At 36.6% G+C, this 1,153,433-nt stretch overlaps 4 long non-coding RNA genes, 1 other non-coding gene and 1 pseudogene across 15 annotated transcripts; 1 reads left to right on the forward strand and 5 right to left on the reverse strand.

The window, feature by feature from the left end:
- Positions 1-55,150: 55,150 nt before the first annotated feature.
- On the reverse strand, positions 55,151-101,548 carry LOC105471470 (uncharacterized). 3 transcript variants are annotated; one of them, XR_011610737.1, is made up of 11 exons: positions 101,451-101,548; positions 91,998-92,139; positions 90,201-90,246; positions 88,873-89,060; positions 87,716-87,816; positions 83,431-83,615; positions 76,356-76,478; positions 75,942-76,089; positions 66,445-66,697; positions 59,969-60,138; positions 55,151-55,445 (listed from the first exon to the last, which is right to left on the reverse strand). It is a non-coding gene; the product is annotated as an uncharacterized lncRNA (long non-coding RNA). The 3 variants fall into 3 exon arrangements; XR_011610735.1 differs by lacking the exon at positions 91,998-92,139; XR_011610736.1 differs by lacking the exons at positions 87,716-87,816; positions 91,998-92,139.
- On the forward strand, positions 87,468-574,819 carry LOC105471471 (uncharacterized). 7 transcript variants are annotated; one of them, XR_011610730.1, is made up of 8 exons: positions 87,468-87,664; positions 183,162-183,244; positions 247,263-247,337; positions 311,885-312,007; positions 378,197-378,263; positions 383,035-383,202; positions 529,291-529,327; positions 574,693-574,819. It is a non-coding gene; the product is annotated as an uncharacterized lncRNA (long non-coding RNA). The 7 variants fall into 7 exon arrangements; XR_011610729.1 differs by lacking the exons at positions 529,291-529,327; positions 574,693-574,819 and adding an exon at positions 457,362-459,810; XR_011610728.1 differs by lacking the exons at positions 529,291-529,327; positions 574,693-574,819 and adding an exon at positions 397,350-398,701.
- Positions 166,165-166,271, reverse strand: LOC112424922 (U6 spliceosomal RNA). Its single transcript, XR_003015887.2, has one exon. It is a non-coding gene; the product is annotated as a U6 spliceosomal RNA (small nuclear RNA).
- Positions 424,978-425,460, reverse strand: LOC105471473 (ATP synthase subunit g, mitochondrial pseudogene; annotated as a pseudogene). The gene has a single exon (XR_981149.3). The product of XR_981149.3 is annotated as an ATP synthase subunit g, mitochondrial pseudogene (transcript).
- Positions 574,820-586,360: 11,541 nt separating the features above from the next.
- Positions 586,361-751,164, reverse strand: LOC105471469 (uncharacterized). Of its 2 annotated transcripts, XR_011610297.1 has the most exons (5): positions 750,914-751,164; positions 733,537-733,602; positions 654,725-654,799; positions 588,217-588,340; positions 586,361-586,464 (listed from the first exon to the last, which is right to left on the reverse strand). It is a non-coding gene; the product is annotated as an uncharacterized lncRNA (long non-coding RNA). The 2 variants fall into 2 exon arrangements; XR_981141.2 differs by lacking the exons at positions 586,361-586,464; positions 588,217-588,340; positions 654,725-654,799 and adding an exon at positions 732,257-732,467.
- Positions 751,165-815,152: 63,988 nt separating this feature from the next.
- LOC112424894 (uncharacterized) lies at positions 815,153-824,536 on the reverse strand. Its single transcript, XR_003015824.2, has 3 exons — positions 824,445-824,536; positions 820,058-820,142; positions 815,153-815,167 (listed from the first exon to the last, which is right to left on the reverse strand). It is a non-coding gene; the product is annotated as an uncharacterized lncRNA (long non-coding RNA).
- Positions 824,537-1,153,433: the final 328,897 nt, after the last annotated feature.

Here is a 1,153,433-nt window from a genome sequence, read left to right on the forward strand (position 1 = left end):
GGAGGTAATTGAATCATGGAGGCAGGTCTTTCCCATGCTGTTCTTGTGATGGTAATAAGTCTCATGAGATCTGATGGTTTTTCAAAAGGGGAGTTTCTCTGTGCAAGCTCTCTTCTATTTTTGGCTGCCATGTGACATGTGCCTTTCACCTTCTGCCATGATTGTGAGGCCTCCCCTGTCACATGGAACTATAAGTCAATTAAACCTGTTTCTTTTGTAAATTTCCCAGTCTTAGGTATGTCTTTATCAGCAGCTTGAAAATGGACTAATATAGTAAATTGATACCAGTAGAGTAGGGCGCTGCTGAAAACATACCCAAAAATGTGGAAGTGACTTTGGAACTGAGTAACAGGCAGAGGTTGGAACAGGTTGGAAGGCTGAGAAGAAGATAGAAAAATGTGAGAAAGTTTGGAACTCCCTGGAAACTTGTTAAACAGCTTTGACCAAAATGCTGATAATGATATGGACAATGAAATCCAGGCTGAGGTGGTCTCACATGTGGATGATGAACTTGTTGGGAACTGGAGCAAAGGTGACTCTTGTTATGTTTTAGCAAAGAGACTTGTGGCATTTTGTCCTGAATCTGTTCAGGAACTTTGAACTTGAGAGACGTGATTTAGGGTATCTGATGGAAGAAATTTTTAAGCAGAAAGCATTCAAGAGGTGATTTGGGTGCTGTTAAAGGCATTCAGTTTTTATAAGTGAAGCAGAGCATAAAAGTTCAGAAAATTTGCAGCCTGACAATGTGATGGAAACGAAAATCCCATTTTCTTAGGTGACATTCAAGCCAGCTGCAGAAATTTGCATAAGTAATGAGCTGAATGGTAATCTCTAAGACAATGGGGAAAATGTCTCCAGGGTTTGTCAGAGGTCTTCACAGCAGTCCCTCCCATCACAGGCCCAAAGGCCTGGGATGAAGAAGTTTCCTGGACTGGGCCCACAGTCCTTGTACTGTGTGCAACCTAGGGACTTGGTGCCCTGCATCCGAGGCGCTCCAGCCATGGCTGAAAGGGGCCAACATAGAGCTCAGGTTATGGCTTCAGAGGGTGCAAGACACAAGCCTTGGTAGCTTCCACATGGTGTTGAGCTTGCAGTTGCACAGATGTCAAGAATTGGGGTTTGGGAACCTCTGCCTAGATTTCAAAGGATGTATGGAAACGCCTGGATGTCCAGGAAGAAGTTTGCTACAGGGGCAGGACTCTTGTAAAGAACCTCTGCTAGGGCAGTGTGGAAGGGAAATGTGGGGTTGGAGCCCCCACACCAAGTCCTTACTGAGGCACTGCCTAGTGGAGCTGTGAGCATTGCCTAGAGAAAAATCTTTACCAAGGCTTTTGTAGGTCAAAAAGTAATTGTACATAAATTTATTTGTGTATTTGTTTATTATTTTTTCACAATAAAGTAAGCACATGTATTGGAAACTACTTTGTTACAGAGTAGGGTTTCTTTAGAAGCAGGAGGAGGAAATGGCTGTACCTAAATTTAATAGTAAAAATAATGAGCTCGACCTTTATGGTTAATTTGAATAACACTGTCAGAAAAGAAGAAAACCAGTGGGCAAAATGGTTTCTCATATATACTGCAGACTTTACCTGTAATGAAGAAGCTGGTTTCTTTGGTAATGGGATATTAGGAACCTCCACAATTGCCTAAATATTCTGCTTCAGTGAAGTTCTCACATCAGTGATTTCCCAAAGGATTACATCAGGATATTCTACACATTTGTATATTTTATTGTAAATCTGTAATTTTTAAGACACTCACATTATATACTATACGCACAGAGTGGCATAGGTTAAGTTTGAGCACAAAGCAGACATTCAACAAATTGCAGGTGAATTAAACCAACCTATATATCACATATTACATTTGGATGTCTATCTTTGCCTGGTGGTATTATCCTGTATCATTTTTATTTCCATCAAGTTAAAAATAGCATACTAAACCATATACAAGTAATTGAGGGAATGTGAGTAGTAGGAAAAAATAAGTGAATAGTTGAAAAACATGAGCAGACAATTTTAAGCCAACTGTGAGTTAATTCCTTACAAACTCTTGCATTCCAGTTTCAAACAATCAAGTGAAAGACAGAAATATTATTAACTATACGAATTATAGAGAAACCACCAGTTCAGGAGGAGCACAGGTAGATCTGATTTTATGGTTTCAGGAATGGGTTCTCACTGAGTAGACACTACATTAGAGCAAACAATAGCTTCAGAGTAAATAAGACAATGCATTTCCAAAGGATTTTTTTAAATAACATCCTTCACCATTGGCCAAAATCACTGTTACCCATACAAAACAGTAAAAGAACCACCATGAGAATAGATTGAATGAATATGGAAGATGCAATGTCCATAAAATACATACATTATCACTAATAGTGTACATTTATTTCTCTAAGGTATTTCACTCAAAAATTTAGTTACTTGACATTGTGAACAATGGCATGCTTGTTTTTAATTGGCAGAAGACTCAGGGAATGTAATCATGCTAGACATTAAATGAACTGCAAACAAAAGGATTAGAGGAAAGCATTTAAATAAATCCCTTTAAAGAGCCTCTGTAGCATTTCTTCTTATATTGTTTATTTCAGACAACAAGCAGAACTTGGAGCCTTCAGGTAGTTTGCCTTATTTTATACGGTATTGTGATTGTAAAAAGGAGACAGAGTCTGTTCTGTGTACTTTAATGTTGTTTCCACTATTTAAGAAATCCTCTTGAAAGAAAGCAACAGATGCATCACCAGCTATGAAAAGGATGCTCTCTGTTAAACTGCCCTCATCAAGAAGCATGCTGCATGTTATGGTGGAAAGAGCTTGACTTTTGGGATCAGATACATTTATAGTAGCTATGTTGATTTGGACATGTATTGTTGAAAGAAAAACTTCAGCCAAGTTAAATTTAAAGGAGTTGAATTGAACAATGAACAATTCACAAATCAAGCAGTCCCCAGAATCACAGCAGATTCAGAGGGACTTCAGTACAGCCACGTGGTGAAAGAAGATTTATAGTCAAAAAAAAAAAAAAAAAAAAAAGGGAAATATACAGAAATCAGACGTGAGGTACGTGAGGTACAGGAACAACTGGATTGGTTACAGCTTAGTGTTTGCCTTTTTTGAACACAGTTCAAACAGTTGGCTACATTTGATTGGCCAAAACTGGTGATTGACACAGGTGTGAGCTATGGTTGGTTCACACCGCCACTTGTTATAGTTTACAATGTACACAAAAACCTTTAGGCCAAACTTAAATATGTAAGGAGGCAGCTTTAGGCTAAGCTTGATTAACAGTTTTTAATCTCTGTGTTCTTTAGATTCCTCATGGTACAACATTATGATGATGATAACTATTTTAATAATTAGGGTTCATTTGTTGCCAGTGATGGATACTTGTTGGCAAATTTAACAGAAAGGAAATTTATTGGAAGACTATTGGGGAAATTCACAGAATACATGGGAAGGCAGTAAAACTTGGATTACAAATAAGCAGGATTCACGGCTGTCATGGGGAATCAAGAGGCAGAAATACTTCGTATCTCCTTTGGCAACATTGCTATAATAAATGCTTCCCACTGCTTTTCCCTCTACCCTTAAAATTCTCAGATTAAGTTTCAAGGTTCTTGAAAAAAAATCCAATTGCTGTAACATGACAGCTTGGCTAGGAGATCATAGAATCCTTTTTTTTTTTTTTTTTTTTTTTTTTTGAGACGGAGTCTCGCTCTGTTACCAGGCTGGAGTGCAGTGGTGCGATCTCCGCTCACCGCAGCCTCCGCCTCGTGGTTTCAAGCAATTCTCCTGCCTCAGCCTCCCAAGTAGCTGGGACTACAGGCAAGCGCCACCAAGCTCAGCTAATTTTTGTACTTTTAGTAGAGACGGGTTTCACCATTTTGGACAGAATGGTCTGAATCTCTTGACCTCGTGATCCGCCCACCTCGGCCTCCCAAAGTGCTGGGATTATAGGCGTGGGCCACCATGCCCGGCCAGAATACTTTTATTTACAGACATATGAAGATTACATATATGGATGAGAGGTAATTTCCCAAAAAGGATGTATGCCACAAGAAGGAGAAATAAATGTCAAGCAGTCAAAAAACAAAAGCAAAAACCATCTGCTCTCTACCTACGATGATAGAGTTAATGAAGATTAAATGATATAACATTCATAAAACCCTCTGCACATAGTAGACACTACCCTGGGATAAAAGGTCTGCAAGGGCAAGAACTTGGCTCTATTCCATGCTGCATCTGAAGAGCTTAGAATAATAACTTGCAAAAGTAGATGCTCAGCTAATGCCTGTTGTGGACTCACGGCATGTGTTCCTCTCCTTCTTTGTTTCTGCCATCCTGACTCCCTTTACTGGTAAAGTTTGATGGGAAATGACATTATCTGGTAAAATATGTTTCCGATAAATAGCATTTAAGAGCACATGCTACTTGCACTACATGGTTATCACATTGTCACAGGATCTTTGTAATTTCAGTTGTTTATTGAAGCCAAAAGGAAACCATCATCAGGACATTAGAGTGTGGTGACATTTCCGTTAGCACTTTCAGGAGTGAACTCATATCTATTTTTTAATCTGAATGTCTGGCTCTGTGAGTCAGAGCTCTTTTGTTCTGTATTCTCTTTCTTGCACACCAGTTTCACTGATTTTAAATCCCACTTTACTCTGGATACTTTACATGACTCTGTGATCATACCTTTTTTGTTTTCCTGAGCAAAGCTGCTGAGTGGAACTGTGTGTCACCCAAAGATTCAGAGCTTAGAGATCGCAGCTGCTAGTGAACCATTTGGAAGTTGTCCCTTAAAGAAGACAGCACCATTTATGTTAGTGTCATTTTGTGCTGCTAAATGTTGTGATAAGTAGTCTCCCTTTTAATGACACTAGGCAGGCAAGGAGTGGGTCTTTAAAAAGAATTAAAAATTACCTTGATATATGCAAATAAGTATTGGAAGAACTTGGAATTGTGTTGTCCAAAGTGCACATGATAAATGATACTTATGCGCAGCCAACAGCATAAAAACAATCTTAGTTGATTTTTTTGTGCGTGTATGAGGACAGTGGGAGGAAATGAAGTGTACACTGGTTAGAAATGTAAGAAATCTAGACTGGAATCTTGTTTCTGCCATTACAAGTTGTATGACTTTGAGTAGATAACTCCTCTCTCCGAACTTTGGTTTCCTTTCCTGAGAAATGGGCATATAGTTGCCTGGGTGATTGTTACAGGAACCCATAAATTAATAATTATAATTCACTTAGAAGAGTAATAAATATAGAAGATATTCATAAATATAGACCCTCAATGCTGGAGGATAAAAAGACTCATGTTACTCTGAGAGATATTTTTCTATATGTAAAGAAGTATCCAATTACATTCAAAATACTTAAGATTGAACCCCGTCTCCATCAGGAAGTGACTGTGCGAACCTGGAAATGTTGTGTCAGTATATTTTGGTTTCAGATACCTCATATGTAAAACAGATGTAAGAATTTCCATTCTGTCTGATTTACAGAGTTGTTTACAGGTTGAGACCCCCCAAAACATGTGAAGTTGCAAGGAGTGAGTTTTTAAAATTAACAACATTGAGTTAAACAATTTCCGTTTATTATGTGTCTATTTTGTACTAGACCCAATCTTAAACTCTTAATGTATATTAACTCAGTGATCTAATGAAGTTGGTAATAATATTCTCCTGTTTTGTATTTGAGGAAACTGGAGCTTCAACAATTTAGGAATATTCCCAGTTTCCAAGGGCTGCTATAACAATACCACAAACTGAGTGGCTTGAAATAACAGAAACTTATTCTTACAGTTCTTGAAGCTAGGGGTCTGAAGTCAAGGTGTTGGCAGCACCATGCCCCCTCTAGAACTTGTAGGGGAGAATCCTTCCTTACGTTTTCTAATAGCTTCTGGTGGTGGTAGTCAATCTCTGGCATTCCTTGACTCCTATATGCATACCTCCAACCTTTTTTTTTTTTTTTTTTTTTTGTTGTTGTTGTTGAGATGGAGCCTCTCTCTGTCCCCCAGGCTGGAGTGCAGTGGCCGGATCTCAGCTCACTGCAAGCTCCGACTCCCGGGTTTACGCCATTCTCCTGCCTCAGCCTCCTGAGTAGCTGGGACTACAGGCGCCCGCCACCTCGCCCAGCTAGTTTTTTGTATTTTTTTTAGTAGAGATGGGGTTTCACCGTGTTAGCCAGAATGGTCTCGATCTCCTGACCTCGTGATCCGCCCGTCTTGGCTTCCCGAAGTGCTGGGATTACAGGCTCGAGCCACCGCGACCGGCCTCCAATCTTTATTTTTGGTCATCACATGGCATTCTCCTTGTGTCTGTGTCTCTGTTGTCACTTCTAAGGACATCAGTGATCTTAGCTTGGCCCACCGTAATGACCTAATATTAACTTGATTATGTCTGCAATGACTATATTTCCACATAAAGTCACATTTATAGATGCTAATAATTAGGACTTCAACGTATCTTTTTTTGGGGGCATAATTCAATTCATAACATCACCCAATGTAAACTACCAAAAAAGTGTTATAGCTGAGATTTGGTCTCCAGTGTGTTATTTCTAGAACTTGAGGTAGGGCTTACAGAAATTCATGTATTTAGATGTCAGCTGAGCCAGCACTAGTACCTGACATTCATGATTTCCAGGTCATGGGCTTTCACATTGTGCTTGGCTGCCTCTCAGGGAAAAAAAAAAAAAAAAAAAAAAAATTACAAACTAAAATCAGCAGCATTTTCTATTTTTGTAGATAGTGCTTTTCTGTTGTGTTTGAGAGCCTGTTTCCTGAAGGAGGTAGAGTGAAGAGTGGACTGTTTTAGTAAAAAGTGAGAAATACACCCATCCTTATCTCTCAGCTTATGTTTCTGGATGGAGCTGGGCTATCCCCAATCCTATACTGAGAATGGTCATATTGTGTAGGCTTGGCCAGTAAGAATATCTTATTACCCTGGCTTCAGTGATAGGTTGAGGGATGGGGATGCAAAACTAGCCAGTTCAATGGGATTCAAAAATATAGAGGTCAAATCGAAAAGTTTTCAGAATAAAATACTGAAACATTTTTGCTTCCCATCCCAAATAAAGTTACTATACATGGAGACAGTGGTGGCCAATGTCCCATTAAAGAGTAAGAGATCTGACTTCAGTGTGAGAAACCAACAGAAATTGAAATTGTTCTGCCTAAACCAGTGTAAGCTTTTATTATTGGTAATCAAAATGTCTTTTTGTAATCTTTATTGATTAAATAATAGTTGTACGTGTTTTTGGTATATGTGTGATATTTTGATATATGTATAGAATATTTAATGATTAAATCAGAGTAATGGGGATATCCATCCACTCAAACATTTATCTTTTCTTTGTGTTGGGAACATTACAATTCTTCTATTTTGAAATATACCTTAATTATTTTAACTACAATTTTCCTACTGTACTATCGAATGCTGGAACTTATGCCTTTTACCTAACTGTATGTTTAGACATGGTATATATTCTATTGGTTTTATGTATGTAAATTGGTATATATTCTATTTTCGTGGTACATATTCTACTTGTTTTATGTATATAATTGGTTTTATATACTACTGGGTATAATTGGATATAAAATTTATTATACATATGTGTGTATACACTATATATGTTGATATTACATACATATATATGTATAGAGATATATTTTAAGAAGTTGACCAACATGATTGTCAGAATTGGAAAGTTTAAAATACGTAGGATAGGCCAGCAGGCCAGAAACTCAAGCAGAGCTATGTTAGAGTCCTGAGGTAGAACTCCTTCTTCTCCAGAAAATGTCAGTTTCTGCTCTTAAGGCCTCAATTGATTGGATGTGTTCCACTCATATTATCAAAGGTAATCTCCTTTACTTAAAGTCAACTGATTACAAATGTCAATCACTTCTACAAAATGCCTTCACAGCAACATCTAGGCTAGTGTTTTACCACACTGCTGAACACCATAGCCCAGACAATTTGACACATAAAATAGTCATCACAGCTATCAGATCTTACATGGGTAAGACTTATTAAGAAAGTGACACTGAACTAAGATTTTAAAAATATGAACAAGTAACTCATGTGAACATCTAGAGTAAGAACTTTCAAGCACAGGAAATATCTAGTGCAAAGTCCCTACTATTGGAGCATGCCTGACATGTCTGAGGCACAGCACTAGAAGATAAGTGTGGTTAAAAGAATAACTAGGGAGGTGATGAGTATTTATAGAAATATTTGAAGTCAAGATATTTCTGTAAATGTTCTTGGATACTACAGCTCTGAAGAAGGTCAATGAAAGCACAAATGCTGCAATAGAAATAGAAAATAAACATGCTTCCCTAAGAGGCAAGATGACAAAGAAGTCATCCCTCTCACTTTTAGAGTGTGGGTGCCTGGAAAGCAGGCAGTAAGACTATACACTGCTCACTGTTGTGTCTCCAGCACCCAGCACAGTACATGACATATTGTAGGTTGTTGCTACATATTTGAAGAATGAAGGAACCTCATACTTATAGCCAATTACTTATGGATGCACCTCTATTTGGAAAAACGTTAATTCTAATCTACCGATACTGGAATGTTTTCTTGATCATTTCCCAGTACTCTTATTATTTTCCCTTTTCATTCCTACTGTGTTCTTATATGTGCTTGGACCTTGATCATTTATTCATCTGCCATTAGCAGTCTGTGGTGCAGGATTGAGAGTAAAACTTTCCATTTATTGATTCCTTTGAAATTGGCATAAGTTTCTTGTGGCTTTATAGATTCTAGATCTTAAAAGTATCAGTGGATAATCTGGGAAAACCCTTTAATTAAGTAGATGTGTATCATGGTCTTTGATTTATGAGGTACTTATAAATAACAGACACAAGACAGAGATTTATTCAGCTGAGTGAAGAATCTTCATTTTGTAATAATGGAAGCAGAAAAGGGATGTGACTGAGATGAACAGAGCCATGAGTGGACAAAAGATGAGTAGGATGAAGTAAATTCATCATGTTTAAAAATACTATGCTAATTTATACAGTAATAGCTGATCTCACTAAGTGCAAGAGGAAATGTAGGTTAAAAATATAGATTCACAAATAAATTGGCTAAATTCTTGGAGTACCAAGCCATACTGAGTTATTGGGGTAGGATATTTTAAAAGAAATGATCTATAACTTGATTATTGACAGTGGTGTACTGGAGATGTCTAACAATGGTAAATGTGGTAAAATAAACATATATGTATACTCAAGTTTATAATATACTTTAATGATATCAAGGCTGTATAGCATGAAATTTACAAATAATAAAATATAGAATATTTCCTATTGTACATTATATATAATCAATTGATTCTGAAATAATGGTTTTGTTGGTTTTGTTAAACTTTTTTACCTGCAGCCGAACTATGGTTGCAATTAAACAATGAACTGACAAAATCAGACTACAAATAAACACTTGTTTACTATGAGATTTGACAAAAGGAATCACTCATGACATAGATAAATGAATGTAGCCTCAACATGGATGTTGATGTTTTCATTGACTTAAATGAGTAAGGTAAAAGTGAAAGAAGGAAGACATTTTTTTATGACCGTATTCTTCAATCATACAAATTATTTCTTGAAACAAATATTAAATAATCATTTTTGAACACAGGAGTAATATTTTATTTTTTGTGCAATTTATAATGTAGCAGCTAGAGACATAACCCACTTTTATATTTAATCTTCATATTAACATTTTCTACCACTTTAAATACAGACAACACAGTAAATCAAGCTTTGATTCATAGCATTTGCTGATTTTCATAATGTAGATACTCACAGCATGGCCAGTTTCAAGCTATGAATTTACCATCACTGAACATGGAATTAGGAAGAAATGCACAGAATTTACTATTATATAGTATTTATCATACAGATAATACAGATGTAAATAACTTCAACAGCATGGTTGGTATTTGGTAGTAAAATACATTTAGGAGGTGATAAATTTTGGCTATTTATTACCTTTGGTTTTTAAATTTTTTAACTGTAATTTTATATGATTAAAAAAAGTAGCTGTGTTTAAAAATTAGTTGGACAAATTTGTAAAAATTTAACACTTGTCTGGTGCTACTCAGCACTGGCAGCTCCAGTACACTACTGGATATGAACACAGGCAAGAGAACTCATCTTTCATACTTGCCAATTTTTTATAGATATCTAAAACATAGAACCTATACTCAGTAGAAGGATGATTTGATCTTGTGATCCATTGCTTATATTCTTTCATAAAAAGTCAACTGACTCTTTTCTCATAGGTCCCATGATGATATTAGATTACTTTCTTAAAATGGGAAAAAAAAAACCAGGCAATTTCGTTTTGAAAAAATCTTTTCAGCCAAAATAGAAATAACCATGTCCACTAAAGTATGTTTTTAAAAATATTTTTCTAATTTACAGAATTAGGTACTTAATGCAAAGTACATAAAAACATAGCAGAAAACATCATAAAAGCTTGTTTTATCAATCCTCTTTTCTGCCCTTTATGTGTACATTAGTTTATTCTCAGTGACCGACTCAGGAGTTCAAGTACTGAGTTGAGAATGGTTTGCTTTGCCTTCCTTTATCTTTTCTAAACTTGCCTTACAAAAATATTCATAGTCCATTTTCCTCCTTGATTCTATTTATTATTCTTATCTTCCCCCCAATTTTTAAAGAATGTGTCCATAAACTCTAACATATTTATAGAGGTTATTTAAACATCAGCAACCCTCATTGTAGTTAGTTTTCTGATAACATAACTAATCTTTGGATCATAGGCTTATAAAAAGTCTATTTTTTGATACTTCTGGTCATTCTAAACATGAACCCCAATTCTTGCCTAAGTGACTTTGTGTTGCAAAGTCATTTCATTCCCAGAGCAAGAAGTAGCAAAGGTAACCATGTAATTTTTAGAGCATCTTTATTCTCAACTGGAACAAGTGCTTCAATTACTGAAGATATTATTGATTAAATTTCAAGTGATTTTGCTGCTTTGAGACCTCAACTTTTTCAACAATTCATTTCAGGCAAGTTTTTAATCTAAATGTGTGATTCCTATGACTGACTATATGCATCAGTGATGTTGAAGTAATGATACATTAATCACATCCCAAATAACAAGTTTATGGGGCAGAAAACCAAATTTGAAGCATGGACTTTTGTGTTTATTCAGAAAGAATGTTACCACATTTGCAGGCTAATCATTCATAAGCATGACTATTTTCTTTTGGTTATTTGTCATACCCAAACCAGGATATTGTACTTTAAATTTATGAATAAATACTTTGTATGGAAATTGGATAAACTGGATATCAAATACATATACCTTTTTCCAAATGACTATTTTCTTATTTTTTCAAAGCAATGGTTACAGTGGATCCTTTTGAGGCAAAATCTGTTTTTAGGTTGATATTAATACTGAAAAGTATTAGGATCTGCATAATGAAAATGAGATAGGTATTCATTGGATCCAGAGCATGGATTTATGATTTTAATTATCCCAATGACCTATGTTAAGTTTAGCCTAAAGCTGTCTCCTTATATATTTTAAGTATGGCCAAAAGGTTGCTCTGTACATAGTGACCTATAACCTAACTGGATATGTAAACTGACTGTGGCCTACTTTGGTTTCAGTCATCGAGTTTTGGACAACCAAAAGTGGCCAACTAGTCAAACTGCATTCAAATAAGGCAAATGCTGAGCTGTAACCAATCCAACTATTTCTGCATTGAACTTCCATTTTCTGTCTGTCACCTCCCTTTTTCTGTCCATAAATTTTCTTTGGTCTCATGGCAGCACTGGAGTCTGTCTGAACCTATTCTGGTTTGGGAGCAGTATGATTCATGGATCATTCTTTGCTCAATTAAAATTTAAGTTCAATTTGTCTAAGGTATTTCTTCTGACACCTATTAAATATTTATTTGATTCTCATGTGACTATTTGGAACTCTTTGTACAGTTTGTGTGTGATTTATAATGTAACAATGAGGTTGTCGAAAAAAATTGATTGAAGGATTTTTGAAAAAAATAAATTAACCAAAGAAAAATCTTTTATGAACTGCCCTGTGGTCAGAGTCACCCTAGTGTATGCTTTCAAAGTATTTTCACACATACAGGAGAGACACAATAGAGATTACTGATCAGAATAAAGACCTTATCACTGTATGGATTTAATATCAAAGATGGAATTATTTTAACTATATTATTTTTAAGGTAGTAAAATGGTCTTAACCATTGTTTTAAGAACTGAGATGTGAAAATACAATAAAAGTGAAAGGGTTATGTTTTAGTTACCCCTGTTAAAAGACAAACTTAGGCTCATTATAATTTTAAAGAATATATTTGAGCAGACAGCAATTCATGAATTGGGCAGCACCAAACCACAGCAGTTTAGGCTTCATTGAGAAAAGGGGAGGGGAAAACTTTTATAAGGTGCTGTGAAAGCAAGACAAATGAAATATTTGGGAAGGAAGTGGATTGCTCCTGCAGGCCCTGGTAAATAGTTAAAAAACTCCAAAGACAAAAGGACATAATCTCCTGGGAGCTCTAGGGCCTCAACCACAGCCTGATTCCCCCTATGCTACCACAGCTGATGCTCTCTTGAAAGCACCACCTCCTGGCAGGAGACCAACCAACAGAAAACTAATGCAATAAATAAAACTACAACTAAGGACCCTCACAGAGTTTATAACACTCCCCTGTCACCTCCACTGGAGCAGGTGCTGCTATCCACAGCTGAGAGATCTGAAAATGGTTCATATCACAGGACTCTGTGCAAACACCTGCAAAGTCAAGCTCAGAACCTGATAGCTCCACTGAGTGGCTAGATTCAGAAGAGAAATAACAGTCACTACAGTTCAGCTCCCAGGAAACCATTTCCCTAGGGGAACGGGGGAGCACTGCATCAAGGGAGCACCCCATGGAACAAAATAATCTGAACAGCAGCCCTTGAGCCCCAGATATTACCTCTGACATATTCTACGCAAATGAGCAAATGAGAAAAAAAAAAACCAAAAAAATAATTCTGATAATATGACAAAACAAGGTTCTTTAGTACCCCCGAAAGATCACACTAGCTCACCAGCAATGGATCCAAACCAAGAAGAAATTCCTGAGTTGCCAGAAAAAAGAATTCAGATCAATTATTAGGCTAGTCAAGGAGGCACCAGAAAAAAAGTGAAGTCCAACTTAGAGAAATGTAAAAAAGATACAAGCTATGAAGGTAAAAATCTTCAGTGAAATAGATAACATAGATTAAAAAAAATCACAATTTCTGGAAATGAAGGGCACACTTAGAGAAATGCAAAATATGCTGGAAAGTGTCAGCAATAGAAGAGCAGAAGAAAGAAATTCAGAGCTTGAAGATTTTGAAGAGAATGAAGTTTTTGAATTGACCCAATACAACAACAAAGACAAAGAATAAAGAATTTTAAAAATGAACAAAGCCTCTAAGAAATTTGGGAATATGTTAAATGACCAAGTTTAAGAATAATTGGTGTTCCTAATGAATAAGATAAATCTAATAGTTTGGGAACCATATTTAAGGGAATAACCAAGGAAAACTTCACCAGTCTTGCTAGAAATCTATTAGGTTGGTGCAAATGTAATTTAGATTTTTGCCATTATTTTGAATAACAGAAAATGCAATAACTTTTGCATTACCTAATAGACATACAAATAGAAGAAGTTCAAAGAACACCTGGGAAATTTACCACAAAAGGATCATCACCTAAGCACATAGTCCTCAGGTTATCTAAAGTCAAGATGAAGGAAAAAATCTTAAAGAGTTGTGAGGCAAAAGCACCAGGTAGCCTGCAAAGGAGCATCTATCAGATTAACAGTAGATTTCTCGCAGAAACTCTATAAGCTAGAAGATATTGGGGCCCTATCTCCAGCTTCCTTAAACAAAATAATTGTCAGCCAAGAATGTTGTATCCATTGAAACTAAGCTTCATAAATGAAGGAAAGATACAGTCTTTTTCAGACAAAAAAAAAAAATGTTGAGAGAATTTGCCACTACCAAGCCAGCACTACAAGAAATGTTGAAAGGGGCTCTAAATCTTGAAATAAATCTTCAAAATATACAAAAATAGAACCTCCTTTAGGCATAAATCTTACAGGACCAATATAACAACACAATGAAAAAATAAAAACCAAGGTATTCAGGCAACCAAACAGCATGATGAATAGTACCTCACATGTCAATACTAACCTTGAATGTAAATTGCCTAAATGCTCTCTTAAAAGTAACAGAATGGAAGAATAGATAAGAATTTACCAACCAAATACCTACTGTCTTCAAGAGACTCACCTAACATGTAAGGACTCACATAGACTTAACGTAAAGGGATGGAAAAAGATAGTCCATGCAAATGGACACCAAAAGCAAGCAGAAGTAGCTATTCTTACATCAGACAAAACAAACTTTAAAGCAACAGCCATTGAAAAAGATAAAGGTGGGAATTATATAATGATGAAAGAGCTTATCCAACAGGAAAATATCACAATCGTAAATATATATGCACCTAAGATTGAAGCTCCTAAATTTATAAAACAATTACTACTAGACCTAAGATATGAGATAGAGAGCAACACAACAATTGATGGGGGGACTTCAATATTCCACTGACAGCACGAGACAGGTCATCAAGACAAAGTCAACAAAGAAACAATAGAATTAAACTATACTCTGTAACAAGTAGACCTAAAGTGTATTTACATGACATTCTACCCAACAACTGGAGAATATACATTCTATTCATAAACACAGGAAACACTCTCCAAGATACACCATATGAGAGGCCACAAAACAAGTCTCAATAAATTTAAGAAAATTGAAATTATATCAAGTACTCTCTCTAACTACAGTGGAATAAAATTGGAAATCAACTCCAAAAGGAACCCTCAAAACCATGCAAACACATGGAAATTAACCTGCTCCGGAATGATCATTGGGTCAACAATGAAATCAATATGGAAATTTAAAAATTATTTGAATGATAATAGTAACATAATCTATCAAAAACTCTGGAATATGGCAAAGGTTGTGCTAAGAGGGAAATTTATAGGCTTAAATGCCTATATCAGAAAGTCTGAAAGAGTACAAATAGACAATCTAAGGTCATACCTCAAGGAACTATACAAACAAGAACAAACAAAGCCCAAACCCAGCAGAAGAAAAGAAATACCAAAGATTACAGCAGAACTAAATGAAATAAAAACAAAAAAATGCAAAAGATAAATGAAACAAAAAGCAAGTTATTTGAAAAGATAAATAAAATTGATAGACTATTAGCAAGATCAACCAAGAAAACAAGACAGAAGATCCAAATAAGCTCAATTAGAAACAAAATGGGAGATGTTACAACTGGTGCTACAGAAATACAAAAGATCATCAAGGCTAATATGAACAATACCTTTATGCACATAAAATAGAAAACTTAGAGGAGATGGATAAATTCCTGGAAATATACAACCCTCCTAGATAAAATCAGACAGAAACAGAAACTCTGAATAGACCAATAACAAGCAGTAAGATTGAAATGGTAATAAAAAAGTTGCCAACAAAAAAAGTCCAAGAACAGACATACAGCTGAATTCTATCTGATATTCAAAGGAGTATTGGTACTAATCCTATTGACACTATTCTACAAGAGAGAGAAAGTGGGAATCCTCCCTAAATCATTCTGTGAAGCCAGATCATCCTAATACCCAAACTAGGAAAGAATATAACACAAAAAGAGAAAACTACAGACAAATATTGCACATACGCAAAAATCCTTAACAAAATACTAGATAAATGAATCCAACAACGTATCAAAAAGATAATCCACCGTGATTAAGTGGCTTTCCTAACAGGGATGCAGGGATGATTTAATATATGCAAATCGATACTGGTGATACATAAACAGAATTTAAAACAAAAATCAGATGATCATCTAGTAGAAGAAGAAAAAGCATTTGACAAAATCTAGCATCACTTTATGATTAAAACCCTCAGCAAAATCAGCACAGAAGGGACATACCTTAAGGTAATAAAGCCATCAATGACAAACCCACACCCTACATAATACTGGACAGGGCAAAGTTGAAAGTATTCTCTCTGAGAACTGGAACAAGACAGGGATGTTCACTATCACCATTTCATTTCAACATAGTGCTGGAATTCCTAGCCAGAGCTATCAGATAAGAGAAAGGGCACCCAAATCAGTAATGAGAAAGTCACACTGTCATTGTTTGCTGATGATATGATTGTATACCTAGAAAATTCTAAAGAATCCTCCCAAGAGCTCCTGGAACTGATAAATGAAATCAGCAATGTTTCAGAATACAAAATTAATGTGCACAAATCAGTAGCTCTGCTATACACTAACAGCGACCAAGCTGAGAATCAAATCAAGAACTCAACCCATCAGTCAACGAGTGGATAAAGAAATTGTGACACACACACACACACACACACACACACACACCATGAAATGCTAGTCAGTCATGAAAAGGAACGGTATAATGGCATTTACAGCAACCTGGATGGAATCGGAGACCATTATTCTAAGTGAAATAACTCAGGAATGGAAAACCAAACATTGCATGTTCTCACTCATAAGTGGGAGCTAACTTATGAGGATACAAAAGCATAAGAATGACACAACGGACTGTGGGGACTTGGGGGAAAGGGTGGGAGGGGCTCGAGGGATAAAAGCCTACACATTGGGTACAGTGTACACTGCTTGTGTGATGGGTGCACCAAAATTTCAGAAATCACTGCTAAAGAACTCACACATGTAACCAAATACCACCCGTTTCCCCAAAAACCTATTGAAATAATAAGAAAATAAAATAATTGATTGGTTAAAATGGAAAGTCTCTAGTTAGAGTTAATTGGTGGTTTATGATTGGCAAGGTCTCTAGGTACATGTTAGCTGGTAGTTTTTGATTTGTTAAGCTTCAGTTTTGTTTTGTTGTTTACACTGAGTTGGGTCTTGGTTTGCTTATGTACGAACCCAGGGCACTGGAGCCATCACATTCTAATGATCTCTCAGTTAAATTTTTTTTAACACCTCCTAGTTAAACAAAAAATCAATGTATGCATAAACCTATTGTATAAGAATTATGTTCAAATTATGGAGACTAAATTATAATTTGACAAAATTATACAGGTTCTAGAAGAGAATTAGCAATGGAGAAAAAAAAAGAAAAACATTGTATTGGTTTTACTAAAATAAGATCTAGGATGAGCATGGTGGCTCATGCCTGCAATTTTCGCACTTTGGGAAGCCGAGGTGGGGGGATTGATTGAGCCCAGGGATTTGAGACCAGTCAGCACAACACAGTGGAACTCTGTCTCTACAAAAAGTACAAAAATTAGCCGGGTGTGGTGGCATGCATCTGTAGTCACAGCTACTCCAGAGGCTGAGGTGATAGAATCACTTGAGCCAGGGAGGTCAAGGCTTCAGTTAGCTGTGATCGTGCCACTACACTCCACCCTGGGTGACAGAGCCAGACCCTGTCTTAAAAAATAAAGAAACAAAAATCTAGAGTTATAGAGAAAATTAAAGAGATTATCTGTAGCTTAATAAACAAGTGAATTTTGGACCTAGAACCTAGAATTTGTATTAATTATGTTAAGCAATGAGAAAACAATGTATCTTAATAATTGAGATTATTAAAAATACAGTATCTTGAGTTTATTGAGCACTGCCTATATTCTACAAAGTATATTGAATGTTCGCATACTATAGGACAGACTGCTACTTGTTTTCCCTTTTTCTTTAGTAAAATCAATCTGATTTTTATAAAAATCTAGTCATACTACCATTTAGCTAAAAAATTATAATGACTTCTACCTCTCCTCCCCTAATTTCTTTCATAGGTAGATCATGTGATAAGTTTTGCTTGGTGAGAGGATAGTAAGGGTCTTGTGTAGGGTGTCCAAGAAGTGTAATTTGCAGATAACTAATACTCTTTATTTTGTCCCTTCCTCTTACTGTCTGAAATGCAAAGGTGATGCCTCCAGTTTCAACAGCTCCTTAGGATAATGAAATAATGGTGAAAATAGAATCTAAGTACTGTAGAGCAGTGGTCCCCAAACTTTTTGGCACCAGGGACTGGTTTTGTGGAAGACAATTTTTGCAGAAATTGAGAGGTGTTAGGAGAAGGTTTCAGTATGAAACTTGTTCCATGTCAGATCATCAGGCATTAGTTACATTCTCATAAGAGGAACACAACCTAGATCCCTTGTATGCGCATCTCCCGATAGGGTTCACACTCCTATGGGAATCTAATACCACCGCTGACCTGACAGGAGGTGGAGCTCAGCCAGTAATTCTTGCTCAGCTGCAGCTCACCTCCTGTTGTGAGGCCCAAGTCCTGATAGGCATGGACCAGACCGGTAACGGTCCATGGCCTGGGGGTTGGGGGTTCCCTGTTGTAAATCAACAAGAGAAACAGCCTAGTTTCTTCATACCATGGAGCCACCATACCAGCTTGCTGACCTGTGGACTTGTTTTTCTGAACCTTTCTTTCTCAGAGCTGAACCAAACGGTCATCAGTACACATACAGTAGGATTAGCTCATTTAATTCTTACAAACAAGATAGGTACTATTATTAGCATCCTAATATTACAGATGAGGAACGAGTTCCAGAGAAAACTGAAATAATTTGCATAAGGTCACATATCTCAGTAGAAATTGAACATGGATATGAGTCCGGCCAATCATTTTCTTGGGTCTCTGAACTATTGTCTTATATGAGAAACAAACAAGAAGGTTCAGCTCAGCCTATCTGAAAAAATCAGTGAGCATCCACGGTACTAATGAAGTGACAGGTATATATTCTATGACATGTCCTCATAATTGTAATGGAACTTTATAAAACATGATCTAGTTACCTCATCTTCCAAGCACCAATATGAGAAATTGAGCCTTGGTGACATTGAGGACTTACAAAGATTTTAATGTTGTGTAAAGCACTATGGTCAGTTTGTGAAATATAAGAGAAAGAATTGTTCTCTCTTCAAAGTGAGTCAAATACCGTGGCTAATAAAAGTTCATACGGAAAATTTGAAGTTACTAGTATTAGATGCTCAGGGTACTCTTATTCCTAAAAGTTCTTAGTAGGATGGCTTGTTTTTTAGAGCATAAAAATTGGTAATGAGATGACTGATAGCTGAATTAAAGCATTTGGTCAGAATGCTAAGCTATTTGATACCAGTTAAAAGAGGTGAGATGCTACAAGGATGTTATTTGTCTCATATACACTCTCTATTTGATCTATTGTTTTTGACCTATTTTTTTAACTGTTGCTTCTGCACTTGTGCTTATTCCTTTTCTAAAGTTTGTCCATTAACTCATGTCTTCGGATAATTCAGAGCCTAGTTTCGATTTTGCTTTTACCATACATGGTTTTTCCTGATTAACATGGTCCAGCATTAGCTCTGTATCATTTGAAACCTGATGGTGTTGTAGGAATTTCACTTTTTGCAAGAATTATATTTTTAAATTTGAAACCTTTATCAATGTATATCTGCTATGTCTTTTTAAATGCATGGAGTTATAATACTGCATTGCACCTTTTCTTTTTCTCTGTTGTGGTTCCAAATGTTAATCAAGGTTTCTCTGCTTCTCAGATCTAGAGGTGACTGGTTTCAATGCCAGTTCATTCCATGCCTAAGAAATCCAAATTTCTGAGGATTGCTACACATCTCAGTGGACTTTGACTCTCATGCTCCTCCCTACTTCTCATTCTTATGTACACATAAGCTTATTTTTTAATCTTTTTCTTCAGTTTCCACCAGAAATATACTCATGCCACAAATTTTATGAATTAATAATCTTAAAATGACAGGGCTAAGGGATGGGTGACGGGAGGCACTTTCTCATGTAATTGCCAATTTGCCGGTTTGCTTATGTCTCTCATTCCTTCTCCTCCTCTGCTCCTTCTTCACAAATTGTCTTCTCCAGCTCTAACTTTTTCCCTCAGTTTTGCATAGAAATTTAGTTCTTGGCTCCTGAGGACAACTTGCAATCCCAAAGTCATCAAAGTGCAGCAGAACAAAGAAACTTTGAATTGTCAGAATTCGTGTTCCTTAGAAAATACTTGCTGTTGATAAAACCACAAAGATGGGGAAAAAGCAGGGCAGAAAAGCTGGAAATTCAAAAAATAAGAGCGCATCTCCCCCAGCAAAGGAGCGCAGCTCATCGCCAGCAACGGATCAAAGCTGGACGGAGAATGACTTTAACGAGATGAGAGAAGAAGGCTTCAGTCCATCAAATTTCTCAGAGCTAAAGGAGGAATTACGTACCCAGCGCAAAGAAACTAAAAATCTTGAAAAAAAAGTGGAAGAATTGATGGCTAGAGTAATTAATGCAGAGAAGATCATAAACGAAATGAAAGAGATGAAAACCATGACATGAGAAATACGTGACAAATGCACGAGCTTCAGTAACCGACTCGATCAACTGGAAGAAAGAGTATCAGCGATTGAGGATCAAATGAATGAAATGAAGCGAGAAGAGAAACCAAAAGAAAAAAGAAGAAAAAGAAATGAACAAAGCCTGCAAGAAGTATGGGATTATGTAAAAAGACCAAATCTACGTCTGATTGGGGTGCCTGAAAGTGAGGGGGAAAATGGAACCAAGTTGGAAAACACTCTTCAGGATATCATCCAGGAGAACTTCCCCAACCTAGTAGGGCAGGCCAACATTTAAATCCAGGAAATACAGAGAACGCCACAAAGATACTCCTCGAGAAGAGCAACTCCAAGACACATAATTGCCAGATTCACCAAAGTTGAAATGAAGGAAAAAATCTTAAGGGCAGCCAGAGAGAAAGGTCGGGTTACCCACAAAGGGAAGCCCATCAGACTAACAGCAGATCTCTCGGCAGAAACTCTCCAAGCCAGAAGAGAGTGGGGGCCAATATTCAACATTCTTAAAGAAAAGAATTTTAAACCCAGAATTTCATATCCAGCCAAACTAAGTTTCATAAGTGAAGGAGAAATAAAATCCTTTACAGATAAGCAAATGCTTAGAGATTTTGTCACCACTAGGCCTGCCTTACAAGAGACCCTGAAGGAAGCACTAAACATGGAAAGGAACAACCGGTACCAGCCATTGCAAAAACATGCCAAAATGTAAAGACCATTGAGGCTAGGAAGAAACTGCATCAACTAACGAGCAAAATAACCAGTTAATATCATAATGGCAGGATCAAGTTCACACATAACAATCTTAACCTTAAATGTAAATGGACTAAATGCTCCAATGAAAAGACACAGACTGGCAAACTGGATCAAGAGTCAAGACCCATCAGTCTGCTGTATTCAGGAGACCCATCTCACACGCAGAGACATACATAGGCTCAAAATAAAGGGATGGAGGCAGATTTACCAAGCAAATGGAGAACAAAAAAAGCGGGGGTTGCAATACTAGTCTCTGATAAAACAGACTTTAAACCATCAAAGATCAAAAGAGACAAAGAAGGCCATTACATAATGGTAAAGGGATCAATTCAACAGGAAGAGCTAACTATCCTAAATATATATGCACCCAATACAGGAGCACGCAGATTCATAAAGCAAGTCCTTAGAGACTTACAAAGAGACTTAGACTCCCATACAATAATAATGGGAGACTTCAACACTCCACTGTCAACATTAGACAGATCAACGAGACAGAAAGTTAACAAGGATATCCAGGAATTGAACTCATCTCTGCAGCAAGCAGACCTAATAGACATCTATAGAACTCTCCACCCCAAATCAACAGAATATACATTCTTCTCAGCACCACATCGTACTTACTCCAAAATTTACCACATAATTGGAAGTAAAGCACTCCTCAGCAAATGTACAAGAACAGAAATTATAACAAACTGTCTCTCAGACCACAGTGCAATCAAACTACAACTCAGGACTAAGAAACTCAATCAAAACCGCTCAACTACATGGAAACTGAACAACCTGCTCCTGAATGACTACTGGGTACATAACGAAATGAAGGCAGAAATAAAGATGTTCTTTGAAACCAATGAGAACAAAGATACCACATACCAGAATCTCTGGGACACATTTAAAGCAGTGTGTAGAGGGAAATTTATAGCACTAAATGCCCACAAGAGAAAGCAGGAAAGATCTAAAATTGACACTCTAACATCGCAATTAAAAGAACTAGAGAAGCAAGAGCAAACACATTCGAAAGCTAGCAGAAGGCAAGAAATAACTAAGATCAGAGCAGAACTGAAGGAGATAGAGACACAAAAAACCCTCCAAAAAATCAATGAATCCAGGAGTTGGTTTTTTGAAAAGATCAACAAAATTGATAGACCACTAGCAAGACTAATAAAGAAGAAAAGAGAGAAGAATCAAATGGACGCAATTAAAAATGATAAAGGGGATATCACCACCGACCCCACAGAAATACAAACTACCATCAGAGAATACTATAAACACCTCTACGCAAATAAACTGGAAAATCTAGAAGAAATGGATAATTTCCTGGACACTTACACTCTTCCAAGACTAAACCAGGAAGAAGTTGAATCCCTGAATAGACCAATAGCAGGCTCTGAAATTGAGGCAATAATTAATAGCCTACCAACCAAAAAAAGTCCAGGACCAGATGGATTCACAGCTGAATTCTACCAGAGGTACAAGGAGGAGTTGGTACCATTCCTTCTGAAACTATTCCAATCAATAGAAAAAGAGGGAATCCTCCCTAACTCATTTTATGAGGCCAACATCATCCTGATACCAAAGCCTGGCAGAGACACAACAAAAAAAGAGAATTTTAGACCAATATCCCTGATGAACATTGATGCAAAAATCCTCAATAAAATACTGGAAAACCGGATTCAGCAGCACATCAAAAAGGTTATCCACCATAATCAAGTGGGCTTCATCCCTGGGATGCAAGGCTGGTTCAACATTCGCAAATCAATAAACATAATCCAGCATATAAACAGAACCAAAGACAAGAACCACATGATTATCTCAATAGATGCAGAAAAGGCTTTTGACAAAATTCAACAGCCCTTCATGCTAAAAATGCTCAATAAATTTGGTATTGATGGAACGTACCTCAAAATAATAAGAGCTATTTATGACAAACCCACAGTCAGTATCATACTGAATGGGCAAAAACTGGAAAAATTCCCTTTGAAAACTGGCACAAGACAGGGATGCCCTCTCTCACCACTCCTATTCAACATAGTGCTGGAAGTTCTGGCTAGGGCAATTAGGCAAGAGAAAGAAATCAAGGATATTCAGTTAGGAAAAGAAGAAGTCAAATTGTCCCTGTTTGCAGATGACATGATTGTATATTTAGAAAACCCCATTGTCTCAGCCCAAAATCTCCTTAAGCTGATAAGCAACTTCAGCAAAGTCTCAGGATACAAAATTAATGTGCAAAAATCACAAGCATTCTTATACACCAGTAACAGACAAACAGAGAGCCAAATCAGGAATGAACTTCCATTCACAATTGCTTCAAAGAGAATAAAATACCTAGGAATCCAACTTACGAGGGATGTAAAGGACCTCTTCAAGGAGAACTACAAACCACTGCTCAGTGAAATCAAAGAGGACACAAACAAATGGAAGAACATACCATGCTCATGGATAGGAAGAATCAATATCGTGAAAATGGCCATACTGCCCAAGGTAATTTATAGATTCAATGCCATCCCCATCAAGCTACCAATGAGTTTCTTCACAGAATTGGAAAAAACTGCTTTAAAGTTCATATGGAACCAAAAAAGAGCCCGCATCTCCAAGACAATCCTAAGTCAAAAGAACAAAGCTGGAGGCATCACGCTACCTGACTTCAAACTATACTACAAGGCTACAGTAACCAAAACAGCATGGTACTGGTACCAAAACAGAGATATAGACCAATGGAACAGAACAGAGTCCTCAGAAATAATACCACACATCTACAGCCATCTGATCTTTGACAAACCTGAAGAAACAAGAAATGGGGAAAGGATTCCCTATTTAATAAATGGTGCTGGGAAAATTGGCTAGCCATAAGTAGAAAGCTGAAACTGGATCCTTTCCTTACTCCTTATACGAAAATTAATTCAAGATGGATTAGAGACTTAAATGTTAGACCTAATACCATAAAAATCCTAGAGGAAAACCTAGGTAGTACCATTCAGGACATAGGCATGGGCAAAGACTTCATGTCTAAAACACCAAAAGCAACGGCAGCAAAAGCCAAAATTGACAAATGGGATCTCATTAAACTAAAGAGCTTCTGCACAGCAAAAGAAACTACCATCAGAGTGAACAGGCAAACTAGAGAATGGGAGAAAATTTTTGCAATCTACTCATCTGACAAAGGGCTAATATCCAGAACCTACAAAGAACTCAAACAAATTTACAAGAAAAAAACAAACAACCCCATCAAAAAGTGGGCAAAGGATATGAACAGACATTTCTCAAAAGAAGACATTCATACAGCCAACAGACACATGAAAAAATGCTCATCATCACTGGCCATCAGAGAAATGCAGAGAAAACCACAATGAGATACCATCTCACACCAGTTAGAATGGCGATCATTAAAAAGTCAGGAAACAACAGGTGCTGGAGAGGATGTGGAGAAATAGGAACACTTTTACACTGTTGGTGGGATTGTAAACTAGTTCAACCATTATGGAAAACAGTATGGCGATTCCTCAAGGATCTAGAACTAGATGTACCATATGACCCAGCCATCCCATTACTGGGTATATACCCAAAGCATTATAAACTATGCTGCTATAAAGACACATGCACACATATGTTTATTGCAGCAGTATTCACAATAGCAAAGACTTGGAATCAACCGAAATGTCCATCAGTGACAGATTGGATTAAGAAAATGTGGCACATATATACCATGGAATACTATACAGCCATAAAAAAGGATGAGTTTGTGTCCTTTGTAGGGACATGGATGCAGCTGGAAACCATCATTCTTAGCAAACTATCACAAGAACAGAAAACCAAACACCGCATGTTCTCACTCATAGGTGGGAACTGAACAATGAGATCACTTGGACTCAGGAAGGGGAACATCATACACCGGGGCCTCTCATGGGGAGGGGGGAGGGGGGAGGGATTGCATTGGGAGTTATACCTGATGTAAATGACGAGTTGATGGGTGCAGCACACCAACATGGCACAAGTATACATATGTAACAAACCTGCACGTTATGCACATGTACCCTACAATTTAAAGTATAATAAAAAAAAAAAAGAAAATACTTGCTGTTATACAGAGCTTTTTCTTCAATGAAAGGATAATTTTCTCTGCTATTTTATTTCCATTTTGTGAGTGGTAAGCTCTGAACTAGCTAAATACTAAGATATGTGCTGTCTGAGAATAAGGTTAAGGCTACCCTAGGTAAACACCTGAATACCCTATTGCATATGACATTCTGAAGAAATAAAAATACACATTCAGTTTAGTTTAGTAAATATTTTTATGCTCACATTATGTGTTAGGTACTGGGAATGCAAAAATTCTAAGTTACTTAACACCAAAAAACTTCCAATCCAGGGAAGAGACTGACAAAGAAACTGATGATGTAGATACTTTATGTGAGAATAAATCTATTAAGTGAAGTGAGAGTAGTCTGATGAACTGAGGCTAGTGTGAAGGTTAAGGTAAAGTCTCCTATGAGAACCAAGCTGAGTCTTCACAAAAGAACAGGAGTTACCTAGGCAAATAAATGTTCGGGTTGGGGAATGAAGGGCATCCTAGACAATTGAAAGTTAGTGCACAATACATAAAGACCCAAGAAACACAATGGTGTGTGGGACACTACAGCAAATTCAGTATTTTAAGGGTATAATTACATCGGGAATGATGGGAGATGAACCCAGATTCAAGTGGCAGAATATACAGGCTATCTGCAAAGCAGCTCAAACTTTATCTTTAAGGCCACGATAAGCCATAGGAACATTTTAGAAATGTGGCTCTGGGTCATGATCAAACATTGCCTTTTAGATATATACTTCTAGGAAAGATGAATTAGAAGGCAATAAAAGGCAAGGACAACTACAATTGTTGAGGTAAGAAGTGACAAGTACTCAAAGTTAAAAAAAGTGAGAAGTGCTCAAATTAGAGAAGTAACAGATGCAGTCACTGAATACAAACGTCAAGACCATGTAATGTGCAATTCCAGGGAACACACCACTCACAAGAGCCACAGTGTGCATGTGCATTGTGGCAAAGCTGCAGAGCAAATGGAGTGAAGGGACAGCAGGCAGTATTTGTGCAAAACTCAGCAGGCCTTGGTGAGCAGTTAGTATTTGGATGGTGACAGAGAGGGAGGATTCTAAGGAGACTGAGATTTCTGGTTTAGAGGAATGTAAAAATCTGAGGATTATGCTTCAATGTTTGGCGAGTGTTTTTATGGACAGAAATGCCAACCACCCTTTTACCCTTGTAATCTGAATTATATATAAAAGAAAAAAAAATGGTTTTGGCTCTGGGTTCATGAAGTGAGGGAAATGGTTCAACAAAAGGGAATAACTGGAATGTTATTGTACCTCTAGGCATCTTTCTGTTCTTTGGATAATGTATTAATCCAGTAGTTTCCAAACAATGCAAGTAAAACATTTCTGAGCCTCCACTAATACTTGTAGATGGATTTATTTATAAATTATACACATTTACCATTTTATCAATGTTCTATGCATATACAAACAATACATGTGAAAAATAAAATTTTGAAATGAGACAAATATTTCTAATATTCCATATCTGATGGATTATTTTGCCTTCACTTTAAATGGTACTAAATCAATTTAAAAGATATGTTCTATTCTATGTGTCACCCTCAACAGTCATTCCAGAATTTCTCTGCTATCTAAAATCTAGCCAAAAGCTAGCTTTACATCATATTCTCTCTCTCATTGTCTCCCTCTCTCTCACCCTGTCTCTCTCTCCCTCGCTCTGTCTCTCTCTCCCTTCCCCTTTCTCTTTCCCTCTCTATCTCTCTGAAGAGTAATTATATGATTCGTCAAAAAGAACAATCAGTAGCAGCCAGAGTTTATTTTAAACAGTATTCTTCCTGTACTAGGAGAACAATAAAACTGACTCAAATAATAAAAGTTGTTTTTGACATGAACAATGAAACTCTGTGACATGGTGCTATCAGAACTCTAGTTCTGAGTTCCTTTTCTCAGCTATGCTTGAGAGACCAGAAATGTGCTGGTCAAAGATAAAGGTTTAGCAATCTTTAAAGAGGGAGTGCTACTGAGGTCTGATAGTTTGCTAAGCCCTTCACAAGCTGAGGTATTGCCACTGATTAATATGATGTTCCCATGCAACATGTTCCTTTTTAGTTTAAGGATAGGTCCCTTCCAGTTTGCATGATACAGTGATTGGGATTGTTGGTAGAAAGGGAAGTGGTAGAACAAATAGCATGGAAAAGACCTAATTCCTTAGCATCTGGGAAGGTATTAGGAGAGGTACCAGCAGAGTTGAATAGAGACTTTTTAGGGACCAGGAAGGGACACAGTGACTAATAGATCACGGTCATATTAACAGAGGTAAGAGATACTGAAAGAGAATTATATTAGGAAAGGTTAGAGGAGAGGGGAGTGGGACTAAGATGGGGAGAGTAGACAGCTGTTGAGTTCAAATAAAGGGTAATTTATCATCTGTTTAGAGTCACAATTAAAGTCAGAGATCAAATGTAATATAAACCCCTTGGGTCATTGCTTCCAGCTTGAGCCACTCTCATCCTTGTTCCTGCAATGGATCTCTTATTTACTTTGAAGGCAGTCTGCATGTTTGGGGATTGAACTTGAAGAAAGTTGGCAGAGGGAAGGCTACTAACAATTAACTTCTTATTACAGTTAAGATAATTGGAATTGTCTCTAGAGAAAGGCATGCCTGTTACAGAAAGCTGTTAAATTTAATTTTTCCCTTTCTGTCCGTATAGTCTATGCAACATTTTTTATACTTCAGAAAGGGTGATAGATCATAAATAGGAAATGACTTAGCACTATGTATCTTTTGAAGTTGGAATACCAGCATTTGCTATTAGACTGGCTTCATCTGCCCAGCCAGAATGAATCAGAGTTGTTATCTGTAAGCATTTTAAAATCTGCCATGAAATGACAAAAGCAAGGGAGTTCAGAACAAAGGTTGGTTATTTTTCCTATGCTTGTGATTCTGAGGTAGAAAATGCTATTTAAAAATTGAAGTTGCATAACATCTTGAATTTTCTGGTGCTAGTTAAGCACATAAATCGTCTTCAATTTTTTTTCATCACAACTTCTGTTTTAGATAAATGAATAAAGATGATCATAGAAATTGAGTTTCTGAATGCTACCAAATATGTCACAGACCAGTAGTGAATGGATTTCATTTCTGTTTTCTGTTAAAGAAGCAGGTATGATTCTTGAGATTAGGTTGTAGCTGTGGGCTGTGTTGGTCCGAGCACCAGCCTGGAAATGAAAAGCCACTGATTTTAGTTCTGGCTTTGAAAATAATCTTCACCATATCATTCAGCCGGTTGAATGAAGACTTGGTGTTCTCTGTTGTGCATTGGGAATCTACATATTTCTTTCTAATTCACTGTGGTACTGAGAGCAATAATAATAGCAAAAAGAAAACCATAACTATTACTAACAGTTATTAAATGTAGCTACTAGGTTACATACTTCAGTAAAAACTTTTCCAAAAAACTAAATTCATAGCTGATAATAACACTAAAATCAACAAAATATGTTTTCAGTAGAAAGGGCTATTGTATTTTGTTTCATTTTGTCTCAAATGCTGTTACACCTAGTAATGTCTAAAGATAATTTATTAACTCATTTTTTCACTCGCATCTTCACTGAGCACTGATTAGACCCGCAACAAGACTGTCAACATTATGTAGGCTACAAAGTTGTACCATACTTAGAACTGTTCTTAGTGATCTTAGTCTATTACAGTAGGGAGAATAGTGGAACAGGGGTGAGAATGAGTTCTAGAGTCAGACTACTCAGGTTTGAAGGCTAGTACTTTCATATTCTAGAAATGTAACCTTTGTGAGACACAGCTTAATTATTATTATTTTAGTTTCTTCATGTGCAAAATGGTACAATAATAGTTTTTAACTCACACGGTTGCTGTGAGAAGTAAGTTATCCAATAGAAATGTTTAGAAGTGTTCAGCATAAGATAAATGTTCAATTGCCGTTGCTACCACTATTAATATTGTGGGAGAAAGGTATTAAATAATATAACTAGATAAAATAAGTTAAATGGCCAATGGGAGGAATAGCTGAATTATCAATAAAGGTCAGAAAATATATTTCATTTCTACTGGGAAGAATTGAGAATTAGGACTGGACGAAGATGGTTGCATTTGGATGGGACCTTCACAAATAAATATGATTTAGACATGTGAAAATTAAAGGGGTTGCAGGGTGTAGTTTAAATAGAAACATAGCGGGATGAAAATACAGGGTCACAAACAGGAAATAGTAATTGATCAATTTGGACTATAATATAGGTTAATGGAAATGGAGAAATTGAGAGACTATGTTAAAAAGGCAAGGTGGGTCTATTGCATGAAAATCCTTGAATCCATTTAAGGAGGCTGAATTTTGCTTTATAGAAAATGGGGAGTCATGGAAACCTTTTGAGAAGCAAAGCAATTTGACATAAACATGCTCATTGTTTAGGAATGACTTAATCTGAATGTGTAGCCTAATGACATACAGAATACACTTGGAAGGAGAGAAAAAGTTCAAGGATAATCACTTAGAAGAATTTTAAATGGAGCCTGAGGAGAGATAGTAAGGCAATGAAAGTGACTAAATAGTACTAGTTTACTTTTGTTTATGAAAGCATTTATTTATTATATCTTTAGATCCAAATAAGATTTTGTAATTGCTTATAATAAAACAGGCAACATGGTAAGACAGGAAAATGTTCATAATGTTCATAGATTAAAACACAAAAGATGAAGGGATGAAAAAGATGAAAGCTTGGAGGAAGTAGAAAAGAGGTAAAATGAAACCAAAGGGCAAATTAATACAAGTCTCTGGAATACTTCTCATATGATTCCAAAAAGTGAGTCAAAAACGTGGCTCAAAAATTTTTAGTGGCTAAAGCCAAAGAGAATATGATCAGTTTCAACAGTCACATATTCCCTAGATAGACACATATCAATTGCCAAGGAAAATCCTACTTTGAGTGACTCAGCAGTATCAAGAGATTTTTATCCTGTCAATTCTTGCACATGAAATAATGGGACCACTGAAACGTGGCTATTAAAAATAATTTAAAAAGAAATTAAAAATGAAACAAGTTTCAAAAGTGCACCACTTCAGAAATATACGAAATTTCTAATTTGTAGTCTATATTTCCCAGGTTCATCTGCTCCAGAAAACCCTGCCTTATTACCTTCTCTTTCCCTGGTGTCTCCAAGGTGGGTTAAGTAACTATTGTCTGTGTTTCTATTACCTGCTGTGGATATGTTTATCAGAGCCTTTATTATGTATACATGATCATTGTGTTTGATGTTGTTAAGGACAAAGATGGTATATTACTTCTCTGTTCTGAGATTTTAGTATCATTTTTGGCATAGAATAGATTTCAATAAATGTTTGAAAATAAAGGAATGAATGACACTCTCATTCAGTCTGATCTGCTTCTTGACAAAAATAGTCTCAAGTCATCTGGGCCTTTCTTTACATGTCTTTACAATGAAAGGCAAACATGTACATACCATTGAAAATACAGATTATTACTAGGGGCTTATTTAGGTGCCAGTAACAGAAATCCAGCCTGAACCATCTTGGGCAAAGGACTGGATGTATTAAGTACATATGGGAGTACCTCAGTTGAAGGCTTAGGAACTGAACTGTAGGAAAGGTAGGAATTCTGTCAGCCTTCTTGTCTAACTAAAGCCAGGCTGAAATACTCCTGGGTCTCTTGGTCCATGAATCTTCTCTTTTTTTGGTTAACTTTGTTTTCCATGTACACATACATGCGTGCGCGCGCGCACACACACACACACACACACACACACACACACAGGCTCTCTTGACCACAGTGGGGAAAACCCAGTCACCGAAGATTGAGAGAATAACATCATCAATTATGTCCCCAAAGAAAAGCTGAGTAAATCCCCAAATCTAGTTTTAAAAATTTTATTAAGAAAGACTAATGGGCTCAGCTTGTGTCAAGTAATGCTCCTTGTTCAATAGACTCTATGAATAGTTTTGAATGTCCTATAATAGCGTTTGGATTATATTCTATAATCCAAAATTGTCTTCCACAGAACTAGTCCCTGGTGCCAAAAACGTTGGGGACCACTGTCCTATGGAACAGAATTTCTTCAGTTTTGTATATGCTGTGCACCTTTTTGGTAATCTAGTAAAGCCTATGTACCCCCTTTCAGAATATTTTTGAGTAATGTAAAACAAGACTATTATGATTTCAAAGGCATTTGGATTGAACCAAAATATATTTAAAAGTAGTGATATTGTAGTATATGTGCTTCTTTATTAGCGCAATAAATAAGATTTAGTGGGCCGGGCACAGTGGCTCAAGCCTGGAATCCCAGCACTTTGGGAGGCCGAGACGGGCGGATCACGAGGTCAGGAGATCGAGACCATCCTAGCTAACCTGGTGAAACCCTGTCTCTACTAAAAAAATCCAAAAAAAAAAAAAAAAACCCACAAAAAACTAGCCGGGCGAGGTGGCGGGCGCCTGTAGTCCCAGCTACTCGGGAGGCTGAGGCAGGAGAATGGCGTAAACCCGGGAGGCGGAGCTTGCAGTGAGCTGAGATCCGGCTACTGCACTCCAGCCTGGGCGACGGAGCAAGACTCCGTCTCAAAAAAAAAAAAAAAAAAAAAAAAAAAAAGATTTAGTGGCAGGTCCTAACAACCTAATTACATAATTGCAATAAATAGTGATGACAAACTTATTTTGAGATATTTGCAATGTAAAGTGATATGAAAATATCTGTGGTTTCTACTAGTGACAAAGAGGTACTGGTGATGTTACTACAGTGTTTTGCCTAAATTTATAATGTGAGGATATGCTAACGTGCCTTAGAGGTTGGTGAAAATACAAAGATACATATTTTTTTTTCTCATCCACATTCATAGACAACCAAAATTCTATCCATAACTAGCCTATAGAAGAATGAGGAGCCTTGCTACACGTGAGAGAGACTGTAAAAAAATGGTAATCAAGTACCTGATGTGATTATAGAGACACCATATCAGAATAGTTAAGAGCATAAAATTTGGCATTAGAAAAATATGGAATTGAATCTCATTTCTATAACTTTGCAATTGTTGTGGATGGAACCAGTACCTTAACTTCCGCAAGGATTATTTTTTCACCTACTTAATGATTATACCTTTAACTAAATTCCTAGAGTCATTGTAAGGCTTAAATAAAACAATGCATTTGGAGTGATTAGTGAAGGTTTGGCAGGGAAATTTTAGGTTAAAAATAATCATCATGGGTATTGAGACTCTTCTCTACCACTTATCCTCTTTGGATATTGACATACTTTGATATATATTGGTAGAAAAAAATCTTTGGTTATCTTCTTGGAAAGAGTGCTAGACTTTTGCACATTAAACCTTTCTTGGAAGGAGATGGAGGAGAATGATATTTCCTTTTCCTGTTAGTTTAGGGTTATAGGCATAAATTCAGTGACATCTTGGAAAGAGTGACTTCTCATATGGATGGCAGATGGGGCTGTCATGTTTCTTAAAATACCAACAGCATAACCAGGAAAGGCTCTATTCTAAGTTTGGGATGTAAGCTCAATCTCTTGGATATGGCAAGCTGTGCCTTCCAGCCTCCTGAAATGATTTCTGCTAGCTAAAATACCACCAAAGTCGCTAAAATTTTAGTTGATTTTGCATCCAACACCTGGCTCTTGGTTGAATTGTTTATACTCGTGGGTTTAATTTTAGATTTAAGCTTCATGTTTTTCTTACTACTCCAGATATTCTTGATTTTCTTACTGAATTTAAAATGTTTATGATTTACCGGCAGAGTATGTAGTTTTAGACCTTATTGTAAATATACAAAATGCTATAGCAGCCCATTAGCATGAACATACTGATTTGCTCTCTGCCTCTTTACCCAAGACATACATTTTTAGATGCCTTACCAGTTCCTCTTATATTCAACCACTTATTCACTGACAAAGCCAGTAAAGACATAGGTAATTAAATGAAGTGAGTGTTGTTTTGCTTGGTTAGCTGGCTTTTTGCCAGTTTTTGTTTTTATTTCTTTATTTGGAAGAGGCTTAAATATACTCCAATAAGTCTGGTGAGTCAGATTACCAGGTCTCCTTCTATTCTGTAAAGTCTAAGTTTTAGTGCCATTCATTCTGAGGAATCTCACCTCTTTTTGGCTCTTTGGGGTCTCTGTGAATAATGAAAAATATCAAAAGCAGCATTTTCTGCAACATATCTGGGGTCTTTTTACATTTTACTATTCGTCTCTTCACTTGTTCTGTCAGATTGAGATGCGATGTAACTTTCTTCTTCACTGTTTCATTGTAAGAGAGTTTCTTACTCAAGCTGGCCAAAAAGGCTCCAAGTTACTTTCCATAGTAGAATTCTTGAACTAAGCATATCAGTTAGACTTTTCCTCATCTCAGCCCCAGCAAGCAGGCATTTATATCACTATTATCACACTTAATACAAACAATATAATTCATTCCACCAGACTGTGAACACTTTGCAATGAATTTTTATTTATTCATTCAATTAATAAAAATCATTTATTTGTTGAGTACTTATTCTGTATCAGGTCAGTGCTAGGCACAGAGTATATTACTGGTGAATAAGAAGGACAAGCTCCCTGCTCTCACAAAATTTAGAATGGAATGGACATTCATTCCATATCCCAACACTTTCCGTCAAGTATGGCATAAAGGAGGTAGTAAATGTTATCAGAATAGTGCAAAATTAAATTTGTAGTTAATAACCACTGTTAAAATAAATTATAAAATGTACCATTATTTAGTTATAATAAATAGAAACTATCCTAAGAATGACACTTCTTAATAAGAAAAAGTGAAAGACAGGCGAAGTGTTCTGAGAAAACCTTTCTCAGGCAAAGCAAGATTTAACTTTGGTGAAGGCTGTGGTATTACCAATGAGTTTTGAGAGAGCAATGCATCATTTCTAAAACTTTCCAATGCTGACCTAAGAAAACCCTGCCTGCAGGGATTTCAGGCACTGGAAACTTTCATTGCTAACAATTATATTCAGATGGTTGCTCATCAGCAGACACTGGCATCTTGTTATAATGGAGTATATTTCCTCTGCTTGAATAGATTTCCATGCTCCATTCATTTGTTAGTTTTATTCATAAAACTCCAGTCTGCAATGACTTGCTTCTATTTCATTATCTTTGAAATAACAACCTGTAAGCAAAGATACCACAGGGTGGATATTCCTAATACGGCACATTATAAGAAATGCACTGAACGTACGATATGACTAGGAATTTGTTTATTTTGCATTTAAGTCCAAAATGAGGAGAGAAGAAATCTTAGTATTTATTTAGGTATGTCAAGGGAAAAAAAAGCAATTCATATTGCAGGGCATAGAAGCTGGTAGCTTGGGAGACAAAGAGAAAGGGGAGTGAAGATTAAGGAATGGGATCATGTACGGGAAAAGGAGGCTATTTAAAACAGACAACCATTCTGAATTAAGTGGACTAACTGAGTAAGATGGTTTGCATTATTTTATGGTCAGTTAAAGGAACAGTTTAGGAGGTCTTTTAACAGTACTGCAAGTCATTGACTCTGAGGGACTTCATGCAAATCACTTGACACCTCTGGACATTAGTTTTCTCATCTACCTGCTATGGGAATAGGGGGTAGTTTCTAAGGTCTTTTGTTACTCAGAAGTCTTCAAGTTTTTCACAGGACCCAAGGGAATTAAATACTTACTTTGGCTACTACATGTTTTAAATAATAAAACCCATATGTTAGATTAAAACATGACATATCCCTGTTGGTTTTAAATGAATGACACTGCATTTCTTAATGCTTTTGTTCTACATTTTTAGCTTTGGATAGTAAACAACTCTGTCCAGAGCTTTGCAGCAGGCATAAGCATTATGAAATCTTTGCATCAGTCAGAAATCAGAACCACTGTAAGTTTTATGGAAATCAGGGGTTTCTATTAGAAATAAAAATTTTATTAGAAATTAGATTTACACAAATGTAGGAGAAAATGAGGAAGTGAAAGTCTGAAAAGTGAAAGTTAGCGGGTTACAGTAAGAGTGGCTAATCAGTCTCATACACTAGGGTGAGTGGACAGGACAGAGCCAATGTGGACAGCAAAGGGGGAACTTCTGAAGGATCTGTGGAGATTGCTGCCTTGGAAGAAGCTGTTGCCTCTACAGAGGTAAAGCTACCCTTTTGTGGATCTACAGCCAAGTCTCTGGTTTAGGGCTGGGGATTGCTGTTGGCCATCAGAGCCTATAGTCAGGCACTAGCTGAATTTGGAGCAGAGGGGAACCTAGATAAGCTTGGATTTGCTGGGTACCTCTTCATCTGTCCTTATGGTGTTCACCTTTACCATGTCTGACTGCAACGACTTTCAGTCAAGTAATGTCTCAGCGTCACTTCTGCTTTCCAAACCACAGGCAGGTTTCGCTTTCGGCCAACTCTGACCTGGAACCATATGGTTGACATAGTACATAGGGACAGAAAGAAAGTGACTTGATACCAAATATATTTCATTTAAGTCTCCCTGATACCAAATTTAAAGTACATATGATATTGGATACTGCCTTTTAGCCTTTTCAAGTAGAGAGCTCTAAGCTAAGATAGATTTCTGAAAGCACTGTCAAACCTATAAGAAGACAGATAAATAAAGACACAATCTGTAATTTGCACATCATATTACAATGTACAAAATGTTTTAGTTTTTCTTAGGGTTGTATATGGTTTATCGTATATGGTTTTACAATTACCCTGAGAAATGATTAAACCAGGAGTTATTAATCCTGATGATTTAAAAAAAATGGCTAAAGTCTAAATAAGTGGCACATGGTAGGAGCCAAGGATGAAGTTGGTTGATCTTAGAATATGCTGAGTAGGGAATCATTTACGTGATTCAAAGGATTCCAAAAGTATGTCTCACTTCAAGCATCTTCCCGTTATTTTGTTTTGATCATAACAATTTGATTAATGATGTGCTTCTTTGGATTGTGTATAATAGTATTATTATTAGTATTTCATTCCATTCCATGTATAGCCATTTTGGAGTTTACAATGGACTTTCAAATCTTTTATCTCATTTTGTCTTCAGAAAATATTCCTCTGGTAGATTTCTACCACCTCCATTTTGCAAATAAAAAAGTCTCAGGAAGACCAAGTAACTGCTTCATTCTCATGACAGTTTGACTAGTTGAAGCAGAACTCAACCCACCAGATAATTTCACTTCAAGTTTGTAGCTCTTTCTATTCTCTTCACTGTTATTGTTAGTCAGGAGACACTAAAGCTGATTTGCATGCATGGATTTATGAATGAGAAAATACTTTAATGTGGAGGTGTTAAATAAATATTTTACTAAGTCATGCTCAGAACAGAGAAATATATACTTAATACATCAGCACCAGAGGAGACCCTCAGAAACAGGTATGACTCCAGCGCCTAAGGAGAGAGTTGGCATTTGTGGGAGGAAAAGGGTACAGATGCCTTGGGAATGGCAATACTTCACCAACCTCCAAGCAGAAGATGCTGAGCAGTAAACTGGGAAAATGCCATATTTTCTCTGGGAAAATGAGAATGTGGGTAGACAGACAGTAAAATAACAAATACCATATCTTGTTTCCATTAGTATCATCCTTTCGGAACATTGATGGTGGAGAGATGGCCATGAGTGTTCCTGGAAGCCCTTGAGAATAGATGCTTTGAAAAATATCTCATACTGTTTATTTCATAGTATGTATTTGAAATGGTCTGAGAAAATAAGACTACCTGATGATGTTTATTTGACAACTTATTGTTTTAACTTATAAAATTACTGTTTCAGGTATACCTCAGAGCTCTCTATGGTACAGTAGAAATAGACTTGCACAAGAAAGGATTGTGATCTGGTAAAATGTCAGTGGTTTCATGTATTCTTAGATCTCTGTTCCATTTTTTACATTTTTGTCATTACATTCTTGATCCACCAGGAGAGTTTATACTTCTCATCTCTGAAAATCTGGGATATGGAGGTTCAGAGATCTTGGTTCCACTAAAGGAACACTCTTGCCAGGGGACAGGGGAGATTTCATTGAACTGTAAGTTATGGATGCTGCCTGAGAACTTTGGACTCTTTGTGAGTAGGGACCACCCGCAGGTGAGAAGAGTTACCATCTTGACCAAGACAGTTGATCTTGATCAACACCAGAGATATTCTTTGTTTTATACCTTGAGGCAGAGAAGAATATGTATGAAACACATGATCTACTTGGTATTCCTTTGTACACTTATGACTGTAAATTACGTGAAATTCTAGCCTGAGATGTGTATGATTACTAGCCCTATTAGACCCCTTAAAATGAGGGATTAGGTGACAGCTAGTAAACTACTAAGACCTACAGGGGTAAAGGAATTTAGAATGGATAACAAAGGACAAAGAAGGAAATTTAGAATGGTTAGGAGAAGGGAGAGATGGTTACCAGTTGCAGCCCCAGAGCAAAGTGTAGTAATGGAGGATGTTGTTCATCCGACTAACTTCTCTTTAAAGTTTCCTTTTATGAAGAGAGGGTTAAGGGGAAAATGGAGGAGCTACTTTAAAACTGTATGGAGAAGGCCGGGCACGGTGGCTCAAGCCTGTAATCCCAGCACTTTGGGAGGCCGAGACGGGCGGATCACGAGTTCAGGAGATCGAGACCATCCTGGCTAACACGGTGAAACCCCGTCTCTACTAAAATACAAAAAAAATTAGCCGGGCGAGGTGGCGGGCGCCTGTACTCCCAGCTACTCGGGAGGCTGAGGCAGGAGAATGGCGTGAACCCGGGAGGCGGGGCTTGCAGTGAGCTGAGATCCGGCCACTGCACTCCAGCCTGGGCAACAGAGCTAGACTCCGTCTCAAAAAAAAACAAAACAACAACAACAAAAAAAAAAAAACTGTATGGAGAAGTAGATCTGTGCAGAGCAAGGGATGCACTATGGCAGCAACAGAGTTTTGCTGCTCAATTATCACTTTAGGATAGAAGATCCTATGAGGAGTATAGCAGCCTCCAGCTGCATTGTTATTGGAATCCACTGCATTGTTCACACCACAGCCCTGATCCCCCATGCAGTGTCTAGCACAGCAGGAGTACTAGACTTTGGCCATTTTTGCTAAATGCAGGACTCCTTTAACATGCAATTTCTTCTCTGGGTTCGTCATTGAGCTAATAGAGACTTTCTCAGAACTACAATGCAGTGTGAGACTTTCCACAGCATTTTCCTTCTTTTCCCCGTCCCTTTACAGGTATCAGAACTGCATCTATCTGAAGGCAATCCCTGTCTACTCTCGTTCCCTCTCTCCTTTATTTTTCACTGGCTTTTCCCTACTAAATCTCTTTCGTGTATAATTCCATCTTGGCATTTTCTTTCTGAAGGAACTTAATTGACCCAAGGATGAAGCTTCATTTTATTTCCATTCTTATAGGCCGCCTTATTGAGATGGCATCCATTTACGTCAGAAGCTGTAGTAGAAAAAAAAAAAAAAAAAAAAAAAAAAAAAAAAGAGGCAATGTGGTTGAAAGGTGACCATGATACAGTGCTATTGATAGATCTGGCCTCTAACTATTTTGCTCCACTGGCTGCTCAAAAGTGTTTCTGGTTCCTAGTACATTAAAACCAGAGGAATGTCCAGACAGAATTTGCTCCTCCTCCAACTGCTGGCAACATATGCACTTGACTCAGTACCAATCTGTTTTGGTTCATCTGTTTATCCTCACTTTTGAATTTGAGTCACTCCTCCAAATGATATGGCACATTTCTGAAATTCCAGGGTTTTTTTTCCCACTTTCCTTTAATAACCATAGTCTCTCTTTCAACTGACCCATTTTCATACACAGGCCTTTACAAAACTTTAATATCCATCTCTTTCTTTTAGGCAAGTTTTGGCCACCAGAAATCACCCAAAGACTCCTTTGACACTGTCCCAAACCATTCCTTTAGTTAGTCTTGTTTTAGCTAAGTTACAGTATTTATCTATAACATGCATAGTTACAACTACAGATAGCATATAATATTTGGTGCTTGTAGTTCCTTTGCATTTTGAGATGAATTATGAATTATCTCTACAAAAGTCATTCTTGGTCTCATAAACAGAATATAGCTATGTGATAATTTAAATCTTCATTTCATATTAATGAAGAAAACCCACCGAGTCTGAACAATGGTTTTAAAAGACCCAGGGAACCCTATTAAAAAAAAAAAACAACTTATTTTATTCCATGCATTGTTCTGATGTAACAATCCAGTATTATAATAATTGTTAAGTAGACATTTGACAAACTCACTTATTTGAAATACTAGTTCTTATTACTCTGATAGGCTTAATGATCTTAGAAAATAAAATGTACATTGCTGCCCCTAGTTTTCCTACCAAAAACACTTCAAATGTGGTTTTGTCCATAAGCATAGTGCTGATAGGAAGTATAAGAAGTATAAGTACCTTCTTTTCATTTGCTGGGAAAGCCCAGCTTCCAACATGACAGTAACTATAAGATTGGGAGAGATCAACACTGATTTTATTAAAATACTGCCTGTCACTGTGTCCAGGCTCCACTATTTTCTCCACATCTGAAATTGTCTGGATGACCATAAAACCTAATACAATTTTGGTGATAGTAACGAATAAAGATGGTGAATAAATAATTTATGTAATTGTGAATTCAACTCCTAACTTTCTGCTGGTGCTTATAATGAGTAGGGGCAGACAATTCAGTACCCTGTTTTTCTGATATTGATTGAAAAGTTAGATTCTCCTGGCTGTCTTGTTTAGACTGTTCATGTCAAAAAACTAATTCACTGCTAGTTTTCCTCCTGTTTTAACCTCTTCCCCACTTAATTGAATCTCATTTTCATGTATACATGGTGACACCCAGGTGCTCCTTCTGATTAAATTTGCCCATGAAATCCTATCTAGTATCTACTATACAAACTTCTATTTATGAAACACACCAGTGTGTTCAATATTAAATACTTAGTAGATAAATTTTTTCAATAGAACCAGTATTTTTATTTCAGTAAAAAACTTCAAACTGATTGTCAGCATTGGCATCTCCAGTAGTGTAGATTAGAAGCCTTGACCATACTGAGGCATAACCTAACTCACAGTGCTTGGAATATTTTTAAAAATATCTCATGTTTAATAAATGGGTTTGATATTTTGAGTCTGGCTGTGATCGATATTAAAGTGGACACAGCTAGGAGATATGGTTCAGTCACTGAAATATTTTTTATTTATTTGAGGTAAAGGAATAAATTATGTTGGACTTTAAGCCCCTTGAGAATGGGAAATTTTTTCTTGTCGTTTTAGCACAATAACATGCTCAATAAATGTTTACTAAATGAATACATGATAGACTAATAAAGAGAACAATTTGGGGCTAACTGACATAGAATAGATGATTTCTTACCATAAAGTCCTGATAAGAAGGAATAAGAAATTGCTAGAAAGCATGGGAATGTATGCCATATATTGAAAAGTGACTTTTAAAATGACTTTGATTAAGTCATGACTTATATCGTGATATTGTGGTGTCCAAGATACAGCCTTGGCATAAAAAGGTTACCTTTTGCCTTTGACTAAAACCAGGTTTCTGTTTCCTAATTTCTGAGACTAGTCCTTAGGCATCGTTCTCTGACTTCTTCCAGAAAACAATATATTTTTGTTTTTTGGTAAATTCTAAGCATCATTTTAGGTCCCCTTAGAATCAATCTTCTCTAAGATATGCCTTTGACGTGACAGATTTTGCTGATCAACAGCTTGGACATATCCAGAATCGACCTTGAACGCATATACATTTTATCTTTATTTAATTCCTATGTGACTCTGGACACTCCCCCATCAGGAGATGTTATCTGAGCATGCAAAGGCTCCTGATGTAAGGAGCAGAAATCATGCGGGTGTTTGCACTCTTATTACTTCCTTGTATTTCCAGCCTTTTCTAAATGCAGGCCCTGATGTCTTCAAATGGCAGCTACCAATTCCAGTTGCTCAGTCAAAGTGGAGAGTATATTATTAACTTATAATACTAAGTGGACCCTAAATTAGCCTTGCTATATAAACTTTATATAAAGTTCAATAAGCTGAATTGTTCAGGTCAGCTTTAGAGTGATTCTGTAGTTACTGAGATGCAACCTTCCCTGTTTTCATAGTCTGAATGAAATGTGTCTTTCTTGTTTTTCTGATTTTGCTCCAGTTCATCAAGTCTTGAATTTTTCCCTGAAGAATACATTTGACTGGGACTTTGACAATCTCTCCAGCCATAATCAGCTTCTCTTCTTAGGGATGGTTGCTAGGTAGACTAGTGATTTCTATTAATTTTTTAAGTATGGGTCGTGAGACACCTATGGAATCAACTAGATTGATTAATAAAAGTACATGTTTCAGAATCCAATTTTAGACTTCTGAAATTATAATACCCATATAGAGTACCCTAGATTTTGGAAATTAAGAAACTTTCATAATTTGAAAAAGTCTGAGAAAACACTACACTGAATTGTGAGAAATATTACTATAGCTTGTACATCTGCCATTGAAGGTTGTACACAAATTGAGATGTAATTATGTTAATAATAGCTTTATTGAAATATGATTTACTTAACATAAAGTTCCCTCTTTTAAACATATAATTCAGTGATCTAATTATACTCAAGTTGTGATCATGAGGTTTTTTGTTTTTGTTTTCCTTTTTATCTTTTTATTTTTAGTTGACACGTAGTAATTGTACATATTGTTGAGATGCATAGTGATTTCTGTCTCTGTGTGTGTGTGTGTGTGTATGTGTGTGTCACTCTGTCACCAAGGGTGGAGTGCAGTGGTGCAATTATAGCTCACTGCAGTCTAGAACTCAGGGGCTCAAATGAATCTCCTGCCTCAGACTCTCAAGTAGCTGGGACTACTTGTGTGTGTATGTCATCATGGCTACTAATTAAAATAATTTTTTTTTTCGTAGAGATGGAGTCTCACTATGTTGCCCAGGCTAGTCTCGAACTCCTGAGCTCAAGTTATCTTCCCACTCTGGCCTCCCAAACACTAAGATCACAAGCAAGAGCCACTGCAGCTGGCTCAGAGTGATGTTTTAATACATATATACAAAGCATAACAATCAAATCAAGGTAATTAGTACATATATCATCTTGAAAATTTATCATTTTTTTTTGTGCTATAAGCATTCAAAATTATTTTTCAATAATTCACTATCCTGGAGACTCCTATAGTACCTAGTCTGTAATATTAGACTTCTTTAAATTTGGTGAATGAATTTACCATATCTCTGAACATTCTTAATTAGACTGTTAATTACCTACCTTGGAATCTAAGTCTACTGCTTGGAGTATTTCTTGGAGACAGGATAACAGACTTGTTTCTTCTCAACCAGGTTTCTTCTATAGAACTAGTAGGCCTCGCAGGCAAACCCACTTAGAATACAAATCCTCCTTGACTTACGATGAGGTTATGTCCCAATAAACCCATCATAAATTGAAAATATTATTAACTTGAAAATGGATTTAATACACCTAACTTTGGAACATTGTAGCTTAGCCTAGTCTACCTTAAATGTGCTCAGGACACCTACATTAGCCTACAGATGGGCAAAGTCATCTAACACAAAGTCTATTTTATAATGAAGTGTTAGATATCTCCTGTAATTTATCAAATCCTGTACTAATAGTGAAAAGCAGAATGATTGTATGGGTACTCAAAGTACAGTTTCTACTGAATGTATGTAGCTTACCCACCATTGTAATATCAGTAAATTGTAAGTCAAACAGTCAGAAGTTGGGAGCCATCTGTATTCCACACAAGATTGTTTGGAGACAGCCTTGTCTATAGTGACAGATAAATGTTGGAGAGAGTGCATCCTTAGTTTGGGTAGAAATGATGGGACCATATTAATAAAATGAGGAACTGACGTTTACATTGGGTTTGGTAGAAAATAGAGATCCACTATGAAATCAGCTAAATAATATGAAGAAATATATTGTGGGTATTTGTGTAAAATTGGTCTGGTAAGGGTATATAGATAGATCAGACAGAAGTGAACCTAATATCAAAAGAACCCAAATGAAGGATATGGAACTGAACCAGGAGTTAGGTGATGAAGGCTGAGTTAGAGTATTATCAGTCAGAATGAGAGAAAATATTGCTAATATCTATTGCTTAAATGGAGCTAAAATAGTTAAACTGCATAATAGCATGGCCTGGTGGTGGAGAAGCTGGTGATGCTGCTGAATGGCAGCAAAGTTGAAAGTGGAGCTGATAAAGATGAATGAAAGCCCTAAGTCTTGTACCTCACAGCTGAGCCCAAGCTGCCATTGTCATTTCTCAACTACAAAATATGATTGATGCTATGATGGAGAAATAGAAGAGGGTGGTTATCAGATGTTGTTGGGAGGTGATATATTGAGGTGCAAGGACATACTGCTTATATGTTTGAGCAAATAATATCATTTCTGGAAAGCAACAAGATAGATAGTGCTAGCATGCATCCACATGATGAGTCATATTAGGTACTTGTTTATACAATATTTCTTTCAGGGCACATTCTCTCCAAAACATTTAGTTTCACCTTCCTCATCACATTTCATCCTCATTCCTTTCTTTGTCAACTTTTTTTCCAGCAGAGAATTATGGGAAAAAATTATAATTTATTTTTAAAAATATGTCTGTATTAATCAGGATGTTTTTGGTGAAAGATAACCCCCAAAATTTTTTGGTCAAAACTAATACTGCTCAGTATTTGATTCTGCATTTCTTGAACATGAAAACCACACGACAAGTTTTAGACAACAGAGCCCAAACAGAAGCGATCTGTGTAACATATAGCCGAAAGCCTTTAAGAACAAGGTGTTACCTCAAGGTGTTTCCCTTTAGAGGTAACCTTGCAGGCCACATGTTGAATCAGCCTGGATCCTTGAATCACTGCATGGAGGAGAGCTTTCCTAGAGAGTTGTCTAATCCAAATCAGATTTTATGTGATCCAGAAATAAATCTTTGTTCTGTTAAGCCACTAAGTTTGTACTGTTTACTTGTTAACATAATCTTGCTTGTGCTTCTTGCTTGGTATTGTAAGTTGGCATGGCTTTTGCACAAAAGCACATAGCCTAAAACTACAGGGGTAACTGACTTCAGAAATAGCTAGACTTAAGTGATTACTTACTTTTGGTTTGAATTCCTCTGTGTTGTCTTCATTCCTAAACAGTCCCTCTCTCTCTCTCTCTCTGAAGTATCTCAGGCTCCTTACTCAGCAGTCTGGTTAAAAAATGTGGGGGAGGGTACTTTTTAAATTCCGGTAGTTTTCTCACTCTGAGCAAATCAAGTAAACAAACAAATCTGAAATTGAATATCATTTTATTGGCCTGGATCATTTATTTACCTCTCTATCCATGAATATAAATTGTGACTATGCATTTAATGTGTTAGGATTGGCCTGACCATGGGTCAAGAGGTATGGTGAGTTCCACCCAAATAATACAAACTAACAAGAAGTGAGGAGCAGTTCTCCAAAATGAAATAGAGTCATGGGATATTAATGCGAGGGGGGGCAAAAATGTTCATATTAATTTATATATTAGTATAGAGACTAACTCCTTATAATTCTAGGCAATATTGTAGAAGAATGCCATACAGAAGGTTTCCTGAGTGAATATTTCCCGATGGAATGATATCTTTTACTTTTTAATATCCAAAACTCGTGGATCCTACAAAAATCTCAATGCAACATTTTTTTCAGCCTATGTTTACATCAAAAACTGCATATTTTTGTCCCCAGACACAATATAACATTTCAAACAAAATGATGTTTAGGAAAATTCTTGAGTTGTATTCCAAAACACAATTAGTAGAATGTCAAAATCATGATAGATGTTCGAAAACTATAAAGTATGATGTCAACAAACAAGGTATGTAACTTGGATATGTCTGATGCTAAGAAGACATCACAGTGTCACACTCAAGGTGAGCCACTCTCTGCCACTGGGCACTTGTTCTGAGTAACTTTCATATTGTTGCAAGGTTTTTTGCCAAGAATAGTACAACATGAGTCCCGAAACACAAGAAATTATTCATGAAAATTGTGGGGAAGTAAGCAAAGCAAATGAGGAAGTAATTGCAATGGAAATAAAAATGTTACTGCATAAAATGTTGTTGTTTCTTTTTTAACAACTATATTGTTTTGATAATCATGAGGTTATAGGCTAAGTATTTTTTCTGTATTTCAATTATATTTTAGAAATAAGTTGAGAGTTTTTCCTATATAAAATATAGGAAAAATAATGGGAAATGGGCTTCATGACATTGCTTTGTTTTATTTGGCTTTCTTTTTATACAACATCTGATTTCAAGGGCATATTACCATCCACAAGCAGGACACCCCTGCATTTCTAAGCTACTGTCCTGGTACTCTACTTGGATCTGTGTTAACCTGTCTCCTCAAGGGTCACCTCTTCTGCTGTTATTTATTTTCTAGGGCAGTGGAGTGTCTAGACCTCTTACACAGTGAGAATTACCATATAATAGTGAAAGCCAAAGTTTGAAATGACATGAAATAATGATATCTTCTAGGCCTGCTTTTAGGCTATACAACAATGCCATTAAATGACTCAGAGGCTCTCATGGATTCTGAGAATATATATGTCTTAGACAATAGGCTTGATGTATTTAAACTTCTTTATTTTGAATTTTTTGGCATTTTTCATTTTTTTATTTTTAAGTTCTTTTTTGTTGTTGACAATTCCTTAATATCATCAATTATTCAGTCAGTGTACACATTTCTCCATTTGTCTCATATGTTTTGTTTGCGCCTTGCTTGAATCAGGATTCAGATAAGATCCAGTCATTGCATTTGATGGATAGCCTCTAAAATCTCTTTCAATCTAAACATTCTTCATCTCTTTAATTTTTCTTGTAATTTGTTCCAAATTACCAAATCATTTGTCCTTCAGAGTTTCCTGCATTTTGGATTTTGCTGGTTGTTTCCTCATGGTGTGTTTAACATGTTCCTATGTGCCTTGGATTTCCCGTAGACTAGTACAACTAAATCAAGAAGCATGGTCTGATTCAGGCTTGACATTTTTTTTTTTTGGCAAAAATACTTGATGGGAGCAGAGGAGGGTGGCATTCTCACCATCTAATTGTTTTAAAAGTGCCAAGGATCAGTTATCAGTGGCCAGTGTGTCCTCTCCTGCTTTGCCCTGCATAATAAAAGGGCAATCAGGTCAATGGCAATAGGAATCAGTTAAAAAGAAAATATGAATCGATGTGTCCCATGTCTCTCACACAGGATACCATCAGACTGATGGAGGCAGGTCTTCCTCGGAAACAGGCAGAAAGGGCTGATGAGCTATTTCAGAGAGGCTTGGTAATTTACATCAACCTTGATGAACGAGTACTTAATGCTCTCAGATAGCTCTGTGGGGCTTCAATAGTTCAAAGAAAGTGATTTGTCACACCTTAGGCTCTTAGAGATTTCTTTTCACTGATTATTTGTCTGTTCTAGAACAAAATACATTTCTGTGTCAAGTTATGAAGATAAGCAAACAAAGGAAGAAAGGTGAGCAAGTTACGAGAATCCACAAAGAGATCTGATGAAGACTTTGGTTGAGTGGATCAGCTGTGTGTTGGATGCAACCACAGGTCAGAGGAGACAGGGCAATCTTCAATCAGATGGCGTGTACTCTGGTGTGCTGCCTGGAACTGGAACCATTACTTTTGTTGATAGGACACCAACAGATTTAACTGAGGATGAGTTTGTGCTGCTTTTGAGGATGGACTCGCTTGAGATCTATGTCCTATGACTAGTCAGAACAGAAAGTATGCATTTAGGATCTCCTGTGAAAGGACACTGCACTGTGTGATAGACATGGAGTCTGCCCTGGAGTCTGCTTTTTTGTGGCAAGCAACAGGCTGGAGTGATTCCACAATGTAAGACAAAAAGATTCCAAAAGATATCTGTGATGTTACACAGTTTGGTCAGTGTTATTCCCTTTCAGTTATTTTATATCATCAAATTATTTTTTTCTTTTCTTTTTTTTTAAATTATACTTTAAGTTCTAGGGTACATGTGCACAACGTGCAGGTTTGATACATATGTATACTCGTGCCATGTTGGTTTGCTGCACCCTTTAAGTCGTCATTTACGTTAGATATTTCTCCTAATGCTATCCTTCCCTTATCCCCCCACACCAGGACAGGCCCCAGTGTGTGATGTTCCCCGCCCCATGTCCAGATATTCTCATTGTTCTGTTCTCACCTATGAGTGAGAACATGCGGTGATTGGTTTACTGTCCTTGTGATAGTTTGCTCAGAATGATGGTTTCCAGCTTCATCCATGTCCCTGCAAATGACATGAACTGATCCTTTTTTATGGCTGCATAGTATTCCATGATGTGTATGTGCCACATTTTCTTAACTCAGTCTATCATTGATGGATATTTGGGTGGGTTCCAAGTCTTTGCTATTGTGAATAGTGCTGCAAGAAACATACGTGTGCATGTGTCTTTATAGCAGTATGATTTATAATCCTTTGGGTATATACCCAGTAATGGAATTGCTGGGTCAAAGGGTAATTCTAGTTCTAGATCCTTGAGGAATTGCCACACTGTCTTCCACAATGGTTGAACTAGTTTACAGTCCCACCAACAGTGTAAAAGCTTTCCTATTTCTCCACATCCTCTCCAGCACCTGTTGTTTCCTGACTTTTTAATGATCACCATTCTAACTGGTGTGAGATGATATCTCACTGTGGTTTTGATTTGCATTTCTCTGATGACCAGTGATGATTAACATTTTTTCATATGTCTGTTGGCTGCATAAATATCTTCTTTTGAAAAGTGTCTGTTCATATCCTTTGTCCACTTTTTGATGGGGTTGTTTGTTTCTTGTAAATTTGTTTCAGTTCTTTGTAGATTCTGGATATTAGCCCTGTGTCAGATGGATAGATTGCAAAAATTTTCTCCCATTCTGTAGGTTGCCTATTCACTCTGATGATAGTTTATTTTGCTTTGCAGAAGCTCTTTAGCTTAATTAGATCCCACTTGTCAATTTTGGCTTTTGTTGCCATTGCTTTTGGTGTTTTAGACATGAAATCCTTGCCCATGCCTATATCCTGAATAATATTGCCTAGGTTTTCTTCTAGGGTTTTTTATGGTTTTAGGTCTCACATTTAAGTCTCTAATCCATCTTAAATGAATTTTTGTATAAGGGGTAAGGAAGGGATCCAGTTTTAGGTTTTTACATACGGATAGCCAGTTTTCCCAGCACCATTTATTAAATAGGGAATCCTTTCCCCATTTCTTGTTTTTGTCAGGCTTGTCGAAGATCAGATGATTGTAGATGTGTGGCATTATTTCTGAGGGCTCTGTTCTGTTCCATTGGTCTATATCTTTGTTTTGGTACCAGTACCATGCTGTTTGGGTTACTATAGCCTTGTAGTATAGTTTGAAGTCAGGTAGTGTGATGCCTCCAACTTTGTTCTTTTTGCTTGGGATTGTCTTGGCAATGTGGGCTCTTTTTTGGTTCCATATGAACTTTAAAGTAGTTTTTTCCAATTCTGTGAAGAAAGCCATTGGTAGCTTGATGGCGATGGCATTGAATCTATAAATTACTTTGGGCAGTATGGCCATTTTCACGATATTGATTCTTCCCATCCATGAGCATGGAATATTCTTCCATTTGTTTGTGTCCTCTTTTATTTCATTGAGCAGTGGTTGTAGTTCTCCTTGAAGAAATCCTTCACATCCCTTGTAAGTTGGATTCCTAAGTATTTTACTCTCTTTGTAGCAATTGTGAATGGAAGTTCATTAATGATTTGACTGTATGTCTGTTACTGGTGTATAAGAATGCTTGTGATTTTTGCACATTGATTTTGTATCTTGAGACTTTGCTGAAGTTCGTTATCAGCTTAAGGAGATTTTGGGCTGAGATGATGGGGTTTTCTAAATATATAATCATGTCATCTGCAAACAGGGACAATTTGACTTCCTCTTTTCCTATTTGAATATCCTTTATTTCTTTCTCTTGCCTGATTGCCCTAGCCAGAACTTCCAACATTATGTTGAATAGGAGTGGTGAGAGAGGGCATCCCTGTCTTGTGCCAGTTTTCAAAGGGAATGCTTCCAATTTTTGCCCATTCAGTATGATACTGACTGTGGGTTTGTCATAAATAGCTCTTATTATTTTGAGATGCATCCCATCAACACCTAGTTTATTGATAGTTTTTAGCATGAAGGGATATTGAATTTTGTCAAAGGTCTTTTCTGCATCCCTATTGAGATAATCATGTGGTTTTTGTCATTGGTTATGTTTTTGTCATGGATTATGTTTTTTGATTTGCATATTTCGAACCAGTCTTGCATTCCAGGGACGAAGCCCACTTGATCATGGTGGATAAGCTTTTTGATGTGCTGCTGGATTCGGTTTGCCAGTATTTCCTTGAGGATTTTCACATCGATGTTCATCAGGGATATTGGTCTAAAATTCTCTTTCTTGTGTGTGTCTCTGCCAGGCTTTGGTATCAGGATGATGCTGGCCTCATAAAATGAGTTAGGGAGGATTCCCTCTTTTTCTATTGGTTGGAATAGTTTCAGAAGGAATGGTACCAGTATCTCTTTGTTCCTTTGGTAGAATTCGGCTGTGAATCCATCTGGTCCTGGACTTTTTTTGGTTGGCCTGTTATTGGTCTATTCAGCGATTCAGCTTCTTCCTGGTTTAGTGTTGGGAGGGTATATGTGTCCAAGAATTTATCCATTTCTTCTAGATTTTCTAGTTTATTTGCATAGAGGTGTTTATAGTATTCTCTGATGGTAGTTTGTATTTCTGTGGGATCGGTGGTGATATCCCCTTTACCATTTTTTATTGCATCTATTTGATTCTTATCTCTTTTCTTTTTAGTCTTGCTAGTGGTCTATTTTTTTTTTTTTGATCTTTTCAAAAGACCAACTCTTGGATTCATTGCTTTTTTGAAGGGTTTTTAATGTCTCTATCTCCTTCAGTTCTGCTCTGATCTTAGTTATTTCTTGCCTTCTGCTAGCTTTCAAATTTGTTTGCTGTTGCTTCTCTAGTTCTTTTAATTGTGATGTTAGGGTGTCAATTTTAGATCTTTCCTGCTTTCTCTTGTGGGCATTTAGTGCTATAAATTTCCCTCTACACACTGCTTTAAATGTGTCCCAGAGATTGTGGTATGTTGTGTCTTTGTCCTCATTGGTTTCAAAGGACATCTTTATTTCTGCCTTCATTTCATTATGTACCCAGTAGTCATTCAGGAGAAGGTCGTTCAGTTTCCATGTAGTTGTGGTGTTTTGAGTGAGTTTCTTAATCCTGAGTTCTAATTCAATTGCACTGTGGTCTGAGAGACAGTTTGTTGTGATTTTTGTTCTTTCACATTTGCTGAGGAGAGCTTTACTTCCAACTATGTGGTCAATTTTGTAATAAGTGTGATGTGGCACTGAGAAGAATGTATATTCTGTTGATTTGTGGTGGAGAGTTCTGTAGATGTCTATTAGGTCTGCTTGCTGCAGAGCTGAGTTCAACTCCTGGATATCCTTGTTTACCTTCTGTCTCATTGATCTGTCTAATATTGATGGTGGGGTGTTAAAGTCTCCCATTATTATTGCATGGAAGTCTAAGTCTCTTTGTAGGTCTCTGAGGACTTGCTTTATGAATCTGGGTGCTCTTGTATTGGGTGCATATATAATTAGGATAGTTAGCTCTTCTTGTTGAATTGATCGCTTTACCATTATGTAATGGCCTTCTTTGTCTCTTTTGATCTTTGTTGGCTTAAAGTCTGTTTTATCAGAGACTAGGATTGCAACCCCTGCTTTTTTTTGCTTTCCATTTGCTTGGTAGATCTTCCTCCATCCCTTTATTTTGAGCCTATGTGTGTCTCTGCACATGAGATGGGTCTCCTGAAAACAGCACACTGATTGGTCTTGACTTTATCCAGTTTGCCAGTCTGTGTCTTTTAATTGGGGCATTTAGCCTGGTTACATTTAAGGTTAATATTGAGTGAATATGATCATTCAATATTAAATTGAGTTAATATGAGTGAATTTGATCCTGTCATTATGATGTTAGCTGGTTATTTTGCCTGTTATTTGATGCAGTTTCTTCCTAGCTTCGATGATCTTTACAATTTGGCATGTTTATACAAGTTCTAGGGAACATGTGCACAACGTGCAGGTTTGTTACATAGGTGCATGTGTGCCGTGTTGGTTTGATGCACCCATCAACTCATCATTTACATTAGGTATTTCTCCTAATGCTGTCCCTCCCCTATCCCCCTACCCCCCAGCAGGTCCTGGTGTGTGATGTTCTCCTCTCTCTGTCCATGTGTTCTCATTGTTCAACTCCCACTTATGAGAACATGCAGCATTTGGTTTTCTGTCTTTGTGATATTTTGCTGAGAATGATGGTTGCTAGTTTCATTCATGTCCCTGCAAATGACATGAATTCATCCTTTTTTATGGCTGCATAGTATTTCATGGTGTATATGTGCCACATTTTCTTTATCCAGTCTATCGATGATGGACATTTGGGTTGGTTCCAAGTCTTTGCCATTGTGAATAGTGCTGCAGTAAACATACGTGTACATGGGTCTTTATAATAGCATGATTTATAATCCTTTGGGTATATACTCAGTAATGGGAATGCTGGGTCAAATGGTATTTCTTGTTCTAGATCCTTGAGGAATTGCCACACTGTCTTCCACAATGGTTGAACTAATTTACACTCCCATCAACAGTGTAAAAGCCTTCCTATTTCTCCACATCCTCTCCAGCACCTGTTGTTTCCTGGCTTTTTAATGATCGCCATTCTAGCTGGCTTGAGTTGGTATCTCATTGTGGTTTTGATTTGCATTTCTCTGATGACCAGTGATAATGAGCATTTTTTCATATGTCTGTTGGCTGCATAAATATCTTCTTTTGGGAAGTATCTGTTCATATCCTTTGCCCACTTTTTGATGGAGTTGTTTGTTTTTTTCTTGTAAATTTAAGTTCTTGGTGGATTCTGGATAGTAGCCCTTTGTCAGATGAGTAGATTGCAAAAATTTTCTCCCATTCTGTAGGTTACCTATTCACTCTGATGATAGTTTCTTTTGCTCTGCAGAAGCTCTTTAGTTTAATTAGATCCCATTTGTCTATTTTGGCTTTTGTTGCCATTGCTTTTGGTGTTTTAGTCATGAAGTCTTTGCCCATGCCTGTGTCCTGAATGGTATTGCTTAGGTTTTCTTCTAGGGTTTTTTATGGTTTTAGGTCTTACATTGAAGCCTTTAATCCATCTTGAGTTAATTTTCATATATGGTGTAAGGAAGTAATCCAGTTTCAGCTTTCTGCATATGGCTAGCCAGTTTTCCCAGCATCATTTATTACATAGGTAATTCTCTCCCCATTTCTTTTTTTTTTTTTTTGTCACGTTTGTCAAAGATCAGATGATTGCAGATGTCTGGTGTCATTTCTGAGTCCTCTGTTCTGTTCCATTGGTCTATATGTCTTTTTTTATACCAGTACCATGCTGTTTGGGTTACTGTAGCCTTGTAGTATAGTTTGAAGTCAGGTAGCATGATGCCTCCAACTTTATTTTGATTTGTACATATTTATAGATTATGTTTTATAAGATGATATAACATGAATTATATCCCAAATAACTACTTTTTTATGATCATATAATTTTTGAATAAAATATAAGGTGTCACTAACACTTTGTAAAACATAGGGTATCTGAAGTAATTTTTCCCCATTTTTGGGTGAGTACAGCTGTTCCATCTGGTTTGCTCATTTATTCACTAATTCAACAAATATGCCTTGACTTTCTGTTACTTACTGGGCTTATTCTGACCAAAATATTTCCCTTTGGAGGAAGGGCTTTGGCTGTTTGATAGAAACTCTCTTCATTGATCTATTTAGAACCAAGGTTCCAAGGGGTAGAAAGGAATGTACTAACATCTTTGAGAACAGATTTCTGGACATGGATAATCACTCAACTAAAGAATACTAGGTTGAGTAAAGATAAAGGCTATTTAAATACTTGAAGTGAGTTTCAATAGTAGATTATCTTCCTGTCTGTGGGCCAGACACTCTGTGATTCCCTACATAGACAAAATATCTTTCAGTCTTCCTTGTAATTCCAAGTTAGTGGCTATTACCATTCACATACATGATTACTTAATTAGGACACAGGAACTGGAATGTGTAACCACCTCTGCGTGGAAAGAGGGTTAGAATTTATATAGGTGCATAAAACCTTTTAAAAACTGTTAAAAGCAAAGATATGGAGAATACAAATGTAAAGTCAGATGAGAAACCCAATTCTAGTCAAACCCAACTAGATTAAAGGTCTGTATAGGGAAGATATTCCAATCCATGTGCCATTTCAAGATAATAGATGTTTTGGTTCTCTATTGCCATGTGAGAAACCACCCCACAACTTGTTGGCTTAGAACAATCATAGCCATTTATTCTCGCTCAAAATTCTCTACATGAGCTGGGCTCAGCAGGTGGATCCTTTGCTCCCATGTGTTGTCAACCACTTCAGTAATAATCAAGATGCTTGAATCGCTTGGAATGTCTAAGATTACTTACTCAAATACTTTGTGAATGGTAATGGCTATCAGCTAGGAGCTCAGCTGGGGTATTAATTGTAGTGCATCAGTTATCCTCCACATAGCCTCTCCATATGGCCTAGACTTCCTACAGAGTGGCATCTGGAATTCAATGGGAAATGTGTGAAAATAGAAGTTGCATATATCATATGTTTATACAGCATTATTTCCCACTGCATGGTATTGGTCAGAGCAAATCACAGGGCTAACTCAGATTCAAAGGGAGAAGCAATAAACTTTACCTCTGGCTTGAAAGAGTGTCAAATAATTTGTGGTTATTTTAAATCTGCCACAATGTAAATGAGTGAAGTTGGACAGGCATGAGATAATAAAGAGTGGTAGGGATTATGCAAATGATAGAACTTTTACCTCCTGTAGAGTTTAGAATTCAGATAGTTAAGAAACAGTGTTTAGTCCATACATAATATGTTTATTGTTTTAATTTTACCATTATCAGCTTGTTTGTAAGCCTTGATCTAGGAGGTTTTGTGAGGTATTATCTATACAGATAACCTAAGAAATGTCAAGAGCTAGGATAGTAGAAAAAGTGGTTTGAATGCATCCTGATAGAATTATGAATACAAAGAAAATGAAATGGAATTTTGTTTTGATTAAATATAGAGGGTATTTATTTCTTCATTCACAGAATAGACCAGTGGTCTAAAAAGTGGGATGTTCAAAATGATCCATGAGGGAGAAAACAAAATATTAGAGATTTCATTAATATTTATTTCATCCTTCCTCGAAATCCATTTTTCTTTATGTATTGTAATATTCACAATATGTTCAATTAGTATACTACTTGTGTATACCTTATAAATCACTATTTCTTGGGAAATGCATGCTCAAAAATTTTACTGATAGCTCTTGTGATATGCTCATTAGGGTTTGTAGATCATTGGTTTAAGAAATGAAAATAACCAATGTAACATCAAGAAATTAATCAAATTTTCCCCTCATGGAAGAAAATTTTCTTGTCCTAATGTATGGTTAATGTTGAAGTACAGAGCTGTGCATAACAAAGACAAAAAGGTAACTCTTCCTCTAGGAGAAAAAAGATATTTATTATGTTTATAGAAAAAGATAACAATTTCACAGGTAAATTATCCAATTTTATTGTTAGGAAAACAACAATGTCCTTTCATATGAGTTACATTCTCCTTACCTGGAAGGCCTACATGGCTATATTTGCATGTGGTGATTATCGGAACACTCATTGTTATATTTGAGCCTGTAGTCAAATATTCAAGCAAGAACCCTTAATGTCTAAAATCGATTTATTAAGCACTTGATTGTCCAGATACTATTCTTACTCATAATTTTATTAGCAGTTGTTTTTTTTTTTTAAATACCAAACTCCTTAAAAGCATCCAGCCTTTTCTTTTTTGGAACCCTTGTCCCCACGTGACATTTTGAAATTCCTGTTTATTGTCTTCAGTTGTGGGTGCTGGAGCTCTTCAGAAAGTTGCTAAAAAGCATCTGCTATTTAGGTTTTTTGTTTCTTTGGGAGCACAGCACTTTTTCTTTTTTTTGTTGTTGGTCTCATTTCCATTCTGTGCTTGACCTCAACAAAGTCTCTTAGTATTTTTGTCCTTGGACTCCTTATCTGTGAAAAGTCATGATTGGAAAAGTTAATGTCTAAGTTCCTTCTTAAATCCACTAATAAAGGATTTGTCTCTATAGGTCTCACATTTAATAAGCACCTGAAGAAATCAGATATCTCCTGACAATTACATGATTTGTACAGACCATTTTGAAAGGTGCCATGAGGCCCAGAAAAACTTCATTAGCAAGCTGGGGCAGCCAATGTGAAGTTACAAAAGAAGGACCAGAGTTCACAGTACACTGTGTTGTGTGTGGGTGAGGGGAAATTATGGTATTGCTGATCAAAGCAGTAAAAACACTGACTTCTGGCAGAATTGACTAGTTGGACATGAGAATCTAACTTGGAATTAGAGCAGAAGTCATAGTCTTGAAAACTCTATATAAAGTGCTCTATATAGAGTAGGTTTGTAATGAATAATTAATAGAACAAAGTTGGAAAAAGTAAAGCCAGGAATAAGGGTAAGGCAGTTAAACCCTGTTAGGTCAGGATGTATATAAATAAATTCTGAGTGTCTGTATCATTTTGGATCCTACAAAAAGTAGGTGATACAGTGAAATTCAGCTGCATTTTTTGGGGGAAATGTCTGTGAAGGATCAGGTGGGGAGCCAGAGGAGGAAGAGGAGACTTCACCCCACCTTGCAGGTTTGACACTTGTGCAAGAGAGAGTGAGGAAGGAGCACAATGCAGGGAGAGTCTCAGTCTAGAGACTTTATAATAGCTCAAAGAAAGTGTTGACTATGCTGATGAGACATCCTCAAGTAAGAGGCACTTTGGTTGAAAGAATCCGGTGTCTCACAGAATGGGCCTGCATTAGTATTTTCATCTTGCTCAGCCGTTGACTGGGAGTGGCCCATAGAAGGTGGAGCCTTGGCATGAATGTGGGGAATAAATTCAAATGAGAAAGCAAGAGCTCTGTGCAGAATGTTTTCAAGGCTGCCACAGTATCCAGTGGATCTCAATATGCCCCCTTTAGGAGCTAAAGAGGCTTGAATAATATAGGACATACTCCATTGTGATAAAGACTCTAGACAGTAGACATTTCTGAGCTCGGTGGGGAAAGATTTTTAAAAGTTCATTCTAGGCTGGGTGCGATGGCTCATGTCTGTAATCTTAGCACTTTGGGAGGCTGAGGTGGGTGGATCACCTGAGGCCAGAAGTTTGAGACCAGCCTGGACAACATGGCAAAACCTGTCTCTATTAAAAATACAAAAAAAATAGCTGGGGCCTGGTGGCTTGTGCCTGCAGTCCTAGCTATTTGAGAGGCTGAAACAAAAGAATCACTTGAACCCAGGAGGCGGAGTTTGCAGTGAGCCGAGATCACTGTACTCCACTGTACTCTAGCCTGGGTGACAGAGTGAGACTCTGTCTCAAAAATAAAAATAAAAATAAAATAAGTTTATTCTGTAACTGGCTCCATACTAGGTAGTTCACATGTGCTACATTTACATTGCATAATAATGTAATGAGACAGCCATTATTATTTGAATACTTATTTTACAAATGAGAATATCAATTTACAGATTATGATCCTTACTCAAGATTACACGTATTGTAAATAGCGTAATTCTTATCCACTGTTACACAAAAAATCTTTAGATACTACTAGATTCCACTTCTGCCTAGGGATAAAAATCAGTTATAACTTATCATAAAGGAATTTAATCCATTGAAGAGTATGAGGCTACCACAGTTTCATGACCTTAACTGCAATCTAAGTAAGTGATTATTATGAATTGCAGTTCCTCGGTGTTTTCTCTGATAGTTTTGATTTTATATTTCACTTCAGAATCACATTCTAGTTCTTTCTCTACCTGAGATATACCATCTTGTGTTTTCCTCTCTATATTCCAGAAATGCACACATGAGACTTTTGATAGATGCTGCTGATATGCACCAAGGAACTTAAAGTAAATTAAGGCAATTATATTTACAGTGTTTTAATGCAACTGGCACATCATTTTTCCAAAATTACCCTGACATAGCTCAAAGTTATAATGGCTACTGGAGTTTAAGCTCCTTAAGGGCCGGGGCTGTGTCTTATTCAGAAGAACCATTGTTGAGAGTATAAGCTCAATCAATATTTCCTTACTAATAAAATGGCAAAATTAAGATTTCTTTTCCCCATGTTCTTTAATAAAAATAGCTAGTCTTTATCATATGTTTGCCTGCATCAGGCACTTTTCCAAACACTTACTATGCATCTATCAATTCATTTAATTCTTACCAAACACTATGAATTTAGTAATCACCATCCTTTTACAGATATGTAGTGGAGACACAGAAAAATGAGTTAATTTTTCCAAGGTCATATAGTGATCAAATGTCAGAGCCAGGATTTGAACCCAGGAGGTCTGGCTTCAGAGTCCATTCACTGCATGACACAGCCTCTCTACTTAGTAATGACTGATTACTTCATCAGGAAGCAGGACACTGTAATACATAGTGATCAATTAATTACTCAATAGTTCTGGTGCAGTGTCTGACAGCGAGGTGAAAGAGTTTGTCAGAATTGCCACTCTCCTATTGGGGTGTCCATACAAGAATTTTAGTTTGAAAAAACTGTATTTATTTATTTTCCCTTCTTTTGTTGCTAGGAAATGTAAAAGAGTTAACCTGAAGGTGGAAGGTGATGAACAAATACATTCACTCTGACCCAGCTTTGTCCAGGCTAAAAGGCTGCTAGTCAAGGGCCAAGTTTCCATTGGCTTCATTTGCAGCAAGAGTAAACATTATAGCTTCTTTTAAGGCTCATCCCACTGCCTGGGGCCAAAGGAGAAGGTTGATAAGGTGATGGGGAGGCAGAATCTTCATTTAAAGCCCATCTAGTTTCAAATTTGTAAGAGAGTGCTGGCTACTTTCATAAAGCTCAGTGCACTCATTGTGTTGAGCAGGAGTATGCTACACACCTGTTTCTTTGAAGTTTTATTAGAATACAGCCACCCTCATTCATTTACATATTGTCTGGCTGTTTTTGCATTATCTGAGTAGAATTAGTGGTTGTGACAAATACGGCCCACAAAGACTAAAATATCTACTATGTGGCCTTTTATAGAAAACATTTGCTGGTCTTGAGCCCATGCCTGGCTCTGGAGCCACATAATCAGTGCTAGGATCCTGGCTCTACCTTCCATTCACTGGGGGCATTAGACATAACGCCCAACCTATCAGAATTAGTTTCCCTCTTCTGTATAGTGGAATACAGATATTTACTTCTTAACTTTTCTACACATTAAGTGACTAGTATACCTTATTCCCTTAATATAATGGATGACATATAGTGAATACTCAGCAAATGCACAACTGTAGTTATTTTATAATCATTATTTTTACCTCACCATTGTTAAGCTTTACATTATTTTTTTTTCACTTAGTCAAATCCATAATTCCTAAAGTTAGAGGAAAAAAAATGGAAGCAGCTCCCTTTTGAATTAGACTTTGTATCAGGCCCAAATACTAATATTTATTCAACTGTCCACAAACTAGTAGCCCATAGCTGTCCTAAACTGTCATCTGTCTCTCTTTTCACAGGGAGAAACCAGAATGCAAATTTCCTAACCAGCATACATTGTTTTTCTGTATGTTTGTAAGCTTCTTGTAATTAGTCACTTCCTTGAAATGAATGAATGGATTGATCAGTTATCATAAGCATGACCTTGGTGGTTTCTAGGATTTCCTCCTATCTAGCAAGAAAAGATACACATATTAATAAGGTATGAGCTGTAAGTGACAAGGAGAGCTGTGAGGGATGTGTGGCCTGATGTACCAGAGAGTGGAATGAAATTCAGTCCCTGTGGTCCTTTAGGGGGTCAAAGAGCAAGCTGCAGACACAGTGGTTCTGCAGAGCTCTCGGTGGCTTTCAGCAAAGCTGCTAATGGAATAATGATAGTTCCTGACACAAAGCAGAAGGTGTTCTATTTTTAGGCAAGAGGAGTTATGCGCTAGGGATGATACAGATGCATTCTTATCTTAGAAGAAACTGAAAAATGCCTGCACTGTTTCCTAACACTTTATTGCCATATGTTAGATGATGGACTCCTGGAGAGGATCCACATAAAGTCCTAACAATAGTACCTGATATAGTTTGAATCTGTGTCCCCAACCAAATCTCACGTTGAATTGTAATCCTCAGTATTGGAGGTGGGGCCAGGTGGGAGGTGACTGCATCATGGGGGTTTGTTTTCCCTCAGTGGTTTAGCAGCAACCCCTTGGTGCTGTCCTTGCAATAGAGAATGACTTTTGTGAGATCTGGCTGTTTAAAACTGTGTGGCACCTCACTGTCTCTCTTGCTCCTGTTCTGCCATTGTGACATGCCTGTTCCCCCTTCACCTTCCACCATGGCTGTAAGTTTCCTGAGGTCTCTCCAGAACCTGAGAAGATGCCACCATCATGCTTCCTGTACATCCTGTGGAACCACGAGCCAATTAAACCTTTTTTCTTTATGAATTACCCAGTCTCAGGTATGTCTTCATAGCAATGCTAGAACAGTCTAATACGCTACCACTTATAAAAAATTTACTATGTACCTGGCAGTGTGCAAAGCACACTCTCTGGCACCAATCTAATGAAGAAATACTAATGTTGTTCCCATTTTGCAGATGAAAGTGGTATTTAGAGGAGTTAGGTAATTTTTATGTGTTAATGGTACAGTCTGGTCTCAAGTTCATTTCTGGCTGACTCCAGATTCCAAGCACAACTGGAAAAGAAGAATGGGATATAATTAGTTTAAACTCTCAGCTTCCAAATCCAGTTAGAGAAATGATTTCCTACCATTTCATTATTTGCAAGGCACATTGTACTCTGGTCCACAAACGAAATGAATAAAGCGGTCAAATATGATGATATTCCACTTCAGTGGAAAGATTCAGGTAACAGAATCTGGACTCTGAAGGTGAGCTACAAATGAAAGGCAGAGGGAGTTAGGGAATGATATTATGAAGAAATAGGAGTAGACAATGGTTTCAGGACAGTAGTTACTTTCAGGAAGGGCTGAGGAATATATCACAGAAATAGGATGTGCAAGAGTAGGTGCCACTTGGGTCTGGGAAGGCAGCTGCAAGGGAGTCAGGCAGCAGTTCAAAGAAACTCAACCACTGGGCTAGGTACTCTTGGGGCCAGGTGACAATTTTGGAAAGAGATTGACAAATCCCTCCTATACAGAAGGACTAGAGTCATCAACAGTTTGTCAAACCTAAGGATTAACTAAAATCTCAGTTATCAGAACAGAAATCCAATTACTCTGAGTATATTGTAACAAATAATGGAAAATAGACTAGCAAAAGTTTCAGAACAAAATATTTCAACAACTGTATGTTAACCACTTACCCTGTGGTAGGAATTAGGACTTTGGCATTAGGTCATATCTCTAAAATTTAACCTGCCTACAGTCATGTATGTGGTTTGGCTCCATTTAAAATGCATATCTAAACTGAAACAGAGACTGGTGAGACATGTCAGTATTCAAATCTGAGAGCCATACAAGGCATTCATTCATCATTTACTCTTCCATTCACTCCTCTTTGAGAAAAGTGGTTGAATTCTCATATATACCAGGGAGTATGCCAACGGCTGGAACTACAAGGACAAATAGGATGTTGTTTCTATCCTTGAGGAACTCAGAGCATAAGGCAGAGGTTCTCAGGCCTCTGTGCACATAAGAATGACCTAGCACACAACTGAAAAATTCTGGGATCCAGATTGAGCATGTCACGGTAAATGAACTTGGAATATACATGTTTACAAGTACTATAGGAAGGTCTGATCAATCTTATTTGAGGCTAACATCTGGGGAAATCTGATTTAGATAAATGAAAGTCTTTAGTGAGTTTTTTTCTTTGTAAACTGTCAGATTTCAGTGCAAAAGAGGGACAATCTAACATTTTTAGCTGCATTGAAATAAACTATATTACTTAGTGAGAAAGCAAATTATTTATTGCTAAATGTGTGCAACCAAGCCTAGATATTCACTGGCCTGAATTCTGTATAAGCGGTTGAATCCCATGTCTTGTGAAATGTTTCCAACACTGATATCTGTGCTTCTGTAACATCAAGGTTTAACTTACCTTAAGCTTTATACTTAAGTACAAAATAATATTTATGTTTATTTTAGTCAATTTATTTGTTTTGGTTGATAGTTCAGAGTTAATTCTTTCTCCTTCCTTCCTTTCTTCTGTGCTGTCCCAGCTATTGAGTCACTTGCCACTTTCTTACTACTATTGATACAGATGTTTCTTCTGAGAAATTTGTAGCCAAGATTTATATTGAATAATATTACTTGAATGTAATATTATTTTGGAAAATATTGGAGGCAGTATAAATTAAAGCATTATTATTCAGCTTTACTCAAATGCTCAGGATCTCCTTTAATTATGTTAATATCTGTGTAAAGAAGGGAAAACTGGTATTATCATATCTCTGTTGCAGATGTTAGAGATAGGTCATAGCTACATAATTTCACGTGTGTCACAGTGTTTTCATTATCTATGGGTGAATAACAAAGCTGAATCTAAGCCGTAAAAGGGTGGCTTTAAAAAAAGATTTATTTTTTCTCATGATTCTGTAGATTGATGGAGTGGTTTTTCTTCAGATTTCACCTGGGCTTCCTCAGGCAGCCACAGTTACCTGATGGATGACAAGGGTTGGGTGAAGCAGCTTAGATGATCAGCTTCTCCCTTCGTCTATGGGTTTTTAATCCTGGCCTTTTTCACAGCAAGGTGGTCTCAGCTTTTGAAAAATGGAAGAAGCTGCAATGGCTCTAGAGGCCTTGACTTGGAAGTCATACAATGTTACTTCCTCCACATACTATTTGTTAAAGCTAATTACAGTTCATCTCAAGTGCAAGAAGTGAAAAAGTAGGTTGCACATACTGATGAGACAAATGCCAAAGTCATAGTTCAAAGTGGCTTGTATGATAGAAATGGAAGAATATGGCTGTGTTTTGCAATTTACCGCAATTGACTAGTAACCTTTGTAAATTTCTAGCTCTTTGGCCACAAATTATTCACATTTCTCTTATGTGCAAAATATACTCAACTCCATCACAGGACCCACAAATGTCTCATCCTAATTGCAGCATCAAGCTTGAAGGGCCCATATTGTCAGGTTCTTCAACTCTAGAAAAACATGTTCTTATATTAGGACCAACTTCTGCTTCCTGAAAGTAATTCTTTTATCCTGTTTTCTTCTGCTCTTGGCTCTGAGCTGTGGGCTTATGTCTGTGCCCACTAAGATATAATTAGTTTTCCATGTGTGTAGCTAGGTAGCTTTATCATCATGCTTTTTTCTTGTTGAAATCTGGAGAACTAGTGGCCTCTTCATTTTGAGTTCTATTTTTTTAGTCCAAGCTGGTACATCTCCCATAAAAATTTTATGGGCTTTTTATGAATCTGATTGAGGTTAACTCTGCCCAAAAGCCATATCCATAATTCTTTGCATAATACACACAAAGTAAAAATTGCTACCTTGAATTTTTCATGTGAAGATTAATGAAGAATATATACATGAAGAATATAATAAATGTCTGGCACAAAAATATTACCACTCTCATCATCATCATCACAACAGCAACAATAATAAGAGAGACCTCAGGCTTAAGAAGAAAGATGGGGAAATAAATTCTCAGAAAGTTGTCTAAGATGGAAACTTGAGTTAAAAATGGGAAACAAGTTTGTTTCCTAGGGCAGGGGATACTGGGTCACAATGAAAGGAAACTAAAAATGACTACTCATAGGTCACCCAGGTTACTGAATTGGGCTCCATGCATTCCCTTGGCTAAGGACATAATGCACATGATAACTGGCTTCTAAGGGAGCTTGTGGAGGGTGAGGGATAGAAGGGAAAAATCAAGAGGGAGAAGTCAAGTATGGAAGATTAGGTGGGGGAGGGCATTAGGGAGTCAGTAAAAATATCAACACTAAAGAGAGCTTTTTCTTGGTCCATCTTGTTTCCATGTTAGGACCCTTTCCACAGGCATGCTGTTAAATTTTTATAGCTACCTCAATTATCAAGTGTAATAGCAGATCCTTCTAATTTCCTTCTTCACTTCCATTTATTAAATGGTAGGAAACAAGTATCCTGGTTAGGGAATATCAACAAGAATCTTTCCTCTACCTAAACAACCCACCAACCTCTCTTTTATTGTTCTTAATTTCCACCTGAGGGCACAGATTTCATTCCAAAAGCACACATGGGTCCAGAGAACGAGTCTGTTAATCCCCTCTAGATGTACAAATTCTATAGCAAATGTAAATGGACCAGAAGAAGATTTCTTCTATGAAGAAACAGGGGTTGTTGTTGTTGTTGTTGTCTGTTGAGCTAGAATGACTATGCCTTTCTTTGGAGTTATCGTTTGGCAGATTTCCATTTGGGGATCACCATCATGTCAGTTTCTAGCTGCCTGGGTTGCAAGATTGAGATTCCATGGCAGCTTTCTCACCTTTAATTTGGTTTATTGCTCAGAGCCTGTAAATTTATACTCATCATCATAATTATACCTTTTTAGCATGAATTCTGTTTTTTCATAGAAAGCCCAAAAGAAATTATTCCAAAAGAAAAAAACGCAAGGATTAATTCTTCCTATAAATACATTTTGATATAACTCTATGAAGTGTGAAAGATTGTTCCTATGGGCATTCTTTCCTGTTGATTTTTACATCTGTCCTATGCACTATGAAGTAGGTTGTGGGCATGTCTTCAATGATTCAATGTACAATTTGTTCTCCCGTAGCTATCCTACTCCCTACCAACTTTTCCATGCTTTGTTTTCTTAGCACTTTGATACTCTATCATAATATTTTTTTGGTTATTTATTGTCTGTCTCCTAGTTGCTACTATTCTTGCCTTCACTGGTAGAAGGTAAGGGATATTTTTGCTCTGGTATTGTCCAGAGGAAGCCTAAGCTTCCTTTTAATATTATTTTTCATCTTGGTGGGGATGGTATTATTACTAGTGGTGTGTAAGGTGCTTTATTATGTGCTTTCTGCACAAGTCTCATTTAATTCTTCTAACAAGAATTCAAGGCAGCTATTTCTATCCCCACTCCTTTACAAATGAAAAAACAAAACAAAAAAAAAACAAAACAAAAAACCAAAACAAAACAAAAAAAGTAAGAGTAGGCAATTTGCTTTGTTCTTAGAGTATTGCCAATGTTGAGAAACGCACCTGGCACACAGTTGGTTCTCAATAAATATTTGTTAGAAGAATGCACACATAAGGTAGGAAAAAAAGTCATCTTTAGTGCCCCCACCCTCGGATTATTAAAAAAGAGGTGACTAGAAAGGGAAAAGTGCTAATTATAAACACAGCCACATTTTGAGGGGAGTAAGCTATAATATCGTAAATTTCCCTTTGTTCGACTGAGTGCCTTGATGGCTGGCTGAGTTACCTGCTGCTATGTGAGCCCTTCACCAGGATCCCCAAATCTTCTTGGAAAAGAAAGGAAGTACAGAGCAGCTAAGTGATTGCCAAAGTAAGACCCAGACCAGTGAGTCAACTTAATGGCCAACTTAAGAAATCAGTTCCAAAATGGAATTTTGGAATGTAAGCACCCTGGAAATTTTAATTCCCTTTGAGGAATACTACAAGCAAGCCAGTCTAATTTCAACCTTAACGAAGTGGAAGACATGAGCTAAAATAAATGTTACACATACCTGGCACAGAAAAACATCCTCTTCTTTCAAAAACAAAAGATTACATATGAATTATGTGTTTGCCATGATTTAAAGGGGAAATAGTTTTAATTAAAAATTAAAAACTGCTAAAATTTAGAATAAGAAATTAAAACGACACACATGCAAATATTAAAGACAGCTGTAATTTGAGAAGCTGTATGTCTTCGGCTGTTCAGGTTGCTATAACAAAATATTATAACTGGGTGCCTTACAAAGGATAGAAACTTATTTCTCACAATTCCGGAACCTAGGAAATCTAAGGTCAGAGCACCAGCAGATTTGGTGTCTAGTAAGGGCCTGCTTTCTGACTTATAAGATTGTGCCTTCTTGCTGTGTTTTCATACAGTGAAAAGGGCAGCGTTCTCTGGATCCTTTTTTGTAAGGATACTGATCCCATTCAAAAGAGTTCCATCATCATGACCCAATTACTTCCCAAAAGTCCCACATCCTTTATCACTTTGGGGGTTAGGAGTTTAACATATGAATTCTGGGGAAACACAAACATTCAGACCACAGCAGTGTGTTAATGAAGACACAACATTAGGAAATGGAGAAGTAAGAAGTTATCCTTTTTTTCATTGATGATTATTTTCTTTCTCAGATGCCACATAATTTCTTTTTAACATTTAATCAAAATGTAAATTGGGAAAGAATTAAGATAAAAGTAACAAGAATAATTTATAGAGCCCAATCACACTGTGATGTCAATCCTCTGAGGGGGGACATTTAGGGATGAGGCAGCCAGTCATCTCTCAGAATATATTTACCAAGATGGTTAACATGGGGACATCATTATCAGTCCTGATTGCCGCTAACGTGGATTTACAACTTTCCACATTCTTGGCATATTTTAAAGACTAATAAATGGTAGCAATGTTTAGTGATACAACTTCTTGCCTTATGAACACCTCTTCAAACTCTAAGGTCTATTTCAAAGATTATTTTTTCTGGGAAACATTCCCAATGTCCCTTTGTCTCTTTCTGGAAGGAGTAATTTTCCCATTCTGCTGGGTTCTCATACTACCTCTTAAACATCTCTCTTTTGGCCCTAAACAATGTCTATCTGAAGTAGCATTTGTTATCTTCATTGAATTGTGTACTCTTTGAATGCCAGGAGTATACCATTTTCATCTATGCCGTGTGCTTCTTCCAATGTATACAGTTCGTTATCAACTGCTTAACACATAAAAGGAAAAAAGAATTAATAAATGAATCAATGAACGAAAAAATGGGTCTGGGGGCAGCAATACTGAGTGATGGGCAGGTATTGAATCAACTCTAGTTTACTGAAAAAGAAAAGTACAGACGAGAAGTGTTAAAGTGGTCATACTTACAGCTAAAAATGTTTGGATGTCTACCATGCTTCATCTCTGATGGGTATTTTGCATACATAATCCTCATCCTTACAATCTCAAGTAGGTGATATCAGCCCCATTTTACAGTCAACTTGGTAGCAACCGTGAGAGGTATTTATTACTATCCTTACTTTACACATGAGTAAGTGGAGGCTTGTAGACTTCGTAGACTTGCCCAAAGTCACATGGCTGTTAAATGGCAGAGGCAGGATTTTAATGCAAGACAATCCATCTGTAAAGATACAGTTAGTTATAAAATTAGGACAATAACCTACATTTTTTGACCTTAGTCCGGTATTTCCTGTTAACTATCATTCTCATTTTTGTGTTTCAAAAGTTATAGCAAGGTATTTAATAATCTCAAATATAATCATGTACATCAGGTATCCATATACATTGTGGAATTTGAAAGGAAAGTAAAACTCTATCTTGTTCTTCATTGTCTCTCCCAACAATTTGCCAATATATCTGTAATTCCCAGCATCATGGAAGGTGGTATTTCCCAAAATGGGTTCTGTGGGCTCCTAAGAGGTCTTCTGTGTTCAAATACTTCAGGAAATCTGGAGCCAAATAGAGTTAGATTCCTTTTTTTAAGTATCCTGTGTGGGACTCCTTTGATATACTAATATACATGCAAATCTAAATCAGGTGATTAAGATATAGAGCACTTCTCAAATTGAGACATAGACACCATCCTCTTCCATTTTTTTTTTCTAAGTATCACAAGAGTTTTGTTTCAAAAGATGCACTTATGAAACATGCTTGTTTAAGGCATTGCGACTCTGCAAACCAACAAATATTAACCTATTAGCCTCTGGAAGCCAACAAAAATATTAATCTATTAACCTATTGTACATAGACCCATAAGCTTTCACTAACAAGCCATGGCAGGAAATAACTATTTTCTGCAAAGAAATTTGGCCTAAGTGGATACTGGGTTGCTTAAGAATCAGTAGATCTATGGGCCTGGCGTGGTGGCTCACTTCTGTAATCTCAGCACTTTGGGAGGCCAAGGCGGGCAGATCACGAGGTCAGGAGATCGAGGCCATCCTGGCTAACATGGTGAAGCGCCGTCTCTATTAAAAATACAAAAAAATTAGCTGGGCACGGTGGCGGACGCCTGTAGTCCCAGCTACTCGGGAAGCTGAGACAGGAGAATGGCATGAACCCGGGAGGCAGAGCTTGCAGTGAGTGGAGATCACGCCACTGCACTCCAGCCTGGGCGACACAGCGAGACTCCATCTTCAAAATAAAAAAAGAAAGAGTCAGTAAATCTAGTTTATCATCTGAGTTCTGCCCCCCTTAGAGGTTAGGTGAACATGTTCAAGTTATTTTTCCCTCTACAAACTTCAGTTTCCTCTTCAATAAAATGAATATAGCAGAAACCCTCATGTGAATATTGTGACTAAACAACAATAACAATAATAAAATTATTGAAAGAGCAACATTTGTTTTGTCCCTGCTATTATGAGGCCCTATTACCGTTAGTTTTTTCAGACAGCATCTTTTTAAATTTTCGCAGCAATCATGAGAAGGGTATTGTCCTCATTTTCCAGGTGAGCAGACTACAACTCAGAATTGTTACATAAGTTTCTCCAGATTACACACACCTAGTAGAAGGAGAAACCTAACTCAAATCCAATTCACTTGATGCCTTTACCTATGATTCACTAACTTCAAATTCCAAATCCAACTATTGCTATGATCAATAATAATAATGAGGAAAGCAAATTTTTGTTGATAGGCTCTGTGTGCCAGGCATTATTCTAAGTAGAGTATTTGTATTATTTAGTCATCACAATAATTGTATTTATGGAAATTTTTTGTAAACTTTGTATGCTGTTTAATTCCAACTTTTATTATGTATTATTTAAATAACATTTAAATTAATTAATTATCATTGTTTCTAATTTAAATAATTAAATAATAACATTCAATTAAAATTTCTTTTTTTTTTTGGAGACAGGACCTCATTGTGTCACCCAGGCTGGAGCGCAGTGGTGTGATCTCAGCTCACTACAACCTCCGCCTCCTGAGCTCAACCAATCCTCCTACCTCAGCCTTCTTAGTAGCTGAGGCTACAGGTACCTGCCACCATCCCTAGCTAGTTTTTTTTTTTTTTTTTTTTTTTTTTTTTTTTTAAATAAAGATGGGGTTTTGCCATGTTGCCTAGGCTGATCTAAAACTCATGAACTAAAGTGAGCCATCTGCCTTGGCCTCTCAAAAATGCTGGGATTATGAGCATGAGCCACCATACCCAGTCATTTCCCAAAATTTTAATTTAAACAGTTCTGTAGAATATTAAAGCTAAATGGGATGTCAGAGGTTATTTAATCTTCTTCTTATTCTTTAGACTATCGTTTAATTTTTTAAACCACTATGGGCATGCTGCTTGGACTGGATTGTTTATAATTCTAGACTTTACCTTGATCAAACTGTTTAGAAAGCATATCTCCTAATGACATTTATTTTATTTGTTTATTTTTTAAGTTTGAAGTTGTTTAATTAGAAGAGCACAAGGCTTAATGAACTTATAGCCCCAAATTACTTTTAAATAATCTTGTGGTCAAATAGCAAGCCCTCTGATGGTGTATGTGGAAAAATAGTATTTCTAATTTTCACTGATTTTTTTTTTAGGTTTATTTCAATAGGTTTTGGGGGTACAAGTGGTTTTTTGTTACATGGATGAATTATATAGTGGTGAATTCTGAGATTTTAGTGCACCTGTCTCCTGACTAGTGTACATTGTGCTTAATGTGTAGTTTTTTATCTCCAGCCCCACTTCCACTGTCATCTTTCTGAATCTCTAAAGTCCGTTATATTACTCTGCATACCTTTGCATAACTCATAGCTTAACCTCCACTCATAATTGAAAACATACAGTTTTTGGTTTTCCACTCTTGTTTACTTCACTTACAATAATGACCTCCAGCTCTATGCAAGTGGCTAAAAAATACATATTTTGTTCCTTTTTATAGCTGAGTAGTATTCCACGGTGTATATATACCATACTTTCTCTTTTTTTTTAAATTTATTTATTATTATAATACTTTAAGTTGTAGGGTACATGTGCATAACGTGCAGGTTTGTTACATATGTATACTTGTGCCATGTTGGTGTGCTGCACCCATCAACTCGTCATTTACATCAGGTATAACTCCCAATGCAATCCCTCCCCCTCCCCCCTCCCCGTGATAGGCCCCGGTGTGTGATGTTCCCCTTCCTGAGTCCAAGTGATCTCATTGTTCAGTTCCCACCTATGAGTGAGAACATGCGGTGTTTGGTTTTCTGTTCTTGTGATAGTTTGCTAAGAATGATGGTTTCCAGCTGCATCCATGTCCCTACAAAGGACACAAACTCATCCTTTTTGATGGCTGCATAGTATTCCATGGTGTATATGTGCCACATTTTCTTAATCCAATCTGTCACTGATGGACATTTGGGTTGATTCCAAGTCTTTGCTATTGTGAATAGTGCCGCAATAAACATACGTGTGCATGTGTCTTTATAGCAGCATAATTTATAATCCTTTGGGTATATACCCAGTAATGGGATGGCTGGGTCATATGGTACATCTAGTTCTAGATCCTTGAGGAATCGCCATACTGTTTTCCATAATGGTTGAACTAGTTTACAATCCCACCAACAGTGTAAAAGTGTTCCTATTTCTCCACATCCTCTCCAGCACCCGTTGTTTCCTGACTTTTTAATGATCGCCATTCTAACTGGTGTGAGATGGTATCTCATTGTGGTTTTGATTTGCATTTCTCTGATGGCCAGTGATGATGAGCATTTTTTCATGTGTCTGTTGGCTGTATGAATGTCTTCTTTTGAGAAATGTCTGTTCATATCCTTTGCCCACTTTTTGATGGGGTTGTTTGTTTTTTTCTTGTAAATTTGTTTGAGTTCTTTGTAGGTTCTGGATATTAGCCCTTTGTCAGATGAGTAGATTGCAAAAATTGTCTCCCATTCTGTAGGTTGCCTGTTCACTCTGATGGTAGTTTCTTTTGCTGTGCAGAAGCTCTTTAGTTTAATGAGATCCCACTTGTCAATTTTGGCTTTTGCTGCCGTTGCTTTTGGTGTTTTAGACATGAAGTCTTTGCCCATGCCTATGTCCTGAATGGTACTACCTAGGTTTTCCTCTAGGATTTTTATGGTATTAGGTCTAACATTTAAGTCTCTAATCCATCTTGAATTAATTTTCGTATAAGGAGTAAGGAAAGGATCCAGTTTCAGCTTTCTACTTATGGCTAGCCAATTTTCCCAGCACCATTTATTAAATAGGGAATCCTTTCCCCATTTCTTGTTTCTCTCAGGTTTGTCAAAGATCACATGGCTGTAGATGTGTGGTATTATTTCTGAGGACTCTGTTCTGTTCCATTGGTCTATATCTCTGTTTTGGTACCAGTACCATGCTGTTTTGGTTACTGTAGCCTTGTAGCATAGTTTGAAGTCAAGTAGCGTGATGCCTCCAGTTTTGTTCTTTTGTTAGGATTATCTTGGAGATGCGGGCTCTTTTTTGGTTCCATATGAACTTTAAAGCAGTTTTTTCCAATTCTGTGAAGAAACTCATTGGTAGCTTGATGGGGATGGCATTGAATCTATAAATAACCTTGGGCAGTATGGCCATTTTCACAATATTGATTCTTCCTATCCATGAGCATGGTATGTTCTTCCATTTGTTTGTGTCCTCTTTTATTTCACTGAGCAGTGGTTTGTAGTTCTCCTTGAAGAGGTCCTTTACATCCCTTGTAAGTTGGATTCCTAGATATTTTATTCTCTTTGAAGCAATTGTGAATGGAAGTTCATTCCTGATTTGGCTGTTTGTCTGTTATGGTGTATAAGAATGCTTGTGATTTTTGCACATTAATTTTGTATCCTGAGACTTTGCTGAAGTTGCTTATCAGCTTAAGGAGATTTTGGGCTGAGACAATGGGGTTTTCTAAATATACAATCATGTCATCTGCAAACAGGGACAATTTGAGTTCTTCTTTTCCTAACTGAATACCCTTGATTTCTTTCTCTTGCCTAATTGCCCTAGCCAGAACTTCCAGCACTATGTTGAGTAGGAGTGGTGAGAGAGGGCATCCCTGTCTTGTGCCAGTTTTCAAAGGGAATTTTTCCAGTTTTTGCCCATTCAGTATGATATTGGCTGTGGGTTTGTCATAAATAGCTCTTATTATTTTGAGGTACGTTCCATCAATACCGAATTTATTGAGCGTTTTTAGCATGAAGGGCTGTTGAATTTTGTCAAAAGCCTTTTCTGCATCTATTGAGATAATCATGTGGTTCTTGTCTTTGGTTCTGTTTATATGCTGGATTATGTTTATTGATTTGCGAATGTTGAACCAGCCTTGCATCCCAGGGATGAAGCCCACTTGATCATGGTGGATAAGCTTTTTGATGTGTTGCTGAATCCGGTTTGCCAGTATTTTATTGAGGATTTTTGCATCGATGTTCATCAGGGATATTGGTCTAAAATTCTCTTTTTTTGTTGTGTCTCTGCCAGGCTTTGGTATCAGGATGATGTTGGCCTCATAAAATGAGTTAGGGAGGATTCCCTCTTTTTCTATTGATTGGAATAGTTTCAGAAGGAATGGTACCAACTCCTCCTTGTACCTCTGGTAGAATTCAGCTGTGAATCCATCTGGACTTTTTTTGGTTGGTAGGCTATTAATTATTGCCTCAATTTCAGAGCCTGCTATTGGTCTATTCAGGGATTCAACTTCTTCCTGGTTTAGTCTTAGAAGTGTGTAAGTGTCCAGGAAATTATCCATTTCTTCTAGATTTTCCAGTTTATTTGCATAGAGGTGTTTATAGTATTCTCTGATGGTAGTTTGTATTTCTGTGGGGTCGGTGGTGATATCCCCTTTATCATTTTTAATTGCGTCGATTTGATTCTTCTCTCTTTTCTTCTTTATTAGTCTTGCTAGTGGTCTGTCAATTTTGTTGATCTTTTCAAAAAACCAACTCCTGGATTCATTGATTTTTTGGAGGGTTTTTTGTGTCTCTATCTCCTTCAGTTCTGCTCTGATCTTAGTTATTTCTTGCCTTCTGCTAGCTTTCGAATGTGTTTGCTCTTGCTTCTCTAGTTCTTTTAATTGCGATGTTAGAGTGTCAAATTTAGATCTTTCCTGCTTTCTCTTGTGGGCATTTAGTGCTATAAATTTCCCTCTACACACTGCTTTAAATGTGTCCCAGAGATTCTGGTATGTTGTATCTTTGTTCTCATTGGTTTCAAAGAACATCTTTATTTCTGCCTTCATTTCGTTATGTACCCAGTAGTCATTCAGGAGCAGGTTGTTCAGTTTCCATGTAGTTGAGCAGTTTTGATTGAGTTTCTTAGTCCTGAGTTCTAGTTTGATTGCACTGTGGTCTGAGAGACAGTTTGTTATAATTTCTGTTCTTGTACATTTGCTGAGGAGTGCTTTACTTCCAATTATGTGGTCAATTTTGGAGTAAGTACGATGTGGTGCTGAGAAGAATGTATATTCTGTTGATTTGGGGTGGAGAGTTCTATAGATGTCTATTAGGTCTGCTTGCTGCAGAGATGAGTTCAATTCCTGGATATCCTTGTTAACTTTCTGTCTCGTTGATCTGTCTAATGTTGACAGTGGAGTGTTGAAGTCTCCCATTATTATTGTATGGGAGTCTAAGTCTCTTTGTAAGTCTCTAAGGACTTGCTTTATGAATCTGCGTGCTCCTGTATTGGGTGCATATATATTTAGGATAGTTAGCTCTTCCTGTTGAATTGATCCCTTTACCATTATGTAATGGCCTTCTTTGTCTCTTTTGATCTTTGATGGTTTAAAGTCTGTTTTATCAGAGACTAGTATTGCAACCCCTGCTTTTTTTTGTTCTCCATTTGCTTGGTAAATCTGCCTCCATCCCTTTATTTTGAGCCTATGTATGTCTCTGCGTGTGAGATGGGTCTCCTGAATACAGCAGACTGATGGGTCTTGACTCTTGATCCAGTTTGCCAGTCTGTGTCTTTTCATTGGAGCATTTAGTCCATTTACATTTAAGGTTAAGATTGTTATGTGTGAACTTGATCCTGCCATTATGATATTAACTGGTTATTTTGCTCGTTAGTTGATGCAGTTTCTTCCTAGCCTCAATGGTCTTTACATTTTGGCATGTTTTTGCAATGGCTGGTACCGGTTGTTCCTTTCCATGTTTAGTGCTTCCTTCAGGGTCTCTTGTAAGGCAGGCCTAGTGGTGACAAAATCTCTAAGCATTTGCTTATCTGTAAAGGATTTTATTTCTCCTTCACTTATGAAACTTAGTTTGGCTGGATATGAAATTCTGGGTTTAAAATTCTTTTCTTTAAGAATGTTGAATATTGGCCCCCACTCTCTTCTGGCTTGGAGAGTTTCTGCCGAGAGATCTGCTGTTAGTCTGATGGGCTTCCCTTTGTGGGTAACCCGACCTTTCTCTCTGGCTGCCCTTAAGATTTTTTCCTTCATTTCAACTTTGGTGAATCTGGCAATTATGTGTCTTGGAGTTGCTCTTCTCGAGGAGTATCTTTGTGGCGTTCTCTGTATTTCCTGGATTTAAATGTTGGCCTGCCCTACTAGGTTGGGGAAGTTCTCCTGGATGATATCCTGAAGAGTGTTTTCCAACTTGGTTCCATTTTCCCCCTCACTTTCAGGCACCCCAATCAGACGTAGATTTGGTCTTTTTACATAATCCCATACTTCTTGCAGGCTTTGTTCATTTCTTTTTCTTCTTTTTTCTTTTGGTTTCTCTTCTCGCTTCATTTCATTCATTTGATCCTCAATCGCTGATACTCTTTCTTCCAGTTGATCGAGTCGGTTACTGAAGCTCGTGCATTTGTCACGTATTTCTCGTGTCATGGTTTTCATCTCTTTCATTTCGTTTATGACCTTCTCTGCATTAATTACTCTAGCCATCAATTCTTCCACTTTTTTTTCAAGATTTTTAGTTTCTTTGCGCTGGGCACGTAATTCCTCCTTTAGCTCTGAGAAATTTGATGGACTGAAGCCTTCTTCTCTCATCTCGTCAAAGTCATTCTCCGTCCAGCTTTGATCCGTTGCTGGCGATGAGCTGCGCTCCTTTGCCGGGGGAGATGCGCTCTTATTTTTTGAATTTCCAGCTTTTCTGCCCTGCTTTTTCCCCATCTTTGTGGTTTTATCTGCCTCTGGTCTTTGATGATGGTGATGTACTGATGGGGTTTTGGTGTAGGTGTCCTTCCTGTTTGATAGTTTTCCTTCTAACAGTCAGGACCCTCAGCTGTAGGTCTGTTGGAGATTGCTTGAGGTCCACTCCAGACCCTGTTTGCCTGGGTATCAGCAGCAGAGGCTCAGTTGAAAATGCAGAAATCACCGGTCTTCTGTGTCGCTCGCGCTGGGAGTTGGAGACTGGAGCTGTTCCTATTCGGCCATCTTGCTCCGCCCCCCCTTATACCATACTTTCTTTATCCACCCATTAGTCAATGGTGCTTAGTTTGGTTTCACGTCTCTCTCTCTTTTTTTTTTTTTTTTTTTGAAATGAAGCTTTGCTCTTGCTGCCCAGGTTGGAGTGCAATGGTGCGATCTCAGCTCACCGCAACCTCTGCCTCCTGGATTCAAGTCATTCTTCTGCCTCAGCCTCCTGAGTAGCTGGGATTACAGGCATGCACCACCACGCCCGGATAATTTTTATATTTTTAGTAGAGATGGGGTTTCTCCATGTTGGTCAGGCTGGTCTCGAACTCCTGACCTCAGGTGATCCACCCGCCTTGGCCTCCCAAGTGCTGGGATTACAGGCATGAGCTACCACGCCCAGCCTGGTTTCACACCTTTGCAATTGTGAATTGTGCTGTTATAAATAAATACATGCAAGTGTCTTTTTAATATAATGTCTTCTTTTCCTTTGAGAAGATGCCCAGTAGTGGAATTGCTGGATAGGATGGTGGATCTAATTTAGCTCTTTAAGGAATCTCCATACTGTTTTCCATAGAGGTTGTACTAATTCACGTTTCCATCAGCAGTGTATAAGCATTCTCTTTCCCCCACATCCACACCAACATCTATTGTTTTTTGACATTTTAATAATGGCTATTAATGAAATTTATTTTAAAAGACACATAGAGCAGCAAACAATTACCAGATATTACCCAAAATGCTGGAAAATAAGTTTTAACTTGAAATAAGACAGGCACCTTTTTTTGTGTGTATTTGCCCAGGAGTAGACATAACAGGGACTCGTTGCTCTCAAAGACTAGTCTTTGGTAGCATGTACTCAGTTAGAAAACTTGTGGATGAGTTTGTGACACAATAAAAAGGACAGGGCTTTAGGTGTCAGGAAAATTGAATCTTAAGTCATATTCTGCCACTGGCTTATTCTGTGTCTTTGTCTTTAATAAAACAGTTATTAATTCATGCCATACATATTTATTGAGCAACTGCTAAGTGTAAGGCCCTATGCTACAAAATGATGTAAAAGATGAGCAAAAATTGAAATAGACACTTGACCTTGGGGAACTGGCCTTATGAGGTTAATCTGTGACACACAGCACCCATAGATAATGTGTCTGGCACATGGCAGAAGCTCAATACACTGTATTTTCTTTTCCATTTCTTAGGACAGAAACTTCACTTTTCTTATTGTCAATGTCTTCATCTAAAAAATAAAAATGACAAGGTATCAGGACTGGCATCATGGAGAGGATGATTTTCAAGATTTCTTCTGGTTCCAAACTTCACATATTCATTAATTCCAGGATAATAATTGGGCACAGATGCAATATTTAAGGTGCTTGTGGTGGGTGTAGCTCTGCAATAAGAAAATAAGAAGTTGCTTTTTCTGTTTAATTTTTACTTCACTGTTCTATTTTAATACCATGAATTATAAATCCATGCAATATGCAATCCAGTTTACTAGCTTACCTTGTGAAGAATCCAGTTTGAGACTTGCATACAAAGTGAACTATTGCTGAAAACATTCCATGAACCAAATCCACCTCCCGCTGTTGTCTCTTGCAGGTGTCCCAGACTCAAGCTGTGCTCAGCCTTCATCAGAGGTAAGATATGAATTTCATTTTCTGTCCAGAAGCAAACTTACTTAAAAAGCATTTCATTTCTTCGTGATGAGCTTTTGTATATAAACCCTAACAATTTTTCCACGTCAGGCCACAGTAGGAATGCAATTCAAGGTTGGTATGAAAAATACATCTCTTTGCCTTGAATATAATCAGAATTCAAGTGTTGTCATCTGAGTCAAGGCAAAAAGGAGCTACTGCTTACTGCAGTATTATATACCATTTTAAATAATTTGGTTTTAAGTGATTGAATTTTTTAATTTCTTATGTGGCCTGACATATTTAAAGGGACTGGTTATCTGTCATTTCTTAGAGAAAATTGTCTGCCTGAAAAGTTTTGGGGTAAAAAAATTGTCTGCCTGAAAAGTTCTGCCTAAAAGTCTGAATTCTGGTGACAGAATTTTCTCCTTAGCTAGTCATTCAAACTCTATAATTAGAGAGAACTTTTTGAGATTTTGGTCAATGGATGCTGCTTTCATCAGTTTCTAGATCTGAAAAACTTTGCTACTAGCTTATTTGAAATGTTGAGGCAATAATGCCATATCTAAGTAATTGTAATAGCGTCTCACATTAAGGTGTGTAAAGTTTTTAACTCAGAAAATCCCTTACAATAACCCTGTGAAATAGTCAAAGATTATCATTGCCATTCCTCTGGTTTTTAAAAAGTTAGAAATTAAAGAATGAGCAAAATAGAATTCAATTTTTATACTTTACAGAGCTCATGTTGCAAACTTTAAAAAGTCTGCTTTAACTCCTGTCGCAGTTTATAATTATTATTTAATAACGTTTCTTTCCAGATTGTAAGCTTATTGAGGTCAAGATCCCTCTGTATGTCTTTGTATCCATAGAGCCTGGTACACTGGCTGGTTTATTGCTGTTGTTCAAATGTACGTTAAATCTCATCATAACACATGGATAGTTTTGACTTGGTTGAATAAAGTTTGACTCAACTTGAACAGGTTGAAGATTGTTATGCATATAAAATTGCTGAAAAATAGGAACATAAAAGATTGAGGGAACCTTGCTGTCACATCTAGAACTTGTTTCAATAACTTGTCAAATGATTCAAGGATTCATGGCCGCCTTTGATTTATTTATTCTGATTAATTCAGTCACTAATTTATAATATATTTATTGGGTGCCTATTATTTATCATATACATTATTAGAACTTGAGTAAGCTGCTTTCTCTCTTCTGCTTAGACCTGTTTTTCTTCATTGACATCCTGGGTTATTATCTTAACCCCTACCTGAACTTTGAATGATAAGTGAATTTCAGAACTTCTCATGCCTCCTTATTTCTTGCTGTAAAATAGAAATTATGATTCATGCACTTGTTCTTTAGGGAGAGAGATGACTAAGGAGCAATTACTTTGAGATAAATGTTTTGATGACAGGCAAGTGGAAAGCAGAATGAGTTCATGATGGATCACCTCATTTCTAAGAGAAAGAAATGATTTTTGGAACTGAGTGATATAGATTGGCCCTCTGCTTTTGTCAAGGTCCCAAGACTGTTCCTCTTTCTTCCTCTGTCTTTTCCTTAGGAGATACCATTTAGGTTTCTTCTCCTCAGTAGGCCACAACTCTTTTTTCATTTCTTTTTTCTCTTGTTCCTAACACTTATTTACTGGTCTCTGCTACTCCAGCCTGTTCCTGTTCTACCTAATACAAGAACACTCCAAACATAGCCATGACCTTGTCCAGTACCTGTTCACAATCATTCAATGTCTCCCGTTGTCCAAACCTATTAGACTTTCAATGCCTTCTACTTTCAGGCCACTCTACCTTTATAAAAATTATTTCCCATAACTTCCTTTGCATCTATCTCAAATAGATCACTTATTATTCTATGTTCTATATTCGCTTAGGAGAGGCTCCTATGTCTTTGTTCATTTTAAGCCTGTGATGACCTTTCTCTCTACCTTCTCTGAATCCAAATTCTACCCAAGCTCAAAGACTCAATAACTATTTCAACTCTTTTCTTGAATCATTCTTGATCTCCCAAACTAAAATAATTTTTCTCCTCTCTTTGAACACTAAACTCCAAAGTGCTTTACCTGTAACTGTCTTATAACACTTACGAATTTTGATAAAACACAATGATTCATGTAGAGTATGATAAAATTCTAATCAGTTGTACAAGTTTATTTGTATTTTTAGACTTTTTCTTTATGAGGAGGTAAATGTTTTATTCCTTATTGTATTTATTATATTTACAGTTTACATTGGGGGTGGGCATTATTTTTTGAAAGAATAAATGAATGAATGAAATATTGAATGAATGAATGAATGAATAAGGTACCTCTAGAGGACTGTCTAAGCACTCCCTTTCTGCCCCATCTTCCCTAATGCCACAGTCAGTGAATAGTAGAACACTACTTTTCATAAAACAATCAGATTGTTGACAATCTCAATTATTTAAATACAGCAAAAAATCTGAAATTAAGTGAAAAATTTCTCTGAGCAGCAAGAAAAATAGCAGTCACAAGCTTATTTAAGTTGGTGCACATTCTCAAGCTAGCTGGCGCTTATTTGGTTAGTATTAGGTGTTAACTTGGGTTACTATTTTAATGAGCTTAGTTATTTAGTTGCCATAGAAACTAATGGCAATAAGAAGGGGCCATAAGGGAAAAGAAAGAATAAAAGCAAATAGTGTGACATATCACATTAGCCTGGAGAGCATTGCTGTTGCAGTGTTACAGCTCTGAGAAATAATTCAATAATATTTATCAAATACAGTTTATCAGATATTTGTGTTTTTATCATGATAGAAATATTTCCATCAAAAAATGGCCCACAAAAGTTGTTAGTTTTTTAAAGGGGTCAGCCTCAGTCATCTAGACCTGACAATTGTAAGAATTCCTTACTGTAAAGCATTTTGATATGTTCAAATGACTTTAATATAAAAACCATGAATGGTAAATATTATTTCCAATTTAATAAAGTAAGAAGAGAGGCTCAAATAGATTGTATAATTTGGTGAAAAAGTGATAAATTAGGCTGGGCACGATGGCTCATGCCTGTAATCCCAGCACTTTGGGAGACTGAGGCAGGTGGGTCACCTGAGGTCAGGAATTCAAGACCAGCCTGACCAACATGGTGAAACCCCATCTCTACTAAAAAAAAGAAAAAAAAAAAAGCCATGTGTAGTGGAAGACACCTGTAATCTCAGCTACTCGGGAGTCTGAGGCAGGAGAATCCCTTGTACCCAGAAGATGCAGGTTACAGTGAGCCAAGACTGTGCCATTGAACTCCAGTCCAGCCTGAGCAACAACAGCGGAACTCTGTCTTAAAAAAAAAAAATCATAAATTAGTTATGTGACTATCAAGATTTAAATACATAAATTCTGTACCCCCCATTTTTAATTCATTCTGTATTATTATGACACTTATATTCCATATTGCTTCTCTTAATGCTTTTGAAAAAATTGATATAATTCTCTTTTGGGTCAAATCTGCAAAATGACAGCTTGGCTGGAAACCACCTGGTGGTGTGATCATTTCCAAGACCACTTAAATTTTAAGGTTACTTAAGAAAGTCACCTGCCTTAGTCCAGAGCTGTATCCTGAAAGCTGCTGTATCTGATGCCATGAGTTATTAATTTCAGATGTCTGTTTTGTGCTTTGGGCATTATCCAACTTCTAGTACATGTATCTCTTTGCCTAAGGGCTTTTTCCAGAAAATGACTCTGCCATGGACAGTAGGCTAGAAATGCTGGGTAATTAGTGCCCTCAACCAATTACTGAAGCCAGTGAGCATATAAATATGTTAACTCCCTTCATCTTTAAGTGATATATCATCATTTCCTAGAAATTCCCTACAGAATAGCTTTAGCCACCCAGCATGGTTGCTGATTTAACTCAGCTTGTATTTACTGCCTTCCCTCCTCATATCACTTTCTGGTGTCCTTGAAGGTTATCTCTGCACTTCCCACACAAATTTCTTGCACTCAAATCCTTGTTTAGGTCTACTTTTGAAGGAACCCACAAGAAGACATACATATCTGGAAGAATTATTATGCTTAAAGTACATCACTTCATCTATAACTCATAATAAGGAGTAATACTATAACAATAACTGATACTTTTGAGGTTTATCATGTGACAGTCACAATTTGAAGTGTTTTAAAGTTTTACCTTATTTAATTATCATAACAGCCTTATGAGATAGAAACTAGTACTGTCCCCATTTTAAAGGAAAAAAAGCTGAGGTTTGGAGAGAGTAAGTAGCTTAACTAAGGTCATTCAGCTTGGCAGTGATACAGTCAGGAGTTGAAACTAAACCTTCTCTTGCTAAAGCCTAGTTCTTAATCCTACAGAAATTAGTTGATTTATGCTCCTATGGACTTAATGAAAGAACAAATAAATATAAAATAATTTTTTCTTTATCCTTCTCATTTTATTACAGGATGGTGTACTAATTAAGAATTTTAGAAAAGAAGTAAAGTAAAATTTCAATACAATTCAAAGATAAACTGATCAGGGGGTCCTGAGAGCAGGTTTGATTGGACTCTGGACTTGGTGATGGGTAAAACAGGTTTGAGGAGAAGGACCCAGCTCTTTGCCATCAGGCAACGCACAGAGAGATGGCTTTCTTCTCTGAGACACCCACCTGCAGGTACCTAAACTCTCTGTTACCCTAAGCCCATATCTTTCAGAGGCCCAAGAAGCAGCGACTACTTTTAGTGTCAGTGGGAATGTGTAAATATTTAACTAAAATGATGAAGCCTGAAAAAGCCTGGCTTCTCTGCTGTTCCTTTTACTGTAAGGGAATTGGTGATTAGAATAAATAATCGTTCTGAAAATAGCTCCATCTCATTTGTTCAAACAATTAAGCCCATCAAGGAAGTTAATTTATGAGAGAAATGACATACATGTTGGCAAATTGTTCTGTTCATCTTGAGAGCCTTCATATTTTCTCATTCCCTATTTTACGTCTTCCTTTCTGTCTCTATTGTTATTTATGCTATCACTTCTCAGTGTCTTTTGGGAGCTGTTGTTTCCTATAGCTAGTTTGTTTTTTTCCATTCCCAAATTCATGCACAGATCTATTTTATCTACTTGTTTCTAAGGACGTATTTGCTCTCTCCTCTCTCCTAATTTGGTAATGACCATTTAATTTCTTTATTTCTGGCTTTGGTTTGCCACAGTCATTTTTTATAAAACATCCCTCATACATCTTGCATTCTGGTGTTGATAGGGCATAATTGGATAGATTCAGGTAAGTAAAACAGAAGCAAAGGACTCTGACACATGTAAAGAAAAGAAAATAATTGCTACTTCAAAAGCCAACTGTACTTTAAACTGCTGGGCTATGTGGAAAAAGAATTCTTTTTTAGAAAGATATTTTCTCCTTTGCTTATGACAAACCCTTCGCTGGGCTTGTTTGATATGAAAGACAAAGTCTTCTGTGTCTTGTGCTGTTCTCCACTGCCTTGATATATACAGCAGAGACTTAGATAGAAGCAGCAACTTTGAGCCTGGTAAGAGGTGGACAGGGATCTGGGGGATCCTGAGATTTGGAGAAGATGGAGGAAGAAGCTTATAGTAGGAAAAAGGTATAACAAGATGGCAGTAAGTTGGAGTTGAAGGCAAAAGAAATTCGGTTAGATAATCCTGGAAGAAATTATGCAGAGAGCTTATAGAGAGTAAAATCCAAGGTTCATTATATATATATATATTTTACCCCTTCTGCACTCTGCTGAAACTCTTTTCTGTAATCACTAAGCATCAATAGAAAACATGCTCCATGCTGCCTTACACTGACAGTGTTCAGAGGACTAAAGAAAATGGGGCAATGTCCAGTGTGGGGACCAAGAGATGAAAAAAAATTGTAGCCACAGGATGCATGCAAGTAGACGGAGTGACCACAGGATGCATGCAGGTAGACGGGGTGACCACAGGATGCATGCAGGTAGATGGGATGATCACGTGATGCATGCAGGTAGATGAGGTGATGGAAATGTAGTGAGAACAAAACTTCAAGGTGGGCTGGTGAACTTATTTGCGTCCCCTACCAAACACATGCCCTGCATAATCAATTCTTCACATTTAGGCAATAATGAAGGTTTAAAAACACAAACCTGATCAAGTCATCTCTTATTTAAAACCCTTGTGAGGATTTCATAAAAAACTCCTTAAAATGATATACATGTCCCTTTATGCTCTTACTCATCTCTGCAACCTCATCTTGCAACAGACTTACCCTCAGCATTTGTCCTTCATCTACACTGGCATCTGTGCATTCCTTCCGGTATGCCACATTCCCCTTGCCACAGGACCATTGTACATGCTGCCCCATCTGCCTGAACGTTGTTCCCTATCCTTTGTGAAAAGTTGGCTTTTTATCTTAAATCAAGCATCCCTTCTTCAAGGAAGCTCTCCTTGCCCTCCCTGACCAGCCAGTCTCTCAAAGAGCCCTGTGCACCTCTTCTTTAGTACATCTGCAGGAATTGCCATTGCACAATGGTTTGTGTGGTCACTTGATTAATTTCTATCTCCTCCACTACTCACACAGCTCCATTCAATGGTTACATTAGGCCTGCATGAGAGTTTTATCCCTGGGGCTTTGTTCAGTGCTAATCATATCATAGGCACTCAGTAAACATTTGCTGGAGAAAGGAGGAAGGGAAAGAAGCAAGGAAGGAGGAAAGGAATGGAGAAAGAAGGAAGGGAGAAAAGAATAGAGGAGGATAATAAATAAATACATTTATTAAAGGCCTCAACAGTCTTCTCTAAAAATATGCATTAGTGAACTTACAGTTTGCTGTCTGGTTCTACTTGAAAGACAAGCATTTGGAAGAGTGGATTTTTTTTTCTGGTTTTCAGAATGGACTAAGAGTTCTGTTTCAAATACTATAAAACCACTGAGTGTGGTTGACAAGGAAGAGCTTGTTAAAATTGGTAGTTAAGGAAAGTCCTTACCTGTTTAGTTAAGCTTTATTCTGTGATGATAATGAAGATGATGGTGATGAAGATGAGTATATAAAATTTCTTTTGATTATCCTTCCTAAATTCTTTGTATGTATATATCTTCTGTGTGTATCTGTGTATATGAAGAAAGGATAACTTTTCCACCAGCCATAATCATTTAGCACCAACCTAAAAACCTTGTGAAGAAGAAGAAATTCTTGGTCAATCTGACAGTTGCTTCTGTTTAGTAAAGAGAATGATTTGTCAAGAACAAGGATCATATGTGAATAATGATCTAATAATTTTACCTTCTTTTCCAAGTTGCATTTTGGCAAAACAAGCTCTTCCTCTAGGGTGTTAGTTGGCTATTAAGTATTTTATCCCCAGGTACTACCTATGGCATTGGAGTTTGAATTAGGACTGTTTGCCAGGTCAGAATTCCTAACCTGACTTTACCACTTAGCAGCTATGTGACCTTGGCCAAGCTATTTAACCTATTTGAAACTCAGTTCTCCCATCTTTAAAATGAATATAATAATTTCAAGTCAGGGGGCTGTGATGAGTGCTATGTGAAATGATATGTAGAAAACCAGGTGCAGAGTGGATGCTTAAAAGTTGCCCCCCTTTTCCTGTCTGAATTCTGTTTTCTGAACGTATTTTCTTCCTTCATAGCTTCTGCAAGAAGTGATGTGGTTCTTTAATTTTTACTCCATGGTGCCAGATGAGTTACCTTTTGCACCATGAAAGGGAAAAAATAACATTAGTAGTCTTTCTTTAATTGACCCTCCTGAGAGAGATCAAATGCCAGAGCTGAGTTTTAGGAGCAGCTTCAAATACAAGGGGCTGAAGTTAGATATTAAATTCTTATGAATACAGAGAAAGGAGAATTCTCCATGACGCAAGGCAACTTTTGATGAGTGGTCTAATGCAACATCTCTGAGAATAACTGCATCATTTTGGTTCCTGTCTAGCTAAGGAAAAGGGGACACAGAGCTTCTCTGACTTCTCCCTCCCTTCAGTCATACCTTCTTCTTCTCCTTTCTGGAAGCTGCCAGAGAGGGTTCCCTAGTACCAGTCAGAATATGTAGAGAAACAATGCCTTTCTTCTTTTACCATTTTGACTCTTCCTCCAGGATTATTCCTGCAGAGACCTCTCAGAGAGACTCTTCTCTTATTTGTCAAGCTGTGTGTCTAACCCTTATGAAATAGATTAATGCCACTTTGTGACCCATTTCATTTATGTTTCTCCTCTCAATCAGAAGCACCATAATTCTCCAAATTGAATTTTAAATGAGATCCTGTTCATTGACCACAGGGACAGTGAATATATGCATAAATTGAATCAAACCTCTTTTCTCAAGTAATTTGTCTTCACTCTAGCCTGAAATTGTCCTTTAAATCTGGGTAACAGTCTTAATTCAGACTTCAACTTGATAGTGCCTGGGGATTAAATTACTTAATGGTCAGAGAGAGAAGTTTATTTTGTAAAAGTAAAATGAGGGGAAGGGAGATGAAGTCATTATATTATTGTCTACTAGTGGTCAGGAGAGGAGTTTACTTGGGTCAGGTCTGGATTGTATGGACAATTTCTTGAAGGTTAGACATGAGATCTCTGCAGAATACTTGCATATTTCATTCTCTGCTCTAAGAACCTGTTAAGTTAGTGAACATTATTACCCCCATCTATTTTATAGATGAGCTCTGAACAGAGGTCAGAGAGATTAAATACTTTGATATTACTTATAGTTATTAAGTGATGGAGACACAATTTTAATAAGAGCTGTTTTTCCCTAGAGCCCAAGATTCTATCTGACCATTATATTATACTGTGAGGTAGCATTTCTTAAAAGTATTCATTTGTGGAGACATAAATAAAATGATAGCTAACAGTACCAGATGATTTGGGACAAATATAAAACAAGCAGAGCAATTCATAAACCCTGAGGGCATCTCTGATGAGGCTCTGTTCAGATGGCAACCTATGGCACCAGACTCTGGGGCCTTGTCTAAAGGTCACTAGGATAATTAAAGTCTGTCTCCCATTTCGATTTGCCATACCAGTGAAGGTCGATGAAACTGCAAATCAAATAAAAATCTTGGAGCCCACTCATACTTTTGTCCCAACATCAAAAGTGTTCTTTTCAGTTTATTTACCAAAAGAGTTCCTTAACATGAAAGCTTTCAGAACTTGTCTTATGGAATTCTCTTGTCATCAAGGAAGACTTTAAGATGGCATATTTGGAACATCATAAAAAGTCTTCAGTTGTTTCTCCTTCTACTTTTAAAGCTTCAGTCATTCGTGTATTTAACATCTCTTTATTGATTGATTACTGTATCCAGCCACCATAAATGCAGCCCTCCTCACTTGACCTGATCATTATTCTGATCACCATCTATTCTGTGGCAGACTCTAGTACCTCTGTAAAATTGGCCAGTACATCTGCCACTAACTCCTTCCACACTTTACAGAAAAGTAGATACTATAATTCAAAGATAAACCAGTTACTGGAGTTTCTTAGTGCATCTTTAAAATAGAGGCAGATACAAACAAATAGCTTAGACTTGATGAAATATCGGATGTCTTCTAAGGTTCTTTAATTCAACAGCTCTGGTTTCAGCTACACTCAGCAAAGTTATGAATTCTTTCAGGTTTGAGGTCCTTAGGGTTTTCATTTTGGAAATAAACAGCTTGGATACATTTTTTTCCAGTACTATGATTTATCCAAGCACCTGCTCTACTTTGCTGCAAAGTATCTCCATGAGGGAGCTGCATCTTCCAAATCCCCAATGATTTTGAGAAAGTCATACTTTTTCTCATTGGAGGATGTAGTAGCTTAGGAGAATTAGGAGTCTGGGATAAGCATTTGACCTGCCTCTCTTTTCCTTCATGGGAGGCAGTGTTGGGTGGATGGGGAAGCAGGGGACAGGGTGGTGAGGAGCATGAGTCCTGCTGCAGACCATTCTGGACTGAATCATGACATCTTTCTTGATGTATGACCTGAGGCAAGTTATTTAACCTCAGTTTCTTCATCAGAAAATGAAGCTAAGAGTAAGATTTACATGAGATGAGGAAAGCTAGAGGCAAGAACACTTGGGGCTCACTTGGAATAAAGCCCAGATCATAGGGAGCAGACAATAGCTAATAGCTCTTTCTTTCTTTTTCTTTTTCTTTTTTTTTTTTTTTAGACGGAGTCTCACTTTGTCACCAGGCTGGAGTGGTGCAGTGGCGTGATCTTGGCTCACTGCAGCCTCTACCTCCTGGGTTCAAGTGATTCTTCTGCCTCAGCCTCCTGAGTAGCTGGTACTACAGGCATGTGCCACCACGCCCAGCTATTTTTTGTATTTTCAGTAGAGACGGGATTTCACCATGCTGGCCAGGATGGTCTCGATCTCTTGACCTCGTGATCTGCCCGCCTTGGCCTCCCAAAGTGCTGGGATTACAGGTGTGAGCCACCATGCCCAGCCAGCTCTTTCTTTGTCAGTCAAGCAAGCAGTGAGTCAACTATTGTCTCCATGTTTGGGAACCTGTGAATGTAAGGCTAAACCTACAACTGGGGCTTCACTGGGCATGCTGGATCCAAGCAGAGGGAGCTGGAGGGCTTGTGGAGGGGAATAGGAAAGGGCTTAGGCTGTGGCTTCTGCTTCAAGCCAGTGGGAATAATAAGAGTATATGACCCTATTTCCAGAATAGAAAGATAATTCTTTTCTCTTCCTTTCTGTATTTATTCAAGCAATTCAACATATTGCTTCCCTCTTTGCTCCCATTCTCTTCCTCCTCTCTCATCGTTCTGTCTTTTCATTCCTCCTTCCCATCCTTTCCTCTTTTTTCTCTCCTCTAGTCTTTCCTCCCTTTGATGTGAATTCTAGCCTTGGAGTAGGAAAACACCTTGGCATGGTAGAGGAGGTGAAGGACAAATGGGAGATAAATACTTGGCAGAGGAAGAGTCTAGTTTGGCTTTCTTTCCTTTTGACCTCAAGCCATGCATCTCTCATTGCTGGGAAAAGGCCAGATAGGCTTGTGACTTGTTGATAAAGAATGGAAGAAAAATCATGTTGGCAGGAGGTAGGCTGCACTGCATCCAAATGAGCAGGGCCTCACCATGGAAGGCCTGAAGGGGAAACATAAACTATTCCAATGGAAGCTGCAGAGCAGGCTTGAGCTTTAGAACTGAGAAGAGGAAGAACCACTCTGTGGTCAGCCCCAGCCTGAAGGGAAGTTATAACATCCAGCTTCCTTCTGTTCCAGGTTGGTAGTGGATGGGACACCTGGCTGGGGTGGGGAAGGGAATCGTGTTACCTCAAGAGCTGAAGTGGAGAAGGCTTCAGAGAGAGCTTAGAGGCTTGCCTGTCAAGAGAAGCACTGGAATTCACAAACTTTGTCTCTGCCTGTAGCGGTTTCTAGTGGAAAAAATAAAAACCCACAAAATGTAGCTTCATCAACTAATCTCCAACCTTGCTCCCAATCAATATCCAGGTTCAGACAGATATTAAAATAAGCACTTCCATTGTGTATTGAGAGCAGCTATTTAATAGAATAGCTGTGCCTGATGACAGGGACAGAAATAGGGAGAAAGCAATGATTACTAGGCAGTATGAGCATCTTGTGCTAATCTGTTCCCATTTCATCTTCCTGCATGTTATCTCTTTGATTCTCAAAACAACCATGGGTTGACAGAACACTGTGTAAATAGGAAGACAAATATACATACACAATACATACACAAATACATAGTCACAATCTGACAAAACTAGACCCCTTGGGAAACAGACTTTACAATTCCATAGATGTCAGAAGTGACGTTAGGCATTCTCCACAATTTCTCAGTCTAAGCAGGATGTTTTCTGCAATAACCTGGGTGAGTGAGCATCCCACCCTTTCCTAAATATCCCCATTAACAAGAATCTCATTTTGTGTGTGTGTGTGTGTGTGTGTGTGTTGTTGCAGCCCATTTTATTGTTAGTAGCTCTAGAGCATTTAACCATACCATTGGGTTCCTGCTTTTCTATATTTCCAGGCAAAGTGGTGATGGCCGAAATCAACCCTTTATCCTTTTATCATTACTAATCCCATTTAGTTTAGATCTTGGGTGTCTAATTCCAACAGCAATGTTTCTCCTGAATCCCTCCCTCAACTTTCTTACTTTTCAGCAATGTCACCACCGTCACCACCATTGACTCCAGCTTCATATTTGTGGGACTCGTTCCAGAAGAATGGCTGTACCTTGAGTATTACTGCTGCCTTCCTTAGAGCTACTGTTCCACTGAATGACACAATTGTTTCTGTGACAATTAATTTGGTGTTTTTCCTCCATAATCATTCTTTACTCCACAAAAGATACCTTGTTTTTCTGCTTTATAACTTTCTATAGGAGTTTATACTGTGTTTACAGAGAAAGGGTTGGAGGTATTCTGGTGAGGGGTACCATATTAGGTTGGATACTCAGTTTTTGTTACCTATACCACAACTGTGTATCAAGACAAGGCACAGTGTTCTTAATCTTCCCACCCTCCTGGGCTGGCTTTGCCTTCTTAATTCACTTGTAGGAGTTGAATGAGTCTTCATCTCTTCGTTAGCCAAAGATCTTTTAGTCCATAGTGCCCAGTATGTTCATCCGTTTTTGGTCCCTTTAAATGATCTTACTCTATACAAACAGAAGAAAAGGAAAAAAGCTGGAAAAGTTAGCCCACCAGAGCAATTTGTTCAGATTCCCCCATTGTAACCTTGAGCTCCTCCTAACTCCTCAACTCTCTCCTGGTTCTCTTGCCTAGAAGATACTTTGGGTGTGTTTCTCTAATACTGTATTTCAGATAAAATTCTGAGAATGACCTACCTAACTTTATACCAGAGAAGACTGAAAGACAAACTCTTTTCCTTTAGTCCTGTCTGAGGATTCTGGTGATCCAGTCAGGCCCTCCTGCCTTTTCCCTAGGAAAAACAAAAACAACCCCCCTCTCCTACCAAAAAAAAAAAAAAAAAAAAAAAAAAAAAAAAAAAAACCAAAAACAAACAAACAAAAAAAGGGCTCAGAACCTAAGCTTTAACTCCAGAGTTCCCTTTGCTATTTCTCCACTGGTCAGTGGAAACATGAATTAGGCTCAAAGTAGACTTTCTTCATGGATATAAAGGCAAAACCTGGTAATACCATTGGTCTTGCTTCTGCCTCATGGAACAACACAAACATGCCACTTCTCAGGTATTAAGGTATTGGGCAAAAAACAAGAGTTAGGGCAAATTCAACCATGCCTAAGGCGATTCATGTTTGCCATAATGAGTTACTCAATAGCATTTCGTCATACACTGTAGTCCCCTATTGGAATTTAAAGACAATGTGAAGAACACTGAATGGTTTTGTATTCAGAAAAAGGTTTGCTTCCATTGCACTGATAGTTAGAAGGCTCACCTCTGGCAGAGACATTTATGGCTGACTGAATTTCCACAGGTTTGTCTCAGCTCCCTTACCCGCATTGTTTTTTGACTTTCTTTGCAATGAGGAGAGGTCAAGTGACTCTGGACAAGGGCTGTAAATCTGAATAATGCATATCACCTCTGGACCAAAGCATCCAAGAGTCTGTATGGAAATTGCCTGGATCCTGAGTCACTGCCACGGCCAGCTTCCCCAGAGTCACTCAACTTGCTGGAAGCAGACTTTACAAGCACAAGAAGCAAATCTTTGTTTTACTATATCACTGAGATTTCAGGCCTACTTTGCTGGCACAACAAAGCCTAGTCACCATGACTGGTATGGCATCTTTGTAATAGTCCTTAAAAAATGTTCACTTGCCTTGTGTAATTGTAGTTATGTTCTCTGGAGCCCCACAGCATGCTTCCTAAGAAGGAACGTCAAACCCATCAAAAATATTTTCTTTAAAAGCAAAGAACAAGGGGATAACATACATACGGGCAGCCAGGTTATTCAGGGTTAAGTAGAACCACTGAGTACTTAGAGGCCTGAATCTAGAAACCTCTTTTTCTCCCACTGCCCTTGCCATATACTCTGGTTCATCTGAGCTGCTGCAGCAAAAGGCAAGCTTAGGAGAGAAAGAACATATCCTTAATTCCTGGACATGCTGAACCAAGGCCGCTGAAAGTAATGAGAATGCTACATGCTTGATATGGGATCTGGGTTTTAAAATCTAACAGACACATATTCTCTGTGGAGACTTTGTGGCTGCAGCCAGGCTTCAGGTCTCAAGCCCTATTTTGCTTCCCATCAGAAACTACTCTTGAGCGAGAGCTAGACAACTACTGAATTTTCTACTCTTTCTAATCTTCCCTCTTCTCTCCTCTCCTCAGGAAGATTTATCAGGCTGTGTTTCTAGTGCTCCCATTAACAAATTTTGATAGCTTCTCTAGGGAGGGAAAGAAAACCAATGTTTATTTAGCATCTAACACAGGCCACAAAATGTGCTAGTCACTTTTTTTTTTTTTTTTTTAATATGCCCTCTCATTCTTAATAGGTAGTACAGTGAGAGCCAGGTAATACAGATTAGAAGGAACAAGGACTTTGGAGTCTCAGAAATGTTGGTTCAGAACCACAGCTCTGTACTAGTGCCGTGACCCAGAGCTAATCTCCCTGAACCTATTGCCATAACTCTCAAAGGAGCTAATCCTACCTCATATGCCACTATTGTGAGGATGAGGTACTTGGTGAAATTGTGTGCTGCTGTCCCTCGCACATACTAGGGACTCAATAGCAAGCTCCTTAACATGCTAATGAGAAAGATCTTGCTTCCATTTTGCAGATGAATTATGGCTCACAGACAGTAAATAACTTAGCCTAAGTCATGTCATGGGAGAACTGGATGCCAAATTCAGGTCTATCTGATTCTGATTTCAGTGCTATGATGGCAGAGTTAAATAGTTATGACAGAGATGGTATAGCTACATATTCAAAATATTTACTGTCTAGCCCTTTAAAGAACTAGTTTGCCATATTCAGAATTGAAAGAAAGAGTATATGATCTTTGCATATTAAAGAATTCTCATGCATAGAAAACATTCATCAAGGACTCCACACTAGTAAAATTATGTTTGTGGCAGAGAAAAAAAAATTTCATATTCTAACATGCTTTATATATAAATAAGGTAAAACATAAGAATATTCAACACATGTTGAAATTAATAAACATACAATTCAACTCCCTAGCACATCTGGTTAAGCTACAGAAAGCAAGAGGAAACTTTATTTTATGGATTGATTGTTTTTCCTGTGGGAAAATAACAGGAATGTTAGCAGACAGCTTCATGAGCTGTGATCCAGAGTAGTTCCCCATCAACCCCAGGAGGCCTGACTGTGTTTGCTTGGTCATCAAAGACTGGAACATTCTGAGAGGACACAATGTGCTTTAATACAGTGTTGAAGGAGGTAGTAAATTCTAGGACTCTCTGAATTATTTCTATGTAACCACAAACAATTTGATGTTTTACTACAAAAAAAGGAGGGCATTCTATTTTGATTAAATCAGAATGGTTCTTCATTCCAGGGAGTATTTTACTTCCTGTGTCTTTAATGTCTGCTTAATAAAATCACACATTCAATTATTTAAAACAGCCAAGAACCAATAAGGGATTTGCTGACCTGGCGCTTAAAACTTAAAAATCTAATTTGCCTTTCCTTCACTGCTAGCAGATCAGACCCAGGTTGAGGGGGATGGAAACTATTGGACATTGTAGAATCATTTTGAAGAGCTGAGACTTGGTTCACTGAATCTCATCTATACCTGAAAAGAATGAATTTCATTATTGATGTTATCACAATTGACATTTCCCCAGGTTTTCATCTATTCTATCCCCAGATTCATTACCTTTTTCAAATTGTTAATGTACTAATCTACTGAGTTCTGGTGATTTCCACTGTGATTTTTATCTATACAAGAATTTTCACAAATAGTGAAAGTTAACCCATCACCAGCTGTTAGACTAGCCTGGAAGGACAAGCTGGGAGATTTGCTGGAGTATTTGTACCTTCTTTAAAGATGCTATGCTTTCCTAAAACAATAACATGCATTTTACTTAAAGAAAATAGTTTTATAATTACTGAAGACACTTAGACTTTTCCAAGCAAAGATGGAAGAATAGGACATTGACCATTTTTCCCACAATCAAATTTGTATTCAGTGTTTAAGACATAACCTTTTAATTGTACAGAGAAGTATGCTGATTATTCATTTTTCCTTTATTGTTAATTTTAACACCAAAACAATATTTTATTTTCATTTTCTGTAAACATATAAGTCATTTGCTATTTCTACATATAACTTGATGTTTCTGAAGTTGACTTTAAATATAAGTACTTTGTTATATCTAAGTACAATTTGATTTTTCTGAAATATTAAAGGAAGTTTGTTTCACCTAGATTCATTATATCAGAAGGGATAGTTCAACTAAACTCTGTCCCAGTGATGTGGATAGTCACAGTCACATGGTGTATAATTAAAGCAAAAATGCTGTATAGCAATTCTGTTCCTCATAATTATTAATATGTTCAATTACCATGGAGTGCTACTAACAGCTCTTAAAATAATCAGCCTGGATTTCAGGAGAAATATTGGATAGGGAAACTGCACTATTTACAAAGTGATCAAGATAACAAGATGCTGGCTCAGGAAATATGATTTATAAAGTAATTATTATTCTTACTAGTTGCACGACCATCACATTTCTTAGCAAATTACATTTTTTTTTTCTTTTTTCTCATCACATATTACTTATGATCCTACATGCAGAACTCTATTCCCGTGCCCTGTGTTTCTGCCAAATTAAGCACATTATAAATTATTTGAAGCAAGTACTTTTTAAAAAATTCATTTTTGCCTTTCTGTCAGCTATTATTTACACCTTCTTTTACTATTCTTTTAGTAGTCATTCTATCTATACTTGTGATTCTCAAAATGTGGCTCTCAGACCAGCAGCATCAGCTGCATCAGTGCATCAACATACCTAGAAACTTGTTGGGAATGCAAATTATCTGGCCCTGGTCCAGACCTATTGCATCAGAAACTCTGGAGATGGAGCCCAGAAGTCTTTAAGCCCTGCATGTGAGTATAACTCATGCTGAAGTTTGAGAATCACTCAAACACTATACCACACTTTCTGTTCCCTCTCCTCATTTTATCCTATATGCTGTATGTTCCTTCCTTGTTGCCTGGTAAAAACAGCATTTTTTTCTTGTCCCATCTAAAATGCCGTCCTTGGTTTCTCCCTTATCAGAATTCCCTTAGAATAAAAAGTATATATTAAAAATTATAAGGCATATATCTATGAAGCCTTGCTTTGTAGTTGTTTGGTAACATCTATTATCTCCTCTCCAATGATACAAGTCCCAGAAACAAGGCACTATGTCCTTATATTCTATTGGCATGCAGCCCAGTAGCTGGTGTTCAATCAATAACTGACTGCCTGCCAAATCTTGTCTCTAACACATACCCTCTACCACTACAGACTTAGTTTTGCCTCTGAAACTTTTTCAATACTGATTCACCTCTTTGCAATATTTTTCACTATCTCTGTGCTACATAATTCTTATTAAGCTCCAATTCGCTCTCTCTTCTCTCAAGAACTTCCCAAAGTTTGTCTGAATTTCTGCTTCTAGCTAGGAGATGAATCCACCCATCAAAAACAACAGAAAAAGATGGATAAAGTAATTAAAATAAATTGTTTTAAGGCATCAGAGAAATATTAAGGTATCTGAATAGAGGGGTTACATCTCAGAGAAAGGAAAAACGTTGTGCTAAGTGAATGGAACATACTACCCTGTCTTTTTCTGAGAGATTCACTGATGCCTAAGAGTCATGACTCAAAAGGTTGAGATGCTGTGTAGTAAGTTGCTACTACGAAGCTAAGAAGTTCAAAACAGCTTTTTGACAGTCTCGTGCATTTGTGCAGATTTTTTTTTAAATGAAGCTCAGGGCTGCCTAAGCAGTTCACACTTGATGAGTCAAGATACAGGACAAGAAGCATGCATAGAAAAGTGATGTCGACATCCCAGACTTCTCTCATCCTCATCACATTTGCCAACCATCAGCAACATGGACTTATATATGAAGAAGTCAAGTTAAAGGGGGGTAATTAAGTAGTTAAGGAGATAATTGGAATTTCTGGTAGTCTTATAGGCTATAAACCTAAATGCTGGAGTTTTATTGACTAAGAAGAGGCACCCTGATAACCCAAGTTTTCATTTGGGGTCCCTGAAAGATTACATCATAGGAGTAAAAGTAAACCAGAGATAGATTAGAACTTACAAAAAAAAATTAAATTCAACTTTGAAATATTTTATATTCTATTTGATTAAGGTGACTTGTTCTCTGACTTTTAGACATGAAGACTCATCTAGAACTCCTAGAACTACTTTATTTAAAATAAGTGCATTAAAAATTACAAAACTAAAGACACAAAAAGATAACACTAATAGAAAAAAATAAGTAAAAGAAATAGTGTCCTTAAAAAGTAGTTATGATTAATATGTCTAAGAAAGCAGATGGCAAGATGGAGGATGTCACAGGTGAATAGAAATCTTTTTTTATTTTCCGTTTGAGACAGGGTCTCACTCTGTCACGCAGGCTGGAGTGCAGTGGCATGATCTTAGGTCACTGCAGCTTCCACCTCCAGGGTTCCAGGGATTCTCCCACCTCAGCCTCCTGAGTAGCTGGGATTACAGGCATGCAGCACCACACCTGGCTAATTTTTATATATTTTATAGAAATGAGGTTTCACCATGTTGCACAGGCTGGTGTTGAACTCCTGGGCTCAGGTGATCTGCCTGCCTTGACCTCCCAAAGTGTGATTACAGGAGTGAGCCACTGTGCCTGATGAATAAATATTTTAAATAACAAATAAAAATTTGAGGCCAAAATATGCCATTAAAATTAAGAAAGTAAAGATTCTTGTAATACCAGATTTGACAAACCAAAGAGAAGATTCGTGACCTGTAATACAGAGAAATAGAACAGAGGAAAAAAAATGATCGGAAACACAGAGAAAAAATAAAATACACAAAAGAGCATTAGTGACATTTAGCATACAGTGAAGAGGCCTAATCTACATGACATTAAAGTACCAGAGGAAAGGAGAGAATGAAGTGAAAATAATTTTTGAAAAATGAAGAAAGAATTTTCCAAAAATAATAATAAACCCTTTAACTCAAAAACTAAAGAAGCTCTATAAACCTCAGTCAGGGGTAAAGCTATGGAAAACAAAGACGATGTTAAAATCTTAAAGCAGCCAGAGGAAAAGTTATCTTGCTACCAAAGGAGTAACCATAGGAATTATAGATTATTAGTCAACAGAAATGATGAATGCTGGAAGAAAATAAAAAGGCATTTCTAAAATCCTAAAACAAAGTAACTATAAGAGCAGAATTTGATGCCCTGCAGGATAATATTTTGAAAATTAAGAATAAATAAAGCTGTTTTCAGATAAAAATAAATAAATCTTATAGAAGTAATTGGAAACAGATCTACACTTAAATACTAACATATGGTCTTCCAGGAGGAGGAGATAATTCCAAAGGGAAGAACAGAAATGCAGAAAGGAATCAGCAGTAGCACAGTGGGAGGCTGAATCCCCCACTCCTGAATTGGATTTCAGTTTGGTTCCTCTCAGTGCACCACAATCCTCAAATTCTTCCAGGCATCCTCTCTGTAGGGGATGGGTTGGTAAAAGGTTATTCTCAAAGTTTCTGTTACACTGCGATTGGCCAAGACTTAGCTATCATTACAGGCACATATTCCTAAGTTTTTTTTTTTTTTTTTTTTTTTTTTGAGATGGAGCCTCACTCTGTCGCCCAGGCTGGAGTGCAGTAGCACAATCTCGGCTCACTGCAAACTCCGCCTCCCGGGTTCACGCCATTCTCTTGCCTCAGCCTCCCCAGCAGCTGGCACTACAGGCACACGCCGCCACGCCCGGCTAATTCTTTGTATTTTTAGTAGAGATGGGGTTTCACCATGTTAGCCAGGATGGTCTCGATCTCCTGACCTTGTGACCCGCCTGCCTTGGCCTCCCAAAGTGCTGGGATTACAGGCATGAGACTGTAATTGAAAATTGGGTTTTCAATCTTGTTTACTTGTTAAACTAGGTTGCAGTTAGTCTACAAAGACTCAAATATAGAAGTACCGAGTCCTCCTTCCATATTTAGTTTGCTTTAACAGTGGGAAAATCCTGTCCTTACAGCTCAGCCTCAGTCTTAGTGCCCCTGAGTTTGTGTGGTGAAGCTTTTTCAGCAATCTTGTTCCTGTCCCAGGGTTAGAGTTTTATTCTTCATTTCTCCAACCACAACTGATCTTCACTAGTGTTCACACTTGGCCTTCAGTAATTTGATAAATGTCTTAGCTGAATTCTTTTCATCCACTTTCAAGGCGATTATATCTTGCTCTGTGCTATGTATGCCGTAGGTAATCAAGTGCTCATGTTTGTTTCTTCTTGGAGGCACCTATCTTTTCTCAGGTGTTAAGCTTGTTGGTTGCCCTGTTGTATGTTGTTATATATTATTATTATGACAATAATATCGCTGCAAAAGGGAAAATACCATTAAGGAAACTGAGGTATTTTAAGATCCTTATAATGTCCAGAAATCAGTGTACCCATGCTTCTGCTATCTATAAGTCTAGATGAAATAAGCAGTAAAATACGTTGATCAACATTCTGTCCAAAGGAAAAATATCCTTTCACTACTGTATTTTAGAGACACTCATGTTTGGGTTGTAGAACTCTACTAGACTAACTGAATTTCAGTTGGCACTGGCATATAATGCAAAATTATCCGTAGCGTATACCTGAGGATTTTCTCTTTAATGATGATAAGCAACTCTTCATAATACTGTGAGAATAAATTAATGGAGCTAAGACAGTGCAACAGGGATAAATGTCTAGTAGCACGAGTCCCTTAATCATTAACATTACTTGCGTTTTCTGTGTCTACCTGAGCTCCATCTTTTACATACAATTCTTATGTGATGATTTCTAATGCTGTGCATGCCCAGCCTTAGAGGTTTGGCAGGTGAGAAAACACTCAGGTAATTGTGGGTATGGAGGGTGATAGAGTTTGGATGTGTGCCCCCAGTCAAATCTCATATTGAAATGTAATTCCAATGTTGAAGGTGGGGCCTGGTGGGAAGTGATTGGATTATAGTGGCAGATTTCTCATGAATGGTTTAGTACCATCCCCCTTGGTACTATTTTCACAATACTTAATGAAGTTGTTCTCTCTCTCTCTCTCTCTCTCTCTCTCTCTCTCTCTCTCTCTCTCTCTCTCTCTGTGTGTGTGTGTGTGTGTGTGTGTGAGAGAGAGAGAGAGAGAGAGAGAGAGAGAGAGAGAGAGAGAGAGAGAGAGATCGATAGATAGATATCTGGTCATTTAAAAGTCCATAGTACCTCCTCTCTTGCTTAGTCCTGCTCTGGCCATGTGACATACCTGCTCTCCCTTTGCCTTCCACCATGACAGTGAGTTTCCTGAGGCCTCCCTAGAAACTGAGCAGGTGTTAGCATCATGCTTCCTGTATAGCCTGCAGAACCATGAGCCATTTAAATTTCTTCTTTTAATATAAGTTACACAGTCTCAGGTATTTTTTATAGCAATGTGGGAATAGACTAATACAGAGAGAAAAAACAAAGTAATGTGTACATCACTCCAAATGACTGCTCTGTTTAAAATGTTTGTGTAGTTAAAATATATGACAATAATACACAAGAGGATAGAGAAGGGATAAATAGAACTTAAGTTGTTTAACGTCCATAGGTATTATATTAAACTCTAATAAGTCAAAGATACATATTTAATCTGTAGGGCAGTGATTTTCAAATTTTAGAGTTGTTTAGAATTACATGAAGGGCTTCTTCAAACAAAGAGTGCTATACACCACCCTCAAAGTTTCTCATTTAACTTTTTGAGTGGTGGGGTGCGGTCAAAAGTTTATATACCTGCTAAAAATTGCAGATGCCACTTTTTTGAGGAAGACACTTTGAACACTACCTCTGTAAGGTAAACTATTGAAGTAGTGGTAAAATAATATGTAGTGTATAGCTAGTAGAACAGAAAATACACACACACACAAATAATAATAATAATAATAATAATAATAATAATAATAATAATAGGCCTGACTACGCCAAAGTGAGCAGGAAAGGAGAGATAAAAAGAATGTAATATGAGTGAGTCAAGGACAGATCAAATTGTGACAAGGTAAATTTAAATCCCTAGGAACTACATTTTATTTAGAAAGATTATTCTAATTAAAATGCAAAAATTATAATATTGAATAAATTATAAAATGAAATTTACAGAGATAAGGTACAAAAATGTTGAAAATAGATATAAAAAAGTTTTACCACACAAACATTAACCAAAGAAAACTGTGTGAATATGTTTATATCAGATGCCATAGTCATTAAGGCGTGATGCATTTATTGAAGATAAAAAGAGTGTTTTCATATTGATAAAAGGTCAGTATGTCCGGAGAACATAACAACTATAAATTTGTGTGCACATTATAAAGCCTACAAATACACAAATGATACATTGTCAGAACTAACTGGAAAATAGAAAAATCTAAAATCAGATTTGGAGGTGGGGCATGGTAGTTCACACCTATAATCCCAGGACTTTGGGAAGCCAAGGTGGGCAGATCACTTGAGTTCAGGAGTTCAAGACTAGCCTGGGCAGCATGAGGAAACGCGGTCTCTACCAAAAAAAAAAAAAAAAAAAAAAAACAAAATTAGCCAGGCATGATGGTGCATGGCATTGGTCCCAGCTAATTGGGAGGCAGAGGTGGGAGGAGGTTTCAGCCCAGGAAGCAGAGGTTGCAGTGAGCTGAGATTGCACCACTGCACACCAGCCTGGGTGAAAGAATGAGACCCCATCTCTAATAGAAAAATAAAAATAAAATAAATAAAATCAGAGTTGGAGAGCTTAACAAGTAGTGTTTGACAGTACAAATAATCCAAAATATCAACAATGATTTAGAAGATCTGAAAAGCATGATTAGCAAACTTTACCATATATGAATAGAAACAATAAAACCTGTAACTACAGAATGCAGTATACATTGTTTTTAATTGAATACTTATCAAAACTAATTATGTGCTGGCCATTAATGAAGTTTCAACAGATTTTAGTGGATTGAAATGATATAAAAGTGTTATTATCTGGCTGTTGTGAAACTGATCTAGAAATGGCTTTAAAAACCTAACTAGAGCATTGCAGTTTTTTCCTGGCTTATGGCTGCATAAGTTCAATCTGCTTCCTTCTTCACATGGTCTTCTCTCTGTCTTTTCTTCTGTCACATAAGGATACTTGTCATTGGATTTAGGAGCTCACCTGGATAACCTAAGATGACATCATTCTGAGATCCTTAATTACCTCTGTCCAAACAAAGTAACTTTTAAAGAGTTTATATATTAAGATATGAATGTATTTTGGGGAGTCATCCTTCAGCCACTGCAAAGATTATATAAAATTCTAGCAAGGCTGATGAAAAACAACCAAAAATAATAAGGCACATATTACCGACATCAGAAATGTTAAAGAAGATATCATTGCAGATCCATAAAATATTACAAAAATAAGAAGAGGATATTATTAACTACTATATGCTGATATTTGAAAAGTTTAATGAAGTGGAAAAAATTCTTTGGAAAACATTACTTACCCAAACTGGTACAACTTACACAAAAAGAAATTGAAATCTGTTTAGTCCTATATCTTTGGGGACATTTAATTTTGTGACTAAAATCTCTAACAAAAAGAAATCTCCAAGTGCTTGTGGCTTCAGGGACCATTTTCCCCCCAAATATTTAATGAAAGAAATAGTTCTAACCTTACTCAAATACACATAGATATTAGAAAAAGTAGGAAACAGCTCTTGTTTTGTGAGGCCAGCATATTCTTTTTTTTTTTTTTTTTTTTTTTTTTTTTTTTTTTTCTGAGATGGAGCCTGGCTCTGTCGTCCAGGCTGGAGTGCAGTGGCGCGATCTCGGCTCACTGAAAGCTCTGCTTCCCGGGTTCACGCCATCCTCTTGCCTCAGTCTCCTGAGTACCTGGGACTACAGGCGCCCGCCGCCACCCCTAGCTAATTTTTGTATTTTTAGTAGAGACGGGGTTTCACCGTGTTAGCCAGGATGGTCTTGATCGCCTGACTTCGTGATCCGCCCGCCTCAGCCTCCCAAAATGCTGGGATTACAGGCGTGAGCCACTGCGCCCGGCCAACGTACTCTTTTTTTTTTTTTTTTTTTTGAGACGGAGTCTCCTTCTGTCACCCAGGCTGGAGTGCAGTGGCGCGATCTCGGCTCACTGCAAGCTCCGCCTCCCGAGTTCACGCCGTTCTCCTGCCTCAGCCTCCTGAGTAGCCTGGGCTACAGGCACCCGCCACCATGCCCGGCTAATTTTCTGTAGTTTTAGTAGAGGCGGGGTTGCACCGTGTTTGCCAGGATGGTCCTGATCTCCTGACCTCGTGATCCACCTGCCTTGGCCTCCCAAAGTGCTGGGATTACAGGTGTGAGCCACCGCGCCCGGCCAAGCATACTCCTACTGATAGTATTATTGCAAAAAGATACTTACTTGACAGTTTTTTTCCATGATAAAAGATGTAAAAAACCGCAACAGAATATTAAGAAATTGAATCTGTGTATGTATTAAAAGGATAATGAATAATGTCTGACTTCACTATATTCCAAACTATATTACAGAATGCAATTACTTAACATTCAAACAACAATCAATAACATTCATAGCTTTTAGAAATAAAGTAGAAAATTCCTATGGTCATCTCACCAGGTATAGAAAGTGATAATATTCAATACTCATTAGTGTTGAACAAATTGGATATAAAAGCAAACTTTCTGATAAAGAGTATCTACAAAATATCTATAGCAAACATCTTTTGAATGGAAATATTAAAAGATTTACCACAGAGACTAGGTAGGTAGCAAAAATATTTGTTCTCATTGTTCTTGTTATCCTGGAGGCCCTAGCCAATACAATAAGATAAAAAAGTAAACTAAGGCATAAAGATTGAAAAGAGCAAAAATTGTCATTATTTACCAATGAAAGTTTTGTACACATGTGTCATGAACTTATGTTCTCCCCAAATTCATGTGTTGAAGCTCTGATCCCCGACGTAACTATATTTGGTGATAGGATCTTTGAGAAGGTAATTAAGATTCAATAATGAGGTCATAATGGTAGGGCCCTGAGGAAGAGACACCAGAGTCATGTGTTCTCTCTCTCTCTCTCTCTCTCTCTCTCTCTCTCTCTCTCTCTCTCATATTGTCCCTTTATTGAACCTTCCTCAAATTATTCTAAACTGTATGAGCCATATGTTTCCCAATAGGATACTAGCTAATACATTATTAAGCACTTATTCCTTGCCAGGCACTTTGTTAAGAGCTTAATTTCATTATGTAATTTAAACCTGTTAAAATAACTCTTGTGAGGTAGAATTATTATCACTCCTTTTTTACAAAACAGGCAGCCAGTATTGAAGTTTGGAGACTTTACAAAGTTCACACAGCTAATGAGAAGCAGACAGCCCTAGGACTTGAATTCAGTGCTATTGGTGAGAGCCTCTAGAACTGAGTATCGTAACCATTCTCAATAATCTTTGTTTTATACAAAAATATTAATAATCCCTTATTATCTTGGTGCTTAGATTAAAAAACAATTCTTAACAATGACTTCATTTAATTATTACCCTAACAGTAGATCTGAAAGTATTGTCCTATTATTACAGATAAATAAATAGAGGCCAATGCAATTTAAATGACTTTCTCAAAAATACTAGAGGATACAATTTAATCCAGCCAAGTATCATGCCTCTGGATTCCATATTACATATAACTGTATAATCATCCTTTATCAAATACATATACTCATCTATTTTAAATGATACTTGGAATGGTACTTATCATACTTATACCACTGTGTTATCATCTGGGTATAGTAGTGTGAAGAAAATGTGGTTGATATTATGTGTTCAGGCTAGAGAAGTGGAGGGTTAGGAGAAAAAGCTGTGGCTGAAAAAAACAAACTTTTAAGCCTCCTTTCCTGGTCCTAGAGTATTACAAATTAATTGATTCAAATCAAATATGAGAAGTAGAAATGAAATATCCTTCCACGCTGCTGGGAGTTGATTGATGAGGAGCAATGTCTCAGCCAAGTTACCAACTGATTTCTGTCTAACCTTTGGCTTCCTATAGTTCACTAAGTCCTAAGCCAAGAGTCATCCAAGAGAGTGGCTGGAGACCACAGATACTCTGAATTCCAACTTTAATTGGCCTTCTGAGAAGACAGAGAGCCACAGGTCCCCAACAGATACTAACTACTTCCTTCAGCCCCAAGGCAGGGCACTCTATGGATTCCAATGAAAGCTCCTCCTGTTTGTCCATGAACACACTTTATGTTACCAGGTTCATGTTGTGGGCACAGATGCTCCTAGTTGCCTCTTCCACATTTAGAGAATGTATATTTTAGGAAGATCTGTTAAAAACAAATATACAAATCCCTAATCTTACTTGTTTTGTTCAGGCTAAAGATGGTACTTTTTAAAAAAAGCTGACTTAAGACAAAACCTCAGGTTATATGTGAGTGTGGTGTGTGAATATGTGTGTATGTGCATGTACCTATGTGTATTTAAATTCTTTATCTTTGATCATATCCTCCCTACCAGACCCATTTTTCCTGGGATTTGGGTGGAGTGGAAGGAGTGAGGAGAGCATCTGGTTTGAGCAGCCATTTGCAAAGATGACATTCTACCCAACCACATGACAAGCAGCCCTTTGTCATGTGTCCATACCAATAACTAATGAGGAAAACACGTTTGTGTGTTAGTTTAAATCCTGGAATGGATCAGTTCAATCACAGTAGATAGCTGTAACATCAACATTGTATCTCCCACCATGTGTGAGAAGTAAATGAATGTCAATTTTGGATTCCAAAAAAAAAAAAAAAAAAAAAAAAAAAAGCTAGAAACATTGTACTCTTGTCTCTAGAGAGGTCTTCTTTCCAGGACTTACTAAAATGCTATATTTATACCTATTTCTATTGAGTTTATATATTTTCCGTGGAACTTGCCAGTTGGCCCATCAAAAAGTCCAACAGCTTGTCGGCTTGCCAGCTGATTAGCCAGGCAAAAATTCAGGTAGTTCAGGCACAGGAGGCTCAGTCTGTATCTAGGTGAAGCATAACAAATATGACTGGACAGATCTGGACACAGGCTTAAGGAATCTGGGTCACTGGGTCCCAATATGTTAAGAGCAAACGCTGGTATTCTATAGGATATACTGAGATATCTCGTATTTAAGATATCACAAAGTCGGCATTTCTCCAATTCCCAGAAAAGACTAAAAGTGACAATGATTTATTTATTAACTTAAGCTTTTGTTCCACACATTTTTAAACCAAACCATTAATACCTATACCTCTTATGTGCTAATAAAAGGGCTCATTGAAGACATAACAAATTAAACAGTAACTGTATATTTAATGGAAAAAGCTAGGAAATTGCTAATTTTGTTTGACAGCTTATTTTGTGAATACACATTTATAGTTGCTCTTTTATATGTATTAACTACATCATCGTAGGTATGGTTGAGGTTTTCTTCTAGAAACTACATGATGAGGGAGTTCTGAGGAAGGCAATTGTCCTACTCTAGGATGGGGAAATTGAGGCCTTTTTCCATAGAGGAGATAGCTCTGGAGCCAGATCTAAAAGGATTGTCAGGATTTTGAGAACTAGAGAGGAGGGTTGACCAGCAGGAATCCAGGTAGGAGAATAAAACTGTGCCTGTCATATATGGAAGTCTACTCACGCTAAAATGTCTGGAGTGGAAGGCTCGTTGCAGGTGGTAAGCAATAAGAATAAACTGTTTGCTGAATTCTTGTGTAAGACATCTCTACATGATTTTGAATCTTGTTACTACGGGGACCTCAGCTATTTGCCTCCTGACATCAGGACATATTTAAACTGTTTGATATCTTCAGTGAGTGTCTTTGGCTAAGAGGCCAAAACCCAAATGTACTTCATTAATGCAAAAGCCAGACGTCATCCAGTATGATGACCTTGCCAGTCCTCTGGACCTTGGGACCATACTAGCTGGCATCTGAGCCTGAGATCAACTTTCTAGCTAAACTGCCAACATACTTGACCAAACTACACTTTCAAAATCACAAGATATAAGAAGTCTGAAGATGGCACTTTCCGAGCTTCAGAATTTCAGGAATATTCATAAAATCTCTGCCTACTACAAACCATTCTCTCCATCAATTGAAATAAGTAACGAATTCAAATTTCTCCTTTGAGGGTATTGTGAAAATGTACATCTGCTTGCCTGCTACTTTGCCCAGCTGACCATTAATAGACGAGTTTCCTTCCAATCTATCATGATATGAAAGGTCTTCAACCCTGAAACTTTCAAAAGCAGGGGCTTCCTGGCAAGAGATTTATTGGTGGAAAAATTGGAGAAACCAACATGTACACTGACATTATACAGTGGCATGGACATAATACAAATTTACCCTTGTTTTTAATAATTTTATTCCATAATATTACCGTTGTTTTGTAATAGTGACCCAGATGGTAAGCATTTTGCATAGAAAGAGGATGGAAACATCTTCTGATAAGACTTGAATCAAGTCAAGGCCTCATTTTCTTTCCTTTTATGAAATTGTAGCTATATATATGTTTCCCCTCTCTCTTTTAAGGTGTGGAAGGCTCCTTGAAGGCTGAGTGAAGTTTCCATTCTCTTTGCACTAAAACTCCTGTTTTAATTTTTAGCACAGCTATCATAGTGCACTGAAATATCCACTTATTTGCCTACCTGCCCCTTGGGGGAAGGAACCTAGTTTATTGATGATTATGCTGCCCTTGGAATAAAACTGAATTTTTCATTAGAATGGCAAGGCATGCCTGATTAGACTCCTGCTACTTCTACCACCTCATTGGCACTTTCTCATTTGCTTGGTACTTTAATTTACACTGGCCTTATTCAAGATCCTTGAACTTTTCAAAGACTTTATTGTTGTTGTTTGAAATTCTGTTCAATTTACCAAAAATTCTGTTTTCTGAAGGAGTATCTTAATAACTGCAGAATGCAAGTATGTAACAATGAAAGTGTTGATAGTAATCATAACAATGATGATGATATTTCTAGGTTATGATTTTATGCAAGTCAGTGTGCTAGGTTTTCCACTGGATTTCCTCATTTATTCCTTATATCAACCTTATGATGTAGATATTGATATTATTATCTTAATTTATAGATGAGAGAACTGAAGTATAAAGAGAATAAGGCAGGTTCTGAAGGACATACAGTTAGTGCTGAAACTGTGTGTCAAACTTAAGAAGTCTACCTCTGGAAAGTTGTTCTCAAACCATTCTCCTATAGTGCCTCTTACAGTATAGGCCTATCTGGGCTTTAGAAAATACCTTGGTCTACTCAAGGCTCTAATCTATATGAAGTGTCTTTCCTGAAGTGGAGGTGAATGATAAATCTTTCTATCAATCTATCATGGGTAAAACTCCTGCATATGATGGGAGGCTGAGTCCAAACCAGCTTACTGTTTTCTACACAGGGCATATGGGTCTGTGTGTTAAGAACTGCCTGCAGAATCTCTTTGTCTGCCTCTCATTACTTTCTCAACCATAAGAACTTGCTCAGTCTTGCTGACACGAAGTGTTTCATCTTTAATTTTGACTAAAATTTTGTCTAGTCTCTCTTTTGGTTAAGTGCTTTTTCTGACTATTTTTTCTATATTTTCTAACCTCTTGTTCTGAAGTTTGGGGCTAACTTCCCATACATATAGTCACTTAATTCTAAATCCTAAAATCCCTGTCTAAGTCTGATTTTCCAGATCCTTGCTTATGCAGGATGAAAATAAAGGTATTATAAACAATTACATATGTTTGTCATTTTCAACAGGGTTGTTCTACCAAGTTGTAGAGTGCATTCACATTTGAGCTCCAACATAATTAGCGTTAAAATAGACAGTTTTCTTTAATGGTTTTCTTCATTACCAGATAGGATAGTTTGCACTGTGACATTTCTCACATCACTCTATGAAAAAGAAGCAGAATTGGATCATGGTTAAAAGCATGTGTTTTGCAATAGGAAAGACATGGATTTGAAGGCAAGCTTTGCAGTTGGTAACTACATCTGTCAGCAAGCTACTGAAACCTCTCTAAGCCTCAGTGTTCTTATCTGAGAGGTAAGGATAATGTCAGTGTTAACCTCAGAGAAGTATAAAGTTAAGTAAGATAATGCATATAAAGTCTTTACAATATTTGCTGAAACCTATTCAATGAGCAGTTGGCATTATTATGTGAAGTTCTATTTTAAAAAGTTAAGGCCACCAAAAAATTTGGTCCAAAAAGGTTAATGTCCATTATCTTTGTTGTTTTGAACCATCGTTTTTGTCTATGAACAACAGTTATGCAAGCTAGTGATCAATTTGCAATCAGAATTAACTAAATGGAGTGGATGTGGATTTTTTAATGGCGCACTTGAGACTCCTAAGTCACTGTCACTGTATATTATATTTCGGTAATAAAAGAGAAACTATATAGTTGCTTCTATCTGTGGTGTCACCTTCAGGGGATTGTTTCAGCTTTATAGGTTGAGAAAGTGAATTTCATTAGCTCATTCTGGGATGACCGAAGATATTTATCAGTTGTTTACAGGGAAATAACACATGCCATTCAAACTAACATAGCCTGGAGCTAAACCAAAACACTTTTCCTAAAATGTAAATATGATCATTTCATTTTCTTCCTTGGCACTTATCAATGGCACCCATCAGTGTCTTCCCATTTGTCTCAGGAAAGGTACTAATATCTTAACCTACAAAGTTCTCCTGTTCTATCTCCTGTGAACCTGGCCACCCTCATGTCTTTCCACTTTCTGTTTGCAAATGACACTCTGAGCATAGTAAATGTTTGACACTTGGTAAAATTGATTATACTTCCAGTAGACTATGGTTCTTTCAAGATGCTACTGGTTGATTTTAGAATACCCTGCCGCCTGCCTCTTTTTTTCCAGAATCACTCCTACTAATCCCTTAGTCCAAAATTAAGTATAATTTCTTCTGGAAAGTCATTGTTGTCCCCATATCTCTGGTTAGGTTCCCTTGCACCCTGCATTATCCCACGCTGCTGTTATTGACTGTTGACTTACTTTTTCTAATTGAATGTAAGTTCAGTGAGGGCAGGGATCTTGTCTATTATGCCCACCACTCTATGTCTAGAACTCAAAATGTACATGAAAAGTATTTTCTACTGAATAAATATGAATAAATAAAATAAATACAATTTTTGCAATGGGGGAAATCTTTGTCAATCAGTACTCGGTGTCTGCAAGTAAGACTCTCTTCACCCTTTCAACAGGTTTACTCAACCTGCTTTTTGGTGAGTGAGCTTACCCAGCAGGGTTTAATTATGAAGCAATTGCATACTGAGTGCAATTTAAATATATCTATAAAGTTTTATAAGCCCGATGATTTACCCTTCCCTATTGCAGGTATTTGTTTCAAAATCTGGGCTCATCTAATTTAGAATCAGTCTTTTATTTTTTTTCTCTGTCTCTGTGTTGCACCAATCTTTTAAATGCTCTTTCATTGGACTGTGAAGTCTAGTCATTTCTTCCATACTAGCTTCGTTTAAGCTCATCAGTTCAGGTACAGAATTATATCTTAATGACTAGGCATGACTCAACCTCTTCGAAGTAAGATTATCTTCTGATATCTTCAGTAGGACCACTGAAATTCCTCTACTTTTACTACCCAATTTTTAATCTCTTCATTTTTGTTCATTTTAACTTTTATTTTAGGTCTGGGGTTACATGTGCAGGTTTGTTATATAGTTATATTCATGTCACAGGGACTTGTTGCACAAATTATTTCATCACCTAAGTACTAAGCCTAGTATCCAATAGCTATCTTTTCTGCTTCTCTCCCTCCTCCCAACTTCCACCCTCAAGTAGACCCCAGTGTCTGTTGTTTCCTTCTTTGTGTTCGTGAATTCTCATTTAGCTCCCACTTATAAGTGAGAACATAGGGTATTTGGTTTTCTGTTCCTGCATTAGTTTGCTAAATAAATGGCCTCTAGTTCCATCCATGTTCCCAAAAAAGACACAGTCTAATTCTTTTTTATGAATGCATAGTATTCCATGGTGTATATGTACCACATTTTCTTTATCCAATCTGTCACCGATGAGCATTTAGGTTGATTCTATGTCTGTGCTATTGTGAATAGTGCTGCAATGAAGATTTGCATGCATCTGTCTTTATGGTAGAATGATTTATATTCATCTGGGTATATACCCAGTAATGGGATTGCTGGGTCAAATGGTAGTTCTGCTTTTAACTCTTTGAGGAATTGCCACACAGCTTTCCACGATGGTTGGATTAATTTACACTCCCACCAACAGTGCCTAAGTGTTCCCTTTTCTCTGCAACCTTGCCAGCATAAATTACTATTTTTCATTTTTTTAATGATAGCCATTCTGACTGGTTACTACCTAGCTTTTTAAAAGGACCAATTTCTAGCTACTTTGTGTTTTGTCATTGCTAACTGATAGTTTCATGATTTCTTCCTTCACTTGGCATGCTCCATTCGCATACCTAGTAAGTGACCGTGGCTTTGGTCCTCGATTCAGTCTTTGCCTCTGGGACTTGACCTGAAGTTAAATCACTGCTTTTGTCCCCATGTGCTCTTTGGTCATGCCTCATTGACACTAGCCAGCCAATTTTGGTATACCCCTATGTGTCTCTCCTTCCTGAAACTCAGTCTAAATGAATGGCTTTCTCAGATTGAAAAGAACCTTTCTTCAGTAATGAAAGAGGATGAGCTCTGCTACACTGTTTGAATTTCTAAATAAGATTCTATTTCATGTATATTTTAGGCAGGCTGATTCTCAATGGGAGTCATTATCTCAATAATGAAGGGGTTAAGGGAATAAGGTCTGAAGTCACATAGGCCTTCAACACTAGCTACGTGACTTTGGGGAAATCATTTCTTCTCTCTAAGCCTAAGTTTCTCTCTAATATAAATTAAAGATAAAAATAATAGTACTTAACATATAAGGTTGCCATAACATTAGATGATGCTTATAAAACTCTTATCCCAAATGCCTGCACAGACTAAATAGTATAGGTGTTACTATTTTTATTAATAGTCGACTACATTAAAATACTGCAGTGGAATGCACAGTCTCTAACCCAGTATTTCCAGTCTGGCAGTACATCTTGAAAACTAATTTGGGTGATGAAAATATCAATAATATTAGAGCCGATATACCAGTCATAATGACAAAAAGAACTGGTGTATGGGTATCGATTGGTTGCTTAAGGCCGAAGACAACATGGCTGCTTTAGTGACACCTACATTTCCGGGGAGAATCCTAAAATTCAGCCATAATGACCCTGTTCATACTCGAGTCCAAAGCCTGCCTCATGAAATACGTTGCCTTTATGAGATGACATTGGAAAAAAGAAAAAATAACCCTTTGGCATTTGCATTATCAAATCAAAGGACCAGATGTCATTGTGATTTGTGTTTATTTGTGTGTATATGTCCCTGAATACAGGACATGTACCATTGATTTTCAACCAACAGTTACACAACGGCTTCTACAGCCTGACCTTGGATTATCTGGGTTGCACATAAAAAAGTTCCTTAGAGTTTTTATCAGATCATGATTCTACCCAGGCACAAGGAGGAGGGAGATGGGAATGTAAGGACAAGTTCAAAGTTCTATGGAGAATTAATAGCTTTTGTATTTCTTCTTGTTAACAAGGTGGATACGAGGAGAGACATCTAATTAGAGTCTGGAACTGTGGAATGGCAGAGTTGTAGAGGATTTTGACTCAGTTGATGCAATCCTTCATTTTACAGAAGAGAAATCTCAGGCCCAGGAAAGTGGGTCACTGGCTGAGATTCATGTACTACCCAAGAGCCAAATCTGTAACTGAGCTCTTCAGACTTTAAGTTTAGTTGTTATTAGTTAAAATCTTTATATTACTTCTCTTAAGTCTTTAAAGTACAGTATCGCTGGAATATATTAGTGCAGAACTATCAATCAATAACTTTTATAAGACAGTGGTTAAGAGCGTAGGAACTGACATCAAGTAAACCTGGATTCCAGTCTTGGTTCTACTGTATTTGCTACTTGTATGACTTGAGACAAGTTGCTTAACTCCATTTGTTGTAATTTTCTTCATTTGTAAAGAGTAAAATCATAATTTACATCTCCTTTTATTTTTGTGACAGTTAAATGGGATAATAAAGATAAATGATTAAATATACATAACATAAAATTTACCATTTTGAACCATTCTTAGTTAGATGGTCCTGTGGCATTAAATATATTCACATTGTTGTCTAACACTAGCTTTTTGATTTAAAATAATTTAATATAGATGTATTACCATGGTTTGAATATTTCTTTTCCACCCCAAAATTCATATGTTGAAATAGTAAACCCAACATGAGAAAGGGCCTTTTCCGGTGATTAGGTAAAAGGGAGAGTTCTCATGAATGTGATTCATGCTTTTCTGAAAGAGATTCCAGAAAACTTTTTTGCTCTTCCAACATGTGAGGAAAAGCTAGAAGGGATGGACCATTTATGGACAAGAATGTGGGCTCTTGCCAGTCACCAAATCTGTTGGCACCTTGATCTTGGACCTCCCAGCCTCCAGAACTGTGTGAAATAAATATGTGTTGTTGATAAGCCTCCCAGTTTATGATATTTTTTGAAGCAGCTCAATCTGACCACAAAAAGTATTTTTTTTTTTTGTAAAAGCTTCTACATGTGGCTTCTATAAAGGGATTAGTGATCTCATAAGGTACTGAATTCCATAAGTGTAAAAAGAGTTTTCAAAGACTTCATATGCCCTCCCCCCCACACACAAAAAAAGCTTTACTCCAATTCACCCCCTTGTGCAATATCAGATTACACAGACGATGTTTAAATTTCAAACTACAACAGTACCAGATGTTTCTGCCTAACATAGTGCAATTATTTTGTACACAAAATAAAATGTGCTTTCCTTTACCCTAAAAAGCAGGGAGGGTCATGTTTATAGCAGGTATCTTATTAGTGGGTATTTCAGTCCATGTCATAGCTGATCCAGTCCATAGTGCAAGCACCTCTCTTATATGGCCCCTGTGACTTGTTGTATCCAGTGGTATGTGAGATATCTTTGGAAAATCAAGTTGCCTTATGGAATCCAACCCAATATTTGTTTAGAGTCCTTATAGCACTGTGCTTAAGATTGCAGACTTTGAAACCCAAACTGCTTGAGAACAGCTCGAGCTCCATCATATTCTTGCTTTCTGACCTCAGACAACTTACCGCTTTTTGCCTCCCCAATTTTTCTTTTTGTAAGCATCTATGTGCTACACTTCTTAGAAATACTAAATGGGCTAATAGATGTAAAGTGCCTGGAAAAAGGCATGGGATAAAATAAGCTCTAATATATAAGTATTTGATAATCTGTTACTATGTCGAGTCTGATATTCTCTAACTTCTGGAGTAAATTGTAATGATAACCATCGATAACACATCTGACATAAAATAGTAGAATAAAGGAAGAAGAAAACATGAAATTTATTTAAGGTAAATAAACAGTAAGAAATAAACTGTGGGCAGGCATAGTGGTCCTTATTTCCCCTTTAGTCACAGGGCAGAGTCATGGCTGGTATTTATACTTCCTGCCTCTACTACCAAGCCCATATTTCCTTTAAACCAGCTGCTTCAGTGTCAGGGTCACCTGGTATCCCAAGACCTGGAATTCATTCTCTACCAATGCATAGTAGGAAATTAAAAGTGATTTTTAATAAAAGGAGATCATGCCTTTGCTTTAAAATTCAAGATGTCTCCACCAGGATCTCTGTAGATTCCTTCTAAAGAGAATATCTTCATTTATCATTTGCCTTGCTGAACTTGTTTCTGTGTCCACAACATAAATTGACTCACATGAAACTCCCAATAATATTTCTTGAAGAGAAATCCACAACAATTAAAATGTAAGCCATGTGAGGGTAGGCTTTCCTTGGTTTTATTTACTACTATATCCTCAATACCAAAATCAATACCTGGCACAAAATAGACTGTCATAAAATGTTCTTCAAAAGATTAAACAAACATACAAAATAAATGAAACTTAAAAAAAAATAAAAGAATTACTCGATAGCATGCAAGTTCAGGAGAGGTGATATGGAGAGTAAATATAGGTAGTTGGGCATTTGTCCTTCCAAATCTTGAATACTGAGTATCTCAAGGAAATGCGATTTGCTTAGGTTGATTCAAGGCCTTTGTGCTACAGTTAAAATTTTACCATAAATTCTAGTTCTAAATATTGAGTAATATTTTCAGAAGGTGATGCATGTCTAGAAAGATAGATATGGGGTAGAATTCTGTAGGTGACCTGATAGCCTTCTTTGACAGTGAGTACTCAAATTATATTTCATTATTTAATATTGTGTGCAAATTGGGAGAAAGGAAGCTTTCTTAGTCTTTTAAACTGCTATAACAAACTACCATAAACTAGGTAGCTGATAAACAACAAATATTTATTTCTTACCGTTCTGGAGGGTAGGCAGTGTAAGATCAGGGCACCTGCAGACTCAGTGTCAAGTAAGGGCCTGCTTTCTGTCTCAGACACTGCCTTCTCCCTGTGTCCTCACATGGTGGAAGGGGCAAGGAGTCTCCCTCAGGCCTTTTTTTTTTTTTTTTTAAATAAGGGCACTAATTGCATTCATGAGGGCTTTGCTTCCATGACCTAATCACCTCCCAAAAGCCTCACTTCCTAATGCTGTCATTTTGGAGGTTAGGATTTGAATACATAAACTTTGGCAGTCACAAACTTCAGACCATAGCAGGTGTCCTGATATGATTTATGGTCCCTCTCTAAGGGGAGTTAATGCAAGGCTCTGTTGTTTTGTTAATGACTCTTGTTGGCTTCATCAGTGCTTTCATTTTTTTTTTCATATTTTGGATATTCCCATTTATATATGAGTGAGAAAAAGGTATCATTTATAATCTAATAGAAGATAAATCCTTTCTGTTATTTTTGAAGACAATTTCAGCTTACAATTTTATAGAGATGATGAGAAATAAGTTTGGAAGTACTCTTTAGGAGAAGCAAAAGTCAGTTTTGAGTTACCCAGAATTTCTGGATATATACAAGAATTTATGAAATTTTCAAAAGAGGCCATCTGGATTAAGGGGGTGTAACAGAGGAAACATTTAAATTTTAGAAGGATGTGTTATTCTTTTTAACATATTGTGTCTACTTGCCAAAATGTTGGAGGTAACTTAGAATCGTAGAATATAAATCTTGCATTTTTTTCAGACCAACCAAGCCCAATCTCAGGTTAAAAAGTGGAATCATATTAACACTAATTACTCAAGGTTATTTGGCTTTTGTTATTACTCCTGCCATGTGACCAAGCTCTGTAACATCCTCAGTTAGAGATCCCAGGCTGTTTGTCACATAACTTCACAAATAAGAAATTCCTTAAAACATGGACCCCCCAGTTGTCCCATAGGAAATGAGACACAGTCTCTGCAAAGACTATCTGATTTGCTGAGCCACTGCTTCTTGTGGATTCACTGTGTGCCTGTACACATATCCTAAAACCATGTTTACTTCAGCTGTTGTATGTGTGAGCCTGATGGCTTATCTGCGCTCAAGTAAAACACACATATATATATAATATATGCTTTGTTCTCTCCCATCATTATGGTAGATGGAATACGTTTGTTTTTGTGCTATACTCTGGGTCTTAAAATGTATGAAATAGTAAAAAAGCAGTTGTGCTACTTCCCTAAACTAAAAACACTAAAAAGATATCAAAATAAAGACAAATGGAGGGGGTTGTAACTTGAATTTAACTATTACTGGGTATGTAAGAAGAGATCTAAGCATGCTGTAATCCTCAGAGTCTCATTGAGCAAGGAAGTTTAGATGATAGAAATCCAAAATGGGTTTAAGAAGAATCTTGTGCTTTTCCAGTGAGAAGATCTCATCTTCAGAGATAGCACCCACATGTTGCCATTTTTCTACCCTGTTTTCTCTTCTTGTCTTTTGAGGAGGTACTTAATTTCTTTTAATAATCTATATAAGCCACAAAGCTCTTTGAAAGTGTATTTGTAGGAATTATATCATTCCAATTATACCAGTGAATAACCAAGAATAATTAAAAGTTCAATTCAGATATTGGACTCTCACAAAATACAGGAAATGGCATATTAATTCATGTTTAAGCAAAACTTTTAATGTCATCTCTCCCAATTCTGTTTTGGTCTCTTGTACACATACTGCTGTGGTTCTCAAGTTTTCTGCACCTTTTTCTGGTGAAGGCAACCTCCACACTCCAGCCTTTGTCTCCAGTTAGGTGTTAATTGTGGGGTCTGGTGCTCTGGTTTCTCTCCTTGCTCTTCTGTACAGCTCACTGTCATTCCTCTGCCATTCTGTATCTATGTCAATTAGTGGAACAGAGGAAATAAGCAGCATTTATTTGTTTCCCTATAATCTTCTTCCTCTCTTCTCTAGTTGATAAGACACATCTATACAATTTAGGTATTTCTCTGATGTATTAATGTGGACTTGGGGTATCAATTCAGGTAAAGTTTTTAGTGCTAAATGCTCACTAAGGTTGAGATGCTTAAGTGTTTATGGGCAGCTTCCGTAGGTCACATAGTTCTAACAGAGAATAAATAGAAGAGGAAAGTCCACTGTTAAGGTGCTAAAGGTCCTGTGACAGGCTGACAACACTTATACCCCTTGATAATGTGTTTCCTCCACTCCTGTCATGTTCTACCACGTGTGATGGCTTTTGGAGAGGACTAAAAATTGGGAGAAGATGAGAAATGTCACAATGAGAGTTGTATAAATTTTAAAATCAATTTTATTGAAATAGAGTTTACGTATAGCAAAATGCATGTATTGTAGTTTTATATTGCTGTGAGTGTTGACAAATTTATATTGACATGTAACCTCTACCACAATCAAAATATAAAACATTGCCCCCCAAATTTAACCTGTGCCTGAGATAACCATTGACCTGCTTTCTACCATTACATATGAGATTTGCCTTTTTTAGTTTTATATTATCAGTGAAAACGTATATTATATACTCATTTGTATCTGGCTTATTTTGCTTAGCTTATTTTTTAGATTTATCCACATTATATTGTGTACTAGTAGTTCATTTTTCTGTATTACTAAATAATATTCCATTGTATGGATATACTACATTTGTTTATATATTCACCAATTGAGCATTTGGATCATTTCCAGTTTTTGACTATTATGAATTAAACTTCTGTAAATATTCATATACAAGTCTTTGTATGAATGTATGTTTTAATGTCTCTGTCATAAATTCCTGAGAGAGAAATTTCTGGGGTGTATAGTAATTGTAACTTTAACTTTATAAGCAATTGCAAACTGTTTACAAAAGTGATTGCAATATTTTTCATTTTTACTAGCAGAATTATGAGAATTCCAATTTCTTCACGCTCTTGGTAACACTTGGCATTGTCAATTCTTTCGATATTATTCATTCTAACGTGTGCATAGTAGTATCTCATTATGGTTTTAATTTACATTTCTCTAATAAAGATCTTAAATGTCTTTTAAGAGCTTATTAGACAACTGTGTATTATGTTTGCTCTTTTTTTTTCTTTTTCTTTTTTTTTTTTTTTGTTTTTTTTGAGATGGAGTCTTGCTCTGTCACCCAGATTGGAGTGCAGTGGTGCCATCTTGGCTCACAGCAATGCCTGCCTCCTGAGTTCAAGTGATACTCCTGCCTCAGCCTCCTGAGTAGCTGGGACTACAGGCATACACCACCACACTGGCTAATTTTTGTATTTTTTGTAGAGATGAGGTTTCACCATGTTAGCCAGGCTGGTCTTGAACTTCTGACCTCAAGTAATCTGCTTGCCTCGGCCTCCCAAAATGCTGGGATTACAGGCATGAGCCACCAGGCCCAGCTGTTTGCCCATTTTTTATTGATTTATTTTGTCATCTGATTAAGTTGGAAGAGTTCTTTTTGTACTTTGGATATAAGTGCTTGTCAGATACACATATAGTGAGTATTTTCATTCAGTTGGCAGCTTCCTGTTAATAACCTCAACAATGTTTCTCAGTGAGAAGACTTTGAATATTGATGAAACCCAATTTTAAAGGTTTTTTTCTTTGTATGATTTCTGCTTTATATATCCTAAGAAATCTTTTTTGACAGTAAGGTCATGAAGATTTTCTCCTCTATTTTACCTTAAAAATTTTATAATTTTATGTTTAGGTTAATGGTCCTTTTAAGTTAATTATTTTTTGTGTAAGGTCAAGTTTGAGATTTACTTTTTCTCCACATGAATATCTTCTTGTTCCAGCACAATTTGTTGAAATGATCTTCTTTTATTTTATTTTATTTTTGTTTTTTTGTTTTGAGATTGAGTCTCGGTCTGTCATCCAGGCTGGAGTGCAATGGCGCAATCTCGGCTCATTGCAACCGCTGCCCCCTGGGTTCAAGCAATTCTCCCGCCTCAGCCTCCCAAGTAGCTTGGATTACAGGCATGCACCACCACGCTTGGCTAATTTTTTTTTTTTCTTTTTTTCTTTTTTTTTTTTTTTTTGTAGAGATGGGGTTTCTCCATATTGGCCAGGCTGGTCTCGAACTGCCGACCTTGTGATCTGCCTGCCTCGGTCTCCCAAAGTGCTGGGATTACAGGCGTGAGTCACTGTGCCTGGCCAATCTTCCTTTTTCATTCAATTATTTTGGCACCTTTGTAGTAATTAATTGGCCAAAAGTGTGAAATTTATATTATATATCATTTATCTATATGACCCTTCTTTTGTTTTGTCAATGCCACACTTTCTTTTCTTTTCTTTTTCTTTTCTTTTTTTTTTTTTTTTTTTTTTTTTGAGATGGAGTTTCACTCTTTGCCCAGACTGGAGTGCAATGACACAATCTCGGCTCACTGCAACCTCCACCTCCTGGGTTCAAGCGATTCTCTTGCCTCAACCTCCCTAGTAGCTAGATTACAGGCTTGCACCACCATGACCAGCTAATTTTTGTATTTTAGTAGACACAGAGTTTCACCATGTTGGTCAAGCTAGTCTCAAACTCCTGACCTCAGGTGATCCATCCCCCTTGGCCTCCTAAAGTGCTGGGATTACAGGCATGAGCCATTACGCCTGGCCAATACTACACTTTCTTAGTTACTGTAAGTTTACAGTAAATTCTGAGATTAAGTAGTGTAAATCCTACAACTTAGTTCTTTTTCAAAGTTGTTTTGGTTCATTAATATCCTTTACATTTCCATATACAATTTAGAATCAGTTTTAAATTTATACAGATTCCTGCTAGAATTTTGAATGGTAGTATACTGACTGTACAGATTGTTTTGTGGGAATATTTATCTTTGTATCTATAAGGATGGCCTTCATTTATTTTTTATTCTTTAATTCTTCTCAGTGATGTTTTCTAGTTTTCATTGTGCTAGTTACATTAAATTTATTTCTATTTCAAGGTTTTATGCCGGTGTAGTTTATGTTGTTTTTAAATTGCAATTGTTCATTGTAGTATACAAAATACTACTCATTTTTGCATATTGACCTTGCACCCTGCAACATTGGTAAAAGGTTGTTACCACTTATTATTTTTACTTCTTTTTTTTTTTTTTTTTTTTTTTTTTTTTTTTTTGTAGACTCTTAGGATTTTTATATATAGTCCTGAGTGTATATCACAGATGACTGGTGTGGAGTCCTAATTTTGGGGGTGGGGTGGAATCAGGCTGGGAGGACCAGGGAAAAGCACAAAGAGAAAACAGATAAGCTATAGGTTTGCCTTTCTTCATGGTCTACAACACATAGTCCTCCTGTGCAAATAACACACAATCTTCCTGCACCCAGCTGTCACCAGACCCTTGGCTGATATAAACATTACAAGTTAGCTCACTGCAACCTTTGCATTATCAGTAGTACACAAAGCCTTTTTTTTTTTTTTTTTAGTACACAGCTCAAGCACCATTCTGTAAAATCTCCAACAAGCCTTTGTCTCTTTTCAGTCAGTTCCTCTCTTGCTGACCTACCCCTTGCTTCCTTGTAATGTATTTTCATACTTTCTCTAATAAATCTGCCTTTCTTTACCTACAGCTATCTTGGTGGATTCTTCTTAACCCTGTGCCACCAGCCCCAGATAGTCACCACTCACCTGCAACAGTTGTTATCCATAGGGGATTGGTTTGAAAATCCACAACCCAGAAACCAAAATCCATGAGTGTTTAAATTTCTTATATAAAAATGGCATAATATTTGCATGTAACCTATGCATATTGCATATCCTCCCATATACTTTAAATCATCTTGATTACTTATAATATGTAATATAATATAAATATCATGTATTTTTTTGAGGGGGGTCTCGCTCTTTTGTCCAGGCTGAAGTATAGTGGCACAATCTAGGCTCACTGCGAACTTCACCTCCTGGGTTCAAGCGATTCTCTTGCCTCAACTTCCTGAGTAACTCAGATTACAGGAGTGCACCACCATGCCTGGCTAATTTTTGTATTTTTAGTAGAAACAGGGGTTTTACCATGTTGGTCAGACTAGTCTCAAACTCCTGACCTCAGGTATTGTTTGGGGAATAATAACAAGAACAAAAAGTCTGTACACGTTCTCTGCAGATGCAACTATCTTTTTAAAAAAAATATTTTTGATCTGCAATTGGTTGAATCCATGGATGTGGAATCCATGAATGAACATTTCATTAATATAGAACCCATAGGAGATAGAGAGCTGACCATACATGAATGATCAAATCATCTGCAAAAGCAATTTTACTGCTTCCTTCCTATCTCTATACCTTTTATTTCAACTTCTAGCCTAATTATATTGTAATTTCAGTTCAATGTTGAAAAAGAACATTAACAATTAATTATAAAATAATTCCAGTTCAGTGTAAGAGTGAGCATCCATGACTAATTTTCAGGGTTAAATTGATAAACTTTTAGTTACAGTGATTAAGACCAAAGGAGACATACATTACCAATAGGAACTGGGACAGCACTACAGATCCTCAGACATTAAAAAGATATTAGGGTATAATATAAACACCTAAGTGCTAATGGTAACAACTTAGATTAAAAGAACATATTCTTTGAAAGACACAAGTTATTAAAGACACTAGATTAAGAATAAATAGAAACCCATAATCAAAACTTTATTACAAAGGAAACTCTGGGCCAGATAGCTTCCCTAGTTAATTCTATCAAACATTTAAGGGATCAATAATACCAATCCTTCAGTCTTTCAGAAAATAGAGAAAGAAGGAGCACTTCCTATTTTATTTTATGAGACCAGAGTTATACTGATTCTAAACCTAAAGGCATTATAAAAAAATTACAAATGAATGGTCCCCTTGAACATAAACACCAAAATCATTAATAAACCAAATTTAGTAGTATATAAAAAACATTCACAAATAAAATTTAGTAATATATAAAAGGGCTAATATATCTGACCTTGTGGGGTTTATCTCAAATCTTTAGCTTTAAATCTTAATCAAAAATATATTCCTTGGTTTATATATATTAGTTCATTCTCATGCTGCTAATAAAGACATACCCAGGCTGGGTAATTTATAAAGGTGAGAGGTTTAATTGACTCACAGTTCTGCAGGGCTGGGGAGGCCTCAGGAAACTTACACTGAAGGTGGAAGGGGAAGCAAACACATTCATCTTCATGTGGTGGAAGCAAGGAGAAGTGCCAAGCAAAAGCGGGGAAAGCCCCTTATACAACCATCAGATCTCATCAGAATTCACTCACCATCATGAGAACAGCAGCATGGGGGTAACTGCCCCTATTAATTACCTTCCACTGGGTCCCTCTCACAACACGTGGGGATTATGGGAACTACAATTCAAGATGATATTTGGGTGGGGACACAGCCAAACCATATCACTTGGGAATGGGCATATGGTAACCTGTAGTTTGCTCCTGTGGTACCTGTTAGCTTCAGCAAGTTAATAAAATTTTTCAAAATTCTACATATTCTTTATAAAGTTACTTTTGTGACTTCAAGGATCAAAATCACAGAAGAGAAATCTATTGTACCTACCTCTGTGCTATGAGCTGATTAATGTCTTCAGTGCATTTCTTATCCAGCTGGTAAGAAAATACATGAAATAATTAGAAAACTGTGAAATGGGGCATATTCTGAATAAATGCTGTGTGTTATGTGATTCAGAATGGAATAGGTCTTACAATAAAAAAGTAGATCACAATAGTCAGAAATAATACATGAGTAGGTGAATTGGGATCTGGACTCTAAAGCAGTAATTCATTTTCTCAATAATCTTATCAAAATGTACTTTGTATCATGATCAGTTATGAGTGTTTCATATTAAAGTTGAAAAATGAGATTGCTTAAATTTTACATATATTAGAGTCACTTCCAAGTTCTCCTCATTTCAACATCACTCTCATTATCACTGGTATTCTTGAGTGGGAGGAAAAGTCGTAAAGTTACAGACAATGCTTGGAATAGTTCAAAACTGACATTGTGTCTTACTTATTATGCTTCTCTATAGGGTATTTCACCAACTATCATGTCTGCCATTATTCTAGATTTTGTTAATTTACTTGCTTTTGCTGTAGTAAATTGGGAAAAATATTAATTTGCACACATTTTGATGTCTAAAAGCCGAGTAGTTTTAAAAATATCTCATCCCCCACGACAATATGTAAACAGTGTCTTCAGCTGCTATCCTTGATTTTGGCCATCTTGACGGTAATTAGCAGAATTCAAGTGGTATCTTGAATTTTTCCTCTAAGTTTGATTTCCTTGTGGTTTTACTAAGTATGTAATGCAACTACTATCTTCTAAGGCTGATTTTGTTACAGCTTTAACAGACTTTGTGCAAAGTACATCCATATTTAGAGGTGAAAGGTGTTTTAATTAGACATGCCAATGACATCATAATTTATTCAAAAACTAGCCCGTAATATCTTTAAGATCCCATGTTTTAATTGTATTAATGACATACAAATTGGGAAAATGTGATATAATGGAAAAGTCGTAAGTTTTATAAACTGAAAGTCATGAGTTCTCATCCAAGCTTCTTAAGTTAATGACTTTGTGATCTTAAAGAAGTCATGAAAGCTTTCTGGATCTTAATTTCTTCATCTATAAAATGGAGAAAATAATATATATCTTATAGTTAAAATGTCACCTGAAATTTCACTTTCTGATCCTAACACCTTAGTGAAATTCTTGGATATTTTTGTCCATAGAACATAGCTGCTTTGTTTCCACCCCATACTCTGTTTGGTAACAGCTCTGTGCACCTTGACCACAGTTGGGCACAAGTTCAAAAATAAACAATCAGATTGGTTGGAGCAAAGTGATTGGGGCACAGTCATTTGATGGTAGGATCCCAAATAGATCCACAATATCTTGTTTGTGAGAGTCTGAGATTATACTCTGTGTACCCTGTTATGTAAGCGACTTAAACTTTTAACATTACCAAAGTCCGTTAATAAACCAGTTTAACTTAAGTTTAATCAGAAATGATTTCTGTGTTTTACACTCAGAAACTGTCATTTGCCATATGTCTCCATAGGGGAACAAATCTCTTTTTATTTGTATAAACTTAAGGGGTACAAGTGCAGTTTCATTCCATGGCTATATTGCATAGTGATGACATCTGGGCTTTTACTGTTAACTATCACCGGAATAACGTTCATTGTATCCATTAAGTAACTTCTCACCTCTCACCCTCCTCCCACTCTCCCATCTTTCCAAATCTTTAGTGTTCATTTTTTTCCACTCTCTATGTCTATGTGTACACATGTTTTAGCTTCCACTTATAAATGAGAACATGCTGTGTTTGACTTTCTGTCTCTGTGTTGTTTCACTTAAGACAGTGGCCTCCAGTTCCATCCAAGTAGATGCAAAAGACATTTTATTTTATTTTTTGACTGAACAGTATTCCATTATATAAATATACCTTGTGAAAATACAAATACTTTAATACCCCTGTGCCCTTGCACTTCAAATTATACACACATATCCTTCCCCCATCCACCACCCCAATCATTGATTCCAGAGAGCACTTCCACTAAAGTTTCTCTTGGAGTGAAGACAGATTCAGAATACACTTTGAGTCAAAGCAGGGTTGGTGTCTGTCTTGAAAGAGTGTGACAGAATGGCCACCCCAGTTACTGTGCAGATATTTTTAAAGAACAGAGGTGGTTTCTGCTGAAGCCTTGCCCTCTACTGCATCTTTCCTGTGGCCATTGCTATGCCAGCATGAGAAGACTGGCCAAAATTATACTGCCAGGGAGGTCTTGTAAGAAAGTGAATATAATGGTCCCACACAGGGGTTGAACCTGTGACCCAGTTCTTATTAGCACGCTCTACCCAGCAGAACTAACTCTAAAGTGCTTGCTGAATTTTTCTGAGATAACTCTTGATGTTTTATTTTCAAAGTCATGTGGCTGACCCAATAAAGAAGCTGGCTAGTTAACTTAAAAATGTCTTTATGCCATTTTTAGAACATATGGGGCAGAAAGACCTTTGCATTGGTCAGTATTTGTAAAGAGCATTTGGTTTGTAAGAAAATGAATGCATTACTATTCCAAGGGACATACAAGACAATCCCATGTTTCTCCATTTTTGATCCTGGAAGGTGGCTTTACAGGATAGTTATTGGACTGTAGAATCCACCTTGTAGTTAAGCATGTAATCAAAATAAAAAAGACAGCTATACAAATAACACAGATTTTAAGGCTATCCACACAGGAGAAGCTAGCTGTTTTAAGAAAAAGATATTTTTAATTATGTGTCTATTATATGCCAGGCACTTGGATACGCATATTTACTTACAGTATTTTTGTGGTTCCATTATACCTATTATTTTCCTCATTTTATAACATGAGTAAACTGAGGCTTAGAGAGGTTTAAATAATGTATTCAAGATCACCCTCAGAGTCTGAAAATTGGTTACCTACTCCTACCTTGTGAATTTTTACCATCCATTCAACAGTACTGACCTTTCTCTCTATTAACCTTTTAACCTTTGTATTTATGAGTAATCGTGGCATTTGAAGTCATTGAGCTTCTCCTTTGAAATTAATCTTATGAGTTATGAATACACAATATACTTGCCTTTCACATTAGCCAGTTCTGAAAATATTGGTAATATTTATTACTATTTAATCAAAATGTCATTTAATTTATTTTAGCTTCCTTCCAGTGTGACAGGTGATGATGATGATGATCATGATGATGATAATGATGATTCCAGGGCTCCACCTTTCTTCAGTAGGTCTGGATATTTTGCTTCAGTAGGTCTGGGTGATGGAGATGAATTTGCATTTTTAACAAGACTTCTGCTCAACCCCTGTCCTAGCCCTGAAGATTATGAAGCAGGAAATACCAGAATACAGAGAAACACTATGCTGAAGGAAGAGGGGCTAGACTGTTTCTCTCAGTGCATTTAATTGTAAAGTTGGAGTTAAGGAGAGTTGATGTTTTGGAAACACAAGGAGTTTGTTTAAATTCTAATTCTCTCTCGTTTTAGCTGCATGAACTTGGGCAACTTCATTTCTCACAGTGTCAATTTCCTCATCTATAAAATGGGCATACTAATGGCACCTTCTTCATAAGGTTGTTGTGAGGTTAAAACTAAGATACTATGCCTGGCACATGGCAAATATTCAATAAAATATTTTAAAAATTTATTACAAATACTGTACTTCATACATGAGACAGCATAATTTCATAGTAGATTCAGACAGAAAACAAAATGAAATTTAGAACATTTTTGAGAAAATGCATGAATATATTGTTCTTGGAAGTAAGAATTTTAATTCATTCTAACAAATATTTTTTAAGTGTTTGTTTTTCTGTTTTGTTCTAACCACTGTGCTAGGCACACAGATATTTTGTGAACATACTTACACCTTGAGGCTGATGTGCAGGTGGGCAAAATGCTCCACTTGTTCCTTTTACTGGAGACACAATATTGGGCTGAGAAAATCATGACTCTGATCTAATATAGACAAATTTAGGATGTTCTAAGTTTCCAAGACTTTAAAATATGAGTAGATTATTAAATGAGAAGATCTCTTACTTTCTCCAGGCAGAAAAATAAGATAGCCCATGTCGGTTTGCCCAAATTTGAAATTTTAGGAAAGTACAGAACTTTACCCTAAACATTTTTTCTCTTCATTGCCCTTGCATGACTTCAACTCTTTGATTTAAATCAAGTCAATTTATTTTGTGAGGATTTTAATAACATATTAATTATGATCAGATTGGCACCTAATGACTAGCTCCCCGAGACTGACAGACATTGGACTATTTATATATAATCTCTGCCCTTTCAGTTTGACCTACTTTGACAGTTCAATTAAACCAATTGACTTTTAAAGTTTGTTTATGAAATGGCTAGGGAACACTGAGTATGTGGGGTACTTAGCATTTGTATAACACACCATTTAATATGTTCCCTTAGTGTTATTTCTGCAGTCTAGGAAAATACTACTCTCTGACAGGAAAATCACAGTCGAGTCACAAGTGGAGAAACTAAGTGTGTCAGTATATGTGTGCATGTTTGTTGGAATATGTGTTTGTAATGCACACACATCATTTATTCGTAAAATATGAAAGGGCCCTTTCTGTATGTAAACTGATTGTCTGTAGTTCTCAGTTTCATCTGACTTGAATTGGTTTATGTACTTGTTTAAGTATGTTTTAATCTAGTGTTCATTCATTTGTTCAACAATCATTAATTGAGCACTTACTGTGCATCAGCTGCTATAATAGACTTTGTAACTCTCTATGTACATGTCCCAGGCCTTGTAATGATAGTGAAGTAGGCTGGAGAAGTACAATTTCTGTGTCCCCCGCTTACTTATAAGCCCCTAGTGAGATGCAGTATATGACACAGAATAAGAGCTGTCTCTTGCTAAAGCCAAATTTTCTAGGTTTGTATCCTAGCTTTGCTACTTATCAGTTGACACTAGGCAAAGTGGTTAACTTCTGCTTCAGAACTTAATTCTCTTCATTGTTCTGTGGATCATGTGCACTAGCAAATACACAAAATTTAGAATGGCTCGTGAAGAGCTCAGTGCATGTCATCCACTACTGTTATTAGTATTGCTGTCACTGTGAACTAGATATTCAAGAGATGGGATTTTGATATTATTACTTCCAAGACCAAAATACAGCCAGATCCTGCCTTCCATTTACCTTGTCTCCCTGTGGAATTCTGGGTTGAGAGAAGTATACACACAGAACAAAAGAAGAGTGAATAATATTGAGTCAGTGCCCAGTAATGTCCAAAGTAGGGCACCATGGTGAAAGTTGGGTTGTTAAATGAAGTATAGGTATTTACTCACTTACTCATCTCTGAGAATAGGAAAAAGAAAGGAAGGTAAAGATTGTAGGGGGACATATTCTTAAGTCTGTGGTGAGAAAGACTAAAAGAGAGAGATGCTGGTTGCCCTAGGTGTCGTTACTAAAATAATGGTAATCAGAGTGGCAGATTTAATAAAAAATGCTGCCTAGTTAAAAAAAAATGGTTCAATACCAGATTTCAACCAATAATTTAGCAACTTATTTCTATCTGTATAATTGTTACAAAAAGACAGGCAGAAGTATAAATGTAGGGGAAAGATACAGAAATATTCCTTACCTGGGCTATGTTCAGGACTTCATGTCAAATCGCATCCAGCTGTTATAGTCTAAGAATCTGCATTCTAGCCTGGACAATAAAACAAACCGTATAGTTCACTATGAAAACATGAGTAAGACATTTTTTCATAAGAAAAAAATCAAACAAAATCATGTAGGTGTTCTGAGCAGAGTTTCAGCATAGGCAATCTAGACTTCACGGAAGTGGAGACACTTAGTGAAAGTGAAGGTTTACTATGCACTTACTTTGTATAAGCATTGTGCTGCATGTTACATATACATGATCCCATTTTATTCTCAAAACCACCCTATGAGGAAAAACTATTTTCTCCATTTTACAAGTGACAAAAGAAGGCTTACAGAAAATAAATAATTTCTGAGGTCTGTATGTAGTAACTGCCTGAATCTGTTTCAAATCCAGGTGGTCTGGCCACCATGTATGAGTGCCTAACCTCTGTTCTACCGCCTTTTCCCACTTTTCCCTGCTGCTTCCTACCAGAATGTAGGAAAGTTCCAGTCAAAGGAATAAGTGAATGTGTTAATAGACAGTGGATATTAAAATTTGTTTTATAGACTTCCATTAACGAACACTTTGAACAAGGCCTGGGGCTGCTGATGGAGACTTTAAGAGTTACTTACAAGGCATGATCACTTCCACTAAATGCTTAATCTTCATGGGAGGACAAGACAATGAATAAATAATGCTACATGAATAGTGCAAAGGGTAAGTGGTGAACATTTAATCAATGATTTTTTATTAAGCACCTACCAGGTGCTAAGTTAATGACATTGTAAAGCCTGCCTCTAAAGTATTTTTACAATTCATTAAGCAAGATAATAAATGTATATAAACAACTATAACAGACAGCAGGATGTGGAAAGTCCTAGCAAAGAGAATTAGAAAAAATGGGGCTAGGGATGATATAAGAATTAAAAAAGTAGGAATATCATCCACTATGCCTGGAGCACCTAGTATATGCTAGCACTCTACTTGAGAGTTCACTTTTTTTTTTTTTTTTTTTACCCTACTCAATTGTATCACAATGTAATTAGAGCATAGATATTTACTCAAATTGTATGCATCAGGAAACTAGAGTACATACAGGTTAAGTGTTTTAGGTAAAAGTTAAAAAACAAAGAAAGTAAGCAGCACAACTCTCCAACTGGCAAGCCTCTTATTTTTAAAGCATTTTTTAACATTCGATGAGATGATGAAGAGACACAAATATAGAGCAGTTTGGTAGCAAACTCCGAGATAGTCCCCAGATATTTTCATCTCCCAGTGTTCACACTTTGTGTAGGTTTCTCTCTCAGAGGTTGTGGTTAGTTTTGTGTGACCCATAGCATATGGCAGAAGTGACATTGTGTGACTTCTGGGACTCATAAGAGATTATAAGAAGCTTTGTAGTTTTTGCTGTGATTTCTTACAAGGCTTTCTCTGGGTACCCTTGGGTCCCAAATTAAGAATGTGATTACTTTGAGGCCACTACTCTGGAGACACCAGATGGAGAGGCCACATGAAGAGATCACACTACATAAAGAGAGATGCTTAGCAAGTGGCCAGCTTTTCCCACCGTCAGCAAACCTAATCGTTACAGTTGATGCCCCAGACATTGTGGAGCAGACACAAGACTGCCTCCATGAGATCAACCCACATTGAAAATTCTGTAGCAAAATAAGTGATTGTTGTTTATCAGCCACTAAGATTTTGGAGTAATTTGATATACAACTGTAGATAATTAGAACAGAGACTGAGTGCATATTAGTTGTCTATTGCTATGTAACAAATGACCCCAAAATCAGTAGCTTAAAACTACATCGTTTTGTTACCTCAGTTTCTGTTGTGTTTAGAATCTGGTCATGACTTATCTGGGTTTTCCACTTCAAGGTCTCTCATTAGGCTGCATCAGGGTGTTGGCTAGGATAATAGTCGTCTCAAGGGTCAGCTGGGAAGAATCTGCTTTTTAGCTTACTTACATGATTGTTGGCAAAATTCATCTTCTTAAAGAGTGTTCGATTAAGCAGTTAACTTCTCACTTGTTGGCTAGTGGACTCCTTCCATTCCTTGCCCCACCTGCCTTTCCATATAATATCTCAAGTCAGAACAAGCAAGAAAGCAAGCAAGTGAGAGTGACAACAAGAGAGAAAAATTACCAGTAATACAGAAGTCACAATCTTTTGGAACCTAATCATGGAAATGACATCCCATTGCATTTTCTGTATTTTATTCATAAGAAGAATGCCAAAAATGTAGTTTTCACTCAAGAGGAGGGGATTACACAAAGACTGGAATATCAAGAGGCAAGGGTCATTGAAGACTGTCTTCAGGCTGCTGTAACATAATATCATAGACTGGGTGGATGGCTTACAAAGAAACAGATACTTACTTCTCACTGTTCTGGAGGCTGGAAGTCAGACATCATGGTGCCAGCATGATCATGTCTTGTTGAGGGCCTTCTTTCAGGTTGCAGACAGCTGTTTTCTCATCGTATCCTCACGTGGTAGAAAGCTGAGAGAGAAAGCAGGCTTTCTGATGTCTTCTTATAGGGTCATTAGTTCCATTAATAAGGGTTCAGTTCTTATGACTTAATTACTTCCTAATTGTCTTACTTTTAATACCATCACATTAGAGGTTAAAATTTCAATATATAAATTGGAGAGAGCATGGATATTCAGTGTATAGCAAGGACCATTTTAGAAACATGCCTACCACAATGGTAAGTCCAAATACTTGTTGGAAACAATTCATCCTTTCATTTTATAGAAAATAATGAATAAAAGTATTTTTTTGAGAAAGAGAATTAACTCTAGGTTTCACTCAGGATTCTAAAATGTAGGGATGTATAAGATAGGAAGGATAATTATTTTAGTCACTGACTCTCTGCTTGTCCATCTTTAAGTGTTGGTAATAGTTCTTAATTAACAAAATTATATATTATGAATATTAAATGACAAAATGTAATTGCAAATATCTATAAGCACATCTGGTATATATGGGGATCTGATTTTGAGACTATGTTAAAAAATTTAGTCAAAGAGAAAATTATAATTCTAGTAGAAAATTTAAAAGTATAAAGAAGACATTAAAATCCATGCATTTCTCATGTATCTGTGAGTGTGGAAAATATTATCTGTAAATTCAGAGACAAGAAAGAAGTAAGTTTTAGTTTTTCAGTTTTCAAAAGTCTTCCCCTTCCATTTTCTCCATTTGTGTCTTGTCGAAAGTAACTTATTTAAAGGATGCTGTCTTTATTTCTCTGAATGTAACATTTGGCAAGGTGGTAATCATGCCTTAGAGGAATACTGAGCCAATACAGAAAAGAATGAAGCAAAATCAAATATTGGTTTTTGTAATATTTGAACAACCAGTGGTTGGACATTCAGGATACAAAAGTGTTGAATGAGAAAGTAAAACAGTAAATCATCAACAACAATATAAACTGTAATAGAAAGTGGACGGCTTATAGTAGAGAAAGAGTCTGAATGAAGTGATGTGAACACGTACGTGGAAAAGAGTTCATTCTACTTGAGAAAATGAAGAAAACTACCAGAAGATCCAAAATACAAACAAAAAGAAATACTGTATTCATGGAAGATCTCATATTAATAATGCTAACAATTCATATTCACTTATTGATTCTATAAATTGAATATGGTATCGATACAAATTTCATCCATTGTTTTCTTACTAGATAAATTTTATATGAAAAAATAAATAATATACAAGAGATTATTCGATTCATGGGGAAGTTTATTACTACTAGATATTAAAATGTTATCAAGCTAAAAAAATTAAAACAATGTAATGTTTTCAGGTGTATAGACCAATGAAATATCATATACATTTAAGAAACATAATCAAATATATATGAGATTTTAAGTATATGGTAAATATGACATTTCATATTGGTGAGGAACTGATAAGATTATTCAATAAATGTTGTTGGAATATATGGGCACCTGGAAAAAAAAATGAAATTGAATCCATAGTTCACACCTAAATGAACTCCAGACTTAAACATGAAATATTTAAAAAGATGGTGAACTTTTAAAATATTTTTCTTAGTATAACACAGTGTCCAGAGGTGAAGAAAAGTAAGAAAAAACATGGATAAATTCCACTAAAAAATTTTCTGAAATTTATATTGGAAAAACACAGTAAATCCATAAGACAGTCTTGGAACTCTGGGAAGCATTTGCTAATCATATCGCAGACGAATGGTTCTAAACCCTGTAAGATATAGGCCAAGAGTTCAGGAAGCAAATAAGCAAAAGATGTGAACCAACAGTTCACAGTAGAGGAAATAGGACTCATGCTTAAACACAAAATCTGTTCCACCTCACACATCATAAAAGGAATGTAAACTAAAATGACACAGAGTTTTCATAGTTACCTCTCGGATTGGCAGAAGTCAAAAAGACTGATTGTATACTGTGGTTTGCCACAATGTAGGGAAACAGGCCTTCTCATAATTCACTAGGGGGAGTGTAATTTGGTACAAGCTGCATACAGAAAAGTAATGGCAATCTTTATACAAGCCCAAATACTAAAGGGAAAGCCTTGAAAAAATTCAGTAGAATCTGTGGAGATTCTGGTTGCACTTCATTCATCCCTTCAAATTACTTTTGTTGGAATTTTAAATAGTTTCGGTCAAATAGTTTCAGAAATGGTACGGATGGCACTGGTTCTTTCACGCATGAATTCACTTTGTAATAAACTCATCCTCTCCCAAAGCACCTTGTTCTGTGCATTTTAACTATTAAAATGCTCTTCCTCAAATTGAGGCCAACACTCCCAAGCCTTCATTTCACACTCTGAAATTGCTGTAGATTTCAAATTCTACCAATTCACAGTAATAATATAGTGCTAGAAAAGAGATTATCAGTTATCCATAATTTAATAAACAGCTTTTTTTTCAGTCTTCACTTCAGACAAACATATCTTAACGTGGCTTTTTCTTGTTGGAAAGTGGATCTAATCAAAGTTCCCATCAGTCTTGATTAAGGAGAGATCATTATTCCATCTCCCCTGTGTTGCTAATGAGGGCACAGAGCTTATTGCCATTTCAAGGCTTCTTCATACAAAGCACATGAAGAAACCTCTAAGAAATAGGAGGCTCAGTTTCACCTGAGGTTGGATAAGGGATTTGCCAAGGGCAATGCTTTAAATCAGAGTTTTTCCAATTTAGCAAGATGTAGCTATGATGCTACCCTGGGAAGAAGCACATAATGAGCACGTAGAAGTACCTCCTTTATGGCTAGAGTTATCCTGGTGTCTTTGATGATGAGAACAAAGAGATGCAAATGTTAACTAGGGACAACCATCTGTCTATAAATATTTCTGGCATCTGGGATCTTTTTCCTCAGTGTTAGTATCAAAGGGATAGGTTGAGCAAGAGCCGCACAACCCGTTGTCCCTCAGGTGTGCCTGTTCATCTGCTGAAGCAACCAGCCAGACATGGTTCAGAGAAAAATGGAAATCACGGAAAGTTGATTTTACTGGACTCCCATGGAGGTGGGGCATGAGGGTATATGTTCATATGCAGAAGACTGGCAGTTTATTTTCCCCACATGACACAGTTGAAAAACTGAAAATGCTGACTGATAAAATCATAGATAAGGAAGATCTATTAGCAAGCCATGCTGTCTTCCTAAACACATTTCTCTTCCTAAGGTCAATTGTTGAAGTAGGTCCTCATCATTAAATAACTGCCCAGTCTGGCTATAAGAATGTCACAGGTAGGGTTGAAATAAGACAGTGAGCTCTTAATTTTTCCTTCTTGGAGCCTTGGATTTTAAGTCCCAATCATGAATGACCTGCTCTTAGCAGATTTATTTATTGTCAAAGTATTTATTGTCAAAGAAAAATTGCATAGGACAGGATTAAACAGGAAAGGAAAACTTTATTCACGGCTATTGCAATATGGATATGCAATTCAACTACCCTCAAACAAAAAGTAGCAGAAGTTTGAGCACTAAGTGAGCTAGTGAAAAGTGCTGGAGGATGTTAGGGGGAGGTTGGTCAATGTGATGAGGCCATCTGTTTTTTTTTTCAAACTTTTATTTTAGATATAAGGAATACATGTGCAGGTTGGTTATATGAGTATATTGTGTGATGCTGAAGTTTGGCATATGAATAATCTTGAAAACTAGAGAGTGAGCATACTACCCAATAGGTAGGTTTTCATCTCCCATCTTTCCCTTCTCCCTTCTAGTAGTCTGCAGTGTCTTTTCTTTCCATGTTTGTATCCATGGGTGCTCAATGTTTAGCTCCCACTTACAAACGAGAGCATGAAGTAATTGGTTTTTGGTTCTTATATCCACAACTGTGTCCATATTGTGATAAAGGATAGAATTTTGTCCTTTATATGGCTGCATTATATTCTATGATGAATACATACCACATCTTCTTTAGCCAATCTACCAGTAATGGGCACCTAGGTTGATTCCATGTCTTTGTTATTATGAATAGCATGGTGAAGAATGTACAAGTACATGTTTCTTTTTGGTAGAATGATTATTCTCATTTGGGTATATATACAAAGTAATAGGATTGCTGGGTCAAATGGTAGCTTTGTTTTAAGTTCTTTGTGAAATCTCCAAACTGCTTTCCACAATGGTTGAACTAATTCACATTCCCACCAACAGTGTAAAAAAATTCCCTTTTCTCCTCAGCCTCACCAACATCTTTTATTTTTATTTTTTGTTTTTACTTTTTGATAATTGCTGTTACTTTTGGTGGGAGGTGGCATCTCGTGATTTTGATGTCCATTTCTCTGATGATTAGTAATGATGAGCATTTTTTCATATGTTTGTTGGCAACTTGTATGACTTTATTTTGAGAAATGTCTATTCATGTCCTTTGCCTATTTTTTTTTTAAACTTTTAATTTCAGGGGTACGTGTGCAGGTTTGTTACATAGGTAAACCTGTGTCATGGGGGTTTGTTGTACAGATTATTTCATCACCCAGGTGTTAAGCCTAGTACCCATTTTTTATTTTATCTGAGACTCTGCCTCTTCCCACCCTCTACCCTCCAAGAGGCCCCAGTGTGTGTTGTTTCCCTCTATATGTCCATGTGTTCTCATCATTTAGCTCCCACTTATAAGTGAGAACATGTGGTATTTGGTTTTCTGTTCCTGGATTAGTTTGCTAAGCATAATGGCCTTCAGCTCCACCCAGGTCCCTGCAAAGGACATAATCTTGTTCTTTATTATGGCTGCATACTATTCCATGGTGTATGTGTACCAAATTTTCTTTATCCAGTCTACCATTGATGGGCATTTAGGTTGATTCCATGTCTTGGCTATGGTGAATAGTGCAGCAATGAACATATGCATGCATTTGTCTTTATAATAGAATGATTTATATTCCTTTAAGTGTATACCCAGCAATGGTGTTGCTGGGTTGAATGGTATTTCTGCTTCTAGATCTTTAAGAAATTGCCACACTGTCTTCCACAATGGTTGAACTAATTTATACTACCACCAACAGTGGTATTTCTCTACAATCTCACCAGCAGCTGCTATTTTTTGACCTTTTAGTAATAGCCATTTTGACTGGTATGAGATATCTGATTGTAGTTTTGATTTGCATTTCTCTAGTGATCAGTTATGTTAAGCTTTTTATTCATATGATTGTTGGCCACATGTGTGACTTCTTTTGAAATGTGTCTGTTCATGTCCTTTGCCCACTTTTTAATAAGGTTATCTTTTTCTTGTAAATGTGTTTAAGTTCCTAATAGCTGCTGAAGTGTAGACTTTTGTCAGACGCATGGTTTGCAAAAATTTTCTCCCATCCTGTAGACTGCTTGCTCTGTTGATAGTTTCTTGTGCTATGCAGAAGCTGTTTAGTTTAATTAGATCTCATTTGTCATTTTTTGCTTTCATTGCAATTGCTTTTGGCGTTTTCATCATTAAATCTTTGCCTGTGCGTATATCCTGAATGATATTACCTGGGTTGTCTTTCAAGATTTTTACAGTTTTAAGTTTACCAAGAAAAGTTAAAAAATAGATCGTATAATATATTCATCTTATAATTACTTCTAGATCAAATTTAGGTTTCATCACTTCAATATTGTAAAAATAATACACTGATTTTTTTCACTTTTTGTATGATTTTATTTTTACATTTAGATTTCTGATCAATTTGCATTTACCCAGTATATGGTACAATATGTGTGGTGTAAATCCAAATTTATCTTTTTTCTCAAATGACTATCTCTTTATTCCAATACAATTCCTTAAAATGTTCTCTTCCCCCACACTTGGTTTGAGATTATATTCTTTGTAATATTACATTACCATACTTACTTTGGTCTGTTTCCAGATTTTCTATTATATTTTCTTGGTCTGTGTTTCTGATAAAGTGACTGATGCACATTCAAGGTATTTGACTGTGTCTGTTGAATAGCTACTTTGCATATAAAATCACAGCAAGGGCAAAAACAGAATCAGTGATAGGAAGCCATATCCTTATAAGAGGATGTAAAAACCCCGTGCTTCAACAGTTCAATAGCACTTACTTCTATTGCAGAGTGCAAAAGATCCCTCCACTCTTCTTAAGTTTGAAGTTTCTGGCCGAAGGCTCTAGATGCTGCCCTAGCAAGAGGCTTAATACTGGAATTGCTTTGCCATGGAAGTCTAGTCACTTGAAAAATAGAAGTATCATCCTTCATACACAATGCTTAATGGACCAACTAAAGGACATACCTAGAAGTCAAGGTTCTGTGGCTTTTCCCCATACCCTGAAAGAATATTTATAAATTATGTATTTATTAAAATGGAAAAGGTTAATTTACATAAATAATTGTTATTTATTTATGTTTATTTTTAGAAATGAGACCTCTGTCTGCCACGCAGGCTGGAGTACAGTGGCACAGTCATAGTTTACTGCAGCCTCGAACCCCTAGGCTCAAGTAAACATCTCACCTCAGCCTTCTTAGTAGCTAGGACTGCAGGCACATGTAGGCATGCTGAGATAATTTTTTAAGATTTCTGTAGAGATGAGGTCTCACTGTCTTGCCCTGGCTGTTTCTGAATGCCTGGCCTCAAGCAATCCCCTTGCCTCAGCTTCCCAAAGTTCTGGCATTACAGGTGTGAGCCACTATGCCTGCCCTATATTCAATTTTTTGATGCTGATTAATTCTATAATAAATATAAGCAATTCCATATGTTGTTGTGCTCTGGTCATACAGAAACCAGTGGAATAATTGGAAAGCAAAGAGGGCTGCATATTTTCCAAGAGTCATAGAAATTGTATAAAATCATAGAGAAAATTTGGATCTCTGTTCTCAAAACCCAGGGGCAATGATTTATGTGGGAGAAACTATATCAATTACCAAAGTTGAAGAAGTTGGTAAAATAGAGACAAAATAAAAAGATCAGAAGCCATGTGAATGAGAAGCTCAAGAAAATTGACAAGGAATAAGGCAGAAGGCAGGTGAGAGAGCAGGGGCAAAACTTGGTCAAGTGGAATTTCTTTAGTTATCGGGTCAGTTGGAGGGGAAGATGTAGAATTGGAACAGAGACATTCAGCCTTGGGTCTTATACTATTCTCAAGTATTCCTAGCATTCTACAGACCTTCATCATCTATATCCCCCAAAGAATAAGAAATATAAGACCATGATAAACTTTCAACAGCTTCAGTCTAGAACTGATTCATACCATTGACTATGATCCATCCTGCATTATCTCATTCTGGAAGATATTTTATAATAGCAGAGTCACCAGATATCATTTTTTTTAATCTCTCTGCTGTCCCATTGAAAAAGTATCCAGCACTTCTTAAGTGTTACCATGCCAGGCAGGATGCCTGGTGTGGCACTGAGATAAGACCTCTTATCAACCCAGTCTTCTTTGTAGAAGTGGGTCTGGTAATGCTTACAGTGGGCTGCAGTCAGAGCAGTCAGACGCAGAGGAAGCCTAGAAAACTTCGAAGGGCAGGCCAATGTCATGGCACTAAAGTAGGATAATGGTCTAACGTCTCTCCTGTATGAGGAGAGGAGGGTCCGGAGTGACTCAGAAGAGATAAGCTTAGGCCTGAAAAGAGGGGATTACCTTTGGGTTCTATCAGAAGCATGATTGTCAAGGGTCAGTGGAATGAGAGAGGAAGTGGAGCCAGCAGAAATCAAGGCAGTTGTGGAAATAAGCTGGTGGATTTTTTCTGTACTGTATTGGAGTATCTTTCTATGCTGTGCTGGGGAGCAAGAAGGACAAAGATGTTGGCACAGATGAATGAAAAATGCAATTTAATTGTAGGTACGACACACCCTGATCGAGAAAAACAGACCCCAGAACTAGCACCAGAGTAGAACTTGGAAGCTCAAATGTGTTTGGTTGATGGATTATGGGGACATGCAGGGGGTCTTAGGGGAGGAGTAGTGGGAATAGGAGGACCCTTGAAGTGCTCGGGGTAGTAAGTAGCTCTTTACCAATTGTGTAGCAGTATTTCAGTATTTATTTGGTTACTGGTACAGCTCTACTAATACATAAGGAAGAATATTTATATACATGCTATGTTGTGCTGACATGCTGTATTTATGAGTAAAAAGTACTGCAAAGAGGCTTGAGTATTATATCCTTTTGTGTCAAAAGATGTTGGCTCTAGGCAAAATAGGTAAGCCATTTGATTAAAAATATTCCAGATCAAAATTGGATTTTATTTTACAACAGCAAGAGCTTACAGTACCAAAATGTATAAGGTACTAGATATATGAATTGACAGAAAAGTTCTAGAAAAAAACTAGATTCATAGGTCGAGTTTGTGCAACTCTCATTTCTCAATGGTACTTGGAAACTCAAATCAACCACCATGGTGTCTTAGAGTTAGCAATCACAAAAAGCATATGAGTATTCATATTCCACCCTTTACTATATTACAATAGCAAATATTTATGTTAAACTGCTTATGTGTCCACATTTTATCTGCTTTGATCCTCTTGAAACTATTGTGAGATATTATTAAAATAAGAAAATAAGGGAGGTAACATTTATTTAAAACATTATTACTATGGTGGGCAGTGTTGTAGGTGTGTTATATTGTCTGATTTTTATCATTGGAAGAACACACTAAGGTAGACATTTTACAGATGAGGATATCCAAGGAGTTGAGGCTTCTCTGTAAATAAGTGGCAAAACCAGGTTTTGTAATTTGCTTGTCTGAGTCTCTTTCTTTTACATTCCACCAAAACCTAGAATATTTAAGCCTTTTAGTGGCCCATGACACCTAGCTAATTAAAGTGAATTCGACCTAGAATGTCTCAACTTCTTCACGATGTGCAGTAGTCACTGAAAAGTGGAAACTTTTAGAAATGTCTCTGTCTTTGGGGAAACTTGTTGGTATTTGGGGTTTATTTATTGTGAATTGTGAATATTCATTCTATCATTCCCAAGAACAACCCTTAATAGATCATCTCTTGGCCTATAAACTGAGAAGGAGCACGCTTATAGTCATAAAGAATGCACTTGCACAGGCTGCCTATAAATCCTTGACTGATATGAGTCCTTATGACTTGAATGGACATGAGGAACCACACAGAAAAATACTTCCACTGAAAGAGACACTGAGAACCTAACCAAAGTAACAATATTGGTGAATGTACTACTGAGCATTTATTGTTGTCTTAGCATATAATATTCCTGCAGAAAGTGGAGAAAACGATGAATCCCCATGTAACATTCAATTGAAAAGAACACATGATATGGTATAGATTTATTTGAATTAATGTAAAACAGGCTTGGCCCTATACCTAACTGATTATATTATCTCTAATTCTAAGGTTGTACATTTTGTGCTATTTAATCCAATCACTACAAGTTGCATTCCAGAGAATTATGCAAAAATGTTGAGTAGTTACCTCTGCGTAAGAGCTGACAATGATTTTCTTTGGGGTAGAGGAGATGCAATCTATTCAAGAAAATACATCCTCCCCATCAAGCTTTTAATTTATGTCTGGGGCCTTCTCTCTCTCTCTCTCTTGTCTCTCAATTCTTGTACCCTCCATTCTTTCACTTCGTTTTCTGAAGTGAAATTGACAGTTGCACAAAGTGGGAGCCTCCATTATCCTCAACCAAAGCCTCGTGAATCACTTTGCATTTCCTTACTGCTGGCTCATTTCACAAAAAGTTTACAGGATGTTCTAGGAAGCATCATTCCTGCCACATTATGTTGCCCTGCTTAAGCTTTGTGACCACACTTAAAAAACATCATTACCTCTCATGGAAGCAAATTCATAATAAGCCTCTTGCAATATACCTCAAGTCCATGACACATTGGGACTGACATCTATTCATAGATCGAATATAAATAGGCAGCAATTTACACCCAATTAGATGTGAAGGTAAATCTTGGGTTGCAGGAAAATTTCCACTTGTTCAGTATGCAGAGTCTATGTAGTGACTGAGTAACTAATGTAGCTGCCATTTGTTAAGATTTTACCTTATTTAATTTCCACTCAGACACTCTTTAATTTGTGCAGAGCCTAGGGAATGACTTAAGACAGGGTAATTAATTGGAGCCTAGCATCTTTGAAAGGAAAAAAATCAGGACAAAACTGTTTATTTCTTTTCCCTTTTTTCAAAAATGTCTGGATAATGAGACTAGATCTTGCTACTTTACCTCTCCTCAAGTTGCAGTATTCTGATTACATTAAAATAACCAAGGATGTGTCTTTTGTAACTAAGAAAATGTGATCCAAATAATAAGTTGCATCCATTGACCACTGCTAAGAATAATATGTCTTTTCAACCTGGGCTGAGTAAAATGAAGAATGGGGGAAAAAAAAGTAATGTTATAGGCAATTGGGGAACTTTCATCATATACAATCTAATCACTCCTGTTAGAAAAAAAAATCTCATTGAAAATGAGAATGTTAAATTGACAAGCTTCCACAGGACCTAATAGTGATTAGTTCAAATGAATCAAAATTGCTGTGAATAATTGATTATTATGAGGAGAAATCTAAAGAGAGTTTGAGAAAATTAATGCAATGAAAGCTGTTATTCAGCCTAAACAGAGTAAGGGAACATTTATCTAATCTGATAGATTTAGATAGAATCCCACTCTGTACATAGCTATTTAGTCATATGAATTTCTAGATTTTGAAAAGTTAAAATGGAAAAAGAACTCAAATGGCACGGGACCTAATTCCATCATGCCAAAGACATTTTGGAATCTCACAGAACAGTACTTTTCAAACTTTAAAGTGTATCCGAATTGCTTGGGGATCTTGCTGAACTGAAGATTCAGATTCAGTGGATCTGAAGTGAGGCATGAGATTTGCATTTCTAGTAACCTGTCTGGTGGTGCCAATGCTGCTCATTCTTGGACCAAGCATACTTTGAATATCAAAGTTGTAGAGCACTTGGGTCATGGGTATGTAAATTAATTGCTACTGTAGGAGAATAAGCTAGTTAATACTGTGTGCTAGTTTATACAATGCCTGATAACTGGTTGTGTAATAATATAGTCTCAGTGAAATAGAGAATGATTTTAACAGTAGTGAAGTAGGGGATAGATGAGACTTCTCTTCTACCCCAAAGAAAACCATTGACTGTCAGCTATTACGCATAGGTAACTATTCAACATTTTGCATAATTCTCTGGAGTGCAACTTGCAGTGATTGGATTAAATAGCACAAAATGTATTGTAGTAAAGTATTTGCCTTTACTACAAATAACAACAAAAACAACTCCTAACATGTATATAGTATTTTGCATTTTACAAAGTAATTTTACATAGTTGATGTCACTTGATTCTCTCAACAACCCTGTGAATTAAGTCAATTAGGTATTATGTTTTCATGTTCCGAATAAATTTCCAGAGAATGACAGTTAAGTAATTTGCACAATTTTATACAATTACTCAATAAGAGAGCCACAACTCAGACCTATATCTTCTGGTTACAAATCCCATACTGTTTCTACAGACTAGCAGGGTGATTTTGTATAGATCCCATAACATCTCTTACCCTTTTCTCACCAATAAAATAAGTGATTCAGGTTCAATCAGACCAGCAGTTATCAGCTCTCATTGTGTAACCAAAATACCTGGGGAAAAAATAATACCAGTGACCAGCCACATCCTAGAGCAGTTGAACCAGAATATCCAGGATTGGGGTCAGGATATATTTTTAAAAATATGTTAAGCTGATCCTGATGTACAGTGGAGACTGGGAATCATCAAATTAGATATCCACTAAGGTGTCTTTATGCACAGGAATTATACATAGCTCTGGAAATAGGTTATGTCTCTATCGTCTCCAGGAAAATCTTAGGCTCAATTAAATCTATTAAGTATGGATTAGTCTACAACTGACTTTGTTAAAAATGTTAAATTATGGTTTAGCAACCTTTTACTATTTCCTGTCTTGTTGCATAGGCTTTAACAATTTCACTCAAAAAAGTAAAGACTTTAGTTTGCTTTGAATATCATGCTCTATGAAATATCAGTATTTCTGAATGTCCTTTTTGATTTCTGCATTTGGTACTGAATATTTAGAGTTCTATTTGGGCTTTCCTTGGGATTGTCTTCCAGACTGTCTCTCCTGTTCTGTACTGTGGCTACTGTCACTTCAATCAGGATTTGGAAACAAAGTATGCTTACATATATAATTTTTTGCCTAAGATTTCTATATTAGAAACTGATTATGTAAACAGCTTGAAAATATTTTCTGCTAAGACTTAAAATTATAGTACTAAGTCCCCCACAATGTAAGTTTTTAGAAAGTTCAGGTTGTTGGAAGCAGACAGTTTTGTCTTATACAGTCTATTTTACTTTACTATAGTTGGCATGAGCTCAAGAGGACAGGATTAGTCAAGGGCTTACCCTAATAAATTCCATCCTGTTGACCTTCTTTCAAAATTAAATAAGACAGAAAGAAAATGAAGGCTTTGAACACTTGGGAGGACCCAAGGGGGATTTTTGCCTTCTAGAGTTATACTAAAATATTTGACTACTTGCTGTTGAAGTGGACTTTCAATGAAACCATCCCTTCTGGTAGCATTTTAATTCTGAGTAATATCACTGGGTCAGAAACGAGTCTCTGAGATTCTATAAGAAGAGGTCAGTGTTCATGACAGATAGTGCAGCTTGTTTAATTTTGGTAGTGAAAATTCAATCACATATGTAATATCCTGAAATGGAACTTTCAATAGTATCTTGATTCTCAAACATTCTGACTTGGATTCTCTATAAATAGGCAGTTTATTCCGTAAGGAAGTAAAAGTATCACTGCTCCAAAAAAGCCTACAATATGGAATTATTGGGGAAGTAAGTGTTAAACAATCTTTTGACGATGTGTCATAAATACTGGTTCCTTGATGTTTAGCCTGACTATCTAGCCTTTCTTATATCATTCATGAGGTCTAGAGACACATCTCTCATTTGATTTTACTGTGAGATTTCCAGACCCTAAGGAGACTTATCTGATTATCATTACAAACACACTTTATTTATTTTTGAGACAGAGTTTCATTCTGTCACCCAGGCTGGAGTGCAATGGTGTGATTTTGGCTCACTGCAGCCTCTGCCTCCTGAGCTCAAGCAATCCTCCTGCCTCAGCCTCCTAAGTAGCTGGGACTACAAGCATGCACCAACACACCCAGCTAATTTTTGTATGTTTTGTAGAGACTGGGTTTCACCATGTTGTCCATGCTGGTCTCAAACTTCTGGACTCAAGCAATCTACCTGCCTCAGCCTCCCAAAGTGCTGGGATTACAGGCATGAGCTGCCATGCATGGCAAAACACACTCTTACTAATCACAAGTAGAAAGGTCCTGTGGCACCCCACTACCTTTGCTAATTTCTGAATTTTCTTATTCATCGGACAGTGTCTTTAATAAAATTGCTCCTGTACCCCATGGACCTCACAGAAGAAATATATTATATATTTTTTCGTTCTAGAGATTCCAGGTGTATTTCATTTGTCTCCCTCTCAGACAAACAGCTCTGCCCAAGACCAATTACACCTAGATTCCACAATATTTGGCTATCACTGTTCTGGGGAGATGGTTACTGTGTTCAGTACATATTAGAAATTTATCCTGCTACATTAACTCCTTTATTTGGATCTTGGAACTTTATTTCCTAGTAGGCTATTTCTTCAATATGTAGCTATTTCTATAGAGGGGACAGTATAGAGTTAACTGCTGACATTAAATAATAAACCTTAGCAAATTGGTTGCTCTCATTTAGAATTGATGATATCTTATAAAATTTCTAAGAGGACTTGGTCATTAGCGTCAGAGCCAATTATTCACATGTGAGCATTGTGTGTGACTTCCCAATTCAATGTGTGCAGTAACTTTCTTTTTGATTTAAGAAAAACACTTTTTTTTTTGTAGTAAGCTTGAGGATCCAAGTTTTAACTCTTCCTGTGTCACTCTGAAGAATGTATATACAATGTTTCAGTATTAAAAACAGTAGCAATTTAACTTTTCCTAAGGGAAAAATTCAGATAATGGAGTCTGATAATAGATGGTATAACATATTTGTTCAAATCTCAAAATATTTGCCTTTTTGTAAGGGTTTAAATCAGAATACAGCGTAGGTCAAAACCATCTTTTGATTTCTGTGGTATCTGATATTCCCACCCAAATATCATGTTTAATTGTGTGTTCCCACCCAAATATCTGTGTTCCCACCCAAATATCATGTTTAATTGTAATCCCCAGTGTCAGAGGTTAGGCCTGGTGGGAGGTGATTGGATCATTGCAAGTGCATCCTATATGAATGGTTTAATACCATCCCTTTGCTGCAGTTCTCATGAAAGAGTTCTTATGAGACCTGATTGTTCAAAAGTGTGTAGCACTACCTGCTTCTTCCCTCTGCTCCAGCCATGTGAAGTTCTGGCTCCCTCTTTGCCTTTTGCTGATTGTAAGTTCACTGAGGGCTCCTCAGAAGCCAAGCAGATGCCAGCATCATACTTCCTGTACAGCCTAAGGAACAGGGAGCCAATTAAATCTCTTTTCTTTCTAAATTACCCAGTCTCTGATATTTCTTTATACCAATGTGAGAACAGACTAATACAGAAAATTGGTCCTGAAGAGTGGGGCATTGCTATAAAGATACCTGGCAGTGTGGAAGCAGCTTTGGAACTAGGTAATTGGTAGAGGTTGGAAGAGTGAATGGCTCAGAAGAAGACAGGAAGATACGGAAAAATATGGAACTTCCCGATACTGTTGAATGGTTGTGACCCAAATGGTTATAGTGATATGGATAAAGATGATCATGCTGATGAGGTCTCAGATGGAGATGAGGATCTTACTGGGAACTGGAGCAAAGGTCACTTTTGTTATACTTTAGCAAAGAACCTGGGCACATTGTGCCCCTGCCTTAGGGATCTGTGAAACTTTGAACTTGAGAGTCATAATTTAGGGTATCTTGCAGAAGAAATTTCTAAGCAACAAGGTGTTCAAGATGTGCCTGGCTGCTTCTAAAAATCCATGCTCATATATGTGAACGAAGAAGTGACATAAAACTAGAACTAAGCAGAGTGCAAATGTTTGGAAAATTTGCAGCCTGGCCATGTGGTATAAAAGAAAATTCTATTTTCAGGGGAGGAACTCAAACAGGGTGCAGAGTAAACAGGAGCCAAGTACTAATAGCCAAGAAAATGGGACAAAGGCCTGGAAGGCATTTCAGAGACCTTTAAGGCAGCCCCTCTCATCACAGGCACAGAGGCCTAGGACAGAAGAATGGTTTCATGGGCCAGGCCCTGGGCCCCACTATCCTGCATAGCCTCAGGACACCAGGGCACCACTCTCTGCATCCTGGCCACTCCAGCTCCTGCTATGGTTCAAAGGTGCCCAGGTACAGTTTGGGCCGCTGCTTCAGAGGGTGCAAGTTGTAAGCCTTGGTGGCTTCCAAGTAGTGTTAAGTCTGGAAGATAAACAGAGTGCAAGAGTTGAGGCTTGGGAGCCTCTGCCTAGATTTCAGAGGATGTATGAAAAAGCTTGTACGTCCAGGCAGAAACTGCTGTAGGAGCAGAGCCCTCATGAAGAACCTCAACTACAGCAGTGCAGAGAGGAAATGTGGGGTCCTCTGGACCCTGGAATGGTAGATTCGCTGGCAGCTCTCACCCTGTGCCTAGAAAAGCCACAAACACTCAATACCAGCCCTTGAGAGCAGCTGTGGGGACTGAACTCTGCAAAGTCACAGGCGCAAATTTGCCCAAAGCCTTGGGAGTCCACCCATTGCATCAGTATGCCCTGGATATGGGACATTGAATCAAAGGAGATTATTTGGAGCTTTGAGATTTAATGATTTCCCTGCTGGGTTTCAGACTTGCATGAGGCCTGCAGACCCTTTGTTTTGGCTAATTTCTCCCTTTTGGAATGATAATATTTACTCAATGCCTATACCTCCATTGTATTTTTGGCATATCCAACTTGTCTTTGATTTTACAAGTTTCTAGGTGGAATGGACTAGCCTTGTCTCAGATGAGACTTTGAACTTTGGGCATTTGAGTTAATGCTAGAATAAGTGAGATAAGACTTTGGCGGACTGTTGGTAAACCATGATTATATTTTGCACTGTGAGAAGGGCATGAGATTTGGGAGGGGCCAGGGGTGGAATTACATGGTTTGGATTTGTGTTTCTATCCAAATCTCATGTTCAGTTGAAATCACCAATGTTGGAGGTGGAACCTTGTTGGGAAGTGATTGGATCATGGGGGTGCATTTTTCATGAATGGTTTAGCAACATCCTTTTGATGCTGTTCTCTTGACAGAGTTGTCATAAGAGGCATGGTTTTTAAAAGTTTGTAGCACCCGCCCCACGCCCCCCCGCTTCCTCCTGCTCTAGCCATGTGAAATGCTGGCCCAGGTTTGCCTTGGTTCTAGTAAACAACTGGAGAGCTGCCTGTCCAGAACTGGGGACGTCCCACAGGGAGAATCTTGTCAGTGTGGGATTGGGTGGGGGTTCAAGCCCAGGGGACTTGTGGAATGTTCCCCTTTGCCTTTCACCATGATTGTAATTTTCCTGAGGCCTCCTCAAAAGCCAAGAAAATGCCAACATCATGCTTTCTGTACAGCCTGTGGAACCATAAGCCAATGAAACAGATTTTCTTTATATATTACTCAATCTCAGGTATTTGTTTACAGCAATGTGAAAACAGACTAATACAGTATCAGAGTTAAATATATGATAGGAGAATGAGGTAAAAAGATATGGGCTAGTTGTGCCAGTGTATACTTTCTGCCCTTCCAGTTTCATTCTCCAGCCATCTCCCTTTTGTATTTTGCTTCAGAGGTCTGAGCTTTATGGACTACATAGAGGGATGTCCCCTTACTTTCTGGCTTCTGACAGAGTTTGGCTAATAAGAAGCCCTGGCAAGCCATCAGAGGGAGAGAAGCAGAAGGTAGGGTATGTCCCTGGGCTTTCTACCTGGAAGTTTGCATGCATCAGGCTAGCTGAGTTTTTCCAGGAAATGTCACTGCTTCTACCAGGATAATCTTCTCTACAGGACTCTCTCCAACCTGATGCTAGGTACCTCCTGTCCCTTGTTTCTTTAGGCCTTGGGGAGTTAGCAGCTTTGCAGTTAATAGCCTCATGGCTCTCATTCCTTGTAATTTTCTTGCAAATGTGACTGTGCTACCTCTTGCAGAAACCCAGCATGATTCACTTCTGTTAACGTACTATTCGCTTGAATAAATGGGATATCTTAACTTTATGTTCAAGGTAAAGGAGACTATTAACTACACATGACTTCCAACATTTAAGAAACCTGGACATAAAAGCAATGAGTAATATAAGTGGTCAGTAATAATGAGAGGTGAGAAATTATATACTTGTAACATTAAAAGCTGATATTCAGTTGATATGCATTCATACATCCATATGGTTGATCATAACTGCCTTCCATTCTGATTGGCATGAAATCTATTGAGAAATATTTTGAATATAACCATGGTTAAATTGATATATATTACTCATGTGCCTTAAGCCCAGGTTTGCCTCAGTTCTAGCACACAATTGTGACTCTACTACTTCCTGCAGGAACCCAGCATAATTCACTTGAGCTACCTGTCCAGAATGGGGGAGGTCCTACAGGGAATATCCTGACAGTGTGGGCAGGCTGGCTGGGGGTTCATGCCCAGGGCACTTGTGAAATGTACCTCCTACAGCATAGTGCTGCTGAACAGCTACTCTGATTTGACATCTCTTTTGGCCAGGTTGAGAGTGGAGTTTCCAGGGCTGGGGATGCTAGTCTTATCTTTCCCTTTTGTGTCTGGCTGTCCTCAGGGATATTTTTCCCTTTGGTTGCTTGTGATACTTCCTGTTGGTTGAGGCAGAGACAAGTCTCCTTCCAGGAAACCTAAGATGTTGGAGAAGCTGGTTGTCTACCTTCAGATCACGTTTTCCAGTGTAGAAACTATGAGTCAGGAAGACATTTTCAGAGTGCTTAACCCCCAGAATATCAGAAGGTTGTGGGGAGGTGCATCATGGATGTGGAAATTCAATTCTTTTATTATCTGCTCAGAATTTTTTCACTTCCATGTGGCTGTGGGAGCTGTCTCCTTCTCATATTCAAGTTCTAGGCTATTGCTTGTGATGATCTTGGTGCTGTATATTTGCTTTTTGTTTTCTGTGGAGCAAGAGTGAAGTTAGCACTGCCATTTTGAAACCAGAAACTCCTTAAAATCCATATTATTGAAATTTTAATGTAATGATTTTCTTTTAATTCATAGCATTCGTGGAGTGTATTTCAAATTAATTTTGAAGATTTATCATATTCAAATCAACCAGACTCAACTTGTTCAACACACCCCTGCAATAAACAGTCCATTTACAAATACAGTTGACCCTTGAACAGCAGTGGTTTTAACTGAAGGATCCACTTACATGTAGATTTTCTCTTGCCTCTGCCACCCCTGAGATAGAAAGACCAACCCTTCCTCCACCTCCTCCTCTGCCTATTCAAGGTGAAGCTAATGAAAATGAAGATCTTAATGTCGATCCACTTCCACTTAATGAATAGTGAATATATTTTCCTTTCCCTACATTTTTCTCAACAACATTTTTTACCTCATTTTATTGGAAGAATATAGTATATAATACAGATAATATACAAAATATGTGTGAATTGACTATGTTATGAGTAAGGCATCTGGTCACCGGTAGGCTATTAGTAATTAACATTTTGCAGAGTCAAAAGTTACACATAAACTTTGGTGCCACTAATCCCAGGTAAGGACCCAGTTTTTCAAGGGTCAACTTCATTCTATATGTGAAAATGTGGCACATACACACCATGGAATATTATGGAGCCATAAAAAAGGATGAGTTCCTGTCCTTTGCAGGGACATGGATGATGCTGGAAACCATCATTCTCAGCAAACTAATACAAGAACAGAAAACTAAACACCGCATATTCTTACTTATAAGTGGGAGTTGAACAATGAGAACATGTGGACACAGGGAGGGGAACATTACTTACCTGGGCCTGTCGGGGAGTGAGGGAATAGGGAAGGGAGAGCATTAGGAGAAATACCTAATGTAGATGACGGGTTGATGAGTGCAGCAAACCACCATGGCACGTTTATATACTTATGTAACAAACCTGCACATTTTGCACATGCATCCCAGAACTTAATGTGTAATAAAAAAAAAAAAAGAAAAGAAAATTACAAGAAAAAAAAAGAACCCATAGTCATGGCTTTGGCATGAAGCCTACTAGTTATGGAACAATTTCTATGCAGTAGGCAGTTATCATGTTTCTTATTTAATTATTCACTCAGCATATTTTTGGTGTGTTGTTATATCCTAGGTTTTCAGATAAGGAAAATAGAACTTGTTTTTCCATCTATTTAGATTTAGTAACTTGTTTTATTTTAGTAACCAAAACAAAACCACTTAATTAGCATCAAAATGGGCTTTAGGGTTTTTCTAACTCCAACGCCCATGCTTTCAACTATTAGAATAAACTGCTTCCCAGAACCTTTCTGTAGCTTAAAGAAAATCTTATGGTTCTGTACAATGGTGTTCAAAATCTTTTTGATGATTAATAATTAAACTAGGAGGGATTACTTGTAATTGTATTAGTTTATGCCTGTTTCTCTGCAGTGTTTGCATATTGGCTCAAAATATTTTCCAAATGCAAATTAAATATGAGATATGGAGCAGAGTAGTCTAAGCATGACTGAAGGGGTGGTTGTAGGCAGGTACAGAAAAATTTTAGGTGAGGGGAAACATAATGAAATAATTGACAGGATTATATAATTAAATATCTAGATTTAAAAGAGCAATTAGATATTATTTGGGCGAATCGCTTAGTTTATGTAATAATCCATATAATAATAAAATAGAAACCTGGATAAATTGAGTGGCTTCCCAGTGGGCATTGTGGAAAATCCTGGAAATCCTCAATATCTGAGGGCAGTTAATAAGAAAAATCTTCCTACCAGGATTCTATTACAACAAAACTGAATATATTTTAGATTTGACAAAAAATTATTGAGCTTTTATCTTTAACATGTGAGAATAAATATCACAAAATTAAGTTGAAATTTGGATTCTAAATGAGGCTATGAGATAATGTTTAAAATGAAAAAATGAAGTGCTCTTATTTTTAACTTTTATAGTTTTATTACAAAGTCATTAATTTTGTTAAAGTATTTAAGAGTCTTAACAAAAATTTATTTGATATTAGTGATTTCTCTTTTGAAGTACCTACTATGTCCTCATTCATATCAATTTTTTTTCTTCGATTGTTAAGTGATAGAGTTCTACCAGGTTTGAATATTTTGTAAAATTTGTGATTAAACACACTCAACAATCATATACAACATTCTACTCAGAGATTTTATAAAATTCCACACCTTTGTAAGATTTAACATTTCACTGTGAAATTCATTTGACTCATATTTGCATTATATAGCTAAATATAGGAGAGACTGACCTGCAGAAATGAGGCCATGTATGTAAGATAGTATCTATTGTTCCCTGTGGAGCAACATGTAAAGGGAGACTAGTTTTAAAACTGATCAGTCGTTACTCATTGTTTTTATGTATAACATTTGTTTCCATGCACAATTTTTTCACTGTAAGAACTTGAAAACATTTTCTTGGATAATAAGAATTCCTTTACATATGTATATGTTATCAATCGAATAATTTTACAAATACTTATTGAACACTTACTATTTGGCATATAAAGATCAAGTTGTGTGTGTGTATGTATGTATATATACATGTTTGACATGAAGGTCTTTGTATATCAAAGTATCTATTAAAATGGAAACTTCAGATAATGTTAAATCTTTGAAAACCAAACATAAATTTTCAAAATTGTTGTCAGTGTGTAGCAATATCTCTGAATTTTATCTCTGTATTTCTATTCCTCAGTTTAGTTAATGAGCAAGCACTTCCTATTTTTATAGCTATTGCTATTGATTTTGTAAATATACTAGTTGTAATATTAAAATAAGATTATTAATGTTGGCAGTGCATAATACTTAGCCTTTTGTTTTGCTTAATTTTATAATAGACATATAAGGACATTTAAATATCTCTGATGCTACTAGCAGAAGTAGCTCTATTATATAGTACTTTCCTTCTCTTGTCCTCCACCTAAGTTCAGTGAAAAAGAAAAATAAAATCTTTCAAAATAACATGAGCACTTCCTCATGATCTATAGAATGACACTCACTAAACGAAAAGTAGATGTCATCTTTCATTTCCTTTAAAGATAACAAAGTAAATACAAAAAACTAGCTGGGCGAGGTGGCGGGCGCCTGTAGTCCCAGCGACACGGGACTGAGGCAGAAGAATGGCGTAAACCTGGGAGGTGGAGCTTGCAGTGAGCTGAGATCCGGCCACTGCACTCCAGCCGGGGGGAAAGAGCAAGACTCCATCTCAAAAAAAAAAAAAAAAAAAAAAAAAAAAAAAGAAAGTAGAAGAGTGCAATGGGGAATACTATGGACCTAAAAACAAGAGAACCCCTAAAATAGCCAAGCGGAATTTACTAGAATAGTTGGTGTGCTAACTTGCAAATGGCCACCGAAATTGAAGGGGTTTTATTTAGTCCCACAGTCAGTAAGTACATAGGGCCTTCAGCAAGTACTGGCAGGGCTCAGTCGATCTAAGGTTTGGGAACTTGACCACATGGGGATACCTGCTAAGACATGGTACTCAGATAAGCTGCTGGATGTAGAATAAATACTGAGCAGGAGGGACAACAGAGATACAGAAAAGAGAAGGTACAGATGGAGAGAGAACAGAGGCAAGAAGCTTAGAAAACAAGCTGCTATATTTTTAACTACATGAAAACAAAAGAAGATTAATCATTATGAACATAGAAAAGCTACCTTAAATTTGCTTTTGAAAAGTTCAGGAAAACTAATTTCACATAAAAATGTCTATCAGATAAATAGTAAGTTTAACATAAAAAGACAGACAGAATAAGGAACCAAATACCTTTACAGGAAGCATGAGGAAAGTCATGACTACAAAACAGATAACAACTGTAACCTTCTCTAAAATGATGAAAATACATTAAGGAAATTATATAAAACATAAGAGTACAATATAAATCATAATTGTAAAAACTTGGATATGAGTTGGTCAGACACGTGGAAAGAACTAGAAATTTAAAAAACATTTCGGAAATTAATACTAAATGTATAAGAAACCTAAGATTAAATAAACACAGAAATAATGCGCATTGTCTTTTGATGCCTACAACAGATCACCCCAAAATGTCTTAGAATGAAACAAAAAACATTTATCTAGCATGCTTGCAAGTCAAAAACTGTGCATAGTTTAAATGGTGCACAGGGTGTCTCACAAGACTTAAATCAAGATGATGATAATCCAGCTGAAGTCATCTCAAGGCTCATTATGGGGATAGTAAGTGTCTAAGTTTATTCAGTGAATCCAATGTATATGCATTAATTCAGTAATTCACTCTAAGCTTATTTATCAGATGCCTCAGATTCCTTTTGGCTATTGGCCAGATACATGGATTCCTTGGTAGATGGGCCTCTCCTTGTGAATAAATGAGAGAGCCAGAGAGGGCAAAGAAAGTGTAAAGTAGTCTTTTTGTTACTTAATCTCAGGAGTAGCATCCATTATTTTTGGTGCATTCTGTTTACTGGAAATGAGTCAGTAGGCCCAGCCTATACTCCAGGCAAGGGGATTACAGAGGCATTTGAATACCCAAAGGGGAGGATCACTGAGGATCGTCTTAGAGACTGCCCATCATAATGCCTTACAAAAATCAGGAGAAAAAAAAGGAAAAAAAAGACAAAAAGAAAAAATGACAACTATTGAAGATAGATGATGAATCTTCAAAGAAGAAAACTAAAGCAAAGGATCAGAATAAACACCAAAGCCTATATATTAACAAAGCTATCCTGAATTAATGGATCTGGTTGTTAAGGATTCACAGCTTTAACATCACTAAAAGAGAGGGTATTCATTTTATTCTTCTTGATGTTAAGAGAACAATACCACAACGATTGTCAAATACATATCGTTTATATTGTCTTTTCATTTCACTTATGTTCTAAAATTTCTATTTATCATAGAATTAAGTTCTGAATTGATAATGCCAGTATATTTTCTAATATACTTTAAATAATTCATTTTTTTAGGTTTGTTAATGTGCTACCTAAAACCAAATAGCATACTACTTAAGATAAAAGTGCTACACTTTGGAAAATACTTGTACAGCACATAGCAAGGGTTCCATAAATGTTGGGTTATTGTGACAGAGACTGGGAAGTGGTTATAAATGAGTAAGTTCAAAACTAACCCTAATAATAGAAAATCCATATCAGAGTTAATGTCATAGATAGTGAGTCAGAAAATACATCCTGAAATGCAAAAGTTAGCCTAAAAATGCTGACAGTGTAGGGGGATTACTCTATTCATGTAAATGTGAACTAATCAATCACATCTCTTTGACCTTTGACAATATGTAGTAGAGGTGAATGGTTTATGCTGAAGTCTGGTAGTATTAGCTCTCTCTAGTTTTGTGTCAATTTCCAATGTGCCAGATGGATACGTTACATGCAGTATTCACTCACAAATTATTTCAGAGAACTTGTTTTTCTATTCCAGAATAAGTGCTTAACATTGTAGTGGTAGGAATGTAGATGTTGCTGTTAATAGATACTAGCATATGCCACTTTCTTATCCAATTAATAGGTGAATAAGTAATCATTTGTCAAGTAGTAGCCTTTGCCAAGCTAACACTTTCATCAGCAATAACTTTACATAATTAGGCTATAAATAGTTCTTTTGTGGAATTATGACAATGACTACAGTGTAGAGGTATATGAATATATACATACAATTCTTTCACTGAAATTAGTCCTAAACAAGAAGGAAAAAAAAACAACTGGTTAGAGAAGTGTGATTCTTGGAAGAAAATTGTCATGTCTTTCTAGAATTCCTAATAATGAAGAGAATAAATGCTAAATATAGAAAATCACAGACTTTAGACTTCAGAGAATAGACAATGTCAATAAAAAGTAACTTAAATAATGTCAAAGTCTTCTGGCCCCCAAATATGGTGGAAACTAACAGAGAACTATGCATAACAGCTAAGACCCAAGGTTTTACTATAAGAGAAAACAGGACAAAAAGTACTTTTTTTCCCTCTCAGCAGCTGGCACCTTTGCAAGTCCCTGATCATTGGAATTACTGGGACGTTAGCACTTGGCTAGGTTATAAAGTGAATTGTTTAAAGACATTCTAATTTAAAACATGTGTATCTTTTTTTTAACTTCTTTTTCACAGTAACTACATTTTTCTTCCATTTTTGAACCTTCTCGCTATGGAAATCTAGAAGAAATTAAGTCTTCACGCAGTACTCCCAAGTTCTACAGTTAGCTTGCTTATCTGTTCCCATTTCTCTATCTCTGGGCACCACAATAGGCATCTATACAGCAATTTGCAATGCCAAGATGTGAATTACATATGAATTTTTCTTTTTCTTTCTTTTTTTTTTTTTTGAGACGGAGTTTCGCTCTTATTGCTCAGGCTGGAGTGCAATGGTGCGATCTCAGCTCACTGCAACCCTTGCCTCCTGGGTTCAAGCGATTCTTCTGTGTCAGCCTCCCAAGTAGCTGGGATTACAGGTACCCATCACCATGCCCAGCTACTTTTTTTTCTTTTTTTGTTTTTTTTGGTATTTTTAGTAGAGATGGTGTTTCATCATGTTGGCCAGGCTGGTCTGAAACTCCTGACCTCGTGATCCTCCAGCCTCGGCCTCCCAAAGTGCTGAGATTACAGACATGAGCCACCACGCCCGGCCTACATATGAAAATTAAATTGCCTCTCAACACTGAGGGGAAATAACTGCTCCAGGTAATCACTGCTCCTGCGTACCAGGAAGCAAGTCTACATCATTGGAGGTAAGAGTGGCTTTTTGGAAGTTCAAAGTGGAGCTGAGTTTTTCTTCATCTACAAGCATGACTTTGCCCTTCTTTCATTATGGTCTAGCAGTATTTCACTTCATTTTCTTCTTAATGTACTTCCCCTCTAGTGTCTAGGGCTCTTGTGTAAAGCTCTTCTTTCTTCCTGAGAAGATTATCTCTTTCCATCACCACTTCTTGGAAAGTACCTACTTGTCATTAAGGTCTTAAACGTTCCTTGAGTAATCTTATTATCCTAAACTAAATTAACTTCCTTTTTTCATATGCTGCTGAATTCAACATTTCTGGTTTTGAACAATTTATTCAAATTATAGTTAACTAATTCTTGATATAACTTTTTAATTTCATGTATTTTGCCTCTGTCAGAGAGTAAATGTCATGCAGGCACCACATTGGTCCATTTGACATCTAAACTACAACAGGGGCTCAATAAATATTTTTTAGTGAATAAGTAAATAAATTAATTAAGTGATATTCACCAGCTCAGTGGTAGACAGGAACTTTCTTCATTGGCAGAGGTATTGCTGCAAGAAATGAAAGCAGAGTATAGCAGAAAGAGCATTTGATTTGGAGTCAGAACATTTTGGTTCAAGTGCTGGTTCTGTCAATTTTTAGCTGCGTTGGAAATAAAATACCCTAAAGGTTAGATCCTTCAACCCTAATGTGAAGACACTTTTCTCAAAGGGCTGCTTTTAATAACTATTTAGGTATTCAAAAATGTAGACAAGAGCTCTTTAGAATTTAAAAACATGGCATATAGTACAATATTTTCCATATAGGCAGTAGCCTACATTGGATTGGCAAATATTTCTTGACATCCCAAATTTAATTGATGAAAATATAGAAGAAAATAATACATTTTTGCTGATCTAAAAACTTTGATTCAAATGCTAAACAAAGTGATAATAATAGTTACAAAACCTTCAACTTTGACAATAATTTGGCACTGTACTTAACAGGAGTCCAGAAAGAATGCTGCTAATATTCAGGAGGTTTCTGAGCTTCTTTGTCTTCTCTGCTTGCTATGCACAATGTCAGTGTTGAAGGCCAAAAGTTAAAATTTGGTCTTATCTGACATAAAATGGCAAATTCAGTCCATTTCAAGAAACAGTTCCTCAGTATTGTCTTATGCATAATCGTGTGTGAGATGCTTAAGATGACAGTAAAAAGGGCAACACCTACTACTTTTAAAAGAATCTGTGAAAGAGATACAGAGATGGCTATGGGACAGGCTTATACTCCTTTCCATGCAAGGTAATGAACTCAGTCCTGCCCATCAGAGAAGCCTCAGAGGACTCATGCTGCCTCTGGAAGCAAAGCACTTACATGGCATTGGTGGAAACCAAGGAATATTGGGCTCCTTGCTCTAGAGAGTAATTCTATTTTTCTTTCCAGTCTGTTCTTCATCAGAGTTTACTTTTCCTATCTCACTTTATCACAAGGTGCCATTTAAAGATGGTTTATTGGTTCAATTAAAACAAGATTCCAAAATGGCAACTCATGGGCCAAACATTGGAAGTTCTGTCTGGCTTGACTCTGGCGTGTTAAAAACAAATAAATTTGATAGGCAGAGAACACACTGTCAAGTTCACTACATTTCCCACTATCCTGTAATACTTCTGCCCACAGGTTCACACATGTTTCATGTCTTGCCCCAACACAAGTATTGCTTTTCCTAAGAAATATCCTCAGTTTTAGCAGTGACTATTAAGCATGGGGAACCATAATCAAAGAGGGGGTGGGTGAATGAAAGGTAGAACTAAAATTTCAGCGGATAGTGAATTTTTGATTGGAAGTATTTTTCACTTGAAATGTATGTTTATACTTAAACATTACATCAAAATAGGTAACCACCTATTACCACAACTAGCCAGATCTGTAGAAATATATGAAAATTGGAATGAACAGGCTGTAGATAACTAGTCAATGCTAGCAGCTTAGACTCATTGGTGTCTGGAAGATGTATGCATGGTAATATACACTTTACATTTATAAACCACTTTATAGCTCATAAAGTATATGCATGTATATTTTCTCATTTATTCTTGATATTTTGATAAAGATTTATATAAAAACTTTTAAAAAAGTTAAAAAATATATATCATCAACCTAAAATTGATAATATTTTATTTTTAACAAATTTGTTATTTTGGCATATTTATATTTATTTTACTAAATTTAATATTTTTAATTTTAACAACCATTTAAAAATAAATGAATATTTCAGATAATTAGTGTTAAGCAGGAGTCACAAATATGGCTGTACAATCAAAGGGTAGGATTACTATTGTTAGATGAAGGCCCTGAGAAGAGAGCCCAGGTCAGAATCTAGCTACTATTCCCTGGTAATTTGTAAAATCTCCTAGAAGAGGTAAGGTCTGAGAGAGGCCTGTAAACATGGGGCTTACTGTCGTCAGGTCAAGGGTGCAACCCAGGTAATAGACCCTAAGAAGAAAATTGAGAAGAGGTTGCTGCTTGGTATTTTCAAGTTCTAATGTTTCTATGGCCTATCTTCAAAAATTGATAGGGAAAATAAAAATGAAATCATTATATTAGGTGGAAGGAGTCTTCACAATTGGTCCAAGCAGAAAAGCCTAGAGTAGAGAGCAGGAACTCCATGCACACATGGTGAGGACAAGCTGAGTATAGGTAAGGTATCTGGGCGAGGATCACCTTGATATTTTATCATCAGGTTTACAAAACATTATGAGTGATGACAGCCCTCAGTATGCGTTGGTGTTTCTCAAGTTGTTCTGCCCTGATGTGCACCATTGTCATTCTAAGATGTCTCATTAAGCGCTCCTGTATTGAATATCCAGTTATATTTATCACCTAACATCCTTTTTATAGGTTTCTTTTATCATTTGCAGAGATGGCACTTTATTGCAGTGTAGGGAGGTCGGATTCCTGCAAATGTCTTTATTCTATTCTTTATTGCTTTCTCTGCCTGGATATAGAATTGGAAATATTTTTACTTCAGAATTTTGATGTCTTTCTCTTTCTGCCTCTGAAAGTTTATAACATTTCCTTTGATCCTAGTGTGTAGAAATTTCACAATGATAGGCCTTGGTATGCACCTGTTTTCATCCATTGAGATTGGTATGTCCTTAGTGTGTCTTTTAAGTCACTCAGTTCTGGGAAATATTCTTGAATTATTTTATTCTTTATTCTGTATCCTCTTGTTCTTTCTGTCCCCTCTTTCCGGAATTCCTATTGTATAGATCTTGGACCACCTGTATTGATACACTGATTTCGTTACCTTGTTCACTCCCATTTCCCATTTCTCTTTTGATTCTGGGATATTTTCTCAAATTTATTTTCTAATACTTCTATTTTTACTAACCGTTTTCACCTATTATGTTTATAAATTATGAGTTATTATTTATTGTTTGTTCTCTGAATATTTATTTTCTCTAGCATCATATTCTTTTTTACATGAATACACTACCTTATTTCTGTGAGAATATTAACGACTTATGTTTTTTAATTTTCATCTGCCTACATTGATTGCTGTTCTCTCAAGTCACTTTAACATTTATATGTTTTGGTCCCTGTCTTTCATATTAGAAGCTTTCATCTGCTCTTTGGTAAACATTTTCAAGAAAAATTTTTTAAGAACCACAACAGTAAGAAAATATAACATATAATATATGGAAACATTATATTTTATATATATGGAGAAGATGCTCAACCCCTTAGTCATTGAAACCAAAATTAGGTACCACTGCGCACTCAATGTAATGACTATATAAAAATAGATTGGCATGGCCAACCTATTTCAAGAGGGTGTGGAGATAATTCACTCTAACTTATCCTAATAATACATGTAGTTTGGAAAATGATTTGGCAGTTTCTTAAAATGTTAAACATGCATCTACCATATATTCCAGACGCTCTACTCCTAAGTTTGTACCCAACAGAAATGAATGTAAATATTCTACCAAGACATTTATAAAATTCTTCAAGAAACTTTTATTATAATAGCCAAAAACTGGAAAGAATCCAAATGTCCATCAGTGTGTAAGCAGATAAATTATGATGCGTCTATACAATGGAATACTACTCAGCAATGAAAATAATTAACTATTGATACAAGACTGTTGGCAACAGGTTTGAGGCATCTCTTATGCTGAGTGAAATAAGCCAGACAAAATAAGAGTGTGTATTGCATTACTCCATTCATATAAAATGCTTGAAAATGCAAACTAGTCTCTAATGATAGAAAAACAATCATTGGCTTCCTAGAATGGGAAGGGCTCTGAGGAAGAGAATACAAAGTGGAGGAAGTTTTTGTGAGTGAATTTTTTAACATGCATATATACATATCTCAAAACATCGTTATGTCTTTAAATGTGAAATTTTTGCATGCAAAACTTATCTCCATAGAATTGTTTAACAATAAGAAATTATTTATAAACTTCAGAGTCTACCTCAGATCCTAATTCCTTCATACCTATTTCTGTACCAATATAATGCTGCTTTAATTATTATTACTTATGTTTTAATAGTTGCGAAGGCAGACCCCCTACTAGATAGTTTGGTTATTTCTAGATGTTATATATTCACATCAAATTTCAAATTAAATTGTTATTAGGTTGTTGCAAAAGTCACAGAAGTTTTTGCTATTAAAGTAATGGCAAAAACTGCAATGACTTTTGCACCAACTTAATATGTACATTAAAAATCCTAGAAGGAGGTTGCCCTTTAATTTTGAAAAGATTGACAGCTTTATGGTCATGAATTTTCTTATCCATAACAAGATTTTTACCACCTGTTTTGGTATTCATACATGTCTTTCACAAACATTTTAAAAATTATTATTCTATAATAGTTTTACTTGAGTTAGATCCTTTGATATCATAAAGGTTTTTCTGATATTTTAGATATATTTTCTCTCTACCCTTTTGTCTCTTATTGTTGCTATTTCTTCCATTGGCCTTTGCATATCGATCTAATTTTTGGCAATAATAACAAACTGTAATAACGGTTCCAATAATTAGCCGATAAACAGTCATAACATGAAAAACTAAAGACAGTAATAAACTTTCTTGACAGGTCGTCCTCTTTTTATGGTGTCTGGAATGGTAATATATAAGGATTATTTGTGCCTTGGAGGTTTGGCCACAGTTATAATTAGTACTATAAGGTGAATTTTGAGACATTGGGAATTTATTATTTTTAGCTATAGACTCTTTACAGTATTTAATTGATCTTTGTCATTTTTGATACTTATATTTTCTCTAGAAAAAAAGGCTAATTTTACCTGTGCTTTTAAGCTTTCTTCTGATAAAAATTTTTCTACTATCATTTTCTTAAAAACATAAAAGATATAATTTTTTAGCATTAACCTCAGTAGAAAGAGATATTTAAAATATTGTCTTAATTCTAGTAATGTTTTAAACAAAATAGCTTTTTTGTTAAGTAATTTTAATATTTGTTTAATGTATTGCTTATTTTATAGTTGTTTTCATATTCTTGAATTAAATACTTAGCTTTTTTTTTTTACCATCTTTTCAAATAACTGCAATTCATTTTACTATGCAAAATGAATGCAAAATTTTACTAGGTAAATGTGCAAGGGATAATCTCAAAACAGATTTATAGCATCATTTGGCGGTGTTTTGTTTGTTCTTCATAACCATACCAAAGTAATGGCAGGAATTAATATTTCCATTTTACAATTAGGAGACATATTGTGAAAAGTTTAGTGGCTTTCCTGCCAACATTCACACATTTATGAATGTTCAAGCAGAAAATAGGACTATAATCGTTCACTCGCTGACTGGTCTACCAGTGCTCTATATGTGAGAGTGCACTGTGAATACAATTAGGCCCAACAGCATGTTTTCAAGACAAGTCCATGCCTGAAAACATCCTTTAATTATAATTCAATCACAGTTCTTGAGGTTTTGTTCTGTTATTTGTTTCCTTTTTTTTTTTTTTTTTCTGAGCAAGGGCTTCACTATAAAAAACATTTTTCAGGGCTTATTTGTCCTTGCATCTTAGGTGACGTATGTTGAGGAACTTAATTAAACTTAATTTTCTTTCTGGGATAAGTTGGGCTATGATTAACATGGAGTGTCCACTTGTCTATTTGGGCCTTCAAGTCTACAAATATCCAAATTCACCCTGAAAACTAGATAATCAGATATCAACGCTTCGGGACCAAGGGTCAGGATGACATTATGAGTTTAGACTTGAATTTCTCCATCAACTCCAAACATAGCAGTCAAATAATATTTTTAAAGAATGGCAAAATGACTCAGATATGGTAAACTCAAAAGAAGAGAAGTATCTCTAAAGACGAGAAAGGGAAAAAAAATGTCAGAGTGATAAGTTAGTGATTAGAGACTGGAGCTAGGCCTGCTGGTTCTCAGTCTAGAGGAAGCTGGAATTTGTCTCCCACAGAGTAATGAGAGCTAAAGCTCAGTGTGCATGGCAGGAGACCACAGTCAAGTTAATTGCATGAAACTTGGGGCAGGTGCAGGACTCACCAGCCTATAAAATATGGTTGAAAGAAAATTATGGCTGACCTTGGGATATGGCTTATGTAAAATATATACCTGCAATTTTAAAGGATTCAGACCAAGTCCTTATACACAAGATCCAAAATTAATCCACCCTACATTTAGTGACTGATTTTGAGACTGGTCTGTTATCAAGAGAGAGCTGGAATTATGAGCCTTTATAAAACTGGTCTTGGGGTAGAGTTCCCTTTGTGTCTCTGAAAGAAGGTTAGATTTCTGTGGCAGACAGAAAACAGGTTGAGAAAGAAGGATGGAAGGAAGCTTGATCAAGGTAGTGAGGATCTGTGCCTTTACTTCAGGCAGAGTCCCAGGAAGGTGATATGCCGCCACACAAGAAATTGTTGTGAAGTTCATTTGGCAGATGAGGTTTTAGATAGGTTGCAGTTATTTCTAAGCCCCTATCTGAATAATGGACATACCAGAGATTTTTCAGAGCCATAGAGACCAGAAGACAAAAGTGACCTTAAGACCAATGATGGATGATCATTTGGAATGATGGGCATCTTGGGGAATAATGATGAATAGTGTCCTCTCCATTTTCTCCCCTCCTCACCACACACCCAGTCTTGGAATTAAGTAAGCTCCTTAGGCACAATCCCATAAGAAAAGGAGGCTTCAATTATATTGACATTATTTTCCACTGCTCTAATAAATTGTGAATTTAAAATAGAAATTATGTTGAACTACAGAAATATGTTATCCATGTTGCCTACAAGGTTAATACCTGATTCTAACCCAAACAATTCAAACAAGTGAAATATGTTGCCGTACTGCTATGAGGTTAATAAAATGAACAAGTAAGACTGATCTAACCACTCAGGAGTACCAGCGGTCAGCTATGCCATTCAAACCCACTCCAGTTCTGGCAGGGATTTGCCATCATTTGGTGGTGGTGGTTGCTCTGGCTTTAACCTTGATGAGAATGTCTCTGGTCCTCAACTGGCTGAGATTTTCAAAGTGGTAACAATGACAGTAATTCCAGTTACGTCCTCCTTGGGGGATCCATCTTTGTTGTAGCAGGGAACCTTACTTTTTGCATCTCGTATCCAAAGAAGGCAAAAGTTTCTTTCAGGCTAGCCCTTCTTTCATCATCTTTCCTGAGATGGTATAAGAAGAAGAATCAGTTTATATCAAGATTTGTGTTGTTGTAGCATTTTTACTGGGTACAAAACAGCACTTTAAAAGTTATAAATGGGGTATAACTGAGACCTCCCTCTTCCAAATCCTTTATAACCCAAGATTTAAGAAGAGATACCCAGTGTGAAACCCCCAAAGGGTTGATGATTTCCCGAAGTGTCTTTACCAAGTAGTTTTAGTAAAAAGGCGGCACTGATAGCCATTAGACTTGACACAGATTTTCACTCTCCCCCTCTCAGCCTAAATTCAGAATACCTTCTGCCTATGTTTAAATGTTCCTAGAGAGATTGGACTCCTAAGCACACTTAGAGTTCTTTTGATATTACCTTGCCAATTGTAATTTAACAAACCAAGAAACAAAATGGGGAACAAAGGAGCTCTGTAAGATTTTTTAAATCATGTATCATTTTATATTTCAATTTTCCATTTCATAGTATTATGCTCAAATCATTAATTGAAAACATATTGTTGAAATGTTAGAAGCTGAAATATTAAAATAAAAATTACCTTGGGTTCTTCCTTTTTCTTGTGATATTAAGTTATCATTGGAAAAGTAAGTTTTCAACCCAGGAGGCGGAGCTTGCAGTGAGCCGAGATCGCGCCACTGCACTCCAGGCTGGGCGACAGAGCGAGACTCCGTCTCAAAAAAAAAAAAAAAAAAAAAAGGAAAAGTAAGTTTTCTTTTTTGTTTTTTTTAACTCCATATTCTGGGGAAAAGAAGATGGTAGTTTATTTCTAAGACCTGAGCACATGTGTTATGTATGGCAGAGAGGAGCATAAATATTTTGTGTTTCATGCTGACAGAAAAAAAATTAAGTTCAATTGGTCAGAAACATAGGGAATGAAAGCTGATGCTTGGAGTTGGGGGCTATTTTCAAAGCTCTCGCTTCCCAAGACTGTCAGGTAGAGAGCTAGGTACAATGCATTTGAATGGTCTGGGTGAGCCTGGGCATGTCAGCAGTGAGAATGAGTGCCTGAAGACCAGAAGTTCATCTTCAAATGTCCTGGTTAATATAAACTCCAAGGCGCTTAGACAATCCTGGAAAAGGAGAGGTGTTGGCTAACAGTGACTAGTATGGATATATTGTCAACTTTGGCAAGGAACAGCACAGAGCTAGATATAGAAAAATTGATTTCAATTTAGACTTAGAAAAATAAAGCAACATAAGCATTTGTGTACATTCATACCTAAGGTAAACAAAGTATCAAGCATATAACTGAATATCTACTGACAAATTATATTTTTCAGAAAACCCCCAGGTTTTATAGCTATATATTTCATTTGTATAAAGTATACATTTCTCAGCTCTCAGTTCCCTTGAAAAATTGGGACTTTTCTTTGAGCTTAACATTTTATCTCTAAACCTCTGTTGGTCAAATTTACTTTTATTTCTGAAATAATATTTCTGCAGGCTCTTTGAGATCCTCATCTTTCTTAAAAATCTCTGAGTTCTTAAAATTGAGTTACAAACCATGGAGGCTGGTGGTTTTTTCACAGTGCCTTCTCTGCTAAAATTTTTGAATACTGTTATTTGGAAATGATTACTGCTATGTCTGAATGAGACCCCCCTGCAAATTCATAGTTGAAACTTAATTAGTAATATGATAGTATTAAGAGGTGAAGTCATTTGGAGGTGATTTAATTATGAGGGCAGAATCCTCATGAATGGGATTAATGACCTTAGGAAAGAAGATCCTTGGAAGTGTTAGCTCCTTCTGCCATGTGAAGATGCAGCAAGAGACGCCATCTATGAAGCAGAGAATGAGGTTTCACCAGACACTGAATCTGCTGGTGTTTTAATCTTGAAATTCACAGCCTACAGAACTGTATAAGCAATAAATTTCTGTTGTTTATAAATTACCCAGTCTAAGATTTTTTTTAATATAGTGGCAGGAAGGAACTAAGATAGAATTCATTGCTGGGCGCGGTGGCTAAAGCCTGTAATCCCAGCACTTTGGGAGGCCGAGACGGGCGGATCACGAGGTCAGGAGATCGAGACCATCCTGGCTAACACAATGAAACCCCGTCTCCACTAAAAATACAAAAAAATTAGCCGGGCGTGGTGGCGGCGCCTGTAGTCCCAGCTACTCGGGAGGCTGAGGCAGGAGAATGGCGGGAACCCGGGAGGCGGAGCTTGCAGTGAGCCGAGATCGTGCCACTGCACTCCAGCCTGGGCGACAGAGCGAGACTCCGCCTCAAAAAAAAAAAAAAAAAGCTAGAATTCATGACCTGAAACTGTGAAACTCCTAGAGGAAAACACAGGGGGAAAGCTTCATGTTATTAGGCTTGGCAATGGTTCCTTGGATATGACACCAAAAACACGAGCAACAAAAGTAAAAATAGACATGTGTCACTATATCAAACTAAAAGACTTCTGTACAGCAAAGGAAGTAATTAACAGAGTGAAAAAGCAACTTATGAAATGGGAGAAAATATTTGGAAACCATCTATCTGATAAGGGGTTAATATCCAAAGTATATAAGAAACTTCAATGATTTAATAGCAAAATAATTCTCCAATTAAAAATGGGCAAAGGATTTGAATAGAAATGTCTTTAAGGAGGACATTTAAATGGCCAACAGGTATATGAAAATATGCTCATTTCACAAATCCTCAGGGAAATGCAAATCAAAACCCAAATGAGATATCAGTGCAAACCTGTTAGGATGGCTATTATTAACAAAAACAAAAGATAACAAGTATTGGCGAGGATGTGGAGAAATTGGAACCTTTATACACCGATGATGGGAATTTAAAATGGTGCAACAGCTATTTTTGGACTGTATTTTCAACAGTATGGAACTTTTAAAAAATTAAAAATAGAACTACATATGATCCAGCAATCCCACTTCTGGGTATTTATAAAAAAGAATTGGCCAGGCGTTGTGGCTCATGCCTATAATCCCAGCACTTTGGGAGGCTGAGGTGGGCAGATCATGAGGTCAGGAGATGAGACCATCCTGGCTAACACGGTGAAGCCATGTCTCTATTAAAAATGCAAAAAATTACAACCATGAACCACCATACCTGCCCAGAGTGACTAGAATTTTGTGTAGAAGTAATTTGCTTATTATGAAGACTTAGTTAACATATAATATTTGACTAATCAAATCAATTGTGCCCTTAGAATCCTTTCTGTGATATGATATAAAAGAAAATAACTTTAATTATCTATAAAATATACCCCCAAACAGGAATCTATATCAGTCTTCTTGGGTTGCCATAACAAAATGCCATAGATAGAGTGTCTTAAATGGAAGCCCAAAGCAGAATGACACTTTAAGCACAGGAGTTCAAGGTTAAAGTGAGCTCTGATCACATCACTACACTCCAGCCAGGGTGACAGAGCAAGACCTAATTTCTGTAAAAATATAAAATAACTATATGCAGATGATTTAATATTTTGGTGAAAATGAGAGACAGAGGGAGAAAGATAGTAACAGCACTATGTATCAAGCTGTCACATAGCTTTATAGACATATGCAAACATGTGAATGTTAAATATCAAAGTATTAATGATCCACTGTATCTGATGTACTGATGTATATTTAGCAATTAAGTTAATTTCTGTTTCTTTGTTTTTACATAATTAGAAGTGATTTAATGTCAGAATTTCCTGAGGATTTTTCCTAATCTACATGGTTTAAATTTATCTCAGTATCTCAATATTTACATGAGAAGATGTTCATTGAGAAACTGATTAAAATTGATGCTCTATCCGACTGTATATTCTAACTGCCAGATGTTTACACTGCTGAAATTTCCCAGTAGTGTAATATACCCTAAAATGCTTGAAGAATTTTTAAAAGGGGTTTAAATTCCATTGTAAAGCTATTATGAATAAAACTGAAAAGTAACCAATAAAAAAATGCAAAAAATTAGTCAGGCGTGGTGGCACATGCCTATAGTCACAGCCACTCTGGAGGCTGAGGCAGGAGAATCGCTTGAACCTGAGAGGCAGAGTGAGCTGAGATCACACCACTGCACTCTAGCCTGGGTAACAAAGTGAGGCTCCACCTCAGGAAAAAAAAAAAAAAAAAAAAAAAAATTGAATTCAGTATATTGAAGAGATACGTGCACCTCTATGTTCATTCCAGCATTATTTACAATAGCCAAGATGTGAAAGCAACCTAAATGTTCATAGATGGATGAATAAAGAAAATGTGGTATATACATATGATGAATGCTACTCAGCCTTAAAAAATAGAAGGAAATCCTGACACATGACACAACTTGGATGGATCTCCAGGACATTAGGTTAAATGAAATAAACCTGTCACAGAAAGACAACTACTATATAATTCCACTTATACGGGGTATTTAAAAGAGTCAAACTCATAGAAGCAGAGAGTAGAATGATGATTTCCAGAGGCTGGGGGCAATGGGGAAATGAGGAGTTGCTATTCAATGGGTGAGTATATTTCAGCTACGCAAAATGAATGAGTTCTAAACATTGTGCTGTCCTGCATCGTGCCTATGTTTAACAACACCATATTTTACACTTAAATTTTTTTAAGAGAGTAGATCTCTCTTAAAATTAAAAGTCCATACCATAAATCTGAAAAAATAGGATACCGTGAATACCAAGTAAGCTTCAGTAACTAGGTTGTCATTTCAATTCCGTGTCCACATTAGTAATGTGGACTTTGCTTACCTACCAATGCCTCACGTCTTCTTTGAAGACTAAATGGTCCCAGCCAGCCCACAGGAATTTTTCATCCCTGTGAAATTTCCCTGACTCTCATTATCTGCATTATTCATTATGTGGTATTATTTGCTACATTTTCAGTAGTTTCTTTCTATATATAACTTTAAATTTTTTTTTTTTTTTTTTTTGAGATGGAGTCTCACTGTGTCACCCAGGCTGGAGTGCAGTGGTGCAATCTTGACTCACTGCAAAATCCACCTCCCAGGTTCATGCCATTCTCCTGCCTCAGCCTCCAGAGTAGCTGGGACTACAGCCGCCTGCCACTACGCCCGGCTAATTTTTTTTTTTTTTTTTTTTTTTTTAAATATGGAACGCTTCACGAATTTGCGTGTCATCCTTGCGCAGGGGCCATGCTAATCTTCTCTGTATCGTTCCAATTTTAGTATATGTGTTGCCGAAGCGAGCACCCGGCTAATTTTTTGAATTTTTAGTAGAGATGGGGTTTTACCGTGTTAGCCAGAATAGTCTCGATCTCCTGACCTCATGATCCACCCGCCTCGGCCTCCCAAAGTGCTGGGATTACAGGTGAGAGTCACCACAGCTGGCCAATTTTAAAATTTTTGAGGGACAAACAACCAAGAATCTTACTTTTTTCCATCTCCCTTCTTTAACTTTGCCTGTGTAGAGTTTCCGCATTTTGATTGATTTATTGCATACACAATATCTATTCAATTTCTGTTAACTTCCAAGCTCATTGACTTGATAAATCTCAACTAGATAGTAGAGGCATTTCTTGCAAAAATTGATGACAGATTTTCAAATATCTTTAAGTTAATTTTCTTTTATTTATAATACATTTTAACTCTTCTGGAGAAGGAAGTATATGATGTGGTTCGTTGCATTAATACTTAATGTTAAAATTTGGAAAGTAATATGACTTCTCTGATATTCAGATTCCTAAATGATCTCTAAATGACATATTTTGCTTTATAAAGTTGGGATCTGTTATATGAATATTCATAAAGTGAGTAGGTGAATGTTTCCTATTTTATAAAGTATTCATTAGAAGTATTTTTTAGAAGTACTTGTTCCTTCACTATTTAGGGAACTAAATCATCTAATTGTGTTGTTTACTTATGAAAAGTTTTTTCACTACTAATACATTTTTTTCAGTGATTCAGATTTTCTATTTTTCTTTATTTCAGTTTTGGTGACTATAATGTAGTCACTAAAACATTAAACTGGGAATTTATCTGTCACCCTTAAGTTTTTAATATTATTTGTATAAAGTTCTTCATAGCTCAGATTTTGTTGATACTCAGTAACTTTTTGATGAATGAATGAATCAATAAATCAATGTTAGGATCAAGCACCTAGAATGAAGTCTGTATTCACGCACCTATACTTTAGACATAACTGAAACAGCATAATATTAAATCATAACATTGAATGGAAAGTAATACACAAGTAAATGCATAAAGAATGAGCCCATTTATAAAATTTTGAAAAATTAGCAAAAGTAGACAATATAGTCTAAAAATCTTAAGACAAGAAAATTATTATTACAAGATTAAGGCTATGGTTTCTTTTGTCCATGACAATCAAGATGCTTTAATGAGAAGGAAATGATGCATTTTAAAGATGACGGACTTTTTGTCATGATTGTAATATCATTTACTTAAATAGAAGGTAGATTAACCAGTGTTAGAAGTGTGGCAATATTTCAAATGTCAATGTTACATAATATTTTCTTATGTGAATGTAGCACAAAATATGTTGCATTGTACTGTAGATAAATAATGTAAGTAATATTTATTGGTAATTATGACTAAAGAATACATTTCAATTTTTACTTTTTTTCTTGAAAGTTAATGTAAAATACGGGGGGAAATGAGCTCATTTTTGAAACAATTAGAAAAGGCAGTTATTCTAAAGTAATTAAAATACTAATTATTTCAGGACATGTATTTAGTTCTTTTTATATATAAAAGACTGAGTTAGGCACTGGAGATTTAAGGAAAATGTAGACACACAATTTTTACCCTTTAATCCAGCAGTCCCCAACCTTTTGGGCACCACGGACCGGTTTTGTAGAAGACAATTCTTCCCAATGGGGGCAAAGTGGGGATGGTGGGCAGGTGGTATAGTTTTGGGATGAAACTGTTCCACTTCAGATCATCAGGTATTATTAGACATTAGATTCTCATAAGTAGTGTGAAACCTAGATCCTTCATATGTGCAGTTCACAATAGGGTTTGCACTCTTATAAGAATCTAATGGCTCATCTGACACAAGGCAGAGCTCAGGCAAAAATGCTAGCTGGCTCACTGTTCTCCTGCATGTGACCTGGTTCCTAACAGGCCATGGACTGGTACCGGTCCACAGCCCCAGGGTTGGCGAACCCTGCTCTAAGCATATAGTCTAGCTAAATTTCAGATACATTCTAGACAGTACTATATAATTTGGGCCAAATTATATGAAATGAGTGATATTTAACCATATTTGACCGATAAAAATATCAGTCATCCCACACAGAATTACTGAAGTTAAAAGTAATTCACTATGGTTAGAACATGGAATTTTTTACTGAAAGTGAGGAACCTGGAGTGAAAAACTGGGGTAGATAATTTAAATTTTTTGTGGTATATTCATAAAATTGAATGTCACACAACAGCAAAAATGAGGGAATTTTTGCTACACGCATCAGCACTGATAAATCTCAAAAGCATAATAATCTTTAAAAAGGTAAAACACAGGAGAAAACATACCACACCATTAAATTTTTACAAAATTTAAAAACAGAAAACATGAAACAAAATATTGCTTTGTAATAGCATAGTTTATTATTCTGTATTACAATTTTCATAATAAAAGTAACACATTTTTATTTCATTTAATTTTTAAAATAAACATGTTTAATTGAAAAATATTCTAAAGAAGGGAAGAGTAAAAAAATAATATACCCTCACTTTCTTCCCACTGTCTCGACTCCAGTGATGTAATGAACTATTCAGACCAGATGAATATCTTTCTGCTCTTCCTCTAAACATATGCACACATATATAGTGCTTGCACTTTCTTTTTCTGTATTTTATTTTGTTGTTTTAAAATACATATGACATACTAAAGAGTGCATATCTAATTTGGTACACTCTTTAAGGAATATGTGCAAAAGGAATAAGCATGTACCTCCGCATAGTTTAAGAATGCCTCTTCCCTTATACAGCCCCTTCTCCTCAAACCAAGGAAGCTATAATTCTAAAATTTATGTTAATGATACTTTTACTTTTCTTTAACCACATATGTAGGTAACTGAAGTATTATATTTCCTATTTTCTTGTGATTCATTTTCTTTGGAATGTGCTATTTCATCTAAATTTCAAATCTGTTGTCATGAACCTTTTCATATTATTCTCTATTATCTTATTATCAAGATATAAATGCCTGCTTCATATATGCCTATATCTTGACTCTATTTGTATTATTGTTTATGTCTACCTTCTGTTTTCTTGATTAATTTTGCCAATTTTTAAAACTTTCTTAGGTTTTTCAATTCTTGGCTTTTTTTTTTTTCTCTAAAATGTACCATTGTTTCTATCTGTTTTTATCTTTTTTTTTTTTTCTGACATTTATTTTATTTGTGGTCATTCTCTACTTTTTTTCCAACTGATTTTTTAAGCTAGACACTCAGATCAATTTTTTAACCTTTCTCTTTTCTTCCTAATTTAATCATTAAAGGTAATCATACATGTTTAACTACATCATACATGTTTGATATATATAATTGCCGTTATCCCCAAAATGTTCTAATTTTTATTAATTTCCTTGTCCCCTGTATTATTCAGAAGGTTTTTTGTTGGATTTTCTGAATGTATGTACAATTTAAAGTTCTTTTCATTATTGACTTCTAATTTATCTGTGAGGTGGTTAAAGGATGTGATGAATATGACATCAACCCTTTAAAATCAGTAGAGATTTACTTTATAGCCTAGAACATGATCAGTTTTTTAAATTGTTTCATTTATGCCTGCACTGAAGGGGTACTTTCCAGTTGGAGGCAGTGTTTTGCATATAATTATTAGATATTTTTGCTAGTTTGTTATCTAAGTTATTTAAATCCTTTAAATACTACTGTTCACTTTTATCTCTCAACCACACTAAAATAAATGTTTGAAATATTTGTCCCAATTATGAGTAATTTGCAAATTTGTGTTTTTAATACAATCATGTCTTTGTATGTTTTGAAATTGTTATTATAATTTATATTTAAAATGTATATATTTCCTCCTGAATAAAAGCTATTATTTTGTGACCCTCTTTATCTCTGGTGGTGGTTTTTGCCTTCAGTCTTTTTATCTGTGTTAATAGAGCTATTCTAATTTTTCAGTATTTATTAATTTTATTTAAAAACATTCTCTTACTATCTCAGGTAGTAATTATCGAAAATTTTTTTAGTCTTTTATGTTCAGCCTTTATTTTAGGTGTGACTTTTAAAATAGCATGTACTTGGATAATTTTTCTAATCCAGTCTGTCTACTTTTGTCCCTGAACTGTAAAAACTAGTTGATTTTACATTGTTCTGATGATAAACATTTTTTGATTTATTTCTCTAGCAAATTAGTTTATTTGTATTTGTCCTGCTTCTCTCTCATATTTATTTGTGATGATTAGTGTGATTTGTTTTCCTTGTATTCTCCTCTATTTCTCCACTCATTTAGAAGTTATACACATTTTCCCATCTGTAAAGCAGTAACACTGGCAGTGTTATATATAAATTACATATATATAATTTAATGAAATTTAAATAAATATTATTACCTATCCCCTTTACAATAAATGAATCTCAAAAGGCTTTAAATCTGATTCCTTTGCCCCACACTTAGAGAAAGTTGATTTTTTAAAAAAGAAACTAAATTCTAAACCCATAAATTAAAAATTGTTATTATAGTATGCAGCCAATATTTACTTAGATTTACTTAGAAGTTTATAGTTGTTATTGTTCAAGCTTATTTTTTTCATCTCGTGTTCCTTCTGGTATTCTTTCTTCAAGAACATTTTATAAATTTTTGTAATATAATATCACCTATTGTTTATGTAAGCTCTCAGGTACTTACTTTTAGTATTAAAATGTCATTATTCTCAATCTAGAAAATAATTTTACTGAACATAACAAATCTAGATTAATATTTATTTTCACAAAAACAAGATGTCACCACTCTATTTAATGTTTCCACTCTCACTGACTGAATCAGCTATGAGTTTTCTCTGTTGGCATCTTTTTCACTTGTGCTACTTTTAAGATAGTTTAATTCCTTTTAGCATTCTGAAGTTTCACTAGAATGTATCACGGTGTGAAAATATTATTATTTAAAAACTTGTGTTGGCCTCTGTTGAGATACCTGGATTTTAGAAGGTTTGTATTCAGTCAATTACAGAAAACTTTTAACTACTAAGTACTCACATTTTATCTCTGATTCATTGTCTCTCTTTGTTCAATAGCTCTTCTCAGACGTATGTTTCCTCTTCTCACTATATTTTATATGTCCCATAATATCCCTTTTATCATTTTGTCTTTCTGAACTGTATTCAGAATACTTTCTTCAATTCTACCTTCTAAATAAATATATTCTTTTCTTTTAATCTGACTCTAATCAGCTGTTTGGTTTATTCTTCACATTAAAAAAAAACCAAAAAACAAAACAAAAAAAAAAGACTTTTTTTTTTTGAGTCAGAAATTTCTTAAATCCCATTTCTCCCCAAACTACTCCCATCCACACACATATTTTCCCCAAGATAAGTCATTTATTTTTATGTACACTCTGATCTGATTATTTATTAGATATAAGACATATGTGACATTCTAAAATTTTACCAAATTACTTTGTAGTTTGAAACTACTGATATTTGAATACCACGCCTTCTTCATTGAATTGCTGTTTCATTTTGCAGAAGCACATCCCTTTCTTCTGAAAAAAAGAAAAAGATATTTTGACTTAGTTTTCAATTATTTGTATTTCCAAACTTGATCTCGTGGAACTCCTCATATTTTGATATTTGACCTTCAAGTTGATCCTCTCTCTTGTGTCTTTCCTCTCAAATATACTTTTTTTTTCTTTTTGTCTTAATTTTTAAGTGATTTACAGGCTTTTATCTCATAAATCATGTTTTTTTTAATTAAAAATATTTATTTCAAATTTCTTATAGCTGTTTCATGCTTCTGGATACTTATTTGTTCATAGTGACTTTTCTTGTTCTATAGATTTCTTATCTAAATATTGTTAAGGATAAGTTAAGTAAATGTTTTAAAGCTTTTTCTTGTTCTTGAACTAATCTTTCCCAAGGCTTTTTTTTTTTTCTTCATAAAGAATTTTCTTTTATATTACAGAATTTATCAATGTTTGGACAGTCTCACTTTTTCATTCAATATTTCATAATAAAAAATGAAAACGTTATGGGAAAAACTGACTAACCAGCAATCCAAGCATGAGAGTAATAAGGTAGGGAAACATCCTTTATTCTGAGGGACTCTGAGATGCTAAACTGCCTTTACTCACAGGTACCTAAGTCTACTAAGTCTACCCAGCCTTTCTTCATCATCTCAAGACTCTTGATTCAATTGTCTTATCAAAAATATCCTTTCCCTCACAATTGTTTTTCTCTCTCGTGGCTTCAATATAATATTTCATCTGATACTGTGCATACTAAATACTGGTTGCGTACTATATGTATTCTTCCTTCAAGGACAAGATGGTATCCATTCTGTACATAGCTTTCATATAACCTACCTGCTGCTAGCATCAGTCACACCAACCCTGTACCTGTAAGTCTTACATTCTGGATTTCTCTAGCATTCTGAAAGGATATTCATCCTTCTCTCACCTTTAAAGTCCCCTTTATCTCTATTCTTTGCTGTAGCTTTCTCTGATCTCTTTTATAACATTTGTATTTCATCTTCTTGGTGTCTTGAGGAAATTTGTTGAAACATTTTGCCTTTATCAGCTTTCTTTTGTCTTTATTTTGGTTTGTAACTACTTATTCCTTTATTATTACTTAGTTGAATTTTTACTAGAGGAGGGGAAAGCATGTACAGTAAATTATTCTTCTCATCCAAAAAGCTTAGTTTATTCTTTTTAATGCTTGTATCATATTCCATAAAATGAGTATTTTTAAATTTTATCTAAAACATTTCTTACGTATATATTTCTCATTCTCCATATTTTTCAACTTCAATCATGTGTGTGTGCATATGTGTGTGTGTGTGTAATTTTACATTATTTCTGTGATATACTATAGGAGAACATACCATAAATGAGATTGTTTTGTTACTTGCTATCTTCTGTAATGTTCATTTGACAAGCCACCAAAAGAGTACTTTAGCAAAATATTTTATCAATTCACATTTCCAACATTAATGTATTGGAGATACATTTACCCACGCTGTTGCCAACAATGAGTAGTACTGCCCTATATAATTATTACCAACTTGATATAAATGTATTTAATTATTGCTTAAATTGTTAAAATCATTAGACGATTAAAAACTGTTATTTAGAATTTTCTTTACCACAAGTGAGATTAAACATCTTTGCACATATTTTGTGGACATGACTTCCTCTTCAGTTAGTTGCCCGTTTGTATCCAATGACAATTTTATTATAAAAATATTTGTCTTCTTCCAAATAATTGGAGAGATTTTCAAATAGTTAATATAATAAATTTTATTTGCCATATATTTTATTGTAAATATTTTCCATTGCTATTATTTTTCTTATAACTTTTATAAGGTGACTTTTGTACACTAAAGATATATTCTTAAAATGTATACATATGTCTGGATTCTGGGTACACTGTTAAAGACAAAAAGGTCTCCCATTCATAAGTTTTACAAAAAGTCTGTTTTCTATAGACTACAATGTTATATTTTGGCTTAAAATGTCTTAATTATTTATTTTCACATTTAATAGTTAATGTATATAGTCTTACATTTCCTATATTATGTGAACAACAAAATCAATTTTTTTTTCTAGTGAGAAGTCATTTATTCTAACAAAACTTATTAATTTTCCTTGCTTCCTGTGACTTAAACTGCCCTCCTTGTTACATATTAAGTTTTCATATTTACTTTATTGTCTTTGCTGCTTCTGAATTCTGTTAAAACAACTTATTAATTGATTTCTGAGCCATTTATTATATGGTTTTGAATTTAAGGTAATCATTAGTATCAAAAAGCACATCCTTTTTAGTATTTTTTAATTTTTAGAAATGTTCATGAATATCTGAAGATGTTTACCTTTCCATGATAACTACATTAATTTTACCCAGTGCTTTTTAAATTGAATTCTGTGAAGAATTGCATTCATTTATATTTAGAAACAATACATTCAGAAAGAAAACAACCAGCTCTTAAAGGTCCTCATAAGCATCTCAAGGAGTTTGCATCTTTTCTTGAGGTCAGTGTGTTTCAATGCATTTCTTGAGGTTGAAAATGAAAAGCCTTTGAAAAACAAGAAAAGTAGTCATATTTGAAATTACATTACTTTGTTTACAAAGTGAGGGGTGATTGAAACAAAGGAAGGCAAGCTCTGAAACAGGAAGTTCAGTAATGCAGCTGTTACTATCTTCAAGTTAAATATAAAGGGGGTGAATATGGCCTAAATGAGGAACACAGCAGTAAAGATAGATAAATGGACAGATTTTAAAACTAGTAGGATCTAGTGTTGAGTGAGGAATGAGTGAAGCACTGGGATTTCCAACTTTCATAATTTGTTCATCACATCCAGGGACCAAAAGGTAATACACTATCTGTACTGAGTGGAACACAATGTAAATACACAGCACATAATACTACGTAAATGTACTTATGACACAATTATGCTAAATTTAAAAGGCAGTATGCAAATGTCATAAAATAAGTATGATTTGTAAACAGAAACAATAAACACAAAAAATATATCTAAAGCTATCATAACAAAGGAAAAACATTTATATATCTAATTTATTTTACAAAAAATAATAAAATGAAACATAACTAAAAGTTGCTCCTTTTTTACTATTGTACATAATAATTATTTTTTTAAAATACCATTGCTTGAGCATTTGCTATGTGCCTTGCACTGTGTTGACTCCCACTAATATTATTTACTTGCCACAAACTTCCTTTTAAGTAGGACTGTTTCTAGTATCTTTTCTATTTATTTTCTTACCAGTTGAGGAAGTTGCTGCTTACAGAGATAAATCACTTGCTGAAAGTCATTTGTTTCCTAAGAAGTGACAGAGCCAGAAATGATTTGGAAGCTAACTTTCTTTTTCTTGTATCCTTCACTGTATTGTGCTTATATTCAGTACTAACTACTGTCAATTAATAAATGACATCTTTTGGTGCCTCAGAGGAGAGACAGTAATTACAGAAGAACAGAAAATATATCCACACAACACACAAAACAACCCACAAAAGCACAATACATTATTTACAAGACCATTACTTTAAAGAACTCTTAACTACTATCATCAACAAAAACAACTGATAGTTGTTGAAGATTCAAGAAAAACTTCTTGGTTATATATTAAAATCTATGGATCTATGCTGATATTCATGTTCTGACTACATCTATCAGTAGCAATAACGCTTGTTTTGGTTATAAAAATTGTAATTAGGAATGTGAATGTCTTCATTTTCAGCCAAGAATACCATTCTTCTTGTGTTTGGGGTCATTTGGGTCACTTGGAGAGCTCCAAATATGAGAAATCACTTTCTTTCTTTCATGATTCTTTTGTACAAAGTACCACATTCTGAACCAAGTACCACAGGATATGTCTCAGTATAACTGAGCCTCCAAAGTCCATTCTAATGTTGTACTTGATGACCTCTTTCTCTCTTTTCAATAAATATGGATGAAATCAGTTTTCAGGCTACTGTGTTATTCAGGGAATCAAACATGCTAAATATAGCAGAGTATGATGGTAAGGCTGAGAATTTAAGAAAATCATCTAGTTCATGCACATTTACATGAAACAAAGCCTAAGCCTTTCAATTAGAATGAGCTGAAAGCCAAACTTGTGCTGAGTGCTGTCAGCACAATTAGCATTTGTATTTTTAGTAGTAGTCCAGGGCCCATGAATAGTGCCAGCATCACTTAAGATAAACCTGCTAGTCAGATAATCTGTGCTAAAAATAGTTAACCAAAGAAGAGCAATTTCTCTTTTTGACACATAGTCAAGAACCTTCTAATACAGGGTGATGGGTTTTTGGCAGTGAGAGCAATCAGAAAAAAGTGTTCCACAGTGAGAATTCATTCAACTGGGTTCAGCAAGTAGAAGAAAACAAAATGGGTTATTATATTGGAGAGTCAGGCATTGTGGCCAAAGGACTTTGAACTCCATAGAACAGCCCTGTATTTCAATTCCAGCTCTAATTCTTGTTAACCGGATGAGCAAGTTTTAAAACCAATTTTAGGCCCAGTTTCCCCAGAAAGTGGGTTAAAAACAGCTGCCTCACAGAATTATTGTGAAGAAAATGCTGGCACAGGACCTGCACATAGTACTAATAAGCAATGGCTTCCAACTTCTCTTCATCCTTCTTGCCCTTCCATCATTTCTGTTCATTCCCAATTAATATTATGCCTAAGGTAGGAGAAACCACATTCAAATTATATCAAGGCACCATGTACATTGTCACTTTCTTTTGCTCCAGAGGCTGCCTTCTACTTCTTTCTTCTTCAGTGAACTCTGCTACACCCTCCCCAACCCCAACACCCCTGTCATTTGCTACCTATGCCACTCATCTGATGGTAATCTACTTGCCCTGTCCCATTCACCATCAGTACTTTTGTTAGATAAGACATTTTGTGATCGGGGGTGCATAGGAAGAAGAGATTCATTTGATGCCTCAGTGCAGTAAACAATTAGGTCAGGGCCTGTAGAAATATTTCCTTAACTCAAAAGCTCTGAAGAATATTGTTCTCCTTGTTCTTAGCCTCTGAAGCAGGGGTGTCTAATCTTTTGACTTCCCTGGGCTACACTGGAAGAAGAAGAATTGTCTTGGGCCACACATAAAATTCACTAACATAAATGATACCTGAAGAGCTAAAAAAATTGCAAAAAATTCTCATAATGTTTTTTAAAATTTATGAATTTATGTTGGGCCACATTCAGAGCCGTGCATACAGCCCAGGGGCCATGGGTTGGACAAGCTTGCTCTAGAGCTAGAAAGGGTTTGAAGGTCAAGAAATTTACTAGTACAGTCTCTAGTCAAGTTAGGAGACTGAGAATCTCTCAGTCTGACAGGAAAAAGAGTAGTGCTAATGGCATACTTTTGTGGCTAACAAATGTTGAGCATGAAACATGACTTGGGAAAAGATCTGGAATAGCCATGAAGAGTCAGAAGTTCTAGCCCTCACTCCGCCTATGTTTTATCTGTGTGACCTTGAGCAAAATAGCTGTCTCCAAAGGAAAAATAAAATGTACATTTGGATTCAAATATTCCCAAGAAAATGATTTTTTATGATAAATAATTTTATTGGGAATTCATTTTATATAAAACACAAACATAGCACTTATGATCACTATTGTAAGAACTTTATACATATGAACTTCTTTACCATAATAGCTCTATAAAGTAGGTACTATAATTATCCTCATAGTAGGAATGAAGAAACTGAAGCCCATAGAAGTTTGGTAATTTGACCTAGGTCATACAGCTTTTAAGAAGTAGAGACAGAGTTAGAAAATATCAGATTAGCTGCAGCATCTCTCTTTTTAACCACTATACTTGGTCATACTTAAAAGTAAAATGTTTATATATTCCTTTATATATGTTTGATATGCATCCTAATCACTGTACTGAAAAGGAATGTATTTTAATGAATTCTTTCACCTACTACTATGCTGATGTCTGGGGCTGCCACTGACCCTAAGTCATCAGCAACTCTGATGAGGAACATCCACGATTCTTCTACTGTTCTAGTCATTCATTCATTCTTCTTTTTGGAAATGTGAGAGAAAATCTAACATTCAGAAATAATTAGCCTGTCTTTTCCAAGATCACAAAGGTCAATTTGCAGGTTAATAGTTAAATGCTTTTTTTTAATCACAATCCTCAAGAATAAAACCAATTATTTAAAATGTCTTTGAAGTGACTTCAACAGCAGATGCTTTTCCTTCAAAGAAGGTTTTTTTTCTTTTTTTCTAATGCTTTCCATGAATCAGATGTACTATATGGAACTCATCCTTTGAAGTGATATGTTTCATGTCACCAAGAACCAGGCATAGACATATGGTGGTTTGCATGTCCATTTTTATTTATTTATTTTTAATGTCTATATCTTTTTTGTAGAGATGAGGTCTTTCTATATTTCCAAGCTGGTTTTGAACTCCAGACCTCAAGCAGTCCTCCTTCCTCAGCCTTTAAAAGTGCTTGGGTTACAGGTGTGAGCCACCATGCTGGTTGATCCCTATGTAGGACACAAAGGTGTTCTTGTTCTGCTCCTTAAAATGTCTTAAGATATAATGATGAAAGAGAAGACAGGGCATAGTGTTATGCAAGGGCCTTTTGCTTAATCTTGTTTCTTCATGAAGCTCTCTGATTCTCAATTTTCTAATTGTAAAATTGGAAATAATGACCCTGAACTCAATGAGTTACTCTGAGGATTAAGAGAGATTGTCTGTGTAAATTTCTTAGCACAGTATCTGAAACATAATTCAATAAATAGTAATTCCTCTTTACTCTTCTCTGTCACCTAAGACTGACCAAGATTTACATATATTCGTTGAAATAATGGAATTCCATGATTTGCGCAGATTCTGCATCCACAACTTAGTTGCTTTAAAAAAAATTACAATAGCACTAGACTTCTGTGTCATAAAGTCAAGTTAAAATTGTATTGATCAACTAGTAAACACTTCACTGTGGTATGTACTGAAGAGAATAATAAAATTATGAAAACTAGGTAATGTATAACTTGAAGGAGCTAAAAAATCCTGTTGAAAGACAAGGCTACCACTTTCTATCCACTCCCCACAATCCCCTCTCTCTCTCTCTCCCTCTCTCTCTCTCTCTCTCCCTCTCTCTCTCCCCCTCTGTCCCCCCCCACCCTCTCTCTCCCCCCCTCTCTCTCTCTCTCACACACACACTCCACCAACACAATAGTACCAGAAAGGAATATAAGGTAGTGGAATGGTTGGTCTTGATTACAGTCACTGGCAGGGTGTTTGCAGTAGAAGTGGATTATAAGTTAAGACTTGAAAGGTTGAATTTTGATGGGCAAATAGGAGCAGGGAGATTTTTATATTGCAGAAACATCATCAGCTGTACATAGGAAGATAAAAATAGACATACTATTGGGATCAAGAGACTAGTCAGAATAAAAGTGGCCAAGACTCATGTCTGAGGCATGGGGTCCAAGGTTTTAGAGACATTAAGTCCTAGAAGTTAAGCTGAGAGATTAGGAGTATATGTACTGGAAGACACTGTAGATCCAGTAGCTATTAAATCCACATGGTTTTTCAAGCATTGGAGCTTCAGATCTGGGAATTAATTTGGTAAATCACAAAAACACAACTACTTCATACTAAAAAAAAAAATGAACTTAATTTTTAGGATTACTTTTGAGTCTCTCCAGCATTTGGGAGTCAGCACATATATACTCTACTGAGTCATCCACTTGCCCATCCATGACTCTTCCATTTGCGGAGCTTCTGGGCAAAACACTGCTTTGCCAACATTGGTTTGGGAACTACTATTTACAGTCCTGGGCTCAACAGCATCTGAAGAAGAAGGGCCAACTGGGACATAGTCTTTCCAATGTTCTCTGAGGTCAAGGAGTACTGGTCTTTTCAGTGGAGCAGTAAAAATGATACCCAGGTTTTTCTGCCACTAGGTGTGGGCACTGTATTAATTTCCTAGGGCCTCCATAACAAAGTACCCCAAACTGGATGGTTTCAAGCAACAGTAATTTATTGACTTGAATTTCTGGAGGCTAGAAGTCTGAAGTCAAGGCATTGGCAGGGCCATGCTGCCTCTGAGAACTGTAGGAAAGAATCTTCCCTTGCCTGTTTTAACTTCTGGTGTTTACCATCAATCCTTGTTGTTCCTTAATTTCTAGATGCATCTCTCCGCTAACTGCTTCTACGTACATCACAGGGCCTTCTCACTTCTGTGTGACTGTATGCATTTTATCTCTCACAAGGGCACCATTCATATTGTGTTAAGGGCCCCCCCATACTCCAATAGGACTTCATCTTAATTTGACTACATCTATAAAGACTCTATTTTCAGAAAATACATATTGACAGGCACCAGGCATTAGGACTCCAACACAGTTTTTTTTTGAGTGACACAATCCAACTCAAAACAGAGACAATTATCTGAGAGATGAAAATAAGCCTCATGTGGATCAATAGAAACAGCTTTGCCTGAAGCTCAGGAATTTTAGGAATACGCTAATAGTGCTGGAAAATTCCTGAGCCTTGATTCTGTCCTTCCACACTTACTTCTACTTTTTGAGAGCTGAGTTTTAGTTATAAGGTATATTGCTTGAATGAAAAAAAATGCACAAGATTATGTAGAGATTTGAATTTATACATCCATTTCAAATTCATCACTATGTTTGATTTTCACAACAGAATGTGTAAGTCACAAATTATTATTGCTGACGGTTTAAATAAAACTTGTTTTCCACATGAGTGTCTGAACTAATTGAAAAATGAAACAAAATTCTAAGCAGATCAGCATGTTATTGCCTTATCGCCTGATTATAGTCATCTAAGAATATCATCCAGCTTCTTAACACTGACAGACTTGCCCGCCCCTGGCAATCAGCTCTTCAGTGGGGCCTCTAAGGGAAGACCTGGCCCTTTTACAGCTTCTTCCTAAAAAGAAAAGAGAGGTGCTGAACAGAGCGCATTCATGTTATTCTCCATAAATTTACCATTCAAATCACACTATTCCAATTTTTCTGGAGCAGAACAAGTAAAAGGGTAGAAAGAAGCTAGGAATGTTACCCTAATTGTGTTCTCATCACCTGCAAGGAAACATCAAAATTAGCAAAGAAACATTTGTTCCCAACATTAATTACCAACTTTTTTTTTCAGATGAGAAAAATGAGACTCAATGAAATACGATGATTTACTTAAGCTTTTTAGGCTATCTGCTAATTCTTTAAATTGTTTGATGCACCATCATTGCCTTCTGTTTGTATTATACACATGTTAAGCATAATATGGTATCTTTATGTTATGCTTGTCATATGGATTCTTTTAAGATATGATTTTTGTACCAGCAAACCCTGCTATCATGTATTTTGGATGATATAATTAATTCTTAGAAATCATGCTTTGCCATATTTTCCCAGTCAAAATGTATCATGTTGGCATCTTAAACTACAGTTGAACTCTGTAGTGCTCAGAATAACTGACTCCAGGGAAAATAAACCCTTTTATTATTTTAAGAACAAAAGTTGAACCTTGTCAAAAGAAGTTAAGGATGTTAAGTTGCCCTTTTGTAGCAGGAGTCTAATTATAGCCAATAATTGGCAATGATTCTATGATTATTATTGCCATCAGGTCTTATGTCTACAAAATCAACTTGTAAACATATTAAGGTACCAATCATGCTTAGATCTGTCTCTTTGGTGTTTCATAGCACTTAGCACAATCATAAATTATAAATATGGTATTTATTTTCTTGTCTATATCTTGCATGAAAATGTAAACTCAATTAGGAAAAGAATCACATTTGTTTTTTTCATTCTTGTTTCCAAGCACACTTTAGGCAAATTAACACAAATAAAGTGATTGAAGAAATATATGAATAAAACATTGTTATTTTTTATACATGTCGAACAATATAATACTTCTTTCATTCATATTTTACTTAGGTGATTTACATCTTTTTTAAGGTCTTAAGGCACTAAAATTTTTCTGACGGTTTTGATTTCCTTCCTCTTAGACAAGAATTTAGTATTGAGAGTAACAACATTTTATGGGGGTATGCATCCCTTGTCTTCACTACTACCCCAACTCTATTTATCTTCTAATATACCATGTCCTGTTTGTTTTGTTTCTTCCTAATTCTTAGCATAGTCCTTGTCCTGTTTGGGATTAATCCATTCATGCCTCAAAACAAGCATTTGCAGATACTTGAGTCAAGTTGGTAAAATTTATTGAATGTCGACATTTCAGATACTATAAATAAAGTATTATCTGTTAATATTTGTATAATGCTAGAACAAAAGTGGGAAAAGTATTTTTCCTGTCATTATTGAGTGTTATGGCCTTGGGTATTAATATTAATTTCTTTCAAAAAATAAAGACACTAAGCTCAAGAAAATTTGGGTAACTTCCCCGGTTCCACAACCTTCTGTTCCCACTTGTTTCACACTTCATTATTAATAGGAACTCGTATACTATAGTAAGCTGATTAAGAGAATTGACTTTGGAGCACAAGTGGCTTGGATCTGCACTCTTGCTAGCATCTACACCTGTTTGCTCTAAGACTTCTCTGAACTTTGTTTCTTCACCTGTACATTGGGAAAGTTTCTTTAATTGTGGCCCTTTACAGATACATCATGCATTTATAAGAGATGATCAATTACCTTGGGGTTATTCTGCTAATAAGTCAGTGGTAATCTGAGAATTATTGAAGCTATATGGCAATTGAATGAAAATGTCACTGCTTAGGGCTCCCATAGCAATTTCTAAGAATTCACTTTCTGCGTGGCTAGCTTCTTGTGAAAGTAGCCTTTCATCTTCTGTGGATATTTCCCATGACAACATCTGTAATCTTTTACCTTTCCAGAAGCCCCTGTACTTGGCTATTCTTATTCCCATTTCAACTCAACATCCACAAGCATTTTGTGCATGAACTACTTTATGCAGACACTACTTTCTTTAGAATGGCCTTTTATGCTTCTGACCTTGGTAATACATAAAAATTCACTGCCAGCCAAGGTTTAATCTTCGTGTTATACAGACAGCCATGCCCACCAGACAAAATATCATTATAAAATACTGTTCTGTCAAGGGGTAATATTTTATAGTTTCTTGAGTCTTTCCAAAATTTCTAGTGTATTTGTTTGCCCTTGAAACTTTCAGTGAATAATAAATATCATCCTAGAATATAACCAATAAACATGTAAATTTTCCACTGGGCAAAAAGAATATAATTTCCCTCACTATGAGAGACATGTTTTTGATTAAATGATCATTGGTTCCTAGGATCTAAAATATAACAATGGATAAGGTCAGGGTGGACCTCTTATGCTGGGACCTTGTAGCGCTAAGCACTATGCAGAACTCAGTTCCCCATTTCTCTTTCCTTTCTTCTTCTGTCTCATTTTCACTATTAATTGCTTTTCTCCCAGACAGGTACAGATGGAGGCAGTAGCATAGTAAAACATCAAAATCAAGCATCCAGCATCTGAATCCAAACAACACAAAGAACAAGGTAAGATGCCAACAGATAAGTACCCAAAACAGAGTTTATGTTTTCCAAAGGTTTTCAATTATATCCTTATCACTCTCTGCAACTTCATTTGCTGTCCCCATTAGTTAGTTCCCTATTGGCTATGTTTGCAAGGTCATCATTTCTTAACATTATTTAAAAGCCTTTAACTATGTAATCTCTTTGCCTCTGGAGATAACAATCCTAGTTTGTGTTATAAAGAGTATTGTGTGTTGTTTTCCATACAGCATTTTTAGATCCCTTATCCCATTAGGCCTTCATGACCCTTTGCACCATGTAGGACACGAAATTTTGTTTTAGGTGTCCAAATGAGACTTGGAGAAGCTGAGTGGCTTACATGAGGCCACAGAAATGATAAGGGCCTCAGCTCCTCTTTGCATCTGTAAACACACCTTATATCCTAAGAACACTCAAGGGGGTTCTCAGAAAGCTCCTTAAAGTGATAAGTTCAGAAGAGCATCCATGTAATTATGGTTCCATAGATTGCTCTGGGTTTCTGTATTTGGTACTGGAAAGATCTGAGAAGCTCTGACTAAAATATGGTCACATTACATTTGCTCTGCATTTTCCTCACTGTGCAACATGTAGATAATAACTGCATCTGGAAGTATCCCCCAAATGAAATTGCAGCAGCTTGGGGGATGATTTATTGTCATTGTCACAGTCCTGTCTGATGGTCTCAGAACCCCAGGAAGGGGTGTTTAGGCCACTATAGAAGAAAACACTGGAGCCCAGGAAGAGTCAGAAATTTCCCTTACTGTTTTAGATTTTCTCACTGCTTAATGTACTATGGAATTATTTTAGCATTCAATATCTATCTTAAAGTGATGTTACTCCAGAGTTGCTCTGAATGTTATAGAGGGAGCTATGATAATTGGGCACATACAGGTATCAAGTATTCAGCTTGATGCTTTAAATACATAATTTATTTAAGATTAGTAAAATTATAAGGAAGTTTTATTTGCCTACAATTTATGATATTAAAATTGAACCAAGGAGGTGACTATTTAGTATAAGTCAATCAAGTTTAAGATTAACAAGGACAAAATTCTATTATAAAATGTTGCCTAAAATACAAGTGCTTCTCTCATATTAACCAATAATGGTTTATTAATCAAATGGCTCTTAAATCTATCTATCTATATATTGAATTTCTTGCCATTTTTTCTATGAAGCATCCTTTATTTTCCTACTTCAACTTCATAGCCAGCATTTTCAAGGCTCCAAATTTTATTGCGACCAATCATGTCACCAACCTTTCTCTACATTAGCATTTTTTAATGTTTGAGCTTTAAGCCTATGAGTCAATACAAGAATCCATAATTAGACATGTGTTTTCTCCATCAGTGGACTCTATTGGTGGAATAGTTTCATATTGGATTCTGCAAAAATATAACATTTCAATATCTACTTTTGAGGTTATAATATTGTAAGCCACATCCTTAGATACTTGTTATAATTAAAACTTTAGTTTATTGGACTCCTATGTGTTTTCTAACATTAGGTGATGTAATATTTGCAACAAGCCTACATGTTAAGCATTGTTCACAATTTACAGGGGGTAACCTCAAATTCAGAAGAGTTAAATAATCAGTCAAAGTTGCATAGATAATAAATGATGAGGCTTCCATCTGAACACAATTCTGGCCAACTTTGACATCTATTGTTGTTCAGTGCTAACTTCAGGTCTTAGAAGCAAGCAATGTTTTCATGCAAGGGTGTGTCAGGATCTTCTTTGTTTTATACATATTAAGTTCTGTTATAGACCCAAGCTACAGACAGAACTTTAGCTCAGAGGTTTTGAAATCCCAGAAAATATGTCATGAAACTCAACATTTTAATAATACTAAACTATTTTTAGTTAATTCTATTTTTCATCAGAAGCAAGAGATAGTACAAGAGTAGCTGATGCAAAATCAAATTGCCAGCCAAAACAATTCTAACTTTTCCTAGATAAGCCTCTGCAATCAATATATTATTGAGCCGAGAAAAAATATCTAGCAATGCAGGGAATGTAAGTTTACATTAATGACCAGGGTCTTGGTCCAGCCTGCTTACACTCAAAATTTATCTTAGATACATTGAATGAATGCTTACTATGAGAAAATTGGCTGTTGAGAACAGGAATCTGCCTCAAAATGTTAAGATCTATTTGTAAGCTTAGCTAACCTTCATGTATTTCAAGACAAGCATAAACTATAAATCCTGGATTAATATACATGTGGTAGAGACAAGAAAAAGTATGAAAGACAAAGCAAGCTTTTGATTATATAGGGACACAAATTACTCCATCCTAGAGTTGGAAAGGACATTAGAGATAAGTGGGTCTGACCTTTTATCATATTTTATACATTATAATGGTAATATATTCCTAGGAAAGAAAACACAAAAACTCTGAAAAGAAAACCAGGAAAAATAACTCACACCTAGTCCTAACACTCAAACACAAACACAATATACTGTGCAGAATTTTTGTTTTTTCTTTCTATGAAAAAATTATTTTAACACAGTTTAAACCACATTGTATATAGTTTTATATATATATATATAAATTGTATAACTATATATAATTTGTATAGTTTGTTTTATTCAATAGTATATCATAAACATTATTCTATGGGATTATATAGTATTTCAAATAATAAGCCAAGAGAGATGTCTCATGCTTGTAATCCTAGCACTTCAGGAGGCTGAGACAGGAGGATTGCTTGAATCCAGCTGTTCAAGCCAGACTGGGCAACATAGCAAGACTTTGTCTCTACAAAAAAATAAAAATAAAGTTAGCCAGGCTTCATGGTACATGCCTGTAGTCCCAGCTACAAGGAAGGATGAGGTGGGAAGATTGCTTGAGCCCAGGAGTCCAAGATTTCAGTGAGCCATGATTGTACCACTGTACTCCAGCCTGAGTAACAGAGCAAGAATCTCTCTAAAAATAATAGTTATAATAATTTTAATGTCTAAGTAATATTCTACTTGGTGAAAAGATCATAGTTTGCTTAGCTAATCTCTTAGAATTGGATGTTTTTACTATTTCCCATTTGGGACCATCATATAAAATTCTACAACAATCATTTCCAAAATCAAGTTTTTAGTTTCTTCATATTAATTTTTAAACTAGGTTCCCAAATGTGTAATTACTAAGTAAATATATATGTATGTTCAAATTGCTTTTCAAATGGTTCTGTTACTCGTAATGAAAAGAAAATCTCATTGTCCACACTTTCACTAGTATTACAGAACACAAACACACATACACCTACACATGCTGTTGCAGGAATCAGAGGACTGGAGAGACCAAATGGGTGAAATAGAAGGATTTATTGAGTGCACTTCAGGTCCAGCAGATTCACATCCAAAAAGTTGAGCCCTGAACAAACACAGGGTTTCACTTTTATACATGCAACCAAGGGGGTTGGCCATCTAGTGGCATGAAACTTACAGGGCAGGCAAGCAGGCTTACAGAAACAGAACAAAGGCAGTGAATCATACAGTGACAGCTTTTGCAACTTGAGGAAAAACAGGAACTTATCAAGCTAAGGCAGGGTTTACAGCTGGTACCTGTCTTACTCAAGTATGTCTTGTGACCTTGTTATTTTACACGGAAGAGAAACAGGAATCTGTAAAACTTTGTGAGGTAACCTTGAGTTTCACTAAGGAAGGATTTACAAAAATGGAGGGGGAAGCTGGGAGAGGAGAACAACCTGTTTTCTCGTCCTTGCCTATAACTGGGAGGAGAGGGGGCTCTGAAGCACATTCCTTGAGGGCTCTGGTTTTGCAGATAATGTTATGTTATCAAATCCTTTTCAGAGCTCTGCTGCCTATCGCTAGGTTTTGGAGCTAGTCATCCTAGCAAGAGAAGACTTGTTCTTTTCTTTTACTTGTTCTTTCTTTTTACATTTTCTGCTTCATTCCCCCAATTTGATGCTTCTTATAAATGAAGTTTTATAGAAATCATCATCATCAGAATTTATCCCTTCATGAGGCCCTAGTTTCCTATTCAGCAGGGGTTGATATTAGTAGTTTGCCTGGTTACGGGAGCCTCAATAGCTGACTGCACGTTCTTAACAAGGAGGGGCAAAAGACAAGGAAGTATGAGGGAGCCCCCTAGTATGGCCAGAACTATTCCTACTAAGGTTTTAAATCCTCCAAGAGATGGAAACCAGCCCCCAAAGAGTGAATCTGGAGACCAAGTCTACCCTGGGACATGGGCTAATTTCTGGATTCTGGCAGCTGTTTGTTTGATGACTTTTCTATTGTCATCAATCTCTAGACAGCAATTAGTTAGGTTGAACTTTCTGCATACTTCTCCTTCTTGAGCTAGGAGGTAGTCTAAGGCCAGTCTATTTTGGTAGATGGCATTTCTCATTTGTGTAGCTTGCCAGGCTAACAGATTTAAGACTGTTACAGTATCATTAGTAATTAGCTCAAGTACTGCCTGTAATTTTATGATGCGGTTCAGCATGTATATAGGGGTGCAGTATCATCCCCACTTTCCATCTTCTGTCCAGGTGGCTGGGCCATAGTATTAGATTATTCTTTCAGGAGACCATTTATTGTCTTTCCAATTCCCTATGGTTATACCATCTCCTATGGTTATGCCCCTCTTATTTTTCCTTTTAGTTACATCATAGATGGGGTACCCTAAGACTTCCCCTTGCCTTAGCGGGATTAGAAAGAAAGAGGGCTTAATTGTTCTGAGTACACAGGCCCTTGACCATTTAGCTGGCAGTTGTTGATATGCCTGTGGCCCACAGATCCAGTAGAGGCCAGAGGGCACCTGCCAGGTATTTGGAACTTCAAGCTGGTACCAAGAGTGGTTTAAAGGAGGGAAATGGGAGAATGGACCTGGGTGCAGTGATTCAGAGTCATTCTTTATGCCTCTTCATAAAGTTTTTCCTAGTGTCTCATTGTAATATTGCTGTCCTAGGCAAGTTAATTCTCCTACTGGGTCTGTACAGGCTTTTCCCCAGCGAGCAATGCACAATCTCCCGATAATACAGGTTTTTAAGTGTCAGACACTCAAGCTTGTGAGTGTTAGTTTGGGGGAGGGGATGGTCACAGTAAAGTTATATTGAGGCATTATTTCCTTTGCCTCCCATGGCCACTGGTCCCCATGTTTGTTCCCCTACAGATGTAACATGAAGAGACAGGTAAGCTGCTGGCTATGCTTTCTGTCAGCTGGGCGAATAGATTTTTGGCTATGGGAGGGGATTCAGGCAATTTCTGTTTAATCTGCTCATAGAATGACTTGAATTGTTGGGCTGAACGACCCGGATTTTCTTTATAATACACAGAAAATTATTTTTTAAGATAGTTTTCCCCCTTGGATTCTTGGTTAAATAGGAATGTCCTATTAGTGCTCGTGTTCTTCTAGTCCATATTGGTGAATTTGGCTCCAGGATTGTGAAATTTACAAGATTGCAAGCATTGTTTTACAATTTAGGTCTGCTTGGATTTGGGTAAACATGACCTGCTTTTGTTTAGTAGTCAATGTCACACAGTCCCAAGTGGAGCAAGCAGGGGGGTTCTTACATTTATACGACAAGTTGTTACAGGGGCGATGAAGTCTTTAAACATTGCCTGGCAGACATTGAAGTACAAAGATATAGTAACATACATAAGGCTAGTTATTCCCTGGGTCACAGATTGAGTAGGTGGTCTGATTGTGAGTACAGGTTCCTAGGTGGGTTCTGGTACACTCATAATGAGTATGGTACAATAGAGTTCTGGTTATAGTGCTCCCTGACCATGTAGTCTGAGAACATTGGGGGCATCCTTCCAATCCTTCCAAGAGTTCTTTTAACATAGATAAGGGGATTAGTAAGAACAAGGTAAAGAGTGACATACTTACACCCAGCATGAACAGAAAAGGCTTTCTTCTGGTGAAGGAGGCTGACTAAAGCAGCAGAACAAAAGAAAAACAACTAGTATTACAAGGAAAACTATTAGACCCAATATTTCTAACTATATTACTTTACTCCAGCTTTGGCTGTGCATAGGCTTGTCAGCTCCTGGGGTGACTAGAGCAGAGCGGTTGTCTCCTCAAGCTTCAGCTGTCCATAGACTGGTCAGCTTCCAGAATGACCAGTGTAGGGCAGTTGCTAGCTCCATTGGCAACCTCTTCTCACCGTAGGATCAGGCGAATGGGATAATCTGGTTCCTGTTGGCTGGTCCACTTGTCCTGGGCTGCTGGTTTCAGCCAACTGTGGTGGACCCAAGGTAAAATTCCTGCAACTTTAACAGCTGTGGAAATGGACAAGACTACAGTATGGGGCCTATCCCATATGGGTCCCAAAGTGGTTGGATTCCATTTTTTAACCCAAACAGAGTCCCTGGGTTTAAAGGAGTGTGTTGGGTCTTTCAGTCTTATGGGCATTCTTTCCCATACCCAACCATGAATTTCTTGCATGACTATTCCTAAAGCCTGTGTTTGCCTTCTCAAAGATAATTTCCCTAGTTCACAGAGATCACCCTTAATTTGATCTATGATTGGAGGTGGCCGGCCAAACGAGATCTCATAGGGCACCTGACTCGGAGGTGCACCTGACTCAGAGGAGAACCATGGGCAGGACCTGATCCCATCTCAGATGGGTTTCTTGGCAATATTTTTTCAGTAGCTGTTTGAGTTTCTGGTTAATGCGTTCTACTTTTCCTGAGCTTTGTGGCCGGTAGGCTGTGTGTAATTTCCATTTTATTTTTAACAGTCGTGTTAGTCCTTGAACTATTTTAGCTACAAATGCTAGCCCATTGTCTGACCCTAGAGTCAGGGGCAGTCTGAATCTAGGGATAATGTCCTTTATTAGCACAGTAGTTACTTCTCATGCTTTCTCTGTTCTGGTGGGGAAAGCCTCCATCCATCTTGAAAAGGTGCAGATGAGTACTAACATGTACCAATAGCCCCCTGCTTGGGGCAGCTCAGTAAAGTCCATGACTAGGTTTTCACAGGGTATGGCTCCCATTTCTTGAATTCCTGGGGGCCGAATGGGCCCCACAGGACACATAGAAATGATGTCCCAGTAGTGTTTCTAGTGCCACTTTTCCTATATGAGTTCCTTGATGGAATTGCTTCACAAATCTAGGGGCTACTATTTCAGGGATGGCTAGCCTCCTGTTGGAGAATCTCCACCATTCTCCTTTAATGTAACTTCCAGTTTCTTTGGCAAAGCAGGCGCTTTCATTTGGAGAATAATTTGGAACCTCTAGAAGGGGAGGTTCTGGGAGGAGAGGTAAAGCTATGGCTTCCTCTTTACAATGAGGGGTAGCCGTTGCTGCCTGTTTTGCCTCTCTGTCCACTTTTCTGTTTCCTTTGACCTCTAGTGTTCCTGCTTTTTGGTGTCCCTTGCAATGTATAGCTGCCACTTTCTTTGGGGCCCATACAGCATTTAAAAGCTGTAGAATTTTTTCTTTATATTTTATTTCTTTACCCCAGCAATTATGAGTCCTCTTTATTTATATATAGCCCCATGAAAATGCAACATGGTGAAGGCGTATTTGGAATCTCTGTAGACATTGACCTTTTTGTCTTTTGACACCAGAGAGCTCTTGTCAGGGCTATTAGCTCTGCTTTCTGTGCTGATGTTCCAGTAGGCAGAGACTGTGAGCCTCTATCACTGAGTCTACTGTTACTACTGCATACCTGGCCCACCAGACCCCTTCTAGTACAAAACGGCTTCCACCTGTAAAGTATTTTACGTCTGGATCCCTGAAGGATTGGTTGTGAGATCCCTCTGGCTTGAGAACACCTCGTCTACTGCATCTACACAACAATGAAGGGGGGCTCCTGGTCCCGGTTCAGTTGGGAGTGAGGTAGCTGGGTTTAGGATATTTATTGTCTGTAGAATTATGCAATAATTCTCGCATAGGGGCCCTTGATATCGAACCATTCTCGGATTTGATAACCACTGGTGTCCTCTCTGATCCATTAAAGTTACAACCAAGTGTGGTACCCGGATGCTCAGTTGCTGTCCCATGGTCAGTTTATCAGCTTTTTGTGCTGGTAGGGCTGTGGCAGCTGGTGCTTTAAGGCACAGAGGCCATCCTAGTGCCACAAGATCCAATTCCTTGGATAAGTATGCCACTAGATGATGCCATGAGCCTATGACTCGAGTTAGGACCCCTATTACCATTTGTTTTCATTCATGGACATGCAGAAAGAAAGGTTTAGTTAGATCAGGCAGTCCTAAGACTGGGGCCTGGGTTAAGCCTTCTTTGATTTGTTTAAATGCCCTATCTTGGTCAGCCTCCTAAAGGAGGGGTTCCCTTCCGCCGCTTTTGTGGCTTCATATAAAGGCCTGGCCATCAGTGATAAATTTGGGATCCAAATGTGGCAGAACCCTGCTGCCCCCCAAAATTATCTTATTTGGTGCTGGGTGGTTGGAGCTGGAAGTGCACAAACAGCCCACTTTCGCTCACTGCCTAGCCATCATTCCCCTTGATTCATTTCAAAACCTAAATACTAGACTGTTTTGGAACAGATTTGAGCCTTCTTTCTGAACACCTTATATCTGGTTTTCCACAGGAGGTAAAGGAGGTGTTGGGTTCCCTGGAGGCAGTCCTCTTGCATTGGATCTACTGGAAGCAGGTCATCTATATATTCCAGCAAGGCACAGTTGTCATTTGGCTAGGTGTAGGCCTTGAGATCTGAAGTCAGTGCTGCTTCAAAGATTGTGGAAGAGTTTTTGAACGCCTGTGGGAGTCTTGTCTGGGTGAATTGCCATTCACTCCATTGAAATGCAAAGATGAGCTGACTAATTGGTACCAGGCAAAGACAGAAGAATGCATCTTTCAGGTCTAGGCAAGTAAACCAGACAGCACTTGCTGGAATAAGTCCCGTTAAAGAATATGGGTTAGGTACCACTGGGTGGATGGTCACTGTAGCCTCGTTCACAGCACATAAGTCCTGCACTAGCCTATATTCACCAGACAGTTTCTGTGCCGGCAGGAGAGGAGTGTTCAAGGGTGACTGGCATTTGACTATGATTCCATGTTTGAAGAGTTGCTCTAAGTGTTTGTGAATGCCCCATATGGCTTGTTGGAAAAGTGGGTACTGGTGGAACTGAACTGGGGTTGCCCCTGGTTTCAACTCTACTACTACTGGTGCCTGACTTTTAGCCAGCCCAGGTGGGTTGTCTTCAGCCCATACTCCAGGCATTTTATTAAGTAGCCCATACAGTTCATTTATTCCCAGTTCTGGTGACCCTTTTGTGTATAGTCTCCATTTGTCAGTCTGTGGGATGGTAAGGGTTATCACCATGGCCTTTGGGAGAGTCAGGTTTAAAGTCATACCTCCTTGTGGCCCAAAAGCAATCTGTGCTTACAGTTTTTGGAGTAGGTCTCTTCCCAGCAGGGAAACTGGGCAATTTGGGAGGTATAGGAATTCATGTTGAACTTCTTGTCCTCCTATGACACACCTCCTTTGCTGACAAAATGGCCTTTTCTCTGGGACCCCTGTAGTCCCAACAACAGCTGTATGGTGTTTGCATAGTGGCCTTATGTCCTGGGTCACCACTGAATGTTCAGCCCGGGTGTCTACCATAAAGTCCACCCCACTTCCACTGTGACCAGGGGCTCCTGGGGGCCTACGGTGATGGAGCCTGGTCTAGCCTCGTCTTCATATCCTCCAGTCCCTGTCAGCCTGGTCAGGTTGGTATTCAGTTCCCTCAGGGTGCAGCAGCCCTTGGCTGGTGGCCTGTTTGTCTCACAGCCTTGGTTATCTTCTTCATTGTCCTATCTTCACTCATTTTTCCAGTGTCCTCTCATTTTGCATTGTGCACATTGATTCCTGTCTAGCCTTGGCGGGCTTCCGGGCCTCTGCCCAGCCTGGCCCTTCCCGTGCCTGCGTCTGCATCCCTTGGCGATGCCAGTTTCCCTTTCTGTGAGGGTTGCTGCAAGCAGATCAGTCTTTTTCCTAAGTGTCCAATCAGCTTCCTTTTTTGCCTCCTGGTCTTGGTTGACGTACACCTTGGTGGCTACTTTTATAAGCTGAGTAGCATTCATGCCTGCGAAACCCTCTGGCTTTTGCAGCTTCTGCCTGATGTCCCCCTGGGCTTGTCCTACAAACACTGTATTTACCATGCACTGATTTTCAGTAGCCTCAGGGTCAAACAGAGTGTAAAGCCTGAATGCCTCATAGAGTCTCAGTTCCTTGAAGCACTTCTGAGATCTTTCCTAAATTGATTGCCTTATTTTTGCCTTCCCTTAGCCCTCGCAAAGTGCTGCTTGGTACTTCTGCAGGTGCTGAAACTGGGTTGCATCATTTGGGTCCCAGTGAGGGTCTGCTTCCCAGTAAGCGTATGCCTGGACATTAAGTGTGCCTTCTGGGACATTGGCTTCTAGCCAGTGGAGGGCTGCCTGGGTCACCCTTCGGCACTCTTCAGTATTAAACAGCATTAGAAGGAGTTGCTTGCAATCTGGCCAGGTTGGATTGTGTGTCAGGAAGATGGACTGAATTAGACCTATGAGGGCCTGTGGCTTCTCTGTATAAGAGAGGCTATGGTGTTTCCAGTTTAGAACAGTGGTTGAGAAAGCTGATAAATGAAGGTTTGTTGCCCCTCTTGAATCTGGTCATGTTCATCATAATAGAGGGGTCCCTGCATTTCCCAGAGGGGCATCGGCAAAGCCCAAGTACGGCCAGACTGGAGACAGCTTGCCTGATCATCCTGACTTTCCTCCTTGAACCCCTGGGGTGGGGGCTCTGGTTCCTCCCTCTGGGGTGAAGCTTGGAGTATGTCATCATCTGACTCTGACTCCATGTGGGTCATTGGCCCTCGCAAATGGGGCATCATGAAGTACAAGGAGGAGGGATTTCTGTTTCCTCTGGTGGCTCCTGTAATAGTGGTTTTTCCTGTCCTTTATATGATTCCTCCTTTATTTCCAAGCTGCCAGTGAAACTGGCTTGACTTTCACTTTAGGCTCAGCTCCAGCTTGGAGCATCTTGCAGTAAGCCACCAGGCAGGGCTGTAACCATGTAGGTCAATTTTGGACCACACTTAGCCACGAGTCAATGTAAGGAAACTTGTTTGGGTGCCCTGGCTGTCCTCCAGCACTGGTTATCACCCGATGTACATGGCCAATTGTTTTTTTTATACTGTCCCTTCAACCGGCCACCTGACATCAAAAGAAGGCCATTCTATTTCACACAGAGTTCTTAACCTCTAGGGGGGTCAACTGGGTTCCATAATCCCCCTTGTAACCTTTTTTAAAGTTCTTTAACATGTATTCTAATGGAGTGGGTTTTGACAATTTCCCTCCCATTTTCTTCCAGTTATGGTACAACACACTCTCTCTCTCTTTTGCTTCAGACCAATGAGACCACCCCCCTCACAGGAGTTTTCAGACACTGCTTAGCTTTGGAGTGTTTGTTAATCTCCCACAATTACTAAATTGTGGGGTACCTCCCTGAGCCATATGCAGATCACCACTAGTCTTTGTTGGTCCCACAATTCCCACATATCATACGGTCTATCTAAGAGACTGCAGCCCTCACACATCACTGCCCGCATTGGATCCTCCTGGAACTGCCTCTTTTACAAGCACTCACACACTTTCCCACTCCTAGTTCCTTTCTCAACCAACTTAGAGAGTCACTTTCTCATCCTGGGTTGGATGGGGTGTAAGTTTCCCCAACTTTGCGAGCCACTCTCACGTCCTGTACCGGGCTACTAGTTACACCCTGGGAGGTGATCAAGCTCCCCTTCCATCCTTATGGGATGGGTCCTGCCTTGGGTCCCAAACCTTACCATGGTCCTGAAGCACACTGTCCCAAGAATTGTCCTGTAGCCCCTTAGGTTCCGTTGTGCTGTCAGGAAAGGGCACCAGGTTGTGGGAGAACTGATCTCCTTTCTGTGTTGAAGTTCTCCCAATGGCACCTGGGGTCATGGGTCTCCCCTTGCCTGGGGTTCAAGTCCCACAGGCAAAGGAGACAGTAAACCTGTTGTCTCCAATCCCAGAAGAGCCCCCAGAAAAATACTGCAGGAATCAGAGAACCAGAGAGACCAAATGGGTGAAACAGGAGGATTTACTGAGTGCACTCAGGCCCAGCAGATTCACATCGGTAAAGCTGAGCCCTGAACAAAGACAGGGCTTGACTCATACATGCAACTGAGGGGGTTGGCTATGTAGCAGCGCAAAACTTACAGGGCAGGCAAACAGGCTTACAGAAGCAGAACAAAGGCAGTTAATCATACAGTGACAGCCTTTGCAACTTGAGGAAAAACAGGAACTTATCAAGCTAAGGCAGGGTTTATAGCTGGTACCTGTCTTACTCAAGCATGTCTTGTGACCTTGTTATTTTACACAGAAGAGAAACAGGAATCTGTAAAACTTTGTGAAGTAACCTTGAGATTAACTAAGGAAGGATTTACAAAAATAGAGAGGGGAGCTAGGAGAGGAGAAACACTTGTTTTCTCATATTTGCTTGTAACTGGGAGGAGAGGGGGCTCTGGAGCACATTCCTTGAGGGCTCTGGTTTTGCAGATAATGTCATGAAATCCTTTTCAGAGCTCTGCTGCCTATCACTAGGTCTTGGAGCGAGTCAGCCTAGCAAGAGAAGACTTGTTCCTTTCTTTTACTTGTTCTTTCTTTTTACATTTTCTGCTCCAATGCAAAACACACAAATTTGACAGGCAAAACCATTTTGCTTTACTCTTTAATACTACTCCCTTTGGACTCAGGCAACCTTGTATAGGTTGTATGAGGGCATGGTTATACTTATGGGACCACTCTGACATTCTTCAAGACTTACCTGTCTCCAAGAGACAAGTATTTCACAGGGCAAAGTGGAATTTCCACACCAAATCCATGTTACCCCTTCTTGACCAGGCTCTGAGTACATTACACTCTGAAATATAATGCTCAAATAAACTTAAATGCATTTCCAGAGACTGTAGGGGCCCCCATCCCAGGCTAGTACTCCTAAGTACAAACTGCCCATGGGGTGGACAACAGGCAGCTCTTTGTGGAGACAGTGACATGAGAAGACAATGGTCATGTGGTCTCAGATGTACACACACATCTACTGTGGCTACCCACAGGAAGAAGAAAACAAATGAGTTGGTTGTTATTGCCATTCTACATGCCATTATGATCCAGAACAAAACAGTGAGGAATATGAGAATTCTAAACTCAAACTTGGCCTTACAGAGCCATAGGAAGGTGTATTTATCAAAGTAGGAAGACAAAACATATTATTCACACTTTATTGCTTAGTTTATAACTCTGAAATATTTAGAAACATTATGTAGATCTCCATTTGTGTTCTTGCCCTGGGCCCTACCAATCACAGAGGCCTGACTGTTTTTATAGATTAAATAGATGATATATTAGGGCTGCCTATTTTCCCAAACTTACTAACTTCTATGAAATAAATAGAGAAAGCCTAGATGAACACCCAAATAAATTCTAGCAAATCTTTTAACGATTTGATAAAGGCAGTACAAAAGAAAAATTACAGAAAAACATCACTTATAACATGATTAATCTTCATAGATGCATGAGAAAAACAAAATAAAACAAAAAACTTTGACATATTCTACACTGCTTGCTGATTTCAAAACAAGAAAACTACAAGAATGAATTGATGGATACTTCCTTAGCCTGATAAAAATGCATTAACCTCATTCATAAAGCCAGCATCTTAAGATACTAAGACATGGGGAAACCCTAGCAACATTTTCACTAAGATCAGGACAAAAACGCACCACTATATCCGCTACAATTTAGCACTGAATTAATAGCCAAAGCAGCTATATAAAAGAAATCAATAACCATTTTCAGATGACATGGAAGTGTTCTTAGGAAACCTTAGGGAATCAATAATAAAACTAACATACTCAAACAGTAAGAGTTTAATAAGGTAGCTGACATAACATACATAAATCTATAATCTTAATAAAATGATAACCAGTTGGGGGATTTAATGGTAAAGAAAATCTTACATACAATAGAAATAAAAAAGAAAAATATTTACAAATAAACTTAACAAGGAATATACAAAACCCATATGAAAAATATTTCTGCTTTCCTTAAATTATAAATTCACTAAATACCAGTAACTATATCAGAGTCTTTCTAGTTACTAGAGTTTATATGGCAAAATAGCAACAACAAATAATTAGGAAAAAATTGGAAAAGAAGGCAGTTACGGACACTAGACTTAATAGATGTTACAATCTAGTAAACCAGTGTGATATTAGCACAAGAAACGTCAGACACACCAGTGGAATAGAATAAAAGTCCAGAAATAGTCCTGGGTACACAGGACTATAGTGGCATCTTAAATAACTAGGGAAATGTAAACATTTTATAAACAGTTCTGAAGAAATGGGATTACTATGTGAACAGAATAAAATTTGGTTTACACTTCACATTAAACATAAAAATAAACTCCAAATATATCAGGGAGCTAAATGTAAAAATGAAACCGTGAAAGTAATAGCAGAAACCTGAGTTAGTTTCTTTATAACCTTGGTGTAGAAAAGGATATTGATTTTGAGTCAAAATGGAGATGAACTAAATGCAACTTCATAAGATTAAAACAACAAAAACCTTTGCATAGCAAAAACCATATAAGCAAAGTCAAAAGAGAAATGACAAACCAGGAGAAAATATTTATAATATATATCACAGATAAAGGGATATTTCATATGTATTAGTCCATCATAAATCAATATATTAGTCCTATTAATCCAAAATTAATATGCAAATGGAATACTCTTTATCCATAATATGTACTGCACATATTATATATGATGTATAACATATTATTTCTAATATTATATACTTGAAAAATGTATACTTGCAAATATATACATATGTGTAATATGCATAAATGTCTATTATACATATATGTCTATCTGTATATGCATTTATATACATATAGGTGTAGATGTAGATATATTTATATACATATGTTATTAATACAAATATTAATATTAATACAAATATTAATATATAAGAAATGTATATAGAGACAAATTCTTTAACATTTGGGGAAATTTTTTATTATTTTTCATATAGTTATTCAGTTTCTTCAGGATTATTTATAAATGAATTCTTTTAGATTTAAGGGAAAAAACCCAAATATTAAATAATAATGGGCCAAAGAAATGAACAATTTACATAAAAAGTATTAAATATGTCAAAAACATATTCAACTTTATTTACAATCAGAGAAATGTGGTTTTAAATTACACTGAAATATCATCTTGAAATTCTCAAACTGGAAATATTAAAGCTTGACAACCTCTTCTGTTGGCAAAGCTGTAGGGAAACAGACATTCCCACATGTGGGAATACAAATTGGTACACCACTTATGGAGGAAAATTTGGCAAATCTGTCAAAACTACTTACACGTTCAACCCAGTATTCCATTTCTTGTCATTTACCCTACAGTATACATTCAACAATATGAAATAGGTCTATTCCAGGTTATTGAGTCATCGTTTGGAATTACAAAATATCAGAAGTAACCAAATGCTCATGTACCAGAGTTTGGTTGTGGCCTGCCCACAATAGATTATCATGTAGCTGCAACAAATAATGAGAAATGACACTATGTGATTCCAGGATATATTGTTCAGTGAAAAAAAAAGTGCAAAATCATATAAGCGTGTATTTAATATTACCTATTGTGCAAGAAAGGGAAAATAAAAAAATATATGTATTGCTTATATTTTTAAAAACAGGAAAACATCACCATGGACACTCACATGAAGGATAAACCAGAAACAAATGTTTGTGATTGTCTCTTGGGAGTGTTTGAAAGTGAAGCAGAGGGATTTTGGTGGGGGCCTGATACTTTTCTGTTATCTTTTTGTATAATTCTTACTTTGGACACGTGTTAATACTTTGCATAGTTAAACATAAATAATGGATCCACAAAGTTGTTGGGGGAGTACTTGAAATAGAAGCAGAAACTCATAAGCCTAATTGTGTTTCAAATAAATAAGTCATAACACTTGAGGGTTGATAGCTAATTAAAAAAAAAAACTGAACATTTTTACTATATATTCTTAGACTAAAGCTTTAAAAAACTGTAAACAAATATTGAACTCTTGTTGCTAGATTCGTTTGTAGCTGTGGTATGAGTTGATATTTCTGAAACGAATTTTGTGTATTCTAGGAATGAACAAGTAAGTGATTTTAAAAAGTTAAGCACAAGGAGAGAAGACTCAAATTAAGCCTGTGATTCTGGATTCATACTAAAAGTATCAGTACAGATTCATGGTTTTTCAGATAGATTAGACAGATATGTATGTTTTTTCATGTGTGTGTGTCTCTGTATTACTTATCTTTTCCAGTCTGCCCAAACAGGTCTTAGAAACTGTCACCTAAGTAGCAATAACTACACCTAGCATCCAGGTCAAGGTTTCTTAATTATAAGCATATGAATGGCAAACAAACAAACAAGAATCACCTCTCTTTTTTATGGTAAAATGCTATTCTTATAGAAGAAACAGTCAAGTTAGAAAATTAAAATTTAGCAACCATCATACTAATAATTGATTTAAGCAAAATCATCAAACTGATGGGTAAAATTTCATGAGAAACAAGATATTTACATAGTCTCAAAGTATCTTCTCAAAAGTTAATTATCAATAACAAGAGAAAAATCTAGTAACTGTAGTGGAGATATTGTAGACATCACTTTAGCCAACAGATCAAATTTAACATCATTATTAATGGAACAAAATAATACTGTGGACCTTCATATATGATATGCTAAGAAAGTCACTTCATTGCCACTGGAATATTCCTTCTGAAAATGAGTCACCTAAATCTTCTTACAGGAAAACATCAGTCAAGCCCAAACCAAAAAACTCTTAAAAAAAAAAAAAAAAAAGTTCTTTACTTTTCAAAAATTGAATTTCATGGAAGACAAAGATCTGACAAAAATAAATAAATAAATAAATAAATAAATAAATAAATAAATAAATAAAATCTCTTCTGTTCTGGATTGGATCCTGAAATACAATGAAGGACACGGATTCTGAGGATTAGATAAATTGGAAAAAGATCTGTAGATTAGATAATACATTGTGCTACTCTTGGCTACAATTATTTTGATAACTATACTGTGCTTATATATGACAATATCCTTCTTCTTAGGAAAATTAATCTGAAGTATTTAGCAGTGAAGTGGCATTCTGACTGTCACATTTTGTGAATTTATTCAGAAAAAATTACATATAAACACACACAAAATGAGGGCAAATGTGACAAAATGTTAATACCTGCAGAATCTGGATGAGAGTATTATACAGTAGTTCTTTATGTTATTCTTACAGCTTCTCTGTAATATTGAAATCATTTCAAAGTAAAAATTATAACAAAAGAACAAATTACAAGGATATTGATATTCCAGAAAATAACATTCTTCTTTTATTTTGGATTCTCGAAAGTTGCAGTTTGCCTCACTGAGCATCTTGTGAATACTGAAATATGGTACCCAGAAGTGAAAGGGGAAAAAATACCAATGTCTGGTGTGACAAAAAGGGTGAGATTGTTTCTCAGCCCCCTTAATGACTGCCTTTCTTCAGATACTATTTATATGGGACGGCAAGAGCAAGAATGTACTCTCAGCTAAGGGCCTATTAAAAGTGGGCTAAATCTAAGAATTGATATCTCATCACTCTACCACATCATGGTGGCCCACAGGTAATGACAGAGTTGCAAGGTATGTCACCTGAGGTAGAATACAGTGTTATTCAATCATCTCAAATGACCTTTTATTGTATACTTCATTTGTATGCTGTCTTTTGGGAAGCACTTATTTATAATTATAAAGTTCAAACTGGGAAAGGTTGAGTCATGACTTTCTCTTTGAAATCTCAGTACACCAACTTATTCAGAGGAATAAGTGTCTGGGGCCTGTCTGTTCTTGGGGAAGCACCAGAATTGTCACAGTTCTAATTACAAAGAAATCATCCGAATAGAATCTATCCAGGGGCTCTGGACTGAGCCTCTGACTCTAAAGAAGGACAAAATTGATAACTTTACCACTTCAAAAATAAAAACCATAAAAATACAAAAAAATTTAGCCGGGTGTGGTGGTGGGCGCCTGTAGTCCCAGCTGCTTGGGAGGCTAAGGAGGGAGAACGGTGTGAACCTGGGAGGCGGAGTTTGCAGTGAGTCAAGGGTGCGCCACTGCAGTCCAGCCTGGGCGACAGAGTGAGACCCCATCTCAAAAAAATAAATAAATAAAAATAAAATAAATAAAAAAATAAAAATAAATAAATAAAAACCATAAAGGTGTTCCCATCACTCTGGCCACATGCAGTGTATTTCAAAATGAGGACAAAGCTATACCATAAAATAAGTGTAAAGAATTTAGATCTATGATTCTTAATAATTATTATGTTAAAGCTTTAAAAATATCAAATATTAAATTTCTTTATATTTTGCCTATGCTTGCATTGGCGTAAACTTATGATTAGTCTGCATGTTCATAAGACAGCCACATACCAGCCTGGGAAAAATGGAGCTTCCAGGCAAAAGATCCTCACCATAGCGTCTGAGGAAGGAAACAATGATTGTCATTTTTCTAAGATGTATTAGAATCATCTGCAGTGCTGTTCCAATTTATTCATTCTCTCTGAGATCTTTATTCACACACATCAAAATTGAGTACACCTGATTTAAGAAGGACTACCACTTTTGAGGTGCCATTACCAATGGATTTGTGTGTGATTTCTCAGCTGTGTAAATAGTGAGAGGTGAGATGGAAAGAGGTTAAGGTTTATTGCTCTAAAAATGCCTTTTAATGCCAAGGAGAGGGTAGATGTGTATTCATGTTTGGTAGATTTTCTTATAGATCTCATGATATTTCTTGTAAGATTCCCTCATGAGATGTCCAGTCAAGCCAGAAAATACAGTGAAATAAAGGGTCATAACTGAGTACCTAGAATAAAAGAGGATAATGCTGGAGACACCTTTGCAAAAATTATAACTGAGAAAATTGTAAGAGTGAAACAGTTCTGACCGTACCGACTCCATCTTGCTTCTTACCTCTGAGCTGTCCTTGTTCATTCCTGGATGTAGGACTTTGGCAAGAACTTAATTTATAGTTTAATTTTTGAAACAAAGATGACACCAGCCATTTCCTGAAACAAACCCTGCTTCTTGCCTGAGGACCAGACTGCCTTTGTAGGATTAACAAATTAGCCACAATGGTTTAGGAGTCCTACAGCTAGAGGCCACCAGATTCTAAACTTCCCCAACTGCTCCTAGGGATAATATCACTATTGTAAAATCTAAGATTGTTGTTCCAGATATTTGTCAAATCCTGCACTTGATGGAGCAGCTGGTGCCAACCAGGTCAATAAACTGGCTCATCTTGTCTTGTGACCTCTACTTAGAAACTGACTCAGCACAAGACAGCTTCCACTCCCTGATTTCATCTATGACCCAACCAATCAACACTACACTCCCCACTTCCTGGACCCTTTCCCACCAAATTATCCTTTAAAAACTCTAGTCTCTGAATTTTCAGGGAGATTGATTTGATTAATAACTCTGTCTCCTGCGTAGTGCAGCTGGCCTCACATCAATTAAACTCTTTCTTTATGGCAATGCTATGGTCTCTGTGCAGTGGGCAGGAAGAGCCCATCAGTTGGTTGCAAGGTTTCTTTAAGATTTAATATATTTGGAAACAACAACAACAAAAAGCATACTTAGGCTTTAATAAAACTCCCTCTGATTTAAATTCTTGCTGACCCATTGAGAGCCTTCTCCTGTAATGTTGCTTTACCAGGTTTGCACTTGACCTTTGATCTCCAGTAACACTGAGGCTAACTCCCTGTTCCCTCCATGCCTATCTTGATTTTTAAACTTGCATGGAAATCTGACTTTTGAGAACTGGAAAGAAAATGACTGTACACTTACCATACTATAGTTCATTATTTGTGTTTCTCAGTAAGTATAATCTAATATGAAGTAAAAATAATAAATGATGATTTTCTCTAAACTTCCATGCTTCTTCCTGTCAATGTTAAATAAAAAATTCCATGGATTTCCTCTTTAAGGAAATAAATTTTTAATGATTACTCCAGTTGTGTGACCATAGTCAACAAGTAAAATAGTTTCATTGACTATGATTACAGGCACCGAGTTTCTTTCTTAAATACTTTAAGTTATTCACTAACTTGCACTCTCTTGTGAGTTAAATCCAGTTTCAGCCAGTTTGTTTTTAAAAAGTGAGAAAGAGACTGTGGATCTTAGTGCCTGTTCTAGTGTCAGTTTACAGATATGAGTCTGTGTATTGGACAATCTTCTAAGAAAAAAAAAGTAAAATGTTTCAATATAAAACATCAGAAAATCAGTGTTTCACACTGTGTTTCGTCTTTCATGTTGTGAAACTGTCTTCACCTCTAAATCCTTTAGCAGAAAATTACCTTTTCCAAAACAAAGGAAATGTAGTCTCACCTATAACCACAGTCATTTTCATTGGGCTAGTAATCAACAACTTCTAGATTACTAGAAACAGAGTCTGCTATTGTTTAAATAGGTAAAGTGAGTACTAAAAATTCTTAATAGTATGTAACAAAGCTTGATTTAGACATGAAAACAAAAAAGAGTTTTTCTGCAATTTAACTTGTAGAATGTAAGGTAAGTGCAAAGACCCAAAGATCCCCTAGAACTAGTGCCGTGACATCACTCTCATTCCTGGGTCCCTTTGACCATTAACAAGCAACACTGGTAGCAATTTTGAATCAGGAGCATTGAGATTATGATACACTGAACTCTTACAGCTGTGACCTTACTTTGCTTACAGCAGCTCTATACATGTTGCTGAGTGATTATTAAAGTTGTTATTTTTGGTTCTCTTTTTCCATCATGAATTTCACCCCACAGTGGAACTACTGTCAAAATATCATAAAGGTCCCCTCCCCTCCCCTCCCCTCTCCTTTCCTTTCTTTCTTTCTTTTTTCTTTTTTTTTTTTTTTTTTTTTTTTTTTGACTGAGTTTCACTCTTGTTGTCCAGGCTGGAACACAATGGTGTGATCTCTGCTCACTGTTATCTCCTACTCCTGGGTTCAAACCACTCTCCTGCCTCAGTCTCCCGAGTTACTGGGATTACAGGCATCCGCCACCATGCCCAGCTAATTTTTGTATTTTTAGTAGAGATGGGGTTTCACCATGTTTGTCAAGCTGGTCTCAAATTTCTGACTTCAAGTGATCTGCCTGCCTCCACCTCCCAAAGTGCTGGGATTATAGGTGTGGGGATCTTCCTTTCTTTAAAGCAAAGTTTTATGTTTCTCTGCTTCCCCTGGCATAGATAAAGATTTTCTGGTGAAGACAGACATGAACTAAAAAGAAAAGAAAAAAGAAGAGTGAGAGACAGAGAAAGGAAGGAAAGGGAAATGGAGAGGAGGGGAGAAGAGGAGAGGAGCAGGGAAGGGGAAGGAAGGAAAAATTGAGTTAACACAAAAGTTGAATAGAATTTGTTTCTAAGTCCATTCTGAATTTTGTCATTCCAAAATAGCCTTGTAAATATTTGCAAATGAAAACTTAGTCCTATTCTGGAGAAGTTGTAGGACTTCATTTATTTAAAAAATAATCCTAAAAATAATAGTAGTAATAAAACTTTACATTTACTTCATTTTACATTTACATTTATTAGTTCATTGACACAACAAGGATTCCCAGTTAGAAATTTGTAATAAATTGTCAAATGGATTTTCATCTTTTATATATTTTCAACCTAATAGATTCCAGGAGATGGCCTTTTATAACAAATATCTACAAATTCAGATAGCATACCAATGAAATGTTGCAATAGCATGGTTTAATGGATAAATTGCATCTATACATAATGTTATTTATCCAAAAATGTTTTGAGAAAATCCAGGCCAGTGATTCACTGATCCCATATTCCTCCTTCATTTGCCTGTATAACCGTATTCATGCAATTCATTCTCATAGGACACCCTGTCTCCCTACTACCATCTCACATATCTTTATTTGAAGATTATGTGAGATGATGTATGTAAAGAATTTAGCACAATACCATAGAAAATATAGAAATAATAGAACATAGAGAAATAACAATGTAACCTTCCCAATGAGGACCACCATTTCCCACCACATGATGTTTAAAATTTCTTTTACAATAAAAGCCCACTTTGTAACATTATTAGCAAGTGGTGTTAATTAAATAATTTTAATTCGTTGCTTTCTTTCAAGCCAGTCTGTAATAAATCTGGTATCCCTACAAATCTTCCATTGCCTTGGCTCGCCCTTCAAGGCTTAGTTCAAATTCTATCTTTTCAGATTCCGTAAAAGTTAATCTTACTGTCTAAATTCACAATGGTACAATGGCTCTATTGTCTGAGCCATCCTCTTTCTCTTCAGTATTAAAATCACAAGCTCTGGAATCAAAGTTTGAGAATAAGATTCTCTAAGGTTTGAGTTGAAGGTTTGAGTCTAAGATTTTCCACACACTGCTATGTGATGTCAGGCTTTTAAATCCTTTGAACTTCCATTTCCTCTTCTGTAAATGGTAGTAGTAATATTTATTTGAAGATATGTGAGATGATATATGTAAAGAATTTAGCACAATACCATAGAAAATAAAGATAGAAATAATAGAACATAGAGAAATAAACAATGTTACCTTTATCATCACCATGACTAATAGTCTGGTTTTACTAAGCTGGAATGCCATATATGGGCACATATTATAATATTTAAAGAAAGACTACAAGCTGTCCATCTTGTTTGCATGAGACTGTCTTTGTTTCCCAGCACATATCCACCCTCAGCTACACAGTTTTCACAGAATACACATAGCTACTTTAACCAAGACTTTCCAATATCACCACAATATCTGCCCGGAAAGCACCCTTTCTTGGTATTAGAGAGTAGCTTCAGTTCCTCCCTGATTTCCTAATGAGGACCACCATTTCCCACCACATGATGTTTAAAATTTCTTTTACAATAAAAGCCCACTTTGTAACATTAGCAAGTGGTGTTAAATAACTTTAATTTGTTGCTTTCTTTCAAGCCAGTCTGTAGTAAACCTGGTATCCCTACAAATCTTCCATTGCCTTGCTCATAATGGTTAGTATAATAAATGTTTTGCTTTCATGACCATTGGCCCAACTAACAAGTCTTCAGTTTTACTTTGTCTCTTCCAGTACCTTCTCTTGGATGAAATTATTAACAAGCAGTGAAATGACCAAAGGTGCGATTCAGAAATGTGAGGCCTGTGGCTTGGATAAGCCATATTACAGGGGAGAAATTCCTGAGTAATTCACAACTGGGCTTGTTTCCAAAAAAAATTCAGCCTCTATTTTATTTCTTGACTCTCCATTAGGATGAATTTCTACTTCAGGAGAAATAATTCAAATTTTAAAAATAAAGTTATAGCTCCTTTTTTTCTTCAGTCCCAATATTAGACCTAAGGGGCACATTCTTTGTTCCACTGTGAACAGAACACAACACCATCCACACTCACATATCATTGATTTTGGACTGAGCACTTTGCTAGTCTGATGTCAGCAGTCAGACATGGAGGCCTAATTGGAAAACAAACACACAAAAAATAAGAAGCATCTGAGAATTTTTATGGGATTAAATTGTCATGCAGTTGCTCCCAAAATAAATACAAATAATATTTTTAAAAAACTACCTGCTGAGATTTTAGTTAAAAAGACAGACAGAGAAAGAGTTAAAATGGCAGCCTGCTATTTTTTCCTATAAAGTTATAAAGCTTAATTCAAAAATTTTCTGAAATTTATAGTGCCAGAGGCTAAGCTAAAAATAATTTCCCCTCATTAGATCTTGCAGTTTAACCTCTGAAGTGGAAGGTCTGTGACAGATACATCAAGACTCCAACTCACAAAAGCACCATTCAAAAAGGAAAAGAATAAAGAGGAGCCGTTGCTATTAAATGACCCATAGAGAATCAAAGAGACAAAGAAGACTATTTCTGTAGCTTTCTGGGACTAAGCATAGTGTTGCTAGGCCGTTCCAGGTGGATCACTCCTGTCAGCTTCAAATGTATCATGTGCTAAATGAGCATGAAATTTTATATGGAAGCAAAGCTTTGAAAGCTAAACCTTACTAGATGACAGAAATCTTGGGGGAAAAAAGAAACATAGGGTTTGCTCAATAACCCTAGTGAAAATTAATAATCACTAATTGTCTCCTTTCCCTGTCACTGAACAAAACTTTTGTATCATTTCTGTAGAATAGAGACAAACAGTGCCACAAATACTTTACTCCAAGCTACTCCTGAAAATCTGGAACTAAGGAGGAGGGGTGGGCTTTAAAGACTTCTAAATTTTAATATTGTTTTTCTTTATCTTTTTTTTTTTTTTTTTTTTTTTTTTTTACTTTCATGATCCCAGAAGGTAAAATGCTTGTTACATTATTCTGGATTCTCCATTCATACTGAAGAACAGATCCTAATATTCTGTTTTACATTCTTAGTCATATTTATGATCATATCATTAATAGGAGAAGAAGAGAAGAGAACCCATGTATTAGTTAGCATTCAGTTAGGTAAGCAGAGCTACTATGAGTGCTATGGAATAAGGGAATATAACAGGAATTAGACCATCCACAACTGTGGAAGCCAATGAAAAGGTCTATGGGAATTGCCTCTCTGTCTGGTAGGAGCTTGAAATGCCATAAATCTGTAGAGCCAGTAGTTTGCTAGAAAACCTGGACATAAAGTTGAAAAGAGTGAAGACAAACTGTAATCCATAAGGAGAAATTGCAAACAGCACTGTCTTTTAATGCCTACAACCTTGTTGATCTGAGCAATCTGCAAAAGAAGGTGGCACCCTTACGCCTGGCTTAGGACTCAAAAAAATGGAAAGACAGACTTGGTGGAAGCTGAAGGAGCTATGGATTCAAATGCTTCCCAACACCAGTGAAATGAGCCAGTAGATTAATAAAGTTATGTGTACTCTACAACAGCCCCTAGCCCTATATCTGTGTTCCGAGTTGAATAGCTGTTGCTTCACTTTTACCTCCTAAATCTCATGCACACTTCTTTTGGAGCCAACCCTAAGAGAACCATCCAGGGAAGAAATTATTGATATTGACATAGTTCAAAAACCACCACAACACATATTTTTTCAACATCACATTTTCCAGGCTCTGCACCAATTTCTATTCCATTTATCCAAACAATTATCTGAAAAATTATTTTACCTTTGAGAAAACTAAGGTTCAGAGAGTCCTACTAATTTTCAGAAAGCTTCCTGAAACTGGAAGAAATCAAATTCAATTTAAGACTAAGTATTTTGGCTTTAGATTGTAATTAACATTTAAATTATCCCTTATTAACATTAGACTATCTGCAAGTGAATACTTTTACACAGTGAATCAGTAGCACGTGACATATCCATTCTGGGTTAAGAGAGTGCACTAAATGAACTATTTAGTGGGTAGGGATTAGAGAAACCAGCAAAGAACAGTAAGTCTCCCATATTGGCAATAGTAAGACATCATTACAAACCCTAAATCTGAAGATAGAAGGAAAGGAAGCAGTTACTGTTACCCAAAAGGGATAGCTATATGAAAAGGACTACTGTATAGGAACTGAAGCTTTTGGTAAAAGGAACAGCCTATATTGCTAAGAAAGAAGGGAACAGAGGTAATAATAACCCCAACCTTACTCTCCTTCAGCCTCCTAGTACTTTTGCTGTCTGCTCGTGTCTTCTCTTCACACAAACTAACCAGAAACCAATGAGCTAAGGAGTCTTTACGTGCAATCTATAGAAGTCAGTATCCTGGGGACAGAGCAGAATGAAGAGTGGGGATTGACCCAGAGTGGCCAATAAAAAATAGCTAGCATGGATAAATTATTCCAAGAGTAAAGCATTAATAAAGATTTTAGAGAAACATTTTGTTTTACACAGATATAAATCAATAGCACATTTTCCTAGGTTATGCCTAAACTTTCTTAATTACTATCTAACAAATCATCTCTATACTTTTCCTTATGGACCATTTTTCAAATTCTGGTTTTATGATGACCTGGTAAAGAGAGCCAAGTTAAGACCAAACTTTTGCTAGAGTTTCAGCTTCTAGTGGTAATGTTTTGGCAAAATTGGTGGGATGTTGGCTGGCAGGGGAACAATCCTTGGCCCATGAGTAGATCATCAAAGCATTTGCTTCTTCAATAAAATATCAAAGGCTACTGCATGCTGTAAGGTATTTGTGAGACTGAAATTAAGGTGAACTTCAAGTGCTTCACAGAAGAAAACAAGAGAGGAGTTATTTTGTGAATCTTCTGAATTCTTTCTAGTAAGAATTTTCTCCTTATTTTCTAAATATTCATTTATGGGTTTTCTACAATGCAGAAAGATATATTTTAAGGTCTGGAAGTTGAGATTTTCTTTTCTGTTGCTTGGAAAAGATTTGCTGGATGTTGAATCAGAATCTCAGCAGTACCTGCCCAATGTCTGTGGTAAGTCAGCCTTACAGGTAGTAAGAGGAAGATGCAGCATCTTTCTACTTCCTGTTAAAATTGGGGCCTAGGCTCTCAGACATCATGGAGTTGATTGAAAGGAAGAGAACAGTTTAACAAGGATGGTAACTGTTGCTAAGTTAACAGCTTCCTTAGGCTCCAGTTGCAGCTTAAGACAGTGTCTATGCCAAGTATTAACACAACTATACAACCCAAATTCATGATATATAATGGAAGGAGAATGAAGAAACTGAACCTTCTAGGTTTTGGTCCAGAATGTATTATTTATGCAACTCTGAGAAAATTGTTGAATCTCTTCAAACTTTTGTTTCATCACCTATACAGTGAGAACCTATTGTTGCTTAATTTGCTTTCTGTAAATAATTATTGAAAAAATATATATGAAACACATCAGAGGGTAGACAGTTCAAATGAATGCAACTTGGGAATCTTGGGAAGATGGTGGCTTGAATGTTTTTAGGATGCCCTCTCCTGCTTATCCCAACCTAATCAACAATAGTCTTTTCTGAGCTGAGCGTCTGTTAGGGCCAGTAGTAAAGCCAGGCATGAATGTATGTGGGTGTCTTCAGGTTCAAAAGAAGAGAAGAGAAGAAAAAAGAAGAGAAGGCCAGGTGCAGTGGCTCACACCTGTGATCTCTGCACTTTGGGAGGCTGAGGCGGGTGGATCATGAGGTCAGGAGTTCAAGATCAGCCTGGCCAACATGGTGAAACCCCATCTCTACTAAAATTACAAAAATTAACCAGGCATGGTGGCGGGTGCCTGTAATCTCAGCTACTCGAGAGGCTGAGGCAGGAGAATCACCTGAACCTGGGAGGCGAAGGTTGCAGTGAACCGAGATTTCGCCATTGTACTCCAGTCTGGGCAACAAGAGTAAAACAAAACAAGAAAAGAAAAAAAGAAAAGAGAAAAACTGTAATAAGCAGGTTATTGTAGGTGGAAATTTAACAATTGTCTCTACTTACAGAGAACATACTAGAAAAAGTTACAGAATTAGGACCCTAAGGAAAGACAGCAAATACAAAAATTATCAATGAGGAGCCAATCAGGCCAGTACTAAAGTTGATGTGGGAACCTTCCAGACTAGGGTTATCTAAATCAGAGATGAATGCAAACATTATTTTTTGAACAGAATTCACTGCTTTTATGTATCAACTACATATTTGATACATAAATATGGGCAACTACATATTTCAAAATCTAGAGGAGTATATATGAAGAACAAATATATGCTCCAGAAAACCAAGGGAAATGAAAAAGGACAAAGGCATTGAATTCCAGCAAACAAATGTGACTTCTAGATGTTTGAGGAGGAATGGATCTAACTAAACAAGCAGATTAAACTGTGAAAACTTAAGTCAGACCTCTCTGAAAGGAACAGGAAAATAGATGACTGTTGCCAAAAGAAGTGCAGCAGAAACTAAGGCTGCTCAAGGCACATCGCAATAGCTGAGGTAAGCAACTGAAGTGTCTTTAGGGGTTCACGCCAGATGTAGTATTCCTCAGTAGGTGCCTAAAATACAGATTTTAGGAGCAACTGTAGCTTCAGTTCAAGGATCTGTGACGGGTGATTTTCCAGCTGAAACAAATGAAAGATGATTGTAAGGTTCCCTGAAGAGCTGGTTTCACAGGTCTAAAAATTTCAAATTAAATAGCAGTGTCAGTAGGAACTTTAGCAACCAAGTGGAAATCTTTGCTCACAGGGGAAGGAAGAAGCTCTGTGTACTAGTCAAGATGGGCTAGATTGTGCTATGCCAACATTTGGTGCCTAAACAAAAAGGTTATTTTGTACTAATATGTAACAGAAGAGGGCAATTGTTCTACATTGACTTTTATGGATCCTGGTTGATATTGCACACTGAAACAAGAGGACAAAGTTGTTAGTTTCTCTCCTTCTTTCTCTCTCCCTTTCTCTCTCCTTTCCTCTCTCTTCCTCTTTTTCTCTCCCTTCCTCTCTCCTTTCCTCTCTCTTCCTCTTTTTCTCTCCCTTCCTCTCTCTTCCTCTTTCTCTCTCCCTTCCTCTCTCTCTTCTTCTTTCTTCCTCTCTCTCTTCTTCTCTCTTCCTCTCTTTCTCTCTTTTCTCTTTCTCTCGCTCTGTCACCCAAACTGGAGTGATGTGGTATGATCTGAGACCACAGAAATGCAGCATCATGTCCAACTAATTTTTCTTTTTTAAAAAAAATGTTTGAGGCAACCCGTTCGGATCCCCTTCCATGCTATGCTTTGTTCTTTTTTTTTTTTTTTTTTTTTTTTTTTTTTTTTTTTTTTTTTTTTTTTTTTTTTTGGAAGCTTTGTTCTTTCGCTCTTCACAATAAACCTTGCTACCACTCAAAAAAAAAAAAAAAAAAGTTTGGTACAGACAAGGTCTCACTATGTTGCCCAGGCTGGTCTTGAATTCCTGGGCTCAAGCAGTCCTCCTGCCTCAGCCTCCCAAAGCACTGGGATTACAGACGTGAGCCACTGAACCCGGCCCTAGTTTCTCTTAGTGAGTTTTCATTGCTTCAGGCTGGGAATGATTTACATCATTTTATATTGCCCACTGGCCAAATCTAGTCACATGATTCTCCTTAACTGGAAAGCAACTAGAAAACGTTATTATGTATGTGCCCAGGAAGGAGAGGAAAGTCCAGTCTGGGTGAATACTAACTAGTAATGTTTGGCATACCGTATGCTAGGGTCATCCCACACTCAAAGTAGCACTGGTAAGCCAGGATCATAGAACCCAAAATGAAATAAAAATGAAGAAGGTGTGAATTTTATGGATAAAAATTTAGGAAAAAACACACATCAGTAATAAACCATGGTGATGAAGGCTAGTACTATCTTGCAAATCATCAAATGCCACCCTCTGAGAAAAGAAAAATTATGAATAGGTGGATTCCCTACTCCCAACAACCACATGGTGTATACATTCTACCAAACTAATTTCTTGACCAATTTAAATTTAAAGGTCATGAACTTCACACAATTATCATAGAGGACAAGTGTTATGGAGAGGAGGAAATCAAGAATAATCCGTCTTTCCCCCTTCCTCACTCAATAACGAATCACTCTTATAGCCTTTGTCAACATAAAGTACAGGGCTCCAAAAATGTAACTGTCTAGACTGAAGACTGGTTTATTTAAAAACGTTTATTGCTGTGGAATTACTGGCATGATTATTCAATAAACTCTGGATTCTTTAACAAATAAGACTATTAAAGATTTTAAATTATACTAACTCAGTTTGCAGTTGCTAAAATAGTCATAAAAATTTTAGTAGTACTCATTTCATATTGCAGCTTTTGAAAAAATGAAGTCTACCAAGTTATGAGGAACATTTTTGGCCATGATTGAGGAGAATAAGGAATTAGGTATATATATAATTTTTAGACTTTCTTTTTTTTCAAAAAATTACAGCAGGTTATTTTTCATCTATCAATTACTAACATTTCTAAACTGTAAGAGATTTCTAAACTATAATGAACAGCATACACCCACTCTTACATTCATTCATACACCCATTCAACACTCATTCATACCCACTCAACATACCCATTCAACACTTGTTAATACTTGGTGCTCTTGCTCTCCTCTTGCTCATTTGCTCTCTGTCTTCTATCTCCACCTTTCAAACTCCTTGCTGACCATTGCAATAAATGTTGCAGAAATCATGATAATTAATACAAATTTTTCATGAATGAAGACATATTCCTGAAAATCAAATAAAATTATTATACCTGGAGAAATTGGAAACAATCTATTATCAGGTCCTTCAAGCTAGTATCCAGTCAAGTTTCCACTTTGCATTTGATTGAAATCTCTTTTAATGTAAGACAATTGTCTGTCTTCTTTCCCTTATTTTTTCTTTCCTTTTTTTCTTTTTCCTTTTTTTTTTTTTTTTTTTTTTTTTTTTTTTTTTTTTTTTGAGACAGGGTCTCACTTTGTCACCTAAGCTGGACCTCTTGAGTTCAAATGATGCTCCTGCCTCGGCCTCCGAGGTGCCTGGTGCTCCTGCCTCGGCCTCCGAGGTGCTCCTCCTGCCTGGTCCCAATAGCTGGGACCATAGACACATACCATGCCCAGATAATTTGTTTTACTTTTTTGTAGAGACAGAATTTTGCTTTGTTTCCTAGGCTGGCCCGAACTCCTGGACTACAGTGATCCTCCCACCTCAGCTTCCCAAAGTTCTGGGATTATAGGCATGAGCCACTCTGCCAGGCTTGACAATTTTTTTTTTTTTTAAATAGCACTCACTTTTAAAGAAATAAGACCAATTTTGTTTTATTTTAATAGATATTTCATTGTTTCCTTAAGGGTCATTACATCTCCTTATATATTTCTTTTAAAATGCAGGTTGGATATAATAGCTTGATTATACTCAGGTTCACTATTTCTTTTGCCAGGAATAGTTTTAAGAGGTGTTTTTTTATGATACATTACATCAAGCAGGACATACAAATAATTTTACAATTAGTGATGGTAAATTGGGTCATTTGTTTAAGGTGTTTTCTGCCAAACGTCTCTATTGTAAAAATAAAAGTTTCACTTTGCAATTGTCAAGTAATTTGTGTGGTGATATTTTGGCAGTGTACAAATATTTTATCCACATAATTTTACATCCTTTTTATCATCAAGTGATCTTTGCCCCACAAAATTATTTTACTTGATGTCAAAAATGGTGATTTTAAAAATCTGTTATACATTATTTATTAGCTGTCATACTTTTCTTTAACAAAAATTTCCTTTTCAACTGTTAATGAGCTTCATTTTCTCATGAAAAAGCAGGGTAAATAATTAATACTTTATCTTCTTTAATTTATTTAGGGAAAGAAATTCATGTGACAGTCACCTTTGAGGATAGAATATATATATATCTTTGCTCTTCCTTTATCTTGATATTTCCCCAAGAACTTTTTATTTACTTATTTATTTCCTTGTCTGTTATCTAAACTGTTTATTTCTATTTTGTTACTAATATGTTTTTATAATGCTTAATTTATCTTCTTGTTTTTACTGATACAATTTTTTAAGGTCCATTTCTTTTGCTAAATCATGTTTATTCCAGAATATACTATTTTTATTAACATTACTTTATACAATGTCTTAAATCTTCCCTTGCGTTATATGTTAATTTCCAAAGGGAAGAGACTTCTGTTTAATTTTCCTATTAATTTTTGTTTTATTGTATTGTAATCAGATAATTTTGTTTATATCATTTTTTCTTTATACAATGTATTGATATTTTGTTTGTGATATAAAATGGTAAATTTTTATGACTGTTATCACTATACTTTGAAAGCAAATATGTTTTCTATTTATTGGAGGTATACCTTTAAATATTCTACCTTACATTTACATTATTATGTTGTTTAGATCCTCTATATCCTTATGTAATTTTGCTCCTTTGACTGAGTCGAATGAATACAATTCTGTTAAAATCCCCTTACATTAAGGTATTTTTATTTTTTCTTTCACATTCTATAATTTATTCTATATGAAGGTTGTTGCAGTGTTATTTGGTGCATGAATATTCATAGCCATTTTATACCTTCATTGAGAATTGTGGTCTTGAACATTACAACATGTATATTTGATATTATTTAGTGCTTTTTGGTTTGTAATCTGCCCTGTTAAATATCAAGGTAGATTTTAACGCTTCTATTTAAATGGCATACATTTCCACATCTTTTTTATCTTCTTTTTAAAATCACTTTACCTATTGTACATAACTAGGCTTGTACTTTTGTTTTATAAGCCAATCAGAGTGTGTGTGTGTTTGTGTATATATATATGTATATACGTGTGTGTGTGTATATATATATATATATAAAAGTCATTTTGGGAATCTCAATTTAGTCAGATAACTTTATGACATACTTACTGTTTATTGGGTTATAATTACTCTGTATCTTTGTAAATATACTCTGTTTAATACTGTCCATTGGCTCATTTCTTTCTCTCACTCTTTCACTATTTTTGAATTTGCCTTTAGCTTATTTCAGTTTCTATTATTTGATTTGTCTTTTATAAATTATATCATTAGACTCTCACCTTTCCCTATGAAAACTTCCAGACTCTTATTATACTTTCTTGTTTTCATCTCCAGTCTCTACCCAGTGTCATTTCTAATTTGTCAGAGCATTAAGTTTTATGTATTATTGTCCCACTGTTATCCTCACTTTTTTGACAAATAGATTCAATTCTTTAGATACATTTGAATATATTAATCTATAAATAATTTGCATACAAATACAGTCAATTGTTAAAATAATTTTATTAATTTTTCTTAAAAAACTCTTGATCGAATGAAGCTTATTTTTAGTAGGTTCCAAGAAAGGCTTGTTGGAATATTTTTTTCATAAATTTTCTGCATTAGTACATATTTAAATCTGGTTGATTGTAGCATTAATACTTTATGGATACTTGGCTGAATATAAAGCAATTGTCTTACATTGTTTATCCTTGGCATTCTTAAATATGTTCCTTTGATGTTCTCTTGTTCTGTGTGTTGACATTAAAATGTCTGAGGCCAAATCAAATTTCTGTTTATTTTGTTTTCTCATTTTTTAATGTCTTTTTTTTTTTTACTAGATACACACATGAGGGTTATTTTTATTTTCATTTTTCATTGAATTGAAGCTTTCCTGACGTATGTCATAGTTAAATGTCCTGAGAAATTTTTCCTGCTACACGACTGGATTAACTTTGTAGATAAGAGAATTCTTTTATTTCAAGAATGTTTTCTCAAATTAAAGTTTCAAATACCAGTTCAATTTATTGTTTTGTGTTTCCACTTCAGAAGTTTCAATTATACACGTGTTGCTTTTCCATTGCCTCTTTTTTATGTGTGATCCTTTTTCATCAGCACTTTCTACCTTGATCTTTGTTTTATTAGAACCATCCCATTCCCAAACCATATGCCCTTCTTGGTACACTTGGTCATGGGTTTTCTTTCATTTGGTGTCATATAATATAATCTGCATTTTTTAGAAGATTCTGGAACATTCTTCAAGGTCTTTTTTGAGTAATATGAGCTTCCATTTCAGGTTTCTGTTGTCAATTTTTATTCTAATTTTTTAATCTGTGATTTAAATTTTTCTTCAGAATTTCTTAAATCTAAAATTGTTTGATTATATTTATATCAGAGTGCTGTGTAACATCGCCTTCTACTCTGTAGTTGGGTGGTGTATGTTTTCGTGTGTGAGCTTTTACAAGCTGAAGCATTTTACCCTCTCTCTTTTTTTTCTTGTGATCTAGTAATGTTGCAGAGATTCAGGGAACTTTTTACTTTTCATTTGTTTTAGATTTTTTTCCGAACGAATGATGTTAGACAAGTAACATTTGTAGTTTTTTCTCTGTACTTTTTAGACTGTTTGCATGGGAGATAAAAATTCTATTTTATTATATTATCTGTACAGTTCTGAGGAAGAGGTTTACATAAATTAGCATTTAAACGTGGTCCTAGAGAGTATTTTCATGTATTCAATATAGTGATTTTACTTTGAATAGAGTGGATAGAAAAGAACTGTCTGCTAAGGTGTCTACAGGAAAAAGAAACTAAATAAAATAAAACTGTAAGTCCTTTGCTATCTGGGAGAACATTTTAGACAGAAGAAACCACAACTCCAAAAACTCTGAAGTGTAATCATGCTTGATATATCAGTGTGAGAAATGTAATCATCTAGTGTAGCTATAGCAGAGAGAACAAAAAGTTAAAGCAAGATCATTTAAGGCCTTAATGAAGATTAAAAAATAAAATGTATTCTGAACTCAATGGAGTGTATGATCAAAATTAAATTATAAAATATTCACTCTAGATTATTTTTGGAGAATGCATTTAGTGAGATAAGACTGGACATTAGAACATCAGTTACAATGGACGTTTCAATAGTCCTAACCAGATGATGCAAAGTGGTCTAAGGAAGTAGAAGAGGAAGTGATGGCAAAGTAGAGCAGAGCAGGTTTAAGTGCAGTAACTATTAGTTTGGTTTTATTGTTTTCCATCTAAACATTCAAATGGAGATGTTAGGAGGTTGAATTCTGAGGTTCAGGAGAAAGATCAATAATAGAGAGAAAAATCTGATAGTTTTCCTGGGTAGACACTGGAGGCAAAATGACTGACTTAATACTTATCCTAAATAGAGTAACATTATTTCTACTTTTTAAATATTTGGACCCCAAATTCCTTTTGGAGAATACTCTTTCAGGGAAAGGATTGTTTCATTTGGTTTTATGTTTCTACATTCTAAATATTGCCAATTTCTATTGAATATATATAGAAACTATAAATGCATATAAGTATTTTGCATCTATAAAGCCAGAGATGAAACCTGAATAAGCCCTTTAATATTCAGATGTCATGAGGGGTACAAAAATGAATCAAAATCAGATCCTGATTTTAAGATGTTTACATAATTCCACCATTTATCAGGGGTGGAATACCATTTCATGGTTACATAATGAGATGATTAATGTATTAAGCAGAAACAGTAGTATTCCTTTACCACACATAGGTTTATGTGTCTTTTAACTTTTTGGTCATGAAAAATTCAACTTTAAAATTTAAAATTCAACTTTTGGTCATTAAAAATTCAATCTTAGAGTGTTTATTAACACAATTGAAGTAAGTAAAGTAATATGCCAACATCATGTCATAGGACTATGCATTTATGAAAGCTTATGTATTTCAAGACTCTCCTGGCTTTGTAGTTATTTTCTGGTCACCTCTATCTTACCTCAATATTCTTTCCACCGTCATGACAACTCCTATCCATTGATAAGCAGTATAGCATTATGGTTAAAAGAATAAGCTTTGAATAACTACTTAGTTTCACACCTTTGGACTCATTAAATATGGCTTGTTCATTTATAACATGAGTATAATTATAGTAATTACCTTATAATGTTGGTGAGAACATAAAGGAGAAAATACATGTAAAACATAATGTCATGTACTTGATATCCAGTATACATGTAATTATTTTCAACAGTATTGATCTACCTTTTTCTTTATAAATATTTCATTTTACCAATATAGCTCCTTATTTTCTCTTTTACATAGTTCAAATTACTCTTTCCCTTAATAATTCATTAAAAATATAGCAGTTTTTGGTTTGGGTTGCAAACAGCTGAGTAGCTTCCATTAATAAGGAATTTATTGGAAGAATATCAAGTAGTTCACAAGATTTACATAAATGTTTCTAAACCAGGTTTAAAAACAGACATGAATCAAGAAAGGATAGGCTATTGAAAAGACAGCCAAAAGGAGGTCACAAAAAGTTTAGTTAAGCATGCCATCGCCGAACACGTATTACTGTGAATTTGCATCATTTTACTATTTTTCCGTAAGTTAGAGTCCTTGAGGGAAAGTCTAAGTGACCAGGACATCTATCTGTGTTCTACATCACTGGGTCTCAAATTTGGTTGAATATTGGAAACACTTGGGTAGGGGGTTGTGTTAAAATACTGATGTCTAGGTCTCATTTGCAGTTTCTAATTTAATTGGTGTGAAGTGCAACCTAGGCAATAGAAATTTTTTGAAGCTCTTGAGATAATTCTGATGTGCAGCAAAATTTGTATTTACTCTTCCAGATGGTTAGAGTCCACTTGCTGAAGAAACAGAGGAAATATTCAAATAACTCCTACTTATATATTAGTTAATTGATTAATAAATTATCATTTTTCAAATATAATTCACACTCCTTTTAGAAAGTTAAAAAAACAAAAATAAGCATCTTATGAAAGTTACCCATAATCTCCTATCCAAGGTTAATGTCTATAAATGTTTTCATTTATCTCCCCTGATATTTTGTGTGTATACACACATCTCACACACACAGACACACACACACATACATGATTGGTTTCATATTTTTATACATACTTTGGTCCATAATAGTTGAAGTTTCATGGCTGCTGTGTCTCTAGAAGAGATTTTTTTTTTTTTCTTTGTTGAGTTGAGCCTTTTAAAGGCCTCCAAAAGTTAAGGATTAAATCAGTTGATGAACTGTGGATATTGGTAAATTGACATTTCAAAGGGCAATGACATTCAGCTATGCTTTAAAACTCACTATCTCAGTGAATTAATATTTAGGTGTGTGACAAATCAGTTTCCCTTATGATCAGCCACATCACACTTTATGGATTTTTCTCATTTGCCTCTTTCGGGATCTTTTTCCTTTCATTCTAGAGTTTGTTGCTTAAGTGTATTTTTTTTTTCTTTGTTTAACTCTTTAAAATGAGAAATGAAAGAGATTTAAAAACTGGTGCTTTATTAAATTTGTAATTGACTCTATAAATAAAACAAGTAGGTACTTTATAATTAAATTGTTTTATTATTTATAAAAAAATTACTTTTTTTTTTTTTTTTTTTTGAGACGGAGTCTCGCTCTGTCGCCCAAGCTGGAGTGCAGTGGCGCGATCCTGGCTCACTGCAAGCTCCGCCTCCTGGGTTCACGCCATTCTCCTGCCTCAGCCTCCCGAGTAGCTGGGACTACAGGCGCCCGCCACCACACCCGGCTAATATTTTGTATTTTTAGTAGAGACGGGGTTTCACCGTGGCCTCGATCTCCTGACCTTGTGATCCGCCCGCCTCGGCCTCCCAAAGTGCTGGGATTACAGGCGTAAAAATTACATATTTTAAAAAATTATTTGTGTATAAGCAGCCCTAGATAGAATATTTCTCACCCATCTTCAGTGCATAGCCCAGATGCTAAACTCACAATCAGTATTCAACTAATTTAGGTTTTCCACATTTGGATAGCTTAAATATGTAAATATATTTAATGCCCTCACTATATTCTCACTCCTCAGCCCTTATTCTTAAGATGTTTGTCATAAGACTCTAGAGACATTTTGAATCGTTTATGCAGTAACTCTGTATTTTATGAAGAAAAAAATATATAAATGGTGAGAGTGAGGAAGGAAAATATGTATTCAAAATCGAAGTTAATGCAAGTACAGGCTATTCCTATTTATGCCGGGGCAGACATATAATATACAACAGGAAGCTAAGGCACATTTTGGACTACCTCTCTCAACTCCTCACTTGATAGATAAGGAAATGAAAACTCAACAGGATATATTGCTAATGATAAAACAGAACTACAATCTCAGTTTCCTAATTTCTAATTGAATAACAATTCCACTATACTACAGTGGCAACTCTAATTAAATTATCACAGATCTGTATTCTATTTGCACCACTGGAAGATTTGGGCTGTCAAACCAGTTGTACTCATTAATTGAACACTGAACTATTGCCTGATTGATTTGAAATTCTAGCAAAGAAGGCAGAAGAAGGAGGGGGAAGGAAGCATGTTACAGTAATTTAGTATGTTGGTGAATAAGCAGTTACCTATACATAGTCTATGCATCTTTCCTGAGATACCTTAGTAGCTGAATATTTGATGACCAAAAAATTGCAATGTTCTCAGTACAGATGAAAATCACCAGTATGAATAATGAAATGGCAACAGAGCAGCATTCTTAGGGAACCTATTAACTAGGGAGAGATTTGGTGGTTTGTTACCTAGTGGCTACTACCCTAAGACAACTCTTAGCATAGAGTGCAGCAGATTCTGCGTTAACCCATAGAACCAGTTTAAACTGACTTATCAATTCAGAGACATCAAAACTGAGCCTACATGGATAACCTCTGTTCCAAAAACGTAAATGCTATCTGCCTCAAATTTTGTTCAAATTTTATTTTCTCCAAAGTGTTAGAATAAAAATTTTATCATTGAAATTAATTTTTCAAAGCTCCAAAATGCAAACTTTATTACACCATAACTTTTTTTTGAAACAAATGCTATGATTACAAAACTACACTGTAATATTCATTATGGTTGGACAGAAAATATAAACTAGGCAATGATTCATTGCAGATTGAATAAATTAAAACATTCAGTTGCCAAAGTAATAAAAGACAAAGAAAAATTAAGTTGTCTCTAAGAGAGAACAGAAATGTGTTAACACCAGTTCTATATAGTACTGAAATATATGAATACAAAGTATTAACTCTGGTTGAATATTTGGATCCTGGACCAGTTCTATGACAAACCTTTGTATGACTGAGAGAACTGAACACCTTTCATGCAGCTATTTTAGCATATTTTGTTGTGTCTTTTATAAGAACTGCATTACAGCTTCCTTTTTTCTCTAAATTTTATCATAGACCAAAAAATAATTTATGTTAATCAAAAGCGTTCTCTTTGGGGGGTCACAGCCATTTTTTAAACTGTGACATAAACGTTCTCAAGAATTGATCAACACTTGCTGCAAATCTATAGTCTGTACTCGTGGGCATTAGTTGGTGGGGGAAGTCTCAATGGAGATCCTGGGCTATGTGTCTTGATTCAAGAGAACCAAGGAGACAAAATCCAGTTTTCACATTTGACAGGTGACTAAAATGAGTCTCTGTCATAGTAAGTAACCTGCCCAAAGTCACATTGTTAAATGTTGCACCAAGGCTTGGCTTGATTTGAGGCCTATGGCTTCCTTGCTAGAAACAGTATCTTCATTTAAAATACAGTATCAGTATTTATATGGTGATTTTTAGTTCACAAATATTTTCTAATTCATTTCTCTTTCTTTGCATAATTCACTGTCTCTATAGCCATCTATGTTCATATTGAATATTTTGTTTCATTTTTATGGCGTGCTTTAGAAAAGCCCAAAACTTTTCAGGCTTAAATATATAAAGTAATCTTATAAACAAACCATTCCTTAGAATTGCTTGAAGAACTCTCCACTCATATCACTAATTAGAGTTTCTAAGAAATGAACAGCATTTCCTTACCTAAAATATCGTTATGAAGTGTTACTTGCCTGCCTGTTTCATGGCATTTATTAGTCTGGTTTTCTCTAAGATCTTTGTTAACTGTGGCTAACAGTAAGTTAGACATCATAGTCACTGACAAAAAACTGTCAGCTCTCAAGGCTCATAAACCTATTTGTCAGCACAAATAAGTTTATGAGCATTTATGAGCATTTCAGCAATTCACTTTTTAAAGAATAAAGTTGGAGGACATAGGAAACAGACCTTTAGCGCTTCGGAATTCCAGAATCATGTTCTTTTGCCCCATTTTGCAGTAAAAATACTCTTTCCCTATTGCATCCAAATATTTCTTGGTGGATTTGCCAATCACCACATGTATCATCCCTTCTCACCATTGTGATTTGCTTACTATGGGCACATGACCAAAGTCAAGCTAATAGAGTCCTCCCTTGGAATTTTTTTCCAAGTTCCTTTTCTTCATTGGAAATGAAGTTGTAAAGATATGGCCTCTGAGTAAATAAAACCACTATACAGGGAGTAACCAAGAGGGTGTGAAAGACAGGCATGCTGAATCCAGTTTTAATTAACAGTAGTCCCTAAAGCTGCATTGGCTCTTCCTATGATGTTACTAAACCACATCTGGTTTTCAAAAAACTAACTTGTATATATTAAAGTATTAGTTTGTTCATTTATTCATTGATGAAGTGCTGTTCTGTGTGTAACAGGTTTATTGAATAAGGTGCACTTGATAAGATAAATTTGCATTAAAGTTCATATTTTTTCTTCTTTCTCACCATTAAACTTACTCTGTGGACTCACTCTTCTCTACATCTAAATAAAAATGTGAGTAGATCCAAAAGCCTTTTCAGTGACTCTTAGACAATAAAGTGTCCAATCTAATCTCACTTAATTTAAAATGTGGAGTTTCCTTTTCCGCTCTATGGTTTAGCCTGATTCAGGTTTGGAAGCCTGAAATACTGTGGAGAGTAATCAGTTTTTTTCTATTTCTCATTTCTTACTGCGCACCTTTCTCACAGGCATTTCTGACACCTTCCCTGTTGGGATAGGAAAAAAAAAATAATAATTAGCGGGAAAAAACATGGTTTTACCTGGCTGTGAGGTTGAAATCTGATATTGGTATCTTTTAAATGTGAAAACAATACTGTCAATACTTTTTTTTCTTGAACTGCTTACATGGATTTTTTTCTAAAATTCTCCTTAGAAATTAGGAAACTCCAAGTGCTTACCTCATCACAGATTATGCCTCTCAGGCACTTGATTTTGACTCTGTCATCAGCCTGTGGGCTTCTCATAGCATGATAGCCACCGTGATTGCACATAAGCACAAGGTCTTACCCCTTCCATAGTTAACCCCTCCCGTGAGTGGCCTACTAGAATATTAAGTCACGTTAAAGGCAAATGAGGTAAGAAAGCAAAGAGTCACTAAACTTGTCATTTAAAGTAAGTGCACACATACGGTGAGGTCCTTTTGCCTCTCTAGGACATTGTCTTGAGAGAGGTTCCTTTTAAGACAATTAAGTGATTCACTTCCACAAAGATCTCATTTGTGTATTCCTCTGAATACACAAACATAGACACACACACAGCTTTTTGTACACAGAGATGTGCAGTTCCCTTGTAATGCGCTTACCTCTCTTTGCCATACTTGCCAACAGAGATGGCCCTAGTTGCAACCTCTGTATTAGGGTTCTCTAGAGGGACAGAACTAACAGGATAGATGTATATATAAAGGTGAGTATATTAAGGACTATTGACAATCACAAGGTGCGGTCCCACAATAGGCTGCCTGAAAGCTGAAGAGCAAGGAAGCCAGTCCGAGTACCAAAGCTGAAGAACTTGGAGTTTGGTGTTCGAGGGCAGGAGGCATCCAGCATGAGAGAAAGATGTAGGCTGGGAGGCTAAGCCGGTGTAGTCTTTTCATGTTCTTCTGCCTGCTTTTACTCTGGCTGCATTGACAGCTGATTAGATATTGTGCCCACCCAGATTGAAGGTGGGTCTGCCTTTCCCAGTCCACCAACTCAAGTGTTAATCTCCTTTGGTAACACCCTCACAGACACACCCAGGAACAATACTTTGCATCCATCAACCCGATGAAGTTGACACTCAGTATTAACCATCAACCTCTTATTTTTAGATAATTTCAAGCAATTTTAGGTGACAGCACTACGTTCCCTAAATTCCAGGGAGCTGATTTGCCAGTGGTCCTCTTGGAATCTTTTGAGCCACATTGATAAAGGAGGAGAGAAATGTCAGAGCATTCCAACAACTCCCTAAAATATTTCTCTTGACTCTTCATCTATTTTATACCTATGATATGATTACTGGCCTATGGCTTACATGGGTGATCTCCATCTTGGCTTTAGAAGACAGACTGCTTAACATATTTTATATTGTTTTCCACCTTCAGACACTCTGCCCAAACTCTGACACCACACAAAGTATTGCATTTAACCTTTGTTTTACTAGCAAGAAAATAATTTGAATATCATTTGTTCAGGTATGCATTTATTTATTGATCATCTATGTGACAGACACATACTAGGACCTTAAACAGTTTTAGACAGTGTGGTCCTGTTTTAATCCCCAGGATGATAGAGGGCTTTGCCACTTCAAAGAGAATAAGGGATTTAAGAGTACTGTTATTTTACATGTTATTCAAATTGTGTTTCTTTGTTCACTCTTAAATAATGTATGGCTGAAACAGGTAGAAAACCTGGAAGTATGATTCGAAAGACAAAGTCATGCAGAAATGGGTAGGTAGAAGCCCCTGAGATCAAATTTGGCTATAGTCTGGTGTTCTTCACCATGCAAACTGCTTAATTTTTGTTTTACTGTCTTTAGATGGAATACATAATCCCCAATTGCATAGTTTCCAAAAATAGTATTCACAAATTTCGTTTCCTTCCTGGCCAAATAAGCCTTGGATTTTTTTTTTTTAATATTTGAGCAAACCCTTTACATAAAAAAAAGAAAACTCACACCATCACATCATCATTTCCTGAAGACCCTGCCACTAACTTGAAGATATTTCTCAATATTGTAGCTATACAACCATTTGTTTAGACATAATTTATTTCATATTTTTCATCACCCCTCTAAAATGACATACAGACAGTCAGACCTGAAAATTCCTGGGGAATTACCATATTAAATAAACTCTTCTGAAAAGAGCTGAAATGGCATCAATGTCGGAATGATGTACAACTCACTTTAAAAATGCAAGACCCAAAGGTCATTGTTTTCCTAGTTTTCTCCAAATAAATCTGAGCTCTAGAAGATAAATATGTGCCATTTGAAAACGAAAGTAAAGACTATTGGTTATTCTGTGTGTTTTGAGCAGGGTTGACATTCTTCCTTTTCTATCATGGACTTTATACTTCTGTTCAAGCGCCAGTCGCCAGCTAGAGTAGAAGAGAATTATGAAGGCACTTTAATGGAACTACCTGCAAAGCATACCATGTGAGGGTACACAGAACGTAACCTGATGGAACCAGTCATATTATGTCACCTTGGTGGGTATGAGCACAAGGTCTTTGTAAGGTTAACCCTTCCCATGAGTGACCAACTAGAATATTAAGTAACTGTATTAGTCTGTTCTCATGCTGCTAATACAAACATAGCTGAAACTGGGTAATTTATAAAGAAAAGAGACTTAATTGACTCACAGTTCAACATGGGTGGGGAGGCCTCACAATCATGGCTAAAGGTGAAGTGAATGAGGAGCAAAGTCACATCTTACATGCTGGCAGGCAAGAGAGCATGTGCCGTGGAACTTGCTTTTTTTTTTTTTTTTTTTTTCTGAGAATCTGGCTCTGTCACCCAGGCTGGAGTGCAGTCGTGTGATCTTAGCTCACTGCAATCTCTGTCTCAGGGTTCAAGCGATTCTCATGCCTCAACCTCCCAAGTAGCTGGGACTACAGGCACACGGCACCACACCTGGCCAATTTTCATATTTTTAGTAGAGACAAGGTTTCACCATGTTGGCCAGGCTTGTCTCAAACTCCTGACCTCAGGTGATCTGATCGCCTCAGCTTCCCACTGTGCTGGGTTTACAGGTGTGAGCCGCTCTGCCCAGCCAGTAACTCCCCTGTATAAAATTACCAGATCTTGTGAGATTTATCCACTATCATGAGGACAGTACTGAAAAACCCACCCCCATGATTCAATTACCTCCCACCAGGTCCCTCCCATGACACATGGGGATTATTACAATTCAAGGTGAGACTTGAGTGGGGACCCAGAGCCAAACCATATCAATCACGTTAAAGACAAATGAGGTGAGAAAACAAAGAGTCACTAAATTTGTCATTTAAAAATACCAAGTTATGTTTGTAAATTTTTGCTTCATTTATAAAAAGACAGGAACATTTAGTAAACATTTTAAATAACAGGAAGGGGATTAAAATGAAAGTGAAAATATCCCTGTCCTGCATTAGACCTCCCCTACCATTTCTCAGAGGTAACTGCCACTAATGATTGCTTATCCATTTCTGCTATATTATTCCAACAATCTTTAGTATTTATCAGAATGTTATAATTTTTATAACAATTTATAAGTTTTAATTAAATGATATAAAAATGTACATGATATAATTTTTTAGTTTTTGTTTTCTTTTTGCTTAATAATCTTAGCAATCTTTTCAAATCAGCCTAAGCAATTTGAATTCATTATTTTAATGGACCATATAAAATAATAGCTAACCTAGGAAATCATTTCTACATATCAGGCTCTTTGTAAAATGCTTTACATATATTAATTTAATCCTCAAAGCAGCCATATGATGTACGAACAATTATATTCCAATTCAAATAAATGAAAGAAAAGTAGCAAGCGGAAGTAAAGTAACACGTTTAAGGTTATATCACACAGGTAGTTGACGTTCAAAGCCAGGGAGCCTGGCTCTTACACTGTCTTTAGTAATAGTCTTTTATTGATCCCATTAATAGACCACCAGTTTTGGGGATGTGTGCCTGTGTGTGTGAGAAAGAGACAGAGAGAGAGTACAAACTTGTATTTTTGCTATTACAAACAATGTAGCCATGAGCCCTATGGTATATCTACTGGATTAAATTTATTTTTTTCTTTTTCTGAGACGGAGTCTCGCTCTGTCACCCAGGCTGGAGTGCAGTGGCGTGATCTCGGCTCACTGCAAGCTCCGCCTCCTGGGTTCACGCCATTCTCCTGCCTCAGCCTCCCGAGTAGCTGGGACCACAGGCGCCCGCCACCACGCCCGGCTAATTTTTTTGTATTTTTAGTAGAGACGGGGTTTCACCGTGTTAGCCAGGATGGTCTCGATCTCCTGACCACGTGATCCGCCCGCCTCGGCCTCCCAAAGTGCTGGGATTACAGGCGTGAGCCACTGTGCCCTGCTAAATTTCAACCATTGGACTTGCTGGATCAAATTTGTATGCATTATATATATAGCATATGTGTGTGTGTCTATATACGTACATATATACACACACACATTTGCTATGTGTATATATGTATATACATATATATGTACGTATATACATACACATATGCTATGCGTATATATATACACACATATGCTATATAGAAATTATATATGTAACTTGATTACATATGTATAACTTACTAAATATATCGCAATTCCTATGTGCGCACACACATATATATGTACACAAAAAAAGTGTATCCCAAATATCGTACCATTGTACTAATTAACACTCCTGCTGGGAACTTTTGCCATTATCAACGGCTTTTAAACACAATTTTGAAATGTTTCCAATCTGACAAATAACAAATAATATATATTTTCTATTTATTTCTATTTAATTTTGAGCAAGGTTGTGCATCCATAGAGTATATGTGATATGATGAGAGGAGCCAAGTGATATCCAACTATATTACAGAACATAACCACACTTAGCAAAGCTAACTGAGCTCCTGAAATCAATGGATGATGCTTAAATAGCCTGGTTATTTCATAGATGTCTAGTGCTGTTTCTCTTTGTTTGCTAAGTAAAGATTTTCTTAGAAAAACTACCTACAAGAAAATATATTCATTTACTTAAAAGTAAGATTTTCAGTTAAATTTCTAGCCTACTAATGACTGCTCACGTTCTGTCTGCTTCTCTCTCCTGCTCTGATTCCAGAGCACATGCAGGTTGTGTCTGCTCCCCTGCAATGTAACGCCATGACATATTGCACCTAAAAGGATTTAACAAATGTAATTTCATTAGAACAAAGACCACTTCTCCGGATGGTTCAAATCAACCAGGGGCACTTGGAAAGCAGATAGGAATAAAGACCTGAACTTCTGAAGAAGTAAACTGCTAATACTTTCTTGGGTCCAATCTGATGTTGTGAGCAACAGAAGCAGTTGGCAATCAGAGTGAGATAGGACAAAAGTCTAGACCAAACTGATTCTTCCCAAGACGCCCAAGGAATATCTGACCTAGGACAACTGTTATACACTGGAAGTTTGAAATATGAATTACTGGATCAAAGGCATATGCATTGTGTGCACGTGCTACATATACAAAAATTATATATGTAACCTAATTACATATGTATAACTTAATTACGTATATGTATAACTATATATACACACATATGAAATTTATATACACATATATATACACACACACCATGTTTCCAATTGGAAAAGTAGATCTTAAACAACTTTCTAATTGGTTGCATTTAACAGAGAGATGGTCACATTTGGGTAGAAGTAGCCTGCATTGAGATCCATTTTTTTCTAAGAATTCTAATGTTTGTATATTCTAATACATATGCCTCTGGCTAATGGCCGTGTGGTTGCTATCTGCTTAATAAATCCATGGCTGCTTTCTTCTTATAGTAATTGGCTTCTTGTTTTAAACTTCAAGTTTTATTTCAGCCTCTCACCATTTCATAAACAAGTAATAGATGACAAACATTTACATAACTAAGAAATCATTCTGAGTTTCAAACTATTAAGCCTTCCAACCATGCCTAGTGTAGGAAAGATTGACTAATAATCCCTGCTGTGCTGCTGGTGGAATTACTGAATAATTCAAATAAGAGATTATTTGAAGTAATGTTGCTGAAAAGAGAAGGCTGGGTAAGTGACTTGTTGATTCATTAGTCTGTAGTTTCTTATTGCTGCATATGAAAATAGTGAAGCAATAAAAATGCCATTTTCTAATCTCTATAGGGAATTTTCCTTTTTAGGAGATGTCACCTGAAGGCGTTAACAGCCAGAACATTTTATCTTGTTATGTTCTTAGATTATGTCAATACTTTTTCATTGCTAAAGATAGTTTCATTGTTAAAGGAGCAAATAATCACTAAATAGTTTTTTTTAATGTGCTTTTCAGTTCCTTTATTTAAAAGCTCTACAGTTTTATGGCTCTGATTAACTCTTGTGTGCTTTTACTTTTTTTTTTTTTTTTGCATACCTTTTTTTTTTTTTAATTATACTTTAAGTTCTAGGGTACATGTGCACAACATGCAGGTCTGTTACATATGTATACGTGTGCCATGTTGGTGTACTGCACCCATTAACTCATCATTTACATTAGGTATATCTCCTAATGCTATCCCTCCCCAATCCCCCCTCCCCACAATAGGACCTGGTATGTAATGTTCCCCTTCCTGTGTCCAAGTGATCTCATTGTTCAGTTCCCACCTATGAGTGAGAACATGTGGTATTTGGTTTTCTGTTCTTGTGATAGTTTGCTCAGAATGATGGTTTCCAGCTGCATCCATGTCCCTACACAGGACATGAACTCATCCTTTTTTATGGCTGCATAGTATTTCACCATGTATATGTGCCACATTTCCTTAATCCAGTCTGTCACTGATGGACATTTGAGTTGATTCCAAGTCTTTGCTATTGTGAATAGTGCCGCAATGAACATATGTGTGCATGTGTCTTTATAGCAGCATGACTTATAATCCTTTTGGTTATATCCCCAGTAATGGGATGGTTGGGTCAAATGGTATTTCTGGTTCTAGATCCTTGAGGAATCGCCACACTGTTTTCCACAATGGCTGAACTAGTTTACAGTCCCACCAACAGTGTAAAAGTGTTCCTATTTCTCCATATCCTCTCCAGCACCTGTTGTTTCCTGACTTTTTGATGATTGCCATTCTAACTGGTGTGAGATGGTATCTCATTGTGGTTTTGATTTGCATTTCTCTGATGGCGAGTGATGATGAGCATTTTTTCATGTGTCTGTTGGCTGTATGCATATCTTCTTTTGAGAAGTGTCTGTTCATATCCTTTGCCCACTTTTTGATGGGGTTGTTTTTTTCTTGTAAATTTGTTTGAGTTCTTTGTAGGTTCTGGATATTAGCCCTTTGTCAGATGAGTAGATTTCAAAAATTTTCTCCCATTCTGTAGGTTGCCTGTTCACTCTGATGGTAGTTTCCTTTGCTGTGCAGAAGCTCTTTAGTTTAATTAGATCCCATTTGTCAATTTTGGCTTTTGTTGCTATTGCTTTTGGTGTTTTAGACATGAAGTCCTTGCCCATGCCTATGTCCTGAATGGTATTCCCTAGGTTTTCTTATAGGGTTTTTATGGTTTTAGGTCTAACATTTAAGTCTCTAATCCATCTTGAATTAATTTTCATATAAGGAGTAAGGATAGGATGAAGTTTCAGCTTTCTACTTATGGCTAGCCAATTTTCCCAGCACCATTTATTAAATAGGGAATCCTTTCCCCATTTCTTGTTTTTCTAAGATTTGTTAAAGATCAGATGGCTGTAGATGTGTGGTATTATTTCTGAGGGCTCTTTTCTGTTCCATTGGTCTATATTTCTGTTTTGGTACCAGTACCATGCTGTTTTTGTTACTGTAGCCTTGTAGTATAGTTTGAAGTCAGGTAGCATGATGCCTCCAGCTTTATTCTTTTGGTTTAGGATTGTCTTGGCAATGTGGGATCCTTTTTGGTCCCATATGAACCTTAAAGCAGTTTTTTTTCCAATTCTGTGAAGAAACTCATTGGTAGCTTAATGGGGATGGTGTTGAATCTATAAATTACCTTGGGTAGTATGGCCATTTTCACAATATTGATTCTTCCTATCCATGAGCATGGTATGTTCTTCCATTTGTTTGTGTCCTCTTTTATTTCACTGAGCAGTGGTTTGTAGTTCTCCTTGAAGAGGTCCTTTACATCCCTTGTAAGTTGGATTCCTAGATATTTTATTCTCTTTGAAGCTATTGTGAATGGGAGTTCATCCATGATTTGGCTCTGTGTTTGTCTGTTACTGGTGTATAAGAATGCTTGTGATTTTTGCACATTGATTTTGTATCCTGAGACTTTGCTGAAGTTGCTTATCAGCTTAAGGAGATTTTGGGCTGAGACAATGGGGTTTTCTAAATATACAATGATGTCATCTGCAAACAGGGACAATTTGACTTCTTCTTTTCCTAACTGAATACACTTTATTTCTTTCTCTTGCCTGATTGCCCTAGCCAGAACTTCCAACACTATGTTGAATAGGAGTGGTGAGAGAGGGCATCCCTGTCTTGTGCCTCTCTCAGCAGAAACTCTCTAAGCCAGAAGAGAGTGGGGGCCAATATTCAACATTCTTAAAGAAAAGAATTTTCAACCCAGAATTTCACTAAAGATTTTTTAAACAGAGGAACTGCATAAAAGTTTGTGGAATTTGTTCCTTCACAAACTCCAATAAGCCTCATTGTCCCATTTGCTGCTCCCATGTTCTCTGCAAAGCTACCATCCTTTCTCTAATAATAATTATTATCCTCTTTACATACAATGTGTTTTTGCCATTTTTAAAGAACATTCATGTGCATTATCCTAATTGCTGTGCCTAACTCTTCAAAACAGGGATCTAAGGCTCTATGTTCCACATATTTTTACAAAGCAAAGTTCTAGGATATTCATCACTTCTCTCAGTCAGTCAAAATAAAATCTTTACTCTTCACATGATAGTGAGTAAAACTGTTATGCGACATGCAGAGTGGGCTGTATTTATTATGAAAGGTCCTACTATGACAGGGCTCCCTTTATATGACAAGTCAGGTCATAGTAAAACACTATTAAATGTCAGGGGAATGACAGATTTTAAAAATATTTATTGAGTCAATTCCTTGTACCAGGTAGTGTACTGAGACCTTTGAAAGCATTGTTTTATTAACACTCTCAAAAACCAAATGAGGAAGATGCTATTATCATCTTTGATTTTTAGTGAGAAAAGTGAGAGTCAAAAAATTAAATATCATCTTCAGTTAGAGGTGACTGAAGAATTCTGGAAATTAAAAAAGTGAGATTTTCTTCTGCTGTTTATACTGTAATATCAACTCACAATGAATGACAACTGAGAGATGAGAATATTTTGTAAAGGGAGAGTTGTTCCTGGCAAGCAAGAATTGACTACTTTGATGGAAAACATCAATATTTCTGAAGGAAAAAGAGGTCAATCTGCCAGGAGGTTGATAATAAAAGTTTAGACATAGAAGCAAACAAATGGAATGTCCATTCAACGAACATTCTAAGGAAAGAGAAAATTAAACGATGAAATTTAAATGCACCAATCTTGTTAATGAGGCCACCCATGTTGCAGAGGTGGAATTATTAAACTTCATAAACCTGATGGTAATTAAAATTCTACTCGTCTAGTGTTCCTTGTTCAGATTCCACACAGAATCCTAATTATGGTTTGGTTTCCCATGACGTCTGCCAACAGAGATAAAATAATAATGACTCCTATTTTAAACGGATGACAATTATGTTTAAAATAGAAAATTAATAAATCAGCACTCTGATTTTATATTCAGTGTCATAAGTTTGCTAATGCCAATGTTTTCCTGAAAATTTTATTTTCTCACTCAAGTTAGTTTATTGATCTTGTATACTTGAGGGGTAAGCATTGAGCACTGAAGAGTTCACCAAGGTATTAAATTAATTACCACACAATAAAATTTCCACAATAAGGAGAAAACTTCCTAAAATCATGTGCCCTTTCTTAGTCTCTTGTAAATAATGATATTTGAGCAACTAATATGTTTCTGGAATTGTGCCAGATTCATCTAAGATTCATATGAATGCTAGTTGAAATATGTTATAATGTGCATTTTAGAAATAAGGAAATTGAACATCAAATATACAGAGAAGGTTTAATTTCTTGTGGTTGAATGTATGTCGGACTGGGTGCCTCAGTGGCATACCTCAAATCAATTATATTTCAATCATAGCACTTTAGTGTCCTTGGATTCTGCTCTTTCAAACCACTGCATTCATCCTCACATCCACAAGTCTGGCATCAACTTTTATTAGTTACCTACAACAGAAATTTGTTTGTCATTCATCCTTACCATGCCTGAAGCTTCCTTGCCAGACTCAGGAATGTTTAGAGAGTAGATAAGAAATCCTAATCTTGGGGCACTTGGAGAGGAAAGGACAACTAAATCAAATAAGAGGTCTATCCTAAGATTCATCTGGAAGGTAGATACTTCTGGCATAAGAATGGTTAATGAATGAGTGACAAAAAAGAGGAAATAGCTCAGAAAATATAAGAGAGTGTGTGTGTGCGCACGCGTGCGCATGCAGAGAGAAAGTAACTTTAAAAACATTGTTTTTCATATAGATCCTGTTTTACAATTCTCAATCCTGGGCCTGTATATTACCAAAATTTTAGTTGCTTGTTTAAATTAGCAACTAAAATTTCCTTAAGGAGAGAAAGAGAGGTTGATTGATTCACTCACAAAACAATTGCCACAGTTACTGAGTCGTTCTGATGCAGTGTTTTGTCACCCTCAGTTATCACTCAATTTGTCTAGAAAAAAAAAAAAAGACCTGTATTCAGTCACCAGCAATAACTAGGCAACAAATTGGATCTCATTGCTCAATAAAATTCATACACTAGCCAATATGTGGTAGTGGTTGTGCTTAAAAACCAAATAAACTGGGGTGATTTGTTTAGATATTTTTCCTCTTTTAGTTACTCCTTTATATTTCTTGTGTATATATATACACACACATACACACACACACATATACATACACAGACATATGTGTATATATACATATGTATGTGTATATACATATATATTTCTTTTTTATGTAAATATACATAATAAGAAAAGAGAAGAAAGAGATAGTATGTGGCCAATTGCTACTTCTATATTTATATCATAGAGCTTAGTTTTGGGTAAATAAGCCTAAATAATTAAATTTTCACGCTAAACTCTAGAAAGAGATAAACATTTGCTACTGAATTTTGATAACCTTTAGATAAAACTCCTGCAAAATAGCAGATACATTTTCATTTGCAATGGATATTGGCCTTGGCTGTTTATCAGTAAAGGAATTGCTGGTGAGAATTCATGTATTCAGTTTATTCAACAATTGGTTATTTAGTGCCTAGCCTGTATCAAAGGTCAAAGCATGGCATTAGGGATATGTCATAAGTCTCAACCACCAAGATACCTGGACCTAGGCAGGGATACAAATGGGAGAATGAACAATTAAAATTCAATGGGATGAGTTCTGCTTCCATTTAAGATCCTAGTCCTACCACTCCTCATCTGTACAACTGTAGGAAAATTGCTAACCTCTCTCACTCTCAATTTATCTCTGTGTTTATGACAATTAGAGACAGTGTTAACAGGAGCAAGTTGCATAGTGACTCCCAAAAAGATATGTCTACGTTCTAATATCCATTACCTGTGAATGTTACCTTACTTAGAAAAAGGATCTTTACAGATTTAATTAAGTAAGGAAATTGAGATCATCTGGATTATTGGAGTGGGTTCTAAATCTGGTGACAATTGCTCTTACAAGAAACATGACAAAGTGGCAGACGAGGATAAATAGGCCAGGTGCAGTGGCTCACACCTGTAATCCCAGCACTTTGGGAGGCTGAGACGGGCGGATCACTTGAGGTCAGGAGTTTGAGACCAGCCTGGCCAACATAAGGAAACCTCATCTGTGCTAAAAATACGAAAAAAATTACCTGGGCGTGGTGGTGTGCACCTGTGATCCTAGCTACTCAGGAGGCTGAGCAGAATTGCTTGAACCCAGGAGGTGGAGATTATAGTAAGCTGAGATCATGCCACTGTACTCAAGCCCTGGGTGATAGAGCGAGACTCTGTCCAAACAAACAAACGGGATAAGTGACCATGGAAGCAGAGACTGAAAACATGTGGCCACAATCCTAAAGAAATTTGCAACCACCAGAAGCTAGGCAAGGAAAGGAACAGAATCTTCCCTATATCCTCAGCAGGAAGTGTAACCCTGCTGATACCTTGATTTTGAACTTTTGGCCACCAGAACTGTGAGTGAATACATTTCTGTTGTTTTATGCAACCAAGTTTTTTGGTAATTTGTTACAGCAGCTCTAGGAAATTAATAATGTTAGAAAAGTCCCCCCCACATTATCCGATGCTTGGTAAGCGTCTAACAAATCATAGATAGGGTGATTAGGATGATGATTAAGTTGATCATGGTACTTTTAAAAATCTACAAATACAAAGTATTTATTCAACATGTACAGTCCTATAGAAGACCTGTTTTTAGATTTTTGACAGGCTTATAGATACATTTTCAAAATATTTACATTAATATGCCTTCCAAATCTGTTGGCAGTTTTCATCTAGGACATTTTTTATCTATATATGCACACACAGATTTACCTACTAAATAGGTTTTATTTTGCTTTTAGAGTAAAAAGTGGGAGAGAGAGAGAAGATAGATGAGAGAATTAAATAATTATTTAGCAATTATACATACATTAGAAAAACTCACTTTGAATGTCAATACCTGGCACACTGATGTAGGCAAGGACAAGAATAGCATTGGCAAGTGCAATTTGCTGACTCAGAGAGTAAGAACTAGTTAGTTATGGAGTCAAGAAGAGACAGTTATAAATATAATTAACATTGTTTTCCATGGCCTCATGGAAATTCTTCAAAGTTGCAACTCATTCAACTTCCAGTTGCTGATAAGACCAGGGCATGACATGCTATCAAGGCCACTGATATCTCATGTTACACTAGAGGAACTTTTTTGTATATATCTCAAAATTTATGGGTATGAGATTTCAAAGATTGGCCTTAAACCTTGACATTCAAACCTGAAAGCTTACACGATTACAAAATTTTGTGAAAATAATTCTTGCCAGAAAGGAGATTGAAGTGAACTTTTTGACTATTTTTTAAATTAAAATGTTTTGGTGTTTTTGTGTGACACATTATGAGTATGCTAGTTACATTTACAACAAGTGATGAAGGTGCTTTTGAAGAACAATTGTTATTTTGCCATGGAAATTCCTTAATGAAGAAGTTGGTTTCTTGAGATTAGAAACAGGATTATCTATAAGCAAATATCAGATAGGAATATCTACCTTAAATACATGTTAGGAATCCTATAACTTTTCAGAACCTTTGCCCAAATAATAACACCTTCACGGAATTCATTTCAAGGACACAAAATCTAACACTGAAACAGCTTTAGACCCCAAGATTTCCATTACAATATGGGGAAAGCTTTGTCCCACTCACTGTTTAACAGTAGGGTAATGGTTATACAGTGACACTCAAGTTTGTGATTACATTTGAGAAACCGGTGGGAAAAAAAGAATTTTGAAAGGGAAGTGTATTCAGAAATCAATTTGAATGAGTCGCTGAGGATGGAGCTGGAAAATAACATTCTATGGGGGAAAACAAAGCAAATATCTCAAGTTTCATCATGTAATAAAGTCTTAGAACCAAAGAGAAGGTTAATTCTAAATCTGTCATTAGAGAATACGCTTAAGTCTATTCACATAGGCTGTGTGTATTTCCAGGATGAAGATCATTAGTTAAATTAAAGCTGATACACCTCTCTGTTATCAGAGCATAACCAACAGTACTTCAGTGTATCACAAGAAAGGTATTCCTTTCCACTGTACTGTAGATTGCTGTACTAGTCTAGTACCCATGGATACTTTTGGGAATTTATGATGGATTTTAGTAGGCTACTGTGCACCTAGAACGTACTCCTAAAAAGTTACATACTTTTGCAATAAAATACGTAACCATTTAAAATGTCAGAAGAACTTTTAATATAAATGAAAAAGCTTTTGGCAGTCATATATTTAAATCGTATCCCTAGGTATATCTTTCTGTTTATTATTGATGCAGTCTAAAACACTAAATAGATTTTAAGCAAATCTAGAGATAAAAGATGAACTATATGGAACACATAAAATTAATTTCAAATTTCTATATTTAGCTCCTCAATTACTTTCTTATTTTGTATGGTTTTATCACACCAATATTTTAAATATCTCAATGAATAAAGTTAAGGAATTTACTTAATTATTTTAATTAACTTATTTGAGAAAGTATCTCACTATGTTGCCTAGACTGGTCTCAAACTGCTGGGCTTAAGCAATCTTCCTGCCTCAGCCTCTTGAATAGCAGGGATTACAGTTACATAACACTATGTCAGCTTATTTTATTTTGATGGAAATTTTTGGTAGGAGCTGAAAATTCTAAGTGTTAATTTTTTTAAGATTTTAATTCATTTATTCAAAAATTTATTTTGTGACTATGTATTATTCTAGGTGCTATGAATACAACAATAAATAATATAATATTAGGTATTAATAAATATTTTGATTAAAAAATAAACGTGATAGGGAATGATAGGTGTGGTCAGAAAAATCATGTCTAAAAATAACAAAATGATTATTAATTTTATTTTCCTCTGTAGTTCAGTATGTTTAAATACATTATGCCAAATAGCCATCCTGACAGTAGACAAATGTGGTTTTATAGCATCTCTTAGTTCTTAGTTCTATCAGCTGAAGAAATAAAAAGTTTGAGAAAATTTGAACTGAAGAAATACTGCACGTATGTGTGTCTGTTTTAATATGTATTTGAGTATATATGTAACAAATGAAACCAGCCAGCCAGCCATTCTAAAGCGACAAACATCTACACTACAGCTTATATTCAAAAGCTAAAAAAGTCTTAAATTTCCTGAATTTAATGCAAAAAGAGATGGCTGCTTAAATATTCATTAGGAAAAAAAGACTTTAGGACACATGCAAGTGATTTACAATAAAATCAATATTTGGCAACCATTCTGAAAAACTTCACTCATTAAGCATTTGTTTATGTCCAACAGGAAAAATGTTTGCACACCCAAAGAGGTGTCAGTCATCTTCCAGGATGTAATAAAAGGTCCCTACAGTGAGCGGTGTGAGGAAACCAATCATGCACACCTTTTCCCAACAGCCAATTTTTCCAATCAGGTTTTTTGTTTTGTTTTTGGAGAGCCGGTTTTTGAACACTTACTAGTATACTATTGCCTACTGTTGCAAATTGAGAGTGGCAGAAGCTTTTTCTGGAATTGAATGCAAACTCTAGAATGAGGTACATGTGACTTCAGATCTGAGAAAACATTACATATATATTGAAATGTCATAGATAGAGAAGGCAAATAGTGGTTTCAAAAAAACCTCAATTCAGATGTGCTAAGGAATCAATCAACTTTGAATCAGTATCTGAATTCTTCTACTATTATCAATACATGAAAAGATGAGCCTAAAAGCATAAGTTATATCAATGGAAAGGTTGTCTGATAATCTGTTACTAATTCACCAAAGCCACAAAAATTCTTAATGAGGATAGTACATTAAAAAGATGGTAGGCTACAAATGCACTAAAATGAGGGACAATAGTAGGCAGGAATAAGCATTCATCATTTACATTCCTCTTCACTTTCAATTACCTACTGTTACTTATGAGTGTCATATTTGCCATTACTAGTGATAAGTCACATTTTCCATTTCAGATTGCAAGCATTGATTTGTAATTGAGCTGCTTTTCATGAGAGAACTGTACGTATTGTGCTCCAGGGCGACTAACAGCAAGGATTAAATCACAAGACTATGAAAGAATAGTAATTATGGTATAAAACAGGATTAGTTACAAAGCAGAAAAATTGTACAGTTCTGAATTGGCTATTAAACATAAAAAAATTATTACTAATCCAACTGTTTGTATTTATTAAGTGTTTCAGATGGCTAATGATTTTCATAAGAAATATTGGGTGATACATCTAGTTTTAGGTGAAAATAAAAATATTAAAAATTTTATATACATGATAATCACATCTTAAATAAAATTATATTTAAAAAGTGCCAAAACATTAAAATTTGTTACGTACAAGAACTTCTGCTCCTAGCTATGATGCAGTCAATGGTACTAGATTAGTCTTCCTGCCATAATCAACTATAAATTTGGACAGACTGTGTATGGTGCCTGTTGTCAGGCAGTGGAAAACTGGCAGCATAAGGCTGTAATTTCTAAAAAAAAAAAAAAAAAGTGAAATCCTCAAGGTAAACCCTACGTTTGTCTTGACCTGAGGAAAATTTCATAATCCCAGTGCAGCAAATTTAGCAACACTGAAATTCAGAGCTCCAGAAGGCAGAGATTAGAGTTCAGAGAAGAGCTAAAACAACCGGATTTAGGTAAATAAAGCACAAGAGAGGAAAGATATGTGGAGGCAACTCCAGAATTCAGTGTGGGGATTCTCTACAAGTCCTTGGTTGACGACTGGACTTCTCATACCTAGGAGACTACCAGAGACTTATCAGAAAACAACTACTATATGATTGTGATTGGAATAAAAATAATAAATGCTGAGTAGCCTTTATACCCATGAGGACTGGGGTCCAGCCAGAGGAAAGAAACCTTAAGTCCGTATTAATATATTTAGCATCCCATTCCAGTTGATACATAAAAACAGTAAGCTTTATGAATAAGGATTATGCCCTAGAGTGACATAAATTCTTTTACTGCCCCATGACTAAGACTTAAACTATTCTCTGAGAAGACACACATGGGAACACAGAGTTTGAAGGGTAAATCTTAAATAAATTAAAGAAGCATGGTAAGCATCTTGGGTTTTACCAAGATTATGCAAGTTCAAGGTAAATGTTTAGTAATTGAGCTGCTTACTAGAACAAAAGCCAATACTCTTCAGAGAAAGACAACAGAATTTCTGGTCTCTGCAGTAATTCATGATGTTCAATATATAATGAATCATAATAACATAATGAAACAGAAAAATCAATAGTTTTTAAAAATGACAATTGGTAGAAACATAAACTAACCCCATAATGGCATGAAATTGGTTTCACTAGACAAAGACTTCTGAAAGAGCGATGATTAAGTATGTTAAAAGAATGAAAATATGCTTAAAGAATTGAAAACATGATCTTAATAAGTAACCAGATAGGAATACCAACACAAAATGAATACAATGAAAAATAATTATATGAAAATTCTAGAATGTAAAAATACTGTAAGTGAAACTAAAAAAAAAAAAATTAGTGGATGTGCTTAACTGCACATGGCACATGGCAGAAGAAAGAGAAAGTTAATGTGAAGCTATATAAAGAAAAAATAGCCCTCTAAAGACAAAGGAGTACCAACAATCTCTGAAGTAATATCAAATGGTCCAACATAAATTCAATTTGAGTCTTGAAAGACAAGAAAGTGACAATTGGGCAGAAAAAATTTAGAAAAAAAAAATGAGGTCAAATATTTCCCAAATGTGACAAAAAAATTGATTTAGAGATTCAAGAAATTAACTCCAAACAAAATAAGGACAAAGATAACCACACTAAAGCAAATTATAGCCTAATTTCTGTAATCTAAGGTAAAGCTTAAATATTGAAATCAATCAGAAGAGGAAAAAACACATTGCATGAGGAAAATAACAATATGAATGACATCTAACATCTTATTGGGGGACAACATAGATGGAATGTCAGGAGCAATAAAGTAATATTTTTAAAGTGCTGAAAGAAAAAAGTCCATCAACCCAGGATTTATTATTCAACAATTAAAAAAAAAAGATAAAAAAGAGATAAAAGAAAGAATTTCAACAGACAACCAAAAGAAGCAATACATATGAATAATGAACACACGAATATCTGTGGTCAAAGTCATTAACTTTCAAAGAAAACAATTGGAATTGGTTTATGTTGTTGCTATTTTTTTAGGCTATCAGACAAAATATGCAATATGAAAAGATCCTTAATATTGGCGAGAATTTAGGAAAATGAACACTTTCTTATAGGGATAGTATTATCTAACATTAATGTTCATGTAATTTCCAGAGGACTACATGAGCAACATTTTAAAAGTCTTAAAATATTTTAGAAATTTTGGTTAACATTCTCCAATTTAGTTAGATTTTTGCTAAATAAATTGTACATATGAGTAAACAGATTCATAGTGGTAATGTTTAGAACAAAAGAAAATACTGAAAAAAATTTAAACGTCTCTGAGAAGCAGATCTAACATACTATACACTAAAATACAATCTAGTAAAATGTTAGAAATGTATCTATGTTTAATCAAATCCAAAAGCAAATCAAGCCTGGGCGTGGTGGCTCACACCTGTAATTCCAACGCTTTGGAACAAGTAGGCAGGAGGTTGGCTTAAGCCTAGGGAAAGTGATAACTCATCTTACAAAAAATCGAAAAATTATCCTGGCATGGTAGCACATGCCTGTAAGTCTCAGTTACCTGGGAGGGGAGGCTGAGATGGGAGGATCATTTGAGGCCAGGAGGCTAAAGCTGCAGTGAGCCAGATTTTGCTACTGCGCTCTAGCCTGGACAACAAAGTAAGACCCTGTCTCAAAAAACAAAACCAAAAAAATCAGCAATATATACAATATTGTCCCATTTTGCTTGTTAATGTTTCTATATAAATTCAGCAAATATAACTAAATATAAATAGGAATGTTTGTTTTTAGTGGGAAAAAAATCAGTTAATATCTTTCCACTTCACAAAAATTTATAAACAAAGTTTAGTGTTGCCTTTTTGTTATATAATTTTTTGTTCTATTTTCAACATTCAATTTTGTTCTGTTTTGTTCTATTTTTTTGTTCAAGATTATATAATTTCTTGTTCTATTTCCTTAGTTTTCTGTGTCTTCTAAATTCACCACAATGCATATGTACATTTTTTTTTTTTTTTAACTAGAAAGTATAGGCTGGGTGCAGTAGCTGACACCTGCGATCTCCGTAGTTTGGGAGGCCAAGGCAGGAGGATCACTTGAGGCCAGGAGTTCTATGGCAGACTGGGCAACATAGGGAGACTCCATCTCTAAAATTTAAAATTAACCAGATGGCCAGATGTGGTGGCCCATGCCTGTAGTCTTAACTCTTCAGAAGGCTGAGGCAGGAGGATACATTGAGCTCAGGAGTTCAAAGCTGCAGTAAGCTATAATCATACCACTTCCTATCCACTGTGGGCAACAGTGTGAGACCCTATCTGTGAAAAAATATATATATATAAATAAAGTTTATTAAAAAGTAAAGCCAGTTCATATCTTTCCTCTTATTTTCATCAAAATGAGTAAACAATTTACGACTATCTGTAGATATATTGACTTTGGGATTGGAAGCTTCTGTGAGGTTTCAACTGTGTGTCTAGGATCATTGTGTCGATGTGTCTATGATCATTGCCCAGAACACTAGCAAATGGAGGTAAAGATAACTTAAACATAACTTACATTCCTTCAGCTAAGGCTTTCTCTAGATTTATGAAATAAAAGGAGCATAAAGTATCCAGTCTGGCTGTTTTGCCTACTTTGAAAGTAGATGATGCTCCTCGTGGCCAAGTTAATACAGAATCTTCCACTGTGATATATTCGATGGGTAAAATGGATGAAGCAACTTTCAAATGTCTGTTCAATCCAAATGAAACAGGGTATATATTTTAAGACCTTTATGTTAAGGTTTGTCTAATTGGAGCTTCAAGGAACAGATACTGTAGTTCCTGTAATTTGTAAATCTGAAGGAAAATATTTGAATATTGTGGTTCCTTTTATTTGAGAATCTGAAGGAAAGAAAATGTAATCACAATTATGGTAAATACTGTTCTGGTTACTCTATGCAGTTTTTAAAAATGTTTGCTATAACCTTGTTAGAGAGGTATCATTTTTTATTTTAAAAATAGGATAATATAATAATAGATTATTTGAATAAGTCAAGTCATACTTCCAAGAACTGAAAAAAAATGAAATTGACCATTTAAACATCATGGATTTTTTCTTTTTTTCCTGAGGGAAAGACTAGGAAAATGATTGGTCTGATTATAATTGTCTATCTTTTTTGAAATGGGTAAACAGTCTACCTGATTGAGGGACATAAAAATAGCTCTTCATCTGTTTTCTTTTTCTTTTTTTTTTTTTTTGAAATTTCCTTCATTATTCCATAAAGCAAGAGGATCAAGTTCTCTTAGAACTTATCTGAAACTCCTTCTGTTTTGGCAGAACTCAGTCACCTAGGGCATAAGAATCTAAAGAGGAAATTGTTTTCAAAATGTAGAAAAAAATGTCACTTTTCTTTTAAAACTATTTCTAGAAGATCTAGAAAATTGAATGAGTTTCTAAATATTTTTAAGAGAATAGGGAGAATAAGAAACTTCCCTTAGGCAGCAGTAGTCAATGTTCTGTCTTTAGGTTAACCAAAGGCATTGTAGTATATGGAAAGAGCAACTATATCAAAGTTAGAAGCTGGCTCAAAGTGAGTCTATTACTTTCCTAGTTTTACAATCTGTACATTTTATTATACTTTTAATTTTCAGTTCCAATATATGTAAGATAGAAACAATAATATATACTTAAAAGATGTATAACAAGATGCATGTGAAAACATCTTCATTCTGTATTAGATGCTCTATAAATGTTTTCCATAATAGAGAGGATAAACCCTTCTGTTCTATAAGATTGTGATTGAAAAGACTGTTGTCAGAGACTAAATTTAGTTTTAAACAGAGAGAGAGAAGTTGTTTTATGTCCAACGGACAGATACCTCATTTATATGTTGAACAAGCTGGCTCCACCAATCAGAATAACTGTATTATGCCACGGTAGCAATCCCCTCCACCAAATTTCAATGGCTTTTTCCAGCAAAGGTTTATTTATTGCACATGTTTTATGTATGTCATGACTCTGCTGGAGCATCTGCTCTATATCTCCTTGTGGGCTACTGGAGCAACCACTATTTTCAGTGTTGCTGGTGACCATGGCAATAGAAAAGACACAGTATAAAAAACTGGATGTTAAAATATGAAGCTGGAAATAATAGACACTGGGGACTCCAAAAGAGGGGAGGTTGAAAAGGGAATGAGGGTTAAAAAATTTCCTATTGTATGCAATGTGTTCCCTACTTGGATGATGACTGCATTGGATACCCAAACTTCACCATTATGCAATGTGTATCCATGTAACAAACAACAATCATGGACTCCCTGAATCTAAAATTTTTTAACAAGTTAAATATTTTGATTCTAAAGACACAAATCACTTTTGCTTACATTTCTTCAGCTAAAACATATTATGTAACCACATACAGCCTTTATGGGGTATAGAAATTCAATTCTACATTCAGAAAGCAGGAAGCCAAGGAATATAATTAATGACTGGCTTTCTTTTTTATTTTTTATAGTAAATAGTACATGTCTGACCTTTTTCCTGAAATTCATACCACCCATAAATGATCATTTGTTGGGTGTCTATCACTAAAGTTTAGTTTCATAAGCCACTTTACTGAGGTAAGATTGACATTTAAAAATTATGTGTATTTAATGTACACAACATGATGAGTTTGGAGATACATATAAACCTGTGAAACCATTTCCACTATTAAATCTATAAACATACCTGTCATCTCTCAAAATTTCCTCCTGCCCCCTTTATTATTTATTTATTTTTATTTAGTTTTTGTGGTAAGAAAACTTTACAATCTATCTTCTTAGCAAATATTAAAATACAGTATTGTTAGCTACAGGCACGATGTTGTATAGTGAGACTCTAAGACTTACTTATCTCGCATAGCTGACATTTTGTACACTTTGAGCATCACCTCCCCATTTCTTCTACCCCAGCTACTGGTAATTCTACTCTCTGCTTCTATAAGTTTGACTATTTTAATTTCTACACATAAGTGAGATCATACAGTATTTGTCTTTTAATGTCTTCGTATATGGAGTCTGGCAGGATTGGGTTCCAACTCTATAGGCCTCATTTAACTTCGTCACCCTGTGAGGGTCTTATCTCCAAATACAATCACAGGGATTTGGGCACGCTCATATGACTTCATTTAACCTTAGTTACCTCTTTAAAGGCCCCATCCCCACATACAGTTATATTCTGAAGTATTCATTTATGGGGTTTCAACTATAATTTGGGATGGGCCCACAAGTCATAAACACCATCTTTTAAAGCCCATAAACACCATCTTTTTAATACTTTCTATGTTAATAAATTCAGCTTTGTATTTCTGTCTTTAAACCCCACTCAGCAAAACATAAACCTCTGCAGTTAACCAAATGTACCATCTTAATTAAGTTATAAGAATCTATACATAGTTACTCCAAGGCAAAGTTAAACATACAAAAAACCTGGTGTAGAGTCCACACATAGTTTTCTTTTTCTTTTTCTTTTTCTTTTTTTTTTTTTTTTTTTTGAGATAATCTTGCTGTGTCGCCCGTGCTGGAGTGCAATGGTGTGATCTCGGTTTACTGCAAACTCCAACTCCTGGGATCAAATGATTCCCCTGCCTCAGCCTCCCAAGTAGCTGGGATTACAGGCACATGACAGACACCACGCCCAGCTAATTTTTGTATGTTTAGTAGAGACAGGGTTTCACCGTGTTGGCCAGGTTAGTCTTGAATGCCTAAATTCATGATCCACCTGCCTCGGCTTCCCAAAGTGCTGGGATTACAGGCATGAGCAGCCACATAGCTTTCTAAGCATGCCCTTTGTATGATCCCAGCCCTAACTCCAAAGGATTTATCAATGATACGCATCCATCTTCCTAAGGGGAATACTACTGCCAAGATTTCTGCTTATTGTTTTAAACGTCTCTGGAAAAAAATATCCACTGTAATTGTGAAGTCTAATACAAGTTTTCCCTGTAAGGTATACATACAGAATATATATAGTGTTATATGGGCCCCTTCAAATAAATGCTTCAAGTTCCCCTGTCCCCAATATCTTTCTCCTTTTCTTTCTACCCGATATTGATTAACTGCTAAGTGCTTTTCATTCTATATTTATATTGTCTATAAAATTCAGCACCCTTTTAAAATCACTACTGGTTCGCCTTATGATTCACCTGGACTACTAAAATCACATCCTCTGATTTTTGATGTCTGCCTTCCAATGTTTTAACCAGACAAATTATGGTCTATATTGTTATTAAAATGTATTTCCTTTAGAAACTAAATATTGTCACTTTTCTGCACAAAGCCTGTTCTTTATGATAGTTTTTTTAAAAAAGCAATCACACTTTCCGTGACATTCAAACTCTTCCAATTTATCTCAATTTATTTTTTAGCTAATTCTTAATTTAGCCATGATGTTGCACCATTGAAACTTTAAAAGAAAAAATTTCCCAGCCTTATTAAGGCATAACTGACAAAACCTATATATATTTACTGATTGCAACATATTTTGATATATGTATACATTATTAAATAATTAAGCCAAAAGAATTAACATATCCACCACTTCATATATAATTACATTTTTTAAATTTAAATTTTATTTTTAATTGACAAATAATTTTATTTTGGGGTACAATGTGATATTTCAATACACACATGCATCATGGAATGATCAAATCAAGGTAATTAGTATATCTATCACCTCAAATATTTATTAATTTGTGGTTAGAACATTTTAAATGTTCTCATTTAGCTATGTTGACATATACCATAATTATTAACTATAATCACCAAGCTGTGCGGCATCTCACCAGATTTATTTATTTTTTCTATCTAACAGAAACTTTGTGTCCTTTGACCAACATCTTTTTTTTTCCCCTGTCTACCCTCTTTCCTGCCACCACTCCAGCTCTTGGTAAGTACCATTCTACTCTTTACTTCCCTGAGTTTGACTTTGTAAATATCGCATGTAAGTGACATCATATTCCATTTGTCTCCTTGTGACTGACTTACTTCACTTAGCATAATGTCTTCTAGATGCCTCTATATTGTTGCATATGACAGCACTTCCTGCATTTTTGAAGGCTGAAAAGTATTCCATTATGTATACATACCACATTTTTTCTATCCATTCAGCCCCTGATGTGCACTTGGGTTGTCTCTATATATTGGCTCTTGTGAATAATGCAGAAACATTCATATAATGGGAATGGAGACACTGCTTTGTCATACTTGTTTCAGTTTCTTAAGATACAGACCCAGAAGTGGGATTGCTGGATCATGTGTTAATTCTACTTTTAGTTTTTGTGAGGAATCTCCGTAGTGTTTCCAAAATGACTGTACTAATTTACAGTGCCGCCAACAATGTACAAAGGCTACGTTTCCTCCACATTCTTGCCAACATATGTTATCTTTTTGATAATAGCCATTCTAACAAGTGTGAAGTGACATCTCATTATGGCTTTTATTTGCATTTTTCTGATAATTAGAGATGTCCAACATTTCTTCATGTGTCAGTTGGCCATTTGTATGTCTTTTTTAAAGAAAAGTCTATTCAGTTCCTTTGCCAATTTTTAATACATTTATTTTCATATTATTGAAAATAAATGTTTGAGTTCCTTGTATATTTTTTATGTTAGACCCTTGTCAAACATGATTTGCAAATGTTTTCTCCAATTCTGTGGGTTTTTTAATTCTGTGAATTGTTTCCTTTGCTACTTTTAGTTTGATGTAATCTCATTTGTCTATTTTTGCTTTTGTTATCTGTGTTTTGGGGATCATATCCAAGAAATCACTGCTAAGACTAATGTCATGGAGCATGCTTCCTGTGTTTTCTTCTAGTAGTTTTACAGTTTCAGGTCTTATGTTTAAATCTTTGATACATTTTGAGTTAATTCGTGTATAATGGGTGAAATAAGGGTCCATTTTTATTCTTCTGCATATGAATATCTAGTTTTCCCTCCCTGATTGTTGAAGAGACTGTCCTTTCCCCATTGTATATCTTGGCACCTTTCTGTCAAAAAATCAGTTGTCTGTAAATGTTTGAATTTCTGGACTCTCTATTGTGTTCCACCAGTCTGTATGTCTGTGTTTATGCCAGTACCATACTGTTTTGATTACTATAGCTTTGTAGTATATTTTGAAGTCATGTAATGTGATGCCTCCAGCGTTGCTCTTTTTGCTTAAGATGATTTTGGCTATTTGGGGTCTTTTGTGGTTCTCATCATTTGAATTTGACTCTATTTTTAATAACATGCCTTCTTTCCCTTATTTCCTACACATTCTGTGTTTCCTCTCTTCTGTGCCTTTGCTTAAGCCAGTTGTTCTCAAAGTATGGTATAGAGACCATTTAAGTTCCTGAGATACTCTGCAAGGTTTTCAAGACTAAAACTATGTACACAGTAACATTTAGATGCTACTTACCTTCTAAAGTCTTATTCTCATATCACTTTATAAAGTGGAGTTTTCCAGAGACTGTAAGATGTGTAATATTGCAACACATTGAATGCATAAGATACAAAAACCCAGCCACCTTATTAAGATAGACATAAAAGAGATTTGCAAAAAAAAAAAAAAAAAAAAAAAAAAAAAAAAGTAAACGAGGACACTTTTTTCACTAAATGCTTTTGTTTTGTAAACTAATTTTTTTTAATAAAAATATGTTGTCTATGTTGACATGCATGGGCTTATTATTTTATTTTAAATTAAATTAGTAAATAAGTATTTTTTAAATGTCAGTTTTAATTCATAATATGGAAACATCAATGGGTATAGTGCACATTTTAACAAATCCTTTCTGATGTTAGGTAATTTTCTGAGTCTCAAGGGATCTAAGACCTAAAAGTGTTAGTACTACTGACTTAATTTGTTCCTTTTCATTAAAATATATTTTCTTATGTGATACATTTACGCAATGGAATACTATGCAGTGATAAAAAGGAATCAGGTCATGTCTTTGCAGGGACAGGGATGGAGCTGGAAGCCATTATTCTCAGCAAACTAACATGGGAACAGAAAACCAAACACTGCATGTTCTCATGTAAGTGGGAGCCGAACAAAGAGAACACATGAACACAAGGAGAGGAACAACACACACTGAGGCCCATTGTGGAGGGCAGGGAGAGGGACAGCATCAGGATAAACAGCTAATGCATTTGGAGCTTAATGCCCAGGTGATGGGTTGATAGGCGCAGCAAACCACCATGACACATGTTTACTTATGTAACAAACCTGCACATCCTACATATGTATCCCAGAACTTAAAATAAAATTGAAAAAAAAAAACCCACATTAATTTATTGACGTTGCATTATTATATATCAAATATATAAATTTTAAATATGAAAAATATATATTTTCTATTTTCTCCTTGATGCTAGAATTCTATATGTCCTTTAAGAATCAAGTTGTGTATTACTCCTATAAAAATCTTAGATCCTACTTCAGCACTGTGAAATCATGCTCTCACAGTCTGCCATGCATTTACATTGTTATTCAATTTTACTTTGCATATAGAGTAATTTCAAAATTGTTAACCCACATCCCCATGGGAAATGATTTTATGAATTAGAATACAGAGTGTATGTACAGTTCCTTTTGCCTTTAGTATTTCAGATTTCACTCATTTTCAAACCTACTCAGGTCAGCACCTTTAATCCCTACTCCTATCCTTGAGTTTGCTTTATATAGTTGTAACAGTTAGATGCTTTTTTCACAGTCTGCATTTCAATCCTTTTAAATAATTTATTAAGTCATATACATCTAAATTTAATTTTTGTTCTGTAAAGTTTTATGGGTTTTGAAATATGCATAGTGTCATGTATTTACTATTAAAAGTACCATGCAGAATAGTTTCACTTACACTAAAATCCTTGTGCTTCTACTATTCAACACCCCACACATACTTTAAACTCTTGGCAAGCTCTGATCTATCATCACTGCAATCTTGCCTTTTTCAGAATGTCTTATAAATGGATCAGTAGGTAGATTTTCAGACCAGCCTTTTTTCAATTAACAATATACATTTAAGATTCTTACATGTGCTTGCATGGCTTGATAGCTCATTCCTTTTTATTGATGAGTAGTATTTCACTGTGTGGCACAGTTTTTTTATTCATTCACATATCAAAGGACATCTTAGTTGCTTCCTATTTTTGGTGATTATAAATAAAGTTACTCTAAATATTTCTATGTAGGCTTTTGTGTAGACACAAATTTTAAAATTAGTTGGGCGCATACCTAGGAACAGGATTGCTGGGTGGTGGTAAGACTATGTTTAGTTTTGTAAGAAACAGCCAAACTCTTCCAGTGTCTTCACCAGTTGCATTCCTACCAGCAATGAATGAGAGTTCCTGTTGCTCCATATCCTTACCAGCATTTACTTCAGTTATTTTAAAAATATTTTGTCCATTCTAGTTGGTGTGTAGTAGTATCTCCATACATTTAAAAATAGGCTTATTTTATATTTATAGAAGAGTCATGGTGCTAATGCTTTAAAAATTGTTTGACAATTTTACTTCTAGTATCTCTTTTGTCTAAAACCCCAATTTTAATTAGCAATACGGGATTTAGTCACAATATGCAATTATATGAAATTCTGTAATGAATATTACTTTATTTCTGCATATGTATATTGATATGAAGCTGCTATTAATCATATTCAGTTAATTCAAGCTAGTAGGCATATGGATTTAATATGAACAAGGTAAGTTGATTTTGTTTTATTTTTCTCTGATATTCATCAGTTGGAATGGAAGCACCGAATATGAACTCACTAACTTATAAATATTGGTTTATTTTCCTCCAAGTGCATGTTCTATAAAATTATTGATGTTAATGTGCAAAGTTGCTACTGAATCTGAGACAACTAGCAGCTATAGAATAAGTAGAAAACAGTGATATGTGATTTGTGCTGCAATAAGGTCACTTATTTTGACATTCACTTCATTCAGTTATTTCATATTTATATAACTTGATAACATACTGTTAGGGGCTTACGGGTTATTGAAGTTCGTATAATTTAATTTATGGTGAGAAACATCAAAAATATTTTAAGTTCTAAAGGAAAACACTTTAGGCTGATTGTGAAATTAGAATTAGTAAGGTTTTAAATAAAGAGTGATTGTAGTTCAAATTTTTTTTTTGAGGGTGGGGGAGGTAAAAGGATAAACCCATATGAGATTTGGGGGAAGCTTTTTTTTTTAATTAATATTTCACTATTGTCATGTGAATTTCAGTACTAAGATATCAATAAAGTATTTCTACAATTCTGCTCACCAGAAGAATCTGAGATTTAAGAATATATGCACAAACACAGATTGCATTTCTTATAAAAATATTTCTAAAAATGTTATCAATTCTTTAGAAATTTGTCCAATCTAATGGTGTGAAAGAGATGATAGGATGATTATATGAGAGAATCACTCAGTATGGGGGCAAAAAGGCCAACATATCCCAGGACTACCAGCAAAGGCTAGCTCTATTTTTCTTGCCTCCAAGTTGCAGCAAGAAAAGTCTCTTTAAAATTGCTATGAAAATGTGACAAACAATGCACATAAAAATAAAATTAAGAATTTATCTGATAAATGTCGATTAAAAAGACAAAACTAAAATATTAGCAAGTAGAATTTAGTAACTCATTAAAAAACGAATATATCCTGGCTAAATGGATGTAATGCCTTGAAGTTCTAAGCACCCCCTTCTTGTTTGGTGAGTTGATCCCATGCACATAGACTACAACCTTTGTTGCTGTAAAGCTGTTGAGCATTATATTTTATACACCTTAATAACTAAGTGATAGTTATACCTCCTGATTTATACATTCTACATCACATATCTGGCTAGAAAGCAAATAGGAGAAAGAATAGTGCGATGTACAAAATTTGGGCTTCGTTGTCATAGAGATAAGCATTTGAATCATGCAGTGCTGCTTATGTTCTTGAAAAAGTTATATAACATCTTGGAGCTTCATTTTGTCTACCTGTAAAACATATATTCCGATATTTATCAAACTGATTTTTACTTAAATAAATGGAAGGACTAGCACTTTATAGTCACCTAATAAATAGTCTCCCCATTCCCCAGTTTGGTAATCAATAATCAAATCTCAGGAACTTTACTGTTAGTCCCCTAATGACTCTTCTGTCTTCCCAAAATTATTTAGGATGGGAAAAATATAAAAAGGAGTATATGAAATAATCACCACCACCGCCCCCCCCAAAAGAAAAAGGCCAAGAAGGCTTTATAGAGGAATTCTATCACATCTTTCAAGTTCAGACAATATTATCTCTTCAATGATAGCCAGATTGGAGCACGCTCTTAAACATTTTTAAAAAGGGTTATTTTGAAAGTCTCTCTAAAATTGTTATGAAAATGTGACAAAGACTCAACATAAAAAGAGAATTATGGATTTACTTAAAACTACTGATTTAAAAATCACAAAATATTAGCAAACAGAATTTAGTTACCCATTAAAAATTTATATATCCTGGCTAAATGTATTTAATAACAGGAATGCAATATTGGGTCAATATTAGGATATGTATTGATATAATATAGTACATGAATCAATGTATTAAAACATTATCACATGCTTACATGCTGAAAATACATTTTCAAAAATTTCACACACATTCTTGATTTTAAAAGTCTCAGAACTATAAGGATTGACTGATATTCCCTCAGTATTATAAACTATGTTTATCTCAAAAGAAGCACCAGTTTTGGCTGGGTGCTGTGGCTCATGCCTGTAATCCCTGCACTTTGGGAGGCCGATGTGGGTGGATCACAAGGTCAGGAGATCAAGACCAGCCTGGCCAAGATGGTGAAACCCCATCTCTACTAAAAATACAAAAAAAAAAAAAAAAAGCCAGATGTGGTGGTGAGTGCCTGTAATCCCAGCTACTCAGGAGTCTGAGGCAGAGAATTGCTTGAAGCCAGGAGGCGGAGGTTGCAGTGAGCCGAGATTGCACCACTGCACTCCAGCCTGGGCAACAGAGCTAGACTCTGTTTCAAAAAACAAACAAACAACAACAACAACAAAAAAAAAACACAAAACACCAGTTTCATGCTCAATAGGGAAATACTAAAGTCAGGAATAAGATAAAAATTCCAGCCATCATCCATACTAGGTAACATTTTATTATGGTATTAGTCATTAAAAGTAGATAAATGTTACAGGTATAAGAATTGAAAGAAGGCAAAATGATCACTATTTTCAGATGAGACTATTGTATACCTGGAAAATCGAAGAGATTCCACTGAAAAAAATGCTATAAATGATAGGAATTCAATAAGGTTGTGAGCATGCACTTTCTAAAATATTTCAGCCTCTCCTGAATTTTGAAAAGGTTTTTTATTAGATTTCCTTTGGTGCTTTCCAGAGATGTCAAATGCAAGCTACAGCTATAAAGATATATGTAAAAACAGATTGAGGTACAGCACTGAGCTCCCACCTCTTTTCTATGATCATCATCTCCATTCTAAGAGTGTGAATATTTAAACACTAAGAGAGAATGAACATGTCGCCATTATTAACAGTCAGGTACTTTGTATGGCTTTACCACACTTGGTTTCAAATGGGAAGTGGACTAATCTGAGTACCATCAAAGGGAAATAAGCACCTAGCTATGAAGGATGCAGGAACCACTAGCTGAAGAAAATCAATCTACTCAATTTGATTTCTTAGTTTCATCTCAAATTCCCTCATATTCTACATGAGATAAGAGTAGAGAAATTAAATAAAATGGTTGTGACAGTTCCTTCAAAAGAGTTCCCTTAAAAAGACTTCTAAAACAAAATCATTTTTTCTGTTATTTGCAGAATGCTTCATAGATTCCATAATTCTTGCTGAATTTGCAAAAGCATACACCAAGATATATAGGCAAATATGTGGAGTAAAATTATATAAGTATTATCATAGATGTATGTATCACTGCTAATACAGGAAAATGCAATGTTGGTTGTGATAAAATTAGGTACCATGAACAAGAGGTTCCTTATTTTCTCTGTATCAGTCCAAGGTAAATCAGAAAAGCAGACTGGAATAAAAGAGCTCTTGCAGAAATTAAAATTAAGGAATTTTGTTAAATTATTAGGTTGTTTCTCATTCAGAAAGGCATTTAAGAATATATATTAAAGTTACTCAAAAGAACTTAGAGAAGCAATTGAAATAACACATTCTTTAAGTTAAATATTTTTTGAAGTCTGTTTCAAAAGTAGAGTCAGCATCTACTTGAAATATATTATCATTATGCAGGCAAGAATCAATGTGCCTTTCTTCACTCTGAATTTTTAACATTTAAATTTCTAGTTATGAATATGACCTCTTCTACTTTTTTAAAACATGTCACATTCAGAGACAAATCCAGGTTCTGGGAGGCCTCAAGCATATACAATTTTGAGTTCGTCTTTGAGAAAAAGAGTGCAAAATTACAAACATACAAATGGGTTTGAAATTGAATATTAATGTAAAATAATAAAAGACATTACAATGAATTTCTGTGGACTAACTCAAGTTCCTTTTTTCTCAGACCTCTTTAAGTAATTTACAAGTACTCCTTAGACAGAAATGCTTTCTGGTTGCTGCCTGATTTATCCTACCTGAACACTATATAAATCTTAGCAAATCCCAGCACTCACAGAGGCAGAAGCAATTAAGGATACTGAAGCTTAAACTTCATTAGGCTCATGGTAAATTTACCTCTGGTTCCATTCTAAGCCACTCCAGGTCATATCAAACTAACAAAGCAATAGCAAATTCAGTCCTTATTGCATTTCCATGTGTTCCAAGTATTATGCATTGAAACCAAGTTTAAAATAAATTGATAGCTCCCCTTTTAGTTACATAGTCCTCTTAGAAAAGTGGTTTTCCACATTACACATCAGAATGATCCCGGGCACTGTTTAAAATACCAGTGCCTACATCTCACTCTAAGAGATCCTGATTTAATTTGTCCTTACTAAGCATCCATGGTCTTTTAAAAGCTCTTAATTCTAATGTGTAGCAAGTCAAGAATCATTGGCTTAAAGAGTTATAAGATTATAAAATATTTATCATACTTGGCCAATAAAATCTGCATTCTGGCTGGTAGTTAAAAATGTACAATACATTTATCTCTTTATTTCAGATTCCTGAAAGTATGAAACCATATACAGATACTAAATGTCCACTTAACAATGCCTCAAAGAGAGGATAGAGGAGAATCACAAAAATAATTTAGAAAATGCTAACTTTTCTTTTTCCTAGAAAAAGAGGGATTGGACAAATTAGAAAGGATGTGATACGTATTGATACATTTTTTGTAGACTATAATAATAAACCAAAGAAGAAAATATTAAAAATAAATGAAAAAGAAAATCATCAAGCACAAGGTAATGGAATATTAGATGTTAAATATTCCTGGATGACTAAAAATTGCTAGCTGTAGCACATCTGTAGGTGGGGAATTTTTTTTAAGACATCAAATTAAAGATTCTGACAGTGTGATTTGTTATGACATGATAAGTTCTGTCATTTTGATTTTCCTATCTTCCTTCCCTCTCTGTTTTATTTAATAGAAAACATGAATTTTCCTGGACACTATTGTAACAATTATCATTCAGTCATTCAGTCTTCCAAGGGGAAGAAAGAATGGCAAAATAAATAAATAAACTGCTGATATTTTAGAAAAATAAATATTTTTCTTAAGAAAAATTCATCTGCTCTACTTTAAATAAAAATAGAAAGTGTCAGTTTGAAATTTAAAAAAAATATTATATTTTGATATTCAATGTGAGCTAAATTCCCTTTAGCTCCAGAGTTGGCAATGGTTGAAAGCAAAAATTGTGTCTGTACAGATGAAAATAAGTTGAGAGTTGGAAAAAATGACCTAATTTAGTTGTCTTCAAAATTTCTTTTTGCTCTGGAATTTTTTCTTTCAACAAAATCTTACTCAATATCTGAATATGGAAACAGGAATAGCAGAGCTGGCCTGGGAGAGCAGGAACTTGGGAAAGTTCATATACAACTCTTGATGGGTTGGGATGAAAGTGCCTCATGACTTTTACCTTTTCAGTAACATTTGTAGCACATTTTCAGAGGAATGTGTGTAGCACACGAGAAGAATGTGAAAAATAGTTTAGAACCACTAATCCAGGGAATTCAGATTTCAGATTCTGCTGCTAACAATATAGATTTCTTTGTTTTTAAAGAGATGATCGTTTCCACTAGTATCAATAGATATAAGCAAATAATGATTTGTTTTCCATCTTGCTAATGTGCAGACTCTATGGCTCTAAAGCCATTGAAATGTAGAATATAATTGAATTCATGCTACATTTACTGAAAAGAATTCTACTAGAAGCTGCTGCTTTCCAGAACTAAGTAAAATGAGAGAGCAGGTTAAAAAAGGGGAAGTATCTGTTATCCCAGCACTTTGGGAGGCCGAGGTGGGCGGATCACAGAGTCAGGAGATGGAGACCATCCTGGCTAACATGGTGAAACCCCACCTCTAATAAAAAATACACACACACACACACACAAATTAGCTGGGCCTGGTGGCGGGCGCCTGTAGTCCCAGCTACTTGGGAGGCTGAGGCAAGAGAATGGCGTCAACTAGGGAGGCGGAGCTTGCAGTTGAGCTGAGATCTCGCCACTGCACTCTAGACTGGGAAAGAGAGCGAGACTCCGTCTCAAAAAAAAAAAAAAAAAAAAAAGGGAAATATCTTGTCATCAATGTTATTTATTATTGTTTGGGCATCTATGGTGTGCCAACATGATTCCAGGCACTTAGGAAACATAGATGACCTCAACAGTCAAATTTGCAAGCCTTCTAGGGATCTTACATTGTAAAGTCATTGGCTCTTACTCTGAGTGAAATAATGATCTAAATGAAATGTTTGAGTAGAGGAGTGATATGCTTTGACTTCTGTATTACAAGGATTATTCTTGCTGCTGTCCTGAAATTAAACTGGTTATTAGAAAGAAGGTTAAGCATCGAAGCAAGAGGACCACATTTAGAAGGCTATTTGTAATAATATGTGAGAAAATGACAATGATTTGAACTAGAGAGGTGATGATACTTGGAAGTATTTTGGATTTTGAAGGTACAAATAACAGAATTTGCTGGTCAACTGGATGTTTGGATGGTATAAAAGAAAGGAGATTTCTTAGAGATTTTGGATCAGAGAAAATGGAATAATGGACTTGGCATTAACTAAGATCAATTGAGCATCTTCGGGAAGGGATATCAGAAATTCAGTTTCAGATATGATAGGTTGTGATCCCAACTAATCATTCAAGTAGAAATGCTGAGTTGGAGTAATACATCAGCAGTTTAAGACATAGGTCTGGAATGGAGATAAATATTTAGGAGTCAACTGGACAATATTTAAAGCCCTGAATTTCATAAGATCACAAAAACAGTAAATATAAATAAAGAGAAGAGGATAAAAGAGAAAAACCTGGAGTCAATATTAAGAATTTTTAAAAGTTTAATGGAAGAATTGGCATTTTAGATGGGTCTTGAATGTTGGTTAAAGTTTTTACAGGCAGGCACATCAAGACAAAAGCCTGTTTTTGATGGTTTGCTTTCAAATAACTAATTATATAACTGATTGGGTGAGAGACTGCCTTTCTCATGTTTTCACTGTTTAAGCATCGGCTTTAGAAATTGTCAAAAGATGGCACTGACCCAGATCGTGGTATTTTCAGTCAAGTAGTATAGGTCATCTATAGATTTAGCACTCTCTCTCTCTCTGTCTCTCCCTCTGCCTCTCTGTCTGTGTGTGTGTGTGTGTGTGTGTGTGTGTATGTGTGTATATATATGTGTGTGTGTGTGTGTATGCACACTCAATTCAGGTTTTAATTAATTTTAGTCAAGAAGGAGTAATCTCTAAGTCAAAATTAATTGTTTTACAATATACGAAGACACATTTCCAACTCCAAATTATTTAAGGCCAATTCAGATGCCTACTAGGATTTTAAGTTGCATTATCATAGTGCTCTAAAGTTGCAATACATATATAATTCTCTTTTTGTGAACTACTTGTTCCAACAAAACTGAATTCTTACTTCTCCAAATGCACCCATTGCTGGCCCCTGAATGTTTCTGTTCATGTTACTATTATCATGGATGATGCTTTCATTTCTAGTTTCTCCATTTCCAAATTCTATTAACTTTTTACGCCATTGCTAATATTCTACTTACTTCCAGAATACTTCACTGGTCTCTCACAAAGAAAATAAATCTCTCTCTTTCTCTCTCTCTCTTTTCTTTTGAATGGCTAGTCTTTATCTATACTTCCTTCATGGTATACATGAATGTCAATTTCATACAGGAACTTTTTATGATGATGTCTAACCTACCAGAATTCCAGTATCTTGAGGAGAGGATATAAGAGTTAAGAGACATAGCATAAACTCAGGCATATAGGAGATACATCAAAAATATATTAAAGTAAAAATGACATTTTTCAGAATGTATTTGTGAATTAATATTTGGCCTTTCCTCATTAGCTGGGTCTTTGTGTCATTTACATTTACTTATGTAAATGTGTAAAACTGTTTTTCACAGCAATTACAACCAGAATATAGATGCAATGGAGGATGAGGATTAGTTCATCAGGCTAATGATTTGACAGAGGAAAGATTGTTACAGTGGTTATTTTAATTGAAATGTGAAGTAAAGGACAATCATGGGCAGTGGAGTGAATCCTGTTTCACTGAAAACTTACTGCAACGTGTCAAGTACTTTATAGCTGGTCCTCTTTAACCCTCAAACATATGTATAAGCTATGTGCTCAGTGCTTTCATTTTCCAGATGAAAGAGATGAAATTCAAAGAGGTAAAATGACCTTCCGAAAGTCATACAATTAATATCGTGCAGGGACTTACGTCCTTTGATGCTCAAATCTATGCCTTTTCCTTTTGTATCACAATGCCTCCCTTCATCTTTGGGCTTTTATTTCCAAATTATAAATTCAATAAAAGTATTTTGAAGGTTTCTTATATTTAAATGCAATTTTATGGAAAATTCAAAGTTAAGTAAGCACCTCTGCAGTACAAGATCTAGAGCAACTGAAAGTGAGCTGAGAGCCTATTGAGAAGGACACTGAAGGCATCAGGTCAGAAAGCAAAAGAGCAAGATGCCATGGTACCTGGAAAGCATGAGGAATTCTTTAAGCCCTGCTTCTCTGCTCAAAAAAGTCACTATAGCATGAAAAAAAACTACTTGTAGTTAGAAGTAATAAAATGGTCCTTAAGCAGTTGACTTGTTTTTCACACTCCTTTCTAGGAAATATCTCTAGAGGTACCAAAGTTGTTTTGATTTTAAATGTGTTTATTTTAATAAAGCTACTTTTAAAATAATCTTGCAGAACAGTCAGCTCTGAAAGACAGAGCCTGCTCTGTCAGAGCCCTGAGATTCAAAACAAAGCCTAGCAGTAAATTGATAATTCAGAGAAGGGATAAAAATAGAACCTTAGATCCCTCCTGGGCATTAGTACCACATTTTTTCCCCTAAAGAAGAAAGAAACTTCTGTTACCTCATAGTCTCTCCATCAGCAGCTGAGATCAAAGGAAAAAAAAAAAATTTAAGTTAGCATGGGAGATGTAGTGAGAAATTTAGCTGTTGTTTGCTTTCAATTGGTTGAGGGCTCAGGCAAATATGAGATATTGAGAGTAGGAGAAATTTCCTTTTTCTGAAAACTCAAACTAGAGAAGTCAGTCATTATTTTACTAAATGCATTAAAGGCATACTGTGTGCTGAGCCCTGTAGTAGATAACTGGGACACAGAGATAAAAGCAACAGCCCCCATCCTCAACGGGGTCAGTCTGTTTTAAGTGAGAGGTAAAAGTAGAGGTGGGGGTAGGGAGAAAGTCAACTAGAGTTGAAATAAACTGTCCAGGTTATATAATACAAGGCTAACACATTGTATGAAAAGAAACACTTAACACAATCTTGAAGGACAAGGAGGCCACTAAATGCTTAAGATATGTTTATGAAAGAAACTATTTAGCTGTCAGGATTTCACACTTGAAGGAATTGATGCTGGATCTGCCATCTTGAAGCATCTTAGAACATCTTAGAGACCAGGAGATCTCATCCTAAATTGGAATAGAATCACAGATGCTATATTAGTCCATTCTTATGCTGCTAATAAAGACATACCCTGGACTGAGTAATTTATAAAGGAAAGAGGTTTAACTGACTCACAGTTCAGCATGGCTGGGGAAGCCTCAGGAAACTTACAGTCATGGTGGAAGGAGAAGCTAAGATATCTTTCTTCATGTGGCAGCAGGAAGAAGTGCAGAGCAAAGAGGGAAAACCAAGGTCAAGTAAAGTCTTCTGTGAGGAGGATCTATTTAAGATGAAAGATGAAAAGATATCAGCTGGAGCAAGCAGAAGAGGGAATGTTTCAAAGAAAATAGAAATGTGTGCATGTGTTTAGACTAGAGATATCGACGTATGATTGAGGAGGACACAAATGTGGTTGTAGGCTTAAGTCTCTTCACAAGGGTAAAGGATATAATTTACTCACCATGATTTTGGTCATTGTTTTTTGTTCCTTGACTTCTCCTCGAAATTTTTTTTGCATCTCAACTAAGACCAGAAGTTGCTTGTGTTTCATTAGCTTCTTTTCTTTTGCAAACTCAGATCCAGGATTCAAGTCCTGTGAATAGATTCTAAAAGACTCTGATATTAAATATAACCATAGTTTGAAAGGGGAACATGAGACTTTTTAGCTTCTGCATTTAGTTTGCCATCTCAGGGTATGTTTATAAAAGGCTTGGGGAGGACATAGATAAGAAGTCTGGAGAAGGCTCAAGACAACATTTCTCAAATTACAACTTGAGGAAAAATACAAGAGATATTCAAATATTCTATAATCTAAGGTATCATGTTCAAATAAGTTTGTTGAATGACAAATTGTAAAAATAACAAGGTTTTTTTGTGTGTTGTGCAGTAAGAATTCTCAGAGACTTTGACCACTTAAATGAATTGTGAATCTCCAAGATAAAATTATAGTAAACAATATTTCTCATTTTTTGTGCCTTTTGTTTGTTTTCTAAAGAACATTTTTCTGGGTGGAGCAGATATTTGTTGCTTACTCACTTGCTCATTTTTATGTTTAAAGATGATAATTTGGGCTAAAGATGTGGATTAAAGATCTTCCTCACATCATAAAAGCCAAAAATACCTGACATTATTTTTCCTCGAATAAAAAGCAGTTGGATTTTGAAGTGACCTAAGCTTGGCCAATATGATTCTCCTACAAAAAACTCTGAATCTGGAACCAATGATAAAAGCAAGCAAGCAGGACAATATAGAATTTTCCCCTGTAGTGCTGACAACATCTGGTGACCACTGAGTGGTAGTAGTGGTAGTTAGCATCCAGTGGCAGGCAGCAGCTTCCCACTCACAAGGCTATTAATAGATAGTGACCTTACAGTGCTTCTAGCCACTATTGGATCCTGCCATGAGCCAAGGCAGACCCTCAGCCTACTGTCAACTTAGGTGCTAATGACTGTCCCTCAATACCTTCCTCTTTTCCTTTATAGAGTCAATTTCTGTTGATTACAATCAAAAATATGTTCAGAGAGCATGTCAAACAGCAGTACTGCAAGGAACATATTTGGGGAGAAAATAGTTTAGGAATACATGTATATATTTCAAATAATACCAATGGCCAGGTCCTTTCTGCTGTCTCCCACAAAGGCCCAGATTCTTTCCATAACCAGTTTCTTTATCTGTTTCCTAGTGTTTTAAGGAAGGAGGATCTACATCACACATTCCTGAAGGAAACTCTGACAACTTTCTATAGCATGTCTGTTTCAGGCCAACAAACTTCAATCATAGAGCAATTCTAACCTTCCCCCTATGCTTCACCTGTTCTTATATTGACTTTATTGAGAAATAATCAATTTCTCTGTGACATAGAATGTTATTATTACTTCTGCTACATAAAAAATACAGTAGGGTATTGGCTATAGAGTTGGTGAGACTCAGGATGGAATCCTACTTTGACATGTACTCATTGTGGGAAAAACAAGAGTAAATGTCAGACCAGTGTTCTTCAAAATATGTTTCTTTTCATTGCTTCCATGAGTCAGTTCATGGTAAATTATCTTCAGCTCCATTATGGGGAATATTGCATCTAAGTTCTCCAAGTGTTTGGGTATGGGGTGTAGCATTTCTGTTACTTAATATAAATATTGCTTTAGGTTAAATTATTTAACTTCCATAAGATTCAGGGACTCGTGTGTAACATGAAATGCTGCAGTGAGGATTCTGTTGCAAATGGCCAAAGACCTGGCCTGTACTGGCTTAAGCGAACTTTCTAAAAAATGTTACATAACTGAACAGATCAAAGATAGACATTGAATTCAGATGAGGCTTGATCCAGGATTCAAACAACATTGCCTGGATCCAATTTCTTTCTTTACTTTGTAGCTTCACTTTACCCTTTTGTCACTCATTTTAAGCAGTTTATTATCTTAGTTAATACAACTCAAACCAGAAATTCTTAAGTGTATATCTCAGTTCAGGCACTGCGGAAAATAAGAGTGCTTCCTCCTGAGAAGTTTCAGGGAAAATACTTTCATCATCCATATTGTTTATGATCTGCTGATTGACTGGCTCGACTTGTTGACAACACTTCTACCATCCACCCACAGAAAGTTAAAGAACAAAGTGGAAAAGAGATAGCTTTCCAGAAGGAAACTGAGGTTTTTAAAACAGGGTCAGAATGAATGAATGTTAGCATGTAAAAATAGCAGAGAGCCACAATATCCTGGAATTCTCTATGACTTATGTAAGACACTATGTCAAAATGATCAGCACATGGGGAAGCTGAACCACCTCAATACAATATTTGATATGGTTTGGATTCATGCCGCTGCCCAAGTCTAATGTCCAATTGTAATCCGTAATAGTGGAGGAGGGGCCTCTTGTAAGGTGATTGGATCATGGGGGCGGACTTCCCCCTTGCTGTTCTCATGATAGTGAGTGAGTTCTCATGAGATCTGGTTGTTTAAAAGTGTGTAGCACTTTCTCCTCTTCTCTATTCCTTCTTCTCTGGCCATGTAAGACATGCCTACTTCCGCTTTGTGTTCTGCCATGATTGTAAATTTCTTTAGGCCTCCCCAGCCATGTTTCCTGTACAGTCTGTGGAATTCCAAGTCAATTAAACCGCTTTTCTTTATAAATTGTGCAGTCTCAGGTAGTTCTTTATAACAACGTGAGAATAGACTAATACAATATTATTACTCTTTGAGTGCATAATGTTATCATGTATTCTATATTACAATACTAACCACTTATACCAAAGACAAGCTGTGCTAAAATTATGCCATAAAGCTAAAAGACTAAGCTTTTCATATACCATGTCGTCTGTGAAAAGGTAAAAAGTCTTCTGTGGCCATGAAAAGTAATCCATCTGATTCTTCTTTTTTAATGTTTAGTTTTGTAGAATCATACTGTTTGTCTTCTGTCATGTGGCTAGCATAGTAAGAAGGGTCTGGGGTCTCCTACTTGGAGGTATCCGTCATCCCATCCACCTTAGAATTCTATCTTGGAAACTAGAGAGGGACCCAGAGGAAAGAGGTCTGAGTCAGTCTGCTTGACTTTCTATTTTATAGTTCCTGTGGGTTCCATATTGTCTCTTCCAGTTGACTAGGAAACTATGCTAGGGTAGGTTGTCTAACATCAGTGACAAATATAGGGTGTTCATAGACCTGAAATATCTTCTGGGTCTTTGAGGTTTTCAACATTCAAGGATATGGCCATTTTTAAGAAATTTCAGATTCTAGTTATGTCCTTCCTGGGCATCTTCTCAACCACCTGAAAGGTTGGCCCCTCCTCCTTCATGAGCAGAGACACAGGGGCAGAAAGTGACTCTTTCTTTACATCCCCCAGGCTTTCCTCTTAACTCCCCTAGATCCTCTGTGTTTCAGTTCTGAGCCAATCAAGTAAAGAGATCTTGGCAGTGTCTGTGTGATTCCAGCCTAGGAAATGAGGCAGGAAGAGGAGACAAGTCACAATGAATCATTTTGCCTGAGAAAATATAGCTGATCACACAGTCTGCTCACTGAACTGAGATTTTGCTACCACAAAGATCTTTGTAAGTCTGTTAGTCAGCTTAAACTGCTACAACAGAACACCACAGACTAGGTGACTTTAACAACATAAATTAATTTTCTCTCAGGTCTGAAGGTTTCTGGGTCTTCATACAGCCTCTTTTTCTGCACACAAAAAGAGGAGGAAGAGAGAGAGAGAGAGAGAAAGAAAGAGTGAGAAAGAAGGAGTGAGTGAGCACTGTTATCTCTTCTGCTTATAAGGACATTAGTCCTATTGGAATAGAGCCCCATGCTTACGACCTCATTTAACTGTAGTTACCTCCTTAGGGATTTAACATATGAATTTTGGAAGGACACAGTTCAGTTCATGACAGTAATTAACAAGCAAAGCCTTGAGGCCACTCCAAATCTGTTCTGGTTACATATCATTCTTCTGCTTATCTTTGTGGGATGAAATGTAACCACTGATCAAAATGTTATGGAATCAGAAAACTATGACCTGAAGAAAATTTTGATACTTCTTCAAAAATTTATGGCAATTTATGACATTTCCCAGGAAAGGAGTCTTATAAAATACCTATTGATATATTCTTTATGGAATAATTTTTCATCAGCTGATCTTACAGTCTTTCTTCACCAAGAGCCAAAAACTAGGAGCAATGCCACCATAGCTATAAGATGCTTTCAACTCTTCTGTGTGGGGTCAATGCCAATATGGCTATAAGATGCTTTAAACTCTGATTTCTGACTGGTACTTTTTAATACTGAGGTCTTTATTAAATCAGTGCCATCTTTCTCTCTTTTCCCTTCACTTCCCTTTCACCTTCCCGCCCTCCCTCTTTCTCTCTCAACACCTTCTCTATACTGCCATCGTATTTTTCTTTTACTTGATTAAAATGAATGCATTCCAAATTAATTATTATCTTTTTCATTTTAATTACTTTTACTTTTAGATTAACTACTTTGTTTACAGACCTAATCTGCATGCTTGTGGTTAATTTAGGAATGAGTATTCAATAGGAAGCTAGCAGGGGCTCCTATGGAAGACCAGCCAGCCTTTTCACTGTGATAATAGGCTCCAGAAAACAGCAAACAACTCTACCATTGGAAAGATCTTTATTCTTAAAACATAACTGAAAATTCAACAAGTCCCAAGAACTATCTGACTTTATTTCTCAAGATTTTTATTATTATTCAAATAACAAAGAAAATTAACTTAGACTTTTTGAGATCCTACTATGTGCCAGGTGCTAAAAATACAATAGGACAACATATAGTCCCTCGCAAAAAAGAATATCACAATCTACTGGGGGAGATGAGTATAAAGGTATTAGCTGTCAGGTATTAGATGGGGTAAAAACATGGTACGAGTACCAGAGATCTGAGTATAGATATTGAAGGGATAGAAGGAAACTTTCAGAAAGATACAATACCTTTTTCTAAAAATACTCATGTAAGCAAAGAATAGAGCATACATTCAATAAATATTTGTTGAATTAATTAATTATAGTAGGTTCAGATATTTCAGTAGAATATAACAAAGATTTAAAAAATCATATGTAGTCCTAAAACACTAAGAGGTTAATGTTTTAGTGTATCTCCTTAATTTTTTCCCAAACACCTCTGTGGGTATGTTTATATACTTTTAAAAATTATTTAAGTGAGCCTATTGCATATTTATATGTAATATATTTGTAAATACTGATTTTATTGAACATTTTATCAGAGCTTTTTACTGTTTCATTAAGTAATCTTCAAAAACATTCTTTATATTTGTTAAATGTACCATTATATCCAATACTTTCTTACACAACAGTGATTTCATAGTATTATTTATGGGTGGTGTACTAGCCTATTCTCACACTATTATAAAGACATACCTGAGACTAGGTAATTTATAAAGAAAAGAGGTTTACTTGGTTCATGGTTCTGCTGGCTGTACAGGCTTCTGTTTCTAGGGAGATCTCAGGAAACTTACAATCATGGCGGAAGGCAAAGGGGAAGTAGGCATGGTTTTCACATAGCCAGCAAGAGGAAGAGAGAGTGAAGGAGAAAGTGCTACACACTTTCAATCAGCCAAATTTCATGAGAACTCACTCGCTATCACGAGAACAGCAAGGGGGAAATCTGCTCCCATGATCAAATCACCTCCCACCAGGTCCCTCCCGCACCTTTGGGTATTATAATTGAACATAAAATTTGGGTGGGGACACAGAGAAAACTGTATCAGCTACCATATGCCCATCTAGAGAGGTGAAGTGACTTCCCCAAGCTGATGCAGCAAGTGATGAAGGCAGGATTGCCTGATGCCTTTGTCCTTAAGGACATATGTGTCTATGTGTCCCTAAGGACATGCCAGTTACTTTCCACTATATCTTTTAAGTCTTTATTTTGAAAATAAGTTTCAAAAGTGTGCTGCAAGGCTTTCTGTCAACTTATGATGAATTTTGCCCTGCTTCCTGACTTTCAAAATTTTGAAATATTTAAATATTTCAAGTATTTTGCTTGGAATTTGCTGGCATTTCCCTTTGAAAGAAAGCAAGCTTGGTGTATAAGAATACAGGATTCATTTGCCTTATTTTGAATCTTGGCTTTTCCACTTACTACTTGTGCCATCTTGGACAAGTTATTATACTTTGCTATGTCTCCAATTCCTCAGATTTAAAATAAGAACAATAGTTCCTAATTCCTATGGCTGTTACGAGAATCAAATGAATTTATGTTTTTTTTTATTGCTGTGTAACAAATTACCAAAAATTTTTAAAAACTTAGAATTTTCAAACCACACCTAGTTATTTTCTCAACATTTCTGTGGGTCAGAGGCATAGCACAATTCATTTCTATGATTTGGGTATTATCCCGAGGCTGAGATCAAACCATAGTCCAGGCTGAGCACTTTGCTAGAGGCTCTGGGGAAAAGTCTGCTTCTGAGTTCATTCTTCCTGGCAGAATTTAGCTTCTTGTGGTTATAATACTGAGATTCCTGTTTCCTTTTTGGCTTTCTGCTGGGGGTCACTCTCAGCTCCTAGACGCCACCTGTATTCCTTGATGCACTGCCTGCTCCATCTTTAAACCAATGATTATATGTCAAATAATTTGTATGCCTCAAATCTTTGACTTCCTTCAGTTACTGGCCAGATAAAAGATTCCTCTTTTAGAGGGTTCAGGTGATTTGGTCAGGTCCACCCAGAAAATCTCCTTACCTTACACTCAGTGCTATGCTGTAAAATATAACCTACTCACAAGTATAAAATCCATCAAATTCATTTCACAATTCATGCCCTTATGCAGGATATGTATGATAGCAGGTGCAAAATCTTGGAGAATATATGAGAATTCTGCCTACTATATTGTGTTTGTGAAGCACTTAGAAAATTTGCCACTCACCTAAGTACTTAATAACTGTTGGATATTGCTATTTTATACCTTAAGAGCTAATATATGACATTCTTCAATATATAGAATCATTAATATTTAGAATCAACAATATATGGTAAAATTAAAACCTGCACACACATTTTAATTTTCTTAGGAAAAAGTTTGAATGATGACTAAAACAATCAAGCTTCAGCAAAGCATAAGTAAGATATTGTCTGAAAAGCTACTTTATATAATAGAATCCAGAGCTATTTGGGTTCTCTCAACCATGTGCATCTTCTGCCTTCTTCTGGTCCTTTGGAGCATGGCAGGGGAATTATTTTCTTTAATAAGGGAGAAAACTAAAAACAGGCCATTTTTTCCTGTGTGAATATCACAGTATCTTTGTTGATCTTAATTTTTGAGTATTCAGTTCAAAATTTTCAGCATTAATTGCCACATGCATTTTAGTTAATGTTTTCAAGTAAGTAGCAAGAAGATATTCATTATGCACATGTTATTGTCTTGAATGTCCTTTAGCCGCTGGCCCCCCTAATTACAGGACTGATTTGCAGCTGTTGCCATGGGGCCTGTTTTAAGGCACATGGGTTGTTTAAGCAAACCAGACTAAAATGAGTCCATCAAAATAGTGGGACCATCAGTCTACCAGAGTGTCATGAGTCTCCAGAAAAGTTACAGAAAGTTAAATACTTTTTTGAGACTTTCAGAAACTTCCTGTGATGAGTAAGTTCTCACTTTCTATTTACAACTGTTCATGAAGTGATGTTTTCTCAATGATTTTGTTGGAATTAGGTAGATTTGGACAGCTGTTTTCATAACGGTTTCAGTGTCATGAATTGAGTAGAATTCATGACAATTCTACTCAATATATTTATCTGTATTGTGGTCATTTGCATATGTTTCATTGCCCATTTTCTCATTTTCAAATTGAAATTCCTTAGGCCTGGCTCAACAACTACATTTCCCTCATAGCTCCAGGATAATCACTCTACGAGGAAGTAACTGGTTAATATTTCTTAAAACTGTTAATGTGATGCTTTAAAAGGGGGAAAAAAAATAATAAAAGTGTTTGTTGTGGATTCTGCTGTAATTACAGAATGATAAAGTAAGGAGAGAAACTTAGAATCTCAACTTCTTATCACAAATAAGAAAACCAAGTATCAAAAATTAGAATGCTATGCCTCAGATCACATAGCAAATCATCCAGGATATTTCTCCTTCTTAACTATTTAATTTCTCTGGATTATAGTGAATAGTTTTTTATTGTTGTTGTTGTTGTTTTCATTTGTTTTGTTTGTGAGTACTTCACAAACAAAGTTTATACTCTGGGGCTGTAGCTTTACGGGTTCCCATTCATTGTATGGTCCTGCTTATATACTGGAGCATTTGCTCCAGATAATTAAAACAAAACAAAAAAAAATTGAAGGCAGATAACGCCTGCTTGCTTATGAACTAGTTTGATAACTAGTGTATTAGTCCATTTTCATGCTGCTAATAAAGACATTCCCAAGACTGGGCAATTTATAAAAGAAAGAGGTTGAATTGGACTTATAGTTCCACTTGACTGGGGAAGCCTCACAATCATGGTGGAGAGCAAGCCCCATCTTACATGGATGGCAGCAGGCAAAGAGAAAATGAGGAAGACACAAAAGTAGAAATGCCTGATAAAACCATCAGATCACGTTATTCACTACCATGAGAACAATATGGTGGAAACCACCCCCATGATTCAATTATGTCCCACCGGGTCCCTCCCACAACACGTGGGAATTATGGGAGTACAATTCAAGATGAGAATTGGGTGGTGACACATAGCCGAACCATATCATTCCACCCCGGCCCCTGCCAAATCTCATGTCCTCACATTTCAAAACCAATTATGTCTTCCCAACAGTCCCCCAGAGTCTAAGCTCATTTCAGCATTAACTCAAAATCCACAGTCCAAAGTCTCATCTGAGACAAGGCAAGTTCCTTCTGCTTATAGGCCTGTAAAATCAAAAGCAAAGTAGGTATTTCCTAGATACAATGGGGGAACAGACATTGGGTAAATACAATCATTCCAAATTGGAGAAATTGGCCAAAACAAAGGGGCTACAGGGCCCGTGCAAGTCTGAAATCCAGCAGGGATGTCAAATCTTAAAGTTCTAAAATAATCTCCTTTATGTCTCACATTCAGGTCACGCTGATGCAAGTTCCCATGGTCTTGGGCAGCTCCACCTTTGTGGTTTTGCAGGGTAAGCCTCCCTCCTGGCTGCTTTCATGGGCTGGCATTGAGTGTCTGCAGCTTTTCCAGGCACATAGTGCAGGCTGTCGGTAGATCTACCATTCTGGGGTCTGGAGGACAGCAGCCCTCTTCTCACAGCTCCACTGGTCAGTGCCTCAGTAGGGCTCCAACTCCACATTTCCCTTCTGCTCTGCCCTAGCAGAGGTTCTGCATGAGAGCCCCACCCCTGCAGCAAACTTCTGAAATCTAGGTGGAGGTTACCAAATCTCAATTCTTGACTATGGGTCTGTGCACCCACAGGCTCAATACCACGTGGAGCTGCCAAGGCTTGGGGCTTGCACCACCTGAAGCCCTGGCCCGAGCTCTACATTGGTCCCTTTCAGCCATGACTGAAGTGACTGGGACGCAGGGCACCAAGTCCCTATGCTGCACACAGCTCAGCGAACCTGGGCCTCGCCCTGCAAAACCACTTTTTCCTCCTAGGCCTGTGATGGGAGGGGCTGCTGTGAAGACCTATGACATGCCCTGGAGAAGTCTTCTCCATTGTCTTGGGGATTAACATTTGTCTCCTCCTTACCTGTGCAAATTTCTGCAGCCCATTTGAATTTCTCCTCAGAAAATGGGATTTTCTTTTTTATCACATTGTCAGGATGCAAATTTTTCAAACTTTTATGCTCTGTTTCCTCTTTTAAACTGAATGCTTTTAACCACACCCAAGTCACCCCTGGAATGCTTTGCTGCTGAGAAATTTCTTCTATCAGATACCCTAAATCATTCCTCTCAAGTTCAAAGTTCCACAAGTCTTGAGCAAAATGCTGCCAGTCTCTTTGCTAAAATGTAACAGGAGTCACCTTTGCTCCAGTTCCCAACAAGTTCCTCTTCTCCACCCGAGACCACCTCAGACTGGACCTTATTGTCCATGTCACTATCAGCATTTTGGGCAAAGCCATTCAACAAGTCTCTAGGAAGTTCCAAACTTTCCCACATCTTCCTGTCTTCTTCTGAGCCCTCCAAACTGCTCCAGCCTCTGACTATTACTCAGTTCCAAAGTCACCTCCACATTTTCAGGTATCTTTTCACCAATGCCCCACTCTACTGGTACCAATTTGCTGTATTAGTCCATTTTCACACTGCTGATAAAGACATACCCAAGACTGAACAATTTACAAAAGAAAGAGGTTTAATTGGACTCACAGTTTCAGTTGGCTGGGGAAGCCTCACAATCATGGTGGAGAGCAAGCCCCATCTTACATGGATGGTAGCAGGCAAAGAGAATAAAGAAGACACAAAAGTGGAAACCCCTGATAAAACTATCAGATCTCATGAGAATTATTCACTACCACGGGAACACTTTGTTAGAAACCGCCCCCAGGATTCAATTATCTCCCACCAGCTTCCTCCCACAACACGTGGGAATTATGGTAGTACAATTCAAGATGAGATTTGGGTGGTGACACATAGCCAAACCATATTAACTAGTATCACAACTGAAAAATTAACTTCCTATAGCAGGAACCTGGTAGATTTTAAAACTCAAAGAAAATAGGTGTGTGTTGGGGGAGGAGGATCCACTTGAGCAGAAATACCCAACACAATCCCTTTCATGGGACCTGAGTCTCCCCTAAGCAACTGCTATTTTGTAATGAGAATATTTTGATTTATTTTGTGCAACAGGAAACCCCTTAAGCAAATACCACATTGTAACAAATCTTCCTTTCTTAAATTCACAGATTGTCTCCAACAGTGATATGCGTAAGATTGTCTCCAACAGTGATATGCGTATTAAGTGAAAAGGCCAGTGTAAATTCCTTAAAGTATAAGCAGGTTGTAGTTAAATTCCAATTGTTTTAAATACAAAACCACTTACATTTTCCAATGTACCAGAACAGAGAACCCAGAAATAAACCTGCACACCTACAACCATCAGATCTTTGACAAAATCAACAAAAATAAGCAATGGGAAAGAACTCCCTATTCAATAAATGGTGCTAGGATAACTGGCTAGTCATATGCAGAAGAATGAACCTGAACGCCTACCTCTCACCATATACAAACATTATCTTAAGATGGCTTAAGGATTTAAATGCAGGACATCAAACTATAAAAAAGTCCTAGAATAAAATCAAGGAAATACCCTTCTTGACATTGGCTCTGGCAAATAATTTACAGCTTAAGTCCACTAAAACAAATTGCAACAAAAGCAAAAACTGACAAGTGGGACTAAAATTAAAGAGCTTCTACATGGCAAAAGAAATTACCAACAGAGGAAACTGGTAGTCTACTGAATGGGAGAAAAGAAAGATTCACAAACAATGACCCTGGCAAAGGTCTAATACCCAGAATCTTAAAGAAACAAGCAAAAGACAAATAATCCAATTTAAAAATAGGCAAGGGACATGAGCAGACATTTCTCAAAGAAAGACATGCAAGAAGTGAATAAGCATATGAAAAAATGCTCAACACCAATATTAATCAAGAAAGTAAAATCAAAACCACAATGAGATACTAGCTTATACCTATCAGAATTGTTATTATCAAAATGTCAAAAAATAACAGGTGCTGGCAAGGCTGAAAAGAAAGCTGATTTAGTCTGAATATTTGTCCCTGCCCAAATCTCATGTTGAATTGTAATCCCCAGTGCTGGAGGTGGGGCCTTGTGTGAGGTGTTTGAGTTGTGGGGGCAGATCCCTCATGGCTTGGTGCTATCTTCATGATAGTGAGTTCTCAGGAGATCTGGTTATTTAAAAGTATGTGGCATCTCCTCCCCGCACGCTCATTTGCTCTTGCTTTTGCCATGTGACCTGCCTGTTCCCCCTATGCCTTCTACCATGATTGAAAGTTGGCTGAGGCTTCACCAGAAGCATGGCAGATGCCAGCACCATGCTTCCTATAAAGCCTGCAGAACCATGAGCTAATTTAAACCCCTTTTCTTTGTATTTACCCAGTCTCTAGTATATCTTCATAGCAATGCAAGAACAATATGATATAGAAAATTGGTACTGAGGAGTGGGGCATTGTTGTAAAGATACCTGAAAATGTGGAAGCGGCTTTGGAACTGAGTACCAGGTAGAGGTTGTGAGAGTATGGAGGGCTCAGAAAACAGGAAAATAGAAGAAAGTTTGGAATTTCTTAAAAACTGGTTAATTGGTTGTGACCAAAATGCTCATAGTGATATGGACAGCAAAGTCCAGACTGCCAAGGTCTCAGATGCAAATGAAGAACCTACTGGGAACTGGAGCAAAAGTCATGAGTGTTAAGCCTTAGTAAACAGCTTGGCTGCATTCTGTCCATACCCTGTGGATGTGTGTGGATGTTTGAACTTCAAAGTGATGGATTAGACTATCTGGCAGATTAAATTTCTAATCAGCAATGCATTGAAGATGTGAATTGGCTGCTTCTAACAACCTAAGCTCAGATATGGGAGCAAAGAAATGATTTAAAGTTTGAATTTATATTTATACAGCATGTGCAGCATAATAGTTCAGAAAATTTGCAGACTGGCTCTGTGGTAGAGAAAGTAAAAGCTTTTTAAGAACAAGAAATTAGCAGGTTGTGAAGCATCGAGGCCTTGAAGGCATTTCAGAGACATTCATGGTAGCCCTTCCCATCATGGGCCTGGAGGCCTAGGAGGGAATAATGGTTTCACAGGCCTGGCCCAGGTCCCCACTGCCCTGTACAGCCTTGAGAAACTGCTTCCTGAATCCAGACCACTACACCTTCAACTGGGGTTCAAAAGGGCCCAGATACAACTTGAGCTGCCACTTTGGATGATGCAAACCATAAACCTTGGTGGTTTCTACATGGTGTGAGGCCTGCAGGCACACAAAATGCAAGAGTGAATGAAGCTTGGCAGCATCTACCTAGATTTCAGAGGATGTATGAGAAAGCCTGGGTTTCCAGGCAAAAACCTGCTGCAGGAATGAGCCCTCACAGAAAACCTGTACTAGGGCAGTGCAGAGAGGAATGTGGGGTTGGAGGCCCCATACAGAGTCCCCATTGGAGAACTGCCTAATGGAGCTATGAGAAGGGGACCACGGTCCTTCAGAAGGAAGAATGGTAGATTCACTGGCAGCTTGCAGCTTGTGCCTGGAAAAGCCACAGACACTCAACAACCTGTGAGAGCAGCCATTGGGACTGAAACCTATAAAGCCACAAGAGTAGAGCTGCCCAAGGCCTTGGGAGGCCACCTCTTGCACCAGTGTGCCCTGGATATGGAACATAGAGTCAAAGTAGATGTGCCCTGGATATGGAACATAGAGTCAAAGGAGATTATTTTGGAGTTTTAAGATTTAAGGACTACTCTGCTGGGTTTTGAAATTGCATGGGACCTATAGCCCCTTTCTTTTGACCATTTTTTTTTTGTGGGGGGGAATGGGAATGTTTGCACAAAGCCGATACCACCATTGTGTTTCAGAGGTAAATAACTTGATTTTAATTTCATAGGCTTGTAGGTGGAAGAGACTTGCCTTGCCTCAGATGTGACTTTGGACTTTTAATGCTGGAACGAGTTAAGACTTTGGGAGACTGTTGGGAAGGCATGATTGTATTTTGCAATGTGAGAAGAACATGATATTTGGGAGGGGCTAGGGGCAGAATGATATAGTTTGGATATTTGTTCTTCAAATCTCATGTTTAATTGTAATCCCCAATGCTGGAGGTGAGGCCTTGTGGGAGATGTTTCTGTCATGGGGGCAGATCTCTCATGGTGGATTAGTCTGTTCTCATACTGCTAATGAAGACATACCCAAGATTGGGTAATTTGTAAAGAAAAGAGGTTTAATTGACTCACAGTTCCAAATGGCTAGGGAGGCCTCACAATCATGGCAGAAGGCAAAGGAGGAGCAAAGTCATGTCTTGCCTGGTGACAGGCAAGAGAGAGCATGTGCAGGGAAACTCCCCTTTATAAAACCATCAGATCTCATGAGACTTATTCACTATCACGAGAACAACACGGGAAAGACCTGCTCCCATGATTCAGTTACCTCCCACCAGATCCCTCCCATGACATGTGGGAATTATGGGAACTACAATTCAAGATGAGATTTGGGTGGGGAGACAGCCAAACTCTATCACATAGTGTGGAGCTATCTTCATGATAGTGAGTTCTTGCAAGATCTGATTGTTTAAAGGTGTTAGCAGCAGCCCTGACACCACCCACTCTTCTGTTTGCTCCTGCTTTCACCATGGGATGTGCCTCTTATCCCTTTGCCTTCTGCCATAATTGAAAGCTGCCTGAGACTTTACCAGTAGCCAAGCCAAAACCATACATTTTGTAAATCCTGCAGAATCATGAGCCAATTAAACATTTTTTCTTTATAAATTACCCAGCCTCAGGTATTTATTTATAGCAATGCTAGAAGGAAATAATTAGGAATGTTTATACACCGTTGCTGGGAATATAAACTAGTTAAGCCATTATAGAAAGCAGTTTTGAGATTTTTCAAAGAACTCAGAACTACCATTCAACCTAGCAGTTCCACTACTAGGTATATACGCAGAGGAAAAGAATTCATTCTATCAAAAAGACATATGTACTTGTATGTTCACTGCAGTACTATTCACAATAGCAAAGACATGGAATCAATTTAGGTGCCCCTCAACAGTGGACTGGATAAAGGAAATATGGTACATATACCATGGAATACTATGCAACCATAAAAACAAATGAAGTGCTTTTCAGCAACATGGATGGAGCTGGAGACCATTATCCTAAGTAAACTAATGCAAGAACAGAAAATCAAACACCACATGTACTCACTTTGAGAGTTAAATATTGAATACACATAGACATAAACATGGGAACAATAGACATTGGAGACTACTAGACAGGGCAGAGATGGTGCAGGGCAATGGTTGAAAAGCCACCTGTTGGGTACTATGCTCATTACCTCCATGACAGGATCATTTGTACCCCAAACCTTAGCATTACACAATATACCTATGTAACAAATCTGTATATGTACCCTTTAATTTATAATAAAATATGAAATTATTAAAAAATATATACATACATATGTAATAAAATTTGTGTGGCAGGTGGCATTTTCATTCTTCATAATATTTTATCCCCTGATGTTACATCTGTGAATATATTCTGTTGCATGTCAGCAGGAACTTTAAGGTTGCTAATTGGCTGGTCTTAAAATACAGAGGTTATTCACCATTATCTGGTTGGACCTGATGCAATCAAATAGACCCTTAAAAGTAGAAGAGGGAGGCAGAAGAGAAATAGTGATGAAATGGAGAAAAGGCAAGAGTCAAAGTATGAGAGGGACTCGCCCCACCATTGCTGGCTTTGAAGTAAAAGAAGGCAAAAATCAAGGAAAGCTGGCAGCTTCTAGAAGCCATCAATGATCCTTAGATGACAGCTAGCATGGAAACAGATATCCTGTTTCTACAACTACATAGAACTGAATTATGCCATATATATGTGTGTGTGTGTGTGTGTGTGTGTGTGTGTGTGTGTGTGTGTGTGTATGGAGAAAGAGCAAGAGAGATTGATTGAGAGTCTGTCTCTGTTGCCCTGATTGGAGTATAGTGGCATGATCATGACTCATTGTAACCTCTGCCTTCTGAGCTCAAGCAATCCTCCTGGCTCAGCCTCCCAAGTAAAGTAGCTAGGACAACAGGCATGTGGCACCACACCCAGCGAATTTTTAAATTTTTTGTAGAGATGAGGTCTCACTATATGCTCAGGCTGGTCTCAAACTCCTAGACTCAAACAACAGTCCTCTTGCCTTGGCCTATCAAAATGCTGAGATTACAGGCATGAGCCACTGTGCCCAGTCCAAATGATATAAATTATCCTGGAAATAGATTGTTCTCCAGAGCCTCCAAAAAGGAACACACCCCTGTAGACATTTTTATTTTGGTCCTTTGAAACTTAAACAAACTGAGCCTTCCAGACTCTGACCTAGAAAACTGCGGTGTTGATAAATGGCTGTTGCTTTAAGCTGTTAAATTTGTGGTAAATTGTTACACAACAATATTAAGCTAATACAAATAGCTCTTAATGGTTTTTTAAGAGGATTGGTGGATTACTTTTGTCTAGCCACCCCAGTCCCTAAATGCTTTGTCTTTCTTGACAAGAATCCGTACTACACATAGCTGGTCATAATAAAGAAAGCATGGTGATTTAATCTCTCGCAGGTAGATTGAAACAACAGAAGACAAACTGGGGCCCTGACAGTTTTTTTCCACCTCTAAGAACTGCTAGTCAAAGTATAATTTCTCAAGCAAATGAGGATGAGCCCAGTTTCTTAGGTAAAGAACAGATTGTCCATTTCATTTCCTCACACCCCTTCTTTGTTATCAATCAGCTATTTCCTCACACCCCCCTCGTTTGTTATCAGCATATGCCAACCACTTTGTATATTCATTCTAACACCTCATTCTCAATCTTGGCTGGGAATCTCTCTTTCTTCTCCCAGCGGGTCTAAAGAAGATAAGAGGAAGCATTTTGGTTTGCTTCTATTACACTCCATCTTGTGAGAGTGTGTCACTGGGAAATAGCCCACTTAGGCAGAGATTGATTATAATCTGAATCCAGAAAATAGAAAGTAAGTCTTAGATGGATAGAATCAATAGGATGTCTATGGATATTAATTAGGATTAAATAGAGGATATACATGGTACACATATTTGTTCCATCATTTGAGCAGCTATATGAAATACATATTAATATTTTTTGTTTTTAATATATTTAATTTTTATAACTAATATACTTAATTTTATTTTAGTTTTAAATTTACAAAAAATTGGGCAGTGGTACAGAGTTCTATATATATCATGCCTCCCTCCCCACCAACACAGTTTCCCCTATTATTACATTCCCCTATTATTGCTTACATTAGTGTGGAGTATTTGTTACAAATAATAAATCAATATTGATACATTATCAACTAAAGCCCATAATTTAAGGTCTATTATTGTGTTCTACAGTTCTATATATTTTGACAAATGCATAATATTATCTATCCACCACTATAGTATCATATAGAACTATAATATTTTATAAAATACAGTATCATATAAAATCATATCATATAGGATCACACCCTTTCGATCCCCTATGCTTCACTTATTCATCCCTCCTCTTCCTCTCACTGAAACCTGTAGAATCACCAATCTTTTAACTTTCTTTATAATTTTGCCTTTCCCAAAATGCCATGTAGCCTTTTCAGGTTGGCTTCTTAAATGGCAATATGCATTTAAGGGTTCTTCCTGTCTTTTCATGGCTTAGTATTTTGTTTCTTTTTATCACTGGGTAATATTCCATTGTATGGCCATATCACAGTTTGTTTATCCATTTACCTATTGAAAGACATCTTGGTTCCTTCCAGTTTGGGGTTACTATGAATAAAGCTGGTATAAATATTCATGTGAAGACTTGTGTGTGGATGATATCTCCACTTTTCAAAGATGGGGTTATATTGTCTAGAGGAGATGTTTCTTTTTTGTCGAAGGGAATTTGGAATTTTAGAGGTGTGGTACTACTGACTTCTTTTCACTCATTCCATCCCTCAGCCCCCCTAGAAATAGAGGAGCTTATCTGACCTGTCCATATATGGATATGATTGACATATCTTCCCTCTTCTTCCTCTTTAGCAAGGCTATTCTTTCTGTATGAGCAAGTCCACCAGCATTAGCAGATTTTTGGCCATGTCCTAAAACCTGACCTCTGTTAGCGATAAAGGTCATCTTATGCTATCAACATTTAAATTTAATTATTTCTTCAACTTCTTCAAAACCTGAGCAGGGAAAAGGAATGCTATTTACCATGGGAGTCTTCAGAGACTCCCACATAAATAAATCTCAGTTAAGTAATTTATACAAAGTCAAGCAGTTGGCAAGTAGCAGAGCCAAAAATTAAATCTGAATTGATTGGAATCTTAAATCTCTTCTTGCTACCACATCATATTTTTCCAAAGCACTTTTCACACTAGTTCCCCTGGGTATTTATCATTACTCCTGGGGGAAATGAATTTTGATGTTCAAATAAACCTTGTAACATTTAATTAAAGCTATTTTTTTTCCAGCATGTTAACTCTCTAAGAAAATGGATATAGTGTGCAGTGTTGCCTAAATTTACATGGACATGGAACCCCTTTCGAGAGTATTTCATGGGACAAATATTTTAGTTTCTGAATTTTTAGATCATTATTTCTTAGCCCCATCCATTTTAGAATGGTTGTTCACATTACCATTTCAGTGATACTTTAACCACCTCATCTACAAAAACTCCTTAGAGCAGTATTTCTTATAGCATATGCCACAAAACATCCTTCTATAAAATGGTGATAGGCCATATGCAGATAAGGCAGTGTATTAGGCTGTTCTTGCATTACCACAGGGAAATAGCAGAGACTGGGTAATTTAAAAAGAAAAGAAGTTTAATTGGCTCACAGTTTTGTGGGCTGTACTAGCATAACACTGGCATCTGCTCATTTTCTGTGGAGGCCTGGGGGAGCTTTTACTCAGGCAGAAGGCGAAGTAGGAGCTTGCACATCACATGGCACTCCTACACATCTCTTGTAGGAGTGAGGGGGGAGGGAGTGCCAAGCAGTTAACTAGATCTCATGACAACTCACTCACTGTTGCGAGTACAGCACCAAGCCATGAGGTGTCCGCCCCCATGACCCAAACACCTCCCACCAGGCCCCACCCCCAACATGGGGGATTACAATACTACATGGGATTTGAGTGGGGACAAATATTCAAACTACATCATGGAGTCAATGGTAAAAAATGTTCAACAAAGTTAAAAATACTTCCTTATTGCAGGACTTCTCAGAGCCTTTATTATGCTACTCTGGTATTTCAAATTCCTATGAGAGAACCATAGAATAAACATTTGTCGACAATATTTCAAACAGGACTCTTTTTTCCTTACAAAATGATCTTACATTTTATCACAAACAATTTGAAAAATGCTTCTTTATAGCCAAATTACAATTTCTCCTAGTAGTATCATATATTCTCATCTTGTTGCAAAAGAGAAATAAATCGAAACTCTCAGTTATAGTGGCTTTTAAAAAAAATGTACCATGGAGACAATTTGACCTTGATTGCAGATGATCCTGTGCTTAAACTATTCCTCTTAAAGAACCACTCTGGACTTGGAAAGTTATTCTGCCTCCAGGGACGTAATGAAATGAAAGTTGCAAGGGAAAGTCTGTGTTGCCAGATATGCTGAGAGCAGCAATGTGGGGGTGACGCTCTACCCTCTTTTGAGGAGCCTTTGTAATTGAGAGGTTAGGAGTAAAGGGAAGCAAAAACAGCCCTATTGATATATTCTAGTCTTCGCCTTTACTGTTTCCATTCTAAGTGAATTGTAAATTTATTTATAGACACTACTGGGCACTTTACAAAGTATTTCACTGCTTGCCAATATCATTTTTTAATAACTGGCATTGAGAAGCTGCTTTAATAAAGCCCAGCATTAATTTTCTTTTAAGTTAATTCATTTAGGTCATATCTGTAATAAGCAAAGGTTTTTGAACCTTGTAAAACGTATTCTCCCTTTGCAAATAAAAAATTATCCGTAGCATGTCAGAGTGGTTCTTAAATAAGAAGCCCAAACTGAAGCAGGTAAGAGGTAGAAAGGGAATGCATTAGAACTTAGTTTTCAACATTTGTGTTTAACACTTTGCAGCCATGTTTATTATCAATATGTAGTACACTACAAGCATTTTCAGCATCAATTATTTGTGAGTGAAGTCAAAGGTCCATGATGTTCTGCATTCTGTAATTTTGCTGAAGCAGTAGGTTAAATTACTTACAGAGAGACTGGTGTGTGGAGGCAAGTCACTTAGGTAGTGCATGCGACACTCCAGTATCTCCTCCCTATCACTGTCTAGCAAGGGGTGTGTGTGGTGAGGCTTAATAAATGGTCCCCCAAATATATCTGCAACCCAATTCCTGGAACTTGTGAAGGTTACTTTATATAGCAAAGAGGACTTTGCATGTGTGATTAAGAATCTTGAGATGTGGGAAAATACTCCAGATTATCTGGTTTAGCTCAGTGTAATCACAAGGATCCTTATAAAAAGGAGGCAGGAGGAGTCGGGGCAGACAAGAAGGTGATATGATTACTGAAGCAGAGACTGGACTGATGCACTTTGGAGTCACTGCCAAGAAATACAGGCAGCCACTAGAAGTTGAAAAGGCAAAACAAATTCTTCCTGCCTAGAATCCAGAATAAATTAGCTCTAACTACACCTTAACTTTAACCTTCTAAAAATGACTTCAGACTTCTGACTTCTGCAACTGTAAGAGAATAAATGAGCATTGTTTTAAGCCACTACATTTGTGGTAATTTGTTTAGCAGCCACAACAAACCAAGGCAAAAAGACAGTTGAATGGATAGTCTCTGGACCAGTATTGCTAGAGACGAGGTCCTGGCTCCAGTATAAACTAGCTGTCAGACCTGGGAGACTTTGGCACTAGCCCTTACTCTCATTTGCTATATTGACTATAATATTTTAGAAAACGTCAGTATGAACTCCAATCACAGGGGAGTTTTAATAATTAGTATACTGGAAATATAAAGCATTTAGCCCTGGGCTTAACACAGAATAAGGACTCAAATATTACTTGTTGTTATTATTGCTAAGAGGCTATAAATAACATTATTTTGTTGTTAAATGGTTACTGAGAGAGAAAAAAATATTAAAGACTAAAAATGCTTGTAATAGGATTTTCACAGGAAAAATAAGTGCTTTTAAATTACTGGATTCAATGAAGACCAAAGATCAATAGGGAAATCCTGTTTCTCCCTGTGATGTTGGTGTATCTTTTTAACTTTTCATGAAAAATCCAATTCTATGCATACTTCATTTGAAATATACACACTGTGGTGAATACATGATATATTTCTGGCCTATGTAACACATTTTAGTGACAAAAGATAATAAACAAGTAAACAAATGAACAGACAAGATAATTCAAAGAGTGGTAATTGCTGAAATGGAAACAAATTAGGCTAATGTAAATAAAGTGTCCATTGGTACCACAGATGGTCTAGGCAGGTAGGACTTCTATAAGCTGAGACTTGAAGGATGAAAAGAGGCCAGGTATTGGTAGTATTGGAGCCTTCCAGACAGAGGGAAGAACCAACTTAAAGCAGGAGGGATTGGTGTGTGTGTGTGTGTGTGTGTGTGTGCGCGCGGGCGTGTGTAGGTTGGGAGAAGCTCAGTGTTGCTGGAGCACAGTGAGTAAATGTGTAAATTGTAAGGGTCGGAAGCCACAGGATTATGAAAACATGCATAGATCATGTCATAGAGTTGGAATATTTTTTAAGAGCAATGAGAATATTTTGGAGGGTGACTTAGTCCATTTAGTGTTGTTATAAAGGAATAACTGAGACTAGGTAATGTATTAGGTTGGTGCAAAAGTAATTGCTGTTTTTATCATTGAAAGTAATGGCAAAAACTGCGATTAATTTTGCACCAACCTGAAATAAAGAGGCCTATTGGCCCATGATTCTTCTGGCTGGAGGACTGAAGATCTGGTGAGGGCATCAGGCTGCTTTTATTCATGCAGAAGGTGAACGAGAGTCAGTTCAGAGAGACCACACGACAAGAGAGGAAATAAGACAGAGAAGTGGGAGGTGCCAGGCTCTTTTTAACAAGCTCTCACTGGAACTAATAGAGCTAGAACTCACTCCTTCCAACCCCAGGGAGGACATTAATCTATTCACGAGGGAGGATCCACTCCCATGTCCCAAAAGCCTCTGAGTAGGCCCCACATCCAACACCAGTGTCAGATTGCAGCAAGAGGTTTTGAGGGAACAAATATGCACACTATAGCGGAGAGTTTTAAACCATAGAATAGTATTTGGTATTATTTATATTATATTCGAAACACCCTAGTTAAAATATAGAACATAGATTGTAGAGGGGCAAAAAGAGAACTAGGAAGCCCAAATAGTGAGTTTTGAGTTCATTCCAGCAAGAGAAAGCAATGGTAGCAGTGGAGACGGACATAAATGGAAACTTTAGCAGTGGGTTTGGAAGGTAAAGCCAAAGCATTTCTGACGGGTGGGATGTAGAATAGGAGGGAAAGAAACAAATAATTTATGGCTCCTAGATATTTGGATTAAGAAATGTGGGAAATAATATTTTCATTTCCTGAGAAGGCAAAAGCTTTGAAAGTATAAAGGTTGCAAGAGAGAAACTAAGTTTTGTTTGACTGTGTTTAGGTGTTAGGTACTTATTAAACATCTAAGTTGAAATATTGAGCTGGTAGTTGTATATACATGTTTAGAATTCATAGAATTAAGACATGTAATTAATAAATAATAAAAATTTAGACCTTGCGATAATGCATTTCATAAGAGAGTGATATGTTGAGGTGAGTATGAAGTGGTTTGTTTTCATTATTGTGTGCTTTAGATATTGTTTTTTAGTTTTGTTTAATGTGGTGGTGGTATGGTAGTAGTATTCTCCAAAATGATTCTTATTCAAGCAAAACATCTTTTTGGAAACCAGATTAACTAAGGAAAAGATAAGTATTATTAAATTCCTGCTGCCACCTAGTGGCACCATCCAAAATTAAAAAGAGAAAAACTGGTAAACAATCTGTACTGTGTCAGTAGGACTCCATGGCATGAACAGTTACTTTATCCAACCCTCGCTCATTTTACAGATGAGAAAAGAAATACCCAGAGAAAGAGAGTGAATAGTCTCAGATCTCATAGCTACTCAGGAGTCTGGGCTCCGTTGCTGAAATCTATTTTAATAATTTATACTCTGATCTAAAACTAGCTTTATCCAAATGAATTAATATTTGTTTCAAACTTTATTTCACAATTTTCTTATTTTTAGCAGCCATTTAGAAATATCTTTTAAATCATTTTGTAATGGGTCCTTAAAAAATTCAATAACTAAAAGAAAGTGGATTTTGTTATTATTAGAGGATGTATTGAGAAAATAGAAGTATGAAATTAAGACATATTAATAGACACCTTGAATCAATGTTTAGCACTCAGGCAACATACTTTGCTAAATATGTCTTAGTCCAGCAATCCCCAACCTTTTTTGGCACCAGAGACAGGTTTTGTGGAAGACAATTTTTCTATGGACCAGGGGCGGGTAGGTGGAGGGATGGTTTAGGGATGATTCAAGTGTGTTACATTTATTATGCACTTTATTTCTATTATTATTGCATTGTAATATATAATGGAATAATGAAACAATTCACCATAGTGTTGAATCAGTGGGAACCCTGAGCTTGTTTTCCTGCAACTAGAAGATTCCATTTGGGGATGATGGGAGACTGATGGATCATCAGGCATTAGATTTTCATAAGGATTGGGCAACTTCGTATGCACAGTACACAATAGGGATTGTGCTCCTATGAGAATCTAACGCCACCGTTTATTTGACAGGAGGCGGAGCTCAGGTGATAATGCAGCCATGGGGAGTAGCGGTAAGCTTCTCTCACTCTCACCTCTTGCTGTGCCACCGGGTTCCTCAAAAGCTAGGACCAGTGCTAGTTCATTGCCCAGGGGTTGGGGTCCCCTGTCATAGTCAACCCTGTGGAAGGGGACAGCTGTGACTGAGGAAGTCTTACAGGCTGTACCAAATAGCAGCAAAGAACTCAGGATCTGGAGGCAATAATATCTGGGATTTGAATTATAGACATTGCCTAATAGTCTTGTGACCTTGAACAAGTTACTTAACCTCCCTATGTAGTTTTCTTATCTCTCTAAAAAGTCAACCATATATGCTTACAGTAAGAAAATTTAAGTGATTTTAAAAATGAATTAAAGAGTCTCTTTTAAAATATAGGTGTTATTAGCTGGGTGTAGTGGCTCACACCTGTAATCCCAGCACTTTGAGAGGCCAAGGCTGGCGGATCACCTGAGGTCAGGAGTTCGAGACTGGCCTTACCAACATGGAGAAACCCTGCCTCTACTAAAAAATACAATATTAGCCAGGCGTGGTGGCACATGCCTGTAATCTCAGCTACTCAGGAGGCTGAGGCAGGAGAATCGCTTGAACCTGGGAGGCGGAGGTTGCAGTGAGCTGAGATCGCGCCATTGCACTCCAGCCTGGGCAACAAGAATGAAAACTCCATCTCAAAATCATAAGAATAATAATAATACAGGTATTATTGTTATTTGGGCATGGCAAGGACAACAGTTTAGGAGATGATTACCTTTAAAAAGCTAGCTTGTTATAGTAAGAGATCCCAAGAGGAAGGGCATGCCACATGAGGAAGCACCAGGGTCATTTGGGAGGCAGAGGGAGCAAGGAGAAAATGTGGGCAAGAGTCTTTATTCTGGTTTCCCCAGGAAGAAACAGGCAAGGCAGGGTGATCAGGCTTAGGATTGTCCATTTTAAATAATTGTGGGGCACTCCAGAGAATAGCGCCTGACCCTAGTTTTCTGGTATCTGATCCTGATCTGATTAGGACGGGAGAAGAGTGGCCTAGTGTATAAGAGCAAAATAAAGAGGTGATTGTGGTTTGGGTTCTGGATTGGTTGGTTTGTGTATGAAAGGCATGCTCCCAGGTGAGTTGTTCACTATTTCTAGAAATCGTCTAGCCTTGTGAGAGGCAGTAGCTTAGGGGCCAGTATGGCATCAGATGTCAAAGCATCAGAAACACATGACTAATGTAAGGTCTGTCTCATGGAAACCCAGAATAAATTGTGGCCACAGTCATAACAATAATGATAATAAAAAGAAACATTTGCATGATGCCTGCTCCCTAAAATATCAGTCTTTTCTGGACACGCAAATATGAACACGAATTTAATCTGATGTAGTAAATACTAGAGTGGAAAGTCATACAAGGTGTTGTGGATGTGCAGCTGGGAAAAAGGGAGAGATGGATTTAGTTTAGGGGAAGGAAGGCTAAAAGAATAATGCATGAAGATAATTTATAAATTGGTCCTTAGAGAATGAGTAGGAATGAACACAATGAATAAAAGAAAGACATTATAGAAGGAGGTAATAATGCACAATGGCAAGGAGGCAAGAGTATATACAATATGAAGAGTGACCTGGAATTCACTATGGCTTAGAGAGAGTTTTACAATTAAAATAATGTTGTTTTTGATAATGAAGAAACTATAGATGAAAATAGATTACGTTTACCAAATACTTACTCTGCTGAACCTTTGACCTGTACCATCTCATGTCCTTAAAAAAGTTTTATTGAGGAAAGCAGGTTTGGTATCTCTCTTCACAGAAAAGAAAATTGTCCTTTAGTGAGTTTTCAGTGTTCTGAGACAGCAGTGGTGGAAGCTGCAAGACCTCTTGAGCTTTAGGCTCGGAAATCGCACAGTATCACTGTGTCATATTCTATTGGTCAAAGTAGAGTCACAGAGCCGCCCCAAATTCAAAGGATAAGGAAATAAAGCCCATCTCTTAATGAAAATGACTGCCAAAAAATTGTGGCCATATTTCTTACTTACTACCAAAATAAGTCTATTATTCGCTCTCATTCATTGAAAGTAGGATCTCAAAACCAAACATAATAGGAAAATCAGATACCAAATTCCCCTAGAATCCCTAAAGAGATCAAGGAGCATCCAAAGGAACCCACCACATATGGGATTATGTTTAATCCATTTTAATGAATCCCTAAGGATAGAATAACTCAGCTTTTATGTGAGTGTCATCAGATTTAATCATCATGACAAAATTATGAGGTAAGTATTATTCAGTTATTTTGCGTAAGGTAAAAAACTCAAATAGGTTTGAAATTATTCTTGAAGTTGCACAGCAATCAAGTGGTTGAGCCGGGATTGGAAGCTCAACGTATATGAATCCATTGTGTCTACTTTTACCACTGCTCATAGGACAGCGTGGTGCAATAAGTAGTGAGGTTACAGGGAAGGTATTTGGGAAAGTGAATTCCAGCCTGGAGCACAGAGGAGCTATATCTTTGACAGTAGGGAATGTGGGCCTGCAGCCAGGAGAGAGTTTTGTGATAGATATGTCTATTTTATCACTATCAACATAAGAGCAATACTCAAATTGCAGGAGTATATAAGCTTCCCAGAAATAAGTGTGGAGAGGAAGTGTAGGACAAAGATAAGAAAGTTAAAGAGGATAAAAGGAGGCTAGTTTTAAAAGGAGGACAAGAGATAACAGAGGAAATTCAGGAATGGAAGACAGAAGAAAATAGAAAAAGATAACAGCTGAATGAGGGGAAAACAATGCCCTCATCAATTAATGCAGGGAGGTATAGCAGAATGAGGAAGGCGATGATGGTAGTTCATTTTAGGAGTTTCATGGAAGAGTGTTTATAGATCTCTTTATAGCATTTAAACTCTTGAGTCTCTGAGTTTTAGGATATAATGTGAAGTTGAGCCCTATATTGTCACGAAAGCTTATACTTAAAGACTCAAGGATGTGCATTAACCATTCCAGGACTTAAGTTGAGAAGAACCAAAAAAGAAAGAAAAAATGTTTGCCATTAGCTGTAGACAAAAGAGTTTTTAAGGCTGTGTCTCCACTGGAACCATGAAGAAGATAAGATAATACTTACTTTTTTCCTCTTTAAAGAATAATTTTCTACAACTGCATTTGGGATTAAGTTAAAACATAAAAAATAAAGAACAATTTCCACCTTAACTCTCAAATTTTGATTTGTATGGGATAGGAACTGTTTGTAATTAGACAGTAATATTAGAAATTATCTCATGAGAAAATAATAGTTCATAGCATTTATAGTTTACACCATGCTTTATCATATTACACTTTCCATCTCTTTTTTTTTCTGTCCTATATACCTTAACGTGCATTACTTTTGAAGGCAAGAATTGTATCCGTGTTGCTGTATCTCTAGCTTTGTAAATACATGTTAAATAAATTAATAGGAACAAATAAGATTCATACACATTTCTTATTGGTTAACATATGGTTTATCTAGGAAGATCTAATTTTCTAAACTAGGCATTAGTGTCATCCAGCTACTAAGATAAGCTATGTTTATCTTGTGGGCAAGACTGGCACACATTTAGGTAAGCTGTAACCCCTATAAATCCAAGGGATACTAATAACACAGACTTGGTACTATCAAATTCAAAGAAGCAGTTCTGAGGAAACAGGTAGTTAAGGGTTCTTCTATCATTATAGTCATCACTGACAAACTGTTAAAGGGCATCCAATTCCTAGTCCAAGGTAATGGCCTAAAATTTCCCTGTCCCTTATACATCATCCTAATCCTTAATGCACAGCTGCTTGAAATCATCTTTCTCTATCTTCACTCCATCCCTCCTTCAAACTCTCTTTAGCACTTGAACAAGTAATCCTCTTGTATACTTTCTTCAAGTCATGAAATGCCACTTTTTTTAAATTTATTTTTATTTTTTAAAATTAATTTATTTTTTAAATTTATTTATTATTATTATACTTTAAGTTCTAGGGTACATGTGCATAACGTGCAGGTTTGTTACATATGTATACTTGTGCCATGTTGCTGTGCTGCACCCATCAACTCGTCAGCACCCATCGACTCGTCATTTACATCAGGTATAACTCCCAATGCAATCCCTCCCCCCTCCCCCCTCCCCATGATAGGCCCCGGTGTGTGATGTTCCCCTTCCCGAGTCCAAGTGATCTCATTGTTCAGTTCCCACCTATGAGTGAGAACATGCGGTGTTTGGTTTTCTGTTCTTGTGATAGTTTGCTAAGAATGATGGTTTCCAGCTGCATCCATGTCCCTACAAAGGACACAAACTCATCCTTTTTTATGGCTGCATAGTATTCCATGGTGTATATGTGCCACATTTTCTTCATCCAATCTGTCACTGATGGACATTTGGGTTGATTCCAAGTCTTTGCTATTGTGAATAGTGCCGCAATGAACATACGTGTGCATGTGTCTTTATAGCAGCATGATTTATAATCCTTTGGGTATATACCCAGTAATGGGATGGCTGGGTCATATGGTACTTCTAGTTCTAGATCCTTGAGGAATCGCCATACTGTTTTCCATAATGGTTGAACTAGTTTACAATCCCACCAACAGTGTAAAAGTGTTCCTATTTCTCCACATCCTCTCCAGCACCTGTTGTTTCCTGACTTTTTAATGATCGCCATTCTAACTGGTGTGAGAATGGTATCTCATTGTGGTTTTGATTTGCATTTCTCTGATGGCCAGTGATGATGAGCATTTTTTCATGTGTCTGTTGGCTGTATGAATGTCTTCTTTTGAGAAATGTCTGTTCATATCCTTTGCCCACTTTTTGATGGGGTTGTTTGTTTTTTTCTTGTAAATTTGTTTGTGTTCTTTGTAGGTTCTGGATATTAGCCCTTTGTCAGATGAGTAGATTGCAAAACTTTTCTCCCATTCTGTAGGTTGCCTGTTCACTCTGATGGTAGTTTCTTTTGCTGTGCAGAAGCTCTTTAGTTTAATGAGATCCCATTTGTCAATTTTGGCTTTTGCTGCCGTTGCTTTTGGTGTTTTAGACATGAAGTCTTTGCCCATGCCTATGTCCTGAATGGTACTACCTAGGTTTTCCTCTAGGGTTTTTATGGTATCAGGTCTAACATTTAAGTCCTGATACCAAAGCCTGGCGGAGACACAACAAAAAAAGAGAATTTTAGACCAATATCCCTGATGAACATCGATGCAAAAATCCTCAATAAAATACTGGCAAACCGGATTCAGTAGCACATCAAAAAGCTTATCCACAATGATCAAGTGGGCTTCATCCCTGGGATGCAAGGCTGGTTCAACATTCACAAATCAATAAACATAATCCAGCATATAAACAGAACCAAAGTCAAGAACCACATGATTATCTCAATAGATGCAGAAAAGGCTTTTGACAAAATTCAACAGCCCTTCATGCTAAAAACGCTCAATAAATTCGGTATTGATGGAACATATCTCAAAATAATAAGAGCTACTTATGACAAACCCACAGCCAATATCATACTGAATGGGCAAAAACTGGAAGCATTCCCTTTGAAAACTGGCACAAGACAGGGATGCCCTCTCTCGCCACTCCTATTCAACATAGTGTTGGAAGTTCTGGCTAGGGCAATCAGGCAAGAGAAAGAAATAAAGGGTATTCAGTTAGGAAAAGAAGAAGTCAAATTGTCCCTGTTTGCAGATGACATGATTGTATATTTAGAAAATCCCATTGTCTGAGCCCAAAATCTCCTTAAGCTGATAAGCAACTTCAGCAAAGTCTCAGGATACAAAATTAATGTGCAAAAATCACAAGCATTCTTATACACCAGTAACAGACAGAGAGCCAAATCATGAATGAACTTCCATTCACAATTGCTTCAAAGAGAATCAAATACCTAGGAATCCAACTTACAAGGGATGTAAAGGACCTCTTCAAGGAGAACTACAAACCACTGCTCAGTGAAATAAAAGAGGACACAAACAAATGGAAGAACATACCATGCTCATGGATAGGAAGAATCAATATCGTGAAAATGGCCATACTGCCCAAGGTTATTTATAGATTCAATGCCATCCCCATCAAGCTACCAACGAGTTTCTTCACAGAATTGGAAAAAACTGCTTTAAAGTTCATATGGAACCAAAAAAGAGCCTGCATTGCCAAGACAATCCTAAGTCAAAAGAACAAAGCTGGAGGCATCACGCTACCTGACTTCAAACTATACTACAAGGCTACAGTAACCAAAACAGCATGGTACTGGTACCAAAACAGAGATATAGACCAATGGAACAGAACAGAGTCCTCAGAAATAATACCACACATCTACAGCCATCTGATTTTTGACAAACCTGAGAGAAACAAGAAATGGGGAAAGGATTCCCTATTTAATAAATGGTGCTGGGAAAATTGGCTAGCCATAAGTAGAAAGCTGAAACTGGATCCTTTCCTTACTCCTTATACGAAAATTAATTCAAGATGGATTAGAGAAATGCCACTTTCTTACAAGTGACCTGTGGGAGGCAGTCATGCTATGCTTCTGTCCTCTGTGTGCCACCTGTTTTGAACTTTTTTTCTTTCACTCTGATAATTTCTAATAAATACAAATGATCACATAGGTAGATTATTTTAATTCATAAAAATAAAAGTTTTGTGATGGGTGTGAGAAGCAAATCCATTTCTGAACCCTCATTCTACCATATTCACTCATTCTACAAACACATTTGACATCTGCTATGTGGCAGACATATTTCTAAATGCTAGGGATATCCTAGTAAATAAAATAAACAGATATCCATTCCCTTATTCACCTTTGATCTTGTTAAGGCAAAGAGATAATAAACCAATCATGTTGTTTGGTACACAAAGGAGATGGTAAGTGCACCAACCTGCTACCATCTGCCTATCTTGGTTTTACCATGCATTACAGAGAACTACATTACTCAAATTCCCTGGCCTTCTGGACTTTAGGTGGGTTTACCCAATGTGAAACAAAGGAGCTCAAGAGAACAGAAACCAGAGTATTTCTCTTTCTACTTCTCTGTGATTCCTGGGACATCCAACCAAACAATCCCTCTTCTATGGTTCCAGTAGAGGTTTAGCTGGACAACCTCCACTATAGTTTTAGCTCCCAGAAGAAGCCCTGGATTCAGGGTTCTGGTAACATCATTACCTTTTCCAGGCCTTCTGGTCCTATGAGATTGTTGTAGAAGTGTCTTGCTGTTGCTGATGCCCAGGCTGCTTCCCCATCCTCTTTCTGGCTTCTCAGCTCTTCTACAGCTTTGTCATCAATTCCTAATATTAAGTGTTCTCTGTTTTGAAAATCTCTGTATGATTTATTTTCTTATCTGAATCATACAAAGACATTGGTTTTGGGAAGGCTGGATAGTGACATGCAGTTTTAAACAGGTTTGGTCAGAGTAGGCTTCACTGGGAAATTAATAGTATAACAGAGGCTTGGAGAATGTGTGGTAGTGAGGCATGTGGCTATTTCAGAGAGAAATTCCTGGAAGACGGAAAAGGCTTACAAAGTTTTTAAGGAGTTTAATCTTTGGTATATACTTGTGCAGTGAAGAGGCCAGGGTGGCCATGCAGTGCTGAGTTAGAATGGTAGATGAGATCTGAGAGATAATAGGAAGTCAGGTCTAATAGGGTCTCACAGGCTATTTTAAGAACTTCGGCTTTTATTCTCAGTGCCATGGAGGAAGACTGCATTGTTCTGAACAGAAAAATGACATGACCCTGTTACTCTTTATATAATTATCTTGGCCATTGTGCTGAGAATAGACTATAGATGAGCAAAGGTGAAGGTAGGTAAACCAGTTAGAAATAAATTTCAGTAATCCATGAAAGCAGTGACTTAGGCTGGAAGAGTGTGAAGTCATGTGATTCTGGATATAAAATTTAAGTGGAGGACTATCTATTGAACCAAATGTGTAGTGTGAGAAAAATTAAGAAGGCAATGATTAAGCAAATAAAGAAATAGAATTGTATACCATTAAGTGACATGAGGAAAATGTATGTGGAGTAAATTTGAACGTGGGGTATAAAGTTAAGAGTTTTGTTTTGGACATGACAGTTAATACAGCAGTTTAGATTTCAGGGGCGACCACCTGACTCTATATATTATAATTTCAGAGAATACAACCTGGCTGGGAGCTATTAGCATATAAATAGTATTTAAAGCCATGACACTGGGATTATTTCATCCTAGTTGTGAGTGTACAGAGAGGAGATAAGGCCTAAGAATTGAGCCTTGGGTTACACCAAAGCTAAAACATCAGAAAAAAGAAAAACCTGCAAAATTAGATTGAAAAGAAACAAATGAGTAGGAAGGAGTGGGATATCCTAGGAGCTAAACAGATAAATAGTTTTTAGAAGAAGGGAGTAATAAACTCTGTGAAATGCTGATAATAGTTCAAGAAAAATAAGAATGTATGATCAGACTTAGTATATGGAGACTATTGGTGACGTCAGTAAGAGCAGTTTCAGTGGGGCAGTGGAGAGAGTTTAAATGAAGTGGATTGAAATAAATGGAAGGAAAAAACATGATAGAAAATATTTTAAAGAGAAGTTTGATAGATGGAAATAGAAAAATGAAATGGTAGTTGGAGGCCAAGTGAGGTCAGTGGACTTTATTTTTAAAATAGAAGAAGTAGCAGTATGTTTAAATGCTGATGTAATCATTCAATAAAGAAAGAAATGATGATATGGAAGAGACAGGGGAACATCTTTAAACTTTTTATAGATTTAGGGGTACAAATTTGATATGGTTTGGAGGTTCCCCTTCCAAATCTCATGTTGAGATGTGATTCTCAGTGTTGGAGGAGGGACTTGGTAGGAGGTGTTTGAGTCATGGGGGTTGACTCTTCATGAATAGCTTGGTGCTGTAGTTATGATAATGAGTGAGTCCTCACTCTTAAAAGTGTGTGGCACCTCCACACTTTCTCTCTTGCTCCTGCTCTCGCCATGTGACAGGCTGGTTTCTCATTGCCTTCTGCCATGACTGTAAGCTCCCTAAGGCCTCAACATAAGCAGAGGCCAGCACCCGGCTTCCTGGGCAGCCGGCAAAACCATGAGCAAATTAAACCTATTTTATTTATAAATTACCCAGCATGAGATATTTCTTTATAGCAATGCAAGAATGACCTAAAACAAAGTACAATTTCGTTACATGGGTATTTTGCATACTGCTGAAGTCTGGGCTGTTAGTGTACCTATCACCCAAATAGTGTGCATTGTACCTAATAGGGAGTATTTCAGCCCTCACTCCCTCCTGTCTTTATGTCCATGTGTACCCATTATTTCGCTCCTTTTTATAGTGAAAACATGCAGGTTTTGACTTTCTGTATATGAGTAATTCATTTAGAATAACAGCCTCTAGTTCCATCCATCTGGAGAGAGGGGAACTTTTTTTTAATGAATTACAGTTATGCATCACTTATGAATGGGGATATATTCTGAGAGATGCATTATTAGGTGACTTATACAAATAAGAGTGTACTTATACAAATCCAGATGGCATAGGCTACTACACACTTAGGCTATATAGTATAGCCTATTGCTTCTGGGCTACAAACCTGTACAGCAGGTTACTGTACTGAATGTTGCAGGCAATTGCAACACAATGGTGAGTATTTGCGTATCTAAACAAATCTAAAATGTGGAAAAAGTACGGTAAACATTAGGTAGTAGGATCTTATGAGACCACTGGTATATATGGCCTGTCATTGATCTAAATGTCATAATGCAGTACATGAATGTACTTAAATAGATGAAAGGGTGTTATATGGTGGAAATTTGGAGAATTGGCTTTAAATAGAAGCATGAATAATCTCTATGTATAAATAGGAAAGAAGGGCAAGTGTATAAACACAAATGCTAGTATGTCAGTAGTTTCAGTAGTGGAAGTTTGTACAAATTCTTCTCATGTACTTTGATTTCCTTAATGAAGTAGAAACTCAAATGAGAATGGGGTTTGAATGGAAAAAGGAATGCATAAATAATCTTCTTACAAGTAAGTAAATGAATGGACTGAAGAAATGTAGTTTCATTGCCAAGCAATAAAGGTTGTGCTTGAGGTTTGTAGTAATGATTTTAACCTGAGTGGTCATACATATTTATCCAGCCACATCTAGCTATACTGATGCATTTCTGAGTAGGTAAGGAATTACATTTAACAAGGACTGTGATTGTAACAACAGAATAGAATGAATCTAGAGATAGAATCAAGGAGGTTGAAACACATGCAAAGCAGTGTTTAAATTGACTGACTATGAAATTCAATCTGTGGTAAAGATAAAATGAAGACACTAGGAGAGTGAGAAAAAGATGGGAGCATCAATGGAACTTACAAAGGAGGTTTTGTGAGTATTTTGCCTCCCTTGAGTTAACTGAAAACAAGGGAACTTTTAACTAATAGGAGGGTCTGATTTAATAGCTCTAAACTGGCACAGTATCTTGACATTAAAGATATTTTTAATCTATTAGAAACTAAGAGATTTTATTGTTTATATAGGCAGACAAAAATAAGTAAATATAATGACATTTTATATCATGTTTAGCTATTTAGAGTACTGGTCTCTGTAATCCTATTTTATTCTCCCAATGTCTTATCTGTATTGTAAAACTAAAGCTCAGAAGACTGGTGTCATTTAGGTTCCAGTAAGTTCTAGACATTCTCTAATCCGAATGCTAAAATGGTGTGTACAGAGGGAACATGGCAAGTCTTAACCTTGATTTCTTGTTTCTGAATTGATCTTTGGAAACAAAATGCCCTTTGTGTGACTTTGAAAATTATCTTCATTCTTTCTCTGCCCTATTGTCAAAAGACATTTGAAAAACGTTTTTAATGCCCATATTATGGAGGTCGTATTGGTTCATCAGAAACCAACTTTTCTACCTACCTGTTTAATTCATTATATATGGTATTTATCCTGCTTTTCATGGGAATTCTCAGACAAAAGTGGTTTAAAATAATTTTAAGTTGCTTTGAACTGTCAATCTAACTCTATTACTAATAGAAATGAAGAAAAGCCTCAAAAGTAAGTATTTTAGAACATTTTTTCAGCCAAAGCTGGTTAACATGGAGAAACAATAATTAAAAAAATAATAATTAAATAGAATAAGAAAATGACTCGAGTAGAAAACAAACTACTCGAATAGAAGCTTTAAAAACCAATCTTATTAGGACTTGTGTTTAGCTTTGTGATTAAAAATGTGCTTAAGGCAAAAAAAAAATTGAAACAATGTATATGTATCTTTAGAATTTTACTTAAATATAAAGCATACAAACATGCATTTATTTGCCAGTCTTTTGCTGTAAAGCTAAAGTCTTTTGAGTATGAGTCCACTGATTGCAGTGTCAATCATATTTCTAATTTCATTTTTTTGTGAGTGATGTGAGAATATTTTTAAATTCTGTGAAAAAAAAATCTCTGAAGAATAGTCTAGATTTTTACTATTATCTTTACTCTGCATTTTAGATTTCTTCCTTATGACTAAATCAGTATCAACTTTTATTTTTTGCCAATAACTTTTATCAAGACATTCTACTTAGTGTAAAATAATGTCCCTCGAAGATTTTCATGTATTTCATGGTGTTTAAAAAGTAATATTTAATTAATTTAATTACATAATTATAAGAGCACTTACTATTGACTTAAAGAGATAAAAAATTTGAATTTTGATAAATACACAGCTGGAGGTAGTTGAAGCAAGTAGCTTAAAAGAAGTCATTTGTCACATATTTTACAGCAAACTGAGGGCATTGTTCGCAATGTTTTCCAGAAGGAATTAAGCATATTGGTTAATCCCCAAGGCCGGTGAAGTGCTTATAGTTTAAAATAGCTTCTACTATTTGTGTACCCTTTAATATTTGTAAGGAAATTAAATCAGAAAATTCAAGTTTCTGAAAATACTTACAGCAAAGACACCTGCTTGATAAATTTTAATACTTCCTAAGCTTATGTAACTCTGGCATTTTTTTTTTTATTTTAAGAAGGATAATGTATGTTATTTTTGTAGGAAAAATAATTTAGGGGACTTTTACTATGATGGAGTAAAAGGGAAAAGATTACCCTTCAGATGAATTAAATTTATTTTAAAATTAATATTACTTTAATTCCATAATTATAAGAGCACTTACTATTGGCCTCCATTGTGGAAGACAGTGTGGCGATTCCTCAAGGATCTAGAACCAGGAACACCATTTGGCCCAGCAATCCCATTACTGGGTATATACCCAAAGGATTCTAAATCGTTCTACGGTAAAGACACATGCACACATGTTTATTGCAGCACTGTTCACAATAGCAAAGACTTGGAACCAACCCAAATACCCATCAGTGATAGAATGGATAAAGAAAATGTGGCACATATACACCACAGAATACTATGCAGCCATAAAAAAGGATGAGTTCATGTCCTTTGCAGGGACATGGATAAAGCTGGAAATCATCATTCTCAGCAAACTAACACAGGAACAGAAAACCAATTGCTCCATGTTTTCACTCATAAGTGGGAGTCGAACAATGAGAACACATGGAAACAGGGAGGGGAACATCACACACCAGGGCCTGTTGGGAAGGTGGGGGACTAGGGGAGGGATAGCATTAGGAGAAATACCTAACGTAGATGACAGTTTGATGGGTGTGACAAACGACCATGGCACGTGTATACCTATGTAACGTAACAAACCTGCACATTCTGCACATGTATCCCAGAACTTAAAGTGCATGTGTGTGTATGTGTGTATATATATATATGTGTGTGTGTGTATGTATATAAGATTACCCTTGCACCTGAAACACTGAAAAATCAGAAAAACACATGAAACAATGATTTTCAAGACACTCTATACTGGGAATGGAAGGATAGAGATTTCTGAGAAATGAGAAATTAAGAAAGTGAAACCTAAGGTTGCCACAGTTTTCTGCCTGGAGAGAATATTCAGTAATGGTATATGAATGATGAAACCAAGTGGAGTCTGGCAGATTTTCTCAACTGAGAAGACAAAGATAACTCCAGGCAAGAATTTGCAGAGAAGACTGCTAGAGAGAATGGTACTAGGTGTACAGCAATGTTTTTCCAGAGAATTCTAGAGATCTTTCTCAGCTATTTGGTATGGTTCAATTTATGTATGTGAGAAGACTGAGTCTGAGAAAAAAAAAACACATTTTAAAGGATTGGAGTACAGCATGCATCACTTAATGATGAGGATACGTTCTGAAAAATGCATTGTTGGGAGCTTTCGTCATTGTGCAAACATAACAGAGTATACCTACACAAACCTATATTGTATATGTACTTTTATTCCTGAATTTTTTCATATGCAAAGCCAAATGTCTCAGAACCATTCCAGAATATCAATCATTATCCCTTGTTGTCCTGCAATGCCGCTATCAAGTGCCATATATAATCAAGGAAAACAATTAAATAATCAACCAAAATAAACCAGAATGAACACAGATGTTAAAAAGAGTAGATAAGGACATGAAAATCATTTTTATAACAATATTAAACATATTAAAAGCTAATGTAGGAACATGAGAGTTATTACAAAGAACTAAATTGAACTTTAAAAGATACATCTACAGTATCTGAGGTGAATAATATGCTGATTAAGAATTATACCCATTAAACATTGTGCAATAAAAAGATTAGTGAACTGAAGGCACAACAATAGGAACCATTTCAAATGCAACACCTAGAGAAAAAGAAGAAAAAAATAAAGAGATCACCAGTGAGCTTTAGGACAATTTTAAGTGGTGTAGTATGAGTACAATTGGAGTTCCAGAAGTGAGGGGGCCAGGACTGCAAAACTATTTGATAAAATAATGTCTGAAAATTTTCCAGATTAAATATAAAGTAAAACTCCACAGATCCATGAAGTTCAATGTACCCCAAGCATGCAAAATATGAAGCTACATAAATGCACACCAGTCAAACTGCTCCAAAAAATAAGAAAATATATTTAAAAGCATCCAGAATAAAAATAGGCCTCTATACAGAGATTTTTTAAAAAATAAAGAAGGCAAGCAATTTTTTACTGGAATCAATGTAAGATAAAACAACACTTAGAAGTATTGAAAGAATAAAATTATCCTAAAATTAGTATTAAAATTCCATACCAAGGCTGGGCATGGTGGCTCACACATGTAATCTCAGCACTATGGGAGGCTGAGGTAGGTGGATCAAAAGGTCAGGAGTTCAAGATCAGCCTGGCCAAAATGGTGAAACCCCATCTCTACTAAAAATACAAAAATTAGCTGGGCGTGGAAGCAGGCACCTGTAATCGCAGCTACTCGTGAGGCTAAGGCAGGAGAATCGCGTGAATCCAGGGGGCAGAGGTTGCAGTGAGTCGAGATGGCGCCTCTCCACTCCAGTCTGTGTGACAGAGTGAGACTCTGTCTCAATAATTAAAAAAAATACCAAACCCAATGAAAATGAAAGTACCTTTTAATAACCATGAAAAAGTAAAGGCTTCACATAAATAAAACCTGAAAGATTTTATCACTAGCAGACCTGTACTACAATAACTCCTTTAAGCACAGAACTAAAATTGTAGGAGATGGAAACATGGATATATATAAAAGAAGAGCTCCAAAAATGGTAACAGCATGGATAAATATATAACTGTTTCTATTTAAATATCTTCCAAAATAATTTTCCATTTACATAAAAATAATAGCCTACTGTGTACTTTATGACATATATAAAAGTAAAGTGTATGGCAGCAAGATTACAAAAGCTGAGAGAAGATACTGCAAGGTTCTTATACTATATATGACATAGTACAAAGTTACTTGAAGGCATATAATTATAAGTCAAACATGTGTTCCATAAACCCTACTTCAGTTACTAAATTAACACAACAAAAATTATAAATAATAAGTAAAATTCTTAAAATAGAATCATAAATAAACTGATTTTATCAACACAAGGCAAAGGGGAGGGGTAGAAAGAGCAATAGACAAATCACACAAATAGAAAACTAATAACAAGATGATAGATGGAAATCTTAAAATTACATTAAATGTAAATGAAATGTAAAACAATCTAACAAAAAGTTAGAAGTAAAAAACAATGCCAGCAACTTTACTCATAATTTAACACTTGGAAACAACCGAGATGTCTTTCAGTAGGTGAATAGATAAAGCAGGCAGTAGTAAATCCACAATGAAATATTACTCTGTGAATAATTCAATAAGCTATCCATCCATGAAAAGACATGAAGGAATCTTGAATCATACTGCTAAATGAAAGGAACCAAACTGAAATGACTGCACACTGAATGATTCTAAGCATATGACACTCTGGAAAAGACAAACTATCTAAAAAGTGAAAATATCAGTGGTGACCAGAAGTTGGGGAGAACAAAAGTGGGATGAATAGGTAGAGCACAGAGGACTGGTAGGGTAGTGAAACTATTGCTCTGTATGGTTGTGAAAGGGAAATAAACCTTGGGACCCCAAACTCATTGAGCCAAAGGAAAAAGTTAAGCTGGAAACTGGGTCTTGCAAACCTTCTTCCCCTTTTGGCTCCTAAATAAGATGGCCAAAATATGAAAAGCTACATGCTTCCCCATATTTTGCCCACAAGGAAATTCCTAGTGAGCTCTAAGATCTTTAACCTAAGGTGTATCCGTTAAATTTCACCATGGTGATATAAATTCATAGCTTATCTTTACAGGTGCAGTCACCTCCCTTGCCCACCAGACATAAATAATATCTAATTGTTCCCCTGCCCCATTTTTCTATGTTATCTTATGTAAAAATGAACATTACATACATTTTTTTCTCTGCCCCATTTGTCTATGTCATCTTATGTAACAAATGCAGATACACTGAGCCAGACGAAAGCATGAATGACTTTTTTTTCCGTACCCTCCCTTACATGAAAATTGTGTACTTCTCAATTTCTCACCTTTTCCTCTTTAAATTTGGAGCCCTCAAAATCATCTTCAGAGAAGGGCATAGACCTGTCTCCCCGGTGTGCATCCTTAACTTGGCAAATAAATCTCTTAAAATGATTGAGACTTGTCTTGCCATTTTTCTCAATTGACATGGTAGATACATATCATTATGCATTTGTCAAAACCTATAGAATATACAACACCAAGAGTGAATCCTATTGTAAACTATGAACTTCAGTCAACAATAATGTATATAGTTTCATCATCGATTGGAACTAAGGTACCACACTAGTATAAGATATTAAAAATAGAGGAAATTGTGGGCGGTGAGGGCATATATGAAAACTCTGTGCTTTTCACTCATTTTTTTCTGTAAACCTAAAACTATTCAAAACAATAAAGTTTATTAATTTTTTAGACATTCCAAACTATAGGGTACTTATAAGAATTATACATCTTTGGGAGCTGAGGCGGGTGGATCACGAGTTCAGTAGATCGAGACCATCCTGGCCAACATGGTGAAACGCCATCTCTACTAAAATACAAAAAATTAGCCAGGCATGGTGGCATGCGCCTGTAATCCCAGCTACTTGGAAGGCTGAGGCAGGGGAATTGCATGAACATGGGAGGAGGAGGTTGCAGTGAGATAAGATTGCACCACCTGCACTCCAGCCTGGCAAACAGAGCAAGACTCTACATGTCTCAAAAAAAAAAAAAAAACAAAAAACAAACAAACAAAAAAACAACAAAAAAAAGAGTTTTACTTTTAACTTATATATAGCGTTAGATTTAAAGTATAAATATGAAAAACAATATGCTGTGCTCACACACACACACACACACACGCAAACTAGGACGGCTATAGGAACAACAGACTTAGTGGATTTCAGAGCCAAGAATATTACCGGGGATGAGGAGGTAGGTGTATTTCATTAAGATAAAGAGTTCTATTTATCAAGAAGAGACATCTCTTATCCTCCAAGGTGACCTGTAAAGTACTACCATAGAACACATTCTGAAAACTTAGGGCAACCACTTAAGTCCACTAACAGCAAGGTTAGAAGATATAGTTGCACATACTACTGAATGGTCAAGTAATTACTAGAATTTAGGTCTCTAGCTTCCTACTCCAGTGTTCTTTTCTTTTGACTGTCCTTCAGGGCCTTTTTTTTCTGGGTCCACCTCTTCTTTCTTTCCTTCATTTCTTATGTTTTTTCTTTCTTTATGTATAACTGAGAGTGCCAAGTAGCAAAAGAATTGGCCCATAAAAGTCATATTCAACAGTATTCACCAGTGAGAAATAATAGAGAATGGGAGTTTATGAGATGTGCAATGGCTCAGAATGAAAACCAACCTACCAACCAACCAACAACCTTTTGACATTTGAAGCCCATAAGATGAGACATAGAAAAATAGGAGTCATAATCGTTTCTGCAAAGGCACTGTTCTATATCATCTTTTTATTCTTGAGTGCTCTTAAAAAGAACTGCTGTCATCTGTTTATTCAAGAGACTAGACTATATTTAGCAATTTAATTCCTGCTATTTCTCTTTGTTTCTGAGTTCTCTAAAGCTACTATCTCTATAGTTAGCACCTCTTTCTGCTCAGCATGTTAAAATCAATAAATGTTGTTAATTGACTAACAGGTTGACCAGTAACAATAAAAAAAGAAAGGAAATAAGTAGCTGTAGGCAGGCACTTCAAAGACAAGTAATTTAGTCTTCATTTCACAAGCTGCTCACAGGAAGACATCCAAAGAAAAAATGACTTAGAATATATAGACCAGAAAAGTCTCAGTTTACTAGTTTTATGAACAAGTTTATATACACATCACATACATTCACATCTCTCACAATGACTCAAATGTAAAATCACAAAAAACAAAAATAACTCAAATTCAACAGCCTTATATCCACGAACCTTATGTATCCGTGCCTCCCCCATAAACAATCACATACATTTTACCATTTGGTTGGGGAGCAGGTATGAGAAACCAGCACATTTTTTGGTTTTGGTTTCATATTTTTGTTTGCAACTCTCCCTCCCATTCCCCTTTCCTGGCCCCATTGTGTAGCACTAAATATAATTAGGGTACTGAGAGCATAAAGAAATTTCGAACATGGAGAAAATACCAATTTTGGGATCAGGGCAGAAATACAAAGACCTCTCTAAATTAAGTGAAGAAAAATATATATATTTAATTATATAAAAATATATAATTACATTAGAAAATATATACTTACATATAATTTTATATAATTTTAAAATATTCATATATAATTTTATAACATAAATTATATGTTTTTATGTATGTATATAAGTAAATTACTTGTCTTTGAAAGGTCTGCCTACAGCTACTTATTTCCTGTTTTTTCTATTTATTTTCAATATAAAATATATTCCTTTAATTTAAATATATGTGTGTGTGTGTGTATATATACATATACACTTGATTTCCTTCACTTGATTTAAAGAGGTCATTGTGTTTCTTCCCTGATTGTCCCAATCTCAACATTTGTATTTTTGCCATGTTGAAAATCTCTTCGTGCTGTGTGTGTGTGTGTCTAAAACCTCAGGGAGGCTTCTCAGTGACTGATTTCTGATCAAAACAGATTCTCTTCCAGAAGATCTTGCATATGCATTTAAAATCTCCCAAAGGAGCAAAATGATGCTGGTAAAATCCTTTCAACTCACTCCTTTTTTGAAATATCCTTTTTTTTTTTCGGAAAAAAAATTGAAAATGTAAACATAACTCTGAAGTTTACTTAAGAGACAAACTGGTTTATAAGGCATCAAAGGACTAATTATATGCAAATGTTGCTGCTAATTACTGATGAGCCTCATCCACTCCATTAAACATCCCTCTAGGAGTATAAGAAGCACTATGTGAGCATTTCTAAGTTTAAAAATAATAAAATTACAATCCTTTGAAACCCTCTGAGTTAAAATGTTGCACTTCAAATGCATCCTCTCCAGGTAGGTCAATGAGAATAGGTTAATCAATCATGGTTGATGGAGTTAGAGAAGTATTGCATATCAGTATGGAAAGTAAAACAGATTTAAAAGCACTATTTAATATAAAGCACCAATTTTTACACAATCTGCTCCCTGTCTATACTACAAGCCTTACATCAGCCATTTGTAAATTTACTTATTGCTTTTCAACCAAGCAGGCTCCCTCTTCTGCCTGTGCAATGCATCATTTTCATTTTATGATCAAGGTATTTATGCAAATAATACCCTTTGCTTGAAATGGTCTTCCTATCTTTACCAAGTTAATGGTAATCATCCTTCAGATGTCAATTCAAACATCTCTTTCAAACAGAAGACACACGTTATCCCAGAGTAGTCAAGTCCTGCAGATTAACTTGCACTGCGTCTGGATGGTCCTTAGTACTCCCATACTTTAACTATTCTTAATAAATTACATTACTATATTTTACCTTCTTATCAGAAATGCATGAGTTCTATTTTCTCCACATCCTCACTATACTTCTTGTTCTCTGACTTTCTGATTCTAGCCGCCCTGGTAGTTGTGAGGTGATATGGTGATATTTCATTGTGGCTTTGATCATTGTCCTCATGACTAATGACATAGAGTACCTCTTCATGTGTTTATTAGTCATTTGTATATCTTCTTTGGAAAAAATATCCTTTCAGATCCTTTGCCCTTTAAAAAATTTAAAAAATTGAGTCATCTTTTTATTATTGAGTTAGAAGAGGTCCTTATCTGTTCTAGATACATGTTACTTTGATATAGGATTTGCAAATATTTTCTCCGAATTTTCACTTTCTTGATGGTGTCCTTTTAAACACAAGTGTTTTAATTTTGTTGAAGTAAAAATTATCTATTTTCCTTTTGTTGTTCATGTTTTTGGTCCAAACACACTTGTCAAAAATCAGTTGTTCATAAATATATATGAGCTTATTTCTGCACTCTCAATTCTGTTGTATTCATCTATCCTTGTACTATATACCTTGTTTTGATTGTTGATACTTCGCAGCAAGTTTTGAAATTGAGAAGTGTAGCTTCTCCAACTTTGTTATTCTCTTTCAAGATTGTTTAAGCTATTCTGAATCCCTTAAAATTTCATATAAATTTTCTAGTCAATGTGACAAGTTCTGCAAAGAAGTCAACTAGTCAACATCATTTTTCTGATGAAGATTGTATTAAATCTATAGGTTAGTTGGGCAATGTTGGTATTTTAACATTTTCAATTCTTCCAGTCCATGAATGGGGATTGTTTTCCCATTTATTTAGATTTTCCTCAATATCTTTCTACACAATTTTGTAGTTTTCAGAATATAAAGTTTGTTCTTCTTTTGTTAAATTTATTCCTATGAATTTTATTCTTTTGGATGCTATTGTAAACAGAATTGTTTTCTTAATTTTATTTTAAATCGTTTATTTAATGTGTATATAAATACAATTCAAAAACTTTCCCATGCTTTATTTTTTCTTTTACTTATTTATTTGTGTTTCTGAAACATAGGAGAGTATTTCCTGCAGACAACATATAGTTGGGTCATATTTGTTTAATTCAGTCTTACAATCTCTACCTTATGATGGGATTATTTAATTCATTCACATTTAATATTATTGATATATTTTGATATATATCTATCATTTTTCTTTTGTTTTCTCTCTCTTTTTTTTTTTTGAGACAGAGTCTGGCTTTGTCGCCCAGGCTGGAGTGCAGTGGCGCAATCTCGGCTCACTGCAAGCTCTGCCTCCCAGGTTCACGCCATTCTCCTGCCTCAGCCTCCTGAGTAGCTGGGACTACAGGCGCCTGCCACCACGCCCTGCTAATTTTTTGTGTTTTTAGTAGAGATGGGGTTTACTTTTGTTTTCTATAGGTCTTATGTCTTTCTTCTTGTTCCATTTCTCCTTTACTACTTCACTTTTACTTGAGCGAATGTTTTACAATATAGCATTTTTAGTTTTATGCTATATAATTTTATATATATATATATATATATATATATATATATATATATATATTTTTTTTTTTTTTTTTTTTTGAGATGGAGTCTCGCTCTGTAGCCCAGGCTGGAATGCAGTGGCACAATCTGGGCTCACTGCAAGCTCCGCCTCCTGGGTTCATTCCATTCTCCTGCCTCAGCCTCAAGAGTAGCTGGGACTACAGGAGCCCACCAACACACCTGGCTAATTTTTTGTATTTTTAGGAGAGACGGGTTTAGTAGAGACCGTGTTAGCCAGGAGGTCTCCAACTCCTGACCTCGTGATCCGCCCCCCTTGGCCTCCCAAAGTGCTGGGATTACAGGCGTGAGCCACTGCACCCGACCAATATATATTTCTTAATTTGTGAGAATGAGATTCATATTTATAATAGCTCAATGAAAACAAGATATATTATTCCTTACATTGATCTACTTCCTTTCCCACTTTTTTGTTATTATTGCTATATATATCTAATCAATGTTACAACTTAATAATAGATTTTTATAATGATTACTTTGCCATATCCTACATTTTCTTAGTCCATTACACTTTTTCTCCAACTCACCTCTGTTGGCAAATGTGGTACATATCTATAAGTTACAAACCCTATATGATATACATATTTTAAACCATTGCCTTTAAGTATACTAAGAGAAGAAAAGAAAAATATGCCTTTAAAACATCTTTTATAATTTAATTGTTACCTTTACAGGTGCTCTTGTTTCTAAGGATTCAAATTACTGTGTGGGGTCACTTGCTTTCACCCTGAAAATCTTCTTTTAGTCTTTCTTTTAAAGCATGTCTGCTAACAATACATTCACTCAGCTTCTGTTCATCTGGGAAAGTATTTTGCCTTCATCTCTGAATGATAGCTTTGCTGGATATAATATTCTTAACTGACATTTTTCTCTAATACTTCAAATATGTTACTCTACTGCCTTCTGATATCCATTGTTTCTTTTGAGAAGTCAGCTGTTAATCTTTTTGGGACACTTACAAATGACACATTATTTTCCTCACCAGCTGTAAGATTTTTCTTGGCTTTGACTTTTATTAATTTTTCTATGATGTTTCTGGTTATAAGTCTTTTTTTTTTCATCCTACATAGAGTTCACTGAGTTTCCAGGATGTATAGGTTATTGACTTTTTAAAATTTAGGGAACTTTCATTCATATTTCTTGGAAAAATTTTCTTTTTCTTTTTCTCTCCCTTCTTCTGATAATTACATTACTTGTATGTAACTTTTGTTTAAAATTGTTGTCTTTCTCTTCTAAAAACCTCTATTTTATTAGCTAATTCTTTTAACTTCTCTCATCTTCTTTTTTTTTCTGTTTGTCCACTTTAGGAATTATGAAATTAGTCTTTGTTCATTTGCTATAGTAAGAGGAGATAGTTCTGTAAGTGGTTAAAGATTGGGTGGTCTGCCATTTGTACAGGCTGATAAGTCACCAGCCTTCTGTTTACTCTGTTTATAATCTATGCATGTCAAAAGTGGGGATAACTCCTGGCCACCTGCAAAGCTCTCTCTAAACTCTTTGAAGGCCAAGAAAATGGGGAATACTAATACTAGGTGTTGCTAATTTCTTTCTTCTCTCCCTCCCCTATCTGGAACCTAAGCAACTTCTGCGATTTTCCCTTCCCAGGACTCTGCTATACTGATTTGCAGGCTTGCATAAAGGCTGGAGAGAAAAAAGTTTTCATCTCTGCATCACAACTTCCAGGCTTTTGCTTCCTGTTAGCATCAGCTGCTATTTAGGATGTAGAGCAAGTAAAATGGCTGCTTAGGAACTCATTGGCACTGAAAGGCAAGCTGGAGACATTGTTTTGGCATGTTTCTAGATTTCCCTTTATACCTTTTAAATGAAGTTTTACTTCTAGAAGTTTATAAACTTATCTTTGGTTTGCAAGAGAAATAAGATGATTCAGTAAGTACAGGAGAATGGAAAATCTGAATTCCGGGCCTTCTGCAGTTTCAGCTTTATCCTTGATTGGCACTTATCCTTAAATCTAAATTTTCTGAAATCCTAGCTTCCACAGCTTGTCTTCTTTGTTGCAACTGCAAAGTCAAACAAGCAAGCTCAGATAGGAAACTTTAGTGCAACCACATTACAGATATTCCGTTGTAAAGTACCAACACTACTTCTTGCATGGCAATATTGATAACCTCATTTCCTATCTGGTGTTTGAATATGAGTCATTGATGATTTAGAACCAGTAAGTAAAATAATGAGGATTGTAGTGGCATTACTATTGACTTATTCCAGCCTTGCCCCTTCCCTTAAAAATCCTTCCTTCATGTTGTTTTCAGCATGATTTTCCTGAATTGCAAACCTACTCATGGCACTCTCAGGTGTAAAACACTAAAATGCTTCCTCATAGCTTTTAGAGTTTTTTGTTGTCACAAAAAGCAGCTATCTGATTTTTACTTAACACTGTAGTGCTGCCTTTGACTGCCAGAATATAATTTTCAATTTATATTTATTTATTGAATAAGTAGTTCACCCAAAGCAGTGGGAGCAGTTTTGTTCACCTTGAGGACAGGAATTATGCCTAGTTTTACGTGTCCTCACTAAATTTGACTCCTGCTATGTGTTCCATAAATAGATATTGAAGAAAGTAATAGACAAAGGAATAGATACAGATATGTGTTTTTCTGAGATTTTGAGGAGAATTACCTTTATTGTGGTACAACATTTAGATATGCTCATCTGAATAAATTTTTTTTTTTTTTTTTTTTTTTTGAGATGGAGTCTCACTCTGTCGCCCAGGCTGGACTGCAGTGGCACGGTCTCGGCTCACTGCAAGCTCCACCTCCTGGATTCACACCATTCTCCTGCCTCAGCCTCCCCAGTAGCTGGGACTACAGGCGCCTGCCACCACAGTGGCTAATTTTTTGTATTTTTAGTCGACACAATATTTCACCATGTTAGCCAGCTGATCTCGATCTCCTGACCTCATGATCCACCTGCCTCAGCCTCACGAAGTGCCGGGATTACAGGCGTGAGCCACCATGCCTGTCCAAAACTTAATTTTAAAGAAATTTTTTTTCATAAACATATTTCTTCTGAAATGTCCAGAGTACAAAATATTGTGTTCAACACAATGCGAGAACATATAGTCTGTACAAAATTGCATTTTCCTCACCACTTCCCTCAGGAGTCATGTTTCTTTTTATCTGAATCCACTTGTCCCTGAGGTGCAACTAATCACTATTCTTTATACAGATCTGAGTACAAAGCATTGCAAATACTGATACTCAATTAATTCTTGGGAAGTGCCTCGGTGAACCCTTTCATGATAAAAAAGAATAAAATGTAGTTAGAAAAGGCCTTGAGTTACTTAATTTTGTATTATCCTAGCTTCCTGAAGAACACAAAATTTAATTTACCCCTGTAGTCTAATATGAATCTTATTTTTTAAAATATTGTTTTGGTGCTTTCCTTAGTAATCCATTCTACTGTTAGTCAGATTATCCTAGAATCTAGTATCTTTAATCTAGGTGGCCTTAGGTATGTTCCATAAAAACTATAACATCAAATTTCTTCATCAGTAATATGGAAAAAATAGCTTTATCCTAATAGGCTTGTTGTGAGGATTAGAAATAAAATTCATGCTAAGTACGTAGAACATTGTCTGGCACTGATTAAGGGCTCAGTATATTTTAGTTATGTTTTTGTTGTTATTGCACGTAACATCATATTTTAATTAGTTGCAAGTTCACAGGAGAATGAATATGGCACACAGCAGCCAGGGTCAGTGTAAAGAGAAACCCCCAAGTGAGAAATGATTAAGATTGTACATTATACTTCCTTCCCCCTTAAAAGTGCCTTTTCTGATGCATATGTTGATCAAATGAGCAGCCCAGGACCCAAATTCAAATTATGTGTACCTGAATTTTTGAAAATGCATACATTTAAAGATTCCTAGAACTTCCTAGCTAGAGGAAATGATGTCTGTAATGTCTCCCCTAATTTTACCAATGAGAAAACTGAGAACCAAAGAGGATGATTATCTTGATTGAGGTCATGAATAAGCATTCTGACTCCTCACCTGATTCTCTTTCTCTGTCTCTTTCATATATTTAAAGAATATTATTTTAGAATAGTTTTAGATTTACAGAGAACTTATAAGAACAACACAGAGTATGCTGCACGCCCAGTATCCTTGTTATTATAATCTTGCATTACTATGGTATGTTTGTCATAACTAATGAACTAACATTAATGCTTTATTAACTATAATGCATATGTTTTCAGGTATCATGTTTCCTCCATGATATCTTTTTTTTTAGTTGTGCCTCAACATTGTCCATCTATCCAAACAAGAATTGGTTTGGCCTGTGGAGGGCCTCCCCTTAAAATGTCAAATAACTGCCGGGCGCGGTGGCTCAAGCCTGTAATCCCAGCACTTTGGGAGGCCGAGGCGGGCGGATCACAAGGTCAGGAGATCGAGACCACAGTGAAACCCCGTCTCTACTAAAAATACAAAAAATTAGCCGGGCGCGGTGGCGGGCGCCTGTAGTCCTAGCTACTCAGGAGGCTGAGGCAGGAGAATGGCGTGAACCCAGGAGGCGGAGCTTGCAGTGAGCCGAGATCGCGCCACTGCACTCCAGCCTGGGCAACAGCGTGAGACTCCGTCTCAAAAAAAAAAAAAAAAAAAAAAAAAAAAAAAGTCAAATAACTAAAAAAAAGCATGAGAACAATGTTTCACCAAATAGAAAATAACACCAAAAAGTTAGAAATTATTTCAGCAAATAAAATGGAAAGTTTGAAGTTGAAAAATACAATTTCAGTGCTAGAGGGTCTCAACAGTAGATGTGAAGAGACAGAAGAAAGTATAAGCAAACCTGAATATAGGCAAATTAAGAAGATCTAATATGGAACAAAAATGAAAACGAATGTAGAGACGTGAACAGAGCTTCAGATTCCTGTGCAGCATGATTATCATTCTGGCATACACATGATGGAAGTCCCTGAAAAAAAGAAGGGGGAAACAGAATAATACTGCAGGAATAATGGTCAAAAGCTTCCTACATTTTATGAAATACATTTATGTAAACACCTAAGAAGCTCAATGAATTTCAAACAAGATAAACTCAAAAATACCTATACCTAGACATGTATAATTAATTTATCAGAAACCAAAGACAGAAAATTGAAAGCAACAAGAAAAAAGTGTCTCATGATATACAACGGATCCTTGATAATATTAACAGCAAATTCCTCATCTGGGACCATAGGTTCCAGAAGGCAGTGGGATGACTGAAAAGAAAAAGAAGAAGAAATTAAGACTTTACCTGATAAACACCAGTTGAGAGAATTTGTCACTAACAGACATGCCCTACAAAAATTACTAAAGAAGAGTAATTCAGTCTTGAATGAAAGGTCAAATTTAAATCCATATGAAGAAATCCTGTAATCCAAACCATAAACTGTAATCCAAATCCATATGAAGAAATAGAGTACCCTACAACTACTTATGTAAGTATACATATATATACATACACAAGATAGTTAAAACCATTTCATGTAAAACCTTGTACATAAATATTTGTAGCAGCTTATTCACAATAGCCAAATAGTGGAAATAACCCAATTATCCATCAGCTGATGAACAGATAAACTATCATATAACTGCCTTCGATGAAATATTTATCTATAAAAAGGAATAACACATTGGCACATGTTATGACATAAATGGACTTTGAAATTGCTATGCTAAGTGAAGGAAGCCAGGCACAAAAGATCACACATTGTATAATCCCAGTTATATGAAATAACACGAATAGACAAATACATAGGAACAGAAAATAACTTAGTGCTTTTAGGGGCTGAGGGAAAAGAGGAATGGGGAATGATTGCTAAGAGCCACAGGGTTTCTTTTAAGTAAAATAAAAAATATTCTGGAATTAAACAGTGGTGATGGTTGCCACAACCTGTGGACATACTAAAATCCATCAGCTTGTAAACTTCAGAATAGTTAATTATGTTGTCTTAAGTATATCTCAATTTAAGATGCACATGCACACAAAACAAACAGTCAGTAAATTATAGAAAAAGCTAAAGAAATAGTGGTATATTCATGCAATTGTTTGCTATTTGGAATTATAAAGGAATGAACTAAAGATTCTGACAAGATGAATTTCAAAAAGATTTTGAGGAAAAGAAGTCAAAACAGAGTGCATTCTGTGTTATTCCATTCAATTGAAGTTTCAGTTTAAGCAAACAAAACTATAGAAACATATTAGACACTGGTTGCTTGAAGCAGTGGTGGGAGAATGGACTGAGAAAAGGTATTAGGCAACTTCAGTGACAGTGATATTCTTTATCTGGATTTGTGTGGTGTTTATATAGATGTATACATTAGTCAAAACCGATTAAGGTGTGCACTTAATATCTGTGTATTTTATATAAATTATAAGTCATTACAGTTGATGTATAAAAAAAAGAAAGAACGAGGTAAGAAGTAGTAAGGCCACCTCTGCTGGATTTTGGAAAGCTGGAAAATCTGATGTTGGCAATTAAGCCAAATTTACTCCTTTACTTCACAGGTTTGGGAGAAGAGAAAGTTGTCATTAAATTGACATCACACAACCACAAGACAACTGGGAAAAGGCAGCAATCTATGTCCTTCAGCTTTTGCTAAGATATTCATGCCATGATATTTGGCCTATGTGAGTAAAGTCTGTCTCTTTGGTTATCTGTAAAATTTAAATAAAATATCAATCTATAAAGATTAAGTCATCAGAAATGTACAGCTGTGAAGCTGCAAGTCCTTTTTTGTCAGTATGATGTCCTTTGGGGAGATCTTTTCTCTTGAGATCTAGGAAGTACGTTCATGTATTCTGATACTATATGCTACCAGGATATACATATTCTAGCAGGGATGATCCTCAGTTTGCCCTTGGAATAGAAGTGAAAGAAGAATTGAATGTTTATGCCAGAGAGGATGTCAGATACATTTATTGGGTATCTACCATATGTTTAGCATTTTTGCTGTGTTCTAATTTATTCCTCAAAACTAACCAAAAAAGTGAGTATTCTATTTAACTTTATATAAATTACACAAAATATAATATCTATTTTTAAATATTCCATTTCTATAACTCCCCATGGCATAGGCTGAGGTTTAAAGGGATTATATAACTTATCAAAAAAACACACTTGTAAGTAGCAGAGTTTATATTCAATACTAGTTTTGTTTGACTCCAAAATTTGTCCCCTTACCGCTATATAAGATTCCCTTCCAACTGAGGACCTCTTCTCATGGAGAAAAAAGTTAAGAACAAGAGAAGAAAAGTGCCTTGCTCAAGTACACGTAGCATAAAACTGAGTAAGCTGGAATACCAACAGCAGCCTAATAACTTTAGTTCAGTGATTTTTCTACCAAAGACTCATCAGCAACTGGTAAGTGAGATATACCCACCACACGTAGGACTTCTTAACTCTGGTATGGTTTTTCTGGTGTTTATTCCATGCCTAGATGTTTGCTGATTCTGCAGCCACATCTCTATGGCACCATGTCAATGCCGCCTCTCAGGGATTACAGATCTTCCTTTGTGTATCAATTGACCTTAGGAGCTTTTCCCAAACCAAAAGAAATAATAGAAGAAAGGCTAAATATTCTATTTTCAACTTATTTCTCTTGAAAATGAAACAAAGAGATTTCTGTGGTGAGAATACATATTCAAAAATATAAATCTTGCCAGGGAGTTAGATGTTTTCTTAAGAATGATTTGTAAACATGGATCTCTAATTACACTGACATAGAAGCTATAGTTTCTAAAATAATTGGAAATTAAGTAATCCATTCAGTATAAAATCACGAAATTTGATCCTCTTCAGAAAACTGAGTCAAATTTCAGTGTTCTCTGTCACTTGCGAATTTTTTGTGAGGATTAAATTAGACAGTGCAGGTCAAGCATTAGAACATTGCATGGTACTTAATAAACCCTCAAGAAGGATTAGAAATAATGGCGATAATAATGAGGATGATGATGGTATCGGTAAGGTTCTTCTCAAAGAAATTGTGGAAGAGTAATGACAAATCAATTCAAAGAAAAGCCAAAATTGACAAATGGGATCTAATTAAACTAAAGAGCTTCTGCACAGCAAAAGAAACTACCATCAGAGTGGACAGGCAACCTACAGAATGGGAGAAAATTTTTATAATCTACCCATCTGACATAGGGCTAATATCCAGAATCTACAAACAACTCAAACAAATTTACAAGAAAAAAACAAACAACCCCAACAAAAAGTGGGAGAAGGATATGAACAGACAGTTTTCAAAAGAAGACATTTATGCAACCAACACATGAAAAAATACTCATCATCACTGGCCATTAGAGTAATGCAAATCAAAACCACAGTGAGATACCATCTCACACCAGTTAGAATGGCAATCATTAAAAAGTCAGGAAACAACAGGTGCTGGAGAGGATGTGGAGAAATAGGAACACTTTTACACTGTTGGTGGGACTGTAAACTGGTTCAACCATTGTGGAAGACAGTGTGACAATTCCAAAAGGATCTAGAACTAGAAATACCATTTGACCTAGTCATGCTATTGCTGGGTATATACCCAAAGGATTATAAATCATGCTGCTATAAAGACACGTGCACACATATGTTTCTTGTGGCACTATTCACAATAGCAAAGACTTGGAATCAACCCAAATGTCCATCAGTGACAGACTGGATTAAGAAAATGTGGAACATATACCCCATGGAATACTATGCAGCCATAAAAAGGATGAGTTCATGTCTTTTGTAGGGACATGGATGAAGCTGGAAACCATCATTCCCAGGAAACTATCACAGGGACAAAAAACCAAACACCACATGTTCTCAATCATAGGTGGGAATTGAACAATGAGAACACTTGGACACAGGAAGAGGAACGTCACACACTACTGGGGCCTGTCGTGGGGTAGGGGGGAGGGATTGCATTAGGAGATATACCTAATGTAAATGACGAGTTAATAGGTGCAGCACACCAACATGGCACATGTATACATATGTAACAAAGCTGCACGTTGTGCACATGTACCCTAGAATTTAAAGTATTTAAAAAAAATCAAGGATGCAGAGGTTTCAATATTAAATATGTACATTGCTTTAGAGCTATTTTCTGTGTGTTATTTTTAATCCGCTGTTACTCTCAGAGTCTAACTTCACATAGAAAGAACAGTGAGTTAGGAGAAACAGGAATGTAAAAGGGAGTAGAAGGAGCACAGTTATTGCAAAGAGTTACCAATTGTCCACTGTACTTGATACATAAATAAGAAACAACTTTAGTTGATATTTTGATCCCGGTGAAATTATGTTTGGTTATGGGGAAATAAAATAGTTGAAAGAGAAATATAGAAGATTTGAACAATTTGCTTTCTCTAATCTTTTGTATATATATACACACACACCAATATTAGATAGATTTAGATATATTTCATGTGGTTACACACTGGAAGAGACCCAGGACTCACTCACAGGCCAGGAGTACAATGAAGTGACGGCCACCTATCTGTTCCTTGGCTACAAGAGATCTGAGTTGGAGGACTGCACCATCATTCTGAAGCCCCAGTCTTCAGTTGATTTGAGCAATAGCAGTGTATCTTTCCATCCATAGAGTATGGGACAGCAACTCTGCCAACCCTATACAGCTGAGTTCCAGAAAGGCTTCCAGTTCTCACCTTTAATTCCCACTCTCAGAATACCCAAAGTAGCAACGCAGAAAATCAGTGGCCTGGGGAGGACCAGGAGTCAGAGACCAGCAGAATAGCCAATGTGTCTGTCAGGCCCCTCCATGGTCTGGAGAAGAAGAAAAAAACACCCCTCCAAAGCAACGTCTCCACAAGCACAAATCAAAGCAGAAATTTACCACTTTTGGAGAGGGCCAGCCTTGGTGAATTATCCATCCAGAATGGCAAAAACTGCCTAACTATGCTGGCGTTCGGGTCTCTATGGCTTCTGCTTCCACCACAGTGTCCCCAGTTCCTCCCAGCCTGCACCAGTGCTTTAGTGCATTATGGCCACTATAACCCAATACCTTAGACTTGGTAATTTATAAACAACAGAAATGTATTGTTCACAGTTCTAGACACTGTGAAGAACAAGATCTATGGCTGTAGCAAATCCAGTGTCTGGTGAGGACTCATTCTCTGCTTCATAGATGGCTCTTTCTCACTGTGTCCTCAAATGGCAAAGGGACAAACAAGCTCCCTCAGGCCTCTTTTGTAAGGGCATGAGTCCCATTCATGAAGGCAGAGCTCTCGTGATCTAATCACTTTCCAAAGGCCTTATCTCTTAATACTATTGCATTGCTTGTATCATATAAATATAAGTTTTAACATATAAATTTTGGGAGGACACAAACACTCATACCATAGCAACCAAGAATCTAAGATGGCCTTGGTTCAGCATAATCCTGCCTCAGACCTGACCCCAGGAGAATACTTGTCTATTCCAATGCCAGGCCCCAGGATGTTCCTGGGTTTGGGCTTATGCTTCACAAACAGCCTTTGCAGTAGTGGTGGTTTCTGACAGAACCAACCTTCTCAGAATGTGTTCAAAGGAAACTTCATTCTCACTGGGATACTCCAATAGAATAGATGCATGACCTGCAGAATTGGCCATATGTTGTGACCCCAGTCTAGGGCCAACTATTGAGAACTTTTTCAGCAAGTTCTCCTTCAAATGCATACACAGAAATCTCGGTTTGACAATGAGAACACATGGACACAGGGAGGGGAAACAACACACATCGGGGCCTGTTAGGGGATGCAAGGGGAGGGAGAGCATCAGGACAAATAGCTAATGCATGCATGCAGGGCTTAATAACTAGGTGACAGGTTGATAAGTGCAGCAAACCACCATGGCACACATTTACCTATGTAACAAACCTGCACATTCTGCACATGCATCCCAGAACTTAAAGTAAAATAAAAAAAAGAGGAATCTCAGTTTCAGGTCTGCTTGAAATTACCTGAAATAACCAGAAAGCAAAGACCAAGTGAAGATATAGTTTTATGTGGTAGGCAGCGAAGGAAATGATAAAGAAAAATAATTTCTTGAGGCCAAAATGTGTCCACCACACTTTCCATGGAGAATGAAGATCATGAGCACCATGGAACATAAGGAGATGATGTGTAAGGTGGAGAAGGTGCAGGAGGTAAACAGCAGTGTGTGAACCGTACAAGGAGTATATGCCATTTTGCATGCAGGGCTTGCTGGGCCAAAGGCACTTCATGCAGTGGAAGGTGGAGGTGTGTAAACTGCCGTGATGATCTGTCGGCAGAGTTCAGTTAAAGCAGGTGTCCCAGCACTTTCATGAGAAAAAAGGAGTGGAATCTTTAAAAGCCTTCCAGGATCCTCCTGGGAGACAAGAGGAGGGGGCAGCTGGTGTAGCTGCCAAGTCTGCCACTCAGTCCCTACTTGGGAGAAACTGTATGGATTGAATTGATGGGCTTCCTCAGGGGGCACTTCTCTGCCCTCTGCCCTCCTCTTTCATCTTTGGGAGGGAGAGAAAATGGTTTTGTAGAAATAAACATAGTGCAAATGAAAACAGCCTACCTAGTCAAAGTTGCTACAGCAAAGGAATCAGACGCCATTATTTGCCTTTGGCAGAGATTCCAATGTAGGCAGGGCAGTAGGAAAGCTTTATATTAAAAGAGGAAGGCTTCGGAACTCATTGGAAGCTGTTGGCATGAGGAACCTGGGGATTTCTTATATGATTGGTATGTGGAGCATATTTGACCTTTTCTGGTTGCCTCAAGTTGGGAAAGCTTTGAGAAGACAAGAGCAAAAAATTAGATAACTGGCAGTTATTGACCAAGTTCTGACTTTTCTAGGCCAGTTACTTGCAGAGATAGATTGTAGTTTAGCTGCCTAGACTTATTGCTGCGGGCATGGTGAATTAGAGTATGGTGAGTCCCTCAATTCTTTACCTGTACAGAAATCTACTTTTCTTTCCTCTCAAAGGAGGCAAAAGAAAGGAAGGTAGAGTGCGTAAAGACAGAACACTCCTTGAATACTGCAGGTGCACAGAGTTTTCCACCTACAGTAGATTTTTGTTTAATTATCAAAGTAAAAGAAAAAAAAATTATATGGCCACCTTTCCTCCCTGACCGATTGAAACAGTAGAGATGGCTTATAAGATTTCCCAGGAAGGTAGCTCATGGCTTGGAATACTCGCAGGCTGAAGTGATGGAGCTCCCTTTTAGGCCTTCCCCAGGTGCACTTTGGCTTTACCCTCTTCTCTCCTTTCTCCTTTCCAAAGGAACCCAGAGGTGGCCTGCTCCTGGGCTCAGGTTCCTGGACTTAAAGCTGGTTGACTGTGGCTGGGTATAGGGTAGCCCAGGGCAGGTGGGACTATTGGGACTCACTCTTGGGCTGCAGAGATGGGAGTGAGGGGCCTTGGCCTCCCTCTATGCTGAACCCACTCTTTTCCTCACTCCTTCCACAGAGCTGGACGTTTCTTTCTGCAAGCTGCTGTGCGGGAGGTATTTGCTCCCCTCAAGAATGCATGCCATGCTTCCTCTGTCAACCTCATGCAAAGAAGGAGAGAGGGGAGGCATTCAGCTTTACATGTCATAGTAATCCCATGTCATCATGCATTTGATAATTTTTAAAGTTTATTGTGGTCATTTTATATTAAAAAACAATAAAAGTTAAGCAGTAGATTTTGAGATTATTAGGGACATAGTATCTTTAATCACACTTTTAGGACCTTGGTATTTAATCATCAGTAAGTAATAGCTGCAAAATTTTGAGATCACCAAGGAACAGATATCTTTGTTCTTGGCAGAAATTGCATTAAGTAGAAGTATTGTTGCAGCTTCAGGAAGTCTCACTTCACCTCTGGCTTCACTCCAAATTTTTGAGACCACCGAAGGACAGATATATTTGTTCTTAGCAGAAATTGCATTAACTAGGGGTATTGTTGAAGTTTCAGGTAGTCTTGCTTCACCTGTGGCTTCGGATGTTTGAAGGTGACTTAAAGCCTCTTTTTGTGTGTGTGTGGAGTGCAAGTTTCCTAGATCTTGAGCTTGCTAGACTGAGACTAAGAGATATCAGGTCTACAAGTCCATAAAATTTTAAGAGCACAAAATCATAAGATTCAGAGAAAATGAGAACTCAAGCCTGTGAAACTTACTGGCTGCAAAAAAGCAGTCAGTAAGATTGCAGGAGTATGGTATCACAATGAAACTGGGAGACCACAAGACTGCAAGGCCGTTGGACTGGCATTATCAGATATTGAAACTGGGAGACCGAGACTGCAGATCTCTTTCTGCTTTCCAGCCATGCTCTCAGTCTCTGCTTACTCAGCAAAATTTCACTGTAAAGGAATTCCTCGTTATGGAGCATTGCCTTTGCATATGAATCTTCTTTAGATTCAAATTTGAAACACCAGCTTGCAGGCTTGTCAACATTTTGGGAAATTTACTTCTGAACAAAGAATTCCCTGACAAGCTCAATCCACCTGATCTGTTCCCAGCCTCAGCAATTGGCCCTATTTGTGAATGCATCTTCTGTTATCACCTAGAGAGCACTTACCCCTCAAGAGTTAAGATTTCTTAGACACCTTCATGTCCACAATTATCAAGTATCTTTGAGGAAAAGTGTGTGTTTATGCTTTAGTAAGAAATTCTAGTTGTTTGGAAGGGAATGAAATCCTTATATTCTCCATCTTAACTGAAAGTAAAAATTCCAAATTGATTTCTGGTAGATTTAGAAAAATTCTGTCACATCTATGGCTTTAGCAGTGAGTAAGTGGTCAGGGATATACTTGGGTAACAATCTCTTAGTTTTGGAGAAATTACAACCCTTACCCAAAACAGAAAGAGGGAAGGGGTTGGCAGTGTGGGTCATGGATTAGAGTTTTTGGGCAATCTCGTTTTTGCAGAAGCTCTCTCTTAAATTGCTGTCTTGACTCCAGCTGCATCCATTTCTCCACATCCTCTCCAGCACCTGTTGCATACATATATAACAAACCTGCACATTATGCACATGTACCCTAGAACTTAAAGTATAATAATAATAAAAAATAAATTAAAAAAAATTGCTGTCTTGACTCAACACATGGGAAAAGAAACTGAATCAATGTACAACAGTGGGGAGAGGTGGTGGGTTTAGGATAGACCCTGGCTGTCTTCCAGAGATAAAAAAAATGAGACCACTTTTATGATAAATGCCATGGTGCTTTTGAAGAAAAAAAAAAAAGGATCTCTGTTATTAAAAGTTATACATCGGTATTGATTGGAACGTATCTCAAAATAGTAAGAGCTACTGATGACAAACCCACAGCCAATATCACACTGAATGGGCAAAAACTGGAAGCATTCCCTTTGAAAACTGGCACAAGACAGGGATGCCCTCTCTCACCACCCCTATTCAACATAGTGTTGGAAGTTCTGGCTAGGGCAATCAGGCAAGAGAAAGTAATCAAGGGTATTCAGTTAGGAAAAGAAGAAGTCAAATTGTCCCTGTTTGCAGATGACATGATTGTATATTTAGAAAACCCCATCATCTCAGCCCAAAATCCCCTTAAGCTGATAAGCAACTTCAGCAAAGTCTCAGGATATAAAATTAATGCGCAAAAATCACAAGCATTTGTATACACCAGTAACAGACAAACAGAGAGCCAAATCATGAATGAACTTCCATTCACAATTGCTTCAAAGAGAATAAAATATCTAGGAATTCAACTTACAAGGGATGTAAAGGACCTCTTCAAAGAGAACTACAAATGACTGCTCAGTGAAATAAAAGAAGACACAAACAAATGGAAGAACATTCCATGCTCATGGATAGGAAGAATCAATATTGTGAAAATGGCCATACTGCCCAAGGTAATTTATAGATTCAGTGCCATCCCCATCAAGCTACCAATGACTTTCTTCACGGAATTTAAAAAAACTGCTTTAAAGTTCATATGGAACCAAAAAAGAGCCTGCATTGCCAAGACAATCCTAAGTCAAAAGAACAAAGCTGGAGGCATCATGCTACCTGACTTCAAACTATGCTACAAGGCTACAGTAACCAAAACAGCATGGTACTGGTACCAAAACAGAGATATAGACCAATGGAACAGAACAGAGCCCTCAGAAATAATACCACACATCGACAACCATCTGATCTTTGACAAACCTAACAAAAACAAGAAATGGGGGAAAGGATTCCCTATTTAATAAATGGTGCTGGAAAAATTGGCTAGCCATAAGTAGAAAGCTGAAACTGGATCCTTTCCTTACTCCTTATATGAAAATTAATTCAAGATGGATTAGAGACTTTAATGTTTGACCCAATACCATAAAAACCCTAGAAGAAAACCTAGGTAATACCATTCAGGACATAGGCATGGGCAAGGACTTCATGTCTAAAACACCAAAAGCAACGGGAACAAAAGCCAAAATTGACAAATGGGATCTAATTAAACTAAAGAGCTTCTGCACAGCAAAGGAAACTACCATCAGAGTGAACAGGCAACCTACAGAATGGGAGAAACTTTTTGAAATCTACTCATCTGACAAAGGGCCAATACCCAGAACCTACAAAGAACTCAAACAAATTTACAAGAAGAAAACAAACAACCCCATCAAAAAGTGAGCAAAGGATATGAACAGACATTTCTCAAAAGAAGACATGCCTACAGCCAACAGATGCATGAAAAAATGCTCATCATCACTGGCCATCAGAGAAATGCAAATCAAAACCACAATGAGATACCATCTCACACCAGTTAGAATGGCAATCATTAAAAAGTCAGGAAACAACAGGTGCTGGAGAGGATGTGGAGAAATAGGAACACTTTTACACTGTTGGTGGGACTGTAAACTAGTTCAACCATTATGGAAAACAGTATGGCGATTCCTCAAGGATCTAGAATTAGAAGTACCATATGACCCAGCCATCCCATTACTGGGTATATACCCAAAGGATTATAAATCATGCTGCTATAAAGACACATGCACACGTATGTTCATTGCGGCACTATTCACAATAGCAAAGACTTGGAATCAACCCAAATGTCCATCAGTGATGGACTGAATTAAGAAAATGTGGCACATATACACCATGGAATACTATGCAGCCATAAAAAAGGATGAGTTTGTTTCCTTTGTAGGGACATGGATGCAGCTGGAAACCATCATTCTCAGCAAACTATCACAAGAACAGAAAACGAAACACCGCATGTTCTCACTCATAGGTGAGAATTGAACACTGAGATCACTTGGACACAGGAAGGGGAACATCGCACACCGGGGCCTATTATGGAGAGTGGGGAGAGGGGAGGGATGGCATTGGGAGTTATACCTGATGTAAATGACGAGTTAATGGGTGCAGCACACCAACATGGCACAAGTATTCATATGTAACAAACCTGCATGTTGTGCACATGTACCCTAGAACTTAAAGTATAATAATAATAATAATAATAATAATAATAATAAACTTTTTAAATAGGTAAAATTAATTTAATAATATTTACTTAACCCAATTTACTAAAAATATTAGTATTTCTTTTTTTTTTTTTTTTTTTTTTTTTTTTTTTTTTTTTTTTTTTTTTTTTTTTTTTTTTTTTGAGACGGAGTCTCGCTCTGTCGCCCAGGCTGGAGTGCAGTGGCGCGATCTCGGCTCACTGCAAGCTCCGCCTCCCGGGTTCACGCCATTCTCCTGCCTCAGCCTCCCGAGTAGCTGGGACTACAGGCGCCCACAACCGCGCCCGGCTAATTTTTTGTATTTTTAGTAGAGACGGGGTTTCACCGTGGTCTCGATCTCCTGACCTTGTGATCCGCCCGCCTCGGCCTCCCAAAGTGCTGGGATTACAGGCGTGAGCCACCGCGCCCGGCCTAAATATTAGTATTTCAAAACAAAAATTACTAATAAAATATTTTACATTAAAAAAAGTTATACATCTCCTTTTGTTTCAGAGTGAGTTGGTTGGGATTGATTTTTTTCTATTACTATAAACATAAAATAAAATAAAATATGAACCCATGTAATCTGAAGACTTTCTAAAGAAATCCTTTAGTAATCAGTGCCAACATTAAATAAATCAACTTATTTCACTCTACTGCACTTCAGAAACAAATTTTAATTTCTCTCACATTACAAGTCAAGAACTTTATGATGACAAACATGGTTTGGGGTAGGATCTCCCTGAGCCTCTTCTCCAAGCTCACATCTTACAGTTCTGCCATTCTAGCCTACCTCCTACTATTACTTAACAGGCCAGACTTTCACAAGGAGCGTTCCCTCTCCCCTTGTCACAGATTTCCACATTGCCAATTTTTTTTTTTTTTCTTTTTGAGACGGAGTCTCGCTCTGTTGCCCAGGCTGGAGTGCAGTGGCCGGATCTCAGCTCACTGCAAGCTCCGCCTCCCAGGTTTACGCCATTCTCCTGCCTCAGCCTCCCAAGTAGCTGCTACTACAGGCGCCCGCCACCTCACCCGGCTAGTTTTTTTTTTTTTTTTTTTGTATTTTTTAGTAGAGACGGGGTTTCACTGTATTAGCCAGGATGGTCTCGATCTCCTGACCTCGTGATCCGCCCGTCTCGGCCTCGCAAAGTGCTGGGATTACAGGCTTGAGCCACTGCACCCGGCCTACACGGCCAATTTCTTAGTCTTTGCCCACATGTCATGCTCTCCATAAACATTCCTATTTATAACCCCATTGACCTGGTACCATCTCCTTTAAGAGCATTTATTGCCACTGAATATCCTATATATGTTACTTGTTTTGTTTATTATCTATATCCTATCTCCCCAACACCCCCTAAAATGAGAGTCCAATAATAAAAAAAATCTTAGTCTTTTTGATTCACTAGTGTATCCTAAGGGTTCAGAAGAATGCCTAGCCAGTAGTGATAACTCAGTACAATCATGCATCACTTAACATTGAAGATAGATTCGGAGAAATGTGTCATTAGGTGATTTTGTCATTGTGCAAATATAGAGTGTACTTACACAATCCTATATGGTATAGCCTACTACACAGTTAGGTTATATGGTATAAACAACTACAGATGTAGGCTATATGCTTTAGCCTACTACACACCTAGACTATATGGTTTAGCTTAACTGTATACCTAAATTATGTGGTGTAGACTACTACACACCTAGGCTACATAGTTTAACCTACTCCTCACATAGGCTGCATGGGATAATCTATTATATACCTAGATTATATGGTTTAGCTTACCACACACCTAGGCTATATGGTTTAGACTACTAAACACCAAGACTATATGGTTTAGCTTATTATATACCTAGATCATATGGTATAACCTATTACACACCTAGGCTATATGGCTTATCCTACTACATACATAAGCTATATGGTTTAGCTTATTACATACCTAGATTATATGATGTAGCCTACTATACACCTAGGCTATATGGTTTATCCTACTACACACATAGGCTATATGGTTTAGCTTATTACACATCTAGATTGTATGGTGTAGCCTACTATACACCTAGGTTACACGGTTTATCCTAAAACACACATAGGCTAAATGGTTTAGCTTATTACACACCTAGGTTATATGGTGTAGCCTACAATACACTTAGGCTACATGGTTTAGCCTACTACATACCTAGGCTATATGGGTAAGCTTATTACACACCTAGGCTATATGGCATAGCCTACGACACACCTAGGCTATACAGTTTATTTTACTACACACCTAGGCTACATGGTATAGCTTAATACACACCTAGGTTATATGGTGTAGCCTACTAAGCTAAATAGCTTAGCTTACTATATATCTACATTATATGGCATAGACTACTATACACCTAGGCTATATGGTATAGCCTTCTACACATCTATGTTATAGTAGCCTACCACACACCTAGGCTATACGGTTTATCCTATTACACACCTAAGCTATATGGTTAAGCCTACTATATGCCTAGATTATATAGTAAAATATATTACTATACACCTAGGTTTAGCTTACTACATAGCTAGGCTATTTGATATAGCCTACTACACACTTAGTTGATATGGTATAAATGATGGCACAATGAGGCTATATGGTTTAGCTTAATACATACCTAGATTATATGGTATAGCCCACCACACAGCTAGATCATACGGTATAGCCCACCACACAGCTAGATCATACGGTATAGTCCACCACACAGCTAGATCATACGGTATAGTCCACCACACAGCTAGATCATACGGTATAGCCCACCACACAGCTAGATCATACGGTATAGTCCACCACACAGCTAGATCATACGGTATAGTCCACCACACAACTAGATTTTGTGGTATAGCCTATTGCTCCTAGGCTACAAACCTGTACAGTACTGAATATTGTAGGTAATTTTAATGTAGTGGTATTTATCAAAACAAATCTAAACATAGAAAAGGTACAGTACATTTTGAGTATAATAATCATATGAGACCACAGTCGTATATGTCATCTGTCATTGGCCAAAGTGTCATGAGGTGGTGCATGACTATATTTGTAGAAGTGAAATGAGTCCCATATCCAGAGTCTTTTCTATGACACTAGAAATGCCTGTAATGGTAATGAGGATGATGGTAATGCTAATAATTGCAAGACAAGCATAATAACCTTACTTTACATGGCATTTTCACATAAATAGTCTAAGTAGGTCAGAAATTGTGTGGGTTTGCTCTGCTAGCTTTATTTTTAAATGCAAACTATCTTAACTGGAATGTCAAGTGTTAATGGAGCAGTGCCTGTTATAAACAGCAACAAGCTATAAACTGTGAAACTACAAAATTAGTAGCAACTCTCTCATTCTCTGGGAATTTTGGATACATTAGGAACCTGTAATTACTGACTCCCATCTGCCTACTCTGTCTTGAGCTTAATTATGTATTTCAGAAGGAACGCTTTTCATGTTTTCATTTTTTGTATATATAAATATTTAGCTACATCTCTTATCATTTACTGCCTCCCTTTCCCTCTGCCTTTGCTATTTACAATCTCTCAAGCTATTTTTACTTCCAAATTTCAATCTCTTTCCTCAGAGTCAACACGACAGAGATTAGAGCCAAGGAATTTGGTTATGCTGGTAGCTCCTTGGCATCTTTGAACAGAGGTTATCAAGCCCCAAACAAGTATTTAAAAATGGTAGGGAGGGGGCAAAGGAAGTTATAGTATCTTTTTCAACTTGAATGTTCAAAATGCTAACACAATCTCTAAGATCAATAATGCACCGGCTTTTCCTAAGGGTGTAGGGTCATAAATAAAATGGGAAAACAATGGGCAAAAACAAGGTTCAATAAAGTTCTTTACATCAGGATTTAGAACAGTCTTTTAAAACATTTCCCTAAGAGGAAACTACATCAGACACTGCCTCCTAGAATTAAGTTAACGGTAAAAACAAGCCCTTTCTTGGGATAAAACATACTTATTATGAATAGTATTTATGCCAGTGATGTTTTGAAAACTGATGATCCAATGAAAATAATTTTAATGATATATTTATATTGGATATATTGATATAATTTTGGTTAGTGTTAGCTGCATCCTTAGTGACTTCAATATTCCTTCTATTTCCATGACACACTGGAGAGAACTACAAATATATGTTTGATTTAAATTTTGCAAGGAAATATACAGTGAAATTAACTTCTATTTCATTCCTCTTTCTGGAAGAGAGAGACAAAAAATTAAAAGACATTTTGTTTTTCATTCCCTTTCACTGTTACCCTCTGGGTCTACTGAACCTTTATGCCAGATCACATTAAATTCTTCTTTACACCCCCCTCATCAGGCCCTAAGGATATCCTGAAGAAAATTCCACCCATGTCTACGTTCAGAAATTTAGCACTAAAAAACAGGGTTGTCCTGGAAGGCAGGATCGAGTATCTTATGCTTGAACATAGAAAAGAGTAGTCTAACTCAGGGGAAGTGAGTGGCTCCCAGAGATCTGAGGAGACTTGTTTAGTTTTGTGTTGTAAGGGACGTGTATTTAATAGGAGAGAGAGATGTGTACTTGCTCACAGTCCTTGTCCCCAGGTGAAGACACACCTATGTCATGTTCAGTTAAGGGGGGAGAGGTATATCTTACCCTATATAGCAATGAAAATGATAGACCTTACCCTGACCCCTGAGTGAAGGTTAGCAGGAAGTAGCACTAAACATGACCTATGCAAAGAAATAGTGCTAATCCTATCACCAGGACTAGAAAGTATACATTCGATGGGATTAAAATGACGCTAATTTTGCTTCAACTTTTAACAGAAATAAATTATGATACTACTGACAGTGATCTTTAAAATATTATACATCATTTGTAATATCACTGCAAAGAAGAGATTAATTGGGGACTCCAGGACAGAGTGATAAGATTACATCTGCAGCAGGAGTGGAGTTTCCTTTGGCTCTGTAGTGGGGATATTAGCTACTGGCCTTGGGATCCCTGTGCGGTTAGGTCAGCATGACCACAGGTCTAAAAGCAGTAGATATATACCCTGTACTGCTTTTAGAGGATTTTATACCCTCTACTGCTTTTAGAGGTATATCCTCTACTGTTTTTAGAAGATTGTAGGCAACTGGTTATGAAACCTGCAGCAAGGAGGTAGAACCAGTGATGGGGTCCTGATGGCAACAACATAAGGGGCTTTTGGAAGGAGTAGCAATAGTACATCAATAATATCCTTTCAGCTATTGATTATAAATGACAGAGATATCATATATTATGAGGCATTTTTATGTCTAAGTATAATTATTTGGTTTATTCATATTAGAATACTTTTTTTCTAGAAAATGAATTCATCTTATGATTTGGATATAGAAAAGCTATTTGCTTAAGTGAAAACTATTCAGTCTGGGCTTGTATGGAAAATTAGTCAGTATAAAAAACTGGTCTGCTTCTGAACAGACTGAAGGTGGAGGTGGGGTAAAAACCACCTCTCTGCCATTGGCCTCTTTACCACTGTACAGATTGGGAAACATGGCTGGATTAATTAAGTCGTAGAGTTAATCCATCTGTGAGCAAAGAGTCAAATCCACATATGATTCCAAAGCCAGTGACCTCTTCTCTACCTTAGTAGCTCCTAGCCCTGAATCATAACAATCACTCCAGGAGCTTGTTACAAAATACCACTTCCTTACAGATATTTAATCCTAGAGACTATCCTTCTATAGGATTTGGTCCTGAAAAGCTATTATATGCAAAAACTCAGGTATTTGTGCTGATTAGGTTTGAGAATAACTGCCTTAGTTTCACTGTCTTTGCAAAAAATGGGAAAGCTTTATTTTAGGCAGAGCACAGTAGGATTAGGTAAACGAATGACAGCGAGAAAATCCCAAGCAGTGTGGCACACTTGGGGACATAAAATCAGTTTCTATGAGGACTAGAAAATGCAGAGTGGAAGAAGTCAGTCCCAGGTAGCAGTCCAAGGTAAAAACTCAGGGAGAGAGGAACATTGTTGCTACAATTGGTGAATAATGGTAGGAATGAGGAACATTTCAGAAGATTGTGTATACAGATGTAAGAGAAGTATATAGTTAATTGGACTTAGTCTTCAGCAGACATGGCACTGCTATTCATTTATTCATGAGCACATTTTATAGACTTTCTTTTATTTCACAAACATTACTGAAGCACCTAGTATGTGTTATTCCTTCTGCCAGGAGATACTGTAGTACCCAAAACAGATGTGATACCTGTCTTTTGGAGGACCTAGTAAAGCAGAAGTGATTTTCACTAAACAGTAATTAATTAATTACCACTCATGATAACTGTGAAAGAGGGAAAAGAACTAGGAGTTGTGATGGAGGATAATGGGCTGGGGACAGCGCTAATGAGCTTTAGAAAGGGGAAGTAGGGGAGGCTTCTCTGATAAGGACCTTCCTTTCCTTCTTTTTTGTTGTTGAGAGGGAGTCTCAGTCAGCTCTGTTGCCCAGGCTGGAGTGCAGTGGCGCGTTCTCAGCTTCCTGTAACCTCCGCCTCCTGGGTTGAAGCAATTCTCCTGCCTCAGCCTCCCAGGTAGCTGGGATTACAGCTGCCCGCCACCATACCCAACTAATACTTTTGTATTTTAGTAGAGATGGGTTGCATCATGTTGACCAGGCTGGTTTTGAAATCCTGACCTCAAGTGATCTGCCCTCTGCCCCTGGACTCCCAAAGTGCTAGAATTACAGGCAAGAGTCACCGAGCCTGGCCGATAAGGACTTTCTTTAGCTGCGATGTTGAAAGGAAGCAGGCTACTCACTCAAACGTGCAGGAGCCTGGTACTAACCCACAACAAACATTCTCCTAATCAACATGAAAATCAGAAAATGCAACTCTTGCAAGGAAAAATTTTTGGAACTTTATATGAACACTCAAAACTGTTTTGTAATGTGAAATATAAGACAAATAACAACAGTGAGTGATCAGTATAACTTGGACTTCTGCAAATATGCTTCTCTGTCTTACCTGGGGACTATTCAGGCCACAAGGGTATTTACATGGGAATGTCTTGTGGGAAATTTGAAACTGGGACACAGGTGTGACAGGCAAAACTGGAACTGAAAAACACTGACAGCCAAATTTTTTATTTAAAGTCTTCTTACTTCTGATTTATTCACCCAACCTCAATGGACTTCTGGGAGAAGTCTGACCAAAGTCATTTCAGACATTGATGCTAAATAGGTTTCACCTCGACTGCCAATTCTTAACTGATGATAGTGACCATCTAGAGTAGTGTGTTTAGTAGCCCACTGAGGCTCTAACTGGTCTCAGCAGGAAAGAGTATACACAGGCACAACAGGGAAGAAGTGGCAACAAAGACCAAGCACTAGCACGCCATCATTTAGCATTTGCTTTCAAATAGGCAGGGCATCCCAGAGGAAAGGGCACAAGGTTAGTTAGGGGGAGAGGTTAGAGCTCCTGACAGCTCTCTGAGCCAAGTCTGTGATCTTGATTATTTTATACTATGAGCCTCAGTTTCCTCATTTGTAAAGGTGATGGGGGAAAGCCCACCTTGTAGGCTCTCCAAGTAGATAAAATAAAATAATTATCGTGCTTATCTTTTGCAAATTCTTGAGAATTAGTCATAAGTCAGAGTAAATAAGATAAGAATTGAAGTTACTTACCCACTTAAGAATAAAATTGGCTCTAAAGTCAGTTCTACATCCTAGGGGAAATCTAGTATGCCAGGATGTCTTTAGTTTCTGAAAAACTATTTTTCTTATCTGTCTGGCTGTGATTTCTGGCTTCTGCATCTTGCATCTATTTCTCTGTAGCTGCCCTGTCATTGACTTAAATGTTGAAGATGGCATGTACTACTTGAGCTCTTCACCCACAAATTCATCTCCTATGAGGCAGTCATACACAGGAGGCTTTTACTGGAGATATAAGGGTTAGTGTTAGAAGAAGCTTACATGACTAAGAGACACAGATGATGATTTGAATATCAAATTTAAGACATCTTTAAAATTACTTGGTTAATTTCTGCCAATTTCATCTCTAAATTCTCACCTATCCATGCCTCTACTCCCTCTTCTCTCTCCTATTATTTTCCCTAGATCTAAATAATTGCTCTTTGGGACATCAACTTTTCTTTTCCACCATCTCCTTCCTTGTAATCTTATCAAAATATTGAAGAGAGGTTGGCAGGCACATGAGAAGGCAAAGTTCTTAATCAGGGGTCCTGGACACCAACAGAGTTCTCTTACAGCTTCTTTGGTTACACTGACCCTAGAAAATCATATGCAAAATGTTGCAGGTATATGTATCTGTTTATTCCAGAGAGGAGAATGTGTAGCTTTTACAAGAATTTAAAAGGCCTCTCTGGTTCAAAGAATTAAAGTGCTGTGGTTGTACAGCCATTTTTTGACTATGTTTTTTAAACTGTGGTAAAACACTGCAAAGCCCTATTCAAGATAAATAAATTGAAACACACAAATCTATATTATATATGACAGGTAAGCCTTATTAAATAAATGTAATATTGATGTAAAATTGTTCATGTTCACGATGAAGATAAAATGAAATATGAATTTGACAGACTACAAACAAATCTTGCTTCACTAAATAATCCACTTTAGAATTTATTTGAATAATGATTTTCTTTGTGCAAGCAAACAATTTTTTTGTGCATTAGTAAGTAACTGAATAGCTTGAAAAGAAGGTGGAGTGGTAGATCAGAACATACATTTAAGGTAATATACAGACGTAATATAATTTAAATTCTACCACAAAGCAGTGTGGTATATAGTACAGGACCGAGCATTTGAAGACATGAGTTATGGTAACCTTGGGCAAGTTGCTTGAACTTTCTGAATGAGAGACCTCCCACTGCATATTAAAAACATGCAAGAAAAATAATGATGATGATGATGATGATGAAGCATCTCTAAAGAGAATGAAAGTTAACAGAAACATAGTTTTTAAGTTACAAGACACTTTTAAGCAATGTCTGGAGAAGGTGCTAGTCTATCAAAGAGAGTGGGCTATGCAGCATAAAGCTGGGCACATGGGGGCTCTTCATGAACACCTATGCTGGCTGGTCAATGAAGTGTGGGTTGGCGCATTTATTTTAGGCAGCTCTTTCCCTACAATGATCATGAACCACTCCTGAGCTTGACTGCAACCTCTGGCAACTTCTTAGCCAGCATATTAAAAACATGCAGTAGCAGTTAAGAACAATGAATGACTTCTGGTATTTTTGGAGAGCATAACATACTACTTCAAGAAGATACAATAATTGGTTGTCATTTCATCAGCTGAGAAAATAATTCTTTGTTCCCTGCTTTCAACAATGCCCACTGGTAATATTATGATACATAATACAAACAACAATTTCTACTTTCTCTCGTGGAACTGTTTTAGAAAATTATTGTTAACTATGTCCTAAATTAAACAGGAAAAATATAACTTGTCTCTTTGTGGCTTATGTATGCTAGTTATTTGGGAGATTGCTTTCCTTGAATTGCATCATGGTTGTGCTGTTCCTGAAGGCCAACAGGAGTTACACCCAAAACAATGACTATGTGAAGGGTAAACATTTTCTCAGACTTAAGCAATGAGGCTCAATGTGATTTAGGAATCTAATATGGACACTGAATGTGACAGAGGCATGGAACCCCATCAAGTTGATTTCTTCACTAAGTACACCTAGTGAGATATCTGTAGGATCATGGTGTACAGATTGGCATTGCATATGGTAGACACAAATAAGATTCCAAAGAAGATGAAAGACTAACCTCTCAGTTTCAAAAACCTGTGACATTGAGAGAAAACTGTAAAATTGCTATTATGAATGATGTGATGTGAAATTATTCCTTGATCTATTAATGTGTGCTTTAAAAAGGCCCACTCCTAAAATTTTGCAAGGTCAGTTATACAAGTACAAAAACAGGTCAACATAACATATGTCTAAATATTATAAGTTAGTTATAAACTAGAAACTGTTAAATACTTTCTTTTTTCTCCTATTTTGACAAATATAGCTTTGTTTAGCAAGTTTAGTATTAAGCTAGGCATTCTCAAATTTCTCTGTGTTATTCAACTGCAATTCACCTTTTCTTCCCACCCCCAGCTCCACTGGACTGTGTGAAGGACCCTGTCTGCATATATATGGACACCCCAGCCCTCATGTCAAAGTCCCATTCATACTTCACAACAAATGGTGGCCTCACCAATGGCGGGTGGGGTTCACTTTGAGAATTGTCTCTGAGAAGATGCACAGGCCCTGGGCTACTTGATCAGGATATTCTTGGGCCCCAGGTACCTGGACCTGAGGACTTACCCCACAGGAAAGGGCACTGGGCACTGGTGGAGAAGGGACAGAGAAGTGCCTTTCAAGGACAAAGTCCAGGAAAGAAGCCCTTCTTGCCCTGGTATAAGGAAGTTACTGTTCTCAGATAAGAACAGACTAGAAAACCAGCCAAAAGAAGCAAAGCAACCACCAAGGAATGAAGTACTTATACATGCTAATAGGGAATGAATCTTGAAACATTATTCTACTTGAAAGTAACTGGACACAGAAGGACACATATTATATGATTGTATTCATTCAAAACATCAATAATGTGAAAATCTCTAGTGAGACAGGGTAAGCTGTGGTTGCTTAGGGCTGAGAGTGTTGGGTAGAGGGATGGGAAGTGATGGCTAAAAGGTACAGGATTTCTATCGGGGGAACTGACCCCCGATAATTCAACAAGTGTTCTTTTCTATTTCCCTAAGTGTCAGCCGGTCTGAGAAATAAAGGGAAAGAGTACAAAAGAGAGAAATTTCAAAGCTGGGTGTCTGGTGGACACATCACATGTCAGCAGGTTCCATGATGTCCCCTGAGCCGTAAAACCAGCAAGTTTTTATTAGCGATTTTAAAAAGGGGAAGGAGTGTACGAATAGGGTGTGGGTCACAGAGATCACATGCTTTAAGGGCAACAAAAGATCACAAGGCAGAAGGTCAGGGCAAAACTAGAATCACTAATGAACTTCCATGTCCTGCTGTGCACACATTGTCAGGGTTCAAGAGCAGAGAATCAGTCTGACTAGAATTTGCCAGGCTGGAATTTCCTAATCCTAGCAAGCCTGGGGGCACTGCAGGAGACTAGGGCATGTTTCATCCCTATCTACATCTGCATAAGACAGACACTCCTAGGGTGGCCATTTTAGAGGCTCCGCCCTAGGAATGCATTCTTTTCCCAGGGCTGTTAATTATTAAATATTCCTTACTGGGGAAAGAATTCAGCAATATTTCTCTTACCCGTTTTTGGTAATAAGAGAAATATGGCTCGTCCTGCCCAGCCCACAGGCAGCCAGATGCCCTTGTTATCTCCCTTGTTCCCTGAAAATCACTGTTATCCTGTTCTTAAGGTGCCCAGATTTGATAGTGTTCAAACACACATGCTCTACAAACAGTTTGTGATTTGTGCAGTTAATGCAATCATCACAAGGTCCAGAGGCGACATACATCCTCAGTTTACGAAGATGATGGGATTAAGAGATTAAAGACAGGTATAGGAAACCACAAGAGTATTGATTGGGGAAGTGATCAATGTCTATGAAATCTTCACAATTTATGTTCAGAGATTGCAGTAAAGACAGGTGTAAGAAAGTATAAAAGTATTAATTTGGGGAACTAATAAATGTCTGTGAAATCTTCACAATTTATGTTCTTCTGCCATGGCTTCAGCTGGTCGGGGTCCCTGACTTCCCACAACAGATTTCTTTATGAGATAATGAAAATTTCTAAAATGGGCTGTGGAGATGATTGCATATATCTGAAAATATTACTGAGTTGTATACTTTAAATGAGTAAATTGTACTACACGTGAATTATGTGAATAAAGCTGTTAAAGAAGCAAAGCAAATGCAGTTCAGTCCAATTAAATAAGTGAGCCACTTCTGCTCCACAAAGTTAAATGATTACACACATAAAACTTAGAATCAGACAGAGTGTAGTTCATTTGCAGGCTTTGCCTTCTCTAGGTTTCATGACACTTGGCAATGTTTTAAATTATTCTCTACTTCGTTTTCCTCATCTACAGGGTGACAATGATATTACTTCTGGCATAGTGTTGTGATGGGATTAAATGACTTGGTGCCATATACTAACATTCTGCAAATAGTAGCTAATAATAATCATTATTATTAATTATCATCATTAAAATAATTATGTGTCTCATCCACTACTAGACACAGGTGTATTCATTGAAGAGTAACATGAGGTTCTCTGAGGAATTCAAGAGCCCTAAGAATGTCTATGCTAACGGCAACAATAATTCATGGAAATTAGCTGAGAGAATCCAATTTACACAAGCTGTTAAGCATCAGTCACTGACCAACAAGACAGGCATCAAATCTGACCCCTTTTGTAGGCAGTGATAAGAGGAAGTAGAGACTAGGTGAAGAGACAGAACCCCAAACAGATAATCATGACCACATAATGGAGGGTGGAACGAATGAAGAAGACATTTTGGGAGTATGGGAGCACAGAGGAAAAACTCAAATTGGTCCACAGACATTGAAGGGTCCTTAGAGCTGAGGTTTTTGAGCCACTCTATACAGGATGTGTTGCTAAGAGGGAAAACTGGATAACTGTGTGTGTTTCTGCAGTTTATCAAGGGTTGATTTTTATATTGTGGGTGGGAGAACGCTGCAAATGAGGATGGAGGGGCAGGTTTTGCCACATCATGTATGTCCTATATGCTGGCAAGTTGGGATTTTATTCTGTAGGTGATTAAAAAAGTTTAAGCCATGGGCAGGCATGATCATATTTGTGCTCTGGAAAAATCTCCCTCCTAATACTTATGGAGAACAAAAAACAGCAAGGAAACTGGAAGCAAGGAAAGCCAGTAGGGGACTGTTGATATAAGTAATGAGTAGATGGACATAGGAAGAATTTGAAAAAATATGAAGTAGATACAATTAACTGAATTGAATTCAGAACTAATGGTATAGATATAATAAAAAAATAACAGGTTTTTAACTTAAGTGATGGGAGTGGGTCATAGAATTCTGTAATAAAAATGTGAAAATCAGAGGTATGAAGGTAGTAAGATAAACGTGAACCTTAGGTTTCCTAGCACTTAGCCATTTCCAGTGTTCAAATGTAGGAAACAAGCAGGAATGCAGAAGAGATTTGTTTGGGAATTGACTGATTTTGATGTGAGCTTGCCCTGTGCTTCCTTTTTGTGCAAACTTTATTGGTGGCTGGATGATGAGCAGATCCTTATATTTACTCATAGGTAAGGGCTTAGTCTAGGTACTAATATATAAAATAAATGATCCTTGAAACCAGTCGCTCTATGATTTCCAGCATAGTAAGCCTAGTGAGGTGTCTAATTGAATAGGATTGCTTTCTGAGTACAGGAAAGGCCTGGTATGAGTCACACTGATTAGAATACTGCTATGGACAAGTATTAGGTGATGTTACCAAAGTCCCCCCCCCCCCCACCCACCTGCCGAGGGAAGTTGATGGATGCCAGGGAAGAGTTCATATTTAAGATAGTGTCAAAATTACAATGTTTAGTTGCAAACAATAGCATCCCCTCTGGCCAGCAAAAGTAGAAAAAAGATTTATTAAAGAGTATTAGGTAGTTTATAAAATTTCCGGAAGCCAAGAGGTAGGTTCTGAGGCCTAAAGACAAAATCAATGCACAACCCCACTTTGGGTACCATGGCATACCACCTGGGATGTTGAAGATAAGACACCATAAGGACTGACACTGTCATCCGTTAAGAACTGATCTCATTGGGATATCACCACTGATCCCACAGAAATACAAACTACCATCAGAGAATATTATAAACACTTCTATGCAAATAAACTCGAAAATCTAGAAGAAATGGATATATTCCTGGACATAAACACCCTCCCAAGACTAAACCAGGAAGAAGTTGAATCCCTGACTAGACCAATAACAGGCTTTGAAATTGAAATTAAGGCAATAATAGTCTACCAACCAAAAAGGTCCAGGACCAGACGGTTTCACAGCTGAATTCTACCAGAGGTACAAAGAGGAGTTCGTACCATTCCTTCTGAAACTATTCCAATCAACAGAAAAAAAAGGGAATCCTCTCTAACTCATTTTATGAGGCCAGCATCATCCTGATACAACAACAACAAAAGAATTTTAGACCTATATCCCTGATGAACATCAGTGCAAAGATCCTCAGTAAAATACTGGCAAACTGAATCCAGCAGCACATCAAAAAGCTTATCCACCATGGTCATGTGGGCTTCATCCCTGGGATGCAAGGCTGGTTCAACATATGCAAATCAATAAATGTAATCCAGCATATAAACAGAACCAAAGACAAAAACCACATGATTATCTCAATAGATGCAAGAAAGGCCTTTGACAAAATTCAACAGCCCTTCATGCTAAAAACTCTCAATAAACTAGGTATTGATGAGACATATCTCAAAATAATGAGAGCTATGTATGACAAACCCACAGCCAGTATCATACTGAATGGGCAAAAACTGGAAGCATTCCCACTGAAAACTGGCACAAGACAGGGATGCCCTCTCTCACTACTATTCAACATAGTGTTGGAAGTTCTGGCCAGGGTGATCAGGCAGGAGAAAGAAATAAAGCGTATTTAATTAGGAAAAGGGGAAGTCAAATTGTCCCTGTTTGCAGACGACATGATTGTATATTTAGAAAACCCCATCATCTCAGCCCAAAATCTCCTTAAGCTGATAAGCAACTTTAGCAAAATCTCAGGATACAAAATCAATGTGCAAAAATCACAAGCATTCCTATACACCAATAACAGACAAACAGAGAGCCAAATCCTGAGTGAACTCCCATTCACAATTGCTTCAAAGAGAATAAAATACCTAGGAATCTAACTTACAAGGGATGTGAAGGACGTCTTCAAGGAGAACTACAAACCACTGCTCAACAAAATAAAAGAGGACACAAACAAATGGAAGAACATTCCATGCTCATGGATAGGAAGAATCAATATCGTGAAAATGGCCATACTGCCCAAGGTAATTTATAGATTCAGTGCCATCCCCATCAAGCTACCAATGACATTCTTCACAGAATTGGAAAAAACTGCTTTAAAGTTTATGTGGAACCAAAAGAGAGCCCACATTGCCAAGACAATTCTAAGCCAAAAGAATAAAGCTGGAGGCATCACACTACCTGACTTCAAAGTATACCTCAAGGCTACAGTTATCGAAACAGCATGGTACTGGTACCAAAACAGAGATGCAAACCAAGGGAACAGAACAGAGTCCTCAGAAATAATACCACACATCGACAACCATCTGATCTTTGACAAACCTGACAAAAACAAGAAATGGGGAAAGGATTCCCTATGTAATAAATGGTGCTGGGAAAACTCGCTAGTCACATGTAGAAAGCTGAAACTGAATCTCTTCTTTACACCTTATAAAAAATTTAATTCAAGATGGCTTAGAGACTTAAACATAAGACCTGAAACCATAAAAATCCTAGAAGAAAACCTAGGCACTACCATTCAGGACATAGGCATGGGCAAGGACTTCATGACTAAAACACCAAAAGCAATGGCAACAAAAGATAAAATAGACAAATGGGATCTAATTAAACTAAAGAGCTTCTGCACAGCAAAAGAAACTACCATCAGCACGAACAGGCAATCTACAGAATGGGAGAGAATTTTTACAATCTACCCATCTGACAAAGGGCTAATATCCAGAACCTACAAAGAACTCGAATTTACAAGAAAAAAATAAAACAACCTCATCAAAAAGTGGGCAAAGGATATGAACAGACACTTCTGAAGGAAGACATTTATGCAGCCAACAGACACATGAAAAAATAACATCATCACTGGCTATCAGAGAAATGCAAATCAAAACCACAATGAGATACCATCTCACACCAGTTAGAATGGCGATCATTAAAAAGTCAGGAAACAACAGGTGCTGGAGAGGATGTGGAGAAATAGGAACACTTTTACACTATTGGTGGGACTGTAAACTAGTTCAACCATTGTGGAAGACAGTGTGGCAATTCCTGAAGGATCCAGAACTAGAAATGCTATTTGAGCCAGCAATCCCATTACTGGGTTTATAACCAAAGGATAAATCATGCTGCTGTAAAGTCACATGTACATATATGTTTATTGTGGCAGTATTCACAATAGCAAAGACTTGGAACCAATCCAAATATCCATCAATGATAGACTGGATTAAGAAAATGTGGCCCTTACACACCATGGAATACTATGCAGCCACAAAAAAGGATGAGTTCATGTCCTGTGTAGGGACATGGATGAAGCTGGAAACCATCATTCTGAGCAAACTGTCACAAGGACAGCAAATCAAACACCACATGTTCTCACTCATAGGTGGGAATTGAACAATGAGAACACTTGGACACAGGGTGGGGAACATCACACACTGGGGCCTGTCATGGGGTTGGGGGAGCAGGGAGGGATAGCATTAGGAGATATACCTAATGTAAATGACGAGTTAATGGGTGCAGCACACCAACATGGCACATGTATACATATGTAACAAAGCTGCATGTTGTGCACATGTACCCTAGAACTTAAAGTATAATAATTTAAAAAAAGAAGAATTGGTCTCATTCACCATTCTGCTTTCCTGAAGTTTAACATCCAAACACATGACTTCCTTGAGTTATTTAGTTCTCATCAAAATATTGCAAAAGTGAGTGTTATTTTTAGAGGCTAGATGAAAATTTTCTATCCTTTTCCTTTGGGAAAGCTAAAATTATTATTTGGGAAAACTAAAATTGAGGACTTTCAAAGATAGTAGGTAGGCTCAAATAAAAACATTGTCCTAGCATAGGTCAACAGAAGCCAGTAAAGTCATATGATACACATTTTAAAGCCAATAATTCATTTGTTCTATATTTTAAAATTGTTAGTGTAGTAAAAAGAAAATAAAAGTCCATCTGCATCTTTGCCAAAATGCAAATGATCTAGTGTGGGAATTTGGGTTCTCTTGAATTGCATGGCAGTGTAGCCTAAAAGAAGGGCTTAGGGGTAAGAAATAACCTGAGGTTTGAAACTTCACTCCATCAACTTACTATTGGGTCATCTTATTTGATTTCTTTATCCTCATTTTCATCTGCACAGTGAATGAGGACAACAGCGGTGCTGATATGAGGACTAAATGACACAACGGATGCAAAGCACCCAGTGAGAGTGATCAGAAGGCAGATACTCAGACTTCTTATTCAGGACTCTGCACTTCGGAGTTAGCAGCAGAATGATTTCTCTTTTTGTGAACATCAAAAGCCCTGTTTTTTATCCTCTCCTTCCACACCTTTTCTTTCTGGTTCCTGTCCCTAAGGATAGCAATAAACCATATCTGGAAGCCCAATTAGGCATGCACAACTCCTGCCTGTCTTATCTTAATCCTGCCAGTAATAGAACAGTAATTGTTCAGAGAAACTACAAGGGAAATGGTGGGTAAGGAGAACAGACGGTGCCCCAATTGATCTCAATTACTGTCATGAAATTGAATCTTCTGTCCGACATCTAAATTTAATGCTTCTTTTCCCTGAGGATCTGTCCCTGGTTGTTGCCTCCTATTGTATCTGCGGTTGGCCTGTCACCATCTGCATTGCCCTCTTCATCAGAATGAAGGAATTGTTTTCATTTACCTAGAATTTCCTCTGCATGCTTTTTTTTGCTGCCTAGATCCCTGCTCTAGTCCTCTGACATTCATATTTGAATCTTTTCATTTTCTCTGGCTCAACACCCAGGGAAGAACTATGTTGTGGTTTGGCATACAAAGAATTAATTTCCATTTACGAACAAGAAGACGATTTTTCAAAACCTAAACAAGATGAGTGTAGGCTTTGCCCAAAGGATGAAAACATACTCTGAAGTGAATTATTTCCCTCTTTATTTGGGTGCAATTAGGAAAGTTAATTATGGGTAATTTTCAGCATGCATATGCTTTCACTTTGCTGATTTATAAGGAGGCATAAACATAATTAGGTGTGCATATGCATCCTCACAGTTTAATAGGCCCTGCATTCCCGGTAATGGGAAGGCTCAGCATGCTGTTGATGTGTCATTTTTCAGGCTAAGGTATAGGAAGCTTTCTTGGATTGACTATCCCCAGGAAATTACATGGAAATGCAAGGTATATAGTTATATGAATTCAGAAGTAATGGTATCTTATGATACATTCACCATCTGCTTTTCATCTTAAAAGACATTGAATGGATTTAGATGGATTTAGCAAATGTTTGTCCTTAAAGTAGCAGTTCCTTTTTTAAGTTGTAAAGTACTCTGTATTTAGAAATTAACAAATTGATGGTGTTTTAGAACTAGAAGTACATAAAAAAGCATCCAATTAAGATGAGGTTGTTCAGACTCATTGAATTGAAGTGATCTTCCCAAGGTTATGTAGTTTTTGAGAAACCTACAAATGAGTTGGCAAAAGATGAAATAAACGCCTCCCGGGTTTATGCCATTCTCCCGCCTCAGCCTCCCGAGTAGCTGGGACTACAGGCACCCGCCACCTCGCCCGGCTAGTTTTTTTGTATTTTTTAGTAGAGATGGGGTTTCACCGTGTTAGCCAGGATGGTCTTGATCTCCTGATCTCGTGATCCGCCCGTCTCGGCCTCCCAAAGTGCTGGGATTACAGGCTTGAGCCACCGCGCCCGGCCGTGGAGGGTTTTTTAAAAATCTTTTTAGTTTTTTTTTAATTTTAATTTTTGTAGATACAGGGTCTCACTATGTTGACCAGGCTGGTCTCAAACTCCTGGGCTCATGTGATCCTCTGGTCTCAGCCTCTCAAAGTGCTGGGATTCCAGGCATGAACCACTATGCCTGGCCTATGGAAGGTTTAATTAATACTTACAGTTACCAGCATTGCAGATATTTGCTGTCTGGATAAATAAATTAATTAATAAACATGAGCATCATTTGATTCCTTTCTCTACTTCACCTCCTCTGTTAATCAACTACAGAATTTTGGTCTTTCCTTCTCCTTTTTGAATTGTTTTCTCTCTGCTCACAAGACCATTATGAGAATTAGGCACCACACCTGTCCTAGGGGAGAAGTCCTATCAACTCCAAAGTCCTCTCAATCCATCACCTGGCTTCAGACCCTTGCTCATATCACACTAAATATTATCTATTTACAAAAGAAAATGCTAGTTTTCTCCCTTGTAAAATATCTTTTAATTAAGTAATTCATAGACAAATAATAATTGTGCATACTTATTATGTTAAACATATTTGAAATATGTATAAATTGTGGAATGGCTAAATTGAGCTAATTAGCATATGCATTACCTCACATACTTTTTTTTGGCGAGAACAATCAAAATCTACTCTTTGAGCAATTTTCGGGAATACAGTATATTGTTGTTAACTATGGTCACTATGTTGTACAATAAATCTCTTCAACTTATTTCTCTTATCTAACTGAAACTTTGTGTAATTTGAGCTACACCTCCCTGCCCCCTCCAATTGTTTTTAAGTTTAAAGAAATGTTACTTTATTTTATGTACAAAGCATGGTTTCTTCCATTGGGTAAATGCATTAAATAATCTATTCAAGAAAAATCACTTAGTCCCACTTGATGAACTGATCAAACACTGTTTTTCAGTCCCCAAAGCTGAACAAGACACCTACAATGCCCCTCCAGCAACTCCAGGCAGCTAAGTACAGCTAAGATCTGCCATGACCCATTTTTCTCTAACTTACTAGTGTCACTACTGGGAACCCCATTTTCCTAGCTCATAATTTCCCACACTTACATTTCACTAGACCTTCTGCCACTAAACGTCCAATAGTTAAATAAATATGAGAAAGACTGGATTAAATAGGTCTTCATATTGTAGGACTTTTCCAAGCTTTTTACTCTGTAAATTTATACAGTAAATTGGGGGCAGAGAGTACTCTCTCTGTGTTTCTTCTTTCATTTTGAGCAACACCTGTCAAACACCCTGGAATTCTGGGAGAAACACTACTTTAGTCATTCTTGGGAGTGGTATTCACATATCTATCTCATTCTTTGCTCTATTACTTCGCCTTGAATAATGTCTCTCTATCCTGCCTTTTCTGTCTACTTGGATGAACTGTATGTTTGTTTGAGAAATTTTAAAAGTTTAAGTTTGTGTTTATATTAAGACAGCCAAGCTACATAGTCAGCTAGGACTAGGAAAAGTGGACTCTGGTAAAAATGTGAAGATTTTCATGGAGCAATATGTTCTAGTGACAGAGGAAAATTCTAGTCAGAAACAGGACACAAACAGGGAAGTACAATGTCATAGACTAAAGAATGAAAATGATTTCACTCTTACCGAGTAAAATCCTGTGAGAAAGTTTTGTGGTGCTAAATTATACACACAAGCTGATAATTATGAGGATTACCTCATTAGAGTGTAGAAGTTTCAACTCTAATTACAGGTGTCTTATTCCTTCAGGCTGCTAAAACAAAATACCCTAAATTGAATGGCATATAAGCAAGATTAATTAATTTCGTACATTTCTGGAGGCTAGGAAGTCCAAGATCAAGGCACCAGCAGGAGCAATTGAAACTGAGAATCTTATACAGGGCTTGTGTAAATTTAAAAAACCTGATAAAATCTTTATAAAAAATAATTTGGAAGTAGGTATTAACTTAAATGTGCCCAGATTCTTGGATCCAGCAATTCCATTTATAGAAAACTTGTCTACAGAAAGAAGTAGAGATGTGTGCTCAGATTCATAGCCAAGGCTGTGTATTACAACAAAAGTTAGAGTAGTAAAAATTGGACAATCCAAATTCCCAAGTATATATATAATTATCAAAAGCTTTATATTCAATACGATTGGAACTGTATTAGTCTGTTTTCACACTGCTATAACAAACTACCTGAGACTAAATAATTTCTGAAGAAAAGAGGTTTAATCAACTCACAGTTCCACAGGCTTAACAGGAAGCATGACTGGGAGCCTCAGGAAACTTAACAATCATGGCAGAAGGTGAAGGGGAAGCAAGCACCTTCCTCTCATGGTGGCAGAAGAGAGAGAGAGAGTGAAGGGGGAAGAGATACACTTTTTTTTTTTATTGGTAATATTAATTTTTATATGTTAAAACATTTTGCCATTTTATCACTACAGGAACTTTTTCATCCTTAATCATCAATTATTGTTAGTTGTGTTTTATTTTATTTATTTATTTTTTTAATTTATTTATTATTATTATACTTTAAGTTGTAGGGTACATGTGCATAACGTGCAGGTTTGTTACATATGTATACTTGTGCCATGTTGGTGTGCTGCACCCATCAACTCGTCATTTACATCAGGTATAACTCCCAATGCAATCCCTCCCCCCTCCCCATGATAGGCCCCGGTGTGTGATGTTCCCCTTCCTGAGTCCAAGTGATCTCATTGTTCAGTTCCCACCTATGAGTGAGAACATGCTTTTAAACCATCAGCTCCCATGAGAACTCACTACCATGAGAACAGCCAGGGGAAAATCCACCCCCACAATCCAATCACCTCCCACCAGCCCCACCTTCAACATGTGGGGATTACAATTCCACATGAAATTTGGGTGGGGACACAGAGCCAAACCATATCAGGAACAATTATAAACACATGCACATGCACACAGGCAAAAGTAGAATGGGAAAAAATAATAGTAGTTATCTCTGGATTGTGTCAGTATAGATGATAATTATAATCTTTTGCTCAGTATCTTATATGTAAAATTTCTCCATATATATTCATTTTATACTAAGAAAAATTATTATTAGGAACATTGGCATTAGTTACTAGTCTCACTTTTTATATTTGAAGATACTTAATCTTTCATATACTCAGGGAATGTCATTCCCAGTTGTTTACAGATGCTGATGTCATACTTCCAGAATTCAGATTTCAGTGTCCTGGCTTAATATTTGTATGGTTTTGAAGCCACTTACCCTCTCTAAACCTCAGTTTCCTTATCTGTAAGAGAGGGATAAAATAATAATCACTTTTAGGGGTATTAAGGGAGTCAGAGGAAGTAATGAGTACCTAGTACAACGGTTGGCATAGAGTAAATCCTCAAAATTCAATGTTATTGTGAATAACTTTAAAACAGAGACATCTACCCCAATATGTTGTTGTGGAAATTAAATCAACTGATATATTTCAAAATGTCTATATTAGGACCTGGCATAGAGGAGACCTTCAATAAATATTAGCTCCACTCTGCTTTCTGTCCTGCCCTTTTCCCCTCCCTATGGAGTGTGCATGCTCCACTCTCCAACGGAGCAGGCAGGAAGCCAGGTGCTGAGTGTGCTGCCACCTAGCGGAGCATTGCGTATGCACGGAGGCAGCCTGGTGTTATTTGTTTGTTTGCTTATTTATGAATGTATTTATTTTGCAGGAAATCATATAAACCCATTTGTCACACACCTACACAGGATTTCTGCTACCCTTGCCCTCTGCCGGATTGGCTTGCTTTTTCTTCTTAATGAAATTCTGTAGAAGATTTTCACTTGTCAGGTAGCTGAACTAGAACCAATTACATTGCATTATAAAGGGCAAGGAATGGAAAGCCACACCAGCATTCCTTCAGCTCAATCTTTATAGAGATGCCTGGGTAAGAAATAAGTGGGACTCAGACTGTGAAGGGGGAGCCCAGGGGTCTCCTCCCGCCGTGTGGGGCATGTGATTCCAGGGTAGCAGAGATGCTGGTCTTGTGGTTGTGCCTCTTGTATTGGATCTCCCAAGTGAAAGAGAAGGAAGCTGCTTGACCCCCCCCATCATGGTAGAGGACAGAGAGAAATATGAGAACAGTGTAGACCACTCTGAAAATGACCTTCTCCCTTCATCCTTTTTCTGAGAGCTAAGGACTTGCTCAGAGTGGCTACATATCGTGTAGGTCCATAAACACCTCTCTCATCAAATGAACCCATTTCTCAATATTTCATGGAGGGAAGCTTGGGACAGAGAAAAGGCGTGGACCTTAAGCCCTGTTTTAGCCACTCTTTAGCAGTGCAATATTGGAAAAGTCATTTCACCTCTCTATGCCTCCGTTTCCCAAATTTTAAATTGAGAATAATAATGATCACGACAAATTTGTAAGATGACATAAAACAATGGGCATGAAGATATGAGATAACTTCCAAACACCATAAAGTTTGACACCTGGGGGACTAATTTTTAAAAAGCTCTCCTTTTCCTTTTAGGTTGCATTCATTTTCTATCTAGGCTGCAGCCTGGTGAGGGAATGGTGGTGGGGCCTAGGAACTGCAAGGAGTTGTTTCAGGGCCCTTGGGGTTTACCGTTTGACAAATAATAGTTCTGTGATTATCCAGCCTGGCAAAGGGTCCAGGGTCCAGGCTGCAGGTAGGCAAATTAGAAAGCAACAATCAATTACTTGGGGTCTACTGTGGGTTATTTCATAGTTAACATGATTGGCTAGGTATCAGTGGATCTGGGCTCCAAGCCCAGTTCTTTCATGATCTTACAGTGTGCCTTTGGGTAAGCATCTATCTTAGACATTTATTTCTATGTCCAAAGAGGTAAAGTGAATTGTTCAGTTTTACTCATCTAGTCATGTCAAGGTTTCAAACCTTGTCTTTCTGATTGTAAATCCTGGTACACTCCAGTCACAAACATTTTGAAGCCGTGTATCCCTTTAAATCATTTTGAAGTTGAGTGCCTGCCTATTCAGTTTACCATCAAACTAACCCTGCCAACACTAATATCCTCCTCATATTGCTCAAAAAATGGAGACAGTTTCTAGAGAATGTGTCTGATTTAAATAAGGAAATTCTTATTTAAATTTAAAAGTTCAGAAATCACCCAGAATATCTGTGATTTAGTTACTCTCTTAAGACTTTTTTTTTTTTTTTTTTAAGCCTACAACATGTTTTACAGCCAAATCTGGAAGGAAGATTGGGTTCAAGCAAACAATGTGGACAATACAAGGAGGAGAAAGAGGCTCTTTGGGGTTTATATGGTTTGGAGATGGACAGAAATTTGAATTCATTTTCTCTGTTTTCTTGCATCTTATTTCTTCTCCCTGCCCCTCACTGCAGCCTGTTAATCTAGAACTGCTTATACCTCTGTATACTCTATCTTTTTTCTGTAGTCTGGAGTCATAGGACCAGATTTTAAACCTCAAATCTACCACTTACTAAATATGTAATTTAAGGAAAGCCACTTTACTTTTTGATCTTCAGTATTTTCATCTACAAAATGAGAATAATGCTAACTACTTCTGAATGCCTCTGTATTAATTAAGTCAAACATGGAGTTTACATTCCAGTTCCAGAAAAGTCATTTAATTTTCAATTTTTTGGTCACTTCCTAGTTTGTAGTGATTCTAAGCAATATCTAGACATCATTCTCAGTCCTCATGCTTCTGACCTCTTGGGGAATTGCGAACAATCTTGAATTCAGAGATAATCCATTGTATGTGTTTGATAGTTAGTAAAACTGAATCTACTGAATTTGCTTGCCTTTTGTGGCTCACTTGAGATGTAGTATACTATGTAATATTTTACTCAGGAAGTATATTGTCTCTTGAATGCTGTGATGTGTAACAACACATCATGGTTGATCTACTGAGTTCATTTAGGCAGAATAAATTAAAGTGAGTTTGGGGTATAAGAACAGCAAATCCACAGTGAATTGAGACTTTTCTCTTTTAATTCATTGTTGCATCATAGGTCATGAGGATAGAGCCCTCATGGATGGGATTAGTGCTCTAAAAAGACCTCAGAACGTTCCTTTTCTCCTTCTGCCACGTGAGCTGATAGCAAGAAGACAGCTGTCTATAAGCCAGGAAATGAATCCTCACCAGACACCAAATCTGCCAGCCTCTTGGTCTTGGACCTCCCAGCCTTCAGAACTTTAAAAAATAAATTTCTCTTATTTTTAAGCCACCTAGCCTATGGTGTTCATTTATAGCAGCTCAAACTCATTAAAACCTTCATTTTAGATGTTTTGCTTTCAGCATTTGTATAAATTCGCATAGAGCTCAGTTGGTCTCAGAACAAGGTGAGTATATCAGAGAAAATGGGTATTCAATAGGCTTTATGGTACCTGGGTTGGAGGGGAGGAAAGGATGCTTGATACTATATGGCACAGTGAAGTCAGACCATACTTCCATGTTCATGATGCCCTTATCTTTTGAAGTAGCAGCTCAAAGACGACTCTAGGAAAGGCCTGAGAAATCAAGCCTGACCAGTCCTGCCACGTTCAAGTAGGCTGCCTAGCTATTGCCAGATTGTTATTGGGTGAGGGGAGAGGGGAGGGATAGCATTAGGAGATATACCTAATGTAAATGACGAGTTTATGGGTGCAGCACACCAACACGGCACATGTATACATATGTAACAAAGCTGCACATTGTGTACATGTACCCTAGAATTTAAAGTATAATAAAATAAAATAAAAAGACAGCTTGGGAAACAGGCTGTCTTGCATCAAGTCATAGAATTCATTCACAATCTGTTTGTTTCCTTTATTTGTTTTATCTTAACTGGCTGAACAATGAGGGTGAGAGTTGGATGAAGGGAAAAAAACAGAAAGAGCATACAAATTGCTTTGGTAACTTCCAACCTCCTGAAGTTCAGTAATGGTAAAGAATTGATGTCTTGTTTTCTAATGAACCATCAGAACAAATTCAGTCAGAGAGGGACAAATAGTAGAGGGGTAGAGCAGAGACTGCTTCAATTCAGGACCACTTGGGCACTAGTGTTACTTTGAAAAGTGTGTACCAGGCGCAGCCTGAGAGATCCTTAGGACACATCTCTACATTAAATAATAAGTCTCATGAGATCTGATGCTTTTATAAAAGGCAGCTCCTCTGCACATGCCCTCTTTTCCACCACCAGGTAAGATGTGCCTTTGCCCCTCCTTCACCTTCTGACATGATTGTGAGACCTCCCCAGCCATGTGTAGTTATGAGTCCATTAAACCTCTTTCCTTTGCAAATTATCCGGTCTCAGATACATCTTTATTAGCAGCATGAAAAAAGACTAACACATACATTATGGCTAGAAAGAGTTGAGCCAATCCTAGGATTCAGTCTGAAATGTTGAAGGAATGTTGGAGTCCTGTCTTATGGGATTTCACCAAGGGAGGCTTCATGACTATGAAGACCTGGACAAGGATGGAGACAGACAGGGACCTCCTCCTTTCCACAAATGTGGAAGAAAGAGTTTTGGAAAGAGTCGTTTTTCCAAAGCCCAGTTACCAATAGTCTGATCATTACAAAAGTCTCATCAAGGTCCCTTGTCTTAAAGGCAGCACAGAAACCTGAATCAGAGCTATCCTTCATCTAGCTAAAACAGCTTTGGTAGAACGCCTATTAGCAGTTCAGGTGCATCTCATCAGGACAAACTGGCTTCTAGTAATCCCGTGCCTTGTGTTCTAGCCCTAGTGACCAGGCTTCTCCCTGGTTTCAGGGAACAACATGCCATTTTGTACCTCATGTATGAATTGAGGCCTAATTTTATTTCTTAGTTCCAAATATGTTCTGACAAGGCTGGAGCCTGGTGTTGCCAGTTCCATTCCTTTCCAAGGTGAAGATTCTTTGCCTCACTATCTAATATGTTTTGGATCTGTGTCCTTGCCCAAATCTCATGTTAACTTGTAATCTCTAATGTTGGAGGAGGGGCCTGGTGAGAGGTGATTGGATCATGGAGGTGGATTTCTCAGGAATGGTTTAGTACCATTCTCTTGTTGCTGTTGTCTTGATAGTGAGTGAGTTCTTGTGAGATCAGATTGTTTAAAAGTGTGTGGCTCCTCTCCTCCCTCTGTCTTGCTCCTGCTTTGCACCTCTTTTCATTATATGACAAGTCTCAGGTATTTCTTTATAGCAATGCGAGAATGGACTAATACACTACCACTTCTAACTCAGTTTGGACTCATGATTTGTTCTCAGAAGTCTCTCTGTTGCTTTATAGAATCTTTACCATGCTGCCTCTGTGATTCCCCACTGCCATGCTCAATCCGCTTGTAGAGAAAGTGTCTTATTTTTCCAATTCCCAGCACAATGCCATCCAAAGGTTTTCCTAGGTGGAATTCCTGACATATAGCTGCCTCTTCCTTTCTCCTTTAGCGCTACCTGGGAGGGTGATCATTATTTGCTTTCCTTGGAACACAGAAGTTGGAGGAGAATTCCTAGTATAATTTGCCTCACACCTTAAGCCCAAATGGCTTCCAGCACTGTTTCAGAAGTACTCTCTAGAAGGAAAAGTCAAGAAGTACAACATCCTCTGTATTAGCCTGGTTTCTCCGGAGAAATAGAAACAATAGAATATATATGTATATTTATTCTCTCTCTCTATCTATATATATATATATATATTCTATTGTATACATACTTCACACACATAATATATATGTACATATATAAACACATCTGAATCTCATTCAAAACACTTCCACAGAAACACCTAGAATAATGCTTAACCAAATATCTGGGTTTTCTGTGGCTCAGTCAAGTTGACACATAAAATTAATTATCACATCCTTCCCTCTATTATTCCAGAGGCTGAAAAATACACGGTGCACTGCTGCAGTCACTAAATTCAAGGTCATTGACATGAATATGATTTTTCAGGAAGGAGCTTTAAATGCTTAGCCTTGAAGAAGAGGTTTAAAGAGAAGAGGTCATTTTGTTGCCCTTTCATTGCTTTTGGTCCACATTTCCTTTAGGTATATTCCCTGAGCACCCAACTACCTGACTTATCAGACCCTTTATTTACCCACCCCAGAGCCTCCACCCTTGCCCTGTCTATGCCTCAGGTTTGTCACAGAGCTGGGTTCCTTCATACTCTTTGCTGAAAACAAATGTGTAATACATTATAATAGCTACAGCAACAGCTGTTTTCTCTTGCATGCTTATTGTATGCAATATTTTACATATATTAGCATGTTAAATCCTCATAACAACCCATGAGGTATGATGATGCCTATTTTGCAGATACTGTGAGAGAAAAACAAAAGGATTAATGAACTTGCTTAAGGCCACGCAACCATGAAATGGTAAAACCACAATTCAAACCCACATATGTCTGATGCCAGAGTCTGTGCACAACATAGTTACCCACTGTGCTCCCTGCCCCCCACGTCTCCAAATTATTTCACCAAAGCCTGAGTAGCTGGCTCAAATGGAAAATTTTATCTCTGATTCAGCCTGGTAGCTCAACACAGATCCGAACTCAGTGATCTTTTCCAAGCACTGGCATAAACAGAAAGATTGAAAAATCCTATGTGACTTCTCTGTGAGCAATTAAGGGACTGCATTCTGTAGCATGCCATTCAGCATTCACTATTCATCATCACAAACTTTCAGACACACTGAAGGTCACGATTGAAAACAGTTATTTTAAGAGATGGCATTGTTCTCAAAAACCACAGTAGGACCATTGCAAAATGATTTTAACTCAGATCTATATTCAGAGATGAATTCTTCTTTCAGCTCAAATGACGCAGGTTTGTTAGTTGGGGTGTGAGTAGGAGGTGGGGAGATAAAAAGCGGGGGACAACTATTCATTCCTATCCATCTCTTGCTCACATTCTGATAGTTATTTATTTCCCCTGTACTTTTCAAACTCTTTCAAATTCTTTGCCTCAACCTAGCATCTCCATTTCATTTAACTTGTCATAGGAATATTTTTCAATAAGGGGAAATCTTTAAAGAAAATTGAAAAATATAAGACATCTGCATAATAAAATCTTTTTACAAAAGATGAAAGATTTTCTTTAGGTCACGCTTTCCTCTACTTTTTTTCCTCCAAAATTATTGTAGGGAATATGCTAAAAACCTGCCCACCTTTCTCCGAGGATTTTGCTTTACTTTCAAACACTTTTTCTATTGTCACAATGAATTGCCATTGAAGATTTCAAGATTTGAGAAAACAAGGTATGAGAGGGAGAAGCTACAATATATGCAGATAATAGATGAGGTAGGGTTGTAGATTGAATGATTGGTCTGAATCCTTTGCTCCTCTGAGGTAATATTATATATTTTCACCCTCTTGCTCTTTCTATGCAGTGCATTTTCCACCTCTTGCCTTTGGGCTTGCCCATGTGACTTGTTTAGCCAGTTGAATTTTAGCAAATATGTCATGAGCATTGTCTTTCTGCACGTGTCATCACCATGAGAAGGACATACCACCCCAGAATAAGGAGAGACAAATGGATTAGACCTGAAGTGAACCCAGAGCCTGGATTCAAGCACAGCCAAACCCAGCTTGGATCACTTAATTCCCAGTCCTGTGCGGAAGCGTGAGACCTACAATATATTTCGATACCTTCTTTCAAGAAATAAATGCTCAATTTTGTAAGACACTGAGGTTGAAGGCTATTTGCTACACCACATTTTGGTGAAAATCGTTGGCAGTGACACCAATCAAATCAAGAATAATCCCACAACACAGAGCTAGAGTTCATGCAACTTCAGCATCTACTAGTATTCACTAAGTGCCAACATTGTGCTGGCAGCTTTACATGTTCTCTCATTTTAATTTTACAACAACAATGAGAGGTAGGCATTATGCAATCAATTCAAGTCTCAAAAAGATTAAATGACTTTATTGAGGCTCCATGGTTAGTAAGTTATAGAGCAAAACCCGAATCTGAGATTTTTCTATTAAACTTGCTCTGCTTTGGAAAAACATTTTTTTTTTCTTTTTCAATTTAGTCCTTTGAAATTGAATTTGTGCATATTTTAAAAATAGGATAGACAAAAGTAGTAGCCATACTTTACCATCTACTGCATTTTGGGTTTATATCATATTCACATGTTTCTCTATTTTTTTTTTTCAGTGCTCATATTCACTCTTGTAGATAAGGATAGCTGGGATTACTCTGGCCATTTTACAGATTAGGAGACTGGGACTCACCAATATGGTCTTGATATTCCCCCAAACTTTGTCAAACTTTAGACAGGTTTTTTCCTGACTTTAGGCCCCTGACCACCTATTCTTAGATCATTTGCTTTAAAGAACTTGTGATTGTGAATAATTTATCTCTCCCTTTTACGTGGAAATCTTCTTGGACTCTTTTGCCAGTTTTACATACAACACAGTGATCTCTTTCTTAAGGATCTGGGAGCCATTCTTTTCAAATATTATAATCAAAAAAGACAGTGCCTATATCTGCCAGTCTCTGTGGGAGAGTAGGAACCTAACTTCCATAAGCAGCAATGAGCAAACCTAGATGATCACGTCACATTGACCAACATTCCCCTAAAATCCATGGTGCTTTTCCTTGAGCTCTTGACCTCTAATACAATAGTCTTAAATAATGTCTTCCTTGCATGTTTAGCTATCCAGGGCATTTTCTCTTTGGTATGAATGAAAGAATTATTCATTTAAGAAGACTCAGTAAATGATTATCAGGGTGTAGACACCAGTTTAGTAACTGGCTTCAAATCTATCTTCTATTGCTTCTTTCGGTTATTCTCATTTGTTATTGATATTTATTACTCTTGTTGTTGTGGGTTTTTTTTTTTTACTTTTTCTCTAGTCTAACCTTTAGAAGGTTTTGTTTTGTTTACTTGGCTGATGAGACTGTACCAAGGAGCCTCAGACTTTCCATTGTATAACGGAGGCTTGGCCTCAGGCCCTTACTCTTGGAAGTCTCAGAGCATTGCTTTCTTGACACTATAGAAAATGCCCAAAAATGTTTTATTTGAAACAGTTGCATGGGGTTCAAGATATTTTTAATTAAACATGCACTGTCTGAACCCTCAGCCTTTGGCCACCCATTTATCATTAAGTTATCTGCAGCTCTTGCAGCTGCCACTAGAATAAAACTTTCTCCTTTTATCCACATGATGGCAGTATAAGTTAATGTTAAACCTCAGCACACACAGCCTTCAGAATGAGTGGGGTTTTGTTCAGAACTGGCCACTCAATTCTCTCCCCATGTACCCACAGCCTCCTGTAACCCAACTCTAAATATTTCTCACTTCCCCCTTTTTCATCTTAAACAAAACCAGCCTCTTCAGTTCAAAAAGGAGGTCTATGAATGAAAAATCCATACAACAGTTTCATTATAAAAGACCCCCAGACAGAGGAGGCCAGAGTCCAGCTGCCTACAAAACCACATGCGACTAACTCTTAGTTCAGGGCTGCTGAGTAGTTGTCTATAAATAGCAGTGGTCAGTTACCCATTGTCAGCAACCTTGACCTAATCACTGTTAATCAATAAAGTCATTGAAGTATAATAGCCTCATTGGTAGTGAATTGGCTCAGGTTCAATCTACAAGAAAATAGTTTTCATGAGTATTGGGATGGTAATTATTTAATCACAGCATGGAGCCTTAAACAGATCCAGTAAGAAGAAATAAGCACAAAATCATGCTTGATACATCTTTTCTATACTTCCAGAAAAATAAAGGAGACAAAATCTTTCTGAAATTTACAAACTTGGGTATTGCTTACAGACTTTAATTAGGAAGCAAAAAGCAAGGATACGTCTTTAACAAATAATTAGAATAGCATTCCTACTTTATAAAGGGAGGGCAGATTTTCAAAAAGTGACTTTTATTTCTCATATCTTTAAATATTAGATTATCTAAAGTACACATAAGTTGGCCAGGCACAGTGGCTCATGCCTGTAATCTCAGCATTTTGGGAGGCCAAGGTGGGAGGATCACTTGAGGTGAGGAGTTCGAGACCAGCCTGACCAACATGGTGAAACCTCATGTCTACTAAAAATACAAAAATTAGCCGGGTGTGGTTGTGTGCGTCTGTAGTCCCAGTTACTCAGGAGGCTGAGGCCAGAGGATCGTTCGAATCAGGGAGGCGGAGGTTGCAGTGAGCCAGGATCTCGCCACTGCACTCCAGGCTGGGCGATAGAATGAGACTCCATCGTAATTAAATAATAATAAAGTACACATAAGTCAAGTATTACATCCTTCTGGGGAAAACATTTACTCTGTACTTAAGCTTTTTAAATTCTCATAGTAATATGACTTCCAAAATTGGTAACTAAGCAAGGCAAAGGTGTAACTACAAACTTGTCCTTTTTAGTCTTTTTTTCTACAATTCCCAACAGTAGAGACATCTTCTTCACTAATATTCCTCATCCTTTAGTTCCTTTTTTGAAATCATATTATAAATAATTTAAAAGCCAATCCTATCTCTTGTTCCTCTTCATCTCCCACAGTGCTGAGCACAGGTTTTGACACTGCTTCCTCTCTAAATGAACATTAGTTAAATCTTTGCTTAACCAACATAGCATGAAAGCAAGCTACTTGAGATCTTCGCCTAAGTGGAGACCTAACATTTCCGTGTCTAAAATTTTAACGAGGCCATGCTAAATATCAACACTCTGCAAAATCACTACCCGGATGTCCTCAACAAAATCTTCAAACAAAAAAATTTATTGGAAAGAATTTCCCTAAGATAACTATGGAAAGACCTAGAAATGGATAGAAAATATGATATTGTAAACCTTTAGCTTTCCTTTCAGAAAACAGAGGAAAAACCATTATGATATTACATGATAGAAACAATTTTCCTAATATTATTTTCCAAATTTCAAATGTGTGTGTTTGTAGGCTTGAGAAAAATGATATATTTTTCAATGCAACTGGAGAGGTTTAACAAAGAAAGCCTTTTCTGGTCCCCATGGGGGGAAATCAGCTTTAGATTGTTAGCACACACATCTGAAAGTTCAATGAACTTCAGTTAGTTGCTATGCCAACCAGCAGAAGACCTGTCCAGATATGAATTGATAACACAAATAAAATCTCCCCAAAGATGATGCTTGTTTGGCTTAAGGGCATAGCCTTTGTAACAAACCTTGACAAATCACAAGTCTGTCGGTTTGGAGGATTTATTTGGACCACTACCCAAATGTCCTTAGTGCACTATTAAAGTACCTAATTTTTTTTTTTTTCCATAGGAAATTGAGCAGGTGTTTCCAGGGGGATGGATATTTTCTTTACTCTTTTTATTTGTATTTTTATCTTTTCCTTTCCTAAGTATAAAAGTAGCAGATACAGAGAGAATTACTCATTGTTTCTGATTTTAAGAAAGAAAGGGTGACTAGACTAGAACAGTAAACCTACGGAGATGTTTTAGATTCCACTCTCACCTTGTGATTTGAAGTTGGGCAATTAATCTTTGTTTCTTAATGTCACATCCCTCACTGCCTGCCATAGGCAGAGTCCCTAAGCTGTCTGTATAAAAAGCCCTTGATGAATGTATTTGGAAGAATTTCTTTGTAGGTTTGCTTTGAGCTTCTGTTTGCTCTGTATCCTCAGAGCAAACTAATTTGGGTAATATAATAGTTTACACCAACGTCTAAGGGATTGGAGAAGATAAAAAATGCTACCATACTTTTTCCATGTATCATTCCATTATTGCCACCTTGAAAGAAATATTTGGTTGTCACACCCCTCTTCAGCAATCTGGAGTGTGTCTATTCTAAGAAATAGAAAAGAGTGTACAAAAACATGTTGGGAATTTTAATGATATTGTTTTTGTGTTCTGAATATGCACTATAATACATATGCCAAACAACACCAACCTATGAAATAGAGTCACCATAATTATATTGTTTGTTTTGTATACTATGACCTAGACTCACTTTTATAATTTTTCCTTTAACTTCTGGATCTCCACTTTATATTAGCTAATTTTTCCTTTCACCTCCTTGAGACAGTCTCCTCTTTGTTGAAGCCAAAAAGGATATCCAACAAGGTGTGGAATAGATATAAATAGTAGTGTTTATAAATTAGATTCCTTTTTTTTTCAGTTCAGATTAGGGAACAGTTTCTTGCCAATGGGCATAAGGACTTTAATTGTAAATTCCTGGAGAAAGAAAATTGACTATCTAAAATATTCTTAATGAAATTCACCTTCAGTCAGTGAACATTAAAAAATGACAAGGTAAAAGTGGACATACAGTTCCCAATGGTTTTATTTTATTCTGAAATTTTCCTATATGTTGTTGGTAGATCAGTAGCAAAGGTGTACCTATCCTTAATCAAATTAGTCTGTTTGTTCTGATTGTCAAAGTGGGTCTTATCTCCAGTGGGAAAACCATAGGACTATTTATCTTTGATTCTTATCTCCCAGAAAGTAAAGCAAATCTCTTCAGCCTGAAGCGGATTGAATTCAGAATATTACAAGGAAAGCCCAGTACTAAGAGATATAGAACTTTCCACTTTTCTGTTTTTGAGTAGTAGTTTAGATTCAAGAACTCATTTGGAGATGAAACACAGAAATATCTAAATTAGGATAATATTCATAGGGTCACATATTACCATAGGTAAATTGATAAAAGCCATGACTTAGAACAACTGCAAGTTGGTGAAAATTCATAACCTGCCTTCTCTTTGCTATATAATAAACCATCTTAGAGCTATTGAAGGAGAGAATTCTGAATTAAAGGATATAGTTCAAAAATGTTACTCAATAAATATTTGTAATTGTTTGTGATAAGTGATACATTAAGTATCAATACAATTATCTGTTTTGTAATTGTGGAAGGGGTTGGTGGAAAGCATGACGGTGATCCTGGGGACAGTGGCAACAGCCAGAGCAACGGGGACCTGAATGTCAAGCTGTTAGAAGTGCTGAAAAATTTAGCTCTGCACAGATGCTCCTCATGATGTATGGGTATTTTACACCATTCCCAATATCTCATGGACTAGTATTACAAAACAAATTTTGTAATCAAATGTTATTCTGAAAAGAACAATGCACACTCTCTTATTTATATTATAACTACACTGCTTTGGACACAGTAGAATATATTAGTGAGGGACAAACCAAGAATTTTGTAGAAAATAGTATTTGAGGCTGGAATGGAACAATCTGGATGATGAACAGAAACTTCTGAGCATCTAGTGACCATATAAGGGGGAGCTAAAGAGACAGCAATGATAGTAATACCTGCTTTGGTTTTCTGCCTGATGTATGCTGGCTCCCAGTTTCTGCTGAGGCAGTGCCAGTATCTGCTATGGAAATTCATGAGGAAGGACAGAAGAGGTGCTGTTCTCTCACCTTCACTTTAATCAAAGTAGCTCTATTTTTACCTGTCTTTTACACTGAGTTTCTGTGAAGGATCTCATTTGAAGAACCAGATCTATTCTAAAAAATAAAACATTACCTGCCATAAAATCCTATTGCTCATTGAGAAGCCCAGAAAGAATGGTTAGGCTTTGTCTTTGAGTAAGTAAAACAATAAAAGATGAACATCCATGCCTTAATTTTCCACAACAATAGTTTACAAAATGCAGTCCCTCAGCCAACAGTATCAGTATCTCTTTGGAAGTTTTTATAAATGCAAATTCTTGAACATTACCCTAGACGTATCTAAAGTAGAAACTCCAATAAAGCTGAGCAATCTGCATTTTAACAGGTGTTTTAGTTGATTCTAATGCATGTTCAAGTTTGAGAACAGTGGCCTAGAGCTTAATTTAGTTTAGTAAGTAAAACAAATGAGGTAGTATGAATAGAAAGTCACTGTCAGTGCAGTAGTGCACTTTCTAAGGAAAACCTCTTCCAAGTATATATCTTAGTCAGTTCCAGTCTAAATCATCATAGAGAGAACCGGTTTTCAGTTTTAGAGAAAGGAAAAAATGCTTCCAGTCCTTCTATTCCTCCAGCCCCATAAATATCAGTCAAAATAAAGCACTACTGTAACAACTTAAAACCATTGAAAAACGCTTTGAAACTCTATCTCGGCCCCAAGCCTCTTATTTGAAAATAGTTGGAGCTAATTAAGAGACAATGGTAAAGTCACTGACATGTTATAATTTGCACTGGTTAAATGCAGTCTTATATTTTGTTTCTCATGGATTAAAATAACTGTTGCTCATAAATTCCACTCCATCCAGGTCGCCAGGTGATACACCCATAGGAACAGTGCTAGAAGAAACTGTAGTCACAGGGAATGAGGCAGGATCATAGGTTGTCAGTTTCCTTCCCAGAACCAGGGCATTTGCCATATCAGTTACCTTCCTGAAATCATGACCCATCTGGGTGAGACAATGCTAGATTGTGCTGGAGTTACATTTGGACTTTTCCTCAATTCTCAACCCTGGCTCTTCTTGTTTTATTTCAATGATGTTATGCCACTAGATGGCTCCAGAGTGTCTACCTGCACATGAAAGGCCAGAGATTTGAAAATTGGAGTGCGCTTTGTAAGCTATCCCTAGCCATGGTCCTCTGCAATTGAATTCCACTCGACCAAAGGTGATGTCTCATTTTCTCTCCTCCATCTTTCAAGAGTGATGGTGTCTCCAACAGAAACCATGAATGCCTCAGACCAATAAAGCACGTGTCTTTTCCACAGTCCAAACTTTAAAGTCTAGCTTTGAGCAGATGATATGTGAATGCTGAAAGTGGGAATAAACATTCTGTCCTTAAATTTTACAGCATTTCATAACTTAGGTGGTTGTGGGTGATTAGAAACTGTAACAGCACAAAATAGACCAAAGATTTCCCATGCTCAAGCCTTGCTTAATCAGAGAATCTAAGAGATGAGTTATTAAAAGCCTGACCTGCCTTTTTATATTTTGTTCTAGTGGTGTTGGTTAGTGTGGAAACTCAATTTTTGTTTGTTTTAGTTTTTCTAAGTGTAAAAGTATTGTTTTCTTTTAAGTTTGTGATATGAACTCAGTTTCTTCTAGGCTTAGCTTTCTTTTCTAAATTAATCCAATTTGACAACAGCCTCTAAAATGAGCAATCATGCTTACCAAACTCTCCCAGTGTGATAAGAATTTGTTTCTGGGATGGATACTTGAAGCAAGTAGAAAGCAACCACAAACTGAAATTACCCATCCAGAGGCATGAGAGAACATGGACCAGGAGACAAAAAGCCTGAATCCAGAAGGAAGAGGGCTCTAGGGTTGAAAAGGCACCCCATGTCAAAGTAGGAGCTTCACTTTGGCAAACCAAAGCCATAAAGAATTTCAAGTTTGGGGATACTAATTTTATGAATATGCAGAGGAATTCAGTCTGCAGAAAGAATGGAATGTATACAAGGAAAATATCATATGCGAGAAAAAATTTAGACTCAGAAAGATATACAGTATAGGTATCTGAAACGCTTCCAGTTCCTACGTGCACTGTTTATACTTCCTTCAACCAAATTCCACATGTGGTTTCCTGAGTCTTTACAACCACTCTTTCCCCATCTTTTCACATTTTCCTTGAGCTGACTGTCAAAGGTTCCCGAACAGTCCTTTTTTCCCAATGAACTAAAATTTAGAAGGCATCTTTTATTGTGAGTCAACTCAAAATACTAAATTCCTTATAGTTGAGTTTATGAAGTAGGGGAAACTGTCTCTGTGTCTTTGGTCCTGATAGTTTTTTGGTTCTTTGTCACCACTGTCTCCTGACAGAATGATGGTATTGGCCTCTGACCTGGTTCTTTGCTACTCTCCACTCTCCCATAAAAGTACAATTTTTAAAACAGAAATCTATTTTTTTTTCCACTCCTTGATTTAAACCGTCTTTCCTATTAGAAAAAATAAAGTAAAAGCCTTACAACAGCTTTCAGGTTTTTGGTCTGAGTCCTGTCCACTTCTCCAGTCTCATCTTAGAGTCCTATTTCTTCTCTTCATTCTCTGTGCTCTACCACCCTGGCCTTTCAAGTTCTAGGACAGACCATTTTCTTTCCAATTTCAGAATCTTTTAACACACCCTCCCTTCCTGTTAACCCCTTCACCCTTCATCTTTTACTTCAAATGCTACTTCCTTAGGGAAGAAATTCATAACCCCCTACAATAAAAAGACTTCATTTTAGCACATTGTTTCCTGCATAACACTTATCTCATTTTGAAGCATTTATTCACATTCGCTTGTGTCTTGTCACCTATTCTCCCACCAGACTGCAAAATCTTTGAAAACCGCTACTTTTTACTGTTTTTGCTCACAGTTGCGTGCCCAGTTTCAGGAAGCTCACTATATCTTAGTTGAATGAATGAATGAATGATTCTATGAGTACTTGAAGAGAAGTTCTGAGCCCTGTAGCCTATTCTGTGGGGATTTTTTGTGTGTGTGGTTGTTTTGCTTGATATTTTAATTTCCTTTCATTATGATGCATACTTATTCTTTTTTGTGAATGTATGGCTGGTACAATGTGTCTAGTTTGCATTGTACAGTTTTTGGAAAGCCTTACATTTTGGAAGTAAATATATTTAAGAAACACATTCAATTTGAATAATGCTTCATTATAATCAAGAATCTCAGAGATGTATTCATTTTTGTGAATTGAATAACATTTTTACCTGAAGATTGGCATGAGGATGAATACATGACAAGATTAGAATTGGAGGGTGTAGGCAGAGACAATGGGAATTTTAGGCTATTCCAAAGTTTTGAAGATACTCGGTCCTTATTAAGTGAAAATTTGCTTGATATTTTTTCAGTAACTGCTACAAAAAAAAAAATCTGACCACTTGAATGACTTCAAAGCACATGAAAGTAAAATAGTCATTGCTGGCAATTTTAAATAATTTAAAAAGTATTTTCACAACTTTTCTGTGAGGGTGTGAAAAACCTCAAAACGTTCAATCGTAGCTTTAAAAAATAGAAAAATAATATAGACAGGTAGAAAGAATCCTCTTTGCTGTTATTGAACTATCTTTGCCGAGTTGAACTTATACTTCACCAAGAAAGTATTCTGAATTTATTATTTTTCATATTGTTTTCCTTTGATTCCAGTTTGATCTGTTAATACTTTTTTAAAAACATCAGCAAAAATAATAGGCATCTGGATACCTATTTCCCCATCATCTTCAATTTCCACATTTCGTCAAAGAATTTTCCCTCTATTACATCCTTTAATGTGCTTTTTGACATTCTAAAATCCCAATGCAATTTCTGAGCTTATAGTATTGCTGTGTGTCTGTAAGTACTGCTGGATGTTTTCTCATATTTTAGGAATTTTTTTCTACTTTGATTCAGTTGGGCAAGTTACATGTTCACTTTCTACTTTCCCTTTCAGGGTATTTGGCATTTATAATGCAGAGTTGAACCTTATGATATCATATCTAGCTGTCAATATTTAACCATTTGCCCTACAGAGATGGCAATTTCATGTGGAACATCCACATATAAAAATAGCTAACATTTATTAGTTGTTAGATTTCAAATACTTATAACTTACTTTTCACACATTATTTTATTTAAACTTCTCATTTTATAATCTAAAATATTCAGTATACGAGAAATTAAAATAAATTATCGACTGGGCGTGGTGACTTACGCCTGTAATCCCAGCGCTTTGGGAGGCTGAGGAGGGCAGATCACGAGGTCAGCAGTTTGAGACCAGCGTGACTAACATGGTGAAACCCCGTCTCAACTAAAAATACAAAAATTAGTCGGGGGTGGTGGAGTGCACCTGTAATCCCAGCTACTCAGGAGGCTGAAGCAGAATTGCTTGAACCCAGAAGGCGGAGGTTGCAGTGAGTTGAGATCGCACCACTGCACTCCAGACTGGGCAACAGAGCAAGACTCCATCTCAAAAAAAAAAAAAATTACCCTAATAAAATCACTATTAGGTAGGGAAGCTGGGTTGTAAACCTAGGTCTGCCTCACTCCAAAATCTAAGGTGTTCAGAACTACAGTGTCTCTTAAGGGTGATATCTTATTTACTTTTTGCTTATCATTTTTTGAATATCATTACTGAATATTCCTTTTCAGAGAAAGCTGTTATTAATTCAAATAAAAGTGTTTATTTCTCCATGGTTCACATACAAAATCCCAAATGTATTTTCCAGAAGCTATACTTTGACAAATATCAAGGTGTTTTCAAACATTTAATTTTTTTTTTTTTGCTTTTTATTGGAATAGTTTGTCATTTTGTAGATAAAAATTTTCATGTGTTCCTAAAGCAATATTTTTTTCTTAGAAACAGTGACCTGAAGCCTCTAGAAATAGGGCTTAATACCTAATAACTAAAAACATTGACTCTTCTTAGTTTGCAGTAAAGGAAAATATAAATGTGTAGGGAAAATAACCATTCATGCCAGATCACTTGCCTTCACAAATCATCCTAGAAATAAATCTGCATTCTCTGTGTGCTAGAAGTTTTTTAGAAGTGTATAAAAGTCATTTTTAATTACTGAGAATGGGATCTATGTGCAGCTTTAATAAAATTCCTTTCTAAAATGTGGAAACTGTAAGTTCAAAACCCAAATCAAATGTATTTTGTGAGCTTTGTAATATGAGATTGTATAGCCATCTGGCCTCCAGGCCATCTCTGCATATAAAACATTAATAACATTTTTAATTTAAGTAATAGATAAATCTGTTTCAAGTGCCTCAGCGTCCATGCCCAACATTGTCTGCCGATCTGTTGATCCTAAATAATATTTTCAAGCTGTGGTAAGATTATTGGTGTTCTGAAGCAATCTGGAAAATACCAAGTTCTTATGCCAGGAAATGGGTCAAAATGTAATCTCTTCATGTTACTGTTTTGATTTCAGAAATAGCTCTGTCCTTCACAACACTGGGAGCCTGTATATTTTATTCTTCTCCTGGATTTGATTACAGTTGCCATTCTGGTGTTGCAATGTAAACTTTATTAAATATCTACTTTTAATTAACCTCCTTGGCACTGGAACCTCTTGCCAACATCAGTCCCTTTTTGGTTTCTCACAACATTGCACTTTTCTCCTTAAATAGTCATCTGTAATATGCTGTCCTCACATAATTATCACAAAATAGTCCTGTACTTGTTCAGCCAAGAGAGACTAGACAGCATGAACTTTAGAGACAGAGATGTCTGTGCTTGGGTCTTAGCTCTGACGCATGGACCTATGTGACTCTGGGCAAGTTTCTTTCTGTTTTCTGACGCCCTCATTGGTGGAATGGAGACTTCACGGGTTGTCAGGGCCCCTCACTGGATAAGCAACATCAAGTGCCTTCGGTACCCAGAACACAGTTACATGCTCTGAAGGCTAATTCATTCCCTTTCTGTTCAGGGGATACATATATCACATAAAGAAATGGAAGGGAAAATGCTTTTCTTTTGTTCTCTTATTCTCTCAGTTTTAGCTTTCATTTTGGAAGAAGCTGATATTTTTTCCTTTCCTTTTTTTTTTTTTTTTTTGCTTCAGTCTCCCAAGTAGCTGGAATTACAAGTGCGCACCACCATGTCTAGCTAATTTTTGTATTTTTAGTAGAGATGAGGATTTGCTACATTGGCCAGGCTGGTCTTGAACTCCTGGCCTCAAGTGATCCACCTGTCTCGGCCTCCCAAAATGCTAGCCTAAAATGTTTAATTGAAAAAAATAATTGTATCTATTTATGGAGTTCAATGTGACATTTTAAACATTTTAATATATGCACATACTATAGAAAGATTAAATAAAGCTAACATATTCATCATCTCATCTACTTTGTGAAATTTAAATGCATGCTTTTCACATTTTGAAATATATATTAACTATGATCATGTTGTATGATAGATCACTAAAACTTATTTATTCTAAATGATATTTGTACCCATTCACCATTATCTCCCCTTTCCCCATCACCTCTCATCCCAACCTCTTTTAACCACTATTTTACTCTCTGCTTGTATGAGTTCAAATTTTTAGATTCCACAAAAGAGTGAGATCATGCAGTGTTTTGTCTCTCTGTGCCTGGCTTATGTTACTTAGCATAGTGCCCTCCAGGTTCATCTATGTTATTGCAAATAATAGACTTTCCTTCTTTATAAAAGCTGTATAGTATTCCATTGCATATGGAATGTGTGATGGATATACTGCATATATTCCAGATGCAATGGAAGACTACACAACCTGTATAAAGAAGGAATATCTATTACTATAATATAGACTTTATTATAACATAGACTAAATTAATATATAATAATACACACACACACACACACACACACACACACACCACATTTTCTTTATCCATTCATTTCTTGATGTACACTTAGGGTGTTTCCATATCTTGGCTATTGTGAAGAATGCTGAAATTAACTTGGAAGTGTAGACAGCTCTTCAACATATTGATTTTAATTTTTTTGAATATATACCCAGGCACGGGATTGCTGGATTATATGGTGATTCTATTTCTAGTGTTTTGAGGAAATTTCATTTTTTTTTTTTTACAAAATGGCTGTACTAATTTATATTCCTACCAACAATGGACCAGAGTTCCCTTTTCTCCACATTCTTGCCAACACTTGTTAACTTCCATCTTTTAAATTCTAGCCATTTTATATCACTGATTGTTTGAGAATCGTACAAAATCAAGTTTGTCTTATTCTACTTTTTAAAGATGCAGAAATGCATTTTTCTCAGACCGTTCTCATAACAGTGGGCTAAGCATGTGTATTTGCTCTGTAAGTAGCTCTTTCATTTGACATCTGAAAGCATTTGTGGTTTTCTTTTTGGCTTCTCTCTTCATGATGCTGGTAGGGTGAAAAGTCAGGATCCAGAGTTGAGCAAGGACCACAGGCATATGGATAAATAGAATTAACTATCTTGTTCAAGCAGCAAAATAAATCAATATTCTTTTACCCACGTATTTTTTCCCTTTTAATAAGTGGCACAATAAAATCTCTGGCTAATACCATGCTTGTGTGATATATTTATGTCCATGATACCAGATGTGACTGATTTTTTTTTTCATCCATTCATGAATTCAAAGAATATTATTGGCCAGGTCTTGTGCTAAGCAAATGGGAAACAATAAAAAGTTAATCCAATTTGAATCCTTGTTTCCAAGGAGCTTTCAGTCTGGTAAAGGAAATGAGATATAAACTCCAATGGTTTTCATGGAAAATAGAATGTGGGAACCCCAAGAGCAGTCCAAGGCACTTTTGATGTTTTGAAGGGAAAAGTTACTCTCGGCCAGGCGCGGTGGTGGTTCAAGCCTGTAATCCCAGCACTTTGGGAGGCCGAGACGGGCGGATCACGAGGTCAGCAGATCGAGACCATCCTGGCTAACACGGTGAAACCCCGTCTCTACTAAAAAATACAAAAAAAAACTAGCCGGGCGAGGTGGCGGGCGCCTGTAGTCCCGGCTACTGGGGGGGCTGAGGCAGGAGAATGGCGGGAACCCGGGAGGTGGAGCTTGCAGTGAGCTGAGATCCGGCCACTGCACTCCAGCCTGGGCGACAGAGCGAGACTCCGTCTCAAAAAAAAAAAAAAAAAAAGAAAAAAAAAGTTACTCTCAGTGGCAGAAAGAAAATGGATATATCTAGAAAATATTCCATATTGTTTGTATTTCAGCTTGGCCTTGAAACATTATCTCAAAACAGCTTAGAAATGGTTTATGAGTAGTGACGAGGTTGGAAGGATAGCTGAGAGGATGTCCCCACCTATGTGAGTCATCTTCAGGTTATGTTTGCAGAACCAGCCCTGGCCACTGCCCAGCCAGCTACAAACACAATAGTGCAGGAAGAAGTTGAATGAAATAGTATATAACTATGGCATAGTAATAAACTCAGATATGCCAATGATTACACCCTTGGCTCCTGACATGGTCTGACCCCCAGCCACAAATACCAAATGTTATGAGTCTGTGGCTCTGATTTACTCTATCAGGCATATCTGTCATTCTAATGGGCTAACTAATGGCCTAAATTTCAGTGTACATCTCTACAAAACAAAAAAGGCATTACAGGGCCTTGTCCTCTATGTCCTCTAACTGGTACCCTTGATCGTGTGTTTCTATTGAACTGTTTATTTGCAGGTTGAATAGTAACCTCAAGCAAATAACCTCACATTGAAGCTGAGTGTCTACCATCAGTCTCCTAACCTTCACCAGTCTTTGAGGCTTATCCCAATTTAGAAGGTGTATTTATTTAGACTCATTTATGGGGACAAATGGATATTATGGGGGATTGTATTTGGCTCATGGGAGCCCTACTTGGTTTGTCACTGCATTTCAGGATGGGTATGTTTTGAAGAAAATCATATGTGGAATGAGCAATATAAGCAAATAATATTATATCAAAACAGAGGCCACATTTGAAAAGGGAGAGTGGACGATAATGTTGGAAAGGAAGCTTAATGCTAGAAGACTTTGAATGTCAACTCTTCAAGGGAAGATTTGATGACCTTGCCAATAAGAAGACCTTGAAGAATTAGTAAATGTATATAAGTAATAAGACCTGAGAGAAAGATCAAAACCGTGTTACAGAAAAACAAACCTAGAACTAAGACATACAGTACTTGGGGAGAAAACCAACAACGAAAAACAGCTCATATTTACTTGGTAGGAGTATAAACAATTTCCTAATCAAATGAGAAGTTCTCGTGCTGTTCCCCTTCCACTTTTGTATTTATAACACATAATGAATAAAATTTAAGAGTTTGTAACAAATTTTTATTTTACTAAGTAGCTGTCAGATATCAGCATTTATTTACAAAATCAAACTATTTATATACATACTTTACAAAAATCAGTAATTAAGTCTACATGCTCAGGTCTATTTTGATAGTTGTTTCCATGGTGTAGTGATTTATTTCATCTTTAGAGCTTCAGTTTTGTTAGAGGGACTTAATGTTTTTGTAAAGTTTTTTTTTCCAAAATGGATAACTTGTAGGTTATCATATAAATGATTTAATCAGTAAAGTAAATTGGCAGTTTTAAATGATTTAATTTCTGGGTCGCAAACAACCAAGTCTTTCATTCAGGAACAAGATTACAAAAAGATATTAATGTTATTCCTGTTCTGTAAACCCATGGTACAAAGTTTGTAACACAACAAAATTCAGTTATGTTTTTGGGAGCATTGGTCCAGTTGTATGGCCATCACTTCATGTTGTGGGTCACGGACCTGCTTCTAAAATGAGCACAAAGCAGAAAATTTTGGATTAACCACTGCTTTGCAATAACTGAGTCATGAAGCTGCTCTTTAGATGGATTTGTTGGTGATAAGCTTATTTTTAAAAGATTTTTTATTTCTCCTTCTTTTTTTCTCTTGCTTTATTTATTAGGGTCTAAAACATGCTGGACAAATCATAGGTGCTCATTAAGTAGAGATACGTTTGAGAAAGGGAAACTCGTGTTTGTTACTACGTTGGAAGAGGTGTCCCAACTCTGGTATTCTAGCTATGAGAGCATGAGCAAGTTGGTTACCATCTCTGTGCATGGCTTTCTTTCATCCTTAAAATGGGGATAATAATATTGTTAGAACTGAAATAAATATCAAATGGAATGAACATATATGAAGTGTCTAGTGTGTTGAATATAGAAGTACCAAATAATTCTGTGTCCTCTGAAATATTTAAGAATGAATATTAAGAATATTTCATCTGTCAAGATGAAAAATTCACACTTGGGGAGTGAAATCCACTATCCTTCTTCAGCCAATGCATGCTAGAGATGTGCCCCAAAAGGTTCTGTATTTTCATAGATGTTCAAGTTTATCACCCCTTTAAAAATCATAAAAAAGCACAATGAACTAGATCTCCTCACATACACCGTATGCTATTTTGTTATGCCTAAAACTATGTAAATACACCGATATCTCTAATAGCTTAACAAATATTCACTGTTTCTCTCTATGACTGTTTAAAAACTTGCCTTGAGTCTCCCAGGTAGCTCTGGATAAGAAGCATCTATAGCAGTACATTTGGAAGGGAATAATTCCCAACAGATTACACTGCCATTTGAAGAATGTTGCCTGACTAATTATGCTTGGGTTGAAATGGTACTGTTGCCATATGTATATTAAAATATTAATAGAACCTCAGAATGCATCCTTTCTGGCTAGCTTTAGGGTGTGGTTTATCATAAATTGGAGGAGCCTGGTAATGGCCAAAGCCCCATATGATAACAATGCCCTGTTGTAGACTCTAAAACCATTTGATGATTACGAGCTATCCCAGCAGAGGAATTTCTTGATCTCCTCACATTTCCTGTTTACATTAGTCTTTCTGGAGTTTAAGGATCATCTTCAAACTCATTTGTGCATCAACAAAACGCCATGTATTGTCCTTCACATGGGTATAAAATCTATTAAAATGATGCCATATATAATTCTCTGAAATACTCAGTCTCAGTTGTCTCTATAGAAATAGGGGTGCACATGCTCTTATTTTGGACCTGGTGCAGACTTTTACTATACTTAAAAGCATGTGTTTGGAAAATTAGCCTAGAACTCTGGGGTGGATATTTTACCACATGAAATTTAGTGAGTCAAAGGGAGTCATATCCATCGCTTGGGCCTAAGAATAATACTAAGAAGTATCCATTGAGCACAGTATTAAACACCTTACACAAAATATCTTGGTTAATTTTGATAACAACCCTATAAAGTCGATATTTTTCCCCCTATTTTTCAGATGTGAAGCCTAAGTCTCAAGGACATTGAATACGTCATTTGTAAAGGGCATGCCTCATTTGAATTCCAAAGCTCATACTCCTCTCTGTGGCGTTATAGTTTCTGATTTCCATGAAGGCTGGGCACAGCATACCTAGACATCGCGTTAACTTCCAACTCTGATTCTATCCTCAACAAATAGAGGGAGGTAATGAAAATCAATTGTTGTACTGAGGCCTGTTATGCATGAGACTTCCCAGCCTATGGTTTGAATTGTCTATAGGCTCTGTCACTAGAATGTTGGCTAAGAACATTGCCATAGTGTCCTCTAGCCCCAGATAGCTGTATCTGAGGGGCTACCCCCCAGCTCACAGAAGCAATTAATTATTTCCAAACCAGCCCCCTCACATTAAATTCTTGTATGAACATAATGAATGACAAAGGAGTTTGAATCATCCACAGTGTATCTGTGGAACTTGAGAAAACTTTACCACAAGACAGCACGAAGCCAACCAGGGTCCCTGATTAAAAGTGATTTCTTCTTTAATTGAAATGATCTCTATGAACAGCTGCCAGATGAGTTAGGTGAGTTGGGTGAGTGTGGGTGAGGCAAGTAGGAAAGTCTTCACAGCTGAGACAAGGTTCATTTGTATGTATGTATGTATGTATGTATGTATGTATGTATGTATGTATGTATTTATTTATGCTTGATGGGGGAAAAGGAAAGGCAAGTATATATTGCAGAGTAATTTATTGAACCAATGAAAATGTCACGAAAGCATTTCAGAATTGGACTGTGTGGGAGACAAACATGACTTTAGATTCTGGGAGAGGCTCAATATTCAGTTTCTACACAGGCAAATGGAAATTCTTCACAAAACTTAAAATAAACAGATGAAGAATTTAAGTTACACGAATCTTAAAATAAAAATCTCTGGTATGATTAATTGAAAAGGAAGTTCAGTTACACACTATTTTTGGCTAAGAAAAAGATATAGAGTCATTGGCCACATAATGACGTTTCTGTCAAGGAGGGATTGACTATATGACGGTGATCCCATAAGATTATGATATATTTTTACTGCACCTTTTCTATGTTTAGAAACACAAATAACTAGCATTGTGTTACAATTGCCTATAGCATTCAGTACAGTAACATGCCATTATAGGTTGCAATCTGGGAGAACTAAGCTATACCCTATAGCCTAGATGTGTAGTAGGCCATCTATGTGAGTGTGAGTACACTCTAATGTTCACCAAATTGAATGGCCTGATGATACTTGACTGTAAATATATTGTTGTTCAGTAGTATCAGAGACTTGGCAGTTCTTAACTTGATTTGCCTTAACTTGAATGGGTAGTGGAAACTTAGAACTAAAAATGGCTGTAGAAGTTATTTCATTTGAGTCTTTCATTTTATAGAAGAGAAAACGAGGCCTCCAGAGAAAAGACAAGACATATCCACTTCTATAAAATCTTTTGTAAAGTAATGAGGAAAAATATTAAATAGAGCCAATCCAAATGCTTTTTTTCTGGGTCACCATGGCGACTTCATATGTGTCCTGGTTTTCTTGCTCTTTTTCAATTAATTTGCTGCTTGTGAATTATATTATCTCATTTTGTCGTAATTCCATTGTTTCTCCAGTCTCGGAAAGTAAAAGTAGCCATTCTGGAGTAGTTGTGTTCAGTTTTGTTTTCTCTCATGAATATTTGGAATTTGTAGCCCTTTGTTGACCAGTTCATCTTCCCAGGCTAACGACCTATTTCATTATTTTGAAGTAAAAACAGTGGAAGAAGTGGAATTATATTGAAATTTGAATGTAACCATAATTATAGTTGATAGCTGGCATTTGTTGATGATTTACTATATTCTGCACATTGTACCAACTATGTGAGATATGTGTGTGTGTATTCGCATAGTAACTCTCTATATAGAGTATAGTTTTATATATATATATACACACACACATATATACACATACACACTATGAGAATACACACATATATACATATATATCTGTATCTCTATATATCTAAATACTATGACAATATACACAAACACATACACTTTTTATATTCTCATAGTATCTCTATAATGTAGGTTTAATTGTTCTATTTTGAAGATAAGGAAGCAGAGGCCAGAGAGGTTTGGTACCTTGGCCATGGACACACAACTATTTATTAATGGCAGTTCATCTTATGAAGCCTGGCTGCAGAGAGTGCGTTTTTAACGAGTTTGGTCTACTACTTCTCCAGTATGAGCTCATTTTGCAGAAGAAAAAAACTGATGTACAAAATTAAATCCTTTGCCAACACCATGGAGCCAGGAAGTGACTGGTCTGGGAGATGACCCTTGGTCATTCTTCTATTGCGATGCTGATCATCATGACATCCTAAGCATATCAGAGGCTGCAACAGAGTAAACAGACCAAAAGAGAAAGGCTGGAAAGACATGGACTGGGACCTCAGAAGGAGCATGTGCTATGAAAGTAGTTTCTTCAGGTTTACACATAGCTTTGGAGGATCCGGTCCTAGATTTTGTCAGTGTATCCACCGCAGGTGTTGTTACAAGCTTGAGAAGGCAATCAGTCCCATAAGGCACAAAAAGACTTCAATCTAAGTTTATGTAGTTATATAGGTCAAGAGATTCAGCATTTATTTTATCTTCATTGAAGGGAAGGCGTCAGCTACCTGAGTTCACAGATTCTTTAGTCCCTGTGTCCATATAAGACACATATGGTTGCTTCTGTTCAAACCCAAGACATGTCTGGGTCATTTAGACCCAGATAAACTGCTCTGTTATTTCCCAGCCATCTTTTATAACTCTATTTACATAGGCCTAAGGTCTTCATGCCAAATCCCAGCTGCCCCAATCCAGGTGTAGTCCCAAACGGCGGATAAGGCAGACACAACATTCTACATTTATCTTAACTCTGTAGTTTCCAAGGAAACAGGGCTGTGAGAAGACAGACATTGAGTTTTCAGTTCTTTATTAGCCCAGGCCTGATATTAACCCTTTACACACAGCTAGGTACACCAGAGTAATACTTAGCACCATGCTGGCACTGAGTAGGCATTCTAGAAATAATAAAAACTGAATGCGTGTCTGAATGAACGGACATTCCAATGGATATTGCTTATTTCTGGATTATCATCTCACAGTAGCTAAACTCAAAGAACTGATCTATAAATCAGATAAAAAATAGTAGAGGAGATACAGTAATTAGCAAAATCATTCAGGGCCCCTGACATCATGAGGCTTACTGTCTAGACAGAGAAGCATAAACAAATATTTATACAATGACATATAAAATTAGGAAGGTTAAAGTGCTGTGAGAGAGGGTAGTGAACATATGAGAGCATGCAATAAGAGAAGATGAATTTGTCAGAGGGGTCAGAGAAGTGCACTTGAAGAAATGCTACATTACCAGATGTTGGAATGGGGAATAGCAACTACTAGAAAAGACACCAGAGCAAGACTTCTCCAGGCTTAGAGATAGAATATATAAAAGTCTTGTTGCAGGAAAAAAAATATAGTGCACTCACTAAATGTCTGTCATTAGAATGTGACATCATAATTTACTTGCAGTGCTCCTGATATTATAATGCATTTTACATGTAACATTTTAATCATTCATTCAACTGTTTATTTTTTAAATTGAGAACATACTGTATCAAGCACTGTGCTGACTGCTGAGGATACAATGATCAAGGCAGGTATGGTTCATTTCTTGAAAGTACAATTTAATGGAAAATCAAACATGATGATGGCAAGTATTGGGCACCACAGAAGCATAATAAAAGGCAAATGATCCACATTTAGAAAAATTAAGTAAGTCTTGGAGGAAGTAATTTCTCACTTGAGATGTGAAGATAGATTAAACATTGGACATCAAGAAGCCCCTCAAACCTCTTGCACAGACTGAGGCAGACTCCTACTCTTGTGGTCAACAGTCCTGCAAATTACATTTTAGGTATACTCTTGGTTTGATTTTCCCAGTGAATGGTTTTACAGATGGTTAGTTTTATGCATTTAATGTTCATATGATAGTCTTAGGCTTAGCAAAACATATTTCCCAACTTTGTTCCTAAATATGCCATAATTATTTCACTTATTGATATATATGTGTGTATGTGTGTGTGTGTATATATATATATAGAGAGAGAGACAGAGACATATAGATATATGGATATTATATAAAAAGATACATATATAAAGAGATAAGCATATTGTCAAAAACACATTTCAATCCACATAACATGTCTTAGAAATAGTCATATATAGATACTTCATTTTGGAAATGTTGAGTGACTGCCTGTCTGAGCCAAGACTAGAATATGTGGTCTGATGTTATAAATGCCTCACTTGCAAAGGAGAAAGACCAGGCCCTTTGAAAAAAATTGCCATTGATTGGGTCTTGTCTTTGAATTGCTTAGAAAATGAAGTTGCTAGCAGGGATGTTATGAAGGATTTGCTGGAATCAACTTTAATGAGATTTTCTTGGGAGAAATTTTGCAGCATATTTAATCAGGCGACCAAGAAACAACAGCTGCTTGTGTATGAAGCATCAGTAAAGCTGCTAAGATTTATATAATCTTTAGTGTTCAACAGATTGCTAGCATTTATAGGACAGTCAATGTATGCCTATGCTCATATGCAGTCATTTATGCTACCTTTCCCACTATCATTGAACAGAGGAGCTTCTGAAAAGGGAAATGCTATGAAGAGAGTTGGGATAAGAACTAGAGGACAGAAGACTTGGCAATGGGGTTCCTGGAAATTGGAGATAATAAACTTTTCCCAAAAGAAGGAGATGATGGCAATGTCCCCTTGCAATGTAGAAAAAAATTAGCTATTCAATTTTGCCTATAGGAAGGTTGACATCTATCACTACAGCAGTAGAGTCATTCCTCTGATACTACTTCTGTGGCAAAATCAGCATAAAAATCTTTATAAGTTCTGGCCTAAGTATAGGAACATTGCTAAATCTAGATGATTAGTAGCCACTTCATTAAAAAGTTCATGATTATCCAATGTCATTAGTTCTGATATTCCCTAAATAGAAAAAACTAATGAATCCATAATAAAAAATCTTTAAGAGGCAGACTTAAAAATATCTAGAACTCAGATCTTAGAAATTGTCCAGGACACACCTTGCATTTTTAAAAGGAGGACCTTGTGGTCAGCAGAGATGTAGCTACAGCAGATATTTTTATTTTGGAAATTTCTTGATTTTCGGTTTAGTGCTTTTTCCACCATGTTGCCCTATCTAAGTTCCTCGGTTTGGCATTGAGAATCTCAAAAAATGCTCCTTTCTACTCTAATCTTATATCCTATGGTTTCCCATTGTATGCATCTTCTCCTCAAATATGCCATTCTCATGCTCACCTCTAAGATCTGGTTTTATACAGCTTCCTTTTCTTTTTATTGATAATTCCCTTCCTTCTCCAACATTCATTTCAAGATCCAAGTCAAAGCCCAGTAACCTGCAATCATGTTCCATGACCTTGCATTAAAGATGATATGAACTTCATTCTGAGTGTACAGAACTTGTAGGCTCTGAATCACCACATATTAGCAGTGAATTTGCAATGCTTATTAGAGGCAGTATGATAGAATGGAAAGGCCTTGGGTTTGGAGTTAGGCAAACATAGATTTCAATACATATGTAGATGTCTACCCTTTAATCCCTGTGGAACTCGATAAGTGTATCAATCTGGACAAGTTCAATTTGTTATAATAGTAAATAAACTCTGAAATATCAGTGACTCAATGCAGGAAATATGTGCTTCTTACTCATACTGAGTCCAGTGTGGATTGGGTAATTTTTTGACACTCTGAAAACCCCTCCAAGCAATGACTCAATGAGGCAGATGGTTTCCATTTTATTGGTTCTGCCATCTCCATAGGTTATCTACAAGTCATAAAGAAAAAATTTAAATAGATATTATACAAATTCACAAATATCTTGTCCAGAAAAATAACCCTTTTTTCATTTGCATTTCATTGGCTAGACTTGGTCAAATGACCCTGTCTGATGTTGAGGGAGCTGGGAACAGCAGCCTTCCTGTGCACCAGGAAGAAGAGAACTGGATATGGTTGAGCACTAATGATCTCTGTTACAAAAGTCATTTAAATTTTCTAAGATGCCCCTAGTTGTTTCTGTGAGTATAAAATGAGTTAATACATTGGCAGTGTCCAGAATCTGGAACATAAAAGTTGCTAGATAAATGATAATTTATTTTCATTTCCTCTAACAGATCCAGTACTTCTTCCCTGTTTCTTTTGGTGCTGAGCACATGCCTGGGTGAATATTACTAAGTCTGTGCAATAAAACAGCATAGACCTCTAGTAATGTCCCTGTCATACCAAACCTTAAATTGGTCTCATCTTCTCTTCACATTTCTCTTGCTTCTTTCCAAAACACTGGATATCTGATTTTGAGATGCTTTAATGACTGTCTTAAAACCTTTCTTCCAGTGTAAAGACTCTTCTTAAGATTGTATACATAATTACATATTTTAGTTTGACTGTCTTTATTCTTATCTGCCTTACTTGGAAAACATAGTCATAAAGGAGTTATTCTTTGTGTAAATTTTGTATAATATAAGCCCTACACTTGTAATCCCTTGTCTTGCCTTCACTTCATCTTTCTTTGCTCTTGTTCTCTTTACTTTTTTGACTTGTAATCTCCCACCTGTTTTTTTTTTTTCAATTATTTTTTCATTTTCTCTCTGCATCTATACTTCAGACAAAATAAAGCCGGGTGGACCTAAACATCATATAGAATCACAACATCACAGAGAGGTGGGTCTTTGGTATTTTGCAGTTACAGTTTGGGCTGAACACAGTAAGCCATTCCTAACAATGAAGGGGTATATAGTCTCCTTTTGAGCCAAAAGATAAGGATATTTTCCTAGCTTAGGGAAATTGCTTTGAGACTTTCCAGGAAGGACATTTTTTAAAGGCATCAATGCAGAAAGTATAGTGAGAGAAGCCTTCAGTATTTCTGTTCAATAAAGAGCTCCTGAGCTCGAATCACATCAGTGATCATATTGGCACCTTGAGTTCAGAATGGCTGAGAAGTGATGAATGGCTCATGAGCAGTCTGCGATCTGTTACCTATATCCACAAAGACACAGATTATTTCAACATTTTCTTCTATGAGAAGGCTATTTTCTTTATATTCTCAACAAACAGAGTAGCCCTAAGGCACTTAAAAATTTATTTCTGAATGTATCATTAGAAAGGATGCTGAGGGCAGGTGAATTTTCTGACTCAAGTTTTCTGACACTGACTTTCATAATTGGTTTGCCTCATAGGTAGCTGTTCAAACTTCTCTATTGTCCTGACTTGTAAAGAAACAGTAAGTCTTCTCAATAAAGAGGATGCCTACTTATTTCAACGCAGCAAATAATAAGTAGGGCTTTATATAACTCTGATCACAGGGCTCTTCTAATAATCTCTCACCAAAGGTTTCTGCCGCACTGTAAAGTGCAGTTCTCCTAACCAGATTCTCAAGGTCACTCGTTGTCTGGTTCCTGCCTACCTCTCTGAACCCATCTCCCACTACATTACCCAACTTCTCATCCCCTCTGGTCAGAGTGGCCTTCCTAGTAGGATGACCAAATTGTTCCTCTTTTCCTAGGATTTTTCCAATTTCAGCATCGAAAGCTCAGTATCCTGAGACACACCCAAGTGAGAATGCTGCTCACTACACTTTCAAGATGTGTTGGAACATCCACAGTCCTTTCTCTGGGTCTTTGCACTTGTTAGTCATTCTATGTAAATTGCTGTTTTCCCATACCTCTGTGTGATATGTGTTTTCACCTTTTCTTTAACTCTGCTCAAATGTCTTTCTTTACCAGTCCACCTTAGAATAGCCTTGATGCCTAGCATTTGTATCTTCAAAATCTATCCTTGTACTTTTTTAACACCTATTATTATCTTCAATCATGCTCTGTTTTAATGTTTACTTGCTGGTTTCCTCTGTGACAAAAGAAGTCCCTTGAGGTCAAATACTTACTCTATTTGGCTTACCTCTGTATTCTCAGCACCTAGAAGAGTGCTTTGAACTTACTACGTGCTCCACAAATATTTGAAAGAATTAATGAAAAAAAAGAAGAAATGTTATTTGTTATTTGATAATGAAAATAGTTACTTTATTGTCTTTAATTTACTAATGCTTTGTGGTAAATTTGGATAAATGACATAATTTGCACCAAATAGGAAAATTGAAATAATTAAGAAAACACTATACTTCATAGATGTGACTAGAAGTCATTTCAAATTTTAGATAATAAAGAATTCATAAATTTCATATGGGCATTATTTTTCTCAAAACAATTTTGTCATGCTGGTAAAATGAATGACCCTTATTGTACGGTATTTCTGGGACTACAAATGGTAAGAGTGAAGCCATATAAGGAATTGATATTGTATCCAGAATTAGTCTCCCATTCTGAGTCATATTTTAACCAGTAAGTAGCAAGAGGAAAATCCTGATTGTATGTAATCCACTGAGTGGAATGGCCTAGAGTAGAGAGGTAAAAGGGGGAAAGAAAGTTGTATAGGGATACTTTTGTTCTACGTGCCTTGGAAAGTTTCCTTTAATTGCAAAGCTGAGAATCTGATAAAATGATTTTAAAATGTGGTAATGGTAGTGATTAATCTCTTCCTCTCCATGGTTTCATAGCACCTGGTAGGTGCCTTTATCAGAGCACTTAAAAATCTTATGAGATACTTTTGAAAGAGTCTTTCTCATCTAACAGATTTTACATCTCAGAAAACAAACAGGGTTGATTCTGACACAGTTTTGTTTTTTCTATAGTGTGTATAATTTGGAGATATATTCAATAAATGTAGGTTGAATTGACATGAGAAAGTGATATCAAATGAATAGAATGATAAAGATGAGAGTGCCTTTTATATGCCATTTTCATTTCCTTCCTTCTCTCACTTTAGACAGAATTCTGAAGTGAGTGGCAGGGGAGTCATTACATAAATGGCTTCAAAAAGTCTTCACCCTTTAAATCGGAGTGTATGACATATTTCTATTTCCTCAAATTTTGGTAATGCTCAATCTTTGCAATCTTTTAAACTTTTTTGTTGTTAGATGTGTAAAAAATTGCTGCATTGTATTTCCCGCATTATCAATGAGATTGTCTTTTCATATTTGTCTTTTCTTCTCTTATAAACTATATTTTCATATATTTCACCCTTGGCAACTTGTATGTTTTTCCACTGGCTTGAAGTTCTTTATGTATCCTGAAAATTAATCCAGAATTTTGATGATGCCTATGCTAACCTATTTTGTTTTGTGTTCATTTTTATAAGGGCAAAGCTGGTAGTTAATTTCTGAGACTTTCTATGCTTTGTGCTTTCTTAGGAAACCCTTCCCTACAATAAAATTATAAGGTATTCTTCTACATTTTCCACAATATATCTCTAGTTTAGTTTTAGCTCTTTGAGCCATGGGAAATTAAACTTGGTATATGCCTGAATTATAGAATCTTGCTTTATTATTTGCTTAATAGTCAATTATCTGAACATGATTTATTTAACCATACTTCTTTTTCTAAGAGATTGAAAGGCTATGCACCTGGTCTACTCCTGTACTAATAATGCTATATTTTTCTTTTTACCTTTGGTAGAAGTGTATTGGATGTACTTAATATCTGGTATTGGATATACTTAATAATTAAGTGTATTGGATATAAATATTTTTCTTCCATCTGAATTTAAAATTGTCAAATTCTATAAAATTACTTTTTATATTTTGGTTAAAATGCATTAAATAATCAATTACTTTGGGAAAAATATATGTCTATAAGAATGCATCTTCCTGTTCATCAAGTTGACATGCTACTCAATTTATTCATAATATTTAATTTGACACTTTACTTAATGTAAGTCTTGAATCTTTTATGTTAGGTGTATTTCTAGGCATTCTTTTTTCTTTTCTTTCTTTTCTTTTCTTTTTTTTTTTAAGAGACAAGGTTTCCTTCTGTCACTCAGGCTGGATTACAGTGGCACCATCATAGCTGACTGCAGCTGGGAATTTCTGGGCTAAAGCAATCCTCTCACCTCAGTCTCCCAAGTAGCTAGGACTACAAGTATGTGACACCACACTCAATTAAAATATATATATATTTTTAATATAAATATATATATATTATATATAAATATATATTTGGTAAATAAAAGGTCTCCTTATTTTCCAGGCTTGTCTCAAACTGCTGGCCTCAAGCAGTCCTCCCATCTTGGCCTCCCAAAGCTTTGGGATTACAGGTATGAGCCACTGTACACAGCCTCTATTTTTGATGTTGCAGATAGGATCCCTTTCTGTCCATGAATTTATTTTTTAAAATATGGTTACTGTTGAAACATAGAAAAATTGTTAAATTTTTAAAAATTCATATTAAGTGTGAATTTGGCCTCTTTACAGAATTCTGTCATTAGTTCTCACAAATCTCTTTAGGTGACTGTAATATGACTTATAATTAAAAACTATAGATTTGATCTTCCTCTCCTTTTCCTGGCATACAAGCTCCAAAAACCCTTGGAATTTCTGAAGTGAAAAAGAGTCTTTTCCTAAGAGAATGAGATGACTGGTGGCTGGGGGCTCTTGGCTAGCCTCTGGATGGGGTCTGGTTGCCAGGGTAACCAACCAGGTGATTAGAGAGTTGAAATTTTCCTCACCTGCACCAATCCCAGGGAGAGAAGGAGGCTGAAAAGTGAGTTGATCACCAATGCTAATGATTTAATCAATCAGGTCTATGTATTGAAGACTCCACACAAAAAACCAAAAGGACAGGGTTCAGAGAACTGTGTTGCTGAACACATGGAGGAGATAGGAGTGGGGTGCCCCCCTACAAGAGGGCATGGAAGCTCTGTGCCCTCCTCCATACCTTGCCTAAGCATCTCTTCCATCTGGCTGTTCATTCTTATCTTTTTATAATAAATGAAAAAATAAGTACATTGTCTCTCTGAGTTCTGTGAGCAACTCTATAATAATTGAACCTGAGGAGGGGGTTATGGGAACCACCCTTTTATAGATGGTTGGTCAGAATCACAGGTGAAACAACCTGGGACTTTCCCTTGGCATCTGAAGTGCAGAGGGGCAGTTTTGTAATACTGAGCTCTTAACATGTGGAGTCTATACTCACTCGAGTTAACGTCAAAATTAAATTGAATTATAGGACATCCAGATGGTGTTGAGAATTGGTCAATGTGCAGGGAAAAGAGAACACACATCTGGTCATAAAAGTGTTCTGTGTCGAGCATGAGAGTAGAAAAAGCAGTTTGGTTTTTCCCATCTTTTAGAGTAACGTCCTTGGTTTTATAGGTAGATAATCACACTGTATGCACATGGTCACAATTTTGACTCTTCCTATTATTTATAACTTTTCTCTTTGTCCCTTTGCATTGATTTGGACATATCAATTGTAATGCTGAGAAGTAGTGGTAGTAGCAGGAAAATTTGCCCTGTTCCTATTTTAGTAAGAAAGTGTCATTTATTCCATTAATATTTATTAATCTCCTACTATGTAGAAACTATCCTACATATCATTAAATAAGACAATATGTAACTTATATTCTAGTGGGGGAGACATATATAATACACATAATAAATACATAAGTTATATAAAATGTTCAAATGTGAAATATTCTAATTCTAATATACATTCTAACATTTTATGTAATGAAAGTACAGCATGGAATAAGTAAAATCAGAAAGATTGGGAGTGCCAAGTGCTAGTGGGGTGGTGCAGGATAGACCTCATTGAGGAAGTGATCTTTGAGCAGAGTCCAGAGGCAGTCAGAGAGTTAGTCTTGTGGATACCTGGGAAGAATGCATTCCAGGCAGAGGAAATACAATTGTTATGGCCCAAGTACAAGAGTGTGACTGATGTAGCCAGGCCAGTGTGTCTAAAGCAGAGCAAGCAACAAGAAAAAGAAGAGATGAGGTTAGGGAGGTCATGAGGGCAGGTCACATAAATCCATGGAGGAAAGCCTTCGGCTATAAGTTGTTGAGGAATGGAGAACCATTACAGTGCTTTGAAAGAAAGATGACAGGATCTGACATTTTAAAGGATCACTCTAGCCAGGGGCAGTGATACACCCCTGAAGTCTCAGCTGCTGGGGAGGTTGAGGTAGAAATATTGCTTGAGGCCAGGAGTTTGAGGTTTCGGTGAACTATGATCTGACCTATAAATAGCCAATGCACTCCAGCCCAGGAAACATAGTGAGACCTCATCTCTAACAAATAAAAATGAAAAAATAAAATGAATCACTCTGGTTGCTATTTGAAATTTAGGTGTGAAGGAGTGAAACATTTGTAAAAGCAGGGAGACCATAGAGGAGATTATTTCAATGATGTATGATTAAGATGAAGCTGGTTCCAAGCCCAGGCAACATAGCAAGACTTAACCTCTAACAAATAAAAACAAAAACAAAAACAAAATAAAGTGGAGCACTCTGGTTGCTACTTGAAACTTGGGTGATAGTGACTGAAGAGTTTGTAAAAGCAAGGAGACCATATAAGAGATTATTTCAATGATGTATGATTAAGACGAAGCTGGTTCCAGCCAGGGTGGTGGCAGGGAAAGTATTGAGAAATGGTCACAGTATGTACATACAGACGTACCTTGAAGATATTGCAGGCTCAGTGATATCAGTGAGCTGAATATTGCAATAAAGGCACAAGAAGTTTTTTAATTTTCCAGTCCATATAAAAGTTATGTTAATACCATAATCTATTGTGTGCAACAGCATTATGTCTTTAAAATATTGTACATGCCTTAATTAAAAATACTGTGTTGCTGAAAATGCTAATGAACATCTGGACCCTCAATGAGTTATAATCTTTTTGCTGAAGGATGGTCTTGCCTTGGTGTTGTTGGTTGCTCAGTTGTGGTTGCTGAAAGTGGAAGTGGCTGTAGCACTTTCTAAAAATAAGACAAAATGAAAGTTTGTGATGCTGTTTGATAGCAGACCCATCAGAGGAATCACTATCTATTGTGGCTATAGCTTAATGAAATGTATTTTGTAAATAGTAAGACTTGGAAGTCAAAATTACTCTTTGATATATGGGCTGAAGAATAAGTGTTATCTTAGCTGGCATGCAAACAACATTCATCTGCTTGTACATTTCCATCAGAGCTCTTGGGTGATCAGATGCATTGCTAATAAGGAGTAATAGTTTAAAGGAATCTTTTTTCTTTCTTTCTGAGCAGGTCTCTACAGTGACAGTAAACCTTGCGGGAAATAGGCTTGCTGTCATCAGGCTTTGTTGTTCCATTTGTAGAACAGAGGCAGAGTAGATTTTGCATAATTCTTAAGGCACTAAGGATTGTCAGAATGGTAAATGGCCATTGTCTTCAATTTCAAGTAACCAGCTGCATTAGTCTCTAACAAGAGATTCAGGCTGTCCTTTGAAACTTTGAAGCCAAGCATTGACTTTCCCTCTCTACCTATTACAGTCCTAAATGGCATCTTATTCCAATATAAGGCTGTTTTGTCCGCATTGAGAAAGCTGCTTAGTGTAGCCACCCTCATCAATGATCTTAGCTAGATCATCTGCATTGCTTGCTGCAGGTTCTACATCAGCACTTGTGGCTTCACCTTGCACTTTTATGTTATGGAGATGACTTCCTTCCTTAAACCTCATGAATCAACCTCTACTAGGTTTTAATTCTGCACCTTCCTCACCTCTCTTAGTCTTCATAGAATTAAAGAGATTTAGGGTCTTGCTCTAGATTACTCTTTGGCTTATGGGAATGTTGTGGCTGGTTTGATCTCTCCAGAGCACTAAACTTTCTCCATATCACAAATAAGTCTTTCTTTTTTTTTTTTTTTTTTGCTTTCTTAAACATTCATGTATTCACTGGAGTAGCACTTTTAATTTCCTTCAAGAACTCTTACTTTGCATTCACAGCTTGGATAACTGGGACAAGAGGTCTAGATTTTGGCCCATCTCAGCTTTCGACATGTATTTCTCACTAAGCTTAATACTTTTCAGTTTTTCATCTAAGGCGAGACATCAAACTTTTCCTTTCAGTTAAACACTTATAGGTCATTGTAGAGTATTAAAGGGCATAATTTCAATATTATTGTGTCTCTGGGAATAGGAAGGACTAAGGAAAGGGAAAACAAACAAACAAACAGAGGAATAGCCAGTCAGTGAAGCAGTAAGAATACATACAAAATATACTGACCTCTCATATGCACATAGTTTGTGGCACTCCAAAATAATTATATCAGTAACATCAAAGATCCCTGATGACAGATTACTATAAATGATATAATAAAAAGTTTGAAATATTGTGAAAATTACCAAAATGTGACAAAGAGACATGGTGAACACATGCTCTTGGAAAAAATGGCACTGATAAACATGCTCAGCTTAGGATTGCTACAAACCTTCAATTTGTGAAGAAAAAATGCAATATCTGTGAATCCAAATAAAGCAAAGTGCAATAAACGAAGTGTGCCTGTATTTCGATGAAGAGTAGGCAGGAAGGTCTGATGGATTAGCAGTGAAAGAGGGCTATCAAAGCTGACACTCGTAAATGCCACTTTTTGTTCTCCCAACTAGGATCCTGAATTTGAATCAACTGAGATGATGCATATCTGGAAGTGTGATAGAAGGTCATTTTTGATAGGGTGGATTTGTGGTAATTATGGATAGTCAAATAAAATTGTCATGTATACAAGTTGGCTACATGGGTATGGAGTATAGTTGAAGGCACAAAAGTGAGAGAGTCATTAGCATAGCTGGTAATCAGAACTGTGAATATAGATGAAATCTTCATGAAAATGCAGTAGGAAAAAGAAGAGGCCCTAGGAATGAGTCATGGGGCATTCTAATGAATAAAAGAAACTAAGAGGAAGTGACCAGTGAGGTAGGAAGAAAACAGAGTATGGTGTCTTGGGAGCCAAGTGAAAAAAACTGTATCAATGAGCAGGAGTATCAAGTATGTCAAATAACTTTCATTTGAAATGTATTGGAAATTAAATCCGTATTTCAAAAGAAACTTTATTTTTTTTTTTATTACAGAAACTTCTCATGGCACAGAACCTGCCAGCAGAAAGATGAAGACAGCTGTCCTTATCTGCATGTAGAGTCATAAGCAGTGATTTTCTAACTTGGCAGTGCTCCTTCGAGTTGACATTTCCAAAACCACCTAGAGGACCAGGAACTTCAGTCAGGCTGGCAGCACCAGAGGTGGGCCTGATCAAATCCCTCCTGGCAAATTATTATTCAAGAAATAAGAGAAAATGGAAGACCCTGGGCACATGTCCCAAAATACTATAGAGAAGTTTTTGGAAATACTGATTTCCAAATATAGAAAGTTTTTGAGCTTTAATTTATTTGGACCTAGAAGAAAATTTAAAAAATGAAAAATAAGGGAAACCTATTTTCCTACTGTAACTCCTCATCCAGAATGAAGAGATTTGAAAAAATTAGTCTCAATGATTCAAATGCCTCTCCTAAAGAACATATTTTCCTCCATTATATGAGTATTTCAAGTGGAGATTTTTAAATCTAAACAATCAGACTTCAGAATGACTGCTTGTTTTCTTCCTCTTCATGGCTAGGGAGATTTTCTGTCTCTCTCTTTCTCTCCTTCCTTTCCTCCCTTCTCCCTTCTTTCTTTCCTTTCTTCATTCTTCTTTTCAATAATTATTGAATAACATAGAATATTCCTTATTCCAGGCCCTTAGGCTACATCAGTAAATTTTGCAGACATGGTTTCTGCCTTCATGGAACTTATTGCCTCGTAAAAGATCAATAATTAAATTAAAAGTTACACAAAGAATGATATAATTGTAGTGCTAATAATATATGCTATAAAATATGAGACCATATTATATTAACTTTTAATAAGTCTGTAAGGTCAGGGAAAACTTTTCCAAAGTCAAAATATTTAAGTTGAGATCAAAATATGAATAGGATATAAAGTAATTCCAAATATAGAAGTTTCCCAGACAATGGGAACAGCCTATGTGAACATTAGAAAATGAAGAAAACGAGGTCTAATATGTCCTAGATTTATATTGATAGCCAAAACTGTATCAAAGTGTGAATTACATTCTTTCCACAATCTTCTTTTGGAATCCTATACCATAAGAAAGAGACCCTTTTAAACTCAACCAAATATGTTAATAACACAGGTAACCCAAATTATCTTTACCCAAAAACCTAGATGACCTATAAGCTAACAGAGCAAATTACAATGAATAATGCCCAGAGGGCATAACAGTCTAAAGCAATGAGTTATGAAACTCAAAAGCAATACAAGCTTAAACATGGTAGAAGTTGGATTTTTCTCTCATGTAACAGTCAAAGTGTAGGCATCCCAGGTTGAGATGGTATTTCTATGGTGTTGAGGGCTCAAGTCTCCTTAAATGATATTGCTCAATGATTCCTAGAATGTTTACTTGTTCTGGGTGTTTCAAAATAACTCATAAGGAACAGAAAATAAGTTAGGGAAGTGAACAATATTTTTCTTTAAGGTGTACTATCTAGAATTTTCCTGTATCATTTCTGCTCCTCTTAAGTTAGTACCCAGATAGACTTTGTTATGTGACCACATTTAGATTTGGAAATATGGTTGTTATTCCAGGCAGCCACATATCCAAGTGGAAAATATGAGAAAATAGGTGATATCAGATGATTGGGGAGAACTAGCATTCACATCACAGTGAGAAAGAATGAAAGACATTATGATAACTCGAAGGACAGAAGAACGGGCGAGACTAGATTCCTGATTTTTGAGATGTCAGAATCAAGCAGTATAAATGATATAAAAGAGAGACAGTGTTTGGGGAATGAGGCGAGGCATTAAATTGATTCCAATTGGGGAATTGTCATTATTGAAAAAAGAATAACTGAACTGGACTCCAAAGGGTGTGTCAGGATTTGATCGGAAGAAGAGCTTGAGCATTCCAGGGAGAGGAAACAGCATGTTACAGAGTCTGTCTTGAGAGACCTATATGTGCTTCATGTGCCTAGTGCTGTAACCACACTTACTCTGTTTTCAGATGATTTAATGGATAATCTTAGCTGCAAATCTTGGTCAAAGCAATCCGTATTACCCATTTTAATTTAGAAGCGAATCTTTGAATCGCAATGAATGCATTCCTGAGTGGTTAGGTCTTATTTGATTGACCTAACCAAAAGATAAAGCCAAGATTCTTCTTAGAACCATTAATCCACAAAGTATGTATCCATAAACATAACTTTTCCTTTTATATTCTAAAGACATTCCCGAAGTAAGGTAAACAGTGAAGTAGGATTTGTAAAATAATCCAACTCAAGAATATCACATCTTATAAAATTGGGATTAACTAAACTCTGGCTTGATGAGAAAATGGTAATTTTCATTAGTATAGTAACTATAGTTTTTTAAAAAGTAGTTTTACATATATTATCAGTTTATTATTAATATAAATATATTACATAGGTATGGATGAAATTGTTGTTTCAATCTAAAGGTGAGGAAAACAAAGCTAAAAGACATTAAGAAATTACTCAATATCAGATAGAAAGAGTTTCAGAGATGAGAATCAAACCCAACACATAACACAAGTACACATGCATTCACTGCTGTGGGGAAATAAAATTTCCCTGTATCTATTTTCAGGTGAAACTCAAAACTAAACAAAGGATTGGCCGGGTATGGTGGCTCACGCCTATAATCCCAGCACTTTGGGGAGGCTGAGATGGGTGGATCACCTGAGGTCAGGAGTTTCAGACCAGCCTGGCCAACATGGTGAAACTCCATCTCTACTAAAAATACAAAAATCAGCCGTGTATGGTGGTGACAGGTGCCTGTAATCCCAGCTAGTTGGGAGACTGAGGCAAGAGAATTGCTTGAACCAGGGAGGCAAAGATTGCAGTGAGCTGAGATCGCTCCATTGCACTCCAGCCTGGGCAACAAAAGTGAGTCTCTGTCTCAAAAAACAAAACAAACAAAAAAACCAAAAAAACATAAAGGACTAAATGCTAATTAACTAAGTACAATTCCCATTCACTCTTTTCTAATCTTGCTGTCATAAAAGGAACGTAAATTTCCTTTTATTCTTATTGGCACAGAAGCTAGGGTCAATTAAGCAAAGATGATGTCATTCCTGAGAATTCTAGGAAAGTTGGACTACATTTCTCATTGTATTAATTTATGTATAAGTTTTCCCAAGAATAGAGTGCTAGAATATTCTGATATGAGATATAATCTATAAAGAGACAGTCTAATAATCGCTGATTTAGTCATGATATTTTAAAAATTGTGTTGTTACAAAAGACTGACAGAAATGTTATAATAATTTACTGAATTACTTTTAAATCAGATTATTGGAGATTATTATTTTGGTTAATTAATTTAAAATCTGAATTTTAAACATTTTAATTAAAATCATTTAAATATTTTAGTAAATAATGTACAATGCAATTGGAAACTCTGCTGGGTATATCTTAATGAATATTTTCAATTTGCAGTGCATACATGCAATATCTAAAGGGTTGTTAAATAAGTCTTCTATATTCTGATTTTAAATATCCATTTGCTTAAGAAATCAGCACTCTTCCAACTTGGAATCACTGTAAAGACAAATGTTTACCAATGCAAATGTTTATTATTTAAATTACTAGAGTTAGTAAACTTGTCATGTATTGAAGCCACAATGTCTTTGAAGTATGCATGATTACGAATGGTAATAGTTACTATTCATTGAGCAAGTATATGTCCCTCCCCCACATACCTATACACACGTGTGTGTATATGTGTATACATGTGTCAACCTCACAGCTATACTGAAAAGTTTTATCACTCTCATTTATCAGATGTGGATGCTAATGATAAAAGTGACTTGACCAAAGTCACACCGTTTATAAGTGAAAGAAACAAGACTAATCCCAGGCCTGTGTAATTTTACAACCTAAGTCTTTCCCACCATATAAGAATTCATCTCCATATATGTGCATAACTGTCTCTAAAAGAGTTGTACCTTCAAAAGAACATCTGTGTTGACAGCAATGTTCTATATGTTAACAAAGGGATTAATTACACAACTGTGTGCATTATACCTATTATTTGGTACGTTTTTCTTTTGCATTTTTGAGACATAATTTTACAGTAAAATAATAAAACACTGTGTCTTCTAGAGCAATGTCTTCGTGACAAAGGGTTTGGGCAATAAACCTTAGGCTGTGGACACTAATCTAAGTTAATAGGGATGGACCCTCAACATACAGTCAGTCATTGGCGATTGGAGGAAAGCAGTATATTTTGGGAAGATCTCATTACTGTTTATTTGAAAGATGTGCATCTGGGTTAGATAAAATAGGGAATGAGTGGAACAAGAAAACTTTTTTTTTTTTTTTTAGATGGAGTCTTGCTGTGTTGCCCAGGCTGGAGTGCAGTGGCACGATATCGGCTCACTGCAAGCTCCGCCTTCCAGGTTCACGCCATTCTTCTGCCTCAGCCTCCCGAGTAGCTGGGACTACAGGCATTCGCCACCACACCCGGCTAATTTTTTTTGTATTTTTAGTAGAGACGGGGTTTCACCATGTTAGCCAGGAATAGGAAGGCTTTTACTGTGGGATGTGTCTAAATGCATTATCCCTCGTTTAATTCTCAAAACAACAATGAACATTATTTATTATGATACCCGTTTTAAAGACACAGAGGAGTTAACTCCTCTTACGTGGCTAAGTTCTGATTTACACATAGATCTGTTTACACAAAGTTATTGAGGGAAGCAAGGATTCAGGAGTTAAGAGCAGTCAAATAAATGGACAGATAAATAGTGGTGTGCACTAAGAATTGACCCCAAGGCAACCATACTGCATTACTTTCTGAGATTTTACTTACTCAGGGTCTGAAACCTCTATTATCTGGGGTGGTAATGTGGTGTTAAAACAAAACAAATGACAGAAAGGTTGGCTGCAAAATGATGTTAAAATAAAAACAGTCATGTCTATGTGGGCTGACACTACCACACGTTGGAGTGTACTGGTCATTTGGGTAAGTGTCTCCTTGGCCATTTCAATGAACTTCCCTGGCAGTTCATTTCCTCTGTATTTAAAAATGGGAGAGGACTGCATGTTAACACATTTTGAAAATAAAAAGGCATTTACAGACACTAGATGTTCTTATTTTAGGATTATAGTCCCAAACTTGCAACAGGGCCAGCCATTTCAACTACACTACTGCTAATTGTTTGGTTGAGAGATTCGTTATAGTTGTGACTGCTGTTCCATTCATTATATAGATAATATAGGCTAAATGGGGTTTGATATATCCAAATTACCTTTGGAGCAATCTTGCTGAAATGTACACACTGGCAAAAATGATTAGTGAAAACATAAAATGTGAAAGATAAATTTCAGATTGGGAGTCCAGTCTTCCATTTACCCTTGGCAGTAGGCCAATCTCATTTAGTTTGGGTTTATTTAATCTTAATTTTAGGAAAAGTTTTCTGGTTAAGAATCCAATATAATTGATACTAAGATCTCTATTTCTCTGACCTATTCTTGCTTGTAGTTTGTAGAAGTAGTTTTCCTTACTAGAATAACATCATTTTTCTTTATTCTGTTACATGCCAGCTTGTTTCAGACAGGGTGTAAATAGAGTTCCTAGAATATCAATTGATGGAGAAAGAAATATGAGTGACTATCTTAAATATTTTTCCTGTCATTCAGAAGCTGTAGCCAAAGGAAAGTGGCTGTAAAAATGGTAAGGTTGTTTGCTACCTATCTTTGACTCCCTGCCTAATGAGAATAACCTTGCAGTGTGACTTAGATGTCAGCAAATAAAGTTTAGAAAGTTATTTGTTTACAACACTGACAACTGGACAGTAGGCCAAAGCCACAGACACAGATACCTGCCAAGCAAATTTGCTTTTTGAATCAGAAGCCAGCATCCAAATACACTGGGCCCTCTGAAGCATCTCTAATATTTACACAGTAATCTGATTTGGGAGCCTCCTCACTTTTCTCTTTTCCACTAATTTAGCCACCCACTGGCAACTTTGCAAATTCCAGCAGGGGTCAGGAACCCCAAAAGCAATTTGTCCTAAAATCACAGAGAATCAAGATGGAAAGCCTTCACTGGTGCAGCCAGGGCACACCTAGCAACTTAGAGGAACAGACTGTTCACCATGGTGTACTTTCTATTCCTCTGTGCAAACCTGGGTTCATTTGCCTCTGGGGAGGCTGGCTGAATCACCTTCTTGGAAAGAGTCATGGTTTGGATAGACTGTCCTGCTAGGAAGTTTTCTTTTCAACCAACCTTTTGTTTTCTTCAGTTTCTGGTTAAGTCTTCTTGGATTTTTTGTTTTGTTTGACCTGAGGAAAGAAGCTGGTATTCTTAATGGTTATGCCTTCTTGATAAACCTGAATTCATAGTGCGCATGATGTTGGCTCTTCCTGTGCTACAAAGTCCTTGCACACACATTTTGTATCTAGAAAGTTTTCTCCTTAGATTGAGTCTTGAGAGTTGTTCTTTGATTAGCATGTTTCATTAATCTTTTAAATAAAATTCAGGTTTTCTTGAACTTATTATTGACCAAGCTATATAGGTATATATTATTGCTCTTTCCCTAATAAGATCGAATTACAACAACAGACCCTGTGACTAGTTGCCTTGTCACATGTTAAATGTCTCCTCTGATGTCCTGAACATCTCCATTATTTTGTGCTCCTATTTATGATTTCCTATTTATTAGGGATACCCTAATAATAAGTTATCTTTTCCATTTCTACACATTCCCAAGAGGATGCATTGATAAAACTGGAAGAAGAAGAAGACACATTAGTTTTAAACAAAAGGAAGTTTAGAGAGAGTAAAAATGAACAACTTGTAGAATTCTGGCTCCCACTATGTGCCAAACTCAGGGAATTGGGGGGAGTTTCTTGGCAGCACCAAGAAATTGGGAATATAATGGTGACTAAGACAGACAGTGTTCCATATCATTTAATCCTCATAATTCAAGATATTTATTACTACCACTTCTCCTCCATTCATCCCATTTATAGTTGAGCCATTTGTGCAAGATCATTTTGCTGCAGTGGTTAAATTAAATCTCAGATCTGCCTTATTTCAAAGAGTTCTATTAAACTGCATGGAGCTCTGTCTCCTTTCACTTCCAGGCAAACAAAACTGGAATGAATTGTGCCTTCACTTTTCCATGCCTGTTATGTATTGGTCCATAATAAAATTTCCTTCAGCTCTCATCTAGTCCTATATGTTTAGAGGAACCTTTAGGCAATTGTTGCACCCAGTTGCCATAAGCTACTCCTAGGTTCCTGGCCTTTTTCTCCTTCTTGCTACATTTCAGACTTAATCACAAAAATAACTGTGGCAAAACCTAATGAGCACTGGTCAGTGAATCAGGATCTCTGGGGTTCTGCACTTGAATGTGTGAAGGGGAAAATATCATAATCTCAGTTGGTCTCAGATGAAGCGGTTCAATTATACTACCAGTAATCATGGATCTGCCCCTGAGTAACTCTGTCTCTATAGTCCTAGATCTGTATCCATAAAATAGGAAGTACACTTAGAAAAATTGACTGAAGACAATAGATTTGCCAAGTAACAAAAAAAGGAGAGACAAAAAGTAAAACAGAAATAGGCCTGGAGGAGTAGTCCTTAACATTTTGGCAGAAAGCTAGAATACCTCCTTTCCATTTTCCTGGAGCTTTGCAGGTATGGTTCCCTTCCACAGTGCTGAAAGAAACATCCCCCATTATCACTTTAGGTGCTCTGAGGTTGGTAGCCAAGAAGGAAATGGAAGAAAAAGGTTTTATTATTCCTCTTTTATCTTGGGTAAGAATAGCTTTTGAGATAAGAGTACATTTATTTTTATTACCTTTGTTGATTCTATCATTTTGTTATTCAGTTATTGTGTACTTTCTATCATAAAAGACTTTGGGGAGAGCTTTGCAGCTTCTGTTAAATCATGAAACTAGTTTTAATTTAAGCTCAGTCAAAATACGATTTCTCAAAATAGAGATGTGTTTCTACCAACATATCTTTTTTATTTCTTGCGTGTAGTCAAAATCAAAAGATTAGATAAATTTGATATAACAGCCATGATCACAGGTAAATATTAGAAAGGAATAAACTTTGCTTTTTCGCTTGAAAATCCAAGAGTTTTCTTCACATAAATTGTAAGATAAAACTATACTGACTTAAGGAGGGAGGCTTAATGGGAAATTTTTAGCCCATGCATGGGCCTCCTTTAAACTGTTTTACTTATAGTGATCCTACATCATAGAAAGCTACCAGAAGATTTAGTTCATGCATATACAAGTAAAATACAAAAACAAATATATGTATGTCTGTGTCTCTACATAGACCTACATTTATTAGTCAAACAATAAAAGAAAATTTGTTCCAGTTATAAAATGCTCAAGCCAAATTTGTCACACAGTCAAGGGCTTACTTTGTTCTTTGAATCATCCCTGAATGACCTGTGTACAAATTACAAAACCCTAAAGAGTTAAAAGTGTTTGTTTCACAGGAAATTGGAAGAAATTTATGTGCGCAAGTGAAGCTGAAAGGTCGAATGTGTGACTCACATCTATTGACAGATGGAATGAGCATAACGTAAGCAGACAGTGACTAGAAAACAAGCCGGTTGTGTGAAAGTATTTTTAGAGACTAATTTCTACCCAGCTGTGTCATCTATGAATGGGAGAAGTTTGAGAAAGTTACCTAGGGATGTCTGAGCTTAATCAAGTGAAAGTTAATGATACTGGTTTGGCTTAAATATCCATTTCAAACTTTGATGTGCAAACATCAAATATACTAGTATTTGAACTAATTATCAGGGAAGCTGGATTGTTCCTTTATCAAAATGACATAATTCTCTTTATTAAGACCTCTCATGATACCTGAATTTTTAGCAACATAAACAATAATGGCTCATATTTATAAACTCATTTACAATTTGAATAGCATTTTCATATTCCTGTGAAGTTAGCAGAGCTAATATTACCTCATTTTAGAGTAGAAACATTAAGTCTAGAATCCCTTAGTCACTAATAAAATTCAGAATGCTATCAAATGGTAGACATAGTATAAAAACCAACATCTACTGGCAACTAGTATAAAGGCTAATGGTGAAGTCTCTGATCTCCTTAGTCAGACTTCCTGGTTACTAAATAAATATATAATTTTGGACACTTCAACATTTGTATGCCTCAGCTTTCTGTCCTTTCCATAAATTGTGAATAATATATGTTTCTTCCCAGGGTTATTCATTAATGAGCCCCTCTTAAGTGTCATACATTTTTCTAGGTCAGGGATAAAATTCCCTGCTCTCATGCAGTTTATGGTCTAGTTGAAAAAGAATAGACAATCAATCAGCCAATCAAAATATGTATATTAGGTAATGATAGATGCTACGGTGACAAATAAAGCAGGAAATGCTTTATTTATGAAAAGTTCTACCCAAGGATCTGTTGCAATTTTAAATCAATTTAAGAAATTGACACCTGCTTGATTAGTAACAGTATAGTCCATGAAAATTAATATTGACCTCTGTAGTAGGCCTGCCTCGTTAGGGTAATTCATTCCCTAGGCAATATTGATTGACTAATGGATGAGAGCATAAAGCCAAAACGTTCCAATTTCTGTGAATTCGGGGAGTTGTACTGGAGCTACTTGGAAGATTCTGGGAAATCTGAATCTGGAATAACTCATGAGTTAAGACTTTGGCTGTCATGTTAAGACTTTGTATAACCTGAAAATAAATGCCACAGAGACACAAGCAGAATCAAGAATAGAGACTGTGTTCTTATGACACTATTGGAGTTCCCTCTTTAAATCTTAACATATTTACATTAGACATTTTTTGTTATGTAAGACAATGGGTTCCCGTTATTGATTACTTTGTTTTGAGCTATGTTTATTGTCATTTGCCACCAAAAGAGCTTGACCAGCATAAGCATAATGAAGGGTGGGCAAGATTTCCTGACAGAAGATACATCTCAATCTCACCAAGTAGATCACTGATATTACTTGCAAGGAAGTGAATGCATTTTTCCAAATATGTGTCACTACAGCATGGTTAAAACTTCTTGGCATTTTCTCTTGGATCTCCCAAGTTATGTCAGTAGACATTTCAAGTTATTTAAGGAGGACTCAAAACTGAGAAAGTATTTGCGCTAAAATGGAAGTAAAAATTATTAAGTCCAACACCTTCATGTTTTAGATTAGGAAACTGAGATTTATAAAAATTTAGAGACATTGTCCTCAAATTACTGAGTTATTTTGTAGCAAAACATATCTAAGCTTTCTGTCCTCTGATACATTGTTGTTTCCACTTCAATATTAATTCTCTCTCCATTTTCTCCCATATTCACTTCCCTATCACAGCAATGTATGGCTATATTTCTCTTGCTAAATTATATTTCCATAGAAGCAGGAACTTTGAAAAGAAAACACAATGAGTAACCACTGATACCACTTATAGTATCTTTTGTAATATAGTACTAAAACTGACTTCCTGATAATGTATGTCTTCATATGACTTCCTTATCTACTTGATTAGCAATCAACTGTACCTTCTCTGTTATGTTACTTTTTCAGCAAGAGGAAATTTTAAAAGTCCCATGACTTTCCTTCTTTGCCACTGATTTTGTGGTTTTGGAAACTTATCCTCTTCCTAAACAATAAGATATTTAACTCCATCTTTTTTAGGTCCTTCAATCAAATAATTGCATTTATTCTTTTATTCTTTTGATTATGAAATAAGATATTTTTTTATAGAGAAACAATAGGAATTACATTCTTCACCCAATGGTTGGTTGTCAGGGCACATACTTCTTTGCACTTTTGAGATTCAGTTTCCTCATCTGTAAAGCAGAAATAATAATGCTTTCTTTTTTCCCTTTCAACCATCTATATTTGCTGTTGAGGTACAAAAAAAGATACACTATAGTGTAGAGTGAGTTTATAAGTTCTATATAAACTCAATGCCTCATTATGATTAATCACTGAAAAACTGTTCATTTCTTACCATTGTTTTAAAGTTATGAATGGTGGTTGAGGTCCTGCTGAACCATTGAATAATATAGTGGAACACTAGTGTTTGCACAGAGTAAAATCTCCGTGCCTAGGAAATTTTGATAAAGAAAGCACTTTAGCTATTATTTTTTTCTAGCATTTAAAAAATCTGTGCTCCTTAGAGCTCTCACAACACACCAGAGGAGGTAAGGAGAAGTCCAATAGGACAGAGTTCCAGGTACCCCTGTTTCCCTTTCAATCAATGTAGCTCACTTTAATCAACTTCCCCTGCTTTAGGAATTCTCCTGAGATATAGTTGTAAGAAAGAGATTCTAGATATTCTACAGCCTCCCTACACACACACACACACAGATTGAAAACTCTGGATGGAGTCTTTTTCATTTAAAAGATGTAAAAACTGAGGCCCAAAAGAGATGAGTAATTTTCCAAAGTTATCCAACTCCACTTCCATTGGCAAAGTGAGGATTGAAATCTAGGTTCTGATTCCCCTACCCTCACCATCTCATCATGCAGCATATCTTCTTGTGACTAGGAAGTTTTAAGATTCACCAGTGCCACTTCTGTTTTTGTAATATTTTGTTTAGGAAGACATGGTATTATATATGAACTTAATTACAGGATTGAACTTTTGGGACCAGCAATCCCAAAATTTTGGCCTCAAATGATTCTCCTCTCACTGTTACTTGCTTTCACCAAAATGAATGTTGGTAATTATGCAGATCAGAGCATCAATCTAGAAGTCTCTATGTAGAAAACATTCCTCACAATTAAAACTCAGATAATTTATTATTTTGTGGAACATCAGCAATTTCTATCTTCTCTTATGCACAAAAGATAAAATTATATAGAATTTAATTTTTCACATTAAATTTTTAACTTCCCCAGTCTCTCACTAGTAAGATGACCGTAAGATTCATTGCCCAAATCAGGATGGTTTTAAGAATTAAAAAAGACACATTTCATAATTACTCTGAAAATACTGATATAAGTTGGAGCTTTTCTAGGAAAACTGGTATGATCACCTTGTTCATTAACTATCCTATAGCTATATTTGAAATCAGTTAGGGTAAAAATATCTATTTATTGAATGTGACTTTCAGTCACACGTATTTAACAATTGGTACTAAGTAATTTTTCCCCAGAGGAAAAAAACAGCAATAATACCAATTTCAGAACTAAAACACAAGAATAATAAGTTGATTAATCTCTCTCTGTCTACACACAAACACACACACACACACACACACTCATTTTATTTCAAAAACTATTCCTCCCCATTTTGTATATAAACTCTAAAAGCAATTGATTCATTCTGAGAAGCAGGACTACTTTCTCTTTTAACAAAATTCTATTAAAGAGTGCCCTTGATACAAATTATATAAGTTTAAACAACCACTAAGATACACCTGAGAATGTCCCCATAATTCCTCTTCAAAAGAACAATGAAACAAATCCAAAAACTTTAGGTGCCAACAATAAATGATGTTAGTGACAGAAAATCAAAATGTATGATTTAATGCTTTGGCTAAAAAGTTCTCCATAGAATTATCAACTATCTTGCTGATACTCATTTCACTTAAAGTACTTCATAAGTTTTATAAACAAACAAAAATATATTCTTATAACTTAATCTATCAGAATACATATGCAGTGTCACTCTTGGTGACTTGATGACTGTTTTGATACAAAACATATGAGACAGTAACATTTATGTGCACAAAGAGATAAGAAAAAACACTTGAAATATTACAGAAAGATTGCTTCTCATAGTTATTATCTACAATTAAACTTTTCAATGCAAACTGCATGAGAGTAAGAAAATTACTCGTTTTGTTTACTATTACATTACCTAGTATGGTATGACACCTATCACACAGTAGGCACTTAGTAAGCATTTGATGAACTGTTGAACACATGAAAATATGAATGAATGATCATAATTAACTAATTCATATTTACTGTGTCTGAGGGTGCCAGAATTGCAATCAGCTTTAGAGTAGAGTTGATTTCATCTAAGGAAAGACCAGGTCTTGAGTCTTTCCAAGTCATGGCCTTGCAGTTTATTGGACCTATTTCCAAATGTAGACAGCTACTTAATATGAAGTTTTAATCTAGGGAACTCAGGCAAATGTATGCATGAAGGGTAGATTAGACCTGGATGTTGTTTATCACAGATTACTTTAAAAAATGTTTTCTCATGTGGAAAAGCCTACTAGGAACACTATCAACTATATGTATCATTCATTTATGCCCCTTTCCCTTTAACTCTGGATAGGATTCATTTATGGGCCAAAGTGACAAAACACATCATCAGATCCCCATTTATGAATGATCATAAAGAGTATGTCCTATGATATCCCAGAAAATGATAGATCCAGTAGGAATGGGCTTTCAGAAATAATAAAACAGGGGCTATATTCTCTATCCTTTTAACCTTGTTCTTTAGTGCTCTTTAGACACTTTAAGTTGCTTTTATCTTTTTTCCATCACTCTCTTCCCTTATGCAGAAGTGAAGAAGAGAAAAATGGATATATCTGTAAATAATTTTTTTTTATCACTAAACTTAAGACACCCTGAGGAGACAGTAGACCCTTTTTTTGATCTCTGTAGGAGAAAGGGTCTGATTTTAAAAGTAAAATAATTTTTACTAACAAATAGTAGCCAAATTTTATCCAGTTTACATGCAACAATCTTGGTTGGTTAATAATATTACTTCATTTCCTAATTCACAATTTATAGTATTTTTTCTAGAAGCCCCTTCCTATAGTTTAGAGAAGTGGCGTTCAGACATCTTTGACTGAAAACTAGAAAGACACATTGAACTCACATCCAAATACACAAACACACACATATACACACAAATTTGAAACAAAGGTTTCCTGAAGTGATACTTAAATCTTATTATGTACAAAGTATTCCAATATTTCAGATTTTATTCTAACATATAAATTTCAATTATTTAAAAACACTATTCTTTAAGATTTTAGCTACTAAATTTGTTTACGATCCACTGAGTCATAAAAATCACATCTCTGGAGCAATTCTCCCACCTATAATCTAAAATAAGAGTAAAATAACAATACAATTATTTATTATATGCACGTAATATTATACTATAGTACTTGTTAAGTACTTTAGTCTTTCAAAAAAATCAAGCACAACCATAAACAAAACCTGAGGAGAATACAAGACTTTAATTTTCAGGTGTTTCTGTGGGAGATTGGATTTCCCAATGTGGCTACAACGAAATATCTTATTCTCCATGTTATGCTGACATTGTGCCATTCACATCCTTTTATTAAAATATGGGGTCCCTGGTCTCTTTGTATTTGTATAGGTCTGTGTCTGTGGCAAAATAGAAACCACATGACTAGGTCATAAGAGGAGATACAACTTTTGACCAGACGCTCACTCGCGAAATTCGGTCACCAGGCTGTGAAGAAGACAATGTGGAAAGACCTCGTGTTCCTTTTTTGTCTGACAGCCCCAGTGAATTCCTGCCAAGAGTCAACATCAACATCTAGACCTATGAGAGGGCAAGTCCTCAGATGTTTACAGTCCCAGACTTCATGCCGCCTTCTGTCTTTTAGTCTTCCCTGCTGAAAACTCACACATTGTGGAACAGAGAAGTGACATCTGCACTGTGCCTTTTCTCAAGTCATAAATCACAGAACATATGGGCATAATAAAATGATTTTTGTCTTATACAGTTAAGTTTGGCTTTGTTATACAGTGATAGCTTACTTTAACAACCTCTAATTCTGTTCTATTCTATTCTCAAAATATTATAAACTGTATAAGAAAAAAAATTACCTTTTAAAATTGAACTTTAGGAGTAGACAATAAACTATGACCCATTTTTAAATGTAAAATATCCCTTTTCAACTTTTGTTGAATTTTCTTATTTGAATTATCCAGTTACCTTTAGAAGAATCGTCTAGGTTTCCTTAAATAATAGAACCATGGAGACAATAAGATATGCATAATATGTAGTGAAAGAGTTAATGTATAGCCAAGATCACCGCTAGAAATAAAATGTCTGTGTACTGATGTGTTCCTAGTATGCAGATCCAGGAAAAGCAATTGGTTAATTCAATATCAAGAAATTGTGTCTACATATGCTTTGAAGCATAATCATTGTTAATTTAATAGTGACCTGGTTTTGATTGTGTGAGGGATTAAACTGTGTCTTATTCACAACTGTATGCTCGGTAATTAACACAATAAATATTTATCAAATAAATGAGGAAAATGCTGCCTGAAGCAACTCCAAACCACTTATCCCTCTCCCCAAGACTGTTGCTTCTTCAGGGAAGTGTAACATGGATAAAATTCAAGTATAACTATAAAAATTAAAATGCTTAATCATTTTGAGTATAAGTGATTCTAAAGAAAGCAAGATATCATTTTAAAAAGCGAAGTTTGCTTATCTATAGATGTATAAACAAGGCCTTAATTGTTTAGCTATTACTAGATTCATTATACTTTTATACTATTTTGCCTAGTCTTTTTTCCTGTCTATATATAATTGTATATAGGCATATGTATCACTTCAAAACCCACAGGTCCTCAAGAAAATAATTACAGCTTAATCCTTATAATGCCAGCATTTAAACAGAGTATTGGTATTTTTTATTTTTTAAAATATGAATTTGATAGTAACTCTTTATACATCAATTTATAAGTATAAACACCCACTTTTAGAATATATTGAAATTAAAACATTGTATATTGTTATTTCAGTTTCTTATTATCTGATGTTTTCAACTCTTAATTCTTAGTATGCAAATATATTGGACTTTTTCTTTATGTTGAAGAATATTTTTGAATATGATGGGAAATATGAAAACACAAGATGTTACATTACAGAAATACTCTATTTAAAGCATCTTTGTGGATTGTAAACATCATACTCCTTGTATGTTTTTGTGTTAAAAATTCTGTTCATAGTGACTGTACAAGGCTATTTTAATAACCACTTTTTCTTTTCTCTACTGTAAGTCTTTGAGATGCCTAGTATCTACTATCAAATGATTTTTGAAAAGGGATATGTCTATCTGACACCAAAAAGTTTGATCATTTTAATTATCTGGACTATTCAATTGCAAAGCATTCATTTAAGAAAAAGAAATACATAACACATGAGTTTGTCCAGTGCCTGATCTCTTTGATCAGGAAGCAGAAGGGAAGGAAATGATAGGAAAGTTTACAAGGAACTCAAGTCAACAAAACTGATTGTTGGAATAAATACTTGTTTTAAATGACTGGAATATAATTGATTTGCCTTGTTAAACATATTTAAAAATAAATTCTAAGTATTGCATACTCAGATGCACACTGATCTAATGTACATTCATAGCTTGCGTGGCATTGTTCAATAGAGAAAACTTCCTCAAATATTTTTCACAATAGGGTTAGTGATAAACTTCCAAATTATATAGCATGTAAGTTCTTTATATGACAGAGGAAATTAAGAATGTTTCTGTATTTCTAAAGGCCCAGAAAGGAGAAGATGAGGGGGATGGATGGAAAGAAGTGTTTTGAATAGTGAAAGTAAGGGAGGTAGAAGCTTCCATCCAAGAAAGGAAGTTTTAACCACTCCTTAGATTAAGGAGAGGACAGAGACAGGGTGGCAGAGACTAGTGGTACATCCCTGCACCCCAGATAAAGGAACAGCTATGAACTCTCAGGCCAATAGGAAAGATTATTTAAGGGTCATCTCAGAACCAGCTTAGATCAGAAGTTTTGTTCTTTTTTTTTTCCAGCTTAATTGAAGTATAATTGACAAATAAAAATTATATACTCCATGTACTGCATAAAGACGTTTTGGCCAATGATAGACTACACATACAATGGTGGTCTCATAAGATTTTCATATCATACTTTTATCATACCCTTTCTGTTAGATATGCTTAGATGCACGAATACTTACCATTGTGTTACAATTGCCTATAACCTTCAGTAAAGTGATATGTTGTACAGGTTTATAGCCTAGGAACAATAGGTTATACCATATAGTATAGGTGTGTAGTAGACTATACCATCTGGGTTTGCGAAAGTACACATGATGATGTTCACGCAAAGACAAAATCAAAGACATGTTTCAGAAGGCATGTCTGTAGCTAAGTAATGCATGACTGTATATTTAAAGTATACAAAGTGATGTTTTGATATATGTATATACTGTAAAAGGATTACCACAATCAAGCTAATTAACATACCCATCACCTCATATAGTTACCTTTTATGTATGTGTGGTGAGAATACTTAAGATCTATTATCTTAGCAAATTTCAAGTATATAATACATTGTTGTATACATGATGACTGTATTCACTATGCTGCATATTAGGTCTCAAAAATTATCACATATCTAGAAGTTTGTATCCTTTGACCAATCTCTTTTCATTTTTCCCACTTCCCCAACTCCTTGTAACCACCCTTCTACCCCATTTCTATGAGTTGGACTTTAATTTCACATATAAGTGAGTTCATACAGTATTTGTCTTTCTCTGCCTGTTTTATTTCATGTAGCATCACGTCCACCAGGTTCATCTATGTTGTTGCAAAGCTGGAAGAATAGCAGTTTTCAAGAGCCAGAGGGCAGGGACTGCCAATTGACCACAGCTTTATAGAGTAACAGGAGCGATTTTTTAAATGAAAGCCTCCATCAATTAAGATTTCAGTCACCTCCATATTTAAATCCTGGTTAAGAAAATAACCCAAAATTACTCAAAGTGAAATTCCTATATTTCACTGGTGAGAATTCTGAGGTATTAAATCCTCTTTAAAGAGGGAAAAAAAAAAAAAAAACTATGATGTCTCCTGCTTCTGATTGTGGACTGAAATTCATACCTCCTACATATATTTACATATATATCTACATATGAACTTTTCTGGAAATATGGTTAAAAGGTAGATACATAGATAGAGATCTTTAGCCTTGGGTAATAAAAATGTAGGTCACTATTAATAGTAAAGATTCTTCAGAATATAAACGTAAAAAATACTTCTGTTCCCGAAGTATATTTTTTGTCCTACTGTGAGTGCTGGTCATAGCTATTTCACTTTAGACAGAACAGAACTATTTATACTATTTCTTTAGAATTTTTTTTCATACAGTTTATTATTTATCTCCAACTCAACTATCCCAAGGCAATTTTATTGCTCCAGGGGAGCCATTAGTCTACCAAGGCTATTAAAAAATTAGAATTCAAATATCATACAAAATCTGTAAAAATATGATAATTCTGTTAATTGATATATGCAACATATATCATATGACAAACATAATATAGACATATTTTTAAATTCTAATTTGGAGAAACACTTAAAGGCAGGAAGCCTGTTTTGTTTAGGATTACATGCTCAACAGAGTATCTTTCATGAGTGAATTAATTCAAAATTATTCTATGTTGAAAAAGAATAAATTACTTTCTACATTTCCAGAATGTTAAAAATGCAAGGACTCATTTTATAAAAACATTAACATTACTAGATATTTGCAACCCTTACTTTTTCACATGTGCATTGTTTGACAACCTGAGGCTTCTTTACACACCAAACATTGGGACTTCCACAGGGCAACTCAGAAAGGAACATTTAACTGTCCCATGCAGGTATTGTTTTTTCTGACCAACAAAACAGTTTGATCCATGTCACCAGCTATGGAAATGGTGTCTTTGTAATTATTTAAGTGTTTATGTTTTACCCTTAAATTAAAAAAAAAAAAAAAAGAAAAAAAAAAAGGAAAAACAAAGGTAGAGGCTAGAAATAAAATAGTGGGTTCCCTTATCTTAATACAGTAGAGACTAAGGTGAAAGTCATTAGGCTTGCTGAAAGAGGCGATTCTTTAGCCTTGATTGAATTCTAATTGAAGTTATGCTGGTTGACAGTATTTGATTTTGGAATTAAAAGAACAAATGAAAGCACATGTATTAAAAATTGTTTCTAAATTTAAGTAAAAATTCTATGTTTTAATTCTGAGCATGTAAAAATTCTCTAATAATGTGCATGTCCGTTGCCTACTTGACTTTACTACTTGCTTTTTAGTCATTGAGAAAGTCGAAGCTGCCAGTTTCTCAAATTATCTGCCTTAATCTAGTACATGTAGTGTCAACACTGTGGGCTTTGAAGTCAGGAAACACTTGGTTGCAAATTCTGATTCTTCTACTAATGTGTTATATGTTGACCATACTCAAGAGTGTCTATGTATAAAGTTTGCAAGGAGTTGTGGGGATTCAAGGAATGTTTTTAACTGCCTTGCATCCTACTTAAATGTGGGTTAAGACAGGTATTGTCTTTGCACTGAAGGCTTACCTGTGTTTCAATGTGAATAGAATCTCTTCCTTCTTTCTTTCTACCTATCTAAATGCGACCCATTTTGAAGAGATTCAGGATCATCCATCTTCCTTTTGAAATACATCTCGGACTAAACATACACAGACACATAAATCTTCTGTATTTGTGTGTGTGTGTGTGTGTGTATATGTGTTTATATATTGTATCTATTTTAAATGTTCTCCTTGCCACTTCTACAACAATGTCTATACATTCATTCACAGAATCAAAATAAAATCTTTTACTTAACTGTTATCTTTGAAGATTATATGTTTCTATAACTTATCTTACCAAAAAAACTATTAGTTCTTTGAAGGTCATGTGTGTCTTAGCCAATGACTTGTCTTAGGCACATTGGATGACAAAGCCTAGCATTAAACTTAGAAGTCAGAGACCAAAGTCAGCTCTTCAAGATGCAAGGACTTCCTGAGGGAGGCAGAGGAAAGGTGTTCTCTGTAGACATTTTTATTCACCTAATCATGGTGATTTGGCCAGACGTGCATGTGGATAATTCCTTGAGTTTATTATTGAGGAGTCCTTGGAGTATGCTTTCATTTTGAGTACAGTTTCTCCCCAAATATAGATACCAACCTGGAAAGAAGGGTTGACTAATTCATTGAGAAAAGTTACAGTTAAAGTAATTTTCAAAACTCCTGAATGTTTTGGCTTATTTATCCACCAGTCCATGTTGAGAGGAGACACAGCTAGGATTCCATTCTACCTGCCCAAAGCAGGGGACCTGGACAAGGAGGCAGGGACACGAGTTTAGATCTGATTCTGAGATGACTCAGCCCCAACCTCAGCCTTGGCTTTTGTGGCAGTGCTTGAGTGACTCATTTTTCTGGCACTGTCTTTGTTAACTCCTGGGATCAAAAGTGTCCTGTTTACATAGCCTCACATATGGCTACTCACTCTGCTTTTTGTTTTAAAAACACTGTCGGCTTCCATCCTGCAACTGTTTGGTGCTGTTCACTGATGAGGAAAATGACTTGGTTATGCTCCCCCTCCCACTCAATTACTTATTCCTCTTCTTGCCAAACAGCTGACCTTTCTGCTCACCATTTCCCCTATTTGGTCAAGGTAAAAGTATATGTATATTTTCTTTTCAAAGAATGTGTTAGAGACTTGATTGTTTACATTGGTCCCTGTAGCATGTTCTTTTTTTTTTTTTTTTTTTGAGACGGAGTCTCGTTCTGTCGCCCAGCCCAGGCTGGAGTGCAGTGGCGCGATCTCGGCTCACTGCAAGCTCCGCCTCCCGGGTTCACGCCATTCTCCTGCCTCAGCCTCCCAAGTAGCTGGGACTATAGGCGCCCACAACCGCGCCCGGCTAATTTTTTGTATTTTTAGTAGAGACGGGGTTTCACCGTGGTCTCGATCTCCTGACCTTGTGATCTGCCCGCCTCGGCCTCCCAAAGTGCTGGGATTACAGGCGTGAGCCACCGCGCCTGGCCCCCTGTAGCATGTTCTTAATATGTATTTATTTCCTAAGATATAGGAGTGGATATTAACAGAATTCCCAATTCTTGCAGTCTGAAGAGTGGCATTATTTTTTAAAGAAATGTTTCCTATTTTTCAATTCAGATGCCATACAAACTTCAGAACTCTATCTACTAAAGTAATATTCACTCTGGGAACGAGCTGGCAGCATGGGGGGGTCTCTAAGGACGGCACCATTAAACAATCTAGTCAAGGAAATAATTAAGATCCCTCCCCCAGCCCTCTCCTCACACTGCTCTCCCCAAAGCATTCTGAATTTGCAGTTCCTTGCCCCCACACACACCCTAACAGAATAAAAATGACAATCAGGAAAGTGCTCCAAGGCCCACCCACCTAGAGCAAACTACCTCTGATCATTGTAACTCACTCTCATCCAACATTGGTCTTTGGGGACTCTCTCCCTATTGCAAAGTCATTATTCAGGCCCCCTGTTGCAGTGTTTCCAAGGTAAAGAATAGCTTTCTCCCTGATGCTTTGGACAAGCTGTCCTGATTCAGCAGGAGAAATCTGAAAATCGTGATGTTTTTGCACTTCCTAATCCATTATTCAAATCCATAGACACTCCTAGCATTTAGAGAGGAGCCTCCTCCCTGCACCCTCTGGAGAGAATCACTCATTCAAGTGACTGATGTAAAAAATCAATCCCTTCACTCTTTTTAAAAGATGTCATTTATTTCCCCTTTCTGGCTTCTTTTGTATTCTGATGATTGCCAACTGCAATTGGTTAAAGATACAACTTAAATAGCACCATATGTTTGTGGCTATTGGATACCCTGATGTTCTAGAATCCACGCCATCACCCCGCTCACTGTTACCACCCCCAATAGCCCTTTAATTAAACTGCAAACTGTTACACTCTCTCAGAATAAGAGAATGCAAGTGTTAATGACAGCCTGGTTTCAGCATTAAAATCTGAGGAATAAAGCTGCAAATGTGTGATCACACAGCAACTCTAAACAACCCGTGTTGTAAAAGGAACATAGATTATTTATAAAAGTTAGGCTTCTGCTTAATTAATCTTCCCTATAAATATGGCTCATGGACGATAGTAATCGTCAAGTACCATGTCATTGTAAGAATATTTACACACAGGTAGCATCACACTCACACACACAAGCAGGCAGATGCATGCACATGCACACACACATACACACACACACACAAACACATACATATACCACACATACAGAGCTTTGACAATTGCTAGGATGATGTTTAGCATACTTTCAAAGAGTTAATAAATAAATAGAATAGAGTGGAGAAAATACAGTTACACTCTTATCTAACCATGGAAAATACCACCTGCTAATTAATGTGAAACCACGGTGGGTTTCTTCAGTGTGAATCTAGAGTGAATCATTTCTTTCTCTCTCCAGTCCAGTTCCAACAATGGAGAAAGCTGTGAGAAGTTGCCTTAGAGCACACGTAGAAAATATCTCCCTGTTTAAGAACCTCAGGTTTTGTCTTCATACCAGCCTCAGTCATACCAGCCTCAGTCCCTTTTCCCTGATCACTCTTTAACTGGAAAAGATTATGCATTTCTAAAGAAATGATGGAGGACCACATGATACCACCTTTTCAGTTCTCTCATACTTTTTACCTGATTAATATATTTATATTTTTATGAGAGTGATCAGTTCTTGCTGGAGGAAGAGTGCTACCTTCTCAGCTAATGATGGTATTTTCTTCTTATCCTTTACTGTTACCATCTTGTGTTAAAATAATTAAATGTCTTGCTTTTGCTTCACTGACAAGCATTTCTCCTAGCTGACTGGGCAGAGTAGAAGCCCTCCTTAATTCTGGGAAATTCCCGAAGGGAAAGAAAAGTTTATATGTAATATTTGTTTCCTGAGTACAAAGAATTCATTGGGTTGTTCTTCATTTCACACGCAGGCTTTACTGAAATGAAACAATTGTATTTTCTAGAAAGGAAAATGTAGATGATAAGAATTGAATGCTATAATTACACTCATTCCATAAAGTAGTGCCCTTTGTGGTGATCTAGAAACTCCTGAAACGTGAATGTACAGGTTTCCTGGTTAAATTAAGATGGATATTGTGAGAATGTGTGAAGTGAGGCTGCATAGGTGTAAAAACGGACACAAGGACAGTCTTGTGTTTTCTAACCCACTATGCACCATAGTCAGGTTTCTGTTGTGTTTGCCAATATCAGCTGAATGTCAATGTCAGCTTGCCTAAATAGTTCTTGCTAATAAGGGTTTGTGAATGTATCATTATTTTTGTGACCAATTTTTAAAAATCAGACAATTGAATTTATTATTTTTCCTTTACTTTTTAAAGTGTTCTATCCACTTGACTATCATAAGGTCCAACCTCAACACCCTGCAGAATTTTATCATTTTCTATTTTAATATCTTACCACACATATTCCTTATATGATTGTAAACCTAATTCTTCTTTAATAAAGGCAATTTATGTTGACTGACATAATGAAAAAACACAATCATACACTCTTCTCTGATTTTGTTATACTACCTTACTGGCTAAGAAAATAATAGATATGGGCACTCTAAAATTACATAGCTAAGTTCTTGTATCTTTTTGTTATTTCCTTCCTAGAAATTTTGCAGAAGCTGCCTCCCTTTCATTGCTCCTGCATTCTAGGCTTATTTGGTTGCTTCTGGACTTATTTCTTACAAGTCATATTTTCCATGTGGAAGTTTCTTTTATTTAAATAAAAGAACACCAGAATAGAAAAGACAAGGGCTTGGGAATTTGGTTGCAAATAGAAGTTGAAAAAAATCTAAAGAATCATTTTAGAAATGGTTAGGTAGCTAAGTTTGGCAATAGTGCAGAAACAGGGATTCTCATTTCTTGTTAATGAAAATAAATCTGTTATAATGTTTCTGAAGACAAATGTGACAACCCACTATTAGTATATTGAACTTGCATACTTCTTATTTAGCAATTTATCCTGTACAAATCAATCCCAAAGGGGGAAGGAAGGTTTTTTACAATTATGTGGCTATAAGGATCTTACTGTAGTTTGCTTCTTATAATAATACAACAATGAAAGTAAATTTAATGCCCAGTCATATAAAATTTATTATTTAAATTACAGCAGTCTCATATTATGCAATATTATGCAGCCTTGAATAATTATTTCATGAAAAATATGTGATGTCATGGAAAGATAAACATAGCATATCTTATTAGAGAATATAACAGTTTACAATGTAATATTATTGTTGAATCCAGTTTTGTAAATAAAAAAGATTACATTTGCATAAGTGAAAGCATAGATATAAGCAAAAATAAAATGTTAGTAACAAGTATTTTTCAATACACATATGAACACAGATTTATTTTTATTTATATATTTTAAATTTTTAAATAAAAGTCATAATAAGAAAATTAAATTTTTAAGTGAGAAAAAAGAACTGATTCAGTAGCAGAAAGATTATAAGTTTAGGTTTTTAAGATACAAATTGTTAGTATGACATATTTGTCCCTTTTTATCATAAGTATACATGAACTATTTCAATTGCAGTAATTATACACTATGCCGTCTTGCTTCAGAGTATACTTACATTTAAAATTGTAATGTTAAAAAATAAAGGAGAAAATAGTGATACAGCATCACTTATTAGCATTTGACCCTAATTAAGTAAAACTTCCAGGTATGCCACAAATATCCCATATACTTATATATGTATAATTTTTAATTGAAATATATTTCTTAATGCCCCATCTTCTGTTTGAAGCAATTGTCCAGGTTTCTAATTGCCTAGATCTATTTTCTTTGTTTTTACTCATCTAAGTCTAGGTACAATTTTTAGACATGGCTCCTGCTTTGCATCTCAGTGGCTTATCGGTTGGCATCCTAAGCAATGAGATAAGCATATGCAAGGCATCTAGTATTGGAGAAAATAGAGTGAGGAAACAGAATCATATTTGGTTGTTTGGATTAAGGGTTGATGTGGGGATAGGGTAAAGGATAAATTTGAAGGAAGATCCTAACTCAATTTGTTCCATTACTTTCATGATAAGATCCAAAGTGAGAAGAACTATGGCTTATTAATAGCTGCATCATGGACCATCTGAGTTTGGATCATATCATTAAAGTAACAGGTTTAATCCTCACAGTAATTAAATCCTATTCATTTTCTAAGAATATCATGTTGCCTATAGCAAGGAGAATCCTTTGATGATTGAACTGAGGAGAACCTGTAAGGCTATTGTCTTAGTTCATTAGGGCTTTTATAGCAAGAATACATAAACTGAGTGGTTTATAAACAACAGATATTTATTCCTCCCACTGTGGAGGCAGAGAAGTCTATGATCAAGGCACTGGCAGGTGCAATCAATGTCTGATGAGGACCCTGTTTCTGGTTCATTGATGGTGCCTTCCAGCTGTGTATTCACATGATGGAAAGGATGGGCCAGTTCCCAAGGGATGCTTTTATAAAGGCAATAATCTCAATCATGAATGTTCCACCCTCATGACCTAATCATCTCCCAAAGTCCACACTTCCTAATGTCAGTGTGAAAGTTAGAATTTCAACATATGAATTACAGGGACAAGGTGGGGCATGGGCACAAACATTAAAACATAGAAGCTATTATTTAAATGTAACTTGGAAATAATTGGACCCTTTTAAAGCAATAAAGATTGAGGCAAGGATATAGATATCAGTGAAATTAAGAAGTGTAATGATATGCTTTTGCCACCCACCTGATATGAGATCACCAGGGAGAAATTTAGATAAAATTGCCAGTTTTCTGGCCTAGGTAAATAGTATGGATAAATGGAAGAAAATCTTTCTGTGGTCTGACCATTTATACACATAATTTTAAAATGATTTAGTATTCCATACCCTCTTGATTTTCACCTCTAACTTTTGCTAACACCAAAAACTTTGTATATTTCAATATCTACTTTATCTATAAAGAAAGCAAATAAAATAGACTAACCAATTTACAATATTTGTGATACATAAAATATCTAAGTTATGCGTGCTTCGTAAAAAACACTTGACTTACCCCTCTTTGACTCTTCATTCACCTCCCTGTGGTAGCCACTCCAAGTTTTCTCTGTTTCTCTCAAATGTTAACCGAGAATTTCCCAAATGTTTTTATTTTATTTTATTTTTTTCTCATTAAATTTTGTTTTAATGGTTCTTAAAACCCTACGACACATTTTTGGTCAAGTTGTTTCCATTAAAAAGTACTGATTTTTAAAATGAATTACTTAAAATGACCACATACCCGAAAAAATCAAAATGGTACAAAACATTCTTTCCTTCTGAAGGTTTAACAATGCATTGTTATAATTAACCAGTCTGTTACTATTAAATTTAAATGACGAATTGAAACAAACAGTTCTGAGAATGTTTTCTACCAATGACTAAGACTGGGGTGGTAGGTATTAGGTATAATATTCATTTAGCTTTCTGAGCCTTCTGAACAGACCTGCAAGACATTGCCAGCTCCTTGGCAATACCTTGCCTTCTTGTCCACTGCTTTGATGACACCCGTAGCAACTGTCTGTCTCATATCACAAACAGCAAAACAACCCAGAGGAGGCCAGTCAGAGAAGCTCTCAACACACATGGACTTGCCAGGAACCATATCAAGGATGGCAGCATCATCAGCATTTAATAATTTAGGATCATATTCCAGATTCTTACCAGAATTGCAATCAATCTTTTCCTTCAGCTCAGCAACCTTGCAAGCAATGTGAGTTGTGTGACAATCCAGTACAGATTCACAGTCAGCACTGATTTGGCCTGGTTGGTTCAGGATAATCACCTGAGCAGTGAGGCCAGCTGTTTACACTGATGGGTCATTTTTGCTATCACCAGCAACCTTGCCACAATGACCATCTTTGACAGGCATATTTTTGACATTGAAGCCCACATTATCCCCAGGAAAAGCTTCACTCAGAGCTTCATGGTGCATTTCAACAGATTTTACTTCAATTTTAACATTGGCTGAAGCAAAGGTGATCATTGTGCTGGGCTTGAGAACTCCAGTCTCCATTGAGCCCACAGGGACAGTACCAATATCGCCAATTTTAGAAACATCTTGGAGAGGCAGCAAAGGGGCTTGTCAGTTGGATGAGGTGGGATGATGCAGTATGTTCACACTCTGTTTTCAATTTATCCAATGCCTAGGCATACTTGAAGGAGCCTTTTCCATCTCAGCAGTCTCTTTTTCAACTTTTTCAATGGTTCTTTTGTCAGTGCCACCACATGTGTATATCAGATGGCCAGCAGTGGTGGACTGGCCCAAATCTGTGTGTCCAGTGATGATGACACTGATATGACTCTATTCTTTTCCAATTTGGCTTTTAGGGGTCATCTTCAGGACACCTGTGTTCTGGTGGCAAATCCATTGCAGGAAGTCCAAAATGTTTCTATGTAACACAAGTTTTAGAGGATGCTTTGCAACGAGAGTTCCAACAAGAGTTCTCAAAAACAAGTTTGAGAAACACTGTATACATGATGAAATATGGTGACATGAATGGCAACTTTTAGAGAAATTCTTCTGTTACAGATACTGACTTAGCTCAGTGTTTTCCAAACTTATTTAATTTCAGTTTTTGTATATGTATGTACATGTGTATATATGCATATGTGTATAAATACGCACATGTATATTTTAAGTGTGTCTGTTGGTTAGGGTTCTCCAGAGATACAGAATCCATAGTACACACATACATATATATACACACATACACTCACACACATATATCCTACTGATAATGATAGGTAGATAAATGGACTGATACATAGGTAAAGAGAGATGGAGATAGAGACAGAGACAGAGGTAATGATTTTAAGAAATCAGCTCACTCGAGTAGGGGGCTGGCAATTCTGAAATCTGAAGACAGGCTAGCAGACAGGAAAATTAAGCAGGGATTTCAGTCACATTTTTGAGGCAGAATTCCTTCTCTGGAAAGCTTTATTTTTTTTTTTTTTCTCTTTAGGTCTTCAATTCATTAAATGAGGCCTACCCAAGTTATTGAAGGTAATCTTGAAAGTCAACTGATTGTAGATGTTACATCAAAAAACACCTTCATAGTGACATGTAGACAAATATTTAACCATCACTGTGTATGTGAATGTAAATAAAATTTACATCTACCTTGTGGGAACCATTACTTTGAAAAGCGTAGTTTGTAAAATATAACTCAAATCCAACTGCCCCTTGATGGTGAAAGTAAGTTTCACCTGTTCAGATCAAAAACTTGCAATAGAAAGTTTTTATTTTTAATACTGTCAATCTCAAAACATTTCTCTATCTTCATATTCTCATTTTTGTTTTCTTCATATCTCTTAGGACTTACTTTTGTATTCTTTTCTATATCCTTAGAAATTTCTAAAGGGAGTGACTAGTCCTACTTATTAAAATGCTCTGCAGTAAAATTTTATAAATGTTCGGCCTGAAATCTTTAACAAGTAGGTTACTTTGTAGAAAAAGTTTCTTATTTTTTAACTAGGTTAAAATGCATGAGACATACCTGATGGTCATAGGTATTTTCTATCATATTCTATCAGAGAGCAGGATCTAGAGAGAATGGGCCAGACTATATGCAATGGTCCAGTTATTCATTTCTAATAACAAACCACTCAAAAACTTAGCAGCATAAAATGACACCATTTTATTATACTCTGTAGTCCAGGATTCAGATTAAGCACACTAGGGATATTTTGACTTTGCTCCACAACATCTGGGACATGAATTGCAAAGTTTAAGAGATAAGGTGACTGACATGCTATGAGTTCAAATATCTGAAGTGGGAGGATCCATACCTAAGTCGGCTTCTTCACTCACATGTATACCCCCTGTCATTGGGTTACTCAAAGCTTTCCTCAGCTAAATAATCTATTGACCAGATTCACTACTCCTGAACTCTTTATGTGGCTTAGGTTTCTTACATAATGGGGCCTGACTTCTTAGATGGAACATCTCCGGAGGGAATGTCTAGAAATGAGCTTTCCGAGAGACCAAGGCAGGAACTACATGGCCTATGATTTAGTCTCAGAAGTCATATGACATCACTTCTGACAAATCAGTCAAAATAGCCCCAAGCCCTCCTGGATTCCCAGGGAGGGAACACAAACCTTGATCTTGAAGACAAGGCAGTCAAAGAATTGAAATCTATGACTTAAAGCTTCCACATATACTCTTCATTGGCATTAAGTTTGAGGTAAGAGTAAAGGTTAACCAAGGTGGAAATTTCAGGAAAAAAAGAGGTTATTGTGAGATCATGAAAAGTGTAAGAATCCCACACACTTTTAGAAGAAGGACTAGAGAGATCTCTCAAAATATCTAATCTGTTCTTGTAAAATGTCTTGGCTATTGACTTTTCATATGTTATAAATGGTAAAATACAGTATTTCCAGCCCATCCAAAAGCCCTGAACAAGTTCACCAAAGAGTACTAAAACATGCTTTAACACTAGGAGTTCAGCATCAAATACTGCATTTAAAATGCCAATTATCAAATTATTTAACACTTAATGAACTCAGATATCTGTACAGTGGGTTTCAGTGTTGTAGAGTACCAGATCTGAATTAGGCTTTCTGTCTTCCCTAATTGCAAGGATATCTAAGAAATGTTTATATAAACAAGCAATAAGATAATATTAAAGATGCTAAAATTAAATAAATTGAAACGTCCCCAGACCTGGCAGAAGAAATACCTGAGACCCATGAAAAATAGTATCTTGGAGGAAAAGATAAGGATAACAATGATATAAACATGCTAAACAACAAAGAAAGAAATGGTATCTACTGGAAAAGCACAACTAAGTTATGACTGCAGACAACCCAATATCCTTTTGCCTGAACTTGAGGGCAACTGAAATATTTTTCTACTGTGACCGTGTGAATCCATCAAAGCCGACTTTCATTTTAGATAGTAAATATTCAATAAAAACATCTGCAAATCTTTAGAGTTATTTTAAAACATACATATCGAGGTATGTCTATATTAAAACCAGGTTTCCCACACCTGGGTCTTAGTAAGGCAACTTAGCATATATGAGTTTTGGGGCAAGATCGTCTCCTACATTTTTCATTTTAAAAATAAGAGAAGGAAGAATTTTCTTATGAGGATCCTCTTAGTGTTTCTACAGTATCTTGGCACATAGCATATACTCATCAAATATTCCCCACTTAAGCTACTCTCTCTTCTCAGGTTTTAGTTTCCCTATTAACAAAAAGAAAGGGCCCAGCGCAGTGGCTCACACCTGTAATCCCAGCACTTTGGGAGGCCGAGCCAGGCGGATCACGTCAGGAGATTAAGACCATCCTAGCCAACATGGTGAAACCCGTCTCTACTAAAAATACAAAAATTAGGTGGGTGTGGTTGTGCACGCCTGTAATCCCAGCTACTCGGGAGGCTGAGGCAGGAGAATTGCTTAAACCCAGGAGGTGGAGGTTGCAGTGAGCCGAGGTTGCACCACTGCACTCCAACCGGGCGAGAGAGTGAGACTCTGTCTCTAAATAAATATAAATAAATAAATAAAAAGAAAGAACATGATGTCTAACACTTGTTCTTCCAGAGTCCAGGGGAATAAAACAAAGAGGTAATTCTTGATGAAGACAGATGAGTGGTGCTCAGCAGGGTGATTTTGCTGCCCTAGGAGACATTAGGTAATGTCTGGAGGCATTATTATTATTATTAGTTTAATTTTCAAGGGAGAGGATGGTGGTGCTACTGACATCTAGTGGGTAGAGGATGGGATGTAGCTAAACAGCCTGCAAAGCACAGAGCAGCCCTCACAACAAAGAATTATCCAGCTCCAAATGTCAATAGTGCCGAGGTTGAAAAACCCTTGATTAGAAAGTTCTTGATAGGGAATCTTGATAACATCAAAAGCAAATTTGATTTTACGAATCTGCGATTCATTTCTATTGGCATAGTTATCTGGTCCAAAAAAGATAAATCAGTCTTGATTTGAGTCTTAGTTCTGCTTGTTTTCAGTCTCTTTCAACATCACAGCTTCAATACCTGCTACCCACCAAGAAGGCTGGTGGTGGTATGCAAAGAGGCATTAACTGAGTTCTCCTTATGTACCTATTAATTTGTGAGTGAAATATATGGAAACCAACAAGGCAGAAAATGGTTGTTAATGTACATGCCAATGTGCTTAATGATCCAGGAAACAAGTTCAACTGGGGCTTGTCAAGTGAAAATTATTCCACTGGTTGACCTGTCCATAAACACAAAGAGGCTGAGAGACTGCAGAAGCCTGGCCAAATACTACTGCTAGCTGAGGAATGACTTTATTAAATAAATGAATGGAAATCTCAAGTAATGAATCTTTGATAAAAATTATCTGCTCATGTGCTGGTGTAAGAAGCAACTATGCAGTTACTCTAAGCAGCACTTATTTGGAAGTACTACTGGCTCTGTGTGTGTCTTACAGCACTTATTTGAGAAAGTACATAGGTTCAAAAAACAGGATCTGAGTTCAAATTTCACCTTTACTACTAACCAACTTCAATTTGTTACTCGGTAAAATGAGGTTAATATTAATGTGTCATGCCACACAGGGTTATTATCAATATTAAATGATGTATTAAATATAGAATGCTTAGCATTTCTCATGGTTCTGGACTATAAAAAAGAGTTAAATAAATGATACCACCTCACATATATCAGGTGCTTGATGAAAGTTAATTCTACCTTGCTCTCTCAGAAACTCTCAACCCTCAGGACCCAAATAATTAATTTAAGATCTTTAGATGTGGTTGGAGTATTTTAAATTATGCTGAAATAAGCGATGCATTAAAATACTGCTATTCAATAGTTTTTTTTTCTTATTTCATCTGTTGAGAAGTAGGTGCTTTTTGTTCACCCACTATGTATTGGAAAGATCCTTATTAAATAACTAAAAGATAAATGTTTTGTAAATTCAGTTTTGTGTAGACTCAGAGACATGATTTTATAGCACTGTACTGGCCTAGTGCAAAAAAGCATAGGTTTTTAAATTCCAGAGATGAAATTTCAACTTTAGCTTCACATTTTAATTAAATCTGCAGCTGAAATTCCATAAATTCTCTGAACATTTCACTCATAAATTGTGGATAACATTTACTTCATAGCATAATTGTAAATATTACAATAGATTAGGTAATTAGAGTATTTTGTATAGTGGCAAGCATAAAATATTACATGCTTTTTCTCATTGATTGCTTTGGAAAATGAAATAAGGTTATTAAGTGTAAAACTTCTAAAATAACAAATGATCAAGTAATCAACTGATCAATTCTCCCTTCTTCTTTAGAGGTATTTAAAGCATGCTGTTGGCCAAGCACAGTGGCTCATGTCTGTAATCTCAAGTTTGTGTGACAAACCCAAGAGGATCACTTGAGGTCAGGAGTTCCAGACCTGTCTATGCCACATAGCTAGACTTCATCTCTAAGAAGAAAAAAAAATGATAAAAGAAAATTAGTCAGGTGTAGTAGTATGTACCTGTAGTCCTAGCTACTTGGGAGGCTGAGGCAGGAGGAACACTTGAGCCCAGGAGTTCAAAACTGCAGTGAGCTATGACTGCGTGGCCGCACTGTAGCCTGGGTGACAGAGAAAGACCCTGTCTCTATAAAAAAATAAATAAATAAATAAAGGTAAAATAAAATGAAGCATGCTCTAGTTACCTCATATTTTGCAAGTTATCTACAAGATCAAAATCAATCATTGGGTAAGTTTATACAATGCCAATGTGGACAACCCATAGATTTGATGAATCCAGAAACAGGCCCCCAAAATTCAAAAGCAAAAACACAATATCTTTTAAAAAGAGCCCATCAATTGACTAAACTTTTCACATTGCAGCCAGATGTTTTCACATCCTATTGACCCTGTTCAGTCTTGTTTACAATTATTTTTTTCCTAGTCTTTCATTCAATTAATACTCTGGGATGGTTTGTTTTTTTGTTTTTGTTTTTGTTTTCCTTTTTGAGGACTTCAAAAACAAACATGTTGGTAAGCATAGCAAGAAGGAAGCGATAAAAAGTAAGAGAACCCACATATAAACTACGGGGTATCCCGCATGAAGAATGGCAGAAAAATTCAAAATACCTCACAAATGTGGAAGTGATAATATGGGGGAAGGCTTTTAAGTGTTTACATTGTATTTCCTGCGCATCTTAAGCCCATTTTATGCAGACACAAAGGAAAACATGGAATTTGTTTTAGATAATTGTAACAGCACATTGGCCGGGCACTGTGGCTCACACTTGTAATCCCAGCACTTTGGGAGGCTGAGGTGGGCAGATCACGAGGTCAGTAGATCGAGACCATCCTTTCTAACACGGTGAAACCCTATCTCTACTAAAAATACCAAAAATATTAGCCCGGCGCGGTGGCGGGCGCCTATAGTCCCAGCTACTGGGGAGGCTGAGGCAGGAGAATGGCGTGAACCCGGGAGGCGGAGCTTGCAGTGAGCCGAGATCGCGCCACTGCACTCCAGCCTGGGCGACAGAGCGAGACTCTGTCTCAAAAAAAAAAAAAAAAAAAAAGTTGAGAGAGCCAGCGAGGAGCCAGTTGTTATATTCTGTTGTACAACAGATAATGGAACATTTGCCATGTACTTTTAGGAGAGGTGCACATCAACTATGCCAGAAGAGACCTCAAATACCCATGTATAACTGGATCCGAGTTGATTTTTCTCATTCCCCTTTTCATTTTCTCCCTCCCCCACTTCTTTGCTAGATTGAGGCTGAGGAGAAGATACACAATCTGTCCCAGCATCTGTCACTCTGCCTACCCTTTGTTCATTGTTTTCCTGTTCTCCTTTAATCTTGTGACGTGTAAAGCAGTTTTTACAATTTTTTTCTGTCCTAAAAATAACTTAGTTTATTAACCCAACACATTTATGTTAAAGAACAGGGCCTCAGCAAAATCTCATTTTCCACCTCTGCCCTCTTATTAAAATACAATGGAAATGAGATGGAGTAAGGATGACTGTGCTCAGAATCACCAAATGGAATTACGTGAGCTTAAAGTCCAACAGAGCTGGTTTGAAATCCTGGATTTAATACTTAATTGCTGTGATATTTAAGCAATTTTATTAGCCCACCTAAGAGTTGGTCATCTTGTAGCAATACTTCCTTTCTCCAAATTTCATTATAATGAATTAAAAGAATGAATGTAAGTAGAGTTGTCTTACACTTATGGAAGATCAGATGCTAAATTAAAAAAAAAAAAAAAACCAAAAACTGTATTTGCTTTGTCCAATAATAAATGATCAACTTATTTTGTGAATCCAAAAATATTTATATCTCAATGGTAGTGGAGCTGGTCCCTGAGGAATTGAGAAAGAGAATGGTAAGTCACCTAAGTGTGTAAGAGTTAAGGAATTAGCAACTCAGGTTATTTATTTTCAGGTTATATATCTTAACATTTTATTATCTATCTACATTGGTGTAGTTGCTTGCCCTAAGTGAAGATGTAAATACTATATTTTTCAATTCCCATATCACAACTCACAAAAACAGTAGAGAAATTTCCAGACATGAATAGCAGATTAAACATATCAACTGGCACTATATATGTATACACACACACACACACACACACACACACATATACATATACACATCGACTGGCACAATGCTGCATTTGTGGAGGGAAATGTCTTTAGTAAAAGGATTGCCTGGCTAGGTGAGTTTAAGTTTAAATAATATATTTAAAGTACTACATATAAAAAGTATACATAAAATTTAGATAGAAGTTGTTAAAAGAGGAGCAAGGATAGGAGAGGGTACAGTATAAATCCAACAGGTAAATTTTCTACAAAGCAATTTCTTTCTTGTGGTAGATTAATTTCTTGTGGTAGAATGATGGAAGTCATTATATGAAAAATAAACATTTAATTTTACGTTCTCTTTACTGCTCAAGGAAAACACTCTGTATCTCAGAGCCCCAGCAGAATCTTCTACGCATCCTGTACCTTTTTTCTATGATTTACACAAATGTCAAAAAGAGGCCAATATTCACATGTGAGCTGGCACTAACCAGAAAGAAGAAAGAACTGTCTCATGCAAGTGACAGAATCCAGCAGGGTTAGTATCTCAAAACAAGAAAATATTCTGAGAAATATTGAAGATATTAGACTTCTCAGATAAAGTGAAATGGGGTCTCCAAGCCATTTTAATTAAATACTGAAAAGTCAGAAAGACCGTACCTGGCATCTAGAATACAGATACCATTCTTTGGGATGGGGTGTGTGTGTGTGTGTGTTTTAGACATGCAGTCTTACTTGGTTGCCCAGGTTGGTGTGCAGTGGCATTATCATAGCTCACTGCTGCCTCAAATTCCTGGGCTCAAACGATCCTCCCGCATCAGCCTCCCCAGTATCTGGGACTACAGGTGCACCATCATGCCCAGGTGATTTGTAAAGTTTTTGTAGAGATGGGATCTCTCTATGTTGCCCAAGCTGGTCTCAAAGTCTTGGGCTCAAGCTATCCTCCTGCCTTGGCCTCCCAAAGTGCTGGGATTACAGCCATGAGCCACAATGTCTGGTCTCTTGATAAGTTTTTAAAATAGAAAATTTGTTCTTTAAAGCAAAATAATCTCATAACAAATATGATTAGAGTCTGTAGTGACAGAGTTTTAATTCAGGAGTTCCATTAGGTCATTGGAGAGGTAGATTCTTTCAATTTTTTCTGGATGGCAACCTCAGGATGTTGGCCATTTCCTTAAAGTTTTATAATGGCTGTTCATATTTATCAAGCATTAAAATGGCCTTTAACTTCTCTAAACTGTGAAAGAAAGATGTGAATCACTTTTGCTTTCTTTCAAGCAATATTTCATTTAAATAGAAACAGTCTAATGATTAATGTGTAATGATTGAGAAGTTCATTTTGCTTGTCCAAAGGACTGCTTTGGTACCATTTATCCAAACTTGAACACACAATGCTAAAAAAGTTTTCTGTATCTATGAAACATCTAAAATGTGACATTTGGTTCTCCAAAGGTAAAGATCAAAATCAAGGGAAAATATGTACTTAATACTTAGGAAATTACTAAGTTTACTTGTAACTAACTTCAGGAATATTTTAATTCAGAGTCTTCTGGAGAAGGAAAATAACAAAACAAAAACAAAACAAAAAGCAACCTGACAACGCATTGCTAGTCACAGTAATAAGGCAAAGGAACACCGTAGGAAACACCCCTGCAGCTTAATCAATGATCAGCCCCGGCACATAAGTCAAAGATGCACTCAATTGCTCCAAATTAGAAATAACTGACGTCAAGAACGGGCTTGATTTCTTGCTGGTTTCACACCCTGTTGCCTGCAGTGACAAAGTAATAAACAAATTCTGTTCCTCCCAAGGCACAAAATTTATTTTGTGTGTTTTTTTTTCTACTTGCATGCCTCCCTAATTATGCCACAGCCAAACAAATACATCCAGAGAGACTTTAACAGCAAGGTTAATCTCTATGTTATTAGCTAGAGATGACAATAGTGTAGTAATTAATCTTGTATCATTCAGTTCCTATTCTCTGTGCTACTCAAAGTACATGATGTTATGTATACTACTGCACCTAAAGAAAAAGATAGTTATTTGATATACAGTGGAACTAAGTATTTTACACTTTTAAGTCTTTTTTTTTTTTAACTTATAAATCCCTTTGTAATAGTTCTGCCCATATCTTTGGATATATCAGTTATAAAAACAAAGTAATGATTTCTTTTTGAAATGTGACCTTTCGGAACAGTGTTTTAGTGACACCAAATGATGGTAGTTGAGAGGAAAGGGTTGAGAGTCTCTGAGTTTGCAGTAAGAGGGAAACAATTACAGCTTTTCCCCAAATATTTGCCTAAAATTTAATATTTAAATGTATGTCTTCCCTTCTAGTACCTAAGAAGAAATGCATTTAAGCCACTAATTTGATATTTTTTAAAAAATCATCATGTAGCCACAGAAATTGTATGCTAGAGGAGACAGAATAATACCGTACTTATTTTAATAGTTACTTCTTTAATCGTTTCTCTCAAGTTGCTGAACAATATTAACCTCAGCAGGGTAATATTCTGTGTTCCTTGTTCTTCAGGGTAGCAAGGCAGGGTTGCTTTAGGAGGGAAATTGTTGACATGAATTAAATGGAAATAGAGTGTTCCCCATAAACCATCCAGAGTGATTCCTCTTCCTACTTTTGACCTATGGAATTTAAATCACGAGGCCAGAAATCTTAGAATGGGATTATTTATCTTTGGAATACTGATCCCATTCCCAAATTTTTGAAAGAGGTATCTTAAGAAAAAGCATTTTGAGAAATGACAGGAGCTAGTACAGAAGCTTGAGTCTGACATGGTCTTTCTGAGAAAATGTCAAGTATTGAAAGTTAGAGTTCTAGAACAGAACTTCTAGAATATCTATCAGTTGATAAACACTATGACATTCTCCATATTTTTACATGACTACTGATGATATTGAGATACTATATGATTCCGAGTTGTCAAACTGATTGTACTCTCACTATCTGTGACCTATGTTTATACCCTCATCAAACTGAGCTACTTAAGGTCAAGGTTATCTCATTCATATTTATATATTCCTAAATTATTATCATTGCATATGAAACATAGCTAAATAATAATTACTTGTTGAGTGAATAAGTGTTTGAATCAACAGGGGAAAGTTTGGTAAATGTTAAGTAGAACTTTCATGTTCAGCATAGCTGATGTATTCCTATTCTTGGAAGGCTCAAAAGCCTTATATAACGTATGTGGAAACTCAGTCAGAATGTTGACTAACCAGAATGCTTCATTACCTTGCCAGATAACAAGAGTTAGATTTTACAAACTGGTGACCCACATGCTACATTTGGCCACAGGCATGTTTTGTTTGGCCTAGAGAGGCTTTTTTAAAATTTTCAAAGTAGTTGCCAACATGTAAAAATTGGTAGTTTTCACATTTTGAAGATCCAGATTTCCCAGTTCTCTTGGAAAACTCAGAATAACTGGCAGTGCTGGGCAATGTTTCTCCATAGCAATAGTTGCCTGGAGCCCCAAGACTACCACCTCACAGTTGAGATGGATCATGAGACCCCAGGTTCTCCATAGTCTCATTCTGGCTGGCACTCCTTATTTATCCAGGTTACCTGCCTGTTTTGTGTAAACATCTAAGTTTTCAAATGCCTCAGATAGAAGCTGTATCTTTTTCTCAAAAACGGAAAGTGGTAGTGGAGAAGGGAAGACATGAGAGAAGTCCAATTTTGATTTCTGCTTTATTTTTAAAGAATCCAATCTAACCCTTACTCAAACTCTTTTGTTTAGGAATTCACTTCAACACATACATTCTTTCCATCTCCCTTTGATTCTAACCTAGTGAAGTTCTCCTGTACATTTAGCTTGAGATATGCAGAAATCTCCTATCTGGCATTTCTATTTCTTGTTTCTTTGCTCTACAAATTATTCTACAAGATAGGTCTTGCCACAGGCCCTCAGAGATTTCCCATTGCTGACCAAATTAATTGATAGCCTATGGCTTGCATTCAAGTTCTTTCATGATCTGCTTTAACCTATGTTTGTAACCACATCACTCATAATGTCTTCCCATGTACAGTAAAGGAACTATCCACAGTTTACACATCATTTTGTTTACATGCTTTTATTTATCTACAGGTTTTTCTCTTGACCTCTCAACTTAGCATGCCTAATACTATCATAGTTCCTGGAAATTTTTTACCACTTCTCAGCCTAAAATATTACTTTTAAAAATCCTATAGTTATTTAGAGATCTCTAATGGAATCACTATTTTCTGTTTTGTATTATAGTCATTTGTATAGAGATCTTATGTAATAACAATAATGAGAATGACTATTCTTATTTTTAACAGAGATAGAAAACACTCAACCAGCATTAATTACAAGTCAAGCACTATTTTAAGTCCTTTGCATATATTAACTCATTCAGTAATCATAACTTTCCTATGGGATTGATATTACTATCATCTTCATTTTATACAGAAAAAAACTGAAGACACAAAGCAGAAAACTGTCTTGTTAAAGAACAAGGGGTAGAGATGACCTCATTTCAGATTTTATACTCTTTACCACAAAATCATAATTCTCATAAACAAACCTCAAAATGTGCCAGATACCACTGCTAGGAACTTTATTAAGATGATCTAATGTGATCTTCCGTATATGGGAACCATCCAGAGAGGCCAGTGTTTGCCCAAATGCTCATACATTTTGATGACAGAGTTTGGATTTGAACTTAAGTCTGGAATCACGAGTCTAAATTACTACAGGTTTCTTGAGAGAAGTTTATTGTGTCTGTGTATCCAAATATCTAGCATATTTTAAAGTGAACAAACAAGCAAATGAGCAAACAAATGTATAAACATCTAAAAGTACCCTCACTCTTGGCTGGCTGAGTGGGCTAAAATGGCAAATTCATCTAAGTATTTTCACTTTAAAAACCTTGCACCTCACATCTCACTTTTTCATTTCTAATTTTTAGCAATATGTGAAGATTACAATGGGGAACCTTTATGTACATTGGCTTTCAATCTGTGGCTTGGATTTAATGCTTTTTTTCACCCAAATGCTGGGAGAATATTGAGAGGGTATGCTGGCTCTATAGTGTCAGCTTAACCCCTTCACATCTACTAAGGGAACCAAACCATTTCACATAATTTTTGAGAAGACATTACAGTTAACGGGTAAAGATGGGTAAGTATATGACACGTCAAATTTTGCTGGCAAGAATTCAGCATAAAAAAATCAAGACAGGACCAATAAAAGAAGTATCAAAATTAGTATCATCAAGAAGCACAGTTGTCTAAGATGTACAAAATATAAGTCCTTCTAACAGTCAGTTATTCCCTGGCTGCCAAGAATGATAAAAGTAGATATGTATTTCTTATGATTTTAGACTTTGGAATAATATAATATATTCAATATATTATATTCAATATAAATATTCAATATAAATATTATAAGAGATATTTGAGCCATTCTTAACAATTAGCATAGTATAAGTTAACAAATTATGATGGAGAGGCTTAGAGCAGTACTTAGGCATGCAGGTATTAGAGATGTAACACTGAAATAAGGAGAGCAGACATGGTGAAAATGATGCATAGTTTAGTAAGCATTGCCATAAAGTTGACAAAATGCATGAAAATCATCAGAAAGAAAGTCAAGGAATGTCCTGCCCCTGTCTGAAAGTTTCACCTGCAGTCCAGAGCGCTTCTGAAAACTCAATCCCCACCTGCCTGTGACATTCTCTCAGGCTCTCACCACCTATGCATTCCACCTGACCTCAGCCTAAAAGTTCATCTGGTGACCCAGAGATCAGTCCACCCTTCCAATCAGAGCCAGCATCCAAACTCTGGGGTAGCCTGACTCCAGCCCAGCCCTTCAGGACTTATACACACTGTCCAGTAGGCCAACTAGGGGCCTGAAAACTGGGAAACCACTTACCCCATTGCAACTCTACTGGCACCTGACCGCTTTCTCCAGTGCCTGAAGTCAGACTGACCCAACCAGCTAATACCACCACAACTAACACCCACTCAATGTGCCCAAAGATAGAGCCTGCTCCTTTTCAAGAGTGCTATCGCACTGGAGAAGAGGTGGACCATAAAGCAATCTGTATCATGTTGCGTGATGAAGTTATGCCCTGAATCTACTCCCACAGAATCACCAAACCAGTGTTTCCTGTGGTTCTCAGCCACACTGTGGTTTGGAGATAGACTACAGTGTGTGTCTGAACTGGGAGTCACAAGCCCTGGAACAGGGGTGTGATAGAGAAACAGATCAAGCTCCTGCCTATCTAGGACAGGGAGCTATTGCAGCCCCCTGACCTTCCTGCAAAGACCTTAGCACATTTCCACAGAAGCTTCTCCTAGCCATCCTCATCAGGACTGGTTCCTGCACTTGACATTAGGGCATTCATGGGCAAGACAGGAGCTTCAGATTTGCCCAGTGGTGTCTTCCCAACCCCACAGAACAGGAAGCTCAGGGCACTAGGCACTCCACTGTCCAGCCCTTGACCTGAAGCAACAGAAAATGACTCACAGTGAACAAAGCTGAGGTACATACCTATCTGCTAGTGTCACAGCTACCTCTTACTCACAAGATTCATCTACTGGCCTGTGGGTTGAAGCACACAGCCCAATATAAAACCTGCCAACAGAAAGTACATAGGGCTATAGAAGTAAAACCAAAAGACTCTATCCAATACACTCCTCTTCACGTGATAAGGAACCAGCATAAGAATTCTGGCACCATTAAAAAATCTGATCATTATGACACCACCAAAGGACCATTCTAGATCTCCAGCAGTGGTCCCTAACAAAAAATGGAAACTCAGAAATGACAGATCAAGAGTTCAAAGCACAGATTGCAAAGAAGCTCAGTGAGATTCAAGACAAGGTTGAAAATCAACACAAAGATATTTCTAAAGCAATTCAGAAAATGAAGGAAGAGATAAACATCTTAAAAAGAAATGAATTAGAGCTACTGGATATAGACAACTCACTTAAGGAATTTCAAAATACATTGAAATTTTTATCAATAGGCTGGACTGAGGAGAAGAAAGAATTTCAGATATTTAAGACTGGTCTTTTAAATTGACCCAGTCAGACTAAATTCAGGAAAAATAACTTAACAAATGAACTAAATCACCAAGAAATATGGGATTATGCAAAGCCAGCAAACCTACAAATTATTGGCATTCCTGAGAGAGAAGGATAAATTATACAAAACAATAGTTCAGGAAAATGTTTCTAATCTTGATAGAGAGGTAGAAAAAGGAAACCTCGTCAGACTAATGATTGCCTCCTCAGCAGAGACCTTATAAGCCAGAAGAGATTGAGGATTTGAATTCCAGCCAATAATTTCATATCCCGCCAAACTAACTTTCTTAAGTAAAAAAGAAATAAAATCCTTTTGAGACAAGCAATTGCTAAAAGACTTTACTATCACTAGACCAGCCCTACAAGAGATCTTTAAGAGATCTCTTAAAACATGGAAATGAAAGAACAGTATGTGCCACCACAAAATGACACTTAAGTACATAGCCCTCAGATCCTGTAAAGCAACTATACAACAGAGACTGCAGAATGACTAGCTAACAACATCATAGGACCAAAATTTCACATATCAATATTAACTTGGAATGTGAACAGTTTTTGTTTTTGTTTTTTTTTTTTTGACAAATCTTATTTTATTCAGATAGCAGTCTGATCACACATGGTCCAACAACACTCAAATAATAAATCAAATATGACCAGATGTTAAAGATTGGTCTTCAAACATCATAGCCAATGATGCTGTGCTTGCCTATGATCTCTCCAACATAAAACCACATCAACACCTCAGTGGCCACCAAACCATTCAGCACAGCTTCCTTAACTGTGAGCTGTTTGAAGCTACCAGTCTGAGCACTATTGACTATTTTTTTCAGGCTCTGAATAGCTCTAGGGATCTCAGCAGGGGTGGGAGGAACCAGCTCAACCTTGGCGTAGTACCAAAATGTGGCCAATCGAGGCTTCGAGTAAGTCACAGCAGCGTTCACCAGAGCCAGGGTCTTCTCCACAAGGTTACGGACAAATTGGGCCATGGTTCTGGGATGCAAAGTCCATCGCCCAGAACATAGAATGTGAACAGTTTTAATGACCCACTTAACAGGCAAAGATGGTCAAGCCCAGATTAAAAAAAAAAAAAATCCATCCATCTGCTGTCTTTAAGAGAACTATCTCACAAATAACACTGCCCATAGCTCAAAGTAAAGAGTTGGAGAAAGATCTATCACACAAACAGAAAAATAAAAAGGACAGGGCTTGCTACTAGATAAAACAGACTTTAAACCAACAGTGGTAAAAAAGGACAAAGAAAGGCACTACCCAATGATAAACAATTCAATACTACAAGAAGCCTTAATTATCCTAAATATATACACACCCAATATTGGAGCACTGTTATTTATAAAAGTAGTACTTCTAGACCCACAAAAAGGCTTAGACAGTCACACAGTAATAGCGGGAAACTTCAACACCTTACGACAGAATTAGATCATTGAAACAGACAACAAAGCAATTCTGGACTTAAACTTGACACTTGACCAATTGGACCTAATAGACATTTACAGAATGCCCCATTCATCAACCACAGAATATGCATTATTCTCATCTGTACACAGGACATACTATATGATGGATCATATGCTCTAATCATAAAGGCAAGTATCTATAAAATGCAAAAAAATCAAAATCATATCAACCATACTTTTGGATCACAGTAGAATAAAAATAAAAATCAGCACTAAGATCTCTCAAAACATATAAATACATAGAAATTAGACAACTTCCTCCTGAAAGACTTTGGAGTGAAGAACAAAATTAAGGCAGAAATAATTTTTTTTTTTTTGAAATAAAGGAAAACAGAAACACAACGTATCAAAATCTCTGGGATGCACCAAAAGCTGTGTTAAGAGGAACATTCATAGTACTAAACATCTACCTCAAGAAGTTAGAAAGATCTCAAATTAATCTAACATCACCCCATCATCCTTAGAGGAACTAGAAAAAATGAGAACCCCAAAGCTAATAGAAGAAATATCTAAATTAAAATCAGAACTGAATAAAGCTGAGACCCATAACTCCATTCAAAGGATCAATGAACCAAAAGCTGGTTCTTTGAAATGACAAACAACATCTATAGATTGCCAGGTAGATTAACAACAAAAAAGGGAAGAGTCATATAAATGCAATCAAAAATGATAAATGAGACATTACACCTTATCACATAGAAATACAAAAGATCCTCAGAGATTATTATGAATAACTTTATGCACACAAACTAAAAGACATAGAAGAAATGGATAAATGCTTAGAAACACACAGCTTCCTACGACTGAATCAGGAAGAAATTGAAACCCTGAACAGACTAATATTGAGTTTGATAAAAACCAAAAACAAACAAACAAAAACACTACCAACCAAAAAGAGCCCTAGAACAGATGGACTCACAACCGAATTCTACCAGACATACAAAGAAGAGTGGGCACCAATCCACTGAAAATATTTCAAAAACTTGATGAGGAGATACTACTCTTTAACTCATTATATAAAGTCAGCATCAATGTGATACCAAAATCTGACAAAGACATAACAAGAAAAGAACACTACAGACCAATGTGCCTGATAACATAAACACAAAAATCCTCAACAAAATACTTGCAAACTGAATGCAGCAGCACATAAAAAATTAATTCACCATGATCAAGCAGGCTTTATTCCTGAGATGCAAAGTTGGTTCAACATATGGAAATCAATATATGTGATTCACCACATAAACAATTAAAAAAAACCATATGATAATTTCAACAGACACAGAAAAAGCATTCAATAAAATTCAACATCCTTCATGATAAAAAAGTCAACAAACTAGGCATTGAGGAAACACCTAAAAACAATAAATGCCATCTACGACAAACTCACAGCCAACATCATACTGAATAGGCAAAAGCTGGAAACATTCCCCTTGAGAATTGGAACAAGCAAAGTGTGCCACCCTCATTTATCCTGTTCAACATAGTACTGGAAGTCTTAGAGCAAACAATCAGGCAAAAGAAGGAGACAAAAGGTATCCAAAAAGGAAAATAAGTCAAATTATCTCTTCTTACTGATGATATAATTTTATACCTAAAAGAACCAAAGGCTCCTGGAACTGATAAACAATGTCAGTAAAGTTTCAGGATACAAAATCAATATGCAAATATCAGTAGCATTTCTATTCACCAACAATGTTTAAGCTGAGAGCCAAATCAAGAACACCATCTCATTTTCAATAGCCCCCATGAAAGAAAACACCTAGGAACACGTCTAACCAATGAGGAGAAAGATATCTGCAATGACAATTACAAAACACTGCTAAGAAAGCATAGATGACACAAACAAATGGAACAATATTTTATGTTCATGAATTGGAAGAATCAATATTGTTTAAATGGCCATACTGCCCAAAGCAATCTATAGATTCAATGCTATTTCTATCAAATCCCCAATGCCATTTTTCACAGAATTAGAAACAACTATTTTAAAATTCATATGGAACCAAAAAAGAGCCTGAATAACCAAAGCAATCCTATGCAAAAAGAACAAAGCTGGAAGTATCACACTACCCAACTTCAAACTATACCACAAGGCTACAGTAACTAGAACAGCATGTTATTAGTACAAAAACAGACCCATAGACCAATAGAATAGGATAGAGACCCAGAAATAAAGCCACACACCTACAACCATCTGATCTTTGGCAAATTCAACAAAAAATTAATTCAAGGTGGATTAAAAATTTAAATGCAACAGCTAAAACTATAAAAGTACTAGGAGAAAATGTAGAAAATACCCTTCTGGACATCAGCCTTGACAAGAATTTATGACTAAGTCCTCAAAAGCAATCAAAACAAGTACCTGAAATAAAAGTGAAACCTAATTAAACTTAAGAGTTCCTTTCTGCACAACTAAACAATCAACAGTGTAATAAGACAACCTAAATAATGGGGGAAAATATTCACAAACTATGCATTCAACAAAAATCTAATATCCAGAATCAATTTAATATAATGAACTTAATTCAAGAAGCAAAAAACAAACAAACATAACAAAAAAGCTGACCTCATTTAAAAGGGGGCAAAAGACATAAACAGACATTTCTGAAAAGAAGACATAGATATGGCCAGCAGACATTTGAAAACGTGTTCAAAATAATTAATCATTAGAAAAATGCAAATCAAAACCACAATGAGACACCACCTCCCACTAAAAAAATTACAGATGTTGAGGTTGGGGAGAAAAGGAAACACTTATATATTGCTGATGGAATGTAAATTAGTTTAGCCACTGTGGAAAGCATTTTGGAGATTTCTCAAAAGAACTGAAAACAGAACTACCATTCAACCTAGCAGTGCCATTACTGGGCATATACCTAAAGAAAAATAAATTGTTCTACCATAAAGACACCTGTACTCAATCACAGTATTATTCCCAATAGTAAAGAAATGGAATCAACCTAGATGCATATTAATGGTGGACTGGATAAAGAAAATGTGGTACATATAAACCATGGAATACTACACAGCCATAAAAAATAATGAAATAATGTCCTTTGTAGCAACAGGGATGTATCTGGAGGCCATAATCCTAAGCAAATTAATGCATGAATAGAAAACCAAATACCACATATTCTCATTTGTAAGTTAGAGCTAAACATTTAGTACACATGGACATAAAGATGGGAATTACAGACACTGCAGACCGTTAGAGTGGAGAGGGAGAGAGAGTGCAAGGGTTGAAAAACTACCTATTGGGTACTATCCTCACTAACTGGATAATGAGATCATCCATACCCCAAACTTCAGCATCATGCAAGGTACCCATGCAACAAACTTGCATGTGTACCCCTTGAACCTAAAATAAAAGCTGAAATAAACAAAGAAAAATGCCAAGGCAATGGTGGTGTGTTTTCCAGTTCTGCGTAAGATTATACAGGAAAGAGTGCACTACTGCTAAGTCTGTGTTGATTTTCATGTGAGCAAATTCACTTCTCTTTTTCCTACCATCTTGACTTTTCACAGTCTTTAGTCCCACATGGGAATATATTTTATTTTAGTGCTTTGCAACTTAAGCTCAGAACTAAAACATACTGTCCTTCCTGACTTTAAACCCATTCTTAATTATCTAGGTGGTAGCCCATTGCTAAGCGAGTGAATATCTTTTTTATTTGTTTGTTTTTACAATATATGCCTATAGTTCATACATGGTTCTCTATTATTTTTGCTGGTAGTTTTCCTAAAGGCTAACAGAGAGCTTGGGGGATTTATTCTGTGTGACACACCTGTTGTCTTTTCATCACAGGTTCAAATGTTGCCCAGTCTCTGGGGAAAAGCAAATCAGCAGCAGCAGATGCTGTTTTCATTCTACTCATTCCAGTTTTGACACAATTGTTCAGAATATGTGCCAAATGTTAACCGCTAGCTCATTCTCTTTCCAAATCCATGGTAAGGTTTTCAAAACTGTACTCTTCATTTAGCAATCTTTTGTTAAAACTATGTTCCCACCATCTTATTGGCAGAAAAGGGAAAGAGAGCTAGTAAGCATTCCTTTTTCTAACGGCAATGGTCTTCCCCTGGAATTCTATCAGGATCTGTTTTATGCAAAATTTTATATTCATTTTTTTAAGAGGAGACAAACTGGCTTGTGGAAAAGTAGTACTACCACCTTAGGCATGAAATTCAAGGATAAATTGAAGAATATAAATACATTTGTGTAAGAAATAAGATATCATAACCTCATCAGTTCTAGTATGATCTTTTGTTGGATATGCCTAGTTTTGATCTTTGCCTTCCATATTCCATGCTTCCTCTCCATGCTGCATACCTCAGGAGGGGTTATTCCAGAGGAATAATTCTCAGGGACTGCTTCAGTTAACTTATTTGTCACCTAGCTTCTGGTTAAGTGCAGCCAATAGAAAGCATAGGTATGGGATTAGCGGGTTGGAGAACATTTGGTTGGGGTATTTATTTCTATTGAAATTTTATCTTCATTTATCATGGGAAGATAGTTGCATCCCTCTTCTGAAATAGTATTTGTAATATAATGGCTAGATTTACATTATAAAAAAATTTACCTCCCCTATTAAAACATATGCATAATTTTCTCAAAACCTTGCTTTCACCTGTTTCATTGAAAATTATTTAATAAACCAATAAATTAATGACCTATAATGTCACAGCCCTTTCTCTGTTATTCATTAGTTTGGTGGCAAAAGAATGGAGAATGATCAGTTAACTTTTGTGAGAGGGGAGGTGGTCTCATTTTCTCAATGTAAAATGTAACAGTGGGATGGAAGTTAACTTTTTGGAGATGTCTCATTTTTTTGCGAATGTGAAATTTAATTATAAGAGTGAGGTTTTCTGGGTCTTGACCAGTCCCTATGCATTTATCTAATATAAATCCATGTGCCATGCTAAAGCTATCAGTAAAGACGAGCCCAAAGCTGAGAATATTTGCCTTGTATTATTCATGGGAAAATCATTGGTTGAGGATATTTCTTGGTTAGAGTTATATCTTGGCTTTACTTCACAGATATGCTTTATACATATCAGACAACATCTGATTGACTCTATTATGATATTATTTGATTATTACATTATGGATTCAATAGAAAAGCATTAATACCAGAAAAAGAGTGCAAAAGATAGTCTAGGTTTTTTGGGATCTCATAGTAATTCTTATAATAACATTGATTAGTAAAGGTCAATTTTGCATAGGTTACAAAAATATAGTTCTATAATCAAGACTGACAATAATCCTCTGCCTAAAATAGATACACTACTAGATAGGTTTCAAATTGATTTTACTGGATTAGTGGTTTTATATACATATGTATTTATATATAAGTAAATATATATATTTAAACATAAATCTGTTTTTGTTATATAAAAATATATATAGAAACAATATATATTACCAATTCATGCATTCATATATACATAAATATGTAGAGATAAATATTATAAATATTGCTATATAATTTATATATTTATAAGTATATATAAATATTGCTATATATATTTATAAATATATATACATAAATGTATATTTATGTGTATATATGAACACATAAATGAATTGGTGATAACAAAGCAGAATATAAGTCTTTCCCTTTTACCTGAAAAGTAGTACTATCTCTTTCAAATTATTGACTAATAGTTTATAGAGCTAAATATGTTTCTCTGTGACAATTTATTTAAGATTTACAGCTTTTATGATAATCTAAGCCAATAATCATTCTAATACTTGAGCCTCTTTTCCCCAGAAAACTTACAATCATGGCAGAAGGCAAAGGGGAAACGAGCACATCATCACATGGCAATAGGGGAGAGAGAGCGCGAGCGTGAGTGCGCCAACGGGGAAGTGAAACACACTTTTAAACAACCAGATCTTTTTTTTTTTTTTTTTTTTTTTTTGAGACGGAGTCTCGCTCTGTCGCCCAGCCCAGGCTGGAGTGCAGTGGCGCGATCTCGGCTCACTGCAAGCTCCGCCTCCCGGGTTCACGCCATTCTCCTGCCTCAGCCTCCCGAGTAGCTGGGACTACAGGCGCCCACAACCGCGCCCGGCTAATTTTTTTTTTGTATTTTTTTTTTTTTTTGTATTTTCAGTAGAGACGGGGTTTCACCGTGGTCTCGATCTCCTGACCTTGTGATCCGCCCGCCTCGGCCTCCCAAAGTGCTGGGATTACAGGCGTGAGCCACCGCGCCCGGCCAACAACCAGATCTTGAAAGAACTCACTCACTATAATGAGAACAGCAAGGGGGTATCCGACACCATGATACAGTCATCTCTCACTAGGTCCCTCGCCTAACTGGGGATTACAATTCAACATGGGGTTTGGGTGGGGACACGGAGCCAAACCAAAACACCATCCATTTCTTTTGTGCATCTCGAAATCGACTAATTATTTGATCATGTTTTAAAACCGAAGTATAAACCCAACCCATCTTTTGGAATGGTAGATCATATCCAAATCAGCAATATTAGTTCTAGATTAGATATAATTTTAGTCATAGTACGTTAAATTCCTTTCTCCATGTTCTAACCCAGTCATCTTGGTTCAATTTCTTAATCTCATTAAGCTTCAGTTTTGTCTTCTATGATTGGCACAACATATAGTGCATACTTAACAGAATATTTTAAAGATTAATTGAAAAATGTACACAAAGCTCAGAGTACAACACCTGGCACATAACAGATATTCAAATATTGGTTTTGTTGCTGTTTTTGTTTTTCACTAATCTGGCCCTAGTAACAGAATAAGATTTGTTTTTAAACAGTTTATTTTTTAGAGCAGTTTTAGGTTCACAGCAAACTTTAGCAGAATGTACAGAGAATTTCCATATTTCCCCTGTCCCTACACATGAGCAGCCTCCCCATTATCAAATTTCCTAACAGTGTACTACAATCTTTACAAACAATGAACCTATATTGACACATCTTTATCACCCAAAGTCCAAACCTTACATTAATGTTTACCCATGGTGTTGTACATTCTATGGGTTTAGACAAACGCATAAGGACATGTATCCCCCATTATAGTATCATACAGAGTAGTTTCATTGCCCTAAAAATTTTTTATGTGCTCTGCCTATTCATCCTTCTCTCCTCCCTAATCCTGGTAATCATTGTTCTTTTTACCATCTCCATAGTTTCACCTATTGCAGAAGGTCATACAGTTGAAATCATATAGTATGTGGTCTTCCCATTTTGTCTTATTTGACTTAGTAATATGCATTTAAATGTATTCCACATCTTTTTAAGGTTTGATAGCTCACTTTCTTTAAGCACTGAATAATTGTTTGGGTATATCACAGTTTGTTTATACATTCATCAACTTAAGGACATCTTGGTTGCTTCCAGGATTTGACAATTATGAATAAAGGGTCTATAAACATTCATGTGCAAGTTTTTATGTGGATACAAGTTTTTGCCGCCTTTGGGTAAATATCGAGGAGCACAATTGCTGTATTTTATGGTAAGAGCATGCTTAGTTTTGTAAGATACTGCAATACTGTCTTCCAAAGTCATTGCACCATCTTGTATTCCTTCCAGCAATGAAAGAGACTTCTATTGTTCCACATCCTTGCCGTATTTGTTGTCCATGTTCTGGATATTGGCCATTGTAATAGGTATGCAGTGATACACAATGTTGCTTTAATTTACATTTCTCTGATGGCATATGATGTACAGGCTCTTTTCATATGCTTATTTGCCATTGTATGTCTTATTGGATAAGGTGCCTATTTAGACTTTTGGCCCATTTAAAAAATCTGATTTTCTTATTGTTGAGTTTTAAGAGTTTCTATATTTTGTATAACAGGACTTTATTATATATATATGCTTTGGAAATATTTTCTCCTAGCCTGTGTCTCCTCTTTTTAGTATCTTGACAGTGTCTTTTATGGAGCATATTTTTAAAAGATAAAATACAGCTTATCATTTTTTCATGGATTGCTTCTTTGGTGCTGTACCTAAAAATTTGTAATCTAGATTTTCTCCCATGTTATCTTCTAGGAGTTTCATAGTTTTTTCATAGTTTTAGATTTTATGTTTAGGTCTATGATCTACCTTGAGTTAATTTTTGTGAAGGGATTAAGGTCTTTGTCTAGATTCACTCTTATCTTTCTTTTTATGCATATGGAAATCCAGTTGTCAAATCGTCATTTGTCAAAAAGACTTTCTTTTCAACACTGTATTGCTCTTATTCATTTGTCAAGGATCAGTTGACTATACAAATATGGATCTATTTCTGGGCAGTTTATTCTATTCCATTATTCTATTTGTCTGTTCTTCTAACATACATACTCTCTTGATTACTATAGATTTATAGTAAATCTTGAAGTGAGGTAATGTCAGTCCTTCAACTTTGTTCTTCTTTTTCAATATTGTGTTGGTTACTCTGGGTCTTTTTCTTCATATATAAACTTTAGACTTGGTTTATCAATATCCACTAGATATTTTGCTGAAATACTGATTGGAATTGCAATGACTCTCTAGATAAAGTTGGGCAGGATTGACCTCTTGACACTACTATCTTCCCATCCACAAACATGGGATATCTTCATTTTATTTCATTAGCACTTGATTCATCTCAGAGTTTTGCAGTTTTCCTCATATAGAACTGGTCCATATTTCGTTATACTTAAGTGCTTCAGGGTTTTTTTATGATAATATAAATGGTATGGCATTTTAATTTCAACTTCCACTTGTGCATTTTTAGTATATAAGAAAGACCTTCACTTTTATTTATAATGTTGTCTCCTGCAACCTTGCTATAATAATTCATTAATTCCAGGAGATTTTTGTGAATTTATTCTGGTATTCTAAATAGCCAATCATGTCATTTGTGAACAAAGACTATTTTCTGTCTTTCTTCCCAATCTGTATACCATTTTTCTCCTTTTCTTGTCCTATTGCATCAGCTAGAATTTCCATTATGATGCTGAAAAGTGCTGAGTGTTCCCAATTTTAATAAGAAAGCTTTGTGTTTTTTACCTTTAAGCACAGTGTTAACTGTAGGATTTGATATTTGGTATTCTCTATCAAATTCAGTTTGTTTCTCTCTAGTCTTAGTTTACTGACAGTTTTTTATTTAATTATGAATGTGTGTTGGATTTGTGAAATACTTTTCTAGCATTTATTGATAGGAACATGTGAGCTTTCTTCTTTATCCTGTCAATGTGATGAATTACAAATTGATTTTTAAATTTTGACTCAGCTTTGCATACCTGAGATAAATAGTATATATGATGTGTAATTCTTATTATACATTGTTGGATCTAATATGCTAATATTTTGTTGAGAATTTTTGCATGTATGTTTATCACAGATATTAGCTTGTAGTTTTCTTATAATTTTTTGTCTGGTTTTGCTGTTAGGATTATATTAACGCCATAGAATGAGTTAGGAAGTATTCCCTTTGATTCTGTCTTCTGAAGGATATAAAGAATTGGCATAATTTTTCCTTAAATATTTGGTAGAATTCACCATTGGACCCATCTGGGTCTGACACTTTTGTTTTGGGAGGTGATTAATTATTGATAAAATTTATTTAATAGATATAACTGATTCAGATTGTCTGTTTCTTTTTTGTGAGTTGTAACAGATTGTACCTTTCAAGGAACTAGTCCATTACATCTAAGCTACCAAATTTGTGGACACAGAGTTGTCCATAAAAGACTTTTATCCTTTTAATATCCATGAGATATGTAGTACTGTCCCTTCTTTCATTTCTGATACTAGTAATTTTTGTCCTCTCTTTTTTTCATTTAGCCTGGCCAGATGCTTTTTGATGTTATTGATCTTTCCAAATAACCAGATTTAGATTTTATGGATTTTCTGTTTTCATACTGGAATTATGGATTCCTTCTTGCAGTCCTATCTGTTTTTGCCTTGCATTATTTTGATGCTCTGTTAGAAGGGACATGCATGTTAAAGATTGTTATGTCTTTTTAGAGAATAGACGTTATCACTATTCAGTGCCCTTATTCATCTGCTCTGAAGTCTTATCTGTCTGAAATTAATAAACTTGCTCATGCTTTTATTTGATTAGTGTTTACATGGTATATCTTCCTTCATCCATTATCTTTTCACCTATTTGTGATTTCATATTTAAAGTTGGCTTCTTGTAGATAACGTATGGTTGGGTTTTATTTTTTGATTCACTCTGACAACCTCTTTTAATTAGTTCAGTTAGACTATTAACATTCATTGGTTAGTGATATAGCTGGATTATTTGTTGATGTTTTCTATTAGTTTCCCTTAGTCTTTGTGCCCATTTTTATCTTTCATTCTTTTTCAAGTCTTTCATTTTGAGCGTTTTATATGTGCTCATTTTTTCTTTCTTAGTGTATCAATTACAGCTTTCAAAAACTTTTTCTAGTGATTTCCCCAGTTTGCAATAGAAATATACAGCTAATACAACTAATCCAAGTCCATTTTCAAGTAACACAATACTACTTTAATGGCATTGTGGGTATCTTATGGAAACAAAATAATTCTTCTTTCCTCCCATCCCTTGTATCACTGCTGTCATTTATATTACTTATACATAAGCAAATGCACAAATACATAGATAATTACATTATTTTGAAAAAAAATGTCATATGTTAGGTAATTGTAGAACAGAAAATTTAAAAGTTTTTATTCTACATTAACTTATTTCTTCTGATTATTTGTCTTTGTTTATACAGCTCCATGTTTCTGACCTGTGTATTTTTCCTTCTCCCTAAAGAACTTCTTTTAACATTTCTTACAAGGCAGGTCTACTGACAACACATTTCCTCAGTGTTTATTTTTCTGAGAAGCTTTTATTTCTTCTTCACTTTTGAAGAATATTTTTTCAGGCTACAGAATCCTAGGTTGGTGGTGCTTTTTTTTTTTTTTTTTTTTTTTTAATTGTTACTGTTTTTCTCTCCCAACTCTTCAAATATTTTACCCCACTCTCTTCTTGCTTGCATGGCTTCTGAGAAGTCAGATCCAGTTCTTATCTCTGTGCCCCATAAGTAAGGTGTTTTTCCCCTCTGGCTCCTTTCACAATTTTTTTTCTTCATCTCTGATTTTCTATAGCTTGAAAATAATTATGCCTAGATGAAGTTTTCTGGCATTTATCTGGCTTGGTGTTCTCTGAGCTTCCTGGATTTGCAGGTTGGGGTCTTATTTCGAGAAAAAAAAAAGTAGTAATCATTGTTTCAAATATGTCTTGCATTTTTTTCTTCTTTCTTCTCTTTTTAGGCTTTCCATTATGTGTGTGTTACACCATTTCTAGTTGACCCTCAGTTCTTGGATATTCTGCTCTTTATCTCAGGTTTTCTCTTTCTTTTTGATTTTTCAGCGGTTTCTATTTTCAGAGATATCCTCAAGCTCAGAGATTTTTTTTTTCCCTCAGCTCTGTCCAGTCTACTAATAAGCCCATCAAAAAATTCTCCATTTCTGTTACAGTGATTCTGATCTTTAGCATTTCTTTTTGTTTCCCTCTGAGAATTTCCATCTTTTTGCTTACATTGCCCATCTGTTCTTACATGCTATCTACTTTAACCATTGGAATCCTTAGCATATTAATCATAAGTTTTTCTTTAATTCCCAGTCAGATAATATCAATATATCTCTCCTATCCGAGTTTAATTTAGATGCTTATTTTATTTTTTTTTTTTTACAAACTAAGCTTTTTGCCTTTTAATGTCATTTAACATTTATAGCTGGACATGATAAATATACTAGGTAAAAGGAACTGCAGTAAATAGGCCTTTAGTCATGCGGTGTTAAGGAATGGGGGAAAGGAAACATTCTATAGTACTGTCATTAGGACTTAATGTATTAGTCAGCCTGTGCCTCTAGATTGTGAACTTTAGTATGCTTCTCATTCCTGCTTCAGATGGAACATGTTGGCTGGAGCGAGTTACAGTTGAGTTTTCCTCCAGGTTAGTTAGGCTCCGATAAAACTCCAACAGTTTAGATTCTGGTTAAATGGTATCGTCCCAGGGCAACCCTTGTGAGGAAGGAAAAAATGCTGTGGTGTATTTTAAAATGATCCTTTGTTCCTTCCCTCTGCTGGAAGCATGAAGGGATTTTTCTCTGACATTTACAGTGAGAATCTGGTCAAGTTCCTGGAGGTAAAACTCAAAAAAATGTGTCCCTCCATTACTGGATCCCCTGGAGTTTTTAACTCTCAAACTTGTCCATGCTGAACTTCTAGCAATTCATCAATTACATTTTAGGTTTTCTTATTTGGGCACTGGTTCACACAGAAATCATTGCTTGTGGGTTTTGCTCAGGTAAGTTGAGATTCTCTGTATTTGCTTCTCTGTCCCTCCAATTTTGAGGGCAGTGGTTGGCACTATGACCTTACTTCTCTGTCAAATCTGAAATGAGTTGCTTATTTTTCAGCCTGTTTTTCTTTGTACTGGTTGTTAGGATGGAGTAGAACTTTCAAGCTTCTCACATATCAGACGGAAAACCTAAGTAGATTTTTAGAAATTGAAAATGCTTCTATTTTTTTACTGGTCTGGAAACCCAAGATTATTGAAAATTCTTAGTGTATCAATTTACTCATTTGATATTGAATAGAATGTGGTTTTCTTCTTGGCCAGGAAAAATGTAGCACATTCTGCAATATATCTTAGGGGAAAATTAGTTCCAAGGGAAAGATCTGTCTTTTATGCATACGGAAGGTCTGGCTAGCATTTGGGCTCTATGGAAAATGTGTTCATATATCTTTAGCTAGGACAAAGTCTACACAAAATGTTAATAGCAAACTGCAAAGTCATGGAAACTGTAGGACTTGCACATAAATATGCAAAATGTTCTTGAAAGGCAGAGTATTTGGGTGGGTTTAGATTCTTGAAAACAAGACCAAAAAAATGTAATATCTTTATACCTTGCAGATGCAGATGAGCCATGGGAATTTGATTTATATTGCTAGAGAAAAGGGCAGTGATAGGATTAGGTTTTTCTCTATTGATTACCTCTGTTTAATTAGACTGCTTGAAAAACTCCTTTGGAGTTGCTTAATTTCCTCAAGAAAAAAATAAACTTCATAGATGGTGCCAAGGAATTTGCCTTAAGTTCAGAAAAATTTTAAGAGCTCCAATGTGTAAAAATAAAAAATACATTATAGAAATAAAGTGTTGGAACTTCTAATTTTGAAAGGATTGTAGGAATTGTGGATTTTACACTTCTGAAGTAGAGGAATAATCAGATGATGAGTTACTCACGGGTTTTTTTCTCATAAGCAAATAAGAAAAGGAAGCAAACACTTAGTTCATTGCCTGTGCTGGAATCTGAGAAGCTAAATTTAATGTTACTCATTTAAACTTGTAAACAACTATGTGAGATAGGTAATATTATCACTACAAGAATATTACTAAACATAGAAAGATAAAATAATTTGCTCAGGGCACATAGCTAGCAGCTGACTGAGCTGGTATTCACTTGAGTTTACTTTATAAACTCTTTCCATTGATAAACACCACAGTATAGTCAGAGACAGTACAGTTCAATCTCCCTGAGGAAAACACTGGTAAATGCCAATTTGGTCTTCTAAAGCTTCTTTGGGAAACATGGTGTCTTCGTTTGTTTTGTGCTATGACAAAATACCAAAGACTAGGTAACCTATACTTAACAGAAATTTATTGACTCCCAGTTTTGGAGGCTGAAAAGTTTAATATCCAGCTGCTGGAATCTGGTGAGGGACTTCTTGATGCGCCTTCCCATGACATAAGGCAGAAGAGCCAGGAGAAGGCAAGAGGGGGCCAAAACCCGACATTTTATAATGGCATCAGTCCCACCCATGAAGGGACCCCTCCTGGTCTAATCACCTCTTTAAACTGTCACCTGTTAATAACATTATTATGGCAATCAAAGTTCAATATGAGTTTTAAAGAGGATAAATATTCAAACTGTAGCTTTCCAATCCTGGTCTCTCAAAACTCATATCTTTCGGACATACAAAATGTGTTCTTTCCATCCCAACAGTCCCAGAAGTCTCAACTCATCCCAGCATTAACTCAAAAGCTAAGTCCAGAGTCTCATCCAAATCAGATATATGTGAGAGTCAAGGCACAATTCATCCTGAGGCATATTTCCCTCCAGTTGTGAGCCTATAAAATTAAACAAGTTATGAGCTTCCAAAACGCAATGCCGTTAACAGACATGGAATAAACTTTCCCATTTCCCAGGGAAAAATTGGAAAGAAAAATGAAATAGGTCACAGGATGTACAAAACCCAACAGGGTGAACAATCTAAATCCTAAAGCCTGAAAATAATCTTTGACACTATGTCCAGCTTTCCACACTCACTGGGGTAGGGATTGGGTCCCCAAGGGCTTGGAAAGCCCTGTCTCCATGGCTTTGCTTGGCTCAGCAAAATGAGTAGTTCTCACAAGTTTTCTTGTGCCTGCAGCTCTTCCTGGCTAGTGTTGCACACTGGTAGCTTTACTATTCTAGGGTCTCAGGAGCAGCTTCACCCACATGGCTCCAGTGAGCACTGTCCTATTGGAGGTTGTCTGTAGTGCCCTCCTACCACAAATCTCTCTCCCAATCTCCAGGCTATCCATGACATCCATTGAAATCTAGGTAGAGGAAGCCATGTCCCCACAGGTCTTGGATTCTGTGAACCCCACAAAATTAGTACCACATGGACATTGCCAAGGTTTACAGTTTGTAACTTCGAGAAGGGCTGCTCAAGCCACACCTGAGCCTGCTTGAGCCATAGCTGGGGTAGATGAAGACTACCAGAATGCAGGGAGTGGAGATTTGAGGTACCCCTGAGCAATGTACCCCAAGGTCCTTAGTGTACTTTTGACATCTCTTTTGGCATAGTTTATTTCCTCAGGCCTTGTCATTCTGGGCCTATGATGGAAGGGGCCACACTGGAAATCTCAGAAGCATCTTTGGGGTCATTCTCCCATTATCCTGATGAATAGTCTCTGGCTTTGTTCTTCTATCTGTACTAATCTTATCAAATGGTCACTGAGAGTCTCCTAAATCTTCATGCTGTGTGGTATAGCTTGGATCTATGTCCCTGCCCAAATCTCATACAGAAATGTAATCCCAATGTTAGAAGCAGGGCCTGGTGGGAGGTGATTGGATCATGGGGATGGATTCATATGAATGGTTGAGCACCATCTCTCTTGGTACTGTCCTCAAAATAGTGAGTGAGTTCTCATGAGATGTGGTCATTTAAAAGTGTGTAACACCTCTTCCATCACTCTTGCTTCTGCTCTAACCATGTAAAAGTCCTGCTTCCCATTGACCTTCCACCATGATTGTAAGTTTCTTGAGGCCTCCCCAGAAGCTGAGCAGATGCCAGCATCAGGATTCCTGTACAGCCTGTGGAACTGTCAGCCAGTTACAACTTTTTACTTTACAAATTACCTAGTCTCAGGTATTTCTTTATTCCACTGTGATTCCCTTTTAATTATAAATTCACTCTTTAATTTTTCTCTTCCTATATTTTACTCTATGTGGTTAAAGAAGCCAAGAAGCACCCTGAACGTTTTGCTGCTCAGATATTTCTTTCACCAGAAATCCTACTTTGTCAGTTTTAAATTCTGCCTTCTATAAAACCACCAAATCAATGGACACAATTCAGCCAAGTTCTTTGCCACTTTATAAGAAGAATGGACTTTGGTTCAGTTCCCAATACCTTGCTCTTCCTTTCCATCTGATACCTCATCAGAAATGCCTTTGCCATCCACATTTCTACCAACATTCTGATCATGACCATTTATGTAATATCTAAGAGGTTTCAGGCTTTCCCTACAACTATTTTCTCCTTCTGAGCCCTCACCAGAATCACCCTTAATTATCTGTTCATGGCAATCTAGGTCTTTTCCAGCATTCACTTTAAAACTCTTTCAGTCACTACTCATTACCAGATTCCAAAGCTGCTTCTACAGGTTTATATATCTGTCACAGCAACACCCAACTTTTCTGGTACCAATATTTTGTCTTAGTCCATTTGTGCAGCTATAACAGCATGATATAGACTGGGTAATTTATGATGGATAGAAATTTATTGGTTTACAATCCTAAAGGCTGGGAAGTTCAGTATCATGCTGCCAGCATTTGGCATGGGCCTCCTTGCTCCCATGGTAGAAGGCAGAAAGGCCAAGAGAGGGCAAGAGAAGGTCATCCTTCTTTATAATGGCAGCAATACCACCTATGAGGATACAGCCCTCATGGCCTCTTAAATCACCTCTTAAAGGCTCCAACTCTTAATACTGTTAAAATAGCCATTACATTTTACAGCGCTTTGGAGGAGACAAACATTTAAACCATTGCCCATGGCTAATAAAATAGATGTGTAACACATATATTATCACCAAAAGTTGTTCAGACTGGCAATTTGTATGACTAGGAGAAAAGTGTATTTTCAATAACACCCATAGAGCATCCTTTTTCATCATTCTGGTAAAGAAACCTGGGAACCGGAAAAGGAGACCAGCTTTAGAGAGCAATGACTGAGGAAGAAAGTCAGTAGCATGGCTGGCTCTGAGGCAATCCAACTACCTGCTTCATAAAGCAAGGGCCCCACTAAGCATGGCTCTACCTGTTTGCTCAAGAGGCTTTTGGCTGTAAGTGACAGGAAATTCAAATAATACTAGTTTAAAAATTTAGGAATGTTTTCACCAGTTTAACAGAAAGTTGAGAAGTGATCTGATGTTAAAACGGACTTAATCAAGTGGCTCTGGTTCAATGTCCTGCGAGTTGCTTGGTTCTACCCTCCTCAGTGTGCTGACTTCATTCTTAAGTGGGTGAGAAGATGATGCCTTTGCAATCCATATCCACTCCTCACAAAAAACAAAATAATAAAGGTTCTCTATTCCTGCATCTTTCTTGAGAGTGCTTGCCTGAAAGCTCCCAACGAACTCTCATTCTGGTTGATTCCAGCTGGGCCAAGTCATTTTCTCAATCTACGGCTATTGCCAGCAAAAGGAAATGTTAGGTGCACATGTCAAATGGAAACACCACTGGACAAAATCAGGATTCTTTTGGGAAAGAGGAAAGGATTAGATGATCAACATTTTTTCATTGCTGACCACATAGAACACTGCATATGTCCCAGAATGGTTTGAAGAGAGCTTAAATTCAGTAAATTTAGATGGAACTTATGATCAAGGTGAAGACGTGAAATTAGCACTAGAATTTGAAGCTGAACAAAATACATGAAGGCAGAATTTATAAATTCAGAAGTGAGATCTTTGCTGCAGAATTATCACCTGGTAAATAAAATTTATGATACTGAAATCCTCTCAAAATTGAGAAGACAAATTTATCATAATTTTTTCTAAAACATAATCTACTATACTAATTTGCTGATTATTTAATGTTCAATTTTAAAAATTCTATCTTTATACTTTCAATTTTAGAAAAATTCTAAATATCTAGAAAGTTTATCTATAGAGAGAAGCTGAATATATATAATTCAACTTCTTATATATATTTATATATAATTATATATATAAACATATAACTTCAACTAAGTAATGAAATCATTACTTATCTTACCATCCCTGAGATAAGCATTGATAATATTTTAAGTATACTTTTAATCTATTTTTAAATATATTTTTCTTTTGAGACAGAATCTCACTCTGTCTCACAAGCTGGAGTGCAGTGATGTGATCTCTGCTCACTGCAACCTCCGCCTCCCAGGTTCAAGTGATTCTTCTGCCTCAGTCTCCCGAGTAGCTGGGATTACAGACGTGCACCACCATGCCTGGCTAATCTTTGTATTTTTAGTAGAGATGGGGTTTCACCATGTTGGTCAGGCTGGTCTCAAACTCCGACCTCAAGCAATCCACTCACCTCGGCCTCCCAAAGCGCTGCGATTACAGGCGTGAGCCACCACGCCCAGCCGTTAACTATATATATATATATCTTTTAACAGAGAAATTTCAATCACACTTTCTATTTATTTTGTTTTGTAAACTTATTATACTCCGTTTTTATACAATAATTAAATATATATTTAAATATATTTTTTAATTTCTCTAATTTTCTAATTTGTCTCTTTTATAGAGCTATGGTTAGTTTCAACACAACAGAAATTGCTTTGAAGTGGCAAACCTATTTCCAAACAATTTCTTATAGCAGTAAGATATTGCCACTTACAATATCATATGATAACAATATGATACCACAGGGTAGGTCACATATTCTAGATAAACTTTTCTAAAATTCTAATTGTTAGATTTTTTTTTTCTCTTAAGAGTGGAATATTAGCACTTTCATCTCATAAAGACTGATTCTCATTCTCACCTTCCCTGAAGTTTGGAAACAATGAAATGATAGGCAATAAATTCCATATGCATCATGTCTGAAATATCTTATAATTAACTAACCAGAAAACAGTTTCTGAACCAAACTGGTTACTATAAACTCATTTTCAATTCAGGACCCACCTATATTTTCATAAGTATATTCTGTCTAAAAGAGTTTTTTGCAAGGCAATTATTTGATACGTCACTGATCTGAGATACATCATCCAAAGTGGAGTAACCATTATCAAGACAATGCATTGAACTCACTGCTTCTCCCTATCACACTCTAGTTCTTTACTTAATTCTGCACCCAGTCTCTGTTCTTTACATGTAAGTAGTAAGACATATCTCTGGAATCCTAGTATCTTTTAACCTATTGTAGAAAAAACAGGTTAGAGTTTCTAATGAAAATATTTAAATCCTCTTTGATTCGCATGTGAATTATAGCCATGGGAAAACTGTTTTCAAAAATAATAAAATTAAATTCTATTAATATGGTTATCCATATATTGTCACCGGAGTTACCTCATTCTACCTTGCATTGTAGATATTTTCTTAAATTTCATTTTCCCTGCTTGATTATAAACACCTCTAAAGCAGTGGTCAGGTATTAGTTATTATGCCTACTCTCCTATTTCTAATAGTGTTCTACAGTCAAAATAGCATTTGTTAAATTATACAGATAAAGGACAGAGGAGAAAAATTCATAGCTACACAAGTTTATCTCAAAATTATTTATGATTCTCTATGTCTTACTTTAAGACTCAGTAGATCTACTCAAATTCCACATTTAGTTTTCCTGATTTACTTTTAGCATCTCTTCTATATCATTTTAATTGGAAACAAAAAGTCCACCAACTTTTGAAAAACAATTTGAAAGCACTTAGAATAAGACTGCTAAAAATAGAATTATCACACTATAATGTATGAGACTTCAACATCCAGCTCTAATGGAGTAATGGAGAATGGATTTATTTTTGAAAACAGAGACACAATAGAGAAAATCAATAAAAACAAGACTTGATTCTTCGAAGAGATCAATAAAATGGATAAATCTTTAGTCCGATTAAAAAAAAAAAAAAAAAAAAGACCAGGCACAGTGGCTCACGCCTGTAATCCCCGCACTTTGGAACACTGAGGCGGGCGAAGTGCAAGGTCAGGAGACCAAAACCATCCCGGCTAACATGGTGAAACCCTGTTTCTACTAAAAATACAAAAAATTAGCTGGGCTTGATGGTGGGCACCTGTAGGCGGAGCTTGCAGTGAGCCGAGATGGCGCCACTGCACTCCAGCCTGGGTAACAGGGCAAGACTCTGTCTCAGGAAACAAAAAAACAAAAAAAAACAAAAACAAACAAACAAACAAAAACAACCATTAACAAAACGGAAGAAACATATTACTAACACCAGAAACAAAATAGAGAACTTAACTATAGGTCCTACAGTTAACAGTATAAGGTACCATAATGAACAAATTTCACAAGTTTCTTGATAGATACAAACTATCAAATCTTCTTAAAGAAGAAAGAGATAATCAGAGTAAAGCTAGACATATTAAAAATGAATTTGCAGTTGAAAAGCTTTATGCCAAGAGAACTCCAGGTGCATATGGTTTCATTAATGACTCCTCCCAAAACTTTAAGAAAGTAGTAATTCCAATTCTAAACAAAATCCTCAAGGAAATTTAAGACTTTCCCACTTAACTCATGAGATCAGGGTTCCCCTCGTAAAAAAAATTCAACAAAAATACTCCAAGAAAGTAAATGTAAAGAGCAGCATCACTCATGAACATGGACACAATACCTAACATATTGAAAACAGGAATATATTACTATAGTAACACAATATAGAAAAAAATCTATATGATCATTTCAATAAATATGAAAAATTATTTAACAAAATTCACCACCCAGTGAATTTTTTTTACACACACACACACACACACACACACACACACACACACACACACACACAAATCCTCAAACTAGGATTAGTAGGAAATGTCCTTAAATTGGTAAAGCTCATCTAGGAAAAACTTATAGCTAATATTAAACATAATGGGAATAAATGGGATCATTCCCTTTGTAAGATCAGATCCATGGTAAAATTAAAACAGCAGCAGCAGTAATAACAAAAGATCATTTTGGAGGTCATAGCCAATGTAGATGAAAAAATAGAAACACATAATTAAAAAACAAAACTATATTTGCAGAGTGAGGGTCACTTTCATAGAATAAATTAAGAAATCTACAAAAATGCTTCTAGAACTAATACATAAATTTGACAAGGTTACAGTATAAAAAGTCAAAATGGGAATAGTATTTCCTAGAGGTACTATATCCAAAATATATAAAGAATTTTCAAAATTCAATACTAAGAAAACAAACTCTTAGTTTTTAAAAATAGGCAAAAGAGTCTAGCAGAAACTTTACCAAGGAAGACATACAAAGAGTAGATAAAGTTTATGAAAAAATCTTTAATATTGTTAATAACAAAAATGCACATGAAAACACAATGAGATAGGACTGCACACTCACAAGAATGACTAAAATTGTAACAAACAACTGACAAAACCAAGTACTGACAAAGATTTTACTTAGATCTAGTTCTAAGAATTAGAAGAGCTTCGAATTACACAAATGAATGCAATTTTCATAAGTGTGGTCTCAGAATATGTAGAGGGGTCAACAGGAAATGGTTCTTCAGAGTCTGTCTCCAGTGGGTATATAATATGGGTATAATATGGGTATTTGTAGCTTTCTTAGTTTATTCTATGAAAGTGACCATCACTCTTCAAATAAAGATAGTTTTATTTTTTAATTGTGTGTTTCTATTTCTTCATCTACATTGGCTATGACCTCCAATATCTTTTGTTATTGCTGCTGCTGTTGTTTTAATTTTACCATGCATCTGATCTTACAAAGGGAATGATTCCATTTATTCCCATTAAGTTTAATATTAGCATGGGTGGAGCAAGATGGCCAAATAGGAACAGCTCCAGCCTCCAGCTCCCAGTGCCAGCGACACAGAAGATGGGTGATTTTTGCATTTTCAACTGAGGTACCGGGTTCATCTCACTAAGGAGTGCCGGACAATCAGTGCTGGTCAGCTGCTGCAGCCCAACCAGCAAAAGCTGAAGCAGGGCAAGGCATCTCCTCACCTGGGAAGTTCAAGGGGGAAGGGAATCCCTTTTCCTAGCCAGGGGAACTGAGACACACAACACCTGGAAAATTGGGTAACTCCCACCCCAATACTGCGCTTTACCAAAGATCTTAGCAAACGGCACACCAGGAGATTATATCCCACACCCGGCCGGGAGGGTCCCATGCCCACAGAGCCTCTCTCATTGCTAGCACAGCAGTCTGAGATCCAACTGCAAGGCAGCAGCCAGGCTAGGGGAGGGGCGCCCGCCATCACTGAGGCTTAAGTAGGTAAACAAAGCCGCTGGGAAGCTCGAACTGGGTGGAACCCACAGCAGCTCAAAGAGGCCGGCCTGTCTCTGTGGACTCCACCTCTGGGGAGAGGGCATAGCTAAACAAATAAACAAACAAAAAGCAGCAGAAACCTCTGCAGACGCAAACGACCCTGTCTGACAGCTTTGAAGAGAGCAGTAGATTTTCCCAGCACGGAGGTTGAGATCTGAGAATGGACAGACTGCCTGCTCAAGTGGGTCCCTGACCCCTGAGTAGCCTAACTGGGAGACATCCCCCACTAGGGGCAGACCAACACCCCACACCTCACACGGCAGGGTACACCCCTGAGACGAAGCTTCCAAAGCAAGAATTAGACAGGCACACTAGCTGTTCAGCAATATTCTATCTTCTGCAGCCTCTGCTGCTGATATCCAGGCAAACAGGGTCTAGAATGGACCTCAAGCAATCTCCAACAGACCTGCAGCTGAGGGTCCCGACTGTTAGAAGGAAAACTAACAAACAGGAAGGACACCCACACCAAAACCCCGTCAGTTCGTCGTCATCATCATCAAAGACCAAAGGCAGATAAAACCACAAAGATGGGGGAAAAGCAGGGCAGAAAAGCTGGAAATTCAAAAAATATGAGTGCATCTCCCCCTCCAAAGGAACGCAGCTCATTGCCAGCAATGGATCAAAGCCGGATGGATAATGACTTTGACGAGTTGAGAGAAGGCTTCAGTCCATCAAACTTCTCAGAGCTAAAGGAGGAATTACATACCCAGTGCAAAGAAACTAAAAATCTTGAAAAAAGAATGGAAGAATAGATAACAAGAATAATCAATGCAGAGAAGGCCATAAACGAACAGACAGAGATAAAAACCATGACACGAGAAATATGTGACAAATGCACAAGCTTCAGTAACCGATTTGATCAACTGGAAGAAAGAGTATCAGCGATTGGGGATCAAATGAATGAAATGAAGCAAGAAGAGAAGTCTAAAGAAAAAGGAGGAAAAAGAAATGAACAAAGCCTTCAAGAAGTATGGTATTATGTAAAAAGACCAAATCTACGTATGATTGGGGTGCCTGAAAGTGAGGGGGAAAATGGAGCCAAGTTGGAAAACACTCTTCAGGATAGCATCCAGGAGAACTTCCCCAACCCAGTAGGGCAGGCCAACATTCAAATCCAGGAAATACAGAGAATGCCACAAAGATACTCCTTGAGAAGAGCAACTCCAAGACACATAATTGTCAGATACACCAAAGTTGAAATGAAGGAAAAACTGTTAAGGGCAGCCAGAGAGAAAGGTTGGGTTACCCACAAAGGGAAGCCCATCAGACTAACAGCAGATCTCTCGGCAGAACCTCTACAAGCCAGAAGAGAGTGGGGGCCAATATTCAACATTCTTAAAGAAAAGAATTTTAAACCCAGAATTTCATATCCAGCCAAACTAAGTTTCATAAGTGAAGAAGAAATAAAATCCTTTACAGATAAGAAAATGCTTAGGGATTTTGTCACCATCAGGCCTGCCTTACAAGAGACCCTGAAGGAAGCACTAAACATGGAAAGGAACAACTGGTACCAGTCATTGCAAAAACATGCCAAAATGTAAAGGAAGAAACTGCATCAACTAATGAGCAAAATAACCAGTTAATTTCATAATGACAGGATCAAGTTCACACATAACAATATTAACCTTAAATGTAAATAGACTAAACGGTCCAATTAAAAGACACAGACTGGCAAACTGGATAAAGAGCCAAGACCCATCAGTCTGCTGTATTCAGGAGACCCATCTCACATGCAGAAACACACATAGGCTCAAAATAAAGGGATGGAGGAAGATCTGCTAAGCAAATGGAAAACAGAAAAAAAGCAGGGGTTGCAATCCTAGTCTCTGATGAAACAGACTTTAAACCACCAAAGATCAAAAGAGACAAAGCCATTACATAATGCTAAAGGGATCAATTCAACAGGAATGGCTAACTATCCTAACTACATATGCACCCAATACAGGAGTACCCAGATTCATAAAGCAAGTCCTTAGAGACTTACAAAGAGACGTAGACTCCCATACAATAATAATGGGAGACTTCAACACCCCACTGTCAACATTAGACAGATCAACGAGACAGAAAGTTAACAAGGATCTCCAGGAATTGAACTCAACTCTGCACCAAGAGGAACTAATAGACATCTACAGAACTCTCCACCCCAAATCAACAGAATATACATTATTCTCAGCACCACATTGCACTTATTCCAAAATTGACCACATAATTGGAAATAAAGCACTCCTCAGCAAATGTACAAGAACAGAAATTATAACAAACTCTCTCTCAGACCACAGTGCAATCAAACTAGAACTCAGGACTAAGAAACTCAATCAAAACCGCTCAACTACATGGAAACTGAACAAACTGCTCCTGAATGACTACTGGGTACATAACGAAATGAAGGCAGAAATAAAGATGTTCTTTGAAACCAATGAGAACAAAGATACAATATACCAGAATCTCTGGGACACATTTAAAGCAGTGTGTAGAGGGAAATTTATAGCACTAAATGCCCACAAGAAAAGCAGGAAAGATCTAAAATTGACACTCTAACATCACAGTTAAAAGAACTAGAGAAGCAAGAGCAAAGACATTCAAAAGCTAGCAGAAGGCAAGAAATAACTAAGATCAGAGCAGAACTGAAGGAGATAGAGACACAAAAAACCCTCCAAAAAATCAATGAATCCAGGAGTTGGTTTTTTGAAAAGATCAACAAAATTGATAGACCGTGGGCAAGACTAATAAAGAAGAAAAGAGAGAAGAATCAAATAGACGCAATAAAAAATGATAAAGGGGATATCACCACAGATCCCACAAAAATACAATCTACCATCAGAGAATACTATAAACACCTCTACACATATAAACTAGAAAATCTAGAAGAAATGGATAATTTCCTGGACACTTACACTCTTCCAAGACTAAACCAGGAAGAAGTTGAATCCCTGAATAGACCAATAGTAGGCTCTGAAATTAAGGCAATAATTAATAGCCTACCAATGAAAAAAAGTCCAGGACCAGATGGATTCACAGCTGAATTCTACCAGAGGTACAAGGAGGAGCTGGTACCATTCCTTCTGAAACTATTCCAATCAATAGAAAAAGAGGGAATCCTCCCTAACTCATTTTATGAGGCCAACATCATCCTGATACCAAAGCCTGGCAGACACACCACAAAAAAAGAGAATTTTAGACCAATATCCCTGATGAACATCGATGCAAAAATCCTCAATAAAATACTGGCAAATCGAATCCAGCAGCACATCAAAAAGGTTATCCACCATGATCAAGTGGGCTTCATCCCTGGGATGCAAGGCTGGTTCAACATATGCAAATCAATAAACATAATCCAGCACATAAACAGAACCAAAGACAAAAACCACATGATTATCTCATAGATGCAGAAAAGGCCTTTGACAAAAATTCAACAGCCCTTCATGCTAAAGTCTCAATAAATTTGGTATTGATGGAACGTACCTCAAAATAATAAGAGCTATTTATGACAAACCCACAGCCAATATCATACTGAATGGGCAAAAACTGGCAGCATTCCCTTTGAAAACTGGCACAAGACAGGGATGCCCTCTCTCACCACTCCTATTCAACATACTGTTGGAAGTTCTGGCCAGGGCAATCAGGCAAGAGAAAGAAATAAATGGTATTCAGTTAGGAAAAGAAGACGTCAAATTGTCCCTGTTTGCAGATGACATGATTGTATATTTAGAAAACCCCATCATCTCAGCCCAAAATCTCCTTAAGCTGATAGGCAACTTCAGCAAATTCTCAGGATATAAAATTAATCTGCAAAAATCACAAGCATTCTTATACACCAGTAACAGACAAAGAGAGACCCAAATCATGAATGAACTTCCATTCACAATTGCTTCAAAGAGAATCAAATACCTAGGAATCCAACTTACAAGGGATGTAAAGGACCTCTTCAAGGAGAACTACAAACCACTGCTCAGTGAAATTAAAGAGGACACAAACAAATGGAAGAACATACCATGCTTATGGATAGGAAGAATCAATATCATGAAAATGGCCTTACTGCCCAAGGTAATTTATAGATTCAATGCCATCCCCATCAAGCTACCAATGACTTTCTTCACAGAATTGGAAAAAACTGCTTTAAAGTTCATATGGAACCAAAAAAGAGTCCACATTGCAAGAGAATCCTAAGTCAAAAGAACAAAGCTGGAGGCATCACGCTACCTGACTTCAAACTATACTACAAGGCTACAGTAACCAAAACAGCATGGTACTGGTACCAAAACAGAGATATAGACCAATGGAACAGAACAGAGTCCTCAGAAATAATACCACACATCTACAGCCATCTGATCTTTGACAAACCTGACAAAACAAGAAATGGGGAAAGGTTTCCCTATTTAATAAATGGTGCTGGGAAAATTGGCTAGCCATAAGTAGAAAGCTGAAACTGGATTCTTTCCTTACTCCTTATATGAAAATTAATTCAGGATGGATTAGAGACTTAAATGTTAGACCTAATACCATAAAATCCCTAGAAGAAAACCTAGGTAATACCATTGAAGACATAGGCATGGGCAAGGACTTCACGTCTAAAACACCAAAAGCAATGGCAACAAAAGCCAAAATTGACAAATGGGATCTAATTAAACTAAAGAGCTTCTGCACACAAAGGAAACTACCATCAGAGTGAACAGGCAACCTACAGAATGGGAGAAAATTTTTGCAATCTACTCATCTGACAAAGGGCTAATATCCAGAACCTACAAAGAACTCAAACAAATTTACAAGAAAAAAACAAATAACCCCATCAAAAAGTGGGCAAGAGGTATGAACAGACACTTCTCAAAAGAAGACATGCATATAGCCAACAGACACATGAAAAAATGCTCGTCATCACTAGCCATCAGAGAAATGCAAATCAAAACAACAATGAGATACCATCTCACACCAGTTAGAATGGCAATCATTAAAAAGTCAGGAAACAACAAGTGCTGGAGAGGATGTGGAGAAATAGGAACACTTTTACACTGTTGGTGGGATTGTAAACTAGTTCAACCCCTATGGAAAACAGTATGGCGATTCCTTAAGGATCTAGAACTTGAAATACCATATGACCTGGCTATCTCATTACTGGGGATATAACCAAAGGATTATAAATCATGCTGCTATAAAGACACATGCACACGTATGTTTATTGCGGAACTATTCACAATAGCAAAGACTTGGAATCAACCCAAATGTCCATCAGCGACAGACTGGATTAAGAAAATGTGGCGCATATACACCATGGAATACTATGCAGCCATCAAAAAGGATGAGTTTGTGTCCTTTGTAGGGACATGGATGCAGCTGGAAACCATCATTCTCAGCAAACTATTGCAAGAACAGAAAACCAAACACCGCATGTTCTCACTCATAGGTGGGAACTGAACAATGAGATCACTTGGACTTGGGAAGGGGAACATCACACACCGGGGCCTATTATGGGGAGGGGGCGGGGGGAGGGATTGCATTGAGAGTTATACTTGATGTAAATGACGAGTTGATGGGTGCTGACGAGTTGATGGGTGCAGCACAGCAACATGGCACAAGTATACATATGCAACAAACCTGCACATTATGCACATGTACCCTAGAACTTAAAGTATAATAATAAAAAAAAAGTTTAATATTAGCGATAAATGGGTGTGATGGGTATGATGTCATCTCCAATGTAGTGGCTTTGGTGTTTGCTACTATCAGAGATAGTGCTGGCATTTTCAGCCCCATCTGATTTCCCTCACTCATCATGGCAGGGACTTAGAAAGTAACCCCTCAGTACACATTCATACTCACACCTATAGTTCACTAAAGGGGCTATTTGCAAGAGCAATCACATCTGAGTTTTTGTCTGCTCAGGCAAAGTTTTGAGCTTGGTTAGAGTCACTGAATTAGAATCATAAAAACTACTATCACAATTTCGAAGACAAAAGAGATAGCCTGTGCTACTCTTGGAAAATTGCTTTCACCTATGACCCAGATCTCATTAGTAGCACTATATAGACGTCTTCTAATAGTCATTTCCTCTGCCTTGTTCCAACCAGACAGCATCTTTGTTGGCAAGTAAAAAGAAGACCAGATTCTGACCCCGACTTGTTTTTACAAAATCCACTAGCTGGTTTTCATTTTAATATCTATTTCCTATCACTTCATATAAATGAAACGCACAGAACAAACACTCTCCACTCTTCGGATGCAATTTTATCTGTATTCTTTAACTTCTTGCTGCTCTTTCCTTTTGTTTCCAGTTAACATTCCTGGAAAGTGACAGATTGATATACAGATCTGGACTGTTGAATAATTGATACTTGCATTTGGAAAATATATATTAACATTCTAAGTTTTATGCTGCCTATTCAAAGACAAATAATATCGTTACTATTCCTAAGAATCCTCAACTGTGTTAAGGGAGATAGATGTAGAAACAAAAACTATAAGACCATGCTGCAAAGTTCTAATAGATACTTCTAATAATTATGCTAATAGACAAACAGCTATTGGACCACAACAGCTAATCCAATGCACATAGACTGAGAGAATTGGAGGTTTCATAGTGTAGGTAGCAGCAGAGGTCTTGAAGCATAAAGTAGTGGGAATTGCTCTCCAAGTAGAAGAAACAACCTGTATGCAAATAACAAATTAGAGAAACACCTCTAGTATGTTCAGAAAATAGTGAACGATTATGTGGCTGGAGCTCAGGGTACATTTATTCACTCATTTATCCTACAGTATTTATTGAGCAACTTCTGTGTAAAAGGCATTATTCTATATTTTCATCACAATAGTGACTGAACATAAAAATCCCTGCTCTTCCTGCTCTTGTGGAGCTTTATTCTACTTGTAAGTGAAAAACAACAACAACAAAATTAGAGTATATCAGATGGTAAAAAGCTTTATGGAAAAAATTAAAAGAGAGAAAGTATATAGCTAGGAGTGTTGGGTATAGTGAGCAGGATGGTCAATGAAGGCACTATTGATGAAGTGACATTATCAGAGGCCTGTAGAAAATGAGGGAGAGAGTCAGGTGGATATTTCGAAAAACATGCCAGGCAGAGGAAACAGTCCAAAAATTCTGCGGCTGAAATATACTTATTGCATTGGGAAAATAGCATGGGGACCAGTATGGCAGGAGCAGAGTGAGAAAGGGGGAGTAAGAATAGAGTGAGACCAGATAATGCCAGATAATGAAGGCCTTGGATGCAGTCAGAAGGAATACCCCTTTTATTGTGAAAGAAAGAGGAATTTACTGGAGAGTTTTAGGCAGAGGTATTTACTGATCAGACTAAATGACATGGCTGTCCTATGGAAAACAGAATATAGACACAAGAAGCTCTTGCTAGGCAAAAAGCAATGGTAGCAGCAGTGGAGGTGGCAAAAAATCTTTGGTCTCAGATAGTGTGCTGGTCTCAAGATACAAATTTGGGGATTTTTAACATTTTAACGGCATTCTAAGTAACAAGGGTTGATGAGAGCATTATGCAATTTGAGAGAACGGCAGTCAGTTAGTAGAGAATACAGTCGAAAATAGAGATGAAGTGTAGTTTGGCTCTAACCTTAGTCTTTGGCCAGCATCGCACCAAGAGTGTGAAATCAACTAGTGGTTTAAAGGCAGAGTGACAAGACCTGATATACTTTATTTTAAAGAGAAAATCATTGGCAATGGGATTCAGAGGAGAGGAACCTGGAGACAGGAGATAAATATATTGCAGTGGTCCAGATGAGAGATGGGCAGGGTTAGTAGTGATGAGGAAGAACTGCTGCATCCAGGCATTCATTCTGAGGTAAGATTACAGGCTTTGCTAACTGACCGCATATGGAGAAGCTACTGTAGAGAAGTAGTTTACAAATCACTTAGTGTTCCATGGACATATCTTAAAGACAGTAATCAGGATGAAAGTGGGAGGGAAAAAATGATGAGGCTTTTAGTCTCTAAAGCCATAAAGAAAAACTTTTTTATTTTTATCTATTTACTATGATGATAAACATTTTTTGAGAAAAGACTTCTTTAGAAAATGTTTGAAACTCACTTGAGTAGATAACTCCAGTTAATTCTAGTTTAGAAACTGTGCTTAAGGTGACATCCCTGACTAACATCATATCTGGGGTAGATGACAGGAAGTTGACTGGTTTTGCATAGTGTTAGATCCAGTAGGTCATCATGCTAGAGCATTCCTCGGCAGTGAGGAAGACTATCAACTGTATTCCTAATATGATATTTTACAGGTAGTTTCTCAAGAAGTGTCCCTGCCTTATTGTTGGGGAAAATAAAAATGACAAGAGGTAATCAAAGATGATTATATGAAATCCTGTGGAGGAAATGCTTTCACTGTGGATCTCCTTTTCAAATCACTGATACCTGTCCTCATAACCTATAAAGTTGTTTAAGAACATGATTATCCATTTAATCAATGTTTTCATCTCATTTGATAGAATAAACAAGTTAACTACCATGCTGTGTTAGGCTATAATGAAATACCTGAGACTGGATAATATAAAAAGAAAAGAGGTTTAATTGGCTTATGATACTATAGGCTGTGCAAGAATGACACTGAGAGCTGCACTATTCTGGGGAGGTCTCAGGGAGCTCTTATTCGTGGTGGAAGGTGAAGCAGGGGCAGGCACATCACATGGTGAGAGAAAGAGAAAGATAGAGTGAGGGGAGGTGCCACACACTTTTAAACAATCAAATCTCACAAGAACTCACTATCTCAAAGACAGTACCAAGCCATGAGGGATCCGTTCCCATGACCAAACACCTCCCACCAAACCCCACCTGTAACATTGGGGATTACATTTCAACAGGAGATTTGGTGGGACAAATATCCAAATTGTATCACATGCCAATAGAAAAGTTGGGACAGAAAAAGTAAAAAGCAAAGTGACACAGAAGACACATTTAAAAACTTATCAATATGTGTGTATCATTATTCCAACATATGAAAACATAGCCTTAGAGACTTGCAAAGGACAAGCCTTATTCGTAAGGAATTATTAAAATAAAGAAGTGGTATCGCTTGCTCTCTTGAATAATATGAGGAATGGAATTGGGAAGGAAAGAGTAGGGTGATGGATAGGACAAGAACTGCTGTAAACATTTCCAGTGATATTTATAAATGTAGCACATACCTAGAATGGTCCTTCAGATAAACCATTTGGAAAGTAGAACTTTAATAGTTTCCAATCTTCAGGTATGTTAATTTCTGTTGGATGATGCTGTGTAAGGCGTAATAAAATCCAAGTTATCCTGTGCCATCTAGTAAGGCAAAGCTTTACAGTAATAGTGGTTTGCAACTATGGTTGCGTGTTAGAATCACCCAGGGAAGAAAAAAAAAAAAAAAAAACCTTATGGAGTCGGGCCCAACTCCAGAGCTTTGAGGTGGGCAAAGATCCCCAGATGCTGCTAATCTTCAGTCAGGTTTGAAAACACTGCCCACTGAAGCAACTTCTTAAGTAACTTAAATTGTGCCAAGTATTTGGCCGATTTGGTTGCAGCTGTTCTACATTTATTACTTCTGATGTTAATGCTGTCAAGGTGAAGGATTTTCCCAGTTTTATCAGGGAGTTGTAGAATAGGGAAATGCACAGAAGGGCAATCAAACCAACCTTCAACATTTTCAGTGAGTTCCCTTCCTGATTACAAACCTGAACATCTAAATGCCAACACCATTATTACCTTTGCCTTCCAGGTCAGTGAATATGTTGGTGTTTTATGTGCACAGATGTGGCATGAAGCAGGCAGAGAGAACAGATTCAGACAGAAGGGATGTCTCGTGGCCTTCTGAGACCTGAATTTTCATCTCCAAGGTTAGAAGCAATTTCAATAAGTTGGCCAACTTCCTACTGATTCAGACAACAGCTGATGCCCCTAACTGATCACATGAAGGCTTATTCTTTGGTATTCAGTATTTGTGGAAGGAGTATGATCGAAACAAAGACAATGCAGCTAAAAGAATTATTATTGGTATGTTTTCTTTGGGAATTTTTTGTTGCAACAGAAAGAAATATATCACTTTATTACTTTAACATGATCTGGCACCCATATCCACTCTGATTTCACTTCCTACAACTCTCCCCTTCATACTTTAGGCATACTGGCCTCCTTGCTGTTTCTCACACATAGCAAACATCCTTATATTTTAAAGCCTTTAGCCATGTCTCTGTTTAGAACTACCACCTCCCTGATGCCTTTTCCTTCAAGGCTCATTCCATCACTCTCCTTCAGGTGTGTCTGCTCAAAAGTCACCTTACTGGAGATTATTTCCCAGGCCATGCTATACAAAATAGCACTTCTCTAATTCCCAACATTTCCTTTCCCCATTACATTGGTTTTCTTTTTTCCCTAACACAATAATATGTATCATCTGACATGGCAGATACTATTTTCCCCTTATTTCATTCAATGGAATATCAGCCCCACAAGGGCAACAATGACTGTGTGTGTGTTTACTGTTGAACTCCAAGTAGTAGCACATAGTAGGCATTCAATAAATATTTGTTGCATGAACAAAATAAATGTTCAAACTGTCTGTTTAGAAATAATAACCTGTGACTGTGGCAGATTGTCCTTTTTAAAAAGTGGCCATAACATAATCTCCCATCCAACATATTCTCTTTACAGTGTGGCTCAGACACTTCTCCTATCCAGAGGCAGGGTCAACATTCCATCCTGTTGAATCTGAGGGAGAGAAGTGACACCATGTGCTTTCAGAGTTAGGTCATAGAAATCAATACATTCTCCACTAGGTTGTCTTGAGATACTTGTACTTAGAACACAGACACCACGTGGTAAGAGAGTCCAACCCACCCAGAAGGAGGCACACAGCCATGGCGGAGTCCTCAAGTAACAGTATTAGTTGACCAGACTTGTGAGTGGCCCTCCTAAAACCCAATTGTTTAGCTCCAATCAAGCCACCACAGGTTCTGCTGGTTGAGCTGTCCTTGCCAATGGAAGAGCTGTCCTTGCCAAGCACTGGCAACATTTCAGGTTTATGAATAAAATAATTTATTGTTATTATTTTAAGGTGCTACATTTGGAGTGTTTTTTTAATACAGGTCATTAAGACACAATTTGATTGCTAGTGAGGGAAGTCGTTGAATGCAAATCATCAGTATTACACACACACAACTCAAAATGAGCACTGATATGACACCACAAATGGAAAATTTTACATTAACCTCATGCAATGGGTTGTAGTTAAAACTTTGTTTCATGCACAAAATGATTATACGTGTTATACAAAATTACCTTCAGGACATGTGTATAAAGTATATCTAAAACACAAATGATTTTTATATTTAGATTTGGGTCTTGTCCCCAAGATGTTTCATTATACATATGCAAATATTCCAAAATCTGAAAAACTTTGAAATCTGTAATACTTTTTGTTGCAAACATTTTGGATTAGGAAATACTCAACTGTATTCAGAAAATCTAGCTTCAGTGTTATATATGGGCTTACACAGTGCTTTTTATTCACATTTATATCTACATTTCTATAAATGAAAACATAAATGCCTAGTTGTAGATGTGTCTTATATAGTGAACACACACATACATAAAAATATTACTTACAAAATGGTGCAGCTTCTATGAAAAACAATATGACAGTGCCTCAAAAATTTAAAAGTGGAATTACCATATGGTCCACCAATTCAATTTGTGGATATATACTCAAAAAATTGAAAGCATGGAGATGAACAGATATATCTACAACCATGTTCACAGCAATATTATTCACAATAACTAAAAGATAATAGCCAAAAGGCACTAGCAACCCAAGTATACATGTACAGATATGTGGATAAACAAAGTGTGGTATACACATAGTGGAATATTATTCAGCCTTAAAAAGGAAGGAAATTCTGACACATGGCCCAACATACATGAACCTCAAAGACATTTTACTAAGTGAAATATGCCAGCCACAGAAGGACAAATACTGCAAGAAAGCACTCATATGAAGTACTTTGAGTAGTCAAAATCATACAAACATAAAGTAGAATTGTGAATTCCATGGGCTGAGGGTAAGGAGGAATGAGGAGTTGTTGTTTAATTGATAGAGTGTTTCAGTTTTGCAAGATGAAAATTTCTGGAGATTGATAATAGGGATAGTTGCACAACAATGTGAATGTACTTAATGCCACTGAACTGTACACTTAAAATGATAAACTTCGTTATGTATGTTTCATGCAATTAAAAAATATTGAATGCAAACACAAAGTATCTGTAGTGTTGTGCACACTTCCTGTATGGTAAATATTTATACACATCTCTCTAATATGATAAACATAGTCACACCTATCTTTAGTATTTTATATACCACATACTTTCAACATTAAATATAAATTCATATGGATAATCTTTTCAGTGTTAACAAGTAGGACTCACAACTATTTTTCAAATGTTTTATGCATATATCTGTATATAGTGGGATATATTCACACCTGTGTTTTAATGTATTATATATAATGTATTTTCATTGTATACATAAAACATTTTGTATCATTGTATATTGAATATTTACATAATATATATACATACAACACACATTACATATAAAATATTCATATGCCATTTTCATACATCCACATAGAATGTTTTAATGTTGTAAAAATGTCCATACAAATTAGTAGAATGGCAATGTAATATATATATTGACAATTCTCTTAAGTTTGAATACATACTGTATCTGAAATATTTGATAAATGCATGAAACTTCATAGTGTATATATATGTGTGCATATATATGTATATATGTGTGTATGTATATATGTGTCTGTGTGTGTGTGTGTATAAAACATACAACTTTGTCTACATTTGCAGTTCTGTAACACCTTTTTGGCAATCACACATTGCCAGACTATGCTAAGTTCATTCTCCAAAAGTGGACACACACACACACACACACACACCACATACACACATATCACCTATGGAATACACAAAATAGAGTACTGTACACAAACAGCCACATTTCTAGTGTTGTATATACACATGCAACTCCAGTGTTGTTCACACATACATGGGTATTTCTTTAGTGTTGGATATACACATATGAATCCTCAGTTTTTCCTACATATAACATATACATGCATACATACCCAGTAATGTATACCCATTCCCTATATATCCATACATTTTTAGAAATGCATATGCATATACATCTCTCATGTTATACACAAATTCAAACTAATATCCTCTATGACATATATACACAGTCATGCCCAGTATACACAGTCATCTCCAGGGTTTTATATACAAATACACAGGTAACTAATATCATATACACACAGATGGGCTGCATCATGAAACCCTTTTCCTCCTGTGATTTGTGGTATCAGCCTCATTACTTTATAATCTTAACTTGTGCACATATAAATTTTTTTGCCCTGCAGCAAAAGGTTTTAATTTAATCAAAACCTTGGAGATTAAATAATTAAACCTGTCACCATCCACAGTTTTCATTGCTAATTAGTCATGGTGAGGTGCCATTTTCATAGGATGCAGGGTTCCTAAATTTAGCAGTGGAATATTACATTGATCACACACAAAAACAGCCTCGAGTCTCTAGGGATCAACTGCACGTCAGCGAGTGCGTTGTGGTTGAGTCCACCTTTCACCTATTAAGGGGGTGCTCCTGGAATTGTCGGGAACAATCTGCTTGTTTTCTGGCTGCACATAGCAACCAAAAAAAAAAAAAACAAAAAAAAAAACCAAAAAAAAAAACAAAAAAAACTGCCATCCTTAACCCTTTGAGGGTCTCAACACTAGCAACTTGGAGAAAGATGATTCTCTTGATTAGCTCTGGGTTGCTTGCCTGCCTCCTTTGCTAAACTAAAGAGCCAGTGTCCTTCTGAAAGACAGCTGTTTCTCTGTCCACAAGCACAGGCTTCTTGCCTCGCTTTCTTATATGATGGAGAACGGGAAATAATTAAGCATGTTTCCTTCTCAGTGGACCAGGTTAGGTGATTCTTTGCTCTTCTTCGAGGAAAGAATAAGTAAAATGAGTAACGTGAGGCTTTCAAACATCCTAACTGCTGTATTACTGTGTATGCATATTCTGAGTCTGAAAACAGGTCTTCTAAACATCAATATTAATTAACACAGTCTCAAAATTCCTCTGAATTCTCTTTCTTTCATTGTGGTTCACCCTAGGTGTACATCCTCCTGATCTTCCTGTACCTGAACAAGGAACGGCTTTGGGGACAAGCAGACACAGATTTAAAACCAGTTTTGTTACTTAACTAGAACTAGGATCTCTTAATTTTTATTCTAGCTAAAACCTGGTTTCTCGTTTGTAAAACAGGATGTTATCAGCATAAAGTAGGTTTCCACTGATAGTTTATTCTGTTCCCCTTACAACAATGGTGTGGTGGAGAAATGCCCTTCTTTGATATTTTCTCAAGTGTTTCTACCTCCCTGAGATGGAGAAATTTAATGCTATTCCCTGACTGCCATCAACACATATAGTAATAGAAAGGACTCTTCAGTGCACGGGGTAATTGGGAATAGCGACAACAGTTGAGTCACCAATCACAGCTTAGGTTCATAAATTAAAGGTTGTAGGTGTCTTGATTTATCTTGTAGGTAATAGCTACTGAAGATATTTTAAAAACTAGATATTTCTGGGTGTCAATGAGGTATTAATACATAAGAGAGAAGACATTTTTAATGTTATTTTCTTCTGTTCCTATATACCAGAAGCATCATGGGACTGGTGGAGTAAGGATATTGAGAGTAGATAGAGAAGGCACTAAACTCAGAGAGAGGCTAGAAAGGTCAAAGTAGTATTAGTTATTCCCCGTGTTTTCTCCTCTCACATTCTTTTGCAACATACCAGCTTTTAGGAGTGTGATGGTGTTGCACACTTCCTGGGTACTCAAACTTCCATCATGCTTAGCATTCCCATAGCATTGATCAGTTGTATATATTTTCCCCACTTTTCCTACAGTAGAAACCATTCGGTGAGCTGCTCTCTCACCTTCTGGTAAAACCCATTAATGCTTCCATAGGAATGATTACAGTCGACCACGTGCCAGGTAGTATTCTAAGCCCTGGGTCTAAAACAGTGAGCAAGATATTTAAGGGTCTTGGCCTCATGCAGCTTTCATTCAAGTCAGAGGGAAGTAGAATATAGACATTAATAAGATAATGCTAGAGAGTCGTAAGTTGCTGCAAACAAACAAAATAGGCCGGGTGTAGTAGCTCATACCTGTAATTCCAGCACTTTGGGAGGCCCAGGCAGGTGGATCATAAAGTGAAGCATTCGAGACCAGCCTGACCAACATGGTGAAACCGCCTCCCCACCCCCCACCCCAGTCTCTACCAAAAATGCAAAAAAATTAACCAGGCATGGTGGCGCACACCTGTAATTCCAGCTTCTCAGGAGACTGAGGCGGGAGAATCGCCGTGAGCCAAGATTTTGCCACTGCAATCCAGTTTAGGAGACAGAGCAAGACTGTCAAAAAAAAAAAAAAAAAAAAAAAAAGACCATGAAACACTAAAATAGTAGGTGAGATTGGGAGGCAGTCAGAGGCTGGATTGTGTGGGATTTTGGGATTTATGGTCTTGCAGGCCACAGCAAGAACACTTTTTTGTTTGTTTGTTTGTTTTTTGAGATGGAGTCTTGCTCTGTCACCCAGGCTGGAGCGCAGTGACACGATCTCAGCTCACTGCAAGCTCTGCCTCCCGGGTTGAAACGATTCTTCTGCCTCAGCCTCTTGAATAACTGGGACTACAGGTGCGTGCCACCACGACTGGCTAATTTTTTGTATTTTGAGTAGAGACAGGGTTTCACCATGTTAGCCAGGGTGGTCTTGATCTCCTGGCATCATGATCAGTCCACCTCGGCCTCCCAAAATACTGGGATTATGGGAGTGAGCCACTGCGCCTGGCCAAACACACATTTTATTCTAAATGGCATAGGGTCCTCACTGTAGGCTATAAACAGAGTAGTAATGTTATGAACCAATTTGCATTCTTAAAAGATCAAACAGAGACTACATGGAACACTGAGACTAAAGGGATAACATTGTGTCTAACAACAAAAAGGGCAATTAATAAAGCATATTGGAAAGGAATATGGAATGACATTGGACACTGAGGTATCATTGAAAATGGAAATTTGGAACCAGAGTGTTATCTAAGTAAACTATTAAGGAATAAATGGATAACCCATTTCTAAGAGCTAGAAGTTGATTCTGATAACACAGATAATTCTTACGTTTATATAGAAGAAGAGACAGAAAGAGGCAGGGCCAAGATAGCCAAATAAAAGCAGTAGCCTTCGGAGGCTCCCATTGAAAAAGATCCTAATAAGCATGTGAATCCTTCACTGGCAACAAGGTATCCAGGTTCTGTCTTCAAAATTGACTAGAAGGCTGGTGTGACCCACGGAGAGAAGGAAGAACAGTGTGTTGCGGTGACCCACCGGAGAGTCGCTCAGGGCAGGGGAGTCCCCTCCTCCCAACCAAAGGAGGCAGTGACTGAGCATGCTAACCATCCAGTGAAACTGCTTTTTCCACAGAACTCCACAACCCAAGGATCAGAAGATCCCACTTGCAAACCCACACCACCGGGACCTAGTGTCCCAACCCCAGAACCTGCAGATTCTTACAGCCTCTCCGCTGGAATCAGCTTAAGCCTACAGAACTCCCAGAAGCAGGGCCATCCAGTATTGGCCTGCAGCTGCCTGCTCTCTAAGCCATTTGAGCCCCTTGGAGGAGGGGCAGCAGCCAGCACTAGGACTAGCAACTGCCTAACACACTAAGCTCCCTGGGCCAGGGAAGGGTAGCACACATCTCTACAGCTCCAGGCTTCGCTTTACCCCAGCTGGAGCCAAAAAGGCTGGATGACTTGGTCCCAAGACTTGTTTCCCACAGCCCAACACACCAGCTGTGGCAGTCTGTGGACAGAGTGCCACAGGCCTGACCCTGACCCATCCTTCCTCACTGGGTGGGGCTTTCCCTGTGGGAACTCCAATAACTCCAGCCAGAAGCTCAGGGACAGTACCTGGATCTTCCTGGGCCTGAGCCTCTGGTGAGAGGGGAGGCCACAGTCTCTGCGGGCCAGCAGATTTAGCCTTTCCTCCTGGTAGTTCTGACGAATCTGGGCAGCCCAAATGATTGGGTTTCCCCCCAGCAAAGCACACCCCCTCCACCAAGAGACAGAGTGCTTCATTAAATTGGTCCTGTTCCCTGTGCCACCCAACTGGGCGAGACCCTCCAACAGAGGTTGTCAGATACCCTATACAGCAGTGATCCTACTGGCATCAGTTTGGTTCCCCTTGAGGTCAGAGGTCCCAGAAGGAGGAGCAGGCACCCGTGTTTGCTGTTCTCCAGCCTTTTTGAGTGATATATCCACGCACAGGAATGAATCAGATGAATACAGCCTCAAATGAACACCCAGAAAACTGCAGCAGCGCTACATAAGAGGGACCTGACCATTGGAAGACAAACAAGCAGAAAGCAACAACAACAGCATCAACAACAACACAAAAGCCCCCATAGAAACCCCATCTGAGGGTAAGCAGCCTCAAAGACTGAAACTAGACAAATTCACAAATATGAGAAAGAATCAATGAAAAAATGCAGAAAACCCAAAAGGCCAGAGTGCCTCTTCTCCTCCACATGATTGCAGTGTCTCTCCATCAAGGGAGCAGAACTGGGCGGAGGATCAGATGGATGGATTGACAGAAGTAGGCTTCAGAAGATGGGTAATAGAAAACTACACTGAGCTAAAAAAGCATGTTATAACTCAATGCAAACAAACTAATAGCCTTGATAAATGGTTAGAAGAATTGCTAACTAGAATAACCACTTTAGGGAGGAACATAAATGACCTAATGGAGCTGAAAAACACAGCACAAGAACTTCATGAATCATATCCAAGTATCAATAGCTGAATCAACCAAGCGGAAGAACGGGTGTCAGAGTTTGAAGATCACCTTGCTGAAATAAGGCATGCAAACAAGAATAGAGAAAACAAGAATAAAAAGGAATGAACAAAGTCTCCAAGAAATACGTGACTTCATATAAAGACCTCATCTACAATTAACTGGAGTACCAGAAGGAGACAGGGAGAATGGAAACAAGCTGGAAAACACACTTCAGGATATTATCCAGGAGAACTTCCCCAACCTAGAAAGACAGGCCAACGTGCAAATTAAGGAAATCCAGGGAACACCAATAAGATACTCCATGAGAAGATCAACCCCAAGACACATAGTCATCAGATTCTCCAAGGTCGAAATGAAGAAAAAACTGTTAAGGGAAGCCAGAGAGAAAGGTCTGGTCACTTACACAGGTAAGCCCATCAGACTAACAGCAGACCTCTCAGAAGGAACTCTACAAGCCAGAAGAGATTGGGGACCAATATTCAACATTCTTAAATAAAAGAATTTTCAACCTAGAATTTCACATCCAGCCAAACTAAGCTTCATAAGTGAAGGAGAAATAAAATCCTTTCCAGACAAACAAATGCTGAGGAATTTCATTACCACCAGGCCTGCCCTGCAACAGCTTTTGAAAGAAGCACTAAATATTGAAAGGAAAAACCAGTACCAGCCACTGCAAAAACACATCAAAAATATAAAGACCAATGACACTGCGAAGAAATCGCATCAACTAGTGTGCAAAATAAGCAAATAACATCATAATGACAGGAGGAAATTAACACATAACAATACTAACTTTAAATGTAAATGGGCTAAATGCCCCAAATAGAAGACAGACTGGCAAATTGGATAAAGAGTCAAGACCTATCAGTGTACTATATTGAGGAGATCCTTCTTACATGCAAAGACACACATAGGCTCAAATTAAAGGGATGGAGGAAAATTTACCAAGCAAATGGAAAGAAAAAAAAAATGTAGGGGTTGCAATCCTCATGTCTGACGAAACAGACTATAAACCAACAAAGATCAAAAAAGACAAAGAAGGGCATTGCATAATGCTAAAGGGAACAATTCTACAAGAAGAGCTAACTATTTTAAATATATATGCACCCAGTACAGGAGCACCCAGATTTATAAAACAAGTTCTTAGAGACCTATAAAGAGACTTAGAGACTTAGACTCCCACACAATAATAGTGGGAGACTTTAATACCCCACTGTCAGTATTAGACAGATCAACAAGACAGAAGATTAACAAGGATATTCAGGACTTGAACTCAGCTCTGGATCAAATGGACCTGGTAGACATCTACAGAAGTCTCTACCCCGAATCAACAGAATATACATTCTTCTCAGTGGCACATGACACTCATTCAAAAATTGACCACATAATTGGAAGCAAAACACTCCTTAGCATATGCAAAAGAACTGAAATTATAACAAATCTCAGACCACAGTGCAATCAAATTAGAACTCATGATTAAGAAACTCACTCAAAACCACACAATTACATGGAAATTGAACAACCTGCTCCTGAATGACTCCCGGGTAAATAATGAAATTAAGGCAGAAATAAAAAAATGTTCTTTGAAACCAGTGAGAACAAAAAGACAATGTACCAGAATCTCTGGGACACAGCTAAAACAGTGTTAAGAGGGAAATTTATAGCACTAAATGCCCACATCAGAAAGCAGGAAAAATCTCAAATTGACACCCTAACATCACAATTAAAAGAGCTAGAGAGGCATAAGCAAACTAATCCAAAAATTAGCAGAAGACAAGAAATAACTAAGATCAGAAAAGAAGTGAGGGACATAGAGACATGAAAAACCCTCCAAAAAAAATCAATGATTCCAGGAGCGTTGTTTTTTTTAAACATTAACAAAATATACTACAGCTAGAGGACAATATACTACTAATAGAGAAGAGAGAAGAATCAAATAGACAAAATAAAAAATGATAAAGGGGATATCACCAATGGCCCCACAGAAATATAAACTACCATCAGAGAATACTATAAACAACCTCTACAGAAATAAACTAGAAAATCTAGAAGAAATTGATAAATTTCTGGACACATACATCCTCTCAAGACTAAACTGGGAAGAAGTCAAATCCCTGAATAGACCAATACAAGTTCTGAAATTGAAGCAGTAATTTATAGCCTACCAACCAATAAAAGCCCAGGACCAGATGGATTCATAACTGAATTCTATCAGAAATTCAAAGAGGAGCTGGTACCATTTCTTGTGAAACTATTCCAAAGAATTGAAAAGGAGGGATTCCTCCATAACTCATTTTACAAAGACGCGATCATCCTGATACCAAAACCAGACAAAGACACAACAAAAAAAGAAAACTTCAGGCCAGTATCTGTGATGAACATTGATGAGAAAATCCTCAACAAAATACTGCCAAACCAAATCCAGCAGCATATCAAAAAACGTATCTACCATGATCAAGCCAACTTTATCCCTGGGATGTAAGGCTGGCCCAACACAGGCAAATCAATAAACACAGTCCATCACATAAACAGAACCAAAGACAAAAACCACATGATTATCTCAATTGATGAGGAAAAGGTCTTTAATAGAACTCAGCATCCCCTCATGTTAAAAACTCTCAATAAACTAGGTATTGATGGAACATATCTCAAAATAATAAGAGCTATTTATGACAAACTCACAGCCAATATCATATTGAATGGCAAAAGCTGGAAGCGTTCCCTTTGAAAACTGTTACAAGACAAAGATGCCCTCTCTCACCACTCCTATTCAACACAGTATTGGAAGTTCTGGCTAGGGCAATCAGGAGAGAGAAAGAAATAAAATTAGCCAACATGATTTTATATTTAGAAAACCCCATCATCTCAGCCCCAAAACTCCTTGAACTGATAAGCAACCTCAGCAAAGTCTCAGGATACAATATCAATGTGCAAAAATCACAAGCATTCCTTTACACCAACAGTAGGCAACCAGAGAGCCAAATCTTGAATGGACTCCCATTCGTCATCACTACAAAGAGAATAAAATAACTAGGAATACAGTTAACAAGGGATGTGAAGGACTTCTTTAAGAAAAACTACTAACCACTGCTCAAGGAAATAAGAGAGGACACAAATAAATGGAAAAGCACTCTATCCTCATGGATAGGAAGAATCAATATTGTGAAAATGGCAATACTGCCCAGGGTAATTTATAGATTCAATTCCATTCCCATCAAACTACCATTGACATTCTTCACAGAATTAGGAAAAAAAAAAAAAAAACTATTTTAAATTTCACGTGGAATCAAAGATGACCCCATATAGCCTAAACTATCCTAAGCAAAAAGAATAAAGCTGGAGGCATCTTGCTACTTAACTTCAAACTATACTACAAGGCTACAGTAACCAAAACAGCATGGTATTAGTACCAAAACCAACACATAGACCCATGGAGCAGAACAGAGACCTCAGAAGTAACACTACACATCTACAACCATCTGATCTTCAACAAACCTGACAAAAACAAGCAATGGGAAAAGGATCTCCTATTCAGTAAATAGTGCTGGGATAACTGGCTAGCCATATGCAGAAAACTGAAACTGGATCCCTTCCTTACACTTTATATAAAAATTAACTCAAGATGGATCAAAGACTTAGGTGTAAAACCCAAACCAATAACAACCCTAGAAGATAACCTAGGCAATACCATTCAGGACATAGGCAGGGGCAAAGACTTCATGACTAAAACACCAAAAGCAGTTGCAACAAAAGCCAAAATTGACAAATGGTATCTAATTGATCTAAAGAGCTTCTGCACAGCAAAAGAAACTATCATCAGAGTAACACAACCCACAGAATGGGAGAACATTTTTGCAATCTATCCATCTGACAAAGCTCTAATATCCAGAATTCGTGAGGAATTTAAACATATTTACAAGAAAAAAAACATCAAAAAGTGGGCAAAGGTTATGAACAGACATTTCTCACAAGATGACATTTTTGTGGCCAAAAAACATGAAGAAAAACCTCAACATCACTGATCATCAGAGAAATGCAAATCAAAACCACAATGAGATGCCATCTCATGCTAGTCAGAACGGTGATTATTACAAAATTAAGAAGCAAGAGATGCTGATGAGGCTGTGGAGAAATAGGAATGCTTTTACACTGTTGATGAAAATGTAAATTAGTTCAACCATTGGGGAAGATAGTATGGAAGATAGTATGGAAGATAGTATGGCGATTCCTCAAGGATCTAGAAGCAGAAATACCATTTGACCCAGCAATCCCATTACTGTGTATATGCCCAAAGGACTATACAATATTCTACTATAAAGACACATACACACATATGTTGATTGCAGTACTATTTATGATAGCAAAGACTTGGAATCAACCCAAATGCCCATCAACGATAGACTGGATAAAGAAAATGTGGTGCAAGTACCACCATGGAATACTATGCAGCCATAAAAAGGAACAAGATCACGTCCTTTCCAGGGACATGGATGAATCTGGAAGCCATCATCCTCAGCAAACTAACACAGGGACATAAAAACAAACAACACATGTTCTCGCTCATAAGTGGGAGTCAAACAATGAAAACACATGGACACAGAGAGGGGAACAACACACACCAGGGCCTGTTGGGGGCTTGGGGGCAAGGGGAGGGAACTTAGAGGATGGGTCAATAGGTTCAGCAGACCATCATGGCACATGTATACTTATGTAACAACCCTGCAACCCTGCCCGTTCTGCACATGTATCCTGCTTTTTTTTTTTTTTTTTTTTTTTTTTTTTAGAAGAAATGAAATAAAGAAAAAGCATATTCAGAGAAATAGATTCCTAATGGTGAGATATTTGACAAAGTGAGATGTCTGTGGAGTAGATATCTGGAAACAAAGAGACCCTCTTACAGTCACAGAAATAATATGTGATAGTCAACTTTCTCTTGACTGTACTCATTGGAGAGGCCATACGCAAGGAAGAGGCAGACATGTTTTCTCTTTTGAAACCTGTCTGCCTATCCCTGGTGAAGGAACAGTACTCTCCCCACCTTCCATTTTAGGGCTGGTCTATAGAATTTGGTCTGTCTATGATGTATGGGAGAAGGTAGCAGACTGGGTCTATTCTTTTGACTGTTAGTTTTCCCTTTTTAACAGATTACACTGTATTGAGAGATAAAACAGACACAAATCAGTTGTCTGTTGATATATAAGTAAAGGTATCTGTTAATAATAGTTAAAGTCTCAGAAGGTGGTAGTAATTTTGGGGTGTTTTTGAAGAGTTGTTAAACACTTTAATTCTTCATATTCATCAACTTGTTTATTCATTCTGAAGTCATGCATTGTGCTCCTACTCTAGGTTGAACATGTGTAGAAAATGAGAATTCAGAAATGAACATGGCACAGTCCTTACTTTTATGGGGATCAAACTTTGGTAGGAAGATGTAAAGTAGAGATTAACATTGCCAGAGAATGGTATGGGACTTTGTCCCTGGCTCACAAGAGTAAACCTAAAATAGTCTTCATAATAAGCATATCTTTGTTTAACTGGAGGCCTTGGGCCATGCCATATAGCCTATGCTAACAATGTGATTTATGACAATGGGCCTTGGGCCACATTGTATCAGCTCCATCTCTGAATGGCCTGGAGACTAAGATCAGTCATGAGGGTGGTCATCTGTGTCTACATGGCTGATTCACAGTAAAAACTCTGGACTAAAGGCTCAGTTGAGCTTCCTGTCTGGCAATACTCTGTGCAGGGAGAAGTAAGTGCTCTTTGCACAACCCCAGTAGAGAACAACTGGAAGCTTGTGACTGGAATTCTCCTGTACACTGCCCCATGTGACGTTTCTTGCTGCTAATTTTAATCTGTATTATTTTATTGTAATAAATCCTAATATTATGATGACTTTTCAGAGTTCTGTGAGTCTTTCTAGCAGATCATGGAACCTGAGAGTGATCTTGGGGACCTGCAGAACCCTCAAAAGAACAGACATATAAATGGCTGATTATAGGGCAGTTATTAACACAGCAAAAAGTACATTCCCAGGTGCTACAGGGTACAAAGCAGGGGCACAAACCTAATCTTAATGGTCTGAGGGAAATTTACTAGAACAAGGAAAATACAAAATGAACCTTTAATATGAGTAAGGAAGAGGAAACATTCTAGGCAGAAGGAAAAACAAAAGCAATGTTGGGGAGGAAAGATGGAAACCTGGGAAATTGCAAATAGTTTTAGATAATTGAATAAACTGATATGAGATATACTGAGAGATGAGTAAAGAATGAGAGAAGGCAACAGTAGACATCTTTGACATCTGTTGTCCCACATGTGATAGGAAGGTATTTATTATAGGATGTGAAGAATGGAAGTAGGACATTCTGGTACCATTTCAGATGGATCACTCCTAGTAATGGTGGAAAATAAAGATGTGACACAAAGAGATCACCAAAAAGGATAATATAATACTTTAAGTTAGAATGATGAGGGCTTTGATAAAGAGCATGGTCCTGGGGTAGAAAAGAGGCAATGGATTCAGGAAACATTGAAGATAAGAAAGCAACACATCTTAAGATCTAAGTAGATATGGAGATAAAAAGGAAGGCTAATCTATGATAAAATCTCATTATGGAAAACAGTACGGCGATTCCTCAAGGATCTAGAACTAGATGTACCATATGACCCAGCCATCCCATTACTGGGTATATACCCAAAGGATTATAAATTATGCTGCTATAAAGACACATGCACACGTATGTTTATTGCAGCACTATTCACAATAGCAAAGACTTGGAATCAACCCAAATGTCCATCAGTGACAGATTGGATTAAGAAAATGTGGCACATATACACCATGGAATACTATGCAGCCATCAAAAAGGATGAGTTTGTGTCCTTTATAGGGACATGGATGCAGCTGGAAACCATCATTCTTAGCAAACTATCACAATAACAGAAAACCAAACACCGCATGTTCTCACTCATAGGTGGGAACTGAACAATGAGATCACTTGGACTCAGGAAGGGGAACATCACACACCGGGGCCTATCATGGGGAGGGGGGAGGGGGGAGGGATTGCATTGGGAGTTATACCTGATGTAAATGACGAGTTGATGGGTGCAGCACACCAACATGGCACAAGTATACATATGTAACAAACCTGCACGTTATGCACATGTACCCTACAACTTAAAGTATAATAATAATAAATAAATTAAAAAAAATCTACATGTTGGGCTTGGGCTATTGGGTAGAGGATGCAGATACTATTTTCTGAGATAGAAAATGCAGTAGTAAAAGCATGTTTCAGAGGAAAGAGATGTTCTACTTTGGAAGCATTAAAAGTTAAGCACCAACGGTCTGTCAAGTAGAAATATTTAGTGACACTTACATGTACGGATAAGGAATTTAGACAAATGGTCTAACCTGCAGAGCACATCAAAGCAGTGTTGACCTCAAAAACCATTTTCAAAGAACCATTTCAAAGAATAATTAAATAATAGGTCTTCAGCATTAGAAATCAAACATCTGTGTTAAAAATGACTGGAGTGTGTAGAAAGCAGTTATTTGAAATGTGCAATATATTGTAACCATTGTAATCATTGTATATAGTATATCTCAACTCTATATTAAAAAAGAAGTTAGCAGATTTTTAAAAAACTATGTTCATAAGTGAAACACGTGAGAGAACAAGGATGACTTGGGGAAGATCATTCCCCATACCTAGCAAAGCAAAATTCACACTGTAGTTTCTGCTGGAGTAAAAGTTATCTCACTGTCCTGCCCTATCTCTTCCAAAGCCAATGAATTTCTTTCCTGAAATTCTAGCAAATTCCCATTTAGAGAACAAGTATGGTATAGTGAAAAGGAGCAGTTCTTGAGTGAGGAGGCCTAGGTATTAGCATTAGCTGTCAGATGTGAAGTTGGAAGAAGTGCAAGGCCTTTCTCTGTAAGTACCAGAGATTTATATCATAGCAATTGAAATGTGGATCTTCAAGGAATAATTCTTACTGATTAATTCAAATAACCCAGAACTTCTGGTCTTCCCATGCTATGCATTATAATTATATAATATGTAATTATATAATTATAATGCTGCTTTTCCTTATCCTATCACATTTTATATATTTGGTCATCTGAACTTAATATGTGATTTCATTTGGTTCTTGGGGACAATGCCCAAACTCTGCCTCTTCTTCCCCTGCTTTAGGATTTCTCAATCAACTATAGTACTCATGGAAACCTTATCCCTGATGAGGTCTGGTCACTATGCCAGTTGAAGCACTCTCTTCCTATGTGACCTGGGGTAAATTACATTGCTTTCCTTAAATGTTTCTCATCTGAAAGAGATTTGGACCAAAATTATTGAGATCTCTTCCAGTTCTATCATTTTATGAGTCCATGACAGGGACAATAACATTTGAATTGACACTTAAAAGATAAATTTGAGTTTTGCCAGAGAGAAAAGGAATACAATAATTTTGGATAGATATGTATTAGGCTGATATGATGTAAATAATATATACATGATGGTGTAAATAAGAGTTAATGGTACTGAATGACAGAACCTAAATGAAGGATGAGTATGAGATGAATGGAGACATGAGGGACTTGGGGACAGTAGAATATGAAACCCTCTAATCATCAAAGATCCAGATAGGAACCTGATTTCCCATACCAATCCATAGTCAGAAGTCCAAGGGATCAAGGTCAAGAATTGCACTAAAGATAGACACCCTAATATATTTCACACCACTTAGAGTTCAGTGGTCAATTAAACCTGGGAAACAGGCATTTAATGTCTTCCACCTGAAAATGCAGAATGTACTTTACCATTTTAAAATAACAGAATTTCTGCAGTAAAAAAGCCCATAGCTTTGTTTAGCTCAGCATTTCCCAAATTATTTAGCCTTATAATACCCCTTCTCTATTTATTTGCATTCCATCAATTAATACGCTAGGGCGTGTCCTCTTTTAGTGTGGTAGAAATCTGAAGTTTAGGATCTAGGGCATTTGAAATGTCAGGAAACGGAAACAGGTATCAGGTGCTAAGGCAGAGAAGGGTCATTGCCTACTTGTTCAGGGCTCTCTCTCTCTCAAAGGAAAACTCGTAAAGATGGGAACCCACCCAGGTGAGTTCTCCCCAAAAGAGCCTCTGATTCTGTATTCTCTTTCCTTATATCTTCCAGGTTAGGGATGTAGTGACAGTTCAGTGTCCTAGAATAGGAAGTGGCATCAGCTGTTTAAAGAAAGGGCTTATTGAGTATAAAGTGGCAGGTGGAGTCCTAGTAAACACATCTCAAGCTACGTTAGGCAAACCACAAAAAAAGCTGCTTTTTCAAAGTTTTAAAGTTTGCTGGCCTTTCTCTGTGCGATGCACTAACATAACAGGTTTGACTCACCAGGAGATGACGCAAACAGCACTGGGGGTTTAAAAAGGCACTGCTTAACCTTGCTAAGAAATGCTGGTTTTAAGAACAGCTGGAATATTGCTTTCTGATCCTCAACCATCAGGCCAGCAAGGACGAGAGATGTTTTGATGAAGAACAACAACAACAAAAATACTTCATTGGGCAAATAAATCTGGTGAATATTGACAGCACTGAGGAAAACAACTTGACTTAAAATAATCCTTTTGTATGTAAGTAAAGGTGGCACCATAACTGCAGGAATCTGGAGATGCATATTGTATGAAGAGACCATTTCAAAGCATCTTTTCCCATTGACATTTTAAAGAAATATTTTTAATCTGCTCTTGTAAAATCTAGTACTCATCCTTTATCACCAACAACTGAAACAACAGGTTGAAGTTGCACATTATCAATCTGGTGACTCAAACATGAATAGGACCTACTTCTATTTGTTGAATGAAGGGCTTGAGGTAAGAAACAAAGATAATAATGACTTTTGTGGGCAAATACTGAACTAATTATTGAAAAGGAGGAAGTGTAGGTTGTAAAAAGATAAACACAGTGCCGTAGATTTATTGAAAAATAATAATTTCACAATTCCCTACTATGTGCAGAGTACCTGGGCAGATTTAAAGAAAATGAAGTAGTAGAGAATTTAGTTTCTATGGTTTCAGTCAAAGCTGATTTCCTCAAGAAGAAATACACTTGAGCTGGGTCAAATAAGGGGGTTCCATTGCCTGGAACACAGAAGAATGACGTATAATCCCAAGGACAGAAAACAAAGTACAAATCAGCCTTCTGGAAACTGGAAACTGTTAGGAACAAAAGAAACACCTCCCTGTATGGCTAAAATTTCTCCTTATGCACTTATGTCACAGTCTTTGTTCTCCTATAAAAATGGGTAGCATGTGACTTTACCTTATAATGGTGCTGGTTCCACAGCTTTGGCTTCATACAAGCATTAGGTCAGAGGAAAATGCGTCACAGTCTTTCATTTGAAATTCTCTCTTCAGAGAAAATATGACGGCTTCCGAACAGAAAATAGACTGAAGGACTTTGGGCAAGGTGCCTATCTCTTTCCAGACAGCAGGGGCTGATTTGCAAATGTGCCTGGTTTGGTCTCTAATATGTACCCCTGGTCTGTCTTTGGACTATGAAAGGACTAGGTCTTTAGAAAGAGATGTGGTTGGGGCCACTGAATATGACCATTAAATGTGTCTATTATACTGATCCTTAGACAGCTTATATTCACATCAGAAAAGGAGACAAAAATAGCAGGGAAATAGATGTTAACTACTAGGTAACAGATAATAACACCATATGGGATATGGATATGGAGCTATACTTCAAGAAGGATCTGACTTTGGATCTGGAGGAGAGGGGGCGTTAAACAGATATACAAAAATGAAAGGGAGAGTGTTTTGCAGAGAGGAAATATGAGACTAGTCATATATAGATACTTATGGGCAAAGAGTCTTAAGAGAAGGTATTGTTTCATTTAGGTAAAGCAAAATATTTTTAGAACTTTGTCTTTTTTGGATAATGCAATATACGTTATAAATTACATCAATTCAAAAGTATTTCTTGAGCACCTGCTTTGTGCCAGTAGGGACTACAAACACACGAACAAAACAAAGTATTTTCCCCCAGGGACCTTTTATTTTAGCAGAGGGGGATAGAAAATAAAATTATAATTTTCTGGTGTTGTTAAATGGTATATAATATGATTGGGTTTTGTGTCCCCACCCAAATCCTTTCTTGAATTCAAATCCCCAGGTGTTGAGGGAGAGACCTGGTGGGAGGTGACTGGATCACAGGGGCAGTTCCTCTCGTGCTGGTTTTGTGATAGTAAGTGAGTTCTCATGAGATCTGATGGTTTTATAAGTGTTTGGTATTTCTCTCTTGCTCACTTTCCTCTCTCTCCTGCTGCCATGTGAGAAGGTCCAGGCTTTCTTCCCATTCACCTTCTGCCATGATTGTATGTTTCCTTAGGCCTCCCCAGCCATGTAGAACTGTGAGCCTATTAAACCTCTTTCCTTTATAAATTACCCAGTTTCAGGTATTTCTTACAGCAGCATGAAAATGGGCTAATACAGTATATAATTGTTAGTTAAAGGAATAATATAAGCATAAGTTTTATCCTGCAAACCATTTTCTTCCAAGATGTAGGAAATCTGATTATATTGGTAATTATTGGTTCACATCCTCACATTTTCACAAACTAGAGAGTATAATCTTTTCTGAAAATTCCAGTTCTAAATAGGTAAAACTCTTAATGACCTTACTAGAGTCATATCTATTCCTCTCTTCTCTTTTGAACCAAGCACTGTAGTCAGGAGAATAAGGTGTTACGATTTGTGTGTTTATCTCTCTATGGTAGCTATAGTCATGGGGGTGTCTTTCATCCATTTGCTGTGGCTGGGGAGCTTCTGGCTCCTATTTTAGTAGATTCTCTAAATATGAGAATACTTTCTGGCTCAGCCTTGAGAATAGATCCCATCTCATCTCTATCTATGCTTGCTTCATATGCAATTTCATTGAATTTGAAGGTTTTAAATAATGTCTTAATACTGCTGACTCCAAACCTCATCCTTTCATGCCAGGCTTGCATTTTCTTTAACTTTTCTGGCTATTTTATGGACATCTTAAATGAGTTCAAAACTGTATTCTTGACACACCTCTGTCTCTTCATATAAATAAGTGGTCACGCTTTTTACTCAAATAACCAGGCAAAATGAAGGCTATTCCTTTGATTTGTACTTCACTGAATCTTCTCTTCTCATACCAATTCATTAGCAAATCTGTTAACTGTAACTTCAAAATGTATCTTAAATCTATTCATTTCTATCTATCTGTAATGCCCCATCTTATCGAAAGCCACAGTCACCTTTTACTTAGAATATTATTACAATCCTGTAATCGCTCCCTCTGTTTCTACTCTTACTTTCCTCTAATTTATTTCCCCCACAACTATAGTCGTATCAACCATCAAGTCATATCATTTTTCTGCTTTTAACATGCCGTGCTTTTCCTATGACATTCAGAATGAAATTCAAATCCTTTTTTCCTGGTTTTCAAAGCCCCTACAGCATTTTATTCGGGTACTGTGTTCACCCAACTGAACACTGATCAGAAGGGGACATTATTAGAGAAGGAAAGCACAACACCATAAGTTAATAGAAATAAAATAAATAAGTAGACTCATGGTGAAATGTACTCACCTGCAAGTCATTCTTAAAAAAAAAAAAAGAATTACAGAATGTTTACCTTCTTATGATCTCAGACTCTCAGACGGAGAGGCTGGCCACATTAATCTGAATTATCTTCAAAGGTTGAACTGCTCATGCTCCACATCTTGTTGCTTTGGTGATGAAGTGCCTGTATAATGATATTTATTCAATAAGTAGAAAAGCCACATGTAAATTCAAGGCAGATCAAAGCATGGTCTATGTAGCTACTTTTTGGGGGAAGGCATATGGAAGGGTTTATAGAAGTACTGCATCAAACACACACACACACACACACACACACACACGGGACAATAATGTAGAGAAGACCTAACGCTTTAACAGCACTCACCCTGACCTTAGCCAGATATTGTAAATAAACTTTTTAAGCATCTATGTTGCCATTCTACTCTTATCTGATCTATTGCTGAATGAAACTAAACCTTGGAAGGAGTAGAGTAGGGAGTGAATAATTTTCTCTGAGTTTGAATAACATTCAGATTTTACTTCATACCCTTTTGTAGGTGTCCATATAATTTATTGTCCAAATTAGGCCACAACTGAAAGTGAAAAGGGATACTAAATACATTGCAACAAGTATAAACTGGGTGTACTCAAGGGAAACAGATATATGTATGGTTCCATAATGACTCTCCTCTTTGTTTAATATGTTTAGATGCACTCGTTTTCTTCTGACTCTTCAAAACATCACATTCTGTCTTGTCTTAGGCTATTGTAGTAACTGTTCTTTTACTTTGAATACTTTTCCTCTAGATTGCTACATAAAAAGCATCTTCTGGACATTTATACCCTAAATCACCCTAATATCACCTTTTAAAATGGTCTTCACTGGCACCCCAACCTAAAGTTTCCTTACGTCATTTATCATATATCATATGATGAATTTTTTCATCATATGCATATTATAACTTTATTTTTCATATGTCCTTTTTGGTTGCATCATCCAAAATTTAAATTCTAAGCCTCCCAACCAGCGAATGGACCCCTCATCTCAGCCAATGGAATTTCCAAGAATCCTAAAAACAACTAGTTCAGGCCATGAGGGGAAGGAAAGCTTGGACATGGCTCATTACACTTTCCTCCCTTTGGAATTCAGCCACAGCTAACCAGTGTTACTACTAAAACAGATATCTTAAGACAAAACAGATTCTTCGTAGCAATAAGACACAAAATTCCAACCTAACTCTAGTATAGCGTCATATGGCAGATAGCAAGCCCTGATGAAAATTGAAGTATTTTACACCTAAATATATTTCTTTGGCATGTTTTAAAGTGATGCTGAGAAACTGTCTCTTGCAGGGAAAATCCACATTCTGTAGAGAATTTCCATCCCTTTCCAGGTCTGTTTCTGATCCTGAAGGGGTTAGCTAAGAATGTAGCACCTTTTAAAGGTCTGAGTAGAAAAAAACTTGCCATATATTGCCTCTGGGGGGTGGTCACCTATGATACTTCATATACATATAATAAGAACCTTGGTCTCTACAACCCCTTATCTTAAAGCAGACGCTCCTTTCTATTAATTCCAGGTCTGTAGATAATAGCTTTCAGGTGTTTCAACCAATTGCCAATCAGAAAATCTTTTAATCTACCTATGACCTATAAGGCTCTTCCCACCCTTTCGAGTTATCTCACCTTTCTGGACTGAACCAATGCATACCTTACATGTATTAATTCAATTGATTGCTATCGTGTTGCTAATTGAATTGATTGTTGCTAGTTGAATTGATTGCTATCATGTTGTTTTGTATGTTTTCAAGATAAAACCAATCTATAACACAACCACTTTGAGCACATGTCTTAGATTCTCCTGGGTCTGTTCATACTGGTCATGGTCCTCACATTTGGCTCAGAATAAATCTCTTCAAATATTTTTCAGAGTGTGGCTGTTCTCATCAACAGTTTGTTGAACAGATCTCCAAACTACAAAATAAATTCCTAAGGGCAGTACCCCAACTATCAGAAGACTAAGTATTTAATGTTTGGAAATACACGAGTGAATAATTGAAATTAAGTAGTTACTATTGTGTTGGGGTCATATTTAAAACAATAATTTATACTTAGTTCTATAATTTTTAGATTTAGTATCCACATTTGTGTTTTTATACTACAAATTCCCATGATTTTTATTTTTTTAATTATCTCTTCTTTGGCTGAAATTTATCTTGAGTACTTTTTTAAGGAAGAACATGTTTGTCCTCATATTTAGGCCTTGAATGACTTTTTTGCTTTTATTTCCTTCCTCCATGAAATAAAGTTGAATGGAGTATGAAAACTCTCTCGGGGTTAATCCATTGTCTTCTGGAGTTTAAATTTAGGGATACAAAGACTTTATTTTTTGACTCTTCCAATTTTTCTTTCATTGTAAGTAATATGTCCCATTCTCATTTTCATTTTCTAGCCTAAGTGGTTGCAGGTGAATTTCTTTATTCTCGATTTTCAAAATTTTTCATTGGGCCATGTGTAAGCATTGCTTACCTTATATAACCTTTTCAAACGGGTATCTGTGATTTAGAAAGGGTCTTTTTTGCTCAGAAAATCTTGACTTTATTATACTTTAATTACCATTTATAAAATTTCTGTGAATACCTTTTTTCCTTTAGAAACACACATTTTGTCAATTCAATTTCTTCACTCTGTTATCCCATTGCCAACTCTCTGTTACATCAGTATTACTTTTCTTACTATTCTTACTCTATTTAGTATTTTACCTCTTTATTTTATAGGAACTTCGCTGACTTATTCTTCACATTGTGTTTTTGTTGTTGTTGTTTCCCAGAGTAGATTCTGGGCCTTCTATTTTCTAATGCTCATTAAAATCCTGATTTTTAAGCTCCTTTATATTTTCTCTATATAAGTCTTTTTAAATGTTATTACCTCCCATATCTAAACTGGCTTTTATTTCATATTAGCCAATTCTTCAACCTTTATTCAAATACTATATTTTATTCATAACACACAGTGGAAACATTCTAAAAGGTGTGCGTTTTTACAGTAGATATTTCTCAAAACTCATGTCCTTCCCTTGCCTCTTAAGTGCCACCATCATTTCTCCAGTACAATATATTTAAACCTGGGATATTAACCTAGTGGTCTGAAAAAAGAGGGTGACAGAAACTGAAGTAAAAGTGGAAAGAAAAGACCAGTGACCTGGAAATCTCTGATTAGACAGATTAACTTTGAAGAATTTTGAGGCAACGTGGAGATTTCAAAAACCTTTTTAAAATGAAGTTTCTCTATTTATTTGTGAGTGAAAATGGTGAAGTTGAAGTAAAAATGGAACAGAAACCTCAGAGTTTCTAGAACACTGAAGAATCATGAGGAATAAACTAAGTCGTGGATTCTTTCAAGATTTCTCCAAATTCAAGTTTCCAGAGTCAGGGCAGAGATCTTTGTTTCTGGTGGCCTTAACTTACAAAATAAAAATTAAAAAAAAAAAAAAGTAGACAATGAGGTCATATTCAACAGAGGATAGTGGTAGGATTGCTATCTGGAGATCTCAAGAATCTCCTGTGGGCTGCTAGTTCCAAGAAGTTCAAATAAGGCGCTGCTTCAATTTTCATTTCAAGGAAACATTCATTAATTGATAATAGATGCACTTTGCCCTGAATTATTTTCCTCTGCATCTTAAAGTGCTTCACAACACACATCATACCTTACAATTTATGGATGGAGATTTAAAATTATTTTATATAGCTTCCCAATAGCTGTAGGTAAGTTAAACAACTACTACTTAAGTTTGTTATAACCTTTAGTGGTCACAATTTAGATTGTACAAACCCTTTTGTTGGTTGTGTTAAATAATTCATCCAAACAGCATTCCTTCAATAAAATAATAATAATAAGTGGTTACCATGAGAGAACTGCTATGCTGGGTGCTTTTGAAATGTAAATAGAGATTTCTGCCCATTAGGTGATCACAGCCTATTATTGAAGGTAGGAAAAGCAGGACAGTGTGCAGACTTTTAAACTGCAAGCAATAAATTCCACAGAAACAATGATGTTCATCTTCATATTCTTTATAATAATTTGTGCAGTACCTGGAACATAACTAGTACGCTATAAATGGCAGAATTATATCAATTCCTTTTGTCTAAGCTTGATCTCTAAGGAACTAATGTCCGCTTTTTGAGGCTATAGGACTGATTTTATATTGATATATTTAGTATTTTCCAACTAGCAAATGACTGGGCACACTGGAATTGTTTGTTAGGTATCCATTTATGGATTTAATGATATTCCAGGAAATTACTTTCTTTAGGAGATATTCACATAGCATTCAAAGTAATCTGAGACACTATGTCCGAAGAGCACACCTACTAACATGAGCTAAAAATCTTGAAAGAAATGATTTGATAGCTTGCCTTTGTTATTTTCAAATATTCAGCTTAAAGTGAAGGTTTTGTGAGTGTGTGTGTGTGAGTGTCTGTGTGTTGAGAACAAAAAATCGATTTATCAATGTTCAAGTCAATAACAATACTATATGTTGTTATTAAACATTGATATTAAATATAGTTACCAACATGTAAGTTAAATATAATCAACAATATATTGTTTTTAAATATAGTCACCCTGATGTACGATAGATACCTTGAACTTATTTCTCATGTCTAACTGAAATTTTGTGTCCTTTGACCAACATCTTCCCCATCCGTACACCCTCTAGGTTCTGGTGAATGCCATTCTACTCCCGGTTGCTGGGTTTAACTTTTTTAGATTTCACATATATATGAGATCATGACCACATTTGTCTTTCTGTGCCAAGCTTATTTTGCTTAACATAAAACCCTCCAGTTTTATCTATGTTGTTGCAAATGACTGGATTTCCTTCTTTCCTAAGTCTGAGTCCTGTTCTGTTGTGTATCTGTACCACATTTTATGTATCCATTTATCCACTGATGGACACTTAGGTTGGTTTCATATCTTGACCATTATGAACAATGCTGTAATAAATATGGATGTAGATATCTCTTCTACATATTGATTTTGTATCTTTTGAATATATACCTGCTAGTGGGATTGCTGGATCATATGGGAGTATTTTTTAATTTTTTGAGGAACCTCCATACTGTTTTCCATAATGTCTGTCCTAATTAATGTGAAGGTTTTAATTATTAGAAAGCTATTATGAGAAAAGTAGAAAATAAGTGAAACCATTATATTTGGAATGTGAAATCAAAACACCACATTTGGATAAAAGTGTTAGTGCTTTTGCCATTGTTGATTATTGAGATGGTGTTAATGGTGGTGGTGATGAAGTATGTGATGGCAATGGTGATTGTGATGTTAATTTAGTGCTAGTGCCAAAATTAACAATAAAAATGGCGTGGCAATGTGGACGATGGCGAGGTGCTGCTGATGGATATTGTTGGCAATATGGCAAAGATATCTGTGATAATAACAGTACTGGGGAGGTGATTAAATGATGACAGATTATGTAAAGGTGGTGGCAATGGGTGATTGCAATGAGAATAAGGAAGGTGATTAATAGAGTAACTATAACACTATAGGAGTTGGAAGGGCAAAGTGAACTGGACAATGTTGGTCTTGGTTGTAGCCAGTAGACACTAACAAGTAATAGATGGAGGAATACCATCAATGCCTCGAGGTTAAATAAATCATTGAGAAGTTTGCATAGTCCTAGAATCCAAAAATAACTAAGTTTGAATTACTTGCTAAATAAACAGTTTGTGCACTGAGACTTGAAAATAAAGTGAAAATAAAAATATGCCATTTCTTGCACATTTGCAATTTTGAAAAATCCTCTGTAAAAAGAATTTCAAAAATTGACAGAACCCTAGAATTCAATTAAGCTTAATTTTTAGCTGAATTAATAGAGAAACAAAGGAGGAAGTGACATACCATTATATCTATGTTTAAAATTTAAACATTACAACAGATATTCATAACTTTAAATCATTATTTGTCTTAGGCAGGTACAAAATGTTCAAATATCTACCTTAAAATTCAATTTAATGAATAATAATACTAAGGACAATAAAACTTCTTGAGCACAAAACTACTGTCTGGAGATGTTCAAGTGCTATGGGAAGACAGAAAATACATAGCTAAGAAAGACCAAAGATGTTAAAATAAACCCTGTGCACTAAAATTGCTTTTATAAGAAACTACTGGCACCACTGAATGAATTTTGATAGGGTGCCTACTATGTTCCTAGCGCTGCCCTAGACACATAAAAAATACAGACATTAGTAAAAATAAATTTCCTCTAAAGGGAATGAGATTAATTTAGAAATAAAACCAAGACAGATAATGTATATTATAATGGAAGTTCTTTGGATTAGGATTAAGATTAAAATATCTGTTTTGGCCATAATCCACCTGTATATAAAAAGTTCTGTTTTCTTATTTAGACAGTGTATATAAAAGAACCTGACCTGCCAAACTCAAAGAGGTGTGTCAGTTTTAAGGAAGATTACACATGGACAAATTCTTAGACATTTTAAATCATAGTACAGTTTTTAGGAACTAAGTGATAGAAGCTAATTTCTGTTCCCCAAAGTTTGACTCTCTGAATCAGTCCAGGTTCTCCAGACCAATAGGATAGATTATAGACAGATAGATAGATTAGACAGATATATATATATATATATATATATATATATATAGAGAGAGAGAGAGAGAGAGAGAGAGAGAGAGAGAGAGAGAGAGAGAATAAATAGGTAGGTAGGTAGGTAGGTATATGATGAAAGTTTATTATTATAGAAATTGGTTTGTGCAATTAGGGAGGCTGGGAAATCCCATGCTATGCCATCTGCAAGCTAGAGAACCAGAAAAGCTGATGACCTAGCTCAGTGCAAACCTGACAACCAAAAGAGCCAATGGTGTAATTCTCAGTCCAAGGCTGAAAGCCTAAAAACGTAGGAAGCTACAAGACCTGAAGTCCAAAGCCTTGAAACACCTGAAATCTGATGTCCAAAGGCAGGAGAAGATGGGTGTCCCAGCTCCAGAAGGGCAAAAACTAATTTTATCTTTTCTCTATCGTTTGCTGTATATGGGTTCTCAACTGATTGGACTGTGCCCACCATCATCAGGTGAGAGTAGATCTTCCTTGCTCAATCCATTGATTCAAATGCCAATCTATTCCAAAAACACCCTTACAGACATCCCCAGAAATAGTGTATTACCTAATATCTGAATATTCCTTAACTCCAAAAAAGGTGATATTTAAAATTAATCATATCATATGAGGAGAAATTTTTCTTAAGTCTATGCTTTGACTCTGTTTCCTGCTTCAGTCTTACCTCCACTCAGAGGTTGGAGTGACTTATCCAACTGGTAAAGTCTGCAGAGATACATTTGTCTTGTCTGATTAGTTTTGCCCTTCTTGGGGGCAAATGTTCACAAGGAACATATGTTCTTCACTCCTTCATGCTGTGAATCATGCCTGGGCAGACTGAGCATGCCTACTCCAGTACAGTAGTAACTGATACTGGGTATAGAAGTGCCTGATTCTTGGGTTTAGTATTACCAAGCCCAATTGCCATCAGATTAAATCCATATGCTCATATTCAGCCTCTATCAATTATAAAGGTGACATATTGTCATTCATGTTTAATTTTTGATGTTATTTTCATTTTTTTTTTCAGATGCAGGTAGGTAGAAGGAGAAAGCGATTTTTTATGAAGGCCCTTTTGGAAATCCCTAAATTAACCAGGAATTGCACCATAATTAATATCATAATTATTAAATTAAGCCAGAAAATTCTGCTATCTCAAATATATTACATAAGCGAACAGTGTAGGTATGTATTATGGTGTAAAATATTCCACTCAGCTAAAACCAGATGTCCAATGAATAAATCAAGCTTCCGCTTCCAAAGAAGGAACTATCCAATAGATTCAGATGGCAATCAGTTTTGCAGGAGATGAGAGTGGTGACATTTGTGTCACACATTTGCCATCATTGACATAGACAGTAGGCACACTAAATTAGAGTACTAAAAAAGGAAAAGGGAGCATTTGCTCTGAAATATACTTCCATGACTCTGTCAATGCAAATCAACACCTCATGCAAGACCTCATATGGTCCAAGTTACAAATGGGCTCTATTTGGAGATTTTTGAGCTTAACGGGAAAGTCAGGTGGTAGCTATCTGAAAGCAACCTACCACTCTACAAGTGAATACAAAGATTCAGTAACCCAGAGCAGTTTCTTGACCTCCATATGTATTTTCCAATGACTCTAATGATCTGGAGACACAGTTAAATCCAATGCAACAGAACTAAAATAATTGTGTTTTCCATGCTTTAAGAATAGCTGTGGAGAAACATGTAAGACATGGACTTGACTCCAAAGATCCCACCAGTCTAGCAAATAATTCCAAAAGGTCACCAAATGATTATATAAATAATTATTGCAGATATCATATCATGGGATTTCTCAGCTTCCCTAATTGCATTAGCCAATTCCTATAATAAACCCTCTTCTCATCCATCAGTCTATCTATATATTATCTATCTATAGTGTAATAAATGCAACAATAACTTTGCAGAAGCTACAGAAAGAGCACAGAAAAAAATGATTTAGTCTAAAAAGGTTCGTAAGTTGGACAAGAGAGATGAAAGGCATTAGAAACCAAAGAAGTAGCAAATGCAAATGCTTGCAGTGAATAAAACGGAATGGCTGGCATCTTCGGGGAGCTACATATATTCTAGCATTGCTAAAATGTGAAAAAAAAAAAAGGCAATGAATTTGGAGAGGAAAACAGGGTCCAAGTTATAAAAGGCTTTGCCTGCAATCTTAAAAGATTCACAATTTATTCTGATATGAGGCAGAGTCATTTGATGGATTCTAAGCATAGAGTTAATATAATATTTTCATTTTATAAGGATCATAGTTAAGGCAGCATAGAGAACGGCTTGAATGGGGTAGAGACTATAAGTCAGAATATGATTGAAAAGGTTATAAATTATAAGTATGAATCTCTCCCCAAATGGCATCACCATCTCTTCTTGTTTTAACTTAGTTTTAAATACATACTAATCCTTTTTGTTTACTTATTTGTGTTTTTAAAATGTGGACGAGAAGAAAGAAGGAAAAATTATCTTGTCATGTTTGTTTATTTATTTATTTATCGTAAAAGGGCTAAGGCTGGGCTTGGAATCCAAATCAAACTAGAAGAAAAAGTAGCCAATGGGGTATCAAGTTCCCTTCAGGGACTCCAGCAATGGAGTATCCAAACTATTGTAGTTCAAAAGTCGATCTGTGATCATCTGATCAGTCAGTGACTTGTGATAATTCGACCTATGAAGTATTCATCCTGATGTTTAAACAAAGAGCTCACCATATCATCAGGTTCCAAAAAGTAATTAAAATGACATTCTTATGCAGAAATGGATTTCTGAAAGACCCCCACCTCATGCTACTTTCTGTCCCAAATGAGTTCTCCAGGTAGGCAAGTCTACTCCATTGCTTGCCTTACCCTTGAAATTTGCTGCTATCTATTGAAGCATTTGTTTTCCTATGTTATTTGTAAAGTCATCCCCAGGGTGCCCTGATTTGGCTTCTTATCAGTTAGGCTTCATTTCTAAATGTTTCTCCTGGCTAGTCATGGCCTTCTTTCGAGTCATTATATTGCTATTGTGATTATCATATCAAATTAGTATAATGTTCAATAATATATATAATAATATAGTGATGCTATATAATATTTTAATGATACAATGTTTTGTGTTAGGTATCTCTGGCATAAAGAAAAGAGCACAAGGTTTAAAATCAGACTTATCTGAGGTTTAGTATATACTGATTTCTTTTTAGTTGTATCATTTATGCAGAAAATACCGATAACTGTATTTTTCACATATAGATTGAGAATAGGAATACCTATCTCAGGGGAATTACACCAGGGGAGCTGAGGAGCTTAGCATAGTACCTAGCACTCTTTAATCATTCATAGGGTCATTTTACCTGAAACTTTCCCCCAGTGGGATTTTAAAAAAAACAAAACTGGAAGCACTATGTTGAATGCTATGAGAAGAAAGCATCTGAATTATTACAGCAGTTAATACTCTACTGAATATTACTCTGTATTTAAATAATCTACCCTCAGTTCCAAGATTTAAACAAAAAAGAAACTCTATTTCACAAGTAATATCTTATTTATGTTCATGTTTTCAAGGCTTTACAAATACCTCATATTTTTAAAAACATAATTGTTGACTGCAAACAGGTGGTATTGTTGGCTATAGAATTATACCTTTTACATCATTATTTTTAGGACACTTGTTAGGAGGTTATATCACTAAATCATAGTGCAATGATAGGATAGGATTTTGAAAACATTCACTTATTTCCCGAATTGCAATGATAAATGGGAGAATACTAAGCACATCTATTTGTTCACAGAGCAATACTTGACTTTGCTATGAGATTTGCAACTAGCAGTGAGGAAATGATGTGAATTTCAACTGAAAGAGGCCCTGGGAGATTACAAGAGAGGTAAACATGACAGAGAAACGCGAGCAAAAGATTTGCCAGTCAGCTGCATGCCTTTTTAAACCATTTCAGGAACATGACATATTTCCCTCTTCAAATTGGATTGTTTTGAAAACGTTAGGGGTCTCTCTCACTCTTTTTCTACCCTTTGTTTGAGCTCATCTTAAACTCTCCTCTTTGATATAAAATCTGTTTCGACTTCCTGTTAAGGGAGATTGGGAATTGAGAGCCAATGTATGGAAAATTCTGGCTATCAAAAAGAGAAGCTACAAATGGCCCCAGAGCCTTCCCAGCCCATAATGCTCAGGATGAGCATAAACAGGAAAGCAGCTTGGATGACAGAGACTGACTCACCGTGTGCGCCTGGGACTTGTTTTGCAGTTCACCTGGCAGGTGCAATTATGTCGGCAAAGAACGGGATAGAAAAATGACCTTTGAAGGTAGCTCTGGGGTGTGGGAGTTATATGTGGAAACCTTATTAGACATCGGAAGCAGAGCTTCTGAAATAATAATCCAAGTGTAAAATAGCACCTCTGCATAATTGTAGCATAATACAATAGTTTTGGCAGGAAAATTTGAAAGAGATACCAAATAAAATGTGAATTGAAACTTTACATTTCTACAGGAAGTTCATTTAACTCCCTGAGATTTTTTTCATTTAAAAATCCAAGAAGTTTGGTTTAATTTTAATTAGCTGCATTTGATGCTAAGTTTTTTTGGTGCATTGTATTAGTAAAGCCAAATATTTGGTTGACCTAATCAAACAATGTATGTTGTATGTCTACTACACAAAATACACTGGATTAGGCAATATGATATTATAGAGGTAAAATACTTACTTATAAATTACTTATTTGTAAATTTTATTCATCTAGTTCCAAAATTTATTTTGCAGTAATACACATTTCCTATTTCCTTAATAAAATAGAAATTATCCAAATTATATTGAAAGAAGAGGAATAATTTGTACCAATATCCTAGCAAATGTTAACTATTGTTTTTGAACATTACATTTTATTCTGATCTTTCTGACACATCTAAGGTAAAGACTGTAACAAATGATAATGTCACTTCCATGACTCGACTAAAGAAAACATACAAATTTTTCCATAGAGGTCAGATTTTCTATGATAATTAGTTCTTAAAAGATTTTACTCTGTGTTGCCCTCTGGATAAGAACAAGAAGATGACAAATTCTCAAACCACGTATAATCCAGTGGCTGAATTGAGTAGTTAAGAGTGCAGAATCTACTCTAACTGCTCTACCAGTCCCATATTTCTGCTCTACAGCTTATAATTAATGTCTTTATGCTTTAGTTTTCTCCTCTGTAAAACAGAATACAATAATAATAATTTAATAATTACTGGTATTTGTAGAGTGCTCGCAATGTATTAGCTTTGCTTCTAAGTATTTTTATATATTAACTCATTTAATTCTCACAACAGTCTGTCGTGGTTAGAATGACCATTAATGCTCATTTTACAGTAAGAAAACTGAAGTGAAATTTGATTAATTAACACATATCACAGCTAGCAAGAGCTAGCAAAAGAGATTTTGGTAACTACTTCATGGCGTTATTGCAACGTTTATATGTCATGTGTTTAGGACAACGTTCAATATGTGGTAAACATTCAATAAATGTTAACTATTACTTTCATCATTATAAAGAGACGAAAGAAAAATCAACTTAGAGTACAATTCAATAATACAAAATACATCATACATTCTCATTTCCAACATACGGATACTAGTTGAGAAAGAAATTACACTGCTCACGATAGTAAACAAGAAGGTGACAGGACTTCGGCTAACCCTTGGTAACTGAATTGAATTTTGAAAGGCAGGACAAGGTGGTCATTGTAGAGAAGGAAAACAGAATGATCAAGGCTCAGGGGCAGAAAATCACAGAAGGTTCTTCAATGATAGAATGGCATAAAACATAAAGATGAGAATGTATTCCAGAGAAGCACAGATAACTTGAAATACCAAGTTAAAAGGTTTATATGATTCTGAGGCAATAAGGAGCTCCTGAAGTTTGAACTAAAGTTGACAGTACACAAAAATAATCTAAGAAGATTAATTCAGTAAAGCATAGAATGACTATGGGTAGGGATTTGATAGCTGGGTGTGTGGGTAAAATGAGGAAAATACAGCCAGATTGTATTATGATATAAGTACATGATATTCCCAAGGTTTAATGTGGTACCCTATGTCAGAGTTTTGTGGGAAGCTTATTTTTTGTTTTGATTTTACTTTTACATGTACAGTATTCATTTACTTTCTCATTTGTATTAGTAAAAGTCCCATAGGACATAGATGGCGTACTAATATTGGGGATAGTTTAATAAAAGGACTATTTAAAAAGGTGTGGGCAGGGTTAAGAAAAATTAGCAAGGAATTGTGTAGTATTCCAAGCTTAAACGCAACAAAGAACGTATATTTAGGCCTAAATTATGAAGGGAAATAATTACTAGAACCTGGTTCAAATGGTTGTAGTTGAGAAGTCGACTGCCTGCAGAAACAATGGTTCTCACTTGAGGGACACTGTCAACCCAAGGCCACTTGGAAGAGAGGAAGCTGGAAAAACAAGAATTCCAACCTCACTCCCTTCCCCTCACTATTATCTTGCAAGTGCCTTGCGTTGGCTAAGCCCAACCAGTAGCCAGACAATGTGGAGTCGGTGGATGTAGTTCATAAAGATAGAAAGTTGAGCCTCTTGTGACACAGAGTAGGATAATAAAAGGTGAGGAGTGGATATGGAGGGGAAAGCAGAAAATATATAGCACAAATAAACCTCAAATTGAAATGGATATCCATCTTCTAGAATGGCAAAGATCACTGAAGTAGTAGCAATTTTAAAGCTCTACTAGACCCTAAAAATTATCTAGTTTTCCTTTTCCTGCTCTTACTCCCATCTAGGAAATCAAGAAATCAAAACAAAGTCCTTCTGAAGGTTATAGCTTATCAGTCAGAGTGAAATGCAGGAAACAGAAAGAAGTCTAGTTAGTTCCCACAGAAAGGGATTTTGTAAAGAGAATTGGGTGTTTACAAAATTATTGGAAATGCTGGAGGACAGGGAGTTCAGGAATAGCTACAGGACTATTGAATTCAAGTATATGTGAATGATCATGTATCCAGAGCCACCACTACCATCAGCACTCAACACCTGTGAAGCAAACTTCAATCCTAGGTGCTAAAACTGACTCTCAAGTCTCACTGCTTTTGCTTTTAGAATTATAAGTGAAGAAAAACGGGCTTCATTTCATTAACAACCTTCCAAATTTCAGGCAAACATATCGAGTTGGTAGAATGCAATCTCTATCCAGAATCATAACTACAAGAGAAACTTAGAAAGGTAGCGTTTACATTTCCAGACTTAGAAATAAAGAGGCACCTAGATGGAGATGGATACTGTGAGCCATGCTACCACACCCAAAAATCACAGTTTGTACTAGGTGAGCTGAACCACCTATTACATTCCCACAAATGGAATTCCCAGAAACCACAGAAAACTACATTAACAAAATCAATATTAAATGATATTTCAAAGGGTTTCTTCTCAGGAGTATTTTAATTTACTAACAAAACATTGACTTTTATAAAGATCCTGGGATATAAGTGTTGCAGAGAATGCTATCAGGAGATATTATATCACAACAAAGAACCCCAGTTTTTGTGCCAGGAAACTCAATACAAAGACCAATGAATCTCAAAGTGCTTGCACATTGATGTGTGGACCACATCTCTGGTTAGGCAACTCAAGCTGAAATTTTAACATAATACTAAGCATTTAACTTATAATATCTAATTTATTCTTATAAAATTTCAATGTGGTTTGTATTATTATTCCCATTTTACCTATTAGGAATGTAAAGCTCAGAAAAATGAAGTAATTTACTCAAATGTACACAGCTGGTAAGAGACAGGGTTAGAAATTAAGCCTAGTTTTTCTCTGGTGCCATACATAGCACTGTCTTTTTTTTTCTTTTTTTTTTTTTTTTTTTTTTTTTTTTTGAGGCGGAGTTTCGCTCTGTCTCCCAGGCTGGAGTGCAGTGGCCGGATCTCAGCTCACTGCAAGCTCCGCCTCCCGGGTTTACGCCATTCTCCTGCCTCAGCCTCCCGAGTAGCTGGGACTACAGGCGCCCGCCACCTCGCCCGGCTAGTTTTTTTTGTATTTTTTTTAGTAGAGACGGGGTTTCACCATGTTAGCCAGGATGGTCTCGATCTCCTGACCTCGTGATCCGCCCGTCTCGGCCTCCCAAAGTGCTGGGATTACAGGCTTGAGCCACCGCGCCCGGCCTTCTTTTTTTTTCTTGTTCTCAAAATTCTGTTTTTCTGTCAGGATACTGCTGGCCCAAAGGCACTGAGAAATCAGGATACCTGTAATAAATGTTACATTAAAGATGGTCTGCGAATTGAACAATGGTCACACCAAGAATCACTTCTCTCTTCAAACTGATTTCATATGTAGACTCTCTCCTAGTCTTCCCCACACAAGGCTCTTTCATTTTTAATGAGATGGGATTCCCTTCTTTTATTTGTTCTTTTCCATAAGTTAATAAGTTGATATTGGTTTCAATGTTTGGATGAGAAGATTGTGAAACCACCCACGTGCTTCATTTTTAATTTTATTTTGAGGGACCGTGGAATTGCAAAGTGAAAGAAATGATGTTGACAAATGTATGTATAAGAACCCTGAGCTGTCAGGCTATCCCCTTCTGGGCAGAGTAGTAGGTTGTTGGGGGTGTTGGTAGAATAGGTACAATTAAATTCAACAGAAATTTTTTTCACATTATAGAATTCAATTTCCAATGCCAAGCCGAATAAGCCACCCACAGTATTTAATATTTTCCATCTGTTCAACTCTAGAACTTTGACAACAGTGACAACTGATATATTAAAAAGGTGTTTAATATATTAATATGAATTACAAGCAATCTAGCGGTCAAGGGAAATTTTAAGGTAATATTAGCGATACTCCTAAGTGCATAATTTCATTACTGTTAGTACTAAGGACATTGCTTTTTCCTGCCCTTTAAACACTATATTTCTCTTTCATATCCTTTTTGTACAGTCTTGATGTTTTGCTTTCATTTTAATGGTTGTATTATTTATGTATATTTTATTGTATATCCTTTCAACTCATCTTGATAGAATGTTCGATATTATAAGTGATTTATAATTTATTTAAATGAAGATGATTTGTAAACAAAATTTGGTATAACAAATGCAGAGCTGTGCCCAGAGAAATATTAACTCCATAAATTGTAGATAAAAGTGCTAATTGTATACTGTCTTTAAACTGAGAAAGAACGTTGATAGAATATTTTGTACTTGTAGCAGCTTTTGTATATTTACTTTTGGTATATTTACTTTTTAAAATAAACTTTCCATTTTAGAACAGTGTTATATTTACCGAGAAATTGCAAAGATAGTACAAAGACTTTCCATGTATCAGCTTGGACTGTGTGCTCCATAACCTCTCATGGTTCTAGCTAGTCATTGCAGTATTAGGCTAGATGATGTCTAAGAATATTACATGTTCATAAGTATGACTATTTCAGCTTCATCATATTAATTCTATCAGTATTCCTAAAGCTAACAATACCGGGGGCTTCTTTCAAAATAAATATATAAAAAATGAAGAAAAATATAAGTATTCCTAATTTATTGTTTCTCTTAAGTTCAAGAAAGGTTCCATTTATGCCAAGCCACAGTGACAATTATAAGATCTGTCTGCTTTGATACTTGAATTTCTAGAAATGAAAATCTCCATGTAAGTTAATGCCAAAGATTTAGTTTATAATCATTTCTTGTTAGTCCACTCTCTTCATTTATGCAACCTTTAAGTTAGTTATACACACTTCAGTTTCTGGTAGTTGCTATTTGATATGTGTGTGTGTGAAATACAAATGTGGTAGGATTTTTTAGGTTCTCAATAGTTCATTGTGGGAAAAGTTTTCGAACATTATGTTACATATTCCAGCTTTTAAAAAATTAGATAAACCTCTCTGAAATTCAGTACAACATGAATTTATTGAGCACCAGCTATATATTACCCAAGAATAAAATAAAATGGTGAAACTAGGGAAAATCTAGATCTCCATGGTGTCATCATAAATAAGCCAGAGAAAATCAGAACATTGTCTAGAATCTGGGTATGTATTTCTAAACATTGTAAGATCACACCATCCACCCAGTTGAATTTCTTCCTTGTTGGGCTATGCATCAAGGAAAATACAAACAGGACATCACAGACTCTGTGTGTGTGTGTGTGTGTGTGTACTAATGCACACTCAAGCACATTTATTTAGCCATTGGTATAAGCACATTTTCCAATTTATTTTAAAAATAATTTTATGAAATAATATGGTTATTATGAAGTTCTCACAGATAAGGAAACTAAGCCAAGAGCAGTAAGATGAATTTATCTGAGTTGCCAGAAGTAGTTTGTAATGGAGTCAGGCATTGTATCAATAAACATTTGACTCTAAAGCCAAAACAATTATTGCATATACTATAATAGTAATTTTTGAGAGAAAGGGAAAACAAGACTAATATTTTTGCTTTTCATTTGCGAACACAGTAAAGATACTCTTGACTTAGGAATGGAGGATAGCTAAAGCTCACGAAATAGAGCTCTATTTCCCTTTAAAGAGAGGAAATGTGTATATTACTAGGAAAATATGGGTAACGAAGTCTTGATTTATACTTACATTTCAAAATTATTTACATAAAAAGAAACAGATTAACATTACTAATTTAAATTCTAAGTGGTGAGAATGAATATTTCCTATATTTTCTTTTTTTCATTAAAAGCATAAGAAAGTCATTCTAAAATTGACAATATGCAAAAATGGGTCATTAATAAAAGATATATTCAAATTATGATTGTCAGTAATCGGCCCTGTTTCCAGTCTCACATTTCCAATGAAGGAAACCAAGGAAGGTCCAGAGAGCCCACCTGACGTGTGGAAAGATTATTCAGTGCCTTAGCTCAGGAATAAAATTGAATCAGATATCTACAGATAGAAGATGTCAATAACTGTGACCTTGCTCATGGTTGCTAATTACTTCAATTTGAAAATTCAAAATATTTGTTTTGTCATTTGTTTTGACTTTTCCTTAAATGCAATAAAAGGAGCCTGTAGATCTTTTCATGGACTAGGGAAATCTAACTCAATTTTGAAACAAGCTAATCCCTCTAGAAATCGAATGTAATTACCTTGAGGGTTGACCAGTTTATTTGTTGCTAATGGTTTTGGCCAAAGTTTCAAAGACATTTCCTAATATACAACTGTGAGTCAATGGGACTTTTGGTGTGGAGGAATAGATTTGATATGGTAGAGATGTTGATAAAGAAGTTAGATGGAAACTGGAGATTGACTGGCAGGGAAAAGGGACTTCAGTGAGAGAGCCCTATTGAGATTAAAACTGTTGACTAGATGATATTCGGTGAGTGGGACAAAAATGTAACTGTTCAAATTCCAGAGACATGTTGGATCAGAACCTTCAGCAGCAACATACTTTTATGAGTTGAAGGTTTATGCCTTTGCCCTCAGGACATGTCCCAGTTTTGTCTTTATGTGAATAACAACTTCATACTTTCTATGCTGAGTTCCCACTTTAGTTGACCATTTGTAAGTGAAACACAATCATGTCATGAGTATTTTGCCACTCTATTGTCACTACTGACAGTGTGTTTACTATAACAGTGTAATGAGAGGGAACTCCAGGACACCTCTTAAGGTTGTGATGACCAGTTTCAGCTTTTCTAGTTTGTATTTAGGGTTTACATTGAGGAAACTGCAGAAGTCCATGCAGAAATGAGAAATGAGTCTTTCTATGACATATAGAAGGGAAAACCATTGCTTTCTTTTTACAATGTGAATTTAAGCCATCATTAAGTTATCTTTTTGGTAGTCTCTGTTGAAAACAAGGTCTTTGATAGTACTAAAGGGGTATAACTAACAACTAAGTTTTTTCAAAAATCTAAAAAGTAGAAGCTTCGGACTTTTAGTTCCTTGAAGGAAAGCTTCTAAGTTAAATATAATTTAAAATAATGATACAGACAAATAAATTCAGGAGTAATTACATGTGCATGTATGTGGACCCTGCATTACCACTATCAAAGTTAAAACATGGGAAGGCTTTAAATTCTGGGATGAGCTGCTTGTGCTCCACTTTTTACTCATCTAACTGCTTTCTGGCTCACTACTACAACTCGACTTTTTCTCTATGAACCTCTCCTTCCTCCAAACCAGTGAATCAATTCCCAGCTTCTCTCTCAACTAGACATAAACATGATTATATTTTATAGCATTTCATTTTGTTTTAACTGCTTATAATCTAAGAAACAGTCAGTAGTTGTATTAGACTCATAAGCTGGTGCACCAAATACTAATTTGTTACCACCTTCTCCTTTGCTTTTCTGTACTCAGAGGCTGGAAAGTCGAATAGTCAATTTTACAGTATCCCTTTATGCTGAGGTAATGCTGAAGTAAATATGATGAAACGGCTTCCAGGCAAGCTATCACTTTTCTGATAAAAGGGACAGAGATATAGCTGTGTGTCCTTTATTCTGTTTTTCTTTCCCTTCCAGTCCAGAATATGGATGTGACTCTTGAAGGGTAAATGCATCTTATAAAATTAGATAATGTCTTGAGGGTAGGCCTTTTATGACACAAGGGGAAATGTGTGACATCTAGGATTGCTTACTTTCAAATTTCCTATATGCAAAATTATACCTTTATTTCACCCATCAATTAATACTTTTTATTACTTGAAGCTTAACACATGCCTAACTGATATAATGACTAACTCTAGTACTACAAAATGTTAAAATAGTAAGGTACCTAAAGTGGCCATTGAAGACAAAATGACAGCCTCTGTAAATATGCTTCCTTCCTTCCCTCCCACATCCCATTGGAACCACAGTTAAAATACTCAGAAGAGAAGAAATACATAGAAGCTCTAACAATAAGAGGAAGGGATAAGCTAACATAAAGCAGAATTTGAGAATTTGAATAATTTCTGTGAGACTAAAAACAATTTGTATTTCATTGAAAAACAAACCAGCATGGAGGAAGTTGCAGCTCAACACCACAAAAGCATTATAGAGGTGGAAGTTATTTATTTATTTATTTATTTATTTATTATTTTTTTTAGATGGATTTTTACTCTTGTTGCCCAGGCTTGAGTGCAGTGGCACAATCTCAACTCACTACAACCTCTGCCTCCTGGGTTCAAGCGATTCTCATGTGTCAGCCCTCCGAGTAGCTGTGACTACCGGCACGTGCCACCACACCCAGCTAATTTTTGTATGTTTAGTAGAAACAGGGTTTCACCATGTTGGCCAACTTCTTGATCTCCTGACCTTGTGATCCACCTGCCTTGGCCTCCCAAAGTGCTGGGATTACAGGCGTGAGCCACCGTGCCCAGCCAGTTATTCTTTTTCCCAGAACTGCATAGAGTTTCCAAGCTTGGAGAAGGTAGCTACAGATATTAAATGTTGACTCTGAATTCATAGTTGGCAAAATGAATTAAGAACTGTGCATAGACTAGTTGAGTCAGATTGCCAACTAGCAGCAATCTATGTATGTCGAAAAAACAGGAAGTAAAAAATTGGCTCTCCAAATATCTGACGTTTGTTCTATAACAAGACATAGCCATAGCAAGTGGTCCAAAATAGAGAGCAAGGATCAGCATTTTCTTTTTTTTTTTTTTTTTTTTTTTTTTTTTTTGAGACGGAGTCTCGCTCTGCCGCCCAGGCTGGAGTGCAGTGGCCGGATCTCAGCTCACTGCAAGCTCCGCCTCCCGGGTTCACGCCATTCTCCTGCCTCAGCCTCCCGAGTAGTTGGGACTACAGGCGCCCGCCACCGCGCCCGGCTAGTTTTTTTTTTTTTGTATTTTTTAGTAGAGACGGGGTTTCACCGTGTTAGCCAGGATGGTCTCGATCTCCTGACCTCGTGATCCGCCCGTCTCGGCCTCCCAAAGTGCTGGGATTACAGGCTTGAGCCACCGCGCCCGGCCAGGATCAGCATTTTCTAAGAACTCCCTAGATTGTAAAGCTAGGCTTGAGAACTACTTGTCTACTAGGAAAGTGATACATAATTATATCATTTTATACTACAGTAGGCTATTGATGACAACAAATATCGGGTAGTATAAGACCCTCTTAAACTGTGAGCAAAAGGAAGACTTCTCTAAAAAAATAACATCTGGGCCGGGCGCGGTGGTTCACACCTGTAATCCCAGCATTTTGGGAGGCCAAGGTGGGTGGATCACAAGGTCGGGAGATTGAGACCAGCCTGGCCAACATGGAGAAACCCCATCTCTACTGAAATACAAAATAGTTAGCTGGGCATGGTGGTGCATGCCTGTAGTCCCAGCTATTCGGGAGACTGAGGCAGGGGAATCACTTGACCCGAAAGGCAGAGATTGCAGTGAGCCGAGATCATGCCATTGCACTCCAATGGCACTCCAGCCTCGCGACAGAGCAAGACTCTTGTCTCAAAAAAAAAAAAAAAAAAGAAAAGAAAAACGAAAAAAAGGAACATCTGAGCAGTCTCCAATTATGCCACTCTCCCATTCTTCCATGACTTCATGTCATCCTCTTGTAAACTGAAAGGGAATTAGGAGTGAAAGAAAGAGGTTCTCGGCAAAACAATATATTTTAAGTGATACAAAGCTTAAAACAGTGTGGCATGGATGAATAACCACCAGGATTTGGGTATGGCTGGGGCATGTGGTATGTAAATGAAATGATAGGAAACATTATCAGAGAAGCAAATGAAGTCTAGATTGTAAGGGACATTTGGGGGACTATAGAAGATTTTTTTTCATGGGAGTGACATAACTGGGTTTGAATTTTAGAGATAACACCATAAATACAGCATGAAAGACAGTGAGCTCTAAGGCAACGAAAGATGGGGGCTTTTGCAAATGATCACACAAGAAATAAAACGCCCTTAAGTAGAACAATTAGAGTTGTTCTACTTAACTCTAAGTAGAATTTATCCAAGCAATTAATTTAAGAGGACAAATTCATTAGATTTGATAACATAATTAAATGTGAATGGGTGAAATTATCAAAAGCAGCAGGGAGCCTATCAGAGAAGATGAGGATAAAACTATTTCAGTAAAATAATTTTAAATTATGTTTTGAAAACAATGAGTTTGAGATGCCCATGGAAAATTCTTAGACACTGATTATCTGAATTTTCCTCTTCTCTTGAAAGAATAAAGCGTTGCCTTCTTCAATCTCTACTGGTTGTTCAGCATGGAGACTGTCTTTTGTTTATAATTCAGAGAAGTTTACCAACAGCTGAGGAAATTTCACAAACACTTTTCCTTTAGTCTTTGGTCATTTTTGACACATGACTCCACCTGTTGACCATATTGTAGTGAGGTTCAATTTCATAAATCCCACAGTCAACTTCCTCTTATCTAAGCTGACTTCAAACAGATCAGATCAGCAAAGGCGTGTTTTGAGAGGTAAAGGAGTTTACTCTTTGGTCCAAAAACATCAACTGTTCCCTTATTATCATACTTTTTTATTTAAGCATCTGAAGCCAACTTTTAAAACATAAATGCCTCCTGGTATAATGTAGCTCATTAAATCACCATTAACCACGAATGCTTTGTGTATAAAATAGTTTGCCAGTTTAACCAGAGGGTAGGTTCCAAGGCTCTGGGACTCAGGAAAATAAAGTTCTACTTAGTGTGGATGGTGGTAAAGTTGTTTATCTGTTAGAAATCCATTTTAGCCAAAGGTAATGGAATATCCTACTTAAACAACTGGGGGTTTATTGATTTCACATAATAAGAAAACTGGAGGTAGGTGGCTGCTGGCATTGACTCAGCTGTTCAACAGTTTCATCAAGGCTCACTGTCATCCTATGTGGGTTGACTTTTCACTCTTAACTTATTGTACAACACTCAGAAGATGGCTGCCCCAGCTCCAGGACAAAGGCAGAAATTGAGGAAAAAGGAGGAACCTGGGCTAGAAAGTTAGAAAAAGTTGCTGTTTTTTTTTTTTTTTTTTTTTTTTTTTTTTTTTTTTTTTTTTACTTTTCACTTAAAACTGTATTTATTGTATTTTTCATGTATTTACCATTCTCTTTTTTCAAATATTTAGGTTGTTTCCAGTTTTTCCCTATTGTAAATCCAAATGTCAGGAGCATCTGTGTATACAATCTTTTACTGCATTGCTGATTATGTTTCTTAGGCTAGATATATTTAATGGAATATCTATATTTTCACATGGTCAAATCATTTTTTTTTTATTGCCTCTAACTCTCTTGGCCTGTTTTTTTCTTTTTCTTTTTAAAATTTATTTGTTATTATTATACTTTAAGTTGTAGGGTACATGTGCATAACGTGCAGGTTTGTTACATATGTATACTTGTGCCATGTTGGTGTGCTGCACCCATCAACTCGTCATTTACATCAGGTATAACTCCCAATGCAATCCCTCCCCCCTCCCCCCTCCCCATGATAGGCCCCGGTGTGTGATGTTCCCCTTCCTGAGTCCAAGTGATCTCATTGTTCAGTTCCCACCTATGAGTGAGAACATGCGGTGTTTGGTTTTCTGTTCTTGTGATAGTTTGCTAAGAATGATGGTTTCCAGCTGCATCCATGTCCCTACAAAGGACACAAACTCATCCTTTTTGATGGCTGCATAGTATTCCATGGTGTATATGTGCCACATTTTCTTAATCCAGTCTGTCACTGATGGACATTTGGGTTGATTCCAAGTCTTTGCTATTGTGAATAGTGCCGCAATAAACATACGTGTGCATGTGTCTTTATAGCAGCATAATTTATAATCCTTTGGGTATATACCCAGTAATGGGATGGCTGGGTCATATGGTACTTCTAGTTCTAGATCCTTGAGGAATCGCCATACTGTTTTCCATAATGGTTGAACTAGTTTACAATCCCACCAACAGTGTAAAAGTGTTCCTATTTCTCCACATCCTCTCCAGCACCTGTTGTTTCCTGACTTTTTAATGATTGCCATTCTAACTGGTGTGAGATGGTATCTCATTGTGGTTTTGATTTGCATTTCTCTGATGGCCAGTGATGATGAGCATTTTTTCATGTGTCTGTTGGCTGTATGAATGTCTTCTTTTGAGAAATGTGTGTTCATATCCTTTGTCCACTTTTTGATGGGGTTGTTTGTTTTTTTCTTGTAAATTTGTTTGAGTTCTTTGTAGGTTCTGGATATTAGCCCTTTGTCAGAGGAGTAGATTGCAAAAATTTTCTCCCATTCTGTAGGTTGCCTGTTCACTCTGATGGTAGTTTCTTTTGCTGTGCAGAAGCTCTTTAGTTTAATTAGATCCCATTTGTCAATTTTGGCTTTAGCTGCCGTTGCTTTTGGTGTTTTAGACATGAAGTCTTTGCCCATGCCTATGTCCTGAATGGTACTACCTTGGTTTTCCTCTAGGATTTTTATGGTATTAGGTCTAACATTTAAGTCTCTAATCCATCTTGAATTAATTTTCGTATAAGGAGTAAGGAAAGGATCCAGTTTCAGCTTTCTACTTATGGCTAGCCAATTTTCCCAGCACCATTTATTAAATAGGGAATCCTTTCCCCATTTCTTGTTTCTCTCAGGTTTGTCAAAGATCAGATGGTGGTAGATGTGTGGTATTATTTCTGAGGACTCTGTTCTGTTCCATTGGTCTATATCTCTGTTTTGGTACCAGTACCATGCTGTTTTGGTTACTGTAGCCTTGTAGTATAGTTTGAAGTCAGGTAGCGTGATGCCTCCAGCTTTGTTCTTTTGACTTAGGATTGTCTTGGAGATGCGGGCTCTTTTTTGGTTCCATATGAACTTTAAAGCAGTTTTTTCCAATTCTGTGAAGAAACTCATTGGTAGCTTGATGGGGATGACATTGAATCTATAAATTACCTTGGGCAGTATGGCCATTTTCACGATATTGATTCTTCCTATCCATGAGCATGGTATGTTCTTCCATTTGTTTGTGTCCTCTTTTATTTCACTGAGCAGTGGTTTGTAGTTCTCCTTGAAGAGGTCCTTTACATCCCTTGTAAGTTGGATTCCTAGGTATTTGATTCTCTTTGAAGCAATTGTGAATGGAAGTTCATTCCTGATTTGGCTCTCTGTCTCTTACTGGTGTATAAGAATGCTTGTGATTTTTGCACATTAATTTTGTATCCTGAGACTTTGTTGAAGTTGCTTATCAGCTTAAGGAGATTTTGGGCTGAGACAATGGGGTTTTCTAAATATACAATCATGTCATCTGCAAACAGGGACAGTTTGACTTCTTCTTTTCCTAACTGAATACCCTTGATTTCTTTCTCTTGCCTAATTGCCCTAGCCAGAACTTCCAGCACTGTGTTGAATAGGAGTGGTGAGAGAGGGCATCCCTGTCTTGTGCCAGTTTTCAAAGGGAATTTTTCCAGTTTTTGCCCATTCAGTATGATATTGGCTGTGGGTTTGTCATAAATAGCTCTTATTATTTTGAGGTACGTTCCATCAATACCGAATTTATTGAGTGTTTTTAGCATGAAGGGCTGTTGAATTTTGTCAAAAGCCTTTTCTGCATCTATTGAGATAATCATGTGGTTCTTGTCTTTGGTTCTGTTTATATGTTGGATTATGTTTATTGATTTGCGAATGTTGAACCAGCCTTGCATCCCAGGGATGAAGCCCACTTGATCATGGTGGATAAGCTTTTTGATGTGTTGCTGAATCCGGTTTGCCAGTATTTTATTGAGGATTTTTGCATCGATGTTCATCAGGGATATTGGTCTAAAATTCTCTTTTTTTGTTGTGTCTCTGCCAGGCTTTGGTATCAGGATGATGTTGGCCTCATAAAATGAGTTAGGGAGGATTCCCTCTTTTTCTATTGATTGGAATAGTTTCAGAAGGAATGGTACCAACTCCTCCTTGTACCTCTGGTAGAATTCAGCTGTGAATCCATCTGGTCCTGGACTTTTTTTGGTTGGTAGGCTATTAATTATTGCCTCAATTTCAGAGCCTACTATTGGTCTATTCAGGGATTCAACTTCTTCCTGGTTTAGTCTTGGAAGAGTGTAAGTGTCCAGGAAATTATCCATTTCTTCTAGATTTTCCAGTTTATTTGCGTAGAGGTGTTTATAGTATTCTCTGATGGTAGTTTGTATTTCTGAGGGGTCGATGGTGATATCCCCTTTATCATTTTTAATTGCGTCGATTTGATTCTTCTCTCTTTTCTTCTTTATTAGTCTTGCTAGTGGTCTGTCAATTTTGTTGATCTTTTCAAAAAAACAACTCATGGATTCATTGATTTTTTGGAGAGTTTTTTGTGTCTCTATCTCCTTCAGTTCTGCTTTTAGTTATTTCTTGCCTTCTGCTAGCTTTCGAATGTGTTTGCTCTTGCTTCTCTAGTTCTTTTAATTGCGATGTTAGAGTGTCAATTTTAGATCTTTCCTGCTTTCTCTTGTGGGCATTTAGTGCTATAAATTTCCCTCTACACACTGCTTTAAATGTGTCCCAGAGATTCTGGTATGTGGTATCTTTGTTCTCATTGGTTTCAAAGAACTTCTTTATTTCTGCCTTCATTTTGTTATGTACCCAGTAGTCATTCAGGAGCAGGTTGTTCAGTTTCCATGTAGTTGAGCGGTTTTGATTGAGTTCCTTAGTCCTGAGTTCTAGTTTGATTGCACTGTGGTCTGAGAGACAGTTTGTTATAATTTCTGTTCTTGTACATTTGCTGAGGAGTGCTTTACTTCCAATTATGTGGTCGATTTTGAAGTAAGTACAATGTGGTGCTGAGAAGAATGTATATTCTGTTGATTTGGGGTGGAGAGTTCTATAGATGTCTATTAGGTCTGCTTGCTGCAGAGATGAGTTCAATTCCTGGATATCCTTCTTAACTTTGTCTCGTTGATCTGTCTAATGTTGACAGTGGAGTGTTGAAGTCTCCCATTATTATTGTATGGGAGTCTAAGTCTCTTTGTAAGTCTCTAAGGACTTGCTTGATGAATCTGGGTGCTCCTGTATTGGGTGCATATATATTTAGGATAGTTAGCTCTTCCTGTTGAATTGATCCCTTTACCATTATGTAATGGCCTTCTTTGTCTCTTTTGATCTTTGATGGTTTAAAGTCTGTTTTATCAGAGACTAGTATTGCAACCCCCGCTTTTTTTTGTTCTCCATTTGCTTGGTAAATCTGCCTCCATCCCTTTATTTTGAGCCTATGTATGTCTCTGCGTGTGAGATGGGTCTCCTGAATACAGCAGACTGATGGGTCTTGACTCTTGATCCAGTTTGCCAGTCTGTGTCTTTTAATTGGAGCATTTAGTCCATTTACATTTAAGGTTAAGATTGTTCTGTGTGAACTTCATCCTGCCATTATGATATTAACTGGTTATTTTGCTCGTTAGTTGATGCAGTTTCTTCCTAGCCTCGATGGTCTTTACATTTTGGCATGTTTTTGCAATGGCTGGTACCGGTTGTTCCTTTCCATGTTTAGTGCTTCCTTCAGGGTCTCTTGTAAGGCAGGCCTAGTGGTGACAAAATCTCTAAGCATTTGCTTATCTGTAAAGGATTTTATTTCTCCTTCACTTATGAAACTGAGTTTGGCTGGATATGAAATTCTGGGTTTAAAATTCTTTTCTTTAAGAATGTTGAATATTGGCCCCCACTCTCTTCTGGCTTGGAGTGTTTCTGCCGAGAGATCTGCTGTTAGTCTGATGGGCTTCCCTTTGTGGGTAACCCGACCTTTCTCTCTGGCTGCCCTTAAGATTTTTTCCTTCATTTCAACTTTGGTGAATCTGGCAATTATGTGTCTTGGAGTTGCTCTTCTCGAGGAGTATCTTTGTGGCGTTCTCTGTATTTCCTGGATTTGAATGTTGGCCTGCCCTACTAGGTTGGGGAAGTTCTCCTGGATGATATCCTGAAGAGTGTTTTCCAACTTGGCTCCATTTTCCCCCTCACTTTCAGGCACCCCAATCAGACGTAGATTTGGTCTTTTTACATAATCCCATACTTCTTGCAGGCTTTGTTCATTTCTTTTTCTTCTTTTTTCTTTTGGTTTCTCTTCTCGCTTCATTTCATTCATTTGATCCTCAATCGCAGATACTCTTTCTTCCAGTTGATCGAGTCGGTTACTGAAGCTTGTGCATTTGTCATGTATTTCTCGTGTCATGGTTTTCATCTCTTTCATTTCGTTTAGGACCTTCTCTGCATTAATTACTCTAGCCATCAATTCTTCCACTTTTTTTTCAAGATTTTTAGTTTCTTTGCGCTGGGTACGTAATTCCTCCTTTAGCTCTGAGAAATTTGATGGACTGAAGCCTTCTTCTCTCATCTCGTCAAAGTCATTGTCTGTCCAGCTTTGATCCGTTGCTGGCGATGAGCTGTGCTCCTTTGCCGGGGGAGATGCGCTCTTATTTTTTGAATTTCCAGCTTTTCTGCCCCGCTTTTTCCCCATCTTTGTGGTTTTATCTGCCTCTGGTCTTGATGATGGTGATGTACTGTTGGGGTTTTGGTGTAGGTGTCCTTCCTGTTTGATAGTTTTCCTTCTAACAGTCAGGACCCTCAGCTGTAGGTCTGTTGGAGATTGCTTGAGGTCCACTCCAGACCCTGTTTGCCTGGGTATCAGCAGCAGAGGCTGCAGAAGATAGAATATTTCTGAACAGCGAGTGTACCTGTCTGATTCTTGCTTTGGAAGCTTCCTCTCAGGGGTGTACTCCACCCTGTGAGGTGTGGGGTGTCAGACTGCCCCTAGTGGGGGATGTCTCCCAGTTAGGCTACTCAGGGGTCAGGGACCCACTTGAGCAGGGAGTCTGTCCCTTCTGAGATCTCAACCTCCCTGTTGGGAGATCCACTGCTCTCTTCAAAGCTGTCAGACAGAGTCGTTTGAGTCTGCAGAGGTTTCGGCTGTGTTTGTTATTGCCCTGTCCCCAGAGGTGGAGTCTACACAGACAGGCAGGTTTCCTTGAGCTGCTGTGAGCTCCACCCAGTTGGAGCTTCCCAGCAGCTTTGTTTACCTACTTAAGCCTCAGCAATGGCGGGCGCCCCTCCCCCAGCCTCGCTGCTGCCTTGCTGGTAGATCACAGACTGCTGTGCTAGCAATGAGGGAGGCTCCGTGGGTGTGGGACCCTCCCGGCCAGGTGTGGGATATGATCTCCTGGTGTGCCTGTTTGCTTAAAGCGCAGTATTGGGGTGGGAGTTACCCGATTTTTCAGGTGTTGTATGTCTCAGTTCCCCTGGCTAGGAAAAGGGATTCCCTTCCCCCTTGCGCTTCCCAGGTGAGGCAATGCCTCACCCTGCTTCAGCTCTTGCTGGTCGGGCTGCAGCAGCTGACCAGCACCGATCGTCGGGCACTCCCCAGTGAGATGAACCCAGTACCTCAGTTGAAAATGCAGAAATCACCGGTCTTCTGTGTCGCTCGCGCTGGGAGTTGGAGACTGGAGCTGTTCCTTTTCGGCCATCTTGCTCCGCCCCCTAGAAAAAGTTTTAAAAGATTTTTGTTTTCCCAAAAAAACTATGTTGGAAAATAAAATATTTCCCAGATAACTTCTAAAAATGTCCTCCTACATTTTCATTGCCCAGAAGTTGCAGTTGCCCCTAACTTTGCAAATATCAGTAATTTCAGCTTATTACTTGAATAATTTCTGGATCTGTTGATAGGTAAATGGGGTACATGGAATTCCTGTTGGCTAAAAATATTTGAGTAGCTGGGTCTTCTGGAGACATTGTAAGAAAAACTATTTTCCTCTTCATAGGTTTTCATTTCATTTTGTTTTAGTCAAGGAAAAGAATTTAAGTATTGGGGCCAGGAAATGTAGTAATTGCTTTCCATGGGGGTACAGTTTGAAGGTGTAGGAGGACAGATTTTGTGTTTTCTTATTGGTATTGGTTTCTAAAATGTATATCCTACTCTAACTTGTGTATTCTAGATGCATACTATAGCCATGTATACATTTCTGCACTCTTTGAAGCAATGGAAGATTAATTCATGATCAAAATATGATGCTTAAGGGTTAAATGGGCAGGGCTACAATTTGGAAAATTAAGAGACTTTGCATAAAAATGGGTGGGAGCTAATAGTGGCTGAAGAATCCAAATGGAAAATACACCTAGGACCTTACATAGTTCAGCTCTTACTGAGGGGAACAAAGTCCTCCTTATACCTAATCCTAGGAACAAGAGGTGGTAAAGGACAGAAAGTATGAGTATTGCTTAAACAGTGGCCTTTTCCCTATAATCAGGGTAAGAAGTCAAAAATGTCAGTACAGACTAGAATGCACTAATCAGCACCCCCCATCCCCATTCAACACTGAAAGAATGATGACAGTTGGCTGCTTTCTAAACCATAAAGCTTAGGTCAAGGTATCTTGTATCAGACATTGCTGCTCTGGCAGCATTATTTCCATTTATTACTATGATTTTGCATTATTTATTTCCATTATTATTTCCACTATTACTGTCTTTTTGAGTCACCAGTCAGCTATAGCTAGGCTTAGAAGAAACTATGTACTATTAATTTAAAAAGCTGAAAATCAATGATCTAGGCAAATAGCTTGATAACTTAGAAAAACTGCAAATTAAACCCCCAAAAATTAAGGAAACAGCATAAATTAATAAAATAGAAAATAAATGCACAATAAAGAAGACACAGAAAGTCCATAGTTGGTTTTTTGAAAATATATTACAATTGACAAATCACTTTATATGGACAAAGAAGCTATTTCTGTATTGGAGGCAGCACTTGAAGGATTCACGAGATTTAAAATGTTTTTTTTTAACATCAGGGTCATGGGAAGCTTAGTAATTTTCCATAATGTCTTATTACAGCACAAGAAACAAAATATGGCCCTACTACCAAAGAGTTGAGTTTCATTTCTGGCATCTCAGTTTCCCTTCTTTCTGATCTGTCTGTTGTTTTCATTGTCAAATCAGTTCTGGACATAATTGAGTCTTAGCCTAATGGGCTTTTTTGAAGTCTGCACTTTACCTTGCATGGTCAGGGTATTACGTCAGACTCAAATAAACATGCTACTCAATGGAAAACAATGGCAACTGGGCAGAATGTATACCTACCTGCTTTATTAGACTCAATTATCTTATGGCTGTGGTATCTAGGTTGATTTAACCTAATTCAAACAAAGGAAGTGTTTATGCTCCTAAATGAAGTTGGAGTAATGATGTTGTTAACTAAAGGGTGGAAATTTAGAAGATAAAAGGATACATTGGTCATGATGGAGGTTTCTGAGTTAGCTTCATGTAGACAGACACTAGAAAAAGGAAACTAAAATGTACTCTGCTCTTAAGAAGCAAGGCCAGTGAATGTTATATTCATTATTACCTTGAAAAATACCCAACTCACAGAGTTTTATTAAATTCTTGATGCAGTGGAAGATTAACCATTCTTTTGAAAAAGTGCTTGTGCAGTTTGCACATAATGAATGATGCCTCAGAGACAGCCATTCTTCCACCTTTAGGGTCAGCTAACTGTCTTCAGATTTCTGACTTGCTTAGGCATGTGAAAAGAAAGAAGGTGTCATGATAAAGACAGCTAAAATTCCAATTATAAAGGGAGATTATCAACTGCATGACCTGAGATAGAACAAGGAAAGGTTGTAAAAAAGTTGAGCCAGGATTTTTGCCTTAATCATCTCTGTATCATGTTGTAGAAAACACATGATTTGTTTTTCTTTTAACCAAACTGAACTGAATTAAATTGGATTGAACTGAATGAGGCTCTGGATCATGAGAGACAGTCTAAAAGAAAAGTCAGACCTTTGAAAATACACCAAGTGTGAAATGAGTCAGGGGAGAAAGTGATATATAGGAAAATAGTGACACAAACTGGCCCATGACCAAACTGCCCTACTGCAAAAGGCATAAAAATCAATGGAGGAGAATGGATAGGATGAAAGAGGAAGACAGTATGCAGCGATCGTGTAAGCATAAATAGATAGCATGCCTGTTTATTTCTGCTTATGTGATCTCTCCATACTGCAACTATCCTGTTTTCTAGCTGCAGTGGGCGTGTACATGGTTAGGGCTCAACTAATATTAGCTGCTTTCTTTTCCTGTTCTTTTTCCAATCAGTAGTAAAATCATGGTTTTAAGTAAGTAGTAATTGAATACTATGGGTCGGGCGAGGTTAAGTTCCCCCCATCTGAGGGACAGACTTAACATCTGACCCATCTTTCAGCTGAGAAAGCCTTGACACTGGAATTAGATTTCCCAGGGAAGTAAATGTCCAATTCTGTCTCTGAAAGTAGAGTCCCAACTGCAATAGGGAAGCTTTAAGAAACAAGTGCCATTGCCTCATTCCCCTTGGTAGTAAGGCAAGACAACAGCAATCTGTGGGGAGAATAGAAATTCATTCGGACTCATGACTTTACATTACATTGTGTTTTCCCTCTTGGGGAGGAAGTTCGGAATGCATAGCAAGTCTGAGGCAAAGCAGCTTGCTTGCCTCATAATGTGATACAAAGTGGGTAAGAGTAAGGAGTCTTGAGAAATGAGTCAGAAGAAGATATTACTCTTTTGGTTTTGAGTTGCGGAAGCTCTGCTGGCATCCACTGCCTGCAAAGCTGTTTCCGTCCCAGACAGAGGTGAGATACATGAATGTGGAGGAGGATACAAAACACAGCATGGCATTGGTACTAATCTGATCAATTAATTTGGTAAAGGGTGCCATCTGACTCTAGAGCTGTCCGGCAGGAAATGTGTAAAAGCCCCACAGTGAAAACATGATTTCTGTTAATCGCCTGCTTTCATCATGCTGATCCCTTGAGGCAGCCATGCTGGCTTATGAAAGGCTTGTCACTGGCTCAACTGCTGCCTAATGTTCTTCCTGGGAGGAATCTGGGCCTCAGATTTACCTAAAGTATGAAACACCATTAACTGCTCTCTTCTCTTATTAATCCAGTGTGTGACTGGGAGTCAGGGTTTTCTGATATTTCCCCTTATGTTGTCAGTTAGTCCTTGGCTACTCAACATATGTGTCTGTCAGTCTCCTACTCTAATAATAATCATGCTTGAAAATCAGAAAAAGAATGTGTAACCTTGGGAATGGGCCACATTGCTATTCATTACTTGCTTGAACTGAAAAAAAAAATGCAAACAAGAATTACTCTTCATAAACTTGGTTTAATTCTTGTGAGCAAGTTTGTGAGTCATTTTATGAATGGCTCCCGCTTCAAATTAGGGTTCCTGTTTCCGCTTCCAATGAGCCTCTAGTATTACATCTAATATTGTTTCCTCTCAGCAATTGAAATGTACATCCCTGCTGGGTTGGTAAGAATAGAATTTCTTTCCGGAATTCTTTCTTCTTTCTGAATTGCTTCATTTTACTTCCCCCAAAACTAAAATAAAGTAATTTGTACTTAAGACCAGACAAAATTAACCTCATGGCTTGTTCTCCTTTCAGTTCACAACCTGACTGCTTGGCAAAGAAGGCTGCTTTCACTCAGGCTCCACTTCCTGACCTCTCTTCACCTCCTTTGGGCAGGAAGTAACTGGCTTCCAAGGGTGGCAAATGAACTCAAAGGACTTGAGAGCTCACCTCTTTGGAGATGGATATAGATAAAAGGCTATGACAGAGCGATAGGGTAGCACAGTAGCATAGCCCTGTGCTATAAAGAAATAGGGTGGCACATGTGGCACAGGTACCACAGGGCTATGCCACCTGGGCCACATATGCTGGCCACAAAGCACCCTAGGGCTTTGTCCCTGGAAGAGGCTTCACTGTCCTTACGTCTATCTACAGAGACCAGCAACTATGTAAGTTAGGCTAACACATGCTCCAAAATCCTGTTTCTGTGTTGAGTATACCAAGCAACATCTATAAAGCTCTTCTCACCTTCATTATTTTCAAAGGGAAGGCTTCCATCATGTTAATAAAATATATTTGTTGCTTTCTGTGTACATGGTAGACATTATTTTTTTTTAAAAAAAAAAAAAAGATCTCTCCTGCTGAAGCTGGGTATAGATGGTGTTTGGGAAAGGTAGTGCCAATTGATTAGCTTTGTTATACACAAAAAACACCAATAACCAAGAAAAACAACTCCAAAACACTAACTTTACCCTGATCTGGACATGATGTACCCAAGTCCTCTAGGGTTGATATTTGGGTGGCAGGTAAGAGGCTGAAATTTAATGGGGTGAACCATGCCATGCACGAGGGAATTTTGGGCTACATTTTTTTTTTTTTTTTTTGAGATGGAGTCTTGCTCTGTCACCCAGGCTGGAGTGCAGTGGCCGGATCTCAGCTCACTGCAAGCTCCGCCTCCCGGGTTCACGCCGTTCTCCTGCCTCAGCCTCCCGAGTAGCTGGGACTACAGGCGCCCGCCACCTCGCCCGGCTAGTTTTTTTGTATTTTTTAGTAGAGACGGGGTTTCACCGTGTTAGCCGGGATTGTCTCTCGATCTCCTGGCCTCGTGATCCGCCCGTCTCGGCCTCCCAAAGTGCTGGGATTACAGGCTTGAGCCACCGCGCCCGGCCTGGGCTACATTTCTATTGCGCCATTAGGCAGGGGAGGCAGTAGAGAGATAAGAAAACAGGTCTTATAAAAATAACAATCAATAATTATCGTCATGTATTAAATTTTAAAATTAATTGAAATTGTGCTACAGCAACAAAAACATTTATGTTTCCATCAATTCTACTGTTATCACATGTGCTAGATGGGAAAAGAAAAGGATGCAGCAAGGAGAGATTATAATCAGCAAGGCAAAATCTTCCTAGAAATATACAACATCCTTCCACTTATATATTTCTGGGCAGAATTGTGTCGCATGACCAGCCCTAACTGCTAAGAAAGCTAGGAAATCCTGTTATTTAAAAGCTAATACATAGGTGCCCTAAACAATAACAGATTCTGTTATTAAGACAGGGAAGACAGATTTTAGGTGAGTAACTATGTCTAACACAGTCCTGTTAGTACACACTTTCATAATATATTTTTATCATAGAATTTACCATAGATAAAATTATATATTTGCTTATATGAATACTGTCTTTACCAGCAGATTGTGAGCTCAGAGAGGGCTGAGTATATGTATGGTTTTTGTTGACCATTTTATCTCAAGGAACCAGCTCAGTGTCTGTAATGTAATAGACATTTTGCACATTTAGTAAACAATGAATAAATTCCCACCACACTTTTCTAATTCAGGAAAGCAATATATTCTACCAAGTTTACTACATTTCTTCCTAACATCTCAATTAGTCTTCTTGCTTTCACTCTACTGGCTGAGTGATCCCTCTAAATAGTTTGCAATCAAGTTAAACCATTCATTGTTCACCATTATCTTCAGGATAAAGTTTCAGTTTCTGAGCATGATTTACAAAAACCTAATGACCTCTTACCCATATATCTTTCCTGCTTCATTGTTTAACACTCCTTGCTTCTCATTTAATTTCTGTAGTAACTATTTTTCAGTATCTCAAAGGAACTCTTTTTCATTTAAGTTATAATTTACATAAAGTAAAATTAACCTTTTACCATGTACAATTTATAGCTTTGATGAGTACGGAAGGCTACCAACATTAGCAATATATAGAACATTTCCGTCACCCCAAAATTCCCTCATGACCTTTTGTAGTCAGCCCCTCCCCCTACCTGCAGTCCCTGAAAAGCAATGATCAGTTTTTTGTTCCTATGGTTTTCTTTATTCCAGAAAGAGAGATACATAGAATCAAACAGCCTGGAACCTTTTGAATACAGATACATTTATTTAGCATAATACTTCTGAGATTTATCCATGTCAGTGTTTGTATCAGTAATGTGTTCCAGTTTATTGCTGAGTAGTATGCCATTGTATGGATGTACCACAGTTTTTCCATTCACAGGTAAGGAACCATTGTTTCCAGTTTGGGGTGATTATGAGTAATGCCACCCTAAATATCCGCATAAGGGTTTTACTGTGAACATAAGTTATTTCACCTTAAAGTGAGAATACTTGATTATATGCTAAGTGTATAGTTAACTTTGTAAGAAATCACCAACTGTTTTCCAAAGTGGCTATACCATTTTGCTTTCCATATATATTTATATATTTATTTATATATTTATATATATATATTATTTATTTTTTGAGACGGAGTCTCTGTCTCCCAGGCTGGAGTGCAGTGGCGCAATCTCGGCTCACTGCACGCTCCACCTCCTGGGTTCACACCATTCTCCTGCCTCAGCTTCCCGAGTAGCTGGGACTACAGGCACCTGCCGCCATGCCTGGCTGATTTTTTGTATTTTTAGAGGAGACGGGGTTTCACCATGTTAGTCAGAGTGGTCTCGATCTCCTGACCTCGTGATCCGCCAGCCTCAGTCTCCCAAAGTGCTGGGATTACAGGTGTGAGCCACCGCACCCAGCCTATATTCTCTTTTAATGCTGTTCCTTTCCTGTCTCCCTATTTGCTCCACTCATGCTTACTTGTACTTATACTTTAGTTTTCAGTTTAGCGATTGCATCCTTGGGAAAGTCATTCCTGATGCTAGGTCTGAATTGATGTATCTCCTGTGTTCTGTCATACTATTGTATATCTCTTCCATTAATGTTGCACAATATAGCAGAATGCAAAAATAAGCCTATTTTAGCCTCAATTTGAGCAGAACTTGAAAGATAACTGCTGCCGCCTACTCTAATATTCCAAAGGCATTGCTACACTATCATTGTAGAAATTAACAAAGGAGGTAAACCATATCTTTGTTTTCAACCTTAGCTTAGCACCCATTCAAGGATAAGAGAATTAAGGTTAAGTCTGAGAGAAAAAAATTGTTTGGAAAAACAATTTGCAATAAGACTATAAATCATTTTTCATGGAGCAAGGAGGGGGTGTTTCCATGTCCCTTCAAGACCAATGAGAGACGATTTCCATAAGACCACTTGGTCATCTGGATCTGTGTTCACTAGTGTCTACAGGAGTACCTCAACTGATGCCAAATTCTTTCCTAGAAAACCCTAAAATTGTGAGATTTGGACTCAGTAGCTACTCTGAAAGTGGGAAAAGGAAAGGTTACTCTATTGGGGAAGTTAAGGATATCTAGAATTTTAAGGGGAAAGAATATATACTTCTTATGGACCAAATATGGAGTATATAATAGTCTTCCTATACCCATTTAAAAAAAGAATTGAAATAAATGTAATGCCTGGAAAAGTAATGGGATCTCCAACAGAGAGTCTTTGTCAAGTGGACTTTCAGTAACTAAATGCCTCCCAGAAGGAAGTAAGGTGTAAGATCCCCAATGGCAGTCATATTCCCATAGCCCACAAATGCCTTTCAGAAAAAAGCAAATGCAGGCTATGCCAGTAATGTTGAATCTTCCTCCCATTTGCCTCTTCTCCCTCAGAAAAAAACATCAAATCAGAAGAGCTAGTAATATCCATTGAGTGAAAGGGGAAGGGTAGAAGTGCTAGCGGGGAAATTAGAGGAGAAGAACTAAAAATAATTTATCTCCTATATTTTGAAATTCAGCTTGTGGTCAATTATTTACCATTATAAGTGATGGTACAAACATACATTTTGGTGTATAGATCTTTGTCCAGATTTCCTATAATTTTCTGAGACAGCACTCCTAGATTAGAATAATTGTAACTGGAGGCCCTAACAGTTTTGAGGCTCTGGAAATATATTTATGTTATAATTCAGAAAGGTTTACAGTTTGTTTTCACTAGTAATTTATAAGGGTATCTACCTCAACTTACCCTCTCCAAAAAGCATTATAATAGTTTTAAGAAAAAAAGTCTGTTAAATTTTTAAATGCAAAGAGGGACACTATTGTTTTAACTCCAATTATTAATAGGATTAGATTTTGTTGTGTCCTTATTTTCCTCCTACATTTCCTCTGGATTACTTACTGGTTAATAACTGTTAATGTAATTTCTCATGCAGAAAACTATATCTTTACATAGATGAATTAAGGCAAGAAATGTACTCCTTGATCTTCTAGACTCCTCAATATCCTATATATTTATTTCTGAGAAAATTCTGTTTTGAAACACAAACAATTGTGCTATCCTATCATCTTTCTTTAATGCATAGCTCCCCTCCTTCCTAATCCAGAAAATCAACCAATTAATGTGTTGGAGAATAACAGAGAAGAAAAAAAAAAAGATGATGCTTTTGTATGGTAGCACTTTCTGTCACTTGGAAATGCATCTTAAATGTTTCAAAGAACATTAGCATGTGTATGTGAATGGGTATCCCAGGAGAGAGCGAGGAGAGCAAGAAGGGAGGAGAATATGTGGATGTTCATCTGGGTTTTATTGGGGTAGAGGATGGAAGACAATTATTCCTTCAATATTTCTATCCCTAATTCTATCCATAATTCTTCAATTATGGCATTTCAGGGAGTGTAAAGAGGTGAAACAAACCCAGAATTCTAATTTCAGACATGATCTATTTTCTGAGATGGCTAATATAAGAAACTACAATTTTCTTACATCTGATTGAATGAGAAAATAAAATAGGTTTCTATGGATTTAGTAGGACCTAAAGTATGGGGTGAGGGATAAGAAGGAGCATATATTTTAGAATCTTTTCTTCTCTATAGGGTCAAATCATTGCAACAAACATCGCCCCGACCCAGAGACATTCAGTGAAGAACAAAATTAAAATAGCTAGCAAAAACCACATTTATCCAGTGCTTACTTTGTCCCAGACACTGGTAAACAATTGTTTCACGCACATTGTCTTATTTTATCCTATCTCAAGTTTATGAGGTTAGTATAATTATTATGCTAAGTTTATAGAAGAGTAAACTGAAATTTAGAGATGGTTACTTATGCAGTATCACACAACTAATAAGGGCAAAGCTGGGATTTATAGCAAGAATATTTTTAATTCCACAGCCCATGATTCCAAACTCTTGGGCACACATTATCCAGCCTGGGTCTCACCAGGCTCAGGTAGCTTCACCTTGCCTTGTTCTTCTCCAAATACCCCAAACCCCACTGCTTCTTGTGGAACGTTTCTGTATTTTGTCATTTATTTTTATCAGGGCTACCTACATAATTTGAGGGACCAATGTAAAATGAAAATGAAGGTCTCCAGTCGGGGTTGGGGAAGTAAATCTTCCCTTGCCACACTGCTACTCCAACCCAAAGCAGATGAGTGACCTCTAAGGTATTGCAACTTCTCCATCAAGAGACACTTGGTACCTGGAAGAATGGTGGACAAGAGCCTCTACTAAGTTTCCTGCTGAAGGAGCCATGACATTGTCAGGGAAGATTGAGGATGACTGCCTCCTTGCTTTCTTCGGAGATGCAGTAGGGTATACGCCTAAATTTGATTCTCTTGTACCCATACTCAGGCCCCTGCCAAGAGCAAAAGCTGGCATGAAATACAGGCTTTCTCCCCAATTAATGTGACTGAGACACCCACATAGGAGATGGGGAGGAAGTAGGGGAACTTGCAAGGGGAAGCTAGGTAGAGTCCAAGGCAACATAGGGTGGAGAATGGGTGATCAAGAAGCCATCTCAAAAAAAAAAAAAAAAAAAGAAAAGAAAAAAGAAAAAAAGGGTAGAAAACAGGAATATAAGTTACGTTAAGTATATCCTCCATTGGCCTATCAGATTTCACTTATAAAACATAAGGTAAAAAATGAAATTAAGAATTTCAAGGTTAACAATTGCAAATAATTAGATCCCAAGAGTGGGGTTCTTTGAGCATGGCAGCCTATATGGTTGTGTATATAACTGTGTGGTTATAGCCTATGAAGCTGTGTGGTTTTTTTTTTTTTTTTTTAATCTCAATTTAGTCAGGGAGGGGATGAGAAAGGGTGATTTGTTTAAAACGCCTGTGTAAATCTTGTGCAGATCTGTTGCTTTGGTGGCAAAAGAGTGTAATGGTTAAAAATCTGAGTTTAGATTTATATAGACATAGGTTCAAATCCCAACTCTTCATACTAGATAATTTGAAAAAAGATTTTAAGCTCTCAAATTCGATGTCTTCTGTTTTAAAAATGTAATAAAACAGATTTTAAAATTTTGAATAGGTTGAAAATGTAATTCATGTAAAACATTCAACACAGACCCTGTCACATACTTTTGTAGTGAATAAATGTTCTCAACTATTAATATTTGTGATACATTTGAATTTGGAGATTTAAGTAAAATTTTAGTCAGCAAAAAATACTTGTTTCCTGGTTCATGTATTACCTTAGAGATACATCTCAAAATCCTGAAAAATTTAATCACATAGCAAAAAAAAAAAAAAAAAAAAATGCATTGATAAATAACTAAGTACCAGTCACTCAAGTATGTTATATTAATTCTTATTCTGTTTCCATAGCAACTTTTGAGCATCATCAAGCCATTTTATAGATGAAGAAACTGAAGTTGAAGAAGGTTAAGCAAATTCCCAGGATTTAATAGCTGATGAGATAACTAAGATCCAATCTCCAGTCTGTCTGACTATGAAGTCTGTGTTTATAACCCCTGTGTCATATTGTTTAGATGCATTTCGACCTGGTTTACATTTAAAATGTTAATAAATAATCATACTGGGGACCCAGCCTAGATTATTTTAATCAGAATATGAAACCTCAGAGCCTGAGGTTAAAAAATATTTTTAATGTGATTTAGGTGATTGTTATGTGCATCCAGGGTTAAGAACTAACTGGTGAGATGTTATAATGCACCTGGGAAGCTCTTACTTTTAAGATATTTTGGGTTACGTCATATAGCAAGCCATTTTGAATTCATGAATAACAATGGAAACTCCATCTATTTTTTTTTTAACCCCAAGAATGTTTTAAGACAAACACCAAAGAAGATTCGTTGTAAGAAAGCAAAGGTATTCTTTTTTGCACAGGAAGAAAGAGTTGTTATCGTCATGACCTTGAATAATCTTTTATAGATGGGTGTGGGAGTATGATTTATTTTCTCAAACTCAGAGAAGTAAAAGCATCTGTGTACTGACCTGAAAGAATGTGTGGAAAACATAGGATGAGGAGAAGAATTACTACATAGCTTGGATCAGAAATGTCAAGGCGGGCGGACGTGGGATGGTAGAAAAGGAGTGTGTCATGAATACATCCTAAGTGGGCCCCTCCTTCACATTTGTTAGCATCATTTATAATAGGATGAATAATAGTGTTAAGATGTATGCTCCATGACGTGCCCCCTTATCCAAACAAATACAAAGCAGCTTCAATAAAAATATTAACCAAGGTCAGCATATGCAAACTAGAGTGCTAGTGATTTCAGCCCCAGTCCCAACAGGAGGGCAATTCATAGAAATAACTGCCTCAGTTCCCTAACTTTATTCTGAAGATGGAGACTTATAAACAAGGCATTGATTCTTCCAATCATTATACCCATTAATTCTATTTTTTCTAGGGTCACTTTCTAGAAGGGAATTAAATTAAGGGACTGATGTTGTGTGCAAAGAGATATGGGCTGTGGCTACAAAAGGATGCTTTGACCAATTTAAACAGGTAAAAATATGACAAAATTATGTCAAAGGCCACCAAGCTCAAGAAAGCCTTACTGTAAAATAGCCACCATTATGTAATTTGTGTATCCCCAAGTTAAAGGAAAAACTTAAATGATTAGTGTTAGTGAACTAAAGATCAGTCTCCATAGATATTGTTGATAGATATTAGTGTAAACTGTCTACTTTGTTTTGAAAAAGAATATCTTCATGATGTTAAACAAAACTATCAAGGACACTAGAACTTTTCTCTAACAGCATCAAAATAGTGGCCTAATTCATGATAATGTGGAAGGAACCATGATGTGGTAAAAAGAATATAGGTTTTTGACTCAGAATTGTTTGAATTCAATTTTGGTTTCTACTAAAAATCTATTCTTGGGCAAGTAACTTAGTGTATTAGAACCTAATATTTTTTATCTGTGAAATGAGAATAATATTTACCATTTAGGTTTATTCTGAGGTTTATAGATAATATCTGTGAAACAGCAAGTACAATATACCTAGAAATTATTCCATCGATAATGATCATTATTCTATTATATTTTCATTGTTGAAAGTCAACTCACTCTCCTAACATCTTGTCAAGAACCTGTGCTTTCATATCCTGGAACTCAGCCATGCATTTCCCTGTTTCTCTCAGAATAAAACATTACTGGCCTAGAGAGTAGCCCTGAAATTAAACCTACTCACCAGAAAAGCACAGATTCTGGGGAAATTGGCCAAATGACGGGACTTAAGTGAGAGTTTCTGCTGGCAGAAAAAGTCTAGTACCCAAGAAACATAGCAATAACTAGGCGCAATTCATATGAGTTATCAGGAACCATCTTAGAACAGTAGGGTAGGTCAGCACATAGGAAAGCTTATACACAGCAGCTTATCAGGGCTATTGCCTTGCTGCCTTCTACTTAAGGGAATTCTAGATAAGGCATATCATAGTTTGAGGTCTACTTCTAGAAAGGAACTTCTAGTTAAAGGAAGGGTTCCACATACTAGGGAATCCAGGTCCTAAGCAAATCAGCAAACCAGGTTCATAAGGGTAAAAACCCTAAGAGAGTTGGCATCCATCTCCACCTGATCGATGAAAAAGCCATAACTCAGTATGGACAAGTAAATTCCTCAAAGCAAAGCAAGCAGTGAGTTCCAACCTGATATCCAAATTCAAATATATCTGAGTTTAAAATAATTGGCTGAACCAAGGTAGAGTGTACTACTGATGAAAAAATAAAAAGTAGAAAACAAAAACTTCGGCTTCAGTTCAGATTGGTACTGACAACAAATGGCAAGTTTAAACCTGCATCTTATCATCAAATAGCTCTTGCTGTGGGAAACCTGATCCTAAAAGCCTGATATGGATGACAGTTTGTTGTTTAATACAAAGGACTTTAAAATCAAGCAGCAACACCTTCTTGTTCAGACCATCACTAGTGGCTTTCATAATTTCCTCTCTGTGACCATTGTTAAGGACCTCTGGAATCTCATGGAATCTATTGGAATTGTATTTGTATATTTTGTAGGACTATTGTACAATCATCATGGTCACTATATTTCTCACCACAATATTTCATAAAGGAATTGTCCTGACTTAATGATTAGGGAAGATTTAATGATTGGTATCATCCACCAGATTGCTTCCTTTTCAACATATTATAAATTGTTTGTTGACATCTGTATTGTCAAGAGCGTTTTGTAGTTAGTGTTGCTGGGGTTTCTAAGCCTTATTTGGAGGATTGCTAGAAATATTTCCCTCCCCATCTCACTGTAATTAAATTACATGGCATATTGGGCTGTTCTGTTTACATTCAGGTGCATGTGCAGACGTCCAGAAGGAAAAGGCTACAGACTCTTCTAATTGTTCTACTAGGAAATGTCAGAGAGGTGCTCAGTTCCCTTATAGATTTGAAAAGGAGTTTAGTCTTCATTTTGTGAAGTTTGGGGACAGGACATGTTTAAAGGGAGAGAAACAGCCTTTCTTACCTCTTCTTCACAATTATTTAAAAAAAAAAAAAACTTTTGTGGGATTATGGAAGAGATAGTTGGGTTGAAAACCAAAACCTCATACCTGTTAAGCAGAAAACTTTCAATAAACAATAAGAATAAATTCTCTGCAAATATTTTGTAACAATACTTCTGTTCCATGGGAATATTCATTTGTTATATTTACTGTTCTCTTTTCTGTCTTTCTTTCTTCAGATGTGTAATTCTCATTCTCCCTGACATGTCCTTGAAGAAGTCCCAAGAAAATAAAAATTATTGTAATTTAAGTAAGCCCCACCATAAAGAACCTTTCCTTTGATATCTCTCCCAAACTCTTCCTATCCTTCTGGTAGCCTGAAAGACTTAAACACGTATAACAAAGCACTTAACTTTCCATCTCAGGGGAATACATAATGGAGACTCTACTTGAACAGGCCAACTGAAAAGCAATTAAAATAAAAACAAAAAACCCTACTTTCTAAATGGAATATGAATGGAGGTAAGATGGCACTTCCCACCAAACAAATAATTTTACAGAGTAATTGAGTCCTTGTCGATTTCTTTTAGGAAAATATGTTTTCTGCATTTAAAAACATATTAAAGATAGCTGTCCTCAGTGGTATTCAGCATTAGCAGTTAAACAGTTTACAGGAGATACATTTTCTACTTCGAGTGCATAGAATGGTAAATTAGTGAAGACCTCTTGAAATTACTGAGACTGTCATACAGTTAGAAATGCACTGAATGCTATTTATGTGTCTTTGTAGCTTGAAAATTTAATGAGGCTGAAATCTGAAGAATAAAAATATTTCCACTACAAAAATGAAAAAATATTTGAATGAAATCTAAGTTCATTGCATGCCTAAGATCTCAAGACCCAAACAACATTTTTCTTCCATAAGATCACATGGAGTGAAAATGAGTCAACATTCAATAGGATCTTTGTTTAAAAGACATCAAAGGAATGCTGACAATCTCACCATTTCACTCCTCTTATCTGTGTAGACATAATATGCTCTATTTTCAGGAAGCCTAGAGCATCTCATAAATTTTTGGTACTCCTCATGGAATGTGGATTGTGTAGTTATTGGCCCTGAATGTATAAACTATGAATTAAGTGTCACTTGAATGGAAAATTATTTGAAGAAAGTACACCATGATTCACTTCTAATGAATGCTTTTATATGTCTCTGCAAATGTATTCACCCAAAGAAGTTTTCATAGAAGGAGGCCAAGAAACTATTCTTTCTTGTAATATTTTATCTAGCAATTTTTAAAGTAAAATAATTCACTAAAGCTAAGAAGTTTTCTTCTATTATCGAACAGCACATATAGAAATGTCCTGTGTCTGGTTAAAATCTTACCAGATAACCAATTGAAATTAAAATATTTTCTAACCCACAAAAGCATATATTCCACAAAGACCAAGAACACTTGATAGACACACAAAAACATGAACTAAAGACTTTGATAGTCAACCTACCAGATGCAACTAATGTAGACGTTACATCCTTTTAATATTAATACAAGTAAACTTCTACACTCTGACTTCTTGGGGTTTTGTTTTGGCTCAAGGTTTCTGTATTTTGTTATAAAGACCTATGGATCTTTAGTCTTTACAATAAAATCTAAAAATCAACCAAATAAAAATAACTGCACATCCTTGATTCCTAGTATCTGGGACTCAGCTCAGTTGGCTGATGGTTATGTGTTTGATAAAGACTTATGGATCTTGTGTATAATAAAAATAATTTGAAAAACGATTCCTCAAGAATCTAGAACTAGAAGTACCATATGACCCAGCCATCCCATTACTGGGTATATACCCAAAGGATTATAAATTATGCTGCTATAAAGACACATGCACACGTATGTTTATTGCAGCACTATTCACAATAGCAAAGACTTGGAATCAACCCAAATGTCCATCAGTGACAGACTGGATTAAGAAAATGTGGCACATATACACCATGGAATACTATGCAGCCATAAAAAAGGATGAGTTTGTGTCCTTTGTAGGGACATGGATGCAGCTGGAAACCATCATTCTTAGCAAACTATCACAATAACAGAAAACCAAACACCGTATGTTCTCACTCATAGGTGAGAACTGAACAATGAGATCACTTGGACTCAGGAAGGGGAACATCACACACCGGGGCCTATCATGGGGAGGGGGGAGGGGGGAGGGATTGCATTGGGAGTTATACCTGATGTAAATGACGAGTTGATGGGTGCAGCACACCAACATGGCACAAGTATACATATGTAACAAACCTGCACGTTATGCACATGTACCCTACAACTTAAAGTATAATAATAATAAATTAATTAAAAAAAAAACAACCAAAAATAATCTGCAAACGTGGTTTCTAGTATTTAAGACTCAGTTCGGTGTTCTTCGCTGATCATTATGTAACATTATCAGAGACAGATTTTTGTGAGGTGCCAGATTGCAGAAGACCTTCCCTGCTAATTAGAAAGGTGAGGTCTAATCCAAAAGACAAAGATTCCGTAGTAAATATTGTCCAAAGGGTGATAAAATTATCCTTGTTTTAGGGAGTAAAAATTTGTGACAATTTAGAAAACGGAATTGCACCCAGAGCATTTGGTTATAGTTGCAGTTTTTCAAGTGTTAGATGATGAGGGATAGGATTTAACACATTGGCAGTTGAGATAGATATGAGAGATGGATCTAAAAAAACTCTAGATATAACTGATACTCTATGTAGTGTTTAAATAGAAAAAAAGGGATATAGAGGGGGTTAGTATGAAAAATGACATCAAATGCCCTGGCTGAGGAGGCAGAGTGGATGATTTTAAAGAGCAAGTGAGGTAGAGAATGAATAGAAGGAGACTAAAAGTTCTGTTTTAGAAGTACCCAATTTCAGGTGCCTATAATTAAAGATGGTTACATCAAGCAGGCAATTAGAGCTCTAAATTGTGTAAAAGAAAGTCTGGACTATAGTAAGAACTATTTCCTTTCTCTTTTCCCTGATTTTTCCCTCTGAAAGTTTATAGGACAACTTTAGATGACTCCAATATCTGTGGAGCTGAAGAAGGTGAACTTATGGCTTCGGTGGCGCTAAAGATACCTTATGGTTGCTATTATTCCTTTAATTAGACTAATTGAAGATTACACATTCAAGTCCGTCTTGCTCTGTCCTTCCTTTGGATTTAAAAAGCTTGGAATACTCTCTGATCATATATCCTCTACCAATATTGAAAGACAGGTGCACCTTAACTGTAGAGGCCAAAGAAAGATTTGAATATCCTATTACCGTGAGTCCCAAAAATGCAGCTACTTCCTTTTATGTCATTACTTTCAAAGTCTGAAATGCAAATTCTTTAATTTCAATATAGTTGAATGGAAGCAGAACCAAATGAGTGCTTTTTTCCCAGCAATTTTTCTCATAAACTTTGCTATTAACGTTTTGTTTTAGAATTTTTTCAACCCTTGGCACACACTTGTGCTGGTATGCATGTAGCATTCTTTTCTGACTTAATCTTCATAGTGGTATTGGCATTTGGTAACTTTTTAAATTATTTTACAGATGGAAAAATAAATCTAAGGATATTACAATGTTAAGTAACTTCTTCAGGGACACACAGCTAGTGGGGGTTGGAATTTAAACCTACCATTAGAATGAACTGTGCTTTGTTCTGCTTAATTACCTAGTTGCAGAACACTGTACTGAGGTTTTGCTGAAACTATATCAAATCTAAGGTAGCTTCTAGGTTTAACATCATGGATCTATAACAAACAGCTGTAGAAGGAAAAATTTATAGAAAAGACTCAAGTAATTAAATAGACATTTTCATTAAAGAAAGTTTCTATGTTTGTGGTTTGTGGGATGAAAAATGTGAGAGTTACTCATCACTCATCAGCCTTGGGAAGATGATTATCATTGGCTTTATTTCTGGAAGACTTTAATGTTGGAGATGAGATTTAGAAAACCTTTGAAAAAGAGGAAAGAAGGTAGACTTTAAGTAAAAGGTTGTTCCAAGAATAATGAATGGCATGAGTGAGAATATAAGTGAGAAAGGCATGGTAGGGAATAGGGTAGGAGGTGAGAGTATAGAGGGAACAGTGGGTTCTTTACTCCTCCACACCTTGTATGTGATAATTAATCTAGAAAGACAGAAGAGAAAGGAATAGTGAGAAAGGGTGGGCAATTACTTAGGCAATCTAGGGAAGCCCTTGAATTTGATCCTTAGAGACAGGGCAGAGAAGGAAAAATTTCATGGCCTTTACCGCAGTCAAGGAAACAGGTTCTAAAAGCAGAACTTGGGTCTGTGATTTGACTGGGTAGCCAGAAGAAATGAACAGTTATAGGAGATGTATTAAGTCCAAGTATTAGGCCACATTCATGGAGTAATATACAGAAAACATGAAATAGGCTGCTCTCCCTGCAAGGGCTGAATTGCCATAAGATAGACACTGCAGGAAGAAACTCAGCTGTAAGAAGCAAAACTTTTTACAATGAAATATAGCTGGTTAAAAATATATTATAAGTAGGCTATAAGCAGAAGCTCCTCCACACCTAACAATTTAGGTCAATTCTATTAATCCCTAAGACCAAGTTCCCTAAGGCTGGGAATTAGTTAGAAATGCAGAATCCCAGGCCTCATTCCAGACCAATTGATTTGAATCCACTTTGAGAAACATTGCCCTAAACTCTCTTGTTTCTAACTTCTCTCATCTATAAAGCAGGGATAATGGCTTCAGTATAAGGTTATGTCAGAATTAAATAAAATAGTATTCTCCAAGGGTTTAGTAGGATATTTTGGCATAGTGGGTGTCAAATAATTGGGAATTAATGTATTAATATTAGTAATAGTATATATTGAAGAATTACTTTTTTAAATCTAAAATAGAATTTATGGGTCAGGTACAGTGGCACATGCCTGTTTCAGCACTTTGGGAGGTTGAGGCAGGTGGATCTCTTGAGCCCAGGAGTTCGAGCATGGGCAACATGGTGAAACCCCATCTCTACAAAAAAATAAAAATAAAAAGTTAGCTGGGCATGGTGGTGCACACCTGTAGTCCCTGCTACTCAGAGGGCTGAGGCAGGAGGATGGCTTAAGCCCAGAAGGGCAAAGTTGTATTCAACCATGATAGTGGCCCACACTCCAGCCTGGGCAACAGAGCAAGATCCTATCTCAAATAAATAATAACACATTAAATTTAAAAAATGAAATAGGATGCATGTTGTTGTAAAGACTAGATAAATCCCACTTCAGAATTGGGCATTTTAATTTCTATTCCATACACAGAGTTTCACCATGTAGGCTACCCACTGTTTATAATTCGACCTACCTTTAGTAGAAAGTGACCAGGTAGAGGGATTGATTTTGAAAGGTTCCTTGATTGGCTGAATTTTGCTGAAGGATTTTTATTACATGAGGTTTCTGAATCATTTTCAGTATTAGTGCCTAAGAAAGGGAATTGTGAGCAGAAAAACTAATTGCCAGATTAATGGAGTTCTAATATGTAATGCAAATATTACGCTAATGAAATAGAAGTGCAGACCTGCCCTTAATTACTCAACCCGTCTCTCCTTGGGACATGCAAGTGTTTGTTTTATTGCTCAGCTTTAATCTATCCTCACTATTCTTGATCAGGTTTGCAAATGGGTTCAAAAGACCTTTAGGCCTGACAATATTTTAATCAACCTCAAAATCTTTCCTGTTTCAGCAATATTATATAAAATCACAGCACTCTGTATTCCCAGTCCACCTTCCTGTCTGCTTTTTCTTATCTAAATAGAAACAAACTATTTGCAACAATGCAATCTCTAAACTAGACCGTATCTCCAGAGAGAGTCTTAATCCTGATACCCTTACAAAGGAAAATGGGGCTAACATAATGACAATGCTGCTGCTGATGAGGATGGTGATGATGATGACAATGACAATTATAACTACAGTAATAATAACTTCCAACATTTATGGTGTGTTTAATTCAATCTTCTAGTTTGGAATACTATTTTCACTCCCTATTTTTATTTTTAGTGGAAAACCTCTCCTGAATTTTAGAGACATATCCAACTGCCTACTCAACATCTTTAACTTGGATATCTGTGAGGTATCTCAAACCTAATTTATACAAATAATTGGCTTCCTGTAAGATACTGGCCCTCCCATAATCACTCCATTTTCATAAATGACACCTCCATTCTAAAAACAAAAAACAAAACTTGAAGTCATTTTTTTTTCATATCTCATCCCATTTGTCAGCAAATCCTGCCAGTCTTGTCAGTCTGATGTTAGCAACAACGTGTTTCCCCATTGTGCAACTCACAATGTTGAGTTTTACAGAAGGAATTTTTACTTATATCTTTTGTGCCATTGGGATATCAAAATAATTTTTAAATTATGAGCTGCATGGAATCTACCAAGGAACAAAGGTGTCTTCAATAGTCACAATTCAGAAAATAGAAAATGTAATATAGAATGTGCAGGCACCATTAGCAATTAGTAATAGAAAAAAAGAGATTCAGTTTAAGTAATTTAGTCTTCAAGAATTTCCTGTAGGCCCAGAGTATTCTGAGTGTGTGTACACATGTCTTGATAGTAGAAAAGAAAAGTATAGAAGTGTTTGGGAACTCAACAACAGTTTCCAATGACAAGCACTTATTAAATACTTAATGCTTGTCTGGTACTATGCATTAAGGAAATGGAAATACAAAGATGAGTGAAACAAAGTCTATATCAAGGAACTCTGACTCTAGTAAGAGAGTCAAGGCAGTAAATAGTTTAAATAATCATTAACTCAACATCACAAACTTACTGTAACTGTAAACAGAGCACTATTCACTGGTGGAAGCAGCTCCAACGGATGTGGAAGTGAGTCAGACTTATATGGTAAATTTTCAAACCCAACCACCATAAATAATAACAAACATCACACAGAGCTTGTGATTTATCATATCACATAACTGTTCATATTTCTTGGAAACCAAGGAAAGAGCTCTGAAAAGTCTAAGGAGTTATCTTTTTATATCTCCACATACCTGATGTAGCAATGTTGCACTACAAAATGTCACCTCATGGTGAAAGGGTTTCCAGAACTAATGTTAGATAAAAGTCTCTATTAGGTTTATTTCCCAAGAGTGTCTCTTGTTTTGGGTGATCCATTCTTTAAAGACATGAACATTGCATTGGGTTTTTCCAGAAAATCAAGTAAGATACAGAGTGATATAGTGCTCGGAACACTAAACTCCTCATAAGTTCAATTCAAGAATGACATAGGAAAGATGGAGCACCAGGACACAAGCCAAGCTTTGGAAACTTTTATCATACATTCAGTTATGTTTTAAAATATATTTACCACTGACAAGAAAATGTTTCTACTAAAATACAATCATCATGGAAACTAACAGTCATAAGACAAGCCACTCTTTAGATTAAATAACAATTTTTATTCATCAAATATGTATTGCGTACCTACTATGTTCCAAACACTCTGAAGGGATACAGAGATTAAAATAATGGTCCCAGTGATCCAAAAATTGATAGTGAAAAACATACTGTTAAATAAAACAAATTAACACATAGTTGGACAGGTGTAGGTACACAGTGTAATAGATGGTCTATCTCAAAGCTTCAGTAAAGCTGAGTTTGAAAAATGGAAAAGTTAAGCTTGTAAATAATAGAGTAGCTGATCTAGAAAAAGAACAGTATTTTTAAAGGCATAGAGAACTGGAAAATTCGCTGAGTGCAAATTCCCTGTTTTCTAACATCTGGCCTTCCTTTTTAATTGTTGCCTAGTTATGACATTCAGCAGAAATAATAGCCATTGGGCAGTCAGAATGATTTGTTATGGTAAACAGAATGGGAGGAACTCTTACTCCCTGTCTATGTATATGAGGCTATAGTTTTAGTACTAAATTATATTTTTCTATCTTAGGTAATAGGCAATATTTCTTAAAAATATTATTTTAATTAATTTTGTGGATTTTTGAAACTAAAGGATATAAACGAATACTGACTCAAATAAAATGTTTTAGTAATTTGTAATTATTTATTTATTCATATCACAAATATGATTGTAGGGCTTGCAGAAATCAACCACTGTGCCAGACTCTATAGATACAAGGATAAATACACATTCTTAACCACCAATACTCAAAAATCTAATGGGTTTTTAGATACATTTAAACAGATAAACCTTTTATGGATTTCCAGTCTTTAATCTGTTTATTTGTAATCTTTTATCTTTCAGATAAAAGTGTGACCAATGCAAGAAGAGAAGTAAATTGGTAAGAGAAGCACAAACGAAGCTGATCTGACAAGAATATACAAATATGGGAGAAACAGTGAAATCTGACCTAGCTTTTGAACAATGAAAAAAAGAAAGTAGTGAAAGTTGTTCTAGGCTAGCAAATAGCATAAACCAAGAGAGAAGATGTAAAATGTCAGGGATTTTCAGGGAAATTCCGTATAAAAGCTGATTTGCTGGAATGCCAGAAAAACTCACATGACCTAAGATGTAGACAATAACTCAATATTTATACTTCCAATGTTTTGTGCTCTTTTTGTCTTCACTGACAATGAACTATCCGCCAAAAAGCTTGGTAAGATTGTAGGCTGCTTTATATGGCTCTGGGTTTTTAAAAGTCCAATAAAAAAACAATGTTTTTGGATATAGTTGAACAGCTGCTGTAAGGAATAAGATTAGCAAATAAGTTCAAATGTGCTGCTGAGGGTTATTTAATGCATTATATCAGTGTTAATTAAGGTATTATTAAAAGGCTGACTGTTGCCTCTTGTATTCCTAGAATTTACACACACACACTTCATTAATCTTTGCCCTCCCTGTGGGATAAGCCACTGCACCTGTTCATCTTCATAAGCATTGGTTTTCCCTGCAATATCGCTGGCATGCAGCTCAAGACAAGCATGGATGATATGCAGTAGATCAAAGAGGAAACATCCTGGCATTGATAGGGATTTTACTTTCTCTTCATTTTGGTGATAAACCCTGGCCTTTTTAAAATTGCTATTGGAATATAATCCTAAGACATACTCATGAAATTCCTTTTACCATCATCAGTATCAAACATCCATTTTGTGTCCCAGGCATATTTGCCAACATTTAGAATTTAAAACATGTGACAGTTGTACAAGTTTGGGGAGGATGTCTCTATTTTACACCATGGAAAATATGGCTGATCAGAGAACACATGAAACAGATAAGTAAAATATTGGCAATGTTGACAAACAACAGTATCATGTGCAGAGGATTATTTGTAAACATGGGAAACAGAATCTATCTAGAGATTCTTCGAGGTAAGACTTTAGAGCTTTGAAGGATAAAATAAATAAAAAGTAGTAATAGTTATCTTTATGGAAGACGTACTCCATCAGACACTATTGGTATGAACTTAAGATATATTATTTCACGTAATTGCTATCGGTATTTATTTAAAGTCAAAATTTTCCTTTATAGTTGTAAAGCCTAAACTCCAATGATTAATTGTTTTGCCCACTATCTCACAGCTAGTAAGCAGCAGAACTAGATTCAAATGTTAAGGGAATCTACATCTACAGACTGTGCTCTTAGTGACTATCTTGAATTATTTCTTTATTTGATAACAACTGGCTACTAGAAGAATTCCAACCATAACTTTCAATCAAAATAATTGACTGGACTTTCAGGGATTGTAAACACAGATTACATGCATCATGATATTTTGCTTCTGTGATGATTGGCTTATTAACATGTAGTTGCTAGTAGCATGAATTTCAAGGCAGATTGGGAGGCTAAGGAGTAATATCTTGTCATTCAGGAAGAGTTTACAGGGAAAATACTTGAGTTCCCCAAGCTCCAGTTTGGTCCTCAATTTTGTCGTGTCTGTTCAAAAGTGATCAATCTTTTGATTCAGAGGGATTCATTCTGAAGAGATAACTGTGCCCATTTAATAATGCTATGTTAAATGCAATTGTAAATCTTACGAGGATGGCCCAAGTTAGCTGAGCAGCATGTTCTTGTCCTATAGCATACAGTAATAAAAGAAACTAAATTATCATCTGAAAGCTGCTTAATATTCATGGAATATTAGTATTAGCAAAAGGAGTTGAATCAACGTGTCCATCTTTTGGAATATACCTTTCAAGTAGATAGAATGCAAATGATCAGGGCACAAGGCCTCTCCCAGAACAAAGGGAAACGCACTGACAAAAATCTTGCTTTTAGCCTCCTATTTATTCTGGGCTTTAAACAGGTCACTTAATTCATTTGAAAAGTTGCAACTTTCAGAAACATTCAAATTCTAATTGTACATTTTTGAAGTTATGTTCTTGTCATTATGATTGTACCCAAATGGTTGCACATTTTTAATGTGTCATTAAGTGCATTGTTTCCATGGATATCAAACTCCATTTGTTTCTGGATACTTTTTAAGAATGGCTTCCTGGAGGTGATCTAGTATAGTTTACCACTCATGTACTTTCAATATGTTAAGAAAATGACCACTATATGCCACCATAATATGAGGTGGGCATGAGTTACTTCAATATGCATCTCTCCCACTACGCTTCAAACTGCACGGGAGTTCTATTTGAAAAGTAGCATTTCACTGATGGCTAGCACAGTGACTGATGCATAGCAGGTGCTCCTAAACATTTGTTGAGCAAATGAACGTAAGTCATGGTAATTTTCTGTCTCACTGTGATTTTTTTAATTTACCTTTTCAAAATTGAACTATTGTAATTATTTGCCTTATTATAAAATGACTTCATACTCATTGCAAAAACTTCCACCAATACAGAAATATATACTGTAAAGAATAAAAGTCTGACAAAATCCCTGCTCCTCTTCTAAGAAATGACTATTTCCATTTAAAGGACTGTTCTTCCAATCTTTATTTTCTCTGTGTGGTGTGTGTGTGTGTGTAGTTTTTACATGAGTGAAACCATATTATTTGGGCAGTCTTTTTCTATATAATATGATGTGAAGAAATTTCAATGCCAATACATAGAAATCATCTTATCCTTTTGATGCCCATTTAGACTGTCATTATATAGATGTGTTACAATTTGTTCTAGTGCTTAATTGATGTATGTTTAGCTTAATTTCAATTGTAAAGAATGCCTCTTGCAGACCCATTTATGCGTACTTTTTCAGTATTTATGTATATTTCTACTAATGGCATAGCTGAATCAAAGAAATGCCTGTCTTAAATGTTGGCATAATTTTTTCAAATTTCTTTCATAAAGATTTTACAATTTAAACATCCACTAATAGTTAAGGAGTATCCTCAAACTGAAGTTTAATACTTCCACACAGTGAAAAGTTTCATTAACCTGTGAAATTAGCCTCTATGTTCCCCTAAACTTAATACTCTGATTAGTGAGATAACTCACATAAAGGAAGCATAATAATTGAATATGAGAAGGTAATAGCAATGCCCTTTTGATTTATAGGTGGATTTTTAAAGGCATAAGTGTTTAGAGTCTCTGAGGTAGTTAATTAACAAAAATCATTGATAACAATGATTTGTAAACATTGTTTGGAAAACAATATTTTTGAAAACCAATACTTAAGATTAGAGTGTATTAGGCCATGGAATTATAGGTGTTATAAAATAAGCTCTTTATAAGTTAAGGGTGATCTAAAATTGTGAAGATGAAGGGAAATAATCAACCATAACCATTAAAATAATTAAAACTTTCCACTTTGATGATTTTAGGCCCAAGTTTCTATGAATATTTATCCAACTGTACCCCATTCCACTTGTTTCCTCTCATTATGAATTTGATAACAATCAAAACAATAGCAAAGTTTCAGAAATATTTTCTATGCACCAAACATACCTGTATCCTTTTATCCTTCTGTTTAGGAGCCTTCTGTAGACTTCCATGGATACAGAAAGTTTGGCAATAATATAGGTGATAAAAACTTATGCTGGGAGAAAAACAATCAAGTATTACTTCAAGAAAAAAAAAAAAAAAAAAGGCTGGGCCCGGTTCATGCATGTAATGCCAGCACTTTGGGAGGATTGCTTGAGCTATATAGTCTCAGTAGTCCCAGCTACTTGGCCAGACAGGAAGTTAGGGGGAGTTAAGGTGGGAGGAGAGCTTGAGCTGAGCCCAGGGGATGGAAGCTGCAGGCCATGATTGTACCACTACACTCCAACCTGGGTGACAGAGAGAGACCCTCTTTCAAAAAAAGAAAAAAGAAAAGAAAAAAATGCATTTAATCTAGAATTTTGTAATGATGATGAAATGGTACTTTTTGGGAAGCCCAAGAGTTAAGATGGTAGGGTTCACAAGAAGCATCAGGTAATAAAAGTTTACAGAATCCACACCAGGCTCTTTCGCCATTTAAATAATTTATCTGATTGTGACTAACTTGGGATATAGGAAGCTATAATGACCTCCAATGTGAAATATTACAAGGGAAGCAATTCACATGGCCTACATTAAAATTCCAGTACCAAGGTTAATAGCACTGTATTTCCTTACTCAGAGGAAGCTCTTCCTCATTTCAAACTAGGTTTCTTGTACCTCAGACCTATTTTTACTTGATCAGTCCTGAATGGAAAGAAAGCACAGCTGGTCACATCTCTATTCAATAGCCATGACAACCCCTCAGATTTTGTAAGCCTCTGGCTGTTTCTACATGACATCAAAAACAGGATACAAAAAGGAATATTCTTGAGGAAAATGGTGATTTCATCAGGCCAGAGTTCCTCAATAGCAGTGCAATGGAAATTTTGGACCACACAATTATTTGTTAGGAAGGGTTATCCTATGCATTATAAGGCATTTAGCAGTAAGTATTCTTGTATATGATGCCGGTACTACCTCTCCATTTTCTACAATAAAAAATGTCTGCAGACATTATCAAATGCCCCTGGAGGGCAAAAATTGACCACACTCCAGTGAGAACCATGTATTATTGTTTGAGGGACAACTACTCAGTCACAACTGGCAAGGGGCAGGTTTACATGCCAGACAAAATCTTCATATCCTTCAGTTGATCAGTTGGATACACCTAATATGGAATCCCAGCTATTAAGAGATAGAAAACACTATTGTAGTTATTATCAGGCTGTTTCCAAGGTTCAAAGATAAAGTTGTTTGTTTTGAGAATTTCTAAATTGAGATGCTATAACAGTAAGCACCTTCCAACATGTGTTAACTGTTAACAGTTAACATATAGACTGACTCATTTGCCTGCTTTGTAACAGAATTTCTGAAAAATAATCCCAAGAGTTTTAAGCTATTAACTCCTAGTTAACATTTAGAGAGGCACATGTGACCCCAGAGACATGTGAACACACACTTAAATCCTATCAGAGATGCAATATTTAAAAATTAATTAATCATCCTCTTTGAAGAATTTTTTATTAGCACTAAAATAAAAAAGCCCTGACATATTAGTAAAGGGAGGAAGGGAGGCTCACATTTGTTGGGCCACTATTGTTTCACATGCTTTACATATATTAACATATTTAATCTTCATATCAATGGTATTAAGTCACTATTATTCCAATTTCATTAAAAGATGAAGAAGTTGAGACCTAATAGGTTTAAATGAATTGTCCAAGATGAGACTACAGGAAGCGACTGACGTATGCATTCATCTTAGTTCTAACTCCAAAGCCAACATTCTCTCTCCAATATTATGGAAAAATATTTTCTTCAAAAAGTCAAAAAAAATAACATGCCAAAAATCTTTCTTGAAGACTCTCATTTGTGAAGAAAAATATTACATGAGATAAAATTGAAATCACTTTGCTTATAAATAATAGTTCTTAAAATATAAAAAGAACATTTACAGGTCTGAATATGATAATGAACACACATTTTAAGAATTGAAATTTAGAACCATTTAAAATAGAAAATGAATTCTTAGCCAAAATATGCACTCCTGGAAAATAAAAAAAGGAACATAACCAAAAGGCATTGAAACTAAATCACTTCCTGAGCCATAATGAGCCTAGGTTTTTAATCAGACTAATGAGAAAAGATCTGTAATTCAGCATGGCTCATGAGTCATACCATAAAGTTTCTCCCTACAGTTTCATGGCAGGCCTTGATGTATCATTCATTAGGTACTGGAAAAGTAACATTTTCAAGAACACAATGAACTGCAGACAGACAGGAAAAACAATGAGGAAGCAGCCCTGGTCCTCCCTTCCAAACTGCCCTTTACTTCTGTCAGTGTGCTCTCATTCCCTCATCTCCAAGCTGTGATTACTAGCTCTGCTCTGTATTAATTTGGTGAATCAGCGATGGCCTTGGAAATCTTGTTCCTCAAGACCCATATAAGTGTAGGATGGTAAGGAAACTCTAGTGGGGAAAACATGCAATCAATTAACTCTCAATTATATGCCCTCTCCCAACAACCACCTGCAGGAGATCAAGACATAGATTTTTAAAAACTCACTGATATTTCTCTTTAAAAGGTCTGTGCAATATGACCTCAAATGTTCTAAGTATGCATCATCTGTGAGTGGAAAAAGCATGGAGCTAGTGGTCTGGATGTGAACATTTACCATACACGAGCAATTCCTGTAATTTAAAGACTAAGATAATGCAACTAGGAACTGAAGTCAAAAAGGATCTAGGAAACCCAGAAGACCTCCTAGAGGGAGAACTGGAGGTTAGGAGAATCTTTAAAACTGAAAGATAGGTGCAATAGAGAAGTATGATATAAGCATAAGAAGTATTATATAAAGCAAAAGACAGAGTTTGGCATGAAAAGATATGAAGTACTATTGGGGTCTGCTACGTTTTAGCTGAGTGACCTTATAGGCAAGTCAAAATTTCCCCAAACCTCAATTTCTCCATCTGTAAATAGGGATAATGAGAATCCTATTTCACAGGTTTCTTTTAATGAAATGTAATAATGCATCTGAAATAAAATGAAAATTCATTTTTTTATATTTATAGGTGTTATTTTGTCATTAAGCTTTATTGAGTATACTTTTATGAGGCATGGCCATCCTCTCACTATTTAGCAGATACTTGGCTTTCCTATCAAACTTTCATGTATTCTCTAAGGCCAGAAGAAGAAAGTTTATTTCTGATAAACTTGTCTGATTCCTGGAGCAGTCCAACCACAATCTTTTTTTTTTTCTTCCCTCTCTCCTCTTCTGCTTTTGCTCCCCCTCTGCACTAGTTTGTTCTCACACTGCTATGAAGAAATACCCGAGATTGGGAATTTATAAAGGAAATAGGTGTAATTGACTCACAGTTCCACCTTGCTGGGGAGGCCTCAGGAAACTTGCAATCTTGGTAGAAGGCAAAGGAGAAGCAGGCATCTTCCTCACTGGGTGGCAGAACAGAGTGAGAGTGCAAGAGGGAAATGCCAGACACTTATAAAACCATCGGATCACCTGAGAACTCACGTGAATATCACGAAACTAGCGTGGGGAAAACCACCCTCGTAATCCAATTACCTCCACCTGGTCCCACCCTTGACACGTGGGGATTTATGAGGATAACAATTGCAGGTGAGATGTGGGTGGAGACACAGAGCCAAACCATACCATTTTCCTTCTCCTCTTTCTCTTCCGTGTCCTAACTCCCCTCCTCCTCCTCTTTTCTCCTTTTTCTTCTCTCTCTCTTCTTTTTTCCTCATTTGCAAATTCTCTATTTTCTTGACTGACACTCCAACGTTCTTTCAGATTCCTGCCTCCCTCCCCTGGAAACCTCTTCCAGAGCTGTAGGCTTAGCTGTAATTACAGTCATGGCCATAAGGGAGCAGCAGAATGCAAAAGAGCATCGCTGGATCCTGGAAAAAGCTCACTAGGAGAGCCCAGCTAAAGCAGGAGCCTGGGCCACCAGCTCCTCTGAGAAGTCTCTGACTCCCAACCTACCTGACATCTCAGAAGACACTGTGGGACAGTGGAAAACGAACAGTTATTAAAGTCAGAAAGACTTGGAATTTGAATTATTTTTCAACTATGTAATCTTTGGAGATACTTAATCTCTCTGCCTTGGATTTCATTATTTAAAAGATTAGGATCATGATATCATCCAAATAATTTTGTAAAATATTTTCTATGCAAAACAACAAACATGGTGACTGAGTCATAAAAGATATTTAATCAATCTTTCCTTTTCTAATTTTTCACTATCACACTTGTGTTGAATTTGGTAATCTTCACTTCGGGCCAGCCTAACTCAATTTACGAATCTACAGACACACCTACACACTCAGGTAGCTTACCAGCTGCCAATCAGCCCAATATACCTCCATTTCCAACTTCACTTCTATAGACTTTGAGTCTTCTCTACAATTAACTCTGACCTACCAAATGACAAGGAGTCAGCTTTCTAACAATCTTGGATCAGATATACAGTAAATAGCAAGAAGACCAGTGTGATAGGGTGGCTCTTATATAGCCCTCGGTGACCCCACCTGTTGTTACTCAGGACCTAGGGTAATGCCTTCCCCTAGAGTAACTATCTTGTAACCAATAAAATACAGCAACATTGAGAGGATGTCACTTTTCTACTTAAGTCAAAAAATATGCTGACTTTGCTTTGCTTGTGGATTCTCTCTCTCCCCCTGTCTCATTAGCCTTAATGAAACAAGAGGCATCTTGGAGAGGCCTATGTGGCAAGAAACTGAGGGTAGCTTCTTGCCAATAGCCAGCAAGGAATGGAAGCTCTCAGTGCAACAGTGCTTATGGAACTGAATCCTCTTAATGACCACGTCGGTGAGCTTGGAAGTGGATTTTTCTCCATCTGAGTCTTCAGATAACACTTTTGTATAGCCTGATGTGTTTACAGCCTTGTGAGAGACAACGCAGAAGACTCAGCTAAGCTATGCCCGGATTTCTACTTTGCAGAAATGGCAGATAAAAAAAATGTTTATTCTTTTAAGTTGCAAAATTTTAAAGTAGCTTGTTGCACAGCAATAGATAACTAACGAAATGAGTAAAATAAGTTGAGATGAGATCAAAGTATATATGGGAGTCACATTATGTAGGACCTTATATGTCATAGCAAAGAAATTGAATTTTATTCCAATTGCAATGGGAAAACAGCGGGGATTGTTCAGCATAAGACAAATATGCTCTAAATTACATTTTAGAAAGATTTCACTGGTTGCTCTGAGATGATTAAACTGTGTGGGACTTGTTTCAGTGGTATTTTGCATGTCTTCTTACCAAAAAGAAAATTGTTTATTCTGTCTTTAGAGGAAATAGAGGCACTCTTTATCTTCTCTTTAATCATGCCCAGAAATAGAAAAACTTTTGTTACCTTTGGAATAATCTATGGCAGGATTTAAAAAATCCAGTTTGGGATTTTTTTTTTAATTAAACTACTTTTTTGTAGGAAAATGTAGTTTCACATACAATTGTAAGAAATAATATAGAGTGACCTCATATACTCTTCATCTAATTTCTCCCAGTGGTAACATCTTGAATAATAGCAATATGATATCACAACCAGAAAACTGGTATTTTTACAATCCACTGATCTTATTCAGACTTTATTAGACTTATATACATTCAAGTGTGTATTTAGTTCTATGAAATTTTATGACGTGTATATTTATGTAACAATCACCACGGTCAAGATAAAGAATAGTCTCTTCTCAATAAAGATCCTCTCTGCTACGCTTTTGTAGCTATACTCACTACTTATCTTTTCCCTCCCCCATCCATAATCCCTGGCACCCAGTAATCTATTCTATTTTATAATTTTTCATTTCATGTATGTTATATAAATAGATAGCAAGTGATAATGTTTAGCTCTTTAAATATTTTTATTTTGTTTTACTCAGCAGAATTCCCTTGAAATCTATTAAAGTTACTGTGGTCTTAACAGTCTGTTCTTTTTATGGCTAAATGGTTAAGTAGAATTCCATGGTATGTATGTACCATGGTATGTTTAACCATTCACACATTGAAGGGTATCTGGACTGTTTTCACTTGTGGGCTATTACGAATAAAGCCATTATGAACATTCCTGTATTTTTCGCAAGTGCTAAATTTTTATTTCTCTGTTGTAAATGCAATAAAGAGCAATTTCTGAGCTCTATGTAAATTGCATGTTTAGTTTTATAAGAAATTGCCAAGTGATTTTCCAGAGTAGATGTTCAATTTTACATTCCCCCAGCAAAGTATAATCCAGTTTTTATTTATCCTCACCAGCATTTGCTTGGTTTACTATTTTTTTTCCATTTGGATATGTTTATAGTGATATCTAATTGTGGTTTTTATTTATATTTTTCTAATGGCTAGTGATATTGAACACCTTTTCAAGTGTTTATTTGCCATCTGCATATTGTCATCAGTGAAATGTCTGCCATGTATTCCACCCATTATCTAATTGAATTGTTATATATATATTGTTCTGTATATCTTCCTAGACATGATTACTTTAGTCAGATATGTGGTTTGCAAATATTTTAGTTTAGTCTATAGCTTTTATGCTCCCAGCAGGTTATTCCATAGAGCAAAAGTTTGTAATTTCAATGAGGTCCAGTTTAACATGTTCTTTCTTTATCAGATATGCTTTTCTCTCTTCTAAAAACTCCTTTCCAGCTCTAGATACCAAATATTTCTTGTGTCTTTTCTTCCTACCAGTTTTTTAGTTCATATTTTACATGTAAGTCCATGATCCATTTTGAGTTAATTTTTATGTAAGATATAAGGTTTAGAATGAGATTCATTTCTTTTTGTCTATGGATGTTCAATTGCTCCAGCCAGCATCATGTGTTGAAAAGTTTGTTCCGCTAAAGCAGTTCAATTGTTTTTAAAAAAAATCATTTGGTAGATATCCACATTAAGAAAAATTAAAGTTAGACTCCTACTTCACACAATATGAAAAAGTTAATTCAAAAGGGATGAGAGACCTAAATGTAAAAGTTGAAAATGTAACAATAAAAAATTTTGAAGAAAACACATGGTAAATGCTAATCTTTATGATTTTTGATTAGTCAGTGTTTTCTTAGATGTGACACAAGAAGCACAATTACAAAAAAAATGATAAATTTAATCTTAAAATGTTGTGCTTCAAAGGACATCATCAAGAAGTATAAGGACAACACAGAAAATGTGAGAATATTTTTGCAAATCATTTGGTAAGAGACTTATATCTTCAAAATATAAAGAACAACTCAACAACAACAACAAAAAAACCCACTTTTAAAAATAGGCAAAGGATTTGAAAATACATCTCTTCAAAGAAAATATACAATGGCTAATAGACACAAAAGATGTTCTAACTTATGAATCACTGGAAAAACTGCAAATCAACACTACAATATGATATTACTTCACAAACACTAAATGGATAAAATAAAAACAGATAATAATAAGTACTGACAAGGATACGAAGAAATTAAAACTTTCATTCATTGCTAGTGGGATTATAAAATGGCGCAACCACTTTGGAAAACAGCTTGGCAATTCCTCAAAAGTGTTAAACATAGTGTGATACCATATGGCCTAGCAATTTTATTCATAAGTATATACTCAAGAAAAAGAAAACACATAAAAAGGTTTACATAAAAATTTGTACAGAAATGTTAATGATAGACACAAAAAATTATATGCTCCAGCATGAAAAAAAGAACACCAAAAATGGAAGCAATCCATAGTAATGAATGGATAAAAAAAATATGGTATGTCTACACAGTGGTATAATTTTAGCAATAAAATGAATGAAGTACTGACACACGCTACAACAAGGACAAACCTTGAAAATACTGTCCTAAGTGAAAGAACCCAGCCACAAAATACTATGTATTGGTTGATTTCATTTATATGAAATGTCCAGAATGAGCAAATCCTTAGAGACATAAAGTAGGTTAGAGTTGCTAGGGGTTGAGGGGAGGAAAAGATGAAGAATGACAACTAATGGATATGGAGTTTTCCTTGAGGATTATGAAAATATTCTAAAAAGGGATAGTACTGGTGGTATGTCATCATATGAATATTCTACAAAACATAATTTTTCACTATTTAAAAGAGTTTTATGGTATATTGTATATTTCAATAATGCTCTTATTTTTTAAGAAAATAATAAAAACTAAAGAATCAGCTGGAGAGGCCGGGCGCGGTGGCTCAAGCCTGTAATCCCAGCACTTTGGGAGGCCGAGACGGGCGGATCACGAGGTCAGGAGATTGAGACCATCCTGGCTAACACAGTGAAACCCCGTCTCTACTAAAAAAAAATACAAAAAACTAGCCGGGCGAGGTGGCGGGCGCCTGTAGTCCCAGCTACTTGGGAGGCTGAGGCAGGAGAATGGCGTAAACCCGGGAGGTGGAGCTTGCAGTGAGCTGAGATCCGGCCACTGCACTCCAGCCTGGGCGACAGAGCAGACTCCGTCTCAAAAAAAAAAAAAAAAAAAAAAAAAAAAAAAAAAGAATCAGCTGGACATATTGTATAAATCTGTTTCTGACTTCTCTATTCTAGTTCCAGTGATTTATATGTCTGCTCTTCTGCCAGGATTTTTCTCTCTTGACTACTATAGCTATAAGCGTTAACATCAGGTAGAATGATTCCTCCCACTTTATTTTTATTTCAAAATTGTTTTAGTATTTCAGATCCTGTGGCTTTCCATATAAATTTTAGAATAATCTTGTCTACATCTACAAAAAAACCTTCCTATTATTTTAGTAATAATTAAATTAAACCTATAGCTATATCAGGGAGCACTGATTTATTTACTATATTGAATCTTTCCATAGATGAACATCGTATATCTCTCAATTTGTTTAAGTCACCTTAGATTTCTTTCATCAGCATTTTACAGTGAACAGCAAGATTATATACAAGTTTTGTTAGGTTTTTCTTCAATTGCAAACTATATTGTTTTATATTTTGGTTTTCATATGTTTGTTGTTAGCAGATAGAAGTGCAATTGATTTTTCTGTATTGATCTTGTATTCTGAGACATAGCTGAATATCCTTATTAGTTCTAGGAGTTTTTATGATTTTGGGGGGATTTTCTACATAAACAACCATGTTATCTGCAAATAAAGTCAGTTTTATTTCTTCTTTTTCAATATTTACAGTTTTATTTATTTTTCTTGCGTTATTGTACTGACTAGAAACTTCTGTGGGGTATGCTTAATATAGGTGATAATAGCAGACATCCTTACTTTGTTTCATGATCTTAGGAAACAAGCACTCAGTTTTTCTTCATTAAGTAAAGATTTTTAAAAACTAATTAAGAGTTTCCCACACTGGGATGCTAAGTTTGAATGAAAGGAAGTAAGGGCAGAGGGTTCATACGTATGTGGTATCAACACAGATCTTATTTGGCTTGTATAAGAGGACTCAGATGAGTTCTTGGCAAGCTGGATCATGAGAATCAGACACCAGTAGCTGGGCACTGAGTAGAAAATCTGGATGAGAAACATGTTCTTTATAATACTTTTATAAGCGACATTAGTGAATGATCACTAAAATTTTCTGATAAAATACCTTATTACTTGTGCAATTTATTGATTTTCTTAGTGGTTATGATTAGGATTAAGGGTGAGCAGACCTAGGTTTCAATGTAGTATCTGAGATCTTTGGCACATAATCTCTCACCAGTTGTTTCACCTTCAAAGTGAAGATTGTATTAGGACTTACTGTAATCTGGTTGTTTTAGCATATTAAACAAAATATATTGAAATATTTCTATCAAATTTATTTATAATTTAGTATTAAGAGTGCTAGCAATGTAGTGGGGAAAAGGTTGGTTGTTCTATATTTTTTATTATCCCTAGATATGTCAGCTAGGAAACAAATTATTAAAATGCAAAACATGAAAAAGTACTACCCTAACTCTATTGGTAAGATATGCTTAATTGAGAATTACAATACACCTTACCAAAAGACATAAATATTTGAGTAGCTGTGCCTTGTATCATTTTCTGGAATAGAACATTTGGTGAAACTCAAATCCTTTACAATTTTTAGCTGCATTGCTGACTTTTTCGGGTTTTCACTCTATATAGTACAATGGAAAATATTAATCAATTTGAGAGTGGTTTACAACATTATTCTAAAGTCCTTTCTAATGAACCTTGCTACGTAAGTGACCCACAGCAGCAGCATCACCAGGGCTTTATTAGATATGCAGAATATCTAGACCACCCTAGATCTAATAAATTAAAAATTGGCCTTTAAACTAGATCCCTGTGAATTGTTGGCATATTAAAGTTTACAAAACATTGAACTATAACACTAGATTCATTGAATGATTAGGTTTTGTACAGCAATGGCAATAACAGTAATGATTTGATGATCAAGCAAAAGTTTGGAAAACAATGGGTTGAATAAATCTAAACAAGTTTCTTAACTTTCAGCCTTCTCCGACTCTTTGGCTTTCCAATATTATCATCAGTCTACACAAATGGTTACACTATCTTATATTTTTCAAATGCATTTGGCTCTGAATTTCCTTTTTTTAGCAGAATAACTAATATTCTACGGCATAACTTTTGGAAATTCTCATTTAAGCACATTTTCCAGTGAGACAGAATCATAATTATAAGTGGAACTTAAAGATTTTTGATATCTATGTCTAACTTCTGAGGTCACAACATCCAGATTTTATCACCAGCAATGGGGAGATGATTTATTTAAAGTCATGATTTCAGGCTATATATGCACTCTATAACTGTGCACTTGGCCCCTTTGAAGCCCATAAGTTGTAATTTTGCAAGCTGGTGAGGTCACCAGAGTCCCTAAAGGCCATTGCCTGCTGGAGAGAGGCTTATGGCAGAAATCATGACTTCTATTAGAAGTCAGGATTCGGAGAAAGTGTTGCTTAGAGAAAGAGTCTCTCTAAATTGGATAACTAATGAGCATCAACTGAGAGCAACTAAATGAGAAAACTGTCAGAGAAATAATCAAAAGCTTGTTGAACAAGAAGTCAAGAGATGGTGTATTTATTAGTCCCATTCCTGTTACTATGTGATCGTAGGTCAGCCACTTAATTTTCAGGATCCTCAGTTTCCTCCTATGTAAGAAAAAATAGTTAGCATTTAGTAGTCATTATGAGCATGATTTAGGAATTAAAAGGATTAGAACTGAATCCTGGCTCTGCTACTTATTTATTCTGTGACGCTGGAAAAGTTACTTGATCTCCTTAAGCTAATGTTCTCATAGGGTTCTTGTTAGGATTAAACAAGATAATGCATATAAAATACTCAGTGCACTGAAAAACGGGTAGTTATTAAAAAACTGGTAGTTATTATCATTTGGAGACTGAATTCACAGTGAGTAAAAGTGCATGCTCTGGGATCAGACTGTCTTGGTTTTAATCCCATATCTATCATTTCTTAGTCACTGAATGTTGGACAAATAAATACTCTGAACCTCAATTCATTAAACTGTAAAATAGAGATAAAATAGTTTCTATGTATTAATGTTTCCGTAAAGATTAAAATACTGCATACAAGTAAATATTTAGCTTTAGACAAGACACATATTAAGCACTAATAAAAGGTCAGAGATAATCATTATTAAATGCATTCGAATAAAACTAGGCAAGTCTCACAGACTGGCAGGATTAGGCCTACAATCTAGTTACTGGGTGGTGACATCTTACAGGTAAATCTTAATACACCTTTACCAACTAGTACATGCAGCAGACATCGAAACACACAGATGACCAAATTAAAAGTCAACAGCTCTCAACAGCCTACTGTGTGTGAGGTAGTGGCAGTTACTGCATGGACTATCATGGAAAAGTATGGGACTGTCATCTGGGTTAGCCCTTGAACTTTATCTTTCTGTACTACTGCATTTATCATTTATATCCCAACTTTTCAGTTTCTCACACTAAGGTTTTCCCATCCTGATTGAAAAGTTTGTGTCTGTGTTGATGTGGTAGTCTTTGCAGGCTTATGATTAGTTTCAACAATGTTCACAGATGACAACACTACATAAGCTATACAGAATTTCCCAAAGTGGAATGCTATGTCCTTTTCAGGGAAGATTTTTCTCCTAAAGTAAAGGTAACCCTTTTGATTGTTCATCTCAATATAAATTTGTAACAAAAGTCCCACGGAAATGCACTGCATAATCCTTTTTTCAAACTGGCTCATTCTTACTATTATTTTAATAGGACTTTAAGATATAGAGATCAGTCCTTGTTAGAAAACATACCTCAAATTATACTTCTTTCTTTGTAACCTTTATCTAGAGTGGCTAGATAAAATACAAGATGCCCAGTAAAATTTGAAATTCCAATAAACAGCAATTTTTTGGTATGTCACACATATTGCAAAAGATATAAACTAAAAATATATGGTTTTATCTGAACTTAAAATTTAACAGTGTCTTGTATTTTTCTTTGCTAAATCTGGCAACCCTAAGATCCAGCAGACTTGGAAATTTTTATTTAATATTTTTATCTTGCACTATCTGTAGGATCTAAAAGGCAGATGGTATATCCATCTTATGCATCATTTTTTCCCTAGTTTCTATCATTGTACCTGATATGGTTTGGCTGTGTCCACACCCAGTTCTCATCTTGAATTGTAGTTCCCATAATCTGGGAGGGACCAGGTGAAGATAACTGAATCATGGGGGCAGTTTCCCCCATCCTGTTCTCATGACGGTGAGTTAGTTCTCACGAGATTTGATGGTTTTATAAAGGGCTTCCCCCTTTGCTGGGTACTGATTCTTCTCCTTGCTGCAGTCATGTGAAAAAGGATATGTTCCCCTTTTGGCATGATTGTAAGCTTCCTAAGGCCTCCCCAGCCTTGTGAAAATGTGAGTCAATTAAACTTCTTTCCTTCATTAATTACCCAGTCTCAGGTATGTGTTTATTAGCAGCGTGAGAATGGACTAATATAGTACCTGATATACTATTGACCCTTAATATGTCCTTGTGGATTAAAATGGAATAGGCGGAAGTTTTCTTTCTAATGATCTAATTGTATATGTTAGTTTTTACTTTACTATTTTTAATTAATTTTAATTGACAAAAAAGTGTATATTCATTGTGTGCAACACAATGTTTTGAAGTATGCATGCATGTGGAATGACTAAATTAAGCCAAATAACATGCATAACCTCACGTATTTATCATTTTTTGTGTGATGAGAACACTTAAAATCCACTCTATTAGTGATTTTCAAGAATACAACACATTGTCATTAACTATAGTCACCATGTTGTATTCTTGAATGGAATCTCTTGAACTTATTCCTTTCATCTAAATAAAATTTTGTATCCTCTGACCAATATCTTCCCCACCTCCTCCCCAAACTAGCCTTTGGTAACCACCATTCTATTCTCTACTTCTATGAATTTGACTTTTTTGATTACAAATGTAGGTGAAATAAAGCAGTATTTGTCTTTTTGTGCCTGACCTATTTTGCTTAAAATAATGTCCTTCTGGTTCATTCATGTTGTCTCAAGTGACAGACAGAATGACAGGACTTGCTTCTTTTGTAAGGCTGAGTAGTATTCCATTGTATATATAAAACATTTTATTTATCTCTTCATTCAGTGATAGACACAGGTTGATTCCATATCTTGACTATTGTGAATAATACTGCAAGGAACATGGGAATACAGACATGTCTTGAACATACTCATTACATTTCTGTACATATATCAAAAAGTAGGATTGGTAGACCATGTTTTATTTCTATTTTTAATTTCTGATAAATGTCTATACTGTTTTCTGTAATGGCTATGATAATTTCCACTTCCACCAACAGTGTGCAAGAGTTATCTTTTCTTCACATCCTTGCCAACACTGGTCATTGTTGTCTTTTTGATCATAGCCGTTCTAATAGGAGTGAGGTGATAACTCATTGTAGTTTTAATTTGCATTTGCCTCTTTATTAGTAATGTTGAGCATTTATTTGTATACTTGTAGCTATTTGTCTGTCTTCTTTTGAGAAATATCTACTCAAATCGTTTGCCCATATTTAAAACCAGTTTACCTGTTTTGTTGCTATTGAGTTATTTGGTATATTGAGATATTTTGGATATCAACCCCTTATCAGATGTCTGGTATGCAAATATTTTCTTCCATTTCAGAGGTTGTCTCTGCACTGTGTTGATTGTTTCTTTTGCCATGCAAAAGTTTTTTTAGCTTGATGTAATCTCATTGTTTATATTCACTTTTGTTGCCTGTGATTTTGGAATCATATCTAAAAAATCATCTCCTAAACCAATGTCAAGAAGCATTTTCCCTATGTTTTTTCCAATAATTTAACAGTTTCCTATACTATGACTTTGTTTTCAATCTATTTTGACTTGATTTTTGTGTACAGTGTGAGGTAAGGGTCTAATTTCATTATTCAGCATGTGGATATCTAGTTTCCTCAATACAGTTTATTAAAGAGATTGTCCTTTCCCCATTGTGTGTTCTTGGCACTTTTGTTGAAAATCAATTGACGTTCAATGCATGGATTTATTTCTGGACTATTATGTTCTATTGGTTTAGATGTTTGTTTTTAAGTCAATGCCATGGCATTTTGAATACTAAACTTTGTAGTATATTTTGAAATTGGGTAGTATTGGGCTTCCAGCTTTTTTCTTTTTACTCAAGATTGTTTTCACTATTGTGAGTCTTTCTTGGTTCCACATGAATGTTGGATTCTTTTTTTCACTATTTCTGTGAAAAATGTCAATAGAATTTTTATAGGTATTGCACTGAATTTGTAGATTGCTTTAAGTAGCATGGACATATTAGCAATTCTTCCAATTCATGAACACAGAATATCTTCCATGTATTTATTTCTTCTTCAGTTCTTTCATCAATGTTTAATGGAAGTTTCTAGTTTAGTCAAAATGTGTATGTCACTTGGCCAATAATTTTTCAGAAAATAAAATATTTTCTTAGTTAGAAATTTGGACCCCATCAGATGGTCATGTGGCTTTAGGAAGAAACCTAGGAAAAGTGACAGACTATGAGTGTTTAGACAGACGTATTAGGAAAAATCTCTGGCAATAAGGTAGCATGTGTTAAAGCCACAGAGCCTAAAAAAAAAAGAAAGAACTAATAACCCTCATGTTTGATATATGTTTTCAGCATTCTTTCAGGTACTATTGACTTGCCAGCATTTATTCTTTTTGTTGTTGTTGTTTGCATGTTATCAAAATTTATTGCTGGTCTAAAAGAACTCTGGGCCAGGAGTGGCAATCTCAATTCATGTGCAAATTTTCTAACTTTTCCGAATGCTTTTCATAGTTTGTTTACAGTGGTTTTTTTTTGTTTTTTGTTTTTTGGTTTTTGTGTTTTTTTTGAGATAGGGGGTCTCACTCTGTTGCCCAGGCTGAAGTGCAGAGGTACATTTACAGCTCACCACAATCTTGTACTCCTGAACTCAAGCAACCCTTCCTCCTCAGCCTACTAAAGCACTAGGATTACAGGTGTGAGCCAACGTGCCCAGCCTACAGCATGTCTTTGACAATGTTGGCCTTTTAAATCCAGGAACAACAAAGAAAGAAAAAATTTCAAAGTAAAATGTTAAAGTAGCCTTGTGTTAAATTGGGTGATGACATGACTTGGGGTAGATTACTAACAGGAGAAGGAGACATGGTGTTACAGTTGTAAGAAGACAAAATGAATGCATGAGTGTGAGTACTCTCAGATTGAACATACCATGTCTATCTGAGAAAAGGGATGGAAAACAAGGTAAAACGACCTATAGAAGGATACCAGATGAAGTCATTGGTAGTAATCATGGCAAAGTGTCTAACCAGGAGGTGGTCAGCTATTTTTGTTAGATTAGAATCCAGTTCTTCTTTTAATTCTTTAAGAAATATACCTATTTTACTTAAGGAAACTACCCTACATCCATTGTAGATCATCTTAGTATAGCTGTCATTGAAGGTGTCTCTGTCTTCCTTGTCCAAAATTTGAACACATGAACAAGTTAAGCCAATTAGATAGTGTCTGCCTGAATTTGAATCTTGAGCAATGTGACACAAAAACTGAAAACATTTTAACATTGCCCTATATTACTCTAAAGAGACTACAAATTTCAAATACCCAGACCCAAAAGAATTTTCAGTGCCTCGGCTTCCCATATCCTTCCAATACATTCATATTTGCTTTAGTTAGCAAGACTAGGTTCCTGTCGCTTGAACCTAACAGTCCTAACATATACAAAAATTATTGGTCTAGAAGGGATAAAATATGAATGCAGACTGGATGGTAATCATCCCCAGCACAGCTCAATGACATTAGTGCTGTGTAGTATTAGCACACTTGAAATCCCAGGTGAACCTTCAGTAAGAAGTATCCCAGTGCTAGGAAGCAACCCCAGTAGCAATAGCATCTGGGAAGCCATTATCTCTTATTTTCAAGTTCCAATGTCTGGAAAGATCAATAGAGTAGGAAAAGTAGTAGATGTCACGTAGTACCTGAGAGGATATGTGAACTGTTTATGTACACAACTGGGAATACTTTGGTGGAGAAAGAGCTGGATGTCCCATGATAAGAGTATAATATTTATTGTTATAGTATCTGAGCTGCAAACTCACCTTCTTTATTGGGTTCTTGATGAAGCATATGTGTTTCACTAGCTTGTTACCTACTAGGTTCTGTCTATAAGAGGTGCTAGAGGGGCCGGGCACAGTAGCTCATGCCTGTAATCCCAGTACTTTGTGAGGTCAAGGCAGGTGTGTCACCTAAGGTCAGGAGTTCGAGACCAGCCTGGCCAACATGGTAAAACCCCGTCTCTGCTAAAAATACAAAAAAAAAAAAAAAAAAAAAAAAATTGGCCAGGTGTGGTCGGGCATGCCTGTAATCCCAGCTACTTAGGAGGCTGAGGCAGGAGAATCGCTAGAACACAGGGGGCGGAGGTTGCAGTGAGTCAAGGTCGCGCCATTGCACTCCAGCCTGGGCAACAAGAGCAAAACTTCATCTCAAAAAAAAAAGAAAAAAAAGAAAGAAAGAAAAAACCAAAAGGAAGTGCTAAAAGGAGACTACATAGTTGAAGGAGAGAAGAGGGGCTGTTGCTTCCTCTTTTGCTTTCTATCCCTGTCAACAGGTTCCTAGTAATGGTTCTTTCATACTATTGGGGCTTTTTCCTCTTTGTGTCCAGTTTTTCTTATATTCCCAGAACAAGTTTCATATGGCCCTTCCCAAGAGGCAGTGCCCACTGACCAGTGCCTGCTCTTTATTCTGAGCTCCAACTCTGCCTAATCCCTCTTCTGAGTTCCTGAGGCACCAACTCAAATTGGGCCATGATCAGTAGTTTTTTCTCCTGTCTCCCAAGATGCCTGAATTAGACAGCACCAACTCCTCTGAGGTCAAAATCCAAGTTCTGAAAAGCATCTCCTTTAAACTGTAAGGTTCTAATTCTCATAGTCTCTTCTATTTATTTGTTCATTCTTCCCTAAGTATACATCCCTAACTGCTTCTGGCAGTTAGTGTCTCTGTATTACTTCAGAACCCTCGCTTGAATTTCCAGTTCTTTCATGTCCTTTTAGCCAATTCTTTGCATGGAATTCTTGCTCTGAAAATAACACATGTGTACCTGTTTTCTTTAATAAAACATGAATGACACAGTATTTACTAAAAACAAACAAACAAACAAAAACAGTGGCAGCAAACAGAGCCTCACAGAAGATCCTGAGGCTGTTGTCTTGACCTTGAACACAATGCTAAGCTTCTTGATAAGCAGAAGCCAGGCACACATTGTTCTTGTTTCTATTACCATGAAACTAATTACTCCAAAATTTAATTGTACAAAACAATAACAAAATTTGTTTTATGTATGATTTTGTGGGTCAGGAATTTGGGAAACAGTCTTCCAGTTGATTCTTGCAGAGTGTCTCTTGCAGTCAGATGTTAACTGAGGCTGTAGTCATCTGAAGACTCAACTAGGCTGGAGGTCCTAAACATAGGTGTATGGTTTTTCCAAAAAGAAAATTGATAAATAATTTAGGTTTTATAAACAAAGTAGTTCGTCACAACTACCTTACTTTGCTATCATAGTGCAAAAGCAGTCACAGACAATATTTCAATGAGTAGATGTGACCTTGTTAAAATAAAATAATTTCAAAAACAGGCAGAGGGTCGATTTGGTCTGTGGGCCATAGTTTGCTAATCACATTCTTCAACAGGTCTCCCTAATGACTGGCAGTTACTGCTGTCTATGACCTGAGGGTTAATCTGGGAGTGTTGATGGGAACACCTGAGACCTCCCTCATGGTGGTCTCAGAGTACACATATCATATAAAATAAAGGTAAAATAAAGTATTTTCTTTGTATCTTAATTGATCTAAAAAATTACTGTGTAAATAATTGCACTAATGATGTTTTGGGTCACTATAGCATATGTCCAAGTGATATTAATGATAGCAATGCTCTAAAAAGAAATTGTGAACACTATATTATAAAATACTTGTGCTACATGTGCTGTAGTATAGTGTTATTTGAAAGTAGAGATGCATTAGGTAAAAAACTATATTATAAGCTCTAAACCCACTACTAAAATTTTCTAAAAAGAAGCATAATTGATGTGCTGAGAGAAGGTACAATGGAACTGTATGAAATGCTCAACTAAAAAAGAGAAGGCAGTAAAGGAGGAGAAAAAATAAAGAGCAAATGCTAAAAATAGAAAGCATTTACTGATTTGGTAGATAATCCAACTATACCAATAATCGCTTTAAATGGGCATGGTACAAAATACACATATTAAAATACAGAGATTGTCAGATTGGATTTAAAAAAATAAACAAAAAATGATATTTAACTCTATGTCGCTTACTGGAAACAACTTTAAATATAAAAATATCAGGTAAAATATAAAGAGATAGTAAATGATATACCATGTCAACATAAATCAATAGAAAGCTAGAGCAACTATATTAACTTCATACAAAGTAGATTTTAGAACAAGGAAAATTATCAGGTTTAAAAAGGACTACTACATTATAATAAAAGTGAAAATTGTCCAAGACATAGCAATCTTTAATGTATATGTCCTTAACAGCAGTGTGTCATAATATGTGAGCCAAAATCTGATATAAGGGAAAGGATAAATAGATAAATTGACTCCTATAGTTGGTATCTTCAGCCATCCTCTTTTAGTAAATGATATAGCAAGGAGGCAGAAAATCGGGACATAGTTGACTTAAAGAGCACTACCAATCCACTTGGCCTAAATCACATTTACAGAATACTCCCTCCAACAACAGCAAAATGCACAATTTTTTCAAACTCAAATGAAACATTCACAAAGATAGATATCACTTTGGGCTATGAAATATACTTAAGCAAAGTTTGAAATGATAGAAATCAGGCAAGGCATATTCTCACACCACAATGCAATTAAACTAGAAATGAACAACAGAAAGATAGCAAGAAAAGCTCCAAATATTTTAAAGTTAAGAAAAACACTTCTAAATAAAATAGAAGTTTCTTTGAGAAAAATACATTATAAAATATTTTCAATTTAAACAAAAATGAAAATACAGCTTATCAAAACCTGTGGATGTTTAGAAAGCAATGCTTAGAGAGAAAATTATAACACTAAATGCCTATGTTAGAAAAAACACTATGCAAGCTTTGTTTGACATTCAAAAATGAATTAATGTAATCCACCATATCAATAGGTTAAAGAAAAAAATTATAATTGAGAATTATTTTATAAACTCCAACACTTATTTATGATAAAAATTCACAGCAGAAATGCTAGAAATAGAGAAATCTCCTCAACTTGATAAAGAATATCTACCAAAAAACCCTCTACAGCTAACATCATATTTATTGGTGAAAACTAGATGTTTCATGATGTTTAAATAGATGAAGCACTGGGGATTTTTTTGTACGGTGTTGAAACTATTTTGCATAATACTGTAATGATGGATTCATGACATTATGCATTTGTCAAAACCCATATTACTTTACAGCACAAAGATGGAAGCTTAATGTATGCAAATATTTTTAAAAAAACTGTTTAGGAAGTTACGGGATATCTTGATGGAATGCAGAGAAAGACAAAACAATCTAACCATATAAAAAATGTGACACCATCAGTGACACCATCTCACTGAAGAGGGGAAGGGAAAGGCACGGATCTAAGTAATAGTAAGAGAAATCTTTAAAACTGAAGTCAAAAGGAATTGTATGTAAGAATAGTACTTTAGCTGATAAAGCATTATCCCACTGGGGTATAGTTTCATGATTCTGATACTGTAAATGTATACAAGAATTGAACAATTTTGTGAATACATGGCAAATGTGGGAGCCATGTTTTCACTGTTAGCGTAGTTAGAGATAACCAAGGGGAAGAATCTAGAATGATCCATGAGTAAACGGATTAGAGTTGAAGACAAGTTTGAATTCATGTTTGAGATCATATACATATATATACACATATATATACACACACACACACAGAGATGGTTGCATAATATTAATAGATGTGTACATATACATTTGTTAATATATGCACATATATTTCCTTGCTTTGTCAAGTGAGGGATCTAAAAGCAATGATAACCCAGTTGCAACAAGCACACCTGACACTCAGGTCTTGGTTTCTAATTCCATGTTCCCACAAAAGGATTGAGAAGTTCTTATAGAAATGCCTGATCTAAGACTGGGGTAGGAAATATGCAACATGACCAGGAACATCTGGTAGTGACAAAAAGTAGAAGGTGCTAAACACACATACACATGCATATGTGTATACAAAACTGATGGAGGCAGACAAAAGGACACAGGGGTCACCGAAAGAGCTTCCAGTGACCAAAGATGGAACATACTGGTCAACAGATTAGATAAAGTAATATTGGGTTTTTGATCCAAAGTATAAAATAAATATATACTGATACTGATATCCAATAATACCAACAATTGAAAAAAATAAATACATTTGGGAGAATAGATGAATCTCCCATGCATAAGAATTCTAAATATTTAGATATTTTGTCCTCAAATAGATAGAATGTCACTCTCTGTTTTTTAGGTATGGACTGTACATAGTGATTTTCATCCAAAAAAGTACACTGAAGCAGGAGGAAAAGTCTTTATAGTGGATAAATCTGGCAAACGCTAGCTCACCCAGCAGATCGATGTTAATATCAACAATAAGTCATGTTGATTATATGTGCCTCAAATATGATGTGATGAAAAAGGTAATATACTTCTGTGGTCTTCTTCCCCAAAACAGAAAAATCCCAACTGGTGGCCATTCTAGAAAATGCATGAGCTGCCTTAATGTCAAGGTCATCAAAAAAAGATAAGTCCGAGAAACTGTCAGAGACAAGAGAAGCTTAAAGAGAGATGGTTAAATATAATGTGGGATCCAAGATGAGATCTTGGGACAGAAAAAGGACATTAGATAAAAACTAAGAAACTCTTAAAAAGCATAAACTTAAGTTTAATTAACAATGTATTAATATTGGTTTGTCCATTAAAATAAATGTCTCATACAAATGTAAGATATTAAAAGTAGAAAAAATGGGCCTTTGGTATATTGAAAGTCTCTGTATTATATTTGTATTTTTTTCTGTGAATCTAAAACTGTCATAAAATAGTTTATTTTAAAATTTAAAGGCAACGTGAATACATGATAGAATGCTGTAATACACCTTTATGAATTGGACAGTTCATCAAATTAGATGAACTTTAAGTTTCTTTGCATGATTTTCAGTTCACTCATATTCTGTAGAGTTTGTTTTGATATTCATATATAGAAAAATATGGAAGAAATATGTACACATACTAATCTGACATTTAAAATAAATAATTAACAAAAATCATTAATTTTCCTAAAGAGACAAGCCTTTCCAGGGAGAGATTGGACTTATAAACTGGATCACCTGCAGCCAATGCATGGTTGCCACATAAACAGGAAAGGAGGAAATTAGTTAATATTTTAATGAGTTTTTAAAGGTCAAGTGTGAGCTAGAGTTAGTCCAGAAGAGCTGGAAAACCGTGACACAGGGGAGCTTGCACTCACACAACACTTGTTTTCCTTGAGGATCCACCAGAAGCTCACAAGATAAATTGGGCATAGGATAGGAGACCTCAAAAAAAAAAAAGAAAATCCCTTTTGTTAACGCCCGCCTGAAGATGATATGATTAGCAACTGCTAAGGAAAAGGTACCCACTTCACCTACTTCCTGGATACTTTCTTTCTGTTAAAATATAATAATAATAAGCTTTAGGTTGCTGGGGAAGAGGCAGCAACCTCAATCATGCTCTGTGCATGTCAAAGGTCCATTGCACGTGAGAGAAAGTAGAAAAAAAAAAATCTAATTGAGGAGGAGGCTACTGCAGGAAATCTTTAACTGTTCAATATTTTAAATGTGTAGAAAGCAAAGGTCTGCTACTGTTGACACTGGGGCAGGAAATACCCACTAGAGACCAACCACAGATACGAGGCAGACTTGGATGCTATGCAGAAAAGAGGTAGGAACACTAAAAAGTTCTACCACAAGAGGTCCAGGGACACAGGAACAGACTAGAGAGGTTGGACTATACTAACAGAATTCTCAGCTCCCACCTTGAAACTAGGTTAGCTACAATTGTCTACTGCTGGGTTATAGTTAAGAGCATAGAGAAAGATCTCTTCTGTAGCAGGGATGTGCAGAGATGGCTGAAGGACAAAGATGGAGCACGATCATTAAAAACAACCCCTTTGGCACTCCAGGGCTCATCGTAAGCACAAAACAACATCGGTTCACCTCTAGAAGACAAAATACATTGGAATAATGTTAACAACAAAATCTGAACCAAACATCTCCTGAATAGATTGACTCAACACCCTCACCATAACAACTTGATAATAGGAGAAATATATCCACTTCCAGCTTTAAATACTGCTTATCCCAGTCTTCACTGAGACACACAGAAAAGCAAAAAGTCAATTAATTACCAAGAGAGCCAAGTAGAAGCAGGTTGGCTTTTTCTCAACTAACCTTGAAGTCATGCAGAATAATTTTGCATTTTATTGATTACACATAAGTCACTTGGCCCAGCTAAGATTTAAGAGATTGGGATGGGGACTCCATCTCTCTTTAGGAAGAAAGTCAAATAACTGTGGACGTTTTAAAACCACTACACTTGTAATCCATCACATACTGTAGCATCCTAATTGATAAAGTTATTTGTGTTTTGTGCATTTGGAAATTTCAACAAAAGTAAGTGCCTATATATATCAAGTCATTGCTGTGTTTAACTAATAGGACAATAGTAGTTACTACAAAGACTGTGGTGGGGTAGACACATCTTAGTAGAGAATACTGAAGAGCTTGCAGAAGAAAAACTGATGAGCTTCCTTCTTTAGACTCAGCTCAATCAAGATCACAGAATCAGAGAGTTTTTATGGTGGTCCTAAAAGACTCCCTTTTTTATTGCAAGCTTGGAACTGACCTCATTGAAAATCACACACAGTTTGATTTTATATATTGTAAAATAAAAAAGAAAGTTTTACTTTGCAGCCTCACAAGTTGCTCATGTACAAAATAGAGCTTTGTTTAGGAAGGAGTGCGACCCTGAGATTTGGAAAAAGAATATCTGGTTGGACTGACATGCAGCTGAAAATCGTGTACCCCTGAGTTACTTAAAGCTTTCCTTGTCTGTGGAAGAGGCCTGCTATTCTATGTCTGAAGAAGCCAATTTTTCCTTCTTTGAAGACCCTGTTATAACCTTGGCTGGGGCAGTTGTCTTGCAAGGGGTGCTCTTTCTTGTCATGACCTACTATAACCATCTTTCATTGTCACTGAACACACCAGGGTCAGATCCCAGTATGCTTCAGTGGGATCAGTAGGACAATGTCTGACATAAGAGGAAACATTCTCCAAAAAGTCTGCAAGAATTTTCTAATCTATATAAGCAGAAACTAGAGAATATGTACCAAAGGGAGAGGAAATATAATACACTGGGCTAAATGTATTAATATGGGTGTACATATTAGAGTTTGCAGAATTAACGTGTGAGTTCTTTTAGCTAAAAGTGGCTTTGTCATTTGACTGAGTTTGTTGATTGAAATTTGGATTCAACAATGCTCTATATTGAACGAGGCTGATGTATCAAAATGTCCCTGGAATAATGTAGAGAAAGTATTCTGAAGACTTAGAGGAATAGTGTGGTAGATTTAACACATTCACCTTGTACATCCATTCCCAAAGAGGTTTCTTGGACATGACCTTCACAAAAGCATTGAGAAAAATGAAAATGGCAGTCCTACCAGTATACTTAAAGTTCTCTGATGAATGGACACTCACAATAAGGGCAATTCAAACCCACAGTACCACAAGATGTCAGAAATGTAGAGTTGATTTTATTATGCTTATTAACCCTGATACTAGTTTTCTATAATATCATTTGAAGGCAACTCTAACTCTTTAAAAAGTAAGCCCCAATTTTACTTTAAGTGTGAGACTGTTTCATCTAAACTTGATAAGCAATAATAAGGGTTTATCTCCTTAACATTTTATTCTCAAGCCCCTTTCCTCAATAAATAATAAATATATCTATTGTAGAACATTGAGTGCCCTTGTTAGGATTATTGAAAAGTGAGAATATCCTGGCAGCATTTCTAATGGTGCAGGCAAGTCTTGCTGCAACAGAAGACAATTTATCAAAATAAAAAAGTAAATATCCCAAGTAGAGAGTATTTGAGGTGGAATCAAGCAGTTGCTTAAGAGAGGATTAGAATAGTTAGGCAACGATAAAACTGATTTTGGTGGAGATAGAGATGTTTGGTCAACCTGGAGTTCAAGCCTCATGAGTTTCTTCTGGTGAATGCTCTTTCCAGTGACTAATCTCCCAGGGATTTTAAAGGACTTTGGCAAAATAGAGGCAGCATGAGAAGTGGAAAGTAAATGGAGCTTGGAGAGACCAAGAAACAGATTGTTAATGGCTGTATGAGCTTAGACATATATCTTAATTTCCATGAACCTCAATTCCATCATCTGTCAAATGGAATTAACAAAAAAGCATCTTATACAATCATAGTAAAAATGACAAGATAATATATTTAAATCTAAAGCTATATATTGTTATTATTAATAATGGGCTAGGCTGGGTGCGGTGGCTCACGCCTTTAATCCCAACATTTTGGGAGGTCGAGGCAGGCAGATAACCTGAGGTCAGGTGTTCAAGACCAGCCTGGCTAACATGGTGAAACGCTGTCTCTATTAAAAATATAAAAATTACCCAGGCATGGTGCCAGGTGCCTGTAATCCCAGTTACTTGGGAGGCTGAGGCAGGAGAATTGCTTGAACCTGGGAGGCAGGGGTTGCAGTCATCACACCATTGCACTCCAGCCTGGGCAACAAGAGTGACACTCCATCTCGAATAATCAGGAACAACCAAATCCTGTACTTCTAATTCATTTACTATTCTGTGGTATCTACTAAAATAAACACAAGCAGGAAGATTTCTATTGGTTAAGCTTTAATTGAAGGATATAATCTTGGTCTACTGTAATGCTGGTAGGCTATGAAAAAAAGATTATACCTTAAAAATTACTTGTTTATCCTGCAAAAATATTTATATGATTTTACTTCAAACCATTTTTTTTCCTCTACCTGAAAATATCTCTGAAATTTCTTTGTTGAACTTCCTTTGGAAAAATGGTATTGTAAATTATTTCTTCCATATATTCCAGAATGTTACTAAAAGTAGTGTGGATGACTTGCCCTCATTCTTTTTTTTTTTTTTTTTTTTTTTCAAAATGGAGTCTCTCTCTGTTGCCCACGCTGGTGTGCAATGGCATGATCTCGGCTCACTGCAACCTCCACCTCCTGGGTTCAAGCAATTCTCCTGCCTCAGTCTCTCGAGTAGCTGGAATTACAGGTGCATGCCACCACACATGGCTAATTTTTGCATTTTTAATAGAGATAGGGTTTCACCACATTGGTCAGGCTGGTCTCTAACTCCTGACCTCGGGAGATCCACTCACCACGGCCTCCCAAAATGCTGGGATTACAGATGTGAGCCCCCATGCCTGACTGACTTGCCCTCATTCTTAAGGTGATCTACTGAGTCTTCCTCACATAGTGTTCAGCTTTGTTTAACATGACAACATCAGGTGGGAGCATGGAGGACAGCTTTTAAAGTCAGACCCAAATTTTAATGTAGACATAACTATGTCTATGCTATGTGACTTTGGACAAATTGCTTAAGAAGTTGTAGCACTTCTCAAACACCACTAATATCTACATTGCAAACTGACATAGGCTAAAGTGACCATTGACATGTTTCAGGTTGTTCCTTTTTGGTAATATGAGGATACTCCGATGATTAGAGGTGCAGAAGGCTCTTCTTCCCTGAGCTTTCTCACTACTATATGTTTTCTTACAATGTGAGCTAATCCAGAATCAAATCTGCTACAGGCATAAACATTTGTTAACAAACAGGTCCAAAGACAGTTATACAAGCAAACTGTTCTACAACCTCAGTATTTTTAAAATTTTTGTCTTAAGCCCTCCAACAGCCACCTTGAGTGAAAGGTTTACTACAAAGTAAACGCAGAAATGACCCTATGGCAGAATCAGATATGCTTTTATTTAGATTAGATCCGACAGGATAATTTTGCGTTAGTGAGGAGAAAGAGTAGGAACCTAGAACAGCATGGACTTTTAGACCAAATGTACAATTCCAAGTTTTGGCTGTGGAATTTACCAGGTTTTCACAGGTTTTCAAGGTCAGACATGCCTGTACAGTATTTGTAGCCATCTCATATTTTGAATACTACTTATTTTGACATAGAAAATATATTTCCAACATCCTTTAGTCTAATTAGCCAATATGCTAGTGCAATTTTAGAAAGTTTTTGAAATACTTGCTATAAAGTTTAGGGACATGAACCCTTGATTTGAGTTTTTTGTGTGTGCTAACCAACAACCTACGAGTGCAGATAAATGATTACGGTGATTCAAATTTTAACTAACTGCCTTTTGATTGTAGATTAAAATTAAATTACACACACATGTGCCTATGTCACTCTGTCTACTGTTGTTTTTCAAATTACAGATTTTAGTGACCCATTAATGTGTCAAGAAAACGACTTCATGTGCCAAGAACAGAATTTTTACAAAATGATGTATAAAATAAAGAATAGTGGGACATAAAAAACAAGGGTAAATATTTCTCTTAAAATGTTCATATTAGTTACAATACACACATGTGTGTATCTGCATGTCTGTGCATGCTGAACTTCAACAAAGTCCTTCAATCTATAAATTGAGATTTTAAAAAGTTTGAAAACCATTTTTACAGAAGTTTTTAAAAATAAGCTATAGATGACATAGTAATCATACTCATTTACTCTCTCATCTAAATCTTTTTTCCAGCTCAGAGAGTATTTATCACTTCTGAAAAGAATAAAAAGAGATTCATGAAGTATTCTCACAAAAATTGCTCCTCTTTATAACAGGACTTCTTCTTTGAACATTAAAAATAAAACCATTAAAACATTAGAAGTGAAGTACACAGTAAAAGTGCAGGGTTTGGATCTTTGGTTTTGCTCTGAACCATTCTTAGGATGATAAATTTTCATGTCTAGTGGGCAACAAAAAGTCATGAGCTTAAAGGAAGTTCATGGAAAAACCAAGCAAATACAGTTTAGCATTCACATTATCATCTCAGTTAGTTAGCACATAATACCAGCTTTGTAGGTAACAAGTCCAGAAATATCTGGCAGGTATGCATGTGAGGCTGAATTAAAGGAACAATCAGAAAGGGAGATATTTGGAATACATTAAAAACTTAAATGTGGTAATATTAATTCAGTGGGGTAAGGAGGGATCGATGTAACTTTTGGTTTTCTGGCTTGAAGGACCTCTTATGAAGGAAATGTCATTAACTGAGAAGGGAAATTCGTTTGTGTGTGTGATCGTGCATGTGGCATATGTGTGTGCATGTGTATGTGTCTAGGGAATGTGGAAGTTGAAATTATGTTGACTTGAGGTGTCTATAAGGCAAATTGTTGGAGATACCAAGCAAACAATTGCCTGAATGAGTTTACAGCTGAAGAGAAAAGGCTGTAATAAAGGTATATACTTAAATACCATTAGCATAGCTAATGAAAATTGAAGCTATGGCAGTAAAAAAGATTTCTCAGAGAGTTACATTGAGTTAGAGAATTTGAGGACTAACACTGGAACTTGAGACCATATTAACATTTCAACCATGAGCAGAAGAAAACTACCCATCAGGAGAAAATAAAAAAAAAAATAATAGTGAGATGGGAGGGAACTAGAGGAAGAGTTGTCTCATGAATCAATGAAAGACAAATTTCAAGAGAAAGTGATCAACAGTGTCGCATACCACAGAGGGGTCAAATAACAAAATAACTAAAAACTTTTGGAGTGACAACTTATGTGTTAACTTGGGAAGGTTAATTTTAAGGAACTGGTAAAGGAAGAAGCCTTTTATAGTGGGTGGTATGATCTGTGGTGAAGAAGAGGAAATAAGTATAAACTACCTTTTAGGAATGTGACAGTGAAGGCAAAAAGTAAATCTGTAGTAAAGGAGTTACAGGTTCAAAAAGAGTAGAGATTGTATCTTCTGTAATTTTGTATGTTCCAAGATACAACACAATTTTGAACACAATGAAACTTTTGAATTCCTGACATATATACTTAAATGCTGACATGATATATTAATTTGATGTCCAAAACATAACTTAAACTTTTCTTCTGCTTGCAATCCTCCAATCCTTACCTCCCTACCATTTGTTCTATATCAATTGATAGCAGCAACATCCTTCCAGATGCTTAGTAACACAAACAAATACATGGGAATCATCACTGAATTTTCCCTTTTCTCTTTCTTTCACACTTCATATTCCTCAGGAACTCTTGTTTCTGAACTTGCAAACTGTAGAAAGGATATTACCAATTCTCACCAGCTCTGCTTTGTCTACCCTATTCTGACTCAACATCATCTCTCTCCTGGATTACTATCTGTGGACTCCACACCTTCATCCCTACAGCCTGTTCCTAAACCACAACAGTCAAAGTATACCTTATAAAATGCAAGTCATATAATGTCAAAGATATGGACAAAACCATCCAGTGGAATCCCATTTTTCTTAGATTAAAATCTAGATAATGACAATGACCTATATAAACTTGACATTATCTGACTCTTGTTTCCTGGCTCATCCAGCCTCATCTCTTGCTACTTTCTCCCCTGTTTACTCTGCTACAGTCATGTCTGCCTCCTTGCTGTTCTTTGATTGGTTATCCAAAACCTCATCTCAGAACCTGTATACTGCTTACTCCCACCTCGGGGAATTCTCTTCTTCAGAATTTTCATAATGGTAAATCTCTCACTTCTTTCTAGTCATTGCTCAGATCTCATTTTCTTCATAAGAATTATCTTGACTACCTTATTTAAAAATGCAGAGTCTTCTCCCCAAGATTCTTTTGTCTTTTTTTCTTTGATGTGTTCCAAGTATTTAGGACAGTACCTGACACAGAAGAGGTACTTATAAATACTTAATCACTGGACAAATCTATGAATGAGCAAATTTAAACTTTTCTGATCACTTTCAGCTTTTAGAAGAATACCACTCTTAGTATGACTTTGATAAGATTTGTATATGTAGGTGGTTGAGATACATTATGCTTCAAGATAAACACAATTTTAAGTGCCAAAAAACCAACACAATGTCAACTTAGAAAGTATCTTAAAATAATTATTGGAGACCAAAGGCTGTTTCTGGAGAACAGAATATTCACAGGAAATGGAATCAATTCCAGTGCAGTATTATACATCCTCTTTTTCTGCCCCAAAGGACTGTCTGACTCATCTTCATTCAAAGAAGTCCACAGCTTCAAGGCAAATAACTTTGTGTTCTAGAGTAAAGCTGCAAGACCCACACCATAGGATACCAGTCACACTGGGAGGCTATTATTATATGCCATATTTCACAACTTGAGTACTTATTACATTATTTAGTTTGGTGGATTTGAGAACTGGGAAATGTTTCCATTCTCTTTTCCTGTTCCAACCAGGATTGCTGCATTCATTCAGAATGTCCTGTAGATAGGACTGTCAAAACAAATTCATTCAACTTACAGCATAATTTCTGTGATTTAAAGGCGACACTATTAATAGTTAAATCAGGGTAGAAACTGGGAATATGGTTGCCCTGTTTCTGGATACCAGGACCCCAATGTATAGTGCTATAAGAGGGCCTAGCCATTGTCTCTTCATTTTCTGGATCAAGGTTTGGTCTGGTGTGTCCTAAGAGAGGGACTGAAATGCTTCAAGAAACAATGAGGGATATTTGGGAGACGGGGCTGTGGACAATTTCTTTTCTTTTTTTTTTTTTCACCACGCTCATGTTTAATATTTTTAAAATATCAATTCTCTTCCAAACTGATCTATAGATAAAAGGCAAGACCAACCAACTTTGCACTAGGAAGTTCTGTATGAATTAACAAGCTGATTCTAAAATTTTTTTTCTTTTTTTTTATTATACTTTAAGTTCTAGGGTACATGTGCACAACGTGCAGGTTTGTTACATATGTATACCTGTGCCATGTTGGTGTGCTGCACCCATCAACTCGTCAGCACCCATTAACTCGTCATTTACATCAGTTATAACTCCCAATGCCATCCCTTCCCCCTCACCCCTCCCCATAATAGGCACCAGTGTATGATGTTCTAACTGATATAGAAAAAGAACTTCAACATTTTAACCATACTAGCTGAAAGTTCTTCCTTTACCTCTCAATTTGCCTAGGACAGTCCCATTTAATGCCTATTGTCGCAGTGTCATTATTAATAACTCCCCTTTTATTTTCAAGCTTTTCCTGGTTCAGATAATAAATTGTTGCTATGCTTTACTTTTTGAAAAACTGTGATGTTTCACCAAAATCTGCAAATAACACTGAATCATTGGCATGTAAGCATTGGTGACGAAAACAAAAAAAGCTTCAACACGTGCTTACTGAGTCTACAGAATTAACTCTTCATCTAAAGTCACCGAAATAAGGTAATATTGTCTATTTCCAGGCTCAGTTCTACTTAATCAATGGGGCCTCTGTTAATAGTATTTCCAATACTATTTCCAATCTATGCTATTTCCACTTCTATTTATTTCCTATTATATATTACCAACAATTTATTAGCTTTTAAACTTTAAATACTTGGCTTTAATCCTAATATAGCCATAGAACTATAAAGTCTTTGGGCTAGTTTTATAAATCCTCTTTGGTGTTAATCAAACATTTTAATAAACTGAACCACTTTTCTATGTTAGATTATGATAAAAGTTTATTTTACTTAATAAATTCTGTCTGTAATCAAAAATAAAACCTTCAGGGAATATCAGCACTAAATCATCCCTCCCATTCCAAGTGGTCAAGGCCAAGGCTGACATTCATCATGGTTCTTATGTAATAACTATATATTATTTATTTTATTCTATCATTATTTTCCTTTTTTTTTTTTTTTTTTTTTGACAGTCTCACTCTTTCACCCAGGCTGGAGTGCAGTGGCATGATCTTGGCTCACTGCAACCTCCACCTCCTGGGTTCAAGCAATCCTCCTGCCTCAGCCTCCCAAGTAGCTGGGATTAAAGGTGCCCCCAACCATGCCCGGCTCATTATTTTGTACTTTTAGTAGAGATGAGGTTTCACCATGTTGGCCAGGCTAGTTTTGAACTCCACCCACCTCAGCTGCCCAAAGTGCTAGGATTACAATGTCCAGCCCTTTTCCTGACTATTCTTAGCTTATGGTTTAATGATATAGAGTTTATTAAACTTTCTGTCTATATGTGAAACACATGCATATATAATGAATCATAATATAAGTACTTAAGCAAAAAATAAAAACTATATATATATATACATATATTCATAGTCATAGGTTGACATTAAAATTTACCTTTGAAAGTACAAGTTTTTTTTTTTTTTTTTTTTTTTTTTTTTTTTTTTTTTTTTTTTTTTTTTAGACCAGTGAGTAAACATACTTTTCCTACAGACTTCTGCACTTGAGCCATCTCAGCCTGAATTCTGGTTCAATGCTTTACAAGCTATATGCTATCAAGCAAGTGGCTTAACCTATTTTGCCTTAGTTTCATCTTCTATAAAATGGGGGAAATAATAGTCCATACATTTTGTAGGATTGCAGTGAGGCTTTACTAGTGACTACATGCAATGGTCTTGGAATAGTGGTTAACTTATAATAGGCACTTTATAAACCTTAACAGTCCTTGAAAAGGCAAAGTGATATAGTATAAAGTGAATGAGGTTAGTAACTTGATTATATGGATTTAAGTCCACTTCTAGATTTATTAGCTGTGTGACACTAAGGATGGTAAATCTCTCAGAATCTCTCTTCCGCTTCCCCTTCTCCTTCCCTTTCCCCTTCCCCTTCCCTTTCCTTTCCTTCTGTCAATAAAACAGGAACACTAATACCTGTGCTGAAGTGATTACATGAGACTTGGGATCACTTACTCAAAAATGATTATTAAGCCCTAAATTTTAGTTTTCCAAACATGTATTCTCAGAATCATAGGACTTAATAGGAGTTGGAATTTAATGTAATCCTCTGCAACAAAATCCTTCCAATTGCATGGTTTCATGGATCATTGACTCTCTGACCTGAAAGTTGAAGAGAATTCAACACCTCCCAGAAAAGTTCATTTCAGCAGTAAAAACAGAACTGCCACATGACTGAATTGGTGTTTTTAAAACACTAGGTGGTGATGCATCAGTGTTCATAAAATCAATCTGGTTAATGACCATCATCAATAACAAAATAGGATAGACATAAGTACTTTTTAAAGAATACTCTTTATACAATGTAGTAGAGGTATGAATTTTTGTAAAAACTTTTGTTTCTCTTATAGATACATATACACACATATGCTTGCATATATACATGTATATATGTGTACATATATGTATTACATTGTGTAGATATATGAACACACATATGTATGGGCTAAACATAGGGAGAATAATTTTTCTTCTAAGCTAAGACATAGAGGAGGCAGATAATGAGGAAGAAGTGCAGCCACCAACTTCTCAGCAGTTTCCCTTGAAGGCAATAAGATCTGAGAGAGAAAGTTGTTTAATCGAGACAGATGGGATCATGAGAGGCTCACAGAAAGAATCTTCAGACCCAGAGTGGCATAGAAACAGAGTATGCCACCAAACTGATAGTAGATATGAACATTTTGGTGATTACTTATGAATCTAGATATCTCTAAGACCATATATTTTCTGTCATATCTTACAAAGTCCTGGAACTACACATGTTCCTATTAAAACCATGAAATACCCCAGGAAGAATGATTTAATATGCCCTCCAGCCTAGGGGAATGAGGGCCTGAAAAAGAAGCTATGTTGAATACATAAGTAACTACATAAGTATACTTATATACTTGTATACCTCCATTTGAAGATTGAGGATTTTCTCTGATTCATGACTTACAAATTTGTTTTATTCTAAGGATATGCCTTGTTAGTGGCCCCATGATGAAAGGTAGAAGGTTCAGGTGTAGAGGTAGGAAAAAAAGTGTGCTTCCAAATATGGGGATAGTTACTCCTCTTGGCAATTTAACTATCAGCCCCTGGATTCACTCAGCTCTGGAAAATGATGTCTATTATCCAACAATGTATCTAAGTATGAACATATAGTCCTGAGTGATTGGCAAAAAGGGGGCAAACAATTCAGACAAAAAGTGATCATCTTTGAACAACGCAAGCAAAGGATAACATGTGTACGAAGAAATGTGAGATTATATCTATTCAAGTAAAAAGGGGGCAAACAATTCAGGTAAATTCATCCTGTAATACCCTTAAAATGTGTTCACTCTATCTTTGCACCCCCACCCCTGTACCCACCCAATTCTGCCCAACAACGGATGGAAGAAAATTTACTGCTAAGGTCTCGGGTAGACTCAAAGGTTCCAGACACAGGGAAATGATCTCCAAGAAAAATACTAAACCAATCTAACGCAAACTATAAAGGATAACATCATCAATTGACCTAAACTCAAGTCAACATGCAGTAGTCTTAGCCAATTGTATAGTTAAAGGGAACATTACCCTTGAGATCACCATCACTTCTGGCATCAAGCTCAGGGGCATCTCAAAATCACCCTCAGATCTGAAAATTTGCTGGAAGAACTTACAGAACTCACTGAAAACTATGACACTTGTGGTTTATTACAGGGAAAGAAAGCATGTCTAATGTATCTAAAAGAAGAGATGTATAGGGCAGAGTCTTGGAGGGGTATAAATGTGGAGCTTCCAATTGTTTTATTCCTGTGAAGTTAAGGAGAGTGTTACCTCCTCCTGGTCCTGACATCTGACAATACACACAAGAGTATTGCCAACGAGGGAAGCACTTTTGAGTCTTTGGTGTCTAGAAATTTTATTGGGGCTTGATCACATGCCATCCACAGGCTTACTTTCTAGCCGTTTCCAGAGGTCAGATTAATCCTTTAATTATGAATCACCCCAGATGTTAAAACCAAGAGTGTGTGGCCCAAAGTATCCATCATAAATTATATCATCAGGGTATCTGATGGCCAAAGCTCCCAGGCAACAAAGACACTCCTATTATAGACAGCATTCCAGGGACCTAGAGATCACTTCTTGGTGCTAAGGGAAAAGGCCAGTCCTCTCTTTCAGTAAGGTTAATTCTTCACTGCACAGGATTAGAAAAAGAGTCTCCATTCAACTCAGATGAATGACATTGATGAAGAGCACGCCCACGATGCTTTGGAACAGTTTCTAACATTCTTCTCACTTTTACTGGTTAGCCAGGCATGCATTCTTTACAACAGAAATATTCTAGAAAGATCATGAAGAGTATTTAATGAGAAGAAATTTTCAATTAATTACACAAACATATGTGAACTAAGCAATGTGTTCATGCTAAAAATTCAAAAAAGAAAATAATAATACAAGACCTTTCAACCAAAGAGATCATTTCAATAAAAGAAAAACAGCTTAAGTGGACAATTTTAATAGAATAGAATAAGTTATAAGTGGGATAACTTATATCTATGAAATCACAGAAGAGAATAGCTTAATCCATCCTAGAGGTTTTGAGAAATCTTTCCTCAGATGACCTATGAAAGATAGTATTTTGTAAAAAATGAAAGTAGCAGCAGTAGCAGTAGAAGTAATAGTAATAAAAATAATTAACACTTATATAGAATTTATTATGTCAGACATAATTTTAAGAGATTGAATGGATTAATTTACTTAAATTATTAATTTAGAAGAAGTGGCAACATCTATTACTGAACTCTGAGCCTCCGCTCTCCCTGAATTCATGTCTTAAGGTCATATTGCCTTGAAAATCTATCACCTTTTTACAAAATGAAGTCAGAGGAGCTTATACTCCCCAGATCCAATAGAAAAGTACACCATTTTTGCTGCAGTGATTATTCTGAATAAATGCATGTGCAAAAAATGTTATGTGTTTTCAGATTTCACCTGCATTGCAACAATTTTACAAATCAGGAGAGCTTTTCCTTAAGCAAGAATGTGCCTCTTCTCATTACTTATTCACAGACTGTCCTTCTTCTTGCTCTGAAGCAGGAACCTTCCTTTGGAGGCAATGACAAATCCTGGGGCCTGCGTTGCACTCATCTTGCATGCAGTGCTCGCATTGAGGCCACTTAATCCGATTGACGTCAGCCGGCACTCCGTGCACAGAATGTGCCACTCAGAATCTAGGGGAATCGATCATCCCTCAACTTGCATTGCCATGACACCTACAGCCTCAAATTTATTTCAGCTTTGTAGTTTCTTTTGCTTTTCCTTCTCTTTCCTCTCCAACTAAAAGAAGTATATATTTTCCATCTTCACAAAAACCACTTATTAGAACCCCAACTTCATCACTGGAAAATTCAGACCATCACTTTGCATTGATAATTAAATTTTTCTGAGTAAATCTGCTGTGGAGAGCCAGATAAGGCTGAAAAATATATCACACATCTCAGACTAAGCATTGACAGGAAGGTGCTTATTGTTATATATAAGTATTTTTCCAAGAAAATGTAACTATGGAATTTCATTAGCCCCAATAGGGAAGGAAAGGAGAAGGAGATTCATGAAACATCTACTATATTCTCGGCATATTGTAAATATTATAACATATATAATTTGGTTCTCAACCAGGTATAATCACTTCCCACCCACCTCCTGGGGAACTTTTGGCAATGTCTGCAGACTGTCATGAATCTAGTGTTTGCTAAACATCCTAAAATGCGTAGGACAGTCCCCCTACCACAACAAAGATTTACACAGCCCCAAATCTTAATAGTATTGATGTTAAGAAACCCTGCAACCGAATCCCACAAAACTGTTTGAGATAAGTGTTAATACTGCCAGTTTATAGATGAGGCCACTGGAAGCAATTAAATGACTTGCCTGTGTTCACATAGTAAGCATCTGGATTTGAATCCAGACTTATCTAGCTGCAAAAGCTAGACCTTTCTACTGCACCAGGCTGTGCTGGGCAAGCATTGGTGGCAAAGGAAACTACAACTCTGAAAGCTAGTCTTCAGATGCATTTGACCTTTTCCTTATATAGCAGTCTTTTTTTCAGAAATGTGTTTTATAAAAATATGAAGATACCTTTAAAGGCTGAATTAGGGAGAATTACTGGCTATTTATGACCCAATGGATTTGCAGGCTGCATATACAAAAGATAATTTCACTAATCAAATAACTATTTATCAAATGATTGCTTTGATTACATTTATACTGGGAACCTGTATGTGTTTATGATTGTAGGTATGTATGCATGACTTATTACTATTTTCTTTCTAAACTTCAGGTATGAATAAACCAGTTTAACTTGCCCAGCATAGTAGAAAGACATAGGCAATACAGGCTAGTAAAGCACAGTTACACACCAAGGGCAAGGATACCAGTAGCTGCTGTCTTTCATATTGCAAGACAAATTCATACATCAGTCCATCCTTTGACAAATGTTTATTACATTTTTCGTATGAACTCAGTACATCTGGCCAGACACATAGCAAATAATTGCAATAATGTGATACATACTACGACAGAGGTGAGCTCAAGAGGTGTAGGAACATAGAGGAAGAGGTGCTTCACTGTCTTTGGAGGTGATGGAGAATGCCTGCTACAAGGTGAGTGAAAAATGAAGATTAGAGTTCACCAGGTGTAGTGGTGATGGGGCTAAAGAAGAAAGCAGAAGCCAGACCATAGATCTTGTAGACTAAACAGTTTGAATTTTATTCTCAAAGTCAAATGAAGTCAATAAGAGTTTGTGTGAAATGTAAGCGATTAGTTTTTTGTTTTGTTTTTGTTTTTGTTTTTCATGTAAGTGATTAGTTCTTTTATTAGGAATTTAGGGACATGGGGAGAGGGGAGGTAGAGAGACACATTTTGAGGCTATTGTAGTAATCCAGGTAAGGAGTGATAAAGGCCCAAACTAAAGCAGGAACACTGAGAATGGAAGGAAAGGTCAGAACCAAAATAGAATTATAATTAGAATATATAGGTATTCAATGTGAAAGGTAAAAAAAGAGTGAGGATTTCTCCTTTGGCGAATGAGAATACAGGAAAAGTAATTTACATTTGGGAACAGTTACGTTTAAGGTATCTATGTTGAGTAAAAATATTGTGGGTTAATTAAATATCAGAAACTCTACCAGACCCTCCATATGTTAATCATCACAAAAGTCATGTAATGTGGTATTATTCTTTTTTATTTTAAAGATGAAGTCTCATAGAAGTTAACTTGCTCCATTTAATTTGTTAAATGCCATAGTCAAATATTACTACAGTTCTATGTATATTCAAACCTGTATTTGTTAACCACTATACAACACTGCCTCCTTTGTGAAGCTGATGCTCTGTAGGACTTAAAATTGTTTTTAGCTAGAAATCAATTCTGGAGATGTTGCTCCTAGAAGAAGCAGTTGAGATCTGGAATGTATATGAAGTCACTCAGGGATGGTGTTAATTAGGAATGAATGAGAAAGATTCAGAAGTGCAGAAGATTCAGGACAGAATTTCAGGAATGCATTAATCTTTAAAATGCATTATTTAATGAGATTGACCAAACAAAACACAAAAAAAGTCAAAGAAGTAGGCAGGAGCTGAGGGAGGATGACGTCAAGGATGCAAAGGGAAATTTTGTGAGCGGTCTTTCTAGGGAGTCAGATATTGTCCTGTTTTGCACTAAGAAAATGCCTCATCACAAAAGTACAATTAAGATCCCTGCTGGGAAAACCTCAGTCTAGACGAGATAATATGGTACCCATCCTCTCCTTTTTGTCGGCCACCAGTGCAACAGTCAACTTTAAATGCTGTTGAATAGGTGAAATTATTATGTGTATAAAGTAAGTAACACATAGCAAGCATCAAAAATGCCTTCTCCACTGGCATGGATATTAGACTGTAGATCTGATGGCAGGGATCTTAAACTTTAGCTGCGAACATCTGAAACTTCATCAATTTATTAAATGTTCATGCTACTGTGCAAGTTAATTATTATTATTTTCATTGTACAGATGTTGGAATTTAGGCACAGAGAGGTTAAGAACATTCTGCATGGTCTCAAAGCTAGTAAGCAACTGACCAAGAATTCAAGTTAGGGTCTATTCAGCACAAATTTCACCACCTCTTGCTCAATTGTAAAGCTCCATCTTTAAGTTAAGAAGGTGATATAATTAAACTTTCGAAACAGGTACCATTGGTAGAAGAAAACACTTGTGTTGCCAAGGGTTTAGAGACTCATTGTCTCCCCTTATCATGGTCCCATGGTTCAACCTCTATGTCTGAATGGAATTGGGCTCTTTCTCTTGGTTTTAGAGCAGGTTTTCTCAACTTCCACACAACTGACTTTCAGATGGATAATTCTTTCTTGTGAGAGGGCTGTCCTGTGCATTGTAGAAAGCTTAAAAGTAATCCTGTATGTCTAAGAGATATTTGTACTCTCAAGTTTATTGCAGCATTATTTATAATTCTCAAGATGTGAAATTAATCTAAGTGTCCATCAACCATGAATAGATGAAAAAAATATGATATATATATCACATTTATATATATATACACACACACAGAGTCACATATATATACACACACACACACAAGGAAATAATATGCAGCCTTAAAAATTGAGGACATCCTGTCATTTGTGACAACATGGATGAAAATGTAGGACACTATGCTAAGTGAAACAAGCCTAGAACAGCAAAACAAATATTGCCTTATCTTACATTTCTGCAATCTAAAGAATTGAAACTTACAGAAGCAGAGAGTAGAATGATGGTTACCACGGGCTGGGGGTCCGGAGTGGAGGTTGGGGATTGAGGAGATGTTGGTAAAAGGATACAAAACTCTAGTTAGAAAGGAGGATCAGTTCAGAAGATCTATTGTACAACATGGTGACTATGGTTAATAACAATGCATTATATACTTCAAAATTGCCAAAAGAGTGGATTTTAAATGTTTTCACTACACAAAAATAATAAGTGTGTGAGGTAGTAGATATGTTCCTCAGCTTGACTTAGCCATTCCAAAATGTATACATATATCAAAACATCATGTTGTATACCATAAATATATATATGATTCTTATAAATATATAGAGTTAACTAAATAAATTTACAAAGCATCTCTGACGTCTATCTATTAGGTATAAGTAGTACCCAACCAGCACCCACTTTACTTGTTACCATTAGTGACAAATAAAAATGTTTACAGACTTTGCCAAGTGCCCCTTGGGGTTCCTTGGTTGAGAATAACTGGTTTACATATACAGCCTTCTCATTCTCAGTATTAGTATACAGCCTGAGTTCCTGTGTTTACGATGACTCTTCCTGGAAACTGCATTTGCTTGTCTTCCAAACCCTCATTTACACCATTTCTGCCCCATCCAGTCATCCAATTTACCCTGCCTTAGAACAACCCCACTGCGGGGGCTCCATCAAAGCATCCAAACCCCTTCTCTGACCTGATATCTGAAACCTGTCCCTGATCTGGAGACTAAGGCAGTGAAAAGCCAGCTTCTGTGATTATGTATCATTTGGGTAGAAAAAGGCCTCATAAATCACCGGATTGTTTTGTGGGCCTTCGAGGGTGCTACTGGGAATGGCAGGGAGTGTGACTCATCCTGCTGTACTGTTGTAATATTAAAGAAAATAAATAACGGAACTGAGAAGGCATTAAGTGAGGAAATGAGGCACGGATGCGTGAGGCAGAGGTGATCCTACTGCACTGCATGTACGTGGATATTACCCAATTACTTGGGAAGCAGAACTTAGGAAGAGAACTGTGGAATCAGTTTTCTGAATGAACTGCAGAGTATACACTCAGACTGTACTGAATTCCCCAGGCAAGATTTTTCCTCTGAGCTCCCTTTCTGAATAATAAGGAAGTACATGCAATTGGGTTGTCATGGTTTGTTCTCTGTCTTAAGTACTACTGGTAATAATCATGCCTTATGTTTGTTCAGTGTTTCCTGGTTTACAGAACACATTCCCATATATTATGTCATTTCACTAACAAAGCAATCCTCTAGACAGGAGGAATCCAGCCAGGAGGAAAACAGTGTTCTAGAAGGGATGTTTTGACAGGTTTAAGACAGCAATGCATACTTGTGAGAGCACAGACTCTGGAATCTGAAGATTTGGGTAAGAATAACAGCTCAGAACAGCTCTGGCATCTTGACCATTAAACTGTCAAACTTTAGTGTTTCTTCTGTGGAGATAATAGCACTGTTACAAGGTATTCAATGAAATCAGATCTATAAATACTGAATACTGTACCCACCTCACCCTAGGAAACAGGCTCTTAAAAACAGTGGTGGAAGCAATCTTTAACTCAGGATAATCTGAAGATTACAAAAGTGTAATAGCATATTTGTATTGCATAGTAGTCAAGTATAAATAAAGACTTTAGAGTCAGGTGACCAGGGTTTGAATCTCAGCTCTGCTTCTTGTAACTGTGTCACTTGAAATAAGTTTCTCAACCTCCCTGTGCCTTGGTTTCCTTATCCATAAAACAGGTCCTTTGGAGGTTAAACAGGTTATTACACAAAAAAGTTTTTATAACTGCAGTGGCTCTCTGCTTTGAGTCATCTATACAACGATCATCCCGTATCCCCAGGGGATATGCTGGAAGACCCCCCTGGATGTCTGAAACTGCAGATAGCAACAAGCCTATATATACCATGTTTCTTTAAAATACATACATACCTATGATGAAGTTTAATTTATAAATTAGGCACAATGAGAGTTTAACAACAATAGCTAATAAAATGTTAGAACAATTATAACAACATACTGTAATAAAAGTTATGTGAAAATCAGTCTCTCTCTCTCTCAACCCAAATGTCTTATTGTACTTATTTTTGGACCATGGTTGACCATGGGTAATTAAAACCAAGAAAGTAAAACTGCTGTTAAAGGGATAGTACTGTACTTGGTTACTTTTTGTCCCAGGCTCTGATGTCTACTTTTACCTCAACTAATGCGATTACTCAGAGTTGATTTTAAGTACAGCATTATTTAAGGTGAACAACATTGGATTCTGTGACAAATGAAGTCCCAAATGTAGTGGCTTAACTCATCTTTTTTCCTCCCTCTCTTCTCTCCTTCCTCCCTCCCTCCCTCCCTCCCTCCCTCCCTCCCTCCCTCCCTCCCTCCCTCCCTCCCTCCCTCCTTCCTTCCTTCCTTCCTTCCTTCCTTCCTTCCTTCCTTCCTTCCTTCCTTCCTTCCTTCCTTCCTTCCTTCCTTCTTTTTGACAGGCTGTCAGTCTCTCACTCAGGCCAGAGTGCAGTGGCATGATCATGGATCACTGCAGCCTCGACCTGCTGGACTCAAGCAAGTCTCCCACCTCAGCCTCCCAAAGTGCTAGGATTATAGGTGGGAGCCACTGAGTCCAGCCACAATCCTATTTTTTGCTCATGTCATATTCCAAGGTAGGTTGTTAGGGGGTGTGTGTGTGTGTGTTGGGGTTTACTCCCTGCAGATACTCAGAGATCAAAACTCCTGCTCCTACCATGCTATGTCTCTACCCTCCCCTAGGTACTCAGATTTATCTCTTTGAACAGATGAGGAAACCATGATTGGGTATCAGCTCACCTCATTTTGAGGCTGAAAACTAGAGTAATAGGTTTGACCTTGACAGAGGTACAAGATCAAGGTGGATCTACAGGTAATAGCAGGCAAATGGAAATGAGCTGAAAGCCAGAAAAATACGACCAGACCTGGACAGATAAACATAAGTTTAGAACCAGAAGGAATACTCAGACATAGTAGAAACTTGTAAAAACCTGACAACCAGACACCTGTTAAGTAGTGAAGCCAAGAGACTGTGAAAGAATATTTAAAGATATTCTTTGGAAGAGACCCAGCAATAATGCCATTCAACAACAACAACACAAAAAGCACAGAGGCAGTATAAAGGAGGGAGTTAAAACATTGATTTTGTGATGTACAACCCTGCGCTCAAATCCAGTGTTCAGACTCTACCAATTATGTGACTGGACAAAGTTCTTGATATCTCTGAACTTGAGTGTTCCCATCAGTAAGGAGGAAATTAATAAATAACTTATCTGTCAGAATTATTGTAAGAAATGTCTGAGATACTACAGATGAATCTATTTCTAGAAATGGGGTTTCCCGTTCTGGCTGCATCTCAAACTCAGCTCATGATTGCAATAGTCTTTGTTGTAGTAACACATGCCTAAGTCCCATCTTTGGTGTTTCTTGTTCAGTAGCTTTGGGGTGGCTGGCTGCACCTACAGGGTCACAAAGCCTCACAAGTGATTCTAATCACCATGACACTGATTTCCCAGTTGAAAACCACTGTTTCATCGGGCCATGGGCCAGCAAACACTTTTTAATTAAGGAAGTATCTTAGTCTTTGCATGTTATATAGGCTCTACTGCTACTGTTCAACTCTGCAATTTTTTGTGTAAAAATAGATGTAGATAATATGTAAATTCATGAGCTTTGGCTGTCTTTCAATAAAACTCACTTATGAATGCGAAATTTAAATATTTTCACATTTAATAACTTTCACATCACAAAATATTACCCTTCATTGTATTTTTTAAATTCTTTATGAATGTAAAATCAATTTCTAGCTTATGGGTGATACAAAAATAAGTTTCTATGCCAAATTTGGCCCACAGGCCATCGTTTGCTTACCATGCAGGAGAGCAGAGGCTCCTAGGCTTACACATGCAGGATCATCCAGAGAGCTTGATAAACTTTTTGGGCCCAACCCCCAGAGTTTCTAACTCAGTAGGTCTGTGATGTGGCAGAGAATTTGCATGTCTAACAAATTCCCATGGGATGATGATGTGGCTGGTCTGGGGACTGCATTTTGAGAATCATTGATCTAAAGGAATACTCAGACAATTGTTTCTTCAGATTGTCCTCACTTTAATTTATGATACAACATATTTAAGTCATTTTCCACTTTTAAGCTTTGAAAACTATTTGGTAGCTGTGCACCAAGTTTATACCCTTTAAGAAATACCTGAAACAAAGGCAATTTCTATCACTTTAACAGTTGAGTATAGATAATAAATTTTACTAGTTAAAAGCATGGGCGTTGGAAACAAATCAGACCAGGTATAAATCCTGGACCCCCCTCAATTGTATAACCTTGGGTAAGTATGTTCTCTGTGTCTCAGTTGCCTCAGTTCATACGTAAAATAAAGGCAATACTAATAACTCTATTGTAGGATTGTTGCCAGGATTAAATGGGTATGAAAAATATTCAGAATAGTGCCGGGCCCTTAGTAAGCATTCAATAAATGTTAGTCACTATTATATCTAACGATAAGTTATGACAGCAAAGGTATTTTTAATAAGAGGGATGTACTCTATTGAAGGCCTACATAGAGGTGAACCAAGAATATGGTATGCCAGCAGGGCAAAAATATTTCTAAATAATTTTTGATCCATTTTTAGATATGTAGCAATTATCTATTTTAGGCCCACAATAATTCACCTGACTAATAATTTTAGCCAGGATGTTTTCTTTTATTTAAAGTAAATGTTACCAAATTCCCAAGATGACATTCAAAATAAAATGAAATACCTATAAGTTAGCTTAATTTAAAAACCTCTAGATTCTTAAGTCTGATGACTCTCTTTATTCACCAAATAATTATTGAGCATCTGGTAGCAAGATAGTGTGCAAAGAACTAGTGATAAAGCAGAGTGGTCAATGAGACAGGCGCAGTGCTCCAACTCAGGGGAGACAAACATCAAGCAAATAACAATTAAAACAATTAATTCCTTCCACCTGTAATAAGTATGAAGAAAAAGTGCAAAGTTTCATGAAGAGACATCACTAAAGGAATTACTCTAATCTCAAGAGGTGAGGATCACAGAGAAAGTTTCCTTAAGGAAGACATCTGTGATGGTTAATACCAAGTGTCAACTTGATTGGATTGAAGGTTGCAATATTGATCCTGGGTGTGTCTGTGAGGGTGTTGCCAAATTAGATTAACATTTGAGTCAGTGGGCTGAGGAAGGCAGACCCACCCTTAATCGGATGGGTGCCATTTAATCAGCCACCAGGGAATACAAAGCAGTCAGGAAAAACGTGAAGAGGTGAGATGGGGCTAGCCTCCCAGCCTACATCTTTTTCCCATGCTGGATGCTTTCTGCCCTTGAACGTCGGACTCTAAGTTCTTCAGTTTTGGAACTCAAACTGGCTCTCCTTGCTCCTCAGCTTTCAGACAGCCAATTGTGGGACCTTGTGATCATGTAAGTTAATACTTAATAAACTCCCATATATAATTTCCTATTAGTTCTGTCCCTCTAAGAGAACGCTGACTAACACAACATCTCTATCTAATCTGATATTTGCTGCTGCTTAGAATTTCAGAAACATTCACTAAAATAAGGATCTGTGGTTCTGGAAGTGTCTGACAGAAATCTATAGGGAACATTCTTTTTTTATTTCTCAGTGGATATAAAAGAAAGGATCATGCATCCTGCCTATCAAAAGTGTTATGAAGTCATTCGTGTATAAATTAGAGAATGGAGTGCAAGGAGTTTCCAATGCCAAACATACATAGTTTTAACTTCCATTGAAAATTAGCATATCCATTAAGAGATAGTTTCTACCAAACTTGACTCTTGTGGTGTCATTGATAAACAAGTTCTGAACTCATACCCATTTCTATGGATCAATATTGAGCCATGCATTTTATTTAGTAATTAATACTTGACTATGTTCTGATGAAGATTAAATAAATGTGCAAAATGCTACAAATGTTTTGGTTTTCTTTCTTTTTTTTTTATTATACTTTAAGTTCTAGGGTACATGTGCATAATGTGCAGGTTTGTTACATATGTATACTTGTGCCATGTTGGTGTGCTGCACCCATCAATGTTTTGGTTTTCTTGATGTATTTTCCCAGAATGTGATAAAATGCACAGAAATCAATAGGGCAATAGCTGCGCCTAATATCTGCCTCCTTCTTTTCTACAATATTAACCTGAGAAATTTTAGGTATATGTAATAGGTATAGATATTACTTATATGTAATAGAATAATGATCCCGCAAAGATGTTCACATCCTTATTCTTGGAACCTGTGAATATGTTATATTACATGGCAAGAAGGAGATTAAGCTGTCAGATGAAATTAAGGTTGCTCATCAGCTGACTTTAAAACTGGGAGATCATCCTGAATTACCTGGGTGAGCCCAACACGGGAGAGAGAGAGACAGAAGAGTCAATGTCAGGGTGATGTATTTTGAGACAGACTCCCACCACCATTGCTGGCTTTGAAGATGAAAGGGAGGCATGAGCCTAAGAGTGCCTCTAGAACTTGAAAAGAGAAAAAATGGATTCTCCTCTAAAAGCTTCCAAAAATGAACACAGCTCTTATGACACCATGATTGTAGCCCAGTGATACCCATTTCAGGCTTTTGACCTCCAGAACTGTAAGATGGTAAAGCTGAGTTGTTTTAAGACACCAAATTTATGGTAATTTCAGTATCGATAGGAAACTAATACAACATACCATTCGAAACAAATGTTTAAAGAAATGAAGCACTCTAAATGTTGAGGCAATAGTGTTTCTTTTATAAAAACAATACATCTTCAGAACATTTCAAGGGCTACTCTAATTGGTGGCTCTGATTCTTGACAAGAAATAATTCTACAGAACTGAGCCCACCAGGTTGGCTTTCTCCTCTAGACCCACTGAGCATATATTTTATCTGCCAATGTAAAGACAAGAACAGAGAAAATGTTTTATCTTTAGTGTTTCCTACTAGTAGACACTGAATAAAGGTTAGTTAAACATGTGGGTTTATTTATTAAAAGACCCTGTGACATCCCAGGAGAATATATATACAATAGATGTTCTAAATGCATCTAAAGTAAAACTCCTGATTCTTCTAACCAAGTTTGCTTCTTTCCTAATTTTCTACAATTCATATTAGGTCTGAAAGTAAGAAGGATGCTTGCCCCTGCTTTTCCCTTTCACTTCATCACAAAATATTTTATTAATTTAAAAAAAAAATCTGTCAAGGACCATCCATGTGCCCTGTCACTAGATGTAATTAAGAGCAAGTCCATTGGCTGATCTTCAAAATGATTTCAAATATAATCATTCCTCACCACCTCCACTTCCATGGCAGCATATCCATGGCACTACTATGTTTAAATCAGAATATTGCAATAGCCTCCTAACTTGTCTCCTGATTTTATTCTTGCCCCCCCTATAATCTATTTTCCCCATAGCAGCCAGAATAACTTTCTTAAAAATATCAGATTATGCCATGTAATTCTCCTGCTTATAACATCCAGTGGCTTACTCTCACAATGAAATAGAAAACATTCTCTGTACTATGATCATGCCCCTACATAATTTGTCTCTCTCCTCTCATTTCTGACCTAATCTACATCCACTCCATTCAAGTTGACGTCCTTGTTCCTTGATCATAATCAGCATTTTCTCACCCTAGGACATTTGCCCTTGCTGTTTTCTCATGGAAAAGCACTTCATCAGAGTTTCACATGCTGCACTCTCACATCACTCAGGCTTCAGCTCACCATAAGATTGCCATCTCCAAAGTCTTCTCGCTTTGTCAAGTATTTTGATGAACTTAAAGCATTTTAGATTTATAGCACATTATGAACACGATAGTTTAAACATTTTGATTAGCTTGACATAACTTTCCCTATATAACCAATGTTGACACATTCTGTTCTAAATGTTTTGCATGTGTTTACCAGTCTACTCTAGAATTTTGTTGAAGCTGGACATCAGGTTTACTTATTACATTTTTCACCATTTTCCTCTGTTCTGCTTTCAATCAAGTGAAATGTCTGTCTGTCTGTAATCATGTGGCAGTTCTTCAGTAAACCATGGTTTCTCCAAAATTAGCATTGTGATACTGAGATCTTAATTCAAAGTTTACTTTTACACTAAAATGCAATATATTTGGGCCTTTAAATCTGAGTGACTACATTTTTTTAAAATATATTCTCATGTGCACTTGGCTTTATTAAGGGCACTTAAAAATAAGGGTATTTAGACTCATTCTTTTTATGGCTGTATAGTATTCCATGGTATATATGTGCCACATTTTCTTTATCCAGTCTATCATTGATAGGCATTTGGATTGGTTCCAAGTGTTTGCTATTGTGAATAGTGCTGCAATAAACATATGTGTACATGTGTCTTTATAGTAGAATCATTTATAATACTTTGGGTATATACCCAGTAATGGGGTCGCTGGGTCAAATGGTATTTCTAGTTCTAGATTCTTAAGGAATCACCACACTGTCTTCCACAATGGTTGAACTAATTCACATTCCCCCCAATAGTGTAAAAACCTTCCTATTTCTCCACATCCTTTCTAGTATCTGTTGTTTCCTGACTTTTTAATGATCGCCATTCTAATTGGCGTGAGATGTATTTTATTGTGGTTTTGATTTGCATTTCTCTAATGACCAGTGATGATGAGCTTTTTTTCATATTTATTGGCCACATAGATGGATGAAGCTAGAAACCATCATTCTCAGCAAACTAACACAGGAACAGAAAACTAAACACAGCATGTTCTCACTCATAAGTTGGAGTTGTACAAGGAGAATACATGAACACAGGGATGGGAACATCACACACCAGGGCCTGTTGGGGGATTGGGGACTAGGGGAGGGATAGCATTAGGAGAAATACCTAATGTAGATGACGGGTTGATGGGTGCAGCAAACCACCATGGCACATGTATACCTGTATAACGAACCTGCACATTCTGCACATGTATCCCAGAACTTAAAGTATAATAATAAATACAATAAAATAAAAATAAAGGTATTTGGGTAGAAACAGAATTGTATGTTGTCCAGAGATTTTGAAAGACAACAGTGTTCTTTGAAAATTTTAAGTTGGCCTCACTGGTTTGTGCACTTTTATGTTGGCCTGGGGACTGCCTTTTGTTCTTGGGTGATACAGTTATATTGCTGGTAAAGGCCTACATGTGTTGTTATTTGTGGCTAAAAGCTATTTTGCAACATTCTGCATTTTATTCAGAGCATTTCAAAGTTTTAAATTGTGATTATAGTGTCATCAAATTATTTACCTTCCTAAAGTATACTATGTGAAATATATGTAAGTTTGGTGTTTATCTACTCTTCAACACAGTAATATATTGGGATGGGAAATGCTTTCTCCTCCTAGTTGAGCTTTAGATGTTGTTATCTATGCCTGTGATGCAGACAAACATTATGATGTTAACCTACTCTCTGCTCTGGTACCCTATATTAATATTTGTCTTCATTATAGTAAACTTGTACCACCAAGGAGCCCAAGCTGCTAGAATATTTTCCACATCAGTATAGCTATCAACTCTTTATTTAAGTTAATTGTTCCCACTCTTCACAGTTAGCAAATTGTTTATTTACACATTCAACAAATATTTACTGAGTACCTAGGTGAGACACTAGATAGATGTGAGAAGTATAAATGTGAATAAAATTACATTGATGATAGGATTAGTAACAGTATTGATGGGAATATAAGCAAAAACAGTGCTAGTAAAAGCAATAAGGTATTCTATGAAGTTTTTGGAATGGTAGGATGACCTACTGATAACTAACTTGAAATTATTGATTTTACATCTGTAGGGGGAAATGTCTATCTTGTTTCTGAGTGGGTATTGATTCATCAGAATGTAATATAAGGTGTTTCTCTTTCCGTTCAGGGAGGGAATATCGGCCCTTGTGTTTTCAAAATATCTTACTTATTTATAGTCATTACCTAATTTCATTCTTATGTCAGCAAAATAAGGTACTTATTATCATTATTCCACTTTTTACAGATAAGGACATTGAGGCTAATAGAACTTAAGTAACTTGCTCCTAGTCACATTATCCGAAGCACTATAGTTTCTCATAGTAAAGTTGAAAATAAATAGGCTTATTTTTCCACTATAATCCCTTAACATTATACCATTTTCACCAAGCAATGGAACTTTCACTTCATTGGCCAGATCATAACTTACAAAGTCAGTATTTTTATTAGTTTTTCCCTTTAGCATGCAAACTTTATCGGTTTTGGCCTTTAGCCTCTTTGAATTGGTTTGTGCCTATCATATATGTACGTTACATATGATGCATATATGTATCACATATGTATTCCTTTGTCTTATTTTAGATTTCCTTGAAAGAAAAGTCTAAAATAGCAGCTTTTCTACAGGTAGTTTATTTTGAGAACAAGAGTAAAGTACCAGTAGGTGTGCAACAAGAAGGGAGGGAAAAATTATCCAAAGGGCGAGTTGCAAGCCTAACCCGTCATAGATAGTTGAGCCTTGCTCCTGTTATAAAGCTCTGAGGATTATACGTAGAATGCATTCAGAATTATCTATCCAAGGATAAGAAAAGCAGTGGTATTAATTCACTAGATTCTGTTTCTCACCAGACAACAGTTGACCTATAACTACCTTGCATTTGTTTGCAAATGCATCAAAATGGCTGAATGAAAGCTTGGAAGCAGAAAACGAGAGCTACAGAGTACAAATGAGGTGAGATGCTATAAGGTTACAGCGGTACACACCTGGATTCCACAGCAAAAGCTGGAATGAATGGGTAAACTGAGAGAGTATGGGGGATGGATAGAGTTATCGAATACATACTTCTTTTTGTCTCAACTTAAAATCTTACCTCATCTCAGCTTTTCCTATGACGTCACCTTGATATCTTCAAATGCTTACTGAATATATTAATCTCCATAGGTTTTATGGTAGAAACAACAATTACATACTGCTTAATAACTATACTACTTAATTGCTTCATTAATAAATCACTACTTAATTTCTAACCCATCCCCCATGAGCCACCTTCTGTTTTTATGGTCTCTTGACAGTGGCAGGTGAGACAGTAGTGACAGGCCATGATTGTGGATATTTTCCCTGTGCCTGGAGTGTTTGTGATTCTTCACAGATCAGGTGCAGAGAGTTACAAGTACCGCCTTAAGATTCCGTGTATGCTTTCTTTCTCAATCAGAAAATTCTCATAACCTTATATCACAAATTTTTGTTTTCCATTAATAGCAAAGCAAATATGTTTGTAATTTGAGATCTATTGATAAATATTTAAGTATTCACTAGACCGTATTGTTTTCAATTTCTTAATTCCTTTCTCCATTGTTGCCATTCAGTAGGCAAATACCAATTATATTTGTATTTTCAACACTTCACTGTTCTTTTTCTTCCTCTTTTTCAACTGTCAGTTGTTAACTGTCAACTGATTACATTCTCTTTCTTGAACTGTTAATTCAGCCTATCTTTACTTTGCATTTTAATGTTGCTTTTTTGTTTATCAGAACATATTTAGTCATGGTTTTCCATTTCCTAGTTGCAATAGATATTTGCTGCTGTGGGTTGCAAATAACTCTCCATTCTCCTGGTCACCACATACCCATTACTTTAGTGAAATACTTCCACTTACAGATTTCAGGTGGGAACTAACAATCTCTCCACTTACAGATTTCAGGTGGGAGCTAACAGTCAGAGAATCCAACTCTTATAGTCAAAGGAACAGACATACGACCTATTTGCACAGCATTTCATCTCCAGGACAGAATATATTGATGCCAGTGAGGTATATGACCCCAGCAAGACCAACCGGTTTTTCCTTGCCCCCACCCCACATTAAAATACCAGTAGCCATGATGTCACTTTCATAATAACAAGAGACCTGGCAGACATAAAGTAATATGTAGAGAAGGATGAGAAAGAATGGGCAGACAGTGAGGAAAATTGAATGATATTTGGTTCTATTAGGGAGATTTATGGGTTCCCAAAATTAAACCACAAATAGGGTAAAAATACAACCAACAAATTTAACTTTCTTATTTAATTACTGGAAGTTGAGTTTCTGTTTTTTGAAACCAGAGTTCTGACTACTTCACTAAACATATATACCATCCAAATTATAAGGGACAAAGGCCTGTTAAAACATTCAGCTCCTATATTGCAAACATTTAGTAGTCTCCATTTGGAAGCTTTAAACTTCTGCCTTTACTGAGGAATAAAAATAGTTATTTTATTCTAGGAACACATAAAGCTTTGGAGAATTAGAAAGTGCTTTGATTCCCCATGCCTAGGGTCATCTGTGCAAATGGAATAGTGAGAACTGCATCTTTGGCAGCATGTGCTCTCTAATCCCCTAGAAACTACCTGTTTTCATCTCTCTCCCCAGAAACTCATCTTTGCAACAGAGGAGGCTTCCATCTCCCCTTCTGGTCTGAAAGCAACTACTTTAATGTTTTTTTCTCCTTCCAGAGCAGTATTTCTATTCTTCTTCTCTGGGGCTATAAGCCTTACCCTCATCTTAATGGTAGAAAGGCTTCGGGAAAACACACACACACACATACACACACACACACACACACACACCCCACACACCACACACCACACACCAAGAAAAGGCTATCTAGTGGACAATATGTCAGAAATATCATTTCTTTACATTTGGAAATAAACTAATATGTTAATATTAATTCTACTAATTAATGTAAAGTATCTAATGATGATTTCAATAAATAACAAGAAAGGCATTTCATGCCATTGAATAGTCACTTTTGGGTAAAAAGAAAAGAAACATGTAGATATGCCAGGACAGAACATTATTTACTTGACATGATAATTAAAAAAAAATCAACTTCCAACATCACACTTAACGGTGAAATACTATAGTCATTCCCATTAAAATCAGGAACAAGACAAAGACATCATTATTTTTAACATTGTCTTGAAGTTCTTTCCAAAACAATAAGGCAGGAGACAGAAATAGATAAAACTATTGGATACAAGAAAAAATTAGCATTATTTGCAGGTGGTGAAATTGTATAGAAGTAAATGGAAGATGGACAACCTTTTAGATTGAATTTATCTTCTCAACAGTGGTTGTATTCTACATTAATATTAAAAATTTAGATGTTTTACTATGCTTGAAATATAGTACCTGAATGTATTAAGTCATTCTTACATTGCCATAAGGAAATAATTTAGACTGAGTGGTTTATAAGAAAAGAGGGTTAATTGGCTCATGGCTCTGCAGATGGTATAGGAAGCATGGCAGCATTTGCTTCTGGGGAGACCTCAGGGAGCTTTTACTCATGGCAGAAGATGAAGCAGGAGCAGGCACCTCTCAAAACAAAAGCAGGAGCAAGAGAGAGAGAGTAATGTGGGGAGGAGGTGCCACACATTTTTAAATGACCAGATCTTGTGAGAACTCACTATTGTGAAGACAGCACCAAACCATGAGGTATCTATTCCTATAATCCAAACACCCCCAAACCAGGCCCCACCTCCAGCTTTGCGAATTAAAATTTAACATGAGATTTGGGTGGGGACAAACACTGAAACTGTATCACTTAAATATGTTTAAAAAGTTTTCAATTAAACATTCTCAACCTCAAATCATGCCATCATGAAAAAACATAAAACAACCTATCATTTGCATACATATACATGCAACCACTGTCTAGGAATATCACTGGGTGAATTTACATGAAGAAAATTATACGCTGGGTGTGGTAGCTCACACCTGTAATTGCAGCACTTTGGGAGGCTAAGGCTAGAGGATCCCTTGTGGCCAGGAGTTTGAGACCAGCCTGGGCAACATAGCAAGATCCCATCTCTAAAAAAAAAAAAAATAAGTAACTGGGCATGGTGACACACACCTGTACTTCCAGCTACTTGGGAGGCTGAGGTAGAAGGAGCCCAGGAGTTTGAGGTTGCAGTAAGCTATTATCACACCACAGCACTCCCAGCCTGGGTGACACAGTGAGACCCTACTTCCTAAAAAAAAAAAAAAAAAAAAAAAAAAAAAAAAAAAAGAGAGAAGAAAAGAAAACTATAAAATATTTGTATTATTTAGAATGAACTAGGTTATATTGTGTTGACAAATAATCTACTCAAATAACCTTGGTGTATTTTTCATTCTTGTTACATATCCTTGGTTAGGTGGAAGAGAACTCTCCTCCACATGGTGCTCATTCAGGTCCCAGCTATTGATATACTCTGCATCTGTGGCAAGGGAAAAGGAAGATGGAAGATTGCATAACAGAGTCCTGTAACACTTCTGCTTACATTTCATTGGCCAAAGCAAGGCACATACCATGACTAATCTCAAAGAGGCTTAGGTAGTATAATACTAACCACAATCTAACTGAAAAATAAGGTTAATTGCAGTACCCAATCTGAAGCTTAAGAAGTCAGACTCCAGAAATAGGGCCTGAGTTCAAATCCTGGCTATTAAAATTGCTGCTAAATATCCTTGCTAAAATTATGTCTCCTCATTAGAAAAGTAAAAACAATAATAGCATATTTCCTATCAGATTATGTTAAAGTTTATGCATTTATGAAAAATATTTATTGAGCAACATTTTATAACAAGAATATACCATTTCGGGTGCCTTGATACATCAGTGAACAAAATGGACAAATATCTCTGCCTTTGGGAAGTATATTCTTGAGAGGGAAAAGAAATAAGCCATGGAAAAACTGTAAGAAAATTGCACAGAATTATCAGATAGCCTTTTAGGTTACAGTAAAAATTCTGGCTTTACTGTGAGCAGATGGGGAACCACATGACACTTTTCTCATAGGAATGACATTATCTGAGTCACTTATTAAAATGATCCGTCTAGCTGTTCTCTTGGGGAAAGATCCTAGTGGAGCAGAGTTCAAAGCAAGGAGATCCCTAAGGAGGCTATTGTAGCATTATAGATGACAAATTGTTTGGATTATGGTAGCAATGAAATTTTTGAGAATTGAATCCAGCACCAAATATATCTGAAGTATTCAGCTATATATTCTGGATATGTATTAAGATATATCCTTGATACATTTTGAAAATAGAGTTATTGATCACTTGCATGAAGAGTATGAAAGAAAGAGAAAAGTCAATTAGGAATTCGGACTACAAGGTTTTTAAACTGAGTCATTAACTTCGACGGTGAAAGGAACAGAGAAGTCTAGTTTGGGATATGTCAAACCTTAAATGCTTATTAGACATCAAAGAGGAAGCGTTGAGTAGGGAGATGATACATTTAATAGAATTTAGGAGAGCATTTATAACTGGAAAAGCAAATGTGGATGTGCTCACAGAGAATGCATTTAAAGCCTTGGAACTAAATCAAATCACCAATGAAGTGAGTGCATTTGTTTTTAAAATGAGTTAGTAAGTGGGAATGACTTAGAATAATAGAATATAATAAACACTCAGTAAATGTTATTATTATTACGTTCCTTGAAGAGACAATTGTTTCAAAATTCTTAGTTCTTACCAAATTCCAATTAACTACTGATGTCATCTCAATAAAATTCCTTTTGTCAAGGATAGGAGTTTACAAAACTATTCTAAAGGTTGTCTGGAAAAGAAATCAACAGTAAAATTATTCTAGACATTTAGGCGTAATGCTATCAGAGACAAAGGTTGAGCTTGATAACCATGCACCTATCTGATATTGCCCAGGTTGGGCAATTTTACGAAGTGTGGAACTGGTTCAAGACATAATAATAAAATGAAAGGAACACAATACATAGCCCCCAAACATAGTATCTGTATTTTTTATCTATATCTACATATAAACTGACAAATTAAAAAATAAATTGCGGCTAGGCGCCTTGGCTCATGTCTGTAATTCCCAGCACTTTCAGGGGCTAAGGTGGGCAGATCACTTTGAGTTTGAGAGTTCGAGACCAGCCTGGTCAATATGGCAAAAACCTGCCTCTACAAAAAACTTTAAAAAATTATCTGGGCATGGTGGCATGTACCTGTAACCTCAGCTACTTGGGAGGCTGAAGTGGAAGGATCACCTGAGTCCAGGGTTGGTTGAGGCTGCAGTGAGCTGTGATTGCACCACTGAATTCCAGCCTGGGTGGCAGAGTGAGACCCCATCTAAATAAATAAATAAATAAATAAATAAATAAATAAATAAATAAAATTTTAAAATGGTTCAGAGTTTTAAAATATGACATAAAACACTAGGACTTTTAAATAAATATCCATCTACTTTTGGGTTAAAGTATATTCTGAGTATATAAGCCGTAAATATATAAAATATTGAAACATTTAATGACATAAAACTTTACTGTAGGCTGGGTGAGGTGGCTTATGACTGTAATCCCAGCACTTTAGGATGCTGAGGCGGGTGGATCACGAGGCCAGGAGTTCAAGACCAGTCTGACCAAGATGGTGAAACCCATCTCTACTAAAAATACAAAAATTAGCCCAGCGTGGTGGCGGGTGACTGTAATCCCAGCTACTCAGGAGGCTGAGGCAGAGAATTGCTTGAACCAGTAGGTTGCAGTGAGCTGAGATCGTGCCACTCCAGCCTGGGCGACAGAGCAAAACTGTTTCAAAAAAAAAAGAAAAAAGAAAAAAATTTTACTGTATATCATAAATATCACAAAAAGCAAATGGCAAATTTGGAATATTTTAAAAGATAAGACCAACAATAAATTATATTAACCTAATAAAACTTATTGTGAATCATTAAGAAAATGAAATTTAATAATCTAAGAGGAAACTGGAAAAACACATGAGCAGATAAGTCATGACATTAAAAACATATATGCTTACTGTAATATAAACATTAAAATTTTCTAATGAACAAATGCAAATTTCAAAAATACTCAAGAATTCTAAAAATACTGAATGTTTGCAAATTTATAGTGAGGCAAATATTATCTTACATTCCCAGAACAAGTTAAATTCATACAACCTTTCTAGAAAGCAATTTGGCAAAACGAATCTAGAGATCTAAAAGACACATATGCTTTAACCAACTAATTACACTTTCTGGAATTCATCCTAAGAATGTATCAAAAATGAAAATGATAATTCTACACTAAAGAGTTTTTACTGCAGTGTTGTATTTATAACAGTGCACATTAAAAAGCCATCTAAGGCTTAAACAATAGGGACTTGTTTAAGTAAGTAATGATCGATACAAACAATGCTAACACTAAATAGCAAATAAAAATGATATTTTCATATTTTAATGAAATAAAATGCTCTCCCTGTAATATTATGTGCAACGAGCAGTGTTGAAAACTTCAAACACAGTATACATTTCCTATCTATAGCTACCTATATATATAACGTTTATCTATATATCTATTCATATTCATATATTATAAATAACAATATAATGTTATTTCTGTGTGGTGATATAATTATGATTTTCCCTCTATATTTATCTATTATGTATTTTTTAATGTCCTGGATTGCATATGTATTAATTTTATCATAAAGTATATGCAATATATAATAAAACATATAAAAAGCATCTATATAATTAAAACTATATATTTGTCTCTGTGTGTTCTTACACTGTATCAAGTATATAAATATTTAAAATAGTAGAGAAAGTTTCTAACTTGAAGAAAATTCAATGCCAAGAGGACGTTCTTTTAGTAGATACTAGTCATTAACCATTGCCATTCCCATTAGGATTGTTCTAAAGTTGTTAATTTTTTTAAATCTGCACACACTTACAGGCCTGTTGACTCCCATTTCACTCTACACAGGTGACTTGGCTTTACATATCACTGATAAATTCAAGATTATATTTAACTAGGATCACTCCTTAAATATGAACATTAATGTTATTCAATCATGCATATGTATGTTTTCCTCTTTATTTGGAATGTCAAATAAAATACAAGTAGTAGTTCTAAGGCATCCTATATTTTTACTTACTAAATCTGACAATCTTAGAGCTCCCTCATTTCTCCTCACCCGTCCACCTCCATTTCCCTTTGTAAAGTCCTACACATGTTTTAAAACCCAACTAAAATTACAACCTTTTTTGAATTCTTCCTTGAAAACCACATCTCACTTCTGTGATGTCATCACTTGATGAATATGCTCCATTTAAACATTTGAATTACTTGTTAGTTGTTTGTATGTTTATCTACCCAAAAGTACTGTGGGTCCTAAATAAAAATGCCACATCCCATTTGTCTTTGGATTCCCAGAAGGTAACTGAGCATCTTCCTCCCTTATGTAGATGCTTGGTAACTATAAATTAAAGGCAGCAGAATGTGTTAGATAGAAAAACCTGATCTCTGACATCTGACTAGATTCTATGAGTCAGAGTTCAGAACTTGTTTTGCTATTATTCTATGGTGCTAGATTTATAAAATAATTCCTCAGGCTCCATATTTGATTTTTCAATAAAAGTGCCCATATATCAACCTTACAGCTACCTTAGTCTTTACTTATTTATTTTTATTGAGGATAAGGCTAGATGACATTAATAACTGGTAGCAAATTCTAAAAGTCAATAATACTAAAACACCTCTTCAGTATCCTCAATCATAGTTTAATACTGCTTTTTTATGTTGAATTTCTGAATTGTTCATCCTTTTCAAAGGTCAGAACGTTCATACCAATAGCAATGACAAGAACATAATGGAAGAATTTAATGAATGTGTTCTTTTGAATTTATTTGGCAATATGAATTAAAACTGGCCATATTTTTGACAAAGCATTTAAATAATTTATATAATTTGATACTTGAGCTAGTGTACACTGGAAAGATTCTGCTTACTTTGTTTAGAATTTAAATTTTAAAAGTTGGATATTGAAAGGCATTCAGTGTACAGTAGTATATTGAAGTTCACATTTGGATTACCTTCAAGGTCATGAAAATATCACTAGCCATTGTTTCATCTATATTCAGCAATTTGTATTCAACCAAGTGTTATGATAAGTTTGTGTGTGTGTATGTGTGTGTGTGAGAGAGAGAGAGAGAGCCAGAGGCAGAGAGCATATGTCTAGGTGTATATTACATAAAGGAGTAACACTTCCAATTTAGAATTGGATTGGGGAAAAGGAAAGTGCATAGAATATGTCCTTTTCCATATAGTTCTAGATTTGAAAGCCATTCTTTCCTTGTTTGTTTAAGGCTGAAATCCCTGCTTCAGAACTTTAAAAGAGTCTTATTTCTTTTTCTTTTTCTTCTCCAGGTATATTCATAAGAGTGTAAATCAAAGACATAAAATGTAGAATTACAGAGAAGAAAAACATTTGTATATCAGCACTCCTAGGCATATTCTTTGGGAATGTCTTAAGAAAAAGAATTGTGCGTCCAGATGAATGTATTAAATGCAGTTTACACTATCCTCACCTTAAGAAGCACCATAAAGATTTAAATTAAAGACTCAGAGAAACTCTGTAATTAAGAAACCAACTTAACTTTGATTAACCCACAAATTCACAAAATTAATTGGCTAACAGAATATTTTTATTACATATCACTAGTCTGACAATATTTAGGTTCTGCACTTTATTTTAAAATTACCTCTATTTGCAAATATTTTATAAGGATTAAATATTCTTCTAGTTATTTCCTAATTTTAATGAATTGAAGGACTTTCACACTCTTCTTTTTTTTAATTTTAATTTTTATTTTTACCAGCTGAGTAAATTAGAGCTAGATAAGTGAGGTTGGCTGCATTAATTATCACTAAGTTTGATGGAAAAATCATCTTCTGTGGCAGATATGGCTTATCATCCTAAGTAAACAACTAACATTTTTCTCTAATAAACACTGTAGCAAATGTAGTTTTCCATAACAAATGCCTTATGTTCTATGGACTGAATGATTGTGTCCTCTTAAAACTTGTATAATCAAACCCAAATCTTCAATGTGATGATATTTGGAGGTGGGACTTTGGAAGGTAATTAGTCCATGAGGGTTGAGCTCTCATGAATATAAGACCTAAGTGTCTGCCACACAGGAGACATATAAAATCATTATAATATAAAAAATAGTATGTCTAGTATCGATTAAAAATGTATACTGTACTAAATGCACTACATGGATCATCTCATCCATGCTCCACAGCAATCCTGTCAATGTGGTTAAATACCTTTCTCATGGTCCCACAACTAGACTTGTCCCTTAACCATCAGGATAAACTACTTAATATGTTCCACATTTACATTACTGCCTTAGTATGGACAGAGATGGATAGGTGAAAGACATGAATGTTTCAAGTACAAGCAGCAAATCCAAACGTGGTACAAAGTAAATCTAAATTCAAAAGATTGTTGTATTTTTGCTTTTTTTTTTTTTTAGATAGGGTATTACTCTTTCACCCAGATTGCCAAATTGAAGTGGTGCAGTGACACGATCTCAGCTCATTGCAACCTCTGTTTCTGGGGTTCAAGTGATTCTCCAGCCTCAGCCTCTTAAGTAGCTGGGACTACCGGCATGAGCCACCAACGCTTGGCTAATTTTTGTATTTTTTGTAGAGATGGAGATTCACCACATTGCCCAGGATAGTTGTATTTTTGCTTCTAATTTAAGCCACTCCACTTAATATGTTCCAACATTAGTATTAAGATAGGAGAGAGGAATTACCCTGAGCAACCTGAAGGAAGCTGGGTAGTACATAAGTCATACTTTATGCCATTAAAATAATTTTTGTTTCATAAAACAGCTAAAATATATCTATATTTGGGGTCCCACTATAAGTACAATGACTTTTAAGTGCTCTGTTTCCTAAGAAAGATTAAAAATATATAATATTAGAGGTCACTAAGGGCTCTCTTTTGAGTAATAGAGTACTCACAAGAGAGTAATTTTGATACCTTGAAAAACAAATCTATGGAATGAACATCTTCTGATGTTCATTCATATGTATAGTTAAACATATATATTTGTACATAATTTTAGGACCTTCAAAAATTGTATATGCCTTGTCTTATCCCCTCTGGAACTCCATGAACAATTAACAGTCCAAATCACTCATTATCCTATTTGAACATCTTTCATTAAGTAAATGCACACAGTTATGATGCATCTTAATTTGATTAATCAGGATTCAACCATCCATAATCCTCAAATATGTGTAGTGGAGATGACCATAAAAGGGTAATTATTTAAATGAAATTTAACTTAATTGGGTTTCAGTTTAGGAGACAAAGATAAGAAGTGAGTAGGTATCCTAATTACAATTTGAAAAAATGTCTAGTTCCCCTCACTCACTTTCTCTGGGTAGTACTACCATCAGTATGAATCCTAGCATTACCTTGAGAGGGTACTTAAGTAGCTAGAGCTATACTATTTTCCTCTTTTATTTCCTATGCAAGCCTGAATGAAGTTAAATTAAGGGTAATGTAGGGGACATTATTATTCTAAACAGTTACTGCACAAAAATGTAAAAGGACTTTGATTCCAGTTGAATCTTTTTAGTTGCAATGCACATACTGTGTATATCAAGAATCAATTCCTTCAGTGCAAACACCTCTGAACTGAGGGCTAAGGCCACATTAGTATGTTTTTCCTTCTTTCTTTTCTGATGAAATCATCATTGCTTTTAAAAGAATGTTGTTGCAACAATGATTCAAACAGGGAGAGACATGTTGAACAGGGAAGGGATGAGGAGACGTTGACTATATAATATGTAATAAATATGTATGGAGCAATATGAAACATATAAGGAAGTATAAAATCTGTAAGCCTTTGTATGTCCACACTTTATACCTTAGCTTGAGATGTTGAATCATCTCCTTTCATGAGGTGGACTTTATGAGATCAGCTAAGGATCTCATGACTTTGCCAGACTAGTCTCAATCTTCAATACCTTACTTAGGGAATCTTGCAAAACATGTTCAAATAAATGAAGTGGAGATATTGACCAAATTTTATTGATTACATTTGGTTATTAGGCCAGAAATATAAATATCCAGAAAAGAGCTGGGTGCAGTGCCTCATGCCTGTAATCTCTACACTTCAGGAGGCCGAGGCAGGCAGATCACTTGAGATCTGTTCGACATCAGCCTGGCCAACATGGCAAAACCTGTCTCTACTAAAAATGCAAAAATTAGCGGGGCATGGTGGCACATGTCTCTAGTCCCAGCTACTTGGGAGGCTGAGGCAGAAGAATTGCTTGAACCCAGGAAGCGGAGGTTGCAGTGAGCCAAGATTGCACCACTGCACCCCTGCCTGAGTGACAGAGTGAGACTCTGCCAAAAAAAAAAAAAAAAGAAAGAAAGAAAGAAAAGAAATAGAAAATAAAAAAGAGAGGAAAAAAAGAAATTGGTAAAGTTGACTTGTTAAAAAAAATTATCTTGCAGTTGGATCCCTTACTATTTGCATTCCTTTAGTTGGATCTAAATGCCTTCACAGAACTAGAAATCAGAATTGAATCAAGACCCCAAAGCACTGGAAATCCTTTGAATGTCAAATGTCAAATAAATGGTTTCATATAATCGCTGAATTGCCACTTGAAATGTGTTCTTCATGATTTGGGCCATTCCAAAATGAACCCATATATCCATGATGTTTAGCATTGTGTAATTTTGATCAGCCACACATTTGTTTTTTAAAAAATGTATTTCTAAGTATTTTATTTATTTATTTAACTTTTATTTTAGATTCAGTGGGTTTGTTACATGGGGGTATTGTATGATGTCACAGGTTTGGGGTATGATTTATCTTGTCATCCAGGTAATGACCATAATACCCAATAGACAGTTTCTCAGCCCTTTTGCCTCTCCTTCTCTCACCTCTTTTAAAGCCTCCAGTGTCTATTGTTCCCATTTTGTGTTTGAATGTACCCAGTGTTTAGCTCCCACTTATAAGCAAAACCATATGGTATTTGACTTTCTGTTCCTGCCTTAATTTGCTTAGGATAATGGCCTCCAGCTGTATCTATGTTACTGTAAATGACATGATTTCATTCTTGTTTATGGCTGTGTAGTATTCCATGGTATATATGTATCACATTTTCTTTATCCAATCCACCATGGATGGACCACCTAGGTTGACCCCAAGTCTTTACTACTGTGAATACTGCTGCAATGAACATGTGAGTGCATGTGTCTTTTTGGCAGAATGATTTATTTTCCCTTGGGTAGATACCCAGTAACGGAATTGCTAAGTCGAATTACATTCTGTTTTCAGTTCTCTGATGAATCTCCAAACTGCTTTCCACAGTGGAAATGGGGCTTACACATTACTACAAAGACTATATAAGCATTCCCTTTTATCCACAGCCTTGCCAGTATCTGTTAATTTTTGGCTCAATAATAGCTGTTCTGACTTGTGTGAGATGGTATTTCGTTGTGGTTTTGGTTTGCATTTCACTAATGATGAGTGATGTTGAATATTTTTTCATGTTTCTTGGCCACTTGGTCTTCTTTTGAGAAGTATCCACTCATGTTCTTTGCCCACTTTTTAATGGAGTTATTTGTTTTATGCTTGATTTGTATAAGTTCCTTATAAATTTTTGATATTAGTAGACCTTTGTCGGATGCATAGTTTGTGAACCCATTTTCCCATTCTGTAGGGTGTCTGTTTACTCCGTTGGTAGTTTCTTTTGCTGTGCAGAAGCTCTTTAGTTTAATTAGCTCCCATTTGTCAATTTTTGTTTTTGCTGCAATTGCTTTTGGGGTCTTATTGCCATATAATTGAATCACAGTACTAGGAGGATGCTATAAGGATAAAGTTACTGCCAGAATCATTTTGTCAAATATTCATTTCTGTCATTCTACATTCATTGCTATTTAGGGACTCTCAAAGTATGATTTTAAAAGTTTTGTTTCAAATAGTTATACATACTGGAATGCATACATCAGCATGTTTGTGAAGAACACAGTATTATTTATTTCAAATGGCAAGATTTACCCATCTTCACAAGGCAGGAGATTAGCTTGATCTAAGAATAAAAATAATTTCAATGGTATTTTCCAGTTCTAATTATTATAATTTTCCCATTTTACAAAGATATTCTACATGGTAGAAAAAATGTAATTATCTTAATGTGAGCATTCACACAACTGCTAAGTTCAATTTTCCTCTGTGAAAAATAATTATTATTTCTATTTCATAATGTTCTTGTCAATATTAAAGGAACCTGACTTACATAGAGTAGTGAATAAAATATTAAAAAATTACAAAATTACTCTTCAATGAATAAATATTATTGCTTAGGACATTCTATTTCATGAGAATTCTAAACATGTGAAAATTTTAATACTAAATTCAGAGGATAGAAGACCTAGGCATACTATCATTGTTTGCACAAAAAGAGTTCTGTTACCAACATATAGCCATCAGTTTTCCTGAAAACTTTTAAAACTTTAATTTTAGTGCTGACTGTGCAAGATGTTATCTTTGCAGTTAAAAAATGTCTACTTATTCATCTTTTTGGAATAGCACACAGGTAATTTATGCTTTTTAACAAAGTGTCTGGAATCTCTTTGGACCTATGATTCTTGTTGGAACCTTTTGTCACAACAGGAATGTGACTTTCTTATCCTGTCAGTTGACAGGCATAAACCATTCCTTTTTTTTTTTTTAACATACAATCCCCATCAAAATGCTGCTTTTTCTGAGAGGAGCTCACCAAATATTTAATGCCAACTTATTTACTTACTTATTACAGTCTTGCTGTGTGCAAACAACGCTCTGTACTCAAATTCAGAGAAGGGTAGAACTTCTGATTTCCAGGCATTCATATCCTTGTGGTAAAGATTGGCCAAAAGAAGACCACAAGGAAACAGCAGGATACATGAGGTCCACAAAAGATTTGGCTGGTGTGAAAGCAAGGCAGACTATATTCATCCCCAGAGAAGACAACATTTAAGCTGAATCTAGAGGAGTGAATAGGCACTGGCCAGATAACAGAGGAAAAAAAATGCATTCCAAGTAGAGGAAACAATATCACAAATAAATAAATAAAATAAAAAACAGGGTTTAACACAGAGTCTGTTATAGTCAAAGAACTACAAACATGTTATGCGTGGCTACAGCACAGGGTCCATAGGGTAGAGAGGAGGAAGATGAAGTTAAAGAAAAGAGGTCGATATAGAGGAGTTTGTAGGTCTTGTCAAACACGAGTATCTAGTGACATCGTGTCTCTTCTACCATCATATCCTGGGAATGGAGGAGGGTTATTATTGTACGTTTAGGGCATAGAGTGTAGACAAGTTGTTAGCCACTGAAATAGGGGCATTGCTTGTTATCAAAGTATATATTGACTGATACAAGAATGGCATTGATCACCATGATACAAATGGAGTATATCACCTAAGAAGCAAATTAAGAACTGATCAGATATGAGATGAAAGAAGCTTGAGGGATTGCTTTTAACTATTGGAGTCAGCTGAACCTGGGGAAATTAACTCGCTGTATTTTCCAGGTGGAATCTGTTCTTCTAAATAAGACTGCTATAGTCGTTTCTCATTCTGCATTTTTTAATTGAATAGAGCAATTGAATTACAATATGTACACCATACCATCTTAAAATAATTTTACTTCTACCTTTCCAAGGTTGATATTTAAAATAATTATAATTTATAAATGAATGAAATGGGATTGGTGTAGTTGCAGCAGAAGAGAAACGCTAGATGTAAGGTCAACCAAGAACTGTTAAAACAGTGGTTATTCTTTATTCTCTGACAATAGAGTTAAAGAATTCCAGGCATGTGCAAATACAAGCAACACCACAAGATATTTTGGAAACTCATGGTAATACAATGTGAGGGAAGATATTTGGACAAAAGGAAAATATGTTGTCTCTTTAAAGGATAAGAATTTATAATAAAACATCTCTCTTCCCTTCTGTTAAGGTTCTGGTTGCTATAAATAAAATTTAAATGAACCATTGCAATTTAAATAGCTTGCTGAAGCAAAGGTAAGACGCAATCACATAGGTTATTATCCTCCTAAAACACTAGGAAATTAAAGAAAAATAGAATTCAAATGACTTAAACATCTGTTTAGCTTATCAAAGTGTTTTTGATATTAAAAATCTAGTATAGATTCAATGGTGTTATTATTTTTGCCCCATCCTCTTTAATGGTCCTTATACATTTATTCTTGATTAGACCTCTTTCTAATCAAGAATGTAAAGTGATTATTCTTAACTATATCCTAAGATTTATTTTCTCAAAAGGTATTATCTTTGCGATTCAATTAATCTCAGGAGTGCTTAAAAATTATCCAGAAATGAACACTGTGAAACCTTATTATGACAGTCCATCCTTGTTACCTCTTCATTAAGTGTTAAATGAAGCTTAGTCTCAATTATTGTTCCATTCAAATAATTCAATTCCCTCTTACTTAGAATAACCACTGTTGTAACAGTTCTTAGTTGACCTTACATCTAGCATTTCTCCTCTGCTACAACTAGACCAATCTCATTTCATGCATTTATATGTTACTTCTAGTCACTGCAACCAAGGCTTAATTGATCCATGGCCTGTTTACAGGTATAAAAAAGAGAATTTTTTTTTTTTTTTTTTTTTTTTTTTTTTTTTGCGATAGAGTTTCTCTTTAGTTGCCCCGGCTGAAGTGCAATGGCGCAATCTCAGCTCACTGCAACCTCTGTTTCCTGGGTTTAAGTGATTCTCCTGCCTCAGGCCCCTGAGTAGCTGGGGTTACAGGTGCCCACCTACACCTGGCTATTTTTTTTTTATTTTTAATAGATATGGGGTTTCACCATGGTGGTCAGGCTGATCTCGAACTCTTGACCTCACGTGATTCACCCGCCTCAGCCTCCCAAAGTGCTGGGATTACAGGCATGAGCCACCATTCCCGGCTGAGAAATATTTTTCTTGTTTTGTCTTTGTTTTTGTTTCAATCTGCACTTTCCAGGCTCACATTTAAGACAGAAATGTACTTAAATAATAACCATTTTAAACAGCATAAGCAGAGAGATGCTTTCTGGATCAAGACTATATGAAAAATCACTTTATTGAAAGCAGATAATATGCTCAATACAGACTTATCATTATGTGACCATTGCAGTAGTAATATCTTTCCTGGCTTTGGTTTCTAACAACTTTCCCTACTTTGCACTATGATATTTTTATTTTTAAAGATCGTATATTATAGGCTTAACACAAATGGAACACTATCATGTATATAGTTATCAAATCCAGGAGTACAAAACAAGTACTTAATCATGTTCTTAAGGGTTACTTTATTCTTGCACACTGGAATTCCTCATAGAGTCATAGTTTGTCAAGGCTACCCACTGAAATAATCTGGAGAGTTCTTATTTGATTCCAGTCACTTGGACATTTAGTACAGGAAATTGTAATTTGACCACGTCCTATCTATGTTCATGGAAGTTCTACAGCCATTTCAAAGAGCAGAGATAGAACTGGTAATATGGTGGCGTTTGAGATCAAAATAAGAAATGTTGATTCCAATTATATCCACTTATTTCAATACATTTTCACTTTAAAAATGAAGGTCTGGTCCCTATGGTGAAAATCCTGTTATTTTACATTCAAACAAAGCCTGACGTTTACTGCTTATGTTTAGGATGCTAATATACAGTCATGTATGGTAATGGACAGAAAATTGCAAGCATCCTGGTTCACCTCACATGTTAGGGGCCTCAGATCCCGTGTCCGAGTCATTGAAATACTCCAATAATGAACCATAAATCCTTAAACAAAATTAAATATCTTCTAGGGACAGAAGATTTTTGGTTAAAAGTGAGAGCTAAACAATCTTGGATCTTGAATCCAGCTCTTAATAATTTGTGCTCTTAGACAACTTATTTAACTTATTTAACTGTTTACAAGAGTGAAGATAATAAAAGCATGAATGCAATAGGTTTATTGTGAGGATTAAAAGAAAATACACATGGAAGTGTGACATAGAGCCTTACAACTGTAATAAATTTTTAGGAGAAATCATTATCACAATTCCCAAGCATTTAGAAGAACATAATCCAGAGCATAATTTCAAATCTTTTATTCCTTTGGTACGTAGAGGAACACATAACAAATACCACATGCATACGCACGCACGCACGCACACGCACACGCACACACACACACACACACATCTAAAGATTGAATTTGCTTTTCCCAGACAAATAAAATTTGGGAAAATCTTTGCTTAGATGCCTTGGTTATGCACACAAACAAAACAGAAAGAAGAAAATATGTCATTGTTTGAGAAGGGGTTTTGTTTTCAAATTCTTTCAAAGAAGGTCATCAAGCCAATATTCAGTTCCAGAACTAAATTAAGTAAAACTTTTCCAGCAGCACTTTTTCAGCATTTTAATGATGAAGCTTGCTGATATAACATTTTGGAAATGGTAACTCTCCCAGAGTCAGAAAGACAGGAAATGAAAAGTGCTGGTAACCTCCTCAAAATGCTAATTCATTAATATTTGCTGGATGCTTTTCTAAAATCAGTAGTTAGCCATATGGGTCTGAATAAATTTCCTAATTCTCTTCAGCTTTTTATTCCTTAACTCATTGTCATTAATTTTCCTTAAGTTTGGCATGTTCTCTGTTAATTCTCAACAAGAGAAGTTCATCTTTATTCAAATCTCGTCCAGCTGCCCAACATTACCAAAAGGGAGTGATAAAAGTGCACTTTGAAGACTGGGTAAAATGTTTATTTACAGAGAGAAAAAGGAGAGGCAAGAAATCTCACCATGGCTAATGTTGATATGAAACGAAAATAGTGGCAGGCAGTGGTATTTGTACACATAAACGATGAAAGAATGTTTAGGTTAAAATTATGCTCATTTTTTTGTTTTTGATTCAACATCACCATCACTACTTTCAGAATTTTTGCATTAGGTGTCAAGGGAGAGGCATTAGTGTGAGATTTGGAAGGCAGAATACCAAGGGAGCTCATCAATCTTGACAACATTAGAGGCCCCACATGGGCAAAAGTTGAGATTCACAGTTGGTGTCAGTAGTTGACAACTACTCTCTTGGCTGTTGCAGTCTAAGTTTGTCTTTCAATTTACTAAGATTTTGAATTTACTGAGGGGAAATTTACTAGATGACCTTGAGACTGACAGTAGCCTCTTCAGTCTCTTCAGAACCACCCACTCTAGTGTGCAGGCTGAGATTAATGGAGGTAAAGTCTTAGGGCTTCCCAGAAGCAGATCCTGAGTCAAGGATTCAAATGAAGTAGTTTAGCAGGTCAGACATCCTAGGAAACACCAAATGGGAAGGAAAGAAGAGAAACTCTCATTTGTTATTGGTTGAGGGCTGCTGCTAAAAGTCTTTTTTTTTTTTTTTTTTTTTTTTTTTTTGTCGTATTTGTCCTTCTTTGAGTGTAGGCAGCATGGATCTGATGTAGTAGAGAATTCTCGGGTAGTAGGAAGTCAGCTCTTATTTACTACTTATATCAAAATAAGACCATAGGGTATGCCTTACCATATCTATATTTGTCAAAATCCTATTTATCTTCCATGCTACCTCAAACAATCATTGTGAAACCATGCCTAATTTCTCCTATTTGGCATTAATTATGTTTTTACCTCTATTCCCCTAGCACATCTCTTACAAATTGTTTTAACAAATTGGTCAATCTAGTAGAGTAAAATCATGCATATATCTGTTGATCATGCTGTAATGTGAACATCTGGAAGTCAGAGACTATGAGACACAGAGTTCTCTCAGGTCACCTAGCACAGTCTTTGCATGAAGGACTGAACTTGTTGACTTGGAAGAATTTGACTAGGGAGGGAATCCTATGGTCAGGAACCCAGGTCTCAAGACAAACAGTCCTGTGCTCTAATCTCTGATCTTCCACTTAATAATTGTATGTCTTAGGCTGGAAATTTACTTCTTTAAGCATCATTTTTTAAAGAAAATCTGTAAAATAAGAATGCTGACATATATTGTAGAGCATTGTAATAATAAAAATACCTTTCTCATGTCATGTTTTCTTGTTCTTATACTGTCTAGTAAGCAGAACCCAGATTAATGGGGAAAGTTAAAGAAATACTACAAATAAGCAGGAAGATTGAGCATAGGTGATGGTTTATTTTCTTTTCAACTCTAAAATTCTGTAAAATAATATAATGCATATTTTCCTGGCCTCAACCAGCCTAAAGATAAAATTAGTGTAAATTATATTAATGAAGTTAAATAGTTTCAGAACAATTACTTTGGGTGTAGCCTTATTAGCAATTGTGCAATCTCCAGTCACTTCCCCATTCAAAAAATGATCTTGGGTATTTCAGGCATGTGGTCCTCCCTAAAGTCTGAAAGTGAGGAACATTGCCTATTTTATTGGTCAGGGTTCTCTCAGAGGGACATATCTTTTATATACATGTATACATAAAAATGGTAGAATTTATTAAGTATTAACTTGTATAATCACAAGGTCCCACAATAGGTCGTCTGCAAGCTGAGGAGCAAGGAGAGCCAGACCAAGCCCCAAAACTGAAGAACTTGGAGTCCGATATTTAAGGGCAGGAAGCATCCAGCATGGGAGAAAGATGTAGGCTGGGGAGGCTAAGCCCACCATCTGCTTTTCATGTTTTTCAGCTGGCTTTGTATTTGCTGGAAGCTGATTAGATTGTAACCACCAGGTTAAGGGTGGATCTGCCTTCCCCAGACCACTGACTCAAATGTTAATCTCTTTGGCAACACCCTGCCAGACACACCTGGTATTAATACTTTGTATCCTTCAGTCCAATCAAGTTGACACTCAGTATTAACCATCACACCTTTTTTATTAGCAGTGTGCCATTAGGATCTAGGATATTGACTGGAATGCTGTAAGTGTTCTAGCCACCTGTACTTGCAACTAAATGAATGAGTACGAGAGGTTGGTATGTGTGCACACACATGTGCGTTCAGGTGTTTAGTATATATTTAGGCATTTGAATATATTCTACCTAATTACTAAATGTGCTATTAAAGATATCACTCCTTCTTATAAAGGCAAAGATATCTGAGTCTAAACTCACTTCACATTGTCTAAAACTGTGAAGGATGCTTTGAAACTATAGAACAGTCCTTGAAAATAATGTGGGAACAGTTCCATTTGAGCAGAAAGTAGTTAGATCAATGCCAATAAGAAGTGTTAACCAGAAATATCATAACTTATGGTCTGATGTAGCAGATGCACATTAAAATGGGATTTTTGGTATTGACTTGTCAGGTTAGACAAAATATATAAATTCTCTTTGGATTCTAGTATTCTCTAATTCTAACTGTATAATGTGGTCATTAAAAATTACTAAATAGGGCCGGGTGCAGTGGCTCATGCTTGTAATCCCAGCACTTTGGGAGGCTGAGGTGGGCAAATCATTTGAGGTCAGGAGTTCAAGACCAGACTGGCCAATATTGTAAAACCCCGTCTCTATTAAAAACACAAAAATTAGCCGGGCATAATAGTGCATGCCTATAATCCAAGCTGCTAGGGAGGCTGAGGCAGGAGAATCTCTTGAACCCAGGGGGCGGAAGTTTCAGTGAGCCGAGTTCACGCCACTGTATTCCAGCCTGGGTGACAGACCGAGGTGGCCTCAGGAAATAAATAAATAAATAAATAAATAAATAAATAAATAAAAATTACAAAATAGATTGTTTAGGAACCTAATGAACTTAGATAAATGTAGTGAAAGAAAAGTACTCAACATTTTAATGAAAATCTAGCAATTTAAGGGTTAAAATGGTGCCCCTGGAAGTTCAGAGGAGTGGTTAAAAAAATGAGATTGAGTGTTGGATATGGCCTGGGGTGGTACCCTGCTTCTGGCATTTGTCAGCTAAGATCTTTTTGAACAATGTAGCCACCCAAAGACTCACTTTTATGACATGTAAATTATGAGCAATGCTTACTTCACATTGTTGTAAAGATTAAAAATTATAATGTGTGGTAATATTTCATGAAACCCCTGAAACAAAAATGCTCCATAGTTGGCACAGTGTTTTGTTTTATTTTGATTGTAATCAGTCTTAGACTGAAATACCATGCAAAATATGCTAATATTGGCCATTAAGATGCTATCAAGGGATCTTTGTTGTGCATCTTTTGATCCAGTAGATGAAATAAAATAGATTTCTACAACTCCTTATAGTCCACAAAATTAATTTGAATCTAGCAGATCAGAAAGCAGATTGCCTTAATTAAGGCAGAACATTTAAAGCAGTGCCTGGATCATAAGAAGAAATCTCTGTTTGCTATCCCCATCATTAAAATAACATATTTCATGTTTGACCTCTTGACACGGATTTTTCTAAGTAATTTATTTCATAATCTCTTTTTATTTTGAAGAATGGTTATTTCTTTCAAATATGCATACTAACTTACCAAAAATAAATTTGTAAATATGTCTAAAGAAAAACATTTAAAAAATCTCTAATACCAGCACCCCAAGACATTCTCTTCTACTATGCTAGAATTTTCCTCTTGTTCTCTTCATGTATTAATTCATTTATGTTAATTAGCCTTTTATTTTAAAAAGGCATATTTACACAGGCCCACCTCCATTTTTACCAGCTTTTATTCTTTTTTTTTTTTATTTATTTATTTTTGGAGACGGAGTCTCGCTCTGTCGCCCAGGCTGGAGTGCAGTGGCCGGATCTCAGCTCACTGCAAGCTCCGCCTCCCGGGTTCACGCCATTCTCCTGCCTCAGCCTCCCCAGTAGCTGGGACTACAGGCGCCCGCCACCGCGCCCGGCTAGTTTTTTGTATTTTTTTAGTAGAGACGGGGTTTCACCGTGTTAGCCAGGATGGTCTCGATCTCCTGACCTCGTGATCCGCCCGTCTCGGCCTCCCAAAGTGCTGGGATTACAGGCTTGAGCCACCGCACCCGGCCACCAGCTTTTATTCTATAAAAATTTTTCGTTTTGTCGTTTTTGAAAAAAGCAATCTTTTTATAAAGCTCGCAGAGTATTCCACACTTTATTTAATCCACTCTACCATCAAAACAGTAAGTTGTTTTCAATTGTTTGTTATAATAAATTCACTACTGTTATGGTATCATTGGACATAAATCATTGCTGCATATCTGATTATGTCTTCAGGGTAAATTATATAAATATAATTACTAGAGAAATGAATATGAATGTTTTCAAATCTCTTGTTTCATCTTATTACATTTCTCTCTAGAAAGGTTATTAAATTTCTGCCTAGAACCCTAGTGGCTCCCTATTTCAATCAAAGTAAGAGCCAAAATTCCTATGAGGTCTACATATGTGACCCACTATTTAAGCTCTGACCTCTCCTTCACTACTTTCTTCTTCATTTATTCCACTGTGAACACACTTGGCCTCCTGGTTACTGTTTTTACGCAACATTCACATTCTAGCCTCTTAGTTCCCTCTTGTAAATTATTCTTCTCTCAGTTACCTGCTTGGAGTCTACCATATCTCTGACAATGTTTTCCTCAAATTTCACTTCTTCAATGAAGTGTAGCCTTATCATCTTCTTTCTTCTGCAACTTCCACCCTCAAAGTCCTGGCTTTATAATTTAACCATTTATTGTGATATTTTAAATTTTTCTCTCTCCTCACTCTGGACACTACATACATAGGTATCTTTAACTGTTTTCTGAACTGCTGCAGAAATCTATACTAATGTCTCATGCATCATAGGTGCTAAATATTTGTTGAATAAATGAACATATTGCCTATCACTACCAGCAACTATTATGAGTTGGTCTATTATGCAACAGTCTCACAAACAATGTGAGTTTTCTTCTGGCTCTTCCATCCTGATCATATTCTCTCCCTATTGGCCCTGTTGTATTACGCTTACTTCTGTATTCTAGGAGTTATTGCTAAGTTATCTTACAAATCATCAAACATGTTTCCTCTAAAATTGCTTTTGAAATTTACTGTTTTTAATGATTATTTTTAAATTGCATGTGTGTATTGGTTTGTGTGTATGTGTGCATCTATAAATAATTTTATTTTAATAATCCCACATATAAAATGGCCGCCTTTTTATTCCCATTCTCCATTTAACAACATCTCTTTTAAAAAAAAACCTTAGTTTATTTTTGTCAAAATTTGAGATTTATAAAGCTCTTAATTCATTTAATTATATCCTAGAACCAAAGCAAATGTATTTTTAATATTTTTTTTACGGATATTTATAATATTTAAAGTATGCTCTGTTTCTTGAGTATTTTTTTTCTGTGACTTGAGTACATAATCACTTTATGGTCAGTTTTTGGTTCTGTATTTCTGTTTACACATCTTTGAATGAAAAGAGATTCAGTCATTCATACTACTTGACCATAAACTGGCATTTCCCTTCATTTCTATTCCTGTTTACTGGTTGAGTATCAGTGTTTCCTCTCAGGACTTAAGCTAGAGAGCCAGCAGATGTATTAATATGTAGCTTTTCAGAAAAAAAAATTGTGTTTAGTTTATCAAATGTGGCTTAACAAAATTAAGGGAAGCTATCATCAGCTCTCTCTGGACTGAATTAAGAAAAGTGAAAATTATTTGTCAGTAATTGAAAATAGAGTTGATACTTGATCAACACGGGTTTGAACTGAGCAGGTCCACTTTTATGTGGATTTTCTTCTACCTCTGCCACCCCTGAGACAAGACCAACTCCTCTTCTTCCTCCTCCTGCTTGGCCTACTCAATGTGAAGACAATGAGAATGAAGATCTTTATGATGATCCACTTCCACTTAATAAATATTACCCACAGTTGACCCTTAAACTACGCAGGGGCTAGGGTGTCAACCCACCACACAGTAAAAATGTGTATAATTTTGACTCTCCCCAAACTTAACTACTAATAGCCTACTGCTGACCAGAGCCTTACAAATAACATAAACATATTTTGTGTATGTATTATGTACCTTACTTTTACAATAAAGTAACTTAGAGAAAAGAAAGTGTTACAAAGAAAATTGCAAGTAAGAGGAAACATATTTACTACTCATTAAATGGAAGTGTATCATCATAGAGGTCTTCATCCTCATCATCTTCACATTTGTTCAGGCTATGGAGTGGGAGGGAGAGGTTAAGACTGGCTTTGCGCTGTCTCAGCAGGGGCAGAAGAGGTAAAGAAGGTGAAGATAAGGCAGAAGAGTTAGGCACACCCCGTCAACCTTTTTGTTTATTATTTATTTATTTACTTATTTTATTATTATTATTATTATTATTATTATTTTTTGAAACGGAGTCTCTCTCTGTCGCCCACGCTGGAGTGCAGTGGCGCAATCTCCGCTTACTGCAGTCTCCTCCTCCGGGGTTCACGCCATTCTCCTGCCTCAGTGTCCCGAGTAGCTGGGAGTACAGGTGCCCGCCACCATGCCCAGCTAGTTTTGTTTTCTTGGTTTTGGTTTTTTTTTTTTTTTTTTTTTTTTTTGGTATATTTAGTAGAGACAGGTTTTCACTGTGTTAGCCAGGATGGTCTCGTGACCTCGTGATCTGCCCTGCTCGGCCTCCCAAAACGCTGGGATTACAGGCGTGAGTCACCGCACCCGGCCACCCGGTTGACTTCTATTGAAAAAAATCCAGGCTGGGTTTAGTGGCTGACATCCGTAATCCCAAAACTTTGGGAGGCTGAGGGAGGAAGACTGCTTGAAGCCAGAAATTTGAGACTAGCCCAGGCAACATAGTGAGACCTTGTCTGCAAAATATTTATTTTAAAAATTAGCTGGGTATAGTAATGCATACCTGTAGACCCAGCTACTTGAGAGTTGGAGGTAGGAGAATTGCTTGAGCAGGAAGTTTGAGGCTGCAGTGCGCCATGATCTCACCACTCCACTCCAGCCTAGGCAAACACAGTGAGAACCCACCTCAAAAATAAATAAATAAATAAATAAATAAATAAATAAATAAATAAATGCACTCATGAGTGGTGGCACACAGTTCAAATCCATGTTCTTCAAGGGTCAACAGCATATGTTCCCTTTCTTATAATTTTCTTAATAACATTTTATTTTCATTTGCTTATTTTAAGAATACAGTACAAAATACATGTAACATAAAATATGTGCTAATCAACTATTTATGTTATTGATAAGGCTTCTGGCCAAGAATAGGGTGTAGTTAAGATCTGGGGGAGTCTAAAGTTATATGCAGATTTTTCACTGCATGGTAGGAGATCAGTGCCCCTAACCCTTCTATTTTTCAAGGGTCAACTGTAATGCTTAATTTTCCTCTGGCCAGAAAGCTAGAGGAAAAATCTAAAATTCCAAAACTTCAAAATGTGAAGACAGTACCATCCCATGACTTTTTCTGTCACAAATTATTGCTTGCCTGATTTCAAATTCTAGAATAAGAGTGCTAGCATCTATCTATTTACACATTTCTTTATTACTTTACTAGAAACAGAATAAACAATGCCTTAAGGGATTAAAATCATGCCAACTAGTTTTCTTAGTGGAGATCCTGATTTCTAAAACACAAAAATAAAATGCAAAGATGTCTTCTCATCTCTTTCCCCAAATTTTATTTCCTTCGGAACAAAATTTTGTTTTAGCTTCAATCACTAGTGGTGATTTTCATTTCATATCTTCAAGCTCATCATTACATAAAATTTTGTTTGATTCTGTTTTCATGATTGTATGTTTTAGTTTTATAATGAGATTTTTAATTTTTATTTTGTAGACTATATTCTGCTAGTCAGATATCATCTTTAAGAGGGCTACATTGAATTTTATTTCTGCTTTTTAAGTGATCTATTCCAGCATTCTTGTATTACAGTATTTTAAAAAATCTGAGCATTGTATTTTCAAAAACTTTCATTTTTGCATCTCATGCTGATTTTTTCTGCATTTCACCCTATACTCTCATCTTTATGAAATGTTCTTCTATATTAAATTTTCTTATATATTAAAAGAGATTCTTAGTAATCTTCTAAACTATTGATTAATATATAATAAATTATGGTGAGAGGAATATTAGTACTCTTTTCTGATGGGGAGGCAACTGGCAGAAACTCAAATGCCAGGGACCCTGTTGGTATGCCTTCAAATCCCATTTACTAAGCCAATGCACCCCTACTTCAGCTAGTGATAGTTGTGAGTTTAGGCTGATAATTGCACACACGTGCTGCTTCTGTAGGTTATTGTCTTTGAAAACCATCATATTGGGAGGATTTGTCTCCAAACCACCACCATGCAGTAAAGGCAGAGAGAGCCTGTATTTAATGATTAACTAACACTAGGAAACAAGATGCTAGACCCTTGACTAAAGGTGGCAATGCCTTATAGAGATCTCACTCATGTTTCTTTAGATATATTCCTCAGTGTCCATTGCTACAAGTAGAAATAAAACTGATAGTGTCATATTGACTTGGTATTTAGTAGCATTGCTAAACTCAGATACATACATACATGGATATATATTTATAAGTACATATATGTATACATACATAATATTCTAAATACACAATGATTTTGTCTATTAATGATGAATATTTTACTACTCCTTGCAAAATTCTTATAAAATTCATTTGTTTGTTTCTTGTTTTTATTGCTCTGGTCAGGAAGACTTCTATCAAAATGCTGAATAGAAGCAATGACTGCAGACATCCTGTCAAATTGTTTATCTTTGGACAAAAGTTTGTAATAGTTCATTATTAAACATTATAATTGCTCTAAACTTTAAATTAATTTTCACTGACTAACAAATTTTCATTTTATTTCCAGTTTGCTAAAAACTTTAAGTATGAATGACTGTTGAATTTTTATCAATTGCTTTTTGTATCAATCAACATGAACATATGATTCATCTTCTATATTCACCTAATGTGGTGACTTACAATGATATATTTCCAAATAATAAACCAACTTTACATTTTTGGAAAGTCAAATTTATTTGTGATATATAATTTTACATACAATATTTGCTGGATCCAATTTTCTAATACTGTGTTCAGGATTTTTTATTTCATTTTTTTAGATAGACAGGTCTGTAGTTTTCCTTTATTGTATATCCTCATCTGTTTTTCCAATCGATGGCTCTTTCTCACACAAAAATCTATTGGTATATGTTCCATCTTTATTTTCTGCAATTTCATGTATTATTGGTGTTATTTCTTCCTTAATTGTTTGGAAGAATTTGCAGGTGAAACCATCTAATCCAGAAGTCTCCTTTGTTGAAAGGCTGTAGATTGTGATTATAGCTTTAATGAATATAGAGCTATTTACATTTTCCATTTCTTTTGTGTCAATTTTGAGAAATTTTTTTTTTCTAGAAATTTTTCTATTTCCACTCAATTTCGAAATTTTGGGATGAAGTAGTCTATAATATTTTCTTATGGGCTTGTTATAAATCTGTCTTTCAACTACTCCTTTAGTGGCTTCCCTAGACATGAGTAAAATGCTAATATTATAAATACTAGCAAAAAAGGCAAATAAGGATCTACTTTAAATTAGTATTGTTTCAATCCTTAGCCATGCAAACATAATCTTTGTACTGTTATTCATGTATTTTATTTTAGATTTATTCTACCTTAAAAATCATTGTTGTTTTAAACATTTTATTTGTGTATATATAGATATATGTTTTGCTTATATATGTACTTTTAAAAGCACTCTTCACTTATTATACTACTATGTTTCCCTGTGGGATTAGTTTTCTTCTGCCTTAAGTTCTTCCTTCAATAATTTCTTTATTATGAAGCTGTTGGTCACAAACCTAGTTTTGTGGGGTTTTCTTGGTAGAAGCAGGCAAGGATGGCCATTTTACCTTAATTTTCAAAAATATTTTCACTATATATTTAATATTAGAATATTAGAAGTATTCTTTAGTATTCTAAAAATGGCATTATCTTATCTTCTGACTTCCATTGTTTATAGTGAAAAATTACACATGAGTTTTAGTGTTTTGAAGCTAGAGTATCTTCTATCTCTGGATGCTCTTTTCTTGCCTTTGGTTTTCACCAGTTTTACTATGATGGACCTAAGCATGGTTATTCATTGAATTTTTTCCATTTTGGGTTAGCAAAGCTTCTTGAATCTCTGAGTTGATATATCTCACTTGTTAGTATCATTATCTTCTTGATATTGCTTCTGACCCACTTACTGTTTATTACTTCCTTACTGAGACTCAAATTACATTTAAGTTAAAACTTTTTACTGGGATCTTCTTAATTTTTACTCTCATTTTTCTAATTTGTATTTTTTTTTTCTCATGTATGTTCCAAGCTGGGTTTTTCTTTTTACCAACGTAACTCCCAGTTCACTAATTATTTGTTGTGTACTATGAAATATGCTAAATCGATCCAATTCTTAATTTCAGTTATTCTTCTTTTCAATTACATTTAGATTTATTTTTAATGCATTCAATTTCTCTGATAAAATTAACTTTCCCATATATTCTCTCAAACATATTAATTACAATTATTTTATATTATTTTGTTTCCGTTTCTCTTATTTCATTTTTTAGAAAACTTTTATTTTAAGTTCAGAGATATAAGTGTGTCACAGGGTTTGTTGTACAGATTATTCCAACTCCCAAGTAAGCATAGTACCCAGTATTTTTCCTGATCTGCTCCCTCCTCCTACCCACATATTAATCATAATTATTTTATTTTATTATATTTCTGTTTCTGTTATTTTTCTTTTTAAAAAACTTTTAAATTCTGGGGTACAAGTGCTTGCTTGTGACATAGATAAACATGTGTCATAGGGGTTTGTTGTACAGATTATTTCATCATCCAGTTAAGCCTAGTACACAATGATTATTTTTCCTGACCCTCTCCCTCCTCCCACCCTCTATCCTTTGAAAAGTCACAGTGCATGTTGTTCTCCTTTTTGTGTCCACATGTTCTCATTATTTAGCTCCCACTTATAAGTGAGAATAGTCAGTATTTGGTTTTCTGTTTCTGTGTTAGTTTGCTAATAATAATGACCCCCAGCTCCATGCATGTCCCTGCAAAGGACATGATCTTGTATTCTTTTTTTTATGGCTGCATAGTATTCCATGGTGTATATGTTTCACATTTTCTTTATCCAGTCTATCATTGACAGGCACTTATGTTGATATGACGTCTTTGCTATTGTAATTGCAGTTAAAGTCCCTAGATGATGTATTAGTCTGTTTTCATGCTGCTGATAAAGACATACCTGAGACTGGGAAGAAAAAGAGGTTTAATTGGATTTATAGTTCTACATGGCTGGGGTGGCCTCAGAATCATAGCGGGAGGTGAAAGGTGCATTTTATGTGGTGGCAGAAAGGAAAAATGAGGGAAAATCAAAAGCAGAAACCCCTCATAAACCCATCAGATCTTGTAAGACTTATTCACTATCACAAGAATAGCACAGTAAAGACAGGCCACCATGATTCAATTACCTCCCCTGAGGTCCCTCCCACAACACATGGGAATTCTGGGAGATACAATTCAAGATGAGATTTGCGTGGGGACACAGAGCCAAACTATATCACTCTGCCCCTGTCCCCTCCAAATCTCATGTCTTCACATTTCAAAACCAATCATGCCTTTCAAACAGTCCCCCAGAGTTGTAACTAATTTCAGCATTAACCCAAAAGTCCACAGTCCAAAGTCTCATCTGAGACAAGGCAAGTTCCTTCTGCCTATGAGCCTGTAAAATCAAAAGCAAGCTAGTTACTTCCTAGATACAGTGGGGGTATTGGTATTGGGTAAATACAACCATTCCAAATGGGAGAAATTGGCCAAAACAAAGGGGTTACAGGGCCCATGCAAGTTCAAACTCCAGCAGGGCAGTCAAATTTTAAAGCTCCAAAATGACTTTGACTCCAGGTCTCACATCCAGGTCATGCTGATGCAAGAGGTAGGTTCCCATGTTCTTGGGCAGCTCTGCCCCTGTGGATTTGCAGAGTACAGCTTCCCTCCTGGCTGCTTTCATGGGCTGACGTTAAGTGTGGCTTTTCCAGGCACACAGTGCAAGCGATCAGTGGATCTACCATTCTGGGGGTCTGGAGAATGGTGGCTTTCTCCTTACAGTTTCACTGGGCAGTGCCCCAATATGGACTCTGTGTGGGGGTTCTGACCCCACATTTCCCTTCTGTACTGCCCTAGCAGAGGTTCTCCATAAGGGCTCTGCCCCTGCGGCAAACTTTTGCTTGAGCATCCAGGTGCTTCCGTATAACTTCTGAAACCTAGGTGGAGATTACCAAACCTCAATTCTTGACTTCTCTGCACCCACATACTCAATGCCATATGGAAGCTGTCAGGGCTTGGGGCTTCCACCCTCTGAAGCCACAGCCTTAGCTGTACCTTCGCCCCTTTCAGTTATGGCTGGAATGGCTGGGACACAGGGCACCAAGTCCCTAGGCTGCACACAGCATGGGGGACCCTTGGACAGGCCCACAAAACCACTTTTTCCTCCTGGGCCTCCAGGCCTGTGATGGGAGGGGCTGCCATGAAGGTCTCTGACATGGCCTGGAGACATTCTCCCCATGGTCTTGGGGATTAACATTAGGTGCCTAGTTACTTATGCAAATTTCTGCAGCCAGCATTAATTTCTCTCCAGGAAATGGGTTTTTCTTTTCTATCACAAAGTCAGGCTGCAAATTTTCCAAACTTTTATGTTCTGCCTCCCTTATAAAACTAAATGCCTTTAACAGCACCCAAGTTACATCTTGAATGCTTTGCTGCTTTGAAGTATCTTCAGCCAGATACCCTAAATCATCTCTCTCAAGTTCAAAGTTCCACAAATCTCAAAAGCGGGGGGAAAATACCACCAGTCTCTTTGCTAAAACATAACAAAAGTTGTCTTTGCTTCAGTTCCCAGCAAGTTCCTTATCTCTATCTGAGACCATCTCAACCTGAATTTTATTGTCTATATCTCTATCAGCCATTTTTTGGGCAAAGCCATTCAACAAGTTTCTAGGAAGTTACAAACTTTGACACATTTTTCTGTCTCCTTCTGAGTCCTTCAAACTGTTCCAACCTCTGCCTGTTACCCAGTTCCAAAGTTGCTTCCATATTTTCATGTGTCTTTTCAGCAACATCCCACTCTACTGTTACCGATTTTCTGTATTAGTCTATTTTCACACTGCTGATAAAGACATACCCGAGACTGGGAAGAAAAAGAGGTTTAATTGGACTCACAGTTCCATGTGCCTGGGGAGGCCTCAGAATCATGGTGGGACGTGAAAGGCACTTCTTACATGGTGGTGGCAAGAGAAAGTGAGGAAGAAGCAAAAGTGGAAACCCCTGATAAACCCATCAGATCTCATGAGACGTATTCAATATCATGAGAATAGCATGGGAAAGACAGGCTCCCATTATTCAGTTACCTCCCCTTGGGTCCCTCCCACAACATGTGGGATTCTTGGAGATACAATTCAAGTTGAGATTTGGGTGAGGACATAGCCAAACCATATCAGATGATAACACAAATATTGGGATTACTTATAGAAATTTAAATTTTTAATTTAATTTTTAGCAACTTAGATCTATTTTTATTATTCCTGTCAATTGTTATTGAATTTTTGAAATTTATGTGAAAAAAATATCAAGGGTATACCTGATGTAGTAAACTAATTTTCTTCCAGCAGCATGAAGACAATGGGCAACATGATCTTAAACAGTCTATTTCCAATGTACCATTACTTCTAACTCTTTTTTTTCTTGGGTTCATAACTGGAAAGCCTTCCATATATACTAGGATCTTTTTCCTGGGTAGGTTTTCAACTCAAAATTTTGTGTCTCTAGTACGATGAAACTGCTAAAATGTCTGCTTATTTTTAAATTATTGATTAACAATTTTCAGTAGCTGAGCATCTTGCCCTGCCCATGTCCAAATTAGGAAACAAAAAATGTCTCAAGAAGAATTTGCATCAGAGATTGCAGCTCTGGACAGAGCAGCAGGAGGGGCCTCACATTGTGAATTTTACCTCCAGATCAACTGCAAGAACAAACCAGCAGTCCTGAGAGGACCCACAGACCCTCTGAAGGAAGTGGACTACTCCTGCAGGACCCAGAGACCCTACCAAAACTGTGAGTGCCCCAACTGCAGAAATGGGAAAGGGAGACCCTCCTCTCCCGAACACACTGCCCCCCACTGGAGAAGTTGACGGTCTGTTTGCAGGATAATTTTCCCACTTTACTTGCAACGGAGTCAATTTGGAGAGCCAAGCGAAATACAGGGGTAGAGGAAGCATCAGAATGCCCTGGGAGCTCACTGGGTCCCCTAGCAGGCCATTCCTTCCTAGCACCACAGTGATCCAACGGGAGAGGAGCTGGGGGTACAACTACACAGCAAGAAGGAGATCTTTAGCTGAACTTTGTAACACTTTTAACCAGGTGAGAAGCCTCCTGGCCAGAACTCAGGGGAGGGTGCAATTCTGGTGTGCAGATTCCTTAGGTTGGGGAAGAACTAAGCCCTTATCTTTTGCAGCTGGGAGGTGGGTAGCCTGGGGCAGGTTTTCAAGCCCATCTCACTCTCCACCTGGAAATTTCAAGCCCATCTCACTCTCCAACTGGGGGCTGTTGGCGGGTCAGGGGCAGGCACAGTGGGAGTGAGATTGGCCCTTTGGTTTGCATGGGAGCTGGGTGAGGCCTATGACCGCTGGCTTTCCACCACTTCCCTGATAACCTGCATGACTCAGCAAAGGCAGTCATAATCCTCCTAGGTACACAACTACAGTGACCTGGGAATCTCATTCCCATTCCCCACAACTGCCACAGCAAAACCTCCCCAAGGAGAGTCTCAGCTCAGACATGCCTAGCTCTGCCCTCACCTAATGGTCCTTCCCTACACATCCTGGTAGCAGAAGACAAAAGGCATATAATCTTGGGAGTTCCAGAGCCCTGCCCACCACCAGTTCCTTCCCATACTACCACAGGTGATGCTCTCTGGGAAGCACCAACTCCTGCCAGAAGGTCAATGAACACAAAAAATAGAGCATTAAACCACCAAAGCTAAGAACCCCCATGTAGCCCATTGCACCCCCCTGCCACCACCACTGGAACAGGCGCTGGTATCCATGGCTGAGAGACCCATAGATGGTTCACAACAGAGTGCTGTGCAAACAACCCTCAGCACCAGCCCAGAGCCCGTAGACCCAGAAGAGAGACAACAATCGCTGCAGTTTGGCTCACAGGAAGCCACATCCACAGGAAAAGGGGAAGAGTACTACATCAAGGAAACACCCCATGGAACAAAAGAAACAGAATAACAGCCTTGACCCTAGACCTTCCCTCTGACAGAACCTATCCAAATGAGAAGGAACCAGACAAATGACCCTGGTAACATGACAAAACAAGGCTCATCAAGATCCCCCAAAAAATCACACTAGTTCATCAGCAATGAATCCAAACGAAGACAAAATCCCAGATTTGCCTGAAAAAGAATTCAGGAGGTTAGTTATTAAGCTAATCAGGGAGGGACCAGAGAAAGCCATAGCCCAATACAAGGAAACCCAAAACATGATGCAAAAAGTGAAGGGAGAAATATTCAAGGAAATAGAAAGTTTACAGAAAAAAAATTCTAAAATTCAGGAAACCTTGGACACACTTTTAAAAATGCAAAATGCTCTGGAAATTCTTAGCAATAGAATTGAACAAGTAGAAGAAAGAAATTCAGAGCTTAAAGACAAGGTCTTCAAATTAACTAAATCCAACAAAGACAAAGAAAAAAGAATAAGAAACTATGAACAAAGCCTCCAAGAAGTCTGGGATTATGTTAAATGACAAAACCTAAGAATAATCAGTGTTCCTGAGGAAGAAGAGAATTCTAAAGGCTTGAAAAACATACGTGGGAGAATAATTGAGCAAAACTTCAATGGCCTTGCTAGAGACCTTGACATCCAAATACAAGAGGCATAAAAAACACCTGGGAAATTAATTGCAAAAAGATCTTCACCTAGGCACATTGTCAACAAGTTGTCCAAAGTTAAGATGAGGGAAATAATCTTAAGTGCTGTGAGACAAAAGCAACAAGTAACCAATAAAGGAAAACCTATCAGATTAACAGCAGATTTCTCAGCAGAAACCCTACAAGCTAGAAAGGATTGGAGCCCTATCTTTAGCCTCCTCAACAAAACAATTATAAGTCAAGAATCTTTTAACCAGCAAAACTAAGCATCATATATGAAGGAAAGATACAGCCTTTTTCAGACAAACAAATGCTGAGAGAATTCACCATTACCAAGCCACCACTACAACAACTGCAAAAAGAGCTCGAAATCTTGAAACAAATCCTGGTACCACATCAAAACAAGACCTCTTTAAAGCATATATCACACATGACCTATAAAACAAAAATACAAGTTAAAAAGCAAAACAAAAACAAAAACAAAAACAAAAAAAAGTACACAGGCAACAAAGAGCACAATGAATGCAATGGTACCTCACATTTCAATACTAACATTGAATGTAAATGGCCTAAATGATCCACTTAAAAGATACAGAACTGCAGAATGGAAAAGAACTCACCAATCAACTGTCTGCTGCCTTCAGGAGACTCACCTAGCACACACAGAATCACATAAACTTAAAGTAAAGGGATAAAAAAGGCATTTCATGCAAATAAACACCAAAAGCAAGCAGGGGTAGCTATTTTTATATCAGACAGAACAAACTTTAAAACAACATCAGTTAAAAGAGACAAGGACGGGCATTATATAATGGTAAAGGCCTTGTCCAACAGGAAAATATCACAATATTAAACATACATACACCTAAAACTGGAGGTCCCAAATTTATTAAACAATTACTAATAGACCTAAGAAATGAGATAGACAGCAGCACAATAATAGTGGAGGACTTCAGTACTCCACTGACAGCACTAGACAGCAACACAGTAATAGTGGGGGACTTCAATGCTCCACCAACAGCACTAGATAGGTCATCAAGACAGAAAGTCAACAAAGAAACAATGGATTTAAACTATACCTTGGAACAAATGGACTTAACAGATATGTACAGAAGATTTCACCCAATAACCACAGAGTACACACTCTATTCAACAGCACAGAGAACTTTCTCCAAGACAGACCATATGATAGGCTATAAAACAGGCCTCAATATGTATAAGAAAATTGAAATTATACCAAGCACTCTCTAAGACCACAGTGGCATAAAATTGGAAATCAACTCCAAAAGGAACCTTCAAAACCATGAAAATACTGGGAAATTAAATAGCCTGCTCCTGAACGAGCACTGGATCAAAAACAAAATCAAGATGGAAATTTAAAAATTCTTCTAACTGAACAACAATAATGACGCAACTTATCAAAATATCTGGGATACAACAAAGGCAGCGCTAAGAGGAAAGTTCATTGTCCTAAATGCCTACATTAAAAAGAACGAAAGAGCACAAACTGACACTCTAAGGTCACACCTTAAGGAACTAGAGGTAACAAGAACAAACCAAACCCAAACCCAGCAGAAGAAAGGAAATAACCAAGATCAGAGCAGAACTAAATAAAATTGAAACAAACAAACAAAAATACAAAAGATAAATGAAACAGAAAGCTGATTCTTTGAAAAGATAAAGTTGATAGACCATTAGCAAAATTAACCAAGAAAAGAAGAGAGAAAATCCAAATAACCCCACTAAGAAACAAAACAGGAGATATTACAACTGACACCACTGAAATACAAAAGATCATACAAGGCTACTATGAACACGTTTATACATATAAACTAGAAAAACTAGAAGAGATGGATAAATTCCTGGAAAAGAATACTGTCCTTCTAGTTTAAATCAGGAAGAACTAGATACCCTGAACAGACAAATAACAAGCAGCAAGGCTGAAATGGTAATTAAAAATTACCAACAACAAAAAAGTCCAGGACCACACAGATTCACAGCAGAATTCTACCAGACACTTAAAGAATAATTGGAACCAATCTTTTTGACACAATTCTACAAGATAGAGAAAGAAGGAACCTTCTCTAATTCATTCTATGAAGCCAACACCACTCTAATACCAAAACTAGGAAAGGACAAAATCACAAAAGAAAACTACAGACTGATATCTTTGATGAATATAGATGCCAAAGTCCTTAACAAAATACTAGCTAACCAAATCCAGCAACATATCAAAAAGATAACCCACCATGATCAAATAGGTTTCATACCAGGGATGCAGGGATGGTTTACCATATGCAAATCCATAAATATGATATACCACATAAACAGAAATAAAAAACAAAAATCACATGATCATTTCAATAGATGCAGCAAAATTATTCAACAAAATCCAGCATCTCTTTATGAATAAAGCTCTCAGCAAAATTGTCATACGAGGGGCATACCTTAATGTAGTAAAATCCATCTATGACAAATCTACAGCCAACATAATACTGAATGGGGAAAAGTTGAAAGCATTTCCTCAGAGAATGGGAATAAGACAAAGATGCCCATTCTCACCACTCCTCTTCAACATAGTACTGGAAGTTGTAGCCAGAGCAATCAGACAAGAGAAAGAAATAAAGGACTTCCAAATCGGTAAAGAGGAAGTCAAACTGTCACTGTTTGATGACGATATGTTAGTTCACTTCGAAAATCCTAAGGACTCTTCCAGAAAGCTCCTAGAACTCATCAAATAATTCGACAAAGTTGCCGGATACAAGATTAATGTACACAAATCAGTAGCTTTTCTATACAACAACAGCGACCAAGCAGAGAATCAAATCAAGAACTGAACCCCTTTCACAATAGCTGCAAAAATAAAAAATAAAATAAAATACCTAGGAATACACCTAACTAAGGAGTCTAAAGATTCCTACAAGGAAAACTGCTAAGCATTGCTGAAAGAAATCATAGATGACAAGAACAAATGGAAGCACATCCCATGCTCATGGATGGGTAGAAACAATATTGTAAAAATGACCGTACTGCCAAAAGCAATCTACAAATTCAATGCAATCCCTATCAAAATACCACCATTATTCTTCACATAATTAGAAAAGAAAATTCTAAAATTCATAGGGAACCAAAAAAGAACCCACAGAGCCAAAATAAGACTAAGCAAAAGGAATGAATCAGGAGGCATCACACTACCTGATTTCAAACTATACTATAAGGTCCTAGTCACCCAAACAACATGGTACTGGTACAAAAATAGGCACATAGACCAATGGAACAGATTAGAGAACCCAAAACACAGCCAACTGATCTTTGACATAGCAAACAAAAACATAAACATAAAGTGGAGAAAGGACACCCTTTTCAACAAATGCTGCTGGGATAATTGACTAGCCACATGTAGGAGAATGGAACTTCATCCGCATCTCTTACCTTATACAAAAATCAACTCAAGATGGATTAAGCACTTGAAACTAACACCTGAAACTATAAAAATTCTAGAAGATAACATTGGAAAACATTGACTTAGGCAAGGATTTCATGACCAAGAACCCAAAAGCAAATGCAATAAAAACAAAGATAAATAGCTGGGACCTAATTAAACTAAAGAGCTTATGCATGGCAAAAGGAATAGTCAGCAGAGTAAAACAGACAACCCACAGAATGGGAGAAAATTTTCACAATCTATACATCTGACAAAAGACTAATATCCAGAATCTACAACCAACTCAAACAAATCCGTAAGAAAAAAAAATCCCATCAAAAAGTGGACTAAGGACCTGAATAGAAAATTCTTAAAAGAAGATATACAAATAGCCAACAAACAGATGAAAAAAACTGAAATGCAAATCAAAACCACAATACAATACCACCTCACTCCTTGTAAGAATGGCCATAATCAAAAATTCAAAAAACAGTAGATGTTGGTGTGGATGCAGTGAACAGGGAACACTTCTACACTGCTGGTGAAAATGTAAACTAGTGCAGCCACTATGGAAAACAGCATGGAGATTCCTTAAAGAACTAAAACTAGAACTACCATTTGATCAAGCAGTCCCACTACTGCTACCCACAGGAAAAGAAGTCATTATTCAAAAAAGATACTTGCACATGCATGTTTATAGCAGCACAATTCTGCAAAATCGTGGAACCAATATGGTGGAATACTATACAGTCATAAAAAATGAATTAACAGCATTTGCAGTGAGATTACAGACTCTGGGATGGAAAATCAAACATCGTATGTTCTCACTGATATGTGGGAGCTAAGCGATGAGGACGCAAAGGCATAAGAATTGTACAATGGGCTTTGAGGATTTGGAGGAAAGAGTGGGAGGGAGGTGAGGGATAAAAAACTACAAATATAGTGCTCAGGTGATGGATGCCTCAAAAGCTCACAAATAACCACTAAAGAATTTACTCTTGTAACCAAATACCACCTGTACCCCAATAACTTATTGGAAAATAATTAAAAAAAAAGAAATTTTATTAAAATTCATGGATTACTTATTTGTGTTTCTCTTTTCTCTGACTTTGGTCCTTCAAGTTATAAATGCTATAGCAGCCTTAAATTCAAATTTTAGTTTAACTCGTTCAGTGAAACCATTGCAATATCTGGATCACTATGTTCTGTTCAGCCCCTATTTATCACTATTAAAAACAAATTCTCTGAGGAGAAAATTTTGGCATAAATACACAGTTCCTCTCAATGTGTTTACATTATCTCTGACTACATCTGGCATCGTGATTCCTCAAGCCCTAGCTACTGTCTGCTCTCCAATAAATCCAAAAATAAGCTTTTCCCCTTAAATTTTATCCAGTTTTGATAGTTGTTCATAGAATGAAGAATAGCTTAATACTACTTACCTCACTATAACAGGAAGAGAAAATAATCATGCAAATAGTTAATTATGAAGATGAGATTCAAACCAATGGTTTGATTTTGTTTGTTGGTTTGATTACACATATATATATGTGTGTGTGTGTGTATATATATGTATGTGTGTATGTGTGTATATATACATGTGTGTGTTTATATACACATGTGTGTTTATATATACACATATATAATGTATGTATATATGTATATACGTGTGTATATATGTATGCATGTACACACATATGTATGTATGTACATGCACGTGTATATATACAAACCTATACACATGCATATATGTGTATATACACATATATACACATATACACATATATATAAACACACACACAAACATAAATATATATACACACAAGCATAAATTGAGCTATTTACATTAAGAATGTTTATCCTTTCATATGACTTGATAATGGAGGTTATAAACAAATAAAACTGTCTATTGTTATGTAAACAAAAAGGTTCAGAGAGTGTGACACCTGAAACACACATACAGTACAGTTTTCTTCACACTAAGCCTCCATATACAATTCTTTTTTTACATGTCCATATCCGGACAGTATTTGTGTTTCTTTCCAACTTTTATTTTAGATTCAAGGGATATATGTACAGGTTTGTTTCATGGGTAAATTAAGTGACCTGGGGGATGGTGTACATATTATTTAGTCGCACAGATAATCAGCATAACACCCAATAGGAAGTTTTTCAATCCTTATCCTTCTTCCATCTTCCACCCTCAAATAGGTCCCAGTGTCTATGGGTCCCCTCTTTGTGTCCATGTGCATCTTGTCCATGTTGAGCTCCCACTTATAAGTGAGAATATGCCGTATTTAGTTTTCTGTTCACACATTGTCTTAGCATTATGACCTCCAGCTCCATCCATGATGCTGCAAAAAACATGATCTCATTTTTTACAGCTGCATATTTTATGGTGTAGATGTACATTTTCTTTATCCAGTCTACCACTGATGGACATCTACATTGATTCAACATCTTTGCTGTGATGAACGTATGAGTGCATGCATCTTCATGGTAGAACAATTTATATTCCTTTGAGTATATACTCAGTAATGGGATTTCTGGGTTGAATGGTAATTCCGCTTAAGTTCTTTAAGAAATCTCCAGGCTGGTTTCCACAATGACTGAATTACTTTAGATTCTCATTAGTAGTGTATAAGTGTTCCCTTTTGTTTGTGACCTTGACAACATCTACTTTTGGACTTTTTAATAATAATAATTTTGACTTGTATGAAATGCTATCTCATTGTGGTTTTAATTTGCATTTGCCTAAAAATTTGTGATATTGAGCATTTTTTCATATGCTTATTGGCCACATGTCTTCTTTTGAGAATTGTCTGTTCATAACTTTTGCCCATTTTTAATGGGGTTGTTTGTTTTTTGCTTATAGATTTGTTTTAATTTCTTATAGATTCTGAGTATTAGACCTTTGTTGAGTGCATTCTTTGCAGATATTTTCTCCCATTCTATAGGTTGTTTGTTTACTCTGCTGATAGTCTAGTTGCTGTGCAGAAGTTCTTTGGTTTAATTAGGTCCCATTAGCTAATTTTTGTTTTTGTTGCAATTGGGTTTGGAGTCTTCCTCATGATGCCTTTGCCTGGGCTGATGTCCAGAATGATAGTTCCTAATTTTCCTCTAGGGCCTTTATACTTTTAGATTTTCCATTTAGATCTTTGTTCCGTCTTGAGTTGATTTTTGTATATGGTGAATGGTAGAAATTCAGTTTCAATCTTCTGCATATGGCAGGACAGCTATCCCAGCAGCATTTATTGAATAGGGAGTCCTTTCCCCATTCCTTGTTTTTGTTGGCTTTGTTGAAGATCAGATAGTTGTAGGTATGTGACTTGATTTCTGGATTCTCTAACCTATTCTATTGGACTAGGTGTCTATTTTTGTACCAGTACCATACTGTGTACTTGTGGTATGGTTTGAAGTTGGGCAGTGTGATGCCTCCAGATTTTTTCTTTTTGCTTAGGATTCTTTTGGTTATTTGGCCTCTTTTTTGTTTTCAAATGAATTTTAAAATTTGCTTTCTAATTCTCTAAAATATGTTGTTGGTAGTTTGTTAGAAATAGCTTTCAATCTGTAAATAGCTTTGGGAAGTATGGCCATTTGAAAAATATTGATTCTTCCTATCCATGAGCATGAAATGTTTTTCCATTTGTCTGTGTTGTCTCTGATTATTTTCAGCAGTATATTGTAATTTTCACTGTAGAAATCTCTCACCTCCTTTATTTAGCTGCATTTCTAGGTATTTTATTCTTTTGTGGATATTGTGAATTGGATTGCATTTTTTATTTGTCTCTCAGCTTGTATGCTATTTGTATATAGAAATGCTATTTATTTTTGTACATTAATTTTGTATTCTAAAACTATGCTGAAGTTATTTATCACATCTAGAAGACTCTGGGCAGATACTATGAAGTTTTCTAGGTATAGTTTCATAATGTCTGTGAAGAGACATAGTTTCACTTCCTATATTCTTATTTGGATGCCTTATATTTCTTTCTCTTGCCTGTTTGCTATGGCTAGGACTTCCAGTAATATGTTGAATTTGGAGTGGTGAGACTGGACCTCTGTGTCTTGTTCCTGTTCTCAAGTGGAATACTTCCACCTTTTACTCATTCAGTATAATGTTGGCTCTGGGTTTGTGTTAGATGGCTCTTATTATTTTGAGGTATGTATCTTTGATACCCAGTTTGTTGAGGGTTTTTAACATGAAGGTATATTGAATTTTATTGAAAGACTTTTTTGCATCTATTGAAATTATCATGTGGTTTTTGTCTTTAGTTCTGTCTATATGGTGAATCACATTTATTGATTTGGACATGTTGAACCAACCATGCATCCCAGGGATAAAGCATACTTATTCATGGTGAATTAACTTTTTGATATGCTGCTGGATTTGGTTTGCTAGTATTTTATTAAGGATTTTTGCACCTAAAATCTTCAGGGATATTAATCTGAAGTTTCCTTTTTGCGTTGTATCTCTACCAGGTTTTGGCATCAGAATGATGAAGGCCTCATAGAATGAGTGAGGAAGGAGTTTCTCCTTGATTTTTTTTTTTAATAGGAAAATAGTACTAGGTCTTCTTTATACATTTGGTAGAATATGGCTCTGAATCTATCTGGTCCAGGGCTTTTTTTTTTTCCTTTGGTTGGTATGCTTTTATTACTAATTCAGTTTCAGAACTCATTACTGGTCTGTTCAGGGACACAATTTCTTCATAGTTTAATCTTCAGAGGTTGTGTGTTTCCAGGAATTTATCTAGGTTCCAGGAATTCTTCTAGGTTTTCTAGTTTGTGTGCACAGAGGTGTTCACAATAGTTTCTAAGGGATTTTTGTATTTCTGTGGGATCAGTGGCAAGGCCCCCTTTGTATTTCTGATAGTGTTTATTTTGTTTTTCTCCATATTTTTCCTTATTAACCTAACTAGTAGTCTATCAGCCTTCATTGTTTCAAAGAACCAACTTTTGTTTTCATTAATCTCTCGGGGTTTTTGTTGTTGTTGTTGTTTGTTTGTTTTTCTCATCTCCGTTTCATTCAGTTCAGTTCTGATTTTGGATATTTCTTTTCTTCTGTTACATTTGGGCTTAGCTTGCTCTTCTTTTTCAAATTCCTTCAAGTGGGATGGTAGGTTGTTAATGTGAGATCTTTCTAGCTTTTTGATATGGGCATTTAACACTATAAATTCTCTTAACATTGTTTGACTATGTTCCAGAGCTTACTGTATGTTGTATATTTGTTTTCTTTTCTTCTTTTTTTTTTTCCCTCCTCATTCTTCTTTTTTATTATTATACTTAAAGTTCTAGGGTACATGTGCACAACGTGCAGGTTTGTTATATATGTAGACATGTGCCATGTTGGTGTGCTGCACCCATTAACTCATCATTTACATTAGGCATATCTCCTAATGCTATTCCTTCCCCCTCCCCTCACCCCACAACAGGCCCCAGTGTGTGATGTTCCCCTTCCTGTGTCCAAGTGTTCTCATTGTTCAATTTCCACTTATGAGTGAGAACATGGGGTGTTTGGCTTTCTTTCCTTGTGATAGTTTGCTCAGATTGATGGTTTCCAGCTTCATCCATGTCCCTACAAAGGATATGAACTCATCTTTTTCAAGGCTGCACAGTATTCCATGGTGTATTTGTGCCACATTTTCTTAATCCAGTCTATCATTTATGGACATTTGGATTGGATCCAAGTCTTTACTATTGTGAATAGTGCCACAATAAACATACGTGTGCATGTGTCTTTATAGCAGCATGATTTATAATCCTTTGGGTGTATAACCAGTAATGGGATGGCAGGGTCAAATAGTATTTCTAGTTCTAGATTCATGAGGAATTGCCACACTGTCTTCCACAATGGCTGAACTAGTTTACAGTCCCACCAACAGTGTAAAAGTGCTCCTATTTCTCCACATCCTCTCCAGCACCTATTGTTTCCTGACTTTTTAATGATCACCATTCTAACTGGTGTGAGATGGTATCTCATTGTGGTTTTGATTTGCATTTCTCTGATGGCCAGTGACAATGAGCATTTTTTCATGTGTCTGTTGGCTGCATAAATGTCTTCTTTTGAGAAATGTCTGTTCATATCCTTTGCCCACTTTTTGATGGGGTTGCTTGTTTTTTTCTTGTAAACTTGTTTGGGTTCTTTGTAAATTCTGGATATTAGTCATTTGTCAGATGGGTAGATTGCAAAAATTTTCTCCCATTCTGTAAGCTGCCTGTTCACTCTGGTGATAGTTTCTTTTGCTGTGCAGAAGCTCTTTCGTTTAGTTAGATCCCACTTGTCAATTTTGGCTTTTGTTGCCATTGCTTTTGGTGTTTTAGACATGAAGTCCTTGCCCATGCCTATGTCCTGAATGGTATTGCCTAGGATTTCTTCTAGGGTTTTCATGGTTTTAGGTCTAACATTTAAGTCTTTAATACATCTTGAATTAATTTTTGTATAAGGCGTAAGGAAGGGATCCAGTTTCAGCTGTCTACATATGGCTAGCCAGTTTTCCCAGCTCCATTTATTGAACAGGGAATCCTTTCCCCATTTCTTGTTTTTGTCAGGTTTGTCAAAGACCAGATGGTTGTAGATGTGTGGTATTATTTCTGAGGGCTCTGCTCTGTTCCATTGGTCTACATCTCTGTTTTGGTACCAGTACCATGCTCTTTTGGTTACTGTAGCCTTGTAGTACAGTTTGAAGTCAGGTAGCATGATGCCTCCAGCTTTGTTCTTTTGGCTTAGGATTGTCTTGGCAATGCAGGCTGTTTTTTGGTTCCATATGAACTTTAAAGTAGTTTTTATCCAATTCTGTGAAGAAAGTCATTGGTAGCTTGATGGGGATGGCATTGAATATGTAAATTACCTTGGGCAATATGGCCATTTTCACAACATTGATTCTTCCTATCCATGAGCATGGAATGTTCTTCTATTTGTTTGTGTCCTGTCTCATTTCATTGAGCAGTGGTTTGTAGTTCTCCTTGAAGACGTCCTTCACATCCCTTGTAATGTGGATTCCTAGGTATTTTATTCTCTTTGAAGCAATTGCGAATGGGAGTTCACTCATGATTTGGCTCTCTGTCTGTTATTGGTTTATAAGAATGCTTGTGATTTTTGCGCATTGATTTTGTATCCTGAGACTTTGCTGAAGTTGCTTCTCAGCTTAAGGAGATTTTGGGCTGAGACAATGGAGTTTTCTAAACATACAATCATGTCATCTGCAAACGGGGACAAAATTTGACTTCTTCTTTTCCTAACTGAATACCCTTTATTTCTTTCTCCTGCCTGATTACCCTGGCCAGAACTTCCAACATTATGTTGAATAGGAGTGGTGAGACGGCATCCCTGTCTTGTGCCAGTTTTCAAAGGGAATGTTTCCAGTTTTTGCCCATTCAGTATGATATTGGCTGTGGGTTTGTCATACATAGCTCTTATTATTCTGAGATATGTTCCATCAATACCAAATTTATTGAGAGTTTTTAGCATGAAGGGCTGTTGAATTTTGTCAAAGGCCTTTTTTGCATCTATGAGATAATCATGTGGTTTTTGTCTTTGGTTCTGTTTATATGCTGGATTACATTTATTGATTTGTGTATGTTGAACCAGTCTTGCATCCCAGGGATGAAGCCCACATGATAATGGTGGATAAGCTTTTTGATGTGCTGCTAGATTCGGTTTGCCAGTATCAGGATGATGCTAGCCTAAAAAAATGAGCTAGGGAGGAATCCCTCTTTTTCTACTGATTGGAATAGTTTCAGAAGGAATGGTACCAGCTCCTCCTTGTACCTCTGGTAGAATTCAGCAGTGAATCTGTCTGGTCCTGGACTTTTTTTGGTTGGTAGGTTATTAATTATTGCCTCAATTTCAGAGCCTGTTATTGGTCTATTCAGGGATTCAACTTCTTTCTAGTTTAATCTTGGGAGGGTGTATGTGTCCAGGAATTTATCCATTTCTTCTAGATTTTCTAGTTGATTTGCATAGAGGTGTTTATAGTATTCTCTGATGGTAGTTTGTATTACTGTGGGGTCTGTGGTGATATCCCCTTTATCATTTTTTATTGCATCTATTTGATTCTTCTCTCTTTTCTTCTTTATTAGTCTTGTTAGTGGTCTATCAATTTTATTAAGCTTTTCAAAAAACCAGTTCCTGGATTCATTGATTTTTTGAAGGGTTTTTTGTGTCTCTATCTCCTTCAGTTCTGTTCTGATCTTAGTTATTTCTTGCCTTCTGCTAACTTTTGAAGGTGTTTGCTCTTGTTTCTCTAGTTCTTTTAATTGTGGTGTTACGGTGTCAATTTTAGATCTTTTCTGCTTTCCCTTGTGGGCATTTAGTGCTATAAATTTCCCTCTACACACTGCTTTAAATGTGTCCCAGAGATTCTGGTATGTTGTGGTTTTGTTCTCATTGGTTTCAAAGAACATATTTATTTCTGCCCTCATTTCGTTATGTACCCAGTAGTCATTCAGGAGCAGGTTGTTCAGTTTCCATGTAGTTGAGCAGTTTTGAATGAGTTTCTTAATCCTGAGTTCTAGTTTGATTGCACTGTGGTCTGAGAGACAGTTTGTTATAATTTTTGTACTTTTATAGTTGCTGAGGAGTGCTTTACTTCCAACTATGTGGTCAGTTTTGGAATAAGTGCGATGTGGTGCTGAGAAGAACGTATATTCTGTTGATTTGGGGTGGAGAGTTCTGTAGATATCTATTAGGTCCATTTGGTGCAGAGTTGAGTTCAATTCCTGGATATCCTTGTTAACTTTGTGTCTCGTTGATCTGTCTAATGTTGACAGTGGAGTGTTAAAGTCTCCCATTAATATTGTGTGGGAATCTAAGTCTCTTTGTAGGTCTCTAAGGACTTGCTTTATGAATCTGGGTGCTCCTGTATTAGGGGCATATATATTTAGGATAGTTAGCTTTTCTTATTGAATTGATCCCTTTACCATTATGTAATGGCCTTCTTTGTCTCTTTTGATCTTTGTTGGTTTAAAGTCTGTTTTATCAGAGACTACGATTGTAACCCCTGCTTTTTTTTGTTTTCCATTTGATCAGTGGATGTTTCTCCATTCCTTTATTTTGAGCCTATATGTGTCGCTGCACGTGAGATGGGTCTCCTGAATACAGCACACTGATGGGTCTTGACTCTTTATCCAATTTGCCAGTTTGTATCAAGGAATTTATCCATTTCTTCTAGATTTTCTAGTTTATTTGTGTAGACATGTTTATAGTATTCTCTGATGGTAGTTCATATTTCTGTGGGATCGGTGGTGATACCCCCTATATCATTTTTTATTGCATCTACTTGATTCTTCTCTCTTTTCTTTATTAGTCTGGCTAGTGGTCTATTTTACTGATCTGTTCAAAAAAAAAAAAAAAAAAAAACCAGCCCCTGGATTCATTGATTTTTTGAAGGGTTTTCCAAGAAATATTGGACTATGTGAAAAGACAAAATCTACGTCTCACTGGTGTACCTGAAAGTGATGGGAAGAATGGAACCAAGTTGGAAAACACTCTGCAGGGTATTATGCAGGAGAACTTCCCCAACCTACCAAGGCAGGTCAACATTCAAATTCAGGAAATACAGAGAATGCCACAAAGATACTCCTTGAGAAGAGCAACTCCGAGACACATACTTGTCAGATTCACTAAAGTTGAAATGAAGGAAAAAATGTTAAGGGCAGCCAGAGAGAAAGGTCTGGTTACCCACAAAGGGAAGCCCCTCAGACTAACAGCAGATCTCTCAGCAGAAACTCTACAAGCTAGAAGAGAGTGGGGATTCAACGTTCTTAAAGAAAAGAATTTTCAACCCAGAATTTCATATCCAGCCAAAATAAGTTTCATAAGTGAAGGAGAAATAATATCCTTTACAGACAAGCAAATGCTTAGAGACCAGGCCTGCCCTACAAGAGATCCCATAGGAAGCACTAAACGTGGAAAGGAATAACTGGTTCCAGCCACTGCAAAAACATGCCAAATTGTAAAGACCATTGATACTAGGAAGAAACTACAACTAATGAGCAAAATAACCAGCTAACATCATAATACAGAATCAAATTCACATGTAACAATATTAACCTTAAATGTAAGTGGGCTAAATACTCCAATTAAAAGTATATTTTTTTCATTAATTTCAAATAATTTCTTGACTTCTACCTTAATTTCATTGTTTACCCAAAAGTCAGTCAGGAGCAGATTGTTTAATTTCCATGTAATTGCATGATTTTAAGATCTCTTCTTGGTATTTATTTCTATTTTTATTTCCTGTGGCCTGAGAATGTGGTTGGTATGATTTCAGTTTTTTTGAATTTGTTGAGAATTGCTTCATGGCCAAGTGCAAGGAGTAGAAATCCTAATTTGTCATATAATATTTTTAAATGTAATTAAAATAGCTAAAATAGCTGTATAATTATTTTAACATCTTTTTATCTTTTATTTAAAATATTTCCTATGGAAGCCTTTCTTGATCATTTTATTCTATTGAAATGGATTGAAAATGGCTTTGCTGAATGAACTTCAATCCAACTATATTTTCCTCAATCTGTTCCCCCAAGTACTTGGCTCATATTTCTACCCATGACCTCCCCTAAGGTATGCAAGGACCTACTCCCCGTGAATACATTTGTGCAGTCTCTTTCTACATAAACTAGGAGTTGAGGCAGAGTTCTTGTTCATCTTGAACTAAAGGTGATTTTTTTCCTCATTAAGATGATAATTTGCTTTAGGATCTGCATTCATTTAACACTAAAATTACACGTCAAAAATCTTAAAATATACTTTTCATTCTTTTTTGTTTCTCTAACATTTGGTACAGTGCCTGGAATACAGTAGGCACTTAATTATTTATTAAATACTGTCATGTATGTTTAACAATGGAATACATTCTGAAAAATGTATCATTAGGTGATGTCATGGTTATGTAAACATCGTAGAGTATGCTTACACAAATTTAGAGTATGCTTACACAAACACTGTAGAGTACACTTATACAAACATCCTAGAGTATGTTTACATCATAGAGTATGCTTGCACATAGCTAAGCAAGCATTGTGTAGTATGCTTACACAAACCTATACACACCTAGGTTATATGGTATTGCCTATTGCTCCTAGACTACACATCTGTACACCATATCTGTGTACTGAATACTGTAGGCAATTGTTACACGGTGGTATTTGTGTATCTAAACAAGTGTAGAAAGGGTACAGTAAAAATATAGTATAAAAGATGAAAAGTGGTACACATTTATAAGGCAGTTACCATGGGTGGAGCTTGCAGGACTGGAAGTTGCTCTGAGTGAGTCAGTGAGTGAGTGATGAGTGAATGTGAAGGTCTGGGACATTACTGCAGATTTGTAAACACTGTACACTTAGGCTACACTGAATTTATATGCAAAGATTATTTCTTCATTAATAAATTAACATTAGCTTATTGTAAGATTTTATAAACTTTTTAAAAAAAACTTTTGGCTCTTTTGCAATAACATTTAGCTTAAAACATACACACACATTGTACAGCTGTTTGAAAATATTCTTATGTGCTTCATTCTATATGATTTTTTTATTTTCAAATGTTTTATTTTTCTTACTTTTTAAGCTTTTAGTTAAAAACTAAGACACAAACACATGCACATGCATTAGCCTAGGTCTATAGAGTCTCAGGTTCAGGATCGTCCATATCACTGTCTTCCATCTCCTCATCTTGTTCCACTGGTCTTCGGGAAAATAACACTCATGGAGCTATCATCTTGTATGATAACAATGCCTGCTGAAATATCTACTGAAGGACCTACCTAAGGCTGTTTTATAGTTGACTTTTTTTGTAAGTAGAAGGAATATACTCTGAAATAACAATAAAAATTATAGTATAGTAAACACATAAACCATAAATCAGGAACAGTCATTTATTATCATCATCAAGTATTATGGATTGTACATAATTGTATATATTAGACTTTTATATGACTGGCAGAGCAGTAGGTTAGGTTAAGCCAGCATCACCACATGCACATCCATAATGCATTGCACTATGATATTATGAAGCCTATAGAATCACTAGGCAATAGAAATTTTCAACTTTGTTATAATCTTCTGGAGACAATATGATATATGTAGTCTGTCATTGAATCAAACATCACTATACAGGGCATGACTACAAATTGTCTCCAAAAATTGATAAAATAAACAAGTATCTCAAAATTCCACTGACATTATGTCATGTTCCTTCCTTTTTAAAGCCTTTATCAGGCTCCCAGCCAAAAATGTGTGTTCTTCCCTTAACACCTTATACAATGAGGTTATATGTTTTACTTAATACTGATCTCTTTACTTCATTATAATTATTTATATTATTATCTTATTTTTCTCAAAAGGCTATCAACTTCCCAAGGGCAGGAGCTGTGCCTCATAATTTATATATCTGTCTGCCAATGGTTATGCTCAATATTTGGAGCATAATGAATGCCTGTTGAAAGAATAATTAATCACATGGAGAGGTATGAGTTGGAGATAGTATTTTACTTTCTTCAACAAGGTTGCTATGAAGCTCAAATGAAAGCAAAACACCTATAAAAGTACTTTGTAATATGTAAAGTACAATACAATTGAAGGAATCAAGATGATTATGATTTGTTTACTGTATATATCAAAAAACATAGAGCTTTAAGGATCTTTGTTGCTACCACCATAACTGCTATTCAGAGGCTACTGAATACTTCCAGTTCACTATAATGTGGGTTAGACATCAATCATCAATCATAAGTAAAGAAAACTACTTTCTCATAGAAATCATACTTGTAATTGGCTTCAGGATTCTTCAGCTAAATATATCTATGACGACCCTTTGAATCAAACTGAGGATTCATGCAACATCTATCCATGAAATATTTCTGAACTTCTGGTATGAACCAGGCAATATTAGGTGCTAATAGCTAAGGATACAGTGATGAACAAAATAGACATAATCATTGCCCTGAGGGAGTTTATTTTCCAAAATAACTTATCTGTAACAATATAGCTATAATTTTATGGTTTTGTAATTGGATCTTTGAAAATTTTTTACTATATATATATGTGTGTACGTGTGTGTGTACACATATATATATATATATGCACACACACACACACACACATGACTTTTCCTGGTTGAGTCCTACTTATATAAAAACCACCCAGCCTATCTGATAAGAAATTTGGTGATTATTGGATTTGCTGAGTCAGACAACTAGGGAAGATATTTCTTATTATACAGCACTGAAAGATGTTTTTTATATATATATATATATATAACAGCTATATTTGTTATATAAAGTATCTATACATAAAGATACAGATACACATATATGTATATATGATTTAATATATATACTAAGATATGTTATGATGTATATTATATATATTTATATCATATAGATATGTATCTGACTTAAATAATATATAAAGCTATTGTGACATGCTCTGTACTCTGTCATCATCCTCTTTTTTTTTTCACACTGACTATGCTTTGTAGTGTGACAATGCTTTGCAGGACTCAAAGGAGTTCTATACATTGATGCTGAGAAATACAGATCTGAGTACTCAACATAGCTCCAAATAAAACAGCCAGAATTCCATATATAGTTACTAAAATAACCCTGTGATAGGAGCTGTCTTGAACCTATTTTACTCGTCTTGTAGTCTTTTAGTGAGGCTGTTAATAATGGTGACTTATGTATCTACTGACCTGATGACCTATTAGACAGGAGGGGGAAATTATTCTCCATAGACATTAAAACAATAAACAGTAAAATTTAGAAGAAAGATAAGAACCCGTCTCTTCTCTAAGGAAATGGTATCAGCAAGAACTCTGATCTGTGCTTCATATCATGAAAAGTGATTATGGTACATGCTACCATAAAAAAACAAATTCTTCTGAAAACTCTCTCTTCTGTAAAGATTTTTTTTTGACACCATGCTCTTCTATATCTTTTCCTACCCCTCATATGACCTGTTCTCAGTCTAGCAGGCTTCTTCCTCTGCCAATTCTAAAATTGTTAGACTTCAGGGTATCTTTTTTAAAAAATATTTTTATCACTTTATACATTCTCACATAACCCTATTCTGTCTAGCAGGTTAATTACCACACATACTAATAGCTCTTAAATTTTGAGGTCCAGTCAATAATTTTCACAGGAAATTCAGATCTATGTTTTCAAATGCTTACTATCCTTGTACACTTGAATATATTATGAGCACCTCTGTCTCAAATATCTAAATTAAACTCATCTCTCCCACTTGAAACCTGCTTCTTCTCTCACAATTTCTCTCTCTGTAAATGGAACCACTGATCATTGAATTGCCAAGTCATAACAGAGGCATCCATGTGTACTTTTCTAACCCTATCCAATCCACCAATTCAGACAATTATAACTTTAATTTTCTGAAATGCAGCTAATTCTATTATTTCTCTTCCTACAACTCTAGTTCTGGTCATCATTATCTTTCATTTGGATCACTATGTGTTAATTTTTATCATCTAGCTCCCCACTAAGTCACTCCACTCATTGGAATAGTCTTCTAAATTGTAAATATACTGAGGCCACACCCCTGCCTGAAATACTCCAGTGACTCTCCAGGACCCTCCAGATAATATCTAAGATCTTTCCTCTTATGCTTCCTCATCATGACCTGACGCCTGATGATTTGCCTGGTCTTAGCTTTTGGCCTTCTCCTTAGCTCTGAGTTTCCCTTTTGAACTCTAGTAATATTAAATCTCTTACCTTATCTTGAAAGCATCATTCTGACACCATTCTTTGTCTCTGAAATTGTATATATTCCCTTCTCTCTGGAAACTTTCCCTCTTTGCTTCTTTGTGTGTATTGCTCTTAACTCATTTTTCAGGTAACAATTTAGATACAATTTTAACTAGAAAGTCTCTCTTCATCTACATTGAGCCCCAAATATCTCCAGTTTTTATTTACTCCATCTGTGTTTCCATAGCACCTGTACTTCCCTTATAATTATTCTTTTTTTTTTTTTTTTTTTTTTTTTTTTTTTTTTTTTTTTTTTGAGATGGAGTCTCACCCTATTGCCCAGGCTGGAGTGCAGTGGCACAATCTCGGCTCACTGCAACCTTCACCTGCAAGTCTCCTGCCTCAGCCTCCTGAGTAGCTGGGACTACAGGTATGTGCCCCCATGCCTTGCTAATTTTTTTAGAAACAGGGTTTCACCATGTTGGCCAGTCTTGTCTTGAACTCCTAAACTCAGGTGATTCACCCAGCTCGGCCTCCCAGAAGCGCTGGGATTACAGGCGTGAGCCTCTATGCCCGGCCCCCCATAAATTATTCTTATCAACATGCAGTACGATTGACTGTCCACTTATCTGCCTTCCCTACTAGACTGTTGATTCCACGATGACTGGGAATATTGCATTATTAATCATCATTATATCTCCAGTACCTAGCATAATGCAGCACATAGTAGACACTAAAAAAAATTGTTCATTTCCAAATGTTTCTATTATTTCTTATTTACACATAATGGCTGATTTTTGCTCTTTATATAAAACATCCCTAACCTATCCTTATTTTAACCAGTGTTCTTCTTTTATCTGATTAGCAAAATGAACTTTTGGCTAAGATTTGATGTAAACAATTACAAAATAAAATCTGTAGTGTTTTCCAGCTAAGAAAAGCTTGTATATCAGGGTTTTATCTCTTACTATGCTAAGCATAATATATTCTTCTTTTTAGTTACCCTCCTCCCCTTTCTTTCTGTACTTTATAGTATACTCATTTGAGTATCTGAGTCCCCTATGGATAGAGTTGATGATTTTTTAATCTTTTGACATCTTAAAGTGTGCAGCACAGCAGCTTGTATCTACCTTGATCTTAATAAATATTTGTTCAATTTAACTGGACACAAAATGGGAGACCTATAAGCCTGAGCTTAGAATGAATCTCCAATTTGACTCTCCAGATATATTCTCACCTTGCCCTGTGTGCAGATAGGTTGACCTTGATGGATTGCATCAAGAAACTTCCTTGCCCCCTGGCTTTTGGTTGGATTGGCAAATAAGAGGCCATGGCAGAAGATCAGAGGCAAGAAAAATAGTGGGATAAACATGTCTATTTCCCTGAATCCTTTCTTGCCAGGTTACCACTCACTAAGTTCCAGTAAATACTTCCTCCTCTGATTGCTTCAATTCTAAGGGCCGTACTAGTAGCATACTGTTATAAGCATACACACATCTAGGATATTTTACTCTTCATTATTTCCTTAATTACAGCCATGTCTTTTTTAATAGAACCTTTATTAGATTCTTCTCAAATTACTCAGTCTTAGTATGATATCTTTTCATGCCCAAGGCATAATTGATAAATAGCCTTCCCCTACCTTCCCCTATATTCTCTGACCATCCCCTTCTCAGTCTCCAGGAGTATTTGTCCATTTTCATACTGCAATGAAGAAATGCCTGAGACTGGGTAATTTATAAGAAAAATAGGTTTAATGGACTCACAGTTTCACATGGCTGGGGAGGCCTCACAATCATGGCAGATGGCAAAGGAGGAGCAAAGGCACATTTTAGACAGCAGCAGGCAAGAGGGCATGTGTAGGGGGACTCCTCTTTATAAAACCATCAGGTATCATGAGACTTATTCACTATCACAAGAACAGCAAGAGAAAAACCCACCCCCATGATTCAATTACCTCCCATTAGGTCCCTTCCATGACACATGGGGATTATGGGAGCTACAATTCAAGATGAGATTTTGTGGGGACAGAGCCAAACCATATCACCAGGTAAACTGAGCTAACTTGGTCACTGGGGGCTATCAGTGAAAAATTTGGGGCAGTTATCAAGAAGTTTTCACACTCCTGATAAAGACATACCTGAGACTGGGCAACTTACAAGAAAAAGAGGTTTACAAAAGAAAGAGGTTTAATTGGACTTAAAGTTCCATGTGGCTGGGGGAGCCTCACAATCAAGGTGGAAGGCAAGGAGGAGCAAGTCCCATCTTACATGGATGGCAGCAGGCAAAGACAGAATGAGGAAGACACAAAAGCAGAAACCCCTGATAAAACCATTAGATCTCATGGGACTTACTCACTACCATGAGAACAGTATGGAGGAAACTGCCCCCATGATTCAATCATCTCCCACCAGGTCCCTCCCACAACATATGGAAGTTATATGAATACAAGTCAAGATGAGACCTGAGTCGGGACAGAGGCAAATCATATCCTGGCCCCTGCCAAATCTCATATCCTCACATTGCAAAACTAGTTATGCCTTCCCAACAGTCCCCCAAAGTCTTGAGTCATTTCAGCATTAACCCAGAAGTCCACTGTCCAAAGTCTCATCTGAGACAAGGCAAGTCCCTTCTGCCTATGAGCCTGTAAAGTCAAATGAAAGCTAGCTATTTCCTAGATACAATGGGGGTACAGACATCAGGTAAATACAACTATTTCAAATGAGAGAAATTGACCAAAACAAAGGGGCTACAGGGCCCATGCAAGTCTGATATCCAGTGGGGCAGTCAAATTTTAAAGCTCCAAAATGATTTCCTTTGACTCCATCTCTCACATCCGGGTCACACTGATGCAAGAGGTGAGTTCCCATGCTCTTGAGCAGCTCCATCCCTGTGATTTTGCAGGGTAAGCTTTCTGTCTGGCTGCTTTCACAGGTTGGCATTGAGTGCCTGTGCTTTTCCAGGCGCACAATGCAAGCTGTTGGTGGAACCACCATTCTGGGATATGGAGGACAATGGCCCTCTTCTCACAGCTCCACTAGGCAGTGACCCAGTAGGGACTCTGTGGGGGCTCCAACCCTACATTTCCATTCCACACTGCCCTAGCATAGGTTCTCCATGAGAGCCCTGCCCCTACAGTAAACTTCTGCCTGGGTATCCAGGCATTTCCATAGATCTTCTGAAATCTAAGGGGAGGTTCCCAAACCTCAATTCTTGACTTCTCTGTACCCACAGGCTCAACACCACATAGAAGCTATAAAGGCTTGGGGCTTGCACCATCTGAAGCCATGGCCCAAGATCTACATTGACCCCTTTCATCCACAACAGGAGAAGCTGGGACGCAGAGCACCGAGTCCCTGTTCTGCACACAGCTCAGATACACTCAGTCCAGCACACAAAACCACTTTTTCCTCCTAGGCCTCCAGGCCTATGATGGGAGGGGCTGCCATGAAGACTTCTGACATGCCCTGGAGACATTTTCCCCATTGTCTTGGGGCTTAATATTTGGCTCCTCATTACTTATGCAAATTTCTGCAACTGGTTTGAATTTCTCCTCAGAAAAATGGGATTTTCTTTTCTATCACATTGTCAGGCTGCAAATTTTTCAAACTTTTATGCTCTGTTTCCATTTTAAAACTAAATGCTTTTAACAGCTCCCAAATCACCTCTTGAATGCTTTGCTGCTTAGAAACTTCAGTCAGATACCCTAAATCATCTCTCTCAAGTTCAAAGTTCCACAAATCTCTAGGACAGGAGCAAAATGCCACCAGTCTCTTTGCCAAAACATAACAAGAGTCACCTTTGCTCCAGTTTTCAACAAGTTCCTCATCTACATCTGAGACCACTCAGCCTGGATTTTATTGTCCATATTGCTATTAGCGTTTTGGGCAAAGCCATTCAACAAGTCTCTAGGAATTTCCAAATTCTTCCACATTTTCCCCTCCTCTTCTGAGCCCTCCAAATGGTTCCAATCTCTGCCTGTCACCTAGTTCCAAAGTTGCTTCCACATTTTCAGGTATCTTTTCAGCAATGCCCCCTCTACTGGTATCAATTTACTCTATTAGTCCATTTTCACACTGCCGATAAAGACATATCAGAGACTGGAAAATTTACAAAAGAAAGAGGTTTTATTGGATTTACAGTTCCACATGGCTGCGGAAGCCTCACAATCAGGGCAGAAGGCAAGGAGGAGCAACCCCCATCTAACATGGATGGCGGCAGGCAAAGAGAAACTGAGGAAGACGCAAAATCAGAAACCTCTGATAAAACCATCAGATCTTGTGAGACTTATTCACTATCCCTAGAATAGTATGGGGGAAACCATCCCCACGATTCAATCATCTCCCACTAGGTCCCTCCCACAACATGGGGAAATTACAGGTACAATTCAAGATGAGATTTGAGGGGGGGGACACAGAGTCAAACCACATCAAGTAAAATACCTATTTACAAGTCCTTTGTATAACTTTATTTTGGAGCCAACAGTACACATAATTACTTGTTGGTGCAAATTTGGAATAACCTCTTTTTGTTCCAAGCAGAGTAACATGGAAAGAAAACACTACTATTTCCTACATTTTGCAAACTTTTAACTAGTCCATTATTTTGCTAAATTAATTATTACCATCTTTCACAATCTTCTGTAATTTAACTTCTAAGGCTAGTTGATTTCTTACAGTTGATGTTATAGGTCCACTTTAAACTTCCTCTTAGTTCTTTTTAAAAGTTGGATAACTGTAAATCTTATATTTTACTTAATTGATTTATCAGTGGAGTATAAATCTGTATCACCATTTCTTTCTTTCTTTCTTTCTCTTTCTTTCTTTCTTTCTTTCTTTCTTTCTTTCTTTTTCTTTCTTTTTTTCTTTTCTTTCTTTCTTTCTTTCCTTCTTCCTTTCTTCCTTTCTTCCTTTCTCCCTTTCTTCCTCTCTTCCTCTCTTCCTTTCTTCCTTTCTTTCTTTTAATTATACTTTAAGTTCTGTGATACCTGTGCAGAATGTGCCGGTTTGTTTCATAGGTATATGTGCGCCACGGTGGTTTGCTGCACCCATCAACCTGTCATCTACATTGGGTATTTCTCCTAACGCTATCCCTCTCCTTGACCCTCACCCCGCAACCAGCTCTGGCATACGATGTTCCCCTACCTATGTCCATATGTTCTCATTGTTTAACTCCCACTTATGAGTAAGAACATGTAGTGTTTGGTTTTCTGTTCCTGCGTTAGTTTGCTGAGAATGATAGTTTCTAGCTTCATCCATGGCCCTGCAAAGGACATGAACTCATTATTTTTTATGGCTGCATAGTATTCCATGGTGTATATGTTCCAAATTTTCTTTATTCAGTCTATCAATGATGGGCATTTGGGTTGGTTCCAAGTCTTTGTTATTGTGAATAGTGCTACAATAAACATATGTGTGCATATGTCTTCATAGTATAATGATTTATGATCTAATTAAACTAATGATCTTCTGCACAGCAAAAGAAACTATCATCAGAGTGAACAGGCAAACTACAGAATGGGAGAAAATTTTTGCAATCTATCCATCTGACAAAGGGCTATTATCCAGAATCTACAAGGAACTTAAATTTAGAAGATTTAAAAAAAAATCAAAAAGTGGGAGAAGGATGTGAACAGACACTTTTCAAAAGAAGATATTTATGTGGCAAAAAAACATATGAAAAAAGCTCACCATACTGGTCCTTAGAGAAATGTAAATCACAACCACAATGAGATACCATCTCATGCCAATTAGAATGGCAAACAATGAAAAGTCTGGAAACAACAGATACTGGAGAGGATGTGGAGAAATAAGAATGCTTTTACACAGTTGCTAGGAGTGTAAATTAGTTCAACCATTGTGGAAGACAGTGTTGGCGATTCCTCAACAACCTAGAACTAGAAATACCATTTGACCCACCAATCCCATTACTGGGTATGTCACCATTTTTAAGAATGAAAATTGTAGACAATATTAATTTTATAGATGTCTCACTTGTGTCAAAATGAAGTATGAACTAGGTTATTCAATCTTCCTAATCTGTTTTTTTATTTGTAATTACAAGTGAGATGAAAAATGTATAGTGCCTAATATAATGCTTGGCATATGAGCACAAAGTAATCTTACCCTCACCTCTGCATTCTAGCCACACTGACCTTATATTATAGCCTTGAATGCTTCATGCACCTTACTCCTCACCAGGCTTTGGTATATGTTGTTCTTGAATACTTATAAAATGTTCTTCCAGAAAAGCTGTTCTGATACCCAGGATCATTTTTGATTTCTGGTTTATATTTCATATATCTGTGTATATTTCCTTTATAACACTTGATGCATTCATTTGTGCATTCAATCATTATGGAGTTAGTATGTTGTTGGATCAGGTCTTAAGGATAAGACAGTGAATAACATAAGACAATGAATCTCTCTCCTTATTGAGTTCATGTCCTCACATCTATAATTTTTAATTAGAGTTTATAGTTATATATAGTTTTATTGAGTTAATATGTTACTCCCTCACCAAACTATTACCTTCATGTGGACGTAGGTTTCTTTTTTTTTCAACCTTACTTCAGTTACTTTGGTAACATAACAAATTATTACAAAACTTAATAGCTTAAAACAACAATTGTACTTATCTTTCCTTGTTTCTGTAGACCAGAAATTTGGATAAGACAGAGCTCATTAAGGATCAAAGTCTGAGGGCCTGAATCATTTCTCATGTTGGGCCATTAATTCGGACTGCTGGCTGAGAATGTAAGTGTCAGTGGATCTCAGCTATATCCTCATGGACTTCTTTGTGTGGTCTTTATACCTGCACTGGGTTCTACAGATGAACTTACTGAGAGGAAATCAGGTGGAGCTCTGTCACCTTTTCTGAGCTAGTCTTAGATGCCATCTAGTGTCACTGCCACTGCATTTGATTGATTGAGGTTATTTAAAAATTTGCTCTGAGTTAAGGGAAAATACATAGACCCCCACATCTCAGTGGGAAGAGTGTTATTCATGTTGTAAAGTAGAGCATATGGAATGGAATGCACACATACACACACACACACACAGACCCTCATCTTTGGGAAATATAATTGTCCACACACATTATTATAATCTTATTATCTACTACTTACCTTGAATATAGTAGTCACCCAATAGAAAATTATCGAATGGAGAAATCAATAAACGAAATAAAGAAGAAGCCAAATCATGAAGGAGAGATTGTGAAATGACCTATGTATATTTCACACATTTATTCCATAAGTATTTTTAAGCTTTTCTTAGAAGATATATCCCCAGGGCACATTCCTTAGGATTCCTTACAACTAAGTCACTCTTGAATGTTAGTCTTTCTGGAATATTAGTATTGAAGCCTATGGACTACAGAGAGGGAAAGAGAGTTGGAAATTTCTCAAACCAACTCTATCCCCAGGAATTTGAGTTTGCTGATAACTTACAGTTCAGTTCTTAATTGTGCCAATTCATCTTACCTCATTCTGCAGATATAAGAGTTAAGTGCATTGGATGACTAAGTAGGGGGTGATTAGCAGAAGTTAGTGTCGGTGAGTGGTATGGAATTGCCTTTGTCATTCAAGATTAGATGAAAAAATGATGCATCCCACAGGAGTTACATGTAAACTATGGGATTCACAAGTGCCATTGAAATAAAGGGCAATGTCGTCTTGCCGTAGAGGAAGATGACAAAAATCAGAATTGGCAGTCCCTATAACATTGAAATTACAGTTAACTAGAGTTAATGTTAACTTCAGGGTTCATGAATATTTCTCAATGATTATTTGTTATGCTTTCTCATGAGAATAAATGGTAAAATTTTTAAATGATATCTAATGCAAGAATGTATTTTCTTCTAAATTTGTTTGAGTTCTTTGTAGGTTCTGGATATTAGCCCTTTGTCAGATGAGTAGATTGCAAAAATTTTCTCCCATTCTGTAGGTTGCCTGTTCACTCTGATGGTAGTTTCTTTTGCAGTGCAGAAGCTCTTCAGTTTAATTAGATCCCATTTGTCAATTTTGGCTTTTGCTGCCGTTGCTTTTGGTGTTTTAGACATGAAGTCTTTGCCCATGCCTATGTCCTGAATGGTACTACCTAGGTTTTCTTCTAGGGTCTTTATGGTATTAGGTCTAACATTTAAGTCTCTAATCCATCTTGAATTAATTTTTGTATAAGGAGTAAGGAAAGGATCCAGTTTCAGCTTTCCACTTATGGCTAGCCAATTTTCCCAGCACCATTTATTAAATAGGGAATCCTTTCCCCATTTCTTTTTGTTGTCAGGTTTGTCAAAGATCAGATGGCTGTAGATGTGTGGTATTATTTCTAAGGACTCTGTTCTGTTCCATTGGTCTATATCTCTGTTTTGGTACCAGTACCATGCTGTTTTGGTTACTGTAGCCTTGTAGTATAGTTTGAAGTCAGGTAGCGTGATGCCTCCAGCTTTGTTCTTTTGACTTAGGATTGTCTTGGCAATGCGGGCTCTTTTTTGGTTCCATATGAACTTTAAAGCAGTTTTAGACTATTGGCTTTTGTAGTATTCATATATTTCTGACTGTGGGATATATTCCTGTAGCCAGTTTATTGAAATTGCTATAATCTTGTTCTCTGGGTGAGTGGAGTTTCTCTATATTTGTGCAATGTTCACTTTCAGTGTCTTATCAATAGAATCAATAGAGATGGCAACTTAACAAAACTCAGTCAGACAGAGAACTAAATCTTACCTGGTTCTTGCAGTTGTTTTATAAGTAGTCTAGTCTTTCTGTTTATTTAACCCAAACAATAAACCAATAATGGGCTACACAAATCTCAGGTGAAAATTAGGTATTATAACTCATACTCTCTCTTTACCTCTTGCAAACAGCAAATTACTTCGGGGGGGGGGGTGGTGGGGGGATTCTTCCCTGTCAAATTCCTCCCAGCTATTCCTGGACAATCATTATGATTGTCTCATGCTTGTAAAATTGGAGATTCTCTATTTGTTGTAAACTCAACAGAGGTAAATTAGAGCTTACTTAAGTCAAAAGAGTTTGCAGTAATCCAAATGCAGGAATATAGCTAGGCCTAAATCCAAGCACCAGCCAGTTGGCCAGTTGTCACATCTGTTGCCACTTTTATCTGTTTCTTTTAAAAATAATCTCCCTCTCTTTCTCTCTCTCTCTTCTTCTCTCTCCCTCTCTCTGTCCCTCCCTCCACCTCCCTCCCTGTCTCTCCTCCCTCTCTTTCCTCTCCTCCTCTCTCCCATCCCAGACTACTTTGATGTATGAATTTATTTTTGCTTATAGTACATAAGATGTCTTGGGTAAGATACGGCTGCCCATGACAGCAATACACAAAATTCATATGTCATTATTTGAGTCATATAAAACTTAATTTGCTATCTCTCAGTTCCAATTCCAAAATCCAGGGAGACAGATTATTAGCAGCCTGCAATTATTTTAAGCTATCATTAATTTATGATTCAATTTATTGAGTTTGACAATCTGCATTTTCAAAAAAGAAAATAAACTAAAATAAAAAAATCAGAGTATAAGGCACATAGAATAAGGCAAATAGTTAACTATTGGGTGTGCATTCAAGGTACCAAATAAAAATGTACTGTGGGTCTCAGTGAAAAATCTTGAAAAATACTCTTAGCAACAGTTTGGAGATGCTTATGTCTACCTAGGTGAAGTGTGATAGTTTATTCAAAAAAGAAACAGAAGTGTGTTATAAATATGGCTATGAAATTGAACCTCTGGGTAGAGGTTATGGTAGAGTTCTTACAGAAGAGGAACCTCACATGCGGATAGTGCAGAAATCCTGAATCATCCATTGCTTGCTTCTGCTCACCACCTGCATTTAAGCCTTGCCTTCATAGACCACCCTCTGTGTGACCTTAGGCAGGTAATTAACTCTTTGAACCTTGGATTGATTATATTTTAAATGGAATCTTAATAAAGTTGTGGGTTTTTTTTTGTCTTTCTTGCAGATTTATTATGTGGACTAAATGAGATAGCCCACACTCTTAGCAAACTGTAACTAACGGTTTACAAAGAGTCTTCCTTTTACAATATTATATTAGTCCTCATTACTATTCATCATTACTGTAATATTATTCCTATTGACAAATTATATTTACCACATTTTTCCTCGTCATGTGAGGCTCTGTCCTATTGCCATTAGTAATGAAGCTCCAGTGCTGACACTCAGAAGCTGCAATTTCGTACTAAAAGCAATAGTGCCATCCAGAACATGAAATGCTATCAAAGTTTTTTCTTGGGATTGGATGAAGTCCACTAACTATATTAATTTCATATGCGAATACTAATTCTCCAAGAACTTCAGGTGTTCTTCCTCCTAGTGTGGTACCACTCTGATGACTAACAATGGTGACTAATAGTGAAACCTTGTTCTCCTAAAGTATTAGAGATTGCACAAAGACATCCCTATACTGGTTTGTGCTTACTTTGACAAACCATTCTTTCCCTAGGCATTGATACGGTGTATCCTTAGATTCAGATACTTTTAACTTCTAATATTTATTGAAGCAAAATTCATTTGAATGGAGTTTAAATGAAAAAGGAACCCAGAGAGTTCCTTTTTCTTCAAATAAATAGAAAAGTTTTTCTTATAGCTTCAGGATATATCCAAGCCTGGCTGAATATGAGAAAGAATATTATACTCAATGTAAGGTCCTCAAATAGAGATTCTTAGTTTCTAAAGCAACAATCAAGAGGTCCCAGGGGCACCTTTATAAGGGTACAGCTGTGTGGTCACACAGAGCCCTGAAATCAGAAGGCCTTTGTACTTGATTCAGTGTTCTGCTGTTGCCATCTTGAAATTCTTAATGATTTGATCTTTGAACTTGAAATTTGAATATGAAGTCCAGTGAGACAATGGAGCAGAGAAGTTTGACATATAGAAAAGAGATGCCTCACAAGAACAGAAGTTCTTTGGACCCAAAATGTATGGGAGTTCAATGCAACCCACAGAAGTATAAGAAAAACCCTTTAAATTTACAACCTGAGTAAGCAGGGGTGCTGGAAGTCCTATGAGGTCATGTTTTTCATTTGAACCAGACCTTGCTTCAATATTTCAATGGCACTCTAAAAAGCAAAAGCAACCAGGGAATTACATAATCTTTTATTATTATTATTATTATTATTATTATTATTATTATTATTATTTTCCCCAGACAGGGTCTTGCTCTCTCACACAGGCTAAAGTACAGTGGTATGATCTCAGCTCACTGCAACCTCCACCTCCGGGGCTCAAGGGATTCTCCCACTTCAGCCTCCCAAGTAGCTGGAACTATAGGCACAACCACCATGCTTGGCTAATTTTTTTTGTATTTTTTTGTAGAGACAGAGCTTTGCCATTTTGCTTAGGCTGGTCTCAAACTCCTGAGCTCAAGTGATCTGCCTACCTCAGCCTCCCACAGTCCTGGGAGTACAGGCATGAGCTGCCACACCCGGCACTTTTCTTTTATTTTCCCTTCCTTTTCTTTTATCTTATTTCCTTTCCAATTCTTTTTGTTAACTTTTACTTTAGGTTTGGGGGTACACGTGAAGGTTTGTTACATAGGTAAACACCTGTAATGGGGGTTTGTTTTACATATTATTTATTGACCCAGGTATTAAGCCCAATACTCAAGTTATTTTCTGCTTCTCTCCCTCCTCTCACCCTCCCGCTTCAAGTAGACACCAGTGTCTGTTGTTTCCCTGTTTGTGTTTATAAGTTCTTATCATTTAGCTTTGACTTACAAGTGAGAACATGCAGTATTTGGTTTTCTGTTCCTGCATTAGTTTCCTAAGGATAACTTCCAGTTCCATCCTGGTTCCCACAAAAGACATGATCTCATTCTTTTTTTATGACTGCATAGAATTCCATTGTGTATATGTAGCACATTTTCTTTATCCAATCTGTCATTGATGGGGATTTAGATTGATCCCATGTATTTGCCATTGTGAATAGTGCTTCAAAAAAAAAATCCTGTGCATGTGTTTTTATGGTAGAATGATTTATATGCCTCTGGGTATATAGCCAGTAATGGGATTTCTGGGTCAAATATGGTAGTTCTACTTTTACATTTTTTTTTAATATATATACAGTCTGGCTCTGTCACCCAGGCTGGAGTGCAATGGCATGGTCTTGGCTCACTGCAACCTCTGCCTCCTGGGTTCAAGTGATTCTCCTGCCTCAGCCTCCTGAATAGCTGAGACTATAGGTGTGCACCACCACACCCAGCAAATTTTTGTATTTTTAGCAGAGATGGGGTTTCACCATGTTGGCCAGGCTGCTCTCGAACTCCTGACCTCAAGGGATCTGCCTAACTCAGCCTCCAAAGTGCCGGGATTACAGGCATGAACCGCCTGGCCTGCTTTTAGCTCTTTGAGGAACCATCATACTGCTTTTCACAATGGTTGAACTAATTGATACTCCCACCAATAGTGTATATATATTCCCTTTTATCTGCAACCTCATCAGCATCTGTTATTTTTTGATTTGTTAATAATAGCCATTCTGACTGGTGTAAGATGCTATCTCATTGTGGCTTTGATTTGCATTTCTCTAATGATCAGTGATATTGAGCTTTTTTCATATGCTTGTAGGCCATATGTATGTCCTCATTCGAGAAGCATCTGTTCTTGTCCTTTGCCTGCTTTATAATGGAGATGTTTTTCTCTTGTAAATTTGTTTAAGTTCCTTACAGATGCTGGACATTAGACCTTTTTCAGATGTATTTTCTTCCATTCTGTAGGTTGTCTGTTTATTCTATAGATAGTTTATTTTGGTGCACAGAAGCTCTTGTGTTTAATTAGATCCCACATGTCAATTTTTGCTTTTGATGCTGTTGGTTTTGGTGTCTTTGTCATGAAATCTTTGCCATTCTCTATGTCCAGGATGGTATTGCCTAGGTTACATTCCAGGGTTTTTATAATTTGGGGTTTTACATTTAAATCTTTAATCCATCTTGAGTTGATTTTTGTGTATGGTAAAAGGAAGGGATCCAGCTTCAATCTTCTGCATATGGCTAGCCAGTTATCCTAGCATCATTTATCGAATAGGAAGTTTATTTCTCATTTCTTGTTTTTGTCAGCTTTGTTGAAGATCAGATGGTTGTAGATATGTGGCCTTATTTCTGGGCTCTCTGTTCTGTTCCATTGGTCTATGTTCTGTTTCAGTATTGTAGCCCTGTAGTATAGTTTGAAGTCGGGTAACATGATGCTTCCAGCTTTGTTCTTTTTGATTGCCTTGGCAATTCAGGCTCATTTTTGGTTCCACATCAATGTTAAAATACTTTTTTCTGGTTCTATGGAGAATGTCATTGGTAGTCTGATAGGAATAATATTGAATCTGTAAATTGCTTTGGCTATTTAAATAATATTGACTCTTCTTATGCATTAACATGGGATGTTTTTCCATTTGATTGTTTCTTCTCCTATTCCTTTGAGCAGTGTTTTTATAATTTTCATTGTATAGATCTTTCACCTCTTTGGTTAGCTGTATTCCTAGGTATTTTATTCTTTTTGGGGCAATTATTCAAGTGATTTCCTTTCTGATTTGGCTTTCAGTTTGGCTGTTTTTGGTGTATAACAGTGCTAGTGATTTTTGTACATTGATTATGTGCCCTCTTTCCTTTTCTGGTAGTTAAAAAAAAAACTAAAATAAGAGGTACCCTCTCAGTATATTTTGTATATAATACAGTATTGTTAACTATAATATTGTACAAAAAGCTACCATAATTTGTATAATTATATAATTGAGACTATATATTCCATTCTACTCTTTGATCCTATAGATTTGACTAATTTAGATAGCTCATATAAATAGAATCATGCAATATTTGTCTTTTTGTGGCTAACATTTCATTTGCATAGTGTCCTTAAGCTTCATTCATGTTATATATTGCAGAATATTTTTCTTTTTTAAAATGGATTCCATCACTTCCTCATACAAGCCCACAATTTATGCTGAAAATGATAAAATAGAAAGATATGGTACAACTCATAGTTCCTTTTCCTTTCAGTCTTTCTTTACTCATTAGCAAGCCAAAGATAGTGTTGGTATATATACGTGTATCAAGAAGTACAATTTTTTAAAAAGTTGAGTTAAATTTGTGCAATGTTTCTACTATTCTGGTTGGAACAAAAATACATATGTATGTATGAACTACAAATATGTAAAAATTATGTAATTTCAGGAATTCCACATAAAACTCTGTTCTCATAATTACATTTAGTATTGGCATTGCACAAAATTAAAGTGAATTGTAAAACTTAGCTTAAAATTTTAATTTTTTTAGAATGATATTAAACAGCAAATAATAAACACAAACATAATTGAGAATGAGACCACAGAAGAAAAAGCTTTATATTTTAGTACAAGAAAAATACATTTTTTTCTGCTTTTTGGAAAAGGAAACCCACGTGTTCATTTTGCACTGGTCTCACAAATTATGTAGCTAGACTTAAGAGTAGGATGAATTAACTGAGAATTCTGATGCAGGAAATGTGTTCAATTTCTTTACCCTCAACTTCTTTTCCTAAAATTCCTCTAAAACAACATAGCATTTTGCATTGTGTTTCTTGGGCCATTGTGTTTCTTGGGAGGACTTACTTAAAGAGAACAATTGTTTATTATTTCAATGTTTATGTAGCTCCTCTATTGACTTGGGGGAAAGGAAACACCACTGTATTTCTCCACATTTCTAGTTTGCTTTGTTTCCTTCTCACTGGACTCTGCCCCCACGCTTCACACTAAGATTTCATGGGTGATGACGAGTCAGATGGCATTTCTCACCAGTGCTCCATTGGGTATCCTAGCAGTTTAGATCACCTCCACTGCAGACAAAGCTGCTAGAAACACATGCAAAACTCAGTTCCCCTCAGAGTTATTCTGAGAACCCTAATTCATTTGAGAAGGGGAGGGGTGGCAAAGAACTTCAGCCTACACTCCAACTTACAAGGCAGATAATAACACTGACTGTTTTCTTGTGATGACGAATCAGAGGAAAAGGCAGTCAGAAACACCATTTTAGCATAGATGGTCAGAATATGCCAACCCTCACATGTCCCGGCAATGCCATTTTCCACTTGATAGCGACAGTTTTCCTGAGGTGTGGTTAGAGGTGTAATGAGTGAAACACAATGTGTGGAATTGCAAGGAAGGGAATCGGAATGTTGATATCGAACCAAATGATGAGATGAAGAAGCCCCACAAGGAGGAAACATATGGCCATGCATATGCATGGTGATTTGGATCAGGAGCACATGTGGCTAGATGACACCATGGTAATGTTAGGGGATAGCAGTCAAAATCAGCCTTAAAAGCTGCTTACTCTCTACTGAGTGCCTCCCCATGGTGGGAAGATAGTTCTCAATTATATTAAAATGGATTTCTTCACTCTCTTGCAGGCTAGGGAATATCTCCATCTGAATATGAGTACAAATTAAAAGTACCTTGCTTTGCACTTGTTTTTGTCATTGAAGAAATTGAGTTTTTCAATTATATTTTAAAATACACACATATATTGGATATTGATTGATCTTTTCCATCTGCATTCTTTCTGGTTGAGCAATTCCTCACGCATGTCCTTAAAAATCTGTTTAGATGACGACGATGATGATGATGATGATAATGCAATAACATGTCTGTTTCATCTGTCTAGTATGACATCATCTTATTGAAAATCTGCAGAAACACACTGGTACTGTTTGAACCCTAATCATGAGGAGATGGCATATGTCTCAGCATAGTGTAGCACTGTTTGTGCTATAGGCGAGAAGCAAGGCCTCTGTTAAAAAATGTTCTTTTCTAACAACAGGTGCTGGAGAGGATGTGGAGAAATAGGAACACTTTTACACTGTTGGTGGGATTGTAAACTAGTTCAACCATTATGGAAAACAGTATGGCGATTCCTCAAGGATCTAGAACTAGATGTACCATATGACCCAGCCATCCCATTACTGGGTATATACCCAAAGGATTATAAATCATGCTGCAATAAAGACACATGCACACGTATGTTTATTGCGGCACTATTCACAATAGCAAAGACTTGGAATCAACCCAAATGTCCATCAGTGACAGACTGGATTAAGAAAATGTGGCACATATACACCATGGAATACTATGCAGCCATCAAAAAGGATGAGTTTGTGTCCTTTGTAGGGACATGGATGCAGCTGGAAACCATCATTCTTAGCAAACTATCACAAGAACAGAAAACCAAACACCGCATGTTCTCACTCATAGGTGGGAACTGAACAATGAGATCACTTGGACTCGGGAAGGGGAACATCACACACCGGGGCCTATCATGAGGAGGGGGGAAGGGAGAGGGGGGAGGGGGGAGGGATTGCATTGGGAGTTATACTTGATGTAAATGACGAGTTGATGGGTGCTGACGAGTTGATGGGTGCAGCACAGCAACATGGCACAAGTATACATATGTAACAAACCTGCACGTTATGCACATGTACCCTAGAACTTAAAGTATAATAATAATTTAAAAAAATGTTATCTTGATGCTGTTTATCCAATTTGTTTCATTTCATGTGGAACTGGAAACTACAGTGAGGTTTAACTAAACATTCTTTAGAAAGGATAAAATTTGGTGACAATAATTATAGTAGAGGTCATTTGCCAAGAACTTGAAGATGCTGTTGTATACCTGGTATTAGAGACATTTCCTTCCGGAAAATGTATCACAGTAGATATAGTTTAAAACATCAGTCTCTATTTACAGTATTCCTCCTTAACACAGTGCATATAAAAATCAACTCTTATTCAGGCAATTTGTTGTTCAGAAAAGTTGCCAAGTTAGATGAAAAACCAAATGAAATTTTAAGATTGAGAAATTGTATTATTATTATTCTCTTTAAAAATTCAAAATATTCCTTACTTATTTCTCATTTGCAGAATAGTTCCTTTGTGTGCTGTGTTATGATTGTGATTTCTCTAGGCTAATACAGGTATTGTTGCTCTCTCCATATCTACCTAATCCCTATTACACTATTGTTCCTAAAATGAGGAATGTGCACCTTCCAACGCGATTTAAACAATTTGGCATCCAACAAAAGCTTGTAAGAATAGAAGGTGCCAAATTAATTTTCATTTAACAAATATTGGAGCAGAATAATTTTTCAAAGTGCTTTTTGAGGTGCCAGAAATACACAAAATAGAAACATTTCTTCTCTCATAGAACTTACAATCTAGTGAGGTTATGCAGGCAGCAAAAATATGGACCAAGAAGTGGACAAAGTTATTTCAGATTAGATTTTGAAGAAAATAAAATGAGATGATCCATAGTGACTATATGTAGGGGCTTCTTTAGGCTGTGACAAAAATCCTCTCAAGAAAGTCACACTTGAGTTGAAACTTAACAAATGATAAAGAACCCAGACTGTGGAATTTGGGGGGATGCATTTCACACAGAGAGAGTAGCAAGCATAAAGAACTCTAAAAGGAAATCACCGTAGAGTGCTTGAAGTTCCAAATAAAGTTCAGTGTAGCTACAACACAGTAAGCAATGCATAAAGAAGTAAGTGGAAGTCAAAGAGCAGGAACCATATAGCAGAGGTCAGGTAACACAGGGTGACGGTAATTCATGTTGACTTCTTCTATGATATATCCTATTTTGACAGGTTTTGTATCTATCTGTGCTTTAACTTAACTTCATCCTTTGGTTTCCTGAGGATAAACCCATGCCTGCCTCATTCTAATAAAATTCAGGTATCAGCTAGCTTGCTCCATTCTCTGATATTTAAAAGAGTTTTGCTTAAAATATTCAACAGCAGGCAGTGGGAAAACCAATAGCTGTCCCATTTATTTCAAAGATTTGTTTGTGGGAATGAGGCATACACACTAAATTAGTTTAATTTGCACATTAATTAATTGAATTAGAAAATTTGAATATTTATCAGAGCAAAGAATTAAGAAAGAAAATATTCCCCATTATTCCCATGTGATAAAATTAGAAATGAAGCTTAAAACTAGACTTTAAACTTAATGCTGAAGGGATTGGATATTGGGAAGAGTTTAGACACAAATATTAGCATTAATGACTATGATTACATGTAAGCAGGAAGTATGGTCTTAGGTTTAGATGATGTAACAGAACTAAAATGGATATCACTACAAAATGCCATATATACAAATTCTAGAAGTTTTTCCCATTAGTAAAAAAGAGATTATAAAGATTATAAAAACTCTTTTCATTGGCTCAAGAGAAACATTATCATTGCTAGTTTTCTGACTGGAAAAAAAAAAGTTTAAGATGGGAAATCAAAGTTTTAAGCCCATATCCAATATAGGTGTGAATCCAAATGTATACATCCCACATGACTCAAGAAGAGATTTTGCATTTATTTAAAAATGATCTAAGACTGAGGAAATAATGAGGGCACTGGGTAGAGGACAAAACAGAGCTTTAACCCCAGTCTCCCTACCAAGAGCACATTTATCTTCCATAGAAAAATTTTAAAAAATTGAAATAAACAAACCAATCTCCCTACCAAGAGTACACAGATCTGCCATAGAAATTTTTTTTTTAAAATTGAAATAAACAAACAGGAAAAACCTATCTCTACTGCAGGTGAGCTCACAGCAAATGTGAAAGACTACTTAAGAAATGACCCCTCAAAAAGGAAGGAAAAGAAAAACCTAGCAGAATTAGCACTATGGATATGTTTAGAATAGAAAAGAAAATAACTTTGTCATGATTAAAGACCTAAAGAAAGCAGTAAATAATGCAATGAAAATATAATTCGAAAATTCAAACAAGTCGGATTTGAAAAATGTCCAAATAAGACTTCTATAAATGAAAAAGGTAATTATTGAAATAGGATAAAATAAACACAATAGGTACAGTTAACAATTTTTTTTTATTATTATACTTTAAGTTCTAGGGTACATGTGCACAACATGCAGGTTTGTTACATGTGTATACATGTGCCATGTTGGTGTGCTTCACTCATTAACTAGTCATTTACATTAGGTATATCTCTTAATGCTATCCCTCCCCCTCCCCCCCCTCCCCACAATAGGCCCCAGTGTGTGATGTTCCCCTTCCTGTGTCCAAGTGATCTCATTGTTCAATTCCCACCTATGCATGAGAACGTGCGGTGTTTAGTTTTCTGTTCTTGCGATAGTTTGCTGAGAATGATGGTTTCCAGCTGCATCCATGTCCCTACAAAGGATATGAACTCATCCATTTTTATGGCTGCATAGTATTCCATGGTGTATATGTGCCACATTTCCTTAATCCAGTCTGTCACTGATGGACATGTGGATTGATTCCAAGTCTTTGCTATTGTGAATAGTGCTGCAATAAACATATGTGTGCATGTGTCTTTATAGCAGCATGATTTATAATCCTTTGGGTATATACCAAGTAATGGGATGGCTGGGTCAAATAAAAATAAAGTGAGCCCGAGGAAGTTAAACAGAAAGTAACATAAAAAATATGATAGATGAAAATATAAAAACTTGTGAGATGCTTCCAAAATAATAAATTCCTAGTCATTTACTGCACCAAGGAGATTGTCAATGAAGCAAAGGGAGGGGGGCAAATCTAACTGCTTATCAAAGAGGTTTACCTTGACTTTCTGGTTTTATCTGGTGAAAGTCAGACTCATCCCGGGCCATTTTCACTTCTGATTTGTAATTTTGCTCCACTGAGGTCTTTAATTTGGTTGTCACTCACCCTTTTGCTTTTTATCTTCCACCTTTTTTTCTCTTCTTCATCCTCTTGTGTATTTACAACTTCAAAGGATTGTCACTAAAAAGAAAGAAAAAAGGATATACGACAGAGACTTAACAAAAGTTGGTCACTTGTTATAGCAAGGAATGAGAAGACAAAATAGTAAAGATGTCAAATATCTTCAAGTTAAACAATAAATATAATTCCAATCAAGATCTGAAAATGTTTTTCATTAGAAATTGACAATCTGAGCTTTAAAATCTCATTATAAAGTAAAGGGAAAGACAATTTTTTTAAAAAGGAAGTAGACTTATCCTACAAGGTATAAAGACACTGTAATGTTAAATTATTGAATTCTGTTTTCATCTTTTAGATAAGAAAAAGTAGACCACTGGAACAAAGTTGTGAGCCTGGATATAGATATATTGCAATACAGCCAGTTTCTGAGCAATGTGAGGATTAGGGAAACTTGTGGAGTTGAAAATTTGCCTATAACTTTTCACACCCCCAAAACTTAACCACTAATAGCTTACTATTGACCAGAAGCATTACTTATAATACAAACAGTTGGTTAACACATATTGTATATGTTATATGTCTTATATACTGTATTATTATAATAAAATGGCCAGAGAAAAGAAAATGTTTTTAAGAACACCATAAGAGAAAATATATTTATTATCAAGTGGAACTAGATTATAAAGGTCTTTATTCTTATTATCTTTACATTGAGTATACTGAGGAGGAGGAAGAAAGGGGGTTAGTCTTGCTGCCTCAGAAGGGGCAGAGGTAGAAGAGAGGCAAGAAACGCAAGCAAATTTGGTGTAATTTACAAAAATACATCACAATTTCTGCCTGAATGTTTTGCTCTTTCATTTCTTTAAAAATGCCTCTATGCAGTACCAATTCTTCCATCATTTACTTTCGTTTCAGTGCTCATATCTTAAAAAGACCAGGTTTTAAAAGAAATCAAAGCAGTCTTGAGCAATCAGAACTCTTCTGCTAGATTGTCTAATGTGAATTTGCTTTCTGTCACTGCCTCTTCTACATATTCTTCCTCATTATTTGAGGCACTCATCTCCATCAAGTCACCTTCTGTTAATTCCTCTGATGTGGTATCTCTTAGCTCCTGAATTTCTCCAAGATCTCTATCTTAAAACCCTTCACTCTTCACCTTATTTGCCATATCCACAATCTCTCTCATGATTTCCTTGGTTGGCTTTGTTGCAAATTCTATGAAGTCATGCAAAACATCTGGACATAGCCTTCACAGCAGAAATTCATTACTTGGGGCTTGACAGTTTTCAGGTATTTTTCTATAATGATAGCAATTTCAATGGAGTAATCTTTCCAGACTTTCATGATGTTCTGTCTATCAGGGTTCTCTTTCATAGCATTGATGATCCTTTCCACAGAGTACCATATGTAATGAGCCTTAGCAGTCATTATGACCCCTTATCTAGAGGCTGAATTAGAGAGATTGTGTTTGAGGGCAAGTAGACTTTTGATGCCTTTGCTGTTGAACTCATGGGGTTCTGGGTGGTCAGGGGCATTGTACAATATCAAAAGAGCACTTCTTGACTTCAGGGACAAAGCATGGATAGAACTTATCCAGAAAAAAATGTTGTGTTCAGGCCTTCTTGTTGTACAACCCAAAGTCTGGCAGATGGTGTTTATCTTTTCCATTCAAGGCTTGAGGGTTAGCAGTTTTGTAGATAAGGGCAGTGCTGATTATCAATCCAATTGCATTTGTACAAAACCATAGTTAGCCTGTCCCTTCCTCCCTTAAATTCTGCTGCTCACTTTTTCTTACAAACAAATGTCTTCTGTGGCATTTTTTTTTTCTTCTAGTATAGGATACTTTTTCTGCACTACAGTCCTATTCAGGCACATGTCTGTTTTCTTCAATGATTTTTTTAATAGCACTTAGGAACTCTGCTGCTTCTTGTTCAGCAGAAGCTGTTTCTCCTATTACCTTGACTCCTATTATTAATACCTCTCCTGTTTCTCCTATTACTTTTACTTTTTAAAAAGCCACAGCTCTTTCTAAAATTATTAAACCATCCTTTGCTGGCATTAAATTCTTTAGCTTTAAATCCTCATCTTTCATTTGCTTTAAGTTGTTATACAATGACTTTGCTTTTTCTTGAATTATATTAGAGTCTACATATATGCTTTTCTTACAACAAATCTGCACCCACATTAAAGCTGCATTTTCAGTATGAGATAAAAATGTATTTTCTAAAAAGTACAAGTTTTTCATGTCTGCTGGAATTGGTCCTGAATGCTGAATTTATTTATCTTGAAATGTCTTGAAATGGTAGCCACCGCAGCTGCAAACTTCAATCTGTGGAATCTATCAAGCAATTCAACCTTTTCTTGTAATGTCATGACTCTGCTATGCTTCTTGGGAGCACTCCCAGCATCATAGTGGCACTATGCCTGGGTCTCATGATATTATCTAAGGTTTAAAATATTGCAGTAAACACAATAAAAATATGTAAGAACTGTGAGACATCTCTTTTTATTGCAATACACAATTTACTGGAGATACTGCCCACCTGGAGATGATTAGCATCACAAGGATTTTAAACAGATACTCTCAACATTTGAGCTCACCACAATAGCAACAGGAGGTGCCTACAAAATTATTACCATTGTACCTTATGTACTGTAGTTAATTTTATGCAGTAATAATTTTTTTTTTTTTTTTTTTGAGATGGAGGGTCATTCTGTTGCCCAGGCTGGAGTGCAGTGGCACGATCTTAGCTCACTGCAACTTCTGCCTCTGGGTTCAGGCAATTCTCCTACCCCAGCCTCCCGAGTAGCTGGGACTACAGGCACTCACCACTACGCCCAGCTATTTTTTTGTATTTTTAGTAGAGACAGGCCAGGCTGGTCTCGAACTCCTGACCTTGTGATCCACCTGCCTCAGACTCCCAAAGGGCTGGGATTACAAGCATGAGCCACCACACCCAGCCTATGCAGTTATAATTTTTTACTGTATCTTTATGTTTGTTTACCTTTCTCTCTACTGCCAGTGAAGTCACATACAGTCTGCCTTTGTGTGCATGAGTTTTGATACATTTAATCTTGTTAAAACATATTTGTGTATATTTTATGGTAGTAAATGATAAAATTGACTAGAATATTTATGTATTTTATGCATTCATCCCATACCTTTTTTCTAAAAATTTCCAATACTTCTCGGCTACACTGCTTGCCTGTAAGTTTTTCAAATTGCCAAAAATCTCAAAAAATTTTTCCAACATATTTAATGAAAAAAGCCTGTGTAGTAAGTGGACCTGTGCAGTTCAAACCCATGTTGTTCAAAGGTCAACTGTATAGAAAATTGGGATATAACAGACCTGGAATTTTAATAAGTAGTGGAAGGAAAAGAATTATTTATAAACTGTTCCAGGACAAATGGCAAATCATACAATAATAAATAAAACCAGATTCCCTTGTACTGTACTTCAGATTATCTCAAAATGAAATTAAAGACCTGAATATTAAAACCTTTAGAAGAGAATGTTGTTATAAATTAGGAGCAGGAAATACTTTCTGGAAAATCAAAAAGCACAAACTTTAATGAGAAAGATTCTTAATGGCCAGAGTAAAAAAAACTTTGCATTACAGATAATACCATAAACAAAATTAAAAGACAAACAATTTTGTGGGAGAAGGTGCTTTTACAGTATGTAGTCAACAAAAGATTGGTTATTAGATTAAGTATTTTTATAAAGTGCCTTCAAATTAACATTAGAAAGACACACAATCCAAAAGTAAAATTGTTTGTCTTTCTAATGTTTCTATATACACACACATATATATAATATACATAATGTTTACCTATGTATATAATATATATTTATATATGATATATAATATTTATATATATTTACATGTATATATTATATATTTACATGCATGTGTATGTGTGTATATATATGTATATATGTGCATAACAAATTCAAAGTAGTGGAGGCCTGGATGACCAACAAATGTAAGAAAAAGTAATGAACTACAGTTTTAATAGAACATATAATTTTAAATAATGAGCTATTAAATCACATGTCAGTTTGACAAAAAATGTAAAAATCAGATATTCATAATTGTGACGCTGTAGAGAAAGAAAAACTTTCATACACGGATAATATTAGAGTAAATGGTACAATTACTTTGGCATTATCTGGTAAATTTAAAAATGAATTATTCTACATTCCTGTAATTTCAACCCTAAGAACGTGCTCTAGTTCTATGGTGTTTCAACCTACAACATCTCTATTTTATATTGTGACTCAGTATATGCCAGAACACAACTGAAACAAAATTTTCATGAAAGAGCACTTACTGTGTGTGATACTGTTATGCACTGAATTGTGTCTTTTCAAATTCATCTGTTAAAAACTAATCACTAATACCTCAGAATGTGGTTTTACAGAATATGGAGGAAGAATTTTACAAAAATGCTCCATTTTAAATGAGATAATTAGGGTGGACCCTAATTGAATATGACTGGTTCCTTAATAAAAAGGGGAAATTTGGAGACATACACATAGGGAGAACACCATAAGATAAAGGCAGAGATTGAAATGATGTTTCCATAAGCCAAGGAATCCCAAAAATTGACAGCAAACAACCAGGAGCCAACACTGCTAACACCACGATCTTGAACTTCTAGCCTCCAGTACTGTGAGACAATATATTGTTGTTTAAACCACTTTGTTACAGCCTCCATGGCAACAGATGAGCAATGATATTAGTAGTGTGTTTTATTTTGTTTTAAAAGTTGAAATTCGTGAAATTTACCACCTACAAATAAATTATGACCTATAATTTGAAAAATTTTGCCCCAGAAAATATCTTGCATTTACTACCAAGAATTCATTGAAGCATTATTGATTATAGCAAAAGCCTGTAATTATGTAAATATCAACCAAAAAGAGAATAAATAAAATGAATTCTGGTATATTAATATAAGGGTCAATTCAATTGTAACTAAAATGAATGAACTGGAGCTTCATGTATGAATATGGAAAAATGTTAAATTATAAGGTAAGTAATACAAGAAACGTATAATATGATGCATATAATTTAAGAACATATATAGAAGAAAGCTCAGAAAATAAATTTTTAATGGGTAGAAATATATGCTGTAAATTTATGAAAATTTGCATGAAACTATCATACCACCTCAAAATAAGAATTATTTTCTCTCTCTTGTAAATATGGTGTCATACAAAAGGAAGAATCTATCTCTATTTTTTAAAAAAAATCACATTTACAGTAAATTGTACTTATAAGGTTCATAGAACTAATAAGTAAAAAATAATAATAATTCACCTCATGTCTGTTTTTTAAATATAAGCTCCTTGCTCTTTACATTCGGCCATTATCCTATCACTTGAAAAACTTCATAAAGTCAGAATTAGGAAAGTTTTGGAGGCAAACATAAAATTAAAAAGGTAACCAAACCCATTTGTTTCCTATCATGTGTGAAAAATATGAAACATTAATTGAATGCTTTTCATTTTGTTTCTTGTGTTATATAGTTCTTGTTTAAAACAGAGAACAAAGATTCTCATACATCTGTTATTTATTTCATAATTCTCTCCAAAATTCTCTTTAGCAGATTTTATATGGCCGTGATCCCATTATGTTTGTGTACATCTGTGTGTTCATGCTGCAAAGTAGCAAACATCAGAGGCCAGACTGCATTGTGAGGTGTACATTCAAGAAAAAGATACAGAAATGCAACAAAACTTTTTATTTTAAGAAAACTGTTTTGCCGGGCGCGGTGGCTCACGCCTGTAATCCCAGCACTTTGGGAGGCCGAGGCGGGCGGAACACAAGGTCAGGAGATCGAGACCACGGTGAAACCCCGTCTCTACTAAAAATACAAAAAATTAGCCGGGCGCGGTTGTGGGAGCCTGTAGTCCCAGCTACTCGGGAGGCTGAGGCAGGAGAATGGCGTGAACCCGGGAGGCGGAGCTTGCAGTGAGCCGAGATCGCGCCACTGCACTCCAGCCTGGGCGACAGAGCGAGACTCCGTCTCAAAAAAAAAAAAAAAAAAAAAAAAAAGAAAACTGTTTCCTAAAGGTCCCCAATTTCCAAGAACTTTTCTATGAATGGCATAAATAGGTCCTTTGAGTCTTAAAGACTTCAGGCTGTCCAGAAGGGATAATTTATGTTTTACTTAATAAATTCATGGTACTATGCCGGGCATGGTGGCTCATGCCTGTAATCCCAGCACATTGGGAGACCGAGGTGGGTGGATCACAAGGTCAGGAGCTTGAGACCAGCCTGGCCAACATGGTGAAACCCCATCTCTACTAAAAATACAAAAATTAGCCAGGCATGGTGGTGCATGCCTGTAGTCCCAGCTACTCTGGAGGCTGAGGCAGAAGAATCGCTTGAACCCAGGAGGCGGAGGTTGCAATGAGCTGAGATCATGCCACTGCACTCCAGCCTGGGCGACACAGTGAGACTTTATCATAAATAAATAAATAAATAAATAAATAAATAAATAAATAAATAAATTATGGTACCTTGCTACATTATCTATTTAATTAATTGTATTCATTATTCATTGAGAAGTTAAAATTGATTAATAAAAATGTCTACGTTTATGTGCATACTCTTCAACATGTTGGGGAAAGGGAAAACTTGGTGGTTTACTTCATCCCAAATGAAATCTAAATGTCTGCATAGAAAGGAAGAACAAAGCTGCTCACTTGTATAGCCAATGAAATGCTGAACTTAGCCTGCTCTTATAAAATTTCAAAATACCATTCTACTGTCAATTCCATAACAACTTATTATCAGATATCTTTAAAGCACAGATTTATCTCATGTTGCCTTATACGTTTAATGACCCTAAGATTTACAGATTGTAGAATGCCTTTCAGAATTTTCCATCCATCAATCTGCACTCTTTAGAGTTAGAAAATATTTATTTCTTCATCTGCATGATAAGTACTATGTCATCTTTAATGTCATGCCACCCACAAAAGATGGTGAAATATGCAACAGCATCCAATACTTCTGGCAATGCCTGCATAACACTCTGACTAAAAGAAAAATTGAAAGCTTCTGAAATGTAAATGTTAAGTGTTTAATAATAAAAGAAGTTAGCATTAACCCCGGGGTGAGATGAAGAAGATGTAATTTGATTTCACCCTCATAAACAATGTGAAAAAAAATATTAAGTTGAACTCAAGTACACAAGTCCACAAGCATTGGGTATGTTGTTGAGCACAATTCTATAAACACATAACAATAAATTATTTGTAATGTAAATAAATGAATAATTCACACAATGGGGCAGTGCAAAGAGACTTACAATATTTTTTTTAAATAAAGATTTTCTAATTTCCATGATTGGTTGATTCATCCATTGATGCATTAAATGATTGCTAAGTATCAACTAGTTTTCTAGAGCACCCAATAAAAAACAGAGGAATGAAGCAGAAAGGTATTGTTTTCTTGGTACATAGATTAGGAGAAGAAATATAATTCAATAAAATTATGACGAGAATCAAGTAATGTACAGACTGCTTTGAACACATTCCAGAGTCACCTAATCTAGTCTGGCATAAAGAAAGCCTTCTATGTAGAAGTCACATTAAATAGCTTCCTCTAAACAGTAGAGTAACAACCTGGATTAAATGTTTAATATATTTTTTTCAGTTGTATTTCTAAGAATTTGTAACTGCTCATACATTTTGCAAAATAAAATTAATAGGTTAAATTTCATTTACTCTGTAATTTTTAAAACTTTTCTAAAGCTTTTCTGCCTAAGTTACATACATTTACATCATATGTAAAATGAGGAAAGTAACACACATCTAGACACTTTCAGATGAGGTCAGGCACGTTCAGGGTGGTGTGGCTATATAAGACATCTAGACACTTTCAAAACATATTTCAAGAAATACTGCCATGTAGAAATACTAAAAACATTAACCATCATACTAAGTATTCACTCTGAATGTATAACCAGCTCAAGTGATAATTATTATTTTAAAAAATTTCAGTAAGTATCTTATGCTTAGTCATTATATCTGCATTATTTTGACATATAATTATATTATTGATATATTTTTATGTTCTTTTTTTATACTAAATATTCAAAGGCCAGTGTATATTTCATATAGACAGAACATCTCAATTTGAACATCTCAATTTGAACTAGCCACATTTCAAGTGCTCAAGAACCACACATTGCTATTGGTGTTTTTATTGGAAAGCAGAACTCTGTCATAAGCCAGGCATGATAGCGTATGCTGAAAGCAAACAAACCATGAACCAGAACTTAAACAGTATGAAATATATTGATCGAGAGTTGAAAGTCTCCAGCCTAGACCCACAGTTCCCCTCCACAGTTGCAACCACTATTAACAGTGTGTGTTATTGACCCTAAAAAATGTTTGTGCCTATAGACTCATAAATTTTATATTTATATATTTGGATATATGTGAAAAAATATAAACATAAACATATATACAGACACACACACATTATACACACACATATACCCAAATATGTATCTTAAGTAGATATAACTCATGAGATATATACATTATATTAAATTGTATATATATGCATGTGTTTGTGTGCACATATTTGTGTGTAATTTAAGCAAAAGTGAATGTTGTAAAGCCAATCTGCTCTTTGCTTACTTAACAATGTGTATTAAAGCCCATTTCAAAGGGACATATATACCTCATTTTCTTTCTCACTAGCATAAAAACACTATGGCGAACATTTTTATACAAACATCTTTGTGCCTAGAGAGGAGTATAAATGTAGAATACAGTCCTAGAAGTATAATTACTTCATCAAATGGTACATGCATTGATCAATATTGCCAACTTATTCTGTTTTTTTTTAAAGTTATGAGACAATACATGTTGAAATGAATCTTAACACTGATAACAGTATGATTAAATAAGTGATAATTTCTTTTCTTGACCCTCATCTTCAGTCCCCAAGCCCCAATCCCAGTACTTTCCCTTGCAGCGACTCTTGTTTTCAATTTGCAATTTCTCCTTGTTTTATATCCCCTTCTCCAAGCTTATTTTTTATTTCTCTTGGAACTATGATAACCTTATTAATCAAAATATTAGTTTCCCCAAATCATTGTATACTCTTACAATAGAAAGCCTTACAATTAAACTTTAGATATATATGATTTAGATCAAACTTGGGAAGTCTATAGATAGGAAACAAAATTTGTTAGTGAATTAATGAATTTGTCTTCAGTTTGTCATTTAATGCAGAGGATAGAAAAGTCTTGACATAGGCTCTGCTTTGATGAAAAATATTAATATCTGAGAGCATCCTGAGCTGAGTTTTTGTTTTAAAAATATCACATTTGTACAATTCACACATATTTGTGAAATTCAAGTTCGTGCATTCTTTGTTACAGAAATTTCAAATTAACAAATAGCATAATTGAGAGTATTTAGTAAACATCACTCAATTAATTTGCTACTACTAATCCTAATTTGCTACTACTACTAATATTCTTTGCTTACATTAGCTTAGGCTTGATATTTAAAGTCATCAAAGTCTAATTATTATAACCTTCCTCCATTATTGTTTCAGGTTGAGTAATTTGATATGCTGAGATTTGTAGGCAGGGGGACTAATGAGAAGTATTCAAGGAACAGAATTCATGTGGATACCATTTTCAATGCCTTTTAATACTGTGTGTACATCTGCGTATCTACCTGGCTTTATTTTCCTCCAACTAAAGTACTTCCTTTAACACTTTCTATAGTACAATTCTGTTGAAAATGAATTCTTTCAACTTTGTTGGACAAAGTTTAATTTCATCTTTATATTTGAAAATATTTTTATTTGATACTGAATTTAAGTTTAACAGCTTTTGTCCTTCAGTACTTTAAAGATGTTGTTCCACTGTCTTCTTGATTGCATTGTTTTTTATGAAAAATCTGCTGTCATACTTATTTTTGAACTGCTGTATGCAACGTATCTTTTTTTGTTTGTTTGCCTTGAGGATATTTTTCCTTTATCTCTAATTTTGGGCAATGTGGTATGATTGTTTGTTAGTTTTCTCCCTGTTTCTGTGCCTTGGGTTTATTTAGCTTCTTGGAACTGTGGGTTTATAATTTTCACTGAACTTGGAAAAATTGTTTCTAGGTCTTTCTTTTCCCCCCAAATTCCCTCCCTGCCAACAACACACACACACACACACACACACACAGAGACAGACACAGACACACATACACACACACTCATATTCAAGGATTCCATTCCAAATATATTAGTATATTAGGTCACTTGAAGGTGTCTCACAGCTCAGTAATTCTCCCACAAAAAAAGAAATATTTTTCTGTGTTTTATTTTAGTTTCTAGTGCTAGGTCTTCACGTTCACTCATCTTTTCTTCTACACTATCATATTTGCCAATAATCACATCCCAGCTCACAAATTGTAGGTCTCATCTCACAAAATTTGACTTGAATCTTTTTATATTTTCTGTTTTCCTACTTAACATTAACACACGGAATACAACTATAATTATTTTTAAAACTGATTCTAACATCTGGCTCAGATCTAAAATGGTTTCAATTGATTGATTTTTCTGCTCCTTCTAAGTAATATTTTCTTATATATCTGGTAATCTTTGATTAAATACCAGGCATGATAAATTTTACTTTATTTGTGCTGAATATTATTGATTCCTATAAATACCAGTGAGATTTTTTCGTAATACAATTAAGTTACTTGGAAAGATAGTTTGATCCTGTAATGTCTTACTTTAACAATGTGTTAGCTTCTGGATTAATGCTCATTCTAGAGATAATTACTCTCTATCACTGAGGCAAGACCTTCTTGAGCAATTTGCCCAATTTCCTGTGAATCATAATTTTTTTCAACCTGAGTGACATAAACAGGCACTTTTCCTTATCCTGTGTAATGCTAGACACTGTTACCTCTAATCCTTTTGTGTAGTTCTTTCTCCAGTCATTAGTAGTTTTCTCACATACATGTGCAACTCATCAATATTTAGCTAAATACTTGAGAAAGACCCTTTACATATCCCTAGAGCTCTGTTTTAATGCACACTCTCTCATACCCTGTCCTGTATTCTAGCTGCCTTTGTCTGCCCAGACTTTCTGCTTTGTCTCCTAAACTAAGGAGTCTTCTACATCTCACACAGATTTCTCCTCTCTGTACTATGACCTGGATACTCTCAAATTTGTAACCTGAGGAATTTGTTTGGCTCTTCTCACTTGTCTCCCATCCCTCAGGGTTCACCGTATTTTAGTTCCTGATGTCCAGTGTCTGAAAATTATTAATTTATGTATTTGTCTATTTTTGGTTGCTTAGAAAAATATTATTGGAACTAGGAGATTTCAATGCCTTTTCCCCATCAATTAAAAATATTTTTTTTGCTCAGAAGTCCAAATGGGGTTGAATATATGAACTCTTATTTTCATGCCCATTCTATATGGAAGAAATAAAGCAAAACAATTAAAATTGTGCACTGGAATTGTATCTTGGCACCAGAAATTTGAGGAAGTTAGTAAATAATTCTGTGCCTCATTTGTCATATATAAAATAAAGAAAACAATAATGCCTATTAGACAAATTTTATTAAGCATCACATAAATTAGTATATGTTAAACAATATATCCCTAAAACATAGTATTTAGAACACAACCTGGCAAGTGGTAAGTTTGCTATAAAATTTAGTTATATTATACAACCATTGAGAAAATAAGGATATAATTAAGACAATCTATTTGTACTGACAAACCCACAGTTTGACTAAATATTCAAATTTCCTATACACTATGCAATGAAGAAAATTGTCCTTTTCATATCTTCATTTTGCTGATTAATTCCAGGCTCAATTTTGTATACTAGCATGAAACTATTTCTCTACTTAAAAATCCTGTGAAATTCCAGCCAAAGTGAGAAAGAGCCCAAGCTGTACCCATGATTGTCCAGTCTAAATTCTTTTTGGTAAAGTAACTCTGAATCATCAGGGTGACTTGAAGCAAAATAGAATTTCCTGATTTTGTGACTGTCTCCCCATCCCTTCTTTCAGTAACTCTTATATAATTTGTACTTCAGAGTAAGAAAAAATAAATTTAAAAAGCCATCAATACTAAGATGCTGCTGAGGTATGCTAACAAAAGAGAACCAAGATTTATTGAACGTCTACTATGTCCTAGACTTAGTTCTTTTAAAAGTATGTGTTTTTTCTCCACCTCTCCACAATACTGTGTCGTTAACCCCATTTTGCAGATATTTCTTTTTTAACTGAATATGAGTGACTCAAGTTTTGTGATGACTTGTAATTGCAAAAACTGCAATTACTTTTGTACCAACCAAATATTTGGCCACATTGTTTGTAGTCACCTAATTACAACATTAGAACTCAAATAATTTGAATAAAAAGAGCGAAGATGTATTAAGCATTATGTCATTAATCCTCATGACAACTCTATACTATACCATTATTTGCATTTCACATAAAAAAAAAAAAGAACTGAAGCTAAGAAAAAGTGCCCAGGCTTCTCAATAAAGAACAAAGTTCTACCCTAAAGCCGTATACTTACAACTACTGCACAACTTGTCACCTTATATGTTTAACTTTGAAATAATGCAACGTTGTACAATAAGCCCATATTTAGGGTACCATTAAGGTAGATACCAAAAAAATGAGAAAAATCCATTCTAGAAGTAAGCTCAGTTAACATTTGTGCTTTTAGGTTTAGTATTATGTTTAATTTGGATTCTATGTGACAGGTCTGGGATGGTGGGCACTAACACATTTTTATCATTTAGAACTTCTACTGAATCAGGGTATCTTAATAAGGTCTTGATAGAGGAGTAAAGTAGACTCACTTTCAAGGACAATGTTTATAAATGGATTGAATTCTGGGCACCAGTAAGTAGCAGCAGTAAGAAAGCTATATGTGGTCATAGCCCTCCTTCATTTCACCACATACCCATACCAATGTAGGTACCAGAGTAACCTGTTTCTTTAAATTGTTTTGTGTTAGCTGTGCTTTCCATCCCTCTTTCTAAAATGAACTTAAATATACTGAAATTTCATTTCTGAATCACTAACAGTCAACTGATATTTTCACCTTCCCCTAAGAAGGAGGGCAGTTTGCCAATTTCATTTTCAATATGTTGCTAGTTCTGAGAATCTTCTTTCTCTCCCTTTCTCTATGCCAAGAGAGAAAAGGAGGTGAGAAAAGAAGGGATCACCAGACAAATCAACATGGGTATTTCTTTTTCTTTTCCTGAAACATCTCCCATAACTTTCTGACCTTAAAGCTTATATCAAGAGGCATGATGTCTAAGAAAGGAGAGCTGTATACAGCAAAGCTTAAATCCATCTAAAAAATAATAATCTGTTATAATCCCACTACAATAATTATTTGTTGCTTGTCTGGCTTGACAAAGAAATTTTAACACGTGTCTACCCACCAGTCATATGAGGAATGAATACCAGAGATTTTCAGGGTAGGGGATGTGACAAGTGGAGGATAATGATGTATGCAAGAGTTTGAACACTCCTCTGTTGCTTCTTTTACTATTTTAAAAGTGTGCATTGCAGTGGTCATTATTTTTCTGGTCAGTCTGAGAAATTAGCCTAAGGACAGACTACTTTTGTAAAGAGTAAGGTGGGCAGAGGAATAATAGAGAAGTTGGCAAAGCATAATTCTGAAAATATGAGCAGTGGGCCTGCAATGAGACAGAACTGGGGAGTGTGGGGGAGCAGGTGGGCAGGCATCTTGGCTGGGGATGGGACAGAACATGAATCATGCCTAAGGCTTGATAAAATTGACTACAAATAAATAATTGTCTCTTAAGCATAAGAAAAAAAAATCAAACGGCATAGGAATTTTCTTTCTCAATATCAGTAAAACAAATAGCTGCCCCCCCCCAATTTAAATCTCAATCACAGTAATAATGACTTGGATTTTCTTAAGACCCTTGCCATGAATGCACACCATGTTTATATAAAGATGTAGAAATTTAGTCTCATGATATTCTAGTGGATGCTATAGGAATATTTTAATTTTGCAGTTGAAAAAAATGGGAACAGCTGAAGTTGGAATCACTGTGATTATGTAGAAGAGAAAATGTAATACCTTGTCCTCACTATTTGCAAGGTTCATGGCTGATACTCCGATAACATAGGACAGATTAACAAGAGAAAAGCATAACTTATTTAATGAAAGTTTTATCTGACTTGGCAGCCTTCAGAAATGAAGGCCCAAAGACCCAAGGAAAACTGTATATTTTTATGCTAAATCTGATGAAATAAGTGGATAGTTGTGGAGAAACATGATTGGACAAAAAGGGGTATGATCTAATGGTTATGAATGCGGAGTGGAGGGCGCCTTCAGCAAGGCCTGTTTGTTCACATTCTTTCCTGTGTCTCTGTATGACATTCCTTCTTCCTAAGCAAAATAGGTCAGAGAAAGCCTTTATAGCCATGTTTCAGGGAGGAAATATGGAAGAAAGTCAGTGACCCTCGTGTTTCTGTGGTTTTCTCAGTGGTCAAGCTCCCATGTTGTGCATGTCGTGGGGTATCATATTTCGAGCTTGAACAATTATAACAATGCTCTTCACTATTCTGGCAACAATGGCTTGAACAGCCTGTGCAAAGCCTGGTGCAAAATTCTTTATAATCATGATCTCATTTAGTATTTCAGATAACCCTATTGGGTGGGTATTATTCATTTCTTTGTAGAAAATATGTTCTAAGAGATCCCAAACCTCACCTAGTGTTAAGCAACTTCTAAGGGGTGAGGGCCACATTTGAATCTAGATTCCTGATATTCTAAATCTTATTGGCAACCACAAGAAAGAGGTGCTCCCATTGAATGCCTTTTGGGATATATTTTAGGTCACAGTGTGCAGTGACCCACAGAATAGTGACGTTGAATCTGGGGATCTGTAGCCAAGAAATAGAGCACCCTGTATTTTCCCCAAAGCAGCTGCAACATGTGGTGATGACCACACTGTGGAGAACAGGCTGTCATTCCCTTCATCATCACGATGTGTCAGGAAAGATGAGTGGGGGCCGGCATAAGGGGTGGAAGAAATGGAAGGTGGTGAGTCATGCTCTCATCTCAACATCTAAAAATAATCGCAGCATATTAAAAGAACATTTTTTCTATAAAAATGATTTTTTTTTACCTATATGTCTGTAATTTTCCATTTCTAAACAGTATTCCATTGGTATGGGGTTGTATTCCTCGAAAATATTAACGATCATCCTAAGAAGCCAGGGAGCCAATTTAAATCATGGCACCTACATAGGCCATTGATAATACAGGCTGAGCAATCAGTCGGTTGCCAGGGATGTCCTTTGAAATAACTTTAAGAGAAATGAGCATAGTTCAGAGGGCTTTTAGAAACAGTATCTTTTGCCCACAATCCCACCCACCAGAGGTCTTTAGGAGGCAAAATAATTTTTGTCTAGCTCCATCAAAATCAAAATCCACCTCTAGGTCCCCGCATTTATAGGAAGGAGAAGCAGACAGATTTCCCCATTCCTTGTTATCACAGCAATAAATCTGCCATTACTGAAGAAGATCAAACCTTGGGTGGTTTTTGAAGGGGCACCAAAGGGACAAAGGAATATGCCTGGGAGTATAAAAATACATCTAAGATCTGCATAGTGAATCACCGGTTATTTTTAAAACTCAAACTGAATTGATCTGAAACTTAGTTAGACATGCACTACAGACATGGAAGTGATCTTGAATTTTTTGCTGACATCTGTGGAATTGGACACAAAGAAAGAAAGGACGGAAAACTATGTGATATACCCAGTTTTCTCCTATAAGCCATGATTAGAAAAATAGCACTGATATTCTAACCAATTAAGGCCTCAGAAAGTATAGCTTTTAGTCTTTGCTTTACCCCGACACATCACCAATTGGTAACTTTGTCATAAGAACTGCCTGGGGAATGTTCAATCAATAGAAATGAAAGTATTTCAACATGAGGAAAATGTCAGAACCTTGGGGAATAGGTAGTAGGATGCAGATGTTTGTTAATTAAGTTTACAAAGGCAGTAAATGTAATGAAGCCAGTAGCTCACATAGGGCATTACTAAAGAAACAGCTGTTCTCTTCACTCCACTAACTCTGTATATACATGTCCCACCCCCTCAATAGCTGTCAAGTTCTGGGAATACTTGTTTTGCCTATAAACTTTAATTATTCTATAGAAGAATACAACAAAATGATTATCAATAATTCACACTAGGGAAAGCAATGGATAACACACAGGAATGTAGTTACAGGGCCTCCTCATCCTACAATTGTAGAAAAAGATATGACTCATTGTCTATCTAATCTTTACCCAAGATAATGATTGCTTCCATCATGGATCATTGCATTCATTTGGAAACTTGATTTTTATAGACTTTTATTCTGAGTGATGAGATTCCCATTTTGCTTTGAGAAAGCACATGGAAAAAGAGTTGCTTAAGTAAAGAGTGTTACAACCCAACTGCCAAAATGGAATGCTTCCCAGGACGCGCTTTCTTTTCAGAAAAGAAAATTGAAAAACAAAGAAATAACTTACTCAAAGTCACATCACCAATGACTGGCAGGGCAGGGATTCATGCCCGTGAAGTCTAGTTGTCAGCACTATAGTATATTGCCTTTATCTATCAGCACATATGCAGATCAGGGAAGTCTCAGCACTGCCATTCCATATCTTACTTAGGAATCAGGAATGTTGTGTCCATTTCAAGATGTTATTCGTTGTTTGGAACACTGACTAATTTGAACATGCCCCTAAAAGGTAACTAGGGTGGTAACAGACTGAAAGGCATTTCTTATTGCTAATTTCAGCCATGGTAACATGAGGAGCTATTTTAAGATCAATCCAACCTGAAAGATGGGAGAATAGTTTTTTAAAGTGTGGCATAATAATATCTTGTATCATCATCACAGTCGTCATCATCATTAATCTACTTATTTTAATATTTTATAGGTGAGTCATAATTATATATATTTATCTGAATTTTAATATTTTAGGTGAGATTTATACCTATATAACAGATATTGATTAGTTTCAGTTCTTAGGGAACAAATTGAAGTCATTACTTTCTGTATGCAAATTTTATGACTCAGTTCCATTTTGGTCTAAAACCAGATTTTCTTCCTTCTCCTTCCAGATATTCCCCTTTCATTCTGAAGCTCAGACCTGGTGACAATTTTTTTTTTTTAACAGAAAACAGTGAGAATATTACCTACAAATATTCCACATCTAGCTTGTTATTATTATTGTGACCTGGTGAAACTGTGAAATAATGACATGGTGATTCTACGTAAACAGATCACTAGCGCCCTATGTAGGCATTTTTTTACTTCCTTAGAAGAACACAACACTTCCTTTTGTCCATCTTTGTCTAAGATGGCAGTAGTTCCTTGCTGATCCTCATCTCTGGTTTATCTATCTTATATTTGACTCTCTTTCTCTTTATCTAACTAACTCCTTGAGTTAATTTTCTTCTGCTGTAAATACTTCAAGTGATTTCTGTTTTTCTGTTTCGACAGACTTTGATAAATACAATGAATTCACGTAAAGTTTTATGTTCTGTTTGTGTCCCAGGAAAACATCGGATAATTAATAGAGGGACCCTTCTCCAGCAGGTTTTCAGCCCCAAGATGCTTTGCTCTGGAAACTCTACCCCTATCTAAGTCTTTGGGTCTTCTCTATTCAGTGGTACATGGAAAGACACAGTAAGAATGAGGGGACTGGGTAAAGTAATGGGTCAAATTTGCAACTGGATGGACATCACATCTACTTATATTCAATTGGCAAGAACTTAATCTACCCGCATGGTTGACTACATACACCTAACTGCAAAAGAGGCTGGAAAATATAATCTAGCTTTAAGCTAGCTTTAAGCCTAGAAAGAATAGAAGAAAACAGATACCATTAAACACTATCAGTTTCTTTCTTGGTGTTCCAGTCTAACTTTTGTATCTTATTGGTTGACAGATGGTGATAAACATCATAAAGAAAAATGAAGCTGCTGTTACTCTAGACAGGTCAGAGTCTGAATACCATCAGACAGGGAATACCATCAAAGACTTCATAGAGTAAGAGAGCAAGCTATGGGAAATAGGGGAAGACTACTCCATGTAGACCATGTTAATGCAAAAGCCCTGAGGCACAAATAACCTTGGCATGTTTCAAAATTAGTAAGGAGCTAGTATGGATAGTCTTTACTTAATATTTAATTGTTTTAAAAAGATCTTAGTGAACTTTTTAATCTTCAGGACTATTTTTAGAATAAATAACTATTTAAATTATGAAAAACATCTATATTCCATAGTAGAAATTATATACCAATGCACATTCAACAGAAATCTTCTTTCCATTCCTTTCCAATCAGATCTTTTTCCTCCTTTCCTATCAGTAACCCTTTTCATTAGTTTTCTGTTTTATATAACCACTGTTTTTTTTCTTAAAATCATAAGCAAATATATACCAAGTAACAAACCATTCTGGCAACCATTTCTTATTAGTATTTGGAGATCCTCCTGTTACTTTTGGCCACTGATTAGTAATCCATTGTGTGGATATAGCATATTCCATTCAACAAAGACCCTATAGGTGTTGTTACTTTGTCTTTTGCAAAGTACAGTAGCCTTCCCTAAGTCACTTACTTTTATCATTCTGTTTTACTTTCCTCAAAGCATATATCACTTCAAAAATTATCTTAATCATTTACATGTTTATTTCCTGTCTTTCTACTCTGGCATTATCAGTGCCAGTAAGCCAGATACTTGTTTTGCTTATTTCTATACCTGCATTACTTGGAATAGTGTGTGACACTTAGTAGAAGCTCATTTGTTGAATGCATGCTTTTGTTTTACTCCTTTAAAACATCCTGATGGTGGTTAACGTTTCTTCAAAAGGAAGCAGGAAGCAGGCTATATTAGTTAGGCTTCTCCAGAGAAACAAAACCAATAGAATAGAAAACTAGATAGATAAATAGACTTATTATAAGGTATGATTCACATGGTTATGGAGGCTGATAAATCCCATGATGTTCCATCTGCAAGCTAAAGACAGAAAATCTGAGGGTGTAGTTCAATGGCCTAGCAGCCAGGGGGCTGATGGTATACATTGTAATCCAAGTCTGAAGTCCTGAAAACCAGGATCCTGAAGGGCAGAAAATATTGATGTTTTAGCTTAAGTAGTCAGGTAGAGGGAGTATGAATCCAAACTTGCTCCTCCTTTTTGTTCTGTTCAGGCCTTCCACAGATTGAATGATGTCTATCCACATTAGGGAGGGCAATCAACTTTACTAAGTCACCCAATTCAGATGTTAACTTCTTCTAGAAACACCCTCATAGAAACACCCACAAATAATGTTTAATCAGATATCTGGACATCCCATGACTCACTCAAATTTATACTCAAAGTTAACATCACATAGTTCCTAGTTGTGGAAAAAAAAAAAAAGCTGCAAAGGTACTGGTTTTCCATTTCAGGGGTGAAAGAGATATCCTCTGCCAGATATAGTTTAGCAACAGGCTGGGCAGACAAACTGTGAGGTCGGGGGAGGAAACCATGCAGGAAATAATTGAAGCAGAATATTGTAATTGTTAATAACTTGGCTTTGGATTATAATTATATCACTTACTAGCTATGTGACCTTGAACAAGTTACTTAACTTCTCTGATCTGTAGATTTCTTATTTGTGGAAATGGAATAATACGTTCTTTATGATTGTATGCATTAAACAGGATAATTCATATAAAGGGCTTAGTGCAGTGCTTGGCTCAGAGTAAGGTATCAATGAATATTAGCCATCATCATCATTATTATTGGAGAAAAACAAAGTTTGAGCCCTTCTGGAATCTGGATAAACAAACTGAGAACATTATGCTTTGCTGTTGTTGTGGATACAGGGCCAGAATATTACTAGAGATAGAGCTGACATTCAGAAAGAAAATATAAGTCATAGAGCTAATAAGTGTCACAGGTAGAGAAACTGGGTTTCAAAGTGAAGGTTTCTGCCTTGGCCTCCCAAAGTTCTGAGATTACATGCTTGAGCCACCATGCAAGGCCTCTGTTATATCTATTCTGTGAGTTACCTGATCATAGGTTTTGACGCTATCTGTGAATTGCTTTGCCTTTTCTTTTTAAAATTGTATTTGAAATTTGTATAATCTAGATAATAATCCAATGTTTTATTCTATTTTTACAAATATTTTCCCAGTGTACCACTTGTCTTTTATCTGTTTTTATAATATTGAGGATTTCAGATTTGTGGGGTCAAAATTATTTATCTTATTTTATGCAATTCTCACATTCCTTAGGAAGGGCTTTATGTCAAAGTCATAGCTTTTTTTTATTTCTTTAATTATTTTTATTTTCAAATAGAGGAAACCATTTTAATAGATTTTCATTTTTTTAAATAAAGCTTTAAAAGGAGATTTGTCCTTTGCAAATAAATCTTTATTATTATTATTATTACTTTAAGTTATTGGGTACATGTGCAGAACGTGCAGGTTTGGTACATAGGTATATACATGCCATGGTGGTTTGCTGCACCCATCAACCCATCATCTACATTAGGTATTTCTCCTAATGCTATCCCTCTGCTATCTCCCAACCCCCTGACAGGACCGGGTGTGTGATGTTCCTCTCCCTGTGTCCATGTGTTCTCATTGTTCAGCTCCCACTTATGAGTGAGAACATGTGGTGTTTGGTTTTCTGTTCCTGTGTTAGTTTGCTGAGAATGATGGTTTCCAGCTTCATCCATGTCCCTGGAAAGGAAATGGACTCATTCTTTTTTATGGCTGCATATTATTCCATGGTATATATGTGGTGCATTTTCTTTATGCTGTCTATCATTGATGGGCATTTGGGTTGGTACCAAGTCTTTGCTATTGTGAACAGTACCACAATGCACATACATGTGCATGTGTCTTTATAGCAGAAGGATTTATAATCCTTTGGGTATATACTCAGTAATGGGATTGCTGGGTCAAACAGTGTTTCTGAAATAGGAATGCTTTTACACTGTTGGTGGGAGTGTAAATTAGTTCAACCACTGTGAAAGACAGTGTGGCAATTCCTCAAGGATCTAGAACTAGAAAGGTCATAGCTTTATTACTCTGTATCTTACTCTTGAAACTCTATAATGTGGATACATCAGAAGTTGCATTACTTTTATGAATTGGTAGATTTAGATTACTCTCAATTTTTCCTCATTAGCTAAAATCCATGTACATGATTAATTGTGAGTATGCATGTATAATCTTATAGATGAGGTACCTAAACAGTTCATGGTTGCGCCAAAAACAATACTTGTGCACAGGTAATATTACATTGACCTCCTCAAAGCCTGCACATATTTATACTTTTATGTATTTCCCTGAATATATGCCAACATATGATACTGGTAATGTTTTTATTTAAATCTAATATGCATTTTAATTTGCATTTTTCTAGGTAATACTAAATGTGAAGTCATTTCTGTGTACTTCTTTGTCAACTATGTTTATTTATTTTTTTGAGACACAATCTCACTCAAATTCCTGGTCCATAGTGATCATTCTGCCTTGGCCCTGTATTCTTACTAATGTGATAGCAGAAACAGCAATTATGATAGACCATTTTCTTTTATTAGAGAAATAAATGATTTTTAAATATCTCTGTGTACATGGTCTCTGAATAAAAAACTTTGGACCCACTGCTCACAGTCTTACTCACATAGTACATATCTTTGTTTTATTTTATTCAACATTAAGTTTATGAAATTTATCCATTCCATTAGTGTGAGAGTAGTTTTTTCAGTATTGTTGATGTGTAGATTATATTATTTGAATATACTAAAATTAATTTCATCTATATTCTTGTCACTGCTCATTTAGAGTCTCTGGTTTTTGATGGTTATGAACAATACTGCAACGAAAATCTTAAAATGAAATGAATTTCTTCCAGAATTTTAAAGATAGCTTCATTGTATCCTATTGATCAGTATCATTCTTCATGTGTTAAAACTAGCCTTTTCTCCTTTATTTCAGGTTCTTTGCCAAAATGTGTTTTGCCATTTTTGTGCATTAGATCTTCTAGATTAATTTTCAAATATTAATGGTAATTTAATTAAAAATTATCTGGAGATTTGGAGGGGAATTTTATGGAAAATGTGGAAGATGAAAAACTGGCATCTTTATGATATAGAATATTTCCAGGCTGAAGCATAGCACACCATTCCTTTATTTTTGAAAACGTGTTTTCAGCATTTTCTCTCCTGTATAATATGTGGTATCTCTTATCTTCAAGTTAACCTTAAATATATTCATAAATTTTTACACATTTTTCTGTTCTAGAATCTGTTTCTGGATTCCACATTAACTCTATTAATAGTTATTTCTTTAGCCCTTCCTCTAATCTGTGACAGCTCCTTGGTCTTTCCTTGCCTTTCATGATGACAACTTAGAGAGTACTGCTCAGTAATTTTGTGGAAAGTCTCTCAATCTAGGGACTTGTTTGTCAATTTCTCATTATTAATGTGAAGTTATTCACATTTGGAAAGATAATACAAAAGTGATGGGTTATCAGTATATGATATTAGGAACCACATAATTAATATATCATTTTACTGGTGATAGTAAATTTGATCACTTTATTAAGGTATTGTCTGCCAGATATCTCAAATGTAAATTTAATCCTTTTGTCTTTGGAATTAATAAATATCCTAAGGGAGGTCCTTTGATTCTATACAAACATCCTCTTTCTACTCATACTTATGCTCAATGATTTTAACAACCATTGGTAGATCTTGCCTGACAGTTATTACTGCTAAATTCTAATGAGGCTTTCTATTTCTCTCATTAATTCCACATTTTTTGTTAGGCTTCTTATGTAAGAGAAAGTTGTTCCTTATACCCAATTTTTTAGTAAATTATTTATTTCTATCAGCAAGTAAATGTAAATATTTATTTCAGAACATGTGTTCTAAGGCAATACTATTGTTATTAATTTTCTTTCTCTGTTTGAGCATTGGTCATTGGGACATTGACGGAGTGTTCTGATTTGCTCCACAATAAAAACAATACAACAAAGAACTATAATAGCTTTAAGGAAAAGTATTAACACACCAAAAATTGTATGTCATTTTATAATTATGAATCTTTGAATATACAAGAAAAAAGTAGTTCATATAAAATTTTCAAAATATATATTACCTAAGCACTTTATCTAAATATATTACTCAGGTTTTCTGAAAGAAGTTGAAATAAAAACACAAGCATGAGTTTATCAGGACTGTTGGTTAGGAAGGTACATTAGTACTGAATAAATACAGAAATAATTTTATTAATAATTTAAAAAATAATAGTAATTTGTATATGAAAGATAAAATAATCTACTACATAATTTCAAAACTTCTAAGATAGAATAAATTGGGTTTGGAATAAATAATTAAAAAGTACGTAATCTCCCATCTTTTATATAAAAAAGCCGAAAGTTACTGCTTTGTTTTTAATTTAAAATTCGGTGAATATAATCTTAACAATATGTTAGGTAAAACATAAGGATTGTTAACAGCACAATTGAAAACAGGTTTTACTGTCCTAACCTCTTAAGAATATTAAAAAATTCAAAGAATTAAAGAAAGAAAATAGAAACAATGTACAAGAAAATAAAACAAAATAGAAGACCATAAAATAAGCAGATTTTAAAAGATAAATATAAAAATTTATTTCCACTATTCTAAAGCATAATCTCTTGAAATAGACTACCTCCTGCTTTTCTACTTACATGCAGTACTAAAGGAAAATAAAACTAGTCATATATAAAAGGACTGGTGAACATGCCTTGATGAATAATTTACATTTAATAGGTAAATTAAAATGTATGACAAAGGAAAATTGGGACACTAAAAATTGATATAATCCATTAATATATATCCAAATATATCAATATATCCAAAGTAAAAATAATAAATAAATCTAAAAGTAATAAATATCTGTGTGCCAAAAATAAAGCACTAAAAGAGAAAAAATTGAAGTGCAAAAATAAAGTGTTCATGAAGATACAAGAGCAGTAGATGCTTAAAAAAGTAACATCTGTATGTAGCAGAAATATTTACTCAGGGTTATTAAGTACACATAGCAGTGATGCTTCTCAAAATAAAACTTCAAGAAGTTATCAGAGTTTTCTAATGATATCAACACTCCAAAGAAATGTATCATATGTCACTTTTGGATTTGCTTATTCTTCATTAGAACACGTTGCTCCAGTTTAAGTTAAAGGGCATAAAGGATAAGAACAATATGATTACTAACGTAGAATGAATAGATAAAACCTGAAAGACAACAGATGTATTTTGCTCAAGTATTCATAGAAGGCTCAGAAAAATTGATGGCATGTTTAAAGAAAAACCTCAATATATCCCATAGAAATATAAGTGCTCTGCTCAATATAGTATAATATATTCCCTACTGATCTTTGTAAATAGATTATTGTTCTTTTAGATATCTGTATATGACTTCAAATGGGAGATGCTGAAATTCACTGTCACTGGCAGTGTGCTATAATACTCACTTATACTGTCCTTTTTTTTTTCCTTACACAAATAATAGGATATACAGTCTTTTTGTATACTAAGTTGTGCTCACTTTTGAAAATGCTGTATCTCCTTTAACTGTTAAAGATGTTTTGGTTTGGGGTATTGCATATGTGAGGCATGTTTGGACCATAAAATTACATCAAATTTGGTAAATCAGACAAGTGATCATTATTCTGTATTACTTAGAGGTGAAGTTAAAAGTGATAAATTAGTTTGTTAGAAATGGGCATCAACATGAATGTCACTGGTTATTAAAAAACTGAACATAATTATTGCCAATGACATGGCCACATATAGAGAAAACCTTTAAAATTCCACCAAAGACTGTTAGAACTAATAAATTCAGTAAGGTTGTGGAATACAAAATCAACATTCAAAAAACAGTTCCATATTTATACACTAACAATAAACTATCTGAAAAAGAAATTAAGAAAACAATATCATTGACAATTAATGGCATCAAAAATAATTTTAAAAATAGACCAATGAGATTACATCATACTGAAAGGCTTATGTACAGCAACAGAAACAATAAACAGAGTGAAGAGGCATCCTATGGAACAGAAAAATACTTTTGCAAACGATACTTCTAACAAGGGATTAATATCCAGAATATATAAGGAACTCAAACAAATCATTGATACAAAAACAAATAAGACAAAAGGTAACATGTGCTGGCAAAGGTGTGAAGAAAGGGGACACATGTACACTGTTGGTGAGAACAAAAACTGGTACAGCCATTATGGACAACAGAAAATATTAAAAATAAATAAATAATTTAAAAAAAATTAAAAATAAAAAAAAAGTATGATCCAGCAGTGCTACTTCTCAGTATGCATTCAAAAAATGTAGAAGAGGTACTTGCACTCACAAATTATTTGCACCATTATTTACAATAGCCAAGATATGGAAACTACCTAAATGTCTAGCATGGATGAATGGATGAAGAACATATGGTATATACATACAATAGAATATTAGTCATCATCAAGAAAGAAGAAAATGCTTCCATTTGTGACACCTAAGATAAGCCTGGAGAGCATTATGTTAAGTAAAATAAGCCAAAAAAACAAAAGGCGAGTATTGCATTATTTCTCTCATATGTAGAATTTAAAATAGTCATAGAAAGAGAGAATAGATTGGTTGTTGTTCACTCATATACAGAATCTAAAATAGTCAAGCTCATAGAATTAGAGAATAGATTAGTTGTTGCCAGGGACTGGGGAGAGGAAGAAATGGGAAGGTGATGGTTAAAGGATATCAAGTTTCAGTTATGCAATAGGAATAAGTTCTGGAGACCTACTATAAAACATAATGTGTATAACAACACTGTATTGCATATTTAAAACTGCTAAGAAGGTAGATATTATATGTGTTCTAACCAAAAAAATCTAATAGTAATAAAGGAAGTGGGAGAAAACTTTAGAAGGTGATGGATATTTTTAAGGCCTTGACTGTAGTGGTAGTTTCACAGGTATATATTTATCTCCAAACTCATTGGGATGTATACATTAAATATGTACAGCTTTTTATATATCAAGTATACCTCAATAAAGTGGTTCAAAAAAAGAGACAATATGATATATCAACATGTAATTTTATCAAAGAAAACTGAAAACAGGTACTCGTATACCTTATTCATGGAAGTATATGGGAATATTACAAACTTTTAGAATGCAATACTGAAATATAATAAATTTTAGGTGTTTATACCCATTGACCTAACATTTCTACTACAGTCTTTAGAAACACCCCACAATCAATAAGAATGTTTTATTCATCATCAATGATAATTATGAAAAATTAAACAAATCATATTATCCTTAGATAAACCATTAAATAACAATTTTACATGCAAGAATAAAATCTTATATGGCTATTAAGAATGATAAAAAGTTCCGTAAGTATTGGCAAGGAAAGGTATCCAAAATTATTATAAAGTGAAAAACAAAAGCAAATCAAAAACCTATAAACTTTAGAGGAATATATTTAATATCATCAGATTTTGCTAAAATAAACCAAATATAGTGTATATAAATACATATATATTTGATATATTACATATATATCAAAAGGTAAAATAGTATCCAAAATCTTTTGACAATGTATATTTCAGAGAAGGAATGCTGAAGAAATTGATAGTTAATAGGTACAAATATTAGATACAGTTAGATAGAATAAATAAAATCTAGTATACATTAGCACAATGGGGCAACTATACTTAACAGTAATTTGCTATTTATTTCAAAAATAACTAAAACAAAATAACTAAAAAGTGTAATTGGAATGTTCCTAACACAAACAAATGATAAATGCTCAAGGACATTGTTATCCCAATTGCACTGATTTGGTCATTATGCATTGAATGCTTGTATCAAAATATTACACATACCCTATAAATATGCACAATTATGTATTCATAATTAAAAATTAAAAAATCAAAAGTTTTCATGCCTTCAGTATATTCACTTTTTTATAGAGAGTGCAATAGCAAAGAACAACTTTATTAAAACTGATTTCCATAGAAATTTCTCCTTTCTTTCTTAAACTAAGTATCACATCATTCTTTATCTCACTATTCTACCATGCCTTCACTAAGAAAGCTTTCTCTTACCTTCCTAATTACGTCAAGCACCCCTGTTATGTGTTCTTAAAGCATCATGTAACTTTCCACACAGTGCTTATCTCAGTTATAATTTACATAATTTCAAAATAGAAAATTATTTTTCCCATGTCTATGTCCTCCACTAGATCCTAACTTTGAGGACAGAGATATCTATTTTGGGCACTGTTTAATCCAAAGTGCTTATCCCAGCACCTGACACATCTTAGGCACTCAATTACATTAATTAAAACAATAAACTGCCTCAAGTGTTATTTATCATTGTCTAGCAAAAAATACATAACTAGAGATCCATACCCAAGACTTAAACTACTTGTCAACAACATGAACTGTGTATACATATTTTTTAATTGGATGTTCTTTTCATCCTTTTTCTCCAAAATGGAACTCTCAGAACATATACTCGAATGCTTCTTTTTGTTGAATTCTGTATAATTAAGGTTATTATTTCATGCAACCAAAGCTCATAAAGGTATAAGAGAGATGAAGTAGTTCCTCCCTTTTATGTTGAGTTTGAATCCTCTTGTTGAGTTATGTAATGAATTTCATTATTTCACTTTACTAGAAATTTCTAATTCTTTAACTAACATAGACAAATCTTCCCCATCCCCACAATAATTAATTTCAGCCAGCAAAATTTGATTCTGTAAGCATTATTATACAATAGGGAAAAGACTCCCTGCACATTCAATAAATGGTGCTGGAATAACTGGCTAGTCATATGTAGAAGACTGAAACTGAAACTGCACTCTTTCAGTTCATCATATACAAAAACTAGCTCAAGATGATTAAAGACTTAAATATAAGACCTAACTCTTCAAAAACTCTAGAAGAAAATCTAGGAAATAACATTCTAAGCATTGGCCATGGCAAAGATTTTATGACAAAGTCTCAAAAAGCAATTGAAACAAAACCAAATATGGACAGTTAAACTAAAGAGTTTCTTCACAGCAAAATAAATTATCAACAGAGTAAACAGACACCCTACAAAATGAGAGAAAATATTTGCAAACTCTGCATCTGACAAATGTCTAATATCCAGAATCTACAAAGAACTCAAATTATCAAGCAAAAAACTAACAAACTGATTAAAAAATGGACAAAGAAGATGAACAGATATTTCTCAAAAGAAGACATACACATAGCCAACAAGCATATGAAGAAATGCTAAACATCATTAACCATCAGAAAAATGCAAATTAAAACCACAATGAGATACCATCTCATACCAGTCAGAAAGGCTATTATTAAAATGTCAACAAGTAACAGATGTTGGTGAAGTTGCCGAGAAAAGGGAATGCTTACACACTGCTGGTGGGAATGTAAATTAGTTCAGCTACTGTGGAAAGCAGTTTGGAGATTTCTTAAAGAACTGAAAACAGAATTACCATTCAACCCAGCAAACCCCATTACTGGGTATATACACAAAGGAAAATAAATCATTTTACCATAAAGACACAAGCAACCATATGCTCATTGCAACACTATTCACAATAGCAAAGACATGGAATCAACCTAGCGGCTCATCCACAGTGGTCAGGATAAACAAAATGTGGTACATGTATACCATGGAATCCCATGCTGCCATAAAAAAATGAATGAAATAATGCCCTTTGTAGCATCATGGATGCAGCTGGAGGTCATTAACCACAGTGAATTAATGTAGGAACACAAAACCAAATATCACATGTTCTCACTTACAAGTAGGAGGTAAAAACTGACTGCACATGGACACAAAGAGGGGAAAAACAGACACTAGGTCTACTTGAGGGTGGTGAGTGGGAGAAGGGTTAGGGTCAAAAAGTACCTATCAGGTAGGTACTATGCTCATTACTTGGGTGATAAAATTATTTGTACACCAAACCCCGGTAACACACAATTTACCCATGTAACGAATCTGTACCTGTACTTTCTGAATTTAAACATTAAAATAGAAAAAAAAAAAAGCTTTTATAAATAAATTCCAACAATTGATATGTATGTGTACATATATGGTCATTATATCCTGGCTATTGAAATATATTCAATATTCAAAAAAAATTTTTTTTCTAAATGTAGCACTGGAAAAGTACAGTTTGTTAAACATTTTTTCTTTAACCTTCCTCTCACATGTAATGATTCATTCTTAGCAGTGTCAGCATACAAAACAGGAACATAAAGTTAAGTTTTCTCAAAAGGTTGAACATTTTGTCATTTCCTGAAAGACTGAAGGAAATCAAACCCAGCTAGCCACCTTACTTCCTAGGTTGGTAATGTTTTCACTTATACATAAGTCTTCACAATCAAGTGAGAGCTCAGAGAAATCTTTTTAAATGAAATACTCATTATCACACAATTTCATTATTTTATTCAAAAGTCCAGCCCAGAAAGGGCTTATTCACCTTTTATAAGTATTTCCTTAGTCTATGCTAGGAAATAAATCCAACTAGAAAATACAAGTGTTTGTTTTGTAAGTATATAATCATTACAGCAGTACGTACACTAGAAAAAAATAGTAATTAAATTTAATTGTCCAAAGATTTTTGAAAAAGCCAAGTATTCATGTACTAGAGAACACTGTGAGGCATATCCAGATCTTAGAGACAGATATGTTCCTTGTCCTCATGCAACTCATCGCACATGGCTTCCTTACTTCAGTCTTCAGGTATGTACTTCATTTTAAGTGTATACTTGCTCCATATAAAACTGTGCACGTTATTGTTTGATTATATCCAACACAAGTGCCCCCAAAGAGACTTGGGCCCTAAAAGAGTTTTTCACATTAGCCAAATTTAACCAGTCTGTGTTTCAGAGAAGGCTTTCTGAAAAGAACAATGTTTCAAAGGAACCATGAATGATAAATGGGAGTTAAAATGACAAACAGGGTAGAGAGATTGGTCAAGGGAATGGCATCTTCAAAGACCTTTATGTAACAAGGGAGTTGGTGAGTTCCAGGCACTAAAAACAAGTGCAACATGTAGATTGATTGTTTGGAGCAAGGTGGAAGTGGTAGAAAATGAGATAGAAGATGTGGATAGAAACAAAATTACAGATGCTTCTCAACTTACGATGGAGTTACATCCCAATCAACTTATCACAAATTGAAAATGCATTTCATGCACCTAACATACAGAACATCATAGCTTGACCTAGCCTACCTTAAATTTGCCCAGAACACTAATATCAGCCTACAATGTAGCTAAACCATCTAACACAAATCCTGTTTTATAAAGCACTGAATATTTCATATAATGCATCGAATGTTGTACTGAAGGACAGTTGCTTTCACAGCATCATAAACTTATAAAATCATAAGTCAAACCATGGTAAGTCAGGTCCTGTCAATATCTCAAGTGATGTTAGATTTTAATCTAAGAATGATGTGAAACCATCCAGGGGTTTCAAGCATGGAAATGATACAAATATTTATTCATTGAAAACACTCAAATCTGTTCTGTTGAGCAGAAATATTCCTAAATGAAGGTAAGTGCCATGACACACTATGACATCATATATCTGACTACAGTGCCTCAGAATCCATGCTCAGAATTCACACTCAGCTTTCCCATGTACATGTTTAATTGCAAAAATAATTTTCTTTCTTTCCAATACTAGGATTCCATCAAGTATTGTGGTTTTGGGTAGACTGGATCCACAGAGCCAGTTGACATTCCCTAAGTGACCCCTGTCTTTAGGGTCCATTTCATCACTCGAACTGAGAGTACATTTTCCCAAGAGGGCATTATGCAGCCATTGAAATATATGTTAAGTGCTCATAAAGATATATATCCATTATATAATTAAGTTTTAAAAGAATATAAAGCTATAGTATGATCACACCATGCTTTTAAAAAAAAGCATAACAAAATTTATACTTTCTGAGACTTTATATTTCCATCTGTTTTTAATCATAACTACATATTATATTTAGAAGGATACATTAAGGAATCATTATTTCTTTGAAAAGAAACCCTTTCTTCTCTAGCAGATCATAATACTGAGATAAATTAAGTGATAACATTTCTGAGTTCTTTTAGATTAGATGCTACCTCAAACCTTAAATTTTATAATTAAAAAGCCTACATTTCTATATTAGAAATTAATATTTATATTAAAAGTCAACACCTGAAACAGCCTCAGAAGAAGACTATATTTCAAGATTTAAAAACTAAAATCTCTAAATTTCAGACTGAACTAGATATTTTTATTAATTATTGCTCAACTTTTGCCCTTCTTCATTTTTTTCAGTTCAAAGAGAGTTACAAGCACCTATTTAAATTTGAGTCTACATTTCCTCCTGAATATTGACTCTTTCCCGCTGTACGGTCAATACTCCTAAAGCTTTCTCATTACTTCCTTGTTAGGAACTTGCTCTCCCTGTAGAGTTCCCTGGAAAGTGTGGTAGACTCCAGCTCCAAACTCCAACTTTTCTTACCCACAGACCTAGAACAAATGATTTAACCTCACTATATTTCAGTTTCCTCAGCTGAAAACTGTGGACAATAATAGTACATCCCTTGTGGGTTGGGAAGATCAAACTACATAATCCATGTAGTGTACATATACATGGTCCCTAACAAATAATATTTATTCAGTAACCATTAGCAACCAAAGGAATAACTTCACAGATTGCTAGAAGCTGAGTTCTCCAGGAAGTAGACCCTGAGGTAGAGTTTGAGGTAAAATTTATTTGGGGACACTTTCAGTATCAGCACCTGTGGAGGGGAAGAGACAGGAAGGAAGCAGAACTGGGCACATAGAAGTTGATTCAGTCTTGGCAAACGCCACAGCTGTCCCCACAGTGAAATTAGATCAATCCTCCAGAGTCAGCTTGTGTTGGACCAAGGAGTCTGAACCTTTAGATTCGAGTCAACTTATCATGGGATACAGGTTGTTACTACCTTGAGGTTGAGGGAACCCTTTCCATCCTAGGCAATTTCTAGAGAGGACTCACAGTTAAGAGCTGCCAGCTGGGGGCACAATTCCTGCAGTCCTGAAGGTGGATCAGTATGGCTCATCACAGTATCTTTTACATAGGTTGACGAGTAATACAATGTATTCCTGTTTCCCTTTCCTCCAGATTTCTATCTAAACTCTTCCTTCCTACAAGGGACTGCATTTCATATCACTAAATATCTTTTGCCACACTTTCACTTCATTTTTCATCCTATTCATTTCAACTATTTTTTCTTATTCCTTTCATTTATATGTTTTTCTGGACTTAAATTGCTGTCATAATTTACATATAATGAAAAGATTACTTATTCTTTAAAAAATGTTGTTCTCTTACCATTTCCTTACCCATTAACCAACTTTACAAACTGCCTCAGGATTTTAAAAATGATACATTCTCACTTTGAAGAAAAATGTTTAAAGCAAAATTTGATTAAGCAGTTAAACATATTTACCTGAAGGTTGATATTATTTGATTATTTCATATTTTAATAGCAAATGTTAGTTATTGACATGGCCTGCCCCTTCCAAAGGAAATCCATAAAAATAACATGTGCCTCTGAAGAATTTCTTAGCTGAAGCAGGTTTTGCTTTGTGTCCTCAATTATAATTATCTTCATTGCATTGTAAAGAAACCTTGTCATACACTAAATCATCCATTAACAATCATAATGTGAACAAATTTTCTTTGTTTTAGAACATCTCAAGGGTCCAGGATGTTTGTATATGATAGCAGCTCACTGAGCTTCAAATTATGCAGAATTTAAAATACGAATAGGAAAAATACTGCTGTTTCACCATTTGTTTTTACAGGAACTTGCTTTTTCCTTTTATATACGATGCACATTTAAGGAAGGCTCTTTGGAAGAAAGTACCTCCTTAGTCAGGTTAAGCAACAAAAAGAAGGAGGAGGAGGAAGAAAAAGGGGAGAGGAGAGAAAAAGAATATGTCTCAAGGGAAGTGTGAGAAAAAGTATGCTGAGTTTCAGCCTCAAAAAAAGAAGAAATACTAAAAGTTTAAAATATGTATATATATAATATAGACCCTTTATTCTACCAAATAACTAATAATATATAGACCATTTTATTCTACTAAAATAACTATTAACAATAATTAACAAGCAACTGGATACACGATGAGATTTAAAGATCAAAATATGTATCAATAAACTGTCATCCTTTTAATGGGCTAAAAATTAATTTTGGACAAAATACAAATTTTAAAGTCTTAGCAGGTGAGGAAGAGCCAGCTCTTGATATTTAGGGCACTGTGCTTCTAAAGTCTCTCTCACTCATAATGAAGACATTCATTTTAATTCCAGTCTCAACTTACTAGGCCTTTATCTTTTCAGTAAGTTTAAAGATAAGAATTAATGACCCGATTTCACATGTTAAATTATGTCTTTTGTAGCAACATGGATGGAACTGGAGGCCATTATATTAAATGACACAATTCAGAAACAGTCAAATACTGCATGTTCTCACTTATATGTGGGAGCAAAATAATGTGTACATATGTGTTGCGGAAAGTCAGGGACCCCGAACGGAGGGACCTGTTGAAGCAGCGGCAGAAGAACATAAATTGTGAAGATTTCATGGACACTTATCACTTCCCCAATCAATACCCTTGTGTTTTCCTATGCCTGTCTTTAGTGTAATCTCGTAATCCTGTCATGTTCTTCGTAAGATGAGGAGGATGAATGTTGCCTCAGGACCCTGTAATTGTGTCAACTGCACAAATTGTTTGTAGAGCATGTGTGTTTGAACAATATGAAATCTGGGCATCTTAAAAAAAGAACAGGATAACAGCAAGGTTCAGGGAACAAGAGAGGTAACTTTGAACTGGCCGCCGGTGAGCTGGACGGAACAGAGCTATATTTCTCCTCTTTCATAAGCAAATAGGAGAAATATCGCTGATTTCTTTTTCTCAGCAAGAAACATCCCTGAGAAAGAGAATGCGCCCTGAAGGTAGGCCTATAAATGGCCCCTTTAGAAGCGTGTGCCATCTTTTATGGTCGAAGCCTAAGGGATGAAATAAGACCCGGTCTCCTGTAGCGCTCCCAGGCTTATTAGGACGAGGAAATTCCCGCCTAATACATTTTGGTCAGACAGGTTGTCTGCTCTCAAATCCCATTTCCTGATAAGATGTTATCAATGACAACGCATGCCCAAAACTTCATTAGCAATTTTAATTTCACCTCATCAGGTGGTCCTGTCACCTTGCCCTGCTTCCATTTGCTTTGTGATATTTTATTACTTTGTGAAGTATGTGATCTCTGTCACCCACACCCTATTCGTGCATGCCCTCAATGGTAGGTACTTGCTGGTTTTAAGGCTCAGGGAACATCACAGATCCTGCCAACATGTGTAATCTCCCCAGGACACCCAGCTTTAAATTTCTCTCTTGTGCTGTTTCCCTTTATTTCTCAAGCCAGCCAAGACACTTAGGAAATAGAAAAGAACCCACGTTAAATATCGGGAGCAGGTTCTCCCGATACATATGGACAAAGAGTATGGAATAATAGACACTGCAGACTCAGAAGGGTAGGAAGGTGGGAAGGGTTGAGAAATGAGAAATTACTTAATGGGCACAATATGCAATATTTGGCTGATGAAAAGTTGGGTGAAAAGCCCAACTTCACCACTACACAATATATCCATGTAACAAAACTGCACTTGTAGCCTTTAAATTTATACAACTAAAAAAGGAAGCATATGTCAATCTAATCAATACAAATAAATCCCAGTAAATACATAATGAGCTACAGACAGTATGGGTGAAAATTTCTATACAAGAAATACAGAAATGTAGAAAGTACCTACCATTGTGCCAATAACTTTGCAGGATATAGGGAACATAGTAAAAAAAAAATAAATTAATAATATGATGTGAGAGTAAGGTCAATGAGAAGAGGCAATAGAGACAGACAAGTCTGAAGCATCCTTTTTTTTTTTTTTTTTTTTTTTTTACAATGTGGAACAGATGGCAGTTAAATGATATGCTTTTCAGTGCTGAGTGAATTGAAGAGATGTTTTTGGAGGGAAATGATGTTTTAGGCAGGACTCTTTCATTTGTGAGAGATAGGAAACTTTCCATCTCCACAGATTTGGGCAAAAACAAGCTTTAATGTGATGTAGCTAAAATTTGTTAGCAATGATTGATTTTGGGAACTACTGAATACATGTTCTCCAAAGTTGTCACTAGTATCGAGACTTGCTCTTTTCGGTTCTTGGCTATGCCTTAGTCTGCATGAGCTTCCTTTATAGACTATATACTTCCTGTTGCTGGCAGAATGGATGTCAAAATCTCCAGCATTTCATCATATGTTCTCAGCAACTGCATGAAAAAGAGCTTCTTTCGCATTCCATCTATCAGAAGCTCCCAGTACCAGGCTCTAAATAGACCAACCTGGGCCAAGTGTTCATTCTTGTACTGCTCTCTACGGCAAGAGGGAAGCCATTTCTCTGTCCAAGGTACATCTGAATCCTATAGACTGAGAGAATGGAAAAGTGGTACTTTCCCAAAAGAATATCAGGGTGCTTTAATCAGAAAATGGGATAAGAGTTGTGAGGGAACCCAGAATATTTGTTTACTACTAACAGTAAGAAAAATGGTATTCAAGTCTAGGAGAGAAAACTGAATTCAGAAAAGGACATTTAGGAGGAAAGAGGTAAAAATTAAATACCATCTTTCCTAGTATTTGTATTCACTTTCACTCAAAAAACTCTATCTAGACTTTTAGAAAGAAACAAATATACCTAGATAACATCTCTTTTTCTTTTTTTCTTTCTAGTTAACTTGTAGGTAAGTTCTACAGGTTGATACTCTGTGTTTTGTATTTGATGCTTTAGGTAAACTGTATTAAAACCAAACAAAAAAGCACATGGATATATTCCAGACCTCCAAACAATGACAATGAGTAGCACTTCATCTGCACCCACCTCTAAGCTGGGTTGGGGAGGGGTAGATGGAGATGAGCAAGCATAGAGGCCAAGTATAAGACGCAAAGAGGATAATAATGAGAGGCAACTGCAATTATCCTGAATTGCAGTTTGCCTGAGAGGGCAAGGGAAAAACCACACAGTCTAATAGGCAGGAGAAAGTCATCATAATTATTTTTATGATAACTTTAAAAACTGGCTTTCTTGGATGATAATTGTATTTTTTCCCAACTAGCTTTCAAACGTGTGTTTAACTAAAGTTCCCTGAAGAATTAAATCTTGTTTTTGTTTAAATATATATATATCTGAAGCACCTAGCCTTGATAGAGATTGGCAATGCATTTTTTCCTCTAATTTAATAAGGCTTGTTGAGTTCAAGCTACATAAGTCAGAATTTTGTGATTTAACAAGGAAAAGCTCAAAGAAGTTTTAAAACAACAGTTCATAAGGAAGACTAATAAATTAAGAACTGCCAAGGAATACAAATAATTATTCTGTTGAACAAAAATAATTATTTATCATAATTAACTATATCTTACCTTGTATGAATTTAAATGCCTGTAAGGTAAAGCATCAACAAGCTAGGTTAGAGTGATTTGCATAACAGCAGGACAGAATTAATTTGTTTAAACTCTATCTGGCACAATAAAATTATTAAATTAAGTGTGGAAGGGAAAGCAAAATAAGCACAGACAGAGCTATGAAACTGATTGCTATTAGGGAGGGCTGCAGGCCTGATAGGAGAATGAAGTGTAGGTGGTACCCAGTGATGTACACATGAAACCAATTGGGAAATAGCAGTAAATAACATTTATAGCTTCAGATGCATGTACACCAATTTTCAGAGCATGGGTAATAAAGAAAACTTAAAATGTTGGTACTACGTGGTATATTTTATATTTTTATTAACATAACATTGTATATATTCACATATATATTTATGTACGTATATATCTAATTTGTATGTGTTAGAGAGATTGATTTTAGGACTAAAATGTATAATGAACATTATCAATAAGAAAGACTTCCCATTAGGAGTAGTCAAATGGATTATAGAAAAGTACCCAGCAGAGTTCTGTGAAGTCATGTTTCAGGCTACTAAAGACTTGTGTTTGAAATTGCTATTCTGCTTCCAGTGGTCTTGAAACATGATAAAATGGGTTTTGTGCCACAAGGCTACAGATATAGTGGCAGTTCTTTTTAAAAAGGATTGTAATTAGCCATACACAAACTTTATGACTTGTGATTTACAAGCTTGAAATAAATGTTAAGCACAATTGAATAACAGACTATTAAAGAAGCTGTGAACATTTGGAAGTGGAAGCAGAAATCAGCAGGATGAGTTTAAGAAGAATGAGTCAGGTCAGACTGACTTCATTCCCCCTTGAACAAGAATTTGAAAAAGGTGGATTACATCCATCTGGATTTAGCCAGGTATTTGTCACAGTCACAAAAGGAACATAACCTGAACAACATATAGGGAAGTATATCTGCAAGGGCTTAAACAACCATATTCATGATTCTAATTAATGAACTGATTAAATCTTAGAGCACAGTTTTTTTGCTGTTTTACAAAGACCTCTTCCTTTAGCTTCTTTCTTTTTAAAAATTACTTCTACTACTTTTGAGCATCTGCTATGCGCTAGGCATTAAGCAAATTACTTGACATAAATTTTATTCTCACAGTTACCAATAAGATAGATATTCTTCAAATTTTAAAGATATTTAGAGATTTGCTCAAGGTCATAAAGCTATAGACAGGGAGTTTAAATTTGCAAATTACATGCAGCTGGAGAAAAAAATACATTGAATTACAGAGTCTCAAAGAATCTAATCTTATTAGTATGTCAGATTAAATATGAAATTCATGATGATTTTATACATTAACAAACCCAGTGAGAGTCAGTAGTGCTGGCATGGCTGCTAAAAATTTAAAAGATTTTTAGGTCATACCGTAGAATAAAAGTAGCTGAAGGGAGGTGGCATGCTTGCCCTTACAGTATTTTCAGTTCCCAGGCATCCTACCTCAATGTGGAATACATCTATCAGGATTCTTTCCTTTGTTAACGACAGAAACTTCACATGCAAGAAAGGGATTTTTTTGGCTCACACTGCTAAGAAGAGTTCTCAGATAATCTACCTACCTGAAGAAAAAAACTGTTCAAACCTGAGTTTTAGGAATGGAAACCAGGATTTCGGAGCCATTCAGTCTCTCTGTTTGTTTTCAGTCTCTCATTTCTGTTTATCCCTGCTTCTCCTTGCATGTTGACCTTGCCCTTTCTTATTTCATATAGGCCTTCACTACTGGGAGGAAGCATGACCACTAAAGAGTCTTGGCTTAGCTGTTTCAACTGACAGTAAACTTCCTTTCACCTAACATTTAGATAGACAGGAGCTCTGATTGCCATGCCGCAGTCATTTAAAAACCTTTGGCCCAATCACTATTGTCAGGGGAGATGGAACAACGTGGTTGGCTAGGATTTGGTCATGTGATCAGTCTTGTGGCCAGTGGCTGTGTAGAATGTACGGCGGGGCAAACCTATTACCAGAAGAAAGAGAATGGAGAGCTGGCTGAGCTGACTACACAGGATATATTTATTTCAGGCGTGTTAAGAAAGAAACAGGCATAGGGATGAGAATTGAAACTGCACCATGAAGACCAGATGAGGAACCAAGGGCAGCTTTTTTGGAAAAGAGAAAGCTTGGGGGAAGACAAAAGGATTGTTTTTTTTTTATAAAAAAAAAAGAAAGAAAGAAAGAAAAGAGCATGGTTCAAGGGACAGAATCTGAGCCATCTTCACTTGAGGAAAGGTTTTATTTGTAAACATATTTCAACTTAATGAGACTTTAACTTTCAAAACTTAGAGCTGGCCACAGTGTCTGTTTCATTTTGATTAAACAGGAACCTTGTCACTTCTGCTTTGAAGGCATTAACTGTTTGGCCATTTGTCCGTGAAGTTACACATGGGTTATGACCATCAGATGAATGGTTGGACTAAATTACTATAAGTAAAGGAGAGGCAATGATGAAAAGTGTAGATTTTAAAGTCATTCACATATGAGTATGAATCTAAGTTTTAACATTCAGTGGCTATGTGATCTTGGACAAATTCCTTCCTCTTAACCTCATTTTTGAAATGGAGATTATAATTCTTGCCTTGCAGGACTGGTGTGAGAAGTGAAGATACCCTTGGCAGAACTCCTGTTTCATAGATAGCTCTTAATAAGTTACAGTTTATTTGTGTATATACACAAATGCACATGCGCACATTCATAGTGGTATAGCTTGAGATTTTCTGACATCTTTAAAATAGGAAGTATGCCATATCTGAACCACAACAAACCCTTAAAAATGCATAGATTGTGCCTGTGAAGTAGCTGGGGATTTGGAAAGACAAAGAGAGGAAGAATGAAAGGGTGACTAGGTATATGAAGTTAGAACATATAATGGGAATTTATCAAGACTGTCCAGCATCTTGGAATTTACTGTCTTGGAAGTCTGGCATCCCTATGGTAGAATTTGACAAATTTAAGTTAGCACATAGATCTCAACATGTTTTTCATGTGAATGAAGTAAGATAATAAATGAAAAAATGCTTAGAATAATTCTTCATACCCAGATAGTGCTACATCAAAGTTTATTACAATTTCAATTAAAGGTTTATTGTATGGTCTCCTGCTTATGAAGACACAGAACATACCATACTGATCACATTTTCTCTATACTTTAGTATAATGCCTGGTACTTTATAGACATGTAAATAAAAGATGGCAGAAAAGGAGTTGTGGTACCATGAAATAAAAGCCACAAAATCAAAATTATAACCTAAAGCTGTGTGTAGATTTAGACTTGAAATAGCAAGAGAGATGAAATCTAATTGGTAATTTAAAAAAGTGGAGCATGGTAGAAAGATGAAGACCAAAAAGGGTGAAGGATCAGGAGATAAGCTCAATAAGTAGAAGTATGGCACTCTAATTCTATGTTTCAGAGGCCAATACTTATACAACTGAAATAAAAAATGTCATATATTATAATTCTATGGTATTTGTTTTCTATACTACACTTTCACATTTCATGCCTTCAGTACCTAAGTTTCTACAACCAATTTTGGTTTAATGTAATGCCTTCATGTCTACCGATAGGCTAAAGCCATCAGCTAGCAGGCACTTACACCAGGCTTGCTTCTCTCAAATTACCTGCCTAGTTTCTATGGACATTTTGCATTTATCACTCTTCCTGTAAAGAAGAACTTTCCAACTGTATTCATGCCATAAGATACATAGAAAATGAGAATACTTCATTAGTGTAGCTATTGAGCTAATGGAAAAACTAGGTAACAGCTGGGGAGAGATTGCCCCGAGTTCTAGCCACCCTAGGCCCTGGCAACTGTCCCCAGAGCTGAGCGGAACAGTATTTTAGCAGGCCTGTAAACCAACAATTGGGGCTATTAGTGTGATGGGTCAACTTCCAGTTGGCTCTACTGTGAAGAATTGCACACAGTAGATTTTATAGTTTTGTTTATTCAACAAATACTTCAGATAGATAACCCTTCTAGTCACTGAGGTACAGAAGTGAATAAGACAGAATCCCTGCCTTACTAGAAAACAGGCTGAAAGAGGCTAAGTGTCCCAGTCAAGTTCACAGGACTCTCTCTGTATAAGGGCCACAAACCACACCACCTGAATCAATGCAAGATTTTTGCCAAGAAAAATAAATGCTTAAGGGTCTATACTATATAATATACATTCATCGTTTCTTGGTGAAGAAAATGACTACCAAGATTTCTAACTTACAGGTTAATAAATTTGTACTCTACTTATTTGGAATGTGAGAGAATTTTAGGAGGGTCAAACTGTACACTTCAAACTTCTCTCAATTACTGGATAGGTTAAAAGAAAAAAAAAGATTTCTAAGGTCAGCGCTACTTTGATATATGTTTATCTCGTTTTTATGGATACTTCAACATTTACCAACATCTTTTATTGTGAGTGACACCCTGATCACAATAAGGAAGTAGAAGAGTGAAATAATAGGTTGTCACCAGCATTAACCTAGTGAGAAAAAGAATCCTGTTATCAGTAAGGTGAGGCAAGGCTTGACAGAAAGCACAAACTCTTCCAAAAAATGAAATTTTAATGTGCATAATTGTTAATTACAGATTCATCTTCAGTTTTCATTAAAACAGGTCCCTGAAGATATCTACTCTACTTGGGAATGCTTTAATAATTTATTTGAAACTATATATATATATATATATATATATATATATATATGAAATAACTAAATTTATGTTTTCAATAATTCAAACTTTTTTTCTAATCCTTGTAATGAGAGATAATAAATGATAGATTATGGATAATTTTATGTAGTAAAAAAACTTTCATATATTTGTACATGGGTCCATGCAGACAAATGTCCATCTAAAACTCAATTATTTCTAAACACAGTAATAGAGGGGAAGATTAGGTAGGACACTGACCTAGATGAGGTAGGACATATTTTTACTATTACATTTTTATAGATGGTAGTAAGTAACTTGTTAGAGGTAGTCAAAGGTAGGATTGAAATGTGACCCCCAAACCCACAAACACTATAGACTGTCTCTTTGGAATTTATCTGAAACAAATTTCATTTTTTGACTTACTTCTCAATTATTTAATTGTGACTTTAGTATAAATATGTTCCCTTAGTGCCTTCCATTTAGATTGAAATATAATATGTTATAAAAACCTCCAAAACATGAACATTTAAATTAAATAATGATGCATATACTCTTACTTATTAAGCACATTTTGGGTTTGATGCTAAAGTGTTCAACTGCAGAGAACAGAAACCCATAATGTCAAAAGAAGTTGAATGATAGCTGCTTGGGTTTTTAATGCAGCCTTCAAAATAGGACTCATCCGTGTTTGAAGCAAAGGTAAAGTTATGTCTGTTAAGTGGATGGGGAACAGTGATGATCAGTTTTTGAGCACCTGTGGTGAGTCAAGATACGATACAAGGATCTCCACCACTGTATTTCAAGTTATAATGTGCATCACCTGGGAACCTTGTTACAATGCAGATTATGATTAATTACATCTGGGAAACGTGATACATCTTGAGTTGAGTAAAAGCTGACCTCTGCATTGGCAGTTTTTCTGAATAAATTGACACATAATGTTGGTGCCATTGAACCACACTTGAAGACCACATTTTGAATAGCAAGGTTCTTAACACCACCTGAAAGCACCTTCATTTCATTTTACTCATGGGGAAACATGGCTCAGAAGGCATAGTGCTTTGTCCAACATCTCTAAATTCTGCAGAATATTCAGTTTCATAGTAGGGTGATCTTAAAACCCCAGTCATTTCCACCATTCCATGCATTTCCCCATCCCTACTAGTCAGTGAGCTGAAAATAATAATAATAATAATAATAATAATAATAATAATAATAATGAGTGACATCCCCCTAGGCATTTTTAAATACAGAAAACCCAATTTTGATTTTGGAGAAGAGGTTAAAATGTTTCTCATAGCATCTCAATCAGTTTGTACTTTTACTCAGCTTTTATGAAATCCTCTAATGTTTCTAATGTAGTTGCTTTTTTTGAGTTGTTGTGTCATTTAAGAAAAAAAGAGGAAAAAGTTATGACTTCAGAAAATGATGTTAAAGAGGAAATTATGTTATTTTAAAGCCATCTAGCAAAGGCATGGAGAATGTCATCTATTCTTAACATAAGTTAATTTTCCCTGGCTCCATGGCAGAGTGCAAGAGAGTAAAATAACAACTCTGTTCCTACCTAGATGATCACTTGCTTAGAGAGTTGCCAAGGTAACCATAACTTTTGATTAGTATCAGAATAAATAAGAAACAAAAAATCCCTCAATTTTCATTTTCAATGTTCCATGTCACTTGGAATAACAGTAATGTAAACTATCTTCTCCCTCCACATCTTCCAAGTGGTTTTACCCCATAACACTGCATTGAATGATTTGTTTTTCAGGAAAAGATATTACAATGAACCATCCAGAATTCTTTAACCTGGAGAGGTAACAGGTTCAAGAAAGACAGAACCCTATCCACAAAAATGCTTCAGAAAATAAGCAACTTGGGTTGGCTGCGAAATGGAGATAGTAAAATATGATGAGAAATGAGGAAAAAATGCTAGCTAGAGAAAAGACCTGGCTGCTAAGTACCAGGTTCCAGGTGGAGCCATAATCAGGAAAGTCAAATTCCAGAGAAGTAAAAACAATTAATTTAATATTTCTTATAAAATATAATAGGCAATTAGATGATAAAATATCTAATTTACAGTAATAAGTATAGTCTCTTAGATAAGAGAAATGTGCCTATTTGGGGATTTGATTGAGTTTGGTTTAATTTGTGTTTTATAGCTACTGCTCTAGGATATTTGTCATCTAGTTTGGTCCTCAGAAATATAATCCTGCTATGTAAAAGGAATGCGGGGAATTTCCTAAGAAGCTATATTAGATGTACTGAAAGAGCATATGCTATTCTTCACCATTAGACAATTAATAATCTTATTATAGAAAACTTAGAGAATACAGAATAGAAATACCTAAACCTACTTAGATTGCTAAAATAATTATACTTTTTATTGAATATATTTAAGGTATATAGTGTGAATGTTTTGATATACCTATACATTGTGAAATGATTACCACAATCAGGCTAATTAACATAGTGGTCATACCACATCGTTACCATGTTTTGTCTGATGAAAACCACAAAAGATCTCCTCTCTTAGAAAATTTCAAGTATACATTATTGTGAAGTACAGCCACCATCCTGTACATTAGATCTTCAGAACTTAATAATCTTATACCTCAAAGTTTGTACCCTTGGATCAAAATCCCATCATTATGATATATAGATACATACCTTTCAGTTGTTTTCTAAATATTTTGACAATTAAGACTTTTTACTTACATAATGTTAAAAGAGCATTTTACATAATGTAAAAAGAACATTCTTTTAATCTAAATTTTATGTATGTATGTATGTATTTTGAGATAGGGTTTCGCTCTTGTTGCCCAGGTTGGAGTGCAATGGTGCAATCTCAGCTCGCTGCAACCTTCACCTCCCGAGTTAAGCAATTCTCCTGCCTCAGCCTCCCAAGTAGCTGGGATTACAGGCGCCTGCCACCATGCCTAGCTAAGTTTTTGTATTTTTAGTAAAGACGGGGTTTTACCATGTTGGCCAGGCTGGTCTTGAACTCCTGACCTCAGGTGATCCACTCGTTTCAGTCTCCCAAAGTGTTGGGATTATAGGCGTGAACCACTGCCACTGGCCCTAAATTTATATTTTAATGTTAGAATTCATCTCAAACAGTTTTTGTGGCAGCCATATGAATTTATGCCAATTTATTTAACCATTTCCTTACAATTGGATATTTACATTATTTTTAAAATGCCCTGCCAGCTGCAGTTAACACTGCATTGAACATCTGTGTATTAAAGTCTTTTGCCTGTATTTTGGGCTTTTTCCTCTGGATATAATTCTAGACATAAAATTACTGAGCCAAAAGAACTATATGTTAGGGTTCTTAATAGTTGCCATATTTTTTTCAAAATAATTTATTTTACTCTCCCGAGTTTTAATTAAATGCTTAAGTATGTATAGTAAAGTCTTTTTTTTTTTAATATATGGCAGCTGAGGTAGTTGAGCATAGTAATAAACAGCACCAGATTTGGAGCTGAACCTACCTAAGTTCAAGAACGTATGAATAGAAACTTTTAACCTTTCTTCTAGAGCTTGCCACTCATAAGGTATGACAAAAGTCTATGACTATAGGATCTATAACTATGGCAATATGTTCTATTAACTCCATTTTATAGAGGAAAAAAATAAAAGTCAAAAGAAAAAAGGTTAAACAAGTGGTGAAGCCTCCTGCTCCCCAGGTCAGATGCTATTTCCAACACCCGGTGCTTCTGGCCTATGCATACAGACTTCAAATGTTGGGTTTCTGATCTAATCTCCCACAAACTATTTTAAAATAGTTTTAAATCACATGCTTTGTGTGATTTAGCATTTAAGTTCACTAAGCTTTGATGAGATAAATAGTGCTTTCCTCTTGTCATGATGTCATTACCTACTCAATGTATTTTTCCCCCTTTTTTTGGAATCATGTCATGTACATTCAATTCCCTAAATCCTATAATAGAAGCTTTTTATTTTTTAACCTCATGTGTGCTCTACTTCGACCTTTTATCATAAAAGCCTGTTTGTTCACTTTCTGACAGCTCTCCACAGCTCATCACCCTGCCGGCTGCAGCTAAACCATACCATTGTATGAATTTCAATATATAGAAAAAGATGAAAGATGGAAAAAAATAAGGAGAATAGACAATGGATCTATGATAAGTCAAAGAAGTAACAAAAAGGGTCAAATTACCTGAAGTTCAAACCAAAAGACATCAAAGAGGGAAAGCCAAGTACTAAAATAAGAGATAATAGAAGATGATTAGGGGGAAAATCATAATAAGAAGGAGATAATGGTTTGTAACTGGGAAGATAAATTGTAAAGAACTAGAAATAAATGGGTAAGATAGAATTAAAGGTATAATAATGAGAACTGAAAAATAATAGTGGATGTAGTGAGAGATAAACCTGTCATATTATCACAGGGAAGATGGGAATAGAGGAGACTGTTCTGTGGGAAGTTTCCAAAGCCCCGGACTGAGTGGTTTTATTCAGATGTGGAGGGAAGTCATGGGGATATGAAAGTAAATTGGGACAACGTTGAAACTGGGTAATTATAATGGTGGCAAGCCAGTCTTGTGATTTAAAACAGTATGATTGTAAGAAAAATCCTCAGGCTTCTTTTTCCATGAAGAAAACATAGTGTGCTTGCAAATCTATATGATCTGCCTCTTAATTCATCTTATTAAATCTACATATTCTGCATTATAAATGTCTTTGTTGGAATGCACGTTGTACGTGCTCACGTATGTGTATCTTTCTTTCAAAGTATCTGCTAGAACTATATGCCATAAGTGTTTTTGTTCACATCTGTCTCCTTCATGTTTCCTTCAATGCCACTAATTATGTGCTTTGACATTTTAACATGTTATTTTCACTTAATCTGATTGGTCATTTGAATACACAGGTTGTGCGGTATAATTATACTTGCAAAATTACCAAGATACATACATAAAGCAATAAGATAGCCTTCATTTGGTTCTTTACAGATTCCAGAAGTATATAAGTAATTGCTTTTGCTTTATTTGAACATGTGCTTTTTAAACAATAAAAAGACTTTCAAACGCACCATTCTATTATTCAGCTGGGGGCTTACTTGATCTATGCTGTGAAACTGATCCAGTTGGAATGAGCAAGAAACCACAATGCACTATCCTGGAGGTATTGAACTCTGCCCAGAATTTAATATATACTTGGTTGCAACAAAATGTGTAAGTTGGGAACACAATACCATGCTATGAATGAATGGATGATTAAACGAATGTAATAATTAATACAAATTTGCACCCCTAGAAAATCTAGACTCAGATATACACAGAGATTCACAGTAAACCCCAAGTTTTAAATTTCAGGAAAATTCCTGAGTATTATACAGAAGCTCTCACAACAGTTGACATAGCAAATATACTCGTCTATATGTTCTTATCTAACAATCCTAATTATAGTTCACAATGAAAGGTCGTTTTCTTTAACGCAGCAATTCATGAACATATAGCTGACTTTGACTACAGAATTAATATTATTCATACAATAATAAAGTCAACTTCATTATCTAAGATACTTTGTATAAGATTGATTTGATTTCATTACCTATAAATAAAAGAGAAAATGTCAAATACAGTTGAACTCAGTAAGACTGAAAAAAATTATATTTATAAAAACATGATAATTTTCCCATTAATACCACTATTATTGAATATTTTTCTTTAAATGCTGGTCAAGTAAAGATAAAGTAACATAAGATGCAAATATTGAAAATGAGAATGCAAGTTTACCTTGGAACACTATGCAGCCATAAAAAAAGAAAGAGCTCATACCCTTTTCAGGGACATGGATGGAGCCGGAGGCCATTATCCTTAGCAAACTAACACAGGAACAGAAAACCAAATACCCCATATTCTCACTTTTAAGTGAGAGTTAAATGATGAGAACACATGGACACATAGAGGGAAACAACACATACTGTGTCCTTTCAGAGTAGGGAGGGTGGCAGGAGGGAGAAGATGTGGAAAAATAACTAGCAGGTACTAGGCTTAATACCTAGGTGATGAAATAATCTATACAACAAACTCCCATGACATAATTTTACCCATGTAACAAATCTGCACTTGTACCCCTGAACTTAAAAGTTAAAATAAATAATATAATGAAATAAAACTTTTAGTTGATTTACTATTAGAAAAAATTAAAAGTTCACTAAGTTTACTATAAAATACACAAATTATTTTTTAAAAGTTTTGATTAAAAATACAATACTAATTTTAAACATATAAAGAAAATCACATTTAACCAAGTGTATATGGGAATTTAAAATATGATGAAGATGGCTTTATAAATCAATGATTATAAAATGAATTCCTAAAGAACTGGTACTAAGCATTTTAATGAATATTTGGAAAAAATAAATCTGGACTTTTGCTTCATTCTTAATCTCTCTCTCTCTCTCTCTCTCTCTCTCTCTCTTTTCCCCTTCTTCTCTCCCTCCCCCATCAGATTTTTAAAAAATATGTAATTATTAAAATATAATGGTATTTTTAGATATATTTAGGAGAACTTACCAATCTTTATATGAATGCTAGAAATTTTAAAGGAAAAGGAGATTGATTTAACAGCATGAATAATAAAATACAATCCAAATCAAATCAAATGACTCTGTTTGACCAACATCAGAATTAGGACTAAGAAGTTACATAACTCGAGGAAAAAAATTATATATACATGTATATATACACACACACACATATATACACACACATATGTAAACATATAAAGTATACATATATACATATTATATAGTTATAGCTGTAATAGGTTAATATAAACATAGATATATATCAGACACATAGAATATCTTTTAATATTCACATATCACAGGAGAAACATGTATTAGGCTATAAACAGACTATTTACAGATGAAATATAAATTCCTAATAATTTTTTTTGTAAAAAAAGGAACAGTATTACTGTTCAGAGACAATCACATAAAAATAATCAAATAGATTGACAATGACTAAAAGAATCATGGTAACTACTGTGTTGGCAAGTACTGGAGGATATGAGTATTTTCATATCCTTTTGGTGAGAATGTGTCAATTGGTAAAAATATGCCTGGAAAACAGTTTGCTAATGTGTGTCAAAATCTTGATCCAGAATTTCTACTTCTAAGAAATTCTCTCTAGTAGATAATTTATATACCATACAAAAATGCATCATAAAAATTTTTAATGTTTATAAATAAACCTTGGACTTAAGCTAAATTTTTATCCACAAAAGAGTTTAATACATTAGATATTGGCAAGAATAGCATGCTATGAAGCCATTTAAAAGAATGAATGATGCACATTCCTATTTACATAAAAAATGCCAACAAAATGTTTGAGAATAAAAATATTTCAAAGCAACATTTATAATATTATATCTGTATATCAATATCTAGAAAGGAGTTCTTTAAAATGTTTTGCATTTTACATTGGGTGGCAGAGTTTGAGACATTTTGTAACTTCCTATACTTTAATATTTACTTGAATAAATGTATTAGGTTTCTCTAGAGGGATGGACTAATAGTATAGATATATATATGAAAGAGAGTTCATCAAGGAGTATTGACTCACACAATCACAAGTCCCACAGTAGGCCGTCTGCAATCTGAGGAGAAGGAAGCCAGTCCGAGTCCGAAAACCTCAAAAGTAGGAAAGCCGACAGTATAGCCTTCAGTCTATGGCCAAAGGTCTGAAAGCCCCTGGCAAAACACTGATGTAAGCCCAAAAGTCAAAAAGCTGAAGAACTTGTGTCTGATATTCGAGGGCAAGAAGCATCCAGCACAGGAGAAAGATGAAGGCCAGAAGACTCAGGTAGTCTAGTCTTTCCAAATTTCTCCTCCTGCTTTTATCCTAGCCACTCTGGGCCCCGATTTGATTGTGACCACCCAGATTGAGGGTGGGTCTGCCTGTCCCAGTCCACTGACTCAAATGTTAATCTCCTTTGGCGACACCCTCACAGACATACCCAGGAACAATACTTTACATCCTTCAATCTAATTAAGTTGACACTCAATATTAACCATCACAATAAACAACAACAACAAAAATCTGTTCTTGTTTTGGAAAATAATAAAATAAAACACAATCATAGCATGCCTTCTCTACATGGTCAGGGAGATGGAGATGGGAGGGGAAGTTTTAAGGACACTAAGAGGAGATTCTGCTTTCTGAAATTTAATATTTTTACTTTTAAAATATTATTAATGAAAACATTAGAGCTATTTCCAAGAAGGATGAGAGAAACTAACACATTTCTTCATTAAAAGAATGCTGAAATTAGATTGCTAAAATCAATAGAAAACTGGTTGATAATCTGTAGTCTAAAACGATCACACTCTTTGGGATTATATTTTCAACTGGACAGAATTCACTTGAATCACTCTCAGACAAACATAATTTGTAATTTATCTGTCTTCTGTAAATTAATATGTAACTTTATAGAGCTAGGTCCTGGTCATTAGTAAATAATAAGCCAAAGCTACTCCTCCCTGCTACATCAAATGTTTCTAAGACAGTCTTGTTAGACAATGATCTCATAGGTAATAGTCTTTTTAGATAATTTTACTCAACATTTTTCAGTTTGAAGAGAATTAATGAATAGTTTAGGACAGTTATAAAATAATCTTGAGCTGAGGATGGTCTCTATTATCATTTCTTTTGTTTTTTCTCATCCTCTCTTTTTTTGTTTTATTTTGTTTGTTGATTTGGTTGGAGTTTTACTTTCTTGCTTTAAAATAGGAAAAAAAATATCATATCGTTCAACTTTGTGGATCAGGAATCTAATAAGAGTTTAGCTGGGTAATTTCTTCTGTTCCATGTGGCATCAACTGGGATCACCTGGTGGTACTCAGCTGGTAGCTGTGCTAGTCTGAAGGATCCAACATGACTCTATTCTCAGGCCTGTCTAGGCTTCTCTGCGCCCTCCTTTTTATCTATATGTACCCTTTCCATGTGATCTCCTTAGCAGGGGATGTAAGTCAGACTTACGTGGTAGCTCTGGTCTTCTAGAGACCAAGATGGAAGTTGACTGTCCTCTAAGCCTAGAATTGATGCGGCATCACATGTGCCACACTCTATCAGTCAAAGCAGCTTCTGGCCAGCCTAATTCAACATGGGGAGAAACAGAACCCATTTTTTTAATGGGACAAGCATCACAATATTTGCATCTATCTTTAATCTACCACAATATGAATATCATTAATCCTTATATCAACAAGATCAGCTACAGTTTATAGTTTATAATAAATTGTTTTGTTAACATAAAATAATTCAGTCCCTGAGTATTATATGTGGTCTTTTTGTCACCAACCAAACTCAGTGACTAAAACATTAAAGATGAAGTGTATTAATGTTTCTCAAATTTAATCCTTCATGGAATGCAATTTTAGATATTTTTAAATGTGTAGCATTTAAAATGTGTTTGATATTATATTTCTTATAGAAAGAAAAAGATGGAATTGTTCAGGACATATTTAAGGATTAACATATCCATGGATATTTAAATATTTACCCCAATTATCAGTTTTCTAGGAGTGTGTCCAAATTTATTATTTGGATATTGAAGTACTTTGCTCTGTTATTTATTTTCACAGCTACAATAATAAGGTGTTGACTTTTTAGCACTTTCTTATACAAGAACTTGCTCCAAACCCCTGCCACTTCTGCATTCTTCAGAATGTCTATCAGGGGTTTCAACATGGGTATAATTATGTTGTCAAGCAGACATGATCTGGTATTGGTTTACAGTTCAGAAGGAGCTGGAAGTCATGTAGATGAAGTGGCCTGGCCACAGCAGGGAATCAGCAAACTCCGATGAAGGCAGTATGTGGCCAAGACTTTGCTTCCCCGTTTGAGGAGTTCATCTGTGTAGGATAGTGAACACAATAAGCATGGAGGATAAAGTCAGAGTAAGAGGAAGCAGGGTGAACAAGAATGTAATTCTCGTGGAACAAAACATCATTTTGTATATAGGGGATCTTCACAGAGGAGCTTTAAAAGAGCTTGGGCCATACAGAGTAAGTGGCTAATCTCCTTCGCTTTATAGTTGAATAAATGAAAAATATAAATGGTATGAGTCAAAGAAGAAAGTTATCCTCCAATCCAGGACTTACTGCCCATTTCTAGAGACCTGATCATCACTCATGAAGGTTGGTCACTCAGTCATAGATAGCCACGTTATGGTCACAAGCCATACAAGTGAGAAGGACATATTTGAAAATACCAGCAGTCAGAAAGAAGAAAATCTGAGTTCCACAACCAATATGTGAGAAGTTTATATTTCCAAAGAAAATGTCAATACCAATTTTGACAACAGACATGCCTATATTAATAAGGACTCAGGAAGAGTACAATGATGTGTGAACTCAGAAATCTGTCTAAATCAAGAAAATCAGAATAGATGTTCCTGAAAGGACCACAGTGTATATCTAAGGAAGTTATAAAATTGAGAGAGAAACGTTTCCCACGTTGGGAAAGAATCACCAGAGAATACAATTTGCCATCAAGATTTTCACAATCCAACTCCACCTTTACTCTTTTCATCCACGTAGCAACCATTCTGAGGTTTATTTATCATTGCTTTGTGTTGGTCCATATTTCCATATGGTCCCAGTTTCCTTCTACCTGAATTACTTCCTTTAATGTCTCTTATAATATGTATCTCCCAGAGATACATGTATTCAGCTTTTGTATGACTGAAAAAGTTTTATTTTGCCTTTATTTTTTAAATATATTTTCAATAGGTATAGAACTCTAGGTTGAAGTATTTAAAAGATGTTGCTCCAATGTCTTCTTTCTTGTGATTTCTGCCCAAAATGTTCAATCTTTTTATTTTTGTTCCTCTGTACATAACATGTCCTTTATCTCTGGCTGCTTTTATGGTATTCTCTTTATTTTTGGTCTTTAACAATTTGATCGTGATGTGTCATGGTTCTCCAGAAAAACAGAACCAACAATTGTGTGTGCATGCCTGTGTATGTGTGTGTGTGTGTAAAATAAGGAATTGACTCTGTAATTATGGAGACTGGCAAGTCCCAAGATCTTCAGGATGAGTAAGGAAGCTGGGGACCTAGGAGAGTCAATGGTGTAGTTCCAGTCTCTGTGTCCAAAGGACTGAGAACTAGAAAGACCTCATGTCTCAGTTCAAGTCCATAGGCAATAAAAAGCCAAGACCATGGTTTTAAGGCAATCAGGCAAGATGAATCCTCCCTCACTCAGGGGATGGCCAGTGTTTTTGCTCTATTCAGGTCTTCAACTGATTGGATAAGACCCACCCACATTAGGGACCTAAATGATTTCAGTGTTAATTTCTCCAAAATTATCCTCTCAAAAACACCCAGAATTATGTTTGATCAAATACCTGTCCAGTCCATGGCAAGTCGATACATAAAAATTAATAATCACAATGTAGATTGATGTATTTTCATGTTTCTTGTGCTTGGGGTTCATCAAGCTTTGTGGATCTCTAGATTTACAGCTTCCATAGTATTTGGAACATTTCTGGCCATTAATTTTTCAAATATTTTGGCACCCCCCCTTTCAAAGATTCCAACTAAATGTACATCAGACAACTGTCTATCACCCTAGTGATGCTCTTTATTTTTAAAATTTCTTTATTCTCTGTGTGTTTCATTTTGGGTAATTTCTATTGTCATCTTCAAATTTACGGATGAGTAAATCTTATTCTGCAATGTCTAATATGTTGTTAATCCAATTATTTAGCTCATACATTAATTTTTTTATTTCCAGAAGCTTGGTTGGGTGTTTTTTATACCATTCATTTTTCTAGTTATTTGTCAAACACATGAAATATAATAACTATTTATTGTTCTTAAATGCTAATTCTAATATCTGACTAAGATTTTGAATGGTTTAATTGATTTTTCTTCCACATGGTGATTTGTGTTTTCTTGCAATCTCGTACATAATCTTTGATTGGATTTATGAGTTTTACCTCTTGAACGCCAGATATTATATTCCTACAAATAGTTTTGATCTTTCTTGGGGGATACAATTAAGCTTTTTAGAAGCTGTTTGATCCTTACAGGTCATGTTTTTAAGATTTGTTAGGCAGGATTTGAGCAGAATTTAACCTAGAACAAAATATTCCCCACTGCTAAGGCTGGGTATTTTCTCTAATGTTCCACAGTCATAAAGTTTTCCAGTCTGGCAGCTGGTAACAGGCACCATTATCAGTCCTATGTGAATGTCGAATACTCATATCTTTAATCTGTTCATCTGATTCTTTCCCTGGACGTGGGCAGTCTCCTCCCAAGTATTCACTGATAAGTACTTTACTGAATACTTAAGTGAAGCCTTTGCAGATTTCTGGTATTCTCTCTCTGTGCATGATTATTCTTCCCAGAACTTTGCTTGAGGATTTTAACCTGTTATCTCTGCAGACACTCAGATCCATCTCTTCGGGTTGATACTCTTAAGAGATTCTTATAATGGATTGTTATAATCCATTTTGTGTTGCCTGTGCATGCATCCTGAATCTAGGTTAAACTTTCTTATCCCAGAAGCAGGGCTTAGCCACCTTTGATAGTTTGCAGCTCGCCTCCTCTCGGTTCCACAATGTGGTCAATATACACTTCTGCCTTATTCAGCTGCCTCCTGGTGACCACCTCCTTATGCACAGAAATTCAGCCTACTTGACTTATTCAGTGACCGTAATACCCCTCATGGATTACATACATATGCTACAGTAACCACTGTCAGTCACACTATGACCTCACGAAACGTGCTCCTGCTTGTTCTAAACCCGCCAATTAGAACTCCCTGGGAAACCTGTGTGGGGGAATACTGTGGACCCCACAGACCCAGTGGTCTGTCTCTCCCTGGCCCCTCACCTGCCAGTTGAGCCCATTGCCCTTGAGACCTTCCCATCAGCTCTTATCAGTACTTCTCCTTTCTCATGAATCTGTGAGTAATAAACTGATTATGTTATTTCATGTATTTTTGTCGCATTGTCTCCTCTGTGTTTCACAGGACCAACACACCCAGACCTAACATTCCTCCTGGTCAAGTCTTTCCTAGAGAGTGTCTATCTTGGCAGGAATAAATTAGATACAGGTCAGACAAGAGCCACATGGCCATCTGCCAATGTAAACAAGTTTCCTATAAGAGGGACACCTAGTCTCAGGTGGAACACTTAGGCACTAGGCCATTCGCCAGGATAAAGACATATCCTGTGAAAGGCACACTGTAAACATCAACAGAACAAATTCCCTGGAGCTTAGTCTGGGCTGGGCTAGAGTTTAAAGTCACTCTTCAAAGAGAGATCTCAACATCAAATTGAAGAAAAGTATAACTATTTTTTCCCCTGAGTTCCTCCTCATTGTTGCTATATGCCTGTAAACTATCTTTTGGCAATAAACTAGATAAATCACCTTTTTTATTTCCACACCCTGAGATCACTCTTATTTGACCTTCACCTAAAATTCATTGTGATATATATTATCTGTTATTTTTTTCTCTTTTTTAATAAAAGTAGGGAAATCCAGTTCTGTTATTCTATCTTGCCTGGAGGCAAAATAAATTATTTTAAAATTTTAATGATTGTCTTATAGAGGGTATGGCTGCCACCCCCACTTTTCTTTCTCTCTCTCTCTCTCTCTCTCTCTCTCTCTCTCTCTCTCTCTCGTGTGTGTGTGTGTGTGGGTGTGTGTATGTATATATTTGATAGGTTAGGATAATAATATAGTCGTGTGTGTGTGTGTGTGTGTGTGTGTGTGTGTGTGTAGAGAGAGAGAGAGAGAGAAAGAGAGAGACATATGCTGGAATTTCCCAAAGATATCATTGTAGTCTGTTATGACAATAGGATTAGAACTTGAAAGATATTGGAGAAGATAATATAATGCAGAAAAACAAGGCCTGCCCTAGGAAAGCTTCAGGGAAATTTTCAAGTTCTCAAGTCAGCCTTAAGACACAGCATAATCACTTTTCATCCTTTTTAGTAAAAGGCAACATCAAGTCAATAGAATATCTTAAAATTTTATGAGCCAGACTAGTCTTAGCTTTCTATCATCTCCCAACTCCTTAAAGTATCAGAGGCCTAAAAATGAAACGTACTTAATCTATCCTGTAAATATAGAAGAAAAGATAGTACGTTTATCATTATACCTATATAGATCCCACTCTGCTCCCTCTGTAAGATATATATACATATGTACATATGTATCTCACAAGCAAGATTATGCACATATTTTGAAGTTTATTTCCCAAAAGTTGTGAACATAATTCCCACTTACATGCACTAGAAAATTTTAAAGTACTTGTGAAAAAGGAAAATTGGGCTATACATTTCAGATGCAGAACAGGTACTAAAAACAGTGGTAAAGACAAGGGAAAAACAACAACAACAAAAAATGTACAAATTTGCTTGCATGTCTCAGTTAGCACCTATGCAACAACATAATTGAATACAGTAAAAAATGCAAAGTAAATTTTTGCTGTAACGCAATATAATAGTACAAGGAACTCATTAAAAAGATATGGAGATTTTACTTCACTAAATTATTATTAGTACATAGAAAAAAGCTCTTAATGTGAAAAGGCTTTTTACCAGCTGACTTGGAATAAAAATTTAAAAATATCTCAGGCCACTTACTTGATGTGAGCATTAAAGCTATGTGTAAAAGCCTAACATGTTCATTTTTATTGTTGACTCATTTCACTTATCTATGAGTATGCTAGACAAAATAAAAGCAACCAGCTTCCCTTTCTTCCTTCCTTTCTCCCATCCTCTCCTTCTCTCTTCTGTTTCTTTCTCCTTTCCTCCCTCCCTTTCATTCTTCCTTCTTGGAAAGTAGAAATAACAATACTACTAGACCTGTAATACTGATTTATCAAGCAAGGGTGAGACTGTAGGTTGGAAGCCATTTGTTTATTTGAAATATTTATCAATCCACAATATAGGTTTAAGAGCAACACAGCTTGAGTTTTTAAAAAATCTAATTTAAATAATGCTTAGCTTAATGACATAAACAAAATAGTGTAACACTTAGTTACATGTATGTGTGTCTATGACAGAACTGGCTACATAATTTTTGAGGCCCAGTACAAAAATGAAAATATAGACTGTGCTCAAAAATTATTAAGAATTTCAAAATGTCAATAGTAGAGCATTAACGCAGGCATGGAACCCTGTGAGATTATGTAGCACACCAAAGAATCTAGCCCTAGTTTGAGACAATGATGATCATGACCAACACAACAAGAGTATCCATACTAAACTAAGCTAGAGGACTTACACTGTAATTCTATCTGGACTATATTATTATACTAACCTGTCCCCCACAAAAAAAATTCAGAAACATAATATTGTCCTAATCTTGCCATTGTGAACTAGTTTTATGGACCAATTGATGGCAAAGAAAACTGTTTGAAAATTAATACCAAAAAGCTGACAGAGGAAATGATTCATTAAGTGGAACAATGGCATTGGATGGTCTTTTCTCTCTCTCTCTCTCTCTCTCTCTCTCTCTCTCTCTCTCTCTCTCTCTCAGTCTCTCTATGTGCAATGGCTTTGAGATTAAGTTTTAACAAAAGAAGCCAAACAAAACAAATAGAATTTAAGGGGCATGCAGGATTATGTAATTACTTCTGTAGTTGATGAAATGTAAATGCCTAAAGCTAACAAAGTAATTACAAGGCAATTATGGAAAGAAGAGCTGTTTTGTTCATTCTTATTTCAGGTACTATATATATATATATATATATATATATATATATATATATATATATAAAAGTTAGCATGTCAAATGATTAAGTTTGAGTAAGTTAATAGCCATTCCTAAAGCTAAAATAAGATATTCTGGTGTCTTGCCAAAAAAAAAAAAAAAAAAAAAAAGAAAGAAAGAAAGAAAGAAAAAACTATAGGACTACAATTCTAAATTTCAGTTAAACTAGTCTCTTGTAACAGTTGCTTTCCATGGTGAAATAGAACTGATAAATGCAATATTGGCAATGTTAAGTAGATAAAAAGTATGTAAATCTTTGTCTCTTTAGGATGATTCTTAAATAAATGCCTACTTCATCTCCTAAGGAAGTATGGAGAAAGATGGTTCTTGAAATTGCCAAAGAAGATTCCAGGGGAGGACAGACAATCACTTTAAATTGTTTGTGATTAAAACAAATACATAATAATCCTAATCTTTAAAATTTCTTTATGATGCATATTTATCTTTTTACTCCAAATATTCTTGCAATTAATATAGTTTGAGAATATTTTGTCATGATACTTCCACTTATAACTAACTACCTTAGAAATTTCTAAACTGCTAATGTTTACACATCTCTCGCTAGATTGCATGTGCTGTCTGCAGGAAGGTGGTCATTTTGGTTTAGTGACAAATTTCTCAGTATGTATTAGGTGATTATAGGAAATAATTTAGTTTTTTAAAAAATGAGCATAAAATTTTTCATGGATTTTGAATGGCTTTAACTCAGGAAACATGGAGGTACAGGACCTTAACAGACCTAAACTCAAATCCTTTCTTGACTACTTAGTATATATGTAACTTTACAGAAGATACACCTGTTCTCTCATCCATATAGTGAGATTTAATATCAACTACATAGAATGTGGATAAAAGTTAGGTTTTATATTTTTTTTCAATCTTCTTACAGGCTATATCATATAGCTGAAGTGTTATACATGTTTTTGTTGTTTCTATTTTTCAGAAGTGGAGTAAGTTGCTTTTATTTATTAAGTATATGTTTTTAGTCATTTATCTCTCTATTATACTGTGGATTACTCTTCTAAGGACCTACAATAATGACTTCAGATATGCAGCATATACATATGCTATATATTTATATACAGATCCAAAAATGGCCATGAAAGCTTTCGAGAAAATAAAATAACTTATTATATCTTTGAGAGCCAATATTGGCCTCCTACAAGGATAAAACCCTGGGTATCTTTATCAGAAAAGATCATTTGAATTACATTATTTTTTCAAAACGAAGATATATGCTTGCAGACATATAACATATGTGGTCTACTAGTGGCAAGATCCATAATCTTTAGTTTAACCCACATTTATTCTAATTTCAGCTCTCATCAGGAAATCTCCAGAGACAACATGGTAGAAAAAACAAAGTGGCATATACTGTTTTAATATAAAAATATTTTGGCTCTTATTATGGTGTCTGCTCCAACTCTTAGAATAGCCAAAGCATTTTCCTGACAGAAGTGAACTGAACAATTAGAACTTTTTCCGGCTATAGTACTGAGTAATTTGAATGATTTCAGGGGCACTGGATAATTTCACATCTACATCATCACTGGGACACTTGTTCAACAAGTGAATGTTTACTTTGGAGACATGTCCCACACTGTGCTGGGCACTTAGGATACATCAGTGAATAAAACAAAAAGATCTGCTGTTCTGTGGATACTATAATACCTAGATACAGACATTATACAATAAACACAGTAATTAAGTCAACTGCAGACGATGGAAGGTGATAGGTGCTATATAAATTAAAACTAGTGCCAGGATGGGAGAGGAGTTTTTGTTCCTGACTGTGGCAAAATAACTGGTATCAAATTAACCTCCAAAGTAAAAGAGAACAACATTTATGAGAAAATGTATTCAGACATTAGACAACAGGCAGGTCAAAACTGTGAACTCTGAGAGCAGAGAAACTAACTACAGGGTCTCCTTATTACCCAGAATCTCTGCCTCAGGAATATTTCTTATTGTGGCTTAGTAAGGTAGAATCAAAACAGAGTGTAGAAGTACTACTCACATAAGGAGACACAAATCAATGTGAGGGCAACTGAAGTGGATCAAGTCTGCAGGCAGGACACTGGAGGGGAGGGAGGGAGCTGAAGTGTAGGTGAACCCATAGCCAAGAACTCACAGAAAACCTGCCACAGACTTTGGGCTCTCCCTCTGCCTAGGATAAATACAAGAAGGCTGTTTCTAGGGAAATCATACTCAAACTACCAAAAACAAAAAATAAAAAGAAAATTATAGAAGCACCAGAAAAACAACAACAAAAATACAACAAAACTGCACAAAGGGGAAAAAGGGTACAAATGGTTGTTACTGGTTTCTGGTCAGCCACGTAAAGATCTTAGAGATTGCCACTCTGTCCAATCAACAAGCAAAATACTGAACAAACTGAAAAATCAAAAACTTTCCTTAGATATGGAAGATAAGTGAGGTCACAGGGAAAATTGCTGCCTTCCAAATTGGAGAAACATATGAGTACAGAGAATCCCAACTTACCAGAGCAGAAACTCACAAGTAGACCTTTGCAGAAAACAGTGCCCAGGTGAGGTAGAAAAACCTAAACTGTCATTGACAAACTGCTGGAGGCTCACTGTGGACACGACGGAATGGGGAAAACTCCAGGGAGACCCAGTCATAAGCACACTCCTGCTCTTTTGTTTTACTTTCAGAAGCTTGACAAATATTTTTTGGTACATATTGGAGAAAAATCTCCTGTTTCTGTCAGAGGGAGAAGAAAAGGAACCATTTTAAAATATGCCAGAACATCTTGTTCTTAGCGAGGTCTGAACTTAGGAGACAATATTTAATGAGAGCCCAACCTGCTGGGTTTTATCAGACCTGAACTGACCTGGAGGAAGAAAAATACTCAATTCCAGGTGGGTTTTTCATTCTATTTAGAGGCAGAAAAATACCCATACCAGTTCATTCTACCTATTCTGCCCCACCTACGGAGTGAAACAACTGAGAAACTCTTGTGAAGCTCATAGTTCAGGGGCACAGGCTTACCAAAAGACTGAGACCTAACTATAGAACTATATAGTGCTTCATCTTCACCATACTTTACGACCACATTAATAAAGACCTATTCATAGCAGTTCCTATTACCCAGTACATTATCTCTGGCTGTCAAAAAAGGATTACAAGACATACTAAAAGCCAAAAGAAAAACAACCACTACCGACAACAATAACACAAAAACACACAGAGCTTCAAGAGACAGAACAAGCATCAGAAGCAGCTTCAGAGATGTCAGGAATATTGCAATCATCAAATTGGAAAATTAAAAAAGCTTTCATTAATATGATGAGAGTTCTAATGAATCAAGTACACAGCATTCAAGAATAGATGGGCAATGTAAGCAGAGAGATGTTATAAAAATTCTAAGAACCAAAAAGAGATGTTAGAGAAAATAAATGCTGCAACGGAAATGAAGACTACCACTGATGGTCTTGCTAGTAGATTGGACACAGCTGAGAAAGACTTTCTGAGCTTGAGGATATCTCAATAGAAACTTCCAAACATGAAAAGCAAAAAGAAAAATGATTGAAACAACAACAATAACAAAATGCTCAATTAAAACAAGAGTTAGAAACTTCCAAACATGAAAAGCAAAAAGAAAAATGATTGAAACAACAACAATAACAAAATGCTCAATTAAAATAAGAGTGAAAGACAAAAATAGGAACAAAGAAAAAGAGCAACAAATGAAAAACAGTAGCAAATATAGTAGATATTAATCAAACTATATTAATAATCACTTTGAACAGTAATGGTTAAGGAATAAAAGAAATTCTCGAAGTACATCAAAAAAGAAAACACAACAATATGTTGTATACATATGAAATCTACTTTAAATAAAGGCACATATATATTAAAAGTAGATTGATAGAGAAAGATATACCCTGCTAACACTAATTCAAAAACTTGGAGTGGCTATATTAATTTCAGAAAAATTAATACTAAAATCAAAATTTTAGAATAAGGAAAACAAAGTTATCAGGGATACAGAGGGACACAAAATGATAATAAAAGGGTCAAGAACAACAGAAATAATAAAAAATAGTACAGAAATCAATGAAATTGAAAATGGAAAATCAATAAAGGAAAACCAACAAAACCAAAAGCTGGTTCTTTGAAACGATAAATAAAATTGAGAAGTCTCTATCCAAGCTAACTAAAAAAACAGAGAGAGAGAACACAAATTACTAATTATTAGAAATAAAAGGTAGAATATCCTGAAAGATTCCACGGACATTGAAAAGATAATAAATGAATAACATGAACAGCTTTATGCTCACAAATTTGGTAACTTAAATGAAATGGAACAATTTCTAGAAAGACCCAACCTGCCAAAACTCACACAAAAAGAAATAGTTTAAATAGGACTATACATGTATTAAAGTAATTGAATCAATCCTTAACAATCTACTAGACAAAAAGCACCAAGCCTTGATGTGTTCACCAATAAATTCTATACCGAATATTAAGGAATAAATTTCACTAATTATCTACAATCTCTTTCAGAAGATAGAAGAGGAGGGAATGTTTCCTAACTCATTCTATGAAGCCAGCATTCCCCTAATAACAAAACCAGATAAAACATGAGAAAAGAAAACTACAAACCAAAAGATTATTGATTTTTTATCAGTAACCATGGAAAATAGTTACCAGTAAGAATTAGATCTAAAAGAAGAATGAAGAACACAGAACAAGGCAAGCAAGTCGATGTAAATGACAGTTTTTTGTCCTAGTAAACTATTTAAAAGGTGATTGTTTAAAGCAAAAAGAACAATATTGGTAAGACAGATTTTGTAAGAGATAGAGAAGGAAAATATTTAACTTCAATATGTCAAAAATGAAGTGTAGTGGATAAATAGAAGTATACTATTTAAGTGGGAAGTGTGCAGTAATAAGTGGAAATCATACAGTGTCAAGTGTAAAGTGTGAAATGTGAAGTGGTAAATAACATTTACTCTGAATGGCCTTCGATAAGTTAGGAATGCAAACTGTGAGCCCTAAGGCAAATAATAAAACGAGGAAACACCAAAACAAGTACAGAAAATGAAATAAAAAACAACAAATTGATTAACCCAAAGAAGTCAAGAAGGGGCAACAAAATAAGAAGAAATATGAAGGGACAAGTCAAAAACAAGTACCAACATGGCAACTGAAGCACAGCAATGTTGATAGTTACATTAAATGTAAATGGACTAAGAATAAATAAAATGAAAAAAGTCAGATGGAATAAAAGAGCAAGACTGAACTATATGCTGTCTATGACAGATGCACTTAAAATATAATGGCATTGAAACATTAAGAAAAAGAATTGGCATGGTGTTTCTATTAATACCAGCAGTAAGTTGTAAAATGAAGATTAGCACAAGAGATAAAAAGGACATTTTATAATGATAAATAAATTAATTCAAAATAGGAATGCACCCCATTACAATTATCAAGTAAATTTCACAGGCTTCATGAGAGAACTAGATACATCTACAAACATAGATGAAGATTTTAGCACCCTTCTCTCAGTATTTAATGAAAAAGTAGACAGAAAATCAGTAAAGATGTAAAATATTTGAACAACGCTCTCAACAACGTGACTATTTATAAAAGATAAAAGATTAAACTTGCTGGGCACAGTGGCTCACACCTATAATCCCAGGACTTTGGGAGGCCGAGACATGCGGATCACCTGATGTCAGGAGTTCCACACACTAGCTGAATTAATATGGTAAAACTCTGTCTCTACTAAAAATACAACAATTAGCCAGGCGTGGTGGTGGGAGCCTGTAATCCCAGCTACTTGGGAAGCTGAGGCAGGAGAATCACTGGAACCTGTGAGGCAGAGGTTTCAGTGAACCAAGATCACGCCATTGTACTCCAGCCTGGGCAGCACAGCGAGACTCCATCTCCAAAAAAAAAAAAAAAAGATTAAACATGAAAACTAAAATATTTTAATCTTATAGGAAATGTTCATTGAGATAAGCCATATGCTGGACCATAAAATAAACATAAATATAAAAAGAGCATGCATTATAACTTGGTGCAATTGATCTCAATAACCCAAGGTTCATTCAATATTCTAAAATCACTCAATGCAATTAACTGCCATAACACAACTATTATATTGAAATAATCATCTCCAGTTCAACACCCATTCATGATATAAACTTTAAGCAAACTAGAAACAGAAACTTATTTAACTTGATAAATAGCATTTAAAGAAATAACTACAGGTAATATACTCAATAATGAAGAACTGAATGCCTTCATTATTGTCACCATTTGTATTAAATATTTTATCATTTTTATTAAATGTTTTACTGGAAATGTAATAAAATAAGAAAAAGAAGTAAAGAAACATTTTTAGGACAGGAAGATGTACATCAGTCTCTATTCATGTATTACATGATTAACGCTGTAAAAAATTCTGAGGAATACAACAAACTTCTAAAATGTATAAATGAATTTGTTAATGTCTCTTATGAAGTTCACAATAGCTAACACAATTTTGAAAAAGAAAGAAAGGGAAGTTAAGCTGTGATTTTAAGGCCATCAAGACAGTCTTATACAGGTGTAAAGCTGAATCACTGGGAAAAAATAAGGAATCTAAGAATAAATCCACACCTATAGGGTCAATTGATTTTTGACAAAGGTGCTAACAAATTTTAATCATGAAAGTATAGTTTTTTAAATAAATCATGCTGTCAAAGTGATGTTTGTATGAAAAACAAACTTAGATCCCTGTCTCGCATTCTACACAAAACTTAACTTTAAAAGTAACATACACCTAAATATAAAAGTTAAAATTAGACATCTTTTGAAGAGAATATAAGAGAAAATCTTTGCAACTTGTGTTAGGCAAAGATTTTTTTAAAGATGAAACAGAAAGCATTAACTCTTTTTAAAAAGGATACATTGAATTCCATTAAAGTTAAAAATTTCTGCCCCTCAAATGACATCCTTGAGGAAAGAAAAAAAAATAAAAGCAAGCCATAGACTGGGACAAAATATTTTCCATCTATAATACATGATATATATACATATGTGGACATATATTTGTATACAAGTGATGAAAAACTGGTACACATATATATAAAGTACCTGTATTAGTCAAGGTTCTCTAGAGAGACAGAACTAATGGAATATACATATATATATATAAAATATATATATATATTTATATATATAAAATATATATATATTTATATATATAAAATATATATATATATTTATATATATAAAATATATATATATAAAATATATGATGGAATATTATATATATATAAAATATATATACAGGGAGTTTATTAAGTATTAACTCACACAATCACAAGATCCCGCAATAGGCCATCTGCAGGCTGAGGAGCAAGGAGAGCCAGTCTGAGTTCCAAAACTGAAGAACTTGGAGTCCAGTGCTTGAGGGTAGGAAGCATCCAGCGCAGGAGAAAGATGTAGGCTGGGAGGCTAAGTCAGTCTCTCTTTTCTGCCTGCTTATATTCTGGCTGGGCTGACAGGTGATTAGGTTGTGCCCACCCACATTAAGGATGGGTCTGCCTTTTCCAGCCCACTGACTCAAATGTTAATCTCTTTTGGCAACACCCTCCCAGACACACCCAGGATCAATACTTTGTATCTTTCAATCCAATCAAGTTGATACTCAGTATTAACCATCACAATACTTTACTATTTAATAACATGAATATAGATAACACCAAAAATGCACAAAATATTTGAAAGACACTTCACAAAAAAATGTAAAATGGACATTAATTCCCTGAAAAGAAGCACAACATAGTGAATAACTATGAAATACAAATTAAACCCACTATAAGGTAGTGTCTCATACTCACTAGAATGCTTAGAATTAAAAATACTAACAATACCAAGTGTTATTAAAGATGTAAAACAACCAAAACTCATACATTGCTGATGAGGGTGAAAAATTCCCCAATCACTTCCAAAAATAATATGGCATTTTTTGGTAACATTAGCTATACTTTTCCCATATAACTTATCAATACTATGCCTCAGTACTTACTCAAGAGAAATGAAAACTTATATCCACATTAAGACCTCTACAAAATCATCCACAGCAATTTTAATCATAATAGTTTAGAACTAGAAACAACCCGAATGCTAATTCAATGGAAATGAAAAATTTCAAGTAAATGGAAAAACATATTATAGAAAAGTAACACAATAGAATACAATTAGCAATAACAAGTATCAAACAACTGATACATGTGAGAACACAGATATATCTCAAAAATTTATGCTGATTGAAATAACACAGACACAAAATAAATACGGTGTATGATTCAATTTAAACAAAAATATAGGACAGATGAAACGAATAGAGACCAAATAAATAATAAACAGTTGCCCTGAATAGGGGTGAGGTTTTACTGCTGAGGGGTATTTGAGAACTTTCTTAGTTGATCCACACATTCTTATCATGGTTATGACAACAGATGCACAAGTAACTACATTTCTCAAAACTTTTCAAACAGTATACTTCACATGTGTTTATTTTATGTAATGTAAATTATACTTCAGTAAAGTTGATTAAAATATTCCCCATCGTAAAAGAATAAAGTAATAGCACTGACAAACATGGGTTAAAAAGAAAACAATGATTAAAATAAGGCCTTAAAAGCAGAGTGATCAAGAGTGTTGAAGATGTAGTCTGGTTGGGGTAAGGAGAGTGAAGGTGGCAATATTCCTCACTGAGAATTCAATAAGAAGATTAAATTTGAGAAAAAATCTGAAAGAGGTTGGAAAGTCACTGAGTAGATATCTGGGAGGGGTTGGGAGTAGGAATAGTTGCGCAGAGGAAAAACTGGAACCGAGTCTGCTATTAAACATGCCTGATACATTTAGCAAATACAAAGGAGGCTACTGTGAAGTGTGGCATGGTAAACAAGGTGGCAAGGTAAACAAGCAGTGAGAGAGGTTTGCACAGTTTGGTGGGGGGCAGGACCTTATGAAGTACTTTAGGTTTTACTACAGTTTAATACAGAAACTTTGCAAGAGTTAGAAAAGAGTCACGTGAGTTGTTTTAAATTTTACAATAATCTGGTTGCTGGCTTGAGATTAAATTGCACAAATCAAATGTAGCAACAGAGAGATCTGTTATGAGGCCATTTCAGTATCCTTGGGAGAGCTGAAAATGGCTAAGATCATAGTGGTACCAGTTGAGGTGTCTGGAAATAGTTGGATTCTGGATCTATTTTGAAAGTAGTGGTAGAATTACTTGATTTATTAGATATAGGATGTAGGAAAAGGAGACGAGTCAAAATGACTTCCAGGTATTTTGACTTAAGCAACTAGAAAGATATATTTGACATCAGCTTAGATGAGAAAAACGGAGTCTAGAGCGAACTGTGGATAGACAACCAGGATTCCTATGTTGAACATGCTGAATTTGTAATGTCTAATTGCCACCTAGCTCCCAAATTAGAAACTGAAGCACAGTCCTTGGTGCCTTTCCATATTAAATCATTAACCAAGTCCTGCTATTTTTTCCCATTAATAGCAGAGGGGAAGTTTCAATTTTGATCTGTTTGATTATAAAATTCCTGTTCTTTCCACATTAACTTGCAAGTGGATAACAGACTACCACTTTTGGTATAACTTTTAAAGGACGTTTAATCCAACTTTCTACTCAATGCTTGAATTGTGAACATTCTAAAATTTTGAATGTTACTTTTTTCTAAATTCAATTACTTCCAGTACAGAAAATTAACTTTGCTTTAGGAAGCTCATTCCAACTTTGTTTTCTGTTGACTATTTGGAAAAAGAAAAAAAAAAAAAAGCCAAACCTAATATATTAGCGTTTTAGGCAAACTGATTACCTCGAAGTTCTTAGAATATTTAAAAATTGGGAAAGCCATTTGAATACAACAACTTGTCAAATAAAGGGCAATAATTACAAAGATTTATCAACAAACTATGCAAGGTCATGTGCCTGAGGTTAAACTGAGGGTCTGAAATATACCTGGGCAGAGAAACTAATGACTAAAGAGAAAGTTTCAAGAGGTTCTCAACTTGGTCAAAAAAATAAAAGACTATGTATAAAGCTCAGCTTTCATTCGATCCTGGGGTCCTGACTTTCTCCAACTCTAGAACCTATTTACCACTGTTTGTCACATCTCCTTCAGTGTCATCTATCCAACCACAGAAACCTCTGTTTAAACAGTGTATTACCTCAAAAACCTCCGTGTTTCCCCTCACTCTTTAAGAGATGGGTTTATTCCTCAACACTAATACAATGCTGGGAAAACTCTTGGCTGCTGAGTCCCTTAGTATTATTGCAACTCCAATCAATATGTCTTTGGGTACCTATGTGTGTATATGTACATATGTACACAGTGTATTTGATATATCAGTGACACAACTACAAAGAGTCCAATATAGGAAAATGATATCTCAATATATTCATATATATAAGGTGTTAGCCATTTTATAAACCATAGAGGCTTTGCTCACATGGTTACCCGGACACAATCGAAATCCTTGGAATATATTCTGCTGTCTACCCTACAATTCACAACCATTATTAATGTCTCTTTGTATCACACACAACCTTCTCTTTGGCCCTGTTCTCACCCACTGTGTCTTGGGAAACTTCTCACGGCACGCATTTGTGAGTCAAACACTTCCTGTTGTGTCCATTTCACTAAGCCCAAAGGGAAGCACCCAAATTAGCCAAGCAACTCTTTTTCCACCAACGCTGACAAGGGTGTCTGCCACTGAGAGACAGCTCAGCCACCCAGGTGGGAAATATTACTGCAGACCAGACAGCTGCTCTCAATGCCAGAACAAACAGGTGCGGATTTTATTGATGCAACAGAAGTGAAATAAATAACGCAAAATAGAGTTTCACTCATAATACAAATTTCCCAGAGTAAAAAGCAGGAAAGGGAATTTGCAAAGTAAATAACAAAGCACCCTCTTCTGATCCAGCTGAAAGTCACGGCTCCTGCTGCCCACCATATTCCATGGTCTGAGAGCTTTTGTATCAACTGTCTCATAATAATTGTCTCATAATAGAGACATGGGATTCTCCCCAAATAATAGAAAGATGCTTACATAGAAAGAGGTACAAGTTTGTTAAGTTTGTTCACTATGGTGGAAAACAGAGATGATGTTGTAAATTTTTTTAAATGGCCATAGCATTTGACAGCATATTTTATCAAGTGATGGAGTATTCATCTTCACCTCTTAAATCTGGATTTGACCTTGTGAATTGCTTTGGCTAATGGGATATTAGCAAACATGATGCCAGCAGAAGCTTGAAAAATGCTTGTGCATTGAGACTTGCTGTTGTGTGTGAAAATGCTTGAGTTAGTCTGCTGGAGACATATATGTTATTCACCCTAGCCAAAAGCCAGATATGAATAAGGTCATCCAGGATAAGTCAATACTTGCATGATTCACAAGCCAACTGTAATCACATGAATGAACCCAGGCAAGACAAATAGAGCTGCTCAACTGAGATGAGTCCAAATTTCTTACTCATTGAGTCAGGAACTAATAAATTGCGTTTGATGTGTTTGTTACACACCAGCATTTGACTGATACAGATGGCATAGCCAGCTCAAAGCTGCAAAGGGATCAAAGTCAGAAGCACCATTTACTGCTGAGTTCTGAGTCATACTTCTCAGCAGTATCATATTTTTTGGCAAAACAGTGACATGATTCCTCATGGCATTGAGTCCTATTCTAACAACTCAGGTTGTCTGAAAACAAAATAAATCTTTAACTTTACCTGACATCATACCAAGGAAAATTTACATTGCATTTTTTCTCCTTTCAATGTATATTAGCATCAACTGCATATAGCCCCAGATCTGATATGAAGATAGGCATTTGAATCTGTGTTCTACTGTATAAGGCTTAAAGATCTATATGTTACTCATGCAGCATGCCTAGAGCCCACTACATTTATTTTTTAATTTTATTTATTTACATATTTTTTAGATGAAGTCTTGCTCTGTTGCCCAGGCTGGAGTGCAGTGGCACAATCTCAGCTCACTGCAACCTCCGCCTCCTGGGTTCAAGTGATTCTCCTGCCTCAGTCTCCCAAGTAGCCAGGATTACAGGCGCCCACCACCACACCTGGCTAAATTTTTTTTGTATTTTTGGTAGAGATGAGGTTTCACCATGTTGGCCAGGCTAGTTTCGAACTCCTGACCTCATGTGATCCACCTGTCTCAGCCTCCCAAAGTGCTGGGATTACAGGCATGAGACACTGCGCCCAGCCCACTACATTTAATTATAACTCAAAACAATTGCATATTCTTGCCAAATAACTCATTTTAAATTAGGAGAAGAAATCTACCAAATGTGGGAAAAACATGTATAAAATATAAACTTCCAGACAGAATGAAAGAAAAGTAGTAGTTATAACTGAGCCAGGTGTGGTAGAACAGTGCCCCTCAACTTCTAATGTTCACAAACGACCTGTCTTGTTAAAATGCAGATTTTGATTTGGTGTATCTGGGATCTAGTCTGATAGTTTGCATTTCAAACAGCTATCAGGTCATGCATAGCTGCTACTCCACAGACCATACTTTGAAGAGCAAGACACTACAATTTCTCCCTGTTTTTGAATAGCGAACATAATTCTGACAAAAATTGTAATGTAACACCAGACCATTCATTATTGAAGATCAACATTTTTTATTGAAAAAATATGTGGAAGTGCATAAACCCCCAAATATGAGACTCAATAAAAGCTACTGACTTCTTTATTTCATAAGTGACTTCAGAATAAGTGTTTTCTTATCTCAGGGATGACTCCTCCTAAAATCCAACTTTCTATGCTGTCTTTCTGGAAATGTTGATAACTTGATAAAATGATATTTGTATAATATTACCATCAGAGGGTTGAGCTGGAAGCAGAAAAAAATGTGTGGCCATGCCGTTCTTGTTTTTGTAATTGCTTTTCTTATCTTATTTTTACTTTAATTTTACCTTAAGAATATTTTTCCCTTAAGACTTACCACATGAAGGTTGGTAATTTTTGAGAAAAAGTATTTCTAGTGCTTGAACATAAAGTTTACCTGCAAGTCTACTTCCTCTAGAAGCACTAATGCCAAAGCTGACATCACGTACTATACAAAGTTATATCAATTTGAACTCCAAATATATAGGTTTTTTCCTACTTAGCTAACATCTGCTTATTTTAGGATGAATAATTGTTGCATTTAAACTATCAATTTTGTATATTCTTTTTAGTACCTTATTAAGAGGTTATTAAAACACACAGTTATTTCTAGTGGTCTTCCAATTTTTCTTGGGGACTTTCTAAGTAAGCCCAACAATTTGCTGGAAATCTTAATTACTATAAAAATTCTCCCTTACACACTAGGAAGTGCCATAGAGAGGAAGATTCATGCATAGGCATTAAATATCCAAACACGGGCATTGCATATCTGCTCTCAAATGCCAGACTTTCTACTTCCTACCTATAAGACCATGAAGAACTTAGCTTAGCCTTTCTTAAACTTAAGTTTTGTCTTTGTAGAAGTGGGATAATAACATATTTCTCAAAGCACTTGGTACATAATCATTCATTTTAAAAGAAAATATAGTTTTCAACTTTTCAACATTATGTCATCTGGTGCAAGAGAGAATAAGTCAACTTCCTTTTTGTAGGACAGCATTTCCAATGTTTATTTATTCATTAAATTATTCAAAAATATCTGCAGAATGCCTAGTTCTAGGCAATGTACCATGTACAGACGCTAAATATATGAATAGGCATAGTTTTATTTGCCTGTATGTAGTCCAGTGGGGGTATAGATGTATAAAGAAAAAAATTGTTATGGTGTGAAAAATAAAATAAAAGTATGCATCAGTATTATCAGAGAACAGAAGATATAACTCCAGAAAGAGGTAAAAGAAGAAATTCTAAGCAGAGAAGATGGAGATGCTATATTATTTTTTCTTTTCCAGACACTGCACTCTGCATCTTGCAAGCATGATCTCATTTAACTTCCAAATAATGTGGTAAGAAATATTTCATTATCCTTAATTTACAGATGAGGAACCTGAGGTTTCATAAATAAGTGAATATTGGCATATAAGTAGTAGAGCAAGGATTTGAAACCAGACCTTTTAACTCCAGAGCTCAAATGCTAATATAGTCCAACATGCTTTATTGTAAGTACAAGGAACAGAGCAAAATCCTCTAAGCTATGTGTAGAGAAATATATGTAGTTTGATATTTCTGGATTATAAATGTGAGGCAGAGGATAGTGAAAATTGAATCCAAAGTATTAGGCAGTGATGAAAGGCACTATTTTTCACATTAAGAAACTTAAAATTTGTCATTGAGGCAATAAGGACCCCTTGAAGGTGACCTCCAAGAGGAAGATGAGGACAGATATTAGTTTGACTCCTTTGACAGTCAGGGGGATAATGGCTTTGAGAGACAAAAAAAAAAAAAAAGAAAGAAACTTGTGATATCTGTTTAGTAACTTCAGCAGTATTCAATGACAGTGATTAAGAGAGAAGTTACAGGGAGCAGAGAAGGAAGGAGGAAAATTATATGGGAAATGTTTAGGATATAAAATTGGGGATTTTCAATGTTTAGATGGGGAAATGTGGAAAATGGAGGAGAAAGATGACAAATGTCATCCTGTTTTCTAACCTCATTGATTAGGTAGATGTCAATGCCATCAATATGATACAGAAAGAAAAGAGGCAGGAAATTGCAGTTTTGGATATGCTGAGCTTGAAGAGGAAAGAAGCTGTCCAGCATGCATTAACCAGGTTTAGTTACCATGCCTCTCCATACCTTCTTACAACTGTAGTCTTCCTCAGTGTAAAGGCACAGCCATCACTATCTGCTTTCCTAAAGCATATCAACCACATGCTAAAATGCTGATGAGAACATCACCAGGGAATAGCATCAAACTTACAGAAGTGCAATTTTAGTAATGCATGCTCTTTCTGTCAACATCTGCACATTTTCCATTTCCCTGTTTTCTTCACTACATCTCTTCTCCTTAATTATTTCAGAAATTACTGACAATGTTTCTCCATGTCTTCTGCTAGTTCTTACAAGCCCTTGGTCCCAGAATAGTTAACTTATGAACTTGATATTTTCTAATACCCCCCATCTTGAGCCTCATTTTCTCCTTAGTAAAATATTCTCTTTTTATGTGTTTAAAGATCATTGTCAATGATTAAGAACTGATTCATTTTACTTTCTTTTTCTCATTTTTAAGCACTATGTCATCTTCCCACAGGCAATACTTCCATCCTACGTTTCTTAACTGTCTCAGTTGAAACGTGATTGCAAAACATCTTCTTGTTTGCATCATGCTAAGAAAATATCAAATTCTTCTAGCTTTTGCTTTCTTGACATTGTTTAAGCCCTTCCCATATTTTTAATTGTATTTAACTCTTTCCAATCTTAGATTATATTTTAATCTATTCAATTAGAAACATTCCTTTGCATTAGACAGATCAATTTTGTCAAATCTCTAAATACTCTTGAACTAAATTACTTTTTTAAGACTGCCCTCCCCAGAACATATTCTTTTAATCATTTATATTTTATAATATATTTTCATAAGGATGAGATCTTCTAGTAATGTTTATTATTTTCTGCCTTGCTGTATGAATCTTCAATATATCATGACCTTCCTACTAAGAGCTGTCTATCATCAATATTCTTAATCATTTTCTCCTTGATTATCAGAATTACCTCAAGTGGCTCTTTCAATGATTTTTTTTTCAAGATAAGTATTTATCAAACCCTATAATTTTAGTTGAATGTTACGTTCAGCACATGCTAAAGTTCGCCATTCCTACTACCTCTCACTTCTGTGATGATGCCTTTGAAATCCTTATTAGAAAAGCTCTGAACATACCACCACCTGATCAGGCAGACTATAAATCCCTTAACAATGTCTTCATGTCTTTCTTTTCACCCTGACTCTGTGTGTGTGTGTGTGTGTGTGTGTGTGTGTGTGTGTGTGTGTGTGTTGTGCCATATTACCCTTAGGTGCTCAGATTTCCAATAAAAGGTATGACACTAATACATACTTGAATTGCTGACCATGATCTCTCCCATATTTTACATCTTTTCTTTCTTTCTTTTTTTTTCTTTTTCTTTTTCTTTTTTTCTTTTTTTTTTTTTTTTTTTTGAGACAGAGTCTTACTCTGTCACCCAGGCTGGAGTGCAGTGGTGCGATCTTGGCTCACTGCAACCTCTGCCTCCCATGTTCAAGCAATTCTCCTGCCTCAGCCTCCCAAGTAGCTGGGATTACAGGTGCCCACCACCACACTGGGCTAATTTTTGTATTTTTAGTAGACATGGGGTTTGGCCAGGCTGGTCTTGAACTCCTGACCTCAGGTGATCCACCCTCCCCAGCCTCCCAAAGTGCTGGGATTACAGTTGTGAGCCACCATGCCAACCCCCCCTCCCCCATTTTACTTCTTTAAGAATATTTTATTTTCTATGATTATCTGACTTTCTGAACCACTCTAGAAAACTCTCCATTTGAAGAAAAACAAGAAGAAAAACAACCTACCATGCATTGATTTGAAATTATCCATAATTGTCGAGACCATTCATGTGAACTTTTATAATTCTTCCCTGTCACTGGCTTCATTGATCTTTTTTTTCCCCTAAATTTTCTTCTTCTCTCCACTCTGAACATGTTATCTGATCTGCAAGCTGTCACACTGATAGCATGTTCTTGAACATGTCTTACTCAGTACATGTCCTACTCATACCAGGGTTGTGCACATAGTTCATACAGCCTTGTATTTTAGTTGTTTCATCTTGCCTTTCCAGCAAAGTCTAAATTCTGAAGGGATAGACATCTGATTTTAATTTGAAAACCCTTAACAACACCCAGCACATATTCCAGGTATTTAAAAAAAATAAACAGAATGAAAAAATAAATCTGTAACAACAGCCCTAACATTTCCTATCAAACTATGAAATCAATTGTATAAGAAGTAAAAAATTAAGAATTTGTTTCATGACAGTCACTCCCTAATTTATGTGCACTAATTCCAGATAAGTCAGAATAATTGATTAAAATATCTAAATTAAACTCTAATACTGCTCTTTAAAGCACAATATTAAAGGAAAAATTTAAATGTTTCCTGTATTGAACATCGACACAAATTCAGATAAATGCAATCATGTTAACATTTTCAACATATCAGTAGTGATATGGAAAACGGCATGAATCACGTTAGTCAATAATTATAAATAGGAAACTGATTCCTTAAAATGTACTCTTTCAATTTTCTATTTGCATAATTAAAACTATGCAAGAAGCTCATTTGCACAATTTGTTTTCCCATGGTATGTAGTTACCATGACAATGGTTATTGTTTGAGGATAATCAGGATATTAATATGAGTATTATTCAGTACAGAATTATCAGAGAATGATCCTACTCAATAATAAGTCAGTGTATCTGAAAAAAAAAGAGAATGTAACCATTCTGAGCTTCTATTAAATGAGATTTTAAAAGTTACCTTTTAGGAAAGATGGAACTTGTTTTTCAAAAAGCACAGTATTACTAATTTATTCAAATGTCACAACACACCAGCTTAGATCAGGTGATGCACAGGCTCTGTTCCCTATAGAAGGACAATGTCTTCTGCTCATAATTACCTGCTGTGACAGTGTCACAAAAAGAACATTTCAAAAGAAAATGCATCACCAAAAAAAATTCACATTTAGAAAATTATGATTATAGGATTAGGAATGTTTTATTTGTTCTTAAATAACTCAATTTGATAGAATGAAGTATATAATATGTAGGCAGGGAACAGGTTTTAAAACAACAAAAACAACCACCTGGGGTTTTCTGAGCTTTAGTCTAATATGATACTTCTTTGAAATTTTGAGCATGTTATAAATAGACTTAACTTGAGATTCTTCCCTGTAAATTTAGGAAAATAATTTTTAACCTATCCTATGGTTGCTGGTGCTACACCTAATGTATGCTTAAAATTGTAAATGACTACAACATCTCTCATATAATTGTTATGATATTTTTCTCTTATCAAGAAGCAAGGCTGCCCTATATGGTTACACAAGATATCCACTTAAAGTTACACATAAAAATTTACACATAGAAAACTATGTTGACAGTACTACAACTTGGCAACCTCTGTCCCACTGAGGTTTGTTATCAATTATATAATAGATTTTCACTCATCAGGATATAAAACTTGGTCTAAATGATAAAGAATGTTTAATTCTAACTGATTTCCTCTTTTAAGTGCTTAAAGTTTGCAGAAGACATGTTTCTACTTATTCTTGAGTGTCCCAGATTCTTTCTGTATTTCAAGACAGCTCTCTAGTTATTAGTTTAATTTCCATCAAAGTTCTCAAATGGAATTACTTATACTTATTGAATGTAAGTAATTTGAAGTAAAAGAAAAAATTTGAACCATTACTTTCAGATTACAAATACATATTATTCTCAAAGCAGAATGCAAGTGTTAAATAACTTTCAACATAAAATATAATTTCCAAAAAATGATCAGTTTAGATGGGTTTCTTTGCTCTCTGCCCTACCCTACACCATTCCAAATGGACTCACTCTTCCTTATAGTTAGGGATAGTTCACTTGCAAAGGCAGGTAATTTGTCCCACCTGCAACTCCTAAGAATTGAATCATTTTGCTATGATTTCCATGACATCCATCTTAAAGAAAACTAAAGCAATAGTTAAAAAATAACTTTCTTTTTGAAAACAAGATAGCAGTTTTGGTTCAACATAGAAGCATTTTTTTTTTCAAAATGGTAGTATTCAGATCTAGCAAAGTTTGCATAAGGAAGATCAGCCTATGTAGTTCCAACAGAAATAAAGCTTTCCCATTGTCAGAAAGTAATTGAAACATGAGTATCAAAAGTCTTTAAAATATTTGTGTTTTTGTCTATTAATTCTACATGTAAGACTCTGTCTCATATTTAAGAACTCCACTATTAAGAATCTCCCTTATATCTCTCTTAGGGAAATAATTCTGAAATACAAAGAAAGATTTGTACACAAAGACATTTTATCATCATCAATGTGTTTAAAAGACCTGAAGGTCCTACATTATTTTAATAATAAAATTATATCAAGTTCATGTATCCAGATACTTTCCATGTGGCAGAAAATCCAACTCAAACTTCTATAAGCCAATAAAAAACACATATATCAGTAAGATGGGAAATATATTGGCTTACATAGTTGAAATCATCAGGGATACATCAGGAAGAATGTAAGTATTGGGGAGCACAAAAAATCTATCGGTTCAGTTTCCTTCCAGTTGCCTGGTTCCTTGAAGTGTCAATGTGGCTGCCAGTAGCACTGCAACTACCATTCAAGTCCAGCATATAGAATAAAAGGGTCTCTTGTAGATTTTGTATAGGTTCTGAAAAGTACTGTGATTATAACTTGTGACAGTGCAGCATTGCTAAAGCAATCATTGTGGCTAGTAATATATAATTACCCTGACTGGCCAAGCTTCAGTCAAGTGCCTATCCTTGAATGAATTATCATAACAAGGGGAATTCTGTGGTTATTTTTCTTTACAAAGCTGCGTTACTGCCTTATTCTGTTTTCTGATGTTTACAACAGAATATCTGAAACTGGGTAGTTTATAAAGAAAAGGAATTTATTTTTTATAGTTATAGAGCCTGAGAAGTCCAAGGTCAAGGGGCCATATCTGGTGAGAACCTCCTTGCTGGTGAGGACTCTCTGAAGAGTCCCAAGGTAGCACACACCATGACTGTGTGTGCTAGCTTAAGTCTCTCTTCCTCTTCTTATAGATTCACCAGCCCCATTCTCATGAAAACCCATTGATCCATCAATCCGTGAATAGATTAATTCATTCCTGAGCACAGTGCCCTCATAACCCAATCACCTTTTAAAGGCTCCACCTGTCAAGACAGCCACATTGGGGGATGAATTGCAACATGAGTTTTGGAGAAGACAAATATTTAAACCATACCAATGACTTTGGGAAAGTGTGCTAAGTTTTGGGGAACTAGTTTCTCACACACGAACAGGAGATTTGGGCTAGATCATTTTGGAAAGCCTTTTAACCATTACTATGTATCATACTACAGTGTTGACTATGGACTGACCTGTGATATAAAAGCATTTTCTGGGCAGGAACAAATATTTCAGGATGAACTGATGAATATGGGTCATGTGGTCTGTTACCCGGCATGTCTTAAAGTTGCTTAAAGGAATTGTGCCCAAGTGGGGGACAAAAACCAAAACCAAGGTGTTTTTAAAAGGTATTTTAAAATATTGATTTAATTAGATTGAACCACAACATTTTTGGTGAAAACATAATTGGAAAATTTATCAAAGCCTAGAGTAAATCCAAGCTATGGATTTTTCCATATGCTTACAAGGGTATACCGAAAACAAAATACAGTATCATCTTTGAATAAATTCTTTACGTTTGTGTAAAATAGCACAACAGTTTGCAACTCATCTATCTTTTTACATGGATGTTATGTTATATTCTTATATTAATTCATGTTTCCACACTTTGCTATGTAGTTGGTGAGTTAAGTAATCAGAAGACAGCCAGTCTAAGTGATATCTCTGTCTCTCCTAATCAGGTTTTGTCTCCTGAAAAGGAAAAATTAAAGTTAAGATACACTGTTAGGAGCTTATTCTTTGGACTCACAAGTATGAACGAGTTCTTGTGCTCTTGTGAAAGCCTTATTCCAACACGTTTTTAAAAATACGTTTCTCCTCATGTTAATAATTGCTTGCTCCCCTATTGTCAATGTACAATAGATAATCATAAACTTTCAGGAAGTGAGGGTACAAGGGTAGGGTGGGAGACACTGGAGCAAAAGATAAGGAAAACTGAAGATTTCATCTTCTCCATCCTGAAATTCATTTGCTAGTCCAATTTTTTGGTGCACAGTGTACTGTGTGTGATGTGGTACAGTTGGCATCTTTATCCCCTTTTTTAAGATTATATGATGTTTTATATAGTTATGTATCATGATTTACCAAAAGTGGAGTCAGAGATATAAAAAGAAAATGTCTCAAGTAAAAAATTACAGCCAGTATCAAATCTAGGGGGACCCTATTTTTAGGAATAAGGGTTTCTTCACAAGCTTTTGGATGACAAATGACTCATCATACGTATACTACATATTCTGCAAATCTTTCTAGCAACTCTATTGGATAATTAGAAACCCTTATTAAAAAGTCACCATAGTTTATAAAATATTTAAAATAATTATATATGATTATGAAACTACTTTATAAAGCACAGAGCAAAATTATAAAGTTCCTGCATGAGTCATTCAATCCTAGGCCCATTTTTATTCCTTTTTTTTTCTTTTTTAGGCAAATGATTCTTATTCACTGATTACAAGTTTTGATTAAGTTGGATGAATACAGAATGTCTGCTTAATCTATTGGCTTTGCCAAATATTGATATTTTGTTCTGGCATAGAAACAAGACTAGACACAAAAGCATAGATTTAAATTAACTGCTCAGAAACAATGTGACTAGTAGAGAAATATATCACTTAGGAGATGATTCTGGTGCAATATCTATAGGCAAATTTGAACTTCTAGAGAGTTGTATCCCTTTGTCCCTGCATTTAATGAGATTTCAGTCAATGTATCTATTATGTAATGCAGCTAGCTTCATACCAAATTGTTAAAATTTGCTTACCCAAATGAAGTGGGCCCCTTCTTTTAGCCATCAGGTAGGCTAGGCATTGATTCCAATGGTGTTTTTCTTAGAATGTCATTGGGAAGACAAGAGTGAGGAAGGAGCAACAGAGGAAACAGAAGTAGGAAAAAAGGAGGGTGGTAGAGAGAAGAGAAAAAGAGACAACAATATAAATATTGTTACTCTTTGTTTAAGAACATGCTATATGCCTGTCACTACCTGGAATTACAACACTAAAGTAAATATTATTAACCTTGTTTTATAGATGAGGAAACTGATCAAGGGGGTTAAGTAACATTCCTAAAGTCTATGTATTGGTTATCTAGTTGCTGTGTGACAAGTTTATCCCCAAAACTAGTGGCTTAAAACAACAACCACTTTATTTGCTCATAATTCTCCAGGTTAGCAATTTTGGATGGGCCCAGCTGGGCAGGTCTTCCATTTGTATTAATGGGGGTCACTCATGTGGTTGCACATATTAGTTGGCTTGTCTGGACTAAATGATCTAAGATAGCCTCATTCTCATGTTTAATTGTTAGAAAGAGCTAGAGGCCAGGCAACATGTCTTTAGCAGTCTTCATGCTAAAACTTCTTTACATAGTGGCCACATTCCAAGAGAATTTCCATGTGGAAACTTTTTTTAAGACTCTGCTTGTGTTATGTTTTCTGATGTCCTATTGGCCAAAGAAAGTCATAGGACTAAGTCCAGAGAAAGTGTGAGAAATCACAGAACATGTGGATACAAAGAGGTCATTAGTGAAACAATTTGTTAGTGTAACAGTATCTGGTACAAGGATTACACACAGGCATAATTGAGATATTGCAGGTTTGGTTCCAGACCACTGCAACAAAGTGAATATGACAATCGAGTCACACAAAATTTTTGGTATCTAGTGCTTGTAAAAGTTATATTTACACTATTCTATAGTCTATTCAGTGTGCAATAGCATTATGTCTAAAAATCCAAAAGTGCACACTTTAATTAAAATATACTTTACTTTTAAAAATTCCAATGCTTATCTGAGCTTTCTCAAATCCTAATCTTTTTGCTGGCGGATCATCTTGCTTCAAAGTTGATGGCTGCTGACTGATCAGAGTGGTGGTTGCTGAAAGTTGGAGTGGCTGAGTCAATTTCTTAAACTAAGACAATGATAAAGTTTGTCACACTAATTAACTCTTCCTTTCACAAAATATTTTTCTGCAGCATGCAATACTATCTGATAGCATTTTCCCCACAGTATATCTTCTTTCAAAATTGGACTCAATTTTCTCAAACTCTGTTGCTGCTTTATCAACTAAGTTAATGGAATACGTTAATCCTTTGTTGGTATTTCAACAATGTTCATAACATCTTCACCAGGAGTACATTCCATCTGAAGAAAACACTTTCTTTTCTCATCCACAAGAAGCAACTCCTCATCTGTTAGGAGGATAACACTCCTCAAGTGTTATCCTGAGATTGCAGCAATTCAGTCACATCTTCAGGCTCCACTCTAATTTTAATTTTCTTGCTATTCCCACCACATCTGCAGTTACTTCCTCCACTAAAGTTTTTAATCTCTCAAAGTATCCATGAGAGTTGGAATCAACTTCTTCTGAACTCTTGTTAATGTTGATATTTTGACCTTCTTCCATGAATCACAAATGTTCTTAACGGCATCTAGAATGGTGAATTCTTTCCAGGTTTTAAATTTACTTTGCCCAGATCAATCACAGAAATCACTGTTTTTGGCAGCTATAGACTTATGAAATGTATTTCTTAAATAATAAGATTTGAAAGTCAAAATAACTCCTTGATTCACAGACTAGAGAGTGGATGCTGTGCTAGCAAGCATGAAAATATTAATATCCTTGGACAGGCGTGGTGGCTTGCGCTTGTAATCCCAGCACTTTGAGAGGATGAGGCAGGCAGATCCCAAGGTTAGGAGTTCAAGACCAGCTGACCAACGTGGTGAAACCTGTCTCTAATAAAAATACAAAAATTAGCTGGGTGTGGTGGTGTGTGCCTATAATCCCAGGTACTCGAGACTGAGGCAGGAGAATCGCTTGAACCCGGTGTAGGGGCAGAGATTGCAGTGAGCCGAGATTGTGCCATTGCACTCCAGCCTGGGCAACAGAGTAAGACTCCATCTCAAAACAAACAAAAAACCCCCATATTTTATATATATATATATATATATATATATATATATATATATATATATATGTGTGTGTGTGTGTGTGTGTGTGTGTGTGTGTGTATGTATGTGTGTGTGTGTGTGTGTGTGTGTGTGTGTATGCATATATATATATATATATATATTCTCCTTGGACAACTCCACCACAGCTCTTGGGTGTCCAGGTATGTTGTCAATGAGCAGTATTTTGAAAGAAATCTTTTCTTCCCAAGCAGCAATTCTCTTAAGTGCGTTTAGAATATTCAGTGAGCCATTGCTATAAATAGATATGCTGTCATTCAGGCTTTGTTGTTCAATTTATAGAGCACAGGAGGACTAGGTTTAGCTTAATTCTTAAGGGCCCTAGGATTTTTGGAATAGTAAATGATCACTGGCTTCAGTCATATGCTGTACTAGTCTTGAATAAGAGAGTCACCCTGTCTTTGAAGCACTGAAATCAGGCACTGACTTCTCTTCTCTAGCTATGCAAGTTCTAGGTAGCATCTCCTTCCAATACAGGACAGTTTTGTCTACATTAAAAACTGGGTGTGTAGTATAGCCATTTCCCTCTGTGATCTTACCTAGATCTTCTGGATAACTTGCTGCCACTTCTAAATCAGCACTTGCTGCTTCAGTTTGCACTTTTATGTTATAGAGATGGCTTTCTTTTTTAAATCTCATGAAGCAATCAACCTCTGCTGCCTTTAAACATTTCTTTGGCAGCTTCCTTGCCTCTCTCATTGTTCACAGAATTGAAGAGATTTAGGGCCTTGCTTTGAATTACGCTTTGGCTTAAGGGACTGTTGTGACTGGTTTGGTCTTCTATCCAGATCAGTTAAACTTTCTCCACATCAGCAATAGGGCTATTTTACTTTCTTATCATTCATTTGTTCACCCGAGTAGCATTTTTAATTTCCCTCAAGAACTTTTCCTTTGCATTCACAACTTGGCTAAATGTTTTGTGCAAGATACCTACTTTTCAGTTCATCTCAGTTTTTGACATGCCTTTCTCACTAAGTTTAATCATTTCTAGTTTTTGATTTAAAGTAAAATACATGTGATTCTTTCTTTCACTTGAACCACTGTGGGGTTATTAATTGGCCTAATTTCAGTACTATTGTGTCTGAACAAATCAGAAGGCCTGAAGAAAGTGAGCGAGATGGGAGAATTGCCAACGGTTGAGTAGTCAGAGCACACAGATTTATTAAGTTCATCATTTTATACAGGCATGGATGGTTCATGGTGCGCATAAGACAATGACAGTAGTAACATCCAAAAATCACTGAATTGAAAAAAAAGATACAATAATAACGAAAAAGTTTAAAATATTGTGAGAATTACCAAAATATGACACAAAGATATAAAATGAACAGATGTTTGAAAAAATGCCACCGATAGACTTGCTCCATGCAGGGTTACCACACACTTTCAATTCGTGAAAAGAATAATCTTGTGAAGCACAATAAAACCAATCACAATAACACAATGTAAACTTGTATTTAAAGAGTGGCAAGATCAAAACTGAAATCCATGTCTCTCTGATACAAATTCTTCTGCTTTTTCCAATGTACTATGATATTAGTTTTTGCTGGTGTGTAATGAGGTAAGCTTTCACTTTTTAAGCATATGTCAGAGAGACCAAAGTCAGGAGAAAGAGCTATGCATTGTTTGGCAGTAGTGAAAGTCTATCTTTTTGTTTTTGTTTTTGAGACGGAGTCTTGTTCTGTCCCCAGGCTGGAGTGCAGTGGCGTGATCTTGGCTCACTGCAACCTCTGCCTCCTGGGTTTACACCATTCTCCTGCCTCAGCCTCCCAAGTACTGGGACTACAGGCACCTGCCACCATGCACAGCAAATTTTTTGTATTTTTAGTAGAGACGAGGTTTCACCATGTTAGCCAGGATGGTGTCAATCTCCTGACCTCATGATCCGCCTGCCTCGGCCTCCCAAAGTGCTGTGATTACAGGCGTGGGCCACTGCGCCCAGCTGTAAAAGCCAATCTTATTTAAAGTTTGCTATTTTAAAAAATATGTTTACTACTTCTTGCATTAGTTAACTTTTGATATGGCACCAAACAACTTCAATATCTCAGTAGAATACATTTATTGCAGTTATCAGACTATTTACTGAGCATGGGAAGTCTGAAAGGTCAATTTATATCTGAAGAGTCACAATCTTTTTAAGTTCATTCTAGCAATAGGATTCTTTTAAAAACTTTATTGCCCTTCTCTTGGCCTATTTTATTCTATTCATTTCCTTTGCAGGAACCACATAATTCTTTTTCTGGCATTCCTAATTCTCTAGAGCTGTGCTGTCCAATAGGGTAGCCATTAGTCACCTATGGTTACTAAGCATTTGCAATGTGACTAGTATGAACTGAGATTTGTTTTAAGTATAAAGCACACATCTGATATTGAACACGAAGTACAAAAAATGGAGGTCTCATTAATATTTTTATATTGATTACATGTAGAAATCATAATATTCTGTATATGTTGAATTAATACATCTTAAAATCAGCAAATGTATCGAATTATTTACATGTTTCTGTTTAGTTTATTAAATGTGGTTATTCAAATTTTAGGCTATATATGTGGTAGGTTGCAATATATTTCTGCTGGACTGTGCTACTCAAGACTTGATTTTGGCCATCTCAAGTTTAGCATTATTCCTAGGGATAGCAACACATTTCAGGTCTTTGAGACATTTTGTCCAACAGAAAGGATTTTCTGAGTCTATCTTACTCTAATGAGAGGTCTTAAGGGTGGAAGAATCACACCATTAATTGGTTCTTTGCTTGGAGACTGTCTTCATTTCACAATAGTTTATTGTGAAATAAAAAGGCTGTGTACCAAGACAATGGGGTTTTCTAAATATACAATCATGTCATCTGCAAACAGGGACAATTTGACTTCTTCTTTTCTGAAATGAATACCCTTTATTTCTTTCTCTTGCCTGATTGCCCTAGCCAGAACTTCCAACACTATGTTGAATAAGAGTGGTGAGAGAAGGCATCCCTGTCTTGTGCCACTTTTCAAAGAGAATGCTTCTGGTTTCTGCCCATTCAGTATGGTATTGGCTGTGAGTTTGTCATAAATAGATCTTATTATTTTGAGATATGTTCCATCAATACCGAATTTATTGAGAGTTTTTAGCATGAAGGGCTGTTGAATTTTGTAAAAGGCCTTTTCTGCATCTATTGAGATAATCATGTGGTTTTTGTCTTTGGTTCTGTTTATATGCTGGATTACGTTTATTGATTTGCGTATGTTGAACCAGCCTTTCATCCCAGGGATGAAGCCCACTTGATCATGGTGGATAAGCTTTTTGATGTGCTGCTGGATTCGGTTTGCCAGTATTTTATTGAGGATTTGTGCATCGATGTTCATCAGGGATATTCTCTCTCTTTTTTTTTTTTTTTAGATTTTTTTATGATTATTCTTTTTTCTATGATTATTCTCTCTCTCTCTCTTTTTTTTTTTTTTCTATCTCTGTCAGGCTTTGGTGTCAGGATGACGTTGGCCTCATAAAATGATTAGGGAGGATTCCCTCTTTTTCTATTGATTGGAATAGTTTCAGAAGGAATGGTACCAACTCCTCCTTGTACCTCTGGTAGAATTCGGCTGTGAATCCGTCTGGTCCTGGACTTTTTTTGGTTGGTAGGCTATTAATTATTGCCTCAATTTCAGAGCCTGCTATTGGTATATTCAGCGATTCAACTTCTTCCTGGTTTCGTCTTGGGAGAGTGTAAGTGTCCAGGAAATTTTCCATTTCTTCTAGGTTTTCTAGTTTATTTGCATAGAGGTGTTTATAGTATTCTCTGATGGTAGTTTGTATTTCTGTGGGGTCGGTGGTGATATCCCCTTTATCATTTTTTATTGCATCTATTTGATTCTTCTCTCTCTTCTTCTTTACTAGTCTTGCTAATGGTCTATCAATTTTGTTGATCTTTTCAAAAAACCAGCTCCTGGATTCACTGATTTTTTGGAGGGTTTTCTGTGCCTCTATCTCCTTCAGTTCTGCTCTGATCTTGGTTATTTCTTGCCTTCTGCTGGCTTTTGAATGTGTTTGCTCTTGCTTCTCTAGTTCTTTTAATTGTGATGTTAGGGTGTCAATTTTAGATCTTTCCTGCTTTCTCTTGTGGGCATTTAGTGCTATAAATTTCCCTCTACACACTGCTTTAAATGTGTCCCAGAGATTCTAGTATGTTGTATCCTGGTTCTCATTGGTTTCAAAGAACATCTTTATTTCTGCCTTCATTTCATTATGTACCCAGTAGTCATTCAGGAGCAGGTTATTCAGTTTCCATGTAGTTGAGCGGTTTTGATTGAGTTTCTTAGTCCTGAATTCTAGTTTGATTGCACTGTGGTCTGAGAGACAGTTTGTTATAATTTCTGTTCTTGTACATTTGCTGAGGAGTGCTTTACTTCCAACTATGTGGTCAATTTTGGAATAAGTGCAATGTGGTGCTGAGAAGAATGTATATTCTGTTGATTTGGAGTGGAGAGTTCTGTAGATGTCTATTAGGTCTTCTTGGTGCAGAGTTGAGTTCAATTCCTGAATATCCTTGTTAACTTTCTGTCTTGTTGATCTGTCTAAAGTTGACAGTGGGGTGTTAAAGTCTCCCATTATTATTGCAACTTCAGCAAAGTCTCAGGATACAAAATCAATGTGCAAAAATCACAAGCATTCTTATACACCAGTAACAGACAAACAGAGAGCCAAATCATGAATGAACTCCCATTCACAATAGCTTCAAGGATAATAAAATACCTAGAAATCCAACTTACAAAGGATGTAAAGGACCTCTTCAAGGAGAACTACAAACCACTGCTCAGTGAAATAAAAGAGGACACAAACAAGTGGAAGAACATACCATGCTCATGGAAAGGAAGAATCAGTATTGTGAAAATGGCCTTACTGCCCAAGGTAATTTATAGATTCAATGCCATCCCCACTAAACTACCAATGACTTTCTTCACAGAATTGGAAAAAACTGCCTTAAAGTTCATATGGAACCAAAAAAGGGCCCGCATCTCCAAGACAATCCTAAGCCAAAAGAACAAAGCTGGAGGCATCATGCTACCTGACTTCAAACTATACTACAAGGCTACAGTAACCAAAACAGCATGGTACTGGTACCAAAACAGAGATATAGACCAATGGAACACAACAGAGCCCTCAGAAATAATACCACACATCTACAGCCATCTGATCTTTGACAAACCTGACAAAAACAAGAAATGGGGAAAGGATTCCCTATTTAATAAATGGTGCTGGGAAAATTGGCTAGCCACAAGTAGAAAGCTGAAACTGGATCCTTTCCTTACTCCTTATATGAAAATTAATTCAAGATGGATTAGAGACTTAAATGTTAGACCTGAAACCATAAAAACCCTAGAAGAAAACCTAGGTAATACCATTCAGGACATAGGTATGGGCAAGGACTTCACATCTAAAACACCAAAAGCAACGGCAACAAAAGCCAAAATTGACAAATGGGATCTAATTAAACTAAAGAGCTTCTGCACAGCAAAAGAAACTACCATCAGAGTGAACAGGCAACCTACAGAATGGGAGAAAATTTTTGCAATCTACTCCTCTGACAAAGGGCTAATATCCAGAACCTATAAAGAACTCAATCAAATTTACAAGAAAAAAACAAACAACCCCATCAAAAAGTGGGCAAAGGATATGAGCAGACACTTCTCAAAAGAAGACATTCATACAGCCAACAGACACATGAAAAAATGTTCATCATCACTCGCCATCAGAGAAATGCAAATCAAAACCACAATGAGATACCATCTCACACCAGTTAGAATGGCGATCATTAAAAAATCAGGAAACAACCAGGTGCTAGAGAGGATGTGGAGAAATAGGAACACTTTTACACTGTTGGTGGGACTGTAAACTTGTTCAACCATTTGCAAAACAGTGTGGCGATTCCTCAAGGATCTAGAACTAGAAATACCATTCGACCCAGCCATCCCATTACTGGGGATATACCCCAAGGATTATAAGTCATGCTGCTATAAAGACACATGCACACATATGTTTATTGTGGCACTATTCACAATAGCAAAGACTTGGAACCAACCCAAATGTCCATCAGTGACAGACTGGATTAAGAAAATGTGGCACATATACACCATGGAATACTATGCAGCCATAAAAAAGTATGAGATCATGTCCTTTGTAGGGACATGGATGTAGCTGGAAACCATCATTCTCAGCAAACTATCACAAGAACAGAAAACCAAACACTGCATGTTCTCACTTATAGGTAGGAATTGAATAATGAGATCACTTGGACACAGGAAGGGGATCATCACACACCAGGTCTTATTGTGGAGTGGGGGGATTGGGGAGGGATAGCATTAGGAGATATATCTAATGTAAATGATAAGTTAATGGGTGCAGCACACCAACATGGCACATGTATACATATGTAGCAGACCTGTACGTTTTGCACATGTACACTAGACCTTAAAGTATTAAAAAAAAAAAAAAAAAAAAAAAAAAGCTGTGTGCCTTTCAACTGCCAGTCTTAGAATGTTGGAATTACAGTATCTCTCTTCCCATTCTTCTTCCTTGGAAATATACTAATTCTTCTCTTAGCTCATTCTTTATTGTAATATCTAATCAAATTTCACTAATGACAACCAACTCATGGCATGAAAATTCTGCTCAGTTTCTCTTTGCCAAAGTCACAAGTTTATTAGATGCCCTTTCTGGCTTCCAATTTATTGCAGGCAATTATTTTACCAATGCATAAGATAGATTGCTACATTTTTTCTGCCTGCTTTCTAAGTTTGCTTGCTATATATTTACCAGTCCTGTATTTAAAAGTTCTTTTTGGCATTATGCCACTTCTGGCACCATTTATTTGCTGGTCAGTTTTTGTGCAGTAGCTTACAACTTCAAAATCTTAGTAGTTAACAAAGATGATAATAAAAACTTGTTGTGCATATAACATGAGAACAGTAGGCTTTTGTGGCTCTCATCCACTCTCCTGGACATAACGAGGCTCAATTAGACTCTATGTGTCTTCTCCTTCTGGAACCCAGGCTGCAGAGGCATTAACTACATGAAAATGCTGTTCATTCTTGGCAAAAGGCAGGAACTAAAGAGGTAGTGTCAATGCATGAGGGCACCTTTAAAGCTTCTGCTTAGGTATGGCAAAAGTCATATCATTAGCCAAGCCACATCATATGACCAAGCTTGTAACCAATGCCTATGCATAAATAAGGTAATGGTGGAGAGGAAATAAATAATTATGAATTTATAATTCAATATACCACATTACTCTCTCAGCATTATCTCTGACAGAATTTTGATGCAACAGAAGAAAATTAATATCCTCATAGTCCACCAAACATTCATGCATAAGCAAGTATTCCCTGGCCTAGTCAATCTCTTTATCCATCAGCAGGAGTCTAGGAAGAATTTATCATCATGCAGAAAGAAAAAGTAACCTTCAGAAGGTGAATATTTGCTTCCAATGACAATATTTCCAAGATAATGTATCACAGACTGTGAGGTCAACGCTCTCCCAAAAAGCTATATCAAACTTTTTTTTTGAGCATGAGAGACACCACAGAAATAAAGAATTAGACTTCCCTTAAAGTTAAAAGTTCAACTCTGTTAAAACATCCACTGTTTTGTCTTGTACTTACATGTCATCTCACAAAACTGCATGCTAATATTACTTTTTCTTGCCAGCTTTTGAGCCCATCTAATTAACAGGGATATTTCCTTTTCCCACTTTGCTCCCTTTCTCTTTGACATTAACCTATTAATACAATGAAACTATCCTAATTTGAACTCTGTCTAAAAACCTGCACCTTCAATAATTCAAGGTAGCTTTAATAATCTCAAAATAAGGTTTTTAACTTCCTTCAGGAAGAATGATTGATATTTTTTTCTTCTGCTTCTTCATTTCGTTCCTAGAAAAACATAGTATGTTTCCTAGAAATGCCTGTGCTACTTCATAGCCATTTAAAAACTCTGTGTGCTTTTACTTTATGATTTCCAAGTTAAATATCCAAATACAAGAGGGCTCTGTTCTACACTGCCACTTTGTATTTAAGTAAAATTTACACAAATCTCAATTTCAAGACTGATGATTTAGAAAGCCAAAAATTAATTAACTCTATTAAAAATATTTTCTGTTTTTATTAATTTTAAATCTGTAAACATTCAAATGCTGGTGAAACTTTAGCCCAAATAGCCCTTATGTATATTTATATTTTTTTCTAGCAATTGTGATAGTTTCATTTTAGCTTTATTTGCCCGTTTTTCTACATGCCATGGACTTCGTGTTTGTGCTCCACAACATTCTTAATTGAAGTCCTAAACCCTCAGTGTAACTAATGTGGAGATGGGGTCAGAGAGGAGGCGATAAAGGTTAAATGAGGTCATAAGGGTGGGGCCCTAATCCTATAAGGACAGCACCATTTTAAGAAGAGGAAGAAAGCCCTCCTCAGAAATAGAATTGCCAGTCATTGTGTTTGTAAACTTCCAGCCTCCAGAACTGTGAGAAACAAACTTATAGTCTGTGTTATTTTATTATAGTAGCTTGAGCAAAGTAATACATTACATTTGTAATTTAATTTTATAATTAGCTGTTTTTCACACTATCGCTTATTCAATAACCTTCTACTCTTTTATGGATTATGTTTGCCAACTTTTTAAATGTAGTATACTCTTACATATAATAGAATGCATTCTGAAATTTTCAGAATTTTACTTCTGCTCCTAATATACCCTGCTTTAATTTTTACAACATTTTAAGATATTTTAAAGTCTGGTGGTATAAGCCTCCTCCATAGTCTTCCTCAATGATTTATCTTTTCCAAGTACTATCAGGATATTCCTGCAAACAAACTTTAGAATGTCATTGAATTATAATTGAGATTGATTTCAAATTACAACTAATTATGCACTAAATAACTTTGGAACATTGAGTTTTCTAATCAGGAATAGATATTTCTTGACTAAAGTCTTTTCTTTTTGTTGCTTTTCCTGATCACAGAAGTTTTGAGGTTGTCCTCATTTCATTCATTATATTTCTTCCCAAATTGTTTCCTTTATATTTTTGCTACAATTGCGAATAAGAGCTCCTTGTCATAAAAAAGTATTTTCATTGGTTTACTAAGATTTAATATCTCAGATCTTCAGCTTCAGATATTTAAATAAATTTAATCTGCACCTTAATGTTCTAGCAGCAACCTATGAGGATTAGACTGTAAAAGCACCATTTTTGCATAGACTCTATCCTGCGCATGTTGAGTTCACTATACGAGGAATTGCATTTTGTGTAGGGTCTCCAAGTATAGATAGTGTGGCCATATACATCCTCTTTCTGGCATTAGTTCTATCAATTTCAGAGAAGAACTCTTGAGAATAATCAAATAATCTGAGAGAGAAACTCCTATAGTTAGGGCAACGATATGATTCATCTTTTAAAGTGGAACATTTATGAGAGAGAGAGCATTATTTAAAACTTCACTAGGACAACAAGGATAAAATAAAGCTATCCCAGGCAGACCAGAATGAACCTACCAGTGGCCCATAGGCTCTGTATATGTGGATCACTCTTAACCTTGAACCTCTCAGCCTAGACTCTTCTGAAAGATGGATATCCACCAATAAGTCTAAATGGCATCTACCCATGTAGTTTGTGGCCTCCTTGTGCTGTTTCTGGGCCTGTTTTCTCTCGGATCTGGTTCTGACCTTTTCCCTACAACTGGACTGTAAATTCCCACATCACCTGGCTTCCCGCTAGGTTAGACTCCTGGAAGACACAGGCAGGAGAAATCACAGGACAGGAAAAGGGAGACTTCCAGGGTACTCCACTCCTACTCAGCCTCAGGTGGCAACTCTGGCAGGGACTGCCTTCTCTGAATGGCTCCAGTTTCTGGCATACAGGCCTGCAGCAGTCTATCATTTCTAGTTGTCCTCAGCAAGACAATCAATGTAATTGACTTAGGGTGGTATTATCAGAAAAGTAAGAAGCTACTTTTGGAACTGGAGCTTTGTTCTATTTGAGTGATGAAAAATGAAACTTTTTTACTGGGATGTTTTTATTTACTTTAACATTAATAATCCAGGTCCTTTATGGAAAGAATGCAAACACAAATAAGCAAAAGGGAATATCATAGCATATATGCTTTTCTATATATTTTCTTATGTTGTAATTGAAGGATTTTTCCCATCTAAACATACAGATATAACTTATTCTTAATATCCAAAACTTATTTCATTAACAAATGCTCCATTGTGTATTTAATACTTAGCATTTTCCATTTTCCCTATTATAAACAATAGTATGGAAAATGGGAAACATACTGTAATAAACATATATGATTATCTACTTGTACAATTATGAATTTCTGATAGTAGGTATTTTGGCTCAAAGTCAAATGAGTTTTTAAAGGCTTTCCATTCACATTGTTCATGACTATCCAAAAAATGTATATGCCCATCTTTATTACTAGCATGAATAAAGGTGAAGTGTGCCTGCCTTCACCTCTTGCTGACAGGGTATTATTCTTTTTATTGATTTAAAACATGTACAAATGATTTCAATTGCCTTTCTATTTTTGAATTATTTTATTACCAGCAAAGTTTCTATTTACTAAAGGCATGCTAATTGGCTATGTATCTTCTTTTATTATTTGTCTATAAATGTCCTCAGACCACATTCTCTTTAAATAATTCATGTTCCTCATGTTTTTCTTTTATAGTTATGATAGCTAATTACAAGTCTTTGGTTGTCATAGGCATTACATATATTTTTTTCAGAGTGTCATTTACCTTTCAAGTATGGTTTTAGCCTTTCACAATAGAGATTTTTATAAAATAAAAAGTTAATTACAGTTCCTTAACCTGGAACTGGTTTGTTCTGGCAAGTTCTATTTGCCATGTGTGTAGGCTTGGACAAGTTAACCTTCTAAACTCTAATTTTCTCATCTGTAAATTACAGAAGATAATAGTGCCCATCTCATAGAGTTGTTATAAGAATTAATTGTATTATACGTAAATTATATCTAGTAGGCAAATATTATATAAAGCTTGATATGGTTTGGCCGTGACATCACCCAAATCTCATCTTGACTTGTTGTTCCCTTAGTCCCTATGTGTTGTGGGAGGGGCCTGATGGGAGGTAATTGAGTCATGGGAGTGGCTTCCCCCATGCTATTCTCGTGACAGTAAGGTCTCATGAGAGCTGATGGTTTTATAAAGGGCTTCCCCTTTGCTCGGCTGTCATTCGTCTTCTCCCTGCCACTATGTGAAGAAGGACATGTTTTCTTCCCTTTCCACCATTATTGTAAGTTTTCTTTTCTTTTCTTCTCTTTTCTTTTCTTTTCTTTTTTCCAGACGGAGTCTCGCTCTGTCGCCCAGGCTGGAGTGCAGTGGCGCAATCTCGGCTCACTCCAAGCTCCGCCTCCCGGGTTCACGCCATTCTCCTGCCTCAGCCTCCCAAGTAGCTCAGACTACAGGCGCCCGCCACCACCCTGGCTAATTTTGTTTTTTGCATTTTCAGTAGAGACGGGGTTTCACCGAGTTAGCCAGAATGGTCTTGATCTCCTGACTGCGTGATCCCCGCGCCTCGGCCTCCCAAAGTGGTGGGATTACAGGCATGAGCCACTGTGCCCAGCCAAACCTCTTTATTTTATAAATTACCCACTCTCAGGTATGTCTTCATAGCAGTGCAAAAATGGACTAATACAAAACCTGACACATACTAAGGCCTCAATCTATTCAAAAATAGTACCTTCTATCCCATAGTTTTCTTTTTTATATCATCTCTGTAGTCTAAAATAACTGAAGTTTCTTCTGCATATAACCCATGGATAATACCAATGGTATTATGTGCACTTCCTCCAATGTAGAATTTAATGAAGTTCACTCATTGTTCGTTTTCTAGCAATTCTTCCTTCTTAATTCGTACTCTACCTTAACTCACTTTAGCGATTTTGCTCTTCATGTTTCCTATACCGCTGTTATTAAATTTTTCTGTCTATGAAAATACTTTATTCTGTTTCCTGCAATAGATTATTTTCAAAGGCATGCACTTTCTCTTCCTGGTTTTAAGGATAAAATGCTACTTCATATCCCTTACATACTATTGTTCTCTTTAGCCTCATGTTTTTAGTTGCTTTGTTTTTGTTTTCTACATTTTTCTTCAAATAGTGTAAGTTCTGCCTAGACCAAAACCTTATTGGTTGTTTTTAGTATTGGTTCTGTCTCTCCCTCCTATGCCTTTGGGTGTTATCTCAATCTCTTTCTCAGTTCTAAAACTAAAGAGCTGGACAATTCTGTTTCTAAAACAAATCTGGTCCACTTAGTGTCTTCCATATCTATTACCTGGCTCTTTGATTTTATAAACTAATGAAAAGTTTTTAAGAATTCTAGATAAATTATTGCCAGGGATTTTCTTGACTCTGTCATACCAAGAGTATTTTAATTGTGGAGACTTCACCCGCCCGGATATGGATACAACATACCACTGGTCATGCCCACATCCACTTTTTTAATCTTATCTTCTCCACATGCTTTCTTTCCAGTTCTTCCCCAAAACTTTCTATATTTGAATTCAGAATTATGACAGAGTAGGAGAAAGACAGGAAAATATATTCAATTAATAGTACAATAGTCGTCTACTTGGCAAAGGGATTGCTGCCAGTTCTGAGATGGTTGCAATCTATGGTAATATGAGTCAGGGCATATAAAATAGAGAAGGGATCTAGTTTTTATTTTTCCATGTTTTTCTATATCTGAATGCATTATCTATATCTGGAATTAAAAACTGAGTATACTGTAGAACAAAGGATGTCTTAAAGGTAGGGAGAGTCTTTCAAGTATCTGGAAACCAAGGGAAGACAGAGAGAGCTGAGGCTAAGAGGAGTCAAGGAAGATGAGTCTGGGAGAGTAGACTGGGAACAGACTGTAAAAGGCCTTATATATCAGGCTATTTTGTTTGTATTTATAATGTAGGTAATGAATAACGGAAGATGTTAACCGAGGAAATATCATAATCAGACTTGAGTCTTACAATGATTACCCTCTTGGGCTAAGACAGATTTAAGGAGAGTCTAGAGTCATGGAGATACATTTAGAAGCTATTATCATATCTAGGTGACAGATGATGAAGGCCAGAACAAAGACATCAAACATTGGTACAAAGACGAGAGGAAGAAAATGAATTTCAAAATATTATTTATAAGCCTTTGTGATAAAAGGTGCAACTGGAAAGAAGCCTCAAATGCATTTTCTCCCAACTTCATGCTACAACAGATAGGACACAGGAAACAAAAAAATGAAAATTTACACCTCCAACAAAAACAGTTGTAGTGATGGATCAGAACAACTATTTTTCTGATGGGGGAAGAGGGCTTTATAAATGCAGAGATGTTCTAATGAGGAAACCAGTAATGGAAAGTATCCAAGAGGAGTGAGATGCAGGACAGAGAAGAAAGCTGCAGATGTAGAAGGAGGACTCAAGGGCATCAGAAAAAGGCAAATGTGGCCCCTGTCACTGCTTTACCCCAGGGATGTATATGGAGAGTTTAAAATACCCTTCAAAATTTCAAGAAGTATCTAACCTAGCCTAAAATTTAAAATTTCCTCCAAACTTGATTTTTTAGAACCAAAATCTGATGTGTCTGTGAGGTATGCGTGTGCGTGTCTATGTGTGTACATAAAACATGAGCACATAAATACCTTAAGAGAACATGTGGTCTGAGGATATTTATAGGCAAATCACAAAAGAAGAAACATGGCCGGCCAGGCGCAGTGGCTCACTCCTGTAATGCCAGCACTTTGGGGCCCAAGGCAGGTGCATCACTTCAGGCCAGGAATTTGTGACCAGCCTGGCCAACATGGTAAAATCCTGTCTCTACAAAGAATACAAAAATTAGCTGGGCATAGTGGCAGGCACCTGTAGTCCCAGCTACTGCAGAGTCTGAGGCACAATAATTGCTTGAACCTGGAGGCTGAGTTTGCAGTGAGCCGAGATGCCACTGTACTCCAGCCTAAGTGACAGAATGAGACTCTGTCTACAAAACTAAAGAAAAAAGAAGAAACATGGCCTATTAACATTCCTCTAGTAAATGCTCTATTTGTATTCTTCATATTATGACTAGGAAAAATTCAGTCCTATATAGGAAATTGTTGTGGTTATTTGATAATTCCAAAGGTAGTAGATTGAACATGTATGTGTCTTTTAATCTGAAATCTTAAGAAAATATATAACAAGAAGTTTACACCTGATCCTTTGACCACAAACATTTTCAGCATGCTTAGAAAGCAAAGCTGATACTCAGGTCAAATTCACACACACGCATATGTAAACTCCCATTTGTTTCTCTTTGATATTATCTTCCCCAATTGGTCCCTATAAAGGCACTAGTTTCTCAAGTTGTATGTGATCTTTCCCCCTGAAATGGGAGGTTCCAGGTACCTTTTTAAAATAGTCATTCTACAAAGAGAAATGCCAACTATTCTGGGTTGCCAGGTACTTTGAAGTTATTGTCCTTAAATGTAGTATAGAAGGCATAGGTGAATAAGAGGAGATTTAAAAATCTATCTTAAACATCCAATTCTTCAAGCTTTGTTCTGGCTCCTCATCTTCTAACTAGGACTGTCCCCTGCAAGTGAAGCAGGCTTTTATCTAATTCTAGCTGAAACTTGACAGTCTCATTAGTTTTTGATGACATTTCCTGTTCCTTCCATCACTGAGGCCTTTTGCATGACAGACACTGTCTGGCTGGGGCCCTGAAGTTTTCTTCAGAACTTCAACCCTCTGGTTTCCAGATGGGAATTCTTTTATATGCACATCAGCTTTCTGCCCAATTGATCTGTTTGAGGTATTTCTTTTGTCCTGTTTAACTATTTTCATGCTCAATATCATTACTGGTACTCCCTGGAAATAATTCCTCCTATTATCCTACATCTTGCACTGTTGGGGTCTACAATGAGTTACTCAGAGGAGAGAAAGGGGACAAAGCCTCCCTCCAAGACCTACATGATTTCAGAGATATTTCTGGGAAAGACTGTGAAGAAAGAAACAATTTTAATAGCTCTTCCATCCTCTTTCTCTCGCCCCCTATCTGAGGTTTTTGTGGCTCTTCTGTGCAAGTGCTTTAGGAACTCATTTCAAGTTCTGGAAGAAGGGGTTAGGAATTCAGGAGCAGCTTGGCTAAGCGTTTCTTACTCAGGGCATCCAAAGCAGTCAAGGTGCCAGCTGGGGCTGTGGTCATCTGAAACCTTCCAGAAGTGGAGAATCTACTAACAGGGTGGCTCATGCACATGTCTGGCAAGTTAGTCCTAGCTCTTGGTGGGAGGCTTTAGTTCTTGGCACATAGGAGGTATTCAATTAACATGAGCTACTTACGAGTCCTTATGACATAATGGATAGCTTTTCCCTTAATGGGTGATCCCAGAGACCAAGGTGGACGCTGTAAAGCCTTTTATGATGCTAGAAGGAAGTCACAATTCCCTTTATGTGACCAGGGATGTGACCAGAAGTGATGATGAGAGACCAGGATCAAAGGTCTGTCATCATCACTTCCAGGCCAAATATCATGCAGTGGGAGGGAACTTTTAATATTTAGTTTATTATTTATTTACTTTTAAAAAGAATAAGAACAGATTATCTATAAATGTGTATATATATTACGCATACGCATGTATATGAATAATTTAAAGTTTACTCAAGAATGTGCATTTTTTTCTACATTATAAAATATGGTGTCAGGGAAATGTGATATCTAGGAAATTATTTCAAACTACGCAATCATTTGATGAAGATAGCTCTTAGGAGAAAAGAGATGTTCTCCTCTAACTTCCTAGAACCACTGCACTGCCAAACAGGGATTTGTTTCTATTGCCTTATCCAGGTCAGTTCCAAAGCTTCACTTTTCCATGAGGTTTTCCATGATCAATCCTGCCTAAGGTAATTTCCCCTGGCTCCAAGCTACTGTTATCCATGCTATTTGTACCATCCACAGTATATGATATTCAGTGCACTGTTGTGTTGTCAACTGTTTCTTCAATGTGTGTGTTTGCATGCTATTCAAAACATCTGAGATTCCTAAACTGTTTTCTATTTATAAAATGAGTTGAAGAGAATAAATGTCTTGGCACACATTAGGTTTTCAATTAATGTGAGTCTTCTCCTCTTCCTATGTGTTTTCTGCCTAGACCACCAAACACAGAGCCATACATATCACAAATATACATTAAATGTAGGTGGATTGGTTGAAAGGCATGATGTGATAGTCTCTATGTGGGCATATTACATTACACACTATATAAATGAAATTGTCATGTATAATATTCACATTCACCCAAAAGTTCTGAAACAATCAACCCTACAACCCTACGTCAGAAAGTTAATGAGGGGCATAAAGAAAGTGAGCGTGTTCTCTCTCCAACTAGACAGATGTTTATATTCTGTATAAAACACACGCCTTGCATGGGTCCCAGCTGGGACTTCCTATTACATGGCCCATTAAGATCCATGTGGTTAGAAGAGCTAATAAATATTAAGACCTATTCTCCAATCCATTGGGGCGTAGGTGGATTTCTACGTACCTGGGAACAGAATCACACACAAGCATTGGCTGTGTGGCTTTGAAAAGGAAGAGGAAGTTTTTATTCAATTCTTCTTTTTCTTCCTTCTTTCTGCAAACATGATGCTCTATGACAAAGGTCTGAAAGTGGAAACCCAAGGATCCTGTCGTGCTGCAGATGTATTTTAGCTGGTACGGTGGTGATTTTTATTTAAATTAAACTATCATTTAATAATAAAGGGAATCACAGAAAAATCTCACATTCATCTTTTCTAAAAACTCTGAAGATCTGTCAGCATCGGCTCTAACACCTGGCTGGTGACCAAAGGGGGTAGCTAAGTAGCAAATGCCCTTACCAGAAGAAGATTTATATTAAAATAACTGATACATATGACAGCACATTAAAAGTAGATGCCTCAGGTGCTCTGTGGAGTAGCTTTTTATTTAGAAGCAGGAGGATTACATAGAGTTTGTTAAAGAAATAGCATTGGAGTGGAGCATTAAGATTTGGATTTGGATACACAAAGAAGGTAATAGAGGCAGAGAAGGAAAGCATGACACATTTTTGTGGCTAGCTAATTAGCAGTTTGGCTGGAACAAAATCTTCTCATAGTACAGTAAGGAGAAAATTAGCTTGTGGAGTAGGAACAAATTTTTAAGGTAATTTCAATGCCAGAAAGAAGAGTTTACACATAGTTTTATAGGCAATCAAGTCATTCAGGGTTTTTTTTCTATCTTTCTCTCTTCATTATTTCTTTTCCTTTCTAATTTTATGATGCTATCAGTTCTTTACATTGATGTATTTTCTGTTTATTTTACTTATAAAATTTCTTTTTATAAATCTCCTGCCAACTCTCTAATAATGAAAGAATATGAATCTATGATATTTATAAGGCTTATAGTGAACTATATATAACGCATATTAAAAGTGTCTTAGCCGGGCGCGGTGGCTCAAGCCTGTAATCCCAGCACTTTGGGAGGCTGAGACGGGCGGATCACAAGGTCAGGAGATCGAGACCATCCTGGCTAACACGGTGAAACCCCGTCTCTACTAAAAAATACAAAAAGCTAGCCGGGCGAGGTGGTGGGCGCCTGTAGTCCCAGCTACTCGGGAGGCTGAGGCAGGAGAATGGCGTGAACCCGGGAGGCGGAGCTTGCAGTGAGCTGAGATCCGGCCACTGCACTCCAGCCCGGGTGACAGAGCGAGACTCCGTCTCAAAAAAAAAAAAAAAAAAGTGTCTTATGGCTTAACCTAATTTTCTTTTAGATTCCAACTACAAACCAACAATGTAAGATGCCAATCTGTCACAGACAATTAGACTACGTTGGTAGAAACTCAGGGAGAAATGGAAGCTTATGTCCCATTGTGGGTCATCTCTGTCATGTGGTAACCAAAAAGATCAATCTTATCTTGTAGGACACAAATGTTTCTTTCATTGCTCAGATTCCTAGATTCTGGACATCAGAAGCAAAGCTCTACCCAACTCTCTATATCAGACTGCTTCCTGCTGCCAGTGAAGCAGTCAGCCATTTGTAAACATCAGTGGAAATTTTATAAGCCTTTGTAATTAGCAAGGATAATTTCTATTTGGGATTAGAAAAAAAAAATGAGTCTGTGTCTCTATTTCCTGTTTGTGTTTTGTTGTTATAAGTAATATTGAGATTGTGCAGGGTTTTGAATGTTGTCGGTAGAACAATGCCCTAACAACTTTGCTCTGAAGATTTAATTTTTCAATAGACAAGAATTATGGCTGCATTTGTGCAGAGTCCCCTATGACAAGGGATAATTCATTCAAAGAAGACTAGCTGAGGTGCAACTACCTTTCTGTCCCCTCAAGTTGTGACTTGGACACCATTCTAAACAGAGAGTTTTGTAAACCTCTATGCCATAAGCAGAGGCTTTTCTGTTCTGTCTAGTGGCTGAGGTCCCTCAGCCAGAGGCCTGCTGACAGGTCAAGTATGGTAGTGTGAAAACATGCCCCTTTCCACATGCAAACTTTTTGACATTCCTCCCATAAGAGGCAGGGTCTATGTCCCCTCCCTCTTCATCTGACTGCTTTGACCAATGGAGGACCTTGGAATGTTGTTAAGTCGCTTCTCAGAGAAGGTCAGAAAAGACCATGTAACTTGATGCTGTTGAGATGTTTGCTCTAAACTAAACCAGCCACCACTTAGAAAGTCCAACTATACCCTCAGGCCAAGATGCCAGAAAGACCACATATACACACTCAGGTTGACAGTTCAGTCCATCCTCACTAATGCACCTGACATGTGAATGATACCATCTTAGGTCCTCCAGACCAGCCCATCCAATATATTGGACAACTCTGCTCTCAGGAAATGCCACAAGGAGCAAAAGATGTGCCCAAAGAACACTCCTCAAATTCCTCACCCACAAAATTGCAAAACAGTATGTCTGTTTTACACTGCAAACTTGTGCTGTGGTTTTTAATACATAGGTAGTACCCAGAACACACTTTGACTGCTGTTTTCTTTGTTTTGTTTTTTGGTATGGTTACAAGGCTAGAACTAAGAATAATTAGTGCAAATTACAAAGAGATGTGTATTAATTCAATATGCAGAAAAGCTAATGAATTCTATAATGAAATGAGTTGCTACAAAAAATAGAGATTCTTGACACTGGAAACAGTTAACCAGAAGCCATGTAACTATGTACTTGAAATGTTGTCCTAGAAATGAAAATATCAGATAAACAGAAAATAAGAAAGACTTCCAGCTCTGAGAATAGTTGTATGCAAAGCAATATTAAATGCTAATATCTCATTTTACTTAATCTTCATTTGTGAAAATGGCATAAATATATATTTATTTAACTTGAACCTGACAGTTCTATAAAGTAAATTGAGACATGCATTGTCTCTATTTTATAATAGTTATAGCTAGTATATTTATTAAATAATTACTAAGTATTAGGATTAAACAAAACATTTAAGATGTGTAATGTAATTAAACCTCAGAATAACCAAATGGGATACATTCTATTGTGATTCCTATTTTATCCTGGATACAGTTTAGGCACAGAGAGGGTAAGTAATTGACTAAGGACACACAGGATGAGAGGTGAAGACAATCAAGCCCAAATTGTTAGACTACAGAGTCTGAAATCTTAATCACTATTCTGAGGCATCTTAGGCTGGGTGCATAAGAATATATACCACATTTACCATAATAATGGCTGACAGACTTGGCTTGAGTTGAATATTAGGGTTTTATTGTTTGGTCTTATGTGGTGCGTGTGCATTTGTGCACACTTGTGTGTGTATGTGTATGTGTTTGAGTAGACAATGGAAATACAAATCTTTAATGAGAACTTGGATTAAAAACTTTTGAATTTTCCATAATCTTGTTTCTTGATGTTTAGACTATGTATTTACTTAGTCAACCCTATTAATACAGACACCTTGAATTTTTCTCAAAACCACATCACAGTATTGTGGAATTAGACAAGACTGAGAGGATTTGTCTGTTTTTCTCTCTGGCTTGCACTCTCCTTTATGTCTCTCTGCCCTACTTCCCTTGCTCCCTCCCTTCGTAATAAGCTAATGTTTTCCCAGGAGTGTACTCTACACCAGGCACATTTCTGGGGGATTTAATTCTTTCAACCATCCCAGTGATATCATACACAATTTCTGGATGAGGAACTGAAGCTCAGAAAGCTTTTAATACAGGAGCTTTTAAGTGCCAGCATCATAATCTGAACCCAAGTCTTTCTAGGGGAAAAGATCACGCTTGTAACTACCCAATAGTGTTACTATTAAATGAACCCAACTAAAATCAAATACCCTACCAATCTTTCTAGAAAGAGTACACATTTTCTTCAACACCCCATTCCAAAGTAAACAAATCCTTACATTAATAAATCCCCTATTTGGGTTAATAATCTCATATTTCAATATAAATATTTTTCTTTTCTCTGATTTAAGTGGAGACTTAGAAATGATAACTGTTGTATTTATGAAACAATCTTCTACTCTTCACATTATTGACCAGCATGAATTTACTGTTTAATGTGGCACAATATTTTGGTTTATTGTTTAATGTGGCACCATATTTTGGTTGAAGAAGCCCTCAGGTAAGGACTCAATGTAGTTCACAGTAATGCAGGCAGTCCTAGGTTAAAATTCCATCTTCAAACTCTTCCAATTCTTTGTCCTTGTACAAGGTGTGTAAGCTCTTGGAAACCTCATTTCTTCTATCTACAAAATGGGGATATTACTGCCTGCTTTAGAGGATTGTATGAGAATTAAATGAGTCAATGCGAGTGATTAACATAGTATCATAATAAAAACAACAACTAAGCTCTGTCCTTTACACATATACAATTCCCAAGAAAATCCTATGAAGTAAAAACCATTATTATCATTATTGTAGTTTTATAAAAGAGGAATGGAAGTACAAGGAGGCTAAGCAAGTTGCATAATGTTATCAAGCTAGTAAGTAGTAGAGCCAAGATCTCAATGCAGGCAATCTAGCTGCTCTTTAACAAAATGGTATGCGTACAACTTAGTAGGTAGATCAAATGTGGCAGCTATTTTTAACCAATACTAATAGTAGGATTTAAGAATATGAATTCAAATGTAGTCTTTCTGTAAGAAAATGGATAATTAATATTTCTTCATTACCGGTAAATATAGTATCCCTTGTCTATAAAATGAAAATTGAGCACTTATATCTAAGAAGAAAGTCTTAGATAATGCAAGTTCATAAGTGAAATACTGAAATATATTATGGCAAAGTAATGTAATTGTCTAAACCAGTAATTTTATATTTGTTACTTTGTTGCAGTGAACAAGTAAAAATAATATTGATGCCAATAAGAAAAACCAACATTTATTAACCACTTAGTACCTAAAACTTCTAAACACATCACATGGCCTATTTAATCCTAACAGCAACACAATAAACTAGGTACAGTGTGGTAACATCACACATACTTTCAATATACTCAAAATCAAATATATTTACTCAGCAAATTAAAAAAATTACAGTGAGAGAAAGAAGAAAACAACATAGACGTAAAAATGATCTGCCCTTATTCCACTCAAAGAACATGTGTCCCAAAAGGAACATAATTTGTCAGACTTAAATATATTTTTTCCTTTTATTCATTTCATAACATCTGACTGTTAAATTTACTCTTCAAAAGTACATATTTTTCAGATAACATCATCTGTAAACATAAACCAATTTACTTATCCATGTTTCCAATGAAGAAGTGTTGATACATTTCAATGTAGAAAAATAATTGTTATGTTGGATTTTTGAAGGAACAGTATGTCTATATAGAATAGACATTTAAGAAATTTCTAAGGATAATTCTAGTTGTATCTGATTTCTGTCATTTGTATTTTAGAAACGAATCCCCCAGAAAGATGAAATTCTGCTCTATTATTTTACAAATGAGGACACTGAGACTTAAAACATTTGCAGACTCTTTTGAGTGGCAGAGATGGGATTTATTTAAATCTATGCCTGCCTAATTATTCTGTGCTACCTCCCAAATAAAAATCTAATTAGTAAGGAAAACTTGATATTCTCTTTATGGAAAAAACATTCACTTAAGATAGGTAAGTCAAATTCCATTATGGAAAAAAAGTCACTTCAATCCACTAACTCTATGTCTCAAAAAAGGACAACTTGTTTCAGCAATTTTCAGAGCACAGTACAACAAATATAATGTGATCAGTAGATAAAACACTAATCTAGCAATGGATATTTTTCTTCTGATTACTTATATATCTGATAAATTTCACTTTGATATTTGTTATTTTTAAGGAAATACTACACATTTTCACCATTCTATATAATTAATTTCTGTAGCATTTTCAAACTTTAGTTTTATACTGCTTTCAAAACTTATTAAAACTATTTTTAAAATTTATATCCTTAAGATAACTACTGCTCGGATTTTAAAAACTCAAATTATATTGCCTAGGTCATCAAGAACTTAATTCATCATGGTACACTGAGCATTTACATTGATCCCACCCTTCTTTCCACATATCTTATGGACATGACAGAGAACAGGAACAAACCAGAGAAAATTATACATGTGAGAATGGAATAAGGGCTATCAGAAGATAGAAATTTTGACACATTTCTGGAAGATGGAAGCATAAAGCAGATTGGAAGAAGCTCTAATCCAGAAAACATAGCAGAAGCCTTCAACAGATATGTGGGCTGCTCTTCCTGAGAGAACTATAAGAAGATTCCAAGCTTGGCAATGGCAGGTATGGAGACCAGCAATAGGTAATAAGGTGAATATTAAGGTAACTTATTAAAAACTGAATATGAAATGACGACATAAGCCGCTTCCCCAACAACTCTCAAAGCAAACAAAACGCAATGTGAAGGGTTTCTGGGATACATGATGGCCTCTGAGAGCAAATCTCACCTATGGATATAAATGTCTGTTTCATATATATCACAAAATGAAGCCTTCTAATTTATACATTTGCCCAAGGACAAAGCACACTTTCTTCCCTTTTACACAGAAAGATATTTTGAAGAAAGAGGTATATACACCAAAAGAGCAGGCTCATACAAACCACCTATATTGATTGATTAGTCCTGCATTTATAAGTATAAAAAGAAAACCAAAGGGTACCAGACATCTGGGAAAACTAACTGCATGAAAGAGAAAAGGCTCAGGTGGACAACAACAAAAAACTAACCCAAGAGGAGGGAATGAAAGATCATTTAAAGGACAAAATAAAACTAAAAACAAAATTATAGTGATTATTCTCAGAAAAGTACAAAAATACAGTATGATGAGGAATGAAGAAAAAGCTTTCTGGTAAAACAAAAAGATTCATAAAGAAAGAAATCTTAGAAATTAAAACATATGACTGCAATTTCTTTTTCTAGCAACATGACAAACTAGATATCCTAAAATCCCTCAAATATCTAATAATGTAAAAAAGTTTAGCTGGGTGCGGTGGTTCACACTTGGAATCCCAACACTTTGGGAGGCCAAGGCAGGCGGATCAGAGGTCAGGAATTTGAGACAAGCCTGGCCAACATGGTGAAACCTCATCTCTACTAAAAATACAAAACTTAGACAGGTGTGGTGGTGGTTGCCTGTAGTCCCAGCGACTGGTGAGGCTGAGGCAAGAGAGTCACTTGAACCCAGGAGGGAGAGGTTGCAGTGAGCTGAGATCATGCCACTGCACTCCTATCTGGGCAATAAGAGTGAGACTCAGTCTCAAAAAGAAAGAAAGAAACAAATAGTTCACAAACTTAAATTCCAAGTTCAGTAGGTGGCTAAAATGCAGGGAATGTGGGAAGGACAGCAGGAGGTGAGATTGATGAGAGAGGTTGAAACAGATTTCAGAAGGCCATGAATAGAGTACTCTCCACAGAGGTTGTACGGAAGGGGAGTGACAGAGTGTGTTTTTAAGGAAATGTCCTTGGGTGGCACTGTGAGAATTGGACTGGAAGGAGGGAGACTGATCAGGAGGTTTTCAGATATTCCAAACAACATATGGGTACAAAACTAGGGACCAAGGTAGTGTCAATGGGGATGAAAGAGGACCTGGCAGGGTTGAGCAAGTAAAATATATTTTAAAGGCTCTAATGAGTGATTTGAAAGAAAAAAGGATTAATAATCTGAAACCAAACAAACAACAAGAGCTAGCATCCAGGGATTAAAGTCAGCAGTGAAGCTGTGATATACCCTGGGGGACACTCACAGAGACTATATAATTGAAGCTTCATAACACCTTAACAGGTAGAGACCTGACTAGCATCCACTAGGAATTAACAATGATTAAGGAAGGTCTGTAACCTCACAGAAGGAAAGAACTAGTGCAAAAGAAAAGAAATAAATCAAAAAATTGTTCATCTTCTGTAAGATTCTTGATCAAAAAACCAAGTTGTGGTTTTGAACTTGTGTCTTCTAGTTGTGTCTACAAGTTGTGGTTCTTGAATTTGTATCTACTAACTAGTCTGCATTTGAATTTAGAGGCCAGCTTTACATTAGTTATATTCTTTCCAAAACCAAAGACCTGGGCTTTTAATTTGATGTAGCACCTCAGATGCTAGACAGAAGCAAATAAACTGTCTATCCTGAAAGAATGCTTCTTATACCCAAACCTCAAGGACAAGAAGGCACAGAATCACAATAAATATGAGCTCAAAATAAATACACCCAAACGTATATATACACACTAACAATTGACAAGGAAATAAGCTGCCATGAGAAGTTGCCAGAAGAAATATCAAACAAGGGAATCAGAATGGAATATTAAATAAAATATAAAGAAAAAAGTATAAGAATAGAAATGATTGGAAAAGAAGCATACAATTGAGAAGAATAAAAATGTGAAAAGTTGATGTTATAAAAAGACTAAAAATATACAAATCCTTGGCAAGTTTGTTCAAGAAAAAGAGGGAGAAGCAACATATAAGTGATATTAGGAATAAAAAGGGAAATAAATATTTAAAAAGATGAAAAATATAAGAATACCATTAAAAAGAGAACACTGCCAGTCAGAGTGGCTCACACCTGTAGTCCCAGCACTTTGGGAGACTGAGGCAGGAGGATTGCTTGAGCCCAGGAGTTTGAGACCAGCCTGGGGAACAGAGCAAGACCTTGTCTCTGCAAAATATAAAAAATAATTTGCTGTGCATGGTGGCATGCACCTACTGAGGTGGGAAGATTGCTTGAGTCCAGGAGGTCCAGGCTGCAGTGAGCTATGATTGTCACACTGCACTCTAGATCCAGCAACAGAATGAGAAAAAAGAAAAAAAGAGAGAGAGAATATCATAAACAATCTATGTCAGCACATTTGAACATTTACATGAAATAGACAAATTCTTAGGAAAATATGACTTATAGAACTGACTCAAGAAGAAACAGAAAGTATGTAGTCCTATAATTATTCATAAAATTTGACAGAGCAGGAGCACTGTCATCTTGGACAAACATCACCACTTTAAGTTCCAGCTCCCTTTCTAGCCTCATGCATTTCAAGGAAATCACTTCTCTTCTAACTACAAACATCCAGAAAGAGCAGACAGTAAAACACAGATAAGACAGCTCAGGCACAGAGGGAGATGGGGGAAAAGTCTCTTGGGTAACTGCCAAACTTCATCCTCATACAATGGGCCCAAGTAAAACAGTGGGCCTTAATAAGGACATTCTTTTCCCTTCAGGTGCACTAAAATAGAAAAGCTAAAAGCAGACTTAGGGGGTATGCCTGCAGCTGCAAAAAAAAAAAAAAAAGAAAGAAAAAAATGCATGGAAACAAACACACAACTCTCCCTCCCAAATAAGCACCAAAAAAGAAAAAAAGAAGCAGTCCAAGCCTCTAATAAACTATCCCATCCTAAATCCTTAAAGACTTTTAGCCTGTAAAAGATTGGGCCTCTAATCTAACTCAGCCAGAAGCTCCCCTCAGGTTTGTTTCCTCTAAAATAAAGTGTCTTAACTGGCAAGCCACCTTTCGTGTTTCTTTCCTCTTTCTTTAATTCTTACAAAATTAAAGCTATAGTTGAAAATACACACAAATATACACGTACACAAAATCCGAGATCTTTCACTAAAAACTGCTGGCAAACAATTACTATGTAATTCCAATCTTTTCCAAATTTTTCTATAACTTAGTGGGAAAAAAGGACACTCCCCAGTTTACCCTATGAAGATGATATATGTTTAATACAAACTAAAAAAAGCTGTGTAAAAGGAAAAAAGAAAAGAAAATTATCGAGCAACCACTCTCATAAATGTAGTTGTAAAATAATGAGTAAAATATTAGGAAGCAAAATTTAACGCTATATATAAAGATGATATTTCAGGATCAATTGGAACTATCTCATTGGCAAGTATGCATTCACTTTTTGAAAATAATCTATAGGTATACTCTAATTTATTAACTGATTAAGGAGAATACAGGATACAGTTTTCAAAAGAGATGACATGAGACTTAAAATAAAATACCACATGTATTATAATAAAAAGCTTTTAACAAACCAGTACTTAACTCATATATCTATTGAAATGATCATAAGAATTAATATAGGTAAAAGCCTTATAACAGTGGTTGACACGAATGTTACTTATAAGTAGACACAACATTAAAGACGTGGTCAAGGGCATCTGAATAATTCTAAAGCAAAATAATGCTGATTGCTTAAAAAACATAATAAAACAAGAATAGAAAAAACAATTAGAAATTATTTAAAGATGCAGCTCAAAACAAAAAGGCCAAATTTCACTTCTTTCATTTAACATTGCACTATGTAGGTATTAAATACCATTTTAAAAAAGTAAAAGTAAAGTTGAATATATTAAAAGTTCAAAAGAATCAGAGTGGCAGCTATTCATAGATTTCATGTAGTTAGAAACTTCAAAAGAATCCAGAATTATTAATAATAAGGAAATTTAGCAAAGTTTATTGTCATAAGGTCATTTCCCCAAAGTCAATTATATTTCTATATTAGAGCAAAATAATTAGAATATAATTTTATAAAATGCAAAAAATACATATGAATGAATATAACAAAACAATAAGAACATATTAATGAATGTAACAAATAGTATGCAAGATCTTTATGAAGAAAATTCTAAAACTTTAGAGCAATAACAATCAAGAATAACAGAATAAACAGACTAATTACTTCCTTAGTTGGGTTGACTAAATAAAAGATATCAATTTTTCCTAAAATGATTATAGATTAAATGGAATTCCAATAAAAATTTTAATACATTTTTTCATGAAAATTGAAAAAGTGACCAATTATTTTGTAGGAATACTGTCAAATTCAATAGTAATTGGCAAAATTTAAAAATACTGACAACATCACAGGCAAGAAAGTTATGAACCTATAAGAATGCTCACAAACTGTTGATAGAAATATAACTTGGTAAACTTAATTAGGTATTTTCTTATAGTGTTGAATGTTTACATGTCTTATCACTCAGCTATTCTACTGTAAAGAGGCTTACACAGAGAAAGAAAACTTGTACATGGAAATAGGTACAAAAACTTTATAAAAGCATTATTCATCAAAAACAAAAATGAACACAAAACCAAAACAAAAATGGCCCCAAAAAACAATAATTTAAGACACTTTGACAGAACAAATAAACCAATTGCGGAATAAACTCTCATTCATTGCTCACCCTATATAGAATCTTTGCACAAAATCCAAGAAGAGTTTTCCCTCGGGGTGGATGATTACAAGAGGCATCCCTCCTCTGGACTGATACTTGGAGTTGGTAAGCAGTAGCTTGGACTTGATTTCAGTCTCTACTTAAGCTGACACTCTGTGCTAACAGTCTCATACATTCATATGATAGAATTCCCTGCACAAATTGAAGCAAACTATCGTCACATGTAGCAAATGAACGGATCTTAAAACTATGGCCAAGTGCAGTGGCTCATGCCTGTAATCCCAACACTTTGGGAGGCCGAAGTGGGCAGATCACCTGAGGTCAGGAGTTTAATACCAGCCTGGCCAACACGGTGAAACCTCATCTCAACTAAAAATACAAAAAACTCATCTGGGCATGTTGCTGGGCGTCTGTAATCCCAGCTACTTGGGGGACCAAGGCAGGAGAATCGTTTGAACCCAGGAGGCAGGGGATGCAGTGAGCCAAGATTGTGTCATTATACTCCAGCCTGGGCAACAAGAACAAAACTCCATCTCAAACAAACAAACAAACAAACAAACAACACACACGCACACACAAAACAAAAACAAAATCAAACAAAAAAAACTATTAACTGAAAAAAGTGTACTGCAGAATGTTATGAAATACATTATTTTTATAAATTCTAAAATATATACAACCAAACATACATTGTTCAGCAATATGGAATTGCTTAATAAAAGTACAAAAAAAAAGCAAGAGGTTTATTAAAAAGAAACTTTATAATAGCCTTGACTTCTACAGGGAGAACAGGTGTGGGCTGAGAACCAGAGTTAACTTTACTAGTATTGATAACATTTTACTTTTTAAGTTGGGTCTTGGGTTGCAGTTATTATGCTTCAAGCTTTGCCTCTATAATACATGTAGTTTGAACATATCAAATATTCAATCAATTGCAAAAAAAAAAATAGCTGTAAGAAGAAAAAAATAAAAATCTAGGAATACTCCCAATGACATAAAATATTAGAGAATTCTGAAGAGACATAATTAATGAAGAACTAACATCCATACTGGAGGCGTTTCACAAAGAGAGAAAAGAGAAAATCGAGAAGAGAAACTGAGACAATAAAACTTCCCAATGAAAATTTCCCCAGTTGAACAGCAAAAACAACAAAAAAAGCCCTACAATTTCAAAGCATTAAAACATAGACTGGGCCAGGCATGGTAGCTCATGCCTATAATTCCAGCACTTTGGGAGGCCAATGTGGCAGGCTCACTTGAGGCCAAGAATTCGAGACCAACCTGGGCCATATAGTGAGACCTCCATCTCTACAAAAATAAAAATACAATAAAAATTACCCAGGTGTTGTGGTTCATGCCTGTAGTCCCAACTACTCTGGAGGCTGAGGCCTAGGAGTTCATGGCTTCAGTGAGCTATGACTGGATCACTGCATTCCAGCCTGGGCAACAGAGCAAGACCCTGTATTTAAAAGATTAAAAAATAAAATAAACACATAGACTACCAAGAAAGGTAAAATAAAACACTCTGGCCCATCATTTTAAAATTTAAGAATACAATGAAAAAAGAAAAGCTACTAAGGATTTATGGCAGAAGGGGAAAGGGGCAGGATAGGTGAAGATGATAAGTAATAAGAGTGAGCATCAGTTTAGCATTAAATTCTCATTACCCAAACTGAATTCAAAAGTGGAATTCAGTGGAATTTTTTTCTGAAAAAAAAAAACAGTTTTGATTTGAAAACACTTCATCAGACTTTCAATCAAGTGGTGAGCAAAATAAAATTATTTACAATGTATTCTTATTTTTACTTGAAGATATGTTTAAGCAAACTAAAATAAATGGCTAATAAAGTACATATTAATGAGCAAAAAGCAAAACTGAAAAGGAAGAACAGGTGCTACCTCAGGGTAGATAATTATCCATCTATTATTATTTCATCTCACTCTTTTCACTAGGCGAGGTTCTTTGACTATCTGCTCTCATAGCATACTCCATTTGTTCCTTTGTGGTAGTGATCATATAATAAATAAATTATCATGAGTGCTGTTTTAGTAACTTTTGTCTCCTAGATTAGATATCAATCTTCGTGAAGGAGGGACTGACTACATCCGTTGTGTTCACCATAGCAACTTTAAAGCATAGCTCAGAATTGAGCAGTTAACATTCAAAAATGCTTTCGAATAAATGAATGAATGCCTACAAATACGTTTACAAAAACTCATTTCAGCCAAGCCTCATCTTCAAACTGCTGCTAATTTATGTTTCCTCCTCCACTGCCTATATTCCGGAAACCATTATAACCCAAATATCTATGTGTATGAGTGACGCCACATGAACAGGTCTGCTTCCTTCCTCCAATGCTAATCAGTTGTGAAATTCATTCTTTGGATATGCCCAGTTCCTCCAGGTCCGGTCTCAGTTTAGTCAACTATATCATCGCCCATCCAAAATTTTAATTTCCTTACCTCTTGGCAATGAAGTCTCAGTCTTGCTCTCTGTCCCTGAACCTATTCTGAGCTAACCCATGACATTCCTTGTGTGTCCATGCAACCTGCCCTTCACCCACACTTAACTTACACTGCAGCTGGATATACTACAGCTTCTGTGCACACTGATGGCATTCCACCTCCAGTGCCTGCCAAACCTTTCAGCTTTCTGCATCAGGGCGTCCTCTCAGTATGGCTGCTGCTCAGTCCCCACCCTCAAGTATTTGGGAGTTAGCAACCCTGGGGAAACCTGTAACCACTGGCAGTAGTAGCCCTCAGCTGTCAGCCCCTTGTTGAGACCATTGTGAAGTGCTTGCTATTTGCTTCCTCAGAGGGCTACCTGCAGCACAGGGACCCAAGGAGTCAGAGCCATAACCTTTATTGAATTCTGTTCTTCGCCTGTTGTGGTTGTCCATACCTTCTATCTGGCTTCCTAGGATCAGCTCCCAATAATCTACCTGTAACTCAAGTACTTATCTCAAGATTTGGTTCAAAGAAACCAGAGATGAATTTCTAATGAACAAATTCAATGAATATATTTATATTCTTATCCCTTTTGCAAGATTTGACCCTATGCCTCCTTTCTCTATGAAATTTTCTCACCTTGACTTTTCTCACAATGTGTTTCTGGCCTGTTCCTACTTTCCTGATCCCTCCTTTGTTAACTTCTAGTTTTCCCTTTAAGCAGAGGAACTCTCACATCTGTTCTTAGGTGTCCTTGATTCATGTTCCATGAACTCTTCCTATGTAATATCCACTTTCACGGGGTTAACAGTTACTTATTCATACATCAATGGCTGTGGAATCTACTTGTACAGCTCTTGTCTCTAGAATTGTGAGCACATATCTTTACTTGCCTGTTGTGCATTCCCACTTAGCTATCCCCACAGACACTTTCTTTAAAAAATTAGGCTCTCACTCTGTCACAGCCTAGAATGCAGTGGCATGGTCATAGCTCACTGTAGCCTCCATCTCCTTAGGCTCAAGTGATCTTCTTACCTCAGCCTCATGAGTAGCTGGGACTACAGGCACGTGCTATCACACCTAGCTAATGTTTTTGATCTTTAGTAGAGACAATCTCTTGCTAAGTTGCCGAGGCTGGTCTTGAATTCCTGAACTCAAGCAGTCCTTCCACCTCAGCCTCCCAACGTGCTGGGATTACAAACATGAGCCACCACTCCTGGCCCAAAGACACTTAATTCTCATTTACCTGTAACTGTATTCATTATATTTCCTTACCTCAACTATGTACTTCTCTTTCTATATATGTTTTCTGACTTAATGTCCCCCATCATCCACATTCTTACCTATTCTTGCCATTCTTCTTTCTTTATCATTTCCTATAGAAACCATCTCTGTAAATTCTATGTGCTTTATATATATATATATTATACATGTGTATGTACACACATAGCATATATATTCCATTTGTATATGTATTATATATGCATATATATCATATCTATATTCCACACATATATATGGAGTGTGTGTTTGTGTGTGTGTTTTATAACATTCTTTCTGTCCGTCTCCTGCCTAATGCCTTCATACTACTTCATCTGAACTATTACGAGAGCAATCCTACTCACACTGTTTAATGCATCCAGGATGCTTCTATCAGAACTGATGTTCTAAAATCAAAATGTAATCATGAAAAACTTCTGCTTAAAATTGTTACATCATGTCTTAGCATTTTTTCATTTATTATACTAATTCTCTACCCAGGAACTAGGAATCTGGGGAAAATGGTATAGGTAAGTAAAATCTTATGATTGGTGTAAATGTGGCTGTTTGAGAAGGAACATAAATCAGATATCATCTGATTTAAATCACATAAATGTGGCTGTTTGAGGAGGAACATAAAGTGTGATACCTGAATGATGACCCAAGAAACAAGCAAGTGCAGGCACCTAGGACTTAGGTGGAAAGTTTTCTAAAGGCAAATGTTTCTTACTGAGTGAGCTATTTTTATCATAGTTGTCTCTAAGAGATGAGATTTGTAAAGATAGCTAATAAATACTACAGATTAAAAAATTGAATCATACCAATAGTTTTCATGTTCCTGGGTGAACAACGAAATGACATTTGCAATATACTCTTTAATATTATAGAATTTTTCAAGAGTAGATTATTCTACTATGTAAATATGTAGATGGTACTGTGTAAATGGTAAGCCAGTAAAGAATCAAGACTGACTTTTCTTGCTTCCTGTGTACTATAAACAGATTTGTTTGAAATACTTTCATTCCTTTTTATTCAGCTCATTTCTGATCACTGCCCAAGGAAGGTAGTTAAAGTAGGCCATTGACAGAGTGATAATACTTATTTTCTCAACAATGATCTTTGGTAGGTGATAAAATGCTACTTCCCTTGTAAAGAGAAAGGGCAGCTGCCTACAAAACAACAGTGATCTTCTAAGGTGTGAGCAAAAGAAAATGTATTGTAGGATAAATCTATGAAGCAAGGAGTTATTTCAGGACTACTGGATGACGCCAAATGTGGTCTTTTGAAGGTCAGCAATTTCGTGATCCATGTTATTAGAAATTTCAATGAGTACTGCAATATCATACTCTGAATTTTTTAATGTAAATTACTTGGTTGGTCTTTACAACTAAATTAAAAAATAGTTTAGGGCTATATGAATTGCTCCCCATATTTGAAATTTCCAGAATTGAGGATTCTGGATACAAGTGAGAGAATCTAATGAGAATAGATAATATTTACAAGACTTCAGGTTTCTTATCATGACAAATATGCTCACAGACTGGCAGCTACCTACTTCTCCTAGCTTGTCTCTAGCACTCTCAACATACCACTCAGCACCCTACAAACATGCATCCAATGTCCACAATACCTACAACATTATACTTCCATCCACCTGTTACTGGAACACTGTCTTACTCTCATTCATTTTGTGAAAGTAAATTTCTGTTAATTCTTCAAGGTGCGAGAAACATATAACTTCTTTTGTGAAGTCTTCACAGTGACTCTACAAGCAGTATACAACTTTGTATATGTCTACCTGTGATGTAGTCATTACCATACCATTTACATGTGATCAGCAGCCATACAATTGCACAAATGATTTTCAAGCTCTTTTCCTGCCCAAACCACCCTTATCCTGACTACAAATTTGGAATTTCTTTCATTCAGTGCTTTAAATGTACCTTGCTGATTCTCAGTTCTCCTTTACCTTAAATGTTTACTCATCGCTGCAGGGCTCAGCTTAAAAGTCAACCTGGCAAGAAGTCTCCCTTTATCTGTAGACTAAGTGAAATTAATTTGCTCCCAAATTCCCAGAGGTTCTTTTAGTCTCTATTATAATGCTATTCATTTATAATTATAAATAAATAATAAATCTCTCCTTTTCCATTTATGTCCAAGTGATAGAAATATAATTAATTTCAACAGTAAGTAAGTATAAGTCCACTTTGTCTTAGAAGGTGATCATATTTTATTAGGATTCACTGGAGGGTAAAACAGTACTCAGACAAGTACTAGGGACAAAAAAAAAAATGTCTTAAATAGTATGGTTTTCCCTAGGTAGAAAGAAATATAAAGTTGTATCCCATTGTATCAGGTTCATTTGAGAGCTATGAGAAATCTGATTATAATAAAACATGAATTAATGCTTGCTATATGCAAGATATCAGTTGCAAGTACTATAAAAATAGGTTTGTTTGTTGATTATAAAGAGAACATCTACATAGGGTCTTTTGTTTCTCTCAGCTTAAGTGGCCACCTGTGGCTCTCAAGCTTCTTGATCAGAGATTTGTTTGAAGTAATGAATCAGATATGCAGGGATCAATTTCCAGAACCAGATGAGGAGGAAGCGAACTGGTTAACACTATGTTGGTGTGAGCCTGCCAAGTGGCAGACAAGCAGCTGGCCATATAGAACAAACAGAAAGACTGCAGAACTATAAGGCAAAGAGTAACAGCTGATGCACATTTGTACTGTTGATTGTTCCTTGGGCCCAAGCCCAAAAGCTAGTCCCCTGATAGAGAAGCTACCTTTGGACAGTAATCTTTGCTCCAGTACAGTGAAGGGAAACAAGAAGCTTTCTCTGCTGGGATGCCCATGGTGTTGCTTTGCTTCTTTGGTCCATCCCCCTCATCTGGCTTGTATTTTGGAGAACTAGCAGGAAAATGAGGGAATAGAGCTATTTAAAGATCCAGGAGTGCTGGTTAGAGTATAAGGAAATGCTATGATTAAGCTGTTGTGCAAGGATAGGGGCAAATGGTAGTGAATCTTTAGGGAGTTCTGAGAATGGAGATATTAGGTTCCTTACACAAGGGCTAAAGATCTGGTCTCAGACACTCTAGTAGGCTGTTATGACCCCATGCATACTTAAAAACTGAAGAGCAAGATGAGAAGAAAGAGAACAAAGAATGGAGAAACATGAAGGGAAAGGGAGAATCAGAGACATCCTAAAATAATGTATTTACTCAACAGATATTTTTGAAGATCCACTATGTGTATACCCAGCATGTCCTTATATTAGGCAGTGATGGTCAACAGACTATTGAAATTCTAATTTTCAAGGAAATCAATCTCTAGAAGACAAGCAAAAACAAGGTTAGAAAAATAGATATCTGCAATACAATACAAAATTATCTGGATCCAAAGTTATATGGGTCATATATTGCATAAATAGCAAGAAACAGACCATTGCAAGGGGTCCTGTAACATGAAACAAGAAGTATAAAATTACCTGAAAATCTAAGTTACTCAAAAAAGGTGAAGAAAAATAAAATTTGATGACTTGTGGATGGTAGTTTGCAAGGTTCATGGTTTTTCAAGAGGTATTATGGAAGGTTTTGTTTTGTTCCTATTCTGTGAAAATTTGCAAACTTGGGCAATAAAGTCAGAACTTCTACCTACACTTTATTTTTATTTTATTTTATTTTATTTTTTTTGAGATGGAGTCTCGCTCTGTTGCCCAGGCTGGAGTGCAGTGGCCGAATCTCAGCTCACTGCAAGCTCCGCCTCCCGGGTTCACGCCATTCTCCTGCCTCAGCCTCCCGAGTAGCTGGGACTACAGGCGCCCGCCACCTCGCCCAGCTAGTTTTTTTGTATTTTTTTAGTAGAGACGGGGTTTCACCGTGTTAGCCAGGATGGTCTCGATCTCCTGACCTCGTGATCCGCCCATCTCGGCCTCCCAAAGTACTGGGATTACAGGCTTGAGCCACCGCGCCCGGCCCCTACACTTTATTTTTAAATACAAGCTTGAAACGCATCAAAATATCACTTAATTATCAGATTTTCTAATGGTGCCTTATTGTGGCATTCCCACTTATATTATGTCAGATAACATCTGTCACAAAGAAGAGCCAGTGATGATCCACTGTTTTAAAGGCTGCACTTTGGGGAGGAAAGTAACTTTTGCTACTAGCACTAACCAGGAGGTAAATTATAAAGCAAGAAATGAGATATATTTCAATATCTGTGACAGATGTAACATCATACATGAACCACAAGAAAAAGCCATTTAAAACTATTTAAAAGTTTGAATGCCAATAGTAATTTATCCCCTGGGGTGACAAAGAAGGGGTGAGAAAAGGGAAAAGAATAAGAGAAATAAGCCTCCAGTGGCTTATTCCACAAACTAATGTGATAGATTTTTTTTTCTTCTGGCTCTGGTTTCTCAATAGCCATATTGTCATATGATTACTAAGATCAAAAGTATTTATTTTAGAAGGAAGAAAACCCTATGAAAATTGATTTTTAAACTTATGTTCGGATAACCCTTTAGTCAATGTAATATTTACATTGTTTGATCCACTATGAAGTGAATCAGCAATACCTCCCTTTAAACAAGGGTCAGAACAGAGGTCCGCTTGAATGAGGAATTTTGTATGAAAAGAAAAATAGGAAGATGGATGAGAATAAAATATTTTTAAGGTTTAAAATAGTGGTGCTAACTACCTGATAAAAGATGGAGAGAAAGGATATATGGGGAAAGAGGAATCCATGAAGAGAAAGATAAATTGTATTTTCCAAAAAGTTTAATTGGTTAACTGGAGATGAGTTAAGAGTGCTTTAATGTCTTTCACACGTTCTAAGTTATGGGCAATGGATAAAGCATCCTGCATTGTCCTAGGCACACTCTGTAGGGAAGGTCTGCAAATCTGAAGTCAACTTTTCCAAGATCAGTAAGTGAATAAGGTAGAATATCATCAAGATCTTGCCCCAGGTGCTCTGAGAGTTCTACAAGGGCTCCCACAGTTGGTTTGCCCTTTGAAACTTAAGGTTCTAATTCTGAAACACAATAGCATTGGACTGAGTGCTGTACTCAGAAAAACCCAAGTCATAGGCTAAATCCTAGGCTCTATCATTTACTGGTTATGTAACTAAAAGAAAATTAGTTTATATCAGTTTGCTTGCATAAAAAGTGGTGATAATAACAGTTACTATTTCATAGAATGCAACATGTCAATATGAGCTTTTATGTTTATTCTTATTAATGATAGAAATACTGATATCCAAGTCAATTGGACTTCAAGTTATGTTTTGCTGTGAGAAGTATGGAAGTCAGTAGTTTACTACATTATATTGCATGTCATAACAGTGTAAACTGGATAAGAGTTGCATCATATTACATTGGTATACCATAGTACTTCCTTATCCATGGGGGATATGTTGCAAGAACCCTAGTGGATGCCTGAAACCATGGATAGAATCAAGCCCTATATATACTGGTTTTTTATACATCCATACCTATGATAAAGCTTAACTTATAAATTAGTCACATTAAGAGTTTAACAATAACTAATAATAAAGCAGAACCATAACAATATTCTATAAGAAAAGTTATAGGCATGTGATAATTATGTCTCTCAAAATATCTTATTGTACTGTGCCCACCTATTTTAGGATTACCTTTGACTATGAGTAACTGAAACCATGGGGAAGAAAATGTGGCTTAAGGGGGACAAGTGTAGCTGCTTAACAGGGAACTTGACTTAGAAAATGAAACAGAGTTATGTTTTAATCTCATGAAAACATAATAATAACAGATAATGTTTCTGAGCTTATAATTTTATATTTGCTATTGTACTTCATCTGGAGAAATATTCTACAGATAAATAAATTGGAGTTCAAAGGAGCAAGTTAATTATCCAGAACCACACAGCCAGGATGCCGTGGAGGTGAAATCAAACCCAAGCCTTCTAAGTACACGTGTCATATCCCTTACTTGCAAACTCACTTAACAGCCATCATCATATCAGTTGACTACTGCTCTGTAACAAATCCTTTCAAAACTTTAGAGGCTTAAAATGACCATTTTTTTTTTTTTGGTTTGTTTTCATGATTGTGGGTTGGATGGTATGTTTTTTAGGTCTAGGCAACTTTAACTGGGGCTCGATGTTTTAGGATGGCCTCGCTCATATTATGAAAGTCTGGTTGGACTAGGAGTCTCAGCTGAGATGGCTCACCTCTGTACCATCACTCAGCAGGCAAGCCTGTGCTTTATCGCATATCAGTCTCAGGGAGTCAAAGAGCAGTACATAAGCAAGCTATAGCACAAGCACTTTTGCAAGCCTCTGCTTGTGCCATATGTCCCACTGTTCCATTGGCTAAAACAGGTCATACAGCCAAGTCCAGGGTCACTGAATACAAGGAGGTATGAAAAAAATTAAAGGAATCGTAGTAAACATGCCAACATTTTAATATCCCTTAGTTCTGAGTGGTAAGAGTCTAGGTAATTTTTATTTATTTTATTTTTCTGTATCTTGCAAATTATCCAAAATGAACATTACTTTTATAATATCAAAATAGACATTTCCTAAATAATTTAGAAAATCGGGCCATTTTCTGGAGAACCACAAGTCCTAGTTGTGAGCTCATTTCTTTTTGAAATGGGAATTAAGACTTCTTTTCTCTAAACCACAACAGATAATGTTACTGTTAATGTTTCTCAGGGTTCTCTTTTGTCTTTCTCATCTTATTGCTCCGCTCACTCTTCCAGTATGATCTCATGAATTCCTGTTCCCTCAATTATAATTTAGATGCTGATAAGTCCCAAATCCATACACCCAGCAGAGTTCACACACAAGTGCCTCTGACCTGTTTCTCCAAATGCTTACTGGACATATCCACTTGGATGAGCATCTGCTCACTCTTAAAACTGCAAATGTGATTGTTACCATGCTCTTTCCTGCTTAAAGCCACTTACAGGGTCTAATCTTGCCCCCTTCTTCCATGTATGTTTTTCTGACTCTCACTCTTCGTCACTGTGTTATGCCTATAGGCACCTTTCTTATAGTTGTTTGGAAGTTTTCTACCCCCAGTTTTTTCAGAGCTGCAAGCTGTATTTTGCCACAAGACTTCATCATACATGCAGTTTTCTGGTGTTTGAAACCCCAGAAGTACCTTCCTGTAGTTTAATATACAGCATTTTTATGATCTTGGCAAAAGTATCAACTTCAAACCAGTCAAATCTGTTAGGTTCCCAAGTTTTAGACCATTTATCTCAGGATGTGACTAGAAATAATCAGTTCCTTTTTATCCTCCATATCTCAGATTAAATGTCACTTCCTCCTAGAAGCATTCCCTGATCACCCAAACATGGGTCATATGCCCTTAAGTGTTTTGAGAGTGCCCCAAACTTCTGCTACACAATTTATAAGGCCATATTATAATTTTCAGTAAAATTATCTGTGTTTTCTAATTAAACTATGATATTGGACCAAAGCTAAGTTACGCTGGTATCATTCCCATTCCCTAGAAGAATGCCTGTGATATGAATACATATGATACATTCAGTAAGTTATTTTATTTGCTCAACTAAAATAGACTCCTTAGTACATATTTCAATGTAAAGAAACATTGGTGAGAAAATGACAATAAAAACATGTCATATAAATTTATTTATCTTATTTGAATAGTTCTAGGGGTATAAGTGGTTTTTGGTTACATGGATGAATTATGTAGTGGTAAAGTCTGGGCTTTTAGTGTACCTATCACTTAAATAGTGTACATTGTTCCTAACAGGTGTTTTTTTGTTTGTTTGTTTGTTTTTTATCTCTTATTGCCTATCACTTTCCCATTTCTGAGTCTCCAAAGTCCATTATACCACTCTATATTTTTGCCTATCTATAGGTTAACTCCTGCTTATAAGTGAGAACATGAGGTATTTGGTTTTCCACTCCCAAGTTACTTCATTAGGATTATGGCCCCCAGTTCCTTCCAAGTTGCTGCAAAAGACATTATTGCATTCTTTTTGGCAGCTGGATAGTATTGCATGGTATATACATATCACAAATTCTTTGCCCACTCTTAGGTTGATTCTATTCTGTGCAATTGTGACCTGTGCTGAAATAAAAATACATATGCAAGTGTCTTTTTAATATAATGACTTGTTTTCCTTTAGGTAGATACCCAGTAGTGGGATTGCTGGATTGAATAGTAGATCTACTTTTAGTTCTTTGACAGATCTCCATTCTGTTTTCCATAAAGGTTGTGCTAATTTACATTACCACCAGCAGTGTATAAGCATTCCCTTTCCACCACATCTGTGCTAACATCTATTGTTTTTTGACTTTTTAATAATGGCCATTCTGGCTATGGTAAGATCATTGTGCTTTTAATTTGAATTTTCCTAATGATTAGTGATGTTGAGAATTGTTTCATGTTTGTTGGCCATTTGCATATCTTCTTTTGCTAAACATCTGTTCATGCTGTTTGCCCACTTTTTAAATTAATTTTAATTTTTATGTTAAGTTCTGGGGTATGTGTGCAGGATGTATAGGTTTGTTACATAGATAACTGTGTGTCATGATGGTTTGCTGCACCTATCAACCCATCACCTAGGTAATTAAGCCCAGCATGCATTAGCTGTTTTTCCTAAGGCTCTTCCTCTCCCGACCTCATCCCCTGCCAGGCCCCAGGTGTGTTGTTCCCGTCCTTACGTCCATGTGTTCTCACTGTTCAGCTCCTACTTATAAGTGAGAACATGTGGCGTTTGATTTTCTGTTCTTGCGTTAGTTTGCTGAGGATAATGGCTTCCAGCTTCATGCATGTCCCTGCAAAGGAAACCCCATTAAAAAGTGGGCAAAGGACATGAATAAACACTGCCTACTTTTTCATGAGATTATTTTTTTCTTGGTGATATTTTGAATTCCTTTTACATTCTGGATAATAGTCCTTTGTCAGATGCACAAATTTTACAAATATTTTCTACAAATATTTTCTCCTATTCTGTAGGTTGTCTGCTTACTCTGTTATATCTTTGGTTGTGCAGAAGCTTTTTACTTTAGTTAAAAGTCCCATTTATTTAATTTTATTTTTTCTTGTATTTGCTTTTGTGGTCTTAGTGATAAATTATTTGCCTAGACCAATGTCCAGAAGAGTTTTTCCTGGGTTTTGTTCTAGAATCTTTTCAGTTTCAGCTTTGAGATGTAAGACTCTAATCGATCTTGAATATTTTATATGGTGAGAAATGGGGACTAGTTTCATTTTTTCTGCATGTGGCTATCCAAATTTCCCAGCACCATTTATTGAATAGATGTCCTTTCCCCAGTGTATGTTTTGTCTCCTTTGCTGAAGATCAGTTGGTTGCAAGTGTTTGCCTTTATTTCTGGATTCTCTATTCTGTTCCATTAGTCTATGTGTCTATTTTAATACCAATACCATGCTGTTTTCATTACTATAGCCACATAGTACAATTTGAAGGTGGTTAATGTGATGCCCCCAGGTTTGCTCTTTTTGCTTTGGATTGCTTTGGCTACTCAGACTCTTCTTTGGTTTCACATGAATTTTATGCTTTTTTTCTCCTAATTCTGTGAAAAGTGACATTGGCATTTTGGTAGGAATTGCACTGAATCTGTAGACTACTTTGGGCAGTATGGTCATTTTCACAATATTGATTATTCCAATACATGAGTATGAGATGTTTTTCCACTTTATGTCACCTAGATTTATTTTGTCAGTGTTTTATAGTTCTCCTCATAGAGATCTTTCACCTCGTTGGTTAAGTATGCTCCTAGGCATTTTTTGGTAGCTATTGTAAAAGGGATTGAGTTCTTGATTTGATTCTCAGCTTGGTCATCGTTGGTGTATAGCAATGCTTTTGATTTGCGTACAGTGATTTTGTAACCTGAGACTTTATTAACTTATTAAATCTAGGCGACATGGAGGAGTCTTTAGGGTTTTCTACATATAAGATGATATAAGAGCATATCATCATCTAACAGAAATTGTTTGACCTCCTCTTTTCCAATTTGGATGATTTTTATTTTTCTCTTCCCTGATTGCTCTGGCTGGGATTTCCAGTACTATATTGAATAGAAGTGGTGAAAGTGGGCATCCTTGTTTCGATCCAGTTCTTAATGGGAATGTTTTCGACTTATCCTCACTTAGTCTAATGTTGGTTGTGGGTTTGTCATATATTGCTTTTATTATTTTGAGGTACAGAACATGCAGTATGCATTTAAATGCCTCATATATTTTGGAAAATATTTGACTTATTCACTATATTCACATGGACTATTTTCAAGGTAGAATTTAACAAGTGATGTTAGGAACACATGACCCAGTACACTCAGAGTTACAAGCCTAAAAATAAAGCCTATATGAAGACACACAGGGAACTCACAGTATTGATTGCAGAAGGCATGATTTCCCAGAGAACTCTAAAAAACAAACACACTTGATTTCTTAAGCTTTTTCTTCTTCATGTTTTTAAAGTAGCAAACAAAATGAGTTTATTGGCATTTCCCTTATATTCATTCTTGTCGGACAGGAGTAGACCTTTTTCAGATAGCTTTATCCAATAGATAATTCCAAAATTAATTTTAAAATTAAATTATATGTACATACACTTATGTTTATTAAATATATCTAATCATATGAAGCATTATACCTTAACAATGAAAAATAACTTAAAGCCACATAAATATATATTAAAATACCTAGGAACCACAGCCTATTAACACAGAGTTAATCTGGAATAGCTGTGAAGCATTTTAGATGCTTTAGCCTAAGAAAAATTGTAGGTTACTGTTTCATAAGAGAATAAAGAATTTTATGTTAGTAGTAGGATCCTTTTTTCCGCAAAGGAATTAATATATTTAACTGAAAATTCTGTCCAAAAAATTTTGCCTCTGGTGAATATTTTCACCTAATTGTTATGTAATTAAACCCATGGACTTTGGAATAAGGATGAGTTTTGGAAGTTCTCATCCAAGTGAGAGACTATTCAATCTCATTTTTCTCATTTGCATAATGAAGACAATTATGTCTGTTTTATAAGGCCATAGTGATATTCATTCCTTCACTCAACTAATACCTATTGAGTGTGCATTATATAATAGGCAGTATCTAGTAACAAATAAGATATACCCAGGCTACTTCTACACTAAGCTTACCATTGAATAAAGGAGGTTTTATTACTTAAAGTGTGTGATGAAGCACTTAGCACAGCACTTTACACACAATAATCAATAAATGTCAATTATTATTGGTATTATTACTTCTCAAAGAAGTAATGGAGCACGCCATTCCAAAACAAAAGAAAAATAGCAGTGGGTGGTATGAATTTACCTATATTCATATGCATACATACACATACATTCATACACACAAATATGTGTATACATATACCAAGATGTCCAAATACACAAACATGTCAGTGATTCTGCAATATCTACTACAATTCTCTATTTTAAAAGTATAAAATTCAATTTAGCTTCTCTTAATATAGAGGCTTGGGATTCAAACTAATTTAATAAAGATTTTAAATGAAGTTGGACTAGTCAGTGACTCATAGGTCAGAAGTGGGTGGCAGGTGATAGAGGGGAAGGCCTCAGTGGGAAAAGAGACTCTCAGTACCAGTTCTCCATTCAGAATGCTACAAGGTATTATTTATTCCATTATTTTAACCTACAACTGATGCATAAGTCACATTTTTCCATATTTATAGACATGAAAGTAGTTATGTTTAAAGAATACCTGGAAAAAAACAACTTGCCAAGCACCCCCAAACCAAAAAAAAAAAAAAAAAAAAAAAAAGGTTAGGTAATGTTTTAAAAGACTGTCTCATTCTGAGTCTTACCCTCTCTAATCTCCACTCCTCACCCCCATAAGCCAGTTATAGAAGAAACTACAGCCTCTTGTTTCATCAAGAACTATATAATGTTTATAATTTGTAATTTTACTCAAGATTCTGTGTTATAAAAACAGTCATTTTGTCTCAATTTTAAGGTGCTTGTTGATTGTCCTTAGTAATTTAGACACCACAGAGTAAACAAGAAATATGTTTAGACCTATATTCTATTAATCAAAGATTTGTATAGTTTTGTCTGTCTTTCTCAGAATTATACTTATTAATGTATCAATGTATAATGTGTAATAAGCAAGAATTCACTGGGCTATGATTTTAATACTTTAACTGTTGTGAATTGAATAAAATACATTTTAAGGGTACAAACTACTTATTGCAATAATATATCTAAACCAAATAACCTACTTGAAAGCCTTCAGAGCCTGAATATTTAATAATAATAATAGCAATACAAAAATCTGCTTGTGTAACCTGAATATATTGAACAAAAGCCTCACTGGTATTGAAGTATAAAATCAGAAATTATCAGCATACATAGGAAATAGTGTATTAGGCCAACTAACATGAAACTATATAAAATGTAGTCAGAGATGATTATGAAATAATTTTGCCAGTTCTCTCATAAGAACAGTGATGCAGAATTAAGTGGGTGGTTAATATTATAAGGTAAACTCTTAACAAGCTAGACATTGCTAAATTTATTTATGCAATTTCGTTGCCAAATGAGACAAGATGTTATAAATACTTTTAAAAGAAATAAAAAGCAACTGTAAATGTGAGTATTTGCAGTATAAGTCCACCCTATGAACAGATGTCTATAACAGACAGCATTCACTATAATCAAGAAGGAAAATCTCTCTCTCTCTTTCTCTCTCTCTCTCTCTCTCTCTATCTCTATATAAATTAAACAGCCAGAAAGAATGGAGAGCATAGTATGTGGCACTCATTTGACTAGATTCTGTAGGCGAATCAGAGCTAAGATATTTATTTTTCAATATATTCTGAGCACTTGCTAAGTGACAGACGTAGCACTAAGCACTGAGTATATGTCAGGAAGCATAATAAAAGTCCTTTACCACTATGAGTCTGGTAAGACTGGTGAGTAAACAGGAAATTGAAATTTAATGAAATATATTCTGTAGGACCAGAAATTTAGTATAGGGGAAAAGACAAATTTGCAAAATCTAGAAATCAGGAAAAGAGTTCCATGTACATTTGAAAAAGTTCAGATAGAAGGTCTGAGAACAAAAATTTATCTGGAGCAAAGGTTAGAAGCTAATGTTTAAGGAGAAAAGACTAGTTAGGTAAAGTGTGGTAAGCTTATCAGAATACTATCCTTGACCAGAAAGTAGGAACTTTATGTTGCAGGCAACTCAATCATGAGAGTGGCAGGTAGAAAACTTTATTTACTATTGTAATATAGTGATAATCCAATGATAGGAAAACGGTGGAAAGGAAGGAAAACCAGTGTGAAAGTATGTAGTTAGGGTGTTGGAAGCCTGGGCTCTTCACTTTAGTGAACGATGAAAAGGGGAAAAAATAGAATCCCAGAGATTTTTCAAAAGAAGAATCAAAAGACATAGTGACATATTGGATGTTGTAAGATGCCCGAGAGAAGAGTGAAAGGCAATTCTATAATTTGAGTTCAGGTCTCCAGAAATATGAGAGTGCTACTGCCCATGATTTTATCTGGAAAGAAAACATAGTTTGGGGAGCAAAATTCTGAATTCACTTGGAATGCACTGAATTTAAAATGATATCCACAATTCAATCCAATCTATACTACTGTGAGTTGAGAATAAACACAGGAAGAAAGCATGCAGGAAACCAGGGTTGAAGATGTCATTTGGGAATTATCTGCATAGACATCAGAAATGAAACCTTTCCCAAGGACAGGAAAGGTTTGAGGTAGAGGCTTGAGTGCCCTCCCTTAAAAACTGAGAGAAGAAAAGGAAGTTACTAAAAACATACAGAAAGAGTGAGTGGAGGAATAGGAGAATCAATGCAACTTACCAATCAAAGCAGAAGAAAGATTCAAAAAGAAGGTGTTTTCAAATACTAAATACTTAAGTGCATCCAAAACATCAAAAAAAAAAAAAAAAAAAAAAAGCTAACAGCTAAGGTACAGTTCCTGGCTGTAGGGGCAAAGAGGTCACTGGTAATATTTTGATAGTATTTTCAGAAGTTCATGAGGTTAGAAGACAAATCTTATTTCACATAGTTAAAATAGAGCAAGTAGGTACGAACTAAAAGCAATGGAGAAGTCTTTCTTCAAGATTTTGATGTAAATGGAAAGACTAAAAAGTAGCTAGAAAAGTAGCAGGGTCAAGGAAGGTGGGTTTATTTTATGTTTTAATAATACATATATTTGAGTAAGTTTGGAAGCAACCTTTAGGTTAAAGACAATCAGTTGGGCATCAAAGAAAATAAACGGTGACTAAATTATTATTTCTACCTTCAAGGAGCTTACAGCTCCATGACTTTTTTCCAAGTGCCTGAATGGAAACATGAGAGGATGAAGGTGAGGTAATGTGAGAGTGCTTTTCAGTAAAAGTCAGCTTACAGCATAAGTAAGAAGCAATATTTCCATAAGAATGAGGGAGAGAAAAATGGAGGATGGTTAAATGTTTTAAGTAGAAAAGAATAATAACCAGGAGAATAGCTTGGTGACATTTGAGAGGTGAGTAAAAGGGTTGATATGATGACAGGCACACTCATGATGAAACTCCAAAGAATGAATCTGTAATTGTCAAACTCTTGTGCATTTTCTTTCATCAGCAATCTCTGGCCTGGGAGCAAAAGCAGAGTGAGTAGGCGGTAGGGATAACAGATATTTGAGGAATGATGTTTAGGGAATAAGCAGCATCTTTGAAGATTAAAAAGAGCATATAGTGATCTAAAGTTAGATTACATACATAAATTAAACAAAGTACAGCAATTCTAGTCCTATAAATGAAGTCCCTTAAGTCCCTAATGATATAGTAGGGTTAATATCATCAATACTAATTGACATCAGTAACAAAAATGGAAGATATAACTTGGTAGAAATATCAATGGTTTATTTCTGGTATGAATCTGGTCTGATATTTAATAGAGAACTTGGGAAGAAACAAAAATAACTTTCAGTTCTGCTTAAGAGGTAATACCTATTCTCATTAAAATGTTTCTTAGTTCTCACAGGGCAACTGATTCCATGGCTAAAAACAAACAGAAGTTAACTGTCTGTCAAAAGCTTAAAATGGGCCTTGATAACACATCTTGACTTTTGCCCAAGGTCCTCCTGGAGAAAGGCCACAGCCAGAATCCTCGAAGCCAAGAAAAGTTATAGAAAGAATTCTCATACTACCAGGGTATTCCGGTACTGAAGTGCAGAATGACTCTATCACCCTTGTTCATTCACTTTGGATCTAACCAAACTATACCCAAAGCTCTACTCTGTGAAAAGAAAAAATGAAGAATCTAGAGGACAGGAAATATACCTCTCTTAGTTAGACATGTTTGATGGCAAAGAACAAAAGCACACAAAAATAAGTTAAAATTCAAAATAGGTGTTTTTGTAGGTGTGCAATAGTTGATCACACATTCATTTTTGGCCAAGAAATGAAAGGAGCTGGACATCATAGGGACTGAGCCAGGGACCTGGAAATTCACTAATGGAAATTTCTTTCCTTCTCCCTCAGAATTATTTTCTATTTCTGCATCCTGCTGCATATCTTCTCCAAACTTCTCTTTCTCTCTGATAGCCAGTTTTCCTGCTATCCTTGAAAATGGTCTATCATGAATAGAGGACCAGCTCCCTAGTTAACTAATTTACATTATATCTGTATAAATTCTCCATAGCTAGAAGAGATCATTTAATTGTTCAATGCAAACTCATTCCAGAGTTCTGCATGAACAGTTTCTTCAGGAAGGAATTTGAGTAAGGAAAATATTTAGCATTTCCAGCAGCATGGTCTAGAACTTTGATTTGCAATCCAGACTATGTCTAAATCACAGCAATTAACTCCAAAGTTTTATACAAAAACATTCTTGGATATCCCACACAACATCAACTAAAAGGTTTTCATATATAAATTATGTTTAGCTTAGAATATGGGAGTATGTTATTCTGTGTTTCTGAGTTGTCATGTAGAAATCTTGAGAATTAACTAGGAATTAATAAGCTTACAAACTCAGTGCACATCCTTTGAGATAGCTAACAATCTTCTTTTTTGAGGATTCAAATTATGTTTTCCAATCAAGTATTATCATTATACATTTTAGGAAAACTAAAATCAAGTCCTCAAGTGTGGCAAGTTAATATAACGAAAAACACTGGTTACCGATCAGTAGAAGAAACCAACAGAACATAGCAACATAAAAGTACTACAGGCTTTTTCCAACAGAGGGACTTGATTACCTTATGCATTGCCAATCTGCCTCTACACTTCTAAGCTCCTACCTAAGTCAGACAAATTTAGCTCTCTTCAAGAAGGTATGACTTATTCCATAAAACTAATTTATACGTAAGAACAAGTTCTGCTACTACCATTGCCCCTTCTCAATTCTGATCCAAGCAAGGATGTTGTTTTAAATTTGATCCTCACACTTGAGTCAGATCTTTATAGGAACACAGCAAGACAGGAGACTTGTCCTGTGTGAATCAGATCTTCAGCAAATGTGTTAACCTGTAAAGATGGCGAAAAATGATTGAGCACGTCATATTGAAACTACAGGTCAAATCCCTTTAAAAACTGATTTCAGATAAAGACTTTTTTTATCTTTAAATGTCCTTGCTTTGTGTAGAATATTATTCCAAGCAACTATCCCATTAGCTATGATAGGAAATATTTGTATCACAGAAACATTTGGAATGTAACAGCTGATCACAAACTTATAAGCATATGCTGTGGACAGAATTGTGTATCCCCAAAATTCACGTGTTAAAGCCCTAGTTCTTGATGGGACTTTATTTGAAGACAGGGCTTTTAGGAGGAAAGTAAGGTTAAATGAGATCAATCATAAGGTAGGGTCTTAATCCTATAATATCAATGGCCTCAGAAAAGGAGGGAGAGAGAGAACCCTTTCTCCAAACGCACATACTGAAGAAAGACCATGTGAATATACAACAGGAAGGGGATTGTCTGCAAGTCAGGAAGAAGGCACTCACCAAAACCTGACCTTGCTGGCATCCTGGTTCTAGATTTCCAGACTTTGGAACTATGAGAAAATAAATTTGTTGTTTTAACCATGTAGTCTATGGTATTTTGTGATGGCAGCCCAAGCTAACTAATACACAACTCAGTTGCTCCAAAATCACAAAATTGGATGCTAATTACCAAAGAAGAAATCTTTAAGCATAAAGGAAATTACGAACTTGCAACTTCTATGATAGCTTTTAATTAATTAAGCAATTCATCAATTATAATCATGCCACATTTGGCTACTTTGGATATATTACTTTCTTGTAGATGCAGAATAAATACTAAAATATAGCTACAAAGATAATTACATTTTGAACTGACACTTTATGAAAGTTATTTTGATTTATGAGAAACCCAATAGCTCTTAACTTGAGATAACTGAATTAATCACAAATTGATTTTATTATGGAATGATTAAGCTTGAGGATGAAGTCATCATTGCATTATTAATTTATATATTATGAAGACGCAATTTATGTTTGTGATTTTTTAATTTACAAGTTCCAAATACCAATAAAGCCTGCTGCTAATTTGGGTCTTTGGTTTAGCACTTCAGTTGCCTCATTTTACGTAATGCCACCTAACTTTATTCAGAGGAGTATTTCCAAATATAAATAGATAAGATAATTTTAGAAATTTAATTAGTGATCCCTCCCACACCACTGATTAGGTTTGACTTCAGATCACTGATTTTCTAAAAATTCCATGAGCTAAAATGATTATTTATTTAATACCACATCCCTATATGCTATATACTTAAAAGTACAATCTCTGCTAGTTGTTTACAAGAATGGAGTAATGAAAATGGATGTATCACAGCTATATGGGTTGCTTTGAAATGGAGGATTTGTTTCCAAGAGGGTATGATATTTCGCTGAGGACCTATGAAGTTACATGCATAAGAAATAGGGAGAAAACATTTTTTAATTATATTATTTGAGATACAGAGGAAATGTAAGTATTTTCCTGAGCTAGAAGCCATTTAGGTAAAAGGCAATTCTATTTTTAATTCCCTTTATTAAACAGAAATGTATTAAGCTTAGAATGTTTAAAAATAATTATTACCAAGGGCATGTTAAGATATTATAGATCATAGGGTTTACCCCATATTATCCTTCAAAAGATAAAAAGAATATATTACATTCCTCCTTTCATACATTCAACGAAATATTTATTGTGTACCTACCAATTGTTAGGTTACATGCTAGGCATTGTAGAATGTATGATGATTAAAAATAGACTTGGTTTCTATGTTATTGCACTTGTGGTCTAGTGGAGGAGCATGCCACTAATTATCACATTAGTCAATGTAAAATTACAGATGTGGTACATGCTGTGAAAAGAAAAATGTATATGTTGTTATAAGAGTGCCCTGGGCTAAAACAAAAGCATTGAATTATCCTGAAATAGAAAAGACCTTGAAGAAGTAACTGCCCAGAGCTAGAGAAATGAGAGAGAGCCTGGTGAAAGATGACATTTAGTGCTTTACTTTTATCCCAAAAGTAATAAAAACTCTTTGAAGCTTTTAAGTAAGTGGGGTAGATGATGGGAATAATTACATTTGCGTTTTAAAAATATGTGCAGTCTAGTGGAAGAAAGATTGGATGCAGGCAGACCAGTTAGAAAATTATTTTGGAAGTCCAAAGGAGAGCTCTTGTTGCACAGACTGGAGTATTGCTATGAAATTAGGAAGAAGTAGAGGGAAAATCAACAGAATTTGATCAAATGATTGAACATGTTGAAATCATTAATGCATAGCTTGCTCCTATTGGATTATAATATCAGTATTAAAATAGATTAAGAAAAAAATTCTACTCAGGTTATGATATAAAAACTTCTCCAGCTTTTTGTGCCAATGAAGTGAGCATTCTGCAATGTGGATTAAAAAAATCTTCAATACCGATATTTCCAAACTTTTAAGAACCCCAAATATAAATAGCCTATTCCTGGTTAATCATGATGCTGCTTTGTTCCAGAAGTCCTGGTATACAATATTCAAATGTAATTTTTGTCTCTGAATTCTCATTTAAATCTACTTCTGTGGAAGTAATCTCACATCCTGGGTAAAAGTTATCACTAATTTGACGGGTACTGCTTACAGCTTATCATTTATAAGAAGACTGACATTTCACCAAGGAAGGACTACCCTTAGATAGTCAGGATTTCATGTTGCTAGGCAACCCATCAAAGTAGCCCAGAAACATTTAAAAAAATGGATTGTGTGTGCTAACCTCTACAAATTAGAACATATCCAAATATGAATTGAAATTCCCATATATTTTTAAGGAAACTCTCTAACTTCTTCTATAATCCTTCTTGGTCTGTAGTGAGGATTGCTAATGTGAGATGAGAATCTACTCACAAACATTAAGAAGGTAACATGATGAGTGAAGTAAAGGTAAGTAATTTTCTCAATATATGAATCAATTTAAGCTTATAATTGAGATGATCTTCTTTTATTTCTTTTATTAATTTTTATTATACTTTAAGTTCTAGGGTACATGTACACAACATGCAGGTTTGTTACATATGTATACATGTGCCATGTTGGTGTGCTGCACCCATCAACTCGTCATTTACATTAGGTATATCTCCTAATGCTATCCCTCCCCCCATCCCCCACCCCACAACAGGCCCCAGTGTGTGATGTTCCCCTTCCTGTGTCCAAGTGTTCTCGTTGTTTAATTCCCACCTATGAGATGATCTTCTTTTAAAAATAATAATTGTCATATAATTTAAGACATGATCTCAATTATTCACACCATCTGACTGATCTATTTTCCTAAAAATCAAAATTAAGCCCACAGTAATTTTTGTATGAGTGGTCTGACTACTAAAGGACTCTCCATGAATTCGCAAAGATAAATTCTTCCATTCATTCTGAAGTTGTTTTGTTTGACTTTTCCTCTGAAGGTAAAGCCTCCTAGAAAATCAGGGGAAATAATAAAACTGTCAGATGTCAAATTGGCGTTTCTGTCAACCCATTCCCCAGTGTTATTTTTCTTGGATTCTGATTTCATCTAAAGAATACAATTTGAAATTTGAATTTAAAACAGCAACACTAAATTCTTATTGCAAAGTCTTCAAGTATCAGTATATAGATATATATCTATAAATGCACAGATTATGTACCTGATGTACAAATGTTTTCCATTCATGCCTTTAAAAAGAATAAAGTATAGGCAATTCCATTTATCCAAGTTTTCTTATATTTGTTTCTTCTTCTGTGAACACCCACTTTTCTGACAATGCTGTTGACAATGTCACCCCCAATATGACAGTTTCATTATTTTATTCAATCTGTGGGTTAGACAAATTCAGCATACTCTGAATTTAAACCAACTTCAGCTTAGAAATCTTAAGAGAAAATGCCATTTTATAGCAAAAAACATTCAAAGACCTTGACAAAATATAAAATTAGAAGAGAGGCCAAGAATATTGACATTAAAAGCCTAATACCCTCTCTACTTTTATATTAACTTTGTTCCTTTTTTTTGAACTGTACATGCACTTATATTTGCTTCTCCTTTCCTTTTGCAGATTTTTCCTTTAGTTTTTATAGTAACACTTGACTTACTGCATTTTGTTTCTTGATATTTAACTTTTGTTTGTTAAACAAAAATAGAATATGCATTAATACCCCTTCATTATAAAAGCAATATTTATTCACTATATAAATGTGAAATATAGGGACAGGTAGTAGGAGGAAGTTATCTTTGTTCCAATACTTACAAATAACCAACCATGGACCTTTCTTACAATCTTAGAATGATGAGACTGAGAATTATTTCAAATATATGATCTCTTCTATGAAGACAAAAGAAAGAAATTCTACAATGCCCAAGCATTTTTAGAGGTAATGACCTTAAACAGAAAAATTAGAATTTTAGAACTGATTAGCACTCATTTTACCACTGAAGAAACAAGTTCAGAATAATTAAATGACTTGCTAAGGTGAAACAGCTTTCACTGTCATGAGAAACCATTCCCTGCATGGTTCCACTGTCATTTTCAAGCATCAAAAGTTTTCTATTCTTTTTTTTCTTTTCTTTTCTTTTTTTTTTTTTTTTTTAATGGAGTCTCACTTTGTCACCAGGCTGGAGTGCAAGTGGCACAATCTCGGCTCACTGCAACCTCTGCCTCCCGGGTTCAAGCAATTCTCCTGCCTCAGCCTCTCCAACTAGCTGGGACTACAGGCACACGCCACCATACCCAGCTAATTTTGTATTTTTACTAGAGACAGTTTTTGCCATGCTGACCAGGTCTCGAACTCCTGACCTCAGGCGATCTGCTGGCCTCGGCCTCCCAAAGTGCTGGAATTGGACGCGTGACCCACCGCTCCCAGCCTGTTTCCTATTCTTGATCAAAAAATAGAACCATCTAAACAAGTTGTCTATAATAGAGATTTCTGGGTTGCACGATTATTCAATGAATTAGTTTCTCAGGGAGAAACCCACAAATTCCCAAAAGTTACCAATCAGCTGATGACCAGCAAGGTTTGCAAATCTGTTACAGACCAACTCTTTCTTCTTTCATAACTTTCACATATTCATTGTCTCCCTTCTTTATATTCTCCATTCCATTTATATTCATTTAAGGAGTATGTTCAGGCAGTGTGCTAGCTATAAAGGCAGACATACAGAAAATAAAGAAATAGACCTTGACCTTCAGTGTTGAGCAGAAGGGCATGGTGAGAAAATGAAAGAGAGGTAGACACCATTTAAACTAGTAATTACAAGTTAAGTTCTACAATATAGTTATTAAGAGCTTTGTGAGTGTTGCTGGTTGAATTGTGTCTCCCCCTAACAAAATACATTCAAGTCCTAAACCCCAGTACCTGTAAATGTGACTTTATTTGGAGACTGGGTGTTTGCAGATGTAATCAAGGTAAAATGAGATCATGCTGGATTATGGTGGACCTAAATCTGATGACTAGTGTCCTTTCAAGGAAACAGAGCTTCAGAAATACAGACAGACACAGAAAGAAGGCCATGTACAGACAGAGGCAGAAATTTGAGTGATTTGGCTACAAGCCAAGGAACTGCGAGGATTGCCGACAACACTAAAAGCTAGGAAAAGGCGAGGAGGGATTCTTGCCTAGAGCTTTCAGAAGGAGAATGGCCCTGTGATATTTTGATTTCAGATGTTTAATCTCCAGAACTGGAGAGAATAGATTTCTGCTGTTCTAAACCACCCAGTTTGTGATAACTTGTTAAGGCAGGAAACTACTACAGTGAGTATCCCTTAAATGGCTTCATTTTGCAGGAAAACAAAACATTGGAATGGTCAGTGAAATATATAAAAACTGTATGAATTAAACTGCCTTACATTTTGTAATTGCTAGAGCCAAGTCCTCTGGGAAAAATAAATCATATTAAATCTGTGTTTATCTTTGCCTATTTTTCACCAACATGAAACAAAACACAGAGGTATAAATATTTGCAATAAAATGTATTTTAAAATTCAGTAAATGCATACAAAATTCTTGAAAGATATATATATTTTTACTATACCCAATAAAAACCCAAACAGTTTCAATTCTTAATGATACAGAAGACTACACTCAATTATATTACAAAAATTTATCTCTTGCATATATAGATTATATTTTCTTTGGGAAATTTTCAGAGATATTTTAGGAACCCCTAATAGTGCAAAACAATAGACTGTGCACCCTGAAGCATCCTGGCCTAAATCGCACAGCTACTAATGTCAAGATCTCTCAAAAAGAGAGAAGATTCTAGCATAGGGAAAATGAAAGAAGAATGATACCAAATACAAAAAAAGAACTAAGAAATGAACATGTAAGGAAAAGATAAGCCCAACTTTAGGAATGAAACCTTTGGACCAAGATAAGAAAATATAGGCTAATGTTGCATTCCTATTTATCACCTAAATTAAATAAAATATTATTTGGGGGTTCTTAGCCATTAACTCTCATCTTAAGAGATAAAAGTAGAGAAAGTGGAAAGGAAGATCTATTAAGAAGATGCCAATGAAAACTAGAAGGAAACTGAATTCAGATGCAGTTGCCCCAGTTCGTAACAAGCAGCCTAATCCTTTATATGGAAACCAGTGTTGGGTATCTTTCTTATTTTGTTTTGTTTCACCCTTGAACTAGAAATGGAACTTATAAATGTAGTATAACCAGATTTATAAACTGTGAATGGTAAATATTACACATGGAAATATGAAACAGCTACTATAATTACACAAATATATGAATAACAGTAGTTGCTGCTGTTGCATTTTTTAACCCAACTTCTCTGCCTTCCCTTTTTCCTCAGATGGACTCCATCTGATAATCATGATGAAATAAACATAGATGATCATTGCCATCATAAGCTAGCATATGTACTATTGCTATATATCAAATTTTACTCTAGTTTATTTATATATATATCATCTATTTTATCTTCATATTAATAATATAATAGATATACCAATATTACACATGGAAAACTGAGGTTCAGGGAGCTTAAGTGAGTTGCCTCAGCATCCCTCACCAGTAAATGAAAGAGTTAGAATTCAAACCCAGGTAAGTCTAACACAACAGCTCATATTATTAACCACTGACTTACACAGTTTCCCTTTGCCTTCATTTTCTGTATCCTCATTTTAAATTGGCACAGAAGTAGAGTCTGTGATATTCCATAAATTGGACGGGTATAACATCCAAAATGGTGGAAAAAAATCCCCTTACAATGCTTTGCCCAGTCACTTGCGAGATTCTCTCAGATACTTTGTGGGTGGAGCCATCAGAACCTTGGGCCTGGTCAGTCTCTTCTAACATTACCCAAAAGGGTGAGAAAGTGGGAAGAAGCAAGAAATTTCTCAGGACATCCTAAACCTACAGGTGAAGAATGTGGCTTGCTAATGCCCCAGGTTCAAACCTTGAATGCCTATACTTTGAATGGATAAAGATGTTTCGAAGTGAAAGAACAGCTTTCAAACCCGGAAGGAGAGAAAACTCAACCAGTCGATGAAGGAGGAAAATCAGAGAGAAATTAGGGGGCTGCTAATAAGAGGTCCAATTGTCTTCCTACTCACCTTAGTCAAAAAAATTGATTTTATGCATGTATAAATGGGGAGAAACAGATAGACAGAAATCTTCATAGATTGGTTCCTTATGCTTGGTAGAAAAGGGCAGGTGTGATATGGGCAGCCTGCTGCTTAGATTGTTCTTTCTGCCCTCACAGTCTATCAAGAAGACAGAGCCATCCAAGAGAGAGAGTAGAGAAATTAATAAAATATAGGCTAGTCATTGATTTATTTTAATTCTCACTATACAAACAAGCATTTGTATGTATTGTAGAAAAAAGATAAATACAGAGAACAGCAAAAGGAAGATAATTTTTTAAATAATTCTTTATAAGAGGGATGACTATTTTAACATCATAATAGTTTTTTTCTTTTCTATTCATTTGCATCTAATATGTTTAATACAATGATAACTGGCTATCTCCATAATAATGACTGCATATTTACATATATGTCTAACTATAAATAAGTATACTTATTTTTACAAAAGTAGAGTTATATATACCACATAGTTTTCTGTAACTTCATTTTCCCTTTAGCAGCATAATATGAACATTTTCCATATCAACAACATAAATTTGTGAAACTTAAATTATGAAAATTTGTGGTCCAGATTAGTATTAACATCTTTAAAATCATCTTGTAGGAAATTTTAATTATTTTATTTATTCTATTAAAATACTATTGCAATGAATATACTTATTTGTCTGATTAATTCCTTGGGACAGATTTCTAGAATTAGATTTTGGTTCAAGTAGTGTGTCATCTTTTGATATGTGTTTCTTTCTGGGAATGTTGTACTGGTTTACTCCCACAAGCGATATATGAAGATGCCCATTTTCCAACACCCTTGCCCACACTTGGCCTGGTTAATGGTGTATTTTAAAACTATTTTATGGTATGATAATTATGTGTAGGATGGAAACTCTAGTATTAAGTGTCAATGTTGAGATTATTCCCTTATTGAGTGAAACAATGAAACCAGTTATTTATTTCTTGATAAAGAATAGATTTTCTGAAGAATATTAGCAATTAATGGTAGATTATATTAAGGACACGAATATTAATAATTATGGTAGATTACCATAAATGTTTATGCTCTCAAAATATTCTTGGATTACAATTTTCAACAGCATCAGAAATTTTAGTTTTAATGACTTGAATGACATTTATTAACTTTCCCATTATTAATGCAAAATAAACCAGTATCATTTTATAGCCAAAAAAATAATTAATCTGCACCACAGTTCCTCTTTTGTGAGTCATCGAATACTACCTACCTGTGACAAGTTTCATGAGCCATTAGAAGGGATTTTCCATCCTCTGCAATGGATCACTGGCACACAGTAAAATGTGTACAAATTAGTTTTACTTTTCCAGACAAATAATTATATTTATTTTTAAGGTAGGTTATACTTGAAAGAGCCGCAGGAAACTCTGTGTCTTTGCTTCCCTTTCACACATATGGACTCATTTCCGTGATTGAAAAGTAAACCATATATTTTTTCTCCAACTTTAAATGGTAAGGAAGAAAAAGCCCGTCCCATTTAATTGCTAAGTGTTGTCATTAAGTGTTTCTCAGTTGCTCAAGATCAGTAAAAGAACATATTCCGTACAGTGTACAGGCAAAACTATAATTCAGTCTCAATGTTCCACATGTTCATGGGTAATGCATGTGCTGCCTCAGGTTCACCCAAGCAAAGAGACCCACCAATGAGCTCTTTGCCTAATTTTGCTTTGAGTCACTGCCATAAAATTACCAACATTTTAGAACAAAATAATTCTACTTTAAGTATATACTGAATAGTACTTTATTTTGTTTAAGGTTATGTTTTTAGTGGCAGTTGAAACAGTTTTGCCTTAACTGTGAATTTAGGAAAAGTTAAAAAGTTCTCAAACAATGTAAGAATGCCAAGAAAATTAATTCAATATATGAAGCTAAATGGGAGTTCTACCTCCCTGAACAACATCATTTCTTACATGTTGCTCATACCAATCCTGATTAAGAAACAGTTTAAGAGTAGTTAAGCCTGGAAAAGCAAGTGATGTGTGTATGGCATTTCTGGAAACTTTGTTCTTTCCTTTTGTTATTTTTTTTTAACCATAAGAATGTAATGTTTAAAGGTTTTCTTAATTTTTTCTAAAATGATGTTTCAAAACACCAGATTGCCCCAGTTATATACAGACCCCCACACCTATGTCGGTAGAACTTTGAGCTAGAAATTACATCTAAATTCTTTAATCCAGTGAGCTCCCACCCCCAGGGAAAAATCAGAAAATTGTCTGCATGAGAATTTTTCCCTTTTACAATTAGTTAATAGTTAATATGTTAGAATCTACTGACAATGACTGAGGCTGATATAAAATAATGTAAAATTATATCAATTATATCATTTTTGTGCATTGTTAGTATTAACTGGCCACTTAGTTGGACAATTGGGCAGATGGGTAGATGCATCAACTATCAGGATCATTATAGGAATCAAGATCATTCCAAACAACTCACAGAATAGAAAGACCATTGGATCTACAGTCAAAAAAAGTTCGATTTAAATTTAAGAATTTACTAACTATGCAAGTTGCCTAATTCCGGAATCATCATAATGGGCGCACAATAATTATTTGTTGCATAAATGATTGACCAGTTTCCACTAATTCAAGAATTGACAGATTCTTCATTCTGTTGTACTGAATGTAAATGGACCAAAGGATAATTTTGTTTTTTTCTAAAGTTACTGACATATTTTTTCCTTTCTTGCTTTTTTTTTTTTTTTTTTTTTTTTTTTTTTTTGAGAGGGAGTCTAGCTCTGTTGCCCAGACTAGAGTGCAGTGGCACTGTCTTGGCTCATTGCAAGCTCTACCTCCCGGATTCACGCCATTCTCCAGCCTCAGCCTCCCGAGTAACTGGGACTACAGGCGCCCGCCACCACACCCAGCTATTTATATATATATATATATATTTTTAGTAGAGATGGGGTTTCACCATGTTAGCCAGGATGGTCTCGATCTTCTGTCCTCGTGATCCACCCGCCTCGGCCTCCCAAAGTGCTGGGATTACAGGCGTGAGCTACCGCGTGGCCTTTTCTTGCTTTCTTAAGGAAATTTCAAGTTTGGATGTCTATCTACTGAATGCTTTGGAAAACTGATGCCAAATTAAACATTTTTCCCATCATCTCACCTATGCCAAAGAAGAACAACCAAGAGGAAAATAATTGGACCTCATTGTTAATATACAAGCTCAGATACTCTGCTTTCTGCTTCCTAATTAAATACCTAAGCAGCAAACGTCTTCATGGTTCTTCATTCCTTGAGAACCGCCATAACATGAAGTATAGTCAGTGTACCTTAAATCCTCCTATATGAGAAGAGAAAGGGAAAGTTTCTGGAAACATGTGACCTTATTTATGGTAGAGAAAGCATATGGTGGCAAAAACCTACACTTGCATATAATTTTTTCCTTTTCATTTTTGTACACTCCCAAAGCATATTTGGCAGATAAACTGTTCAAGTCTATGGCAAGTCACATAGGTTGGCTCGCTCACCACCCATTTCAAACCACTTTTCCTTGCCTCCCTCTATTTTGTCATCCCAGGTTTCCCTGAACCTAGGGGTGACACAGCTATAGTCAATAAAGCATAGGATAAGATTGCTGGGCAACTTTTTCCTCTTTCCTTCTCCATTCCTGTGACTTTGGCTAAATCCTCACAGAAGCAACAGCCATCTTTCAGCCAGAAGGACAAAAAGCACACCTTAAGGACAGCAAGAGCTGAGTTAGCCAGAATTCTTGATGATGTTATTGTGATATGTACATTTCTGAGTTGTTTTTGTTATGACAAACAAAAAGCACTTACTTCTTTAACCCACTAAAGAAGGATTTCTTCACTTGTCTTTGAATATATCAATGATATAGTCTGACTTCAAGTCTTCCCTCTGAGATGCTTTCTTTGATGTGCCAAGTCAGATACAGCCATTTTTATTCTATGCTGTTCCCATATAACTTTTTGCATACAGTTTTTCAATAAAAAAAGTTTTCATTGAAGTATAAACCAAAGGTACATAAAATAAAGGATACAGCTTGATGAGCTATTACAAATAGTGAACACAGGCTTGCAATCAAGTCAAGAAACAGAATATCTGCAGAAACCCAGAGTGCCCCCTTGTGCCCCCTCCTAGCCACTACCCTTTTCCTTCCCCAAAAGTAATTTAACTTTCACCACCAGATTCGGTTTTTTTGTTTTCTTAAATTTATATAAATAATGTCACATAGTATATATTATTTTGTATTTGGAGTCTTTAGAAAAAAACACATTTATTAAATTCATCTGGGTTGCTTTATGTAGCAGTAATTCATTAATTTTCTTTGTTTGATATTTCATAGTATAAATATATCACAATGTATTTACCCAATTTACTGTTAGTTGATACTGGACTCTTTCCAGACCTTAGAAATTAAGAATAATACTTATATAAACATTCTCATTATGGCTTTTGGTGCACATATGCACGAGTTTCTATTGGGTTTATACATAGGAGTAGAATTACTAAGTCATAGGATGTGTTTAACAGTATTACCAAACACTTTTACAAAGTGCTTGTACAAATCAGGCACCCACCAGCAGTGCATGAAAATTCCAGCAACTCTACGCATACAACAATATTGGCTATTTCAGCACATTTTATTTTAGCCATTCTTATGGGTATGAAGTACATTTTCACTGTGACTTACTGTTGCATTTCCCTGATTATGAATGAGTCATACTATTTTATATTTATATTGGTGGCAATTCAGATAACCTCTTTGATGAAGTGATTGTTGAAGCCTTTTGCCCATTTATTAATTTTAAAATTGAACTGTGCCTTTTTCCTTGTTGATTTGGAAAAGTCGTTGTATATTCTGGATATAAATGCTTTTCAGTAACATGTAATATAGATAATTTCTCCTACTCTGTGGACCATCTTTTCACTTTCTTAATGGTGATCCTATTTTTAAGGTAGTCTAGTTTATTAATGTTCTCTTACGGTTAAAGCTTTTATATTCTACCTAATAAATATTTTTTCTGCTTTAAGATATGAAGGTTATATCTTCTGGAAACCTATTGTTTTACCTTTCATAGTTTGGTCTACAACACACCTAAACTGATGTTTGTGTATGCTGTGAAGCAAAAGTCACTATTCAGTTTTTGAATATGGATATTCAAAAAGCATTGCTTTTTTCTTAGTGATGCAATATGTAGCATCTTAGATGGAATGAAAAATGGTAATATTCTAAATTAGCAATATTATTTGCAATAATATAATACAGCATAGTATACAAAATTGATTAAAAGTTGCAAAAGAGATGGTAGTTTATATTTAAAAAGCAAAAATCACCACATTTTTAAAATAGAACAAATGACTTTAAAGTTAAAATAATTTAATAAATTAGATATATTAATATGAATTCATGAATTTTAATAAATGTTCCCAGCTCTATTAGTTAATCTAATATATAGTCCTAAAATATAAAATCTATCTTTCTAATACTACTATTCACTAACAGCGAATAATGTGAATAGTTAGGGTCCATGTTTTGGACACGGAAAATCAAGTTGTGCCTGGAATAACTTGATGCTAGACTGCAAGACTGCTTTTGAAGATAGCTGAAATCGTGCTAAAGAGGACTATGGTCCTAACTGAAAAAATAAAAACAAAGATAATTGTTAGAGTTCATTGGGCAGAGTTAAACCTTTGAAATGCTGTGAGTCCATAATATTACGCAAAGGGCAAAAAATATAATAATGTCAACTGACAAGAGTTATAAATATGTTAATATTCTAAATAACTCAAGTTCTTTGAGTGCAATTTTTATGGTTTTTGTTTGTTGTTGTTTTTTTGAGACAGAGCCTCACTCTGTTCCCCAGGCTGGAGTTCAATGGTACAATCTCAGCTCACTGCAACCTCAACCTCCCAGGTTCAAGCAATTCTTGTGCCTCAGCCTCCCAAGTAGCTGGGACTACAAGCATGCGCCACCACACCTGTCTAATTTTTGCATTTTTTATAGAGAATGCATTTCACCATGTTGGCCAGGCTGGTCTAGAACTCCTGGCCTCAAGTGATCCATCCACCTCAGCCTCCCAAAATGCTGCAATTACAGGTGTGAGCCACTGTGCTCAGCCTATCTTACATTTTTATCAGTGCCTATCTTAACTATGTTGACATGCGTGATACCTATAGCAACAAGTAAATGTTAACACACATATTCAGAATTATCCAAATATGCTTATATTCTTGTCAATGGTAGATACAAAATTTTATTAAAATAAATTGGGTGTCCAGAGAGTTGAACGGTAAGAGGAAATAAAAGACAAAGAGAAATTTTCATTGAAGACTGAGCATCACCTAAAACAGAAGTTTTCAAAATGTGGTATCCCAACCAGCATCATCAGCATCACCTGATGAATTTATTTAAAATGCAAGTTCTCAGCCCCTAGACCTACTGAAGCAGAACCTCTGGAGGTGACATTCAGCAATCTGTATTTTTAAAACTCTACCAGTGATTCTAACGTGCATTAAAATTTGAGAACCATGGATCTAATGACACCATTTAAATTACTGCACCTGACTGAGCTTTATAGCTAAATTGTGTTGGATATATAACACTGACTCCCTTATTAGAGGAACGTGACTGATTGTAGACCAAATTTTAAAAATCGACACTTTGCTCTGTACTACTAAGATAGCACTAGGTATTTTGACACTCCACTGGACCCCAAAGTGCTAGAATGTGAATTGAAATCCAGATACTTATTAATACAAGACTGCACTTCTTACTATGCCATTCCCTTTTTTTCCTAAAATTTATTATAGATCTTTCCACAAAGAAAAAGAAGAAAGTAATTTCCTAAGATGAGCATCTCCCATATCTTAGGATCTATCTATATGATATTTCCAATCTTTATAATCACATATATAAAGATGAGATACAAAGAAGCTGAAATGCAGTTAGGTTAAATATATCACCGAAAGCCACATTGCAAGCAAGAGCAGAAATAGGATTCCATGCCAAGTCTTCCTGAACCTATAGACTATTTACTTCCCACTCACATGCTCGTTTCTCAATATCATACCCTTCTAATATGTACACCACAAGTGTTCAATAAAAGTTTATTGGGTGAATGGTGAGTCAATGAATGACCTGAATTTCTCTGTTACTACATTTGCAGGGGCTGCTACTAAGAACAAGCATGCTCTCAGATAACAATTTTCAGATAAATTCCAGAAGTGAGAGTATACACAGACTAACATGATGGTCCACTTAACGGGGGAAGAGAGTAAAATGTTGGTGTCACTGACAAGGATGGCAACATTTAAATGTTCAGATCCTTGCAGAAGAAGCATTGCAGTCACTTTACAATCTCAAGCTATGTGTTTCTTCAGTGCTTCTTGAAAACATTTATAATACAGAAAGTTTATAACTATTTCAATGAAAATGTGAATTTCAACACCTTAAAAAGCATATTATACTACTGTGAAGTGTTCATAGTTCATTTTATTTAACTCACCTTCTAGATAACTTCTTAGAAAAATGGGACTCAATTTAATTTTAAAATCATTTTAAAATTACATGAAATGACATAAGGAGATGAATGCAATAGTTGCTAATGTTTCTTGGAGGAGTCATGGGGCAAGGAAGAGAAAGAAACAGATTAAAACACTGCAGACATTTGTTATTTGAATAGCAGCAGGAATGGAAAACACATAGGGGTAACATTTTAAAGCTGTGTGTGGGAGGCACTTGCACAAAATATTTTGTCAACAGGATTTCTGCGTACACCTCTCACACACTGCTAGGAAATTTACCCCAGAATAGAGATTCTCGACTTTTTTTTTCCCCTTGCAAGCTGTCTAGCCTATGTAATTAAAGTCCGCCAGCAAAATTGTATTCAGGTACTGACAAAATTGATAGGTCCTGAGCCTTTGCCATAGAGGAACAAAGCTAAGCATTTTCATTTCAGTCAACTGTAGTTGTGAAAAACCATCTCTCTCATCTGCCTCCTAGAGCCATCTCCACCGCTTTTCTTAATAAGTTTTATTATTAATAATTAAGTTTTCTGAGTAGAAAGCTTAGTATTTTTCTACTAAGTTCCTCCGCTAGCTAAAAAATGACATTTTCCCTCTGTTTTGCTGATAGACATTCACTCTCTCCAAGCACATTTATTAATATTTGATCAGATGCATGATAACATCTTGAACTTTTATTCATGGTAATAATTAAAAATCATGTTAAAGTTCTCTGAAAGAGCACATTGTGAGGCAGAATCTGTTGTGAAATGTTAAGAATCACTAATTTTCTCTTTATTTACAAGTATGTCACTTGAATGTCTCATGCCATTATCATGTGTGTAATTATCAGGTCATGTTAATATTCAGACCCTAATTTGCAGATCAATTAACTCAAATCTTATTATATAAGATTCACTGGGCCACATTCCCAAATCCTCTCTGCAAAGTCTGTCTCAATTATTTTATGGCATATGCAGTGAACATCTTACTTTTCCTCCAGAAAAACTACAGCCATGGATACCAGACCACTGGAGATGACCTCTGTACTCAAGGCAGTGGGAGCACTTACACTTTGACTACTGCTGGTGCTCTCCATAAAACTGCAAATTGCTGCCCATGACATCTCTTCTCAACACAGGCAAATATGCAAAAACCCTTGTTCAGTAGTTCTATTTCCTCCATCTTTATCAAAAATTGAAAGTTACCTAACTCTTCACTAAAATAGGGATAACACTACTTCCCGATGACTATGTGAGAGACTGTTTGAGACTCTAGATCAGCACTGCTTCTCCCAATCCCACAATGTCCCTTTGCACACAGCTCCTCTGACTTCTACATGCAACTCATGTTTCTCTGGTCTTTCAAATTTAGAATTTTTAGTCAATATGGAAAGAAAATGTCTTTCATTGACCCAGATCATGATTAACAAACTATTTTCTTCAAAAGTCATTCCTATCACACACAAAAATTAACTTGAGATATGGATAATCAAGTGATTTAACATCCAAACTAAGGCATTTTTTTTTTTTTTTGGTAATGAGGATAATAGTTGTATTAGGACCATAGGTATAAACCAGAATTGACCCAGGTATACTAGAATGAATGGTCACTTTACTTCTAGGCTATTAACTTTGATTCCTATTTCATCTTACCCTTCACAAAGTTCATATCCTGCTATTAATACATTTATTTGTTCATGCAATAGCGTTTGTTGACTATATACAATATCAGAACTCTAGGTTAGAAGATTAAAACATGAGCAGGATATGGCTCCTATTTTGATAGACCAAACACAGAATCTAGCGGAGTGGAGAATTACAGAATATTTTTAAATCAATAAAAACAATGACAATAAATACCTAATTATGTTGATAAATTAAAAAGATAATTAGTCATTATTTAACTCAGTTACAAGAGGAACTTAACTTACTGGCCTGTTTGTGTGTATGTGTGTGTGTGTGTGTGTGTATGGACAGGAACAGAGCAGTGATGTGCAAGTTTTAGGGTGAGAGGCTGGTGCTTGGCTGATCATTGGAAAGTAATGAAAGACAAAGGCAAATAAAGAAGACAGTAAGAAGGCAGAAAGATAAGGATCTGAAGAAAGAGGCTTTGAGAAAAAATTAGGAATTTATAAAATTTGAACGTGGTTGAAGGAAAGAGTAAATATGAAGAGTAGCAAATGACAAATGACAGCAGGAGCCTATAATGAAGTTTCTTCTAAGCTATGTTAAGTGTTCTGAGGACAATGGTGAACCATTACAAAGCTAAGTTTATAGTATGGATGGCTATGGCAAAACACAGTAGTGAGTAACTGAGTGATGAGACTCGAATTAAGGTTCTAACACTCAAAATCCTGCACACACACATGCACATATACACAAAGAACACACATAAATATGGTTGGTTTGTCTTAGAGAAGTAATGGGCAAAGTTTTTCTTTGAAGGACCAGATAGTTAAAAAAAAAGAAAAAAAAAACTTAGGTATTCTGAGCTACATAGTCTCTATTGCAACTTAATTTTCTATTGTAGCATACTGAAACAAATGGACATGCCTATTTTCCAATAAAACTTTATTTACAAAAATAGGCTGAATGTAGAGTTGGTCTGCAAGATGTAATGTACCAACCTCTGTCTTAGACTATACCTAATCAAATTAGCCTCACTTTCTACCCTAGATGTAACCAAGTAAGAAAAATACTTGTTGCTATTTACAACGTGCATTCAGAAATGAACTGTTTTTTATAGACAGTCATTTTTCTTTTGATCCTAGAAACTGTGGCTCCCATTTCTGAAGCATATCTGTGGATCCTCCATAGTAAAATGAGTCCACAGTAAACATCTGATAAGATCCTACAATCTTAAGTGCCCCCTGAGCTGTTAGACCTGAAACAAATACTCCACAGTCCATTAACTATAAACAGGTATGAAAGTTTGTTTAAATTCTAAACCACAGTCATTATTATTTGGCCATCTTTGGAAATGTTACAATCCATATACTTTTAAACTTTTTACCTGTATGAACACAAAGGCAACTGATAGAAATATAGTATTCTTCCTTACAGAATGTTTTTATTAGGAACTATTCAATAAATATATCTGAGTAATATTATCAAAGTGACACACTACATCCTCAAGTTTATCATCATTCTTCATCCATTTAATAAAAAATAATTAGTATCAGGTATTGGATTAGACACTGGGATGCATTTATAAATAAAACATAGTCTGAGTTCTGAAGGTAACCACAGTCCAGGGTGATTGTTGGATTCTTTGTGTAAATCCTTTGTTAAACGCAAACATGCTTTGTATCTCACTAGTTTGAGTGCACAAGCAAATTTTACAACCAATCAAAATTACTCTGGGACCAGCCATTTTACTAGTTTTAGCATTTTCCAGGGATCTCCCCAGCCCGAATACTCAGTGATGCTTAAATATGTCCATGAATTAGTTGCTAGTACTGCTTGTCTTCAACTGCTTGACAGAAGAACAGATTCTGAAGCCTTCTTCTGAAAGCCAGAATCTACCAATGCAGATGTTTTAATAACTGTGTGTCTTCTTTGGATGTCACCAGTGCTGCTGACAGAAGTGCTTAGTGTCCACAAGCACTTGATTGATGATGATTGTGCCAAAATTCCTAAGCAGTTGTACAGTGAAGTCACTGTGGCTGAACTTATTGTCCTTATTATCCCTGGAGCCTTGTTTGTGCCCCCCACATTTTTCCTGGTTCTTCATAGACTCCTACTAATTAATACAAATAACATCTTTATCATATACTTTCCCCTTCTCAACTGAAACTTAAGGATGCCCTACGGAAAATTTCTTGGATCTTTAGGACAAGGTTTCTCCAGGCACCCCCAGGATGCCAGGATGATGGTAGCTTATACAGATTCCCAAATTATCCACACTGCATATCCAACAATCCTCCCACAACTACCTTCGTTCCTTACTTAAATAACTGAGGTCTTTGTAATACATGCAGGTACTGGTCCAGAAACAGTCCTTTCTTAAGGGCTCCTTAAGAGAGCCTCTCCATGAGCCCTTAAGAAAGGGCTGTTTCTGAACTATTAATATTTTCCAATTCCAATTTAGGAATCTCCTACACCTATGGACATTACACATGCAAATAGATATGTGGGGCTTTTTTCTTTCAAATCTTAAAAACCCAATGAAACTATTTTAGGGACAAGTGAGTCTTAATATTACTTATGAACAGCTTAATAATCAGCATTTACTAATTACAGTCAGAATTACTATAGCATATGCTTCCACTTAAAATATAAAAAGCTCCAAAGAACAACAGTCACACCCTAACAATGAAAAAAACCTGAAAAGCCTAAAAATCACAACTTTCTTGAGTCCATCAGAGAGCTGGGGTTTCAAAGCAACCAAATAACTTGAATTCCAAAGAGAAAAAGAATAAGCCCTTCCAAGGACAGACAAAATACAAGAAGCCTTTCACCTTTGGCGGAACTTGGAGAAAGAGGTGAAAAACATTTTTTTTTTTCCTTATTATACAGGCAGGTAAGAAAAACATCAATCTACAACATAATATATTATAAAATGCCAGAGGTGGACTAACATATTACTTTAGAATACATAGAGACAGGAGACATAAGGGAAGTCCATATTCACTTGCAAGATCTTTTCCATGGACCTCCACTGGGTTCTTAGAAGAAAAGTTGAGATCAGGGCAAAAGACTAGAGACAGCCCACCACACCATTGGAGGCATGTGGGAGTTCACTGGCAGCCCTTAGCAAGCAATTAAGAACCTCTGAACATGCAACAGACCCTTCTTTTCTACAAAGCAAAAGTTTAAAACTATTTGGGAAAGGGCAGTAAAACTGTCATTCTCAGGATACAGAGATCCACTATGACTAGAGGAACAATAGCAGAAAAATAATTCTTCACCCTGGGGGAAAGAGGAATAAATTATCTTGCACCCAGAATCCTGCACTGATACCAAGCAAAAGACTGAAGCTACTGCAGGGAAAACAGGAAACTCCTGCCCAAGACTAAGTGATAATGCACGGTAGAGTTTGGTTGTTAAAGTGAAGAGGAACAGCTAAGTTGAGAAAGACTCACCCCTGAGACTCACAAAAGTCTGCTCAGACTGAGACTGGACCAGAATGACAGAATATAGTCCAGCTCCCACAACAAGTCCAGTACTAAGTAACCCAGAAGCAGCAGTCTCTCATTCAGCAGGAGCAAGAGTGTATAGACAGATTCCTTCTATGGCTCAAGCATACAGAAAGCTGAGGGGTAGTAGGAATACTTATAAGCACCCTCTAGCACTGCAGCCCACAGTATAAGAACAAGGCAGTCCGGGCGCGGTGGCTCATGCTGGTAATCCCAGCACTTTGGGAGGCGGAGGTGGGTGGATCACCTGAGGTCGGGAGTTCAAGACCAGCCTGACCAACATGGAGAAACCCCGTCTCTACTAAAAATGCAAAAATTAGCGAGGCATGGTGGCGCATGCTTGTAATCCCAGCAACTCAAGAGGCTGAGGCAGGAGAATCGCTTGAACCCGGGAGGTGGCGGTTGCCGTGAGCTGAGATCGCGCCATTGCACTCCAGCCTGGGCAAAAAGAGTGAAACTCCGTCTCAAAAAAAAAAAAAAAAAAAAAAAAAAAAAAAAAAAAAAAGAACAAGGCAAAAGCAACCTACCAGTAGAGAATTTGAAACTTGTAGAGCACTGAAGGTAATAATAAAAACCCACCATTCAAAACTAGCTCGTAGCTCAGTAGCTGATTAGGTAGACTCAACTTCCACACTCAGAGTTGGATAGAAATATTTGCTGAGATAGACCATATTCTGGGACTTAACACAAACATCAACAGAGGTAAAAAATTAAAAATGCTCAAAATGGAATTAAACTAGAAATCAAAAGACAAGTTAAACCACAAATTGATGGATTAGAGACTTAAATGTTAGACCTAATACCATAAAAACCCTAGAGGAAAACCTAGGTAGTACCATTCAGGACATAGGCATGGGCAAACACTTCATGTCTAAAACACCAAAAGCAACGGCAACAAAAGCCAAAATTGACAAATGGGATCTAATTAAACTAAAGAGCTTCTGCACAGCAAAAGAAACTACCATCAGAGTGAACAGGCAACCTACAGAATGGGAGAAAATCTTTGCAATCTACTCATCTGACAAAGGGCTAATATCCAGAACCTACAAAGAACTCAAACAAATTTACAAGAAAAAAACAAACAACCCCATCAAAAAGTGGGCAAAGGATATGAACACACATTTCTCAAAAGAAGACATTCATACAGCCAACAGACACATGAAAAAGTGCTCATCATCACTGGCCATCAGAGAAATGCAAATCAAAACCACAATGAGATACCATCTCACACCAGTTAGAATGGCGATCATTAAAAAATCAGGAAACAACAGGTGCTAGAGAGGATGTGGAGAAATAGGAACACTTTTACACTGTTGGTGGGATTGTAAACTAGTTCAACCATTCTGGAAAACAGTATGGCGATTCCTCAAGGATCTAGAACTAGATGTACCATATGACCCAGCCATCCCATTACTGGGTATATACCCAAAGGATTATAAATCATGCTGCTATAAAGACACATGCACACGTATGTTTATTGCGGCACTATTCACAATAGCAAAGACTTGGAATCAACCCAAATGTCCATCAGTGACAGACTGGATTAAGAAAATGTGGCACATATACACCATGGAATACTATGCAGCCATCAAAAAGGATGAGTTTGTGTCCTTTGTAGGGACATGGATGCAGCTGGAAACCATCATTCTTAGCAAACTATCACAAGAACAGAAAACCAAACACCGCATGTTCTCACTCATAGGTGGGAACTGAACAATGAGATCACTTGGACTCGGGAAGGGGGACATCACACACCGGGGCCTATCATGGGGAGGGGGGAGGGGGAGGGATTGCATTGGGAGTTATACCTGATGTAAATGACGAGTTGATGGGTGCTGACGAGTTGATGGGTGCAGCACAGCAACATGGCACAAGTATACATATGTAACAAACCTGCACGTTATGCACATGTACCCTAGAACTTAAAGTATAATAATAATAAAAAATAAAAAAATAAAAAAATAAGGTGAAAAAAAATTACCATAGGTTATATAGAGCAAAATTAGAAAATATTGTCCAGAAATCATAACATGTCAAACATTGTGGAATTCAGGTAAAAAAAAAAAAAAAAAAAAAAAAAAAAAGGCTTAGAGGGAAACATATAGCATTATATGCTTATATTAGAAAATAAGATAGGCAATATCAATAATATCAATAGTACAATTGTCCATTTTAAGAAACTAGAATAAGAAGACAAACTCAAAGCAAGCAAAAAGAAGGAAATGCTACAGATGAGAGAAAAACCCAATGACATTGGTAACAGAAAGTCATAAGAATTAAATAAAATCAGAAGTTGTTTTCTATGAAAAGAGCAATAAAATTATTAAATCTTTATACTAGAAAAAAAAGACATAAATTACCAATATCAGGAGTGATAAAGGGATATTACTACAGATCCTAGAAATAGTAACGGAACTTTAAGGAAGATCATTAACAACTTCACACACATAAATTTTATAACTTGGATGAAATGACAAATATCTTGAAAGACACAAACTACCAATCTTAGGAAGAAATATAGAAGCTTGAGAGTTTTACATTTATTGAATAACGTATAACTGAAAACCCTCCCAGCACTGAAAACTCCAGTCCCACATGGTTTCACTGGCGAAGACTATACCAAACATTTAGAAAAAAATCAATTCTATACAAACTCTTCCAGAATATAGAAGAGGAGGCGACAGTTTCCAACTTTTTATGAAACCAGCATACCCTAATGTCAGACAAATGTAATAAAAAATAAACCACACACTAACATGCTCATGAACATGAATGCAAAAATTTTTCAAACTGTAGTAAATTGAATGCAGCAATAATTAAAAAATAATATATCATGACCAAGTGAGGTTTATCCCAGGAATGAAAAATAAGTTTAACATTTGAAAATCTTCAACAGGCTAAATTCCATCATCAACAGGATAAAAAAGAAAATCATATAATTATCTCAGCAGATATTTTACAAATGCTTTTGATAAAATTAAGCATCTATCAATTATAAAAATTATTAGCATACTAGGAATATAGTATCCTGAGTCTGATAAAGTGAATATATGAAATACCTATAGCTAATATCATGTATAATGGTAAGCCTTTAATACTCTCGCTAAAATCGAGAATGAGGGAAAAATGTTCAGTCTCATTATTTCTATTTAGCATCATAGTGAAAGCCCTAGTCAGCAAAATAAGGTGAGAAAAATAAATACAAAAAAAAAAAAAGAGAGAGAGAGAGAGAGATATACAGACTGGAGAAGAAACAAATGTATTTGCAAAAGACCTGAATGTTGAGTTGAACATCCGAAACAATCTACAAAAAAGCGATTAGAACTAATAAGTGATTTTTAGCAAGTTCTCAGGAAACAAAGATCAGTTGTATTTCCACGCTGGCAATGAAGAATTTCAAATTAAAATTAAAAATAAAATCACCATATAACAGCCTCAGAAAATACATGAAATTTTTAGGAGAAAATCTAATAAAGCATGTAAAATTTGCATACTAAAAATTACAATTATGTCTATTTGGAACTAGTACCATGTTGTTTTGGTTACAGTAGCCTTGTAGTATAGTTTGAAGTCAGGTAGTGTGCTGTCCCCAGTTTTGTTCTTTCTGCTTCCGATTATCTTGGCTATGTGGGCTCTTTTTTGGTTCCTTTTGAAATTTAAAGTAGTTTTCTTCCAATTCTCTGAAGAAAGTCAGTGGTAGCTTGATGGGGATAGCATTGAATCTATAAATTACCATGGGCAGTATGGCCATTTTCATGATATTGATTCTTCCTATCCATGAGCATGGAATGTTCTTCCATTTGTTTGTGACCTCTTTTATTTTATTGAAGACCGCTTCGTACTTCTCCTTGAAGATTTCCTTCACATCCCTTTTAAGTTGGATTTTTGGGTATTTTATTCTTTTTGTAGTATTTGTGAATGGGAGTTCACTTGTGATTTGGCTCTGTTTGTCTGTTATTGGTGTATAGGAATGCTTGTGATTTTTGCACATTGATTTTGTATCCTGAGACTTTGCTGAAGTTGCTTATCAGCTTAAGGAGATTTTGGACTGAGATGATGGGGTTTTCTAAATATACAATCATGTCTGCAAACGGAGACAATTTGACTTCCTCTTTAATACCCTTTATTTCTTTTTCTTGCCTGATTGCCCTGGCCAGAACTTCCAATACTATGTTGAATAGGAGTGGTGAGAGAGGACATCTTTGTTTTCTGCTGGTTTTCAAAGGGAATGCTTCCAGTTTTTGCCCATTCAGTATGATATGAGCTGTGGGTTTGTCATAAATAGCTCTTATTATTTTAAATACGTTTCATCAATACCTAGTTTATTGACAGTTTTTAGCATGAATGTCTGTTGAATTTTGTCAAAGGACTTTTCTGCATCTATTGAGATAGTCATGTGGTTTTTGTCTTTGGTTCTGTTTATGTGATGGATTATGTTTATTGATTTGTGTATGTTGAACCAGCCTTGCATCCCAGGGATGAAGCTGACTTGATAGTGGTGGATAAGATTTTTGATGTACTGGTGGATTTGGTTTGCCAGAATTTTATTGAGAATTTTTGCATTGATGTTCATCAGGGATATTGGCCTGAAGTTTTTGTGTTTTGTTGTATCTCTGCCTGGTTTTGGTATCAGAATGATCCTGGTCTCTGATAAAACAGACTTTAAACCAATAAAGATCAAAAGAGACAAAGAAGGATATTACATAATGGTAAAGGGATCAATTCAACAAGAAGAGCTAACTATCCTAAATATATATTTACCCAATAAAGGAGCACCCAGATTCTTAGAAAGTTCTTAGAGACCTACAAAGAGATTTAAACTCCCACACAATAATAATGGTAGACTTTAACACCCCACTGTCAATATTAGACAGATCCACGAGACTGAAAATTAAAAAGCATATCTAGGACTTGAACTCAGCTCTGGACCAAGCAGACCTAACAGACATCTTCAGAACTCTCCACCCCAAATCAACAGAATATACATTCTTCTCAGCACCACATTGCACTTATTCTAAAATTGACCACATAATTGGAAGTAAAACACTCCTCAACAAATGTAAAAGAACAGAAATCACAACAAACAGTCTCTCAGACCACAGTACAATCAAATTAGAACTCAGGATTAATCAACTCACTCAGAACTACACAACTACATGGAAACTGAACAACCTGCTCCTGAATGACTACTGCGTACATAACAAAATGAAGGCAGAAATAAAGATGTTCTTTGAAACCAATGAGAACAAAGACATTTTGTTCTTATTGCATACCAGAACCTCTGGGACACATTTAAAGCAGTGTGTAGAGGGAAATTTATAGCACTAAATGCCTACAAGAGAAAGCAGGAAAGATCTAAAGATCTAAAATTGACACCCTAACATCACAATTTAAGGAACTAGAGAAGCAAGAGCAAACACATTTAAAAGCTAGCGGAAGACAAGAAATAACTAAGATCAGAGCAGAACTGAAGGAGACAGACACACACACACACACACAAAAAAAAAAAAAACCCTTCAAAAATATCAATGAATCCTGGAGCTGGGTTTTTGAAAAGATCAACAAAATAGACCACTAGCAAGACTAATAAAGAAGAAAAGAGAGAAGAACCAAATAGATGCAATAAAAAATGATAAAGGGGATATCACCACCAATCCCACAGAAATATAAACTACCATGAGAGAATACTATAAACACCTCTATGCAAATAAACTAGAAAATCTAGAAGAAATGGATAAACTCCTGGACACATACACCTTCCCAAGACTAAACCAGGAAGAAACTGAATCTCTGAATAGACCAATAACAGGTTCTGAAATTGAGGCAATAATTAATACCCTACCAACCAAAAGAAGTCCAGGACCAGATGAATTCACAGCGAAATTTTACCAGAGGTACAAAGAGGAGCTGGTACCATTCCTTCTGAAACTATTCCAATCAATAGAAAAAGAGGGAACCCTCCCTAACTCATTTTATGAGGCCAGCATCATCCTGATACCAAAGCCTGGCAGAGACACAACAAAAAAGAGAGGATTTAAGGCCAATTTCCCCGATGAACATCGATGTGAAAATACTCAATATAGTTATAAAATTTATATGGAAAAGCAAAAGACAAAATAATTGGAATTTTATTTTAGAAAAGGAACCAAAGTTGTTATACATACAAAAGCCTGATTTAAAGATTATTTACAAAGCTACAATAGTCATGATAGCATAGTACAGGCAAAAGATAAACGTATAGATAAATGAATAAGAAAAGTCAGACATGGATAAACATATTGATGTCAATTAAATTTTGAGAAAGATGCTAAAATAATTAAGTGGAGTGAGAATTGCCTTTTCAGTATAAAAGTTCCCCTAAACTCATTGAGTTTATGTTAAACTAAATCATTGTTCTAAATGGAAAATCTAACTCTATAAACATTTTAGAAAATGTAAAAAATCTTTTGACATTGCATAAAGCAAATACTCTTACATGTGATAGGAAAAATCATAAACTTTAAAAATGATAATAGTACTTCAAAATTTTAAATTTGTGTTCTTTGAAAGGCATTGTTAAAATGAAAAGATAAGCCATAGATTATAAGAAAATATTTGCAAAATCTACATTTGATAAAAGACTGGTATCAAGTATTATGTAAAGAATTCCTACAACTCAATTATGAGGAAATCAATGAACTAAGAAATGGGCAAACAATTTGAATAGACATATCACAAAAGAAGATATACAAATGGCAAATAAGCACAAGAAAAGAGGTTAAGCATCATTAGTCATTAAAGAAGTGAAAATCAAAACCACAATGTGATGCCACTATCTATCTGATGGAATGATTATAGGACTTTTTTTTAAATCTGAAGATACCAGGTACTGGAGTGGATATGGAGCAACCCACACTCTGAATTATTACTGGTGGGAATGCAAAATGATACAGGTATTTTGGGGCATGGTTTGGCAGTTTTTATTAAGTTAAACCTATAACTTCCATACAACTCAGCAGTCCTCCCCCTGGTATTTATGCAAGATAAATGAAAATATGTCTACCTTTCCATACATTACTATTTATAGCAGATTTATAATTACCCACATCTAGGAACAGCCAGATATCCATTAACCGCTGAAAGGGTTATCAAAGTGTGGTGGTACACCCTTAAAAAGGAATACTACCTACCAATGACAAGGAATGAACTACAAATACATGAAAGATACGTGGTTGAATCTTAAATACGTTACGCTATTTGAACGGAGCCAGAGTTTAAGGCTACGTATTCATGACATTCTTAAATAGCCAAAACTGTAGGTATGGAAATCAAATTACAGGTTGACAGTGGATAGGGTTGGAGAAAGGGACTGGTTCTAATAAACCACGAGAGAAATTTTCATGGTAATAGGTATATTCTATATCTTGGTTGGAGTGGTGGTTACACAGCAATATATATCTGTCAGACTCATAAACAATGCATATTTAATGAACATGTATCTATTTATGTAAATTATACTTCAATAAACTTGATGTGTTTCAAAATATCCTTTTTAAAAAAATCTCTATAATAGGGTTTAATTCACCTTATCTTTGATGATTGTAAGACAAGAGGATAATAGGAGCTTCACCTCTCAATTGTCATGAACTCTGCAGAAAATTTAATGCTGAACACTTGGAAAATATTGTCTAGCTCTTCCTATTTGCTTCTAAGGACTTTCTAAATGAACATACTGGGACAAAGCTTACTTTATCAGAAATATAAAATGACAAAGTAAAAAATAAAGGCTGCCTCAAGAAACTCTTAAGAGAATGACTCAAACCTGTTTAGTGAACATGGGAGGGTCTAGGGTCAAGACACAGGTGAAGACAAACATAAGTCATACGGCACTTTTCTCTGTATAAAGAAAGGTGACTGACAAAGTGTCTACTATGGGTCTTAGCCTAAGGTCAGGGTTATACTAATAATAAGATAAATAATAACATTTCTAAGAAAAATTGTTAATTGAAATTAAATCTTCCTATCTTCCAGATCCAGAGCTGATTTCTGTCTTCCCAAAATCTGAATCTCTAATGAGTAGGACACATATATCATTGAGATCATCATTTTTCTCTAATTTTATAGTATTTAAAACAATTCAATATTCCATGCTTGATTTAATTTAACAAATTTGATGAGTATATTCCAGGTAGAGCTGTCCAGATTATCAATGCAGCTGCTCTGGACTATGATGTTAGAGCTAATTTCCAAGAGACTTTCCTTTGTGACATTACATAAAATTTTTCTTTTTATTTTATCTATAAGAGTTTATTGACTGGTATTGCCTAGGTTTTCTTCTAGGGTTTTTATGGTTTTAGTTCTAACATTTAAGCCTTTAATTCATCTTGAATTAATTTTTGTATAAGGTGTAAGGAAGGGATCCCGTTTCAGCTTTCTACATATGGCTAGCCAGTTTTCCCAGCACATTTTTTAAATAGGGAATCCTTTCCCCATGTCTTGTTTTTGATGGGTTTGTTAGAATGGTGATCTTTAAAAAGTCAGGAAACAACAGGTGCTAGAGAGGATGTGGAGAAATAGGAACACTTTCATACTGTTGGTGGGATTGTAAACTAGTTCAACCATTGTGGAAAACAGTGTGGCAATTCCTCAAGGATCTAGAACTAGAAATACCATTTGACCCAGCCATCCCATTACTGGGGATATACCCAAAGGATTATAAATCATGCTGCTATAAAGACACATGCACACATATGTTTATTGCGGCACTATTCACAATAGCAAAGACTTGGAACCAACCCAAATGTCCATCAATGATAGACTGGATTAAGAAAATGTGGAACATATACACCATGGAATACTATGCAGCCATAAAAAAGGAAGAGTACATGTCCTTTGTAGGGACATGGAGGAAGCTGGAAACCATCATTCTGAGCAAACTATTGCAAGGACAGAAAACCAAACACTACATGTTCTCACTCATAGGCGGGAATTGAACAATGAGATTACTTGGACACAAGGTGGGGAACATCACACACCTGGGCCAGTCGTGGGGTGGGGGGAGGGGGAGGGATAGCATTAGGAGATATACCTAATGTAAATGATGAGTTAATGGGTGCAGCACACCCAACATGGCACATGTATACATATGTAACAAACCTGCATGTTGTGCACATGTACCCTATAACTTAAAGTATAATTTTAAAAAGAAAAAAATAATAAAATAAAATGTATTAAAATTTTTTTTTAAAAGTTGTTGACACCAGCATCTCACTGAAGAAAGCAGTGTGCTATAACATTAGGATTCTTTTTCTTTTTTTTTTTTCCTTTTTTTTTTTTTTTTTTGGAAAGAGGCAAAACTTCTGATAGAGTCAACCACTGAATAGGCAGCATCCACAGAGATACCAGCTTAGTTACTCCAACATTCAATTTTTGTTTCAAGATATGAAGACAAAATATTAAATTTAACCTGGCACTTACCTGCTGTGTTAAACTTCTTGCAGCAGCAAAAACTTTTTCTTAAATTTCACCATTATTTACAAATCTTACAATGCAACATTATGACATTTCTTGCTGAAATCTGTTGACTCAGCAATCTGGAGAGAAACTTGCTTTTCATGTATTACACAAAACCTCTTAAGCATGATATGACATGTCATCAGTACGTCAACTTACTCTGTTCAACAGCAGAGCCTTCAATTTCTCATACTGCATCCTGTCCAAACGTTTTACCCACTATAATTTTACATGCTGAAATCATTAGTTTCTCACCAGCTGTGTGACTTCTCCTTTTCTGGATAATACATTTAATTACTAAATAACTTGATTCCTGAGGCTTTTGACTAAGCATGACTTTCAAAAATAAAACTTTGCTCTAGTTTGAGAATATGATAATCATTTAATCACTAGCTTTACCTGTCAAATGGTTGTGACTTGTGTATTAGTGACTTTTTTTGTATATAGTTTTTATTGTATTTTTATCTATTTAAATTATTCTATTTTATTTCTTTCTACTTTCTATTTTGCTGTTCTTTTACTAACTTCTTTACAAATATGTACATTAAAAGCCACAAATTTCTCCATCAATACTCTTTTAACTTCTTCACACAAGTCTTGATATGTATTATTACCATTGAATTTAAAACATCATCTAATTTCCCCATGATTTTTTTGATGCATAGATTTTTTATTATTATTATTATACTTTAAGTTCTAGGGTACATGTGCATAACATGCAGGTTTGTTACATATGTATACTTGTGCCATGTTGCTGTGCTGCACCCATCAACTCGTCAGCACCCATCAACTCGTCATTTACATCAGGTATAACTCCCAATGCAATCCCTACCCCCTCCCCCCTCCCCATGATAGGCCCCGGTGTGTGATGTCCCCCTTCCCGAGTCCAAGTGATCTCATTGTTCAGTTCCCACCTATGAGTGAGAACATGCGGTGTTTGGTTTTCTGTTCTTGTGATAGTTTGCTAAGAATGATGGTTTCCAGCTGCATCCATGTCCCTACAAAGGACACAAACTCATCCTTTTTTATGGCTGCATAGTATTCCATGGTGTATATGTGCCACATTTTCTTAATCCAGTCTGTCACTGATGGACATTTGGGTTGATTCCAAGTCTTTGCTATTGTGAATAGTGCCGCAATAAACATACGTGTGCATGTGTCTTTATAGCAGCATGATTTATGATCCTTTGGGTGACTTTTTAAAGTTTTTTTGGAGACTTTGTTTCATTTGTAATTTGTGATTCTTTATAATCCATTCTATAAAAACTGACATCAGCCAAAAATCCTCTTCTTCCATGTCTTAAATTATTTTGAAATAATCACTATCTTAAGATGGCCAGACATGTTTTTAATATACAAAGGCCAATACAACATAAAATAGGAGGGCATAATAAATAACTAAATGATAACTTTTTAAAATACCACAAAATTTCACAATACAATTCAATCTAATTCACAACATTTTTATTTTGCCAAGCACACAACACAACAGCAAAATGCAGAGAAGTAACTAAGTCACGGTGCATAAAAATTCCTTTTTTGTCTTGAAAATAATTGGAGGGAAACCTCCAATTTTCTGTTACACAGCCAGAGCATGTTCAGTCCTATGAACCAGTCAGCAGCACATAAGAGAAGGTGACAGGAAGCAAGTTAGAGGAAGAAGCTGATGTCATCAACACACTTTCCTACCCTCTCTCCAATAGACACATCAGTAGTCAATGGCCTCCCATAACTCGTGACAGAAGCTGAGAATGAATTCAACCAAATGAAATGGACTTTCCTTCTGTGTACTCTCATAAAAGGCTGAAAGACCTATAATAAAAATTCTAATGGTGATAAGCCGTCAATATTCACTACTGGCAGTGTTAGCTTGGAAAAGCACTTAAAATCTAAGTAACAATTATTTTTCTAATCACCATGTTTCATGGAATCTGTAACAACATTTGCAGATCCCCAATTGAGACACTGTTATAAAAACAATTGAAATAAAATCAATATGATATTGCTTTAAACACACAGAATTTTTGGAATTTTAGAACTCAGAATTAGACGTCTATACTGATGGGATATTATTATATGATAAACATGAAGTTTAATTCAGTGAGTAAAATATAGATTATTGAATGAAAGGTGCTGACAAAACTTGGTAATTTGAAATAAAGTAATAACTCCTAATATCTGAAATATCCTAAGTAAGATTCTGAAATAAATGTCAGGTAGATAAAATGGTTAACAATAACCATGTAAACCAAAAGACTTGCAAGAAACTCTAAAAACTATACTATCTAGGAATCAGGGAGACTTTCCTAATTCAAAGCTAGATCATATAAAATAAAATTTAAAAAAACAGATTAAAGTTTTTGTATAGAAAAAGATACCATTAAAAAAGCAAAAAAGAAAAGAAATTTTTCCAAAAAATGTAAACAAACAGATGATAAATCATGGATTAATTTATAGAATACACAGTATATCTTACAAGATAAATACAGTCCTCTCTCAGTTTCCATAAGGGATTGGTTCCAGGACTTCCTTGGATACCAAAATTCAGGGATGCTCTAGTTCCTTGTATCAAATGGTGAAGCATTTGCATATTCCTTACATATAACTTCCCATATACTGTAAATTACTTGTAGATTACTTATAACTAATAAAATGTAAATACTACAGTTACTATACTATATAGTCATGATTTGTATTATTTTTATTGTTTTGTTGTTATCTTTTATTGTTTTTTCCTTAACATTTTTAAACCACGGTTGTTTGAAACTGCAGATGCAGAATCTGCCCATATGGAGGGCTAACCTCTCTGCAGAACAAAATAAAATAATATGAAAATGTACAAATTAAAAATTCAAAGGAGAGCAAATCCAAATAAACAGCAAATATGTAGAAAGGTGTTCAATACCACCAACCATCAATAAAACGTGGATTTAAGTGACCATTATATAATTATCTAAATTCAAGTGTCCAGAGCTTTTTCTGATGGGAATTTTTTCTTTCTTTTCCTTTTTTTTTTTTTTTTTTTTTTTGTGCGAGTTCAAGCAATTCTCCAGCCTCAGCCTCCTGAGTAGCTGGGATTACAGGTGAGTGTCACCATGCCTGGCTAATTTTTGTATTTTTAGTAGAGATGGGGTTTCACCATTTTGGTCAGGCTGGTCTCAAACTCCTGACCTCATGATCTGCCCACCTCAGTTTCCCAAAGTGCTGGGATTACAGGCATGACCACTGTGCCCGGCCTAATTTCACATATTCTAATTTGACTGTGAAGTGCTATGGTCCTTTTGGAAGGCAATTTGGTAATATTTACTCCAAAATAACTCTCATAATATTCTACCCCCTGGAAGGAAAAGTATCAACTTCTAGATAATAAGGGCATATGGATAAGGATGTTCATTTATCCTTGTTCACAGTGGCCAGGAACTGAAACAGAGACGAGACTACCCATCAAAAGAGGAATCACTAGCTTGATTGTTGTGATGCACACCATGCAATATTACACAGCCATTGAAAACAATGAATTTAAACTATAGCAGATGATAGTGAGAGATTTACCAAAATGTTTTAAAGGCTGACGAAGGAAATACACAGAAAAGTAACTAATAGCATGCTTTTAAAAATAAATCTAATATCTAAATAATCATCCTTTAATTGAAATGAAAAAGAAAAAATATGTGGTTATTAAACATGTGTATATGTATAATAATAGAAAAAATAAAGACATGCATACACTATATTATCAAAATTATTTCTCTTAAGGAGTGAGGTTAAATGGGCTGATATTGTGGCCATAAAGGAGAATAGGAAATGTGTCAAAGATAAAAAATAGATAAATAATTAAATATTATGATAGTAAATATTAAAGATATGTTCTTAGGAACAGAAATAAGGAATAAATACATGGAAAAAAGACATGGAAAATTCATGATAAACATGTTAACTCTACTTAAAATAATTTGCAAATTGTATGCAATTCTAATAAAATAGTAGAGTTAACATTGGAAATAGATGTTATTTTAAAGTTCACATACATAAAAAGGAAATGCCATAAAGAGTCAGAAAATTCTGAAAAGAAGACTCAGAGAGTACTTGTTTCATCAAAAATTAAAATATGGCAGAAGATCCAGTCATAAAAATGTTTGAAACTAGCATATAAACAAAGGTAGATACATGGAAAAAGTGAAAGTCCAGAAATAAACTCCAATACATACGGGAATGTAGTATATGTGGTAAATGTAACATTTCAAATCAATGAGTAAATTTTTTTTAAAAAAAGGTTAAAAAAACTGTGCAGCCATCTGGAAAATATAAACTTGGGTTATAAAGTCATCTCTGCTTCCCAAATAATGTCCAGATGTCTAAAACATTTAAATATATAAAATGAAATCAGAAAGGATAACAAAAATATGTAGGAGTATTTAAATTGTAATATAGTAGAAAAGTTTTACTTAAAACATAACACAAAGATAATAATAGAATGATTGATGAATTTGACTTATAAAAGTTAAAATTTTCTACAAAGCAAAGAACACCACAGACTAAGTCAAAACAAATTACAAAATGGGACAGAATATTTGCCACACTAGAAAAAAGAGCAAATATTTATAATACATAAAGAGCATTTGCAAATCAATAAAAAGGGGTTAAAGGATATGAACATAAAACTCATAGAAAAAATAAAATAGAAATTTAAGCCTATAAACAAATGCTCAGACTGACTCATTTACATAATGCAGTTAGAAAAGTTTTGGGTAAAATTCTTCACCTATTCAAAGTTTTGGTTAGATGTATCAATGTTAAATTTATTGAAGTAAACTCTATATTTATTTAAAAGAATATCCATATTCTTAAGAAACAAACACTGAAGTATTTGGAATAAAATGCCATGATTTATGTAACTTACATTTAAAATTGTACACACATATAGTTATATGTGCATATATGTATTTATACACACACAGAGAAAGAATGATCGAGCAAATAAAATAAGCAAATGAGGTAAATTGTGGACAGTAGATGAATCTGGGAAAAGAGTTTATGGATGTTTTTATATTACTTTTACATGTGCAACATATCTGTAATTTTAAAATTATTTTTGAACAAAAATTAAAATTTTGGTTACTGTGGAGAAAGCATTCAAAAATCATTTATTAAAGTGTAAAATTTGGCAATAACTAACTTATGTTAAAATGCACATTTTTTATCCAATGATTTCTAGGAATTTTTCCTATGAATGTGCAAAAGGAAGATTGTACAAAAATGCTTATTCCAGCATTGCAAAAGGTACTAAAACACTGAAAATAATACCTATCAACAGAAGATGGGTTTAGTTAAATACAGCATACACATACAATGGAATACAGTGAAGATATTAAAGTATCAGTTAAATGAAGACATATATACACATAAATATATACTAATATCCATCATATGTCATTGATGAAAAAATAAACTTCCACATACCAATATAGACTCGCTTATTCACTGACTATCTTTAAATGAATACATACAACCTCGAAAATCTGTTTTGCCCTTAGGGAAGAAACCTGGAAAAATAACTAAACATAGAGATTTGCTTTCCATAATACAAAATTTGGTAATTTTAAAATATATATACATATAGTGTGTATATATATGTATATAATTTTATAACAAACTTAATAAAAAATAAAAATAGAATCACAGTTTAAAATATCGCTTTGATACTAATTCATTTAAAGAGACTACAGGTGATATGTTTTGAAAAAAATAAAGGTGATGATGTTCATCCTTTATAAAAACATTGCTTTTTAAGAAATCCAATTTGTAAAATCAGGTATCTTGCCACCAACAGTATATGTTTAAAAACTGAATAGATGGATGCCTATGTTGGGGAAAATTTTGTTTCTGTCTCGTAAAAGGCAGCAAAACACATGCAGTGGTGTGCTCCCCTTTCCGATGCCCTGAGTGAGACAGGCTAAACTATGATGCAGCGTTAGAATCCTCTTCAGTGCCTCTACCTGTTGGAGTTGCATGCTTCATACAATTAGCATGGAATTCAAAATTTGACAGACTTCAGTTTGAATCTAGCTGTACAATTTATAAGCTGAATAACATTGAGTAAACTACTAAAGCTTCCTCTCTTGCTTCTTGTGGAGATTAAAAAATGTGTTGAAAAATATTTAAAGCAGTATCTGCAATATCTATAAGTAGTGTCTGGCATAAGATAATACGTATGCAATTGGTAATACATATTATCTTTATTGTCATTATTGATATATGGTATTGTCACTGTTATTGACTGACGGATTCTGGTCTAAAACCCAGTCTCTAGTACAAAATTCTAATGTTAACTACACTTTATAGCAGTCTTAATGAAGTGATATGTGAGGGAACTAGTTCATAAGAATGTAATGTCCTGCTCAGAAGTACTAACAGGAGTTGAGTGAAAAGAAACTGCAAACTACTTGGGGAACAGGAAATAATTCAATGGATAACAATTCACAGGTTACTTTTCCTGTTTTTGTGTTATTTTTAATCGAAGTTGAAAACTCAATTGCTAGCACTTTTGTGAACACCTTCAGGTTTGGGAGAAGTGCTTAACAATATTCTATATAATGTAATGTATAATTCTACAATGTTAATGGGCAAATTAACCTATCAAGAAAAATCACCATATTGGCCAAATATCTCAGTTTGTTTATCTTAATCACTTAAAAGACTTACCACCACCACACTCTGAAGGCATTTGATAGTAAATCCTTTAAGGTGAGTACAATGTGTCGCTCTACAATGTTAGATCTCTTGACATCTAGGAAAAGCAGGCATTTAATAAGTATTGGTGAAATAAATGAATGAATCAGGTAGCCAAGCTAGAGACTTCCTTGTTTGAATGATGGAACACAGATCAATAAGTCTGAAGTGGACTACATATGGGATTCAACCCTGCTGTGGAACAAACTCATTGTGCTACACGTGTTCCTCTCTTTAAATTACGGTCATTTTAAAAACTATAGATAGTGAAATAAAACATATGCTGGTCTCAGAATTAATATTGCAGATCTCATCATTTTGTATTCGTTTGGCTTGCAGGGAATCCCAAAGAATAAAGTGTTATATTAAATCATACAAATAGTATCAGTGGATTATATATGCCTCTGCATACTTAATCCTACAAAAATGGCATCTGAGGTGTGAATGAAAGAAAAGGGGAGAAACTCAGAAAACACTGGAAGCAAGCCAGATCTCTGGGGACATTTCTCTAGTTTGGTTCAGGTGAAGAATTGAAGGCTTCTCTCATTTTCTCGGTTTTCACAATAACACACTATTTGAAATATTTTTCACACTCGTGATTTAGTATTCATTTGTTTAAATAATTGACTATTTGCTTTCCTCACTAGAGTCTGAAATCTATGAAGGCAAGAACTTCTCAGACAAAATAAATACGATTTCATTAAGATATCCACAGTCTCCAGCAGAAGGTTTGACAAAGATTGGATATCAACAGATATTTTAGTGCATAAATAAATTAAAATGTGTATTTTTCCTGTTGCATTGTGGACGTTACTAACAACTGGAGTGAATATATATACATATATAATAACATATATGTTAACATTTTGGCTGCAGTAATGTAACTCATTACTCAAGAGAATGATCACCAGGGACCAAGCAGAAGATTTCTGTGGACAGAGACAAGAAGAGCAGGGATACACTAGAAAAGAGGTGCAACCCGAGCCTAACACTAAGCACCTGATACTTCCACAGAGCAACCATTCTCCCAGAGAACGCTGCTGAGGTAACTACAGCTGTGGTGAATGTCCTTCTAAAACAGGAATAATTGGAGACAGAAAACAGAACTTCAGTGGAGTCTTAAAGACAAACAAAATTAAACTAAAAATGAAAGTCAACTATTCACTCAACTGCTCAGGACATAAGATGGTCACTGGACCAAAAACAGGCTTCATGACTTTACACAAACATTTCAAAATGTTAAGTATGATAAAAAGCACTGCCATTTTCATTATTGGATGCCTTTGGCCTCTTCCAATTACTTTTCGATATGAGTTCACTTTTTTATCCCATGGATTCTCAGGTTAAGTTCAATGAGCTTGTCACTTAATGATGACCCTTGAAAGGATTTCAAGAAAAGTAATAGATGCGAGCTAACTCTACCTGTCAATCATTTATGATATTTTTCAATATCAGCCCACTCAATTCTATTCCAACTTGAAGGCCCTTGGGATGGTTTGCTCAATAGTTCTGTCTGTCCAAGTTGTTGTTGCAGTGTCTGGACACTTTCATCAACAAATGGCACAGTTCTGCTTAGTATAATAGAATGAAAGTGTTTATATTGCAAACCATATTGCATGATCATGCTGCTCTATCTTCCTGAACTGCTCATCTTGGTCTTTTCTGTCTACTTTTAATCCTGTTTTTCTTCTTCTTCTTCTTCTTCTTCTTCTTTCTTCTTTCTTCTTTCTTCTTTCTTCTTTCTTCTTTCTTCTTTCTTCTTTCCTCTTTCCTCTTTCCTCTTTCCTCTTTCCTCTTTCCTCTTTCCTCTTTCCTCTTTCCTCTTTCCTCTTCCTCTTCCTCTTCCTCTTCCTCTTCCTCTTCCTCTTCCTCTTCTTTCTTCTTTCTTCTTTCTTCTTTCTTCTTTCTTCTTTCTTCTTTCTTCTTCTTCTTCTTTTTTCTTCTTCTTCTTCTCCTCCTCCTCTTCCTCCTCCTCCTCCTCCTTCTCCTCCTCCTTCTCCTCCTCCTTCTCCTTTCTTCTTCTCCTTTCTCCTCCTTCTCCTCCTTCTCCTCCTTCTCCTCCTTCCTTCTCCTTCTCCCTTCTCCTTCTCCTTCTTCTTCTTCTTCTTCTGTACATGTGCACAACGTGCAGGTTTGTTACATATGTATACCTGTGCCATGTTGGTGTGTTGCACCCGTCAACTCGTCAGCACCCATCAACTCGTCATTTACATCAGGTATAACTCCCAATGCCATCCCTCCCTCTCCCTCCTCCCCATAATAGGCCCTGGTGTGTGATGTTCCCCTTCCCGAGTCCAAGTGATCTCATTGTTCAATTCCCACCTTTGAGTGAGAACATGCTGTGTTTGGTTTTCTGTTCTTGTGATAGTTTGCTGAGAATGATGGTTTCCAGCTGCATCCATGTCCCTACAAAGGACACAAACTCATCCTTTTTTATGGCTGCATAGTATTCCATGGTGTATATGTGCCACATTTTCTTAATCCAGTCTGTCACTGATGGACATTTGGATTAATTCTGTTTTCAAGGTCTAGCAAAAGTCCCACCTCTATTTCTTATCTAAATTACTGTAACATATATGGACTGCTCCATTCTTTTGATTTTCCACACTTAAACTTTGTCTTGGTTTCTTTATCTGTAAATAGGGATAGTGGTAGAATTTATCTCATAGTATATCAAGCATTTTTCCATTGCTTGTCACATAGAAAGAACCCAATTTTTAGGTATTATCTGACTGGATATATGTTTGCTTGTTTTTCTCTCCCATTGGGTTGTAAGCCCTTCGGGTAAAAAGACAGCAGCAGTGGCAATGTGACAGACCTAGATTCTAAACCTAACATTTAGTAGACCTTCAATTTCCTCTATTCTTGTTTCCTTAAGAATATTGAGAGGACAAAGAGACTTAATAATTAACTATACGGTATTTAGCATATTATCTGGGTCACAATAGGAGCTCAATATATTTATTTATTAAACGTGCATTAAACTATCATTTACTGAGCGGGGCTTGATGTGAAATGTATGTGTGCATGTATTATGTCATTAAATCATATTCTATCATGATATAATGCATATGAACACACATTTCACATCAAGCCCCACTCAATAATGAGTGAAAGAAAATGGTACTGTGGAACAGGTGCCATTTTGACCCCCGTTTTACAGAGAAGGAAATGGAGGTTCAGGGTTTAAGATCACAAAGCTCAAGTGGCAAAGCCAAGAGTTAAATATAGTATTGTCAAACTGCAAAGACTTGCTCTCTTAACTCCTCTGTAATTGTCCCCTTTTCTTCTCTTTACATCAATACATTAAGTATATCAGGTGTAGAATAAGTGCTTATTGGTAATTACTCTGCAAACTGTGTTTATTTATTATAATGTTGAGCAATCAAGAGCAAATAAGTACTATTTTGACATTTTTTAATGTCTGAAAATTTATTGAAAACACAATTTCTATTCAGAGGTTTAATGTAGGTTTCCTCAAATAGGAAATGTTTCCCCAAATAATATTCCTAGACAGTATTTATGAACCAAAAACATTTATTTAAAATAAACATCGAACAAACTTCAGTGTTACTGGAATGAACCTTTTGAAAAAACAAAATGTATCAAGAACCATAAAGAAAGTGCTAAAAGCAATGGTTGCTTTGCTTAATGGAGCAAGGGGAAAGTCTTTGATGCTGCTCTTAATAGTAGTCAGTAAAACAGTTTCCAGTAAAACTTAAGTGAGAAAATTAATCCCATAATAACAGCATGCATGCAGGTTCAGCTCAAATAATAGTGTGATCACATGGAGCAAAGAGACTTTAATTTGTGTTTTAAAATGTATTTAGTGGGCGAATTGCATACTCATGTAAAGAGTTATTTCATAAAATTTTTATTATTCAGCAAGAATTTTGAAAATACAATATTAGGTAAGTCTTATATAACCTAAAAATATCAAGTAATAGTTTTGCAATTTAAATGCTACTAGAATCAATCATTCAATAAATATTTATTAGGCATCTACTACTTTGTACCAGGTACTTTGCTGCTAGGCTCTGAAGCTATCAAATTATAAATGGAAGTGATCTTCATCCTCAAAGAGCTCACAAAGCAGTGGGAGAGATCAGCAGATAAATAAGATTTTAACAACAGTATAACGTAAAAAGTTCTATGTGACATAGACTGCTGTGTGTGCACAAACACCCATTTCAGTTTTCCTTATGGGAAATTAGAATACATTTCCCAGCCTCTTTTGCATTTAATTGTGGTAATGTGACTGAGTTCTTGCCAATGGAATATGGAAAGAAATGATGTTTAATACTTCAAAGACTGGCCCATATAAACCACCCACAGGAGATATTTTCTCTTATTTCCTCACCTGTTAGATAAATGGAACAGACTCCGAAACCTTAAAAATGGCAGAGCCACAACACAGAAGGAGTTTGCATCCTGGAAACTCTGCTCACTCAGTTTTCTGTTGAATACCCCCACTGAAAGCTTACCTGAGTAAAAAATAAATATCAATTATCTAAAGCCATTGATATTTGGGAATCATTCATTATACTAGTTAGCCAACTCTAATACACACTTTATTTATTTAATTAATTTCATTTGTTTGTTTTTGAGACAGAGTCTCGCTCTGTCACCCAGGCTGGAGTGCAGTGGCGCGATCTCGGCTCACTACAACCTCCGTCTCCCAGGTTCAAGCGATTCTCCTCCCTCAGTCTCCTGAGTAGCTGGGATTACAGGTGTGTGCCACCACACACCTAATACACACTTTGTACAAAGAAGACGAGCAGGCAAGCCAAAGGCGCACAGAAGCAGGAAGAAGTACTTCTGCCTACGTCACACTCTAAAGGTGGTAAAATTCAGACTGTATCTTTAGGGACACTTCCCCTTTACAGTGTACATGTTAAAAGTGCTCGGAGATAACCTACTCTATTCTTGCAAACATTTTTCTCAAATGAAACAAGGTTCTGTTTTGACATTTCTGGATTTGAACACCCTAGAACCAAGAATTTATGCCCAAAAATTAGCTAATCAGAGACATGATCTAGTGAGCTATCAATATTAACGTGGAGTTGAAATCATGCTTTCAGGATGGCGGGCCTCTTCTAGCAACTACTTATGTGAGATGGTTAGAGCAGGTCACTGACAATATGTTGTGCTTTCTGGTACCTAAGAAAAGAGACCATCTGTATTCATACAGATTACCGTGTATATGTCTACATTAACATGATTCAATAAATGATATGGTTTGGCTATGTCTTCACCCAAAACTCATCTTGAATTGTAGCTACCATAATCCCCATGTGTCATGGGAGGAACCCAATCAGAGGTAATTGAATCATGGGGGCAGTTTTTCCCATGCTGTTCTCATGATAGTGAATAAGATCTGATGGATTTATAAAGGGCAGTTCCCCCACACACGCTCTCTTGCCTGTCATCATGTAAGGTGTGCCTTTGTTCCTTCTTCGCCTTCCACCATGATTGTGAGGCCTCCCTAGCCATGTGAAACTGTGAGTCCATTAAACCTCTTTTTCCTTATAAATTACCTAGTCTTGGGTATTTCTTCATAGCAGTATGAAAATGGACTAGTAAAATAATTTTCTGGTCTTTGTCACTATAATTTACTATTCCAGGAAACTCTTGTCAAGGAAGGTAATAATTTTAAATAACTTTATTGTTCATTCTGTGATATTTCCTGAATGACCTATTAACTGTTCTTAGAAAGCTCAAACGACAGTTTATACTGTAAGATTTTTGACCCATCACCTCAACTCTCTCGCTTTGCTGTCCATCTGTCCTAATGGTCCTTACCTAGTGCTCAACCCATTTAAAAGCTCACTTTCAAAATCTCAACAAATATTCTGATGACATCCCTACCCTCTCTAAGAAGATAGTAAAGCTCTGTCAAGATAGGAGATAGTGTTTATCCTATTGTAGTAAGCAATAAACTCAACTTTAGCTTATTAACAAGTTATTTGGATAATGGATTAATTTTCTAAGGCTGATATAACAAATTACCACCAACAGTATGGCTTAAAAGAACAGAAATTACTACAAACTGTGTGGCTTAAAAGAACAATTCTGGAGGCTAGAAGTCTAAAATCAAGGTGTGAAAAGGCTGCGCTGTTTCTGAAGAGTCTAGAAGATCCTTCTTTGCCTTTTCCTAGCTGGTTATTTCCTGATTATGTCCTTGGCATTCCATGGGTTGTAGTGGGAGCTCCAAACTCTGCCTCTGTCTTAACGTGAAATCTTCCTTCTATGTATCTATGCCCAATTTTCTTCTTCTAACAACACCCATCTTGGATTAGGGCCCATCCTAATCTAGTATGACCTCATTTTAACTTGATTACATCTACAAAGACCCTACTTCCAAATGACATTAAATTCACAGGTTCCAGTGGACATGGATTTGGTGGGGACACCATTTAACCCAGTACAGATAATATGTTGGAGCACCAGAATTTGAATTCCCTCTAGTCTACATTAGAGAGACTAAAGCATATTTTACTGTGACAGAATTTGTTTTTAAGTTAAATTTAAAATTCATATACAACTGGAGAGAAATACTGGTACTCAAATTTGCATTAAGCTATAAATGATTGGTATTAGAGTCTTTCCAGAAGGCAGGTTTTGCAAAAGAGGTGCAGAGAGAAAAAAGGAATAGTGGATTTGAAGGAATTCTGGGACTATTACACCCCCCACCCCAAACACAAACACGTACACAATGCCCCATAAATTTGGGCAAAAATACTAATATTAATTCTAAGAAAAAGTTATATGCTTTTTTTGGCCTACTTTAATGACTGAATTCCTCTTAAATGATTAGTCATTTGGGATCAGGGCAATTTGTCCTTAGAAAATCCAGCCTTTACATGTAAATATTTTGGAAAGAGGTGACACCTTAAGATATTATACATTAACATTTTAGTGGAATTCTTTAATAGATAACCAGTTATCAGAACTGTAAAATAAAAAGTCAGAGGAGGACTAACAGTACAGCAACCCCTAGCTTCTTAGCTAGAGAGATACTCGGAGAGAAAGCCTTGACAACACATTTACAGGCAATTATTCTTTAGAGTTATAGCACCATAAGGCTAATCAATAATTTATCAACACTTTTTGTATTTGTCTAACCAACTGTAGGAATGATAATTAACATTGACTGGTGTTATCTTTACTTATTATAAATATTTCTGTTTTTCCAGAACTTTACCATGAGCAGAGTTGCCTACTAAACTTCTGAAATCTGTTTATGCTTCAGGTGCCTCACAAATTCACCTGTGAAGTCAGCAAAACCCCATTTTATTGAACCTAGAAGCTCTGTCAATTAATTCTGCAAATTGAGGGAATGGAACCCTTACCAGCTCCTTGATAAACACATTCACTCATTCCCCAACACAAAATTTCTACTTAAATATTTTAGGTGAAGTTTGCTAATGACTAATATAAGCTTTGTAACAATTAATTTCTAGTTTATGTGAAACCTGCCACTGTCCTCTTTTAAAATCTAAAACATGTTAATTTCTCCAAGATTTTAAAGTCTCCTATTTTCTAAAAGTTATCAAAGTTTTGTGCATTTTTCTGAAAGTACATATGCAGAGTTTTATATACTTTAAATTATATACTTTATATACTTTAAATATAATTGTATTTGCATTACATATTTTATATATCTGGTCTTATATTTGAAATTATTTTACATGACTAAAAAAGGAATTACACCTATTGTGAGTTTCAAGTGTCTGTTATGTTTATTTCACCATCTGCCAATTAAAAAGAAATGCTCTTTTGTAGAATTTTCTAAAATAGTGAACACATTCATATTTTTATTGATATAATTTATGCAATCAATGTGTATGGATATACATAATTTCTAATGCCAAAAAAGATAAAAATTATCCATTTCAACTAACCAATTCGTAAACATGTGAGTTCCACAAGCAGATCACTTGAGTTCAAATCTCAACCTAGCTGTATTACTTTGGGTAAGGTACTTAACTTCTCTGTGCCTCAGATTAATTAGGTTTTACTGAATCAGTCTGTGCAAACTGCTAAAAGCAGTGACTGGATATAATAAGTGCTCACTAAATGGTATCATTAACATTATTATTCTCTGAGGAATCAAAAAAAAAAAAAAAAGAATCCCCAAAGTGTTCCCGCCCTCAAGGTGTTTGAAGCGTGGTGGTGAAGGTGAAAGGCAGTACAAAAGGTAACCAATCAGGCAAGGCACCATGGCTCATGCCTCTAATCCCAGCACTTTGGGAAGTGAAGGTGGGCATATCACTTGAGGCCAGGAGTTTGAGACCAGTCTGGCCAACACAGTGAAACCCTGTCTGTATTAATTCATTGTCACACTGCTCTAAATAACTACCTGAGATTGCATAATTTATAAAGAAAAGAAGTTTAATTGACTCACATTTCCACTTAGCTGGGGAGGTCTCAGGAAACTTGTAATCACAGCCAAAGGTAAAGGGGAAGAAAGGCACATTGTCCCATGGTGGAGCAGGAAAGGGAATGGGGGGAACTGCCACACACTCTTAAACCATCAGCTCTCATGAGAACTCAATCACTATCACAAGAACAGCGTGGGGGAGACCACCTCCATAATCCAACCACCTCTCCCCAGGTCCCTATCCCAACATGTGGAGATTACAATTTGACATGAGATTTGGGTGGAAACACAGAGGCAAACCATACCACCGTCTCTACTAAAAATAAAAAAATTAGCCTGGCATGGTGGCACATGCCTCTAATCTCAGCTACTTGGGAGGCTAAGGCATGAGAATCACTTGAACGTGGGAGACAGAGGCTGCAGTGAGCCAAGACTGTGCCACAGTACTCCAGCCTGGGTGCCAGAAGGTAATCAATCAGTAATGCAAGGTCTGTTGAGCTACTAGTCAAAGGAGGCTAGAAGACTGAAGTAATTAAGGCTTCATTGTGAACTTCTGACTGGAAATAGGTCTTGAAAGATGAGTAGGTATAGGTAAGCATTTAGGAGAATGGCAAGGAATCAAGGCCAGGGTATAGCCTGAAGGACAGCATGGAGGTAACAATGGACACTGCATTCATCAGATAGGGAGACATGCTTTTATGGGACAGATACTTACTATTAAACAGAATCAAGGATGAAAGTAGACGTAGCCTATTACAGGAGGCCCATGGATACCAAGCTAAGGTGTTTTTCTCTTAAAGATCATGTTCATGAAAGAGACATGCAATAATATTAGGCTTGAAACAAAGTCAAGACTGCTATTTGATAGCAAATTCCTGTGTGAAATAGTAATGTCATTAAATTATAATTTTATCCAAAATAATTTTTCAGAGTTGGATTCAGCCATAATACTAAAAACATTATATTAATAATGTATAAAGATTTCATCATTCATTCATTCCTCTGTTATTTCATTTGTTCTAAATGCATCAATGCTCTAGAATAAGTGCTGTAGGTAACAGATGTATTATCTATATTAAAGATTATAAAACAATTAGTAAAACTGGACTGTGTCCTCAAGGATCCCAGAGTTCCATGAGAGTAATTAAACTGGACTTAATTATTATTCAGTATAGAGAATGAGCAGTGCCATACAAGACACACTGATAAAATACAATAGGAGTTCAGAAGTGGGAGAGGACACATCTGCCTGGGAAGATCAGGGAAAGAGGATGAGTGACTCTTAGACTTAGCTCTGAAAGATGTTTGAAAATAGCAGATGAGGCATTTCAGGGTGAGAGACCATGAATGAACACAGGAAACTGCTGCCCAACAGTTCAGCAAATATTTCCAGAACACATAAAGGAATGCAACACTTCCCTTAGCAAGTTAAATATGTATATGAAAAAAGGGAATCTATGACCAATTAAGTTCAGAAAAACTTAAACAAAATGGATCCAATTTCATTATTAAAAGACTTCTTAAAAATTTAAATATACTAATTTGCATAATAAATCTAATTTGCATTAATAAACTAATTTGCATTAATAAACTAATTTACTATGGAATCCACCTCCTTCTCTGCATATTTAAAAGGATTAATATTCAATGAAGATACATTGTAAAGTGCTTGGTTAGAGCATAGAGCAGAGAATGCTTAAAGGGATCTGATGACAGAGGACTTAGAAAGCCAAGCTAATGAATTCTGGCCTTTATTCGGCAGATTTCAGAAAATCAAATCAGTAAGGGAAGCTAATGTTTGCCTCTGTAAATTGATTCATTATAGAGTGTATTTGAAACATAGCATTTGTCAATTGGGAGTCATTCTTATTCTAAAGCTTACTAGCCAGAGGAAAATTGAAAGGAATTTGCCAATATGCCCATTGTAATACTCAAATGATCATGAGCCAACATTTTAAATGTGGGTGGGATAACAGCATTTTTAAGAGGGTATAAACAGGAAGATAAGCCTGGAGACCTTACTGAATAGAATGTTTTTATGCCTCTGTGTCCCCAGCTATTTTATTTCTACATTTATGTCATGTTGACCTAACAAATAAATATGATAAAATAGTGAATAGGAAAGAATTTTCAGTTCTGTAGCTAAAATGTGCTCTATAGAAATCCAACTTATTGGTGCATATCCATGTTTATTATTATTTTCCTACTTCATCACTGAGCTGTCTAGGAAAGCAGAAAAAAATTGGATTTTAGTCTTTGATATTCCTACCAAGCTACAAGGAATTATCAAGCCTGAAAGCCAAAGCCAATCATATCACACTTTATGAAAGCTTTAAGGAAAGGGACCAAATATTTGCAAAGACGCTTGAGCTCCTTAAAACAAAGATGCAACATGCTTAGCTCACATTTCAAAAAATGTGGAAAATTAAATTGATTTAAAGAGGAATTTTCTCCCCAGGAGAATCTATTTACACAGCATCTACTTTCATTGCTCTTACACTCCATGAGTCATCAGGAAGTAACACAAAGTCACACAAGAACACAGAGTCCTCCTGGGATTTTGAAACAAATGGATTTGAAACTGCACAGTTGATCCTACCCAGAGGATGATATATACAGGAATTCAGCATAAGGAGAGCTTGATCAGTGCAATTAAATGTAAGCATTGCACCTGTGGAATCTGGAACACAATGTAGCACTGTGATTTATGAGGCCAGAGTGGGTGGATTTCATTAATTCATAGCCTTACTAGCTTGCGTCTTTGCCATGTGGTAAATGTTATACTACTATTTTAATTATACTTGGAAATAATCAACAAATGAAATAAGAAACATATTTTTCAACTTTCTATAAATTTATTGAGTGCCTACTGTGTGTCAACTACTGTGAGAGCAACTGGGAATTCAAAGGTGAATGGGAATCAGTCTAGGTTCTTTAAAAGACTAAAAGTCAGTGTGATAAGTAGTAAGCTGTGGGCAAGCACAAGGGCCTGTACAGGCATGTGGGAAATAGACTGTACCTTCAGTATTGGAAAGAGAGGAAACAATTCCAAGCAAGTTATGGAGGACTGGACAGATTTCGCTAGGCATAGCTGGGAGCAGACCTAGGAGGTGGAAAGAGCCAAGGTTCCTGACCCAGATAAGGGTAGGACTGATTTTAATTTTGATAATATAGTATTCTGTGAAGTCAAGGACTTATGTAAAGCTTATGCAGAGCTCAGAAAAAGTTTTGCCTGTCATGTTAGAAAATATGGAATCTAACCTGAGAAACATGAAAGATACTAAACTGTTTTTAAGCAATGTAAAGAAAATATACATGGAGATAATAATTATTTATCTGTTTGGGTCCAACTGGCATCCATTTCTCCTTTCTACCTGCACTCCCATTTCTTCTTGGGGATGCCTTCTTACCTCATCACAATCTTAGTGAGATTATAATTCCAGCACCTCTGTCTTCAAAAATTGAGTCGTTGGGGCTCCAATAACCACATCCTTTTAGTATTTTATGGATATCACTCTAAACAAAAGAAACACCTAAGATCAGCCAATCAAAGGGAGGAAAACACTTTTTCACTTTTCTATTTTTTTCCATTTCCAGCACCTAGCCAAATTTATTGAGAAACTCCTACTGGTTTTCTTTAGAATTCCCTTCAATCTAAACTTCCATGCATCTTTCCAATTCCTTTTACTGTATCACCTTTTGCTTTAGGTAACCAGACGTGGTTTCTCTTGCTTGCAACTGGGAAACTCTAACTAATATAAGAATTAGCTTGATCTCTGTCAGAAGAATGACTTGAAGAAATACAAAAGTGAAGGCATGAAAACCAGTTAAAAGCAAGCTGTAGGAATCTATTACAAGAGATAATAAGGTACTAAAATAATGTAGAGGGTAGAGGGTTTGAATGAAGTGAATGAAAATAAAATATATTAAGGAGTAGTATGGACAGGACTTTGTAATTAATTAAATGTTAAAAGTGAGGGAGAAAGAAGACTCATTTCACCCAGGTTCTTGGCCTGAGAAACTAGATATGTGATACTGCCATTCACTGAGACAGGAAACACAAAAACTAGTATACAGTTAAGGACTAAGATGAGGAGTTTGTGTTTAGACATATCCAGTGAGGCATGCATGTTGAAATAGTCCATCAATTATTAACTATTCTAGAGCACAGGGAGACCTGAGTAGGACATAGAAATATGGGCATTATATAATGTTAAGAAAGAATTAAAGTAAATAAAACAGATGCATCACAAACCTAGTTTCTAAAGTGAAGAGAATACAGCTAAGGATGAATAGAATCTGGATTTAATGAAAAAGCAAAGAAAGAAAATCCACAAAGGAAAGCTGAGGAAAAAACAACCATAAAGATAAGCAGGTAGGAAAAAAAAAAAAAAAAGGTGGTCATGGAAATCAAGTAACAAGAGGAGCAATTGGTCAAGAGAGATTTAGATTTATTGACTTTAATAAACAAGAGATGATTAGGGACTCCATCAGATAGGTATCCATACACAAATACAACATGACAAACAATCCTCTAAATCAGTTGTTTAAAACAATAATCATTGAGTCTCACTGATTTGCAGGTTTCTGCAAGACCAAGCTGATCTAGTCTGGACTCAGCCGGGCACTTTCAGATCTACCTTATATTGTCTTACTCTTTCCCTGGATCATCAGGCTAACCCAGAAACATTCTTTTCATTTTCATGTCAATATCAGGGTCATGGAGATATACCAAATTACAAACATGTTCAAGCATTTTGTCTTATCACATGCAGTAACATTCCATTAGCCAAAGCAAGTACCATGGCCGCACCCACAGTCAAAGGGGAAATATATCTGCCTTGTTAGTGATGGAAACTACCAAGTTACAGATCAAAAACATGAACACAGAAGAAGTAAGCATGAAGGCCAATAATGCAATCTCTCAGTCTACCTTCCTAGCCACACTTATTCATCCCTTTCACATGCAAAATATGCTAAACCCTGTCTCAGGAATCCCACAGTTTTCATCTAATCATGCATTAAACTCTACCAGGGTAATAGGATCTTATTTATCAGGTTTGAATGTGCATCCCTGGATCTGAAGACATTATATAAAAAGATAAATTATCTACCCCATTCAAACTGATAGTGTTGCAACAGGGGCAATATAAGAGCAGTAAACATTTTTATTCAAAAATAGAAGAAATTAAATAGAAACTATTAGACTACCACAATTCTAAAGTCACACTGCAAAAACATAGTCTGGTTCTCCTATTTCTTTACTAGGCATCAGTTCTATACTAGGCATCAGGTATGGCTCCCCTGCACATTGTTCTCCCTTGCTTACATCTCTGACCTCTAAAGTATGCTTCTTTTTCATCTCACTTCTTTGACTATGTACAAGGAGGGCATTGAAAGATAAGTCATCTCTGATGGGTGAGCAAATACCTGCTTGAAGGAAGTTGGGTGCCCACTGATCTTCTCACATTTAGTCTTAGTATATTTTAGTCCAGAATGGTAGTTGATATAGTTTGAATATTTGTCCACCCCAAATCTCAGGTTGAATTTTAATCTCCAATGCAAGAGATGGGGCCTCGTGGGAGGTGTTTGGATCATGGAGGTGAATCTTTCATGGCTTGATGCTGTCTTCACTATAGTGAGTGCATTCTCATAAGATTTGGTCATTTAAAACTGTGTAGCACTCCTCCACCCCACTCTCTTTCTCTTGTTCTCATTCTTGTGATGTGATGTGCCTGCTTCCCCTTTGCCTTCTGCCATGCTTGGAAGCTTCCTGACACTTCCCCAGATGTACATCCCACTATGGTTCTTGTACAGCCTGCAGAACTGTGAGCCAATTAAATCTCTTTTATTGTAAATTATCCAGTCTCAGGTATTTCTTTATAACAGAGCAAGAATAGCATAATACAGAAAAATTGGGCCAGATACAGTGGCTCATGCCTGTAACTTCAGCACTTTCGAAAGCCAAGGCAGGTATACTGCTTGAGCTCAGGAGTTTAGGACCAGACTGGACAACACGGCAAAACTCCATCTCAAAAAAAAAAAAAAAAAAGACAAAATTAACAGAATATAGTGGTGTGCGCCTGTAGTCCCAACTACTCAGGAGGCAGAGGTGGGAGGATCACTGGAGCCTGGGAGGTCAAGGCTACAGTGAGCTGTGACTGAGCCACCACACTCCAGCCTGAGTGACAAAGCAAGACCCTATCTCAAACAAACAAAAAAAAAGAAGGCAGGCAGGAAGGCAGGAAGGAAAAGAAGAGAAGAGAAAAAGAGGAAAAGAGGAAAAGAGGAAAAGAGGGAAGGGAGGGGAAGGGAGGGGAGGGGAGAGGAGGGGAGGGAAGGGGAGGGAAGGGAAGGGGAGGGGAGGGAAGGGAAGGGGAGGGAAGGGAAGGGAAACAGTACCAAAGAGTAGGGAGTGGAGCTTTGCTATAAAGATACTTGATGATGTTGAGGTGACTTTGGAACTGGTTAACAGGCAGAGGTTGGAAGAGTTTGCAGAACTCAGAAGAAGACAGGAAGGTGAAGGAAAGTTTGGAACTTCTTAGAGACTGGTTAAATGGTTGTATCCAAAATGCTGATGGTGATATGGACAACGAAGTCCAGACTGTCAAGGTCTGAGATTGAAATGAGGAACTTATTAGGAACTGGAGCAAAGGCCACATGTGTTATGTTTTAGCAAACAGTTTGGCTGCACTCTGTTTATGCCCTAAGGAACTGTGGAATTTTGAACTTGAGAGTGATGATTTAGGGTATCTGGTGGAAGAAATTTCTAAACAGCAAAGTGTTCAAGAAGTGGTCTGGCTGCTTCTAACAATCTATGCTCAGATGTGGGACTAAAGGAATGACCTAAAGTTGGAAACTATATTTAGAAGGGAAGCACAGTACAAAAGTTTGGAAAATTTATAGTCTGGCCATATGGCAGAGAAATAAAAAGCTTTTTCAGGAGAGAAATTCAGGCAAGCTGTGGAGCAATGACTTGTTAGAGATATTAGTATAACTAAAGGGGTGCCAAGTACTAATATCCAGGACAATGGGTAAAAGGCCTTGAAGCCATTTCAGAGAACTTTGAGGCAGCCCCTCCCATCATAGGCCCAAAGGTGAAAGAGAGAAGAATGGTTTCATGGTCAGGCCCAGGGCCCTGCTGCCCTGCACATAATGCTCCCCACATTCCAGCCACTCCAACTCCAGCCTTGACTCAAAGGGGCCCAAGTACAGTGTAGGCTGCCACTCCAGAGGGAGCCTTCTTGGCATCCACGTGGTGTTGAGTCTGCAGGAGTGAGCCTGCAGAGTGAATGAGGCTTAGCAACCTCCACCTAGATTTCAGAGGATGTATGAAAAAGCCCGGGTGCCCAGCTGAAAGCCTGCTGCAGGGGTGGAGCCCCATAGAGAACCTCTACTAGGGAAGTGCCCAGGGGAATCTCCAATGCTGGAAGTGAGGTCTGGTGTGGGGTGTTTGGATCATAAAGGCGAATCCCTAATAGGTTGGTTCTGCCTTCTCAACAGTGAATGAGTTCTCTTGAGATCTGGTAATTATAATAGAGCATGTGGCATAACAACCCCCCAATGGCCAATCTCTCTCTTTCTGGCTTCTGTGTGAATGAGTTCTCTTGAGATCTGGTAATTATAATAGAGCATGTGGCATAACCACCCCCCAATGGCCAATCTCTCTCTTTCTGGCTTCTGTTCTTACCATGCAATGTGCCCACTCCCCTGCCATGATTGGAAGCTTCCTGAGGCTTCCTCAGAAGCAGATGCCACTATGCTTCTTATACAGCCTGCAGAATAATAAGCCAATTAAATATCTTTTCTAATAAATTACCTAGTCTCAGGTATTTCTTTATAGCAGGGCAAGAATGGCTTAATACAGTAGCAAATATGGCAACTGAATGGTTTGAAACATTTAGTGGTTGAAAACAATTATTTTCTAGAATAATGGAAATTCCTTTATTGGTGATGTCTAATAAGAGAGTTACTAGTCACATGTGGCTACTAAGTACTTGAAATATAGTTAGTATGAGTAATGTTGAAATATAGTTAGTATGAGTAATGAACTAAATTTTAAATTTTAATTAATTCTAATTTAAACAGCTATGTGGGCTAGTGGCTACCACATAGGATAATACAGTTTAGGCTTAATTACAATATTTGGGGCATATTGGGCTGCTGTGTGACCATAATATCTATTAGGTATCACTGTAAATTTTTCAGAAGTCTTATCAAAAGAACCTACAGTCATATCATGTTGTTAGTCTGTATTCTGAGACCATGTATACATCAGCTATTTCCTAGATTTAATCTTCAACCCCAGAATTTATTAGAATTGAAGTTTCTTTTGTTATCTAGAAGAGTTGGAGATAAGAACCTCTTTTACTTTCCATCCCAACAGGTTATAAACTTTACATTCTTACCAAATTTTGCTACAATCTAATTAGTATTTTTCTAAGCTCATCTCTTTCTTAAAGTAGTGTATCAAACACAAGCAAAAGAAACAAGAGTATACTTCAACATTTTGCTTAGGGTTTACTCAGCCAAGTACAAAAATCCATTAAATACATGTACCATCTTCCCAGTTACTGTAACAGACAATATTACTAATTTTATCACTATTTTACATGGATTGCCATTTACCCAGCCTCTTCTAATTGTTCTTTCATCACTGACCTAGTGATGAGGGAATATCACTGGCTAGTTCCTTTTTTTTTTTTTTTTTTTTTTTTTTTGAGATGGAGTCTCTGTCTTGTCACCCTGGCTGGAGTGCAGTGGTATGATCTTGGCTCATTGCAACCTCTGCCTCCCAGGTTCAAGTGATTCTCCTACCTTAGCTTCCTGAATAACTGGGATGACAGGTGCCTGCCACCACGCCTGGCTAATTTTTGTGTTTTTAGTACAGAAGGGTTTCGCCATGTTGGCCAGGCTGGTCTCAAACTCCTGACCTCAGGTGATCCTCCTGCCTTGGCCTCACAAAGTACTGGGATTATAGGCTTGAGCCACCTCACCTGGCCCACTGGCTAGTTCTAACACTAGCTAGTTCTCAATCTCATGCCACAAATTTTAAGTATTTAATACAGCAACACTTCACTTTCAGGTACCAACTTTTGTATCAGTCAGCTACTTTATTTTCAGGAAATGTAGCTTTGTAGCACTTGATTAGGTCAGATCCAGTAGGGATGGTTCCAACCTGCACTATGCATCTTTCATCTTTCTCCTGGGACCAGTAGACTATCCCAGAAATGTCATTCTCATGAAAAAATCAGGGGCACGAGAAGGTAAGCTCAGTCACACAGAAATTTTTAAGATTTTTTTTAATGCCATGCCTGCTAATATCACATCAACAAAAGTAATCCACATGGTCAAACTCAAAGTCAAAAGGCAGGGAAATAGTGGTAGAAACTGCAAAGTCATATGGTACAGAGTATAGCTATAGGATGAGTGAAGAATTAGGACCATTAGTGCCATCTAGCATAGTTTCTTTGCTGAGAGAATTCAGTTGACCAGTAATTAATGGAGCGAGATCACAAAAGGTAAAGAGTAAATAGGAGAAAATAGAAAGTAAGAAATCTAAATGACATACTTCATAGAATCATGGGTTACTAGGGTTACAAGGAACCACGCAGGCTATTCAGTAAAACTGTCATCTTGAAACTTGATATTTTTCCCTAAAACAACTCTCAGCAAGTACTCTTCATGTGACTTCTTGGGTGTCTTTATTGACAAAAAACTAACTACATATACTTTTTATACTATATTCTGAGAAATCTATGTTCTTCATATATTTCTTGAAACTTTTTCTGAAACAAGTCAAAGGGTAATGAAATAATTCTACTGTCATGTGTCTGTCACTACTTAGTATCAGTTCTGCTCTTTATGACAATGCAGAATAAGACCATTCCTTCATTTGTGAAACAGCATTCTGAATGACTGAAGTCAACCATGATGCCCATTGCCAAAATAGCAACCTATTTCTACCTAGTTCCATTGACTGTTTCCTATAAAATTGGAGCACTAACAAACTTGGTATTATAGCAGAGGCAATTATCTAGTTTTATAAAAAGTTACACTACTTATTAGAATTTACAAGTACAGTATTTTAATCATTGGCACATTAGCAAGAAGATCAGTTCGTGAAGAACTTGATGAAGGTAGGTTAATCTGGTTTTGATGGTGAATTGTGAGTATGACATAAAAAGATAATTGTATAAAGGAATATTCTCTGACTCTTCTTTGAAAGCAAATGCTCCTACAACACATGCAATTATTTTATATTTGATTGTGAACTCAATAAAATGATAAAAGTATGCTCATACAATTGATAGGGGACATTAACTTGAGTAGAGTTGCCTGTAACTCAGAATAACAGAAAGTAGTTCAAATTAACACTTGATTAATTTAAAAAGTAGTCTATCAGAGAAAGGACAAAATTTACTGGGGATAATTGTTAGCTTTGGCCCTAAAGAGCTTTGAAAAAAAGTCAGAAAGTCTGGTTAGACTTATGTACAGCATAAAAGATGGAAATATCAAGGTGGCTTGCAAGCTGGGAAGGAACTAGCACTGTCTGGTTGTTTCTTAATAATAATTAGTTACAATGGATAATTAATGACAATGAGTAATAATATTGATGAAATAAATACAAGGGAGGAACTACAAATAATAGGGTGAACTAGCAGAGATGAGAGATGAAGTTAGCAGGCAATATACCATTACAATGGAGTTCATATTTAATGTTGATACTTGCTTTAATTTATATTATGGCTGCAGGATGATGAGGTTTTTTAGAAGTGGAGCCTACTGTCTACTTTTTCATGAATTTTCTAAACATATCCATTCATATTTTATCTTACCATATTCAGATAAGATAGATACATAGAAGAGAAAGAGAGGAGAGCCAGATCCATATGTTTTAATGTTACTAAAAGAAAAAAAAAATTCACTCAAGACTGCTTACCCAAAGAAAGGCTCCCTTCAGATTCCCATTAGTGTCTGCATGGGATTCAGCCAATGGAATATTTAATATTAATTTTATTTCTTAAGAGGGCTATGGATTTTTAAAATAAGAAAATAGTACACGTGTAAAATGCTGGCTACATTTGATACTTTTCCTGAAAGAAGGTATTTGGTGCCAGTAAATGGCTGACATGAGCTGCTGTGATTTCTGAGAAACAAGAGAGATGCCGTAGCCCAATTTCCTCATATTCTGGATGTTGCTTCATCTTATGTTAAATCCAACTGAGTCCTTATTATCAACACTCATCAAGTTTTGGTTTCGTTTATTTATGCTAATTTATTCAAAGGCCTCTCGTTCGTCATCTTTTCAAAATGGATTATTTCCTATGGACTGATAGGGGTGGAAAAGAAAAAGCAGAAAAAGCCAGTTATTACATACGTCTCAGGTCAAAGTGGTGGAGAGGGATAGTCATAGCCCAGAAAAGCATAGCACAGTGAATCCTTGCCATGAACATATTTCACATTTCGTGGGGTTAGTTACAATTCTCAAGCAACCCCAAGGATCCCTGTCAGTTAATCTGGGTTAATTTTGCCAGGAATATAAATTTGAATCATGGACTTTGAGAAGTCCGTGAGAAAAAAGTCATCATTTACCAGTGGATCCACCAAGCCACTACTCAATAGATGCTTCAGAGTATATGTAGAATGAAGCCAAGTTATGTATATTTGTGTATTTATAAATATGGATAAATGTATTAGGATTTATCACTACATATATCTAATATTTATTAAGTGCCTATAAAGGTCATCAGTGTGTTACTTAGTCTCTCCAGTCCTTAGATTTCCTTTCTATAAAATAGGATTAAAATGACCCACTTTTTCTTTTTTTTTTTTTGAGGATTAGGGAACACTTTTAAGGTCTGGTAAATTGTCTGACACTTAGATGTTCAATTAGTAAATTTTGACAATATTAATAGTAGTATTAGGATTTTATTTCCTAGTGAGAAATCAGACAATATATACACGTACGTACGTGTGTGTGTGTGTGTGTCTGTGTGTGTGTGTGTTTACTAACATTACAGTTTTTGAATTAGGGTTCAGAAATAGCAGAATGGCCCTTAAATCTCACAGTGGTCAACGGCATTCTCCGAGTCAATTTAACATGATTGAAATCTTTTATTTGCCATTTCCTAAATTGGTGATTTGGGCAAATTATGTTTTTCTGGGCCTCAGTTTTCTCATAATTAAATAGATAATAATGAGCACCTGACTCAATGAGTTACTATGCAGATAAAATGAATTATTTTTTAGATTTAAATATTTAGAATAATGCTTGCCATCTTGTAAGCATTCTGTAGATATTAACCATTGTTATGAATAATAGATTGCCAAAGCTCATGTCCGTTTTGCACATAATAGTAAACCTATCTTAGCTGCTTTGCTGGGTAGCCTGAACAGAAACAAGAATGAAAATAAAATTTAAAAAAGACTATTGGAAAAACCAGGCAAGAGATGATGCTAGAATGCATTAAGAGTAAAAACAGTGAAGTGGTAAGAAGTGGTCAGAGTCAGGGTGTATCTTCAAGGTAACCACAAAGAAATTGTTGACACTTTTGATATAGGGTTTCAGAGAAAGAGGAGCAGTGTGGATCATTCCAAGTAGATGGAATTATTATTAACCATACGGGAAGACCTATGGGAAATACACTGAAAGTCTGGTTTTGGAAATGTTACAATCGACATGTATTCTGAACTTAGCAATGGAGAGAATGAACTGGCATTGGGATGTATGAGTCTGGAGGTTAAGGGAGAGGTTTGAAGTACAGATATAAACTGTGGAATCATCCTTACATAGATGTTATTAAAAATCATGAGACTGTATGACACTACCAAGGAAGAAAGTTCAGATATAAAAGAGAAGGGGTTCAAAGATTTAGCCCAAAAAAGTCTGCATTAAGAAGTAACATAGCTGAATAGGAAACATAAGAGAGGTGTCAGTGAGATGGTATAAAAAACAAGAAAGCAAACAGTTTTTAAATATATGAGTTGTTCAGTTTAAGAGAAGTATAAGCAATGAAATTATTCAATGAAGTTTAAGGGGGAAAAAGAAGCTTATTGTGAGGGATATCATGTAATCTCGAAAAATGCTGAGCGACAAGGACTCAGGGAAGATGGAGAATTAGACACCCCCAGGGAATCCACTAGAACAGGTGTCCCCAACCCCCAGGACCACAGTGGCTCATGGCCTGTTAGGAACCAGGCTGCACAGCAGGAGGTAAGCAGCAGGCAAGTGAGCAAAGCTTCACCTGCATTTACATCTGCTACATAATGCTCGCATTATTGCCTGAGCTCTACCTCCTATCAGATCAGCAGTAGCATTAGATTCTCATAGAAGCACGAATCCTGTTGTGAACTGTGCATGCAAGGGATCTAGGTTGCATGTTTCTTATGAAAATCGAATGCCTGATGATCTGTCACTGTCTCCCATCACTCCCAGATAGGACCATTTAGTTGCAGAAAAACAAGTTCAGGGTTCCCACTGATTCTACATTATGGAAAATTGTATAATTGTTCCATTATATATTACAGTGCAATAATAGAAATAAAGTGTACAATAAATGTAATGTGCTTGAATCACTCTGAAACCATCCCTCCCACATCCTCTCCCCCAGTCCATGGAACATTTGTCTTCCACAAAACCAGTTCCTGGTGCCAAAAAGGTTGGGATCACTGCACTAGAAGGCTTTAAGAGCTTACCCTCTAAAAGTACCAGTTGCACAACTCAACTCCCAGCTTTTCTTCACAGCATAAACTTCCAAGACCCTAAAATATGATTGGCCCAGCTTTTGGTAGGTGTCTATCACTTCTCCAGTTAAAAACAGCCAGGGGTCAGCAGTTACATTGCACAAGCATGTATGCATGTTATCTGAAAAATGATGTCAGTTCCTAGAGAAAATTATAAACTTGATAGACCAAAACTTGATAGACCATCCAAGGAGAGTCTGCAATTTAAAAATTAATTGTAAAATCACTTGAAAATACTGTTTCCTTTGACCTCCAGATATGTTGGTTTAGATATTTAAATTTATTAGCAAATTTGTTATAGTTATTATAATAAACTTTCCCATTACTGGTCTAAGGATAAACAATTCAAAATGTTTAACATCATATATCTCAGTATTCTCATCTCTATGGACACTATTGGATTTCAGAAATGGCAACTTTCTTAATCCCTATATCAACTCCTATCAATTTTGTCTAGAGAGAGTTCTGAGATAATATATAAGAGATGCTGGAAAGTAGATATTAGCTTGAACAGTTAATGAAGCCAGCCACACCTGTTAGAGGGATAAGGCCTGGCAGAAAATCATTTAGCCAGGTCCTTGTCTTGCAGAAACTAGATGGTTTATTTATCAAAATGCATTTATTGAGTATTCTCCCATGCCTCCCACGGCATCAGGCAAGGGGAAAGATAAAGATGAATCATTAACGTACAGTTCCTTGTCCTGGTGAAACTCAGATTCTAACAAGTGTAGTAAGAGTTATAAGAAATTGTCTCCAAAAGTTATTCAAACTTTAAAACCATATGCATTCCTGATTTTTCTGAAGGTATAAAATCTATCTACTTCAGAGAAACTCTTTACACCTTACTAACAGTCCACTTTCCCCCATTCTCCCATATACGTTCATAAAGAGAGATCATTGCACACTGATAGACAGCCTTATGGATAGCTGGTGGTGCTGTGGGCAGGAATGGCAAGCAAATTTGCAAAACTGATCAAATGAAGACAGCACTGTTGCCATTGTCTCATGGAATAGACTCTTAGCTCTCACTGAACACACCACTGATGCAGGGCATTTGACAAGAACACTAAATCTGCTGCCTTTGCACACAGGATGTAGCTGCCACAAAATTCTGATACTCTGAATGGATTTTGCACAATTCGTGCTCCTGTACCACTAGCTTCTTATTAAAAGTCTGCAGTGAGCCTAAGTGGAGAACATAAAGTGCTTATACATTAGCTGCAAGGAAAATAGTAACTTCAGTTTCCATAGTGTGCTTTTATTACTTGGAAGAATTCTAAAACTTCCCTATTTTTTGTTCCCACCCAATCAATATGTACCCTGTTTGGGGTTGAGGCCTTAGTTATACTTTTATCACTGGTTTTCTTGTTTGTACGTCAATCTTTTGTGAGATTAGTTAACATGAGTCAGGATACTCATGTCTGATCATGTCTCATAGTCTTATATATATATTTTAAAGTTTAGGAGCTTATGAGTAGGTATTGTCCAAGCCCTGGTATATAGCAACTTTATCAGCAAAAAATACTACCTTCTGAGATCTCTAAGCAGTCATCTAGCTAGACATCTAGTAGCAACTCTGCATCACCACATGTTGGAGGGTATGTTTTCTTTTTTAGACTTCAAAAATGATAGCTGTCAATGTGGTCGAATAAAACCAGCTAGAGCCATTGACATACTTGTTATCTTGCAAATTGAAAAGGAGGTTAAGGCTGGGTGCGGTGGCTCATGCCTGTAATCCCAGCACTTTGGGAGGCCAAGGTGGGCAGATCACGAGGCCAAGAGATCGAGACCATCCTGGCCAACATGGTGAAACCCCATCTCTACTAAAAATACAAAAATTAGCTGGGCGTGCTGGTGCGTGCCTGTAGTCCCAGTTACTTGGGAAGCTGAGGTGGAGAATCACTTGAACCCGGGAGGCGGAGGTTTCAGTGAGCCGAGATTGCACCACTGCACTCCAGCCTGGTGACAGAGCAAGACTCCATCAAAAAATAAAAATTAAAAAAAAAAGGAAAGAAAGAAAAAAAAAAAAGAAAAGGAGGTTAAAGTTATAAAGGAAACACTTGCTAGTTTTGCCAACAACAACAACAAAATCTTTTAGGCCATGAGTAACACTTTCCTTTCTCCTAAATAGCATGACATAGGTTCTCCTATAACAGTCTTTCTTCTACTGTTTCCTCTAAGTACCCCAATGTCTCTGTTTCTTCTACCTTCTATTTAATTTACAGGTAACTGCCAGAATAATTTTTCTAAGGCATTGTTTTCAGTATACCAATCTCCCACAATGAAAATTTTCTGTGGTCTCATTTTGCCAAATACCTCTCAAACTGGTATATAAAGCCTCCTGCAATCTGGCCTCACTATCACCTCAGCATCTTCCCCCACTTCCTCTCCCCATTCTTTTTTTCCTGCATGACCTCACCATTGTTCTCTTACTTGAAAAGTCCTCCCCATCACTTCCACTTAGCTTTTGATCATTACAGCTCCTACAGGAGCACTTCTTTTGAACTTTCCTTATTCCCTCAAATACGTTTACTTTCTTCTCCTTTTAAATCTGCATAGACACATTTTTCTAAATTGCATTATAATTTGCATGGAGAAAATGTATGGATTTTAGGTGTCCAGCTTATAGAGTTTTGATTCAGGCAACCCTAACTAAGGTATACAACATTATCACTAGCACGAAAAATGTCCCCATGCCTCTTTCCAGCAGGGCCCTCCACCTCTAACAGTCACTATTGTGACTTCTATTCACAAGAGTTTTGCCTATTCTGGAAATTCATGTAAGTGGAATCTCGCAGTGTGTACTCTATTGTGCCTGGTTTATTTGTTCAGTATATTTTTGAGGTTCTTCTCTGTTATTAGTTGTGGTAATAGTTTGTTCCCTTTTATTGCTGAGTAGTATCCCATTGCATGATTATAGTACCGTGTTTTTATCCTATTTTATTTCCATTTTTTATTTATTTGTCTACTATCTCAGGCCATCAGGAAATGAAGCATACTGATATTTTTACCTTTCCTATGAATCATTACAATAATTTTGTAAACTGTCTTATTTGCTCTTTGTATTGTGTTTTCTGTAAAAAGAAAAAAAAAAATGAGAAGGAAGGCATTTAATTCCCATTATATTCTAAGTGCCAAGCTAAGATACTCTAATCCTCACCACAGCCCTATGAGGTAGATATTACGCTCCTTTACAAATGAGAAAATTGAGACTGTAAGGTATTAAGTATCATGCCTCAGGTTGCACATTATGTGGAGAAAGCAGAATTTTAACCTGGATACTCCCAGCTTTAAATCTCTTACATTTATTTTTGTGTCATGCTTTCTATCCTGTGCGAAATTCTGCAACTGTGCTTTGTATCTAATTGTTGAATTGAGGGAAATATTCAGTAGTTTGTAAACATTGTTAAAAGATGCATAACTTAACAAATAATAAGAGAAACAGGAATACACAGTAAACCAGTGTGATAAAATGTCTTCAACTAACCATTGTTACCCAGTCCTATGGCAGGCAACAAAGTGATGACTGACAGCTTTCCCAGAAAAGCAGTTGATACCTGTTCTTCTTCCCATGATACCTTTGGATGCATTATTACAGCTGTTTTACAGATTCCATCTACTAGGCATCCCATAATTTCAAATTCTTCTTTAGCACCATCTTTTTCAGACACTCCTCTCTAATGTAGTAGAAATAACATAGATTTAGGATGCTGACTTACCTATATATAAATTTCACTTGCACCTACTTACCATCTTTGCAAGACTGGATAAACCACTTAACTCTCTAGGCCTAAATTTATTTATTTTTAAATTGAATGTAATAACATTTACATCTCAGTATTGTTGGAAGAATATACACAAGTTTGTGTGGCATTCTTAGCACAGTACGTGGCATGTGGTCAGTAAGTATTTTTCAAGATCAATATTGTTATCCCAAAAAACTAACTCTATTATTCTGATCACCATGGTCTATTAAATATCACCTAGATTCTCTGTTAACAAAGAAAAGTTGACCCACAATGGACATACAGGAAAGAATTTAAATATAACTTTGAAGGTGCACCAGCTATAATCCTGTAGGAAAGGAGAGCCAAGGACATTGTTGGAAGGAATGACACTACATGGGGGAATATTGGAGTGATTAAGCATGGATTGCAGAGTCATCATCTGTATTGGAATCCTGGCTCTAACATCACCAATTGTATGATAAAGGCCAAGACACTTAACCTTTCTGTGCTTATGATCCTCATCTGCAAAGTAGAGTGGATAATAATGGAATCTTCTCATAGGATTGTTTGAGAATTAAATGAAATCATGCATGTAACATATACAGCATATTGTCTGGCACACTGTGAATTTTTAATAATTTAATTTTTATAATGATAAAAAGTAGTATTGTTATCAGTACAGTTGGGGTTATGCAGGTCTGCTTTAGCCAACTGTCAGTTAAAATGATAACTGAGTTCACATCTGTTTGGTTTTCCCCAGAGGACCTGCTTTTGTGTATCTTCCCCATGTGCTAATCTTTCCTGAGAGAAAAGCACATGGCAAATGAAGTACTTATCCCGTTATTGGGGAAAATGGCTGTTTTCCCAACCTGAAGAAGAAGGAATGATGGTAAACATCATCCTCAGGTAGACAAGCTGACCTCCCACTTTGAAAACCACAGTGGTGGGAGGTATCACAGTTGAAGAAGCAAAACATAGTGAGCTGCCCAGTTATGAAGGGTTAAATACAAGGGTATTACCACAACTGGGCACTAAATAATCACACGTGAGGTCTCAATAGTGTTTACAGCAAGCAGAAAAGAACCTCCAAGGAACTCACAAAAAAATAATCCTGCACATTAGAAATAGAAGCCATGGAAAAGAGAATACTGCTATCTGAGGCCTCTGATTCCCAGAAAATCAGTGTTGAACCACTGTACCTGAAGCCTTGAGCAGCTAGAACCTGAATTCCATCTTTCTGATATACATGTAATTGACTGTGAGAAAAGGCCAGATGTAATGGTCAGTGAAACTTGTTTAAGGAGATCATATATGTGGTAAAGTTTTTCCCACTGGATTTCTTTGAGTCTAAATTCAAATGATGAATGTTATTTAAATGCTGTTGAGAAACAAATATTATTGAATTGGCCAGGTAAATATTAGACAAACCTATGGAAAAGTTATCACTCAGAAATAAGCTGTTTCAGAATGGATTATGCCATTTTAGGATACACTGCAAAAATTTTAGGCACGAGAACTTTGTTTTTTTTTTTTTTTTTTTTTTTTTGTTTTTTGTTTTTTTTTTTTTTTTTTTTTTAATTATTATTATTATACTTTAAGTTGTAGGGTACATGTGCATAACGTGCAGGTTTGTTACATATGTATACTTGTGCCTTGTTGGTGTGCTGCACCCATCAACTCGTCATTTACATCAGGTATAACTCCCAATGCAATCCCTCCCCCCTCCCCCCTCCCCCCTCCCCATGATAGGCCCCGGTGTGTGATGTTCCCCTTCCTGAGTCCGAGTGATCTCATTGCTCAGTTCCCACCTATGAGTGAGAACATGCGGTGTTTGGTTTTCTGTTCTTGTGATAGTTTGCTAAGAATGATGGTTTCCAGCTGCATCCATGTCCCTACAAAGGACACAAACTCATCCTTTTTGATGGCTGCATAGTATTCCATGGTGTATATGTGCCACATTTTCTTAATCCAATCTGTCATTGATGGACATTTGGGTTGATTCCAAGTCTTTGCTATTGTGAATAGTGCCGCAATAAACATACGTGTGCATGTGTCTTTATAGCAGCATAATTTATAATCCTTTGGGTATATACCCAGTAATGGGATGGCTGGGTCATATGGTACATCTAGTTCTAGATCCTTGAGGAATCGCCATACTGTTTTCCATAATGGTTGAACTAGTTTACAATCCCACCAACAGTGTAAAAGTGTTCCTATTTCTCCACATCCTCTCCAGCACTTGTTGTTTCCTGACTTTTTAATGATCGCCATTCTAAGTGGTGTGAGATGGTATCTCATTGTGGTTTTGATTTGCATTTCTCTGATGGCCAGTGATGATGAGCATTTTTTCATGTGTCTGTTGGCTGTATGAATGTCTTCTTTTGAGAAATGTCTGTTCATATCCTTTGCCCACTTTTTGATGGGGTTGTTTGTTTTTTTCTTGTAAATTTGTTTGAGTTCTTTGTAGGTTCTGGATATTAGCCCTTTGTCAGATGAGTAGATTGCAAAAATTTTCTCCCATTCTGTAGGTTGCCTGTTCACTCTGATGGTAGTTTCTTTTGCTGTGCAGAAGCTCTTTAGTTTAATGAGATCCCATTTGTCAATTTTGGCTTTTGCTGCCGTTGCTTTTGGTGTTTTAGACATGAAGTCTTTGCCCAGGCACGAGAACTTTGAAAGGAATGTACCTAAACAATAGTTTTCTAAGCAAATGACCAACATATATGAGTTCCTTTTTTAACCACGTGAATATGTCAAGTTCTCAAAATATAAACATTGTTTCAGTTAAAAGCTAGTATTTGTAATGCTCTGTGGATGCACAAAATAAAAGCCATTACCTCAAGCCACTGGAGTTAGTGCCCAGATCTGGGTCTCTGAGAAAGAGCAAAATTGGTGGTGCGCTGCCTACAAAAACGTTCTAGTAGGAAAAGCCTATGAACTGGAGTGCAAATAAAGTATGAAGATTGTACCCTGGGAGGGGGAGGCATCAGAGGAAAAGTCAGAAAGAAAATAAAGGAGGGAAGGAGGGAAGGAGGGAAGGTGGGAGGGAAGGCAGGGAAGGAGGGAGGGAGGGAGGGAAGAAAGGAAGGAGGGAGGGAGGCAGGAAGGAAGGAAGGAAGGAAGGAAGGAAGGAAGGAAGGAAGGAAGGAAGGAAGGAAGGAAGGAAGGAAGGAAGGAAAGAAAGAAGGAAGGGAAGGAAGGGAGGAAAGAAGGAAGGAAGGAAGGAAGGAAGGAAGGAAGGAAGGAAGGAAAGAAGGAAGGGAAGGAAGGGAGGAAAGAAGGAAGGAAGGAAGGAAAAGAGGGATGGAGGGAGGTAAGAAGGAAGGAAGGAAGGAAGTAAAGAAGGAAGGAAGGAAGCAAGGAAAGAAGGAAAGAAGGAAGGAAAGGAAGGGAGGGAAGAAGGAAGGAAGGAAGGAAGGAAGGAAGGAAGGAAGGAAGGAAGGAAGGAAGGGAGGGAGGGAGGGAGGGAGGGAGGGAGGGAGGGAGGGAGGGAGGGAGGGAGAGAGGGAGGAAAAAAGAGAAAAGTGGGAGGAACAGAAGGAAGGAAAGCAGCATTGACATAAATACAAAGAGAGGTGAATTTAGATGCAGTGAGAATCAGGCCTAAGGAATGGAAGCACTAGAGTTTATTAATTTAAAAACTAACTTTTGATCCTTTACTGTGTGCCAGAGATAAGCTGATATACAGGACAGACAAGGACCCTGTCAGCATGAAACTTGCATTCTAGTGAGTAAAAATAGACAATGAATGATAAAATAAATGTCTTAGTTTGTTTTCTATTGCTCTATCAGAATACTCAAGACTGAGGAATTTATCAAGAAAAGAGGTTTATTTAGCTCACAGTTCTGGACTTTGGGTAACTCGAGATCTGTCAGCCACATCTGGTGAGGGCCTCATGCGGTATCATGACCAGGCAGATGGCATCACATGGCAGAAGCATGTGGGGAGCAGCAAGTGTCTACAGACATAAGAGACTGGGGCCAAAGGAGGCTGACCTGCTTTAGAACAACCTTCTCTCTTTCTAGTGCTTACCCATTCTCCAGAGACAGACATTAAACCATCTTAATGACTTAATCATCATTTAAAGAAACCACCTCCCAATACCACCACATTGGGGACCAAGCCTCAACATGAGTTGAGGTAGAGACAAATCATATTCAAACCATAGCAACAAATGAATAGAATTATCACGGATGAAGATAAACACTAGAATTAAAATACAAAGGATAATGTGATTGATAATGTCAATGGGGAAGGGGAGCATCAGAATAGGTGGCCAAGGAAAGAAAACCTCATTAAAAAGGTAATGTTGAAGTTAAGAAATAAATGATGAACAATAGTCAGTTATATGAGGTTCTGAAGAGTGGATGCTCCAGGCAGAGAGAAAAGCAAGTACAAGGGCCATACGAATGAAAATTTTTATTAAAAAAAAAATGAAAATATCACATATGCCTAAGGAATGCAGGGAAGAAGCTTTGAAAGGAACGTGAGATGTTTAAATGTTATTTTTGTTCATATGGAATATCATTGGAGCATTTTAAGCAGGGAAGTGACATAATTTAATTTGCATTAAAAGTCTTTATGACTGCTTAGGTGGTCATGAATTTTAATGAGGCAAGGGAAAAAAAAAAAAAAAAGAAGACCAGTTGGGAGGCTCTTCCAAGATTCTAGATAAGTAAGATAGTGTCTTGGATAGACATGATAGAGATTCAGAGAAGTAGACTGTTTGGGGCTATGTTTTGAAAACACAGAACTTGTTGTAGGTATGATATAAAGGAAATGATACATATGATTTGTTTTGCTTGGGGATTGAGTAACTAAGTATTGCCACTCACTAAAATAGAGCACACTGGAGGAGAAACAAGCTTAAGTGGAAAGGAAAATGAAGAGTTTGTTTTGCCCATCCAGTGGAGATAACATGTAAGTGCTGAAATATGCATGTTTGTATTAAATAAGGAGACCAGGGTAGGAAACTTAAATTGGGAGGTCAGCGGCCCACAGAATGCTAGTTAAAGCCACAAGGGCAGATGAGATCACCTGGGAAAATTGTGTCATCAGGGAAAAGTAGAAGAAAGAACCCAACATTAACCTAAAGAAGCAGTAGTTAGAGGTTGAATAGAACAAGAGGAGTTCACAAAGGAATCAGAGAAGGTGCCATCAGTGAGCTGGAAGAAAAACCAGTAGTTGTGACATTATATAAATAGGAGAAAACAGTGTTTGAATTAAAATGCCATAGTCACTACATCAAAACATGCTGAGAGAACATGTAAAATGGCAGAAAAAATGGCAACTGGATTTAGCGATGTGGATTGCCCATTTTTCAAAGACTCAGAAAGAGACTGGAGAATGAAGCCCATTCACGGTTTATTGAGGAGACAACAGAACATGAGGGAGTAAAGTATGAGTTATCTATGATTTTTGATGTAAAGGAGAACAGAGAAATGGTCTAGGATCTAGAAGACTTGTTTAAAAAGGTTTTTTGAGTTTATTTGCATGCTATTTGGGATGGGAGATATAAACACTACTAATTCTAACTCTTTGTTTTGTGGTTACTATGTGCAAATGGCTATTATAAATACATCCCCTGATTTTTATTTACAAATCCTCACAAAATCCCTATGAAGTAAGGACTACTAAGATTTCCATTTTACAGATTAGAGAGGAGATGTATAGAATGGTCAGGTAATGTGCTTTACCTGGTGGCTGCTGGAGCCAGTGTTTAGACCAAGGTAGGCTGACTGTCAAGTTTATACTTTTAAGCCCTATTATGAGTTGCCCTTCATTATGCGAGTCTGCCTCTACTATGTGTATTGTTATGCTGATATAAATGAGCCAGGAGATAGAGAAAAACTGGTGTTACCAGAAAAGAGAGGAACACTGTGGAAATGAAGTCCTTGAGAAGGTTTAATGAGATTGGAGCAAAATGACTTAGATTATGAGGACATTTCTCTAACTGAAGGGAAAGGAGAGAGCATTGGTCTGGATGAAGAGTTTTATAGATTTGATGGGGGAAAGGGAGAAAGGCATTGCCAGATGTATTTTTTCCTTCTCACCAAACTGTAAAGTTGAGGCCTTCTAGATCTTTCCAACCAAATTATGAAGCAAAGTAACAAGGGCACTGGTGTTTTAAAACTAAGAGAGAAATAGAAATAGAAAATGTAGAGAGTTCCACAGAGTATACACCCAAGAGCATAGTAGGATCAGTTGACAGGGTCGTCTGCCCTTTTGAGATTGGTGATCATGAATTTAGAGTGAGTCAGCATGGTTGTGTGTTTTTCTCCAGACTCATTTACTAGCTTGGGGGAAGGTAAAAGGTATGCAAATTGTTGGATTTAATCAGGCATGTAAGATGGAAGGATAGTGGAACAAGTAAGCTGGGAGTGCTGTCACAAGTTGAGTTCTCTATGAGCAAATGTTAAGATGAAGTTTGGGGTGCCAGTTGTTTATTGGGTATCAGCACCTGTGAATGGAAGAGGGACAGTGTGGGATTCAGCAGAGAAAGGAGTTAATTTGAAATACAGACAGAACAAAAAAAAAATGGGGCAACCTGGTGGACAGCTCTGGAGTAAATACTGTCCCATCAGGGTTTTCTCACATGACCACATCAGGTAGAAATGGCTGAATATTGTGATACCTCTACCTCGTTTAGTCAAGGGATGTGAGCTGCCCTGTAAGGGATGAAACTCCAGATGAGGTGATTCTCCAGCTGGAGCCAGCTTTGTAGGATTTGAGAGTTGGAGACTGCCTGATGATGGCACTCCCTATACTTGGCAGCAAATCCTTCTTGGCAGAAGGGGACTCTGGACAGCCCATCTTTGTCTATTACAGAGAGGAAGGGTGAGAGAGTATGTTATAATAGACCAAAGAATTTAAGGCTGATACGGACAACTATAAGAAAATGATTTTTTCTTGTATTATATAGAGTTTGATATCCACTCATGGTATAAAAAGTGTCATGTGAAAATACCAAATAGGGATGGACAATTGTAACTCATACAGATTATGCTCATCTGCAATGTCACTTTGGAAATAATCTAAAAGTGTGTAAAACGCTAAAGAAGTCTTAGACCCTCAGATCGACATTTGCATTTGAACACCCTCCTTCATATTTATCCAGACACCCGTAGCAATGTGCTGACTGGTCAAATGTCCCTATGAGCAGATCTAGACTATCACAAGAGATGAGAGCTATTTGACTTTAAGGAAAGTTTCAGTCACCTGGCGTGACTTAAATGTGATCCAGCAATAAATTAAGGAGACAAATTAGATGACCTCCTAAACTATCTTCCTTCCTGGTAAAGTCTACAATTGTATTTTAATTTTGTTTAATGATACAAGTTTAAGAAACTAGGAACAAAGCATTATGTATGAAGATGATTTCATTGTGATGTTACACTCACATTTAGAGGGCAAATGAGTCAGGAAATAATACCAAGAAAGCCTTTTACTTTCCTTTATTTTACTTTCACATTATGATTGACAATAGAATATGTACCACATCACACCCTCTTCCTCACAAGGATATCAATCCCCTTGGAAATAATTGCAGAGCCTCCTGGTTATAGACCCCCACACCTAATGTAATTGCTGCCAACTCTACCACCTACCATCCCTTTACCCGGAAATGGTCATGTAATACTTTGCGGCTCTGTCATCTGCTGATACAAGGTAAGATATGTTGTATGGTCTTCTTTATTTTCTGTAAATTATGTGACTAAAAGCAATGGCTTTGGTTACTTAACAAAAGATTGTTTCATCTTACGCTGTGATAATTTTTCTCTCAGGAAAAAAGAATTATTGTAATGACAAATTTAACAGCCTGGGCTATTAGCGGCTAAGTTTAGATAGGCTTTACCCTAGTTACTATGTTTAGACTTGAAAATGAAAATATTATTTCAAGATGGAGTGGAAATGCTCACCATGCTTCTTATATGGGAAATAAATCGCTGTTTAAATGAGTTTGAATTGGTTATGAATACAATGCAATTATCCTTTTGAGAACATTGGCTAAAGGAGTATTTTTTCTAAAGTCAGGAACCAAGTAGGCTGAAACTACTTCAGTGAGGTTCTTCCTCCCCGATTCAGACTCCAGTGACCCCCAACACACAGACATCCAGATGGAAAAAGTTACTACTCTTAATCAATCAATCGCTGACAAGTATTTGTCACTGAGCACCTGCTTGCTACTCAGGGAAAGGAAGCATGCTGAATTGGGAGTTGTGACTACTGCTACTGCCACATTTGTGACCTTGGAGAATCCACTTTCTCTCTCAACTTGCTTTCTTACCTGCAAACTAAAGCCACTTTCAGATATAAAATTCTATAATAATATCCCCATGGAAATGAAACAGCCATCTCTGATATTTCTGCATGTGATTCTAAGGCAATGCCTGTTTGCAGAATGACCAAAGGATCTACTCAGCAAAGAAGGGGTTGAGTCAGGTAAGCACAAAACCAACAATCTGAGGTGCTTGCTTTGTGTCAGACATGATTCAAGACACTTTACAAGCCTTATATCTCCTTTCATCCTCTCCAAAATACACCCATGAGAGTGTAATCACTATGAGATGGACCCAAGGGTCAGATTGTTACAACACAAAACATGTAACCCACCAAGGCATTTGAACCCTGGGCAAGGTCACTTTGATTCTATGATTTCAAGCCCTCCTACACATGCAAAACTTTCCCCTACTTACAGAGTGGTGATAACTTCATATGAGAAATTCATTTTTTTATTCTTTCCAGATATCTCCTTTTGAAATAAAACATTTTGTAATTTGAAGTACAACATATTACTTAAGAGTCAGCTTGAGTTGGAATTCCAACTTTGTGATAATTTGAGAAAAAAGAGGGAGAGGAAACACTCACAGAGATGGAATTCCAATGACGACATTCTCATCTACTTTATAATTTGACTGCTGATTGGCCCTGATTAAAAACCATAAGGAAGAGTTCAATTTCATCACTGGTATTTATTTTTGCTGATACCCTTGTAAACTTGAACACCCATTCATTCTCACTCCAAGTGGTTTTCAAGCTGAAACTGCCAATTATCCAAAATGTCTTCCTAGTATCTAATGTCCATACCACTTGGGGCTCCCTTATCCCATAAAACTAATTTAATGTATGAGCTTAATTACATAGAGGTAGATCAAGGGCCTTAGAGGTGAAAGGCTAACTAGGGCATTAAATCCTGAACCACTTAACAGCTGCCCCATCACTTGGCAGAACTGTATTTTAAAATAGTGTTTGAAATATATTTAAACTGAAATAAATAAAACATGTTTTCCTGTAAATGATGCCAAGTCCTGCCAATTAAATTCGTATCTATTTAAAAAAAAAATCTTTAGCTCTCAACAAATGCTGGCTGCTTTTTTCCACTAAAAGCAATTCTGAGCATTCATGCTCTCGCTTCTTCCCTGTATCATTATGCTGTGTTCCTCTTGTTAATATTTAAAGCTTCTGAAACTGTTTTTCCCATATGCTTTTGGACTAGAATGAAAAACTTAAGTTTTCCATTTTTATGAAGCCTTGTAAAAATAATCTCATTAAGAGATTACTATTCTCTTATTAAGAAAAGATAATGCTAATATAAAGAAGCATAAATTCTTACTAAATATGAAGAAAAGAAAAAGGTAAGATTTTATAGAAATACATTTAATCTTTATCATACTGTACTATTGACCATTAAATTTGATTAATAACAATGACACAGCAATAATCATAACTTTTGTATGTGAAATTTCAGGTACATTTCCAAACACTTTACATATTCTTTTGTTAAATTATATAGTACTACTACTATACAACTATTTTTCTTTCTTTCTTTCTTTCTTTCCTTCTTTCTTTCTTTCTTTCTTTTTTTTGATACAGAGTCTCAATATGTCACCAGGCTGGAGTGCAGTGGCACAATCTTGGATCACTGTAACCTTCACCTCCCAGGTTCAAGCGATTTTCCTTCCTCAGCCTCCCAAGTAGCTGGGATTATAGGCGCCTGCCACCACGCCTGGCTAATTTTTGTATTTTTAGTAGGGATGGGGTTTCACCATGTTGGCCAGGATGGTCTTATCTCTTGACCTCGTAATCCACCCGCCTTGACCTCCCAAAGTGCTAGGACTATAGGCGTGAGCCACCATGCCTGGCCTACCACTACTTTTCAAATGAAGAGACTTAGTATCAGTGATTGAAGAAACTTGCCTAAGATTTCAGAGTTGTAAGCACCTAACCTAGAATTTGTGCCCATATCTGTCTAACATGAAGTGAAATCACTATGTTATTCTGCCTTTAAATTTTATAGTTGGTATTGTTAACCAGATATGATAATGGAAACCACAAAACATGTACATTAATCTAGATGTTAAAGACTCAATGAAAGGGATTTCATCCCAATTTATGAGATGAAATGATGAAGTCATATGATCAGAGGAGCTATCTTCTCTGAATTGAGGGACTAATACATCAATGCAGGATATTTTAAGGACACTGAGATTTTGAGCACTGAAGAAGATGCACTTTCTGTGTCCTGATAGAGTGGGGATCCCAGCTGAAATGTAACGGGTTGGGGTACAAAAAGGGCTAGGCATCTTTGGTAAATTGCTGGAAGAGTCCTATCTAAAGTTAATTTTAACAAGGTACATCTTACAGAGCCATGAACAAAAAGGTGGACCCAATTAGAAAGCCAGAATCAGAGGAGAGGAACAAATCTGACGGCAACAAGCTGTGTCTTAGACTGATCTCCAAGCACAGCCACCTCCTCAGACTAGATTCCAAGATTCTAAATCAGTGTTAATGAGAATGTGAGCAAAGGGGATGGGAGGGGACTCTATATAAAACAGCAACGTCTTCTCTGTCTTCACATAAATCTTACCTGTCTTTAATCAACTCTCTATAGCAGTTCACTACTTTGATAAGGATACTTACTCCTCTCACCACCCAGCTTATAACACTTTACTCTTGAGTAAGACATCAGACTTTAACAAGGCATATTCTGGCTTTTATAGGCATCACATTGCAGCATTCTTTCCATCATTCTCTGCAATTTACCCACTCGATTTTTTCAGATCTGAGAAGCTTCACACTCCAATTGGCACAGAATCTTTGGGTGATTTCTTTTGCTGTAATAATGGACCCCTTGTTCCCACTCTGTGCATCCATACATTACTTAGCTAGTGCTTACTAATCCTTCAAATCTCATAGTAGTCTCTTCCTTTTCTTTAGAATTCTTCCTGTGATTGTGGTCTTGTGTGCATGATTATTGGACTTATTTGAGTAAAGTCTGGCTCTTCTACTAACGTGGGAGCTTTTGCAACGATTTTATATCCAGCACCAAGCACTATGCCTGGACTGAGTAAACATTCTTTAAATGTTTGCTCCGTGAATAAATGGACTTTGGTACCCAAAGAATGCTGCTTTAGTAACCTCTATCAGGATATAACACAAGAGGATGAAAGCCAATCCCTCCTTCTTTCACAAAAGAAAATCACATAGCCCAGTGATCACTTCCTGTGTCCCATCAGAGCATGAGACTGGCAAGAGTAGGCAATGTCCTGCAGCATCAGACTGCAGAACTCTGTAGAAGTTATGGAGGTTCCTGGCAGTGTCTGACAAATGTAGTGACAATTTTACATTTAGTGGGAGTGGGAGTCTAGGCAGGAGACAATTGGAAAATTAGTAGTATCACAAGATAATTAATCAAATTGATGATGGAGATATTTTCTTCATCATGTTTGAGACATCTTCTAAGAACTCTCAAAACTCTTGAAGGTTTTTAATAATCTGAATGTCCTGATTTGGTAGATTGAGGCTCAAGTATTTAAAATTTCAAGAAGATGAGTGTGTTAATTTCCCACTAATCCAGACCAAGGTCATGGCCCTGTTAGAGGAAGAAAGTCAGTCATCGCTGACTCATGGCCAGCGATTAGAATGTAGGTGCTGGCTCTTTGCTCATAAACCACATTATTTAGGACAATTGGAGGATAATGTTGCTTTGAGATTTCTGCATTTAGCATTTGCGCCTATCTCTTGTTGTATTGTTTCTTTATTATTCTATAGTTGTAGATGTGCTTTCAGAATTTACTGAGCCTCAGTATTTAGAATAATGTATTGCTGTTAATGTGTTTTTTTAGCCACAATCTTAAACATTTCCATCTTTCTATTACTTGGAAACTATACTAGTTAATACATCAATTTAATAACATTGCAAAAAGATTTAAGACATTACACATATTACCCTAATTTGCTTCTTAGGATAATATGTCAAGATTTCTCCATATACACACACACACACACACACACACACACACACACATTTTTTTTTCAAACAACCATTCCAGATGTCTTTGGCTGTAGTGTGCTCCCAAGAGGGAAGAGTGTGGTGATGGACCACCCAGATTCTTTTTGCTGAGCTAATGCAAAGGGAAATTAAGTCTTTGCACTGCCATCAGTCCCCAAGCCTTCCATTCCTTTTTCTTGTCCCTTAAATTATTAGCAATTCCTGTTGTTCATTTTTTAAAAGCATTTTTATGGGCCCTTCATCTTGTGCTCATCTCCCCTCATGTTCTATTTTTATGTGTGTGTGTGTGTGCGTGTGTGTGTGTATATATATATGTATATATATGTATATATATACACACATATACATATATACACTTTAAGTTCTAGGGTACATGTGCACAATGTGCAGGTTTGTTACATATGTATACATGTGCCATGTTGGTGTGCTGCACCCATTAACTGGTCATTTACATTAGGCATATCTCCTAATGCTATCCCTCCCCACTCCCCCCGCGTGGATGAAGCTGGAAACCCTCATGTTCTTAATCCCAGCAACATCTGCTGGTCCTGAAAAGCTTGCTGGCTGATATACTCAGATTGTTAACATAATACTAACATTCAGATAATTGGTGACTCATGACCTATCAATTGACTTTCAGCTCTTGTTCTTTCAGTTTAAAACTGGCAAATTAAAAAGAAAATACATATGAATTCTGCAAACAGAGACAGCCTTCTGTCAGCTGGAATCAAATTTCCTTGTAGTCTTTTTCAGTGAATTTCTCAACTTTTCTTCTTCCAGCATACTCCCTTTTACCTCAGTTTTTGCTAAGGACTGTTTAATTTTCTTCTCATTCTTCTCAGTTGCCTAACTCACACCTATGAAGCCTCTCTCACTATATTTTCAGTGAAGCTCTCACTCACTAATACAGCACTTATAGACATCATAGCTACTGGGCATCTCCATCTAGATGTGCCACAAGCAATTCAAGTCAACACCTTCCAAGTTGAATCCCTCATTCCCTATACCTCAACAGCCTGTTCCCTCATTGCATATTTCAGTGAGCACCACTAAATATCCACCCAGTCCTCTGAGAATCGTTTTTCCTAATCCTCAGTACCTAATGAATTGATTTTTACATGTAGCATTTTAACATGTATACAGTTTTCCTCCATGCTATTCATTTCTGTCCTAACCCTTCCTATCTTCACGCTTTCATCACCTCACTCTTCAATTTTTGCAAGACACCCAAAAGATTTCTTCCTACATTGGCCTATACCTTGTACAATACATTCTTCTCAATGACTCTGACTCTGGAATACTTTTCCTAAAACAAGAAATGTAATTATGTCATGTCCTCACCTAAAAATCTTTAATAAGCTCTCATGTCACTCTCAGGAAAATAATTCAAACACATTAATGTAGCATTCCATATCCAACCCTTGTCTTCTCCCTGACTTCATGCGTCACCAATCCCCTCCATTCAATAAATGCTCCCATCCTCCAGAGCAACTTTCATTTATCTGAATGCACCATGCTCTCTCATTCCTCTCTGACTTGGCACAGGAAATTCCACTTGTCTGAAACACATGCATTCCTTCTTTGTCTACGTAAATTCTATTCAGATCTCAAAATCTGTCTCAGATGTTGCTTCCCCAGAAAGATTTCTCTATTTCCTCACATTTCCATCAGACTGGTTGATGCTTCATCTCCACTATAGCACCCAGCACCACTTATAATAGTTTGTCATACTCATTGCAATCATCTGGGTTTGTGATTGATTTTCAATTTTAGAACATTATCTTTGTAAATGCTAAGACTTAAGTTATTCTTTAAGTAGAATTTTCACCAATGATACTGATAACAAGTGTCAGTGCCTTCAACATATAATGTATAAATTTTCTACTGTCAGTTACTTATTAAGTAGGAATGGCTTCTCTCTATTTCAGCAGCCCAGGCATTTCCTACTTTTCTCAGCTTCTGTGTTCTACCCATACTGTCAAGATAAGGCAGGCTTTGGTAGACATAATGGCTTCCTGACTGTACAAAAAAGTATCTTCCACCCCCAGAGAAAAAAATGTGGATTCTAGATCTGTTCTTTTGTGTCAGTATTAAGTATTCTACATGACTACTCCCTCTTTGACCACCTCACATCCATTATTCAGAGAAGCTACTAGTACTGAGACATGCGACTTCCTTCAGGAAAAAAATCTTTGTGTATTGTGTCTCTTATTACAAGCTGACTCGAGTTCTTAAAAAGTACTATTGAATTTTCAAAAATCTAAATCATTAATATAAGTGTTTAATGAATAACAACTAAATAAATGAAGAATCTTACTTGATTAGATTTAAAGTTTTGAAGTAATTCTCCTCAACAATCTAATATAGCTTAACAGTATAAAGGAAGGCTTTTATGCATTTTAATAGATGTAGAAACATATGGGGACCTTGAAGCCTTCAGTTACACCTTAGGTGATGCTACCTGAGGGCATATTTTTAATACTACAATAAAACTCAATCTGTTTGGAGATCACTTTGGTTCATATCAATTTTATCCACGTGATAAAATTATATTTTATTCTTTTTGGTATAGATTTATCAAAAGATAAGAACATCTGAGTCAGCATGCATAGTTTGTCTAACACATTTTTGGTTCAAGGGGATTTTTCCCCTTAGTAATACTATGATCCAATATGATTCTATAGTAAATATTTAAAGTTGTACAGGCTTTTACTTGTACTTGAGAACAACAAATTTTCAAATGCTAATCATGTTCCTGTGCTCCTAAAAAGAATTATCACATGAAGTGAGAAAATCTAAAAATAGTATTCTTTTACTATCCAGAATATTTTCCACGAAAAACCACTGAGGAAACACAAAATTGTGATTTTAGAAATGCTATCTCAATAACTTTTCTTTCAAGACACCTTTTTCCTTAGCTAAGCTGTGATGAAATCAAACTTTTGATGATACCAACATAATCAATTAATGTCCTAAAAATTTTCCTAGTCACTAAATTTTTCTGGTGATATTATGACCAACTGACATCGAATTCCCTTCCAAAGAATATAGGTCACCATTGGTTTTTATAAAAAGAGGAATGAAAGTGGTTGGAAACAGAAGGCAATTCCTTTTAGTATTAACAGTGTGAACTTCAGAGTCAAAATAAAAAAAAAAAACTGGCCTAGAATCAGGGCTTTGTTATTTATTAGTTAGAAAGTAATAAACTTAGACAAGTTATTTGCTTTCCCTGAGTTTCACCTATGAAATGAGATAATAACACACATGCAATTCCTAAAAGATACCATTTTAAGGATTGTTTGACACTATGTATATAAAACATGCAGCACAATGCCTGGTATGTACCAAATGCTCATTGATTCATGAATAGCAAAGTTCAAGGAGAGAATTCTTCAAGGCATCAGCTGTGTTGGAAAGCTATTGTTGTCTTATATTTACTATTACTTTAATATTACTTTCTAAATTATCTCCAGTTGCATCAGTAAAATAGCAAAGGACAAAGTCCACTTCTAAAATTTAAACAAATGTTATCTTCAAATAATCCTTAAGTACACAAAATGACTAGAACTTTATAATTCCACTCTTTGCCCTCATCTCCTCTGAGGAATTTATGAAAAGAGAAATATTAACCCTGATTTGTACCACATTTTCTCAAAGAGTGATAGCCTCTTACCTACATCTTTATGTCAGATAGTAAAGGGAGCAGATTTTATAAATCTGAAATTAAAAAACAAAATTTATAAAGCCTCCATTGATTTCATGAGAAACCAGACAACACAACTTCATTAAGGAATTGAAACAAAGCTTCTTGATCCCACTGTTCCAGAAAATGTTCTTTCAGTACATAAGGAAAGACAAGGAAGAAATGAACATGAAGACTAAAAACAAAAGAGAAAGTGAGAGTGATTGCCAATCTCGATAGTGCATTCTCTATGGACAGAAGAGTTTCCTATAATTTCTGTAAAAGATCAAAAAAGCCTAGAGTTATCACACATTTTAAATTTAAAAAAATAGTTAAAGTATTCTACTTTAAGCATTATAACACTTTTCAAATAGATTTTTTTTTTTTTTTTTTTTTTTTGAAACGGAGTCTCACTCTGCTCCCCAGGCTGGAGTGCAGTGGCATGATCCTCGGCTCACTGCAAGCTCCATCTCCTGGGTTCATGCCATTCTCCTGCCTCAGCCTCCTGAGTAACTGGGACTAGAGGAGCCCGCCACCACGCCTGCCCGGCTAATTTTGTGTATTTTTAGTAGAGATGGGGTTTCACCGTGTTAGCCAGGATGCTCTGGATCTCCTAACCTCGTGATCCGCCAGCAGTAGCCTCCCAAAGTGCTGGGATTACAGGCATGAGCCACCGCGCCCGGCCTTCAAATAGATGATTATTGTTATCACCAGATGCCACTAATGGAAGCGCATTTTACAGACACACTAAATTCTACCTAAAATAATAGAGCAATGCATCAATTCCAGATTTACTTAAGTCAAAATTTTTTCAGGGCTGGGAAATCTACTTTAGATTTACAGGGGGAAAAATGACCTAGCAAAAAACCAACCTTCAGTCTGTAGATACTGAACTAGCCTGTGAACAATCCGTAGTGATTTGGCATCCACTAGTTATATCTCTACTTTTGGCTGAAAAAAATCAATTATGTAAGTAGATGAAAATAGTCACCTAATTCGTGTGATACGAGATCACCTGAAAGATTCCTCAGTCCCCTGAACACCATGGTATTCCTTGTCATGGTGTCCAAAATTCTACCATTTGGATGTTTGTTATTTTTGCTACAGAAAGGTATTGTCCTTAAAGTCTAACACAGCTCCAACACTTTGCCTTTGTGATACAGATAATATCATATCTTGCTGAAGTTTATTCATCTATTCATACAATGTGTATTTATTCACTGACATACTGAGAACATTTTATTTCACCGGGGATAGAATAATAAGCAGGAGGCATAGCTCTTGCCTTCAAGAAGTTTATAGTCAGTGCATCCCAAGAGACTGAAGTAATAATATTGAGGGGAAGGATACTGTCAGGATAGGTACCCAGGAATATTGTATAAGAGAGGTGGAGAAAAAATGTTATAGTAATGAAAGAAGCAAGAATGCTTTGAGGATTTTTGAACATATTTCTATACATTTATAATATTTCTTAACATCAGTCAAATTTGAGACATACCCTTGATCAATAAAGTAATCAATTATATAATCCACTGATTAATTTCTTATCAACACTGATGAATGCCTGTTATCTTTGGGTTTGTTATAGATTTTAATGCTGTTCTCATATTTAGTTTCAATTATAAAAAATTAAAGATATTAAAAGTACAAGTGATATTTGAACAGACCCCACATGTGCATACCGTTAATAAGATGTTATATGTTAACATGTCACCATATATCTGTCTGCTCTCACTCTCTCACACGTGCTCTCTCTCCCCCTCTCTGAATAAGCACAGTTACAGCTAAAGACTTACCCTTTTATACCTGTTTTTTGCCTTTTTCCCTTCTCCTCAAGAATAACTAATATGTGGTTGCTTCATTTATTTATTTATTTGTTAAATATTTAATGAATGGCTACCATGTTCCAGACATTATTCAAGGTATTTGAAATATATCAGTGAACAACAACAACAAAAAAAAAACACACACACACACAGGTTACTCCCCTTCCAGAGTTTACAATTTAGATGGGCAACATGTATTAAAATCAACAAACAAAATTAATACATACATTTTATATTATTGGAGAGAGTGACCAATGCTGTGGAAAAATAAATGATGGGGCAGATGAGGAGATCGGGTGGGGGTGACTGAAAGGTGACAGAGCAAAAATTTTAAAGAGGTAAGAAAGTGAGAAAGTGAGCTTAATGAATATTTGGAAAAAGTAATTTCCAGATAGAGAGAATAAGCATAACAAAGACTCTACAGCCAAAGTTTACCTTGCATGCTTTGGGAACAAGTAGGGATGTAGCAGAGGGAACAACGAAATGAATTCAGAAAAATGTAGGGAGTTGGGTTATGTGGGGCCTATTAGCTCATTAATGGAACTTAATTTTAGAGAAATGGGGCACCATTGTAGGGCTTTGAGAAGAAACACGTCACATAACTTATGTTTTAAAAGGAACATTCTGATGTTAAAAACAGATGGAAGAATAGCAAGGGTAGATGCAGAAATACAAATTAGGAGGAAATTGAAGTAGCCAAAAGGTTATGGTAGCTTGGGCTGGTGAGGATACTAAAAAGTTACTGATAATACATATACTTTGAAGCAGAGCCTAAAAGAAGAGCATCATTCTAAATCTTTGCTACTGTTACTTAAGCATTTGTGTTTTAATTTGCTACATCCTGATTTCATTGCATGGATTATTATATTATAGTAAATTCAGTGTATCACATGTGTTTATTAACTAGATTTATATCTGTTAGGAGATGATGACCTATGTACCCTGCAACTATGAAATTAAGATTTGCTGAAGACAAATTAGAGTAATTAATCACATTATCATGTGTCATTCAGACAGGCAAGAACAAAACTGCAAAGAAAGGAAAGATGAAATCCAGTTATGAATTTGTAACTTAGGTGAAAATTTGATACCTACTGAGCAACATTCACATTTCAAATGTAATTCAGAATCACTTTATTCTTTTAATTGGATAGCACCCTATAAAGTTTTAGTAAGCAGGCAAAGCTTGTTTTGAAGAAAATATATTGCTGCTAGCAAATTTGTTGTCTTTACATCTAAAATATGTTAGCACAGGAAACAATCATTTATGCCCTTCATAAATCTAGTAAATTGCCATATCCTATATCAATTTTTAAAATATTTTCTTTAATGATTTTCAAATATCTCTTATTTTCACCTACCAGTGTGCCTAAGACGTTCCAATCAACCAAAGTACTTTTCATTAGAATAATCAATCCTAATACTTCTGAAACCTTCAGGTACTTCATACATACTGCCACATTAATACTAGAAAAAGCCATTTCTTCCTCTTTGATTCTATAAAAATCATATCTAATGTATAATTTCTTACTGTATAGGGCAGTAATTTGAGTCTCTACAAGACTTTCCAAGTCATCATAAATACTTCAAAAAGTATACATCAAAACTAGCTTGAAATGCAAGGAGAAAATAATGATTTCTGAGCGATAATTTAACACAATTTTCTTTAGCTTACAAGAGAAATTACTGGAAAGAATAATGTCACTGAGAATATAAATGATAAGATAGTAAGAGAAAAATTAAAGCATATTTATTCAATGCTGTGCCTTAAAAATATAAAGTACAGGGTATCAGCAGGATAGAGAAATAGGAAGCCCCACACCTTCCTTTTTCCATATAGGCACCTACTCAACAACTATACATGAACAAGCTCCACAAATCAGATAAGAGGCTTCTACACCTTAGGCAAGTGTGAACCCAGCTGCATCAACCTGGTAAGAAAATTCATGGCACTCACTTGGTATAGTCCTTCCCAACGGCTCAGCACAGCATGACCAAGGGAAAATTAACAGCTCTTAACTTTTCCTTCAGGGCGGATACAGAAACCTGGAACATACTTTCAGTATTCAGACTTTTGGGTGGAAGGCTTTCTGAGGTTTCCACCTTGCATGACTCTCACTAGCAACAGAAAAGGGTGCCAGGTTAAGGGCCATGCAGAATAAAGGCAAACGATTGGACTAGTACACGCTCACTGCCATACTTCCTCCCCTCCGGCTCCACACAGAAAAAGTAGAAGAAAATTCCTAACTTCTAGCATCTCCCTTAGGAGGGAAAGAATTAGAAAATGTATCCAACATTCTATCATTTTGGAGGGCTTCCTGAGGGACTAGTTTCTGTCTCACCTGTCTCAGGATGTGAATAAGGCTTGGCATTCCCTAGATTGCTAGGGACCAAAGAGAACAAGAGAGAACTGGGTGGCTTGCTGCTGCTCCCAGAGATCTGTGGTACAACAGACAGAAGCCAATACAGCATAGCAGCCTCTCCCTTAGTGGGGAAATGTTAAGAGTGGAGTTTGCATGCAATCATATGAGGCCTTTTAGCTCATTGATAGAACTTACTCTTAATTTCTGTCTTGCCCACCTTGGAGCATTCATGGAGCCTGGAATAATCTGGAATTCTGGGAGCTGCTGAGAACAAAAAATAAAAAAATAAAAATATAAAGCTGTGTGAGTTGCAGCACCTCCAGAGAACCTGAAATGATGCAAAGAAGCAACTGAGGGAGCAAGACAGAATGAGGTCCTGAGGTAAGAAACCAACAAATCATTCTAATTGGGAAATTACACATACAAAACCAGAGAAGACACATCCATAGAAAAGGTATGAGAGTCCCCCAGAATCTCAACCTGGGCTGATTGGTAGATCTTTCCTGTATGAAACCAGTCCATGAAGACTGGGAGAGCTGGCTGTTTTTCCAAATGCATGAATTTTAAAACAATTAAAAACATGATCGAATTAAACCAACAAAATGTACCTCAAGAAACCAACTGTAAATAAACAAAAGTAAATTAATTACCTGACAAATGATTACAAATAACCATCATGAAGATGCTCACTGAGCTCAGAAAAATAATGCATGAGCAAAACGAGAATAACAAGATAAACATGTTTAAAATTAAGCAGAAATTTTAGAGCTAAAGAATATAATAACTGAATTTTAAAACTCACTAGATTATCTTAACAACAGACTTGATCAAGCAAAAGAAAGAATCAGCAAATTTAAAGACAGGTCATTAAAAATTAACCAATCAGAGGAGCAAAAAGAAAAAAATAATTTTAAAAAATTAAAGAAAGCATAAAGGACTTATTGGAAACCATCAAGTGGACAACCATATACATTATGAGAGTCAAAGAAAGGGGAAGAGTGATAAAACAGGAAATAAAAGCTATTTAAAGAAATAATGGCCCCAAGTTTTACAAATCTGGAGAAGGAAATGGACTGTCATATTCAAGAATGAATGAATCCCAAATAGGATGAACCCAAAGTAGTTTACACTAAGACACATTATAACCAAATTGTCAAAGACAAAAAGGAAATTTTGAAAACAGCAAGAGAAAAGCAACTCATCACATGTAAGCGAGCCTATGTTAAACTATTAGTGAATTCCTCAGCCAACACCTTGCAGGCTAGGAAATCTTGTGGGATGGTATATTTAAAGTGCTGGAAGAAAAAAACTACCAAATAAGAATACTATAGTGGCAAAGCTATCTTTCAAAAATGAAAGAGAAACAAAAGATTTTCTCAGAAAACAAAAGCCAAGTGAGTTAATTACCACTCAACCTGCCTTATAAGGTATGCTAAGGAGAGTCCTTCAAGTTGAAATGAAAAGATACATGAAAGCAACACAAAAGCAAACTAATAAAGTCCTCTGATAAAGGCAAATCTATAGACAAATACAGAGTATTGTAATACAGAACCATGGTATGTAAATCTCTTAATTCTCTTAAAGGAATTAAAAGACAAAAGTATAAAAGCAAAACTATAAAAACATGTTAATGAATGCTGAATTGTTATAGGCAGAAGGTGTCACCCCAAGGTTCATATGTTGCAATCTAATCCCCAGTGTGATGGTATTTAAATGTGGGTCATTGGACGTAATTAGGTCATGAAGGTGGAACTCTCATGAGTGGAATTATTGTTCTTGTAAGAGGAGGACAGAGAGCTAGCCAGCTTTCTTTCTGCCCTGTGAAGACACAGAAAAAAACATTGTCATCTTCAAACCAAGAAGATGGATCTCATCAGAACTCAACCATGCTTTTACCCTGATCTCAGGCTTCCAATCTCCAGAAATGTGAGTAACAAATGCTCGTTTATTAAGCCACTCAGTCTGTGGTATTCTGTTGAAACAGCCCAAACTGTGATAAAAATATAAAAAGATATTCTTGCTTATATGCAGAATCTAATAAAGTTGAACTTGTAGAAGTAGAGAGTAGACAATGGTTACCAGAGGCTTGGTGCAGAGGAGGTTGGCGGTGAAGAGGATGGAAATAGAGAAGCTGCTTATTAAAGGATACAAAGTTTTAGATAAACAAAAGGAATAGATATGAGATTTATGGCACACCAGGGTGTCCATCATCAATAAAATGTATTATCTATTTCAAAATAACTAAGAAAGTAAATTTCAAATCCCTCACCATAAAAAATGATAGGTAAGCAAGATAATAGATATATTAAATAGCTTGATTTAATTATACCAAATTATATACATGTATCAAAACAGCACATTGTACTCCAGAAATGTACACAGTTATAACTAGTCAATTTTTTTAAAAGGGAGAACAAAAGAAATTTGAACTTCCACAAATTCTATATGTATATTTCAGGACATACTCTAGGAAAACGAAGGACAAAATCATTAGGTAGGGAGACATGGCACCTGGGAAACTGGAGGTTAGAAAGAACTAGAGGTTAAAAGGCTCAAAAAAGGGAGGAGCCATTTAATCCAATAGAAAACATAATTAAACATCTAGATAAATATGACTAAAAATAAGTTCATTCATTAATAATATCATTATTATTACATCAGAATGACCTAGCTGAATTTGTTAGGTTCAAAATCTATGACTCCCAGACATTCATTTGTCTCAATATACATTATTATACTTTAATATCCAAGAAATATTGCTGCAGCATCCCAGGGATAAAGAGTTAGGAAGAATCCCTATTTCTTTATGAAACTCAGCATAGAACTGGTAGTGCAGAAACTTTGGAAACAATCACGTAGATATTTGGTGTCCTCAGGGCTTTAATCTGTGGGAATATGTGGCATGAATCCATAATAAAGCAAGCACCTTTTATCAAAGGTTATCTTTCTTACAAAGGGTACCACCAGCTGAGAGAAGAGGTGGCCACACATACTTCAAGAAATTTCAGCATCAATAAGGAGGCCAGAGTGGAAGACCATACCATTAATTCTGAACACATCTATTGAATACTCTCTGGAAATAAAAACAATAAAATCACTAAGAATTGGGATAGGGTAGTATTTGGTTTACAACCATCAGTAGGAAAGAGTTCCTGATTGATGAGCCAGCAACCTTTAAATTATTCATAACATTTTAAATCATATCCACAAGCTGATGGGATAAGAAACAATTCATTTTACAATAGAAAATTTTTTAAAGATTACATTGCAAAAATAATTAAATGGGAAAACACACTTTTTTTTTCAAATGATGACAAAAAAAGGCCTTTGATAAAAATTAAACCACTGTTCCTGGTTAAAACTCTTAGAAAGCTAAGAAAAGAATATTATGAATGTAACACAATAATATCTAATATAATACTTCATAATGAAACACTGGAGTTTTCCCACTGACATCAAGAGCAAGAAAATAATGTGGAATATTTCCATTATTATTTGGCATTTTCCTGAAGATTCATCTCATAATATGTTAAAACAAAAAGGGTAGAAAATTTACCATTATTTGAATAATGTAAGATTATATGCACAGAAATTCCAAGAAGATAAACTGAAAATTTCTAGAATCATTAAAGGATGAGTAAGAATATTTTAAAATGAACACATTTCTACATTTTCATATAAAACAATAATAACAAGTTTGAGAATATTTTCAGTTTTGAGTTGCATAGCTATAAAAAAAATCCAGAAACACTGCAAAGAATAAATATGAAAGACCTTTATGAAGCAAGCTATAAAAATCTGTAGAGAGATAGAAAATAAGTTTACATTTAAATATGGAATATATTTATTTCATCTTTTTGGTGGAAAACTAAATGTTACAAAGTGTGAACATGGAATTTTTATCGTTTTCTTAACATGCCAGTATTTTCCAATTTTTCTAAAATGAGTAGGTAAAAAATTTATAATAAAAAAGTTAAAAGTACACTGAAGGGGAAAACAGGCTGAATGAAACACAACAGTAATTAGTGATCCATTGTATGCTTTGCCAAAAACGAATAATGGACATAAACAATGATGCAGGAAGATCAGCTAAGGGTGTTGGTGGGGGTAGATTTGAGGGGAAAGAGACTACGGTATGAAAGACCAGCAAGAATACAGCTATATGACAAGAACTATGAAAAAGAAAAGGAAATAGTGAAAAGGGGAAACACTGTTGAAGAAGAACTGAAGAGTTTCTGTGATAATAGAATAGAGGGACTGGAAGGGAGAGGAATCTAAGACCATAAGTATTTCATCTTGAGGGACTGTGATATGGAGGTGGAGAAAACTGATGAGAAGGATAAAGTAGAGAAACAGGTCATGAGTTTCATTTTGGACAGAGCACGCTTCAGAAGCAGCACATGATTCTCAAGTTCAGAATATTAGCTGTGCTCCTCATGTAGATGTGTAAGTTAACTGGGATGATAGTAGTATTGGAATATGAACATCGTGGAGCAAATAAATATCTTCAAAGAAGGAGGACAATGAGTAAGATGGCGGACAGATGATAGTGACAAGGATGGATGGAGGGTTGTATAGTCAAATATAAGGTTCAAAAAAGAAGGAACTGCAATCTGTAAGACAATATGAGGGTTATGGCTTAATTTAACAAATAATACTATTATTTCAAATATTACAGCATTTTTCTACATAATGAATTTAACAGAAAATATGTTATGATTCTGCATTTAAAAATGTAGTATCCATGTAACCCTGAACAAGAGTAACTATTTCATAATTCTGCTAGATCAGAAGCTCCTTGTGGATAAGAATAATTCTATTTGATCTTCATAAATTCCATATTCTATAGCACAGTGCTGGGTTTCCCCCTGAATCTCAATAGAGAAAATCTGGCAACGTAAAATGCCACATAGTTATAAAATATTTGAGTCATCACAGCAGATATGCACAAAGTTATTTAGCACAGGTGTCTCCAAAGTTGAGACACATTTGGGGAGTAAAAAGGTACCTATGGTTCTCACACTCACACTCCTGGTGTGATTTTGTGCTAATGTTAGCACACCGAGATATAACGTTAAATGTGTCATATTTCTGGGTGACTCATTAGCTGGTAGGAATTTGTTAGAGGAGAGCCAAAGCTTTCCAATATGTCTATCTTTATTTGGTAATTTCTATGTTTATATTTCCCCATTTAGAGAAAATTCCAGAGAATTTGGAAGCATATATAAATACATACGAATAGCTTAAAGTTTTATATGCCACATATTATTTTGATATACCCCAACTGGAGAGTAGAAACTCTCTTATCTGTGTTTCTAAAATATACACCTACCTCTGCACTTACATGATACTGCAATTATTTATATTTACATCTATCTTCCTCAATATACTGAAAGACCCATGGCACAGAGACCATGCTTCATTCATTTCTGTATTAATGTTTACTAAAACAGTTTCTTCGACATAATAAGCATTCATTAAATGTTTCTTAACTAAATGGATGAATTAACATGATGATTTAAAAATTAAATTCGTATGACACAATACAAACAATTCAGTAAAAATCTCCAAGATAAACTATATTAATTATTCCATTTACTTAAATGTGGGAGTTTGATTAAAAAGTTTTCCTGTTATGTCATAATTTTTTCTATCATATGATTTGAATCCTAGGTTAGAAATTATTCCTGTATATTATCTTCAATTAAGAATAAGAACAATACATTTAGGGTATTTATTTAATAGCTGTAGGATTCTGTAGGATCTCAGAATTCACTGTTCTAGATATCACTGTTAGTTGCAAAGGTTGTAAGAGATACAGACTGTGAAAAAATAGAGAAAGTGTGAATGGCTATATGTTATGTGAGCCTAGGATGTTATAGGATTCAATAATATTAGATTTTTGTACCCCTCACTTTTGTCCTAAAACTAAATGCAACTCTTCCTTTCAACACATTACCAGAGAAGAAAAAACTGATACTGAATGTATAAGGTAAAAATAATAATTTTACATTGCTCTGAATAAATTTCACCATCCATATGCACAGAATGGAGGACTTGAGGTCAAAATTCAGTTCAGCTCAAGAAACATTCATTCAGCAACCATACAGGTAGGTTCTGTGCTGAGTGCTATGGTCTGTAAAGACGCAAGCCCTTTTGGAGCTAAAAGTTCATTGGGGAAATCAGACATAAATAATTACAATAAAAGCAAATAAGTATAACACAAATGTTCCAGCTCTGTGACTATATGTGCGTTAACCTCTGTGATCCTCAATTGTTCTCATCTGCAAAATAATGGAAATAATAGAACTTGTTTCAGATCATTGTTACAAGAATTAAATAAGACAATGTATATAAAGTTCTTGGCATAGTGCCTGGCACATTGGAGCCACTCAACAATGCTATTACTAGCAATTATTTTATATGATACTCAAAGAGGTGTCATAGAGAAGAAAGTGATTCGTTTTATGTATAGGATTATGGTTTACAGATTATATCAATCAGGGAATAATTTATGGGGAAAGTGATGTAACAGTATAAAAAGAGAGCACAGAGATCTATGTATAAACATTAATTTTTTATTTGCTAGCTGTAAAATTACATAAACTCTCTAAGGCTCTACTTTCTGATCTGTAAAATAAAAATTATAATATGTGCCTTATCACAATGAAGATTAAATAAGACATTGTGTGTGAAAATATCGCCTGACACATAACAAGCATTCAGAAAAAGGAAAGAAGGGAGAAGGGAGAGAAAAAGAAATTCTGAGAGAAAGAGAAATTAAGAGAAACAGAGGAAGGAAGAAAGGGAAGAAGTGGAAGAGAGAGACCAAGGGGTAAGTAATAAAACTGCTAGAGTGTTATATCAGTTATCATTACTGTGTAACAAATTATCCCAAAACATCATGACTTAAAACATCTATTAGTTCACAGTTTCAGTGAATCGGGAATCCATGTCCAACTTACCTGGATTCAGGTTCTCTGATCAGGTTCTCTTAGAAGGCTTCAATGTGTTGACCGAATCCATAGTCCTTGCAAGGCTTGAGTAGAGAAGGATTTACTGGCATGCTTGTGTAGCTATTAACAAGATTCAGTTCTTCAAAAAATATTGGCCTGAAAACCTCATTTTCTGATGGCTGTTGCCTGTAAGCCACCCTTAGTTCTTTGCTAAGTGGGCTTCTCTATAGGACAGAAGGAAGAGAGAAAGAAAAAAGTCATAGACCTTTATAACCTGATTTCGGAAGTGATATGTCTCCTTTTTTTTCTGTGTTCTGTGTATTACAAGCAAGTCATTAGATATTAGATCCAGCACTTGCACAAGGGGAGAAAATTACACAAGACTTGAATACCAGGAGGCAGGAAACATTGGGGGTCATTTTAGAAGCTACCTACCAAAAGTGTTCATACGAAGGCTGACATTTATAAATACAGTGGTTAACAGTATGGGCTCTAACATACTGCCTGCACTCAAACCCTGGTTCTATTACTTAATAACTTTATCATCCATAACAAGTTACTTAACCTCTCTGTTCCTCAGTTTTTCACCTGCAAAGGGTAGATGAAAATAATTTCTACAGCATTAGGAGTAAAGAACTTAACAATATTTAACATGTAAAGTACTTATACAGTACTGCAAGTAAACCCTCAGTACACATCAGTTATTGTTTTTATTATCAGTGTTATTTATAAACTGTTGAAAATAGAGTCAAAATGCAGCAAGTCACAGAGTGACAGAAAACAAAAGGAGGAAAATGATTCAAATGAGTCTATGTATTCTTGCAACACGTTTTTCCCAAGACATCTTGGTAAGACACCTTGTCTGGGTCAGGTTGGCAGTTTGAAACAATCCTTGCCTACGGTGCAGTGCATTATGTTCTGTTGCAATAGCAAGTCACCTGGCAGCCAGGAGGAAAATCTTCCCCACTGCCTTGTAATTGGCAGGTAGTGAGACAAAAGATGTGTCATCACTGGCAAGGGAGAACTTTCCTGATAATTCCTCTAAGATGAGCAAGCAATTTTAATCAACTATGTTGATATAGTTTGGACATTTGTCTCTCTAAATCTCATGTTGAAATCTGATCCCCAGTATTGAAAGTGGGGCCTAGTGGGAGGTATTTGGATTATGGGGGTGGATCCATGAATGGCCTGTTGCTATTGGTGCATTACTGAGTGAGTTCTCAAACTATTAGTTTCCACCAGATCTAATTGTTAAAAAGAATCTGGCGCCTTCTCCCCTATTTCTTTCTTCTCTCTCACCATGTGATGCCTGCTCTCCACTTTCCGCCATGAGTAGAAGCTCCCTGAAGCCCTCACCAGAAACAGATGCTGGCACCAGGCTTCTTGTACACCCTGCAGAATCATAAGCCAAATAAACTTCTTTTAAAAATAAATTACCCAGCCTCAAGTATTCCTTTATAGCAACACAAATGGACTAAGACATATATAAAATCAGAAGATTGGATCTTCCCAACCCCCTCCCCCAGAATAGCAAAGCTAGAAATATGGAAGAAGCAATCCCAGTTTTTATAAATGGTAAAAGCTGTTAATTTTGCAGTGAATTTTATACATGTTTATTCACAGCAGAGAAATCGTGTTATTTCCAGCTCCTCTTTTTATTGCTAGGAAGCCTCACAGAATTACAACCAGTGAAATATTCCCCTTTTCTCTTGGGTGATAATAAATTTCCTGGTGGAAAAGAAATAGTTTTGCATTCTTGCTATATAATAACTCAAATATTTGGGCATGTTGTAGTATAACATTTTTAATTGTCTAATCAATATAATGCTTTCTTAAACATCTAGCTATAGATATATTTTTATATGCTTACAAGGAATAATATATGTAAAGGAGACCCCTGAAATAGCCTAATGCTTTCATTTTACAGGTGAGGTATAAGAGGCTAAAGGGCTAATAAATTTGCCCAATTTATACAATTTTTGGACTCTAATAAAAGAATAGCACATGTGCTTTTAATGAAAATATCAGTACTGGGTCAGGCACTCGGCCAGATCCTTACCATTTCTAGCTCATGTAAATCACAAACCAAATATTTATGAATATACCCTTTAAAAATGAAGAAACTGAGGCTAGATAATTCATTTACTCATCGCTTTAATACTGTTGTGCTCCTTCTATATGTCACTATGTGAGACATGGGGTGAAATGTAGTGAGATGACAGACCTTGTTTCTACCTCTGAAGAGCTTACCTTAGTGTAGGGGTGTGGAGGGGCGTGCACAACAATGAAGTAAAGAAACAAATACAGGAATTCAAATTGTGATTGGTGAAGGGAACAATCAGAGAGCTACACTAAGACTAAAGGAGGAAGAGGAACCAACCTGAAACTGATGTCTTTGAAAATAGTAAATTTTCAGCTGAGTCTGAAAGAAAGAGAAGTAGTCAATCAGGAGAAGAAGGGGAGATAGAAGACTGCAGCCATTTGTGTTATGTCCTCCTGAACAATACTCCATGAGAGGGGACTAAAGGGACAAGGGATCTAAGAGCAGGAAAGAATCTGACTGCTCAAAGAACTGGAAGAAGCCTGCTATGGGCTGCATAAGTTGCCTGAAGTCATTTGGAAAGCTCCCAGTGTGTCTTTCCCCAGCTGCCTGACTCTAATATCCACGATCTCTCCCCTTCCCTGTGCTCATTGTCTGCAGATGTGTAACTTGAGCCAAAATATTCATACAACAGGGAAGTCCCATTTTTATACCCAAGCTCATATGTAAATTTTATAGCACAGTGCCTGGCCCATTAGAGGCTCAGAAATGTTAGTTTTGATTGATTGATTGATTGATTGATTGATTTTTTACTTGCAAAGATTCATGTGGGCATTTTGCAATGCCACTCATATCTTTTAAAAGGGATATTTAAACCTAACACTCAAAAGTAGAGCAGGTGGTAAGAAAAGGGGCCAACATAACCATAATCCTAAACCTCTGTGTGCTCATAAAACATCTTCCTTCTACAAATCTTCAGAGGTAACAGCAACAGCAATAGAAACCTTCATCTTTAAAATTCACCATGAGGAGGCAAAGAAGACTGCAGCCATTTGTGTTGTGTCCTCCTGAACAATATTCATAACACAAAAAGGACCAAAAAGAAGGGGCTTTTCTACACATCTCAAAATAAGACTACACAGGAGCTAAAAATAATACCAGAGCCGCCTCCTACTCTCTCCCTGAGGCATTGCCAGTTGAAGGGAATGCTGGCTCCCCAAAATCCAAGGCTTGAACAATTGCAGTATTTTTTTTCTTTTTGATAGTTCTAATTGATAGCTCTAACAATGAGAGTAGCAAATTAATCTTATCTTGGCATTCAAGGAAGAAGAAAATTAATAGTTCCTGATCACCTACTAAATGCCAAGTAACATTCTAGGCCCTATGTTTATATTACCTCACTACTTCCCTCATAGAAAACTGAGTTGTAGGTGTTTTTTTAAATGTAGTTATTTGAAAAAGGCTCAGAAAAAGTAAGATTTTTACTCTCTCACAAATAAAAATTTTTAACTCATGCTTAATTTACTCCAGATTATAATTTTTGTGTTTTCCCAATACAACTGCATCTTTTGAGGTAAGATAGTGGGGTAGAGGGCAGTGTTCATAGCATGGATGAAAGAGGAAGTTACTGTATATTATGGTACATAAATAGCCTCTGGTTCAATAGTACAGTTTTGGGGTACATTTACAAAAGCAGGTTAGGGAGAGATTATATTCCACCTAATTGGCACACAACTGGATATATTGTGATACACTATGATCATTGGTAGGTCATTTTACCTCAGCAGCCATAGATAAAATGTAGAGAAACCCTATGCTGTAATTTGGCATTTAAATATATTTTCCTGAATTCCAATCTGTAAGCAAAGGCAGATTCAACAAATCTCTTAGGACAGCCTCTGGTGTAGGCAAACAATCTGGCACCGAATGCAAACACCCCCATACATCCCACATTTGTGTGCTGAGTCAAAATGCTATAAGAATATAAATTCCTGCCCAGCAGACTCTGGGACTGCGTGCTTGCTTTCAGAGATGGTTTTGTGAGGTGCTGTCCCAATTCTCTTTTTCTACACTAATGGGCAGATTGCCTTACAAGTACAAATCGTTATCAAAATAGACCAGAGATTTGACAGTACCTTTCATCAGCAATTTCAAATGCACTAGCTGTATGCTAAGGTAAAATCAATCAACCTGTTCTGAAAGCAGGTAAGTTGAGCTACAAGTTAGCTTCTGGAAAAGGCAAGTGTAAATGAGGCCCATGGTCCTCTGAACTGAAGGAAAAAATATTTAATGCAGAACGGTATTACTTTTCTTTATTCCCCCAAGCAGTTCTTAAGATTCAGATTTACTTTTTTTCTCTCTTTTAGCTCTCTTGCTTGTTTAAAAAAATGCCAGAATATGAGTGTTAGGTTTAAATCTCCCTTTAAAAAGTTATATAAGAGTTGCATTTAAAAAATGCCCACATGAACCTTTGCAAGTAAAAAATCAATCAATCAATCAATCAATCAATCAATCAATCAAAACTAACATTTCTGAGCCTCTAATGGGCCAGGCACTGTGCTATAAAAGTTACATATGAGCTTGGGTATAAAAATGGGACTTTCCTGTGGTATGAGCATTTTGGCTCAAGTTACACATCTGCAGACAATAAGAGATAAGTCCCACAGCATTCTGAAGGCAGCAGTCAAGGAGATATAATAGAGTTATCTGGGTGCCATAGAAAATGCCACACCAGCCCTTCAACCTTCAGCTTATCACCCCATCCAGTTCATATAAGGTCGGATGGAGAAGGGTTGCCAGCCTACTGGGAAACATGTCCACCTCTCCTCCCTAGTGGGAGAGAAGAGGTAGGTGGTTCTCTACTGGCCACTAGCCAAGAGATGCAGAGGATCAAAATAAAAACTCACGGACATCGAGAATGCTTTAAAGAAGAAAAGATTGTTATATTCTTCCATGGCTGGCTGCTTGATGACCTAGAGAAACCCATAGACTCAGCTCAATGTTTTTATGAAAATACAGTGTGGGGAGAAATGTCTTAGGACATATATATTCTCTAGAGTTTTATCCTAAATCAAGATTAGTATTTGCTTTTCATCAGAAAATTCTTAAGGTGGGAGGATGACAAGAGATGCCATAAAGTATAAGTCAATAGGAGAGAGTAGCAAATAGAATAATTATTCATGTTCACATTTGTCATGGAAAAGATGGTGTATTAGTCCATATTCACATTGCTATAAAGAAATTATGAAACAGGGTAATTTATAAAGAAAACAGTTTAATTGACTCACTGTTCCACATAGCTGAGGAGGCCTCAGGAGACTTATAATCATGGCGGAAGGAAAAGCAGGCACCTTCTTCATGAGGCAGCAGGAGAGAGAGTGTGAGTGTGCAGCAGGAACTGTCAAACACTTATGAAACCATCAGATCCATCAGAGTTCATGAGAATTCAATCACTATCATGAGAACAGCATGGGGGAAACCATCCCCATAATCCAATCACCTCCCACCACATGCCTCCCTCAACAAATGGGGGTTATGGGAATTACAATTTGAGATGAGATTTGGGTGGAGACACAGAGCCAAACCATATCAGATGGAGTCTCTTTGGGCCAAGTAGATTTTATAAGACATAAGCAGATAACCAGCTTGAGACATATTATTGAGACTACCCAAAGTATAAGGGTACAGTAAGTACCTTGCTAGGACAAGATTCAACAGGCCAGGTGTAAAATGCCTTGTGTTATCAACTGTCCAGTGTGAAAGTCTATTATGGGTATTCAACCAAACCACAAATTTGTGCCTTACAAAAACATGAACATTTGAACATTTGCTAAAACAGAGGAAATGACAGATAATATGAGCCAAGATAGGACTTCAAACAGTGCAAGGTAAATAGAAATCACTTGCATCCTTTTCCTCTTCTCTTCCTTAATGCTGAAGGATCTTGAAGGGTAAGGAAAGAGGGGAGATGGAGGAAAAAAGGATACTAAAAGGAGAAACCATGCTGTCTTCCCATTATAGCTGGAATATATTTGAGACCGAAGTTTCACATTTACAGTTGAAGTCATGAAAAACATAACTACCTGAAATTGAATCTTTATGGCAAAAATGGAATTACTCTTGTTAAAATAATCTAAAGCTGTAGACTCATCTCTAGGTATTATAAGTGTAAGGGAACTTCAACAGAGCATGTCTGAAGGAGGTAGAAAAATAACATAGTTTCCTCATTGAACCATCCCATGTTTAGCCTACTAAATAAATCAGTTGCATGTTATCTTATTCTAATTTTATGACATCCCAACTGAACAGAGCAATAAAACCATTCAAGGTCACATACATTGTCATGGTTGCTCTAGGATTCACACTAAGATCTATCAGATTTCCGAGTCTTGTCTCTTCCTGTTACACAGGAGAATCCATAAACGGGAATATGAGATTAAACCTGGAATATCTACAATTTAAGTTTATATGAGTGCGTGGTTATTTATTTGGAGAAGCAAGAAAAATCATAATGAGCTTATGTATCATGTTAAAGCATTAAGACTTTGTTTTTGTCCTCATCTTATTCCCTTTTATTCCTTCAAATAAAACAAGAATGGGATTCAACAGGTGGCCTAGGAATGGGGACAGGAATGGACAAGGAACATAGGTGGCAGAGAGTGGGGTGACATTCCAGGAAGAACAAACAGCAAGAGCAAAAGACACACACAGGTGTCCATCTCCTCTTGCTCTTCTTTCTGGCTGAGGTGCCACCCCCATAACCCCACCCATCACATCCAAAGTTTGTATTTCCAGTGAAGATCTGTTGACTTCTCTAGCTAAAGTTAGAGTCCATCTCTGATTTAATAGTTCATAGTAATTTACTTTATACCACGTTGTTTTTCTTTAATGTAAGTCCTTCTCTGTCTCTCCTTCAGATCCTGTTTAAAGAATAATGACTATGTGTTATATTCATTTCTGAATAGTCTGTACCTAGTAGAGTATCTGATACACAGACTTGTCAAATATGATAATGAATGGATAAGGGCAGTGAGGAGGGACAATGAGGGCATGAATTTAAAATTGAGGCAGTCAATTCACCTATGAGAAGCAAAATCTCCTTTGCAAAAGAATTCAAAACTAATAAATCCAGAATAAACTCCATGAGAACCAGACATATTTTGGAGAAAGAAATGAGGTTTAGTTGGTTGACTGGTAGATTAAGGTTTTAGAATCATAGTAAAGCCATATCTGCACACATTCTGAAGTTTAGATGAAGTAGTCTCCTCTGTCAAGGTAAATTTAAATTGAAAATAGTTTCCATGTAAACATGTTGATTTAATATTTAATTAGATTTTGTGTTAGACAGAAGAATGTCCCTCCCCAAAGATGTCGGTATACTAACCCCTCGGGGTTGAGAATACATTATGCTACAGAGGAAGAAGGGATTATATTTGCATATGGAATTAAGGTTGATAATTAGTTCTATTTAGAATTAAGACATTCTAGATTATCCAGGTATGCCTTATGTAGTCATGAGGGTCCTTTAAAGTGGAAGGTGGTGATAGAAAAAGGGATCAGAGTCAAAAAGAGATTGGAAATGCTATGCTGCTGGCTTTGAAATGGAGGGGGAAGGTCCCAGAGTCAAGGAATGTAGTGGCCTCTAGAAGCTAACAAGGCATAGAAACAAATTCTCCCCTACAGCCTCCAAAACACCCCAGTCCTAATGAGACCCATTTCAGACTTCTGAGCTCCAGAACTGAATAACAAGTTTGTATTTTTTAAGTTACTGAATTTGTAGTAACTTGTTACAGCAGCAAAAAGAAACTAATCACATGTTAGAGTCCACATTAATGTAAGTGAAGGGTAACATTTAATAAAGACCAGAAAATAGCCCATCTCCCATATTACTAACTGATCTATGAAGCAAATCATAAAGAACAAAATCTCTAATCTTAAAATGTGCTTGCACCTATGTGACTGTTTTTTTCCTGATCTTTTTTTTTTTTTTTTGCATTTTCTTCATCAATGGTTAGTTATTACCCTCCCAGAATCCCCCTCTCTTTCTTATCTATAGTTTTAGATCTGAACACAAGGACCTGGCTGTGCAGCCTCCAAACAGTGGTGTCCTTTTCCTTGCTATATATATAATCATTAACTCACTTGCTGTTTTGAATAGTGTTTTCATTATCTCCAAATCAACATCTACATCTTTAGTGGAACATTAAATCCATTTTCCAAGCTTGGACTTTTTCCTTATTTTGTTCTAGGAAAAGATTTCTGAAATAACTCAGATCCATTGTGTATATGGAAGAATATTGAGAGATGGTCCCAAATTAGCTCATGCTTTATTACCATGTGCATGAAGCAAATTTTATTGTTCTACTCCCCTTCCATTCTGAGGACATGCATCCAAAGGATCTTGAGGGGAAAAATCAAAATAAAGCACATGTTGGTAGAGAGCACAGCTAAGTCCAGGCTGTTTATACTGCATGAAAAGGGAACCCTATGAGAGCCAAAGAGGCTGTGTGTTTTCTGCAACAACATCTAGGCACCTAGTAAGTCTTTCTATTTATTCTGATTACCTGCATTCCAAATTATCCCAATATGAAGAGAGTATCCTGAGGAAAGCATACTAACTCATTTCTTTTCCCTTTGTTCAGTATCTCACTGGTATCATTTTAAGCCCTCTATGATATTTTCTGTTGTCATTACGGCCTTCTGAGGATGTTTGCTCTTACTCTAGACAGTCACCTGTAACATTCTGCTTGTAAGCTTCAGGTTGGTTTGCGGTACTGCTGGGAAGACTTATTAATCATTTAGATACCACAAAGTATCATCTCTTGAGTTGGGCTGAATATAAAGGTTGGCAGGAAGTGACCTGAACAGAAATATTTTGTCCCTTTCCTGCCTCTCACTTCCCACACATGCCCACTCTTTTTTCCCATAAACATTTAGAATGTGAAAGTCAAAACTTTCTCTCCCATTTCTTTCCACCAGTGAAAAATGCAGCACATTTAAAATGTCAGTATCTTCTATAACCAAGTACCCACATTCATTCTAGGTGTAATAAAGGGTGAACCCTCAGAAATACCTGTTCTAGAGTTTGTGAGGAGGTAGGACAGTTTTGTGACAGCTGAATATATGGGCATTTTCTCCAATATTCCTCTGACCTTTACACTGAGACAGGCATTTTGGTAGTAATGAAATCCTTAGTCTCTATTGACAGGAAAAACATCTACGAATGACAGTTTTTATCACATAGTAAATTGTCCCAAATGCAGCTAAGGGAGTAGTACTTTTGTCAAGTAGAAGTCTCAGAATTGAGCTTAAGCTGCTAATAAAAGCTTTAAAAATAAAATAAAGTAAAAACAGCAAAGCTATTCTTGGCATATATTTGGCTTTATGCCGTCTTCTCTGAAGTTCAAATAGTAAAAGATGCCTTTATACCAAAAGAAATTGCTCCCTTGCCACGTATGGAAGCTCAGTGTCACAAATTCATTCCTTCATAAAACCCTCTATGAGTTTCCACTGAAAATAAGTCACTCTAATGTCATTCCATCTGCATCTTTCACATTGCACCTTACACTCTGGTTATTCATATGCATGTCTTATCTTCCCTGATAAACTTCCCCTTCCGTTTTGACATAGGGACCAAAAGTGGTAGTAGTAATAGAAAAATAAGTTTTGGTTGCATACTTAAGAGACTCATTTTCAAAACAAGGCTGCACAATTTACTGGCTACATAAACTTTTAGAAAATCATTGTGCCTCTCTGCACCTCATTTTGTCCTATTTCTAACTTGTTTTAGTCAGAATTGTGGAGCTACTCTGGTGTCCCTTACCATCCAATAATAATTTGTACTGACTTTTCACTAAAATACCTTGCCTTAACCTTCTTTTCTCCTAGCTAGTGTATGTAATCTACATAATGTTGGCTTCATTTCTTCTGTTGCTAGTAGACATGTGGGAAAGACCCAATTATACCTTTTATGGGAAATGTCAATTAAAATCTGGATTCCTTAATACTTTGGGGTTTATGCTGATGGTCATGAGATGCCAATAGTCCAAGGAGACAGTATCAAAACAGTTATCTGAGGACAAATGTCTCTGCATTAGCAGCACACAGTTCAGTGACAGGCCGTCATCCCTGTTGCCTCTGGTGATAACATGGATGGAACAGAGTCAGAACTCTAAGACCAAGGAATGTTACAATGAGAGAAGTCATTTTTCCTCTTTCTTTTGGTCATTTTAATCATATATGCTTTGTTCAAAATTGAGACTTTTGAGCTGGGCAAGGGGAACTCTTAACTTAGTACCTGAAGTTATGTTGACTGTTAATAAAACTGCTTTAGCCTCCATAAGCCAGAGAAGTCTCTGCCTTTATTGCCTGCCTTCCAGTTCCCCAAAAGATCATGGTTCCTGAGAAAAGAGTCTGGGTATTATAATCAATGTAAAATATATTTAAGAATATCCATTTTCAGAGTATTGTTTAGTGAAGTAGTAGAATTAGTGTCTAATTAAAAAAATACTTTATAAATGATTTAGTACAAGATGAATTTATAGGAACAGTGTTACATTAAATTTAAACCTTCTGGCATAGTATATAAATCCTCATGAATACATCACAAACTAGCCTCTTCAAACCATGATATCTCAGCATGCATCCAATTTTCTAGCCACACCAGACTACTTAGTTCTCTCCAAACACTTCATACTTATTTTGTACTTCTGTGAACTACTTTAAATTCTTTGTGGAATGAGAAGTGTAAATAAATAAGTGACGTTATTTAAATAAAGCTTTTGGTGCCCTTGTTACGCAGTTTCCTCTGCTTTCCTTCCCTCCCTCTCTTCACTTACCTCTAAGGTCTATCTCAAACTCTCTCTTGCATGAAGCTTTTCCTGATATTTAGCCCACACCACCCATGGAAAACCAAGCAGAATGAATCACTCACTTTTCCCTGTTTCCGCAGCACTAAGTTCTTCTATATTTTATCACATCGTGTTCATTGTTCATCCGTTTGCATGATGGGAAATAATGGTTTGAACAGGCTAGTTTGTGATGTATTCATGAGGATTTACATACTGTGCCAGGAGGTTGAACTTTCCTTTTACTAAGACTTCATACAGGTGTGATAGAACATCTTAAGTAGAAATGTATTAATTGGATATAAGGGACTAATGAAATCCCCAAACAAAAATACAAGCAACATACCGAATCTTTTGGCACAACTTTGCAGATGATCACGCTGTACATGCATTTATTCATTCAATAAGTGTTTCACAATATATTGTTACTTTATTAGTTGCAACAAGATGAACCTGATTCTTGCACTCAGGGTGAAATCTAGTAGAACAGATAATTATTGGACTGATCATCCAACAAATAATTAGTAATGTTTGTGTAAAGTGCTAGAATGGAAAAATGCAGGTTGCTATGACAACATTTAAAATAGAGAACTTAAGCGAGTTAGGGAGGTCAAGACATTGATTATTAAAGTAATTCGGTCAAATAAAGAGATAATCTGTGGTATGTGTGAAAATGCTTATTTTTATAAGGGAAAGGTTAACAATATTTGAATATATCTGTTCATTTAATCAACATGTACTGAGGCATGACTAGGTATGAAGCACTTTGGGAGAAACAGGAACAAAAGTTCTCAGCAGTATGGGTACTACAATCTATTGTAATGTAATCACACACCTTTCATGTAGTCTACTGGTTACAAACAAGTCATGTCCTGCACAGACTCAAGAGAAGGGGATTATAAAAGGTCATGAACACCAGGAAGTAGCAATCATAGAAACCACCCAAGAGACTATCTGCCTCAGCCCTCTTGGGAAAGGAACAGCATGAGACACAGGAGATGATTCTGGAGTCTGAATGATCCAACATAATGAATCCAACCAGGCCAAAACACAGAAGTCCAAAATCAAACAAGGTAATGGTTTTCCAGGTTCATTGTGCAGTGCTCATATTTCTGCAGATAATCATGCTTAATTTAGATGTAAATAATATGCAGTTTTCATTTCTTAGTGTGATGGGTAAATCATTATTTAATCAATGGATTAGTCATAAAATTCTATATTGATTTATAGTAATTGTATATATATTTAGTTTTTATATTTACAATTCATAGTTTTTATTAATTAAAAAAATTACTTTCTAGTTCCAGGAAGAAACTTATAAGCAGGCCCTTCTTTCTTTTATTAAAGTAAGTTGATTATTGAGAACACAGACCAGATTCATATCCCAGAGAAATAAATATTTGGCTCTTCATTAAATGATCCAAATAGATATAGGTCAGAGGTGCCCTTGCATTTTAGGGCTGGACCACCCAGACACAAGAAATCAAAATCCTTTGAAAATATGTGGCTACATGCTAGTCTAATCATACCTTTCAAACAAAGCTTACACACAAACTACTGTGTGTCAATCAAGTTGCAACTGCCTGTTTTTATATTAATTCCAAAACTTTCAAATACTTCAGGAAAGAGTCTGATAACTAAAAGTCAGGGTTTGTTAACAAGAGGTATTTTCTTAAAAGAGAGGATTTTAAATTTGGGACTTCTATAAAGGTATTTGTTCCTGAAAGCCACCTACAAAGGCAAGCACCAAGTTAAATATCCCTCTAGGTGTTACTATAAATAGAAATAGACACCAACTAGTTCCTAAATAACTATTGCAGTTCAGAAAACAGGCTGAAGGTGAAAAACACCTGATACAGTGTGTATGTGCTGGGTTAGAAGAAGAAGCTGTAAATTTGACTTCCAACTCCTCCATAAACTATTGTGATTTTATCAATCTCCTACTCTGAAAAATGCAAAGGGATGGAACTTGAAAAATCTCAAAGTCATTTTCTGCTCTAAAAGCCATGCTTAGGCCATTGGTACATTTTATAGCAACAGTTTTATTGGAAATACTCAAACATAATCTTTTAAAATGTGTAAATATTTATGAGATTTCAAAAGGTATCCCACATATGCATTTTAAAACCTCCTTATTTGATATATTTCATAACTCACATTTACAATAACAACCTGGTAATAAGAAATCTTTTTATTTGTTTGTGCTGTTTCCCAAGTAAATTTTCTTTCCCTGCTGCTAGCCCACCCTTTCAAATAAAGTGTCCTAAATGGAGTTTTTCTTACAGCCAGCTCAGTAACACTTCTGGCATCAACTTCCTTAGAGAATATCTGATATAGAATTGTTGGGATTTTTTTTCCTGTCTCCAAAGCCATTTTAGCATAATTCAGCAGAGAGAAGTCGGCAACACTCATGTGAGTGGGCGTTTTCTTGGCATCTTCATTACGGGGCATAAAAATGTGGGTGCATTTTTCTAAGCCATCTTGGAAATAAAGATGCCCAAATGGCTTATTATTAATGTATTAGAAAACAGTCTATTTCATCCCCTAAAAAAGAAAACAGTCTTTTTATGTACTTGTCATCTGCTACAAAACCCAAAGCCAAACAGTAGAACTTGATATAAAGCCAGAGAAAATTAGTCCCACTAATTGAATGGCCTTTGGCATATAGAAGAAGAGCAATGCTTGATGCTCAATTTATAAATGAGAAAATTATATGTACCACCTGTGAAGAAACACAACCTCATTTTTTTCCTATTCTAAGGTTATTTATATTGTATATTCCTAAAGAAAATAAATCACTAATTGATACATAATAAAACTGCGCTGGCCCCAGATAAATCACATGTCTAGGAAGTAAGATGTAAAAATACTTAAATGCTCATGGTTAGCCCTCAAAAGAAACATTGAAGATTAAGTAATTTTGAGAAAATGAGTCCCATTTAACTTAAGAACACTGAATTCATGAGGTCTGAATAAAAAATAATTCAACACTGATAATATGCATTCATACTCAGGGTAATTAAACATTTCACTTTACACCTCCTGCTAAGAGCATCCCTCTTCACCCTAAATGTGCCCATATTTGAATGCTAAAGTATATGGTCACCCTGTTTATAGTTGTCAGTGTCTTATATGACAGCAGCTAGCAAAGGTTACAAAACATTCTAAGGCATTGATTAGAACATCTCTCTTTCCATGAGCTGCTTCTTTAATTTTTTCCATTGTCAACCTTTAAATTGAGTAGCACAAAATGTCAAAATTATTCATCAAGGTATCTGTGTGAAGAACCAACTCATGAATATGGAAATAGAAGATTATAATTGTGGGTCCAACCAGTGATCTTCCTGGCCCAGAACTGTTCCCATCATAGTTGCTAAGGCAGATGTTACAAACTGGCTGCCTGTGGGCTGAAAAAAATCCCATAGGTACTTCTTGAAAGGCTTTAACATTTTTAAATTGACAGATTTCATATAAAAATATAGAGGTTTAGCTTTTCTTGAAAAAGTCAAATATCTGGCAACATTGACCCAGATTCCCACAGGGCAATAACAGGCAGGACCTGGGTAACAGCTGCCCCTTCTATACAAGATACTCTCTGGCATATGACAGTCCCCCATCATTATCCTACACTCAAGCCTCTCTGCTCATTAAATTACCTGCCTGGCTCCCAAAGACATTTAAATTTGCTGCTTCAGGGTTAGAAAAATGGAGTAGCGGTTACCACAAGGTTTGTTTTATATCTTAAAGATACTCTCCTATCTCTTTCTATTTTACCTGGCCTTAGGCTAACCCTCTGATATTTCTTATACCTCTGAGTGGCATTTCTTCTTTTTATTTTTTTTTCCTTTTAAAGTGTAATGTTCTTCAGGGCTTCATATTAAACCATTTTATTCTCCTCTCTTTCGTTGGACAAATCTAATCATACCTGTGGTCTTAATTATTTGTAGATGTCTCTTAAAAAAAAAAAATATATATATATATATCTCAATCCCTGAACTCTATTCTGACCTCAAAGCCAATAGATCCAACTATATAGAGGACATTTCCATTGGAATATATCCTATAAATACTACCAGCTAAATTGGACCAAAACTTTATTATCATTTTTTAAACAAAATCTGCCTCTTTTTCTATATTCTATCTTACTGAGTACATTATTATCTACCTGAAATAGATCCCCGACTCATGTCTCTTACATGTTTTGTTGATTCTGTATCCACATCTTCATTTTGCCACTCCTACTCATATCTATTTTCATTTTCTTAGTCAATATCCTTATTACTTCTCAACTGGATTACTGAATTATTTTATTTTGTTATTTCCCTTCCATGTATTTCTCTAGTATCTAATCCAGTCCTGATATGCCATGAAAATAGTTTTTTCATACCACAAATACAATTGATCCCTAATATGGTGGTCAACCTCATGGCCTATCACTTTTCTATCTTGCCATATAAAATAATTCCCTGGAGAGTTATGTTATTCTATTATTTTGACTATGATATGGACTCTTCTCTTCCCCATGAAGGCAATATCTACTTTTTCTTGAACTCTTAGGTCAAGCGTTACCTACAGGAAGCCCTACCTACCTGACCATTTTGATGTTAGAGATGTTCTCACACTATATTCCTCCACCAATAGTGTCTATCATCACCCTATACCATGTTTGCCTGTTTTCTTACTTTCAATGTAGACTCTTAAAGCCTAGAAGACAAGAGTAGTATCTTATCTATATTTGCATTTTAAAACATTTACCACAGGGTTTGGCACATAGTAAGAACTCAATACAGATAAATATTTTTATCTGATTGAATGAATACATCTTTAAGGTTAAATGTTTAGTTCAATGATCTTTGAAAATGTTTGAAACTTAATTGATTACACTATTAAGCCAACTTGCTCATTCTCTAAAAATGCCAGTTTTTGAGTTCCCTTTTTAAATATTATTTTTCTAAAATTACTTTTTACATTTTAGTATGATTGTGGTACCTTTTCTCATGTAATAAGATGTGGTGATATTTATGGACTCTATACATACCAAAAGTGATTTTATAGAGATAAATCTTATATCCATTCTCAGTTATCTTTACTGACTACATAGCCCTAACTAGTTTTATCTTCAGCACTGCAAAGATCATGTTAGGCTCTAAACTCTGGCCTTAGAGTGATTATGACATCTATAACCTTATATTATAAACTTTGTGTCAACCATGATCACCTTTACCCAATATTATAGTGGAGGCCCTAACTAAAAAAGAAGGAAAAAAAGAAGAAAAACAAACTGCCATTTAATGATTGCTTGCATAGAAAACCCAAAATATATTATGAGAAATAAGATAATGTCTGGATACACTATCAATATGTAAATTATCAACAGTGTTCCTGTCACTAGCAGTAAATATTTTCACAATGTAATTTTTGAAGAGATGCTGTTTAACTTGCCCAAGGTCATACAGCCGTAGTAAGCTGGAGGTGGGATAGAAGACGGACTTCCTTGGACTTGTGCATCAGGCTTTTAGTGATGGGTATGTTGTCTCCCTAGCACAGTTAGCAAGTCTGATGCTCCATTGTTTTAATCCAAAAGGTGTAATTATATAAAACTTATCTAGCTGCAGTAAAATGCCTTTTGTTCTCATTGTTTATAAAGTAAAAACCTAAAATATGGGGATGAGCGTAAATGTTCATCTAAGCAAATTTTTGGGAGAAATAGTTTGAAAAATGTAGTTCAGTTTTGATTCAGCAAAAAGACTCAGTAATGTTTACTTTTCTCTAAGTTAAAGTTATTATTATAGTTTTTCTTAGATCCTGTAATACTTACAGTCAAGGATTTGTTGTCATGAGTCCCTTGCTATATTTAGATAAATATTTTATCCTAAGTAGGCATCTTTCTTAAAATAAAATTGGTAATTAACCAAACACTGGATCTTACAGTAACCTTGGTGAGCCAAGTATGTGGATAGAGTGAATACTGAAAAATTATTAAGAATTTCATCCAAACTTGCTGTGTTTTAAATTTATCCTGCTTAGATTTTTAAAAATAATTGTCTCCTGATCTAAACCCGTGTTTTAGGATGAATAATGCTCCTCAAAAATGTCTATGTCCTAATCCCTGGAAACTGAATATGTTACCTTAAACGGCAAAAGAAACTTTAAAGATATCATTAAGTTAAGGATCTTGATATGGGAAGATGATTATGGACTATCCATTAAAGTGTCCTTATAAGAAGAAGTCAGGATGATCAGGAAGGTAGAAGGCAATATGACAATAAATGCAAAGATTGAAATGATTTGCTTTGAAGATGAAGGAAGAGTGCACAAGCCAAAGAATGCAGGTATTCTCTAGAAGCGGGAGAAGGCAAAGAAATGACTTGGCCCCTAAAACCTCCAGAAGGATCCAGCCATCCAGACATCTTGGTTTTAGCTCTGTAAAATGGATTTCAGATTTCCAGTCTCCATAATTATGAGGTAAATAAATTTATGTTGTTTTAAGTCATTAAGTTTGAGATAACTTTGTACAGCAATAATTGGAGGAAAATACCGATTCGGGTACTTGGAAATGGAATGCTGCTGTAATAAAACTTAAAATGTAAAAGCGTCTTTGGAATTGACTAATGGGTAAAGGCTGGAAAATTTTCAAAGAGCATGATAGGAAAAACTTACATTGATTTGAAGAGACTGTTAGTACAAATATCGATGTTGAAGACTCTTCCAGTGAAGATGCAAGAGGAATTGAAGTGGGACCTGTTAGAGAATACCTATACCATCTATGGAATACCTAAATTGTGATAAACAGTCTGTTGGGTAGAAAAAGGGACATTAAAGGTACTGCTGGTATGGCAGAAAATGAGGAATGTCTTATTGGAAACTGTAGGAAAGAGGATCCCTGTTATATAGGATCAGAAAGCCTAGCTGGGCTACATCCTGCAGTTACATGAAAAGCAAAACTTATAAACAATGACTTGGATATTTAGCTGAGGAGATTTAAATATATATATACAGTGGAAAAGTGTGAAAGGTGTGGCCTGTATTCTTCTTGCTGCATATATCAAAATGTGACAGAAAAGGGCAAATTAATGGAAGGACTGTCAAGCTAAAAAGAACCAGAAGTCTATAATTTAGGAAATTTTCAGTCATTCCACGTTGCAAAAGATGCTAAAATTAGGGAGATTCCGCTAGGAAAGTGTGTTCTGGAGACAAAGCCAAGGTTGGGTTGGAAAACCTTTTTGAAGTGCCTCTGAAAAAAAAAAATCATTACAAAATTTAATCACACAGAGGGATATTTGAACATATTAGGCATGTGATTTAGGGAGCTCTTTAACTTTCTCAGCAGATGTCAAAAATAGTGATGGGATTACCTTAGAAAGACTTGTGTAAGAACTTCCTGCCTAGGCCGGGCGCAGTGGCTCACGCCTGTAATCCCAGCACTTTGGGAGGCCAAGGCAGGCTGATCACAAGGTCATTAGATAGAGACTATCCTGGCTAACACGGTGAAACCCCATCTCTACTAAAAATACAAAAATTTAGTCGGGCGTGGTGGCGGGCACCTGTAGTCCCAGCGACTCGGAGGGCTGAGGCAGGAGAATGGCGTGAACCCGGGAGGCGGAGCTTGCAGTGAGCCGAGATAGCGCCACTGCACTCCAGCCTAGGGGAGAGTGGGAGACTCTGTCTAAAAAAAAAAAAAAAAGAAAAAGAAAAAAAAAATTTCCTGCCTAATGGAATAAAAGGCTGCGGCATACATAGGAGACCTATAAGGTTTTAGAAAATTTTATATCAGCAGAAACACTGTCAGCTTAGACTGAAATAAACAAGACATAATGTAATGAAAGAAGGATGCCAGACTCAAAATTCTGCATGGATGAAACAGACTAATAAAACCACATAGCTGCAAACATGTGCTACTTTTATGAAAAAATCATAATTCGGAGGGCCATGCCTTGAGTCCAGAGGGCAGAACTTCAGTCCCAGAGGTTAGAGTCATGTTCCCACAGGGCAGAGCCAGAACCACAGATAATTAATCCTAAATTTTGAAACCTAATAAAGTTTTCCTGATTAAATTTTAAAATTGCCTTGGGCTAGTGATTTTTCTTCCATTTCCTTCTTTTTTGTGAATGTGAATGTCTCTAACTGTTACCCTATGCTTATCCCACCATTGTATTTTGGGAACAGATTATTTGTTTTCTAGCTTCACAGATTCCACAGAGGAAGAAGAATTTTGCTCCAGGATGGATCATACCAAACTCTTAGCTTATCTCATTTAAATAATGAGATTTGGGTGTCTTAAGATGATAATATTGAGATGAAATTTTCACCTTCGAGTTGAAGCTGCAGTGAATTGAGAGTTTTTGAGGATGTTAAGATCAGTTTAATGTATTTTGCATGACGGAGTGACATGGCCAGAGAGGGCACTGTTTCAGGTTGAATAATGACATCTCCCCTTTCCCGAAAGATGTCCATGTTTTAGTCCCCCAAACCTGTGAATGAATATGTTACTTTACACGGCAAAAGAGACTTTACAAAGATGATTTAATAATTTCGAGATATAGAGATTATCCTAGATTACTCAAATGAACCAAATGTAGTTACAAAGGTCCTTATAACAGGGTGGCAGCACGGTTAGAAAACGTGAATGCATTGTAAGGACTGAAGCAGATATTGGAATGATGTGCTTTGAAGGTGGAGGATGGGGCCATAAGTCAAAGAAGGCTGGCAGCCGCTAGAAGCTGGAAATAGCAAAGAAGTAAGATTCTCCCTGGAGCCTCCAGAAGGAATCAGTTTTGATGAAGCCTGACTTTAGCCCAATGAAACTGATTTCACTGAATCTGTTTTCAATGAAACTATCTTCTTGACTCTAGAACTGTTAAAGAAGAAATCTGTGTTGTTTTAAGACACTAAATTTGTGTTTATTTTTAACAGCAGCAAGAATATTTTAATATATCTAGGGTTTTTTTCAAGTGTGTTGAGGCAAAACTTGGCCACCTTAAACCTTAGTATGTAAAAGTTACAAATAAATGTCTTAAAATGATGTCACAATCTTATTTTAATTGAAATTTGAAGATTAACTAAAATGGCATTGAATGAATAATACAGGTGGCACATGACATTAATTTTGTATGTAAATTGGGTCTCAAAGCAATATAATATAGAACATACTTTGGAGTCAATGTCACGGTGCTTCTTTGCTGGTTTTACTGTTTACTAGATGAATAACTATACAAGCTATTTGTTTTCTGTAAGCATCAGTTTTTCCATACGTAAAATTATACCACTTACTGCCTCATAGTAATAATTTAATGTGAAAATTAAATTATAATGACAACTTAAACATACATACTTTTATGTGCCAAAGAATATTCTAAGCACTTTCTATCTATGGATTCACTTATTATTTGCAAAAACTCCATCAAGTGGGTACTATTATTCCCATTTTACAGAAGAGGAAACTGAGGTTTTTAGTAAGTCTGAGGTCACACAATTAGTAAGTGGCAGAAGTCTGGTGCCATACTTTGTGCTATTTAACAACTGTGTTAAATACACTTAGACCAGTGGCCACAAAAAGGACATAACTAGTTATATTATTAAGACTTCTTGTATCTGACTTAAGAGTCCATTATCTTTTTACTTCAACCCACTTTAAATAAAATACTTCAGAACTACACAGTTCTTGGAATAATCCCTGCTGGGTCGATCTCTAAGGTTCTTACGGCTCAAAGAGTCTATGAAATGGTCAGTGTTAGTCTCCAAAGTATTAGGTGATCAAAGTTCTTGCTCTGAGAAATAAAATGCAACTCCTGTGTGTATAGATATTTTGGCTACCTGACCAATTCTATCACATTTAGACCACTGAATCTATAATAAACTACCCAGGAAACATAATTTTTAAAAAGAACCTCATTAAAAGTACCTTATTTCAAAAGACAAAAAGGATTATTATTGGAAAATGAGTTTATTACTTATTAATCCCAACATGTCCTTTCCGGGAATATGTTTGTTATATTACAAGTCAAAGGTTTTGCTTCAGTACAAGATGTAGAAGGAAAAATACAACCACTTCTAAAAGGTCTTAATGGGATTTTTAGCATTTTATTTTTATCTTCAAACAAACTGAGAAAATATTTCTAAAGAAAGCCATAAAATGCCTTCCATTCTACCCAAAGCATTTGCATTTTCAGAGTAGCACTTTATTTAGCCCACTGTGCTTGTATTAATTTTCAGTGCTGTGAGCAAGCATGTCAGTGTATATTAACACCTGATCTATAAAGGGAACACTGAGGCCTTACTCAAAGTGTTAGTCACTGTACCTTGGGAATGCTGTTGGACTTCTGCTGTTGGCTTCAATGCGGAAGGATGCACATGCTTTGATTCTTAATGAAACATGCATATGAACAAATGTATCACCAAGAACCGTGAAACTTAAACAACTTTTCTCAAGTTCAGATGGACTTTCTATGTATCCTCAGTTATTTTTTTAACTTCCAGTGGTCTCTGATATATGAAATACCACTTCCCAAATAGAATGTTGGAAAGAGAATTGTAATGTGCCAGAGAGAGGCCTTTCTTAAAGATTTTTCTGTGTTTAGCACCTTTGTCAAGACCTTTACACCTGATATTCCCCCAGGTTTAGTTTTCGTAAGTCAGAATTGAAAACCTCAGTTTGGCTTATTTATCTCTCTCACCTTCTAGACTATAAGTTAATATGGTACCTTATTCATTGTTGTTTCCCAAGCAGTAAGTATAAAGATAGTAGCACCATAATGGGTATTTAGTCAACATCATCTGAGTAAAAAAGAAGAAAGAAGCTCTGATACTTACCAGTTGTGTGACCTTAGACTAGTTACGGACAACCTGATTTCTCTTCTTTAAAATTGGAATAATAATAGTACCCACTTGATAGAATTTTTGTAAATATTGAGTTCATAAGTAGATAGTACTTAAAGAAAAGTTTCTCCCCTGGGTATTTATCTATCCAATATTGGTTAATATTTTTCATGCTGAAATAAATGTTCAGATCTCGCCAATAACTTTTTGGTTTACTCAGTTTCTCTTTTTTTTTTTTAGTTCTTTTACTATTAAATTCCTGAAAACAGTAGTCTTTATCTTTTGTTTCCTTTTCCTCAAAATGTGTTTACTTCTTAGCTCTGGCAGTCTGTTTTGTTCTCCCAATTTTCTACATAAATTTTTCTATCCAGGACTATCAATGACGTTCTTGTTACCATTTGTTCATTTTCACTATTTAATCACTTCATAAATGTTGCATTGTTACTCATATATTTTTCTTGGAATTGTTTCTGTTTGATTCTTTATTCTTGCTCTCTCAGGTCTCCCCTCAACTTTCATGATAGCAACCTTTCTTCAAAAGTTATTCAGGCCTTTCCCTCAGCCTTTTGTTATTCTTTCTCTGTAACCTCTCCCTTGGCAGTCTCATTTATAGTTGTCTATCTCCTGACTTTATCTACCTAGCTTCAATACCATATTGTAGCAGAGACCATATACTGGCTACTTAGTTTTTGCCTTTCCCTGTTATAGAGGCTAAAACTTTAATATATGCATCTTGTGCAGTCCAGTGCTGCTTATATCAGAAATCATTAGGTAGGACTTCCTAGAAATAATTTCTAAAGTGGCAATCTTTGATAAAACACTTTTTTTGGCTCTTCCTTTTATCCTTTTCCCATTTTATTTCTCAAATACAGAGGTGTAGCCTGAAGACACAGTGGTCATCTGGCGGCCATGAAGCCAAATGCTTTTTCTAAAAAACGGTGAAGCAAGAAGACTTATAGTACCTGTATGCCTAATAGTGTCAGAGAGTGCCTATAGAGTCTGAAATTTTTATTCTCAGGAATTTGCTAGAGTAAGATTTTATTTTATCTAAGGTTGTATAAGTAATACGGTTTGGATCTGTGCCCCCACTTAAGTGTCATGTTTAACTGTAATCCCCAATATTGGAGGTGGTGCCTGGTAGGAGGTGATCAGATCATGGGGATAGATTTCCCCCTTTGGTGCTATTCTCATGAGAGAATTCTCATGAGATCTGTTTGTTTAAAAGTGTGTGGCACCTCCCTAGTCTCTCTGACTCCTGCTCTGGCCCTGTGAAGTTTCTACTTCCCCTTTACCTTCTGTCATGATTGTAAGTTTCCTGAGGCTTCCCCAAAAGCCACTATGCTTCTTGTACAGCCTACAGAACCATGAGCCAATTAAACCTCTTTTTTTATAAATTTACCCGTTCTTGGGTATTTTTTTATAGCACAATATAGTAAGTCAATAGAAGCTAACTTAACATCCACATGGACATCTACATGTTTGGCTTTCACCTAAAGCATATTTTCTAAATAGAACTAATTATCATTAATGCCAAAGCCAACTTCCATTTAAAGCATCCCTATTTCTGGCCATGCTACTACCATTTTCACAACCATCCAAACCTTAAATTCCTCTTCCTTTTCCCCTGCATTGTCAATCTCTGAGCCTTATACATATTTCCTCATAAAAACTGTCCCACAAAGCTGTTGTTCCTGTTCATAACTAGTGCCACCACTCAATCCAATGTGCTTAACATCTCCACTGCACTTAACTATATTGTTGCCTCTTGTCTCTTATCAAATCTACATTTAAGACTCCTTTTTTGAGTTCCTTTGTTTTCTATATACTCAGTTCCTAATACTGAGCTGTTACACCAGAATTACCCAAATATCAATGCTATTATGATAAGTATAATGATGAACATATATTAAGAGTTATTTGATTCTTTGAGGTCATTCCATCAAATACCACTTTCAAGTAGTCTGCTCAAGGATCCCTGACCTTGCTAATGTTTGTGTTTTATCATCTTGGACAGTGCAGGATTTCAGATTCACACTTTATAATCCCTAGCTATACTCGACTTTTTATTGTTCTTTGAATTTCAAAAGTCTGACTTTTTGGACCTTTAAGTCAACAAGTCATCTCTTCAGGATAAGATAGATACCACATAATAGTGGGATACTGGAACATTTGAACTACCCGTGGTTTCAATCCTAAATTTATTAACTGACTTGCCTCAAATTATACTCTCTCTTCTATCTGATACCTCTGCAAATAAAAATGCCATAACTGTTTATATTCAATTGCATTCCAGTCATATAATCTGTTCATTTTTCAATAGTCTTGACCTTTTGCTTTCTGCCTCAACTATAACTTAGAACCTCTGTTTAGTTGTGTTTCTTATATAAACACTCAAGTAAATACATTCCCTCTTTTTGGTCAATCACCCAAAAGTTTTGTTATCCCGAGATCTCTGTGGATATTGATGGACCTATAGACATAAATTGAAAACTAGTGTTTTCCATGGTTTCTGACTACCCCATTTACCCTCCAAGCTATATCACTATAATATCAATTAATAACAAAACAAAAAAACAGTATAGATGACTCAGAATAAACTCATTACCACCATTAGAGAATTTTTAAAAATCTGAAAACAAATCTCAGAACATGGAAAATGTTACAGAAAAAGTTGTTTCCATGCAGTCTTTTAACAGAGTCAAAATCAGAGATTGTGTTCAGTGAGAATTACTCACCTTTAAAGTCAGATTCTGTAATTCAAAGTCTTTCCATTCTTAAGGCCAAAGCAAAGACTTGAACGCAAAACTGGATGAATGCTGAGGCACTGACACCAGGTGTAAAAAACTTTTCACATAAAGAATAGAAAGCTTCATGATCTTTCTTTTCTGGACTTGACACTGAAGCTAGGAATTCTATATAGCAGATAAGACCAATATCAGTATTCTGGTCTCCATATAGACCAGGTAAAAAATTATATGTTGTGACCACAGATGACAGTCATACCCAAGCCTATCTTCTGGAATGTTTGTCTTCGACTAAAATGATTGCTACCTATTATTTGTATGTCTCTGAGTTTATACATTTTATCAACTAACATTGACTGAATACATGTCATTAGTCAAGTACTATACTAGATGTTGGGGATACAGAGATGAAGAATAAAACATAGTCTCTTCAGTGGGCAAACTGATTTACCTCATGCAACGTATTACTAAAAAGGATATGACTGAATGATAGTTGGTACAACAGTGTAAGTTCTGGGCTTAGTGGAAGACTATGTATAAGCCAGTACTGTTAAGGAAACCTCATGTTTCCCTAGATGATGTTGATTAGGCCAAAATAAATTTAAATTACTATCTGTTTTGTGGAAACATCAAGTTTACAAACAAATAAAAATAATGAATTTAAAGAGTTGAAAAGGGAACATATTTTGATAGGAGGAGAAAAGTACTTGTTCCCTATGCAGATTTATCTGCCTGTCTGTCTGCTTACCTACCTATATATCTATTTCTCAGTCTCTGCTTTAATATTTTAGGGGCAGGGTCTTTTTAAATTCAGTTCTGAACATAAGGAATTTCAAAACTTTTCACTACTTCCTACTATTTAAAAAAAAATTTTCTTTATCAAATAGATTTGTTACCTGCACTAGAGTATTAGCTCCTGTAGACAAGTTCAATCAAAAAACATATGAAGAGAAAGGACCTTGACTATACCATGAACTGGCTATATATATATATATATATATATATATATATATATATATTTGTAACCCATTAATGCAGTGGCTTGTAGTTTAGAGGGAAAATTGCCTGATTGATATGTTACATTCCTTGCATAGTTGTCTATGCATGAATTTATCTGCCTTCCAGTGTTAAATATCTTGAATTAAAACAAGAAGATTGTTTATTAATTAACATTTGCTGGTAAAACATCACTTTTTATAATGGTGATGGCAATTATGGTGATCTGTAAAGCAAAAGCCATGTGCATTTTGATTATATAAGCATTTTATCTCTTCATCTCTTCCATAAAGCTTACCAGATCACTTTAGTTCTAAGTATTATTCCTCTTCTAGGAATTCATAACACAGATTGTTTATAAATCTTCATTGACAACCACAGTTAGTAGCACCTCTCTTCAGTTTACTTCAAACCAATAAATATATATTCATTGTTGATTTTAAGAAAGGGAGTTTATGAGGTATTGTGGGGAATAAGGGAATGACTAAGGTATGGTTGACCCAATCAAGGAGTAAGGTGACATATTCATAAAGAGTTAACATAAGATAGATTATGAAATATGCTATAAAATATACAAAAGGAGCACTCAACTGTATAGGGTAAAAGAAAAACACTGAGAAATCAAAATATGTACTTACAAAATACATTCATTGTTGATACAAGTTTCCATTTCCTGAGAGCTTTACTTCAAGGATATTTAGTCTTATTTTAAACACAGCCGCAAGGGAATTTGTTACCACTAGATACGACTTACAAGAGATCCTTAAGAGAGTTCTAAACATGGAAATGAAAGACTGATACCTGCTACGACACACACTTATGTACATAGCCCACAGACCCTATAAAACAACCACACAATAGAAACTATGAAACAATGAGCTAACAACTTCCCAATAGAATCAAAACCTCATATATCAATATTAACCTGGAATATAAATGGTCTTAATACCCCACTTAAAAGGCACAGAGTAGCAAGTCAGATTAAAAAACAAGATGCATCTTTCTGCTGTCTTCAAAAGACCCATCTCAAAATAAAAGACACCCATAGCCTCAACAGAAAGGGTTGGAAAAAGAGCTATTAAGCAAATGGAAGACAAGAGCAGGGGTCACTATTCTTATATCAGAAAAAAAACAGACTTTCAACCAGAAACAGTAAAAAAGGTTAAAAAAAAGGGCACTACATTATGATAAAGGTTTCAATTCAACAAGAATATTTAATAATCCTAAATACATATGCACCCAGTATTAGAGCATCCAGATTCATGAAATAATTTATTCTTGACATATTAGAAGACTTAAGATAGCCACACAATAATATTGGGGAATGTCAACACTCCAATAATAGGAAGAGACAGATCATTTAGTCAGAAAACTAACAAATTCTGGGGGCGGGGCCAAGATGGCCATCTAGAAGTGGCAGCTGTCAGAGGCTCACGTGAAAAAGAACCATAATTAGCATGTGAATCCTTCACTGGCAACCAAGGTGTCCAGATTCTCTCACCAGAACTGACTAGGCCGCTGATGTGGTCCATGGAGAGGAAGGAAGAGCAGTGTGGTGCCATGGCTCACCTGAAAGCCACATGGGGCAGGGGAGACCCAACCCCCTAACCAAGGGAGGCAGTGAGTGAGCATGCTAGCCTGCTGGGGAAACCATGTTTATTCCACGGAAATGTGCAACCCACAGATCGGAAAGTCCCACTTGCTAACCCATGCCACTGGGACCTAGGGTCCCAACCTCAGAACTGAGCAGATGCTCAACAGCCTCTCAGCTGGAATCTCCAAAAGCCTGTGGAGCTCCTGGGGGGAAAGGCAACTAGCACCACAGCTGTGGCTGCCTGCTGCCTAAGCCATTTGATCTCTTTCAGGGAGGGGCAGCAGCTAGCACGGGGACTTCTAACTGCCTAACATGCTAAGCTCCCTGGGTGAGGGAAGGGCGGCATCCATCTCTAGAACTCCAGGCCACGCTTTTTCTCTGCTGAAGCCAGGGAGGCTGGACTACTTGGTCCCCAAGAGATGTCCCCCACAGCCCAACACACCGGTTTTGGCAAACTGTGGCCAGAGCACTTCTTCAGGCCTGACCCTGGCACATCCTTCCTCACTGGGTAGGGCTTCCCTGAAGGAACTCCAACAACTCCAGCCAGAGACTTAGGGACAGAAGCCGGATCTCCCTGGGCCTGAGCACCTACTGGGAGGGGTGGACACAGTCTATGAGGACCAGCAGACTTAGCCTTTCCTCCTGGTAGTTCTGAGGAATCCAGGCAGCCAAGATGAGTGGATTTCCCATAGCAAAGCACATCCCCTCCACCAAGGGACAGCCAAAGTGCTTTGTTAAATGGGTCCTGTTCCCCATGCCACCCAACTGGGTAAGATCCTCCAACAGGGGTTGTCAGACACTCTCCACAGGAACCATCCTACTGGTATCAAGTTGGTGCCCCTCAAGGTTACAGATCCCAGAAGAAGGAGGAGGCACCCATTTTTGCTGTTCTCCAGCCTCCCTGAGTGACATCTCCAGGAGTGGGAGGAAACCAGATGAATAGGGCCTGAAGGGAACCCCCAGCAAAAACTGCAACGGCCCTAAAGAAAAGGGACCTGACCATTGAAAGAAAAACAGAAAGCAACAATAGCAGCATCAACAACAACAAAAAGTTCCCACAGAAACCCCATCAAAGGGTTAGGAGCCTCAAAGACAGAAATTAGACAAACTCACAAAGATGAGAAAGAATCAACAAAAAAAACACTGAAAACGTAAAACGCCAGAGTGCCTCTTCTCCTTCAAATAATCGCAACACCTCTCCAGCAAGGGTGTAGAATTGGACAGAGGATATGATGAACGAATTGACAGAAGTAGGCTTCAGAAGATGGGTAATAAAAAACTGCACTGTTTTAACCCAATGCAAAGAAGCTAAGAACCTTGATAAAAGGTTAGAGGAGCTGCTAACTAGAATAACAAGTTTAGAGAAGAACATAAATTACCTCATGGAGCTGAAAAACACAGCACGAGAACTTTGTGAAACATACACAAGTATCAATAGCTGAATTGACCAAGCAGAAGAAAACATATCAGAGTTTGAAGACCACATTGCCAACATAAGGCATGCAGACAAGTTTAGAGAAAAAAAAATGAAAAGGAATGAAACAAGCCTCCAAGACATATGGGACTTCATAAAAAGACCAAACCTATGATTGATTGGAGTACCTGAAGGAGATGGGGAGAATGGAAACAAGCTGGAAAAACCATTTCAGGATATTATTAAGGGGAATTCCCCCCAACCTAGCAAGACAGGCCAACATGCAAATTCAGGAAATACAGAGAACACCATTAAGATACTCCACGACAAAATCAACCCCAAGACACATAATCATCAGATCCTCCAAGGTCAAAATGAAGAAAAAAGGTGTTAAGAGCAGCCAGAGAAAAAGACTAGGTCACTTACAAAGAGAAGCCCATCAGACTAACAGTGGACCTCACAGCAGAAACTCTACAACCCAGAAGAGATTGGAGGCCAATATTTAACATTGTTAAAGAAAAGAATTTTCAACACAGAATTTCATATCCATTCAAACTAAGCTTCACAAGCAAAGGAAAAATAAAATCCTTTCCAGACAAGCAAATGGTGAGGAATTTCATTAACACCAGGTCTGCTTGGCAAGAGCTCCCGAAATAAGCACTAAATATGTAAAGGAAAAACCAGTACCAGCCACTGCAAAAACACACCAAAATATAAAGACCAATGATACTATGAAGAAACTGCATCAACTAGTGTTCAAAATAACCAGATAGCATCATAATGACAGGATCAAATTTACACATAACAATACTAACCCTAAGTGTAAACGGACTAAGTGCCCCAATTAAAAGACACCAACTGGCAAATGGAATAAAGAGTCATGACTCATTGGTGTGCTGTATTCAGGAGACCCATCTCATGTGCAAAGACGCACATAGGCTCAGAATAAAGGGATGGAGGAAAATTTACCAAGCAAATGGAAATCAAAAAAAGCAAGGGTTGCAATCCTAGTCTCTGAGAAAACAGACTTAAACCAACAAAGGTCAAAAAAGATAAAGAAGGGCATTACACTATGGTAAAGGGAACAATTCAACAAGAAGAGCTAACTCTTCTAAATATATATGCACCCAGTACAGGAGCACCCAGCTCATAAAGCAAGTTCTTGGAGACCTACAAAGAGACTTAGACTCCCACACAGTAATAGTGGGAGACTTTAACACCTCACTGTCAATATTAGTGGACCTAATAGACATCTACAGTTATCTACAGAACTCTCCAACCCAAATCAACAGAATATACAAAATCAACCACATTATTAGAAGTAAAAACACTCCTCAGCAAATGCAAAAGAACTGAAATAATAACAAACAGCCTCTCAGACCACAGTGCAATTAAATTAGAACTCAGGATTAAGAAACTCACTCAAAACCACAAAATCACATGAAAATTGAACAACCTGCTCCCGAATGACTGCTTGTAAACAATGAAATTAAGGCAGAAATAAAGAAGTTCTTTGAAACCAATGAAAATAAAGAGACAACATACCAGAATCTTTGAGACACAGCTAAAGCAGCTAAAGTAAGAGGGAAATTTATAGCACTAAATGCCCACATCAGAAAGCTAGAAAGATCTCAAATCAACACCCTAACATAATAATTAAAAGAGGTAGAGAGGAAAGAGCAAACTAATCCAAAAGCTAGCAGAGAACAAGAAATAACTAAGATCAGAGAAGAATTGAAAGAGATAGAGACACAAAAAGCCCCTCCCCCACACCACCAAAAAAAAAAAAAAAAAAAATCAATGAATCCAGGAGTTATTTTTTTTGAAAAAATTAACAAAATAGACTGCTAGCTAGACTAATACAGAAGAAAAGAGAGAAGAATAAAAAAGACACAATAAAAAATTATAAAAGGGATATCACCACTGACCCCACAGAAATACAAACTACCATCAGAGAATACTATAAACACCTCTATGCAAATAAGCTAGAAAATCTAGAAGAAATGGATAAATTCCCGGATACATACAGCCTCCCAAGACTAAAACAGGAAGAAGCTGAATTCCTGAATAGGCCAATAACAAGTTCTGAAATTGAGGCAGTAATTAATAGCCTACTAACCAAGAAAAGCCCAGGACCACATGGATTCACAGCCAAATTCTACCAGAGGTACAAAAAGGAGCTGGTACCATTCCTTCTGCAATTATTCCAAATGATAAAAAAGGAGTGACTCCTCCCTAACTCATTTTATGAAGCCAGCATCATTCTGATACCAAAACAAGGCAGAGACACAACAAAACACAAAACCTTCAGGCCAGTATCCCTGATGAACATTGATGTGAAAATCCTCAATAAAATCCTGGCAAACCAAATCTAACAGCACATCAAAACACTTATCCACCATGATCAAGTTGGCTTCATCCCTGGGATGCAAGGCTGGTTCAACACACGCAAATCAATAAATGCAATCCATCACATAAACAGAACCAAAGACAAAAACCACATGATTATCTCAGCAGATACAGAAAAGATCTTTGATAAAATTCTACATCCATTCATGTTAAAAAATAAAAACTCTCAATAAACTAGGTATTTATGGAACATATCTGAAAATAATAAGAGCTATTTATGACACACCCACAGCCAATGTCATATTCAATGGGCAAAAGCTGGAAGTCTTCCCTTTGAAAACCAGTATAAGACAAGGATGTCTTCCCTCATCACTCCTATTCAACATAGTATTGGAATTTCTGACCAGGGCAATCAGGCAAGGGAAAGAAATAAAGTGTACTCAAATAGGAAGAGAGAAAGTCAAATTGTCTCTCTTTGTAGACAACATGATTATATATTTAGAAAACTCCATCACTTCAGCCCAAAAACTCCTTAAGCTGATAAGCAACTTCAGCAAAGTCTCAGGAAACAAAATCAATGTGCAAATATTACAAGAATTCTTTTACACTAACAATAGACAAGCAGAGAGCCAAACCATGAATTCCCATTCACAATCGCTACAAAGAAAATAAAATACCTAGGAATACAGCTAACAAAAGAAGTAAAGGACCTCTTGAAGGAAAACTACAAACCACTGCTAAGGAAAGAGAGGACACAAACAAATGGAAAAACATTCCATTCTCATGGCTAGGAAGAATAAATATTTTGAAAATGGTCATACTGCCCAAAGTGATTTACAGATTCAGTGCTATTCCCACCAAACTATTACTTACATTCTTTGCAGAATTAGAAAAAAAAAGTACTTTAAATTTCATAGCCAAGACAATCCTAAGCAAAAAGAACAAAGCTGGAGGCATCATGCTACCTGTCTTCAAACTTTACTACAAGGCTACAGTAACCAAAACACCATGGTACTGGTACCAAAACAGACATATAGACCAATGGAACAGAACAGAGACCCCAGAAATAACTCTATACATCTACAACTATCTGATCTTTGGCAAGCCTGACAATAAACAAGCAATGGGGAAAGGATTTCCTATTCAATAAATGTTGCTGGGAAAACTGGCTAGCCATATGCAGAAAACTGAAACTGGACCCCTTCCTTATACCATACAGAAAAATTAACTCAATATGGATTAAAGACTTAAATGTAAAACCCCAAACCATAAAAACCGTAGAAGAATATCTAGGCAATACCATTCAGGAACTAGGCATGGGCAAAGACTTCATGACGAAAACGCCAAAAACAATTGCAACGAAAGCCAAAATTGACAAATGGTATCTGATTAAACTAAAGAGCTTCTGCACAGCAAAAGAAACTATCATCAGAGTGAACAGGCAACCTACAGAATGGGAGAAAAATTTTGCAATCTACCTATCTGGCAAAGGTCAAATATCTAGAATTTACAAGGAACTTAAACAAATTTACAAGAAAAAAACAACCCCATCAAAAAGTGGGCAAATGATGTGAACAGACACTTCTCAAAAGATGACATTCATGTGCCCAACAAACATATGAAAAAAGGCTCAACATCACTAATTGTTAGAGAAATGCAAATCAAAACCACAATGAGACACCATCTCATGCCAGTCAGAATGGCAATTATTAAAAAGTCAAGAAACAACAGATGCTGGCAAGGCTGTGGATAAATAGGAATGCTTTTATGCTGTTGGTGGGAATGTAAATTAGTTCAACCATTGTGGAAGACCATATGGTGATTCCTCAAGGTTCTCAAACCAGAAATACAATTTGACCAAGCAGTCTCATTACTGGGTATATACCCAAAGGAATATAAATTATTCTACTAAAAGACACATGCACATGTATATTTATTGCAGCACTATTTACAATAGCAAAGTCATGGAACCAACCAATATGCCCATCAAAAACAGACTGGATAAAGAAAATGTGGCACATATATAGCATAGAATACTGTGCAGCTATAAAACAGAATGAGGTCATGTCCTTTGCAGGGACATGGATGAAGCTGGAAACCATCATCCTCAGCAAACTGACACAGAAACAGAATGCCAAACAGTCCATATTCTCACTCATAAGAGGGAGTTGAACAATAAGAACATATGGACACAGGGAGGGAAACAAAACACACCAGGACCTGTTGGGGGGTTGGGAGTGAGGAAAGGGAACTTAGAGGACAGTTCAATAGGTGGGGCAAACTACCATGGCACACATACACCTATGTAACAAACTTGTACAGTCTGTACATGTATTCCAGAACTTAAATAAAAAATAAAATAAAGAAAACTAACAAATTCTGGACTTAAATTCAACATTTGACCAGTTGGACCTAATAATTATCTACAGAACACTTCATCCTTCAACCACACAATACACATTTTTTCTCAATCACACACAGAATATACCCCAAGACTGACCACAGGCCGGGCCATAAAACAAACGTTAATAAATTCAAAAAAAATTGAAATCAGACCAACTGTACCCTCAGACCACAGTGGAATAAAAACTGAAAGCAACAACAAGAAGATCTCCCCAAACCGCATAATTACATGAAAATTAAACAACTTGCACCTGAATGACTTTTGTGTAAACAATAAAATTGACGCAAAAAGAAATCTTTGAAATAAATAACAACAGAGACACAACATTCCAAAATCACCAGGATGCAGCAAAAGCAGTGTTAAGAGGGAATTTTATAGCTCTTAACATCTACATCAAGAAGTTAGAAAGATTCCAAATTACCAATCTAACATCACATGTGGAGAACCTAGTGAACAACTAACCCAAAGCTAGAAGAAATAACTAAAATCAGAACAAAACTGAATGTAATTGACACTCAAAAATACATAAAGTCAACTGAACAAAAATTGGTTTCTTGAAAGAGTAAACAAAACTGATAGATCACTACCTAAATTAACAAAAATAAGGAGAAAAGATCCAAATAAGAACAATCAGAAAAGACAAAAATAGCATTACACCTCCTCCCACAGAAATACGGAAATCTCCAGAGACTATTATGAAGACCTCTATGTGCACAAACTAGAAAATCTATAAACAAAATTATAAATTCCTGGAAATACACTACCTCTCAAGATAGAATCAAGAAGAAATTGAGGCTGGGCATGGTGGCTTACTCCCATAATTCCAGCACTTTATGAAGTGAGGTGGGTGAATTGCTTGAGCTCAGGAGTTCAAGACCAGCCTTGGCAATATGGCAAAACCCTGTCTCTACAAAAAACACAAAAATTAGCCAGGCATGGTGTTGCATGCCTATAGTCCCAGATACTTGGGAGACTGAGGTGGGACGATCACTTGAGTCTGGGAGGTCAAAGTTTCAGTGAACTGTGATCACACCACTACACTCCAGTGTGGGTGACAGGATGAGACCCTGTCTCAGGAAAAAAAAAAGAAAAGAAAAGAAAAGAAAAAGAAAAAGAAAAAGAAAAAGAAAAAGAAAAAGAAAAAGAAATTGAAATCCTGAACAGATTGAAATCAAGTTCTGAAATTGAATTAGTAATAAAAAACCTACCAGTCAAAAAAAAAAAAAAAAAAAAAGCCCCAGACCAGATGGATCCACAGCTGAATTCTACCAGATGTAGAAAGAAAAACTGGTACAAATTCCACTGAAAGCAATCCAAAAAAAATCAAGGAGGAGCAACTCCTCCTTAACTCATTCTACAAAACCAGCGTTATCCTGATACCAAAACCCGGCAAAGACACGATGATAAAAGCAAACTACAGGCCAATATCTCTGGTGAACTAGATGCAAAATTCCTGAACAAAATACTAGCAAACCTAATTCAACAGCATATCAAAAAGTTAATCCACCATGATCAAGTAGGCCTCAATCCTGGGATGCAAGGTTGGTTCAACATATGCAAACAAATAAATGTGATTCACCACATAAACAGAATTAAAAACAAAAATCCATATAATTATCTAAATAGATGTGAAAAAGTTTTCAATAAAACTCAACATCCTATAATGATAAAAACGCTTAGCAAACTAGGCATCAAAGGAACATAGCTAAAAAATAATAAGAGCCATCTATGACAGACCCATCAATATCATACTGAAGAGGTAAAAGCTGGACACATTCTCTTTGAGAAGTGTAACAAGATAAAGGTGCTCACTCTCACCACTTTTATTTAACAATGTACTAGAAGTCCTAGCCAGAGCAATCAGGCAAGGGAAAGAAATAAAAAGACAGCCCAATAGGAAAAGAAGTTAAACTATCTCTCTTCACTGATATGATTCTATACCTAGAAACTTCTAAAGAATGTCATAGGCTCCTGGCACTAATAAGTGACTTCAGTAAAGTTTCAGAACACAAAATCAATGTGCAAAAATTAGTAGCATTTCTATACATCAGTAACATTCAGACTGAGAGCCAAATCAAGAAGACAGTCTTATTTAAAATAGGCACAAAAAGAATATACCTAGGAATACATCTAACCAAGGAGGTAAAGACCTCTACAAAGAGAACTACAAAACACTGCTGAAAGAAATCATAGATGACACAAACAAATGGAAAAATACCCCATGTTTATGTATTGGGATAATTGGCCTTACCACTCAAAGCAAACTACAGGTTCAACACTATTTCTATCAAACTACCAATGTCATGTTTTACAGAATTAGAAAACACTGTTCTAAAATTTATATAGAACCAAAAAAGAGGCTGAATAGCCAAAGTAATTATATGGAAAAAGAACAAGACATCGCATTACCCTGATTCAAACCACACTACCAGGTAACATTAACCCAAACAGCATGGTACTGGTATAAAAACAGACACAGACCAATGGAACAGAATAGAGAACCCAGAAAAAAAAAAAAAAAAAAGCTGCACACCTATAACTATCTGATCTTTAACAAAGTTGACATAAATGAGCAATGGGGAAAGGACTCTCTATTCAATAAATGATGCTGAGAAAGCTGACTCGTCATATGCAGAAGAATGAAACTGTACCCCTACCTTTCACCACATACAACAATTAACTCAAGATAGATTAAAGATTTAAATATAAGACCCCTAACTATAAGAATCCTACAAGAAAACCTAGAAAATGCCATTATAGATTTTGGCAATGGGAAAGAATGTATGGCTAAGTCTTCAAAAGCAATTGTAAGAAAAATGAAAGTTGACAAGTGTCTCCTAATTAAACTGAAGAGCTTCCACACAGCAAAAGAAACTATCAGAGTAAACAGGCAACCTACAGAATGGGAGAGAAAATTGGTAAATTATGCATCCAACAAAAGACTAATATCCACAATCTATAACGAATGTAAACAATTCAACAAGCAAAAACAAAACAAATAACCCTTTTAAAAAGTGGGCAAAAGGCACGAACAGACACTTCTCAACAGATGAAATACAAATAACCAACAAACATATGAAAAAAGCTTAACAGTACTTAGTATCAGGCAAATGCAAATTAGAACCACAATAAGATACCATCTCACATCAGGCAGAATGGGTATCATTAAAAAGTCACAAGATAACAGATGCTGGTAAGGCTGTGGAGAAGAGGAGACAGTTACATACTGTTGGTGGGAATGTAAATTAGTTCAGTCACTGTGGAAATCAGTTTGGAGATTTCTCAAAGAACTTAAAACAAAACTAACAAATCGACATCCAATCCCATTACTGAGTATATGCCCCAAAGAAAATAAATCATTCTACCAAATACACACAAGAACTCCTATGTTCATTGCAGCACTATTCATAATAGTAAACACATGGAATCAACCGAGGTGCCCATCAGTGGTGGATTGTATAAAGAAACTATGGTACATATACACCAGGAAATACTATGCAGCTGTAAAAAAAAAAAAAAAAAAAAAAAAAAAAAAAAGAACAAAATCATGTTCTTTGCAGCAACATGGATGCAGCTGGGGGCCATTATCCTAAGCAAATTAAAAGAAGAAACAGGAAACCAATTACCACATGTTCTCATTTATAAGTAAGAGCTAAATATTGGGCACTCATGGACATAAAGATGGCAACAATAGACACTGGGGTCTACTGGAAGGAAGAGTAGAATGGGCTGAAAAATTAACTGTTGGGTACTATGCTCACTTCCTCAGTGATGGGTTCAATCATACCCCAAATGTCAGCATCACTCAATACACCCATGTAACAAACCTGTATATATATCCCCTGAATCTAAAATAAGTCAAAATTATTTCAAAATTAAAAGAAAAATAAAAACTAAATTTAAAAAGAGAAACAAATATGAAGTAAAATAAACACAGCCATAAGTAATTGGCTCATATGATATTTGGAATGACCAAAACTCATAATATCTAGCAGTATTCAAACACTGTTCCTTTCTAAGGAGTTACATCTCAATGAGTAACTAAATTGGCACCAACTATAACTGGCCTTATAACTTGGAAGGTGACTAGGGAATTCTAAAATGATTGGGCATAAAAGTTGCACTCACATCATCAGGGCTAATTGAAACTTTTATGAATGGTTGATAGAAATACTAAGACAAATAGAAGTAGAGCGAGACTAGATGAGTGGGTGACATTAGTGAATCTGTTTTGCAAGAGTCCTGAGGATGAAAAGGTGACAAGATAACCCAGTGTTCAGAATTGCTTTGTATCCTGAATGACTTTCTAGTTCCCAAACCACGTTCTAGCCTCCTTTGATTGTTGCTCGGTTCCCTTGGGCGTGATCATCTGAGACGTTTCTATATTTGTTACTTCCACATGCATTCTAATGAAAATCCCTCTAGCATTTTAGGTATAACAATTATTTCTGTTTCTTAAACTAAAGGAATCCAACACACACACACAGACATACACAAACATACACTCACGTACATACACACACATTCAGATATACTCACCCACTCTCACAACAAGCCTCATTTTCTAGTCCAAAGAACAAGAAGTAGATTTTTAAGTAGCACATCCGAAGACAGAAGAACAATTTTTTAAAGAAAAATGTTTGAAGTCCAGTCACTCAACATTTTTCATTATGGTTCATTAAATGTAAAGAATATACTTTAGGTTTCCCTGTTTTATAACACAGTTAAAATTTATAATTTTGTTATCACCAAAAGAAATTTAATTATGGCTACTAATATGGTTACAAAGTAAGGGGAGTGTATATGAAGCTTCAACCTGACTGCAATTGAACAATCATAAAATTAAGAACACTTCAGGCTGGGCATGGTGGTTCACACCTCTAATCCCAGCATTTTGGGATGCTGAGGCAGCAGGATCACTGGAGCCTAGGAGTTCAAGACCAGCCTAGCCAACATGATGAAACCCTATCTCTATAAAAAATACAAAAATTAGCCGGGCATGGTGGCACATGCCTGTAGCCCCAGCTATTCAGGAGGCTGAGGTGGAAGGATCATTTCAGCCCAGGAGGTTGAGGCTGCAGTGAGCCATTAATATGGTTTTGCTCTGGGTCCCCAGCCAAATGTCATCTTGTAGCTCCCATAATTCCCACGTGTTATGGGAGGGACGTGGTGGGAAATAATTAAGTCATGGGGGTGGGTCTTTTCCATGCTGTTCTCGTAATAGTGAGTAAGTCTCATGAAATCTAATGGTTTTAAAAATGGGAATTTCCCTGCACAAGCTCTCTGCCTGCTGCCATCCATGTAAAATATGATTTGCTCCTCTTTGCCTTCTGCTGTAATTGTAAGGCTTCTCCAGCCACATGGAAGTATAAGTCCATTAAAACGCTTTTTTTTTTTTGAACCAAACATTTGATCATTGTTTATTGAGTCAGGTTTTTTGTTTTTTTCTTCCCCCCCCCGTTATACTTTAAGTTCTAGGGTACATGTGCACAACGTGCAGGTTTGTTACATATGTATACATGTGCTATGTTGGTGTGCTGCACCCATTAACTTGTCATTTACATTAGGTATAACTCCCAATACTATACCTCCTCCCTCCCCCAAAACTCTTTCTTTTGTAAACTGCCCAGTCTCAGGTATGTCTTTATCAGCAGTGTAAAAATAATAATAATAATAATAATAATAATAATAATAATACAGTAAATTGGTACCAGAAATGGGGTGCGACTGATAAAATACCCAAAAATGTGAAAGCAACTTTGGAACGGGGTAACAGACAAATGTTGGAACAGTTTGGAGGGCTCAGAAGAAAAAAGATGTGGGAAAGTTTGGAATTCCCTAGAAAATTGTTAAATGGCCTTAACCAAATTGCTAATAATAATAGGAACAATGAAATCCAGGCTGAGGGTCTCAGATGGATATAAGGAACTTGTTGGGAACTTGAGTAAAGGTAACTCTTGTTATGTTTTAGCAAAAGAGACTGGCAGCATTTTTCCTTGCCCTAAAAATTTCTGGAACTTTAAACGAGAGAGATAATTTAGGGTATCTGGTAGAAAAGACTTCTAAGAAGCAAAGCATTTAAGATGTGACTTGGGTGCTGTTAAAGGCATTCCGTTTTATAAGGGAAGTGGAACATAAAAGTTTAGAAAATTTGCAGGCTAACAATGCAATAAAAAAGAAAAACCCATTTTCTAAGGAGAAATTGGCTATAGAAATTTGCATAAGTGAAAAGGAACCAAATGTTAATCTCAAAACAATTGGGAAAATGTCTCCAGGGCATATCAGAAGTCTTCACAGCAGCCCCTCCCATCACAGTCCCAGAGGGCTAGGACAAAGAAAGTGGTTTTATGGGCCAGACCCAGGGTCCTGTGCTGTGTGCAGCCTAGGGACTTGGTGCCCTGTGTCCCAGCCACTGCAGCTATGGCTGAAAGGGACCAATGTACAGCTCAGACCATGGCTTCAAATGGTGCAAGCCTCAAGACTTGGCAGCTTTCACATGGTATTAAGCCTGTGAGTGCACAGAAGTCAAGAATTGGAGTTTGGGAACCTCTGCCTAGATTTCAGAGGATGTATGGAAATATGCCTGGATGTTCAAGCAGAAGTTTGCTGCATGGGCCAGGTTCACATGGAAAACCTCTACTAGAGCAGTGCAGAAGGAAAATGTAGGGTAAGAGTCCCCACACAGAATCCCTGCTAGGGCACTGCCTAGTGAAGTTGTGAAAAGAGGACCACCCTCCTCCAAACCACAGAACGGTAGATCCACCAATAGCTTATATCACGTGCTCATGTGCTTGGAAAATCCACAGAAACTCAACACCAGCCCATAAAAGCCATCCAGAGGGAGTCTATACCCTCCAATCCACAGAGACAGAGCTGCCCAAGGCCCTGGGAGTCTACCTTTTGCATCAGTGTGACTTGGATGTGAGACATGAAGTCAAAAGAGATCATCTTAAAGCCTTAAAATTTAAGTGCCCTGCTGGATTTCGAACTTGCATGGGGCCTGTAGCCCCTCTGTTTTGGCCAATTTCTCCCATTTGGAATGGCTGTATTTACCCCATGCCTGTACCCCCACTGTATCTAGGAAGTAACTTACTTGCTTTTAATTTTACAGGCTCATAGGCAAAAAGGACTTGCCTTCTTTCAGATAAAACTCTGGACTGTGAATGTTTAAGTTAATGCTAAATAAGTTAAAACTTTGGGGTACTATTGGGAAGGCATAAGGATTTAAAATGTAAAGACATGAAATTTGGGAAGGGCCAGGGGCAGAATATGGTTTGGCTCTCTGCTCTTACCCAAATCTCATCTTGTAGCTCCCACAATTCCCACCTGTTGTGGGAGGGTCTCAGTGGCAAATAATTGAATCATGGAGCAGGGTGGCGGGTCTTTCCTGTGCTGTTCTCATAATAGTGAATTAGCCTAACAAAATCTAATGGTTTAAAAAAATGGGAGTTTCCTTGCACAAGCTCTCTCTTTACTTGCTGCCATCCATGTAAAACGTGACTTGTGCTTCCTTGCCTTCCGCCATAGGCTTCCCCAGCCACGTGGAACTGCAAGTTTATTAAACCTCTTTCTTTTGTAAATTGCCCAGTCTTGGCTATGTCTTTATCAGCAGCATAAAAACAAATTAATACAGCCATGATCATGCTATTGCAATCTAGCCTGGTGACAGAGCAAGACCCTGTCTCAAAAAAGAGAAACAAACAAAAAAATAACTTCAGTATTTAAGAAGCATCACTTATAATTTTCAGGAGAATTTTTTTCCCTAATATTTGCCAGAAAAAAAAGGTTTTAATGTATGCCTTTGGAACTTATTTCATAATATCATTTTTAATTTTTACTGATCACCTATGTTGTTGTCCAGTGAACCTTATTTATATCTTGGCTCTCTCAATGAGATTTTAAGTTCCCTCGGCAGGAACTAATATACATTTGCATCATTCCTCTTGATGAGAAAATATAAAAATATTTACTTTTTAATATTCATTTACAAAGATGTAAACAAGAAAAACCTTTATATTATTTTAAATCACAAAATCCTGAAATAAACTTCAGCTCAAATATAACAGAACACTTTTTAATCATTAGATTAAGCTTTTTCATTGTCAGCGACATGAGGATGAGATTGGGAAATAGAATATCATTAAGTCAATGATTTAGATGAAGGATAATAATTTGCTTTTGAAGTGCAGAGCACATTTCATTCACGAAGAAGATGAGTAACTAGATTTATTTTCTTTCCCCATAAATTACTAGAATTCAAGGGCATAGTAATTATGAGTGGCCTGATTGCTTTCCATGTTTGCAGCCTTTTCAGAGTTACTTACAGCATTTAATCTAGCATTTAAACAAACTCCTCAATTTGGGTTTCAATGATGCTTTCTATGCTTTGAAAATACAAGTTTAAGTTTAGCACAATTGAGCTAAACTTAATTATACATAAACATTTGGTCCCCAGTATCAACTAGATGCTTTGGTTATGTGTAGTTTTATGCTGGGCTTGAGTGGTTAAAGAATGGCATCTTTTATTTCTTCTTTTTTTAAGATGGAATCTTACTCTTTCACCTTCCCAGGTTCAAGAAATTCTCATGCCTCAGCATCCCAAGTAGCTGGGCCTACAGGCACACACCACCACACCCAGCTAATTTTTGTATTTTTAGTAGAGATGGGTTTCACTATGTTGGCCAGGCTGATCTTGAACTCCTGACCTCAAATGATATGCCCCAAAGTGCTGGGATTACAGGTGTGAGCCATCATGTCCAGTCTAAAGAATGTAACCTTTTGAGACAGGGTCCTCTACCTCATTAGGATAATTATTGAATAAAATTAGAATTCTAAAACCAAAAAGATAACTTATCTTGTAATCCAAAAACATTTTTCCAAAAGTAATCGGAACATCTTTAAATTTTGAATTGAAGTCACATGCCTCCCAGTGATTTTCCAAGGGGAGTTAGATGCTTAAAAGCTATCTGTGAGCTTCAAGCACAATTTTTCTACTGATTATGTCACCAAAACTTCACCTTACATAGCAAAAAATTGTAAGAGTTTTTGAATGTTTGGTTTTTTGGGACAGTCAGGTAGTTTTACAGAACATATCTGCAAAAATGCCACCAGTTGAGGTTTACCCACAAAGGGAGGTAATCCTCCCTTGGTGTTCTTGCTTCTCAAATTATTTCTTAGCTTCTCTGAAAAATAAAGAGAAAATACATAATATTTTGTTGCTTTTGTTTTCAATTTCCTTTTCAGTTTCCACCGCACTTCTTTGAATCTTACGTTACTTGCACACATACCACATACTATGAAAAAATATTAATACAGAAGCTATTGTTTTACTAAAACAAGGCTTCATGACATGTATATTTCTTATTATTTTCTTTCTCTCCCCCCAAATACATTACACATAATTGATTTTTTTAGAAACACTGTTTTTCCCGTTGAAGTCCAGTGTAGTAATTTTCAGATAGCTTTGAAATCTGCTGATCTCAGTTAACTTTTCATGCCAGTGAAGGTCATGATTGACATAAATTTAAAGATGAAGACCAAAACTTGAACAAAAAATATTTCAAGAGAATCTATTGTTTTAACCACACTGAAAACAAATGTAAAATTTATATATTCTCATCTTTTAATGCAATTTTTGTCTCCAATGAAACTAACACAAATTTGTACCTCCCAATGTAGGAGAAAGGATTGTAAGATGCAGTGAATGTCAAACAGGGGAACTGAAAGACAACTGACAATACCGTACCTATAGCTGGAGATCTCAGAAATTTTAAAAAGTATCAGAACATTGTTATCCAAAGTAGATGACACACTATGAGGGGCATAAACCTAACAATTCCTTGTTTCATACAATAGGAATGAAGTTTACCAGTGTAATCTTCATAAGACCCAATTTTGTACTTAACCTAAACAAAAAAAAAACAGCATAGGGAGATGGCTTGAAGGAAAACTTACAAAGATTCCCAATATTTACCCAAAACAGTGCCAACAGAGTGGAGGATAGAAACTCTGTAAATATAGCTGCTCATATCTTTGCCTGAGGTGAACTAAAGGGTAAACGAATTCCCTCACAGTTAATATTTTGCCATGGAGAATGTCAGTTTAAATACTCCCTAGCCTAAAACACAATCCCAGCCTGGAAACAATGGGGACTTTCATTAACGTTTGGCCGAAGAACATAGTTTACTCATTGAAATGCAAGTAATAATTTTTAAAAATCATGATGCCTTTTCACATATTAATTTTCTTAAAAAAAGAAAAGACGACAACAAATGGCAATTGACAGAGGATTACTTGTTTAGCAACACTACCTTCAGTATATCCCTACACATCAGGACTAGGCACTTGCACAGAAAAATTAAACCAATTATTTAAAGAATAATTAACTTTAAAGATATTTCTAGAACATAGAAAAAGAAGTAAAACTTTAAATTTTGTTTGTATAAAATTAGCAAAGCATTAATATAAGCCCACAGAAAGACAACTATAAGGAAATCTCATCTATGCACCTCAACATAAAAATTTTAAATGGGCCAGGTGTGATGGCTCACACCTGTAATCCCAGCACTTTGGGAGGCTGAGGTAGGGGTATCACAAGGTTAGGAGTTTGAGACCAGTCTGGCCAACATAGTGAAACCCTGTCTCTACTAAAAAATACAAAAAATTAGCTGGGCGTGGTGGCGGGCACCTGTAATCCCAGCTACTCAGGAGGCTGAGGCAGGAGAATTGCGTGAACCCAGGAGGCGGAGGTTGCAGTTTAGCCGAGATCATGCCATTGCACTCCAGCCCAGGTGACAGTGTGAGACTCTGTCTCAAAAAACAAAACAAAACAAACAAACAAACAAAAATAAATGAAATATTGACAAACAGAATCCAATAGAACATTAAAAGATGAGTGCACCATGATCAACAACATAAAATTCACACCAGGAAAGCAAAGATAGTCCAGTATTAGAAGCTATATTGTGTAATTTGTCATATTGATACACTTAAAAGTCAAATCATAAATACACTATCAAAATACTAAAAATATATTTGAGTTTTTAAAATATTCAAGAAAGAAACATTGTAAAAAGATATCTTTTAAACATAAATATACATATATCCTCAAAACAAGGATTATATCTTCTGATGAAGCTTTAGTAGTACTCAAGTTAAAATTCAGAGAGAAGAATTTTTTGCATCCTATTACTACTGTTATATAACATTCTTCTAGATAAAATATGGAAGAATATATAAGCAGTATTAATATGAGTAATCTTGGGAAGGGAGTGCTGTGAAATACAAGAGACAAAAAGGAGAAAAAATGACCAACCTAAAAGGAAAATTTTAAAAGTTACAAAGATGATGAATGTAATTACATATAATCAATCAATCAAACAATAATAAAAATAACAAGAAACGCACTGTACTGCTTGTACACTAGTGCTTCTCAGACTATATTGATAAAACACCAATTCTTTTATTTTCAACTTATTATAGTTATTTTTTTTGGTTTTTTTTTGTTTGTTTGTTTGTTTTTGAGACAGGGTCTCACTCTGTTGCCCAGGTTGGAGTGCAGTGGCATGATCATGGCTCACTACAGTCTTGACCTCCCTGGGCTCAAATGATCCTCCCACCTCAGCTTCTGGAGTAGCTGGGACCACATGTGTGCACCACCATACCTGATAATTTTTGTATTTTTTTTTTTTTTTTTTTTAATGGAGACAGGCTTTCACCATTTTGCCCAGGCTGTTTTTGAACTCCTGGACTCAAGCCATCTACCCATCTCGGCCACCCAAACTGCTGGGATTACAGGCATGAGCCACCACACCCAGCCAGGTAATTTTTTGAATACGATAAATATGAATTTGCAAAACCATCACAACTACAATAAGAGTCATAATCATGTAAAATTGCTCTGAAAGTTTATAAATGTTTAATTCTCATTTTATTCTTATCTCATTTCAAACCAGTACCAGTACACAGACTATTTTACTCAAAAGAAAACTTGAAACAGTACAAAGCTCTGTTTGTGGATAGGAAGGCTCACTTTCAAAATGATAGCAATTCTCCGTAAGTGAATTTATAAATATTGTAAAATCACAAAAATATACCAAGAGGTTTTAGAACTATAAAGATCCTAAAGTTTATATGAAAAAAAATAAACTAATTTTGTCAAAAATTGCTCTAAAAATAAAAACTGATGAAGAAGAATTAGACATAGCAGCAATTAACATATTTAGGGCTACAATAATTAAAACAATAAAATGGTGACATAAGAATAGATACAGATCAATGGAACATAACCAAAAGTTCAAATGTAGGCTCAAAATTATTTAGAAATTTAGTTTATTATAAATATAGCACTTCAAATAAGGGAATAAAGATTAGCTTATTTAAATAAATGGTTCGTGACAACTACATAGCCACATTGAAGAAAAGAACATGGATTTATCATTTATTATAGAAAATTACATATTCATGTCAAATGTTTTAGTGTAAAATATTAATCCACAAACTATATAAAATAAAATGGGAATTTTAGAAATTATCTCAGCATGGGAAATATCCAACAAAAAGAACACAGAGATGATTACATGAAAGTTAAGTTTTATTGCATTAAAATAAAAAGTACATTGTAAAAATAAGCATTTTAATCAGGTAAGATGTATATCACACACTGGAGGAAAATTTATAACTCATATCATTAAGGTTTTAATTATTCAGAGTATGAAAAACCAGCACTCTCAATGATTGCTGGTGGAAAATACAGCTTTATTTTGTTTCTCATCAACATTAATTAAAATATTCAAAATGTACATACTCTTTAAACCAGTACTCGCATCCTTAGAAATACTCTAGAGATAGAAACCCACATGTTGAAAATAATATATAAATGATATTTGTTAAAATATTTTGATCATGAAAACATTGCAAAAATAAAATCCCCTTAGATGGAGGTTTTATTAAATAAATGATGGCACATCCATGAAATAGAACGCTATATAAGTATAAAAAAGAATGAGAACAAGATAGCTGAATAGAATTTTTTAGGACCCAGCCCCTCACAAAAACATCAGTTTAAACAACCATTTGTATGCAAAATTACCTTTACAAGAGCTAAGAAATACAGGTGAGAGATTATAGCACATGAGTGGAGCATAGAAATAAGAAAAGACCCATTGAAATGGACAGGAAGGACAGTTTTACATTAATCATATAACTCCTCCTCTAAGCCCATGAAACACAATACGAGAGAGATACTCTCCTGGAGAAAAAGAATAAAGTTTTCAATGACTTTTATGCACATCCTAAATCCCAGCACCAGGCTGACCTCTGCAACCCTAGTCTTCAGGCCCATCCCAGCATCAAATGTGCCATAATGGCCCTGGGATCCAGCACAGTTCCTGAAGTCCCAGACTCCAGACCTGGCTCAGCACAATGGCAGCCCTTGCAGACTCAGGCTCCAGTCTGCCACTGTGCCAGGGCTGCTCTGACAGTTCCAGGACAGTCCCTGCAGATTAAGGTTCCAAGCTCACTGCAGTATCATGTTAATTCCTATAGATCCAAGGCACAGGCAAGCCCACAGACCCTACCAACCAGCACACTCAGAATCTCTGAAAGGACTTGCTAGTGAAGGACTTTCCCGGCAGAAGACAGTCTATAAGGATTGGAAGAAGTGCCTACTTCTTCAAATTTACAGATACCAAAATAAGATCCAATGATTATAAATAATTAGAGAAACATAATACCAACAAATGAACAACAACAACAAAAAAAGCAAAAGTAATTCACCTTAAATAAATGGAGATCAGTAAACTGCCTGACAAAAAATTCAAAATAATTGTCTTTAAAAGGCTTAGCAAGGTACAAAAGAATACAGAGAGACTACAAAAAATTTAGGAAAACAGCCCATGAACAAAACAAGTTTAACAAAGTGAGAGAGAGGAAAAAACAAAACAAACAAACAAAAAAAACCATAGAAAAGGACCAAACAAAAATCCTTTTTTTTTTTTTTTTTTTTTTTTGAGATGGAGTCTCATTCTCTCACCCAGTCTGGAGTAGAGTGGTGTGATCTCAGCTCACTGCAACCTCTGCTTCCTGAGTTCAAGCAACTCTTTTGCCTTAGCCTCTGGAGTAGCTGGGATTACAGGCACACACCACTGTGCCCAGCTAATTTTTGTATTTTTAGTAGAGACAGAGTATTATCACATTGGCCAGCCTGGTCTTGAACTCCTGACCCCAGGTGATCTGCCCACCTTGGCTTCCCAAAGTGCTGGGATTACAGGTGTGAGCCACTGTGCCCGGACTCCAAACAGAAATTCTAATGTTGAAAAACACAATAAATGAACTGAAAATTTTCATAGAGAGCTTCAATAGTAAACTAAATCAAAAGAAAGCAGCAGCAAGTTCAAAGAATTGGGTCATTTGAATTACCCAATTAGAGAAACAAATAGAAAATAATAAAAAATGAAGAAAGCATATGGGCTTACAGGACATCATCAAGCAAGTCAATATGTGCATTATGGGAGTCCCTGAAGTAGCAGAGAAAAAGAAAGGGGACTAAAACTTATTTTTAAAATAATGACACAAAACTTCCCAAATTTGAGGAGGGAAATGAACATTCTGATCCACGAATGTCAAAGAACTCCAAATAAATTAAACATAAAGAGATCCTCACCAACACACTATATTGAAATGCTCAATAATCAAAGACAAAGAGAATTCTAAAAGCAGCAAGAGAAAAGCAATCTGTCACATACAAGGTAAACTCCATAAGGCTATAAGAAATATTCTCAGCAGCAATATTGCAGACTAGCTTAGAAAGGGCTAATATATTCAACTGACTAAAGAAAAAAACTGCAACCAAGCATACTATACCAGGCAAGCCTGTCCTTCAAAAATAAAACAGTGAAAGGCTTTCCAAGATAATCAAAATATGAGGAAATTTGTCACCACCAGTCTTGCTCTACAAGAAATGCTAAAAGGATTTTTTAAGTTAAAACTGAAAGATGCTAAATAACATTATGAAAACATATGAAAGTAGAAAACTCACTACAAAGGTAAAAAAGTCTAATTTACGATATTCTGAAACTGTAATGGTGATACATAAGTCACTTTAACCTAGTGGAAAATTCAAAAGACAAAAGTAATAAAAATATAGCTAAAAATAATTTATTAAAAGATACACAATATAAAAGCTTTAAATTATGACATCTATAAAATAAAATGTGAGGGGGAGAGAAGTTAAATCATAGAGTTTTTGTATGTGGTTGAAGTAAGTACCTGTTATATTAAAATAGACTATTATAACTGTAAGATGTTTTATGTAAGCCTTGTGATAACCACAAAGAAAAAAAACTGTAGTAGATACATCAATGATAAAGAGAAAGGAATCAAAGCGTACTACTACAAACAAAACATCAAATTCCAAAAGACAACATGAGAGAAAAATAGAAATAAAGGACCTACAAAAAATGTTTTTTAATGGCAATAGAAAGTGCTTACCTATCAAAAATTGCTTTAACTTAAATGTAAATGAGTTTAATTATCTAATCATTGGACACATTTAATTAATTAAAAAACAATATATTACTACATACTGTTTACAAGAGGCTCATTTTAGCTTTAAGAACACACATAGGTTGAGAGAGAAAGGAAGAAAAAGGTATTTCAAGCAAATAATAACTGAGGGAACAAGGGTGGTAATTAACCATTTTATGTTGCCATAACAGAATACCTACACTAGGTAATTTATACTGAACAGAAATGTATTGGTTCACAGTTCTGGAGGCTAAGAAGTCCATTATCAAGATGCTGGAATCTGGCAAGGGCCTTCTTGTTGTACTATAACATGTTGGAAGGCATCACATGATGGAGGGGGCAAGAGAGAGTGAGAGAGAGACAAACTTGCCCTTTTATACTGGCACCAATCACACCCATAAGGATGGAGGTCTTATCAACTAACCACCCCTTAAAGGACCCATCTCTTAATACTGTTAAAATGGCAATGAAATTTCAACATGAGTTTGGGAGGGTACAAACATTCACATAAAAATTTCTGCCTCTGACTCTCCAAAACTCATGTCCTTATTACATAAAAATATTAATATTTGTTCCATCTCAGTAGCCCCCAAAGTCTTAAATTCTTCCAGCACCAACTCATAAGTCCAAAGTCCACAGTTTCATGTAAATCAGATATGGGTAAGATGCAAGGCATGATTCTTCCTGAGGCAAATTTTCCTCTAGCTGTGAGTTTGTGAAATTAATCAAGCTATCTATTTCCAGAGCGCAATGGTGAAGCAGCCAGAGAATAGATAGCCCCATTATAAAATGGTGAGAAGAAAAGAATAGCAGGTCTTAAGTAAGTGCAAAGCCCAACAGGCAATATTTTCAGCAGGCAATATTAAATTTTAAGATTCATAATCTTTCACTTCATGCATCACCTCCTGGACACACTGGAGTGGAGGCTGGACCACCAAGGACTCAGACAGCCCTGCCTGTATGGTTTTGTTGGGCTTGACTCATGCAGCAATTCTCATGGGTTGGAATTTTGTGCCTACAGCTCTCCCAGGCTGGAACTGAACACTAGTAGCTCTACAGTTCTGGAGTTTCAGGGGAAGTCCCACTCCCATGGGTCCACTAGACATTACTCTAGTAGGGATTCTCTGTGGTGGATTTGATCCTGTAGTTCCCCTGGACATTATCCTAGTGGTGGTTCTCTGCAGTGGCTCTGCCCCTGCAATAAGCCTCTGCCTGGGCTTCCAGTCTATCCACTACATTATTTGAAATTTAGGTAAAGGAAGTCATGCCTCTACAGCTCTTGCATTCTGCATTGCTGCATAATTTGCACCAGCACATGGATGCTGACAAGGTTTGTGACTTGTACTTTCTGGAGCTCTGGGTCAAGTTTCACCTGGGCCATCTTGGGCCATGGCTAAGGTGGCGGAGGAGTGCTGCACAATAAATAGTGGAGAGACACTTGAGAGCAACAAATATGGAGGTCTGGTTGGTGCCCTATTGACGTACTTCTTTCTGTAAGGCCTTGACATTTTGGACCTCTCATAGGTAATTTCCACAGTACCTTTGGGGACATTTTCCCATTGTCCTGATGAATAGCCCTTGGCTTCATTCTAGTCATACTAATCTTATCAAATAGTTACTGGGCCACACCCTTAATTTTCTCTCCTAAAAATGTTTTCTCATTCCCTACTACATGGTCAGGCTGAAAGTCCTTCAAATCTACATTATATTGTTCTTTTAATTATGAATTCCATAATTGAATCATTTGTTCTCACATTTTACCACATGTGGTTAAAAGAAGCCATGCAGCACTCTGAATGCTCTCCTGCTTAGATGCTTTTTTTATGTCAGGTATCCTAGTTCCTTTTTCTTAAACTCTGCTTTTCACAAAGCTCTTTGGCATAGACACAATTCAGCCAAGTTATTTGACACTTTTTAACTAGGCTGTTCTTTCCTCAAGTTTCTAATACCTTATTCCTCATTTCTGTCTGAGACCTCACCAGAATGGCTCTTGCTGTATATGTTTCCAGGAGCATTCTTATCCAGAGCACTTAAGTAATCTCTAAGAAATCTTAGGCTTTTCCTACAACTCTCCTCTTGTGAGTCCTCACAAGAATTTACCTTCAGTGTAGATTAAGTTCATGTTTCTTTGTTGATTTTCTGTTGAGATGATCTGCCCAACTCTGAAAGTAGGGTGTTGAATCTCCAGCTATTATTGTATTGGGATCTTTTATTTCATCAGGCTCTATCTCTCTTTAGCTATAATATTTGTTTTATATATCTGGGTGCTTCAGTATTGGGTACATATATATTTACAAGTGTTATATCTTCTTGTTGAATTGACCCTTTCATTATGTACAGACCTTCTTTTCCTTAATACTTTTTGACTTGAAATCTATTTTGTCTGATATAAGTATAGCTGCTCCTGCTCTCTTTTTTTTGTTGCCATTTGCATGAAAAATATTTTTTTTCTATCCCTTTATTTTCAATCTATGAATGTCTTTATAGGTAAAGTATGTTTCTTGTAGAAAACAGATTGTTGGGTCTTTTTAAAAATATAATTCATTCAGGCATTCTATGTCTTTTGACTGAAGAATTTAGTTCATTTACATTCAAGGTTATTATTGATATGTAAGGACTTACTTCCGCCATTTCTTTTCTGCTTGTTTTGTGATCTTCTCTTCCTTCTTTCCTTCCTTCCTTTAGCGAAGGCAATTTTGTTTGGTGGTATGCTTTAATTTCTTGCTTTTTATTTTTTGTGTATCTGTTGTATGTTTTTCAATTTGAGTTTACCTTGAAACTTGCAAATACTCTCTCATAACCCATTATTTTATGTTGATGACAACACTGATTGCATAAACAAGCAAAATGAAAACTAATAAAAAGTCTATTCTTTAGCTTCATCCCCTTGCTTTTTAACTTTTTGTTTCCATTTATATCTTATTGTTCTATGTCTTGAAACATTGTAGTTACTATTTTTGATCAGTTCATCTTTTAGTCTTTCTATTCAAAATGAGTAGTTTACAAACCATAATTAGTGTTATAATATTGTGTTCTGTGTCCTTACTATTACTAGTGAGTTTTATTCCATCAGATGATTTTTAATTGCTCATTAACATCCTTTCCTTTCAGATTGAAGAATTCCCTTTAGCATTTCTTGTAGGACAGGTCTGGTGTTAATGAAATTCCTCAGCTTTTGTTTGTCTGGGAAAATCTTTATTTCTCCTTCATGTTTGAAGAATATTTTTTGCTGGAAATACCTAGGATACAAGTTTTTTTTCCTTCAGCACTTTAAAGATGTTAAACCATTCTCTCCCGGCCTGTAAGGTTTCCACTTAAGTCTGCTGTCAGACATATTGAAGCTCCATTATGTTATTTGTTTCTTTTCTCTTGCTGTTTTGAGAATTATTTATCCTTAACCTTTGGGAGTTTGACTATTAAATGCTTTGAGGTAGTCTTCTTTGGGTTAAATCTGCTTGGTGCTTTATAATCTTCTTGTACTTGGATACTGATATTGTCTCCAGGTTTAGGAAGCTCTCTTATTATCCCTTTGAATAAATTTTCTACCCCATCTCTCTCTCTACCTCTGCTTTAAGACCAATAAGTCTTAGATTCTTAGATTTTCCCTATTGAAGCTATTTTCTAGACCTTGTAGGCTTGCTTTACTCTTTTTGTCTCCTCTGTATATTTCAAATATCCTTTCTTTAAGCTCACTACTTTTTTATTCTGTTTAATTCATTCTGCTGTTAAGAGAATCTGCTGCAATCTTCAGTGTTTCCGTGCATTTTTCAACTCCAGAATCTTGCTTACTTTTATTTCATTCTTTTTTTGTTAAATTTATCTGCCAGGATTCTGAATTCCTTCTGTTATCTTGAATTTCACTGAGTTTCCTCAAAACAGCTATTTTTAATTCTGTCTGAAAAGTCATATATCGCTGTCCCTCAGGATTGGTCCCTGAGGGACCATTTGGTGAGGTCATGTTTTCCCGGATGTTGCTGATGCTTGTGTATGTGTGTTGGTGTCTGGGCATTGAAGAGTTATGTATTTATTGTCATCTCCATAATCTGGGCTTGCTTGTATCCATCCATATTGGGAAGGTTTTCCAGGTATTCAAAGAAACTTGGGTGTTGTGATCCAAGTCTTTGGTCACTGCAGCCATATCTGCATTAGGAGGCACCCCAGCCCAGTAATGCTGTGGCTCTCAGACTTGTAGACGTACTACCTTTGTACTCTTGGATAAGATCCAGAGAATTCCCTGGATTACCAGGCAGAGACTCTTGTTATCTTATTTTCTTCCAAAATAATAGAGTCTCTCTGTCTGTGCTAAGCTGTTTGGAGCTGAGGGAGGGGTGACATAAGCACCCCTGTGGCCACTACCACTAGGACTGCTCTACATCAGACCAAAATCAAGCACAGCACTAGGTCTTGCCCAAGGCCCATAATAACAACTCCCTGGTTACTGCCTTTGTTTGCTCAAGGTACTTGGGCTCTACAATCAGCAGGTGCTGTAGCTAGTCAGAGTTGTGTCCTTCCCTTCATGGTGTCAAGTTTCCCTAGCCCCAGCTGGGTCTAGGGAAATGGAGATGCCATCCATTTGGGAGACAGGGCCTGGAGTTGGAAACCTTAGGAATCTATCTGGTGCTCTATTTTACTGTGGCTGAGCTGGAACCCAAGTCACAAGACAAAGTGCTTCTCAATTTTCTCTTTTATTTCCTCAGGCAGAAGACTCTTTCACCATGGCCACCACCACCACAGGTCCATGGGGAGTACTGCCTGGCTATCAGCAATCTCCACTCAAGACCCAAGGACTCTTCAGTCAGCTTGCAGTGATTACCGACAGGCCTAGGACTCTTCCTTAAAAGCTCTGGGCTCCCTTCTGAGCCAGGACAGATCCAGAAATATTTTCCAAGTGCCAAGACCTGGAATAGGGCACCCCGGGAACCTACTTAGTGTTCTACCCCACCGTGGCCAAGCTAGTACCTGAGCTGTAAGGCAAAGTCCCCTCTATTTTTTTCTCTCCTTGTCTCAAGCATAAGGAGTCTCTTATCATGGCCATCACAGCTGGGAATGTGCTGGGTCATATGTGAGTCAGCATGACTCTGAGTCTCACTCAAGGCCTTTGTCAAATACTGCCTGGGTACTGCTGGTTTTTCAAGGCCTAAGTGTTCTACAGCCAGCAGGGAATGAGTTCTTCCAGGACTGGGTCCTTCCCTTCAAGACAGCAGGTTCCCTTCTAGCCCAGAGTTTGTCTAGAAATATCACCCAGCAGCTAGGGCCTAGAATGAGTGTCTCAGGACTACGCCTAGTGTCCTATCCTACTGTGGCTGAGCTGGTATGCAAATTCCAAGATGAAGTCCTCTTTACTGTCCCCTCTCCTCTTCTTAAGAGGAAGGAAGGCATGTAGAGCTGTGAAGTACCTCCCAGAGCTGTGAGGTACACTGCTTGGGGTTGGGAGAGAGGTGCCACAAGTATTTCCTTGGTCACCCTGACTGGTGTTTCACAAGGTCACATGCCACCCATGTCCACTGGCTCTAGGTCCAGCATAACACTAGGACTTACCTAGGAATTGTGGTCCTTCTGGTCTAGCCTGCCTTTTAAGTTTATTTAGGACACCAGAGCACTTTAGCCTGCAGAGACTAAACTTTTCAGAACTTAGGTTCCAACTGCTGGAAATGGCAATTTTTCTCTGGTTGTTTTAAATGCTCCCTCCATGGGTGCCAGGTGAGTTCTTCCCCATACTGCTTTCTGTTGTGACAAGGCAGCACTGAGTTTCAACACAAAGTCTTACAATAACTGAGCTCTCCCTCTCCCAAATACACAGAATCTCTCTCTGCAACACATGGTGCTGCTAGGGGATGGGGGAAGGGTGGTGTCAATTCAAGACTGTCTTTCCTACTCTCTTCAGTGCCTCATTTAGTTATATAAAGTTAAAACCAGGTACTGATTGCTCATCTGATTTTGGACCTTATGAAGGTACTTTTTTGTGTGGATATTTGTTCAGTTTGGTGTTCCTGTGGAAGGACAATCAGTGGAGGCTTCTGTTTGACCATCTTGCTCTGCCCCCAGAATTTACCTTAATGCTCCACTCATGAATGCCTATGCTTTCTCCAGCACTCACTTCAAAATTATTTCAGCCTCTACCCACTACCCAGTTCCAAAGCTACATTTGCATTTCTAGCTATTTGTAACATCCTATTTCTCTAGTACCATTTTTCTGCCTTAATCCATTTTTTGCTGCTCTACTAGAATACCACAGACTATGTAATTTATAATCAACAGAAGTTTATTTCTCACAGTTCTCACAGGCTTGGAAGTCCCACATCAAGGTGCCAGCATCTGGTGAGGGCCTTCTGCTGTCTTATAACATAGAGGAAAGAATTACATTGTAGAAGGGCAAAGAGAGGGCAACAGATAAATCAAGAGATGCAAACCCACTCCTGCAATGATGACATTAGTTTATTCATAAGAGTGGAGCCTTCATGACCTAAGCACCTCTTAAAAGGTTCTACCTCAATACTTTCAGAGTAGCAATTAAATTTCAAATTTTGGAGGGGACAAACATTTAAACCACAGCAGGTAGCTATACCTGTGTGAGACAAAACAGACTTTCAGTCAAAAACTCACAAGGAAGATTATATGATAAAGGCTTCAATCCATCAATAGGATATAGTAATGGTAAATATATTTGCACTCAACATCAGTGTACCTAAATATATAAAGCAAATATTAACATAAAAGGGAGAAAGAGAGAGCAATATAACAGGTTGCTTCAATAACCCACTTTTAATTACAGAGAGATCATCCATATGAAAGTCAATAAAGACATACTGGCTTTGAACTATACTTCAGAAAAAATGGACCTAACAGACACATGCAGAGCATACCATCCAAGAGCACAACAAACCACCTCAAGTGCACACAGAACATTCTCCAGGATATATCATATAATCCACAAAACCAGTCTTAATAAATTTTAGAAGACTGAACTCATCTCAAATATCTTTTCCAACCACATTGGTGTGCTCATTGGTATTGGTAAACCAGTTATCATTACCAGGAGAAAAACTGGAAAATTTACAAATATGTGAAAAATAAACTACAGAACAATCAATGGATCAAAGAAGAAATCAAATATAAAACCAATTCCTTTCTGGCATTTTTTATAATTGCAGGAGCTAATGAAATAGAATGATTGCCTACAGGACAGTTGGTTGGGGAGAAGGTGATTCTGCACTTCGGCTCTGTCTGAAAGATCCTTTGAGGGCAGCTCATATTCTCATAATTCCCATATAAACACTGGAGAGGCTTAGTGATGATAAAAGACTGATTTGAGTTGTATGCAGTTAAGGATACCTATAAGCAAACATCCCACTGGGAGGTTACAAATCATGTTGAAAGTCAAGTTTGTCCCCATTGACTTCTGAAAAAAAAAAATTAGGGACGAGGAAAATTGATTCTGTCCTACTACATCAGGCACAGTCAAGATTCTTGCTTGATTTTTTAACCAGCTTTTACTAGATATTGAAAAGAAACCACACAGTGCTAAAACCCAGGTTTTAAGTCTCTTTTCAGCAACAGGCAAAAACAGTTATTTTTTTTCACAGATCCTATCATCTTATTATAATCAGCTGTGGTCCATTTCATTCCGATCTCAGACATCACATTCTTTTTTGCTTGTTGTCCCTCTGACAAAGCAGAAGGGATTCCAAGTTCCTAATTACAGGTTACAATTTGCTACTGTTAACAGAATATCTTTCTCCTGGTGCTGTTTTCTATTGTTACAGCCAGTCCCAACTGGAAAGGAGTTTAGAGAATATATTTCTGTGAGATACCTCTGCTTCTTGCTGCCCCTATTTCAGAAGTCAGTGGATATTACAAGACCTTGTTCAAAGTTAACCAGTGGATGTTTCAATACATGCTCAGTGTACTCATTGTGGAGGAAACAATTTGGAGGAAAAAAGTCCGGAGAGAACTTGAATTATCCAGAATTAATGTATTCACAAACCCTACTGACTTATAAGGAAAACATTGCATATTATGTGTCACTTCCAAAAGATGTTGAACCAAAAATTATGAAACTTTTTTGTGTGAGTCTTGTTATTGACCATTTGAATTTTTTGAGCAAAAAGAATTCTTACCAGTAATTCCTCAAAACCAGCTGCCATAGGCACTACTGTGACCTTACTCTCACTTTTGCAGGGAACACTGGTTCTACATTGAGTCTGGCTATTTTAACTTTAAAGAATGTAGCAACAATATTACTGTATGTCTAGTCATAAAACTAGCACTGTCAACTTCTCCACAGTTCCTAATATGTAATAATTGGCAGCATAATACCAGATTTAAGATTTCAGAACTGCATAAGCAGCATATTTGCATGCCCCAAAGGATGATCACATTACTGAAACATGATAAAACCAAAAGCATTTTTGTAAATGCAAATATAATATATAATTTAGGCACTATCTCTCCAACCATAGATTACCATGCTTTGTTTTGTCATTTTTCCCAAACATGTCTTTAGCCAATGTTCCACCAGAAAACCATTTTTAAAGCACAAAAAGAAACAGAGAAGTATGACATATATAGTTTGTGTGTGTGTGTGTGTGTGTGTGTGTGCGTACATAAACTAAGTAGCTAACTTTTAAAAGGGACCAAGATAAACAGTTACAACATAAAAATTCTGGAAAGAACTCTGCATGTGAGGACAACAATTTCCAGGGAAAAAAGACTAATGTATTAGAAATAGCCTGAGGACAGAGGAGATATGGCATCAATCAACCGGACCTGGGATACAGGATAAGATACAGCTTGGAATGTTAGGAGCTATGCAAAATCTCTCAAACAAATGACTTTATAAACTCTATAAATAAGTTTGTCTCTAGCTTCCTCTGAGAAAGGTATTGGGTACCTTAAATAAATATTATGGGGGCTCTTTTCCTCTCTTTGAGACAATCTTTGTCTTTTGCCGTTTTTACTTTCCAATGCCACACTAAATTCTTGTGGCAAATTAACCCTGAATAAGCTGAGAAATTATTTTTTGCAATAATTTGGAATAACTGAAGTTATGAAGCTTTCACTGCATCAATTGCTTTGGCCTGTATCATTGCTAGTCCTAAAAAAGAACTCTAATATATAGTGTGTTTGTTTAAAATAATAATGCCATAAACTGAAATAATGAAAACCCAGAAGTCCAGTTTTAAATAAAAACTGTGGAAAGGCCATCACTAGTTTTTTTCCAGTACATCTAAGGATACATTCTATTGATTGCCAGTCAGTGGGAAGACCCAAAAAGTTTCTAAAGGTTACCTCTGTACCACACCTAAGAGGGTAAGCAAATCCATCGTGTTTGAATAATAGGGAGACAAAAAGAAACCACTGGAGCTACAAAATTTACCTCCAGACTTAGTGTCTTAAAACAACAAAGATTTATTATTTCTTATTCTTTTGAGAGTTAATTGTGCAGTTCATAGTGAGCCAGCTAAGATGGGCCTGAATGATGTTTGAAGTCCTCACTAAACATGGCTAGTGATGGACTGGATGCTAGAGTGAGAGAGAAAATCTTGCCATGTGTCTCTCATTATCCAGAAGGCTAGCTCAGCCCAATCTACATGGTGGTGGTCTCAGTGTTTCCAAGAACAGCAAGAAGAAAAGCCCCATAGTGCAAACACGTTTCAAGGGACTGCTTGCATCATATTTGCTAACAATCCTTTGACCAAACTAATACAGATGGCCAACCCATATCCAAGGAGTAGAGAAATAAACCCCATATCTACCTTTAAAGGAGAAGCTGGAAAGTTCAATTGTTAAGGGGCATGCATACGTGAATGAGAAGAATTTATGGTCTTTTTTGTACTCTACTGCAAGTATTACAGAGGTAGGATGGCCTTTGAAAGTGTTCCAGGTCCTCTACAGAAAGCTAGTGTTCAAAAATTGTTTTAATGAAGATTTTTTTGTGATTTGTTTGATGCCAGAATTTCCCTTGAAATAGATATGTATTTCCCTGGCATGGTTCAAGGCTATACTACAGGTTTTTACCATTGCAAAACCTTGATGTGTGGATAAACACAAACATAGCCCACCTGGAAGAAAATGGCATCTACTGGGTAAAGATACTGCTTGCCTTTGGAGACTAGTAATTCCTGGGTATCATTATTCTGTCTGTCGTCACTTGTTCTAAGTTGCAAATCAATATAGTCTGAGTAGCTTGAGATGTTAAAAAAAAAAATCTAAATACAAAATATTTCATGTTGTGATTTTCCTCTAATTCTGTCTTGAAGTCTCTTTCTATCCCTGCTCTGTTGGGTCTCCAGCAAAGGTGATTTTGGATGTTTATGGTATGCTTTCACAGGATGATTCTTTATCTAGGCAGACAGCCTAATGCCTAAGTGCCCGCCTCATGACCAGGTGTCCCTCTCACAGGAAACTTGTTTATACTGGCAGATGTTCTTGGGGCTCTTTTCTGGCCTGTATCCAGTTTACTTCTACCAAGATAGCCACTTTCTAGGAGAGCCCTGACCAAAAGGGGTGTTACATTTGAGCATGTTGGTCAGGTGAGACACAGAGGAGGCAGAACAACAAAACACATGAAATAACAGAAGCCATTTGATTACTTACAAATCCACAAGAAAAACGGATGCTCACAACAGCCAACAGGAAGCACAGCAATAGCAGGGTTCTCAACCAGCAGGAGAGAAGTGGGAGAGAGAGGACTAGGCTTTTATTAAGCTTCAAGAGCATTATCTGTTTTGCTTTTCCTCGGGGGTTTTGAATTGACTGGTTTAAAGGAAACACATGCGAAGGGGGAAACTTACTTATATGAGTCTGGTGTTAACCATTAGGTTTATTGTGGTCAGTGGCTTTGGGATTTGTTGGGTTTTGGGTCAGTGAAATGAGGAACAGAGGGCTATATTGCAAAGAACCACACAGAGAGGAAAAGTTTTAACGAGACCAAAGGTGGTGGAGTATAATTGAATTTCAAATACCTTATGTCTGGCATAAAAATGGATCCCAAGGCAGCAACTGCATTAAACAAATTGATGTAACTCATTACTCAATTGAATTAGTAAATAGAAAAGGTAATAAACAAATACATGTATCTGAATAAAATAGCTGGACCTGTAACTAAGTTTAATAACATATACTAGTAAATTCTAGGGTAGATTTTTAAGCCATTTTAGACCTTGCATTCTACAAACTTTAAGAGACTACTTAGATAGTGATTCTTCTACCATTAACAAAATAATCCATGGTTAATGGCAATTTGTTTATAGTAATAATATATTTATTTACCATCAGCAATATAATATATAGTTGTAAACCTCACACCAATGTGCTATCTTTCTTTTGTTCAAAGAATCATCTTTATCTCAAGGCAGAGGATAAACAGCACATTCCATAATGGACTAAAGTTTTCCTTCAACATCTTAACGTTCATAATGAAAGCTACTCGAGTTTGAAAATATTTTCTTTCACTTCAATCAAACATTACTGCATTAGCTATTTTATGAATCTATTCCTGCCTGGTCTAGGTTCTTTCTAATTTTCTAAAACAATTTAACTAACAATACTTCTCAGTCCTGGAACTTCGAAGAACATTGACACTCTAAAGAAATGTGATTAACCTCTAGTTCAGAGATGTTTGCAGGATTTTATCTTATTTATCAACTCTAATAATTTGGCAGTTGCTGCCAGAATGCTATATTGAGAATGATTCTGAGGTTATATCTGGTCTCAGGATGGAAGAATACGATGATCAATTAGTAATGTCTGCCACAGAAAAAAGAGGGATGGCAATGTAATTGCCACTTACTTCCCATTCCTACCGTAAATCAAATTTATCATTTTACACTGAGAAAAAAATAAAAATAAAATAAAATAAAAATAAACACAAAAAAGGACTTATCCAAGGTCTCACAGCTATTGAATGATAATGTTTAGTCTAAAAACCCACCAAGACTTCGAAACAATATTTTTTGGGGAACAGACATTTGTCACTTTCTAGCTTACCATCATCCACTTCCCACTATTTTTATTAATCCTTTACTGTGTGCCAATGTGGTTGGAAGATGATTTCTAGTTCTTGATTCCTGTTGCTATTCTTCTCTCAATCACAGCAGCTGGGACCTTCCTCTACCTGGCTGTACCACAGAACAGGCCAATAAGCTAGGCTTTGCTGATAAGGCATTTGTTCTGGAACTCTGAATCTTAAGTAATGCAAAGAATGAAGAAATGGGGGAGGGAGGGTTGTTAGATGATCCCATAGCCAGATTTCCTGGATGAGAAAGTTGCTGCAGCATAATTTTGACTACATTTCCTGCTACCTTGATTTACAACTCTTGGTTTTCTAAGCCTTAGACTACCAAGTAATTGTCACTTCTGGGAAATTGATATCTTTCCAATGCATCTCCTTTTTCTTAAGGCCAGAGATGAGTTCTGTTGCCTCAAGCCAGAGACCTTGACTGATAATTTGTTTAGCTCCACAGTCATGAGCAAATGTTAGTGATGCAATGTTTTTCTCAGCAAAATCATACACTTATATTTTGAACCCACAAAAATTGAGTGAAACATTTTTCATTGAAAAATATAAAAGATTCTCCTGTGTCAAAATCATCAATGTTTGACATCAGAAAGTAGTAGGCTGAAGGGTATAAAATGATAAATACTGGGCATCATTTTGTCATTTGATAAAAACACCTATAGTCATGTTATTTCAGATAGTAGACCAGCACAATTATACCATGATATTGGTCCTCCTTTTTTTTTTTTTTTTTTTTTTTATTTGAGATGTAGTTTCGCTCTTGTTGCCCAGGCTGGAGTGCAATGGCACAATCTCAGCTCACCACAACCTTGGCTCACCACGACCTCTGCCTCCCGGGTTCAAGCAATTCTCCTGCCTCAGCCTCCCAAGTAGCTGGGATTACAGGCATGTGCCACCATGCCCAGCTAATTTTGTATTTTTAACAGAGACAGATTTCCTCCATGTTGGTCAGGTTGGTCTCAAACTCCTAAGCTCAGGTGATCTGCCCACCTCGGCCTCCCAAAGTGCTGGGATTACAGGTGTGAGCCACCACGCCTGGCCAATATTGGTCCTCTTAATCATGTTTCAAATGTCATCAACATTATCTTATTCTTTCAATGGCAATCATGAAAAAGCAAAAGTCAAATAGCTGAAATTACACAAAGACTTGACTTTATGGATTAAATAAGAACTGACTGGGGAAAATTCCCTCACTTTCTCTGCCCTATGTTCAGAATATATAATAACTGCTGACTCTAGGTAGTAAAAATTATATATGTTTCCAAGATTAAAGTCTGGTTTATGACATTTTGTTCACATAAGCTGTAACAAACCAGTAAAAAGTCTTAATACAGGAAAAGTCTCCACAAAATACATTGACAAATCTACTCCTAAGCTGTGGTTTACTTATCTGCTGTCAAGAAGAAAAGGTAAGTAAATATGCTGTATTAGAACCTTATAATGTATTTCCATCATACTGATATCACTTTGAGGCTATTCCATAGGGTATATATCCCCCTTTTGACTATTTACATTAAGACTCCATTTAAAATTTTTTTCTTTTAGCCTTTCTGTCTTCATTAATGAAAAACGCTACATTAAGAAATTTCTGCTTGCTTTTCCTTCTTGTTTCATATAGAGACCCATGTGTAATCTGCAAAGTAGTCTGAAAAGAATGGCACAAGCAGTCAAAATATTTACATATTTCTCTGTAAAATATTTCATAGAAAGATTTAACAGGCATAAGTAAGCTATGACAAGCATGCTCACTTATCTGAAGAAAAATACTTTGAGCTGATTTTCTGGCACTGAAAGGAAAGCTGGTTAAGTGACATCTTCCTTTATGGAATGCAATGATTAAACCAATGAGTTGTGCTTTACCTTCTCCAGGAAGGTCAGTATGATATGGAGCTGCTTTCAGTGATGCCCAACATATTGCACTTGAACTTACAGAACCTGTCACTAACATCAGTAAGTAAAGCAAGGCTTAAAATTGAGGTTAAAACAAAAACGAAAGGAAAAGAAACCAAAAACAAAACAAAACTGTATGAGAATGTAAATATTATATGAATAATTTCATACAAAACTGGGAAAGCAGTGAGTGCTCCAGTATGAAGAACTATCTCAGGTTTAAAGATGAGAAATGGAGTGTCTCAAAACCAGGTTTTATCTGTAAATACACTTGTCTCTCCTCCTAAATTGTAAGAAGAAAATAACTGGAGAATATTGCTGTGATCTCTTGCAAGTTCTTTCTTCCAGCTTTGGAAGAAAGAGAAAAATAAACAGAAAATTCATTTATCTCGAGAGATAAGTATCCAAGTTCAGAAACCCCTATTTGCTTCACAGAGGAACAAGCTCTAATCTCACAAGCTGTGGAGAAGTCCTGTAGATTCTCCTACAGTGAAGTCATCAACATCTCACATCAGATAGGAGGTTGAAGCGTGTAAAATTATGAACACTGGCATGTCGGGAAGACCACATTCCAGCCCAAATTTCTAACCCATCACAATGACCTGAACTTAACCTCTACTACTTCCCACTTTTCCTTACCTGGCAATTGAAGAAAATTCCTTTCCCTTGACATAATTACAGAAATGGAATGAGTAAGAAGTTTATAGCCTATGAATAGTATACTACTTTGGACAAGAGGGATAACTTGGTTGGATCCTTACTGTGCAGCAAAAAGGCTGGGTACCACAAACTCCCCAAAAAGATTACCATAATATTGTACAGTGCCTATTGGTGAGAGGCCTCCTTGTTAGCATCTCTGAGCATAACATTCACCCAAATCTGTCTTAAATTGCACAGTTTGTAATTGCATAGGCAATAAGTCTTGTCTAACAGGATTTCAATAGCCTTTCAAATTCTACCTTTGGAAGATATTCAAACCAAGAATTCTCATTCATATTTTTTACTACTTTCTACTCATTTGCACAGAATAAGAAGCCAAGTTGAACCTGTTAGAAGACCCAGTTCTGGTTGTTCAGCATCTGTGATTTGATTCCCTACCAATGACAGACAGGATGGGCAAGTGAGGCAGGGCTTCCATCCTAACTTAAAGGCTTAGCATTTAAAGGGTGGCAGTCTGCTCATTCCAATATGTCTCTCAAAGGAGTTAATAGTAGTTGTTAATGTTTGTCTTCAGTTTGATGTTTCTCAAGGCATTTTTAAAACCAAATGGAATTGGCACCAATTTTTTAAAATTCAAATGGGGTTTTCCCTGATTTTAGAAATATCTGTAATTTTTTTTTTTTTTTTTTTTTTTTTTTTTTTTTTGAGACAGAGTCTCACTCTATCTTCCAGGCTGGAGTGCAATGGTGCAATCTCAGCTCATGGCAACCTCCGCCTCCCGGGTTCAAGTGATTCTCCTGCCTCAGCCTCCTGAGTAGCTGGGACTACAGGCATGTGCCATCAGGCCCCGGCTAATTTTTTTGTGTGTTTTTAGTAGAGATAGGGTTTCACCATGTTAGCCTAATGGTCTCGACCTCCTGACCTCATGATCCACCTGCCTCGGTCTCCCAAAGTGCTGGGATTACAGGTGTGAGCCACGGCGCCCGACCTAAAATGATATTTTTTTAAATAAAATAGGAAGTTAAAAAGCAATGTGTACTCTTGCATTCTGCCCCAGAAATGACGGGATGGATGAATAATGGGATGGATGAATACTGGGCTGAAAAAGAGATTTGACCTTTGAGAGGCATCTCAATTCTTCATTTGAACAAGGTAAAATATTTTTCATGAAAATAACCTGCATATCAGCCTGAAAGCCAGTATGTATATGGAATCAATTTAAAAGATGGAGTATAGAGTTTGAAGTCAGAATGGTCAGGGGTCTAATCACAACTTAAACAAGTTATAGCTGTATTAATTATCTGAGCCTCTTTCTTTATCGATCAAATGGTACTAGTTATAGTATATATTACATGAGTTGTTTGTAAATATTAAATGTGATGTTAAATATAAAGTCCCTACTTGATACTTTTGATAAGGCACTTAAAAATATATGTTTTATTTTATAGCTCAATGACAGCTAAAGAGGCAAATAAATATTGTATATGAGTCTTTGCCACAGCTGTATACCTACTTTTCAATTCCCTGAATCCTTAGGCTTCATTCACATTATCTCCCCTGGGTTACTGTACTCCTGGTGGTAGGATCATTTATTCTTTTGTCATTTACTGACAGTCCTCTGTGTACCAGGCACTGTGCTATGGTCTCAGAGGGCAAAAAGTGCCATACATTCTGTACTCTCTGTCTTCAAGGAGCTACGCTTCAGGTGGTGGTGAGGTAAGCAGGGGCTTCTGATAGCTTTTATAATATATACAATGATGTGTCATGATAGGTGTGTAGAAGCTGCTAAACTGCCTTCTTAGGGGTTGGCAGAGATAGTCAACTTCATGATGAAAACTTCTGCTGAGCTGAATGTGATTTCAGAATTAATAGCACAAAGGACAGCAATATTCAAAAACAGAGACTCCTGCAAGAACAAGGTGTTGAGTTTGGTTGGAATGCAGGAAAGGTTCCATAAAGTGGTAGTAAGTGTATGGGGAGGGGTGTCATCTTCTGAAATTACTAACTTACAAAGCTAGAATAAACTTGACTGACTAAAATAAAAGCAATAATATCAGCAATTATTGCATATTATTTGTTATGTTTCAGGGCATTTTTCCATATTAACTCATTCAATGCTTAGAAACACCCTATGATGTAAATATCATGACTGTATTATCATCATTTTACATATTAAAAAAAAACACCTGAGGTATACAAAGGTTTAGCTGTTTGCCCAAGGATATCCCACTAGTAAGTAGCAGAGCTGAGATTCAAACTGAGTCAGTCTAGGTCCTGAGCTGGAGTCTCATCACAACCATATTATGCCTCTTTTGTTTTTGTGTTATTAGTTACAGAAGCTTGTACCGCAAAATATAAATGATAAGAGCCCACGGCACACAAGTGACCTCCAGCTACAGTAGCCTTATCAGCACTACACTGAAGGACTGCCATTGGAGATCTTTCTATGAGCACTACAGAAGCATACATCTACAAAATGGGAAAAATTCTTACCTCAAAAGGCTCTGAGGACCCAAAGTCATACATATGCCTTTAGCGTGAGACATACTAAAGATTAGTTGTAAATTTCTTACCTTTCCATTATTCTCTCTTCCTTTTTTGCTTCTTTTCTCTTTCCTTCCTTCCTTCCTTCCTTCCTTCCTTCCTTCCTTCCTTCCTTCCTTCCTTCCCTTCTTCCCTCTGTTCCTCCCTCCCTCCCTGTCTCCCTATCTTCCATCTTTCCTTCTTATTCCATCTTCTGAATTACTACCTAGTAACTCTTCTACTTCCCTGAATGATCTTTTGTGATTGCACCCCAGAATAAAGCTTTAGTGACAAGAGACAGCTAGAAAAAAATCCACTAATGCTGATAATTGTTGGCGATCATTCACAGGATTACTAGATGAGTTAGGAAAAGTTGTTAGATGAGTTAAGACACAATCTCAGAATCATGGTCAACATTGAGCTATATCCATTGATAGTTTCCACTATTCAAAAATCTCCTTTGGGAGGCCGAGGCGGGCAGATCATGAGGTCAGGAGATCGAGACCATCCTGGCTAACACGGTGAAACCCCATCTCTACTAAAAATACAAAAAATTATCCAGGCATGGTGGCAGGCACCTGTAGTCCCAGCTACTCAGGAGGCTGTGGCAGGTGAATGGCATGAACCCAGGAGGCGGAGCTTGCAGTGAGCCGAGATCCCGCCACTGCATTCCAGCCTGGGCAACAAAGTGAGAGTCCGTCTCAAAAAAAAAAAAAAAAAAAAAAAAAAAAAAAAACTCAGGCTGTCAAGGTATCAGTTATTTGTAATATATTATCCCCACACTCCCACTCAAGGCAACTGTTTGGTAACTAATGTAATAAAAATTATTATTTAAGAAAGACTTTCAACAGTGTTACCATTGTAAAATATCAGGATTGAAAGGCACCAAGGAAGAAATGCATTTCTAAAACTTAGCTAGAATTTCCTCTAGAATAGAACAACTAAGTAGTAAGTCTGAGATAGAAAAACCAAACAAACAGACAAAAACTCAGTCTTAGAGGTCCTCTCTTTACCTTAAATTTACATATACAGTTTAAGCAGGGATGGCGAAATGGCAGGGGGCTTAGGGGGAGCACTCTTTACGCTATACCATTCTCCTTTATTAAAATTACACATATATATTATATCTGCATTTTCTTTCATACGCATACCAGCAAGAAGTTTCAAAAATTCTTTATAAATTTGAAACCATCTTGCTTCCAACAGAAGTCCAATTTACCTATTTTTTGACATCCTGTTCATTTGCTATTTGTCTTATGAATGAAAGTATGAAGCAAATAAGTAAAGTATTCATGGGCCATCTCCTCAGGTGTATAAAGGTTAAGGAAAATTGATTACAAACAAATGAGATCTATGACAAAAGCAGAGGAGTAAGGTAACCAGCCCCCCAAATTAATCAGCATATAAATTAATCTTGCTTCCAAACAAAAGTAGGACAGGAAGCATTGTCATCAATAATCTACTATGCCAAGACATTCTCCAGGATGAATACTAATGAATATAAACAAATAGTAGCTGGAAGAGAAATATAAATTCTTAAAACATTAAGAGGAAAAAGTCTGAAAATTTTCTAATCTGTAAACCACACATATTTTATGTATCCTACTATCAACAACAGTGCTATCTCAGTAATTGATTACCATTTACAGAGTACCTACTAAGTGTCCCACACTATGCAAAGAACCTTCCATATGTTATCTTTAGTTTTCACATTCATCTTTTACGATTCTCACAACTGGGCCTCAGAGAGTTTATGTGACTTACTTACCAAGCAGGAACAATATAACTAAATCTCTCCATTTTCAAAAGCTAGACTCTTTCCACAATCTACAGAAAGACTGAAAACACTTTTTCAAAAGCAAATAATTTTAATGATGTGCTCTGTGTTTCTACGGTCTGATGTGCATTGACTAATTGTTACTTTTGGTTTATTTTAGAAGTTATACACTTTTTATAGTAAGTATTACATTGTCTTTTGACTACCTAACTTTTGATTTGTTCTAGAAATGACCTTCCACAAATATCTGGATGAATGAAGGACAGAGATGATCTGAGGTAAAGACTGTTTCTGAGGATAAACTTTCCTAAGGGAGAAAGATTCTTTGATAATGACTTTGCCCTATCTTACTCCACACAGTGTTTCACACAGTCCTCTAGTTTTTCCTCTCTAATTGCCCCTCAATTCTCTTCTCTATCAAGGACAAAAACATATAGAAATCCTATATTTTCAAACTCCATCAACCTCCATGAGTATGAAGTGTTCTGAAGAGAAAAAGAGCCATCCATGGTTAGTAATTCTTAAATAGACTGTTATGCATTAAGGATGAGTAGAAAATTAGCAAAGATTTTAAATGTTGACAGTAAAATTGCATATGCTGTGATAAATGAAAGAAGAGAAATAAATATTTGTGTGACTGCGAATAAGCCTTTCCTCTAAATTAGTTAAGTCACACTTTGCAAAAAGTCAAGTTGCAAGTCTTTATTTTTTGCTTGTTTTTTGCTTTTTGTTTTTTTGAGATGGAGTCTCGCTCTGTCACCCAGGCTGGAGGGCAGTGGCGCGATCTCGGCTCACTGCAAGCTCTGCCTCCTGGCTTCACGCCATTCTCCTGCCTCAGCCTCCCGAGTAGCTGGAACTACAGGTGCCCGCCACCACGCCAAGCTAATTTTTTGTATTTTTAGTAGAGACAGGGTTTCACCATGTTGACCAGGATGGCCTCGATCTCCTGACCTCATGATCCGCCTGCCCCAGCCTCCCAAAGTGCTGGGATTACAGGCATGAGCCACCGCACCCTGCCACAAGTCTTTTTAAATCCTTGAATAATATCTGAAAACACTGTGTTTAATAGCTAAAAACAAATAACCCACATTTCAAACATGACACATTATCTATCCATGCAATACTATACTATGCAGCCACCGGTGTGTGACTACTATAGAACAATGTCAAGAAAGAAATCTCCATGGGCCAGGCACGGTGGCTCACGCCTGTAATCCCAGAACTTTGGGGGACCGAGGTGGGCAGATCATCTGAGGTCAGGAGCTGGAGACCAACCTGGCCAACATGGTGAAACCCCGCTTCTACTAAAGATACAAAAATTAGCCAGGCGTGGTGTCAGATGCCTGTAATCCCAGCTACTCAGGAGGCTGAGACAGGAGAATCGCTTGAACTTGGGGCAGAGATTGCAGTGAGTCGATATGGTGCCACTGCACTCCAGCCTAGAATTTCCACAGTAAAGGGAAAAAATTAACATATAATTATAATAAAATATACCCAAGACATTCTATAAAATTCAGTAGCCATTATTAACACAAACTCTATTCTAAGACTTGAAAACTAATTAACAAATGTGATGGAACATGTTTCTGTTGTAAAACAAGCAATGAACATTATATTAACTACTGAAATACCAAGACCATTTTCATTAAACTGAAATGACCACCATCCCTACAATTATTCAGCATTGTGTTGTAGTTTCTAGCCAATCCAATAAGAAAACCAACTAGCTATATAATTATGAGAAATAAGAAAACAAATTTATCTCTATTTGCATACAATTTAACAGTCAAGATAAACTCTACAAAATATATAATAAATAAGAGAAAATCCTGATAAGGTTAACTAGATTTTAAAAAGCTATTTATATACTTTTTCTTTATTCTAGCAACCCATTGAAATATATGTATCTCAAATATAAAATATGTATAGATTTATGTAATACTAATACCCTGCTGACAGTAGTGATAAAATTATTATGTATCTTGCAATGAAATATTTAAAAGTTATTACATATTTTAAATCAACATAAATAACCTGAATAAAAAGCTAAATGATATCTTACAGTATTATTGAGTCATAAGACAATATCATATAAATACATCTCTCAAATTAATACATATATTTAATGAGATTCCATTCAGAACTCAAAAATTTTAAATGAAACTAGAGAGTTTTATTTTTTAAATTTATATATAAAACACAAATTAAAAAACCTTCTAAAAGATTTTTCAGAACAGAGATGAGGATAAATGTCCTGCAACATATAAAACATACTATGCTGCTTATTAAAATCAAAATAGTAAGTGAAGACTAAATAGAATGCAAAAGTGCAGAAGACAAGTTGAAAAATAAACACACAAATCCAAGTATTTGTGGAAAACTCATAGTTTATTTAATCAAAGATCTTAGCATAAGCAGCTATAGATCTCAAAATGAAAGAATTAAATCCCTGCTTTGCAGTATAAAATATTAAATTCCAGAAGGATTAAAATAAAAAATGTAAAACCCAGAATATTATAATAAAAATAGGAAAATGTTTGTATAACATAGGGCAAGGAGACATTTATCAAACAATAAATCCAGATGCCATGAAAGTGTTGATAGATTTGATTGCATATAAATTAACATTTTGAAAAAAAAGGAAGACCCTTAAAGCAATATTCAAATAAAAATTTGACTATTAAAAATTGTTTGAAAATGCCTTAAAGTTCCTTAGTTCACAGAGTCTCTATAAATCAATATGAACAAGACAAACAATATTATTTAATGTGAAAATAATATAAATAAAATAATCACAGAAAAAGGAAGAAATATGACCAAAAACTTCAGAAAGATCCTCAACTCAAGAATAAACCAAAAATACAATCAAATAAACATTGAGAATCCATTATTAACCCACTGCATTCTATTGAAATTTCAATATGTTGATCACACTCTGTTCTGGAGAGGATGTGGGAAAGCAGTAATTATATATTGTTGGAGAGAAAAAAAGCATTATGTGTAATGTAACACACACAGTAGCTAATAGCCTTTAAAACACATGCACTTTGACTCAGAATTTCTATTTTAGCAAAGCTATGCTACAGATAAAAGCATATGATCATTATAACAATCATGTCATTGTGACATGAGATCATTGTAAGATATATTAGTTTTCACAATGATTATATGTAGTTTTTATAAAAGCAGTAAAATTTTAATAAAGAAAAAAGACAAAGATCTTGCTTAGGAGATAGATGTTGAAGTTTAAGGCTGCCAAAGGAGCTACCATTTGAAGGGAAAACATCTGGAGAGTAGAAAAGATCAAAGAATAAATTCAAAAATTTGCATTCAAATTTCCACTTCACAACTGCTGACTTCTAACTTAACTGCTCACAACTGTTTCTAAAACTGCATATATATGCTGTTTTCTTCTAGGTTATTTGGTGTAGTGGGAGAAAGAAGAAAATAGCATTTGAGAGGCCTGAGATTCTATTAGGAGTCACATGATACTGGAAAGACAAAAGTTAACGTTTAATTCTTGTAAAAATTGGGAGGCATCTGCAAATGTCTTGGTACTTCTCAGCCAGGACCTCAGAAGAGGTCATTCTAGAATTAATGTGACACTTAGTGCCATACTTTAGAAGTGAGGACTATACCCTAGATGTAAGGGCAAAATTTAAACATTTTAAAGACATTTAAAACCCTTGCAAATAAAGCCTAAAACCAAGCCTCAATAGGACAATGATGATCCACTAGTAATCTATCTACTTGATAGAAGAAAACTTAACCCTTTTGGACAAATTTCCATCATCAAGAACACCTGCAAAGTTTCATCTATCAAGTCAAAAATTATGAGGCAAATAAAAAATAGGATTAAATCATTGGAAAATCAAAGTAAAAAATAGACAATATAAATAGACCTCCAGATGATTCAGATATTGGAGATACCCAATATGACTTTCAAATAACTATGATCAATACACTCAAGAAAATAAAAGTTGGGCAAAGTAGGTAAGAATTTCAACAAAGAATTATGATGTGTAAAAAGTAACCAAATTGGGCATCCTAAAACTGAAAAATAGAAATAAGAGTTTAAAGATCTTGACTTCCAAAGTTCAAAATTCATTTGTTAAATCTACAAATAATTATTGAGCAACTATTGCCTGACACTGTTCTAGAAGTAGGGGATAAAGCAATGAACAAAACAAACTTCATTCCCTTATGGCTCTTATGATCTAATGAGAGAAACAGAAAATAAACCATATAAGTAAGTAAATTTTATATTACAAGGTGATAACCAAGGGTGATATGAGAAAGAAAGAAATGACTGAAAATGTTAATTGGATTAAATAAATAATAGAACAAAAAATAAAATTTGAAGAAGAGCCTTCCTAAAGAAGCAATAACAAATTTGAAGGCCTCAATAGGGTGGTGATTTACCTGCTAAAGGAAAAATGAGGAGTTTAATGTCACCTTAATACTAGGAGATAAAATTATTAACTACTGGAAGGGTTTGGGACTTTACTGTGAATGAGATGAGATGGTATTAAAAGGTTCTGAGGGGAAAAGTGACGTGATCTAACACACATTTTAACGTTTTACATCTGAGATTATAAGGTCTAAGAGCAAAAGTAGGTAGAACTCTCTAGAGACTACTGCAACCATCCAAGCAAGAGATGATGTGGACTGAACCAAGATGGTAGCAGTGAAGAAAGTAAGAAATGTTTGTATTCTAGCCAACAGGATATATAAGAGATAAAGGGGACTTACGGGTGACTCCAATGTTTTGCCTGACAAGTTGAAGAGATGAAATTACCACTGAGTGAAATGGAGAAAACAGTGAGTATACTAGGTTTAGTATTCTAAATACTAATAATGTTTTAGTATTTAGATATTAATAATAATATTCTAAATACTAAAGATGTTTGTATTCTAGCCAACAGGATATATAAGAGATAAAGGGGACTTACGGGTGACTCCAAATGTTTTGCCTGACAAGTTGAAGAGATGAAATTGCCACTGAGTGAAATGGAGAAAACAGTGAGTATACTAGGTTTAGGAGTGAAGGAAGATCAGAAGTTGAATTTTGTACCTGTTGAGTAAGAGATAATGATTAGACATCTAAATAGAGATGTCAATGGCAAAGTAAAGAGTTGAGTACATTTGGGTAAAGATCCAAACAGAAATTATGAACATGGAAGTTACTGGCATATAAACTACATTTAAAATAATGAGACTGGATGAGGTCTCCCAGATGTAATAAGCTGAGGAATATAAAAGATTTGAAATGATTATTTGCTAAATAAGAAGAATATAACTAGGATAGAACATTTGTTTATAGAAAATGAAATGGTTTAGTGCTAGGAGTTGACAGAAAAGATGGAATCACTCAACTTCAAATTTTTTCAGCCTTCTACAGTAATAGAGATACAAACATAATAAGACAATAAAAATATTATATTATACCATAATATAATAATAAAAATAAACATTTGCCCTGTGACCATTTACAACTGCCATTTACAACTTTTTTAAAGATGCATTCTCTCATTTTGTCTGATAGTAAAGGATCATCTATATATTGTTTTATTACTGAATGATTTGTCAAGTGACAGTCATCTTTGTAGGTTGCTAATGAATTTACTCATTATTTGAGACCTGGTAAGTAAAGGCAGAAATAAGAATCAGGCATCTAACCCATCTTTCCTATCAAATTGTATCACAAGGTAACCAAATGATGAATGACAGTTAAGTTTTCCTTAAAAGAAGTATTCCACTAGTAATTTAAAGGAAAAATAAAATTAGAATATCACCATTTGACATCCCCCAATTAATTAATGGATCTAGACACTGAGAATCAATGACTACTAAATTCATAAAAAGAGACACAAAGCAGACAATATGTCCTCCTGATTGAAGTAACTTTGTTACAAATTTTAACCTGAATCTCATCAAGTCAGAAGTTCCAACAAGTTTCAAAGCCATGAGATCCCAAATCAAAAGTCTAAAGGATGAGTTAAATTGATTGTTTGGAAGTGAAGAAAGAAAGATTTGTTTCATCTGAAATGACATGAGCAATTTAGATAGAGAATACAGCATTTAAGTTGGACTCTGACTAGTAACTACGCTTTGTGAAAGAGGAGAGATTTGAAAGCATTTTTTATGTTGAGAGAGCAGTCTGGGCAAAGACAGGGAGAGTTAGATGTATTTATGAGACTGCCAGTTGTACATGTGGCTGAGGAAGAAGCTTAGCACAGCAGTAAAAACAAACGAGAAAGTGAGGTTTGGGCCAGGCGCCGTGGCTCCTGCCTGTAATCTCAGCACTTTGGGAGGCCCAGGTGGACAGATCACCTGAGGTCAGAAGTTCAAGACCAGCCTGGGCAACATGGTGAAACCTTGTCTCTACTAAAAATACAAAAATTAACCTGGTTTAGTGGCGCACTCCTGTAATCCTAGGTATTCAGGAGGCAGAGGCATGAGAATCGCTCGAACCCGCAAGGCGGAGGTTGCAGTGAGCCAAGATAGCGCCACTGCACTCCAGCCTGGGCAACAGAGTGAGACTCTATCTCAAAAAAACATTTTCTAAATAAAAGAAAGTAAGGTTGGGAGTGTGTGTGGGTGTAGACGTGTCTGTGAGTGTGGGTGTGAGTGTGTGTATTTTCCTTATCTATGCTTTCTAAATTTTTTAACATTGAAAAGGGATTATTATATAATATTATATAATTATTATTTATATATGTTTATATAATATATAAATAATATTATCAATATTTATTATTTTATATAATATATTATATGATTATATGATAAATGTATTTCTATACTCCTATAAATCTAAATTTTTTAATGTAATTAAATAGAGTTTTGAGCCAACTAATGGAAGACTTGCAATGCCATGACCATTGTTTTACTTTTGTCCCCCTCACCAGTCTCGGTTATGCAACTAAATATATAGTTGGCTGCAACTCTCTTTCATTAAGTGCTGATGCTAAGAGTGACACCAGCCATCAATTTCAGAAAAAGTTAGGTAGCATTTTCAGTAAGCTAAAATCATTACCATTACTGAAATATTCAATGCGAAGTCCAATGATAGAAGTAGAAAATTCCTACTCTATCTTCAAGGAAGTCTTCCAACCATATTTAATGGTCATGCTATTAAACTTTTAAATACACTATGAATATGAATATAAACATAGTCAACATAGTTTGTAGATTTACTGATTAAGGCAGATATTAGAGGTATGGTTTGATTTCCACACTTGTCTTTGTCCTCCAGACTGGGGACTATTCAAACTTTGTCCTCCAGATTGGGGACTGTTTAAAGCTTAATAATTGATAAAACATGGCCAGTCAAATGGAAAGAGCAGAGACAAATGTAGAAGAATGGATGATAAAGGAAAAACCGATAGGCTGAGAAGAGAGGAATCATTTCAAAGACTTGAGAATTGCAAAGATTTGAGAAAAACACAGGTCTCTTGATCTCAGATTCTTGGTAAAGGGAGGCTAAGATAGGAATCCAGAAGTGCAAAGCAGGTCTGCTCAAGCTGTTATCCAAACTGGCTAAGAGCCGATACACTTCAAGGGGTATGAACAATTTTAAGCTGAAGAATAAAGCTAAGATTTATTCATAGAATTGCTGTCAGGTCTAAAAGTAGTGTTTAAATCAAGAGATCTGGACCCCAGATGATCAAGATTTGATTGAGAAAAAGAGCAGGGAGGCAACAAGGTGATAAAGGGATCATTATAACATTTGAGGCCAGCAAGGATGCTGAGAACTCATTCTCATTAGATAGTTATATAAGGAAAGCAGTTTTGCTAATTTAAATAGGCAATACTGGAATAAACCGTTGCGTTTGGATGTCTTATTTTAGGGAAATCTGCCCAAACTTTGTGCTTTCTCTACCTTCCTGATACGGTTTATGTCTATGTCTCCACCCAAATCTCATGTCAAGTTGTAATTCCCAAAGTTGGAGGTGGGGCCTGGTGGGAGGTGATTTGGTCATGGGGGTGGATTTCCCACTTTCATGTTGTTCTTGTGATAGTGAATGAGTTATCACAAGATCTGGTTCTTTAAAAGTGTATAGCACCACCCCTCACTTCTCTCTCTTCCTGCTGCTTCAGCCTTGTAAGACGTGCCTACTTTCCTTTTCACCTTCTGCCATGATTGTGAGTTTCCTAAGGCCTCCCCAGACATGCTTCCTATACAGCCTGCAGAACCATGAGCCAATTAAACCTCTTTTCTTTATAAATTACCCAGCCTCAGGTAGTTTTTTATAACAGTGTGAGAACAGGCTAATACACTTCCTTACCCTTACTCATCAATATATATTTGGTGGCAAGTAATGTATATTTGTTAATATCTCCTGGTGCATGTGTGATTTGTATAATATGAAATTATTCATGGAATATGCAACGTATTCCCTGTTGAGAGCACCATATATTCATTCATTCAAGAAATATTAATTGGATACACAGTGTTTGTAAGTTCTGTTGTAAACTGCTAAGTATGCAGAGGTGAATAAAGCAGACACATATCTGTTCTCATGGAAGACATTCTAATGAGAGATGTGAGCATTAGATAAATTAAAGAGTAACAGATTCTAGGCAGAGTCTCAGAACAATGTAATGTGATCATGACTGAGTGGCTACTCTGGATTGGGGTGGTCAGAAAAGCTCTTTGAAAAGGTGGCATTCAAGCTGCATCCTAAATTTTAAGAAACAGAAACCTGGGCTGATTGGGATTCGGGGTCTAGATGAAAGACAGGGAATAGAAACAAGACAGGTTGCATGATCTAATATCTTGGGAAGTATTGGGGGAAACCACAAGTGTTTGAGTTTAATCTCATATCTACTTTGAGCCCCTCTTTTCAGAAGCATCTGTACAAGAAAAATGTCCAGAGGGAGTTTTTAAAAGTTTGGAATCTTCTCTAACAGAGAAGAATAATGAACTACTACTAAGTTGAAAGGAAAATGTAGATTTCTGTAGGGGAAAAAGAGATAAAGCCACTAGGGTTTTATTGTACCAGCTAAGTTTCATAGCTGACTTTGATACTTGCTACATCCCCTGCACACCTGAATGAAATAAATGAGAAATGCAGGAGATGAAGGTACAAATCCAATTTCCCCTTTGCAACAAGAACCAGTAAGTCTTTGCTGCCTTCTTCATTTCAGAACCTGTCTACATTTTATCCTCCTTCATAAACAATGTTTAGATAAACCCAGTGAATAATGGGGTTGAAAGGAAATTTTAAAGGTCATTTTGTGTATACCCCTTGCTTCAGGCAAGATTACAGTCATGCCCACCCAAGAAGTAGTCTTCTCTTATGCCAAGTTTTGTTCTAGATGATGTTTATTTTTTCCAGGGTGGGGAGTTGAAGTAGGAAGAAGAGAAATGAAGAGTGTGTTTGCCTTAAAAGCATAAGCAGAGTTATTTTTAATGTAAGTGCCCTCCCCTCTTTGTAATGCCAGGGGCAGAGTATTCTCCAAATGCTTTATACACTTACTTTCAGCACTAAATGTATTTGTGCAAATCTCATGAATCATCAAGGCTTTTGAAAGTATTTATAGGGAGAGAAACTCAACCCTTTTCATTAGAGTGAGTAAAACTCACATTGGTATCTTGCTATTGTTTAAGGAGAACAATGGATGGGTGGATGAAAGAGAATGTCAGCTGGATCAACAAACAGCTGTTCCAACAGAAGTCCTGTTATCCCATACAATAAAGCAGTATTAATTGCTGCCTTCCCTGGAGTCTCTAAAGATGCTCAGTAAGTGTACAGTACCCTGATGAACTAAAGCCAAAAGTTAGGGCTGATTTCAGGCTTCATCACAGTGGACACCTCACCTCCAGAAAGAAAGTTGTAGGCCTTTAAAACTTTTGATCTCAGAGAAGACTCCACCGCCTTTCAAGGCAATAAATTCTTGTCTCTTCTCCAAATACTCTAATTGAAACTTCTGCTGTTGCAGCATAATTCAATGTGTTTTTTTACAGACTTCAGTGAAAGCAAGAATTCTCATTTTGCATGTAATTATATCTCTTATAATACCCACGGCCTCCTGCAATATTACTTTTTCTAGGCCAAATAAATAATTTTTTTTCTAAAGGCAGCTTGGTATTCAGTAAAAGTTATAGTAATTGGGCACAGTTCTGGATAAGATTCTTGGCTCTAACATTGACTAATCATATGGGCAACTTATTTATTAAGTGTGATACCCAGTTTACTCAACTTTCTTAAAGAGTTGTTGTTAGGATTTAATGTAATAATACATAAAAAATATTTATGACAGCATGCTTGATACACACTGATACACACTATAAAACAATTTTATCACTGCTTATCCACCTTTTTAATCAATGGATATTTTCCAAGTTTTTTCTGTTGTTTGTGTCATAGAGTACAGATATAGGTTCAATTATTTAAGTACTATAAATTCTTCAAGTAATGGAAAGATAACCTTATACTTCATAACTAATTCACATTTCTAAACACTCTACTAATAATAAAGTATAAGTCTTGTGAATTAATATTTTACTTATGGTTCAAAGTGACCCACAAATCTTTTCCTGGAATCTTCTGGAAGCCTATCCTAACTAATATATATTCAGAGATGATTTTTCTTTTCTTTACATAGTATTGCAAGCAGTGTTAAATTATATCTACACACTTCTCAAATTCTCAAAGCAGTTTAAATACTTTTTTATCTTGGAGTCAGATAAAGTATTATTGTTAACAACAGTATTTCTGGTCATTATTCTGTCATCCAAATTATAAATAAAAATAGTAAATAAAGCCTTTATAATTGCCAATTTGGAGGGTAAAACATTTGATATATCCTATGCACATAATACCTAAAAATGTGCTTTTAAACCAAATTATGTCATGCCATAGTTTTTTTTTCACCAATAAAGTCCCAGAAGTCCAGGTAAGAAGGCTGAAGGGCATATTCTTAGAGACTTAAACTGCAAGAGGGAAAAAAATATGCAAGCATGTAATTTATAACACAACTTGGCAACTTGTTATGGAGTCCCTCTCTTTCCAGAAATCCCAGATTCCTGATAATAGAAGAGAATCCCAGACAGTTATCACCATAAGCATTTTAATTCAAGATCACCTGAGTCTAGCTTCTGCTTTTAAGTACAAATTCTCTACCATGATTTTTACAGCTCCCCACCGCTGACTTCCGTGTTTCTCTCTTGCACTAACCTCCCATGACAGTGGAGGAGGCAGAACATTCTAATGAACCTATGTGAATAAAGTCTCAGAAACACAAAAAATCTTGGCATATTAAGGAATATGTGGAAATTTGAGGTAGTTGGAGAAGACAGGAGCTTGTGAAGAGCAGCAGGAAGTGGTCCAGAGTGATAAGTTGGGATGAGAATAACTATCAAAATAAAGAAGTAGATTTAGTTCTACGGACAATAGAAAACTAACAGAAGAGTTTGATTCTTCAGTTGCTTTGTTTTATTTTTACACAGAAGCAAGGTCTCATTAGACTTATTTTTGGAAGATGACTCTGATGAGTAATGGTGAGGAAGGTGAACTGGAAGGGTTAACAGGTAGAAGCTGAGATCAGTCAATAGCGGAGTTCTAGGTGAGGCACGATAAAGCCCTGATACAAATCTCTGCTAAATTAATTTTCTTAACTCAGGGTCAAATAATAACATGTTTGGGTAAGTATGTGCAACCACCACATTAGCTTTTTAATCTGTCACAAGAACATGTCTCAGAAACACAGGGCAGGGAGGGGCCATAAAAGATGTTCCTCCAACCCATGTCATGGTTTAATTTTCTCTACTTTGGAATGTCAGGTTGCAGAACACAGTTCTTGAACTAAATGATGACTGCCTAAGTTTACTGTTCACATTTCCGAAGATTATACTTAAGGTGATTTTTTTTCCCCAAGAATCTCTTAACCACTACATTAGCTTGGAGAGTCCTGCTACATCCATCTCTTGACAGTGAGACTGAATCCCATTATACCATAACCCTTAGCTCAGTTTCAAATGTCCTGCACTTTACTAGTAAATTGCCTACATGAAGACTCAGAAACCTACGCCGGTTGTAATCTATTGTGGAGGCTCTGTTATCATCCCTTGGTTTAAAGTAGATGGCTGTCACACACCATGAGATTCTAGAACCTGGAACTTCTCTTGGATAAAGAAAGATAACCTAAAGTCGGCTGTATCCAAGGCTCTGACAATTGCTGATAAAGTTAAGAGGATATAAAGATCATCACAGCCATTTCACTCCTCCTGAAGTAATAGTCAAACATTATCTAACAATCACCTGCTGGGATTAAACTGTAGATGGCTTGCCGAGATAGTCCATCTTAGCCCTGGCCCAGTCAGTATCTCTTTTGGCAGCTTAACTCCAGTGATATCAAAACATTTCATGAGTCTAGTAAGATTGACCAAGACATTTACTCTTTACTATCTATTAAAATAAAGACCTTCTTTTTTAGCCTTTCCCTCTAATTACCAGATATTCTCTCCCAGTAAAGCACCAACACATTTCCCAGGGACAAATGTCGATTTCACATTTCCCACTACTAACCTTTATGACAACTACAGATGTTTGATAGCATGTAACTTAAATATATCAACAGAGCTTAGTATATTTCCCCAAGAAGCCATTGGTGGAACTGGGAAGGAAACAATATACTTTTCAGTAATCGATCTGTACCTAACTGCCTGTATGTCTCCCTTCCTGTTCTCCTTCCTCTCGGGGATGTTGCCATGGTGCCAAATTACTTGTGTTGTGAGTGCTGCTGTTTACAATTTAAAATGAAGTATATACCTCTTATAGAAAATTTGGGAAAATATATAGAAAAGTAGAACAACCAAGATAAAAATTCACCTATAATAGATCAATAATCATTATTTTAGAACAGTTTCAGAGTACTTGTTAATGAATACAATTTTGGAGTTTTGTTGGATTTTTTGTTTTGTTTTTAGTGCATGTGCTTTAGTATGATCCATATTAACTTGTTATAGTCAAGACTCCTTTGCTTATGAGAAAAACCCAAACAAATTAACTTAAGGGGAAAACAAAAGATAATTACGTTCATGCAGGTAACTTGGAAGAACAGGCCGAGCAGGTGTTTTTCTCAGTCCTTACAAACAGGAAACAAACATTCATATAATGTGTCAAGAAGAGGGAGATTGTTTTGATGTCTTGGCAGCTTAAGACCCCAGAGGAATGAGGGGCATTCGGGCTCCCAGGGAAAGACTCTGGTTGGCCCTGGGTCAGTTTCAGTGTTGGTGCAGAGTACTGTGACTGACACCTCTGGGAATAATAAGTTGGAAAACAGCAATTTCCCAAAGAAAGGTAAGGCGCTGTTACCAAAAGTGCAGCCAGGAGAAACAGTAGATAGTCAAAACCAAAAGATGAATATTTTATAATGTCACAAACCATTAATTTTCCAGTAAGTAAGAATATTTCTTATCCTAGGAAGGGGGAGAATGGCAGAACACCATGAGGTGCATTTTAAAGTAGACCTTCTGCCCTTCCTCAAAAGATTTTTATTTACCGCTTCTTTCTTATTCAGCTGTCAATCTTTGCAATAGTGATTCAATGTTGCAGGTAAAGCATCAACTAAGTGATTAATCATAATTTACATACCAATTGATTGATTGTTGGAGATTAATGTTGTATCTATTCTTTTAACATTTTTATTAATGCTACTCTGTACACAGTTTTCAAGATTTATAATTATTTAAGACCAATTTTTAGAAGTAGAATTACTGGTTCAGAGGGTTCATTTTAAGACCCTCAACATACCCTCCTCTGTATAGCTGAAACTGTATTTCAGTGGTTGCAGTAGCTAGACAGCTAGCCTACTCTGGCATTAATTGTCCAGCTGCCTGCTTATATCAGCTCTCATTTAGAGTTGTTAGTGCTAAGTACAGTGTCTTGCATATGAAATGCATTCCACAAATGGTTCTCAATGATGAACAAGAAGATGCTGATGCTGAGAGTCCAGGGACTTTCCTAATTAATCTGTATTTAGGATAAAGGAGTGAGAAGGAAATTCCTTTTATACACAAGCAGGACACTGATGACTAATGACTGAGAGATGAAAGTAACTCACCTCATTCATTAAGTATAAAGGGTAATTTAAGTTTTACCTGCCTGTCTGCTGCTGGCAGGAGTTTAACCTACTCCATATGTCCAAAGAAAATTAAGCAAACCAGTATTTATGGAAAGAAGCCATTTGGTGCATATAGCAGAAAGAGCTCTAGCTCTAGAGTTGTGAGACATAAGCTCCAGTGGAGGCTCTTAACCTATCCAAGTGTTAGTTTCCTTATTTGATCAATAGTTAAGTATGCCTGCCATGACTGCTTCTCAGAGCTGCTGTGAGGAATGAAAAGCCTAATGCATGGGAAAGTTGTTGTAAATTATACATTTCTCCACAAATAAATTATTCTGCCATTATTACTACACGTCCAGAAGAATTGCTCTTAAATGATGTGAGGTCATAGAACTCTTTGAAAATGTAATTGAAGTTATGAGCTTTCACTCTCCAAAAAATAAACATACTTTAATAATTATATATAATTTCAGGGAGTTTATTAAATTCCTGAACTGAAGGGTAAATGATTCTCAGGCCAAGAATTCTGGACCTAAAATACTGTAATATTTTAAAATTATTAGCTATTTCAAGCCTCAGAAACTTACATCATAGACTCCTGTGTACCCATCACTGACATTTAAAAAACGTTAGCATTGTGACATATTTACTACAGATATTTTTAAAAATATACAATTATAGATTTAGCCAACTCCAAACATGCCACTGTATTCTACATTTTTTATGCAAATAAAACCTAAAATGTTGTCCCTGCTTACAAATCATTTTCATGCTAATCAGATGGACATTTACAAAAAGAGAAAAAGAGAGACAGGGAAGAAAATAGGATGTGGTCATTGTGAAAGCTTATAAAGATGAGAGAGTCCTGGGAAGGGCGAAGCCATCCAGATAATCATTACAGAGGAGCTTCATTTGAGACAGCTTTTAACAAAGGGTTAAAGATATATAGGTAAGAGATATCTAGCACATAACAAGAAGTCAAGCAATATACATTAAATGAATAATTAAATACATGAATGAATAAATGAGTGGATGGATGGATTTCTTGAATGTCTGTTATGTGCCAGGCATTAAGTTAGGTCTTGGACACATAATATAAATAAATTAGACATGTTTGCTAGTCTTAAGAAGATCCTGCTGTAAAGGAAACATAAATGAAGGTCAGAAAGACAATGTGATAAGATAAAGTCTAGTACTTTTTGGAGGAGGGTGCAAACAGGCTTTTCAGAGGAAGTGTCATTTGAGATTGTTTTTGAAGTGTGAATAGAATTTAAGTAAAGATGACAGCATTTGGAAAGAAAGAGAGATCTGAAACTGCTTGCTATTAGTACTAGAACATAATGGGAAAGCATAGCACATGAGGCCAGAGCCAGGGAGTAGACTTGCAGTACTTTTCTAAGGAAAAGCACCTTCATCCTGAAGATAAATTCAAACCTGATGATAAGAATCACCAAATGTTTTATTAAAAAGCAGATTCCCAGCCTCTACCTCCCAAGACTCTCATTCAGAAGATGTATAGGGATCTCCATTGTTTATTCATGTCCTAGGGAATTATTACTCTTGGGCAAGTTTAGAAAATAATATTAGAGGTAATATCCAGGCCTGGCACAGTTTATCTGCACTAGAGTGAAGCAAGAAGAAAGAAATGAAAATAAAACAAAAAAATGAAAGAAGAATTTACCTAGATATATAAAAGCTGTTATGTTTGTTTATAAGTTACTAATATTATAGGCTCAAGCCTATAATCCCAGCAGTTTGAGAGGGCGAGGTAGGCAGATCACTTGAGGTCACGAGTTTGCGACCAGCCTGACCAACATGGTGAAACCTCATCTCTACTAAAAACACAAAAATTAGCCAGGCGTGGTGGTTCATGCCTGTAATCCCAGCTACTCGGGAGGCTGAGGCAGGAGAATTGCTTGAACCCAGGAGGCGGAGGTTGCAGTGAGCTGAGATAGTGCCACTGCGCTTCAGCCTGGGAGACAGAGTGAGACTTCATCTCAAAAAAAAAAAAAAAAAATAGAAAGAAAGAAAGAAAGAAAAAAAAGAAGTAATATCCAGTGAGGGGTTTTAAGCTGTAAAAAGGTATAATTGGTCCTGAAATTTTAGTTATTTTTTAACATTCGTTAGATGAAGGTTGAAGCAGGAAAATATTGTAATGTCACTTAGTAACTTATAAACAAACATAACAGCTTTTATATATCTAGGTAAATTCTTCTTTCATTTTTTTGTTTCATTTTCATTTCTTTCTTCTTGCTTCACCCTAGTGCAGATAAACCAATACCCAGTCCTTCATGGACTCTGCCTCTATTTTCTAAAGCTTTGGCTCTGACTACCATTTGCTTTAGCTTATGCTTTGGTCTCCTCAGTTCTTTCCCACATTTACCCGCAACTAGAAGATGCAAGAGCTTATTTACAACAATAGACCAAGTTCTTAGTAATCCCTGTATCTTTTTATGGCTTGACATTCTGCTTACATACACTTCTTAAACAGCACAACAAAAATGATGACACATAGTCAACCAATTCTGTCATGTATTCATGCAACAAATATTGATTGGCTATTCAGGCTAGGCACTATGCTAACTACTAGGAACACAACAATGAATAAATATAATAGTTTCTGTGTTTTAGAGTTCAGAGTTGGCAAGGGGAGGGTAAAAAAGAAATAAACAAAATTGCCAGAAAATGTACGTACTTTTAAAATAGAGGGAAATAGGTATTTGAGAAGCACAGAGGATAGAATCATCTAGCGCTGATCAGTGGGGTCAAGGAAAGTTTCACAGAGAAGGTGATATTTGAATTGAATCTGGAAGGAATAATAGAAAGTTTCCAAGTATAAGTGGTGGATGAGGGGCAGAGGCAATGCCTGCACTCTTGGTGTTCTCCAGGAAAGACTTGGCTTTACTAGCTTCTTTCATTTGAATGTATCCCTGATCCTTGTTACACTTTCCCCTAGAAATGTACGACCACTTCTCCTGTCTGTTTCACAGCTTTAACTCACTAACAGTCCCCTGGGTTTAAGCCAGGAGAACTGTACAAATGCGCCCAGGTTCACCTGCACACTCAGGTTCACTGCATCACTATTGTGTGAGTCTTTGGAAACCAGACCTGAAACCAGATAATTTTTACATAGTTTCAAGTTTCACCAACAATTCACGTGACACCAGGCCCAATTCATGTATAATATAAGCAGGTGTAAAATTTCAGCCACAAGTTGCTTTAGACATATGTTGGATGGGCCTTCAACTTGGCTTCACCAAAATGATTTGAGCTTCCACAGAATAATTTTTCCTACTTGTCATCACTGCAAGTATCATCTCCTCCAACACACACACCAACAGTTACTGGTCTAATTGTGGAGAAAACACTACCCAATTTGCACAACAAGGACAGCAGATGCACCATCTCCAAACTGACAGCCTGGTATGTCAAGGCATAACAATGGTCAGCCACAAAGCTTAGCAAAAACTAACACAACATTTTAGAATAATGGGAGATGATGAATTGAATCTGCAATGAGGACTTAATATGTGATTTTAGAAACCACTAGCATATGAGAAAACTTTCCAACTTACAACAGTATGGAAAGTAGTGCAATAATATGTTTGATTAGAAAGTACTTCAGGATGTATTAATGTAAGCACTTAGCAAGTCTCTCAAACATACCATTCTGCAATGAGCATATAGATTTTTTCAAACATATCCATTTCCACTTAGGTTGTACTCTAGCTGATTGCTTTAAATGCAGAGGAAGTTATATGAGCTCTTTCATTTTATGTACACTAAATTCAAATCTCTTGGTCCCATTTTGTTTTCATATTTATTAATTTAAAAAATACTAGAATCTCTGTATTTCTGCATAAGCAGTGTACATTAGCCTGGTTGTGAAAGTATATTTCCTCTTTGAATCTTTGTGAAACAATCATTTAACACTATACCCTTTCCTTCTGATTCTCTTGAGATCCTGATTTACTTTAAATTCAAAAGGGCAAAACATTCAATCAGATAATAAATCAATAGTTAACCTGGAAAGACTTATGTTTAACTAGTCTTGGCAATGTTTGAGTCCAGCTGTTCTGATACAGGGAGCAACGCTTGAGAGCCAGGTAGAAAAACAGAGAATGCAAGATCCGTGGGGTGTGTCAGGTGGGGGGAGAGAGAAAGGCTTGTTTCCTTAAATAAAAATGTTAGGAAAGCCCAGCCTCAGATAGAAAACTTCAGAAGTTTTATCAAGATGAAGTACTATATGTGAATTTTGAAAAGTAGGAAGAGAGGCAAACTGAAAATGAGAAAAGGTTGCAATTGTAAAATTAAACAGGTTTATCATCAGTGAGCAGAGCCTCATCCGAAAATGAACCAGGGGGTCCTGTCTCACACCCGCTGCAATCTGACCATTAGTGAAATGCACACAGGGAAGAGAAGGTAACCCAGACGGAGGCAGCACAGCCCTGCTTGAGCCAGCCTGAGGCAGCAAAGGAGAAGGTCATTACTTCCCAGTCACTCACTTGGGTGTACAACCAAATCACCTGGGGTGGTTTTTGTAAAAATACATGTGCTTCGATCAGTCATCTAAGAATCTAATTCTGAACTGTAAAATACAGATTTCCCCAACACTCCTAGACACAAGAATCTGTATCTTTTTCCCAACACCCACAAAAAAATCTCTCACTAGCCATGGTTGACAGTGAGTCTTAAACTTCTGCCTTCACTACATCCACAATTTTCATTAATAGCCACTGCAGGCTTCCTACAGATTCATACCAGGCCCTGGATGTGCTGAAAATACCTAAACCTTTACTTCCAGGTATGTTAGTTTCCTAGAGCTGCCATAACAAAGTACCACAAACTGAATGGCTTAGAATGACAGAAATTTATTGTCTCAAAGCTCTGTAGGCTGGAAACCCAAGAACAAGGTATTGGTAGGGTTGGATCCTTCTGAGGGCTACAAGGGAGAATCTGCTCCAATCCTTTCTCTGAGCTTTCATTTATTTTCTGGCAATGTTTGTCATTCCTTGGTTTGTGGCAACATCACTTCAATCTTAACATGGCATTCTCCCTGTGTTTCTTTCTCTGTGTCCAAATATCCACTTTCTATAAGGATATAGTCATATTGGGGTAAGACCCCCATCTACTGACTTCATCTTTACTTGGTCATCTGCAAAGACCTTATTTCCAAATAAGGAAATAAGGCAGAGCTACTACAGGTGTAAGATTCAACATCTTTTGGAGGGATACAATTCAACCCATAACACTAGATTCCTTTATTCATTCAAGCAACAAGTATTGATAGATCAGAGTCTATGAGCCAGGGACTCTAAGGGACTCTTCCTAGGCAATGGACATACCAAAATTTACAAGACAACTTCAAGATGACTGAATTTTTCTATAATATTTGATATAAGAATAGTGAACACATTGCATTCCTGGGAAATAGAAGTACCTCATTAATTCATTCATTTCTTGATAATTTCTATTATGCAGAGTATTGTGTTAGGAGTCATATATGAAGAGATAAAACATAGTTCCTGCCCTCAGCATGCTTATTTTTTAGCAAGACACACACACACACACACACACACACACACACACACAAACTATTAATTTTGAAATACAGACTAGACAAGAATAATGTATATTATGAGAAAACAAAGGAGGATCCGTAAGTGAAGCAGCAGGAGTCAAGAACTGCTTTTATAGGGAGAGAATACTTGATATGTGTCTTAAAAGACATGTAGAGGTTGGGCTGAGGGCCAAGAGATGAAGGGTGGTTTCGGGCATAGAAAAGAGCATGTGTAAAAGCAGGGAGACCAAACAAAAAGCATAAAATGTTTGGAAAATTGTGAGCAAATCAGTGAGTTGAGGAAAGGAGGAGTGTGAACATGAAAATGTGACAGGAGAAAAGGTTCTGAATAGTGCTTGGAGTCTGGGTTTCCTCTAGGAGTTGGTGGAGCCAAAAGAGGGGAGCCATGGGGTTGGGTATGTGTTTCAGGAAGCTTATTCTGAGAACAGTGTGGATAATAGGATGGAAGGCAAGGCAGGAGGCAGGAAGGCTACTGTAATAATAGTCCACGGAAGCACGAGCGAGGACCTGAACTAAGGCAGTCGTAGTAGGACAAATATGAGAAAAAGAGCAGAGTTTCATGATTTATTGTGGGGTGGGGGAAATCAAATTTACAGTGACCAATTAAATATGAGGGTAGGGAGGAGGAAAAGGATGAACCAAGAACACATGTTATCAGAAAAGTTAAATTTTGCTCCCTATTTATGGATGCTTCCAATACTTGCTCTCTTCCTGAAATGTATTTTCTTCCATGAATAAGAAAGAACTTATCCCTTAATATTCAGTCCAGCATTATGGCTGGAAAGTTTCCCAGTTCATCTCTCCCTACTATATTCTCATAGTAGTTTGTATGCTCATATTCTTGTGAACTTTGTGGATACACTCTTTGAAATAGCACATTCTTATCCCCTAGTACAGTGGTCAAATCACAGTAGATTTTCAAAAATTGTTAATTGAATAAATTAAATGTGTTTGATATACATTCTACCTAGGCCATGTAGGTAGAATTATTGGCAATTTAGACAGTTTTTCATTAAAAGAAATTGGTAAATAAATCAAACTCTGTTGCTGGAAAAGTTAACCTATAGTTTTCTGGAAATTTTGATAATTCTAGCTCAATGTAGGATAGCCTTCTCTCTTGTATTTGATAGAACTTAATTAGTGTCAGTACATAGTTAAACTTAGTATGAACACTTTAACACTGAAAGTAATTATAACAAGACTTCTGGCTCCCAGTCTTTTAGCCTTTATACTTTATCAAGTTGGAATGCAATAGGATTTCACTTGTTTTGCAAATGGAAGTGGGTTGAACGCACCCATGCAAAGTACAGCAACAGCAGCACCATTCTCCTTCCTTTTATTGTTTATTTTCCTAGCACATCATCCACAGGAAAGTGGCTTCATCCATGTCCCCATATTTCCACATCAGTTGGGCTTTTAATGTGTTAATGAAGTTAGTTGCTAAAGAAACTACAACATTTTTCCAATGGTTAATGCTGGAAGCAATTCTTTGAACTTTGGTTCCAAAGGCATTACAGGAATCCATGAATGAAATGAAAATGTTTTGAAACCCAAGTTTCTTTAATAGCCCAAGCAATCATCAGTAAATTGCAGACTTTACAGGTATCATTTTCAGTAAGGGTCAGGAAAATTCATTCATTAGAATTACGGGAGATAAAAATTTAAACGTCTCTGTAATATTTATAGGAAAAGTGTCATCACTATAAAGCGGCCTTAAATCACATTCATTTATTATTAAGCACTCCTCTACATTTCTGAGTGAAGTTTCTAATGGGATGAAATCTCCTCAGCTGCAATAACATCATTACTATCTATTTATAGCCAAGTTGTCTTTGGTTATGGAAGTGCCCTTTTAGATTGAGTATTAAAACAGGTTTTCCCTTCAATAGGAGACATCTAACTTTAAACGAATGTAAACTATTACTTAGTAAACAGGAGAGTTCACTAAAATTGGAAACACCTACCTACTATTTATCATTATAAAATACATGACATGAAAGTACGGTACCACAGGTTTTCTAAAGTCCGGCTTTGATTGAATTTTGTTTTGTTTTGCCATTTAAGGGCTAGAGTTTCACTTTCTATTTAAAAGGAAAAAACAAAACCAAAACCAAAATACAACCCAGGGAGCATAAAGCCTTATGCTTGTGCATGAAGATCTAGTTGAATGTGTTTCCCCTTTACCATTAAGCACTCTGGAGGTTAAGTAGACCGTTCTCTCTTTATATCATTAAAGATCAATTATCATCCTATTAATGCTCATTTCCTTCCCACACATACCTGAACTTTCGACAATAATAACCCCCTTACAACTATCACTCATGAATGACAACATGCTATTTAAATAAACAGAACTGAAAACACATTGATGATGTAGCTGTTCATTTTCTATTCAGAAATGATATCACCTATGTAATTATTTGCAAAATTGTGCCTTTGGCTAAGAAAGCCTCAGGTTGCAACCAAATCATTAATTATGATATGTAAAATATTTAAAGCCAGTGTCAGCACTAGTGAAACATAAGATGAACAACGCAGCAGGAGCAGAGCTTAAAAATAGCAATAGGCAACATTCTTTGCCTGCACTTCTCTGTCCCAATTACACAGATAATTCAGGCATGAGCAGGGATAATTGAGTCATTCCTCCACTTTGTTCTGAAGTTGTAGGTCTGGCCAAATACCAGCATTCATCAGGGCTGATGAGGATCTTCTTTTAAATATGCCCAGAGGCTAACAAATGATAAGTGAGAATAATGAAATATACCCTCATCAGTTGGTAGGAGATATTCAATTTCATACTATATGTATTTATTCAAGGTATAACGTTCCTTATTAGATCAGTTTAGCATGTCTGCTAAACTTTTGCCTTACAGAAAAGTTTAAGATTCAGCAGCTCAATCAAAGAAATTCCTAGAAGCATAACTATAAAGGTGATCGAAAGCAGATTGACAAGTCAGACCATAATTTTAAGAAAATGAGAAGCAGGAGATCTAAACTTTAAACTTTGGAGAGACAGAATCAATAAAGGTTAGATAAAACTCCAGTGAAGCTTTGGATGTTATTCATCAATATGGATTCAAATTGTTTTATTCCAAATAACCTGGTGACTAACTTAAACCCTATGAATCCTCTAGCAAAGAGGGCATCTATACAACACCCTGGTCAAGTTGTGTAGGAGCAATGTCCATGGTAGATGACCTAAAAAACAAAGATTAGATGTCAACACAACTGCTAATAAAATAAATTTTTACATGTAACCTTTTCCTGAAACCGAAATGAATGAATGATGTGACCACTCTCCTCTGGTAATTTCAACCTTTCTATTGGATTGGTGCACAAAACTAACTGAACAGAAGTTCTTGGAAAACCAATAAAGTAATTTTAAACTGACAATTATAAAACATGCCCCTTTAACATACATTGGGCATATAAAGGGCTTAAACATCAATAACTTACATAATCCTCCCCAAAACCCTGTCAAGTGGGTTTTCTTGTAAATGAATGACGCAGGATTTTTCTTGGTCACTTTGCAAGCCAGGGACCTCTGTGGCCAGCAACATCCTCACCTGGGCTTTCGTCAGACCCAGGCCTGCCACAGGTGGCACCCTGTCCACTTGGCCTGCTGGGCTGCACTTGGCTTGTGCACTGGCCTACAGTTGGGCCAGGTATGCCCCAGCCCACCTGTGTTGCAATTCATACCTGGGTTTGGTGGTTCCCAAGTTTTGTCCCACATCCAAGAAGAATGAGGTTATGCTGACAATTGAAAGGTGAAGAGGGCAGAGAATAATTTTATTGAGTGATGGAACAGCTCTCAGTGGAGAGGGGACATGAAGGTTGTCTCCCTCCCAGTGTGGTTGGGTCTGGGGCTTTTATGGGTTCATAAGGGGGGAATGCATGCTGATTGGTTTGTGAGTATGCAAAAAAAGTCTAAAACAAAGGCACTATTCAAAGATGGGAATGATAGTGCAACAAAAACAATTAGGGAAGGGTAGGTATAAAACAGGTGAAGGATGAGGATCAATCAGAGGAAAGCGTGCCAAACAGGAAGAGAGGTTCTCAATACAGTCTGTGGATTTACTCAGGACTTGTAGCTTGGCCTTCAGGCTTTAAACTGTTTTTGGTTTGAAGGTTGGGTTTCACCAGGGACCCACCCCTATCTGCCTAGGCATTTGACTGCCTCCTGCCGCTATCATGAAGAGGTAGTCAGAATTCTGGGAAGATGCAAGCTGAAATCTATTCCAAAGCCCTGTATGTTTAAGGTAGTGTTTTTAAATAAAAATTAGGTTTCTTTTTCTATCTAATATCTGACATGACTTTTACTGGCAGTTATTCCCCTGGCAAGGGATTCCCCAAATATACTAAATCAATAATTAAGACTCAGAACTCAGTGTGTTAGTGTCACTGCATTTAATATTGGTTTTCTACCAGTCTTCCATCTCTCCATGTGAGCATAACCAGGCACACAGACACTCAGGCCTCCACGCCCACCTTGCTCATCCCCTTCTGTGCATGCAGCTGTCACATCCCTCACTCATCTCAGTATCCTAATATATCATCCTAATACTGAGATATTTTTGTTGGCTTATCTTATCTCAGGTCTATACTGTTGTTAAAAGCTCCTTCTCTAAAATAAACTTTCCTTTAATGCCTCCTTCTCCTATTCTACCATCTATTCTTCTCTTAAGATAGCCTTTCTACCTACTATTCAAAGCATAGTTATCCTTTTTTTTTTTTTTTTTTTTTTTGAGACAGTCTCACTGTGTCATACAGGCTGGAGTACAATGGCATGCTCTGGGCTCACTGCAACCTTCACCTCCAGGGTTCACACAATTCTCGTGCCTCAGCCTCCCCCAGTAGCTGAGATTACAGGTGGGTACCACCATACCTAGATAATTTTTTCTATTTTTAGTAGAGATGGGCTTTTGCCATGTTGGCCAGGCTGGTCTGGAACTCTGGCCTTATTTGATCCACCTGCCTCGGCCTTCCAAAGTGCTGGGATTACAGATGTGAGCCACCACGCCTGGCCTGCAGTTATCACTTTTACACAGCAGATCATCTGTCACACCACTCCGAAGCCAGTGACTTTGCTGGAGGGTTAAGGGATGAAAGATGCGGCATACATGGGATCAGCTCTGAGGTCCTAGGTTACATAATAGAGAATCAAGAATTCATGAAGACTGGGGACTGTATGCTACAGCATTATTCCTGCTTTGTCCAGAGCAATATATTCTAAACTTAAATAAAATAACAAAGTTCCATAATGATAGCTCCATATCAATATAAAATTGTTATTAATATACCACCTTCTTTCTCATATATTAGTCTCTAATTGGAATTACTTCTTCATCTGAGTATTTCCCCACATAAAGTTTACTAAGTTTGTGCATTCTGCAGTTTTGTGTTGTTTGTTTGTTTTCATTTTTTGGCATTTAAAAATCAAATCATAGCACACAGTAAGTCTGGGAACCATTTGCTCTAGAGAACAAATACTTCTATTTGTTTTAGAGAACTCAGGGTACACCAAGTCACAGCAACAGCTGACCTTCCACATACGTTCGCCAAACATGTTAGACAAAACTCATTCTTGTTCACCGTACAGTGTATGAGCAATAAAGCCTGAAAACATTTTGAGTCAGACTTTTTTTTTCATTTAATGTTGGAAAAGTTTAGATGGAAATCAAAATCACTACAGAGATCTGTGTACTCTAGCCAAGTATAATTGAGGACTTTCGTTCTTTTCTGGTGTTTGTACTGTTGGTTAAGCTGATTCACAGTTGGGGATTTCTCAGCTCTCCCATCAGCACTTAAAGAAGGATTCATTCTCAGGCTACTGAGCATGGCTGCACCACTAGCAACAGAATCATTCTACAGAAGGTGGGGTTTCTTCTACCTAGCACATATTTTGAGCCTTCTTCAGGGCTGGAGTATATTAGCCAGGAAAAGATATGCTACATTCAAGCTGTGAAGATTTGCTTAATATCTTTCAGTGAAAACCCCTGCAGGTTTCATAGGATGGGTCTCAGCTTGTGAATAAAACACAATGACTTCCATGGTAAAAATGCAGTTAGAAAATACAGGCAATGATGCCTAACAAGAGATACAAAAAGAGTTCAGAGGCAGCCAGAACCAACCACATGAAAGGCAAACAAGAAAGAGAACTGAGCCTGGCACCGGAGCTAAAAAACAAAAGGCTTGACTAGGCCTGGGGAGGATGGGAAAGGGTTTTTGGAGAGCTGTCCAGTGACTAGAAATGAATAATGCAGGTGATGACAGTACAGACCTCAAAAGACCAAAAGACCACCAATCTTGTGTGCATAGAGAAGCATTCAGAAAGGACTTCTGTCTGGAAATATTGCTTGGAAAAAGTTTTAATCTCTCACAAGTACAAGAAAATGTCTTAAAAGTTGTCACCGATTGAAAGCATTTCAAAGAGCTTTGCCAGTCTGGCCAAATCAATTAGAATTAACAATTTCTCACAAGGTAAAGCTAATTTGACAAGGAAAATACAGAAGATCTAAGCAGAACAAGAATTAATATACTGAAACCTTTCTCAGCACACACACACACACACCCATATATAAATATTTATGAGACTTGAGAACTAGAATTCCAACTGATTTTTTTAAAATAAATATTGTAGGCTAAGATATCGTGTACATGCTTTTTCACCTTTTCCATCTTCTGGAAATCACCCTGTACTTTCCATCTCATGATACCAGTATTTCTGTCACTCCTTTAAAGACATCTGTTACAATGTTCCATTTATCACAAACCATATTTATTCTTCTACTTATTCCATTTGTCTTTCCTAAAATAAGTGATTATCAAGTTTACTATATCGGTAAGTCACTCCCATCTAAAATATTCATACCTTTGAGGATTTTTTAATTTGCAATTCACATCTCCAAATAAAACAATGCTATAGTCAGTCTTCCTCTTAGCTCTCACTTCTGATTTATTTAAAAACCAAAATTGTATCAGGCACATGTCTGTAATCACAAATGTTTTTATAAAGAAAAGACATGCTGACCCTTGATCATTTTATTGTAGCCTGCTCTTTTTCCAACATATATCCAAAGAAAATCCTCGAAGTCCACAAGTAAACTTTTGACGTGGACATCACAAAGAACCACTGTTCCCCTCAAATTGCCGAAGAGGTCGTTCCGATTCTCTTATACCATAATTTCACATTATACACCTAGTGTGATTTCATCAGTATTCTAGTTTCTACCTTGGCAAAATAAAAAACTACACTGAAATCAAAGAAAACCTAAGTGAATAATAAGTGTGAATACAGCTATCTCCAGAGTCGTGAGGATTAAATAGGATAACCTGTGAAAACACCTTCTGTGATGCTAGTATATTAAGGTATTCAATAATTCCCCTCCCCATTATTTGATTTTTATAACAATTTCTGTGTGTATATTATCTGAGGCAGCCTACTCACTATAGAGTTGTGCCTAAGAATATTTAGCCTGGAAAATTTAACCTGAATTCAAATGCTTCTGCCAAATGATGTTAAACAAGCCTTCAATCTCTTTGTGTTCAAGCTTTACTTTCCCTATGAGATAAGAACCATAATGCTTACTGCCCAGAGTTTTAGTGATTATTACATATAAAAATAATAAATTTAAAATCCCTAACCCAGGCACTGGTCCGTGGTAGACCCTCAGTAAGCTATATCTATTATTCTTATTTTTTCCCTAATGCCCCTGAGGTCATTATCTGTATTTTATGCCTAAGGACACTAAGGGCAGAGAAGTTAAGGGACTTCTTAATTGCTATGAAAAAGAAGATGAAGATGAGACAAGCATCTTTTGACCCTGGCTAAACTACTTCTTTCACAATGAAAGGTTACAATCACGACAGTCTAGAGACATAGACATAATCCAGACTGCATTCTCCATTGCTGGCAAAGCGAATGGACTCCAATACAGCAAATAAAGAGCCTGAAATATATTTACCACATTAAGACATTTCATTCACTAAGTGAAAAGTCACAACTCATTTAGTGGATAAATGTCAGCAAGGTACATGTTGAAAGGAAAAACATGCATTATAATTTTTAGTATGTTGTGAAATTAGAGACTTGAGGAAGAACAATGTTGACTCTTTTAGATCAAACTTTGCAGTCAGCTGATGGAATATCTTTGGGAGTATCATTCAGGTTTGTTGATTGACATCATGACAGTGCTATTTAGCTTATACATCATTTTTCTCTTAGTGTTTGGTTTTCAGATATTCTCTGTAGTTCAATTCTCACCTCAACTAATGTGGAACATCTGTATCTGAATTATTTTCAATACAGCCTATAATAGGGCAAGCAATATCATTCTTTAGGCACCTACTATGAGCCAGCTCCATGTTTGGCCTAATAAGAATTTAAATTTTATTAAGTAAATACTGATTTTCCCATCATTTTGAATCTACTATTAGCTGTGAGTTCACTGGCTAGGCAGATAGTAAATTTTCCCAATGAGGAGGTCAAATAACAAATTACATAATGGCAAGATCCAAGTATCTATTACCGATTCAACAAAACTACCCATGAACATCTATACAACATTCTTTAATATGACCTTGTCATTTGTATGATCAGCTCATAACCTATCTTAGCATGAGCCACTGTCAAATAAATCTTTATTTTTTAATGATTTCAAAAAACTATCAAATGCATAGATTGAAATTAATAGCCATTTCTACTAAATTATAGCACAAGCATGTAACTCCCAATGGTAGATCTAATAAAACATATATGGCCTTGTGTAAGCCAGCTTGATAATCATTTTAAATTGTGCTCATTTCAAACTACCAACAAATTCCTTATTTATTTATTTATTTATTTATTTATTTATTTATTTTGTTCTGTGTGTATTTCAAAAGGAGTGAACACCCTTGGCTATTTCTGCAGCATCTTATGTAGATGACCTTGGGAAAGTCAAATCACGCCTCAAACCTCAGTTTCATCATCTCTAAAATGGAAGCATTGAACAAGATATCATATAAGAACATTTTTCAGCCCTAATGCTCTTGGATTTTGTCTCTCTTGAGGAAGCCAAGCAGAAGACATAAAGAGGTTACTGGGAACTCTAAATTCACTTTTGGCCCGCTGGGTCCTCTTGAGGCACGAGTGTTCTATTGCTTCAAGACTTTGCAGGCACACTTCATATACTTGTTGAATCCAATAACTTCTCTTAGGTATTATGTGACATAGAGCCAGTTTTGAATAGCATTGATGAGAAGGATGGTTTTGGGGTATAACCAGATATATCTAGGTTAGAGTCAAAGCTATGTCATTCAGTTGGCCTGTGATCTTGGGTGAGTCATTTAATCTCTCTGAACAGTAATTTCTTCATGTGGGATTAATAACAATATCTACTTTAGGATTTCAGGATTAAATAAAAAATCAGACATAAAATTCTTAATATAGTGCCTGGAACAAGGTACCAATTAGGAATGCTTTTAATATTTTTTTGTTAAAAAGGATATTCTGTTTTTAATTTCAAGTCTCTTAAACTAATCAACACATCCTTTTCTCATTAGAAGACTCAACAATTTACTCCAATAAGTATTCTGGTTTCTCAGGCATTGTGCTTTTACATGGAGATTTGTAATGTAAGAATTGTTGGGGAAAGATTCACTTCCATAAATAATCCCAAAGGGGTAGCTTGAATTTAAGATAGAAAAGACATTATTTGAGCTAATTATGTCTTGGAAGCTATCTCTTCCATTTTACTAAGTCTTTAAACTCATTGAGCAAGTATGCAATGAAATCTTATTATGTTCCAATAATCCTGTTGCCTACCCTTAAGGAATGTATATTCCAGTAAGTAGTCAAGAAAATTCAGAGGTGTATGATGCATGCATCAGTGATAAGTTTGCTGTAATAGAAAAGTACATGGAAGGGACACATGTTCCCAACTTCCAGGATCAGGAAAAGTCTCCTGGGAATCTAAAAGTTGCATACGAGGAATCAAGGAAGTAGACGAGTAGTGTTCCTGGAAGAAGAATTATTGTATTTTCTGGTTTTACTATTCAATTTCCCCCATTCTGTAAGAGCTAAGCCCCCATAATTTTACTTGTTCATCTAACAAAGTGATTGTCCATTCATTTATGTACTATACAGTTATCGAGTGTGCCTCGCATTCCATGCTCTGTATTTGGTGAATAGAGTAAAACCGCAGTGAACAAAGTAGATGAATGTTCTGCCTTCTTGAAGCTGAATTTATAAATCAAGAGACAGACAATAATGAAAATAATTAGACAGGCTGCCCAAAATTAGTAATCAAAAAGTGTAATGAGAGAGTATGTAATTAGAAGGAACACAGGACAGTTTTTGATAGTTGTAGGAGCCAACGCCCTTGGCCCCCTAAAGATTCACTGAAAAAATCACTTACTTGGGGCAGATTGATTAAACGGAGAAAAGACACACAAATTTACTTAATGTTTATACAAAGAGTTTTCATAATGAAGACCCAAAGATACAAGATAAATTGTTCATTTTTATGCTTAGTTTCAACAAAGTATAGACAGCTATGTAGAAATACGACTGTACAAAAAGGTTATAATCTAATGCTAATATATATTAGCATTAGTCAAGGATTTTCTGTCTAGATTCTTCTGGGCCTGAGCATGTATTACTTTCCTCTGTGTGTGAGACAGGGCCCTCTCTGGAATAGGAGTCTTATGACTTATGTCAAACAAGGTAGGTTGGATTATTTCTTTATGGCCAGTTTTTACATTTTATGGCTGGATTTCAGGAAAAGAGGTTCTGGTTTCCATGACCCGCCTTGGAGAAGAGGGATTCTAGTTTCTATGACTAGACTTGGGGGAAAATGAAATTGAGATACAGGCAAGCAGGTGAAGGTCAGAGAAATATTTTTGTTTCTGATGCTGCTGCTGAGGCCTTCGTTTTGGAGGATTGTTTTCTGAAATAATACCCAACATAGTACTGTCAGGAAAGGCCTCAGAAGAGGTAGAAGTTGAGTAGAGATTTGTCAAAAGTATGTCAGTCCTACAAATATCTAAAGTATATTCCATGCAGAGGGATTTCAAGTACAGAAATCCTAAGGCAGGAATGTGCCTGGTGTTCACGACAAAGTAAGAAGGCCTTCTGTCTGAATCACTTTCCGTGCGCCATGAGCTGTGCTTGGCAATAAGCCATCATGAGCAAGATACAGAGCTCTGGTACTCACACAGCCTAGAGACTAGGCTAGTAGATACTAATTGAATAATAACAAATAATAGTGTCAGTAAATAAAAAACTACAAAGGAAATAGGTACTTAGAAGAAAAACCATACATAGAAATGACAAAGTCAGAGGATTTACAGTAGATCTCCCTGAGGTAGGTTAAAATGGATTTTGTATATTTCCACTGAAATATGAGATCAAATAGCACCAAATATAGAGACCAGATCTGCTTCAAATAACTATTTCTTTACCTATAATTATAAAACTATCTGTGTTTTAGACCAAATTGTGTCCCCTCAAAATTCATACATTATGTTGAAGCCATAGCCCCCAGTGCAACTGTATGTAGCGACAGGGCCTTTAGAGGGACAATTAAGGTTAAACAAGGTCATAAGGATGAGATTTTAATCTGATAGAACTGGTATTCCTATAAGAAGACACCAGAACTCTCTTCATCTCCCAACACCCCCACCTTCCGTGTGTGCACAGATGGAAGGCCAGGTAGGACACAGCAGAAAGGCTGCCATCTAAAAGCCAGGAAGAGAGGCCTCACCAGAAACCAAACCTGCCAACACCTTCATCTTGGACTTTCAGCCTACAGAACTGTGAGAAAATAAATTTCTGTTGTTTAAGCCAACCAGTCTGTGGTATATTGTTTTGACAACCAGAGTAGACTAATAATATATCTATCATCTATCTAACTATTGATCTATCTATCTATCCATCATCTATATTTCTTTATGTATTTTTTTTCCAGTTTTCTCATGCCTTTGGTTAGCTTCTCCTAGTAGCTGCTTCAGTTAGCTGCTTTGGGTAGACTGATGAATTATCTTCTCTTGCATTCATGTGAACAACAAGTGCTTCCTAGTCCAGTCATAATGCAACTATCAGCGGCTGCTGGAGGTTGTCTTCAAATTGAAGTCATTTGAGCCTCTTTTTACTTTCTGCCTGAGGGTGCATAAAGGGGGGAAAAAAGAAAAAGAGAGAAGGAAGAACACTGCATCCAGCATCCAGGTCAAAGTATGAATAGCAAAGGGTTGTTTGGAGAATTATTCTCTGAAGTTAGTATGTTCTCTTTAGTAAATCAAGAGGAAGGTAGGGAAAATCCCTTCATCTTAAGATACCTCCAAAGGGACGAAGAAAAACATTTTTCCTCAAACCAAAAATACTATTGAAAGTTTAAAACTAAAATCTTTCCTTCCTGAAGATAACAATAACAATAAAATGGTTAATGTTTATTAGATGCTTTCTATATGCCAGACACTGTGCTAGGTACCTAACAAGTATTACCTTATCTAAAAATAACAGCTAACATTTATTTAATGCTTAAAATTTTTCAGACATTTTTCTTAGCTCTTGACATGTATAATGTCATTCTGTTACATACCACTCCTACAAAGTAGGAGAAATAGTATAAATTTCATAAATGAGGAAATAGGCCATGAGCCATGTCTCATGCTTGCAATCCCAGCACTTTGGGAGGCCAAAGCAGGAGGATCACTTGAGGCCAGGAGTTTGAGACCAGTCTCAGCAACATGGTGAAACCCCATCTCTACAAAAAAAAAAAAACAAAAAACAAAAAAATTAGACAGGCATGGTGGCATGCCTATAGTCTCAGTGACTTGGGAGGCTGAGGTGGGAGGATCATTTGAGCTTGGGAGGCCAAGGTGGCAGTGAGCCATGTTTGTGCCACTGCACTCCAGTCTACGTGACAAAGCAAGACTCCATCTCAAAAAATAATAATAAATTAAAATAAAATAAACAAGGAGACTATTAAAAAGGCCCTTTCTGACTTCAGTATATCTTTCAAATCAGACACCTTAGACCTTCTCAAACATATCTTTGTTTACCTTTTTCAGTAACCCACTCAACACTAATAATCCCATCAAAATATTCTCAAAAAAAATAAACCAACAATAATTGACCAAAGCTTAGGAAATATAATTTCAGAAGATGGCCCAGAGATTTGAAACTACATATTCCAATGCTCTAAACAGTAAAAAGAGAACCCTCTTTGCTCAGGAAAACAAATTTATTTACATTATTAAAGGGTATTTAGGTTTAGGAAATAGATTATCTCTTCTCACCATTTCCCCAGTACAAAATATTATATGAAATTTAAAAGCTCTCTGATAATGTTAATGTTAACATCTCATCTGCACTAAAGGAGTTTTGAACACTCCCCAAATCTAGAACATTTGGTGGAATTTGGTGTGTTAGCAGCTGTGGTTGCATTCTTATTTTGCCTAGTAATGCTGTATAATTCCATATGTTGTATATGTCAAAACTGAAGATAATTTTTCTTTTGATCTAATAAACAAACAAACCCTTCTACTCAAGGAGAGAGTTTTACAGCACTGGGCAGACTGAAGCTTTGTGTCTGTGGAGAAATATTAATAATCTGCTAAGACACACCTGTGGATTGTGAATGGCGGCATATGGCATGCATATTTACGAGGTACCACATTCCAGGGCATGTTTTATTGCCTTAGAAGAGCAAAATAGATGCTGAATTATCCTGTGTAAGGAAGCAGGGAATGAATTTTGTCTCAAGAATGCAAGGTCTTGCAGATCATAGCAACAAACACAACTCTAAATGTGTGTGTAGACATCATAGTGAATATCAGACTGTCCCATGGCTTCTGAGTCTGAGTCCCTGGAAAACAGTGTGGAGGGAGAAAAAAAAAAAAAAGTAAATTCAGGTTCCTGCTCCAGCAGTGGTTAAAAATTTCTAAGGGCTCATCCCAGTTCTTCCCTTGCCAGATATGTCCTTGTGTAAGTCACTTATATCCTCAATTAAGAACTACAGATAATCATAGTACCTATTCCTTGAGTTTACAGGCAGACTAAATGATATGTTTATTAAAAGATGTCCATCACATTATTTATACTATTAAGTGCTGAAAAAACCTATCTGCCCAATATTAGGGGATCTATCAAATGCACTGTGGTTTATGTATGCAATATTATTAAAATTAAAATGGTGCTTATAGATCACAGTACAATTTGCAACATATATGCATAAACTTGTACATTAATAAGAATTGCAAGGAAACACATCAAAATGTTAACTGGGTTTGTGTCTGGGTAGTGGAATTTTGAGAGTTTAATTTTTCTTTTTATTTGTCACATCCTCTGTAATGATCTTATGATATTTTTAAATCAGAAAAAAAGTTTTATAAAATGAATGAAGTTTGCTTGCCGGAGACAAAAACGTGATATTTGCAAAAATCATCCCCTACAGTGAAAACATGTAATCTAAAGTGAGTAAAGCAATTTAGGTAGTAGTGTACTATGTTTGTTTAAAGTTAGACATTGTAGCTGAATTTTTGCTGTACTATCTCTGGTTGAATTACTTTATGCAACTTACTAACTCCTCTGTTTCTGTTCCTTCCTCTGTAAAACGTTACCTCATGAAGTTTTGTGAAGATAAAATAAACCAATCCATGAAATTTCTTTTTAATTTTTTAAAATTATTTTTTAAATGTTTTTTTTTTTTTGAGACGGAGTCTCGCTCTGTCGCCCAGGCTGGAGTGCAGTGGCCGGATCTCAGCTCACTGCAAGCTCCGCCTCCCGGGTTCACGCCATTCTCCTGCCTCAGCCTCCCCAGTAGCTGGGACTACAGGCGCCCGCCACCTCGCCCGGCTAATTTTTTGTATGTTTTAGTAGAGACGGGGTTTCACTGGGTTAGCCAGGATGGTCTCGATCTCCTGACCTCGTGATCCGCCCGCCTCGGCCTCCCAAAGTGCTGTTTTGTGGGTACACAGTAGGTATATATATTTATGGGGTTTGAAATCTCTTTATATAATGCTTGCTGTTACAAAGTAGATGTTCCAAGTAGATATTAAATAAGTATTTCACAAATATTCCACACTCGATACATTGCATCATTTTAAGAACCTGGGAAAATGTTACTCCCATGTATCCCTTGCCACAGTTGTTTTGTTGTTGTTGTTGTTTTTAACCAATTTAAGAAAAACAACCCAAAACCTGGAGATAAGTCAAAAAGATTATAGCATTCTCTTTCAAAGCCATGCGGGGATATTGTTGAAAAAGCCCACATGGGGATCACGTTTTGCTTTAAGGAAAGGCATCCGTATTTGACTTTGCAATTGTCTTCATTAGGGCCTGGACTTGGTAAAGCTAGATCTTAACTTGCAGAAGATGGATAAGCTACAAATTATTTTCATCTAGTAGAAGTGCAAATAATTTCTGTCCCATAGAAAATATAACTCCAAAGATTAAAATTTTATTCTACTGCAGAACATCAATCAGTTTTGAAGCTAATTCTGCAGCCTTATTTTGGCATTATTTTTTCTTCTCTTTCTCTCTCTCTCTCTCTCTCTCTCTGTATATATATGTGTGTGTGTGTGTATATATATATATTCACATATATTTATGTGAATTTTTTTCTCATTTTCTCTCATGAACTAGGTCTATCATGATGCAGGTTTTCTTATTAATGAAGTAAATAAATATTTGGTACATGCTAACTAATGTATTTGTATGAAAGTCATGTTTTTAACTTATTGAAAATTATACTTTAACATTGATATTAGACCTATTTTCATTAGAAATTTATTCCCAACTTAAAAATTTTTGACAGATGTTTACCTTTATAATCATGACATATAAAGTTTATCAGTGATGAATACAGCAGTCAAAAAAATAAAAAAGATGTTACGTGAGATCTTATATCAGGATGCCCAGATACTTCCTGGGGAGATGCGTCCCTCAGAGTGAGATACACAGGAAATATATTTTGAAATCAGGAGATGCTCAAAAATAAGGGTTTAAAATGTAGTATTCACCCCAGGGATTCCACTTAAGATACTGTGCCTCTTGATCTGTCAAGAGTGCTGGTGGACAGGGGCATAGTGGCACCTGCAGTGAGAGAGGGTGGGTAATTAGCCTAGAGCTAGTCACACCTTAGAAATGGATTTTCTCAAAGAATGGTCTGAGAACCCACAGAGGTGCCTAAGAACTTTTCAGGCACAAGGTCAAAAAGATTTTCATAACAATACTATGATGTTATTTACACTTTCATTTTGTTGACATTTGCGTTGATGGTCCAAAAGTAATGATGAGTGAAACTGTTTGCACTTTAACATGACACTAATCTGTACCAGTAGTCATTATATTCTTCACTAAATGAACACAAAAAAGAAAGCCAGTTTTACTTAATAATGTCCTTGATGGAGCAATAAAATTCGTCAATCTTATTAAATGGCACTAACAGATTAATGTATATTTTGAATATGTATTTTTAATATTTTGTGTGATAAAATGAAAAGTATGCATAAAGCCCTCCTGTCAAATATTAAAGTTGTCTTGAAAAAATGTGCATAGCTGAGACACAAGCTGAATTAGCAGATTTTTTTCCCCCATGGAACATTATTTTGACATAAAAGAATGACTGACAAATTGTGATTATTAAGACCTGGGTATCTGGCAGACATGTTTCTCAACAGTAAATGAAGCAAGCATTTCACATCAAAGAAAACCACCAGCAGAATTTGTTGTCAATTAAAAACGTTTCATCTTGCAAACAAATATTCAAATTTTAGAAAAGTTGTATCCACCACTGTGAGTGTGTCAATTTCCCAAAGCTTAAAGATTTTTCTGTTGAAATAGATGGTAATATTCAGAGATATAATTTTTATGCTGTGTAATAGACTCAGTCAATATTTAGAAGAGCTAGCTACATAACTCAGTGAACTAATATTTCCCAAATGACCATTGAATGATGTTACAGAATTAGGCATGGAAAAGGATTCACTAAAAAATATGTGAATAAATTTTAATATATAAAGTACCACCTGTCAAGTTTTGATGTAGTATCAAGAAAGAACATCCTCAATCTTATATGTAACTCATAGTATATAATTATAGATTTAAAAGCAGTTGTAGTACTAATGTATCAGGAGAATAACACAGCACAAGCTGAGCTTAAAAATAACATTAGGTGTTAGGCAAGAATATCCTCAATGATTTGAAAAGTCTCTTTAAGTTTTCCCTTTTCAGACCACATATCTGCATGATGCAGCATTCTCTTCCCATAACGCAATCAAAACCACATATTACCATAGATTGAGTGTGGAAGCAGATATAACAACCCAGTTGTCTTAGATTCAGCCAAACACTAATATTTTTTGTTTGGGAAAATATATGTATACATCATTTAAAAATGTTATTAATGTTAACATATAAGTTTATTGTAGTTTTTAATTAATATATATTTTTTAATTTCTTAGTCCTAATTTCTAATATAAACTGTATCAGTGCATATGACTCACATAACAAAAGCTCTTTGGGGGTCTTTGATAATTTTTAAGAATGTAAACAAAAAGTTGAGAAACACTGTTCTAATATATTGAAGCAACAGAGATATCACCATGCTCTATTAGATTCTTCATCTGAAGAATAAAATCATTTGTTAACTGACTTAGCAGAAATAAATAAAGAGTTTAGGAACTCCAGGCATTGCAGAGTTTGGGAATTATTTTAAGTACAAAAGTTCTGTAAAGTTTTCACAACAGCTTCGAAAACAAACAATGAAACTAATTTGATGAATAATTTTTATTTGTAAAGAGTCTGGGAACAGTTCACATTGAGGCTTCCATTTAAATAAACACAATGCTTATTTTAAAAAGCATTTACTTTATGAGAATCCACATGAAAGGCTTTCCTTTACAATACTGTTGATATTAATTCTATTTCTTTGTGTTAAATCTATGACCAAACATACAAATGTACCCAATGTTTACACAGATGTCTGGAATGGAAGGCCAAGAGGCTACATTTGATTTTCAGTCAGTTCCAACATGGAGGCAACATCATTATCTACCTGGCACTAGAGGTCTTACAAATCCTGTCACTAAAGCTCCTTTATTGACTGTTTCATTTTTTCCCACATTAACTTTCCATCACAGTAAAGAATCACAGGATTCCATTTAGGTGCCAGGCAAAGTCATGAGATAATGAGGAGCCCATCAAAATAATTTTATAATTTATGTTTGGAAATGTTTCACATAATTTCTGTGCCATAGAGCACCCAGTGAGCCTGAATTGCAGGCTCAGGCCAAGGACTAGAGAGCTATAGGCAAAGGTCTCTTCCTCATATGTGCTCTCCTGATATGTTAGTTACTACCTTTTAAAACTTATTTTTTTGTGTGTTCTTCAAAAGACAAGAAATAGTTTCTGAGAATCTGAATCCAATATACAGACCCATGCTGGTTAGCAGAAAAAGTGATGAAAAAGCCCAAAGGTGCCCAGTCTCACTGACTAGTTGAAAATGTCTTTGTTCAACTGCGCGTTCAGTATTCATGGTCAAGTCAGACTTTAAGTGGTGGTGATGATGATGATAAAAGGAAGAAGGCTCCTGGGATAGTAGAGGAGGAAAATATAGGATTTCCTCCTACTTTTCATTTTCTCAAGTAAGGGCATTAAAAAACAACAACAACCCTACTATCTTCTACCTTCGTTTAGTAAAAGAAAAGGCATTTTAACACCAAGAAATAAAAATGTGAGTGACACAATCTCAGAATAAAGGAAAGCCTTTATTAAAATAAGCTGACTAACAACCTTATACTGATTAGGTATATCAATAGAATTTGTGCATATGATTATGTACTTGAGGTATATAAATACACACACGCACACACATATACATAGCACAGCACAGTGCCTGGCACTAGAAAGTGTTTGGTAAAATGGTAAATATTTTAATTAGGTTTTGCACAGTTAGCTTTTTAGAAGAAGGCGGCATAGCGGCGTAACACTAAGAGGAAATGGTTGGAATAATTTTAAAAATTGCCTGCCTTCCTGGCTTTTTCCTTCATTTTATATTTTTCCACAATACAAAAAGTTTGAAATCACTGAAGATGAATCTCCATGTTCCCAATGAAGTCTTCTAAATGGGCCTCCAAAAGCACAGTGAGGACCTAAAACAATATTCAATAAATTTCCAGGTGTGCCTGCCACTATTTAAGGGACCTTGGACCTATGTCAAAACAACAGCTCAGTTTGTATTTTCTTTAGAAATACTCTCTTTCAAGAGATTACAAACCAAGCAGAAAGACTTGCTCAGCAATGAAACTAGCAATAGGTCCTCAGGTGAATCACAGTAGCAACTGTGTATATAAATAAGTTGATAGTAGGCATTTAATTAGAAAATAAACTTTCTATACAAATCCTTGGAGTTACATGAATTTAGCCCAATATGCTAGTCAGGGAAATCAAATAACTTAAATGAATTCATTCACTCTCCTCTCTCATATCCATTACAGGCGTCATAACCATGCCTGTTTCTTCCAAGTGCAGAAAGTCTCAGAATGCCTTTTGTAATTGACACCCAAGAGACTGATACTATCAACTGGCCACATTGAGCATAGGGAATGAAATGCATTTGCTATTTCTGATCTACATTTTCGTTTCTTCTTTGAGACGGGGTTTTGTTCTGTCACCCAGGCTGGAGCCCAGTGGCACAATCATAGCGCACTGCATCTGAGAACTCCTGGGCTCAAGTGATCCTCCCACTTCAGCCTCCCAAGTCTGAGACTAGAGGTGCCTGCCACCATGCCTGGCTAATTTTATTTATTTTTAAGAGATGGGGTCTCGCTTTGATACTCCAGCTGGTCTCATACTCCTGGCCTCAAGCAATCTTCTCTTCTAGGCTTCCCAAAGTACCTCCTCCAGTCCAACCAACTCTTCGCATCCCAGAGTTTTTCATTCTGATTTATAACATCATAGACTTGCAAATGCTCTTCTCTTTCTCTAAAATGTGTTTTCTCCCCAACCTCCATGAACTTTAAAGAAGTCCTGTTACTATTCAAACGTCGGATGAGGGCCATCTCTTTTTAACAATTGTTCCAAAATGAATTCTCCAGAGAGGGTCTGGTATCATTTTGTTCGGTCCTCACAGGGCCTTTGCTCAGCAGTTAACATCTTGCACTGTAATTAATTTATTTTTCATCTTTCTCACTAGTCTTTAAGCTTTTGGAGGTCAATTCATCCTAACCGTCTCCATATCCCAGGTTCCTAACTCATGTTCACCACAAATAAGGAACTCAATCAATGTGTATTTAATGACTGAGTAAATGAAATTTTTTGAGGAAATGTCTTCACTCACAATGTCTGCACGTGTTGAAATAGAAAATCTAGAACAGGTTGGATACAGTGGTTCATGCTCGTGGTTTTACATCAAGCACTAAAGAAGAACTTGAAAATTTGTCTTTTAGATCACCCATCAAAGGAGACTTTAAAAATTCTACATTGGAAGTTTTACTCATTATTAAAGCAATTTGGCATATATGATATAAAACTTAAAAATATATCAGGATCTGTTTAATCACCAAACCAGAAGAAAAGAAGGAATATGCTTTGTAATTATCAGTGTATCTTATTTCAAAGTTGGAATTTTATGATCTGAACTATTTCCCTGGATAAGCCACCTAACATTACTAGGTGTCAACTTTCTAGTTTTAAAAATAAGGCTAGTAAGATGTTCTTAATAGAACTCCTGTAAAGATTGAAGAACTGTGGTACTTATGACAACTTTTTAAGTGCTCAACTCAAAGTTTCCACCTTTGAAAAAATTACAACTTTATCCTTACAGTTTCTCTGATTAAAAACTTTAGATTTGCCCCTGATTCCTTTCTCTCTTTCTTTCACACCCCACATCTGGTCTGTGAGCAAATCCTCTTGACTCCACTTTCAAAATATATATCAATCATCTCACTCTTTCCCACCACTTCCATCACTACAATTCTGATCGGAGCCAGCATCATCTCTCAGCTGGGCTGGACAACTCAATAGCCTCCTTCCTCACACAGCAGCCAGAGATCCTATAAACCTATAAGTCAGATCACATGTCTCCTTTCAAAATGCCTAAAGCCTGCCAATCCCACTCAGCACAAAAGCCAAAGTCCTCACAGTGACCTCTAGGCTCTACCTTATCCAATTCCATCTCTCTCTCTGACCTTTTCTCCCTTGCTTCCTCCATTTCAATCACCCAGACCTTCTCGTTGATGTTCAAACATGTCAAAAAAATATCCATACCTTTACCCTGGCTGTCTTCTCAGACTACAGTACTCTTCTCTCAGATAACTGCAAGCCCTACCCCTTTGCTTCCTCATATCACCACTGAAATGTCACTTTATCATTAAGGCCCTCACTGCCCACTATTAAAGAGCATTCTCTCTCTCTCTCAGTGCTCCCTATTCCCTGTTATAGTCCTTAATTTCTCTTCCAGGCCTGCTATCACTGTTTGTGATCACCCTCAAGGCTATTGTATGTTCCTTCCTTCCAAGCATGTAGCAGCATTTTACTTCCTTACCCATGCTGACATGAGGCACAAACATGTGACTAGTTTTTGCCAATGAAATGTATGTGTGTTCTGGTTTTAAGGGCCAGTCCACAGCTCACCATCTTCCTTTTGGGGATCAAAATGCATGGGGGAAGATGAAGCCTCTATCCTGAATCTCTATGTAACTGAATTTCAGATCCTCTCTGCTAACCTGCATGGAACATACAGCATGAGTGAGAAGTAAAATTCTAGTGGGTTTAGCCACCGATATTTGGGGTTTGTTTTTTACTGCAGCACAACCTAGATGATCCTGATGAAGCTATCACCTGATCCACATTTACTTATTCATTCATTTATTGTCTGAATCCCTTACAAAACATAAGCTTCAGGAAGGCAAGGTCTTTGTCTGTTTTGTTCCCTGCTATATCATCAGCACACAGAATGATGCCTGGCACACAGTGCATGTCTATTAACTACTGGTGGAATAAATAAATATATGAATGAAGTCTTAATATGTGGCCAGCAATAAGTGATTTGCAGCTGCTATTTGCAGCTACCAACAATATTATTGGTAACTAATACAATAACTATTGTTATTACGTCCATTTTGTAGATAAAGGAACTAAGACCTAGAAGGGAATGACACCTGACACAAAGTAGAAAATCAGTAAATATTATGTCTGTGTCTTTCCTAAGAAGACGGACTAGGAGTAATAAGGCCTTAGAGCCCTTACCTAAGAAGTGGTCAATAAATGATGGTGAATGGATTTGGATAAACATAGTATCATAGAGACTACTGAATCAAAATAAAAGATGATTAATTTGTACCCTTATTTTGCTCTCAAAAAAATGTCATAGTGAGAGAAAATTTATAGATTATTCCAAGGGCATTATGTATTTGCACCAAAATACTTTCACATAATATTCAAAGCTTTTCTTCATAGGTCTGTATTCCTTTTTTAGTCCAAACTCGTAAGAGGAAGAGTGAATGAGTTAATAAAAAGCAACTTCAGAAGTGGGTTGGTGGAGGGGAGGAGATGCTATTCCTAGGTTTCAATCCCAGCTTGGAAATGTACTACATGTGTGAACATAGATAAGTTCCTTAAAAGCTCTGTGTACATTTTTTCAACATACTATAAAGATTTTATATCTATTTATAATAGATGAATGGTACTGTGAGGAGCAAATGAAGCTATGTATATAGAGTGTTTGACAGAAAGTTAACTTTAAAAAGGTAGCTATTAGTAGCAAAACAATGAAAATACATCAATGTGAATTCCTTTTCCCTCTGCCCTGCTCCATGGCAATGTTTTCTAAAATGTGTTCTGGGAAACACTAATTCTGTGGAATTTAAATAGCTGTTGCAAGAAAAGATGTTTACTGTGATCACTATGTTAAAGTAAACTTAGGGGAAGTATAGCATTGCTTCCAAATGCAAGAATTCTGGAAGTGCATTGCTTGACGTCCATCCCATTTACTAGATGTGCAGTTCTGGGCCACTTAACCTGTCAGCGCTTCAGTTTTATCCACTGTAAAATGTAGGTAATAATTGTATTGCACATATAAGGTGGTTTTAAGTATTAAATTAGATCATCTTCATATGAAGTAACCATATAATTTGTCATCTAAGACACTTTTTCCCCAATATTTTATTATGGAAACTTTCAAACATACAGAGAGAACTTTAAAGAACTTTTATCTGCCAACGTATGTATCTTCCACTTAGATTCTATGATTAAAATTTCACAGAAATTCCATTATTACATGTCTATCCATCCATCTATTCTTTTAATTTTTTTCTAAGAAATGTTGGAAAGTGAAAGGTGACACTATTAATACTTATGTGAGGGCAAAGAGGTTATATTGGGACTCGTCTACGCAGCTCTGGGACTCTTCCAGACCTGAATATGTGGTCTCCCTTATGTAATTTACCTAGCACAGTGATCAGCACATTGTAGGCACAAAATAAATGATAGTTATTTTAGCTTCTAGTTATCTAAAAGTTCTGGATTAAACAAACATTCATGGTGTTCTGTCCCACAGGAATGATCCTGAATAATTTCCTGATTACTCAGTTCGTTACTTATTTGAGGTTGCCTCCGTATAGCGGCAAAATTTATTTTGTAGTACCCTACAGACTCAAAGATTATTAGTGGTCACTGTGGCATCTTTGTCCCACCTCTGCTCCTTGAGAAAATTAATAAAAGCTAAAAAAATCTTGGAAAGGAGGCATAAAATGTTATCTGCAGAGTTAACCACATTGTAAAATAAAACCCACTTCTGGCTTGCAAAGTTTCCCAGCTGACCACTCAGTAACTGGCCTACTGAAATTCAGCCTCCAGCATCCAGACTTGTTTAATTGTTCACAGTGGAGTGATTTACCTGGAGGATTAAAGAATGGGCTCACTAGCTAGGTTTGTAGACACCAGCCAAATTGGCCAAGGAGAGGTATACTTACCAATCAGTTTGAGGTAGAGAAAATCAATAAGAGTAAAAATAAAATAGGACTACCATGTATTAAGCACTTAACCATATGTCAAATAGTGTGTTCAGCACTTTACATGGAGGATCCTTGGACTTGGTATCTAAGACCATGTTTATGTCTCTTCTTTTACAATCTGTGACAGTGTGACTTTTATTAGGCCACTTAACCAGCTCCTCTATAAAATCTGGATGAAGAGACCTGACCACCCTGCTTCCCAGGACTATTGGAAGGATTGATATGATACTGTAAGTAAAGGTACTCTGTCAACTATAGGTTGCTATACAGAGCACATTGTTTTATTTTGGTTACTAGTTCTTTTTTTTTTTTTTTTTTTTTTTGAGACGGGGTCTGGCTCTGTCGCCCAGGCTGGAGTACAGTGGCCGGATCTCAGCTCACTGCAAGCTCCGCCTCCCGGGTTCACGCCATTCTCCTGCCTCAGCCTCCCGCTTAGCTGGGACTACAGGTGCCCGCCACCTCGCCCGGCTAATTTTTTGTATTTTTTAGTAGAGACGGGGTTTCACTGGGTTAGCCAGGATGGTCTCGATCTCCTGACCTCATGATCCGCCCGTCTCGGCCTCCCAAAGTGCTGGGATTACAGGCTTGAGCCACCGCGCCCGGCCTTGTTACTAGTTCTTTATCAGTACCTGGAAAATCATTTATGAATTCTACTGGTTCAGTAATAGATGCTCATTAGAAAACACTAAGGTTAAGATGGCTGAATAGGAACAGCTCCCAGCGTGAACGACACAGAAGACGAGTGATTTCTGCATTTTCACCTGAGGTACTGGGTTCATCTCACTGGGGCGTGTTGGACAGTCCGTGCTGGTCAGCTGGTGCAGCTCGACCAGCGAGAGCTGGAGCAGGGCGAGGCATCACCTCACCTGGGAAGCGCAAGGGGAAAGGGAATTCCTTTTGCTATCCAAGGGAAACTGAGACACATAACACTTGGAAAATTGGGTAACTCCCACCCTAATACTGCACTTTACCAAGGATCTTAGCAAACAGCACACCAGGAGATTATATCCCACACCTGGCCCGGAGGGTCCCACGCCCACAGAGCCTCCCTCATTGCTAGCACAGCAGTCTGAGATCTAACTGCAAGGCAGCAGTGAGGCTGGGGGAGGGGTGCCCGCCATTGCTGAGGCTTAAGTAGGTAAACAAAGCCACCAGGAAGCTCGAATTGGGTGCAGCCCACCTCAGCTCAAGGAGGCCTGCCTGCCTCTGTAGACTCCACCTCTGGGGACAGGGCATAGCTAAACAAAAAGCAGCAGAAACCTTTGCAGATGTAAATGTCCCTGTCTGACAGCTTTGAAGAGAGCAGTGGTTCTCCTAGCAGAGAGGTTGAGATCTGAGAACAGACACACTGCCTGCTCAAGTGGGTCCCTGAACCCTGAGTAGCCTAATTGGGAGAAATTCCCCACTAGGTGCAGACCGACACCTCACACCTCACACAGCTGGGTACACCTCTGAGATGAAGCTTCCAGAGCAAGAATCAGACAGCAACACTTGCTGTTCAGCAATATTCTATCTTCTGCAGCCTCCGCTGCTGATACCCAGGTAAACAGGGTCTGGAGTGGACCTCAAACAAACTCCAACAGACCTGCAGCTGAGGGTCCTGACTGTTAGAAGGAAAAGTAACAAACAGAAAGGACATCCACACCAAAACGCCATCAGCACATCACCACCATCAAAGACCAAAGGCAGATAAAACAACAAAGATGGGAAAAAAGCAGTGCAGAAAAGCTGGAAATTCAAAAAATCAGAGCGCACCTCCCCGTCCAAAGGAACGCAGCTCATCGCCAGCAATGGAACAAAGCTGGATGGAGAATGACTTTGATGAGTTGAGAGAAGAAGGTTTCAGTCCATCAAACTTCTCAGAGCTAAAGGAGGAACTATGTACCCAGCACAAAGAAACTAAAAATCTTGAAAAAAGAATGGAAGAATGGATAACTAGAATAATCAATGCACAGAAGACCATAAACAAATGGATAGAGATGAAAACCATGACACAAGAACTACGTGACAAATGCACAAGTTTCAGTAACCAACTCGATCAACTGGAAGAAAGAGTACCAGTGATTGAAGATCAAAAGAATGAAATGAAGTGAGAAGAGAAGTGTAGAGAAAAAAGAGTAAAAAGAAATGAACAAAGCCTCCAACAAATATGGGATTATGTGAAAAGACCAAATCTATGTCTGATTGGTGTGCCTGAAAGTGTTGGGGAAAATGGAACCAATTTGAAAAACACTCTGCACCAACCTAGTAAGGCAGGCCAACGTTCAAATTCAGGAAATGCAGAGAATGCCACAAAGATACTCTTCAAGAAGAGCAACTCTAAGACACATAATTGTCAGATTCACCAAAGTTGAAATGAAGGAAAAAATCTTAAGGGCAGCCAGAGAGAAAGGTCGGGTTACCCACAAAGGGAAGCCCATCAGACTAACAGCAGATCTCTCAGCAGAAACTCTATAAGCCAGAAGAGAGTGGGGGCCAATATTCAACATTCTTAAAGAAAAGAATTTTCAACCCAGAATATCATACCCAGCCAAATGAAGTTTCATAAGTGAAGGAGAAATAAAATTCTTTACAGACAAGCAAATGCTTAGAGATTTTGTCACCACCAGGTCTGCCCTACAAGAGATCCTGAAGGAAGCACTAAACATGGAAAGGAATAACTGGTAATAGCCATTGCAAAAACATGCCAAAATGTAAAGACCATCGATGCTAGGAAGAAACTGCATCAACTAATGAGCAAAATAAACAGCTAATGTAATAATGACAGGATCAAGTTCACACATAACAATATTAACCTTACATGTAAATAGACTAAATGGTCCAATTAAAAGACACAGACTGGCAAACTGGATAAAGAGTCAAGACCCATCAATTTGCTGTATTCAGGAGACCCACCTCACATGCAGAGACACACATAGGCTCAAAATAAAGGAATGGAGGAAGATCTACCAAGCAAATGGAAAAAAAAAAAAAAAAAAAAAAAGCAGGGGTTGTAATCTTAGTCTCTGATAAAACAGACTTTAAACCATCAAAGATCAAAAGAGACAAAGAAGGCCATTACATAATGGTACAGGGATCAATTCATCAGGAAGAGCTAAGTATCCTAAATATATATGCACCCAATACAGGAGCACCCAGATTCATAAAGCAAGTCCTTAGAAACTTACAAAGAGACTTAGACTCCCATACAATAATAATGGGAGACTTTAACACCCCACTGTCAACATTAGACAGATTAACAAGACAGAAAGTTAACAAGGATATCCAGGAATTGAACTCATCTCTGCACCAAGTGGACCTAATAGACATCTACAGAACTCTCCACCCCAAATCAATAGAACATACATTCTTCTCAGCACCACACTACACTTATTCCAAAACTGACCACATAGTTGGAATTAAAGCACTCCTCAGCAAATGTAAAAGAACAGAACTTATAACAAACTGTCTCTCAGATCACAGTGCAATCAAACTAGAACTCAGAACTAAGAAACTCAACCAAAACCGCTCAACTACATGGAAACTGAACAACCTGCTCCTGAATGACTACCGGGTGCATAACGAAATGAAGGCAGAAATAAAGATGTTCTTTGAAACCAATGAGAACAAAGATACAACATACCAGAATCTCTGGGACACATTTAAAGCAGTGTGTAGAGGGAAATTTAGAGCACTAAATGCCCACAAGAGAAAGCAGGAAAGATCTAAAATTGACACATTAACATCACAATTAAAAAAACTAGAGAAGCAAGAGTAAACACATTCAAATGCTATCAGAAGGCAAGAAATAACTAAGATCAGAGCAGAACTGAAGGATATAGAGACACAAAACACCCTTCAAAAAAATCAATGAATGCAGGAGCTGTTTTTTTGAAAATATCAAAAAAATCGATAGACCGCTAGCAAGACTAACACAGAAGAAAAGAGAGAAGAATCAAATAGACGCAATAAAAAATGATAAAGGGGATATCACCACTGACCCCATAGAAATACAAACTACCATCAGAGAATACTATAAACACCTCTACACAAATAAACTAGAAAACCTAGAAGGAATGGATAATTTCCTGGACACTTACACTCTTCCAAGACTAAACCAGGAAGAAGTTGAATCCCTGAATAGACCAATAGCAGGCTCTGAAATTGAGGCAATGATTAATAGCCTAGCAATGAAAAAAGTCCAGGACCAGACGGATTCGCAGCCAAATTCTACCAGAGGTACAAAGAGGAGCTGGTACCATTCCTTCTGAAACTATTCCAATCAACAGAAAAAGAGGGAATCCTCCCTAACTCATTTTATGAGGCCAATATCATCCTGATACCAAAGCCTGGCAGAGACACAACAAAAAAAGAGAATTTTAGACCAATATCCCTGATGAATATTGATGCAAAAATCCTCAGTAAAATACTGGCAAACCAAATCCAGCAGCACATCAAAAAGCTTATCCACCATGATCAAGTGGGCTTCATCCCTGGGATGCAAGGCTGGTTCAACATACGCAAATCAATAAACGTAATCCAGCATATAAACAGAACCAAAGACAAAACCCACATGATTATCTCAATAGATGCAGAAAAGGCCTTTGACAAAATTCAACAGCCCTTCATGCTAAAAACTCTCAATAAATTCAGTATTGATGGAAAGTATCTCACAATAAAAAGAGCTATTTATGACAAACCTACAGCCAATATCATACTGAATGGGCAAAGACTGGAAGCATTCCCTTTGAAAACTGGCACAAGACAGGGATGCCCTCTCTCACCACTCCTATTCAACATAGTGTTGGAAGTTCTGGCTAGGACAATCAGGCAAGAGAAAGAAATCAAGTGTATTCAGTTAGGAAAAGAAGAAGTCAAATTGTCCCTGTTTGCAGATGACATGATTGTATATTTAGAAAACCCCATCATCTCAGCCCAAAATCTCCTAAAGCTGATAAGCAGCTTCAGCAAAGTCTGAGGATACAAAATCAATGTGCAAAAATCACAAGCATTCTTATACACCAACAACAGACAAACAGAGAGCCAAATCATGAGTGAACTCCCATTCACAATTGCTTCAAAGAGAATAAAATACCTAGGAATCCAACTTACAAGCAATGTAAAGGACCTCTTCAAGGAGAACTACAAAGCACTGCTCAGTGAAATAAAAGAGGACATGAACAAATGGAAGAACATACCATGCTCATGGATAGGAAGAATCAATATCGTGAAAATGGCCATACTGCCCAAGGTAATTTATAGATTCAATGCCATCCCCATTAAGCTACCATGACTTTCTTCACAGAATTGGAAAAAACTGCTTTACAGTTCATATGGAACCTAAAAAGACCCAGCATTGCCAAGACAATCCTAAGTCAAAAGAACAAAGCTGGAGGCATCATGCTACCTGACTTCAAACTATACTACAAGGCTACAGTAACCAAAACAGCATGGTACTGGTACCAAAACAGAGATATAGACCAATGGAACAGAACCGAATCCTCAGAAATAATACCACACATCTACAGCCATCTGATCTTTGACAAACCTGACAAAAACAAGAAATGGGGAAAGGATTCCCTATTTAATAAATGGTACTGGGAAAATTGGCTAGCCATAAGTAGAAAGCTGAAACTGGATCCTTTCCTTACTCCTTATACGAAAATTAATTCAAGATGGATTAGAGACTTTAATGTTAGACCTAAAACCATTAAAAACCCTAGAAGTAAACCTAGGTAATACCATTCAGGACATAGGCATGGGCAAGGACTTCATGTCTAAAACACCAAAAGCAACGGCAGCAAAAGCCAAAATTGACAAATGGGATCTAATTAAACTAAAGAGCTTCTGCATAGCAAAAGAAACTACCATCAGAGTGAACAGGCAACCTACAGAATGGGAGAAAATTTTTGCAATCTACTCATCTGACAAAGGGCTAATATCCAGAACCTACAAAGAACTCAAACAAATTTACAAGAAAAAAACAAACAACCCCATCAAAAAGTGGGCAAAGGATATGAACAGATACTTCTCAAAAGAAGACATTCATACAGCCAACAGACACATGAAAAAATGCTCATCATCACTTGCCATCACAGAAATGCAAATCAAAACCACCACGAGATACCATCTCACACCAGTTAGAATGGCAATCATTAAAATGTCAGAAAACAACAGGTGCTGGAGAGGATGTGAAGAAATAGGAACACTCTTACACTGTTGGTGGGATTGTAAACTAGTTCAACCATGGTGGAAAACAGTTTGGCGATTCCTCGAGGATCTAGAACTAGAAATAACATTCGACCCAGCCATCCCATTACTGGGTATATACCCAAAGGATTATAAATCATGCTGCTATAAAGACACATGCAAATGTATGTTTATTGTGGCACTATTCACAATAGCAAAGACTTGGAATCAACCCAAATGTCCATCAGTGACAGACTGCATTAAGAAAATGTGGCACATATACACCATGGAAGACTATGCAGCCATAAAATAGGATGAGTTCATGTCCTTTGTAGGGACATGGATGCAGCTGGAAACCATCATTCTCAGCAAACTATCACAAGAAAAGAAAACCAAACACCACATGTTCTCACTCATAGGTGGGAATCGAACAATGAGATCGCTTGGACACAGGAAGGGGAACATCACACACTGGGCCTATTGTGGGGAAGGGGGAGTGGGAAGGGATAGCATTAGGAGATATACCTAATGTAAATGATGAGTTAATGGGTATAGCACACCAACATGGCACTTGTATATTTATGTAACAAACCTGCACGTTATGCACGTGTACCCTAGAACTTAAAGTATAATAAAAAAAGAAAAAGAAAGAAAATAAAATACTAAGGTTGAAAGAAGTGAGGAATTTCTACCTGGAAAGGGAAAAAAGTTTCTTTATTATAATAAATAATAGTAATATAATAATATAATAAAGAAACATTTTCCCACCACATATAGAATTTATGAAACATCAGCTTGAGGTTGTATAACCCTGGATAAGTCCGGTGATTCTTAAATTCCTCATCTTTAAAGTGAGGATGCTATCACCTGTATTCCAAGATTATTATGAGAAGTAAATATTATATGACATATAAAAGCAAGTTATAAAACTGAAAAACATCCCAGAGTTATATGACATAATTATTATTTCCATGTACCTGAATATTCAGTTTCTGTAACATAAAGAATTTAGACTTCAGAACTTCTTATAACTAGCACTTAAGCTGCTTCCATAAAGGATGTATTTTATATTCCTTTCAAGAAGGTATTTTTCTTAAGTTTTAATAGTCTGCATCATTTCTAGACAAATCCAAACTGGGTCACAAAAAATGTATTATGTCATAAAGTGTTCTGCAAAGACCCTACCAAAGTCATATTTGCAGCTTGATTCCATTTAATACTACTAAGTGACACTAGTTGGAAATATCCCCCATTCCACAGAGGGAGCATTATAATTCTGCTGACTGAGACATCCCATTTGCAGGAAAAATTGCAATTGAGAAATAGTGGATGTTGTCTTGTGTCCCCACCCAATATGCTTTTTAGGTTTATAAAATATGCTTTCCATGAAAATCAATCTTATAATGCAAAATTAGCTTTTGGAGGGTCACTCTGTAGCTGTTTGCCAATAAATATCTTTAGAGTTGTCTTGTACTGATGTTGCAATTAGTAAAACAAAGAAAGAGAAAAAGAGGGTGGGAGGAGAGAGAGAAGAGAAAAAAGCTGTAACAGCTTTTGATACATAAATTTAAAATAATTCTCTAAATATATTTCCTTTTTTTATATTTACTCTGTAATTTCCACTGCAGAAGGAGTATGACATAGCAGAAAACATATAAGCTTAAGTACTTAAGACCCTTGTTTGAATTTCACCTTCATCTCTTCACCTGGAGGCAACCTGTTAAATGCCCCAGCTCTAGCCTTATCTGTACAATGGAAATTGTGATCTTTTCTCCTTATGGAGAAGATCTGAATAAGTCATGTGAGCTCCAGCCCACAATCAGGGACAAATGAGTATGCATTATCATCTACTTCCCCTCTCTTTTTTCATTCAGTCATTACCTAATTATAACTCATCCATTTACTCATTTGCTATAAAGCAAGCCAAGTACAATATGTGGAGACACAAATTCTAATTTTGTTATTTACTACCTGTATGAACTGGCTCTGAATCTCAAATTCTTCATCTATAAAATGGTGATCCATGGAAGTACCTCTGAGGTTGTCTTAGGGTAATGTCAGGGTATCTGGAAGAGAAGGATGGATGAATGGTAAAGCTCTGGGCTCCTAATTTCTTGCCTCAACCGTAGCAGCTTTGCATTTATCTACTTTACAATTTGAGGTTTCCTGCAAGATTTTCTTGAAAAGAAATAATTCCATATATGTGAAATAAAGAAAAGAAAGAAAATATCTGGACCAGCCAAATAGCTAAACATAGATTTCCATTTTTACTCTAATTTCTAATGTTTTTAAGTGTTCCTTGGAGGCTTATTTCATGCTCAATCCTGAACACCTAGTTTTTCAGGGATCTACAGAAGCTATGGGGTTTAAAACCTGGTTCCTACTCTAAAGGAATTCAATCTCCTAAAGAAGATGAGTTTTCTGCCTACATAACAGTTGAAAAATTATGGGATGGTGCAAGTACCACTGTGAATGATAAAGTGGTGAGGTATGGGAACTCAGAGACAGGAAATTTCCTCAAGGCCTGGTATGATGAGGGTTTCAGCTGGGCAGGGAAGGGAATGAGGACTAGGGTTACAAGAAAGGAATAGGAAGGCCATATGCATAAAGAACATAGTATAAAGCAAAGATGTGGCATAAAGAACATAGTATAAAGCAAAGATGTGGCGTGAGAAAAGAACATGGGAGGTGCGGGAAACTCCAGGAGGCTGGCCATTCCCTGCTGGAAAGTGATGAATAGAGATGCTTTGCAAGGCCTTAAATGGCAAATTCAGCCATTTGGCGCTTCCGTGTATGATAATTAAAACCAACGAGAGTTGTTTTGAGTAGGACATGATAAAAAACATGTTTTAGAAAACTAAACTTAATGATAATGAGAAAGTTGGGGTGGGAACACCCCAACTTGAACAGAAACCTTTCAATTATCCTCATCTTACTTTGCAGCATTTAACAAAGTCAATCTCTTTCTTGAAACACTTTATTTGCTTGGCTTACAGGACACTATGTTCTGGTTTTCCTCCCACCTCACAAGCTGGTCTGATTTGTGGGTGCCTCTCATCTCTCCAGACTCCAGACCTTAGGACACCCTGGGGCCCACCCACTACCCCTCTTCATTCTTTCTTTCCATTTCTTCTTTCTATTTAATGCTCTTGATGATCTCATCCAGTCTCATGACTTTTAATACCATCAATATGCTGACTCCCAAATGTAAATCTCCCACCTGAACCTCACCATTGAGGTCCATAGTGTTATAAATAGTTGCTACTTAATATTTCTAATAAGCATCTCAAACTTAAATGCCTCAAACATACTCTTCTTTCAAAATGACAGCTCAAATTTTCCAACTGCTTAGGCCAAAACCCCTGGCAGTCATCTTTGAATAGACTTCCTTCCTCACACCCCATGTCCAGTCTATGAGCAAATCCTCTTGGCTCTAACTTCAAAATACATGCAGGACCCCCTGATACTCCTTACAGTCTCCACCAATCCTACTCTGGTCCAAGCCACCATTGTCTCTCACTCTGACTACTGCAATAGCCTTCTAACTGGTTTCCTTACCTTTTTTACTTGCCCTTTTAGAGGCTGACCAGAGCAGCCAGAATAATTCTGTTAAAATATAAGTTAGATAAGGTCTTTCCTCCTCTCAAACTGCTCCAACAGCTGTGGCTCTTACTTAGCCTAAAAGCCAAAGTTAATGGCCTTCAGGCCACTGCCCTGCCTCTCCCATTTCCTACCACCCTTCCTCAGGCTTGCCTCAGAGATTTTGCTGTAAGTTGCTAACTATCCCTGGAACATTCTCCCACTAGGTATCTACAGGACTTGCTCCCTCAAGATTTTGAAGTTTTTAATGCAAAGATTATCTTCCTTTAAAGATAATCGTTATAAAAGTAAAGATTTCCACCCTTAAAATTGCCACCCTTACTACCAGAAAAGGTATTCCCAGTTCACCTTCCCACCATGATTTTTCTCCATGGTTTTTAATTCACACAACCTACCCTTTTTCTCCCCCCAGTTTTTTATTTGATTTCTGGTTTACTTACACTAGAAAGGAAGCTTCATGAGGGCAGGATTATATTACAGTTTTATTAATTTCTCTTTCATTTATTTTATTTTTTGCTGATGCATCCTTGTGTCTAAAACAGTGACAACAGTACAAACTCTATAAATATTTATTGAGTGAATGGATGTTGTTAGGTTGATAAGAATTTGGACTATGGTGGCAACAACTGTTTGAAAAGGAAGAAAAGAAAAAAATCAAAGGAGAAGGGAAACAGATGGAAAAAAAAATCACAAGTACTAAGTGGTATGCTGGAAAAAAGCAGTAAGGAAGGAGAAAGACTGAGGTTGTCACAGGAGCAGCCCATTATCACTCATACTTCTTACTATAATTGCACAAAGCTAACTCTCACACAGGCACCCCATCCCCCAAAAGTAACAATGACACAAATGAAGGGAACAAAAGCCTCCTATCATCAAGAAAAGATCACTTTTCAGAAGGTAAATCCTCTCAACACATTAAGGAAGACAAAAAGAAACTCAGCATGTCTCAATTTCAAAAAGGTTTCTATTTTTAAGCAAGACACAATTATTGGTAGGAAAATAGGTCTGAATGTTAAATGACTTGTCTGAAAATAGTGTAACCATTCCTTGAGCACAGCGAGCCTGATAATTTTCTTGGTATATTTTCTAGTACCCAGATAGTGCCTAGCATTTAATTGACTCCTGATACATGCTTAGAGAACTGAGTAGGACTAAAAATGCAAGGAGAAAGTTAAACATTCATCTAAATTGCTCTTGAACCTCTATGATCCCTGCTACTTTAGTTGTTTGACAAATAAGAGTTACATATTTTTAGATGATGTCATATACTACTCAATTTGTTGTCAACAGAGAGTTTTGGGAACACCTGAAACCTATGCTAAGTGCAGTACAAAATATACAAATAAATTATACTATGTATCATAATCATAAAAATAGTTCAATACATATTTTTGAAGCCTGAAGTCTTTTGACCTCAAGAAACTTCCAGTCTAGTGGAAAGGTGAGAAAGAAAAACTATAGAAACATCTGATATATAGTCCAATTACATTATTTTTAAAAGGAGAAAGTCAAGTTGTACAGATATTCATGTAAGGAAAAAAATAATGTAGACAGAAAAGCTTTATTTAGGTTGTGAAATAAACTAGCCCCTTTGGGGAAAACACAGCAAGGGAGAGTTAGGAACTGAGCAAATGGCAGATGGGGGAGGAGGGTTAAGATAAGAACATTCCAGATGAGAGGATCATTAAGGAAGGGTAGGCTGGGCACAGTGATGCATACCTATTGTCCCAGCTACTTAAGAGGTTGAGGCAGGAGGATCACTTGAGCCCAAGGGTTCGAGACCAACCTGGGCAACATAATGAGACCCTGTTCCCCCAAAAAAGGGTATTCCAGAGATGTCACAAACAACATAATGAAAAAATATGACTCTTCCTCAATTCCAGAGTAAGACATAATAGGCAAGAAAACATAATAGGCAACACTTACTTGAGCAACACTTACTTGAGAAACAGCCTCTGGATCCTCAAGTCTTGATCATCCCCTAGGAGAGTAGATGATAGTCAACTCTTTTTAACTTCTCTGTGTTACAGAAAAGAGCCAGAGCCACAGAGAAGGATAAAGAGAACAGCTCTCTGAAAGTCCTTCTACAAACTACAGGAAATAAAATCATTGAGAAGGGAGGAAAGGAGAGCTGTACACTTCTAAATCTTGACATTGCTCAGCAAAGCACCTTGCCTTAATAAAAATGAAATCTTCACAAGTTATACATATTTAATTTACTGATTCAAAGATGAGTCAGAAGAGGGAAACAATAGTTGTGAACCTTTCAGTGGGAGGAAGAGATGTTTTCTAAAGTGTTCCCAGAGCCTTTCCGAGGTCAAGCTTGTCCTGAGGTTGCAGTAAATGCATAGAATTTGTATTCATAGATGTGGCTTGATGAGACCAGAGTAATCATAATTCTTACGTAGTAGATGTCATTAATCAATAGGAGGGGATATAAAAAGTCGCACTTCTCCCTCACTGTGCCAGGAAAGAGGATGGCAGTCCATTTCTGGGTGTATGCCACAGCTGGCAGTGACTCATCCTGTGCCAACATACCACAGGGACGTGAGGGGAAAAGGAAGAAGTGAGGACTGTGACAGCCCAGGAAAACAGTGGCCACCATAATCAATCCAACACAAGGCTTTTCTAATAGCTGCATTAATAAGGGTTTTGCTGAATCAGAGGCCTTTAAACTGGAAGAGGCTGCAGTGAGCATGTAGTAAAAAATCCTCATTTTACAGATGAGCAAACTGAGTCCCAGAGGAAGGCATGACTGCTCCAAGGACAGAAAGCAAGTGAATGGCAGAGCCCAACACAGAGCCAGGAGTCCTTGATCACCTCTCTGTACTACTACTACTTTCATAACAATCACAGTAACGATGAAAACATCCCAACCATCTGCAGTCCAGAAACCATTTGCAGGTTGGTTGGGGAGCTTATTGTCCCCACAAAAATCATGATGTGTGAGATGGGACTTTGGAGAGCAGTGATGAAATATTTAAGGGGGCTGGAGTTGGGGCAGGGGAGTAATGACAGTTTCCAGATTAGTCCTTAAAGCTTGCTTCATCTAAAATCTATTGGAATAGCCACTCTACAAATGAAACATGATTACAGCCAAGTCCCTTCCATAGCATTCCTATGGAATAATGCAGTTGGAATATTGGTGCAGGACAAAAGCATGTACATTGTACCCTGAGTGCCAATGGCTCTTGCCAGAGAATCATGGATGGAGTGTGGATGGAGGAGCTGTGTTTCAGCAGCATTAACGCTGCACTAATAGGAAAGGCAAGTCTTTCATTCAGTCACTCCCTAGTTGTCCTGATAAGAGGGTAAAAGGGAAGAAACAAAGGGTAGTGCTTTACTATGCCACTCCCCCATTCAGATGTAGGCTTTTTTAAGTCTGGTTCTCAAGATCCAGGTGTGTGACTGACCCACTGTGTGAGCTTTGCACTGAACTGGATTCTTTCATATGGTCTAGCTTGTAAACAAAGACTGACAGTTGCTGAATGGCTAGGGAGGATTGGATATGATTGCACTGACAACAGCAATAAAGATAACAGCTAAATGTTACTGTTTATATATTACTATGTGCTAGGTAATAAGCTAACAATTGTACATACATTGTTGATAATCTTTACACCATTTAGGTTGATATTATTCTCACTTTATAGAAGATGAAACTGAGGCTTAGGACAATAAAACAACTTATTCAGCACAGTTGATAAGTAAGAAATCGAGGATACTAACACAGGATTGTCTGACTCAAAAGTTTAGCCTTGCAAAAATGCCATAAAATAAAGCCCTTCAGGCCATATTGGATTCCACTTTGGGCATAACTAGCACTGGATACCAGTCAAATGCCACAGCCTCAGGTGTCACTGAGCTAGGATGTGGCAAGGCTAAAATGTGACATATTTTCATTCATCAAATACATTTATAAAATGACTATCTATAAGGAAACACACACCATAGAAGGCACTAGAATAACAAGATGCATAAAGTCCCTGACTTCATTAAGTTTCAGAATCATTTATTTGCCAGTTGTGCCCACCAATACCTTCAACAAGAGCACCTAGATCATGTGTTTCTTTTTTAATTGACAACAATCATCTACCCCGATTTTTTAGGCCAGTTTATATTCTAAAAAGCTACCACTTGGTCAGACGACTTTATCACCTTTTGTACACTGAGATCAGTTTCTCAACTGGTCCCTCGACCAGTACTTTCTCATTCCCCTCTAGACTATCATAATTATTCCTGCCAAATTTATTCCTCTGAAGCATAGCTCCTTATTATCCTGTATTTATAGCTGAAGAAACTAGGCTTAGAAAATCTCAGGAGCTTGGCAAGAGTATCACAATCAAGAAATGGGGGAACATGATTCAGAGCTAGGTTCATCTATCATTGAGTCCATGTTCTTCCTCTCACTCCCTATCTACATTTTGGAAGCTGAAGCTGAATGGTCATAAAATCACCAGGTCATATTTCTTGGAGGAGCAATGTACATGAAGGAGTCTATTTTTAGCTGATTGGAAGAAGTGCACCTGTAACTTCTCAACAGGCCCACAATCTACAGGGAAGTTGCAGCAAGCATCAAGCTACAGCAGGGAAAGATAGAAGCTTCCTGGAGCAATAAAGAAGGAGGGGCAATGGATCAGCCATTCTCAGAGAAGAAGGGATGAAACACAAGATGTCAGCTAAAACCTGTCTGAAAAAATGATCAGCATACCTCTGTTAACAAGATGTCACAGAGCTCTGTCAGAACCTTCATACCCAGCAGCCTGCCCTAGAAGCTTTTTGACCAAAGAAATTCACATAGCCTATTTAGCATCTGAAGGCAATCTACTGAATCTCTGAGATCTACATTTGACTGCTAAACACAAGTGTTCTGTGGCTTCCAATGTTTATGTTTTTTTATGTAACAGTGATATTATCTGTGTCACATCTTCCTGAGACTGGGGACTCTGCCTTTCACTTCTTTGAATCTCCATTATGAGAAGTTTACACAAAGTGAGGGAAAATTCTCACTAAATATTTGTTCTCTGATTTACACATTGATCTATTCACATATCAGTCAACATATGGAGCCAGATTATGCTCTGAATAGAAATACAGAGGTGGCCTACCAGCGATTATGCAACAATGCCCCTAACTTATTTAAAGATCAGATTTTTGGCAACGTCATCTGTCTGAAATATAGCCACAGAGTAGAACTTGGTGGGGACAGGACTGAGAGAATAGTTCTCACAAAGGCTACATGCTGTCTGCCACAGGATGAAGTGAAACAAACCTAAGGTTACCATAAAGGGCTACAGGGTGTCAGAATTTCAAACATTTTTGTTTAGTATTATGTAACGTAAACAAGAATATTGGTTTCCGAGATGCAGAAGTTTAGCATCAGCAAATAAGAGGTGGGAGAGGGGTGAAGTGAGAATGGAGAGCTAACAGCTTATCAACAGGAGACAGAAGTAGTAAAACTATCAAACAGGGATATAAGCATCAATAAAAATCACTCTAAAATCATCACTCAAACCAGAGGGCTTTTAGCATTGGTACAACTAGTTCTGCTCTACTCGGTAATATCTGAGAAGATTATACCTGTGTACAGTGATTTTTAAATTGTCTTAGGTCCTTGGAGATATGCTTCCTCCAGATCATTATGTGGGTGATAAAAATGAAGGTCAGAGGCTGGGAGAGGTGGCTCACGCCTGTAATCCCAGCACTTTGGGATTCTGAGGCGGGTGGATCACTTGAGGCCAGGAGTTCAAGACCAGCCTGGCCAACATGGTGAAACCCCATCTCTACTAAAAACACAAAAAAGTATCCAGGCATGGTGGTGCACACCTGTAATCCCAGCTACTTGGGAGGCTGAGGCATAAGAATTGCTTGAACCCAGGAAACAGAGGTTGCCATGAGTAAAGACTGTATCACTGTGCTCTAGCCTGGGTGACAGAGTGAAACTTCATCTCAAAAATTAATTAATTAATTAAAATTAATTATAATGAAGGCCAGAAATAGAAGGATCTTATCCAACATCATCCTCCTAGTTACTAAGTCTCAGTATACTTTTAGCACAAATATACCACACACTGATATACATGTTAGATAGAGACACAAAAAATTTAAAAATGAAATGCCATCTTTGCCCTCTAGGGGCTCAGGTTTGTTCAGCTGTGCATTTATACTCTTATACAATGCTCTGGCTAACAGTTCGGTTTCAGCATGGAGGAAGTGATGGTGCAGCAAGGAAAAAGCTGTGAAGAAAAGGAAAGGGATCACAAAGCCATCAACAATCTAAATTCATGCAAAACCAATGTAATCAACAACTGTAGCATTTCACTAATACAGGCTAGTAATTCTCACTTAAAAGAAGATGAGGTTATTGGTGTTAACATATTTCATGTGTATACAGAGACCTATTGCTCCTCACAAGATCATTAGGTTTTTTTAAGTACACACAAACCACACTTTTAATAATCCACTTTGAGATTTTGCTGGGAGTTGATGTGACATTATTTAATGTATACTTTCTAGAATCTATTTCTCTTTCTGTAGCGAGAACTAATACAAAATTTGAACGTGAGGGATTAACGCATACCACAAAGGGTTAAGGAGGGCACACTTCCCCTCCCCCAGTTCAAGTAGAGAGGTACTGTCACCAGATGCCAGCAGGGGGCAGCAAATAGCAGTTGAGTCTGGGAATTTAAGGAATTCGGTCTTGAATGAAGGATTAGGTAGAAATTTGGGGTACCCAGAACACTGTAGCTATTTTATTGCAGAGAGTGAGATGGAAAAAAATAAGAAAATAAAAACCCAGAGTTTAGGGATGTGTCTCAAAGTAATAACTTTTTAGTGGCAAAACTATAAAAGTTAAATTATATTTATCACACTTTGTTTAAGAAGGTAGAAAAGTGTGCCCAGCATTTTAGGAACATCTTCACTAACAGCAGTGAAGCTTTGTATAGAAGTTACTGAGTGACAAGCGGAACTTCCTGTTATCTAGAAAACTCACTTTTCTGGAATACTCCTATTTAAGTGAGGTTTCACTGAATTATGGCTCTATATGTGTGTAGACGTGTGTGTGTGTGGGGGGGGGTAATGGGAGGGGAGAGATGTAGAAAGAGAGAGACAGGGAAAAATGAAGAGATACAGAGTTACAGATGAGAGAGAGAGAGGAAAAGAGGGAGAGAGAAAGGTGATGGAGGCAGGGAAGTAGAGGAGGAAGAAATCCTTTTGGGAATAACATAAAATAAAAGAGATTATTCACCCCAAGCCCATTTTCGAAGTTTTCCCATAGTCTCCTTAAAAATCAGTCCTTTTTAACCTAAAGATATCCACACTTCCTCTGAACTCTAAGGTGAATTTCTTTTAAAAAAAAAAATTATGGGAATTCATTCAGCTCCCTTCTCGGCTACATCAAGATGAATAAAATAAAATTTTCCATTCTATAAAAAAGCCTGCAATGATTTTTCTCCCCACTCTCTGAACTTAACAAATAGTCAAGGCTGGAAAGTTCAAGGCTAGCAGGATCTTAGCTCTCCTTGAAGAAGGAAAACCACATCAAATATTAAGAAAACAATGGTTACGTATTTTTAAAATTATTAATGTTCAAAATTCTAGATCTCCACAAAGGTAGAATACTGCCTTCCTGGTGTTGTTGAGGACCTTCTGTAAAGTCAGTTCTGCTGAGATATTCCATGGTTAGGGTGTCAGCTATTCCGGTAAAGTGCTACTAAAAGAAAAGGACAGAGATACTAAAAACAAATAATTTTAGGAAGGGCTGTCAATTGTGGATTTGCTGTGATAAATTGCCTTCATTTGGTTTCCTGAAATTATGAAAGCAGAAACATCTCGGTCATTAAAGATTTAGGGAGTTGTGGGAAAGGATCAGAGGTGAAAGGGAATTTGAAGTTGTTCAAAATAAATCCCCAACCTGCCCTTTCTGTTTTGTCTCCTACCACTTGCCCATGCACTCTACATTCTAACCACATTCCTCTTTCTTCCCACACTGTCACAAACCTTCCTGCCCTCTGGTTTTGCTCTTTATCAGTATCTAATGCTTCCTCCCCCAACAGACTCCCAGGGCTCTCTCCAGAAAACCCTGGAAATTCCTATTCATATTTCAAGAGCTAGTCTAAATGTCACTTTTTCTGGAAGAATTCCTTGATTTTATCGAGGCAGAAATAACCAAAGAACTCTAAACACACCTCCATTATAACACCTAAAATAGGTTATTACAGTTATCTGGATATGTTGTCTCCCTGGTTAACTGTAATCAGCTTGATGTCGGAATTTTTGTCCCACAAATCTCTGTATCATCAGTATTGTATCCTGTGGTATGGCACACAGTAGGTACTTCACAACTTTTAAAATTATCCTGTTAATTCCTTAGTCTAAGTGTATAACCATGCAAATTCTATCAACCAATAATTCTCAACCATATTGGTAAGATTGTATATTATTAATATAATAGGAATTAATATTCAGCATTTTAAGCAGATGTCATTGCATCTCTTGATGAGTTGGATGGCTTCTTAGAAGACTGTAGTGATCTTGAAAAGTAGATGATCATATTCTAATATGTAGAAGACTGAGGTGACCATATCCAGCCAAGATAGAAAACTTTGCCATATGTAAGGAGCATCACCAGAGAAGGAAGGTGGAATAAAGATGGCCTTGAATCTATACCCATCTGATAGAGGAAGCTCTTGTGTTCCTCGGCATTGCCGTCTCCCTGGGTGAATTGTCTATTTCCTTTTCCTTGCTTTACTTTCCTCTCTTTGTGCCTTCAATACTTCACAACACTTGCCAGTTTGCCAATCTGTCTCCCCTCCTCGACTTAATCTAGCACATATTAAGGGCTCAATAAATGATTGATGAAGGACTTAGATGCATGACTAGAGAAAAATCTGAGGAGATAGAGCCCTCTGTATTTTCTTCCCAGCCAGGAATCTAGGCAAAGATTCTTATCGTGGTCTTTGCACAAGATCATTGGCAAATATTTTGAACATTTGTCTGGCAAAGCTTTAGAATTCACCAGCAGGACTTGATCTACCCATTGAAAAGTCCTCAATGTACAATAGGTGTGATCACGAAAACAGAGGATTATCCAAAATAAACTAGGCCAGAACCAAATAGGACAATGAAGTGTTTCAGGTTAAAGTGTGAACTTGGGCAAGTAATTAACATCTCTGAGCAAAGACGTTCTCATGTGTTAAGAGAGCGCTAATGATATTAGCTAATGATATTAGGTTGGTGCAAAAGTAATTGTGGTTTTGCAATTGTTTTAAATTAAATTAAATTAAAACAATTGCAAAACCACAATTACTTTTGCACCAACCTAATAGTAAGGTTTATTGAGAACTAACTGAGAAAACCCATGTAAAGTTAGCACAGTGCCTGAAATACAGTGAGCGCTCAAGCAATAGCCGGTCGCACATTAACAATAATAATAAACCTCAGCTCTGAAAAATGCCTCTAATAGTTGGTGTGTCCTACAAAATAAAGCACAGTTGTTTTTATTAGGCATCCCTCAACAATATAATCCCAGTTTTCCTGTCATTCTAGGATCTGCTAGAATTGAAATGACTCCTCTCTTTTGATTATTTTCATCGACATGAACCTGAAGTTTCACATCACCACATGGAAACAGATTAAAGAGTTTCATGAGCCCTTCATTTTCTCCTAAATATGATTCCAAGTGCCATTGATAAGAAGGTGAGAATCCTCACCAGCTTGTATTGCTAACTGGGTAGTGGACTACCCCTCCAGCAAAAGACAAAGTTGTTTTTTAGTGTCTCTAAAAATCTTCCTTGGGGCAAAGATTATGGGCCCGTAAACTGAATTTTGTTTTCACTTCCTATGGTGAAATTTTTATTCCAACTTCCCTTTAACTTACAGGCATACCTTAGAGCTATTGTGGGTTTGGTTCCAGACCATCGCAATAAAGTAAATATCGCAATAAAGCAAGTCACACAAACTTTTTTATTTCCCAGTACATATAAAAGTTAGGTTTATACTATACTATAGTCTATCATGTGTGCAATAGCCTTATGTCTAAAAAATGTACATACCTTAATTGAAAAACGCTTTATTGCTGAAAAAATGCTGACACCTCTGTGCCAAAAGTGAACACATGCTGTTGAAAAACCTGGTGCCAATAGACTTGCCTGACACAGTGTCACCACAAACCTTCAATCTGTAAAGGAAAAAAAAAAGTTAAAATAAAATACAACAGTATCTGTGAAGTGCAATAAAGCAAAATACAATAAAACAAGGTATGCCTGTATTTGCTTTATGTATTTGGGAGTCAAAGAAACTGATTCTTCTTTGTATACTTAAGGAAATATACATACAAAAAGCAACTTAAACAAAGGAAGCTCTGCCAGGTGAGGTGGCTTATGTCTGTAATCCTGCATTTTGGGAGGCCGAGGCGGGCGGATCACCTGAGGTCAGGAGTTCGAGACCAGCCTGGCCAACATGTTGAAACCCCGTCTCTACTAAAAATACAAAAATTAGCTGGGTGTGGTAGCGGGCACCTATAATCCCAGCTACTCGGGAGGCTGGGGCAGAAGAACCGCTTGAACCCAGGAGGCAGAGATTGCAGTGAGCCAAGATCGCACCATTGCACTCTAGAGCCTAGACGACAAGAGCGGAAGTCTGTTTCAAAAAAAAAAAAAAAAAAAGGAAGCTCAAGTAGGGAAATGTAATATGTCACACATTCTCCTTTTAAGCATACCATATAGGAAAAAACATAACAACCACAGCCTGGTTAGCTGAAGGTATCAGTTAAGGTGGTATTCAGTTGTGTGTATGAGAGACCTGATAATAGCAGCTAAACTAAATAGGACATTATTTCTCCTGTAACAAGAAAAAGGAGGTTGGCAGGTGGTGTGCAAGTGCCACTCTTCAAGAACTTCATCAAATATGTGGGCTTATTCAAGAATCTTGCTCCATCATTCATAGTGCATGACATTTGTCTTTATAAAGCAAGATGGCTATTCCTCTGGCATTGTTCTTTTGTTCAGGGTAGAAGCAGGAAAGATTGGGATGGGGTAAGTGTAACAAGTTCTTGCCCCATGAAACTATCCCTTTTTTGTCAGGAATATAATTGCTTGCCCAGAATCCTCCCCACCCTCTTTGGAATTTTGTTTGACTTTTATTGTTCTGGAACAGGGTCTATATAGCCATCTCTAGCTGCAAGGGATTAAAGAAGGTGAACATTTTTATTTATTTATTTATTTATTTATTTATTTATTTATTTATTTATTCTGAAATGGAGTTGCACTCTTGTTGCCCAGGCTGGAGTGCAATGGCGCGATCTCGGCTCACTGCAACCTCTGCCTCCCATGTTCAAGGTATTCTGCCCCAGCCTCCCAAGTAGCTGGGGTTACAGGCACCTGCCCCCATGCCCAGCTAATTTTTTGTATTTGTAGTAGAGATGGGATTTCACCATGTTGGCCAGGCTGGTCTTGAACTCCTGACCTCAAGTGATCCACCCACCTTGGCCTCCCAAGGAAGTGAACACTTTTAACTGGGCACACTGACACCCTTTACTAAAACACAGTTCTAGTGGTAAAGCAGGAGAAAGAAGGGAAATAATGAAATATGGTAGGCAGCTAACGGTATCTGACACACTTAAGAATAATAATCATCCATTTGTTCTGTAGGAAGGAAAAATTTTACAGTATAAGTGTTACTTGTGCAGTTTCCCTAGGATCCCCAATAATAGCCACCTTCTATTCAAAACAGAATGACTAAATGATGACTTTTCCTTATCTTGACATTCGTAATACTGGTCTCCTCCTCCTGAGAAGGTTTTTTCTCTCCTAGTCTCCACTGAAATCTTTCTCATGCTTCATGAGCCAAATCAAAAACAACTCTGAAGCCTTCTGCAAACATCTTACCCCACTCTATTCATGGGGTCAGTATAAAGCTTCCCATCCTCTGCAGTAACTCCAGAACACACTAACATCTCACCTACACTGGAATTTTATTATGATTATTTGTTCATAATTAATTATTAATAGCTAATGTTTACCGAGTGCCACATTCTGCTGCTGTATGCTTCATATGCATTATTTTATTTTATCTTCACAACAAAAATCGGATACTCCAATGTTCATTACTGCACTATTTCCAAAATGTAAAAACAACCTATATTCCCATCAAAAAAACTGAATAAAGAAAATGTGGTGTATAAACACAATGAATACACTATTCAGCCTTAATGAGAAGAAAATTCTGTCATGTGTGACAACATGAAGACTGAGGACGTAATGCTAAGTGAAATAAGCCAGTCCCGCAGAGACAAATACCATATGATTCCACTTACATGAGGTGTCCAAAATAGTCAGATTTATAGAAACAAAAAGGGAAATTTGCAGGGGCTAGGGGGTTGGGGTAATGAAGAGTTTCTAATCAGCAGGTGTAAAGCTTCAGTTATGCATAATGAATAAGTTCTAGACCAGCGGTCCACAACCTTTTTGGCACCAGGGATGGGTTTTGTGGAAGGCAACTTTTCCATGGACTGAGGAGGGGGACCACATGGGGAAATTTGGGGATGAAACTGTTCCACTTCAGATCATCAGGCATTAGTTAGATTCTCATAAGGAGCATGCAACCTAGATCCCTCACACATGCAGTTCACAATAGGATTTGTGCTCCTATGAGAATCTAACGCTGCCGCCCATTTGACAGGAGGTGGAGCTCAGGTGGTAATGCTGGCTGGCTGCTCACCTCCTGCTGCACAGCCCAGTTCCTAACAGGCCATGGACCTGTACCTGCCCGTGGCCCAGGGGTTGGGGACCCCTGTGCTAAACAACATTTGTACCTAGAGTCAACAATAATGTATCATATACTTTAAAACCTGTTAGGCAGACAGATCTGCTGGTAAGTGTTCTTACTACAATTAAAAAAAGAAATACTTAAAGTAGTCCATCATTTCCTCGAGACAGAGTCTCCCTCTGTCACCTAGGCTGGAGTACAGTGGCACCATCCTGGCTCACTGCAACCTCCGCCTCCTGGGTTCAAGTGATTCTCCTGCTTCTGCCTACTGAGTAGCTGGGATTACAGGTGCCTGACACCACACTTGGCTAATTTTTTGTATTTTTTAATAGAGATGGGGTTTCACCACGTTGGCCAGGCTGGTCTTGAACTCGTGACGTCAAGTGATCCACCCACCTTGGCCTCCCAAAGTGCAGGGGTTACAGGTGTGAGCCATCACTCCTAGCCCATTATTTCCATTTTATTGATGAGTGGTAGGTCTGAGTTTTGAACCCAAGTTAAACCGACTATAGGATCTAAGATCATCATCACTATACCATTCATAAATGTCTGAGAAAACTATTATCCTTTTTGAAGACAAAGACTACTTCTTTTTTTTTTTTTTTTTTTTTTGAGACGGAGTCTCACGCTGTTGCCCAGGCTGGAGTGCAGTGGCGCGATCTCGGCTCACTGCAAGCTCCGCCTCCTGGGTTCACGCCATTCTCCTGCCTCAGCCTCCTGAGTAGCTGGGACTACAGGCGCCCGCCACCGCGCCCGGCTAATTTTTTGTATTTTTAGTAGAGACGGGGTTTCACTGTGGTCTCGATCTCCTGACCTTGTGATCCGCCCACCTCGGCCTCCCAAAGTGCTGGGATTACAGGCTTGAGCCACCGCGCCCGGCCGACAAAGACTACTTCTTAAACTTCTATTTCTTTACTAGATTCTTTATAGCACTGGACTTTATTCAGTACAGGGTCTCAATTAATGTTTCATTTCACAGACAAACAAATTGAGAGTGAGGGAAGTTATTAGTCATAGAGCCTGGGCAAGAACTATGTTATTTTTGCCCTGCTTTCAGTCCACTTGTCATTACACTGTAATCTACTATCCAATCTTTCAAAAAATATTGAACACCTATCATGGGCCAGGCAGATGCTACGTTTTGCCTAGGTTGAAGGTCCTAGCCTTAAGGACTACAATCTTGTTTATTGAGAAGAAACAAACACTGGAAAGGATCACGTGAAATATTTTCATCTTTCAGCCTGGGGCTGTGTGAAACTGTTGCTAGATCTGGGTCCAAGGGAATGCTAGGATGAAATCCATCAAGTCTGTCATCATTTATCATTTTGTGGGGTTTCTGCCCCGGTTTCTCCTCTGCTCCCTACAGACCATTTCTGATGTCATAACAGCAGCTTAGCTCTACAGAAGACATATGTCTGGAAATCCTCTGCTTTCATTCTCCTGGGTTCTGAGTCACACCGCTTCTTCTACCAGCTGAGGGATAAGTCTATCAGAGAACCTCACAAGACTTTCAATATGTCAGAACTGTCATTATTTGCTGTGCAAATTTTTTCTGGGCTCTGCAGTCTTTGAAACCATTTGCGCAAAAAAAAAAAAAAAAGAAAAAAGAAAAAAAGAAAAGAAAAGAAAACATAAACTTAAGATAACTCTAGATTTTATACTAGTGAAAGTATAGGCCTGGCACAGTGGCTCGCGCCTGTAATCCCAGCACTTTGGGAGGCTGAGGCGGGTGGATCACTTGAGGTCAGGAGTTCGAGACCAGCCTGGACAACATGGTGAAACCCCGTCTCTACTAAAAATATAAAAATCAGCCGGGCGTGGTGGCATGCGCCTGTACTCCCAGCTGCTTGGGAGGCTGAGGCATGAGAATCGCTTGAACTGAGGAGGCAGAGGTTGCAGTGAGCCGAGATCATGCCACTGTACTCCAGCCTGGGTGACAGACCGAGACACTGTCTCAAAAAAAAAAAAAAGAAAAAAAAAAAAGAAAAAGAAAGTGTAAAGAAAAGACTTTGCCCCTTGTCTTTGGGTAAGCAACCCCTCCATCCCCTCTGACATTCAAGTGTGCCCTCCCACCAGAGCTTGGAACTCTGTCTGCAACAAACACTTCATGGCAGGGGATCTTGCTGGCACTGAAGTCAGCAATGAGGTTATCCATTTTTTAATATCTGCTTCATATCTGCAGTAAATGCCCAGGTACACAGGGAGAAGGAAAGAGGGCAACAGTTAGCCATGGCCAGTGGCTACCTGTGGCCCCAAACTTCATCTAGAGAAAAGAAACCAACCTAGACCAGTGGGCTTAATCAATTATGAAGATGGCCTTCAAAGATCCTTTTGGGGCCAGTGCATAAGCAATAAAAATGCACTTCCTACCTCCACAACATAGACAAACTCTGACTTCTTTCTCCTGGCTTTTTTGTTGTTGAGAAGCTGAGGTGATATAAACGTCCCTTGAAGAAGACATATTGAATTGTTCGTGCTTCTAGAAGTTCATTTTAACAGCAACTCTTTTCTTTGAATCTTTACATCCACTTCTGAGGATACAGGGGTGTTTATGCAAGGCCAGTGTAGATGATTTTCCTTCAAATGACTGGGTTTGATTTGGTGCTTGCTCTGAGGGAGAGGGCATAAATAAGATGTGTAAAGATGAAAGTGCACATGTATATGTCTTTGGTGCCCCTCTTCCCATGTCATGGGTATACCTGTGATTTTAGCTGCAGCTTAGTGCATTATTTCAAGAGAGCTAAGACTCTTCCTCTGCGAGTATCCTCTGTCTTCAGCTCCGTCTAGAGGTCTTTTCTGAGGCAACAGGAGTCCATTCAGCTGGAAAGGCAGCCCAGAAATGCAGGGGGATTCATGTCTGTGGGGGTAATTCTCAACCAATTAGGTCAAGAGTTGGTGGGTACACAAGCCAGCCCTCCTCCCCCAGATAGACAATTCTGGGAGACACTCTCACACCTCTCAGGAGGATTGAGCAGCTACCTCAATGCTTTACCCTTACATTGGCCTTTCCTCCTTCCCTGTCTCTCTCTCTCCTGGACTCTCCATCCCTGCTTCCTGGAACTACCTTCCCGGTTCAGAAGTCCCTGTATTAGGAGGTACTTCTTTCAGTGAAATCCAAACTCAGATGCTACTGATATCAAAACAGCTCATTAGTAGATTCAAGTCAGTCAACTGGATAAATTTGAGAGAAGAAAAAAATCAACTCACACTTATTGACATTATATAAGCTTAGGGAAAAAAAAAGTGTTTGATTAATTTTTTAGTGATTACGTTGACAGTGCTTGAAAGCAGACTACAGGTGATATAATACTTGAAACAACTGGTCTACTTTAACAAAGGATTATGTAAAACTTATTAGCACAAATATTGCATACACTAAGCCTTCCTATCTCCTTTCTGTTCTTACCTAACATAGACCTTTTTTGCCAGGCAAAATGTCCTCCAATTTGGTGGTCAGACAACAACAAAATCATGGCTCCTGAAATTTAACTAATTTCCGTAGTATAGATATATTCTAGACTATCAATATATTTGCAGTTCAAAGAAGAAAATGCAACAGGCTTCACTTTGCCATGATCAGGCCCCTGTCACATGCTGGTATTATGCTCTAGGACTATGATTTAGCTGCAGCCTATCTGACAACATGTCATAACAGAGTGATTAAATGTGGTTCAGCTGGATATTGATAATTGTCATAATCTGGTCTGGTTTGACATAGTTATAGAAATATTATAATTGTCATACATAATTGAGTCATAATACATTGAAAATCAAATAGATCATGTATTAGTTAGGGTTCTCCAGAGAAACAGAGCCAATTGTACACACAATGTGTGTGTGTATAACGTATGTGTGTGTATATACATGTATGTATATATATATATATACACAGTTAGCCCTTGAGAAGCTGAACAACACAAGTTTGAACAGTGCAGGTCCACTTATATTATATTTCAATAAATATATTTGGAAAATTTTTGTTGATTTGTCACAATTTTAAAAAACTCACAAACTCTGTAGCCTAGAAATATGTTTATAATTATGAAAAAATTAGGTATGTCATGAATGCATAACATATATGTAGATACTAGTCTATTTCATTATTTACTATCATAAAATATATACACATCTATTATAAAAAGTTAAAATTTATCAAAACCTATGCACACAAACACAGACAATATATGGTATGTTATTCGCAGTTGAGAGAAATGTAAGCAAATGTAAAGATGCCGTCTTAAGTTATAACTGCATAAAATTAACTGTAGTACATACTGTGCTACTGTAATGATTCTTTAGCCATCTCCTGTTGCTATTGTGGTGAGCTCAAGTGTTGGAAGTATTCACTTAAAACCCCCTGTGGTGCTAATCATCTCCAGTAAATGGTGTATTGCAGCAAAAATGATATTTCACAGTTCTTGTGTATTTTTCACTGTGTTTAGTGCAATACTGAAAAGCCTGAATAACATCATGGGACCCATATGAAGTGCCACTGGTGATGCTAGAAGACTCCCAGGAAGTGGGGAAAGCTCATAACATTACAAGAAAAAGTTAAGTTGCTTGATAGTTGCCATAGACTGAGCTCTGCAGCTGCAGTTGCAAACCATTTCAGGAAAAACGAATCCAGTGTAAGGACCATTGTAAACAAACAAACAAACAAAAGGCATTCATGAAGCATTTGCTAAAGCTAGGCTAGCAGCCATGAATACCTTGCACTTTTTACAAAATATCTTTTTAACTTGAATTGAAAATACAGTTCTTTTTGTGGCTGCAGGATTGCTATAAAAAAGCCATGCCTATAGACTCTAGTAAGATTTGAGAAATAGTGGAGTCATCATATGACAACTTAAAGTGAAAGGGAGGTGAGGGATCTAAGCCTGGATAATTTAGTGCCAGTAAAGGATGGTTTGATAATTTTAGAAAGATGTTTGGCTTTAAAAATATTAAGATAACAGGAGGAGTAGCTTCTGCTGACCAAAAGGCAATAGAGTTCCCAGACACCATTTACAAAATCATTGAGGAGAAAGAATATATGCCTAAATAGGTTTTAATGCAGACAAAAGTACCCTATTCTGGAAAAAAAGAAAAAAAGCCACAAAGGACATTTATTAGTAAAAAGAAAAGCAACCACCAAGATTTAAGATAGGAAAGGCTAGACTAACTCTATTGTTTTGTGCAAATGCAGTCAGGTTTACAATCAGGACTGCCCTTATCTATAAAGCTGCTAACCCCAAAGCCTTGAAGAGAAAGCATTAACACTAGGTGCCAATCTTTTAGTTGTACAATGAGAAGGCCTGGACAAAGGGAACCCTTTTTCTGGATTGGTTGCATCAAGTCTTTGTCCCTAAAGTCAGGAAGTACCTTTCTAGTAAGTGACTGCCTTTTAAAGTTATCTTGATATTGGGCAACGCCCATGGCCACCCAAGTCCCCATGACTTTAACACTGAAAGCATCAAAGTGTTCTACTTGCCCCTAAATAAAAACATCTCTAATTCAATCTCTAGATTAGGGGGTCATAAGGATCTTTAGGGCTCATTACACATGGTACCCTACGGAAAAAATTGTCAATGCTAAGGAAGAGAGCCCTGATAGAATATCATGAAAGTCTGGGAGGATTACACAATTGAACATGCCATTGTTATAGAAAAAGCGACCAAAGCCATCAAGCTCAAAACAATAAATTATTGATGGAGAAAACTGTGCTCAGATGTTGTAAATGACTTCAGAGGATTTATGGGACAGCCAATCAAGAAAACCATCAAAGACATTGTAGATATGAGGAAAAAGGTGAGGGTTGAAAGGTTTCAAGATATAGATCTTGGAATAACTCAAGAGCTAGTAGACACTACAGCAGAGGAATTAACAGAAGATGACTTGATGGAGATGAGTGCTTCCAAACCAGTGCCAGAAAATGAGGAAAAGAAATAAAAAGGGAAGTACCAGAACAACCGATATTAGACAATCTGTCAGAATAGCTGTGTTTATTCAAGATTGCTTTGAACTTCTTTTGTGACATAGATTCTTCTAAGATATGGGCACTGAAACTAAAGCAAACAGTGGAAGAAGTGCTACCATATAGAAAACATTTTTAGAGAAATAAGCAAAAGAAGTCAGAAATTACAATGTATTTCCATAAAGTTACACTGAGTATGCCTGCCTCTCCTGCCTCCCCTTTCACCTCCTTTGTATCTCTCACCCCTGAGACAGCAAGACCCACCCCTCCTCTTTCTCCTCCTCCTCTGCCTACTCAAGGTGAAGACAACAAAGATGAAGACCTTTATGATTTCCACTTAATAGATTATAGTAAATATGTTTACTCTTTCTTATGATTTTCTTTTCTTTAGCTTACTTTATTGTAAGAATACAGTGTATAATACATAGAACATACAAAATATGCATTAATTGTTTATGTTATCAGAAAGCCTTCCAGTCAACAGTAGGTATCGGTAATTAAGGTTTCCTGAGCCAAAAGTTTTACGTGAACTTTTGATTGTGCAGCAAGAGAGCAACCCTAACCTCTGCATTGTTCAAGGGTCCACGAATATGTATGCATATATACATATGAGGAGATTAATATAGGAATTGTCTCATGTGATTATGGAGGCTGAAAAGTCTCATGATTGTCTGCAAATTGGAAAACCAAGAAAGCCAGTGGTGTAATTTAGTCCAAAATTGAAGGTCCAAGAAGCAAGGGGGCCACAGGTATAAGTACCAAGCCCCAAGAACTGGGAGCTCCAACATCTGAGGGCAGGAGAATATGGATGTCTCAGATCAGAGAGAGAGATATTATCCCTCCTCCACTTATTTGTTCACTCAGAGGCCCTCCACAGATTAGATGGTGCCCACTCATGGTAGTGAGGGTGTGTCTGATTCAAATGCTAATCTCTTCCAGAAACATCCTCACAGACATACCCCAAAGTTATCTTTTACCAGCTTAAACCTTAACGACAGCATTAAAGGGCATCCATTAATGCAATCAAATTGAAACATAAAATTAACTATTACAGACTAAAAAACGGAGACTAGTCTGTCCGTTCCAAGTCCACCTGTGAATGGCATTCCATAATATTAACACAATACATTTTAATAATTGTATTTACCTATCCTATATCACTAGGTGCATGTTGAAGGACAACATGTTTTAGAAGAAATTGGTGCTAAATAAATATATGTTAAATGATAAATCGATCCATCAAATACTCATTACACCAAAATAGAATTAGAGGAGCAGGTTATTTCATAAAAGATCTGGAAAATCTCAGGCAAGTTCTGGATGATAAGAAAGAGTCAAAATTGCTATAATCTATGTATTTTTCCTCTACAGGGTAAGATGCAAAGTCTCCAGAACTCGGTTTCTCAGTCAAAGCACCATTTCCCTCCATCCAGAACTGCGAATGTATGTTCTCATCAGACCACAGAGTCTGCTCCCAGGCTGCTCAGTGATCCGTGGGCCTCCTTGCCCCCCTGACCTCAGGCCCTGCCCCCCCAACCCTCCACCCTGCCCTCCCTTGGAGCCTATCTGTCTGGGACCAAAATTTAAGTTAAATGAAGCCAATTGGCAATCCATTCTGCTACCGGCATGAACAGCTTTGTCATGTCAAAATGGTTCCTCTGCTTATGTTTCCTGAAAATTTATTTCCTTAAGTTTTTGTCAGTCTGGCCAAATTTGCTGATCTGGGAAATGCTTGGAAAAAAACTGGGAGGAATGTTTCAACTCTACTACTGTTGAATTTTGTCTCCACTTAAAAAATCAAGTGGCATACCCCAAAGTACAGTATGCACATGAGCTTCTTGTAGCCACAGTGTAAAATCTGATTTTATAATCAGGTTACCAAATCCCAACAAGAAGTACAAGGGCCAAACAGCTCAAAAATCATGACACTTCATTTTCTTGCCATTATTTAGTGCTAGTCATAGCTCAGAGCTGAATGAACTTAATAAGCTCTACGGCTTATTTCATTTAATCTTCACAACAATCCTATACATTTTTTCAGTTCTTATTATTTCCATTTAGAAAACCCAGGCTGACAAAAATCAAGGTATTTGCCCAAAGTCATACAGTTAGAAAGAGGTGAAGACAAAGTCATGATGACAAAGGCAAATTTTAAATATTCTGTTTTATTTTTAAAATATCACTAAAATAACCTATTAGTCAAGCAAAACTGGGTTTATTGCTCAATGCTGTGAGAATTTACTACCTTGACAGAGATACGGTACTGTTTCAAGGTAGGAGGGCAAAGCTAAGATATTTATGAGGTTGGGTGGGGTGGTGCTAGTTTAAGGTGGGCCTTTGATTTGATTGGATAAGGATTATAATACAATGGTTTATGATTGGTGAATATATCAAAGTAAGGATTTTAAAAGCAAGAGTATCAAGGAGTCTTAGAGGAAGTAGTTGTTTCATGCTATCTATTAAAAAACTGAGCAGTTTTAAATGAGTTATGGGTAACTTGCTGAAAGAAAGAGAAGTCATTCTTTGGAATTTTTATATTTATGGGAAAAAGTTTTCCGGAGTAGTAAAATTGTGTCGGAGAAGAATGTGGTAGGAAAAAAAGGCGTATTAATGTAGAACAGTAAGGTATGTGGGTGCTGATGGTTTTGATTCTCCTCCCATCAGACAATGGTCTTGACTTATATTTGGAAAATATGGTAACAAAACTTATCCTCAAAAGGTTAAAAAAGTATAAGGAGATGGAAGTTGCCTAGGTTTCAAGCTTGCCCCAACTACTCTGACTGAATTTACATACCAACCTTCAGAATGAAGATCCTTCATGGGAGGAAAAGGCCGTCTAGATTGAAGATTGGAAATGAATAAACTCCTGAGGGAGAAGGAAGAATTTATTGGATTCATTGAGGATTCCCAGACCCTAGAACTATGCCTGCCATACAAGTTGTGCTTGATAAAGATTTATTGAATAAATACTATATTATTATTAAACAATATAATAATAAATAACATAATTATTAATAAAAGTTCATATTAATATCTAATGAGTTCTTACTCTGTATCAGTTATCAGGCTGGTACTATTTAATTCCCATTATGCTGGGGACAAACTTTCAAAGCCCACACTCAAAGATGCAGAGCCAGTATTGGAACCTGGACTGCAGAGCTGAGAATGCTAAGCCCAAAATCTTACTCACAATCCTATGAAGAAAAAAAGAAAGAAAAAGAATATTAGATTACAAATTGGGAAGAAGAAAATTATAAAGTGGAAACTTTGACTGTAGGATTGCTAGATTTGTTTGGAATGTGTGTAAATTCCCAGCTTGCTGTTTCTATCATGACATGTTTGCTTTGTTTTTGCTTTTTAACTTTTCTTCACACTTTGTACAGATTTATACTGTTATACAGAATATCATAGCATAAGGAAATTCCTGTTTATGTGGAGTCCCACCTACTGACCCCTAAGTTCTTTGAGCTTATCTTTGTATCTCAAGAGTCTGGCATAATTCTGGGTACAGATTTGACACTCAACAAACATATCTGCTGAATAAATAAATACCACTTTCTCATATTAAATAGCAATAGGCACTTTAAGTGCAAATGCTTAGGGCGTTTCTATTTTGGGAGACTTAAAATTTGGGTCTAACAAATAATACAACTCTTCCACATCCCAACTCTGGAGACACTGACAAATAAGACAAAATAATACGGCAGATAGACACCAAAATATGATCCTTGTATTTGAGAAAGCTGATTTTGGAGAACATAGTTTACACCTGCTGGTGTGTAGGTTTCTTCATACTAAACTTCAGAATTAGCAGACATCTATGTATTCATAGATAGTTCTGGAAAGCTGCAGTCATCTGCCTGTAGGAACAGGGTCTTTGTTACTAAACCCATGCTGTCTGCAAGCAGGTAGTTTCCCCTGGAGGTAAAGGAGAGAAAGGGGCTGAGTTTTTCAAAATCATCCATCAGATGAAGTCTCTCCTCCACCCTGGCCAGGAGTCAGTTAGAAGCAGGAGGACTGCACTAGTAACGTTTCATCCATGTGAAAGAAAACATTAAGAAAAGGATGTCTGTGGTACCTCCCAACTGTATTCCAAGATAGCCAAGATAGAGGCCATCTTGAGATTACAATGAACTATGCAGCTAGCCTGATCAATCATAAGAAAATCAAGGAAAGGCTGACAAATTTTTTTTAAAAGAAGCAGCCACTGAAATTCTAAAAGTTTGAGGAGGAAAGAAAACAACAATGCAGGTTGCATTGTAGCAATGGGCTCTTTTACAAATAGAAGACCTACGTAGTTTCCTGATAAAGCTAATTATCTATCAGTGCAATTTCCGACACTATGAGGCTTACAGTAAAGAGTTCCTCTTTAAGATTTTATATAAATTACATAAAGGGGTGCCAAACCTGCCCTTTCAAGACTATATTCTCCCCAAGGTTATAGATGGTTTCCTACTCATCTTTATTGTAGGTGCTAAAGGAATCCAGAAACCAATTAATCCATCATTCAGTAGGCCAACCTTGCTTGTGATGAAAATGATCACAGACTAGCCTAGAGCTTGTATTTTCTCATAAGAGATGCTGCACAAAGAATTTTACCACTCTCCAAGATGATTCCCCATGTTTTCACAGCAGTGGCTTCAGACTGGGAAAAGCACTGGTACCATTTACTGACATTTCAGCAATTAAGTGAGTGAAGGAGAAAAAAGCAATTTTATTTTTAAGTTAGAAAATCCTAAAGCCAGCATCACAGAGAGACTTAGAATTCAACTGTTTGCCTTACTGGAAATCATCTCTTAAATAATGCAAAGGGAAAGCTGCATGTACATCCTCAAAGAGTGAGTGTTATGAAAAGGCAAGAAAGCAGGCCTACCAGATCCCGGAAAATCCCAGTGCTGCTCTAGGGCACACCCAGGCTGTCAGGTGGGCTCTGCCTGGGCAGAAGGTTGTGCAAAGGAGACAAGCCCAGGGCTACAGCCTGGAGGTAAAAAGCTCAACTCAAGCATTCTTATCACCTCAAGGTATAAGAGACATATGAAATGAGAACCACATTCTGGACACATCAGCCTTTGTTCTTGTGGTTAATTTCTTTGTTCAGAGACTGTACCTAACACTTTGAGATTAGAGACATAAGAAGTCAGCATAGAGGAGGGGAAAAAAAGCAATTTGGAACTCAGGATCTAAGTTCTGCCTATCTGTTGGAACTTGAGTAAATCTTTCACTTCTTTGAGTCTCAGTTTATACATACACGAAATGGGAATACCAGTTTCTGCCATGCAGGTTTATTGAGATGAACAAGTGAGATAATTATGTTGGTACATTTTGCAAAAGGGAAAGCAGTCAGTGTTCAGGGAAGGCCAAGAAAGCAGCTGCCTGAGAAACGGCCTGCAAACAGGTCTGAAGCCACAGCCAGCTCTGTCTTTAGGGATAAATGTAGTTGCTGAACTTTAACTTTGATCTTCCCCCCTTTCCCTGCCTGTGACTGTCTCCACTTGTTTTAGCCTTCCTACACCTCCCTTCTTTCTTCATACACTTCTCTTTTTCAGGATCTGCTACCCCTACCACTTTCCCTCAGGGTTTTCATTAGGTGACAGCATTTTATATTCATTGAGTAGCTTTCCCTTCTTTCTTTTCTTCACTCCATTTCCTCAAAGGTTTTATCCTTTGTTAGGAAGGGGGAAGGGATGACTGACACGAAATAAGCTACTCACTAAACTAGACACTGTACTTATATTACCTGATGTAAGAATTCTCATAGTGACCAAGAGTTCAGCATCTCCTGGGAACTTGAGAAAAAACGCAAATTCTCAGGCTGCATTCCTGACCTGTGGAATCAAGAACTCTAGGATGGGGCCAGGACTCTGTGTTTTCACAAGTCTTCCATGTAACTCGGTGCACCCCTCAAATTTGAAAACCACTGATCAAATGCAATCCTTCCAACAAGATAATCATGATTAGCATTATGCAGGTAAGAAAATTGAGTCTGAGAGGTTAAGCAACTTGCTTGAAGTCACACTGCTTATAAACAGCAAGGCTGGGATTCAGATTAAAGGCAGTCTGGCCACAGTCTGGCTCAAGTCCATGCTGCCTCCCATAACACCATAATGATCATGACTGAAAATGTCATCTTATTCCTAAGAGAGAATAGTTGTATTCTAGCAGCCACACAGTACTGGGGCTAGAACACAGGGTTTGGGATCATTCAAACATTCAAATCCTGATCATGTATCTCTTAGCTATGTGACTGTGGGAAAGTCATCCTATATCTAAGACATCATTTCTTCATCTGTGTATCTTTAACTTGATTTAATTTTCATAAGCTTTAGCAACAAAGATTCCAGGTAGTTCTCTCATAAGTCATGCAAGAATGAGTGACATTTGAGGCACTGACATTATCTTACCCTTACTCCTACAGGTAAACCATTTGTGTTTTGAAGCTCTGGGCCTCTTTAGACTCATTCAAGTTCTATTGTCCGAGAGAGGGAGCATGACCAGCTGTTCTGTTTAAAGGAAAAGGAGAGGAAGCTATAAAATAGATATGTTATCCAACCCCCCATAGCCAGAGTTAGGAACAAACAAACTCAAGTCCTTAAGGACCCAAGCTCAGTTGGAGGCAAAAAGATCTCTTATCTAAAATGAAAACAAATGGAATAAATACTTTTGTGCTTAAAAACTGAAAAGGAAAATAGCCCAACTATTAGTTGAAATCAGAGAAATTGTGTGCCTGAGTCTGTAGTGGACACATACCTGAACGTAGTCTGGAAATAACCAGTCATGTTATTTCCCAGATGGCTGGTCCTGTGGAGCTTGACCCTTGTCCAGAACTGATAGACTCAAAGACTTAAGTTGTCATCTTGGGGGAATAAACAGAAGCACATTTTTCTTAGCTCAGGCTGAAGTGAAAGAAGTGTAATCTTTCTCCTTCAGTGAATCTCAATTTCTTCATCTGTAAAATAGGAATAAAACGAATGAATGTTTTTAAAATGCCATTAATAACAATAACATTTATCAATTCAATTTCATTGCCAACTTCTATTAATTTTTAGTGGCAACCTTAGAGAGTTATGTTTAGAAGGATTCTGAAGCTCAGTGTCATAGTTGATTAATAATGAATGGCATGGACATGGGGAGGCCAAAGGGCTACTTTTAAGATATAATCCAAATTCCTCAACATGCCTTAAAACAAAGACCTTTGTGAGAGGGACTTCTCCTGTCTCACCTCATCTCATCTCTCAATCACTCACCTCATCTCTGACCACCTAATCTGCTCTAACCAAAATAAATAATTTTCACTGTCTCAGAGATAGCATTGTAATATTGTTTCTTCATCCTGGGATATGCTCTCTACCTTTTCTCCTCCCAAGCTTTATCATAGCCCCACTCCTTCTACCCATGTGTGTACACATACACACATCCCATATTTTGCAAGAAGTTATGATATCCTCCTGTGATATGTTCCTTAGTATCCCATCCTAGCCTGTAAATTTGATTGGGTGTGATTATCAGTTTTCTTGTCTTTCACTGGATTATAATTGCTTGTGGTCAACAGTACTGACCTAATGAGTATTGTGTGTAAATACATACAGAATATTTAGAAAGTGCCTGGCATATAGTAAGCACAGCACAAATGTCAGTTACAACTGTCATTATTTGGTATTAACCTGTTATTTTGAAATCACCAATATCTGGACAGTTTCTTAAATCTTGACCATAACAAACAATTATATTAAATATGTGAAAAAGTCTTTAAATTTAAGAAGTAAAACCAGGAATTACAACCTCAGCACTTAATTCTTAAGTCCGAGCTCTCTTCACTGATATTATGGCTGTAATAACTGGAATACCTCATTTCTTAAGCACTTAAACATGAAATATGGATCCTGTAGTAAACTGAAACTGATTACAGCATACTATATTACACATAATACAAGTACAGATGATTTTATTAACATTGAAACATATTCTAACTTTGCCCACTCTAGACTGATAGACAAAACTTGTACCTCCTATTATATACACTATACTCACACATTAAAATAGTAAATAATTGTGACCGGCTATGATCAACAAATTATTTTGTCTGGCATATAATGCATTATTTATTATAACTTGCCTAATCAGCATTTTGATATTTTTAAAAAAACAATTTCAGAACAATATTGAATACCTAGACCTACCTATTTATTTATCTGGTTCTAAACTGTAAAGAAAGTGGTTTCAGAGGTCATGACTGAAACTTGGTCCACATTTAACTCTCTATGGCTCTCCTTGCTTTGATGCTCAAATTCAGAACACATCGAAACTCTGTATTAATAACATGTTTTCACCTTATACAATACAGGTAAAAGAGTATCAGTTGAGAAGTATGAACACTAAGATCTTTATTAAGCTTAAACTCAGAATAAGATTCTCATTTTTCCCTAAACCCACGAAAAATGACATAATATTCAGGTTCTCTGAAGAATCAGAAGTCAATATTGCCTCATATACCAACAACAAGTGAGTTGCTCAAATGTAGATCTACTCTTGTAGATCTACAAAGATTGCAGATTGTAAAGACTGTAAGATAATGAAAACTAATGTTGGCTGTATGTAATTGATAAAGCTATGAATTTATGCACTCATAACAGTATGTTTGCTTTAAGTAAGTATCTCTAGAAATAAGAGCTGTTGCCATTTTGTATACGTCAAGGTGTTGGAGAGAACTACTAGTTTCAAAACAATGATGGACAACCCCACAAACCTTGGGCAGAAATTATCTTATTGATCTTTAATTGCATGCCTAGCAAAGGAAGAGACACAAAGTCAGCCCTCTGGAAACATCTGTTGAGTTGATCTGAGCTGAAACAGAGCTGTCATCATGGAAGATATCTGATTCTTCACAAGTTTAGTCAATTTCAGTCAAATATATATTTTATTTCAAAACATCTCTCAAGCATGTTTAGTATCATATACAGCCACATCTTATTTAGGGAATTGCTTTCCATTTGAAAATCTAAGCCTAAATCCAAAGTTCCTAATTTCATGTGAGTTTTCCTTAAAACAGCATAAAATGAACCAGAACTCATTGGCAGCTAAGGAACATAAGCAGAATTCAACTCTCAGAGTAATTGTATTTGCAAAGGAAAATGCCTCTGCATCTGTACATTATTAAAGCAAATACTGTCAGGTAAATAAGCAATGAGTAGGGGATACTAATATTGTTCATGGCACCCCAGGAAGAAAGAATATAGAAGGAGAAGGATTGAATGAGTTTACTTCCTCAGAACCCTGCATATGATATTGACACCAGCTTAGTGAACAAGAGGATGAAAAAGAACAAAAGAGCTGTTTATTAAAAAAGATCTGTGAGCCTGCAGTACCCTGCAGATCCTACAGAATCTACTTGAAAAGGTGCCGAGTAGTGAGTCTGTCACCACACACACTCCGACGACATATGGCCAATAGGTTGTTGGTAAATATTTAATACACTGAAACTAGAGACTCTAATGCCAAACCACTAGGGTTACAAAGAAGGAGAGCCATCACGACAAAGCCTGGGCCTGCTGGTGACAGTGGTGCTGTGTTACTGAGCTCTGATCTGCAGACTAAAATTAAAACTCACTCCATTCACATAACACAACTCCCTGCAGGAGACTTTGGTACACTTTCTCTTTAGTTAAAACTGTCTTCTACGGTTCGGCAGCTTTAGCACAGAGGGAAATTATATTGTTGGACTTTCACATCTGTCTTACATACTCTACAGTGACTGAAGTTACTGTTTGGTCTTGGGGTTCCCAAATCCCCAATGCAATAGTAGTGTTTACTTTTTGTCAAACTTGTCATGCTCCCCTTATTCTGTTAATGTGGGATATTTTCTGTGTTAACTAGTCCAATGTGAGGGAAACAAGATATCTGATTAGATATATACATATAGAGAGATTTTTTTTAAATCAGAGGTCTGAATTTTGGTAGATAACCATAACTCAATTGTTGCATAGTCCTGAAGAAGAAGTTTTAGAGTATTCAACAATCCACCAAACAGGAGCATTCATTCCTACTTCCTACCACCCAATACTGTTGACTCACACCAAAAATTCAGGTCATCAGGAAAATAACTGGAGAAGAGAAATGTTAATAATATTATTAGCTCCTATTTTTTTGACTGCCTATTTGCACCAGGTCCTGTGCTAAATGTGGTTTGTACATTATTTCCTTTCATCTTCATCATAACCTTGTACAGTAGGTATTATTATCTACATTTTGTTGAAGAGAAACTGAGACTCAGTAAAAGTCATCTGTCTCAGAGGGATAAGCCCAAAATTAGAATATAGGTTCCTGTGATGTAAAACCTGTGCTTTCTGTCACCAAACTATGATAACAGGTCTCTGAAAAGTCCTTCTAGGGGAAGGGTCCTATGGGACCAGGCAGGTAATACAGTGAGAAGCGGGATGAGAGTAAGACAGAGGTATATCTATAAAAAACTATTTTTCCCTGTTGTAATTCTAAAGAGGAAAAAGATTAATTGCAATGGACACTTTGTCTTTATATCAGGGATACATCAAAGGGAAGAAAAGTTTAGAAGTTAGTGAAGTGATATATCATACCACTAATGAACTTTGGCCATCCTGGAGGGGCTGGTCTGTACTTGATGTTGGAGGACTGTGCTGCACAGTCATCATCTTGCTTTAAGGAACATTTCGCAGGAAGGTCACTATACAGGGGCAATGATGTAGCACATGAGATCTTTCTTTAGAGTCAACCTTCCCTTGTTTATTGAGTACCAAATATTTGTAAGACACATATAAATGCATGAAGCTGCTAGTGGATTATACTATAGTCTTACATTGTATTGGACATTTTAACTTAATATTTACATAAGCATTTTCATATACATGTTTCAAAACTTATTATTAAATACCTATAGAATATCTCATCAGCCTAGGACCACCTAAATGGATGAAGGCCATTACTAATTATACGTGCCCATCTTAGTGTTTTGCCTTGGCATCTGTTCTGATCTTATTGTAAGGCACACTATTCTCCCCACCCCCAATACACACATGTTAATGCACTTATGCCTGAACTAGTCACCTCTGGTCAATGCAGTGGTCTTTAGGACATAATTTGATTTACGGTCTCAACATTTTCACTGGGATTATAGATCCTCAAAAACCAGAGTGTCTGCTTGGAGGTCAGGTGACCAAGTCTGTGTTGCATTACTCATTGTCAAAATTTCAGCCAAACGAGGAACATATGTAAAATTTATAGACATTCTGGCATCACTCTTAATTAGTAACCACGATCTGAGCATTTGTTATTTAAGCTCATTTAATTCCAGCCAGATTACAGTGTGTTGCAGTGCAAGCTGCCTTCTGCATCATCATGCAAGATTCCATTAGCAAGCTTCAGGGAAGCATGAAAAGTCACATTCAATCAGTTCTCAGAGCATACTGTTGTGAGCTGTGGAGGCAATGTGAGCTACCAGGGGCCACAGCTCTGCCATGGTGGACCACCAGGTGGCGCTATCAGTGAGGGGCTACTGGCCAGCATACTGTAGTGACTGCCACAGGCCTTTTTAATTTTCTGCCATATGTTACATAATAAACATTATTTAGGAATCATGAGTTTGTGAGTGTGTGTACTTATTCACCCATGTGAGCAGGCAGAAAGAAATATTTTTTTTTTCCAGTGTAGATGGTGTGGTCTGGAAATGCCATTGTTGACTTGGGTGGAGAGTGGGATGCTTAACGAAGATGAATGGATTTTTAAAAATGAAAACAAGTGTCAAGTTATGGGTTCAAAGGTTCTCAGTGGCCATGTGGTTGCATGTCAGAGGGCTTGATGTACTGTGGTCGAAGTGTTACAGCTCTTTCTAATAAAACCTAAAACTTTTGAATGCAAAATCTGGCAGGGTTTGTCTCTCCACAAACACGCAGGGCAGTTTGTGCCAGTATGTGCAGAAAAGCGAGCAGAAGGGATCAGGGAAAAGAAAGATGTTCAGTAAACGAATGCTCTCTCTCTCTCTCTCTCTCTCCTCTCTTTTCTTCTTTCTTCTCAGGGGGAAAGGAGGTTATTTAAGGACCTTTTGCATATAGGGGAGGACTTGGCGGGAAGGTTCGTGTTTTAGACTATAAGGAAATAAAAAGAAAACACTGGGGAAGCGTGGGGTGGAGCCCAAGGGAAAACGATGAGTCATCAAAATGTGGTCAGGAACAGTGCACTGTCATCCAGTCCATCTCAGCTCTCACCTGGGATTCTAGTCCCGATTCCCCTCCCGTCGGATTTGGGCCGGGATTGTATTTCTCGGGATCTCATTTTCTTCACTGATCCAATAAGGAATTGAATGACATGACCCTACAGATCTCTTCTCAATTTGAGTATTCCATTATTATTTTATGTGATGAACTCTAACTTCTCTGCAATTCTTATTGTTTGAAATAAATCCCTGTTTATTTAGACAAATTGCCTCTATTTTAAAGCACAAGCAGAAATATGTTTAGCAACAACTAACCTTCTAATAAAAAGCTTTGTTATTGAACTTAAAACTTGTTTCAATGGATCAATGTGTGTTCAGGACCCTTCTTGGGCTCAGTCCTCTGGTGAGAGCTGCTGGAGATATGAGACGTAAGAAGTAACTCCTGCCCCCAAGGAGTTGGCAGGTCAGCGGAGAGAAGACACAAATACACATGAAGCAATGAGTAAATGGGACAGCATGGGATACAGTGACACATTGTGAGGGGTCCTTGAGGGGAAGAATCTTAGCTAGATCTTGGAGGATACAGAATGCTACTGAGCTTTGAAACATTTCTACAAAAGGGTAAAGGCAGGGGATAGCCTAAACAAAGAAAAGGAAGTCATTTATAATTTACAGGATGTATCCAAGCAGGGAAAGGGGCAGAAGGGATGGAGCAATAGCGAGGGCACAGCCTAGACTACGGAGAAGTAGTCACAGAATGCCGCAGTGGGAAATATGAGAACAATACCGAATCAAAAGACCTTAAAGGCCAGCAAAATGTAAAATATATACTATATCTATCTATCCATTAGATCTATGTTAGCTTTTGAACATAGCCTTTAATCACCCTATAGTCTTACATTGTATTAGGCATTTTAATTTAATATTTTCGTAAACATTTTTATTTAATATGCTTCATCAACTTATTAAATACCTATAAAATAGCTCATCAGCCTAGGACCACCTAAATTTGAATCTTTGCCTTACCATGTGCTACTTGAGGCTGACCTTGGATGAGTTTTTATACTCTCTTTGCCTCAGTTTCCTCATCTGTAAAATCAGAATATTAATAAAATTTTCATTAAAGTTATACACATTAAGGTATCAAAAGTGTCTAGAGCAGTATCTGGCACAGGGTTAGTACTCAATAAATGTTAGTGCTTAAGTAGATTTACCCATAATTTATTTAATCATTATCCAGTTTTAGGAAGTTACATTATTTTCAATCTTTCACTACTGAAAGAGACATCACTGTGCACCAATTTGTGCAAAAATCTTTTTTGTTATTTAGAATTAGATACTTCTTTAGAAGAAAAGTTCCCAGAATTGGAATTAACAGAGTCAAAACGTGTGAATATTTGAAGATGCTTGTAACATATTGCCAAAGTAGCTCCCCAATGGACTGTACAGCCTTGCCTGCATGAGATAGGGCCTCCTTTAAAGAGAAATAGAAAAGTCCCCAATTTGAAGGAGGAGACTGGTATATCAGTGATGTCAGTTTGATTTGTATTTCCTTAATTATTAGTGAAAACCAACATCCTCCCATCTCTGTAAACAAACAATATTTTCACTTTTGTGAATTATCTTTCAGAATTTTTGCTTATGTGTCTGTTGAGGTCTTGATCACTTTAACACTGCTTCCTCTTGGCATTATGTATTCAGTTTGTACTTGGATGATATTTAACAGGCACTGATACATTCCTCCATAGTTGTCCTCATGTCATTTAATCCATATGTGTTTCCTTTTTGGTATAACAAGAACATTATCTCATTCCTTAGCATCCATTTCTGACCATTCTTAGTACCTGAACCAATGCTTTGTATACAGTAGGTATTCAATAAATACCTGATGAGCCACCAGAAGAATGCCATTTTTCTACACTACTTTAATCAACAGTTTTCTATAATTTTAAATTCAGCATATATATATATATACATATATATATATATTTGTAATGCTCAGCACATGACTCTCAACTATACTCACATACTTTTATTAGAGAAAATGCCACACTTGTGCCTTTTTACAAACTGTATTATTGAAGCTTGGTCAAGGAAGAATAGTATTCATTGATAAAGCCCAACAGTATAATCAGATGATCTTGAACCAGGGAACCATTTCCTCAATCCAAAATCTGAACTCCGTTTTTCAACAAGATCTCAGACCTGAAAAAAGGAAAAAAGAGAGCGTACTGTTTTCCCCTCATACTTTTTGACCATGGAAGGTTTGATGGATAGCAGAGGAGTAATGAAGTGCATATTCTTCTGGACAGTCTGACGTCAGCAGGGAAAGCAGAGTGGCCTATATTTCAAGAAGTGAAACATTGACAAGGGCCAAACTGCAAGCTCTCAGCACTCAGGTCATTTAATTAGCATTTGTTATTTTTATACATTGGTAGTTATGGATGTCAATGGCATTTTAATATCCCAGAATGGTCATAGCACCAGTACACTCACTCCCACTAATATTTCATGGCTCATGGATCATTTCTAAATCAAGAGCCTGGTTCGTAATATATTTTAACACTTTCCATAACAGAGCTAGAAGGAAGCAAAAAATGATACTCTCTCCTGAGTACACAACATACTCTCTCCCACTTAGTTTATGATAACTAACCTTATTTTTCATTTATTTTTATGAGATTTATAGGGCGTATTTGCTCCAGAGGATTCTGTTCAGAATTACAAGCAGTTAGGTGATTTGCTTGCATGCTATTAATTTTTACTTACTCTGTTATAGCTTAAACATATTTTAGACTCAGGAACTGATGCATCATACCCCTCTTAAAGACCCAAATCAAATATTAAGCCTCTCTGTGAAGTCTTTGTTTTATGATCAATACCTTCTTAAAAGCAGAATTAATATAAATTAAGCTCTCTTCCCCCACTCTATCATATTGTTACATGCTATGTAACAGCATAATATTTAGGGAGCTTAGTTCATGTTAATTCTCCCTGTTTTGTAGAAGACATCTCTTGAATGGTCTACTCAACTCCTTACTATGTTAACCAACATCTTAGAGAGCAACAGATCACAGGGTAAGATGGCGAAAGCCACTTTTTAAGTTGTAGCTCACCCCTATCTACTGCTAATTGGCTCAAAAGTAGCTATCTGACAAGTTAGACCAAGCAGAATCTTTCCTAAAAATTTGAAACTAGGAGCGAGGGTATGGGGGTTGCTTTTTGCCCTTTTAGCTAGGATCAAGTGGACAGAGAGGAGAGAAGAAGGAAAGGCTGTGAAAGATGAGGAGGTGGAAGACTGAAGAATGGAAAGAAGGAGAGATTCAGAAGTCCAGTAAGAAATTTGACTGTGATTGATATGGAATAAAAAGTGGTGTGATAGGGCTACCCCTCTTCAGTCACAGCTATCAGAAGGGCACAGGTGCTGTGTGTGCAGGAAGAGCAGAAGAAGCAGACAGGTAGGGAGGAGCAGAATCCAAGGTAGAAAGAGGTTTAATGGCTCTCTAGATCGTGTCTCCAATCTCCTCTTTAGTCCCAGTTATGTTCTTTTCTGCTTGTAATACATGCCCTGTTTAAAACTTAGATCAGATTATTAAATTGGTTTCCAACACTTTTGACTACAGCATCCCAATATTATAAGTATAAATGTCTCCCTAGTTCAACTATGGTTTCTTAAGGGAAGGGATTCTACTTTACCTGTCTTGATTATATATAAAATGTCTAAAGGAGTGCTTGGCAATAGTATATACTCAATTAATATTGGTTAAAAATGTTGAATCACTGAATCATTCAACACACACCCGGGAATAACACATGAAAAAGACCCATTGTGAATATTTTGGGATAAATTTAGCAAGTATTTTAACAATTGCCACTTCAGTTAGTATATGCCACCCACCTTTGAATGAGATAGAGACTAGATAATTTCAGATTATTTCAAAGTTTCTTTCTGGCAAAAAAGGAAATAATGAGCCACAGCATCACAATTTTTACTTTTCTCAAAATGCTCCAGTCTAGTGTAAAGTATTTTGAACCTAAATATATTTTTTTAAAGTAAGACTTTAAAATTTTCCAATTCATAATAGGTGGATAGCTATTCATTTATTCTACAAACATATGCAGAGCCCCTTATACTAGGTACTAAGTCAGGTACCAAATTGGAAAGGAAAGAGAGTAAGAGTCTCTCATCTTGAATCTGTCTAGGGGGAAAGATAGTTATCAAAATACATGATTGTACTATTTGACATGGTTCTATAGTGGAGGTCTCTATGAAACATAATGGAACGCAGGACTCCATGGGGGAAAGGATAGGAAAGCCCTCCCAAAGGAAACAAGTTCTGAACTGGACACTAGATGATAAATAGTAGTTAGCACATTACAGCGAATAAAAAATTATTTATATTAAGTTGTACAAAATAGAATATAAAATAGCAAGGGTTGGGAAGTTGTTTGGGCCAGATTGTGAAGGCCCTATTAGAAGATATACCCAGAAGTTCAGATGTTCTCAATGACAAAAAAATTGAGGGTATAAGACTATCACACATGTGTTTAAGTAATTATTTAATAGATACCATTACTGAGAATTTCATAAGTGACAGATACTGTGGTAAACATTTTGTAGATGCAATACTATGAATCTACAGGGAGAAATACAACTTTTGTAGAACTCTACGTGGTATGATATGAAATTATATACATAACAAGAATATATTAGCCCCCAAATGTTATTTCCCTTTTCCTTGGTTGTAACCTTAGAACCAATCCACTAAATAGCAAACTCTTTAAGAGTGAGTGCTATGTTTTATTTTTCTTGGAACTGAAGGTACACAGTAGGAGAGTAATAAAATTTTTGATGAATAAATGGATTAACAAATTATACAATCACCAGTGCGTCGGGAGGCACACTGGAGGATGATCTTATTTAGAGTCAGAAAATTCTCACATCTGACTTAAAGCCCTCTCTTCTATCTTCTGCAATAATCCTTCATTCCTCTCCAAAAGACACTGCCATAATGATAACAGCAATAAAGTATAAAAGAAGGGGCAGCGCTTATGGGTCATCAGTGACCTTGGCCGTGATAGTGACCACTCTGGAAGTATTCCTTCATTCATAGGAGTTTGCTTGCCATGGGGGTGGGAAAATTTAATAGTGTGAAATGTAAGGTATGGTATAAATGATAACAACTGTATGAAATGGTAAAGATTGAGTTAAAACAGACAGAATCATTATTAACCCAGGGCATTGAGTGATGCAAAAATAGGAGGAAATAATCAGGAGACATAGGAGGAAATAGGAGGAAATGAACAGGAGAAAACAAGATTTTAGGCATTTCTCAAATCTTCTACTACCTGTGTCTTTTCCTTCGTCCCCAACTACAGGATTTCACAAGTTCAGACTCCATATTCAGGGATGAGATTTAACTAATACAATTTTTCCTACAAAATGCTTACAGTAGTGCCTTTTGGGGGAAAAGTCAAGATTAAAATAACATAGCTGTTGTACCTCTTCAACCCAACCATCCTCAATCAATACTTAGGACTTATGGATGACCACTGGCTGTGGCCAGAAAGTATTCTCTCCCCATAGGTCTGGCATATTGGGCCAGGTGCACCAGAGGAGAAAAGATTCATCTTCTTTAGAAACATCTACAATAGGTACTTGCCAGAGGCAGGGCACCAGGCTGCAAGGCCCGTTGGCCTCTGAAATATTTTGAGAACTGATAGAAAATGTGTTTGCAAATATGACACTGGCCTAACTTTCAAAAGAATCTAGAAAACCACACTAAGGTTAAACAGAAAACTGAGGAACCATTTGATAAAGGCAACAGTACTTTCTGCTCATCCTTGAAACCAAAAGATCTAGAGTCCAGGCCCAGAGCCACCACTTATTTACTAGGTGTCCCTAGTCACTTAGGATTTCCGGGACTCTGTTACCTCTTGTGCAAAATTAAGGTGTTGGAGTGAAAGTTGGGTGTTGGGATAAAGGACAGGAGTAGACTCTGGCTAAATTAAGTTTAAAATAAATGTATTAGAAGGATTTGGGTTGCTCGCAGAATTGAAGGAAGGCCCGGATAACCAGGCCAGGAAAGGACAGGGACCAGAGATGCTCTATGGACCCCAGGAACAGGAACTCCTACAAAGCCTAACTAAGATGACCATGCCAGAGAGAATAAGCATCAACTTTTCTCTTCTTTTTTTCCCTGTCTTTTTATCACATTATACAAAGTCTAGAGGGAGACAGCCCACTGACCTGGCTCCTGACTCTGCCTGTCTATTGGCTAAGAAGGAGCCAAAGAAGCGCCCAATAAATCCAATTGAATCTGCACGTGATCGGGGAGGAGTTATTCCCCAAAATGAAGTATGGCCAAGGCTGAAAGAAGATAGGATGATCTCTGAGTTGCTGAAAATCCACGTTTCCAGTTCAGAGGGCATTAGATTCCTATAGAGCAGTAATAACCTGGCATTTCATTTAAGTTTTATTATACCATAAAAGAATATTGATACATAAGTGAAGGTAATCAACAACACAAGGGAGGTATATATTTAAAGGAAAATGGTGACTTTTCCAAAGAGTCCGATTTAGAAAGTCTTGGATGGGCCCATGAATGTGTATTTTCAGAATGTTCCCAAGGGGATTCTGATGCCAGGTCAGATTGAGAGTTACCACTCTCGTTTCAATGTGTTTAGATGGAAACTACACACACACACACACACACACACACACACACACACACACACACAATTTCCCTTCCAAGAGTGCTTTTACATATTATCTAATGACAGCCAGAGTAACAGCCATACAGTCTAACATCACAGTTCCCTAACCTCTTCTACCTTATACTCTAGGCCTGGAGGGCAAGAGAGCACGGTATTACACAGTACAGTTTAGCCCAAGCAAAAGCAGCAAATACTCTCCCACTCTCCTTTATTAGAAACACTCAATTTAGCAATCCTCCTCCCTCCTGCTGTGCTCACTGCTCCTTCTCCCCACCTCATACGCCATATGCTTTTAATCATGCCCCCACGGTTTCTCTTCCTGCAATGTCCCGGGCAAATTAAACTTGAAAAACAGAAATCTGAGAACTTGGAGCAAACATGGAAACTCGTGACAATGGTGGGAATCAGCAACCAGGCTGAAATCTCTAGCCTACAGGCGAGGAGATTGTTTTGGCCCTTAGCATAGCTAAACCCATAGTATACAGACTTCCCATGAGAGGGTTTAATGGTACTTCTTGTGACTTCCCTTAAAGATTTTCTTCATGGGCCTCTGAAAATTCATTCTAAAAGGTCCTCTTAGATCCTTACTCAAAATTTCACAATTTTAATTTCGTAGTTTTTCCTTGAAGTTCCATTTAACTATATTTTAGGGGGTCTATGAAATCTCTGACACTGCCCCCAGAATATTGAGGGATATAATCATGCGTATTTTTCTAGGGATTTTCACAAAGACTTATCCACTTCAGAAAACACAAAATCCACCCATCTTAAAGGTTATAAATTAATGACTAAAGTGTTTAAATCTATAAGTCAGAGAAATCTGCTGCAATTCCTTTCTTTATCACTTCCAAGATATGAGACCCTAGGCAAGTTACTTCTAAATCTATGTGCATAGTCATTTGGCAATAAGAACATCTGGTTCATCACATTGTCTTACAAATTAGATGAATTAAAAATACAAGTTATCACACAGAACCTGCTACTCCATAAATATTGGATTTTAATATTATTATTAATATTATACATTTTTATTATTATTGCCAGATGCAGAATCTGAAAGCCACAGATGTCCAATATCATCAGGTGCTCACAAAAAAAGAACATGAAAGCAGGTCTTTCAATTTCCAGGGAGATTCACCAATGGGAACAGATTCCTAATTACTTTGGATTTATCTGGATCCTCTGGCCCAAGAAGGGGAAAACGTTATTATATTAGAACCATGTTTGCAACATGCGAACATCAAATCTGACAGGCTTTGCTTCTGTTAAGGATGAATTAAACTAAAAATCTAACTAATGAAATTCACAGCTTCACAAAGATTCATGGGACCTTGGGAACCATTAATGCCAAACATTTCATTCCTGGGTGGAAAACTAAGGTTCAAATTCGTCAGGCAACTAAGAGACAACCGAAGTCAATTTGAAAATAAGCCACGGGGCCAGTTTATTATGGGCTAAAAGTTAATTCTGCATCCTCACTGCATTGCCTAAAATTATACCTGAGAGTCATAAGAATTGGATTTTAATTTTCAGCTGTAATATACATACTAAATGTTTATTCTCAGAGTATTTAGCAAGTACCAATTAGGTGTAAGGCATTGTAAGCATTAGGGAATTCAGCAGTGAGTAAAACAGATCAGATCTCTGACCTTACAGAGTTTACATTCTAGAAAAGAAGATATATACAATAAACAAGTTACAAATTGATGGTTTAATTATAATTGTGCATAACAACTCCGCGGGTCTAAACACACCTGCCTCACACACAGGGCTGCGATGATTACAATGTGAACAAATACCTGTTGGGCACATAATACAGTGAGTGCTTCATACTCATTAGCTATAATATCATCATATCAGCTTCCCCATTCCCTACATTGTTTGCCAGATACCGCTTTGTGTGTAAAATACAAGTCAAGAAATTTCATCTCACAAAGTGCCTTGAGTTTTGACTCCAGTTTGGTGGAGGTCACCATGATTTTTTTCACGGACACCGCTGAAACACTTTCATGTTTTAGAATACTTTAGTGATCTTCTCCAGGTTTTATTCATTTTTCCCCCAGTTCTGAGAAAGCCTTTGACAGGTAAAATCATGAGTGACTTAAAATGAAATCACTTTTTAAAAAATTTAAACACAAAAAGATGTTTCTTTTTCTTCACCATTTAAAGAGGTGGGGCATAGAGCGATGTTCCGGGAGGTTCTTTTCTTCATGCTGACCTGAAAGGCCAGGACTCTGTGAAGTTAAATTGTATCCTCACTGTATCTCTAGCAACCAGGTTGAAGCCCAGCCATCCCTGGCTCTACTCACCTTTAACCATCTCCCAGCCTCTCCTTTTTTCTCTCTGCTCCACACTGACACCACATATTCTTCCAATTCTTCTTTTGTGAAATACCCTGCCCCATGCCAGCCCCCGAGTTATCTCCTTATTATTGAAGGATCAAGTTGAACTTCTACTGATTTTCTAATCCCAGCTCTGCCTTGGACTCACTGTGTGGCCTTGGGTGAGCTCCTAATTGTTCTAAGCCTATTTTCTACGCATGTAAAAGGGGCAAATACCAACAGCAGGTGATTGCAGGATTAAATGAAATGCCATGAATTAGCTCCCAAGGCCACATTCAGTAGGTGTCCAAAAATGTTATGTCCCTTTTCTTCCTCTAACAGGAAACTTAGCCAATGACTGGGGTTTTCTGAGGGTGTTTCGTGGAGCCCTAGCTTTCTGCAGAGGGGCCTCAGGATTACCATGGCCAGTGAGAGGAGAGACAGCCAGCCAGACACTGAACCTGCAGCCCTGCTGCATCTAGAGCAACTTCTTTTACATCTGCTCTGTGTATTGTATTGGGATTCTGAAAGCATTTTGTTTTAAAAAATAATTTTAAATAAGAATGAGTTGAAAAGTGAGAAAGTTAGCCAACTGTAAATTTAGAAGGAAGAGCCCACAAAAGACTCCACTCACTTCTGACACCAACTGCAAGTTCATTGGGTTCTCAAAACCACCCTCAGGTACAACAATTCACTAGAAGGACTCAGAACACACTGAAAGAAATTATATTCACAGTTATAGTTTGTTACTGATACAGGATAAAGACTGAGATCAGCCAAGGTAATAGGCACATAGCACGTAGGGCAGAGTCCAGAAAGTATCAAACATGTAGCTTGAAGTTGTCCTCTTCCTGTGGAGTCAAAGATGTGTTATTCTTTTGATTTCATTGTGTGACAGTAATCCCAGAGTACTGCCATCTAGAGTAGCTTACTCGAGCCTTGGTGTCCAGAGTTTTTAGTGGAGTTTCATCACACAGTCATGATTGACTATACACATGGAGCTGGTCTCAGTTTCCATGCCCTGTGAAGTTGGATTAATACTGTGTGACCCAAAACCCATACCCTAAATCTATTGTTGCCATCTGGTATGGGCAACCACCCCCTAAATCACTTTGTTAGATTATCTAGTATGACCTAAGGCCCTAAGGCAAAGACACTCCTATCAAGCATGACGTTTCACATGCTTAGAGATTACCTCCCAGAAGCCAAGGGCAAATATCAGAACTCTCTTTGAGCCAGGTTAAATTCTTTACTATACAAAAAGCTATTCTCAAATGCACCCTATCTACTCTAGATAAGTCTGTCAAGATCTGCCTCACCTTGATGTTTTTATTCCTTCCAAGCCTAGAATTCCCTATCACCTTCATTCTGTTTACTCCCAGATCAAGACCTATCTCAAGTCATACCACTGCCATCAAAGCCCTCCTTGACCACACTGGTCCATATTGACCCTTCACTTTTCTTATTGCCAGGGATGCATTTTATCTATGTACTTTCTAACTCTTCAGTTCAACAAACATTTACTATCTGTACAGTGATCTAGAAAAAAGGAGAGACAGAAATGACCAACACATTGATCTCTGATTTAAGAAAGTTTCACATCTAGTAGGACAGGCAGGTTATTTTCATTCACTTATTTAATAAATATTTATTGAATATCTACTCTGCACCAGGACCTAAACTAGTTTAACTAAGTGAAGTAACTAGTGAAATAAGTGAATGAAACCTAAATACAAGAATATATAGTTATCTATAATTACAAACAGAAAAAATATAAGACCAAATGAGAGAAGATGAGAATGACAAAATCTGATTTGTGTAGGTCTCAGTATCACATTATTTCATGAATGGTGAAACATTTACCCTAAGATGATTTTTAAAGTTAGTAGTTTTGTATTTACTTTAATGAATCTCTTATAACAACACTATGTGACCAAAATATTACAACCTGTGATTTCAGTTATTATGGTTTAAAACAAGGCAAATTATAAAGAGTAATTTTTGATTATTTAACAATTACTATGGCCATATTGCTGCATACCAGATGAATCATAGTTAATCTGCAGCTATGACTAAAGTCATGTAATCAGGATTAGAAAAGCTGGAGTTTGGAAATTGCTACATTGGTAAAGGGAATGACATGCTCAGATATGGCTTTCAGTAAAGTCTCCAAGGAACTGCCATGAAAAAAAAATGGATCAAGTTTGGATAAGCCAGTAGCTAGGGAGACCAGTGAAGATGCTATTGGAACAGTTCTGTTCAGAAATGAGTAAGATACAAATTAGAGCAGAGGAGGGGGATTGGAGAGGAGGGGATAGATTTTTAACACTCCTTAGGACTTTGAGGATGGACCAGAAGTAGGAGTTAAGAAAGAAGGGAAAATCTAGGATGACACCTGGGTTTCTAGCTCATAAAACTCAAAAGATTATTGTGGCGACCAAGATAGGAAACATGAAAAGAGAAACAGGTTTGGAGAGTAATCAATTGAGTTTTTCAACAAAGTAATATGAGTCTTCCCTATATTTAAATGTATGAAACTATCTCATTGTTTCATATGTATAAATTGTATCTCTTCAATTAAAATTTAATCAAAAACAATAAATAATTTTTATCGTGGTACTCTTTATTCATAAAAAATAAGAAATGATATTCCTTTTTTATATTTCTCAGGATGTGTTTGGTGGAAGAACATCGTTTTTATTGGAAGGCTTTTAGAGTCATTCCCAATTAGCTGTGTGATCTAGACAAAGTTGCTTAAACTCCCTGAATCTCAGTTCCACATCTCCAAAATGAGATAATAACATTAATACTTGCCACCATATTGTAAAGAGCTGCACAAGTTTTAGTTGAGTCAGGGATGGGAGGTGGTCTTGTGTTGAATAAGAATTCCTTCTTAATTGGTTTGAATCTCTTATCAAAATATCAGTAGGGAGAAACTATCTGTGAGGAGGCCTTGTTCAGTAACCACATGTATAGTATTTTTCTTCCGTATAACTTTCAAAGAGCAAAGCTGTCTGATGACTGTATCTAGACATCAAAAGGAAATAAAGATTTTCCTATCTAACCCCATGTTTCCTTCATCCTTGAGAAAAACAAAGCTCCACACCTCAAATTCACTTGCATGATCAAGACGGCTTTCTCCCTTTCTTTTCCCTCACCCACTTGCCTCAGACTTCTCAGGCTATACCCAAGCCTAGTTGTGATACGTATTGTATATTTTAATGCCTAACTGCTGGGTAATTCTCTAATGTACAAAAAGGTTAGGCTCTCGAAGTGCAAAATGAAATCCACCAGGGTACAACTTAAACTGTGTTTCCAACATGGGGAAAATGTCAATAAAAGGCTTCCCAGAGCTTCTACAAGAAGACAGAAGGAAAAGAACAGACTACAAAGAGAGAAGAACACGAAGGTTTCAAATACCTCAGTGCTGAAGAACACAAGTGATTTCTAGTTGCCAGGTAAGTTGCACTGGAATTCTTTCACTTGACCCACCAGATGTATGGTCCATCCTCCTACATCTGACCTTAGTAGATTACATTAACAGGCTGTCTCACCCTCTGGCTTCCTTTTGGGTCCAGTCAATGGGAACCCAAGCAGGAGATGGGAGGGAAAGAGAAGATTACTATGGTATTTTATTCTTTTGGCTTTCTCTCTGGGGAGGCAGGGAGAGTGGGGACAGCAGTCAGAGTGGCTGAATATCCTATCAAGTGCTCCTTTCTAAAACATTCTCCTCTGCCAGTTTCTATTAATCACTCTCTCCCCTTTCCTCTTGAGGCCTGGGGTGGCAGCTGTGCTTTCTATGTCCTGCTATTGAGTAGTAAGTAGTATTTCTTGGGGGCAAAATCCTCATTCCTCATCTTTCTTTGCTGCATCCTTCAGTCGCTTACCTACTTCAGGTACCTTTGCTCTGTAGATAACTCCCAAATCTTTGTCTCTAGCCAGAAATTATCTTTCCAAACATATTCATCATTCCTTTATTACTCTTTCAACAATTTTGAGTATCTACTATGTATTAGGTTTTCCATAACACATGGGTAAATAACAACATCAGCCTTAATAATGGCTCACAATTATGTGGTAATTTTATATGGCAGACACTGTTCAAGTGCTTTACATACATAACTCATTTAATCTTCATACAACAATGTAAGTTAGGGTTATTATAGTTCCCATTTAAAGGTAAATAAACAAGCACAGAAAACTTCAGCGATCACCAGAAGCCACACAGTTAGTAGGCAATACAGCCAGCATTTGAACACAGATATCCTGGCTCTAGAATGTAAGCTCCTTAACCATTATGTTATACTGCCAGTGTCACACTTCTGGGGTAGTCTCCATCTATCTCATGCCAGAAACTATGGTTTTAAACCTTCTATGAGATATATTCACAGTGTACCAGAATCTAGAGGCTCTTATTTCCTTTTTACAGCTGTCTAGAAGCAAAAATATCTGAATTAAGGTTAAATGTAAGAGTTTGTATGCATGGTTTTTTTTTTCTAAAGTCATTGGTAATAAGTATTACTAATGTGGATCAAACCCACTCTCTAAATCTCAGAAAATAGTATCTGCACAGAGAAATCAGACATCAAGACAGAGGGGGATGATAGAAGGAATCCACCTCTTCCCACCATGGAAGGCAATTTGCACAATGTCTAAAAGGCTGCAAAAATATGCACATTGTCTGAATTGGCAATTCAATTCTAGAAATATATCCTGAAGAAATAATCAGAGAAATGTAGAAATATTGATAAAAAGCATGTTCATCTGGAGCATGAATTACAAGAATGTCAAACTTGAAATAACTGAAATGTGTAGCAAAAGGAAACTTCTTATCCATGGACTGTATATTAAACAGTGACTAAGAATGAATATATGTGTATGTTCACAGAGAAAATGCTCATAATGTGTTTATTTTTTAAAGTAGTTTAAAAAGAGTACATGTAGTGTAATCATATTTTTTGTTTGAATAATTACACATATGTGTAAGATAATTTTAAGAACTTGGAAGCATATATACCATGTTGTTCTCTCCAGACTGTAGAGTTGTGGATGGTTGATTTTTATCCTCTTCTCTACTCTTATCGCTACTTCCAATGTTATCTCAATTAACCTTTTTTTTAATAAAAAGTCGCTAGTTTCTTTAATAAACAGCATATTAAATTTTCTTCCACAGAAGCCAAATCAGAAGTGGGTATGTTAGTATTTATTTGCTAGAACATGATTATTTCTAAGAATCATGATTCTCCAGAAATCAAATACAAGTCTATTTATTGTACATTTACAGCCACCAATTCCATGATAGATTTCTTTTCTATTTAAATTGTCAGAGTCTAATTTACAGGTAACTCTTCTTGCCTTTTTCCTTAATTAAAATTTGATAAAAGAAGGTAGACCATTCCCTGATTGGATGGATGATGAAAGAAATAAGCATACACAAATAAATAAATAAAAACAATGGGAATACAGATCCCTGTTCTACTGTTTGCTGGATAAATGATCTCAGAAGAAGTTAATCTTTCCTCATCTCAAGTTAGTTTCCCTATATGTGGGGATAAAAAATGATAAATAATTCAAATAAACTTAATGAGAGTTTAATAAAATGTATGGAAGAGGCATTCTGTAAATCGAAAGTGTTATGTAAATGTCAATCAGGGATAGGTGATAGTATTTTGTCTGTTTTTCTGTCACTAACTCATTGTGAGACCTTGTGCAAGTCACTTAATCTCGATGACTGTCAAGTCCTTCATCCTTAAAATGAGGAAATGAATGGTGCTAGTGACCTTTTGAGTTGTTTTTGACTCTGTTATTCTATTACTTTGTGACTCTACTGGGTTGTTTGTGAGTCGTGACAGATGCTTGCAGAGCCCTGGAAAATGATATAAACATTGAAATCATTGAGTTTGGCAGGAAACACGAGGTGGCCTTCAGTGCTGATGTGGTGATGGGTAGGATGGCTTTAGAAGAAATGCTCAGTCCTGGTTCCTCTGAATCATTTTCTCTCCAAGTGAGGACAAAGATGAAGACTGAAGAGATTCTGCAACAACTATATACATGTAAAATGACCCAGAGTAGATTCCCAAGGATCCTCTTGGGAGCAATGCCCAGAGGACAAACTCTGTCCCCCTGGAGGTCTGCCGCTGCCTTCCCAAAATGCTCTGGCTGACTCTCCTGCACTGCCTGTCTTGGAAAGCCCTGTGGTAAAACTGAGTGGTAATGACTCTTTAAATGTATTTATGGTAGCAGAAAAAAAAGTGTGTGTGAACACTGAGCAGAAGAATGCTCCTGACCAGAGAAATGTGTTACTTATAGAAAATAACTTCTGGAAAAAACATGCCATTTTTCTCACAGTGAAAGGTACAAAAATCTTCAGAAAAAACAGAATATCAGAAGCACAAAGGTATTTAGTGATCAGTTGATTCAGTTCAGTCTACTCTAAAGGTGGAAACGGAGTCCAAGTAGGAAGAAGGGGGAACAATAAGGGAGAGGAGTTACTTAATACCTACTGTTTTCCACTGCTGAGCAAGGTCTAATTTTTATTTTCTCCCTCTCTTTCTCTCTCTCTCTCACACACACACCTGATATATATATACCCATACATACGCATACACATACATACATATATACACATATATAATAGATACATATTACATATAGTATATTTGTGGGTATAATACTGAGATATATAAATAGATTTCATGATACCAACTCATAAAATGGATATAATTCATTCTCCATTTCTTTAATAAGAAAGCAGAGATTAAGCTAGATTGAATGACTTTTCAAGGTCACAAATATAATTAGTAGAAGAGCTTGGGCCTTTTGTCCTTGACAATCAGAATCAGAGGAAAGAAAAACTTTTTTTTTTTTTTCCAGCTTAGAACATCCGGCCCAGGGATGAGTAAGCAGACACTAAGGTACTTTTTTAACTTCCTAAAGATATAACAACTTGGATGCCTCTAAGTATCAGCCAGTTATTCCTTTATAGTCTTGCTTTCTATCCTGGCCACTGGCAAAGTGGCATTATTATCCTATGAGTCATCATGCTAATAAATATATCTAATTTGAAGATAACCCCTTCTTCACTTTGCAGCATGATTTAACCCTCCCTCCTCTTCATCTTTTTCCATTCCCAGCAACAGTCTCTCATGTCTAAAAACAAAATGTCACTGAAGCCAGTTTCATGAAATGAGGAGAGGATAAGATCCTAAAATATTTCAAAACCATGACTTTAGAATGGAACTTTTAGAGCTGTTTAAAATGACTTACAGAGTGAGTGCCTTTGATGACAGAAAGGATGCAGGAAAGAGTATGTTCAAGTACATACTAGAGTTTGCAAAGAGACCGTCTTCTGAAAATTACTGGTAGTGGTCAAGGAGTGATATGGAAGGGAAGCGGTCAGGTAACAAGTCTGTATTTTTTCAGTTCTTCTTCCAGTCTCCCAAAGCAATTTGTACCTTGGTTTGTGATTGCATTTATCTCCCTGCCTTTTGGCTGTTTCTTTTCATAACTGTATCTTCAAGGGCAAAAATTATTGATTAAAAAGATAATACTCAGGGACTAGCCCAGAGCTTGGCATAGAGAACATTTTTGCAAACATTGGCTTACTGGAAGAATAAGGTTCACAGAAGCAGAAGTTCGGTGAGGTTGTTGAATGGTTTTTATCTGTATAGCATTTCTTCCTCCTCTCTCCAATTCTACAATAATTCTTCCCACTTTGAAACATTCAAGTGGGTATCACCCTCACCCACACTGAACCCAGTGATGAGCTTCTGAACCAGGCCTAACCAGCAAGAGCTTGCTACCCCTAGGCCTACTAGGTCAGGTAAATGTGTATGATTCACGCCAGACCAATCAGGGCTTTTCCCTAACATTCTGCCAGCATATTTGGGAAAGTTGTTTTTTTCTTTTTCTGACTGCATGTGCTCTAAAGACCAAGACCATCATGGGGCCTTTTGCTAATGTGAGAGAGAGAGAGAGAGAGAGAGAGAGAGAGATTATATGAATATTCAAAGGCTAACAGAGTTGAGAGAGAAAACCTTAGTGCCATGCTATAAACACTGGAATCTAGCTTTTACATGAATTTTCCCTCTTTGTCTTTCCAGATACAAGAACCAATAAATTATCTTACAATTTCAGTTGGTGTTCTTTCACTATCAATCAAAAGAGACATTTCCAAGACAATAAATCATGTGACTTCTCACAGTCCCTTTCCAAATGTTAGATTCTTTCATCCCATTAATGGAAAGGATGAGCTACTGGTTCATAAAAACTCAACATAAAGGTACCAACTAGGGGTTTCATGGGTGACCTATGTTAAAGAAAAATTCATATTAATGAGAGTTTTCTGGTTTTGTTTTGTTTTTGTTTTTAAAACAGTCTGGCTTTGTTGCCCAGGCTGGAGTGCAGTGGTACAATTATAGCTCACTGCAACCTCCATCTCCCAGGCTCAGGTGATCCTTCCACCTCAGCCTCCCAGGTAGCTGAAACTACAGGTGCATGCCAACATGCCCAGCAAATTTTTGTACTTTTTGTAGAGACAGAGTTTCACTATGTTGCCCAGGTCTTGAACCCCTGGCCTCAAGCAATCTACCTGCCTCAGCCTCCCAAACTGTTGGGAGCCATTGTGCCCAACCTTAATGAGAGTTTTCTAGGCCTATAAAGAGATTCTCAGTAAAAGCAGTAAAAGAATATTTTCTTCCAGAATTTCAAGTTCTGGCACATATATTTAATCTCTCACCTGTTTTCCTTGTTACTGTTTCCTAGAACAGCCCATGTGTAATAGAATGATTATCAGGAGTGGACTCAGAAACCCTCGGCTTTATCATCTACCATGCAGTACCTCACTGCAACCTTGAATAAAGTCACAGTAATCTTTCCATGTCTCACATTCCTTATTGCTAACAAAGGGATAATAATAGCTATTTCATGGATGGTCATAGGAGTTAAATGAAATTAATTACATACGAATATGGAGGCCTGATGTCAGGCATAAAATATCATTTGTGTTTTTTCATTCTAGCAATTGAATCATGCAAAGAATATTTAGTGAATGCCTACTATGAACCTACTGTGCTTACTATTTTATTTAGTTTTTAAAAAATATCCAATGGACATTGACTAACATTTTCATGTGGACAAAAGAGAGAGGTTCAATGAAATTTTCCAGTGAAACTTCATCAAACAGTCTTCATTAGTTAATCTTGATTCTCCTTTTGTACCCTCATGAGATGGAAGGGCATCAGCTCCTGCCCTTCCTAAATAGCGTAATTCCCTCCAAATCTCTTTCCTCTCTGGAACCATTTAGCTTTGTGAGATTCTGATGTCTGAATCCTCACACTTATTATTCTGATCAGTCCATCAAAGATTTTCATTTATATCCCTACTTTTTAGAATAGAGAGGAGATGTATATAGTAATTTTTTTCCACGGTCACATTGATTTTTATCACATCCTTCTCAACTATTCCTACCATAGGTCTTTGAACCTAAGGTCTATAGTGTATCTTTTCCACAGACTTCTTGAGCTGGAGTTTTGTAATTATTACTATTGACTTATTACAAAACAATGACAATATTCCTGCTATCATAATTAAGTTATCAACATGATTGATACTCTTTTTTCAGGGTCTGGTTTAGATACTAAAGCCATGATCAAACCAAGACTGCTCCCTTGTGATATTTACATACCATTGTGGAAGAAAAAAAAACAAATATATAATAATACAACATGTAACGATATATCAGGAATTGATAAGCTTCATGAAGAAAAATAAAGCAGGGTAAAAAGTTGCCACTTTAAATAGAGTAATCATGGAAGGCATCACTAAAGAGGTATTTAAGCAGAGAACTAAATGAAGTGAAGTGATAAGCCATATGATTATCTAGGGAGGAACATTCCAGGTGGAGAAAACAGCCACTGGCATGACTGAGGACCAGCAAGGAGGTCATTAAGACTGGAGTAAAGCAAACAAGGAAAGAGTGGTAAGAAACAGCATATATGTCTGGTTTTAATATAATTGTCCATTTATATATCTGTTTGCCACATTCAACTCTACTAAACTCCTACTAAGCAGGGCAGCATCTTTTGCATCCACATTTCCAGTGTCCAGCATAATACCAACAAAGAGTGGATGCTAAAATGCTCAGTAAATATTTATAATAAATGATACAGGCATGATTGAATTATTGGGAACTCTATAAGTGATTGTCAGATTTGGAATCGAATAATACATTCTGGTTAGGCCAGATGTGACATGTTTTAAACATATGTAACTACAGAAACTATATTGCATGGATAATAAATAGCAAGTCTTGTGTTTTGGTGCTTTTCCGTCAAATGAGATCACTCATGTGAAAAGCACTGAGATGCTGCAGAACTGCTATTGGGCATATTTTTGTATGTGACTCCTAATTAATTTAACGTGCTAAATGTGCTAAGAATGTTATCTTATGACTTCTGTGACTGAGAAATACAAAATACGGGAGAAAACAGTGAGGAAGGGGTAGGAAGTGAGTGAAGCAAATCCATTGTTGAAAAACAAACATGGTAATGACACCAGTGACATCTTTGGCATTGAAATGACAAAAGAAATTATTACTTGCCTAATTTTCTTGTTTTAACTAGATACTACACAAAGACATTTTTCTAGACACAATAAGAAATAGATAATCTTTTACACTTTTAGACATTTTGAAGTTTTCAATAATATTATAGTTAAATATCAAGTATCCTTCATATAAAACACCCAGAAAAGTGATGTCACATGACTAAGGTCACAGGTGTTAGGGAATAACTTCAACTCAAGTCTTGTAATTCTAAATCTAGTGTTCTTTCCACTTCAGAAGGATTCAGCCACTAATAAGAATTTAAGAATCATTTAGACGGCTGGGCGCGGTGGCTCATGCCTGTAATCCCAGCACTTTGGGAGGCCGAGGCAGGCGGATCACAAGGTCAGGAGATTGAGACCACAGTGAAACCCCGTCTCTACTAAAAATACAAAAAATGAGCCAGCTCGGGAGGATGGGGCAGGAGAATGAACCCAGGAGGCGGAGCTTGCAGTGAGCCAGGATCACGCCACTGCACTCCAGCTTGGGCGACAGAGCGAGACTCCGTCTCAAAAAAAAAAAAAAAAAAAAAAAAAAAAAAAAAAGAATCATTCAGACTAAAGCAAACATGGAATTAAAACTTCTAAAACTGGCAAACTGTGTTCTTTTAAAAAAATGTCTGGGACAGGACTACTTTAAGGAGGAAATAGTCTTAATTTCATAATCGTATTGAACTAGCCATGAAATATATAAACATATATTGCATGCAAAATATAACAATTTACTTTTATTCGGGATCTTAACAGAACACAGTAAAGTGAAATTTTGGTTCATTTTGAGGACATTTTTATTTTTCTTATCTAGGCTAGACTTTCATGAATTTGCATGATTCCAAAACAAGAAGATGTAGAAGGTCCTCTTTATGTCAATATACATAATTTAAATCCCTATAATTACCAGACTATAGGAAAGAAATCATCATACAAAGGAAATATACACTTATTACCACAGGTAAAATTTTCTTGTACTTTAACCTCCCCCCTTTTTACTAATAATATCTTTCCTACCCTTCACATTATTTATGTTAATCATTCTTTATTGTTTGTAAGATACTCAATATCCAAAAACATAATGTAAACACAATGCAAATTAACTAAAAATAAAGGTACACATCTTGTAAGAGATTTACAGCTCTATGAAGTATGTTAAATTTTCAATGCAGAACTTCTCAAATATTCCCACAGTCATTCATTGACTCAGGAGAATATGGTAAAACTAGATCAGCTAATTAATACAGAAGAAAAATCAGCAAGGATGATGAGATATGCATTTCAAAGTAGAAAAAGTTTAATACCAAAGGATTAAGAGCAGTTCTATAGAAAATTAGTGCCACTACAGAATATTTTTGTAAAAGTGACCCTCTTAATTATGTTATAAGAGTCAAATGCAAACTAAAGCTTCTAATATTGTACTGTCATACAATTATGCTGAAAAAACTTGCAAAATGAAATCAATGGTCAGTATACTCTTTGTCCTAATACTGAGCACACAGTTGCAATAATAATTTAAGCATTATTAAGTGTAAGATAAACTGTTTTCAAGCTCTAAAATTGTAGAAAATATACAGTGGCTAATTTGTGATTCTTTTATAAATCACCTCCAAAGCAAGAAAGGTACAAAAAACAAGAACACAAAATCCTTCTTCACCAAAACTATAGCAACTAGAATGTAAATAGTCTACATATGTAAACTACACATATAGAATTCTACATACATAGAATGTAAATACAGAGAAGAATGATAATTGAAAATTATCCTAGGGTATGGAAAGACAATGAATGAAGATATCCATAGCTTTAGATCTCAAACACACACAGAATAGGTTATTTATCCAAAGTATGTGTCACATCTAGGGAAACAAAACTCATCAGAACAAAAGGTGAATGGCATGGGAAGCATGTAAGTTGTAGTGGGAGCTTCCTTAAATCAATTTAAGCATAAAGTCCAGATTAGCTGGGAAAGCATGAGAAAATATAAAATATATGGAAAGCAACCTGTCAGTGAGACATAGAAAAGAGATACATTCTATATTATCAACGGTATTAGAGTACAAATTTAAGGCTAAGTAAATTCACTCTTCGTTCTTGTCCAGACTAGAACTTTTGTTGCTCTTTTACATTAACCACCTGAAAAAATCTCCTAAGACCTAAAGATGCTACAGGAGAAAAGGAGATAAAGAATAGGACTTTTGTAACACAAGAAAATTGTAACAAAATGTATCACTATGAATTGTTTACAACATAATATAGCAACAACTTTTATAAAACACGAGCACAAAGGAGATCTAAAAGAGCTCAGGAATGCTACAAAATGTAAATAGAAAATAAAGCATTAGTATAAATAGCACAGAAAAGTGGAAGAAAAATGAAAGTCAAACTGGGCCAAAAGGAAGTTAGTTCTATGAATTCCAAAATGTAGAAAAAAGTAAAGATAATATTCCTTAATCAAAGTATTAAAAAAGCAAAGCATGGAAGGAGGGAAGGAGGGAAGGAAAGAAGGAAGGAAGGAAGGAAGGAAGGAAGGAAGGAAGGAAGGAAGGAAGGAAGGAAGGAAGGAAGGAAGGGAGGGAGGGAGGGAGGGAGGGAGGGAGGGAGGGAGGGAGGGAAACTATAAATTCACAAAAAGAAAACAACAAAAATCTACCTCCAGGAAATTCTAAACTTCTCTCGAACAAGTATTAGATGAAAGAAGAAATTAAAAGTAAAGCTAAAAAATATTGTTAAAATAACCATAATTTAAAATAACCATAGTCTACATTTTGAATTTATGAAATATAGCTAAAACAGTGCTCAAAGAAAAAAATCATAGTCATAAAAACTTATGTCAATAAAGAGAAAAAATAAATGAATCATCGGGAAATAATCATTATTTAATAAATAATAATGAATAATAACATACAATAATATACAAATAATAAGGGTAAAAATGTATAATTATTTCCATAGATGTGGCAAAGGTGGGTTCATAAAATTTAACACCCAATCTTGAAAATACCTCTTAATAAAATAGGAATAGGACTTGGAGCTAGCATCTTAATTAATGAGGAAACAATGGGACTAGTTGCATAAAGTAAAAAGCTAATTGAGAATGTCTTTATCATCATTAGTATTTAATACTCTGTGGAGAAATTAACCAATGTGATTAGGAAGAAAAGAGGTATATAAACATTTAAAAGATGGAAGTAAAATTATTATTTTTACATTTAAAAAATGATTTCATAGGAAACTCAGAGCATGAATAAGAAACTATTACAAATTTAAAATAACTTAGTATGGTATCTATATACAAAATTTATATACAGAAAATAATAGGCTTAATATATGCCAACAAATTAGATGAAAATATCTCCATTAACAAAGGCAACAACATAGATAAATTTCAGACTTAAGAAAGCACATATATGATCAATATGAATACAACTTTAAAATGCTAATCATTGGCTCAGAAGTAGTAGACAAAAACATGAAAAAGTTTGTCATGATCTTGGGTGAAAAATTCAAAATCACATACTTCAGTTGTGCTTTAATCAATAAACTTAGTGTATTTTCAATTTTTAAAATGGCAACAGATGTCTTTGGGAAATACAAAAGTAGAAAAACATTATTATTTTTATAGATAATAATAATCAGTCTTTTTAAAATAAAGAGTAGGCCGGGTGCGGTGGCTCAAGCCTGTAATCCCAGCACTTTGGGAGGCCGAGGCGGGTGGATCACGAGGTCAGGAGATCGAGACTATCCTGGCTAACATGGTGAAACCCCGTCTCTACTAAAAATACAGAAAACTAGCCGGGCGTGGTGGCGGGCACCTGTAGTCTCAGCTACTTGGGAGGCTGAGGCGGAGCTTGCAGTGAGCCGAGATCACGCCACTGCACTCCAGCCTGGGAGACACAGCGAGACTCCGTCTCAAAAAAAAATAAATAAATAAAATAAAATAAAATAAAATAAAATAAAATAAAATAAAGAGTATGAAAAATAATAATTGTATCAGATATGACATGTTATAGAGATGCAATAATTTTAAAATGTGCTATATTCAGTGAAAAAATCATTCCTGGCTCTTGTCTTGGAAGTAGAATGGACTAGCTTTAGATTCAAATAAGCTGGGATCCATTTAGAAGGAACTCTGGGACTTAGAAACAAATAATTCCCAACTTTTGAACTGTTGTAGCTTTAGAGTGACTGCTGAGTTTGTTGGAAAACAAAAAAGAAAGAAAGTCAGTAGAGCCAATGATTACTGAGGAATTGGGTCACTTTCTTTCAATAATTATTTACTAAACAGTAGTAAGCCCCCATGTCAGGCTCATGTTAAGCACTAAGAGATGAGTTTTATGATATATTCTTAAGTCACCTATCCTCACAAAGCCTATTATCTTTCTCTCTTTTTTCAGCCTTTTGATGTTGTTGTTTTGCTGTTTGTTTGTTTGTTTATTTGTTTGTTTTTAAGAATCAGGGTCTTGCCCTGTCACCCAGGCTGAAGTACAGTGGAGGTTGAGTGCACTGCAGCCTCAACCTCTTGGGCTCAGGCAATCCTCCTGCCTCAGCCTCCCAAGTAGCTAGAACTGTAGGCATACATCATCATGCCTGGTTAATTTATTTTTATTTTTTGTAGAGACAAAGTCTCATTATATTGTCCACATTGGTTTCAAACTCCTGGCCTCAAGCAATCCTCCCACCTTGGGCTCCCAAAATGCTGCAATTAGAAGCATAAGCCACTTTGCCTAGCCCTTTTATATCTTTTATAAAATTGAAAAAGTCTATTACAGATTTTCTTAACCTCCCTTGTAAGGGCATCCATGAGTCATCATTAGGGGAAGGACAATGCGATGTTCATGAAAAGACACTTCTTTCCCAAATAAGAAAATGGCAAATGAGGAGACAGACTCTCACCACCATTGCAGTCCTCTTGCTTTCTGACTGCGAATGAATTCATGACTTCTGGATCTGTTGCAGCCATCTTGAGAGCATAAGTGATAACACTATGGTAGAAAAGCTCAAGAAAGGTAGACCAGAAAAATAAAGAATTGTCTAGGTTCTTGTTAATATTGTCAAATAATTGAACCAGACCAGCAGCTACCTATCTCCAAACTTATGAGAGAAAAATACTCCTATTTAGTTAAGCTACTGCTAGTAGGGCATTCTGTTATTTGAATGGAATGCATTTCTAGTTGAAAAGATGAATGTAAAAAGCAATAAAAACTGAGCAGATATAGTTCCTGCTTTTACAGAGTTTAGAGTACCAAGGAACACTAAAATACAACATTAAAATTGGTTCCAATTTTGTTAGTAACCCTTGTCTAGAATTTGCCTCTTACTGTCCATTGTTTAGAAATCATTTTTTATCTATTTATTTTGACTCACACAAACTCCATGAGTTAGTCTAAATTATGGCTGTATGTGTATGTTTGTGTGTGTGTGTGTGTGTGGATGTGTCTATGTAAGTACATACACATATGCACTACTGCCATGGAACACTAAATTGAAAGACTAGGCAGGGAGTAGAATGGATGTGTGTGCCCCTAATTAAAATGGCATGGAGAAGATTGCAACTCTTAGGTTCTAACAGATGAACTCCAATTCAGTAGTTAGTGGGTAGCTAGAGAATTTGCCACTGAATTCTCTGAAGGAAAAGATAGAGGCTGCCTTACATTTCATGTCTGTCATTAAAAAGGCATGATTGAGTAGTTCTAACTTCAAGCTGGTTTTCCTTCACATATGACCTGAGACTCCAACTAAGATGCTACAGTTTCTTGACTCTCACTGGACAAAAGGATTTGCCCCCAAGAATACAAGAGTACTCATACATATGGGCAAAGCCAACCAGAATTCTCCATGCAAAAGTCTCCTCATATTCTTTGTCATGTTTATTAATTATCCTTCCATCAGCTGGAAGACAGTGGGCCCCCTGGAATGCCAAGTTGGCTGAGAAAGGCACCGCATTCATCACCGGACAACTGGTGGAGGCTGACATAATGTATACAGATGCGATTCCAGACAGAGATAACCTTCCGTCGCAAATGCTCACAGCCGTATGGTTTCCTAGACACCTAGTGCCTAAAAGACAGGTTGACCTTTTCAAGTTTAGCTTATCAAGGTACTTGTTCACCTCATCAGGAAAAAAAAAAAAGAAAAGAAAAGAAAAAGGAACATTCGGCCTATGAGTTCAACACAGGAAGTTTCTGCCTTACCTGTGGATATACCATCCGTCTTCAGATTTTTAGTATGAAGTGGAGCCAACAAGACACTACCTTGCATATATGGCTCAAAATTTAATTCACTCACTTGCTAAAGCACATATAAAATATGATCATATATTTGAAAAAACCTTTATAAACACTAAAATACTGTCTCTATATATTATATGAATATTAGGAGTCCTAACATAAAACAGTGACGGTGTTATGACCTTGTTCAAAAAACATAAAAGTCTTCTATTTCCTACACAGTTAAGTTTTAACTCCTTATCATTAAAAGAGAACGGTTATTCCCCTTCCCATGGTCTCTATAAAAAATATGAGGGTACTTTGGGTCTACTTTCCAAAAGACAGTCATACTGGAGGCACATTTGCTGTCCTTCTCTAGTAAAGTGATTAATATAACTGGTGAAAACCACAACCAGAGAGTGAAGCCACCCCACTGATCAGTTGGCAACAGATCCCGGAACCCAAGGGGAGACTTCTGCTTTTCTGCTCCAGCTTCATCTCCTACAAACAGATGGAGGGAAATCTGGGTCATGTGGCCTCAAGATATAGGCTTCACTCTTTTCTATCTGTTTTCAGAAAGTCCTATCTAAAAGTGGTCCCTTGCCCCATCTGGCTCTTCAACCCAGAAACTTGAAAGTAAAAAGGGTGAGTAGGTGGAAATCAAGCACCAACCTACACTGAGGCCCCAACATCCTCAGGGCCCTCCAAAGTCCCTGCCTATGTTTCTAGCCCCATCTGTCCCTACATCTCCACAGGTTTTTCAATGCTATGATCATGCTGGATTAGTCAACATTCTGAAGTCGTGTCTCTTCTTTCCTTCCCATTGCCATGGTTTATGCTGTTTCTTCAACTTAGAATTCTTCTCCTTCTATTTCTGCTTTTTGAGGCTGTGTGATTCTCAATCCTGGTTGCATATTAGATTCACCTGTCAAACTTTGAAAACTGCAGATTTTAGAGCCTGTCCTCAGAGATTATGATTCAATAGGATCAGAGTGGGACCCAGGCACTGGGGTGTTTTTTTTTTTTTTTTTTTTTTTTTAAGTAAAGCTCTCCAGATTGTTTTAAGGTGGAGCTATACTTGAAAACCACTGATTTGTCTTTGCTCAAGTCCTACTTATTCTATGACGCCTTCCCAAAAATGCTTTTAGCCAAAAAAAAGTAACATCACTTATTACAGGTAATAAATGTTGACATTTATTGACATATTCTATGTTCCAGGCAAGGATTATTCACAAGGGTTGTTCAAGGGTTATTCACACAGACAAATTCTTTTTTGTTGTTTTTTGTTTTGTTTTTATTATTAATTTTTTATTTTATTTTATTTTATTATACTTTTAAATTCTGGGGTACATGTGCAGAATGTGCAGTTTTGTTACACAGGTATACATATGCTATGGTGGTTTGCTGCATCCATCAACCCGTCATCTACATTAGGTATTTATCCTAATGTTATCCTTCACCTAGACCCCCACCCCCCAACAGGCCCTAGTGTATGGTGTTCCCCTCATGTCCACGTGTTCTCATTGTTCAACTCCCATTTATGAGTGAGAACATGTGTGTTTAGTTTTCTGTTCTTGCGATAGTTTGCTGAGAATGATGGTTTCCAGCTTCATCCATGTCCCTGCAAAGGACATGAACTCATCCTTTTTTATGGCTGCATAGTATTCCATGGTGTATATATGCCACATTTTCTTTATCCAGTCTATTATTGATGGACATTTGGGTTGGTTCCAAGTCTTTGCTATTGTGAATGGTGCCACAGTAAACACAGGTGTACATGTATCTTTATAGTAGAATGAATTATAATCCTTTGAGTATATATCCAGTAATGGGATTGCTGGGTCAAATGATATTTCTAGTTCTAGATCCTTGAGGAATTGCCACACTGTTTTCCACAATGGTTGAATGAATTTACACTCCAGCCGACAGTGTAAAAGTGTCCCTATTTCTCCACATCCTCCGCAGGATCTGTTGTTTCCTAACTTTATAATGATTGCCATTCTAACTGGCATGAAATGGTATCTCATTGTGGTTTTGATTTGCATTTCTCTAATGATCAGTGATGTTGAGCATTTTTTTCATATGTCTGTTGGCTGCATAAATGTCTTTTGAGAAGTGTCTGTTCATATCCTTTGCCCACTTTTTGATGCAGTTGTTTTTTTTCTTGAAAATTTGTTTAAATTCTTTGCAGATTCTAGATATTAGCCTTTTGTCAGATGGATAGATTGCAAAAATTTTCTCCCATTCTGTAGGTTGCCTGTTCATTCTGATGATAGTTTATTTTGCTGTGCAGATGCTCTTTAGTATAATTAGATCCCATTTGTCAATTTTGGCTTTTGTTGCCATTGCTTTTGGTGTTTTAGACATGAAATCTTTGTCCATGTCTATGTCCTGAATGGTATTGTCCAGGTTTTCTACTAGGATTTTTACGGTGCTGGGTCTTACATTTAAGTCTTTGATCCATGTCGAGTTGAGTTTTGTATAAGGTGTAAGGAAGGGGTCCAGTTTCAGTTTTCTGCATAGGGCTAGCCAGTTTTCCCAACACAATTTTTTAAATAGGGAATCTTTTCCCCATTGCTTATTTGTGTCAGGTTTGTCAAAGATCAGATAGTTGTAGACGTGTGGTATTAACTCTGAGGACCCTGTTCTGTTCCATGGGTCTATACATCTGTTTTGGTACCAGCACCATGCTGTTTTGGTTACTGTAGACTTGTAGGATAGTTGAAGTCAGGTGGTGTGATGCCTCTAGCTTTGTTCCTCTTGCCCAGGATTGTCTTGGCTATGCAGGCTCTTTTTTGGTTCCATATGAAGTTTAAAGTAGTTTCTTCCAATTCTGTGAAGAAAGTCAGTGGTAGCTTGATGGGGATAGCATTGAATCTATAAATTACTTTGGGCAGTATAGCCATTTTCACAATATTGATTCTTCTTATCCACGAGCATGGACTGTTTTTCCATTTGTTTGTGTCCTCTCTTATTTCCTTGAGCAGTGGTTTGTAGTTCCCTTTGAAGAGTTACTTCACATCCCTTGCAAGTTGGATTCCTAGGTATTTTATTCTCTTTGTAGCAACTGTGAATGGGAGTTAACTCATGATTTGGCTCTCTGTCTGTTATTGGTGTATAGGAATGCTTGTGATTTTTGTACATTGATTTTGTATCCTGAGACTTTGCTGAAGTTGCTCATCAGTTTAAGGAGATTTGGGGCTGAGACGATGGGGTTTTCTAAATATACAATCATGTCATCTTCAAACAGGGACAATTAGACTTCCTCTTTTCCTAATTGAATACCCTTTATTTCTTCCTCTTGCCTGATTGCCGTGGCCAGAACTTCCAATACTACGTTGAATAGGAGTGGTGAGAGAGAGTAGCATCCTTGCCTTGTGCTGGTTTTCAAAGGGAATTTTTCCAGTTTTTGCCCATTCAGTATGATATTGGCTGTGGGTTTGTCATAAATAGCTTTTATTATTTTGAGATACATTCCACCGATACCTAGTTTATTGAGATATTTTAGCATGAAAGGCTGTTGAATTTTGTTGAAGGCCCTTTCTGCATCTATTGAGATAATTGTGTGGTTTTTGCCATTGGTTCTGTTTATGTGATGGATTACATTTATTGATATGCCTGTGTTGAACCAGTCTTGCATCACAGGGATAAAGACAACTTTATCGTGGTGGATAAGGCTTGTGATGTGCTGCTGGATTCGGGTTGCCAGTATTTTATTGAGGATTTTTGCATCAAGCATCAACGGTCATCCGGGATATTGAACTGAAATTTTCTTTTTTTGTTGTGTCTCTGCCAGGTTTTGGTATCAGAATGATGCTGGCCTCATGAAATCAGTTACGGAGGATTCCCTCTTTTTCTGTTGATTGGAATAGTTTCAGAAGGAATGGTACCAGCCCCTCTTTGTACCTCTGGTAGAATTCGGCTGTGAATCTGTCTGGTCCTGGACTTTTTTGTTGGTAAGCTATTAATTACTGCCTCAATTTCAGAACTTGTTATTGGTTTATTCAGAGATTCAACTTCTTCCTGGTTTAGACTTGGGAGGGTGTATGTGTCCAGGAATGTATCCATTTCTTCTAGATTTTCTAGTTTATTTGCATAAAGGTGTTTATAGTATTCTCTGATGGTAGTTTGTATTTCTGTGGAGTCAGTGGTGATGTCCCCTATATTATTTTTATTATGTCTATTTGATTCTTCTCTTTTTTCTTCTTTATTAGTCTGGCTAGTGGTCTATCTACATTGTTGATCTTTTCTTTTTTTTTTTTAATTAATTTATTATTATTATACTTTAAGTTGTAGGGTACATGTGCATAACGTGCAGGTTTGTTACATATGTATACTTGTGCCATGTTGCTGTGCTGCACCCATCAACTCGTCATTTACATCAGGTATAACTCCCAATGCAATCCCTCCCCCCTCCCCCCTCACCATGATAGGCCCCGGTGTGTGATGTTCCCCTTCCTGAGTCCAAGTGATCTCATTGTTCAGTTACCACCTATGAGCGAGAACATGCAGTGTTTGGTTTTCTGTTCTTGTGATAGTTTGCTAAGAATGATGGTTTCCAGCTGCATCCATGTCCCTACAAAGGACACAAACTCATCCTTTTTGATGGCTGCATAGTATACCATGGTGTATATGTGCCACATTTTCTTAATCCAATCTGTCACTGATGGACATTTGGGTTGATTCCAAGTCTTTGCTATTGTGAATAGTGCTGCAATAAACATATGTGTGCATGTGTCTTTATAGCAGCATAATTTATAATTCTTTGGGTATATACCCAGTAATGGGATGGCTGGGTCATATGGTACATCTAGTTCTAGATCCTTGAGGAATCACCATACTGTTTTCCATAATGGTTGAACTACTTTACAATCCCACCAACAGTGTAAAAGTGTTCCTATTTCTCCACATCCTCTCCAGCACCTGTTGTTTCCTGACTTTTTAATGATCACCATTCTAACTGGTGTGAGATGGTATCTCATTGTGGTTTTGATTTGCATTTCTCTGATGGCCAGTGACGATGAGCATTTTTTTCATGTGTCTGTTGGCTGTATGAATGTCTTCTTTTGAGAAATGTCTGTTCATATCCTTTGCCCACTTTTTGATGGGGTTGTTTGTTTTTTTCTTGTAAATTTGTTTGAGTTCTTTGTAGGTTCTGGATATTAGCCCTTTGTCAGATGAGTAGATTGCAAAAATTTTCTCCCATTCTGTAGGTTGCCTGTTCACTCTGATGGTAGTGTCTTTTGCTGTGCAGAAGCTCTTTAGTTTAATGAGATCCCATTTGTCAATTTTGGCTTTTGCTGCCGTTGCTTTTGGTGTTTTAAACATGAAGTCTTTGCCCATGCCTATGTCCTGAATGGTACTACCTAGGTTTTCCTCTAGGATTTTTATGGTATTAGGTCTAACATTTAAGTCTCTAATCCATCTTGAATTAATTTTCGTATAAGGAGTAAGGAAAGGATCCAGTTACAGCTTTCTACTTATGGCTAGCCAATTTTCCCAGCACCATTTATTCAATAGGGAATCCTTTCCCCATTTCTTGTTTTTCTGAGGTTTGTCAAAGATCAGATGGCTGTAGATGTGTGGTCTTATTTCTGAGGACTCTGTTCTGTTCCATTGGTCTATATCTCTGTTTTGGTACCAGTACCATGCTGTTTTGGTTACTGTAGCCTTGTAGTATAGTTTGAAGTCAGGTAGCGTGATGCCTCCAGCTTTGTTCTTTTGACTTAGGATTGTCTTGGAGATGCGGGCTCTTTTTTGGTTCCATATGAACTTTAAAGCAGTTTTTTCCAATTCTGTGAAGAAAGTCTTTGGTAGCTTGATGGGGATGGCATTGAATCTATAAATTACCTTGGGCAGTATGGCCATTTTCACGATATTGATTCTTCCTATCCATGAGCATGGTATGTTCTTCCATTTGTTTGTGTCCTCTTTTATTTCACTGAGCAGTGGTTTGTAGTTCTCCTTGAAGAGGTCCTTTACATCGCTTGTAAGTTGGATTCCTAGGTATTTTATTCTCTTTGAAGCAATTGTGAATGGAAGTTCATTCCTGATTTGGCTCTCTGTTTGTCTGTTACTGGTGTATAAGAATGCTTGTGATTTTTGCACATTAATTTTGTATCCTGAGACTTTGCTGAAGTTGCTTATCAGCTTAAGGAGATTTTGGGCTGAGACAATGGGGTTTTCTAAATAGACAATCATGTCATCTGCAAACAGGGACAATTTGACTTCTTCTTTTCCTAACTGAATACCCTTGATTTCTTTCTCTTGCCTAATTTCCCTAGCCAGAACTTCCAACACTATGTTGAATAGGAGTGGTGAGAGAGGGCATCCTTGTCTTGTGCCGGTTTTCAAAGGGAATTTTTCCAGTTTTTGCCCATTCAGTATGATATTGGCTGTGGGTTTGTCATAAATAGCTCTTATTATTTTGAGGTACGTTCCATCAATACCGAATTTATTGAGCGTTTTTAGCATGAAGGGCTGTTGAATTTTGTCAAAAGCCTTTTCTGCATCTATTGAGATAATCATGTGGTTCTTGTCTTTGGTTCTGTTTATATGCTGGATTATGTTTATTGATTTGCGAATGTTGAACCAGCCTTGCATCCCAGGGATGAAGCCCACTTGATCATGGTGGATAAGCTTTTTGATGTGTTGCTGAATCCGGTTTGCCAGTATTTTATTGAGGATTTTTGCATCGATGTTCATCAGGGATATTGGTCTAAAATTCTCTTTTTTTGTTGTGTCTCTGCCAGGCTTTGGTATCAGGATGATGTTGGCCTCATAAAATGAGTTAGGGAGGATTCCCTCTTTTTCTATTGATTGGAATAGTTTCAGAAGGAATGGTACCAACTCCTCCTTGTAACTCTGGTAGAATTCAGCTGTGAATCCATCTGGTCCTGGACTTTTTTTGGTTGGTAGGCTATTAATTATTGCCTCAATTTCAGAGCCTGCTATTGGTCTATTCAGGGATTCAACTTCTTCCTGGTTTAGTCTTGGAAGAGTGTAAGTGTCCAGGAAATTATCCATTTCTTCTAGATTTTCCAGTTTATTTGCATAGAGGGGTTTATAGTATTCTCTGATGGTAGTTTGTATTTCTGTGGGGTCGGTGGTGATATCCCCTTTATCATTTTTAATTGCATCGATTTGATTCTTCTCTCTTTTCTTCTTTATTAGTCTTGCTAGTGGTCTGTCAATTTTGTTGATCTTTTCAAAAAACCAACTCCTGGATTCATTGATTTTTTGGAGGGTTTTTTGTGTCTCTATCTCCTTCAGTTCTGCTCTGATCTTAGTTATTTCTTGCCTTCTGCTAGCTTTCGAATGTGTTTGCTCTTGCTTCTCTAGTTCTTTCAATTGTGATGTTAGAGTGTCAATTTTAGATCTTTCCTGCTTTCTCTTGTGGGCATTTAGTGCTATAAATTTCCCTCTACACACTGCTTTAAATGTGTCCCAGAGATTCTGGTATGTTGTATCTTTGTTCTCATTGGTTTCAAAGAACATCTTTATGTCTGCCTTCATTTCGTTATGTACCCAGTAGTCATTCAGGAGCAGGTTGTTCAGTTTCCATGTAGTTGAGCGGTTTTGATTGAGTTTCTTAGTCCTGAGTTCTAGTTTGATTGCACTGTGGTCTGAAAGACAGTTTGTTATAATTTCTGTTCTTGTACATTTGCTGAGGAGTGCTTTACTTCCAATTATGTGGTCGATTTTGGAGTAAGTACGATGTGGTGCTGAGAAGAATGTATATTCTGTTGATTTGGGGTGGAGAGTTCTATAGATGTCTATTAGGTCTGCTTGCTGCAGAGATGAGTTCAATTCCTGGATATCCTTGTTAACTTTCTGTCTCGTTGATCTGTCTAATGTTGACAGTGGAGTGTTGAAGTCTCCCATTATTATTGTATTGGAGTCTAAGTCTCTTTGTAAGTCTCTAAGGACTTACTTTATGAATCTGGGTGCTCCTGTATTGGGTGCATATATATTTAGGATAGTTAGCTCTTCCTGTTGAATTGATCCCTTTACCATTATGTAATGGTCTTCTTTGTCTCTTTTGATCTTTGATGGTTTAAAGTCTGTTTTATCAGAGACTAGTATTGCAACCCCCACTTTTTTTTGTTCTCCATTTGTTTGGTAAATCTTCCTCCATCCCTTTATTTTGAGCCTATGTATGTCTCTGCATGTGAGATGGGTCTCCTGAATACAGCAGACTGATGGGTCTTGACTCTTTATCCAGTTTGCCAGTCTGTGTCTTTTAATTGGAGCATTTAGTCCATTTACATTTAAGGTTAATATTGTTATGTGTGAACTTGATCCTGCCATTATGATATTAACTGGTTATTTTGCTCGTTAGTTGATGCAGTTTCTTCCTAGCATCGATGGTCTTTACATTTTGGCATGTTTTTGCAATGGCTGGTACCGGTTGTTCCTTTCCATGTTTAGTGCTTCCTTCAGGGTCTCTTGTAAGGCAGGCCTAGTGGTGACAAAATCTCTAAGCATTTGCTTATCTGTAAAGGATTTTATTTCTCCTTCACTTATGAAACTTAGTTTGGCTGGATATGAAATTCTGGGTTTAAAATTCTTTTCTTTAAGAATGTTGAATATTGGCCCCCACTCTCTTCTGGCTTGGAGAGTTTCTGCCGAGAGATCTGCTGTTAGTCTGATGGGCTTCCCTTTGTGGGTAACCCGACCTTTCTCTCTGGCTGCCCTTAAGATTTTTTGCTTCATTTCAACTTTGGTGAATCTGGCAATTATGTGTCTTGGAGTTGCTCTTCTCGAGGAGTATCTTTGTGGCGTTCTCTGTATTTCCTGGATTTGAATTTTGGCCTGCCCTACTAGGTTGGGGAAGTTCTCCTGGATGATATCCTGAAGAGTGTTTTCCAACTTGGTTCCATTTTCCCCCTCACTTTCAGGCACCCCAATCAGACGTAGATTTGGTCTTTTTACATAATCCCATACTTCTTGCAGGCTTTGTTCATTTCTTTTTCTTCTTTTTTCTTTTGGTTTCTCTTCTCGCTTCATTTCATTCATTTGATCCTCAATCGCAGATACTCTTTCTTCCAGTTGATCGAGTCGGTTACTGAAGCTTGTGCATTTGTCACGTATTTCTCGTGTCATGGTTTTCATCTCTTTCATTTCGTTTATGACCTTCTCTGCATTAATTACTCTAGCCATCAATTCTTCCACTTTTTTTTCAAGATTTTTAGTTTCTTTGCGCTGGGTACGTAATTCTTCCTTTAGCTCTGAGAAATTTGATGGACTGAAGCCTTCTTCTCTCATCTCGTCAAAGTCATTCTCCGTCCAGCTTTGATCCGTTGCTGGTAATGAGCTGCGCTCCTTTGCCGGGGGAGATGCACTCTTATTTTTTGAATTTCCAGCTTTTCTGCCCTGCTTTTTCCCCATCTTTGTGGTTTTATCTGCCTCTGGTCTTTGATGATGGTGATGTATTGATGGGGTTTTGGTGTAGGTGTCCTTCCTGTTTGATAGTTTTCCTTCTAACAGTCAGGACCCTCAGCTTTAGGTCTGTTGGAGATTGCTTGAGGTCCACTCCAGACCCTGTTTGCCTGGGTATCAGCAGCAGAGGCTGCAGAAGATAGAATATTTCTGAACAGCGAGTGTACCTGTCTGATTCTTGCTTTGGAAGCTTCCTCTCAGGGGTGTACTCCACCCTGTGAGGTGTGGGGTGTCAGACTGCCCCTAGTGGGGGATGTCTCCCAGTTAGGCTACTCAGGGGTCAGGGACCCACTTGAGCAGGGAGTCTGTCCCTTCTCAGATCTCAACCTCCGTGTTGGGAGACCCACTGCTCTCTTCAAAGCTGTCAGACAGAGTCGTTTGCGTCTGCAGAGGTTTCGGCTGTGTTTGTTATTGTTTACTGTGCCCTGTCCTCAGAGGTGGAGTCTACAGAGACAGGCAGGTTTCCTTGAGCTGCTGTGAGCTCCACCCAGTTCGAGCTTCCCAGCAGCTTTGTTTACCTACTTAAGCCTCAGCAATGGTGGGCGCCCCTCCCCCAGCCTCGCTGCTGCCTTGCTGGTAGATCACAGACTGCTGTGCTAGCAATGAGGGAGGCTCCGTGGGTGTGGGACCCTCCCGGCCAGGTGTGGGATATGATCTCCTGGTGTGCCTGTTTGCTTAAAGCGCAGTATTGGGGTGGGAGTTACCCGATTTTCCAGGTGTTGTGTGTCTCAGTTCCCCTGGCTAGGAAAAGGGATTCCCTTCCCCCTTGTGCTTCCCAGGTGAGGCAATGCCTCGCCCTGCTTCAGCTCTCGCTGGTCGGGCTGCAGCAGCTGACCAGCACCGATCATCCGGCACTCCCCAGTGAGATGAACCCAGTACCTCAGTTGAAAATGCAGAAATCACCGGTCTTCTGTGTCACTTGCGCTGGGAGTTGGAGACTGGAGCTGTTCCTATTCGGCCATCTTCGATAGTCACAATTTCAACTGCTGACTGGCTGTGCAGCTGTGGTCTCCTCACTCTTCACAGTCCAGGGCTCTTTCTTTCCCTCCAAAAAAGTCACCAGGTACAGCTTAGAGATGGCAAGACCCTTTCCCAGCTTTCAGGATGTCCTGGCATCTTAGCTGTGCGTCTCTCCCGACCTGCAGATCACAGGGCAACAGAGGCCGTCACAGAGTCACCAAGGGCTCCCGAGGTGAAGAACGTAGAAGAGTGGAGACCAACATTGTTGATCTTTTCAAAAAACCAGCTCCTGGATTTGTTGATTTTTTGAAGGGTTTTTCGTGTCTCTGCCTCCTTCAGTTCTGCTCTGATCTTAGTTGTTTCTTGTCTTCTGCTAGCTGTTGAATTTGCTTGCTGTTGCTTCCCTAGATCTTTTAATTTTGATGTCAGGGTGTCAATTTTAGATCTTTCCTGCTTTCTCTTGTGGCATTTATTGCTATAAATTTCCCTCTACACACTGCTTTAAATGTGTCCCAGAGATTCGGGTACATTGTGCCTTCGTTCTCATTGGTTTCAAAGAACGTATTTATTTCTGCCTTCATTTCGTTATTTACCCAGTAGTCATTCAGGAGCAGGTTGTTCAGTTTCCACGTTGTCGTGCAGTTTTGAGTGAGTTTCTTAATCCTGAGTTCTAATTTGGTTGCACTGTGGTCTGAGAGACTGTTTGTTAGGATTTGTGTTCTTTTGCAATTGCAGAGGAGTGTTTTACTTCCAATTATGTGCTCAATTTTAGAATAAGTTCAATGAGGTGCTGATAAGAATGCATATTCTGTTGATTTGGGGTAGAGAGTTCAGTAGATGTCTATTAGGTCCGCTTGGACCAGAGTTGAGTTCTAGTCCTGAATATCCTTGTTAATTTTCTGTCTCATTGATCTAATATTGAAAATGGGGTGTTAAAGTCTACAACTATTATTGTGTGGGAGTCTAAGTCTCTTTATACGTCTGTAAGAACCTGCTTTATGAATCTGGGTGCTCCTGTATTAGATGCATATATATTTAGGATACTTAGCTCTTCTTGCTGCATTGATCCTTTTACCATCATATAATTCCCTTCTTTGTCTCTTCAGATCTTTGTTGGTTTAAAGTCTGTTTTATCAGAGATTAGGATTGCAAGTCCCACTCTTTTTTTTCTTTGCATTTGTTTGGTAAATGTTCCTCCATCTCTTTATTTTGAGTCTTTGTGTGTCTTTGCATGTGAGATGGGTCTCCTGAATGCAGTACGCTGATGGGTCTTGACTCTTTATCCAATTTGCCAGTCTGCGTCTTTTAATTGGGGCATTTAGCCCACTTACCTTTAAGGTTAATATTGTTATCTGTGAATTTGATCCTGTCATTATGATGCTAGCTGGTTGTTTTGCCCATTAGTTGGTGTAGTTTCTTCATAATGTCAATGTTCTTTACAGTTTGGTATGTTTTTGCAGTGACTGATACGGGTTGTTCCTTTCCATGTTTCTTCCTTCAAGAGCTCTTGTAAGGCAGGCCTGGTGGTGACAAAATTTCTCAGCATTTGCTTGTCTGTAAAGGAGTTATTTCTCCTTCACTTCTGAAGTGTCTAAGTCCCTAAGTCCCTACTGGGACCCTTAGCAGAGCTTGAATGCTGTCCTGGGAGGTCCACTGCTCTCTTTAGAGCCATCAGGCAGGGACATTTGGAGGGATATGAAATTCTGGGTTGAAAATTCTTTTCTTTAATAATGTTGAATACTGGCCCCCATTCTCTTCTGGCTTGTAGGATTTCTGCAGAGAGATCCACTGTTAGTCTGATGGGCTTCCCTTTGTGGGTAATCTGACCTTTCTCTGGCTGCCCTTACCACTGTTTCCTTCAACCTTGGTGAATCTGACGATTACGTGCTCTTCTCGAGAAGTATCTTTGTGGTGTTCTCTGTATTTCCTGAATTTGAATGTTGGCCTGTCTTGCTAGATTGGGGAAATTCTCCTGGATAATACCCTGAAGAGTGTTTTCCAATTTGGTTCCATTCTCCTCGTCACTTTCAGGTACAACAATCAAACGTAGATTTGGTCTTTTCACATAGTCCCATATTTCTTGTAGGCTTTGTTGGTTCCTTTTTATTCTTTTTTCTCTAATCTTGTTTTCTCTCTTTATTTCATTAAGTTGACCGTCAATCACTGATATTCTTTCTTCTGCTTGATCTATTCAGCTATTGAAATTTGTGTATGCTTCACAAAGTTTTCATGCTGCGTTTTTCAGCTCCATCAGGTCATTTATGTTCTTCTCTACACTGGTTATTCTAGTTAGCAATTCATCTAACCTTTTTTCAGGGTTCTTAGCTTCCTTGCATTGGGTTAAAACATGCTCCTTTAACTCGGAGGAGTTTGTTATTACCCACCTTCTGAAGCCTACTTCTGTCAATTCGTCAAACTTATTCTCAGTCCAGTTTTGTTCCCTTGCTGGCCAGGAGTTGTGATCATTTGGAGGAGAAAAGGCGTTCTGGTTTTTGGAATTGTCAGTCTTTTTGTGCTGGTTTCTCTCCATCTTTGTGGATTTATCTACCTTTGGTCTTTGATGGTGACCTTCGGATTGGGTCTTTGAGTGGACGTGCTATTCCTTTCTGTTTGTTAGTTTTCCTTCTGACAGTCAGGCCCCACTGCTGCTGGTCTGCTGGAGTTTGCTGGAGGTCCACTCCCAACCCTGCTTGCCTGGGTATCACCAGCGGATGCTGCAGAACAGCAAAGTTTGTTGCCTGATCTTCCCCCTGGAAGCTTCGTCCCAGAGAGTCACCTGCCAGATGCCAGCCAGAGCTCTCCTGTATGAGGTACCTGTTGGCCCCTACTGCGACCCTTAGCAGAGCTTGAATGCTGTCCTGGGAGGTCCACTGCTCTCTTCAGAGCCACCAGGCAGGGACATTTAAGTCTGCTGAAGCTGCGCCCACAGCCTCCCCTTTCCCCAGGTGCTCTGTCTCAGGGAGGTGGGGCTTTTATCTGTAAGTTCCTGACTGGGATTGCTGCCTTTTTTTCAGAGATGCCCTGCCCATAGAAGAGAAATCTGGCAGTCTGGCCACAGCAGCCTTGCTGAGCTGCAATGGGCTCCACCCAGTTTGAACTTCCCATTGGCTTTGTTTAAATTGTGAGCATAAAACCACCTACTCAAGCCTCAGCAATGGTAGATGTCCCTCCCTGCACCAAGCTCTAATGTCCCTAGTTGATCTCAGACTGCTGCAGAGCTGGCAGTGAGAATTGCAAGCCAGTGGATCTTAGTTTGCTGGGTTCCATGGGGGTGGGACCCGCCAAGCCAGACCACTTGGCTCCCTGGCTTCAGCACCCCTTTCCAGGCGACTGAATGGTTCTGTCTCACTGACTTTCCAGGCACCGAACCGCTGAGGTCTGGGAAAAAAAAAAAAAAAAAAAAAAAAAAAAAAAAAAAAAAAAACTCCTGCAGCTAGTTCAGTGTGTCTGCCCAAATGGCTACCCAGTTTTGTGCTTGAAACCCAGGGCCATGGTGGGGTAGGCACGGGAGGGAATCTCCTGGTTCTCGGGTTGCAAAGACGGTGGGACATGTGCAGTATCTGTGCTGGAGTTCCTCAGGCTCAGTCCCTCACAGCTTCCCTTGGGTAGAGGAGAAAATTCCCCACTCCTTGCACTTCCTGGGTGAGGCAACACCCCACCCTACTTCGGCTGGCCCTCTGTAGGTTGTACCCACTGTCCAGTCAGTCCCAGTGAGATGAACCAGGTACCTCAGTTGGAAATGCAGAAATTATCTGCCTTCTGCTGTCAATCTTGCTGGGAACTACAGACGAGAACTGTTCCCATTCAGCCATCTTGCCAGCAATACCCCAACAAACTCTTTTAAAGACACGTATCATAGTGCAGTCAGTGAGAACTGGGATCTGGGTATCTTGGTTTGTTTCTTAGATCTTCCACTTAGTAGTTATAAGACATTGGGTAAGTTATTCAACTTCTCTGTGCCTCAGTTTCTTCACTTATAAGTAAGAAAAACAATAGCTTCCATCTCATAGGGATGTTATGAGGATTAAATGAGTGAATATTTATACAGGGCTTAGAAAAGAACATGGCATGAAGTAAACTGCTATATAAGGGTTTGTTTAAGAAATAAATTTAATTATTTAAAATTCACAACAATCCTATGATACTGAGGTTATTATCTCGATTTTACAGCTGGAGAAATTGAGGCAGTCTTACTTTAGAATCTGTGCTTCTTAACCACAGTTAAGCTACTCCAAACATAATGAATAGGAAGAGTTTCAGACCAGGAACTGAAGGAGAAAAAAGCATAGGGAAAGGAGGAGACAAATAAGAGCAGAAAGCAGAAGTGGGAGAGAAGAAGCAGAAAACCTAAGACAAAAATTAGGGGAATGCATAATCAGTTTACTTGTTAAAGTCTCAAGAGGAAAGAAAGGTGTGGGAATGACCAGGTTTCCACTGTAAACAATGCATGGGTAACAATGGTATGATGAACTGAGTTGAAGTTTTCCTTCTCCAAAAGTTCTGCAAGAATGCAGGGATTACAATTACTAGAGGACTCTGTTGTTTTCAATAATAATTTGAGGGGAATGCAAATATTCACCCCATAGCAGAAGGGGAAGGGTGTACTTTACAGAGTTCTCCCCAGAGCCACTTCAGGGAAAGTGCCCTGAAAGCATTGTGTAGGAGTGTGTCTGAGAGGAGCCTGAAATCCCGTTTCTCATTGGGACATCCAGTTACTGTCTAGTTTTGCTAATTAGTTCCTGAGTTATTGAGATAAAGTAAAGAGCACAGGGAGATGATATAGTGATCCAATCTGGAAGAGGGTCCCAAGATTCCAAGAGGCACAAAATAAGTATCTCATCTTTGCCCCAGGGTCCCTCAAAGGGTAGATGTTAGGCTGGAGATGCAAGCTCGCTGGAGTCTACTACCTTGTGGAGCAAAGAGGAACACTCATCAAAGGACTGTGCCCTGAAGGCACCAGCTGGAGGTTACCAGAAGACCACGTGGAGCTTCCCAAGTGGCCATTAGATTTCCTTAGAAAGATCATCGGGCACAGTGACTCACGTGGCTCATGCCTGTAATCCCAGCACTTTAGGAGGCCAAGGCGGGCACATCACTTGAAGTCTGGAGTTTGAGACTAGCCTGACCAACATGGTAAAACCCTGTCTCTACTAAAAACACAAAAATTAGCCAGGTGTGCTAGCATGCACCTATAATCCTAGCTACTCAGGAGGCTGAGGCAGGAGAATCACTTGAACTGGAAAGGCAGAGGTTTTCGTGAGCCAACATTGTGCCCGTGAGCCGAGACTGAGCTACTCCAGCCTGGACAACAGAGCGAGACTCCATCTAAAAAAAAAAAGACGAGCATTCAGTACTTAAGGAACAGAGACTATAAAACCTTTAAAGTAGACACTATTCGTATTTCTATCCTTGATATCTGATTAAACCAGTACCCAGATAGCTCAATAACTTCAGCCAGCTTATGCAGCCACCCAGAGACAGTCAGTGCTAAACCCATCTTCTGATTCCTCATTTAGTGCTAACTTGTTTCATTCCTACTCTTTGGGTCACCTTGTCTCCAGGTTGGAGCTACTGAAAGAATTTGGTAATTTATGTTATTGCAGCAGAGTTCTAGAGCAGGTAGTTGGACAAGCAGAACTGCATCCACTAACTAGAAATATTCTCCTCAAAGCTAATTCTAGGCTGTTGAGTATCTGGTCATAGCTACACCTCTCCATCATGCTGCATTACAAAATACAGCAGTGTGAATTATTTTCCTTTCAACAGCACCTACCATGATCTAAGTGGCAGTAAAGAATAGGCTCCCATCATGGCCATCACTGTGAAAATGCCAGCATCAGGTGCAGCTGGGGTGGAACTCATCAGGAAAAGGCAATGTGACCAGAAGCTGAACTTCGGTTCCAGAGTGGTTATGCATAATTAATTTGTGTTGAAAAATAAGGGAAATTTTTACCATATTCTGTTGTAACCCAAACCATGGCAGTCTTCTGAGTCAGAGAACCAAAGAGAAAGCAGAAGCAGGATTTCTTTAGGCACCTAAGTATACCACTAGCCAGGCATTGCTAAAATACCTGGAAGTTATCTTCTAGACTTCAGGAGGGTAGGAGAGAGGGGCCAACGATAAAGGTGTGAGCCATATTAGTATTTTCATTTCTATCATTTATCCTATCTTTGAGGAAACTTCATAAACCAAAGCTATGTGGGAGGCTTAAGTAATCTGAAGTTGGAGCAGGATACTGTTCCTGCTGCCACTGCTACCACTGTACACCAAGCCCCACCAATTTCACTGAATAGTGGACACCGTCACTGGCATCACTACTGCCATGACTGGATATTGAATGCCACTTCCACCATTGCCATTGGGGAAATAAATTCTAAATCACTGCTGCTTCTCTGTAGCATCTGGTTGGTCAAGGTTTAGTCACATATCATGGTCCTCAGGTGGTTACCAGATTTAGCAAATAAAAATACAAAACACACAGTTAAAAATTTTATATAAACAATGAATTTTTTCAGTGTAAGTATTTGCCATGTAATATTTGGAATATACTGAAAAACTGTTGTTTATTTGAAATTCACATGTAACTGAGTGTCCCTTAATTTATCTGACAATCCCACCCCAAGGGGCCAGCAGAAAGGAGGAGTGAATGTCTGGCTTTTCGTGTCTGGCACGTAGGATGGCAAACCCAGACTTCCGCAAAGATGCACACTATGATGAATTTTCCAAACATAGAAAAGAGATTATTTTGTTGTGCTGCCAGTGACAGGGATATCTACTTTTCAAAGTCAAATTAATATGTCATCCCTTGTCATAACCAATATAAAAGAGTACTTAGTTATTCTAAATTCTCAGGGACACATTTTTAACCCAAACACCTAGAGGATGGGATGAAGCAGGCAGAAAGCCATGTTCATGTTTGCTTCTCATGAAAACTTTGTATTTGCAGATGTGTAACTACAAGGCATTGGATATTTTACATATTTTTTAATGTCCAAGTCTGGGCTTCAGCCAGGAACAAAAACATGCAGAAGGCACAGATGTAACCGACTACAACTGCATCTGTGAACTCGACTGGGCTGTAGGGTTTTTCTCAGCCATAGACCTTTTAAAGAATTTCATAGACAGAGAGCATGGATGCTTTGGGTAGGGGCTGTTACTCAGAGATTGTGATGAGACCATTTCAGTAAGCACCATATATCCATAGTGCTTCAGCAGGCCCAGCAAAAGCATGGCCTTAAGGAACCCTGCTCCAGTTTTGATAGAGAGGTGCTTCCACTAGGAAGGGCCATGAGCCCCTCTGATATATAGCCCAAATAAAGGGGAGGTGTTATTGTCCTTGAAGGCACCATCTCCCAGATAACCAGAACCATATGTCCCATGCCTGTGGGGCTTTGTTCTCAGCAGGAAGTCAGATGCTGTCCAGCCTTGGAATGTACTTGCTCCATGCAACCAATACCAGGTGGGAGGAGGAATTCTCACTGAGCCCCTCCCCAAGGTCATCGCAGGCTTCAAAGTCACCCCAGGGCAATCAAATCATTCATCTCTGTCTTTTACACATCCCCTCCATCATCATTTTCCAAACAGAAAAAAAGGAAAATGATGTTTTCAACGTGTTACCCCTTCCTACCTGACACTTTGTCTAGACAGTTTCCAAAAAAGCCTCTTTTTAGAGTCCTCTTTTGTGTGCTAGATGGGGAAAGGAAAAATATTTTCTAAAAGTCTCACTGTGATTTTACAAAAATGTTGAAGATCATTCTATTTCATAATATCCTCCCTACCCCATCCCCAACATACACACTCAGCACTCATCAGATATTAAATCATTTGTTAGCTTACTTTTATTTGTAAATATTTGTTAAGTATGTTGTTATCATGAAGTGCCAAGTATTATGCTATGCATGAGTGATATAAAGATGAAAAAGATAAAGTGATCTTGGCCTTCACAGAGTTTTCTTATTTATATACCCCACAGAAGTAAATATAAAGCTTTACATATAGTCCATTTCAATTAAACTAGTATTTAATGAGTAATTGGAATTTCTTAATAAAGTCACTAGGAGAATTAAATTTTATTGAGAAGATAGACTTCCTTCCTTCCTTCCTTCCTTCCTTCCTTCCTTCCTTCCTTCCTTCCTTCCTATACATATTTATGAAATGTTCATCTTGTGTCAGATGTTGTGCCAGAGGCTGAGTATCCAAGAATGAACAAACTCTCAGAGGAGTCACTGTTGTAATCACGATTACAGCCTAGTGGGGGTTAGGCACATTAAAAGATCATCTCCAAAATGAAATTATAACTGTAAACTGCAGTAAATTATGATCATCTCTGTTGACTGAATGAATAAATGAATAAAGGGTACTATGAAAGTATTCAACCAAGGAGTCTAGTAAAGCCCAGGGGGTCAGAGAGCTTAGACTGAATTCGGCATATGACAGTATCACGGTCAAGTGAGGAAGAGGAGGGAAAGTGGGGAGAGCTTACCATACACCAGGCACGGTGCTATGAACTGACAAATTTTGTTTCGGCTTTTTGAAGTATTCATTATTATCTGCATTTTGTGAACAAAGAAATTGAAAGTCAGAGATTTGAAGTAATTTGTTTACCATCATAAGGCTACTTAGTAATGGCAGAGCTTAGATTTGAAATCAGAACTGCTTGACTTCAGGATTCACATTGTTTTCATCACATCACATTCCTTCTCCCTACAGCTACTAGGGCGCCACTTTTCAGCAGATAAGCAAAAGGGTAAACACGATGGTCTCATGTCCTAGCAGCCTGTGCTTTGCACACTTGGCTCCACCTTGGCCTTTGTGTTCTTTAATCATGTTCCCATCTCAGGGCCTTGCACTTTTCTATGTGTTTTTATATCTCTGTCTCTCCCTTAGTCAGATGTTTGCTCAGCAGTGACCTCCTTAGAGAAGACTTATCTGACCACATCTACTAAAATGGTGCCTGTCACTCTGTTTACTCTGCTTTATTTTCTTTTATACCACTTATCACCATATAATAATGTATTTGATATTCATTTGTTGGTTGTCACTGCCCCACAAAATGTAAGCTCTAAGTAAGTTAGGGACTGTATCAGGCAGGGTCTGAGCAGGACAGGAATTCTACTCTGATAGTTTAAGTGAAAGGATTTTAAAAGTAAAAGAAAGGTGGATACTTTACAGAGGTATTTAGGCAGGTTTAAAGAAAACAAAGAAAAATGTCAAGACATCTGAAAGTGTGAAAAAAAAGCGGAAGTCAGTACTACCCCTAGGCTTAGAGGGAGGGGTAAGAGGAGGAAATACTGTTCCTGAAATCAGTTATTGCTGGAGTTTGAAGGAAAGCCTGGCCAACAGCAGCTGTGGTCATAGAGGAGATGGCCAATGCTGGGGCTATGATCTCTGAGCAGAGAGAAACCCCAGTCAAAAACTCCAATCTCTCACCACTCCACCCTCGCATCTTTTGCATTGCCTATCACTGGAAAAACCCAATTGGAATCCAGCCAGCAAGGTTACACAGGTGCAGTCTACAGTAATCTGACTCCCAGGCACATAGCAGGGAAGAGAAGGTAGAGAATAAATCTGAGACTAGAAGCAAATAGGGAATAACCAAATATAAGGACTTCATGTGCTTTGTTTGCTTCATTTTCCCAGCATCTAGAACATTGCCACCCATACCTTGAATGGTCAATAATGTGTGTGCATGAATTTTAGAACAAATGTCCTGTAAATGAGAAAGACATGAGATGGACATCAGAGCACAGATTTGGCTCAACGAGGACTTCTAACCAGACGATGATTGCGAGCATGAAATGTAAAACCATACCTGAAAGCTGCTTCTAAAAAGTGACTAGATTTCTGTTTGTTCAGCGTAAAACACTTCTGTAAAGTCTAAAGGTCATATAAATTGCGAGACACAGATCATACCCATAAATGTTAAGGAATGCCTTCTGCATGCAATATAAACCAACATCCACCCATTCAGTTGGTCTGAGCTGGTGTCCAGGTAGGAAGGAGAAGGGAGGAGCTGAGGTTAAGTGCTCATGCTGGCTGGTGCCTCAGTTGTGGATCATCAAGATGCAAGTAATAGAAATGCACCTCAATGTGCTAAAAAACCAAACCAAGAATATATCATGAGGACACAGGGCTATCTAAAGGAACCTAAAGAAAGGAGATGTAGAAGAGGGACCACTGTAATTACTCTTTCCACCTCTGTAAGGCTAAATGGTCTGTCAGTCATTCAGCAAATATTCTGAACTCCTACTGTGTGCCAGGCACTGGGTTAGATTCTGAGGTAAATACAACAAAGAGTCTCATCTCTACTTGTATGGTCATATTTAAATACTCTCATGTTATCTGACACTCTCTCCCTCTCTCTCCCTGTCTTGCTCCCCCACCCACTCTCTCATTGGCTTTACCTGGTTTTGTGTAGACAGCCTAAACTAGCAACTCTCACCCCTAACATGTCTTTACTGCCTTTTGAAGTCTAGTGCCTGCAGAAATATGAAGTTTCTGTGTTTTGATTCTAAGCTCCAAGCAGAGAGAATCTAAGGAGCTAATTGGGGGGTCCTATTGTCCAGTCAAGCCATCAAGCAGACCAGTGGTGATTCCCGACCCATTCAGCATGCACAACAGAAGCATATTCTCTGAGGGGAACATGGGCAGCCTCTCCAAGAGGAAACTGGAGGGAGGAGATATTATTAATAAGATAGGACATCTCTTCTTCATCTCCACCCATTCAGCCTTCCCATGCCTTCTTTATTTGTACACTGTACAGAAAATGTGTAAGGACAGGATTTGTAAGAGGATATGGGAGGGTGCATAGGTGAATATAATATGATAGCTCTGTTTATGAATGCCCTGTGAGTGGAACCACACCCTCTGATGATTTATTCTTCCAGCTTGTTTGTAGAATGTTCAAGCATAACTCATCAGATGACCTATCTACTCACAGACTCTGCTCTCTGGGTCTGTCACCGACAAAACACAGCATGATATGTGGCAAAATATGAAAAAAGGAAAGGCATTTCTGCCTCTGATTTAGTTCTGACTAAATGAGCAACTACAGTGAAGACAGGCAGATCAAACAGAAATTTCTGACGTTAGTCCATACTAATGAAAACATCTATAGTGTAATTAAAGATACAAAAAAAAAATCTCTTGTAAAATGTGGAGCCCATAGAAAGATGAGGTGATTCACACTAAACCAGATATAAAGCAGTTTAGAATCTGAGTCATGTGGTACTCAGTGAATTATCAATTCTTGCCAGTGGCAATAGTGGTAATGTTCAGAAAGTTTAAAATATCAACTTTATTTAGTTCATGTATGCCTTGCCTTGAAAAAGCTGGAGAGAGGCAGAAATCCAGAGAAGATCAGAATCACATGCGATTGTGTCCATTTTACTGCTTTATTCCATTCAGGCTGCTATAACAAAGTACCAAAAACTAGGTAGTTTATAAACAACAGAAATGTATTTCTCACTGTTCTGGAGTCTAGGAAGTACAAGATCAAGATGCCAGCAAATTCAATGTCTGGTGAGGGCTGTCCTCTCATTTATATATGGTGCCCTTTCACTGTGCCCTCACGTGGTGAAAGGGGTGAACAAGCCCTACTGGGCCTATTTTATAAGGGGATTAATCCCATTCTCACAGGATGAAAAGACCCCCTCATAAGGCCTTAGCTCCTAATACCATCTCCTTGGTGATTAGGTTTCAACATATCAATTATTAGGGAAATAAATATTCAGGCAATAGCATCCACATAAAAAATCGCTCCCATAATGCCCCTAACCATGATAGGTGTCACCATGATAAATGTTCTCAAGATTAGAGGAGTTACAGCCATGGATGAACAGAATGGTCCATATACGTTTCTTCGTCTATGAAAAGAAGCTTACACACCAATAGGAAGTGGGCAGTGGCACTGGAATCAAAGGGCTTCACGTGGTACTGCAAGGGCAAGAGTGGCCCACCTGTTTCGCCCCCAATCAGCCTGACCAGGAGAACCTTCAAGAGCTTCCAGAAGGCAGTGGACACAAATATGTTTCATATGAGTTCCAAAGACTCATAGAACCAGCCGCAACCTTAGCCTTATCAACAACAGCTCCTTCATTTTATAAGTGAGAAAAATTGGGACTCAGTGGTAAAAGCATATCACCCAAGGTTAGAGGTAGTCACAGGTCTACCATGAGAGCTGATTACCCCCACTAGCATATGCCTTCTGCTATGTAGAATTCTTGGATGACCTCCGACGATTCTCATCTCTGTATAATCCCCTCCCCTTTGGGTGTGGGTGGTACCTGTGAAAATGATGAGCTATCACTCTCATGATTATGTTACATTTTGTGGCAAAGAGATATGATCCTGGGTGAGCCTGACCTAATTAAAATGCTGGCTTCTGGCTAGTGGCAGAAAATAAAGTCAGAGAGATGAGCTCTAGGTGGCCTAGAAGGAAGTATCTACTTTGTGAACTGCCTGTGGGGACCATGTGGCAAGGAACTGCCAGGGGCCTCTAGTAGTTGAGAGAAGTCCCTGGATGACAGCTAATAGGAAAATAGTAACCTCAGTTCTACAGCTGTAAGCAAATGAATATTTCTAGCCAACAAGTTAGACTGGAAGAGGACCCAAGCCTCAGATGAGAACCAAAGCCCCAGCCAACACTTTGATATTCAGACTGGTGAGATATTAAGCAGAAAATCCAGCCATGTTGTGCTCGAACTTCTGATCTGCAGGAATTCAAAGATAATAAATGGCTTATGTTTTAAACTGCTAAGTTTGTGGTAATTTGTTATGCAGCAAAAGAAAACTAATATACTCCCAAATGAATTTATCTGGGCAGGACTCTTTTGATTTCAAAGAACTGAAGCTTTATCAAATCAGCTTGAGTAGAATAGAAAATGGGAAAAGAGATAATTATTGTAAAGACAGAAATTGCATAGAATCCAAGGACAAAAACAAAATAAAAAACTGAAGACTAAAAAAAAAATAAACTAAAAAGACTAAGTCTGAATTCTTGCAAAACTTTTACAACTGAATCAGCCACCCTTACTGTGAACCCCATGTTCCAGATACATGAACTAGTCAGTTATTTAAACTACTTGCCTGCTGCTATGTCAGGGTAATAAATACATTTTCTCTGGATGCCCCATCCGTTTGACTAGCCATAGCTGTCTGTAGTGCTGCAATGAGGAAGATTACAAGATTGATGTTTGGGATCAGCAAGAATGATGAATTAGGATAGCAGGCAGTGGCTGCCTGAGCGAGGGAGGGACTAATAGCCTGTGGCCATCTATTTGCCAGCCCAGTGGTCTGTCACTTTTTATGCTCTCTCCAGTTTGAAATTGCTCTTCCTTATTTTATCCCTGCTAGCCCAAATTCTACTAATCATTCAAAGCTTCTCCAAGAAGCCAATCCCGATCACTCCTCACTCTATCCATCCACAATTAGAATTATTCTCTCCTTCCTCCTGGTCCCAGAGTATTTAAATAAAGCACTTTCCTTAAAGTGCTGTAAATAAAAATAACTCAATTTTTAAATGTAATACTGGTTGGGGTTGAATTATGTCCTTCACAAAGATATTTTGAAGTCCTAACTCCCAGTGCCCCAGAATGTGATCTTATTTGGGAAATTGGGTCTTTGCAGATGTCATTAGTTAAGATGAGGTCACACTGGAGTAGGGTAGGTCATTCATCCAATATGACTGTTGTCCTTACTAGTAGTGAAGGAACAGAGACATGACACCCTTATGGAGAGATGACCAAGTAAAGACAGACAGAAATTCCAGTTATGCTGTCAAAAGCCAGGGAAAGCTTGCAACTCCCAAAAGCTGAAAGAGGCAAGGAAGAATCCTCCTCCAGAAACTTCAGAGGAAGCTTGACCCTGCTAACACCTTAATTTTAGACTTCTATCCTCTAACTGTGAGAGAATAAATTTCTCTCATTTTAAGCCACCCAGTGTGTGGTACTTTGTTATTGCAAGCCTAAAAATCGAATACAGATACTCTATTAGGGTTTTTTGTAAATTTCTATCTCCTTTATTAGAGTCTAAGCTCCCTGAACACAAAGTCCGTATTGTATTCACCTTATTTTCTTACACGATAGATATTCTCAGTAAATTTGAGATGGGGGATAGATTTTTTAGCACATTTGCTGATTCAGCAAATATATATTGAGTGTCTATTATGTGTCAAATACAACTCTAGGCCATTGGACATATAGCAGGGAACAAAATCAGTTTTTAAGATCCTGACTTCAAGAAGCTTTTCAATGAATGAATTAAAGACAAATGGATGGATAATGAGCAACTATTATATCTTCCAGTCTGGCCAGGATTGGTTCAGGTATCTGAAGCAAGCCAAATATGCAGAAGGAGTTTAATAGTTTAATACCTTCATCTTCTAAGGTTAATGCAATGGCACCTAACAGGGCAATTTTAACCCCCAGGGAATGTTTAACATTGTCTGGAGACATTTTTTATTATTACAACCAGGAGAGAGGGCTATTGTCATCTAGCAAGTAGAGGCCAGGGTTGCTGCTAAACATCCTACAATGCACAGGACAGAGCCCACAGCAGAAAACAACAACAATTACAACCAACAAAAACCCATCATGTTGCCCAAAACATCAAAGATGCTGACGTTGAGAAACCTTCAGTTAGAATATACAGGGTAACCAGGGAATAGGTAGGAAAGCAAATGAATCATAATATCTCCCATCAGCTAAGCACTGTGCTGAGATAGTTAGATATGTCAATATACTTCATCTCACTTTATAGATGAAGAAACCAAGGTTCAAAGTTAAATAACTTTCCCAAGACTGAACATTTAGTAAGTATTAATGCCAACATTAACCCAGGTCTGGCTCCCAATGTTCCTTCCTCCACATCACAGCTGCTTTGTTCAGTACAACTTCCCTGACTTGAAATTGAATTGAAGTTGATCCCCAGGCGTGAGGACATTGAATCCCAATCAATAGACATAAAGGAGACTCCTGGGGCCATTGTTACACTGCCAGGCCTTCAAGAGAGCTCTGCAGGGACTATGGGTATCGTGGAGTAGAGAGCCCCATCTGGGGATCAACTCAAAGGGTGCATGGGGAGATTGGAGAGTTGACCCTCCCCTAAACTCGTAAGCTAGATAGAAACATAGGTAATGAAAGGTTATTCTCTAGTAATACAGGAGTTCCATAAACTAATGAGGACAATTGGGAAGTAGGGGCAGGAGAGAAATATCTAAAATGAAATAATGAGAATATAAAAACTACAGCAAATAGAAAAAGATAGAGACGAGAAATACCTGAAAATGGGGGGTTAGAAACACAGTTTCTTTATTTGTCCATTCAACTGATATTTACAAAGTGCCTACTTTGTGCTAGGTAATATGCAAACACTGGATTGTATACTGGTGAACAAATGGATGTGGTTCCCTTTATCATGAATTACAGTCTGATGGAACACGTCAAAACAATCCCATAATAGGGGTGTGTGTGTGTGTGTGTGTGTGTGTGTGTGTGTGTGTGTGTGTACATAGATTTAGATTTAGTCTCAATTACATTTAGTGGCAGTTTGGAGAATCAAGAGTCTATTATGTAACATTGAGTTTCCATGTTTTCTTAAATTATGCATCCTCTGTCAGCCTCTTTACATGCTTTCTTCAAGGGTAACAGCATAATGATGATAACGATCTTCTTTCTTGTGTTCAAAAAGATTGCTCAGCAGCCTCTGATGAGGCTTAAGCAGTAGGAGACAAAAGAAAAAAAAAGAGGACTGGGTTTGGAGTGGCACATTAGAGAAAATTAGCTGGGAGGATTAAGGCTCTTCAGAAACAGAAAGGCTCTTGCTAGAGTGACCTAGTTGATTTAAAATATATCATATTTGGCAATCTAATAATTTAAAATCCTATTTTTCCTGTTGTTGTTACCATCTTCATACTCCCCTCTCACAGAGAGCTTCACAACAGTCAGCTCTAAAACTAGTGACTACAGTAACCTACAGATTATTGTGGGGAGGTCTCTGTTAAATGTTTGAAGCAGGTAAATTCTATCTTCAGGGTTCATTCATGCCCAATGCTTAGAATAGTTCTAGCCCATAGTAATTACTCAATAAATATTTGCTGAATGAATGAATGCTCTTTTCTTTCAAGACAACCTCCCATCCTTGCAAGGTACTCAGTACTCTCTCTTTCTTTGATGACTGTGGGGGTCACCCTTGTAGTTCCTGATACCAGTCATCCATTTACGTATTTGATGAGTACTTACTATGCGTCAGACACTGTGCTACCAGACACTTCAGGACAGAAGTATTATTATAGTTACTACTGTTATTGGGTTATTTATCATTATCACCCAAGAAATAATATGAACTCAATGGAAAACATCAGTTTTTTAAAAGTTAATACATTTTAGCAAAAGATTCTTTATCATTCAATCAACCCATTTACCTCTGCTCCTTATTCAAATGTCAGTTCCAAGGAAGGAAAAAACTTGCCTCTTTTATTTACAGCTGTGTCATCACTGTGTGAACACAGTCTGGCATATAGCAGCTGTTCAATAATTATGTATTGAAAGAAAAAATAAATGAGTAAATTTGTAAATGCATAGAAAGAATTTTGGAAGAATATAGTGGGCAGGGAACTAAATAGATAGAAAGAAGGAATGAAGAGAATGTATCTCTTTACTTAATACACTTTTATATTTTTTAATGACCCACAGGAAGCTTGTATTATTTGTAATTTTTTAAATAATAAGGTTGTATAAAGATTTTTATAGCAAACTTTGATCAGTTTATACAAATATTATAACTCAACTTTCTGCAGTTTACATGAAATAAACCACTCTTAACAAAACATAGGATAAGAATACTAGGTACACAAATAAGAAAAGACAGAAAATTAGCAGGGAATAACCCAGACTGGATTTAGTCATTGCTATGGTCTGAGTGTTTGTGTGTCCCCCAAATTTATATGTTGATATCTTAACCCCCAAAGTAAAGGTATTAGAAGGCGGGCCTTTTATGAAGTGATTAGTTCATGAGGGTGAAGTGTTCATGAATGCAATTAGTGCCTTTTATAAAAGAGGCCTCAAAGACTTGCCTTGCCCCTTACACCATGTGAGGACATAGTTAGAAGGCACGATCTATGAGCCAGAGATTAAGTCCTCACCAGACACTGGTGGCACCTTGATCTTGGACTTCCCAGCCTTCCAAACTGTGGGCAATCAATTTCTGTTGTTTATAAGCCACCCAGTCTAAGACATTTTCTTAACACAACCAGACTAAGACAGTTATCATCCACTAATAATTTTGTCTATTTTAGAAATTCTTGTGTTAAACCTTCTAGAGAGGTGGTTCCTTCTGCACTGCTATACAGAAGCTTCTAGAGCAAGAAGATGGTTAAAAAATATGACTGTCTTTTAAAGGCTTAATTTTGTCTGAGTGACACATTACATACATACATACATATGTACATTATACATACACATTATACTACATACATAAGTTATAAAGGTATGTAAGGCATATCTTTCCTGTTCCCAAGAAAGAGCTGCCCCAAGAAAGAGTTTAAGGTTTGATGGGTAAGACAGATATGTGAATAGAAGAATTGTGATGCAATGTACCAATATCTGAACAAATTGTTCTTTATAGGAGTTTGCTTATTAAAGAAGTTAGGAGAGAACTAGGGGAGAAATATATGTCTGGTAGTTCTTGGTGAATAATCAGTCTTTCCTGTAGCAGCAACCAATGCTGTTGAACTTCTAACACACAAACATTGACTGGTAACCTAATACATGTTTAGCAGGGATGGGAGAGTATTAGAAAGTGATAGTTGAAACAGTATTTCACTTCCTCAAGCCCTGCTTGTTTGAATCATATGTAATTAGCTAATGAGAAGGAATACATAACAAAGGCTAATAACTACCTTGATGACTACTCGCTTCAAGATAGTATTTTCATTTTTGCCCCAAACCCTAGTCTTTTACCCATAAAATAAATATTATAAGATATTGAATAGGTAGAGCTGTGGAGGAATAAAAAGTTTGCTTTTTCCCAAATTATATCACATGGATAAGTGGCCATGCTGCTTCTTAGAATAAGAATTATCAATGGACAAAGCATCTTGCCAACACCTCTAACATTTTGTGTTCTCATTATACAGAGATACTTGCAATTCTGCAAACACATCCACACTACTTAGGATTTTCACTCCCTTCCCACTTGCAGCAAAACCCTACTTATAAATCACCTTCTCTCTGAATTCCCCAGCTCTCCAAGAGTCTGTCACCCATTCTTTCCTTTGAATTAATTATTTTCCTGTTATGTTCTTCTCTTACAATAACTAACTCATGATAGGGTAGTTTCTGGTTGTCATAGTTCTCCTTTCCTACCACACTATCAGCTCCTGGAGAACAGAGAGTATCATGGCTCACTTAACTTCGCATTTTCAGCATCTAGCATCTTGTCTGGGACAATGGTGGTGTGAAGTCTGGACAATAGAAATTCTTGAGCCAGAATAATCAGTAAAGAGATGATGTGTGTTTAAACAAAAAATCCAGGGGCACAGTTCATCTTTTCTCCACCCATCCTAAATATCAAATTCTTATACACAATAAGTTCAAATGTACTAAGCCATTGTGTTTTAGACCTAATTATAAACCCCTCTGCTATGGTTTGGATATATCCCCCCAAAAGCATTTGTTGAAAACATAATTCCCCATGTAACAGTGTTAGGAGGTGAGGCCTGGTAGGAGATATTTAGGTCATGCGGGTTCCACCCTCATGAACAGATTAATGCTGATTATAAAAGGGCTTGAGGCTGCCAGTTCAAGACCCTTTATACATATATATGTGCTCTTCCTCTCTTTTGTTCTCTCTTTGCCCTTCTCCCATGAGACGACACAGCAGGAAGGCCCTCATCAGATGGTGGACTCTGTCTTGGACTTCTCAGCCTCCAGAACTATGACCCAATGAATTTATGTTCATCATAAATTACCCAGTTTCAGGCATTCTATTATAGTAGCTCAAATGGACTAAGTCATGCTCCTACACTCAAAACTCACAAATACATTCCTATTTCTGCAGTTCTGATCTCAGTGAATGATACCACCACCCACAGTTACCCAAATCAGAAAATAAGACATCATATGAGGTGGACATCTATTGTTTTATCTACCCACTAGCTCCTTACTCTCATTCTGATGACCATGCCATGAACTCTCTTTGGAGGAGCTGTCCATGGCCAACTCTTAGCTCAAGTGCTTTGGGATAACACAGTCTCTAGGGGAGGTACACATACCTTGTCAAAATCAGGCATACTTATTTCACCAGTCACAGTGATTGACTCCAAGAAGGACAGTGGTCTAAGTTAAACAGACAACATCCATAAGGCTCAGTTCCATGACTGTTGTTTGACCCATTGAAGAAGTGGAATCTCTCTTTCCTGAGGCTGGGTGCCGAGATAATGTCAGCCTGAGGTTACTAGGGGCATCACACTGAGCCTAAGAATAAAGCCTGAAGAAAACAGTGGACAGATGGTCCCTGAGAACATTTGACATCAGGAAGTTACACCTGAAGATTGTGTAGTTACTTGAGTCAAAACATTTCCTATTTGTTTAAGCCAGCTTCAGTTGGGTTTTCTGTAATTTGCAATAGAAATTTACATCATTATGGACTCTCCATCTCTTATCCAATCAATCACTAAATGGAGTCCATTGCACCCATTTAATACCTCCTGAATCTGTCTAGTTTACAAGTAGACAGTGCCATATCCACTGGCAGGAGATGCTTGCTATCAGCATTGCTTACTGAATTTTAGCCTCAACTTTCCACTCTTGTTTATACCCTCTCCAAGCCAATCTCTATACTATAATCGAGGTGATTTTTCTAAAGTGCATAACACGATCATATTACTATGCTGAAACCACCACCTATGTTAAACTTTCCCTTACTCTTTCAGTCTACCAGGGTCTTTCTTTCTGTCCTGTCAACATGCCACTCATTGGTATTGTGTGCAGGCCACTTTTCCACAAACAACTCTAGGAGTTGCATGACTTTTTCCTCAACCTTCTGCCCTGGTCTTGTCCTTCTCCAGTCCAGTCTCTACACTGCCTGTATGAATTTTCTAAAATATGTCATAGGATAATATTATTGTCATTCTTAAAAATTCTTCCATATCTCCCCATTGCCTGCAATATAATATCTGAAACTTATACTACATACAAGGTCTATGCTTACTTCTCTAGCTTTATTGCTAACTACTCCCCTAACCTGTACTCTTCTCTCCAGCCATACTAAACTATAATCAATTTCCTTAATGCACTGACCTGTCTTATCTCCTGAATTTTGTTCATTCAGTTCCCTTGTTTTGGAAAGATTTTCTACTGCTTCCTTTTTCCCCATCTGACTCCATCTAGCATCTCCTACTTGTTCTTAAAACAAGTGCTTAGGCATCATTCTTAAAACAATCCTTAGACATTAGTATATCTGGAAGCCTTTCCTATTGCACCTCACCCAGGTGTGGGTGAGGCATACTCCTCCCGGGTGGTACATAATAATCTTGTGCATACCTCTCTTGTAGCACTGAATTGTAATTGCCTAGCTTAATTTGTCTGTTTTCTGCCTATATGAAAATCCCAAGAAAGCAGGAATTGTGTCTTGTTCAGTGTCATATCCTCAGCATCTGACACAGAACTTGGCACAAAATCAATGCCCAATAAATATCTGTTGACTGCATGGTAAGTGTATAGTAACTTGAAAAAATATTCTACCCTAAAGTTGATAAATATTTTCTCCTAAAGATGGGAGTCAACCTTAGCTGCTGCCTCCCCCAGAGCTGAGAACAGGTCTCATTGCAGCAGAGGGAAAAAATAAGCAAGAACAGATGATGCGGCATATGCAGCTCCTTGCTCTTTTCCTGCAGCAAGAATTCACTTTCGCTTTCAGGTAGGCCCAGGCTGCTGTGCAGTCTATTCCATGGCCTCCTCAGGGAGCCTAGAGGAAAGACAACTTGGCACTGTGTGAATGAACTGCGTTCTGATGAGAAAGTTGACGGGGGGGTGGGGGATTTTCCATCGCATTATCAGTCCAGCAGACGGCTAAGTGGCTGCATTTGTTGGGTGATGGGGAGGAGGAAGGAAGACTAATAGACCAACCCTGGCCAGTGGTGCAATGCAGCTTCCAGGAAACAGAAAGCAGTGAATTTTCCCCGGCCACACACCACACTACAAGAAGAGAAGGGAGGTGGGGAGGAATGGGTCGTTTTGGAGGCTGATCTCGTCCCAGATCTGAGTAACTCCAGCCTTTCCTTATAAGTCTGTCCAAAGAGTGCCCTTTGCTGCGTGCCCACCCTAAACCCATTGCTTCAATTAAACCTTCCCTAACTCTCCAACATACAGCAATCTCTCTGGCTCTCCTACCAACCACCATACCACTTACTGACCATATATCCATTGGTACTAAGTACTGACCACTTTGCCACAAACTGCTATGGCTGAGTTGCCATGCATTTTCTTATTTAACAATAGAAGCAAGCCTTCGCTTTCCTCCCCAAACAAATTGAAAGGTCAGGGATTATACGGTGTACTTCTGTATATGTGCTTTATACTTTTGCAGCATTAAGTACAGTGCTGTTTGTGATTAAGATATCAAGAATCTTGGTATCTCCTGCCTTTAATCCCAATGTTTTGGAAGGCTGAGGTGGGCGAAGTACTTGAGGTGAGGAGTTAGAGACCAGCCTGGGCAACATAGTGAGACCCCATCTCTTTCAAAAAACTTTTTTAATCACTGAGTGTGGAGCCACAGACCTGTAGTCCTATTTACTCAGGAGGCTGAGGCAGGAGTATCTCTGGAGCCCAGAAGTTCAAGGCTACAGGGAACTGTGATCCTGCCACTGCATTCCAGAAGGGGTGACAGAGAGAGATCTTGTCTCAAAAAAAAAAAAAAAAAAAAAAAGAGAATCAATCAACAGATGAATAAATAGATCAAGTCTGGCTCATTCATGGAAAGACTCAGTGTAAAGGAATCTACTAAATGGACACAGGTAAGGCTTCCTACAGGAATCAACTTCTCCTGACCCGAAAACCCCAGAGTATCAGTGGCAGATCTTCACTTTACCCTCAGTCAAATGACATTTGATAGACAGGATCAGGTGCTGGCAAATATGAGCTTCCATGGATCCTGTATCATATGCTATCTATCTATGTCCTCTTATATCTACACTTAGTTCATAATCTGCAATGCTATCCCCAGAGCTCCTGGGGTTATGTTTAGTACCACAGCTACTAGTCCCTATTTGGTTTAAATGGGATTGAGATGTAGGTTAAGTTGTAGTGAAGTGTCTGTTGTTTCAGAGAAAGAGTTTGGCCTCTGCGCATTTGACAAGTACCAGTGCACCCCCTTTCCTGTAATACGGGAATCAATGTAGAATATTCACAGTTACTACCACATTCAAGGAAAGATATTATAAGCCCTTAGGGCTTCAAGGACAATCAAGATATAAGTCTTCACTCTCAAAAGAGATTGCAGTCTAGAACTTGTGTTCAGCAAAGGGTCAGTTCACCAAACAATAGGAGTTTGGAAAAGGGAGTAAATACGTCAAAGGAAAAGGAACTTGAGTTGAGCACCAGTGCATCCATGGGATTTAGTCAGTGAAAGAGGTCAGTTAGTGTGAAGTCATTCTAGGCTAAAGAAACTGAGAAAGCCAAGTATCAAGGCAGAAATGTGCCAAACTCTTTAAGAAACAGTGTGAAAATCAATCATTTGCAAAACAGATAAGTAAATGGATAGTTATTCACATAACAAGACTCACGGTAGCAGTCTCTTTAACACAATTTGAAACCTATTACTACAGTTGTTTTAGAGAGTTGTTGGAAATCTACAGTTGTTTTAGGAATTATTGGAAATCGGCACTGTATCTTTTTGGATTGCAGTATGAAGCTGCTTGTGAGGCTGCATTCATTGCTGAGAGCTGGAACAGTGCTTCTCGAATCTTAATACAAATCTGAGTCATCTGGGGATTGTGTTAACATGCAAATTTTGATTCAATAGATAAGGGAGGTAAGTCCTGAAATTCTATATTTCTTTTTTTTTTTAATTATACTTTAAGTGCTAGGGTACATGTGCACAACGTGCAGGTTTGTTACATATGTATACATGTGCCATGTTGGTGTGCTGCACCCATTAACTCATCATTTACATTAGGTATATCTCCTAATGCTATCCCTCCCCACTTCCCTCACCCCATGGCAGGCCCCAGTGTATGATATATTTCTAACTAGCTCCTGACTGACATGGATGCTACTGGCCCATGAACCACAGTTTTAGCAGCAAAGTGCTAGAACATCTTTCACTTTGTTGAAGAAATTCCTATCATTACAGATATTTCATTAAACATTCTAGATGAGAGAATCCTTGGAAGAAAAGATTATATGTAGCAAAATGTATAAAAGAATAACTGTGATCAACTTTATCCCCTATGTTGGTTCATACAGGGGCTGTTCACCATCCAATGTGTATTTCAATCAGCACAACAATGTAGGACTTTTATGGCCTATAACAGGGATCAGCAATCTACTGCCTATGGGCTAAATTCAGGCCCCCACTTGTTTTTATAAATAAAGCTTTATTGGAATACAGATACACCCATTCATTTACACATTGTCTATGGTTACTTTTATGTTACAATGTCAGAGTTAATTCATTGCCACAGAGACCACATGCCCCCCAAAATCTAAATTATTTGCTATCTGGCCCTTTTTCTGTAATGCTTGCTGACTCCTGGGCCTGTAAGATTGAGGACATGATTTCTGACTGTCTTACTAGCTATGAATTTACACACTTAGCTGTCCTTTAAGATTTCTGCCCTGAAAATCCAAATGTTCACTTTCTGCCCTGAAATCCAAACGTCTAGGACAGTGCTTAGAAGAAATATAAAAGTTCCCCCAAATTATCTTGTCCAGAAAATCCCCACATCATCTGGCTAGTTGGAGAGATCACAGGAGATCTGAACCAAGAGGGCTCATGTAAAATTCGGCAAATGCAAAACACTTTCAGCACATTTATATCCTTGGTGTTGGGTATGACCTGTGAACGAATGGTGTGCTGGTTCAGGAGTAAATTCAAGCACAGGCAACGTTAAACTGCAGGTATGTGGTTGTTTTCACCCATCCTGGAACCCAGATCAGATTTTGGGGTCTGACCCATCTTACTTGATAAAAAGCTAATCCTTTTGAGAATCCTTGTTTCAGTGTCTATTCCAATCTTGTCATAGAATTATGAGAGCTTCAAAAACACAGGAAGGAAATCTCTGCTAACTACCTGGGGAATTTAAACTGTCCCAGAAAAGAGGCATTTTCCTGGATACTCTTCTAACCTGTTCCATTGGCCTGGATTGGTAGATCATGAAGATCAAAAGGAAATTAGGAAGGATGCATGTGAAGGAGTGACAAGGGCAAAAGTAAGGTGCCCTTAAAAGTTTGGTATGAGGAAAATAGAGGCCTCCTGAGAATTAAACTGTAAAATCACCAGAAATGAATCACACCAAAAAAATGAGAAGTCATGTTAAAGATTCTGAAAAGCACTTCCAGGCCTGTAAGACTTGACATTAATCCAGATGAAATTATTTGCCCATTTAAAGGGGGAAAAATGTGCCTGGCAACAGAAAAACTGCTCAGCAACAGAAGCCTGGAGTGGAGAGGAAGATGTGGGGAGTTAATATTTGTGGTACCCTTCTTCCCCCAAACCAGAGAAGAGGAGGCTCAGGGCTTGTCTCTTTGGGGATTTCTTCCTTCCTTTCTCCCTAACCTCTCTCTTTCTCTCCCCTCTCCAAACCTCCTCTTTCCCTTTCACCCATTCCCCTCTTTCCACCTCCCTGTCTCTCTCTCATCTTCCCTTTTTCCTTTCCACAAATATGTATATAATATATATTCTGCATTAGGCCCTGTGCTATAGTCTGGGAATATAATGTAGAAAAAAAATAGACATGATCTCTACTCTCAGGAAGCTCAGAAATCTGGTGGAGGAAGCAGGCATTAATCAAATAATGGTACACAGAAATGTATAATTGCTTTAAATGCTATAATTGCTTTAAATGTATAATTTGCATAAGTAATGCACGAGGTAAATGCTATAAAGCAGTAGCACAATGCAACCTTAGGGTCTTCGGGCTTGCTATTTCTCTTATCTAGAACCTGCTTTTCCTAGATACACTTAAGGCTATCTCCTTACTTCCTTCGGGCCTCTGCTCAAACATCATTTATCAGTGGAACCTTCCCTGATAACCCTGTATGTAAAACAGCAACTTCCTACTTCCTCACATCCCTTGTGCCATTTACATTTTCTCCATCATATTTATTACTTCCAGATATTACATATATGCATATATTTCATATTTTCTTTTGGTTGTTGTTCTTTTTTGTATGGCTCTATTCATGGAAGGAAGGAATGTTAGCTTCAAGAGAACATAGGCTTTGCTCTGTTACATTCCTGGTATCCATAGTAGACACAGATACATGTTTATTAAAAACATGAATAAAAAATATATCTGATCTCAAAGTGTTATTACTCATTTGTTAAAAGAGTAATAGGAGTTAACTAGGATAAGGAAAAGGAAAGCCATTGTAGGAAGAGAGGGGCAGGTCAGACCTTGGAGACTAAAAGCAAACCATGAAGCTAGAGGGAAGATGAGGCAAAATCATGTCTGACTTTATGGAACAAGCTCTTTTTTCCACTTTTATTTCAAGAGCAATTCAAAACCATGGAAGGTCTTAAACTGAGAGATGACATGTTCAGATTTTCATTTTTAAAATGTCACCCTGGCTACCAATTGGATGGTGGATCAGAGGTATCAGAAAAATGCCATAAAGCATTTGAATCATACAGCAAACTCCCCTTTCTCTGATTCCATGCTCGCTAAACTCTTAACTGATTTGAATTTGGCTTTCTGGAATTTGACAAAGAGAGACCATGACATGTGCTTTCGAATGTACATGAGGGATACGTGAGTCAATATAAAGCAGTAAATGCATATTCTGTGTTTCCTGTCATTCTCTTCAAACTCAGGTTCTGTGAGACCCTCCTGTGAGATAGATCTTGCCTCTGCAAGCTGACATGCCAGGTTTCTAAAACAGTAAAGCTAAGGGTCAGCCCTCTGGTCTCACCCACAAGGCTAAATTAAATGTCCATCTTGCACTGCCTCGGCAGTCCCCCAGACAGCCTACCCTGATAAATCTCCAAACTCAAACCTTGCTGTCCACTCAAGTCTTTGGGCTACTAAGCAGAAAGTCATTGTTTAATTCTGAAACAGGCCTTTGAGGGCTTACATGAAATTCCGAACCAGTGCAAAATCCAGCTTAGCTGGTGGCTGATCTCAAAGAATGAGCAGTTATGCACAAGGAAATGCAGTGGCTCGACAACTCTGAATTTTGGGGGAGCAAATATGAACATCTACAAAGATCATTGTTTGAAGTGACGACAAGGTAATACATAAGGCATTTGTTTGAAAGCAAATAAAACTAGTCACTTTGAGGTTCTACCAAACTCATTTGGAAAGAAATTTGCCTGCTGAAAATGTGAAATGCAGCCAATGAACCAACCATAACCATTAAAGAAAGGACTAAAAGGGACTTCCAAACAATGAAGTGCAAATGAAACTTCTGAAAAGTCAACAGCTTGTTCCCTTAATACAACCCCATTCCACCAGGTTTTTTTCTACCCAGACATCTGAAGAGCCCAGCCATCACACAGCTTCCCAAATGCCCCCACACCCACTCCAAATATTGCTCTAAAACCAATTTTTTCCAGGTTGGCAGTATAACCACATGGTCTCCTATAGAAAGTAAATAAAACAACATTATTTCTACATGTCATCCTTGACATTTACTTTCGTGGTTTTTGTTGTTGTTGTTTTTGTTTTTGTTTTGGCTTGTAATTTCTAAAGAAAAAAGTTACTTTCTCCAGGATTCGGTGTTAAAGACATTAATTCTACTCCCAACTTTGCTACTCACTAGCTATGAGACCTTGAAAAGGATCTGAGCTATAGTACATGACATTTATTTGTTTATTCATTCAACAGACTTGGATACTTTACACAATGCCAGGCCCCATGCTATGATCTTAAGAAATAAGGTGAACAAGAGAAATCCTTTTATAAGCTGTTCCAAGTTCCTTGGGGACAAGGAAAGCATTGCAACAACAGCAACATGCTGTTGCAGAAATATGCATGGAGTATTAAATGGGCTTAGAGGACAATGCAACTCTGCCCAAGGGAAACTGGAAATCCATCCAACAGGAAGTGGCAGCTGAGTTAAGATTTGAAAGAAGAGGTGGAGTTCACCAGGGAAGTGGGGCGGGCCTCCTCTGGGGATGGAGGATATTCCAAGCAAACACATAGCATGAGCAAGGGCATTAAAGTAAGAAAACAAATGTTTTGTTGCAGGAAACTGCAAATCTTCAAGAGAACCAAGGGTGCTATGAGTTGTGCAGGATAAGAATGAACAGAAGATAAGGGATAGGACATTGTGTCTTATACTACCAGGCCTCTGACTGTATCCACTCAGTACTCATTGTTCCCATACATGCTGACTACTCTTTCTGCCAGCACCAGTGAATCTTTTCCAGAGTGCTTTCTCTGATCTCAGGAGCATGTTCTTCCTATTCACAGGGTGGACTGAAGTACTGAGGTGTTGAAGCCATACACCAGTGAGGAATGGTAGTTGTTTGATAAATACTCAACAAGCTCAGCCTCTGAGACAGTTTCTATATAGTGCCCTATAATTCCCAGTGTACTCATAAGCACACATATTAGCTTTCTTCCCTTCCCTGTCTCATTCTCCACTTGCCTAACATTGCTTCCTAGGATCACTCCCTGATATGGCTTGGCTGTGTCCCCACCCAAATCTCATCTTGAATTGTAGTTCCCATAATCCCCGTGTGTCATGGGAGTGACCCAGTGGGAGGTAATGGAATCATGGAGGTGGTTACCCTCATGCTATTCTTATGATAGCAAGTGAATTCTCACGAGACCTGATGGTTTTACAAGGGACTTTTCCCCCTTTTGCTTGGCACATCTCCTTCCTGCCACCACGTGAAGAAGTGCATGTTTGTTTCCCCTTTCACCATGATTGTAAGTTTCCCGAGGCCTCCCCAGCCATGCTGAAGTATGAGTCAATTAAACCTTTTTCCTTCATAAATTACCCAGTCTTGGGTATGTCTTTATTAGTATGAGAATGGACTAATACACTCTCCAAATAAATAAACAACTTGTATTGAAATTTTTGTCTTACTTTGGGTTTTCCTTAAAGATTTCAGTACAAGGAAATTATTTGGCATGTGTACAGCATGTGCTGCATCACAATTACTAAGATGTTCATCTCCTGAGAGTTGGGATGAAATGCGGGTAGAAGGCTTAGGCATTAGCTCTAGGATTTTAAAGACAGGAATGTAATATTAAGCATAAAAATGGTGAAGTTGTTTTGCTGTTTTAATGGCAACAGGAAACTTGAAAGTACAGTGACAGATCAGCCAACTACCAACTCAGGGCATAATGTGAAAGGTGGAGGGGCTCCATGGCAGCATGAAAAAAGACTTAATTTCCTGCAGCTTGAAGGTAGTCTATGGCTGAAAATAACACCCAAAATCTGATTGTAAAAATGACAGAGTTAAAAAGGAGGCTAAATTCACAGCTCTGGCAAGACCCTTATGTGAGAGTTTAGGTCCTAAAGGGAAGGAGTGGGTTCTTGAGAACAGGAGTGAGAATATTCGGTGAATATGCTTGAGAACATTCAAACCTCAGATTCTCCTCACCCTTCTGGGCTGGCAGAAGAGGCTGCTTCCACATGGATAAAGAAGAGCATCCCTCCATGGCCTGGAAACCATGCAAAGTCCTTCATATGAGATAGACTCATTGTAAGATAATCTTGGCTTCTTCAGGATCTGCCCCTATCTTCCCTCATTGTTTTGAGATGAGTGAGAAATATATTTGACTAATTAGAAAATTTATTGTTAATTAACTTTTAGCATATGTGTGCCTCTCACTGTGTACACTTAAAATAACCCTTATACTTTTAAGTGTTTTATGTGAACTCACTGAATTTTAAAATAGATTTCATTATAAAGATTTATGCCCCTGTGTTTTACTTATTTTGTAAAGGTAGAAAAGGGACAAAGATAAACAAAGTCTTAAGAAGTTTATTTTTCAAATAAGGTAGTGCAATTATGGCAAATATATAGAACTTTCAATCAATGCAGAAAATACTGGATAGCAGTGGCTCTAGACACATAGGATATATAGGACCAAGTCACAGCATGACCCAGGCAGAGACTTATTGAAATGGGAAACAAGACCAAAACGGCAACCATGATCCTTGAGCCACAGGGATCTAAGGTGACTGCTAATAGACCATGCATGTGCCAAAGGCAAGGTAGATGGGCAGCTAACAAGAACAAAGCTTAACCCATATAGCAAAAACATAAAAACAAAAATATGACTCTCCAAATTCAATAATAACTTTCAAAACAAACCAATAAAACAGTGTACAAAACATTTGAACAGAAAAACATTTGAACAGATGCTTTGCCAAGAAACGCAGATGGCAAATAAGCACTTGAAAAGATGATCAACACAATTAGTCATTAGGAAATGCAAATTAAAGCCACAAGGAGATACCACTGCACACTTACTAAAATAGCTAAAATTAAAAAGACTGACCATACGAAATGTTGGAGAGGATGTGATGGAACTAGAACTCCCATAGAACAACCACTTTAGAAAAAAACTGGTATTTTTTTAAAAGGTTAAGACACACCTCTCATGTCATGCATCCATACACTCCTAGATGCTTACTAAAGAGAAAAGAAAGAATACATCTATACAAAAACTTGTATATGTACTTTTAAAGCAGCTTTATTCATGAAAGCCAAAAACTGGAAACAGTCTATATGTCCATCAATAGGTGACTGGATAAACAAAGCATATTATATACTTATAATGAAATATACAGGTGAATGAATAAACAAAGCATGGTATATCCTTATAGTGAAATACCAATGCAAAGGAGTATATTGTAAGGACACACAACATAGATGACTTTCAAAATGATTACACTGAGTAAAAGAAATGGGGCTATATCTACCCTCACACAAAGAGCAGAATTGCTTTTGCTTGCTACAAAAGAAGTAACTCCCCAAGCTCAGTGTTCCCCAACCATGTTGCAAACCTACCATGTGTGCAGCATTTACTCAGGCCTCTCCACATCATTCCCATGTGATTTTGAACAGTGGTAGTGGCAGGGATAGAGACTATGCATGAACCCAACACCATGATGTCCCACTCGCCAAGGCTAATGTAGTAATCCCCACTGTCAAATATTTCACTTGTTGGCTAATGCCAACAGGTTGGGATACCAACACTGAGCCCTTGATATAGTACCATTCCTCAAGGAAACCAGCCAGCCATTTGTTGGTAAGTCAATGATATTGGTCTCCGCTCTAAAAGCATAGTGAATCATCCTGAAATTGATCACATATTCTGTTTATGAATTTTCCTTCTCTGCCTGTAATATTTTGGTCAGCATCACTATTTGATTGTCCAGAGAACGTCTGTTTACTGAGATCCCATATAATATCACTTCAGAAAAAAATGACTCACTTTAAGACATAGGAGATGTAAAATGAGCATGTGATGATGAGACTGACTAACTTTTCCTACCAATACTGCATTATCTGGAAGCTGCTGGCCTGATAGAATGTTGGAATAGCCTCTAGAGATGTAGTTAATACACCAGCTTAGGGATTAACCTTGCAGAATTGGAGTGCTGTTCTTCAAGATACAGTATATTGTTCTAACAAATGGTCATTATGTAGTGCTCCATTTCTAACAGAATACTGGAATCTGGGAACTCAAGGGCGAAACAACTACTTCCAGTGATCTGCTAAGGGCATTTGTGCTTCTCTTTTCCACAACTTCAGGTTCTACTGGTCTCCATGGGGAGGCACTTTTGCCAGCAGACAGTAAAGGTCCTTCTAATCCTAAAGCTAAACTTGCTGCCTGATCATTTGGGGCTTTCTATTGACAGGAACAACTGGAAGTTTCTATATTGCCAGCAGTAGCTAACCCTAGGAAGCATGAGAAGGCTACTACTGCAGAGTTGGAGTAGTAGAGAGAATTGTATGGAACTTAGGGGATTCACTCAGGCATCTCTTGGTATTTCCAGACTGTTGATAAACGTGAACTATCAATTCTAGATGCTACAGACTGACCAGGGCCAGTAATAAGGAAGTTGACCCTCTCAAGGATAAAGGTCTGGATTACTCAATAGGCCAAGCAACCTAGAAAAGCAGAAGTTTTGGCTGAGGATGAGGGAAATCGAGATGGATGGTAGAGGAAGGAGACAAGTATCAATAGTGGCTTCAGGACCATCCACAGCAGTGGGTACTGTAACTTATGCCACTAAATCTCTTTTTATTTTTTCTTCCAAGAAATTGTAATAATCCACTATAATGAAGAACCAGTAAGGGAACAGAATAAACTTAATATGGGGCACTAGTAGATATCAGAGGGGAAAGGAAGAATCTACCTGGTGGGCTAGTAGCTATCAGAGCGGAAAGGAAGCAATTCCACCTGGTCTCCTGGGAGCCCCCTTAGCCTTGAGCACAATTGCCTAGCAGCAGGAAGCTTCTCATTGATAAATCTTATGTTATCTTCCTTCCCCTCCTTCTCTCATTTTCCCACTAGATGAGGAATGCAAAAGAGTATATGAGGAAAGTCGAACTGGATGATTTCCACATTCACTTTTATTCTAAAGTTCTATACTTTGAAAACCAAATCTGAGACTCAACCCCTTTGAGATGTTTCCCCTCATGAGCCCCATATCAAATTAAGCACACCTTAATTCTTCTGCTTCTCAGTACTCGCAGTTTGGATGACAACTTTAATTCAGATTTACTTTACTTTCCAGTTGTGGAGTCCCAGTGTGGTCTCCACAACTAGATGCCTCGTCAAACCATATCATCTAAAGTAGTTAGTTTCTAAGTATTTTATCCTCAAAGTAATAATAATAACTTCACCCAAGTACTCCCAACAACCTTGTGAAGTAGGTTCTATTATTATCGTTCCTATTCTGTAGAAACATGAACTAAGACTTGGGGATATTAAGTTATTTCCCCAAAGGCACTCGGCTCATAAGTGGAAGCATCAGGCTTTGAACTCAGACACTCTGTCTTCTTAACCATTGTCCTCTACCACTTCTCAAGGACTATTTTTAGTCATGTTTTTCCTTTATGAAAACCTTTTTTGAAACATTTGTCTGTATAAACTAATTAAATATGAATTACCAAATTTAATTAAATAATGAATTCATTTTCTTTTTTAATTAACCAAAGATGTATAGAATTTCCAACTATAAATTTGAACAAGTTAGAATAATAAAAAGAATATAATCTCTACAACTGCTCTTTGTTGAATGAATGAATGAATGAATGAATGAATGAATGAAAAAGCTTAGCTTATATAATTCCAGCAAAAGTTAAATACACTTGACATTTAAGTTAGCCTCTGCAGCTTGGCCAGGGGTATTTTCGTGTTGTTATTCCAGATATAAAATATCAAAAACAAATTCAACAAACTTCATTGTCACCTGCTGGACTCTAAGTGATCTAAGGATTCCAAATGGTTCCTCATCTGCTGAACTCTTTCTGGAGGGGTTTGGAGAAGAAGTGGTTGTTGTTGCTTTGTTTTGTTTTGTTTTGTGTTTTTGATCTTTTGCTCTATTGGAAAGCCTCAAGACTCTTTCTTTGCAAAACAAAAAACTGATTCCTCAGGAATGTTTGAGCTACAGTGGTAAGGAATAGAGCACTCAATCTCATTCAGACTACTCCTGATACACTGATCTCTCTGGTTTCACACTTGTCCCCATATGTCACAGTTGTAATTATCACTTAAAAATACAGATCAGATCCTAGCACTCTCCTACACAAAACCCTTATGGAGCTGCCAATGTTTACCTTAAATTAAATCTCAACTTTTTACTTTGGCCTATAAGACTCCATAAGACCTATTTTCCAAGAAAAATACTATATTTTTCTTTTTTTCCTCTTGGAAAACTGAACAATCCCCAGAAAATCCATGAAATTTGGTGGATCGTCCTATTAAAATATGTCGCTCACCATTCAATCATCAGATAGTAGTTCACTAATCCATTCTCAGACACAGAACTTTCAATTGGTCGCTTGGTGCCTCACACTTGAGTGGGAACTGACAGCTAAGGATCAGCAGGTGTTTTAGGAAGGCTTCCAACATGAAAGAAAAAGACTCAAACAGGCAAACAAACAGAAACAAATCCATACTTAATAGCCTCACAATTAACAAAGGATAATGAAATTTTTTTGCATCCAAATAAGAAGAGGATTCCACGAAAACAAAGAAACAAGTAGCAAAGAAGAAATCACTCCTGGTAATTCAAAGTAGCCAAAATAAAACACTCAATAGGAGGTTTAGAAGAAGGCATCAAGGAAATCTCTAGGAAAGTACACAAAAGGACAAAGAGAAAATAGGAAAGAAGAAAAAAAAAACAGGAAAGGAGAAATAGAGGGTCAAACAGGAAGTTTAACATCTCTCTAGTGTGGGTAGCAGGGAGACTAAAAATACATAGAAGTGATAAATTTATCAGAGAAGGGATATAGCAAAATTTCCCAGAACTGAAAAGGAAATCTCCAGAAAGCAATGGAAAGGGGGACTATAAAAGAGGTAAATCTTGATTTACCTCAACACCGGCAGTTAATAACTAATGTCTAAAGTTAACAAGCATAAATAGCAGTATAAGCATATTATTTAGAAACTTGGAGGTAAATACCCAAATCAATAGGTATGAGGGTTGAAATGAATCCCTCTGAGAAGAGGATCTGGAGGATAAGGTAGAACAGGGAAGAGTAAAGCAATGGAGTGCTATTTATATGTATAGATATAAAATTATATATACCCTTTGGTATCTTAAAATATGCACATGTATTACTTTGACTAAAATATAAAAATAAAGCTACAGTACATAAACCATGTAATAAATATTTTTTTCCAAGGCATGGTTTTTGTCCTGGGAATTTTGGCCTTTTGGCAGCACCTTTCAGGAATATTTTCCTCACAGTATTCCTTTCAAACTGATGTGCTTAACGTTATTTGTGATATCGTCCTGATGTGAGTTTTATGGAAGTGATCCAAGGACCATGCTTTGGGAAACTGGTCTATTCCAAAGGATTCCCTAATAGTTAGGGAAAGAAGGAAGAGACAGGAAGAATGGGATAGAAAAAAGATATGCAGGACAGAACCAATTTTTTATATCTGAAATACTGTACAATGAACAACAGTAATTCATTAGTTGGTGGTTGGCTCTACATATAGAATGTAATTTAATTGTTTTGACTTTTATAATAAAAGACCTTCAATCTATAGTTATTGTGCATCTAAGCCAAGGACCAGCACAAGATGTAGAAAGAAAAATATCATAAGCATTGACTAATGTCCGTAAGTACTTTAAATTCTCCTCTGGGATATAAAGTTGAGACACATGAAGCAAACAAGTGTGTAGCTATTATGTGATGTCATTTGGTCAGGGAGTACAAAATAACTCATTGCCTCTCAAACAGACCAGAAATTATTACTTGAGTAATAAAACATGTATGCTACCTATATTGTAGCACTTTTCATGTATTCTTTTACATGCTACGCATAACTGCTTTATAAGTAATTATTATTACTGCCTCCATATTAAGAAAGACTTGGAGGAATTACATATGTCGGATTCACACAGCCAGGGTGGTGATGGAATTTTAACTGATTCTGGACTTAGGTCGGCTCACTTATTGTTCTAAAGAGCAGATAACACACGGAGAGGTGCAGAAGAGATGGGAAGCCATCATAAGTGAGAAAAAAAGAATCCGAGCTGGGATGTGTACAGGAGGATGCACCGCAGAGTCAGTGCTGAGAAAGAACTGACTGGGAGGGAGCCTGGACTCAGGCATTTACAGGCTTTGGAACCAGACAGAGTGAGATATAAATTATTGTTCTGTATCTTACTGACTGTACAGAAGAGCAGGAAAGGTCTTCAGCCTCCGTTTCCTCATCCATAAAATGGAATAACTGCTTCTAAGGTTTCTTGTGAGATTTCAATGACACAACTTCTATTTTTAAAGAGCATCTCTCATAAATTCTTATTTCTCTTTTTTTTCTGATTGGAGCAGAGTATGACTGATGGTAGAAAATAGTGGTAGATTGTTGGTAACAAACACCTGGCCTAATCTATCATTCAAAACAATCACCTGCACAAAAGCAGGGCTGTACATTCTTCACTGGATTTTGACAGGTTCCTCGGTTGTTTTATTTTGACCAGCTCGAGTCAGTCCAAACAGTTCGTACAGTTCTAGGAAACAAGCTGAGTTTGGCCTGTGCATTTTGGCATCCTGAACCACAGGATCATGGGGGGGAAGGGGAGAGGAGGGAGGATGGAAAAGTACCCGGCAGTGCCTCCTGAATCCAACTTCCTGCTGGCGAAATCCACCTCTCGCTGACTCTGAGTCACCAACAGCATGCCTTCCCTCCCCTGCGGCCCATCCGCCCATTAGGCCCGGCAGCTCCCCTCCTATGCTGACTTCCCTCGCTAGCTCCCACACGTGTGCTCAAGGTGGAGGCAACCCTAATGAGGAAACACGAGGCAGCTGCTGTGGCAGGCGTTTCTTCCTTAGCCAGCAAAAGGAGGCCTGCAGCAGCCTCGCCTGCAGGACCTGCTGGCCCACTGCTTTGCAGGTCACCCCTCAAACCCAGGCTCCCCTCAGCCCTGTAACCTGGAGCTCACCCCTAGGATGGGGAACCATAGGAATTCTGGGCTGGGCTCATAGACCCCAAAGACACCAGAGCAGCCTCTGTGGTGAGGAGAAACCCTTAGACACTTGCTTTGGGGACTTTTCTCATGGATTAACACACTGGGAGACCTGAATGCCGTGTGATATGATGAGCATCAGGAAGACATTCACTGCAAACCCTTCTTGAAGCTACTGTCCATCAGCCTGATATCAACATTCTCTATAATCTGCCTCTTCAGTCTATTTTCCAAAATGGACCTCTGCTCTAGCACAGCATTCATTATGAACTTGACCTATCTATCATGACTGCCCTACAGCACTTGATAGAACCACAGACTGCAAGATTCTGATTCAGTAGATAGGGGTGGGGCTCAGGGATTCTGTGTATAAGAAAGACCTTAGATGATTCTCCTGATCCAGCAATATGGGGAGTCGGCACTGGCCCGGTGGTTTTCAGTGTTCAGGATGGGCAGTCCTAAGGTTCGGTAAAGGTGCCTCAATGGTCACCTTAGAAGAGGGTACCAGTTGAAGCAAGGGGAGCACAGAATCTCAAAAACCTTCCCTGTCATGGGTTGAACTGACAGTTTGAATCAAAATATATGTTCTAACACCAGGTTGCTGCGAATGTAATGTTATTTGGAAAGAGTTATTGCAAATGTTATTTGTTAAGATTGGGTCATACAGAATTAGAGTGTACCCTAAATTCAATATGACTGGTGTCCCAATAAGAGGAGGAAGTAGGAGATTTGGATGCAGATACAGACAGAGGCACAAGAACGAAGGCCATGTGAAGATGGAACAGAGATTGGAATCAGATTGCCACAAGCTAAGGAGCACCAAGAATTACTGGAAGTCACCAGAGACTGGGAGAAGTGAGAAAGCGTTCTTCTCTAGAGGCCTCAGAAGGAACATGGCCCGATTAACACCTTGATTTCATACACAGCCTCCAAAACTGTGAGAGGATAAATTTATGTTGTTTTAAGCCACCAAGTTTGTGGTAATTTCTTATGGCAGCCCTGGATATTAATACATTTCCTCTGGTTGTCTTCTATCACACACAAACACACATATGTGCACACTCACACACACACACACAGATACATATTTACCCCTCATACACCCTTTAATTAGAGCAGCTTTGTTATTTTGATTTATTTTATATTTTGGAGTTCAGCATAACCTTTAATTTGGTGAAGGAAAAAAAGGAGTTTTATTACTAACCAAAAATTGAAAATCTATCACTTTATCCAAACTGAACCATGACCTATTCCCCAGGCATAACCTGAAGTTTTTTGATGCTATAATTGTACTCACAACACTCTGTATATCTGGTACTTTACCTACTTTTCTCTTGTTAAAATATCTAAGCATGAAGCTCAGCTTCAACATGATCTCCTTCACTAAGTCATTCCTGATATCCCTTCAATTACATGTGACTTCTTTGGATTTGAATTCCAACTGAATTTTGGGTCTTCTCTCATAGCATCTATCTTATTCAACATTGTACTCTAGCTGCATGGGAAATATCTTGGTCTCCATCTTGACTGCATCTTGGGTTCTGTGTTTTATCCATTTTGTATCCTGTTCTCCACTCTGACCCAGTGCTTTCTAGAGTATCTTTCACAGTGCAACTGTTATTCAGTGATCATTTAATCAATAGAAGTTGGTGGGAAAATTTCACAAAAGGCCCTACTCAGGATTACTTGTGTTGTGTAGATGTGATTATAATCACATGATAAAATAAAACTTTTGCAATGTTGCTTAACTAGATATTAATTTCAAATTCCCAAGCACCTTTTTCCCCCAAAATATGCCTAGCCCTCAAAAAGTTTCCTTAGGCCATATTCTTTGCTAAGAGATGGCTTGTTTTATCTTACTTTAAAAATGGCATATTTGATTTCATCCTAATAATCCAGGACAATGTGTTCTTACCATAGAAATCATGCAAGTAATAAAAACTGTTAATCCAAGAAATGATAAGATTGCACTTGAATTTGATAGTATCTTTATTATAGTTTGATATACACTAAACTCAGCTTTCTTAGTCCACTTTCAAACTGCTATAAAAAATACTTGAAACTGAGTACTTTATTTAACAAAAAGAGGTTTAATTGACTCAGTTCTGCATGGCTGGGAAGGCCTCAGGAAACTTACAATCATGGTGGAAGGTGAACGGGAAGCAAGGCAAGTCTTACATGGTGGCAGGAGAGAGAGGGTACCTGGGAAACTGCCACTTTAAAACCATCAGATCTTGTGAGAACTCCCTCACTATCATGAGAACAGCATGGGGGAAACCACTATTATGATCCAATCACCTCCCACCAGGTCCCTCCCTCAACACATGGGGATTACAATTCAAGATGAGATTTGGGTGGGGACCCAGAGCCAAACTATTTCATCAGCCAACCAGAATCTAGCTTACTAGAGTTTTCAATCTGACATATTTGCTTCTCATATTTAGGAGACAAGAGTCTGATGATCATAAAAGATACTCTCTTAGGGTTCTTACTTTAGCTTCCAGAATATGTTTCTGTTTCAACCTGCAGTCATCTCAATCTGTTTCAGGTTCAATGGCTACATTTAATGTTCCTTGAATGTTACAAAGCAGGCTCCTTATCTTAATCATCTTTAAGATATCTACACCCACCATAAAACCTGCTATACTGCAATTGCTCGATGAAAATCGAGCAATTGAATGGATAAAGGAACCTTATTAATCCAAAGAAATCTTGCAGCATAGCAAGATTTTCAAGCATTCATTAGAAAGGCAGAAAATGAAATTTGGACATTTGTGAAACAAGATAAAAAATTAAACAAATAATCAGAAAATATAACTGTCCGGAATCCCACAAGCTTCAGACATCTGATTGTTTCAGATTTTCCATTACTTAAAGATAAAGAAGGAAACTCCAAAAGGCCTCCCTATGTGGAGAACACTGTTTTACACCAGCGTGCTACATAAAGAAAAAGAGGTCTATTCTGGTCAGTTGGCTGACAGCACTATTTTTCAGGTATCAACAATATTCTCTATTTAGTCATCAAATGATCTCCATCAGGTTACCACGTCCTGGTGCTATTCTATTTTCATAAGTGTTCTTTCGTCACCAACACATTTTCATCCTTCTTAATATTTCCAATGGCATCACTGCACTCCACTAACGTAAAAAAACAAGCAATCTAAAAATTACCCTCTGCTGTTTCCCACTCATCCACAGAGAGTGAAGTTGCCATTTATGGACACTTGCTGTTGCCATGTTTTTCAGAAAGTTTGCCATTCCACAAGCTGTTTTTAGCCCCCATACCCACGACACTTCTACAGGCATTTAGTATTTCTTTATCTGATGCTTTTCCAAGGCAATACCTCCGCCTCCTCATTGAATCATGCGGGCTGTCTCTTAATCAAATGATATTTTTTGAAGTGTTTCCTCACTGGAACCCACAAGGTTGTTTCTCATGTTTTCCCCCACACCTGCTTTGTATACTAACCTAGGGAGAACTACTTACGTGGTTTATTGTCTTTTTTGGAACAGAAATACGATATTTGTCATTTTCCTATTCTCCACAATCTGGCCCAACAGTTGAAAGTGTCTAAAAATACCAACTAATACTTCGTTATTTTCATGCTCTCCAGAAAATAATATATTTTCTCTGTTTGTATCTGGTGTTCTGTAAAAACTTGGCCAGATTCAAAACTCAATGGTGCAGTAAAAACAGCTTGAAAATCAGCAGCAGAAAGATGGATTAAAATCCCGTTGATCAGAGATGTGACTTTGAGTATAATGGCATATAAACCTCAATATTCTTGCCCACAAAATGGGGATACAAAGATTTAAATAACAAAGTTAGGTAAGAGTTAAATGAGATAATTGTTCTGCAGTTCACATACCAAACACACTGCCTGACACATATTAGGGAACCAACAGTGTCTCCAAATATAGAAAAGTCACAACTGTGGCAAGATTGTAGAGCAGGTACCTGTGCATAAGATGGTTGATCACCACCCAAGATATCTTAGTAAGATAAAAATAAATTATTAAGATTAGAAATGGATTTCTTCTTAACAGGAAGTAGTTTTTGTTTAAGAAAAAAATATTGATACATCTCTTAGAGAGTAGCAGTTGAAACCTATTATACAATGGCAGAAAGCAATAAAAATGTAGCTTAACTACTTAGCAAGATGAAGGAACCGAAATTTGGGGATGCGAGAAAGCAGAGAAGTGAAAAGAAAAAAGAGAAAAATGAAGACAGCAGAGCATCATGGTGAGAGATTAGAGTTTAAGTTAGTCAATGTGTTCAAGGGAATTTTTAAAGAAGAAAAATGGGAAATGTCCAATGATCAACTTTAAGCTATGTTTTAATGTATAATCCCCCTCCATATCCTCAAAGCCTAACTCTTACACAAAGTTCTGGAAGAATGTTTCATCACTTGGGTTTTTCCCTGCAGTGGTTATGGACGTCAAGCAGTGAAGATAGAATTCTCCTTCTGAGGTAATACAACAGGGAGTACACATGTGAGGTGGTGAAATAATCCTTTTGTAAGTACAAGAACTTGGATTTGGAGAGAACCATGAGAATATAAGCCTCTGGAAGACTGCAGAAAATTTAGGGAAAGTAAGGTCCTTTCCATAGGACAGGAGAAGGGGACTCCAGCACTGTTACCTAGACCAAGGTTGGCAAACTTGTCTTCTAAAGGGCTAGCTAGTAAATCACATAGACTTGTGGGACATATAGTCTCTGTTGCATCTGCTCAACTCTACATCATAGCAGGGAAGCAGCCATAGACAATGTGTAAACAAAGGAGAGTGATGGTGTGTCAATAAAATTTTATTTACAAAGACAAGCCCTTGGCTGGATTTGGTCCATGGACAATAGTTTGCCATCTGCTGATCTTGACCAGGATTCAGCAAACTACCTTCCAAAGACCAAGTGTAGTCCCCTGCCTATTTATGGCCCTGTGAGCTACAAAATATATTTTACTTTTAAAAATGATTACATTAAAATGATTATATAAGTGCCTACATAATATCTACTATTTTGTTTCTTGTACCGAAAAGCCTAAAATTTTTACTGTCTGGCTCTTTAAGGAAAAGGTTATGCTATGGATTGAAAAACTGTATCACCTCAAAATGAATATGTTGAGATCCTAACTCCCAATGTGATTATGTTAGGAGATGGGGGCCTTGGGGAGGTAATTAGCTCATAAAGGCTAACCCTCATCATGGGATTTATGCCATTACTGAAGAGGAAGAGGCATGAGATCTTGCTTCCTCTCTCTGTTCTCCATCATGTGAGGATGTGAGAAGACAGCCATCTGCAAACCAGGAAGAGTGGCCTCACTAGACACTGGATTTGCCAGTGCCTTGCTCTTAGACTTGTCAACTTCCAGAATTATGAGGAATAAATTTATGTTGTGTATAAGCCACCCATCTGTGGTATGGGTACAGTTTGGGCATAGTGTCCTGAAACAAGGCAATTTGCCAACACCTGTTCTTAACCATAAGTCAGTTGATACCTGTACTATACTGCTTTTTATACTGCTATAAAGAACTTCCTGAGACTGTAATTTATAAAGGAAAGAGTTTAATTGACTCACAGTTCAGCATGGTTAAGGGAGCCTCAGGAAACTCACAATCATGGCTGAAGGTGGAAGGGAAGCAAGGCACCTTATTCACAAGGCAGCAGGAAGAAGTGCCAAGCAAAAGGGGAAGAGCCTCTTATAAAACCATCAGGTCTCATGAGAACTCACTCACTATCACGAGAACACCATGGGGGATACAGCCCCATGATTCAGTTGCCTCCACCTGGTCTCTCTCTTGACATGTGGGAATTATGGGGACTACAATTAAGATGAGATTTTGGTTGGAGACACAGCCAAACCATATCAACACCTGAGTTCCATGTACATTAGACAAGAATTTCTGTGCCTTTTATTAAGGCCCAAAGTTGACATCAGAAGGAAAACATGAAGAAAAAATTCTTGTTAACTTTTAAATATTCTCCAAAAGCCATCTCTTCATATCAGCAAAAGAGGCCAGTATATACGCAGTTACAGAAGCACATAACCTGGAAGTCTTCATTAACTGTCTCTCGAGCCCTCACTTGAGGATCCACAAAGACCTGTCAGTTATATTTTGAAAATATCTACTCTAATCCAAGTTACTAAAATTATCGTTGATATTATCCCAGTCCATGCTATCATCCACCTCTCACCCAGATAACTACTACAGCCTCCTTCCTATTCTCTTCCTGCTTTTCCTCACACTCCTACCACCGTATAGTTCATAATAGAAGTTGGAGAAGTATTGTTTTAAATTTAAGTTCCATGTTACCTTTTTACATAAAGTTCCCCTATTTCATTTGGAATAAAAATCTAAACTCTTGCCATGGCCTGCAGCGTCCTGAAAGATCTGCCTCCCAAACATCAAATGATGTGATCTGAGCCCACTTCACTTGGTTCTTGTCTCCTTTACCTTCTCTCAGTCTCTAGGACTGGGCAAAGCTCTTTTTCAAAACGAGTTCTTTGGGCTTTGCTTTTCCCTCTGCCTGAAATAATTTTCTCCTGGATTTTCACATGGATGACATATTTTCATCATTCAGTTCTCAAATATCACCTCATCAGAGAAGACTGTCATATCTCTCTAAAGGTGATCCTCTACCCCATTATTCTGCATCCCACACCTTGTTTAATCTCATATAATGAATTTACCTCATTAGTAAGCTCCATGCATACTATGCATTGCACCTGGCACAGTGCTCAGCACTCATTAGTAAGCACTCATAAATATGTGCTGAGAAAAATGACAGAATGCAACAAAGTTCATATTAATAATCACAAAACAACCCAACATTTTATTGCAATTTGGCAATTCATGAAACCTTTTCAGATCCATTAACTCACTTAATCTTCACAGAACTCTGTGAGGTAGTTATTTTATGATTATTTTTTAGATACGGATAATGAAGCTCTCAGAGGTTGAGTAAATTTTATGAGATCACACGACAATTAAGGGAAGAATCCAGGCATGAGAAACATATTCTCTCACTGTACATTTGCTGCTCTTTCCAAGACAACCATGTAAGTATCTACTAAGAGTCAAGTACCACTAACATGCTATGGCTTCAGATGTGGTTCTTTGCAGTTACAGTTTTGCAAAGGCTAAGGGGTGAGATTCCTCAGGGGTACAAATCCTAGTAGGAGAGATGAAAGTAACCAAGTGCAGTATATTTTGTCAAGAGAGAAATAACTTCTGGGTTTAGGATCATTAGGAAAAGTGTATTTGTTTCCTAAGGTTGCCATACCACAAACTGGGTGGTATAAAACAGTAGAAACTTATTTTCTCACAGCACTGGAAGCCAGAATTCTGAAGTTAGGTGTCAGAAGGGCCATTTTCCCTTTAAGACTCTAGGTGGAGTCCTTGTTGGTGCCTTCCTAGCTTCCGGTAACGCCAATTAATCCCTGGCCTTCCTTGGCTTGCAATTGTATTACACTGATATCTGCCTCTGTTTCTACATATTCTATATTTCTATGTTTCTCTTTTTCCTTCTTATAAGGACACCAATCAAATTCAATTAGGGCCCATTCTAATCAAGTATGACCTCATTTTAACCTGATTCCATCCATAAAGGTCCTATTTCCAAATAAGATCACATTCAAGGTACCAGAGGTTAGAACTATATCTTATCTTTTTGGGGAACACAATTTAACCTGTAACAGAAAGCTTTCCAGGGTAAAGAATAAAGGCAATATTTTAAAGTTAATCATTCTTAAAGTGGTATAAAAGAGGATTTTATCAGTTAGGTTTCTGCTAGGATAAGCCGCACAGTAAACAACCCCGAAATCTCAGTGACATACAAGAAATGTTTTCTTGCTAATGAGGCTGAAGTCTGGCTAGGGTAGCTTTTCCCACAAGTGTCAGGTCAGATTCAAGCCTTCTTTAAGTCTTTCATTATAGAACCAGGGGTCACCTTCTTACAGCGGATGGCCAAAATGCAAGAAACCAAGCAATCCAGGTAAGCACACATGAAGTCTCTGCCTGCCACACCTCTGCTAATGTTCCACTGACCAAAGAAATTCACATGACTTAGCCCAACATCCAATGGAGCCAGGAAGGATACTCTGTCCACTCTAATGAAAGGCATATGGCAAAAGAAATGAAGAGTCGCAAACAATTATCCAATATTTTACAAGGTTTATCACCAAATATTTACTCACTGGGGCTCTGATATTTTCAAGGAACTCAGACATAGAGACAGGGACTGGGACTTTCTTCTAGAAGCCCTCATGAAGGTCTTACATATGGAGATTTTTATTTATACTGTGTAACAATTACATGTATCAGATATTAATAAAAATGTCCCAGGAATTTAGGTATCATGGAAAATTCTCTAGAGTTAATGAGAAATTAGTTTCCCCAGGTACTCATGCTCTATGTTTTTGTTTTCACAAATGGCAAAAATGGGTCCTGCTTGTATAAATACAAGAAGAATATTACAGGGACAATGGTCCAAGAGGCTGAAATGAAGGTAAAGATATCTTATGTGAGGTCATTGGGAAGAGAACAAGCCAAAGAAATAAGAGCCAGTCAAAGCACTTTATAAGAATATTGAGAGTCAGAGCTGAGTGAAAATTACAAAAGAATCAAGTCTAAAACAGGGCATGAGGTCAAGTGGAGACTAGTCAGGAAGAGTAAGGGGAGTCCTGGAAATGCCAAAAATATCTCTCTCAAGCATCCTTGGCTTCCCTTCAGTGACTGGTATGTGTATGGCCTATTGGCACATCAAATAAGGTGAAACATAGATGCAGGATACATGTGTTACATCTGAATACCCAGACTGCAGAGTAACATGCAAAATTAATTTTGTTTTGTTTTGCTGCAAAAACCTGCTCCACTCAGGGAAAGAATGTACTATTGAAAGGTATTGACAGCATAGAGCTACCGGGACGGGGGGATTGCCCCATTAGTATGAAGTGAGTCAAAGGGGCCTGAAATGGTTCAGTGAAGACTTTGTATTTAATTAAGTAGAAAGTTATCATGTCCCTGTATTGACAGAGGTGCTTCCTAGAGCCAAATGAGTGGGAACCTCTAGGTTTTCTCAGAATATTTTCAGACAAATCAGGAGAATGAAAGTTCTTGAAACTGTGGCATCTGAGAAATGCTGAAGTCCCGGAAGATTTTTTAGCCATGGGGACGCACAAATATTTAAAGTGTTTTCTGATAGACGGTTCCACATGTCTCCAAAGGGTAGCCCCATGTATGGATACTATATTATCAGTTCAACCTATGGAATGAGAACTAGTGAGCTTCCCGTAAAGCTTAAAGTGGGGAGGGGCAGGAAAGGTGGGGCTCAGGAATATAATCTGGTCTGGGTCTTACGTTGAAAACTTTTGGCTTTATTTCTATATGAGGTTTTGTGTTTAATTGTTGTGTTATCTTCCTAGTGTTTTCTCTATATATGTCAAAAAATTAACATAAACATGACAAATGTAAGATAACTTTGGCTTGGCATTAAAAAAAATATTTTATGAACCTAAAACAGAGAAATTACTCAGATCTCTCTCAACCTGTAAGAAGTTTTGATTCCCTGCCACTTACATCGTTTGAAAGGGAGAAGACATCTATCTAAAGATGTGTGAATTTATGTACTGGACATAGTATTGTACTAGATGTCTAAGACTCCATTCAATATTGGCAGTTTTTAATTCTAACTTACCTCGCATATATTTTTCTTGTCCGTAAAGGTGGTTGAGAAATTCTTAGCATTTCTCAATGTGGAGTATGAAACAACATTATCCATTCCTGGAATGCTTTTTACTCTCTCCCCATCTCCAACTCCACAACCTCCACTCCCCAACACCCCAGTAAAGTTTACTAACTCATACTCCTCCTTCTGGTTTTAATTGGAATTTTAGCTCCTCACAGTAAACTAATTTATTGGTTTAGGTTAAGATTTTTGTTTTGTTAGACACACAGCTACCTCACTTAAACTCCTTGAGGGGCTGGAATCATTTATCATTTTGCCAATATCTAGTACACAGCATGGTGCCCTGTGAAAAACAGAGGATCAACAAATAGTTATTAAATGAATAAATGAATTATTTGTAATATTAATAGGTATCAAATGAGAACTGCTGAATTAACTATTTTTAACAGGTTTCCTTTTTTTTCCCCCCTGAATTAACTATTTTTAACAGGTTTCTCTCTCTTTTTTTTTTTTTTTTTTTTTTGAGACAGAGTCTCGCTCTGCCACCCAGACTGGAGTGCAGTGGCGTGATCTCGGCTCACTGCAACCTCTGCCTCCCGGGTTCAAGTGATTCTCCTGCCTCAGCCTCCTGAGTAGCTGGGATTACAGGCACACGCCACCATGCCCGGCTAATTTTTGTATTTTCAGTAGAGACAGGGTTTCACCATGTTGTTCAGGCTGGTCATCATCTGCCCTCCTCAGCCTCCCAAAGTGCTGGGATTACAGGCGTGAGCCACCTCACCCAGCCTGTTATTAACTCTTAATAATTATTTCCTACATTAGTGGTATCATAGAATTAAGGAAATCCGTTAGTGTACAATGCTTCTCAAATGTGGTTGATTGTGGAATTTTTTTATTTTTTATTTTTTTTAAGACAGAGTCTTGCTGTATCACCAGGCTGGAGTGCAGTGGTGCGATCTCAGCTGACTGCAATCTCTCTCTCCCGGGTTCAAGAGATTCTCCTGCCTCAGCCTTCCAAGTAGTTGAGATTACAGGCACGTGCCACCACACCCAGCTATTTTTTTTTTTTTTTTTGTATTTTTATAGAGATGGGGTTTCACCATATTGATTGTGGAATTTTTTTTAAAAAAGTTCTCCTGGGACTAGTGTTCTGTGGTGTACATTTTAGAAAACATTGGAATAGAACAACACTTCCAAATTTACTAACCTTTGAGTCTATTGGCCAGAATTGGGAAGCAATGTGCTATACATGGAAAGAACAACAAACTATAGCTACTGAGACTTGAATATTTCTCAGCCTGTTTAGTAACTCCAAACAACTCCTTTAAGCTCTCTGAATCGTGAGTGTTTTATCAATAATAGAGGGACAATGATACCTGCCCTGCTTACCTCATAGGACTATTATTAGAGGATAACAGGAAAATAAAATGTAGAGAGGTCAGATTCTGGTTAAAGATATTAGAATGAACAAAGAGTTTATATTCTCCTTTTCCCAAAAATACACTGAAATGACAGTAAAGTGATCTTTTTAAAAGGGCTAAGCTCACAAAAATAAAAAAAAAATTAAAAAAAGGAAGAGGAGAATAAAGCAACATTTTGGAAGCTGGAAGGCAGATGGATGAGTGATAACTGATTCAACAGATCCTAAAATACTGAAACCTAAAGAGGAAAACAGATAAGTAACTTAATTTGCACTCCTCAGCCCCAGAATATAATTGTAGGAATGAAGTCTTTGAGAAGGCAAGAAAGAAATCTAGAGCTAAAACAGGATGTGAAGGTCTTCCCACTTGAGGAGAAAACATAGAGGAGGACATTACCCCTTCCAAAAAAAAAGAGAGAGAAAGCGAGAATAAAACAAACGTTCCAGAACTGACATACGTTTCCTCATTGAAAGTTCCTACTGGGTGCCCAACACAATGAATAAAAGAGAACTACCACCATAACACATCATCATAAAAGTTCAGAACTCAGCAGATGAAGATAACTGAAAAGTTTTCTGGGGTGGGGACGAGGAGACAGAATCAGAATGGAATTAAACTTCTCAATAGCAACAATTAGGTTGAGAGTTTGCCTCATGTGTTTGACCATATTTATAACAGAGTTACACTTATAAAGAGAGTTTGATGATGAATTAGTGATTGGTATATAGAGAGCAAATCAAAGAAAACCAATATTCCTGGAAAATAAAAATTTTGAAATAAATGAAATGTAACTGTACATACCGTATCACTCACCTGCAAAAATGTGTTCACAAAATTATGACAGCATAAATATTGAACATAAATATAACCATAATTTTTATATATCTATATTCAAAGAATGGTTTGTTATTTTTCTATTGTGGTTATGAAAAATTATCATAAACTTGACATCTGAAAAAGGTGCACATTTATTCTGTCATATTTTTGTGGGTCAGAAGTTCAGGCAGAGCTTAACTGAGTCCTCTGCTCAGCATCTTACAGGCTGTGATCAAGGTGTCAGCTAGGCTGCATTCCCATCTGGTGGCTTGACTGTGGAAGAAGTCACTTCCAAGCTCATTCATATTGTTGACACAATGCATTTGTGTTGACTATAGGATTCAGGGTAGCTTTCTTCTTCAAAGCCAGGAAGGGCCTTTGAAGACAAAGAGATGAGTTTGCTAGTAAGATGAAATCTTATGTAATGTAACATAACCAAGGGCGTAACATTGCCTCACTTTTGTCATAGTCTTTTGGTTAGAAGCAAGCCCACACTCAAAGGGAAGATATTAAACAAGAATGTAAATACCAAGAGGTAGAGATCACTGGGGCCTCCTTAAAGGCTAAAATACCAAACCCAGTACAATGGGCAACTTCTTCTTTTTTTGATACCACATAGTTACATGGTCTGGTGGAATTAGAGATTTCGATAGAATCTTAGCTGTTCCATTAAAAAAATAACTTCGGTAAATTTACAGAGTTGTGTAACCATTCTCAAAACCCAGTTTTAGAACACTTCCATCATATCAAAAAGATCCCTCATGCCCATTTATGGTTAATTTCTGTTCTCATCCTCAGTCAACTACTGAAATGCTTTCTGTCCCCATAGATTTTTCCAAACTCTTCCATTTTTTTGCCATCAAAATGAGGCAGTCCTTCTGCACCTCTTTCCTTTTTTTGCTCTAAGTTGCAAAGAGCTAACTCCTGCTGCCTGCATTCTTGAGGTCCCTATATCACCAGCTTCTCAATCAGCTCTTGAGCTTCTTCCATAAGTCTCCAACTGGCACTTGACAAGCCCACTGGAGTTTCAGCTTTCCTCAAGGAGCCTTAATCCCTAGCCCCCAAGAACATAGCCTCCTTCCCTTCTGGCCCTGGGGGCAATTGTGTGCTGGAGTTGGCTCTTGCTAACTCATGAGAATCCATTTTGAAGTATTTGGGAATTTTGCAAGCCTGTTATTAAACCATTGGTAGCTTAAAATTGAACACAGTAAGAGTATTTATATCATGAAAACACTACGATCAGGATATTTTTGTTTCATTTTTTCAGAGAGCTGGTTTATTAGCACACCACTGCTTGGCTTCCAAAACTCGCTAATCTCTGGATTACCTCCTGTTGTATCCAGTCTTCAAAATGTCTCACAAATATCTTTGTATCCTAATATTCACACCTTTATTATGGGAGGAACTCCTCCCATAATACATAGGGCTGATTTGTGTAACCATTAGATTATTGCAGAAATAATGATACGTGACTACCAAGGCTAGGTCACAAACAGCCTCATGGCTTCTGCCTTACTCTCACCTGAATCACACTCTCTTGGAGAAGTTAGCTGATATGTTATGAGTAGTCTCAAGCAGCAGTATGGAGAGGTATGTGTAGGAAGGAAATGGGGCCTCCAGCAACAAGTCATTTAATTGAGCCAGCTTGGAAGCCGATCCTTTGGCCATGTTCAGCTTTCAAATAACCACAGTCCAGACTGGCATCTTTACTGTAACCTAATGACAGACTCTGAGCCAGCACCAAACAGCAAAGCTGTCCCTGGATCCTGACCCACAGAAATTCTATGAGACAATGATTATTATTGCTTAAGCCATTAAGTTTTAGTATAAATTGTTATGCAGCAACAGATAACTAATGAAGATTTCAGTACAAATAATTATGTGCTACCATAACATAAGCCTAAATTATGAAAATGGCTTTGAAAATGGACATTAGATGGCAGCTGGAGAGAATGTGAGAAAAATGTCAGTGAAATCCTGAAGCATCTTTAAGGGTCCACTACTAGAAGACTCTGTGGAGAGCTTATAGCAGAGTGAGGAAACTATTACTAGAACTTGGGGAATGGGATGCCTGTTATATAATGTCAGGAAGTTTAGAAGCACTGTCCCCTTTGATAACATGAGAAAAGGAAAATATACCTAATGAATTGGGTGATGTAGCTGAGGAGGTTTCCAGGCAGAGTGTTGAAGGGGATACCTTGCTTCTTCTGCTGTTTATAGTAAAATGCAAGCAGAGAGTGAAAAGCCAAAGGAAGGACTGATTAGAAAAGGAGCCAAGAATTGTTGGATTTGAAAATTCTCAGCCTCTCCAGACAATTTATGATACTAAAATTAAGAAACATCTTCTGGACAAAGATCAAATCCAGGATACTTTCAGGAAAACAAAAGATGAAGCCAAAGATGTGACTTCAGAAACATTCAAGCCAGTGCCTCAAAGAACCATTCAATCATCTGAGTTTCTAAGCAGCTGAAGGATGTTGACCCTTAGCAATCTCAGCAGCAGTCCAAGGAAGAGAAAGCCTCATCTCAAAGAAATTTGTGGATATACCTTGTGTCTGTTTAATACCTTAGAAATAATAAATAAAAGGACATCTTTGCTTCTTGGTCCCATAACAGTGCTTACATCAATCCTGACTCAGTACATTGGCCTAGAGGCTTTGCAATCCCTGAGAGATTTCCATCTCAAAGATAACTGAACATTGTATGCCCTGAGTGACTCCAGTGGGTATCTGGCTCAGAACAAGTCCCTGTACCATAAATGTAAACTTGCTTCTTAGATATGCTTTTGGAAATGTGTTTTTAGCTTGTTATGATAGTCTAAATTCACCTGCAGAGGAGCTTCAGTTCAACCACTGGCCATTCTTCCCTCAATAGCCCCATTTCCACATTGAAGGGAATGGACCCAGCTATATGGCAGAAGGGTCAGTTCCTGACTACCATATTTTTTTATGCACAAACACAAACTAGCATCCACAATGTTCCCAGAAATGACAAGAATAATGGGATAAAGAGGGAGTGGAAGAGAGACTGCAGATTAGGGGTTCCTGAAAATTTAAAAATAAACTGTCTTACCCCACATCCCCAATGTCCTTCCCATACACTAGGAGTCCTTGAAAGAATAAATCAGCTTTAATCTAAGAGGAATTAAGTAATTCAGTGCAGTTTGAATTTCAGTGGAATAAGGGAGGAGTTTTTGGAGAACGTACAGGTGAGTGTAGGGAGGCATTGTTTTGTCATAGCAAATCATTACAAAGAATAGAAAGTTTGCCTTTCTTGGCGAACACCAAGACAGAAGGCTACTGAATGCAGGGTCAGTAAATTACCTAAACTGAGTATCTACTGTGGAGCAGATGTCCAAACCTATTACTTCATTACAATAGCAACTTAACCAACTAGCTATGTATGGAGGACTCTCTTTTAGATAGAGAGTTAAATAAAAATGTCCCATGTGACTAACATAGCTTCTCTGAAAAGAGGGTATCTTGTCCACAGAATACAGAGTTTCATAAACACAAAATAATTCATAATTTTATAAATATATTATGATACTAAATTACCCAAGGATAGGCTCAAATAAGTATAGAGGTCCACAGGTAGCTCATGGAACAAAAACCATAGTGTAAGACCATGAGAGAGGACACCCCTGGGCTGCTCAGATCATTTTCACAGCCATAAATAACAAATGATAGACATTTGGGAAGGCATCCTCACAACATAATCTCATCAATTTTCTACAGATAGTAATAATAGCAACAGTTAACACTTAATGCTGCAATGAACTAAGAGCATGCACCAACTCATTAATTCTCACAACCATACAACAAACTAAGTGTTATAAGGATTCCAAGTTTGCATATAGGAAGAAACTTAGATGTTAAATAACTAGCCAAACATCACATGGCTAGTATTATAAATGGCCAAGCCAAGCAAGGTACTTAAGATCACGCTCTTAACTGCATGAGACAAGAACTTAAACAAAGGTAAACTTTGAGTAATTAAAAATAAAAATATGAAGCCATTTCTATAAATAAAATTCAGAGCTGTGGTTTGAGAAGGTAGAAACCAGTATGAATTACAAAGAAGATGAGCCCTCTACAGCTTTTGCAACTGTTGGATGTAAATTTTAGTTAAGTGCACTGTGTAACTACAAACATACAAATATTTCATTCCAACACACAGATTCATTTATGTATACAAGTTTGTTTTTTTGCCCTCATAAATCCTGTGTTCAAAACCATGCCAGACATAAGCATCTTTACATCTGAAATGGATAAAATAACTACTACTTAATTATTACAGTAAAAATAATGCTGCCCAGAGAGGGCAAAACCAAGAAAGCAGCTACTTCTTACAGGATGTTGTTTCAACAAAGTTTAGTTTTGTCTCAGAATGTAAAAGCAATGCAATCTAATCTGGTGTGACTGAAATAAAGTACTTAGTGCTCTAAGTTTATTTAACTGAATGTGCTCGGACCACTTACATGAAGCACCTTTTCTATTTTTACTGATTATTTCCACTAGTGACACTTGCTAAAGTTGAGCAATAAATCTAAAAAAGTCTAAGTAAATTCCCAAATGATCTGGTTTTTGAGTTATCTTCAAAATTCATGACTCTATGATTCTAAGTTGTTATATCGCTAAAGAAACATTCCATAAAAGTGAGACTGTTCTTTTAAATATATCTGTCACATTCTTCAAAATGTACTTTTGTACGTACCTTCCCTGAACCTGATGATCACACCATTTCCCCTTATAATTGAATGGACAAGGGAGTAATACACAGTCTCAAGGAAACACTCACAAGAGTTTCATTTTACTTCCCAGACCTAACTGCTAGAGACTGGATGATTTGGAAAGTAGCTGAAATAACAGTTGAGGGTTTTGGAGAAATTTTTGCCATGTGGAAAAGAAACAAACTGCAAAAATGATTTTTATCCCATCCATTCTGTTTAAGTAAAAACAACAACAAAAGAAAGGATTTGGGGTTGACCTTGTTCTGACAGAATGGTGTGAAAATTTCTTTGTTGGGGGAAGTAATATTCAATGTAGATTCTAGTGAAATATTAAACTTTCAAATAGGACACCCAGAGACTTAATAGACACAGGAATACAGGTTTCAATTCCTTTTCTGTAAAATACTATAGATATGCTAATGCAAAACTTACATAAATCTAAACATCTAATTCTTTTATTCTTTTTTCATAATATGCAACTTTTTTTTTTCATTTAAACAAGGAAAGGCCTTAAAAAGCATTATATCAGTAGCTGTTGTCCCTTCAAGAGTCACTTATTTGTTGCTGTCTTTTGGAGTTAATTCATTCTATCAGAACTAACAGCATGCATGAGTGAATGAAGGAAATGAGGAATGTATAAATTTAGGCAAAAAAAGCAAATTAGAAGGCAATGAGTATATTGTTTTCTGTAGGCAAGTTACAGAATCCCTAATCCCTAAGCCCTTCTACTCTGAAAGTCTGTGAATAAATACAACAGTTTCCTGGCCAGAATTTGATTAGTGACACTGAGTGGTCAGTGTCACTTAGTGACCATTCTTTGGTTGCATATTATATGTCAGGTATTGAGCTAAGTGCTAATAGCAATGACAACCATGAGCCAGTGAACTCTTTAAGGGTAAAACTATAACTGATACAATTTTGTATCCCAAGTGTCTAATACGTTGCTCCAAAATGTTTAATGAAATAAATGAAATAAAAACTTTTCTAAATTTTAAAACATCTGGTTAAAATATTTTTTTATTGCTTTAAACACCAGATGGATGTCGCTTCTTTTACAGATAAGTCTTCATTGGACCTTGAATCCTTTGACACAAGAAAGGACAATCTAAAAAGTTGACAAAATTGGCCTCAGCAAGATGCAAACCTCAAGGCATATTAAGATGGATCAAATTATATTTTATCTTTCTTAAAACACAAGTGCTTAAAATAATTTGGCCTTGGGAGATTGATAGTAAGATAAGAAAGTCCAGCTCAAGGGGCTGACTCTTGACACTTTGGGATGCCAAGGCAGGCAGATTGTCTGAGCTCAGGAGTTCGAGACCAGCCTAGGCGACATGGTGAAACCTTGTCTCTACCAAAATACAAAAAATTAGCTGGGCATGGTGGCTCGCACTGGTAGGCCCAGCTACTTGGGAGGCTGAGGCATGAAAATTGCTTGAACCTGGGAGGCGGAGGCTGCAGCGAGCTGAGATCGCACCACTGCACTCCAGCCTTGGTGACAGAGTGAGACTGTCTCAAAAAAAAAAAAAAAAAAAAAAAAAAAAAAGGTTGACTCTTGGGAGGACATGTAGGATAGGCCCAGTCCTCTGTTGCCTCCCTCCTATGCTTGGGCTCCCATTGGGAGCCTAGATATCAGAGAAGCCACTAGAGGAGCCAGGATGCAGTCAAAAGACCCCTATCTAGAGATGAGGAGATATGAGAGGTATTAAGTGGAATATCCTATGGACATAGAGAAGAAAAACCAAATGTTTGTGATTTTGAAAAGTGGGAGGAGTGGGGAGGAGCAATTGAAAGGCAAAAAGGTCTCAACCATGACATTTCTTTGATACGTGGATTTTTTTTGGGGGGGGCGTAGGTAGTAAAGCTTTGTTGTATAATTACTCACTCTTACTATTGTAAACTACAATGCAATTATCTATTCATCAGGTTGGGTCCCAAAGGGATATAGACTTGAATATACTCATTAAGACATAGGAAATCAGAATTATATAGCATCTTTGCCCTGACTGCAGTTATTTATGTATTTAAGATTTACACTCCATTGAACCCAAAATGACTGAAAGCAACTTACTGGCTAGTATACAATGTGACTTAAAGAAAAACCAGGTATTCCCTTCACCAAGAGCAATTTCAAGGGAAAGATGTTCCTGTGTACTTCAAGCAATAGATTGGGCAGACTTTCCACTAAATTTCACAAAATTTAGCTCTAAATAGTCTAATAAATTTGACAAAAATGCAAAAAAATAAAAAAAGAAACGTCATGAAATGATAGCAGTCTTATTTACTGCCATAAGGAAGGACTTAAATCTAGGTGCAGTCAAAATTTACATTTAGAATAAAGAATGTATTTATCCTAGCAAAAAGGATGCTGTTTAACAACAGTATTATGGGTGCTATCTTTAGCCCCAGTTCTACAAAAAATAGAGAAAGGCTACATTAAGTAGATAAGTTTAATATCAAATCTTTATAAAGTCATAGAGTATCATAAGCTAAAAGTCACCTAGGATATTTCTACAGAATAATATAAATAATATAGTTCAAATAATCTGTTTGACTTAATATAGGGATAGAATATAAAGTCTCCAGTTCCACAGATAATTGACATGTTTATTTAAATGTCAGCTGTCTTTGGAGAGCATTTGGCTGATGCTAAATTTATGATCAGATGCCCTAGTAATTGCCAATAGCATAAACAGTCTATGTTGCTAATTAATGACAATGGCAACTAACAAATGTAGAACTTTTTATCAGTTTATCAAGCATTTTTATATCCATTATCACATTTCTTTTTTACTATAATAACCCTGTAAGACAGGTTCTAGCATTGGTCTTCTTTTAGGGAAAAAAAAAAAATCAGGATTGCTAAGGAGCAGGCCAAGACAGTGCACACAGTAGGAGTAGTCAGAACTCAAACCCACGTTTTCTGACATAAAATTTCATGTCCCTTCCACTAAATATTTTCTTGTCACTTCTAATTAAATATCAACTCAAAGTAAAATTCTCTTACGGAAGAGGTAGCTTTGGTTTGGGGGCCTGATAAAAGTTTTATTTCAGCAAGCTTTAGTCAACAACATAAAGGAAGATGGGAAGAGGAAGGAAGTGGTGACCTGAAAATACAATTTTCTTGGATGCAGGCTGGATTCTGCCAACCTTAGTGGCTATTGTAAAAAAGAAAATTGGCCTCTCCACGACCATTTATACTAATCATTAAGAAGCCAGAGTTTGACATCATAGTATACCAAAATATTTTCTCAAAATGCCTAGGGGAGATTTAGAAACTACCTTTTTTCCTTAAAAAATTTCATCATCATTTTCATAATTCTGTGTTTTTTATTGCCATCAAAACATCCCTTCCAGGCACAATTACTAGAAAGTCCTCTTGGGGAAGACATAATTTCCTAACTCCCTTCTATTGGTTGGGGACAAGAAGGTTCTGCCAGGTGAAGAAGACTCCACTCAGTGTCACTAATCTAATTCTGGCCAGGAAACTGTTGTATTTATTCAGCAGACTGGCAGAATAGAAGGGCAATTAGGGATTCTAGAACTTGGCTACAGAAAATAATAAACTCATTGCCTTCTAATTTGCTTTTTTGCCTAAATGTATACATTCCTTATTTTATTCATTCACTCATGTATGCTGTTAGTTCTGATAGGAAGAGTTAACTCCAAAAGGCAGCAACAAATATGTGACTCTTGAAGGGACAACAGCTACTGATATACTGCTCTTTAAGGCCTATCCTTGTTTAAACAAAAAAAACCACTTTACCAGTGTCAAAGAACTTAGTCTTCTGAGGAGAGAATGTGCATGCTGGGCATATTAAGCCTATATATTCCAATACTGTAAGTGCCAGGGACTTAAGGATTGATTTATCCCTGGGCACAATGACTCACACCTGTAATCCCAGTGCTCTGGGAGGCTGAGGTGAAAGGATCACTTATTAAGCCCAGGTGTTCAAGACCTGCCTGAGCAACATAGTGAGACCTCATCTCTACAAAAAATAAATCAGTAAGTTTAAAATATGTATTTTATGTATATTTAAATATATCTAAATCTATGCATACATACTTTATAAAAATAATTTTAATTATTTTATATAAATAGAGAGATTTCATATAGATAGATATAAGTATAGATGATATAAATATAGATATACCCCCAAAAGAGAGAAGGAAATACATTCTGCTGAGCAGTCCAGGGAATAAATACCAAAAAATATAAATAAGCAAATAAATAAATGGATTGATTTATGCATATTAAATAATGTTGTAATTCCTGAATTAAAGACCATTCTATAGACAAACTAAATTTTTTGACAAGGCAAATAGTAGAATGAGAAAGCCAAATGACCTAAGAAAATTTATAAAAATTTTCTCCAGTAAAATACTGTAGTCCTTGTGTATTTCTGAGAAAGCTTTAAATAAAGTCATTTAGGATGACTGAGGTTTTCTAGGTGCAAGTTAGTGATATTAACATTCTTTTCTCACAGGCTGATGGTGGTGCAATCTGAGGCACATGACTTTGTTATTTACCTGAAAGAGAAACCACTTGATTAGCTTGATACTACAGAGTGCCTTAACAATAGGTTAGAAAGAGATTGCATTAGAAGAGACCACTGTAATATTTACAGAACAATCATTTGTCAATCCAATGAATAACTATTGAATGGATGGCCATAATGAATGAGGACCAACGTTAAGTGCTAGGGATATAGCAGTAAATCAGAGGAGTAATTTGCCCTCACTGAGCTTATCGTCTAGAAGGAAAGAGAGACATAAACGAATCACAGAGAAACTATATATTTAGAATTGCTCTGGATATTTTAATGGAAAATTAGAAAGGGGATATTAGCAGATAAGACTTGGAAGACATAAGTCTGGAGGTCTTGGGAATTGAGTGGTCAACACAGGCTTCCTAAGTTCCTGAAACAGTGAGTAGGAGACAACTCAGTAAAGACTACAGGGATGTGTGTGTGCCCATGTATGTCAGGGCACGCCTCATGCAGAGGACGAGATGAGCATTCCAGAAATAGGGGATAGCAATGTTTAATGACACAATGGAAGAAAGAGAGAAAGTCTATGGGGCTGGAGTAGTAACTTGGTATCTGAGGGAAGAGAAGGTGGAGAACAGAATATAGAACAGATCCTGCCAGCCTTATAGACTGTTGTAAGAGTAATGGGCATCAACCTAAAAGCAGGAATAAACCTTTTAAGGATCTAATTAATGTCATTAAATTTGTATTTTAAAAAAATTACTCTAGCTGGAGACTGGATTGAGGAAAGCAACAGTGAACACAAAGAGACTAGTTGGAGTCTATTGCTGGAACCTGTAAAAAGATTAGAGTTTGGACTGAAGATGTGGGAGTGCAGATGGAGAAAAGTGGATGGACTGTACAGGACCTGGAAACTGATTGCCTATGAAGGTGGAAGACTTGTAGGTTTTGTACTAGTGACTCCTTGGAACCAGGTGCCATTTACTGACATGGGAAACCCAGCAAAAGACATTCAGGGCTTAAAACAAGTCTTGAAAGTAAATTACACACACACACACACGCACACACAAATTATAACTCTGGCAAAGTTATAGGAGGATTGCATGCAAAAACGAGCAATACTTAAATGTAAAAGTAAAAGTATATCAATACATCAAATTTCTTTAAGGGTACTTCAACAACTAATATTTATGAGCAATTTGCTTTTTAAAGTGCTATTCTAATACGAATATTGGTTTAAATTTTCCAGGCACACTTTATAATACTCTCATAGTAAAAGAAAATGAGAAACAGCTTTTAAACCTATATCTCAGATATTGGCTTTCCAGATAAAAGAGACTCGGTCTTGCCCATATTCAACAGGAATGGCAGATGTAATGTGAGAAAGTTCAGGCTGGTTTGTCCCAATGAGTATTTTTAATTATCTTGTTCCTCTCAGGGATGTAGATCCTAAAGAGCTTCCATCATTGAATGTAGCATTTAAATTTTAAAACAATGTACATTAGTAGGTAGTCATCTGACAAAATGACTAGGATCTGGAAAATGGATGTGAGTTGGGGAAGATTCCTAGGTTTTGATCATGAGTAAAAATGACAGTAACTTTATAGAAATTTTACAGTTTCCAGAACACTTACATCTTCATAATCTCATTTGATTACAGTTGGTATATTTCTCACAGGGAAAACATGATGATAAGCTAGAATCCTACAAAATGCAATGAATTTTAGAGCTAAATAACTTATGTGCCCCCTTAAAGCTTAAGAAAAAACAAGTAAGTTGAAGATAATTTAAAGACGTTCTGCTTGACGCAGTGGAGAGCAAACTTTGCCAAACCAAGAAACACTTTCTTCCCCAAGAAATAGCCCAAGCCAACATTTATTTAAAAGATTGAAATAGATTAAAAGATGACACATCTACAGTGACTTATTAAGGGAAACCCAGGATTTCGAGGGCATAGTCCCTAACATTTATGGTGGATGCCAAGGAAGATTAAAAACCTACTCTCCCACAACACAGCTGTTGATGACTCTGTCATCGATAGTTTAGGCTGGATGGACAAAAGGTCTGCTCCAAATTGGCAAGCCTTATGTTCTTATTATGTGTGTTTCATCACTGTGTTCTAGAAGAAGAAAGACCATCACCACCAACCAACATCCTCTCATTCTGGTGTCATCTAAAAATACCTGCAGACAGTATTACCCTGCGATTACCTCACACGCCTGCCCATCAGCCATAGCCACCTCCTACCTCCCGCTCACTAATAGCACAGTCCTGTATCACCTCCTACTCAGCCAAGCAACACTACTGTAGCTGCTTTAGATACACTCATATCTATATATATAGTCTCATATATAAATATATATTCAGACATATACTCATGTGCACGCAAAAATGCTTTTACAAAAGAAAAAGGGAAAGCTAGTTATGTGAAAGTAGCTGCACTTTGGAAAGTTAGTGTGATATGCCATTTGGAAAATAGTTCCTGTTCTGTCTGGGTGTTCACCCAAATGCCTACAGAAAAGCATTTAATTATCTCAGACATGAGCAGTATTTGGTTTTATTAACTCCTGACTCTTGAGCAATTGGAGCCCCCATTTTCTAAAACCATTGTATCACACCTTACATTTCCCTTTCAATATTATAATATTATGAACTTAATATTTATAATATTGTAGTACAATTTTGAACCAGTCTATTTTTAGAATGTATTTATAGATACTGTACTCATCATTCAACAAATATAGGTTCTACTGCTACCTGTTTTTACTGTTTTTCCTTTATTATTATTTAGTAAATCCCTGAGGTAACAGTGTATCATTTTGAGACAGAAATTAGTGAGATGGAAAGGAATCAGGAGCAGGCACAGGGGAAGGGGGAAAGGAATGAGGAGCAGGCACAGGAGAAGGGAAGCAGAAACAGGAATGGGAGAGATTTGTCTCTGATAGCAACAGCAGGCAAAACCACTATTAGCATAATCAGAGCAACCATGGCTTGCAGCAGGGAGCACGAAGCCTGTGACTCTCAGCTCAGCTGCACCTAGCAACAAGCCCAAATGAGCACCATGGAGTAGCACCTAGGGCTGTGAGCAGGAACCGAGATCACAGCCGGGGAAGCACTTTGAGGGTGAAAATGGCATCAGCACGCAGGTGAACGTCTCCATGATGGTCCCATCATATAATTTGTAGTGATCATTTGTATAATGGTGATTGAGCAGACAGTAGAATGGGCACTGTGCAGAGAGGACTAGGCTAATTGTCAAAAAACCCGGGACTCAAATCCTGACTCCGACACTAACTGGTTCCGTGATTTTGAGCAAATCTCTTCAAATAGCTGAGCCTCCGTTTTTCCCATCTGAGCAATAGCCCCCTCTCCCATCTGCCCTACAAAGTTATTGTAAACAATTAGAATTGTATGTGAAATGTTCTAGAAAGTATAGCACAGGATATGGCTGTACATTTATGACTGAAAGACTCTCTATTAATCCTGAAAGACTCTGCATTAGTCCATTCTCACGCTGCGTGGGACTGGGTAATTTATAAAGGAAACAGGTTTAATTGACTCACAGTTCAGAATGACTGGGGAGGCCTCCGGAAACTTACAAACATGGAGGAAGGGGAAGTAAATACGTCCTTCACCTGGTGGCGGGAAGGAGAAATGCGGAGTGAAGTGGGGGGCGGGGGGAACCCCTTATAAAACCATCAGATCTTGTGAGAATTCACTCACTATCACGAGAACAGCATGAGGGAACTGCCCCCATAATCTAATCACCTCCTAAAAGGTCCCTCCCATGATTTGTGGGGATTATGGGAACTACAATTCAAGAGGAGATTTGGGTGGGGGCACAGCCAAACCATATCAGACTCCATCTGGATACCATCCATATCCCAGACTAAAGTAAGTATCTTCCACTGCCCGCAGCTTTTCTCAGTTAATGACATCATGTTACTAGAATGTAAGCTCCACAGTGACAGGTATTTGGAACAATGCCAGGCATATAGGGAGTCCTCAATCAATATGCATTGTATGAATAAATGAATCAACTCAATTGACCAATAAGGGCATGTTATCTGTGATGTATTCTTGTTCTTCATTGTAACACATCTAATAAATCACCTCCAGGTGGCTATAACACCTGGTTTCCTCAGTAACACACAGTGGTGTGCTAATAAATGCTTAACAACCGGCTCTCAGGGAACTATTTCTGGCATTTGCCACTTTTTGTGGTGTATATTCCCACTGTGGCTGAGTTCAAGCTACCACCATGATTACATGTGGAGTTCGGAGGAGACGCCCCTCATCGACGCTCGTGGGCTGGTGTGAGTCAGCTCCAGCTCACCACAGCCTCCTCTGCTCTCATCCTAGTTAAGACGCTCACCTCTAGCAGCTTGGCTTGACTCCTGGATGTTCCTCATTATACTCACCATCCACACGGCCGTCAGCATGGTCTTTCAAACACAAACGCCTGATCATGTTGTTTTCCTAATTAAAAAGCCTCTGGCTAACATAATAAATCTCACATACATAGTATGACAGACAAGAGGCTTCTGAAGGCAGTTTACTGAGCCTCTTCAGTCCCAACGTGGGTGCTAGCCACACTGAACACAGTTCCTGTATTTTTACGTCTCTCTGCTTTTGATCATGCTGTTCTCACTTCCAGGAAAAGTACCTCCCTTTCCTCTCCACCTGATAGAACACCTACCTATTTTACAGGCCCAAATCAAGGAGCACTTCCATATCAAAGCTTTCTCTAATCATTGCAGGTATTTCCTCTTTACCCCTCACCTATCAGCCCCAGGTAGGATGGATTTCTCCCTTACTTGCATCTTCATATCTTTGTAATCCTACTTCAATGATAACAAGTATCAACTTTTATTATAGTTACTTGCTTATTTCTCTCTCCCTTCTGCTGTTCTATGAGCTCCTCTTAAGCAGGACCTGGTCCTTTATGAACACTCAGCAGGTACAGAAGCACTTGGTTGAGGTTTTTCAATGCTTTGTGATACAAAATTCTCTGTAGTTCAGCAGCATCAAGTCCACCTAGGAACTTTTTCAAATGTCATGTCTCAGGCCTCACCCAGACCTAAGGCAGAATTTGCATTTTAAAAAGATAACTTGATGATTAATAGGTGCATTAAACTTTAAAAAGTTCTAGTTCAAATAAAAATAACTAGGGCCGATTATTGATAAACTTGACAACTAGGCTAAGGTATTAACATCTTTGGGAAATAGAAATCTATTGACAGTTCTTGAAATGAAGAAATATCGTAGCAAAAATACCATTGATTGATAATCTCTCAGCTTGGTGAAATGATTTAAAACAATAATATTAGAGCAATGGTTCTCAACTGAGGAAAATTTATTTCCTCCTCCATCCACCAGAAACTATTTGGCAATGTTTGGAGACATTTTCAGTCGTCACAACTGAGGAAATGCTCCTGGGATCTAGTAAGTAGAGGTCATGGATGTTGCTAAACATTCTAAGATGCACCCTTCACAATAAAGACTCATCCAGCCCAAAATGTTAATAGTGCAGAGGTTTAAAAGCCTCGGAATAGAGGAAGGAAAAACAGGAAGCTGATGAAATAATGCAGGCATATAGTTATGAACCAACAACAGTGTCAGGGCAGTGCTCGGTCAGCTCAAAGGAGGAAAAAGAATTAGAGTTGCTTCAAATAAATTGGCAGAATTTAGTGACAAAGGCTGAAAGAGAGGAAGCAGAAAATGGCTCTGTGTTTTTTCCTTTGGGTAAAAGCAAGCATGGCAGCAACACTGGCAATAATAAGAACAACTGTCATTTCTCTTTTGCACAGGAAGAGATGCGTTGAAGCAAGATGCAGAAAAAAGTTTACTAGGCAAGTCAAAGGATTCTGGTTTTACTACACTTATTTATTGAGCACCTACTATGTTACTGGAGCTGTGCCCTTTAATTCATGTGGCTATATTCAATCCTCCTACAACAACCCTTAAAGTCGATATTGATAGCATTTTCCTGCTGAAGCAACTGAGGCTCAGAGAAGTAACTTAACTTGCTAAAGAAAGAATTAGGCCTCAAATCCACAACTTCTGACTCCCAACCCCAATATAGTCTTCTCTCTGACAGACATAGCAATAGAATTTTATCAATTGCTGCTGATTAATCATGGTATGGCTGCCTATATGAATAGGCATTCAGAGGCAGGTCTGCACTCATCAGCAAAGACCATAATTATTAATTAGACAAACCTGTCATGAAGCAGGAGGGAGGCACAGTACCACATCTACTGCATGTTTTGGGTACTCATTCTGTACTATGAGCATTCAGAGTCAGAGATGGTAGACTCACTCTGTCATTCATTCAAAGGACCAGACAGAGTGTTTTGAATTAAAATTGTTATAATTCTGACAAGCAGTAAAATGTTTCCCTTTCAATGGATCATTAACTCTATAACCTATTTCTTCTTAGAAACCAATGAAAATGTACTCAAAAATGTGGCATTGAACACGTTATTAATGTCAATTAATATTAATATTACTAATATTCAAAAATTATTGTCATCAAGCATCCACAAGGTTCTAGTTGTCTTTTTGTAGAAATAAAATCAAAATTATTCTCAGCTTATTTCAAAACTGTCGTGATAAAGTGATATTACACTGGTACAGAAGTGATCGCGGTTTTCCCATTGAAAGTAATGGCAAAATGGCAATCACTTTTGTACCGATGTGGTATCACTTTATGGGAACATAGATTGCCGATTGTGAGACCCATAGAGATCTGAGTCAGCATAAAGGAAGGGGAAGGTTAAAGTCATTTTCTTTTTCTACCCTTCCTTGCCCTAACACACTTGTACCTCAGTTCCCTGCCTGACAATCCCTACTGAAAGTTCAGGACTAAACAAAAATGATAGCTCCTTTCTGTATCCTTCCTTGATTTTTCCAGATAGAATTAGTTTTTTCTTCATCTGGGTCTCACAACACAGAATATACTGTTCTGCATAACACACTATTCATATTAAACATGTTAATTATTTATTGACATGTTTATATCTTTCCTAGTACATCATTTTATTGAAATCAGGGCTGTTTTTTATTCAGTTTATAGCATTAGCACATAGAGTAGTGCCTGACTCCAAGTAGTACTCAATAAATGCTTGTTAAATTTAATTAGCATAAACTCAGTCCTAGAAAGCGAGTGTTTTAGGTTGTATTTTTTTGCTGCATCTTTTGTTCCTTTCAAATGTATTTCATCTTCTTAAGCTGTTTGTGTTGATGTACACTGTTAAAATGGTTTGATGAAGTATAAAAGAGATGAATATCTATGTTTTTAAGCTTAGAATAATGTTTTCTAGGTTCATCCACATTATAGAATGTATCAGTATTTCATTCATTTTTATAGCTGAGCAATATTCCATTATATGGACATATCACATTTTGTTTATTCAATTATCTGTTAATGGACATTTTGGTCATTTCCAGCTTTTCCCTATTGTGAATAGAGCTGCCATGAATATGTACACTTTTTTTTGTTTGAACACCTGATTCCATTTATATGAAATATCCAGAATAGGCAAATCATAAAGCAGATTAGTGGTTTCTAGGGCCTGGGAGTAGGGGAAGGGAGAAATGGGGAGTGACTATTTAATGGGTACGGAGTTTCTATTTGGGATGATGAATAAGTTCTGGAATAGACAGCGATGTTACTTATACAATGTTATTAATGCCACTGATATTACACTTTAAAGTTATTAAAATGGTAAATTTAATGTTATATATATTTTATCACAATACAAATATTTTAAATGACAGGTAGAAAGATAACATAATTGGGCCAGGAGTAAGATTCTTTTGTACATAAAAAACATTCCATCTGCTGTTCTGCAATTCATCCAAGTTTGCATTCAGAAACTGAGATGCTATTGCCAATGCTGATCAAACCCTCATCTATTGCTGTGAGTGGTGTCAATGCAACCATCTTTTATAGTAATTTTATAATATATGTCAGCACACATAACAATGTTCATGCCATTTAAACTTGGAATACTTCTAGGGATTTATTTTAAGAAAATATTTCACAAGAACAACATAGCTGTGTGCATAAAAACGTTTATTACAAATATGCCTATATTAATTAAATGTTGGGAGGAAATCTTTGCCAACAGTATAGAGAACGGTTATTTAACACATGCAATATTAACATAATAAAATACATATGGAAACTATTTAAAGATTTAATGTTAGGTGAAAAGAAGGGAATACTAAGTTGTAACTCAGTATGAATATGACTTATTTAAAATGTATGCAAGGGATTGATTGACATTAGAAAGTTGTATATTAAAATGAAAAGTGTAATAGGACTTTTTTTCTTTTAAAAATTTATTTCCTATTCACTCATACAAAAAGTTACTCATTCCAAAAAGGAGTTTTGAGCAGCTGGAGTAGGCCAGGCACCGTGATAGGAGTTGTAGCCACCAAGATGAACAAAACAGGTTTTCTGCTCTCATCAGGTTTCCATTCTAACACAGAAGACAGAAGCAAATAATTACAAAAGTAATTATTTAACTGCAATTGTGACAAGTGGTGGGAAGGAGATGTACAATGAGTCTGAAAAATATGGACATGTTTTATTTGAAGTCTCTGTTGGGTATTCCGTGGAAATGGCTAGTAATGGTTGCATATAAATATCTAGGGGTGAGAAGAGAGGTCAGAATTATCAATACAATTGTGGGAATTATTGGCCTTTTGATGGTAATTTAAGCCACAGGAATTGCCACAACTACCTGGAGAGGAAGTACAGACTGAGAAGATAAGAAGGTTTAGGAATAAGAGTACGAAGAATTTCAATGAACGGAAGCAGTTTAGTGTAGTTGTCAAAAACAAGGATGCCATAATTATATTTCCTAAGTTCAGATCCCCAACTCTAAGAGTTATATGATTTTCTTGGGTCTCAATTTCCTTATTTGTAAAGCTGGGATGACTTCTCATGGGCTGTTAGGAGGATTTGCTGAGATAATGTATATAGGGTGGTTTGACAAGTGCCTGATATATATTAAGCGCTACATAAGTGTTAGCAACGTGAAGGTCAGATATAAGATGAGAATAACCAAAACAACCCTGGGAAAAAAAATAGGCAAGGAAGTAGGAGGAAAATAACAGGAGAGTAAGGTGAAAAGGAAGTGGATAAGAGTGTCAAATGTTGAAAGTTTACACAGAATGAGGACTGAAACATCTATATTTCATTAGGTTACAGAGATGCTGATGGAGCAGAGGATATGACAGCAAGAGTTGCATGGGATAAGAAAGGAACTCTAGCTTGTTGTCTCCTTTTCCTAACAACAGTAATAATATTGTCATGATGTTATGATTTTTTAAAGGAGATAGAGGGGGGAGCAAGGGAAAACCCACAGACAGCGTCTTAGAGCGCCATTGTGGCCTCCTACCCCAATCTCACAGAGGCTCCCACAGCACGGGAGAAATTACTCTTCAGCATGTTCTATGGGATCATAACCTTTTTTCTCTGCCACCAGACCCAATGTAAAGGCTTAAATATTTCCAATATTGTCTTTAAAGGCCAGCCCCTTAATTGCTGTCCTGACTCTTCCCTGAAGCCCTTACCAATTCCCTTTGTTAGTGTCCAACTGATTGAGTTACAGAGGAGCTGGCCAGATTTATCATCACAATTGCTCTCACTATAATCACATTTAGACCCAAATCTGACTGGAGTGAAAGTGTGAGTCTTAAGACCCTTGTGCTAATAATGAGGAGTGCTTTGGGCGTTTCAAGTTTGAAAAAGAAATGCTAACTGTTGACTGCCAAAAAGTAAAAGAGGCTCCATAACATGACAGTGGTAAATAGTGACTATGATGGTAACAGCAATGGGCAGTTACCATTACCTTCAGGACAATGGTGCTTGGGTCAAAAAGGCCACTCAAGTGTCCTGGGATTGGCAGTTCTATAGGGAGAGTAAAGAACTAGGAGCAGGTAATTCTGGATCTAGCATTACCATCAACATCGCAGGTGATGGCAGAGAACAAAACACTCGCAGATCTGATTAATTAAAAGAGTGTAGCAAATATGGAGTCCAAAAAGGCACTGAGAAACAAAGTCTGATTCAAAGTCTTTAAAAAATGCAATGAAATGGAACGGAAAGGAAAAGCAAGGGGAGGAAAAAGAAGAAAAGGAGGAAAAGGAGAAGAGGGGAAGAAAAAAAGGAAAGGGAAGAAAGAAGAGGAAGAAAAAAGAAGAGAGATGGGGAAGAGCCAAAGCTAAAAAGGGCTTAGACTGCCTGGTAGCTTGAGCAGCAGAGTATTGTTTGTTTATTACCTAATCCATTTCCTCCTCTGTAAAATAGGGGTGATGTTAATGACTGCTTCAGAGGATTGCTATGGGAGAATTAAATAACGTAGGAAAAGTACCTAGCCCATAGCAGTTGCTCCTCAGATGTTGGTTTTCTGCCTTCCTCAATGACAGGTATAGCTCCATAAGCTGCCTGGGGATTTTAATGTTGCTATTTTTATTGAGGCAGTCAGGCCTACCTGTTGGGTCTACCCAGAAAGCCAAAATTTTAGTCTTAGAAAAGCTTTAACACAGATAAGGAATTGGCTCTCCTAGCTTCAAAAAGCCTAATGATTTTGACTCTCTACCCCTGAAGCACTCCAGTCTTCTCAGCTAAGACTCCTCACCCCCACTCTCAGTTCCATTGTACCACAAGCTGGGACCGGGAACAATTCTATTCCTACTTAAAGCCATCTTAAGGATCTCTAGATAAGTAGCTTAGAAGTTCAATGTTAAGTCCTCCTGCTAATGATCATGCTTTAATCCTGCATCTAGTGCTCTTCAACTGTATCCTGGTTTTGCTTATCTTAGCTTTGGTTTTATAAGGTCTTCAATGAACCAGAACTTGTATTCATTTTCTCAACATCCATACTTTCTTCTTAGAGAACCATACAGCCTACAGTCATGGACTCCTGATATTCATAACCATGTCATCTTTCTTCTTGATCATGACAACTTGGACCAAAAGCAAACACTTGCCCAAGACCAACTACTCGTATTTCCTCTTCTATGCTTTTGGTATCTGGACATTAAATGGTTATGACACTTTGAAGAAACTTAAGCAGAAATGTCATGGGGAGCACAGACTGCCAACTAGAAAATATATGAATCATTTGCTATAAGTGAGTGAATAGGAATAACCAATTTAAGAAAAAAGGGATAAAAAAATTCTCAAGAGAAGAAAAGATGAGCTCCCATATGGGTTCAGAAACAGAGCAAGGACAGAGAAGAGATGGCTGATGGTTTTCTGGGTTTCTTGAGGCTTGGCTGTAATTCCAGCATTTTATTTATGGGTGATTTCCCTATAATTATGCAATGCACTTCCTTGTTCTTAAGTTGTGTGAGTTTCTTTCTTTTTTCTGTTTTCCAACAAGGGCAAGAATTCTATATTTGAGTCAATATCTTGAGGTAGAGTGTTTCCTACCAGACTATCTTAACTCACCTCCCACCTACCTGCAACAGTTTCTGTCCAAAGACAGCCTCTGCCCTCCAGCTGAGATATTTGCATTTGTCCCCAGACCTTTTTGACACAAACTGCCTACTTTCTAGATTTACTACTGTTGTCTGCTGTTTCAGTCATTCTCTTAACAAGGCTATGGATGACATTGAACCACATTTTTTTAAATAAAATGGAAACTTCTGAGAGTTTTCAGGATATGGAAAGAAATGATACGCACACACACACACATGTATTGTGACTTTTTTGTTAAGGGGGAAATTTTGAGAATTGGAAGAGTGGTTTTTGTTCTCTTTCTAGCTCTGCTGCATCCAAAATAATGTGATCTTGGACAATCACAACCTAGCAAAAGTTCAGCCTCTTAAACTTAAAAATCATGGATAATATTACCCATCCCATAATGTTACTCTAAGGATTAAATGAAGAAATGAATATGAAAGTATTCTGTAAACTATTCAGTGCTACACAAAAATAAAGAACCACCATTTCCTTTACAGAAAATAAACTTTAAAGGCCTGGACTAAAAGAGGCATCTCAATTGATAATGCAAGTGAACTCAGAAGCTACATTTGAGAATCCTTTTGTAGACACTTTAAGAGCAGCACATTTACCTTGCAAACAGCAGAGACAACTTCCCCTCCCCCAAAAATCGATATATTCTATGAACATACCAGCCACTATTTTGCTGTTTAGACAGAGATGAAAAGGAAGGAGAGAAACTGGGCTTTTGTGCTGGTATACCATATTCCTGCACTATACAAATTACATAAAATATGTATAAAGCTTCATTATAGCGATTTCTATGACCTGTTCATTTATTCACACATTCATTCAATGAAGATATTTATAGGGGCTTAATGTGAGCTCAATACCATCATAGGCATAACAAGGGTAGAGAAGGAAATCATCCAGTTCTAGCCCTCAGTGAGCTTTTGCTCAAAGTCAGAAAACAGACAAATTTGCTTTAATTCAGTACTCATTCATGTACTCATCACTCATACATTCAATCATTCATCAACTGACATCCATTAAGATTCTAGTGTGTGCTAAGCTAGAAACAAACTGATTCAGCTAAAGCGATTTTTTGAAGAACATCCCAGTCCCTATCCTTAAGCAGCGAATAATTCTGCCAGGGATACAGGTGAAGAAGTATTTTTTTTCTTTGTTTTCTTTGCTTCTTCCTTTCTTCTCTCCTTCCCTCTCTCTCTCTTCTTCCCCCATCCCCCACCTCCTTCTTTATCTTTTTTCCTTTATCTTTTGGCTTCAGTCACTATTTATAGAGCTTCTACTGTTCAACAAGCAGTGGGGTCCATGTTTGTAATCAGCAAGACAGACAAAGGCAAGTACAGGCTGTGGTAGCCAGCCTCCAAAATGGCCTCCTGGTAGTCACACACTAGTCCCTCCCGGACTGAATAGGAATGATCTGTGCAGCCAATAGCATATTGTGGAAACAATGGTTTGCATCACTTCCATCTTGCTATCTTGAATCACTCACTCCAGGGGAAGCCAGCTGCTGCTTCATGAGGACACTCAAGTAGCCCTAAGGATGGAGCCATGTGGCAAGAAACTAAGGCCGTTATCCAACAACCAGCAATAATTGGCTGGGTATGTGAGTGAGATCCACTGGAAGCAGATCTTTCAGACCCAGTGAAACCTTTAGAAGAATATAGCCCCAGCTGATATCTGGACTTCAATCTCATGGAAGACTCTGAACCAGATATACAAAGAAAATGAAGGCCTTACATACGTAATTGCAAGTACAAGTAAGTAGACACATTATGAAAAATGTCATTGTGAAGATAGCAAGGTAGTGCACACCTGCAAGTGGGTTACTGAAGCTGGTGTAGCCAAATAGGAGACCATTTCCTGGAGTTAAAGAGTTAGTCAAGTAGTGTGACTAGTATATGTAAAGGCAAAGAGTTGTGAGAAAACTTGGAGGAATCCAGGTTACAAACTGATCAACATTGTTGAAAGAAAAGAAAATATAACTGTTCTCCAGTCATTAACCAATAAAATCCACACATTATGAACTGGAATTGAGACATTCAAAACAAACCTTAAGAGAAAGAATGACTCCTGTATCTGTAACCAGATTAAGAGTATGAACATAGATCAAGAAATAATCATAGGATATTCCCACAGATGAGTAAGGCAGTAGTAGTAATAGGTCAGTGCCAATCCAAGCCTTGTCTCAGAGTGGTAAGGCGAGGAGGTTGTTAGGCAAACGAAAGCACCCTGTCCACCTCAAAGGTATATCCTAGTAGTGCAAATGAATGAAGTAGGCTATCAGAGCTTGAAGTATAAAGCATATGAGAATTATATACCTATTTATCCTCCTCTGATACTGCACTTACAAAAGGACGATGTGTTTCTATGGTCTATCTAGTTCAATGGAGAGTTGTAGATCTCATTGTAACTTAGTAAATTGGCATTCTGGCTTCATAAATCAGGTCATTGTGAGTGTGGGCAGGAATAACATTGAGATCAGATTTCTGGGCCTGCAAGGATGTAGACCAGACTATGCCCTCCTTAGGCACCTGATTGGGTAGAGAGCTGATCTTTCTTTAAATACATTCTCACTTCATCAGCATACCCTACTTGCTTTTCCAAGCATGTTGGCAAAGAGCATACACTCTGGAGCCAAGACTACTTGGATTTAAATTTAAGTTGTGTGAAATTGGGCAAGTTACTTAATCTTCTTTGCCTCAGTTTGTAAGCCACTTTGTGCCTTGTGTGTAAAATAGTAATTACAGTAGTATAGACCTCATAGGGTTGTTCCAAAGATTGAATAGATTCATAACATACATAAAGATCTAATACACTACCTGGTTCCTTCATTATTATTGTTTTTCTATCCACACTGCCTACAGTGGGAATTCTGGTAACTGCGCAAGTAATTCAATTCACTTATAAAGTAACAAATAGGGAAAGTAGGAGACAAAAGATGAGAGGCCACATGATGGAGGACCCAGAAAGATGATAAACTAAAGATTAATAATAACTGTGCATCCTAGAAAGGTCAATGTTGTAGCAGGTGGAGGGTAATTTAGAAGGGGTGAAAAATTAGAGACAAGGAAAACAATTAGGTGATTGTAGCAAATTTCTAAGAAATGGCAATGGGAATTGGAAAAAAAAGGGTATGGATTAGAAAACCATCTATAAAGTAGTATAAGTAGGACATGGTGATCAATTAGAAATGGGCCTGAGGATAGCACTGTGGCCAAGCTGAGACCACATGCCAGTTACTTATTCACTTTGTGCCTCAGTTTACTCATCTCTAAAATAAGTACATACCTCACAGGATTGTGTATTAAAGTTTAATCAAAATGTAGAATGTGAATTATAAGGATACAGACCCCATAAGGTTTTTATGATAAAGTGCTTAGGTTTTTAAATAAAGTGTGCAGCACCATAGTGTGTGCTGTGGTAACAAGTTGTACCTAGGATGCATCTGAGGTTACTGGCTTGAGTGAGTGGGTGGGTGGTAATGTGAATAACTGAAATAGGGGAGAAAAGAATAGGAGCTGGTGTTTCAAGATGAGTTTGAAGTGCTTGGGCTGCCCAAGTACATAGTTTCAGCATATATATATATATGTGTGTGTGTGTGTGTGTGTGTGTGTGTGTGTGTCTGTGTGTGTGTGTGTCTGTGTGTCTGTGTGAGGATGTCTCTGTGTGTCTGTGTATCCATACAGGCCCACATATGCATACTCACTCATGTAACACACTGTGACAAATTTTTTGCATATATCATCTTATTTACCCACGAGGTGGCTATTACTGAAATCACAATTACTCTCCTCGTTTTACGGATGAGTAAGTTAAGACTTTGACAAAGCAACAGAGCATCAACCTCATAAGGTTGTTACAATGATTGAATAAGAGAGTATACATAAAATACTTGCACAATGGCCTGGCACACCATAAGAACTCAAGAAATGTTCATTATTAACACTGTTAGTGTGGTTGTGCTGTTGCTATTGTGATTTCTCAGGGTTAGACAATTATTGAATCACACAGCTGCGATTCAAACCCAGGACAGACCAACTGCAAAGCAAATGCCCCTAATCACTATTAGTGTTTAAGGCTGTGACCCCTACCATGTAAATGTCTGGCAACTAAGTAGTATAAAGAATACAGGCTGGGCGCGTTGGCTCACACCTGTAATCCCAGCACTTTGGGAGGCCGAAGCGGGCGGATCATGAGGTCAGGAGATCAAAATCATCCTGGCTAACACAGTGAAACTCCATCTCTACTAAAAATACACACACACACACACACGCACGCACACACACACGCACACACACACACACACAATTAGCCAGGCATGGTGGCACTTGCCTGTAGTCCCAACTGCTTGGGAGGCTGAAGCAGGAGAATCGCTTGAACCCGGGAGGTGGAGATTGCAGTGAACTGAGATCGCGCCACTGCATTCCAGCCTGGATGACAGAGCGAGACTCCATCTCAAAAAAAAATTAAAAAAAAAAAAAAGACCTTACAGTTTTAAACAGTTGCAGCTGGATGATCTGGTTGAAAAGAAAGACTATAGTGTGGGATGAAGATTGCCTAGACTAGAACAATGAACTAGGTTTTAAAATTCAACTGGTTAAGGAGAGCTGGGAGAGTACCCCAGGCAGGAGAATGCGAGTGAGCAGCGTCTTGGAGGTGTGGACAAATGGAAGGAAAGATAAAGATAATATGGAAAAGCCATGCTAGAAAGTGTCAGTTTCCCAAACGCAGATTTGCAGACAGGCTGGGTGCGAATCTAACCATTCCAACTCTGAAATGCCTACAATTAAGCCCGAGCATTGCCTCTAGGTTTGATTTGGAATGAAACCTTAGTTGTCAAAAGGAAAGCAGCCAGAGCTGTGTTTGCTTGGTGCTGCCTGCAGGAGTTACACTCGTAAGAAATCGTGGGAGGTGCACATGGGACTCCCCACCCACTGGGGTTGATAATCCGTGCTAATTGTACACATTTCCAAAGCCTCCCGTGTGAGAAGGAAAAAATAAAAATGTTCTCTTAACATTTTTGAAGTTCATAAATGTGGCAAATGTTCAATAACTATATTTAACTCCTGTTGCATATTCCTTAGCTCTTAAAATATGTTAAACCAACAATTTCATGCACTTGACAGTAAAGGCATACTTTCCTGCTCTTTTCTCCCACCTATCTAGGTGACCATGCATGTCCACCACATCTTTGAAGAACTAGCTCAAGATTTGTTTTTTCCAAAGTTGTCCCTGGCTTCCCTGTCCCTTCCTTTGCTTAGCGTTATACATTTGTGTTTGGTGTTGGATTCAAATGAGGTCCTGGGCAGCTAGCAGGGAGACAGAAGAACTGGAAGAGAGGGTGCAAAGTGTTTAGCATCCACAAGGCAGAAACTCAAAGGTGAACTCAGCAGAGCCTGCTGCCCCTTTATTTACTCTCCACGTACCTATACATCCATTGCTCTAGGTTCTTGCTCCTCAATGTACTGTTTTGGACCAGCATCCCTCATCAATACCTGGGTGCTTGATAGAAATGCAGATTCTCAGCGTTCCCCTGCCAGACCTACTGAATCAAAATCTTCTTCTCCTTTTTTTTCTTTTAATAGATTTAACCTTTATTTGAGATTCGGGGGGGTGGGGACAGGGGTACATGTGCAGGTGTGTTACCTGGGTATATTGCAGAATGCTGAGGTTTAGATTATGATTGATCCCATCACTCAGAGACTGAGCATAGTAACCAAGAGTTAATTTTTCAACTCTTGCCCCCATTTCTGCCTCCTCCCTTCTAGCAGCCCCCAGTGTCCATTATTCTCATTTTATATTATGAGTAACCAATGTTTAGTTCCCACCTATGAGTAAGAATATGCAGTATTTGGTTTTCTGTTCCTGCGTTGATTCACTTAGGATAATGGCCTCCTGCTGCATCCATGCTACTGCAAAGGACATAATTTTGTTCTTTTTTATGGCAGCATAGTATTCCATGTTGTATATGTACCATATTTTCTTTATCCAGTCCAAAACTGATAGGCACTTAGGTTGATCCCATGTGTTTGCTATTGTGAATAGTGCTGCAATGAACATATTAGTGCATGTGTCTTTTTGGTAGAATGATTTATTTTCTTTTGTAATATATATTCAATAATGGGATTTCTGGGTGAAATGGTAGTTCTGTTTTAAGTCTTTGAGAAATCTCCAAATTGCTTTCCACAATGACTGAACTAACTTACATTCCCACCAACAGTGGCCTTCGCCTTCCCATGTCTTCACAGCCTCAGCATCTGTTGTTTTTTTAATTTTTAGTAATAGCCATTCTGACTGGTGTGAGATAGTATCTCATTGTAGTTTTGATTTGCATTTCCCTGATGATTAGTGATGTTGAGCATTTTTTCGCATATTTGTTAGCTGCTTGTATGTCTTCTTTTGAGAAGGACCTGTTGATGTCTTTTGCCTACTCTTTAATGATTCTGTTTCTCTGTCACCTTTTTTATTTTTTATTTTTTTTGCTTAATTAAGTTCCTTATAAAATCTTCATTTTAAAAAGATCCCCAGGTCATCCTAATGTACATTAAAATTTTAGAACCACTATACTAATATAGGCTTATCACCCCCACACTACAATTGTTTGTTTCTTTGTTTGCTTCTCCTTGCTCTGTGAGTTCCTTCAAGGAGGAACTGTGTCCTATGTGCCCCAGTAGCCCAGCACCTAGCCCAGTGCTCAGTACATAGAAATCAAACAGCTGCCACTTGTGTGCTTATTATTTGCCAAGTGCTATATATACATTGTTATCATTTAACCTTTGCAATAATCCTTTGAGAAGGTCACTGTTATATTCATTTTGCAGATAACAGGGCTCAGAGACTTTAACTCACCTAAGGTCACACAAATAGCAACAGAACTGTCATTCAAATCCAGCTGTATCAGATGCCACAAGATGTGCTCTTGACCGCTATTTTATATTATACTACTTTCATAGTAGACGTTTAATAGATATTTATGGAATTAAGCAGACTTGGGGCAGCAATGATTGAGCCTTTCCTTTGCTTCTTTCTGTCATGAAGTAAAAGGACAAGGGCTACAGTTTTAATCTACCATGCAATTTCCAACGTGCAGAGGCATAATGTCTGCGTTCACGGAAATGGCCTGTAACTATACTAGGAATTCCGCATCCCCCACCCCTCTTCTCTTGGAAGATCTGCAAGTGTTAGTAAGCCCTGCAGACAAGCAATCCTGTCAGGCAGAAGGCAGCCCAGAGCCCTTAAATAAAACATTCTCGCAGCCTTCCGCGGAGAGCATGGAGACAAATACCGCGGATGTGAAAGGTGTCGCTGGGATTACCAATGACGTGCTAATGGCTGCTCAGGCAATCTCCGAGCCTCCTGCGCTCTGAGTCACCCGCTCCCTTTGGAGCCTGCGCTCACGTCATTAAGGGACCGAGAGCTATTCACAGATCACTGACTAATGGCAAGCTTGAGCCCGGCCTGCACTCCCCCCACCAGCCTTCTCCAAAGGACTAAGGTCATGGACAGGAGGCCCTGGAGCTTTTTATCACGGCCACAATGAAGAGAGAAGGAAAAAGCAAAGTCTTCTGCCTTCCTTCTATCCATTCTGCTAGCTGTACTTTTGCAAATGAGGAACTTTCCTCGTGTTTCCGAATGTGTTGGGAACTCTTTGCGGGGAACGAGTAGGGCGGTTTACTTTTGACAGTTTATTATTCTAAAACATCTTTCTGATGTTATTTTAATTCCACAGGCATTTCATTACTAATCAACCCTGGGGCTTTCAGTTTCTAGAGTACATACACATATTTCCTTTTTTGGATTATTTGGGTGACTGCTTGCTTGAATTTATTGTAATTTTATTTGTTTGTTTGCAACTGCCATAATGGGAGCATCTAAAAGACTAGGAAGTAATAAATGTAAAATTTTCTTTCAGACACTGCATTTTTTTCCCTAGCCTGCCTAAATCCTTTGAAATATAACATCACTTGGTTTTCCTGCCAGGCACTTCTCCCTGAAATAAAGTCACAGGTCTGCTTTGGTCACTCTGTCAATACCTGTGGCAGATATTTCCAAATTAACTTTTAGGGAGTCACAACTTGGCAAGTTTAAAAAGTACTATATTTAGTTGCAATTCTGGAATGATCTGGGAAAGAAAATTGAATTTGAAAAAGCAAAATGTGGTGGAGCATTTTGTGGAACAGGTAACAACCACAAAATTATTTTTTCCTGAATAAACCATGATCTGTTTGGTGGCCACTTCTATCCTTTTCCAAAAACAATCCAATTACTTACACAAGTTCGAGTTCTTCAAGATTAACCTCAGGCTTTATCCTGGAAGATAATTGTCTTGATTGGTAGAAGATAAGGCTATTCATGTATAAGGCAAACTGGTTGGAGATACATTTGAGCTCACTTTGCTTTCTATGCTAATATCAAAACATGAAGTTTAAGCATTTGGTTAGTGAAGAAAATATCTCATGCTGGAATCATTAAAATCAGTCATCAAAACGATAAAGGTACAATATTTTTTCCAGAATTCTGGAGCTCTGATACACAGTTTGAGAGTACATTTCTCAGCATGAATTGCATTGTTCGGTCTAAGAATGACCATGGAGCAAAAAATGCAACATGTTTCCCATTTCTGTTAAAAGTCAGGTTTAATATAGACACAGTTCCCTTAGATGTGGTCCACAGAATATCTTCTTTGGGAGATATCATTTGGAGAAAGCAAGATTTGTCTTTTTGAACCAATACAATTTTGATTGATAAAGGAGCTTTTATAATGGCATACTGGGATCAACATTGGTTGTGATCATGAAAATAATCAGACTATTTAAGGAATTGGGAAAATCTAGTGTGTTGGAGAGCCATAAGACATTTCTTATTGCTTATATGCATCTCAAACTTTGGTTCTTGAGTTTGTTTAAAAAAACGCAAACACGTATACATCTAAATTGTAAATGTTAATTGCTTCGGAGTTATATATGACTGTTACAGAAGGTCACCACAATTTATGTTCCTTTCTGTTTTCCCAGGGATTGATAAATCCTGGGAATAAAGCTTTGTTAACAGGCAGATTCGGACTATTCAGGAGTCACCTTGAGGATGATATCCAAGTGGTTGAAGGGAAGATGACAAAGCAATTTTGCACAACTCGTGGATTGACAATGAACTAATATCAAGAGGCTCCTTGAAATTCCACTAGGATGGTGGGAAAATGGAATATCAACAAAGTTTTCTTAACATGTGACACCAAGGAATCGCTAGTAGGACCCCAAGGTGCTTGTCCTCTGTGAAGATCAGAGTGCGAAATCATAGAGAATATTTGCAATATGTAGACACTGTTCTAAACTCTTAACCACATCACCTTATCCAGTCTTTACAATAACTTTGTGAAGCAGGAATTATTATTCCCATGTCACTCATTAGGTCAGAAAATATAAGTAATTCACACGTCATAGATAGTGAGCATTTCAAACCTACTTTGGGAAATGTGTGTATGTATGTGTTTGTGTGTGTAGATAAGGGTACGGATAATGGGAGGTTGTTTATAGAACTTTTTGGAAGGACCTTGTCCTGCAACCCAGCCTTTTGCAAGTGCTTCTCTTGAAAAGAAATCAGATTTATTACAGTAGTTGTCTAGAGTATTTTAACATATTTAAATATATTAGCTCAGGAGAGGAATTTTCTTGTTACTTTATTAAAAAACAAAAAACTGAAACTTACCATCAATCTATTTTACTGTTTACCATACTTTCTGCATATTTTATGTCTATTCTTTTAAATATGGAAGAGGAAGTATCTGGGTAAACGAACACACTTGTAGCTAGTCAGAGGCCTAAATAAGTAAATATTAGATGGCGGGAAAAAATGAGGCCTTGGGATAAGACAGACCTGGGTTCTATGTAAACTCTGCCACTTATATCTGAGTGATCCTGGTGGAGGTTATTAACCTCTCTGAGTAACAGCCTCCTCATCTGTAAAACACACAAAGACATAATACATATTCATGTATTAGTTATGAGGATTCATTGAGAAAAAGGTATATTTTTAAGACCTGGTATCATGCTGTTGCTTGACAAATGTCAATTCTCTTTCCTCCTGCATGAGTTTTTTTTTTTTTTTAACTTTGTTTTTACCCAGTGACTGACAGAAGTCACAGGATCAGACCTAAGATATAGCATTCAAAGAAACCCTGACAGATTCATGTCCAACTATGCCCAAGCTGAGTTTTAAGGCAAAATTCACCCCTAACAGAGCAGAGTCCTGGAAATACAGAGATTCATAATATATGTTCTAATTCCTAAAGAACTTACGACAGTATCTTGAACTTTATATACTCAAGTTCTTTTAGCTGTTTTGATAATATTTTGGATAATAAATAATTGGAAATAATTTTGTCAAGGACTCAACTCCAACATACGGACTGGGAAGACTGACCATCTTTTTTATGTTATTGTTGTTACTATAATTAATACAGCAAAAGTTAACTTGGCAATAAGAGAGAAAAATATGTCTTAAAATAATTTATCCTCACAACCAAAAATTGATGAGAACCCATACATGGCCTAAAGAGAAAGTCTTACATTTCCAATGATAGAGATACTGTCATAGATCTTTCAGTCATCAGTTCTTCATTGTTTAATTCCGTCTTACATTTCCAACGATAGAGATACTGTCATAGATCTTTCAGTCATCAGTTCTTCATTGTTTAATTCCACAATGAAGATTGATATTCTGGGCCAAAGCAAGAGTATTTGTTTACCTCTTCAATACACTGGGAACTCCATCATTACTGGCTTAAAGTGTGGTCATGCTCAGATAAAGTAAGAATCACTTCATTTCCTAAGCAATGTCATGAGTTGCTAAAATGAAATTGTTCATGCATTCTTCCATTCAATCATTTAAGAAATAATAAGGACTTAATATTTCCCAGGCATTGTGCTATGGACTCTTAAGAAAATCAGATCCCCGACTTCAGTGAACTAACATTCTAGAGCAATTCTCTAAATCAGAATTTCTCAAAAATCGTACTATTGACATTTGGGGCTGGATGACTGTACTGTAGGGTGTGTCCTGTACAGTGCAGAGTGTTTAGAAGCATCCCTGGCCTCTACCCACTAGTGCTAGTGGCAACTCCTTTCCCAGCTTTGACAACCAAAAATGTCTCCAGATATTGACAATATCCCTTAGGAGAGGTTTGGGGACAAAATTGCCCCTGGTTGAGAACCAATGGTCCAGGCCTACATATCAATAAGTAACTGCAGTCAGTGGAAGTTCCCTGTACTATTCTTGATCTAGGCCACCAAAATTCAAAAATGAATCCTAGACTTTTTTTGGCTTCTAGAAAAGTTGATGATATAACACCTTAATAGAATTCAGATGAAGTCGCTCTATCTCTCTGTCACACACACATATACACACACACACAAACACACACACACACAAATTTGAGCTTTTCCTAAGCAATCTATTATTTCCAGAAAAAAAAAAAATAGTGTTAGAGTCAATTGCCTAGGAGGCTTTGGTATCTACCAGATTCAGTAATGAATACAGTTTAGGCGGCATTTTTGCCTACAGCGTGGCTTTTGTAGGAGGCATCACAGAAGAGCAGGTGTACTGTGATCACTGGAGAAATTGCTTTACTCACCCATACAATTCTATAATGATCTATACATATCGCTTACTGAGTTCGGGAAGTTTTACATAACTTAAAATATGTTATTAGTCACCTGAAACTAAAACAAACTAAAACTAAAAGACCTTGAGAAAATTCCTCCATCATGTAGAATCATTTAGACCTGAGATATACCTTGTATATCAACTGGTAGTGGTATCTGGAGTGCTGGGTTAGGAAAAATCCTAAGATCACACCTGTTGGTGGGAAAGAATGTCAGGTTTGATGAGTGATGTCTATTCTATCCACTGAATGCAGAAATAGAAGTGCATGTACCTGGTATATGCCATCCTTGATCCAGATACTATGTTCAGTGGTGATGCCTATATTTGTCTGTTTTCATGCTGCTGATAAAGTGATATCCAAGACTGGGCAATTTATAGAGAAAGAGAGGTTTAATGAACTGACAGTTCCATGTGGCTGGGGAGGCCTCACAATCATGGTGGAAGGCGAAAGTCACCAACTTACATGGCAGCAGGCAAGAAAGAATGAGAGAGTCAAGTGAAAATGGAAGCCCGTTATAAAATTGTCAGATCTCGTGAGACTTATCACTACCACGAGAACAGTATGGGGGAACCGCCCCCGCGGTTCAATTATCTCCCACCGGGTGCCTCCCACAACACATGGGAATTTTGGGAGCTACAATGCAGAGATTTGAGTGGGAACACAGGCAAACCATATCAGTGCCTGTTATTTATATGGGCTGGATAACCCCATGAATGAAGTCTATAAATGGACTTGCTATATTCAGTTCCCTCCAGCTCTTCAATATTACAAATGTGATCGTCCTTGTTTCTATTCAACAATTTGTAGGACTATGTTTTTTCTAATACGTTATATGAGGAACAAGTAAAAACTAAAGTTCAGATGTATATACAAAACCATTTTGAACCCTGATTAATTTTATATCTCAAGAAAATTGTTAGGAGTGACATAAGGCTTGTCTCAGGATATACTGATTTTTCTTTCATTTTTGGTTTTGTAGACAGGTATAATCTGGGGTCATGGATATATTCCATCAATATGAATCCTAGGTTCTTCTAGGTTAACAGTATCTTATTAAAATCCGTATATCTCTTCTTCCATTTAAATATTTACCTTTTCATTTATTCGTTTAGCAAATGTTTATCTAAGGCCATCAATATACAGGTAAGATGCCAGATAGTAATTGAGTCAGACATAAACCCTTCCCTTAAGGATCTCAAAATCTAGCAGAAGATATAACAAATCTACATAACAAATACATTATAAAGTTACAAAAGGTAAAATTACCAATGCCATTGCAGAAAATTTAAAAAAGAAAAAGAATTGCAGGAAGACCCAAGAGATAGAGATTTCTTTCCAAATGGGAGGTCAATGAGGAGATTCCCTTGAGTGGGCCTTGAAGTATTGCTGGAAGGACATGCATACTAGGCAACAGAGAAGGCATTAATAAAAGCACAGAATGGGAAACTTTTGGGATGTAGATAGTAAATAGCAAGCAGTTCTGTGTGAATGGAATGCAGTTAAAAAAGAAAAAGAAGTAGCCAGAAATAAATTTGGAAAGACAGAGTCTAAAATCAGAGTAGGTAGACATGATCTTTTAACAGATGAAATTCCAATTATATTTAATAAAAGAAAGATTTGGGTCATAACCTCCTGTTTTTATTGATGCTTCATGAATATGATTCAGTTGTTAGAAGAATGGGCTGCTTGCTCAGTTACCAAATGAAACAGGCAGCATCCTTTATGCTAATGATAGCTTTATTTTTTATAAACTGGGAATGGCCTTTAAAAAAGAAGAGATCCATTGGCTAGTTACCAGAAACTTCCTTTTAAAAAAATACTAGAAATCATTTTATTTGGTATTCATTATTTCATATTTAAATGCAGACTTAAATGTTGAGTTAAAGAGTCGTACCTACAGGAAGGTTTTTCAGTTATTGGGGGCACATTTGTGGTCTGCTCTTGCAAAATGTTGGAGCCATTAAGACAAAAGTGTACTCAAACTGGTATTCTTCAGGGAATAAACAGGTGATTTTATGACTCAAGCAGCTAAAAGATAATAGTGGTAATAGCTACTATGATTGAGAGCCTACTATGTGGAGATGTTCTGTAAAGTCTTATTTGATTATTCATTCTGCAAATGTTAATGAAACATCCACAATGTAGAAGGTGTGGTGCTAAGCACTGGAGATAGAGTCAGCAAAGACAAACAGTTTCTACTTTCACACAACACAGAGTCTCCTAGAGGAATTAATCATATGACCACGGTAATAATGTACACAGTTATTCCCTCTTATCCAAGGAGGTTAAGTTCTAAAAACCCCAGTGGAGACCTGAAATAATAGATAGTAGCAAACCATATACTAATACTATTTTTTTCCTATTTCCTATTTTTTTCCATAGATATATACATATCTATGTTAAAGTTTAATTTATAAATTAGGCACAGTAAGAGATGAACAACAGTAACTAAATGAAATTATTATGGCTAAAGCATTATTAAGTAAAATAAAAGTAACTTGAACACAAGCTCTGCAATATCACAACCAGTTGATCTGATAACCCAGACACTTATGAAGAGACTCAAGTGCAGGGGGCATATATAGCATGGATACACTGGACAAAAAGAGGGTTCACATCCTGAGCAGGGTGAAGTGGGATAGTGTGAGATTTCATCATGCTATGCCAAACAGCGGGCAAATGGGAAGCTTATGAATTGTTTATTTCTGGGATTTTTTTCATTTAATATTTTCAAACTGTGGTTGGCCGTGGATAACTGAGACTGCAGAAAGTGAAACCGCAGGTAAGTGGAGAATGCTGTAATTACGAATTGATAGCAGAGCTCTAAAGGGGTAACAAGATACTGAGAAAACACATTAAAATAAACTGACATAGGCTGTGACATAAAGGCTGAATCATGCAGGTCCCTACATGAAAATGGGGTGGGCGGAGGCAAAAGCATTCGATCAAAGGGAACACAAAAGCTCTGAAGCAGTAGGGAGCATGGTGTGTTTGAAGAATTCAAAGAAAGTGAGTTGGAAAGCAAAAAGAAAGGGGTGGGGAGAGAATCCATGATGAGACAAGAGAGTTAGGTAAGGTGGGACAAGGTATAGATTTGTGTATATATCTGTGATCAAAGAGAAAACAGTGAACGATATAAAGTTGTGAGTTTAGAAGAAGGGAACTTGATCATATTTTCATCATAAGAATGTTGTTTCAACTGCAATATGGAAATGAAGAGAAAGAAGGACAAAGCACAGGAATGAATCCACCTTTGAAGGCTATTACAATAATCTAAATAAGAGTTGAGAATCTGTACTAACAAGGGTAGAGGAGACCCAAGGAGAAAAGATGGAAAGACATAGGTGGCTTTGATAGATATGTAGGTGGCAGCATTGGCAGAATCTAGGCATGGGAAAGACAGAGAAGGTGAGAGAAGTGCTAAGGATGTGGCATAGGTTCTAGAATATAAAATTGGATGGATGGTAGTCCCAGTCATTGCCTAAGACGCAGGAAACAGGGGAACGGACTTAATTTCACAGGAAAAGAGCAATTATCTCATCAAAATCCCCTCTGATATAATCTGGTTGTCAAGTCCATTTTACAGGTGAAGAAACTGAGAATTATATGAGGGAAATCCCCTTAGTTTGTCTTTTTTTGTAAATGACAGAGCCAGAATTTGAGCACAGGTCTACATGATTGTAAAGCCTGTACCCTTGAGGTTTTCTTTTCTTTTCCTTTTCTTTCTTTTCTTTCTCCTCTTAGATTAAAATAGCGAGTTCTGGTTTAAGGTGCAGAACTCTGGGAACTCAACCAATTACTTGTCTAAATTCTTCAGCAGACAGAAACTCTCCTTAGAAGAAAATGTGTGTATTTCTGTGTGGGCAACTCGGGGCGGGGTGTGTCTTTCCCATCCTTGGATTTACTTTTATGTGAAAGAGGAATAACTTGCCACTGTTTTATATTCATATATAATGTTGCAATAAATGCCATTATGCATAGTTCTTTATTCATAATTAGGATTTTATATAGGTGCCATATCATGGTCAATTTCTGATTGAATAGTCTGGTGTGTTCTCGAAAGACCTGTAATCTTTATCATATCATTGCTGCTTGTCAAAGTGAAGGCTGTCTCTTTATATTAAACATGCAGCCAGTGGGATTAAACCAACATTTAGTAGTAAAACTGTAATACCAGCTACCCACGAGCATTATTATAAGAATTAAATGACTTAAAAAGTGAAGCAGTACCTGGCACATATTACTCAATAAACACTAGAAATTACTAATAGTTATTTATAGGGTCTGTGTCTCGCTCACTTCTAGCTTGTGTCTTTATTGGAATTAGCTCCCCTTCCAGAAATGCTTCATTTTTCTCCTCTATCAATCCGAGCTCATCTCTTCATTCAAAACTTAGTGTAGGACTCACTACTTCAAAATGAAAGCCCTGCCAGAAAAATTTCATTTTTTGGGGGGGGGAAATTTTATTAATCCCTTTGATAAATACATTTCTATCCCTGTTCTAGGTACTGAGTGCTTCAGTCAACAAAACAAAGTTCTTGATGTCACATATTTTACTTACATTTTAGTGAGGAAGGACAGTCACTCGACCAATAAACGTATAAATACATAACATGTCATTTGCCATGCAAGGTAAATGCTATTTAAAAATTAAGCAAAGTAAGATCTCACTATTATTTAACATTTAAGTAGACAACCAAATGAAGCAACAGTGTAAGAAAAGAAGAGAAAAGGATGATGGAGTGCACTTTGTCTGTTCAAGGAAGAGCAAGGTAGTTGATGTGATTAAAGTAATATGAAAAAGTAGAAAAGATTGGAAATGAGGTCAAGGATTCAAGCAGAGCCAGATGGTATGCCAAGGGAAGGACATTAAAAGTTATTCTGGGTAAGATGGGAAGCTGCTGGAGTATATAAAGAAAGGAGTGATATGATGTGACTTGGGTTTCACATTTAAAATGAAATCACTCTGGCTGGTGTGTGGATAATAGACAGTAGCAGGGTAAGAGTGTAGACAAGGGGTCCATTCAGGGGAAGACATGGTTTTGCATTATGCCAGGGTGATGGCATTGTGAGTAGTGAGAGATGACCAGATCCTGGAAGATCTAGCCCATGTGACTTGTTAATAGGTGAGATGTAGGGTGTGAAAGAAAGAAAAATATCAGGAGTGACACAAGGTTTTGGGTCTGAGCAGCTGAAAGAATGGAGCAACCATTTACTGAGATGGAGAAGATTGAAAGAGCAGCAAGTTTGGGAAGAAAAAAGAAAAGTTCAGTTTGGACACAGTAGGATGGAGCTGGCTATTAGAAATGGATGTAGAGATGTCCAAATGGCAGCTGGATAGAAATGACAAGAGTTCAGGGGAGAAATCAGGGCTGAAAACATAAACTGGTGAGTTATCACTCTAGACACGGCATTTATAGCCAAGGGACTGAATGAGATCAACAAGAATTAACGTGGTTCAGGAAGGAATTCCAAGGACTAGGTCCTGGGGCACCTCGGCATGCAGAATTGGGAAGAGGAGGGGCAAAGGAGACTGAAGTAGGAACATAACCAAGGGAGTGGTGTTCCAGAGAACATGTTTCAAGGAGGAGGGAACAATTAATTTTAGCAAATGCTGGTGATGACAAAAGAAATGAAGAGTTTTAGCAACATGTGCCTCAAATTCTGTCATTTTTCTACCTTATTTTTTCACCAGTTTTTAAAGAACCTATCTCAAGGCTCACATCTGGCAGCCAATGGGTCATATTTTACCCACAAGTATATTTTGTTTGGCCAGCACAGACTTTGTTTTAAAAAAACTGAATTTGAAAGGCTTTATGTTGGTCGTGTGCTCCACAGCTGACCAAAGTCCTCCCTGTTTTGTTTAAAACATGTATATATTCTTAGGTCTAATGGGCATTTATGATCATGATATCAAACACACACATGCAACAACAACAACAACATAGTTATTATTGTACTTAAACGTATCTCCCCAGTCATAATGTAAGAAATTCAAAGGTAGATCCTTTGGAATTTCCCATTCTGTCTAGTTCTGTGGGTATGGCAGGGAGTATTATGACCCCTACTCCCACCCTCCCAAGCATATTCCATGCCTTAATATCAGTACTTGGAATACGTTATCACTTACTTGGCAAAAGCAACATTGCAGCTGTGATGAAGGTTAATCGCTTGAGCTTAAAATAGGATTTATCCTGGATTATCTGGGTAGACCTGAAATAACCCCGTAAGCACCTAAGAACAGAAGAGAGAAGTTAGAGAGATTCAGAGAATGAGAAGAATTTGCTCTCACTAGCTTGAAGATGAAGAAGGCCACATGTCAAGGAAAAGGGGACCTCAGACCTATAACCACAGTGAACTGAATTCTGCCAACAACCTGAATAAACTTGGCAGCAGATTCTTCCCTGAGAGCTTCAGAAAGGAAAGCAGCTCCTCTAACACTTTGATTTTAGCCTTTGAGACCCTGAACAGAGAACACACAGTACACTGAACTTCTGACCTAGAAATCTGTGGAATAATAAATGAACATTGTTTAAGCCACTAAATGTATAGTAATTTGCTACCTAGCAAAATATAACTAATGTAGTTAGTGTCCTTAATAAAGTATCAATATCAAAGTATATGTATGGTTATAACAAGTCTATTTTTTTCCAGAAAAACTTCTTAGATTACTGATTCTCATCCCTTAAAATCAGAACTTTTATCTGTACCATCTTATGGTCTGTCTTTTCTATTTAATTTTTGTTATTTAACTTCTCATGTGTATATTTATGACTTCTATTAAACTACTGAGAGCTGCTTGAAGGTAGGGACTGGGTCTTCTATCCTCAAAATTAACTTCTGAAAATCTGATTTGATCAGGTCACAAATGCCATTAGCACAAATAGTGTTTTCTGGGCATGGCCAACACAGGTACAGAGCATGATTTGGCCCCTCTCACCTCCATAGTTTCATTTCATAAGACATCATGGCACCCTCCTGCTGGAGCTCCAGCCACAGAGGCATCGTTGCAGTCTCTCTGAATGGCCATGCTCACTCCTACTTCAAGACCTCTGCATATGCTCTTCTTTCTTCATGGGACTCTCCTCCCTTCTGCATCTGGTAAATTCCAAATGCTCCTTTAGATGTCAACTAAATGGTCACCACTTCCTGAGAGAAGCATTTCCTGGCCACTTTTACTAAGTCAAAAAATCTTTTTATAGTGTATTAATTCGTTTTGTGTTGTTATAAAGAAATGCCTGAGGCTGAGTAATTTAGAAAGAAAAGGTTTATTTGGCACATGGTTCTGCAGGCTATACAAGCATAGCACTACCATCAGCTTGGCTTCTGGTGAGAACCCCAGGAAAATTTTCCTCAAGGCAGAAAGTGAAAGGGGAGCAGGTGTGTAATATGACAAAAGAAAAAGAGGGCGGTCCCAGATTCATTTTAACAATTAGCTGTCACATGAACTCATGGAGTGAGAACTCATTCATTGCCGAGAGGACAGCACCAAGCCATTCAAGAGGGATCCGCCCCCATGTCCCAAACACGTAGCACTAGGCCCACCTTAACATTGGGGGTCACATTTCAACATGAGGTTTGGAGAGGACACACTTCTAAACCATATCATACAGTGTATCATAATATCACTCCTTCCTTATTATGGTTGCAATTTAATGCTCATCTGTGACAAGAACCCATGTCATATCACTTCTTTATAAATTTCAACATGTCAGAGAATATTTCCATTTTTTTCCTTCTAGTCCATTCTCAGTACCTAACAGGGTGCCTGGCATATAACAGATGTTTGGTTTTAAAAAAAAAAAACAACAACAGATAAATGCATATATAACTGTCATAAGCAGAATAATATCATCCCCTCAAAATATCTACAGCCTTATTCGTGGAACTAGTAAATATGTTAGATTACATGAAAAGTGGAATTAAGGTTGCAAATGTAATTAAGGTTGCTTATCAGTCAACCTTAAGAAGATTATCCTGGATTATCTGGATGGCCTCGTATAATCACAAGGGTCCTTTCATGTGAAAGAGGGAGGTAGAAGAAAAGAATCAGTCAGGAAAATGTGAGGAGAAAAAGAGTCACAAACAGAGATACAATGTTGCTGGCTTTGAGGATAGAAGAAAGGGGACATGAGCCAAGGAATGAGGCAGCTTCCAGAAGATGGAAAAGACTAGGAGATGGATTCTCCCCTAGAGCCTCCAGAACCAGCATAGCCCTGCAAATGCCTTGACTTTATTCCAGTGAAACCTATAAAGAATTTCTAACCTACGTGACTGTAAGACAATAAATTGGTGTTATTTAAGCCTCCAAGTTTGTGGTAACTTGTTACAGCAGCAATAGGAAACTAATGGAATAACCTACACCATTTCTTTGCCCACAGAAATGCACTATACTTCTTGATTGACTTCAGCTCAAACAGTGTTCATTGAGCAAAACTGAATTGTTAACAATGTAATGCATTGTGACAAAATATATATAATTTAGAGCTAGAAAAAAAACTTTAAAAAATAGCAAGCACCTCTAACTTATCTCCCCCATTACAGATAAAAGCAAAATGAAGCTCAAAGATGTAAAATAACTAGCAACAATGTACATATCTAGCTGGTGAGAAAACTCCAGGGAGACCACCTATGTTGTAAGACAGTGAGAGAAAAAATTAATGAGAAGAATTAGGGAAACAGCTTTGGATAATCTGTTCTACATATGGTGATCGCGAGGAGTAACAAGTAGTGCAGCATTTTTCTGCCTTGCAGATTAAAAGGCTAGGAGGCCTCTACCCAATTTTTAAAAAGAATACTAAATAAAAAATACAATAACAAATAACAGATTGGCTGCAAGAGGAGAAAAAGTACTCTTTGAGTAGGATTTGCCACATGGGATTAGTAGCTGTCTCATTATCTGTTGCTTGAGTTTTAAAAAAATTGCTCACATTGTATAAATAGATTCCTTTACTCTTTAGAACAAAAATTATGTGTGTTTAGGTTGTAAAATGTAATAGAGCTAGCTACTATGTTAACAAATATCAGTGGTTTCTTTGTGTCATAATATAGTAGGCCATTGGTTCATGTCACTAGTGTGACTTGCTTTTTCCAACAGAATTTATGTTAAATTGTACTGTTCGAGGCCTAAATGCATGTCTTCTGTTACCTACTGGATCTGGAGCATTTTAAGTAGAAACTGGTGCAAAGCATCATCCTGCTCTGTGAATGAGGTAAAATAATGAACACAGAAATAATTTGCACATCAGTGACCTTTGATGCCAGCAGTGGACTTTAGTTGGAAACGGTCATGAGAAGGAAAAAGCACTGGAACTTCCAAACAGTACACCTTCTAAATGAAGACAACCAGTCACTGTGTGTGGAATATGAATATTGTAGTCTTGGTTTTTCTGTTAAATTATTCGCTTTTTTTTAGCCTGTGACAAACTTTGGTGGAAAAGTTTTTCAGGTTAATAACAATCCTGCCATAACACAGGGGTTTTGCAAGTCTCATTAATGTTAGTAAAACCAACTCCAGTTAATAGAAAGTGCTATGTAAGTGCAAATGGTTATTAAAGAGACTGTGTACAAATTAGAGAAAAATGACTAATAGTAACATATTGTTCTGGGATGTCTTCCCCCAGGCAAGGCAAAAAAATATCAGTCAACTAGTCAGCCAGCCTTTATTTAGTACCTAATCTGTTCTCAAAAGTATCCAAGCCTAGGGATGCAAGAGAAGCAGGTGGCCAACACACTAACAAGAAAAACTAATTCTGATGGCTAATGTTTATTGAGAACTCACTATATGCCAGAAAATTTTACCTGGATTAGTCACAATCTTCATACCAACTCTGCAACGTGTAAATTTCCATTTCCATTTACAAATGAAGAGTCATGGGAAAGTTGTAAAGAAGTTAAGTATCTTATCAAAGGCTACACAACTAGTATTGTGGAGTCCAGACTCACTCCAATGCAGATCTTCCTTCCGCTCTGTCATGTTTCTTTGGAAATGGTACAGCAAATTGCCAAGAATCATAGAAATAGGAAAATTATCAGAAAGTAAACTGTACACAAATGCTTGCACTGTTGGTCCCATCAGCAAACATATATGCTATCTTTAGAGACTAGAGCATGGTGGTTAAATGCTCAGACTTTGGACCAAGATTGCCCAGGTTCAATCTCACTTCCTCCACTTAGGAAAGTTGCTTGATGTGACTCAGACTTTTATCTCTACTACCACCCTCAGGCGGTTGTTAGGAGGAATCTCATATATGGCACCAGCTTCCTTAGAGGGTTGCAATGAAGAAACACATACACAGCACTTAGAACAGAACCTGGCCCAAAGCTGACACCATGTGAATATCAGATATTCACGAATATCTAATACTTATGTGAATCAAAGCATGAGGTGGCACAACTGGCAAGAGTTTTGATAGGCAGCATTGGATGAATAAAGCAGAAAAAAATTAAAAGATTGATAAATCTTTTATTTTGCTGGGCATTCATTGAGTGTGAGCCTAGAAATTAATGGAATAAATTGTTGGGCCTACCCTCAAGAAGCTTTCAAATCTTCATGCATTTATCACGGAAGCTAGACTAGGACAATGAGTTTGAAGTTTGGTCTCAGGTGACTCAATCACACCCAAATATCAATGCTATGCTTATTTTTTACCTTCAGCCTATAGCTTATAGCCTGATTACCCTCTCCATTCTTCCTTACCTTCTTTCTGGAACATCCAGTTCTCTTCGTCTATTCATATCTTCCAGTCAATCAAAATTGCCACCTTGAAAATTATAAAATACTTTGTAGTCCATATACAGAATTATTTTTCTGGTTATCTCCCAACCCAGCTCTCTCATACTCAACAGGTCTAAGTGATCTAGTTTTCTAAATACATACTACTTTTTTGTCTCCCATGCTTTCTGATATCAGGGCTTTTATTTTTCCACATCATTCTTTTGCTGTATAATGACCACTCCTTCCAGAACCAGCTCAAACAGAACTCCTAGGCAAAACCATCTATTATTGTTCAAGGTAATCTCTCACTCTTCTGTACTCCTTCTGGCTTATATTTATAGCTATGCTTCCTTATCAAGTTATAAAGAAGCTGATGTTGATTTCTTCTTACTTCTAATACCTTAAACATGAAGATTATCCCTGATATCTGGCATTAGCATAGTTATTCAGACCATTTAATTAATTTCTACTGCACTCATGTTTTACACCATAAAATTTAGCCCTTGGCTTTGCATATACAACTTGATAGTATTATTGCAGGGCCAAGACTCATCACTTGAGCAAAATAATAATCAGTAAATCAACAAATAGTTGATGGAGTCATTTCCAGCTTTCTGACTCAGTTCTCTAAAGCATACAAAGACAGTCTACTAAAAACTTAGTATCTAATTGGAGGAAAACAATACTGATCTAGACGTAGGTGACTAAATTCTTAATTATAAATCTCTTTCACACGTTTTTTTCATCTGATACATCATCCATAGTGATGGTGCTTGGGAGATAAGCCCTAAAAAGTTGATTTATATTTTATGTCCTCCAGTTGGTTTCATTGGAGATAAAATTTTTCTGTGCTTAGAAACCAGAATTACAGGATGGCATGCGTATGCACAGATGGGTGAGCAACTATTAGCAAAGGAAGACTTTGGGGAGTCATTTTAAAACACAGGATGAATTCTGAGTGGAAAATGGAAATTACCCTAAAGGGTAAGTATAAAAAAGCAGCATGAATGTTCCTTATATGAAATTAGAACATTTTATAAAAGGATTTAGGGACTAATAAAATCCAATCTTACACATGTTATTATTTTACAATCATCCTTTCTCTTTGATAATAATAGGAATATTATCTACAATCATTATTTAGCTAATTCATACAGAGTTTCCTGGAAAAGGGGGACAGAAGACACCTGAGCAAAAGTATACAAGTTTATGCCTTTATTCAGCCTTGAAGAAATTGTTAAGTATTTTCTGCCACACAGGAAACTAGAAAATCCTTCTCTGATTTCTCCTCTTGCTCTCAAGAAATCAAGATAACTTGCTAATGAAAGCTATGCTCTCCTCTTCTAAAACTGTATGGTCCATGGTAAATT

Source organism: Macaca nemestrina, chromosome 12 (genome assembly GCF_043159975.1).
Source record: "Macaca nemestrina isolate mMacNem1 chromosome 12, mMacNem.hap1, whole genome shotgun sequence".
Classification (NCBI taxonomy): domain Eukaryota; kingdom Metazoa; phylum Chordata; class Mammalia; order Primates; family Cercopithecidae; genus Macaca; species Macaca nemestrina.